The following is a 1,153,433-nucleotide window of genomic DNA, read 5'->3' as shown; positions in this document are numbered from 1 at the left end:
ACATAATGTGCTTTCAGTGCACTTTAGAAGTTATGTTCCTGTTCTGGCCATGGGAAATCGTGCCTCAAAACTTCATTGAAAGCGTGTTATCCAACATCCCAAGGACTTTTCCCTTCTGTCCCAGCCCGCTCAGACACACACACACACACACACACCCTTTCGCCTAGACCAGAATTTCGGATTTTGGGCTTTGCCCCGCAGGGCGAAGCCGTGCACAGGATCGGGCGCCGGATGGCTGTCTCGGGGGAAGCCCCGGGGAAGAGGGCGGGAGGGGAAAGGGAAGGGGGCGGCTCTCTCCCGCCGAGCCCTCTTCTTCCTGCGCGGGGGTCGGCCAGAGTTGCGTCCGGCGGCGGGCCGTGGCTCCTCCCGCTTCCCACGGGAGGGAAAGAACCGCAGTCCGCGAGCGACTCCAGACGGGAAGGCCGGCGCTGCTCACCTCCCGCCCGGGAGGCTTCTGCGCCCGGGGAAAGCGGCGCGGTGAGTGCGGAGCGGCGGCGGACGGGATGCGGGAATGGGGGGCTCTGGCGCTGCCTTCCTGGGGGCGGAGGCGGGGGTGACAGACGACAACGACTAGCGGCGCCTGGACGGAGGAGGCGGTTTTGGAGCCGGACGGAGGGGACGGGAGGCCAGTCTCCAGGCGGTACTTTGGGATCCCCCGGACTTACAGCTCTCTCCCTGGAGAAAAGAGGCGCTTGGGTGGGGAGGTGGGGGGGGTAGACTCTGTGGCTTTGTGTCCCACTGAGGTCCCTTGTCTCCCATCCAATAAGCTCCAGGAGTTTCCCGACCCGGATCTGGCAACCCTACTTCCCGGCCCCCAAATCTCCAGGAGTTTCCTGACCTGGATCTGGAAACCCTACCCGCTGATGGGGTGGGGAAAAGAGCCATAGGAAGGGTTTAAGCTTCCAGGGAGAGAAGGAGGGGTGAAGAGAGAGCTCGAGGGTTGCCAGCTCTGGGTTGGGAAAATACCTGGAGACTTTGGGGGTGGAGCCAGGAATGGGCGGGATTTGGGGAGGACGGGGACCTCCTTGGGGTGCCCATTGCCACTGAGTCCGCCCTGCAAAGCATCCATGTTCTCCAGAGGAACTGATCCCTGACCGCTGGGGACTGGCATCCCTAGAGAGCTCTCTAGGCAAAGATCAGGGCTCCCTGGGCTTAGCGATGCTGGCTGGGGTTGCCAGCCTCCAGGAGCGGCCTGGAGACCCGGAATCAGGGCTGACTGCCAGGCTATGGGGATCTGTTCCCCGGAGGAAAGGGCTGTTCCGGAGGGTGGCTGGGAATTGGGGAGCCCAAGGGAGCTTGCTGTGGACTCCTTTGGGGAGCTAAGCGGGGGTCAGCCGAGTTGAGCTGGGCTCGGTTTCTGTGCTGTGGAGGCTCCGCATCAGAGAAGCTGCCCTAGCCCCGCTAGCCCGATGCCATCCGATCTCAGGAGCTGTTAGCCCCAGCTGGCGTTCGGGTGGGAGACCTCTGAGAAAGTCCAGGGTGGTGCACAGAGAGCCAGGCGATCACTCTCCCTTTGAATACCCTATGCCAGGGGTGGCCAAACGGTGGCTCTCCAGATGCCCATGGACTACAATTCCCATGAGCCCCTGCTGGCAGGGGCTCATGGGGATTGTAGTCCGTGGGCATCTGGAGAGCCACCGTTTGGCACTCCTGCACTCTACGTAAGCTCCATCTGTCAGACTCCAGGAATTCCCCAACCTAGCGTTGGCAGCTTTAAAGCTAGCCATTTTGAGAACTTGTCGGTGAGAGCTGAAAAGAAATGGGTGACCCTTTGCCTGTGGGCTTTGGGTGGGCCTTGTATAGTTTCGAAACAAAGATCCTGAATTTTGGCTGGAATGCCAGAGGAAGGGATGGCGGCCCTGGGTTCAAATCTTTGCTCGGCCAAGGAGCCTCGCACACTGGACTTTGCAGGGTCGCGGGGAAAGTAATGTGCATGAAGGATGTCTTCCGCTTTGGGTCTGTAGTGTTGGAAAAGATGGGGCGGAATGAAAGAAATGAGCTGAAGAAATAACAGGGATTGCTTGTCTAAAAGGGAATAAATAAAAGGGAATGCTTCAATTTCTCACTGACTCCACAGGCAACAGAAAGAAAAAGAAGAGCTGGTTTGGAGTAGCCAGCGTCGTGTAGTGGTTAGGAGTGCCAACTTCTAATCTGGCATGCCAGGTTCGATTCTGCGCTCTCCCACGTGCAGCCAGCTGGGTGACCTTGGGCTCGCCACAGCACTGATAAAACTGTTCTGACCGAGCAGGAAGATCAGGGCTCTCTCTGCCGCACCCACCTCACAGGGTGTCTGTTGTGGGGAGAGGAAAGGGAAGGTGAATGTAAGCCTCTTTGAGACTCCTTCGGGTAGAGAAAAGCGGTATATACTCTTCTTCAGTAATATCAGGGCTCTCCCAGTCTCACCTACCTCACAGGGTGTCTATTGTGGGGAGAGGAAGGGGAAAGTGATTGTAAGCTGCTTTGAGACTCCTTCAGGTAGAGAAAAAGCAGCATATGAGAACCAGTTTCTTCTTCTTCTTCTTCTTCTTCTTCTTCTTCTTCTTCTTCTTCTTCTTCTTCTTCTTCTTCTTCTTCTTCTTCTTCTTCTTCCCCTGCTTTTTACTACCTGAAGGCCCCAAAGTGACCTACAATTACCTTCCCTTCCCTCTCCCCACAACAGACACCCTGTGAGTTGGGAGAGGGTCAGAGAGCACCGACAGAATCACGACCCCATGGTCACCCAGCTGGCAACATGTGGAGGAGCGGAGAATCAATCCCAGTTCTCTGGATTAGAGACCACCGGTCTTATCCACTACATCATGTTGGCTCTCGAAACTAAAGAGGGTAAAGTAAAGAGAGTAAACAGTGTTATGTGTGAAGTCAAACACTAGAAGGCATCAAATGAACTATCTAATAGGACTGGAAAACTGAGCTAAAATGAATAAATGAATTTCACTTAGGTGGGAAAAATCAAATGCATCACTGGAGGATAGTAGAGACTTTTCTTGGCATTAGCATGTGTGAAAAGGATCTGGGGGTCTTGGTAGACCAGACACTGGACATGAGTCAGCAGTGTGACTTAGTGGCTAAAAAGGCAGATGGGATTTTGGGCTGCTTCAACCTCAGAGGAGAGTGCAGAGAAGAAAGATGCTGCCAAGCAGCTGATCTAGAGGCTCAGCTGTTTGGCAGGGTCTTCTGCTATTTCACTGACCTGTTATAGCTGCCACCACCCAAAGCTGGGTTTCACCATTGCAACTCGACATAGGAGTCAAATTCCAGAATCAACTTGTTCTGGATAAAATCCCAACCTTCATATGACTAGTTCGCTTTGGGGTCAGGAAGGGATTTTCCTCTAGGTTAGAATGGCCCAGGGATCCCAAAAAGTTTTTGCCTCCCTCTGGGCATAAAGCAGGGGTCACTGGGAGAGGGGTGTGTGTTGATTTCTGTAATCGTTCAGAGGGTTGGACTAGATGACCCTTGGGGATCCCTTCCAGCTCTGTTTCTGTCTCACTAAAAAACCCAGAGAAAGCAGCTCTCTGAGGATTCCTCTGCGTAGCCTAGGTAGGACATTTGTTATGTGGCCAGACACTCCTTGTGTAAACCACTGTGGTAAATTCCAAATTGCTGCTGTGTTTAATATATCATGTGGACATAGTTTATCTCCATTTCAGTCAAGCTTTTGACAAGATTCCATATGGTATTGTTGACAAGTTGGTAAAATGCAGTATGGATCATTTTACTTTTGGGTGGATTGATAACTAGTTGACAGTTCGCACCCAAAGGGTTCTTGTTCATGATTCGTTATCCTGTTGGAGAAGAATGACTAGTGGAGTGCCTCAAGGATCTGTCCTGGGCCCTGTGTTGTTCAGCATATTTATAAAGGATCCAGATGAAGGAATAGAGGGGGTGCTTATTAAATCTGCAGGTGACACTAAACTGGGAGGGGCAGCAAACACATCAGAAGACAGAATCAGGATTCAGGATGATCTTGGCAGGCTGGAAAACTGAGCTAAAATGAATGAATGAATTTCAATTTTACTTTGGTGGGAAAAATTAAATCGATCACTATAGGATGGGGGAGACTTTTCTTGGCAGTACTATGTGTGAAAAGGTTCGGGGGGGGGGTCTTAGTAGACCAGACACTGAACGTGAGTTAGCAGTGTGACTCAGTGGCTAAAAAGGCAAATGGGATTTGGGGCTGCATCAAAAGAAGTATAGTGTTCAGATTGCATGAGGTGATGGTACTGATTTACTGTGTCCTGGACCTAGTCTGCACACAATAGATAATGCACTTTCAATGCACTTTAAAAGTAGGTTTTCCTGTTCCGCACAGGAAAATCCAGCTGCCAAAGCACATTGAAAGTGCATTATCCTATGTGTGCGGAATGGGCCCTGGTTAGACTTCACTTAGAATACTGTGTTCAGTTTTGGGCATCACAATTGGAGAATGATGTAGACAAACTGGAGCGTGTCCAGAGGAGAGCAACGAAAATGTTGAGGGGCTTGGGGAAGAAGAAGAGTTGGTTCTTATATGCCACTTTTCCCTACCCGAAGGAGGCTCAAAGCGACTTACAGTCGCCTTCCCATTCCTCTCCCCACAACAGACACCCTGTGGGGTGGGTGAGGCTGAGAGTGCCCTGATATCACTGCCCGGTCAGAACAGCTTTATCTGTGCTGTGACTAGCCCAAGGTCACCCAGCTGGTTGCATGTGGGGGAGTGCAGAATCGAACCCGGCATGCCAGATTAGAAGTCCGCACTCCTAACCACTACACCAAACTGGCTCTCTCAAGTCGTATGAGGAAAGGTTGAGGGACCTTGGTCTGTTTAGCTTGGAGAGAAGACGACAAAGAGGTGATATGATAACCTTCAAATATTTGAAGGGCTGTCACATAGTGGATACAGCAGAGTTGTTTTCTGTTCCCTAGAGCAGGGGTAGTCAACCTGTGGTCCTCGAGATGTTCATGGACTACAATTCCCAGGAGCCCCTGCTGTAGCAAATGCTGGCAGGGGCTCATGGGAATTGTAGTCCATGAACATCTCGAGGACCACAGGTTGACTACCCCTGCCCTAGAGGGTCAGACCAGAACCAATGGGATGAAATTAATTCAGAAGAATTTTCGGCTAAACATCAGGAAGAAGTTCCTGACGGAGTGGTTCCTCAGTGGAACAAGCTTCCTCAGGAGGAGGTAGGTTCTCCTTCCTTGGAAGTTTTTAAGCAGAGGCTAGATATCCACCTCACAAAAATTCTGATTCTGTGAATTTAGGCAGATTGTGAGTAGGTGGGCACAAGGGATTGTGTCCATGCTTGGCTCTTGGCTCTTTCTTGCATGTCCAGGGAAATGCCAATCACCACTTCGGGGCTGGGAGGCAAATTTCCTCTAGGTCAAACTGACCAGGGATTCTGGGGATGGGGTGGGGGAGAGAACATCATCTGGGCATGGAACTGGGGTCACTGTGATTGGGCATTTAGTTGTGAATTCCCTGCATTCTGCAGGGGGTTGGACTAGATGACCCCGGAGGTCCCTTCCAACTCTAAGATTCTATGATTCAACATGTGCAGGAAATCGTTCGTGACCAGAGCTCTTGTCATTTGCAGGGCACTGGTGTCCCCGGAACCGAGCTCAGAGACTGCTTCTGCTGGCCTCATCACCTCAAGGCTAATTCCTGCTTCCAGAAGGAAGTGGGATTGGTCTGGGGGCAGGCCCAGGCCTGGCACTACTCAGGCCCTTAGTTGGCTTGTGCCTAGGAGACACAGGTGGTCTCTCATCTGGAGAGCCAGTTAGCCAAGAGAGCTGATATATAAATCTAATCCTTATCCAGAGAAGTAGGTATGGAAAAGAGACTAGGCCTGGAGAACAACAAGGGACATGGGCTCCAGTGACATCTAGTGATGTCAATGGCCGTCCACATTTCCGGGAAAGGCCGTGTAACCCCTGGGGAGCTCTCGCATAATCCCAGGATTCATAGAATCATAGAGTAGCATCATAGATCCTTTTCACACGTGCTACTGCCAGGACAACTCTCAGGTTACAGTGGATGAGCGATAGGGATGTGAGTGTCCTGCATAGTGCAGGGAGTTGGACTAGATGACCCCGGAGGTCCCTTCCAACTCTAAGATTCTATGATTCAACATGTGCAGGAAATCGTTCGTGACCAGAGCCCTTGTCATTTGCAGGGCACTGGTGTCCCCGGAACATGATGACATTAGCAAAGGAAGCAAGATAGGAGGGAGAGCCCACACATCATTTGTCTGTGCTCTGGAAAGGGGTCATTCAGTGACTGGAAAAGAAATGCAGAGACAGAAATTCAGGGAAAGCATTTGTTTTCAAGTGAGTTCCATCCTGACCCCTTTCTAAGGCTGTGACTCATGGTGTGTGGGGCCTCTCTGCTATCTTGCCCCTTAGGTTTTCCCCTCAAGTTTTTTTTTTATGTACAGTGGTAGAAGTTCAACTGTCAGCATGTATAGAAAGGAAGGGAATGAGCTACCGGCAGGATACGCTAATTATGTACAAGCAGCTGGTGGAGGGAAATTCCGTCAAGTCTAGACTTTCTTCTACCCTCAATATTCCACTGATCCGTGAAAGGTTCAAATGGATATGCAGAAGTGGCGAAAAGATGTTCTATTAAATACGTAGTAGTTTATTTTATTTATTTTATTTATATTTATATTTATTTATATTTATATACTGCCCTCCCCCGAAGGCTCAGGGCGGTTTACAGGGAACAGGAAACGGGTACAGATAACATAAGGAAACACATGTGACAACAGCAATAACAATACAGCAATAATAACTCCAACATGATAATAGCAGTAATAATAAGATAGAACTGCAAAGGAGCCTCAGCTCAACTCTTACTGGGACCCGGTGCGTTAGGCAGATTGGTGGCGGTCATAATAGGAGGCGGGGGGGCCTGAGGGCCAATTGGAAGCGATGGTCCAGGTCAACCTCAACCAAATGCCTGGTAGAGGAGCTCCCTTTTGCAAGCCCTGCGGAACTGTTTGGATTCCAGTGTTGTAGTCAATATTCCTTAGTAGGTGTCATGGTTAAGAGTGGTGGCCTCTAATCTGGCAAGCTGGGTTTGATTCCCTGCTCCTCCACATACAGCCAGCTGGGTGACTTTGGGCTGGTCACAGTCCTGTTAGAGGAGAGGGGTCTCAATAGATTCTGATGACCTAGTGCCCCCCCTACCAAGCAGCCAGATTCTCAGGGGGAGGGGGATCTGTTTTGTCTGGAGAAATTTCCTGGCACCGCCTGGAGATTGGCAACTCCAGGTGGGGATAAAGTGGAACTGAAAAGGCAGAGGCACAGTTTTTAAAAAATCATGAAACGCAAAATGTTTTTACCCAGCACAAAGTTGATTTCCCAGAATCAAATAAGAGGTGAGGCTGCTTTGTGGATGAAAAGGGTATTCTTTATACATCGATGATAAAGTAAACAAGTTTTTTGACTGTGGGTTGTTATTATTGCATCACCAAAAAAAAGAAAAGAAAAACACTTCATAGGAACAACCCTTGCTAAGAGAACGTTGCCCTGATCTGGCTTGCCCAGGCTAGCCCAACCTTGTTTGTTGTCTTGAAGCTAAGCACGGTTGGTTAAGCCTTGGCTGGGGAACCCCCATGGAAGTCTAGGGTTTGCTTCACAGAGGCAGGGAAATCACCTCTGCTCATCTCTTGCCTTGAAAACCCCTCAGGGTCACCATAAGGCAGCTGTGACTTGGCAGCAACAAAAGAGAAAGAGGGAGGGGGAGTTTCACATTGTCACAAAAGTATTTTGACCAGCCTGTCATCGTTTGGGGATGAAAACCAGTGGCTTTCATTCTGCTCCTTACTTCCACCGAAACCATGCAGTAGTCTTCGAAGGGTTGCTACCTCAGATTGCACCATTTATTGACTGCCACCATCCCAAGAAAGAGATGTTGGTGGGCCACAGTGGCTTTCGAGTGAAACTCCCAGTTTAAGGTTGCCAGTCTGCAGGTGGCAGCTAGAGATCTCCTGGTGTTTCAGCTAGAGATGTCATCTCTGACGTGGGAAATACCTGGAGATTTGGGGGGTGAATTTGGGGAGAAAAGGGACCTCAGTGGAGTACAATGCCACAGAGTTCACCTTCTGAAGCATCAATTTTCTCCAAGTGAACTGATCTCTGCCACAGTCTTACTCCTTTTTTGTGAAGCTATTGGCTTAGATGATTGGCCATCAGGTGTAAATCTTATCTATAGCTTAGTGTTGTCACGCAATCTGATAATCAGATGTAAAGGTAATGTAAAGGTATCCCCTGTAAAGGTATCCCCTGTGCAAGCACCGAGTCATGTCTGACCCTTGGGGTGATGCCCTCTAGCGTTTTCATGGCAGACTCAATACGGGGTGGTTTGCCAGTGCCTTCCCCAGTCATTACCGTTTACCCCCCAGCAAGCTGGGTACTCATTTTACCGACCTCGGAAGGATGGAAGGCTGAGTCAACCTTGAGCCGGCTGCTGGGATTGAACTCCCAGCCTCATGGGCAAACAGCTTCAGACAGCATATCACTGCCTTACCACTCTGCGCCACAAGAGGCTCATTAATAATCAGATGTAATTACCTTTAATCGATGGATGATGCTCCCCATTTGGCCCAAAGCTCCCTGTGTACTACTGTATCAAAAGCCCCCTTCAAATCCACAAAAGCGGCGTATAGAGTACTGTTATTTACATAGATCTGCTTGAGCTTTACTGCATGGGAGGCTCCATACTCGGCTGCCATCTGGTTTTTGAGCCGGGGCAGGTTGCCATGCCTCTTCCCACTCCTGCATGGGGGAGCCTTTGGCCCACTGCACCTCATCCACCCACGGTTCACACTCCTGGGTTTTGGTGCCCTGACGGGCAGCACTGAGGGGCCTTTTCTGTTTGCTGGTTTAAGAACGTGGCATTGCATATTAACGCAAAACCGCATTTTTAAATTTAAAAGATGCCCCAGGCGTCTCCCCCCGGGTGAGGGTGGGGAGGAGCTGGTCCAAGACGGTCCGACTCTTCCCTTCCGGAAGGCCCAGGCCCAACATAGGCCCCATTGATGCCCCGGGCAAAGAACAGAACACGGATCACGTTCTCTTGCTGCAGGGCAAATGAGGGCCTGAGTCGGGCCAGGCCTGGGACAGCACCGACGTCATGCAGAACCCAAAATTTACCCTGTCACTGGACAAGTGGTGAGTGGAAATGGTCCTTGTATATTAAGTGGTTCAGCATTAAGCAATAGTCAATTGTTGAATGGCCTTGGGCAAACCCAGCTTGCTCTATATCCAGTAATATACAAAAAAAGGTGTAATCATGCAATGAAAAAAGCCACACAAACTTGCTGGCAATGCACAAAAGTGTACAGGCGTTTTGAAGAAAAGCTCTTCATCTAGTTGTCAGCTTGAATATGCTTTATTAACTTATTCGATAATAGTCTCCAATTGTACCGTGGCGACAAGCTAGGTCAGCTTGTTTCGCAGATACTTCTTTAGACGCTACAACAAATCATAAATGTGCTTGAAATACATTTCTACGATATACTGACCTAGTTAGAAACAATACATAACTAAAACACTCACCAGATCAAATGAAGGGCAGTGCCTTTGTATATAGATCTGGTGAGTCTCTTAGGACTGTGTTGTTGCTAATTATGTCAGCGTATCGTAAGTATATATGTTGAGCAGAGTTTTAGTTTGTTGTGGTGTCAGAAGCAGAATTATCGAAACAAGCTGAACTAGCTGCCTGTAGCTACCCTCCAACTGGAGACTGCAACTGAAGTGAAGGGAAGCCCTAGGGAAGCACGCCTGGCCTCGACCAGGGTCAGGGCCTTTTCGGTCCTGGCCCCGACCTGGTGGAATGAGCTCCCGGGAGAGCTGCGGGACCTGCAGGATCTTTCAACGTTCCGCAGGGCCTGCAAGACGGAGCTCTTCCACCAGGTTTATGGTTGAGGCCGGGGCTGGTAATAGATCTATGCCCCCCCCCTGGGGACTCGGGTTCTGGATCCGAAGCAAAACATCATCAGGACCTCCTCTCCACCCGCTAGTAGTGGGTGGGAGGGGAGGGGAAGTTGAGCTGCCATTCTTGCCATGCCGGTAATATTGGCAATGTTATTATTGTTTTTATGGGGTTTTAATGGGGATTTGTGATATTGTTACCCGCCACGAGCTGCAAGGGAGTGGCGGGATATAAATCTAATAATAATAATAATAATAAATGGAATAACACATATTCAAGCTGACGACTGGATGAAGAACTTTTCTTCATGACGCCTGTACACCTCTGTGCATAGCCAGCAATACAAAGATTGTGTCCCTTTTTTTCATTGCTCTATATCCAAGACGTTGCTTTTGTTCCAACCACTTGCAGAGCTTAACCCAGAGATGTTTTGTGTATAATTTACAAATAGTATTGAGCTGCCTAAGAATCATGATCGCCGAACCCCATTCCTTTGTGATTTGGCCTGATGTTAGCTTTTATGCAGAATGCGCTGTGTCAATGAGTTTCTTTCTGTGACTATTTCCCTTTGTGTGTTTCGAGGCAGATATAATTGGGATTCTGATGAAGATTTATGATTCGAAAGCAATGTTACCGAAAAATTCTCGATAGTCTAACCGTAAGGGAGTTCTCGATAAGCAAGTTAGGATAAGGACGCCATTACTGAAGCTCTTACTACTACAAAATAAACGTGGAGCTTTTATTATACATTTGCCTCTCATGGGCTTTAAGAAGAAGAAGAAGAAGAAGAGTTGGTTCTTATATGCCGCTTTTCCCTACCCGAAGGAGGCTCAAAGCGGCTTACAGTCACCTTCCCATTCCTCTCCCCACAACAGACACCCTGTGGGGTGGGTGAGGCTGAGAGAGCCCTGATATTCCTGCCTGGTCAGATCAGTTTTATCAGTGCTGTGATGAGCCCAAGGTCACCCAGCTGGTTGCATGTGGGGGAGTGCAGAATCAAACCCGGCATGCCAGATTAGAAGTCCGCACTCCTAACCACTACACCAAACTGGCTCTCTCTCACTTGGAATTTGGAAATCCTCATTTCAGCTGATCACCATGTGTCAGAGATCATTTCCTCTGGAGAAAAATAGGCTCTTTTGGGAAGGTGGGCTCTAGGGCATTATGCACCACTAAAATTCCTCCCCTCCCCAACCCAGTCTCCACCCCAGTCTCCACCCCCTAAATATCCAGGAATTTCTAACCTGGAGATGGCAACCCTATCCCGCCTCCTTCCAGTGAGACTTGGGGAGCTAATGGCAGCAGGCTACGAAGAAAGGTCTTTTCAGTCTGGGAGTGAAATCTTTAGGGCAGGGCCAGGTGGGTTTTTTGCTCTGCAAGACCTGTGATTGGCCAATGGAGATGTGATTGGCTGTGCAGATTCTTTAAAATGTTGCAGTGGGGCTGTCGCCACCACGGCACAAGCATTTTCGCTGTGTGACTGAAGTTAAGCTGTGGCGGCCATTTTGGTGACTGCTCCTGCTTCCTGTGGCAGCCATTTTGTGGTTGCATCCAGCACACTGTGCCATAAATCTAAATGTTCTAAAAGGGCTGGATGCCCCTAGTTTTGTTGTTGTTGTTAGGTGCGAAGTCGTTTCCGACTCATCACAACCCCATGGACAATGATCCTCCAGGCCTTCCTGTCCTCTACCTGGAGTCCATTTAAATTTGCACCTACTGCTTCAGTGACTCCATCCATCCACCTCATTCTCTGTCGTCCCCTTCTTCTTTTACCCTCGATCGCTCCCAGCATTAGGCTCTTCTCCAGGGAGTCCTTCCTTCTCATGAGGTGGCCAAAGCATTTGAGTTTCATCTTCAGGATCTGGCCTTCTAAGGAGCAGTCAGGGCTGATCTCCTCTAGGACTGACCGGTTTGTTCGCCTTGCAGTCCAAGGGACTCGCAAGAGTCTTCTCCAGCACCAGCCCCTAGTTTAGGGGAACCAAAATATGACCCATTACCACAGAGGAAACCAGGTACAATCCACTCCTTCCGTATGGTACAAGTAATAGACAGCTAAAGCGGCAGCAAGAGTCTTGAAACGTGAAGGGGACCCTGTGGCTTGTGTTTTCCTTAGGATCCACATATGAAAAGAACCCTTTGTGTCCGTTCTGACTGGCAAGGAGAATCAGCAAGGCTCTGTGTTATATAGTGAAGAGACTCTGATGACTGAGCAGGGAGAAAAGCATTATCACCCACTATGGTGCACAGATGAGGCTGCTGCCGATGGCAAAAGAACACGAGCCAGCTGAAAATTAGCAACCTCCCTTCCCAGGAGAGAACCAGTGCGGGAGTTATGAGCCATTGACTCTAATCTGGAGAACCAGGTTTGGTTCCCCACTCCTTATTCCTCTTAGGCCTGCGGGGGGGACTTTGGGCCAGTCTCAGTTCTCTCAGAGCTCTCTCAGTCTCACCTGCCTCACAGGGTGCCTGTTGTGGGGAGAGGAAGGGAAGGCTATTGTCAGCCTTTTTGAGACCCAGGAGGCCTGCTGGGGGACCTTAGGGCAGGCCCAGTTCTCTCAGAACTCTCTCAGCCCCATCTGTCTCACAAGGGGCCTGTTGTGGGGAGAGAAGGCACTGCTTTGAGACACAGAAGACCTGCTAGGGGACCTTGGGCCAGTCTCCGTTCTCTCAGAGCACGTTCAGCTCCACCTGCCTCACAAGGGGGAGAGGAAGGGAAGAAGGGAGAGGACGGGAAGGCCATTGTCTGCTGCCTTGAGACACAGGAGGCCTGGTGGGGGACCTTGGGCCTGTCTCAGTTCTCTCAGAGCTCTCTCAGCTCTACCTGCCTCTCAGGGGGCTTGTTGTGGAGAGAGGATTGAAGCCCATTGTTACCTGCTTTGAGAGTCCTTAGAGTAGAGAAAAGTGGAGTATAAAAACTAACTCTTCTTCTTCTTCCAATGGACAAGCAAATAAATGACCATGGACGCAAGACGGTTGCCAGCTCTGGCTTGGCAGATTCCTGGAGATTTGGTAGTGGAGTCTGAGAAGCTGTGGTTTTGGGAGGGGAGGGATCTCCATAGAGTCCACCCTCCGAAGCTGCCATTTCCTCCCAGGGAGCTGATCCCTGGAGATCAGTTCCAATTCCAATAAGTCTCCTGGTTCTACCTGGAGATTGGCAAGCCAGGACACAGCCCGCCAGGAATTTTTCTCGGTCGGGAACTCTTGAAGTGAGCAGGAAGAGAGTTTACAAGAGCCTGCTAATATATTCTAACCGTAACCAGAGATGTGATGTTTCTTTTCATTAGGGAACTGGCATCACATTGGCTAATTACACTGAACTTTAAAAAAATCTATAACTTAAATGGCATTCATGGCCACGCCGGATTGTGGTCTTGTATTCTCATCCATCATCTTTCGCTGTTTCTCCTTCTGCTGCCTCCTTTTCCTTCACACAGTAGCCACAAGAGTGACTTATCAAAGCTACAGCACAGGAAGTGGACTGGGAGCAGTGACATTTGCCAGACATGTCCAGAGCTGGGTCATGACCAGTTTGCTGGCTTTTCTTTTGCTTTCCCTTCTACCCATCTTGAGAAGCAAAACAACAAACCACTAAACTGTGAATCCCAGGGTACCTTTAAGACCAACCAAGTTCACTTCAGTGCCTGCTCAATTATCTCTCTGCAGAGACAACATTGTGTGTAGCTGAATTTGTAATGGTTGTTTATCAAGCCAGAATTAAGACGTTTCAGTCAGCCAATTTTACTCAGTTTTAGTTTATAATATGAGCTTATTTTACCCTATTGTCAATGTCAATGGCCGTCCAAATTTCTGGAAAAGGTCATGTAACCCCTGGGGAGCTCTCACATAACACCAGGATTCATAGAATCATAGAGTAGCATCATAGATCCTTTTCACACGTACTACTGCCAGGACAACTCTCACACATCCTATAGTGATGCATATGATTTTTCTTACCTAAATGAAGAACTTTACATTTATCACTATTGAAATTAATTTTATTCATTTTAGCCCAGTTTTCTAGCCTGCCAAGATCATCTTGTATTCTGATTCTGTCTTCTGGTGTGTTTGCTGCCTCTCCCAGTTTAGTGTCGTCTGCAAATTTAATAATTACCCCCTCTATTCCTTCATCAAAATCATTTATAAATATGTTGAACAACACAGGGCCCAGGACAGATCCCTGAGGCATTCTACTCATAACTCCACCTAAAAAAGATGATTAACTATTTACAAGCATCCTTTGGGTTTGAGATGTCATCCAGTTCTCGATCCACCTAACAGTAATAGGACCGATACCACATTTTAACCCCTTTCAATAAGAATATCATGTGGAAACGTATCAAAAGCCTTACTGAAATCAAGACAAACAGTGTCCACAGCATTCCCCTGATCCAGCAAGGGAGTAACTTTCTCAAAAAAAAAAAGATAAGGTTAGTCTTACATGACTTGTTCTTGAGAAAGCCATGCTGACTCTTGAGTAATTCTAGCTGCTCTAGCTGCTCAAGGAGCGACTGATGATTGTTCTAAAATTTTGCCAGCTATAGACGTCAAGCTGACGGGTCAGTAGTTACCCAGATCCTCCTTTTTCCCCTTCTTGAAGATGGAGACAACATTTGCCCACCTCCAATCTTCTGGCACTTCATCTGTTCTCCGAGAATTGTCAAAAATAATGGACAGAGGCTCAGAAATTACAACTATAAGTTCTTTGAATGCAATTCATCTGGCCAAGAGAATCTGGCTTTTTAAAAAGATACTACGTGTTGATAGACTACCCCTACAGTGATCCTTGGGCACAACTCCCATCCCTCATCACATGAAATGATTTTGCCACATTGAGTGTGATTCCCCTCACAAGAGAAGACCGAGGAGAAGTAGGAATTGAGCAGTTCAGCCTTCTCTTTATCACTGTTGCAATGTCGGTTTCTGGTCCCCGCAATGGTCCTACCATGTCCCTGTATTTTTTCTTACTTTGAATATAACTAAAAAACTTGTTTTTATTGTCTTTAGCTTTTCTTCCTAGCCTAAGCTCATACTGAGCTTTAGCGTTTCTAACACTCTCCCAAGAAGCTTTGGTTATTTGCTTATATCCGTTCTTGGTTATAAGGTCCTCCTTCCATTTCCTAAATGAATCTTTCTTATTACTAAAATCTTTTGAAGTCTGTTTATGGACCCACCCTGGTTTCTTTAGTTTCCTCCCAGTTTTCCTTCTCAGGGGAATTATCTGTGATTGTGCCTTCACTATTTCACTTTTGAGGAACTTCCGACCTTCTGGGACTTCCATCTCCTTAGGTTTTTCTGACCATGGAATTCTACCCAACTTTAATTTTGCTAAAGTTTGCTTTCCTGAAGTCCAGCCTGTATGTACATCTTTTCTCTTCCCCAAGATAATAAAGTTCAAAACCACATGATCACTACTTTTACGTCATCAACCAGTTCTTCCCTATTGGTGAGAATCAAGTCTAAACCAGCAGACCCCCTGGTTGCCTCTTCCGCTTTCTGGAAAATGAAGTTGTCAGCAAGACAAGTCAAGAATTTATTGGGCTTTTCCCCAGAACCCCGATTGGGAATCCCTGCTCTAACCCTTTTGCCAGCCTGGCTGTAGCTGAGTAAACAGAGCAGTTGAACATGAAACCATGTGATGTGTTCTCCTTCTGCCCAGCTACTTGACTTCGCCAAAGTAGAAGGCTGTTAATTCCCAGTTTTAGCATCGTTGGCTGAATGCCGATTTCGATTGAAATAGTGATGTGTGGCGTAAGGCCGGAAGGGAGATCCAGCGGGACCTTATCTGCACTGACCTCCGTAGCATTCTCTGCCTGCCCTTTTCCAAGCGGTGCAACAAAGTGGGAATTTGAGATCAGGCAGGTGAAACTAAAAATGATTAAAAGGCCTTCCTGTACCAACTTGTGCCATGGGGCAAGTGTATAACAAATGATTCCACTTTCGAGGAATGTCTTCTCTCTCCTGTTCCTCCCCGATCTTGTCCAACAAAACGTGCCTTTAAAGAAATAAAAACATTGTGCAATATTCACGATGCTAATCTTGTTCCCTTGGAGAATGAGACAGGCTCTCCCAGAAATTTATTTCGCTGGCGATTTCTGTTGTATTTGTTCCTTTTCTTTCTTTTTTTCCCTGTTTGCCATAGAATCTCAGTCAACATTTGGAGGGAGAGGGCCATAGTGGGACAGCATCTGCTCGTCATGCAGAAGGTCCCAGGTTCAATCCCCAGCATCTCCAGCTAAAAGGACCAAGCTGGAGGGGATGGGAAGAACCTTGACCCGAGACCCTGACTCAGTGGCAGAGCCTCTTCTCGGCAAGTAGAAGGTCTCAGGTTCAATCCCCAGCATCTCCAGATGAAAGGATCAGACAGGAGGTGATGGGGAAGACCTCTACCTGAGACCCTGGAGAGCTGCTGCCAATCTGAGTAGACATTATGGACTGTGATGGACCAAGAATCTGATTCTAAATAAGATGGCTTTGCGTGTTCTTGACTTACAGGGGCCCCAAAGGATTTCTAAGGCAAGAGACAAAATAGAAGTGGTTTTCCATTGCCTGCTTTTGTGTAGAGACCCTGGACTTCCTAAGTGGTCTCTCATCCAAGAACTGCCCAGGGCTGGAGTCACTGGCTCCCACCTGTGGCCAGGGGGAACCTGGGAACTCTAAAACTATGGTGGTTGTTATTAGTTGCGAAGTCATGTTTGACCCATCGTGACCCCATGGACAATGATCCTCCAGACCTTCTACCATTCCCTGGAGTCACATGGACTGCTTCAGGGACTCCATCCAGCTACCTCATTCTCTGTCGTCCCCTTCTTCTTTTGCCCTCAATCACTCCCAGCATTAGGCTCTTCTCCAGAAGTCCTTTCTTCTCATGAGGTGGCCAAAGTATTTGAGTTTCACCTTCAGGATCTGGCCTTCTAAAGAGCAGTCAAGGCTGATCTCCTCTAGGACTGACCGGTTTGTTCGCCTTGCAGTCCAAGGGACTCGCAAGAGTCTTCTCCAGCACCAGAGTTCAAAAGCCTCAATTCTTTGACGCTCGACCTTCCTTATGGTCCAACTTTCGCAGCCATACATTGCAACTGGGAATACCATAGCCTTGACTAAACACACTTTTGTTGGCAGGGTGATGTCTCTGCTTTTTAGGATGCTGTCTAGATTTGCCATAGCTTTCCTCCCCAGGAGCAAGCGCCTTTATACTATGGTTGTTGTGAGGTGCGAAGTTCGTGTCCGACCCATCGTGACCCCATGGACGATGATCCTCCAGGCCTTCCTGTCCTCTACCATTCCTTATACTATGGTATTTATACCCTAATATCCTACTGATGAGCCTCTTGTGGCGCAGAGTGGTAAGGCAGCAGATATGCAGTCTGAAGCTCTGACCATGAGGCTGGGAGTTCGATCCCAGCAGCCGGCTCAAGGTTGACTCAGCCTTCCATCCTTCCGAGGTCGGTAAAATGAGTACTCAGCTTGCTGGGGGGTAAACGGTAATGACTGGGGAAGGCACTGGCAAACCACCCCGTATTGCGTCTGCCATGAAAACCCTAGAGGGTGTCACCCCAAGGGTCAGACATGACTCGGTGCTTGCACAGGGGATACCTTTACCTTTACCTTTATCCTACTGATATCTTTCCACCCAAATCCACTCCAGAAATTCCCAGGTGTTTCCCAACTTGAGTTGCCAACTCTGCATGGGGATATACCTGAGATTCTGAGGATGGAGAGAGGTGGAGGGAGGAACCACTGTGGGCTACAATACCATAGAGTCCACCCTACAAATCTGCCTTTTTCTCTAGCAGAACTGATCTCTGTCACCTGTTCTAATTTATGGGAGATCTCCAGGTCCCGCCTGGAGGCTGGCAACCCCATTCCCAACCCAAAGCTGGCACCCCTCACCTGGGATCTCCCTTGGCACCTGCTGTAGGGCAAAGGTTTATTTTCTTAAACTGGGTGACAAGATTACAGTGGAGGCATTTATTATCCCATTTTGCTTTTCTTATGCAAATAGCACACGCGTCTGTGAAATCGTTCTGTAAAATACAGCAATCCAAAGGCAAAATCAGGGAGCATTTTTTTTCAATGGGCGAAGTTCTTGGTATCTTTGATATCTGGGGTTGCCAGTCCCCATGTGTGTGTGTGTGTGTGTGTGTTTGTGTGTATCCTGAAATTACAACTGGATTCCAGACTACTTTCTCCAGGGGGTTGACATCCCTACTTTTGCCTGAGACTCAAACGAGGATGGGCATTTTGAAACAATTCTATATTAAAGTGCATCTTCTTGATTTTTGCTTGGCTTTCACAGGAGAAATAAGCACAATGAAAGTGTCCTTGCTTCCAGAGATGGCCCTCTTCCTTCTCTTCAGCTTGATAGCTTGCCATGCAACTGCCCATTCAGAGGCCAGGGATGAATATCACGATGCCACGGCCGGTAAGAGATTTCAACGTCTTGAATAGAAAGCCCTCATGTTTTCAGAGTACAGAGTTTTCATATAAGAGAAGACAAGGTCAGTTCACGCATTAACCTTTGGGGGCTTATCGCAACCGTATTATCCCTCACGTGAACGCATCATTCACATGAGAACTATGACATTCAGCTGGTGTCCCAACATGGAGAAGCCTTACGGAGCAGCTTCTGACATATCTGTATTGTCCTCATAAGGTGCACAAAATACTTCTCACATGGGTGGACCCCTTGCTTTAGGATGCTTAGGGCTGATCCTGCGTTGAGCAGGGGGTTGGACTAGATGGCCTGTATGGCCCCTTCCAACTCTATGATTCTATGATTCTATGAAGATGGAGGACAAAAGAAACGAGGGCTTGAAATCTTCATGAACTGTTTTTGCTGTCTACCCCAGCCTTTCTCAGCTTTTTCCCTGTTGAGAACCCCCCAAAACGTTCCTCAAGATTCAAGAAATGGTGCAAACCCACCCAGGACCCTTCCTGTTCCCACCCCCTCCAGGCCCATCACTGACCATTTGGGAAGGAGGGGGGAGCAACATGACCACATATGGTCATATCACCTGATAAATGGGAAGTGGTGACAGCTACAAGCTTAGACAGCTTCAAGAGGGGATTGGAGAAACATCTGGAGCAGAGGTCCATCAGTGGCTCTTAGCCTCAAGGTATAGATGGAGCACACTATCTGGGGCGGTGATGCTCTGTATTTCTGGTTCGTGTGTGTATGTGGGGAGGATAACTGTGTGAGGGGCAGTGGCTCAGTGACGGAGCATCTATTTGGCATGTAGAAGGTCCCAGGTTCAATCCCCGCCATCTCCAGTTAAAGGACCTGACAGTAGGTGATGTGAAAGACCTCCACCTGAGACCCTGGAGAGCCACTGCCAATCTGAGTGAACAGTACTGACCTGGATGGATCAAGGGTCTGATTCAGTATATATGAGCTCCAGGTATTTGTGGCTTCTGGACTTCTGGCCCTGCTGGAGGACCTCCTGATGGCTTCTGGGTTTGTGCCATGAGTGTTGGACTGGAGGAGCCATTGGCCCAATCCAACATGACTTCTCTTATGTTCTCCTGAGAGACAGCATGGTGTGGGTAGTCACAGTGTTACATGATGATGATCATGATGATGATGATGATGATGATGATATTTGAATTTCCAGCCTGCCACTCCCAATGGCTTGTGGCGAGTTACAACATATATAAAACCCCAGTAAAATATCCCAATAAAATTCCCCTAAAACCAGGACTATTCCATAATTACAAACAGTTTCCAAGATGTTCAGAAGCTGCAGAGATGTCCAGAAGCGGCGGACTAAATATAACTAAACTCGCCCACTATCCACCAACGGGGGCAGGGGTCGTTGACCATTAACCTGCCTAAAAGTAACCCAGAGTGGTGGGGTTCAGCTCTTCCCTAGCACGCCGGCCTCAACCATAGACCTGGTGGAAGAGCTCCGTCTTACAGGCCCTGTGGAATGTCGAAAGCTCCCGCAGGGCCCGTAGCTCTTCCGGGAGCTCATTCCACCAGGTAGGGGCCAGGACTGAGAAGGCCCTGGCCCTAGTCGATCTGAGAAACCCAGAGTGGAAGCCCTTTGCCGTGAAGCTTCCTGGGTTACCTTGCGCTAGTCATTCCCTCTGAACCTCACCTACCTCACAGGTTGGCATGTGAGGATAGGAGCAAAGAACTTTGTATGAGATAAAATATGCTAAATAAAATAAATAGCAATAAAGGCCAAAGGACGGAGGCAGTCAGTCACCGGCTCCTTCTGCACCCCAAGACCACTCCCTGGGGGTGGAAGCCCCTACAGAATACTAATTTCCAGGTGGGGCTTGATGGCCTCCCATAATTATAATTCATCAGTATAGAGAAGAGGAGGCTGAGAGGAGACATGAGGACTCTCTTTTGGTATTGGAAAGGCTGCCACTTAGAGGAGGGCAGGGAGCAGTTTCTGTGGGAAGCACCCGCAGTAAGGGGCTTACATTTTGGGTGGAAAGATATTAGGAAAATGGTTCTGCAGTGGTATCAGCTGGCTCGGGCGTGGGTGAGCTCCTCCTCACTGGAAGTCTTCAAGCAGTGGTTGGACGAATACTTGCCAGGGATGCTTGAGGTTGGTCCTGCATTGAACAGGGAGTTGGATGAGATGGTCTGCAGGACCCCTTCCAGTTCTGTGATTCTTTGAGTCTCTGACTACAGAGAACAGTTCTCCTGGGGGAAATGGAGGGCAGACTGTATGGCATTACTCCACTGAGGGCCTTTACCTTTCCTAAACTGGCTCTCCCCAAATCTCCAGGTATTTCTCTACCTGAAGATGGCGGCCATATAGAATCCTGATGTCCTGATTCCAGTCCACAAGCTGGTCATAGGTGGAGTAGGGGGAACCCAGCAGAGCACCCGCTGTGCCTCCTTGGGCTGACAGACTTGTATGCATGCTGCAGGCCGGCTAGAAGATCAGCTGTGCTTCTAAAAACAGCTGCTAATTTTAAAGCGGTGTCTTTGTTTATACGGCAGCACTGCCAATGGGTAACATCTCAGGTTGCTATGGCATTCATCACCCACATCATTACTAATAGCATAAAACAGAGATGAGCAGGTGTCCTTAATTTTATTTCCTTTTATCTTTGTGTATATTTATCCCAGCGTTTCTCTGCTTTTCATGGTTGGTTTTGTGGGTTCATTTGTAGACACCAATTTGGACTTTCACGTTTTATTCATTTGACTAGCAGATAAGCCCGTTTAATGCCAAATACAATGGGCTCTAGCCCCCCCCCTTGCAGCAGTGGCAGCGCAAAGAGCTCGCAGGTGGGCGCCGGACATTGGGGGGATGGGGGAAGGCAGTGGCCATTCCCTGCTCCGTCTCCGGCCCTCTGCAGAGGGCGCGTGATGGTACAAAGCCAAGCATGGGGCTCTGGGATGGGGGGAGGTGGCAACCACTCCCCCTGCTGTTCCATTGATGCTGGAGAGCCCCACAGAGTGCTGCAGAGGTAGCCACGGGGCTACCCCTTCCCCCCTCTGCCCTTGTGACGCTGGACAGCCCCGCGGGTGTTCAATTTCAAGGCAGGTCTCCCTTGGAGGTTCCCCATCTCAAGGCAGGTCTTCCTTGGGGGCTCCCTATCTCAAGGCAGGTCTTCTTTGGGGGTGTCCAATCTCAAGGAAGGTCTTCCTTGGGGGTTCCCCATCTCAAGGCGCGTCTTCTTTGGGGGCTCCCCATCTCAAGGAAGGTCTTCCTTGGGGGTTCCCCATCTCAAGGCGGGTCTTCTTTGGGGGCTCCCCATCTCAAGGCAGGTCTTCCTCGGGGGCTCCCCATCTCAAGGCAGGTCTTCCTTGGGGGTTTCCCATCTCAAGGAAGGTCTTCCTTGCCGATTTCCTATCTCAAGGGTAGGTCTTCCTTGGAGGTGTTACTTCCAAACACTCACCATGCTCAGCCCTGCTTTGCTTCAGAGCTCTGACAAGTTTGGGCTCGTTTGGACTCTTCAGGCTGCTACATGCAATGTGTGTGGAATCCATATGCTCTGCTCGGTGCACTCATGTCATAGTTTGAGATCAGGAGAAGCTGAAAGCGTGAATGTTGTGGGGAAGGATGTAAAGGAACTAAAAATGGCAACAAAACAAGAAAGATACCCGTGGGTTTCATTCATACAGTGGAGAAGTGAAATCAAAAGAGTCAAAATACAACAGGCAAGAAATTCAGCACCATCCCTATTATACAGACCAGGGATTCCCAACCAGGGGTCCGTGAGAGTTCTGGAGGGGGTCCACAGCATTTCCCCTCCTGCCATAATGGACTTGGCCACATGCTAGGACACCACCCACTTCCGTTGCTCCCCCTCCCAAGCATGAGGGTGTTCTCTTGTACTTTCTGCACCTGGGAGGGGGCGGAGCCTGCACGCTACTCCCACCTTAAACCACTTCCTGTCCTCCCCAGGTCTGCCTGTTAACAGGGGTGATGATGTCACTTCCAGTGACACGTAACTTATGGGGGGGGGGTGGCAAGAAGGCATGGACAGCTGATATTGCTTCTGGGGCTCCTCGAAATCTTTCAGGGGCTCCTCCATGGTCAAAGTTTGAAAAAGACTATTGTTGCGGGTGTCCTAAAGTTGCCAGGGCCCCCCTGATCACTGTTGGGGGAAGAGGAGGTAGCCTTTCCAAGTGTAGGCTGGAAAAATCTAGAGATTTGGGAGTGGAGCCTGGGGCGGACAGGGACCTCAGTGGGAACAATGCCAGAGTCCACCCTCCAAAACATCTCTTTTCTCCAGGGGAACTGACCTCTGCTGTCTAGAGACAAGCTGTAATTCCGGGGGATCCCCAGGCCCCACCTGGAGCCTGGCATCCCTAAATTGTCCGTGAGCTGGCTGACACCCTTCTTCTTCCCCCTCTATTTGTTTCAACCTTGCCACTTTCCATTTGGTCTCCATCTGATATTCAGTAATCATGCAGATAATTCGTAACACTAAATCCCAGAAGGTTGCCAGGTTAGGGCAAGCTCATTTATTACAGCTGTCTAGCCAGTTTGTAATATGAAAAAATGCAAATACAAATGCAGAAAGTTGCCAGTGTGGGGAAGAGAAATTTTGGCAAAAAAAAAAGAGGAAGGGAAGGGAAATAAAGGAGAGGGGAGGGGAGGGGAGGGGAGAGAAGAGGGAAAGGAAGGGAAAAGGCGAGGGAAGGAGAAGGGAAGAAAGAGAAGAAGGAAAGAGGAGAGGGGAGGGACGAGGGGAGGGAAGAAGAAAGCGGAGAAGAGGAGAATTTCTATGCAGCTTCACTGAGGTTTTGTGTAATGACTAGATCAGTAATCTCCACGAAGCCAAACCTCTTCTCTTGCACACATTATTCGGGTGGTTGCTGACGGAATCTCCAAGGAGCAGGTATCTGCCTTGGCTGTTATCCTGCCATCCAAATTTCCGGCAAGCCCTGAGTCACAGCGCTTAACATTCCTCTGTTTGTAAATGGGAAAGGCCATGAAGACTGAGCACAGCTGAAGATTAGATAGCCCAGCAGGAAGAGCTTTGAACTGGGTGAAGGTTGGGGAGCTGTCACAGCCAACTGAGTCAGGGGACCAAGAAGGAAAAAAGCTGGGTGTTTTTTACCCCCTCCTTCAAAAGAAGCTGTTTTGCCTTGATAATATTTGCTAGGAAAAAAAAATAATAAAAGGGGGGGGGGAGCTTCTGAAAACACTCATGTACTCTGGCTGTTCACCGTCTGGGAAACCAGGGAAAGCACCATGTAAATAATAAAAAAAAAGATTTTTAAAGGGAAGTTAGCTGCGGAAGTACTCCAGAGGAAGTGGTCCTGGGCCGTTCCTGCTTGTGCAAATTTGCATGTCACATCCATTAAAGTACAGAAATGTCATTTTAATTGAAGGGCCTTAATTGAAGCACAGGATGAAATTGCTGCCCTACCAAGGAAGGAGGCGGCTGGGTACAGAAATGTGCAGTGTTTATGTTCTGCTAAACACTGTTCATATTTACCCCCTGTCGTTTTTTTATAGTTGAATAAATATGAGCTTCCCAGGGAAGGTGTCTACTAATGGTTATACCCAAGTATTCAAAGTGGGCTGTATGTTCTAATTCCACCCCCCCACCCCTCCGCTTCTGTCGGACGGCAGAATGTTTTGAAAAGGTCATGATTTTAGATTTTTTATGGTTCACTAGCAATCCTTTTTGGGAACGACGTGTGATGAACACGTTTGGTAATTTATGTAATCCGACGTCTGGTTGGGATTGTTTATCTGTTTTACTTCACTGAGATCTGCCTGTCTCACGTGGACTCAGGGCGAATTGCACAGAGTGAGCCAGGAGAACATGGAACATTCAGTAAGGAACGGAGAGTCAGCTTGTCTTAGCAGTTTAGAGTGGCCGCCTCTAATCTGGAGAATTGGGTTTGGTTCCCCATGCCTCCACCTGCATCCAGATGAGAGACCTTGAGCCAGTCACAGTTCTCTCAGAGCTCTCTCAGCCTCAACTGCCTCATAGGGTGTCTGCTGTGGGGAGAGGAGGGGGAGTGAGTGATTGTCAGCTGCTTTGAGGTACAGGAGGCCTGCTGGGTGACCTTGGGCCAGTCACAAACCTTTCAGGGCTCTCTCAGCCCCCCTCCTGCCTTACAGGGTGTCTATTGTAGGGAGAGGAAGGGATGCCGATAGCCACTTTGAGATGCATGAGGCCTGCTGAGTGACCGTGGACATATTACAGTTCTCTCAAAGTTCTCTTAGACTCACGTACCTCACAGGGTATATGTTATGGGGAAAGGAAGGGTAGGTGATTGTAAGCTGGTTTGAGACACAGGAGCCCTGCTCTGTGACCTTGGACAAGTCACAGTTCTTTTAAAACTCTCTCAGCCTCACCTATATCATAGGATGTCTGTCGTGGGGAGAGGAAGGGGAGGCGATGGTAAGCTGTTTTGATAACCCTTGGGGTAGTAAAAAGCAGGGGACAAAAATTAGCTCTTCTTCATTAGGAGAATAAAAGTCTGGAACCACCAGAAGCATAACATAAGTCTTCACATGACACATTAAGAAATTAATTTTAATTATTAATTTATTGTGCGTATTATGTAAATTTATTATGTATAGACTAGCAGCAAAGCCCGCTACATCTGACAAAACAACGGGCACTAGCCACCTGCCCCCACCCTCCCACAACCGGCCTCGGTGGGCATTCTCGGGGTGGGGAGGTGGAGCGCTGGCAGAGACCTGGCTCCTCCTACCACCGCACGCAAAAGGCCCGCCAATGCGGGCATTTTTGGTGCAGGACAGGAAAGGCCGGCAGGGACACAGCTCCTCCGGCCGCCATACACAAAAGGGCCACTGAAGTGTCCAGAAAGCTCAGCAGGCATTTTGTGGCACAGGGCGGGAAGGGCCTGCAGGAACGCAGCTCCTCCCGCACGTAAAAGGGCCACCAAAGCCCCCAGAGGACTTAGCGGGAGTTTTGTGGCACGGGGCAGAAAGGGCTGGCAGGGACCTGGCACCATCCAGACTAGACTTTTGTAATTTGGTCTACTGAAGGATGATAATGATGAATGGATGGATGGATGGATGGATGGATGGATGGATGGATGGATGGATGGATGGATGGATGGATGGATGGATGGATGGATAGATGGATAGATGGATAGATAGATAGATAGATAGATAGATAGATAGATAGATAGATAGATAGATAGATAGATAGATAGATAGATAGATAGATAGATAGATAGATAGATAGATAGATAGATAGATAGATAGATAGATAGATAGATAGATAGATAGATAGATAGATAGATAGATGGGAAAGGAGAACAGTGGGAAGATCTGGCCTCTGAGAGAGGGAATTGGATGGGGCTGTTGCAGATGCCTTAGGGGGAAACCTGGGAAGGATTGTGCAACTGAACTGAGTAAAGAAAACATCTGCAGTTCTGCGCAATCCACAAAGAACAGCTGGTGTATTCCTTGGCACGGGGAACATGAACTCAGGATGCAGAGGCAAATGCTACAGCTTGTTTCGTGCCTCTTGGCTTGTGTACTGAATGCTGTGGGTGGCGTATGAAGACAGTTCTGGGGCCTTCCAAACAGTCCTAAGACCTGCGTACAGCAGATCCCTTCTAGAGCGTAAAATTGTTGGCCCTTATTTTGTGACGCCTCTGTGCATTACATTTCCATCGATTTCATGGAGCCTTGCACATTGTTTTGTTTCTGCTCGTGTATTGTTCCAACACTGTGCTTGTGTTTAATGCTTAGAGCAACAAGAGAGGAAGGTGGAAAAGAGTTGGTTTTTACATCCCGCTTTTCTCTACCTGAAGGAGTCTTAAAGGACGGGACTCCTGATGTTCTTAGGCTGGCAATGGCTGCCTAAGTGGTTATGAAGTGGCAGAGGTCACCTCTGTTGGTCTCTTGCCATGAAAACCATATGGGTCTGTTATGTGGGCTGCAGCTTCATGGCTCTTTCCAAGAGAACTGATTGAAGTACACAAAATATTGGCTAGGTAGTATACTTAATAAAGAACATTGATGACCTGCCATGTTTTAAAAGTTTGATCCGCAAGAGAGCTGAAGTAATACTTGAATGTCAACAACTCCCTAATTGGTTAGGGCGGTGCTGCCCCCTGGAATATATTTATTCCCCACATTCTAGGCTGCTGCATGCCCATTTGACTGATTTATTAGACTCTAGCAAGTTACGAGAATTCAGTATGGAATGCCTAATTACTTGGGAAGGCATCTGCTCCATTTATGTCATGCATGCCACCCTACTTGGTCACCATAATGAGCTTTATGTGGGATTGCCCTTGAAGGTATTTGGATGCTACAGTTGGACCAAAATGTAGGCAATTTAGTTGGAGCTGCAGAGATCACATCACACCAGTCCTATATCAGCTCTACTGGTTACTAACATGCTTCATAGCTGAACACAAGATGGTGACACTCACCCTTAAGGACCTTTGGGACCTTAGTCCAGGATTGTGAAGAAGCATCTTTTCCCAGTAGTTTTAAGATAGTCTGAAAGATTTTTCAGGCCTCTCTGTCTACAGACAATATATTGGGTAACTCAGCATGTCTCTTTCACCTTCTCTTTGTGCTTTGTGGCCAGTTGAGAAGGTGCCATCAGAAGGTCCACCAGTGGGGCCAGAACTCCAGAAGCCCTCCCACTGTTGCCTCCCCCCAAGCACAAGGAATGCAGAACATCACTGCCTGAGACATGAGAACATAAGAGAAGCCATGTTGGATCAGGCCAGTGGCCCATCCAGTCCAACACTTTGAGTCACACAGTGGCCAAAACCCAGGTGCCATCAGGAGGTCCACCAGCAGGGCCAGAACTCCAGAAGTCCTCCCATTGTGCCCCCTCCAAGCATATATAGTATCACTGTTCCAGACATAAGAACATAAGCCATGGTGGATCAGGTCAGTGGCCCATCTAGTTCAACACTCTGTGTCAAACAGTAGCCAAATCCTAGGTGCCATCAGGAGGTCCCCCCGCATTGCCTGACAATGCCACATTTTGCTCGTACATACCTTCTTCTAGGGCCTGCTTTGCCTTCACTGAACCTCGGCCTGTCCATCTGCGGAATGAAAGCTGATGCTGGACCCTGCAAAGCCATACATACCCGGTATCACTTCAACATACAGTCCCGCCAGTGCGAACTCTTTGACTACGGTGGCTGTGAAGGCAACAAGAACAACTTCCTAACTCTAGAAGAATGCCATGCGATGTGTATAGTTCCAGGTAAGTACGTTCCTTCCTTCTGATTAGTATATTGGTCCATGTTTCAAATTATAACCGATGCAGAAGGATGGGACGTCCTGTCTTGATGATAACTTGAAGAAGACTTAAATGTCCAGTGGAACTACTCAGTGCTTCACTGAACTCATTTCCATCGAGTAGGGAAAAAAGGGAATTGCAGCTTTGTCTTAATTTGATCTTGATGCATATTGCAAGATCGGGCTTCTTTCTGAGGCCCTTTATTAGTGACACTTGTAAGGGCACTTCTCTGTGCTGTTTCCTTGGCCTCATTAGCACCCCCTACTTAACTTCACAAGAGCCTCTTGGGGCGCAGAGTGGTAAGGCAGCAGACATGCAGTCTGAAGTTCTGTCCATGAAGTTCAATCTCAACAGCCGGCTCAAGGTTGACTCAGCCTTCCGAGGTCGATAAAATGAGTACCCAGCTTGCTGGGGGAGTAACGGTAATGACTGGGGAAGTCACTGGCAACCACCCCGTATTGAGTCTACCATGAAAACGCTAGAGGGCGTCACCCCAAGGGTCAGACATGACCCGGTGCTTGCACAGGGGATACCTTTACCTTTTACTTAACTTCACAACCTCCAAAGGTGCTCACCTTAGGAGTTTCAGTTGGAACTAAAGAACAAGATGGCTATTTGTAATTATTTGTAATTTGTAATTATATTTGTTAGTCACAGTGCGTGTGTCTGCGGGGGTGGGGAAGGAGGAGGGAGACTCTGAGGTAAAAAGGGATCCTTTACTCTCAATAAAACAGTTGCTTTCTCTTAAACATAAATAAGGTTTATTTAGAAGTATAAGAGCACGAATGGTTTCAGTAAAGTTCATAAGCGTAATGGTTTCAGATAGGTACAGTTCTCCTTCTTGCTCTTACAGTTCCCTAAACAGACCTAACTCCAAAGATTTATTTGCTCACATGCTGCACAGATTAATTACTGATTTCTCTCATGGCACCTCACTCTCTAACCCAGGGATTCCCAACCAGGGGTCCGTGGACCCCTAAGGGTCCACAGGAGTTTGGAAGGGGGTCCACAGCAGCTGGGACGTGGCATGGTTTGGGGTGGGGGGTCTGGGCTGTCTTCTCAGCTCCTACTCTTAATTTCCAGCCTACATGAGGCAGAGCTGCCATAGTAGTAGTAAAGGTAAGGGTAGGGAGCAAAAGGAGGGCTAAGGGTGTGGGTAGCAATATCACTTATGGGGGCGTGGCAGGGGGCGTGGCCAGCTGATATCACCTCTGGGGCTCTGTGAAGTCTGAAAAATAATTTCACACACACACACACCAGTCAAAAGGTTGGAAAAGGCTGCTTTAACCACTTGGCTTTTTAAAAAAAAATCCTGGACCCATAGTCTCTTCCCAAATCAGTCAACTCTGCTCCATCCACTCAAAAAACCACTTCAGTCACCTGTCCAAGCCCCATTTTTCTTACTCTACAGGCCTGTGTTTATATCTACAACAACACACATCTGAAACCCCACATGAAAACAGAGAAATAAACCACGCACAAAATATGTGTATCTCAAAACTCCACATATATAAATACAGGAAAGTGTTTCAAGATGAGCTTGGAGTCTGAGGCATGCCGTCTCTAATTAAAGAGTCTACAGAGATGCATTCCTATTTTGAGTTTAAGAAGTTCCTTTGGGGAAAAGCCAGAAACTGGGCTGAAAGTCTTGTCCTAAGACTTGTTTCTCATACATTAGTAAGTCAGTGGGACTATTTTTCTAGGCGGTACGCATCAGGTTGCGTCCCCAAGGGCTGATTCACACATCCTGATAACCGCTTAATATTTCATCACTTGATGACTCAGCTGAAAAAGATTCTCTTGGAGATGCTAAGATAGCACTAGGGTCACCAGGTTCAGGTTGGAAAATACCTGGAGATTTTGGGGGGGTAAATGACAAGGTGAAGAACTGGCTTTTTCTACTTTCCTCTGCTAAGTTTTACTGGTATGATTCCCCCCCCCCTTCCTGTTCTTGAATTCAGTAATTTAGCGAATAACTGTGCACAAGCTTTCACATTTTCTCGGTTGGGCACTGAAATTAGAGCCGAGACAGCTTTCATGGCTGGATAATACCTTCCATCCAAGACTTAAGGAGATCCCAACAAGGGGCTTCCAAGGCGAGTGAGAAGTAGAGATGGTTGGCCATTGCCTTCCTCTGCAGAGGATTCCTGGGTGGGCTCCTATCAAAGATTTAAGGGAACCCTACCTAGGGGCTTCCAAGGCAAGTGAGAGAAGCAGAGGTGGTGGTGGTTGTTATTTCATGTATGTATGTATTTATTGATTGATTGATTGATTGATTAAATTCCTAGCCCACCACTCCCCAAAAGGCTCATGATGGGTTACAGAATGTGCATAAAATCCCCAGTAAAATTACTCCCTAAAACAGTCCAAACGAATCTATAAAATGCACAGCAATCCATACAAAAGAATCCAAGATATAACGGTGAAAAATCACAACCAAATCCACCCCCTCCCCAAATATCATCCCCCAGGGGTGGACGGGGGTTACTGATCTCAATCTGCCGATAGAGTAACCCGGGGGGGGGGGTGGTTTAGATCTTCCTATTGACTATTGCTTTCCTCTGCAGAGTTTTCCATGCTGGTCTTCTGTTGAAGACTTAAGGCCGGCTTCTCCAACCAGGGTTTGTGAAACCCTAGGGTTTCTTGAGGGCCCTGGAAGGGTTTCCCGAATGTGTGGGAGTCTCTAGGATTGTGATCTGGAAATAGAATCTAATAATTACTCTGTGCTAGGAATATATCTCCATCCCTTTTTCTTGTAACCTTTTGCTTCAATTGCAGATCTTCCCGAAAAGAAAAAGAGAGCGAGATTTAAGAAAGGTAACTTGTCTATCGAAGGATGTTCTGCTGCATATGATTTGTCACCAATCCGAAAAATTCATTTTCCAGGACTGGTGCAGCTGTGCTGCTCGGTGACTAGAACGGGTTTATCCAACAATTTCTGGGGCAGTTGCCATGATCAGACTGCAGGCGGCAGAATCAATTCTCAGATTAAAACCTCCTTGTGTCGACTGACTTCTGTTAAAAACAAAAGTAGCTCTAGATGATTCCACGGAAGATACGAAATTAAAGTAGACGGGTTAAACAGTGCGGATAAAGTGAGAAAGGTTGCTGCAGCAAATGTTATTATAACGCTAAGGGGTGAGTATTTGCCTCCCACTAGAACGAAAGGCTTCTTTTACCGCTGAGATCTAGGAAGAACCTGTGTTTCTAGGTGTCTTCGTTTTCAGTTAAGGGGGAGAAAAAGTCACGGTACATTAAACAGACAAATGTTCATTTTCAGCTCTTCCTTGGTTTCCTTGACAAGAACAAACACCACTCCTATAAACTCAGCCGTTGCACATTGTCCTCTGGGGGAGATGCCATGCTATACTAGTTTTTTTAGAACGATTGAACCTATAGGGAAGAAATGGCTGCTCGTATCTATGGCTCCAGCAGATGTGAAACCCTGAAGGAACTGTACAACTCCTTATCTCTTCCCTTCCTCCTGATTAGATTGCATGCACCTACCGGTGTGCCTCACCTGTCTTGAAACGTTGTGAGGCAGCTGGTTTCAAGATAAAATTGTCATGCTGGCTTCTGGATGGTGTATTGCCTTAAACACAACCCCTCCCCCCCTTTCCCTCTGGTCTTGCATAGCTCTCCTTCCTCATATTCACCATAATTGTTAAAGTATTCATTTATTTAATCCAACGCAGCCAACAACTCCGAGGATTGCCTGGCAGGCAGGCAAGGGGCGCTCGAAGGTGGTTTCCCATTGGCTGCCCTAGCGTTCCTTGGAGACTTTCCTTCCAAATACTAGTGAAGGTCAGCTGGGTTTAGCTTCTGATGGGATCAGGCTTGCCTGGGCTGCCCAGGTCAGGGCCATTGAAGTACTGTGTCAGCTTTGATGCCGATTTGAATGAGAACTGGATCAGATCAGGGGTTTGGGCATGGGAGGCGGGGCTTTGCAAGTGCTTCCGTGTTCAGATTGGGCTTCGAGGCAACTATCCGGCAGCAGGGAGCTACTCAAAGGGAGTCAAGTTTCAGCAAGGGGTTGAGGAGCCCAGAAAGGTTCACAAAGCCTTTTGTAGACCCAATAGCTGTAAGAGCAAGGCAGTGTGCTAGCTCGAGGCCAGGCAATGTCGTGCTACAGAATAGCTTTGCATATCATCTTTGTTTCTCCTTCATGGATTTCCAGGGTGATTTTTGGGTGATCAGCCTAGGTGTTGATGGGTTGACGGCCATCATGGAACTGATGGATCCAAACCTCTGTTTTTAAAAGAAATCTGAACAGCCAGTCTTGAGCCCAGAAGGTTCCTCATTGAGTTCCAGTTCTGATGAGCCATTAGTAAATGGGGTGATCTTGTCCAACTATGAGTAGAGAACAAAAAGATCTCAGGAAGGTGAGCAAAGTTGGAGTCCAGGGGCGCCTTTCTGACCGACACAATTTGATTCAAGGTATGAGGTTTTCTGTGTAGGTACTCTTGTAGCTTTTGAAGTATGCATGCTCACAAAAGCTTATGTCCAGAATAAAACTTGGTTGGTCTGAAACATGCCCCTGGACTCAATCTTTGTTCTGCTGCTTCATGCCAGTAAAGCTACCCTGAATCTAATTCACGGAGGTCTAATTTGTTTTAAACACCTTTTTCCCGAAACCATCTTCGTTCACAGAAAAGCCTTCTTTCTGCCTTTTGGAGAATGATCCTGGAATCTGCAGAGGATTGATTTCCAGGTATTTCTACAACCCAGAATCTCAGCAGTGTGAAAAATTCATGTATGGTGGGTGCCTGGGAAACCAAAACAACTTTGAATCTTTGAACGAATGCCAGGATATCTGCCAGAACATCCGTAAGTAGTCTGTCCTTGTAGCATTAACCATCTTCTTGTATCTCTGGGCTCTTGGCTCATTCGGTCAAGTGTGCAGAAAAAAAGTCATCTTCATTTGCAGTGGATGCTTGCAGCTCTCTCTGTCTCTGTTCCCTAAAAGATGAGTCACTCAGCAAGTTTCCATAGCAGAGTAGAGATTCAAACCCGGGTCTCCCAGATCTAATCCAACCCTTTAACCACTACACTGCATTGTATGTGTGTATAAATAAGTAGTATTCAGATAGACATGCCCACGACTTCCGTCCAGAATTGTTCCTTTCCAGATGAAGATTGTATAGTTGCTCTATTCTGTGACCGTGAGGACAGTAAAAAAGCACCACCAAACCTCCATGGGAAAGGTTTTATGAACAGAGGAGAAACAAAGTACCATATTGCTGAACAGAGTGCCTATTATTTTGAAATATCATGGTACGACTGATGTAGTAATGAAATGCTGCTTTGTAAATGTCAGCGTTTTCTTTGTCTGCTTTTCCCATCCCTTTTATCATTTCCTCTTTCCCTTTTGCCCTTCAGCTAATTCAGTGCACGTGGAAAATGAAGAGAAGGTCCTTCCAAGTATGGTCAACAAAAGCTCCCTGGCTGTAAAGCAAGGTATGTATCAAAAGCCTTTTGTTAAGTCAGCATGGGCTTTCTCCGTCCAGGTTAATTGTAATGAGGATGGCAAATGATTTTAAAGCTGTTGGATGAAAAGGAGGGCTGCAAAAATATGAATAGCAAGACTTTTTTTTTTTTTTTTTAGAAAGCATGTTTTGTATTAAGAGGTTTCCTTTTCCTGCATTTAATTCAGTGGGTATGAATCGGCATAGCACACCCACTGAACATTAATGGCAGGTGAGATCAGGTAAACAAAAGGGGCGGTGGTGGAAATGACCCATTCAGGGGGCAGCAGTTATTTAGCTTACAATAATTGAAGTGTGGGGTGCAAACATGGAGAGGCCATAGAAAATCCTAACCATCGGCTTTTCATAATGGAGATTTTTTGAGGGGATGGGAACCCTTCAGCTTCTCCATAAGGTTTAGATTTGTTACAGTTGAGTTGCATTTTGATTGTCTGCATGAGAAGATCCTTATCAAGAAGTGGTGGTCCAAGAGAGAGAGTGTGAGAGAGAGAGAGAGAGAGAGAGAGAGAGAGAGAGAGAGAGGATACAGTCTTTCAAGAGTGAAAACTCCCCTATTCAGAGACTAGAAGGAACGGAGGTCCCTGGGCCTTCAGGACTACTTGAACTGAGAGTTTTTCTTTTTAGATAACAGAAAAGAAATAAGATCTTTTGCCATAATTTTATAATGATTTCCCTGTATCCAGTTTACAGTTGTATATGTCTTTATCACTGAGAAACTCGGGAATTTCAATATGCTTATTATACTATTGACCTTCTTCCTAAACTTTTATCTCTTGAGTCAACATTTTTAATTATATATACATGTCTGAATGTCTCTGATACACACACACATATAATCTTGTTCATCTTGCTGGCTCTCTCTTTCTTTAGCAGCAGGACAACGTGGTTGCTCATCAGAAACAATCCCTAACATAGGTTGACCATTCTAGATGAGATTATCTAAAATTGCATAGCAGTGGCGTGTTTCCTGAGGACCCATTTTGACTTCCCCTAGTGGGGTGAGAACCGCTATCACATGTGGCCTGCATGCACGTCTCTAGCCAAACATGGTATCACAGAGAGTATCCTTTCCTCACCTTCTGGGAGAGGCAGTGCTAGCCTGGGAGCAAACTGTGCCATAGGAAGCTACCTCTGGTTAGCTTTGCCTTGTGTACAGGTTAGTAGACTGCATGGCATCCATGAATGGCTTTCACAAGCCAGACACATGATATCCCTTTTAGCTGGATCTGCCAGGGCTTGAACCTGTGGCCTTCTGCACTGCACCACAACTGCAGTTCCTCCCAGCACCTCCCAGGTGGATGGACACACGTTACAGGACAATTTGCATGGTCCTGAGGAACACAGGAAGCTGCCTTCTGCTGGATCAATCCATTGGTCCATCAAGTACAGTATTGTCCACTCAGATTGGCAGCAGCTCTCCAGGGTCGTAGGTGGAACATTTCGTATCACCAACTATCTGGTCCTTTCAACTAGAGATGCCTGGGATTGAACCTGGGACCTTCTGCAGGCTACTGAGCCATGACCCTTCCTAAGACAACTTCTTAGGTTGGTGGTTTATTAATCCTCAGCTTGAACTGATGGATCCTTGTTGCCCACCCGTTAGTGAAATAAATGCACATCGCACATTGACAGGTAGATTAGGTAAATTAGGTCACCTGGACAAAACTGGGTTGTTGTTTTTATCCAGACCTGTGCACTGTCTATCTGGCCACTTCAAGCTTTGTCATTTTTATACTCCACAGTTGTACAGGAGAGAGAGAGAAACCGCTGGGAAAAGACAAATGACTTTCACCATGCCTTTCTGGTGGCTATCTGCCTCTGTCCTCAGGTGTGCTTCTGGGAGTTGGCGGATAGCTTGCGGAGGCTAATTCACAAACAAGGAGCCTATGTGGGGACAATCTTAGCAAGATTTCCTTAATAAAGCTTGTGTTTGTATCTTACTTGGGAAGTGTCATTTTGTTTCCTGAATCATGATACCTTCCCCACACGATACCTAAAACACAGCACAGCATGGAATATAGCCATCTCTTGAAAATAATCCAGTAGAGTGGCATGCCCTGAGATGGCTATACCAAAAAATCTTCTGAGGGTACAAAGTGTCACCCAGATGAAACTGACTCATGATGGTGCACGGTTCTCAAGGCAGGAGACGAACTGAGGTGTTTTGCTAGGGATGGGTACAGATCTGATGGCAATTAACTGTGTCTCATGGCCAGACTACTGAGCCATGAAGGCCCAGATCTGTACCCTGTCCCCTCCCTCCGTAGGTGGAGGGCCAATTTACACCTGCTGGTGGAGACCTATGGGTCCAAATAGATTCCTGAATGTACTGTGGGAGCCAATGTCCCCCAGCGATTCACTTGATGTTCGGGTTGATAACTGGAATAACCAGCTTGTGATGGCCATCGATTTAATTGCGCCCTGACACCCTCTTTTACCCTGTTGCAAGACAAACACATAGGAGCTACAAGGAAAGAAGCAATTGCTGAGATGGCTAGGGCGAGTTTGGAGGAAGACTTGTAACAAAGGGTCAAGACCATCTTATAGGATGCTTACGAAAGCCTGGCAGTGAAGGTAGTGAAGAGGGACTTCTATGCAACATCCATTGCATCCACAAGTTCACTCCCAGTGCAGTTACATAGGGTGATTTGGTCTTCAATCGCCTTTGAGGAGCGATATTCAGATTGTACACAATCGGCACATAGCTGTGAAGCTATTGTGAGCTTTTCTGAACCAGAGGCCCCTTGGCCGCCTTCAAGGGACCAAGTTGAATACTTCAGGATGTTTTTCACAGACCAAAGTGGATAGGCTCCTTGCTTCGATGAGGCTGGCCACTTGGCCCCTGTCCCTTGTGGCTCCTCAATACGGGTAATGAGAGGATTGGGAGGCCACTTCTGGAAATTGTCAGTCGGTTCCTACTAACAGGGACATTCCTGAGCAGGTTAAGGGAGGCTGTAGTGCAACCTCTGTTAAAGAAACCAGACATGAATCTGCAGGAACCCACAAACTACCACCCCATTATGTTCCTAGCATTTCTATGTAAGGTGGTAGAATGGGTAGCTGCAGACCAGCTATAGGAGTACCTAGAGGCAGTGTTGGTACTGGACCCATTCCAGTCTTGCTTCTGGCCCGGCCACAGGGTGGAAATAGCACTAGTGGCTCTGACAAATGACCTCCAAAGATAGCTGGATCAAGGTGGATTGGCACTGCTGTTATTGCTAGATCTTACCACAGCATTCAGCTTAGTAGATCATGAGCTTCTTGCTCACTGACGCAGGGGCACAGGGGTCAGCCCTTCAATTGCTGGTCTTCTTCCTCCAAGGTTGGGACAGAGAGTCGCAATCAGAGAAGACCAGTTGCACTGCTACAAACTCCACTGCAGGCTTCCACAGGGTGCAGTCCGTTCCGTGATCCTATTCAACATCTTTATTTGCACTATAGACAAGCTCGTCTGGGGCATGTTGTCACCAGTATGTGGATGACATCCCGCTCAATCTGCTCATGAGTGGCCTGCTGAATACTCCCCTGATTCTTTAGCCAAGTTTCTGCGGGCCATGACATAGTGGCTCCAGCAAAGCCACCTGAGGCTTAATCCGCTGAAAATTGAGGTCCTGCAGCTGGGAAGGAAATACAAGCGCACCTCCTTTGTCTTGACAGAGTGCAGCTTCAGACTGCACAATCAGGAACTTGGAAATGAACTTTGCCACATCTCTTACTATGGAGGCGCAGGTGACTAAAGTAGCACACCAGGAAAGGAAGGCAATTGTAAGTCACTTTGAGATTCCTTCAGGTATTGAAAAGTGGGGTATAAAAATAATCTCTTCTTCTAATCAATCTTCACAGTTACGTTCAATATTCCATTTTCAACGCATCACATTCTTGGACATGATCCACAAAACAATCTTACTGCAGGGGATAATAATCCTTTTTCCTTCCACGGACAACATACGTAAAGCTGGACTTCAGACATGTGTGAATGGAATGAGACAACCGCGGGCACGCAGTGTGAACCCTGACCAATATATGGCAAAGTGATCATGGATTGGCATTTGTCCGTAAAGAGCCTCTAGCTCCTAAATGTCCACTGTTGGCTTGAGCGCATGCACATTACAGCTCAAATGAACTAAATAATTTTAAAGCTACGCTTACCAAAGTCTTTCTTTTTTTTGGGGGGGGGGGAGAATATAGTGAATTCAAAGAGCTGATCCTGTACAATCAAATATGGGGAGGTGAGATCCTGGCAGCTGGGCAAGAGACTTTTGAAGGTGGTTTGCCATTGCCTGGCCCTGCATCACAGCCCTGGTATTCCTTGGAGGCCATCCTTCCAAGTGCTAGCCTGAGCCACCCAGGTCTAGGCAAGAGACATTCAGAAGTGGTTTGCCATTGCCTGCCTTTGCATAGCAACCCTGGACTTCCTTGGTGGTCTCCCATCCGAATGCTAATCAAGTTAGCTTCCAAGATCTGAGGAGATCGGGCTTCCCTGGGCTATCCAGGCTGGATCTTTTCAAGAACCTAGAGTAATTTATTTAATTGTGTAGCTGTAGTCTGTTTCCAGAGTCTGTTGGTCTGCTAGATTTCTTGGGATATAATGAGGGGATTTCTGCACCCTTTAAATGTAGTGTCATGCCAGTCAAATGCAAGCTGAATATTCCGGCACCTTCACATGATGTTGCCCACATCCAGCATCTGGCCTGCTGAGAGCTCACTACATCCTCCCATTTTAAAGCACTTCTCTGGGATTCCCTAAAAGGGGATTCACCACCCTAAAAAACTCTTAGCGACCGAAGAGCAACCAGCAGAAGGAAGGTATGGAGTCTCAAATGCGCCAAAGTCATCTGCAGCATCCTGCCTCCCTCTCGCTCCCGCCTCCCTCTCCCTTGTTCCCAGCGTCGAGAATTACTTTTTTAACAATGACAAGTTTCCTGGAGCAACGAATAGATGGACACACATGTAGGCAATGCCAGAAATAAAAGAATATTTAATTCAACAAAGCGTGCCTCTCAAAAGTTCCCCCCCACACACACACAAATCAGAAATGATATTAATTTACTTAGTAATCAAAGGACTCATCCGCTTTGGCTTTTGGCACCCATGGAAGTCAATGGCGCCATAGACTATAATGGGAATGTTGGCATTCCTGTCTTTCCCGATGCCTGGGGGGGTGAGGGTTTGAGATACATCCTCTAAAGTTTCAGGGTAGCTCCAGGAAGCTCTTCCCTGACTCCCCTCCAAATTTCAAAATGATTGGTCGAAGAGGTCCACGTCTTGGGTCTCCCAAAGAGGGTGCCCCCATCCCTCCATTATATCCAATGGAGAGTCATCCTGAATTTTCCTCATCCTTCCATCTCACTAGAAAAAGCAGTCATGGATGATTGTTTCAGGAAAGAGGCCGTCACAGCTAGGTAACTGCCCGTTATTATTTATAGAAGAACTTTGTGAAGTATGTACGTAACATTGACGTATAATCCTTGGGGGGCATTTTCTCCACTGCTTTGAGGTTCAAAATGTCCAAGTCGCACCTAATGTCTCATTTGCCAGAGCCGTGTTCCCTTTCCGAGGCAAAATGCCACCACCAGCTTAAACCAAGAGGAGCTTTGTCATGTGAAGGCTTTGTTGAAGATCGCTGCAGAGCACCGAACCCGATAAATCGGTCACCCCGAGTGGGTTAGGAATCTGACATCTGCTCCTGTTTGAATAGGCCGCTGAACCCACGCTGCTTTGGTATTAAGCTTGGTCACAAAGTGCATTGACAAAGCAGTTCCACGGCATTAAAATCCACTTCTCAGTGTTTAATTTAGCTTGGTGTTCTTTGAATCAAATCCGAAAGCGCATTAAAACCTGTTGCCGTGAGCATTCACTTCCAGCAGCTTAGCAAGGACACATATTCCAAACAATTGGCTCAGACGTGTTTGATCGTTGAGTTCAAATTTCGCGTGCATTTTTTTTCATAATTTGGAGATGCAGATATCAATATAGCACATCTCTCCCTTTCTCGTTTCTTTTTCTTACAGCAGGTTCTCCTGGATAGATGTTTTCTTTACAGTAGAGCAGTGGTCCCCAACTTTTATATCCCTAGGGACCGGTCAACGCTTAACAATTTTACTGAGGCCTGGGGGGGGTAGTCTTTTGCTGAGGGACGTTGCCACCGCCTGAGCCCCTGCTCCGCTTGCTTTCCCGCCTGCACCCCTGACTTCCTGCTGCCCGCTGGGGGGCACTGCCAGCCATGGTGGCCGTCGGAGAACACCAAAGGTGAACCGACGGCAGAGTGGCAGGGCAGCTCCTGAGGCAGCAGCTTGGGAGGAGAATGAGGAGGACAAGGAGGAGCCGCGGCCTGTTACCGACTGATCTACGGAACGGTACCGGTCTCCGGACCGGGGGTTGGGGACCACTGCACTAAAGGACTTAACAACATTATTCCTCCCAACCACGGTACACTCAAAAACTTCAGGTCCAGCATTTGACTGTGGCTCTTGCCCTCCGCTTTTCAAATGCACCAGAAGCTGCCGTCATTCTTTCCCAAATAGTTTAACATACTGTTATGTCTGTGGGCATTTGGCCGCTGATGCAAATGAAGGCTTCTGCCAGCCAGGGAACTAACCAATCAAAGGAACCTGTTACGGTCCAACCAGATTGCTCTGCTTAGAGCCAATCCGATTGCTCTGCTTAGAGCCAATCAAATTGCTCTGCTTAGGGCCAATCAGAGGCAGCAGCGGCCTGCTTGAAAAGTATAAAAGTGCATGAGTTTGCCTGTTTTTCTCTGTTAAGTATTTGGAGTTTGTTGCTGGAGTTGCTAAATAAAAAGAGCTGTTCTGAAGAATCGGTGTCTATGTTCACTGAACCCGCAGGCTTAATAAATCCATTGGACTTGTAGCTTCGCTGGGTCTTCCAGAATACGCACCATTCATCTTGCAGCAATTGCTCGTCTTCTGTCAAGTGTTAGCTTTTGGATCACACAATTTTCTTGGGCCTCAAAAATCTGTTCATTCCTGGGGACAGTTGGATGCAATACAGCCATTGGGGCAACAACAAAGTTCATCATGAGACCAGCAAAACTGCCTTCCGAATAGCAATTCTTAATAACCCTAGAATTTCCTTTCAGAAATGCAACTAGAGGGCAGATCTGTGTCATAGCCTTTGTATCAATACAGTTCCTAAGAAGCTTCTCAACTGAATGGTGACCGATTTTGCTTTTGGCTTAGATGGATTATTATTCCCACAGTCTGTTAGTGACTGTGCAATTTTCCATCCTACTTCCGTGGGGAAAGTCATCCAGGCTGGTTAGGTCATGCCTCTGCTTGCTGAGGAAGGGCTATGCCGAGTTTTTGTGTGGCTTCCTGCTTGGGGACCATCAGCTTACCTTCATAACTGATATAAGATTTATTAGTAATCCACCAAAAGTAGCAGAAAGGGCCACTGAGAAAACTATGCCAGGGATTGTTGGTAGGAAGAGAAGGAAATTGGGTGAGTTAAGGCAGTGGTCCCCAACCTTTCTGAGGCTGGGGACCGGCAGGGCATCTGGCCGCGCCCACGGGCCGTACCCACGCATTGCGCATGCGTGAATGCGCCATACGCATGCACAATGCGCGGGCGCGGCCCAGCCCTGATTCCCTCTCCCCGCGCTCCCGCAGTAAGAAGCTTCCCGGGCCGCAAGCTTGCGGCCTGGGAAGTTTTTTACTGCGGGGGGGGGGGCGGGGAGAGGGAGCCGCAGCCTGCCCGCAGGTTGGGGACCTGCGGGCGGGCCGCAGGTCCCCAAGTTGCCAGGATACAATGCAATGGTGAGAATATGTAAAGGGTTGGGGTGGAATATAAACTGAATGAGTGAGTGAGTGAGTGAGTGAGTGAGTGAGTGAGTGAGTGAGCGAGCGAGTGAGCAAGTGAATGAATGAATGAAGGAAGGAAGGAAGGAAGGAAGGAAGGAAGGAAGGAAGGAAGGAAGGAAGGAAGGAAGGAAGGAAGGAAGGAAAGAAGGAATGAATGAATGAATTGGAAAGCTGGTGCTGAGGATCACAGGACGTGCATGGACAAAAACCATGTGAGAGGAGAGCGAAGCATGCACAGTGTCTTCTCGCCTATGGACCAGGGCCATAGCCTCTCTACTCCCCCCACTCTGAGTGACACTCCTTTCCACCATGGAAGGCTCCTTCACCCCCAGGCTGGCTGCTCCTACCATACGCTGCTAGGGCCCCGTGAATCCTTAAACCACACTTAAAGGGGAACTGTCATAAGTTGAATTCAATGAGGTTGAGTAATAAAGGGATGTCATGTCTTCCCTTAGTATAGCGATCCCCAACTTGTGGGCCACGGAGCACATGTGGTCCTTGGACTAATTGGAGGTGGACCCCGAAGGATGCCTTCTCCCCCCCCCCCCCCCCGGCCCTTTACTTCATCCCCCCCAGCCCTTTACAACACACTTCATTGTTGTGGCGTGTCTGTATCTTATTTTGAAGGGATGTTTAAACATTACCATAGCGATCAGAGAGCGTTAGGGCAGTGGTTGAGAGTAGAGGAGTAAACTACCCCCCCCCCACCGGGCCTCAGTAAAAGGCGTTGAGTGGTCCCCGGTGATAAAAAGGTTGGGCTTAGTACATGCCAAGGATCCAGGTAAAAAGTGAACCAAGGCGCTAGGAACCATCAAGCTCAACTCTTTTTTCCCTTAAGAATAAATTCAAGTGGGTAGCCGTGTCGGTCTGAAGTAGCACAACAAAAATAGAATCCAATGGCACCTTTAAGACCAACAGAGATTTATTCCAGGCGTGAGCTTTCGAGTGCAGGCACCCTTCCTCAGACTAATGAACTACCATCATAACAGTGGAAATATAAGGCAAAAGCTAGCTTTTAAAGGTGCTATTGGACTCTGATTTTCTTGATTTCCTGTTTACCCTCTCCCCCCTTCTCCTTGAATGTCTCTCAGCACATACCGAAGTCTGTACCCAGGAGGCAGAGACTGTCCTTCACAGTGCTGTCTCTTATTCTACTTGTTATGGCTCCAGCAAGCAGTTCGGGACCCCTTTTGGCCACTAGGAGTAAAAATGTAGGTTTTGCTTTGTTCTGACTGTCCTTTGAAGATAAAAGCCCTTCTGCCCTGGGAACAGCAGGAAAGAGATGCAGGGCGGGGGGTTGGTTGTCTTATATGTATCATAAGACTAGTCCAGCCAGTCGTTCTTAGCAATAGATTTTCTGTCATGACGTTTCATGATGTACCCTCTCGGACACAATCAACAGCTCCGAACTCTTCGTTTTTGGGAGGGAAGAATGTTTCGGTTGTCTTCTATGAAAGGGTAACCTTGCTTTGTGACAGCTGACTGGATCCAACCCGTTATTATCTATAGAAGAACAGTGTTTCACCCCTTTGTGCCATCGTTCGTGAAAATCCATAGAATCTAATCCCAAAATCTAAGCACATGCCTCTGAATTCATCCGCAGAAAGAGCAATTCTTTGTACAAGTGGAGCAGCTTTCTTTGGAATGAGAGGAGAGGCACTTACAGAACGGAGTGCATTAAGTAGGAACTGGATCTCCAGCCTCCACACAGGTGGTCTGATACTGCAGGAACCTAAGCATATGGTTTCACGTGAATAGTTTTTAGCTGACTGCACGTCTATGACAGCATTAGATAATCTTGTATTGTATCTAACAACATTTCCTTGGTCTGTTTAGGCTCGGCTCCAGTGCCGTCTTTCTGTAGGACCCCAATGGACCGAGGTCTCTGCAGAGCCAATGAGAAAAGGTTCTTCTATAGTCACGCGACTGGAAAATGCCACCCGTTCAGTTACAGCGGCTGCGGCGGGAATGTCAATAACTTCACTTCCAGAAAGTCTTGCCTTCGGATGTGCAAGAAAGGTATGGTCACGTCGGAACCAGCCATGCACGTTCTCCTCGGGTGAAAATGGAAGGTCAAATAACTTGGCAGACATCTGTAGCTGGCTCACGGGTCTCACAATGCTCTTAGTGTAGATGGGTTTGAGGGACAAGTGTAGCTGTTTTGTTCTACTAGTGGGAATCTGTAGCTGTTGAGAGAGACCGTTTGATAAACAGGCACAAGCTTATTCGATACAAATCTGCTAACTTCTGTGGAGGCCAGAATACACACAGAGGCTCCAGTTTTCCTCCTCTCACACTTGATACGGGTCACACACGCACGCCCCCCCCCCCATCTTTCCTAGGAGCTATCAGGGAAGGATGACCAGTTCCACTTCCCTGTTTCAAGCTCCTCTCCAGTCCTTCATGGATGCTTCAGGCTGATCCTGAATTGAGCAGGGGTTTGAACTAGATGGCCTGGTTGGCCCCTTCCAATGCTATGATCCTAGGATTCGCTCTCCTCCCAGTTGAAAACCCCCAACGGCCAATGTAACGGCTGTTCTCCAACTGTCTCTCTAACATTCCATCAGCTCTCATTGGTTGCCCTTAGGAGGAGGTGGATCCTAACATTCCTGTCGCAATGGCTCATAACCTTCTTTATTCCGATATAGTAATAGCCCCTGCACATTTTGCTCTGAGCTTTCTCCATGTATTTGTCCCAAAAAGAAAAAAAGAAAAGGTTAGCCATTATTTTTAACTGTTCTTCTGAATCATTTGTTTAGAAATCTCAAAACAATGATAAAAATGTGTCTAGAAAGACAGAACCAAGCATATACAAAAAAACACTTAACGTTCAAGTGCCGTCTACAATACTTCTAAAAGTTTTTAAACAATTATTACCGAATGAGAAGAGAATGACAAAGCTATTATTCAAAATATATTTTCCACTTAATATTTCTGGTAAGGCGTAGGAGGAGGAGCTGGTCTCATAGCTTAAGTGCCACTCAGTGCTTAACACCCACTCAGGGTGGCTGTCCCACCCCTGAGTGCCTCCTCCTCCAACCGGCTTGCCTGTCTGTCCAGTGACCAGCCAATCACCTTCCGCCCCTGACCACCCCCTCCTCCTTCCACTTCCCTCTGAGGCTTGGAGGCTGCAGATCCCTGCCAAATGAGAGCTGCCCCTGCCAGTGAGTTCCATAACAGCTGCCTGCAGCCTTTCCAGATCCTGGGGGTAGGGGGATGCCATCCGCAGAGTTCTTCCACCCCTATCTAGCACCCATTGTATTCATGAATTCAGCGGGCTTTGTCCCTAGTGTGTGTGTGTGTGTGTGTGTGTGTGTGTATACTGGAGTGATTCAGGGAGGGAGAGTGGTAGACCATTTCATTTCTGATAATGGTAGAAAAATATATGTAAGTGGCATCAAGGCATATAATCCAGTTCTGTCCTCTCGGGGACAACATTGGCAAGAGTTTCTTTCAAAATAGTCTTTTCCCCACTGCCACTTTTTGCCAAACAGATTTTGCAGATTTGGGAAAGAGAAACAAGTACGTAGCTTACAGGCAAAATGGCTCCTCTGCCGATACCCCTTCTAATTCTGGCTTTCACCTGGAGATAGTGTGCGCTACCAACTATATCGTTGCTGGCCTTGTTTTGTTGAAGGTCCCTCCCCTTTGTGGTTTTCTGCAGGGTTCCTTAAAATAAAGCGGGGACAGCAAGGTACCATGAAAGTCCGTCGGAAACGAAAAAAGCACCCGGCGAAGCTGACAGAGGAGGAGGAGATTGTCATCGAAAGGATATAATTTATCTGTCTTCTCTTTTCACAGAAATAATAAAAAATGTTCTGGACACACCCCATTGGGAAACGTTGAGTATCATTTAATTGTTTTCCCATTTACATCCATGTTATTTATTAAATGTTTTGTATTTTGTCTTTCCTTTCCAAGGCCAATTCCACACAGATGGAAAAGGCCAGGAGGGAGCCCATATGAATGTGGAGCTAATCCCCACTTCCACATGACATTCTTTCTTTCTTTCTTTCTTTCTTTCTTTCTTTCTTTCTTTCTTTCTTTCTTTCTTTCTTTCTTCCCGAAGGCTCAGGGCGGTTTACAGGAAACAACAAAATAGTATAGGTAACATCATTCAAGTAACAGTAAGGGGGTAACAACAACGATAACAACATTTACATAATAACAATAACAACAATAACATTAAAGGAAGGTGAAACTGCAACTGCAAGCGCCTTAGCTCAACTCGTACTGAGACCCAGGGGTTGGGTGGCTCCAATAGGCAGGCAGAACAAATCCACGCCAACAGACAATCCATTCCCCCCGGGAATGGATTACCACTAGGTGGGCTACCATCTAGGCAATCAATTATAAAAGTTCAATTTTTCATGTTCCTCAATTTGTTTATTATCTTTATATGAGTTTCAATGACATCTTTATATTTCTTTACATATAATTTCAATATGTTTGGTAACATCAGCTCTTTTCAGTAGGTACCTCTCTTCTTTGGCTTGATTCTGCACTGAGGTTCCCTTTTTCTCTGGTTCAGTTTCGGTTTTATTCCAGACAAACAGAATACAAAGTGGGGGGAGTGGCTGATACTGAAAAGGGGGCTAGACTTGGCTATGTCTGTCACAAGGGAGAAGAAATCTAGGGTGAGTGTAGAGAAAGTGGAGAAAATATGGCGAGAAAGTGAATGGGAAAGCGGGAAAGAAGGTGGAGGAAAAGGCTAGAAGAGAGACAGAGTGGAACACAGAAGAAAGCGGAAAAGGTCCAGAAAGAGAGAGAGAGAGAATGGACATCTGGAGGAGGAATAAATGTATAGAAATCACAGGAAAGAGACAAGGAACACTAAGATCAAATTATTAAAATTTGCTACAGAACTCTATCCCCCAAAGAAGTAAAATTACTTTGGCCAGGGCCTTTTCAGCCTTGGCCCTGGCTTGGTAGAATTCTCTGCTGAGGGCCCTTCGGGAATTTCAACAATCCCAGGAGGCCTGTAAGGCAGGACTGTTCCACTAGGCCCTTGGTTGGGGCCAGGAAATATGCTAACAATATGCTGGCCTTCCTATCTGAAAACATCTATATGAAAAAAAATCAGCCTCATCTCTGAACAAAGACCCCCTCCCTCCCCAGTAAGATACTAATCATAATGAGAAGGTGGCTTTTAAATTAATTCAAGTTAATATTAAAACCTAATACTAATAATTTTATTGTGTATTATGATTGAAATGGGATTTTTTTTTTAATTTTGATGTTAGACACCCTGAGCTGCCTAGGGAAGGGGGCGGCTATAAAAAATAAAATTATTATTATTATGAAATGTCTAGACTGCTACTCTCCCATTGGACTTGAGGCACATCATCATCATCATCACTATTATTAAAGGGAGAAAGGGGGAGAAAGCATTTGGAAATTGGAGGGAAGGGGGAAAGGGGGCTAGGAAGAAAATCCAAAAGTGGTGGAGAGACAAAATGAAAGAGACCGAGTGAGAAATAGGCAATAAAGTGGAGAGTGACCTGGGAAGAAATATAGGGAGAAATGGGGGGGGGGGGGGGAAGCAGGAAGATCAGATGACAAATTGACAAATAGAGAGAAAGTAGAGAGAATCTGGTAGCAAACAGTGGGAAATAAGGTGGGGTAAAGTGGTGGGAAGGGAAATGGGGGAGAAATGGAAATGGGGAAGAATGTGACAGTCTCGAGAAAGCAGAGGAAAGTCTACGAAGGAGAAAGAAAAGTGCAGAAAGACCTGGACCTATTCTGCACACAATAGATAATGCACTTTCAATGCACTTTCGAAGTAGATTTTCCTGTTCCACACAGGAAAATCCAGCTGCCAAAGCACATTGAAAGTGCATTATATTATGTGTGCAGAATGGGCCCTGGTAAAAGATCGTAGGAACTGGGTGGGGGGGACACAGGAGAGAAAGAGTGAAAAAAAAAACGCAGTTGCAGGGACTTAGTTATGATTTTGGCATGCGGGCCACTGGGAGTGTTTCACAGGAGTGGTGGTGGGCAGGAGCGGGGCATGGGGCCCCCACTACATGATGGCAGAGAGCATAGTGGGGATGGGGGGATGCCCCTGTCAGCTCCACAGAGCCGCAGTGCTGGCAGGGGCGAGAGGCAGAAAAATCTCCTCCAATTATGCACTAGGCTAGTCTGACCTAGCCCTCATCGGTGCCCACAGTAGCCCCAGGAACATGGAAGACTCTGCATTACCTTAATGCAGAAGATTCGGTGTTCCCTTAATGCCTTCCTAGGGCCTGGGTCGGGCCAGAGCTTGGTGGCGCCCGGGATGGCTGCGATGTCGGGCATAATCGGGGATTTTCCCTGAAGCCCTGTTGCTGCCATCTCGGGCGTTCCGCCCCGAGCATAATCGGTCTGTGTGAGGAATTAATTTTCTAAAGTTCCTGAATGTTTAATAACTGACTGGATCAGAATTTTGCAATACTGCATTTGAGAATTATCTTGAACCCGGAGGTATTTCCCATGGAAATATAATCCTATACACCCTAGACTTAAATGAGACAGCAGAAAGATTCAACATAATAGAAAGTGCTAAATGCCTGCTGTTAGGGTCATATTTGCCTGAGAACTGCCGGGCTATGGCAGTTAACACCAGTTTATTTCCACAATATAGTATATTCAAAGGTAATTGGCAAAATGCCCTGTGAGGCTAGAACTGCCAGAAAGACTAGCCAGGGACACTTGAGAACTTTTGGAGCAAATGTCTATGCTTATGTGCCAAAGCAAAAGCATGGGAGATTAAATCTCAGATCTGAACTGGGAGTTAGAGGTATGAGTTTAGAGTTATGAATCACAAGACATGTGAAGTGGATATAAAGCATGTTGTATTTGTAGATGAAAACTGTACCCAACAGTTTTGTTCACAGGATTTCTCTACAGGAAGAGAGGAATGTAGGAACAATAAGGCTTCACCCAATGGGTCATGATGCCACCTATCAGAGTCAATGCTCAATAACAAAGGACAAGCACAAGAGAAGGGGGGAGCGCCACCCAGTGGAACAACTACCAAACAATGTTACCTTAATCAATCTGAAGGGGCAGCGCCATCTGCTGGAGAAAAGTCAGAGCTTCATAACAATGCCCAGCCAGAAGGGGCAACCCAAGAAAAAGATGAGCCAGCACCACGTACTGTCAGGAGGTCAAAAAGACAGAACAAAATAATACTTGCTAAACATTATACTTGTCATGTCAAAGCACCAGATCAATGCAAACCCTCAAGCTGGGAAGAGGTGGTGAGTCTTCCATGTTAGCAGGGTAAATAAGCCACAGACAGGCACATGCTGTATTTAGGATTAAGGAGGAAAGGATTTATTTAAAGAACGACCATTACTGGAGAGTGCAGGGGAGGGACAGAGATAGCATCTGTCTACATGGTTGCCTAGGAGAGAGATGGAGAAGCTTCCAAGTAGAAGCAGGATATTGCCCCTAAGTGTAGCAATCTAGAGACAGACGAGAAGCAACACTTAACAGGAGGGAAAGGTCCTGAACTCACTGACCTATCTAAGAGTCTCCTTGCTGCCCCCTTCAGGGTCTTCTTCTCTTTGTACACCAGACATTGCCTGTTCCAACATCTCAATGAGTGAAAAGGTCAAATGGCTGGATGCAGTGGAAGAAGTGGATGCAGCAACCAAACATGGCCATTCACTAAATTACCAGCTGGAAAGAATACAGTTGGATGCAAATGGGCATTCAAGATAAAGAGATCACCTGATGGAAGTGTGGACAGATACAGATACAAGGCACGCTTTGCAGCAAAAGGATGAACCTAAGCCAGCCACAATGTATGAGGATAATGCAGCCTGTATCACAACGATCAAAGGCGAAAATACGAAGGATGGCACGAGGCACGTCCCGATCAAGATTGCAATTGCTAGAGAGAAGTCCAAAGAAGGACTCCTCGATGTTGTGTATTGGCTTACCGATAACATGCTTGCTGATGTACTGGCCAATCCATCCTAAGCCAGAAACAGATTTGTGAATCTTAGAGATGAGCTAGGACTGCTTGAAGTCAGCAGCTAACTCTTGAGGAGTTAGCTTTTTAGCAAGAGTCAGCCACTGGCTGTCAGAAAAAGGGTTAGTTGTTTGTTGAGTGGGAGTAAGAAAAGTGGGTTATGTGATATATTTATTGCTATGTGAAGCATTTATGGGCAGTGCCTACATATTTGGTTCTCACGTATGCCCCTTCGCTGTGGTCTCATCCGGAATTGTTAAACTTCAAGATGGAGAGATCCATCTTGAAGTTTAACCGTGTAGCAGCTAGGGTTTAGAGCGGGGGTAGTCAAACTGCAGCCCTCCAGATGTCCATGGACTGCAACTCCCATGAGCCCCTGCCAGCGTTCACTGGCAGGGGCACATGGGAATTGTAGTACATGGACATCTGGAGGGCCGCAGTTTGACTACCCCTCTGCCATGAGCTATAGGATTCTATGCATTTTCTTGTTTTGTATCCCCCAACCTTGATAGTTCTAGTAAATTACTTTATTGTACTTTAACTTTGCCATGCCTGGTGTCATCATTTAAATTTAACTCGGCTGCTTTTAAAATTACACAGGTATGCCAACACAAGGGCCATGTTGAGAAGTTAAAAGGTGGATGCTCTAATAATTAGAGGTAATGTTCCTGCGTAATTTGCATCATTATTCTTACTGAAAAGGAGCTTCTGACAGAATACAAGAGAGTCATGATTTTAATTATTTGTCCATAGTTGGTAGAGGCTCATTTTTGTTCTGTGGCTGTCGAAGGGTGTGCTGTATTCCTCAAGCTTTGAAGGGTACTTCAAACAATTCATAAGGATTTGGTGCTGACAGAGCAGGTTTGAATTTTGTGTTACAAAGCACTTATCAATATTTAGTAGAGTCCTGCTGAAGACTTTGGTTTCAAGGCACATTTGGTCTCCTGTTTGAAATCTGTCTGGATACTTGACTATTTGGTTCATCTTTGCTTTAGCCTTTCTTCTTACGTCAAGATTCGAACATCCAAAACGATTTGACATTCAAAACAAAGCTTGGGTCCAGGGGCAACTTTAAAACCGACAAAGTTTTACTCTGCGGATAGACTTTTGTGTGCATGCACACTTCAGATACACAGAAATCACTAACCGTTATGTATGGGCATTGGGTAGGGAGGGTTTTGTCAAGAAGAACTTATTCGAGTACCAGATAACACCCACAGTGGCACCCAGGACACCCTAGTACCTGATACACCTGCGGGGCACATCGTGGGCCAATCGTCAGTCCAACCAACCTGTAAAACAGTATGTTTTAGTTGGTTAAATAGTTAAATACTGAACACTGTGCTGGGTTACAGTTATATGGTTAATGGGTATATATTTACTCATGTTGATTTTACTGAGTCTAATTTTGGAATGCATTGTAAATGTGCATACTGGAACATGTATATATTATGAACCTACTAGCTTCAAAGCCTGTTCATAAGAACGGGCTTTGAAAGGGTCCTCCCCGTTGGTTTCCCGGCTGCTTTCCAGGCCGCTGGGAAGGTCTGAGGTGGGAGGAGGGTAGGGGAGAGGGAGCGCTTCCCAAGGGCCTGGCAAACTTGCCAGGCCTTTGGGAAGCGCTCCCCCCCCCCCCCCCGCTGCCAGATGGCTTCCCGGGAGCCTGGAAAGTGAGGTCTCTGCGAGGCCCCGGGTGTGCTTTCCAGGCCTTTGGGAAACGTTTCCCCCCTTCTGCGGCAGGGCCTCTTACCTGGGGCCCTGCAAGTGGAGCGGCGGAGTCACAGACGTGCCTGGCTGTAACAGCCAGGTACGTCTGTGAGGCAAGGGGTGAGGGCTTGGTGAGGGAGAGTGGGAGCTGTAGGGGCAGGGCCAATCAGGGTGCAGCTGGCTGCACCCTGATTGGCCCTGGAGAGGCCAGACTGTTCATCCCCCAAGGCTGTTTCACAATTATTAAGAGGTACCAAATGGATGTTGTAATCTACCTTGAGCCATGTGGGAGGGTGGCATAAAAATGCAATAAACAAATAAATAAATAACTGAGCTAGGCAAGTAGGAGTGTTGATAGCAGAGGCACGACAATGGGTCTCCTAGCTATGTGCACAACACCAGAGATTTTCTGAAAAAAATAACATCCTTGAACAACTTGGCAGAGAAATGAGATTTTAGCCGCCATGGCTATGGATTCTCTGTATAACAACATACCACACAAAGATGGATTACAAGCCATAAGGCACATGATTTCTGACAACACCTCAGTTGACTTCACCACCAATGGTACAACCATGGGCACCTGCATGGTCCCACAGGATGGACCTTTATGATTGACTTGGAGCAATGCTTCTTAAACTCCTATCCATTCACACCTCTTTTATACCTGAAATACATTGATGACATCTTGTTGTAAGAATACATGGTCAAGAAACCCTGAGCAGATTCCACCAAGCATTCAGTAACTTTCACCCCACTATCAAGTAGACAATGAACAAATCTATACAAGAATCACATTCTCTGAATATTATAAACTGCTTAGAAGACCAGACAATGGGTTTTTGTTGTGTGAAGTTTCATTAACTTTTTGCAAGAATACCAATGAAAAGTTAAGTTTAAACTTAGTCTACTTTCCACTTAACATGCTGTACACTAAGAACATAAGAGCTCTGCTGGATCAGACCAGTGGTCCATCTAGTCCAGTATTTTGTCTCACAGAGTGGCCAACCAGTTCCTCTGGAATGCCAACAACAGGAAAAAAATTAAATAATGAATGAATGAATGAATGAATGAATGAATGAATGGAGGCCAAGGCCTTCCCCTAAAATTGACTCCTCACTCTGGGATTCATAGGTTCCCCTGAGTTATTATGGCTGGTAGCCAGTGATACATCTATCCTTCCTAGTCACACAAGGAAAAGTTTAAAAAAAAGATAGAGAGAGAATCAAAATGGCAGACAGAATGGGAATGGGAAGCAGGGTTGATATATTTCTGTGCTCTAAGCAAATGGAGCCACTCAGGGAATGAGAGATGTGACATCACCCATCAGCCCACACTCTCATCATAGTGCTGGAAAGTGTCATAAAGTTGCAGCCCATTTATGAGAACCCCATAGCATTTTCAAGGCAAGAGACCTTCAGAGGTGGCTTGGTCATTGCCTGCTTCTGCCTTGTGACCCTGGCACGCCTTAGTTGTCTCCCATCCAAGTATTAACTGGAGCTGCTTGTGCAGGGGGTTGGACTAGATGATCCCAGAGATCCCTTACAACTCTATGACTCTATGATTCTGCTTAGTTTCCAATATCTGACAAGATTGTGTTAGCCTGAGCCATTCCGGTCAGGCATATATAAAAATTATAAAACAATATTCCTTGGGGAATATTTGCTCTTAATGCCAGTCATATGTGATAAATACTTATAACGTGCTAGACCTGTGGGATTATTATATTTTATTTCTGAGATGGAATTAGGCCAGCTTATTTTCCTGTCAAATGGAAAAGTTTATCTTCGGTAATGTAAGTGAAACAGTGGAGAACAAACCTTTACCAATATCAGCAGAAAAGTTCATTGGTCAAATAGCTAGAAGACCCATTTTGATCCTTGAGCATATCTGAGCAGTTATTGCTGCCTTCGGAATCCCCTAAAGCAGGGGCGGTCAACCTGTGGTCCTCCAGATGTTCATGGACTACAATTCCCATGAGCCCCTGCCAGCGTGTGCTGGCAGGGGCTCATGAGAATTGTAGTCCATGAACATCTGGAGGACCACAGGTTGACTACCCCTGCCCAAAAGGATTGTTAGCAAAATTCTATGGGTTATTGAAAGTGTTGCATTTCAGAGAACCGACATGCAGGTGAAAATGGCAGAGAGACCTGATTCAGGAAGTAACAAAGGATAAATGGAGAAATATATTTGAGCCCGGTAGGTCTTTGTTCAAGCAAGGCTTCTGATTGGCCATTGGAGATATGATACCCATGTGCAGATAAACATGGTCAGAGCATCTTGAGATCAATGAGCCTTGTGTTCTATTGATGTTACGGCCTCCAATTTTGACTCCGATTGTAGATTCTTCCAGATTAAGCTTCCGCATAATTACCTCTGCATAAAGGTTAAAAAGAAACAGTGATAAGAAACACCCTTGTCTCATTCCTTGGCTGACCTTGAACCAATCGGTATCTCCATATATTGTTCATACAATCTCTCCTGGTTGGTGTACAATGAACTGATGAGGGATATCCCAAGAACACAGCAGTAAATTCTACCTCCTAACTCCCCCAAGAACATCTGAAAAGGGAGTGGGAAGAGGGAGCACAGATGACACAAAGCTCCTAATTAACACAAGAATGGCAAAGTTGTAAGACAGAGTTTCAAAGTGCAAAGTCCATAATGCAGGTTGCAGGTGCACAAAGGGTACAGACAAGGGTTTCCCCAAAATGTGAACCAAAAGTCTGAACAGAAAGATCTGAACAACATATTACAATTGAAGTCCTTTATGGCTTATTCCTATGTGGGGTTTTGGAGCACATCAAACAATCTAAAGAAAATGGCAATTTATGAATAAGCCAGTTGGGTTACTATTGTCAGGGTAGACGAGCCAATCCGAGGCCAGGAGACGGAATGCTGATTCACCAGACTCAAGGCCTGTTCTCAGAACAAGTTTAATTGGGAACAACTGAAGCTAGTTGCCTACCAGTGCATGCAGACAATATTAGCCTTCTCAAGGGCACAGATGCAGCTAAACTGGCAATACAAACTTGCACTAAAGGAAGCACAAACTTTCTCATGTGGCCGACTAAAGCATTCACAGGGCAACAGCCTGGACCAGATTTTCATGAAACATGATTTAAAGCCATTATTTCACTACAGACCATATTTAGATTAGAAACCTCCTGGTATTAATCTTTTCCTGTGCCCTGAGTGGATCATTTGCAGACTCCCTGCTCTTTTCAGTGCCCTTTCTCTCTGGACTCCCTCCAGAACAATTAGTCGGTTAGACTGTTAGGACTATCTCCCTCCTCTCTTCTTTACAAAGTGGTTTTCTCTCTGGTTGACTTGATTGATCCTTTAAACAGCCAGTGCTGTGCCCCTCCTTTGCCTATTTAAACTATGCCATCATTAAGGTCAAACCCTGTTCCTGGGGCACCCGTACAAGGCCGTGCATGCTCTTCAAGGTAGGCAGAATGCTATCTAGTTTCTTCCGTTTCTCATTTCCATTTCCCACAACCCCTCAACGCCCTCCCTCTCTTCCCTCTTCTCTCCTCTGCTCTTCCCAGAGTAACAACTCAGAGGACAGATGGGGATAAAAATAGAAAAATATGAAGCTATCGGAGTGTTAAGAAGCGCCTTTAAGAGGTTGCCAGCAGCTCCTTGATTCCAAAAACAAAAGCGACATCTGCTTTCAAGCTCTTAATCGGCTCCCAGAAGGAAAACAAAAGCTGCAGTGCAAAGACTTGACCCTAGATGTCAGTGCATCTTTCCATAACCATCAACCAAAGACGCACAATTAGTTTCACGTGGTTGTTAATGCTCTTTTTCATGCTTAGGAGTTGGGGCAGGGCAGGGCAAGTTATGCCACCTCTCCCGTTGTGCGATTTTGAATCCCGTGGCTTCTGCTTGTTGCTTCAGGGCCTGGGTCGATACACCTCCGAATCCCCTCTTAACTTTATCTGGTCGCAAATGCTATTCCATCTCCTTTCCTTCCCTGCGATCTTTCTCTACCTTACTCTTTTCCCCGGCATTGAAATTTAGATTCTTAAGTGACCGCACTTTCACTGAAGTGATTTGATGAGCTTCTTACTCTCCTCCTTTCCTATTCTGAGCAGGAACAGAAACGCCACAAACGTCTCGCCTCTGAAGTCATGGGCCCTGGAGATTCATTCTGCACACAATGGATAAGGCACTTTCCATGTGCTTTTGCGGCTGGATTTTCTAAAATGCACATGCGAAGTACATTATCCAACGTGTGCAGAATGGGCCTCTTCTACCTTTAGGGACTCGCCAGCTCTGGGTTGGGAAATAACTGGAAACTTTGGGGCACGGGTGAGATTTGGGAGGGGGAAGGACCTCAGTGGAATATTTTAAGCCTGCATTGCAACCAGGTAGGAAATCAGAAACAGTGTGACAGAGTATAAAGGAGAGTCTAAACCTAGCTACAGCCCCACTTTCCCCTACAGCTGTGGAGTCCCCCCTCCAAAGCAGCCATTTTCTCCAGGGGAACTGATCTCTGCAGTCTGGAAATGAGCTGCAATTCCAGCTCATCCCCAGCTCATCTGGGGATCCCCAGATCGCACCTGGAGTTTGGCATCCCTAGAAGACAACTGTCTCCCTTTTCCCATAATTATCCAGGTGGAACTGATCTCTGTAATCTGGAAAAGAGCTGTAATTCCAGGGGATCACCTGGGGGTTGGCATCCCTAGAAGATAGTTGTCTCCATTTTCTCCAGGGGACCTAAATCTCTGTAGTCTGGAAATGAGCTGTAATTCCAGGGGATCGCAGGTCCCACCTGGAGGTTGGCATCCCTAGAAAAAGAGAGCTGCCTCAGTTTTCTCCAGGGGAACAAAATCTCTGTAGTCTGGAGCTGTAATTCCAGGGGATCCCAGGTCCCACCTGGAGTTTGGCATCCCTAGAAGACAGCTGTCTCCATTTCCTCTAGGGCAGTTGTCCCCAACCACCGGGCCGTGGCTACCTCTCCCCGCCCCCCTCCCCGCAGTGAGAAACTTCCCAGGCCGCAAGCAAATTGGCTGCCAAAGTGGCCGATTAGTTTGCGGCCCGGCAAGCTTCTTTTTGCGGGGGGGAGGGAAGTGCGGCCGCCAGCACAAACGCGCATGCACGGCACTTTTGCAAATGTGTGGCACTTTTGCGCATGCGCGGGTGCAAACGCGCATGTGCAGACCTGCTGCCGCGCATGTGTGGCAGCCGGATCGCCCTCCCGCCCCACCGGTCCGCAGCCTAAAAAAGGTTGCGGACCACTGCTCTACGGGAACTGATCTCTGGAGATGAGCTGTAATTCCAGGGGATCTTCTGATGTTCTCAGGAAGGCCTCAGCCTCTCTGCCCTGTTGTTGGCCCTCCAGAGGAACTGGTTGGCCCCTGTGAGAGACAGGTGACTGGACTACATGGACCACCGGTCTGATCCAGCAGGGCTCGTCTGATCTTAATACTTGGGTTTCAGGTGCTGCTGCAGCTCAGAGAACGCTGACACCAGTCCTGCCCTCCGAGGAGCCCTTCTCGGACCAGAAAAGGAGGGCAGGCGCTTTTGACGATTCCGGAGGGCTCATGAAGAGTACCGAGCCCCTCTGAGCCCCTCTAGAAATGCACCCTGCAAGCGCCAAGCCCTGGCTCCAACCTCACTCCTGCACAAATGGCATGAAAGAGAGGAGCTCCTGCTGCAGCCACTCTGTGTTCCTCCAACGTCGAGATCACATCAAGGGAGGATCTCTCTCTCTCTCTCTCTCTCTGTCTCTCTCTCTCTGTGCCGAGCTCCAGTCTTCTTTCTGGAGAAGTTCACTGCACAGAGTTACTGCGAAGCACAGACCCACCGGCTGGATTCTCTGACATCTCTGCCCAGCTTTCCCGTTTGCAGCTGGCTTAAGGCACTGAAAGGGTTTCCCGACTCAGCAATCTCCGATGGCAAACCGAGTGCTCCATGCGTTGGAATTCCTCGGAGTGAGCACTTGTTTCCTGGCTATGGCACAGGTAGGGATTCCTCTGCTCCATCCAATCTCCAAAGGTTTGCTTGCGGGAAATCTCCTTGCCTATCTAGGGGGAAGAAAGGGGGGAAACCCCCCACAATGTTGGCATTTTTAATTACCGAGATTGTGTCGCATCATGCCTTCGCGCATAAAACAGAAGAAGGGCATCTGTTCCAACTTCCTTTCAAAAGCAGACCAAAGGTATGTTTGATCTCTGAAATGTTTGGGAGTCTTGTGCATGACAGAGATTAGTCACTGTTCCCCAGATGTATTTGCACATTGCAAAATATTTCTTTGCATCGTTTGGGTGGCATGTTAACTGAATTCGTCAAGCTCTGTTCCAAACAATCTCTCTAGTCTGGGCCATCTTCTAAATGGAAATCAGTTTTCAAAGAAGCCCTGTTTCCCCTTAATTTCAATAGGCTATCTATCTAAATTTCAGGGGTGTCCATTTAAAAAAAATATCCTGCTTTGCAAAATAAATAGAAATGAGAGTATCAGTCTGTGTGGTCTTCAGGCTAGGATGTGGAAAAATGCAGCAATAAACCTGAAATTCCGCATTTCGTAGCAACGAATCTCAAAGCAGCATTTTGAACTATATATGTGGATGAATTATGTTTTTGGTTCCCTTGTCCTGACCAGGGCTGATTCTGCACTTACTTAGTTTATTCCATTGTGAATCCTGCTGAATTCAGATCAATTTGAACTCGGGTCCTCCTCTATTCCTTCCTCCCCCATTGAAACAGAAAAGTGTTCTGCATATGATTAGGGAAGCTCAGAAGGGGGGTGGGAGCCAAGTGCAGCAGGAGCTTCTTTCTTTTCTTGAAGGTGGGGGGAGAGGATTGGAGACAGCAGAGGAGGGGGAATAAATCTAAGAGGCAAATCTCTGCCGAGAGAAGTTAGGGCTTCTGGAGCCTTTGCTGAGAGAAGTTAGGGCTTCCCCTTTAAGGGAAGCCTTGCAGCCTGCAAACGAGGAAGCCTTTGAACTAATGCCCTGGCCAATCAGGGCTTTTCTACAGCATTGAAGGCTCGGCAACAAGTTATTTCGGGAAAAGCAGACAGCTGCACGCTTACTCATGTCGATTATTAAAATATCGAGAGTTATATCCAGTCCAGGATATTGCGGGGGGAAGGCAGGGTCACTCCGGATCAATCATGCTTGTTGCAGAGGGAAACTTTAAATCACCCCAAATCAAAATGGAAATTGCATTCAGTGTGGATGGCAGGGATTTAAATGACCTGGGATTGGAATAAAAGCTCCGTGCAGATTCAGCTTAACCCAAGTTAACCCAAGCACAGCACCCCCTCTTGCCATCGAAGACTTCATAAAACACCTTGCATATGTGACATTTGCAGGCCGTTGACCCCAGAAATGGCAATACCGAGTGGGGTGAACCATTCGAGGTTGAGCAGGCTGGTGCAGCGACCCTCATGCTATCATGTCGAGTTCCTCTATGTCAGCGGTTCTCGACCTGGGGGTCAGGACCACTTTGGGAGTCGAATGACCCTTTCAAAGGGGTCGCGGCAGGGTGAGAAGCTTGGTGGGGAGGCGCCATTGTTGCCACTCCTTCGGCAGGCAAAAAAGAGCGAGATCAGCATGGTGGGACAAGAGGCAGAACTGAACTGAGAAACTCCGGGGAAAAAACAATTTATATACAATCGTGAACCATGGATCTTCACGCCATTGGTCAGTTTCGGTTTGATTTCTGTGAAAGAACACTTGCATCGTTTTATGGTTGGGGATCACCACAACATGAGAAATTATATTAAAGGGTCGTGGCATTAGGAAGGCTGAGAACCACTGCTGTATGTGGAAGTGTTGTGGGGACTTGCGTTGTTATAATTGTTTGTTGTTGTTCTTGTTGACGATTGTTCCCCGAGCTTTGTGAAGCTGGGACCTAGACCTACACACCTGAACTATGTGGCCTTGCTTGCCACAAAGCTGGCACTGGGCATCCCAGAAACAACAAGTCATCCGTGGAAGCAGCCAATTGCAGCTGGCACAGTGGCTGGCGGATGGCTTGCTTGGGTTGCGATGGTCGGGGTGCAAGGATTGAGACTTTTTGACTTCTTCTGTCTTGCTATCCTCATTCACAACATCTTCTGAGAAGACAGGTCCTGGCTTGGATCTGGTTGCCCTGGTGGCTCTGGCTTGTCGCATCACCTTGGGGTTGGTGGCAGCAGCTTCCGCCATGACGGCCTCATCAAGGGCTTGCTTGAATGACAGCTTGCGTTGAGAAAATAGGCAGCGTTGAGGATGCTCATCCCGTAGGCCCCAGACAAGTTGATCTCGGAGCATGATTTCTAAATTTGATAATTTACCACCATTGTACTCTGCTGGAACCCCACAAAACCTTAAACAAGGGAAGCGCGCCTGGCCTCAACTAGGGCCAGGGCCTTTTCGGTCCTGGCCCCTACCTGGTGGAATGAGCTCCCAAAGGAGCTGCGGGTCCTGCAGGAGCTTTCGGCCTGCAAAACAGAGCTCTTCTACCATGTCTATGATTGAGGCTGGCTCAACAAGAAAGGTCTGTTTAGCCCCCCTTCCAGGATACTATGTGTATGGTGGCTATAGTTTCATCTGCCCCAACTTCACACATCCCTTATGAGTTAAGTATTGGGAAAAGGTTTTTATACTTTTTTTCTGCCGTTCTTCTCTTTTATATTATGATCATCGGATTGTGATGTTTTTATGTCTGGGGTTTTAGTGGGGTTTTATCCAAACTATCCAAAGAAGAATCCAGGATATTGATCTCCAGATAATTTATGCTGGTACAGGGGGACCGTGCTCCCCATGAGCTTTTGGTCTATCCTGTACCCCAAACACTATGGCACACTATTTTTCCAAACTTATAATGCCTTCAAACCACAGAGCGCTTATGTTAGCCAGACTAAACGTATTTCCTTCTGCAATGGTTGAAGGCAGATATAGGAGAATTCCGCACAATGAAAGAAGTTGCAGATATTGCCATACAGAACCAGACTCAGTTTGCCATATCATTCGGCGATGTGAATTGTATAACAACAAACGTTCTGACTTTATCTCCCCACTTCGACCCTCCCCTAATGTCTCAGATGTCAGGGCTCTTGAATCGCTGCTTATCGATACTTGCTCGGAGACCGCTGAACGGGTGGCCAAGTTTTTATCTATAGTAATGTCCCACAGGGTAAAGAAGTAAATGTCACTGGCTTCATCTTTTTGTATTTGTCACTCCCTTGCCTTTTGTAACTTCCCTCACAGTTTTTTAGACTTTTATTACAGAACTGATTTGTATGTTGTTTTATATTGTGAATACCATTAAAGGTTTTGTATTGTATTGTATTGTATTGGGGTTTTATTCAAACTGATGTAACCTGCCATGAGCCATTGGGAATGGTGGGTAATAAATCAAAGTATAACAATAACAACAACAACAACAACAACAACAACAACTGGCTCTGGTGCTACAGGCCCCACAAATCATTCATTCCTGCCCATAACAGAAGTTCAAGGTGGGAAATGGGGTGCTGAATCCTTCAGCCCTGTCATGGGATTCCTAGAAACACCAGGGTGGGCAATCTTGCAGAAAACGTGTTGGACAACTAGATACATCCCAAGGAAAGCCGATTGGCACAAGGAGATAGATCTGTGCTAAACCAGCTAACATACTGCCAGAGCTACTGGAGCCAGAGATGTAGGATTACATGGCAGGCAAGGTTTAAAACCATAAAAGAAGCCATGTTGGATCAAGCCAATGGGCCATCCAATCTACCACTCTATGTCACACAGTGGCCCAAACCCAGAGGCCATCAGGAGGTCCACCAGTGCATCAGAACTCCAGAAGCCCTCCCAACGGGCCCCCACAAGAGCAGATTACCACCTTCCATTTTGAGAACTGACCATTTATACTCCCGCTCTGTTTCTTGTTAATTAACCAGTTTTTAATCCACAAGAGGACTTGCCCTCTCATCCGATGACTGCTGAGTTTACTCAGAAGCCTTTGCCCAGGAACTTTATCAAAATATTTCTGGAAGTCTAGGGAAGCAACATCTATCGGGTCACCCTTGTCCACCCGTTTCTTCACTCCCTCCAAAAACTCTAAAAAGTTTGTGAGTTTCCCTTACAACAGGGGTGGCCAAACTGAGGCTCTCCAGTTGTCTCTTGACTACAATTCCCATGAGCCCCTCTGCTGGCAGTTTGGCCACCCCTGCCTTACAGAATCCATGCTGATTCTTCCTCAATAGCTTTTGTTCATTAGTGTGGCTACTAATTCTATGTTTAGGGAATATATGTTGTTGGGTGGAGCAATGAAGCTACTTAATTTGCATCCTGGGAAAGGAGAACTTTCCTTCTCACTGAGGGACTGTGACTGGATCAGCTTGACCCGGGAACATCGCTTCTGAGACTCTGAATACAGGACCTTTGGTTTGGGAAGGGAAAGGAGTTTGGGGGTGGGGGTGGTATTTTCCCTGTTGTATTAAATACTTACTTGGCTTAAGCCAAGGTGCGTGAGGGGAGGGGGGCTTTAAAAAAGCAGGCTCTAAACCTTGAAACTTGCCCTGATTTCCAACACCTGGGTTAGGTTAAGGGCATTTCCGCACATTAGTAAAAATAGTGTAAAGCCGCGGAATGGCAAAGCATGACATTATATCACGCCAACCAATCTCCTTCATATTCTGCCGCAGTGTAAAGGTACTGTGATACACACTAATTTTTATATTTAAAAAACATAATTCTCTGTTGCAATGCTTATGCACAGAATCATAGATGCATAGTGCCTTTGAATGCCACCTCTTATGGGATCACGAGTAGGCTTGTGCGCGAAGGGCCCAATTTGGCTTCGGCATCCATGGAATTCAATGGCGCCATAGACTGTAATGGGAATGATGACTCTCCACTGGATATACAGGAGGGGTGGGGGCACCTTCTTCGGGAGCCCCTCGATGTGGACCCCTTGGACCAATCATTTTGAAATTTGGAGGGGAATCCGGGAAGAGCCTCCCGGAGCTACCCTGAAAGTTTGAAGGCTGCACCTAAAACCCCACCCTGGGAACAAGGGAGAGGGAGGTGAGAGTGAGGGCGGGACGCTGCAGATGACTTTAGCACGTTTGAGCCTCCATATCTTCCTTCTCTTGGTTGCCTGCTGGTTGGTCTCCAGTTGCTAGCTCTTTTTAGGGTGGTGAACCCCTAGTTCACATCTGAGTTCTTTGCAAACACTTGGATAGATGCCACCTGGACCAGGTGATTTGTCAGTTTTTAATTTGTCCATCAGGTGCAAGGTCTCCTCCCTGGTCACCTCAATCTAGCTCCAGCCTTTTGACATCCCTCCTGAAATCAGTTTGAAGTTATCCCAGTGGTCTCCTTCTTTCATTCCTTCTCTTGGTCTAGTGGTTGGTGCAGCATTGGTTATTAGCAAGGTGTAATTGTTAAGACTGGCAGCCTCTAACCTGGAGAGCCGGGTTTGATCTCCCACTCCTCTACATGCAGCCAGATGGATGGCCCTGGGCCAGTCACAGTCCTGTCAGAGCTGTTCCCATAGACCAGTTCTGTCAGAGCGCTCTCAACCCCACCTGCTTCACAGGGCATCTGCTGTGGGGAGAGGAAGGGAAGGCGATAGTCAGCCACTTTGGGGCTCCTTCTGGTAGTAAAACGTGGGGCACAACCCCCCCCCCCTCCCCAGCTCTCTTGGCTTGAGCTTCTTTCTTCAGCTCTCTGGTTCTCACCAGAGTTCATTATAAGTCAAAGCGGTCGTCGATTTGTTTATTCTATTGTACTGCATGACCACCACATTAAAGCCTCCTTTCTCTACGCACAACACTCTGAGCTACTGCTGACTCTGAGCTAAACTGCCTCTCAATAAAACCGATCTTCATTGTTAGCCGTGATTAGAGGCAACTGCCGCTTAAGGCCTCGGGGCCAAATAAGACGAGATTATGAGAGTTCTATGGAGGAGCTCCCAAACTCTTCTACACCAAGGCAGCTTGGTGTAGCGGTTAGAAGTGCGGACTTCAAATCTGGTGAGCCAGGTTCGATTCTGCACTCCCCCACATGCAGCCAGCTGGGTGACCTTGGGCTGGCCACAGCACTGAGAAAACTACTCTGACCGAGCAGTGATATCAGGGCTCTCTCAGCCTCACCCACCTCACAAGGTGTCTGTTGTGGGGAGAGGAAAGGGAAGGCAACTGTAAGCTGCTTTGAGACTCCTTCGGGTAGAGAAAAGCGGCATAGAAGAACCAACTCTTCTTCTTCTTCTACCTCACTGGGTGTCTGTTGTGGGGAGAGGAAAGGGAAGGCGACTGTAAGCTGCTTTGAGACTCATTTGGGCAGAGAAAAGTGGCATATAAGAACCAGCTCTTCTTCTTCTACCTCACTGGGTGTCTGTTGTGGGGAGAGGAAAGGGAAGGCGACTGTAAACTGATTTGAAACTCCTTCAGGTACAGAAAAGCAGCATATAAGAACCAACTACTCTTCTTCTTCTTAATATATATTAAATTATATAATATATTATGTTAAATTAACAATAAATTGTATTTTATTACGTGTTTTTATGTGTGTTGGAAGCTGCCCTGGGCCGACACTCCAGGAGGGGCAGGTTATAAACAAATAAATACAGGAACAAATGATTAAACAAACCAATGTTAGCTAGCTACAGGCTAGCTGGTTTAGGAGTGGTGGCCTAGAAGTCTAATTAATTAATTACCAAATTAATACATTTTTCATTGCTTCAAGTGATCATTTCCCTTCTAGTCATAGCTTCTCTGTAGCTTCTCTAAGCTCTTCTTTCCCCATCCGGTGAACCAGCACCAAGAGAGGACCCATTTCCCTCAAACGCCATGCCAATCAAAGAACCATCCCTGGGTGGCCATGTCCTCCCTGCAGGAGTGGTTGAAGGATTTGTGGGGCCCATAGCACCAGAGCCAATTTCAGGATTTGCAGGGCCCTAGCAGAGTGCAATGTCAGTGGGACCCCCCACAGTGGAAAGGGGTATCACTTTCTTGCCTTAAAGAAATTCTTAATAACACCCTTCTCTTTGGAATAAGGTGGCTGGATAGAGAGAAACAGAGGGTTTCTCCACTCTTTCATCGGATTCTTGATAAGCAAAGATGAGTCTCTAATCCCAGTTAATGACAATGAGAATGAACTCAAAGCTGTTAATTCCTTTCTTTAAGGCTAGTGCAGAATGCCGACGTCTGCGTTATTTTTAAAGAAAGGGTTTTCATAGCTTCAGAACCTAGAGCAGTCTGCGCAGTTTGGTTTTTTGGCCCAAGCTATGACTTGCTTTGGGAAGGGAATTGCAAAGCAGTGTCAGAGTCTTCCCCACCTTGCCTGGCCAGATTGATTTTCCCATCCTCGGGGTCAGGGGTGGCTGGGAGAGATCTGTCTCGTTCTTTGTGCCTTCCAGCAAGCTGCCTGGCGACACAAAAGCTGCAGGTCAAGCAAAGGGTATGTTTTTTTCACTCGGCCTGCAGACTTCTGCAGTGCTGCAGGAAAAGGAGCTCCCTTGGGTAGCTTTGAAAGCATTTCAGAAAAGGGTTGTTCAGAATACAGACCCGCAAGGAGATGGCAGCTATTTCAGCCACAAAGCATTAATGTAAGGGAAATAATAACCCCAGACCATTAAAACCAGCAGCTGAAGATGTCCCCGTGCCAACAGCTAGTTCCCACGTGTATCCGATGTGTTCTGTCTCATTGTCCAGCCTCTTCTGGTTTTAACATTTGATAGATAAAAACAAAAGCCCCACAAACCCACAACTAGTTGTTGTTAGGTGCGAATTCGTGTCCGACCCATCGCGACCCCATGGACAATGATCCTCCAGGCCTTCCTGTCCTCTACCATTCCCCGGAGTCCATTTAAGCTCGCACCAACAGCTTCAGTGACTCCATCCAGCCACCTCATTCTCTGTCGTCCCCTTCTTCTTTTGCCTTCGATCGCTCCCAGCATTAGGCTCTTCTGCAGGGAGTCCTTCCTTTTCATAAGGTGGCCAAAGTATTAGAGTTTCATCTTCAGGATCTGGCCTTCTAAGGAGCAGGCAGGGCTGATCTCCTCTAGGACTGACCAGTTTGTTCGCCTTGCAGTCCAAGGGACTTGCAAGAGTCTTCTCCGGCACCAGAGTTCAAAAGCCTCAATTCTTTGACGCTCAGCCTTCCTTATGGTCCAACTTTCGCAGCCATACATTGCAACTGGGAAGACCATAGCCTTGACTAGACGAACTTTTGTTGGCAGGGTGATGTCTCTGCTTTTTAGGATGCTGTCTAGATTTGCCATAGCTTTCCTCCCCAGGAGCAAGCGTCTTTTAATTTCTTTGCTGCAGTCCCCACCTGCATCTTGCATCTTGGAGCCCAGGAAAATAAAATCTGTCACAACCTCCATTTCTTCCCCATCTATTTGCCAGGAATTGAGAGGGCCGGATGCCATGATCTTTGTTTTCTTGATGTTGAGTTTCAAGCCAACTTTGGCACTCTTCTCCTTCACCCGCATCAACAGGCTCTTTAGTTCCTCTTCACTTTCTGCCATTAGAGTGGTATCATCTGCATATCTGAGGTTGTTGATATTTCTTCCTGCAATCTTGATCCCAATTTGTGACTCATCTAACACCACCTTTTTCATGATGTGCTCCGCATACAAGTTAAATACGTAAGGCGACAGTATACAGCCTTGCCGAACTCCTTTCTCAATTTTGAACCAATCAGTGATTCCATGTTCAGTTCTCTCTGTTGCTTCTTGACCTGCATATAAGTTTCTCAAGAGACAGATAAGATGCTCTGGTATTCCCATCTCTTTAAGAGCTTGCCACAATTTGTTGTGCTCCACACAATCAAAGGCTTTAGCATAGTCAATGAAGCAGAAGTAGATGTCCTTCTGGAACTCCCTAGCTTTCTCCATGATCCAGGATATGTTGGCAATTTGATCTCTAGTTCCTCTGCCTCTTCGAAATCCTGCCTGTACTTCTGGACGTTCTCGGTCCACATATTGCTGGAGCCTAGTTTGTAGGATTTAGAGCATAACTTTGCTAGCATGAGAAATGAGTGCAATGGTGCGGTAGTTTGAACATTCTTTGGCATTGCCCTTCTTTGGAATTGGAATGTAAACTGACCTTCTCCAATCCTGTGGCCACTGTTGAGTTTTCCAAATTTGCTGGCATATTGAGTGTAGCACTTTTATTGAATCGTCTTTTAAGTTGTGATTACAACTAGTAATCACAGCCAAATCCCCCCATTCCCTCCATCTCACCTTCCCTTCCTCTCCCCACAACAGGGCCCTTGTGAGGCAGGTGAGGCTGAGAGAGTTCTGAGAGAAGTGGGATTAGCCCAAGGTCCCCCAGTTGGCCTCCTGGGTCTCAAAGTGGCTGACAATCACCTTCCCTTCCTCTGCAATTGCCTTCCCATTCTCTTTCCACAACAGGCCCCCTGTGAGGTACATGGGCAGAGAGAGCTCTGAGAGAAGTGAGAATGGCCCAAGGTCACCCAGTTGGCTCAATGTGGAGAAACGGGGAACTAAACCTGGTTCTCTACAATACAGTCTGCTGTTTGTAATGACAGCTCAACACTAGCTCTTAAGGGAACAAATCTAATTTTCTCAAGTCCAAGAGTGACGCGGCACCAACAAAAACTGATTTTGTTAGGCGAGACTTAAGAAGAGAGCCCTGCCAGTTCCACTGTGGCCAAAACTTTAGATGTTTAGAAATTAGTTCTGTTATTCCAAACAAAAATGTGACTGTCGTGAAATGCAGCCTTATGATTGGGAGCTCTCTGCCCAGCTGTTCTTCACCAGCTCTGTTTCTGTTTGGGCTTTCTCTTTGCCAGGTCGATTTGGATTACACCGTTACGACAGAGGATCAAATTTACCTTCTCCTGGAGGCCAGAATTCAGTGTGAGCAGAACATCACAGCCCAGCCCCAAGAAGAAGGAGGTGAGGTATCTGAGGAGCCTCTCCTATTATACGCACACAGACACACACACAATACCTTTTTTAAAAAGACAAAAATTCAGCCATAATAAAAGTGACACTGGCATCCTTATCACTCAATCAAAAATGGCAGATCAGGTCTTTTGCATGGTTTCTCCATTTCAATATAAAAGGTATAATATGCCTTCGCTGGACAATAAACAAGGGACAATCCAGTAAGATATGTTGCATGGTGTCAGGAGTGTTTAATTCACAGGGACATAGTCTATTTCTGAAAGGAATCTTGGCAAATCTCCCTTGTAATACTTTGGATGGAAAAGTGTTGAGCCGAGCAAGCAAAAACGCTCTGCCGTAAAGGGGAGTTATAGATCTAAGCCAGCATTGTCCCACGCTTCACCTGGAGACCAAGAGCACATGGAAGGCATGTTGCCGGAACAGTAGGATGGACTTTTTGGAATTCCTGATCAAGGAGCCTTTGTTTAATTTGGCACATAATGGAAGATTCATTCAGAGATAAGATGTAATCGTAGTCAATGCCAATTTGTTGGAGTGTAGTAAGGATGGTAGAGAGCCATTTAAATTTAAAAGAGTCTCTCAATAAACAGGCTGATAGACTATCTGATCAAACTCTAAAAAGCAGTTTTAGCCAGTATTTGAAGGTAGAAATCCAGGCCTTAGTTTTGAGAAGATTATGGCCGATTTCGAGACATAAAGAGGAGTAAGGGACATAATTTGGACTTCCCAAAATCTGCCGGAAAAAGGCAGACTGTAACCTTTCCAAGTTTTTGTTAAAAGCTGAGATCCACAGAGGGATACTGTATATAATTTGGGGAAGAATTTTTGAGTCAAACACACGACAGGCAGCTGGGACAAACTGATTACCTTTAAGGAAGAAAAAACAGTTTAAATGGGTAGTGGCACAGTTAGCCTGCAAAATAATCCTATTTCTATGTTTGGTCCAGTGCAAATTATGTTGGAAAGTGATTCCTAATTTTTTTAACCATTTGACCTGCTCCATTTGATGACCACCAATACACCAGCTTAAGGGGTACCACTTCTGTGCAAAAGACAACTTTGGTTTTTTCGAAGTTAATCGATAGGTCATTGAGTTGGCAATATTAATAAAAAGCATTCAGATCTGTTCAGACCAATTCTGGAACAGGAAATCAATACGGTGTCATCAGCATATAGAATAAGTGGGATTGGCAGTTTCTAGTTTGGGGGGATGACTATGAGTCTTTGGGTTTTTGGAAGATTGTGTAAAAAAAGGTTAAATAAATGAGGAACAAGGAGGCAGCCTTGTTTAACTCCTCTCAGGAGTTAGTTAAATGAACCTTTTTAGTAAATTTGACCTGACAGGTATTGTTGGAATGGAGGTTCATTAGGAGTAGTAATAGGCGCAAATCAATATTAAGGTCTTGCAATTTTCTCCATAGTAAACACCTGGGAATAGAATCAAATGCTCCCTTGAGGTCAACAAAAGCTGCGTAGAGTTTCTTCCTACTTGTATGAGCATATTTGTCTGCAAGAGAATAGAGGATTAAGCAGTGGTCTAAAATAGAACAATTTTTAGTAAAGCCAATTTGTTCGGAACCTATTAGGTCATTTGAAGTCACCCAATCTAGTATCTTAAGTTCTAGATCAGGGGTAGTCAAACTGCGGCCCTCCAGATGCTGGCAGGGGCTTCTGAGAATTGTAGTCCATGGACATCTGGAGGGCCGCAGTTTGACTACCCTTGTTCTAGATGTTTGGCATACATTTTACTGGCAATAGTTAGAAGGCTAATAGGACGGTAATTTTCTGGAGAGCTAGAGCCACCTTTTTTGTAAATAGGCACAATGACTGAGTTAAGCCAGGATTCAGGGAATATTCCCGATTGGTCGATAGCTGTAAAAAGGTCTGCCAGAAGTTGTTTCCACCAGTTAGAGTTTAGTTTAAATAGCTCAGCTGATAGTCCATCGGGGCCTGGAGATTTGCCTAGTTTTAGTTCTTAGATAAGGTTTTCAATTTCATCCAAACTAACAGGTGGCCAGCTAGGAAGAGAATCAGCAGAGGGGAGACTAAGGTGATTATTTTGGATTGGGGAGGCAGCAAAGAGTGTAGAAAAATAATTGCACCATGTTTGGGAAGAGATAAAAGATTTAAATGATCTGTTGCTTTCACCTAAGTAGTTTGCAATCGTTTCCCCAAAAGAGCCGCTGTTATTGGATTTAAATGCCGCTAAAAGATGGTCCCATTTCGGCTGATAATAAGAGTGCTTATTAGTGTTGGTTAAAGATTCGTAATGTCTTTTTTGGAGTGTGTAGTTTTCTAACAAAGTGAGCTCTTTGGACAGACGAGCAACCTTTTCTCTGAGGCAATCGTTATCAAACCAAGAGGAAGGTCAAGTTGGAGAGGATCTTAGGGGTAGGACCTTAAATCTGCAGGCCAAGGCAATTTGGTTAAATGTACTTAAAATCCCAGAAGGGGAGCCAGTTCTAGTAATATCCTTTCTTAGGTTAATCATCTGAGCAGAATTAAGGAAGAGGGTGAGTTCAGGGCCTATTATACTTTTTTCACCCAGTGTTTCTGAACGGTTTTGAATTACATGCTATGAAGGTGAGATAGATCAGGTATCCAAATTCCATGTATCATCTGGAGATCTCCCCCTATTTGAACTGATCTCCAGATGAGCAGGATCCGTTCCCCTGAAGAAAATGGCTGCTTTGGAGATGTTGGGATTGCAATCGACAAGGAATTTGGTGAGGTCAGCCTTGAAGGGCTGTTGTTAGGCTGTTTAAGTACTAGTGGCTTGGAGTGGTCACTGGTGAGGCTGCAGGGAATTCTGAGCCATGGGCTCTGGGGAGTCTTTTGTTTAAGGTAGGCTCCCGCCCACTTCCTGCTTCTTCAGGAAGATCTGTGTGACCTTTTCCACATGGAGAATTAGGCCTGGCTGGTGCTCGTCTGTTTGCAGGGCTAATCCCTGCCCAGGTGATGTCAGTGGAAGCCTGGGCAAGGATTAGCCTCAGCCTGGGACTGTCCCAACTCAGGCCCTGATTTGCTCCCTTCCGTGCCACAGGCACCATTGGGGCGTGTGCTGGACTAGACCCATCTGGTAGGGAAGAATCAGGACATCCAGGCCCAGTTCCTCCCCTGACTACAGAGTCCTGGGTGTAAACTGCACGGAGCTTTTATCCCACTCCCAGGTCGATTTAGTCCCTCCCGTCTGCACTGAAATCGATTTCCAGTTTGATTTCCATCGATGGAAATTTTCCATCTGCAACCATCATGCCTCGACCCGCATTCACCGTACCTTTGCCTCGGAATATCAGGGAGCGCTTATTTTCCAGAATATCCACCAATTTGCGCCGGATGCACCAAAGGATCAACGTGTAGATGTCCTCGGCACTCGGATTAACCGGCATTCCTCCCCCCATTCCTCCCCAATGGTGACGTTACGGAACTGTCTTTTGCTGATTGGTGAACCAACCCCCGTGTTTCCAATGCTGACTGAACGTGTTTATCTCCTGCTGATTGGTCGACTCGCGGAGTTGAAAGAAAGGGGGAATAATTGTTTCACGGGTAAATACGCTGTAAAGCTCTGTTTTGAGAGCTTAGATTGTTTGCGACAGCACAGAAATGGAAAAGTGTACAAATACGGTAATAAAAAAAACATATCCAGGTGCACTCTGGTGGGAAGTACGTCAGAACATCAGGAATAGATTTAAACTAACGTGATGCAGATGACGCAAGTATGTTAAAGCTGTTTCGTTTCGGAAATAATGTTTGTTGCAGATCACTCATAATGCCCGAGCCCGAATCGGGCGGAGATCAGCAAGAATAAAAGCAGGAAAATCAAGAGATGCAGAATAGGCTCTGGAAGAGGCAAAAAATGCCCCATTTGGCTCAGTGGTGCTACGTGGAATTGCGTTGTGATTCAATCCCACCTTCTTAAAAATGAAAACAAATCCCCTGTGCCACTGTGGACTCAGCACATGGACTCTGTGGGGACAAATACCTGCTGGGTGCACCCTGGTGGGTGAGGCTGAGAGACAGCTGCTTGTCCACCTTCCCTGGGTTCCTCTTTTGGATAACTTTTCTGGGATAGTGAGGGTTGATGTGGGACAAAGAACCACTACCAGAATTCAAATTTAAAAAAGATCTATTACAAAGAAAATGTTTACAAGCCTTCTTTTAGCTCTTCACAGATTCAAAGCAAGGGAGTCCAAAAGAAATTTGGGGAAAACCTTCAAACCCTCTTTCCCTCTGCTAAACATACCTCACTAGATGTTCGATGCAAGGCAGGTTTCTATAAGATTACTAGATTTAAACCCCGAAAGGCCTCCGCCCCCGCCGTGGCTGCTTCCCCTCCCGGGCGCCGGCAAGGCCGCCAGCGAGAACATGGCAAGGGAAGTTCTGTGGGCCGCAGGGAAGCCATCCCCGGCCCCCTCCCCTCCGGCGAGCCTGCAGCTTCCCTGTGGCCCGCAGAGCACACCCAGGGCTTCTGTGAGGTGGTGGTGTGCTCTGTGGCCCACGGGGAAGCCATCCCGGCCCCCTCCCCCCAGCAAGGCTGACGCATACCTGGGCACGTGGCCTCCTCACCGGAGGGCCCTCATGGTGGTGCGGGTGATGAGGCCGGCTCCTGGAGGCGGGTGCTCCAGGGGCCGGCCCAATCTGGACGTGCCCAGCTTTGCTGGTGGATCCAGATTGGCCCGCTGACCTAGACACCACCCAGACAGGGTAGTGTCCGGGCCCAGATGGAGCCACCCACATGGCCCTTTTAATTTTAAGGTTCTATTGTATATCAATTACCTCAAGGGGCTTTTGTAGCTCCACATGGAAGCATATGTTCAATAGCCTCCATCTCTAGTCCTGGAAGATCATAGGTTTATTTGTTCCCCCATATCCCACGCAAAAGAGATCCACTGCCTGTACCGAGGGGATTATATCACCTCCCCTTTTCCCCAGCCATACTAAGCAGGTCAGCAGAATCAAATAATCACTTCCACAGGAGCACACAGGGAACTCCTGACTGTCGCCTGCCTACCCTCTCATGCCTCCCCATCTCTGATAACAGCTAGGAGGTGTGGGAGATCTGACCCATACTTTTGTCTCCTAGATAGTCATTTGAATCTGAAAGGAGGTGAGGAGTTGGGCTAATGCCACCTCCCCCCCCCCCTTTAGAGCAAAATTTCCTCCTCTGAAATTTTCCTAGCACAAAGGCATTTCTTTATAGAGGGAAATAAAACAAATTATGGAAACAAGAGCTTCATAAACTGTGGAATGCCAGTTTAATAAAGCACGTGCACACAAAGGCAGTAGATTAATGGTGAATAGAAATCACCTTTGGGAGGGTAAGGAGAGCTCAGATTCCCAGAAAACCAGCTAAGAACGGCAAGAACGAGAGAGGCAAAATAAAAGCTCCAGGCAGCATTTCAGAAACGTTGAGAAGAACCACTTCTGACTCATTGATCTAGTGCCTCCTACACATTCCATTTCCACACCATGTCAGATATTTTCTGCTTTACTTCCCGGTTAGACCAACAATATGCAGGAGGCGAGAGCATCTCGTGGTTGATTCCTTGGGGATCTTTCTGCAATCTGCTGTTTGTACAAGACAGGTTTATTTTAACAGCACTATACCCCTTTGGGAGTCGGCATGGAATCTGGAGTTTTTCTCCGGTAGAACAAGAAGCCCTGAGAATTGGGGTCCCTAGTTTCAGGTTGGGGGTGAAGCCTTAAGGGAGCTGGGTTTGGGGAGGGAGTTCCCTTTGAGATAAGTCCAAAGAGTGAAGGCTTTTCGGTTTAGAAAAGAAACAACTAAGGGGGGACTTGATAGAGCAGAGGTTCTCAACCTGGGCATCGGGACCCCTTTGGGGTAGGGAGAGCAGCTTGGCTGAGGGGACGCCATCTACACAACAGCCTTGCGGGGTAGATCGAGATAGAGCGTTCGTCTGTCTGGAGCAGCGGAAAAGAGCGAGATCGGCACGGAGGAACAAAAGGCAGAACTGAACTGAGATACAATCCTGAACAATGGATCTTCACGCCATTGGTCAGTTTCAGCTTAATTTCTGGGAAAGAACCCCTGCATAATTTTATGGTTTTGGGGGGTGGGGATGGTTTCCCTGCCACCCGGGCGGGACGCGGGGAAGCCCCGGGCTCGCCGGGGAGGGAGGGAGCTGGGGATGGCTTTCCCGCGGCCTGCCAGGAACACCTGCCGCCTCAAAGAGGTGCCGAGTGTACTTGGTGGGCCGCGGGGAGGCCGTGTCCTTGCCTGGGTGGAGGGGGCCAGGAATTGCTTCAAGCGCACCTGGCGCACCAGGGAGAAGCGGCCACAGTGGGGGGGGGGGGTCTTTCAAAGCCCGTTCTTATGAATGGGCTTTTAATTTAGTTCTTAGATAAAACGAATACAAACTATGGCATATAAAACATTTAAAAATAATATTCAAATTCCTGATCTTCTGACCGATGAAGCAGAGGTGAGGAATCGGTACAGAAGGTAGTGTTAATTTGCTTCCGTATCTCCTTTCCGTAGCCTGTTGAACAAAGCTGTCTGCTTACATACAGTGCTATTGTTTGATGCCACCTGCCCCTAGTCCGTAGAGAAAGGGTGGCTAAAAATATTAATATTAATTATAATCCCAATTCAATACCCAGAGTTGAGCTGATTTAAGTCCATTGCTCAATAGACGCTAAGGAGATCCCATTGCACTAGGGAAGTGGCTGTGGGTCAGGGTTTTGATGACATCAAAATCCAACAAGTTGTCTTGTAAAGAGTTCCTGCTTTAGTGGATTTGAATGAAATGTGCTCCTGGGAACAGTTGAGTGATGGAAGACAGACACCCCGCTAGTCAGGTTCACACTCTTGGGTTAATGTAGCAGAAGCTCGCCTGTTAAGAGAACCGTGATGCTGAGCGTAGCGAATTAATCTCCCAAGAAGTATATTGCAAAAAAAGGTGAACTTGCATTTATTCAAGGGGCTCAAGTTCACATTCAGGTTGCCGTCGAAAGAAGAGAAAGGCTAGCCTAATCCAGATAGCACTTCCCTTGTCACAAATGGCCAGCAGCAGTATGAAGGCATTGTTTCTACAGGAGAGACCTGCAGAGACGTGTGTCTCCATGTAGAGAGGGGAAGGCCATGTAGAGAGGGGGAGAGGACAATGCATGACACTGGAAATATATGACATGAAAATACAATGATCTGTTCAGTGCTTTGGGAAAGCTAGCACAATTAGTCCAAGATTTCTTCCAGGCAATCTGCTAAAATACTGGTTAGAGCAGGGGTAGTCAAACTGCGGCCCTCCAGATGTCCATGGACTACAATTCCCAGGAGTCCCCTGCCAGCATTTGCTGGCAGGGGCTCCTGGGAATTGTAGTCCATGGACATCTGGAGGGCCGCAGTTTGACTACCCCTGGGTTAGAGGGATGAGGAACTGATGTCAAGCTGGGAATTAAAACTTGCATTTCTGAAGGAGGAAGTGACTTCACAGGAATGGGTGTGGCTTGAGCACGACCCAGAAGGGGCATGGCACTATGCCAGGGATAGTCAAACTGTGGCCCTCCAGATGTCCCTGGACTACAATTCCCATGAGCCCCTACCAGCAAACACTGGCAAGGGCTCATGGGAATTGTAGTCCATGGATATCTGGAGGGCCGCAGTTTGACTATCCCTGCCCTATGCCATCATTTGACGGGGAAGTGACATAACAGGACATGACATCACAGAGTGGCATCACATCCTTTCCAAGAAACACCCCTAAAATCTCCAGAGGAATTGTGCAACCCTGCCCAAAGACTGTTGATGCATTAGAAAGTGTTGGAATTGCAGTCGGCAAGTAATTTGGTGAAGTCAGCCTTGAAGGGCTGTTGTTAAGCAACTTAAACAGCTGAGCTGTACCTGTGTGCAATATTGGATATTTTGTGTATAAAGGAGCAGAATTAATATATAAATTAAGCCTGGTGGAATGAGCTCCTGGAAGAGCTGAGGGCCCTGCCAGAGCTTTCAGCTTTCCGCAGGGCCTGCAAGACAGAACTCTTCTGCCAGGCTTATGGTTGAGGCCAGGGCGGTATCTGGGTGTTTTCATCGGAGGATTCCCCCCTCCATGTTGATTAGATTTGGCCCTCGCTCCTAATATAAGAGAACTGACCCTTGGGCTGAATGGGGGGGGGGGAGTGAGGGTTAGAGCTTCTACACAATTGATTTGGCATCTGTCTAATTGTGATCATTTGTAATTGTTTTTATGGGATGTTTTATGGGTTTTATTGTATTAACTGATGTTAGAAACCACCAGATTAATATTGTATGCTTCTGTAAATAATCTTTCCAGTAGAAGAAGAAGAGTTGGTTGTTAGATGCCACTTTTCTCTACAAGGAGGAGTCTCAAAGCGGTTTACAGTCGCCTTCCCTTTAATCTCCCCACAACAGACGCCCTGTGAGGGAGGTGAGGCTGAGAGAGCCCTGATATTAGTGAAAAAGAGTTGGTTCTTATATGCCGCTTTTCTCTACCCGAAGGAGTCTCAAAGCGGCTTACAATCACCTTCCCTTTCCTCTCCCCACAACAGAGACCCTGTGAGGTCGGTGAGGCTGAGAGAGCCCTGATATTAAAGATTATCTCTCTTTTAAACCTCACAGTGCTGTGAGTCTGGATCTGTGCCTCATACACAAAGGTAACTAATAACAGCATACTTCCAAAATGCTCTCTGCTGTATTTCTCTGGAGGAACCTAGGACTGAGTCTGAAAGTCCCAGCAGAACTATTTACATTAATTCATAGGGCCATTTCGCACGGCTTCAAAGTAGCACAATGGTTGCTATTTGGAAACGCTACTAATTTGCCATAACCCACGACGTCGTAGACAATCTGCAACAATCCTGAAACCAATCAGCAAAAAGCGCTTCGTTGTGGCGCTTTCAGGGGAATCCAGAAAAGTGGATTCACCCTCCGGATAGCGATACACTCCTGCAACCAATCTGCAACAGTAGCGCTAAAGACCTGTGCGTTACCATTGTTGCTGGTTCTTCAAAGTCCCTCCCCCTGGCTCTCTCCTCCAAACTTCCGGCGAAGCGATCGCCATTTTTTTTTCTCCGAGCGAGCGGGGATAAACGCACCGGCGAGCCTCTTTCTGTTTAGAGGCTTCCCTGGCTTCAGTCCTTCACCTTTAGTCACTAAGCACAAACCACTGAAAAGCCCGTTTGCTGAAATAAAGTCCCTTTATTTTTTACAAATAAATTCAGCCGAAAATCGGGCCCGTGAGAGGGGGGGGGATTTTTTTTTTATCACTCGAGGCAGCGTGCAAACGATCATACAATCAAGCGACAGCTCACATTAGGCAGCTGGATGGGTCTCTCCGTAGCAACGAATCTACCTAGATTCGTTGCTATGGGTCGTTTTTTTTTTTAAAAAAAACCTTTCTTAAAGGGAAAGGGGCTGTTTGGGAGCATGCTAACGGCTGCCCATTGGCTGCTTGACGGCCAGGGGCGGGACGAGCTTGGCAATAGCGCTTCCTTTCTAGCGATTTCTGCCGAGACCGGAAGCCTGTGGGAAACGCTAAAAAACGCAACTGATTCCACTACAAAGGCAGGTATGCATAACGACGAATTCCACTATTTTAAATGGCGATTTTTCATTCCGCAAACAATTTGCAACAAAGATCCCTGTGCGAAAAGGCCCATAGTCTACCTTTTTCACTTAAACTCCAGGCAGATTATACAGAATGAATGGAGGGGACATTCAGCAAACAATGCCAGAGGGCTGATTCTGCACTTACTTTGTTTTTTCCATTGTCGAACCTGCTGAATTCAGATTGATTTGAACCCAGGTCTTCCTCCCTCTGAATTGAAACAGGAAGTATTCTGCACTTGATTGGGAAGCTCAGAGCAGGCAGGGGAGTCAAGTGCAGCAGGAGGCTCTTTCTTTCCTGAACGGGGTGGGGGTGGGGTGGGGGTGGGAGAGGATTGGAGACAAAAGAGGAGGGACAAATAAACCCAAGAAGCAAATCTCTGCTGAGAGAAGTGTGGGCTTCTGGAGCACAGTCACTTTAAAACAGGGCAAAAATAATAAGTCTTAGGAGAGAAGTCTTGCAACTGGGAACCAGGAAGTCTTTGAACTGACACCCTGGCCAATCAGGGAAAACTGCTTTGCTACGTCTGACTCTGTTGTCTGCACAGGAAAGCCCCCTTGAAATCGCTCGGAGTTGCATAGTTTGCAGAAAGAAGGAAAAAAGAGCCATACCAAGACCAACCAAGAAAATAGAAAGAAAAACAATTGGTGTTCGTAGGGAAATAATCTTTAATATTTGCCAGTCACTTGGATATTTACCAAAGGGAAAGTGACATTCTACTGAGAATCTGAAGTTATATATTCCTTTGGGATGTCACAAGTTTTAAAAATTCTTTCCCTATAAGCACAATTTTTTTTTTAGTTACCGTAGGTTGTAGGAAGCCGGAAAGTGGGAACTTTCTTGACCTATATCTACATGTGCCAGCCTCCAGGTGGAACTTGGGGATCCCAAGCTGATCTCCAGAGATCTCCAACAACCAATTGGCAACCCTAGGGTGTTAAACCTCTGGCAGTACACACCCATCCTTTAGCCCAGGGGTAGTCAAACTGTGGCCCTCCAGATGTCCATGGACGACAGTTCCCATGAGCCCCTGCCAGCAATCGCTTCCCATAAAAGCAATCGCCGGCAGGGGCTCATGGGAATTGTAGTCCATGGACATCTGGAGGGCCGCAGTTTGACTACCCCTGCTTTAGCTCTTTAACTGGTACGAAGTGTAAGCACAGTGCTTCGCATAACCTGTGATCCATACAGAACGATGCTTGCATGGTCGGCATCTTTGCAAGAGACCTGACGCCCTAGTAGATGATGGGCTTCCCAGGCAATTTTACATTTCTTATGATTTATGGATATGTTCCCGAAGCATATTCCGCTTCAATAGCAAGCCACCAAGGAAATCATCTATGCATACGCTTCTTTTCATCACCAATGAACAAGGGTCCCAGGCCCCCAAACTGAATAAACCATCCCTCGATTGTGACTTATTGTGAAGAAATGCATTTTCTCCGTGAAAGTCTTAGCTGAGCATTTTAACAGCTTTCCCACGCCCCCTTTTCTCCTCTAGGCAGACCAGGCAGGTAGGGCCCAATTGCTCCTCATCATACAAATGCATATGCGGCTACCTAAACACAAGGGAACGGTCAAATTCTCCCCTTTCTCTCCCCCTTCCTCCAAGCCAGGAAATAGAGATCTTGAAGACTTTGAAACAGAGATCTGAGAGGCAGCTTGCTGTCGTGGTTAAGAGCAGCAGCCTCTACTCTGGAGAGCTAGGTTTGATTCCCCACTCCTCTCCATATAGCCAGCTGGGTGTCTTTAGGCTGGTCACAGTTCTCTTAGGGCTGTTCTCACAGAGCAGTCCTGTTAGAGCTCTCTCAACCCCATCTACCTCACAGGGTGTCTGTTGTGGGGAGAGGAAGAGAAGACGGTTATAAGCTGCTTTGAGATGCCTTCAGGTAGTGAAAAGCAAGGTACAAAACAACAGCTCTACCCTTTGCTGTTTTTAAAAAAATATTTTAATTGTATTTTAAGAAGAGTGTTTTTTCTACCCCACTTCTCACTGTCCAAAGGATTCTCAAAACAGCTTATAATCGCCTTTCCTTCCTATTCCCACAACAGACACCCTGTAAGGTAAGTGAGGCTGGGAGAGCTCTGAAAGAACTGTGGCAGGCCCAAGCTCACCTGGCTGGCTGAATGTGAAGCAACAGGGAATCAAACTCAGTTCTCCAGATTAGAGGTTGACGCTCTTAACCTCTACACTAAACTGGCTTGCTCTGAATCCCAAAGCTCAAAGGAACAAAAAAAATTATTCTCTCTCCACAATTCTGCCCCCTGCAGGCTCCACTCCCAAAAACTCCAGGAGTTGGCAACCATAGGAGCAGGTAGAATAGGAGTATTTGGTTTCCATGTCAGAGAAAGAGATAGTCAAAGTGAAAGTCAGTTTATTTGCCATCACAAAATGAATTAAATTAAAACATTGCAAAACATAATACAAAACAAACAATACAAATTGAAATATACCTACTAATCAATTAGAGCCTCTTGTGGCGTAGAGTGGTAATGCAGCAGACATGCAGTCTGAAGCTCTGCCCATGAGGCTGGGAGTTCAATCCCAGCAGCCGGCTCAAGGTTGACTCAACCTTCCATCCTTCTGAGGTCGGTAAAATGAGTACCTAGTTTGCTGGGGGGTAAACGGTAATGACTGGGGAAGGCACTGGCAAACCACCCCGTATTGAGTCTGCCATGAAAACCCTGGAGGGCGTCACCCCAAGGGTCAAGCATGACCCTTTTTTACTAATCAATTAAAAATATCTTCAGATTGTATATGACAAGCTACAGATTCTAGATTATCTGCTCTCTTTAGCCCCTCTTTGTCCTGTATTTTCTTAGTTGCAAGGGCAAACAGTGACATTCTGTTGGTAACCAAAGGATTCGTATCCAACAGCAAGAAAGTTGTTTTTTCCTTATCAGATTGACCATTTAAACCAGGGGTAGTCAAACTGCGGCCCTCCAGATGTCCATGGACTACAATTCCCAGAAGGCCCTGCCAGCATTTGTAGTCCATGGACATCTGGAGGGCCGCAGTTTGACTACCCCTGGTTTAAACCATTTCGTAAATTAGCAAGACATTTCTCCCTTGGACGGGTTAAAACGTAGTGTGGGAGGTCCTCCACCACTACAGAGGCATTGATCTTTTGGAGTTTCCTGGAAGCGGCCGGCCAATAAAACTGGCAGCATTGTTTGGAAGTGCAGGGAAGTAAGTATAAGCTGCTTTGAGACTATGGGCTAAAAGTTGAGGGAAATAGGAGACTCTCAAATGATCTAAGTGGAGCTTTTACAATGCAGGATTAATGATCTGTCAATCATAGTATCAGAGATGTACAGCCAGTCCCGGAGTGGATGGTTGTCTACTGAGTTATCAAAGAGGTCATCTGGGATGGAATAATGCGGTAGAATCTTATTTAGAAATCTAGAGCGAGTTGGATCTTTGGATGTCAAAAGCCTCTACGATTGTTCGCTGATTGAATTTAAACTTGTTATTTTATATCTCTCCCATGCTTTTAAAATAGCCAAGGGTTTCTGAGGGTTCCATGGACAGCAAAAGTCACAAACAAGGAAATACTACATAAAGTCTGAATTTCTGAATTATTATTCCAATGTAGGCTATACATTCAATTCAGGAGAGAACTTATGCCATACCCAAAGAATAAGTCCAATTCAGAGGTGATCAAAGACATGTGAAGGCAAAGGGGTGGCAGGTTACACTGGCTGAGTGATACGGATGTGAGTGTCCTGCATAGTGCAGGGGGTTGGACTAGATGACCCATGAGGTCCCTTCCAACTCTATGATTCTATGTTGTCAGATAAACACACAGAAATAACTTCTGTTGTGGCCAGATTTGCTTGGAGGGCGATCAAAACAAGGAAGAGCTGGGTGGATTCAGAGCAACTTAGGTAGAGATAGTCTCAATTGCTTGAGAATGCTTGTGAGTTTTAAAATTATAATGTTGATTCTTAGAGCTGGAATGATATAAATTTTTTACTATTTTAATTATCAGTGATTCTCTTATGTATTTTGTAATCTGATTACTAGTCTAGTACCGTAATAAAGAGTGTTTGGTTTGATTTGATTTTACATAATGCCTGATCTATCACTGGTAGGCAAAATCACGAAACTCCTGCTCATTTAATTTGGTCATATCATGCCATCCAACTCAATGGAGAAAGCAATTCAGCTAGGATTGCTCAGTGGGAAAAGGGAACCAGGCTGACAGAGGACACGGTGGTTGGACGCGATAGGGATGGACACCGGCCAGAACATTGCAGAGCTGAAGCAGGCGGTGCGGGGCTGGAGATTGTGGCCGTGGCTGTTCCATGGGGTCACCAAGAGTCGGACGCAAATGAATGGCTGACAACAACAACAACAAAGTGTATGCGAGCCCTGATAGAAAGGAGACCAGATTCAGCTCTCATCGGGGCTGCTGGTGTCCCCTTTGGAAGGACACTTTTGATGACCAATCATTTTTGGCACTCAAAAGTTTGCGTCTTAAATGATCCAGTCGATCGGAGATCTCAGTTTGTTCAGCAGATGGAAGAGCTGAGGAGGAATTAATTCAGTCCTCTTCAATAGAAAGTTCAGGGAGAAAGTGTTCAGATTTCTGATTGGTTGTTTGGAACATGGTGGAAAATGTCCTTTTGGTCTCCTGAGTAGCTTTTGTCACCCATCGACGTTTTAGGATGTGGGGACTTTGGCAGCAACGGGATGAAAATTGAATTCTCAAATACCTGAACTGGAAAAATCCCTTTTGAACTCAATACGGGGTTCTGGTACAATAAAACGGTAGGGATCCTAGGAGGAGCAAACAAAAGCATAATTCTTGGCACCTGATTTGAATTGTTAAGAGACTTTACTGAAATTAAGAAGAAGAGTTGGTTCTTATATGCCGCTTTTCTCAACTCAAAGTTGTCTCAAAGCAGTTTATAATCTCCCCTCAACAGATGCTCTGTGGGGTGGGTAAGGCTGAGAGAGCCCTGATATTCCTGCTCGGTCAGAACAGCTTCATCAGTGCTGTGGCAAGCCCAAGGTCACCCAGCTGGCTGCATGTGGAGGAGAGGGGGAATCAAACTGGGCTCGCCAGATTAAAAGTTGGTGTTCCTAACTACTACACCAAATGGGCTCTCATAATGTTTAACATTACAAGACTCTTCACCAATTTCGGGGCAGAAAACCAGTAGAAAATAAACACAAGATAAAAAACAAGGACGCCACACCCACAGTCCAATTAAAGAGAGGCTCTGGTCCCCAAACTCTTAATCTCTTTTCCTCAGGGCTCTAACAGCAAAGTGGTTCTCTGCCGTTAACTATTGGTAGCAAATTATCTGTATCTAATTAGAAACTTTACTACTTTGATTCAATACAGTTCGCCACTCAAGGGAAGAGAAAGTTCTTATCAAAATCAAGTCTTAAGTAAGACTCGCAATTCCAAAACCCTGGAAACGGGTTTTCTTAGCTATGAGAAAGCAGTCTTCGGACTTCTACACCAGTGGTCCCCAACCACCGGGCCTCAGCCCAGTGCCGGCCCGCGAAGGCCCCGGCACCGGGCTGCAGCTCCTTCTCCCCGCCCCTCCCCCCGCAGTGAGAAACTTCCCAGGCCGCAAGCAAGTTGGCCGCCAAAGCGGCCAATTAGCTTGCGGCCTGGCAAGCTTCTTTTTGTGGGGGGGGGGAGGGAGGCAGGGCCGCCGGCGTAAGCATGCATACGCAGCAGGTCCGCGCATGCGTGTTTGCGGCAGCCCATGGTGCAAACGCGCATGCATGGACCTGCTGAGCATGCACGAAATCGCCACGCATGCACATTTGTGCATGCGTGGCATGCACAGCCACCAGATCGCCCTCCACCTCCCCCACCGGTCCGCAGCCTTAGAAAGGTTGCAGACCACTGTTCTACACCACCTCTCAAAGATATAGTTCACAGGGTTCTTCTTGGCAGGCAAAAATAAACAAATACAGAAGAACCTACATAGAACAGTAGTGTTGACAGGCTAAACTGGTAAATTCTTAAAACTTCTGAAGTAGCTCAGATAGCTCCAAGGGGAAAATTTGTGTAAAATGGAGGAGAATCTGTAAGCAATATTGCTACTCCGTTGCCATCTCGTAATACCTTGTAACTAGATAGTAAAAGTATTGAAACCTAGAATACTCAAGGGTCATACACTGAACACGTGAGTTTCTTTCACCATCTTTACCTGCAGCTTCTTCCTGTTTTGTGTCTCTGCAGAAGACCACTGCCTTCCAGAATGGGATGGCCTAATTTGCTGGCCCAGGGGATCTGCAGGGGAAACACTGGCAGTGCCTTGTCCTCCTTACATTTATGACTTCAACCACAAAGGTATTAAACACACACCTTTCATTTCTGTGGTCTGTAGATCTGATAGCATCATTCGGCACCAATATGCAGATACTTAAATCTGTGAAATAGGGCCACATCGATGCTAAGCAGACTTTTCTGCAAACTTGGATGACTACCCAGGTTTGCAGGAAAATCTGAACAGTTTTAAAAATACATTGGGGGGTTAAATCCTGCCCTAATTTAAAAAGAGGTTGTCCACACACACTCAGGCAAGGCACTTACCTGAATAGCTGGTAATGACCCTTGAGAGATGGGCCCGAACTGGCTCATCAACCAAAATTAGGGCCCAACTTATGCTGGCTCAGAGCTTGGGAGCTTCCCCAAACATTTACTGGACTTTTGGCCAGTTTGGTTCAGATATTTGCAGTCATCCATGTAAACCTAACAGAAGCAGCCCTGCTGAGCTGTTAAGGTTTAAATGGCTGTGATCTATTTCACCCTTTGGCTTTGCTCCACTCCCTTCAAGGGGGGGGGGAGCAAAACTAAAGGGTCAAATGGCTCACCGCCATTTAAACATAACAGCCCCTCACATCCATCACTCAGCTGTTGAGTTTAATGGCTGTTAGACATTTAACCCTTCAATTTTCCTTCCCCTCCCATTGAAGCAGTGGGGAGAAAACCCAAATAGTTAAATGGCTTGTTGTTTAACCCTTCCCAGGCAATCCCAAGCCTCGTTCTCCCAGCAGTGATTCACCATGGCTGGGAGAAAGGGGAAAAGGATGTCCTTTCCTAGACGATCCCCCCCCCCCTTTCTCCTGGCTTCAACAAGCTGTGACTGGGAGAAACATGGAAGGGAAACTCCTTCCACGATGGTTCTCTCCCCCTTTTATCCCAGTTGTAGCTAGGAAGAAGAGGGAAACTAATTTGCTCCACCTGTTAGGTTCAGGTGGGGCCCATTTGAGTCAGTTCAGTTCAAGGTTCATTCTGTGGGCTGCCCTGAGCCCCAAACAGACCACCCTTTTAAATTTTGTACCCTTCCCTAGTGACCACTACAAGAAGCCACTCTGGGTCCAGCCACCCAATGGAGCCCACTGGAGTCGCAACAGGTCAGTCTAACATGGCTGAGGGTTCCTGGAGGGAGTATAAACCTGGGGCTTTCAGTAGAAGACACCATGAAATCTATTGATTAGAATGGCTGGAAAAAAACTTAATGTAGATCAGGGCATCAGCATTCAGGAAAAGGAGAGTTAACTCACCTCATTCCTCTTTCCCTCAATCAAAAGATATCTCCATAGGCTGCTATTAGTGCCAGGATGTGGGAAAAGTCAAGCAGAAATGTATGTACCATCTTTCTCACTTATGAAGGCAGCCCATGGGCATTTTTAATCAGTTAGGCTAGTGAAAATACTCAGAGAAGAATCATGCCCCTCCCCCTCCAATACCATCTCACTGACTCCCTCCATCCACACTGGAATAGGTTGGTGTTAGAGCCAAAAGACAAGCTCAGGGTTCAAATGTCAGCAACGTATTGTTGCGTGTGGGTCGATCCACATTGGGGTAGTCCACCTGGGCATGGAAACGTTCATGCTATGGATGGGTCTCTAGTGGCGGAACATTCTTCTCTACATTTTCTTTCTCACAGGACACCAGCAGGAAAGATCCTGTCCTAGCTTCCTCCTCTTTGTGGTTTTCTAATGGCTGAAAACAATTTTTGATCGCGAGAGTTCCACCACGCAAATTCCCACATTTTAGTGGTATAGACACAAGTGTATTATCTAGGGTTCCCAGCTCTGGATTGGAACTACCAGGAGATTTTGGGGGGGAGGTGGAAGAAGAAGAAGAAGAGTTGGCTCTTATATGCCGCTTTTCCCTACCCGAAGGAAGCTCAAAGCAGCTTACAGTCGCCTTCCCTTCCCTCTCCCCACAACAGACACCCTGTGAGGGAGGTGAGGCTGAGAGAGCCCTGATATTACTGAAGAAGAAGAAGAGTTGGTTCTTATATGCCGCTTTTCTCTACCCGAAGGAGGCTCAAAGTGGCTTACAATTGCCTTCCCTTCCTCTCCCCACCACAGACACCCTGTGAGGTGGGTGAGGCTGAGAGAGCGCTGATATCACTGCTTGGTCAGAACAGTTTTATCAGTGCTGTGGCGAGCCCAAGGTCACCCAGCTGGTTGCATGTGGGGGAGCGCAGAATCGAACCTGGCATGCCAGATTAGGAGTCCGCACTCCTCACCCCTACACCAAACTGGGAACCTGGGGTGGGCAGGTTTTGGGGAGCACAGGGACCTCAGGAAGGGATGATGCTATACAGTCCACCTTCTAAAGCAAGATTCTGATTCTCTGAAGGCTTGATGGGGTGGCAGTTTAGTGTGGATGAGCGATAGGGTTGTGAGTGTCCTGCATAGTGCAGGGAGTTTGACTAGATGACTCAGGAGGTCCCTTCCAACTCTGTTATTCTATGATTCTCCAGAGGAACCAATCGTGACCATCTGGAGATAAACTTGCTATGGTAGGAGCTCTCCAGGTGCTACCTGGAAATTTGCAAAACCCTACCTTCAGTGAAAGCTAGATGTAACTGGACTTGTTCTGTCTTGCAGGCATGGCGTTCAGACACTGCACTTCAAATGGAACATGGGTCTTCATGCAGAATTTAAATCGAACCTGGTCTAATTACTCCGAATGCCTGAGCTTCCTACATGCAGAAATCCATTCAGGAAAGGTACGTCTCTTACTCCAGTGAAGGAGAGGGGATAAAAAGCTACATTAAGCATGGTACTTGGGGGCAGTGGGAGCATCAAGGAACTAAACTGGCATTTGTTTAACAGCCTAATGCAGAGCTGCTTGCACAGCGGGGTGAACAAAGCTCGACCCAGTAGCTTTTGGTACGGTTGACCTGTCAGATTTCACGTTGGCAGCTCTTTAACGCGAAATGCACCAGTCTGAGATGGCTCCAGCCTCCAACCAGCCATCTTTGAAAAGCAAATGTTTCAAGCATCATTTGAAACAACCTGCAGATGTTTCCCAAAGCTCCCAGTTGCGCTCCTGAGTGAAACGGTGTCCTAGACATTTCGCTGTTGTTTTCTTCTATGGTTGTGGTGTCCCTGTCACCCTCCCCCACATCGTCTTGGCCTGCCCAGCATTTTGCAGCCAACACATCTTGATTCAAGACTATATAGCCAAATTGGGGTTGAATTGCAGGAATGAACGGCAAATTCTTAAAGCTCTGCTTAACAAGAAGAATCATGCTCTGTCGGCTAAATGTGTTTTGTTCTATGTTAACAGTCAGCCTTTTGTGTTTGCAGAAATGCTGGCCTAGGGTTTCAGTGTATATCACCCATGTCCATCTGTGTTGTCGTTATCTGAATGTTATGCCCTTAAAGGTAATACGTATCTCTGTTTATATCTCCAGAGAGAATTTTTCGAACGTCTCTATATCATGTACACTGTCGGCTATTCAGTCTCCTTCACCTCCCTGGCGGTGGCTATTTTCATTATCGGCTACTTCAGGTGAGTGATCCCTCACTCCAGAATCTTATTGATCTGAGATTTTCTTGAACTCAGAATTGCCTCCTGCTTCTTCACTACTCACACCCTTCTCCACATGACACCATGTCTAACAGGGATTAGGGTTCAGAAGGAGGCCCATTGTGGGTTACAGCCTGATCTCATCAGATCATGGAAACTACTTGCAAGGGACGCCACCAAGGAGGACTCTGCCAAAGAAGTCTGATGCTCCTCTGATGCTCACTTGCCCTGAAAGACCCTTGCTGGGTTGCTATAAGTTGGGTGTGACTTCATGGCATTAGAAATTGAGTATGACTTCATTAGAGCCTCTCGTGGCGCAGAGTGGTAAGGCAGCAGAAATGTTGTCTGAAAGTTCTGCCCATGAGGCTGGGAGTTCGATCCCAGCAGCTGGCTCAAGGTTGACTCAGCCTTCCATCCTTCCGAGGTTGGTGAAATGAGTACCCAGCTTGCTGGGGGGTAAACGGTAATGACTGGGGAAGGCACTGGCAAACCACCCCGTATTGAGTCTGCCATGAAAACACTAGAGGGCGTCACCCCAAGGGTCAGACATGACCCAGTTCTTGCACAGGGGATACCTTTACCTTTACCCTTTATGACTTCATGGTGCTATAATTTGGGTTTGACTTGATGGCACTATAAGTTGGGTGCGACACCAGGGCACTGTATTTTGAGTGTGACTTCATGGCACGATATGTTGGGTGTGACTCTAGAGCGCTATACATTGGGAGTGACTTCATGGCACTATAGGTTGGCTGTGACTCCAAGGCACTATACATTGGGAATGACTTCATTGCACTATAAGTTGAGTGTGACTCCAGGGTGCTATAAATTGGGAATTATTTGATGGTGCAATACGTTGGGAATAACTTGATGGTGCTATAAGTTGGGTATTCCTTCCTAGCACTATAACTTGGGTGTGTCTTCATGGTGCTATAAATTTGGTATGTCTTGATGGCATACATGTACACACACACACACACAGAGGGCTGCCGATTCCAGGTTTGGAAATACCTGGAGATTTGAGGGTAGAGCTTCAGAATGTAGGGAGGGGCAGGACGTTGGTAGGGTATAAAGTCATACAATCCACCTTTCCAAAGCAGCCATTTTCTCAAGCAAAATTGGAATAAATGTTTTCAATTGAAATGAAAAAAATAAGCAAACTATTATGCATTGATTCATCATCTGATGTGTGTAATATATGGCAAGAGCCTTAAAAAGTCAAAATAAGGGAAATGAATTTAAGCCTCTGTAGGGCAGAATACAATATTAACATTTAGTACCAAGACTTATTTAAATTAAAAACCCGAGGCTTATCACATAGCTTCAGTAAAATCAGTGCATAAATGCATACTAATGTCTCCACTGACCAGACCCATTTCAGCGTTCCTGACTTTATCAATGGTCAGACATCAAATAAAAACAGCATCCATGAAAAACAAGGGATACAAGAATTGCATTTCTTGTTATACACAGTGAGATCCTTAACAAAAAATGATACTCAGGACACTATGGATCTTAGTCAAGTCAATGGACCAGAAGGCCCTTAGTCAATTCCATATTGTCCTGAGCAGATAATGAAAAGGAGCTAACTGTATATAACAATTTTAAAATTGTGTTCTGCTCTACAGAGGCTTAAATTCATCTCATTTAGTTTGACCTATTTAGGTTCTTGACTTTGATGTGGGTCATGGTATTTTCTACTTTTTGTTTCGGGGTAAAGTATATGGGTGGGAGCTCTTAGGACTGTGTGGCAGCCAGACAAGAGATGTTGGGAGGTGGCTTGCCATTGCCTGCTTCTGTGTTGTGAACCCTGATGTTTCTTGGAGGAACTACTACCCAAATCCTTGGAGGTCTCCCATCCAAATACTAGCTGGGGAATGCCCCGCTTAACTTCTGGGATCTGAGGGGATCAAAATTGCCTGGACTATCCAGGGCTGATGCTGCACTTACTTCGTTTATTCCACTGTGGATCTTCTGAATTCAGATTGATTTGAACTCGGGTCTTCCTCTATCCCCCACCCTGCCCATTGAAACAGGAAAGTCTTCTGCACAGGATTAGAGAAGCTCAGAAGGGGAGGTGGGGAGCCAAGCACAGCAGGAGCCTCTTTCTTTCTTTCTTTCTTTCTTTCTTTCTTTCTTTCTTTCTTTCTTTCTTTCTTTCTTTCTTTCTTTCTTTCTTTCTTTCTTTCTTTCTTTCTTTCTTTCTTTCTTTCTTTCTTTTTGAACAGGGATGGGGAGAGGACTGGAGACAGCAGAGGAGGGGGAATAAATCCAAGAGGAAAATCTCTGCCAAGAGAAGTTAGGGCTTCTGGAGCTTCTGCTGAAAAAGTTAAGGCTTCCCCTTTAAGGGAAGCCTTGCAACCTGGGAACCAGGAACTGATGTCCTGGCCAATCAGGGCTTTTCTACAGTGTTGGAAGCTCAGCAGCAAGTTATTTCAGTGAAAGCAGACAGCTGCACGTTTACTGAGGCCGATATTTCAAATATCGAGGGTTATATCCACTCCAGGATATCGCGGGGGAAAGGTAGGGTCACTCCGGATCAATGCTGATGAAAATTTTAAATCTCCCAAAATAAAATGGAAATCACATTCAGTGTAGATGGCAGGGATTGAATCGACCTGTGTTTGGAATAAAAGCTCCGTGCAAGATTGAGCCCAGTTCAGGGCTTGATAAGCAAACTATATAATCTGGAGATGGGTTGTAATTCTTAGAGATCTTCAGATCCCACTTGGAGGTTGGCACCCCTAACAAGGATTGTAAACATATTTGTGACAAATTATTAGTTACCTGCCGGGTGACTTGGGATAAAACTACAGATCTAAACAAAGGGACAACAGACTAGGGAAAGAATCCAAACTGAAGTAGGAAGAGTCTGTGTACAACTACTTGCCAAACAGAGTATAGATATTTAATACACTAAATCATATTAAGAATACATGAACTGACCTGTTCATAAAAACGCAATAATCCAACAACATTTATTATAACGATGATAATGAAGACAATCCCAAGAAATTGGAGATATATCAGACAGAAGTGATCCAGAACAGGCCTAGTCAACCTGTGTTCCTCCAGATGTCCATGGACTACAATTCCCATGAGCCCCTGCCAACAAACGCTGGCAGGGGCTCATGGGAATTGTAGTCCATGGACATCTGGAGGACCACACGTTGACTACCCCTGATCCAGAAGACTTCTCTGCCCGATGGGTAATTCACCCCAATTGGGTTTTCTTCAGGGGATAGTTCCCCACTGTTTGAAACCAAATATAATCTAGATGAGATGTGTGGAAACGGATATATAGAATACAAAAGTGTTCCAAAAGTAGTCTAGTTTAATCCACCCTCATTAAGGTTATTCCCAGGGGGAAATATACATATACATATATGCATACGCATACGCATACATACATACATACATACAAATATATATGGAAATAAAATAAATAAATAAAATATTCTCATAAAGGAAGAGGAGTGTTGCTGAACAGTATATTGGCCTTTCAATGGGTCAAAACCTCCGATTTCTGGATACTCTGAGGTTTTGACTCATTGAGAGTATAAAGGTAAAGGTAAAGGTATCCCCTGTGCAAGCACCGAGTCATGTCTGACCCTTGGGGTGACGCCCTCCAGCGTTTTCTTGGCAGACTCAATACGGGGTGGTTTGCCAGTGCCTTTACCAGTCATTACCGTTTACCCCCCAGCAAGCTGGGTACTCATTTTACCGACCTCGGAAGGATGGAAGGCTGAGTCAACCTTGAGCCGGCTGCTGGGATCAAACTCCCAGCCTCATGGGCAGAGCTTTCAGACGGCTGCCTTACCACTCTGCGCCACAAGAGGCTCAACATTGAGAGTATAGCGGTGGGCTATTCCCAGAAGAACCCCCAGTTGGGTGAAATGTGTGTCAGGCAGTGAAGTCTTTCGGGTCATTTTTGTCTGAAACGTACGTATCCACTGTCCTTGGAATTGTCTTACACAAGAGCTTTCCACAGGTTACATGGCCTTTCATGTAGTTGAAGAAGAAGAGTTGGTTCTTATATGCCACTTTTCTCTACCCAAAGGAGGCTCAAAGTGGCTTACATTTGCCTTCCCTTTCCTCTCCCCCCAACAGACACCCTGTGAGGTGGGTGAGGCTGAGAGAGCTCTGATATTCCTGCTCGATCAGAACAGCCTTATCAGTGCCGTGGCGAGCCCAAGGTCACCCAGCTGGCTGCATGTGGGGGAGTGCAGAATCGAACCCGGCATGCCAGATTAGAAGTCCGCACTCCTAACCACTACACCAAACTGGTTGCTGGCCTTACTAGATGTCCCTGTAGCCCACGTCCCCTGTTGCTTTACAGGCCTATGGTAAACGATCGATCAATTGATTGGTTGGCTCCCACATCTTACTTCTGCACCCACTTCTCTGAAGGGGCAGGCCACCATTTCCAGGATGTCTCGAAGCCTGAAACATATTTCAGGGGTTCCTCTACATTGAAAAGGCTTACAAAGGCTGGGCAAGGACAAAGGGTTCTTTCTTACTCTCTTCTTACCCCCTGCAGGAGGCTTCACTGCACCCGGAATTACATCCACCTGCACCTGTTTATCTCTTTCATGCTCCGGGCGACCAGCATCTTCATCAAAGATAAAGTAGTCCACGCTCAGGTTGGAGTGAAGGAGCTTGACTCTCTGCTCATGGGAGACCTGCAGAGCGTTATAGTGGCTCCCATCTTAGACAAGTCCCAGTACGTAAGTATTTCCCATCTTCTCTCAGGCCTTGTAGCACACGTAGCACGTGCTACGGGCCCCGCACTTCCAGGGGCCCCACATGGTGCCCCGCACTTCCAAGCCCCCCCCCATGGATCAGGGCCATAGCCTCTCTCCTCCCCCATTTTCTCTCTTTAAGGCTACTCTGAGTGACACCCGTTTCCATAATGGGGGACCCCTCTGCTCCCATTCTGGCTGCTCCCACCACATTTGTATTCTGCTAGGGCCTTGTGAATCTTTAAACCGGATCTGGTGCTATGGACTCCTGAATCCTTAAATCACTTCTGCCTTTGCTTATTCTGGCTTCTCTGCTCGCCACTGGGAGTGACCATTCAAACAGATTGATATTTTTCATATAACTCGGGCCAAAGTTTGAGTGACACCGAGAAATAAAATGGACACCATCAAAGTACTTTGATGAGCACTTTGAAGAAGAAGAGTTGGTTCTTTTATGCCACTTTTCTCTACCCGAATGACACTCAATCACCTTCCCTTTCCTCTCCCCACAACAGACACCCTGTGAGCTGGTGAGGCTAAGAGAGTCCTGATATTACTGCTCAGTCAGAACAGCAGATTACTTTAAAAAGTGGCCTTGATATCAGCCGATGCCACAGCGCAAGAGCCTGAAGTGAAGTTGCACCACCATTTTGTGGCTTGCTCCGCCTCCTGTGGCAGCCAGTTTGTGGCATCGCCCCCGGTGCTGTGTCAGAATTCCAAAGATGCCCGCAGTCTCCAAAGATTGGGGGGGAAAGCAAAGTCATCTGGAACAGGCTCCATGATCAATTGGACCCACAGCCTCCTCAGTCCTTAATGTGAAAGACTGTCCATCCTTGGCTTTGACATCACACTAACTCCAAGACCCTAGAAAGCAAAAGATTCATTCCAGCCTGCAAGGATAGCATCACATAGCTTTGACATCCCAAACGATGGCAAAGACTTGCTTAGTTTTGGATTGTTTTGACAGGTGGGATGCAAGGTTACCGTGGTGATGTTTATTTACTTCCTGGCGACCAACTACTACTGGATCCTGGTGGAAGGCCTTTATCTGCACAGCTTGATCTTTGTGGCATTCTTTTCAGACACCAAGTATCTGTGGGGGTTTACCTTGATCGGCTGGGGTAAAGTACATTGGCTTTTATCCAGTAAATGCTTTTTTTTCCCCATTCAAAAATTACTTTCTTTACAGTTTGGTAATTTGTCCCCCAACCCTAGAGATGATAGCCTCTAGGTTGGGAATCCCCCAGGATTACAACTGACCTCTATACTAGAGTAATTTGCTTTCTCTGGAGAAAATGGATGCTTTGGAGGGTGGACTTTATTGCCTGTGAGTCCACTAGTCCCTGTGAGTTTCCTGTCCTCCCTAGGCACCACCCCCTAATCCAGGGGTAGTCAAACTGCGGCCCTCCAGATGTCCATGGACTACAATTCCCAGGAGCCCCCTGCCAGCATTTGCTGGCAGGGGGCTCCTGGGAATTGTAGTCCATGGACATCTGGAAGGCCGCAGTTTGACTACCCCTGCCCTAATCTCCCGGAGTTTCCCAACCTGGATCTAGAAACCCTAAGTTAGCATGACTTTGTCATTCAAGCTAAAGTTAGAAGGAGCTGCATCAATATTTCTAAATTAATACCTTTCGAGTGCAGGCACTCTTCCTCAGACTAACAACAATAACAACAAACCTTTAATAGCATATATAATAGCATATAAAATACAATATAAGAAGGGAAAGTGCAAAAGGATCCACTGCTACTGAAAACAAAGGCATAGATCATGCTTTAGAGTAAGACATAATACATTCACGATTTCTCATGGCAAGATATAAAAACTTTGCAGCTGGTTCAATTATATCAGGGTTCTGGGATGTCAAAAGAAACGGAGTCTTTCGTTCATCCTAATGCAGTTCTCTTTTACACAGCAGTGAGTTAAGAAATTTGGCTCGGATCGAAGAATAAAATGGACAATGGAAGAAAAAGTGTGTAATTGATTCTATACAGCAGGGGTAGTCAACCTGTGGTCCTCCAGATGTCCATGGACTACAATTCCCATGAGCCCCTGCCAGCAAAGGCTGGCAGGGGCTCATGGGATTTGTAGTCCATGGACATCTGAAGGACCACAGGTTGGCTACCCCTGCTATACAGCATTGTCCACAGGGGCACAACCTAGCTGAATACGGGATCTGTTGAAATCTCCCATATAGAACAGCAGAAGGTAGAGCATTAGTTCTAGCTAACCTGAATGCTCTACGCTGTTGTGGGATGATTAGATGGTAGAAGTACGCAGCTAGGGCCTGAGAGCTTGGTGAGATCCCCAAGCTCAATGGCGAGCAAACGTTTCTAGCTTTACTGCTAAGTTCCTGCAGTTCTATGTCTAACAGTCTGCGTTTAATTGAATTAAATGCAGTCTTTTCAGATATCAGATACAAGGAGTCTAAAGATATCCCTGTAGATTAAATTTTTCCTCAGACTAAATGAACCACCATCTCCAGTGTACAGATGTAAGGCAATGGTAAATTGTGACAAATTAGTAAACTGTGTCGTAGTCTCCAAATTAAGCCATATGATGCCATGTGATCATTCTTTGTTAAAACAGCTCACCGGACCTTTTGAGTTCAGTTGTAGTTCACAAAAACACTGGAGAAATAAAACTGTCCGTGTCAGTAATTAATGGCAGACCCTTTCCCGGCTGTGAAAAAGAAATCATTAAAAGAGACTAGTTGCTGGCTGCCTACCTCTGCTCCCAGATTCCGGCCCAGCTGTGGCGTCCCTGGCAACTGGGAGGTTTTATAGCTCTCAAGGCGAGAGAGAATACTAATATAACATTGGCTAGAGGGAAGCTGAGGGACATTGACAGAACCCAGCAACCAGCGGAAAGGAGAGCGGAGTTACTGGCATGGCTAACCGCCCTCCAGGGAGGAACTGGAGAAATTGGCAAGGGACTTGGCAGTGGCTACAGAACCCTTTCCGCTCTACGCCTGACAAGAGAGAGCCGATCTGCGGCAAGGATAATTGCTGCCAATTAACTGCCCGCTCGCCTGGCTTGAACGTTTGGAGAGGAAGCGCCAGGAAATAGTCACTGCTGCAGCTGATTCCTAATTCCTAATTAGGGAAGGTTCCCTTCTAGAAGCTTCCACTTTTAGGCCCCTGACTTTCGATGGGCCCGCATGATGCCGTTGCTAGAGGCTGCCGTGGTGGAACGTTCCCCCAGGAAAGAAATCCTTGCACACGGAAAACGATCCTATCAAGCAGAAGAACACCGAGCTAGGACTCTTCCCTCTGTCTGCTCCTTTTCCAAAGTGAAGAGGTTTTCTTCCAGGGGCGGGGATTGTTCCGATATGAGAGCGTCCAGGAGCAGCCGGTTTCCGAGGCCTCAGACGGCTAGTTGGGGCTGCTTTTAATCTTCAGTGAAACTCTGGCTTGCAGCAAATGAAAGAATTCCTGGGACCCTTGTTAGAAAAGGGCTGTTTGTTTTGCTCGCGTCCTGCTTTGCTCGTTTTATCGGTGTAGCGGTTGTCGGTTGCGTTTTAGGCACTGTCTGCCTAATGGGATGCTTGTGGCAAAACACTCCATTAGTGGGCTGGGTTGTGATCGATGCTGCTGGGCAAAAGGCAGCCTGCAACGGATCAGACCTGCATCTAGGATGTTCAAGCAGTGTGTGGCAACCAGCGGAAGGGTTGTGGGGAAAGGCTGTTCCAGGAAATTAAAAAAAGAAAATTAGGCATCAACCACTCGGTGGTCCTTATGACCATAGAGTTCTTGATGATTCCTAGAGCTACACAGAAAGAATAAAGGTAGCTCTAGCAATCACTCTATGGTAACTGGCCGATGCTTTATTTCTCTTTTTTAATTTGTCTTCCCTTTGGCTCTAATTTTCTCTAGTTGATCGGCTAAGCACCAGCAGACATGCACTATGATCGACTGGAGGTCTTCCACCAAAAATGGGCAAATAGGACCCCTGTCCCCCTTTAATCCCTATCCACTGGTTCCTATCCACCCCTGTCAACTGAGATATAAGACTATGAGCTTCTCTGTTACTTTGAGCAGGAAGCATAGATACCCAGTCAGAAGCTGAAGTTTTGCTTCTTTAAGGAGGGGATGTTGATTCTGTCACATGGGGGGGAATGGGGGACAAGAACAGCCGTTGGCATTGTGGTGTGAAGGCTGATTAACCTAGAAATACAATGGCCATTATTATTATTATTATTATTATTATTATTATTATTATTATTAGATTTATTCCCTGCCACTCCCTTGCGGCTCGTGGCGGGTTACAACATCTTAAAACCCCATTAAAATCCATTAAAACAACAAGTACAGTTTTAACATTGTTAGTTAACTAACTAGCATGGCAAGATCGGCTAATCAACTTCCCCCCTCCCACTACTGGCGGGTGGAGAGGGGATCCTGATGGTTCCTAGTCCCAGATCCCAATCCCAGATCCCGGGGGGGGGGCATAAGTGTTAGCCTTGGCCTCAACCATAAACCTGGCGGAAGAGCTCTGTCTTGCAGGCCCTGCAGAACGATGGAAGATCCCGCAGGGCCCGCAGCTCTCCCGGGAGCTCATTCCACCAGGCAGGGGCCAGGACCGAAAAGGCCCTGGCCGTGGCCCTGGTCGAGGCAAGGCGTGCTTCCCTAGGGCCGGGAACGACCAACAGATTTTCACCCACAGAACATAAGGCCCTGCGGGGGGCATAGGGCGATCAGCTTCAATTGGTAAGCATCCTGTGCCAGTCTTTGAAGACCTAAAGGCACAGAAAACAAAGCCAAGGTACACCCTCTGAGAAAAGCCCCCTCCTTTCTCTTCCAGCACCCTTTCCTTTCAACCTGAACCTGAAACCAGCCATGCTTAGAAAAGGATGAAAGTAGGAAAGCTGCCCATTCCCCACAGGCTTTTGCTACTTGCAAAAGGGGTGAAAAAAGGGATTTTTAGTCACTCTTCTGCTTGTCACACAAATCTGATCTAACCGGATTTTTCTGTTTTTTTACATTTGTAGGATTTCCAGCTGCCTTCGTCGTGGCCTGGGCAGTGGTTCGAGCAATGGCGGCAGACTCCAGGTCAGTACAAAGGGCAGGAAAATGGAGTCAAGAGGTGGTGTTGTGTAGTGGCTTCTTCTTCTTCTTCTTCTTCTTCTTCTTCTTCTTCTTCTTCTTCTTCTTCTTCTTCTTCTTCGTCTTCGTCTTCGTCTTCGTCTTCGTCTTCGTCTTCGTCTTCGTCTTCGTCTTCGTCTTCGTCTTCGTCTTCGTCTTCTTCTTTACTTGCAGAGCAGTTCTCTCAGAGTTCATTCAGCCCCACCTCCCTCACAGGGTTTCTGTTGTGGGGAGAGGAAAGTGATTGTAAGCTGCTTTGAGACTCCTTCAGGTAGAGAAAAGCGGCATATAAGAACCAGCTCTTCTTCTTCTACCTCAGAGGGTGTCTGTTATGGGGAGGGGAAAGGGAAGGCGACTATAAGCCACCTTGAGACTCATCCTGGTAGAGAAAAGCAGCATATAAGAACCAACTCCTCCTCCTCTTCCTCCTTCTCCTTCTCCTTCTTCACAAAACTACCTGGATAAATTATTAGGAACTGCTGTGTTTCACTAGCAGGGAGAGGAATGGGAAGGCTATTGTAAGTCACTTTGAGCCTCCTTCGGGTAGGGAAAAGCGGCATATAAGAACCAACTTCTTCTTCTAGCTGAAACTAGGATCCTACTCTTTATATTTTTGAAGCTTTTAATGTATCATGTCAGTACTTCTGCTTTGCTTCAGTTTTGTTTTTAGATCTCTGTTTGGTTCAAGAAGCCTAGGTCAAGTCTGCACTTTGCTTTTTATTCAATCCCAGCCCAAATAAACCCTCCCCTCTGCAGTGTAGTCAATTTCCATCTTGATTTTGGGCGCTTTAAATTTTCCCTCACCAGCGTCTCGGGACGGCTAACAACATAATTAAAATACAACACAGGATTACATCAAAATTCAATATAAATATCTTAAAATAGTAAAAGACATCCAGTTAAAAGAATGCACAACCAAATCTAACCGCAGATATAAATTCACCCGGATGGTTCATGGAGCGCTTTCTAGTGCTGTGAGGGAAGGCCGGGGACGGTGTTGGAAGAGGCCCATTAAGGTGTATAATTTAATGATTTCATTATTAATATATCATCTTTCAGCCCAATCCAACCTCTGTCACGTTGCCACTGGATTCCTCATGACCAACTTAGGCAGTGCAGAAACGAAACACTTCCTCAACAGCACCTTCTCCCCATGGTTCCACATATAGGTCAGCACCTTCTCTGGTGCTGAGGAAAACACTGAGGAGAAAATTCTCTAAAAATATATCACCTCAGCAAGGAAACCAAAAATGGAAGGATCCCCAACCCCGAGATAATTTGCATTCTGGAGGGCCAACTTGATGTAGTGGTTAAGAGCAGTAGCCTCTAATCTGGAGAACCGTATTTGATTCTCCACTCCTCCACATGCAGCCAGCTGGGTGACCTTGGCCCAGTCCCAGTTCTCTCAGAGCTCTCTCAGCCTCACCTCCCTCACAGGGTGTCAGTTGTGGAGAGAGGCAGGGAAGGTGATTATAAGCTGCTTTGAGACACGTGAGGCCTGCTGGGTGACCTTGGGCCAGTCCCAGCTTTCTCAAGACTCTCTAAGCCTCACCTTTCTCACAGGGTGCCTTTTGTGGGGGAGGGGGAGGGAAGGTGTTCATAAGCTGCTTTGAGACTCCTTCAGGCAATATAAAGCGGGGTAGAAAAAACAGCTCTTCTCTTCCCCCTCCCTCCCACAAGCACCCGCACTAGAAAAACTCAAGATGCCTAATGAATACATGCGTATGGAAGGCATAGGTAGAAAAATTGCTGGGTATTATAGGCATGTTTTGCTGGTTTAAAACCATGTCACGCTTATTTGTATTGCCTGAGATCTTTGAAGAGAAGGTATAGGAAAAGTGGGCTGTCTCAGCCTCTGTTAGATTTTGCTCTGGGCAAACTAGAAGCTTCCATTCATTCCCTATGAATACTGCTGTTCTAATTTGCACTCCTTTGATCCATGTCCTTGTCACCCCCCTTGATTTGGAGCAGTGTAAGAAATTTATGGCAGAGGTACTAATTAACACCATGATATTCTCTCTGAGAGCCAGTGTGGTGTAGTGGTTAAGAGCGGCAGCTTCTAATCTGGTGAGCCAGGTTTGATTCCCTGCTCCTCCTCCACATGCAGCCAGCTGGGTGACCTTGGACTCATCACAGCACTAACAGAGATGTTCTAACCGAGCAGTATGAGCCTCTTGTGGTGCAAAGTGGTAAGGCAGCAGACATGCAGTCTGAAGCTCTGCCCATGAGGCTGGGAGTTCAATCCCAGCAGCCGGCTCAAGGTTGACTCAGCCTTCCATCCTTCCGAGGTCGGTAAAATGAGTACCCAGCTTGCTGGGGGGTAAAATGGTAATGACTGGGGAAGGCCCTGGCAAACCACCCCGTATTGAGTCTGCCATGAAAACGCTAGAGGGCGTCACCCCAAGGGTCAGACATGAACCGGTGCTTGCACAGGGGGTACTTTTACCTTTAACCGAGCAGTAATATCAGGGCTCTCTGCTTCACCCAACTCACAGAGATGTTTACTGCCAGGCGTTTGCCTCGGGGCAGGTTGCCCTGCCTATTCCTGCTCCTGCCCAGGGGAGCATTTGGCATGGCATACCTCATCCACCCCAAATTTGTACTCCTGCCTAGGAACCAGAGCGGCAAGGTTCTGCCATGCAGTGGGGCAGCTCTGGCCTGGGCTTGTTTTCATTATAAAGAATGTGGTATTGCATTCCCAAACAATACCACGTTTTTAAAAAAATAATGTAATACCCCAAGCAGCTCTGCCTCACTGTGCAGTGCAATGGGGCATTTTCTGTTCCTTCTGGGATGCCATAGTTGGGCGAGGGTTGGGGAGGAGCTGGGCCAGAATGGCCTGACTCTTCCCCTGCTGCATGGGCCTGCCCCAACATAGGCCCAGTGCCGTCTGGGGCATAAAAGGGACCACAGATCTATCTACATTCGCTTGCTACAGGTCAACGGAGGGCCTGAGTCGGGCCGCACCTGGGATGGCCCTGGTTTGGTGCCGACATTGAGCAGAACCGTTAATTTTCCCTGCCACCAGATGAGTGGTAAGGCGGTACAAATTCTCAGTGTGGAAATGGTCAGGATGTCTGTTGTCGGGAGAGGAAAGGGAAGGTGACTGTAAGCTTCTTTGAGACTCCTACTGGTTGAGAAAAGCGGCATATAAGAATCAATTCTTCTTCTTCAGTAATATCAGGGCTCTCACCCACCTCACAGGGTGTCTGTTACAGGGAGAGGAAATGGAAGGCAAATGTAAGTTGCTTTGAGACTTTTTCAGTTAAGCAGCATATAAAACCAACTCTTCTTCTTCTCCTCTGGGGCTATTGCATCCTCTGCCGGGTCTTTGGCTCCACAATTGGGCAGAACCTCTACAATCTGTTTGGCTGATGCCCATACCTGTGGGAACCTGTGAAAAACGATAGAAACGCAACTGGATTCCACTACAAAGGCAGGTATGCATAACAACGAATTCCACTATTTAAAATGGCGTTTTTTCGTTCCGCAACCAATTTGCTACATAGATCCTGGTGCGGAATGGCCCTCATTGTTGAGCCCATTGAGAAAAGGAGAACATCCCTTTTCCAAATAATACGTCGTCCAAATTGACTCCCTCAGGTTCCAAATAGAAGGAACTTCAGCCCCCAGGATTCTGGGCAGGTGGGCAGGTGCAGAGTCTGTAATGGGTGCCCCAGGGCTGGCAGGCTCTCCCTCCATCCCTCCCAGCCCTGCCACTCTCTTTCCAGCTTACTTTTGCAAAGGGGGCTGGCAGAGCCAGCCGGCTCTTCTTCCAGGAGGAAGAAGGAGTTGGGGGAAGTACCTGGGGGTGGAGTAGACCCGCTAGTCACCCTCTGTCACCCAGAGGCTGCTCCCTATTTAGAGGCCCATGCCACAGAGGGCCAATCAGGTAGCCAATGCATCATCTGTTTACGTTTGGGTTTTAACCCTGTGGGGAGATAAGACAATCACAGCCTCTTCATACCTTCTGTCCTGCCCCATCCCCCAACTCCACATAGCTGAATTGATATTTCACCTCACTCTTGATAATGTTCAGAGCTTTTGTGCACCATGGAGGACCCAGCAGATCAATCTCATCAAGTCAGGCTACTTGGTCAGGCCCGTTTGGTCCCTCGTGGCCAAGCCTGTATGAAGACAAACTCATGTCTCTTAAAAGGACAGCATAGCCGACCCTCTCGAGGTTAACAAGGTGATATTATGAATTCATCTGCTGTAGAAGGTGCGTTTGCATCCAGGTGATCAGTCATTGGGACGAAGCAACAGAAAGCGCCTGAGGAACTGACAAGACAGTATGATGTGCTGGAAGTTGTTCGAATGAATTGATAATGGTTAGGCCGCATCCTGTGAGGAAAGAAATGCACAAAGCCTTATATTTCAAGCTTCAAACTGCTTGCCGGCTCAGCTTTCCCAGGGAAGGGAAAGAACATTCCCATTCTTATCTACAAGAGGTTAAGAAACAAGCCTGAGGACAAGATGCTTGGCTCTTCTCTCATAACTTCTGTTCTGTTACACAAGAGACTTTGAGCTCTGCCTGAATTTTTTGATCACAGACAATAAGGGCCATTCCGCACAAGGACCAGTGTTGCTAAATGTTTGCAGTATGCAGACACGCTATATTTAATAGTGGAATTTTGTCATTCCGCACACCTTCAATTCTTGTGGAATATTGAAGTCCCAGTAGCAGTCTATTCATTCCCCACAGGTTTCCAATCTCGCTGGAATTGCAACAAGGGTGGGGATATTTTTCTGTGCTTCTTTCCACCCCTGGCCGTCAATCAAACAGAACAGCCAATGAACTATTGTGTTTGTGCTCCTGAAAAGCCACTTTCCCTTTAAAAACTGTTTTTTAAAACCCCCAAAACACCAGTAGCAGCGAATATTTGTTCATTCAATGTCTCAGAAAGATCTTTTTCATAGGAGCTGGCGCTTAATCGTTGACACGCTTTTCAAATAAAAAAAAATTGCCCCCCGATGGGTACAATTTCTGGCTGAAATTACGGGCAGTGTCAAACAGGGGGCTGTATTGTGCTCAGAAACTTTAAAGACAATAGCAGAAAGGAGCTTTGTTTTACTGTTAAGCACTTCTGTGGAGAGATTTCAGCCAAAGAAGCCTCGCTTATTTGTTGCTTTCGCTGGTTTAAGGGGGGGGAAATGGCGATCAAGTCTCCGGAAGCTCGGGCGCGAGAGCTAAGGAGGAACATTTTTTCTACCACTATTTTGAGAATGCACATTTTTTTCACTGATGTGTTGTGGCTCTTGCTCAGAAGTGTAGCAGTTGTTTCATGGGGAATCCACTTTTCTGGATTTCCCCCTAAGCACTATAAAATTCCGATTGTTGCTGGAGTTTGGCGGGAGTTTTGCGGTTTGTTTACGACGTCATGTGGAACGTTAAATTAATAGCGTTTACAAAAGGTAAGACTGGCTACATTTAAGTTGTGCGGAATGGCCCTTATTATTACACAACTGAGGAAATCCAACAATGAAACTAGCTATTACCTAGGATATTAGTCTCGGTTGTTTCTGATGATTCTTATTCAGTTGTATCACGAGACCCCTCCTCCCACTGAAAACATTCCTTAGCAACATGCCTGTGTTTAGCAAGCCAATCAGGAATGCCAAGAACAAAAACACCCGTTAGCCCATATGTAGCCTAAGCCAACATCTGTTTCATCTTCAGATGAGAAAGAGTCACCAGATGGCTAGTCACTGGATCGATCAAAACTCCCTCCTTGGTTCCTTTTCTTGGCCCATGGCCAGTGTGCCCACAGGAAGTTCATCAGGCCCACAGGAAGTTTGTCTGGAGGTCATACATCTGGCCTGCACTTCAACAACCCCACTGTCTCCCAGTTGAATACTGGATCAGGCTTAAGGCTTTTCGTAATCACCTTCAAAGCCATATGCGGTCTGGGCCCAGTATACCTCGAGAAACCACAGAAGTGGTGCGATGGTGCAGAATATGGTTGGGAAGCATAGCTGTGCACAGGCCCACCCCGGGCCCCTACCCTTCCCACCCCCTCCAGGCCAATCATCGGCCATTTGAGGAGGGTTGACATAATATACGGCCCTATCACCTGATAAATGTTTAACAAACTTTAAAAAGATATAAAAGAAGAAGAAGAAGAGTTGGTTCTTATATGCCGCTTTTCCCTACCCGAAGGAGGCTCAAAGCGGCTTACAGTCGCCTTCCCATTCCTCTCCCCACAACAGACACCCTGTGAGGTGGGTGAGGCTGAGAGAGCCCTGATATCACTGCCCGGTCAGAACAGTTTTATCAGTGCCGTGGCGAGCCCAAGGTCACCCAGCTGGTTGCATGTGGGGGAGTGCAGAATCGAACCCGGCATGCAAGATTAGAAGTCCGCACTCCTAACCACTACACCAAACTGGCTCTTAAAAGATTAATTAAATCCCATCCATTCAGGAAACCCTTCCAGGGCCATCACAAACCCCCTGTTTGAGAAAGCCTGCTTCACAAAAGATACAAGGATGTTGATTCATGCGAGGAAAAGAGCTTCTTTTTTTCTAATCCTTGGCCCACACTAGCTCCACAGAAAGCGTGGGTTGGAGATGTTTGTGACAAAACGTTTTATACAAATGCCGAGAAAACAGACTACTCTTTCTCAAAGCAGTAGGCCGAGTCGGTGGCGAAGAAAAACAAGCACAAGATCTCTTCAGGAGGAATTCAGAAAAATGGAATTTCTCACACAGTTCCCTCAGTCAAATATGAGGCCCATGGGGAAAATGGCCCAGATATTTGTTTGAGAATAGGGCACTGCAGGCACTTATATCACAATTCTTATGACATAAAGCAGTGGTCCCCAACCTTTTTATCACCGGGGACCACTCAACGCTTGACAATTTTACTGAGGCCGGGGGGGGGGGGAGTAGTTTACTCCTCTACTCTCAACCACTGCCCTAACGCTCTCTGATCGCTATGGTAATGTTTAAACATCCCTTCAAAATAAGATACAGACACGCCACAACAATGAACATAAGGAACATTTTATTTTCATGGACATTTTAACTCATGACAATGACAAATCAATGGGAACCCTGAGCTTGTTTCTCTGCAACGAGATAGTCCCATCTGGGAGTGATGGGAGACAAGGACACCCAAAGTGTGTTGTAAAGGGCCGGGGGGGGGGAGGAGAAGGCGTCCTTCGGGGCCCACCTCCAATTAGTCGAAGGACCACGTGTGGTCCGCAGCCCACAGGTTGGGGATCGCTAACATAAAGGACTGATCTCTTTAAGCCCAGAAAAACCGAAAACATTGAAAAGGTCCTTGTATATATTTGTGTATATATTTCCCCCTAAGGAAATTCTTGCCAGGGATTCTTAATCAATATCTCCTATAAAATACGATCGCTCTTTGAATGATGAGTGACATGCTTTGAAAGCATTTTCAACTGCAATTTCTAATAATGATAGTTTGGTAAATCACAGAATGGATTCTGTCAACAGAATGAGAATTATTTGTCTCCTTCCTCCTCTGGCATCCACGCCCTCCAAATGATTCCTGAGGTACTGCTTCCAAGGGATAGACCCTTGGGAACAGAATAGTGCAGTGAGAGGAGAGAATTGTCCCCTCTCACCTTTTTGTTAATATTCCACGGAGTCCAAGCCTACGTCATTCTCTCACAGTGTCCACACAGAGAAATGTAGACAGCCCATCTCTTTGGCAGCGTAGCTTGTTTAAAAAAACAGGCCCTTTCCCTTGAGGCCTAACTGGTTGCTACACTACTGTTTTTTGGGGGCTCCAGGCAAAAATATTTCTACTTACCCAGGGACTTGATCCTTTTTTATAGCCTGCTGTCCCTCTCCCCACCCTATCAAGGTGCCACTAATTTATGCTATCCTGCAGGGTTTTCAAAGCAAGGTTGGTCTCCCATCCAGGGCCCACCCTGCTCAGCTTCCAAGATCTGATGAGATCAGGCTAGAATGGGTTATCCAGGGCAGGGCAGGCTGTTTTGGTTTGGTTTTATGCTCTAGCTAGTGCTTAATTTTTTTTTAACGTAATGAATTTTTTTTAATGTAATGAACATCTGGGAAGTAGTTCCCGCTTTGAGCAGGTCGCCCTGCTAATCTTCCTCAGGTGTATTCCTGCAACGACCGACAAGTTTACCTCTTAATAAGACCCTCTGAGCCATCCTTGCACAGTGACAACTACGTGTCTTCCTTCTCTGCAACATTTTAGTCTCGATTTTGCCTGCCACGTTGCTCTAGGGAGGAATGATTGCAGGAAGGAGCACATCCGTTCCTTGAGCCATGCACTATAGTGCTCCCCTGCCTTGAGGAGAATTATGCTAGCTATGAAGCACTTTGGATGACTTCATTCTAGAAGGCCGACAGGTAAGCCACCTGTTCTTCTCTGACAGTGAGATAAGTATGGCCAAGGATTTATGCAGAAGAGCTCCTGGATGATGGACATTAGGCACCTTAGGTACCTTAGTCAATGGGCAACACAAATTCCCCTGACTGGTTTTCTGAAAATTATTAGTGAAATTCTTGTCCCCTCCTGCTTGACACATCTCCTTTCTTCTGCTCTGCTGATGTCTCTGTGAGTCACAGGCCACAAAAATGAGCAAGACACAGATGATGAAGAGGGTGTTCAGTTACTGGCAAGAGCAATCTCTCCCCCTCAGTTATTGTGCCCCGAAGGTACATCTGCAAGAAATGTCACTGGAGAAACGCAGCCTTATACCAACAGCTATTAACGAGGCAACCAGGTCTGAGGAGCACAATCCCTGTCTCCTCATTAATTGCTCCAAAGATTATTTACGAGTGGAAGTGACAGGTCTCTGCTTCCTGCTTTATTATGTGAGGGAATGGGGACATCTCCTCACAGAGCCTTCCTTTCATCTGTTCATTAATTGCCAGAGAGTTAAATTGGACTTCACCTGTTCAAAAATGTTGCAGTCTCTCAGATTCTTTTGAAACTTTCTTTCGTTGCAAATCGTTAGCCACAAAATTTGTTCCTGAGGACTCAAGGGTGCTGGTTGTGCATTTGTGAATTGCCTAAAAGGGATGGCCAGGTAGGTAGGTAGGTAGGTAGGTTCGTTCGTTCGTTCGTTCATCCAGTGGATTTCTATGCAGTTTCTCCAGGGATCTGCTTAAGGTGCAAACATTTTATTATTTTTAAAAACTAGACCTTAAGCAACAGAATAATATTATGTATTATTTATTATATATTATGTATTATTTATTAGTATTTACTCCATTATGTATTATTGGCATTCAGTTTACATTCACCCCACTGTGAGCCTACTGTGGCATACCTTGTTCATTCCCCTTCCATTTTATCCTCACAACAACCCTGTGAGGTAAATTAGAAGAAGAGTTTGTTTATTTATTTATTGATTGATTGATTGATTGAATTTTCATCCCGCCATTTCCCGAAGGCTCGTGGCGGGTTACAGAGTATAAATACATAGAACCCCAATAAAAATACCCCTAAAATGTTTAAAATCACAATCTACAAACCCAAGATGTACTGCAACAATAAAAGTGACCCCCCCCCCCCCCGCTACCTCCAGGTTAGACATAGGGTCTAATGAGTCATGAACTGCCAAGGATAGTCCTTATATGCCGCTTTTCTCTACCCGAATGAGTCTCAAAGCAGCTTACATTCGCCTTCCCTTTCCTCTCCCCACAACAGACACCCTGTGAGGTAGAAGAAGAGCTGGTTCTTATATGGTTCTTATATGCTGCTTTTCTCTACCTGAAGGATAACGCATTAAAAGTGCATTATCTAATGTGTGCGGAATGGGCTCTAGTCTGCAACCATAACTGATAGTAGCACAACCAAGGCTTATAGGTGATATAACAGGGTATTCCAGGTTATGATTTTATGGTTTTATTGTCTTATTAGAATTTTATATTTATAGGGATTTTAAAATTTTGACACTGCCCCGAGCCCATTTAGGGAAAGGTGTTTTGTAAATCTAATAAATAATACACCACACTGGTCCTCAGAACAATAAAAATAAGATCATAAAATCATTGCTTTTCAGACTGAGGACAAACAGCTTTGTTGCAGAGACTGATTATTAGTGGGGATGGTCAATTTCTGTGATAATTGTTTGACAGATGTAATTCAGGAGAACAGTAAAAATGCAAAATCTGGACACCAACATATTTCAGAATTCTTTATGCCAATAAAAGGTTACTGACTGACTGACTGATATTTCAGAATTAGCATCTTATTATTCTCCCCTAAAGATTCCAATCCCCAGGTGGGGCCTGGGAATCCCCTGGTTTTACAGCTCATCTTTAGGCAACAGAGATCAGCTCCCCTGGAATAAATGGCTGACTTGGAGGGTGGGTTGGACTCCATAGTATTATATTCCTCACCCCAGATCCCACCCTCCAGAGTCTCCAGGTATTTCCCAACCAACCCAGAGATGGCATCTCTATCCTCCCCAAAAGTAAGGAGAATTAGTCTATCAGTGGCTACTAGCCATGGTGACTGAAAGGAACCTCCACATTCAGAGGTATTTTTAAAGCTTTTTTTTTTATTTTCCAAAAGGATAGAAACAAAATAGATACATATAATAAACATTAGTAAAGCTATTATTTAGACTCTAAACATATCCTTATCCATGGTTCCTCTATATATCTGTGAATCAGCCTCGGGGGTGGAAGTGTCCGGCTGTCCAAGTTGGAATAGGGCCAATCAGGGTGCAGCCGGAGAGATCTGCACCTCCCGGTGTCCCCTGGGTCCTAGCGCCCATTGCATTCTTGCTTGCAATGGGCTTTCTTGCTAGTTATAATAATAAAACCCACTCCTTTCCCCGTATATTTTACTTTCTTCAATAGTTCAAATAAGGGCCCCGTTGTTCTTGAAAAGCATCTTCGGTTTTTACATTAACGGTTAATGTAAATTTAGCCATCTTGGCGAGATCCATCAATTTACTCAGCCAATCTTCTATTGACGGTAGCTCCTGCGTTTTCCGTTTTCTAAGCCAGAACTAGTCTTGCTGCCGTCATCGCATAGAAGAATAGACTTCTTGTTTGTGTTGGGAGGCACTACAGTGATAGGCTTAATAACATATTTTCAGGCTTCAAAGGAAATTTCAAATCCAACATTTTCTGCATTATAGCATGAACCTTAGCCCAGTACTTTTTTCACATTTCCTCCACATATGATAGAAAGAACCCACATTCAGAGGTATTAATCCTCTCAATACCAGAACCAGGAGTTCACATTAGCAAGGCTCTTTTGATATTCTTAGGAAGGTCATGGCCTCTCTGCCCAGTTGCTGGCTCTCCAGAGGAAATGGTTGGCCAATGTGTGAGACAGGGTGCAGGACTGGATGGACCTCTGGTCTGATCCTGCAGGGCTCTTCTGATGTTCTTAGGAAGGTCATGACCTCTATGCCCTGTTATTGGCAGTCCAAAGGAGCTTGTTGGCCACTGTTTGAGACAGAATGCTGGACTGGGTGGACCACTAGTCTGATTCAGCAGGGCTCTGCTGATGTTCTTAGAACCACACCACCTTCCCTTCGTGCATAATGGTCCAATCTAGAAAAGGCTTTCTTCTTCCTTTGCTGTTAGTGGGAACTGGACCTTAAAGATGACTAATCTACAGACTACAACAGATTTGCATGAAATTACAATGAAAGGGGTGCATTGTGTCAGGTTGCCAATTTCCAGATGGTAGCTGGATATCTCCTGAGATTCAAACTGATCTCCATGTGACAGAGCTCAGTTCCCCTGGAGAAAATGGCTGCTTTTACATGTATCCATGTAATCCCACCCCTCCCCAAAACCTGCCCTCCTGTGGCTCCACCCCCCAAATCTCTATGTAGTTTCCAAGCCAGAACTGGAAACCCTTAACTGAGGAGCGGTTTGAGGTTTTGCAGGGCCCACAGAGCCAGCTTAAAGATTTGTGGGGCCGTAGAAGAGTACAAAGAGCCTCTTGTGGTGCAGGGTGGTAAGGCAGCTGACATACTGTCTGAAGCTCTGACCATGAGGCTGGGAGTTCGATCCCAGCAGCGGGCTCAAGGTTGACTCAGCCTTCCGAGGTCCTTCCGAGGTCGGTAAAATGAGTACCCAGCTTGCTGGGAGGTAAAATGGTAATGACTGGGGAAGGCACTGGCAAACCACCCCTTATTGAGTCTGCCAAGAAAACGCTAGAGGGCATCACCCCAAGGGTCAGACATGACTTGGTGCTTGCACAGGGGTTACCTTTACCTTTAGAAGAGTACAATTTTGGTGGGAGCAGCCAGACTGCAGGCAGAGGGACGCCCCCCCCCCCACAGTGGAAAGGGGTGTCACTCTAAGTGTCCTTTAAGAGAGAAAAGAAGGGAGGAGAGAGGTTATGACCCTGATCCATGGGGGTGAAGGTACTCTGTGGGGGCCCTGGAAGTGCGGGGCCCATAACCCGTGCGACGTGTGCTAGATGGATAAACTAGCCCTGGTTACACCTGGCATAATACCCATTTCCAGCTCCTTCCCAAAATCCGAATTGGTTTATTCATGCCTAAGGACCTATGAAATCTTATTTAAAGCCTGAAACCGGAGACATTTCATTCTGTACACACTCCGAGAGGAAGGGTAACTCTTCCCAGCTGCACAACCGATGTGCTCCAGGAGACTATTACTGCTTCGTGTTGCTAATGCAGAATTCTTGATTTCACAGGTGCTGGGAACTCAGCGCTGGAGACATCAAATGGATTTACCAAGCTCCAATTTTAGCAGCTATCGGGGTAGGCTGAACGTGGATCAAAACAGCCTGGTTTTATTGCAGGGGGGGGGGCAGTCTGTATGGACCCAAGCAACTGCAAGGAGGCCCGAGGCATGAACAGGGAATGGGGAGGAAATACAATTGCATCCTTTAGAATATTTTGGGATGTTACTGTGTCTGGGTGGCTCTACCGTTCTCCTCTGCTTCTGCAGTCAGTTTTCTAGGGTTGCCAACCTCCAGGTGGGGGCAGAGAAGAAGGCTGACAGGCTACGAAGTACGATGAAACAGTAACTGTTCATCGAAACCGATGTTATGCTGGAACATGGACCGGTTCTGGGCAAGTTTTCATACATTTCCTCAGTGATAGAACTAGAAATTGAAAACATATAGTTCAAAATAAAAAAAAGATTGTGTATCTCACAAGGTATTACATTCATAAATTCATTTGTGTAATTTAAAGTAACTTACTCACATTTAAAGGTATTTTGCAAACTGTGTACGTAAATGTCTTGAATTTTCAATAACAAACAAAAAAGAGAAAAGGTCTGGTTTCAATATATAATCAACAATGTGACTGCTAAACTTTACAGCCTAAGAAAGGTATGGAGGCGAAGAAACGCTATCTTCTCCTCCAATGTCCCGCCCTCGTACCCACCTCCCTCTTCCTTGTTCCCAGGGACGGGAATTAAAAAAAAAAAAAAGAAAATGGCCTGGAGCAATGAATATGCGGACAAGCGTGGAGGCAATGCCAGAAATCCCCCCCCCCAAAAAAAGTTGTGAGACATAGCATGCTTCTCTAAAATCCCCCCCCCCAAAAAAATCAGGAACAAGACTAATTTTTAAAAGTATCAAGACTTGTAATTCCATAAGGGGTAGTGTTCAGAAAGCGCTAAGCATCTATGATTACATGCATATGCGTTTAAACGGAGAAGTATTAGTTTAAAAAAAATGAGCAGGCATTGCGGAATCTTTAAAAAAATGGAGAAAGGGGATTGGCTGCCTGGATTGATTGACATGTGGAAGAGAATCGTGTATAAAGTGTGCCGCTCTCTTCCGCCACAAGCAGCACTTTTGGAGGGTGGGAAGTGCGAAAAGGCAGCAGACAAGAGTAAGACAGCAAAAAGATGAGCAGGGGTTGAGAAGTGTGATAATCTTTAGCGCTATGCCATTCAACCGGCATAACGCTATTTTTCCCGAGGTGCGGAAATGCCCTTACTGTTACTCTTTCTTCGTACTTCATAGCGTGTTTGTCAGAACTTCTTCTCTGCATCTGCAATTCTCAATGGTTGGCTGGTCATTTTCTCCATTGTAACCTCCAGGTGGGGCCTGGCATTTCCCCAGAACTACAACTGATCTCCAGACTACAGAGGTCAGTTCCGCTTAAGAAAATGACAATTTCTGCAGGCAGCACATACCCACTGAGGTCACCCCCTGCCCCCATTCTCTTCTTTCCCCGGGCTCTGCCCTTGGTGATGATGGAGCATGGATTAAGTGCTTAGGCCACCCTGAGCTCCTCCACTGGAGTAGGGTGCCACAGTGTTGTTCTCCAGATTTCCATGGACTACAATTACCATGAGCCCCTGCCAGGAGGGCTCATGGTAATTGTAGTCCCTGGGTATCTGGAGAGCCACTGCTTTGGGGTCTTCCTCCTTTCTCCAAAACTTGTCCTCTCAGCTCCTTCACCAAAATCTGCAGGTATTTCCCAACTGGGAGCAGGAGCCCTTATTCCATGCTAGACTTTTTGTCTAGAACAGACACTGTTAATTCTTCGGCATGTGCAAAGAATCCAAAAGGCGAAATATCCTACCGGGCCCGTTCCAGCTATCTGATAGGGGTAGATAAAAATACGACTGGGTTATTTCAGGACTGCTGTGCTTTTCAGTCTATATGTTTGCAGCCTGCTCTAATTAATTGGTTACCTCGTTTTAATTCAGGGCGGGCACAGCCTTCCCCAGTTGATCTGTAACGATTTGTTTTCATTCTCTTACTGGGAGGAGAAGGATTAATTACTGGATCCAAAGCGATTGCTCATTAATTCCTCACTTTTAATTTGATGATCATTGTTTAGAATTTGGCAAATGACAGCCATGAAGCACTCCCCCCCCCCCCAATTGGTTGCAAAATATTTTTTTTTTAAAAAAAAGATTAATTACTTCCCTTGGAGGGAAAAGAACCTGGAATTAAAAGATTGTTTGAGGAGGGCTGCCGCTACCAAGATGGAGGAAATAATTAAGCAGACCAACTATAATGTAAGGAGCAAAAAAATAAAAAATGTAGGTGGATAATAGCAATTAGAACCTTTGATAAATGCTGCTTGCTTTGAAGTCTGCACATGGTAGGAGTTTAATGACGAGAGTTTTATGCAAAATATATATCAGAGAACCTCCCTGTAAGGAAAGGCTGAAGTTTCCAGGAATTTTCAATTTAGAAAAGACACGACTAAGTGGTGTAATAAACTCAAGCAACTTCTGATACTAGAAAAAATAACTTACAATATAAGAACAATACAAGGAGTCTGTCAAAGGAATGAATTTGATTTAGTTTGGAAAAATGTTATAGCATACAAAAAAATCTTTAAAAAGCAATGTTTGGGAGTTAATTATGTAAATATGTTAGTTTGTGTATTTAGTTAATCATATTGTGTTTGTTTTGTGGTTGTAAATTGGCTTTTCGTTTTTCTTTTTTCTACACAGTACCTTTGATGTCACCGTTATTTTTTTACTTTCTATGTCTATTAAAATATATTTTTTTTAATTTAAAAACTGAAAAGACATGACTAAGTGGGAACGCGACAGAGGCTTAAAAAGTTATAAAGCATGGGGTGGAGAGAGTTGTGCATTAGAACGTTTTCTTAACTTTAGCTGGGTACTCGGCAGGGGATTGGGATGTGGGTGCGGAGGGGTTGCTAGACCCTGCATTTTGCAGGGGGTTGGACTAGATGACCCTGGAGGTCCCTTCCAACTCTATGATTCTAAGATTCTAGAGCCAGTTGGGAAAACCCTAGAAATTTGGGGATGGAGCCTGGGGAAGATAGGACCTTCAGTGGGGTACAATGCCATAGAGTCCTCCCTCTAAAGCATCCATTTTCTCCAGGGGAACTTAAACTTTATTACAGTCGTTCAGACCAAGTTATATTAAGTTAATACATAAAAGACCAAAATAATATGGTCATTTAATATAATACAATTTAAAACATCATAAAATAGAACTTAAAATTATGCTACTTTAGAGCAGTGGTCCCCAACCCCCGGCCCGGGGACCGGGACCGGTCCATGGATCAGCCGGTACCGGGCCGCAGCTCCTCCTCATCCTCCTCCCCGGCTGCTGCCTCGGGGGCTGCCCTGCCACTCTGCCGCCGGCTCACCTTTGGTGCTCTCCAGTGGCCGCCATGGCTGGGGCTCCCCCTCAGCGTGGCAGTGTGCAGCTGCTGCTGGCAGCGCCCCCCAGTGGGCAGTGGGAAGTCAGGGGCACTGGCGGGAAAGCAAGTGGAGCAGGGGTTCAGGCAGCGGCAACGTCCCTCGGCAAAAGACTACCCCCCCGGGCCTCAGTAAAATGGTCAAGCATTGACCGGTCCCTGGTGATAAAAAGGTTGGGGACCACTGGTTTAGAGCATCGGATTTTTATGGCGGCGGCACAAAACTTAGCCAGCTGAGTTGTCACCTGGGGGGACTCATCACTTAGCAGCCTCTTTGCTCGATCTACATCATGATGTTCTGGCAACTTTTTAAGGAGTGCTTCAACCAAGTGGCTACGAATGTCTACATAAGCAGGGCAGTGGAACAATATGTGCTCTCTTGTATCAATTTCGCCACTCCCACAAAAGAATTGTCTCAGTGTAAGGGGAATGTCCTTATAGGGAACTGATCTCTGTAGTCTGGAGTTTAGCTGTTATTCCAGGGGATCTCGAGGTCCCACCTGGAGGCTGGCCTCCCTATGTGGAATCCACCCTCCAAAGCATCCATTTTCTTCAGGGGAACAGATCTCTGTAGTCTGGAGTTTAGCTCGGGGTCCTCGAGGTGGTGAAAATAAAAAAGTAAAACTATGTGAATGATTTAAAAAGTTTAAAACTATTGTGTTCAACCAAAACAAGTCTCTCAATGTTCACATGTTGCAGTGTATGCACATACAATCCACGCTCAGAGTACACTGGATTCCTCTTTATATGTGTGTTGAGTCATTCTGACATTATACTTGACATAGGTGTGAGGTGGTGAACATGCTGGGGGCCTAGAGGAATTGCCGAGATTTCCTGCTATAACGGGAGACCGGGCCTCTGTTCTGCACAGAAGTCCTGTGTTATTCACATTGGCAGAGTGTGTGTGAGTTTGTTTGCATACAGAGTGGAGTATCAGGCTGTTTAAAGAATAAAATGTTTTTATTGAGAAGTGAAACAACTATGTGTAGAAAGAAGAGATAAGAGATCTAATTAACAGTTAACTGTAGCCTGTGGTAATTCTTTATTCAACAACTGTTCTGGAGGCAAGCAGAGAGGAAGTGTCTTCAAACAAATAGGAAGTCCCCTGTGGAGCTAATCAGGACACTGGAGGGGGTAATTTGAAAATGAGCAGGGAGTTCCTATCCTAATTATGCTAAATATACATGTCTGCCTGTGCCCCTTGCAGGACACTCTTTATGCTCAATCTAGTGCTCTGCATATTCCAACAATTCAAAGGGACTTACTCCCAGGAAAGAATTCTTAAGATTGCAACCAGTATTTCTAAAGCATTATGAGATGATCATCTGCAACCTCTTTTCCAGTTAAACTTTGTTTTATTCTTGAACACCGTCCGGGTCCTGGCTACAAAAATCTGGGAGACCAATGCTGTGGGCTACTACGACACAAGGAAGCAATATAGGTAAGTCCTCAGAATACATTGTGTTTTTTCCTTCCCTCTCCCCTAAAGGTCTCAAAAAACTAAATCTGTTTGGCCGCTTTGGAGGGTGAACTCTATGGTTTTATACCCTGGCTGCACCCACAAAATCTTCAGGTATTCCCCAACCCAAAGCTGGCATCCGTTCATGATGGTGACATCAACCAGAAGTGATGTCAGCACACTGGAGACATCAAGGAGCAACACTCTAGCTTTGGGGCAAAACTCTGTGGTAGAACTTGCTTCTAACCATAGAGTTTTGCCCGGAGTGTCACCTCCCTCCCCAACAACCCTGATGTGCTGACATCAATGCAGGGTTTTGTCAGCATGTCACATTCATTTGCAGTGTTCTTCCGGTTTGGGGGGCAGTTGGGAGGACCCCTGTCCAGGGAGCAGGGGACCCCTCCCTGAACCATGGGACCTGGCAATCCTAGAAGGGCTTGATCCCATTAGCGCAGATGGTGAATTTCTAAGCCCTTCCAAGCCCTTTGAGTGTGTGAGCAAATTCGGAGTAGAAGTGGGTTAATCGAAAGCTGCAGCAAGCTGGCAGGGAGGGAAATTGGCTTTGATTCCCTCTTTTTTCATCTCAGGCTGCCTGAGTCTGTAGAATAATGGAAGACAGTTGTGTTGAGGCATTTGACATTCAGACTTCTTTGTACGTTTACAACCACTTCAGTCTACGTCAAGATAAGGAACACATTTTTTATTAAAAAAAAAGAATCAGGTTCTTTACATCCGAATAAATGGAGGTTCTTCGTGCAAAAGAACAATGATAAAGGTTGGCCTTCGCGTGAATTATTTCCATCAGGATATTAGGGGTAGGAGGGAGGAGAAAGACCCCTCACCTCCATTAGCAAATTTCCCAGTGCTGTGCAAAAGCCAAAAGAGTTCCAGTCAGAAGGAGAAGGGAGTGTCATTTTGAATGTTCGCTTAAGAAGAACTGGGGGTTTTTTGTATTCCGTTTTTTGCTACACAAAGGTATCTCTGAGTGGCTTAGAATTGCCACCTTTCCTCTTCCCACAACAGACACCCCATGGCATATGTGAGAAAGCTCTGAGAGAACTGCAACTGGCTACCTGTGGAGAAGGAATGGGGAATCAAACATGGTTCTCCAGATTAGAGGTGGGGAAGTGGGGCCTTTAGTGCGGGACCTGTTGTGCCTCCAGTCGAACTCCCACAAGAAGCAGACTCTTTGGATAAGAAGTCTCTTTATAAAGGAAGAAGCAAACCAAGTTTCCCTGCTGAAACTGAAGTTCAGTGAGTACTACACCCTCTGTATGAATACCCCTTGGATCTCCCCCCCCCCATGAGAGCATCTTAGTCAGATGCCTGATTGCCCTCTTCCTATGCTATGAGATTCAAAATGGAAGTTATCAAATATGCCTGCAGACAAAGCAGGGATGTGGTTTCCCAGCCACCAAGGGATGGTTTCTAAATCCCATATGACAAATTTAATAATAATAATAGTAGTAGTAGTAGTAGTAGTAGCAGCAGCAGCAGCAGCAGCAGCAGCAGCAGCAGCAGCAGCAGCAGCAGCAGCAGCAGCAGCAGCAGCAGCAACAGAGAATCCCAAATATTATTACAGATTAATATTACAGATAAAATTATTACAGATTATTACAGAGGATCCCACAACAGAATGATGAATGCCTCATGATGAGACATGAGAATACAGGATCCTGACAGAACTCCTATCTCCATCAGGGTGGGGGTGTCTGGTAACCTGAACCTACAACCCCATGCCCTGCTTGGCACAACAAGCAAAGGAGGGAGCAGATAACAGGGCCACGGGTGAAACGACCTGTGAAGGAGACATCTTCAAGTATTTAAAAGGCTGCCATATGGAGGATGGAGCAATTGTTCTCTCTTGCCCCTAAGGGATGGACCAGAACGAATGGGATGCAATTAATTCAAAAGAAATTCCGTCTAAACATCCGGAAAAAGTTCCTGACAGTCAGTGCAGTTTCTCAGTGGAACAGGCTTCATCAGGAGATGGTGGGTTCTCCATCTTTGGAGATTTTTAAACAGAGGCTGGATAGCCATCTGACGGAGAGGCTGATTCTGTGAAGGCTCAAGGGGGTGGCAGGTTACAGTGGATGAGCGATAGGGTTGTGAGTGTCCTGCGTAGTGCAGGGGGTTGGACTAGATGATCCAGGAGGTTCCTTCCAAGTCTATGATTCTATGATGCTATGATTCTATGAGACCGAAAGGGCTGAGCTATGAGGTGGGGGCAATGTTTCTCAGCATGCCAACTGCTTAGAAATCAGGCTTCAACATGACTGGAATCAGCCGTCACTCACACTTGCCGAAAAGCGGAACTGTTTTAGGGCTCCTTCTGTGGAGTCACTGACATATTCGCTGGAGGAATGCGCTTCCAGCCTTGCCTGTTCAACGTCTGCAGCTGGTGCTACCTCTCTTGCGTTGTGGATGTGTTCTCATTAACGGCAACTCTGGGAACACCTCCATGGGCTCTGGTGAGAAGAAACACGGCCTGTTAAGCCTGTAATAACTGCTGAGAAAGCCCCAGCTGTCATGCAATTAGCTCTTGTTTCACCGGTGCTTCCTTGCCATGGTGTATTTGCTGAGAAACTATTGGGAAGGATTAGCAACCAGAGGACCGATGATTGTCAATATGGCCTCTCTGGTCAAAGACTGCAAAACACCTTACATCAAGGGTAGTCAACCTGCGGTCCTCCAGATGTCCATGAATTACAATTCCCATGAGCCCCTGCCAGTGTTTGCTGGCAGGGGCTCATGGGAATTGTAGTCCATGGACATCTGGAGGACCACAGGTTGACTACCCCTGCCTTACATGATGAGGCCTCCCTATTAGTGGCTTCCCTCTTCAGCCTTGATGATGATCACCTAGGGTTGCCAGCTCTGGGTTGAGAAGGACCTGGAGGATTGGGAGGATGTCATTTGGAGAGAGGATGGCCACTGTGAGACAGGATGCTGGACTAGATGGACCACTGGTCTGATCCAGCAGGTCTCTTCTGATATTCTTAGGAAAGCCTCAGCCTCTCTGCCCTGTTGTTGGCTCTCCAGGGGAACTGGTTGGCTCCTATGTGAGACAGGATGCTGGACTAGATGGACCACTGATCTGATCAAGCAGGGCTTTTCTGATGTTCTTAGGAAGGCCTCGGCCTCTCTGCCTTGTTGGCCCTCCAGAGGAGCTGGTTGACCCCTGTGTGAGACAGGATGCTGGATTAGATTGACCACTGGTCTGATTCAGCAGGGCTCTTCTGATGTTCTTAGAAAGGCCTTGGCCTCTCTGCCCTGTTAGTGGCCCTCCAAAGGAAGTGGTTGGCCGCTATGTGAGACAGGATACTGGAGTAGATGGACCACTGGTTTGATCCTACAGGGTTCTTCTTATGTTCTTAATGCCCCATCTTGCTTATTCATTCTAACTCTGCAAAACCAGAATTGAGTCCTTGTAAGAAAGGCCAACTATAAATAGTAACTAAATGAAAATTAAATATTGACCTCGATGGGCTGATGCTCTAATTCAGTCTAAGGATGCTTCAAGCTGTACGCATCCCAAGAGTAGGATGGCCATGAAAGTCACTTCTGCCTGCTGTAAAATACCTGGTTCAGGTAAAAAGCCATTGCAAAGTGCTAATGCTAACAATGATGGTGATTTTCTAGAAAACTAGCGAAATCTACTTTGGTCCTGGTCCTCGTCTTTGGAGTCCATTACATCATCTTTGTGTGCCTCCCTCACAACTTCACCGGGTTAGGCTGGGAGATTCGAATGCATTGTGAACTCTTCTTCAACTCCTTCCAGGTGAGTGGATCGTGATGCACATCCTATTGAGCCACACTATTTGGGGATCCAAAGGGGACATTTGGTCCTGGATTTCAGCAGATATATTCTGGCCCTCTTAGAGATCCAATGTGGCTTTTGAGTTTCCTAACCATGATAAAAATAAGAGAACAAGACCCCCACAAAGGCGAAAACAGAACTTGGATAATTAACCCATGTATAGATCTGAGTCTGCTTTTTCCCATGTGGCCTGCGTCAAATGGCCACCCCCTCCAAGAGACGGAGGGGTGGAGGCGGGGTCACAGCCTGTCACGTGCTACATAACATCACTCCTGGGGCAAACCTAGGAAAAGTTTCCGGTGAAAGTTTACAGCAACCAGACATCACTTCCAGGTTCCACATGATGTCAATTCCACATGATGTCCACATGATGTCAATTCCACATGATGTCCACATGATGTCAATTCCACATGATGTCAAATGATGTCAATTCCATGTGATACCAGCATTTTATAAATTCAGTAACCCAAATCATGGCACCAGGAAGAGGGGCTTCCTGGTGGGAAGTCTCCCATGAAAGCAGGAGTCCTGGCCACTCTAGGATGTGTTGGAATATTCAATATCTACAGTGCGCATGATTGAGTGGAATATACAGAGTGACCTGCAGGGGGCATCAGAGAAGATGTGTATTTGGCATAGTTAGATCAGGAACTTCCTGATATTTTTTTCAATTTTTTCTAATTAATTCTATCATTCTATGATTGCTCCAGTGTTCTGTTTGGCTCAATGGAAGACTTCCTGTTTGCCCTCAACAGACTGACTGCAGAAGGGAGCTGCTAGTCAGGACACTTTTCTCTCCATTTCAGCCCATTGAAGCAGGCAGATGCTACACCCCTTTGCATATTTTAAACTCTGCCAACATCATGTCCCACCCCCATCCTGAATTTTCATTTGGGAAAGACCTTGAGATTTTGGGAGGGCAGGGTTTAGCCTGGGGAAGGACCTCAGGAGAGGAGAATGCCACAGACCCATTTTCTCCCAGAGAACTGATCTCTGTTGTCAGGAAATCAGTGATAATCCCGGGAGGTCCCCAGCCCTCACCTGGAGGTTGAAGACGAAGCACAGAATCAACAACGTGGCTGTACAAGAAAGTCCTTTTATTCAAATAGTGGTTTTTCTCTTGTATGTTAGTACAATACAAGGCGCTTGCCAGAACGAGGTTTTTACAAGTAGAGCTTTCGTTAGTGGCTAATTCCTAACCATGAATTTGACACTATTAAAAGAATAGTATAGCCAGTAAAGGTAAAGGTGAAAGTATCCCCTGGGCAAGCACCGAGTCATGTCTGACCCTTGGGGTGACGCCCTCTAGCGTTTTCATGGCAGACTCAATACGGGGTGGTTTGCCAGTGCCTTCCCCAGTCATTACCGTTTACCCCCCAGCAAGCTGGGTACTCATTTTACCGACCTCGGAAGGATGGAAGGCTGAGTCAACCTTGAGCCGGCTGCTGGGATTGAACTCCCAGCCTCATGGGCAGAGCTTTCAGACGGCTGCCTTAACACTCTGCGCCACAAGAGGCTCGGCTGCTGGGGTAGTCCTGCCTTAATCAAAAGCAGCCCCTCCAAGCATGCCTTAACTCAGTGGCAATAGTATTTTCACACGATTTCACCATTAGGAGAATGATCCCACAATGCAGAGTTATCAATCGCATATCAGCCATATCTAATAAGATCAGCCAATGCAACGAAATGTTTTACAATGCAATTAATCAAAAATGTAAAACATACCTCAGAATATCCATTTGGCCAAGGCCTCAAAAGCAGTCTTTTATGGAGAATCCAGTATGTATGTACTGTCCCCAGAATAGGATCTCCAAATATCTATGGTGCATGTCAGTATAAAATTACATCACCCTTTGGTTTGACAAAATGGCTGAACTCTCAAAAATGACAAATCTTACCTGCGTAGTCAACAGAAAGCCACAGAACGTTTATCAAGAACAATGGCATTTCTACATGGATTACCTTGCAAAATAAAAACAAGATTAGGAGTAAAGTAGGATCTCGTGGGGGGGGGCATGGGGAGTACCGTACAACAATTCATTATCCATTCTGCTTTTTCTGTTTATTCTTATATGCAAAATTAAAAGAATTCTTACATCGCCCTGAATAACAGGTGCATCGCAGGTGCAAGTAATCAAGAGGCGCTTAAAGGGCACCACGACCCAATTTTATAATTTTATATAAGAAACAGGAAAGATCCCAAAATGTATTCATGTAGTCAAACTTCTGCCCATAGATAATATATACAAACTTCCTCTTTGTAACAGTCTTTACATTACATCTGCATACGGGAGTCTCTGATATTCCGACATACATGTTACATTGTATTGTACCGCAAGCTATTTCTTCATATTGACTCAACATGTTAGATCTGGCTCGTATGCAGTGGATGACTTTGCGTTGCAGGGTCATTCTTTTTGCCACTGACAGAAGCTCTGGTTGTGAAAACGAGAGGAAATTCCGGACCTTGTTCTGGCAAGTTCCTTGTAAAAAACACTATTTGAATGAAAGGACTTCGCTTTGGTTCTCCTCTGGAGGTTGGCAACACTAGCAATAGCCCCTGAGCCATGTAATTGATTGGGCTGGACAGGCAGTCATGTCAGAGGGGGTAGGCATGGTCAGTGAACAGCACCCGAAACAATAGCCGTCTTGGGATGCCTTTCAAAAGCTTTTACGTCGTGAAAGGACTCACAGACACTAATTGGCAACCAACCGCACCAAGAAAGCTCATGTTCCAAGGATCTGCACTGCAGTGTCCAAGGGGATCTGAGGAATCCAAGGGCTGTGTGGTGGTAATCCACTCTGGGAAGCTGCTGAGAGCAGGGTGACCAGCCTCTAGGTGATGCCCAGCGATCTCCCTCTATTACAACTGATCCACAGACAACAGAAATGGGTTGACCTGGAGAAAATAGCCATTTTAGAAGGAGGACTCTATGGCCAGACTACAGTCCCTCCCGCTTTCCAGACTCCACCCTCCTCAAAAATCTCCAGGTATTTCCCAGCCTAGAGCTGGCAACCCAAGGTGAGAGAGGTGCATAGCCGAGAGGTTTCTTTGCCGTGTACAAGACAGGAAAGTCTGGTGGGTCTGGGATTTGTTTCCAGTTGGGGGGTGGGGGCAGGTCAGACATTTATACAAGCATGCATGCGGTGTTGAGAGTTGAGCAAGAGAATATTTCCTTCCTCTCCCAAAATTCTCCAGTGAAACTGAGGGGCAGTAGGTTCAGGACGGACAAAAGGAAAGACCACTCGACATGGAGAAAGATTAACAAATAGGATTTGCTGATAGAGGCTAGATCAGTAGCTCTCAACCTTCCTAATGCCGCGACCCTTTAATCCAGTTCCTCCTGTTGTGGTGACCCCCAACCCTAAAATTATGCAAGGGTTCTTTCACAGAAATTGAACCAAAACTGACCAATGGCATGAAGATCCATGGTTCATGATGGTATATACATTGGTTTTCTTCCGGGGTTTCTCAGTTCAGTTCTGCCTCTTGTCCCACCATGTCGATCTCGCTCTTTTCCACTGCTCCAGACAGACGAATGCTCTATCTTGATCTACCCCGCAAGGCTGTTGTGTGGATGGCACCCCCCTGGCCAAGATGCTTGCCCTGCTGCGATCCCTGTGAAAGGGTCGTTCGACCCCCCAAAGGGGTCCCAACCCCCCACGTTGAGAACCACTGGGCTAGTGGCATGGTCACAAGAATAAAGAGCTTTCAAAGAGGATTAGATAGATTCATGGAGGACTAGTCTCTCGGGCTACTAGCCAATAGAAGAAGAAGAGAAGGAGGCTCAAAGCGGCTTACAGTTGCCTTCCCATTCCTCTCCCCACAACAGACACCCTGTGAGTTGGGTGAGGCTGAGAGAGTCCTGAGATTACAGTTCAGAACAGCTTTATCAGTGCCGTGGCGAGCCCAAGGTCACCCAGCTGGCTGCATGTGGGGGAGTGCAAAATCGGACCCAGCATGCCAGATTAGAAGTCCGCACTCCTAACCACTACACCACACTGGCTACACCAAAGTGACTAAGCTTTTGAATCCCAAAGTCGGGAAGCAAGGTCATGGAACTCCTTGGCCCCTGCCCTGTTGTCAGCCCTAAGGAGGAACGGGTTGCGTAAGACAGGTTGCTGGACTAGATGAACTACCAGACCAATCCAGCTGGATTCCTAGTAGGTTCTTACAATAGTATGGGGCTTTCCGCACCGGGATCCTTGCAGCAAATTGTTTGCTGAACGAAAAATCGCCATTTAAAATAGTGCAATTCGTCATTATGCATACCTGACTTTGTAGTGGAATCCAGTTGCGTTTCTATCGTTTCCCACAAGCTTCCGGTCTCAGCAAAAATCGCTAGAAAGGAAGCGCTATTGCCGAGCTCGTCCCGCCCCTGGCCGTCAAGCAGCCAATGGGCAGCCGTTAGCATGCTCCCAAACAGCCCCTTTCCCTTTAAGAAAGGTTTTTTGTTTTTTTTTAAACACACCCATTGCAACGAATATGTGTTGATTCGTTGCAACGGAGAGACCCATCAGCTGGCAGGTGTGTTTGAACTGTCGTTTCATCGTTGCCACGCTCCCCCCAAGTGAACCCCCCCCCCCCCTCACGGGCCCGATTTTTGGCCGAAAACAGTGTAAAAAATAAAGGGAAAATACATCAGCAAACGGGCTTCTCTGTTGTTTGTGCTTAGTGACTAAGCAGCTCTGGGGAGGAACTGAAGCCGGGGAAGCCTCTAAACAGGCTCGCCGGTGCGTTGATCTCTGCTCGCTCGGAGAAAAAAAATGGCGATCGCTTCGCCGGAAGATCAGAGGAGAGAGCCAGGGGGAGGGACTTTGTAGAAACCACAACAATGGTAACGCACAGAACTTTCCCACTAGTGTTGCAGATTGGTTGCAGGAGTGTAGCGCTTTCCGGAGGGTGAATCCACTTTTGGGGATTTCCCTGAAAGCGCTACAAGGAAGCGCTTTTTGCGGATCGGTTTCAGGTGTGTGGCAGATTGTCAACGACGTTGTGCATAATGGCAAATCAGTAGCGTTTTCAATTGGCAACCATTGTGAGATTTTGAAGGTGTGCGAAAAGCCCCTATGATTTACCAGCAATTTCAATGTCCATTCGGCACCAGCAAACCCTCAAGCATGTATATATTTCAGTTTTATATTGAAGTTTTTAAATCTCTCTGTCTTTAGTAGTGGTGGCCGGACGGTGGCTCTCCAAGTGTTCGTGGACTACATTTCCCATGAGCCCCTGGGAATTGTCTCTCTCTGTCGTCTCATTTTTAATTAGGTGCAGGTGCAAATCTGATCCCCAGGGCTGGGGGAGGTCGTTTACAACCTCCCACAGGTGTTCAGCTGCTGGCTTCTGCCACCATCTTGCAAAGCGGTTTTGCACGGAGCTAGACGTTGCGTAGAAAGGTTTGTCTGGCCAGAAGGAGAGCCGTAGCTCCGGCATTCCATTGGCAAGAAGCAGTTTGGCAAGAAGCAGATGTCGTTTTGGTATGATAAAGAGCAGCGCTCAGTTTTGATGGGCTGAACTCCAGTCGCTCTGGTGACAGTTATATAATCTGCTCACTTGAACAAATGTAGAACCTTTGCATTCAATGCCCCCTGTCTGTCCACAGAAGCAAACCCAACAAGCGGAAAACAGGAACCTCCAGATAGCTACCTAGGGAGGCCAGCCTCCAGGGAACCCTGGGGATCCCCTGGAATTACAGCTGATCACCAGACAATACACCAACACAGCTACCCACTTGAATAAGTGACTCCGGATACTGACAGCATGGCAAGGACGTGTGAACTAGAGAATAGGATCTGCAGGATCGCCTTTTCCCTTATAATCCCCCAAGAGCACTAAGATCTTTGGATCAACATCTGATCAAGGTCCCTGGCCTGAAGGAGGTGAAATTGGCCCTGGCCCCAGCGTGGTGGATTTTGCCCCGTAAGAGATCAGGGTTCTGCGGGTCTTAAATCAGTTCCACAGGGCCTGTAAAATGGATTTATTCCACCAAGCTTATGGCTGAGGCCTAAAATAACATACACCAAGAAAGTCCGGCCTCACTGCTGGGAAGGAAGGTTGGAATAGTTTGAAGATCGGCTCCTGCCAACCCCCCAACCCTCCACCCGGTAGGGGGCATTAGTAATACTGCAAATGTTTTAAATTTTAACCTGTATTGTGTTTTAGTGTTGTTACCCACCCTGAACGATACGGAAGGATGGGGTAAAAAATATTATTTATATTTTAATTATTGTAAATTCCTCATCCTGTCTTCTGTATCGATGGGTCAAGGGCTGCCTGTTTTGTTTCGAGGACACTAAAATACTATATGAAGTTCATGTTTCGAGATGAGATTTTGACATGCCACCCACTCCTTTTTCTTTTCATCCTTCTGCAGGGCTTCTTTGTTTCTGTCATCTACTGCTACTGCAATGGAGAGGTAAGCAACCGAGCACACACCCGGCACTGTCCTGGCCCAAGAGCACCCGGTTCATTTCTTACTACTACGAAAATAACTTGGAACCTTTGTTGCAAGCCTCTCGTGGCCAGCTATCCCACCTGGTCCTAGCAGGGGTAACTGGAGGATTGGTTGCCGTCGTCTTCTGCCAGATTGTATTTTATCAACTACTGTGTTGGGGGGGGGGGGTAGGGGATTGTATTTATTTATTTATCTTGTAACCCGCCACGTGCCAGCTCTGCTGAGAATGGCGGGCAATTAATTCAAATAATAATAACAACAACAACAACAAGAGTGTGAGGCTCGATGGGCCATTGGCCTGATCCAACAAGGCTTCTCTTATGTTTTCTTGTCCTTCATTTGCACTGAAAGATGACACAACTCCATGTTTAACACACAAGGAATTGCTTCTTTTGCCACTCGGTATTCCCTGTGAGCCCTGGCACAGGCCTCCTCCTGAGCACTGCAGTCCGGCCATTGCCTTTGTTTCCCTTTCCCCAGGTACAGACTGAGATCAAGAAGATCTGGGCCCGATGGAACCCGCCCAGCGACTGGAAAAGGACGGCCCCCTGTGGGCGTTACCACTGCGGCTCCGTCCTCACCAACATGACCCACAGCACCAGCAGCCAGACGCACATGGTGGCCAGCTCCCGCATGGCCTTGATACCCAACAGGGCCGGCAAAACTTTCCCCCAGCCGCAGGACGCCCCCGTGAATTTGCCCGGATACGTCAGCAGCAACTCCGAACAGGACGCCTTGCCCCACTGGGTCCACGATCCCGCTGACGACGGCGAAGAGAAGCGGGTGGATGGCATTTCTCTCAAGGAGACCCTGAGGCTCCATGATTCTCACATGGGCCCCCTGGAGGAAGAGGAGGAATGCAGCCGGGCAGAAGCGGAGGAAGTGCTTTAACAAGAAGAAGAAGAAGAAGAAGAAGAAGAAGAGTTTGTTCTTATATGCCGCTTTTCCCTACCTGAAGGAGGCTCAAAGCGGCTTACAGTCGCCTTCCCTTTCCTCTCCCCACAACAGACACCCTTTGGGGTGGGTGAGGCTGAGAGAGCCCTGATATTCCTGCTAGGTCAGAACAGTTTTATCAGTGCCGTGGCGAGCCCAAGGTCACCCAGCTGACTGCATGCGGGGGAGTGCAGATTCGAACCCGGCATGCCAGATTAGAAGTCCACACGCCTAACCACTACACCAAACTGGCTGGGCCTCTGATGCGGCAGGTGCGGGGATCTGTTGACCGGGCAGCAACACGTTGCTTCAAAGCAGAGAAATCTTCATCCCCCAGTCCATATCCGTTCCCATGATGCTGCCTGACACTGTATCAGCCCACTAGCTTAGCGAGCACTGCTCCTTCCTCTGTGATCCCAGCACCAGCTATCAAATGTGTCGGGAAGAATCTGTTCCACAGCCTGGTACTCAAAGATCTCTGGGACGGAGATGCTGCCAGCTCACTCAGGAGAACTTCTACATACATACATACAAAGGAGAAGCTCTCTTGAGAGCCAGTGCAGCTTCACGGTTAGGAATGGCGGCCTCTAATCTGAGAACCGGGTTTGATTGCCCATTCCTCCTCCCCGTGCAGCCAGCTGGGTGACCTTGGGCCAGTCCCAGTTTTCTCAGAGCTCTCTCAGCCCCACCTGCCTCCCAAGGTGCCTGGTGTGGGAGAAGAAGGGAAGGCAATTAAAATCCGCTTTGAGACTCCTTCGGGGAGTAAGAAGCAGGGTACAAGCTCTTCTTCTCCTTCTCTACTGCTGACTGAGGGACCCTTAGCAGATAAGCTTTTTAGCAACACGTCTCTGTGCCAGAAGCGAGTTGAAAAGCACTATGGAATTTGGAATTCACTTGGAATGAATTTTCTCTTCTCTTTTTTGAACGTGGTTTTTAAATAAAGCGTTCAGCAGAAGGAAATATAACTATATGTTCAGAGATGGGGGAAGAGGAGGAGAAGGAGGAGGAGAGGAAGCAGCAGCGGCTCACAATTGTCACCTTTAACTGCTAATGGGGAATCTACATTTTGACTCAAAGTTGCCTGAAAGTCCTTCCTTCCCCAAATCAGTATTAATCAGCATTGTCACGTCATATGTTCTTTTCAAAATATGATGGCCATCCTCTAGTAAAAAGGTATATTTCCTTTTTTGTACTGTAATTGCAGAATCTTTCCTCTTATAACAAAAGTACCAGGTTGGTTGGGGTTTTTTCCCAAACACGCCTCATTCTTCATTTCCACAGTAGGCAATCTGGCAGCCCTCCATGAACGTTCTGCTGGGGAGCGGATGGTATAACTCCCTGGGCTGGGTGCCTCTTCACTGGCCTTCCCCTCCAGGACAGGCTGGCTCCTGGGAAGGCAGGGCAGCTATCCTGACTCAAGAGCAAACCAGACTTCTCCCGGTGCATTCCAGTTAGAATTTGTCCCCTTTTGGGTCCCACAAACTCCTTTTGAGCGTCACAGAATTTAAAGGGACAGAACTGAAGGATTTTAAAAGAAAGTCTTTCTCTTCACTTTCCCCCACAGATTGAGAAGAATAATTTTGGGTTGGGGAAGGGGTAGGGAGAAGCAGCAGCACAAGCCCCTTTCAAATGGCTGTTTTTTAATCTTCTATTTTTTATTCATTCTTTAGACTTTTATGCTGCCACTCTGGGGTCACCAGCTTGTGGTGGCTCACAACATCCAAGTATACAATAGAGTTAAAATATATTAAAACCACCCATAAAATAACCCAACAGCAACATAATGCTAAGGGCCATTCTGTACGCCATTAATGTAGTGTAATGCTTATCTTTTGAAGACACTATATTTTGGGTGTTTCGCACATCACTTGCATCCTGGATCGTGGCAGCAAACATCTTACTACATCCGCCATTTTATAACGCTAGTTGGGGAATCACATAAAGTGGATTCCCCGACCTATGTAGTGCGAGCTACAGGAGAGAAACCAGCAGGCCACCAGCCAAAGAAATATATGAAGGTGAAGAAGTGCTTTCTCCGCCTCCAATGTCCCACCCTCGCACCTGCCTCACTCTCCCTTCTCCCGGGAATGGGAGTTTTTTTTTTTTAAGCAAACTGTCTGGAGCAACAAGCATGCAGGCAAAGCCAAAAATATTTTTTTCCAAAGTTGTCACACAAAGCTTGCCTCTCTAAAGTCCCCCACAAAAAAAAAACGAGGAACAAGATTATTCTCTTAAGTCTCAAGACTCGTAATTCCATAATGGGTGGCATTCCAAAAAGCACTATGAATCTATGAAACACACAGGGGAGGAAGTATACAAGCAGGGGTAGAAAGCTACTTTCTCAATCAGGATTTTGTGAAACCCTGGGGTTTCTTGATGGAGGAGTTTCCCGAATGGGTGGGAGTTAATTCATTTATATATTTAACTAGCAAGAAAGCCCATTGCAACCAGGAATGCAATGGGCGCTAGGACCCAGGGGACACCAGGAGGTGCTTTTTTTTTCTGCTGCGTGGAGCTGCGAAAGGCTCCTACAGGGTTTTTTTTTCTGCTGCTTGGAGCTGGGAAAGGCTCCTACAGGGTTTTGTTTTCTGCTGCTTGGATCTGCGAAAGGCTCCTACAGGGTTTTTTTTTCTGCTGCTTGGAGCTGTGAAAGGCTCCTGCAGGGTTTTTTTTTTTCTGCTAGCTCTCGTGGGCGTGCCGGCTTGGAGCTCCTACAGGGTTTTTTTTTTCCTGCTGCTTGGAGCTGGGAAAGGCTCCTTCAGGGTTTTGTTTTCTGCTGCTTGGATCTGTGAAAGGCTCCTACAGGGTTTTTTTTTCTGCTGCTTGGAGCTGTGAAAGGCTCCTACAGGGTTTTTTTTTCTGCTGCTTGGAGCTGTGAAAGGCTCCTGCAGGGTTTTTTTTTTCTGCTAGCTCTCGTGGGCGTGCCGGCTTGGAGCTCCTACAGGGGTTTTTTTTCCTGCTGCTTGGAGCTGGGGAAGGCTCCTTCAGGGTTTTGTTTTCTGCTGCTTGGATCTGCGAAAGGCTCCTACAGGGTTTTTTTTCCTGCTGTTTGGAGCTGTGAAAGGCTCCTGCAGGGTTTTTTTTTTCTGCTAGCTCTCGTGGCTTGGAGCTCCTACAGGGGTTTTTTTTCCTGCTGCTTGGAGCTGGGAAAGGCTCCTTCAGGGTTTTGTTTTCTGCTGCTTGGATCTGCGAAAGGCTCCTACAGGGTTTTTTTTTCTGCTGCTTGGAGCTGTGAAAGGCTCCTGCAGGGTTTTTTTTTTCTGCTAGCTCTCGTGGGCGTGCCGGCTTGGAGCTCCTACAGGGGTTTTTTTTCCTGCTGCTTGGAGCTGTGAAAGGCTCCTACAGGGTTAATTTTTTTCTGCTGCCTCTCGTCGGCGCGGCGGCTTGGAGCTCCTACAGGGGTTTTTTTTTCTGCTGCCTCTCGTCGCGCTAGCGGCGAAAGGCTCCTCCGGGGGTGTTTCTTTTTTCTCTGCAGCTTCTCGGCGGCTGGAGTCTTGTGTTGTGTTTGCGGCGGGGGCTTCCTTGGGGCCGGCCTGACGCGGTGAGAGACGCTTCGCGCCTCTCACCACGTCAGGCCGGGAGCAACTGCGAGCCGCGCTGAGCGCGGCTCGCAGTTGCTGGGGCTGGGAATCGGAGGGACCAATCGGCAGGCGCTTCGCGCCTGCCGTTTGGTCCCTCCGGTTGTCTGTCATGAGGAAGGGTCCAATCCGGACCCTTCCTCATCCCGGACACATCCCGCCCCAGAACCCCTTACTGTTTTATTTAGTCCGTGGCGCCCGCGGCGCCACGGGCGGTGTACAGATAAATATTTATTGGGTGATATGACCATATATGGACACATTTATTTATTTTTAGATTTTTATACCACTGTTCTCCAATGGTCTTGTGGCAGTTTCCAAGATCAGTAAATACAATAAAACCCATAAACATCCCATAAAAACAATTACAAATTATCACAATTAGACAGATGTTTGACCTCTCCTCTCTCATAAAATGGCCAGTGCTGGGCCTTGAGGAGGTCGGAAGGGGACTAATAATAATTGCATGCAACTGAAAAAGTCGAACAGAGTCCAAGGTTTTTGGGAACAGAATAGATGTCGTGACTTCAGAAGGAAGGAAGGAAGGAAGGAAGAGACAGACAGACAGACAGACAGACGCTGGAGGATGGTGGAGAACTGATCGGTAGTATATTTAATCACTACACCACACTGGCAATCAGGTTCTGTCACAATTATTTCATTTCTCGCTTGTTCATTGCTATGGAAACTGGTGTTCTCCTGGGAACAGCTGATGAGACCATTCCCACTTTTTCAAAACCAGGAAACAATAAGGATGAGATGTTCTCTTTGTTCTGGACAATGAAACTGGAGAAAGGACACACAACTGTCAGTTTGGAGTTCGGGCAGCTCGCTAATGTTGGAGTAGCAGTACTTCTTACTCACTTCTCTGTGTTCGGCTAAATTGTAGGCCATTGTTTGACACCTCTTTCTTAGCATTCAGTGCTGTTCCAGTTGTCTCCTGATGTGGAGATTGAGTCTCCCGAAGCCTCATTAATGATTGAATTTGACATTCGGAGGGTCTCAAGTGGAACAGAATGGAGCTTTGGGGAGCACAAATTGCTTCCTGGATCCAGCTGGTTGGTCCCCTCTCAGTCAGCTGAAAGCACCAAACTGGACACGGCTTCCGCATAGAGGGCAGTTGCCCTTTTCTTTATTATTATTTTTAAACCCTTTATTAAAGATTTTTAAACATAAAAAATTACTAGAGAAAGAAACAGAGAGAAGAGAGATTAAAGTTACACAAGACTTCCAATTTTATCTATTATTATTGTTATTGTTATTGTTGTTGTTATCATCATCATCATCATCATCATCATTATTATTATTATTATTATTATTATAGTGTAGCAGTGTGTGTGGTACAATGGTTACTGTGTTAATGTTACCTAAACTGTGAATTTCTTTAACTTTTTGGTTCTTAGTTCAATATTTGGGTTAAGTTCATTCTTCCCCCTTTCTTTGTCTTCCGTCGCTCAGCAGGAAAACAGCCCAACACCTCCTCTTCCTCCTCCCTTTTCAATATTCCAGCCCACCCTAAGTAACAAGCTGAGATTCCTGGAGGCTGGAAGCTGAAAGCATCCACCATGCAAGCCAGCACCGACTGAATGTTTGCAAATTAGGAGTGACAGCCGGCAGAGATCCATTGTTAAAAACTGAAGAACGTAACCTAGAAAAATGGGGGATTTTTGAAGAAAGACCAAATGCTGCCAAGAACATAAAATATACTTCACAATCACAGATCTACAACTTTATGCATCCCTTTGTAAACAGGGATGCCAGCTCTAGGTTGCGAAATACCTGGAGACTTTGGGGATGGAGCCAGGAGTAGGTGGGATTTGCTGTGGGGCGGGATCTCAGTGGAGTCAGATACCATGGAGTCCCCCCTCCAAGGAAGCCATTTTCTCCAGGGGAACTGATCTCTTTAGCCTGGAGATGAGCTATAATTCCAGGGCATCCCCAGCTCCCACCTGGGGACTGGTATCTGTACTTGTACAAAGCAATGATATCTGTGCTAGGAGAGAGGAACCGTGGCGCTTGACTGTCCTGACCCAGTTCCTGGAGCTGGGATGTGTGTGGAATCAAACTTTTTTCCAACCAGATGAGACGGGAGACCATGCTTCTATGTTCCCTATGCACTGAGGCAAGCCATTGACGATGCCTCTCTGCTCTGCCATTCTAGCCTCAGTGACATTGATGCAGTCCTCCTGAAGCTTCTGTGTGCTGATTGGTCCATTCCATGCTCAGGGAACAATGAGATGTTAATGAGGGACCTGTAATGGCACCTTTGGCTTTGCTGCTAGGGAAGAAGAGGCTTCATCACTGGACCATAAGATTCCAATGCCCTGACCTAGATAGACCAAGCTAACCTGATCTCATCAGATCTCAGAAGCTAAGCAGGGTCAGACCTCAATGCCATTTGAATGGGAGACCAAAGGAAATCTAGGGTTGTTATGCAGAGGCACGTCATGGAGAAACTAGGATTGAGCACTTTGAAGAAGAAGAAGAGGAGGAGTTGGTTCTTATATGCCGTTTTTCTCTACCCTAAGCAGCTTATATTCGCCTTCCCTCTCCCCACAACAGACATCCTGTGAGGTGGGTGAGGCTGAGAGTGCCCTGATATTCCTGCTCAGTCAGAATAGCTTTATCAGTGCTGTGGCGAGCCCAAGGTCATCCAGCTGGCTGCATGTGGGGGAGTGCAGAATCAAATCCGGCGTGCCAGATTAGAAGTCCGCACTCCTAACCACTACACCATACTGGCTCACTGAAGTACCTCTCAGCTCCATGGTGCTGGCCACCTCAGGGTTCAGTGATCACCAAGGCGGCTGAACCATGCCAAAGCACTCAACCCTAGGCAAAACACCTCTGAATATCTCTTGCCTTGGGTTGCCATTTCCTGCCTCTCCAAAAGCAACCCTGGATTTCCTTGGTGATCTCTCATCCAAGTGCAGCGTGGTGTCGTGGTTAAAGACAGTGGCTTCTAATCTGGAGAGCCAGGGTTGATTCCCCGCTCCTAGACATGCAGCCAGCTGGATGACCTTGGGTTCATCACAGTCCTTGCTAAAACAGTTCTCACAGAGACGTTCAGCAGTGGAATAGGCTGCCTGAGGAGGTGGTGAGCTCCCCCTCACTGGCAGTCTTCAAGCAAAGGTTGGATACACACTTTTCTTGGATACTTTAGGATGCTTTGGGCTGATCCTGCGTTGAGCAGGGGGTTGGACTAGATGGCATCTATGGCCCCTTCCAACTCTATGATTCTGTGATCACAGCTCTTTCAGCCTCACCTACCTCACAGGGTATCTGTTGCAAGGTGACAAAGGGAAGACCCCTTGGGGAGACGATTGTTAAGTCGCTTTGAGACTCCTTCAGGCAGTGAAAAGTAGGATATAAAACCAACTCTTCATCTTCTTCTACGAACCAAGGACAGCCCTGCTTAGTTTCCAAGATCACATGAACCAAGTTGATTTGTCATTGCATAGCAACCCTGGATGTCCTTGGTGATCTTCCATCCAACTAATAACCAGGGAAACCCCTGCTTCATTTTTGAGACCCAATGAGATAGGGCTGGTTGGAACCATTCGGGTCTAGCGATATATTAATAACGTATTACTAAGGTTAATTTTGCAACTGGTCTTCCCCTTTTGCCTCCCCTACAGGGTTGCCATAAGTCAGCTGTGGCTTGAGGGCACACTAAAAAGTTCCCCGTACCCATCATAACTAACTGAGCATGTGTTTTCAGTGCTATTGGAGCCATTGCCCTTAATAACCAATGACATCAAACCAATAATGTTTAAGGCGCATGCAGCTCTTGACTATGTTTATCATTGACCACAAGAACTAAGAAATGTGTGACTTCCTTGTTGTGCTAAAGTGCAGGCGTACCCATGAATTCATGTTCATTGGGCCCCAAGACCAATGTTCTGCTCGGCGCATCACACCAGCTATGAGCTCTCCTTCGATTAAGTATCTCCTGGTTAGTAGGAAGTGCCATCAAGTGGAGGATGTCTCATGTAAACCCCATAGGTTTTTGAAGGCAAGAGATGAACAGAGGTGGCTTCCCATAGCCTGCTGCTTCGCAACCACCCTGACCTTCCTTGTGGTTTCCCATCCAACAACTCACCAGAGATCTGATGAGATTGAGCTAGCCTGGGCCTTCATGTTCAGGACAAGTATCTCCTACACTTCTCCGTTTCCCTTACTTGCTGCCATTGACAATGTGCGAAAACATCTTCTTAAGAATTGTCTCTGTTCACCGGCTCTCTGAGCAGGGCTCTGATAATAATGCAAATGCAAGCAAAGCGGCAGAGGAAAATGAAGTCTTCCCTCTGACTTAAGCTTGACAGCGTCGCTGGCATTTCTGCCCTGGTAGCAGAATTATTATAATGATTTTGAATTACTAATGACAGTATGAGGACTGGAAGAAAATAACTCCTGCTAACAGAAGCACACACGTGTCCAAGATAGGTGTATATTTAGCAGTGGGGAATTGCTTTGTGAGAGGTTTGGTAACATAGCAAATGAATCAGTTGCCAATGTTTACAAGGTGACTGAACCCTTAAGAACTCAGGGCAAACAACAAGTAATTATGGTAAAATCATAGTAATCTTTATTGGAAGGAAAATAATAAAAAGAAATAAGGTAAAGGTATCCCCTGTGCAAGCACCGAGTCTTGTCTGACCCTTGGGGTGACACCCGCCAGCGTTTTCATGGCAGACTCAATATGGGGTGGTTTGCCAGTGCCTTCCCCAGTCATTACCGTTTACCCCCCAGCAAGCAGGGTACTCATTTTACCGACCTCAGAAGGATGGAAGGCTGAGTCGACCTTGAGCCGGCTGCTGGGATTGCTCCCAGCCTCATGGGCAGAGCTTTCAGACTGCATGTCTGCTGCCTTACCACTCTGCGCCACAAGAGGCTCTAAAAAGAAATAGACAAACATATATCTGGAACACTAACAGACAAGCGGATAGGAAAATAAAAAGGGGAAAAGGATTACAATCAGTATATTTACCAGTCCTTAAGAGCGTCGAGGCAGAGAGTGACACGACCAACTAGCGGGGTGAAGGTTGTTCTGAATGGATCCGAATAAGAGGCACAATTTGGCTTGGGAATATTTAAATATGCTTTCGGGAGAGGGTGTACGTTCTGGGAACCAGGTAAGCAAAGAAAGGATAAGTTGGGGAATGGCTTTTCCGGGGTAGGAGATGGGCATTAATGGGTTTAAACAAAGAGAACCCTCCTGTCTCAATGGGTCTAGCTATGGAGATGGAGAACAATCTTTCCTGGCAGATTGGCCAGGGTGCGTTATAGGTGTGAGACAACAAGAGATTGCCTAGGAGCCCCTAGGGAAACAGAACTCTGCCAGTCGATCATCAATACAATTGGGGTGGGGGGGATGAGAAGAGCAGAATGTGTTCAGGCTGCAGCTGTCATGTCGAGCCTGTGGCTGAGAACAATCTGAAGAGGGGAGGAAAAGATGGAGGCTGGCCCAGCAGGGTCTTGGCAGACTTTAATTGTTTCTGGCTTTGGCATAAGCCTAGACTACTGGGGAGAGCCATTGGTTGTTGGGGACAGTATACCAGCCTATGGAGCAGGGCCCTGCCATACACAACACTCTGTCTGTAAGATCCTCAGGGGAGGCAGAAAGTAAATCCAACAGTTATGAGTGTTTCCACTTGATATGGAAATGCAGCAAATTGCATACTGAAATTCCGCATGCAAAGAATAAGACAGCATCTCAAAGGATACTTGAAATTTCCTATTTCCCATGAGGTTGGTTTTCCTGTACTGCATACTGGGAACAAATTCTTCTTAATATCTCAAAGCCACTGGAATAAAACACACAAGAAGGGGAAAAATATGCAGTCTTTTAGGAGTAACCATGCACCAATATGTCTTTTAAGATTAAAGCATCTTTGGAAAATATGTATTTTACTAGTGACCATTAAAACATTAGGTTCCACCGATTATCAGTAAGGCTTCCCTGTACTGCATGGCCCAGGCAAGCCTGTTCTTGTCAGGTCTCAGAAGCTAAGCAGGGGTGGGCCTGGTTAGGACTTGGATGGGAGACCACCAAGGACATCAAGGTTTGCTACGCAGAAGCAGGCAAAAGCAAGGCCAACCTCTGAACATTTGCTACCAAAAGATCAGGAGCGAGAAAGATCTGCCCATGTAAGGACATGTTTCTGACAACCAAGATCAAGATAACTCAAGTCATCGGACTTTCCAGTACAATGACTTGGAAGTGTTGATTTTTTGAATTTAGGCAGATTGGGAGTGGGAGGAGGGGCAGGAAGGGATGTGTCAGCGTTTGTCTCTTGTGGCCCTTCCTTTCATATCCAAGGAATTGCTGATCGCCGCTGTGAGATGGTAGGTGAATTTCCTCCAGGCCAGGCTGGATCCTGGAGATTTTTGGTAGGGAGATCATTTGGGCATGAAATTAGGGTCACTGTGGGCGGGAAGGTAGCTGTGAGATCCTGCATCGTGCAGGGGGTTGGACTAGATGTACCTGGATGTCCCTTTCAACTCTATGATTCTACGATTCCATGATTCTAAAGTTGGACAATGAAGAAAGCTGACAGGAAGGAAAGCGATTCCTTTAAAGTGTGGTGTTGAAGGAGAGTTTGACAGATACTGGGGACAGCCAAAAAGACAAACCAGGGGGTTCGAAACCGAATCAAACTTGAGCTTTCCCCCTAGAACACCCTTTCTCAACTTTTTTACCACCGAGAAGCCCCTGAAACATTCTACAGGCTGTTGACATCAAGCTGTTTTGGATGTCATTCATCCACACAGTCGCCAGAACTTAGAAACAACTTGATGGCATTTAATGAACACACACACACACACACACACACACAATGCACAGAAAATACATCCATCCCAACATAACTCCCTCATAGCTCTGAGGAGAAACCTTGCCCACCTGCCCTGGCCGAGGCCCACAGACCAGGATCTTACTCTGAGTCCTGCCACATTATTTCCTCAGCTCCAGTTTGGTGTAGGGGTTAGGAGTGCAGACTTCTAATCTGGCATGCCAGGTTCGATTCTGCGCTCCCCCACATGCAGCCACCTGGGTGACCTTGGGCTCACCACGGCACTGATAAAACTGTTCTGACCAGGCAGTGATATCAGGGCTCTCTCAGCCTCACCCACCCCACAGGGTGTCTGTTGTGGGGAGAGGAATGGGAAGGCGACTGTAAGCCGCTTTGAGCCTCCTTCGGGTAGGGAAAAGCGGCATATAAGAACCAACTCTTCTTCTTCTTCTTCTTCTTCTTCTTCTTCTTCTTCCTGACGCTTCATGCTGTGGGAGCAAATATCTGGATTAGATCGCTGCCGTGTCTTTGGCGAGCATTATATACTCAGCTCCCCAGAACTCTCTTACACGCTGGGAGTCAGTGCAATGTAAACCGCCAGGACAATGTGGGCCGTCACCATTTGTACAAATCCGGTGGCTAAAATATACTTTCAGCCACAATTTGCCTTTCGGCTTCCGATGCCGGGACGGCTGTGAATCCTTCTGGTGCTTAAGCTTCCGTAATGGAGCCAGAGCTAGGTTCGGTGCCCTATCGAGTGAGGATCGAAACAAACGTGACTACCGAATGTTCCTGCACGAAAATAGAACCAATCTTTTAAAAAAGGAGGGCGGGTGGGTGTCCTTGTTTAATTTAATCAAAAGAATGCAAGCAAAGTTCACTGGATGTGATTGATGCCATTGTTGTTTTTTGGATTATGACGGATAATGGAAGATAATGGGAAGGAGAGGAGGTCACTTGCTAGCTGAGCCTCATCGGCAAGGGGGAGTGAACCGCACATGTGTTCAGGTGCGTTTCGCCAGTGGCGGTTTGACAGCCGTGGAGAAACCTGGCTTCATTATGATTTTTAATCAAAGCATTAAGCAGGTTGCTCTTGACAAGGTATAGGATGGTTTTAGCTGTTCCCAGCTACTGATAGGGCTGTTTATTTCCTGGAATTGTTTGTGAATCTGTGAACTAGCCACGGCTCCATCGCAGGAGAGAAAATCCTGTGTTGATAAGGTTGTCAGCTCCGGGATGGGAAATTCCTAGAGATTTGGGGATGATATTGGGAGCTCGCATTGTTTGGACAGGGGAGAGAGCTCAGATGACGTTCAAGTCCACCTTTGGAAGTTGCTCTTCCGTCAAGGGGATCGGAGACCTGCAGGCTGGAAATCCTTTGTGATTTATGTCGTAAATTAAATTATACCCCCTTTCTCCCCACCAGGGACCCAAACAGCTCACAGCATTCTCCTCTTCTCCATTTTATTCCCACCACAATTTTAACAACAACCCACCCACCTCCCAGGGTGTCTGTTGTGGGGAAAGGAAAGGGAAGGCGACTGTTAGCTGCTTTGAGACCCCTTTGGGTAGAGAAAAGTGGCACATAAGAACCAACTCTTCTTCTTCTTCTTCTGTATTTGAAGAGCAGTTCACTCAGCCCCACCTCCCTCACAGGTTGTCTGTTGTGGGGAGAGGAAAGGGAAGGCGAATGTAAGCTGCTTTGAGACTCCTTTGGGTAGAGAACCATTATTAGAAGAACCAACTCTTCTAATAATAATAATATAACTTTATTTTTGTAACTTGCCCTTCCTGTGAGGTTCAGGGAAGGTAACATCAAGCAATAAAATTCAGCCATAAATAAGATTAAAAGCTCATATTAAATTAAATGAGTTCAAACAGTTAAATGCTACACTTTTTACATGCATCTGCCTGATTGAATGTAAGTCTCTGAGGTAGTTTTGTTCCTTAGGTGGATGGATCTTTATGTTCCCGGTCTCGATCATAGGCTTGGGGGAATAGCTCTGGAACCAATCAAAGTCCTGCAGGGTCCTGATCTCAGACTCTACAAAAGAGAAGCAGTCAAGCTGACGATGGAAAAATGCAGCGTTGTCTTCTTTATTGTAGCATCAGGTACGCAGCCAACAGAGCCAAAACAAGCCCCCGAGAAAATAAGCTTGTTTTCAACACAGCCTTCCTAAGTGGCTCTAAAGTGTCATAATGCCTAGAAATTAGGGATTGACATAAACCCTAGAATAATTCGGAAATACAGTTCTAAAGACCTTGAAAGCCCCACTAGGGCTCATGGTGGGTTACACGATAAAACCCCACATACGTTAAAATCCCCAATAAAACCCAGTTAAAACCCTCGTACAAAAATTCCAAGGATACAACATGGCAGTATAAATAAAACTCTCCCCACCAGATGTAACTACTAGAAGGGGATGCGAGAGAGTACCACGATTAGGCGCCACCACTGATGTTCCCAGCATGGACACATCTTCATATTTAGGGGGGCCACCAACTGATCTTTTCTCTCCACCCTGGCCTCATCCATAGACTTGGCGTCTTACAGGCCCTGTGGGATGCTCTCTAGGGCCAGGAACGGCCAACAAGTTGGTACCTGCAGAGCGCAAAGCCCTACAGGGGGGCATAGGGCAACAGGCAGTTCCTCAGATACCTGGGCCCCAGACCATGAAGGGCCTTAAAGGTCAGAACCAAAACCTTGAACTGGATCCAGGCCACAACTGGCAACCAATGCAACTGCCTGAGCCCTGGCTGGATATGGGCCCTCCAAGATGCGACTTGAGTCTCCAACCTTGTTATATTATATTATTATAATGTTCAGAATACGAGTACATTCAAGTTTTGCATGCTCAAAAGACCCTCCACATGGAAACAGTTACAAGGTCATTTGAATTCATCTTGAACTCATTCTCTGTCCGCAGGGAGTTTTTAATGAGGATTCTCTTCGCAAGGCCATGGACATATATGAGTTATTATGAATTAGGCTCTTCGTTCATTAGTCTCTGACTTTCTGCAGCTCTCCAGGGTCTCCGAAAGAGGTCTTTTGCATCACCTCTGGCCTCGTCCTTGAAAGTGGAAATGCCGGGGATTGAACCTGGTACCTTCTGTATGTCAAGCAGAAGCTCTGCCACTGAGCCACCACCCTTCCCTGTCCTTAGCCTCTGAGCCTGTACAGGCGAGACAGGCAGCAAGGCGAGGCAGGGCTTTTTCAGTGGTGGCATTTCTGTGGCATTCTCCCCTTTGTTGGAATATGCAAGAGCTGCAATGTGAAGAATATCCTATAGGGGTCATGAGAGGAGACATGTATTTTAGCATATTGAGATGAGTAATTTCCTGGTGTATTTTTTTTTAATGGCTCAGTTGAAGACTTTCTTGGTTTCATTTCTGGTTTATAAAAGGAGGAGCAAAAAATACTGTTTCATTTTTACAAGGTACAAATAATTGTCCTAACTGAAACCACATTAAAACGTGAGGTCTGCTACAAGTGGCCAGATGTTGCAGCATCCAGCTTTTAAAATTTTTAGCTTTAACTCATTTAAATCTCTATCCAAATGCGGAACGAACATGTGGCTTGTTCCTATATATTCTGAATTTGATTTAATGTATGTGAATTGCTGGTTTTATTGAGTTTTTAGACTGTGTAAACCACCCCGAGACGGTATGTCCAAAAGGGGCAGTATATAAATGGCTAAAGAAACACACTGTGACATAGAATCTTAGTGGAAACAAAATTTCTTAGCCTATCTATAAACCCTCTGCCCCGTTGTAGGGAAAAGGTTATTTATAGCTAATAGCATTGCTTAATACAAAAAGAGAGATCAGATATTTGACTCCAATATGAAACCAAAGCCAATTTCCAATTTCCAATTTCCAGTAATAGCAATAGCAATAGCAGTAGCAGTAGCAGTAGCAGTAGCAGTAGCAGTAGCAGTAGCAGTAGCAATAGCAATAGTAATAGTAATAATAAGTGGGTTTTTATACCCTGTTATTTTTGCCCTCCCTTTCCTCTCCCCACAACAGATACCCCATGAGGCAAGTGGGGCTGAGAGAGCTCTGAGAGAACTGCTCTGTGAGCTCTAACAGGAGTGTGACAAGCCCAAGGTCACCCAGCAGGCTGCATGCGGAGGAGTGGGCAATCAAACCCAGCTCACCAGATTAGAACCCGACACTCTTCACCACTACACCACACTGGTTGTATGATAAATAATGGTCGTAACCCTTTCCCCAAACACCACTGGCTCATACCCATTTTGTTCTTTTAAATTGTTGTTCTTCACCACTTCTAGCCTGAGGCTTGTTCCGGGCCTCCTTTGGGTTGCTCCATGTTTCCTTCTCTGACGAGCTCTGCGGATCTTTTTGCTCCAGCTAGTCATTGGCTGGATTTTTCAATGGTTAAGTCGGTCAGTTGTATGTTTTTGCGGTGTTCTCCGGTCTTGCGCGGTGAGCGGCCTGCAATCGGCCTCTACCCGGAAGCATATAAAATTTCCCAAGCAATAACATCAAGACGCTATTGCCCCTCCAGCAGCTCTCTCTGTTCCTCCGCTCGTTTCCGTCTCCTGCTGCTGCGCGCACAGGCAATTTGGCAGGCACAACAGGCTGTGGTGTCAGGACGTGGATGCGCGTGTGTGCTCCTGTGCGCGGAGGATTTGCCCAGCTTTCTTTTCCCTGAAGGAAGACACTGATCTGGGAGCCTCTCATCTCCGCCACCTTGGAAGATAAAAGAGCAGCCTGCCCCAGGCAGCCCAGGCCAAGGGCTGCATTCGGAGAGAAGCCACACCGATTTGGTCATTAATTCTACATGCAAATCGCTCCAGGAAAGGGGAGTTGCAGAACTTTACAAACTTTGCCACTACTGTCGAAATAGTGAACAGAGCGGAACTAATGCATGCGTTCCCCAAACTGATAAGGCGTGTGTTTCTCTCATCTGGGGATAGAGGAGATACACTCCACAGTCAATCTCCACACAGCAATCATGTAGGAAACAACACCAGATTCTTATACTAGCACAGTACTCCCACCACCACCACAGGCACACACACTGGACAGAGGGTGGCTGCTCTTCAGGTTTTAACCAATTTCAATAATTTAATTAATATTTTAATGTATTGTATACTAGTAGTAAAGCCCGTTGCGTTCTGTGATATAACGGGCGCTAGCTCATGGTTTGGTGTGGGTTTAGTACCTCACTTGGAAGCTGGCCACCCTAAGAAGAGGACTCTGTGCACAGCAGTCTTGACCCTAGTCATGTTTATGCACACCTATGTAGTGTGAACTTCCAGAACATGAACCTAGAGCAATCTGGCAACCTTACCTCCTCTCTGCAATGTTTTCTTGGCCTGAAATAGGTCAGGGGATTGGCTAGGTGATTGCAGAGACATTACGCAGAGCCATTCCGCATGCCATTAATGTAGCATAACACTTACCTCTTGAAGACGCTATATTTTTGGCTGTGGAGCCGTCGTGCCAGCTGCCTGTAGGACTTCTGGCTTGCCTGCCACATGCCAGCTCCAGCTGTAGAGCTGTCATCCTGGCTGCCAGCAGGAACACCAGGTAGGGTGGTGGCAGCATCCTCAGGGGGGGGGGGGCCACTGCTAGTGCCCATTGCATTCCTGGACTAGTAAATAATTAATAATCAGACTAGTAAATAATTAAAAGAAAACCTCCAAAGCAGGTCTGCTTCAGAGACATATAGTTTCGAAGTGGTCCAAAAGTGGACAATCCCAGTGGCAAACAAATCCAAAGTGGGGAGTCCGAAGTACACTTCAGGCTGCTTGGGAGTACTTCGGGCTGCTTCAGAGGCGTTTAAAATTTAAAGGGAAAATTTAAAGGGAAATGCAGACAGGGATGGAAGCAGAGACTGCCTCTAACCTTGGCGCTGTTCTTTCCCACTCGGCTTTTCCCGGGCTTCTCTCAGAATCTATTGATTCGATCTAATGCCATCAACACCCAACCTTACTCCTCCAGCACCCACTTCCCTTAATTAAGTGGCAGTTAATCAACAGCCTATTCACCTAACCCATTAGCCCTTCCTGGCCAGTACTTGCAGGGTCACCAAACCTCTCCCATATTATTGTCCACCTCAGGAAAGCCCACTAAACATCATCTCCACATGAGGGTATGTTTTTCTCTATATTTCTCTCTATATTTTCTCTATATTTCCACCCTCCCGTTTTCTCAGCATTGTGTGCATCTGCCTTGAATCCTCCCCATGCACCCCCACTTTGCAGGGCTCTCTTCTCTCTTGAAACACTGGTTGTTTTGCTGCTTCTGTGGACCTCTCCATGAATGGTAATTGTCACCCTTCCCTGAAATCACTTTCCTCCTCTCTTCCCTGAGTTTCTCTTAGTTAGCTCTTGTGTATGAGTGTTTCTTGCATGCATTTTGTTTTATTCTTTATCTTTTTCCTAATCAAAACTCTTAAAGTTGAACGTCTTCCTGGATCGTATGGGAGTCCTCTTAAGGGAAAAACCGCCATCTACAGAGGCGGGGAATCCCAAGTGACCCCTCTCACTCTGTATCCTTAAAGCTAATTCTTCCAACTAATTAGAAGACCATCTTTTTTGATGGACAGGTTAGGCAAAATGTTACAAACAAGATGTTTCAGGAAACCAGAACTGTGAGACATTTCTATCTAAAACTCAGACAAAAGGGTAAAATGTCATTGTTCAACCGGATCTTATTAGTTGGCCTGGCCATATCAGAAAAGAATGTTAAAATATAAAACCACTGGCAAAGAATTAATTCTTAAATTGCTACCTACTTGACAAACCAAAAAGCAGTGCAAGGAAGTTTGACAGGGCTGGTATTTCTTCAGAAATACAGTGAAAACTAATTTATATTCCAGTTAAACAGGGCAACAAAAAGGAAGAAAGCGAAATCTCGGTGAGCTGGCTGAAGGTATTTCTAGGTAGCAAAGATTGAGATTGGTTTGAAGACCTGCCGTAATGGCCAGCCTGTGGAGGTCAGGAACACGCCCAACAATCCTGTCTTTCTACAGAATGTGTAAAACAACAGTAGCCCGAAAGGACTCCTTGTGATAGGAATGTGGTCACAGCTTTGTTTGGGTGTGTCTCAGGTGCTCTCAAGTTGCAGGTGAGTTATGGTGCCCTGCAGAGTTTAAATAGTAAGAGACATCCAGTGGGGCTTTACCATCACCTGCCTCAATGTAGCAACCCTGGGTGTCCCTGTGGTAAGCCTGATCCCCACAGATCTCAGAAGCTAAACAGGGCCAACCCCGTTACAATGCAATTCCAGAGTAACAAAGGAGTAAAAGGCCACCACCCCCCGCCCCATGCACACATTTGGTTATCTTGTTTTTCTTGAGATCGGGGACAGTCTGTATGTGGGGAGAAGAATGGCAAGATAAAGCAGCCCATTTCTTAAAATCCCTTTTTGCGTGTTGTAATGGTTTTGCGTGACAACGCAATCCAGGTAATTTTTTTAAAAACATTATTTCAGACTTGAGGGAGCAGCTTAAGTGGTGCTGGAAGGTAATTGGGGGGTTCTCACCATGTCACAATGCTTGACGACTTAAGCAAACAGTGGGGAGTTTCCACTATCTGTCTGTCAGCTACTTCCTGCGGCAGCAAAAATCCAGAGCGGACAGGTGGAGGTGGGCCAAATGGTACCCTATGCAATCATGGGAAGCATCGAGGCAACTAGCCCCAGACCAAAAACTAGGAAGCAGCACTGCACACCTCTCATGCAATAACAGCCTTTGCAGTTGATGGAAAGCAGCGTCCCCATAAGAGAAAGGTTTATGAATTTGTGTGCACTTAAAAGCATCCTGTTAAGCAAAGCTTTTGCTTGAAAGCTTGAAACATTACTATGTACCTTATGCATTATTTCATCTTGGGAGAGGACCGTTCTTTGCTTACTACTTGTTGGAATCTCTGCTATCAGTTTTGTTGAGCTCTTTTGCACTTATTGTAGTGGAGGAACAAAACAGAATAAGAGAGAGAAAAGAGGGAATTGCCCTGCCCCACTGCGTAAGATTCCACCTTTAGCACACCGTGAGAGAATGCAGTATAAGCTTTGGCCTTAAGATCCAGAAGGTAGCTTCACGGAGACACAGGAACACTGGATAGAGGCTAAAAATAAGTTTACTTGTTTATATTTACATAAACCTATATAATGCTCACTGATCTGGGCTGTCACCAGATCAGGGCCACAAAACTTAAAACGTTACAGAGCAGTTCAGTTCTTTGTTGTTGTTAGGTGCGAAGTCGTGTCCGACCCATCACAACCCCATGGACAATGATCCTCCAGGCCTTCCTGTCCTCTACCATTCCCCGGAGTCCATTTAAGCTTCAGTGACTCCATCCAGCCAACTCATTCTCTGTCGTCCCCTCCTTCTTTTGCCCTCAATCGCTCCCAGCATTAGGCTCTTCTCCAGGGAGTCCTCCCTTCTCATGAGGTGAGAAGGTGAGAAGTATTTCAGTTTCATCTTCAGGATCTGGCCTTCAAGGAGCAGTCAGGGCTGATCTCCTCTAGGACTGACTGGTTTGTTCAGTTCAGTTCTTACATGCTGCTAAAAGACAGCCATTGCAATGCAAAGCAAACTGCAATGGAAATAACAAGACAAAAAAGCAACATGACTCTGAGCACACAAAGGCTCAACTCTTTTTCTAGTCTAAAGACGAAGGGGCCAGGCCCACTTGAAACAAAGGTACCTGAGCTTCTCAGACGCATAATCGGTCTAATCTGGTTTCTTGGTAGAGTCTGCAATTCCTGAGCTGCAGCCAGGCAGCTCTCCTGAGCGTGTGACCAGGACCTTGCAATGTAGAAAGGCCAACCCTTCAGGGTAAGCCCTGGAGCAAATAACTTGCCAATTTCACTTGAACACTTCACTCTATGAAAGTTGGCAGCTGGCTCCACCTCTTGGGGCAGCCATTTTGTGTCTGGCTCCTCCTTCGGTGGCAAGCATTTTGCAGTCACAGCTTGCCACCCTTTGTCGGATGGGCAAACCACAGTTCTCCTCACCCCTGTTTTATGGTTGGTACTCTTTGTGCCGCACTCTTTGTAACCTTGTTCCACGATATGGTTGGTTGTTCCTGTTTATCCTCCTCCAACTGCATTGGGTTTAATCGGTGGCAGCTACTTTTAAGGGTCAGGGAGAAAGGCTGACGCTGGATGACACAAACAAATACAAATCAAAGAGCCTTCTGCTCTTTCAGGGCTCTGGTCCTTAAATTACCCCCAACAGATTCCAGTTAATTGCATTCACGCACTCCCGTCTTCATGCACTTCCGATCTAGTTTGGCTTAAGCTTTGCATCTCAAGTGTGGTGCCTCTGAGCCTGCCTTAAACAGAGCGAGACCCGAGTTCCCTCTGGCTCAGAGAAAGCTCCCCTTAGCTAGGATTAACTCTACAAGGTCTTGAGCCTGGATCTTTCTGACAATCTGTTTTTGGAGATCAGTGTTGCCAGCTCCCAACTACAGAGAGCAGTTTTCCCATCAAGGTTATATCAATTCCAGGTGTGGAAATTTCTGGCTGGTTGGGGGGCGGAGCCTGGAGGGAATTACTTCTATCTTAACGGTCTTGGCCACAGGCTAGGGAACTGGCTACTTCCGTTGCTCCCCCAGTCCCCTACTGAGTGTGAATTCTCTCATGGTTTTTGCACCTGGGATGGGGTGGAGCCTGCATGCCTACTTCTGCCTTCAACCCTGTCTCTCCCCCCTCAGGCCTCCTTGGGCCTGCCTGTTAACTTGGGTAGTGATGTCACTTCCGAGGGCGTGGCAGGGAGGCATGGCCAGCTGACACCACTTCCGGGTCTCCTCGAAGTCTGAAAATTATTTCAGGGGCTCCTCCATGGTCAAAAGGATGAAAAGAGCTGCCATAGAGTTATGGTTGCCAGGTCCCTGGTGGGCCATTGGCGGGGGATGGAGAAGTTGGGTTGCCCAATCTGGGTTCGAGATGGAGCCTAGAGACAGGCAGGGACTTCAGTCTAATGTCATAGAACCCCCCCCCCCCTCTAAAGCAGCCATTTTCTCCAGGGGAGCTGATCTCCGGAGTCTGGACCTCAGCTGTAATTTGGGGAGATCCCCAGTTCCCACCAGGAGGCTGTGATGAATTCCACCCTCCAAAGCAGCTGTTCCCTCATCCTGGCAGAGGCTCATGGGAATTGTAGTCCATGGTCATCTGGAGAACTACAGTTTGGCCACTCCTGCTCTAGGGCAACTGATCTCAGTCAACTGAAGTGTGTTTATAATTCCAGGCGGTCCCCAGACACTTCTGGGAGGGGGGATTGGCCAGCAACCATTGAACCAAGAACATCTAGCAGGCAAAGCAGGTGCTCTTCTCCTGCTGCGATAACGAAGCAGCGGCTTCTTTTGTGAAAGATAGACTCGGCATTGTATGTAGTCAACACAGATTAAAAAGTAATGCACCTCCTGTGCAGTCCAAAGGCCAGGGAAGTCAGCCGCCGACATACAAGGAGATCTATGGCAGAGAGTTTGCACTGCAGTATATCTTCCTGTTTACTTATTTACAAGATGTATATCTTGCCCTCTCGAGGAACCGCCTGTGGCAGTGAATGCTAATCGCGGTGCTGGAGAAACGTTGGGTCATTAACCAACATATAAGGGCAGACATGAACCCTGAGCACTTGGCAGCTGCCCCACCATGTTGACACTGACCCTGCTGTAGCCCATTTCAACCCGCTGATTCATTCCTGCAGTAAGAAGACAGAGAGACCTTTTCCGCACCAAGAATCTGGCCCAGCCCAGTGCTCGTCTGACCACAGGGCTAATTTCTGCTTCCAGACAACGTTGGCGCAGGTCTGGGGCAGTCCCAGGCCTGGTGTGATGCAGGCCCGCATTCGCCCCACAGCAACTCAAGTGTCAAATGTCCCAGACCGGCACCGATGTCATCTGGAAGCAGAAATTAGTCTTGCGACCGGATGAGTGCTGGGTTGGCCCAGATTTCCAGTGTGGAAAAGGCAAAACAGAGGCAAAAACTGAGGGAAGATTTTCTTGGGCAGAACTAGGCTCAATTATCTGCACCCTCTTTCCAACTTGGCAGTGAGCAATACTATCCATGGAGGCTTATTTTTAATCCTCCCCGATCTCCACATTTGACCATGTACAGAAGACTGAGCCCCCCCCCCCAGGGAGGGATTTTGTCCCTTGAGGGTTCTCTGTTGCACAGATTGGGCAGTGAACAACTATCCCGTACTGTCGGTCTTAAATCAGCTAAACACCAGCTTGGTGACCTTGGGTAAATCTCAGTTCTCTCAGAACTCTCTCCGCAGCACCTACATCACTGAGTGTGTGTTGTGGGGAGGGGGAGATGATTGTAAGCTACTTTGAGACACAGGAGGCCTGCTGGGTGACCTTGGGCCAGTCACAGTTCTCTCAGAGCTCTCTCAGCACCACCCACCTCACACAATGTCTGTCGTGGGGAGAGAAACGGAAGGCTTGCAAGTTGCTTTGAAAAGCAGGGTAGAAAAAAAAACAACTCCTCTTCTAACTTTCTGTGAATATCACTGCAATCCAGTTTGTTCCCCATCACCTATTTGACCTTCTACCAAGGGCTGGCATAACGATAGATAAATGCATTCTTTATTCCTCCCTTCCCTGTGTGTGCTTTTGCATACCTGTTCTCTCACTTTCTACTATCTGACCCTATATTATGCTTTTAACCAGCCGGGCTTTTGTAATACATTAGTGGCAGTGCCTCAAAGGGCCGTTTAATATGTACTAGTTAAATACGTCTTCGTACTCGTTGCCGTCTTCACCCAAGGGGATAAAAAAGAGCCCAAATTAACTGGCCTACCCTAGCTAGGAAGCCTCATTAACAGGCTTGCCGAACGAGAAACAAGTTTGGGAAGACGGTGAGGTGACCCTGTTAGGGGGGAAAAAATTGGAGGAAAAAAACCAGTAAATAAGAGGCTTCTTTTAAGAATATATTTTCTCCTCTGAGTCAGGAAATGCTGCTGTCACTCACAACTGAACATCTCTTTACCGGTTTCTTTCTCCACCACTATATCCCTCTTTCTTTTTCCAAAAGAAACACAAAAAAGCTCCCTTTTTCTGCTCCCCAATTAATGATGTTCTATGTTTATGCAAAGGAGGATAATGATCCAGCAGTCCAACACACGCTGATTTCTACTCCCCGCCCTTTAATGATCAGTAGGAAAACAACATGTAAGAGATGAGATGTTCAGGCACAATCTCCGTTCTCAAAATAATCACTTCAGAGGAGGGGAGGGTGGAAGAATAGAAAAGGCAGATAAATCGTCTTTTGGTTTGTTTTTTTAAAGAAACTCTGCTGTCAACACAGATCCTATTTTCTCAGAGAAACTCTGTTGGTTTCTCTCAGTGTACCTTTACAGGCGTTTAACAAATGCAGTTTCACTACGGCATTCCAGCTTTTTCTCACTGAATTTTGGGTGGCAGATGTGGATTATCATCTTTGTTGTTATTAATTGTCACAGTTTGACTGGTTGAGGGTGTTCTGCAATTCAGTAGCTAGCTGAGTTCTTGGGAATCGCAGAGGTATCTTCGCAGGGTTCTTGCTGTTCTGGGCAAGCTGTCTTTGGGAGCTGAGATGGTGGTATTTGCTCAGTGCCCAAAATATCTAGGTGTCCTTTGAGACTTCTAGGCACTCCTCCAAGGGCCCCACTGGCAACTATTATTATGGTAACCTTCTTCTCCCAGGGGTGGTCTAACTCTATTCATAGGTCTTGGTATTTGGTGATCTTCTCCTGTTCTTCCTTTTCTATTCTGCTGTCTCTTGGGATTGCAGTGTCAATGATCCAAGCCTTATTTTTCGTTTTCTTCTACACTGCGATATTAGTAGAAGAAGAGAAGAAGAGTTGGTTCTTATATGCCAGCTGGCTGCATGTGGGGGAGTGCAGAATCGAACCTGGCATGCCAGATTAGAAGTCCGCACTCCTAACCACTACACCAAACTGGCTCTCAGTAGTGATAAGTTCCAAGTGTTTCTCGGTTTGCAATCAGCAGTTCCAAAGAACCGTTGTTTCATCATTCCCCGTGATCTCGTCTGGTTTGTGCTCCCATGACTTTCTGCCTTTTATAAACATTTATTTCCCTAAGGCAAAACAGAATATAAAGAATACAGAAAAGAAATATTGTAAATAGTGTAAATGTAACAAATACTATGTATAACAAATCATATTACACTCAGAAAAAAAAACTTTTCAAGTTATATCAGACAACTATATGGAACATCTCTACCCAACGTTTTCTTCATTGTAAACTCCAGATACTCCTGATAACTAATTGTTTGTTATTATGTAACAAAAGAAAATCTAAAAGGAATAGGTTTATTTATCCACGAATTCTAAAAAACGCCGCAGGAGTCATTAAATTCTTCCGATAGCCTTCTGTTTACTAGGTTTGTCAACTTTGCCAGTGGCAAACTCTCTAATCTTGTACATACCAGGTAGTTCTTGCCAGATATGTCTTGATGCAGCTGTGAGCCAAATACTCTGGCATGTATAGGGAAGTTTGAGTCTAAAGGGAACAATTTTAAAGATTTTTTTCCAATCACACCATGCTTTTTATCCAAAAAATTTTGATACGCTCACAGGACCACCACATGTGCAAAAAAGGAGCCAACAGCATTATAGCATCTCAAAAATTTCCTGCAAATTGACTTGACATTCAGCTTAAACCTTTAGGAGGCACATATCCCCTGTAAATCATTTTTTACCAGTTTTCTCTCAATGACTGACATTTCGTTAATTTAACATTCTTATACCATAACTGCTCCTATTCAACGAGCGATATGTTTTGATCTAAATTCTGCATCCATTTTACCATAGTTTTTAATTTGCTCATCCTCATTCTCCATTTTCAACAGATTCTTATAAATTTGTCCTAACAGATGTGATTTACTCTGAATTATTTCAGGCTCAAACCAGGGTGTAAACTGCACGGAGCTTTTATTCCAACTCCAGGTCGATTCAGTCCCTGCCGTCTACACAGAATGCGATTTCCGTTTGGATTTTGGGGGATTTAAATTTTCCTTCTGCAGCAAGAAGAATTGATCCGGAGTGACCCTACCTTTATTGTGCAATATCTTAGAGTGCTTTTAATGCTCAATATTTTTCAAATCCGGATTGGGAAAGAAAGCTCTGTGGTAGAGAACCTCTGATAGGCTACACCTGGTCATGTGACAAGCTTGCCTTAAAGGAGAAGCCCCTAATTTCTCTCAACTTCTGTCGGTCCTGGATTTTTTCTCCCTTCTCTGCCTTCTTCGATCCTCTCCGCCCGCCGCCCTCCAAGAAAAGAAAGAGGCTCCCTGCTTGGCTCCTCTCCCGCACCTTCAAGAAAAGAAAGAAAGAGGCTTGGCTCCCCCCCTCCTTCTGAACTACCCTAACCACGTGCAGAACACTTTCCATGGGGGGAGAGGAGGGGGGAGAGGAGATGAAGACCTGAGTTCAAAGTGATCTGGATTCAACAGGATTGACAATGGAATAAACAAAGTAAGTGCAGACTCTGCCCAGGTTCCTGAGGACATTCCCAGTGGTCTTTAACTCTTCTCTCCATCTTGAGACCACTTGCATTTGTCTGAACCAATCGATTGGATTTACCTTCTTGCTTTAACTAATTCCAGTGTTTTATCTGACCATCAGAGGCAACCAAATCTTGATATTTTAAACGTTCTTTTTTTGTTGTGATTTATTCAAATAAGTTTCCACTGAAACTGAGTATCTTTTGTCATCTGTTTTTTCATGCTGGACCACATTATTTTATGAAAATTTTGATTTTCTCAAGGATTCAATCTCTTCTTAACAGAATCTTTATCCAATCTGAGATCCACCCCAGCTCTGCAACATAGTAATACAGCTTTAAATTTGGTATTCCTAATCTGCCTCTTCTTTTATCATCTTGAAGGACCTGAAAAGTTACCCTGGGCCTCTTATAATTCCAAATGAATTTATTCAGCTGTCTTTGCCAGTCCTGTAAACCTCTGTCTTTTAGACCAATTTGGCAACACTTGAAACAAAAGGCTCAAACTGGGTAATACATTCACTTTAACTACTGCATTCTTGCTGACCGAGACACGTTTAATTTAAACCATCTTTGGCAGTCTTCTTGAATCTTGTGTTACCCCTTCATGTGGTTGTTCTGGAATAATTCTATTAGGTCCTGTTTGGTCTTCACGAATCACATCCGATATACATTTTTAAAACCTCTCGCAAACAATCCCCCTATGAGCCATCTTTTAGTGTAGCTGAGCAATTTGATCAAGCCAAGCCGTTATCAGGATGAGAAATCAGAGCATGTTGCTTACTTTTCAGTACAGATTTTGACATCTGTATAAGTTTCTTGTACGTACAGAGTTGACATAATTCATTATTCCACTGTCTTTCGCACTGCCAGTGCCAGCGGGCCTTCCTAGAATTGAGCTGCCACTCATTGCTGTGAAGGAAAAATCCCTGTAGTGGTTCAGAAATAAGGAAATAACTCCATGTTTTATAGACTGAGACCAATGTTCTGACAGTCTAGTACAGGGGTAGGCAAACTGTGGCCCTCCAGATGTCCGTGAACTACAATTCAAGTGAGGCCCTGCCAGCATCATGGGAGTTGTAGTCCATGGACATCTGGAGGGCCACAGTTTGCCTACCACTGGTCTAGTATATACACATCTCTCCAACACAGCTCCTAGTGCTGCAGGATCAGACCAGAAATATATAGGCTACAAACGAACCGTCAATTCCTTTTGGTAACTCCAGTCCAAACAAAATGTATAGGAATTGTCCAGGCTATTTCAAATCATTAATGGATCTTTTTATTTCTTCATTTTATAGTAATTCAAAACTTTGTAAATCATCCAAAATCATAAATCACAACCAAAATGCGTTCCTAGGTAAATAATATCCCGTTTTCCCAAACTTCCTCAGTGATTGTGATCGTATTTTCTTAATGTTTTCACTGCTCCGTATTAATTATCCCATGGGCTCTCCGCTCATCATGCTTTTAAGTCTTAATTAGCTAGACCAAAGTTTTAAATTATTATAAAATGAAGAAATAAAAAGATCCATTAATGATTTGAAATAGCCTGGACAATTCCTATACAGAAATATATAGGGAATGCAGTTATAAATCACATTGCGTAGTGGAAGTGTGAATGTGTTCAAAGAGAAGTGCTGATGTGAATGGCTGGAATAAAAATACTTAGAATCTATTTAGTACAGTTCTGGTGTTTCAAGGCAGTCCAGAAATTCCTTTGTGTAGAGATGACCATGTAGTTGATCAGTCATTTGTGTGAAGAAATGCATTTTTGGGGCGGAAGTGTGACCTGAATAAAACATTTACGAGGAGGTTTTAAAAGCGTTTCCCTCAGGACAGAGAACAAGCTAGGAGGAGGAAATCAATTCATTGGCTTTTCAGGCTCACCTCAGCTACTTCTTAAGAAATGTTAATAGGTCTAGCTAAAGACAAGGTGGAGGGGGGGGGTGTCCACTCTCCCCCCCTCCTCCCCAAGAAGGGAATAGAGGTCTGGAAGAATTGAAGACTAGAGAGACTTCAGGAAGCAACTCATTGACCTGACCTCAACAGTGGGTGAGGAAAAGAGAGGTGATAAAAATTGCGGCAGCGAGGAGGATGGTCTCTTTGCCTCAGAGCAGGCAAAACTCTTAACTGAGGTCTGGAGTCAGTTGCCAATACAGATAGCTGAAGGAAGCTGCAAAGTAATGGAAACTCTGTAATCTATAACCTTCTAAATTGAACTATATTTAACATCAGATAGATCAAGTTTACAGAGGTGATGATGCTAGCCATTCAGTTGAGTCTGCCTCTTGGCGATCCAATGGCTGTCAACCATGATTTCTAATCTTGCACCACTTCTTTTAGTTCTGCAATGTTCTAGGCAGTATCCATTTGGATCGTATCCAGTGAAGAATTCTTCAATTCAATGTATTTAATACGGTCACAGACCAACAAGTTTCCAGCGTACAAATATATTAAAAAAAAAACATTGAGTTCTCTAGAAGTGAGCAAAAGACCTGCTAAAGCATACAAGAAATAAGATAATCTATATCAGTTATACATAACACTCCAGAAGTGCCTAAGGGATCAGCAACAATGAAGGAAAGATTTAAAGTTTCCAGCAGAAACTTATGTGCTGGTTAACAATATTTGTATGTTGCTTTTCTGAAGTATACTCAATGCAGTTTCTGGCTATACAGCCAAAAATCAGAAAGACCTCAAAATATTAAAAACCAGATTAAGAACATAAGAAGAGCCCCGCTGGATAAGATCGGTGGTCCATCTAGTCCAGCATTCTGTCCCACACAGTGGTCAACCAACTCCTCCAGAGGGTCAACAACAGGGGAGAGAGGTCGAGGCCTTCCTAAGAACATCAGAAGAGCCCTGCTGGATCAGACTGGTGGTCTACCTAGTCCAGCATCCTGTCCCACACTGTGGTCCACCATCCCCTCCAGAGGGCCAACAGCAGAGCAGAGAGGCCGAGGCCTTCCTAAGAACATCAGAAGAGCCCTGCTGGATCAGACTGGTGGTCTATCTAGTCCAGCATCCTGCCTCACACAGTGGTCAACGAGCCCCTCCAGAGGGCCAACAACAGGGGACAGAGGCCCTGCCCTGATGCTCCAGGACTCAGAGGTTTAGTGCCTCTAATTCTGGAAGTTCTCTAGTTCACCATGGCTATCAGGCATCGATAGAATTATCCTCCATGAATCTATCTTCACCCTCTTTTAAAGCTGTCTGTGCCTGTGGCCATCAAGGTATTCTCTAGCAGCAAATTCCACATCTGAAGCCCTCTGTAGAAAGTGGTATTTAATTTGGTCCCTGAGACAGTAAGCAGAATATGAACTCAATGACCAAAGACCTTTAAAAATATCATGACCTTCTATGGTTTCCCCCCGACGAATGCTAGAGATGCCACTTTGCACATTTCCATAGGCAACGCATTTCCAAGGCCTGGGGCTGCCACTGAAAAAAAAAAACCATCCATTCTGAGAACCTCCTTTTCCTTGGTTGTGGGACTGGAAGAAGGCCTGTTGTGGTGACCATAGAGAGGCCTAGCCTGTACGTGGCTGCAAAGAACTTTGAAAATGAAAAACAGCACCTTGTATTGAACTCAGATATAACCTGACAACCAACGTAGATATTTTTAAAAATTATTTATTTTATTATTTAATTTGGAGGACATCTGGAGGACCACAGGTTGACTACCCCTGGCTTAGAGGTTACACAGGATTGGCCGTGTCCACCTGAAGTAATCTCAAAGTGGCTGACAATCTCCTTCCCTTCCTCTCCCCACAACAGCCGCCCTGTGAGGTAAGTGGAGCTGAGAGTGCTCTGACAGGACTGCTCTGTGAGAACAGCACTACCAGGACTGTGACTAACCCAAGGCCACCCAGTTGGTTGCATGTGGAGGAATAGGGAATCGAACCCGGCTCACCAGATTAGAGGCCGCCGGTCTTGAACACTATACCCAGTTGGCTCTTGGTGTAGTGGTTAAGAGCAGCAGCCTTTAAACTGGAGGACCAGGTATGATTCCCCACTTCTCCACATGCAGCCATCCACAGCTCTCTCAGAACTCTCTCAGCCCCACCTACTCCACAGAGTGATTGTAATGGGAAGAGGAAGGAAAGGTGATTGTCAGGCACTCTGAGACTCCTTCAGGTAGTACAAAAAAAAATGCCCAGCTCTTCTCTCTTCTTCCTCTATAACAGAGCACTCTAGACCAAACAAGGCTTTATACCTAAGGAGAGATGACCAATAGTCCACAAAGCTTCTTATAGTCAGTTGACCCAACTGGACTTCTGGTTGCACGGTCCCCACCAGGGGCAGAGGATCCCCCCATCCCAGGACGTCTTCCCCCAGCTGTCAGGGGACTTACCAACAATCAAAGAAGGCAATTCTAGCCTTAGAGCAGGGATTCCCAACCAGGGGTCTGCAGGAGCTCCAGAGGAGGTCCACAGCCTTACCCCTTCTGCTTTAATGGACTCAGCCACAAGCTATGGAAGCAGCCAGCTTAATTGCTCCCCTTCCCTCTTCCCCGGAATTTGTGTCGTTCCTGCACTGGGAAGGGGGTGGAGCTTTCATGCCTTTCACCACCTCCTGTCTCTCCCTCCCCTCAGCCCTCCTGCCTGTCAACATAGGTGGTGATGTCACTTTTGGGGGCCTGGCAGAGAGGCATGGACAGCTGATTTCAGGGGCTCCTCCCTGGTCAAAAGTTTGAAAAGGCTACCCTGGAGGAGTCGACTCAGTTCTCCTCCACTGGGCTTCTCTTGAAGTCAGATCTTGAAGGAGCGCGTCTGATTTTTTTCGCACTTAATCAAAGTCTTGAGTGCAATCAAGAGGCGAGATGAGCCAGGAATAGGTTGCAACTGGAACGAGAGCCTCATCACTTGCAAGATACTTATTGGCACGCCGTTGAGGACGTGGGATCATTTCCTGTTATGAGTTCATCCCAGTGATCGGGGCAGAAGGCAAAATCTGACCCTCGAGCCAGCCAAGTGCGTGCGTGCGGACGGGGGTAGGGGGTGCCGGGGCCTGAGATAATCAATAGTTGTCTAGCCTGACAATTTAAAAACATCACAGCAATTGCAGCCAGAGGGAAAAAAAGGATCTTAATTAGGAATCCAGATTGTCAAAATCATTCTCAAAAATGATTTCCTGAAACTGCGGCACGTCCTGCATATAAGGACGTTGCTTGTGTTAAAATGACAGCAGGTTCTTGGAATCATAGAATCACCGAATAATAGGGACCTCCTGGGTCATCTAGTCCAACCCTCTGCACTATGTAGGACATTCACAACCCTATTGCTCATCCACTGTAACCTGCCACCCCCTTGAGCCTTCACAGAATCAGCTTCTCTGTCAGATGGCCATCTAGCCTCTGTTTAATAATTTCCCAAGAGGGAGAACCCACCACCTCCCGAGGAAGCCTGTTCCACTGAGAAACCGCTCTGACTGTCAGGAACTTCTTCCAGAGGTTTAGACGGAATTTCTTTTGAATTAATTAATTCCATCTTGTCGAAAGTGTTTGTGATGTACAGATTGGCATGGTCGATCCTGAGTTCATTGTGGGTTCAGCCACTCCACCAGGAGTGTGCTCAGTGGGTCTCTGTGTGGGTCATAGCAATCGTCCAAAGTTTGAGTCCAGTGGCATCTTGAAGACCAACCAAGCTTTTGGGCGCCTGCAGGCTTCTTTGGGTGGGAAGCCATGCTGCCCTGAAGCAATGGAGCAAAATTTGCATCCTGTGGCACCTTTCAGAACAACTGAGTTTTATTCTGGGCATAAGAATTATATTCTGTTGGTCTTAAAGGCGTCCCTCAGCTGGAGCTTTGTTCCACCAGAAGCGGCTCACTCAAAATAGGAAGTGACATCACTGCAAAGAATTGGAAGCACGTGGTGCCATTACAGTATTTATGTATAACTACACAAGCAGCGTTTATTGGAAGCAAGGGAAAAAACAGGCAGAAAAACTGTTGATTCTGTATCACGTGGACATAAGCTACCCTTGGTAGGGTGTGAGTTGTCCTCGTGCAACTAGAACTATATTATGGCCATATATAAAGATGAAGATTTAGAGATTTTTATACTTCTTGGGCTTTGCAGTCTCCTTTATGTTTATTGATGGATTGATGTATACACTTGATTTGTACCTTGCTTTTCTTCCCAGTGAAGATGCAAAAGTGGCTGACGTTGTTCACTTCTCCTCCATTTTATCCACACAACAACCCTGCGAAGTAGGTCTGTGTGAGAAGGCGTCCAAGGCCCGAGCTCACCCAGTGAGCTTCCTTGGCAGAAGTCGGGATTTGAACCGGGATCCCAGTGTGACATTATGACAAGTTCACGACATCGCATTGGTTACTGTTTGAAATTTGTTCCCTCTTTCTGCACACAAACAAGCATCCAGCCAGGGAAAGAGTATTCAGCAGGGATCCTTTGTGTTGACAGTCCGTTGAACTTCTCTCTGAGCTGTCAATCACCAGCTCTGTTTACTAAAAACCAGAGGGAGAAGAGGCAGGAGAAACTAGTCAATAAGATGCAGAAGTTGCCATCGCCTGCTCTGCTAAGCTTGTATAAATTCCTAAAGTCTTATTCTGCATAGGTTGAGTTCCCAAGTATTTCCTGGGTGTATCAATACAGTGTTCAGTGTTGTTCAGTGTTTGCAGTTGGGTGTTTTGGAGCAAGGATTGACTCCGTTGGCTAGGAATCAAGATTCCAAAACTACCAGAGACTTCCAAACACCCTCCATCTCTCTTCCAGTTGCAGACAACCTCTGATATATGGACATCTGGAGGACCACAGGTTGACTACCCCTGTTCTAGAGTCCCTTATGGTCTCTTGTTTTCTGTACAATTGGGCTGCCTGATGGGATCACAGTATGATGTCGGGCAGAAACGTAGCTCAACTCTCCTAAAATGGCCGGATTGGGGCCGGGAGCTCCAGATCCATCTAGAGCAGTAGTTCTCCACCTTCCTAATGCCGCGACACTTTAATCCAATTCCTCATGTTGCGTTGAACCCCAACCCTAAAATTATGCAACTGTTCTTTCACAGAAATTAAACCGAAACCGACCAATGGCGTGAAGATCCAATGTTCATGATTGGATATAAATTGTTTCTCCCCCCCCCCCCCGGGTTTTTCAGTTCAGTTCTGCCTCCTGTCCCACCATGCCGATCTTGCTCTTTTCCGCTGCTCCAGCCAGACGAACGCTCTATCTCGATCTACCCCGCAAGGCTGTTCTGTGGATGAAATGGCAGAGGAGTGATGTCGGGCACTTTGGGACCCCCTTGGAGAGAAGGACCCTGCCGCAACCCCTGTGAAAGGGTCGCTCAACCCCCAAAGGGGTCCTGACCCCCAGGTTGAGAACCACTGATCTAGAGGAAGTTGTTACCACTCTCTGCCAACATGGCAGGAAACCACGTGGCCATGTGGCATTTCAGGGCAAAGGTTTTGGTGGGCTCTGTATGAATTATGCTCAAGTATATATGGCATAGAGTGGTCCCCCACCTGGTGGATCCAGCAGCATGTTTATTTCCAACTCTCCCCCCTCCCAGCCTCCCCCCACCTCCTTACCTTGGTTGTTTTAGTCATCTGGGCGAATCCTTTCGGGGAGATGAACTGTGAGCCCACTTCCCATGTCTGGGGCCTCCCGGAAAGCATTTTTGGGGTTTGCCCGACTGCAGTAGGCCCAGGGAGGGGGCTGTGCTCAACCTGCCTTCCTTGTGGTAAAGGTAGAGGGATCCCCTATGCAAGCACTGGATCACGTCTGACCCTTGGGGTGACACCCTCTAGCGTTTTCATGGCAGACTCAATACGGGGTGGTTTGCCAGTGCCTTCCCCAGTCATTACCGTTCCTTGCGGTACCCGTACATATTTTGTTCCCAAGTCTTTCCCAACAGGCAGGCTACGGGAATGTTATGGGGTGGCAGGCGAGCCGCTCAATTTTCGTATCTGCCCCGATGCTGCAACCAAGCCTCCGTGGTCTGTAACCTACAATAAGCAGTTTCATTTCACAGCTGGTGCCACATAATCCGTTGCTCTCTGCAAGACCTCTCCTGTGCCCTGAGCCTGCAAAGAGCAACCCAAGCAGAAAAAAAATGATGCATGTGAACACACGGAACAGACAATGTTTCCTCATCCTGAATCAGACTCTTGGTCTATCAAGGTCAATATTGTCTACTGTTCTCGAAGGTCTCAGGCTGAGGCCTTTCCCATCACCTGCCAAGCATATTCTCTACCACAGAATCCCAGCCCCCTCCCCTAGGGTCACCAGCCTCCAGGTGGGACCTGGAGATCCCCATGGAATTGCTAAGGCCATTCTGCACCAGGATCTATGTGGCAAATTGGTTGCGGGACGAAAAAACACCATTTTAAATAGTGGAATTCGTCATTATGCATACCTGCCTTTGTAGTGGAATCCAGTTGCGTTTCTATCATTGAGTTTCTATCCCACAGGTTTCCGGTCTCTGCAAAAATCGCTAGCCAGGAAGCAATATTGCTGAGCTCGTCCCGCCCCTGGCTGTCAAGCAGCCAATGGGTGGCCGTTATCATGATCCCAAAAAGCCCCTTTCCCTTTAAGGAAGTTAAAAAAAAACAACACATTGCAACGAATCTGCATTCCCTGGAGAAGATTTAGAGGACAGATTATATGGCATTATACCCTGCTGGGGCCTTTTCCCAAATTCTACCCCCTCCGGATTCCACCTCCAAATCTCCAGAAATGTCCCAGTTAAGAGTTGGCACCCCTCCCCTCCCCGTACTCAGTGGAAAGCTAAGAATCACTAATGATCCTGCCTTTTTCCTTAGGAGCTAAGAATTGACCCGTCGTCGTTTTGACCAGCTTCTTAGCTGTCACCACCGCTTAAATAAAAGCCTTGACAAATTGCTTGTATTGGCTTTATTAGAGGATCCTGCCCTAGGAAAGCAATTTGCTTGCCTTCCCAATTAGCTGAAAATGAGCGCCAGCGTTTAGACTGCTTTGGGCAAGGTTGAGAACTTCTGTACTCCGAATTCCGTGGCAGAAGAAGAAAAACATATCTTTCCATCGAGTAAGATGTCCTGGCCTCATGCCATCTCAGTATTCTCTAGCAGTATAATTTGGACTCATCTCTCTGCATGGTGCCGGCTGTTCCTTGTTCATGATGAGATTGTTCTTCATCTCACATTCGGAAAATATTAGTAGAGATCAGAAGGAGAAGGAAGGGGAGCGCTCTGTTGATATGTGGACAAGGAAAGGTGGGTGTAAATGTTTTAATCAGTCAATCACATGGCTGCAGTGTGCTATACCATGATGGGAACCAATCTCTATCTCTAACTTTAAACCGCTCAGGGAGCGGTATACATATTTGGATAAGGGGTAAGTGGGCGGAGAGTGGGCGTGACCAGTCCGGGTGAGGGCCCAATCAGGAAGCTTTGCGCGTCCCGATTGGGCCCTCACCTGGACTGGCCACGCCCCCTCCCGCCCACTCAGCTGGCCAGGGGCTCTCAGCCACCATTGGTGGCAGTTTGCCCCAGATGCTCCCCAGGATACATGTGCCCTGAGGTGGGGAGAAGGGAGGGCCCGCGGGAAGCAGTGGCTTCCCCATAGGTCCGCAGGAGGAAGCAACTTTCCCGGGGAGGGAGGGGGCCGGGGATGGGTTCCCCGGCCAAACGAGCGCACCCGCCACCTCGCAGAGGCTGCGGGTATGCTCCACGGGCCTTGGGGAAGCCGCAGCATCGTTAGGGAGGGAGGGGGCCAGGAACGGCTTCCCCACAGACCCAGAGCACACCTGCGGCCTCCCTGGGCTGCTGGGTGTTTTTGCTGCCAGGGCGGGCCTTTCAAAGCCCATTCTTCGGTAGGCCTTTAGCAGCCAGCTGCAGGAGAAGCCGGGTCCCAGTCGGTGCTTCCACCTGCCCCTCAAAATGCCCACCAAGCCTTCTGGGGGCTTTGGCAGCCCTTTTGTGCATGGTGAGGGGGAGGAGCCATGTCCCCACCCCTCACCACAAAACACATGCTGAGCCCTCTGGGGGCTTCGGCAGCCCTTTTGTGCAAGGAAGCGGGAGGCTCCAGGTCCCTGCCCTTGTTTCCCCTCCCCACCTCGAGAAGGCCCACAGCGGCATCTCCAGGCTTCAGCTGGCCTTCCTGTGGGGGGGGGGGGAGAGGCAGGTGGCAAGCATCCATTGTATTGTCTTATTTCTGCATATAAGATCATTTCTTTGATGTGTCCCATAGAATGGAGGGATCTTGGATTTTCAGTTCTAGGAAGATCTGCACACGATGGAAAAGCATGTGAAGAATATTCTACGGGGGGGGGGGACACTCGGGGAGATACAAAATTAGCATATTTAGATTGGGAATTTCCTGGTATTTTCCAAATACTCTCCTCCTTTGTTCTGGGCTCATTTCACATACATTGGATAATGTGCTTTCAACGTCCTTTTGCAGCTGGACTTTCCTGTGCAGAATTGGAAAATTTGCTTCTAAACCACATTGAAAATGCATTATCCAGCGTACACAGAATGGTCCCTGATTGGCTCAGTTGGAGCCTTCCTGCTCCTTTGAGTGCACACTCTCCCTGAATACCCCCACAGAACAAGAGTTAGTCAATTAGACTGTTAGGACTCTCTCCTCTCTTCTTTACAAATTGATTCTCTTATTCTTTAAGTAGCTAGTGAAATACTCCTCCTTTGCATATTTAAACTTTGTCAGTGTAAATTCCACCATCTCCACCATGACCGCTTTGGATAGGCACTAAGCCAGCGGTTCTCAACCCGAGGGTCGCAACCCCCCGAGGAGTCATTTGGCCTTTCCTGGGGTGTTGTAGCGGCAGCAGCACCATGGCACTGGCCTCCTCCACGCTGCCTTGGAGCTCATCGAGGCAGCGTGGAGGAGGCCGGTGCCATGCTGCCGCTGCCACTGCCGCCACCTCTCCTGTGACGCTGGTCTCTTTGGCGCCACCTCTGTAAGCTCCAAGGCTGCGCAGAGGAGGCCAGTGCCTTGCTGCTGCCGCTCTGGCCACCTCTACTCCACGCCTCCTGCAGCAAAAGTGACAGCGTCAGCACATGTGCGTTGCCACATGTGCATATGCGCACCGCCACATCTGCGCATGTATTCATGCACTGCATGAGCACGCACGTGTGCACGCACGTGAGCACACACACCGCCACCCCACCCCTGCTGTACAGGTCACAGTGCAGTGGTGGTTGAGAACCGCTGCACTGGGCAGACATTAACATATGAGATTATGAAATACACCTTATATTTTGCATTGAGCTGTTTCTACATCCTATGCCTTTGGTTCTGTAATGTGATAGGTTTGTTCTCATTTATTTAGTTGACCTCCAATTAGTAAATTAACGGAACACTCTCCCACATTATCTTCCTTGCCCCAGCCATGTAGAGATGAAGTAAACAGCTTCGCATGTGTCGGAGCGCAACTGGACATTATGCACCTGTCACTTGTGCACTAAGTTTTGAATTAAGGTAGGGATTGTGAATGTCCATATAGGCATGCCATCTTAATTGTAATTCAGTTTCAGCAAGGAACTTCCTAGCAAGTATATGCATATTTCCTCAATAAAGAGATTTCTTTTGTACCAAAAGAGTCTACTTGTTGGACGTTCAAGAGGATTCTGGCACTTCCCTAGTCACATCTCCACTGAGCACCTTCCCTTCTCCAAACTCTAACCTCTGTAGGCTCTGCTCCAGATTGCCATGAATTCGTCAACCCACAGCTGGCAATCCTACCCACAGGGCCTATCAGCCCATCCGACTCTTGGCCATCCATGGCCCTGCAGGGAAATGTCCCTCCAAGAAATTTCTCCTGGCAACTTTGAGGACCACGAAGCTCCTGCTGGAAACAAAAAACTCTACACTCTGGTCACTCAATGAAAAGACAAAACAGAAAGGAGCTGGACTTACCGGTGGCCAAGTCAGAGACCGGCAGCCAGTTGCATTTATTTCCTGCGCAGACCGAAACCTGTGAGGTATTCATTGCTTCATGGGACATGTGGCTCTTCACGCAACCTCCAGGAAGCCTGTTATTCCTAGCATCACCAAGCAAAGCCATGCGTGGCGAGAAAGGGCAGGGTTGGATTCTGGAGGGCGCACTTAATTGTATAAAGCCCCCCAAAGCAATCCGGTGGTTGTTAAAGCTACCCAGACGTCTGTGGACAAAAGAATTATTTTCATGCTTCAACTCCCAAATCCTGAGAAATCCATCGAGGTGTCAAGGGATGAAAACAGCTCAGAGGGTCTGACTGAAATGAACCTGAGTCTTCTATTTGGTTTGGCATGCTGGACTCATCGCAGGAGCAAATTAACAACAGCTTTGCCGCATTCATCCCAGTTTGTCACTATCCTTATAACGGCACAAAGTTGGAGTGCAGCAGCACCTTTAAGACCTACACAGTTTAATTCTGGCAATAAGCTTTTGTGCACATGCATACGTCTTCGGATGGGGTACCGTGCTAGTCTGAAGCCATAGACCAAAGTTTGAGTCCAGGGGGCACCTTTAAGACCAACAAAGATTTATTCTGGGTAAGAGCTTTCATCTGCATGCACCCATCTTCAGCTGGCTAGTGTATTGGTCTGAAGCAGCAGAATGGCCGTTTCCGCACTGGAGGTTTCATGCTGGACTGCAGGCTGGAGTTTTAGTCATGGCAGGTTGGCCCACCTCTTCCTGCACCCACACGGGGGAGCATTCTGCCCGGTGCACCTCATCCACCCTTGATTTGTGCTCCTGCACGGGAGCTGGGGCAGTGAAGTTCCCAGTGCAGAAATGGTGAACAAAGGGGCACCTTTCTTTGAGAGGCACCTTTGAGACCAACCAAATTTTATTGTGGGTTTAAGCTTTCGTGTGCATGCACACTTCTTCAGGAGGGTAGCCATGTCAGTCAGCAGGAGTAAAACAACGTCTGAGTGCAGGGGCATCTTTTAGACCAGCAAAGTTTAATTCTGGGTATAAGCTTTGGTGTGGAGACACACTTCCTGAACCTTTACATCTGGTTTGATTCCTCGCTCCTCCTCCACATGCAGCCAGCTGGGTGACTTTGGGCTTGCCACAGCACTGATAAAGCTGTCCTGACAGAGCAGTAATATCAGGGCTCTCTCAGCCTCACCTCCCTCGCAGGGTGTCTGTTGTGGGGAGAGGAAAGGGAAGGTGAATGGAAGCTGCTTTGAGACTCCTTCAGGAGTGAAAAGCGGAATATAAGAATCAACTCTTCTTCATAAATAAATAAACTTTGGGGAGGGGGGAGACCAAGGTTCTATAGCTCTGTGGTGGTCTCAAGTTCAATCCCCAACATCTCCACTTTAAATGACCAGTTAGTAGATGACGTGAAAGACCTCACCCTAGGACCTTGGAGAGCTGCTGCTGTTCCAAGTAGACCAGCCTTTTCCAACCTTTTCACTGTGGATGAGCCCCAGAAATACAGGCTTCAAAGAGCCCCCAGAAGTGATGTCAGTTGGCCATGCCTTCCTCCCACACACCCTGGAAGTGACATGTCACCGGAAGAGACAGGTACCACCCTCAACCTTCGTCCTTCTGGTCCTCCCTCCTCCTGCCTTTACTACTTATATGGCAGCTCTGCCTCATGTAGGCCAGAAAGAAAAGCAGGAGCTGAGAAGACACCCCAGACCCTCCCCCATAACACAACAGAACCGATTTCCCCACTTTGATTTTTAAACCCACAGCTTACCTACTGGGCCCTTGGGTGGAGATGGCCAGTTCCGTGGCTTGTGGCCAAGTCCATTAAAGCAGGAGGGGAAAGTCCACAGACCCCCACCCCACCTGAGCTCCCACAGACCCGCTGTTACCCAAAATGGATCCCTCAGAGGGAATTTGGGGAATTATGAATATTGAAAGAGGCTGAGTAGCCCAAGATCTTTCTGCCAGTTTTTACGGGGCCCTCCTCCTGGGAGAAACCCTGAAATAAGCAGGCCTAATTGGGTTCCCAAAAGGATTTTTAAAAATTATTTTATTAAGTAACCTACAGAGAAAAAACGTACACACACTAATTTCTACATGGGGAAGATTAGATAAACAGGGAAAGAACATCTACTGTATCCAAGGATGCAGCGCGATGGCGGTTGGTGACATTAGGTGTGGAAAGCAATGCTGGGCGTGAAGAAATCGATACACACACACACACACACTGAGACACACACACTGAGCAGAGCTCAGGTTCTGACCAATATAAAGAAGAAGAAGAGTTGGTTCTTCTAGGCCACTTTTCCCTACCTGAAGGAGGCTCAAAGCGGCTTACAGTCGCCTTCCCTTTCCTCTCCCCACAACAGACACCCTGTGAGGGAGGGGAGGCTGAGAGAGCCCTGAGATTACTTAAGAAGAAGAAGAGTTGGTTCTTCTATGCCACTTTTCCCTACCCGAAGGAGGCTCAAAGCGGCTTACAGTCGCCTTCCCTTTCCTCTCCCCACAACAGACACCCTGTGGGGTGGGTGAGGCTGAGAGAGCCCTGATTTCACTGCTCGGTCAGAACAGCTTCATCAGTGCCGTGGCAAGCCCAAGGTCACCCAGCTGGCTGCATGTGGGGGAGCGCAGAATCGAACCTGGCATGCCAGATTAGAAGTCCGCACTCCAAACCACTACACCAAACTGGTATAGTTTGAAATTCTGGGGCCATCCTGCAGCTTGGCCTGTGAGGTGATACGGTGTGATTGGCTATAGGTTGTAGACACACCTGGTGGCTGGCAAAGGATGTCTCTCGACTGGGAGGTTTGGGGTTGTGTCATCTGAGCCTATCAAGTTGAGCAATCTTAAGAATGTGTTTTAATGGCCCTGTAATGTTCAGTCGGGAAGGAGTCCAAGGGGACAGCAATAGGAGACATTAAGAAGGTGTAAGAATACTGTAGCTTTTGCCATAGGATATTTCTGTAACTAGGTTATGTAAAGCAGGGGTAGTCAACCTGTGGTCCTCCAGATGTCCATGGACTACAATTCCCATGAATGTAATTTATTTGGGAATTGGAATTGTAGTCCATGGACATCTGGCGGACCACAGGTTGACTACCCCTGATGTAGAGTATTCACCCCTGTGTAGGAGACGGGGGCAGCTTAGCACCTTTGCTTTGTGTTATGACCCTGTTGTTCCTTCCTGCATTTCTGTTTCCCTCCTCTCTTCCTCACCTCTAAGCAACCCATTTGCTCTGGTCCTTTCCCCATCTCCCTTGAAGCCGAGTTTCCCATCAGAGTGTTAAGACTGTTTGATGCCCCGTCCCCCACACCCCGTTTTCACTGGATTCTCACGGGAGGGAGACTTTTATCCTTTATCCCCAGTTTCGACAATGCCTTGATGAGAGTCCTTTCTCGCTTAATGAAGAAATCTTTGACTACCTGCCAAGAGTGTGCTTTTCTAAGTAATCGAAGATCCTCACAGCAGGAGAGGTGCCACTAGACAGAGATTGCACTGAACAAATAGACAGTTTGGGGTAGGATTGGGAGCTTTGGCAATCGCAGAAGCCTGAGGCATCTAGCGCCACAGCATGGAGGGGGGAGGCGGTGCTGGCGTGCCAGCCAACACCCATACATAGGCGCAGAACTCATGCCGGCAGGGGCTCATGGGACTTGTAGTCCATGGACATCTGTTGACCCATCCTTTGGCCACCCATGCATAAGTCAACGGCCTCGGTTTATTCTAAAACAACGGTTCTCAACCTGGGCGTTGGGACTCCTTTAGGGTCGAACGATCCTTTCATAGGGGCACAGCAGGGCAAGCAGCTTGGCTGGGGTGGATCGAGACAGAGTGTCTGTCTGTCTGGAGTCACGGAAAAGGGCAAGATCGGCATGGTGGGATAAGAGGCAGAACTGAACTGAGAAACCCCGGGAGAAAACCAATTTAGATACAATCCTGAACAATGGGTCTTCACGCCATTGGCCAGTTTTGGTTTAATTTCTGTGAAAGAACCCTTGCATAATTTTATGGTTGGGGGTCACCACAACCTGAGGAACTGTATTAAAGGGTTGCGGCATTAGGAAGGTTGAGAACCAGTGGTCTAAATAAAACAATAAAATCAGAGTGTAGTAGCACCTTTAACACCAACAAAGATTGATTCAGGGCGTGAGCTTTCGAGTGCAAGCACTCTTCATCAGACCTTCCTCAGCGAGCTTGCACTCAAAAGCTCATGCCCTGAATCAATCTTTGTTGGTCTTAAAGGCGCTACTTCAGAACAACAGGGCTACCCATTTGAATCTGGTCTAAAACAAATTCTCTTCTGCCATCTACTGGTCTGCCTCAGCTATTACCATGAATACCTTTTCTAAAACGGCCCCATGATGTCCACACATGGCTTGTTTCCTGTCTCTTCTAGAGTCTTCTAGAAACTTCTGTTCTATCTCCAGGCGCAGTTTGTTCTGGATCGGGAGGTCCTCAGTTTGCCTTTTAGACAGTAGCTAAATTAAATAGAGAAGAATGCTAGAACAACCCTTGCAGTTGTTCCCTTGCAGAATGCTAGAACAACCCTTGCGAGAACCAGTATGGTGTAGAACAGGGGTACTCAAATTGCGGCCCTCCAGATGTCCATGGACTACAATTCCCAGGAGCCCCTGCCAGCATTCGCTGGCAGGGGCTCCTGGGAATTGTAGTCCATGGACATCTGGAGGGCCACAGTTTGACTACCCCTGGTGTAGAAGTTACAATCATCGGCTTGCATCTGGGAGAACCAGTTCAAATCCCAACTCTGCCAGAGAAGTTTAGGGTGACTTTGGGCCAGTCACATGCTCTCAGCCTAGCCTCCCTCACAAGGTCATTGTGGAAGAGAGGAAAATGTTTTAAGCCCCCTTGGGTCTCCATTGGGGAGAACGGTAACTGTGGTAAATAAATTACATTTAAGCTGCTTTGAATCACTACCTCCCACCCGAGGGCGAAAAGTGAGATAAAAATATCTCAATAAACGAGTAATATCAATATTCGTAAACATACCCGAATTCCTCTTTTCAGAACAGATACAAAGCTTCAAATGAATTCTTGCTTCTGAGGTCCCACCTTACTTTTCTGGCCGTTCTCAAGCACAGTAAACAAGAACAGATAAACATCTCTGTTTAAATATACTGCAAACAAGAACGGATAAATATATCTGTTTAAATAGGTCAAATCATTGGAGTGAGTCATATATTTTAAAACCATTAAATAAACAGAGGCACTAAAAGGGCAGTCCATGATTTTGCGTGACTCAAGTTCCGCTGTGTTCAGTAGGTCTACAGCTAGCTTTGCCAACTCTGGGTTGGGAGATTCCTGGAGACTTGGAGGGGAGGACCTGGAGATGGTGGAGTTTGCGGGCAGGGGGGCCCATAATGTGCACCACCCTGAGCCAGTATGCTGGGAGGGTGGCATATATATTAAATTAATTAATAATAAAATAATGCTGTAGAGTCCACCCCCCAAAGCAGCCATTTTCTCTAGAGGAACTGGTAGAGCTCAGCTGTCATTCTGGGTCATCTCCAGGCCTCATCTGCAGCCCTAGCCCAGGTAAATGTACGCAGGAGTGCAATTGGCCCCAGCTCTTTCGTGGATGTTCATCGTGGAATGAAGGAAGAGGCACAGCAGATGAGAGGCTTCAGAAAAGCATAGGAAGATCTCAGCCGAGTTCAAAGATGCAAAGGAGGGATGAAGCACTTTAAGCTTAAGGTTCTGGTAAGCACCTTCAAGGCCATACGCAGTCTGGGCCCAGTGTATCTGAGAGACCGCCTCCCTGCCTACATCCCCCCAAAGAGCATTACGTTCAAGGCCACCGCCAACTGGCTGGTGATCCCGGGCTCCAAGGAAGCACATCAGGCCTCAACCAGGGCCAGAGCTTTTTCCATCCTGGCTCCCACCTGGTGGAACGAGCTCCATGAAGAGATCAGGGCCCTGCCCGAACTCCCACAATTCTGCAGGGCCTGTAAAGGGAGCTCCTCCACCAGGCATTCAGTTGAAGCAGACAGACTTAACACCATTCAGCTGACCCCCAGACATAGCAGATATCCTTCCACATCCTGAACCCAACCGACCCCCTATGTGGGTTCTGTTACTGTTGTGTTATGATTATTATTACTATTACGGTTACAATGTATACTCCTATGTTTTACGTAAACCACCCGGAGCCTTAGGGGAGGACAGCGTAGAAATTGAATGAATGAATGAATGAATGAATGAATGAATGAATGAATGAATGAATGAATGAACGAACAAAGAAATAAATATGCAAAGGAGGAATGAAGCACTTTGTTGAAGAGAAGAGAAACAACTTTGTAAAGGAAGAGAGGAGAGAAAGAGTCCTAACAGTCTGACTAACTGTTCTTGATGGAAACAGGAAGGAAGTGTGCTCATAGGAACAGGAAATCCCCAACTGAGCCTATCAGGACACAGGAGATTATGAAAAGTTCCTAAACTTCCTGCAAAATATCAGGAAGTTACTGATCTAAATATGCTAACAACACATCTCCCCTTAAGGCCCCCAGTACACATGCTATTAAATCATGCTATGAGGCCTGCCTCTACACACTTCTCCACTGTGAGGTAAATTTCCCCTCAAAATTTCCCCTCAGAGACTGAGCTAGCCTTTGTAGCATGGTTTTCCTTGTTAGGAATTGAAGAAACTCTAGCCAACTCTGTCACCGTTAGAGCTCCGTGGCTTTTATTTAGCCCTGGATTCTTTTGAGAAGGAGTAGCACCGTCTTTTCTTTAAAAGCCCTTTGCCAGAATGGCACTGAGCCACTTTTACCAACAAATTAATAGAAGATATTATTTACAAAGAGTGAGAAGATATTATTTACAAAAAGGCATCTTTTATACAAATCAGTTATTTCGCAACTTCTTGTTCTTATTAGTGGCAGGCTTTTTCAGATGTTCTTTGTTTTTTTTTTCTTTCAGGTGGTAAAGAATTCTTTTACACCGAGATGCTTCTTTACTGTGTTTATCCCCCAAAATGTCTATTTCTCTTTAATCTTTGTCTTCTGGGATTCTCCTGCATGCCCCCACCCCCATTCCCAGGTTAAACTGTACCACCACGTTCCCCCTTTTCTAGATGAATCAGCCTCTCACAGCTTTCTTAGGCCACATACATATTTTAGGAAATACACTCCTGATTTCTTCTGTCTAACTACGAAGGTTTCCTTCTTCTCTTAGAAGAATTCGTCTTACTCTTTGGCCTAATTTGCAAGTCACCATCTGACTGCCCATATTCTCACAACCAAATAACTGCCCAAGTCATCCAGACACTGTGTGAATTAGTTAGAGCCAGTTTGGTGTAGTGGTTAGGAGTGCGGACTTCTAATCTGGCATGCCAGGTTCGATTCTGCGCTCCCCCATATGCAGCCGGCTGGGTGACCTTGGGCTCGCCACAGCACTGATAAAACTGTTCTGACCGAGCAGTAATATCAGGGCTCTCTCAGCCTCACCCACCCCACAGGGTGTCTGTTGTGGGGAAAAGAAAGGGAAGGCGACTGTAAGCCGCTTTGAGCCTCCTTCGGGTAGGGAAAAGTGGCATATAAGAACCAACTCTTCTTCTTCTTCTTCTTCTCAATAGAAAACTGTGATCTCTATCTCCTTCTCTCTCTCACTAGAGGTTCTGTCCAGAGGAGTTTTTCAGCTAAGAATCAGACTTCTCTCTGACCCTTTTCAGATTGAACTCCCTCCAGCCTACAGCCAGTGTATTAACCCCTACCTCGTTGTGGCTGGCCAGCCACAGGGCTCAGAGCTGCCTGTAGCCCTGTCTGCCTAGTGAGGATTTTTAACTCTTCACTCACTGCTGATGTTGTTTCAGTGCTTTGAGCCTCATTCCTAAGCACTGTCTGCTACACGTGCATACTACAGATCTTGTATATTCCAACAGAAGACACTGGAAAAAGATACAAAAACTGAACCAATCAAAGAAAGGGATAAGACATGAATAATGGGAAAGTGAAGGGAAATGAGCCCGCAAGTACCCGAAAGGTATATGACCTGCATCCGGGGTTGGGGGGGGGGGGAGACTATAACGGCACTTCTGGATCTAGAACCCAGGCTAGATGAAGATCAGAGATAAAAATTTCAAGTAAGGCAGGAGCCTTGGAAAACTGGACATTTTCTTGTAAACCCCTCCCCAAACGTCCAGAACAAGAAATGTCCAAGGAGGGTTGCTTTCTTCATTTTGAAGAGAAAGGAAGGCAAGAATAGAGGTATCTATCCTCTTGAGTTTCTAAAGGTGGAAAATTCTCTGGGACCCGTGACTTCTAAGATCTGAGTCGTATGGGAGGGTGGTAAACAAACAAACAAATAAACATATAAGTATAAATCTCTCAAACTCCTGTGACTTCTAAATCTTCTCTCAATCACCAGCCCCATGTTCATGGCCCTTTTGGTTTCCGCTCAGAATAGGAAAGAAAGAGAACACGAACTTCATTAAGTCACTTTAGCCAAAGCCCCATTTGGTTAACTATCTAACTTTCAACGCAGGGCCAGGGCCATAGCACCTATCAAAGCAAAGAAAAGGAAATGGAGCACCATTTTGGGCAAGAAGAAAAAAGACAAGAAAATACAGGTGACTCTACCCCTGCATGGAGTTAACAAGCACAGGTTTTGGATTTTCAGAGAAATGGATTCAAAAGCACCCACCTAAAGAAGAAGAACTTGAGTTGCCACATCCCACCAGGTGCATGAGGCTTTTCCACAACCATCAGGATGGGAATGTTCCATTGCAAAGAGTTATTTGAATATACACTGACACCTAATGTTGAATATTTGCACTGCACCTTCTGCATTTATTATGAAGAACTCAAAACCTTTCTGTAGAAAAGAACCAGAGTCTAGGAGAACCTTGAAGACTAACAGAATTTGTGACAGGGGAGGTGCTTTCATGAGTCACGGTGTACTTATTCAGATACCTCTTCCTCTCACTTTCTCTATCCTGCCTCTCTCTCTTACCCACCTTTTCTCCATTCTCTCTCCCACCTTATATGTCAACTTTTGTTTCTTTCCTGGTCCTTCCCACTCATTTTGACAAGGTTCTCCATGATGTTCTAATGGGCAAACTGGAGGATTGTAAAATGGATTTTCGGATAGATAGGTGGGTAGGGAAATGGCCAGACAACCACCCTCCAAAGAGTGGTTGTCAGTGGTATTTTATCAGAGTGGAGGGAGGTGAGCAGGGGGGTGCCACAGGGCTCAGTACTGGGTCTGGTACTTTTCAACATTTTTATCAAGGATCTGGAGAAAAGGGGTATGGGGTCTCCTCATTAAATTTGTGAATTACACCACACTGGGAGGAGTAGCGATCAGCCCAGAAGATAGAGATGTTCAACAAGATCTGAACATGTTAGAAAAGTGAGCAAATCAGAACAAGATGGAATTCAGTAAAGACAAGTGCAGAGTTCTACATCTGGGTCACACAAATGAGAAGCATGAATAATGGATGGGAGCAGCAGTATGCGTGAATGAGATCTTGGGGTACTTGTGGACTAAGCTAAATATGAGCAGACAGTGTGATGCAGCAGGAAAGAAGGCGAATGCAGTCTTAGGCTCAATAAAATCAGAGTCCAGTAGCACCTTTAACACCAACAAAGATTTATTCGGGACGTGAGCTATTGAGTGCAAGCACTCTTCATCAGACTATGAACTCTTTACATGACAGGGAATATATAGCAAACAATCAATTCTGTTACATCAGCAGACTGTGTCACACAACCAAATACAGCCAATGATAATTCTTTGTCAATACAGCCAATCAGTCCCCTGGAATTCAGTGTAGTTTACAAAAACTCAAGGAGAAACAAAACTGACATTGTCACCTCACCGTATGCTGCTTGCCCCATCTGCCTCCATACAACTGTGAAACATCCCTGCAAGGGAATTGCTGGTAACTATTTTATCCCAAGGCCATGGAGTCAAACTAAGGCCATTCCGCACCAGGACCAATGTTGTCAATTGTTCACAGATTGCAGAATCGCTATATTAAAAAGTGGAATGTTGTCATTCCGCATACCTTTTTTTTAAATGGAATATAGAAGTCCCAGTAGCGTTTAATTCATTCCCCACAGGTTTCCGGTCTCGCTGGAATCGCAACAAAGGAAGCAATTTTTTTCTGTGCTTCTTCCCGCCCCTGGCCGTTAATCAGATGGAACAGCCAATGGGCTGTTGTGTTCATGCTCCAGAAAAGCCCCTTTCCCTTTAAGAACTGTTTTTTTAAAAACCAAACACACTCGTTGCAACGAATCTGTGCTCAATCGTTTTGGAAAGGCCTTTTTTGCTGGCGTAGGAGCTGGTGATTAATCATTTACACGCTCCTCAAGTAGAACCCCCCCCCCATGGGCGCGATTTGTGGCCGAAATTACAGGCAGTGCTGAAATGGGGGCTGTGTTGCGCTTGGGAACTTTAAAGACACTTGCAGTAGGGAGCTTTGTTTTACTGTGTTAATCCCTTCTGTGGAGGGACTTTAGCCGGAGAAGCCTCATTTGTTCCTTCCGCCGGTCTAAGGGGGAAAAAATGGTGAGAGTGACAACAAGCACGCTGACTGGGAAAGATCCCCTTGCAAACTGTGGCCTGCTGGCGTGCTGAAAAACAAGGGGGGGGGGGAGGTTTCTGGACTTGCTGTAGGGCGATTGACACTCCAGTAGTTGGGGGGGGCTGCGAAGGGGGTGGGGGACCCGTCTTCTTCCTCGGGAGCTGCTGCTGTCTTCAGGGACCCCCCCCCCGCTGCCCCCGCTGCCCCCGCTGCTGCCCAGCTCCGCTCTAGGGCTCCTTCTTGCCTGTCGCCTTGCCTGCCAGGCAGAACCGCTCCACATGAGCTCAGCCAGAGCCGTTCTGACCACGGGTCTTTCTGCTGCTGAGGCATAAGTGCTGACTCTCGGATGCTCACTTCTCCGGACGTTCACTTCACTTCTGTGGAGGGACTTTAGCCGGAGGAGCCTCTGAGAAGCCTCGCTCGTTTGTTGCTTTCCCCAGTCTAAGGGGGAAAAAATGGCAATTGCTTCTCCGGAAGTTCGGGGGTGAGAGTGGGGGAGGGACTTTCTACCGCTACATTGAGAACACACATGTCTTTCGCTGATGTGCTGCAGCTTGTGCTCAGAAGTGTAGCGATTTTTTCAGGGGGAATCCACTTTTCCCGATTTCCCGTAAAGCGCTACAATGAAGCGATTTTTGCGGGAGTGTTGCAGGAGTGTTGCAGATTGTGTGCGACATCATGCGGAACCTTGAATCTGTAGCGTTTACCAAAAGTAAGACTTCTGCTATATTTAAGTCGTGCGGAACGAATCTAAAAATTCCATTACGTTGCCATTACCTTACAGTCACATTATCACAAATAAAATAAATTGTGGGGAATATGGATGCATGAGTTGAACAAGGTTAGCATGAATAGTGAGATAAAAAACCTATGTCCTTGTTGAGTCCTCGGTATGTCATAGTTTTGAGGGTTGTAATAACTTGCATTTCTGCAATCGCCCTTTCTAGCCTGTCCTTGAAATTCCTTTGCAATAAAACAGCTTCTTTCAGGTCCCTTATTGAATGTCCTGTATCAACAGAGGCATCACTTCAGAATCACAAGATGTCATAGTCCTGCTACATACCACATTGGTCAGACCCCACCTGGAGTCCTGTGTGCAGTTCTGGTGGCCTCACTTCATAAAGGACATGGACAAAATTGAGAGGATGCAAAGGAGATCATTGAGGATGACACGGGGCCTGGGGACCAAGACCTCTCAGGTTTGGGAATGTTCAGCATGGAGAACAGGAGTTTGAGGGGGCACAGGATTGCTCTCTTTAAATATTTGAAAGGTTGTCAGAGGAGGGCAGAGAGCAGTTCTTGTTGTCAACAGAGGAAAGCACCTGCAGTAATAGCTTTAAACTACATGTAGAACAGTATTAAGAGCCTCTTGTGGCGCAGAGTGGTAAGACAGCCGTCTGAAAGCTTTGCCCGTGAGGCTGGGAGTTCAATCCCAGCAGCCGGCTCAAGGTTGACTCAGCCTTCCATCCTTCCGAGGTCGGTAAAATGAGGACCCAGCTTGCTGGGGGGTAAACGGTAATGACTGGGGAAGGCACTGGCAAACCACCCCATATTAAGTCTGCCATGAAAACTCTAGAGGGCGTAACCCCAAGGGTCAGACATGACTCGGTGCTTGCACAGGGCATACCTTTACCTTTAGAACAGTACTGGCTAGATATTGGGGGGGAGAGGGGATTTTCACAGTCCGAATAGTTCAGCTGTGGAATGGGCTGCTTAAGGCGGTCATGAGCTCCCCCTCACTGGTGGTCTTCAAGCAGTGGCTGGACAGATATTTCTCCTGGATGCTTAAGGGTGATCCTTAATAGAGCAGGGGGTGGGCCTAGATGGCCTGCATGGCCCCTTCCCACTCTAGGATTCTATGATTTTTCCCTACTCTCTCTTTTTGCAGCTTTATTGATTTTTTCATCATTTTTGACTCTCCCTCTCTTTGCCACCCTTTCTCCCCCATGTTCCATCCTCTGTTTCTCTCTCTCCCCCTCCTCTTTCCCTTACTTTATTGTATGACCCTATACACCACAGTCTCTTCCTTCCTCAGTGCTTGATTCCCCATCTTCCCTGCTTACCACTGCCTCTCTTCCTCTTTTCTCCAGTTTGTCCCCCACCAGTTTCTCCTCCAGGCTCTCTTTGCAGCCTGGTCTACACTTTCTCGACACCCCCATTGCTACATTCTCTCTCATCCCAGCTGTCCCCCCCCATTTCCCTCACCCATGTCTGACATTCTCTTTTTCCAGGGTTTTCTCTCCCTTTTTCACTGTCTCTTCTCAGTAATGTTGGTGATTTCTGTGTCCCTCCTCCAGTTTCCCACTCTTTCTGAACCTTCCTCCCCTTTTTTATATGACACTCTCCTCTCGCTTCTAGCTTTCTCCTTCACTTTCCTTCCAGCTATTTCCTACTCACTTTCGTTCCACACATTTCTCCACTTTCTCTACGCCCATCGTAGATTTCTTCCCTCTTGTGAGAGATGCAGCCAAATCTGTCCCCCCCCCCTTTTCAGTACCCATCAATCCCGCATTGCACCCTGGTTGGTCTGGAGCAATGAAATGACCAATCAGAGCCATGGAGAGAAGAGCCATGACAGAGGCCTGAGATCTAAGGAAAAATCTCTTAACTCAGAGATCAGCCACAAACGATGGAATGTTATCCATGAAATGGTCACCGCCAGGCTGGGCTTCTGCAATTCGTTTTATATGGGACTGTCCTTGTCCTTGACCTAGAAATTGCAGCTGGTACAAAATGTGGCTGCTAGCGTCCTCCTGTCTCTCTAAGTAGCTGACAATGGCCTTCCCTTCCTCTCTTTACAACAGGCACTCTGTGAGGCAGTGGGGCTGAGAGAGCTCTGAGAGAACTGGCCCAATGTCGCCCAGGAGGCTTCCTGTGTCTCAAAGCAGCTGACAATGGCCCTCCCTTCCTCTCCCCACAACAGGCCCCTTGTGAGGTAGGTGGGGCTGAGAGAGTCGTGAGAGATCTGGAACTGGCCCAAGGTTCCCCAACACGCCTTGTGACGTGCGTGGGGCTGAGAGAGTCTTGCAAGTACTGGGACTGGGCCAAGGTTTCTCAAAGTGGCTGGCAATCCTTCTCCTCTCCCCAAAACAGGTGCTGTGGGTAGGGGTGAGAGTGTCCTGAGAGAAACATTTCTGGGCCAAACTGGTTTCATGTGGAGGAGTGGGGAATCAAGCCCAGTTCAAGCCCAGTAAACTGGCTCTGGACTCAAACTTTGTTCCATGTGGAATACAGCTTATGCAGGAAGCACATGTAGCAAATTTCCTGTGCCTTGCCTTTGAGCTCATGATCTGTTGATTACTTATGAACGCCCAACAAAATGCTGGCAGGATTTTGCAAAGAGGGGCTGAGCACCAAGCTACTGAAAAGAACAAAATAGAAGAGAAATAGCTTTGTCCGTAAAGAGAGGAGACAGTCTGTTTTCTTCTCTGAGCCTACCGAGGAGGCAAGCGGGGAGGAGGTGTGCTCAAAGGAACAGACATTCCTCAGTGAGCCAATCAGGATGCTGAAGGAGATTATTTGAAAATATCAGGAACTTCCCAGCTCAACTATGCTAAATATACATCTCCTCCAGTGCCCCCTGCAGGACATTCTCTGTATTCTGTTCAGTCATGCACACTGCAAAACTTGTATATCCCAACAGAAAATAAGAACAAGAAGTCTGTGGGGGGTTAGAGGATGTATCAAGTTATCATTGATACAACAGGGATTATCCCACGTATGATACCAATGGACCACAGCAGCAGAACTAGATGCCACTGGCTACTGTCTCATGAGAATTCATTACTGTGGCAATTTTTTCTCTCCCTCCCCTCCTCCTTTTGTGTTTGGACTGCATCTCCTGTTTTACATGCATAAATGAATAATGAAATAAAATTAAATAGCATCTGGGCGTCAGTCAGGTGGTATCAGTCAAGGGACTCAGCCTTTTTGCCCAGCAAGGTTACCCGCTGTTTCAGAAACTGGATGCATTATTTATTTTGCTTACAAAATTTATCTCCCACCTATCCACCCTCACAAGGGCCACCAAAGAGGCTAAAGATTCGAAACACCCATGCCAAAATTGCTTTTGGAAACCATCGAAATCATCGCTCCAAAAAAACACATCCTTAAAACTTGCGATCCCCAACCTGTGGGCCGCGGACATGTGGTCCATCGACTAATTGGAAGTAGGCCGCGAAGGACGCCTTCTCTCCCCCCCCCCCGGCCCTTTACAACACACTTTGGGTGTCATTGTCTCCCATCACTCCCAGATGGGACTATCTCGTTGCAGAGAAACAAGCTCAGGGTTCCCACTGATTTTCTCATTGTCATGAGTTAAAATTCCCATGCAAATAAAATGTTCCTTATGGTCATTGTTGTGGCATGTCTGTATCTTATTTTGAAGGGATGTTTAAACATTACCATAGCGATCAGAGAGCGTTAGGGCAGTGGTTGAGAGCAGAGGAGTAAACTACCCCCCCCCCCACCGGGCCTCAGTAAAAGGTGTTGAGTGGTCCCCGGTGATAAAAAGGTTGGGGACCACTGCTTTAAACCATTTAAAAACATAGTTAAAATCCATCCAAGGCATCAAAATAGCAGTGAAAACTATTATTCGGGAGGAGGAATTATAGGGACTGTCCAGGAGATGGCAGAAGGGCCTTTCTAACACTTAAGAAACGGATCCTTCCAAACCAGTTTTTCGACACGCAAACAGCGCTGTGCAAAATTCTCTCAAAACTGGGCATGCCCCTCATAGTCTGTCGATAAAGATACTGTGTGGAGATGTATCCAGATACCAGTGAGGAAATACAAATTTAAGGGCCCATCCATAGTGCTGTATCTCAATACATATGTAACAAATACGTTGTGAAATGTAGGGAAATAAATTCATTTCCAGCAAGACGGAAAGGTGGTAGGGGATCCAAGGGGCCTATTTGGATGAACAGAGAACTTCAGGAGGAGCAAAGGAAGGAATGGTCAAGAAATGGAGGGAAGGACAGACCCCTAAAGGAGAGTCTCTTCAGGTTACTAGGCACCATAGTAAGCTATCAGAGAGGCCAAAGCTGGGGGTAAGCTGAGACTGGTCAAGGAAGCCCACTAGAACAAGAAAAGCTTTTAAATATATCTGAGGAGCAAATGTGAGATAAACAGGGCAATAGAACCGCTGTTGGGTGAAGATGGAGAGACTCTGACAGAAGACAGAGAGAAAGGCTCTGTACCTATTTTGCCTCTGTGTTTTCTGAAAAGAATATGGGATGGTAGTGGGCAAGGTATGGTACCTGGGTGAGACAAGAGGAGAATCGATTTGTTTGAATTCCGGTTCTGAAGAAGGCACGAAACTCTGGCTCCCTTACTTTGGCCATATCATGCAATCCAACTGAATGGAGAAAGCGATTCTGCTAGGATTAGTCAGTGGAAAAAGGAAACCTGGGCCTAGTCTGCACACAATAGATAATGCACTTTCAATGCACTTTAAAAGTAGATTTTCCTGTTCCGCACAGGAAAATCCAGCTGCCAAAGTACATTGGAAGTGCATTATCCTGTGTGTGCAGAATGGGCCCAGGCCGACAGAGAATGCAGCAGTTAGATATGATCAAAATAGACACCGGTCAGACCATTACACAACAAAAAGAAAATTGTGGTGACCGTTAAGCCATAGGATCATCAAGGGTTTGACTTGACTGAATGGCTAATATCATCAGTGTCTGGGGGGCAGGTTGGCATGGACAGAGAGGTGGTTGAGATGCACCTAACTGCACTGGATGAGTTGGAATCCCCTGGGCTGGATGGTGTGCACTCAACAGTGCTCAAAGAACTTTCTGGAGAGTTTGCGGAACTTTTGTCCATCATCTTTAGCACCTCTTGGAGGACTAGTGAGGTGGCAAAAACACTGGGGGAGAATGAATGTTATCCCAGTCTTCAAAAAAGGGAGGAGAGATGACCTGGGAAACTACAGACCAGTGAGTCTGACCGCAGCTGCAGGGAAGATAATGGAGCAGGTTTTAAAGGGGATGATCTGCTATCCTCTGAAGCAGTGGTCCCCAACCTTTTTATCACCGGGGACCACTCAACGCCGGGGACCACTCACCGGGGACCACTCAACGCCTTTTACTGAGGCCCGGTGGGGGGGGTAGTTTACTCCTCTACTCTCAACCACTGCCCTAACGCTCTCTGATCGCTATGGTAAGGTTTAAACATCCCTTCAAAATAAGATACAGACACGCCACTGAGTGTTGGGCTTAGTAGATCATTGGAAACTCAGTCGGTTCCCCATGATGGTCTGTTGGGTAAATTGGATTTTCAGATGGATAGGTGGGTACGGAGATGATTAGAAAACTGCATCCAAAAAGCAGTTCTCAATGGTGTTTCATTGGATTGCAGGGAGGTCAGCCGTGGGGAGACACAGGGCTCGGTACTGGGTCTGGTATTTTACAACATTTTTATCAATGATCCGGATGAGGGGACGGAGGGACTACTCATTAAATTTGCAGATGACACCAAATTGGGAGGAGTAGCAAACACCCTGGAAGACAGAGATAGAGTTCAAGAAGATCTGAACATGCTGGGAAAGTGGGCCAATGAGAACATGATGCAATTCAGTAAGAAGTACAGGGTTCTACATCTGGGTCACACAAATGAGAAGCATGCCCACTGGAGGGGAGATACACTTAAGAGGAACAGTATATAGGAATGTGAACTTGGGACACTTGTAGACTGTAAGGTAAATATTGACAGTATGATGCGGCAGGAAAGAAGGCAAATGCAGACATGAGCTGTATCAATATCATGACAGAAACTGCAAGATTTCTAACCACCACGTTCTTTGTCGGCCTGGTTCCCTTTTACCACCGACCAATCGTAGCATAATTGCTTTCTCCACTGAGTCGGATTGCATGATATGGCCAAAGTAAGGTGACCAGATTGTCCCACTTTTGGAGAGACATCTGGGGGCACCTGGCAAATTGTACTTAGGTTGAAATTAAAATATATATATACTAGGGGCAAAGCCCGTTGTCTCCAAGAATACAACGGGCGCTAGAGCTTAGCAGTGGGAAGAGGAAGGGGAGGAGTTGTCCAGTCTGTAAGGGAATGGGGTTGTCATGTGTGTTGTGTGGGAGATTGTGGTGGCATGGTGGCAAATGAGGCCATGGGTGTGGAGATATGGGTGTCAAGAACCTGTGGTGTGGAATGTTCGTTGATTGTGGGAGAGGGCTGACCTTTGGGAATTGTGGCCTAGTGGTTACAGATGAGCTTTCCAGAGCCATGTCCTCAGATATGTGAAGGGAAAATCAGACTGGAGACTCTTCTTAGGGGAAGATTACATGGCAACCAATTCCCCCCAGTTCTGCGTCATTTCCCTTCTTGTGTGAATTAGGCCACATTCAGCGAAATGCCCCTCTGCCCTAATACACATAGGGTAGTCACAGTACACAGGTGTCCACCCTGTTCCTTCTGTCTCCCATATTTTCACTGTTGGTAAAATGTTATGTGCCCACATGCTTCTTTCATGGTTGCTCCTTAGAAGAACGGATTTTTGCACCCTATTGCTTACTACCCAAAGGAGTCTCAAAGCGGTTTACAAACACCTTTTCCATTTGTCTCTCCACAATAGTCAACCTGTGAGGTATGTAGGGTTGTGAGAGATCTGAGAGAACTGGGAATGGGCCGCAGTGACCCAGCAGGCCTCAGGTGTGTCAAAGCATTTTCCAATCGTCTTCCCCTTCTCTCCCCATAGCAGACTCCCCATGAGGGAGGTGGGGTAGCGAGCCTCACAGGGAAGGTGGCAACCCTAAGAGGAAGACTGTCTGTGCACAGCAGTCTTGAACTTAGTAAGGTTTTTAATACTGTTTTTTTATTTGCCAGGCCAAGGTTATTTGCCAGTTACTATTTCAGTTACGATGTGTCTCCAGACATTTACTTGTTCTCTATTTAGTTTCAGGCTGTAAACATTTATTTAGATCTTCCTGCACTTTCCAGACTCACAGGACTGATGCTGGTCTGCCTGTCTGCGCCCCAGAATACAAACAGTTGCTGATAAGGGCTGGCCATAACCCATAGGCCAGGAGGGACACTCCTGCACCACTCCCTACCAACTGCAGCCAAAAATGGCTCATTTGAAGGCTGGACTCTGAGGCATTGTACGATTTTGAAGTCCCACCTCCAAACCTCCAGGAATATTTCCAACCCAGGGGTAGCCAACCTACAGGTGTGGAGAGCTCCTGGAATTACAGCTCACCTGCAGAGTACAAAGATCAGCTCCCTAGGCAGAAAGGGCTACTTTGGACAGAGTTGTGGTAGAGAAGAAACATTTAAGGCTTCCCACACAGGTTGTTGTTGAATTGAAAGACTTGAGGCCTACTGCACAGGGTTGTTGTGCAGATGAAACAGGAGACGAAAGAGCCAGCTTCCTCTGCAGAATAACACTGTGCAGTGGCCTCAAATCTGCAGAGAGTTGCAAAGAAGAAAGACACATGGCTTGGCTGTGTCCAACCCCCAGCCAGAGCAGTATTTTAAGTGAGAAGGGGCTTTTCTGTGGTCTCCCTGTCAGGTAACTGTTTGGCAGAAGGGGAAAGTTCCCCACCCTCAGAAGGAATGCCCTCAGGCTCCCCTGCGTTGCTCTTGGAAAGGCCTCCCTCCCCTCAGTCAGGGCCTCTCAGAGGCTCCTTCGCAGCAGGCCTGGAGGGGGGGAGGGGGAGCACTCTGCAGCCTCCTGCCAGCTCTGTCAGGGTTCTGAGGCAATTTGCAGTTGGACATGGCAGTTAGGACAGCCTTGGGGCGAAAAGGGCTGGCACAGCCTGTGTTCTCATCCCCCTTGGCAGCCCTGCTTACCTCCTCTCCCTTTGGTGGTCAGGAGCAGACTGGCAGCCATACTTGGCTGGGTGAATGGAATTTTGGTCTGTCCTGGTGAGGGGCCAATAGGAAGGCACTTTGCGCGCCTCCCCATTGGCTGCTTGGCTCTGGATGGACACTCGGAGGGCCCAATCAGGAGCCGCTTCGCGGCTCCTGATTGGGCCCTCTGAGTTTTTATCCTGGACAGGGCCCGCCCTAACTCCTCCCCAGGTGGCCTTACTCTTTTATTTAATAGGACCCTGTCCTATTTAAAGATATTACAATACTATTTTTGTTGCTCCATATAGACCAATTTTTAAATCAAGAACCACCCCGGTCAATGGTGTCCCGCTTTACCAATGTTAAAATCTGGTAACCTTAGGAGCCGGAGTTTTATGATTTTACTTACCAGTGATATATCAGGCTTCAGGATGATGAAAGAGAGAAATACAAGATGAACAAGAGAGAAAAATACAGAGGAAGGGAAGGATCAGTTCTCCTAGAGAAAACAGCTGCTCTGGAGGGGCACTGGCCCTCCTACCCCCACCCCCATATAACAGTGTCTGCACATGTCCCCCCAGTTCCCACCTTCCCATCAAATCCTAAATCTTCCAAAGGCCAGGCTAAGCAGGCCACGGAGAGATGGGCTGCCATGTTCCCGTCCCACACATCTTCTAAAGGCCAGGCTGGGAAGGCCTCAGGGAGGTGGGCTGCCACCTTCTGCTCCCCCCCACCATTTCTCAAAGGCAGGAAAGGTGGCTTCCTCCACATTTCACAAAAGCCAGGCTGGATGGAGAAGGCCACAAGGGGAGGGGGGAGGCTGCCTCTTTCCTACTTACCCACACATCTCCAAAGAGTAGGCTGCTCAGGGAAGACTGTAGGGGATGGGTTGGTGCCTTCCCACCCACCCCCATCTCCCAAAGGCTGGGCCAGGCAAGGAAGGCCATGGGGGAGCTGCCTCCTTTTCACAGACACATCTCCCAAAGGCCAGGCAGGGAACATTGTGGAGGGGCTGCCTCTTTCCCACCCCCAATTAAGCAATGCCATCTATGTGCTGGAAGGGAGCTCAACAAGACTGTCAGTCATCACACAGTGAGGACAGAGAGACTGCTGACAGCCTATATTAACTTGAGGCTGGGTGGTAGAACTGCTCCTTCTGCTGATACCCTTGGACTGCCTGAACAAACCTTGGCTCGCAGGCCTGAGTTAAGATATTCATTGGATTCTGTCTGTCCGCTGGCATTCTGTGTTTGAAATACTGAATCTCTCTGCATTCCTGGCGGCTCATCTGTGCTTCTTTCCAGCAGAGAGCTGAAGCCTGAGACCAACACAGGAGTGAAAGGAAGTAGCTGTCTTCCCCCCTCCCTTTTTCCTGGGGGAGATGGAGAATGGGAACAGGTTGAGGATGGGGCAATTTACCAGCAACAGGGCATTTCAGAAAGGTCAGTAGCTCTTCCATCAGACAAGCAACAGGAAGAGGAAGAAGAGGACAGATAAGCAATATGAACTAATTGGTCCTCACTTGCAGAGTGCAGTTTGAACTGATTGGCCTTCATTGACAGAGTGCTCTCTCTCTCTCTCTCTCTCTCTCTCTCTCTCTCTCTGTTGGTGGCACACCCTTTGGGAGGGCCAATCAGGTAAGGTGTTGAGTTGGCTGCAGCCAATTTAAACTGATTGACTCTCATTGGCAGAGTGTTCTCTCCCTAGGGCCAATTATATAAGGAGTGAGTTGTCTGCATGCAGTTTGAACTGATAGTCCCTCATTGGTAGGGTGCACTCTCCCTATTGCCAGCACTTCCTCAGGGAGGGCTAATCAGGTAAGGAGCAAGTTGTCTGCATGCAACTTCAACTTTGTAATGTTTAGTGATAGTGATGATTATAGCCCTTCTGTGAAGACTATAGGATTAGCTGTGGTGAGAGACATGATTTGCAAATGGGGTTGTTAGAATTATGTAACCCTGAAAGCTGAAACAGTCTGGCCTCTCCAGCTGGAAAAAATTTGTCAAGGCCTGGCTAAAGTATGTGTGTTCTTGCAAGGTGCTGGATTAGCAGAGCTTTTGATAGTTTTCAGTAGACCAAAGATAAGGCACTGAGGCTAGAATTAATCTCTAAAATCCAACAAAACAAACCAACTCTTTCTTTTGGATAGGGTTACCAACCTCCAGAGGGCCCCTGGAAAACACCTGGAATTACAGCTGATCTGCAAGCCACAAAAACCCATTCAGATCAATACAACCATAAACAAACTCAGGTAATATTGAGGCCTTTTGTTTTTTTTTAACTTTCTTTAATAATCAATACGTGTATCTTCATGTATTATGATATCTCAAATTCCTCCATGCAAAATGCTTTTAATATCTGGCTATGCATTTCTATTTATTCAGCCTTTTTTAGTTCTTGGACTCAGTACTTTTTGAGTTAAGGATTCCTCTCTCTGCTGGGCACAGAGGTCAGTTCCCCTGAAGAAAACAGGTGGACTCTATGGCCTTCTACCGTGAAGTCCTGTCCCTTTCCAAAACCTGCCCCCCCCCCCAGGCTCCATCTCCAGATCTCCAGGAATTTTCCTTAGGATTGCCCACCTCCTAGCAGGACCTGGAGATCTCTTGGAATTATGATTCATTTCCAGAAGTCAAAAACCAGTTGCCCTCAGTTTTTGGGAGGGTAGACTCTATGGCATAATTGTTTAAGATCACTGAAATTGTGTTATTCAGAACCACTGTTAAATTATTGGTCTACTTGACCATGTTGTATGTTAGGTTGTTCCATGTATCCCCCTGTGATGTTATATGTAAACCGCCCTGAGCCATATGGAAGGGGTGGTATAAAAATCTAATAAATAAATAAATACTGCAGCAGTTCTTCCCCTTCCAAAGCCTTGCCCCACCTCCAAATCTCCAGAAACTTCCTAAACCACAAGTGATAACCCAGCTTCTGAAAGAGGGCACATATTCCAGAGCTTTGTTCATTGGAAGACATAAGAGCTGGGCTACTGTGAGGAAAGGACAGCTAATGCTGAAGAAGCAGAAGCAGAAGAGTTGGTTTTTATACCCCACTTTTCTCTACAAGAAGTAGTCTCAAAGTGGCTTGCAAGCACCTTTGCTTCCTCTCCCCACCACAGGCACCCTGTGAGGTAGGTGGGGTTGAGAGAGCTCTGAGAGAACTGCTCTGGTTGCATATGGAGGATCGGGGAATCAAACGCAGCTCGCCAGATTAGAAGCCGCCCCTCTGAACCACTACACCAAACTGGCTCTCAAGCTGGTTTTACAAATTAAATTATATTTCACAGCACATTGTTGCTATTCTGGTTAGGGCAGATTGCAGTTACTGACTTAGCTGGTTCATGAGAGAGGAGAAGACAGAAGGCAACAAATGGATTGATTTGGTCTTTTGAGCTTAGGGTGGGGAAAAGGAGAGGTTTTCATGCTCTGATTCAGTGAATGGTGCATAGAGATGCTTGCAACTCATCCTTTTCTTTCAGGGAAAAGGGCAAACTCTATTTTAGAGATAATAAAATGGCTGTTTTTATAATGCCTCAATAGAGATCTGTGGTTTGGCCGCATCTGGAATACCATGGCCAGTTTTGGTCACTGTATCCCCAAAAGGACATGGTAGAGCTGGGAAAAGTCCAGGAGGGTGAGGGGGTTGGAGCAGCTTCCCCCAAAGGAAAGGCTGAAGAATCAGGGACTTCTCAGTTTAGAAAAGAGATGACAAAGTGGAGTTCGGGTGGCCTGATAGAGGCTTATCAAATTGTGCATGGGGTGCAGAGAGTTGACAAGGAGAACTCCCCCCCCCCTCCCAAAATACTAGAGCTTGAGGGCATCCAATGAAGCTGATGGGCAATAGGTTCAGGACAGAAAAAAGGAAATACTATTTGACACTTAATTTTTACTGCCAGAAGCCATAAAGGTAAAGGTATCCCCTGTGCAAGCACCGAGTCATGTCTGACCCTTGGGGTGACGCCCTCCAGCATTTTCATGACAGACTCAGTACGGGGTGGTTTGTCAGTGCCTTCCCCAGTCATTACCGTTTACCCCCCAGCAAGCTGGGTACTCATTTTACCGACCTCGGAAGGCTGAGTCAACCTTGAGTCGGCTGCTGGGATCGAACTCCCAGCCTCATGGGCAGAGCTTTCAGACTGCATATCTGCTGCCTTACCACTCTGCGCCACAAGAGGCTCTTGCCAGAAGCCATAGGAATAACCTGTTTTCAAATGGGATTGGACTCATGGAGGAAAAATCTATCAGTGGCTACTAGCCATTGCAACTGAGGGGAATATCGCCACTCAGAGGCACTAATCCTCTGAACCCCAGAGAGAGGAGGCAACATCAGGGACAGCCTAGGTCTCTCTGTCCTATTGTTGGCCGTCCAGAAGAACTAGTTGTCCACTGTGCGAGACAGGATGGTGGGCTAAATGGTCTGATCCAGCAAGGCTCTTCTGATGTCCTTAAGCCTGTATGTTCTGTTGTTGGCTGTCCAGAGGAGCTGGTTGGCCACTGTGTAGGATGGGATGTTGGATTAGATGGTCCTCTGGTCTGCTCCAGCAGGGCTCTTCTTATGCTCTTAGGAAGGTCTCAGTCTCTATGCTCTGTTGTTGGCTGTCCAGAGGAGCTGGTTGGCCTCTATCTGGGATGGGATGCTGGACTAGATGGACCTCTGGTCTGATAAAGCAAGTTCTTCTTATGTTCCTATGGAGGTGAATTTCAGAGGGGAGCCATGTCTTTCTGCAGTAGGACACCTAGATTCAAGTCCAGCATCACCTGACAGACCAGTAAGATTTTGGGGTTGCAGCTTCTGAGAGTCACAACTCCCTTAGATTCTCTTCCTTATGTTCTCCAAGCAACCAGAGGCAGGATGTATGGTTCTCTTTTATTTTTGTAAGTTGATGATTGCCTTTTCTGTCCTCTGTTGTATCTCCACCCTACAAAATACTTTAAGGTGCTTGAAAACCCAAACCAGAGAGCACTTCTAGCCCCAGAAGCAATCCTACCCAGAGTCATGCTCCCTGGAAGCCCATTGTCTCTGGTGGCTTGAGAAAAGTGCCACTCTGTTTAGGATTTCATGGTTAGATTGCAGGGTCGGATGGCCTCACCTAAGTGGGATTTTAGATGCTCAGCAGTTCTGGAGGTGCTTTTTATAACACTGCTTACTCTGTGTTGCTCTTTCCCAAAACAACACCTTTTGTGAAAGTGTGACGGAGCCCATGATCACAGTTTTGACACACTGAAATCACACCTTGAGAAAGTCAGTGCAGAAAGCAGTGGGGAGCTTTCAGAGCACAGCCTCCAATATGCTCTTGTCAGACTCCTTGTCTGCAAAGCTACATGAAGAGCATTGTCCCACTAAGGCAGGGGTTGTCAACCCTCGGTCTACGGCCCGGTACCGGCCGGTACCGGTCCGCAAAGGCCTCGGTACCGGATCGCCGGTAGCCGCGCTTGCCTCTCCCCCCTGCAGCGAGAAGCACGCCAGGCCCCGAGTGAAGCGGCCGCTTTGCTCGCGGCCCGGCTAGCTTCTTGCTGTGATAGGGGGAGGAAGAGGCAGGCGTGGCCAGCGGACGCAAACGTGCATGCGCGGAGCTGCCATGCATGCGCGTTAGTGCCCCCTGCTGGCGAAACCGGGGATGCGTAACTACTCTGTGCATGTGTTATCGCCATCTGGTGGCAAAAACGCGCATGCACAGTGCCCGGGCCAACAGCTCTCCCCCACCCACGGAGGTGGTCCTCAACCGGAAAAAGGTTGGAGGATCGCTGCATTAAGGCACCTTTCATAGAATCATAGAGTTGGAGGGGACCTCCAGAGTCATATAGTCCAATCCTCTGCAGAATGCAGGAAATTTACAACTACTTGCCTACCCATAGTAACCCCAATTTCATGCCCAGATGATGCTCCCCCCCCAAAAAAAAACCACACCAGAATCTCTGGCCAGTCCAGCCTGGAGGAATTTTGCCTCCCGACCCTAAATTGGCGATTAGTATTCCCATGGGCATGCAAAAACAGGCCACAAGAGCCAAGCACTGACTCAGCCTTCTGGCCCAGCCACCTGCCTTAAGTTCACAGAATCAGCATTTCTGTCAGGTGGCTATCTGGCCTCTGCTTAAAAACTTCCAAAGGAGAACCCACCACCTCCTGAGGAACCCTGTTTCACTGAGGAACCGCTCTAACTGCCAGGAACTTCTTCCGGATGTTTAGCTGAAAATTCTGTTGAATTAATTTCACCCCGTTGGTTCTGGTCTGACCCTCTGGGGCCTCTTTCCTCTTTAGTACGGTAGTAGACCGGCAATCAAATTACAAAATGCATAAAAGCATCATTGATAATGAAAATAGTATAAAATTTGAGACATTTCGGCTATAAGAATCAACATTATAATTTTAAAACTCACAAGCGTTCTCAAGCAATTGAGACTATCTCTACCTAAGTTGCTGCGAATCCACCCAGCTCTTCCTTGTTTTGATCGCCTTCCAAGCAACAGAAAACAACTCAGGTTGTTCACGTGGGCCTCAGTAAAGCAGAGGAGATGATTATTTTATCTTGTGGTATAGATGCAGTCTAGCCAAGAGATCTGAGGACTGTCTGGTGGCTAGGAAAAACATGCTCAGAGGTGGTTTGCCATCACCTGCCTCCATGTCATGCCCCCTAGTGTTCCTTGGAGGAATTGCCACCCAAAACCTTGGAGCTCTCCCATGCAAGGGGAGAGGCCCTGCCAGGGTTGGCCCTGCTTAGCTTCCCAGAATCCGACAGGATCGGGCTTGCCTACATTATCCAGGTCAATGCTGACTGGGCCAAGGACAACCCCAAGTCATCTCTGGGTCCTGCTTGCCACCCTCTAGACAGGCATGGCGATCTCCCGGAATTGGCCATCGGCTCCGCCAGAGAAAATGGCTGCCTTGAAGGGTGGATTCTGCAGCATTGGACCCCACCAAAGCCCCTTCCTTTCCCTCCCCAAATCCTACCCTTGCAGGCTTTGCCCCCCTCAGTTTCCAGGTATTTCCCAGGAAGAGTGAGGTTCGGGGAGGGACTTGGGTGATGCCCTCCAAGGCTACGATTTTCTCCGAAAGTAGTAGAATAAGTGATTTAAATAAATGAACAACTGTTTCCCAGACTACATTAGCAAAAGCTGAACATTCAAAAGAAGAGACCATTTCATTCATTCATTCATTCAAGATTTTTATATCACCCTTCCATACAGCTCTGGGCGGTGTACATATAACATCATATAACATAGAATTACATAGAACATTGCAAGCGATATAACAAATATTTATATAACAAATATAACTATCATAACATGTCAACCAGAACAATATTTAACAGAAACCGGAACACTGACATAGCTTTGAGAGGGTCAGATTCTTCAGTCATGGGAGGGAGGGTCTGGGGGGGGCAGTGGGTGTTTTGGGGCTAGACGGCCTCAAGCAAATGCCTGGTGGAGGAGCTCCCTTTAGCCGGCCCTGCGGAATTGTGGAAGTTCGGGCAGGGCCCTGATCTCTTCAGGGAGCTCGTTCCACCAGGTGGGGGCCAGGACCAAGAAGGCTCTGACCCTTGTTGAGGTCTGACGCGTTTCTCTGGGGCCAGGGATCACCAGCCAGTTGGAGGTGGCGAAGTGTAAGGCTCTTTGGGGGTTATAGGCAGGGAGAGTGGCGTTTTTTTTCTCTGTATTTTAAAAGATCCTTGCAATTGGCAAATGATGCCTGGCTCTAGCAACGGGTTCGATTAGGGTGCCCCCAGGTTTTTAAAGATGCTGTTAATTGCTCACAAGCCCCATGGAAACCATTCTTACAAAGCATTGTTTTGTCTGCGTCCAAGAAATTGATCAATAGGGAGATTTCCTGTCAAGTGTAATGGATGGAAACTAGAATAACGGAGCAGGCTGTTTCGATCTGTAGGTCAAATAGCAGGGACCGATGGCCCTTTGATATTATAAGGTATTCAGGTATTTGTGATGTTTGCATTTCGTTTGTTTGGTTTGAGACTGTGAGCGTTTACTATAATAATGTGAGGAGTTATCATCTTTATAGACAGTACAAAAGATTCTTTGATTTGAATAGCTTCTTGAACATAGGCTTGGACATTGTATTTGTTTTTTAGTATGTATGTATTTATGCTTGCTTGTTTGTTTGTTTTGATTTTTATACCGCCCATTCTTTACAGCTCTGGGCGGTTTACATGGAACATTATGTAACTTTACATGGAGCATTATAACAATCTATAACATTATACAATTTACAATACAACATCACAACAATCCAGTAACAATTCACAACACAACATAAATAACAACAACATTTGGAAGGTGGGATGCTCTGATTTGGAATACCGTTTTGTATTGATTTCTTTCTGGAGGCGTTCTTGAATTTGGCGTGATTGTGGAATACCCGAGTATTACATATTGCATATTTACATGGGGGAAAGACACTGAGGAAAATGGCTTATGGAAAGTGGGAATAGAATCCGGAACCCTGTTTTGACTTGACTCTGGTTTGACTGGATGTGCATAATGTAGCCAGGAGCTCCTAAGATTGTCTGGCAGCCGGGCAAGAGGCATTTGGTGCCATTTTGTGCCATTACCTGGCCCCGTGTCAAGATCTGGAAGTCCCCCCTGTCCCATCCTCCAGGTAGGGCCTGGAGAATTCCCGGGATCCCAGCTGGTCTCCAGCTCACAGAGATCTGATACCCTGGTGAAAAGAGCTGCTTCAGAGGGAGGCGTCTATGGGGTCTTCTTCCCCTTCCTCAGGCACCTCCCAGGGGCCAATTTCCTAGGGCCCAGGATTCTTTCAAGGGCCAATTAAAAAGTGTCAATTTCTTTTTAAAACTGGGGGGGGGGGGAATGAACTTTTAGGGTCAAAGAAAAGGCTTTAATCTTTTTCTCCCAGCAGAGAAGAAAATGTATAGGGCCCACGGAAATCTATTCAATGTAATCTAAAGCAAAATAAAAATAAAAAAAAACTGGGCGCATTTAAACTTGTATCAAAAATAATTTATACGATTAATATTGTTATGGCGGGGAGGAGTCCACGAGGGCAGAAACGTCTTGCTTCCAACGACAGCCATAACGTCGAAGAAAATGTTTTGATCTTTTTCTCACAGTTATTGTTGTTGTTGTCGCTGCTGCTGCTGCTGTTGTAGTTAATAATAACAACCCCCCCTTTTTTTTTGCTGACCTTCCCGGTCAGATTGGAACCCTAAAACAGTGGTAGTCAACCTGTGGTCCTCCAGATGTCCATGGACTACAATTCCCATGAGCCCCTGCCAGCGAACGCTGGCAGGGGCTCATGGGAATTGTAGTCCATGGACATCTGGAGGACCACAGGTTGACTACCCCTGCCCTAAAACACCTCACCAGTCATAAGCTGCTTTAAAACATCCAATCGGGACTGTTTCAATGTACCCTAAAACGGAAAACTAAAATGTGGACGCCTTGAAACTGATATAAACCCCGCCCCCCCACACACAATTTATAATCTTGAAACTATTCATTGGGGGAGGCAGAAGTGCCCCGACCCCCCCAGTCATCCTGCTGCCTTGGCTTCACCCCGAGCCCTCCAGGCACCCGTCCCCCCGGCCTGGAGTTGGCAGCCCTTTCCCCCCCGCTGTCCGCCAGCCTCCCTGGGCGCTCCTCGGGGCAGCGCCTTCGCGGCGGCGGCGACGGAGGCGTGTCCCGGGCGCGGCGGCGGCGGCGCGCAGGCAGGCAGGCAGAGCGGGCGGCAGGCAGTCGCTCTCGGGGCCGGGCGTCGGAGCAGCAGGCGCAGCGGCCGTCCAGCCTTCTCCGGCTCTCTGGCTCCCGGTTCCTCCGCCAAGCGCTCCCGGGCGACCAAGGTAGGCAGAGGGCGGCTGGGTGAGCTCGACGGCGGACGCGCCTCTTCTCCCGGCCGGGTGGCACCGGCGCGCAGAGCCCCAAGGGATGGAGCGAGGGCGTCTGTCTGGCCGCGCAGCGCCAGACAAAGGGGAGTGGCGCCTGGAGGGGGCACCCTTTCCCGGGGTTGCAGCCCCTTTGGTGCAAGGGGGGGGGAATTTCCCGAAAATGGGCGCAGGGAGGGGACCGCAGAGCGGAATCTCAGCCGACAACCCCCCCGTGCCACCCCCGTTCCGGCTGGGCTGCGCTCCGAGAGACGCTTTCCTGGGGGCAAGCCCGCCTTGACTAGCAGGGGGCCGACTCCCGAGGGGACCGGGCTCCTCCCAGGGCTCGTTTGGGGGGGGGGGGGCTGCGGAATCCTGGGCTGGTGAGCAGAGCCCCGGACAGGTGCCCTCCTGACGCCCGGCCCACAATGGGCTGGCGGCGAAGCATTATTTAGGCGATTAATGCGAGGAAAATGCAAAGCGTCGCCTCCAGAGGTCGGCAGAGAGGAAGGTGCGCCTCTCAATCCCATATGAGTCGCCCTCCCTTTGAGTGTATCAGGTGTACACCCCCCCCTCCCAAAAAAAAAAAGCCCTTAAGCTTGTAACTCAGGTAAATGCATCCTGGGGGCAGCATTGGGTTATTTGGGGAGGGGGAGTGTCATAATAACGGGAGTCAGTGGAGCTGGATCAATATATTCTGGTATTGCAATAAACAGCTTGGGAAGAGCAGGGGGGCGGGGGCTTGCAACTGCAGAGAGGCAGGCGGAACAAAGCCGCCCGATGGAAGCGCACCCGATGGTGTCCGTGATTCCGCTGTGGCAGGGGGACGGAGAGGCCCCCTTTGAGGAGGCTCCCCTTGTCTGGGGCTGCCCCTCTGCGACTCAGCCGGGGGGGGGGGGGGATGATGGACTCGCCGAGTCATGCGCACGCCCAAAGCGCTGGGCCGGCTGGTGCTCTAAGGAGACAGAGGGAGGCAGGAGGGTGGGTGTGTGCTCCTCGAGAGGAGGCAGGCAGCCTCTAACAAAAAGGACCATTTGCTGGTGCTTTCAGTTATGGCTTTTTTTAATTATTATCATTATTTGTAGAGTCAGTGTCTCTCGGTTGTCTGTCAATAATTCCCACTTTGTTGCCTGCAAAGGCGCTCGATTGCCAATGGGAGAAGCCCTGTGTTCCAGCAAAAGCGTTAGTCATTGAAATGCCATGCTGTATGCGCCCATCCCCCTAGGGGTGCCAACTCCGGGTCTGGAAATGCCTGGTGATCTGGCAGGTAGACCAGTGGGGGAGAACAGGGTTTGGGGCGGGGAGGGGGATGGGCTGGTGCCGTGCCATAGTCCCCTGTCTAAAACGGCCAATTCCTCTGGTTTCCCTAAATCACAGTCTGGCCTCCATAGTCTGGAGATCGGTCGTGATTCTGGTAGATCTCCAGGCCCTGCCTGGAGGTTGGCAAGCCTACATCTCCCATGGGCAGGTTTATAAATTGCACGAGAGGGGGGGGGGTCATCGGATTCTGGCAGGTCTGAAACAATTGAAAGGGAACCGAGCATCTGTAATACACACACAGACACACACCCATGCCTGGCTTCCAACGCTCTCTCTTCCAGCTGCATGAACCTCCCTGCTGCCCTGGGTCCCTGGTGGCAGCCCACACAGTTGTGCATGCTTGGTGGGGTAGCCCACGTGGCCGAGCCTCACCTACGGGGCTGGTTGGCTTTCCGTAGCCACGCTCATTCGCCAAAGACGTGGCTCTTCTCAGCGCCTTTGCTTTTGTGTGGGACACAGCAGAGGACCGATGCTGAGACAGTGTGTGGTTTTTGGTAGCCGCCGGTGGGCCGTGGGTTATTCGGCGAGCAGATGCTCTTGATGGCCTGCTCCTACTGGTGGTCCCACGGAAGTCCATGCTTTCAGTGCTGAGGGCATAAGAGCTCCATTCGGTTAGTGCCATGTCGTGGCAAAGAGCAGAAGCATCTAATCTGGAGATCCTGGTTTGATTCCTCCACATGCAGCCATCGGGGTGATCTTGGGCTAATTGCAGTGCTCTTAGGGCCATTTTCTTAGTGCTGTCTCAGCCCCACCTCCCTCACAGGGTGTCTGTTGTGGGGCAAGGAAGGGAAAGGGGTTTGTAAGCCGCTTTGAGGCTCCTTCGGGCAGTGAAACATGGGGTATAACAAATCAACTGTTCTTCTTCATCTCCCGAGAGCAGCCTTTCTGAATTTTTTTAACCACTGAGAAACCCCTGAAACATCCTTCAGGCTTCAAAGACACCCCTGAAGCGACAAGATGGGGCAGAATATGGTTGGGAAGCAGAGCTGTGGACACGCCCACTCAGGTCCCTCCCCTTCCCCCCCTGCAGGCCCATCATTGGCCATTTTGGGAGGGGCGGGTGAGTCAGCATGACCGTACATGGTCATATCACCCGATAAATGTTTAACACATTTGAAAAATATATTAAAAATTGATTAACTCCCACCCATTTGGGAAACCCTTCAAGGTTTCACGGACCCCTGGTGGAGAAAGCCTGCCCTAGAAGAAGCAGGTGCCGTGGGAGTCTTTTGACTGGCATTTCGGTGCGATGCCCTGGCATGTCGCCTGGCATGTGTACAGGTGCATTTTATATTCCGCCTGTCCCAGTTGTCTGTCTTATTTAAAACTGTTGGCTCCTAGCCTTGCTTGACCATGTGGGAATCATTTGCGTGGAGGCGTTTTTAAGGTATCTCTTACGGTTCTGTTTGGCGTGTTTTTCCTCTGTGCTTGGAAATTAACCTTTAGTCATTTATTTTTGTTTGTTTCTTTGTTTTCATTGATTGAATTGATGCCCTGATAAAATGAAGGCAGTTGGAAAAGCTATCTTTTTAAAGGGGACCCAAGACAGCTTATATTAACCCCCCCCCTCTTACATTACCCTCCCCCCCCCAAGGCCCTATTGAACTGCAGTGCTAGACTGCTGAGGGGCCTAATTCCATCCTCTAGCCCAGGGGTAGTCAGCCTGTGGTCCTCCAGATGTCCATGGACTACAATTCCCAGGAGCCCCTGCCAGCGTTTGCTGGCAGGGGCTCCTGGGAATTGTAGTCCATGGACATCTGGAGGACCACAGGTTGACTACCCCTGCTCTAGCCAGTTTTATTCCATCTTATGTTACGTTTCAGTTATGATTTCATCTATACTGAGAATAGGGAGTGGTGGTTATATTAGGTCGCTGCCATTTGCCGCATGTGTAAACTGTTTTAATTGTTTTGGGGGGGGATTTTTTAATTGTATGGATGTTTCTACTGTGTTAACCGCCACGAGCCAGTCACAGGAGCAGCGGTATAAATATCAAACAAACAAACAAATAAATAAACAAAAGATTATCCTCACCACAACCTTGTGAGGTCCCAAGCCCCGCAGCAAGCTTCTGGGGCAGAGTAGGGATTTGAACCCGGTTCCCAAGTTCGTAGCCTGATGCACCAACTGCTGCGGCGCATGAGCTCTCCAGGATAATGAGCCACTGATTTCAGAGAAGCAAGTATGCTCTCTACAGCTCGCTCATTTTCCTTGGCGCCTCTTGGTGAGGACGGGTGGCGTTTCTAACAGGGAGCGTAAAGTTTGCATCAGTCGGCGTGCAGCGAAATTAAGGCTGTACGGGTCGTGACCCAGTCGAAATGCCCTTTGAATACGCATCTCAGCCGTAGCCCTTGGGCGCATGGTGCACATCCCCAGGGGCCCCGAGTGCCCATCCTGTTTCTGTATGCAGAAGGGGATGCCTCTCTTCTGTCGTCTTCCTTTTGTTTCCCTTTTGCTCCTCTGTTCTGCGGTAATGCTTCGACACCACGCAGCCTGTCACAGATCAGCTGAGAATTAGCGTGCGCACACGCACACCCGCGCGCACACACACACAAGCACAAAGACCAGCTCGATTTGCATTGGGTAAAGCCGCCTGAATGCCAGGCTTGTGAATAGGGACCAAGCCATCTGCCTCTCCAGAGCAAAGGGGCTTTTCTGTCGAGGAGGAGAGGGGAGGCTTAATTGCCAGCTGCTGTTAGATCGAGGGTTCAGCCTGTGAAGCCAGGGCGGCTATAATTTGTGTTTCGGATATGAAAAAGAAAGAAAAAGTCCCAAGTTGTGCTTTGGGGGGGGGGGATGATCCTAAGTTGGGAATGCCCCTGTGTGAGCCAGTGCGGAACTCTTCTTGACCCGTTTTCTCCACTCTGGTTCTTTGTTTCTTGGGAAGGTTTAACCAGGAGGTGTGGTGCTGTTGGGAAGGGCGGCTCATTTGTTCATTTGTTTGTTTATACTCTGCATTTCTTCCCAATGGGGGCCCAAAGTGGCAGATGCCATTCTCTTTTCTTCCATTTTACCTTCACAACCCCCCTGTGTGGTAGGATAGGCAGGGAGAATGTGATTTGCCCCGGGTCACTCAGTGAGTTTCTGTCGTCCATGCTATCTCCTTGCCTGCAGAAAGTCCTGGGTTCAGTTCCAGACATCTTGAGAGAGAGAGAGAGAGAACTTTTCAGTTTATCTAAATTGATTCACCCATCCTTACCTGAGACTCTGGACTACACTGAACTTGATGGACGTAGGTCAGCCTTTCTCAAAATTTTTACTGTCGAGAAAAGCCTGGAACATTCCTCGGGCTTTGAAAAATGCCAGAAATTGTGCAGAATATGGTTGGGAAGCAGAGCTGTGGACACGCCCACCTGGGGCCCCTCCCCATCCTTGGCCGTTTTGGGAGGGGTGGGTGAATCAACATGACCCTATATGGTCATGTTTCCCAATAAATGTTTGACACATTTTGAAAATATATGAAAATTAACTCCCATCCATTCAGGAAACCCATCCAGGGCCCATTCTGCACACATAGGATAATGCACTTTCAATGTGCTTTGGCAGCTGGATTTTCCTGTGCAGAACAGGAAAATCTACTTCTAAAGTGCATTGAAAGTGCATTATCTATCGTGTGCAGAATAGGCCCAGGGCTGTCAAGAAACCCCAGGGTTTTAGTTTAGTCAAGTGAAGGCCAGTTGAAGAATGTAGAAAACACTGACATTTCTGTGCAGATTGTGTTACTAAGACATCAACAATGCTCCCCAATTAAGATGTAAAACAATGTAAAAAAAAAACAAATGTAAAAGGTAGAATTGGCCAGTGTTCACTATCTGATGTATGTTGTTTTTCCATCTTTTTTGTATGGGTTTTTTTGGTTCACCTATTCTGAATTCTGAATAAAATTATTAAAATTTCTCTCTCAAAAACAAAAAAACAACAACAAAGAAACCCTGGCTGAAAAAGGTCTGACGTAAGTGGAATATTTAATTAATAGAGCAGCGATTTACCCAGTCCTAGAAGCCTGATACCTGAGTGCAGTCAATCAGTCTCCCAATAAGTATATTGCGAAAAAAGGTACATTTATTCTAGTCTTTCCAGTTCACATTCAGGTTGTAGTCGAAAGGAGAGAGAGAAGTATAACCTATCACAGATTGCCCTATCCCTATCACCCACATCCAGCTTGTCCATCATCCAGCGTGGGGGAGTATGAGGCCATTGTCCTCTACAGGAGAGACCTGCAGAAACATGTATCTCCAGGGAAGGCCATGGGAGAGAGTGAGAAGACAGAGAGAGAAGGAGAAGAGGACAGCTCCCAGGTGAAGACAAAGATAGCCATTCAATTCCAGGAGATAACATGCACATATTTCGAGTGCTATAGTGCCATCCAATGTCTAGGCATGCAGAGTTGCTCACTCCAAGACTGAGGCTGTTTCATGTGGCTGTGTGAAAGGGAATCTGCTCTCTAGTATTCCTGCTGGTCACACAAGGGTGTTTGGCATTCGAGGCCATCGGGCCCTGCAGAGACAGCATAGTGCTCTGTGACACTGCTGAATGCGCGCCATTCAGTGGCCGAGCATGCGGTTTGCACAGGAATTCCCAGTTAGAAAGGACCTTGTGTGTCCTGATGTAGACAATACCATCTCGGAGGTCCAAAAGAGCCCTCAGCCATTAAAATTGCAGGCCGAAGATCTGGTGAAGGTCAGCTGTTTTCCCATAGGTATGTTTGTTCAAAGTAGATCTATTTGGGGGTATGACGGTTTTAAGGGAGGGAGGGAGGGAACATGCCGTAGATTTAAAGTGGCAATCCAAGGAGGAAAGAGAGGGTGGGTGTGTGTTGGTGCATTTGAATGAGTCACAACCAATTCACCTTCTGCTATCGATGCAGTATTTTGATTTGGGTAGAGACATTGAATGGACAAGAGGCTATGATTAAGACAGAATCTGCGCCAACATAATGGTTTCCAATTGGCAAAGGTGTCAGACAAAGATATATTTTGTATCCCTTTCTATTCAGTCTGTATACAGAACACATCTGAAGGAAAGATGGATAGGATTTAGAGGAAGGTGGAGTGAAAAGAGGTTGGAAGGAACAGTAATAGTTTGAGATAACTCGCTGTTGGTTTTCCGGATTTTGTCGCCGTAATTCGGTCATTTTAGCCCCTGGTGTTTTGCCAGTAACTGCGGCTGGCATCTTCAGAGATAAGGTAAAGGTAAAGGTATCCCCTGTGCAAGCACCAAGTCATGTCTGACCCTTGGGGTGACTCCCTCTAGCATTTTCATGGCAGACTCAGTATGGGGTGGTTTGCCAGTGCCTTCCCCAGTCATTACCGTTTACCTCCCCCCCCCCCAGCAAGCTGGGTACTCATTTTACCGACCTCGGAAGGCTGGAAGGCTGAGTCGACCTTGAGCCTGCTGCTGGGATTGAACTCCCAGCCTTATGGACAGAGCTTCAGACTGCATGTCTGCTGCCTTACCACTCTGCGCCACAAGAGGCTCTTCTTCAGAGATAGGACACAGCAAAATGGGCATCTCTCCATGGAAATGGAGTTCCTGGGGAAACACCGGGGACTAAAATTTCAGGATCATGGCCGCTAAGTCTGGAAAACCCACAACAGCCAGTTGACTTCAGCCATGAAAGCCTTGAACAGTTTACTAACCTGAGATAAGGCCAGTGACCACACATTACTGACAGAAAATAGCGAAGGCTGAAAACTACTCCTAGGGAAGGTTCAAGCAGAAAATCCTGAAGCAGGATGACAGCCGAAGATCCAGAAGACAAAGAGACCCAGTTTGTTGTTATTGGTGTCGTTCCTAATTGGCCTCATCTATAATCCTGGTGGAGAGAATCACACACCTGCCTCTGACTTTGGTCCTGGAGAAAGGAGGTTACCCACCGTCAGTGAGCAAGAAGCTTGTGGTCTACCACGTTAAACGTTACTGTGAGATCCAGCAACACCAGCCGTGCTGACCCGCCTCGGTCCAGCTGTCACCGGAAATCATCGATCAGGGCAACCAGAGCCCTCTTGACCCGTGGCCAGGGTGGAAACCCAACTGGAATGGATCCAGCCGGCTGGGATCCTGGCATATCAGCGTATACCAGCATGAGGCATCCTGCTAAAGGAAGAGCAACCCTCTCTGGCACCATCAAGATTGTGGGATCGTGGAATATCCCCTTTCTGGAGGAAGGAGAAGATTTGACATTAAGGCAGGGGTTCCCGGTGCTGGCGTTCCAGCGCTTTTGTCTGCAAAGGACAGGCAGCTCCGTTCTTTTGTTTGGCCTCGTGGTAGGGAAATATGTGCAAATTAGCATCTGCAGTGTGCCAAGTTGGGAAGGAGAATTGCCATATTAATTGCGTTAAGCTTGTTTTGATCTCTTTTCAGGCCGTCTGAAGTTACCGGATCCCACGGACGTTCCTTTAAAGCTTATTATCTTTTTACCCGCAAAGCCAAGTGTTGTTATTAATGATGCTCCACCTGTTTTAGTAAATGACTCAATGAAGAGCACTCAATTTGCAGCTTCTAAATCAGGGCAGGTTCGGTTTTCAGGGATGCCGCACTTTTTTACAATAGGCAGACGTTTTGTCCACTGTCTTCTATGGATTGTCACCAGTTTGCTCTGCTTGATGCACAATACACTCCTAAGAACTCTTTCCTGGGAGTAAACTCCATTGAGTAGACCTGGGTAGGATTCTAAGTAGATCTATTTAATGTTAGGTTAAAAGGTTTTTTAAAAAATCATTTGCCTTGGAAGCACAGAAGCTTTTACATAGTGTCCTCGATCTTCCACGTTTCCCGGTGATGGGAAACTGCTGTTCAAACAAATGACAATGATGATCTGACGCCAGTGGTAACAAGAGAAAGAAATTTTACCCACAGAAATAGAAGCACATCTTACATGATAGATCCATGTAGGTGTACAATTAATGTGGAACAGCTTTGGACTTTTTCTTTCTTTCTCCTCTCCCATTTCTTCTGCTATCAAGTTGCAACTGACTTAAGGGGTCCTTCATAGGCTTTTCAAGGCAAGATATGTTCAGAGTATTGGTTAAAATGTGGTGGGAAAAGAATCATTTGACTTGGAAGCACGGAAGCTTTACATAGTATTCTTGATCCTCCACACGTCATGGGAAACTGCTGTTCAAATTACAGTGATGGTTTGACTCCTCGGTAACAAGAGAAAGAAATTTTACTGACAAAAATAAAAGCACATCTTACGTGACATATTCATGTTAGGTACATTTAACTTCTTGTGAACAGATTAACCTCAAAAAGGTTAACTGGCTACAGCTCCAAGCCCAGGTAAGAGAGAGAAGGAGAACTATCCTCTCCTATATATATATAAGATAAAACAGAAGGCAAGCAAGGGAGAAGAGGCTCAGCAGCTAAACCATGAGAGGGTGGAGCCTGTATCCCAGTGAGAAAATTCTCTTAATCCTTTCCCTCCCAGGCTCTCTTGCATGCAAAATTACGATCTTCAGCACATTGTAAGAAGTTCTCTTACAAGATCTGTACATGTTTCAGATGTCTGGTGCACCATATTAAAAATCGAACAGGACCTTGCTTTGCTGTATTTACAGTGAGTGGTATGCGTATTACCTTTGTCAGCAGTGTTGCAGGCTAAACAGTGGGCTCACACGTTGGCCCTTCCTACAGTTTGAAGAGTGTGCTGCGTTTTGCACTGCTGCAAGTTCTTCTCAAGCAAAACCAGAACCCATGTAGAAGTTTAGCACACACCAGGAAGAAAGGTTCTTCATTGTCTTCTCACTAAGAGGGGTAGTCTTCTACCTTCCAGGAGGAAACATGCAAGGACACTTAAAAATCAGTTCTCCTACCAGTTCGTATCAGTCTCACATGTTCAAACTACGCAGGACTTTGTGATGTGGGTTGCTTGAATTCTGGAAGGGGCCAACAGGGACGGGCATGTCTTATCCCCTTGGTGGTTGTGGAAAGCATGGTGAAATCACTGCTGACTTATAATGAACCTGTAGGGTTTTCAAGACAGGAAACGTTTGCCATGACCTGCCTCTGCAGAGTGACCCTGGACATCCATATTGGTCTCCCATCCAAGTACTTGCTTAGCTTCCGAGATCTGATGACATTGGGGCAGCCTGGACCACCCCAGGTTAGGACTCTTCCAAAGAGGCTGATCGGATGGAATCAGATAAAGCTTTTCATGGAATGGAGGCAAATAACGCACCATTTAAAAAACAGCTAACACTCTGTTAAAAGGCCAGGGGTTGTTTTTCTCCAGGCTGTTGGCTTTCCTATTGATAGGCCAACTCACCTGCTCAAAGCCCAGTCCCAAACATTCATGTGCAGGGAAAATGAGTCCGACTAGAAGAACTTCTTCACTCCAAGAGTGATGAACACATGGATTTCACTGCCACAGAAAGTTGTGGCAGCTTCAAACATAGCTTCAAGAGGAGATTGGATAAACTTCTGAGCTAGTAGCCATAAGGTATACAGGGAACACCCAGTCTGTGGCAGTGATGCGCCGTATTCTTGGTGTTTGGGGGGGCAACTGTGGGAGGGCTTCTGGAGTTGGTGGACCTCCTGATTTGGCCATTGCATGACTCAGTGTTGGACTGGATGGGCCACCTGCCTGATCCAGCATGGCTTCTCTGATGTTCTTATGACTGGGGTAGTAATGCATTGTATTCTTGGTGGTAGGGGGGCAAGAGTAGGGGGGGCTTCTGGAGTTCTGGTCCTGCTGGTGAACCTCCTGATGGATCCTGGGTTTTGGCCACTCCGTGACTCAAAGTGTTGGACTGGATGGGCCATTGGCCTGATCTGGCATGGCTTTTCTCATCACCTTCAGAGATCAATCATTGGCTCTTAGCCACAAGGTATAGAGGGAACACTATGTCTGGGGCAGGGATGCTCTGTATTCTTCCTGCTGGTGGACCTGGTGGCCCCTGGGTTTTGGCCACTCAGTGTGTCAAAGGGTCAGACTGGATGGGCCATGGGCCTAATCCAACATGGCTTCTCTTATGCTCTAAGCACCACGCTGCGAAATGAAACAAAAACCACTCAAAGGAAATAAGGCAGGGTCTCCAGATAAAATTTCCCAAGGCACGGTGAGCCACCGCAACATGAATCTCGACACAGAGAAGGGGAGCAGCATGGTTCAGAGATCTGTCACCAAACCAGATCGAATGTAGCGCGGCTTCCTTGCAGTGGTGGTATAATGCCTGCGCCCCAGTAAGGCGAAACCCATATGGGCCCTGCCTGGTGCTGAAAGAGACCCCCTAGCTCTATAGTTACCAACCTCCAGGTGGGGACTGGAGGTTTCCCAGAATTACAACTGACCTCCAGACGACAGAGATCACTTCCCCTGGAGAAAGTGGCACCTTTGGAGGGCTGATCCTGTAGGAATGTCTCTTTTTGAGGTCTCTCCCCTTGCCCTCCCCAGGTTGCACCCCCAAATCTGGAATTTTCCAAGCTAGAGTTTCCTAGCCTTGTCTAGACTCCAGATTCCCTGGTCACGCTGGCGTGCGGCCCTAAATTCAGCTGCGTGCTCAATTCACTTCAAGCATAAAAGAAGCCCCAGATGTACATTGTTCCTGAACTCACGGCTCGCAAGTCGCAGTCGTTGAGCGCACACCTGCGCGATGCCCAAATCTCTTACCTTTTGAAGCATCAGCAGGTTGGAAATTGGCTCCTCCCCCCGAGGAAACTCTTCCCAGCGTTTTGCCTGCAGGGAAGCTGACCGGCGGGCTTCGCCGGGTCACATCTGTTGGCAATAATGCAATTAGTTCTTAGCGGCTTTCACTGAGCTAATACCCAAACCACCTTCTGCTTTCTAAGAGATTTGACAGCAGGCCTTGCCTTTCACCAGTCTGGGGACATTACCCAGAGCGGCTGGCAAACGTGAAGCGCCCGCGACTGGGCTCCTGCAGACTGCTGGTGGCGCTTCTCCTTGTGGAGGCAGACAGGTGCGCCTTCCTCTCTCTGCTGTGCAGAGGACACTGTGCCCTTGAGGCCGCTCCAGCCCCTCAAATGGGAGCAGCTCTTAAGGGAATCGGGCACCTGCCAACATGGGTGTCACGGTGGGATTCTCCCTTTGGGAAAGGTCATTGTGGGGGGCGGGGGTGGAGTTGGCAGCTTTGCTGCATGGAGGCTGCCATGTCTGTCTTGTGAGGTAAGGGGTGGGGGTCTGGCTGGTTGTCGCCAGTCTTTGGCAACCCTAGACATTGGCGACAACCAGCCAGACCACACCACCCCACCCCGCTGCATTGCAGGACAGACATGACAACCTTCCTCTCCCCAGAACAGACTCCTTGTGAGGCAGGTGGGGCTGAGAGAGTCCTGAAGCAACTGGGACTGGCCCAAGTTCATCCAAGCAGACCTCCTCCTCATTTTGTAGCGATTTTGGAGAGGAGGGCTTGTAGCTCTGTGCTTTGAATGCAGGTCTTTAATCCAAGACATCTCAAGTGAAAGGCATCTTGGGTAGTTGGGGGATGAAAGACCCTGCCCTAAGATTCCAGGGATGTTCTGTCTATTAGAAGAAGAGCTGTTTTTTTTTATACACCCCCTTTTCACTACTCAGAGGGAGTTCCAAAGTAGCTTACAAACATATTTCCCTTCCTCTCCCCACAACAGACACACTTTGAAGGAGGTGGGGCTGAGAGAGCTCCAAGAGAACTGCTTTTTAAGAACAGCCCTGAGTTTACTGTGATTCTCCCCAGTTCTCCCCAGCTGGCTGCATGTGGAGGGGGTGTACGGAATCAAACCCGGTTCTCAGGGCTCTCAGGGCTCTCTCAACCTCACTCACTTCACAGAGTGTCTGTTGTGGGGAGAGGAAAGGGAGGGCGATTGTAAGCTGCTCTGAGACTCCTTTGGGTACAGAAAAGCGGCATATAAGAACCAACCTTACTACTACTTCTTCTGCTTCTTTTTCTTGTAGAGATGGCATTCAGATTGGGGACTTTGAATTGCTGTCCCTCTGTACCAGCGCTTAGCTTATTATACATTTGTTTTTTAAAAACACTCAACCCTGGAACTTCTGTACAAGATTCTTTTGTGGTCCGCAGGAAAACTCAGTAAAAGCCCGCATTGTAAAGGCCCTGAGTTCTCATGTTCCAAGGCCCACCGTGTCCCTTAGCTGGGAACCAGAACAAATGCTTCTTGAGCTACGCTGCTATTTAGTTTTGTGAGGCTGATGGAGAAAGCTTGACTTTCTCCCGAATAGAGAACTGCCAAGCAGGATTAGCCGGAGGGGATATTTGTGCGGTGATGGAATTTGTCAGACTGTGTTGGGCTGGTCGGCTTAACCAGATTGGAGCCATATTTCTAAGAACATTCCCCACTCCCTCGGGTTGCCAGCTCCAGGGGGGACCTGAAGATCTCCTGGAATTATAATCGATGTGCAAACTACATTGGAGGATAATATTGTGGCGTTACACACCAAGTCAAAGGCAAGAGCTATTGGTGGCAGTGAAAATAAGTAGCAAAGAAGAAGAAGAGCTGGTCCTTATATGCCGCTTTTCTCTACCAGATGGAGTCTCAAAGCACCTTACATTCCCCTTCACTTTCCTCTCCCCACAACAGACACCCTGTGAGGGAGGTAAGGCTGAGAGAGCCCTGATATTACTGAAGAAGAAGAAGACGAAGAGTTGGTTCTTATATGCCACTTTTCTCTACCCGAAGGAGGCTCAAGGTGGCTTACAGTCACCTTCCTTTTCCTCTCCCCACAACAGACACCTCATGAGGTGGGTGAGGCTGAGAGAGCTCTGATATTCCTGCTCGGTCAGAACAGCTTTATCAGTGCTGTGGCGAGCCCAAGGTCACCCAGCTGGCTGCATGTGGGGGAGGAGTGGGAAATCAAACCCGGTGCTCTTAACCACTACAAAAGCAAAGAAAGGCAGGGAGACAGCCATGCACATGTCAACCTAGGACTCTGCAGGGAGGTGTTACAAGGGTTACAAGTAATTGGTCTCAGAGAAGTAGAAACTTGATACCCATCATAAATGTTTCAAGTGTAAGATGTCTCCAGTGGATTCTTCAAGATTACCCAGTGAGTTTACGGTGATGTGGGGATTTGAATTCCTTTGTCCAGGTTTTTAAACACTCCACAACTTTGGCTGACCGTCTGCCTGAAATGGAGCCTCCCGGTTATCATATCCGCTGCTGCAGCTTTGCTTATCTGCTCTCTCCTAAGGGCTCCATTCCCAGCACCTGCAGGTTGCTCAGAATCACCCTTGTCTAACCAGGGGGAATTGTTGTTTGTGCACAGAATTGCTGATGATTAATGTATTTAGTAGAACTGTAGCGTGCTGGTTGTTTTTTTAAGCTCTGTGATTTGTTTAGAGAGAAATCCCGTTTCCTGTGAAATGTGTATCTTTGTATTGCTCTTGCAACTTCTGGACTTTAGTGGTAAATAAGTATTCTGCTGGAAAGCTGGTATCAACTACTCTTCGAGGCAAATTTTTAGCCTATTTTTCCACAATTTCGAGCGTCTAAATCAGTGGTCCCCAACCTTTCTATCACCGGGGACCAGTCAATGCTTGAGAATTTTACTGAGGCCCGGGGGGGGGGGGTAGTCTTTTGCTGAGGGATGTCGCTGCTGCCTGATTCCCTGCTCCACTTGCTTTCCCGCTGGCGCCTCTGACTTCCCTCCACCCACTGGGGAGCGCTGCCAGCAGCAGATGTGCAGTGCCACACCGAGGGGGAGCCCCAGCCATGGCGGCTACCGGAGAGCACCAAAGGTGAGCCGGCGGCAGAATGGCAGGGCAGCCCCCGAGGCAGCAGATGGGGAGGAGGACGACGATGAGCCGTGGCCCAGTACCAACTGATCCACGGATCGGTCCCGGTCCTCGGACCGGGGGTTGGGGACCACTGGTCTAAATAACACACAACTACTGAATGAAGTTTGAGTCCATTGGCACCTTTCAAAACAACAACATTTGATTTAAACCATAAACTTTTGTGTGCCCTGCACTCCTCCTCAGACACCGTTTTGTTGGTCTTAAAGGTGCCGCTGCACTCAAACTTGAACAACGTGGCAGCCCACCTGAATCTAATACAGCTAATTGAATCTAATTGAGTGAATATCAAAATAGATATACTTCTGCATTCCTGCATCTCTAAACACAGCAGCTTTTTAGCCCTGTGCTTGGAGACTAATGATAACCTTTTGGACAGCTCTTTTCCAGTCGTGTGGCAGAATAACCTCTTTCCCAAGGTTTCTGTCAATAGTGGAAGTGGGGATTCTTTTATGTTGCCTCAAACCAGAAGCTTGTAAACAACGTCATGGTCACGTATATCAGGGGTCCCTAACTGTTTTGAGCCTGCAAGGCACCTTTGGAATTCCGATGCAGCGTGGTGGGCGCAACCTCAAAATGGCTGCCACAGGAGGTGGGGCCAGCCACAAAATGGCTGCTGCAGCTTACCTTCAGTGACGATCCTTGGGCCACAATGGCAACTGTTGCCAAAGCAGTGTTTTTAAAAACTCTGTGCAGCCAATCAGATTTCTTATGGCCAGTCAGAAGCCTTGTTGAGTAAAACCCCCACCTGTTCCGGTATACTTTTAGGAAATCCCTGACTCTGTTGGGGATCCCTGCCATAGAGCAAGTGTATGTGCTGGTTTCTACTAGTTCAGGGGTGTCCAAACTGTGGGTCTCCAGCTGCCCAGGAACTACAATTACCATGAGTCCCTGCCAGCATGGCCAGTTGACAGGGGCTCATGGCAGTTCCAGTCTATGGACATCTGGGGAGCCAAAGTTTGGCCACCCCTGTTCTAGATCAGGGGTAGTCAAACTGTGGCCCTCCAGATGTCCATGGACTACAATTCCCAGAAGCCCCTGCCAGCGAATGCTGGCAGGGGCTTCTGGGAATTGTAGTCCATGGACATCTGGAGGGCCGCAGTTTGACTACCCCTGATCTAGATGATACTAATCCTGATATTACATTAGAAGCGTCCTGATTTCTAGTCGTTGATGGTAAGATGAATACTAATTCTGAATTGTTGTTTTATGCTGTTTAATATCGTGGGTCTATTAACTAACTTCTGTGTTATCCTTTGATCTGAGGTAGTGTTTTATTAATGACTAACTGCTCTTTTTCCCCTTTGGATTTTAATATTCCTTTAATTTTGTAATCTGTTTATGCCATTAAAGGGGGCTTGTTTGATTGAGTGAGAGACGGCTGACGGCTGTTGACTGCCTCCAAAATTTCAGAGGAATCTGCAAACCTCAAAGCGGAAGGGTCAAACGACACAATAGGTTTTTTAATCCTCTGGGTTGCACAGGGGTTGAGGCTCACGTGCTGAATCTGGTGCATTTGCAATCATGAAATGGGTGGGGGGAAAGCACCTCTCTGGGAGACTTTCTCAGCTTGGGAAAACAGCACTGGCAGGAGGCAGAAACACTCCCCCCCCCCCAGGTGTGGTCCCTGTCCAAATTAGGCACTGAGGTGCTCGGGGAAGTAAATTTCTCTGCGGCCATTTTGTGGCATCTGCGAAAGTGAGTAGGGAGGTTGATGACTCCTAATTGATATATTTTAAAAAAAAATTTACCATATGGCTTGGGCCTTGTTGGCCAAAAGAGATGTTCCCCTTTGGATGCTGCTTTGTGCACAATGGAAGCCGTCAGAGAAATCATAGAATCATAGAGTTGGAAGGGACCTCATGGGTCATCTAGTCCAACCCCCGGCACTATGCAGGACACTCACAAGCCTATCTCTCATCCACTGTAACCTGCCCACCCCCTTGAGCCTTCACAGAATCAGCCTCTCTGTCAGATGGCTATCCAGCCTCTGCTGAAAAATTTCCAAAGTTGGAGAACCCACCACCTCCTGAGGAAGCCTGTTCCACTGAGAAACCGCTCTAACTGTCAGGAACTTCTTCCGGATGTTTAGACGGAATTTCTTTTGAATTAATTTCATCCCATTGGTTCTGGTCTGTCCCTCCGGGGCAAGAGAGAACAACTCTGCTCCATCCTCTATATGGCAGCCTTTTAAATACTTGAAGATGGTTATCAGATCCCCTCTCAGTGGTCTCCTTTCTAGGATAAACAGACCAAGCTCCTCCAACCTTTCCTCATATGTCATGGTCTCCAAATCCCTCACCATCTTTGTTGCCCTCCTCTGGACATACCCCAGTTTGTCTACATCCCTCTTCAACTGGGATGCCCAGTTGGGGTACAATCTAATCCAGAAATGATCCTGGGAAGTGTATTTGTGGGTTTATTCTTGCCTTCGGGAGTTCTTCTTTTGTCAGTATCTGGTTGGAAGCTCCTGTGAGGCCTGAACGCAAACTGAAGTTGCCAGGAACTCAAAGGTTGAATAAAGGGGGGGGAGGGGGGAGAGAACAGAATAAAGTACAACTGTTTATTACATCCTGCACATGATTAGGATTAAAAACAACATACAAAGATATCATGAAATATTCAAAGCCACGTTTACAGCAACCAAGTAGTAGTTGCACATCCAATTTCAACGAATCACATTAATGGTTATGTATGATGCATGAAGAGACACAACACATTGTGACTCTGAAGGCCTTCTTCGGTGGTTACAATGATATAAACACACACAAACCACAACTATCTTGGCATAAAGTGCCTTCTTAAAGTCAGGCAGGTTGCATATGAGTCACAAAAGGGAAGCCCTCCAAAATGGATGTAAGCCAAGGAGCCGACTGACAAACGTCAAATATTTTAGCTAAGAACCACCATTCTGTCCTCGGTGGAAGTTAAATCCCCAGTGTGTGTTCAGAGATCAAGCTGAAGATGCCCAAAACCACAAGGCGGAGTTTCATTGGTACCTTCTTACCAGCTTGGTGTAGTGGTTAAGAGTGGCAGCCTTGAATCTGGAGATCCTTGAAGCCCTGCTGGGTGATTTCAGGCCGGTCACAGTTCTCTGAGCTCTCTCAGCCTCGCCTACCTCACAGGCTAACTGTTGTGAGGAGAGGAAGAGTTGGTGATTGTAAGCCACTTTGAGACTCCTTCAGGTAATAAAAGAGCACCGTGCAAAAACCAGCTCTTCTTCTAAACGAGAGCCAGCTTGGTGTAGTGGTTAAGAGCGGTGGCTTCTAATTGGGTGAGCCAGGTTTGATTCCCCACTCCTCCATGTGCAGCCAGCTGGGTGAGTTTGGGCTCATCCCTGTCCTGATAGAGCTGTTCTCCCAGAGCAGTTCTGTCAGAGCTCTTTCAGCCCCACCTACCTCACAGAGAAGGCGATGGTAAGCTGCCTTGAGACTCTTTCTGGTACTGAAAAGCGGGGATATAAAACCAACTCTTCTTCTTCTTGGACATCTACCATAAGGGGATAGCAGATGGCCATTCCATGGTTAGGAAAATGGTTGCCTGAACCCAACACTGTCGGTTCCTGGATTGTGTTCTAAACATGGGAAGTTCCTGTCTGAATGTGCCACCTTGGGAACTGCTGGGGAAAAAGCTACCCATTTGCAAAGGGACCTTTAGCGTGGGGCAGGGTATGTTTATTAAGAAAGGCTGAGTGTTGTTGTTGTTGTTAGGTGCGAAGTCATGTCTGACCCATCGCGACCCCATGGACAATGATCCTCCAGGCCTTCCTGTCCTCTACCATTCCCCAGAGTCCATTTAAGCTTCAGTGACTCCATCCAGCCACCTCATTCTCTGTCGTCCCCTTCTTCTTTTGCCCTCAATCGCTCCCAGCATTAGGCTTTTCTCCAGGGAGTCCTTCCTTCTCATGAGGTGGCCAAAGTATTTCAGTTTCATCTTCAGGATCTGGCCTTCTAAGGAGCAGTCTGGGCTGATCTCCTCTAGGACTGACCAGTTTGTTCGCCTCGCAGTTCAAGGGACTCGCAAGAATCTTCTCCAGCACCAGAGTTCAAAAGCCTCAATTCTTTGCCGCTCGGCCTTCCTTATGGTCCAACTTTCACAGCCAGGCATTGCAACTGGGAAGCCCATAGCCTTGACTAGACGCACTTTTGTTGGCAGGGTGATGTCTCTGCATTTTAGGATGCTGTCTAGATTTGCCATAGCTTTCCTCCCCAGGAGCAAGCATCTTTTAATTTCTTTGCTGCAGTCCCCATCTGCAGTGATCTTGGGGCCCAGGAAAATAAAATCTGTCACTATGTCCGTTTCTTCCCCATCTATTTGCCAGGAATTGAGAGGGCCGGATGCCATGATCTTCGTTTTCTTGATGTTGAGTTTCAAGCCAACTTTTGCACTCTCCTCCTTCACCCGCATCAACAGGCTGAGTGTAACTCAGTGCAAAAGCTGCTGTGCCAGAGCATATGACCGAGCGAGCGTAGAGAGTTGATGGGGAACACCCGAAAAGATCCGTAGTGCAGGTGTAGTTAACCTGTGGTCCTCCAAATGTCCATGGACTACAATTCCCATGAGCCTCTGCCAGGGGTTGACTACCCCTGCCATAGTGCTCGCTGCAGTCGGCTTAGAGAGGGAAAGAAGGAAGCGGGAGGACATCTGCTCCTTGATCTCCAGCCGACTCCATTCCCTGGGAATTCTGGAGATGCAAATTCGGCTCCCGCTGTTGAGCCAACACTGAAAATAAACATCAGCGGATGATCAAACAGGCACACCAACCGCCCGTTTCTCAGATGGAGAGGGGAAAAAATCTCCTGCATTCGAGATGCTTCTGCTGCCTTTCAAGTATTTTCTGAGCCCGCGTGTCCCTTGGGCCGTGGAGAAACATCTTTCGGATTCCTCTCAGAAACAATTTATTATTTATTTAGAAGATGAGATCAGATGTATGTATTCCTAATGTCTGATGATAATAATATTTCTTTATCTCTTTTACCCTGAGAAGCGGTGAGCCGTCTTCTGTTCCTCTGGTAGCGATGGAGCTGCAATTGTGTGGTAGGGTTTTTTGTTTTTTTTCAGTGTTAAGATCGTTTTGGAAGGAACGTCAGTTTGTCTAATTCTCAACATGGCCAGATTTGTGGATGATTAAATCCAGAGACTGGAGCCGTGTACAAATAGGGCTGATATTTCTACAAATCTGAAAAATGCCACAATGTGTAAATAGGCCTCTCCTGGCAACTGGCACTGCACAAATGGGCCATAGTTTTCTTGGGCAGAGGCCAACGGAGGAGGAAAGAGGGACTTTAATGGATAGCCCAGACAGGCTCTATCTGATCATATCTCGGAAGCTAAGCAGGGTTGGCCCTGGTTAGCCCTTGGAAGGGGGACCTCTAAGGAATACCAGGGCTGTGACGCAGAGGCAGGCCATGGAATACCAGCTCCAAATGTCTCTTGCCTGGCAGCCAGACGACCTTTGGATCTCCTGGCTATATTACAAGCTTGTCATTCGATAAATATGTAATATGTAATAACTAGTAAAAAAGCCCATTGTATCCCAAATACAATGGATGCTAGCAGGGGGTGGAGAGCGAGGGACTGGCAAGGGCAGAGTGAGGAAAGGTGGCTTACCGTCGAGAGGGCTCCTTCGCGGCATCTTCTTGGCGGCGGCCATCTTCTTCCTAGAGGCCGGAGGCTCCGTCGTGGCACGGCTTGACACGGCGAGAGGCGCTTTGCGCCTCTTGCCGCATCAAGCCGCGCTCTGCGCGGCTGCCGGGGGCTCCCTTGAGTGGCGGCCTGACGTGTCGGAGGCACTTCGCGCCTCCGTCGCGTCACGCCGCCGGCAAGGAAGCAACTGCGAGCCGCGCAGTTGCTTCCTTGTCAGTAGGGTGGGAATCGGCCGGGCCAATCGGCAGGCACTTCACGCCTGGCGATTGGCCCGGCCGATGGTCTGTCCAGAGGAAGGGGCCAATCAGCACCCTTCCTCATCCCGGACAGAGCCCGCCCTAACTCCTCCCACACAGCCCTTACGGCTTTATTTAGTCCGCGGCGCTTGTGGTGCCGCGGGCTATGTTAAAATAGGGGACAGATAAAGAAAGGTTGACTGATGGGTGATAAGGAGAGAAGAAGGAAAAAGGAAGAGGCAATGGACACTTTTATGGAATGGGAAAAGGAAATAGTGTGGGAGGAGGAAATGAGATGCTCCTGGAGGCCCTTATGGGTTTCTTGCTTGTTAATATCAGCTCTTAAGTTCTCGTTGGATCTCCCAAGCATAACACTTTATCAGCTGATTCAATGACTGGCAAAACCCAAAACAAAAGAGAGACTGAGAAGACAAGCCTTCTACGTTGAGAGAATGCAGTTCTCTTGTCTGTTGACAGACATTTTGAAGGGTCAACCTAGCAGGAATGCCAGGTTGATAAAATTGACCCCACTGTTTCCCATCATACAGCTGACCAATGAGTTAAACTATGCTCAGGAGAAGGAGTCAGTGGATTCAATGTGTCTTAAGAGTGAAAGGAGCTGGCCACCACAATTTTTCATCATAGCGATGATCATTGTCCTTCATCACTTCCTCAGGCAGACATTTAGATGGACAATAACCAGTCATTCGATGAGACGATAACCGATTGGGCAACATCATAATAATACAACAATTTTTCTATTCAGCAAATAAGCATGTCATCAATGTTAATCCATCTTAATGGGAGTCTAGAAAGAATTGTGGGTAACTATTTGGTCTGCAAGAACTTGTTTCCCTTATTTTATATGTGTTTGGAGATGTTCTAGAAGAAGAAGAGTTGGTTCTTATATGCCCCTTTTCTCTACCCAAAGTAGTCTCAAAGTGGCTTACAGTTGCCTTCCCTTTCCTCTCCCCGCAACAGACAACCTATGGGGTAGGTGAGGCTGAGAGAGCCCTGAGATTACTGCTCTGTCAGAACAGCTCCATCAGCCCCGTGGCAAGTCCAAGGTCACCCAGCTGGCTGCATGTGAAGGCCAACAGGGAATCAAACCCGTCTTGCCGGATTAGAAGTCGGCACTCATAAGCACTACATCAAGCTGGCTATTGCATTTGAACCACAACAGACTCCATCAGCTTTCAAGAGCGTTCTCGACATGTGGAATTGTTGTTTATTATCTGATGGATCTCCATTGCTGCTTTAAAGAGGTCATCACAGATCACTTTAACCAGAAAGAAAGAATATCGGTAACATGCCCAGCAAATTTTTAAGCCTTTAGAACTCACACCCTCCTCATTTTAGAGGCTCACGGTGATTTACAATAAATGATCCAGAAATGAATCTTAGAAACATTTCATGTCGTTTTTGTTGGTGCACCATCTTGAATTTCTTTTTCCTGTGACTTCTGACACTCTTACCGGCTTGTGCTTTGGACTCCAGTGTTTAGGTTTTGGCTCAATCAGAAGCTGTGATGTTAAAGTGCTTGCAAAGGCAGGGGGAATCTGCAAAAATGGGGGGGAGCTTTACAAAAAACGTGGTTAGGAACCCAATGTGTGGTATAGTCCAGGGGTAGTCAACCTGTGGTCCTTCAGATGTACATGGACTACGATTTCCATGAGCCCCTGCCACCATTTGCTGGCAGGGGCTCATGGGAATTGTAGTCTATGGACATCAGGAGGACCACAGGTTGACTGCCCCTGGTATAGTCCACATGAGATTCCGTCCCTTCAGAATGCAGTTCAGGAAGAGTCCTATTCTCTCCCCCCACCCTGGTAAATTAACATGGTTCTTTTTTTGGGGGGGGGTGAAATCTAGTGCTTCAGAAAGCGAATCAGTTTAGACAACTTTGCTCACATGCGCTAGCTTTTCTTAGGAATTAATATGACGGGAGTACTTGTATCCCTACCCAAATCCACTGGTGGTTTAGTCATGAGATATGGACCACATATCTCCAAATTTCAAGGAATTTCCCAACCCAGAGGTGACAATACTAGAGCTGCCTCAAGTAATCCGCTGGTGAGGTGCCATAAGCAAAATTATTATTATTATTATTATTATTATTATTATTATTATTATTATTATTATTATTATTATTATTATTATTATTATTATTATAGAAGCTATTCTGTGGCCCTGATTGATTAACACAGTTGCTTATTTTTCTCCGGTCTGAGAAGTACCTTAAAATGACACTGTTGCCTCCGTCCTTTTTGCAATGGGTGACCGGATTATTCTTTGCAAGGATGGAAAGAATAGTTTTATGGCACAGTTACAAAGTGTTGGGCAAACACCATTTGGGAAAAGCGATGGGCAGCTTCCTTTTTCAGGCCAGATCTCTTCCTGAGCTAGTGGCAGCCACATATGAAAAAGACCACCACCAACAACAAAGAGCGATGAATGTGTCGTTTGAAAAGGAGAACAGTTTGTCATGTGAAAACGCTCTCCTCGGAGGGGCAACCGCAGAGCTAAGCCCCAGAGCACCTGGCAGGCAGATGGTCGGCAGTTTCTGACCCGTACCTTTTGTTTCGGATTTACTCGGGCCGTCTCCGGATAATCGATTTAGAAGGTTGGGGTGGTGTCTTTGTGTGTGTGTGTGTCAAAAAGAATTAGAAAACTGCAGCTAGTTGCAATTAAACTAGAGTTCATTTCAGAGGAGAAAGGTGTGATGAATAAATCGGAGCTTCAGTCTCCCCAGGTCTACTTGAAACTCTTTGGCTCAGAGATTATGTTTGTGGAGAGCATTATTGATCGGTGTATTCTATGCATGCAGCACAAATAGAGCCCCAGTTGCTGTGCAGATCAGCTTAGCAGCAGGTGCACCAGTGTGCAGGTTGCCAGCTCTCCAGGTGGGGGAAGGAGATCTCCCAGAGTGACAGCTGATGACAAACGACATAGATGGTTTATTCATTATTCAGTGATTGATCAGTCATGACCTCTCGTCTCACAATGCTGCTCGGAGACTCCAGTGAGAAACCCTGTTCCATGGCCTCCTTCACAACAAGGGCAGGATTGACATTTGGGAGGAATGGAATTACAAGGTGGTAAGGTTGAGCCTTTGTTTGACATGCAGAAGGTTCAGTCCCCGGCATCTCCACTTAACACACCCAGCAGATGGTTATGCAAAAGACCTCTGTTTGAGACCCTGGAGAGCCATGGCCAGTCTGCTTTTCTCTACCCAAAGGAGTCTCAAAGTGGCTTACAGTCGCCTTCCCTTTCCTCTCCCCACAACAGACACCCAGTCAGGTAGAAGAAGAAGAGTTGGTTCTTATATGTTGCTTTTCTCTCCCAGAAGGAGTCTCAAGGTGGCTTACAATCGCCACCCCTCCTCTCCGCGCCGCAGCACTGCCCCCCTATGGGCTGCTTCAGGCTTCGGTGATTACCGAGGCAGCCAAAGTGCACCAAAGTGCAAAACCCTAGTTCCTGGCCACTTGCCAGATAAAGGTCATATTGTATAGTTGAGGAATAAACCAAATTTAAGCCTGCTAAGGCCTTTGCAACACATGGATTGTAGCTACCTGGTCAAAGTAACTTCCCAGTAACTTCCCTAACTGCTCCTGCCTCCCTTGGGAGGGCTCACATTGGACGATGGGAGGTCCTACTTTGGCCACTTCTGTTCCAGATATTTTTCACCACCTTCTTGCCTTGGGTTTTCTCCAAGGCTTTTCTTAACCCTCCGAAGATGCTTCTTTCAGACCGTTTATGCACTGGGAACTTCACTGCCCCAGCTCCCATACAGGAGCACAAATCAGGGGCGGATGAGGTGCACCAAGCCAAATGCTCCCCCATGTGTGTGCAGGAAGAGGTAGGGCAACCTGCCACGACTAAAACTCCAGCCTCCAGACCGGCATGAAACCTCCAGTGCGGAAACGGTCTCAGTGTTTCAGCCATTCCTAGCTGCCTTTTCTGCCCTCACTTCCGTCCTGATGTCATCTCAACCAGAAAGACGTGTGTGTGTGTCGGGGTGAGGTCAGGCAAAGCCGCCCCATCCCATCCTCTGTAGGGCTGGTCCGTGTAATTTTAGAGTCGTTCCGTCTTGCAAGTGTACCTAATTGGTGACTGGCTCTGTCTTCCTAGACACTCTCAAGGACAGCATCTTGCTGGTGATAATTGGTCGGGTGGGAAGGCGGGCAGTTCTGGATGGGAGGGAGTGAGTTGAAGGAATAAGATGAATAGATCAGGGGAGGCCAAACTGTGGCTCTCCAGGTGTCCATGGACTATGGTTTCCATGAGCCCCTGCCAATTGGCCAGGTGACCATGGGCTCATTGGAACTGTAGTCAATGGGCATCTGGAAAGCCACAGTTTCTAGAGGGTCTAGACAGGTTCCAACAAGGAAGGGTCCTACTTGGCCCAAAGCGGTCACTGGACCTAAACCTGTGAGCCTAAACCTGTATCTGGCCTGGTGTTTGAAGGAAGGCAGCAAGCTTGGATTTCTCTATGCTTGATGCTTCTGCTGCAGCAATGTAGTATGAACAATTGAACAGCGGTCTGCGTTTGCAAGAACACAAGGGTGTCCAAATTAGAAAGAATGTGGAATAACTGGTTAGTTCAAATGCATTAAAGAGGCCACATCAGTCTTAAACAAGCTACACAAAACTATGAAGCTAGCTTGCTTCCTGAGACTTAGAAATTCAGATCAGGTGGTGCATCCTTGAGCATGTGTGTGCATGCGCGCGCACCCACACAAAAGTGTCTGGTTATTTGCACACAAACTCCATGGGGTTCAGCCAAGGGCTCCTTGAATGCAGGGGTTGGGAGGGGGGAGAATACCCCCTCCCCCAGCCTCTGTTTTTGTGCTGTCTAGCAGGTACAAACTGAAAATTGTGCTTTGGAAGAGGTGGAAAACCTCTTTTTCAAAGCTTTTCGAAATCAAAGCAAAGCTTTTCGAAATCAACTGGTCAAGGGGTTTCAGTGATGTTTGGGCTGGCCATGTGCATCGTTACGCAGAAGTCTCCAGGGGTTTGATGGTGCTTTCACCCCAAGGGTCAGACATGACCCAGTGCTTGCACAGGGGATACCTTTACCTTCACCCCCCGGAAAGCCAAAGACTGCTATCTAAAAGACGTGATGCTCCTTAGGGGGTCTGCCTAGTTTAGCACCGTGTGTTCTGGCTGTCAGTAGACAGCTGCAAGATCCGAGTGTATTGTTTAATGAGATTAGTATGCCCCAGATGGTATCACTGCACACCCTGGATGAATGGCCACTGCCTGCTCTATTTTTTACCCCTTTGGCTCTTGAGTACACGGGTTCTGCATCTCAGCACAACTGGCCCTGGCCCTGGCCCTAGCTGTGAATGGGCAGACCGTGGCCCAGGATTGATGCTTTTCGGAAGTCTTCCGTTCTAGCCGGGATGGTGCCTTTCCATTTCCTCTTATTCGCCTGCATTTCGTATTCTGGTAGTCTTTGAATTAATACGTGTTTTCTGAGCAGATGGCCCTGCTTTAGAAAGAGGAAGGTGTTGACAGCTGACGAATGTTATACGTATCTTGCATACCCGTCTGCTGTTCTCTAACAGCTGCCTGATTTATGTGGCCTAGAGATCAATTTGGGCAGAAATGAGCTCCAATGGCTGCGGGTTATGTAGCCTTTGATTACTTCTTGTACTGTAGGGTTGTTGTTTTTTTTTTTTAGCGAATGATGGTATCTTTTCCTGACTTCTGGGGACGGGAAAGGCAGCATGCAAAAAGACACTGGATTTCGTTTCTTTCTTTTTTCCCTCCCTTTCCAAATGCACCAGGCAAGCCAAAGACATACTTGCTGTATGCCAAGAAAGATACTATCATGATTGACATGCTGGTTTCGAGATGGGGGGAGGGACTAACCCTCCTTCCAAGTATTAGGTAGAAGAAAAGTTGGTTTTTATACCTAGCTTTTCACTAGAAGAAGAAGAAGAAGAGTTGGTTCTTGTATGCCACTTTTCTCTACCCAAAGGAGTCTCAAAGTGGCTTACAGTTGCCTTTCCTTTCCTCTCCCCACAACAGACACCCTGTGAGGAGGGTAAGGCTGAGAGAGCCCTGATATCACTGTTTGGTCAGAACAACTTTATCAGTGCCGTGGTGAGCCAAAGATTACCCAGCTGGCTGCATGTGGGGGAGTGCAGAATCGAACCTGGCGTGCCAGATTAGAGGTCTGCACTCCTAACCACTACACCAAACTGGCTCTCACTACCCAAAGGTGTCTGAAAGCAGCTTACAATTGCCTTCCCTTCCTCTCCCCGCAACAGTCACGGTGTGAGGTAGGTGAGACTGAGAGAGCTCTGAGAGAACAGCTCTATCTGGACTGTGATTAGCCCAGGGTTGGCCAACTGGCTGCATGTGGAGGAGTGGGGAATCAATCTTGGCTCTCCAGATTAGAAGCTGGCGCTTTTAACTACCACACCAGCCTTTCTCAACCTTTTGTACCATTGATAACCCCCTGAAACAAGCTTCAAGCAACCCCAGAAATAGTGCGATCATGCAGAATATGTTTAGGAAGCATAGCTGCATACATGCCAACCTGGGGCCGACTCTCCTTCCCACCCCCTCCAGGTCACTGGCGATTTTGGGAGGGAGGGGGGGGAGGTCAACATGACCATATATTGTCATATGACCCGATAAATGTTGAACAAATTTAAAATATATATTAAAAACTAAATAACTCCCACTCATTCAGGAAACACTACTAAGGCTTTCAAGAAACCCCAGCGTTTCACGAAACCCTGTTTGAGAAGGCCTGCACTACACCAAGCTGGTTGGTCCAAATCTTTCTGGGTTTTTCTTTTGTCATTTCACAGAATCTCTTAGAAACAGAGATAATTATTAAGCTTAATTCACTTTATTGTGACGCTTCCTTACAAGTTAGTTTCAGTGGGTATCTGAGTTAGTCTGCAGGGGAACAGCTGTATTCCTGAGGGTACCTGAGGCACCGCCTCCCTGCCAATGCCCCTCAAAGAGCTTTATGCTCCGCCAACACCAAGCAGCTAATGATCCCTGGCCCTAAAGAAGCCTGCCTGGCCTCAACCAGGGCCAGAGCCTTCTCTGTCCTGGCCCTGACCTGGTGGAATGGGCTCCCGGAGGAGATCAGGGCCCCCAAACAGTTCTGCATTGCCTGCAAAAGGGAGCTTTTCCACCAGGCGTTTGGTTGAGACCAAGCAACCAGCAACACCGACAGGGCTCCTCCTCCCTCCCTCCCAGAAATCCACTCACGCTTTCTGCTCTGGACCTGTTTGCATAGTTACAGTTTGTACCTGTGTTACAGTTCATGTTCATGTTATTCATGTTGTATGAAAACTAAGTTCTGTGTATCATTTCTACGTTTTATGTGAACCGGCTTGAGCCTCTGGGGAGGGCGGTATATTTTTCAGTTTGAGTCTATTGGACCTGAAGAAACTTTAGCATTTCTGAAAAATCCCAGATTTCAATATCAGTATGGCATTCAGGTATGGGATTTTGTTGTTGTTGTTGTTATTGGTTAAGCATGACTCTCAGGCTACAAACCTCCTTGAGGGGGAGTACGATCCCAGCCAGAAGGGGACTCACCTCAGTTCTTGGGTGAGGCCTTCTGGCCACCAGTAACACCTCTTTAGTTATAATTTTAAGTGCACTTTCCCCTTCAGTGGAGTTTAGATTTATGAGCTTAATGTAATGATGGACACAGGCCTAGGCAGCTTTAAAAGGGGCCTAGATAGATTTACGAAAAAGGCCTATCACTCAGTAGCTACTAGCCATGGTGACTAAAGAGAACCTCTATGTTTAGAGGCAGTCATCCTCTGAATCCCAGTCCCAGGAGGCAACATCGGGGGGAAGGCCTCAGTCTCTAAGCCAGTGGTTCTCAACCTTCCTAATGCTACAACCCTTTAATACAGTTCCTCGTGTTGTGGTGACCCTGAACCATAAAATTGTGCAAGTGTTCTTTCACAGAAATCAAACCGAAACTGACCAATGGCATGAAGATCCATGGTTCACGATTGTATATAAATTGTTTTCCCCCCCGGGGTTTCTCATTTCAGTTCTGCCTCTTGTCCCACCATGCCGATCTCACTCTTTTCCGCTACTCCAGATAGAAGAACGCTCTATCTTGATCTACCCCGCAAGGCTGTTGTGTGGATGGCGCCCTCCACCCTGGACAAGCAGCCGGCCCTGCTGCAACCCCTGTGAAAGGGCCGTTCAACCTCCAAAGGGGTCCCACCCCCCTAGGTTGAGAACCACTGCTCTACGGCCTGTTGTTGGCCCTCAGGGGGAACTGATTGGCCACCGTGTGAGACAGGATTAGATGGACCCCTGGTTTGATCCAGCAGGCCACTCCTTATGTTCGTCTGCTGTTATTATACTGCATTGCTTTCCAGACCCTGAACTGGGACTTCTCTTCCAGTGAGGTCATTTGTTCCCATGGGAGGAGAAGCAGTTTCTGGAAGAGAGAGTATTCAGGCTGCTTAGGCGTTTCTCACAGCCCCAAAGCTAGTGTGGTACAGGTTTTTCAACCCAGCCCTTACATAATGGAGAGAGTCAATGCCCTAAGAATCTGGGTGGAGAGGAACAAGGCAAGTGGCACTCTTAGATCTTCTGAAAATTTGGCCGGTGTTCTGACAAAGAAGAGGAAACCCCCAAATGTCGCTGCTTGCGGAGTTATTAAGAATGAGAGTTCAGTACAAGGCACTTTCGTGCCTCTTTGGCTCCTGTCTGCAGAGCCAAGTTCTGGTTCTTCTCTTTTGTAAGTGAAACCCTCTTCCGGTATTTACAATTACTCCAATGCTACGATTGAATACTACATCAAACCATAGATTCAGGTAGGCAGTCATGTTGAACTGTAGAACAGGATGGGGAAACGGGTCCTAAACTAATGGTGGCTGAGGTCAAGGGGTGGGTTGCAAGCGAAGATTCACGTGTCACATCCCAGTGGATGTGAGAGTTACCTCCCGTTACCAGATGAACCATCGGTATATTGCAAGGAAAAGACTTTACTGGATTGAAGTACGATTGAAATTGACACCATATCGTTTCAAAAGTAACTAGCCACTGAAGAGGTCAATGGGAAACAGGGTAAAAATCCGGAACCCTGTTTCTTCCTTTGAATAAATTGAGTACTTCTTGGATTTCACTTCTCTGGATCTTTACTTCTTCGCCTGCAACCCACCCCTTGATCTTGCTTGCGGACAGTCGTGTTGGTCTGATGCAAGAGAACAGAGTTTGAGTCTAGGGGCACCTTTAGGACCAACAAAGTTTTATTTGGGGTGTAAACTTTCATGTGCATGGAAACGTCTTCATATACAGCCCTCCCACCCTCCCAAGCACAAGGAAGTCTGTTCCAATGTATCTGAGGAGGTGTGCATGCTTATACCCAGAATTAAAACTGGTTGGTCTTAAAGGTGCCCCTGGAGTCTTAACTTTATTCTGTTGTTTCAGACCAACACAGCTACCCACTTGAAGAAAGATGCATCCACATGAAAGCTTAGAATGAAACTTCGTTGATCTTAAAGGGACCATTGTGCTCAAACTTTGTTCTAGAAAACCATTGAGTTATGCAGCTTTTCTCCCCCCCTCAACCCCCCCCCCCACACACACACATCAGTTATGGAACCAATCTATCAAAAGGATGAATAGTCCTAGACTGATTCAGGCTTTCTCAACCAGGGTTTCATGAAAACCTGGGGCTTCTTCACGGCCCTGAAAGGGTTTCCAAAATGGTTGGGAATTAATTATTTTTAATCTATTTTTTAAATTTGTTAAACATTTTATCTGGTGATATATGGTCATGTCAACCTGCTCCCCCCTCCCAAAATGTCCAATGATGGGCCTGTAGAGTTTATTAAGGGGAGAGGTTCTGGGTGGGTGTGTACACAGCTGTGCTTCCCAACCATATTGTGTACGATTGCGCCGTTTCTGGGGTTTCTCAAAGCCTGAAGAATGTTTCAGCGAGTTCTCAATGCTTAAAAAATTGAGAAAGGCTAGACTGGTTGCGCCATTTGTATTTCCCGCTTTTCAGGCACTGCAAGGTTCTGAAAGTCTCCGGGAAGGTTATTTGCAAAGGCTGATTAAATATCAGGCATGATACTGATTGGCACCAAATGCTTGTTGTTCTCATCCCCCCCCCCCCCTTTTGCCTCACTGGCTTCTGAGAGAGATTCCGTTCTGCAAACTGTGGAGGCAACATACAGTAACTGTTGAGCTTCCCTAGGGGAAAGGAAGCATACCCGAAAGAGGAAAGGGGAAGGGTGGTTTTGAAGCAGGGCAGGACCTGCAGAAGGAGCTTTCTTACACTCTCACTCACTCACTCACTCACTCACTCACTCACTCACTCACTCACTCACTCACTCACTCTCTCTCTCTCTCTCTCTCTCTCTCTCTCTCTCTCTCTCTCTCTCTCTCTCTCTCTCTCTCTCTCTCTCTCACACACACACACACACACACACACACACACACACACACACACACAGAGGATTCTGTCCATTCCAAAGCCATCTGGCATGAAAAAGTACTTGTACATTTTCTCTTCTATCTCCGTAAAGAAAAGGGTTAGAGACTACTTTCTTCCTTTGAAGTGTTTCTGTGCTTCCTGTTGGCCTGTTTCTGTGCTTCCTGATTGTTTCTGCAAATTAAAGTGACTTCTGCAGCAGCTGCCACCGTGGTATTGATTGATTCTCACACTCCCCTCCCATTGTACTTTTTATAATCACTCCTCTTGAGTCCTTCCCTTGGGCTTCTTGGGTCCGTCTGCCTCTCAGATGAGCCATTTGTGGCTGCGCCCACCATCCTATGGCAAATTCCAGTTGAGCCCACCTCCTCAAAAAAAGGCCCAAGAGATAGACAAAAGAAAGCCAGTTAGATTTCCTCATGGTGCCTCCAAATATCTTGGAAAAGTCGCACATCATAACAAGAACCGTTTTCTAAAAGAGAACTTTCCTCTACCGCCTGTTGGCTGTGCTTTTCTGAATGGATTTCATGTCTGTGGTCACAAAAAAGAGCAGACATTTCTGAAATGTGGGGCTTTTCCCTCCTCAAGCTTCCATACCAAAAACTGCTGACTCTAAAGTCTCTTGCTCTCCTGACACACTTTGGATTGAAGGACAGAAATTTCGAGAAGTCTGGCATCAAACTCTGATTCGCCAAGATCTTCGGATACGGGCCCCCTGCCGAACTGGAGTTCATGCCCCCAAATCCGTCCACCCCCCCACCCCCCGTCTGGGACCTGAACTGGCATTCAGCTGAGACCGAGTATCCCAGAGCAATGTGATTTGTGGCACATTAAAGACTTGCAAAGTGTGCTGAGGTAGGCAGAAGCTGCTGCATCAGGCCCTTGAAATGTCACTGCAGGGACCGTGTATGACTGTGAGGCTGAGCAGGCAAACTGGTCCAGCAGCAGGCGGTACCCCGTTATTATGGGATGCATGAGTGAACATGAAATCCATTTTGGGGCACGTGTGGTGAAGTCTGAGCGGGTGTACATAGTAGAAAAGAACCGATTTAGGTCAGTGCTGGTAAGGGGATGCACATTGAGACAAAAATCCCAGTTTAAAATGTGGAATTCGTTGCAAGAGAATCATAGAATCATAGAGTTGGAAGGGGCCACACAGGCCATCTAGTCCAACCCCCTGCTCAGGATCAGCCCAAAGCATCCAAGAAAAGTGTGTATCCAACCTTTGCTTGAAGACTGCCAGTGAGGGGGAGCTCACCACCTCCTTAGGCAGCCTATTCCACTGCTGAACTAGTCTGACTGTGAAAATTTTTTTCCTGATATCTAGCCTATATCATTGTACTTGTAGTTTAAACCCATTACTGCGCATCCTTTCCTCTGCGGCCAACAGAAACAGCATCCTGCCCTCCTCCAAATGACAACCTTTCAAATACTTAAAGAGGGCTATCATGTCCCTTCTCAACCTCCTTTTCTCCAGGCTCCCAAGTCCCTCAACCTATCTTCATAGGGCTTGGTCCCTTGGCCCCAGATCATCTTCGTCGCTCTTCTCTGTACCCTTTCAATTTTATCTACGTCTTTCTTGAATGGAGTGATGGCCACAGGAAACAGCAGCTTTCAAATGGCATTTGATAGATGCATGGAGGATGGGTCTCTCCGTGGCTGCTAGCTATGGTGATTCAGGAGAACCTCCATATTTAGGGGCACTAAAAACTCTGAATCCCAGAGCTAGGAGGTGATAGCCTCTAAGCTCTGTTGTTTGGCCCTTTAGAGGAATTGCTTGGCCATTGTGTGAGACAGCATGCTGGACTATAGAAGGACAACTGGTCTGATCCATCAGGGCTCTTCTTGTGAGGGTCTTGGCCTCTTTGCCCATTTGTTGGCCATCCAGTGGAGCTGGTTGGCCATTAGCCATTTGAGACACGATGTCAGATTAACTGGACTATTGGTCTGATCCAGCAGGGCTCTTCTGATGCTCTTGCAAAGGCCTTGGTCTCTTTGACCTGTTGTTGGCTCTCCAGAAAAACTAGTTGGCCACTATTTGAGACAGGATGTTGGACTGGATAGGCCACTGCTCTGATCCAGCAGGGTTGTTATGTTCTTAGGAATGTCTCACCCTCTCAGCTCTGTTGCTGACCATTCAGAGGAACTGGCTGGCCGTTGAGTGAGACAGGATGCTGGGCTAGATGAACCATTGGTCTGATCCAACACGGCTCTTCTTGTGTTCTTATGTAGTAAGGTGAATGCCTAAATAGGGTCATTTTGATAGTATGTGATCTACTCATACTCTTCATTGTCCAAATTCTGAAGTTTCAGATTTGCTGATGAAGCTGCTCTTAAAAATTCTGTAAAATATATAAGTTTTGAATGTTATCTTGGACATCTAAGGTGAGGAGTTTCCATCAACAAATTGGCATGGGGGGGGGGGAGAGAGAGAGAAAACTAGTACTCAACAACAATAATAGGGTTGTGAGTGTCCTGCATAGTGCAGGGGGTTGGACTAGATGACCCATGAGGTCCCTTCAAATTCTATGATTCTATGATTCTATCAGAAGAGTTTAGATATGTAACATAATAGTCAGTATTTTGGTCTGAGCTATGCATCTTTCATATGTCGAGAAACAATAGCTTCATGTTTTTGATGCTTTTATATAATAAAGGTTTTTTTTAAGTTTGTGGCAATACTTTTTGACTTACTCTTATATTCTAGTCCCACCCCCTGCCCATATCTAGGCAACCTAATTTTCATGTAGTTCATATACTCTGGCCTGAATGATTTAGGCTAGACTGATCTCCTAGATCAGGGGTAGTCAACCCGTGGTCCTCCAGATGTTCATGTGTTTGCCTGCAGGGGTTCATGGGAATTGTAGTCCATGAACATCTGGAGGACTACAGGTTGACTACCCCTGTCCTAGATGACCTGGAGGTCCCTCCCAACTCTATAATTCTAGGTTTGGCCCTAGATAGTATTTGGATGGGAGAAATCTGGGGTTGCTACTGAGAGAGAGGCAGTGGTGAACCACTTCTATTCATCCCTTGCCTTAAAAGCTGTGTGAGGTCTCCATAAGTCAGCTGTGACTTGATGGCACTTTACACACGAGTATATTTCCGCATAGCGGACCCAAAATAATGGTGTGGTCAGATTGCCAGATCAGGACAGCCGTTTTCAACCTTCTGCCTGTGGAGGAACGCCTGAAATATTTTCCAGGTTTTGAGGAACCCTGGAAGTAGTGACATGCCCCTTCAAACAAGTGGGTGAGGAAGTAAGATGCAGGAGCCAGATCAATCAATCAATCAATCAATCAATCAATCAATCAATCAATCAATCACCAATGCCCTTGTACAGAAAGAGACTGTGTTTGTAGAGCAGCAAGGGAAGGGGGTTCCAGTGATGTCTAGGGATCTCAGCAGCCATCTGAACTTCTGGGAATGGCCGTATAATCCTTACAGAGCATTCACATCACCCCAGAGATCCCCGGAACCCTGGTTGGGAATCCCTGGGTTAGGATCTTGGGGACCCAGGTGCGAATCCCAACCCAGCCATGAAAGCTGTCTGGCTGACCTGCCACACTGTGTTTTGTGAGGATAAAGTGGAAGGGAAGAGAGGACAATGTCGTGAGCCGCTTTGGGTCCCTTTGGGGTTAGGAAGGTGCTCTGTATATGAAGGAAATACTTATCACACACATTGAGGCTGGGCATTTCTGTACCTTTCTGTTCTGTTTGTGCTCTTGATGCAGATTAGGCGAGGGCAGGCGGACTGAAAATACCTCCCTATCTGATCGTGCCAAGAAGGAACGGTCTTTCTCGTCTGTTTTGGTGATTATTTATTCATGCCGCACTATCAGAGAACAGAGTTCTCAGTGCTGCCAAGAGCCCAGCGAAGCAGGCCGGGGAGAGATCTGGCAGTGAGCTCTGTCCTGCCGCCTGGCTCCAAGCTGCTCTGGACAGTCCAAAAGCCTGTCTCTCTTTCTTGCTTAGTACAAAACGTCATACGAGAGCTCCTTGTTTTTCTCCCAAATCCTGAAGCTTTCGGCTTGTTAGAGCTTTGTGCATATCTTACCCATGGGTTTCAGAAATTCAGCCTTGGTTGACAGTGAACAGAACGTCTTGGTAGTCAACAGCTGTAGGATGGAAACTGCAGTTCCCTACATACTTCAAGTGTAAGACAGCCTTTCCCAACCTTTTGACCATGGAGGAGCCCCTGAAATTATTTTTCAGGCTTCGAGGAGTCCCGGAAGTGATGTCAGCTGGCCACACCTCCATGTGGCGCCCCTCCCAGAAGTTATGCATCACAGGAAGTGATGTCACCACCTGTGTTCGGAGGCAGGCTTATGGAGGACTAAGGGGCAGAGAGACAGGGCCTGGTTTAAGGCAGGAGTAGGCATGCAGACTCCACCTCCTCCCAGGTGCAGAAACTATGAGAGAATTCATGCTTGGGGGGGCGGGGGGGGCAGGAAGCAATAGACGTGGCTGGTTTCCTAGCTTGTGGCCGAGCCTATTAAGGCAGGAGGGGAAATGCTGAAGACCCCTGAGGGTCTGTGGATACCTGGTTGAGAATCCCTGGTGTAGGAATGGCCAACCTCTGGGTGAGGATTGGAGAATGACCAGTGGAATTACAGCTGGCCTCAAGACTACAGAGAACAGTCCCCAGAAGCAAACATTATCAGGGGGTAGCCATGTTGGTATGCAGTAGCTGAGTTAGATTTGTGTCCCGTAGCATCTTAGGAACCAACAAGATTTTCAGGGTATTTTAGTTCAACAATTCGCTTCTGGAGACATGAGCAGCTGGAACTCCTTGTGTCAGGGCTCTTTCCCCCCCAGATGCGGAATACTTCTGGTGAGTGGAAGGAACTTCTTTTGCCAAAATTTCTTTGGAATTAATTTCAATCCATTGGTTCTGTTCCATCCCTCTGGGGCAATAGAAAACAACTCTGGGGCAGCAGAAAACAAGTCTGCTCCATCTTCTATGTGACAGCCCTTCAAGTATTTGAAGATGGTTATCACCTCTGAGAGCCTCTTGTGACGCAGAGTGGTAAGGCAGCTGTCTAAAAGCTTTGCCCATGAGGCTGGGAGTTCAATCCCAGCAGCCGGCTCAAGGTTGACTCAGCCTTCCATCCTTCCGAGGTTGGTCAAATGAGCTTGCTGGGGGGTAAACGGTAATGACTGGGGAAGGCACTGGCAAACCACCCCATATTGAGTCTGCCATGAAAACACTAGAGGGCGTCACCCCAAGGGTCAGACATGACTCGGTGCTTGCACAGGGGGATACCTTTACCTTTATCACCTCTGAATGTGATCGTTAAATACAGTTTGCCTTGGAAGTTGCCCATTAAACATTCCGGCTCCTCCCTCTGCGGTTGGGAGATGGTTCATTTGGTGTCGAGTCATGGAAGTGTCAGGTTGCTTGTAATATTTTTAGGTTAGATGGGGTAGTCAGTCCTCCAGATGTCCATGGACTACAATTCCCAGGAGCCCCTGCCAGCATTTGCTGGCAGGGGCTCCTGGGAATTGTAGTCCATGGACATCTGGAGGACCACAGGTTTGACTACCCCTGGGTTAGAGGAGTAACAATTAAAATTCCTCTTCTATTTTTTGCTACTGGTATCTGGACCCCTACGGAAATACAGAACATCTTGTTTCCCTTTAAAACTGTTGTAGAGCGCTAGGAACATACCCTGGCAAAGGTGATCGAATACCAGCTGAGCTACTCTCGTGACCTGAGCCTCCACAGCATGGAGCAGTGCTAAGTGCATAATTCTAGCATCTGGGAGACCCAGGTTCAAGTCTGTCCTCAGCCCTGAAGGTCACTGGGCTAGTTACTGTCACTTGATCTGCCTCACCTACCTCACAGGGTTATTGTGAGGAGAAAATGAGCCTTCTGCCCTACCCACAAACATTTCATTCAAGTTGAAACTTTATTTGAATATGACATGTATTTAAATATTAAAATAGTTTCAGTATTTAAATATTGAAACTTTAGATATTGTTTCAGTTCTGTGTGGGGGGAGAATAACTGAAACCTCCCTCAAATCCTTGGAGAGAGACTGGGGGAAAAATGCACTAAATAAATGATAAATTCATACCCTGGTACTAGGCGTAGGAGAAGGAGGTATTGAAATCAAGGGATGAGTAAAGCTAATTTTTAAAAAGTTTATTGAGGACTTTTAATTAAGCTGGAGTCCAGTGGCACTTTGCAGACAAATAAAATGTATTCCAGTCCAGGCTTTTGTGAGTCAGAGCTTAGTTCCTGAGAGACATTGGGTGATCCTCCAGAAGAACTGAAATGTATACTTGGAACTCAGACATCAGTCAGTGGGAAGATGTTAAGCAGCAAGGCCGTTTTGAAACAATGACCAATCAAAGTGAAATCAGTCCATTCGGTGTGGGTGAGAACAGTTCCAAATTGTAGAAGAGGATCTGAGTAGGATCAGTGTGAAATCTAAACAAGGAAGGTGAAGTCTGAAATAAGAGCAAATAAATATCAGTAAAGCACGGGTCACGCTGAACTTCAAGGTGTAGCAAGTGAGGAAACTTGTTTGAGGAACTGTATACACATTCATGAACATTATAGATGCGCATAAGCTGTATTGCACCTATGTCAATGAACAGAGTTTTAGACTCATAGAAGCCTAAAGGGGCCATCCAGGCCATCTAGTCCAACCCCCTGCTCAATGCGGGATCAGCCTCAAGCATCCAGGAGAAGGATCTGTCCAGCCACTGCTTGAAGACCACCAGGGAGGGGGAGCTCCCCACCTCCTTAGGCAGCCCATTCTACTGCTGAACTAGACTCGTAGAATCCTAGAATGGGAGGGGACCACACAGGGTATCTAGTCCCACCCCCTGCTCAATGCAGGATCAGCCTAAAGCATCCAGGAGAAGGATCTGTCCACTTGCTGCTTGGCGATTGCCAGTGAAGGGGAGCTCACCACCTCTTTAGGCAGCTTGATCCCATTGCTTAACTACTCTGACTGAAACCGGTATCACTCCACAGGTAGTTTAAATCCATTACTGTGGGTCCTATCCTTTGTTGCCAAAAGGAACTTTTCCCTGCCCTCCTCTTAAGTGACAACCTTTCAACCATGTCCCCTCTCAAGCGCCTCTTTTCCAGACTGAACATTCCCAAGTCCCTCAGCCTTTTCCCATAGGGCTTGGTCCCCAGGCCCTGGATCCACCCTCGTTGCTCTCCTCTGCACTCTCTCAATTTTTTCCACAGCCTTTTTGAAGTAAGGTTCCCAGAACTGTACACAGTACTCCAGGTGTGGTCTGACAAATAATGTTAACAGCTGTATTATTCAGAAACCAGTGTGGGAAAATGTTGTTCTGACCAAGATCTGGAAGACCCAGGTTCGAATCCCCACTTCGACATGAGAGCTTGCTGGGTGATATTTGGCCTGTCAGGGTACTCTCAACCTCACTAACCTCACAAGGTTAAATTATGCAGACAGTGAAGATCAAGTGTTTTGGCTGAGGAAAGAGCCTCTATGAAATCAGTTTTTCCTGGGGAGAGAGTGGGATATTAATAAAGCAAATAAAGACCTTAAATATCCAGGAAACACTGTTACTGATCGTCATGATTTTGTTCTTCAAAAGAACTTCAAATGGAGAATCCAATGTGAAATTGTTGAATTAGAATTCATCACAAAGTGATGAATCCCCTTCCCACAGCTCGGATAAGGATCTTGGGTTTTCTCATTCATGTCTCAGCATGACCCATCTTTTACATCTGATAATTAATTCAGCCATATCTTTATTTCATGCCTGTACTGCCCTATTGAATCTGCTTAATGTGTTCTCGTGTTGTATTTTCTTAATTAGATTAAATAGTGAAGATTAGATCTTGCCCACACTGAAAGGAAGGGTTGCCCTGTTCCTGGTCCTTATTTGACACTGAGCTTTCGTGTGACTTTTCACCTTTTTCCTGTTTCTTCTGCTCCAAATATAAATTTAGGAGCTTTGGATATGCATCGTTGGATTAAATATTTAAAAGGTTGATGGGAACATTTAAATGGCTATTTGTTATGCAGGGTTTGCTTTCTTGTTGGCTTAGTGTTACCATAACTAAGCAAGATGGCAATCACTCAGTTCTCTAGCCAGCTAGATCGCAGCAGTCTTCTTCCTTCAGACCTCTCCTCTCCCTCTTCTTTTTCACTCCAACAGCAACTATGCCTCAACCACTTAAATTTGCTGCAAGGCTCCGATCTCTATTGGGCATCCAGTGGAGAATCCCCAGAGGCCTCTTTCTGGCGCAGGAGCAGCCATTTTGGCAGTTGAAAACGTGAGCTGTGAGGGAGGGGAACAAGAGGTCCTGGGCCTTCCACAAGTCAGATCCGATATGGATTGGGGCCTCAGCGCCAAAATTTCACAAACCTTAATGTGCCCGTGGGAGCTGTCATTTGTCCTTTACCAGACTGAGGCTGGTCTTTTATGCCCTCCTGCCCTACCCTTGAACCAATCAGAGAGCAGTATGGTCAGGCCCTCCTCTGATTGGCTGTAGACCAAAGGCCAGGGAAAGTCATTCAATTATCCATGAATTTGACTATTGTAAATATGGCCTGGCAGACACTCCTCAAACCCTTCTGTTGCATATAATACATACCTCTCCCTTTCTGCATATTAAACCTTCGCTTTACACACAAAATGGTGTATTCCAGATAAGACTACACTGCAGTCCATGGAGAAAGAGGGGGATACAACTATAATAGATTCTTTTTTGATGCTTGAAAAACCATAGTTAGCGGCTGTGAATGAGGTTTCACCATCCATCAGGTTGGGACTGCTGGCGATTTAGGGCACGGTGGATGTGGAATGTGGGCTTACGGTTGCCAACTCTGGGCTCGGAAATCTCTGGAGACTCGAGGCAGGAGACTACAAGAAGGAAGGGGAGGAGGCCATAATGCCATGCACTCCACCTCTCAAAAAACAGGGTAATGGCAGATGAGAATAAAATAGCCTATTGAATAAGAAAAAAAAACTGAAATTAGGAATAAAAAAGATAAACTGGAATTATCCAATTGGGTGGTGGCAGAGGGCTTTACACGGGAAACCAGCTACAGCTTCTGAAAGCAGTGGGTCTCTGGTCTTCTAAAAGAAACTGCACCTGAACTTTGCTGGAAGGGAACCCGGTGAGTCTTACGCCTCATTCCCTGGGGATAAATTACAGCAATTTGTTAATTGCTGAAATGACAGGGTGTGATGGCTGTGAAAAGACGAAACAGGGTTACCTCAGCCTTTTGAATTTTCCCCTCAGACTTTCACAACCAAGGCAATAACAACAACAACAACAACAAGGGCAGTGCATTGTTGCTTTGCTGGTGTTGATAACATAGAACATAGGGGGACCATAGTTCTGAAGAGGGCAGGTTCTGCTACTCTGTTCTACGTGGGTATCTGACTCCTCATGATCGAGCAAGTACACAGAGGACGACACCTGAGATGAAGCCTTCCTTCCCCACCCCCCCAGGTCTTGAAAGCAGCATTGCCGATGTGGTGCAGCGTGTGTTTGGGTAGGGTGTGTATATCTGGAATGGGTGTGTACGCCATCATTTCATGACAGCAGGTTCCTCGCCCTTGGTGATTGCCGAGATATGCTCGGAAGTCTGAAGGTGAAGGAGTTGTTGTGTAGAGTTTCCAGTGTTTCGGAGGGCTGTTTGTTTGTTTGTTTGTTTGTTTGTTTGTTTGTTTGTTCGTTCGTTCGTTCGTTCGTTCGTTCGTTCGTTCGTTCGTTCGTTCGTTCGTTCGTTCGTTCGTTCATTCATTCATTTATTTATCATACTTCTATACCGCCCTCCCCGGAGGCTCAGGGCGGTTTACATTACAACAGAGAACCATACATAGAACAGTCTGTAGAACATGTACATCGATAACCAACAATTGCAACCAAACACAACACAGTATAACAGTAAGTAGTCGTAATACAAACAGGTCCAGGGCTTGTTGATTGAATTCTGAGGGGTGGGGTGGGGGGGAGCAGTTGCTAAAACAACGCTGCCAACGTTCACACACTTTTGACTTGCCATCTGTGAGCTGAGAAACAACTGGAGATTGGTGGTGGGTGGGTGAGACCTAAGAAGGTGGGGTTCATGGAGAGGAGAGATCTCAGCCATTGTCCATCTTCCAAAGAAGCCTGTTTCTTCAGGGGAATTGACCTTGGTCATCTGGAGATTGATTGCAATAGTGGGCAATCTCCAGGTACCACTTGGTGATTGACAACTCTACTTGGAGGATGAGTTGATGCAACTTTTAAGGCTAACAAGGACAGGTTGTCCCCATAACTCAACCAATCTCTTCTGGGTTGGATCAAGGTTGGATTAGAACACCTCCTTCCCTCCTCCTCAAATGTCGTGATGTTTCTGGGATGGAATTTAGCAGTCAAATCTTCCAGTCTCTCTCCCTCTTCTGATGGAGCCCTCTGGGGAATGTAGTTTCTGTAACACTTAGTATCTACTGTCGACATTTTTCCAGAGTGTGACAAGCACAAGCACTTCAGATATAGGGAGAGAAAGCAGGGGAGAGCTTTCAGCCTTCCAGCCACCGCACCGATGCTGCATGCCTCTTGCCATAGATAAATGAGAAATCGAGATCAGAGTACTTAATCTCCTGGGATTGCAACTGATGTCCAGGTGATGAAGAGGAGAAAATACTTAACCTGAAAAATTGGAATCAAGAAACCAACAATGGTTTTAAAAGTATCAAGGTCTATCTTCCTCTCTATATAACGTATTCTTCAATAAAGAAAAGGACACGGTAGAAATTGTAGTACTATATGCCGTGACACAGGGCTAGATTGGAATTGAAGAGGCCTCAATATCTATCATGGTAGGCCCTGGTGAGATGTCTGAAGCTGATGCATTTTACAAATTCATATATGATAACAGAACCCCTGAAGAAGGCAGCTGTGCTGAAATGCATTTGGTCTAGGCCATTTGATCAGTGCTTGTGATTTTTAAAATATATTTTATAGCAAGGCTATCATTGAGGCCCTGTAGGGTTTTTAACTTGCACTGTAAATAATTACTTGTATTTTTGTATATTAAATATTTTTTATTTTTCTCTACATTTATAACATCAGGCTGCACCTTGATACTTCTTTAACCTCTTTTGGCTTCTTGGTAAAGATCACCTGGAGAAGATGGCCACTTTGGAAGGCTGATTCAGTGGCATAAGGATGCCAGATCCCTGCTGGGGCTGGGAGAACCTCTGCTTTGGTGTTGTTCCCTCTGCCTTGCTGGAGGAAATCCTCCCCCAAACAACTGCTTTCACAGTGATCTTTGCCCCTTGGCCCTCCCCTTGCATTCACCAGGACCAGGAAGAACATGGCGTGCTGATGTACCCAGAAGTTACATTGGCATGCGAGGGTCATTGGGGGGGGTGATGCTCTGGATTTTGGGCAAAGCTTTGTGGTGTGAGGCTGAACTTTTTACCATAGATTTTCTCCCAAACCCACAGCACCACCCCCGACATCTCCGACACGCTGTCGTCGTTTTTGGGCAACGTCAGCGCACCAGATGCACTTCTGGGTTCAGGAGCTGCCAAGCCTGTGTGCTCTGCATATGTACATATGCTTGTAACAATTTGCAGTTGTATGCTTTGTTTATTTTAATTATTTAATTTTTTTTTAATGCCGTCCTCCCAGCGGAACCGGCTCAGGGCGGTGTTCATCATTCATACATAAAACAATATTATTAAAATAGTTAAAACTATTAAAACTCAGTTGGTCAATGGTTTAAAAATTATATGGCCCAATCCGCACACACAAGATAATGCACTTTCAGTGTACTTTGGCACACAGGATTTTCCTGTGCGGAACAGGAAAATCTACTTTGAAAATGCATTGAAAGTGCATTATCTATTGTGTGCAGAATAGGCCCTGTTTTTGCCCACTTGCAGTTCACCCAAATACAATAAAACCCCAATAAAATCCTCCCAAATTACAACAGCAAAGGCAGCAGTGGTCACATCCTCTTAACCCAATCCTATCCCACCTTGTTCAGCCAGCAGCCAAGTGGGGGCAGATCTAATATACCTTGGGGGGGGGGGCTTCGGAATACAGGGACTCTGCTCACCTGAGATGCATTGGAATTTTGCTGGGGTGGAAGGATAAATGTGTTGATTCAAAAGTGAATTCTCACTGCTAGCTGTTCCTTCTCCTGGAGTACTTGAGCTGGTGTCGGCAGTCTTGGGTAGGGTTGCCAGCCTCCAGGTGGGGCATGGAGATCTGGAATTACAAGACATTCCCAGACTGCATTGATCATGTCTCTTGATGAAAATGTCCTCTTCAAAAGGTCTATGGAGACACAACATACTTATCATGGAAAGTTTGCCATGCCTAGTATTATACCCTGTTGAAACTCCATGGCATTATACCCCGCTGAAGTCCCTCGGCTCTGCAAACCCAGGTTCCATCCACAAATCAACATGAATTTTCGATCCAGGAGTTGGCAGTGCTATAAATGAAAGATGTTCTGGGCTGAAATGAAAGTTGTCTTTCAACCAAGCCTAATTCTTCCTTTCCTCTCATAATCATCCTGAGATCTAGTTCTGTACTCTTCAACCTCTTTAGAGGATCAGCTTTTAGGCTCAGCTGGTCCAATGGCACCCACTGGTATACAGTAAAACAAAATGAATACTCTTTTCTCTTTTCGTTTTTCCTTTCTCATCTCTTTTTTCTTATTTTTTTGCTTCTTTTTTTTTTGCTAAATTTTCAATTTCCATTGTTTGTCGATATATTTGGATGTATTAAAAGTGTGTAATCCAGAGAGTGAGATCGTTTATGGGTTGATGTAGACAAAATTTGCTTCACCCCAGAAAAGCAGGATTTTATTTATGTACAGTGGTCAAATTTTTAGTTGGGTAAAGTGGGAAATTATGTTCCAAATAAGAAGGCAAAGAGAAATGAAGTATTGGTCCTATCTGAGAGCCAGCTTGGTGTAGTGCAGTGGTCCCCAAACCCCGGTTTGGGGACCGGGACCGGTCCGTGGATCAGTCAGTACCGGGCCGCGGCTCCTCCTCATCTTCCTCCCCAGCTGCTGCCTCGGGGGCTGCCCTGCCACTCTGCCACCGGCTCACCTTTGGTGCTCTCCGGTGGCCACCATGGCTAGGGCTCCCCCTCGGCGTGGCACTGCACAGCTGCTGCTGGCAGCACCCCTCAGTGGGCGGTGGGAAGTCAGGGGCACCGGCGGGAAAGCAAGTGGAGCAGGGGGTCAGGTGGTGGCGACGTCCCTCGGCAAAAGACTACCCCCCCCAGGGCCTCAGTAAAATTGTCAAGTGTTGACCAGTCCGGTGATAAAAAGGTTGGGGACCACTGGTATAGTGATTAAGAGCAGTGACCTCTCATCTGGAGAGCTGGGTTTGATTGCCCACTCCTCCTCCACATTCAGCCGACTGGGTGACCCTGGGCTAGTCACAGATCTCTTGGAACTGTTCTCCAAGGGCAGTTCTGTATGAGCTCTCTTAACCCCACCTACCTCACAAGGTATCTGTTGTGGGGAGAGGAAGGAAAGGCGACTGTAAGCTGCTTTGAAGCTCTTTCAAGTAGTGAAAACTGGGGAATAAAAACCTCTTATCTTATCTCTTATCTCTTCATGGCTGACAGAAATTCTGATATTCCCCAATGCAGAACTCCCCCCCCTTTAAAGTATCCAGTGCTGAGTGAAAGTATTCAGATAAGAAGGTGCAAATCATGTGTAATGTCGAGTAATTAATTTGATAAGCGAAGCTCTGTATTTGAATTCCTGAGTTAATACGGCCTTATTCTGTATCTTTGATATTCTTTTAAGTCTTTTGTGACCATGAAAATAAATGCCTCAAGAAATTACTGAGAAGCGAATTTATTTTAATATCTTCAAAATAAATTAGTTGTACAGTAATTTCTTAATCGGGTATTTTATTAGTACTCAATGCCCCTATAACATATATATGTTGGCCTGGATGGAAAGGCAAAGAAATCTGGTCACTGGAGGTCAATTTCTTCATCGTCCTTTTTTTTTGTGTGTGGATTTATAAGACTCTTTTAGCAATCACGGATCACCGCACGGCTTCTTCCTGTTAAACTGTATTTTTCTTATTAAATCCTGTAATTAAAAATTAAGCCTTTTGCATATTATTGTACTGTGGAAAAAATTGAAATTACTTAACCTTTTATTGAACTCCAGTTGTGGTGGAAAGTACCGTCAAGTCCCAGCTGACTTATGGAGACCCTGCAGGGTTTTCAAGGCCAGAGAAGTTGGGAGCTAGTTCCATAACAAGGGTATATTACACGTAACAATGAATTTCACGTACATTTACTTCAGTATTCCTGAGCATCGTCATTTCCCCCCCAGCCCCTAGTTGTGGATGTGGGAGGGTAGCTTGGTCAGATCTAGGTTGGGAAACTCTTGGGGATTTGAGGATGGAATCGGGGGACCTCCGTGGGATAGAATGACAGAGTCCACCCTTCAAATGATCTGTTTTTTTCCGGGGGAGCTGATTTCTTTAGCCTGGAGATGAACTGTCATTCTGGGGGATCCCCTGGTCCCACCTGGATGTTGACATCCTAAGTTGTATGTTACATTTATTTCATCTTACCTGGTCGGCTGGCCAACTTCTATCTGGGGCCTGGAAATCTCCTGGAATTTGAACTCTCCAAATTACAGAGACCTCTTGCTGGCCAGCACCTCCCCACAGCTGATCAGCTGGCTGTTGGGGGGGAATTACCCCCTCTTTAAAAAGGGAGGGACATCTGACATTTTGGCAAGATGCCTTTGTGACTTCAGTGAAGCCCAGAAGTGATGCAGGCGCATTGGAGATAACGGGGCGATGCTCTGATTTTTGGGCAAAACTCTGTGGTAGAAGCCAATTCTACCATAGAGTTTTTGCCACCAAGCCAGAGTGTCACCCCGATATCCCTGACAAGCCTGTGTCACTTCCAGGTGCCATTGGAAGTCATGTGGGCACATCTCTGAAATGTGTGATGAAACTCCCTAGTCCCAGTAAGACATTCTCCCACCCCACCCCCCAAGCTGCTTCGAAGGACCTGTAAACCCTACTGCATAATCTAGTGAATTCAACCAAGAGAAGTCTGGCCCCTGGGAATTAATTTGGTTAGAGGGAAACTGTGTTTGGAGAGCTACATAACTCATCATTAAGTGCTTTCGCTCATGTTGGCTCTTGTCGGGCAATAAAACATTTATGAGTCCTGTTTCCATGTGTACAGTGGCATGTATTGTTGCTAGTGCCCCGCTCCTATTGAATTTTAATTTGAACACCGAAACCATCAGAAGGGGCTCATTAGAAGAAGGCAAATGTTATCTGTGACTGGAATCAGATTTAGAACACATCAGAAACTTGATGCACATGTATTCTGGAAAACAGAATAACTGTGAATGTGAATGAAACCGTATACTGTGCAGCTGCTGATTTAAATTGCGTAAGTGTAAAATCAAAGTAAGCCTCTCTTTTTAGATGACAGGACTGAGGTGCCGTGTTCTGCATAAATAAGATCAAATTTCAGAGTGTTACTTAAGAAGAAAAATGCCGGATTTTTATTTCTCCTTAGGGGGAAATCTTTGCTTTTATTTGATCGATGTCTTAGGGCCAAGGTTGATAAGATGTTGTCCCCTGCTTTGTCTCCGAAATGTATATATATTTTATAGAGCAGTGGTCCCCAACCTTTTTCAGGCTGGGGATTGGCGGCAGCAGGGAGGGCAATTGCCCGGGCCCCGCATGCTGTGCATGCGCAGCCAAAAACACGCAATGCGCATGCATACATGCGCGGCCCTGCTTCCCTCTCCCCCCCTCCCACAGTAAGAAGCTTGCCAGGCCGCAAGCTTGCAGCCTGGGAAGTTTCTTACTGCAGGGGGGGGGCGGGGAGAGGGAGCTGCGGCCCGGTGCCGGGGCCTTTGCAGCCTGGTGTTTGGGGACCACCGTTATAGAGTACTCCCCACCCCTCGTAATTCTGCTCAGTACCATGTAGGTCAGCTTTTCTTCCATTGAGAAACCCCTGAAACTCACAGTTCTCTTAGGGTTCTTTCACCCACACCTACCTCACAGGGTATCTGCTATGGGAAGAGGAAGGGAAAAGTGTTTGTAGGCTGCTTTGGAACTCCTTCAGGTAAGGAAAAGGAAGAACTGGTTTTTATACTCCACTTTTCACTCCCTAAAGGATTCCCAAAGTGGCTAACAAACCATTTTTCGTCCTCTTCCACTTTTCTTTTTCTCTTTTTATTTCTCCCTCCCTCCCTGCCTCCCTCCCTGCCTCTTCCTTCCTTCCTTCCTTCCTTCCTTCCTTCCTTCCTTCCTTCCTTCCTTCCTTCCTTCCTTCCTTCCTTCCTTCCTTCCTTCCCTCCCAAAATGCATTGGGGATTGGGCTGATTATCATTTAGTGCAAGGCAGGTCAAGTGCTGGAGAGAGAGTCGGAGGGGCGTGCCTTTCAAAACCACCTGCAATGCAATTAGCGCAGGCAGATCTGTAAAACAAAATGCCAACATACTTGAAGAGGCTGCCATTGTTTGGCAGTGAGTCAGAGGTACGGGCATTGGCAGTATTGACTGCCGTGAGTTTTGCGGCGCACAAGTGCTTTGAGCGGAGTGAGTCAACGCTGTGAGCCTTAGACTCTGAGGCACCTCCGGCAGGGAAGGTGCTGAAAAGCGAAGGCAGCACCCTTTGCGCACCGGCTTTTCTTGCTTCGTGTTCTGCTTTTCAGTCTAAAGTTGTATTGCTCAGGTGTCAACCAAATACAAAGGGTTTGAGATGATTCTTCGTTTGGATATGTGTCTGGCCACGCTGCCCCCCTCTTCACCCCCACACTGTTTTCATGCATACTTTTGAAGATAAGGGGGTACATTGTGTAAGACTGTGGGAACAAATGGAATGGGGAGGGGGGTGAGACTTATGTTTGCTTTAAACTTCTGCTTGTTAGGTTCAGCAGTGAAGCGTCCAATGTAGCCATTAGTAGTCTTTTCAAATAAACTACCGTAGTTGTGCCTAAGACTGAGTTTGCCTTCTTGGGGAGAATTGGCATGGAACATGACATCAAGGAGCAAAACAAACAAACAAACAAACAAACAAAAAACCTTAACTGGACTATTCCTGTAGAGCAGGGATTCCCAGCCAGGGGTCTATGGACCCCTGGGGGTCCACAGGAATCTCTGAAGTGGTATATTAATGGGGCGTCTGGGCTGTCTTCTCAGCTCCTACTCATCTTTCCACCCTATATGAAGCAGAACCTCCATAGTAGTAGTAAAGGTGGTGGAAGCAAAAGGAAGGCTAAGGGTGTAGGTAGTGATGTCTCTTCCAGGGGTTTTGCCAGCTGCTATTTCTGGGGCTCCATGAAGTCTAAACAGTTATTTCAGGGGCTCCCCCTTAGTCAAAAGGTTTTAAAAGCCTAATATAGAGGGATGCTCCTTCTTTGGCAGTGTGACAGTTTATCCCTGTTTATAATGTGTCGATTTGGAGTTGCCAGTCCCCAGGTAGCACCTGGAATTGTGCTTGTGATTTCTAAACTGCAGGAATTTCCCAACTTGCAGTTCACCGCTGTAGCCACATCACATGTATTGATTTTAGGCATGAGTGCCTCTCCATAGATCTGTGCACCATCACTTCATAAAAGTGGAAACAGCATTATAAAATTATATATAAAGAGCGTGGAATGTACATTATAAAATGATACGCGCAGAACAGCCCTCAGGCTAAAACCAGATTATTAGAATTGCTTTAAAAGACGGAGCCTCTCACTGAAAACCCTTGGAGGAAAGAAATGTTTTCTTCTGGCACCTAAATAAGTGTATTGCTTAGAACAGTGATAGACTTATAGAATCATAGAGTTGGAAGGGGCCACACAGGCCATCTAGTCCAACTCCCCGCTCAATAGAAGATACACCTAAAGCATACAGAATTAGCATCTCTCAAGCTGCTGCCTGAAGAAGGCCCGTGAGGGGGAGCTCACCAACTCCTTAGGCAGCCCATTCCACTTCTGAATTAGACTCTTAGAATCCTAGAGTGGGAAGAGACCACAAAGGCCATCTAGTCCCACCCCCTGCTCAATGCAGGATCAGCCTATTGCATCCGTGAAAAGTATCTGTCCAACCACTGCTTGAAGACTGCCAGTGAGGGGGAGTTCCCCACCTCCTTAGGCAGCCCATTCCCCTGCTGAACTAGACTCATAGAATCCTAGTTTGGGAAGGGCCTTGCAGGCCATACAGTCCCACCCTCTGCTCAATGCAGGATCAGCCTCAAGCATCCAGGAGAAGGATCTGTCCATCTGCTGCTTGAAGACTGCCAGTGAGGGGAATCTCCCCATCTCCTTAGGCGGCCGATTCCATGGCTGAACTTCTCTGACCTGTACCCATGACTTGTTCTTCGTTCACTACTTTTATTAAAAATGTGGCGTTGGCAGCCTCTACCTCAACAACACAGGAAGTTCACGGTGTGATGGAAGGGAAGCTGTGGCTGCCATTTTGTGGCTGGTCCCACCTTCTCCATCTGGCAGTAATCTTATGGCTGTTCTCACCACACTGTGTCGGCCTTCCAAAGGAGCTCGCGGGCTGAAAAAGTTTGGGGATCCCTGGCTTAAGGAAAGATCCCCACTGGTGAGGATTGGGAAACGTCTGGCCATAGTTACAGTGAATACCCAGTCTGTTCCAAGACTGCCAGAACTGGTATAGTCAATATTTGGGGTGGGAAGTATCCTTGGCACCGGACTTACTTGTAAAGCTCTGTCTTGTGCAAAAGTTTAGGCAGTTTTCGGTGCATGCAGGCGAAATCCGATCTTGCCCAAGTGAGCATAATAATCTTCTAGCTCCTTGGGAGGTCCACAATCTGTACCATTCTGGCCAGGGTGAGGTATTGTTGGGTGTGCACCCGCATGAAGATTTGCTGTTTTTAAAAGGGCTCATAAAAACCAGACATGTTGCCGGGCAAAGATCGGCACCAGACCTGGGAGTTTCCCATTGGGGAGAAATTGTTCCTAAATCAAAATGGCCATTTTCCAGACTCTTCATTCCGTATGCTTCAGCTCCTGTAGTGGGGGTCAGGTTGGCGTAGTGGTTAAAAGAGCAACAAGACTCTAATCTGGAGAACTAGGTTTGATTCCCCACTCCTCTGTGTGCAGCCAGCTGGGTGATCTTGGGCCAGTCACCCTTCTCTTAGAACTGTTCTTGCAGAGCAGTTCTCTCAGAGCCTTCTCATCCTCACCCTATCTCACAGGGCGTCTGTAGTGGGGGGAGGAAGGGAGAGGTGTTTGTAAGCAGCTAGCGCAGGGGTAGTCAACCTGTGGTCCTCCAGATGTTCATGGACTACAATTCCCATGATCCCCTGCCAGCAAATGCTGGCAGGGGCTCATGGGAATTGTAGCCCATGAACATCTGGAGGACCACAGGTTGACTACCCCTGCGCTAGTGGGTGCAGACCTTTTTTGTTCTGTTACTGGCCCTGGTTCTGATGTTACAGTGTTTTTATTGAACTAAGTTATGATTTTAATGCTCTTCTAATATTGTGATATTTTATGAGTGCTACCTTGGGGAGGCCGATTAGGTACAAAATACATAATTACAAAAAAATTAATAGAAGGAAATTGGCATGATCTGAGGAAGTGTGCGTGCAAACGAAAGCTTATACCAGGAATAAGACTTCAATGGTCTTCTAGGTGACCCCAAACTTTGTTCCACCCGGCATTGAGGAGGGCTTGTCCTTTTCCAGTGGTCGCTCCCACAAGCCTCCTGAAAAGTGGGAGCTCTCCCGCCACCCCCTGGTGACTGACAACCTGAGGCCTCATACCGTGGTCGGCGGCAGCTCTTCTCCCCTAGGACAGGTGAGGTGGTAGACCTGAGGTTCAGTTGTATTGCTTCAGTCTGCAGTTTTCTGCTATTGCCCAAATGGTTTGATGGACATGTCTACCTCTGGCCTTGGGCCTCTTCAGAACGTATCATGTTCTCCTCCCCTCCTGTGAAGATTAGTCAGCATCTGGATGGGGGAAAGATCCGGAGTGCTTCTTGGGTACAGCTTCATGCAATTATCATGTAAAAGCACTGACATTTTGGAACTAATTAGGATGAATATGTCAACAGTTTTCACTGTTTGAAAAACAGTCCTCTTTGTCTGCATTTATTAGGGGGGGATGCGGGGCTTGAGCAATACGAGTGACTCAGTAACAGAAAATGGTCTTGGTGGGCGTGTGCGACAGCCGTAGATTTCACAGGTCTGTTGGGGAGCTGGTTAGGACTGCGGGTCCCCAGGTGCGATCTGTGGATCTTCTTCGTCCCCCACGAGTTACAGGATTTCCCCAGACTACAAACATCAGTTACCCTGGAACAAAATGGCTGCCTCAGAGGGCGGACTCTAATACTGTAGCCCACCAAGGTCCTTGTCCTTCTGGGCTCCATCCCCTAATCTCCAGGAGTTTCCTGACCTGGATATGGCAACCCTACCCTCTTACCCCCATGCTGGTGGCCAGTGGGGACCGGGTAACCGTATAGCTCAGGGGTAATCAACTTGTGGTCCTCCAGATGTCCATGGACTACAATTCCCGTGAGCCCCTGCCCGTGTTTGCGGGCAGGGGCTCATGGGAATTGTAGTCCATGGACAGCTGGAGGACCACACGTTGACTACCCCTGCTATAGCTGGTACATATCTTACTAATTTACTTAGTTGCATATGTGGTTTTAAAAAGCACTGGAAGAAATAGATTCTTTTATGGTCTACACCAGGGGTGGCCAACCTGGCTCTCCGGATGTTCCTGGACTACGATTCCCATGAGCCCTTGGCAATTGGCCATGCTGGCAGGAGCTCATGGTAATTGTAGAGCCACAGTATTGGCCACCCCTGGACACTAAGAATGTCAGAACTTCTGCCAGGAGACACAAAGCCCTGTCCCTCTGACACAGTGACCCTTACCGCACGGGTAGTGTTTACCACGCTGCCTCTTGGTTTCCGGCTCAGGGCAAGTTGCCCTGATTCTTCCTAGGCACACAAGAGAGCATTTTGCCCACTCTCCCCTCCCCCGTCCTCCCGGATTTGGGGTGGCGCGGTTCCGCCTTGTTGTTTGGTGTAGTGGTTAGGAGTATGGACTTCTAATCTGGCATGCCAGGTTTGATTCTGCGCCAGCTGGGTGACCTTGGGCTCGCCATGGCACTGATAAAGCTGTTCTGACTGAGCAGTGATATCAGGGCTCTCTCAGCCTCACCCACCCCACAGGGTGTCTGTTGTGGGGAGAGGAATGGGTAGGCGACTGTAAGCCGCTTTGAGCCTCCTTCGGGTAGGGAAAAGCGGCATATAAGAACCAACTCTTCTTCTTCAGTAATATCAGTAATATCTTCTTCTTCTTCTTCTTCTTCTTCTTCTTCTTCTTCTTCTTCTTCTTCTTCTTCTTCTTCTTCTTCTTCTTGAGGGTGGGAGTGGGGAGAAGTCAGGCCAGAACGGTCCGATTTCCCCCCTTCCGGACATCATCACAAAGTGGGAATTCGGCCTGATCCTAGACGAGCGTTGAGTCAGGCTGAATTCATGGTGTGGAAACGGTCCGTGACTCTTGAAGCCTCCACTGCCGTGACAAGTTTCCCTTCTCTTTATCTGAGCTCCTAATCGTACATTGTTTCGTAGGTGGTGAAGAACTTTTCTGGCAGTCCCACGTGAACAGTCATTGTCATGTCGGAGAAGGAAAAAGGAGATGCACAGGCAAAAAAATGTAGAAGGCCAAAACGTTTTTCTTTTTCTAAAGAGTTTTTTTTAATTTTAAAAGAACATCAAAATGAAAAAGAATTAGCACTCCTGGACCCCCTATTGTCCTGCAGCTCCATTTCCCTTGTGCCTCTGCTGTTTCATTGAGCTGGGTCTCTTAGTGGAAGCTGGTAAAGGAAAGCTGGACCGCACAAAGAAGGCGATTTGGGGTCCTGTCCCTTCTAAAATGGCATGTTAGCCCTCCTAAAGGTAAAGGTATCCCCTGTGCAAGCACCGAGTCATGTCTGACCCTTGGGCTGACGCCCTCTAGCGTTTTCATGGCAGACTCAATCCGGGGTGGTTTGCCTGTGCCTTCCCCAGTCATTACCGTTTACCCCCCAGCAAGCTGGGTACTCATTTTACCGACCTCGGAAGGATGGAAGGCTGAGTCAACCTTGAGCCGGCTGCTGGGATTGAACTCCCAGCCTCATGGGCAAAGTTTTCAGACGGCTGCCTTACCACTCTGCGCCACAAGAGGCTCTTGTTAGCCCTCCTAGTGTCATGGAATTGGGTTGTAAATTACTTTCAGTTCCCAAGGTGGACACTTTATCATAAGATATTTTTAAAAAGTGGGTGGGGCTACATGGGGTCCTTTACCAGCACGGATTCTGATTGGCTACTGGAGAATCCAATAGACTGGACAGACTCAGACAGCAGTGTTGGTCATGTTCTCTCTCTGTCCTCTTTCTCCGTGCATTTTAAAAAAAAATTGCTCTCTTCCCTCCACTTGGCCTTTCTCTATGTGTGGCCCCACTTCCCCAGCAAGTCTTTCCTGTCTGGCTCCACCTCCTCTGGCTCCACACACTCTAAAGCAGGGGTAGTCAAACTGCGGCCCTCCAGATGTCCGTGGACTACAATTCGCAGGAGCCCCTGCCAGCATTCGCTGGCAGGGGGCTCCTGGGAATTGTAGTCCACGGACATCTGGAGGGCAGCAGTTTGACGACCCCTGCTCTTAAGGTTGGAGACCTGAAATATTCCTAAAGTCCAGTTCTCGGGTTTGCTGAGTGTGCAATGACAACAAAACAGAGCTGTCACTGTGCTCCAGACAAGAGCTCAGCATCTGCTGGCATCACAGGCCAAAAATGGGAACGCTTCGGATTAAGTTGCAGAGCGCTAGCAGCATTTTCGCCAACAGTAGTAACAGACAGGTCCGAAGACTCCTCTCTTCAGCTCTCTCTCGTTCTCCTGAGCTACTGGAAATCCAAGACGATATCAACACATGCTCAGCACGCTTTTCTCAAAGGGCTTCGGAGACTAGTGAAAGTAAGCCAATACTGGCAGAAAGGAACTAGAGCAACACCTTCCATCATCATTAACGGGTGGTTCTCCTTCTTCCGAGCTGAGGTATCCCCCTGGCTGATGAATCCATGGGAAGGTGGGGTTTTGTATTTGTGGTGTGGTTAGGATTGCGGACTTCTAATCTGGCGAGCCGGGTTTGATTCCATGCTCTCCCTCCAGACGCAGCCAGCTGGGTGATTTTGGGCTCGCCACAGCACTGGTAGAGCTGTTCTGACCAAGCAGGAATATCAGGGCTCACCTACCTCACAGGGTGTCTGTTGTGGGTAGAGGAAATGGAAGGTGAATGTAAGCCACTTTGAGACTCCTTTGAGTTGAGATAAGTGGCATATAAGAACCGACTCTTCTTCTTCAGTAATATCAGGGCTCTCTTAGCCTCACCTCCCTCACAGGGTGTCTGTTGTGGGGAGAGGAAAGGGAAGGCGACCGCAAGCCGCTTTGAGACTCCTTCGGGTAGAGAAAAGTGACGTATAAGAACCAACTCTTCTTGTTGATGTTGCTTTCATTCTGGTTCGTCATTTCAGAAAGGGCAGGATTATTGATTTCACTAAATGTTTGGAGTGTATTGTATTGAAAAATCAAGTCAGGGGAAATTTCCACTTATGTTGAATAGTCAAGGGGATGTGTGCCTATTATTTATTTTTACAGTGGGGAGGGGGTTCCTTTGTTTATAAGCAGCTGTTTCTTTATCCAGATTCAAAATTTTGGCAAACTGAGGCCTCCTTCTTGACTAAAGACTGCTTAACTTGCAAACAAATTAGACAGCGGAGTCTGATTTTCTGCACCTTGAATTGGATGCCATCGCTGCTGTTCTCCCCATGGTACACAGTGGGTGAGAACGTGGGGAAATCGTGGTTTTTCTAGAGTGGCTGTCTTTTCACCAAACAAAAGAAGAGCTGGGTTTCTTATACTACATTTTTACTACTTCATGCCCTTCTAGAGAAGTGTCCATGGAAGTAATATGTTGGAGCCAGCTAATCAATCAATCAATCAATCAATCAAGCCAGTTTGGTGTAGTGGTTAGGAGTGCAGACTTCTAATCTGGCAAGCCAGGTTTGAGTCCCTGCTACTCCCACCGTATACAGCCAATGGGTGACCTTGGGCTCCCCACAGCACTGATTAAGCTGTTCTGACCGAGCAGGAATATCAGGGCTCTCTGAGCCTCACTACCTCACAGGGTGTCTGTTGTGGGGAGAGGAAAAGCGAATGTAAGTCGCTTTGAGACTTCTCCTGGTAGAAGTCTTCTCCTCCTCCTCCTCCTCCTCCTCCTCCTCCTCGATTCTACTGTGGAGAAAGAGACCAGGCCTGTAGAGCAACAAGAGAAGTGGGCTCCAGTGACGTCTGGTGATATCAGTGGCCACTGGAATTTCTGGGAAAGGCTGCATAACTGCTGGGGAGCTCTCGCATAACCCCAGGGTTCCCTGGAAACTTGGTTGGGAATCCCTTTACTGGGGGGTGCTGCCAGGAGCAGCTGCGCAGTGCCACGCCATGGCAGCCGCTGGAGAGCACCAAAGGTGAGCCGGCGGCAGAGTGGCAGGGAAGCCCCCAAGGCAGCAGCTGGGGAGGAGGACGAGGAGGAGCTGCGGCCTGGTACCAACTGATCAATGGACCGGTCCTGGTCCCAGTTCCCGGCCCGGGGGTTGGGGACCACTGGTGTAAACCATTTTGGGTCCCTATTGGGGTGAAAGCTGGAAGATGAGTAAAGAAAGAATATTCCATGTTTTCATTACATATATATATGGGTGGTATATAAGATTGGTATATAAGGTTGACAGGTCCTGATTGAGAAATACCTGGAGATTTTGGGGGTGGAGCCTGAGGACAGGGGATGTGGAGGGGGAGGGCTTTAGTGGACTATAATGCACTGGATCCATCTTCCAACATAGCTGTTTTCTCCAGGTGAATGGATGTCTGTCACCTGGAGACCAGTTGAACTACCAGATCTCCAGCTATCATCTGAGGATTGGCAAGACTAGCTGTGTCTGTGTTTCGTTTTGTTGGAATATGAAAGTTCCCATTGTCCATAATTGAGTAGAATATAAAGGGCATCCTGAAGATGGCATCAGAAGAGATGTATATTTAATCCATATAGGATAGGAACTTCTTGATGATTTTCAAATTATCTCCTCCAGTGTCCTCATGGGCTCAACAGGAGACTTCCTACTTTTCAAGCACACTTCCTCCCTGCTTGCCTCCAGAACAGTTGTTGAGCAGAAGAACGAATGCAGACAACAGCTAACAGTTAGGTCTCTCCTCTCCTCTGTCCGTACATAGCTGTTTCTCTTCTGAATAAAAACGGTTTTGTTCTTTAAGCAGCCTTGTGCTCTGCTCTCTCTGCGTATTGAAACTCTGCCAACGTGTTTTGCCTTTGAGTGTCCCAATTGTACACATCCTTTTTGGACCCCTAGCATGCCATTCCAGGAGGAGATTTGCTCCATGGCAAATTGCAGTCTGAGGGGCCTGCAGAGCAGTCATCAATCATGAGAGCTTCACGTGGGTGACAGAAGGGTGCCCTCACTTGACTGGACACCGGTTGCTAATGGCTCTGAGGAAATGGGTATTATCAAGGGTGGCGTTCAGTCCCTTCCCACCGTCACATGAGTCAAGTTTCTGTAGGGAAGCGGCACCTGCTTACCAGCTGCACGATGAATAAATCCTTTTTCTAGCGAGATGGATGGCGATAAGGGCAGATGAGTGATTGAACAATTCAGGCTGCTTCGTGACGCTTTGGGCAGGCTCCAGTGAAGCACTTTTTGAGAAGAGAGGCTCAGAGATTTGGGGCAGATTGGCTAATGGTCACATTGTATATATGTTTGTGTGTGTCTGTGTGTGTCCAGGGGAGAAACTGATGGGCTAAAGGGTTGCCAACCTCCAGATGGCATCTCCGGAAGATCTCTCAAAATTAGTTTTCCAGAATTTTCCGGATGGCATCTCCAGAAGATCTCTCAAAATTAGTTTTCCAGAATTTTCCGGATGGCATCTCCGGAAGATCTCTCAAAATTAGTTTTCCAGTATTTTCTGGATGGCATCTCCAGAAGATCTCTCAAAATTAGTTTTCCAGAATTACAGAGATGGGTTACTCTGAAGAAAAGAGTTTCAGAGGGTAGCTGTGCTGCTCTGCAGTAGTAGTAGAAGACGATTTGGTTTTTTGTACCCCATGATTAATACCCGAAAGGAGTCCCAGGCTTGGTGGAAGAGCTCCGTTTTATAGGACCTGTGGAATTGCTTCCGCTCTGGCAGGGCCCTGATCTCTTCTGGAAGTTGGTTCTATCAAGTGGGGGCCAGGACTGAAAAAGTCCTGTCTCTGGTTGAGGCCAGACGTATGAGGAAAGGTTGGTGGAGCTTGGTCTGTTTAGCCTGGGCAGGAGACGACTGAGAGGGTATGTGATAACCATCTTCAAGTATTTAAAAGGGTGCCATATAGAGGATGGGGCAGAATTGTTCTCTCTTGTCCCACAGGGACCAATGGGATGAAATTAATTCAAAAGAAATTCCGTCTCAACCTCCAGAAGAAGTACCTGACAGAGTGGTTTCTCAGTGGAACAGGCTTCCTCAGGAGGTGGTGGGTTCTCTGTCTTTGGGAATTTTTAAGCAGAGGCTGGATTGCCATCTGACGGAGAGGCTGATTCTGTGAAAGCTCAAAGGGGTGGCAAGTTACAGTGGATGAGCAACAGGGTTGTGAGTGTCCTGCATTGTACAGGTGTTGAACTAGATGACCCAGGAGGTCCCTTCCAACTCTGTTATTCTATGATTCTTTAATTCTATAGAGTCTAATATGGGCCTCCATTTTCTTCTGAATTCTGATGTTGATTTGTGATGTCTCAAGTACATAAGTTTTTTCACTGTTCCATATTCTGTCAGTTTATTTAACCAATCCGTAATATCTGGTGCTAATTCTTTTTTCCATCCTGATGCATAAAGGATTCTGGCAGTTGTTACTATATATTTTAGAAGCTCATTCTACATTTTAATATCATTTGGTATCATATTTAATGGCATACACTTTGGATCCAACACAGATTTCATATTCTATATCTTTTCCATCTCATTGTGTATCAGAACCAAGTATTACTTGGCTTTCTAGCAGGTCCACCAGATATGGTAAAAACAATGCATTTCTATTTTGACATTTCCAACATTTATCCAAATAGCTCTTATTAATTTTAGCAATACCTTGAGAGTCTAAAACATTTTGTAACAATTTCCTGTTAACATTTGACAATCAGTAAATTTCAGTTCATTGACCCTCAGTCCCTCCCATTGATGTAAACTAATATTCTTGCCAGTATTTCAAGCCCATTTTTATTATACAGTCTTTAATTTGTTCTGTTTCAGAGTCGGACTGCAATCACAATGTGTACATTTTACCTAGAAGATGTTTTATATCACCAATTATCAATTTTTCATAACTCTACATTAGAGGCAATAGATACCGAAGAAGGGATCCATAACTATTTATGGGGAAAGAAATAATTAAGAATGATCTATGCAGTGTTCCCCAACCCCCCGGGCTGCGGCCCAGTACCAGGCCATGCAGCCCTCTGTACCGGGCCGCGGCGGGGGGGGGGGAGGTGTTGGCGCGCCACTGGGCGCGCCTCCCTCCCCCACGTGGTGTGGTGCTCACTGCACCGGGAGCAATCGGTCACTTCGGCAGCCAAATTGCTCAAGCCTAGGGGAGAGGGAGGCCCAGGGACTAGGGATGGGGGAAGAGAGAGAGCAGTGCTCCCCGTGCAGGCACGGAGCTGCCGTGTTTGCGCCCGCACATTCCCCCACAATGCTGTGCCTGCCAGCTCTCCCTCTCCCCTTCCCTGGTCCCCAGGCCTCTCTCTTCCCCTCCCCCCCCCGGTCCCCGGCCTCAAAAAGTTTGGGGACCAAACTGATATGGCAAACATCTCATAAGAGACAGCCTGCTAAGGATATTGTTTAAATATAAGAGATAGATTAAGTCCTTCACATCCGCAATTAACTTCTTTAATATATGTTTGTCTGGATTTAAGTTCAAGAAAGAAAATAGACAATTTGACTTGTGAGGACACAGTGGACAAACAAGGGGAAACAATAAAATGGTAGATTGTTAAGAAAGAGGGAAAGAATTGGTTAATTTCGTAGGATCATAGAATAATAGAATAATGGAAGGGACCTCTTGGGTCATCTAGCCCAACCCCCTGCACCATGCAGGACACTCACATCCCTATCGCTCATCCACTGTATCCTGCCACCCCTTTGCCTTCACAGAATCAGCCTCTCCGTCAGGTGGCTATCCAGCCTCTGTTTAAAAATGTCAAAGATGGAGAACCCACCACCTCCAGAGGAAGCCTGTTCCACTGAGAAATCACTCTGTCAGGAACTTCTTCCGGATGTTTAGACGGAATTCCTTTTGAATTAATTTCATCCCATTGGTTCTGGTCTGTCCCTCCAGGGCAAGAGAGAACAATTCTGCTCCATCCTCCCCATGGCAGCCATTTAAATACTTGAAGATGGTTATCAGATCCCCTCTCAGTCGTCTCCTCTCCGGGCTGAACAGATCAAGCTCCCCCAACCTGCCATCACTTTCAAAATTGAAAGAACAACTTTAGGAAGGTGACCAGGTGAAGGCCAAAACATTTTGTTTCCGCCACCAGGGAAGCTGAGAAATGCTTCTGCCTCTGAACCAGGGAGCTCTGTAGGTCTTGCTTTCAAGGCATGTCCTAGAATCAGTCTTCAAAGAGAGGGCGGCCTGCCCACTGGGGGACAGATGTTTGCAGAGCAGTCACAGCTGTAGACAGTGTCATTGCCCAGAAACTGAAAAAGAAATTATGTGTCAATGTGAAATTCCACAAAATGCAGACTTCTGTCTCAGTCTGAATCTTTAATCTCGGTGTCTGAGCGGATACCGGGGATCCCACTTCCTTTAGCAATGAGATTTAAACAAACAAACAAAAAAAAAACAAGTGGTTTTGTGGATGGGGGTGGGGCGTTTCTCATTGAACAATCTCTGGCAGCTGCAGAAAATTGCTTCGTTCTAATAGACGGTGCTGCAGATTTGGCGCTGGGGGACGGGATTATATCCCGCCTCAATCCTGTGCATTGTTGGAGAACGCAGCACCACGGACCTTTCCCGGCAGGAGGCCCGCATCTCAGGGAGGTTTGCAGTTTCTCCCGTTGTCTAACACAGGAGTAGTCAACCTGTGGTCCTCCAGATGTCCATGGACTACAATTCCCATGAGCCCCTGTGTTTGAAGGCAGGGGCTCATGGGAATTGTAGTCCATGGACATCTGGAGGACCACAGGTTGACTACCCCTGGTCTAACAGGAGCTGCTTTACGGCTGGCATCATCTGCCAACCACAAATCCCACTGGAGAAGGGCATTGCCCTCCTTCCTGAAACGTGGGACAGGTGCCACACAGAGGAATGGCGGTCAGAAGAGCCACATGTGGTTCCTGAACTGCTGAGGGAGGACCGCTCATCGAGCTCCTTCCAGCATGCTAGATTCCCACGTGCCTCTTGCGGTAGAGACCGGTGTGTTATTAACACAGCATGTTAATTCCCATCAGTTGATTTTGCCTCGTTTTTTTCCCTCTGAGTTTTGTAGGAAGTAAAATCCATTGGGGGAGAATTAACGGTGACCCCTTAGAGCAGAGGTTCCCAACCAAGGGTCTGCAGACCCCCCCAGGGTTCGGAGCAAGCCTTTGGCTTTTTCCATTCTGCCTTAATGGACTCACCCACAAACAAGGAAACTGGCTGCTTCCATTCCTCCCTGCCTTCCTCTCCTCCTGAGCGTTTCTGCTCCTGGGAGGGGACGGAGACTGCGTGGTTACTCCTGGCTTAAACTGCCTCCTGTGTGTCTCCCCCCCCCCTCCGTGTCCTCCTCAAGTCTGTCTGTCAACATGGGTGGTGATATCACTTCTGGGGATAGGTCACTTCTGACATCACTTCCAGCTGACATCGCTTCCAGGGCTCCTCGAAGCCTGAAAAATTATTTCAAGGGCTCCTCCATGGTCAAAATGTTGAAAAAGGGCACCTTATAGGTAGCTGAGTGGCCTAGTGCTTTTCCCTACTTTCTTCGATTTTAGCCTAAATTTTGCAATAAGAAGCTAATGATCTGAACCACAATCAGCAGATCCTGAAGATGAAGCTCAAATACTTTGGCCACCTCAGGAGAAGGAAGGACTCCCTGGAGAAGAGCCTAATGCTGGGAGCGATTGAGGGCAAAAGAAGAAGGGGATTATGGAATAGTTTTTTCTTCAGTGATAAATAACATATTTATGTCAAATCCTTTCAATATGATTTCTAAAATCCACGTTACATAAAAGACTTTTATGTTAGACTGCGTAAAGTATCAATCATTCTGTGTAAAGTACCAATCATTGCAATTCCTGAACACTGAGGATAAGCAAATGCTGGAATATAATTTGAATACAGAAAATACCGATGAGGATATAATTTTCAAATGCAAGGCAAAGATGTGTCTCTTTCTCTAGGGGGCACTGAGGTTGTCACAAGAGAAGGAAAAAGGTTTCTTTTTTGCTTGTGGGCCTAATGTTTCTTTTCTTTTCAGATTTCAATTTTTTTCTGGAAACCTAGGGCATTTTGCCGGTTTGTAGAAAGATCTGTCTTGTCTAAGGTGACCAGATTTTAACATTGGTAAAGCGGGACACCATTGACCCGGGGGGGGGGGGGGATCTTGATTAAAAATCTGGTCTATATGGAGCAACAAAAATGTTCATAGAATGCATAGAATGCAAAAATAGTATTGTAATATATATATATATTTTAATTTCAGCATAAGTACAATTTGCCAGGTGCCCCCAGATGTCCCTCCAAAACCTGGTCACCTTAGTTGTCTGTTCCTTGCTCTGGTCTCCAGATTTTAGTATCCACAAGTTTGGCCATATTGAGAATAAGATGTATTGATTGGTGGTTGATGCCTTCTACTGTTTGTTCTCTTCCCACATCCACAGGACCAGATGGTCTTTGCATTTCAATAGCATTAGCTATTTTGTTTATACCTCTTTTTTATTTTGGCCTTCTAGTCACGGCTGCCTTATGGCGACCCCACAGGGTTTTCAAGGGAAGAGATGTTCAGGGGTGATTTCCCATTGCCTGCCTCCAGGTCACGACCTTGGTGTTCCTCGGAGGTCTCACATCCAAATACTAGCCAGAACCTCTTAGAGATGTCATAAGTTGTTCTTGGCAGCGTCTTCTGCAGACGGGAGGGAATTCTTTGTGCATTAGCACTCCTCCCCCCCCCCCCACCCCAATAGTCTTATTGAGATGCGAATGGACGTAAAGCCATCTGCTTCTTGGGTCTAGGCTGACAGCTAAGCCCTCTGACCTCAGTTCTTACCATTGCCCTCTTTCTGAGAACTCTGCTAAATCCTGAACAATGATCAGATGATTAGGATAATTTTCAAGGATCTTCCGAATCCCGGTGCAACCTATTTTCCCAAATTACACATGACACATAAGTCACGAAAGAAGCCAGTGTCTCTGAAGAGAGAATGTCTTTGTTTCCACTGAATGTTGTCACACTTTGCTTTTATGAAAATTTTATAAACCTTGCAGACTGAAAGGCAGACTTTCATAGTAAAACCATCTAATAGGTCTACAAAGACATCTTGCAGATACTACACAGCATGTAATTATCTCTTCCAAATCTTCTACAACGTAGGGTCACCTTGGTGTCTTTGTAAAGGTGAGAATTTGAATGACCTAGAAAAGTTGTTTATTGACCCATTATACCTGGAGACAGCTCCCCTTCCAAGTCTTAAGCAGGTGTTCCAAAGTTCCTTGCCTTTTTGCAGGATGCAGTTCACTGACTTGAGGAGCGGGGAATCAAACCTGACTTGCCAGATGAGAAGCCACCACTCTTAACCACTACACCAAGCTGGCTCTTTGAAGAAGAAGAGTTGGTACATATATGCCTCTTTTCTCTACCCGAAGGAGTCTCAAAGTGGCTTACATTTGCCTTCCCTTCCTCTCCCCACAACAGACACCCTGTGGGGTGGGTGAGGCTGAGAGAGCCCTGATAACACTGCTCGGCCAGAACAGCTTTATCAGGGCTGTGGTGATCCCAAGGTCACCCAGCTGGCTGCATGTGGGGGAGTGCAGAATCGAACCTGGCATGCACTCCTCTGCACTTGCCTTCCCTTCCTCTCCCCACAACAGACCCCCTGTGAGGTAGGGGAGGCTGAGAGAGCCCTGATATTACTGAAGAAGAAGAAGAGTTGGTTCTTATATATCTGGAGATGTATCCAGCTGACCACCCATCAACAGCATACTGATGGCATCCCAGCCCATATCTCTTGTCCAGCTGTGCAAGATGGCGCATGGAAATGCTACATAGCAGCGGTCCGCAAGCTTTCGGCCGCTGTGGACCGCTGCTCCTGAGCGGGGGGAGAGGGCGGCCCAGGGGCCCGCGCACCCCATGCCAGCGGCCACGGCTCCCCCTCCCGGCCCCTCCAGGCCGCCAGCAAATCGGCCGCTGCAACTCGGCATGCTTCTCTTCCCTCCCCTCCCGAAACAAGAAGCTTGCCGGGCCGCGAGCTAATTGGCCGCTTTGGCGGCCGATTTGCTCGTGGCCTGGCAAGCTTCTTGCTTCGGGGGGGGAGGGAAGAAGGAGCCGTGGCCCGGCGCCAAGGCCCGCGGGTTGGGGACCACTATTACAAAGCATTGGCACCCCACATAGGAGTGAACAGCAATACTACCCTCTCCCTGACCTTGGAGGAAAGCTACCCCAATAGCTACCCTCTCTCCCTGACTTTGGAGGAAAGAAACCAGCCCTATAAAGCTGATCTCCATATCCCCACGTTGGCGAGCCGATAGTTCATGATCTACTATGTCAGATACTGCTGTGAGATCTAACAACACCGGCAGTGCTGACCCGCCTTGGTCCAGCTGCATCCGAAAGTCATCTGTAAGAGCAATCAAAGCTGTTTCCATCCCATGACCAGGCTGGCAACCAGACTGGAATAGGTCCAGTATTGATGTCAGAGGGCCAGGTGAGATTGAGGGAGTCCTGAGAGAACTGTGAGTGGCCCAAGGTCACCCAGCAGGCCTCATGTGGCGTATGAGAGGGGAACCCAGCCCAGTTCTCCAGACTGGAGTCTGCATCTGTTAACGACCACACCACCCTGGAGAAGAATGGAAACTATGAACTACACCCTTAGTTCCTTGGCTTAAGCTTTGAATAAGCTCCTTGATGGGATAACTACATGATCGAGACAGATGGCATAGGAGCTCTACAAAGGTAAATGAAGATGATGGTGTTTTAACTTATCAATTACCTCTAGAAAATGGTAGTGTGACCCATTGAGTTGTCCCTGGTTTCCACAGAAAGTTAAAAGAAAGGTTTGCCATTCCCTTAATGGGGTCTCGTCTGCACATGTAAGGCAAGGTGGTTGTTGCTGGTTTTGACCAAGATACTTATGTATCACTATGTGTAAGGTACTTATGTATTGATACTTATGCACTATACATAAGATGCTTTACTGAGAGCCAGTGTGGCATATTGGTTACGAGTGACAAACTAATCTGGAGAATTGGGTTCAGTTCCCCATTCCTCCTCCATATGAAGCCATCTGGGTGACCTTGGACCAGTCCCAGTGCTCTCAGTGCTATCTCAGCCCTACCTGCCTCACAAGGGGCCTGTTGTGGGGAGAGGAAGGGAAGGCCATTGTCAGCCGCTTTGAGACACACAAGGTCTGCTGGGTGAGCTTGGGCCTGTCATGGGTCCTTCAGGACTCTCTCAGCCTCACCTGCCTCTCAAGGTGCCTGTTGTGGGGAAAGGAAAGGAAGGCCATTGTCAGCCCACAGGAGGCCTGCTGGAGGACCTGGGGCCAGTCTCAGTTATCTCAGGACTCTCTCAGGCCTATCTGCCTCACAAGGTGCCTGTTGTGATGAGAGGAAGGGAAGGAATTGACAGCTCCTTTGGCTAGAGATTTGCTCTCTGAGCAACCATGCTGGGCTGAGAGAGCATAATTGGCCAAAGGTACAGTTAATTCATAGCTGACCAGAATTTGAACCCAACTCTCTTGGATCCAAGCTCAGGCACTGCGTTATCCCTAGAGAGCCCATTAACATCACATCTGCAATGTAAAGCTTATTTATCTTAGGATGGATGTTTTGGACAAGTGACGGTATTTAGCACCTTTATTGAAAAGGATTCAGACCATTCATTTTAGGAAGAAGTTCATATTAGGAAGAAATTCTTCAAGTATTTAAAAGGCTGCCATATGGAGTTGTTCTCTCTTGCCTTGGAGGGACAGGCCACAATTAATTGGATGAAATTAATGCAAAAGAAATTTCGTCTAAACATCAGGAAGAAGTTCCTGACAGAGCAGTTTCTCAGTGGAACAGGCTTCCTCGGGACCTGGTGGGTTCTCCATCTTTGAACATTTTTAAACAGAGGCTGGATAGCCATCTGACGGAGAGGTTGATTCTGTGAAGGTTCAAGGAGGTGGCAGGTTACAGTGGATGAGCGACAGGGATGTGAGTGTCTTGCATAGTGTAGGGGGTTGGACCAGATGACCCAGGAGATCCCTTACAACTCTATGATTCTACATTCCAATAGCACCTTGACTTCCTTGGGGAGCTCGTTCCACCAAGTTGGTAGTATGCACCAACAGACAAGTCTTCGGGGAGTATACGCCAACAGACAGTCCTTGAGGTATGCAGGACCATGACTGCTTATGGCCTTGAACTGGTGATCCCTTTGATATTGGTTCACCAGGTTGGCCCCTGTAGCTGGCAGCCTCCTAGCCTTCTGCTCCAGCTGCCACTGTTGCTTGACAGAACAGCAGGAAGAAAATACTGGGGACACTTAAGGTCGAGTACCTGGAAATGGCACCTCTATATCAACAATAGTCTAGGAATTTCATCTCTCTATTGTATTTCCCATTGAAATTGGTGGGATTTCTATAGCAATTTGGACACTGTGACATCACTTCCAGACACTGAACTGAAATGTATTTCTATATTTAGATTTAACTTTTATGCTGCTCCTCATTGCTAGAGGGCTCGGGGCGGTTTACAACAGGATACGATAAAACATGACAATGTAAAAAGTTCAATAAGCACATGGAAACCTAAGAAAATCCCATACAATCCTCCTTTCCCACCATCTGTATCCATTCTGCCCACCAATATGGTCATTCACATAATGGAGTCTGTCACCATGAAAGAAGAAGGGATGTAGGAGACATAGGGAGAAGGTGGTGGTTATCAGCAGAAGTATGGCTTGATATGCTGGGTAGAAGATAGACGTATTGGGTATGGCGGCTACGGTTTCCATCCGCCGACCCTCTTCCCTCCTCCCTTTACAAAATTGCTACTGGGGGGGTGGATGGATTGGTTATTGGAATTGGGTTTTTTCCGCCGTATCTTTTCTTGATGGTGATTTGGATCTCTGTGTTTTATGTCTGGGGTTTTAAGGGAAGTTTTATTGGGGATTTCATTCAGACTGTTGTAACCCGCCATGAGCCACTTGGGAGTGGCGGGTAATAACCTGCAATAATAAACGAATGTAATAAATAATAACAAAAGAAACGGAAGCCCTTCAGTAATAAAAATTATAAGTTCATTGATCACAGGTGGTTTTTGTAGCTTATGAAAATTGCTTTGTAGAATCTGAGTAGCTGGATGTTGTGGATGGAATTTGTGGTGGGAATTGGTATCAAGAATTAGCTGCACCTGCCTGTGCATGCACAGGTGCCCGCATCTCCCCCCCCTCCCCGCGACACGGCGCTGGCTGTGTCAGCCTGGAACGGCAGATTTGGCTGCCGCCCCACACAACCCTAATGGTGACCTCTATAGGGTTTTCAAAGTAAGAGACAATCAGAAGTGGTTTGCTGTAGCCTGTCTTTGTGTCACATTTCTGGACTTCCATCCATGCAGGGCCGACCCTGCTTAGCTTCCAAGAGCTGAGGAGATTTGGCTAACTTGGGACTATTGAGGTCAGGGGTGGATGTTGCTAGGATCCAATTTGTGTTTGTATGCTTTAACATTGCTAACATCATGACTGGGGCAGAACTTTTATTTTTCAAATTAAAATATCAACAGCAATGCAGGAAAAGGCCTGAATATTCGTCCCACTTTGCGGTCTGCAACAGAGCTGGCTTTGTACCTTATGACCTTTGGTTTCTCCCAACCCAATTCCTCAGGTCTCCCCTTGGATCTGAAGCGAGCTGTCAAATTTCATACATGGCAGAAGTCCTGTGCTGTTGATATTTTGTGCTGCAGAGAAGGGTTGCCCCTCTTGCTATGGGCAGTGAAGAGGGAACGATAATGCAGATCTAAGTTCTCTGTTCTAACAGGTTTTTACAATAAAACTCACAAAGCGAATGCAAGCTGACCAGAAGACTCTGAAATAATATATTTTATTAAAATACTATGTAGTGCAATTGGAGCCACTGTATTACTGTACGATCAGAATTGGAAAATCACAAATATACCTGCTATAATAGACTAGTTGACGAAAACAAAAGGATTTGCAGAAATGGTTAAACTTACGTAATATCGAAAGCTTCTTTTGGGCACGGCAGGTGAGCCAGTTTGGTGTAGTGGTTTGGAGTGCGGACTTCTAATCTGGCATGCCGGGTTCAATTCTGCGCTCCCCCATATGCAGCCAGCTGGGTGACCTTGGGTTCGCCACAGCACTGATGAAGCTGTTCTGACCGAGCAGTAATATCAGGGCTCTCTCAGCCTCACCCACCTCACAGGGTGTCTGTTGTGGGGAGAGGAAAGGGAAGGCGACTGTAAGCTGCTTTGAGCCTCCTTCGGGTAGAGAAAAGTGGCATATAAGAGCCAACTCTTCTTCTTCTTCTTCTTTTATGACTAACTTGAAACCTCTTATAAACTCTTTGCAGCAGAGACATAAAAAAACATTTGATGGCTTGTGGCCTTAGAGATTAAAGTTAATTGTTGGAAAAATTTCAAAGGAACTTGGATATAAATGATAAGCTTGCATCAAGAATTGATGATTTAGAGCAGCCTTTCTCAACTTTCTTACTCTTGAGAAACCCATGAAACATTCTTTAGCCTTCGAGAAACCCCAGAAGTGGTGCTATTGTGTGGAATATGGTTGGGAAACGTAGGCCCTCCCCTTCCCACGCCCTCCAGGCCCATCACTGGCCATTTTGGTAGGGGTGGGTGGGTTGACATGACCATAGGTGGTCCTATCACCTGATAAATGTTTAACAAATTTAAAATATATAGAAAAAAATTATTAACTCCCACACATACAGGAAGCCCTTCCAGGGGCCCTCAAGAAACCCCAGGGTTTCACGAAGCGCTGCTTGAGAAAGCCTGATTTAGAGTATGACCAACTGGAAACTTTTTGCTTATCGCTTTCTTTCTTTCTTTCTTTCTTTCTTTCTTTCTTTCTTTCTTTCTTTCTTTCTTTCTTTCTTTCTTTCTATTATTTTATTTTATTTTATTTTATTTCTCTCTTTTGAAGAAGAAGAAGAGTTGGTTCTTATATGCCGCTTTTTCTCTACCCGAAGGAGTCTCAAAGCGGCTTACATTCGCCTTCCCTTTCCTCTCCCCACAACAGACACCCTGTGAGGGAAGTGAGGCTGAGAGAGCCCTGATATTACTGAAGAAGAAGAAGAGTTGGTTCTTATATGCCACTTTTCTCTACCCGAAGGAGTCTCAAAGCGGCTTACATTCGCCTTCCCTTCCTCTCCCCACAAGAGACACCCTGTGAGGGAGGTGAGGCTGAGAGAGCCCTGAGATTACTGAAGAAGAAGAGTTGGTTCTTATATGCCGCTTTTCTCTACCTAAAGGAGGCTCAAAGTGGCTTACAGTTGCCTTCCCTTTCCTCTCCCCACAACAGACACCCTGTGGGGTGGGTGAGGCTGAGAGAGCCCTGATATTCCTGCTCGGCCAGAACAGCTTTATCAGGGCTGTGGTGATCCCAAGGTTACCCAGCTGGCTGCATGTGGGGGAGTGCAGAATCGAACCTGGCATGCACTCCTCTGCACTCCTAACCACTACACCAAACTGGTTCTCTGTAGTGCAACTGCTAATAAAAATTAGTATTAAAAAAAAAAAGGAATCAGCCTACCGACGAGTTAAAATGCTGAGCTTGTTTCCCGTTACTGTAATTCCTTTCTTGAGCAGAGCTGGCTGGTAAATGGATTCTTGGCTATTAGTTAAGCAGATTAACACGACTTTCTTTTCCTCCTGTGATTCGGAGGCCATTTTCAGACTACGTTTTTAGAATGACACGCTCCACAAAGTATTCCTTCAACTTCATTTGTTTCTGCTTTTCTGTATCTATTTCAGAGCCAGGCTGAAGTTTGGCATTGTTGGCTAATCCGGAGGACAACGGGCTCCGATCCTACAACCAGGTCAGTGTGTTTGAATTTCTCCAGTCAGAATAAAAGACGATTAACACAGAATTATTTTTAAACACTCTCTGATTCAGAAATGCTCGACACTAACGGGGTATTAGTGGCCTGTCCGTGTTGGCTAGGAGCAGAATGAGTGTGGTTTTTGGGGCAAAATAGAGTGGCACCAAAACACAAAACGTTTCCTATAACTGTATATCTGTGTTTAATACTAAAAGCAAAATCAAGGATTACATAGGGAGGTATTGTCAAGTAGCAGCCATCTTATGTCACCCCAACGAAGGGTTTTCAAGGCAAGTGAGAAGCAGAGGGTTTTTTTGCCACTGCTTTCCTCTGCAGAATCGTCCTTGAACCATAAAACGTGTCATAGTAAGTCCCTTCCAAGATTTAAGGTGACCCTGGTGAGGGACTGCAGAGGCCAGTGAGAATCAGAGCTGGTTGGCTATTGCCTTCGTCTGCAGAGTCTTCCTTGGAGGCCTCCCATCCTAGACTTAAGGTGACCCCGGTGGAGGGCTGTCAAGGCAAATGAGAAGCAGAGGTGTTTAGCCATTGCTTTCCTCTGCAGAGTCATCCTTGGTGGTACTACATTCAGCCACCGACCCTGCTTAGATTCTAAGGTATGATAAGACTGGGCTAAATCATATCACCTGCCCTGCCCAAAGTTGGAATTAGGGAATGACGACTAAAAGCCAAGGTGACACGAATGATCAGACTACCCTATTGAAGTTAAATGAATGGATTTTGGGGGGCAGGAAGATGTTCTATGGGGATTGGATTTTTTTGGCATGTGTCCGCATTGCATTAAACACACACACGCATAAACTATAGATTCAAAGCTATATAGCACATTGTGTTCTTTCAGCTTTGGCTGATTTAGCAAGTGCATCTCTTCTGGGCACTCACTTAGATGGCTCTGGCTAGCCCTGACTCATCGGATCTCAGAAGCTAAGTAGGGTTGGTCCTGGCTAGTATTTGGGATGAAAGGCCACTAAGGACTTTTATTTACTTATTGTATGGCAGAGCTACAGACAAAGAACATCTATTAATATAAAATATGTATCTAATATAATATGTCGTCAAGTCGTTCCCAATTAGATTTTTGTCCATCGTAGGCAAGTTATACCCCAAACATCTTGAACATCGCCTCCTTGATTGAATGCATCCAAATCACATTATTGGCTCAGAAAACATTGAATTTTCCAAAGGGAAATCTGTTTTAGACCATTGTTTCACCCTGTCCTTTTTAGCGGACAAATACTTGAATTTGGGTAGGAGACAACTTTATGTTGCATTTATTGATCTAAAAAGTGCTTTTGACTCAATTTCAAAAGATCCATCTGTTCCACTATATATTTCTGGTAAGGGCTTAGAGGAGGGGCGTGTCTCATGGCTTAAGGGCCACTCAGCTCTTAGCACCCACTCAAGGCAGCTGTCCCACCCCTGAGCGCCTCCTCCAACTGGCTTGCCTGTCTGTCCAGTGGCCAGCCAATTGCCTTCTATCTCCCACCGTTGACTACCCCTTCCTTCCTCCACTTCCCTCTGAGGCTTGGAGGCTTCAGATCCCTGCCATATGAGAGCTGCCCCTGCTGGTGAGTTCCATAACAGCTGCCTGCAGCCTTTCCAGGTCCTAGGAGGAGGCCATCTGCAGAGTTCTTCCACTCCATCCTTCTCCCCCAATCTGGTGCCCATTGTATTCCTGTATGCAACAGGCTTGGCCCCTAGTTATGGAATAAGTTGGAAAATCTGGGGATGGAATGTTTTCACTGACAGTACAGCCTCAGATGGACAATTCTTCCCTTCAGTGTGACATACAAAGAATTATTTAATCCCACGTGCTTGGGCCCCCTGTAGCATAACACCTTCGGGGACAAACTCATGGAAGGATGTATTAGACTGGAGCCTGTGCAACAGAGATCAAATTCATTTCCTACAGTTGTGTGAATTTCATTTCCAGGCAGATATATGTCTATTTTCACATAGATAAATTTACAGATAGCTAAATGTCAGCCAGGACTTGTGTCACTGCTTCTTTTACTTAGAAAACCAGCATTCTACATAGCATAGGGCTGCCCGGTCCCCCTGACCAACATCAAAGGATTGGGGGGGGGTGTAGAATTGCCAGATCCAGATTTGGGGGTGGATCCAGGGAGGACAGGGGCCTTAGCGTGGTACAATGCCCCTCCAAAGCAGCCATTTTCTCCAGGGGGACTGATCTCTGTAGTCTGGAGATGAATTGTCATTCCAGGGGATTCCCAGGTCCCACCTGAAGGCTGGCTCCCCTTCATTATGGATGAAATTTCTGAGTGTGATGATGTAGTCAAGTTGTATTTCCTTCTCATAAAATTATAGTTAGCTCTTGTTGATCCCTGAGAAGGGAGAAGCCCAAACCACCAGTAACATAATATCTTTTTCAGCATTGTGTTGGTTGTGCTTGTACAAGGCACCTCGGGAGTCTTCTGGATCTAACATTGTCAGTGCCATCTCCACTAGCCCTAACCCACGAGGGTGTTGGTGGCATGCTTGCTTACCTGGGCCAAGCCACGCCAACCCATTCTGCTCTTTTCCAGCATCAGTGTTAGGAACTCTCTTCTCTGAGGTTCACCAGACCTAGCATCCAAGGGTACCCATGTTGGTCAGCAGTAGGACATCTGATTCCAGTCCAATTGTACCGTTGAGACCAAATAAGATATTCAGATTATAAGCTTTTGCAACCCAATGCTCCTTCTGTCAGGTTCCTTCCTCAGGTACCTGACAAGGTTTTGTGGTACAAAGGGGTCCTTGACTCTTGAAAGTGTACTGTAAACCCCAAAAGTAGGTCTTGAAGGTGCGACTCCAATCTAACACAGCCAGCAGATTGCCTTATCTTCTTCTATCCTTCCTTTTCTATCTTGAGGGAGTATTTTTTTCAGCTGTATTTCAGGCACATGTATCTTCGATGCAGTAGAAGGTCCCTCAAAAGAGGCATTTGGGTGGGGTGTTCAGGGCTGCAATGAGAGGAGGAGAGTAAAATTGAATCTTTCTGTTGATTAGTGATTTCTACTTCATTTAAAAGCCATTTGTATTTTCCCTTTCGGTTTTCTTATATGTTTGTCCAACAGCTTCCCCTGTTCTTCCAACATTATACTCTTCCTGAACTCTCCATACTTCTTGCTGTCCTTTCTACTGCAAATCCCTTTACATTTGCTGCTCGATAAGATCTTGATGTAATGTTTAGCATGACTTATGGGTATGCTGCTAGTCCTTTTTAGGCCACACAAACCTTGTTCAGTTCCTATCCCATCATACCTTAGGTTTGCAATAAAATTCTATGCCCCTCCACCTCTCTGATGATGTGTGCTAAGAGAGCTTGCACCGTCTCCACACCCAGAGGCTTCACACGAGGCTTCAGGCTACGCTGCCTCTTCCTGCTCCCACATGAGGGAACATTTGGCCTGGTGTACTTCTTGTGTCTCAGATTTGTACTCCCGCACGGGAGCCGGGGCAGTGAAGTTCCCAGTGCAGAAATGGTCCTTGTCACTCTAGTTTTAGGGATGTTCACAGTTTTACGTATTTTTCATAATACTTCATTAATATGCCGAGTTCTATATTATACATTTTAGGTTATTAAGTAGTAATAGTAGTAGTGGTTTTTAATTTCTGTCTGATTAACTTAACTGTTCAGCAAAAGATTGTTCTTTGCATATGTTTCTTTGTAAGAATATGAGAAGCATCATTGCTTTCAGTTAACCCTTGCTCAAAGCATGTATTTTGTGTTAGAAATATGAGAATCTTGGTAGGCATTCTGACTAGGAGGAGCAGGAAGGGGAGAAGAAGAAGCTGTGGTGGGGGAGGACATTAGGAGGAGAAGGAAGGGGAGAAGAAGAATCTGTGGTGGGGGAGGACACTAGGAGGAGCAGGAATGGGAGAAAAAGAAGCGGAGTAGGGGGAGGACACTAGGAGGAGTAGGAAGGAGAGAAGAAGTGGAGGAGGGGGAGGACACTAGGAGAGTAGGAAGGAGAGAAGAAGTGGAGGGGGAGGACACAAGGAGGAGAAGGAAGGGGAGAAGAAGTGGAGGAGGGGGAGGACACTAGGAGGAGAAGGAAGGGGAGAAGAAGTGGAGGAGGGGGAAGACACGGGGGGGTAGGAAGGAGAGAAGAAGTGGAGGGGGAGGACACTAGGAGGAGTAGGAAGGAGAGAAGAAGTGGAGGAGGGGGAGGACACTAGGAGGAGTAGGAAGGAGAGAAAAGTGGAGAAGGGTGAGGACAATAGCTTAATATTTAATGTTTCTTACCAGGGTACAAGGTTGTGGTTTTGTGGCACTATTGAATTTAGTTCTGTCAGCTGGCTTGCATTTTGTTTACTCGCTGGAAAAAATGGTATTCTTGATCTTAACCTTTTAAATAGCCACTTCATTTCTCAGGGGAAGAAAAACAGGCTAAATAGAGGTTTGCTATGAATCATTCCCTAGTGGGAGAAAATATTTTAAAAGGTATTTTTGATTCGTTGTGTAAAGAAAGGCTACAGCAGCTGTTATATAAACTCTCCTCCCGTTTCTCATTCTCTTGATTTGAGCAAATTACTTCCTTTCCCCCCTCTTTGGATTATTTTTAGGGTTTTATGACTATTTGTTGAATTATCTAATGCCTGAGGGGCAGAACTGGAGAAGTCCAAGATTGTGGGGTATCTAGAAACTTGACATCTGTAATTACCAATATTTCTTTAACATGGAACAGGCTTCCTTGGGAGGTGGTGGGTTCTCCATCTTTGGAAATTTTTAAACAGAGGCTAGATAGCCATCTGACAGAGAGGCTGATTCTGTGAAGGCAAAGGGGTGGCAGGTTACAGTAGATGAGTGATTGGGATGTGAGTGTCCTGCATAGTGCAGGGGGCTGGACTAGATGACGCATGAGGTCCCAACTCTATTATTCTATGATTCTATGGAAAACCTGTTTCAACCAGACCGGTGGTTTAGGGAAGATCAGTGGCTCAGTGGTTGAACATCTACTCTGCATGCAGAAGGTCCAAGGTTCAATCCCTGGCATCTCTGGTTAAAAGAATCTAGTAGCAGATGATGTGGAAGATCTTTGCCTGAGACCCCAAGAGTCTGGGGGTGGGGTTGTGGCTTAGTGGTAGAGCATCCACTTGGCATGCAGAAGGTCCCAGGTTCAATCCTCGACATCTTCAGATAAGAAAGTCAGGTCGTAGGTGATGGATGCCTGGAAAGCTGCTGCCATTCTGATAACCATCTTCAAGTATTTAAAAGGCTGCCATAGAGGATGGAGCAGAGTTGTTCTCTCTTGCCCTGGAAGGACAGACCAGAACCCATGGGATGAAATTAATTCCAAAGAAATTCTGTCTAAATATCTGGAAGAAGTTCCTGACAGTTAGAGAGGTTTCTCAGTGGAAGAGGCTTCCTCGGGAGGTGGTGGGTTCTCCATCTTTGGAAGTTTTTAAACAGAGGCTCGATAGCCATCTGACGGAGAGGCTGATTCTGTGAAGGTTCAGGAGGGTCGCAGGTTACAGTGGATGAGCGATAGGGTTGTGAGTATCCTGCATGGCGTAGGGGGTTAGACTAGATGAACCAGGAGGTACCTTCCAACTCTATGATTCTAGTCTGAGCAGACAATACTGACCTCGATGGACAAAGGATCTGATTCAGTATGAGGCAGCTTCATGTCTTCAGCTTCATGTCCATCAAGCCAGGGTGAGAACCCCAGATGGCCTAGCAGTTAGAGCGATGGCCTAAGACCAGAGACAGCTGGATCAAAATCCCCTCTTTGCCATGCTGCAACTTACATGGCTTTGTGATGACAGGGTCAAGAGAAAATGAAAACGTTGTTGAGGGATAAAAGTCTGAGTGAGTCAGATGATTTCATTGAAATGATACCCATGAAACAATGATACCCATGAAACCAATCTTGTGTCATTGGGCTAGGAATGATCTCCAAACCTAACTAAAGCCCATTTTCAGGTTGCATTTTTCTGAGAAATGTACGTGACTTTTTCTTGCTGCGTTCAAGATGCTCTTAATGGGATGTTTCCATGAACGTTTTGGGTATTGGCACCGAAAGGGTGAAAAATCCTACAGGAAAATAATAGGGCATAGGACAGTAATATTTCAGTTGGGTTATATGGTAGAAAAATGTTTCCTTCTGTTAATCCAGACAGGGCAAGAGGTGAAAAGAGATTGATGAATTAGAGGTCATCAAGCAGTTCAACCTTCTCCATCTCCCTGCTGTTTGAACACGGACTTTGACTAATTCAGCTGCTTCTTTGTAATTTTCTAATTGGATCTGCTTGTCATGTTTCATCCCACACTTTCCTTGATTGGAATTATGCTCATCCCACTTTGCTGACCTATCAGTCCTTGGAAATGGACTCTCTCTGATTTTATTTTAAGGTAGCCTTTTCTTTTTTAATCTCTCTCATCCATATTTGTGTTGTGTACAGTCCTTGTCTAAATGCATTTAGTCTAATGGATGCTGGAACGAATCGTGTTAATCTCTGAGGTTCCACCAATTCCTGTTTTATTTTAGTGGACAGAGGGGGAGCCCAAAGGACCGATGAAGAATCTTAATAAGTGCTGGACTATTGTTCTGGCATAATACCACATTGAGCATTACAGATATAATGGAGCCAATGAGTTAGATTGTGTGGCGTTTGAATCCCCCCCACCCGTATTGTTTGTTTATTATATTTATGTACTGCCCTCCCCTGAGGCTCAGGGAGGTTCACGTAGAACCTAAACCATACATTGAACTTGTTCTACATCAAACAAATATAATACAGTATAATACAGTACAACAGTACAACAGTAATAATAACAACACTAGCAGATAACCATTTATCAAAGTAACATTCAACAGGTCCATGATTGAGTTCTGGTACATGGAATGCTGGGGGGAGGGGGTGGATTCTGGGGCCCAGTGGTGTTGCAGATTTTGGTTGGCCTCAACAAGATGCCTGGCGGAAGAGCTCACTTTTGCAGGACTTGCGGAACTGTTTTAGTTCCATCAGGGCCCAGATCTCCTCTAGGAGCTCAATCCACCAGGTGGGAGCCAGGACAGAGAAGGCTCTGGCCCTGGTTGAGGCCAAGCGGGTTTCTTTTGGGGCAGGGATCGTTAGCCGGCTGGTGGTGGCAGAGCTCAAGGCTCTTTGAGGGTTGTAGGCAGAAAGGTGGTCCTTCAAGTATACTGGGCCCTGACCGCATATTGACTTGAAGATAATTACCAAAACCTTTAGCCTGATCCAGAATTCGACTGGTAACCACTGCAGTTGATGGAGGGTGGGCCAGATGTGGGACCTCCATGGTGTGAAGACCCTGGCCACTGCATTTTGGACCAGCTGTAGTTTCCAGATCAAAGCCAAGGGCAGGCTTGCATAGAGCGAGTTGCAGAAGTCCAGCCTAGAGGTGACCGTTGCATGGATCAATGTGGCTAGGTGTTCTGGGGTCAAGTAGGGCACTAGTAGTCTGGCTTGGTGAAGGTGGTAGAATGCCAGCCGTGCTACCTTCGTGACATGAGCTTCCATTGAGAGGGAAGCATCCAGGATCACGCCCAAGGTCCTGGCAGAGTTCAGAGTTTGTTTTGTGTTTTATACATGCAGCCTTATCAATGTAAATGCTGTCATACAAAGTTTCCTAGGAAATGAAGTGGGGAGGGGGAACAGTAGGGGAAAGCAGACAAATTCATGGTGGAAAATGCAGTTAGACTTATTTAAAAGTTGGCTGTTGTTGGGGAGGAGGACACAGGGCTTGAACTCTTTGAACCAGAGGACTGGAAAGTGACCAATATAACTCATTTAAAAAAAAAAGGATTCAGGGGCATTACAGGCCAGTTAGCTTAACATTTGTTCCAGGTGAACTGATCAAAAACATAATTAATAAAATTGTCAAGCATATGGAGGGACAAGCCCTGCTGAATAAAAAACAACATGGCTTCTGTAAAGGTAGATCTTGTCTCAACAACCTTTTAGAGTTCTTTGAAAGTGTTGATCAACATGTGGACAGGAATAAGCCAGTAGACATAGTTTATTTGGATTTTCAGAAGGCTTTTGGCAAAGATTGCTGGGCAAACTTCAAAGTCATGGGATAAGATGACAAGTACTCTTATGGATTGGGAAATAGCTGAAAAATAGGAAGCATAGAGTTGGAATAAATGGTCTGCTCTCGCAATGGAAGGATGTGAGCAACAGGTTCTTGCACAGATCTGTATTTTCAGCTTGTTCATAAATAATCTGGGGTGAATCATGGGGTGGTGAAGTTTCCAGAGGAGACAAAGAAGCAGCAGGTGGGAATGCATTTCAGCAACAAGCCTAAACACACAACATAACGCTCTTAACAAGGACGCAAGAATTGTAACCGGCACAGCAAACTGAACCGGAAAAACAGTTCCATGCCCATCTGTAAAGTGAAGCGATAAGAGTGGAACATCTGGTATGGTTGAAAAACACATGTGGGGAACATGACCACGGTTCTTTCCCCCTTCCATGCAGTGCACGCCAAAACCGAATTGGCGCCTCTTATAAAACTTTGTCACTCAACCCATCTATCACCGACGATGAACATTTTGCAGAAACCAAATGCAGTTTAGTCTGTCTGGAGGGCAGCGAGAAGAGGGCAATGCATTATTCATTTGGCAGAGTAATCTCGGAAGAAAGGACGGACCTATCAATCAGTCACTATTTGTTATTTGGCAAGCGTTGGGCATTACAATGCTGCTAGTACTGGCGGCATCTGTAGCAATGTAGGTCGTGGTACGCTGGTAGGCGCTACTATGCAGCATAGTAACCTCCTGCTATGGCTAATAAATGTGCAAGTCCCTCTGCAGTAGGCAGCGTCTTTGTTTGCTGCCGATTTCTGAATGTTCAGTGTGGGTTTTTTTTTTCAGTCAATGAGAACTGCAGGGGAATATTTCTCTTGCGCCGATTCATTGGTTCTGGGACTACTGCTGGCTTGTCGCCATTCGAGCCATTGTAGACTTGAGAGAAAATTGTTCTGATAGCTCGGCACTGCGTGTTATTTGAGGGTTCGTTCGTTTTAAAAGGTAATCCGCAATGAACCTTGCGATGGAGCAGAGCTTCCGCAAAGAACAGGTGCTCAGACTCAAGTGATGCAGGCAGCAAACCTTGGTGCCATTCTTGGGCTAAGGCATGAGGGAGTGTGGATTTTGGCTGTGCCATCGGCTTGGAGTCTGAGATGCTTCCCTTGTTGTAGGTGACTGCTGGCTCCCTTGATCTGATCAGATTTTTCTTCCAGTGGCCTGATATTCCTATTTTCGTCCTCATTGGGTATGTGTGTATGGGATGGGGGGTCTGCTTTTTTTTCTGTGTAGTCTTGGGAATTTGGTTTAAGCCAGTGGTTCTCAACCTTCCTAATGCCGTGACCCTTTAATACAGTTCCTCATGTTGTGGTGACCCCCAACTATAAAATTATGCAAAGGTTCTTTCACAGAAATTATACCGAAACTTACCAATGGCGTGAAGATCCAGTGTTCATGATTGTATATAAATTGTTTTTTCCCCTGGGCTTCTCAGTTCAGTTCTGCCTTTTGTCCCACCATGTCGATGTCACTCTTTTCTGCCTGCAGGAGTAGCAGCAACAGTGGCATCCCCCCCCCCAGCCAAGCTGCTTGCCGTGCCGTGACCCCTGTGAACGGGTTGTTCAACCCCCAAAAGGGCCCCACCTCCAGGTTGAGAACCACTGGTTTAAGGGTTTCCTATTTTCAGATAGGGAAGAAATTGAGTTAGTGACAGATTTTATTTTCCTGGGCTCCAAGATCACTGCAAGATGGGGACTGCAGCAAAGAAATTAAAAGATGCTTGCTCCTGGGGAGGAAAGCTATGGCAAATCTAGACAGCATCCTAAAAAGCAGAGACATCACCCTGCCAACAAAAGTGCGTCTAGTCAAGGCTATGGTATTCCCAGTTGTAATGTCTGGCTGTGAAAGTTGGACCATAAGGAAGGCCGAGCATCAAAGAATTGAGGCTTTTGAACTCTGGTGCTGGAGAAGACTCTTGCGAGTCCCTTGGACTGCAAGGCGAACAAACCGGTCAGTCCTAGAGGAGATCAGCCCTGGCTGCTCCTTAGAAGGCCGGATCCTGAAAATGAAACTCAAATACTTTGGCCACCTCATGAGAAGGAAGGATTCCCTGGAGAAGAGCCTAATGCTGGGAGCGATTGAGGGCAAAAGAAGAAGGGGACGACAGAGAATGAGGTGGCTGGATGGAGTCTCAGAAGCAGTCAGTGTGAGCTTAAATGGACTCCGGGGAATGGTAGAGGACAGGAAGGCCTGGAGGATCATTGTCCATGGGGTTGCGATGGGTTGGACACGACTTCACACTGAACCGATGGATTGAAGAGGATGCTCCATTTTTGTATTCCATGGGTTTGATTGAAGATACTTTGCACCCAGTGCATCCAGAGTCTGCAGCCCCACGATATAGAAAACCTCACAGCTTTCCTAAAGATTCCCAGTGTCTTCCAAGCATGGCTGCAAGGGATTTTTTCCTCAGCGATCTTTGAGGGAAACAGGCCAAAATTTGTAGCAGGGTTTCCTAAACGGTTATATTTTCAAAGGAAACTTATTTTGAAATTCTCTAATGTTGATGTTACAAATCTATCTGATTAGCAGTTCATCAGATTTGCAGGTAAGATACTGAACCTTTGGTTTCTCTTTGCCGGAGAGACCTGCTTCATAGAAATGCCCCCAATCCCAAGCAACATCAAGAAAAAAAATAGTGATATCTGCCCTTAGCTAACATTGGGAGACATTAGGAAAGCCCTGAGTGCATTTCCCGATGATTTCGGAATTGCAAAGGGCGTGAACCAATAGCCCTTATGCACATTGCTTAATTTCTTCCCCAATACTTGCAATCTCTGTGAAGTGCTGTCAAGTCACAGCCAACTTATGGTGATCCCATGGAACTGTGGCTCTCCAGATGTCCATGGACTACAGTTCCCATGAGCTGTGCTGTTAGGGGCTCATGGGAATTGTAGTCTATGGACATTTTGGAGAGCCACAGTTTGGCCACCCCTGGCAAAAGTTATCTGCAGAGAATGGGGAAAGGTATCTGAATGTTTAGGCCCAATAATATTGTTAGTCAAACTAAAAACTTTCGATATTGACAGAGATACCAAAATACACATGTATTTACTACGAGGTAAATAAAATTAGCCTCGTTTAAGAATAAAATTGTACAGTAACAACCAAAAAATTGATGCTGACTATTGGTCTTCCTCAGTGATGAAAGATTTTATGGAATGGCTCCTGACATCATAATGCCATAATCATTTCTTATAAATTGACCCATATGTATTTTTAATGATTATCATCTCTGACCAAAGACAAAGAATCATAGAAACATAGTGCTGGAAAGGGACATCCACGCCCTCTAGTCCCACCCCCTGCTCAGTTTAAAGCATCCAGGAGAAGTATGTGTTCAGCCACTGCTTGAAGACCGCCAGTGAGGGGGAGCTCACCACCTCCTTAGGCAGCCTATTCCACTGCTGAACTGCTCTGACTGTGATATTTTCCCAGATGTTCTGTTCTACATGTAATTTACACCCATTACTGCTTGCAACAGGAACCTTTCCCTGTCCTCTTCCAAGTGACAACCTTTCAAATACTTCTAGAGACCAATCATGTCCCCTCTCAACCTCCTCATCTCCAGATTGAACATTCCCAAATCCCTCAGCCTTTCCTCACAGAACGTGGTCCAAGGGTCTGGATCATCCTCGTCGCTCTCCTCTAACCCCTCTCAATTTTGAAATGAGGCCTACAGAACTGCACACAGTACTCCAGGTGGGGTCTGACCAGTATGGTATCCAGGAGGACTATGGCATATTGCGATATTATTCAGAAACCTCATTGATTGTTTGCTGCCACTGTCAGGTATACTTCCTTATAGGAATGGTTGAACTGTGTACCTTTCTCACTTGCAGCCAGAAGGCAATTGTAAGATAAAGGTCCATACCAAAACTCCTAGATTAAGAGTTGGGGGTGAATCATTTATGTAATCTGATCAGGTAAGATTTCACAACCATCCCTAATAGCTTTGATCAAAACAAAACAGGCAGGACTCTCTAAGATCCCTGAATTCCATACTGTGCTGAATTTGTCTCTGAAGTGGTAAAAGGTAAAGGTAAGCACCAAGTCATGTCTGACCCTTGGGGTGACGCCCTCTAGCGTTTTCATGGCAGACTCAATACGGGGTGGTTTGCCAGTGCCTTCCCCAGTCATTACCATTTACCCCCCAGCAAGCTGGGTACTCATTTTACCGACCTCGGAAGGATGGAAGGCTGAGTCAACCTTGAGCCGGCTGCTGCGATTGAACTCCCAGCCTCATGGGCAAAGCTTTGAGACGGCTTACCACCCTGCGCCACAAGAGGTTCTATCTCTGAAGATCATACCACAAATACTAGAGACAGCTATTCAAGTACACCATAAGTTTTCCTTATGAAAATCTTCTTTTTTATCACTCCCCTGTGACAGTTCAGAGAGGTAAATGAGCACTATGGTATACTGTCAAGCTTCCCTCCGTGTGGGACTGTGCAGAAATTTTGTGCCAACATTTAAAGCCCTTGGGAAGCTATCAAAAAGCTCTGCCCAGTGCAAATATGCTCTGTTCTCCCACGTTTCTGCAAGTGACTGTTACCGTTACAGTTATACAGTCAAATTGAGATGAGAACAGAACCTGTAGGAAACCTGCTCCCCAAACCTAGGCAAGGGCTGACAGAATTTCAGTGAAGAAAGCGATGAAACAAAAACTGAGGGGTCAGTGACACCCCTTGATTGAATATCTCTCTGGGTTGGAACTCGTTTTGCCAGATTTGCAGCTCCACATGGGGAATCTGCACTCCACAGCGAATCAAAATTAGTGAACTATATCCCCCCCTTAAGAGCCTCTTGTGGTGCAGAGTGGCAAGGCAGCAGACATGCAGTCTGAAAGCTCTGCCCATGAGGCTGGGAGTTCAATCCCAGCAGCCGGCTCAAGGTTGACTCAGCCTTCCATCCTTCCGAGGTCGGTAAAATGAGTACCCAGCTTGCTGGGGGGTAAATGGTAATGACTGGGGAAGGCACTGGCAAACCAACCCGTATTGAGTCTGCCATGAAAATGCTAGAGGGCGTCACCCCAAGGGTCAGACATGACCCGGTGCTTGCACAGGGGATACCTTTACCTTTACTTTTATATCCCCTCACCACAATTTTCAAGTGCAAAAAGTACATGGGGGGGGGGGATGCACTAGACCTCCCCCCCCCTCCATAGCATTTTTCCAAGCCCTTTTGGGTGCTGTTTAGTGTTACTGTTTTCATGTTTGCTATGTGGCTGTGGGGAGTACAGTGAAGAAAGTTAGTATATCGCTGACTCCTCAGTAACTCTGCGCCACTCTAGGAAAGGTCCTGAAGATCTGAGCCCCTTGTTAAAACAACAACAACAACAACCCGGTCACCACTATACCCCTCTAGGTAGAAACCTTAGTCAGTTTAAGATAAATTAACCTTATATTATTATGATATCAGGAGCCATATTGCAGTTGGGTGAAAACATATGTGGTCAGGGTCAATATTTGTCACTTTTGGATGTTATTGTAGGTAAAGGCGCTTTTAATCTATTTTTTTAAAATGTAATCTGTTTTAATTATTGGATAATAAACCCATGTATTTTTTGTATATTTTCTAATATTTCTTAATTGTTAAACTGTCTTATTTATCCTACATGTTTGTTTTCTTAACCTTAAGGTATTTAGTTCAATTTGTTTTGAATTAAATTTATTTCACCCGTTTTTTTTTGTTTTGTTTTTTTGTTTTGCTTTCAGTTATGCTCAATCATTGGCTTTATTACAATCCAAGATACAGATACAGAAACAGCCATAACAAAATACACAGCTGTCATTCACACAACAGATGATAAAAACTATTAATATTGTATAAATCTGTACATAATTTAAAAAAAAAACAATAAGATTACCGGGAGTCAGTCAGTTTCTTCTCCCTTATTGAGCATGCTGCTGCACAAAATTATCCCCTCTCTGGGAGATAATCAACCTTTCTGTCTCAACCAGAGAATTCCCAGGGGGACTGAAAGAGGCAGTGCTACGTCCTTTATTGAAGAAACTCTCTCTGGAACCGTGGGAACACATCAACTACTGCCCTGTCTTGCATTTAGTGTTTCTAGGAAAGGTGGTGGAAAGAGCTGCTGTAGACCAAATGTCAGCATTCCTAGACTCAGTCCAGTTGGGATTGCCAATTACAGTACAGTACAATTTTCTCTAGGGGAACTGATCTATTTAATCTGGAACTGTAATTCTAGGGGATCCCCAAGTACAACCTGGAAACTGGCATTCCCAATTACAGTACCAGTTTAGGCCGGGGTCTCTAATTCTAGGGGATCCCCAGGTCCCACCTGGAGAATGGCATTCTCAATTACAGTACCAGGGAATTCTCTCTTCAAAGGATCCTTTTTCTCTAGGGGAACTGATCTCTTTAGTCTGCAGCTGTAATTCTAGGGGGGCTTCCCCTCTCCCTGGCATTCCCCCCTGTCCCTCCCTTCTGTTTGTGGTTTAGGCCAGGGCCGTTGGTCTTTTCTCGGCCTGCAGGCATGCCTTAGAGTTGGCGGGAGGTGGCGTAGAGACAGGTGCTGGTGGCCTCCATGTCAAGTGGGTGGGATGGCCTAGTGGCCAGTGTGCCCCAGGGTCTGTAAGAGGGGGAAGGCGGTGGTTGGGGTGGTATTGGGGCAGGCGCTCCTCCTCACAGAAGACACAGGCTTGCTTTCCTAAGCTCTGTAGGCAGGAGCCATTGCCTCAGAATGGCAAAGCTGAAGGGCCCCCATGCACCCCTGGCAGTAAATTCACCTCAGGAGAGATGTCTGACGGGCCAGAGACTGTGAAGAAGCAGCAGAATTGTGAGAAGACCATTAGGGGCGGGAGTTCCAATCTGATTGGGCAGCCAATGGGTGGACGGCCAATCATAGCTGTAAAGGCGCCAATTATAGACCTGATTGGCCCATAACCCTTAACAGGACGCCTTACCGCTTTTTATTTATAAGCTTATATAAAGGGATATATATAAAGGGATAAGAGCCTCTTGTGGCGCAGAGTGGTAAGGCAGCGATATGCTGTCTGAAGCTGTCTGCCCATGAGGTTGGGAGTTCGATCCCAGCAGCCAGCTCAAGGTTGACTCAGCCTTCCATCCTTCCGAGGTCGGTAAACTGAGTACCCAGCTTGCTGGGTGGTAAACGGTAATGACTGGGAAAGGCACTGGCAAACCACCCCGTATTGAGTCTGCCATGAAAACGCTAGAGGGCGTCACCCCAAGGGTCAGACATGACTCAGTGCTTGCATAGGGGATACCTTTACCTTTTTATAAAGGGATAAATAAATTTCAGTAAAGTTATTAGCTCGGAGAAGACAAGTATAAAAGTGGTCTTCTGCCTGAGAATTTAGGCAAGATTGGCAAAATATATTGCGTAAGAATATCTTGGTAAATTGGCAATATAAAAAGCACATCTTTAATGGATTCTACCAAATCCGACTTACATGGACATAAACGAAAAGCATAGGAAATACGTGCTAAAAGACACATTATATTTGTTCATAGCATCGTTTCTATCTGCCTGTCTATCTGTCTGTCTATTTATATACCGCCCTCCCCTGTCTATCTATTTATATACCTCAACAGTGACAACCATTATTAGTAACTATAACAGCAGTAATTATAAAAGCATTAACGTATCAGCTGTAACTGTAACCCCATAGATTGGTCAACTGCCCCTTGATGTGTTTAATGGGCATACCTGTATGGGGTTTGGAGGCCCAGTAGATGTTGCCGGTTCAATTGACCTCAACCACATGCCTGGCAGAAGAGCTCTATTTTTCAGGCCCAGCGAATCTGTGCTAGCTTCAACATGGCCCGGATCTCTTCTGGGAGATCATTCCAACAGGTGGGGGCCAGGACAGAGAATGACGGGGCCTGGTTGAGGCCAAACGTGCTTACTTGGGGCCAGGGATCACCAGCCCGTTGGTATTGTCTGAGCGTGGTACTACTTGAGGGGCATAGGCAAGGTGGCACAGAGTTTTTCCACCCCTTCCCCCCCCCCAATCTAGAACCCATTGTATTCCTGAATGCAATAGGTTTGGCCCCGCGTGTGTGTATAACAAAATATAGAGGGAAATTATGCTGAGCAATGGAGGTTATGTTCGTCTGTGCACTTATTTTGAATCAAAATCCCCTCCTTTATTTAATTATTTATTATATTTCTATACCGCCCTCCCCGGAGGCTTTGTGTTACCCTTCCTGTGAGTGACTGCTTAATTGATTCTTCTGCCCAGCACAGTATGCCTAAACTGGAAACAAACTGACCCCACCCCATCCTATTAATCTTCTTTATGGGTTCACACAGATAAAAGAAGCTCTTGTTCCCCTCTCACTAGGCTGGAAAACGTGCCTCATTAAACTGACTTTTTTTGGGGAAAAAAATATCGGCATGTTCAATGGCTTCTCTGTGCAAAATTCTCAAAAGAGTTGTATAATGTGGGCGTGTACCGAGTGCTACAGGGGGAAGATAGCAATAAATTCCCTTTTCAACGCTTGCAAATCATAGCTCCAGTTCAGACTTTTTCAGAGTGGGGGGAACCAGGAATGTGAAGGATCAGGGAACATTCTTTTTAAAAACTCAGCTCTGGGTTTCAGGCTCTGAATCTGAGAGCTAGAAGATGACGTTGGGGAAGGCCTCAGATCTGTGCCCGGTTGCTGGCTCTCCAGAGAAGCTGGTTGGCCTCTGTGACCTCTTCTGCATGAGGGATTTGGCTGCGATCAACGTCTGTTTACATGCGGGATTAATTCCCATTTCCTAATGGAATCGGGACTGCTCTGGGGCAATCCCTGGCCTCATGCTTTGCCCTGGGATCCATCAGTGTGCAAGTTGGGCCTGGGCCGTGCGTAAGGGGGAAAACTTGGCTGTCCTGAGTCGAGCATTGCTCCCACCCTCCCCACCGAGTGTCACTTCCGTCATCTACCGTCACATCCTTATTTAATTAAAAAAACACCCATGTCTGATCGCGTTACAATACAATTCCGAAGTAACAGAATCGCAACCCCCCCACCCCACACGCTGCCAAGTTCAGTCGGCACTGTTCCTTCTTTCTACTTTTGCTTCATTCTACTGAGATTGGGGACAGCCTTTGTGTGTGTGCTTGTGTGGTGTGTGGGGGAGAATCGTACGATGAAACAGCCCAATTTTTAAAATCCTCTCATTTGTCTTGTAACAATTTCACATTGTAATGCAATCATGGTAATTCAAAAATAATATTTCGGACTGGGGGAGGCACTCAAAAGGTGCTGAAAGTTGATTGGGGACATGATGATGATTAATGAGTAAAGCAAATGGTGGGAAGTTTTGACCCTGTCCCTCGGCTATATTGTGCGTACGCAAATCCTGGGGCAAACAGAGGGAGAATAGGGCAAAGCCTCCCTGTGCGGTAGTGGGAAAAATCAAGCCTATTATCCCCAGGCCAAAAATCAGGAGGCATTGCATCATAAAGTCATGCAGTAGACGTCTTTGTGAGACAGGATGCTCGACTAGATGGACCACTGGTCTGATCCAGCAGGACCCACCAGATGTTATTGGGTAGTTCTCGGTCTCTCTGTCCTGTTGTTGGGTGGCCACTAAGTGAGACAGGATGCTGGACTATTGGTCTGATCTATTAGGGCTGTTTTTATGTTCTTCACAAGGCCCCAGCCTCTGTGCCCTGTTGTCGGCCTTCCAGAGGAAGAAAAAGAAGAAGAGTTGGTTCTTATGTAGCACTTTACCCAAAGGAGTCTCAAAGCAGCTTACATTTGCCTTCCCTTTCCTCCCCCCACCACAGAAACCCCGTGAGGGAGGCAAGCCTAAGGTCACCCAGCTGGCTGCATATGGGGGAGGAGCAGGGAATCAAACCTGGCTTGCCAACTCTTCTTCTTCTTCTTCTTCTTCTTCTTCTTCTTCTTCTTCTTCTTCTTCTTCTTCTTCTTCTTCTTCTTCTTCTTCTTCTTCTTCTTCTTCTTCTAAGCCTGTTATGTTGAAAAAAGGACAGGGATTTTGATTTTGCCCATCTTTTTCCCTTTATAACAGTGGTCCCCAACCTTTTTATCACCGGGGACTGGTCAACACTTGACAATTTTACTGAGGCCCGGTGGGGGTAGTCTTTTGCCGAGGGACATCACCACTGCTGCCTGAGCCCCTGCTCCGCTTGCTTTCCCGCCGGTGCCCCTGACTTCCCACCGCCCACTGGGGGATGCTGCCAGCAGCAGCTGTGCAGTGCCACGCCGAGGGGGAGCCCCAGCTATGGCGGCTGCTGGAGAGCACCAAAGGTGAGCTGGCGGCAGAGTGGCAGGGCAGCCCTCGAGGCAGCAGCTGGGAAGGAGGACGAAGAGGAGCTGCGGCCCAGTACCGACTGATCCATGGACCGGTTCTGGTCCCCGGACCGGGGGTTGGGGACCACTGCTTTATACGACTAATAAACTGTTCTGCAGCCCTGACCAGAATAAGGTTGCTGTGCAGCTAAAATTGCCCTTTAAGCATTGCTGAAGGATCTCCCAGGCTCTTGCTTTGTTCAAGGCCTGGTCACCTCTGAGGTCCAGTGCACAAGCCCTGGCATCTTGATGGGGGGGGGGGGGTTGTGAAATAGGCCGTTTCTTTCTTTGGGAAGCTGGCAGGGTTTTACATGGCAGCACTGCCCTAGATTGCTGAAACGCCTGTGAAAAGTAATTAAACCCAATTGCACTGGGTAATGTTTAGGCTTTGGGTCTTCAGAGATGGATTGTTCTGGCTAAAGTCTTTTTTTTTTCCCCCTCTTCCTTTCCTCGTTTTGTTCTGCCATGTCAGCCTTTAGCCTCTGGCCGTGCCCTCTGCCGACTGGAGACGGACACCGACTCAAAGCTTCAGCCAGATTTTAATTGAAGAGGCCCGGTTTTTCCGGAAAACGCAAACAGCCTTGCGTTGAGCTCAGTAGATTTTGTCTTTTGAGAGGAAAGCTGCCCAACAGTGATAACAAAGAATATAGCGAAATCCTCACTCTTCAGCGGCAATTTATTTTGGCAGAGGGGTAGAGGAATAAAGAACCTTTTCAAATAAGAGGGGGGGGCATTGTATCATTGCATTCCCTCTGCGCTCTAGAGCAGGGGGTCCCCAACCTGCAGCCCATGGGCCTCACGGCGAGCTCTTGCTGTGTGGCCCTCCAACCTACCAGTTTTCTGCTTTCACCTGCAGGGTAGTCAAACTGCGGCCCTCCAGATGTCCATGGACTACAATTCCCATGAGCCCCTGCCAGCAAACGCTGGCAGGGGCTCATGGGAATTGCAGTCCATGGACATCTGGAGGGCCGCAGTTTGACTACTCCTGCTCTAGGCATTTCCCCTCAGACCCAGGCTGTTCTTCCTGCTTCAAGAGGCACCGTGTACCCCTGTTCTTCCTGGCACTTTCATGCCCAAAACACAATAGCGGCATTGTTTCTTCTGGTCTCCATGGTTCCTTCTGCTCTAGAGGAAAATCTAGCATTCATTTGGAACAGCTTGGTCCGAGACCAGTGGTACCTTAGAGAGCAGCAGGATTTTAAGGTTACGAGTTGGTCCTTGGACTCTGGAGAACTCACCCCCCAACAATCTTGCTGGCCTCAAGGCACCACTGGACTGAAATCGTTTTTCTGCCACTACAGTCCAACGTGGCTATCCTCAGAACCAGTTTTCATCCAGACATGTATTTGTCATTCATTCATTCATTCATTCATTCATTCATTCATTCATTCATTCATTCATTCATTCATTCATTCATTCATTGGATTTCCCCCTCTCCCTACCGTTCTTGGGAATACCGGCTTGCAGCGGGTTACAATTTAGAAACCCCAAAAGAATAAAGTCCGAAAATACAATTAAAACACCTACTAATAGCTAACCATATTAACAGTGGTGACCTGACTCCCCCCCCCCCCCAAGTTCTTGCCCTCCATGAAGCCCTGCTCAACCAGCCTATCACCTGTGGTCGGCAGTTGATGATAGACACAATAACCACCCCTTAAGTGGGGGAGATGAGAGGGTGGGGAGGACCCAGGATCTTCCAATTCTAGTTTCAACCAAGTCTAGAGAGAAGGGGGCAGGATCTTCTGGTTCTAGCTTCAACCAAGTCAGGGGGGGGGGGGTTAGATCCAGGATCATCCCACAAAGCCCGAGGCAGTTTGCTATATGCTGAGTAATGCTTGGCAAGTCCCACCTGGCAACAGAAAGTGTGAAGGTGAATTGGGCTCCCTGGTGGCCCCCTGTGCCCAGTTTAGTGGACTGTTCGGATTGATGGGTCACAAGGTTTGGAGATGTAATCCATGGGATGGTAACCTCCGGACTGGACTTCTGTATCTTGCTCTACGTGGGTCTTCCCTTATCCAGAAACTGCAATTGGTGTAAAATGTGGCAGCCCAGGTTCTGACTAGGACCCCTTGGATGACCCATTTCCACCCTGTACTCTGGCAGCTACACTAGCCACCAGTTGGATTCTAGATCAAGTTTAAGGTGTTGGTTTTAACCCTAAGAAGAAGAGTTGGTGTTTATTCGCTGCTTTTCTCTACCAGGAGTCTCAAAGCGGCTTACAATCACCCTCTCTTTCTCCTTTCCACAGCAGACACCCTGTGAGGTGGGTGAGGCTGGGAGAGCCCTGAGATTACTGAAGAAGAGTTGACATTTATATGCTACTTTTCTCTATCTGAAGGAGTCTCAAAGCAGTGTATATTCGCCTTCCCTTTCCTCTCCCCACAACAGACACCCTGTGAGGGAGGTGAGGCTGAGAGAGCCCTGATATTACTGAAGAAGAAGAGTTGGCTCTTATATGCCACTTTTCTCTACCTGAAGGAGTCTCAAAGCGGCTTACAATCTCCTTCCCTTTTCTCTCCCCACAGCAGACACCCTGTGAGGGAGGTGAGGCTGAGAGAGCCCTGATATTACTGCTCGCTCAGAACAGCTCTAACAGGACTGGGGAGACTGTTGTATATGGAGGAGTAGGGAATCAAGCCCTCGGATCGCCAGATTACAAGCTACTGCTCTTAACCACCACACCATGCTGGTTCTACGTGGCCTGGGCCTGGCGTACTTACAGGACCGCCTCTCCAAATACGCCCCCAGAAGAGCTTTGCACTCAGCCGGTATAAGCAGGTTAGTGGTCCTTGGCTCCAAAGAAGTCCGTCTGGCCTTGAACAGAGCCAGGGCCTTCCCATCCTTGGCTCCTGCCTGGTGGAATGAGCTCCCAGAAAACATCAGGGCCTTCTCGGAACTCACTCAATTCAATTCAATTCAGGTCAATTCAATTCAATTCATATGCCTTTATTGGCACAATCATAACAAAACATCTTTATAAAAGACAAGGCGATTCAGATCCCAGATCACTTGGAGAAAATCCCGTGGAGGAATTTTGCAATACCTTCGGTTACTTGAGGGTCCTGATCCGATAAAAGAAAGTGGACTACTGTCGCAGGACCTTGAATCTTGCTCGCCCCCATGAGAGGGAATATGTACCGTTCTCTGAGATGGTTATGTTGCTCACAAACGAGCAGAACGTGGTCCACCGACTCAGGTTTCTTCGCAGGACATGGGCAGAGTCTGTCGGCATATCGGATTTTAGCATATCGACCTGATATCCGGGCAACAGAGATCAATTCCCCTGGAGAAAAGGGCTGCCTAGGAGGATGGGAATTTATGGTAGTATACAGGGGTAGTCAACCTGTGGTCCTCCAGATGTCCATAGACTACAATTCTCATGGGAATTGTAGTCCATGAACATCTGGATGTCAACCTGTGGTACTCCAGATGTCCATAGACTACAATTCTCATGGGAATTGTAGTCCATGAACATCTGGAGGACCACAGGTTGACTGTCCCTGGTATACTGTACTGAGGTCCTTTCACTTCCCATCTCCTTCAGGATCCAGCCCTAAGTCTCCAGGTATTCCCCAACCCAGAGCTACCAGCCCTAAGGGTGAGAGAGAATAAAGCTAACCCTGCAGCTGACCCCACAATATTTTAATTGAGAGCCAGTTTGGTGTAGTGGTTAGGAGTGCAGACTTCTAATCTGGCATGCCGGGTTCGATTCTGCACTCCCCCACATACAGCCAGCTGGGTGACCTTGGGCTTGCCACGGCACTGATAAAACTGTTCTGACCCAGCAGTGGTATCAGGGCTCTCTCAGCCTCACCCACCTCACAGGGTGTCTGTTGTGGGGAGAGGATAGGGAAGGCGACTGTAAGCTGCTTTGAGCCTCCTTCGGGTAGAGAAAAGCGGTATATAAGAACCAACTCTTCTTCTTCTTCTTAATCTGCACAGCCAATCAGATCTCTAGTGGCCAGTGAGAAGTCGTGCTGGGCAAGACCCTCACATGGCCCCACCCATGGGCGCCATGTTGGGGAACCCCAGGATCTCTCAGGGGCCATTTTGATTTTATTTCCTTGGCAGCCGAGCGCTGGAAAGAAGGAATTCCCTTCTAGCCATTTCTGTTGTATAACCGCAGAACAATTTCATCCTACGGGTGGCATTTCTGTATCGCATTCAAGTCAGGATTGGATTTCTGGCATATAGATGGACAGAACCCTTGACACCTTGTCATGCACTGGCAATGCTCATATGAGACCGGTTGTTGCTTGGGTTTGTGCAGTGGAGAAACTAAAGAGTATCAGCCCATCGCTTGCAGAACAATCAAATAGCTACCCTGGCGACCGTACGATTTTAGAGTGGGCTTTTTTCTTTTGAAAAAACCCGGATTTACACATTCATTTTGCCGTGGGAGGGAAAAGGTGTTTTGGCTGCTTCGCGTGTTCACGAAAATACGCATAGCATGTACTTGTTACTGTGTGCTGCCGCCGTGGGCAGAGAATTTGTAGTGGTCTGTGCCAGTGTAAACCTAGGCTGAGAACTGGAGATGTTTGGGTACCCTTTTGGGAACCACCGTGGGAAGCTGGGAACCACCACCTTCAGAGGCGCCAAGGAAGCGCGAGGCAGTGCGACTGCCCTGCCTAGGTAGTGTGCAACTTACTGCTGCACAATCAGCTAGGAACCTGGACGTGATCTTTGACGTCTCCCTGTCAGTGGAGGTGCAGGTCAATGTGGTAGGTCAATGGCCATTTTACCATCTTCACCCTACCTGGTCCTGGGACACCTGGCCTCAGTGATCCATGTGACAGTCACCTCTAGATTAGACTTCTGTAATGCGCTGTATGCTAGTCTTCCTATCACACTGATCTGGAAATTGCAGCTGGTCCAGGATGTCCAGGCCCTCACTTGAACACCATGGAGGGCTCACATATGACATGTTTTGCGGAAGCTGCACTGGCCAGGATTCACTTTAAGGTATTGGCGTTAATCTCTAAGGCCATACGCAGTCTGGGCCCAGCATATCTGAGGGACCTCTTAGCTTACTATACCCCCCAAAGGGCATTATGATCATCCAGTTCCAACAAACTGGCAATCCCTGGCCCTATAGAAGCACGTCTGGCCTCAGCCAAGGGCCAGGACCTTTTCAGTCCTGGCCCAGACCTGTTGGAACAAGCTCTTGGAAGAGCTGGGTGCTCTCCAAGAGCTGGCTCAGTCCCGGAAGCCCCATAAGACTAGATTCTTCCACCAGGGCTTCGCTTGGGGCCAATGAACGGCTTGAATTAAAACACCGAAGGGCTCCCTCTATATGGCTGTACCCCCCCCCTGAAAAAAATGGGACATTAAAGGCTATGATGTCTGATGGCAAATCACCTGGTATGTTCCTCTTTAGGGTTTTAAAGGATTTTAAAGTTTTAAGGTTTAACTATTTATGGATAAAGCTATGTATAGTTGTGATGTGATTTTAAAAGATGTAAGCCGCCCTAAGCCAGCTTGCTGGGAGGGTATAAATCCCTAGATGGATGGGTGGACGGATGGACGGAGGTGACATCAGGAAAGTCCTTGGAATTGGGCATGGTTTCCCATCAAGTAGCACCTTGTACCACTGTGGTCTGGGGATCCCCTGGAATTACAACTCATCTCCAGATCACAGAGATCAGTTCCCCTGGAGAAAATGGATGTTTTTGAGGGTGGACTTTGTGGCATTGTGCCCCACTGAGGTCTTTCCCATCCACTCTCCAAGCTCCACCTTCAAATTGCCAGGAATTTCCCAATCTGGCGCCAGCAGCCCTACGCTCCCAGTCTGCCATAGGAAGGCCCTGTCTTCTTTTTCCTTAGAAGCTGTTAATATGCCGGAGCAAAGAAACACATCCTGGCTAATTGACAGCACAGAGGAACATCCCGATGGAATCCCGCCATGCAGACTGAGGCATACCGTGGCGAAATATGCAGTCATCACTCCTGAAATTAATTGCAGGGGTTTTCTCTCGAAGCCAAACGGCAGGTAAAGCCAGCCCACGGAAAAGGAAGTGCCTTTTCACCTGAAGAGCACTCAACACGAGATATTCACTGGCGCAAGAAGTGGTGGCAGCTACAAGCATAGGTTTGGATGAACATCGGAAGCAGAGACGAATCACTGGTTATTAGTCACAAGTCGTAGATGGAACACTAAATCTGGGGAAATGATGCTCTGTATTCATGGTGCTTGGGGCAGGGGTGAAGGCAACAGTGAGAGGGGATTCTGAAGTTCTGACCCTGCTGCTGGACCTCCTGACGGCACCTGGGTTTTGGCCACTGTCTGACTCAGGGCTGGATGGGCCATTGGTCTGGTCCAACATGGATTCTCTTCTGTTCTCTTAACAGGATATGAGACTTGAACACTTGAAGAAGGTCCTTCGTAAGTCCATTTCATAGACATTTTTTTTGGTCCCTGTCAAGTTCTTCTTTCAAGGATTGGGAGTTGCAGAAATTCTGCATCATCTTTGGTCTGTTAATCAGATAGTAAATAGAAGGCTTCTGCAGTCAGGATCTGAATCTTACAAGCATCTTACAAGCCTCTTGTGCTAGCTCAGTGGAATGTTACATGTTCTTTCACAAGACTGTGGCTCGTAAGGCTTTCTGTAGGGGGGAAATCTGTTCTCTTGCTGTATTTGCCCACCCGCCTGCCTGAAGGCCTTTCTTTTTAGTTCTAACTCTGGGATTCCTTTGTGGTTTAGAAACCAAAGAAAAATATATCACATTTATTTCAGCAGTATATCAATTTGAAGCTAAGAGGTCCCCAAAGAGGGGGGCGGGAATGGATTACAATTTCTTAACTAATCTGTCCGTGCAATCCTAAACAGGGTTGTGCCGTTCTAAATCCATGGCACCCTATGGGATTGTGCTAAGGTTGCCAGGTCCCTCCGTGAAACCGTGTAGTAGGTAGGGGGCTTCCTGGGAGCTGGAGGGAGGCGCCCACGCAAGCCGCAGTGATGTGCCTATGTCATTGCCCATGTGACATTGATTTTGGGTCACATAGACAGTGATGTAAGCACATTGCTGCATCAGATGGGCACATCTCTTCCAGAGTAAGTTCTCTCCATCAGCAAGCTGATCGGCAGTGGGGACTGGCACTAGGGGAACCCCACCCCCAACGGGGGGGGGGGGGGAGAGCAGATCTGGCTACCCTTAGTTCATGCATGTTTAAGGTGGTGTCAATTTGCAGCTGACTTAAAGCATCCCCATAGGTTTTTCAATACATGAGATTAACATATGGGGTTTTACATTGACTGAGTCTATATGGTGACCCGGAGCTCCTTTCATCCAAGTACCAGCTAGGGCTGACCCTGCTTAGCTTCCAAGATGTCATGAGATCGGGCTTTCCAGCTCTGGCTGGAGAATTCATGGAGATTTGGGCCAGTCTGTCCTACAGTACAACTTCTTTCTTTCCTATCGTATAGCTTCTTGAAAGAAAATCTGGGCCCTATAGGCGGGGACCTCATGCACTAGGGCCCATGCTGGGATGGGGAAGTGCTGCTGCATTCATTCCACATGGGCCAGAAATGAGTAGGGACCCATGAAAACTCCGCCCCTGCCACAAGTGCTCCTGGATTCAGACTCTTTTCTATTGAAGAAGTCAGCAGTGATTCACGAAAACTCCTCCCTTGCCCCAAATGTTGTTAGAATTTCAGGTGCTCCTGGACTCTGGCTCTTTCCTCCTGAAGAAATTATCAGAGACTCACAAAAGCTCCTCCCCTGCCCCAAATGTTGTTAGTCTTTCAGGTACTCCTGGACTCTGGCTCTTTCCTACTGAAGGAGCCATGACTCAGGAAAGCTCCTCCCCTGTCCCAAATGTTATTAGTCTCACAGGTGGTCCTGGACTCTTGCTTTTTCCTACTGAAGAGGTGAGCCGTGACTCACACAAGCTCCTCCCCTGTCCCAAATGCTGTTAGTCTTTCAGGTGCTCCTGGACTATTGCTCTTTCCTCCTGAAGAAGTGAGCAGAGACTCACAAAATCTCCTCCCCTGCCACAAATGCTGTTAGTCTTTCAGGTGCTCCTGGACTCTTGCTCTTTCCTCCTGAAGAAATGAGCAAAGACTCACAAAAGCTCCTCCCCTGCCACAAATTTTGGTCATAATTGCCGCAGCCTCGCTTTCCCCTTCCCCTTCCCCTTCCCCATCTCACCTCCACAACCCTATCATGTTCTGATTTAGCCTCCCTCTCTCCTTTTGTAAGCCATCTTGTCTCCCTGTTGGGATAAAAGTGTTTAATTCATGAATTAAATAACTACGAATCTCAACTTTCACCTACGTTTCCCACCAGGAATTGCAGCCCGTCTAAATGCAGCAGAATATTTCTGGACTGTACCACTTCAGACCGCGGGTGGAGGACAGCATGCCTGGATGTTCCTCTTTCCCTTTGCACATAAAACTAGGTGCCAGAGAAAGGATTTGAGCTTAATCCTCTCCCTAATATGCAAGGACCATTTGATAAGCGTTAAAACCCAGGTTCCCATCACCTGGGGCACGAAACAATGCAGCCAAGGATGAGCTAATCCGCATTATGTCGAGCAGAAGCCAGACAAAGTATGGCAGCTTGCAAATTAATTTGTAGGCTCATCAACACAATAGCAGCTTAATCTATTATCCCCGTTTTTTTCTCTGCCTTGTAAGAGTACCAAAACAAAGACCTTTAGGAGTTAATGTTTTATTTCCAATTGTTCCTAAATGACCCAAAGATTTGAACATTTGTTCCAACCAAGTGGTAAGAACAGCCTAGATGGATTGCCCTCTGCCAGAAAGTGGTGTAAGAGCTTTCACTGTTGGGCCGAAGGAGGGTTGCCAGCCTCCAGGCAAGGCCTGGAGTTCTCCTGGAATACTCCAGTAGTTCCCCTGGAGAAAATGGCTGCTTTAGAGTTCAATCTGTCTTTATTTATTTACGGTCATTTAGACCAAAATTTTTGAAGCACTACTATACAATAGCAGTTTGTAAAGGGAAGGTAATACATTAAAAGGTTAAAAATGCATCAACAATAAAACTTAAAACTTCTTCACCATAAAAGCCAACATTTAGAAGCCGTTGACTATTTTACATGGATAAAATGAGCCATAAAAGCTATAAAACTAATAAAACTGTCAAAATATATAAAACAAAAGACAAGATTAAGAGGCGTGCGATACATCTACTAACCAAAAAACATAAGAAGTTCTGTGGACCTGTCATGGCTATACATGAGTGACCCAATCTTTCCTAATTCTTAAAGCTAGCCACGCAAATTTTGCTACTTTGCTAGTTAACAAATTATCTGTATCTGATAGCAATATTTGCAGGCAATGCTTTCTCAGGTCGTGAGGGCATTCTATAAGCATTGGTACTAATGCACCTGTGACTGCTTTAGAGAATATACTGAAGCGCATCCCATCCATTCCTAGGTCTCTCCCCATCCCAAACTTGCCCAAGTTTCTGTTGTGAAAATTGAGTTTCGGGCTGGGTTCTTGATTTTGATCAACATCCTTGTCAGATATGAGAAAAATCTGTGTCAAATCTGTGTAACAGCTATCTGTTTATTTAGATTTGGGTTTCTATCCCGCCTCTCAAGACTTTTGTTGCCTCAAGGTGGCTAACAATTAAACTCGTAAACAATTACCCCATTAAAACTCCATTAAAACTGTAACAATATATATAGTGACCCACAAGATGGCTGAAACAAAGTACCACAATGCAATCTGCTAAATCAGGCCAAACAAGTTAGCAGTTGTTGTTATTATATTACAGGGACCCCTGATTGCATTCTGCTCAACCACCCCCATCCCCCCCCCCCCAGCCTCAACCAAATGCTCCATCTTGCAGGCCCTGGAGAATTTAGACAGCTCCGTCAGGGCCCTTAGCTCTTCTGGGAGCTTGTTCCACCAGGCAGGGGCAAGGCTGAAAAGGCCCTGGCCAGGTGGATTTCCCAGGGGCCGAGAGAGCCAACAGATTCCTACCCACAAAACGGAGAGCCCTGCGGGGGACATAAGTAGACAAGCGGTCCCTCAGATAGGTAGGACCCAGGCCGTGTATAGCCTTGGAGGCTAATAGCAAAACCCGTTAGGCTTTCACTGAAATCCCAGGCAGAGGAAGCAGGGAAGATGAGACTATGTAGTTCTCACTGTTAGGATACAGCTTGTTTCCCTAGGGCAGTTTTATCTTCTGTGGAAATAATGATCCAGTCTTCTTTTAGTAATCATTAATAAACTTGTTTACTTACTTATAGTTATGCTTAGCAAAACCTATGTGCAGCTGACAGGTTTATTTATTTATTATTTACGTACTGCTCCTCCCTGCAAGGCGGGCTTGAAGTGGCTTACGATAAAAATAATAGATACCGATAAAACCGATTCCCCTCCCCCTACCCACTAGGTACTCCTAGCCAAGCTTGGTGCAGCGGTTAGGAGTGCGGACTTCTAATCTGCCAAGCCAGGTTTGATTCCGCGCTCCCCCACATACGGCCAGCTGGGTGACCTTGGGCATTGATAAAGCTGTTCTGACCGAGCAGGAATATCAGGGCTCTCTCAGCCCCACCTATCTCACAGGGTGTCTGTTGCGAGGAGAGGAAAGGGAAGGCTATTGTAAACCGCTTTGAGACGCCTTTGGGTAGAGAAAAGCGGCATATAAGAACCAACTCTTCTTCTTCTTCTTCTTCTACTACTACTACTACTACTACTACTACTACTACTACTACTACTCATACCGGAGGTTCTAAAAACAAGGGCGGGTGACCCATGGTGAAGAATTACCATTTCTCGTCACCTGGTTAAGGTGTAACAACAACAGTTTCAATATTGCTTGTGACTGAGGCACAGTTGGGTAAAACACACTTCTTTTTGGTCACAATTACTTACAGATGCATTCATTGCATCGTGGCCTACAAGCATTTACATCCTTGCAGGCTTGAATTTGGAGTGATGCATGACGAGAACATTCTGAACATTCCAACTCAACATTCTAGCCCCCAAATCTCCAGGACTTCCCCACGCCAGAGTTGGCCACCCTAAGCCAAAATTGTCACCGGCAGAATAGCCTGAAAAGACAATATTCCCCCTTTGTATCATGTTCACGACAAAAATTCGGAATGACTGTCATAAAATGACTCATGGTGGAGCTGACTCACTGCTTAGGCAGACAGTATCACTTCAAGCTCCAGGTAGGAAATCAGGTCCCTAAATGCTTCCTTGTGGTGGGGGGAAGCCATCCCTGCAATGGACAACCTCATGGGCCATCATTAAATGTAGACCTTCTACCTGAATTTTTAAAACATGCGTTGGGGGAAGGGGCTTTGCAAAAATTAAGGCATTTAATTCACTGCCTTATATGAAGGCATTTCATTCCTTGAAGAAGAAGAAGAGTTGGTTCTTATATGCCGCTTTTCTCTACCCGAACGAGTCTCAAAGTTGCCTTCCCTTTCCTCTTCCCATAACAGATACCCTGTGAGGGACATGAGGTGAGAGAGACCTGAGATTACTGAAGAAGAAGAGTTGGTTCTTATATGCCGCTTTTCTCTACCCGAAGGAGGCTCAAAGCAGCTTACAGTCACCTTCCCATTCCTCTCCCCACAACTGACAATCTGTGGGGTGGGTGAGGCTGAGAGAGCCCTTATATCACTGCTCGGTCAGAACAGTTTTATCAGTGCGGTGGCGAGCCCAAGTTCACCCAGATGGATGCATGTGGGGGAGTGCAGAATCGAACCCGGGGAATGCAGAATCGAACCTGACATGCCAGATTAGAAGTCTGCACTCCTAACCACTACACCAAACTGGCTCTACACCAAAGTGGCTGAGTCCCTCCCCCTCATCCTGCCCCTTAATTTCATGCCATTTGCCGAATGTCTCCAGACACTGATGGTGTGGGAATAGGGCTGTGAATGGGAGGGTTAGCATCCTAGGAGAAAAATTTAAAAAGCAAAATAAGGCTTCAGAGACTTACAGGAAGTTCTGGCCATAGAGTTCCTGACCATTCCTAGAGCTCTCCCCAAGTGACAAAAGTAGCTCTGGCAATCACCAGAAAATCTATGGTGAAATTTATTTTATTTATTACTCAAACTTGTACGCCATCACTCCCAGTGTCAGCTGGCTTGTGGCGGCTTGCAACAAGCAAATTGGCATAAGAGTTTCTGATAATTGCCAGAAATACCTTTGTCATTTCCAGGTATCTCTAGGAACCCCAAAGAACTCTATGGTCAGAAGATTCCCATAAGTACCCATGGCATTATTTTTTGTCTTTTAAATGTTTCTCCCTGGGAAGATTGTACCCCTTCCCTTTGTCCCCCATCAGCTAAGCATCTGTAGACAAGGGCTACAGTTGGCTGGAGTTTTTGCATGGATTTCATGGTGCCGGAAAAAGCTGGTACTAAGTTCGACCCGCCAGCTTTCTGGGAAGAAGAAAGAATGGCAGCCTCCCAGTGAAAATATCAAAACCAGCAGTGGATCAGATAAAAACAAATCCTTATGTTGTTTTGAAAAGTTACTGAGTAATCCATGGATTGGTGTAATGTAATAGACACGTTGGAATTACTAAATCAGTGACTGTTCGCTCCCTCCCCCCACCCTCCTTTGGAAGTAGAATGAAGCCTGTCATATGAATCGAAGGAAGCAGTGAGTACCTGAGTCAAATCTAAGGTGACCAGATTTTCACAAAGGTAAAGCGGGACAACATTGACAGGAGGGGCGGACTCCCTTCCTCGCTTCCTGATGCGCACGGGGGGGGGGGGTGCTCAGCTTCCCCTCCCCCTCCCTCTGCAGGGACAAGGCTGGCCACTTCCTCCCGCCCCTCCTGGGATGGATGCCCTCAGCACGTTTCCCCGGAAGTAAGCACCCCAGAGCTCTCCCCCATCTCGGGCCAGGATGAAAGAGCTGGTCATGTCTGGGGCCGGGCAACAAGAGCTTTCCCTTCCAAGTTCCCCCCTTCCCAATCTCTATGTTAATTTTGCTGCCTCCCTCCCATATTACCTTGCCAGCCTGTCTCTCTCCCCCTCCCTCTGCGGCTGCTGCCTCCGGGCTCCCTCCCCCTCCCCTCCAGACGTGGGGGGTGCTGGGGAATCCTCTGGATGCTCCGCTGAGCATGCGGCAGGGGTGAAGGGGGGGAGTGCGCATCCCGCAGCCTCTGCGGCCTGCTCACCTCTCCCTTGCCCGACTCTGGCATTAGTAGACATGATAATGTCTATGTGTATATAGCATTAGAAGAAGAAGAAGAGTTGGTTTTGCACCCTGCATATTAGCATCATGGGGAGGAGCAGAGAATCAAGCCTAGTTTGCCACATTAGAAGCCAGCTCTCTTAATCACTTGTTATTGCTGTTAGGTGCGAAGTCGTGTCTGGCCCATCGCGGCCCCATGGACAACGATCCTCCAGGCCTTCCTGTCCTCTACCATTCCCCAGAGTCCATTTAAGCTTGCACCAACTGCTTCAATGGCTCCATCCAGCCACCTCATTCTCTGTCGTCCCCTTCTTCTTTTGCCCTCAATTGCTCCCAGCATTAGGCTTTTCTCCAGGGAGTCCTTCCTTCTCATGAGGTGGCCCAAGTATTTGAGTCTTAATCACTACATGATGCTAATATTAATCACTACATGATGCTAATATTTTGCCCAGTCCTAGAAGCATGATACTGAGTGCAGGAAATAAATCTCCCAAAGCTGCAGTCCAAGGAAGAGAAAGAAGCCTAATCTAAAGAATATTTTCCTTATCACAAATGGCCTGCTTGTCTGATGTCATGTATGTGGGAGTATGAAGGGATCGTGACTCTAGCAGAGATTCCCGGAGACATCATGAAAGGCCTTGTGCAGAAAGGGAGAGGACAAAATGAGGGACGGGGTTCAGGGGGCAGCTGCCAGGTTAATTCAAAGAGAGGCATGCCATTTAAAGAGATGCCACCTATATTCCAGCTACTTGGTGATCTTTGGCCCCAAAACATGTGGTTGGCCTGAGCCAGAGCCAGGTCTTATTCGGCCCTGGCACCCACCTGGTGGAATGAACTGCTAGCAGAGATCCGGGCCTTATCGAAACTTTCAAAGCTCAAAGCGGCTTGCAAAACGGTGCTCTTCCGCCATGTTTATGTTTGAGGCCCAAATAAGCAAACGTGAGATCAAGATGGGCCTCCCTCCTCCCTCGTGACAGGAAGATTTTACTCCTCAAAGATTTTACTCCTGCACCTCTGGGCAAAACCCAACTGAAAACCGGGGGGATTTCTAAAGGACTTGACAAGCACCAGAAAGGTGTTGACGGACTTCATAGTACTCATGGGCTGTCTCTTGGGGACCCCTGAAGTAGACAATACTGACCTTGATGGACTGATTGAGTCCCAGGCAACCAGGTTGTCCACCTGACAAAACGGTGGTTGTTGCACTTAGGTTATAGAATACTATCAAAACCAACATGGTGTAGTAGTTAAAAGCGGCGGCCTCTAATCTAGAGGGCTGGGTTTGATTCTCCACTCCTCCACATGTAGCCAGCTGGGTGACCTTGGGCTAGTGACAGTCATGTTAAAACTGTTCTCACAGAGCAGTTTGGTCAGAGCTCTCTCAGCCACACTCATCCCTATCTTCTGGTGAGTGGATGGAAAGGCTACAGTAAGCTCCTTTGAGATTCCTTTGGGTAGTGAAAAGGAAAGTATAAAAATCAATTCTTCTTAAGTATTTTTGTAAGGAACAGAAATAGAGAGTTGGCAAAGGTACAGTGAAATACAGCAGACTTTTAAAATAATAGTCTTACTGCAGTAATTCATTTTGAATTTTGGCCCACCAGTTACATTTTGCCACTTGTTGAACTCTTAAAGCACTGGAATCTTGTTTATGCATTTACACCCACAGGTGATCATGGGAAACACTTTTAGATTTCAGATTCTGCCTAGTTTTGTTGTTTCCATGGCAAAGCTCCTAGAAGCACGCACCGTGGAAGCCATTTCATGATTCAGCTTTGAGAATCATTTATGTACATTAAAGGTATCAGCCACTGGAGGACTCAGAGCAAGATCAAACCACCTGAGGCACATCAGATGATCACTAGTTTGCCCACACAAAGGCATGAAAGATGTGGATAGGGAGCAGGTCTTTTTATAGGTGGGAAGGTTGCCCGCTTTCCAACATCCCTTTCACCGAAAGTAGAATAGAATATAGAGAATACAGAATACCTTTATTGGCATAATAAACAACAAAACAGTAGAAGAATAGTACGATAAAATAATATATACAAGTCTTCAGTAATATATAAAGCAGTAGGTGTTAAGTTGCAAGGCGGTCATATTGTGATGTGCGGTTTGCAGTAGGGGTCACAGATATTTATTATTTCACCGATATATGAAGTTCAAATATGAGTGATTTACCCTTAGTATTGTTAATAATACCTTAGCCTCCTGTTGAACGATTTCCAGATACCTTTGTATTATTTGGTTTATTTCAGCACTAGTAAATTTCAGTTTTTTCCAGTACTTGACTAGTGGTTTCTGCAAGTGGAGGAATCTGGGGCACTCCATGAATAGGTGATATAAAGTATCAGGAACACCACATCCATGAAGACATATCCTTTCAGTGAAAGCAGTATCCAAAAGACAGCCTCTGGATACACTATACATGGGGAGGATTCCCCCATTATCAAGGGGAGCACATGCTGTTTGATGTTGATCTCAGTGTCTCTACATCCTCCATTCTCTGCATTATTTGCCCCATGATCCACTGAAAGTAGAGTTAACTGGCCCAGTAGACAAAACCAGGCAATTGTCTAAGGCAGGAGTCCCCAATCTTTTTGAGGCTTTGTGTGTTTTTGGAATTCTGACACAGAGTGATGGGGGCAAGCATAAAATGGCTGCCACAGGAAGTGGAACCAACCACTCTGTAGAAGCCTAAGTACAATGGAGAATAGGGGTGATTTAAAAAATGCATTGAGAAAGAGGGTAAGAGAATTAAACCAACATTGGTTGGTTAAGCTGCTGCTGAAACAATGTTATTTTAATCCGCAGTCTAGTCAGCTCTCCAGTTAGCCAATCAGGAGCCCTGCTGGGCCCACCCACTTCCAAAAAGCACCTGGCAGGTGCCAAATAAGGTGTTGGCAGGCATCGTGGTGCCCACACACACACCTGGCCTGGAACGCCAGAGTTTGGGGGCCACAAAAAGGTGAAAGGAACCCTTTCTTTCCTGTATGGCGTTTTCCTAGAGGCCAAAGGGAAGACTCCACCATCTTTTTTCCCCTTCCTCCTTCTAGCCCTGGCCAAGCATCAGCTGTTTCCTCCACCATTGCCATCCAGGAGTCTGGCTCTTAGCCCAGTTGCCCTGGCCTGCAGCCAAAGCCAGTGGGGAAAGCAGCCATGGCATGCAAGAAGTGCTGAGGAAGGCAAGATCCTCTTCTGCCTCACTGCAGGTCCTTCACGAGGCAGCCATGGCAAGATGAGAAGCAAGAGTTACTGTTCACTTCAGCCAGCCTACCCTGCGAGGATGGCTCATCCTTCACTGGCTGTGCATGCATGCCTGTGGCATCAGAGTAAGGCAGGGTGGCTTGCATCCCTGCACTTCTCACAACTACCTCCAGATGGAGCCTGAAGACCCTCCCAAATTGCAGCTGTTTTCCCATTCCCCCGGAGAAGGGTGGCTTGAATGGCATGACACTCTGAGGTTCCTCCCCACCCTAAATCCCACCCTTCCCAGACTCTGCCCCCAAATCTCCAGGTGTTTCCCAAGTGGGAACTGGCAAACTTCCCTGTCACCCATTATGTTAAGGTGACCAGATTGTCCCACTTTTTGGAGGGACATCTGGGGGCACCTGGCAAATTGTAGTTATGTTGAAATTAAAAATATATATGTTACAATACTATTTTTGTGTTCTATGAAAAAAATTGTTGCTCCATATAAACCAAATTTTAATCAAGACCCCCCCCCCCCCCAGTCAATGGTGTCCCGCTTAACCAATGTTAAAATCTGGTCAACTTGCATTACGTGCCATACTGCTTCTGGATTCTGCATATCCATTGGCACTAGTTTTCCATTGTTGCCCTTATGAAAAGTGTTGAAATTTGGCTGGCACAGCGGCAAACAACAAACTACCCATGATCAACTTCCCTGTTCTGTACCCAGATTCCCTGTTTGATGTGTGAATTCTTTTTAGCAATATTGTAACATTGCGCATGAGACAAAATTTAGGAGCATGAGAGAAGCCATGCTGGATCAGGCTGATGGCCCATCCAGTTTAACACACTGTGTCACACAATGGCCAAAACCTAGGAGCCATTGGGAGGTCCATTAGCAGGGCCAGAACTAGCCCTCCCAATGTTTCCCCCCAAGCATCAAGAAGACAGAGTGCCACTGCTGCAGACATAGCGTTGCACCTGGTGGACCTCTGCTCCTCATGTTTCTCCCATCCCCTCTTGAAGCTGCCTGTGCTTGTAGCTGTCACCGTTTCCTGCAGCAGTGAATTCCACATTTAGCCCCTTATGGAATCTCATCATCCACTTTAGAAAGGCTGCATCAACCAGGAACTGAACAAATGTTTTTTTCCCTTGTTTGCCAAGATGCTAGCCATACCTATCAGTAGCTTCTTGGGAGATGCATGACACAAACTCTCACCATAGCTTGTAGACAAGTGGATTGTAGTGGATTTTAAAATTCTCTGTCCCTTTGGTCGATGGATTTCCTTGTGGTACAGCTAAATGTGGGGATGGGTCAAGAGGAGTAGCCATGTTTGTCTGTTTGTAGTGGTAGAAAAGAGGGTGAGTCCACTAGCACCTTAAAGGCTCGCAAATGGCATGGCAGGGGAGGAGCTTTTTTAAGGTACTGACCTTTTCCGCACACAGAATCCAGTCTGGCCGGGCACTTGACTGGTTGGGGGGCTAATTCCTGCTTCTGGGCAATGTTGGCTAATTCCCACTTCTAGGCAACATGGGCTAATTCCCACTTCTGGACGATGTTGGTTCCCTTGCCACGGACCAGCCGAGGGCCTGTGATTGCCCCAGACCGGTGCCGACGTCAACTGGAAACAGAAATTAGCCCCATGATCAGACGAGCACTGGGCCAGGCCAAATTTACGTTTCCTTGGGCTGATCCACAAGTTGTGCAGGATTGTGTGGTGCCCTACTGTGGAAACTCACAGAGGATTATCATGTGGCATCCCCCACTCCAAATCCAAATGTCTGAAGTAGCTTCTTTTCCCGATTATAGGGGAGGAATGATCAGGCAGCTGCTTATACCAGAGGCCCCCCATATGGTGTCTGTGAGCATCAAGGCTCTGACCAAGTGTTTATAGAAACCAGGTGGGTCTCCTGTCCTGCAGGGTTTCTGATTGGCCACTGGAGATATGATGGACTGTGTCGATCAAAATAACATTGTCGCCATGGCAGCTGGCACCACCGTGCTGGTTTTATTTTCTCTCGCCCTCCTTTTTTCTCAGCATAGTTTCAAAAGGGGTCCTTTTATCCTCCTGCACTTGAGCTTCCCCTGTGTGAGGCTCCTCTTCCTGCAGCACGCATTGGCTGGTTGCGCCCCTATCAGAATTCCGCTAAATGCTTGCAAAATCCTAGAAGGATGGTGATCGACTTGGATCAATACAGTGTCCGTTTGTAATATTGGGCTGCTTAGTCCCCCTTCCTCCCATTCCTTCCCTTGGCTTCTGCCTAGCAGCTGACCCCTGGGGCCAGAGTAAGGGGCCCGTGTTGGTTCTTGGGGTTCCAGAGAAACAACTTGGCTTGGGGAGAAGCTGCCAGAAGCAGGTGTGATGTCATCAGGCCTCTCCCAATTGGGTTGAAGTCGCTGAGAAATGAGTTGGTGCAGAGCTTGTAAAAAAAAAAAATGCCATGACATTTGCATTCCAAATAGGTGTTTATTAAAGCAGGGATGAAGAGCTTAAGCGGTCATCAATATTCTTGCGAGGCCGGCAAGAAGAGCAAATCGGACAGTTGCCCGTGGAGTTTTCCACGCTTGGTCCACGGGATGCTAAAGGACGTGACGCTTTTCAGACCCTCTTTTCAGGCGGCCGCTGCGAATTGTAATTGGGGTGCTGAGCAAAGTCGCCAAAGCTGAGGTTTTAGTATCATCTCGGATTACTGCAAACGCAATTCAGGATTCCACACCCCCCCCAAAAAAAAAAGAAATGCTGTCCCCCCTCAACAGACTTGCCCCATAAAACCATAGTTGACATAAGGAGAACTAGTGAATTCTGGAGAGCCAGATTGGTGCAGTGGTTAGGTGCGTGGACTTCTAATGTGGTTCGATTCTGCACTCCCCCACATGCAACCAGTTGGGTGACCTTGGGCTCGCCACAACCCTGATAAAGCTGTTCTGACTGAGCAGTAAAATATCTGGGCTCTCTCAGCCCCACCTTCTTCACAGGGTGCCTGTTGTGGGGAGAGGAAAGGGAAGGCAAATGTAAGCCGCCTTGAGACTCCTTCGGGTGGAGAAAAGCGGCATATAAGAACTGCCTGCCTGCCTTCTTCATGCAACTACAATTTGCCAAAGCTAGTCCTGAATTGCCCCCCCCCCCCTCACTGCATACCTGCTTGGCGCCTGGGACTTGCTGTCAAGAGAGCTAGTGGGGGGGGGGTGGCAGGGGGGGCACCTTCCTTCTGCTGATATCTCTGCCTCACTCCAAGGGAGGGAGAGATACCATCCGGGTCATGAGCGACTGAGCAACATATAAGCAGCCTCTCTCATTACTCCCCTCCCCCCCCCCCCCCCCCGTCTCTTGGATTTGATCCTGACTCCCGAACGGCTTTTAAAAATTAAACATTTACAGTCAGAGTTGATAAGGAGAGGAGGGGGGAAATGGAAAGGTGAAAAAAGAGCGTGGCTGTTAGAACTGCAAGGAGCTTTTTAACCCACAACAAAAACCTCTTTCTCCGGCCATTCAAAAGGAGTTTCTCTCCCCCCCCCCCCCCCATGGCTGGTCCCATTCCCAGGACATTGAAAAACGAAAGCCAGTGCAGCAGGCCTACAACGTAGCCTCCCCGTATTGTACTTTTCTTGTGAAGAGCTCATTTTGCCTTTATTTCTTCCCCACGCAGCACGAGTTAATGAAGTCTCCTCACACCTTTAGAGACAGTCAAGTGCTAAAATATCAGCTGTGGCTAAGTGAGAAGCACAACCATTAAATCTGGGTCCAGGCAAAGGGAGAGGCTAATTTAGGGACACTTCTCCTGGTGGTAGTCTTACTCTCACCCCTCACTCTCTGTTAAAATCCCAGGAGGTGTCTTGGGGAGAGACTTTCACATGTCAAGAGGGTCAGGAACGTTCCCTTGGATATGCAGGCAGGCTCCCTGTATAGTCCCTGACCTGAAGATTCAGAGCATGATTTTGTCCTCCTAAAAGGACTTTGAATAGGTAAAGGTAAAGGTATCCCCTGTGCAAGCACTGGGTCATGTCTGACCCTTGGGGTGACGCCCTTTAGCGTTTTCATGGCAGACTCAATACGGGGTGGTTTGCCAGTGCCTTCCCCAGTCATTACCGTTTACCCCCCAGCAAGCTGGGTACTCATTTTACCGACCTCGGAAGGATGGAAGGCTGAGTCAACCTTGAGCCGGCTGCTGGGATTGAACTCCCAGCCTCATGGGCAGAGCTTTCAGACCGCTGCCTTACCACTCTGCGCCAAAAGAGGCTCTTAACTTTGAATAGCACAAATAGGACTTTGAATAGCACAAGCCAAAGGCGGCCGCAGACCTGCAGGTGACTCCTGCCTCCGCTGCTGCAACATGAAGAGATGCACAAGTGACTCAGTGCTGGGAGATGCTCAGGTACCAGGTGTGTTATTGGGCTCTCTCCTCTGGGAGGGGGGGAAAGGAGGGGGTTGGGGAGGAGAACCTCAACTTCACACATCGTGGTGAGGCTGTAAATAGCACACGTGTGACTCAGCAGTAGCATGAGAAGCCATTCTGAGTCAGCTTGGCTGCCTTTGAGCCTCAATGCACAGTTTGTGTTCAGAAGTATGCATGAGGAAGAGACTGGCGAGGAAATCTGATCCAAAGCGCTGTAACAGAGATGGAAACCTTCCATTTCAGTTTTAGGCTTCGAATCATAGAATCATGGAAATGGAAGGGAACTCATGGGTCATCTAGTCCAACCCCCTGCACCATGCAGGACACTCAAATCCCTATCGCTCATCTACTGTAACCTGCCACCCCTTTGCCTTCACAGAATCAGCCTGTCTGTCAGGTGGCTATCTAGCCTCTGTTTAAAAATTTCCAAATTTCCAAACCCACCACCTCCCGAGGAAGCCTGTTCCACTGAGGAACCGCTCTAACTGTCAGGAACTTCTTCCGGATGTTTAGACTGAATTTCTTGAGAATTAATTTCATCCCATTCGTTCTGGTCTGTCCCTCTAGGGCAAGAGAGAACAATTCTGCTCCATCCTCCATATGGCACCCTTTTAATATGGCCTATTGACTTAATTTTTTAAAAATGCTTTTGTGTCCTCCCCTTTTCCCAAAAAAACTCAAGAGCTCTGCTTTAGCTTTATGGCTTTAGCAGTGTGGGGCAGTGATTGAGAGTGGAGGCCTCTAATCTGGAGAGCTGGGTCTGATTCCCTGCTCCTCCACATGCAGGTAGCTCGATGCCCTTGGGCTAGTCACAAAGCTGTTCTTACTGGCCTCTCTGAGATCTCAGCCTCACCTACCTTACAGGTGGTCTGTTGTGGGGAGAGGAAAGGGAAGGCGATTGTAAACCATTTTGAGACTCCTTTGGGTAGTGAAAAACAGGGTATTTAAAAAACTCTCTTCTTTTTCTTTGTAATACCAATCCTGTGAGATAAATTGACCTGAAAGTGACAGGTGTAAAACCATGCAGGGATAGGGTGAGAATCTGTATAGGGCCAAGCTATACGTTCAGGTTTTTACACTTTAGCCAGAGTTCCCAGGACCCAGTCCGGGTTCCCCGTAGCCCTGCATCATTTGCAAGGAATGCTTTTTTAAAAGATAAAGGAGAGTCCAAATGGGCTTGGAGGGGAGGCAGTGGCAGAGGCCCCTCCCCAAGCTGTTTTCTTATTCAGAAACAGTGCTATGGAGGAGTATGTCCTCTTTTTTGTTGCTCCTTGTGCCCAGAATACTCCCCGGTTAACCAGCCAAAATGGAGAAATACCTCCCCCCAGTGCTGATGGTGCAAATAAAAATAAAAAAGCTAGGAGCCAGTGGCAATCTCTGAACCCATTCGAGATTTCATTTTTGTTAAAAAGAAATCTGTTTAAAACAGCTTGCATATGTGGTGCCGAGGACTCACTTTTAGCCCAAAGTCACACCGCAGCCATCTGAGCATCGGGCAGGAAACTTTCTTTGCACCTCCTGTCACTCTGAACACCTGCTGGCTCGACCCCTACACCTGGCTTAGCAGAACATGCCACTTCTTGGGCAGAACAGATGCAAGGGGCAACCCAGAGATCGGTTGACTCAGGAGGGCAATTGACAGATGTTCGGTCAAAGTGCTAGTCCTAGGCGCACAGCCTGTCCACATCTCGATGGTATGTGCAGTCAGAGAGAGGGGCCACGAGCGTGCTGGCCTCAGCGGTCCCACACATCAGCGGTTGCTACGAAACTTCCTGAACCTTTTGTGGTTCCTCCACACAGATAGTACTTGCTGAAATCATGGGTATTTTGCAGAGTCATAATCATTGCAGCTCTGAGCCCACAAATTCAGGTTTGGGAGTTCAAAGCAATTCTCCTAGTGACATTTATTGAGCACTGAATCCGAAGGGCCCAACTTAATTATTTACTTGTTTGGGATATATATACTGACCCTCTCAGACTAGCCCTTCTCAGGGCGGTGTACAACATGGATCTGAAACATTAGCTACAGAGATAAAACAGTAAAATACATTAATATGAGTAGCCTAAAATGGATGTGTGAAAAGCAGATAAATGAAGTATCGGCATCGACAGGTTTACAGTAATATGAGAACTTTCTCTGCGAGGGTGAAGGGGGGAGAGAGCAAGGAGCTTTATAGAGGCATGCTTTGTGCGATGTTTGGGAAAAATTATTTTCCTGCCATCACCTGCATGCTTGTCCACTGGAAGAGGGGGGCAGGAGCAGGGGTGGGACGAGGTTGGCACCTTATGCATTTGAGCCTCCGTACCTTTCTTTTCAGAGCCTCTTGTGGCGCAGATTGGTAAGGCAGCAGTCATGCAGTCTGAAGTTCTGCCCATGAGGCTGGGAGTTCGATTCCAGCAGCCGGCTCAGGGTTGACTCAGCCTTCCATCCTTCCGAGGTCGGTAAAATGAGTACCCAGCTTGCTGGGGGGTAAACGGTAATGACTGGGAAAGGCACTGGCAAGGCCACCCCGTATTGAGTCTGCCATGAAAACGCTGGAGGGCGTCACCCCAAGGGTCAGACATGGTGCTTGCACAGGGGATACCTTTACCTTACTTTTCTTTGGCTGGTGGGCTCCTGGCTGCTCTCTACTTCCTGCAAAAATTTTAAAACCCCACAGTCACCCCCACCTCCAGAGTGGTGGAACTATTCTGCCTCTTCTCTGTTTACCAGGGGGACACATTTAGGGGACCACCAGGTGTCCCTCTGAAATGTGCCCCCATGGAGACAAATAGAATGCTGTGTGTTTGCCGCCGTGCAGAATGGGCCTGGATGGGCAGAATGGGCCTGGATGTGTTTTCTGAAAGCTGTAGCATATGTTGCCCATTTAAAAGAAAAGAAAACAATGTCTTGGATCATTTATAAACTCATTTTAAAAAGCAAATAACATTTTAGATTCCGTTACAACGGGGCCCTTTGTTTGGAACTATTAATGGTGAGCCAGCAGGGTATGCAGTCATACCGGGAGCTAAACAAGGCCTTTCAGAAATCTGCCGTTGACGACATGGGCTCTCCTTTAACAAATAAACCTGGTTCTTTAAAATGAAGCCAGTAGCACTGTGCCCCACTTTAGAGTTCAGGAGCAACATTGTCCTTTGATAAGAAGACAGCCTTCCACGAGAGCGATAAGCTCACATTTCCTTGCAGCACCCCGACCACAACTCCTTTTTTCCCCCTAATGTAAAATAATTATGTTGTGTTTTGGCAGGTTTCTATTATAGCCCACTCCCCACTTTCACCTTGTTAAGACCACAGTGTCGGTGAAAGGTTCTTAGTGCCGTGCCACTTCCAAACCTCGGGGGTCCCTCAAAAGATCGGCATCACAATAATTTCATAAACTCAGCAGGTAAAGTTCTGAGGTTCTTTTCCCCCTCTAGTTAAGCACATAAAATTTCTTAAAGTGGCAAGGTGCCAAAGGCAACAGGCAGAAGGGGGGAAAGGACTGGAGAAAAGGAGGAGAATAGAATGAACATGAGCTGGATCATTGACTGACTACATTTGCAGGGTGTGAGTTTTCCAAGAGTCAAGTGACCCCTCTCTTCCTATTAAGAAGTCAGATACAAGTAGGAATGGGGATCCTTATATTCCAGATTTAGGAACTTCCATCCCTACAGTTTTCTGATGAAGGGACCTTTGACTTTCAAAAGATTATTATTCCCTTCAAATATTGTTGGTTTCTAGCAAAAGAGAAGCCATACTAGATCAGATCAATGGCCCATCCAGTCCAACAGTCTGAGTGACCCAAACCCAGGTGCTATAAGGAGGTCTACCAGCAAGGCTGGAAATCTAGACATCCCCCCACTGTTGCCCTCCTCCAAGCACTAAGAATACAGAACCTCACTGTCCCACACATAAGGACATAAGAGAAGCCATGTTGGATCAGGCCAATGGCCCGTCCAGTTCAATACTCTGTGTCACACAGTGGCCAATACCCATGGGCCATAAGAAGGTCCACCAGCATGGCAGAACTCCAGAAGCCCTTCCATTTGATATGAATCTTGCTCATCTGCTGGTAGACTAATATAGCTACCCTTCTGAGACCAAACATGTCTTAGGATAACTATGGAGTCCTATGAGGATACACATGATTTTTTCTTTGCTTTTTGCCACTGCATTCTTTACTGTAAAATTTACAGCATGTGATTTTTTGATGTGGAACACATCTTCTGGTGCACCCCTGAAATGGATGTGACTACGTTCCCCAGGGAGCATGGCAGAAGAGGCAGGGAGGTTGTTGTAAGATGAGGTGAAGGCCACTAGAGGCTGGGGTGATGCTGACGCAGGCTGGGACATCAACTGCAAAGTTGGTGGGGGCCAGGGCGCTGCCCACACAGGCTCCACAGGTTGGGGCAGCACCGTGAAACCACTAAGGTCTGGCATGCGCCCTCCGAGAGGGTTATCAACAGATAGCTATTGCCTGAGCTATTTAAGGAACTTTGTGAGTTGCTGTGTTTGTGGGCACACGGAGTTCTGCATTAGAGATGGCTCAGAGAGCCCGATTGAGGTTTTTGCAAAAGGAGGGGAGGTTATCAAAGGAGAGCTAGACAAATAATGCAGAAGGGCCATAAACGACATTTAGGATTAGTACACTTCCGAGCCTGCGTTTCACGCTCAGCTGGAATGGATTTGAATAAACCAGGTTGCCTCTTTCCAATTGTCAAATCAATAACGTTATTTAGAAATCTCCTATCTTATAAGCAGCAGCTAGAGTGTTCCGGAGGAGAACATGACAAGGGGATTAATAAAACATAATTATGTTTTTGAGCAAAATGTAGTACAAATGGGGCCGACACACAAGAAGGGTGTCTTGCTGTATCCTTTGATGTGAAATGCCGGCAGCTCAGCCAAACTGGATCTCAGTTCGCACCAGCAGAAAAAAAGAATGGACAAATATGAGTTTAGTTGAGAAAGGATATATTTATGGATGTTGTATTGGGTTAGCAAGGGAGCCCTAGGCACTGAGCCAGTTTGGTGTAGTGGTTAGGAGTGTGGACTTCTAATCTGGCATGCCGGGTTCGATTCTGCACTCTCCCACATGCAACCAACTGGGTGACCTTGGGCTTGCCATGGCACTGAGAAAACTGTTCTGACCGAGAAGTGATATCAGGGCTCTCTCAGCCTCACCCACCTCACAGGGTGTCAGTTGTGGGGAGAGGAATGGGAGGACGACTGTAAGCCGCTTTGAGCCTCCTTCGGGTAGGGAAAAGTGGCATATAAGAACCAACTCTTCTTCTTCTTCTGGTAGGTTGGTCAGTCTCGGGTTGGTCAGTCCCTGAAAATGGTTAAGCTCTCAGATAACAGCGTTCAGCAATTCAATCTCAAGTAAACGCAAACAAATGCAAATTGCTGTTTTCCCTGCTTATCTCTGGAATCTGTTAGGCTTTTTCATTATGCTGTCTGTTAATTTACCCTCACACTTCCCTATAAGTATGAACTGATTACTTCCATTCCATGACATGGTATCTGAGGAAGTGTGCATGCCCACGAAAGCTCATGCCTCGCATAAAAATGTGTTGGTCTTAAAGGTGCCTCTGGACACTGGATTTATTCTGCTGCTTCTGTGAGTCTGGTTCAGCAGTGGAATGGGCTGCCTAAGGAGATGTTGAGCTCCCCCTCAGTGGCAATCTTCAAGCAGCAGCTGGACAGAGATTTATCCTGGATGCTTGAGGCTGATCCTGCATTGAGCAGAGGGTGGGACTAGATGGCCTGTAGGCCCCCTTCCCATTCTAAGATTCTATGAGTCTAGTTCACTAGTGGAAGGGGCTGCCTATGGAGGTGGGGAGCTCCCCCTCCCTGACGGTCTTCAAGCAGCAGCTGGACAAAGATTTATCCTGGATGTTTTAGGCTGATCCTGCATTGAGCAGGGGGGGGGGACTAGACAGCCTCTAGGGCCCCTTCCAACTCTATGATTCTATGACCCGGTCTGCTGTGTTTTTTCTTGTATGCTGAAATTAACTATATGAAACACGCTTTGATATTGTTTGTGCAAAGAGGGTGGAACTAGATGGCTTGTATGGCCCTTTCCAGCTCTAGGACTCTATGATTTAGAAGCCACCTCTTGGTCTTTTTAGTGATCCATGGTTGCCTGACTCTAAGGACTTGCCCCATAAGGAAGCTAAAGGTGTTCCTTCACAAACTGCCAAGTTTGTGTGTCGGCAACGAAAGCCATGCATGAGAAGGCAAAGAAGCTTCCATTGCCATGTGACTTGTAGGTCTTGGGTGCATTCATGCTACGATTCTATGATTCTATGCAGTGCATTAAATGCCCTAGCAGGAAACACCACTACAAGCACCCAAGGGGCTTGGGACAGGGCACGCACACCCCAGTACTGGCACGCAGTTCTTGATGTGGAGGTAAGTCTTTTATCAGCCCACCATGTGCAGATGCATCAGTGTGGATTTTGGGCAGTGGTATGCAGGTGTCTAGGATTGTCTTTAAAACCAGGCATTTCTTAGGATGTTTTGATGATGTCATGATTTCTCCGGGTTTGCCTGTAAATGTTTTTGCAGTCTGAGCATCTGGTGTCTGTGGTTGCAGCCCTCAAGCACATTCCCTCGGAATAGCACACAAAGAACATGAAACTTCCTTATGGTGAATCGACCCCTTGAGCCATCAAAGTCAGAATTGTCTTCTCAGAATGGCAGTGGTTGTCCAGGGCTGAGGTCTTTCCCATCACCCACCACCTGGTGCTTTTCAATTGGAGATGCTGGAGATAGAACTTGGGACCTTTTGCATGCCAAACAGATGATCTGCCGCTGCAGTCCAGCCTTCCCTTGAAATCTCTGGGACATGTGTATGTCCCACACTTCAGTTTCCAGTTAGAAAGATGCAGAATAAGCTGCAGAAGAATAAGATGCAGATAAACTCATTTAGAATCATAGAATCATAGAGTTGGAAGGGGCCACACAGGCCATCTAGGCCGACCCCCTGCTCAACGCAGGATCCTAAAGCATCCAAGAAAAGTGTGTATCCAGCCTTTGCTTGAAGACTGCCAGTGAGTATTTGCCAGTGAGTATTTGCCAGAAAATAACGTAGCAACAATGTAAGGAACACAGAAAACAGTGTAAGGACTGCTGTGATAGTGACCTCCTGTAAAGGGAATGTTCCTCTTTGCTTTGTTCCCAGAGGATAGATGTCCTTATTGCCAAAATGAGTTGTTTATGAGTTGCTTCATTTTACATCTTTATTAATTTAGCACTATTGTGTCCTCCTGGGACTTGTAAGATAAGAGCTCCAAAATGGGCTTTAGCGTTTCTTTTTACCATTGCAGTATATCAGCAAGGAGCATAGATACATAATGGCTGTTTGTTTTGCCTTGATGTCTGGCCAACATTGGTATGATGTATTGGGTTCGAATGTCTTGTTAAAAGCTACATAGTAGGAGCACGTGCTCTTTAGTTTCTATCACTCATGTCTGGCATGGATGCAGGCGTAGAGCTTAGGGGGTTCAGGCATATCTTCCTTCTGCAACAGCCAAAGGAAGGGTGTTGAGTTGAGCAAGAGTGAATGCTCTTTGATGGTTTAGATAATCCAAAAAGTGCAGGTATCTTGCTGGGGTAAGTTTCCTACTTTGAGTAAGTTTCCTGCTACAATAGAAGGATGCAATCAGGCTCTGTCCATTTGTAGAGAGGCATCCCATAATCTTGGTTTAATTAAGGTTTGGGCCTGTTGGAGTCTGAGTTTCAGTAGAAGATCAGTGGCTAGACCGATGTGAAGCCATTTCTCCTCTACTTTTCTCAATCTTGGCTGAATCTGCACAGAGTTTATATTCCAATCCCAAGTCGATTCAATCCCTGTCGTCTACACTAAATGCGATTTCCATTTTGATTTTGGGTGATTTAAATTTTCCCTCTGCAACAATCAGGATTGATCCAGAGTGACCCTACCTTTCCCCCGCAATATCCTGGAGTGGATATAACCCTCAATATTTGAAAAAGCAAGAGTAGGCATGCAGCTGTCTGCGTTCCCCGAAATACCGCTGCTGAGCTTCCAAAGCTGTAGGGAAGCCCTGATTGACCAGGGCGTCAGGGAAGCCTGATTGCAAGGCTTCCCTTAAAGTGGAAGCCCTAACTTCTCTTGGCAGAAGCTCTAGAAGCCCTGCCTTCTCTAGGCAGAGATTTGTCTCTTGGATTTATTCCCCCTCCCCTGCTGTCTCCAATCCTCTCCCCTCCCCTTCAAGAAAAGAAAGAAAGAGGCTCCTTCTGAGCTTTTCCAAGGAAATGCAGAACACATTTCCATTTCAATTGGAATGGAGGAATTGGGGGATAGAGGAAGACCCGAGTTCAAATCGATCTGTATTCAACAGGACCCACAATGGAATAAACAAAGTAAATGCAGAATCAGCCCAGGTTGAATATCTTCAGAGATGAACGCTGTTACTGCAGAGGGAGTATAACTTACTTTTCACCTGAAGATATCGCTTGAAGCCAGGCATGGGTTTCTAAGGAAACCGGGCCTGTCTCTAGTCGTAGGAGGCCATTCCATATGCATCGGGGTACTCCCAATACCTGTTGCAGTATACAACAACAAGTGCTTTTGCGGGGGGGGGGGGAATAAAACAACACAAAAGTGCCAAATGCTTGGGTTGCGACCTTCCAAGTGGGGCCTAGAGATTTCTGAGAATGACAACTGAGAGCCAGTTTGGTGTAAGGGTTAGGAGTGCGGACTTCTAATCTGGCACACCAGGTTCAATTCTGCACTCCCCCACATGCAGCCAGCTGGGTGACCTTGGGCTCGCCACAGCATGGATAAAGCTGTTCTGTCCGAGCAGGAATATCAGGGCTCTCTCAGCCCCACCTCCCTCACAGGGTGTCTGTTGTGGGGAGAGGAAACGGAAGGCACTTGTAAGTCGCTTTGAGACTCCTTCAGGTAGAGAAAAGCAGCATATAAGAACCAAGTCGTCTTCTTCTTCTTCTTCCCCTTCTTCCCCTTCTTCCCCTTCTTCTTCCCCTTCTTCTCCTTCTCCTTCCCCTTCTTCTCCTTCTCCTTCCCCTTCTTCTCCTTCTCCTTCTCCTTCTCCTTCTTCTGTCCCCCCCCCCAGTGTTTGCCCCCTAAATCTCTAGGAATTTCCCAACCTGGGACGGCAACCTTACCCCACACGCATGCATCAGGTCTTGCCATTTTCTCCCTCAGGAACTGGGGGAATTGGCACAGGCACACAAAAAAATTGGTGAATACCATCACCAAAAAAATGACCAGACAATATCTATAGATCAGCTGTCCTGAAATAACGCTCAGGTAGGAGGCCGCGAGGTGGAATTTGCATTTACCTCCGTCAACGTCGGTTTGTATTCTTTTCATTCGGCTGTCCGTTCCAAGCTCAGAGAATGCCACTATTGTTCTCCGTCTAAAAAGTGTGTGCACTTTGGCTGTTCTGCTTGAACCGCAACTTCTCTGCACTCTGCATTTTATCTTTTGGCTCCTGCACCTGGAATATTATCACTTGCTGGCTGCCTCCCTCAGGGAAAGGGGGCTGGAAGTAAAGCCCTTTGAGGCAGCCTCCTTCTCTCTCTCCTCAAGGGGCCTTCCTTGCATTCCTGCAGGGAGACAGCATGGTGGAGTGGTTAAGAGGGGTGGCCTCTAATCTGGATGGCTGAGGTTGATTCCCTGTGCTTCCACGGGAGGCCTGCTGGGTGATCTCAGGCCAGTCACTTTTCTCTCTGACCCACCTGCCTCACAAGGAGCCCTTTGTGGGGAGTGGAACGGATTTTGATAGTCAACCACTTTGAGACACATGAAGCCTGGGGGGACCTTGAGCCTGGTTCTCTCAGGACTCTCTCTGCCCCACCTGCCTCACAAGGGGCCTGTTGTGGGGAGAGGAAGGGAAGGCTATTACCAGCAGCATTGAGACACAGGAGGCCTGCTGGGGGATCTTGGGTCAGTCAGCCATTGTCAGCCACTTTGAGATGCAGGAGGCCTGCTGGGGGACCTTGGGCCAGTCTTAGTTCTCTTAGGACTCTCCCAGCCCCACCCGCCTCACATTTTGCCTGTTGTGGGGAGAGGAAGGGAAGGCCATTGTCAGCAGCATTGAGACACAGGAGGTCTGCTGGGGGATCTTGGGTCAGTCCCGGTTCTCTCAGGACTCTCTCAGCCCCACCTGCCTCAAAAGGGGCCTGTTATAGGGAGAGGAAGGGAAGGCCATTGTCAGCCACTTGGAGACACAGGAGGCCAGCTGGGGGACCTTGGGCCAGTCCCAGTTCCTTCATAACTCTCTCAGCCTCACCTGTCTCAGAAAGGGCCTGTTGTGGGGAGAGGAAGGGAAGGCCATTGTCAGTCGTTTTCTGAGACTTGAATAAAAGCTCCGTGCAGATTCAGCCCTGGTTGGTCCAGGCAAGCCTGTTCTTGTCTGACCTCAGATGTTAAGCAGGGTTGGCTCCTTGGACAGGAGATCCCCCAAGGGTTGTTATGCAAGGCAGGTGATGGCCAACTACTTCTGAATATCTCCTGCCTTGGAAACCCCAAGGGGCCATGGTCAATTGGTTGTGACTTGACCGCACCAATAAAGCACTGTGTGTGCCTGATAGTCACACTCAAGAGTGAGCAGAAAGGCAGATGTCCTTTGCTGCGTCCCTGGCCAGGAAGGAGGACAGAGAGAACGCATCATTTGGAGCAAATGATAAAATGTGCCGAAATGACAACACAATCTGGAAACTTCAGACGAGTCCAACGGAATTCGACAGACAAGAGACTTGCCTCCCTGTATTGAGACAAGAGAAGCAAAACAGAGCTTTGAGGCTCCTGAAATCGTCCACAGTAATTTCTTAAGCTCTGTTTTGTTTGGTTGGGCTGATTCCACTCTCCGCAACCCCTCCTCGTGGTCCCTCCCCCATCGCTGCTGCTTCAAAATGTGCAATCTTTTTCTATCCCAGTAACCATAGAGATGGTGAATAGCAACGGCTTCTGCTTTCCCCATCATCTCAGCCCAGTCCCTCCCTACGCCTCTTAATGCAATAAATCAATACATGCATGTTGTGGTTTCCTGGCCTCCCAGAGACAGCAGGTGCCAGAGATCTTCCCGGAGGAAATCGAATGTACAACTGGCATTAAGAACATCAGAAGAGCCCTGCTGGATCAGACCAGTGGTCCATCTAGTCCAGCATCCCATCTGACAGTGGCCCACAAGTTCCTCTAGAAGTCCAGAAACAGGGCATCGAGGCCAAGGCATCCCTTCATGTTGTCTTTTGGCACTGGGATTCAGAGGTTGACTGCCTTGAAGAGTGGAGGTTCCCCACAGTCACTCTATGGCTTGCAGCCACTAATAATCCTCGTTTCAGAGGGCAGCTCCATGAATCTATTCAAATATATTTAAGGCTGTCCAGGATTCAGTTGAGCTTCTAGATGTGGAGAAATGTTGTCTCCTTTATACCCTCTTGGGAAGAAATGGGGTGTTCTTAGACAGGGATGCACAATCATTAAGAAACATTTTTAGCTTTGAAGAGAAGGTGACGCCTGGAGATGTCTGGGAATTACAGCTGAACTCCAGATGGCAGAGCACAGTTCTCCAAGGAAGAAGAAGAAGAGCTGGTTCTTATATGCCACTTTTCTCTTCCCAAAGGAGTCTCAAAGCGGCTTACATTCACTTTCACTTTCCTCTCCCCACAATAGACACCCTGTGAGAGAGGTGAGTCTGAGAGAGCCCTGATATTACTGAAGAAGAAGAGTTGGTTCTTATATGCCACTTTTCTCTACCAGAAGGTGTCTCAAAGCGGCTTCCAATCACCTTCCCTCTCCTCTCCCTACAACAAGACACCCTGTGTGGGAGGTGAGGCTGAGAGAGCCCTGATATTACTGAAGAAGAAGTGTTGATACTTATATGCCGCTTTTCTCTACCAGAAGGTGTCTCAAAGTGGCTTCCAATCACCTTCCCTCTCCTCTCCCCATAACAGACACCCTGTGAGGTGGGTGAGCCTGAGAGAGCCCTGATATTCCTGCTCAGTCAGAACAGCTTTATCAGTGCTGTGGCAAGCCCAAGGTCACCCAGCTGGCTGCATGTGGGGGAGCAGAGAATCAAACCCGGCTCACCAGCTTAGAAGTCCACCCTCCTAACCACTACACAAAGCTGCTTTGGAAGGTGGACTTCCATGACTGCTTTGGAAAGTGGACTCTATAGCATTAAACTTCAATGGAGTCCTTCCCCCACCAAACCCCAGCCTCCTCTGATCTCCAGGAATTTCCCAACCCATGCTTTGCAACCATATTAACCATCAGCACAACCCATATGTGATGACTTACCCCCAAAAGAGCAACCTCATACTAGTGGCATGTCTTCCTGCCTGGGATCACACATGAGAGCAAGATCACGTTCCTCAGGATGGCTATGACAGTATTATCCTCTTATTGCTGCTTTATAGGCAGAACTGAGGTGGCCTAATTGTACGTTACATCAGTGGTACCCAACCCCTGGGCTGGAGACTGGTACCGGTCCATGGATCAGTCGGTACCAGGCCATGGCTCCTCCTCGTCCTCCTCCCCGGCTGCTGCTTCGGGGGCTGCGCTGCCACTCTGCCGCTGGCTCACCTTTGGTGCTCTCCGGCGGCCGCCATGGCTGGGGCTCCCCCTTGGCGTGGCACAGTGCTGCTGCTGCTGGCAGCGCCCCCCAGTGGGTGGCGGGAAGTCAGGGGCGCTGGCGGGAAAGCAAGTGGAGCAGAGGCTCAGGTGGCAGCGATGTCCCTCGGCAAAAGACTACCCAGCTCTCAGTAAAATTGTCAAGCGTTCACCAGTCCCCGGTGATAAAAAGGTTTGGGGCCACTGCATTACATGAAGAACTTAGCTGTTAAATTGGGATTGTTGCTGGTTTAATTTCTGACTAGGCTTTCTGGAATGCCATTTCTTTTTAACGGATTGTGTCTGCAGCAATGTGTTTTGATCTGTAAATACCACCTCTCTATTTATTCAACTTTAACAATAAAACTAGGTTGTTAAACTGTAATCTTGCTCCTCCACCTCTGAAGAAAAGTCTGTTGGGGTTCATGTGTTCGTTTAGAGAGAAATGCAAATTTGGGGCATATCTAAATTATGGGTGGAAAAGTTGCAGTTGGATATGGGGGTGGGGTTACGGTCAGAGTAGCTCAACAGTGGAATGGACTGGCTAAGGAGGTGGTGAGCTCCCCCTTACTGGTGGTCTTCAAGCAGCAGCTGGAGAGAGATTTATCATGGATGCTTTAGGCCAGGGGTAGTCAACCTGTGGTCCTCCAGATGTTCATGGACTACAATTCCCATGAGCCCCTGCCAGCATTCGCAGGTTGACCACAGGACCACAGGTTGACTACCCCTGCTTTAGGCTGATCCTGCACTGAGTAGAGGGTGGGACTAGATGGCCTGCATGGACCCTTCCCACTCTAGGAATCTGTGAGTCTAGTTCAGCTGTGGAACGGGCTGCCTAAGGAGGTGGGGAGCTCCCCCTCCCTGGCAGTCTTCAAGCAGCAGCTGGAAAGAGATTTATCCTGGATGTTTTAAGCTGATCCTGCATTGAGCAGGGGTTGGGACTGTAGGGCCCCTTCCAACTCTATGATTCTATGACCCTTCCTGCTTTTTTTCTTCTTGTATGCTGAAATTAACTATATGAATCATGCTCTTATATTGTTTGTACAAAGGGGGTGGAGCCCGAGCACCTGTGCGGGGGCCTCCTGAGGCTAGGCGCCAGCGCGGGGGCCTCCTGAGCTCCGGCTGTCTAGTGGGCTGCCTGCCACACGGGCAAAAAAATTTTTTTTAATTTTAAATTTAAATTTTTAAAAAAATATATGTGAACGCCACGGGATATATTGAAAATGCCGTGTAACACGGGGCAAATGCCCCAAATGCAAGGCCCGGCAAAGGCGAGACAAATGGTCAGCTTAGTGTATTTGTCTCTCTCTATAGATATAATATATGTGTTTATTGCCCATTGTGAGTGTTAGTTACTTATATACGATCACCTAATAAATGAACAGGCTGTGAGATGAATTGGCCAAGTGAACAAGGGCCAGTTTTGATTAAGAAAGGCAATTTTAACATTTGGATCTGTGAGTTTAAGAGCTGATTAAAAAAAAAATATTCATGATACAGTTTTGTTTCAGTGCGTTACCATCACAGGGTACAAAAAAGAACATATTCAAGCTTTCTTCTCATAACTTTGGCATGAATCCAGTAGACATTTAAGCATTGGGCAGTAACATTGATCAGTGACTCTCTGTCAGTCAAGAAAGACTCTTAGTTAACTATTTATTGTAGAGCTATGCTCTGGTGGGCATGCAGGGTTCCCTGCCACCTTTTCTCCTCATGTCAGCCCTATGGGGTAGGTTCTGCTGAGAGCTGGGCACTATCCAGGGGCTAGCCACTGAGTTTCCTGGCTGGGTAGGAGAGACCATTGGTCTTGCATATCATTACAGACACCATCATTTTGTCTGAGTCCCCCCCCCTAATTTTCTGTCCATTGGGCCATCCCAGATCTTAGCACAAGAAGAGAGTAACTCAAACATTGTCCAATGACAACAGTCATTCAGATTTGCATGTTGCACTGGAATCCCCTGAGAGATGATGTTTTTATGATATTAGGGAGAGGGGAGATTTAGAAATACAAAGAAATCTGCATATCACTCCATTTCTGTATATCAGGGGTAGTCAAACTATGGCCCTCCAGATGTCCGTGGACTACAATTCCCAGCAGGGGTAGTCACTGCGGCCCTCCAGATGTCCATGGACTACAATTCCCAGGAGCCCCTGCCAGCATTCGCTGGCAGGGGCTCCTGGGAATTGTAGTCCATGGGCATCTGGAGGGCCGCAGTTTGACTACCCCTGCTGTATATCTTCAACTCCAGGATATGTTAGCCTGTTTCAGGGGTGGGCAGAAAGGGATGTCACTCCAAGTGTCCTTAAGGAGGGGAAAGTGGGAAGGAGAGAGGTTATGTCCCTGATCCATGGGAGGAAGGCATTTTGCAGGGCCCCTGGAAGTGTGGGGCACGTAGAATGAGCTACATGTGATACATGGATAAACCAGCCGTGTCGAGGGACCCCCACTGGATGTGACATCACTGGGCCACTCTGCTGTGCCAGGAACTGGGCTGGGGCAGGCCTATGCTGCTCCATCGCCTCCCCCCCCCTGGTAAATATGCGCGCATTTACCTCTCTGGACTCCAGTTGCTACCACGTGCAAAGAGCCTCGGCCAGCATGGTTTGTATGGCCAGGGCCCCTCCCTTTCCCACCCCCTTCAGGCCCGCCATTGGCCATTGGGGAAGAGTTATATCACCCAATTAAAAAAAAAATTCAAAATATATTAAAATGTTATTAAATTCCACCCTATCGGCAAAACCCTTCTAGGCTGTCTTGAAACCATGGTTGGGAAAGCCTGCCGTACCTGGACTTATTTAAAATGGGAAAGATGATATCGAATCCTAAACTGGACTAGGCGGGGTCCATTTTCAAGCATTGCTCTGAAAGCTTTATTGGCTTGGGTAAGCCCGTTTCTCTTGGAAACTCACGTCCTCAGTACGTTACTCAAAATCGCAGTCAAATTCTCATGCTGAAGGAGGGTGCAATAAGGTCTTCTTGGAACGGAATGCTTTAACACTTAGAAGAAACTGGGCATTTAATTGAGGTTTTGCATAGATCTCAACAGCGAGACCTTGCCAGTTTTTCATGGCTAGACTTTTCTTGCTAACGGAGGCACATCTTAATTCTGCTTGAGAGCCAGTGTGATGCAGTGGTGAGAGTTGGAAATAAGGCAGAGAAGGCACACCTGATGGACCTCTCACCTTACAGTAGACTAAGATTCAAGTCCATGAATGCAGGCAACAAGATTTCCAGAGGATACAGTTTGAAGAGGCAAAGCTCCCTTAGATATAGGGTAGCTTTGACTCTCAAAAGCTTGTCCCGCAGAAATCTTTTTGATCTTTAAGGTGCTCCTAGACCTGAGTCTTACTCTTCTACTGTGGTCCAACCTAGTTATTTACCTGAAACCACCTTGTTGGGAAACCTGAAGTTATTGTATCAGTAGGCAGGGTTCAATCTATGAATCAATCCTGAAGTTATAATATCAGTAGGTAGAGTTCAATCTATCCATCAATATTAAGGCTATTTTAACAATTGCCAAGTCTATGAACTAAGGGTCTACAGTTTCCCTTTAATTTAAAACAGCTCTGTTTCACTACCTGTGCCCTATTAAAAACATTCACATTCCACTAATGGTCAACTGAGATGTCATAAATAAATGAGCCCTGCAATTGCTGTGTGTTACGCTTGTAAATAGTTTCAAGCCTTTTTCCTGAACATCCCATATTCCACAATAAAAGTTACTGTTTTCCTCATTTCTCATGCAAAATCCTGGGGAGGGCATGGACTTTCTGGGACATAACTGCCAGTTCCAGAGAGAAGACTCCCAGAGGCAGGAGGCCCATAGTTGGCTATCTGGAGGAAGTGGTTGGCTACTGTGTGAGATAGGGTGCTCGATTAGATGGACCACTGAACTGATCCAGCAGAGCTCTTCTTGTGATCTTTGGAAGGCCTCGGGCTCTGTGCCCCATGACCCATAGTTGGCTGTCTGGAGGAAGTGGTTTGCCACTGTGTGAGGCAGGTTTCTGGACAAGTTGGATCACTGGTCTGATCCAGCAGGGCTCTTCTGATGTTCTTAGGAAGGTCTCAACCTCTATGCTCTGTTGGTAGCCCTCCAGAGGAACTGGTTGGCCCTGTGAGAGATGGGATGCTGTACTATATGGACTACTGGTCTGATCCAGCAGGGCTCTTCTGATGTTCTTAGGAAGGCTCGACCTCTGTGCCCTGTTGTTGGACTTCCAGAGGAACTGGTTGGCCCCTGTGAGAGACAGGATGGTACTATATGGACCACTGCTCTGATCCAGCAATGCTCTTCTGATGTTCTGAGCAAGGCCGAGGCCGAGGCCTCTCTGCCCTATTGTTGGCTCTCCAGCGGAACTGGTTGTCCATGGTGTGAGACAGGATGCTGCATTAGTTGGACCACTGGTTTGATCTAGCAGGGCTTTATTATTTCTGCTTGCCCCCCCCCCCTCAGTAAGTCAAAGAGGTCTTTCCTGAAATTTCAAGGAAAATACTTTCTAGCATTTTAAACATCAACAATGCCTTTTTCTTGCTGGATGCCACTGCCTACAAGCCAGAGGTGAGACTTGACCATCTCTTTGGTGCCAGTTTGGGGTAGTGGTTAGGCGTGCGGACTTCTAATCAGGTGAGCCAGGTTCGATTCTGCACTCCCCCACATGCAGCCAGCTGGGTAACCTTGGGCTCTCCATGGCATTGGTAAAGCTGTTCTGACGGAGCAGTAATATCAGGGCTCTCTCAGCCTCACCCATCCCACAGGGTGTCTGTTGTAGGGAGAGGAATGGGAAGGCGACTGTAAGCCGCTTTGAGCCTCCTTCAGGTAGAGAAAAGCGGCATGTAAGAACCAACTCTGCTGCTGCTGCTGCTGCTGCTGCTGCTGCTGCTGCTTCTTCTTCTTCTTCTTCTTCTTCTTCTTCTTCTTCTTCTTCTTCTTCTTCTTCGCCATGGAACCCTTTGCATTCCTAAAGCTTTGGACTGTGTGAGGCTGGGCTCCTCCCCTCCCGCCTGTTGTCTGCTAACAGAGAGGGAGAAAGACTTTAACATTTATTTTTTATTTTTATTTACACTGTTTATAGTCTGCCTTTCTCACCTGGACCCAAGGGGGTTTGACAACTTAGGGTGTAGGTTTTGTGCAGTTTGAACTAGGACTGTGCGCTCCGGCACGTATTGGCCACTTTGGCAATCACCGAAGCCCGAGGTGGCCAGCAGCATGGAGGGGAGCGCATGCCAGCCAGCACCCCTCCATGCCGTGGCACTGGCCACCTCGGGCTTCAGTGATCGCCAAAGCGTCCGAACCACGCTGGAGCGCACAACTCTATTCTGAACCTTCCCACGTAAAATGCATTGCTCCACTGTATGCTTATCAGTTGGGCTGAAATTCAAGAAGAAAGGGAGTAGCAAGAAACTCACTTTGTCTTCATGTACCTGAGAGCCAGCATAGTGTAGTGCAGGGGTAGTTAACCTGTGGTCATCCAGATGTTCATGGACTACAATTCCAAACGCTGGCAGGGGCTCATGGGAATTATAGTCCATGAACATTTGGAGGGACGCAGTTTGACTACCCCTGGTGTAGTGGTTAAGAGCGGCAGCCTCTAGTCTGGGGAGATGGATTTGATCCCCTGCTCCTCCCCATGCAGCCAATTGGGTCTTAGAACTGTTCTCACTGAATCTCACAGCCTCACCTGTCTCACTTGGTGTCTGTTGTGGGGAGAGGAAGTGAAAGCAATTGTAAGCCGCTTAGAGATGCCTTCCGGTAGTAAAAAGCAGGGTATAACACCCAACTCTTCTTCTTCTACCATCAGCCTTCCCTTCTACAAAATGCCAAAATATTTGATGAGCCCAAGCTTTATATATGTTGCATCATCCCCAGTAGCTCAGCAGGGGCCATTTTGAAACTGGTGAAATATGGGATTGTGGGAAACCGCTTCACACTAGACGGGTTACGGTTAATCTTAACCTGTTAAAAACATGCCAAAAAAGAATGCCGGGAAAAAAAAAGTTCTTTCACAGCGTATATTTGCTTTTTAGCAGTCCCTTGACAAACAAAAGGAGAAAACAAAGGGAGAGAAAAGCAAAAACTTTACATGTTCCGTATTTATATTCAGACTATCACTGATGAAGATGTCAAACGGACCACACCTAGGCATCCGTTTTGAAATTGTTTTCAACGTGGTTTTCATTGGAATAAATCGTTTCGCCTTAGCCAGCTTGGGACGTTCCCCCCTCCCCCTGCATATATTTCCTTTTCAGCAGTCCCCTGACAAACAAAAGGCATCTATGAGGAGAAAATAAAGGGGGGGAGTATCAGGGGCGGGGGGAGAAAAGCACAAACCGCCCTGCCGTTGGCCCTACAATCCTTAGGGACGGTTTCCAACCGTGCCTAATAACACACGTAACCTTTAGGATGGGGGCTCCTAGCGCTGTATTCATTCAACAGCATTGTCTGGACGTCGCATTGGCAGTGTCACAAAAACCAAACCAGCAGGCGGTGTTTGCCGGGACTCGAGGCCCGGATCCCGAGGGCTAGCCTTCGGGTTGGTTGCCGTTGAGACGCCTGTGAGGCGTTCGGAACCAGGAACCATTTTGACAGCTGGCTCCGGCTGAGGGGAGCACAGCCTCAGGTTTGTCAGTGAGTGATGGCGGAGCTGGCTGCCTTGCCGTCCTTCTGGAAAATTCCGCGGCCGGCGAGCTCCCTCTGTGGCTCCCGTTCGGCCTCTTTCCCTTTCCACCACTGCGGGGACTTTATCTAATTTGCAGTTTTCCTCTTCCCTCGGCACACATGCGGGAACTACGAGCCGGCGGCTGGCAGACTGTGTCTGTCTGGAGATAGGCAGGCGGCTGGCAGGTGTAAAAGCTGGGAGAGGATGGTTCTGCCGCAGTTATTTCAGGATCGGCTTTTGTGGTTCCGCAGCGCGGGAGCAGGTAATGGTCCCCCCCCTTCCCCGCCTTTGTTTTAAACCTCCGCCTTTATGCGAGCATCCTTTTTTAACCCATCAAGCCGCCGGACACCCTTTTTGCTGTAGATTATGCGCTGAATTAGTTAAGGGTTGCGTTCAAATAGGGGGGGGTGCGTTTGCGAGCCATCGGCTGTACATGTGGTTGCACCGCATGGGATTCCCGTGCGCCTGGTCCTTTTTTAAACGTCGATTCTTGCCACGCGTTTGCGGGGTTCGTGTGCAGTTTGTGGCAACGAAATAGAGATTTTTCGACCTGCAGAAAAGAGTGGAAGGAAAGACCTTGCTGTCTCCAGGGTGCTAATTTTATTCTTTTTCTCTCTGTGTGGGGGGGGTGTCTCGTTTTGCAGATTCTCCAGCCTGCTCTTTCTGATGTGACCCACGCCTTGGATTGGACTTGTTTTCAGAAAATAAAGGTAAGGCATATCTTCTTCGTTTTTTTTTTTTCTTTTTGTAGCCTGCTGGCATACACAAAGGGGAACGGGTTTTTTCAGAGTCTGGCGGTGTTTGTACCTACGGCTTGCCGCGCTGCTGTTTTGCCGCTGTGGAAGTGCGACGGCTTTGTTCTTAAAAACTAGCAACTGCATGGGGACTCTCTCAGCCAAGCTCAGACCCGGGAGCGTCTGGACGAGAAAACCAGGGTTTATTTGGAACACCTGTCAGAGTGACGGAAGAACGGAACGGTGCTTAAAATCACCCTCTGCCCTTAGGTCCACAAAGCTATGAGGCAGTGACTGATTTTTGTAAGCCCGTTAAAGGGATCTGTCTCGGGTTCAATACGCAGGATGGTGCGTAAGGTCTGTGACAGAATGCAGAGCTTTGATTTTTCACCCCGGGGGGGGGGATCTGTTCTGTAAGCTCCCCCCCCACCACCACCAACCTACCACCTGTTCTGAGTGCTAGGAGATACATGTATCCATAGCATTGATTTTCCTGCCTATACAGACCAGGAATAGGAAGAGGAAACAGCAGAGTCCGGGTCTCCCTTTCGTCTCCCTCCCCCCCCCCCCCCCCCCCGGTCAAGTCATTCAGTTTCCGAGCACCTGCTGTGCCTACATGTTGCTACTACGGCTGCAGAAACTGGGATGGCCAAGGTGCATACAAATATTATCCTGCCCTCGGCTCGTTCCTTTCTGGGTACCCTCCTCTCACTTTGCAGCCGTATGCGTGAGAGAGCAGGGGAGGCGTAGAATAATCATTTGGGGTGGTTTCGTTTTTTTTTTTTTTTTAAGAAATCTTTCCTGCGTGCGCAGACTGCAGAGCTAGGCAACAAAGACCCGAACTGTTTGCTTTGGCTCAGATTTTGAAAAGGGCTTAGTCTCCTAAGGGCTTACGGCTCCCCCCCCCCCCGCCCACACACACACACACACACACACTTTGAGCAGAAGATATGCCTAACTTTTGAAGGCCGTATAGAGCAGGGGTAGTCAAACTGCGGCCCTCCAGATGTCCATGGACTACAATTCCCAGAAGCCCCTGCCAGCATTCGCTGGCAGGGGCTCCTAGGAATTGTAGTCCATGGACATCTGGAGGGCCGCAGTTTGACTACCCCTGGAATAGAGCAATTAAAAAAGCAACAGCTTTTTACCTAGAGTGACTACACACAGCATGTTAAAGAGAATACCGTCCGTGGTGTCCAATGCACCTTCATGGGTGCATATATCTGTTCTCGTGCCCAGTGGGTATGCGGTCAAGCATGAGTTTGTGCAGCCATGGACCACACCAGGACGCTAGTAGGACCAAAATGGTCAGCAGACGCGCTCTGTCAGATGTCCTCCCCCCCCCCCCATGGCAAATGCGGGATTTTGGCTCTGTGGTGTACAAAATGGGCGTGTCTGGAAAGGAGGCATCCTGTGCTTCACATTGTCTTGTTTTAACCAGGCTTGAGGGTTTGGTTCCCTCTGTTGGTTTCTCTCTGTCCTTTTCCGAATTTGAACTTTGATCGCTGGCGACGTAGTTCCCAACAGCCATTGCTTCGTTTTGTCCAGTGTTGTCTGTCTGCTATTGAGTCATGGCTTTCTGAATTAGGGTTACCAGCTCTGGAAGGGGGGCGGAGCCTGGGAAGAGCAGAGTTTTGGGAGGGAGAGGCTTCAGCAGGTGCAGTGCCATAGAGTCCGTCCTCCAAAGCAGCCATTTTCTTCATGGGGGGAATGATCTTGGTCGTCCGGAGATTGATTGTAATCGTGGGAGAACTTCACGTACCACCTGGAGGTTGTCCACCCCGTTCCAAGCATAAGGGAGTGTATCTGTCTCTAAAGCAGGGGTAGTCAACCTGTGGTCCTCCAGATGTTCGTGGACTACAAGTGTTTGCTGGCAGGGGCTCATGGGAATTGTAGTCCATGGACATCTGGAGGACCACAGGTTGACTACTCCTGCTCTCAAGCAGTGGTCCCCAACCTTTTTATCACCGGGGTCTGGTCAATGCTTGACAAATTTACTCAAGCCTGGGGGGAGGGAGTCTTTTGCCGAGGGACGTCACTGCTGCCTGAGCCCCTGCTCCAGTTGCTTTCCTGCCAGCGCCCCTGACTTCCCGCCGCCGACTGGGAGATGCTGCCAGCAGTAGCCGCGCAGTGCCATGCTGTGGGGGAGCCCCAGCCATGATGGCCACTGGAGAGCACCAAAGGTGAGCCGACGGTGGAGTGGCAGGGCAGCCCCCAAGGCAGCAGCTGGGGAGGAGGACGAGGAGGAGCCGCGGCCCAGTACCGACTGATCTACGGACCGGTACCGGTCCCCGGACCAGGGGTTGGAGACCACTGCTCTAAAGCATGCTGACTTTGACTTTTGAGGCAAGACATCTCAGGCAATTGATTTCATTAGGAGAAGTATAAGCACCGTCTGCCTCCTTTTCTTACCTCCAGGAACCAGAGGCCGGCCAGTGTGAGTGAAGTGCCTAAAGCCTAGCTGGATAAATGTGAATATTTTTTGTTGATTTATCATTTATGTAATTTATAGTTTGCCTTTCTCACTGAGGCCTAAGGCAAACCCTCGCAGAGAAAGATGATAAGATCAGCAGGGCAGGACGTCCAGTTAAAAAATGCAATAGGGTTTGGATCGTAGAAGTCAGAAACGGAGCACAAACAAAGCATAAACATTCAAACAGGATGTGTTAAACCAGTGGTTCTCAACCTTCCTAATGCCACAACCTTTTAATCCAGTTCGTCATGTTGTGGTGATCGCCAGCCGTAAAATGATGCAAGGGTTCTTTCACAATAATTAAACCCAAACTGACCAATGTTGTGTAGATCCATTGTTCTTGATTGTATATAAATTGGTTTTCCCCCCGGGGATTCTCAGTTCAGTTCTGCCTCTTGTCCCACCATGCCCATCTCGCTCTTTTCCGCTGCTCCAGACAGACAAACGCTCTATCTCAATCTACCCCGCAAGGCTGTTGTGTGGATGGCACCCCCTTGGCCAAGTTGCTTGCCCTGCCGCGATCCCTGTGAAAGGGTTGTTCGACCCCCAAAGGGGTCCCTACCCCCAGGTTGAGAACCGCTGTGTTAAACAATGCAAAAATGATATTTGAGGAGCAGACTTGCGTCAGCAGACAGACCACTGTCCCTGCTCCTTTATCAAAACACCTTTGGGAGGCATTTTGTTCTGTTGCTGGCTTGTTTGTTGGCTGTCAGGTCCCAGATGGATTTTCAAGGCAAGAGTCATTCAGAGCTGATTTGCCATTGCCTGCCTCCACATAGCAACCTCGGACTTACTTGACGGTCTCCTGTCTCAGTGTCAACCAGGGCTGGTCCTGCTTCACTTCCCAGATCTGACAAGATCAGGCTAGCCTGAGCCTTACTACCTGAGTCCTCCGGAATAAATTCATCTTTGCTTTGTTTGCACAACACCAGGGGAATGAGAGCCTTCCCGACCTCCTCAGGCAAGCCATTCCATAAGACCTGGGCCCCAGCAGAGAAAGCACACATCCAGAGTGTTGTTGCTCTGGCCCAATGGCAGGGTGGTACCTGCAGATGGCCCTGCTCCGACACACAAAGCTATTGTGGACAAGCAGATGGAGAGCCTAAGACCAGCAGAAGACTTTATCATCTTCAGTATATAAACCCAGATCAGTTCAGAAATTTGGTTGGCAAGGTCAGCTTCAGAAGGTCAGAAGGCAAGTTAGTTGGTCAACTTCAGAAGGTCGGAAGGCAAGTTAGTTGGTCAACTTCAGAAGGTTGGAAGGCAAGTTAGTTGGTCAACGTCAGAAGGTCGGAAGGCAAGTTAGCTGGTCAACTTCAGAAGGTCGGAAGGCAAGTTAGTTGGTCAACTTCAGAAGGTCGGAAGGCAAGTTAGTTGGTCAACTTCAGAAGGTCGGAAGGCAAGTTAGTTGGTCAACTTCAGAAGGTTGGAGGTGGGCGTCAGGGGTGCTATTTTCTCCACTGTGGAGTGAGACACTAGGCAACCTTTGGTCATTTGAAGTGCGATTTCAAAAAGGTGGGTGTCGACCATATCCCCCCTCTCCATTTCAGATTCTGTGGCAGTTCCTCAGAGTCACACGTAACTTGGCCAAATTGCTCCTTTTCCATATTCAATGAAATGGGCTTAGTTATTATGTCCAATCCATTAAAAACAGGGAAATTTTTTTGGCCACTTTTGAGAAATTGCTGTGTTGTTTATGGAATCCAAAAATGGCCGAGTACCAGCCACAAATGTTCTTTGCATAGTAAGGTTTTGTAATTGAGATTTCAGGATCAGCTTTTCCGACAGCATGGAAGGGACCGTACAGAGGAAGGGAGAAGCAGTGGCTCATGAACCCCTTTCCAAAAACTGCCTTTTTCCTCGTAAGAAAGTGCACCCGGAGTTCTGTATTTAAATAAGTTTATTTAAAAAAAATTATTTAGACATTTATGAAAGAAGAAGAGTTGGTTTTTATATCCCGATTTTCACTAACCTAAAGAGTCTCAAAGTGTCTTACAGTGGCCTTCCCTTCCTCTCTGCACAACAGACACCGTGTGAGGCAGGTGGGGATGAGAAAGCTCTGAGAAAACTGCTCTGGAAATAGCTTTTAATAAGACTGTGACTAGCCCAAGGTCACTCAGCTGGCTGCATGTAGAGGAGCATGGAATCAAAACCCAGCTCACCAGATTAGAAACTGCCACTCTTAACCACTGCACCTGATTTTTTTATATCCTGATTTTCACTAACCTAAACAGTCTCAAAGTGTCTTACAATGGCCTTCCCTTCCTCTCCACACACCATGTGAGGCAGGTGGGGCTGAGAGAGCTCTGAGAAACCTGCTCTGAAAATAGCTTTTAATAAGACTGTGACTAGCCCAAGGTCACCCAGCTGGCTGCGTGTGGAGCAGCATGGAATCAAAACCCAGCTCACCAGATTAGAAACTGCCACTCTTAACCACTGCACCAAGCTGGCTCTTCGGGCTTTTCTTTCCCATGAGGAACCAGAGCTGTCACGACCCAAGGAGTGCGAACTACAGATCCCCTCAGAACTAACAGATAGGAGTCCCAAGCATTGGAACAATACTGTTAGTCTTTATTGAGGAAAAGCCAGCGAGCATCAGAAGGAAGTCAAAATAAAGGCAAAATAATTGTCAAATTCACAGATGCCCCAAAAGGGCCAAGGCAGCTATACACTCAGACTCCCGTTCCCAAAGTAAAACGTTTGATCCAAGAGATGTCGAAAGCAGAGACAGTTTGTCTGGTGTAGTACCCAGTTTTCAAAAAAAGCTACACAGCCACTACAGAGCATGTTTACATCCTGAGTCAGAACAAGCACATGGAATTGGGGTTGCTGTGGGTGGGCAGGTAGTTGTGGATTTCCTGCATTCTGCAGGGGGCTGGACTAGATGACTAGAGGTCCCTTCCCACTCTATGATGCGTTGAAGTGATAAGACATTCCCATAACAAACCCAGGCTCTCCACATCAGAGGCAAAGAACAAAGATGCCAGTTGGGAGTGGGAATTGCCCGAAGTACAACTCCAGCCCAGGGGGGTTAACACCGAGATTGACGTGGCCCATGATACTTAAAATATTGTTCCGCCCCGCACGATTCTGTGCGCATAGTGACAAAGCTTGCAAATGCTTAACCTGAAAGATCTTTTCTCTGTTGCAAATCTACATGGGGGCCTGAGAGTTCTTCAAAAAGATTTAGGACATGTGGGAAGTCAGAGACAGGGTGTTTTGCAATTTGCAGAAAATACACATTAGCTCGCCTGGACTGCTAGGTATATAAAAAAAGAGAAATACCCTCGGGGGTTAAAGCCAAGCATCCTGACCTTAGCTGTACTTGCACAGAAGTCAGTTAGTTGGCACAGTCAGACTGTCCTTCCTCACACTGCATGACAAGTGTCCTGTGGAAGGCTGGTTTTCGCAGGTAGCTGCTGTGAAGGTAGCGACTTGGAAACGGGCTGTCGTGATCACGGGAAAAGGTTGCCAGGAATATCTTGCTGCCTCTACAAAGGCAGCAGCCATGAGCAAGCAGGGGAAGGGGGCACGGGCAGGTATGTGGGTGGGGGTGTGAAGGGGGGAATGGGCAGGGGTTCTGGGGGTGGGGACTGGGTCTTTCAGCTCTCCCTCGTGTGCTGAAAGAACGCTCTTTTATCAAACATGTACAGCTGCTGTATTTCACTTTAAAGACTGTGTCACTTAAAAGTAATAATAAAAATACATATTTTGTTTGGTAATCTTTAGAATTATAGAATCATAGAATCATAGAGTTGGAAGGGGCCATACTCAACCTCCTTTTCTCCAGGCTGAACATGCCCGAGTCCCTCATCCTATCTTCATAGGGCTTGGTCCCTTGGCCCTAGATCATCTTCGTCGCTCTCCTCTGTACCCTTTCAATTTTATCTACGTCCTTCTTGAAGTGAGGCCTCCAGAACTGCACACAGTACTCCAGGTGTGGTCTGACCAGTGCCGTATACAATGGGACTATGACATCTAGTGATTTTGATGTGAAGAAGAAGAGTTGGTTCTTATATGCCGCTTTTCTCTGCCAGAAGGAGTCTCAAAGCGGATCATGTTCACCTTCCCTTTCCTCTCCCCACAACAGACACCCTGTGAGGTCACTCTCTTGCTAGGGAACTATAGTGACCCCTCACTGGCAGTATACAAGCAGCAGTTGGACAGATCCTTATCTTGGATGCCTGAGGTTGATCCTGCATTGAGCAGGGGGTGGGACTAGTTGGCCTGTGTGGCCCCTTCCCTGCCTACGATTCTATGACCCTTATCCCTCTACTTGTCATATTAGGCTAATGAAGCCGACCCTGCCTGAAAAGGTCATTGTAAATACTCCAGAAGATAGAGACAGAGTTCAACGAGATCTGAACACAATGGAAAAATGGGCAAATGAGAACAAGATGCAATTTAATAAAGATAAGTGTAAAGTTCTGCATCTGGGTCAGAAAAATGAAAAGCATGCCTACTGGATGGGGGATACGCCTCTAGGTAACACTGTGTGTGAACGACACCTTGGAGTACTTGTGGATTGTAAACTAAACATGAGCAGGCAGTGTGATGCAGCGGTAAAAAAGGCAAATGCCATTTTGGCTGTATCAACAGGGGCATCACATCAAAATCACCAGATGTCATAGTCCCATTGTATACGGCCACACCTGGAGTACTGTGTGCAGTTCTGGAGGCCTCACTTTAAGAAGGACGTCGATAAAATTGAAAGTGTACAGAGGAGAGCGATGAAGATGATCTGGGGCCAAGGGACCAAGCCCTATGTAGATAGGTTGAGGGTCTTGGGAATGTTCAGCCTGGAGAAAAGGAGGTTGAGAGGGGACATGATAGCCCTCTTTAAATATTTGAAAGGTTGTCATTTGGAGGAGGGCAGGATGCTGTTCCCATTCGCTGCAGAGGAAAGGACACGCAGTAATGGGTTTAAACTACAAGTACAACAATATAGGCTAGATATCAGGAAAAAATTTTTCACAGTCAGAGTAGTTCAGCAGTGGAATAGGCTGCCTAAGAAGGTGGTGAGCTCCCCCATACTGGCAGTCTTCAAGCAAAGGTTGGATACACACTTTTCTTGGATGCGTTAGGATGCTTAGGGCTGATCCTGCGTTGAGCAGGGGGTTGGACTAGATGGCCTGTGTGGTCCCTTCCAACTCTATGATTCTATGATTCTTCTTCTTCTCACCTTTGACCTTCATGGAATCTCCATCAGTTAGTTGTGACTTGACAACACACCTCAGGAGTTTTGCTCATGCTCATCGATACAGTAAAAAATCTCCAAAAGCATTCAGTGGTCATTTTTTCCCCATAGAAAAAAAAATTGAGTATTTTCTTGGTGATTTGGATACTGGGAAGCATTAACTCAGAAAGGCATGGATTAGGAACCTGCTCAAAGTCTGTTTGTTCAAGGCTGGACAACAAGATTGATCTTCCCCATTTTAATTCAGCAGCGTGCTGAAGCAGCAGTTTCCACAAAGATTGATTAAGAGGCTTCCGGTTTTTTGGACTTCAGGAGCTGGCTGGTCTTGATGACATCATTCGGGTTTTTGCTGCAGCCCTGGCAGAGGGAGGCGGTCACATTTCCTGTAGGCTTTTCCAAAAAAGACAAAGTGAGGATGAGGTCATATCTTGCAGAACCCTGTCTTTTTTCTGTCTGGCAACTGTTGGAATCCTGAGCCAAGCAGAATTAGCTGTGTGGTTCCCATTCGTTTCATGGACGCTGCCGGTTCGAGAGAGGAAAGGCTCCAGCAAAACCTCTTAATATATATATATGAATTTTTATTTTTCATTTGTAAAAAGAACAGAGTGTATATATACATAATACAATGATAAGCATTATAAAGATTATATACTCCAATAGCATTTTAGTACAAGAAAAGCCCTTCTATCCCCATATTGTTTATCTTCTCAGACAGTTTAGATAAGAACCCCATTGTTCTTGGAAATCTTCATCTGTTTTTCCATTAACTATCAATGTCAATTTGGCCATTTTGGCCAGATCTGCCAGTTTGGTCAGCCAGTTCTCTATTGAAGGTAGAGCTCGCATCTTCCATTTTCTGGCCAGGACTAGTTTTGCTGCTGGCGTCGCATAGAACAGTGGTCCCCAATCCCTGGTCCGTGGATCTGTCGGTACCGGGCCGCAGATCCTCCTCGTTCTCCTCCCCAGCTGCTGCCTCGGGGGCTGCCCTGCCACTCTACCACTGACTCACCTTTGGTGCTCTCCAGTGGCCGCCATGGCTGGGGCTCCCCCTCCGCGTGGCACTGCACAGCTGCTGCTGACAGTGCCCTCCAGTGGGTGGTGGGAAGTCAGGGCCGTCGCCAGAAAAGCGGAGCAGGGGCTCTGGCAGCGGCAATGTCGCTCGGCAAAAATATACCCCCCCGGGCCTCAGTAAAATTGTCAAGCGTTGACCGGTCCCGGGTGATAAAAAGGTTGGGGACCACTGGCGTAGAAGAATAGGCTTCTAGTTTGCGTTGGGAGGCACTGCGGTGGTATACTTAATAACATATTCTTAATATATTCTCAGGTTTCCAGTGAAACCTCTTGATCTGATAGGCACAGAGCGAGTGATCTGTCATCCTCAATAGAAGGTCATCAGTCAAGTCGCTGTTGAATTATGGTAACGCCGTGAGGTTTTCAAGGCAAGAGACTAACAGAAGTGATCTGTCATTGCCTGACTCTGCATCACTCTGTACTTCCTTGGTGGTCTCCCATCCAAATATTTACCCTTCTTAGCTTGCAAGACCTGATGAAATTTGTCTGTCTGAGCCATCCAGGTCAGGGCAGAAGCTTATGGGGGTGAAAATTGCCTCCAAGTTGCATCCAACTTATGGTGACTCCGTAGAGTTCTCAAGGTGTTCTGGGGTGGTTTGCTGTCGCTTGCCTCTAGACTTTCTGTATGGTCCCCCACCTAATATTAACCAAGGCTGAATCTGCTTAGCTCCTGAGACTGAATGAGGTGAGGCTAGCCTGGGCCACCCGGAGTCCTCTCTGCACTCACAGTTTAATTTTGAGTTGCAGCAGTATCTCTTGGGTCCTCATCCTGTCTGCATCTATTCCTGCCCTCTGCACCTATCCTTTTCCTCTGATTTTTCCCCTCCAAATTGCAGCATTTAAATCTGCGTGCCTAAATAAAAGGGTTGCCAAGATGTATTTCTCCCCCTCCTTGCGTTTGTATGAACTGTTAATTGTTTGAGCTGTTAATTTGAGCTGTTGATTGGTTTGCGGCAGGAGCAGGCTTTGCATTCTGCATTTCAGCGCCTCTTGTTTTAATGTTCAGGGGATGGTTAACACTTTATTTCAAAAAGATGGCTGTAAGGGAGGGGGACGGGAAAATGTTTTTCAAAAGCAAAAAAGCCATAGGCATGCTGCATTCAAAGCCTCTATGTCACGTTTTCTGGTGTTTTCTCTCACTTTTTTTCTTCAAAGGAAGACAGGCAGTGGCTCCTTATATTGCTTTTAATAAAAAGGAATGCAGTATCCTCACTTTAAAAAATAAATTGCCAAGCTTGGAAAGAGAGAACAACCCATTTTCTCCCACCCACCCCCAATGAAGGCAGCTGGACACAACGACCAGCTGGTCTTTAACTCCTGGTATGAGTGCTTCCGGCATTAGAATCATAGAATCATAGAGTTGGAAGGGGCCATACAGGCCATCTAGTCCAACCCCCTGCTCAACGCAGGATCAGCCCAAAGCATCCTAAAGCATCCAAGAAAAGTGTGTATCCAGCCTTTGCTTGAAGACTGCCAGTGAGGGGGAGCTCACCACCTCCTTAGGCAGCCTATTCCACTGCTGAACTACTCTGACTGTGAAAATCTTTTTCCTGATATTTAGCCTATATCATTGTACTTGTAGTTTAAACCCATTACTGCGTGTCCTCTCCTCTGCAGCCAACGGAAACAGCATCCTGCCCTCCTCCAAGTGACAACCTTTCAAATGCTTAAAGAGGGCTATCATGTCCCCTCTCAACCTCCTTTTCTCTAGGCTGAACATTCCCAAGTCCCTCAACCTATCTTCATAGGGCTTGGTCCCTTGGCCCCAGATCATTTTCGTCGCTCTCCTCTGCACCCTTTTAATTTTATCTACGTCCTTCTTGAAGTGAGGCCTCCAGAACTTCACACAGTACTCCAGGTGTGGTCTGACCATTACTTAAAGGGGGCTAGTAAATTAGGGGAAACAACTTTGCAGCATGAAAGTTCAGACAGATTTTAGGCAGCACCAGAAGTGAAAAGGGTCTACTGCTGCCAGGTACCAATCAATCAGCAAATATCTCTGCACAATGTCTGTGCTGGAGGCATGGCTGTGGTGGGGAGGGGGAATAAAACCCAAAGGGGGCAGGGCATCTGCACCTGTAAGAGACAGCTGTGGGCTCCTATTTACTTGATGAAGATGAGGAAATCCAGTCTTGCATATGCTGGTGAATAAGTAGCGTGACTCTAGAGTCAATCCTGAGCACTGCAGATTGGAAGGAAAACCTGAACAGCATCAAAATGGAGATCAGAGTCAGGTGCAGATGGCTTATTATTAACCGAGCCCAAAAAGCTTTAAAAGCCCAGTGCAGATAAGATCCAGGTCAAGATATGCAAGAAGTTAGGGAATTCTTAAATCCCACCTGGCTGTAATTGGTTATGGCTGTGCAGGCTAACAACATGTGTAACGATAAATTAAAAGTTTTATAAAATGGTTGGACGGGTTAGAATTGATTCTTTAAATAAATCCATAAATCTTAATGGAAGTGTATCCCCCATGAGGGATTTGGGCCACTGGCACGGTAAAGCATTACTCGATTTCCATTGTAGCATAATATAATAAAGGGAGCAGTTTAGAAAATTAGATCTAGGTTCATGTTAAGTATTTCTGTATGTAGTAATCAGCTTAGGGTGTGTAATAATCAGTTTACCCAAAATGATACAAGTTGTCTGTTGCGCTTTGGCCAGTCTTTCTTTTGCAGTACATTGATCAATGAAACGATCAGGTTGCAACAAACCCTTGAAAATCCTGCTTGCATTGTACCAGGCATGGTGGTTGGCTAGATTGCTTAGGTCCCCAACCTTTTTATCACTGGGGACTGGTCAATGCTTGACAATTTTAAGCCCGGGGGAGGGGGTGTAGTCTTTTGCCAAGGAATCCCACCGCCTGAGCCCCTGCTCCACTTGTTTTCTGTTGACCCAGTTGTTTTCTGTTGCCCAGGAGTGTCAGACCAGAATCATAGAATAATAGAATTGTAAGGGACCTCCTGGGTCATCTAGTCCAGGGGTAGTCAACCTGTGGTCCTCCAGATGTTCATGGACTACAATTCCAATGAGCCCCTGCCAGCATTTGCCAGCAGGGGCTCATGGGAATTGTAGTCCATGGACATCTGGAGGACCACAGGTTGACTACCCCTGATCTAGTCCAACCCCCTGCACTATGCAGGACACTCACATCCCTATGGCTCATCCACAGTAACCTGCCACCCCCTTGAGCCCTCACAGAATCAGCTTCTCTATCAGATGGCTGTCTAGCCTCCGTTTAAAAATTTCCAAAGATGGAGAACCCACCACTTCCCGAGGAAGGCTTTTCCACTGAGAAACGGCTCTAACGGTCAGGAACTTCTTCCTGATGTTTAGATGGAATTTCTTTTGAATTAATTTCATCCCATTGGTTCTGGTCTGTCCCTCTGGGGCAAGAGAGAACAACTCTTATCCATCCTCTACATGGCAGCCTTTTAAATACTTGAAGATGGTTATCAAATCTCCTCTGAACCAAAGGGATGAAATTAATTCAAAAGAAATTCCGTCTCAACATCTAGAAGAAGTTCCTGATAGTTAGAGCAGTTCCTCTGTGAAACAGGCTTCCTTGGGAGGTGCTGGCTTTTCCTTCCCTGGAAGTTTTTAAGCAGAGGCTAAATTGTCATCTGACAGAAATGCTGATTATATGAATTTAGGCAGATTGTGAGTGGCTGGGCAGAAGGGACTGTGTCCATGCTTGGCTCTTGTGGCCCTTTCTTGCATGCCAGGGAATTGCTAATCGCCACTTTGGGATCAGGAGGCAAATTTCATCCAGGCCAGATGGGCCAGGGATTCTGGTTTTATTTGAGGGGGTGCATCACCTGGGGTCACTGTGGGTCAGCATGTAGTTGTGAATTTCCTGTATTCTGCAGGGGGTTGGATTAGATGACCTTGGAGTTCCCTTCCAACTCTAGAATTTTATAATCTGTAACCTCTTGGGGAGTGGAATACATAATTGGCTAAGGGCTAAGTGGGTGGAAAGTGGGTGGAGCCGGTCCAGGCTCTGTCTGGGCTTGGCTCCCCCCTCCCCTTCTGAGTTTTCCCAATCAAGTGCAGAACACTTTTCTGTTTCAATGGGGAGGGAGGGAAAGAGGAAGACCCGAGTTCAAATTGATCTGAATTCAGCAGGATCCACACCGAAAAAAACAAAGTAAGTGCAGAATCAGCCCCAGACAGATCAGAGTTCTAGTCAGTCAGGAAAGAACCTAATCGTAAGGCACCTCAGAAGTAGCCATTTTTGCCTGCGGAGCTGGTCTGTATAGTCTGGAGATGAGCAGCTATTCCAGGCCCTGCCTGGTGGTTGGCTGTCCTTGGTCTGAACATATTCCTTGAAGTCTGAAAGTGGGACCTCAAAAGTGTGTAAGGCCCCCGCAGCTACCTTGCACCCCCTGACCTATTTCAGGTCAAGAAAACATTTCAGAAAGGAGGTAAGGTTGCCAGATTGGTGTAGGTTCATCTTCTGGAACTCTTCACTACCTAGGTGTGCACAAACCTGACTAAGGTCAAGACTGCTGTGCACAGATAGAGACCTCCTCTTCAGGTTGCCATCTTCCACGTAAGGCTCTCTACCCCACCTCCCTCATGGGGAGTCTGCTATGGGGAGAGGAAGGGAAGGTGACTCGAAACTGCTTTGTGACACCCGAGGCCTGCTGGGTGACTGCGGCCCATTCCCAGTTCTCTCAGATCTCTCACAGCCCCACATCCCTCACAGGTTGTCTGTTGTGGGTAGACGAAGGGAAAAGGTGTTTGTAAACCACTTTGAGACTCTTTTGAGTAGTAAAACAGCAGGGTATCAAAATCCAGTTCTTCTTCTTCTAAGGAGCAACCATGAAAGAAGCATCTGGGCACATAACATTTTATCAACAGTAAAAAAATGGAGACAGAAGAAGCAGGGTAGACACCTGTGTACTGTGACTACCCCATGTGTATTAGGGCAGCGGAACAAGAAGGGAAATGATGTTGAATGCAGAACTGGGAGGAATTGGTTGTCATGTAATCTCCCCCTAAGAAGAGTTTCCTGTCTGATTTTCCCTTCACATATCTGAAGTCATGGCTCTGGAAAGCTCATCTGTAACCACTATGCCACAATTCCTAAAGGTCAGTCCTTTCCCATATTCAACGGACATTCCAAATCACAGGTTCTTGACACCCATATCTCCACACCCATACCCTCATTTGCCACCACGCCACCACAACCTCCCACACAACACACACATTCAACCCCATGCCCTTACAGACTGGACAACTGCTCCCCTTCCTCTTCCCACCGCCAAGTTCTAGCGCCCGTTGTATTCCTGGATACAACGGGCTTTGCCCCTAGTCTTTAATAATTGAACATCCCCTATGTGTTTTGCAAGTAGTTTCCTCGGGGGGGAATTTACTTTCAGATTCTTTTTGGTTTTGTTCCCGTACCAGTACTTAAGTGTTCCTTTTGTATCATTTGTTTCGTCTTTGGGACAGATAATCAGCATATGGCTACCCTCTGAAAGTGCGGAACCTCAGTCTTAAAGCACTGACTGTCAACAAAAGAATTATACACGCATTAAAAAAACCGCTTTTAGGTGAGCAGCTGGGTTGGTGTGAGGCAGCAGAATAAAGTCTGAGTCCAGTGGCACCTTGAAGACTAACATATTTTTATTCAAGATACTAGAGACAAAGCCCCTTGCATTCAGGAATACAATAGGCGCTAGATTGGGGTAGAAGAACTTTGTGGATAGCCTCTCCCTCCAGGCCCCAGGTAGGGAAGTCACTGGCAGGGGCAGCTCTCATGGGGAAGGGATCTGCAGCCTCTGAAATTTGGAGGGGAGGAGGAAGGAGTGGTCAGGAGTGGGGGACAGAAGGTGATTGGCTGGCCGTTGGACACACAGGCAAGCCGGTTGGAGGAGGTGGCACTCAGGGGCGGGACAGCCACCCTGAGTGGGTGTTAAGCGCTGAGTGGCACTTAAGCCATGAGACCAGCTCCTCCTCCAAGGCCTTACCAGAAATATTAAGTGGAACAGATGAGCTTTCATGATCATGCACCCTTCTCTAGATATCTGAAGAATTGTGTTTTCACAACAAAGCTTCCAACCTTGAATAAAGCTCTGTTGGTCTTAAAGGTGCCACTGGACATAAAAAGCGCTTTGCATTTTCAACCCGATATGATTGGGCATGCAGCCTTACAATGAATTTGCTGAGTTTGAGAATAAAAAAAAGCTGTTAGCCTTATTTGTTATTCTGTACTTGAAACCTCTGGGAGAACTCTGATTGACAACTGGGTAGTAAGAGGGGCATTTCTATCAACTGCAGGGTTTTGTTTTTTCAGTGGTAAAGGTAAAGGTATCCCCTGTGCAAGCACCGGGTCATGTCTGACCCTTGGGGTGACACCCTCTAGCGTTTTCATGGCAGACTCAATACGGGGTGGTTTGCCAGTGCCTTCCCCAGTCATTACCATTTTACCCCCCAGCAAGCTGGGTACTCATTTTACCGACCTCGGAAGGATGGAAGGCTGAGTCAACCTTGAGCCGACTGCTGGGATTGAACTCCCAGCCTCATGGGCAGAGCTTTCAGACTGCATGTCTGTTGCTCTACCACTCTGCGCTACAAGAGGCTCTATGTTTTTTCAGTGCTAGGGTAGTCCTATTAAAAGGGGGTGGGGGGCACGATGCTTTTTGAAACTGTTAGGAAAGCCCCATCAAAGACAGTGAATAGATAGCTTTGCTCCCTTTAAAAAATAATTTTAAAAATTAGCCAGGGTGCCCAGCTTTGCTATTTTTTGATCAAGATGAAAAAGATTTAGTTGATACTAAAATGTTGAAAATATGAAAGGGATATTTGTTTATCTAGCAGAGTTTTCCCCAGTCATAGATGCTGAGTGCAGCTAATAAATCACCCAAAAAGTATATTGCAAAAATAAAGGGGGGGGGGGAGACTTACAATAATTTAAGTAGATTCAATTTGCATTTAGGTTGCAGTCAAAAATAGAAAGGAAAACAGGCCTAATCTAAAGAGTGCTTTTTCTGTCACAAATGGCCAACTTGACTGGCATCATATGTCGGAGAGAATTAGAGTATTGTGTCTATAAAAGAGACTTGCAGAGACATGTTTGTCCATGGAAATAGTTTGGAAAGAAAAGTAGAGGACAAAGGGAAAGAGACACGAGGCGTCAGAGGGCAGTTCCCAGATGAAGACAAAAAGAGATCCACCTACACACCCTTAGAGTGGTGTAGCACCCCCACCCCATATCCAGGCGTGTGGAGTCGCTTGCTCCAACCTGGAATACCTAGTTGCACAATAAAGTTCCATTTTGCATGGTCTTACCAATATACCATTTTACAGAGGTCTCCCCCAAAGCTGAGATCCCACGGTCTTCACCAAGCTACTGTTTGCTTAGTATTTTTTAATTTATTATAAAACATTCTCTCTTCTTTCTGATGGCGCTCCCATACAGACTTTACAACATAGATAAAATGCCTATAACCTGGGGGTCGGGACCCCTTTGGAGGTCGAATGACCCATTCACAGGAGTCGCGGCAGGGCAAGCAGCTTGGCCGGGGGGGGGGATGCCATGCACACAACAGCTTTGCGGGGTAGATCAACATAGAGCGTTCATCTGTCGGCATGGTGGGACAAGAGGCAGAGCTGACCTGAGAAACCCCAAGAAACAAAAATCAATATATATACAATTATGAACAATGGATCTTCACACCATTGGTCAGTTTCGGTTTAATTTCTGTGAAAGAACACTCGCATCATTTTTTGGTTGGAGGTCACCACAACATGAGGAACTGTATCCAAGGGTCATGGCTTTAGGAAGGTTGAGAACCACTGCTCTAATCTCTTCACAAGAATAAAACCCAAACCTACGCTCACAACGCACTCGCTACCAGATTGGCCATCTGTGGGAGGAGGCAACCAATAGCAAGCCTCCACTCCTCAGCGGACATCCAATAGCGAGTCTGCCTCACCCCCAGGTGCCTCCCCGTCCTCCTCCTTCCAATCAGAAGAAGAGCTCTCCTGGCCCACTTCCAAAACGTAAGCCAGCCAGAGGTGGAGGCTGGCAGGGAGGGAAGGGCTCAAGCCCAGGAAGTTCCTTGTGGGCTCTACAGCTGCCTGAGATCCTTGGGGTGGGAGTGGACAATGAGGAGAGGTGGCCCACCAGCCCTATCAAGCTCACAGTAGCCTTCAGAGGCCTCTCCAGAGCCCACCATGCACTGGAGTGGCTGCCGAAGTCCCCAAAAATGCCACGTGCAGGCCCAGACGGATCTGTTTCAGCTGGCACAGGCCTCTCCTAGGCCTTGGGCCACTCCTCTGCTAGCTCTAACAAGTGTGGGGACAGGAGAGTCTCCTTTTTTCTCTCTTTCTCTCTCTCCCTCCCTCCCTCCTTTTGTCTTTCTGTCTTCCTGCCTGCCTTTCTAATTTCTTTTTCCTTCCTTCCTTCCCTCCTTCCCTCCTTCCTTCCTTCCACCCTCCCTTTTCTTTCTTTCCCTCTCCTTCCTTCCTTCCTTCCTTCCTTCCTTCCTTCCTTCCTTCCTTCCTTCCTTCCTTCCTTCCACCCTCCCTTCCTTCCACCCTCCCTTTTCTTTCTTTCTTTCTTTCTTTCTTTCTTTCTTTCTTTCTTTCTTTCTTTCTTTCTTTCTTTCTTTCTTTCTTTCTTTCTTTCTTTCTTTCTTTCTTTCTTTCTTTCTTTCTTTCTTTCTTTCTTTCTTTCTTCCTTCCCTCCTTCCCTCCTTCCTCCCTCCCTCCCTCCCTCCCTCCCTCCCTCCCTCTCCTTCCTTCCTTCCTTCCTTCCTTCCTTCCTTCCTTCCTTCCTTCCTTCCTTCCTGGAGGTACGGTGTAATTCCTGAAGATCTTCAGGCCCCCACTTGGAAGGTGGCAACCCAACCGGCTGCACATAGAAGAGGGGGGGTCCTAACCTGACACTTGCTATGTGAATCTGCTAATCTGCCCTAGATACCATTGTTCCAAGTCCAAATGCGGTTTGTGTTATTTTTTACTAGCCATTCCCTGCCGGGAACCTGATTTCGAACCAAGTGCAGACCCAGGTCTTTAAAAATGCAAAACACCTAGTTTGGCCCTGAGGCTGACAAATCACGAAACACTGTTCAATGGATGGTGGGAAGGGAACAGCTGTAGCTCAGGTTACTACGTCATTTATGAACAGATGTCCTGTGCCCACAATGTCTCCGTAATCAGCATACATCAGCCAGTGAAACGTCCCTGTCAAGGCACATGCAGTTGTGGGGAAGGGGGAGGCAGGCAGCTGCTTATTCCTGCAGGTTATGCAGTGTTTAAGGTCCAGTGCCTTTTGCCTAAAAGAGCGTAGACAGCTGCAGCTGAGACAGAGAGCTAATGATTTGCCTAAGTTTCTCTCAAAAAAGCCTGCTGCTGAATGGGCGCATTTAAGGCAGGCTCAGTTGCATACAGTGACTGTGGATCGCTCCCCCTGAAATTTTTGTAGATGGTGCAAAGGGAGAGCAACACTCCCCCCTCCCCAGTGCACTGTATACATTAGCAACTTACTGACTCTGAGATCATGGCAGTGACTAAGTATTTCAAAGAGCCCCCCCCCCCTCCCCGGCTTCTGATGAGTCATGTCCTTAACAAGAATGATTTTTTTTTTAGAGAGAGAGAGATGGCAGGTGGAATCAGGGCTGTAGAAATAAACCTCTTGATCTTGGGAATGTTGATTCTACGGTAAGGTGACCAGATTTTAACATTGGTAAAGCAGGACACCATTGACCTGGGGGGGGGGCGGTTATTGATTAAAATATGGTCTATATGGAGCAACAAAAATTTTCATAGAACGCATAGAATGCAAAAATAGTATTGTAATATATATTTTTTAATTTCAACATAAGTACAATTTGCCAGGTACCCCCAGATGTCCCTCCAAAAGTGGGACAATCTGCTCACCTTGTTCTAGGGCCTATTCCGCACACACAGGATAATGCACTTTCAATGTGCTTTGCCAGCTGGATTTTCCTGTATGGAACAGGGAAATCTACTTCTAAAGTGCATTGACAGTACATTATCTATTGTGTGCAGAATAGGTGTAGGTTTGGGGGACTGGTGTGGTCTGATAGGTGGGAGCAGGATTCAGGAGGGGAAAGAATCAATCACCCTTTTGCTTCCTCTGAGCAGATAAAAAGGGTTGCCCCACAATTTCAGCCCCACAACTCCTGTTCATGATCAGAAAGGACTTCTGGATGAAAAGGAGGAAGGGAAAGATCCAGGATATTTGTATCCTCCAGTTCCTGGATCCGACACAGCATAATGATAGAAGCCATTCTGGCACCACTGCTGGACTTCCTGATGGCACCTGGGTTTTGGCCACTGTGTGACACAGAGTGTTGGACTGGATGGGCTGTTGACCTCATCCAGCATGGGTTCTGTTATGCCTGAGGAGGTGATGCTCTCTATTCTTGGAGCTTGTGGGGAGGGTAACAATGGGAAGGCTTCTGAAGTTAATCTGGCCCTGGTTTTGGACCTCCAGATGATACCTAGGTTTTGACCCCTCTGTGACACAGACTGCTGGACTGATCTAACATGACTTGTCTTATGTTTTTCTGTCCGGGGCTTGGGGGGCAACAGTGGGGAGGGTTTCTGGAGTTCTGGCCCTGCTGGTGGACCTCCTGATGGTTTTGGTGACTGTATGACACAGAGTGTTGGACTGAATGGGCCATTAGCCTGATCCAACATGGCTTCTACTGATCTACTGATGGTAGAGGACAGGAAGGCCTGGAGGATCATTGTCCATGGGGTCGCGATGGGTCAGACATGACTTCGTACCTAACAACAACAACATTATGGCTTCTATTATGTTTGTATGTTTTTAAAGTAATTTTCTATTGCTTTCATGAATTCCAAAATCTATTTTGCTAATCTAGATATAATTCAGGAGAACTTCTTCTCATGCATTTGCAGATTGTATGCCAGTGCATCTAGGAGACCATTAGCTAGATATCAGTCAAGTATTACCTTAGGGACCAAAAAGATTTTGGGGGTATATCTATGAATTGAGTGGAAAGAAGGCATAGAAATATTATAAACAGGTAATAAATAATTCAAGTATAATTCAAAATTGCCTCTTTACCATTCTCATCATGTCTAATTCTGTTCCAATGTATGATAATGAATGCCAGCCAGACGCCAATAAATTTTACCATCCTGCAGTTCTATACAGATTTTTTCCCCCTTTCACATCACAAACCTTATTTTATGGATTCATATCTCCAGCTCAAGTACTGTTTCCTGTTTCCAGGCTTGAACTAATAGCAATCTTGCCGCTGTTGAAAAAAATTCAAATACATGTTTCCGTTTATCATTTGGAGAGGATGTTTAAGAGAGAGACATTCATTTCACTGGGTAATCTTATAAAATTTCATTTATTACCTTCAATATTTCAGACCAATATTTATGAACCATTGGACATGGCCATCAAATGTGTAGGAAGGGCCTTACTCACTTCTTGAGTTTCTAGCACAGACATTAAATTCTAGTAGCTATTTTTAATGTTTATTTATTTACTTGTTTATTTGTTTCTTTAAATTTATCTACTGCCCTACCCAGCGAACCACCTTAGGGTATCATATCTGGAGTAAGATAATATCTATCCATGGCATATGCATATTTTTCCATATGCTCAGTTTTCCTGAAATTTTTGCAGTTGCTTTATATAATCTACTACAATTCCAGTATATTCACTGAAAGGTGTTTTTTCCACCCGTGTTTGTAAGTTATTTTACCAGTCCAAATTGGCCATCTGTGTGTAACTAGTGACTATTAAATATTGCTGTTTGCCTACTTCAGGGATTCCTAACCAGGGGTCCGGGGAACCCTGGAGTTATGCAAGAGCTCCCCAGGGGTTACGTGGCCTTTCCCGGAAATTGGGACGGCTGCTGACGTCACTAGATGTCACTGGAGCCCACGTCCCTTGTTGCTGTATAGGCCTAGTCTCTTTCTCCACAGTGGAAACAGTAAATGATCGATCAATTAATTGGCTTCCGCATCTTACTTCCGGGCCCACTTGTCTGAAGGAGCATGTCACCACTTTTGGGGTTCCACGAAGCCTAAAAATTATTTCAGGGGATCCTACATGGTCCAAAGGTTTTAAAGGATGGTCTAATCGATCTAAGTTTGACTCAGATTTGTTTGTTTGTTTGTTTGTTTATCATTCTTATATACCGCCCTCCCTGGAGGCTCAGGGCGGTTTACATAAGAACAAGGAACAATACATAAAACGGTCTATAAAAACATGTGAATAACCTTATAATAATAACTAATAGTTGTAACCAGATAACAATGTAACAGTACAATATAACAATACAACAATGTATCAATGTAATTTGATAGTCAGCCCGTGTAAACTCATTTATAAGATAGTTACCTTTATGGACCTTTGATACTAATAGACCCAAATCTATAACGAGAGATATAAATATAAAGGTATATATATATAAAATTTTTAAAATATAAAATATAAGGTATATAAAATATAAGAATTAGGTAATGGGTGGAAGAGTTTGTTTGTATCCCTGGAAAAAAAACCAATTCATAAATAAGTTTACTGAGGAAGTAAAATAGGAAAATGAGATTTTATACCTAAGAACTTGTTCTGAATAAAGCTTTTTGTCATCGCCACCTTGGAAATTTCTTTCTGTTTATTCATCTTCGGCTGACGGGTCATCTCTGCGTGTAAACTCATGACATACTCAATCGGATAGACATCAGAAAACTGTATTTGCTTAGTTGTTTTTTTTTAATGCGTAAATAATTTTATGTCATGGGAACGGTACCAGATTACATATGTCTGTTATTCAGAAGATGCAAAAGTTATGTATTTATGTATTTATTATATTTATATACTGCCCTCCCCGAAGGCTCAGGCTGTTTCACATAAAACAAAAACAATACAGATAACTTAGTTTAACAATAATAAAGTGAAAACATGCAACATAGAATAGAAAAATAAGGAAACATTAAATTAACACATACTGATAGCCCAGTGGGTTGGCCGGAACTGTAGTGGGTGCCATAGGAGGGAGGCTCAGGGGGAGGGCCCGTGGGAAGTGGTGGTTCAGGCTGACCTCAACCAAATGCCTGATGGAGGAGCTCCCTTTGGAGACGCTGCGGAACTGTTCATACATATAGAGCAGGAGTAGTCAACCTGTGGTCCTCCAGATATTCATGGACTACAATTGTAGTCCATGGACATCTGGAGGACCACAGGTTGACTACCACTGATATAGAGTATATGTATACAAGATTCTGAGCCTCTTGTGGTGCAGAGTGGTAAGGCAGCAGACATGCAGTCTGAAAGCTTTGCCCATGAGGCTGGGAGTTTGATCCCAGCAGCCGGCTCAAGATTGACTCAGCCTTCCATTCTTCCGAGGTCCGTAAAATGAGTACCCAGCTTGCTGGGGGGTAAACGGTAATGACTGGGGAAGGCACTAGCAAACCACCCCGTATTGAGTCTGCCATGAAAACGCTAGAGGGCGTCACCCCAAGGGTCAGACATGACTCCATGCTTGCACAGGGGATACCTTTACCTTTATACAAGATTCTGTTATATTTATATGTAAGATTCTCTGATATATATGATATATGCGTAAGATTCTCTGATGAGAAAAGGTTAAAATAAAGCCCTGTAGCAAAAAGGATGTTAAGCTGTTGTAAATGGACGACAGTTTCTTATTATCAAGGTTCCATTTACTATTTCTCCCATGTTGGGGGGAAAAAAAACAGCAGCAGAGTCCAGAATAGTATTTTGTTAAATTGTCAGAATGAAAAACACCCGCTGTTTGGCCTTTTTACAGAATCAGGGCTTTCTGGCCGATAAATGTGCCGCTGTTTCTTATTTTTGGTACTCAGTTCATACATCTTTCCCTTGCAGTTATGCAGCGATATCATATTTTGCCTTTGCTCAAGCGACAAACGCTGCAATATTTTCAAGGCGCAGAAAAATGTAATCCTTTCCTCAGATACAATATTTTTTGGTTAGTCATTGTGATACCAAAAATATTTGGTGGTAGTAGAGCCAGTTTGGAGCAGTGGTTAGGAGTGCGGACTTCTAATCTGGCAAGCCAGGTTCGATTCTGCACATGCAGCCAGTTGGGTGGCCTTGGGCTCGCCACAGCACTGATAAAATTGTTCTGACTGAGCAGTGATATCAGGGCTCTCTCGGCCTCACCCACCTCACAGGGTGTCTGTTGTGGGGAGAGGAAAGGGAAGGCGATTGTAAGCCGCTTTGAGCCTCCTTCAGGTAGAGAAAAGCTGCATATAAGAACTAACTCTTCTTCTTCTTCTTCTTCTTCTTCTTCTTCTTCTTCTTCTTCTTCTTCTTCTGTGATGTCGCTAGTGATCATCTACATAATAAGTCCTTCCCATCATCTAGCCTGTACCATTTTGAGCACTGTTCAAAATTGCCTATTTCCACTGGATACATTTTGTATTTAAATCCTGTTTGTTCATCTGTTGGGTGTTCCCTGCAGTTGCTACAGCATTTCAGGGAATGGAGCTAGGTAAGAACCCTAGAACTGGTTAATTAATTTTTTTTAATTGTTAAACATTTATATGACCATATATGGTCAAGTCGACCAGCCACACCTCCCAAAATGGCCAATAACGGGCCTGGAGGGGGTGGTAAGGGGAGGGGTCCTAGGTGGGAAAGGCTACCCTAGAACCTAAAACAGCAGTAATGTTCCCTGAATTGGTTCGAAACTAAACTTAGCATTAATTACTTAGCACTAATTTTCACAGCTTTGCACTCCTTCATTCTTCCTCCCCCCCACCAACACACACACACAAAATGTAAAGGCTGACCCCCATTCCAAATCTCTCTCTCTCTCTCTCTCTCTCTCTCTCTCTCTCTCTCTCTCTCTCTCTCTCGTTATCTATCTATCTGAAGTCTGCTCATTTTGTCCTTTTTGTTCTGGTGCATACATTAAAGCGTGCATGTGGGCAAAAGAGGGAGCTTTTCATGCTTACGCCAGCTATGCTGGCCTTGCCCCCGCCAGTCTCCCGAAGCTGGCCCCACTCTCCATAGCGGGGGAGCGGCCTCAGAGGCATAGCAGGGGGGCGGGGCCAGCTCAGCGATGCACAGTGCTGTGTGTCGCTGAGCTGGTCCCACCTCCGCCAGTCTCCCGAGGCTGGCCCCGCCCTTTGGAGAACGGGGGCAGCCTCGGAAGACTGGCAGTGGCGACGCCAAAGCACTGAGCATGCCTCAGTGCTCTGGCGCTGCTCCCCTTCTACTGCCGTGGTCCCTAGGGGCAGGTCTATGGATATCATGCCCATAGACTTCCGTTGGAGGGAGCGCACCAGTAGATTTCCCACATCAGTAAAGGTATTGGCCAGTTGCTCACTGGCTGGATGAGAGCCATGGATGGGCCAGACCATATGTCTGACACCCCCGGGCTAGGTTATTGTTTCCCAGTGGTTGATCTGGTGTGCCTTGAAGTATTAAACAAAACACCTGATGCACAGTATGAGAACAGAGGACATGGTAGGCAACTGTCCTGGAGCAAAGCTATTTTGATGAAGACAGGAGGATTGGTGGACTATCTTGACTTAACTGCCATAGTATTCTGGATTACCAACATAGCGCTAATGTTTTTTTAAAAGATGGTTGCCAGTTTATGAAATGTTAGCATTTTAGAGACAAGGTTTTACTAGAAGAGAACCTTATTCACTATATCCGTGAAGTTGACCAAACATGGAGGCGATCACTGAACCCCATCTGGTTCAGTTCGCCCAAGCAACCTCAGTCATGTGCCTGCCAGCTCTACCCGGAGCCTGGCTGGTGAGAACTGGGCCCTTGAAATCTGCTCTTTTGACCCATTTACGCTTTCGGTCAGGGTCAGAACTCACGGCGCCCCCTTGCTTTTAAGTGATTTCTTTTGACGATTTGATAGTTATGCTAATTATTAATGCCACTCTATGATCTGAAGCCTCTTGTGGCGCAGAGTGGTAAGGCAGCCATCTGAAAGCTCTGCCCATGAGGCTGCGAGTTCGATCCCAGCAGCCGGCTCAAGGTTGACTCAGCCTTCCATCCTTCCGAGGTCCGTAAAATGAGTACCCAGCTTGCTGGGGGGTAAACGGTAATGACTGGGGAAGGCACTGGGAAACCACCCCGTATTGAGTCTGCCATGAAAATGCTGGAGGGTGTCACCCAAGGGTCAGACATGACTCAGTGCTTGCACAGGGGATACCTTTACCTTTAACTATGATCTGAACTGCTTTTGGGGACCTGGAAGTCAAGACGAGAGTTAAATAAATAAATAAATCTCGTAGAGGTGACGTAAGCCAGAAGTCAGCCAAATAAAAACGCTTTCCTTCCGACTGTTATTTCCCCTTCGAGCCAGCCTCTGGCAGTGAATTCGGGTCAGTAGGTTTCTTTCCCGGCTCCTCATGCTCCCTCACTGCCTGCTGCGCGGCTTTGGAAGCCTGCTTGCTGGGAACACACAGTCACCCTTTTGCAGACAGACGTTGCCGGGAAATGATAGGGTTCTCTTCTAAGTGCTCCGCAAGCCAAAACACAGCTGCTGAGCAGCCGTGTCAGCTGGCAGTGCATCCCCGCACTGGAAGGCCTGGTATGGGGGGGGGGGGGCGCCAACCTGTGGAACCATTCCCCATCTTTGGAGCAACATCTGTGACCATAGCCTGCTAGCCATGCACTCAGGATTCCTCTTAAAAACTGCAGAGGGGTTGGCATCTTTCTTTTTTTACCTTGATTTTTATTTCAAGCATTGTAAAGTAATCGAAAAAGGGGGGGAAATGGCGGAAAATTCACCAATTTCACCCCGTGTTTTTGAAAGGCTTCAGGTGGTCTGGGATTAACAAAGTTGGTTAATCTAGCCATGCTCTGAGTTTCGTGCTCCACGAGTCCATCTGTCAGCAGTTCTCAACCTGGGGGCCGCGACCCCTGGGGGGATCGATCGACCCTTTTCCCAGGGGTTGCCGAGGCCATCGCCGGGAGATTCTTTCCCAGGTGTGCGGCTTGTGGCGGCGGCTGCTCAGCCTCCCCATCGAACACCCGCAACACTCCCCTACCAAGCCCCATATGTAGCCCTCACACTCTGTTGGCCCTATAGGGACTTGGCAGAGCTTGCCTCCCAGCCCGCCCTCCTGGGTCCAATCACTGTGGCGTTTCTGAACGATCACTCCACCTCGGCCTCGGCGATCCAAATGGGGCCGCGGCATTAGGAAGGTTGAGAACCACTGCAATACGTGGAGCTTGCTGCTGCTTCCAGCTGGAAGTGACGGTGAGTTTTGCTTTAGTAGTTTTGTGGACGCTGCAATTCATGCTGTGGCATCGAGCCCCAAACATCTTGCTGTGATGTTGTATGACCATCAGGCTGGCAACCCATAGTTAGGGCCATTGGGCTGCAGCCAACCAGCTTTTCTTATGAGGGGAAAGGACCAGCTGGGAGGATTCTTCTGGGGATCAGTGGACCTGCATGGACAAAAGGAGGGGGGTTGTGGTGAGGAGCGAAAAGGTTAGGGATGGAATCGACTGGACAAGCTGGCTGGATCCAACCCGTTTTTCAGTCTCCAGAGGCCACCGTGCCTGGAAAGAGCGGAGTGGTCGGAAGATGGGGAATGAATCGAGAGCTCTGAACCTAGGTTTGTTCCCCTACCTAGGACGTGATTTAGGGCATAGATTATGGAGAGTGCAAACCGTGGTTTCATGTCATGTCTGAACTGAGCCTTCGTATCACTGAACAACTATATTTGAGACCATCAAAGGGAGCTTAGCTTTAACTCTCGAAAGCTTATACCCCCCCCCCCGGCCCAAATTTTGTGGGTCTCTAAAGTGGTACTGAACTCAAGGCTATCTCTTCTACTGCAGACCAACATGCTAACCAGTGAAAAAAAATGCATCAGTGGCGGAGTTTTTTTTAAATGAGTAAGTGTTATAATTTTGACAAGACATCCAAGCTCCATATCAGGACTTCTAGCTACACGCTATCCTGCCCAACAGAAATTCTGCAGACGATTCCAAAACGCGGTAGACTAGAGATTCCAAATGAGCAACAGAGAATATTTTGTTTTGGTGGCCTGTGGCTCTGTGTGTGTGTGTGTGTGTTTGTGCACCCAAGCACATGCATTAAGGGGAGCGAAATCCAGTAAACACAGTTTTATTGGTCTTGGAAAACCGCTATAAGGCTTGGCGAGCCCTTGTTGCATTGTAAATATCAGCGCATAAAATCGCAGGTGGCCACATGGTTCAGCCGCCTATTAAAATTATCCCTCTTGTCAGGCTCAGCAAAGCAACCCTCCGACTCAACCCTGCCCGGATGGCTGCAAAGCAAGTTGTGGCGTCAACGAGATGTAATTTTAATGACAACTCTGCTGTGCTGTTCTCTTGCCAAAGCATTTGTAAGTGCCGCAGCCCTAATTACAAGTGTAACGTCTTCTTCGGCTCTTCATCGGTATGATGTGGGCAGTAATTACAAAGAGCATGCAGGGGTAGTCAAACTGCGGCCCTCCAGATGTCCATGGACTACAATTCCCAGGAGCCCTTGCCAGCATTCGCCAGCGAATGCTGGCAAGGGCTCCTGGGAATTGTAGTCCATGGACATCTGGAGGGCCGCAGTTTGACTACCCTTGCATTAGCCATACAACGGCTGTTGGGTCTAGAGGGCCAGGATGGTACTGCAGGAGGCCACAGTTAGACACCCAACAATCTGTTAGTCAGGGGACCCACCAAGTTGCCCAGTTATCTGGATTACACAAGGAACATGTTTACTGTCAAGATCCTCTTGTCACATGTTCTTGCCAGGATGTTTTCATGATCAGTGTTAACTTTGCTTGTATTTGTGGGGCGTTTATCCTGTACATTCGTATGTCAACTATTTGCTGGTATTGACCAAAGAAGGGACATCTGGGAAATGCTTTGTGAACCTTGTTATTTTAACTTTTCAGTCCCAGAGAGGCCTGCGGTGAATTTCTTCCTCGGTGCCTCTCTGCTATCACTTGACCTTTAGCACCAGGGGTTGTGTTTGTGGTATGGTTTGGAAAGTTCGTTTCATCGCTTTGTTTTGGCAGGTTTGTGGCATGGGAGCATTGAACTGTAGCACTTGTGGTTTTTATGCCAAAGGATGCATGGGGGTAGGCTTTGGAGCTGACATTTGTGCTAACTTTAGTTCTGTGCTTTCCTTTTGGCAAAGGAGGTCATGTACCCTGCTTCGTTAATCCGACAATAAAGAGATTTCTTCCACCAAGAGTCTGCTTATTGGGGAAAATCGACTGGAAGCTGACAGTTATATGGTAACGTTTTACCAGTGAGCAGAAGATGGGGTTGGGTGGGGTCTAAGTGGTACCAGAGGCTGAATTGTGCCCCCCCCCATATACCAGCATGTGGTCTATTTTAAAATGCAGATGGAGAGGCTGCAATTTGGGTCCCAACTTGGGCAGGAAAGGAGGCTTGGGGTCCCTGTCCTCCCTCGTCTCCGCCTCCAAATCTCCTGGAGTTTCCCAGCCTGGATGTGGCAACCCCATCTCTCCATCCCCTAATGGTGACCAGGCTGCAGCTGTGAGCAGGGGTGCTTTTTACCAGCTTTTACAGGTTAGCCAGCTGTGGTCTTAGGCAGGCAGAAATCACCTGGTGATCCCTAGCCCCCATGAAGTTTGCCTGGCCTTACCTGGTAGAATGGGCTCCCAGAAGGGTTAAAGACCCTGTTGGAACTAACTAATTTCCACAGTGCCTGCAAGATGGCAACAGACACCCTGTGAGGTGGGTGAGGCTGAGAGAGCTCTGAGATAACTGCTCGGTCAGAACAGCTTTGTCAGGGCTGTGGTCAGCCCAAGGTCACCCAGCTGGCTGCATGTGGGGGAGTGCAGAATCAAACCCAGCTTGCCAGATTAGAACTCTGCACTCCTAACCACTACACCAAACTGGCTCTAGTGTCTCCCACTGCTAATATCATCCCTGGAGACTTGGCAGATCAGTGGGAGGCAGGGTATGTGTTTTTAGTATGTTGTAGGATTGGGCATTGTAAGGGTTTATTTTATTGTAGCGTATTTTATCTGTTGTTAGCTGCTGTGAGCCAGCAGGTTGGGAATGGGGTCCTATGTATGATAAATGAATTAAATAAATATCTGGCCACCGTGGCGTATGTCCTGGTTACTGCAGTGCACTCTATGTGGGGCTGCCCTTGAAAAGTCTTAGGAAAATCCATTTAATACAAAACAGTGCGTCCAGGATGTTGACTGGGGTGGGCCATAGGGACCTTATCGCTTCATTCATGGCCCATCTACACTGGCTCCCACTTCGCTTCCATGCCCAGTTCTAGTTGCTGACCAAGAAAGACTTACACAGAAAGAAAACTTATTCTCTTATGATTGGACCAGCCCAATCACTACCATCATCTTTGGAGGCCCAGCTTAGGATGCCCCTTCCTTCTGAAATTTGGTTATTGGCATCACAGGAGAGGGCCTTCTCTGTCATGGCACCAAAGCTCTGGAATTCTCTCTGCAAGTTGATGGGTCTAATCTGAGAGATTGGATCTTTAATACTGATGCCATACTGGATAGACAAACAATAATAAAATCTAACTTTTCTCCTTTGTTTAAACTATTCAAAACAGTCCATCTCAGATCAGACTATTTAGTAACCATTTCTGTACAAAAACTTTGAATGGCGTTTGCTCATTTACGCTTTCAAGTTATGCCATCAGCCCTACTCTCAGGCCCTTTTTCCATTGTACCTTTTGCCCTTCACCTATGTATTTGGGGAGAACCTGCTGTTGAAGACCTTTATCATTATGTTTTGGATTGCCCACTATACGTGGAGCCAAGAACCAAATATATTGAGAGATGTTTGAGTGGCCAGAACCTCCCTGCGAATTTGGACAAAATAGTCTTTTTATTATTGAATACCAACCCCCTAATTAGTTATAATGTTTCACTATTTGCATTAGCAGCAAGGAAAATTCGAGCCTTCAGGGAGATAAATCGGTTTTCTTCTACTGCCCACTCCTTGGGGAAACTCCTGGAATTTGGGGGTGGAGCCTGAGGAGGACAAGGACCTCCATGGGGTACAGTGCCACCAAGACCAAGGCAGCCATTTTCTTCTAGAGAACTGACCTGTCATCTAGAGATGAGTTGTAATTCCCAGGGATCCCCATGACCCATCTGGAGGCTGGTGTCCCTAATGAGTGAAGCCTTTTTTGTAGTTGTTTGGCATTCCCGCAGTGATCCTGCCTTCCTGAACAATGTTTTAATTGTTTTTTGTCTTTGAATGTATGTTAGCTTTATTTTTAATCGTTTTATTGATTTTTTATTTATTGCTTTCTGTGGGAGGGTGGTTTTAAAATGTGGTTTTATTATGTACTAGTAATTAAGCCCGCTGTAGTTTAAATACAGCGGGCGCTAGGGCGGCAATGGGGGTGAGGGCTGGCTGTGTGGCCAAGGGGTGGGCGAGCGCGGAGCGTAGGCTTTGGATGGGCCAGGGCGAGGCCGTCCCGCATTGACTGGCGGCTTCTGTGGATGTCTTGCTGGGGCAGGCCGTACCTGAGGCGTCCGTGGCTGTGGAGCTCGCTCGTCAGCGGCAGAGAGGCGAACGGGTGGATGTCCTTGCGGCGGCGGCGGCTCCGGCATTGCGGTTGTGGCCTGTGCCGGCGCCAGCCGCTCGCGGCAGAGACGGTGGCCGCCCCGTTGCCGCGGCTGGCACCATTGGTGGCGGGCCCGCTGTTGGAGGTGCGGCGGTGGCCGGCAGCACCTGGAGGCTTCGCGGGGTGACGTGGAGGTTCTCTCTCCGGGCGAAGGCGGGTGCGGCACTGACGCGGCTTCGGAGGGGCCAGTGCTGCGGGGGAAGGTGGCGCCGGGTCGGGCACTGTCGCGGCTGTGGCAGGAGGCTGAGGCATGGCCGCAGTAGGTAGGGAGATGCGTGGGGCGTTCGCGAGGCGGGCCGATCGCGTGTTGGGGCGGCGGCGGCTCCTCGTCTGTGGGTGGCAAGGCAGCAAGCATTGTGTGCGGGTGGGCAGGTGGGAAGAAAATGGCGTTGGTTGGCCAGATGCAGGCGAGTGGGGGGGGCAGGGCGGGAGGCGCTTTGCGCCTCCCGAGTTCTCAGTCCAGCGGCCAGGGATCAATCGCTCCCAATTGGTCCCTTGCCGCTGGACTGACAGTTGGAGGGGCCAATCGGCAGGCGCAAAGCACCTGCCGATTGGGCCCTCAGATTGTCAGTCATGAGGAAGGGGCATATCGGCACCCTTCCTCATCACGGACAGAGCCCTCCTTAGGTGCCCTTAACCGATTATTTAATCCACTCCGCAGGAGCGGTTTAAAGATATTTTAATATATGAGCAACCTCGGTGGTCCTTTGTGAAGGCCAAAAGTTTGGATATAGATGTCAATAATCAATAAATACAAATAAATAAGAACTCAGGAAAATGGCGGGCTTTGGCCTTGCCAAGGGTGCTTTTTCTCTCAAACATCTCCAAGGCTTTGCAGATTGATGAGGGAATTTTGTTCTGACCAGGTCCGGTGCTTTTAGGGAATTGCTCTGTTCTGTAGGGATTGATCTTTGTTTTTTTTTCAGTGGAGGAAGGAAGTATTCCTGTTGCCGCTTAGAAGAAGGATGGCATTTCTCCTTATAGGAAACAATGGAAAACAGGCCGCCTGGGGAACCCAGTACAGAGGAGGAGTCTTGCTTCCCTGCAAATTTGGTGTCATTTGCTCTAAAAATACACCTTTTAAACCCCCTGAATGATTCATCATTCCCATGAATATCAAAATCTGTGGGGGGGGAGGAACCCACCTAAATAAACCTGGACTAACATAAGAATTGCAGCAAATGGATGCCATCTGCTCCACTTCTGAATTTTAATAATTTTTAATTAAAAAATATTCTGTAAAAGCAAAGTTGGATATGCAGATTTACAGATCCCTCCCTCCCTCCATCCATCCATCCCTCCCTCCCTCCCTCCGTCCTTCCATCCATCCGTCCGTCCATCCATCCATCCATCCATCCATCCATCCATCCATCCATCCATCCATCCATCCATCCATCCATCCATCCATCCATCTATCTATCTCACATTTGTATACCGCCCTCCCCTGAGGCGCAGGGCAGTTCACATGAACAACTTTGAAAGGGCTCTAGATAGATTCATGTGCCCTCTTGTTGGTTGGCCATTGTGTGAGGCAGGATGTTGGACATTGGTCTGACCTAGCAGGACTCATGTTCTTTGGAAGGCCTTAGCCTCTATGCCCTGTTGTTCGGCCAGAGGAATTGGTTGGCCACTCTGTGAGACAGAGCGGTGGACTAGATGGACCACCGGCCCGATCCAGCAGGGCTCTTCTTTGGCCCGATCCAGCAGGGCTCTTCTTCTCTTTATCATGCAACATACAGGTTAGTTTAGTCATCAGTATACATTGTGGGATGTACAGAATTTTACCTTTTTTATTTTGCTTCAAAATGCACAGCTCTCTCTCTCTCTCTCTCTCTCTTGGATCTTTGACAGCATGCGATGACAAAGAATTGGATCTGTGCTTGATTCATGAGGTCCAAAATGGTTGGGCACATCTTTGCTTCATGGTGTATCCAATTTAACATCAGTTGATGGAGGATGACTGACAGAGAGGGGCTTCTGCCTCCCTTCCCTGCTTGTTCGTTTTGCATTGCAGGAAACACAGCATTGGACTGGACAGGTCTTTGTTTCGTCTGGCATTTACGGAAGCAGAGTCAGTGCCTTGGCACTGTGCCCAGTTTGAAGGGGGTGTTTGGTTGGCTACTCCTGTACTAGCACTGGCCACGTACCCACAATGCATGGGGCTCATGCCTCTCATGTAAGGATTTGGCGAGGGTTGTAATTCTTGAACCATGGGCCATCCAACACTGTTCAGCCTTTTTCAACCTTTTTGACCCCGAAATAACTTTTCGGGTTTCGAGGAGCCCCAGAAGTGATGTCAGCTGGCCATGCCCCTGGAAGTGACATGTTACCGGCTGGCTGGAGTAGGAGGGGGGAAGAGAGAGACAGGCGATGGTTTAAACCAGGAGTAAGCATGCAAACTCCATCCCCCTCCCAGGCAGAGAAGCTATAAGAGAACTCACTCTCAGGAGGGAGCAGTGGAAGTGACCAGTTCCCCAGCTTGTGACTGAGTTCATTAAGGCAGGCGGGGAAAGGCCCCGGACCCCCTCTGGAGATCCCCAAGGGTCTGTGACCCGTGGTTGGGAATCCCTGACACTGTTACTCAGCACTGTGCATGCAATCGCGATGAACTGAATTTTCGTTCAGTACGGCACAACATGAATTGAAAGGTTGTGTCCCTGCCAAACGCTGCCTTTTCTCTCACAGCCAAATCTGCTGAATCGCTGCGATCCCCTAAGAGTGGTTTTTGTTATTTCCCATTCGTTGCCCAAGATGAGGCGGTATTTAATCTATATCTTTGGAGCACAGTCTGCCATTTGTATCCTTGGTGGTTTTCCAAACGATTGGGCACGTACCTGAGAGATGTTCACATTGTCCTTAGTGGGAATAATGTCTGTAGTTGGTGACTAGCAGGAGAATTCACACACACACACACACACACATAGCGCACACATGATGTACGGGTGTTGCATGTTTGAAGCAAGCAATGGAGCATGCAGGAAAGAAGACTGAAGGGATACGGTATGGTATAGTGGCAAAGTGTTGGATTTATTACTATTACTGTTACTATTAATATTAATGTTACTGTTACTGTTACTGTCAATATCAATATTAGTATTAATATTAATATTAAAAATAATATTAATATTAATATTAAAATAATATTAAAAATAATATTAATATTAATATTAAAAATAATATTACTATTACTATTAATGTTAATGCTAATGCTAATGTTAATGTTAATGTTAATATTATCATCAGCTTTTTTTGTAGCCTATCCTTCCTAGGTAGCTCAGGGCAGGTAAAAACACGTTTTAAAAACATTGGCATAGTAAAACATAAAACATATTTGTAATTTGCAGTAACCCCCAACTAATTTCATCTCGGAAGGGGTCAAGATCTTTGAAGGGCAGGTCTGGTCTCCCTTTTAGCAGTGAGGCTGGCACTTTTTAATGGTCAATTCGGTCCTCAGCCATAGGCCTGGCAAAACAGCCCTGTCCTACAAGCCTAGTGTCCTGGTTAGTGCCCTGCAGGACCCTGATCTCTTTCAAGACAGTGTTCTACCAGGCCGGGGCCAAGACTGAAAAGGCCCTGGTCGAAGCCCATCTCGCCACCTTTGGGACAGGGATCCTAAGCAGGTTTTGGTAAGATGACCTTAATGCTCGGGGGAGGGGGGATGTTGTGGATATATCCTGTAGATATGTCAGTCCCAGACCATTTATGACTTTAAAGGATAATGCCAAAACCTTGAATCTGTTCTTATCTCCAATTTGGAGCCAATGCAGCTGGGTGAGCACTGGAGTTATATGTGCCCTCCACTGGATGCCCTTAAGGCAGTGGTTCTCAACCTTCCTACTGCCACGACCCTTTAATACAGTTCCTCATGTTGTAGGGACCCCCGACCATAAAACTATGCAAGGGTTCTTTCACAGAAATTAAACCGAGACTGACTGATGGCATGGAGATCCATTGTTCATGATTGCATATAAATTGTTTTTTCCCTGGGGTTTCTCAGTTCAGCTCTGCCTCTTGTCCCACCATCCCGATCTCACTCTTTTCCACTGCTCCAGACAGACGAACGCTCTATCTCCATCTACCCCGCGAGGTTGTTGTGTGGATGACGCCCCCCCCCCCAGCCAAGCTGCTTGCCCTGCCGCGATCCCTGTGAAAGGGTCGTTCAACCCCCCCCCAAAAGGGTCCCGACCCCCAGGTTGAGAACCACTGCCTTAAGGACTCAAGTGACTGCATTTTGAACCAGTTGGATTAGGATTAAGGAGGTTGGAATCTGCATTGTGCCGTGGACTGTTGTGGGGTGTCCTTGGGCCCGTGTCACATTTTCAGCCTGACTCCTTCACAGAATTTAAAGCATTGGTACAGCAATAAAACTAGGGTTTCCAACCTCTAGCTGGCATCCGGCAATTCCTCAGAATCACAGCTGATCCCTAAACCATAGAGATCAATTCTCTTGGGGAAAATTGGAAGCTTTGGCTTAATATCCCACTGAGGTTTGACAACTCCCGCAAACAGGTGGTTGCCATTACTCGGTGAGTACATGCGGGGGGGATTCTGGGGGCAGCCTGCACTGGAAGTAGCACCATTGTGCCCAGCATGCCTATCCCTCTCTCCCACAATTCCATGGGAGGATTTTCTCCCGCTGAGCAGTGTGTTGGGGAGATGACTGCAAGGATCAGGGGGTCATGTAATATGAGCATCCTGCAATACCCTGCAGGTGACATAGAGTCAAGCAAATACAGACAGTTGGATTACTAGCATCCCTAAAGAACAGAGCCAAAGGCCGGGGTATATATATATACTCTTAACATTTTGAGCTTGAATAGAGGTATTGAAGTACCAATTTTCTCACAAGTGAGAGGAACAACCTCTGAGGAAAATTCCCTTTGAAAACGGGAGATACCTGGAACCTGTTATGGTTGGATGCTACAATAAACCAACATAATATAGTTAGTAGCCTTGGGATAGATTTGTTTTCTCTTTTGGTGACGTTGAGTCAGCAACATGCTCTCCACCCGACCTCCTTCACAAGGTTGTTGTGAGGACCAAACGAAGGCAAGAACAGCATAAGCCACTTTGGGTGCCCACCGGGGAGAAAAATGGGGTATAGGAAACAACCTCCCTAGAAAGGGGAAATGAATGGGTGTTTGCCACAGCCTTCCTTGAAAGCCCAGCTTGGTTTCTTGGAGAGCCCTGTGACTGATATGTAACTTCTGTTCTTTGCATTGTCTTAAGGCCATTTTCCAATCAGGCCTGACCTTAGAAGAAATTCTTTTGTGGAAAATGCTATCAATTCCCTGCCAGTCTTTGGCATTTCCGAGGCAAGAGACCTTGAGATGGATTGTCCTGCCTCGTCTGTCCATCTGCCTATGCATCGATCCACCCTGAATCGTCCTGAATTTTTGTGAGAACTCAGTGCCCACAGTAGACATTCTACAAATCTATCATTGCTGTTTTAATCTGTCACTCTTTACTTAAATTAATTTTAAATGCAATTTTAATCTTTAGTCATTCGTATTTTATATTTTGTTGTATACCACCTCGCTGGGAGGGCAGTCTAAAAATCTAAGAAACTAAACTAGAAACCCTTGGAGGTCTCCCATCCAAATACTACTCGTTCGTTCGTTCGTTCGTTCGTTCATTCATTCATTCATTCATTCATTCATTCATTCATTCATTCGTATACTGTTGGTAGTTTGATGTTTTTAATGGGAATTTTAATGGAGTTAGTTTGAGTAACCCGCCTCGAGCCTGTCCGGAGAGGTGGGAAATAAGTCTAATAATAATAATAATAATAATAATAATAATAATAATAATAATAATAATAATAATAATAATAATAATACCCTCTCCAAAGGCCTGACCCTGCTTCTGAGATCTGATGAGGCTGGGCTAGCCTGGGCTCTCCAGATCTAGGAGAAAGTTACCAAATGCTAATTCGTCTCCTTTGTTTCTCCTGCAATAATTGCAGAGAGCAAACTCCAACTCCCATTATCTGAATCATTTAGAGACCGTGGGATTTGCCATATTCAGATCACGCCAGTGCCCAAAAGCTCTCTCTACAGCAAATCACATTTCATGCTCTTCTCTCTGCTCATCCCCCGAGGGAATCCATTTTGCGTTGTTATTATTTTTTGCCGCAGCAGCACATTGGGAGGCCCAGCAAGGCTGGCCCTGCTGAAGGCTGTCCCGTGACTCCATAGTATCGATCGTCCCGCTGGGCCAGAGCACAATTAATTTGTTTTCAGATTCCTCTGCACGCCGGGGTGGGAAGTTTGCAAAAATGAGTGTGGGCGAGAGCCTCATTTCCAGTTACAAGTTTTGTGACTCAGCACGCAGCAAGCTCCAGGTGCAATCCCTGGCATCTCTAGTTAAAAGGACCAGGCAGTGGGTGATGGGAAAGGCCGCTGCGTGAGACACTGCAGATCTACTGCCTGAGTAGACAATGTTGAACATGATGGACCAAGGGTCAGATCCAGTGTAAGGCAGCTTTGGGTGTTCATTTGTGCCGGTCTTTATTACCTGGAAGCAGGTATAGTCCCAGGCTCAAGAGAGCCCCATGCATGCAGGAGCCCCTCTCCTCCTTGGACCCCCACCAGGACCCTCCGCTGATGCCTGCCTTTCAGTCAATTCGCATCCCTACCTGCCAAAATCCCATATCTCTCTCCGTATCATTGTGTGCTCTCACACTGACTGCAGAAGAAGAATTTATTTTTATACCGCACTTTTCAAGACCCAAGGGAGTTCCAGTTGGTCTTCCCTTGGTTTCCCCACAACAGACACCCTGTTCTCATTGTTCTCATTGGTGCAAAGAAGTGAATCAGTTAGACTGGAGGAGACGCTGTCTGTCCTGTGTCTCTACTACGCAGTTTAATAGCCGCAGCCCAGAACTTAGCCTTGCAGAGACTTGTTGGACTGTTTTCATCATTAAGTTTCTTGACTTTGTCCATTGAGGAAAGACTTCGGTGTCTGTCTAGCACTGGCCATATTAAATTGCCTCTGATGCCGTTATTAATAGGATGTGTAATAATACATGCTCTGTCATGTCTATCTAGAGCCTCTTGTGGTGCAGAGTTGTAAGGCAGCAGACATGCAGTCTGAAAGCTCTGCCCATGAGGCTGGGAGTTCAATCCCAGCAGCCGGCTCAAGGTTGACTCAGCCTTCCACCCTTCCGAGGTTGGTAAAATGAGTACCCAGCTTTACCTTTTTATCGTGCCACTAGCACATGGGCATATTCTCAGTGACAGAAGTAATTCACTCGTCCAAAATAGCACAATGGTTATAAATTGAAATCGCTACAGTTTTGCCATTATGCACAACGTCATTGACAATCTGCAGCACTCCTGAAACCGATCCGCAAAAAGCGCTTCGTTGTAGCGCTTTCAGGGAAATCCCAAAAAGTGGATTCACCCTCCGGAAAGCGCTACACTCTTGCAACCAATCAGCAACACTAGCGAAAAAGTTCTGTGCGTTACCATTGTTGCGGTTTCTGCAAAGTCCCGCCCCCTAGCTCTCTCCTCTGATCTTCTGGTGAAGCGATCGCCATTTTTTTTTCTCCGAGCGAGCGTAGATCAATGCACCGGTGAGCCTTCGTTTACCCAGCGAGGCTTCCCTGGCTGCAGAGCTGTTTTAAGTCACCAAGCACAAAACAACACACAGCCCTGTTTGCTGGTTTATTTTCCCTTTATTTTTTACTGTATTTTCGGCCGAAAATCGCGCCCGTCCCGGGGGGGGGGGTTACTTTTTTTTTCCACTTGGGGGGAGCGTGGCAACGATGAAACGGCAGCTAAAACACCACCTGCTACCTAGATGGGTCTCTCCGTTGAAACGAATCAACGCAGATTCGTTGCAATGTGTTTTTTTTTTAAACTTCCTTAAAGGGAAAGGGGCTTTTGGGGATCATGATAACGGCCGCCCATTGGCTGCTTGACGGCCAGGGGCGGGACGAGCTCGGCAATATCGCTTCCTGGCTAGCGTTTTTTGCCGAGACCGGAAACCTGTGGGAAACGATAGAAACGCAACTGGATTCCACTACAAAGCCAGGTATGCATAACGACGAATTCACCTATTTAAAATGGCGTTTTTTCGTCCCGCAACCAATTTGCCACATAGATCCTGGTGCGGAATGGCCCAGAGTATTGTATATGTGTACGTATGTTTCAGTTTATAACCCACCACTCCCACATAGTGGCTTGTGGCGGGTAACAAGAATTTCTCACGAAACCCCTAAACGCCCCCATTAAAATCCATTAAAACCTACCCTTGATGGTGACGCAAACCCCCCCCCTTCCTCGCTGACTGAGTTCACATCAACTGCCTCATGGGGAGTACTCCCCGGTGGGCTGATGACATGGCTAGCACAGGGAGGGGCCCAGATCTTACCCGCCCTGGCCTCAACCAAAGAAAGAGCTCCGTTGTACAGGCTTTGAAGAACTGAGAAAGTTCTGTGAGGGCCCTCAGTTCTCCCGGGAGGTCATTCCACCAGGTCGGGGCCCGGACTGAAAAGGCCCCAGCCCTGGTTGAAGCCAGGCGTACCTCCCTCGATCCAGGGATTTCCAACTGCTTTGCACCCATAGAATGAGGAGCCCTGCAGAGGCATAAGGAGAAAGGTATATACGGGGCCCAGATATATGGGGCCCAGATCATGTATTGACTTAAAGCAGCCGTTCTCAACTGCCCTAATGCTGCAAACCCTACAGCAGGGGTGGCGGCGGCTCACACACATGCGCACATGCCGCCACTCCTGCTCATAACGGTGCTTGCCGTGACGCTGGCCTCCTCTGCGCAACCTCAGTGATCTCCATGAGCTTCCATGAGCTTCGAGGTGGCGCAGACCCCCACGTTGAGAATCACTTCCTTAAAGGTTAATACCAAAACCTTGAACTTGATCCAGCCTGCAACCCAGACTGCAACCCGATAGACTGTTTTATGTATTGTTCTTTGTTCTTATGTAAGCCGCCCTGAGCCTCCGGGGACGGCAGTATATAAATATAATAAATGGATGGATGGATGGATGAAACCAGCAACCAATGCTGCTGCCTCAGCACAGGCTGGATATGGGCCCTCCATGGTGTTCCTTTGTGGACCATAGCAGCCACATTATACACCAGTTGCAGTTTCTGGGTCAGGGACAAGGGTAGGCCCGCCTAGCAGCCCTACAGAGCAGCTGAGGGCAGAGCTGATGAAGATCTAGCCTATAAAAAGGCACCTCTCTGTTGATCTCTAAAGAAGCAAGTAGGGAGCTCCTCGGGATATGCTGATACCAGCCCTGCTTGGAAGAATTGGTGTCTTTTCTCAGTAGAAATAGGCCTCTCTTTTCTCCTTTACCCAATCCATTAGGGTTTGTACTCATTTTTAGAGACCGTAACGCAGTGTGGACTGCTGGTAACATGGAGGACTAGGCTGGAAACGTTTACAAGCGAAAGCAGCTGTGCTTTGTGACATAATTTCACCCATTCCCTGGCTGTAAACCAAGGCTTGTTGCCAAGGACACACTCTATCAGGGGCCGTGGCTAATTCTTGCTCTTCCAGTATATTTATGCAAAACATGCTTCTGAAACATATGTCTGTTCCCAGCATGCTTAAAACTTTTTGGCATGCACATAAATATTCCGTATGTCCATCTAACGTGTCCTAGATCAGGGGTAGTCAATCTGTGGTCCTCCAGATGTTCATGGACTACAGTTCCCATGAGCCCCTGCCATTCCTTTTGGTTAATGATGGAGCCAAGGAATAGAATATCATAAACAATTTCAATTTCTTCACCATCAGCCTTCAAGTGGTGTAATTTCTCAGTTGTCATTCCTTTTGTCTTCTTAATGTTCAGCTGTAATCCTGCTTAGTTTCTGAGATCTGACAAGATCAGACTAACCTAGGCCATTCAAGTAAGATCCCTTCCTTTGTAGATCCATATAAATTATGTCTGGAAAATACAGTACAGGCTCATGAAAGGGAAATGGGTCCTAATGCAACAACTACACAAATCAGTCCCTTTAGATTTCAGACCGCTACAGACAAGCAGAGGACGGAAGCTATTAATGTGCACTGACTAGATGCCTGTCAGAAACGCAGATGTCCAATGAAAAAGATGTAGGCTGCAGAAGCTAGACAAGCTAGTCCAGGAAAAACCATTCCTTCAGAAATGCACCAAATGGGAGCTTGCAACCAAAATGACCTGGAGGAGAATCTGGAGAGTTTCCATCACAGTTCTGGGTTGTTGCATTTGTTTGGATGATTGTTGTGACTTCAGTTATTTCTGAACTGTAATGGAGGACTTGTCTCTTTTTCACAGGAGCTTCTTGCTTTCTGGAGAACAGAAGAGAGGAACCTCCCACCTTCACTACTTGCCTATTAAAAAGGTAAGAGGGTTTCTCCTTCTAGCAGAGCAGGACTGGGAGACTTGCCTGTTTTCAAAGAGACTTCTTGAACAGACAGGGAGTCTCTTGAAAAGTGGTGATATTGTCAAGTATCAGGTAAGCTACCTGTTGGTGTCATTTCCTGTCAGCCATTAGGGATTGCTATCAACTCCATGTTGGTTTTTCTGGTGTTATTGTTTTAAAAGTTCCCATTTTAACCAAGTCTGGATCACTGATATTGGAGGCTATGGGATATACAGCTAATGGATGAATGAGCTATGTGTTAATAAAATGCGGAAAACAGCTACCGTATTTGCCGGCGTATAAGACGACTGGGCGTATAAGACGACCCCCCAACATTTCCACTCAAAATATAGAGTTTGTTACATTACATTACAGTACTATGGGCCACTATGGGCAGCTATCTCTATCCCAACTGAAGTGCACCCGGCGTATAGGACGACCCCCCCACTTGGAGGCATGTTTTTCAGGGGGGGGGAAAGTAGTCTTATAGCCAGAAAATACTGTATTTTGCAAACAAAATCTTCAAACACCAATGGTCCCCGTTTGTCACATTATGGGAAGAGGAATTATTCTGCAGAATCGGTGAAATCTGAAGAAACAAACAAACAATTTCATTCACGGTCTTTCAGACCAAACTGAATCTCTGAACTATTAGCCTGGATTTGACATATTAATATTGAATAGGTCAGAATGATATATTAATTAATAATGCATTAATTAATAATAATAATAATTTAGTGAATAATATTTGGGGAGTTGAATATGCCCTAAGTGCAGTCACTGGATCTCTATGTTTTGAATATTGTATATTGTATTTTGAAATAATTTTTTTTAATGCAGGATAAGTTTCCCATATTTATTATTTTTTCCAACTGGCTCAGCTTTTCCCAACCAGGATTACATGGGTTATGCGGGTTGGTGGAGATTTAATTGTATATATTTATGTATATAATAGGAAATACAAAAAAAGAGGGGGGGACTTACTTATAATTATACGCTACAATTACTATTTTTTTAAAAACCCAAAATTTCATAGAGCATAGAGAATTAAGAATACATATCCTGTAATTTTACATCATTTAGAAGTTAAATACCAGATTTTAGATTAATCTTGTAGTTAAGATATACAATCCAGTGATATACAATCCATAACCTCGGTCCTTGAACAGCTGGAACAGAGAGCTGTGATTTCTAAGACTCAGCACGGGTTTCACAAGAACAAGTAATGTCAGGCTAACCTCATCTCTTTTTTCGAGAAAGTAACTAGCTTGTGCATCAGGGGAAAGCTGCAGACATAGTTTATCTGGACTTCAGTAGAGCTTTTGATAAGGTTCCACATGATATTCTTGTTGGCAAGCTTATAAAATGTGGTATGGATCCTAATTCTGTCAGGTGGATCGGTAACTGGTAACAAAGGGTACTTGTAAATGGTTCAGCATCCTCTTGGAGAAGAGTGACAAGTGGAGTGCCCCAGGGATCTGTCCTGGGGCCTGGGTTGTTCAACATATTTATAAATGATTTGGATGAGGGATTAGAGGGGATACTTATTAAATTTGCAGGTGATATTAAACTGGGAGGAGTAGCAAACACAACAGAAGACAGAATCAGAATACAGGATGATCTTGATAGGCTCGAGAACTGGTCTAAACTGAATAAAATGAATTTCAGTAGGGTCAAATGTAAAGTTCTGCATTTAGGTAGGAAAAACCATCTACACCAATATAGGATGGGGAAGACTTGTCTTAGCAGTAGCATGTGCCAAAAGGATCTAGGAGTCTTAATAGACCCCACATTGAACATGAGTCAGCAGTGTGACTCAGTACCAAAAAAGGCAAATGGGATTTTGGGCTGTATCAAATGGAGTATCGTGTCGGTGATAGTACCACTTTACTCTCCTCTGGTTCGGTCTCGGAGTACAGTTGAAGAGGAATGTAGACAAACTGGAGCGTGTCTAAACGAGGGCAACAAAGATGGTGAGGGGTTTGGAAACCAAGACACGTGAGGAAAGGTTGGGGGAGCTTGGTCTGTTTAGCCTGGAGAGGAGATGACTAAGAGGGGATCTGATAACCATCTTCAAGTATTTAAAAGGCTGCCATATAGAAGATGGAGCAGAGTTGTTCTCTCTTGCCCCGGGGAGACGGACCAAAAACAATGGGTTAAAATTAATTCAAAAGAAATTCTGTCTAAACATCTGGAAGAAGTTCCTGACAGAGCGGTTTCTCAATGGAACAGGCTTCCTCGGGAGGTAGTGGGTTCTGCATCTTTGGAAAATTTTAAACAGAGGCTGGATAGCCATCTGACGGAGAGGCTGATTCTGTGAAGATTCAAGGGGGTGGCAGATTACAGTGGATGAGCAATAGGGTTGTGAGTGTCCTGCATAGGGCAGGAGGTCCCTTCCAAGTCTATTATTCTATGATTCAAAGGTCCCTTCCCCCACTTCATCTTTGGTTCTGTTGTTCTATCTAGCCTAATATTGGCCTAAATTTCATGATTTGTTGAGTATCAAATAGGAAAGTTTCACTATTGCCCCATATTCCATCAATTTATCTTAGGTTCTGTTGTTCTATCTAGCCTGATAATGGCCTATTCCATCAATTTATTTAACCAGTCCATAGTATCTCGTGATTAATCTTTATTCTATCTTGATGCGTAAAGGATTCTGGCAGCTTTAACCATATATTTTACAAGTTCTTTATACATTTTAACATTATCTGGTACCATATTTAACAAAATACATTTTGAATCCAACACAGATTTAACTCTCAATATCATTTACATCTCATAGGCCTATTATGCACAGCCGCTGAAACGGCGGCATGGAGAACGTGGGGGAGGAAGAAGCGAAGCAAACCGCTTACGCACGGGATGGAACGCAACGGCGGCAAAACCCAGAGTATCTGATTATGCACGCGGCTACTCCAGAGCCACTTTTGGCCTGGTCCCGGGAAGCTCCACTTTCTTCTGCATCTTGCTAATGCGGCCTTTTCGGTGGCATACGTTGACTCTGCGCCCGGTTACTGCCTGCAGCGTGCATAATTGGTGATTTTAGCTGCCGCCATTCCACCCCGAATGCGGAGCTTCCACTCCGTGCATAATGGGCCATAATGAATCGTAACTCAATATTTCCCGGCTTTTTGACAGGTCCACCACATATGATAAAATTATGCTTTTATATTTTGACATTTCCAACATTTATCATTGCAACTCTTATTAATTCTTGCAATATCTTGAGGGGCAATATACCATCTTAAGAACAAAAAAATATATGTTTAAAACATTTTTAAAAGGATCTGAGTTTTCACCTTATTATAGAAACGTTGACCCATTCCCTCCCAAAGTGGTCAACGGTGGCTTTAGAGGGGGTGGGAAGGGGAAGTGCCCCACACATACAAACCTTTGCCAGTTGAGACTCCTCTATTATGGTCAACCTGTTAGTGGCTGCTAGAGTCCAGCACCGTGAGTCCTCTTGGGGTTGGGTAGGTGGTGGGATTGTTTTGGGGCTTTCTTAACTCTAGGTTGGCTTCAGGCTTGGCCCAGTGGAGCACGCAGATGAGCCACTTTGGAGGTTGAGGATGAGTGGGGTGGCCTAGCTCCCACCCACTCCTCCAGCCTGGCATTTTGGTTCCAGCAACAGGTGGAACAGGCCCCACTCTCCAGCTGGGTGAGTCCTCTTGGGGTTGGTTGGGGGGATCATTTGGTTTTTTTTCCCCCTGTGGGTGGCTGAATAGGTAGGTTGCAGGTAAACAGAGGGAGTGATACTTCACTCCCAGGAGTGTGGCAAAGAGGTGTGGCCAGTTGACATCACTTCAGGATTACCTTGAAGCCTGCAAAGTTTTTCAGTTGTTACTCCACAGTCCAAAGGTTGAAAAAGCCTGATCTAGCTTGGACATCTGTTTTCTTATTGTTCAGAGCTATGGTGTAACTAAGGTAGTAATGAAAGCACCATAAGCACTTCAAGAAGGACGTAGATAAAATTGAAAGGGTACAGAGGAGAGTGACGAGGATGATCTGGGGCCAAGGGACCAAGCCCTATGAAGATAGGTTGAGGGACTTGGGAATGTTCAGCCTGGAGAAAAGGAGGTTGAGAGGGGACATGATAGCCCTCTTTAAGTATTTGAAAGGTTGTCACTTGGAGGAGGGCAGGATGCTGTTTCTGTTGGCTGCAGAGGAGAGGACACGCAGTAATGGGTTTAAACTTCAAGTACAACGATATAGGCTAGATATCAGGAAAAAGTTTTTCACAGTCAGAGTAGTTCAGCAGTGGAATAGGCTGCCTAAGGAGGTGGTGAGCTCCCCCTCACTGGAAGTCTTCAAGCAAAGGTTGGATACACACTTTTCTTGGATGCTTTAGGATGCTTAGGGCTAATCCTGCGTTGAGCAGGGGGTTGGACTAGATGGCCTGTATGGCCCCTTCCAACTCTATGATTCTATGATTCTATGATTCTATAAACTAATAGAATAGTAACAGTTATATATTGGAAAATCCACTGTAATACAGATTGATACAATATAATGTAGACCTGGATATGCAAGCCCATGGCCCCTTGGTGATCCCTCTTTCCCGCCCTATTTTACATGGCAGTTTTTGTGCATACGTATTTTATTGTAGGCCTTTTAGCCTGTTTCTAATTATTAGAACAATGTGTTTTTGCCTGGATTTTTAATTGATGTGCGTTTTTGATCTGTTAGTCAACTTGGTGGAGCAGAAAGGTGGGGTATTAATTCTATAAATATTGTATGTCAAACACACAAGCCATAACGATCCATGACAAAGTTTCTTAGGAGCTCCTCAGTTTCAAAAACTTATTTTGTCACCTTCATAAGGTGACCTTCTTTGGACTCAGTGATGCCACTTTTGAATGTCCATTTTCATTGCTGACAAAAAAATCACACTGCATGTGCAATAATAGCCTCGTTCCTAGAGTAGAAGTTCAGAAGACCATTACATCGTATTAAGTCATGTAAAATGTAAGGTAAAAGGTAAAGGTAAAGGTATCCCCTGTGCAAGCACCCGGTCATGTCTGACCCTTGGGGTGATGCCCTCTAGCGTTTTCATGGCAAACTCAATACGGGGTGTTTGCCAGTGCCTTCCCCAGTCATTACCGTTTACCCCCCCAGCAAGCTGGGTACTCATTTTACCATCCTCGGAAGGATGGAAGGCTGAGTCAACCTTGAGCCGGCTGCTGGGATTGAACTCATGTCTGCTGCCTTACCACTCTGCGCCACAAGAGGCTCTAGATAGACACGACAGAGCATGTATCTGAGAGCTCTTCAAAGGCGATGTCAGTCCGCCACCATCTTAGCCGGAAGTCAAGAGCATGTATTATTACACATCGTATTAATAGCGCCATCAGAGGCAGTTTAATACGGCCAATGGTAGACAGACACCAAAGTCTTTCCTCAGTGGATAAAGTCAAGAAACTTAATGATGAAAACAGTCAAACAAGTCTCTGCAAGGCTAAGTTCTGGGCTGCTGCTATTAAATTGCATAGTAGCAAGCTGGGTACTCATTTTACCATCTTCGGAAGGATGGAAGGCTGCTGGGATTGAACTCTCAGCCTCATGGGCAGAGCTTTCAGACTGCATGGCTGCTGCCTTACCACCCTGCGCCACAATAGGCTCTAAATGTAAGGTACATTGACATTAATGACTCCTCTGGACAATCAAGAGGTATTATATGTCTGACGAATAATGTATGCCCGTCTTTGCATAGATTTTTGCTGGGTAAGAAAAAGTTATAACGAGATAAATAGGACGACTTCAAAGTGAATACAGTCTCAGAAAAAGAAGCCTATCCAAAGGCAATACAATAAACTTAATACTATCAAAAACAAGAATAGTCTCTCCTTAATATGTTCTTTCTTTTCTCATTCCTCTATTTGCCGGGACTTCTACCAGAACGGCATTCTGGTAATGTCCGTTTTCAATGGAAAACAACTTTCCCCAGTGGGAAGTCCTCCAATTAGTCAATTTTCAAATTCAATGGATCTCTAGCCAATAGCATATTTTAAACCAGTAATAATATACAATCGGCCACCGGCTCTAAGAAGCGTGGGGAGAAACGTATAAATTACTACGGAGTAGTAAAAAATAAAGGAATAAGAAAAGAAAGAACATAAGGAGAGACTTTTCTTGTTTTTGATAGTATTAAGCTTATTGTATTGCCTTTGGATAGGTTTCTTTTCTGAGACTGGGTTAGAACTCGGGTATTATGTTCTGGCTACCTATGGAATCCCACTGAAATTATTTAAATTTATTTTAACAGAGCTGCTAGACATACTATTTCAGCACACTTTGTGAAACAAACGGTGCCGTTGAAAATGAGATACAGCCATTTTTTAAAAATTCATAATTCTTATGGCTATAGGTTTTTGTTTTTAAAAATGCTTTCAGAGAACTTTAATCCTATAGAACAGTGGCCCCCAACCTTTTTATCACCGGGGGCCGGTCAATGCTTGACAATTTTACTGAGGCCTGGGGGGGGGGTAGTCTTTTGCCGAGGGATGTTACCGCCGCCTGAGCCCCTGCTCTGCTTGCTTTCTCACTGGCACCCCTGAATTCCCACCGCCCGCTGGGGGGCACTGCCAGCAGCAGCTGCACAGTGTCACGCCGAGGGGGAGCCCCAGCCATGGCGGCCGCTGGAGAACACCAAAGGTGAGTCGGCGGCAGAGTGGCAGGGCAGCCCCTGAGGCAGCAGCCGGGGAGGAGGACGAGGAGGAGCCATGGCCCGGTACTGACTGATCCATGGACCGGTCCCCGGACCGGGGGTTGGGGACCACTGCAATAACAGATACAGCGCCAGATCCTGCGAATAATCTGTTCTCAGTGAAATGGCCTTCTGTCCCCGGAGCAGGACCAACATGCTCCTCTCCGCTTGGCTTCAGCACAAAATTTCCCCCGAAATGCTGCTCCCGAAGGAGAGGGTACTAGGGCTTGCAGGCCTCATCTGGGGTGAGGAAATCCTTATCCTGGGTCAGAGTTTTGATTCCCATCAGTTGTCTGGCAGGGGCTGATTTACCAGCAATGGGGAAAGACCAAGGCTACCATCATAGCAATGTTGCCAGTGACATCATTTCCAGCACACACTGGAAGTGACATCATTAAGTGGCTGGCTTCTACCATAGAGTTTTTGTAGAAATATCAGGGCATCACACATTTCCAGTGACTTCCACTATGTGCCGAAAGTGGAAACGTTGCAACACCAGCCTAGGCTTCCCCCCATGGCCAGTGACTCCCCACTCCTTGTTGCTTACAAGGGCTGGGTCCATATAATCCCTTTCTCAATCGTCATACTGTTCTCATTCTTGCTTACTAAAACATCTAGAAAATTAATTTTGGGTTTGTCAGATTGCATTTCAAAATTAATAGCTTTATGAATAGAATTGATATATTCTCTATATTCTTTGAATGTTTTTTCCCTGAGCCTGTCCAAAGGATAAATATGTTATCCAATATCTTTCTCATAGGGAGTTCCACTGTGAAGAATTTTGCTATTCTCCCATTTTCCATATATAAATTGGCAAGTTTGGGAGCAAATTTGAATCCCATTGCTGTCGCAGGGGTTTGCCAATAGTATTCACTGCCAAATTAGATGGGGGGGTGCGGTGAGACATACCTCTGCAATGTGACGTAGAAATGTTGTAGGTGCTTCATTTTGTGTACAGTGATATTACATCCAATTTGACAAACAACAGATCCTCACTCTGCAGTTTTCCATTATTAATATGGTTAAGGAAGTCCATTGTGTCCCTCAAATACGTTTTATAGTGGGGACAAATGGTTTAATGAAGAGATCTAAATACATGGCTAGGGGGTTCCAGGATGGATCTTTCAGAGTTCTAGACTTATAGGCAAGAAAACGTCTAATTTAGATAGTTTCTTTATACTCATGCAAAGACATCCAGCAGAATCATAGGCAGAACTAAGGCTACATGCAAGGATTCACATATATAAAACACAGGCTCATCCCCCTCCCTCCCATGGGAAGGTGACAACTCGTGTTTCAAAGAAGACCAAACTTCTCTATATTCAGGGTGCTAGGTACAGGCGGGTAAGGGAGTCAAAGGAAGGACGGTATCTCACCAGAGTCTTGTTGTGGGAAGCTCAGGCCATAAACTGCAAGCTAAAGAATTCGGCTTTGAGGTGTGAACCGGGGCAGGAACTGGGAAACATCACAGGCCTGGCAGGACAGACATCTCCAGACATCAATCACAGAAATCAATTACAAACTATATGGCTGAATGCCACGGATTCTGACAGGATCCACACCATGACGCAATAGACCTACCGGGAACTGGACCTGGGGAACTTCAAGGAAAGCGTCAGCTGGAGATCTGCTCTAGAACAGAGGACTCCTTGGTGTCATCTGAAAATCCTCCTGGATCCAGACCACTGCCTAAAAGCTTGGAGAAGAGAATTCCTTGCTATAGTTCCACACAGAGAAGGAAAAAGATAAGGAGAACATTTGTGGGCCATTCTCAAGTAATTTTCCTGTGCTTGAGAACCATGTTTGATTAAGACCCAACAATGACATTTTCTGGAGAACCAAAGCTTAGAGGAGGGCAGGATGCTGTTCCCATTGGCTGCAGAGGAAAGGACGCGCAGTAATGGGTTTAAACTATAACGATATAGGCTAGATATCAGGAAAAAAAATTTCACAGTCAGAGTAGTTCAGCAGTGGAATAGGCTGCCTAAGGAGGTGGTGAGCTCCCCCTCACTGGCAGTCTTCAAGCAAAGGTTGGATACACACTTTTCTTGAATGCTTTAGGATGCTTAGGGCTGATCCTGCGTTGAGCAGGGGGTTGGACTAGATGGCCTGTGTGGCCCCTTCCAGCTCTATGATTCTGTGATTCTATGATTCTAAAGCCTTTTACCTTGCAAAACCATCTTTGAAATATTATGGGAAATTCTGAATAAAGATGAGCCATTCCCAACAAGATCAGGGCAGGTTGACATGGCAACAGATTACACGAAATCCAGGACAAGTATCTAGTTCCAGGTAAATCTTTTTGTGGATAACGAGATGAATTACAAGATCTTTTCAGGCGTGGCAGTTTGACACAGTTAATACCTTCCAAAGGGTATTTTAGGTTTATTTATTCCTTGCTTAACTTGCACATCTATTGAGGTGAGGGATTTAAAAAAAAGCAGAGCATGATAATTGATGGAAGAAGGGTATTTGGCTGAAAAAAAGAGAAAAAGCGGTGGAGAAGCAGCTACGGGCCCCGATATGTCTGACTTCATAATGAGTGACGCATTTGCTTGACTGGAGACAGATACTTTGCCCTTTTAATACTTTGAAAAATAAAAGGCCTTTTTGTGGAGGGAGCTTTTGACTCTAGAGCAGTGGTTCTCAATCTGGAGGTCGGGATCCCTTTGGGGGTTGCACAGCCCTTTCACAGGGGTGAAGCAGCTTGGCCGGGGGAGGGGGGGAGGCGCCATCCAAACAACAGCCTTGTGGGGTAGACCGAGATAGAGCATTTGTCTGTCTGAAGCAGCGGAAAAGAGTGAGATCGGCATGGCGGGACAAGAGGCGAAACTGAACTGAGAAACCCCGGGGAAAAAAACACAATTTATATACAATCACGAACAATGGATCTTCACGGCATTGGTCGGTTTCATTTTAATTTCTGCGAAAGAACACTTGCATAATTTGATGGTTGGTTGGTCACCAAAGGGTCACCCTCTTTTTTTGTCGTTGTAGGTACATTGTTTTTGTTGGACATATAATTTTCTGACAAAGCTGGTGGTTGTGGACATTGGGACGGAGCCATTGGGGGTGAGGCTGAGCCTGCATGCCAGAAGGCCCCACCAGAGGGTCTCCCTAAGAGGCCTCAGGGGTTCTGAGCCACAGTGCCCTGCTCAGGCGTGGGGGCCGACCGGCCTGCATCACCCGGTGGCGAGGGGACCATGCAGTCCTGCCAGCCTACCACATGTGTCCTGCCAGCCTACTGCTCTGTGACGGGTTCCATCAGATGGGCTGGAACAAGTATTTCCGAACAGCAGATGGGCCGCTTGATGGCGGGATCCATCCACCTGCTGCTCCAGTGCTCCTTGTAGCCTGTACAGAGTAAAATTAGCTGTGTTCTCACCATAAAACTCCTGGTGTGTGTTCCATCTCCACTGTCGTACCCATATCCCTCCCAAGCATGCAAACCACTTCTGCAGATCTCTTGCCAGGATATCTCTTCCCTCCCTGTTCACCCCGGGTTAGAAGACGAAGAAGAATTGGTTCTTATATGCTGCTTTTCTCTACCCGAAGGAGTCTCAAAGTGGCCTTCTCTTTCCTCTCCCCATCAAAGACACCCTGTTAGGTGTGTAAGGCTGAGAGCCCTGATATTATTGAAGAAGAAGGAGAGTTGGTTCTTATATGCCACTTTTCTCTTCCCGAAGGAGTCTCAGAGCAGCTTACAGTCGCCTTCCCTTTCCTCTCCCCACAACAGACACCCTGTGAGGGAGGGGAGGCTGAGAGAGCCCTGATATCACTGCCCGGTCAGAACAGCTTTATCAGTGCCGTGGCGAGCCCAACGTCACCCAGCTGGCTGCATGTGGGGAAGTGCAGAATCGAACCGGGCTCACCAGATTAGAAATCCGCACTCCTAACCACTACACCAAACTGGCTAGTATTGGGATAGAAGACCATCAAAGAAGCCCAGGGTTCTTGCTCAGAGACGGGCAGTCGCAAACCACCTCTGTTTCTCTCTTGCCTTGGAAAAAAACCCTATGGGGTTGTCATAAGTTGGCTCTTTTCATCACCTCTGAGATGTAATGGAGTTGAATGAGGAGCATTCATCCAGCCTTGAATATGGCTCAGGGGGACCCACAGCTACCGCTGCCGAATGTGTTTTCAAAGCAAGCCAGTGGATATAACAGGGAGAATTGAGCTAATTTTTATGGGGAGAGCTACGACTTCTGGCATGAGCTGTTTTGTCACTCACATGTTCTTTAGCTCTGGACGGTTTTCAGAATCAGCGTATAGTTACATGAATAAACATCAAATGACACCATTTTCATTGGGCCAGTTCAGTATCTTGCCTAACACGGCATCTAACGCAGTTGGAAAGAGAGCCCCTGTGCCATTTTGTAGCCTGAGCTGAACGGCAAATTGAATTAATTTGCGTGCACGCTTGTAAGTTAATAAACAAGTTTAAATGAATCTCTTTTCTTCCTGAGAACAGTTTCAGGTCAGCCATGTTTTCTGCTCGTGCTGGATAACGCACTTTCGATACACTTTAGAAGTAGATGTTCCAGTTTCACACTGGAAGCCCCAGCTGCAAAAGCACACTGAAAGTGCCTTATCCTGTGAGTGCAGAATTAATGGGTCTGCAGTAGAAGAGCTGGATGCAAGTCCAGTCATGCCACAGAGACAAACCGTGCCATATTCAGGGTTTAAGCTTTTTAGAGTCATCAGATACAACTAGGAATGTAGGATGCTTGTATCTGGCAAAGGGAGCCTTAATCTCTTGGCCTCAAAATACTACCGGACTTGAGTCCAGCTTTTCTGAGAACAGTGGCATTTGCTGCCTTCTCTAGACCAGCCATTCCCTTTTATAGAAGAGAGGACCATGCTGATTAATCCCTGGGGGTTGGTTTCATACAAATGTCCTTCTGTGCCTGGAGATGGTTTGCGTTCGTTGGCATGACAACCCTGTAATCCAAGGACTGCGAGATGCTAGGCTCACCAGACATTCATGTCTAAGCCAAAGTTGAAGCTGCTGTTTCCTGGATCAGACCCTTGGTCCATCAGGGACAGCATTGTCTGCTCAGACTGACAGTGACTCTCCACGGTCTCAGGTGGAGGTCTTTCATGTCATCTACTACCTGGAGATGCAGGGGACTGAACCTGGGACCTTTTGCATATGAAACAGGTGCTCTGCCACTGACCCATGCCTCCTCTGCCTGTTCCATGAAAATCCGGGCTGTTAGGCAGAGCTCTTTTGCACCACCTACCATGTGAATATTTTGATTGGAGATGCCGGGGGTTGAACCTGGGACCTCCGGCATGCAAAGCAGATGCTCTGACACCGAGCCCCAGACCCTCCCCAACTTAGCGCTATTTTCTCTCCTTCGCTCGAGAGTCGCATTGCTGACTGAGATAAACGTTTGTGCTGCTCAGGTTATCTTTTCTCACAGCATGTCTTTAGGCTTGGTCAGACATGCCTCTTGCTTGCTGTATTACTTAAGCTGCGGGAACACTGTGCTAAGGAAACAGAGATCAAAACAAAAACAAGATTTATTTATTTGTTGGTCTTAAAGGTGCTAATGGACTCCGATTTTGTTATTATGAAATACAAACTACTGACCTAACCTGTCAAAAAAAAAAAACCCACATGGGCATCGGGGTGACTGCTCAAATCGGGAAGTCGTCCAGCACACTCTGGCTGAGAAAGAAATCAGAAAAGTAGGCCGTGCAATTCTTTAGCAGATATGCCCGTCTCAATGCCTACTTACTAGGCTGCTCTCGGCCATGACTGATTGCGAAGCTCAAAGCAAAATCTAGAAGCAGATTGGGGGAGGGGGTGTCTGGCACTGAAATAGCAACCTGAACCCCTTGGTTTTCAACTGTAGATCCCCTGCCCTGCCTCTTGTTGGCCACCATTAGGACCCATTATGCACGGCAGCAACTCCACCGCGCTGCCACGTGCCATTGTGGTGGGGCCAAAAGCCCCGCCGTCCCCCGTGTATGCACCATGGCAGGGGCGTGGGTCGCCCCTGTTGGCGCCACGGAGCCGGCAGGGCCGAGAGTCATCCCTGCAGGGACGCTGTAGGTTGGGGGAGGCGCCGGGCCGAAAGCCCAGCACCTCTAGTTATGAACAGGGCTCAGTCAGGCTAGCCCTCACCTGCGCCCTCGTTAAAACGGGTCTTCCGAGGGCCTGAGTCAGGCCGGGCCCTGGATGGTGGCGACGTTGGGCATAATCGGGGATTTTCCCTGACGCCCAGTCGCCACCATTTTGGGTATTCAGGCCCGTACATAATGGGTCTAGACCAGGGGTAGTCAAACTGCGGCCCTCCAGATGTCCATGGACTACAATTCCCAGGAGCCCCCTGCCAGCGAATGCTGGCAGGGGGCTCCTGGGAATTGTAGTCCATGGACATCTGGAGGGCCGCAGTTTGACTACCCCTGGTCTAGAAGAATTATTTTTAATGGCTATCATGCTGATAGTATGACCACTTCCAGGGAAAACTGTGAAGGGATACCATACCTCTCTAGGAATCACTGGAAATTCTATGCTTTAACCATCACCTTTCCTAAAGAGACGTGTTTTCTCCAGAAGGGGTGTTCCCCAGAAGGGATGTTACCTTGCTGCCTATGGCAGCCCTGTCCCGTCTCACCCCTACTGATTTCTACTGGTTGCCTGACCAGGCCAAGCAACCCTGCTTGGTTTTACGATATATACTAGCATATAAGGTGACCCGCATATAAGCTGAGGCACCCAATTTTACCACAAAATCAGGTAAACTTATTGACTGGCAGATAAGCCAAGGGTGGGAAATGCTCCATCATCACAGGCTCTCCCATCCAGCCTCCCACTCCCAACAAACACAGAAAAGTCAAGAGGATGAATAGCTGCTGGTTTTTGTACCTCACTTTTCACCCACAGAAACCAAAATAATAGTTTGGAAGAAGTGATTAAGAAGAGGAAGAAGTGAAGGCAAAAATGATTAGAGTCCCTCAATCAAAACATTGATGTCCTACAAGCTGCCTGAGCAATGATTGGCTGGCTGGAGCAGGTTTTTATTTCAATTCCCATATATACCCACCTATATTACCATATATACCCCCAAGGAGCGCTATTTCAGTGTGAAAAAGGTGCTGGAAAACTAGGCTTATACACAAGTATATAGGGGACTTTGACATGGGAAATGCATCAGTCTCCAACTGATCTGGGTTGAGCGGTCCCTGAGAACCACTGTGGTGTCATGGTTAAGAGTGACAGCCTCTAATCTGGAGGCCTGGGTTTGATTCCCTACTCCTCCTCCACATGCATTTCCATGGAAACATCTCGATGTGCTGCCCCCCCAGAACTGCCCCCCCAGAACAGTTGGGTTTGTGGCTGAGAGAAGGTCCCCCTGCTGATTAGCAGGGCGACCTTCTCTCAGCCACAAACCCAACTGTTCTGGGGGGGCAGTTCTGCTTGACGGTGTAGACATGGTAGTCAAAGGGCATGATCATGCAAGATTGGTACAATGCCCATGCAACCTCTCGTTGAGCCAACATACCTCAATCTCCCAAATCCAGAACAGGAGGCCATATCCCACAAGGTAGCCATGTCCCATTGGTAACTGACAAAGGGGTCTTTCCATACTAATCATCCAGAATTCTAAAATATGTTGTCCAGTTGACATTAAATGAATTGGATTGAGACGTTGGCGGATGCAGGCAAGCGCTTCTAAATCCGCCAAGGCAAAGCAATTGATTCCGGAGAAAGGGGGGGCGGGAATCAAGCCCTGTGGTAAATCAGTCATTTTCGCTACCCCATCACATCACATTGGGTTTTGCAGGGAGAGCGAAGTGACAGAGCATTCATTTAGCTAAATGGTTTGTTCCTGTTCTGAGCCTTTGCCAAGGCTAAATTCTTCAAGCACATCGAGATGTTTCCATGGAAATGTAGATCTTGCAGGCTATAAGTAATCACACCCTTGGGAAGCCAAACCTGTTTCATAAGGATGAAATCTGTTGATCCGGTTTGGTGTCAAAGCCTGACGTGGGGCATTGGCCTGTTCTAAATATTATGTTTCTTTGTCCTGGTCAACCAAAGGCATCATCAGCATTCATTCATTCATTCATTCATTTATAGACCGCCACTCTCAAACTCGAGGCGGTTTACAATAAAATAGTAAAAAACACAGAACCCTTAAAATCACCAACACAGTGTGAAAATGACTCAGGAAGAGGAAGGAAATCGAGTTCGAGCCATCATTGCTGGTGACTAAGAAACGCCTGCATACATATTGTTGGACAGGATGATGAGTTGCTGAAAGATAAGGGATCCAATGGTGGTAGCAGAGGAAGTACATGGCAACTTTCCTTGGGTAATCCGGTCTGCAGCATTTACCAGTCTCTTGGCGCAGGGTGGTAAGGCAGCCGTCTGAAAGCTTTGCCCATGGGGTTGGGAGTTCGATCCCAGCAGCCGGCTCAAGGTTGACTCAGCCTTCCATCCTTCCGAGGTCGGTAAAATGAGTACCCAGCTTGCTGGGGGGTAAACGGTAATGACTGGGGAAGGCACTGGCAAACCACCCCGGATTGAGTCTGCCAAGAAAACGCTGGAGGGCGTCACCCCAAGGGTCAGACATGACTCGGTGCTTGCACAGGGGATACCGTTACCTTTAGCAGCCAAACCCATCATGGTGCCCCTCCCTCTTTTCTTTTTGCTGCTGTGAAACAGGGAAAGATTGATAGGCTTCCCTTATCAGTCAGGAAACCAGTGTGTCCCCATAGGTTCAGATCACAAGGAGAGGCCCTCCTGACTGCCTCATCACCCAAAGTATGGTGGGTGCAAGGGCGAGGTCCCTTCCAGCGGCAGCCCCACACTTATGGGAAAACTTCGCCACCTGGGTGCGCCTGGCCTTAACCCTTTCGTTCTTTAGGAAGCAGTGGAAGATGGGTTCATTTAGGCTTCGTTTGTTTAAGTTGGCTAGCAGTCCTGAGTCGTGATTGTACATTTTGGTTGTTATGTTTCTAATATGTTCTGTTCGATGCATTTTTGTCTGTGTTGTAAGCCACCTTGCACTCCGTAAGGAAGACAGATAGCCAATCAATGTTTTAAAAGATAACAAATCAACCAGAATGTTCTGTGAGGAGTTTCATGCTCTGCATTCATTCCCTTGCCCTTCTTCTTCTAGATTTTGCGCTGAGCCTTGAGGCCATGTCACTTTGTTGGGAGTTGGGGCAGCAGGCATGGGAGCTTTGAGTCCCCGCTCCTCCACATGCAGCCAGCTGGACATGTGTAGGATGGCTCAAGCTGTCTCAGATGTGGTCAGATCTCGGAAGCTAAGCAAGGCCGGCCCTGGTTGGATGGGCTAAATCCAGGGAAGTCCAGGGTCGCTCTGCAGAGGCAGGCAGTTCACCTCTCGACTTGGGGATTCTACAGGATCACCTTAAATAGGCTGCAACTTGACGACGCTTCCCACCATTCCGCCAAGACCTTAGCAGGCTACGAATTCGAAACGAATCCAGGGGAGTCCTCCAGCTCATCAGATCAGAGTTCGTTCTATTAATCACCATTCTAGGCTGTTCTGCGATGCCACCATATGAGCACTGGGGAGTAGGGCAGGGCCGCAGCATGGAGGAGAGAGGCAGTAGAGGTGCGCAAGCTGGCACCCGCACCCAGGTACAGAGCTCAGCGCCTGCGTGTAGGTGCAGGCCACTGTGCCGCCTCCCCTCCCCTCCCCCCCACATTATGGCGCCAGCCGCGTCGGTGCAAGCTGGAGTGTTCAACCCTACTGGGGAGTCCAGCTGAAAAAGCTGCCTAGCTAGAGTTGCCAGCCTCCAGGCCAAGGGTAGTCAAACTGCGGCCCTCCAGATGTCCATGGACTACAATTCCCAGGAGCCCCTGCCAGCATTCGTTGGCAGGGGGGTCCTGGGAATTGTAGTCCATGGACATCTAGAGGGCCGCAGTTTGACTACCCCTGCTCCAGGTAGTAACAAAAAGAAAGTGCCCCAACAGGACCAGTGGAAGCAGTGGAAAAAACCGTTTGAGGCAACAACAAAAAATCGTCGAAATATACTTTACCGGAAGCCGTTTCGTTTTAAATTGCTAAGTAAAATGAATAACTTTTTTTTTTGGGGGGGGGGGAATCTGTTTTGGAAGGAAAAACATTCTTTTTTGAAGGACTCCTTAAAAATATCTTCTATCTTTTCAGATCCTTTTTTGCCACAGATAGCTTTTCCTGCTGCTGCAGCCTCCAGGTCGTGGTTAGCACTCCCCGAGATTACAGCCGATCTTCAGACTGCAGTTCCCCAGGGGGAAATGGCAGCTTTGAAAGGTGGACTCTGAGGCTATGCCATGTTGAAGTCCCTCCCCAAACCCCATCCTCCTTAGTCTCCCCAAAATCTCCAGGTGTTTCCCAACCAGAAGCCATTTGCTGGATTTGTTTTGTTAATGATTTGCTAACGAACTCCTTTAGCTCCACGGGTTGTTGTTTTTTGTTCCTGGGGTTTGCCGGTGGTGGGCTTCCGTGCACTGAACGATTGTGGTGGGAGAAACGCGAACTGATGGACTGACTCATCGTTCCGTCTCTGCAGACACCTCTCCAAGTGGGGCACAGACTGTGGGAACGTACAGTCAGAGGTGGCACCAGCTGCCGCCAGCACTTCAGACAGCATGGAAGTGCCAAAGAACTGGAGGAGGAAGAGGGGGTTTTCCCTGGCATAGTTAAGAGGATGGCTTTTTGTTGTTTTTGTTGTTGTTGTTGTTTTCCCTCAGTAGATTTTTTTTATATTGCAGGCACAATGTGGAGAGGGAGGGAAATGTTGCCAGTTGTTCACATCTCTGCCTCATTCACGTAGGAACGGAGAGGGGGTGTCTAACTTTTCCTTCTCGCGTTGCTTGGGGGGGGGGTGAAAGGAGCGGATTGTTTATTTTTCCTCCCCGTACCTCGCTTTTCTCCATCACTGTCTTCACTTCTTGGTTCTTATATGCCGCTTTTCCCTACCCGAAGGAGTCTCAAAGTGGCTTACATTTGCCTTCCTTTTCCTCTCCCCACAACAGACACCCTGTGAGGGAGGGGAGGCTGAGAGAGCCCTGATATTCCTGCTTGGCTAGAACAGCTTTCTCAGTGCCGTGGCGAGCCCAAGGTCACCCAGCTGGCTGCATGTGGGGGAGTGCAGAATCGAACTCGGCATGCCAGATTAGAAGTCCACACTCCTAACCACTACACCAAACTCGCTCTCAAGGGGCAGACACACAAATAAACAAGAAAACGAAGCCTGGGACACATTTTGTGTGACTGTAGGCATATGACTGTCTTGGTCCCAATTTAGAGTTGACAGTATTACATGCTTTTATTTAATTTGTTACATTTTAAATATTTGAATCCGGCCCCGTTTCTTTGGGCTCCTTGCAAAAACAATGCAAAACCCCCCCCTGCTGTGATAACATGAACCATAGGCTTCCATTTACGTATCAGAATGTATGTGTCTGTAATGCGCCATCAAGTTCCAGCCAACTTACAGTGACCCACCCCGTAGGGTTTGCAGAGCAAGAGATAAACAGAGGTAGTTTGTAGCAACCCTGGAATTCCTTGCAGGTCTCCCATCCAAATCTATCAGGGGCATCATCAGGGGTGGGGGGGAGACACTCTGGATTGGGAGCAAAACTCTATGGCAGAATTAGCTTCTTACCATAGAGTCTTGCCCCAAAACCAGAGCATTGCCCGATGACACTGACATCCTATATAGTTTCCAGGTGAGTGGCAACATTGCATTTATATCCAGCTTTTGGCTTGTTAAAGGGGGTTAATTTCCCCGAGTTTCCAAGACCCTTGAAACAGGTAGAGAGGCTCCAAACTGGAAGATGTCTAACCCCCAACTATGGACTGGCAACCCTACGTTCCAAAGCACTGGACCTACCACAGAGGAAGCCCATGATTTAACTGTATGGACAACCCTAGGAGTGAGCACCACAATGAGAAGACCCAGGCAGGACCCAGGCCATGGAGAGATTTTAAGGCAAGGCCCAGCGCCCTAAATTGGGCCTGGGAGCAAACAGGTCACTAGTAGATTGCCACCTCCAGGTTGGGAAGTTCTTGTAGATTGGTGGGCAGAGGCTGGGGAGGGTGGAGTTTGGGGAGACCTCAGCATTGTATAATGGCTTGTCCACGTTCAGAAGCTGCTATTTTCTCCAGGAGAACAAATTTGTGTAGTCTCAAGATGAGGTGTAGTTCTGGGAGAACTCCAGCCTCACCCTGGAGTTTGGCGTCCTGGGTTAATGCTGAACTGGAAGGATAATGTTCCAGGTGACTGAGCCCTGAAATAAAGGAGTCTTTTCTCTACAGTTTGTACCCATCAAAGCTCCTGAGCCATCTTTAAAGGCAGCCCCATGAGGAGCACATTACAGTAGTCTAGTCTGAAGGCTATGGCGTATTCATTCATTCATTTGTTTGTTTATTTATTTATAAGGGTAAAGAATTGTTTTTTAATACCCTGTTTTTCGCTACCCAAAGGAGTCCTTTCCCTACAACAGGGTGTCTTCCTTTCCCCACAAAAGACGCCCTGTGAGGCAGGTGGAAGAGCTCTAAGAAAACTGCTCTGCAAGAACCTGGTGACTGGCCCAAGGTCTCCCAGCTGGCTACATGTGGAAGAGTGGGGAATCCAACCTGGTTAGAGGCCTCCACTCTTTAACCACTACACCACTCTGGCTCTCTAAGAAGCCAGCTTGCCCGCAAGATGCCACTGAAAGACCTGTTTCTTCGCCAGCTTGATGGTCATGAATAAGAATAGCAATGATTCTGTAGGTTCTGGTTATAAGAGGCTTCCCACTTGCCAATTCAAGGGCGTTCCTATAGTTTTGGAAGCAGTTGTTCCAGCTTTCTATAAGTCATCCAATGAGTGTGTCAGGGTGTGATTTGAGCCACATGCTCATTGATTATGCCAGTCTTTTTCAACTTAGTGACTGTGGAGAAACCCCTGAAATATTTTTCAGGCTTCGAGTAACCCTGGAAGTGGTGACATGTCATTTCAGAGATGTGGAAGTAAGATGCGGGAGCCAGATGATCAATTAATTAACTGTTTACCATTTCTGTTGTGGAGAAAGAGCCTAGGCCTGTGGAAAAGCACAGGAAGTGGGTTTCAGTGATATCTAATAATGTCAGTGGCCATCTGAATGTATGGAAAAGGATATGTTACCCTTGGAGAGCTCTGAACTTTTTCTTTTTTTTTTTTACATTGTGGATCCTGATGAATTCAGATCAATTTGAATTCAGGTCTTTCTCTATCCCTCCCCCCCAATTGAAACAGAAAGTATTCTGCACTTGATTGGGGAAGCATAAAAGAAGTTTCTTTTATTGAATTAGGGGTGGGGGAGAGGATTGGAGACAGCAGAGGAGAGGAAAATAAATCCAAGAGGCAAATCTATGCTGAGAGAAGTTAGGGCTTCTGGAGCGCAGTCACTTTAAGGGAAGCCTTGCAACCAGGAACTAGGAAGTCTCTGAACTGACACGCATGCCAATCAGAGAAGACTGCTTTGCTACAAGGCATAGGTAAAAGGTAAAGGTATCCCCTGTGCAAGCACCGAGTCATGTCTGACCCTTGGGGTGACACCCTCTAGCGTTTTCTTGGCAGACTCAATGCGGGGTGCCTTCCCCAGTCATTACCTTTACAAGGCATAGAGCAGGAAGGCATAGAGCAGGAAGTTAATTCGCAAAAAGGAGAAATCTACACTTATACTGGTTGCAGTTTTTCAAATATTGAGGCTTATATCCACTCCTGGATATCGCGGAGGAAAGGTAGAGTCACAGCAGTTCAATCATGCATGTTGCAGAGCGAAAATTTAAAGGGCCCAAAATCAAAATGGAATTCGAACTCGGTGTAGACGGGAGGGATTTATTTGAGCTGGGAGTGGGTAAAAAGCCCTATGCAGACTTATACCTAGGTTTCCCTGGAACCCTGACTGGGAATCCCTGCATTACAGTGTGCATTTCTCAAAATTGTGCTTATTCTTCACCACCAATTTAGCACCTTCACATCAAGTGATGGTGGTTTCATCCTTACCCATGGCCATCTAAAAATAACATTCCTCCAGACATAACCAATCAGCAAAGCACTTTACATAAATGATCATTCCAGTGAAAGGGCAAATCTGTTTCTGAAGTCATCATGTTCTCTTGTTCTCCACAGTCCTGTGAATCAACTCGCTAAAAGGAAACACCCCCAAATTATCCCACAGGTGAATTAGCCCACAGGGTCTCATATTTCTAGACGTTCTGGCTGGAAATCCAGCATGATTTTCCGACTCGACCCCTGCAATACTAATGGGGCTATCAGGATCCAGGCACGTGTGAATCCGTAGAAAGCTTTCTCTGACAGCACTAGCTGCAGCTTTTTCGGCAGCAAAATGTTTCCCAGGAGAAAGTATCCAAGAAAATAAAATCAGTTTCTGGCTGCCTCGTCCTCTGGAACGTTCTGGTGAAAACACTGCAATGCAGCAAGGGTGTGCTAGAAGTGGTCCCCCCCCCTTAAAGGTTAAAAGAAGACTTTGCCCTCCCCCTTTCCCAGCATGTGGACAGTATTTTAATCAAGTTCTCATGGTAACAAACATGGCAATATTTTTTTTTAAAGCAGGAAGCAACAGAAAAAGGGGGCCTTTTTATGGGCTTGAGCTGAGGGGGGTTAAATCAATACAACTGCAGTGATTTTCATTCTTGCTGGCACGCCAGTGCAAGGATGATGCCAGAAAGGGATAAAACATCATATGGAATGTAGGTGAGTTTAATAAAACAAAGGCACCAAACTACTCTTTTTCTGGCTCTTCTTTGTTTTTTTTTTGGGGGGGGGAATTAGAACAGATTGTGAGCAGGGGGTCTTTTGAATTTCTGACTGCGATGAGCCCCTTTCCCCCATTGAGATATATGGCTAATAAAGCAGAGTTTTAACCAGTTATAGAGGCATGAGACTGAGTACAGGAAATAAATCTCCCAAGAAATATATTGCAAGAAAGGGTTTTTAATTCTTATTCAGTTTGCACTTGAAAGGATAAAGAGAAGCTGAATCTAATGAGTACTTTCCCTATGACAAATGGCCAGCATGCCCAGCATCTTTTGTGTGGGCATGAGTATGAGGACATTGTTTCTACAAGAGAGGCCTTCAGGGACACGTGTCTCCAAGGAAGGCCATCAAGAGAGTGGGAGAGGACAAAGCAAGACAGAGGAGGGGGTCAAAGTTTGCAGGGCCTGCAAAATGGAGCTCTTCCACCAGGTCTACTGTTGAGGCTGGGGCAGTGGGGGGAAATCTCCTTCCTCCCCGCTCTAGAGGTTGGGGTAGGGGTTGGGGATGGGGTGGTTTCTCCACCATGTTTTTCTGTCCATTTTAATTGGGTTTTAATGGGGGGGGGGATTTAACTGGACATCTGTAACCCACCACGAGCCTGTTTGGGAGTTGCGGGTAACAAATTAAATAATGATGATGATGATGATGATGAAAATAATGAAAATAATAAGAGCTCTCAGCTGAAGACAAAGCAAAGAATCCCATTCACGTAGATAACACCTACCTACACTTTGAGTAATGTAGGCGTCGGTCCCCCATCCCCCCTCCCCACATTGTCCAGACATGCCAGATCTTTCATTCCAACAACCCCACGGCTGGACTCTTTTCCACGGACATGGAGCAGTCCTCCTGGCACTTTCTCAGCTCTTGCTCACTCCTCTTGAAGGGATGAATCTGAACCTCCCCCCCTCCATGCACTTGGCTTGCCCATTCACACTGAGTCCGGTTGGGGGAGGCCTCCAACCCCTGGCCCCCCACATTCCAAACGCTCAGATTCAATCACACACAGGTAGACCATTTCCATGGTTGTTATTTGCCAGTGCATTCTTGCTGCATTGACTTCTGGATGCCAACGTTGATTTTGCACCTGGCATTTATATTTGTGGGTCTCTCCGGTGCCGTCCAGGATTCCATTTGTGGCATGCATTTTACGCTTCCATCGGGAGAGTAGGCATTCCTGCTTCCTGCCTTGCCTCACTTCTCTGGAAAAAAAATCCAGGCACGTACAATAACTTAATGGCATCACCCCCCACTTGTTCTCGCATTGTACTCTCATCACCATCCTCCCTCCCCCTCCTGTGGGAAAGGTGCCTAAGTGCTCCCTTTTTCCATATTCTGTGCAGCTCATTCTGCACCCCCCCCCCCCAGCCTTCTTGGGAGCAATGCAAATTAAAAGATATGGTGCCTATTTGTACTTCAGGGAAACATCCTGTGTTATCAATTTCCCCCTTCCCCCACCCCCTATAGTGCATGTTATTATTTGGTTTGTGTTTGTTTGTTTTTTAACTTAGTTATTACTTTAGGTTGTTCCTTATTGTAAAAGAAAGAAGCTCTTTTTTTTTTTACTTGGGGAAAGCTGAAGGAGGCTGCTGGATGAAATTGACACATTTGCAGCCTCCTTGCCTGAAATTGACCAGCACTACCTTTCCCTTCATGAAATTTACAAGGAGTGTTCTGTTGAATGTTCAGTCTTGCTAGAAGGGAAGACAGGGAGGTAGTGTGTGTGTTGTGCTTGTGCTACTTTGGAACTACTTTGTAATGTATTCATGTTCAAAACAAATTTAAAGACAGGGAGAGTGGAAGAGGACGGGCATAGACACAGTATTGGTCAAATCTCAAATACCATCATTTTGAGGCGGGGAACAGTGGAGGAAGCCAATGCGACTTTTGAGTTTCCACTTTGGGTTACTGTGAATTCCCTCTCAGGGGATTCACAGAACATGCAGCAAACAGGGAGCACATTCGGTTTTGCACGTAAATTGCGAGACTTTAGGATGAAAATAGTGAAATTCCACAGAGCTTTATGAGGGCTGCCACAAAGTTTTTAGTGATTGTGAAAACCCTCTTAGAAAAATGCACAGTTAAGCAGTCCAGTCATCTTGCTCTGAGTGTGGAGTGTCTAGCAGGAGTCTAGATGCAGAAGAAGGAGAAGAGTTGGTTCTTATATGCCGCTTTTCTCTACCTGATGGAGTCTCAAAGCAACTTACAGTCGCCTTCCCCTTTCCTCTCCCAACAACAGGCACCCTGTGAGGGAGGTGAGGCTGAGAGAGCCCTGAAATTACTGCTCAGTCAGAACAGACCTTGAGGCTGCCACTGGTCTCAAGAAGTCTCTCTGGTCTGTTCCTTAACTCTTGTGTTTGTATGCTTATTTGTGCCAATGCACAGATCTAGATTTCTGCCTTTCTCAGCTATTACTGCCCAGTTTCTTATGCATTTTTTTCTCTAGCCAGGCCTTCCTGGCAAATAACCCTCCTGACCCTCCTGACCCACACTCTCTCTACTTACATGTAATGGTTGAGGATATTCTGTATTTTACAAAATGTACATGCACAAGAAAAATTACCCCTTGAGGAACAAGAGTTGGTTTTTATACCCCGCTTTTCTCTATCAGAAGGAATCTCAAAGCAGCTTACAATCACCTTCCCTTGCTCTCTCCACAGCAGACACCTTTGAAATAGGTGGGGCTGGGAATGCTCTGACAGTACTGCTCTGTGAGAACAGCTCTGACAAAGCTGTGACTAGCTCAAGGTCACCCAGCTGGCTGCATGTGGAGGAGCAGGAAATCAAACCTGGCTGGCCAGATTAAAGGCCGCTGCTCTTCACCCCAACACCAAGCTGGCCCTTGCAGATCTTAAAGGTTCCTTTGGACTCAGACTTTATCCCACATAAGGGAAGTCTTTCTGAGTGCAGTGTGGCTAAAACTCCAATTCCAACTTGGGGAGATGCCATCCAAGAGGTATTTTCTGGTAAGGCGCTGCTTCTCCAATTTGGTAGCTAACTAACTTTTGCCTTCAGTATTAAAACCCTGGAATAGAAGCAAAATAGAAGTTGTAGCACATAGATGTTTACTTCAGTCAACTTAACAGGCATGTGGACAGCATTGAGCTGGGTAGATCATGGCTCCACTCTGGCCTAACATCTTTGCAGTTTTTGTACTGCTTGTATTCTTAGAAATGGGGATTGCCATCTGGGAGACTGGCTGGTACGCCGAGTGGGACTCAGAAGATAACACTGAGGTGGCACATTATGGGAACGGTAATTCATATTCTATTGCACTAAGCTGCTAGAAACTGCTACATTCTTCAATCCAGGCCTACTTAATGGCCTGAGGTCCAGAGAAAGCCATGTTCTCATCTTTGCCGTGTTTTATTAGTACAAGAGTAAAATTCCTGGGTACTGCTCAGTAAGGGCCATCTACAAGCGACCGGCTAGCAAGGGACCAAAAGGGAAGCCAAAAGAACACCCCCTCAACTGTAACAGCCAATGAGTTAACAAAAAGGAACTGCAGTCGAAAACAGATGCCTTCCAAAAAGACAGAATTTCAGAGGTTGAAAGATCCAAAACGAGACAAAAGCCCAGCAGCACTTTTGAGATTTTGTTCCAATGAGAGCATTTGCTTTCATGAGTCAGGAAATCATTTTGCAGATTTTGATAAGGAAAACGACTGGAGGAGGACAAGTTTGGAGGAGTTGAGAAGGAGAGAAGGTTGCTAGGAATCCCATCCTACATCTTTCAGATGTGATTATCTGTGTTAAGGGACTAGGTTGCTGCACATCATAGGTGATGCCCAGAAGTAAGATGTATGCATCTAATCAGGAACAAGTAGTGAGGAGCATAAGGAAAATTAACAGCCAGGCAACCACAGAGACCAACAGCATCTTCATGGTGTAAACTGAACTCTGATCTAACTTCTTCTGCAGTCCAACATTGCTGCCCTCTGAAACAGTCAGGGTCTGCTTCTGCAACATCCTGCCATGATCTCAGTGGGGAGGGAGCCATGTTCCTCTGCTCTAGGACCAGATACACTCTCTCTGTCACCTCTGCTGTGCCTTTGAACTGCTGTGTAGGCTAATAGGTAGAGTTATATCAACAGGATGGCGCCAGAAGAAGGGAAATAGCAGTTATTGGACCTCGGTTGCAAGAGTAACCATGGTTCTCTAGGGAAAGTAGAAGGCCCACCTTTTTTAAAATTAAGGCATGTCGTGGGAAGGTGGGGTGCAAAACGAAAAACGGAAACTGAAACCCAACCTAACCTGAATAGAGAAGGTTGGGGTGACTGGGAAATATATTGACCTGTATGTAATCAGCTAATCAGTTTAAACAACTGATGCTGAAAGGCCTTAACACAATCAAGGGTTCCCAATTTGGAAAGGATCTACTTAATAAAAACGTCATGATGCCATACCTTTGCATCACTAATCCCGATTATAGAAGACTAGAGGCAAAGCCCGTTACTCCCAGGAATGCAGTGGGCACTAGGGCACATGATTGCGCTATGTCCTCCCTGGGTGCTGCCCCCCTGCCCCTGCTCAAAACGTGAGATCCAGTACAGTGAAGTGGTTGAAGAGAAGCACACTGTAATCTCAAGGGCCAGGTCTGATCCCCCATGCCTCCTCCGTGTGCGGCAAGCTGAAAACAAAAAGAATTAGTCCAATTTCAGGGGGAACCAGAAAAAGTGTCTTCTAAAGAGAGAGGAAAGTGAGCGCGTGGCTCCTGCCCCGGTCAAGTCAGCCTGAAATGTGATGGAATCCCAGCTGAAAGGTGCCTTGGCGTTTCCCTATAGCCTTTTCATTCAGCTCAGCTTGCAGAGTGCATGAATCATCTCTCACGCAGAGACAGTCCCTTCGGGTCGAAACGGAGGTCATGGAGAGGGCAGACTACTTACTCTGAGGAAATAAGGAAATGCCCATGCTTCAGTCTGAGCCCTGCAGCATCTCTATGCACACTGGCCCTTGTTAGAGTACACTGTTCCATAAGGTGCCCCAGATCTGTAGCTGAAGCTTCCTGAAATTACTTCTCTGGATACAATGACTGCCTACCTGTTCACCAGCCTTTCTATGGGATTAATTAATGAATTCCCTCTTGCCTACCATCCTTCTGTCTGTTGGCTGACCCCTTTTTATTGTCTCTTGCTCAAGGAAAACACAGACTTTCCCCCTGATTTCTTGCTGCCAGCTATCAAGGCCCTAGCCCTGGCCTGGACAATTCAGATCCAGAAAGCTAAGCTGTGTTAGTATTTGTTAGTATTTGGATAGGAGACCACCAAGGAGGTCCCCGGTAGCTATATAGAGGCAAGCAATGGCAAACGATGTCTGGGACAGTGATGCTCTATATTCTTGGTGCTTGGGGGAGGGCAACTGTGAGATGGCTTCTGGAGTTTTGACCCACTGAGGGACTTCCTGATGGCCCCTGGGGTTTTGGCCACTATGTGACAGAATGTTGGGCTGGATGGGTCACTGGTGTGGCTTCTCTTATGTTCTTATGTCTAGGGTATTGATGCTGTGAATTCTTGGTGCTTGGGGGCAATAGTGGGAGGGCTTCTGGAGTTCTGGCCCTGCTGATGGAACTCCTGACAGCACCTGGGTTTTGGCTACAGTGCGACACAGAGTGTTGTCTGAATGGGCCACTGGCCTTATCTAACATGACTTCTCGTATGTTCTTAAGCCACCTCTGTGATTCAGGAGTTGACATAAGTCAGCTGCAACTTGACTCAGCTTCCCACCACCACCAGTCTGAGACTCCCTCTCTCTTGCCTTTGTCTATATGTAGAATCCCCTTTGGCTGCAGTTCTAAAAAACACCCTTACAAGGGAGCCAATCCCATGGAATTTACTTGGAATATATATGCTTAGGGGGCACTGCTTGTCGCAAAATGCACACCTCCCCAACACATCCCCCCCATATGCTTGTTTGAATGGAAATACATGATTCTGTTGTGCCATATACCATCAGAGCTTTGGTTGGAAACTAGCTTGGAAGCTCAGAGTTGCCCGGAACCAACTATGCTTCTGTGACATGAGTGTTTCCACAGGAAATTGAATGATAGTTGAATGCAGAAGTGAGGCCAGAATGAAAAGCATTGTCAAGGTCAGCAACTGTCTACTTAGATCCCTGAAATGGGAGAAGGGACATTCTTATAACGAATAGGAAGCAATTATTTGGATAGAATGCAGTTTTTAAATAAAAGCCCAAACAGAGACTGGAGGACTAAGAGAGATATGACCTTGCGAGATATTGTTTTGTCTCCACCAGAGTGCAAATACTCTTTGGTTCCAGCTTCCTACCTCACTTTTCTAGAATTAAATAAGTTTAGAAGGGCATTCATTCTGCCTAGACTTGCATCCATGCCCTCAGCCACCGTGAATGACAAATATGATAGGATTTCCCTCTCTGACACCATTTCCGCACCAGGAATTCAGCCTGACTCACCACTCATTGTGGATTGGGTCACACAATGTCACTACCAGTCCGGTGTGGTCTTGGCTCTGGTGTGACTCAGGCCCTCAGTTGGCTCACAGCAAGGGAACGTGGATAAATCTGCATCCCCTTCTTTGCCACAGGCCTCATCGGGCCCTATGTCAGGCCTGGACAATGCATCTGCAAAAGAATTTGGCCATCCTGGCCCAGCTCCCCCACCACCACCCATGCCTGAGTATGGTGTCCCAGAAGGAAAATAGAAATGCTCCAGGTGGCTCAGCTGCATGGCAGATCTTCCTGGGACATTTTTTTTAAGAATGTGGATACAATAGCATGTTCTTTAAAAAAATGTAAAGGCTCTCACCACCCTGCAGTGCAGCAGAGCCATGGCGCCCCCGGTGCGGTACAGGAGCACACATCTGGGACAGATGGGGTGCAGCAGCCAAATACTCCTCTATGCAGATCTAGGAAAAGGCGGGGCATCCTGCCTAAGCCAAAAAAACAGGCTGTAGCACATTGCAACCCCTACTGTGCATTAAAGGTATGATAGAATTTTCTCATGTCCCCCTGGAGAAATGGAGACCAGGGAGCACGGTTTTGTTTCCCATTGCCCCCTCTACAGTGAGTTGCAGCATGAGACTATTTTTCCTATTTTATACAAGCTTTCAGGACTTTCTGACAGGATATGACTTGAAAAACCTTTGGTAGACAAAATCCAATTTCGAGATGTGCTGCAATGTTTTGTGTTTCAGTGCACATAGAGCCCGTGTGCAAGGTATTTTGGCAAACATTTTCTAGAGCACGTCCAAAGTTCAAATCAAGCACTGGTTCCTCAGCGATCAGAATTCTGGCTACAGTCAAGTAAATCCCTGCCCTTGTGTTGAATGGGTCAAACTTCTTCGGCCTTAGTAAGACACTCCTGGCTATTTCTCCTGCCTGCCGGAGCAGCGAGGTTAACAAACCACGTCTGTATTCGACTCCTGCAGAAGACATGGTTAATTTCTCAGGGCCAGAAATTAACAAGGTTAAATTCTCAGGGGCAGAAATTGGGAAGACGGGGACCTCAGTGGGCCTCTGTAGTCTGCAAATCAGATGTAATTTCAAGAGATCTCAGGGAAGACAGGTGGTTGGCAACCCGATAGAAATATTTACGTGTTCTGTTCGAGTGTAAGGTAGTCGGTTCTTCTTTCCCAAGTAAATGAAATGTGTGCCTAGGATATTAGGGCAGCTCTTGAAAAATCTCCTTTGTAGGGAGGGGGAGCAAGGACTTTGCATATAATACAGTAATCAAGTGCTCCGCAGTATAATCTATTTGTGGAAGGACCATCTGTTTGGCAATTCAAAATATGCATCACCTCACCTCTATTGAGCTGAAATCCTCTTATATGCTTCGGTGTCCTTAGATTAGGACAAAATCATATTTCCTGGCCACTCATCCTGGTTTGTTCCCCCTGCCCAAGGCTATGTGGGATGGGAGATAATTACCCATTGAAATCTTCAGCAGGAGAACAGTGCTCTACATCAGGGGTAGTCAACCCGTGGTCCTCCAGATGTCCATGGACTACAATTCCCATGTGCCCCTGCCAGCGTTTGCTGGCAGAGGCTCATGGGAATTGCAGTCCATGGACATCTGGAGGACCACGGATTGACTACCCCTGCTCTACATTCCTCAGATATAGCAGGACTTGAGTATCTACTCTTATAGGTCTGGCGATTTTATCTGCCCTACCTCCTGTGAGATTAGGTGGAGGTGCTGTCCGACCCATGGTCACCCAGTGAGTTTTACACCAAGTGAGAACTTGAGCCCCAGTTAGGGATGCCAGCCTCTAGGTGAGATATCCGGAATTGCAGCTCTTCTCTAACAGACAGATTAGCTCTGCATGCTTTGGAAGGTGGACTGTGTGCCCTTGTACCCCACTGAGGTCTTTGTCCTCCCCAGCCTCCACCTGCAAATCTCCAGGAGTTTTCCAACCTGGATCTGGCAGCCCTAACTCACCATCCCCCTGCCCCAGTGGCAAAGGGGGACCTGGTAACTCTAGCCCAGGTTCTCACCCTCCCCTCTAATCCCTATATCACACTGACTCATTTCCTGGCCATGTGGAGGTTGCGGTTAGGTTGTCCTTGGCTTACTGGAGCCACAAAAATGTTCACTTGTTCTATTGCACATGTGGGACGATCAGGGCTGTTTATCACCTTGCATTTTTTCAATAAAATGAATGGAACAGATCCTGTCTGTGCATAAAAACTGGGATGATATAGGGTAAAGGTAAAGGTAAAGGTATCCCCTGTGCAAGCACCAAGTCATGTCTGACCCTTGGGGTGACGCCCTCTAGCGTTTTCATAGCAGACTCAATACGGGGTGGTTTGCCAGTGCCTTCCCCAGTCATTACCGTTTACCCCACAGCAAGCTGGGTACTCATTTTACCGACCTCGGAAGGATGGAAGGCTGAGTCAACCTTGAGCCGGCTGCTGGGCTTGAACTCCCAGCCTCATGGGCAAAGCTGTCAGACGGCTGCCTTACCACTCTGCGCCACAAGAGGCTCTGATATAGGGTATTAGGTAGTAAATATTAGAGGTGTCTATTGGGAATGCTGTAACCCAGGTTAGTTGGATCTCGTCAAATTTTGGAAACTGGGCAGGCTTGGCCTAGGACGGGAGACCTTCAAACTTCAAACCACCCCTGAATGTCTCTTGCCTTGAAAACCCTCCGGGGTTGCCATGAGTTGGCTGTGGCTTGATGGGAAAAACAGTACAAACAGTATGGTTGCCGGGCTTCCCAGTATGTAATGCAACAGGTGAAGACCCGTCAGCCGTAATAAAGTAGAAGAAAAAAGTCTCAAGCTGGCGACGGCAAACTGATTTAATGTTCAAACCAAATTCACAATATTCAAAACAATTTCAAAACGGATTCCCAGGCATATGTCCGTTTTCGATTTCTTCGTCAGTGGATTCTAAATCTAAATATTGTAATAACTCAATCCTCTAATAACGTTTTTTGATTGTTGAACATAACTTAGTCTCTATAATATCTTGGGTGTGTAATTCAATCCCAAACTGGTCTCATAAATTCAAATTTGTAGGGGTCTACTAATATTAACTTCGCGACATGTAATTCCTCTATAGCAGTGACCCCAGTATGGCCCCACTCTTGCCTGCTGCTGCTCAGCTGGGCGATGCGAGGAATTTCACCAATGAAATGGAGCGTGGTTGGCATCCTTAGTAGGATGAGTCCCCTTGAAGCAACATCACCACAATGTGCGACATTTGAGCCTTCCGCCCCTCATCTCTGTACTTAAACCATAAAGTTTGGGGCAAATGCTAGAGTGTCTCTTCTCAGCATGAAGACATTACTTCCAGATCAGGCCGGAAGTGATAGCATTGCACTGGTACAGCTGGTTACTTCCTCCAAAGCTGGTTCTTATATGCCGCCTTTCTCTACCCGAAGGAGGCTCAAAGCGGCTTATAGTCGCCTTCCCTTTCCTCTCCCCACAACAGATACCCTGTGAGGTGGGTGAGGCTGAGAGAGCCCTGATATCACTGCTCGGTCAGAACAGTTTTATCAGTGTCATGGCGAGCCCAAGGTCACCCAGCTGGTTGCATGTGGGGGAGTGCAGAATCGAACCCGGCATGCCAGATTAGAAGTCCGCACTCCTAACCTCTACACCAAACTGGCTCTAAGTTCATTTCACATTTAAAATCCCAAGGTCGGCCAGGAAGTGTCCATGGCAGAGCATGGATTTGAACTTGGGTCTCCCAGGACCATGTCTGACACTCTCAGCACTACACCATGCTGGTTGTCTTTGTACGTCTTTGCAAAAGTTTGCTTCTTCAAACGTCAGAGAACAGCCTCTCCCTCACCTTGTCCCCTCATCAAAGTATTGGATCCGTGCCTTCAAACAATGTTTGATTGGGCAGACATATATCCCCCATGCCATTGTTAATGATTCCCCCTCCCCGCATTTTAGGAAATGCATTTTATGAACAAAGCACCATGCTACATCAGCATGGCTAGTGGACAATGCTGTGCTGATGAATATCCTCTCCTGCTGAGAAAGGTTCATCAGAGAACGTTGCATTCAGAAGCTGGGATTCTGTCTATAGAAGAAGTCGAAATTAGTGGACTGTGTGTATGTCTCATTAACACAGGATGTCACCCCTTTGTTCCTTTCTCCAGTACCCTCTGTCTTACCTTCTGTAAGAGCTAAATTGTGTGTTCAGATATATTAAATGGTGGGGTGCTCAGGGCTTTGGAAATGCAGATGGTGGAATGAAATGGTCATATGCTTTCCAATGTCAAGCAGTTCCTGAACAAATAACATTAGCGGATCCCAGAAGGATCTCCAGAAAAAAGTGGTTGGCCACTGTGTGGGACAGAATGCTGGACTAGAATCAGAATCAGAATACCTTTATTGGCATGAAAACTAGATAGACCATTGGTCTGATCCAGCAGGGCTCTTCTCCCGTCATAGTCCCGCAAAATGTTATAGGCCCCTGCTGAATACCAGTGAATCCTATTATCCCACTTTGTTTTAAGCGTAACACCCCAACAAGCCAGGTGAACAAGCTAAGATGTATTCCCGAAAGGTCTGTCTCAGAATGAGGGTAACCATCCAGCAGAAACCCCCAGAGGGGGGTTAGACAGAGAGCCCAGGTGGATAATTGAGGTGCAGCCCAGGCCTCAACTGAATGCCTGGTGGAAGAGTGCCATTTCAGAACTCTGAGAGTTCTGTAAGGGCCCACATTTCTGATGGTAGCTCATTCCACCAGGTTGGGGCCAGGGCCAAGAAGTCCCTGGCTTTGGTCAAGGTTAGGTGTACCTCAAGAGCCAGCTTGGTGTAATGGTTAGGAGCACGGACTTCTAATCTGGCATGCCAGGTTCGATTCCCCGCTTCCCCTCCAAATGCAGCCAGCTGGGTGACCTTGGGCTCACCATAGCACTGCTAAAGCTGTTCTGACCAAGCAGTAATATCAGGGCTCTCTCAGCCTCACCTACCTCACAGGGTGTCTGTTGTCGGGAGAGGAAAGGGAAGGTGATTGTAAGCTGCTTTGAGACTCCTTTGGGTAGAGAAAAGTGGCATATAAGAAGCAACTCTTCTTCTTTTGGGGGGTTTGGGATTGTCAGCAGATTGGAAGTTGCTGACCACAGTGCTCTTCATGGGACATTTTCAGAGAGGCTGTCCCTCAGGTACGTAGGTCGCATAAGAAGGTTCTTCTTCTTTCTTGAATAAATAAAATAATAGTTCATAGATGCTTACTAGGTCTTTACTTCAATCCAGACCAGTTGAGAATTCTGTTATATGAAATCTTAGTGCAGCTACTGGATACAATGTGGCTGCTCAGGCCAACATCCCAACAGCCATTGAGTGATGTATCATGGAGCTTCTCCTGGTGGGCATTGAACCACATCCCAAGCACATCATGTTCCTCAAAGGCAATAAAGAACATGATGTTGCATTCTTCAAAGAAGGAAGACAACAATTAGGTGGAAAAATAAGAGTTATGGGATTGTTAGAGCCTCTTGTGGCGCAGAGTGGTAAGGCAGCAGACATGCAGTCTGAAAGCTCTGCCCATGAGGCTGGGAGTTCAATCCCAGCTGACAGCTAAAGGTTGACTCAGCCTTCCATCCTTCCGAGGTCGGTAAAAGGAGTACCCAGCTTGCTGGGGGGTAAACGTATTGAGTCTGCCATGAAAACGCTGGAGGGCGTCACCCCAAGGGTCAGACATGACCCAGTGCTTGCACAGGGGATACCTTTACCTTATGGGATTGTAAGGTCGAGGAACGAGGTGTTCTTCATTATACTTGTAGTTAAAGCTATACTAAGCCTGTGAGCATCCTGGCAGGGGAGCCTAGTCTTATCATTTTTGGGAAATTAAGCAGGGTTGTAGCTGGCTAATATGTGGATGGGAGACCACCAAGAAAATCCAGAGTCACCGCAGAGAGGCAGGCAATGGCCAACCGATGTCTGAACATCTTTGCTTTGACAATCCCATGGAGTCACCATAAGTCCACTACAACTGGTTGGCATTTACAACCACCATCTAGGCCTTTCAGTTACAAAAATGAGTATCTGAATCTCACGCGCAGGAGAAACTGACACTTCTCACTCGCTGATGGTGGATCAGACGTACTCCTCACGGCACTGAGACGCTTGATGCGTTGACTTTGGGGAAAAGCAAAATAGTTTTCCCCACCTATAACACATTGTGTTTTACATACTAAGGAAGCGTGGCAGCCCTACTGTAATGTACGTGTCACCTTGAGGAAGCACACTTGTGTCCCCCACAACAGATGAGCTGCAAAATTGCACATTCCTCCCCCCCCCCCCCAACAGTGGTCTGGATGCACATGAAAATATTTCATTTTTTGTCTCCTTTCTCTGTAAAGGTATCTGGAATGGTATCCCTGATTCCAGATTTGGTATAAGAAACCAGGCTATTCTTTCATTGGATTTGGGATTGTCTTGAGGTCTCCTGGAATAGCTCTGTTTTCAAAAAGAATCCATTTTGGACACAGATAGGGCTAAGATTTTTTTTAGTTATTTTTTTCACAGCAGCATGACAACATATCACTTTTTGGTGGAACTCCAAAGTACCTCCTATTTTTATAATCTTGACACCTCCCTCCAGTGCAGCTCTTTCATGTTGACTTGTTTAAATGCCTCCCCATTTAGTATAGTCTCTGGAAGATTCCAACATATTCCCTTTCAGGAAAGAATCTGTGGTTTGAACACCCCTGATACTATCTGTTCCACTAGTTTGGTGTAGTGGTTAGGAATGCGGACTTCTAATCTGGTGTGCCAGGTTCGATTCCCCGCTTCCCCTCCAAATGCAGCCAGCTGGGTGACCTTGGGCTCGCCACGGCACTGATAAAGCTGTTCTGACCAAGCAGTGATATCAGGGCTCTCTCAGCCTCACCTCCCTCACAGGGTGTCTGTTGTGGGGAGAGGAAAGGGAAGGTGACTGCAAGCCCCTTTGAGACTCCTTTGGGTAGAGAAAAGCGGCATATAAGAACTAACTCTTCTTCTTCTATTTCTGGTAACAGCTAGGAGGAGGAGCTGGTCTCACAGCTTAAGTGACACTCAGTGCTTAACACTCACTCAGGGTGGCTGTCCCACCCCTGAGTGCCTCCTCCTCCAACCGGCTTGCCTCTCTGTCCAGCAGCCAGCCAGTCGCCTTCCGTCCCCCACCCCTGACCACCCCTCCTCCTTCCACTTCCCTCAGAGGCTCAGAGGCTGCAGATCCCTGCTGCGTGAGAGCTGCCCCTGCCGGTGAGTTCCTTTCCTGGGGGCCTCCAGCCTGCAGCCTTTCCAGGTCCTGGGGAGGGAGGGAGAAGCCATCTGCAGAGTTCTTCCACCCCCTCACCCCCAATCTAGCTCCCGTTGTATTCCTGAATGTAATGGACTTTGTCCCCAGTTCACCAAATAATCCTTGAGTATGTTTTCTCTGAAGATCTCTGTTGTAAATTTTTACTAGACCTTACACAGCCAAGAAACAATGTGAGCAAGGAGTCAATGATTCAGTGTCAACTGAGGGGACAGTGTCCCTGAAACTACCCTTGCTGCTTTGCCATCATCAACTTGCTTTTTTCTCTTCTACCTTTTTTGTCCGCTGACAGGTCTTCGGATCACGTTTCAAAATTCCTTGCAGAAATGTTCAAGATCCAATCTACATATTTTTATATACTAATCCTACTGTGATTGTCTTATTCTTTTTCTGGCTAATTTTGATTAGTTGTGCTTACTGTGCTTACTAATAGCTGCTGGCCATAGCCCTGTTAAAGTGTACCTTTTAACTGATATGCCAATAAAGGTTGGATGGATGGATGGATGGATGGATGGATGGATGGATGGATGGATGGATGGATCGGTGGGTGGATGGATGGATGGGTGGGTGGGTGGGTGGATGGATGGATGGATGGATGGATTTAGGAAATGTGGAAAATAGTATGAATGACTAAATTAAACTAACATAAGGTAAAGGTAAAGGTATCCCTTGTGCAAGCACTGAGTCATGTCTGGCCCTTGGGTGACGCCCTCCAGCCTGTTCATGGCAGACTCAATACAGGGTGGTTTGCCAGTGCCTTCCCCAGTCATTATCGTTTACCCACCAGCAAGCTGGGTACTCATTTTACCGACCTCGGAAGGATGGAAGGCGGAGTCAATCTTGAGCCAGCTGCTGGGATTGAACTCCCAGCCTCATGGGCAGACAGCTTCAGACAGCATTTCTGCTGCCTTACCATTCTGCACCACAAGAGGCTCTTAAACTATCATACCAGCCTAGAATTTCATGAGTATCTTAATGTAAAATCAGCCCGTTTTCTCAAGAAATGGCCAGTGTTTGTAACAGCATGAAATTATAGTTTCAGGTGAGGAGTTGTGTTGGTCTGAAGAAGCACAATAGAATTTAGGTCCAGTGGCATTTTTATGAGCAACAGCTTTTTATTCTGGGTATAAGCTTTCATGTGCAGTCACACCGAGAACACCGAACATGTGATTTCGGATTGCTGTATTTACAACCAATTGCGTCAGGAATTGCTGTATCCCATCTTCACTCACTGAAGGGCTACTTGAAGACAAGCCAAATTAAAGGAACTCCTTTTGGATAAAAATAAGAATTTATCCTATATTATTTCCAAATATGTAAGATTAGCAATTAAATGTAGATGTGCCTGGCTGAAGATGTCCAAAGGTTAGGATGAATCTGTTGAAGTATTTTGGAACTTTTAACCAATCTTATATTGTGTTTGATTTGATCTGCAGTCACACTAAATGTATTTGATTTGATCTGCAGTCACACAGGGGTAGTCAAACTGCGGCCCTCCAGATGTCCATGGACTACAATTCCCAGGAGCCCCTGCCAGCATTCGTTGGCAGGGGGGTCCTGGGAATTGTAGTCCATGGACATCTGGAGGGCCGCAGTTTGACTACCCCTGCACTAAATGAAGGACAGATGCTGCACATGAAAACTTCAACCCAGGATAAAACGTTGTTGCTCTTAAAGGTTCCCAACTCAAACTTGGTCATGAAATGTTAGAGATGGGAATTCAAACGTTGTGTCCAGGGGAACTTTTAAGACCAATCAACTTGTATTCATGCAGGCACACTTCTTCAGACAATGAAATGGAAATCACTAGACTACATATATAAGGCTAGAATAAATTAGCCGTAAGCTAATAAACAGCATAATGAAATCCCACTTTTCACTGCCTGAAGGAATCTCAAAGCAGCTTACGGCTTCCCTTCCTCTCCCCACAACAGACACCCTGTGAGTTAGGTGGGGCTGAGAGAGCTCTGAGAAAACTGTGACTGCCCCAAGGTCATCCTGCTGGCTGCATGTGGAGGAGTGGGGAATTGAACCTGGCTCTCCAGATCAGAGGCTGCCAACCTGCCACTCTTACTACTGCACCAAGCTGGTGTAAACTGCTGTTTACTGATTTTCTGCTAATGTATATGTATAGTCATGTGATTTCTATTTCATTGTATCTGGGGAAGTGTGCCTGCACATGAAAGCTCACACCTTGAATTAAACTCTGTTGGTCTTAAAGGTGCCACCGGACCCAACCTGTGTTCTGCTACTCCAGACCAACCTGGTGACCCACCTGAATCTATCTTGGCTGGCTGCTAGAGATGGGATTAGACCCTGAATACTATTTAATGTTCTGTGATAACAATGAAGTTATTTACTTCTGTAACTTCTGTTTTGTAGAAAATAACATTTTTTAGAAGTTTGGAAAGGCCCGAAAGTTCAAGACCCCACCGTGATTTAACGGAAAATGTCCATGGAGTAACTCCAGTACAAGTAATGTTTATCCATGCCAAGATAATTGATGCTTTCTTTAAGAAAGTGATAAATCCTTTGACTAAATACAGGGTTTTTCTCTTGTTTTCCATATCTGTGGGAAGTGCAGCAGTGGCGGGGGGGGGGGATGTAATTGCATTTATAATCCGATGACAGAATGCAAATAAGGACCCAGTCATCAAAACATTAAGTAAGGCTTTCATGTAGGACAGAAGAATCTCCTTTTGTTCCTAACCCACTGGGAACAAAAATAATGCATTGAAAGATTTAATGATCCTTAAATTATTTCAGCATAATCCAAGCGAAGGGGCAACAGGTTGCCTAGGTTCCCTGGGGACGATTTCTAATTAGAACTAGTTTTTATTTTAACTCTCAGCAGTGTTCTGTTTAAGCAGGTGTGATGCTTGGACATCAGTAGCCTTCAGGTGATATGATCTACCCCTTCCTGTGCTGTGTTAATACCCAGGTAACAATTCAGTTTTCGTATCTGGCTTGGGGTGGGGCCAGGAGATCTCCCAAGATAACCACTGATTTCCAGAGATCAGTTCCCCTAGAATAGGGGTAGTCAACCTGTGGTCCTCCAGATGTCCATGGACTCCAATTCCCATGAGCCCCTGCCAGCATTTGCTGGCAGGGGCTCATGGGAATTGTAGTGCATGAAAATCTGGAGGACCACAGGTTGACTACCCCTGCCGTAGAGAAAGTGACTGCTTCATAAAGTAGGTCTGCTTGCCTCCAGGTGTTGCTTGGAGATCTCCCGCTATTACAGGTGATCTCTGGGCCACGGGGATTAGTTCACCTTGAAAATATGGCTGCTTTGGAGGGTGGACTCTATGGCATTAGACCCCCATGGAAATCTTATTAGGGAAGACTTTCCAAAGAGTTGCCAGCTCTTGGTTGGAAAATACTGGGATATTTGGAGGGGGGGTCTCTGGAGAGGGCAAAATTTGGGAAGGGCAGGAGCCTCAGCATGGTACAATGCCATAGAGGCCACCCTTCAAAGCAGTCATTTGCTCCACAGGTGCTGATCTTTTGTAAAAGCAAGTGATCTCCAGGCCCCACCTGGGGACTGGCAACCCAAAACCCTAATCTAGGTGAAACCCCTCCTCAGATTCCTCCTTCACAAGCACCACCTCCAAATCTTGAACAATTTCCCAGGCTAGATTTGGCAGCCTTATATATCTTCTTCTTATTTTTATCCTTGAGCTGGCCATTGGTGAAGCAGGTTGTCCTCTCAGCCAATACGCTGCTGTAGGTGCCGCTGGATTTTTTTTGCCTTGTTTATAATATGTTTCCACTCTTGCCGATTGGTGGCAGTAGTTTGGGCCATGTGGAGAGTCAATCGCTTGTTTCTAAGGTCTTCCTCGATCTGTTTGAGCCATGTTTTCTTTGGCGCCAGTCGTTGGATCTTCCATTCAGTTGGTTCGTTCTCGCCAGAGGAGTTGATGAGGCGGTCTGCTGGTGTTCCTTCTGCAGACATGGCCAAACCACTGCAGTCTGTGCTTTTGGATTTGTTCTTTAATTTGCAACTGGTTATATATGACTCATTCATAAATACAGCTTTTATTCTTCTTTCCCACAATCCATTGCCCTAAGTCTATTCAGTAGTGATGTTCTGGATCCTTGGTGCTTGGGGGGGGGGGGCAACAATAAGAGGGCTTCTGGAGTTCTGGCCCTGCTGGTGGACCTCCTGATCTGGCCACTCTGTGACTCAGTATTGGACTTGATGGGTCATTGGCCTGATCCATCATGGCTTCTCTGATGTTCTTATGACTGGGATAGTAATGCTCTGCATTCTTGGTGCTAGTGGGACAAGAGTGGGGGGGGGGGGCTTCTGGAGTTCTGGTCCTGCTAGCGAACCTCCTGATGGCACCTGGATATTGGCCACTCTGTGACAAAGAGTGTTGGACTGGATGGGCCATCATCTTGATCCAACATGGCTTCTCTTATATTCTTCCTTTTCAGCATGCAGTATGAAATCTCATCAACGATGGGATTACAGACTGCTTAACATGTGCTGTCAAAAAGATACTGAAAATTTGAAAGTATATATTTGTAAGAAGGCTTACATAGTTTTCTCCTCCAATATATATATTGCACAAGCTTATGAGTTAGGTTAGGCTGAATCATAGAATCATAAAATCATAGAGTTGGAAGGGATCTCCTAGGTCATCTAATCCAACCCCCTGCACTATGCAGGACACTCCCAACCCTATCGCTCATCCCCTGTCACCTGCCACCCCCTTGAGCCTTCACAGAATCAGCCTCTCCGTCAGATGGCTATCCAGCCTCTGTTTAAAAATCTCCAAAGATGGAGAACCCACCACCTCCCGAGGAAGCCTGTTCCACTGAGAAACTGTTCTGTCAGGAACCTCTGAGGATGTATGGCTGTTGTATGTGTGTGAAGTATTGTCAAGTCATAGCCAACCAGTGACCCCCAGCAAGGGGATTTCAAAAGTGAGAAGCAGAGGTGGTTGGCCATTACCTTCCTTGGCTGTCTTTCTTGGAGGTCTCTTGTTTTGTATGCTCATTCATTCATTCATTCATTCATTCATTCATTCATTCATTCATTCATTGCATTTTTATACCGCCCATGCCAAATTCCTTGCCCTCTGACCATCTCTCCTGGATTTTTTTTAACAGCTTTAAAAAAACTTCCATTTAGTGAAATGATTCATCAGTAATGTTCAACGAAGCCTTTAGAAATGGTTGGACTTCAAAAAGGACGTGGACAAAATTTGGGAGGGTGCAGAGGAGAGCCACGAGGATGACCCAGGGCCTGGGGACCAAGCCCTGTGAGGAAAGCCTGAGGGACTTGGGAATGTTCCACGTGGAGAAGAGGAGATTGAGAGGGGACACGATGGCTTTCTTTAAATACTTGAACGGTTATCACTTGGAGGAGGGCAGGGAAAGTTCCTGTTGGCAGCAGAAGATAGAACCTGCAGTAATGACTGTGTAGAACAGTACCAGATATCAGGGGGGAAATTTCACAGTTGGAGAAATTCAGCAGTGAAATGGGCTGCCTATGAAGATGGTGAACTTGCCCTCAATAGCGGCTGGACAGATGCCTATCATGGATACTTTAGGCTGATCCTGCACTGAGCAGTGGGTTGATTCTGTGAATTCTTGTGTTTTTCAATTTGAGTGATTCTTTTAGGCAGTTCCTCAAACACTGCAGAGAGAGAGACGAGTTTTTTCCTAAAACATTTTTAAAAACAGAAGCATTTTCTGTTGAGCAGACAGAGTAATGAATTCACCCATGTATCTCATAGCAACCCTGTATTATATGAACTGATCCAATGTCTGCTACCAGGTACTGGTGAATGGCGGCACAGCATGGTGCTCATTTTAATTTAAAAAGGTGAAATAAAAACGAGGAATGGCATTCGTTTGTATTGCTTTATGCAAGGTTCGTAAAGCAGGGTTCATACCAATGGAACAGAATTTCATGAAAGTTTTTGCGGTCCTTGTCAGAGACCTAATTGGTTTCATCAGACCGATTCTGCATGACAGCGGCCACAGTGGGCCACCGCTGGGAGTTTACAGCGGGGCAATGTGCCCTGACACTTCCTGCAACCACACAGGGGCTGTTTTTGGGTGGTGCACCAGGTCAGCCCCAAATTACTGCCCCCACATGGAGGCAGTCAGGGCTGAATGGTTCTGCTGCCCAGAGGGGTCAGCAGGTGTTGTTTATTTGCCCAACGATGGGATCGCATGGCAACACAATCCCACCTTCATGCAAATTTTTTAAACTGCCCCATTTGGTCCTGCAGCACCACAGAGCTCTGCAGAACCAAGTGGGGCATTTTCTGCCCTCCCCCGGTCCACCGTAGAACTCTTAGCAGTTTCATCATCAAGCATTGGGCTGTAGATTTTTCTAAATGCATTACTTCTGCTTCTGCCACTGCAACCACAAAGAAAATCCTGGTATTGACGTTTCTGCCCTTGTGCTCTGTGGATTTTAGTAGCGCCGTCGCGAAACTCCCTTTTGGATCGTTGTTAGTTTCTGCTTTGGTTCTTGTGGCAGGACAAATTGTAAAGGAGACGAGGGATGGCGGATGACCGGAAGGACGAGGCGAAGACCCCACACTGGACCTCGAGTCAGATTGCAGAGGCTTCTTCCCACTCGCATTCCCCGGAGATTAAGGAGCCGAGCGGCGCAGGGGATGGACTGGTCAGAAGTGCCAATGGATTCCCCTACAGGGAGGAGGAAGAAGGTGGCTACGGAGCCTGCGGACAGCAGAGCTCGTATTCCAGAACCAAAGAGAATGGGATCAATGGAGAGCTAGCGACAGGAGAGAAGGAAACAGCAGGTAAAAGACACAAAGTCCATCCGGTTGTCATTTTTGCTTCCAAGTCCTTGCTCATAAAAGGGCGTGTGGGGCTGGAAATGGGACAACTTTTTGCCCTGGGGTGAACAGGGGTGCTGCCTGGGCCAGAACTGGATTCTAACAGGTGTGGGGGGGAACAGAACCTGCAGAGCCTGTTTGACATGTATGTTGCTGTGGTTTAAAATGCAGGCCTGGTGAGCAAGAGAAAGGGCAGGTGGGTAGAAGAGTGATGTGTGTTATGATCAGGTGGTAGCCGTCCCTGCGGGTGTGGAGTCAACTGTGTTGTTTGGAGAGGCTTTGTGTGAGAGAGAGAGTGGGGTGATGCGTGGAGGGTATGGGGAGGGAAAAGTTGGAGTGAGGTGCTGTAGAATGTGGAGAAATCTGTGTTATGTGCAGAAATCATTTGTCTGACAAATGGGGAAAATAAGCCTGTATACAAATTACTTGTCCAAGTGGCAAGTGAGAGAAATAAGTCTGTGTGGAAGTTACTAGACCAAGTAGCAAGTGAGAAAAATAAGAGTGAGTGGAAGTTACTAGTCCAAGTGGCAAGTGAGGGAAATAAGTCTTTGTGGAAGTTACTAGTCCAAGTGGCAAGTGAGGAAAATAAGTCTGTGTGGAAGTTACTAGACCAAGTAGCAAGTGAGAAAAATAAGACTGAGTGTAAGTTACTAGTCCAAGTGGCAAGTGAGGAAAATAAATCTGTGTGGAAGTTACTAGTCCAAGTGGCAAGTGAGGAAAATAAGTCTGTGTGGAAGTTACTAGTCCAAGTGGCAAGTGAGGAAAATAAGTCTGTGTGGAAGTTACTAGTCCAAGTGGCAAGTGAGGAAAATAAGTCTTTGTGGAAGTTACTAGTCCAAGTGGCAAGTGAGGAAAATAAGTCTGTGTGGAAGTTACTAGACCAAGTAGCAAGTGAGAAAAATAACTGAGTGTAAGTTACTAGTCCAAGTGGCAAGTGAGGAAAATAAGTCTTTGTGGAAGTTACTAGTCCAAGTGGCAAGTGAGGAAAATAAGTCTGTGTGGAAGTTACTAGACCAAGTAGCAAGTGAGAAAAATAACTGAGTGTAAGTTACTAGTCCAAGTGGCAAGTGAGGAAAATAAGTCTGTGTGGAAGTTACTAGACCAAGTAGCAAGTGAAAAAAATAACTGAGTGTAAGTTACTAGTCCGAGTGGCAAGTGAGGACAAAAAGACTGTGTGGAAGTTACTGGTGTTGCCCTTGACTCAAAAGACACCCAGCCTCCTTTGTTGCAGCACTGCCTCCCACCCTTTGTTATGAGCTGTTACACAGCTGCACTCGTGGGCAAGGCAGGCTCTGGCTTGTGCCGAGTGAGAGCAACAGCAAAGAGTGATGGCTCAGGGAAGGAAAGCGACGGCTGAAAAAGAGGCGAGGAGGGTCTGTTTAGCTACCATTGTGATGTGTCGTGATGCCGCTTTTGCTTTATTGACAATGATCACCAGCGTCTGGCAGCCAGTGCTCTCTGCTGGGCAACTATGTGCTTCCCAGCTGAGCCTCCATTTCAGGAAGGCCATTATCACCACTGGCCAGCTGAGGGCTGGTGGGAGGTGCGGCCTTAGCAACAGCAGAACTGAAGTGGCCTGCCGGCCTGAGCGAAGCCTGCAGGACTGATCTCGATATGACATTGGATGATTGCACTGAAATGTGTCTGGCATCCAAGAAAGCAGCTTGTCTTCGGTAGATATATGGTTTTTTCTGTTTCTGGAGCAGAACATGAATCTTAAGACCCGAGCTTACCAATGGAAGGAACTGTTTTTCCCCCTCACACGAACAACTGACTAGTGCAGGGGTAGTCAAACTGCGGCCCTCCAGATGTCCATGGACTACAATTCCCAGGAGCCCCTGCCAGCATTCGCTGGCAGGGGCTCCTGGGAATTGTAGTCCATGGACATCTGGAGGGCCGCAGTTTGACTACCCCTGGACTAGTGAATGCAACCGTGCATGCTAAGCAAACCATCTTAGCATCCTTTACTAGCCTCTGACTATGTGTGTGTTTTTTTTTGGGGGGGGGAGGGTATATTCATAATATTTCTGCAGTTGGACAGCTATAAATCTTCAGGCTCTAATGCTTTTTCCTAAATTGACAGAGTGGAACTGCCGCTTTAAGCAGAATGTAAATGTAAGCATTGAGGAACTCTGTAAAAGCATAAATCTACATAACTTCTGAAGGCTGAAACGTTCCTAGTACGACCGGTTCTTACAAAGTGTAGCTCCTTGGAAGTATGGAAACTAGAACCCATTTGCTTGGTGCAAGCTGAGAAATAGCTTTTATAGTGGGTGTTTTTTTTTTTATTATTCTTGAGAGATGAACCTCAGCTCCGGATTGATAATCTAAGGATGATGGTAGCTAAATCAAGGAAGTAACGTATTTGTGCGTCATCGAGCAAGCGCTGCATCATCTTGTCACAAGAACATCACAATACGCAGAGAGACACACACACACATTTGTTTGGTTTCTTACGTGCTGCTCCCAAGAGTCATTTTGCAGTGGGTTAAGATAAAAAACAATGAATTCCATATTCTGGTGATGAGGAAAAAGTTAAAAATCCAACTCAACCTCCTCCCTTACCTCCCCACCCCGTGCCTCAGGGAAGGGGTGCCGATTAATCCAGATATAAATTGTCCTTACTCTGATTGCCCTTAAGGGGCTCCTAGGTCTACTGCACCCTGGCCTCAACTAAAGACCTGGCAGGAGAGCTCCATCTTACAGGCCCTGTGGAACCGTGAAAGCTCCTGCAGGGCCCTCAGTTCCTCTGGGAGCTCATTCAACAAGGTCAGGGCCAGGACTGAAAAAGTCCTGGTCCTGGTCAAGGCCTGGCAAACCTCCTACGGGCTAAGAACCATCAACAAATTAGTACCCGCAGAGCACAAGGCAGTCGCTCAGATATGTGAGTCCCAGATCAGAAAGGGCCTTGAAGAATAACACCATATCTTGAACTGGATCCAGGCCTCAACTGGCAACCAATGGAGCTGGCTCAGCACTGGCCTTTTACGGTGGCCCTGTGAGGACCCTAGCAGCTGCATTTTGTACCAGCTGCAATTTCCAGGTTAAGGACAAGGGAAGGCCCATGTGGAGCAAGTTACAGAAGTCAGTCCTAGAGGTGACTGTGATCACCATGGCCAGGTGTTCTGGGGACAGGTAGGGCATTGCCTAGCAAAGATGGAAAAACACGGAGCATGCTATTTTCATGACCTGCGCCTCCATAGTAAGGGAGTCATTGAAGATTGCTCCAAAATTCCTGGCACAGGGTGCGATGTTAAGTTGCAACCCTGGCCAGGTTGAGTTGGATTTTTATGAATGGGGCTTCCCTGCCCCATTCCTTCCCAGCCACAGGACCTCAGTCTTGGAGGGGTTGAGTTTCAGGTGACTCTGCTCTAGCCATCCAGCTGTGGCTTCCAAACAACTGGCAAATGTATCCGGGGGCAGGGAGTCCAGGTGGCTGATCATGAGGAGATAGAGCTGGGTGTCATCAGCATACTGATGACAACCCAGCCCAAAACTCCAGACCAGCTGGGCCAGAGGGCACATAACGATGTTAAAAAGCATGGGGGAGAGGACCACCTCCTGAGGAACCCCACATAGGAGTTGAAAGGGTGACAATTCTTCCCCCACTGTGATCCTTTGTGTCTAGTTCCGTAAGGAGGAGTGCAACCACTGATGGGCAGTCCCATGAATCTCAGTCCTCGCAAGGTGATGGGCCAATAGCTCATGGTCAACCATATCAAATGTGGCTGACAGATCTAACATCACAAGAATGGCCTCTGTCCAGCTGGCACTGGAGGTCATCCATCAAGGCGACCAGCACCATCTCCACCCCAGGGCCAAGATGGAAGCCCCACACTTCTGCGTTGAGCGCTGAAGTTTCCTTCAAGAATACTAGGAGCTGGTACACAGTTTGTAGGGAAACAATAAAATCAGAGTCCAGTAGCACCTTTCATACCAATAAAGATTTATTCAAGGCGTGAGCTTTCGAGTAGAAGAACTCTTCCTCAGACTAAGAACTCCCTATGACAGTGGGAATATATAGCAAAAATTAATTCTGTTAAATTAGTAAACTGTGTCACACATCCAAATACAGCCATATGATAATTATTTGCCAAAACAGCCAATCAATCCCCTGGAATTCAGTTGTGGTTCACAAAAACTTAGGAGAAATAAAATTCTGTCAGTAATCAAAGGCTGCCACCCTACCATTTGCTGTTTGTCCCATCTGTCACCATGCAAGGGTGAAACATTCCTGTAAGGGAATTGCTGGCAATTATCTCATCCCAATACCAGGGAGTTAGTTTGTAGGGAGTTAGTCTACTGTACCTCAGAAGGGTACAGTACCTCAGAAGGGTACAGTGCCTTACTCCTATTGGCTGAGTTCATAAGGTTTTAATTTTTTTAATACATTGGCCCCAAACTATTTAGGGCTTTGCAGCTCAAGACTAGCACCCACTTCTGTGTTGTCTGCTATTTGTTATAAGTAAATAGTATCTGAACACACAGAAAATTGCCTTAGACTGCTTCAGACTCTTGGTTCCTCATAGTCATTACTATCTTCTCAGATTGGCAGCAGCTCAGTTCTCAGATGGAGGTCTTTCTCATCACCTACTGCGAGATTCTTTTAACTGGAGATGCCAAGATCAAGACAGGTAGCCCTGTTAGACCGTTTCTGCACTGGAAGCTTCGTGCTGGCCTGCAGGCTGGAGATTGAGCCGGGGCAGGTTTCCCCACCTGTTCCCGCTCCCACACAGGGCAGCATTTGGCCCTATATACCTCATCCATCCTGGATTTGTGCTCCCACACAGGAGCCAGGGCAGCCAATTTCCCAGTGGGGAAATGGTCTATGTCTGTAGTAGGAAAAAGCAAGAGTCCTGGAGCACCTGAAAGACTTACAACATTTGTGGCAGGGGAGGAGCTTCCGTGAGTCACTGCTCACTTCTTCAGTAGGAAAGAGCCAGAGGTCAGGAGCATTTTAAGACAAACAACATTTGCGGGAGTTTTTCTGAATCATCGCTCACTTCTTCATCTCTTCTGTAGATGCCAGAGATTGAACTTGAGATCTTCTACATACCAAACTGGTACTCTGCCACTGAGCCATGCCTACTCTGCCTGTTCCTTAAAAAGCCATATTTATATAAAGTGGACTACTATTTAGTTTTATTGGGGTTGCTGATACAGAATATAATTTGTTGATTCCTAATCATTCTCAGGAGGCTAGGATATTTTCTACTAGTGTTTCATCAATCAGCTTATCTACTTCAGGTGCAATTCAAACTGCTAGCTTTGACTTCCTGGACTCATCGTAACCTACAACCCATATCTCATGTGGCCTTTTCTCCCACCTATGTTTGGGAGATATCCTTGCCCTAGATAATTTCACTGTATGAACTCAGAACATCTCTTTGTTAGGCATTAGGAATATCTCCTTCTCGAGGTTAACAAGGGTGGTCTTGTCTTCCTGCATTTTGAAGAGATTTATTTTGGATAGCAGTTGATGAGTATGGTTTATTTTGGGTAGAGATGACAGCCTCCAGGTGGGGCTTGTGGTTCACCTGGATTTACAGACTACAAAGAGCAGTTCCCCTGGAAAAAAATGGCTGCTTTGGAAGGTGAGCTGTCATGCTTGTACCTGCTGCACCTCCTGGACCGATTCCACACTGGGAATTCAGCCTGGCTGGCACTCATCTGGTTACGGGGCTAATCCCCTCTTCCAGATAACATCAGTGCTGGCCCAAGCCTGGCCCGATTCAGGCACTCTCTTGCATTGTGGCAAGTGAACACAGATATCCCTGCATTCCCTTTTTTGCCCCAGGCGCCAATGGGGCCTAGGTTGGGGCAGGACTCTGTGTAAGGGGAAGAGTTGGGCTGTCCAGGCCTGGCTCCTCCCCTGACTATGGCATCCCAGAAAGGACAAAAAATGCCCCAGTAGGCTTGGCAGTGCTGTGCTGCTCTGTGGAGCCGAGGGCATTTTTTGTCCATTTCTTAAGAAGGTGAGATTGTATTACAACACAATCTGACCTTCTTAGAAATGAAACCCAATGCCTCTTGCTGCCATGAAGCACAGCAGAACCTCTCTTCCCTGGGTGGCTCATGTGGAGGCACTAATCCGGGGCAGACCGGGTCCTGTTGGGAAAATGGTCTTTCATATGGACTCAGGAAGATGCAGGGGGAAATGCCCTGTTGCAAACAACCAGAGCCACTGATGTGGAAAAGGTCCTGGTGAGTCACCAGAGAGCACTCCAGAGGCCACAGCTAACCACCCCCAGCGCCACCTGCAGATCCTGCCATTGAGGATCACATCAAGGATCGGGGCCAGCCCAATCATCTAGGGGATGACCTTCCTGGTCCCAGCTAGGCTCCTACCTAGTCTAACTTGCCAGCACCCTCAAGACCTGGAGGGAAGGGCCAACCTAGCCCAGGGGACTCGCTGGAGCAGCAGTGATGTGGTGGTGTGCAAATCTGACAGCTGTCAGAAGATCAGCTCGGCTGTCAGCACGCTCTTAGTCCCTATGGGATCCAGCTGAGGCTCCTTCCTCAGATGAGGACTAGTCCCAGCTGCAAGCCCTCTGACTGAAGGCTACTTTACCCAGCCAAGGTGTGCTTAAGGAGAGGCTTGAGGCGAGCCTCTCTGTGGGTGCAATGCAGGCATTCCCTTCCATTTGCCTAGACGTTCTGGTTGGCTACAGCAAAGCTCTGCTCAGATGACTCCTGGTTCCTGACTTTGACTTGGCTTGACGTTGTTCCTAGTTCCTCACTTGGGCTTGGCTTCGTTCCTGATTCCTGACTTTGGCTTGGCTTGGCTTGCTTGACTTCGTTCCTGGCTCCTGACTTCGGCTTGCTCCATAGTGTTGATTCCGCTCTACTCCCCCTCTCTTCATTTCCTGTTGTGCCTTTTTCTTCATCCTTGTCTGCTTTCCCCTATACACAGCCAAACAGATCCTGGGGATTTCCTGGAATTGCCATTGATCTCCAGACTACAGAGATCAGTTCCCCTTGCAGCCCAAATCGAGCTGTTTCCTGGTGTGCCTCACTTCGATGGAAGCACAACAGGAGAAATACCCCCCAAGCAGAGTGAAACTTTATTGCAATAGAGGTGATTCCAGCAGTTAGAGCCAAGGGATGCACCCAAAACAGTACGGCATTAGCTTTGATCATCTATGATGGAGAACGTTCAAGGGTTTACAATGTAAGTTTGGGTTTACATGTCGGCCTTATGTAGAATGCTTCGGTGCATGAACCCATCATGCTATAGCTCTAGTAAGAAGTATTTGACTGCTATATGAACAGATAATAATGCAAGGTCAGCCTGCCTATTGCTACACAATGCGTTGTTCACATTCCTCCTCTACCCCATTATCAGTTGTGTTCTGGTACACTCTATCTTGCACGTTTGCCAAATTCAGTCTACTCAAGCTGCACGTTGCTTTCTAAGATGGCTACAGTCTTGTCTGTCGTCTGGCAAACGTTGCTGCGGCCTTGAGTGTGTCGTGTCTTACACAGAACAATGGCTTTAGTCTTCCACATACCGACTGGTACATTCTGCTCTGCGTGTGGGCTAAATTTAGTTTGCTTAAGCTGCATGCAGCTATCTAAACGTCTCTAAGCTAAAATGGATCTCAAAAGGCCCAGCTGGTCCATCAGCTTGGACAAAATGGCTGCTTGGGAAGGCGGATTCTATGGTAATTTACTGCCTAGGCCTCTGTCCCCCATGTGTGTCGGGCCATGGTTTTGGGCCTGCGGGGGATGATTATATGATGGGAGACAGTTTGGTGTAGTGGTTAGGAGTGCGGACTTCTAACCTGGCATGCTGGGTTCGATTCTGCGCTCCCCCACATGCAACCTTCCTGCCTGGGAGACTGCTGCCTGGCATTGCAGGGAGGCGCCAATAGAGGCTGAAGCCCATGGAGCTTCTTCTTGGCAGCACCTTCCCTGAGACCAGCAGACCTGATGGGTAGGGGGAGCTTGACAGGTGTGTTGCTCGGACCTCATGGGCAGGCCTGCTGGTGGGTTCCCCTCCCCTGGTGATTCTTCAGTCTGCAGGCCACTGAATGGGGTTGGTGATTTTGGATTCATCCCCTTCATGCCAGTGCTCATTTACATGATAATAAAGCTGTGGCCAAACTCATACCCAAAAGAACTATGTTGGTGCCTGTGCTCCCTGTATGCTGGGACCCTACCCCCGCCTAACAATTGCTCACCTTCTCTCGTTCCCTTTCTCCTCTTAGAACTGGCTTCGGATTTCTTGTTTCCATTCAGAGTTTTCCATAGCGATGTCCAGCCCCTCTGGAATATTTCTAATGAGCTCCCCTTTTCTTTGTCTACCTCCTGACAAAGTTCTGAAGCCCATTTCAGGCAAGGAATCTCTTTTTAGTATTGCACTGGAGACCGGCATTTGTGGCACTTGAGAAATAGCCACAATAATTTCCCTGGGTATCATTCAAAAAACCCACTTTAGGATCCAATTTAGAAAGCAGTTAAAAATCCTCGTTGCAGATTTGCTCCACGTTTAAATAAGGTGGGAGATAAATATATTTCCGCTCTGTTGTTGACAGCAGATACTCTAATTCCTTTTTTCATAATTTGGGATCTTTCAGTATCGGAGAGCATTTCCAGCTGATTGACCTGTTTTTAGTCTTTGAAGACAGGTTTTAAGCATTGTTTTAATAAAAGTGGTTGACATTACGCTTACTCCGGTTTCTATGCTATTCCGTTGATGTCTATCCTGCTTTATTCTTTCTCTTTCTGTATTTTTTTAAAATTCTACTACATTCTTTATTATAGGCATATTACAGCAGTTTCATGTTATGTTCTAGCAGTGCCTTTAACTATAGGGAGAAAGGATGCAGCGCAGTTGGTGTTGGATCTACAGTAGCCCGTGTATAGCAAGAAACATGGTTTTGTTTTGCATTTTATAAATCACCTGTAAAGGCTCTTTCTCTTAATGCCCCTTTTTTCTTTTTGTCTGGAGTGGAATTACACAAACCCCATTGAACAGACCAAGGGCACCTTAAAAACAGACAAAATTTGTTACATAGGAGTAGGAGTTACACGTATCCCTACTAACTTCAGTAGGAAAGAGCAGGATTCCAGGAGCACCTGTAAGACTAATGACATTTGGGGCAGGGAAGGAACTTAGAATTATAGAATCATAGAGTTGGAAGGGACCACACAGGCCATCTAGTCCAACCCCCTGCTCAACGCAGGTTCAGTCCTAAGCATCCTAAAGCATCCAAGGAAAGTGTGTATCCAACCTTTGCTTGAAGATTGCCAGTGAGGGGGAGCTCACCACCTCCTTAGGCATCCTATTCCACTGCTGAACTACTCTGACTGTGAAATTTTTTTCCTGATATCTAGCCTATATCGTTGTACTTGTAGGTTAAACCCATTACTGCGTGTCCTTTCCTCTGCAGCCAATGGGAACAGCATCCTGCCCTCCTCTAAATGACAACCTTTCATATACTTAAAGAGGGCTATCATGTCCCCTCTTAACCTCCTTTTCTCCAGGCTGAACATTCCCAAGTCCCTCAACCTATCTTCATAGGGCTTGGTCCCTTGGCCCCAGATCATCTTCGTCGCTCTCCTCTGTACCCTTTCAATTTTATCTACGTCCTTCTTGAAGTGAGGCCTCCAGAACTGCACACAGTACTCCAGGTGTGGTCTGACCAGTGCCGTATACAAGGGGACATGCTTTTCATTTTTCTGACCCAGATGCAGAACTTTACACTTATCTTTATTAAATTGCATCTTGTTCTCATTTGCCCATTTTTGCATGTGTCACTGCATGTGTCACTGCTTCAGATCCAACTTGCATGCATCACTGCTTCAGATCCAATGCAGATGTGTGTGTGGATTTAAGATCCTGGGCCTATTCTGCACACATAGGATAATGCACTTTCAATGCACTTTAGAAGTAGATTTTCCTGTTCCGCACAGCAAAGTCCAGCTGCCAAAGCACATTGAAAGTGCATTATCCTATGTGTGTGGAATCAGCCCCAGGTCTTTGGCCTTGCAAACCATTTGATCTCCCTGCAGGCCGTGTTACAAAATGGTGCCACTGCGCAGGAGAACATATTTCTCAGCCTGGCAAAATGATAGCCGTGAGCACATAATGCTGACTCTGCAGCAGGCAGCTGATTCAGAGATGCCTGCATCGGTTTCAGGGGCTCCTGGTTTTTAGCCTTGCCGAATTCTGTTGGCAGCCAAACTGCTTTCTGGCAGTTTGCGGTGAAGCCGAAAGGCAAAGCTTGTCTTCGAAATGCACTTCCTCATTCTTGGGCTTTTGATCTCTGAAAACGTGAGCAATCCATGGTCAAGTTTTATTTGTAGAGAGGGCTGAGAAGAAGAAACATAGTTATGAATTCAGAAGCATGGATCCAGGAGACTTTTGTATGGAAGGCCATGGGGAAAGAGGGAGAGGACAAAGTCAGAAGAAGAGGGGCCATAGGGCAGCTTCCAGATTAAGACAAAGGAGATAACACCCATTCAAGGAGATAACATCTACACACCCTTAGAGTAATGCAGCACGTGCAGACACACCCTAGTATCCAGGCATGCTGAACTGCTCACTCCGACATTGACTTCAGTAGAACTTCTTTGAATGCAAAACAGTGTTCTTTTGTTTTTTTTAAGCATTTCAGCCCATTTCCAGATTTATTCACATGGAGTAAGTGCTGCTGATTTTGACAGTTTTCTATCCCGTTCTCACTGCATCATTTCTCCTCCTTCTTTCCTGAACACCTATGTCCCTTCCTGCTAGGCAGGTAACCAGAGAACAGAACCTACCTTTGTTACTGTCAAACATAAAACATAGCGTGAAGCAAACATATAAGGCAGTGGTCCCCAACCTGCGGGCCGCGGCCCGGCGCCGGGCCGCAAAGGCCATGGCGCCGGGCCGCGGCTCCCTCTCCCCGCCCCCCCCACCCCCGCAGTAAAAAACTTCCCAGGCCGCAAGCCTGCGGCCCGGGAAGCTACTTACTGCGGGAGGGCGGGGAGAATCAGGGCCGGGCCGCGCCCGTGCAGGCCGCGCCCTCTCGGCCCGATCCACGGGCGCGGCCCGCGGGTGTGGCCCGATCCGCGGGCGCGGCCGGGCGCGGCTCGCGGGTGCGGCCGCCGGGCGCGGCTCGCGGGTGCGGCCGCCGGGCGCGGCTCGCGGGTGCGGCCGGCGGGCGCGGCCGGGCGCGGCCCGATCCGCGGGCGTGGCCGCGGGCGCGGCCCGAAGCGTGGGCGTGGCCCGCGCGGGCGCGGTCCCTGCGGGCGCGGCCCAATGCCCTGCCGGTCCCCAGCCTAAAAAAGGTTGGGGACCACTGATATAAGGGATACCAGTTGAAAATCATCCGTACGGCCCCTGTGTTTATTTCTGCTCAGTAATTATCCTATCTAAGCTCAAGTTATGATTCGGATCTTGTCACTGATTACTCCTTTGGGGGAGAAGCTGTTAATTAACGACTCCATTTTTGTCGTGCCCCACCCCCACCAGGAGATGTTGATAATAATTACACTGTTTACTGCACATGATGTGCAATCCTGATTTAGACGCTAGCACGCCAGACGGTGTGTGCTGGATACACGACTTGTGTGTTGAGAATAACATAAAATAACTTCTTCTTTTTTGCAGTGGAATGTAACACGATTGACCTGTGCTTCTGAGATCTCTCTCTCTCTCTCTCTCTCTCTCTCTCTCTCTCTCTCTCTCTCTCTCTCTCTCTCTCTCTCTCTCTCTGCGGTCTCAGGGAGAGATCTCGCACATCACACAAGAACATGAGTCTCCAACCCTTTTGAGCCCGTGGTCACCTTTGGAATCCTAACACAGCACAGTGGACACGCTTACCAAATAGCTGCATTGGGTGGCAGAGCCAGCTGTGAAATGGCTGCCATTGCTTACATTCAGTCACACGGTGCTTTCCTTCTGCCGTGGTGACAGTGGCTGCCAAAGCAACTTTTAAAAAATTCAGCATGGGCCAAAGCACTACCTGGGCATGTCCACTTTCTAAAAACACGTGGGGGAAGCCAGGGAAAGCGTTGGAAGGACCATGGCACACACAGGACACATGCACTAGACTATATTATTAGGTTTAGCTGCCCTGAATGCTACCTGCTGCATAATCGCATATTAATACCGTGACAACTTCCGTTTTCCTCAGCTGCCACCCTTCAAAGAAGCCTGAGTTGTTTTCTGTTTGGTGATAGACTGGCTTTTATATTTACAACTGGTGGTCATCTTTTTTTCCTATTCACCTTCTTCCCAAAAGGCCAGGGGTTCACCCTGATTGGTTGCTCCATCAATAGGGTTGCTAACCTCCAGGTGGAGCCTGGAGATCTCCCAGAATTACAACTGAGCTGCAGACAACAGAGGTTAGTTCTCCATGTGAAAATGGCAGCTTTGGAGGGTTGACTCCATGTTGTTACACCCCTGTGAGGTCCCTGCCCACTTCAAACTCTGCCCTTCACAGGCTCCACCCCAAAAGTCTCCAGGAATTTCTCAGCCCCAGAATTGGCAATCCTAAATTGTCATCCAAGACCCTCAGCACACAACAGATGGCTGTACATACCTTCAGAGATATCAAGGTATGATTTCTCAGTAAAGTGGGGGGAAACTCTCAATCATAATTCTGCATCCGTTGGATAATGCACTTCCGATGCACTTTAGAAGTAGATTTTTCCTGTTCCTCACAGGAAAACCCAGCTGCAAAAGCGGAATGGGACTTACCATCTTGGACTGAAGCAGTAGGATAAGGTTTGAGTCCAAGGCCACCTTGAAGAAGAACACAGTTTATTTCTGGGTGTAAGCTTTTGTGTACATGCACACTTCTTCAAGTGGGTAGCTGTGTTGGTCAGAAGCATTGAACAACCTTTGAGTCCAAGGCCACCTTTAAGACGAACAAAGCTTCCTTCTTGGTCGAAGCTTTCACATGCATGTGTCTGAGAATCATCCTTGCACACAAAAGCTTAAGCCCAGAATTAAACTTTGTTGGCTTTAAAGGTGCAGCCTGCAAGTATTTTAATCCTTCCGAACACATTAACATCATGAGGTGTTGTAAATCCTGAAAGCCTCAACTGGACGGGATTTCTGGACCACTTCTCTCCACTTTCGCCCTTGCAGTCCCACCAAAGAGCTGTCCTTGAGGAGCCCGCTCAGGGAGAGCAACGTTCAGCCCCCAACTTGCCCTTCCATTGCGTTCAGGGCATTCTTCCAGCGTGTTAACCTAGAGATGTGCAAAACCTTTCTCAGTATTTTCACCAGCATGCAAATACTTTGGCTTTCTCCCGAGTCCCTGGGCCGTTTGGCCTGGGAAGGAGCTCTGGATTTATACTCGAGGTGGAGTCGTCATAGCAACTGTGTGAGCCTGTCTCTTCTGTGTTCCCCTTCCCACACACACACATACACGCCACATAGAGAAAGTAACCCACACACAATACAAGAAGCTCTTCCCCCATGGTGTTACCTTAGGTAACTGGGTTATAAATTTTGCAAGCAGATAGGAGGGATGAGCTGCACTTGTCTTTCTTTTGGATGCTGGACCTCACTCATCTTCAAGACTGAAGACGGGAGGCACAATTCCCTGGACCAAGGGCCAAGGAAGCCCCACCGATGATGGATTGCCAACTTCCATTTGGAGCCTGGGGGTATCCTGGAATTGTAAATGAGCCCTTTATGACAGAAATTGGTTCTCCTGTAGAAAACGGCTGCTTGGAAAGTGAATTCCGAAGCATTATATCAGGGGTAGTCAAACTGCGGCCCTCCAGATGTCCATGGACTGCAATTCCCAGAAGCCCCTGCCAGCATTCGCTGGCTGGTTGATTGGCTGGCTGGCTGGCTGGCTGGTTGGTTGATTGGATGGCTGGCTGGCTGGCTGGCTGGTTGATTGGATGGCTGGCTGGCTGGCTGGCTGGTTGATTGGCTGGCTGGCTGGCTGGCTGGCTGGTTGATTGGCTGGCTGGCTGGCTGGTTGATTGGCTGGCTGGCTGGTTGATTGGCTGGCTGGCTGGTTGGTTGATTGGCTGGCTGGCTGGCTGGCTGGTTGGTTGGTTGGTTGGTTGGTTGGTTGGTTGGTTGGTTGGTTGGCTTGGGTAATGATAAGGGATCCAACCAGTTTATTAAGATTTTTTCCCTAGACAATTATGAATACCAATATAGGATCAAACTCAATGGAAGGGAGGTGATGCACAGAAGAGGGGAAATTCGAAGGCCACATATGTGAGTGGCCAATTTTCCATCCTTTTAACCAGTTTTGATCTCTGTTTCCTGCCCTGTATTGATCCCTCTTCTTTGGCCCTCATTTAGCCTTGAGAAGAAATTCTGTGGAATGCCTCTATTTAAACAATGGCATGGACATGTGCTTGAATTGGCATTCTTGTTGAGGTTTTCCGGGGGAGGGAGGGAGAAGGAGAGAAAAATGCCCACCCAGTTCAGGGTTCAGAGAACAGAAGAGAAATGAATGTGACGCAACTATTCCACAGAAACGTCCATGACATCCATTGTGAGATTAATAATTCTATTTTGGGCTTTTATTTTAATTCCACAGAAGAAGTGTGGTGGTGGAGGAGCAAATAGCATTCAGCCAGTCATCTTTCATGTGGGAATCAAGGGTCCTGCATTTCAGATATGTCAGCAGGTGTGTGGCCGGTTCCTAAGGTAAAACCGTCACTTGATGTGGCAGTCGTCAAATGACGGCAGCGGGCATGCATGACGTTGCACTTACTTAATCCTACCCATTTCCAAATCAGTGAATTTACTGGATTTCTACCTTCCTTTCTTTGTTCTTATACCGAACAAAAGAACAAGAAGGTGATGAAAATTCAGAAATACGAGTGGGATATGGTTCGTTCTGTCGCCATGGAAACCTGCTGAGAATATGTTGCGGTTTTTAACTTTAAAGTCACATGAGCAGGGCTTCTTTTTCTATGCTTTTAACTCTGTTTTAGGCTCAGAACCGGTTTCATAATGGCTGAAGGCTCTCGATCCGCATGACTTTCACCTCGAGATGTGACCGCATAAACCAGTGGTCCCCAACCCCCGCATAAACCAGTGGTCCGGGGACTGGGACTGGTCCGTGGATCAGCCGGTACCAGGCCGCGGCTCCTTCTTGTCCTCCTCCCCGGCTACGCCCTGGGGGGCTGCCCTGCTACTCTGCCGCCAGCTCACCTTTGGTGCTCTCCGGTGGCCGCCATGGCTGGGGCTCCCCCTTGGCATGGCACTGCGCTGCTGCTGCTGGCAGTGCCCCCCAGTGGGCAGTAGGAAGTGGAGCAGAGGCTCAGGCCGGGCAGCGACGTCCCTCGGCAAAAGACTACCCCCCCCCCGGGCCTCAGTAAAATTGTCAAGCGTTGACCAGTCCCCGGTGATAAAAAGGTTGGGGACCACTGGCATAAACAATACAAGGGGAGTTATCTGGGGTGGATGCATTGGACAGAGTGGAGGATTGCCAGACCTAAAACCCTGAATGTGGTTTATGCCGTGCTTAGAAATACAATCTGGGCATTTTCTTAAATCCCTCCAGCGATGCCTGCTATCTTGGGCATCAAAGTGGAGAATGCCTATGCTGCAAGAATCCGCCTTCGACATTATGTAACATCACTCCCCCATTTCGTCTTCATGACTAATGTGTGAAGCAGGTTAGGTTAAGACTATACGACTGCTTAAGGTTGCCCGACACATTTCTGTAGCACAGAGGGTATTTGGGTCTGCCTGAGTCCCTGAGCTTAATTGCAACATTAGTCCCTGACCTGGATTGCCCAATCAAGCCCCATCCCATCAGATCTGGGAAGCTAAGCAAGGTCAACCCTGGCTAGTATATAGTTGGGAGACCTCCAAGGATTTGTGTGGTGGCTCCTCCAAGGGACACGAGGGGCCATGATGCGGAGTTAGGCAATGGCAGACCATTTGCGTGGCTTCCAGAGAATCCTCAGATCTTCTGGCTACACTGCACACATGCCATACAATAAATAAATAAGTGCTTAAACATTATATTGGGTCCCTAGGGTTGCTCAAACACCTCCGTTCACCAGTGGTGATCAAGAAAGTAATTAATCGTCATCTGTTCACAACCTGTTTGTGTACATTTGCAGGAACAAGCTATTTGCAGCCATCACAAGCTGGTTCACCTGAGACTTGGCTTCTGATGTCTTTCTGGGGAAAATTCACTTTTCTCCTTTTCTCATAATAGAAGAACTCATGGGCCCTCCATGAAATTAACGAACAGGAGGTGTGGAACACAGAGAAGGAAGCCCTTCTTCACCCAAAGTGGACTTAACACGTGGAATTCAGTGTCACAGGAAGTGGTGAAGGCTACAAGCGTAGACAGCTTCAAAAGCGGTTGGAAAAGCATCTGGATTAGAGATCCTTGAGTACCTATTAGCCACAAGTTATACATGGAACTCTCATTCAGAGGCAGTAATGCTGATGTTCTGTATCTTTGGTGCTTGGGGAGCCACAGAGGGAGAGCTTCTGAAGTTCTGGCCCTGCTGGTGGATCTCCTGATGTCACTTGGGTTTTGAGCACTGTGTGACACTGAGTTCTGATCTGGATGGCCCATTGGCCTGATTCAGCATGGCTTCTCTGATGTTCTTATGTCTGGGGCAGTGATGCTCTGTATTCTTTGTGCTTGGGGCTCACTGTGGGAGAGCTTTCTGAGCTCTGGCCTCTCAGGTGGACCTCCTGATGGCAACTGGATTTTGACCACTGTATGACACAGAGTACTGGGCTAGATGGGTCATCGGCCTGATCCAACATGGCGTCTCTTATGCTGTTACCCAGAAAGCATGAGATCAGGCATTAGCTCTCAGTTGATCACCTGGAAATCAGGTTCTTTTGATCTACCATCCTGGAAACTTTATTGCCTCTCAGACTTGCTGAAAGGTAGCAATTATGGGGGGAGAGTGATCAGATCCCCAACGGATCTCCCTTCTTTTCTCTCCACTCCGAGATCTTTCTCCTTTCCCTTTTGTAATGGGAACCTCAGAAGCATTGCTTCTCTTCCGCCTGCCCAGCTAGGAGGAGGAATAAGGGAAAGACATGAGCTCCCTTGTGCAATATCATGGTTAATCTGCTTTGCTGAGGGAGAATAGATGAGGACCCAACTTGGAGCAGATCCTTCCAATCAGCTGTGAATTGGCTTCAGACCAGTGGAAATTTGGCAACCGTTCGTGTTTCTAGGTGGAATCCAAATGTATCCCAGATCAGTCCACAAGCTGAAACACAGGAAACAAACCTTAGTATAATTCACCTCTTGGACTTAGGCCAATTCCACACATTTGGGTAATACACTTTCAATGTGTTTTTGCAGCTGGATTTTCCTGTGTAGAACCGGAAAATCTTCTTCTAAAGGGCATTGAAAGTGCATTATCCAACGTGTGCAGGATGGGTCTTGGAAAGACCATTCTTGATGGCATACTCTTTGGCAGCTTCCATCTAGGACGGGGTAATTCAAAGTCCTGGGTGCTAAAGCGCTGAAGAGTCAGTTTGGTGTAGTGGTTAGGAGTGCGGACTTCTAATCTGGCATGCCGGGTTCGATTCTGCGCTCCCCCACATGCAACCAGCTGGGTGACCTTGGGCTTGCCACAGCACTGATAAAACTGTTCTGACCGAGCAGGAATATCAGGGCTCTCTCAACCTCACCTACCTCAGAAGGTGTCTGTTGTGGGGAGAGGAAAGGGAAGGTGACTGTAAGCCCCTTTGAGCCTCCTTCGGGTAGGGAAAAGCGGCATATAAGAACCAACTCTTATTCTTCTTCTTGTTTCACCCAAATTACATGGGTACCACTTCACTCAAATGGCCTGCTGTGTAAAAATGTGTCTGTGGGATTCAGGCTCCTGAATGCTGTTCTTTGAAGTGGGCCGTCTGTGTGAAGTTTCTCACCCACCATCTGCCAAAGACTAAGCTCCTTTGGGCGTTTGAATAGTGCATTCGGAGACTGATTGCTGCATGCACTTTGCAAATCTGAGGAAGGGTTGTGGCTCGGTGGTAGATCATCTGCTTGACTTGTGGAGGATCTTGGGTTTTACCTCCAGCATCTCCAGTGGAAACATCTGGCAGTAAGTGATGTGCGAGATCTCTCCCTGAGACCGCAGAGAGCTGTTGCCAGTCTGAGTAGGCAATACTGACTTCGATGGATCAATGGTCTGATTCAACAGAAGGCAGCTTCCTGGGTTCAGGTCTTTTGTCTAGGAGAGGGGCCATGGCTCAGTGGCAGAGCATCTGCTCGGGACACGAAGGCCCTGGGTCAATCCTCAGCATCTCCAGTTAAAAAGGAGTAGACAGTAATGTTCATGAAGGACCAAGGGTCTGATTCAGTGGGCAGCAGTTTCACGTAGAATCATAGAATAATAGAGTAGGAAGGGACCTTCTGGGTCATCTAGTCCAACCCCCTGCACTATGCAGGACACTCACAACCCTATGGCTCATCCACTGTAACCTGCCACCCCCTTGAGCCTTCACAGAATCAGCCTCTCCGTCTGATGGCTATCCATCCTCTGTTTAAAAATTACCAAAGAGGGAGAACCCACCACCTCCCAAGGAAGCCTGTTCCACTGAGGGACCGCTCTGTCAGGAACTTCTTCCATGTGTTTAGACTGAATTTCTTTTGCATTAATTTCATCCCATTGGTTCTGGTCCGTCCCTCCAGGGCAAGAGAGAACAATGTGTATTCAGTTTTTTAATCCAGCTTTCTTTTCATTTTCTGAAATATATATAATCTTTCTGTACACCAAGCTTAGACTGGCTCCATTACCATGTCCCTTCTCAACAGCCATGGTGAAGGTGAGGCTCATAAAGTTTACAAAGCATAAAGGTAAAGGTAAAGGTGCAAGCACCGAGTCATGTCCGACCCTTGAGGTGACGCCCTCTAGCATTTTCATGGCAGACTCAATACGGGGTGGTTTGCCAGTGCCTTCCCCAGTCATTACCGTTTACCCCCCAGCAAGCTGGGTACTCATTTTACCGACCTCGGAAGGATCGAAGGCTGAGTCAACCTTGAGCCGGCTGCTGGGATTGAACTCCCAGCCTCATGGGCAGACAGCTTCAGACAGCATTTCTGCTGCCTTACCACTCTGCGCCACAAGAGGCTCATTAGAAAGCATACAAACAGCAAAAAAGAACTATTTCCCCAGCCTCACCATTTCACAATTTTCTTTTGTCTTCCGCATTTAGAGGTAGCGCACCTGTTTGGCAAAAGGAAAATGCAAGGAGATTTAGCAGCTTTTGTTACAAAACCATTACTGGAACTCGACTTGGAAATATAATGTCAGATAAGAGTCTTTCTGCTGAAGGTGGCTGGCGTCCCATGAAGGTCACACGACAGACTGGGACGTTGCTTTTCAGTGTGCAAGTCAGGAGAATGTCGATCTCGGAGAAATAGCTGCTGACTTTCCTTCATGCCTTTGTTTAAAGAGGATGAACTCCTTCCCTGCATTACTCCGCTGTCTCCCCTTGAACGAATTTGACTCGAGAGATTTTTCTGTGTGTTTTCCCGCGTCTCTCCGAAGTGTTACTTTGTCCTCTGCCAACTGCCTTAGGCTGTCCTGTGGCTCACGTTCCCCAAAGATCTCAGCATAGTCTCCCAGCCTGACTTTGCCAGCCATTTCCTGTGAAGAATCTCTCGGGAAGAATACGATTCCTCGAAGGGCATTGACAGTTTCCAGCTCAGTCATAGAAGCCATCCTTTGGCCCCATCCTCCACTCGAGAGGCACTACATCTCCCCATGGCTCACAGCTTGAACATACCCCCTCTATGGAATAGGGCATGCGTTTCCAGATGCGCCGGACAGATACCCCCTGAAAGCCCCGCACAACGGCAAGCGACGTAAACAAGCAACGACCGTCCCCCCCCCCCCCATTAGCATGCCAGCGGTTGCCGCTTTCCTTTCGCCGTTGCCATGCCAACACCCGAGCGCAGGGCCCGAGGTTTCTGATTAGGCCCCGCTGAGAGAAAGCCGGCAACGTAGGGGGCCTGCTTAGCATTCAGGAGCAGACCCGTAGCCGACTGAACAACCTCTCGATGACTCGTCGGAGGAAGATTCAGCCTGTCAGACAAAGGATACCAGGATACCGGGCAATTCTGCTTCCTCCCCAGTAACTGGGCACAGCTATGAGAAGAGAGCTAGATAATTGAGTAGGTTCCTCGGGCCTGTGATAGAGTTTGCGCAAAACTCGATTTGAACCAAATCGAACCGAACCCGAATACTGAAGGCAATTAGAAAGAAAGAAGCTGTGCTGTGAACCATTCGGAGTAGCAGGGCAGGGGTCAGCATTCGTGGAGGTGGAGCAGCTGCTACCCCCCCCGGGGCTCATGGTAGGGATGCCAACCTCCAGGTGGCACCTGGAGTAAGGTGACCAGATTTTAACATTGGTAAAGCGGGACACCATTGACCGGGGGGGGGGGTTCTTGATTAAAAATTTGGTCTATATGGAGCAATATAGAATGCATAGAACGCAAAAATAATATTGTAATATATATTTTTTAAATTTCAATAATTTGCCAGGTGCCCCCAGATGTCCCTCCAAAAGTGGGACAATCTGGTCACCTTAATCTGGAGATCCTCCCTCCCGGGATTACATCTCATCTGCATTTCAGTTCACCTGAAGACAAAGGGTGCTTTGTGGCATTGTACCCCACGGAGGTCCCTATGCCCCCCAATGCTTCACCCTCAAAAGCTTCAGGAAGTTCCCAACCTGGAGTTGATAACTTTGCCCCTTCCACACTCTGCTGGGGGAATTGGGCGACACTTCTGGTGGCCACAGCTGCAATACCCACCAACCAGCGCTGTAGGGAAGGGGGCATGAATGAGGTGCAGAAGGCTGTGAACACAGGCAAGGTGGAAAGGCTTGGGAGAGGGGGAAAGATTCACAGCCGAGTGGAGATGCACACAGGTGCATGGGTGGAAAGGTACATCATAGGCCGATGCAAGGGCTGGGCACTGTCTGCCCAGGGCCTCCCAAAGCCTGGAAGTGACACTGCTGAGTGGTTGAGCACAATAATATCAGATTCAGATTCAGTTTATTAGTCAGCCATTGGCCATTTCCAACAGATGGACTGTTCAGTACAAAAATCAGTTAAAATTAAGACATCAAACCGATAAGCTCACAAGGAGTTTAAAAGCTGTCGATTGAGTTCCTACGTGGTAATAAAGTTACGCAGAAAAAAAGGAACCATAATGATTAGGGTTTTAATCCTGATTTGGACCTGATTTTCCTAGCGGCGAGAGCAAACAGTGCAACTCTGTTGGTAACGTAGGTGTCAATATCAGACAATAAAAAGATCGTATACTCAGTTTTTAGAGGCCTAAGGTGGTAGGGGGTATTCATTTAATAAACTTGCCTCTTGATTCATCATAGAGAGGGGCAGTCTGTTACATAGTGCAGGGGTAGTCAAACTGTGGCCCTCCAGTTGTCCGTGGACTACAATTCCCATGAGCTGGCAGTGGTTCATGGGAATTGTAGTCCATGGACTTCTCGAGAGTTTGACTACCCCTGACATAGTGTGTGAGGTCCTCAATCACTTCCCTGTCACATTTATAGATGTATTCAGATAGGGGGAGATGGGAGAACCAACCACTACGCACCGCTATGGGTAAAGATTGGAACCTTAAATGAGTAAATGCCATCCTGAGTAGTAAGGATGGCAGACTCTCCAGATATCAGGATCTGCAGTGAATTCTCTTGAAATGTTTAATAAGAGGGACAGCTCTCGACCGAGCAATTATATCACCATTTAGTACTGCATCCATTTGATAGATCCATTTCCAGAGCTCCTTCACTGAGCTTCCAGCAAATAAGCAGTTTCCTCTACAATGTTTTTATCCAGATTAACAACCCACTTGGTTTTGCAACTAAAACTGTGGATTATTGGGATGTGAGAATGATGTAAGTGAGTTTTGGAATACATAATACTCCATTTGGTTCACGTGTGGACATGTCCCTCCTCTTTTCAGTGTGCATGATGACTTTGTTACTTCCAAGTAACCCCTGTCAATCTCCCAGCAAAAATCCCAGCAATGGGGGGGTAGAGATGAGATGTAATTCCGGCAGATCTCCAGCCACTGCCTGGAGACTGGCACCCATGTTTAATGGTACTTCCCCCCCCCTCAAGTCATGAATGTGACCGAAATACAACTTCTGGAGCTTATTCTTCAGTTCCGGAATCGGATTTTGTCAAAATACAGAAATAGCCTTTCTTTACTACAAGATATAACTGGAGGGTTTGATGGCTAATCTTCTCCGTTGGGGGCATGGTGTTCCTTTTGTTCACCTTGCCTGTTTTCTATGTGTGTCAATCTATGGGAAGTAAAGATTTGAAAACTAAGAGATCAACATTGCTTGTCTTCTACCCATAAAAATGGAAGTTTAAGAGAAACCAGCAATTTTCTCTTCCAGATAATGTTTAGCCCTGTAGTCATGCTTACAAAGCAACTAGAGAGGTATGTGTCTGTCCATGCAGGAGTGTGTGTACAAGTATTCAGAGAATTCTTTTCCTTTGGATTGCTCAGCTTTTAGAAAGCGTGCTTTGATGATTTATCGAGGTGTTCAGGAAATATTAAGAAATTTCAAAAAACTTCTTGCTCGTCTTACATATAGGCTGCAGAACTTGCGGGTCAACTCGGCATTACCATTTGGTTTCCTAGCCAAAATGACACTTAGCCAGAAAGTTAATTTGTTTTCTTCTATGGAAAAATCAATAGAAGGGGTGCACGATAAATCATTTGTTGGCCAGGAAAACAAAAAGAATCGTTTTCATTCAAAACAGAATCAAAGCCCATTCTCTGAGCAAAATCCAAAGACAGACATGAAAAACTTGCCTGCCTCCTTACATGAGCTGAACGGAGACTTAGGGATGCCTACAAAACATTCTCTTCCTGAATTTAATCCCTGCAATTTGGAGATTTTGAGTCACAGCCCTTTTAATGGCGTTGTTGAAATGTGCAGTCCTTTATCTGCAATGAAAGTGAGAATGAATGGACTTCAAGGAGGAGGAAGACTATCGTGTGAAGCAGAGTCCTGAAAGTGGGCAGAAAGGGGCATGGCAGGGCAAGCAGCTTGGCTAGATTGAGATAGAACATTTGGGTAGATTGAGATAGAACATTTGTCTGGAGCAGAGGAAAAGAGCAAGTTCGGCATGGTGGGACAAGAGGCAGAACTGAACTGAGAAAACCCAGGAAAAAACCAATGTGTATACAATCATGAACAATGGATCTTCACTCCATTGGTCAGTTTCAGTTTTATTTCTGTGAAAGAACACTTGCATGATCTTATGGGTGGAACTGAAAGGGTCGCAGCATTAGGAAGGTTGAGAACCATGGATGGATGGATGGATGGATGGATGGATGGATGGATGGATGGATGGATGGATGGATGGATGGATGGATGGATGGATGGATGGATGGATGGATGGATGGATGGATGGATGGATGGATGGATGGATGGATGGATGGATGGATGGATGGATGGATGGATGGATGGATAGATAGATAGATAGATAGATAGATAGATAGATAGATAGATAGATAAAAATAATTTGTGGTAGTGTGTTGATGAAGGAAATGAAAACTAAAGAAATAGGTACATACTTTCGTTTATGAAATATTTTTATAGGGATGGTTATTGTATCCAGTTAGGGCAGATTTTGGGGTGGAATCTTGGTCATTCCCATTGGAATTGCTTTGTGGCTTGAAATGCATGAAGATTTGATTTTGTTTTTGACCTTTTAAAATCTTTTAGCATCAAAAGGGGTAGATGCAAAGGGAGGTTTGTTTGTGTTTTGTTGGTGGTGGCGCTGTTTTGATTTTGCTGGGGATTTTTTTGTTTTGTATTTTGTTTTTTTGCCTGGCTGTGTTGCAAAAGATTGCGTGTGTGACCTTCAGTACTACAAGAACCTCTTCAAAATGTGCGTGCCAAAAGGCGGCTGGGGGGGAGGGGTTGTTTCTAGTTTTGAAAGAGTTGGACAAACCGAAGGGCCTACTTCATTCATTCATTCATTCATTCATTCATTCATTCATTTAGATTTCTATACCACCCATTTCTTTGCAGCTCTGGGCAGTTTACATTGAAACATTCTATAACTTACATGGAATGATATACAGACTGTAACATTAAACAACTTTCAGTAAAGCATCAAAGGATTACAATAACACGTTTATAATATAAATAACAATTAACAGTAACATTGGGAGGTTAATTATTTCATCTAGGGGGCATCTAGGGGGACCAGCAGATATTCTGAGTCGGTTGGCCTCAAGTGAATGCCTGGTGGGAGAGCTCCCTCTTGCAGGCCCTGCAGAACTGTGGAAGTTCGGGCAGGGCCCTGATCTCCTCATGGAGCTCATTCCACCAGGTGGGGGCCAGGACTGAGAAGGCTCTGGCCCTTGTTGAGGCCTGATGTGCTTCTCTGGGGCCCTTGTTGAGGCCCAACATGCTTCTTCAAATCACTTTGAAGTGATTTCTTCTCTACCACTGTGGTTGGTAATTTTGGATTGCCACATATGGGTTAGATCAAGATGGATAGCCATGTGTGTCTGTAGCAGAGGAAAAGAATGAGAGTCCAATAGCAACTTGAAGGCTAACGCAACTTGTGGCAGGGCAGAAGCTTTCATGAGTCTTCAGGTACCTGAAGAAGTGAGAAGTGACTCATAAAAGCCCATACCAGGCCACAGATTTTGTTAATCTACTGGACTCTTGCTCTTTCTAACAGGTGAGTTGTATTTGTCCCAGAATCCTTCTTCACAGGAGAAATGGAAGTGCACACCAGTGGACCTTTAAAAGGTTTTCTCTTTGTCCATTGAGTCTGTTGATTTCATTTATTGACAGGAATTATATTCTGCCTTTCTGTGGGGTCACCGAGGCAGCTAACAGATAAAAAAGCGTACATGATAAAAACACATCTTCAAAACCATTAAAACCTACCCAAAGCACATTGTTGAAAATATTAAAGCCAAGTTAAAATTTTCATGCAATAGGATAAAAGAATCCAAACCACCATGAAAAAACTGAGCAGGAAGGAAGGATCACTGAGGGAACACAAGGGGAAAAGTCTTCACCTGCTGGTAAAAGGTGGCTGTAGAAGGGGAAAGGCTAGTCTCCCTCAGCAAACAGTTGCAGATTTTGGGAATGGTGACAGAGAAGACCCTCCCCCAGTTATCACATGGCTAATCTCCTAAAGCGGGGACACTCAAAACAAGGTCTCAAAAGATGACCATTTGCTGTAGGATAAGGAATAGGTAGTGAATGGAAATAAGCAGAATAGGTCAAAGTGCCCTTTCTCTAATGTTTCGGTTCTGATTCTTGAATCCCCCCACCCATTTGATTCGTGGCAGAGTATGAGCTTTCATGAATCACTGCTGATTTCTTCTATCTGAAGATGTGAGCAGTGACTCAGGAAAGTGTGTACTCTGCCACAGTTTTTGTTAGTCTTTAAGGTGCTATCGGACTCTTCCTGTCACCTACAGCTACAGACTGACTAACACATCTCCGTATCCTGATCAATCACTCAATCAATCTTTATTTTTTCTAGCCCCTCCCCCTTCCAATACAGCTTAGGGCAAGCGGCAGCCTCATTAAAAACAATACTTAGGTTAAAACGTAACGTGATCTGATTATCCCCAACTAATCACAAGACAGATGAGCGGAGTTTACGGAGCAGATCTTCCCCATCTCCCACGGTGAGGCCAGCATTTCTTAATGGTGATTTCAGGCCCTCACCATAAGTCTGGCAGAACAGCTTCGTCTTACAGGCCCTGCAGAACTGACTGAGGTCCCACAGGACTCTTATCTCTTTAGGCTGCGTATTCCACCAGGCTTGGGCCAGGGCCAAAAAAGCTCTGTCCCTTTTCAAGGCCAGTCTCACCTCCTTTGGGCCAGGGACCCTGAGCTTAACACTCTTTGAGTGTGGTCCTGTAGATATGCCAGTTCCAAATCATTTCTGTTGTTGTTGTTAGGTGTAAAGTCGTGTCCAACCCATCACGACCCCATGGACAATGATCCTCCAGGCCTTCCTGTCCTCTACCATTCCCCAGAGTCCATTTAATCTCACACTGACTTCTTCAATGACTCCATCCAGCCACCTCATTCTCTGTTGTCCCCTTCTTCTTTTGCCCTCGATCGCTCCCAGCATTAGGCTCTTCTCCAGGGAGTCCTTCCTTCTCATGAGGTGGCCAAAGTATTTGAGTTTCATCTTCAGGATCTGGCCTTCTAAGGAGCAGTCAGGGCTGATCTCCTCCAGGTCTGACCCGTTTGCTCACCTTGCAGTCCAAGGGACTCGCAAGAGTCTTCTCCAGCACCAGAGTTCAAAAGCCTCAGTTCTTTGACGCTCGGCCTTCCTTATGGTCCAACTTTCGCAGCCATACATTGCAACTGGAAGATCATAGCCTTGACTAGAAGCACTTTTGTTGGCAGGGTGATGTCTCTGCTTTTTAGGATGCTGTCTAGATTTGCCATAGCTTTCCTCCCCAGGAGCAAGCGTCTTTTAATTTCTTTGCTGCAGTTCCCATTTGCAGTGATCCTGGAGCCCAGGAAAATCTGTCACTACCTCCATTTCTTCCCCATCTATTTGCCAGGAATTGAGAGGGCCGGATGCCATGATCTTTGTTTTCTTGATGTTGAGTTTCAAGCCAACTTTTGCACTCTTCTCCTTCACCCACATCAAGAGGCTCTTTAGTTCCTCTTCACTTCTTCACTTTCTGCCATTATCCAAATCATTTAGAGCTTTTAGAAGTCAGCACCAAAACCTTGATCTGTCTCCATTACATTTGATGTAAGACTGTTGGAAAGAGTCACGTGGATCAGAGATGGAAAAGATCCTATTGGGGACACAGAGGAGGAATATGCTCATCCTTGGCTTGTTACATTTTATTTCTTTAAAAGTGCCTGTTGCATTGAGATTGAAAGACAAGATACAAATAAATCTGGTGAAGAGAAGGCATTGGAATCAAAGTGGGAGGGTGCCTGCACCAGCTCAACTAACAACATTCGGAACCTCTCTGTTCAGGCTGGAGGATAACCAGAGCAGGAAACCAGAGGAGCGGGAAACCAAGAAATGGTGATGAAGCAGAAATCAGGGAAAGATATTCAGCCCTATGTTTAATTTTGAAGACTAACAAAGTTTAATTCTGGGTATAAGCTTTCGTGTCCATGCATACTTCTTCAGGTATGTTGAAAGAGACTTGGTCAACCATTCCATATAAGAATGGGTAGTTGCCAGGAAGGGCTAGTTTGAATCAAGATGCATAAGTAACTGGGTGAGTTTAGCACTCCCCCACATGCAACCAGTTGGGTGACCTTGGGCTCGCTACAGCACTGATAAAGCTGTCCTGACCAAGCAGGAATATCAGGGCTCTCTCAGCCTCACCTCCCTCACAGGGTGTCTGTTGTGGAGAGAGGAAGGGAAGGCGATTGTAAGCCACTTTGAGACTCCTTCAGGTAGAAGAAAAGCGGTGTATAAGAACCAACTCTTCTTCTTCAGTAATTTCAGGGCTCTCTGAGCCTCACCTCCCTCACAGGGTGTCTGTTGTGGGGAGAGGAAAGGGAAGGCAACTGTAAGCCGCTTTGAGACTCCTTCAGGTAGAGAAAAGCGGCATATAAGAACCACCTCTTCTTCAGTAATATCAGGGTTCTCTCAGCCTCACCTCCCTTACATGGTTTCTGTTGTGGGGAAAAGAAAGGGAAGGCAATTGTAATCCTCTTTGAGACTCCTTCAGGTAGAGAAAAGTGGCATATAAGAACCAACTCTTCTTCTTCAGTAATTTCAGGCCTCTCTCAGCCTCACCTCCCTCACAGGCTGTCTGTTGTGGGGAGAGGAAAGGGAAGGCAATTGTAAGCCACTTCGAGACTCCTTCAGGTAGAGAAAAACAGCATATAAGAACCAACTCTTATTTTTCTATGCATCTTGACTTTAATTAACTATCCCTTTCTGGTAACTAACCCTCCTCCCACTTTCTATCTACCTATAAGTAACACTTGAGGATGGCTGTTTAAGTGTATCTAAAGAACTGTGCTTTCACACAAAAGCTTATACCCAGAATTAAATTGTGTTGGATTCAAAGGTCCCCTCGGACCCAAACTTTGCCCTTTTGTTTCAGACCAACATGGCTACCCACCTGAATCCACGTTTCGTCTGCCTGGGTGCTGTCCATGGTGCTGAACAGCTGTCAGCAAGCAGAAACGCTAGCTTGGTCTACTAATAAAGGAATTTTACTAGATTAATTGACAAAGTTTTAATGTAACTTTTAGTAATATATTTATATATTTGTATTTTAGTATTATGTGTTATTTGGGACGTATTGCATAATTTCCCCTGTTATATGAATGGTGCAAACCATAATAAAATTTCTACTACTACTACTACTACTACTACTACTACTAGATTAATTGTATGGATATAACTGATAACTTATTGAATGTCTTAATCTAAATTAATTGGACTCACCCAAATATCATTTAAGTTGTCTTTATAAGTCAGGGAGAAGTGAGGTGATTTATACTTAATGAGCAAAAATCTTCCTTGTGAGAATGAAATACTCCTTGGTCTCTTTTCCATTTCACATTATTGCATAAGGTAGCCTCAGAAATGGATACACTTGTTCATATCAGTTAGTCTCATTAATTAAAAATGGCCCAAGATGATTAAAGCTCAAGCTGAGGTTGCAGTCCTGGATGCATTTACTCTCGGTAAGTTCCATTAATAGGACTTTTGAGTAATCCTGCACAGGATTGGGTTATAAAGCTTTCATTCTCATGACTAAGCCAATTAATGTTGGCAGACCTAAGAAATTCCGACAGTCAGCAATGCTACCTTTTGCTAGCTGTGATGTCCTGATTATTAATTGGTTCTGTTCTAATGTAGCCTGTGAGTAATTGAAACAAACAGTTGTGTGTTGACTTAATAGGGTTTTTCTTTAGGTTTGCTTCCTTTTCATAAAAATACATCTCTTGCTTTTGCTGAGCAAGCTGCAATTACTTTGATATACTGAAATTTCCAAAAGCCAAAAATCTAATGATACCTATTAGGAAAGGGACATTATTTTGCATATGCTGTGGTGGATTTAATCCCCCAAATTAATTTATGGCAAGGGGAAGGAAGTCTACAGGAGATATGAGACTCTGAATGCAGCCTTGAGATTTTTTTTTAAGTTTGGAAACCCTTGAGTTTGTCTCTCCAAGCTGAGCGAAGGTGTGGTGAAACAGCAGGTGAAATTTTGTGTAGGTAAGGGCACCATGATGCATGCACAAAACCTTAAGTTCATGAAAATCTTGATGGGTTCTGTGTTCGCAGTGACCAAGACCAAGAGCAAGTCCTTGGGGTTGTAGGGTTAGATCACTGAAAATGTCAACATTGTGCAGTGACAATTAAAAAGATAACACCCATAATGTGGAATTCAGTGGCTGGGGATGTAGTGATGGCCTTTAAGATGGGCAAATTCACTTTTCCACCCAGAATTTGCTTTTCATTGCAGAGAGCCAGTCAGTTTCTATGGAGGGCAAACAACACAGCAGAGAGGCCCAAGCCCTCCTAAGAACATCAGATGAGCCCTGCAGGATCAGACCAGTGGCCCATGTAGTCCAGTCTCCTGCTTCACACAGTGGCCAGCCAGCCCCTCTGGAGGGCCAGCAACAGGACAGAGAGGCCCAAGCCCTCCTAAGAGCATCAGATGAGCCCTGCAAGATCAGACCAGTGGCCCATGTAGTCCAGTCTTCTGCTTCACACAGTGGCCAACCAGTCCCTCTGGAGGGCCAGCAACAGGACAGAGAGGCCCAAGCCCTCCTAAGCACATCAGACGAACCCTGCAGGATCAGACCAGTGGTCTGCTTGGTCTAGCATTCTGTCTCACTTAGTGGCCAACCAGTTCCGCTGGAGAGCCAACAGGGCATTCAAGGGCTCTTGGCTGTGGGATTTAGAGGATCAGTTTCTCCAAATGTGGACATTCTTCTCAGTCACCATGGCTAGTAGCCATTGGTAGACTTCACAAATCTATCTAATCCCCTTTGAAAGCAGTCTACGCCTGCATCCATCACTCCATCCTCAAGGAATGAAATCCCCCTTTTGATCACTCTCTGGGTCAAGCAGTATTTCCCTTGGTCTGTTCTGAACCTACTGCCCAACGGCTCCACTGGATGCCCTCCAGTTCTAGTCTTTTGGGAAAGGGAGGGAAATTTCTCGTTGCCAACTCTCTCCAATCTCGGCCATGATTTTTATAAGCTTCTATCATGTCTCCCCCCCCCCCCCAATCATCTCTTTTCGAAACTGAAAAGCCGGATGGGAATTAGTGCACCGAGCAGATTAGCTATGCGGCTGGTGCCGCACTACAAGACCAGCAAGCTTTGCGGCGCCCGTCTGCCACCGAGAGCCTTGGGGGGAGAGGGCACTGTGCCACCCCGTCGTCATGTCACCGTCTTCCTAATGGGATGTGTCAGAACTGTGCTGCATCAATGGGAAACGATTGTCAGTTTTTCAGCCAAAGGAAGAACAACACCCTGCATTTGCACTTGGCAACCTGAGCTTCTCTGGTGGTTTTGTGTTGTTCCCCCTGGCAGCTTCCAGTGCAGCGAAAGGATCCTTCGACTTCAAAAAATACTGTGCTAGTTTTCAAATGAGTAAACCCATCCTGTGTTCAAACTCCTACCGACCCCCCAACCCTGCGTTTAGCCGTGCTGTAAGTTAGTGACTCGTGGGAGAGAAAGCAGCATGGCATGGCGCAATCTCATCAGATCTCACCAGCTGATCTAGGTCAGGACCTAGAAAGGAGACCTCCAAGGAAGACTCCACAGTGGAAGGCAGTGGCAGACCACCTCTGCTTCTCCCTTGCCTTGACAAACCCCTCGAGAGGTCACCATCAATCAGCCGTGACGTGATGGCCTTTTGCACACACAATTAACGTCTCTTACTGTACAGTCCCAGCAGTGGCTTCTAAGGATGCTCAATCAAGTCAGAGTCCAGTAGGACCTTTAAGACCAACAAAGATTTATTCAAGGCGTGAGCTTTCGAGTGCTTGCACTGATTTGATTGTGCTACTTCAGACCAACACGGCTGCTCATTTGAATCTGTTCTAAGGATGCTTTCACGCATGCTGAAAAGCATTGGTTCAGTCTTCTTCGGCAACTGTTCGCAAGTGCGTTTTGCCCATTTCGTACAATAAAATCCAGTTGCAAAATGCGCTGGAAGTGCATTATTTAGTGCGTGTGAAACTGCCCCCCGTGTGTATTGAGCTGAGCTTAAAAAGGTGTGACTCTCTTTAGGATTGTATCGCTTGTGGATGAACTGTGGTTAATCTCTCATCCGATCCCTTTTGTTTGGATATTAAAATTTATCATCACGCCTTTTCCTCAAAAGGTGACTCAAGATGACTCACAACACGTCTATTAATTTAAAAGCTTTCGTATAACGAAACAACATCTGACTGCCAGTGCAGTTAAGTGTTACTGAAAGTAAAGCCCAAATTAAAGACTTCATCAGACTGATGCAATTTCTGGAGAAAGCTCCCTCCCAGCTGATTGCCAGCTTTATAAGGGAATGGGGGGGGGGGAATCTCCCAGCCCCTTACAGACCCAAATGGGGGCTCTTCTGCTGGGGACGGTGTTTCCTCCCCCAGCAGAAGCTGGCTGCTGGCTCTGTAATCAGCTGGAAAAAATATCCTTGCAGACCCAAGTGGGATCCCTTCTGCTGGGGGTGTCCCTGCCCCAATAGAAGCTTGCTCCTCTTCACTGCCTGTAACTTCAGGGCACTAAAGAGGACAAGTTATGCAGGCAAGCCTGAGCGGCAAGCTGCCAAGGCTTGGCTTCAACAGGCTTGGAGGCCGCAGGACCTGCGCACGCTTGGAGAAGGGTGGACAGTCAGTCAGTCCAGCCTCCTCCTCCACTCCCCCTGCCAGCCCTGCCATGCCTTTTCTCCCATGCCATGGCTGTCCTCATGGAACAGAGGCTGGGGGGGGGGGGGAGTGACAGTGCAGGCAAGTGGCACCCACCTTGGCCTCAGGCACCTCGCTGATCACAGCTTGGCTTCTGGGGAGCACACTGCCCCCAGCAGCAGCGGTTCCCCCAGTTTCCAGTGTTCCTGACATTTTTACAAAGTAGTCTTTTGTGTTACAACGTAGCAATGTTGTAACTCAATAACCTGTTTTGAAAACGCCTGGGGGCAATGGGGGGCAACGGAAGGCAGGGAATGGTAAAATGAAGGGGTGCAATTAAAAGAAAGGCGCAAGCAGGCACCGTTAGTTTGGGGCAGTCTCCGTTCCCCAGATGCACAGCTGATGGAAGAGGGCAGCGCTAGGGCACCTTTCCCTGGGGAGAGGGAGGAAGAGTGGGAGGGAAGTGGATAGCTGCAAGAAAAGGGGCATTCCCAAACGACTCAAAATGGGCAAGGGGAAAAACCCGATTGCATGCATTTCCGCATTGGGCAGCCCTGATTTAGTCCCTGATAGGCCCTTCTACAAAAAGTGAAGACCGGATTTCTGTGGACTCCTTTTTGGCAGGGCAAGTGTGGGGGCAGTTTGGGTCTGCAACTGAAAAGATTAATTTCAGTGAGCAAATGGAAGAAAACATCGACCCTTTGAAAATGCAAATCCGAATGATATCCCTAGTGTGGCAACAGTCACAGTAAGCAGTTATTGCCTAAAAGATTAAATGCCGATGACAGATTACCACCCACCTTTCCCAAATAATTCAGATGTTGCAATTTCTCCTTTCCCCTTAGGGTATCCCTCCTCCTTTCCCCTTAGGGTATCCCTCCTCGCACAGATGTTGTTTTCGCTAATTATTACAAACCGTATCCCAACATGAAACACCGGGGAGTTTTTATTTGTTTATATCTTTGTAGGAGTGCTTTGCGAGAAATTCATGGTCACTTTATAACATGGGGGGAAAGGAAGTTGGTAGGCAAGATTTAAAAAAACCGAAGTGAATAGCAGCAGAAGGCTCCATGGAAAACAAAACTATGGGGTGGGGGGAATTTATCTGAGCACAAAGCCAAAGAAAAAGGGAAAGAACAAGGAAAGGGGTGTGGTGGGAGGTAGCCTAGTTGTGATTCAAATGTGGAAGACATCTGGAGGGTTCCTTTCTGGGCAGAGTTGAGGAGGAAGCTGTATTGAGGAATATCAGGCACAAACGCAGGGCATGAAATGGAAATCAAAAATGAAGATAAAAAATAGGAAATCTCTAGTGCGGAAAAGGTCTCAGTGCACAGAAGCAGACCAACCTTCTCTTCCTGCTACAGCACCACCTAGTGGTGCAAAGGCTGAAGTTGCAAAAAGAGAAATCCTTTTCGAAAAGAAAAGATGAATCAATCAATGGCTGTATCTTTTTTTTAAGTAACTTTTGAACAAAGGATTTCCCCTCTCCCCATAATAATACTGGTGTCAGATGCATGGAAAATGAAAACCTAGTCAGCAGTTATGGTTTGCTCTGGATCTGCTGATTGAACTTACTCATTGGACATTTATCTCACAGGGTGTCTGTTGTAGGGGAAGGAGAGGCAGGTGATTGTAAGCCTGTCTGAGACTCCTTTGGGTAATGAAAAGCAGGGTACAGAAATAAGCTCTTAAGACCATAGAATCGTGGAGTCGGAAGGTACTCCAGAGTCATCTAGTTCAACCCCTTGCACAATGCAGGAAACTCACAACTATCTGCCCACCCACAGTGACCCCAATTTCTTGCCCAGATGATGCCCCATCCCCAGGAAAGCCAGAATCCCTGGTGAGTCTTGCCTGGAAGAAATTCACCTCCCAACCCCAAAGTGGTGATCAGCATTTCCCTGGGCATGCAAGAAGGGCCACAACAGCCAAGGGCTAATTGGGTTAGGAGCAGCATCGTCTAATCTGGTGGCATATAAGAACCAACTCTTCTTCTTCTTCTTCTTCTAGAGATATAGTGACTAGAACTGTGCAGAATTCTGCACTACCCCACGTGCAACCATCAGGGTGATCTTGGGTTCGCCACGGCACTGATAAAGCTGTTCAAGCAGTGATATCAGGGCTCTCTCAGCCTCACCTCCCTCACAGGGTGTCTGTTGTGGGGAGAAGAAAGGGAATCCTGCTGGTAAAGAAAAGTGGTATATATAAGAACCAACTCTTCTTCTTCAGTAATATCAGGGCTCTCTCAGCCTCACCTCCCTCATAGGGTGTCTGTTGGGGGGAGAAGAAAGGGAAGGCAAGCTTTGAGACTCCTTCGGGTAGAGAAAAGAGGCATATAAGAACCAACTCTGCTTCTTCTTCTTCTGAGAAATCGGGGGGGGGGGGATGCTAGGAGGGTCAGGGTTTAGGAAGGGCAGGGAGCCCCAGCTTCCTCATTCTGGCATTTTGCTTCTGTTATTTGATCAGTAATGCGTACAATAAAGAAAGATAGAGACTTTGGATTTGAGACTTTTATTGTACATCCACTACATCGGAGCTATTCCTCGTTCTTCCCACCCATTGGTTGGCAGCCCAACTTCATTCCAACCGTCGTCGTGATACCACGTCGGTTTGCAGAGGGCTACGTTGTTTTCCTGTAGCTTAGATGCGATCGGTAGTAAATTTGATTTGTTTTTTATGGGCTTGAAGAGTAAATTTCAGTGTTTGCACTTAACCAAGAACTGGAGATTGCCTGTTCCTTTTACGGTCGCTTTGATTCCACCTTGCCAGCTAGTTATGTTGGTTGCCTGGGAAACTGTTGTGCACTCTGCCAGGAAGCGTGATTGGGTTTGTTTCCTAGTTTCAGGAAAGGTGGAAGAACACGGATCCTGCAAGACGTGCTTCCAAGCCAAATGATACACACACCCAATAATAATATTCTCTAGCTGTCTCATACTGTAGGTCACCCTGCGGTCCACACATTTAGCAAAAGAAAGTTCTGCATCACAATCTGATCAACAGGTGTTCTTTCAGCAACCAATGAGACAGTGTTGGGTAGCCAGACCAGGGGTGGGGAGTTACGTATTCCTGGATCCTGTTGAGCACAAGTCTTAAAGACCCATTCCAAAGACCAATGTCCCCAACAATTACCCTCTGAACGCTTGAGAGATGCTGGAATTTGGCATCATTTCACAGCATCCTAGTGGTAAAAAAGCCAACAGCCAAAGTGAAGTGCTGCCAAAATATCAGCCTTCACGTGATCCCACATAGGAGTGAGTCGCTTTTTCTTTTCTTTTTCAAGAAACTAATCATGCCCAACCGCTGCAATTTCTTGACCGCTAACTGAACTGTGAGGCAGCGGTGCAGAGGTGCCATAACTGCTCTCCGAGGAACTGAATAGAGCCATTGGCTCTGCTATTTATAGGATCCATTAGGACCCAACGTCTGGGTTGTTTTCGTAGCCGTCATTAACGATAGAAGGGTTGTCTCTGCCGCACTGGCGGCTACTCGTGTGCCGCTAAAAATATCCATCAAAAGTGCTGTGAACTAGACCTTGCTTGATAAAAGCCCCCAAGGCAATTTGTTTTTCGTTCTTTCTTGGATTCCCTGCATTAAATCCCCCGAACAACGTTTGAGTTCTGTGGCACCTTTAAGGCCAACAGAGTTTTATTCCAGTTCTAAGCTTTCATGTACCAAAAATAAAACTTGGTAAGTTTTGAAGCTGCCACTTGTCTCACACTTTGTTCTGCTGATTCAAACCAACACAGCGACCCACCTGAATCTAAATTAAACCTTCTGTTACTCAGCAAAGTGTCTCCTCTCCCTTTCTTTGTTCACTTTGGTTCATTTCTGGGTTGGATCCTTGAAAATCTCTGCACACGATTGGCAAGTCCAGGTTGGAATTCTATGGAGATTTGGGGGCAGAGCCTGGGAAGGGCTGGTGGGAGGATAGACCTCTGCAGGGATAAAACCATAGAGTCCACCTCAAGAAGGGGAATCCAGAGGAACTGATCTTTTGTAGTTTGGAGATTAGTAATAATTTCAAGAGGACTTCAGGCCCCATCTGGAGATTGGCAACTCTGTCTGTGCATGGTTTGAAGATGAAGGCCAAGATCTTGCTGAAAGAACATGGCAAGGCTTGGATGGGTGAGGCCATGGAAGGAGGGAGGCCATTCTCCACATCCTCCATTTGAGTATGTTCGTACAGAGGCAGGAACCTGTTGGCCTGCCTTCTCCATAGGTCTCTGTTGTTTGGGGGAGGCCCTCCTCCTTGGCCCTTAAATGTTAGAGGCATGTTCATAATGTGTCTGTTGGACGAGAGATTGCACAGGGAGCTCTGGCCCAGTAAATTCCAAAAACAACTCAGATAGCAGAAATTGTGAAGGCCTTTTTCCCAGGTCAGAAAAACTCAGGTGAAGTACTGAGTTCACCTGGAAGGAAGATATGCTGGACAGGTTAGGTTCTGCCGCTCCCTGAAAACATCCAATGGGAGCTGACAGGACATTGGTGAGAGACAGTTAAAAACATCTGTTAGGTCAGTTGGAGTGTAGCTGCCTGAGTGAAGCTGTGGTAGTATAGCAACTAAATACTGACTGGAAAAAGGATGGGAAGGTGATGTGGCTCAGCAGTAGAGTATCTGGTTGTCATACATAAGGTCCCAGGTTCAATCCCCAGCATCTCCAGATAAAATGATTGTGTGGTAGGCGATGTAAAACATCTCTCTCTCTCTCTGAGACCCTGGAGATCCTCTGCCACTCTGAGTAAAAAAATACTGATCTTGATAGACTATTGGCATTAGCATCCTGCCATACTTTATGCATTCTTTTTATTATTATGTTCTCTGTGGAAGGGGGGATAGAGTAACCATTTGGTGAACTTGGAGATGATTGGGAGTATGGGTTTGTTTACAGTTTCACTTTCATCTCTGTATAGGCTGTGGGTGTTGGGAGAACAGGAAGCTTCAGTGTTATCTTCATAGCGTTGTCCTTGGAGTCAGAGTCTGGCAGTTGGGGTTCACACCTGGGTGTAACAAATGTGCCTGGGAAAGTGAGGGAGTTACCTTCCTAAGTGGGGTGGTGTTATGTGACATGGTGGAGCCAGTGGGGAATACATCCATCTGTATAGTTATTACAATTTAATCTTAACCAAAAGTTTCATGAGATTAGTTCGTTTCTTTTCAATAAATCGCTTTTACTAAAGATGCCAAGCCTGTTTATTTGGGAAGTCAACTGGGATTGTGACATAGACCAAGGGTGTAGTTCAGTCCAAGGCAGCTTGATATGTTCATGCAGGCTGACTTCTAACAAAGAATCCCAAATGCTTGAATAGGGAAATAGTTCCAAAGTTCAACTGGAAAGAAATGTTGTAACCTCACCCTGCTGTTATGTTCAAACCATAAATTAAAACGTTTGCTTATTATTCGTTTAACCCCGTTCAATAGATGTGTATGGTCTTAAGGGAAGAAGCACATACAGTCACACATAAGCTAAGGTCATCAAGATATGATTCAGTGATGGCAGGTTTGAATGAACCAGTCTTTGAATTCTGAACTGCAATAGATATGTGCAGTATCTGTGTGAAATATGACTATGGAAATGGACAATGCTACACCCTCTGGTGATGTCTCTGAAGGAGAAAGACAGGACCTGGAATGTGAAATAGTCATGGCTCTCTCTGTATATAATTTACAAGAGTAAAGCTGGGTGGTGAACGGTGACCGCCTGGCCTGCCAGTAATCCTGAGCCTCTGTGACAGCAGGTGAGGAGGACAGCAGGGTGAGCGAAAAAGGGTGTCATGGGATGCCCCAGGTGGTATTAGGGGTTATTGATGAGGAAGAGGGTTTGTATGTTTGCTTTTCTTGCTTTTAATAATCAGTTGGAAAAAGAAAGCATTACTATACTTCCCTGCTGGCGTCACAGCTTTTGTGCTGAGCTCGTCCCCTAGATGGGGCTGCCAGCTCTTGAACTCTGGCCCAAATTGGGGGGAGGGGGACACATGGCCTTTGAGTGAAAGGGTGGAACAAGGGGCAGAACCCAGCAAGTCTGAGGATAACTGATGGCAAAGTTCAGAATAAATACTTCTGGTTTTATATTTATATTGTTTTACCTCACTCTCTTAGTTATAGATTCTGGAGGGACAAATATATAACATTTTAATAAATTGGCAGACGGGCTTGGCAGAGATAATTCTCTGTTGTGCATAGAGGAAGTAAGAGTGGTCATTTCTCCTGGCTGCGTTGGAGGGTGGCCTCAATGGCATTATACTCCACTGAGGTCCTTTCCCTGCCCAAACCTTGCCCTCCTCTGGATCAGGTGTGGTCAAACTGCGGCCCTCCAGATGTCCATGGACTACAATTCCCAGGAGCCCCTGCCAGCAAACGCTGGCAGGGGCTCCTGGGAATTGTAGTCCATGGACTTCTGGAGGGCCGCAGTTTGACTACCCCTGCTCTGGATCTTCAGGAATTTCCCACCCAGAGTTGGCCACCCTGCCCCTGTAAAACACCTAGAGCAGGTCTTGGGGAAGTGGCTTCAGAATGGCAGCCTTAGTCTGAAGCTCTGGTTTGCGCGCTTCCTTGTCCGCACAAGACTCTGTCGAATATCCGTCCCCCCGCTCTCTTTCGTTAACGTGTCTTTGTTTGTCTCGTTGTTGTGAATCCTGCGACCGGCCTAGAAGAAGTATCCGCCAGGATAGTCCAAGTAGTGACAGCTGAGGCTGTGGCAGTCCTGAAAGGGGAACAGGAACAAGAAGCCCAACACAAAGATCAGCCTGCACCATTGCCTTTAGGTAAAGTCTGCCGTCTCAGCTGTATGTTGTGCTAGAAGCGTCTAGTTTTGCGCTGCAGCTGCGGCCCAGATTTTTATTTCATAATCCATTCATTCAGCTATTTATTTTAAGAATGGAGAGCTGAGGTGCTGCCGCCTTCCCATTGGCCAAGAGCAGGAGTCCTAGCCACATGATCACTTACTGCCGTTGTGCTTCTCTTGGGCAAGTCATAAGGACTGCCAACCGCTCATCTCTCCGTAGCATTTGAGGAAAGCCAGCCTATTGGCAGGATCCTTGGCTCTTGCGGGCAAGAGATCCACTCAAACCTTTCTTTCCGAATCTCATGCCTGACTTTTGAATCGCTTCCCTCTTCTCCACGAGTTGGAAACGATAAATTTGTTTTAGCTTTGCATGCTAAAACAAGAATTTTATAGTACAGATCAAGGCATTTCAGGAAGAACGTTGGTATAAGACAACCAAACTCTCAAGGTGCATACCGTTTGCTCTTGAGCAGAATCAAGTGGTAAAGAGCTAGGTTTAACTTGTTTGATTTCTTTATTTCCATTTATCTTCCACGATGTTGTCAGTTCTGCGTGTTGCAGAGCTAGGCAATCGTGCAAGTCTTGCAGCTCCACTCTGCAAATAAATCTTTTTCCCGGTCCCAGAAGCCTCCTTCCAGGAGAAGTGGCCGTGCTGGAGGAAGGGAGAGAGAGAGACTAACCTAACGTGGAGAGACTCGCAGGAGGGTAGCTGTTCTGGTGTGCAGTAGAAGAGCAAGATGTGACTCCACTGGCACTGGGATAGAAAGAGCTACAAGAAGAGAGTGGAAGATCCCAAAAAGACAACAAAGGAAAAATCTGTCCAACAGCTAAAGAATCTGTCCAACGGCTAAATCAAAGAGTCTGTGTTATCTCTTTATTATTATCTCTGGCGGAGGCAAGGTGGAAATTATTATAATAAAGAGATAACACAGACTCTTAAACTTTGATTAAGCCGCTGGACAGATTCTTTTTCCCTTTACTGGAATAGAAAGAGGCCGTTTAGGCAGAAGAGAGGGCTGAGTGGAAGAGGTAGACCATTACTGTGGTTGAGGAGAGCAAATGGAACTTAAGTGCTCACTGAAATATGCTTAACTGCACCCAGAAATAATTCAGTTTGCGTTTCATGAATACCAAGGATCAATATACAGCAAAATATGTATGTATACGCAGGGACCCACTAATATTGTGGAGGGGCAGCCCTCCTCCCTAACTTGCTGGAGCTGCACTTTGCTACAGTGGCTCACATGCACACACTCCTCAGCTCGACCGATCCTGGCTATAGCAGCAAGGGAAGAGGCTCCCTCATCCCACCTGACCCCAGCTTCACTGCTTCAACAATGGTAGCAACTCCCTCCAATTCACTCAACCCCATCTAAGGTTCCAACTCAGAAGCACCTGCAAATGCACAGACCTCTGTTGGGGGGGATTGATGCTTCCCCTTCACACACACACCCCAGGTTATCCGATTTTTCTACAGATCTGAGAGGTCCTCCGAGTTTGGAGAAAAACCTTCCCTCTGTGTAAATGGGCCCAACCTGTGGATTTAAGTATCTGCAGATGGGCCCACGCTGTGTGTCTCTATTGCAGGACGAAAGCTAATGTGAGCATTCGTTCTTTGTGGGGAAAGCAATATTATATTATACACAGGTACGCACAGAAATGCACACAAGTAGACTGCGGAACTGCGTGGAAATATTTTTATTATATCTGCAACCAAAAGAAAACAGAGTCCTTCCAGCTGAAATCAACGGGGCTTAAAAGCGCTCCTCCCGTTGCAACTCTTCTTTTGTCCCTGTTCTGTTGACCTCTTTTATGTCCATCAGTTGGGTCTGAGTCTCACCTGAGTCACTTTTCACGGTTCGACAAGAACTGTCTGCATACGTGGGGTAAAGCCGGTTCTCGAACCTCCGTTTTGACTCATTTGTGCAGTAATGAAATGCGATCTCTTCGTATACCTGTAAGTGGGCTGAACATGTGGTTTGGCACCTGACTTGGATGTGATTGGCTTGTCTGTTTGTTCACGCCATTGTTGTTCGTCGTGCTGTTGCTGTTTGAAGAATCGCTTGAATAGCCCCCCTCCCCCTTCCCCGCTTCTGCTTGCAAAGTGAGTTTTTCTTCGAAGCATGCAAGACTAATGAGGTCAGTCGTTCCTATAGCCATTAGTAAGTCATGAGAGAAGACTGGTAACATGTTGGAGGAGACTCCCAAGCATCGTGCGGCCACCTCTGAAATGAATGGCTCTTCTCCCGATCCTGGCTCACTGCCAAAATATTATCAGATGCTGCTAGGCCACTGTGAGGGGGAGATTGTCCCGTTGGCACACCCGTGAGTCCAAATAACCGGTCGCTTGTGTCTCCTTTCCACTGTTCCTTCTTTAGCGGTCGAAGAGACGGCCAACCTCCCTCCTTCCCCGCCCCCGTCGCCCGCCTCGGAGAAGACCGGAGCCCTGGAAGAAGGTAAGCGTTTCCTTCGGCTTTGGGAGGATGGATCTTTCCGGAGACAGAGCTACATGCCCGAGTAAAAGAGAGGCGGGCGGGTGTTTCCGTCCGCCTCGCTTCCAAGGACTGAGCCAACCTCTTCACTGTGAGTTAACAGGTGCATGAGCACATAGGTGAGCTTGGTGACATTTGAAAGGGTACGTTAGCATGACCAATGCTACAGTTGTAGGGCTTCTGTGCTTCTGGAGGGTTGCTGTGAAAGGGAAACATTGTCCAGCGCGACCATTCCTGTTGAAGTTCTGTGATGGGGAAAGGGGCACCCAGTATGTGATTGCGGGTGGGTGGGTTTGATTCTCTCTTCTGTGTCTCTTTTAAAATGTCAGATCCTTTCAGGACTGAGGCCTGGTGCTCCTAATTGCTGCCTGATATCACCTGACTGGAGAGGATTCCAAATTATCCCTTCTACATCTTTTGTGTTATGTTTCTTGGTTTGTTTTTCATTTGCTGCCCCTCCCTTTCCCTTAGGGTTGCCAACCTGGATTGGGATTTTGCGGAATGGAGCAGGATTTGGAGGGGATGGTCCTCAAGAGGGTACCAAAGCAACTATTTCCCCCCAGGGGAACTGATCTCTGTTTTCTAGAGATCAGTTGTAATTTCAGGAGATCTCCAGGCCCCACCGGAACACTGGGACAAATGCTGTCACAAAGTCTTTATATATATATATACATATAAAAACATCTCTTCTTTATTTCCAGAAAGATGACCTGTCAAATTCTCAGCAGAAACGGGGGTTCTTTGACAAGTCATCTTTCTGGAAATAAAGAAGAGATTGGGAAAAACCTGAAGACTTTGTGGCAGCATTAGTTCCAGGTTTTATTTATCTATCTATCTATCTATCTATCTATCTATCTATCTATCTATCTATCTATCTATCTATCTATCTATCTATCTATCTATCTATCTATCTATCTATCTATCTATCTATCTATCTATCTATCATCTATCTATCTATCTATCTATCTATCTATCTATCTATCTATCTATCTATCTATCTATCTATCTATCATACTTCTATACCACCCTCCCCGGAGGCTCAGGGCGGTTTACATTATAACAGAGAACAATACATAAAACAGTCTGTAAAACATGTATAATTGATAACTAATAATTTTGCTCTTGGTTTTGTATCTTTTGGGGTACCCACCGGGAGACTGGCAACCCTACTCCCCTCCCCCCTCTCCTGTTTAGGGCTAAGGAACAGGGTGGGTCTGTGGGAAGGAAAAAGTTGTTTGACACTTAGTGCGGTATGTTATGTATTAAGAAACATCAATGGATTTTGCGTCTTTGCAAAAAGGAATGCCGACTTGGGCTCCGGCAGCCCCTAATACCTGAGCAGCAAAGGTTTTCTGTCTGCATGAATTAAGCCCAACGAACAGTATACATGAAACGTAACTCTACAAAATGGACAAGCTCATCCAAAGCAAGAGCAGGGAAGACGTTGATAAGGTAGCACGTAAAGCAATTCTGTTTTCAGCCGCAGCGAGTGGTAAAGGGCTGCCCATGCGCTGCCAAATAGTCAATATCCGTGACTGTCCTATTTCACATACTAATTAAATTCTAGCGGCATGCGGCTGTAAAAGCGCAAGACCCTCGCAGGAAAAAAGAAACAGTGGCAGATCTTCTAACTAATAATACAAATTGATAATCTAACAGTTTTGCATTGCGATCTCTTCGGAAAGCAGCAGTCTTCTGGATCGGCAACTGGTTACTGTTTTACAACGTGAAGCGCTGGGATGCAAGGCACAATGGACCCATGGCATGGCTTCACAACCCTTACATAGAGCCGTGGTCAGTTCTCGTCATGAAACTCAGTGGGTCTGGTAGACCCCAATCCTAGCATTCCACAATACCCTGGGTCATCAAGCCATTGGAATATGAGCACAAATAAAGAGCTGTTTATGATAATCTCCAATTACACAAACACCCAATGGGTCCCATGCTTGACTTTTCCCCAGGGACAAGCCAAGCGTGGGCAGGGATGATATTGCAGCAGTCACTCAAAGGCGGGGTACGTCTTGTTGGTTCTTGTTATCATTTTAGACCAGGGGTAGTCAAACTGCGGCCCTCCAGATGTCCATGGACTACAATTCCCAGGAGGCCCTGCCAGCGAATGCTGGCAGGGGCTTCTGGGAATTGTAGTCCATGGACATCTGGAGGGCCGCAGTTTGACTACCCCTGGTCTAAAATGATATTACCTCCACTGACAAGATGCTTGGTTAATGGGAGAACTTCCTTACACCAAGCAGGGACAGTACCTATCAAAGTGGTGGAGCATCTATTTGAGGTGCAGAAGATCCCAGGTTCGATCCCCGGCACCTCCGGTTCAAGGATCGGGTGATGGGAAAGACCTCCACTTGAGACCCTGCAGAGCTGCTGCCAATCGGAGTGTTCATGCGTGTGTTGGCTGCACTAAAACAGTGGGAGGAGCCCTGCCAGTAAAAAGTGTTGTCACTCATAGAGCGCCCCTTCCAAGGGTTCTTCTCAGTGGCTTTTCAATATGGCAGCTGGCCGAAAACCATCTGAGAAAAGCCCCCATGGTCTCTTCACACTCAATTTCCATGTTTAGCCTCTGTACGTCATCTAACACAAAGTTCAAGCCCGTAGCAATCTCAGGTAGTGACAAAGAAGGAAAGTATTGTGTGTATCTACAAATATTCAAGGAGTTTCTACGCAAATTCCTTCGGAATTAGGGGTTCTATGGTTTTACATGGCTGAGTATTGAAATGTTGTGTTGTTGTTGTTATACTTTGATTTATTGCCCACCATTCCCAGTGGCTCATGAACAAAATCCCATTAAAAACCCTATTAAAACCCCAGACATAAAACATCACAATCCGATGAACATAATATAAAAGAGAGGATTCATGGAACATCACATAATAACAGTTGCAGCATAACATATCAATAACAATTCTAACAGTAATATAAGTTTAACAAATTACCATAATTAATTTATTGAACAATTCTCAAAAGGATTGTGAACCACCCCAAGCCTGTGTGCGGGGAGAGGCAGTATATTAAAGCCCATAAATAAAATAAATATAAAGTTAAATACATGATCTTCCACTGGTGAGAGAGTTGACCAGGAGAAAATGTTCTCCCTCTTCCAAAATACTAGAATTGGAGGGCATCCAGTGAAGCTGATGGGTAGTAGGTTTAAGATGGACAGAGAATGATTAAAATGGGGAATTTGCTGCTTGAGGATGTAGTGATGGCCACAGGAATAGACAAGTTTAAATAGGAATTAGATAGATTTATGGAGAAGAGGTCTGTCAGTGTTTACAGTGTTTACCTTTTTGTCTAGTATTTACTAACCATGGTGATCAAGGGGAACCTCTACATTCAGAGGCACTAATCCTCTGAATCCCAGAGCCAGGAGGCAACATTATGGGAAGGGCTCTATGCCCTTTTGCTGTCTGTCCAGAGCAACTGATTGGCGATTTATGAGACAGAAAGCTGGACTGGATGGACCATTGCTCTGATGCAGCAGAGCTCTTCTTATGTTCTTAGGAAGGCTTCAGCCTCAATGCCCAGTCTCTGACCGTCCAAAGGAACTGGTTGGCCACTGAGACAGGGTGCTGGACTAGACTAGCAGGGCACTTCTTATGTTCTTAGGAAGGCCTCGTACCCTGTGCTCTGTAGCTGGCCATCTAGAAGAACTGGTTGACCACTGTGGGAGAATGGATACAAGACTAGATGGCCTATAAGTCTGATCCAGCAAGGCTCTTCTTACGTTCTTAAGATGGACCCAAGTTCTCACTCAGTAGAAGGCTTCACATGCTCATGAGTGTACTGTCAGAACGTGTGCAAAACTGGGCAGGGGTAGATTTATGCAATCGGAGAGGAGAATCGAACGATCCTTTCTGGCTGGTGCGGAACGTCCCACTTGGCTCGAAGCACGGATGCCTCTCGGCCGGCTCCGAAGGGACTCCCACCTGCCTCTCTGATTGCGTTCCTTCTCCTGCAGCACTTTGACAGTCTTCCCCTCATCAGCAGGTTGTGTCACCCCGAACAGGAGGGGGATCTCCTTCAGTCATCCCGTGGCGGAAATCACTGTGCAGTAGACATGACGAAGGTAGATGTGGCCAGCCATGCAGCAAACACAAATTAGAGTGAGAACCAGAGAGAGAGAGAGAGAGAGAGAGAGAGAGAGGTTTGACTCACAGACCTATTTTCAGCAGTGAGAAGGTGCCGGTGTCGGTGGGTGCCTTGTTCCATCTTGATAACCGGCTTCCCCTCCACACACACACAGAGAAATCAAAATGAGTGGCCCTGTTTTCACCACCGCAGGAGGTAAGAGACCAAATTTGATTTCATTAGAGCTGTGTTAGATATGGAGGGGTGGGGAAGAGAATGACCGTGGCCAGATCTCATTGCTGACGGACCAATGTGACGGCTGTCTTTAATCGGGGAGGGGGGGGCGTTGGGGGAGCTCGCCATGCTTCGGAAAGACATTTCACCTTCCCCTTTTGTCTACGAGACACTCCATGAAACTCACAGAGGAACCTGCTTTCGGTAGAAATGCAAATACTAACCATGCTGGGAGGGCAGGGGAGAAGACAGCCCAGGGTGTGCCAGATCAATTAGGAGTTTGGGGAAGAATCTTGGCACGAGCAAGAACGAAAGGTGGTGAACAAATCCAGAGACATTTTGCAATCCTTATCGTTCTTCAGTGGATACCCCCCCCCCAAGCAGGAATTATCTCATCCTTTGTGTGAGAAATGTTTTTCTTTTTTTTTTAATCCATTGGGCATACCCTCCTCGGGATGGTTGTCCAATCAAACCCAATTCACGTCAAACGGTCTCCCTAAATCCCTGTTTAAAAACAGTCCACCAAAGGCATCTTGTGTTTGCTAGCATTTCCACTTCTTTGAAATATGAAATGGCTATTGAAGAGCACCCGCTGTAGAGAGCCAAAGAGCTGCACAATATTTTTCTTCCCTCTTGAAGTTACCCTCTTGAAGCTAGTACAGCAATTGAATTAGTCAGTCAAGATTCCCTGATGGGATGGCTTAAGATCGGGGCAGTTCTAAACCTGGCCTTGGGTGTAAAGCTCATTGAATTATGTCCTTCCTTGAGAGCAAACATCATTTCCTCCTCCACGCCTGCGTGGCCACATAATGGTGAAGGCTACCCTAAGAGTAGCAGTCCTCAGACAGAGAAGCTTCAAAGGGAGATTTCCATGCGAGATAGCTGAACTGGAGTTCATTCACAGAGTTACAACAATGGCCACCCCCCCACACACATCCCTGAATGGATATGAACACTGGAGCCTTCTCTCCCTAACATATATTAATTTTCTGCTCCTAAGCATTTCTTACCCTGCTCTGATGAAACTGACTGCATTTCGCCTTGTTCCTTAGTGCGTCCCGACTCCTTTCTTTGCAACATCCTTCCCACCTTCCATCTGGGATATATGTGCTTAAAGGTATCTATCTATTCCTGCTCTCTGAGGAAACGAGGTTAAGAATTTCTGTTCCTGCTTGTATCCAAGGAAGGGAGTTTATACTCAGAACAATTCATTGATCTCAGAGATGCAACGAGACTCGAATTCAGTTAGGCTACCCAGTAAGCCTGCAGTTGTTGTTGTGGTTGTTGTTAAATTTCTGTACTTCCTCTCCCCATGTGGGTACGGGGCAATAAAATCACATATACAGTAAAATAGCGGATGATAATAAAATACAGTACTAAAACACAGTTTAAAACCCCCTACCCGCCTCCTCCCCTACCGTCTTAACTCCTTTCACTGGCTACCCCGGACTGAAGATGATGTCATGAACAGGTAGTGGGGAGCCAAAGGAGAGGAGATGGAGGAAGGCGTGTAAAGCTTCAAACAGCCCTGGCCTCAACTGTAGGCCAGGCGGAAGAGTGCCATTTTACGGGCCCTGCGGAACTTCAACAGCTGGATCCCAGCTCTAGCCCTGCCCAAGGCCACATGACTCCAGTAACTATCCTTCTGAGTCTTGTGTCCATGGAATCTGCAGCAGGAAATTTAGAGAGAGCGGGGTTTGCACAAATGGAGCCCCACGCGCAAATAGCCAAGGGTGAGAATAAATAGCACAGCCCATTGTTGACAGTGCTATGCTCAGAATCCTTCCAGGTGCTCTGCCTACGGATGCTGACCGAGATCCTCCCCTCCGCTCTCCTGGAATGCAGAGACACCACGTGGATGTGCAGGTAAGCAAGGGAAGGGGACCCTGTGCTTCAAACTCTTGATTCCTGCCCGTAATCCTCCCTTCCCCTGGCAAAGTGCCCACTAGGGATTGGCTCAACAGCTCATGTGACTTGTTCTGTCTCCCAGAGAGGGGGAATGGGTAAGTATGCCCAGTGCAGAAGGAAGTCAACAGAAGGAAGTCAACAGGGTCATCCTGAAGGCAAGTGGGGGGAATGACACACAGTCGCCTGACTAGGGGAACACCAAGTTGCCCAGCTTAGGATTTTGCTTTTGCCCTTGCTACTGTTAGCCAAACATTTGGGATGCCTCTTGTCTTACAAGGTCAGACCCCCCATGGAGACGCCCCCGTCGAAGCTGCAGGCAGATTTCCAGGGCAGCTCCTTACAACGGGTAGGTAAGTACACTGCGCCCCCCCCAACAGGTGGATCCCAAAGTGCAGAAACCATTGGTGAGTGGGGGGGGGGAGGATTTGGAAGAGAAGCTATTTTGGGCCACTGTGTCAATGTGTAGCTCAGATCATGTGCAGTGCACTCGATCCAGTTGTTCCTTGTTCCGACTTGCTGAATATTGCTCATTGCTGACCTTCCTGTTGGCTCTTTCTAGGGGCCCTCTAGCAGGAGAGCAGAACGGACCCCGTTCACCGAGCAGCACCAGCCGTTTGCTGAGCCTACAACATGACCCACAGCTGCAGTGGCCAGTGTGCACCTAGGTGCTCTGCGGTGGGGTTGCTGACTTGTTATTCTCACCCGGCTCCTGCACCGTGGCAGGCAGCCACTTGACAGGTTCAGCTGTATCGATCACAGGCCGGCTGTGATCGGGACAGCTCTTCTGGGGATCCTGCTGTCTGGCGGGGCATTTTTTTATCAAAGGCGAAATATAGATGGCTACCTGTGTAGCTTGAATCCAGAACGCTGTTCCGCTGAGGTTCAATAAACGTTTGCATCCTTTCGCCGCTGTGTCTCTGGCTCACTGGGGATTTGGTTGATAGGGGTCGACTCTCACACACCCCTGTTCCACAGGGGAGGAGCTCAGATGTGCTTTATCCAAAGCGGGGCATGCTCCTCCATCTCACCACTGCCCCGATCACCACCAACGGGAAATAAATGCTGCAGGCTACAGGACGGGAATGGAAGAAGGGAGTACTAGGATAGAGAGCAGCAGGTAGCAGTGATAAGTGAAAGGAGGGCCACGTGGGAGGGGTTATGCAAAGTGACAAGAGTCTCTGGGAGCACTCAGAAGAAGAAGGCAAAGCCCACTTTGAGCCAGTAACAAGCAGGTTTCAGCATGAGGGTCCGCTAGGGGTTAGCGCTGATCTCCTCCTTTCCTGAGGCAACCTCTCGTACCTCCAGGAGACAACAGAAGTGTCCTCTTGGGCAGCAGGAGTAACCAGTGTGGGGAAAACAAACCTTCAAGAGCCCTTTTGGAGCACACAAAAAGCCATTATCCAATTCTGAATGGCTTTTGCATCGATGGGGAACGCTCTGTCACAGCAAGCTGGAGGAGGGAAGCGAATCAGTAATGAGCGGTCGCCATGTTTGCCCCCTTTGCAAACAGCAGGGACTTGCCCCCCTCCCTACATTTACACATTGCCCCCTTTTGATCAGCAGAGTCAGGAAGACATTACAGTTTATGTCAACCTGGAGCTGTCGGGTTGCACATAGAAGTGCGATGTCCCCATTCATGCAGTCATCGTCTTAGGTACACTGGGCGTTGCATGGATTTCCTCTGCAGGTACATCTCCCATTCATGTAAACCAGAAGCTAAGTTCTGGCTTATATGGACAGAAGCCATCACCCACGGGGGAAATGAATGGGACCCTCACAATCAGGGTATTCGCAGTTGGTGAGGCTGCTAGTCCCCATGGATGGAATTGAACAGGGTACTTTCCCAGAGGGGGGTGGGCAATGGCTGAGTTCAGGGCTGGGCTGAGAAGAAGACATCCTGGAAGCGACGGGATGAAGGGAAGGGAGATGGGACCAGGGAAGATATTTTTGGGCACAAAAAATCTACCCACTGTCCATACACCCAATTAAATGGGCAGTCACATAGGCAAACAAAGATCACAAACAAATCCTGTCACATCTAGTTGGGTTTTGAGTTATGGCATTTGGTCTCTTGTGCCAAGAGAAGGGTCAGTTGCTCTGTGAAATATTCTGTAAATATCTCTTTAAAAATGCAAATAATTATGTGCGGTCAAATCTCGGAATCTTTCCGTTCCTTTCATAAATTGTTGGAGATTCAACTGGAAGTTACTTACCATAGGGCAGGGGCGGCCAAACTGTGGCTCTCCAGATGTCCAGATGCCCTGGGGGCTCATGGGAATTGTAGTCCACAGACATCTGGAGAGCCACCCTGCCATAGGGTGATAGAGAGATACCTAAAGGTTTCAGAGGGTTTTTTTAAATAACAAAACATGTAAAAAGCTTCTTATGAAATGCACTCAATTAATTTTGTCTTGAAGAAATGGGAAAATCTCTCTTTTGTTCTCCTTTTCTGCCGTAGCCAAAGGTCTCGCCTATTCTAATTAATTTGATTTTCCTGCACAGAATGGTTGCGGGAGCACATTATGGCAAATTTGCCTTTGATTTGTGTACATACTTCCCCCCCTCCCCTTTACATCTTTATTGAATTACACCTTTTTTGTGCTATGTACTTCTTATAAGCCGTCAAATTCATTTGCGTCACTCGGATAGCGAATTTCCTTTATCCTTCTTTATTCCCCCACCTCCACCCCTCCGGCGGAGAGAGAACTGATGCATTAACCTGACAATGCATTGATTGCATTCCCTTTGTGTCTTTGCACGGAGCTCAGTACGTCTGGTGTCCATCCCATGACGATGCATTGGTCTCTGCGTATCTATGCATGCGTCCCTCCTGACTTGCCTTATGTCCTGTCTGTCTGTCTGTTGTGTGTCTGTCTGTCTGTCTGTCCAAGTTCTTCCTGTCGTTTCTCCCTGTGTGTCTACCTGTAGATGAAGGAGCCGGGGATGAATTGGGACCGCTCCAGAGCAGCGTGAGGCGTGGGCCCGCTGCTCCGGGTACGGGGCGTCAGTTCCTTACCCCCTCCATTTCGGTCTCCGTGCCTGATGAGGAGCCGTACAATTCAGACGAGGAATATTTTGAGCACCTGCGGTCCAGCTCCGAGTGGACTGATGCTGGTACCCTCCCCGGGGCCGCAGACCAGAGTGCAGGAGCCTGGTTAGGCCATGGCGAAGGTGAACAAAGCATGGTCCCTCTCTCCTCCTCCCCTCCTCCACCCTGGCATGTGACACTCATTTTGCCATTTCTTCTTCTTCTTTATTTATTTGATTTTTATACCGCCCTTCCGGCTGGCCCAGCTCAGGGCGGTGTGCCAATGAGTATAACGCTACAATGAATAAAACTGAATAAAATAGATTAAAATTCGTTTAAGATATTGAACGACGACATTGCCACTCTGTCAGCAGATACAACCCAGATAGGTGTCACTTTCAGAAACGTAATTTTCAGGAATAAATTACAAAGGAAAAATAGAATTTTGAGAAATCGTCCGTTTTGCTGGCTGGGAACCCATAAAGGCCTTTGCAGGATTCAAGAAATGGGACTCTTGAGAAATAATATTTTCTTCTTGATGGTCCTGGTGTGAACAAAAGGGCTTATGAAGAGATTCTGAGGTGGTCTTTTTCATGCACCCAAAAGAAGGGCAAAAAGGTCTCCCCGGAGAAGGAGACTCCAGAGAACTCGTGAAAAAGGGCCCCTCAACCCCCAGCGTGGTTCAGGCACACTTGGATCCTCTTGAGCTCCCCACTCATCATACCTTTCCAACCAGAATATAGGTCAGGACATCATCACCTGTACCAGAGCCCGGATGCTTCAGTGCAGGGGAAGGGGAGCGGGACAACAGGTGCTCATGGTGGCCATGCCAGACTTAGTCTGCACCTAGGCATTCTGGGTGTTATGAGCTCAGGGTACATCCAGTGGTTATAGCAGACCAATTTCCAGCTGAACAACACTATGCCTCCACCATATCTGAGTATCTGGAGCTCAAAGGCAGAGCAGATTGAGGATTCTGCAGTTCTGTTTCCCCCCCCCCCATAGCTAGACTCAACCTCATGTGCCTCAACATGTCAGTAGATGTTACGCAGAGAATGTTTATCAATCATGGTGGAAATGGGGCATGCAGTAATTTGCTCCGTCGTCAGTCTGTTCCCTTTGTTCCAGTGGGGCCAGGAATTCAAAATCCCTCCCACTGTTGCCCCCAAAACACCAAGAATACATAGCATCACTGCCCCAGACAGAGTGTGTGGCCACCAGCCACTGATGGACATCTGCTCCATATATTTATCCAGTCCTCTTGAAGCCATGCTTTTAGCCACCATAGCCTAAGAGCATACCAGATGTTCTATAAGACTTCTTTCCCCTTTGACCAAAAGGGCACATGAGTCTCTGTTAGAATCATCATGTATTTCTTTCCAACATACACCCATGCATGCAATCAGCTAGATGTTATTTAGGAAGATACATGCACAAAAACATCTCTAGGACAGTCTGCTTGCCCAGATCCTCTGGCCTAGATCCTGTTTTGCCTCTTTCTCCAAGTCTGGTAATCCATGAAACTATTATGTGCAAGGTGTGTCTGTGTATAAAGTGTCATCAAGACACAGCCCACTCATGGTGACCCCAGCAAGGGGCTTTCAGGGCAAGTGAGAAGCAGAGAAGGTTGACCATTGACTATGGCTTCTGATGAGCCCAGCAAGTGAGATCTCAATCATACCCACAGATTTGTTATGTGTCAACCCTCCTCCTCCTCCTCCTCCATGAAAAAGATGCAGGGTTTTATTTATTGATCTGTACATATGATAATTTTTGTCTTGTTCATTGGGTGTGTTTCTGAGTTGGTGATCACTAAGAGGCGTGTACCTGTCATCTTCATTTTTGTCATGTCCACTTCAATGAAATACTTCCATATTGTGCTCCTGTTTCAGCACAGTGCATGTATGCCTGATGCAGGGATTGGCTGCGCAGGTGGATGCGGGCACATGGAAAATGCCACTCCCTGCAAGGCCGAGACCATACACGCCACCAGAGAGGGCCAGTTTTGCAGCCTCCTTCCTTTTCACAATTGAGAGCTGCACCTTTATTGAAGTAAACCTCTCGTTTGCAGAAATCGGAAGATTCACGATAGGGTACATCTACCCATTCAGAAAATAGTGCGAAAGCATTTTATTAATCACAGTGCAAAGATTGAAATAATGTGTGTTTTATTTTTGTAGGCCTAAACAGACCAAATTCAATTTCTTTTTACCATTACCAAGTAACCACTGCAAAATATCTTTCTTTTACATTACTGAATCCCTTATAGGAAAACTGTGGAGTTTGCTATAGCTTTACTGTGCGTTGCTGAGTAGAAGGGGAAGGTACGTTTGCTGAGGAGCAGCCTGGAGCATGCTAAGTGGATTCTGAAGGCACAGTCTCTCTGAGCAGGCAAACAGCCGGGACTGTTCATATATCTGCCTTATTTTGCCAAGTAGCAATGGATGTGTTTATGGTTTGCTTCTTTACTGGTCACGGCTCCTCTGTTTTTACAAAGGACATTATGGAAAGACAAGTGCAATGAATTTGGTCGGCAAGTTGACCCATCTTCTTAGAAACCACCACCACCACCAGCTATCACTTACTTCACTTAAATATGATCTGCCGTCATTCCTCTTTGGAGAACGATCAAAACATTTATCACCTCCCTCCTTTTAAAAAAAATTAAAAAGATGTCCATCTTGCACCAGAAACATGGCCTGGGATTGCCCAGTCATCCCGTACTGGCTTGGGCACTGGGACAGCCCCAAGGGCTTCTGCTCTCCTTACCGTTCCTTCTCCTCCTCCTCCTTCCAACTGAGACTCCCACAGCCCTTCCCCAACCCTGCTCGGCTTAAACCAAGGTATGCCTCTGCACTAGGCCTAGAATGACAAGTACTTAGTTACTGTTTGTTGTTACTCGCTTCCAAACCAGAGAGCGAAACCAGGATTAGCTGCCGCGTCAGCAATTCAGATGTCATGTGGAACAGAGAAAGGAGAGAGCAGAGCAGCTGAGCTCATGGGGTGTTCCATAATACCCACTGTGGTTTAGTAATTGGATAGTGCGAAGTTTGCATCAAGCCAGGGCCTTCAAACAGAAAAAAAGCCATTATCTCGGGGTCACGAATGCCTATATCACTTGTAGAAAAATGTGCAGTTTCCATGTTGAGCTGAAAATGTCCCGTGTGGGTATTCAGGTTATTCACGTGTGTGTGTTTGTGTGTGCGCGCGCTGCTCCTATTGTCTGCTAGACTTGATGTTGCCTCATTTCTCCATCCTTTCCCCCCTTCCTCCTGCTCTGCCCAAGAAGAAGAGGAAGAAGAAGAAGAAATGGTTAAAGGTCCAGTGGAGGCTGAGCCTCAGCAGCTTGCTCCCCTGGGTGAGGAATGTGAGACAACGGGCGGGCCTCAGGAGCCTGCACAGTGGCCTGAGGGCCATAGTGAGGCCCAGCCGGGTCCCGTGCCTGAGGAACCCGTGGCACACAACGGGGGCACTGTACCCCTAGCCGAGGAGGAACCCCCGAAAGACCTAAAGCCTCCCCATGTTGAGGAAGGTGTGTCCTCTGTAGGGACCTGCATGCGTCAACTGCATCCAAGCGGCTCTCCAGCTTTCGACGCTCTGGCTTCCCATTGATTACGCTCATTATCGATGCTTTTGTTGTTATGCTTGACGAGTGCCTAAGAGGCAAGCCGGTTGTGCAAAGGCCGTCTGCTGACGCAGTTTCCCACCACCACAGCTGATTCCCGACTCCTTTTGGGAAGTTTTTATTTTCTACCCATGATGCAGTATGCTGTGCAGCCAAGCGGATGTCCTGCTAGGCTTCCCTTCCCCTCCCATTGCCGAAGTGTTTGCCAGTCACATTGCGAATCAGTGTCCTTGGTTTTTATTTTTTGTTGTTGTTTCGTTCTTTTGCTTTCTTTCTCGGGGAAGAGGTTCATCTGCTTTTCATCGCAAGGAACCGAGGGATTAACCTTGACGACTATGTCAAGAAAGGGGCAAAACTGTTTGAATGTGTTTCATTGGCAGTGTGCAATGTAAATTGCTTATGCTTCCTGTGCATTCTGGCTCCCGTTCCCCCAGGCTGTAGCTGCTTCTGTTGTATCCTTGCCATTCATTGCAGCCCGCCATGTCCCTCTTTAGCCGTGGCCCCAAATACCAAGCGTACATCTACTTGACTCTTCTTTACAAGCGGGTGGCTCAATTGGAAATCCCAAAAGTGGGGAGAAAAAATCACATGGATCCCCTTGGACTCCTGAAGATCATCAAGAAGAGTACAGTTAGGCATGGAGAGTACACTCATATGTTACTAAATCAAAGGAATCATACTAAAATTTTTGCTTGGGCAACATTTACGTACAAGGTTCTCAATCTGACCCTTTTTGTGGTATTTTAATCCCTCTTTAGCCCACTGGGCTGTGATCCAGAGGCCGATCAATGCACGACTCGTGTTTCTGCCAAGGGGCGCACGACCCATTGCACAACTAACGATGTGGGAATTCATCTAAAGTTCTGTTTTATGAAAAGCATGATGATTAAATGGCAGATGAGGAAATCAGGTGTGTTAGGAGGGGGGGGGGGATCCCAACTTACCCTGTTCATTGGTGGGGATCCAAAGTGGCCTTCACTTCCATGGGAGAGAGTTCATGATGCAATGAATAGGGTTTTCACAGCAGAAAAGCACGCTCAGAACGTCAACTCCGCCCATTGTGGCCATGAAATGTGGGATGACTGAAATGTGGTTATGTTCCATGGGGGGGGGGAAGATTTCAGGCGTTGGGGGTTTTCATTTAGGAAAAAAGTCCCTATAAACTAAAAGAGGATACGAGAAAGAGAGAGGGAATTATGAATGACATGACTTGAAGTCGTTCTCCAAAGCTAAGAAGATTGTATCCTACCTTTCCTTGTTGCACAAGGTGGCTACATTCAGTTACCACATCTTTCTCCTAGAATACACGATTTCCCTTGCAAAATCCACTATGCACGATGTTGTGATGGCTATTAAATTAAACGGCTTTTTTATTGTGGTGGTTAGCGATAATCATTTTCACACTGGAGGCTCCGCGCCATGGTGCTGGCAGGAGCTTGAGCAAGGCCAAGTTGGCCTGCTTCTTCCTGCTCCCGCACAGGGGAGCATTTGGCACAATGCACCTCGTCCACCCTGGATTTGTGCTCCCAAACGGGAGCCAGGACAGCGAAGTTCCCAGTGCAGAAATGGTCCCTGAGAGACAGACGCCGAGCCTCTGAATCAGTATTCTTTCCATTGGTCCACTGTAATGCAGGAGGATTCTTTAGAAGCTAAATTGACTAACGCTATCATGCTTGGGTAGCCTTTTTAAGAAGCCAAGGCTTACGGGAAATGACAGTCATGCCAGGAAAAGTTGAAGGCAGCAGGAAAAGAGGGAGACCCCAGCATGAGGTGGGTTGACTCGCTCAAGGAAGCCATGGGCCCTCAGCATGCAAGGCTGTTAAAGATAAGTTGTTCATTCGCAGGGTCACCATGAATCAGAAGCAACGTGATGGCACTGAACACACTAGGACAATTGGCAGTGGAAGCAAAGGAAGAATCATGAGGAAAATACCACAGATTGGAAACTTTAGATTGTTGGTTGTTAGGCTATTGTCACTAGTGATAGTGGGTAAGGGTTTGAGCTATCAAGGGTACTGAGAAATTCCGCCAAGATGAGTTTACCTTCATTCTTCTTTGGTTTCAATAGCGGTAAATAGGGATGCTCCAACACTCAGTAATATTGCTCATGTCTTGTTGGCTGGTTGCAGTTAGGCAGCCAGTTTTTGGTTGGACCAACCAAACGGCGGCTCTTCAGATGTTCATGGAGTGCAATTCCCATGGGCCCTTACCAGCAGTTGTTTGTCAGAGTTCACTTCAGCTGATTGGCATCCATTAGGCTGCTCAGACTCATTCATGTCTACATCAGAAGCGAATTAAAGTGAAGTGAACTCTGACCCCACAGAAGGCTGTGCTGGAATAAATGTTGTTAAACCTTTAGATTGCTAGTGGAGTCCCTGTTCTGTTCTGCTGAGATGGACTAACATGGCAACCCATCTGGAGGGAGGCAGGCACAAAGGTGGCTAAGTGGCAGAGAGTTTGGCGGGCAGAAAGGCCCAGGTTCAATCCCCACTATCTCCAGTTGAAAGGATCAGGTTGTAGGAGACATCAGCTTGAGGCCTTGGAAAACTACCGCCAGACTCAGAAGACCACACTGAACTTGATAATCCAGTGGTCGGATGCCGTGTAAATCTGCTACATGTATTCATGTCTGCGCATGTGTGTGTCCACTGCTACAGAATTGCAAGCTGTAGTGTTGCCCAGGGCCCTGAATGTGGCTCTCTTCATTGGCCTGCACCTTATAAGCCAGGGGTGGTCAACCTGTGGTCCTCGAGATGTTCATGGACTACAAGTGTTTGCTGCCAAGGGCTCATGGGAATTGTAATCCATGAACATCTGGAGGACCACAGGTTGACTACCCCTGTTATTAGCAACACCATGCAGCTAAATAACAGTGTGTGTGTGCCAAGTGCCATCATGTTGCAGCCAATTTATGATGACCCCATAGGGCTTTAAAGGCAGGAGACGAACTGGAGTGGTTTGCCATTGCCTTCTTCTGCATAGCAACCCTGGACTTCCTTGATGGTCTCCCACCTAAGCAGCTGACTCCTGCTTAGTTTCCAAGATAATTAAATGACACTTAAAAAAAATAGATCCCACTTGGTAAACTACCAGAGGCATCTCACTCTCGGAATCCTGGATGAGAAAGGTTTTCTGATTGATTCAGAAACTCAGTTCTTACATTGTTCGTTGTGCAATATATAGTGCAAGGTTGGTCAACCTTTAGTTCTCCAGATGTCCATGGACTACAATTCCCATGAGCCCCTACCAGCAGCAGCTGGCAGGGGCTCCTGGGAATTGTAGTTCACTGACATCTGGAGAGCCACAGTCTGGCCCCCTCTGTTATAGAGAATAGCAAAGTGACACAGCCTTTTCTGCTGTTGTGTTCCCACGTTGGCAGCACTTGTGCAAGGAAAAAATGCTTCTCCGCACAAGAGAACCCCTGCTATTGCGTTCCAAAGAAATCCTCTGGATCACAGTCCACACTGTGGGGTTCCATGTTCACACAGTGCCATTTGTTATCTGGACTTCATCCTGCTTCCATTTGTGGATTCCTGAGGCAATTCTCAAATGCTATTGCAAAGTTTGAGGAAGAAAGCCAACATGGAAAGCACTGTACAAGGAAGATGAGAATATCTGACACCATTGGGGTTTTTTTTCTCTCTCTATGGAAGGGTACTAACGATAACATGTGCATGATTTAGAGCCCAAGACTATGCAAGTTTGCTCAAAAGTTAGCCCCACTGACCACACAGGAGTCACCTCCCAAATAAGCATACACAGATTGGCAGATTGGCCATTTATCACTTGGGGTTCCTTCCAAAGAAATGAAAGGTGCCTTTAGCTTCATGTAATGTGTTGCAGTCGATTGCATCGTGGCTAGCCCCCCAAAGCTGAGCAGAGGAATCAGAAATGTATCAAGTTCCCGACAAAATATTTAGGAAAGTAACATGGAAAAAAAAATCATTTCCACACTTTCCCGGTCAGAAAACCAAAGACCCAGATCTTAGCACTGAGTAGAGATGAAGGCGTTTGCATGTCGTTTGCTTGTTGACCTCTTTGCTTCTCAAAGAATGAGGCGTGCTATGCTCAGCCCGTCTTGTATAAGAGCAGTTTCCTCACAGTAATTCAGAGCAAGGGTTTCAAATGATTAAAATACGGCAAAAGCAATGCACACCACCAGCAGCTCTGGTAACAAGTGGGAACCCGTATATATATATTGCTTTGCTACTGGTAAGACTTAAGGAATTATGTCCTTAATATGATTATGTTACAATTCTTCCATTGCCTGTTGTAAAATATACAATGAAGACTGTAGACCACCATCTAGAATTTAAGTCAACCTCATTGGGCAAGCTAGGAACCTGCATGGTTGAGCAGTAGCAGAGTATATTAAACATGAAAATGCAAATATTGATTTCAGTTCATGTGCACGTATGGAATTTTAGAACATTGGCATGTATCATGCACTATTGTACAAATCCAAAACATGTTGACACATGGATAAATGACCAAAAAAACCCACACAAAAAAAACCAGAAAACCAAAGGCATTTCAACCCCTCCTGGGGTCTTTTTCAGTGGTGGTCAACAATATGAAGGAAGAGGGTCCCACACTTATAGAATGGGCCCAAATGTATCTCTTGAAGCCCCTCCCCCCATTAAAATATTTATTCTTCAACTTTCCACCCTTCTTGAAGCCGTCTCTCGGCCTGAGTGTGTTCTCATGTGTCTACACTCACTTTGAGAGAGGGTTTCAATAAGGGTGGCACTTTGAAGAATACATATTTTAATGGGTGGGGAGGACCTTCAAGAGATACATTTGGGCCCATTTTATAAGTGTGGGGGCCTCTTCATATTTTACCACCTTATAGTCCCCATTATTACATCGCAGTAATGCATTTAAATATCAGACCACTGAAGAAGTCCCCAAGGGGTTGAAACAAGTTTGGTTATCTGTTTTATTGTTTTGTTTTGTTTTGTTTCTTTGAGGGGGAGGGTTCATTTATCCATGTGCGTGGATTTGTGTAATAGTGTGTGATGGATCTAAAATGGTTTTAACATTGTATATGCACACGTGAACTGAAATCAATATTTGCATTTTAATATTGAATACGTTTCTGCTGCTGCTCAACCTTTTAGGCTCCTAGCTTGTGCATACAGGTTGGGTTACTTTGTTCCCTCTTTTGTTGCTTCAACCTCATTGGGCAAGACAGCAAACAAATGCGAGGTCGAGTTTGTCTCCAGTCTAATGATTGTGAAGAAACTGGCCTGCGACAGATATTATAAGTTCAGTTCTGTTTGGGTTTATGTGCGTGGCCTGCATTAATCGGAACTTCGGTTCTTCTCAAAGAGGTTCTCCCTTCCCCCAAAAAAGCATCTGTTTAACATGGCTCTCTAAACAGGCTTCTTTGACTGCATGCGGCCACGTTGTCACCCCTCTGCCGTGCCGAATGATGCCTCTGCTTGTAAATGCTTTAAATAACATGTTGTGAAATCCAGTCAAACAACTGCAGATTTACTTGCAGCCTCGAAGATGGAAATCCGCGACCAAGAAGGTGCGGCCCTTTTTGCAGCTGAGCCATTAGACACAAAGGAGGCGCAGAAAGAAAGCAAGACTTGTGGGCAACCTATACACGATGCCTTAGTTCCCCAGCCAGCAAAAACAGAGACTCTAGAGAAAACAGAGGAAAGCGAAGAGGAGGAGACGCTTCCAGCGCTGTTGGAACAGACTTTGGATGGAAGTTCACTACAGACGGAGGGCAGGAGTTTTTTGAAACCAGATGTCGGTTTAACTGGAGAGTTCCATCTACAGCAAGAACGGGATATGTCAGCGGAATTGCAGAAGGAAAGGAAAGCAGCCACAGAGGCTGAGAAAGCTGTCGCTGGGGCGACGTCCTTCAAGCCGACAGATGATCTTGTAGATGTTAAAAAAGGCGACTTTACCTCTGCTGAAAGCATAGCCCCCTTCGCCCCTTCAGGACCTGCAACGGACATTATAGGCACAGTTAAAAGTGCCTTTTCTTCTGAAACATTGCCAGCTGGTCTACATATATCTCCGCCAGAAGATAGTAAAAAGGTGACGCCATTGTCCACGGTGACAGTAATCGCCAAAGAACTTCCAAGAGATAGAAAAACGGACAAAGACTCCGCAAAAAAACTGGAAGGAGAATTGGCAGCGGCAGCTAGTCGTGCCTCAAAAACCGTTCCGGAGCACACGCCGACCAAGAATGTTCCTCTTTGGGAAGAAGAGAAAGACATGACAGAGGATGAAAGTGATGAAGAAAGGTACTCTGCCCCACACCGGGAAAAATTCGAAACGTTAGATGATCAAATTTATGCAGCACGTGACCAACGGACAACAGCTTTGGATGAAGAAATCATGGGGAGAGAAGCTGACCTGAAGAAATCACTTGAGGTTCACAAAGGAGAAGGAAGGCTCGAGACAATTGCAGATTCTGGAATGCTTGACCTTAAAAAAGCGGGGAAACACGAGACTGCCAGAGACAGGTTCAACCAAGGATTATTTCCGGAGCCTTCGGACAAAGATGTAACGTCCACGTCAACAGGCAAAATGCCTGAAGAATTTCTGCAAGGAAAAGATGCTGGAAAAGACGGGGAAATGTTTTCCGTTGCGGATTCAGCAAGGCACAGACTGCAGACCGAAGAAGATAAATCAGGAATGTCTAAGTATTTTGAGACCTCAACCCTTAAAGATGAAGCCGTTAAGGGTGACGTCCTGGAGCAAGGCACTGATTACTATGAACTGAGTGATACTAAAGAAGAGGCCTATGATCCTTATCATAAAGACTTCTTAGTATCTAAAAAAGACCCTGAGGAATTTGAGCTAGAGTCAGCACAACACCTAGGTGGCTCTCCTCATGAGGTAGGGTACAGTACTCTTGCTCAGGGGTTCCCTGAAGAGAAATCTGAGGCACCTAGCTCTCCTACAGAACGGTTGTACACAATTGACCCAAATGTGTATGGGGATAAGAGAGAACTCCATAGCAAAAATAAAGATGACTTGACCCTAAGTCGGAGCTTGGGACTTGGCGGTCGGTCTGCCATAGAGCAGAGGAGTATGTCCATTAACTTGCCAATGTCCTGCTTGGACTCTATAGCCCTGGGGTTTAACTTTGGACGCACACATGACCTGTCGCCTCTAGGTTCAGATATTCTAGATAACGGCAGTGGGGATGAGGGCGATGACTATTTGCCAGCCACCACTCCGGCAGTAGAAAAAATCCCCTCCTTCCCAGAAGAGAGCAGGGAAGAAGAGGAGAAAATTGAGGAGCCAAAAGTTACAGGGCGAGGAGATATTCAGGTGGAGCCCTTGTGTGAGTCGCCCTTCTTGGCGAAAGATTATTACAAAAACGGGTCTGTAATGGCCCCGGACTTGCCTGAAATGTTAGATTTAGCTGGCACGAGGTCCAGACTAGCATCTGTGAGTGCAGAGGCTGAGGGAGCTCAAAGGAAGCCTGCTTCTTCCGAGGCCGTAGGAGAGGACATCGGGGCAACCCAGCACCTCATTGCTGATGAAAACCACATGACTCTCAAAGCCGACAGCCAACTAGAAGACCTGGGTTACTGTGTTTTCAATAAGTATACAGTGCCAATGCCTTCTCCAGTCCAAGACAGTGAGAATTTAGGAGGGGAAGCCTGCCCCTTTGACGAGAACATGAGAAGAGGCATGGTCGCTGACTTATCTTTGATAGAAGTGAAGTTGGCAGCAGCGGAAAGAGCTAAAGAACAACAAGATGCCTCTGGTGACTTAGCACTTCTGGGCAAGGAATTTGAGCACGAACGAAAGGCAATAGATAAACTCGACACCGTGCTAGAAAAAAGTGAAGAACACATAGATTCTAAAGAAGTCTGTTCTTCTGAGGACACTGAGCATGAAACAACAGCGCTTACTTTGACTTCAGAAAGTGCAGATAAAAGTCTAGGTGGAGTGGATGAGAACGCTTCTTTGTTGACTGTGGGGGATGGAAAGGACATTCATGTTGCCGCAGAGACAGGCAAGACAGAAATCCCCTGCAAACCAAACTATGATGCTATAAAGCATGATATGGATTCTGCTGCTCGAAAAGTTGAGCAGGAATACCAAAGTAAGGTAGGAGTTCCTGTCAGTGAGCTTGTTTCTGAGCAGGGCACGGAGCATCAAGAACAGACCCTCACCCCCTTGCCCCAAGAACCTACAACCTGTGCAAAAGCTGAACCTAGTCATATAAAAGATGCCGCCAAGCTTACAGAGAGTGAAGTTAAGGAAAAGGGACCCAAACCTGACCTGGTGCATCAAGAAGCAGTAGATAAAGAAGAATCATATGAGTCAAGTGGAGATAACGATCAGCTCCAAGAGACCTTGCCTGGAGAAGCTTCAAAACCATCTGATGGCAAAATAAAAAGACCATCTCTACCACAAGAGGCAATTGCATCACAGCTGGTAGCAGAACAGCCACCTCCAGAAACAGATGTATCTAAAACAGCACAAGAAGAAACACCTGAGATTCAAATGGAGAGTATACCACAGCCTAAAGAACCTGAAGAACCTCTACCATGTGATTTAACATCCACGAAAATCATAGGAGGTGAAGAAGGAGAAGAACAACAGCAAGAGAGGAAAGAAGATGTCAAACAAGTAGAAAAGAGTAAGGAAGAAATAGAGCGTGAGGAAGAAATTACAGAGCAAGCAAAACAAATGGAAGTGAGCGAGCGAGTAGAAGAGGGGGAGGAAAGTCAGCAAAAAGAACAAGAAGCAAAGGATAAGGAAGAAGAACCAGAAGAAGAGAAAGAACAGAAAGTAGAACAAGAAGCAGAGAGGAAGCAGGATGTAGGAGAAGAGGAGGAGGAGGAGAAGCAAGTAGAACAGCAAGAGGAAGAGAGCAAGCAAGAAGAAGAGGTTGAGCCAACAAGTCAAGAAGGAGACGTGGAGAAACTGGGCGCAGAGGAGAAGGTTACCCCTGAGGAATCATCTGAGCTGAAAGGAGTAATAGAGTCTGTGGTTACAATTGAGGATGACTTCATTACGATAGTACAGACAACGGTAGATGAGGGAGAAAGTGGTTCCCATAGCGTGCGCTTTGCTGAATCACAATCGTCCGAAACAGGAGAAGAAGGACTCCAACCTGAAGAGGAGGCAGATGTAGAGATGGTGGCCGATGTTGAGACTGAGACAAAGGAAAGCTCTCTGGAGGCACCCGGTTCACCTGAGAGGGAAGGCATCCCATTCACTGATTACAAGACGGAGACGTATGATGATTACAAAGATGAAACCACCATTGATGACTCCATCCTGGATACAGACAGCATATGGGTGGATAATCAAGGTGTGCCTTATCCTTTTTTATTTTTCCCCTCTCCAGATACTTTTCTATTAAATATTAATTATTAATCTTAATACATTCAGGATTATTGTTTTTTTAAAAAAGCCAATATAAAGCAACCTGTTTTTTTTTAATTGAAACCCCTCCAGAACACTATTAACGTCTTCCCTACACACACGCTAACTCTGTTTTTAATTGTTGTAATTTACTCTGATCCTGCAGATGATGATAGGAGCATCATGACGGAACAGTTAGAGGCTGTTCCTAAAGAGGAGAAGGCAGAGACAGAATTGCGGAGACCATCTCTCGATAAGCATAAAAAAGAGAAACCTTTAAAAATGGGGAAAGGCAGGATTTCCACTCCAGAAAGGAAACTAGCTAAAAAGGAACCTAGCACCATCTCCAGAGATGAAGTGAGAAGGAAAAAAGGTTCATGTAATGCTCTCTATTCCTTTCATGCCGTACTATGAGTTGTTCATCTGTTCTCCGAGAAGCGTATTTTAGAAGTACTGGTCTCCCGTCCCACCCCGATTTAATAGAAAGATATTTGTTTAGCTTAATTGTAAGATATGCCATCTGCTTGATCCCCAAATCGGCAATATCCTGTTACGGACCAACTCAGCACCGTGCATGGCCTGTGATCGCTGCCTACTTGTCTACTTTCATCCCCAAGAAGGATGACAGGTGTGATTTAATTGAAATATGTCATGGTCTGGCCATCCACGGGATCATAAGCCATGAGCCATCTCATGGAAAGGGCCGTCCAGTCGAAGCTGACTTCTGGCAACCCCTGGTGTCGTTTTCAAGGCAGGAGACGTCCAGAGGTGGTTGGCCATCGCCCGCCTTTTGTAGGGACCATGGTATTTCTAGGTGGTCTCCCATCCAGATATTATCTTGGCCAACCCTGCTTAGCTTCCAAGTTCTGGACCCGCCAAGCCAGAGAGCTGTCTTGCTACCGCTGGCATGTTGCAAGAGGGAGGACTGGAAATGAGGAAAAGCGATTGGCCAAGCCAGTCTGTGGTTATGTACAGACTGGTTAGTACCCAGCACTCTGAGCTTGACCGTGCCAGCAAAGCCAAAGATCAGCCAAGACACTGCTGCTCAGTCATTGAGCAGTAAGAATTCCGAGTTGCATGCTACAACCCCGGGGGGCGTTCCCCATTGAGACCTTCATTGCAGGCCCCCACAACGAAAGAGACTTGGCTGCTCAGATTGTCACATGACAGGCACGGAATGTTTTGGTCCCAACATCCCATTGGGTCCCGATCTTATGTGCTCAGAGTCCAATTTAAGGGCAGTGGTGGTGGGCAGTGTGATCCCTGTCTCCCCGAAATAGGAAGGACCAGCGTCTCCCTACGATACCCTCCGGGCCTTGCTAGGTTCAAACTCTCATTGACCGGCTCCCTTGGCCCCGCCCACTGGTTTACTGTCGTATTGCAATATCTTTCTGTTTCTAATATAACTCTCTCTACCTTATTTCTGATCTGTGCTCTTGTTCTCTCGTCTATAGCTGTGTATAAGAAAGCTGAACTTGCTAAAAAAGCTGACGTTCAGGCTCACTCTCCCTCCAGGAAAATCATTTTAAAACCTGCTATCAAACATACTAGATCAACTCATCAATCCTGTGTTAAGCGGAAGCAGACAGGTGACTGTACTGTCTTGAATCTATGCAACGTGGCTGGCAAACATAGACATCTTTCTTATTATTATTTGGAACTCCATCGCTCTACTGGCTGCTCAGTTTTGATTTTTCTTTCCTCCGAGACTTTTTTCCGGCTGTCGCGAATGATATGGCTTATTTGGCGTGTGTGTGTGTGTGTGTGGTTTTCCTTTTCTTTTTTTCATGCTCTTCTTCTTTTTGATTTCACAGAAGCCATGTCCATGCCTGCTTGTTATTCTCGGACTACTGAATTTCCGTGGTTGTTTCTCAGCATTGTGTTCTTGACAGTGGTGTGGTAGATATCTCTTTGTTCCATTTGGGGTCGTTTACGTTAATCCTTTTTTAAAATTTTTATTTTTATTTTTGCTGTTCTGGTGGGAAAGTGCTACTGGCTTTAAACCGTGGTTTGCATTTTTTTCTCTCCCCATCGCCTCCCTCTTTTTTGCTCTCATGCATAAGAACAAGCGGCATCTCTGCATTGTCTGCGCTTGTATTGACATTGTCCTCGTTGGCTCTTTCAAATCTAATGACTGTGGTTTACGTGTTAAAAGGTTTGGTGCATAAAAACAGCAGGCTCTTCAGGCAGACCCTCATGAAGCTCGAAGAGGAGGAATCTGCGGACAGGCCAGCAGACCATATATCAAACCTCAGTAGCTTGCTCGAATTTACATTTTACAGAGGACACCGGAAAACATGGGAGTGGGAATTGGGAAATTCACACATGTATGATACCATTCAGAGCAGTGATCGCTATAGGCCACCTGATGCCTGCCCCTGTGTCCCTGGAGCTTCCTTGCTTCTTCTTTAAAGCATCACATCCCTAAAGAAAAGGGCCAGTCCACTCCAAGAGATACCATCTTTGGATCTGGAGGAAGAGCCCGTTCTGAAATTGCAGCTCCCATCTCAGGTGGAGCTTTTGACTCTAATCATCCCAGGGTGTTGGATGTGTTCTCCTGTAGGAACCATTGACTTCCCTTTTCTTATAGTTTTATAGGCTGAGCAAGTTTGGGAAATGCTGGTTTATATCTTGGCAGAACTGGCGTTGAAAAGTGCTGTCAAGTCATGTCCAGAGGTGGTTTGCTACCGCCTACAACTCGTCTCCCATCCAGTTACCAACCAGGGCTGACCCTGCTTAGCTTCCGAGATCTGATGAGATTGGGCTAGCCAGGGCTGTCCAGGTCAGGGATAGATTCTGCTAACCTCTGGAAAAACCTCCCCCCCACATACACACCCACACACACTAGTTCTAACAACACTAACCAAAACTTTGTCGGCTTTTTTCGTACCAAATTATATTTTTGCACTAGATTTCCACAAATAAAGGGATTTTTAAAAAATATCCATGAAGTTTCACTAGAGACCTAAAGCCCTTTTGAAAATTTTACCTGAATTCTATTTGACTTATAGTTATTGACAGGAAAGGTGCATTTTATAGCAACTAAATATAATTTCATATAAAATATAGCTGGAAAGATTTTGTCTGCCGATGCTTGACCCCACAAAACTGAGAAAAACATAGATTATGCGATCTACTATGTGTGCCTTACCAAGTATTGAAGAGATTGTTATTATTATTATTATTATTATTATTATTATTATTATTATTATTATTATTATTATTATTATTATTATTCAATTTATTTCCCGCCACTTCCAAACCCGGCTTATGGCGGGTTACAGTGTCCGTCAAAAAAACCCATTAAAATCCCCATTAAAAGACATAAAATCCCAGAATGTGGCGGAACCCCACTACCACCCATCCCCACTACCATAGGGGCGAGGAAGGAGATCAAGATGACTCAGTCCACTACTCACACCCGGGGGGGGGGGTATTGATCTTCCTTGCCAACCCCAGCCTCAACCATAGACCTGGTGGAAGAGCTCCATTTTGCAGGCCCTGTAAAATGCCGAAAGTTCCCGCAGGGCCTGCAGCTCAGCCGGGAGCTCATTCCACCAGGTTTCATAATAATTGCATAATATGCACCATATGTCCCCAGTTGGAATTGGAGCTTTCGGAGACATTATTATCTGAGCTGTGGTGCGCAACAATCTAAGCTTCCGTGGCTTCCGAGAGCCAGTTTGGTGTAGTGGTTAGGAGTGCGGACTTCTAATCTGGCATGCCGGGTTCGATTCTGCACTCCCCCACATGCAGCCAGCTGGGTGACCTTGGGCTCGCCACGGCACTGATAAAACTGTTCTGACCGGGCAGTGATATCAGGGCTCTCTCAGCCTCACCCACCCCACAGGGTGTCTGTTGTGGGGAGAGGAATGGGAAGGCGAATGTAAGCCGCTTTGAGCCTCCTTCGGGTAGGGGAAAGCGGCATATAAGAACCAACTCTTCTTCTTCTTCTTCTTCTTTAAAATTTTTCGTTCCTAAAACAAACTCAGCGCTAAAGCCAAACTTAATGATCTAATTTTCTTGAGGCATTCCCAGAGTCCTTTGCTTATGACATCTAGGTTTTATCTTGGTGACAAGGGAGGACTCTATATCCTTCACAGATGAAATCCCAAAACCCCTGCACAGGGACAGTGGCATGCAGTTCGGATGCATGCAGAAAGCTGGCATGCAGAAAGGACAAATGCACCCAACAGGAATGCAGGGCAGAAGTGAAGGAAAAGGACTAGTGCATAATCAGCCTATCAAAAATGCATGTAGATCGGTAAACTTGGATCGCTAAGGGAGAATCCATTGACAGGGTAGAAATCTTTTAAAATTTAAGAATTTGTCAAAAGTCTCCCTCTAGGTGGGGGAGGCCAGGACTGTCCCCCAGAAACGTGAAGGGAGGTCTGTAGTGAGAGAAAGGATTTGGCAATAATCACTTTCCCCTTCTACTTGCTGAAATCCTTCACTGGATCCAAGTTGCTGCTTGCACATTTTTTTTTCTGTATAACAATAAAACGATTGGGTACTTGGGGGAAAACAAATAAAGCTGAACATTTAAATACAGGCAACATGCCTACAGTCTTCCTCATTCGGACAGCTCTCCTGTACATGGATATGAGGCAGGTAAAAACCCATTTCCACTAGGATAGCTCTTGGAGATGTAGCTGTCAATACCCTCCTCTCAGACTCAGGGGGAGCATGGTGAAATTAAACCTTTATTTGGTTTTGTTAACTCTTTGAATTTGGTCATGAGGGCTCTCGCCAGAGTACTTGCTCTTTTGGCATTCCGGGAGTCACAGGTGTGTGATCCATGGGTGTCTCAAGGCTAGAACTGAGAGACGGTCTTCCTTTGTTTCCTCTTTTCCAGTTGTGAGCTTTGAAGAAGGAACACGCCGTTGTGTCTTCTAGAATATTTGTTTTCAGAGTATTCCAGGTTTCATTTCACTGGAGTCGCCAAGTTTCAGGCTGAGGCTGGAAATTTGGAATTACAGTTTATCTTCAGACTACAGCCGAGGGTTCCCAGGCAGAATACTTAGCTGAGGTTCCTATCCCAACCCCATTCTCCCCAAGATCCACTCCCAAATCCCCAGGAATTTTCCAACCCAGAGTTGGCAACCCGACATAATACACATCCTTCATTATGGTTATGTCTAAAAGAGCAGCCTTTTGAGTTACTAACCGACATGCCAAGAGCCCACCAAAAGTATGCTGTTGCATTTCTACAGCTGCAATCCAACATATTTACCTGGAAGAAAATCCCAATGGGACTTGATTCCAAGTAAACATTCATAGGTTACATAAAAGAATAACCCTGTAATATAAGAGTTCTTTTTTTGGGGGGGGGGGGACCCAAGCTTGTAAGAGCTTCTTCACATAATCAAGTATACCTAGTATTCCAGATGTTGATTTTGGATTGCTGTCCCTCCTCAACGATACACAAAAAAGACAAGAAGGGCAGCGGAGGCCAAATTGTTGGAAGGAAGTCTTGTAGATCGCCATTGTCATTTGAACGTCGCCTTCCTCCATCCTTGCTCTTTGATTGGTCCACAGCGTCAGTCTCTTGCTTCCTTTGTGACATCACAGCGTTGATCTCACAGGGCCAACAGGAACACCAGCTGAGGCTTTTGAAGTGGGACAAACATGCGTTAGGGTTGTCCTCTTCCTCAATGTCCGGGTGACAGCCCCAGGGTTGAAACATGTTCCTTGAATGAGTGAACTGGTAGCTGACTTGCAAGGGACAAGGTGGAGCCATGATCCAGCCTTACTGTCTAGATGGAGTGATTGAGAGGCTTTCAGGTGAGGCAGGAACGAGAGCGCTATTTGTTTCGCCTCAGTGGATTTCTGTGGGAGTCGAGGGGGAGGACGCCATGGGGGAGTAACCAATGAAAGCAGAAGTAACAAAACATCCAGCAGGCAGTTCATGATAAATAGATCCCACTGGATATGTGCAACTGGAATTGCAAGTATTCTTTTGTCTCTTTCTGTACTTCCTGCCACTGATGGTTATCAAAGACTATATCAAAGACAATAGAAGGCTATCTAAGTCCGGGGCTCCCCATCAAAGGAAGGCAAACCAGATGTTGAATAAGTTGGAGCACCTTTCCTAGGAGGAAAGACTGAAGGGTCTGGGACTCTTCAGTTTAGAAAAGAGACAACTGAGGAGGACATGATAAAGGTTTATCAAATCATGCATGGGCTGGAGAGAGTTGACAAAGAGAACCCTCCCCCAAAATATTAGAACTCGAGGTCATGCAGTGAAGCTGATGGGCAGTAGGTTCAGGATAAAAGAAAGTATTACTTGACACAGAGAGTGGTTAAAATGTGGAATTCACAGCCAAAGGATGTGGTGAAGGCCACAGGAATAAACACCAATGGCTACTAATTATGAAGACTGAGGAGAACCTCACTAATCCTCTGAATCCCAGAGCTAGGAGGCAACATCAGGGAAAGGCCTCAGCCTTTATGCCCTGTTGTTGACCCTCCAGAAGAACTGGTTGGCCCCTTTGTGACTAGATGGACCACTAGTCTGATCCAGGCATGCTCTTCTTATATTCTTAGGAAGGCCTCAGCCTCTATGCTCTATTGTTGGCCCTCCAGAGGAACTGGGTGGCCACTGTGTGAGACAGGAGGCTGGATTAGATGGGCTCTTGGTCTGATTCAGCAGGACACTTATGTTCTTAGGAAGGCATCTTTGTCCTGTTGGCTCTCCAGAGGAACTGATTGACCACTGTGTGAGACAGGATGCTGGACTAGATGGACCACTGGCCTGATCCAGCAGGTCTCATTGTTTTTCTAATGTCTCTTTGTTTTTCTAATACCAACATGAACATAAGTAGTTTTTGGCAATTCATTTATTTGGGCCAAGGGCTGCGTCAGTGTCATCGTACTGAGGTGGGGCAGCTTCTGAGGCCCAGAGGTTTCTACAGGGCCTCTTGCTGCAGGGGCCCTCAACCATATGCTACCAGAAAAGGATGTGTAGGAATGAATAATAACATAAGAGAGCCATGTTAGATGAAGCCATTGGCCCATCCAGTCCAACACTTGGTGACACATAGTGGCCAAAGTCCAGGTGCCATTAGGAGGTCCACCAGTGTGGTGGTGCAGGTGCTGTCTTTACAGATTAGAAGAAGAAGAGTTGGTTCTTATATGCCACTTTTCTCTACCCGAAGGAGTCTCAAAGCAGCTTACAGTTGCCTTCCCTTTCCTCTCCCCACAACAGACACCCTGTGAGGGAGGGGAGGCTGAGAGAGCCCTGAGATTACTTAAGAAGAAGAAGAAGAGTTGGTTCTTCTATGCCGCTTTTCTCTACCCGAAGGAGTCTCAAAGCGGCTAACAGTTGCCTTCCCTTTCCTCTCCCCACAAGAGACACCCTGTGGGGTGGGTGAGGCTGAGGGAGCCCTGATATCACTGCTTGGTCAAAACAGTTTTATCAGTGCCGTGGCAAGCCCAAGGTCACCCAGCTGGTTGCATGTGGGGGAGTGCAGAATCGAACCTGGCATGCCAGATTAGAAGTCCACACTCCTAACCACTACACTAAACTGGCTCTCATTAGGGCAGTGGTCCCCAACCTGCGGGCCGTGGCCTGGTGTCGGGCCGCGAAGGCCATGGCGCTGGGCCGCGGCTCCCTCTCCCTGCCCCCCCCCGCAGTAAAAAACTTCCCAGGCCGCAAGCTTGCGGCCCGGGAAGCTTCTTACTGCGGGAGGGGGGGAGAGGGAACCAGGGCCGGGCCGCACATTCGCGCGGGCGCAGCCCATGCAGGTGCGGCCCATGGGCGCGGCTTGATGCGAGGCGCGGCGCGCGGGCGTGGCCCGATGTGCGGGCATGGTCCGCACGGGCGTGGCCCGATGCCCTGCCGGTCCCCAGCCTCCGAAAGGTTGGGGACCACTGCATTAGCGGAAGGACATGCAATCAGTTTGAAGGTTTACAAATGGGTACCAGGAGGACAGACATATGCGGGTGGGCTGGAAGGAAGACATCAGCAGGGGAGGCTCTTGATGGGGGCCATAGAAGAAGAGAGGGCCTTAAGCACTTTCTTCCAGGGCCTCTTAAACTGTCCCTGGCCAAGGGGAATCTCGCCATAGCTGCTGTCAGCACAAATTTGTGATAGGGTGGTAGACTGGACACCAAGGACCCTTGCTGCCCGCGCTGGCACACGCTCATCTGTTTAGACCCATCCACCGTAATTATCGGGCTCCTTTGTTTTCCAGACGATACATCAGCTGAGCCTCAGAATAAGACTATACATTCAATTCACAGAGAGACGGGAATTTTGTTCATGGCGGTCGGACTCTTAGTGGGTAGAAACCAACTCAGGGTCGTAAGATTTTGGGGATCGTGTCCTTTGCAGTCCTTCACAGAGGGGACAGCCAAACGTGCCTTTGATGCTAACACATGTCTCTAGGTTAGGGTTGCGAGAAGAAACTCCTGGAGGTTTGGGGATGGAGGACAGGGACCGCAGAGTCCATCCTCCGAAGCATCCATTGTCTCCAGGGGAACTGATCTCTGCAATCTGGAAACGAGCTGGGATTGAAGGGGGCCGTCAGGGCCCACCTGGAGGTGGGCATCCCTACTGCTCATGTGTGTGAGGATTACTTCAATTCATACCACACATCCTTGATCACACCCTATCCCAAACACACTTTTCAGTGATGTAGTCACTATTACTGATTTGAAATGCCTCTGCTCTGCCCTTCGCAAAACCTGTGTAAAATGCACATTTAATGTTCCGTCATCTCTGGCTACCCCACCTGGCCCGTATGTTACATCCCCGTCCTAACCAAAAGGCCTGGTCTTGTAGTTTCCTGAAAAGGCTTCCAATTTCCAGATTCATTCCCAAATCATAAGTGACTCTGAAAAGCCGCCATTGTTTTTTTTTTTTTTTTTACATGGTTGCCCAGTGTGGGAGGGAGGAAAGATCAGAGAACGGTTTTCCGATTTTCAGGGTGTGTGTGTTTTATTTTGCACCAGCTTTTGCTAATAATTAGTGTATTAGTGTCTTAATGTTGCATGGTACTTTGGACTGAAAGGGTGACTCTGAAATTGCCATTGTCAACCAGTAAAAGCCTGTTTTGTTTTTCTTGTTTTCATGTCTACTTAACAGCTGCTGGAGGTGAAACGAATCAAACTCCTGGGGTGTTTAAGCAAGCAAAGGAAAAACTTTCAGTAAGTAATAGAGAATTGTATAATTCATGCTATTCCAGTCCTTTATTTTTGTGTTTTGTGTATTAGAAACCTTTACGGTCATATTTTTGAAATTCATAGAATCCATCCGCCATTTTAAAAAACATTTTCTCCCTGTTTAGCTTTAGTTGTAGAGCAATGGTTCTCAGCCTGGGGGTCGAACAACCCTTCTGCAGGGGTTGCAGCAGGGCGAGCAACTTGGGGGGGGGCACCATTCTTGCAGGTGTCCATGCTTGGCCACCAATCACTCCTGCAGCACCCCAGGGGGAAAAAACAATTTATATACAATCACGAACAATGGATCATCACGCCATTGGTCAGTTTTGGTTCAATTTCTGTGAAAAAACCCTTGCATAATGTTATGGTTGGGGGTCAGCACAACATGAGGAACTGTATTAAAGGGTTAATTAGGGAGGACTACTGTTGTAGAGGTTTAAAACTTTAGCGCTGTTCTGCAATGCCAAGCTGACATATAGGCAAATTATTTAAAGACTTCTAAATTCTGGCTGTAATTTTCAAGTTGTTTGATTTGGAAGATTCACAATAAAAGGAAGTCATTCATCACCCAAAGATGAACGTGGGATTCACTGCCACAGGGAGTGGTGGTAACTAAAAGCATAGACAGCTTCAAGAGGGGATTGGGTAAACATCTGGAGCAGAGGTCCTTCAATGGCCATTAGCCACGAGGTATAGAGGGTCAGCAATACTCTGTACTCTTGCTGCTTGTGGCATAGCAGTTTCTGGAGTTCTGACCCTGCTGATAGACCTCTTGATGGAGCAGAATCGTTCTCTCTTGCCCCAGAGGGACAGACCAGAATGAATGGGATGGAATTAATTCAAAAGAAATTCCATCTAAACATCCAGAAGAAGTTCCTGACAGGGAGAGCGGTCTTTCAGTGGAACAGGCTTCCTCGGGAGGTGGTGGGTTTTCCATCTTTGGAGATTTTTAAACAGAGGCTGGATAGCCATCTGATGGAGAGGCTGATTCTGTGAAGGCTCACGGGGGTGGCAGGTTACAGTGGATGAGAGATAGGGTCGTGAGTGTCCTGCATAGTGCAGGGGGTTCGACTAGATGACCCATGAGGTCCCTTCCAGCTCTATGATTCTATGATGGCACCTGGGTTGGGCCACTGTGTGACACAGAATGTTGGACTGGATGGGCCATCATCTTCGTCCAACATGGCTTCTCTTATGTTCTTATGTCTGGGGCAGTGATGCTCTGTATTCTTGGTGCTTTGAGAAAAAGCAATGGGAGTGCTTCTGGATTTCTGGTCTTACTGGTGGACCTCCTGATGGCACCTGGGTTTTAGCCACTGTGTATCACAGAGTGCCGGACTGGAAGAGTCATAGGCCTAATCCAGCATTGCTTCTCTTATGTTCTAACCCCCATTAACCTGTTGCACAACCAATTGATTTGTTCCCGCTTTGTGGAAGGGTTCGCATTTCCCTTCAATGAAAGTGTGGGTGTGTGAAGATCTGTCAAGTCACTTCTGACATATGGTAGGCCTACGGATGCCCTCCAAAATGTCCTGCCTTTAATGGAAGTACTTTGATTTCAGTCTGTATCCCCGAAACCACTCCACCCAATTTCACCATTGAACATGCAGTTTGCTGTTGATATGGACTTCCAAGTGCCACTGAATGCAGCTGCTGTGTCAGCAGACAGGGATGAACGGATGGGCAGACATACTGAATTATGCAGGTGAATGGCAAGGCCCCAGCACTGGAAGCAGGGATGGGGCAAAAACCCCTTGCACAAACTTGCCCAGAAACAAGCAGCTAGTTGTCCATTCCCAGGTACCAGAGGGAAACCACCTGGACTTCCACCACTGACTGTCTTCTCTGTCTCCTAATTGCTTCAGGTAGCAAAGCTAGGTATTACTATATTGGTGAGAAATACGCATCTCCCAGCTATTTCAACTTTAGGTCTCAGTTGCTTGAAACATCCAAGCTTGGAAGAAAAAATTATCTGAAAGACAGGTGGAGCTCCTTCCTTCTATCCTTTCTTTTTGACTTCAAAATTAGGGAAAGGATTACATGGGTAGAAAACAACAAGAGTCGAACTCATCTTGCTAGTTCTGTCTGCTCCATCTTGTCCCTTCATTCCCCCCTGACCCTAAGAAGGAAGGAATGGAAGTTTCCTCCAAGCCCTGTCCCTTGAGTTCCTACGGAACAGCACAAATTCTCTCCAATATATTGATTAGCCCAAAGGCAATCTTAAGGTTGCCTCATGGAGAATAAAGTCTCCCCATTTTTGGTTTGCAGAATCTTCTCTATGCCTGTGCAAAACTGTGCAAAACTGGCTACTATTTGCGTGCAGAAACTTCAACAACCCTTTCATGACTGATGGGAGGATACTTGCCAAACCCAACAGAAACAGAACACCTTGACTGTTTGCGATGAAGCCCCCCCCCCCCCCCCGTGGTCACCTCTGCATGCGGCTGCTGCTGTCACCGACACACCTCTCACCCACCCCATTCCACCACCACCCTTGGAGAGGTCCTCATCACACAAACTGTGCCGGGCAGGGTGAGAGAGTCCTGATATTACTGCTCAATCAGAACAGAAGAAGAAGAGTTGGTTCTTATATGCCACTTTTCTCTACCCGAAAGAGTCTCAAAGTGGCTTACATTCGCCTTCCCTTTCCTCTCCCCACCACAGACACCCTGTGAGGGAGGGAAGGCTGAGAGAGCCCTGATATTTCTGAAGAAGAAGAAGAGTTGGTTCTTATATGCTGCTTTTCTCAACCAGAAAGAGTCTCAAAGTGGCTTACATTCGCCTTCCCTTTCCTCTCTCCACAACAGACACTCTGTGAAGGAGGTGAGGCTGAGAGACCCCTCATTGGGGAGAAAGACAGATGGGGAGGGGGGGGGCTATGGAGAGGAATTTTTTTTCACCAGCAGCCGTGAACACACTCCTTGGACCATTTGAGTTAGTTTCAGGTTTCTGATGATTTCAGCAGAGATACTGTTGAAGGGACCCATCTGCAAAGGGAGTGTCTGATGCATAAGATTCATCGTAAAAGAACAGCCATATAAGCTACGTCATATTGGAGCATGGTGTCACTGTCATGTTCCATGGCAAACCTCCCAAAAAGGCAAATTCAAGCGAGCCAGCTTGGCGTTGTAGTTAGGAGTGCGGACTTCTAATTTTGCAAACCGAGTTTGGCTCCCTGCTCCCCCACATGCAGCCAGCTGGGTGATCTTGGCATCGCCACAGCAGTGAGAAAGCTGTTCTGACTAAGCAGTGATATTAGGGCTCTCTCAGCCTCACCTCCCTCATGGGGTGTCTGTTGTGGGGAGAGGAAAGGGAAGATGAATGTAAGCCACTTTGAGACTCCTTTTGGAACAAAAAGCGGCATATAAGAGCCAACTCTTCTTCTTCAATAATATCAGGGCTCTCTCAGCCTCACCTCCCTCACAGAGTGTCTGTTGTGGGGAGAGGAAAGGGAAGGCGAATGTAAGCCTCTTTGAGACTCTTTCGGGTAGAGAAAAGCAGCATATAAGAACCAACTCTTATTCTTCTAAAGGAACTCAGCAGTTTATTCCAAGGAGTACAGACATCATTACAAGACTCCTGTGATGCTAAACACAAAAGCAATCGGAATAAAAAAGTAATAGAGACAAAGCCCCCTCCCCCAATTGTACACCATTTAGTTTCACACAGGACAGTCCTTATCATCATCAAAGGATAATGCAGGTTACAGCTATCACCTCTAGGTAGGAAGGAAACAGCCCAAACACCGGAAGCAAAGGTTGGATACACACATTTTTTGGATGCTTTAGGATGCTTTGGGCTGATCCTGCGTTGAGCAGGGGGTTGGACTAGATGGCCTGTATGGCCCCTTCCAACTCTATGATTCTATGATTCTAAGATGTGATAGAGGGCCATGTGGCCCGGATCATGGGCACAGAATAGCAGGGGATGAGCAGAGCAACCTCAGGACAAATCCCCGCTGGGGAGTTCTGGGACTCTGGTCAGGCAATTCATGGCAGGAGCTGGTGGCTACCTGATAGCCACATGTGCCATGAGGCCTCTTCAAGGGGAAATCAGATGTGACGTACGGTAGCTGTAGGAATCGATAGAAACAGTATGGTAAAACCCATAGAGTGTCTTGCAATTCCTAGAGCTCCCCTAAGTTACTTCCAGGAAAAATTCAGACGTGACGTTGCATGGTGGTTGTAGAAAATATATGTTTGTGGCTGTATAATACATATAAATATAGTGACACAATTAATTTAGTTTTTTGAGCAGCTCCACTTGGCACGGCAGTGGGCGATTAAGTCTGCCAGCAGGAAGCCTTCCACCCAACAGTAATGCAAAACTGCACAGTCAGGAAAGTATAGCAGCACACACAGTAAACACAATCCAAGCTAGTACACAGCAGCAAAAAGGGTAGAATTTACATTTTCTGATGTGGAAATGTGGAGCCATCTTGGTGTAGTGATTAGGAGTGCAGACTTCTAATCTGGCGAGCCGGGTTTGATTCCCCACTCCCCCGTATGCAACCAGTTGGGTGACCTTGTGCTAACCACAGTACTGAGAAAACTGCTCTGACCGAGCAGTAATATCAGGGCTCTCTCAGCCTCACCTCCCTCACAGGGTGTCTGTTCTGGGGAGAGGAAAGTGAAGACGACTATAAGCCGCTTCTGGTAGAGAAAAGTGGCATATAAGAATCAACTCTTCTTCAGTAATCTCAGGGCTCTCTCAGCCTCACCTCACTCACAGGGTGTCTGTTGTGGGGAGAGGAAAGGGAAGGTGACTATAAGCCACTTTGAGACTCCTTCGGGTAGAGAAAAGCAACATATAATAACCAACTCTTCTTCTTCTTCTGGACTCCATTTGCATCCACATTGCTGTGGAGAGAGGCCTAACCTAAAGGACATGATTCCCTGTGTCAAACAGCCAGCTCATCTGACTGCACATGCATGCAGATGTGGTGGCATGGCTCTTCAGGAGAGAACTGTAGATGCGTCCTACTGTTTGCAGGTTCGTGGGGAGGGAGAAAGAACACAAAGGACACAGGAAGGGAAGGAGGAGCAGAGAAGTCCCTCATGTATTAAGAATCCATACACGGATACCTTTAATACAAAGAACGGTGTCCAAGCATGTCCAACCCTAATGTCCAAGCATACAGAGTTGTCTTTACATATGAGGGGGAGCTGTTTACTTCACCTGTGGGTGGTGGCACTTTTAGGAGACTGGTTCAGGTCCAAGTTTTACACTGGAAGGGGGGGGGAGGAACAGGTATGTTTAAAGTGGCTGAAAGAGATTTTTGAAAGTATTTGATGAGATTTTGATCTGTAAGTTATAGAATTGTGAAGTTGGAAGGAGCCACACAGGCCATCTAGCCCAACCCCCTGCTCAGTGCAGGATCAGCCTCAAGCATCTAGGACAATTAAGTCGCAGTCACTGCTTGAAGACTGCCAGTTTGTGAACTTTCTGGTTTTGGAGGTAGACTGTTCCCTGCCGTTCCCTTTCCAGTCAACCTCTGAAAGCTTAATACTGGAGGTCAGGGTCTTCCTAGACCAGGGGTAGTCAAACTGCGGCCCTCCAGATGTCCATGGACTACAATTCCCAGGAGCCCCTGCCAGCATTTGCTGGCAGGGGCTCCTGGGAATTGTAGTCCAAGGATATCTGGAGGGCCGTAGTTTGACTACCCCTGTCCTAGACACTAAACTCCTGCAGAGTGCCATGGTGAAGAGAAGAAGTCAGATGCAACTGCCCCCCTCCATGTAGCTCAAACAGAAAACTTGCCAGATTGTCTGTGGCAAATAACAGTTCTGCTGAGACTGTAAAAACAGAAATTCAGGGTTTGGTGTTCCTCATTTTTCATGTGTGAATGTATTATCATCATCATCTTTTAGACTTTTATTTCCCGCCACTCCAGGAACCAGCCCCTGGCGGGCTGCAAATAGACCATGGATAAAAACCCTAATAAAACCCTATTAAAATATCAAAAGCTGGACATAAAAATTACAACATATGAGTAAGAAACATGGCAGTATGCCCATCCCCCCATAACAACATCCAGCAGGGGAAGTGGCCAGAGGGAGCCATAACCCAACCCTGGCGTACTGCTGCATTAGCACTGGGGGCGAGACAATCAGATCTCCCTCTCAGTTCCTGGCCTCAACCATAAACCTGGTGGAAGAGCTCCGTCTTGCAGGTGTTACGGAAGGCAGAAAGCTCCCACAGGGTCTGCAGATCTTTCACCAGGCGGGTCCAGGATTCCACCAAGCGGGTCCAGGATTCCACCAGGTGGGTCCAGGATTGAAAAGGCCCTGGCTCTGGTTGAGGCCAAGTGAGCTTCTCTGGGGCCGGGAACAACCAGCAAGTTAATACCCACAAGGTGCAAAGCCCTGTGGGGAGCATAGGGCGATAGACATTCCCTCAGATATGTGGGTCCCAGACCACGAAGGGCCTTAAAGGTCAAAACCTTGAACCAGATCTGAGCTGCGACTGGCAACTAACACAGCTGCCTCAGCACAGGATGGATATGGGCCCACCAAGGTGTTCCTGTGAGGACCTCAGCAGCTGCATTTTGCACCAGCTGCAACTGCCAGGTCAAGAAAAAGGGCAGGCCTGCGTAGAGTGAGTTACAGAAATTTATTCTGGAGGTGACCATTGCATGGTTCACCGTGGACAGGTAAGGCGCTAGTAGCCAAGCCTGACAAAGGTGGGAAAATGCCTGGCAGGCTACCTTCTTGACCTGTGCCTCCAGGATTAGTGAGGCATCTATTGTCATTCCCAGATTCCTGGCCTGGGGCACGTAAATTGCGTCCCAGCCAGTACGGGTAATCGTGCTTCCTGTTCTGCCCCCCTCCTCCCCAGTCATAGGACCTCCATCTTGGAAGGGTTGAGTTTCAGACAACTCTGCTCAAGCCATCAAGCCACTGCTTCCAAACATCTGGCAAATGGTTCCGGGGGGGGGAGATCAGTCCATGAGGAGATGGAACTGGGTGTCATCGCCATATTGATGACAACCCAGCCCGAAACTCCACACCAGCTGGCCCAGAGGGCACATGAAGATGTTGGAAAGTGTGGGGGAGAACACCGCCCCCTGCAGGACTCCACAAGCAGTGTAGCCTTTTCCCAACCTGTGTTGCTGAAATAGCTTTATCTCTGGGCCCCACAAAGCGCCTGGAAATAGCTTTATTCTATTATTATTATTAAGAGCCTCTTGTGGCGCAGAGTGGTAAGGCAGCCGTCTGAAAACTTTGCTCATGAGGCTGGGAGTTCAATCCCAGCAGCCGGCTCAAGGTTGACTCAGCCTTCCATCCTTCCGAGGTCGGTAAAATGAGTACCCAGCTTGCTTGCTGGGGGGTAAACGGTAATGACTGGGGAAGGCACTGGCAAACCACCCCGTATTGAGTCTGCCATGAAAACGCTAGAGGGCGTCACCCCAAGGGTCAGACATGACTCGGTGCTTGCACAGGGGATACCTTTACCTTTATTATTATTATTATTATTATTATTATTATTATTATTATTATTATTATTATTATTATTATTATTAAGATTTATTTCCTGCCACTCCCCATAGGCTCGTGTCGGGTCACAACAATCCTATACCCATTAAAATACCCATTAAAAGACAATCCCAACATGGCGGAAGTTCTTATTATTCCCACCCCTGCTATCAGAGCGGCAGGGAGGGTGGGGAGGAGATCTAACTTACTAGGTCCGGGGGGGGGAGGAATGTTGGCACTCATTCGCTGACCCCGGCCTCAACCAAAAACCTGGCGGAAGAGCTCCATCTTGCAGGCCCTGCGGAAAGCTGGTAAATCCTGCAGGGCCCGCAGCTCACCCGGGAGCTCGTTCCACCAGGTAGGGGCCAGGACCGAAAAGGCCCTGGCCCTGGTCGAGGCCAGGCGCGCTTCCCTGGGGCCAGGAACGATCAGGAGATTCTCCCCCGCTGAGCGTAAAGCCCTGCGGGGGATATATTCTAATATATATTCTAATAAAATATCTCCAGACAGATATCTCTCAACAGCAGTGCTTAATTTCTAGTGCAAAAGAAGCAACACTTTAACACAGTCTTGTCACTGATAAAGAAACACGAACCCTTCCTTCGAGGATTCTTTTACAGACGTTTCATTAAAATCCCAACCTCATTTTTGTTTTTAAAATGCAGACCTATCCCCGAACTGCCAAGTAGGTAAGCCAAAGTCTTTGGGAGTCAGTCAGTTTTGAAGCTCAGAATTTAAAATATACATATTTATGGAAACCTCTCCTCCCCATAAACTAATTCATATATCAGGTTGTCAGCCTTTATAAGGTAACTCTGAAATGCTTGACATGGTTAGTGGTGCGTTTTCGCATTCCGAGCCTTTAGTGTGGAGTATACATAAGGAAGAAGCCAAGGTAACCCACCTTTCAGTAGTTTGGGCCTGGAAGAGTGCCTGCTTGTGAGCTTACTTGTGTGCAGAAAAGCCCTACTTCAGTGCCTGGTGTAGAGGTCAGAAGGACAACAGCCTGCAAACTGGAATGCTGCTGCCAGTCAGAGTCAGAATCATCCGACGTTGTATGATTTAGCACAAGGCAATTCCCTGAATCGATGAAGAAAGGCCATCTTGAAAGAATGGGAAATGGCTGACAGATGGACCGGCCAGCCTCTTAAGTGGGGCGTGGAAACCTCCTGGAAATGAAACTGATTTCCAGACTAAAAGATCAGTCCCCCTGGAAAAAATCAAGATGGGGGCCTTGAGTCTGCCTGTAGCAGTAAGAAAGAACAAGTGCGCAGGAGCAGCAAAGAAAATAAAATTTGTGGCGGGGAGAACCTTTCGTGAGTCACTGCTGACTATCTGAAGAAGTGAACTGTGACTCACAGAAGCTCCTCCCCTGACACCAAAGTTGTTAGTCTTTCAGGTGCTCCTCGACTCCTGCTCTTTCCTATTGAAAAAGTGAGGAGTGACTCCCGAAAGCTCCTCCCCTGCCACAAATGTATTTTAACGTGCTCCTGGACTCTTGATCTTGCCTACTGAAGAGGTGAGCCATGACTCACAAAAGCTCCTCCCCTGCCCCAAATGTTGTTAGTCTTTCAGGTGTTCCTGGACTCTTTGCTGGCGCAAATGGCTGCTTTGGAGCATAGACCCCATGGCATTGTGCCCTGCTGAAATCCCACCCCAAACTCCACCCTCCCCATGCTCCACCCCCAAAATATCCAGGAATTTCCCAACTTACAGTTACCAGCCCGTCCCCTAGATCAGGGGTAAGTCAACCTGTGGTCCTCCAGATGCCCATGGACTACAATTCCCATGAGCCCCTGCCAGCAAATGCTGGCAGGGGCTCATGGGAATTGTAGTCCATGGACATCTGGAGGACCACAGGTTGGCTACCCCTGCCCTACATGATTATTTGCCTTGCTTGTCTAAGCAAGAACCCCCTCACCTCCACATGGTGCCTTAAGACACTGCTTGCACGTGCGTTGTTTTGGGTTGTAGTCTTGTTTTCCATGGTTTTCTTTCCATTTGCCTCCTCATCCGCCTTCATGTTGTGTTTCTTTTGTTTGTTTTCTCATGACCAGACCTCTTCTTTGTCAAAGATTCCTGCCTCAAAAGTTAGATCAGAGTCATTGCTTCCTCCAAGACCCAGTTCAGCTTGCTCACTAACTGCTGCTAAAAGAGTTACTTTGCTCGATTCAGACAGTTCTTGTTCACGGCCCTCTTCAGCGGGCCCAGCAGACTGCTCCCCATACTCAAACTCAGACGTCCAGGTAAGGCAGCAGAGCTATGAGAGTAGATGCTCAGTACAGAGAGAGATGAATTCCAGTGGCTGGCCCAGCCAGCGCTTGGCCAACTGCATTGGCTCCAAATCAGGGTTTTGGTGCTGACCTTAAAAACCCTAAATGGTCTGGGACCAGTATATCTGTGAGACCACCTCCCCCTTCCCCCCCAAAGAAAAGCATTTAATTCACCCAACCAAAATTTGCTCAGGGTCCCTGGACCCAAAGAGCTAAAACTGGCCTTGACCAGTCTTACTGTGCTCTGGTTCGGCCTCACTTGGAGTACTTTGTTCAGTTTTGGGCACCGCAGTTGAAGAGGGATGTTGACAGACTGGGGCATGTCCAAAGGAGGGCAACCAAGATAGTGAGGGGTTTGGAGACCAAGACATATGAGGAAAGGTTGGGGGAGCTTGGTCTGTTTAGCCTGGAGAGGAGATGAGTGAGAGGGGATGTGATAGCCATCTTCAAGTATTTAAAAGGCTGCCATATAGAGGATGGAACAAAGTTGTTCTGTCTTACCCCGGAGGGATGGACCAGATCCAATGGGATGAAATTAATTCAGCCTCATCTGCCTCACAAGGCATCAGTTGTGGGGAGAGGAAAGCGAAGGCAAATGTAAGCCGCTTTGAGATTCCTTTGGGGAGAGAAACACGGTGTATAAGAACCAACTCTTCTTCTTCTGCTTCACAGGGTGTTTATGGTGGGGAGAGGAAAGGGAAGGTGAATATAAACCACTTTGAGACTCCTTTGGGTAGAGTAAAGTGGCATACAAGAACCAACTCTTCTTCTCCTTCAGTAATCTCAGGGCTCTCTCAGCCTCATCTACCTCACAGGGTGTCTGTTGTGGGGAGAGGAAAGGGAAGGTGACTATAAGCCACTTTGAGACTCCTTTGGGTAGAGAAAAGCGGCATATAAGAACCAACTCTTCTTTTTCAGTAATATCAGGGCTCTCTCAGCCTTCTTCTTCTTCTTCTTCTTCTTCTTCTTCTTCTTCTTCTTCTTCTTCTTCTTCTTCTTCTTCTTCTTCTTCTTCTTCTGTGCTAGCAATATTTAAGTACCATCAAGGCACAACCAACTTATGGCAACTCCAGCAAGGGGGTTTTCCAGGCAAGCTGGCAACTAATTGGCTGTAGTTATTTCGAATTGGACTTTCCAGCCATCTTCCTTACACATCCAGTCCACAAGGATGGAAGTTGCAAAAATAATGTGTTTTTCCCTCCCTTTTCAAGAAAGCGAATTTATGGACAGAACCACTTTTGATCCACTTAAAGCCAAAGCTGGGCTTAATTATCATAGCCAGTAAAACTGTAGGCTAGAAAACAGATGGGAACTATTAAAACCGTCAGCAGAGGGACTGTTGGAACCTTTCATTCTAGCCCTTTAGCTGTGTTTAAAATTACTGTACAACTTTAACGCCTGAATAACCAGCCATTCAAGCATCGTGGAATTTACCATATGAAGCATAATGTACCAAACCCTGCAGTTCCTCTGGAAGTTGCATTAAAGAGGGAGAAAAACAGTGCCTTGCTTGTTACATCTTGCTTATCACAATAGCAGCCCATCTCGCTGAGATGCAGTGTGCCCCGTTGCCTCTTTGCTTACCTGGGTAAGGGCTTGGAGGAGGAGCTGGTCTCATGGCTAAAGTGCCACTCAGCGCTTAACACCACTCAGGATGGATGTCCCGCCCCTGAGTGCCTCCTCCTCCAACCAGCTTGCTTGTCTGTCCAGTGGCCAGCTAATCACCTTCCGTCCCCCACCCCTGACCGCCCCTCCTCCTTCCACTTCCCTCTGAGGCTCGGAGGCTGCAGATCCCTGCTGCCTGAGAGGTGCCCCTGCCAGTGAGGTCCCTAACAGCTGCCTGCAGCCTTTCCACGTCCTGGAGAGAGGGGGAGGCCATCTGCAGAGTTCTTCCTCTTCCCCCCCCCCAATCTAGCCCCCATGGTATTCCTGAATACAACAGGCTTGGCCCCTAGTATATATATAAGTTTGGCCTGGAAACAAATGATTTTTTCTCCAGAGGGCTCGGTGCAGTATGAAGGAGGCTAGTGGTGTGTTTAGTCATCTGTAGTCCCCCCCCCCCCCAAAAAAAGAAAAGAGCCTCAGAAGCCCAAGGGATGCATGTCTCTAATAATATTGAGAGCCTGTATGGAATAGTGGTTAAAGAGTGGCAGATTCCTAATCTGGAGAATGGATTTGATTTCCTGTTTCTCCACATGCAGCCAGCTGGGTGACCTTGGACTAGTCACAGTTCTCTGAGGGCTGATCTTGCAGAGCAGTTTTCTTAGAGCTCTCTCAGCCCCACCTCTCACCCAGGCTGTCTGTTGTGGGGAAAGGAAGGGAGAGGCATTTGGAAGCCACTTTGGGAGTGAAAAGTAGGGTTATTTTTCTAGCAGCACCAAAGACCTGCCCCGTTTTGGGGGATCCCTGCCCAAATGGGATGTTTTGTAATCTCCCACAAGCCTCAGACTGAGAAAGAAGCAGGTGTCTTTCACCCTTATGGTCTAGCCAAATTGTGGCCAAATTGGCCAAACCGTGGTTCTCCAGATGTCCATGGACTACAATTGCCATGAGGCCCTACCAGCATGCGCTGGCAGGGGCTCGTGGGAATTGTAGTTCATGGACATCTGGAGAGCCACGGTTTGGCCATCGTTGGCCTCGCCCATGCTAGAGACAGTCCCTTCAGGGTCCCCATCCCTCTGGCACTCCCAGGAGGTCGGAGCAGTTCCCGTTTGAAGTGGTCACTGCTTTTCATCTCAGCTGTCTTTCAGCTGGTTTCCGCAACCCTGGCCATCAGCTGCCTCTCAGTCAGTTGTCAGGCAGTGGGCTGTTAAAGGGCCCGTTACCACCTACCAGTTGGCCAAGGGAAGGTATCTTAAAAGCCCCACATGTGCTGTGGATGTGGTGAGTGGACAGCAGGGGGAGGGGGGTCCTCCCTGCTGTCCACCACAGTGCTTGGGTCCACCACAGAAGTAAAACAATTGTCTCACTCCACTTCCTTTGAAGGTCGTCAGATGGATCAGCTGGTTTGAGGGCCATTGTTTAATTGTGCGTGTGTAAAATCGCAGCAAACTTAATGGTGACCTCAACAAGGGGCTTTCAATGCCAGTGAGAAGCGGAGGGGGTTGGTCATTCCCTGCCTCACCAGAGCCTTCCTTGGTGGTCTCCCTTCTAAGTATCAACCCTGCTCAGCTTTTGGGATCTGACAAGATCAGATTTGCCATGCTGCATCCCCTCATCATACAAGTACTCCTGTGTAGATTCTATGATTCTGACCTATAGAACCATAGAGATGGAAGAGGCCATGCAGGCCATCTAGTCCCACCCCCTGCTCAATGCAGGATCAGCCTCAAGCATCCAGGAGAAGGATCTGTCCAGCCACTGCTTGAAGACTGCCAGTGAGGGGGAACTCCCCACCTCCTTAGGCAGCCCATTTCACTGTTGAACTGGACTCATAGAATCCTAGAGTGGGAAGGGGCCACATAGGCCATCTAGTCCCACCCCCTGCTCAATGCAGGATCAGCCTCAAGCATCCAGGAGAAGTCTCTGTCCAGCTGCTGCTTGAAGACCGTCAGGGAAGGGGAGCCATCACCTCCCTAGAAAGCCCATTCCACTGCTGAACTCTACTCATAGAATCCTAGAGTGGGAAGGGGCCATGCAGGCCATCTAGTCCCGCCCCGTGCTCAGTGCAAGATCAGCCACAAGCATCTAGGAGAAGTATCAGTGCCACAAGAATTTCTCTCCTTTTATGCTGTGAGAGCCAACCTGGTATACTGGTTAATGAGCGGTGGACTGTAATCTCACCGGGTTTGATTTCCCACTCCTCCACTTGCAGCCAGATGGGTGAACTTGGGCTAGTCACAGTCCTCTGAGGGTTGTTCTCACAGAGAGATCCTCTTAGAGCTCTCTCAGCACCACCTCCCTTTCAGGGTGTCTGTTGTGGGGGAGAGGAAAGGGAAGCTGTTAGTAAGTCACCTTTGGGTAATAAAAAGCAGGGTATAAAACACAGCTCCCCTTCTTCTTCATATTCAAAAAAGAAGAAGACGCTTCAGCATGCAAATGTCATTTGGCCTTTTTCGCTTAGAGCCCCCCCCCCCCCAAAAAAAAAAACCTGCGTCTGATACTGGTTCAGCCACAGGCAAACTAACCTCAAACCTCCGTCTGCCCTTCCCTGCAAAGTAATTTCTTTTGCCTCCAACATGTCGGCAAAAAGCTGTTGATGTCCATGAATGTCTCCAGGCCAAACTAAACCCGACAACCGTCTCGTGGCCGCCACGAGATCACCATTTTAGCACGCCCTGCAAACTTGTTCCTGACGGGGCCGGTGGCATGGCACACTCTCCTCCCCGCGCCTCCCCACCCCCATCGTGCATTTTCGAGTGCCGAAACAACTCCAGCCCCCTGACGGCATTTTAAGTCGTCTTTGAATTCTCGTGGTTATCCTCACGGCGGCCACAATCCTTACGGCTTTTCGTCGGCCCTCAGCTGCGAGCAAATTTAAGTCGATGTTGCCTTTGTTCGGGGAGGAAAGAAACGTCTCTCGGTGCTGGGTTATTGAAAATTAAACCGTCCATGCTCAAGTATATCTTTTTTGCTGCGGGCTGGTTTTGAAGCCGCCGTTGGGGGGGGGGAGATTGGGGGTCGAGCGGCAGGCGATGTTGGACTATTTCTTTGACTGAATTCTGGCTGCCTTTTGTCCTTGCTAGGATGGAGTAGCCAAGAGTCCAGAGAAGCGTTCCTCATTACCGAGGCCTTCTTCTATCCTACCGACCCGGAGGGGCCTCTCGGGGGATAGAGAGCGAGATGAGAATTCCTTCACCCTGAACAGTACCATCTCCTCGTCAGTACGACGGACCACAAGTATGTTTTCTTTGTACCTGCTCTCTCCCGTATTGTCGCTCTTCCACATTTCCTTCAGCTTTGGGCTGGTCTTTATGGGAATTCTGGATCTTAAAAGTAGACTGTGTTTAAATGAAAGAGATGGCCTCAGGAATGAAGTGCTCTAGAAGGGGATTGGATAGATTCATGGAGGAGTCTCTTGATGGCTGCCAGCCATGGTGGCTGAGGGAACCTCCATATTCGGAGGCACGAAACCTCGGAATCCCCAGACCCAGAAGGCCACATCAGGGGAAGGCCTCAGCCTCTCTACTGTTTAACAGGATATCTTTTCACATGCACGGTAATTAAATGGAAGAGTGGGCTCATTCTTTCAAGCAGGGGTAGTCAAACTGCGGCCCTCCAGATGTCTATGGACTACAATTCCCAGAAGCCCCTGCCAGCATTCGCTGGCAGGGGCTTCTGGGAATTGTGGTTCATGGACATCTGGAGGGCCGCAGTTTGACTACCCCTGCTTTAAAAGCTCGGGGGTGGAGACGTGGGAAGGAAAGGCTACTTAACTGAGAAGGCTGGCATCTGTGAGGAAGTGGGGTTCATGAGTAGTGAAGGAACTACCATGTACCCGGGAGCTGGAAAAGACAAAGAAATCCTAACCGACTCCAATCTGAGACACTGTCTCCAGAGAGGCAGAGAGGCAGAGGAACTACCTTTCCCACGGTAGTCCTCCAGCTCTGGTCGTCGTGGTGGATAAGAAGCGGCAGCCAGACCCTGCGGACCCTGACAAGAGATCAGTTCCCCCCTGGAGAAAATGGAGGGTGGACTTTATGACCTTCTACCAGGCTAGCCCGATCTTGTCAGATCTCGCAAGCTAAGTAGGGTGGACTCTGGGTAGTGTTGGGATGGGAGACCTCTAAGGAATGCTAGGGGTGAATGCCTGGAGGCAGACAGGAGCCAACTATGCCTCTTGCTGCATCTCTTACTGCTGGCAAGACATACCTATAGCATCTCCAGGCTGTACTTCACGCATGCCATTGGATAATATCAGTGTAAAGGTAAAGGTATCCCCTGTGCAAGCACCAGAGCATGTCTGACCCTTGGGGTGACGCCCTCCAGCATTTTCATGGCAGACTCAATACGGGGTGGTTTGCCAGTGCCTTCCCCAGTCATTACTGTTTACCCCCCAGCAAGCTGGGTCCTCATTTTACCGACCTTGGAAGGATGGAAGGCTGAGTCAACCTTGAGCCGGCTGCTGGGATTGAACTCCCAGCCTCATGGTTAGAGCTTCAGACAGCATGTCGCTGTCTTACCACTCTGCACCACAAGAGGCTCTTGTATAATATCAGTTTAAATGTCAGTGTTATAAACTTTTCCCATTTTCAATACAGGGTCAGAGCCTATTCGTAGCCGAACAGGGAAGAGTGGCACATCGACCCCAACTACTCCAGGATCCACCGCCATCACTCCTGGGACCCCACCTAGCTATTCATCTCGTACTCCCGGCACCCCTGGGACCCCCAGCTACTCCAGAACCCCTCACACACCAGGCACGCCCAAATCTGCCATTCTGGTGCCTACCGAGAAGAAAGTGGCTATTATACGCACACCTCCGAAATCTCCGGCCACCCCCAAGCAACTGCGGCTCATAAACCAGCCTCTGCCCGATCTCAAGAATGTCAGATCCAAAATCGGGTCAACAGACAACATCAAGTACCAACCTAAAGGAGGACAGGTAAGGTTTTTCATTCTTACAATAATAGATACGTCACATCAGGGGTAGCATCAGCAGCTTCTCCTTTCACACTGGTCCTGTAGAAGATTCCTCTACTGCACAACTCTTAAAGGTTTAGGAGTCTCCCAGAATGAGGACCTGCAAAACCTGGATGCATAAATAATTTCACTTTCATAGATTCCAAGATGGATCATTCTGGTACGCACAGCCATTGTGGCATGTCTAGGAAATAGGATTCAGTGTGGATTGGTAGCTGTCAAATGCTCCACTTCTTCGTACACTCTTGAGCCTGGTTTACATATGAGGAGAATAAGGGGAAAGAGACTTGAGGTAGGAGAATGGAATGCAGCACTCCATAGCACAGGGAGAGGCATCCCCTGGTGGAGCACCTCTACATAAGAACATAAGAAAAGCCATGTTGGATCAGGTGAGTGGCCCATACAGTCCATGTCACCCTGTGGCAAAAGCCCATGTGCCATCAGGAGGTCCACCAGCAGGACCAGAACTCCATAACCCCTCCCACTGTTCACCTCCAAACACCAAGAATACCGAGCATCACTGCCCCAGATATAAGAACATAAGAGAAGCCATATAGGATCAGGCCAATGGCCCAATCAGTCCAGGTTACACTGTGCCATCATGAGGTCCACCAACTGAGTCAGAACTCCAGAAGCCCTCCCACTGTTGACTTCCAGCCACCAAGAATACAGAGCATGACTGCCCCAAACATAAGAACAACAGAGAAGCCATGTTGGATCTGGCCAATGGCCCATCCAGTCTGTGTCACACCATGGCCAAAAACCAATAGGCATCAGGAGATTCATCAGCAGGGGCTGCCTCCTGATGGCACCTGGGCTTTGACCACCGTATACTAAATAACAGAACATCACAACAAGCAAATAAGAGGGAGGGAGGCATTTTATCCCACCCATGCTTGTTTTTTATTTGCACAAAGGATCATTGAGATCTGGAATCCACCAACATCAATATGCAAGGTTAGGGCTCAATGATCAGCCACCTCATATTCCTGTGGGCGAACTACTCCACAGCAAAAGACTTATCAATCAGGACCTTTTAGAGAGAGACCAGCTGACCAGCTATGAGAAGGGTTCTGGAAAGTATTCAAAACAACTGATATAAAAGGGGGGAAGGTCATGATTACCCACAATCTGAACTTATGATGTTCAGCTGAAGATGACTATTGACTCTTATTGTCTGTGGGTTGAAAGGGAGGTGACTCTCTTCTCTATGCTGAAATTGCCTGTCTTAGAAAATAGAATGAAAAACCGTTCAGTTTCCTACTGGAAGGAACTGTGAAGACCCTATTAGGATCCTACTGCCTTGGTGACTCCTCATCATGACAGAGTCCAGGTCTGGGCTGTCAGCTCCCAGCAACCAATCAACACATTTTCTGGCTAGTGCTCTGAGATGGACTTGAACCAAGGTAACTGTGGGTGTGGCCACTCAGTGAACTCCCATCCCTTGGAAGAGGGGAAGCCCCATTCCATCCCCTTCTCCTGCCCTCGTTCTGAGAAAATGGAGAGAGCTCCATCTCCACATGGGCCAGACGGCATAAGAAATGACTGCCCTCTACTCTTACAACGGACTCGTAGGACATGAGAACATAAGAGAAGCCCTGCTGGATCAGTTCATGTCACACAGGGCCAAAACCCAGGAGACATCAGGAGGTCCACCAATGGGGGCACCTCCTGATGACACCTGGGTTTGGCCACCTCTATGCTTAATAATAGAGCATCACAGCAAGCAAAGGAGAGGAAGGGAGAAGATTTCTCCTGCCCCTGCTGACTTTTTGTTTACACAGAGTCATTCTAGGTTTGCACCCACAGAAGGTCCTCTCAGGCATTCAATGCCTGAGAAACACTGCTTTCAGTCAATGGAATTGTTTCGATTTAGATAGAGTGGGCTGGAAGTGGGCCTCCCATCTAGACTAACAAGTAAGTTTTTATTAATTAATTTGTGCATTTATTTATTAAAACATTTCTATCCCTCCTTTCCTTGTGGCTCAAGGCGGCTTACAATGATAGTTGAAAACATTCTCAATTTAGACCCGATAATAACATGCCCAGCATCTCTCCCCCGCATTAAATGGTGGTTACCATTCAAACATATCTCTGAAGCCCTGGCCAACTGTGCTTGCAGTGACTCCCAAAGATCTCCAGGGGGGGCCCTCTCTCCTCTTCAGGGAGCCCATTCCATGGGACAGGGGCCAATGCCCCGTGGGCCACCCAAAATATTGGGGAGACCACACAGAGGGCTTCCCCATGACCATAGTTGACACACTGGGACACATGGTAAGAGAGGACCCTTGGACAAGAACATCTAGCAACTGTTCTCAGTCCTTCACATGAGTTGTCTCAGTTATCCTTAACCTTGATGGGGAGGCTGTAGCTTGCAAAAGGGGCTAAAGTCCAAGCTGTGGATTTGTTACTGAGCCGAGCTGTGACCTAGGAATTCCCCATGTGGCACCTCTCAGCTGCCGCACTAAGGCCAGCTGAAATCAGAACCTCTTTCATCCACAGCCTCCGAGAGCTAAATCCAGTGCTAGCACCTAAACCTTTCCAGATGACTTGGCAAAGGCCATGGATCAGTCTGACAGCTCACAGCGCTCAGGTCAAGGGACCGTCCCAATGTTCCTCTCCCTGCCCCCGCCCCCAATGCTCCACTTCCCAAAGCAGAAGTCGTCGAGGTCATCCCCTGCTGTCCGGTCCAATTGCCCGTGTCACATCCTGTATATTTCAACGGGAACTGGAAGTCAACAAGGATGGCAGAATTGGTCCCCTAAGGAAGGTATTACCGTCAAAAGTTACGCGCACATATGCAGAGGAAAACAGCCCCTGAAGAGTCAATGAATTTTCATAAGCCTTGCAGTAGATGGCCGATGTGAAATTCATAACTCCCGTTGCATAAGATGCCACCGCCGTTCCAAAGTTTGCACAAGGAGCCCTTTGGAAGAGATGGATGGAGAGGGAGTCACTCTTCAGCAGTGTGTTTTTTTGAACAGGAGTAAAGATGCTTTCAGCGCACAGCATGGCTCGTGTGCATCAGAGGTCACTGATCGATGGAAAGGTTTAGGTTTGCTTATAGGAGGATTCTCATACCCGAGCATAGCTGAGTCCATGCTCAATCATGTCTCGATACATTCATGGAACATCTTTCTTTGAGCATGGCTGGTTTGCATCTCAGACGCTCTCAGTCTGGGTGAGCGGCCGGCCATTCTTCCTTCAACCCGGTCAACTGCGAAAGGAGGCCATTCCATCTTGTAACAAGATGTGGGAAGGGGGGGGGGGGAGATGTCACAGGGCAAGGAAACCAGGAAGGGTTTCATCTCTTGGGGCTCTACAGGTGAGCGGGTTGAAGTCATACCTATCTGTAAGCTTTTTCGTAGCCAAACTGTTCTCCCTTGAGCACCTGGCTAATTCGTGCCAGGAGTCAACAAAGCTCTGTCCTCCTGGCATGTTCTGTCAAAGCCAGGGCTTTACCCCAGAATATGTGAAGGAAGAACAGATGGACCACAGACTCTGGGGATGGTCTGACATCATCTATGGTCTATTATGGTCTATTATGGACACCTTGGACGGGAAGGGTTAACACCAAGGATTCCTTGGGGAAGCACTGCTAAGATGGGGTGGGAGTGGGGCACAAGGGGAGAGGCCACAAATCCCCCCACTCCACCCCACCCCACCCCATGAAGATTGGAGAAGCCCGGGCATCTTGAAAGGGGAAGCTATGCCACCTTTGTCCCTCCCCCCCCCCAATACTGTTATAGGCCAAATTATCCTGGATGGGGCTGATGTCTCACCCTCCCCACCCATCCCCACCCCCTGTCATTTAATGCTCCAGTTTTTAATTTTCTTCACAAGGTTTTTAATTTCTCTGGATTCCCCTGAAAATAAAAAGCGGGGGGGGGGGGGGATTTACAAACCTAAATACACTGTAGAGGTTTTCTTGTAAATAGCAGTCATCGTGTGTGCATATAAAATCAGGTAATTCTCATCAGTCTTGGACACATGATGGTAGGAGCAATCAACCTACCATGTGGCAAATAAAATGCAGTCTTCAAAAGAAAGTCTCTGATGTGAAATGTGGAGGAATTAAGAACAAACTGCCCCCTCTGTTCAACTCTCTTGGCCTGCTGCCTACCGTCCTGGTCTGGATAAGCTGTAAATCTGACCCCTACTCTTCCTGTCATGTCACTGGTGCCACGTGACTTCCTGTCCAGTTCCTGCGGTTTCTTTAGACTTCCTGTCATGTGCTTGAGGTTCAGCATGTCCTAGATCTGCAAAGACAGAGAAGGCATCTCCAGGCATGCTTGTAATGATCAGATCATATCTCAGTCCCACATAAGGATTCTAGACCCTTCTTGGTGGGGACAGGGGTCTCCTACCTCCAGGCCCCTTTTCTCTGCCACCAGCCAACTGGCCAGCAGGGGGAAATTACTCCCCCCCAGAGGAGCTGAAGACTCTGCTGGAGTTACCAGCTTTCCTCAGGGCCTGCAAGATGGACCTCTTCCACCAGGCATATGGTTGAGGACGGGCTGAGGTCCTGGAGTTGTCATCAGGGGATCCCCTAGAATTAGAGCAAGACCCTCGCTCCTAAGGAAAGAACTCTTGACTGTTGCTGGGGAAGGGAGGAGAGATAGGGTATTAACTCCATAGAATAGCCATCTTTTAATGTATTGTGGATTTTTTTTGGATTTGGTAGTTTTATTCTTCTATTTTATTCTTTTATTGTAAACTGCCGCGACTCTTTGAGAGCAGCAGTATATAAGTAAAAATAGATGGATGGATGGATGGATGGATGGATGGATGGATGGATGGATGGATGGATAGATGGATAGATGGATAGATAGATAGATAGATAGATAGATAGATAGATAGATAGATAGATAGATAGATAGATAGATAGATAGATAGATAGATAGATAGATAGATGAACACTTGAAATTAAAGTGTTTATATGACTTGGAAATGCTGTAGGCAGATCGAGGGCCATCGAGGATTGGGGAGGAATTTCTATGGTGGAAACTAATTCTACCACAGAGTTTTGTTCCAAGTGATGTAAGCACATGGTTAAAATGCGGGACATTCCTCACTGCTCAGTGTCCACCAGTTGCTCAGAGGGACCTGACTGCCGTAGTTCCACAGTTTTCTCGTTTCTTTCTGGTTCTTTCTCTAGGTCTTTTCATTCCTGGTTCCTTCTCTGCTTCAGACTTCAGAGCAGACAGGAATCAGAACACGGGATCTTGTTCAGGAAGTAGATAGATAACATTTATTTCGGTCAGTGACCAGTACAAAATACAAAACTCATCTTGCACATCTGGCAATAACATAGGATAAATTCTTATTTCTATCCGAAAGGAGTTCCTTTAATTTGGCTTGTCTTGAAGTAGCCCTTAAGTCAGTAAGGATGGGATACAGCAATTCCTGACGCAATTGGTTGTCAATGCAGCAATCCGAAATCACATGTTCGGTGTTCTCGATGTTGCCCTCCTGGCATATGCAGGGACGTTCCTGGGGTGGAAGCTTATTATAGTGCAAAAATGTAAATGCCCTTCTAAATTCAGGGTTGTCAGTGTTAGAAAGAGAGGGCATAAGCCGTGTTCAGGAAGTAGCTCACAAGTGCAGGCAGGATGTAGGAAGCGAGAATAGGCCTCGGTCCATCTTACAGCTCCATGTGGAGGGTGCCGTATATCACTTTTGCATGGTAACGCTCATCTTGTACACGGCAACATTTGTAAGCCAGGTGCTGGGCGGGGGGAACATGCATAAACTGAATTCAGTGGAACGGTGTCGAAAAAATGCCAAGCAAACAAAAACAAGCACACAGCACCAACAATCAGAACGGCTCCCTTTGACACACCATTTCGGGCCTGTAGGCTTCTTAGCGCACTGGGTGCCTCGCATTGACATTCATGGAATCTCTGATTAGATCCTCGAGTTCCAGAATGTTTTTAAAGTGCACAGTGCAGCCCAGAGTTGGAAGACTATGCAGGCCAAGTCACTTGGATAAGAGCCCAAAGGGCCCTCGCTCTTCTTGTACAATTCTCATAAATGTTTTCAAAACGATATAAGTCGTGTCCATTTCCTTTCTTCGTACCATCATGCTTCCTGGCCTGTGGAGCATGATGTTATGAAGAAGGAAAATGGACACGAGCTATTGCAGCTGCACCATAGTCTCCAGCAACCACCTTCCATTTCAATCCTCACTTCATTTCTTCTGTGGGTCATGCTAACCTGAGGTACGGTTATAATAAGTGGATTTGCAGCTTATTTATTTTATTTCTATACCTCCCTAGCAGCTCAGGGCTGTCAGGGGTTGTCAACCCCCGGTCTGCGGCCCAGTACTGGGCCGCAAAGGCATCGGGCCGCCAGTGGCTTCGCCTGCCCCGCCCCCCGCAGCGAGAAGTTCACCAGGCCGCGAGCAAAACGGCTGCTTCGCTGACAGCCCGGTGAGCTTCTCGCTGTCGGGATGGGGAAGAGGTAGGCGCGGCCGCCAGCATGCCAGCGACGGAAATGCACAGGTGCGGAGCTGCCACACATGCGCGTTTGCGCCCCCTGCTGGCGAAAATGCATGCGTGGCAATTCTGCGCGTGTGCATTAGCGCCCCCTGCTGGCACAAATGTGCATGCGCGGCAACTGCCCATGTGCGTTTGCACGCAGCTGCCGCACATCTGTGGCACCCAGGACACCAGCTCTCCCCCACCCCCGGTGGTGGTCCTCGACCACAAAAAGGTTGCAGACCGCTGAAGGCAGTGAACAATGGCAGTTCATTAACAACAACAAAACCCAAACTCTAACCGGGCTGTGATCTCCTGGTCGAGGGCAGACACACTTCCTTGGGGCCAGGGACCACCAACCTGTTGGAATTCGCAGAGCGCAGTGCCCCTTGGGAAACATAGGCAGAGAGGCGGTCCCTTAGGCACGCCAGGCCAAGTCCACAGATGGCCTTAAAAATAAGAACCTTAAATTCAATCTGGAATTCAACCGGAAGCCACTGTAGCTGCCAAAGGATGGGATGAAAATGGGCCCTCCATTGAGTTCCTGTGAGCACCTGGGCAGCTTCATTCTGGACTAGATGTAGTTTCCGGGTCAAGGATAAGGGTAGGCCCATGTAGAGTGAGTTACAGAAGTTTAGAGGTGACCATTGCATGGGACCTTGGAATGACATCCCCCACTCTTAACAATTCCCAAGCTGGTCATTGGCAAGGGACCACAAGGAAGCATGGAGATATCCTTAATCTTGGAGGCATTTTTGCAAAGCTGTTGAGCTCCCCGGTGCTTTCCTTTGCAACCACTCTGCCCCCACAGCTAGGAGGCGCTGTGTCCCCCCGAGGAGGAATGCCGTTCGAGTGCGTTGATTTCCGATTCCTTTTAGGTTAGAATTTTAAACAAGAAGATTGATTTTAGCGATATTGAATCCAGATGTGGTTCCAAGGATAACATCAGACATTCGGCGGGGGGAGGAAACGTAAGTAGAGACGGTGCCCGACCAGGTACCCAAGCGGGCACTGGTGATGACCCTCCACCTCTGCACCACCTCTTGGCTCCTTGTTTCCTTTCCAAGCACTCTTTCCCTTCTTGCTCATGCTCCACATGTCACCTTGGTCTAGTGATGTGACAGCTTTGTGTGTTGAGTGGTGGTCCACCAGCATCCTTCCTCCCAGACCACAGCAAACCTCCGAGCTCGTTCACAGTCGTAGCACGCTCGTCTGTAAAGCGCTGAGGGAACATAGAACTCCCTGTGTTGGGGCGAGAGCCCCGCCTCCAAACTAACCTGGGCCCCTAGGGGGTCCTGGGCGATCAGCACAACCCCCATTGGCTGCTGGAGAAACTGCAGCAAGCCCCTCCGAAGACCAGCACTGAGAAGAGGCAGGCCTCTGCTGCTGAGTCACTCCCAAAGGCCATCCTTCCCATGAGGCTTGTGGTATCTCTACCCCTCTCAGGACACCATGGGCCTCTAAGATAGCAGAGGAAGGAGAAGTGCAAGAAGAGAAGGCCTAGGCCGAGAATCCAACCCCCCTCGGTTAGTCACACCCAGCGGGACACCCTTTTCCATGGGGCTTTAAAGGAACACACGGTTGCCCCACCCTCAGGAAATCCTTTAAAGCAGGGGTAGTCAACCTGTGGTCCTCCATATGTCCATGGACTACAATTCCCATGAGCCCCTGCCAGAAAACACTGGCAGGGGCTCATGGGAATTGTAGTCCATGAACATCTGGAGGACCACAGGTTGACTACCCCTGTTTTAAAAGGTAGGAAGCAGAGAAGAGAGGGACCTGTAACTTGAAAGAGGAGAGGAGGGAGTGGCCGGGACAAGATAGAACTCCCTTCTTCCCCTCTGGCTTTGTCTGCAGGCTGTCGAGGAAGGGGGCTATAGGGTGCAGCATCTGTGCCTCAGGTGTGATCCTGCCGTCAATCAGAAAACCCTCCAGGCTTCAGGAATGTCCTGAAGCACAAGAGATATTGAGGATGTCAATGTTAGACATGCTTGTCTAAGCTGCCACGTAGTTTTCCAGTGACAAAGGAGGTGAGGACCAGCTAAAGGTCACTCAAGATGGTGCGGTCTTCCTCGTTACATGGTGGACTACAACAAGAAGTGATACAGTGAGGAGGAGGGACAACTACCACTGATACTGACTAGCTACTCTAGGCCCAGGTCATTGGAGGAGTCTGGTCTCCAGGAACGGAAACAGAAGTTGTCTGTGGGGCTCATGGGAATTGTAGTCCATTGACATCTGGAGGACCACAGGTTGATGACCCCTGTCCTAGACCATTCTGGCTCCCCCCCCCCCCCGGGTGATCTCATTCTCAACTGACTAATACAAGTGCCTCATGGTGGGTGTGAATGTTAAGATGCCCAGTAACTATCTCAGTCATAAGACAGTAGACATAGTCCATCCCTAGAAAGTCAGGGTCGGTCTGTAAGAAAATGACTTTCTGAGCCTAACAGGTCATTTTCTTTTATTTGTCCTAGGAGATTAAAAATCAAGCCAGGCCAATGGTGCAAAATCAGGAAAATGTATATATTTCTTATTAGTTAAGACTTCCCCAACAGGCTTTGTCAGGGAATTCTGTTTGCCTTGCAGTATATCTTCAAAAGGAGTATAAGGTCAGTAAGAAGAAATGTGTAGGGCGTTTTTTGGAAATGTTAACGGAATAATAATATGTGCATGAGCCTGATTTTGCACCATGGGTCTGGGCCTTATTTGTTATCTTCTGTGGCCAGAGTGGCCCTTTTGAGTTTTTTCCTCTCTCTGCTCCATACTAAACGTCACAGACCAAGGAAGCGCTATCTCCTAAATCCTATAGACACAAGAGCTTAGAGACTGGAATGTGGGTATCTTACAGTTTCCCCCATCTCTCTGATCCTAATTGAATTCTCTTCTGCATGCCATTAGGATGTCATTTTTTTAAAAGACACAAGTGGTTTCGGGGTGGGGTTTTTGGAGAGGGGAGGAGAAACCTGCTGATAACAAGCTTAAGAGTTCAGTCCTGTGAAGTCTAAGCCCATTCAAATCGATGGGTCTAGAAGGGAGCAATACGTCATAGGATCGCACTGTAAATTGGCATTCACAGGGGTTGCAGTCCTATGCATGTTTACCCTTGGGGGAACATCCCCCGCAACTCGTACTGCAGATTACTGGCCTGTAGGACGATGTATTAAGCAGAAACCGGGACAAAACATTTGGAAAATCTACGGAAGACTTGGACACACACACACACACCACTGAGACACTTCCTTGCATGTGAAATGTGTAAGAAAAATAACCCCCTTTTTTTCCGTCCTGATTTAGAATCTTCGCTGCACTAACGAAACGGGTCTAACGTAGTTCTCTGGTAGAAACGGGAAGCTTGCTGTGTTAATCCGGGTGTCCCCCCTGCTTTGTGGCACGTTCTGTATTCTGCTAAGCATCTCTTCCTTTCCAGTGTTTTTTTATTTTATTTTTTAGAGTTTGGGGGCATCATACCCACTTTTGTAGCCTGCATTTTCCTTGTTCCTAAGTTGTGCTACTTTTCACAGATCCAAATTGTGACTAAGAAGATAGACCTGAGTCACGTGACTTCCAAGTGTGGCTCGCTGAAGAATATTCGTCACAGGCCAGGTAATATGGGAACTGGCTGGAGGGGGGGGGGAGGACAGGATGTGGGCCAGCCTGCCACTTGAATGACCACCCTGTCCATGTTTTTGGGTCCACAAGCAATTTAGTCCCAGAAACCTTTCAAAGAGAACGTTCTGGTGTGTTTTGGGAACTGCAGCCTGCGTGAGAAAAGTGAATTCGTTATTTATGCATGTATGAAACATACCCCAAGAAGGAGAGGTTTTTATCCCCAGTTTTTCTCTCCTTTAAGAAGCCTCAAAGTGGTTCACAACCTCCTTCCCTTCCTTCTCCCCACAACAGGCCCCTTGTGAGGCAGGTGGGGCCTGAGAGAGCTCTGAGAGAACTGACTGGCCCAAGGTCACCCAGCTGTGTTTCAAAGGGGCTTACAATCACCTAACCCAGGGGTAGTCAACCTGTGTTCCTCCAGATGTCCATGGACTATAATTCCCATGAGCCCCTGCCAGCAAATGCTGGCAGGGGCTCATGGGAATTGTAGTCCATGGACATCTGGAGGAACACAGGTTGACTACTACCCTTGACCTAACCTTCCTTCTCCCCACAACAGACACTCTGTGATGCAGGCGGGGCTAAGAGAGTCCTGAAAGTCCTCATGTATCTTAAATACACGATACCCAGCAAGCTTCATGTACCTCAAAGCAGCTGACAATCAGCTTCCCTAAACCCCAGTCTCAGCCTCTCTTTTGAAAAATCCCTTCAGGTTATAGCAGAAGGCCCCAACCTTTTTTGATCACCTTTGGAATTCTGACAAGGTAAGTGGGGGGCCCAAAAAACAAAATGGCAGCCCTAGAAGGCAGAGTCACACACACATGGAGGACGCTCAAGTGCAAAGGAAACCATAATTTAAAAAATATATATACACTGGGAAAGAGGAAGGAGAGGGAGAATAAAATTGACACTGAGGTGTCAACCATAAGTTTGGTTTGTTTTTTTTCCTTAATGAGCAGGTGGAGGACGCGTGAAAATCGAAAGTGTGAAACTGGACTTTAAGGAAAAGGCGCAGGCAAAGGTCGGCTCACTGGAAAACGCTCACCACGTACCTGGAGGAGGAAACATCAAGGTAAAGGCTCCCCCTTCCCCCCGATCCATGCTGTATTGGTGTAGCCTTTGTGTGCCCAATTGCAGGACGCTTTTCTCTGCTGCATAGCTATTGCTGAGTGCCGTGAGAAGCATAACGGGTAGGTTCTGGTTTTTGTCTCTGGTCACGTTGCCATGACCTGCTTTGGCCAGCCCAGTGCCTCCGACTCAGGAGAAGAGAGCGAGGACAACCAGAGCTATCAGGAAAGACCCAGCATTGCAGAGGTTCCAGCAGTACTAGAGACCTCCTGGCCCGAGCTACCAAGGAAGACCTTGACACTTCTGAAACAGCCGCCAAGCTTCCACCAGGCAGAGCCCAAACCTGGGGATGCAGTCTCCCCAAGGGATACTCTTACTCTGCAGGAGTGGCCTGGGCTGCGGCAGCCCAAAGAAGGCAAAGGGCTCAACTGGCTGAGTGCAGCCCCATCCCAGAGAATGAGAATACTTTTCAGGATCCTGATCCAAGCATGGTGCGGCTGCGTGGGCTCCGGGCCAGCCAAGGGGCAGCTGAGCCTGACAGCTTCCCAGCCTGCTGGGGCCGAGACTTGGGAAAGCTTCCTTGATGGGTCAGCTGGTCCATGAGGACCGAGGGCCAGCTTCCCTGCCTAGCCTTCAATTCCTGCTCCTCATATCCCATCCCTTGTCTACAGTGTCAGCTTGGGGTGGGTGATTTACTTCAGATAAGCCAGAAATTATCTGTCTGAGCCGAATCACCCATCTCGTCACTTTTAAAAGGCCAAATCAGCGGTGGCCAAATTGTGCTTTAGTGATTCTTTCATGATTCAGCCAGTTTAAAGGAGGATCTTGGGGGCAGAGAGGGCACAACAAGCAGCTGATGTGTGATGATCGGATGCTTGGTGGGCCCTTTAAATGCCTCTCTTAGCCTCTCTGGCAGTGAAGAGGTTCTTTGCTTCCAGATAAGGCTGGAGGGAGACATCTAAAGGGCCTCCCAAGCAGCTGATCATCACACATCAGCTGCTTGATGTGCCCTTTAAATGCTCCCCCCACACTTTTCTAAGGCAGTGCCTGAAGCAGTCATCATCAGATACTTGGAGAGCCCTTTAAATGCCTTGCCCCGGTTTGTGAAGATGCTCTAAGCCAGGGGTAGTCAACCTGTGGTCCTCCAGATGTCCATGGACTACAATTCCCAGGAGCCCCTGCCAGCTGCTGCTGGCAGGGGCTCATGGGAACTGTAGTCCATGAACATCTGGAGGACCACAGGTTGACTACCCCTAAGCTACCATCAAAATCTAAAGGCTTGCTGGGTGGCAAAGAAAAAGCTTTGTTATTTCTAGCACACCTGGGAATGCACTTTTGATGTAGAGCTAGGTATAAGCTGAGAATGGTGGCCTCAGATAAATAGAATTTTAGAAGGGGGTTCCAAATAAGACACTTTAAAAATACTAGTCGGAGCTAAACCTAACAGATTTTTCTTTGCCATCCAGCAAGGCTTTAGATCAGGGCCTCTTGTGGCGCAGAGTGGTAAGGCAGCAGACATGCAGTCTGAAAGCTCTGCCCATGAGGCTGGGAGTTCAATCCCAGCCACTGGCTCAAGGTTGACTCAGCTTTCCATCCTTCCGAGGTCGGTAAATGAGTACCCAGCTTGCTGGGGGGTAAACGGTAATGACTGGGGAAGGCGCTGGCAAACCACCCCGTATTGAGTCTGCCATGAAAACACTAGAGAGCGTCACCCCAAGGGTCAGACATGACTCGGTGCTTGCACAGGGGATACCTTTACCTTTTAAAGCCTTTAGATCAGGTCATGGGAATTGTAGTCCATGGACATCTGGAGGGCCTCAGTTTGACCACCCCTGCTTTAGATTTTGATATTGTACAAAAGAGCATTCCACAAATTAATTTGACTACTGAGGAAGACCCCTCAGGGTTGAAACACGTTTGGTCTATTCTGACATGTGCAATTAGATAAGTGTTGTTTTTAATATTTTTAATGTATATAAGTGCACTTTGTTTAATAAATATTTGTAATGATTTTTTTTAATATTGCTTCTGCAGCTCAAGTTTTGGGTTCCAGACTTTTGTTCAGGTTGGGTCTCGGGTCCCTTTTTTGATTTTGCCTGATGCATTCAACACATGGTTTACAGACCCTCTCTTGCAAGTGGCAGGACTTACCAAAGAATGATGGGAGGCCTAGGCCAGCATCACCAGTGTTGTAGCAACGTCTGTTCCAGTGCACTCCAGTGATGTCGTCATATCTCCAGCAATGCAGGATGTTCTGGTATTTGGACAAAAGCTCTATGGCAGAAGCTGTTTTTACCAGAGTTTTTGCTCAGTGCCCCAGTGTTCTGCATCGTCAGTGATTAAGTATTTGAAAGGTTGCCACTTGGAGGAGGGCAGGATGCTGTTTCTGTTGGCTGCAGAGGAAAGGACACGCAGTAATGGGTTTAAACCTCAAGTACAACGATATAGGCTAGATATCAGGAAAAAAGTTTTCACAGTCAGAGTAGTTCAGCCGTGGAATAGGCTGCCTAAGGAGGTGGTGAGCTCCCCCTCACTGGAAGTCTTCAAGCAAAGGTTGGATACACACTTTTCTTGGATGCTTTAGGATGCTTAGGGCTGATCCTGCGTTGAGCAGGGGGTTGGACTACATGGCCTGTATGGCCCTGTCCAACTCTATGATTCTATGATTCTATGATGTCACTTCCATTGTACGCAGGAAGTGACATCACTAGGTTGCCAGCCACTCAGACCTAGGCGCCTCCTTGCTGCCGTCAACTTCCCCCACCAGCCGGATGGTTGGTGGCAGGGGGCGGGGGCCTCTTTGCCCCCCCAGCAGAGGGCTGGAAACGGTCCTGTCCCACCTCACCAGCTGTCGCGTCCCTTTTGCAGATCGACAGCCAGAAGCTCAACTTCCGAGAGCACGCCAAGGCCCGAGTGGACCACGGGGCCGAGATCATCATGCAGTCGCCCGGCCGCTCCAGCGTGGCTTCTCCACGGAGGCTCAGCAACGTCTCCTCCTCCGGCAGCATCAACCTGCTCGAATCTCCCCAGCTCGCCACCCTCGCCGAAGACGTCACCGCAGCCCTGGCCAAGCAGGGCTTATGAATCGGCTTCGTTTAGCAGTGTTTGAAGTAATACTATTTAGGCATGAGCTCTTGCCAGGAACGGGCTCTGAGCAGGTGTTCCCATTCATCTTTTACCATGTCTAAAATTAAGTCACCCACCCCCCACCCCCCCAAGACTGTAGTAACCATAAAAAATAAAAAACGGGGAGAAAAAGATACGCAGAGTTGCAGAAATTGGCCTGAGTTCCATTTCGAGCAGGAAGACGCTGGCTTTTTATGTGGGTACAATTGCCGTATATTCCATTGGATGGTCCTCATTGCTCAGCACTGTCTCGCATGGACTATCTGTGCTATGACACCATGCATTTTGGCCTTTCCTGTGCCTGACAGCCCCTCCACCGCTTTCTGAAGAACCTTGTTCCGTATGTTGAGTTGCTCGTCATCCCGTAGGGTTGGCAGAGAGCACGAAGGAACATCTCCTGCTGCAATTTTATCACGGTTAAATTAAACTGGAGAGTTTTCAGTACCGGGCAGAAGGGCTCAAAAATAACGTCAAAAAGGGGCTGGGTCGGGTGGGGGTTATTTTATACAAACGGGCGGAAAGAAAGAGTCGATTAAGTTATTAATATTGCGGAACCGGGATAACGATGTCAGTGTATAGCTGATTCTGATAAATTATTTAACTGATAATTAAAGAAAGCAGTTGGGGAAGAAAAATTGTATGAACTGTACTGGGGAAGTGGCAGGTGTGTTTTTGTTTTGTTTTTCCTTTCTCCCTTTTTTTCTAAAGCTACTGAAACTAAGCCGTGGAAATGTGTCTGATTAGAATACTGACTAAGCAGCTTGCTTTTGTGTCTACACTACTGATTTCAGATCCTTTCCATCTGTTTGATAAAGTATTACTCTAGGTATATCTTTCTCTGTGGCCATTTGTGATCTCCCCTCTCATACTTGAATATTCTCCTTCCTTATTCACAGTATCTGTGTCTCTTGCACCCTTTGGTGTTGCAATTTTAGGTATGTAAAAGTAGATGTTAGCAGGGTTTTCAGATTTAAAACAAACAAACAAAAAAGGACAAACCATTCCGCATGAAATTGCTTTCTGTAACATCTCAAATCTGTGACCCTGTTTTAGTGCCAGATGCAAGTCTCTTCTGTGATATTAGAAACGTTATTCTCCCTTCTCTTTCTTCCTTTCCTTATTTTTTTTCTCCCCCCCCCCCCCCCTTCGCTACGACTGATTTTATCGGAGTCTGGGTAATTATTTTAAGACGTCTCCAAAAAAGGCGGTTTGGGAGTCTAGATTATTTTTTTTGGAAGAAAAACGAACATTTAAAAATAGTTTCATTCCAGCTGTTTTTTTTTAAAGAACACCCAGGGTAAAAGTGAAGCCCAAAGTTGTTGTTTTTCTTTTGCTAAAGTTGAAATTCCAAGAGAAATTCCAAGAGAATGGCAGGCGTTCTTCCATGTTCTCAATGACGTCTTTGCCTAGGGATGGGAAAGCAAGGCTTCAGAGCGAGATGGATTTTTCTGCATGAGAATTCTCAGCCACCTCAGTCAGTAAGATGGCATGGAGATGGTAAATTAATCTGCAGCAAAAAATATATATGGAGTATAAAAAGTATAAGACAAGTGTATATAAGAGGAAGTAATGCAGGGACACCTAAATATTAAAGCAGGTGGCAGGTTGGATACACACTTTTCATGGATGCTTTAGGATGCTTAGGGCTGATCCTGCATAGAGCAGGGGGTTGGACTAGATGGCCTGAATGGCCCCTTCCAACTCTATGATTCTATCTATAAGATGTCCTCCTCTGCCACGGGGAGGACAGTGGATGTGGCACAGCCCTATGGCTGACCCATTGGTGGATGCAGGTCCAGCCATGTCACATTTGCTGGCATTGATTGGCTGATCGTTAAATGACCCATTTCAACCTGCAGGTGGATCGCTCCGCTCTTGACAAAACCATTTCTGTCACATCTGCATGTTCTCAAGCTGAGCTCCACACGAACCATGCACCCGGAAGGCTTTAGGTGTTGGAAGCTGTTGGATCAAGGGCCATTCCTGCAGTGTGTAGTATCTAGGGCTGATGCTAACACACCCATGGGTTGTGGTGGTTGTTGTGGTTGTTGTTTGAGTAAAGTATCAGTGGTATGAACAAACCAATAATCCTGTGGCACCTTAAAGGCTGACAAACTTCTCAGCCGCATTCGGGTTTCGTTCCCTAGTGCTCTGTTGAGTTCAAACTTTATTACAGTCGGTAGGGAGATGGATCGAATGAAGGTCAGGCATGTATAACATGGCATCCTAGCCAACAGAGGCTTTGTTTATAAAGAGGTGGGAATAGGCAGATCTTCAGGAGACCAAACTGGCCGCATTATGCAAGGATGACCTAGTATCCTTGGCGGTGCGAAGTACTGTCAACTTTTGGCAACCCTGTAAAGTTGTCCAAAGCAAAAAACGAACAAGAAGGATTCGCCATTGCCTGCCTTGGCAGCCCCAAATTTCCTCACTGGTCCCCGGCCAGGTACTACCCAGGGCCGGCCCTACTTAGCTTTGGAGATCTGAGATCCAGGAGTTATGGTCTTTGCCAAGAAATGTTAAAGATCGTTCGTGTAATAAGACGCCTACCAGGATCTAGCGTTTCATTAAGGAAGAAAGTTGGTTTAGAATCTAAAGTGCACCAGAAGGCCTGTTCCAACCTATAATTGCTGTGTTGTCGCTTAGAATAACCATACGAGGTACTCAAAGAGTGTAAGCAGACCCCGGCTGGGCCAGGCGGAAGGGTGAGAGAGCCCAGAATCCTTTGGGACTCTTGGCTGCGGCTCCAGAAGCAAAACTCAGAAGGCAAAATTGAAGGAAATATCACTCCAGCTATATGCCTTTGGTTCTCGCACGTTCGCCTTGCTGTGTTTCGATGTCTTTTTCCCCAAATCTTGGAGCAAGAAAGAAAGAGAGACAGAGCGCCTAGGATGCAGCTGAACTTCTCAAAGGTGGCCCCTGCTGACCGCTAGCCGGTCACAACCGCGTTGAATCTGTGACTATTTTGTATTCCGCTTTTTGGGGGACTGGGGGGATGTAAACACATTCTAACTGGTGAAGTTAAATTATTTCGCGTGCGTGTCCTGCTCAGTTTCACGCCGCAGATTTCTACCTTTCTCCCTTGTCGAGTGGTCCTCGCAATCGGTCATCATTCTAGAAAGAGTCACAGGACCTTGCGGGCGTCCTGCAAGGGGAACGGCAGCGAGGAGAACCTGGGGAAGGGAAATGCCAGCACTGCGTGGCAGGGCTAGATTCTCATTGCTCGGGGAAGAGGCGGGTGTTCCTTAGTTTCGCTCTTGTCTGAGCTCAGCCCCTGGCCAAAAGCAGTGGCTCAGTGCAGCAGGAAGTTCTTTTCCTTTGAGCCCTCGTTGCACAAACGAATAGCTAACCACGAGCTTTCCTGCTCTCGCTTTGCAGCGGGATGCATCCGGCGGAGCTCCCTGATGGGATCGGAGCCCGTTGCGGTTCTTGGAACATGGATCCCGGCCGGTTCTGTTGCTCTGATAGCGACCCCCGTACGTTCTCTTATAAGCTGAGATAAAATACATTTCTTAAAGGCACAATTAACAGTTCACAAGTAAGCAAGATTTTTTTTCCCCCAAAAAATAAATTAGAACTAAGCTTTCAACTGTCCGATAGAAATCAAACCTGTCCACTGGGTAGGCAGATGCTGGGTGTTAATCTTTAGCTGCAGATGACCCGTTTCTATGTAAGGCCTGAAGGAACCGGAGGTAGGGGGATGGGGGGAAAGCGGGAATGAACTGGCCTTTGTCCAGCAACAGTAGTCCAAGCTGCTAATTTTTATTTCCCCTGTGTTCTGGGGCGCTAGACATAGAATAGATGCCTTTGGAAACCTAAGAGAGATGTTTGTATACAGCTGCAACTTTCCATCCTGGCTGCGTGCAAATCTGTGTGCCTGCCTAGTACGCAAGGATCCCAAAATACGAACTACCGGATCACACTGAACCTAGCAAAGACTTTTCTGTAGCCCTTGAGTCCCTCCCGACGGCCACCGTGAAGAGCAACCGACCCCTAGCAGCAGACCGAAATGCAGCCACAAATCGGCACTCCCTGTGCCCCACCAGGCTGGAAACAGCTGCCGGCCATGTACAGCGGCCGTCAGAGGTTCAAGAATTCTCCTAGTTTTGGTGGGACTGCAGGGGTGGGGAACGCTGTGAGTCCCAGTATAGGGCCAGTGTGCTTTGCTGGCAGCTTCCAGGCGGGCTGCTTGGTCCCGTTTTGTGCAAGCCAAGCCAAAACCTGGCGTCGATCGCTGCCTCCCGGGTAGCTGAGCCGTTCCCTAATGAGTAGAAGAATTGCCATGCAGATCTGGTCGTATCGGGCCTAACCATCTTTTCAACTTTAGCAAAGGAAAATAGGAACACGCTGGGGTTTTGGAAAAAGAAATACAGTAGACGGTTACAAGCCTGTGGGTTTATTCTCTCTTCTCCCCCCCCCCCAATAATTCTAGCTCCTGTTATCATATAAGAGGCATTTCTTGAATGGCTGGTGGTAGGTAGTTCATGTTTTTCAATCCAATTTGCAGATGTATTTGTTGCTGTATAGTGGTTGTTTTGCAAATAAAATCGCTTGTCATTGATCGTCTTGTGTCCTGCCTGCTTTTTTTTTTTTCCCCTTCCACGCCCGTCAGGGCTTCATGCATCAAGGATCATCAAGTCACCGCTGACTGATGAAAATGGTGTTTAAGGAAAGAGGCAAACAGGAGAGAGGCAAACGCCACTGCCCGTCTCTGTATCTCAAACCTGGACTTCCATGGTGGTCTCCAGGCCAAGTACTATTGACAGCCAACCACGGTTGGTTCTTTCTTTCCTACCGGGGAGTCCTGTACTGAGAAAAGTGTCCTCGTCATGCAAATGTTACTTTACACAAGCACAGGCTAAATGCTCTTGCCATCTCAGCACTCTCAAAGGCTCGGGTAAAAAAAATACTGAGAAAACAGCCTTAAGTTCTCATACAATTGTAAACCTCTCCATGAAGCCTCATTGAGATTCTGACACTTAAGAAACCAATTGAGCCTAAATTTCCAGGGCAAAACTGGAGATTCCAGGCTGGACATTCCTGGAGAAATCTGAATGTCTAATTATTATTTATTTTATTGGATTTATTCAGTAAATGGACTTCTATGCCGCTATTTCTGGAACCAGGCAGCCAGTGGCAGCTTAGTCACAGCATACAATTTAAAACAATCGTAAAAATCCCCTCCCCCTCCCACCCTAACCCTCCCCATTTGTCCAACCAAGCTATCTGGGTAACCTATGCGTCTGGATTAGTTGGTGGAACTAATAGGAGAGACATCAGACCATGGCTAGACGCTGGAGGGGAGGTAGATTATGGCCCTTGGCTAAGAGTCTAGCCCAGTGGTTCTCAACCTGGGGGCCGGGACCCCTTTGGGGGCCAAATGACCCTTGCACAGGGGTCACAGCAGGGCAAGCAGCCTGTTCGGGGAGGGCGCCATCCACACAACAGCCTTGCAAGGTAGATCGCGATAGAGTGTTCATCTGTCTGGAGCAGCGGAAAAGAGCGAGATCATCATGGGACAAGAGGCAGAACTGAACTGAGAAACCCCGGGGGGGGGGGAACAATTTATATACAATCCTGAACAACAGATCTTCATTCCATTGGCCAGTTCCAGTTTAATTTCTGCGAAAGAACACTGGCATCATTTTATGGTTGAGGGTCACCACCACATGGGGAACTGTATGAAAGGGCCACGGCATTAGGAAGGTTGAGAACCACTAGACTAGTAACTATATTCTTGAGTTAGTTGTAAAAGTTATTGTTCGTTGCTAAAGGATTACATGTCCTGCTTTTGTCCAGAAGCCGCGTTTATGCTCGGAGCCACCCACAAAGATCAGCACGTTTTCTTTTTGAAACACGCCGTCTTCATTTGGGAAGGATGCCGTCTAGACTCAAGCTTCTTTGGCCTTGCCTTTATGGAATAACAAACTGTGCATCTGGCGAGAATCAAGGCATTTACGTTCATGGTAGAATGCTTTTGCTAGTGTTGAGAAACACCTAAGCACTCCCTAATGAGGGATGTCCCTGTAATGCTTTGTAGAGGTGTGGCCCACGGGTCTATAAGGCAGAATGTCGTGTGTAAAAACCGACTCTGACAACCTAAGCGTGTTCTGCTCTTACGTTCTGCCAGTCTGAAAATGGACAATTCTAGGGCTGGCCGCACCTGGACCTGGCTGAGGGGCTTTGCAAGTCAAGGTGCTGGGGAGACCTGACACTTCCTGCTTTGGCTCAAGGAGGTGGTTGTTTCAGCCCGTCCCCAGGCTCCAAGCTCGAACATGGCTACTGAGGTCATCAAAAGACAAGGTTTTATGCGCCGGTCCTGTAAACAGAAAAACTCCGTCAGATTGTTGTTGCCATTGGTGCACGGCTCTCCCTCCAGGCTGTGTCAAGTTATATACTTCACCTAGAATTCTAGAATCATAGAGTTAAAAGGTACCTCCAAGATCATCTGGTCCAACCCCCTGCAGAATGCAGGAAACGGCCACAGGACACGAGCACCGACACACTCCCTTCTGCCCACCCACTTACAAGCTTCCTAAATTCACAGAATCAGCATTTTTGTAGGGTGGCTACCTAGCCTCTGCTTAAAAACCTCCAAGGGAGGAGAGTTCTGAAATGGCTGCCCTGAGCCTGCATTTTAAAATGGCTGCTAGGGGGTGAAAAGGCTGTAATGGCCTATGCTTCCCAGGAGACTCAGGGAAGGGTCTCAAATAAGGAGGGAGGAGTCCCAAATAAGGAGGGAGGAGTCAGGCTCCACCAGGGGAAGGAGCTTGTGGGTATTTAGGCTCCAGACCCTCTGGGAGGGTTCAGTCTCTCCAGGAAACTGTAAGGGAGAAAGTGGCAGATCACCTCTCCAAAGAGAAGGCCCTGCTTATTCATTTTATTTTATTTTATTTATTTTATTTATATCCCGCCACTCTGCAAGGGCTCGTGGCGGTTTACAATTCATTAAAACCCCAATAAAATCCCGTAACAATAAAACAATCTCACATAAAGCCAACAATCAATAAGAGGATCCGGCGGAAAAAAACTCATCCCAATTTAGCCCACCTAATACCATCACTAGAGGGGAGGGAAAAGAAAAAGAGGAGGAAGGGAGAGGGCACTGATGGAAAACGCTACCACCGCTTTATGGGGGGGCACCGATCTACCTGGCCGCCCAACCTCACCCGCTGACCTGGCGGAAGAGCTCTGTTTTGCAGGCCCTGCGGAATACTGAAAACTTCTGAAGAGCCTGCAGCTCCTCCGGGAGCTCATTCCACAAGGTCGGGGCCAGGACTGAAAAGGTCCTGGCCCAGGTCGAGGCCAGGTGTGCTTCCTGGGGCCAGGAATGAATGCGCCAGGCTGAGGGACAGGGCCTGGCCTTGGCCACAAGAGAGAGGGTGGGAGGCTTGAGAAGCAGCCACCCAGGAGGTGTCTGGTGAGACTGGCTAGCAAGTGTCCATAGGATCCTCTCCTACTCTTCAGCAGGGAATGTAGGGAAGGAGGAGGGCATTAGGCATCCCTTTAAATTCATGTATAAGTGCTGTGGCTTGATTCCATGTGGTGTGCTAACCAATTACCAACCTAATTGTTAATTGGTTTAATAAACCTGAGTTTTGGACATACCCCAGTGACTGGTGCTTTGGACCACCTAGTCTCCCCCACTCAGGTAATCCTAGTGCAACGGGAGGGCCCAAGGAAGGAAAACCAGGGAAAACTAGGTGGTTGCCAACTCTCCAGGCGGGACCCAAAGACTTATGGTTTTGACTTTAAAACACCAAAAACCTAGCCAAGAATACCCTGCAGGGGGTGTTGGGGGAGATGTGTCATTAGCATCGTTAGAATAGGGACGTCCTGGAATTTTTCCAGTCCTCTCCTCTAGTTTTATGGTTGGTTCTTTGAAGACTTCCTGCTCCTTGGAGTGTACTTCCTCCCTCCAGGACAACAGGCAGAATGAATAGAACAGTTAGACAGTTAGATCTCTCTCTCTCTCCCTCCTCTCTTTCTACACAAAGTGATTTCACAATAAAGCTATTTTATTCTTTTATTAAGCCTCCTGGTGCTTGACACCTCTTGGTATATTTAAATTCTGCCAACATGCTTTCAGAGAGCCCAAAGATCTGTAGGTTGGGGCCACTATGGGTAGAGAAGGGTTCCAAAGTCTCTTACTGGAGATATTAAAGAAGGCGAGGAAACAGTGAGCTGGGTGCTGCAGAACACTCCTGCCAAATGTGGTGTCTTCCCCTGAGGCAAGATGCTTGGGGCAGTTTTCTGTGGTCCAATGGGAGCCTATCCATTGCCTCTGAAGGATGCATTATATTATTATTATTATTATTATTATTATTATTATTATTATTATTATTATTATTATTATTATTATTATTTAATTTATATCCCGCCTCCCCCTGGAGGCTCGATTTGTTGCAGTTTTCTCAAAGTCAAAGTCAAAGTCAAACTTTATTGCACTGGGCCATAGGCCATCACAAGATCAAATAACAATAAAATTGTTAAAAACAAACGCAGAATAACAATTCCACTTGACCCATGCCTTCTGCTCATTAGCCCACAGCATTTGCCACAAGGCCAGCTCGAATCTTTCTTGCGGCCAGAGCAAAGTTGGCGACCCTTTGCGTCACAAACGGGTCCGGATCAGAATGCAAATACCTTATCAGGAGCTGAAGAAAATGCCCCTGGAATAATTTCATTTAAAAATTTCCTCCTTGGATCTGTGTAAAGCGGAGCTGCAGGTTCTCTGGAAAGCTTCCCCCAATGCAGGGAGACAAGCAGGCGCTAATGAGGGATTTGAACGGATCTGCAGGTGGAGGGGTGCGGGGGAGACCTGCCCCCACGTGGGTCCCCACTACAAGGGCACCTGGGCCAGCCGCTCAAGTTCCAGCCGCCAAAGTGCTTCCGGGATGTGCGGCGCCTTCTCTCCCCCACCCACCCCTTCCCATCCACGCACTAGAAAAGCCAGCCCAAGCCCCCGTTTGCCCCGGCGCGAGAGGAAGCACGTTTACCCGGACGTAACCCAACCCCACCTAACCCCCCTCCCCCCCCCAAAAAAAAAGCTCAGCGGGGCTTGCTCCGGAGTAAGCGTCTCCAGGATTGCCGCCGGCCTTCCCCCGGGGCCGCCACCTCCCGCCTCGGGCAGGAGGGGACCGGCGAGGGACGGCCGGGATCGGGGCCCTCCGGGGTCGCTGTCCAGTCGCCCTGGTGCTGAAGCGCCTCCGCCGCCCGCTTCGCCCGCAGCCTGAAGGTCGCTGTCCACAGGAGGAGGTGCTGAAGCGTCTCCGCGCCCGCTTCCCCCGCCCAGGCGCCGCCGCTCCGCCGCTGCCTCTGCAGCCATTTTGCACCGGAGGCGAGCGAGCGAGCGAGGGAGCGAGCGCCGGCCGGGTCGGGCCGGACCGGACCGGACAGGCGGCGATGGGCTAGAGGCCGGGCCGGCGGGCCAGAGGCGCCATGGTGAAAAGGAAGAGCTCCGAGGGCCCCGAGCCGGAGAGCGGCCGCGGAGTCCCGCTGCCCATCCAGACCTTCCTCTGGAGGCAAACCAGGTCAGGCTGGGCGGATGGGCCTGGGGGAGGGGGGGATTGGGACCCTTGCCCCGTCGGAAAGTCGCCAGCTGGACCCTCGTTCCATGGGGAGGCTTCTCTTCCATTAACACCCCCCCCCCTTCTCTGGTTCCTCTGGGGGTTTCGTCTTGGTGCTGCCAGGACCTTTCTCCTTGCGAGGGGTCCCGAGAGCGAGGTGGTGCGAGATAGGATGGGGGCGAGCAGCTGTTTGGACGGGAGACTCTTGCTTCCAAATTCGTGGGAAGTGGTGGTCAGCCTCAAGCCGCTGGGAGCTCCCAGCTGGGCAGAGAGTGATGAGAAAATCCTGATGGCTCAGGGCAGGGGTAGTCAACCTGTGGTCCTCCAGATGTTCATGGACTACAATTCCCATGAGCCCCTGCCAGCAACCGCTGGCAGGGGCTCATGGGAATTGTAGTCCACGAACATCTGGAGGACCACAAGTCGACTGCCCCTGGCTTAGGGGAATCCAGGCGGGCACAGAATCTCTGGGTCTCCCTTATCCATCGGGAAAATGGGGCGGCTTGGAGGATCCCTACTTGACAAGCGAGCAGCCCACCATCCTGCCTTACAACTTGCTTGGCTGTTCCTCAGAGCGAAGGCCAATGCCACTACCTTGAGGAAGGGAATCTCAAGTTCTGCTACCTCATGTGCCCTGACCAGGCTAGCTGGATCTCCGGGAAGCTAAGTGGGGTCAGTCCTGGTTAGCACTTGGATGGGAGACCTCCAAGAAAGTCCAGCGTTGCTCTGCAGAGACAGGCAATGGCAATGGCAGGCCACTCAGAGTCCTCAGGCTGGCTGCAACTTGAAGGTGGCATTCTTCAAAAGCAAGCAAACTGAACATAAATCTAAGATGACCCCAAGATACATTATTATATGAGTATCCTTCCTTATTTTGTGGTTCCATGTTTGAGGCAGGGGGGACCTGGTCTTGCAGGGGAGAAAACATTGTGATGTAAGCTTTAAAAATGTTGTTTATAGAATTGTTTATAAAGGGGGAGGGAAGGTTCGCCCTAATGCTCTTATTAAACTTTTCAAGAACAGCCTCCTTAGGCAGGCCAGAATTAGTCCCGAGTTGCAGATTGTTGTGTGTGGGGGGGGGGGGGGGGAGATTGGTCTGAGGGATGCTGCGTTGCCCGTTCCCAACTGGCACATTGATTGTTGATGCAAAATGTCCACCTGTTGACCCCAACAAGATCTCCTGTGGTAAAAATTGGGGAGGGGGGGAGATGAGAGCAGAGCCCCGAGATCCCGAGTGGAATCGTGCTGAAGAGTGGCTGGCTCTAATCTGGAGAACTGGGTTCAGTTCCCCACCCCTCCACATGCAGCCAGCTGGGAGACCTTGGACAAGCCCCAGTTCTCTTAGAGCTCTTCTTGCAGAGCAATTTTCTCAGAGCTCTCTCGACCCCACTCACTTCACAGCCTGTTCTTTCTCTCTCTGCACATGGCTTTGTCCCTCCTTGGGTTTGTGGATCAGCTCCCCTGAAGGGTGGCTGCAGCCCTGCCACACACCTTCCCTCAAGTGACACCCCCTCCCCCCTTGGCCAGGCCCCCTTTCTCTCTTCTATAACAGCTAGCGGGCAGGTCCTAAGCAATCCCGCCTGAGCCGACCTCATTGAGATCAGATATGTTTCTCTCCGTTCTCCATTGCTAAGACCTCTCTGTGTTCTTCTGCAGTGCGTTTTTGCGGCCCAAGCTTGGGAAACAGTATGAAGCCTCCTGTGTGGTAGGTGAACTTGCCTGTCTTCTCTCTTTGCTTCCCATTGGCTTGGAGTGTTTGTTTCGCGGACGGAAGCCCAGGTCCCCTTTTGAGTCTTATGGTGCCTTCCTAAGGGTGCCACCTCCAGGGAGGGACGTTCCTGGAGATTTGAGGGTGGAGCATAAGGACAAAGTTGTTTTTTTGGGGGGGGGGTCTCAGCAGAGTAAAATGCCACAGAGTCCTCTCTCCAAAGTGGCCATTTTCCTCCAGAGAAATGCCAGTCTGTTGGAATTCTGGGAGATCTCCAGGCTCCCTCTTTGAAGTTGGCAAGCCAGCTGGGTGACCTTGGGCTTGCCACAGCACTGATAAAGCTGTTCTGACCGAGCAGGAATATCAGGGCTCTCTCAGCCTCACCCACCTCACAGGGTGTCTGTTGTGGGGAGAGGAATGGGAAGGCGACTGTAAGCCGCTTTGAGCCTCCTTCGGGTAGAGAAAAGTGGCATATAAGAACCAACTCTTCTTCTTCTTCTTCTTCTTCTTCTTCTTCTTCTTCTTCTTCTTCTTCTTCTTCTGAGCTTAATGCCCCGTTGAAATGTTTCAGTTATCTCTTCTGCCCCTTGTAAGCTGAGATCTGATGATTCCATGCTTCACCTGTGTATTAAAGTACAGACAGCTCTGTTTTTCCAATAGAACAGAGGTCTACTACGATCACTATCACAATGTGTATATATGTCTTCAAAACGTGACCCCACTTAGGAATCCATTTGGACTTCATTTTTGAAATATTGAGGGCATTGTTAGCATTTCAGCATTCTCCAGGCCTGCAAAACGGAGCTCTTCCACCAGGTCTGTGGTTGAGGTTGGGCATGAAAGGAAGATCATGTCCCCCCGATAGGAGTGGTGGCTTGTGTGTTCCATCTATGCCCTCCTCATCCTCCTGCCCTCCCTAGAGGTATTGTTGAGGATTGTTAGGGATGGGGACGATGTTTCCGCCATATTTTTATGGCATAGTTGATATTGTGTATTTTATGGCTTTATGTCAGGGGTTTTAATGGGGATCTTTTGGGTTTTTATCTGACATTTGTAACCAACCACGAGCCTTCACGGGGGTGTCAGGAAATAAATAGCAGAAATTAATTAATTAAATAAATAAATAAATAAATAAATAATTTGGAATAAACCTTATTGACGCCATTATCAGCTTGAGATATTCCATCTGTCTGTGGATCTGTGGTTGGCAGGCCTTGGCCTGCTCCTGCAGAGTTTAGAAGTCAGAATTCGCATAAAGAGCGCTCCTAGTCTTGGGAAATTCCTAGAGATCTGGGGAGGGCACAGTTTGCAGAGGAGCTGAAAAGAAAGCGCTGAACCCCTCTTGATCCATTGAGTTTTTTAAAATGGCAGTCAAGAATTTAAAAAAACTCCAGTTAGGAGTGCCAATAACAAACTCAATCACCTGTCTTCAGGTGTCTCCTGAAGGTGGACAGTGAGGGGGCCAGGCACACCTCCTAGGGCAGGGGGGGGGGTTGTTCGCTGATTGTGGAGCCATTGCCCCAAAGACTGTGTGCCGCTCGATGCTACTGTAACCAAAGCTGTGCCTGCCGAGATTCACACAAGGTTGTATCCAGGGTGCTGCGGGCAAACTTCCACTTCAGTGTACATGGTGGGGAAGCAGTTCTGCTCTCTCTTTGGTCAAGAGCTCACAGGATCCTCCAGAAACCTCTGCCAAGTTGGAACAACTGCCCGCCCGCCCCCCTGCCCCCTGTATAAGAGGCTGTTCCTGTGAAGGAACGTCACCTTCCCTCCCACTTTCCATTTGTGGAGTGTGAGAGGTCCCTGCTCGGGTTGCCAAGTTGAGCTTACAAATTCCTGGAGATTTGGGGGTGGAGCAGATTTGGGGAGGGCAGCGTTGTGCAAGGGGAGAAGGCTTAGCAGGGAGGTGATGCCATAGAGTTCCCCTCCCCCCCCCAAAAAAATGAGCCATTTTCTCCAGGCAAGCTGGTCTCGGTAGCCTAGAGATGATAATTCCAAGAAATCTCCAGGCCCCACATCTGTGAAATCAACACAAGGGAGTTGCTTTGGCCAGCCAGCCATAGCTGTGGCACATGGTGCTTCCAAGTCCTTGAGGGGGGAGGGGTGGCCCTTCTTGTCTTCTCGCACTCCAGCCTTCGATCGCAAACAGCGTTACATAACCGCCAGATTTTTCGGGAGAAACATCCTCTCAGCCAAGCGATGACACACTGAGCTGCTGGAGTCTGCTCAGCTCTGGTTTTAGAAGCAGCCTGACAAGCTGGGCTGCTGAGGAGAGGAAGAAGCCCAGGCTCAGCAGAGCCCTTGGAGATTAAGGACAGGGCCCCGGCTGGGGTGCCAAACCAGGAAAAAGGAGATTTCGCTTTGGCAGGGAGGTCCGTCTTGCAGTCGCTCTTCAAAAGGAGGCTGAGATCAGTAGCCAATTGTCCCTGGGAGAAACGTAGCAGGAATATTTCGAAATCTAATGGAGACATAAAATATCTTTTTATCTGATTTTGGAGCCTTGGCTGTCTCTCCTGCGACTGGCATGGCCCTTTATTCTCTTGTGGTCAAGGGAGCCCTCCACATCCCCTTCTCGCATCATGATGTAATGGTTAAAGAAGGGCAGACTCTAATCTGGAGCAGGTTTGATTCCCTGCTCCTCCACCGACAGACAGCTGGGTGACCTTGTTCTGTCAGAGCTCTCTCAGCCCCACCTGTGTCACAGGGTTCTGCTGTGGGGAGAGGAAGGGAAGGCTGTTCTTAAGCCCTTTGGGACTCCCTTCAGGTAGTGAAAGGGGGGAGATAAGGAAAGCTCTTTTCTTCTTCTTCCTCTTCTTCTACTTCTTCTTCTACTACTACTTCCTCTTCTCTGTTTCTTTTTCTTCTTCCTCTTCCTCTTCTTTTTCCTCTTCTTCTTCCTTGTCTTTTCCCTCTTATACTTTTTCTTCTACTACTTCCTCTTCTTTCTCTTCCTCTTTCTCTTCTTCTTCTTCTTGAGATCTCATTAGATGCTAGAAAACTTCCCATGCTTTTGTGTCACTTTGTGTGTCTCATCTAGAAAGTGAGGCCATTATTCTGTACCAGCAAAACACCCAACAAAACCTTGTTATTTTGCTGGCATCCAATAATGATCTCCCATTATTTGTCACTGTGTGTTCCTACACACTCTGGACATAGACCTATGTTGTTCTCCCGTTCTTAGGGCTGTTATCTCTGGGTTAGGAAGTACCTGAAGTTGTTGGGGGTGGAGCTTGGGGAGATCTCCAAGCCCCACATGAAGGCAAGCCACCCTTGCACTGGGCAATGGAGAAACTGTGCGGAGAGGAATTGGAAGGATGAGAGGGGAAGGGAGAACTCAGAGAAAGATGAGGGGAGAGTAGAATTGCCCACTGGGGATGTATGGTGTTGGGTTGCTAGATCCAAGTTCAGAAACTCCTGGAGATTTGGGGATGGAGCCTGGGGAGGACAGAGACCTCAGTGGGGCACAATGCCACAAGGCCTGCCCTCCAAAACCAGGGAAATATATCTGTGTTGTCTGGAGTTGAATTGTAATTCCAGGAGATCCCCAGGTCCCCCCTGGAGGTTGGCATCCCCAGGGGAGAGAGAGGAAGTCTTCATGTTATCCAACTCTGAAGCCTGAGCATTGTTAGAGACAATTCTGGTTTGAAGCTGAACTTAAACTAAAAAGTGGGTCTTTATTCACCCACCAGTTGGGCCCTTTCTTACCCACAGAGGGAATTTGGCTTTCTAGTTCCTGGAGTTATCTGTGGGAGATGGCAGAGGACAGGAGATGAAGCTCTCCTCCTGATTGTGGATTCAGTTTGTTCACAAGGCAGGGCAATATTTTTTATTATTATTGCTTCATTTGAGAAAATACGACCTTAGCCAAAAATGTCACATTCCAATAATCAATTAATAGTATCCATTATAAATCTGATATTCGTATCAATGTTTCTTCCCCTCTTACAGTCAGTCAACCTGGTCAACAGTGCTATGTTCCAGATTGTCTGTTCCATTCTATCCCTTGGGGTGAGGCTGCAGAATCCCATTTTGTGGCTTCGTGGGGCTATTGGGTAAACATGGAACAGAGGTCCATGAGTGGCTCTTAGTCACAAGGTACAGATGAAACACTCCATCTGGGGCAGTCATGCTCTGTATCCTTGGTGCTTAGGGGGTACATTGGGAGGACTTTGGGAATTCTGGCCCTGCTGGTGGACCTCCTGATATGGCCACTATGTTGGATTTGATGGGTCATTGGCCTGATCCAACATGACTTCTCTTATGCAGTAGGCAGTGATACTCTGTATTCTGGGTGCTGAGGGGCAAGAGTGGGAGGTCTTCTGGAATTCTGGGCCAGCTGGTGGACCTCCTGATGGTACCTGAGATTTAGCCACTGGGCAACACAGCATTGGACTCGATGGGTCATTGGCCTGATCCAACATGGCTTCTCTTATGCAGTAGTAAGTGATGCTCTGTATTCTGGGTGCTGGGGGGCAAGAGTGAGAGGACTTCTGGAGTTCTGGCTCCACTGGTGGATGATGTTATCCCAGATCCATTCCCGCTTAAAAAGCACAACAGGATCACCTACCTTTTTTTCCTGACCTTGATAGCCCAGACTGGCCCAGTCACATCAGATCTCAGAAAATATGCAGAGTCAGCCCTGGCGTATGCTTTGGAGACCACCAAGGAGACCTTGGAGACCACCGAAGTTCAGGGTCACTGTGCAAAGACAGCAAATAGTCTGGCCCTGATTAATGCTGGGATGGGAGACCACCAAGGAAGGACAGGGTCGTTACAAAGAGTCTGCTCTGGTTCATGGTGGAGACCACCAAGGAAGTTCATGATGACTATGCAAAGATAGGGAATGGGTTGGCCCTGCTTAGTGCTGGGTACAACGGGCTTTGCCCATAGTAAATGGATAAACCAAGAATAAGAAGTGAGGATGGAAAAATGGCAGATTATGAAAGAGGCAGAGAAAAGTGTGGGAAACAGAGACATTAAGGGAAAAACAATGAAAAGAGGGGTTGGTTATCTGTTTTGCAATCACATACTAACCAGGCTGCCCCTTTTGCAAGGTCTGGCTATGCAGGCAAAACTATGGAGCGGAGCTAAACTAAAGGATGAAGAAAACCATAGACTGATGCAGAAGAACAACCTTATTAGGAGGCCACATCCTGGCAATGGCTGTGGTTGTCCTGGCCAGTCTTGCCTTGTGCCACTGTTGTCCCGGCTGATGGGTTTAGAAGGATCGGAGAAGCAAGGGCTTTCTTCAGCTTCCTAGACGATGCTGCAGAAAGCCCCCACCAGCTGTCAGAGCCACTCCTGTTTACTGCCTCCTGCTCTCCCTGTGCCCCTCGTGGCTGCAATGCAGGAAGCAAAGGTGCTATATAACTGCAGTACACTTCTGGCTTTGGGGCCCTCCAGCTGATGTGGCCCTCCTTCTCGACAGCTGGGCCTGCGGCCAATGCAGTGTCGGTGGGAGACAGAAGCCCTTTCCTTGCAAGTCCTGGCGTTGAAGGTGCCCCTTTCACTCCGGTCCATCCATCTTAAGAAAACCCAACTGAGCTCTCTGTGCAAACTGGATCTTTGCATGCTGGTCACTGTGAGATCACCATCTGTTTCTGGGCTGCCGCTGCTTTGAATCTCTGCTCCAGCCCTTCTCTTCCCTCCCCGCAGTCATTTCCCAAGGTGTCACTCTGACATCTGTCCTAGTCATTCCAGGTTATAAAAATCATCCGCGTCCCAGAGTATTTTTAGGACTTGAGTTGTCAGCGGGAGCCATTAAAGTGTCTGATGGGACAGTATTTTTAGATGCCCATTTTGTATTTTGGAATCTTTCGTGAGTGCGCCTTTATTGCCTTCTGTCTGGAGGTCACTTGTACAGTTTCGCTCCTCTGATAAAAGAGGCCATTCTTGGCCATCAAGTCAGAGTTGATCTATGGAGACCCCTTTCAGGTGGTTTGTCATGGCTTGCCTCTGTGTAATAGCCCTGGATGTGGAATGATGGGCACTTTGGTGAGGCAAAAGTATGAGGTTTGAAATGGGAAAGCATGATCAAGTTCCTGTTCGCCCCCTCCCAGATGTCTCCGTTGACAGGTCCCAATGGGCTAAATGACTAGAGAATGAGCAAAGCGCCAGAGGGTTAGAATTCTTCATTTTAGTGGGAATCTGAACTCATAAAGAGAGCCAGCTTAGAGAGCCAGCTTTGTCTAATGGTTAGGAGCGCTGACTTCTAATCTGGTGAACTGGGTTTGATTCCCTGCTCCTCTTCCACATGCAGCGTCAATTTGCCCATCCTCTCCTCATGCTCCGCCAGCATGTGCCACCCTTTGCAGGCCTCGCAGGCCAGGCCTGAGACAAGCAGAGCTTAGCTTAGCTTGCCCTTGGCTCTGGGCAGCCTGCCAGGACAGTGGCCTGCTGGGTACTTTCCCTGGAATTGAAACGAGCAGCCTGCCCAGAGATGACAGCACCAAGGACTGCTTTCATTTTACAGCTGGGTGGAAATCTGTAGCACAGATCCTCCAGTATCCCATATCTAAGAACATAAGAGAATCCATGCTGGATCAGGCCGATGGCCCATCCAGCCCAACACTCTGAGTCACACAGTGACCAAAACCCAGGGGCCATCAGGAAGGCCACAAGCAGGGCCATAAGAACATAAGAGAAGCCATGCTGGATCAAGGCCCATCCAGCGCAACACTCAGGCCCAGAAGCTCTCCCACTGGTGCTCCTTATGTGCTTAGAAAATAGAGCTTCACTGCCGCAGACATAAGAACATAAAAGAAGCCATTTGGGATCAGGCTGATGGCCCATCCATTCCAATGCTCTGAGTCACACAGTGGCCAAAAGCTAGGTGCTCTCAGTACATTGCTTGGTGTTAGGTGTCGAGTAATGGGACACTATGACCAGAACAGGCTAGAGAAGGAACCCACTGACTCGATCCCAGGGGGTGCTCCTCATGAGGAAAGACCTGAGTCATGGCTGGAAGCCAAAGAGTACACCAGCAGTTCTAGGAGGCGTGCTCAGGAAAAAAGAGGCCAACCCCAGGTGAGGCTCCTGAGGGCAGGAAGCCCTGGAGATGGCCGGGGCAGCCCTGCTGGGTGAGGCCAGATTTCAAAGCTGACTAGAGAGGTGTGCTGGAAAACTTCTGAGATGCAAGAAGTGCTTTCTTACACTGTGCATCTGAAGAAAGGACTGCTTGACCTGAGTGGAGGGTCCTGTGGGTGCTTGGGGGAATGGGACCAATGGATCCAGACCCTTTAGCCAGCCAGATGTGGGCTGCAATATTACAAGGTCACCCATTTTGATCCTGAGGCTCCTGGACCAAATACTTAGACCAGGGATTCCCAACCTGAGTTCCAGGGAAACCTGGAGTTACACTAGACCTCCCCAGGGCTTAGGCAGCCTTTCCCAGATGGCTGCTCACATCCCTAGCTGTCCCTAGAGCACCCTTCCCCTGTTGCTCTAAAGGCCTCGTCTCTTTCTCCACAATGGAAATGGGAAATGATTGATAGATCAACTGATGGATTGGCTGTCTCCTACACCTGACTTCTGTGCCCACTTCTCCGAAGGGGCCTGTCAACACCTCTGGGGCTCCTCAAAGCCTGAAGAGCATACCAGGGGTTCCACCACAGTCAAGAGGTCAAAAAAGAATGACTTAGACATAGGGTTGTGTTGTTGTTTTGTGCAGAAGTGTTTGCATTGCCCACATTCGAGTGCTGCAATGCGCAGCGATTCAGCCTTCCCGCGTAAAGCACAGAATAACCCTTCACCACATGGCTTCGTTAAAGGGAACGTTTAATCGCATTTCATGGGGGACAGAAATTGGCACAAGGAGAAAAGGCTGCACAGTCTATGACGAGCAGGCGCTAAGCTAACTTCTCCCTTTCTCTCCCTCCCTCCCCCACCAGTCCTTCGAAAGGGTCTTGGTCGAGAACAAGCTGCATGGGCTTTCCCCGGCCCTCTCGGAAGCCATCCAGAGCATTTCTCGCTGGGAACTCGTCCAAGCGGCCTTACCCCATGTGCTCCACTGCACGGCCACCCTGCTTTCCAATCGCAACAAGCTAGGTGAGTGGGAACATGAGATGTCAAAGGGAAGAGGGCTATGTGGTGGGCGGATGGAAACATTTCACGGGAAATTGAGACTGTGGCTCTCCTGGGGGGCAGCATGTCTCACTTGTGTGGCCCCAGCAATTGCTCAAAGATGCGTGAGAGCCTCTCCTTTCTTTCATTTCCCTGCTTTCATTTCCCTGCTGGCCATCAGTGTAGCCAATGGACCTGTTTCCAGGTATCGATAGAGCATTTGGATAAAGTGGATGGAGCCAGGCTGGGTTCTCATGCAGGAGGGCTTCTGATTGGCCACTGAAGAGCCAATCAGCTGTGCAGATTGCAATAAAGTTTCAGAAGCTGCTGCCGCCACAGGGTTAGTCTTCTCCTCTGCTTCTCCTTCTTGGGCTATTTTTTAAAATTGCCTGAGTGTGACTCCGCCTCTTCTGGCAACCATTCTGTGATTGTGTGAGATTCTTCGAATTCTAAATAAGCAAATTCTTTGAATCAAAGTTTTTTTTAATTAGAACTGCAAACATCTGCGTTGAAGTTATAATCAGAACGGGTCCACAAAGCATAGGGTAGGATATATAGGGACTTGGGGGGGATCCCCCTCCCCCGGGAACTCAAACCAGGTACAGTTCAAAAGAAGTCACAATATGGAGATAACTATCCAAGCATCAAGAGATGGGAAGACTTGGGAACTAAGGATATCGAATGAGGAGGGAAATAGAGGGAAATAAGGGAGAAGAAATGAGGAATGTTTGGGGAGGATGGTACACATGAAATACAATAGCAGGGAATTGACCTTGGGTGTCAAGCGAAAGGATCTGGGTCACCTCAGGGCATAGAGATCAGGCTAGTTGGACATACTAAATTACAGCAGAGATATAATCATGGCAGAAATACATGAGGGTTTCTGACAGGTTGGCTCCACCCCCTGCAGCAGATATCTTGGGGCTATGCCCACCACCCTTTGCCTGAATTCCAAAGGTGCCCGCAGACTCAAAAAGATTGGGGACCCCTCTATTAGCCCCTCTATGAGGGCTTAATGTTATGAGAAGTTCAGCTGCCTTGGGGAATTCTCAGCTTCTGTATGTTTTTGGACTCCCCTGCTACAAGGTAGGCCCTTTATCCAGCTTCCACCAGCCTGTGCAAATGGTTTTTCCCTCATGCATAAGCATAGGGTTTCCCGCCTGGCAGAATCATTCCATGTTTTAGAAGGCTCTGGGCATTATGTTTCCCTATACAGGGGCACTCTGCACCAATCCACATCTCCTTCTCCCTCTTGCATGCACAGTCATGGCACCACCCGCACTTTTCCACAACAGCACTGGCCAGTGTATGCAGCTGGGAGCGCATGGTGCACTCCCTGCATGCTTTTCCTTAATGACAACTCAGAGCATGGCTACAGATTGGGGGCAGGGGATGCAAGGAGGTGGGAGGTCTTGAAGGATCAGCGAGTCTCAACCACCAGGTTCCGCCTGTTCCCCTTGACCAGAGACTTTGTTGTGTTGTGTCTCCCAGGGCATCAGGACAAACTTGGGGTGGCAGAAACAAAGCTACTCCATACCCTCCACTGGATGCTTTTGGAAGCTCCCCAAGACTGCAGCAATGACCGTTTTGGGGGTAGAGACCGGGGATCCAGCTGGAGAGGGAGTGGCAGCGCTTTCCTCCACCAGATGGAAAACCAGGGCTCTCCGGGCCACCCCAGGCGGGACAGCACCAACGACGAGGAAGAGAATAACCGGAGGAAGTTCTTCCAGAATTCCATGGCCACTGTGGAGCTCTTTGTCTTCTTGTTTGCACCTCTGGTTCATAGGATTAAAGTAAGTGCCTCCAGCATGGGTAGGGGGAGAAGAGCAAGTTCCTCACCATCAACCTCCTTCAATCTTTTCACTGTGGAGGACCCGTGAAATAATTTTTCAGGCTTCATGGAGCCCCGGAAGTTGTGTCAGCTGGCCACGCCCCCTGCCACGCCCCCTGCCGTGATGTGTCACTGGAAGTGACATCACTGCCCACATTTACAGTCAGGCTCAAGGATGACTGAGGGGGAGAGGGAGGTGGTTTAAGGCAGGGGTAGACATGCAGGCTCCGCCTCCTTTCATGCTTGGGAGTGGGTAGGGGAGCAAAGGAAATAGCTGGTTCTCTAGCTTGTGGCCGAGTCCCTTAAAGCTGGAGGGGAAAGTTATAGGATCCCTTCCAGAGCACCTGGTGGTAATCCGAACCTGAGGGCAGAACAGCAGGACATTTTGTAGAATTAAAAGACTGATTGTCTTTGTAATGAAGAATTCCAGTCCAGAATAGACCTGATCAGCTCAGATCAGCCTGACTTTTCTAAACATGGTGGTATCGTCTTCATGTACTTTCAGGAATCTGATCTGACATTCCGTCTGGCCAGCGGTCTTGGGATCTGGCAGCCAATGTGGGAGCACAGGCAACCGGATGTGTCGGCCTTTACTTCAATGGTGAAGCCCATCCGGAATATCATTACAGGTGTGTGAGACTGTGGGATGGACCCACCAGGTGCTAAAGCTGCTGCTTCTACTTCTTTGTGGGGATGACACCCACGAATCCCTTCTGTTATTCATGATGTCTTTGAAAGTGTTGTGTCCCTGGTGGGTGGGAAACAGCCAGGCAGGCTGGCAGGAGACAGATGAGGAAAGAATGTCCTGCCTCTTGCTCAGATAATTCCTCTCTGTTCCTTGATTCCATTATCTATTTCGATGTTTCAAAATTAGGCTGCCATCAGCATTCTCAATAAGCAGACTATTGTTTGAAGAAATCTCTTTATTCGGAAACAAATGAAACAGGGCTTCTCCAATTTCTTGCTAAGACTGAAACATGCCCATTCAAGTGCTCCTATATCTCCAAACCCACCACTCCCCCATAGTCTAAATTCAGGCATGAAAATTGCAGGTGACACCTCTCCCATACTTCTCTTATCCTGCCCCAAAGTGAAAATCTTCACTAGACGCAGCAGCCCTGCCTGGGCTCCAATGATAGAGAGATAACCTGAACCCAGGCACCTACAAATTTACTACCTACCCCAACCAACAGAATGGCAGAGGTGGCAAATGACAACCTAGAACCCTCTACTTTCTGAATCCTAGTCGACCCATCCCAGCTACCACAAAGTAAGGAAGCGACTAAAAGCAAGTCATACAAAATGGAGTCACAATAGTCACAGTGTGTAGATACACAGTTGGATACAGGGTCTCAACAATCAATTTCAACATTTCATCATGTTTTTTTTTCTAGCAGCTCAGGATTTTTTAAAAAAACACACAAAAGGATGAATAGCTTGATTAAAACCTGCCCCTAATTGACACATTAAAGAAGGGGCGGGGGAGACAATCCCTAAAAAACATCACCCTCTTCCTGAAATTAAGAAAACAGATCCAGCCCACGTTAGAGTGCCTTTGAGAATGGTTGAGGTTGAAATTGCAACTCCGAACGATTCATTCTTCTGTTTTCCAGCTAAGAGAAGTTCTCCAATCAAAAACCAGATTTTGACATACGAATCGCCTAGTCTAGATGCTGGATGTACAGAGGTAAGGACTGTGACCCTCAAATCTCATGGGAAGATGTGAGTACAGGTACCGGAGATGCTGCTATTTGCTTCAAGCAGAAAGTCTTGCCAGGAAAGCATGGTCTTCATCATCTGCCTTCACGGTTTAGCTGTCCCAGCCTCCCCAGGGACTTGGGATAAGTGTCAGTATTTGGGACAAAAAAACTCCTTGGAAATATCAGCAGGATTTGAAACATCAAAAGCTAAAAAGCGCCCACAACCGCTTAACCTTGGCCAGTCGTGAGAAGGAAGTTTGTGCTTTTAACTGAGTCTTCAAAGAAGCGCTAGATTCCAATCTAGTAACACCAATAAGATTTTTGGAGATCTAAGGGGAAGGGGCTGTGGCTCAGTGGTAGAGCCTCTGCTTGGCATGCCGAAGGTTCAGTCCCCATCAGCTCCACTGAAAAGAGCCAGGCAGGAAGTGATGTAAATGACGTCTCCCTGACCGTTTACACACTGGTGGTTTCATGCTGGCTGCAGGCTGGAGTTTTAGTCATGGTGGGTTGCCCCGTCTTTTCCACAAGGGGGAGCGTTTGGCCCGGTGTGCCTCATCCACTCCAGATTTGTGCTCCTGCACGGGAGCTGGGGCAGTGAAGTTCCCAGTGTGGAAACAGTCCCTGAGATGCTGGAGAACGCTGCCAGCCTGAGTAGGCAATGCTGTCATTGAGGGGTCAGGGGTCTGATTCAGCAGTGGTCCCCAACCTTTTTTGGGCTGGAGACCCGGGGGGGGGGAGGCCCGGAGGGGGGGAGGAGAGGGAGGTGCAGACGCCGGCACATTCCACCAGGCCCTGGGCCCAGCACATTTTACCAGGCTGGGCCCAAGGCTGAAAAGGCCCTGGCTCTGTTAGAGACTAGTTTAATTCTGCTGGCTCAATCTTCATGCCCTTTGAGGGTTATATGGGAAGAGGCAGTCCTGCAGATACAATGGTCCCAGACCATTTAGGGTTTTAAAGGCCGTAAATCAAACCTTGAACTTGTTTCGGTCTCCAATCTGGATGCAGTTCAGCTGGGACACAGGTAATGTTGGTGCTCCCCACAACTTCCCTGTAAGGACTCATGCAACCACATTCTGCACCAATATGGGGGGTTGATTAACTCAATCAGTACAGGGAATCTGGCTGTGTTTCACAAGGAGAGTATCTTACACGAACGCATGAAGCTGCCTTATACTGAATCAGACCCTGGGTCCAACAAGGACAGTATGAACTAAGACTAGCGGCAGCTCTCCAGAGTCTCAAGCTAAGTCTTTCACCTTATCCACCACCTGGTCTTTTGAACTGCTGGGTATTGAACCTGGGACTTTCTGCATGCCACGTCAATGCTCTGGTACAGCACACCAGGCAATAACCATGTCTTTACATGTTCTCTAGCATCCACCAAGAGAACACAGTAGATTCTTCATTTGGCCAGCCCTGAGAGAGCTGTACCATCTGAGACTGCTAGCCAGAGTCCTCCTTGAAAGTCTTTGCTTTATGGCTCCTTCACTCTGCTGTTTTCACAAACACAAATAATAGGGTATTGAGCCTGGAGAGTTTCAATTGTTCATGGCCCTCAACTTGATTGTCCAGGCTAGACTGATCTTACCAGGTCTTAGAAGCAAAGCAGGATCAGCCCTGGTTAGGTATTGGATGCAAGACAACCAAGGAAGTCCAGGCAGACAACAGCCAACCACCTCTGAATGTCTCTTGCCTTAAAAACTCTTTAGGGTCACCATAAGTCTATTGCAACTTGTTGGTACTGAACTGTGACCTGGCCTGGATGACCCTGGCTAGCTCAGCTTTGACAGATCTTGGTTGGTCCTTGGATGGGCGATGACGAAGGAAGTCTAGAGTTAGCCATTCAAGGACCAACCAAGATCTGTCAAAGCTGAGCTAGCCAGGGGCATCCAGGTCAGGTCACAGTTAAGTACCAACTCTTGGCTATCCTATGGCACATTGCCACCACAATTTCTGATCTTGCAGCACTTCTTTTAATTGTGTAACAGTCTGACTGGTGTCCATTTTGATTGTATCTGACCACTGCACTCTTTGTCAGCCTGGTTTCCTTTTTCCACCGACCAATTCTAGCATAATTGCTTTCTCCATTGAGTTGGATGGCATGATATGGCCAAAGTAAGTAAGATGGAGTTTCGTGATTTTGCCTACCAGTGATATGTCAGGAAGCAATGGCAAACTACCTCTCAATCTCTCTTGCCTTGAAAACCCTACAGGGCCACCATCAGTCAGTTGCAATTTGACGGCCCATTCCAGCACCACAGTTCATGCAGTCAATTATTCCCCTTTCAATCAAAGCTTTCTGCTGTGTACTCTGAGCTACTCACTCTGCATTTTATAAGTAATGCGATAGAGAAATATACCTATGAGAAGATAATCCCTGATTTGATGGATGCAAATCTGGTCTCTCCATCTTCATAGCTATATCATCGAAATAGGTCACCATGGCTCAGTCCCAGCTGTATTTATTCAGAAGTTCCTTCTAGTTCAGGAGTGCATGTATGCGCTTAAGCGTGCATCAGGTCGCCAATGGAATCTGCAACCCAGTGAAGAAGATTCCGACAATTGCTCCAACAGCAAAGTCTTCAGAAGGACTTTTGAGGATTTGCTGCTTCTGGTGAGGAACAATGATGCTAGCTGGAAGAGGAAAAGGCATGTATTTGACTGCATTTCTTTCTGGAAATGTCCACAGGGATTGCAAGTTGTGTGTGAAACAGCCCAGCCTGATTCCTTGCCTCTCAAGCCAGCTGTTGCGGGCTGTCATCGTGGAAACTCCATCGATGGGAGTGTATCGTCCCAAGCATCCCAGGAGAAGGGTCCTCCACATCCCAGGTAGAAGGCTACTTTCTTTCAGATTTCTCACTTGCTCGCTGTTCATGATACAACCAACTAAAAATGACAAAGAAATGGTTGGTGTTCTCTACAGCAGAGTTTCCCAACCAGGGGTCTGCAGATCCCCAGGGGTCCACAGGAGCTCTAGAGGTGATCAACAGCCTTTTCCCTCCTGACTTAATGGACAGTCACAAGCTAAGGAGCCAAATACTTCTATTGCTGTCACTCACTGCTCCCAAGTGTGAGTGAGTTCTCTCATGGTTTCTGTGCCTGGAAGAGGGCAGAATCTGTAGGCCTTAAACCGCACCATTTATTTATTTATTTATTTATTTATTTATTTATTTATTTATTTATTTATTTATTTATTTATTTATTTATTTATTTATTTATTTATTTATTTATTTATTTATTTATTTATCATACTTCTATACCGCCCTCCCCGGAGGCTCAGGGCGGTTTACATTATAACAGAGAACAATACATAAAACAATACATAAAATCATGTCTCTCCACCCCCAGTCCTCCTTGATCTGCCTGTTAATACAGGTCACTTCTGGTGACTTGTCACTTCTGGGGGTATGTCAGGAAGGCATGGCCAGCTGATATCATTTCTGGGGCTCCTCAAAGTCTGAAGAATTGGCCAAAAGGTTGTAAAAGGCTGCTCTATAACATTTGCCTCCAATCTTTTATGACCACAGGCATAAAATTGTGGAATTGTGACACAGCTGTTGGTCCAGCCACAAAATGGTTGTCACAAAAGTGCCACAAAATGGCTGACCAAGCTTAACTTCAGGTCACACAGTGAAGATCCTTGTGTGGTGGTGGCAACAGTTGGCAAAGCAATGATTGTTAAAATCTGTGCAGTCCATCAAATCTCCAATGGTCAATCAGAAGTCTTAGAAGCAAATGCCTCATTTGGCCACACCCATTTACTAAAAACATTTGGTGGGCACCAGGAGTGACCCCCACTCTGTAGCATTAAAAGGAAGACTCCCAATTGTGTAGCTGAATCCTACACAATTAGGATTTCAAAATAGATTCAGCATAGGAAAGATGGGCTGGCTTGCATATTAAATGTATCACACGTATAAATCTACCCTGTTGGTGTTCAGGGATGCCAGCCTTCAGGCAGGTCCTGGGGATCTCCTGGAATTACAGCTTATATTCAAACTACAGAGATCAGATCCACTGGAAAAAACGGATCCTTTGGAGTGTGGACTCAGTGGCATCATACTCTACTGAGGCTCCTGTCCTTCCCAGGCTCCATCCCCAAATCTACAGGATCTGGTAACCCTATCACCTAATCCCTGCCAATGGCCAGAGAGGATCTGGCAGAATTCTCCAAACATCTTAAGTCCGTGGACACCTTCAGAATTCTGACACAGCATGGTGGGAGTAGCCAAAAATGCAATGGCAGCCATAGCTTACCTTCAGTCACACAAAGATTGCTGTAGGTACAGTGGTATTTCCATCCATTTTCTACCACATAAATCCACACACTCCATGGTGAGTGATCTTGCTGTTTTCCCCTATGGGACAAGATTCACAAGGTTGCACTTTCTTGTGAATGTTGCTCATTAAATGGTCTTCTGTGCAGGCACACATCCCTCCCTCCTGTCCCCACTGTGGGCTTATATTTATTGGTCGATTCTTACTTTCCTACGGTGGTGAATGGAGAACTGAGGAGTACCCACCCCTCCTACATCTCATGACTTATGGGTGAGAATGTTAGTTCCTCTATGAAGGGAAGGGAGAGCAATCTTGGGATCTAAAAACATCATCTTAAAGCTTGCTAGTTCTTCATGGCAGGCCTGAGAAAACGGCGTCCCATGTGTGACTGCATAGAAATAGAAACATTGCTTCAACAGCAGCTGCCAAAACAGCACAAGTTTTGTGCTATGCTGGCTGCTGCTGTTGAAGCAACTATTTTTTTTAATCTGCACAACCAATCACATCTCCAAAATACTTGCCAGGTGACATATTGCCTATGGGCACTACGTTATGACCCCTTCCTTGGGATTATTTTTCCCATGTAGATTTTGAACAAGGTATACACTAAATACATTAAGGCAATGGCCTAAGAATCATTTTCTTATGGATGAGTCCCAAGCTGACTCTGTAACATCTAAAAAACTCAGCCTCCATTTTGAGCAAAAATTTGGATGGCTGAGACCGCTCCCCTGTCCCCTCCTCTTCCAGGCCTATCATTAGCCATTTGGTGGGGGGGCGGGGTTGACCTGACCAAATAAGGAGAAAACCATCCCCAGGTAGAAATCGAAATGTTGCTTCAACAGCAGTTGCAAAAACACAAGTTTTGTGCTTAAATATATATATATTAAAATAATTCCCTTTTAACTGGCATAACTCCTCCTGGGCTCCGGAGTTAAACCTGGATTATTCATTAACCCTGGTTGGAGAATCTTAAATATATATAAAAATAATTCCCTTTTAATGACATAACTCCTCCAGGGCTCTGGAGTCACCCCTGGGTTATGCTTTACCCCGGGTTGGGAAACGCTGGCCTAAGTTGACCAACTCCAGGTTGGGAAATTCATGGAGATTTGGGGGTGGAGCCTAGGAAGGGCAGAGTTTGGGGAGGGGAAGGAGCTCAGCAGAAATGTGATGCTACACAGTCCACTCTCTGAAGCTGCCATAGACCTTCAGGCCCCACTTGGAGGTGACCAACTCTAGCTCAGCCCAACTTCCTCCTGTCTAAAGAACTTTGATGCAATGAAAGCAGAGCTCTTGGAAAAAGGCTTCCAATTTGACTGAGCCAAGTGGTTGAGATAAAGGAAGAGAAGAAGAGCCAAGGTTTTGTACCCCACTTACTACTACCTGGAGGAGTCCCTGAATGGCTGACAATCACCTACCCTTCCTCTCCCCATGACAGGCCCCTTGGGAGGCAGATGAAGCTGAGAGAACTCTGAGAGAACTGGGTCTGGCCCAAGGTCCCCCAGCAAGCCTCCTGGGTATCAAAGCGGTTAACAATGGCCTTCCCTTCCTTTCCCCACAACAGTCACTTGAGAGGCAGGCAAAACTGAGAGAGCTCTGGGAGAACTGGGACTGGCCCAAGGTCACCCAGCAAGTGTCCTGTGTCTCAAAGCGGGTGACAATGGCCTTCCCTTCCTCTCCCCACAACAGGCCCTTTGTGAGGCAAATAGGGCTGAGAGAATCCTGAGAGAACTGTGACTGGCCCAAGGTCCCCCAGCAGGCCTCCTGTGTTTCAAAGTGGCTGGCAATGGCCTTCCCTTCCTCTCCCCACAACTGGCCCCTTGGGAGGCAGGTGAAACTGAGAGAGCTCTGAGAGAACTGGGCCTGGCTGCCAGCTGGCTGCCTGTGGAGAAGCGGTGGGGACTCCAACCCAGTTCTCCAGATGAGAGACTGCCGATGATTTGGCAATCGAGTTCCGAGCACCCAAGGAGGGAGGAATTGGGTTTTAGACAGCCAAAAACGAAGCAATCGGAGGCTGAAACTGAGCCAGGCGGTCGCCATGGTGACGGGCCTGCAGGCACGCTCTGTATCCTGCATCATTAATTTCTCTTCCTTTGGTGAACTCATTGATCACTCTCTGAATGGGTGGCAGGAATGGGGGTGAGGGGTGGGAACTGCGTGCATTGGTTGCCAAGTAACAGTCCAGGAACAAATACATGTTGCTTGGCTTTGCTTTCTCACCCAGCCTCAATGGAATTCTTTTTGCCCTTGAAGGCAAAATGCAAACCAGTTATTAGGTCCCAAACCCTACAACGTTTGGGAGGCAAAAGAACCTCCCAAACATGGAGCTGAAATTAAAATGAGAAGAGATATATTTTTAAATGAGCTAGTTGAACAAAACTCAGGTTGTCTTTCCGATGGATTACTTGACTGCTAGCTAGCTAGCTTACCTTCTGCATGATACCTAAAAGAAGCCATCTCTGCAGTTCGTAGCTATTTTCTGAGTGTCTCGGATAAAACTGGCAGGGATCCATGGAAACACAAGGAAACACAGGAAAGAAATCCCTTGGGAGAATTCGGAACACACGAAGACATGAAACTGCCTCATCCTGAATCACACCCTGTGTCCCTCAAAATGGTCTCAGGCAGAGGTCTTTCACATCCACCTATGGCCAGATCTTTTAAGGGAAGAAGATGGGTCTTGAACGTGGGACCTTCTGGATGCCAGATCTGTTTCAGCTTCCAACGTTTCATAATTCACCCCTCTGTGTTAGTGACAGTCACAGCCAATGAACAACGGTGCCACAGGAATCATAGAATCATAGAGTTGGAAGGGACTTCCTGGGTTATCTAGTCCAACCCCCTGCACTATGCAGGACACTCCCAACCCTATCGCTCATCCACTCTAACCTACCACCCCATTAAGCCTTCACAGAATCAGACTCTCCGTCAGATGGCTATCCAGCCTCTGTTTAAACATTTCCAATGATGGAGAACCCACCACCTCCCAAGGAAGCCTGTTCCACTGAGGAACCACTCTAACTGTCAGGAACGTCTTCCGGATGTTTAGACGGAATTTCTTTTGAATTAATTTCATCCCATTGGTTCTGGTCTGTCCCTCTGGGGCAAGAGAACAACTCTGCTCCATCCTCTATATGGCAGCCATTTAAATACTTGAAGATGGCTATCAGATCCCCTCTCAGTCATCTCCTCTCCAGGCTAAACAGACCAAGCTCCCTCAACCTTTCTTCATATGTCTTAGTCTGAAGATCCTGCTTGACCCAGGCTTATGGGATTCCACCTACATACAGGTCTCTGCCTCCATTCTTCCTTACACTGATTAACTCACATCATAGGCATTGCTTCCTATTAGCACACCTAAATTCTCTCCCGATGGCCTGGTTGAGAGGAAGGAATAAAAATGTTCCCTTTGCTGAGCGCTTTCCATTCATTCATTCATTCATTCATTCATTCATTCATTCATTCATTCAGGTTTTTATACCGCCCTTCCATATGGCTCTGGGGGGTTTCCATAAAACATCATTGGGTAATTCCATAGGACATCATAACAAATATAACAATCATAATTTAACAATATTTCAACAGGAACAGCAACTTTGACAGAACCCTTAGGTAGGTCAGATTATTCAGTCATGGAAGGGGGTGTCTGGGGGGGGACCAATGGATGTTGTTGGGTTTGTCAGCCTCAAGAAAATGCCTGTTGAAGGAGCTCCCTTTTGCAGGCTCTGTGAAATTGCAGGAGTTCAGACACGGCCCTGATCTTCTTCCCGGATTTATTAATCCGCAACAGCAGCGTATTTACTGCTCTACTATCCCATTCAGGCAGTCACCCGGGTACCCTACCATGGTCAAGCAGAAGATCAGTTTGCACTGATGAAGCTCAGGTGTGCTGTCTTCTAGAACAGGGGTAGTCAACCTGTGGTCCTCCAGATGTTCATGGACTACAATTCCCATGAGCCCCTGCCAGGAAATGCTGGCAGAGGCTCATGGGAATTGTAGTCCATGAACATCTGGAGGACCACAGGTTGACTACCCCTGTTCCAGAAGACAGAGACTCAATGATCTCAGCAGCTGTAGCTGGATTCCTTTCCATAGCCCTTTGCCATCACCAAATTGGGTAGATCCTGTTTATCCATTTTATCTCATTTTAGTTCCTCCTTATAAACATGCCATTTGATTCTGATTGCTGTTACTCCTTTTTTAGACTAGGCCATTCAAGGTTTTCATGCAATAAGTCTACGAAGGGTTTCCCTGCAGCCCTAAATGCCGATATTGTCTTTTCTCTGTTCATAGAAGTCAGCTTGGCCATCTCTGCAAATTCCATCATCTTCAGCACTCATGCCTCTTCCCACGTCTTTCCCCTTTTGAGCATGTAATGCCTATGATGCCATTTCCGTATACGATGACCAAGTTCCCTAATTTATTTTTCCTTTCTGAACTATTTATCCCAAAATAAGATAAGATAGGATTTCTGGATTTCAGCCAGAGCTGAAAGATTTCATTATTGAGTAGTATGAGAAAGTGAGGCCAAGGCTGATGGTGCAAAATAGGTAAAAATGTTTATTACATCCTTGAGAGTGTATGTAGGAGCACTCCTTGTTTGTTTTTTATTTTAAAGGAATTCTCCTACGTACAATCAAAAGGACAGAATAAGTGCTAGCAGCTTTATATGTTTTACGACTTTTAGCAGTTAATACAGTATGGTGTGGTTTTAATTTTAATTTTAATTTTAATTTTAATTTTAATTTTAATTTTAATTTTAATTTTAATTTTAATTTTAATTTTAATTTTAATTTTAATTTTAATTTTAATTTTAATTTTAATTTTAATTTTAATTTTAATTTTAATTTTAATTTTAATTTTAATTTTAATTTTAATTTTAATTTTAATTTTAATTTTAATTTTAATTTTAATTTTAATTTTAATTTTAATTTTAATTTTAATTTTAATTTTAATTTTAATTTTAATTTTAATTTTAATTTATTTTATTCAAGAGAATTAAAGCCCATTGCAGCTGCAAACACAACGGGTGCTAACATGCAGGGTGGGTAAAGAACTTATCTGGTAGCAGCGAGCAGTGGTAGATGTTGTAGATGCAGTGGTAGGGGCTGTCTGTTGGGGCCGTGGGGGGGGGGTGGCAGCTGTGTCGTACCTCTGTTTGCTGTGCTGTTGAGGGGTGAGTTGGGCTCAGGAGTTTCCGAAGAGCGAGCTTGTGGGGTGGGGGTTGTGCTGGGAGGGTGGTAGGAGCCCTTGCTGGCAATGTCTGTGTTCTGGGGAGTTTGTGCTTGGAGGTGTAGATTATGACCTCCTTTCCTGGTGGCATTTAGGCTCTGAATGGTGGCGAGTGCGCCAGAGTGCTCCCTGCCCAGTTTGGAAGAAGAAGGAGAAGAAGAAGAAGAAGAAGGAGAAGAAGAAGAAGAAGAAGAAGAAGAAGAAGAAGAAGAAGAAGAAGAAGAAGAAGAAGAGTTGGTTCTTATATGCCGCTTTTCTCTACCCGAAGGAGTCTCAAAACGACTTACAGTCGCCTTCCCTTTCCTCTCCCCACAACCGACACCCTGTGGGGTCGGTGAGGCTGAGAGAGCCCTGATATCACTGCCCGGTCAGAACAATTTTATCAGTGCCGTGGTGAGCCCAAGGTCACCCAGCTGGCTCCATGTGGGGGAGTGCAGAATCGAACCCAGCTCACCAGATCAGAAGTCCGCACTCCTAACCACTACACCAAACTGGCTCTCCACCAAACTGGCCCAATCAGAAATGTTGTTCTATTGGGATTAAGAATCGTTAGTATTGGCTTTACTGTTTGGCTGGTTTTTGTTGTAAGCTGTTTGGCTGGCTTTTATTGTTTGAATATTGCAGGCAGAGTAATGGAGAATGAATTGTTTCAATTTGGCGAAGAAGGTAGAGGAGTCCGCTGGGAAGTGTCTGGCTAAACCCTCCATGCGGTGCTTTCCTTTATCATTTGGGACAGGGTGTCTTTGGTCATCCCACCATGCCAGAAGTCTCGGTATGCCACCTACTTTGATGTGGCGGTGTTACGCTGCCTGCTCCAGCCGCATTGGTCCGAGGAAGGCACTCAGTGGTCCCTGATGTATTACCTCCAAAGGCTGCGCCACATGCTAGAGGAGAAGCCCGAGAAACCTCCTGAACCAGAAGTCCCACCGCTGCCGAGACCCCGCAGCAGTTCTATGGTGGCTGCGGCCCCCTCGCTGGTGAATACTCACAAAACCCAGGTAAGGACCATGTCGGGTCCCTCAAGCATGGGAGGATTCTATGGCTAACAACTCAGGACTTTGGGCCTTATCCAGAAACCCAGTCATAGGCTGAGATCTTTTCAAAGGAGTGCACAAAATCAACCTATCTAGATCAGCTGTCCAGGAGTTCCAACCTGGGCCTAGTCTGCACATACAGGATAATGCTCTTTCAATGTGCTTTGGCAGCTGGGTTTTCCTGTGCGGAACAGGAAAATCTACTTCAAAAGTGCATTGAAAGTGTATTATCTATTGTGTGCAGACTAGGTCCTGGACCAGATGTGCAAATAACCAGACATTTTGTGTGTGTGTATAATTTATTATGAGCCTCTTGTGGCGCAGAGTGGTAAGGCAGCCGTCTGAAAGCTTTGCCCATGAGGCTGGGAGTTCGATCCCAGCAGCCGGCTCAAGGTTGACTCAGCCTTCCATCCTTCCGAGGTCGGTAAAATGAGTACCCAGCTTGCTGGGGGGTAAACGGTAATGACTGGGGAAGGCACTGGCAAACCACCCCGTATTGAGTCTGCCATGAAAACGCTGGAGGGCGTCACCCCAAGGGTCAGACATGACTCGGTGCTTGCACAGGGGATACCTTTACCTTTACCTTTATAATTTATTAGAAGGAATTTGGCAATATTAATTTTAGCAAATAATTTCAGCACAATCCTCTAAAACAACAACACACACACACTACTTAACTCTCTTAGAATGGTATTAATTCACAAAATCTTACATTCTTGTAGTTGTAGGCCATACTTCAAGCTTTCCCCCTACATCAGGGATTTCCAACCAGGGGTCCGTGGACTCTCAGGGGTCTGCGGGAGCCCCAGTGAGGCCAACAGCCTTTCCCCTCCTGCCCTTAAAGCAGTGGTCCCCAACCTTTATTAGGCCACGCCCGCGGATCGGGCCGCACCCACGGGCCACGCAGGCGCGACCTGCACGGGCGCAGCCCAGCCCCGATTCCTTCTCCCCGCCCTCTCGCAGTAAGTAGCTTCCCGGGCCGCAAGCTTGCGGCCTGGGAAGTTTTTTACTGCGGGGGGGGGGCGGGGGGGGAGCTGCGGCCCGGCGCCATGGCCTTTGTGGCCCGGCACCGGGCCGCGGCCCGCAGGTTGGGGACCACTGCCTTAAAGGACTCGGCCAGAAGCTATGGCAGCAGGCACTTCCGTTGTTCCCCCACAAGCGTGTGTGGGTTCTTTAATGGTTTCTGTGTCTGGGAGGGGGCAGAGCCTGCACGCATATTTAATAAAACATATTTGGGATCCAGCGCAAATTTAACTGTCAATGTCTTTTACGTCTTGCAAAGAAAGCCTCTCTTTCTTTGTTCCGTTAGCCAGATCAAGTTTTTGGCACATCTGAGTCAGGCGATGTCACTGAGCCAATGAGAATCCATCTCTGTAAGAATGTTCTAGAAGATCACCTCATCCCTCTAACTCTCCCCCTTCCATCCAGAATAAAAACAGAGTCCAGTAGCACCTTGAATAAATCTTTTTTTTGTCTTAAAGGTGCTATTTGACTCTGTTTTTATTTTGCTACTTCAGACCAACACAGCTACCCATTGGAATCCTTCCATCCAGACACCCTCTTTCTCACATAACCAATTGTCCCAGGCTATGCCTTCTCCTTGAAGAAAACTGGAGACAGCCAGGCCCCAATTAGGATCTCCTGTGAGATGGAACCAATTTGACATCCCCCACATTAACCCGTGGTAGGGTTGCCAACTCCAGGATGAGGAAAACTTAGAGACTGAGAGTGGAGCCTGCGGAGGGGAGGGCAGGGTTTGAGGAGGGCTGGAGCTTCAGCACAATCACCTTCCCTTCCTCTCCCCACAACAGACACCTGTGAGGTAGGTGGGGTGGAGAGATATCTGACAAGGTTGCTCTCTGAGAACAGCACTATCAGGACTGCTATGAACCCAAGGTCACCCAGCTGGCTGCATGTGGCATAGCGAGGAATTGAACCTGGCTCACTAGATTAGAAGCTGCCACTCTTAACCACAACACCCAGCTGCTCCTTGATGAAATAAAGGTCTGTATGAGGCATCTTGTGGAGCAAATGACAGAGAATGTTCTCCTAATAGCCATAAAGCTTTCTCTGCCTAGTGATGGAATACATGCCAGAATTGAGAAACAAGGCAAGAAGGAAAGCTCACATTATAATCTGTGTTAGAGTCCGCAAGATCTGTAGTGTGCTTAATTTAACTGCGTAAGAAGGATATCCTACAGGGAGATATTGGCAGAGATATGTAGTTAGCATAGCATGAGGTTTTCTATCGATTTCTACAATAACAGGCCTTGACTTGGTGCAAAGACGGATTTGTTGGGAAAATGTGAGTAAACGTGATCAATATGTTGCCAAGACTGAGGAACAATAGCAATGGAGCACTTATATCAGTTTCCACCCTCCCCGCCCACCCACTTAGTTGGAGTTTTCGGTGGGAAACAGGCTTCATAAGATGAAAGACACTCTGTGAAACAAAAATGAAGGCCAAGAGAGAAGAAAATCAAGGACGCATTGTGTCACCCTTTGATCTGGCCTGGTACTACCAAAAATCTAGTTAAATATCAAAGGAAAGGAAACCATAAACAAATGCATAAGAGATACATGACAGATGAAAGGATACACAGCAGAATCAACCACTTCTGACACAAAGTTAGATTAGAAGCTTCCCGATATTTTCAAATAATCTCTCAGCTGAAGGCTTCCTAATCCGTTGAGTATACTTTCTGCTTCCTTTCCCCTTCTAAACATTGGTCAGTTAGACTGTTAGGACTATCTCCTATCTCATCGATATAGTTGCTTTTCTTCTTAATAAAACCATTTTACTCTTTTAAGCAGCCCGCGCTTCAATCCTCAGCGGATTTAAATTCTGCCAACAGTTTGTCGATAGAGAAAAAGAAGAAGAAGAAAAGAATAGGACAGAGCAAAAAGCGTGCGTGTGAGATGCCATCAAGTCATGTCTGACTTACAGCACCTCTCATCGGGAGGTGGTGTTAGCTGGCTTAGAGAGGGAAGCTGCCTTATACGAATCAGACTTGGGTTCATCAAAACACAGGTCTTTCACACAACCTGCTACCTGGCCTGTTTACCTGGAGATGCCAGGGATTGAACCTGAGCCACAGTTTTCCCCTGGGTTGTCCAGGACTGGGTGTTACTACTCCCCTGGGTTACATCAGACGATAGCAATATATGTTAACGCCAGGGCACTGAGTCATTGGAGCGTTGAATGTTTATTGTCAGCTTGGAATTATTGGGTTTGTAGGATGTTTTACAATGATTTGTGGTGTTTTATGGATGTGTCTGTGATTTTATTGGTTGTAAACCGCAACGAGCCGGCTATGTTGGGAGTGGTGGTATAAAAATGTAATCATGATAGATGGATGGATGGATGGATGGATGGATGGATGGATAGAGGATATAGATGGATAGATGGATAGATGGATAGATAGATAACCATTATTTGGGAACCTGCTGCAGACCTCAGCCATTCTACAGTGGATTTGTTTCTACTATGGTATATTTGTTGTTTTTTTTAAATTGAATTATGAAGTCCTTTGAAGTGCTGACTCTCAGTCCAAAAAAAAACAAAACTTGGCTCTGCTGCCCCTGGAACTTTTCACAGCTCTGGGAAGCGACAACCACACCAGAGTAGAACAGGCCCTGCATGTTTGGGTGTGTCTTTGCTGTCTTTCTTTAGGATCTCACCATGAAATGCAACGAAGAGGAGAAATCGCTAAGCACAGAAGCATTTGCCAAAGTGTCGCTAACAAACTTGCGCCGGCCGGCCGTTCCTGACCTCTCCTCGGATTTGGGGATGAACATTTTTAAGAAGGTGAGTCAAAGTAGTGTGCGGGTATGCTGGTGAGCTCTGGCTATAATATGCTCAAGGCCTGCAACAGGGCTTGGTTTGGAGCTCGCCAGAGATGGGGCAGGCCCAACAGGTCATGGGAATATCTTGCAGGTGTATGTTTGTGACAAAAGATTTTGGAGACAGCTAGTTTGTATACCCCACTGGCCAATGCCTTTCCCTTCCTCTCCCAACAACAGATATCCTGTGAGTGAGGCTGAGAGCTCTGAGAGAACTGCTCCGTGAGAATAGCTCTAAGAGAAGTGTGACTAGCCCAAGGTCCCCCAGCTGGTTGCATGTGGAGGAGTGGGGAATCACACCCAGTTCTCCAGATAAGAGGCCGCTGCTCTTTAATCACGACACCCCGCTGGCTCAACCCCAGTCAGAAACCTCCTGAGAAATCATTCCCTGTCTTCAAAACGTCTCTTTTGCTCTGTCTCTCAGCCAAAGGGACGAAAACCATTTCCCTTCCAAAGCCAATTGGGGGGGGGGGGCAGATCTATACGTTCCCAAACAATTGGGGACCTTTAGTATGCTGTTTCCCCCAATTGACTTAAAGCAGGAGCCCCAAGTCTTTTTGAGCCTGTGGCCACCATTGGAATTCTGAGGGCCATTTCGCACGGCTTCAAAGTAGCACAATGGTTGCTATTTGGAAACGCTACTAATTTGCCATAACCCACGACGTCGTAGACAATCTGCAACAATCCTGAAACCAATCAGCAAAAAGCGCTTCGTTGTGGCGCTTTCAGGGGAATCCAGAAAAGTGGATTCACCCTCCGGATAGCGATACACTCCTGCAACCAATCTGCAACAGTAGCGCTAAAGACCTGTGCGTTACCATTGTTGCTGGTTCTTCAAAGTCCCTCCCCCTGGCTCTCTCCTCCAAACTTCCGGCGAAGCGATCGCCATTTTTTTTTCTCCGAGCGAGCGGGGATAAACGCACCGGCGAGCCTCTTTCTGTTTAGAGGCTTCCCTGGCTTCAGTCCTTCACCTTTAGTCACTAAGCACAAACCACTGAAAAGCCCGTTTGCTGAAATAAAGTCCCTTTATTTTTTACAAATAAATTCAGCCGAAAATCGGGCCCGTGAGAGGGGGGGGGGGATTTTTTTTTTATCACTCGAGGCAGCGTGCAAACGATCATACAATCAAACGACAGCTCACATTAGGCAGCTGGATGGGTCTCTCCGTAGCAACGAATCTACCTAGATTCGTTGCTATGGGTCGTTTTTTTTTAAAAAAAACCTTTCTTAAAGGGAAAGGGGCTGTTTGGGAGCATGCTAACGGCTGCCCATTGGCTGCTTGACGGCCAGGGGTGGGACGAGCTTGGCAATAGCGCTTCCTTTCTAGCGATTTCTGCCGAGACCGGAAGCCTGTGGGAAACGCTAAAAAACGCAACTGACTCCACTACAAAGGCAGGTATGCATAACGACGAATTCCACTATTTTAAATGGCGATTTTTCATTCCGCAAACAATTTGCAACAAAGATCCCTGTGCGAAAAGGCCCTGACAAAGGACCATTGGAATCCCACCACTGGAATTCTGACCACAAAATGACTGCTATTGGAGGCTAAGCCCCCCCCCCCCACACACACACACACTCACAGAAACACGCAAGAAGGCCAAGTGAACACATGGAGACATGAAGCTGTCTTTTCTTGAATAACAGACCCTTGGTCCATCAACTTCAGAATTCTGTACTCAGACTGGCAGTGGCTCTCCAGGGTCTAAGGCAGAGATCTTTCCCATCACCTCCTGTCTGGTCCTTTTAACTGGAGATGCCAGGGATTGGACCTGGTACCAGTAAAGGTATCCGTGGGCACCATATTGTGGATGCCTGACTTGATTTTTCTGACCCCAGATACATTTGCACCGTGCAGTCAAGGACAGGGACGAGTTCCGAATTGGAGCCCCCCCCCTCCCCCGAGACCTTGTTTCACTCTCTTCTTGCCATGCCGGCGCTTCCTCCTCCTCCCTTGTTTGCCTCCCTCCAGTTCAAGAGCCGCCGAGAGGACCGCGAGCGCAAGGGCTCCATCCCTTTCCACCACACAGGGAAGAAGCGGCAGCGGAGGATGGGCATGCCGTTCCTGGTCCACGAGGACCACTTGGACGTCTCCCCCACTCGGAGCACCTTCTCCTTCGGCAGCTTCTCCGGGATCGGCGAAGACAGACGTGGGATGGAGAGGGGAGGGTGGCAGACCACCATTTTAGGTGACTCTCAGAACCAGTCACTTCCTTGTCCCCTAGAGCAGGGGTGGCCCAACTGGGGCTCTCCAGATGTCCATGGACTACAATTCCCATGAGCCCCAGGGGTTAACCCTCCCCTCCCAAAAAAACCCTTGTATACGGCCTTGGCCATGTGCAATAACTACATCTTCCACTTTTTGCCCATGTTCTAGGAAGGTTTACCAGGCGGGGCAGTTCCGACACAGCGACAGAGATGGAAAGTCTGAGCGCCAGACACTCCCATTCTCACCACACTCTGGTGACTGACCTTCCGGATCATTCCAACAGCCACGGTGAGGATACAGACTAATCAAATGAGCCATATTTGATTCCCACGTGGAGACTTTAAAGGAGATCTGATGCCTTAGTCCAGGGGTAGTCAAACTGCAGCCCTCCAGATGTCCATGGACTACAATTCCCATGAGCCCCCTGCCAGCATTCGCTGGCAGGGGGCTCCTGGGAATTGTAGTCCATGGACATCTGGAGGGCCGGTTTGACTACCCTTGCCTTAGTCCTTTCAATTCTACTGGCGCTAAACAAATATCCTTTTTTTAAGCGATACGGTGATAAGTACAGCCATGAGGAATGGGCAGACTCTTTGGGAAGGCGCATTAAGCCTGAGGCGTTGTTCTGTGTAAATGCCATCATTTACATGTTTGTATTAGAACAGAAATTAAATTGTATAAGAAATTAAAAGACGCATGCTCCTGGGGAGGAAAGCTATGACAAATCTAGACAGCATCCTAAAAAGCAGAGACATCACCCTGCTAACAAAAGTGCGTCTAGTCAAGGCTATGGTATTCCCAGTTGCAATGTATGGCTGTGAAAGTTGGACCATAAGGAAGGCCGAGCGTCAAAGAAATGAGGCTTTTGAACTCTGGTGCTGGAGAAGACTCTTGCGAGTCCCTTGGACTGCAAGGCGAACAAACCGGTCAGTCTTAGAGGAGATCAGCCCAGACTGCTCCTTAGAAGGCCAGATCCTGAAGATGAAACTCAAATTCTTTGGCCACCTCATGAGAAGGAAGGACTCTCTGGAGAAGAGCCTAATGCTGGGAGCGATTGAGGGCAAAAGAAAAAGGGGACGACAGAGAATGAGGTGGCTGGATGGAGTCACTGAAGCAGTCGGTGCAAACTTAAATGGACTCCAGTTGTAGAGGACAGGAAGGCCTAGAGGATCATTGTCCACGGGGTCGCGGAAGGTCGGACATGACTTTGCACCGAACAACAACAATTAGAACAGAAGATTAAACTGCGTATTTGATTTCTCTTGCTCCCTGGATCCACCAGGGCCGCAAGAGTCTATGTGGTTCATGACTGGCTCTCTGGGTTGGGGAATTCCTGGAGATTTTGGCGATGGAGGCTGAAGATGGTGGAGTCTGATGAGGAGAAGAACTTTGGTGGTTGGACATGCCATGCCGTCTACTTTCTGAAGCAGCTATTTCCTCCTGATCTCTGTCATCTGGAGATAAGTTGTAATTCCAGGAGATCTCCAGGTCCCACCTGGAGGGTGGTAACCCTATCTTGGGGCCCCTGTATCGAAGCAGGCCATCCATTGTAGAAATATTTGGGGGGAGCAGGTCACTGAGAGTCACCATAGGTTCCAGAAAGACATTCCTGAAGAACCCTGTTTCATGTTATCCAGATCTAACCCAAACTAAGACCCCACCAGGAAATTGTTCTTCTCCTTTCCATCTTTCAGTGGTCCTGTCTGAATACATACATAAAAGCCTTCCTCCCCATTCCATCTGGCAGTATTTGAAGCTTCTGAGATCTCCTAAAAGTGCTGAATTAAAGGGGTGCAAATGAAGACTGGGGAATTGTGATTGCTCTTCTAACCACACAGTCACCCCAGGAGAACATAGTAGCTCTTAACGTGCTTATTTTCTCTTGGGGCTGGATGAAATATTACTGGGTTTTCCAACACCACTTCTGCATGAGGTATTTGGCCAGCGTCAATGCTCACCTGGTCGCGGATTAAATTCCCACTTCCTGACAAAATCAGAGCCGGGCCAGAGCAATCCCAAGCCTGGCATAACTCAGGCCTTCAGTTGCCCCACAGCAAGGGAACATGGAGAAATCAGTGTTCCTTTTTTTTTGCCATGGGCCTGATTGGGGCCTATATTGGGCCTGGGCTGCCTGGAGACGAACAAACAGGTCTGTCCTCAGTCAGGACATTGCTCCCCCCTCCCCCCTAAACCTCACTTCTGTCCCCCCACCAGCACCTCCAAAAAAAGACCAGCTGGAATTGCGTTCCTGGGAGCAAGAGAAATCAAATACACAGTTTAACCTTAGATTCCCCTTTCTTTCTATACAAAATGGGTCGCCTTCATAAATAAATGGTTTTATTCTTTTAAGCAGCTGGCACTTTACCCCTCTTTGCACATTGAAACTCAACCAATCCTGAAAAAGGGAGAATTCCTTTCCTTCTAACTCAGTGGTTCTCAGCCTGGGAGTCGGGACCCCTTTGGGGGTCGAACGATCCTTTCACAGGGGTCGTAGCAGAGCGAGCAGCTTGGTCTGGGCGGGGGCGGGGGAGACGCACCATCCGTACAATGGCCTTGTGGGGTAGATTGAGATAGAGCGTACGTCTATCTGGAGCAGCAGAAAAGAGCGAGATCTGCATGGTGGGGCAAGAGGCAGAACTGAACTGAGAAACCGCGGAAAAGACCCGATTTATATACAATCATGAACCATGGATCTTCACGCCATTGGTCAGTTTTGGTTTAATTTCTGTGAAAGAACCCTTGCATAATTTTATAGTTGGGGGCCACCACAACCTGAGGAACTGTATTAAAGGGTCACGGCATTAGGAAGGCTGAGAACCACAGTTCTAACTGGTCCCAAGGATCCCTATGCAAGGTCTAATGGCAGCAATGCCCATAGAAGCCTATGGCATTCCAACCCAGAACAAAATGGACAAACCTAAATTCTGCCTATGAGACTCTGCAGAGGAGCTGTGGCTTGATCTCCTGTCAGATCTCCTGTCGCCTGGTCTTGTTTCCCCCAGTGCGTTCCCAGATTTCTACCATCACGGTGGCAACCTTCAACACCACCCTGGCCTCCTTCAACGTGGGCTACGCCGACTTCTTCAGCGAGCACATGCGCAAGCTCTGCAACCAGGTGCCCATCCCGGAGATGCCCCACGAACCTCTGGCGTGCGCGAACCTCCCTCGGAGCTTGACCGATTCCTGCATCAACTACAGCTGCCTCGAGGACACAGATCACATTGATGGGACCAGCAACTTTGTCCACAAGAACGGCATGCTGGACCTCTCGGTAAAGAGCGCTGGGAAAAGTCATGTCCATCCTCCTTTAGCAGGGAGGCCTGATCCCATTAGATCTCGGAAGCTAATTTGGGCTGATTCTGGCTCATATTTGGTTGGGAGTCCTGGTAATTCCTCCAAGGGTTTGCATGGTAATCCCTCCAAGGAACACTAGGAAAGGGATTTCCAGCCAGGGGTCTGTGGACCTCTTGAGGTCCGTGGGAGCTCCTGAGGGGGGGTCTTCAACCTTTCCCCTCCTGCCTTAGACTTGGCCCCAAGCTAGGGAACCGGACACTTCTGTTGCTCTTCACCCACTCCAAGTGTGAGCAAGTTCCCTCACGGTTTCTGCTAGCAGAAGAGTTACACCGAAACCAGCTCTGGATTTGCATCCCATTTCTTACCCTACAATTTTTAGAGAATATCCGGGGGTTAACTGAACAGCATTTTTGGGGACTCGTATCTCTCATAACCTGCCCGTCCTTTCTGTAGCCAGCCCTTACTCATAAGGATATTCTCCTTGGGCCAGCGAAGGTCCGTGTGGTGAGGGGCTTTGAAACGGATGCCTCCCTCCCTGTGAAATTACCACCGCAAGGAAGAGCTAGATTCAAGTCCAGCATTTATTTATTTACTTAATTTTTTTTAAATTATAGACTGGCCTGTCCACCAGAGCAGACTTTGAGTGGTGAACAACATATGCTCAACACTACCATTAAAATAATAGTTAAAGGATTTTAAAATTAATTCTAAAAATTCCACCCGTGATTGCAGAACCAGAACCTAGGGTGGGGATGCAATACAAAAATGAGGCCAAATAGAGCTTGATGTTGACTGCTTTGTTGGCCTCAACCAGAGGCCCGATGGAAGAGTGCTGTTTTACGGGCCCTGTGGAACTCAGGGGACTTCAAAAGGGCTTCACCAGTCAGGAGGCAAAGCTGAGAAGGCCCTGGCTCTGGCCTCTAGAAGAACTGGTTGGCCACTGTGTCAGATGGGATGCTGGACTGGGTAGACCACTGTTTTATCCAGCAGAGCTCTTCTTATGTTCTTAGGAAGGTCTCAGACTCTGTGCCCTGTTGCTGGCTATCAGAGGAACTAGTTGGTCCCTGTGTGAGACAGGATGATGGACTAGAGGGACCACTGGTCTGGTCCAGCAGGGCTCTTCTGATGTTCTCATGAAGGGAAGGCCTTGGCCTCTCTTTCCTGTTGTTGGCCGTCCAATGGAACTGGTTGGCCACTGTGTGAGACATGATGCTGGACTAGATGGACCATTGGTCTGAAGTTCTTATGAGACCAGGCTTGCCGGGGCCATCCATGTCAGGGCTTGTTGCGGTCTTTACAAAGTTTTTATTGAGCTGTGCCGTGTAGGCCCAGAGGCGGAGCTCTGTTCCCTTAGAATCCTTCCCCTAGGAAAACAGTTCCTATTAACACAGTTCCATTTACCAGGATAAAATATCATACTTTTTGTCCATTCCTCCCCCCCACCCCACCCCCCCATTCCCCAAGGTGGTTCTAAAGGCCGTCTACTTGGTCCTCAACCACGACATTAGTTCCCGAATCTGCGACGTGGCCCTCAACATCGTGGAATGCCTGCTTCAGCTCGGCGTGGTGCCCTGCGTGGAGAAGACCAGACGGAAAAGCGAGAACAAAGAGAACGAGCCCTGCGAGAAGCGGCAGAGCGAGACATCCTTCAATCTCAAGGGGGCTTTGAGCAATTCGGCATCTGGATTTGGGGCTGCTCCAGTCAGCGGAATGGGAGATGGTGGCGGAGAGGAAGGAGGGGGCGGAGGGGTAGGGGGCGGCGGCGGTGACGGAGAAGGAGACGGAGGAGGAGACGGAGGAGGAGATGGAGGAGGAGGAGGAAGGCCTTACGAAAAAAATGATAAAAAGGAAGACAAGGTATGCAGTGGCTGTCAAACAGAAATCGTTGCCTGTTGGTGCAGATCAATTTTTAATAGGTGTCCTCTCACCAGGCCTACGGTTGAGGCTTAAAGCCGTGTTGAAATTCTGACCTCCCTGTTCAAAACACCAGCCAAATTCACATCAGAATCTAGACCAGGGGTAGTCAAACTGCGGCCCTCCAGATGTCCATGGACTACAATTCCCAGGAGCCCCCTGCCAGCATTCGCTGGCAGGGGGCTCCTGGGAATTGTAGTCCATGGACATCTGGAGGGCCGCAGTTTGACTACCCCTGATCTAGACCCAGGATTTCTTCCCCACTGACTTGACATTCCATCATTCGTGGGTGTGGCAGCCTTTCCCAGTGGCTTTAAAGGAACCCAAAATCTCAAGGAACCCAGACCCATGATTCAGTTGACTTCTCAGTCAGAGAAATCTCTTGGAATGGGAAGGACTTCCAATGGGGTGTCATGACACCTTCCAAAACAGCCATTCCCGCCGCTCCCCCCCCCCCAGCTGAACTGATCTCTGTCACCCAGATAGCAGCTGATATCAAAGGAGATCTGCAGCCACCACCTGGAAATTGGCAACCTTAGTAAGAGGTGTCTTGTATTTATGAGATTCTAGGGTAGAACTTTTAGGTCTTTCTTGGCTACTGGCAGGGGTGGGTGTGAATAGAGTTGCCAGATCCAGGTTGGAAAACTCCTGGAGATTTGGGGGGTTCAACCTGGGGAGGGCAGGAACCTCAGAGAGGTGGAATGTCACAGAGGCCGCCCTCCAAAGCATCTCTTTCCTCCAGGGGAACTGATCTCTGTCAGCTGGAGATAAATGACAGTACTGGGAGGTCTCCAGGCCCCACCAGGAGGTTGGCAAGCCTGCTACAAACCCTTAAAAAGCCATGTTTGCCCATACTGAGTGCTGCTTTTATAATTTGTTATGAATTATGAATGTTAGAACAATGTTATGAATGCTCAATATACTTCAAGGAGAATGGTGCTTATGGATATCCACCAATACCTTTTCCAGTGCCCTGAAATAATTTTGGGAAGTGGGTGGGTCCCGGTGGGGCAATTGTCCAGCAAGAGTTCTGATTGACTGTTGGAGATTGGATTGGGTGTGCATATTGTGATAAACTTTGCTTGGTCAGCAACGGCTATCACAACACAAGAATCTTCTGTTTGTGAAGGTAAGCAGTGGTGGCCATTTTGTGGCTGACTCCACCTCTAGAAGCAGCCATTTTGTGCTTCCTTCACCGCACGGCATCAGAATTCCAAAAGGGCTTGCTGCTGTTTCAGACAGATCCCTGCAGGAGGCTTGGTGTGAGCTTGATGACTAATAAAAGACGTTTAGTTTAAAGGGTTTACTGTACTTTGTAGAGAATGGGATGTTGGCAGTCTCTTTACCAGGACACTGATGTCTATTTCACTTCTCTCCCCTCCAAAACATCCATGGTCCTAAGGATGAAAGCACCCCCACCAGCACCCACAGGTTGGCTCTTACAATGTTGATCAAGATTGTAAAGTCCTTGGGCTGTGCTTATGGCTGTGGAGAAGGTCATCGTGGACTATCTGGAGACCGCCTGAGACACCAGGTATGAAACCTCAGAGGAAAGAGTGGAAGCAGGTGGTGAAACCTTTCCTTTTGACATTATGAAGTTTTGTAGAAGACTGCGGTCTGGTGGACCTTCCTTCAGAAAATTCAGAAGGAGGAAGAATATATTATCCCATTTGGTTAGGGTGTTTTTAGCCTCACTATGGATTTTCTTTGGATGCTGCAAGTCGACTCTTGCCTTTCCACGGGACAGGCCCTGTTGACCCCCGCAGTAGGGTAAGGCAGGGGTAGTCAACCTGTGGTCCTCCAGATGTTCATGGACTACAATTCCCATGAGCCCCTGCCAGCAAATGCTGGCAGGGGCTCATGGGAATTGTAGTCCATGAACACCTGGAGGACCACAGGTTGACTATCCCTGGGCTAAGGGAACTCAGAAGAATCCAGGTTCCCTTAGCCCAGGGCTTCTGGGGCCTGATCTGCACCAGGCTCAAGAGGGCAGCAGCCTGGCAGCAACATCATCTGAAACCTGGGATTTGCCACACTTCCAAATGACTGCCCTTTCTGCCTCTTCTGCCCATGTAGAATCAGCCTGAAAGGCTCTGGAAAGCACAAGGAAGGCCCAGGAAAACCTGGTTTCCACATCTCCAAGGTCGCAGCCACCTCCATATCTTCTCAGTCAAAAGAATTCATTGGGCATACGATGATCCTGATTAGAGTTGCTGGATTGTGCAGGCATGGATTTCTCAGGGCTTCTTTGGCCCACAGTAGAGCTGGGTCCATCAGCTGGCTTGTGAACAAAGCATAATCTGGGCATGGAATTGGGGTCACTGTGGGTGGGCAGGTAATTCTGAAATTCCTGCATTCTGTAAGGGATTGGATTAGGTGGATTTCCCTTCCAACTCTAGGATTCTATGATTCTTGGTGGGTGTCAAGTCACAGAGCTGGTTTGCCATTGCTTTCCTCTGCATTGCAAGTAACCCTGGGCTTCTTTGGTAGTCTCCCATCCAAATACTTGTTGGCAGAGTTTAAATATGCAAAGGAGGGCAAGCACCAACTGCTTAAAGAATGAATAGCTTTAAACGTCGGCCATAGTCACTGGTGAAACGTCAGGAACTAAAATTTCCAGATGGTGGCCACACTGCCCAGAAAACCCCAAAAGAGCCAGTTGACTTTGGCCATGATATTCTTCAACAGTTCACTAACTAGCTTTATTGAGAAGAGAAACACTTATGTAAAGAGAGGAGAGATAGTCCTGGCAGTCTAACTAACTGTGTTCTTCTGTTCATTCTGGAGGCAACCAGAGAGGAAGCGTGCTCAAAGGAAAGGGAAGTCTCCAACTGAGCCATTCCAAATACAGAAAGAGAATATTTGAAAAATTCCAGGAACTTCCTAATCTAAATATGCGAACTATACATCTCTGATGCCCCCTGTAGGGTACTCACCAGCACTCAGAGCGGTATGATGTCAGAGAATCTATCCCCAGAACTGCTGTTTGCTCCTTGAAAATGGTCCTTGGCCATCAGTTGTAATGGCAGGGAGACCTCCCACCTCCACTTGGTGGTTGGCTGCTCCTCTTGGGAGCATCTTCCATAAGACTAAATTTCACTGTGCATAAGGCCAGTTCTGTTTCTTTGAGGGCACTCCTGGCAACTGGAGGTTTCCTCCAGAGCTAAGCAGATAATAGAACCATAGAGTTGGAAGGGGCCATCTAGTCCCACCCCCTGCTCAAGGCAGGATCAGCCTCAAGCATCCAGGAGAAGTCTCTGTCCAGCCACTGCTTGAAGTCTGCCAGTGAAGGGGAGCTCCCCACCTCCTTAGGCAGTCATCCCACTGCTGAACTAGACTCATAGATTCCTAGAGTGGGAAGGGGCCACACAGGCCATCTAGTCCCACCCCTGCTCAAGGCAGGATCAGCCTCAAGCATCCAGGAGAAGCCACTGCTTGAAGGCTGCGATGAGGGGAAGCCAATTCCACTGCTGTACTACTCTGACTGTGAAAATGTTCCCCCTGATATCTAGCCAGTACCATTCTCCACGTAATTTAAACTCATGAATGCGGGTCCTCTCCTCTGCTGTCACCAGAAACCTTTCCCTGTCCTCCTCCACGTGTCAACCTTTCATATCCTTAAAGACATCAATGATGTCCCCTCTCAACCTCTTCTTCTCTGCATCTGGGTCAGAAAAATGAAAAGCATGCCTACTGGATGGGGGATACGCTTCTAGGTAACACTGTGTGTGAACGAGACCTTGGGGCACTTGTGGATTGTAAACTAAACATGAGCAGGCAGTGTGATGCAGCGGTAAAAAAGGCAAATGCCATTTTGGGCTGTATCAACAGGGGCATCACATCAAAATCACAAGATGTCATAGTCCCATTGTATACGGCACTGGTCAGACCACACCTAGAGTACTGTGTGCAGTTCTGGAGGCCTCACTTCAAGAAGGATGTAGATAAAATTGAAAGGGTACAGAGGAGAGCGAGGAAGATGATCTGGGGCCAAGGGACCAAGCCCTATGAAGATAGGTTGAGGGACTTGGGAATGTTCAGCCTGGAGAAAAGGAGGTTGAGAGGGGACATGATAGCCCTCTTTAAGTATTTGAAAGGTTGTCACTTGGAGGAGGGCAGGATGTTTTTCCCGTTGGCTGCAGAGGAAAGGACACACAGTAGTGGGTTTAAACTACAAGTACAACGATATAGGCTAGATATCAGGAAAAAAATTTCACAGTCAGAGTAGTTCAGCAGTGGAATAGGCTGCCTAAGGAGGTGGTGAGCTCCCCCATACTGGCAGTCTTCAAGCAAAGGTTGGATACACACTTTTCTTGGATGCTTTAGGATGCTTAGGGCTGATCCTGCATTGAGCAGGGGGTTGGACTAGATGGCCTGTGTGGCCCCTTCCAACTCTATGATTCTATGATTCTATGATTCTCCAGGACGTTTCTGTTCTTACACTATCTCCGCAGGCGCAAAATTGTCTCACGAAATTGTACAAGCTGGATAAGATGCAGTTCCGGCAAACCATGAGGGACTACGTGAACAAAGATTCCCTCAACAACGTGGTGGATTTTTTACATGCTTTGCTGGGATTCTGCATGGAGCCCGTCACTGACAGTAAGTGTGGACAGCCAACAATGGCACCAGACTTGTTTCCTGGTAGTGGTGGGAGCACATCAATGCTCGAGCACATAAGGACCGCTGCTGTTGGAAGCGTCACTCATGCAGAGCTTACACCTGTATGTAACCTGGGAGGATCAGGTTGCTGACTCTGGGTTGAGAAGTACCTGGAGATTTTGAAGGTGGACCCTGCAGTTTGGGGAGGGGAGGGGCTTCAGTGGTGTATGATGCCATACTGTCCACCGTCCCAAGCAGCCATCCTATCTGGATGAAATTGAACTTAGTCACCTGGAGATCTGTCGTCATCCCAGGAGTTCTCCATCCATCACCTGGAAAGTTGGCAACCCTGGGGTGTGGTAATTTGACTGTTTCCTGCTTTGCCTTTTGCAGACAGGGCTGGTTTTGGAAATAACTTCAGCACGGTAGACAATAAGTCCATGGCTCAAAGTGTGGAAGGGATCATTGTCAGCGCCATGTTCAAGTCTCTGATCACCCGTTGTGCCTCTACTACGCATGAGCTCCACAGTCCCGAGAATCTGGTAAGGACAGTTTTTGTAGTTATCTCTCGGTGTCAGGAAGGCATTGAATCCTGGAGATATTCCTTTCAGGCCATAGGATTATGAGTCTGAACAGACACAAGACCTGGGTTTTGACCACTGTATGACACAGAGTGATGGACTGGATGGGCCATTGGCCTAATCCAACATGGCTTCTCTTGTGTTCTTATATCCATGCCAACCTGAGAGAACAGGCCAACTCAACTGTAAAGCTAGCATGAACCCCAAGCTCAGGGAATGCTTTTGCCCACGAGAATCTATATATCTAAAGAAAGGCCTGGCTGCTATCTGTGAATTTCTAAATCTGTGGTTTGGGGCCACGCCAACACTAAAGAGGTTTTCCTTAATACTTTCCCCTCTCTCCCTCCTCCCTTCCTTCTGAACTTCCTCCCTCCCTCCCTCCCTCCCTCCCTCCCTCCTGAGCTTCCTTCCTTCCTTCCTTCCTTCCTTCCTTCCTTCCACATTCTTTAGGGATTGTACTGTGACATCAGACAGCTGGTTCAGTTTATCAAGGAAGCTCACGGGAATGTCTTCCGAAGAGTGGCTCTGAGCGCCCTTTTGGACAGTGCTGAGAAATTGGTCCCAGGCAGAAAATCGGAGGAAGTGACTGAACAAGAACCCAAACCACCAAGCAGTAAAAGGTCTGTATCGGGCGGGGAAGGCACACGGACACGTGAAATGCAATTTTCCTTGTCCGTGGAGTCCCACTCCGGGTGAATCCAGCTTTCCTAGCAAGATAAATGCTATTTTTCATATCCTTCAAACATGCAGAGGACGCTCCTGGCTCCTAACTTAATATTATGCACTGTGTCGTTGACATGAGCGCAGCCTGTAGCCCGGGGAATTCAGCGTGCTTAAATCCAGCAGAAATCTGTGTGACGGAAAGATATTATTCACGCTGGGCTGATCCCCTGAACGGCTGTCCTGCAGTATATGATACAACTGCCAGGCAGGATTAAGCACACAATTCAAGGTACATCACCATTCTTATCTGTAAGATCCAGACTTGGTTAGGGATGTATTTGATACTCTCCATTAAAAAAAAAAAGAAATCCATCTGGAACTGACAGGTTGACCCTAGTCATGCTTAGGCTGCTATCGCATCTCCATGGAAGTAGTTTGGGAGTATCTCCTCTGGCATCTCTAATGAAAGGATTTCATTTCAGATGCAGCAAAAACCAGTCTTGGTCAGAGGTTCTGGAGAGCTTAATGCCAGTCAGAGCAGAGGTAGGGTTGCCACCCTTCAGGTAGGGACTAGAGATCTTGTGGGATGACAGTTTATGATAATACGGATCAGTTTCCCAAAAGAAAAACAGCTGGAGAATGAGCTCTGCAGCTCTGTACTTTGTGGAACCTTCCCCCTTCCCAAATACCACCCTCTCCAGCCTCCGCCCCAAATCTCCAAGAATTTCCCAATCCGGAGATTGGTGGAATGAGCTCCCGGAAGAGCTAAGGGCCTTGTTGGAGTTGTCAGCTTTCCGCAGGGCCTGCAATACGGAGCACTTCCACCAGGCATGCGGGCCGGGCCAGGGCAGCATCCTGGTGTCACCATCTGAGGATCTCCAACTGAGACTAGCTAGGATCCTCACTCCCAGTGAGATAGTGAGAGGGAGTTATTGACCCATGTGCTGAACGGAGGGGAAGATGGATATATTTTTATTGTTCGCCATCTTGTTTACATTGCTATATGTTTATACTGTTATATATTTTAAGGATACTGTTAGGGGATTTATTGTGTTTTTATGGACATCTGTAAACCGCTGTGAGACATTCGTGAATCATAGAATCATAGAGTTGGAAGGGGCCATACAGGCCATCTAGTCCAACCCCCTACTCAACGCAGGATCAGCCCAAAGCATCCTAAAGCATCCAAGAAAAGTGTGTATCCAACCTTTGCTTGAAGACTGCCAGTGAGGGGGAGCTCCCCACCTCCTTAGGCAGCCTACTCCACTGCTGAACTACTCTGACTGTGAAAATGTTTTTCCTGATATCTAGCCTATATCATTGTACTTGTAGTTTAAACCCATTACTGCGTGTATGGCGGTATACAAATATAATTATAAATAAAGAATACATAAATAAATCCCTAGAGCAGATGGTGCTCGGCTAGATGGGTCAATGGTCCCTTCCGATGTACAATACACTCCTTGTCTTGGCAGATTTACAACAGCTGTATGCGCAAATGGACAGGTGGTAAAAATTGGATCTCTGTCTCTTTTGAGAAATACTGCATTGATTAATCCTGAATTCAAAGGCACTGAAACCTACAGTAATTGGTTTGTTTGCTTAGATCTGAAGTAGGAAGCATCGTAATTGACAAAGTTCAGCCATCTTCGGCTCCCGATGAATGCCGCAGTTATGTTTCAAGCCGCCCACTGCAGACTCCGGAGCAGTAAGTAGATATTCTGTCCAAATTCTTAGGGCAATTCCACACCTGCTAAATATAGTGAAATGCTTACCTTATGAAGACACCGTATTTTGGGCGTTTTGCACGATGTCGCCATCCTCCCGTGTCCATCCAGCAAACCTCAAACAACATCCTCCATTTAAATTGGCCAGTTGGGGAATTGCATAAAGTGAATTCCCCAAACTAAAATGCGTGAGCTACAGGAGAGCAACCAGCAGGCCACATGCTGAGGAAATGTATGGAGGCGAAGAAGCGCTATCTCTGCCTCCAATGTCCCGCCCTCGCACCCGCCTCCCACTCCCTTCTTCCAAGGATGTGTTTTTCTTTTCTTTTCTTTTTTATAGAACAAACAACCTGGAGCAATGAATAGGCGTTCGATCGTGCAGGCAAAGCCAAAAAGAAATTTCCCCCAAAGTTGTCATACAAAGCATTCCTCTCTAAAGTCCCCCCTCCCAAATCAGGAACGAGATTAATTTTTTAAAGATTCAAGTGTTTCCAAGGCATGAGAAGTTCAGAAGTGGTTGGTCATTGCTTGCCTCTGCATAGCAACCTTGGATTTCCATGGTGGTCTCCCATCCAAATACAAACCAGAGCCAACCTGTCTGAAACCACCGATTCTGCCATTAATCGTTCTGTATTCTACAGAGGGATTTGTCTTTTCTCTGTCATATGTAAGGTGCTCTATCTTTGATCCTGCTCTTTACCTGTTATCTACTTTATGCTGGGTTGGGTGTTAGAATTCTTTGGGCCAGAGGACAGATTCCTCAGAGGATGCTTTGAGGTGTGAATTGTGCTCTTTGCAATTTGTTTTCCTTTCATTTCTGCTGCAAGGTCTTATCTCATTTTTCCCGGAGGGATGTTATCTCTGATCCCAGCTATGATTTTTTCACGCTCCAAATGGTACATAGGCAGGGTGGGGGCAGAAGGGAATAGAAGCAACCCCCTCACCATCTTTCCTTAGTCTTGGCAAAGTTTGTAGGATCTGCTCATAACTTCCAATAAACTGATCTTTGCACCAAGGCCAGGTCACTTATTGTGGCAATCGGCTAGAAACCTCACATAATCCTGCTTAGCTTCTCTCCCCTTTTATGTGGTTCACTTATCTCATATAGAGCCTCTTGTGGCGCAGAGTGGTAAGGCAGCAGACATGCAGTCTGAAGCTCTGCCCATGAGGCTGGGTGTTCAATCCCAGCAGCCGGCTCAGCCTTCCATCCTTCCGAGGTCGATAAAATGAGTACCCAGCTTGCTGGGGGGGTAAACGGTCATGACTGGGGGAGGCACTGGCAAACCACCCCGCATTGAGTCTGCCATGAAAACGCTAGAGGGCGTCACCCCAAGGGTCAGACATGACTCGGTGCTTGCACAGGGGATACCTTTACCCTTTTTACCTTTTTACATCATATGTTCAACAGCAACTGTAATTTGAGCAATTTGGATTTCAATTTGGTAGACCAAAATTAGCAAACAATTTTACGTTCCCTTGTCTAGTGCAGTTTTTAAAAGCAGGATGCTGAAGTGTGGTTTCTTCGATGAGTGCATTTGGCTAACTATGGTTCCCTATGGCGTCATTTCCCTCAAAGCGATGAGCAGATGCAGGGAGGTGCCCTCGGCCGCAAGGATTTCTGGAGGAAGATGTTCAAATCTCAGAGCGCCGCAAGTGACACCAGCAGCCAGTCGGAGCAGGATACCTCGGAGTGCACCACTGCACACTCAGGGACTACCACAGAGAGGCGTCTGCGCTCCCGCTCAAGGCGGATCTCTCTCCGAAAGAAGCTCAAACTTCCCCTAGGTAAAAGTTTGTTTTGATATCGGGACACCACAATGGGACTGGCCTCTGAGCCGGCCAGGTCAGAAGCAAAACCTGGCCGTCCAGAGGCAGAGCATAATCTTTGTGTAGTAAGGCGAGAGTCCCCTCCCTCTTTTAGCCTACAGATGTATTCTGACATAGGTTGGGGGGGGCACAGACACAGAATGACTGCCAAAAGAAGTGGAACTAACCCCAAAATGGTTGCTCCAAGACGTGAGGCTAACCACAACAGGACTGCCACAAGAGTGGGAGCTAACCACAAAATGGCTGCCACAAGAGGTGGCGCTTACCACAAAATGGCTGCCACGAGAGGTGGAGCTAATCAGAAAATGGCTGCCACAAGAGGTGGAGCCAGCCACAAAATGCAAAGAAGTGAGGACCGGCATAACTCTGATAATAATTCTTCAATAGTTGAGGCAGAATCTCTCATTAACAGGATGCCTTTTAGAAAGGAACACATTGTTTAAAATTTTGTCTTGTATATATACAGCACCACTGCATGAATAGTGGTAGCAGCACAGTCAATCAAATCTCCAACAGATAGCCAGAAGCCCTGCTCACAAAAGCCCCCACCTGGTCCGACCACTTTCCAAAAACAGTTGGTGAGCACCAAAAATGGTTTTGGTGGGCACCATGTCACTGCTTTGAATGACAGGAGACTTTCTTGAAATGCAGGGGGGGAAGAGAATGTGGTATAGTGGTTAAAGGCGGCAGACTCTAGCTTGGAGAACTAGGTTCGATTCCGCACTCATCCACCACATGAAGCTCTCTGAGCCCCACCTGCCTCGCATGGTACCTGTTGTGGGGAGAGGAAGGGGAGGTGATTTTCAGCTACTTTGAGACACAGGAGGCCTGCTGGGGGATCTTGGGCCAGTCCCAGTTCTCTCAGGGTCCTTAGGGTAGAGAAAAACAGGCTATAGAAATCAATTCTTCTTTTTCTTCTTAACTGACCCAAAGATGGGGAAGGGACTCTTGATGAGGACTGAGCAAGCTTCAGTAGGAAAGGGATGATGAGAGGAGTTGAGAAGGGGGACAGGAGAGGAATCGGCTTCCTCGGTCCCGTTTACAGAATCCTGGACATGGGCAGGAAGCAAAATTACAGTTCCTTACAAGTGCCCTCTGCCTGCCCAAAGTGGGTGGGGGAAGTATTCAGTAAGCTCCGTCTTACAGCTCAGCTCCCTCGTGGAACTGCTGACCTCAGCATTTGCTCCTCTTGCAGCTTTTCCTCAGTGCTGTGCCAGCGATTTCAGAGCACTTGCACTTCAGCTGACCAATCAGGACTCTTCTCCCGCTGCCCTGATTTGGATTGAGCATGCTCTCTGAATATAAAGAGGGGTTGAGAGTCAGCCCAAGGCGTGGGGGATAGATGAGAAAATTGGCTTGTTCAAAACTCTTTCCCACTTGTTTATTTCTCCGCACCCCCGCAATTCCTTCATGAACCTGAGCTATTTTCTTCCAGCAAGCTGTCTGGGACCTTTGTATCTACAGGATCGCCTTCTCCCCATATCCCTCAAGGAGCCTTCACTCCAGCTCACAAAATCTGCTGAAGATCTCTGGCCCCAGAGAGTAAATATGGCCTCAACCAGAGGCAGGACCTTTTCAGCTCTGGGTCCAGGCTGGTAGAACAACCTCCCAAGTGAGGTCAAGGCCCTGTGGGACTTAAAACAGTTCCGCAGGGCCTTCAAGATGTAACTGTTCCATCAGGGCTATGGTTGAGGCCCATACATACCGTATGCCACTAAAATATCTTACAGGCACTTTACCATCTTTCCCTTCCCCATACTCCTGCGGAAGGCATACACTCCTAAGTGAATGCAAATTTATTTATTATATTTCCATACCGCCCTCCCCGGAGGAACGACTGTGTATCGAAAGAGACCTACAGTCTAATTAGCACCGGGAATTGCAAACTACAATACAGGATTTTAGAATTGTAATCATCTCAATAATTGTAACATACTGTTTTCAGATAGAGCCTCTTGTGGCGCAGAGTGGTAAGGCAGCAGACATACATACGATCCCAGCAGCCGGCTCAAGGTTGACTCAGCCTTCCATCCTTCCGAGGTCGGTAAAATGAGTACCTAGCTTGCTGGGGGTTAACGGTAATGACTGGGGAAGGCACTGGCAAACCACCCCGTATTGAGTCTGCCAAGAAAACGCTAGAGGGCGTCACCCCAAGGGTCAAACATGACTCAGTGCTTGCACAGGGGATACCTTTACCTTTACCTTACTGTTTTCAGGAATGTGTCTTATGTTGTAAACCACCCTGACTCCACAAGGGACGGGTGGTATGGAAATTTAATTGATTTAATTTAATTGATAAATAAATGTCCCACTCAGATTTTGATAACGCAGGCAACATAAATATTATCTTCTCCTTTGCTTAATTTTATTACCCTCCTTTTAAGTTCTAGAGCTCAGTTCATCCTACCGAAAACTGAAGTTTTTAAAAATAAAATGCAGTTGCTCTATCTAGCTTTCATCACAAGGAACCACTCCTCCAAGGGAATTAATTGCTGGTCAAGACAGGGTGAAGACTGAAGTAACAATAAGGGAGGTGGGAATGAATGTGCGTTGTCACTTCATTCATACAGGGCCTTTACTGCTTTTCCTTTTCAGGGAATTGGCTGAAACGCTCGTCGCTTTCTGGTCTAGCGGATGGGGTGGAAGATCTTCTAGATATCAGCTCTGTAGACCGCCTCTCTTTCATTAGGCAGAGTTCCAAGGTAGGCAAACGTCCTCCTCAGACTCACAGATAAAGAGTGAGAATATTTATTGCATCTAGCATGAGATCCTCGGGAGGTGGTGGGTTCTCCATCTTTGGAAATTTTTAAACAGAGGCTGGAGAGCCATCTGATGGAGAGGCTGATTCTGTGAAGGCTCAAGGGGGTGGCAGGTTACAGTGAATGAGCGATAGGGATGTGAGTGTCCTGCATAGTGCAGGGGGTTGGACTAGATGACCCAGGAGGTCCCTTCCAACACTATGATTCTATGATTCTATAATTCACATGTCCTTAGACAGTCATGTTCCTGTCCACATCTCTCATGTCAGTTTCCCAGCCCAAGGGGCAGGACTGGACGGGCCCGACCCCTGCAAGGGACACCCCTGCCCCTCCCATTGTTCTCTTTTGTATTTTGGAGACCAAGATCCGACCCTGGGTTGGCAGAGTTGGCATGTGCAGAGACAGCGAAGCACCAGGCTGCATAAAGAATAAAACAGCTTTTTATTCAGAAGGGGAACGACTGTGTATAGAAAGAGATCTACAGTCTAACTAACTTAGCTCGGGCTGTCCAAATCAGGACAACAATATAATTGCTGGAAATGAGGTGTTTCTTTTTGTAATTTATTTATTATTTTATTTATTATATTTATATACCGCCCGCCCCGGAGGCAATGGGGAAGGATGATTACTGTGGGAGGATTACAATTCTTACGGATTTCCTTGTCAATGTTCTTTTTCACATTGAAGCTCAAACAAATACTTATGGGAGGGGCTACAACTGACCAGCTGCTTCTTCCTCTTCCTTCAGGTGAAATTCACGAGCGCGGTGAAGCTGTCTGAAGGGGGCCCAGGGAGCGGCTTGGAGAATGGGCGGGAGGAAGAGGAGAATTTCTTCAAGCGTCTTGGTAAATGGCGCACCTGCCGAAGAAATCCATCCAAGTTCCATCACGCAGAAGAAAAAGATGGTTAGAAATCAGGGTTCTGTTTCTTCAGTCCTTTTCCTCTCCTTCCATGTTGGCTTTTCCTTTAACCTTCTGGCTTCTTTTCTAATTTACTCCTATCCGTTTGAAACCTGTTCCTGTTTTGTTTCTCCCTGACTTTTCATCCTTTGCCGACATTTCCCTTCTCCATTTCTTCCCATTCCACTTTGATTTCAATGAAACCTTAACCAAACAATAATAACAATAATAATAATAAAGCAGATATGGCTCAACAAAATTAAACCCAAATTGCACTTGAAATTTCTGAAACGAAATGCACTAACTGGCCGGTGGGGGAGAAAAATTGAAATTATATCGGAGAAATTGGGTCCCAAGCCTATTGCACTACTATTTCACTGTTCAATGTGAAATAGACGAGCCCGCTAGCTTTGATTTCCTGTTGTTCATCATCAACCATTTCCTGTAAACCTTAGCACTGATGAAATGGAAAACCCTGTTACAAGATGTGATTTAATTATCTCTTTTCTTCTGTGTTTCCATGTCTTGTGTCACCATGCCGTTACAGAGACGCTATCCTACATCCTGTGCAAAATTGCCAGTAATGCTAAAACTGTTCTCTGAGATATGCAATTAACTGTTGTATTGTGTGTGTTTTTTAAAGCACTGATATATGGGGGCGGAGGGGGGGATTGAGTTCCTTCCCTATACAAAAGGGACTGGAATGTTTTGCTTTCAAGCTACTTCATAGTCATCTGGCTGCAGAGTTCCTTGTCACCAAGGAAACAACCTTGCATCGTGACATTCTCCTATTTCTGTACCAAAAGAGGAGCGCAGCTTTGCCTACCAATGAGTCTTGCTCCTTCTTGTGTTTTTCACAGCACTCGATGTGATCTGACATTATTTATTACGTTGTCGAAAACGGGCATGGCAGCATTCCATCTGCATAAGTCTCCTGTACCTTTCCTCCATCGTGAAATGTATTTCTGTACAAAGAAAGATGCTGTCCTTAGAAACAGCAGTAGGGCCCCAACAGGGCCCTGTGTTGTTGACATCAAATGCAATTTTAAGGAGAAGTGATTGAGCTCCTTCTGGTCGTCATGTAGGGGGGAAGTTCAGCTACACTATCACAAACTACTTTTGAACATCTACAGAGTTTCAGAGGAATTTGTTGATGGGGCTGATGTTCCTCCTATGGCTAGATATAGATTTGCTGTTTGAAACCAGATGTGGAACTTGAAGAGCCAACTAAAGTCCTGGGCTGAATCTGCACTGGGCTTTTTATCCCCAGTGACCCCGAATTAAAGTAATCTATATGTTATTCGATTTCATTTTCATATTTAGCGCTTTAAATTTTCCCTCTGCAACATCTATGATTGATCCGCGGCAATGCTACCTTTTCCCTGCGATATCCAGGAGTGGATATAACTCACTACACTTGAGGAAACCACTCCAAGAGCCCCAGTATTAAGTGTAGATGTTCTGCGTTTTGCCGGATTAACTTCCTGCCCCATGCCTCCAACACTGACATAGCAAGGCAGTCTGTTGGTGATTGGTCAGGGCATCAGTTCAAAGACTGCTCGGTTCCTGGTTGCCGTTCCCTCTCAGCACTTCTTTTTGGGATCTGTTTTAAAATGACTGTACTCCAAAAGCCCACACTTCTCAGCAGAGATTTGCCTCTTGGATTTACTTTCTCCTCCTTGTTCTCTGTGAGGTTGCTGCCTCCACTCCCCCCCCCCCACTCCTGCAGGAAAAGAAAGATAAACAAGCAGGCTCATGCTCCATTTGCCCCTCCCCCAGTTAGCGCTGGCTGGAGGAAATAAAGCACTCTCCAGCCGTGTGCTCCTTCAATGCCTGTTGGAGCTTCTCCCGCCCCCTCCCCAAAAAAGCAGGAAGGAGATAGAAAATTGGGACAATGAAAATGCAGAAGGGTGACATGTTTAAAATCAGGAAAAAGAAAGGCTGTAGATATGGGTTCAAATAGACCAGAATTCAGCAAGATTTACAGTAGGAAAAAATGTAAGTGCAGATTCTACCCTGGTCACAAGACTGAGCTACAAAATCCCCCCATGTTGACCAATTAGCACATTACAAAGTCATTGTATCTCTCCCGGGTGGACTTTCTGCTGACATGCTCTGGGAGTTCCACAATGGGAAATGAAGTCCTGATTTGGATTAGGACTACAGTGTGTTGGGAGAAGGTGCGTAGGTCTACCCACCTCACTTTTCTCTCCCTTCGTCCCCCCCCCCCAAGTGGTTCTGGGGAGACAACTGGATAAATTGAGATGACTTGATAGGACATATAATTTCCCCAGTTGGGTAAACAGTGGCCTTTGGGCCTGATTTACAGCACATCCACTCACAGCTAGGAATTAATTTCCCATCACTTCTTGCTGCAGGAAAACAAGCCTTTGAGAGGACTTAAATATATTTTGGCCAAGGATAGGCGATGGGATACCATATTGCATATATGTGGCTTTGTCAAGTGCTCCTACACGTGCAACTTGGAGATGGGAGGCAATCATCGGCATTAAAAGGTCAACTACGTCTTACCCTGAGTACAAAGTTAATAGCAAGGTGTTGTTTTCTAGTCCACTGAATAGCCCACCCCTTCAAAGTCACTAATGATTGCTCTGAAAGATCTCATGGTATATGTCTAGCATCGTGTGGGAGTACTGAAGTACTACTGTTATTATACACCTATTGAATGTGAGATCACCATCATCACAGGATCCCCCCCCCATGACATCGTCACCCCTCACCAAAGGAGTCCCAGAGTTGATGGACACCTGACATGCCCTTCATGCCCCCTCCCTTGGTTATAGGCTGCCCATTCATCTAGAACAGGGGTAGTCAACCTGTGGTCCTCCAGATGTCCATGGACTACAAACGCTGGCAGGGGCTCATGGGAATTGTAGTCCATGGACATCTGGAGGACCACAGGTTGACTACCCCTGATCTAGAAAATAACCAAGGAAAGCTTATTGAATTCAAGAGATATGGAAATGTTTTGACGTGTTGTGGTGGCTATGGGGTAAGAGGGTGACGAGGAAAGGCTCAGAACAGCCTTTTTCAACCTTTTGACAATCATTTGAATAATTTACTGTTACTATCGTAGAGAAAGAGACTTGGCTCATACAGCAAAAGGGGAAGTGAGGTAAGTAGACCTAGGCACCCCCCCCTCTGCAGAGCCCCCCAAAAGTGATCCTGGCAGCTGAGGAGACTCCACCAAGCAGCTGGTCCTGCAGAAACTGAACTCTCTGCAGAACTGGCTTGGGGCCCTAGGCCAGTCCTGGGCTTCCGTTTTGCTTCCATCTCCTTCTCCCCAATGGAGGGAATCAAAATGGCTTGTAGCCATAAGGCTGGAATGGCCACAAGCCATTCCAGCTGGTCCCTTTTGCTTGCCTTGCAAGGGGGTAAGCAAAGGAGGGGGGGGGGTTAAGTGACTGCCAATCATTTCAGGGACTTTTTCACTCCTCTCCCTTTCAAAGCAAGCAAAAATGATTGTGGAAATGGTTGCAAACCTTTCCAGTGGTCCTTATTGCTTTTCTCCATTTCAAAGGCGGGAAATGAAAGTGGTGTGTGTTAAATGGTTCCTGGCTATTTAAACCTAACAGCTGCCAGACAGGCTGTCATGCTGCTAGGCTTAAAGGGTCGGCAGCCATTTCAGCATCCTTTTTTGCTCCCCTCCTCTTGGAAATGGACAGCTGGTTTGGCATAGCTGACTATGCCCAAATAAAAGTTTTGATTAAGGCTTGTTATACCAGTAGTCTCAGCAGATTAGAAAATCTTTATCCAGTTTAAGAATACAAAACAAAAAAAAACCCAGTAAGGTCTCCCAAAGCACCTTTCCATAGAACTTATACATGGTAGCGCAGAGTAGGGATGGTTATTTGTACACCCTAAAATAAGCTTTCTTTCTTAAGCCCACCCCATACCCTAACTAAGAGCTTTCCTGCATTCTCATTTTACTCGCTGTTAAGTTTCTATTTCTTGAGAGCTTTCTTTCTGGTTCTGGCCATGTTTTGCTCCCTCTAGTGATCGATTCAATATCATGCAGTGTTATTTCTAGCATATCTCCCTGGCGCGCAGCTGTAATAAAGCTGTATGATGTGGAATGGACCACTAGAGGGAGCAAAACATGTGAGAAGGAAGGAAGGAAGGAAGGAAGGAAGGAAGGAAGGAAGGAAGGAAGGAAGGAAGGAAGGAAGGAAGGAAGGAAATTTAACAGCAAACAAAATGAAAATGTAGAAAAACTCTAAAATCCAGTGTCCCCTTCAGTGGAGTTCCATGGGCACTGACTGGCTGACAATCAATGAGGCCTAAATGACAAGGATTGGTTCACTGACATGGAAGAGAGGTGGGACTTTGCAGGATGATGGCCACATATGCAGACCCCTCTCTCTTCTGCCTGAAGCTGGTTCTTGCCGCATTCCGCCCAGGGCAAATGGTAATAGTGAAGTGGCAGGACCTGGAGGGAGCTTCGATTGCCTTGAATACTTCCAAACATTGGAGGCAATTTCATTTGGATCAGTTATTCCATCTAATTTAGCTCTCTGTATATTAATCCCTCCATCTAAATCCTGGCAGAACGTCTGAACAGAAGGACTTACGCTCGTTACGCTCGGCAGGGACTAATTTATTGGTGGTTCCTGGCGCCTGGGAGGCACATCTGCCCTCGACCAGGGCCAGGGCCTTTTCGGTCTGTGGCCCCGCCTGGTGGAATGAGCTCCTGGAGGATCTGCAGGCCCTGCTGGATTTGCCATCCTTCCGCAGTGCCTGCAAAATGGAGCTCTTCTGCCAGGCGTATGTTTGAGACCGGCGCCTCCTCTTTTTAGATCACCCCCCCCCCTACATCAGCAGTGACCCCTGGTTTCCCAGATAGTTTCACTGCAATCAGGTGGGGTGGGTAGGGTGGGCTGGGGATTGTTTTAGGTGTTTTATGTATTGGGGGTTTTATGGGGTTTTTACATGTTGTTACCAGCCGCAAGCCTCAGGGGAGCAGCGGGTTAGAAATCCAACAACAACAACAACAACAACAACAATAATACAAAGTATGCAGCAATATTTTCCTTTTCCAGAAAGGCTGATAGTAGCAATATGTAGGGTACTGAATTCCCTTTAGATTTCAGTCAAATCAGTTGGATAAGTGCATCTTTGCACAGAGGTGAAGGCATTCGAAATCTTCTCCTGGCACATCCAACTGTATCCAAATGGCTGTTGGCCAACGTGATGTCACTTCCGGGAAAACCTGGATGTGATGTGATGGCTGTTGAGTTCTGGTAAGTCACCATATACCTGAGCTGTGCTGAAACGTTCCTTACAACCATAAAACAATGTCATGGTCACCATTTCCTGTGGACAGTCCTAGTCATGTCTCAGTCCTCATTTTAGGCTTCTGCAAGGATCCATAATTTCAGCCACACGTGCCAAGGTTTTGCTGGAGCCCATGTTATGTTTCAACTCTTGTGTGGCCCTTCTCTTCTCTCCACCCTCCCTTTCTGTCCTCTCTTTGACTGGCCTCAAGGCTGCCAGACCTATGAGGATCACGCGGCTTCCAACCAAGATGGAGGGAAGTCCAAGAATGTGGTGAACCTGGGAGCCATCCGACAGGGGATGAAACGCTTTCAGTTCCTCCTAAACTGCTGCGAACCTGGAACTATACCTGATGCCTCTATCCTGGCAGCAGCCCTGGATCTTGTAAGTCAGTGTGCATGTTCTCACAAGTACTGTTTGCTGGGTTGCCAGCCTGCAGGCGGGGCCTGGAGATCTCCCAGAATCGCACATGATCTCCATATAAGTTCTGTTGGAAAGAACAGCTTTGGAGGGTGACCTCTGTGGCATTATACCCCACCCTGAGGTCCTTCCTTTCTCCAAAACCTGACCGTCCTAGGCTCTACCCCCAAAATCTCCAGGAAACTTCCAATCTGGAGCTGGCTACCCTGGCTCACAGCCAGTAGCTCATAATACACAATTTGGAATACCCAGAGGTATCCTGTTCATCACTTAATAAATGTTGTGTGTAGGTTTGTCAGCCACCAGGTAATAGCTGGAGATCTCTTGGGATTACAAATGATTTCAAGACTGTAGGGATCAGTTCAACTGGAGAAAATGGCCCCTTTGGAAGGTGGATTATAGGGCATTATCCTTCCCTCAAATCCCATCCTCTTCAGGTTCCATCTCCCAAATCTCCATGTATTTCCCAACCCAGAGCTGGCAACCCTAGTTTTGTTTGTGTGTGTGTGTGTGGGGGGGGGGGAGAACAGAATAGAAAGTATAACCGAATTGCTAAGAAGAATTACGAACCAAGTGTGTTTTATCCTTCTGTGAATGTAAACGTGTATGCATTTGATTTAAGTCTGACGAAAGTCGCTGTTGTAATGTTTGAATTTCTTCAAGGCTGTCCATTTTGCAAGCGGGCTGTTTCCTAAGTTGTCCCCCCGCAAATGCCTTGCAGCTGTAACATGCGCAGAGTTCTGATGGCCATAATTCTGGGGAGAGGTTCAACTGACGCTATAAATAATGACACCCAACCCCACAGCTGCCACTAGTAACCGGGAAAGAAAAAAAAACCCTTCAAATAAAATTGGGATTCGGCCTTATTCATAGAAGGGTGATTTACGGATCTGAGGCCTACACTAAGGTGACCAGATTTTAACATTGGTAAAGCGGGACACCAATGACCGAGGGGGGGGGGTCTTGATTAAAATTTGGTCTATATGGAGAAACAAAAATTTTCATAGGACGCATAGGACACAAAAATAGTATTGTAATATATATATATATATTAATTTCAATATAAGTACAATTTGCCACGTGCCCCAGATGTCCCTCCAAAAGTGGGACAATCTGGTCACCTTAGCCTACAATCTCCCTCAATCCATTGGGTTGCTGGAGCAACGGCATCCATCTTGCTTTCTTCTCATTTCATTTGCCACTGCAGAGTGCCTTTCCTCATTAGCCTAACAGCATTTGGCATTCAAAGCCGAAATTTGTATTCAAAACCTTTTGCGCTGCATGGCATGGTGTGTTTTCATAGGCCCGTAGACACATGTATTTACGCTTTACTAGCGTACTCAAAGCAGTTCAGTGCTTTAAGGATGGTTTAAAAAATACTTCTGGTGGGCTTCCAGTGGAATTATGTGGAGTTACCAACTTTCAGATAGGGACTAGAAATCTCATGGAAGAACAATGAATGCCCATAGGGTTCCCCAATAGGGTTATAATTGTAATCAATTCAATAATTGTAACATACTGTTTTCAGGATTGTGACTTATGTTGTAAACCACCCTGACTCCACAAGGGACAGGTGGCATGGAAATGTAATTGATAAATAAATGTCCCACTCATATTTTGATAACACAGGCTGCCATGACTTAATTTTAGTAACAGAATGCAGCTCCTTGTGTTACGGTGGCAGTTGCTGCCAAAGGAACATTAAAAAAAATCTATACAACCCATCAAATCTCCAATGTTCAATCTTGCTGGACATAAGCCCGTCCTGGCCTGGTCCACTTTCTAAATAACCTTGGTGGGCACCAGAAAAGGTGTTGTGGGTACCATGTTGCACACCCCTGCCATAACTGAATGGGAAGTAGGCTGACCGTAGATTCCCCTTTGAAGGGAATGGTACCCTTTTTTCACATTTCCCGGCCATCCTCTTGTTTTAAGAAAAATGTCAATTTTGTCCCTATTTAATAAAAGGTATATGCTTGCTGCAGTGTTCGTTTTTTATTTTGATTTGCCTGTATGCTACTATAACCCATGCAGTTTTCATTTCTGTTTGATTTCTGTTAAACAATTAGAATTTCGGCCTAGGGGGCAAAAGGTCATGGAGCATGGGCAGTTGGTAAACTTGCAGCTGCATGAGCCCTGCCTCTCAGTTCAACTGGCCTGCAGAGAGAGAAAGAGAGAGAGAGATAATTGCCTTGATGCTTCCCACAACCTCATGGGGTAGTATTTGGTCCATTTCCAACTCCCCCTCCCCCTGGATTTTCGCTACTGCATGAGGTAGCCGGTAGTCAGGAAGTGGAAACTTTTCGCCATTTGTTTAAGTCAGGGGTAGTCAAACTGCGGCCCTCCAGATGTCCATGGACTACAATTCCCAAGAGCCCCCTGCCAGCGCTGGCAGGGGGCTCTTGGGAATTGTAGTCCATGGACATCTGGAGGGCCGCAGTTTGACTACCCCTGGTTTAAGTCGTCAATCATTGTGCTGTGGTGAGACATCTCCAATTGCCTTCCAGCACCATTTGAGCACCTCCCAGTCTGAAATATATATATATTTTAATTACCAGGATTATGTTGTAACACAGATCTGTTACAATACACACAAGGGATTTGTAAAAGGGGTGTTTTATCGCACCATTCCCCCTTTCCCCCAAACACACGGACTGTCTCCGATCTCACTAAAACCAAAATAACCAACAGGGGGAGGGTGGTTTGGGGGATTGTTGCTATTTTGTACTCTGGAATTGCATTGTAACACAATTGGACTTCTTTTTTTAATTTTTAAAGGTTGTGAGGGTAGATGACGGAAGTGACTCTCAGGCATGGGAGGGGAGGAGTAATGTCACAATGTGGGATAGTCTGGATTTTCCTCAACCACACGTCCCAGGCCCAACACATGCCCCGTTGAAGCCCAGGGCAAAAAGGGGATTGTGGATTTATCCACATTCCCTTGCCGTGGGCCAACTGAGGGCCTGAGTCATGCCGCACTGGGAAAATTAGCCTTGATCTGAAACGAGCGGTGAGGCAGGCCAAATTCCTTGTGCAGAAGCGGCCAGAGAGAAGGACAGGATGTTAAACTGTTAATTTATTTGCAGGTATGTCATGGGGCCAATAACCATCGACCAAATTCTAATTTAGAATTTCCCTTTAGGGGCCTCTTTAAGAAAGGTTTTTGTAATTAGAAATGGCTAAAAACCCCTTCCCCTAGCTGGCCTGCAGAGAGAGAGAGAGAGATAAGGCCAGGACTTAAACTTTTACTGTACTTGCAGGCTCAATCTCAATGTGTCTTTAGACCTTTTTAAATCATCTTTCTTTTGTGAAGACAGAAATATTTAACCGCCGTCCCGTTTTGGCCATCCCAATGTCCCCTTTTTGCATCAAGGAAATATGGTCAGCTTACTGGGAAACCTTGTGGGCTGCTGTAAGGGAAATCATGGGTTAGCTTATCATATACATTTTTAGAAAGCATGGTTTAGCTTATCATATACACTTTTAAAAGGTTACTGGCAAACCCAGACTTTGTGCTCATCCCGTGAGAATTCCGCGTTGTGTTTTGCTTTGTTTTCTGTTGACTGTGGAAGTGGTAATCTGTGATTCTTTTCAGCTATGCCTCACCTGGCTGACTCATTTCTCCCATTTGTGATGTGTTTCTCTGTGGTGTGAGTTCATCCTTATCCATTTCTGTCACGCACCTTCATCTCTCTCTCGCTGCTGCTTGAGATTGCTCAGGGCACCAGGTAAGCCCCGGCAGGGTCTTCGCTGAATACTCTTGACATCCGGCATGCATTCGGATCGATAATGTAGGCTTGCCCAGGGCCTGTCCATGGGGAGAAAACTCCAGGCAAACTCCTGCCGTAGGTGGTCATCCAGTGAAAGAAAGCTGTCCCAACTGGGATGCCAAGATTGTTGCTGCTGCAGAACAGCAATCTCACCGTTATTGGCAGAGTTTAAATGTGTAAAGAGGGTCAAATGTGCTTTAAAAATAGTGTTATTGTGAAGAGAAGCAACTTGGTACTGAAAGAGGAGAGAGAGGGAGATCTAACTAACTGCCCTGCTGTTCTTCTGCATTCATTCATTTTGCTCATTCTAGAAGCAAACAGGGAAGAGGTGCATTCAATAGAGCAGGAAGTGCCCCCTCCCCTCTTCTCGCCTACTCCTGCCTCTTTGCCCTGTTATTTAAACAAGTTAATCAAGACCTAGTAGACTGGCAGCAGGCAGAACATTTTTAACTTTGAAAAATTATTTAAAGATTGTTTTTTTATGATGTTTCATGTGTTTGTATTGTTTAAATATTATGTACTTTATTCGCTTGTTTGATGGAGCTGAATTTCAAAGGAATGAATTGGGAGAGGGAGCATGGCCTGTAAGGCTTAACTATATAAGCACTGGAGATGACCAGTTCTTCACTAGAGGGAATGTGCAAGGTTTAGAACTTAGAACGTAGAACTTCCTGTGTGGTGACCTTGTCCCAACGTAGATTTTCTGCCGGTCTCCTCTCCTACATGAAGAACACAAGTACAATCGTAAACCAAACACTGAATTAACACCAGCATTGTTTTCTCTGAACTACCTGAGGGCAGAAGAGGAAACAGTGTACACTGTGGATATTAATTTAACATGGCTCCTGACTAGGGATGTGCAGTTCGGATTCGGAAATGGCCGAATCAGGGCCAATTCGGACGTTTCCGAATCAAAAACTGTCCGAATCACACCGTCACTACTTTTTAAATGGCCAAATTGAAGAGATTCAGCCAAATCGCCAAGCCATTGGCAGCCTCGTGGCTGCTGCAGCCTCCTGCCTGCTTCTGTTTTTTGTTTGTTTGTTTTTTCCCCACCTTTGCCCGGGGCCTGGGGGGAGGGATGTATGTTGCACCCCTGAAACTTCTTGGGGAGCTTAGGGAGGGTCTTCCCTGATTCCCCTGGAAGTTTCAAGAATATTGGACCAAGGGGTTCAATCCTAGGGGCTCCCAAAGAGGGTACCCCTATCCGCTCCTCTGAATAAAATGGAGAATTATATTCTTTGGTTTTAACTTGATTCCCCATAGACATCTATGGGGAATGGTCTTTGGGAGCCTCTAGGATGGAACCCCCTCGTGAAATATTCCTGAAACTTGCAGGGGACTCAGGGAAGACCCTCCCTGAGCTCCCCTGCAAGTTTCAAGAAGACTGGACCAAGGGGTCCCATCCTAGGGTCTCCCAAAGAGGGTGACACCATTTCCCATAGACTTTAGTGGTGGGAAAAAAATAATTTCAGCAGGTTAATTACCAATTTCCTGGTTAAGTAACCTGCTGAAATTATTTTTTCCCACCATTAAAGTCTATGGGAAATGGTGTCACCTTCTTCGCAAGCAGGACCCCCTGGTGCAATCCCCTACCCCCCAGCCCCCGGGAAAGGCAGGGGAAGGATTTCCAATGCAATTAAATGGTTCCATTGAATCGATTCGGAAGGCTCCAAATCAATCCGAATCGATTTGGATCGATCCAAATTGGCCTAATTTGGATTCGAATTGGTCCAAATCGGGACCCCTTTGCACAACCCTACTCCTGACCCTGACAAAAGTACATGCAAACAGACCCAAAATCCTCCTAGAAAAATGTCCATTTCAGACATGGAGACTTGGTTTGTCAGATTCTGTCCCGTGCTTCCCATCAGAAATTTAGGCAAGTTGATCAGGATTCCTCGTGGAAGAAAGGGCCACGACTTGATAATATTGGTCTCTTCCTGAAACTTATATCTTTCTCTATGCATTACAGCCTTGTTCAAAAGGGGAGTCCTTGTTTGAAAGGACTGTGGCTCAGTGGTAGAGCACTTGCTTGGCATGTTGAAGGCCCCAGGTTCAATCCCTGGCATCTCCAGTTAAAAAAAAAAAACGGGCAGTGGAGGATTTGGAAGACCTCTGCTTGATACTGATGTTGATGGGCCAGGGGTCTGATTCAGTATAATGCAATTTCATGCGTCCAATAAATGGACATGTGCACATCTATGGTTTGGGTCGTTCATGTTTTATAGCATAAACTTTCCCATGACTCATGAAAACTCATTTTTAAAGTGCTCCGAGGCTCTTTTCTATGACTTGAAACAAGCTTTTTAATAAAATCAGGCTGTGTAATAGGACTTAACAGCTTGTCACATGTTAAACTGCACCTCTTTTTAAAAAATTGTTCCTACGTAGCTTAAAGACATTCTGCCAAATGTGATACGGTCGATAGTCCTTAAAACCTCCCTATTGCATTGCCTTGTCAGTCGGTAAAATTGCATAAAGTGATCTTTAATTAAAATTGACTTGTAAGAAAATGATAACGCGCAGAAATTCTAGTGCCTATCACATTAATGGGCCATGCTAACTGAAGTGGCATTCTTGCTTGGTGGCTGGTTCTTAACGCTGTTGCTGTGTATTCCAGGAGGCGCCCGTGGTCGCGAGATCTGCCCTTTTCCTGGAATGTGCACGTTTTGTTCACCGCTGCAACCGTGGCAATTGGCCAGAGTGGATGAAGGGGCACCACGTGAACATCACTAAAAAGGGTCTTTCCCGTGGACGATCCCCAATAGTCGGGAACAAACGGAACCAGAAGTTACAATGGAATGCAGCCAAGCTCTTTTACCAGTGGGGAGATGTAAGTTTGGATTCCTTCTTACTCCTAAAAGTGAGCAAGCAGCATTTTTAGACTAAAAGCATTAGACATGCCCAAGCAAGAGATGGATGGAAGTAAGGAACTAAAAGGTTGCTACTGATGCACATAATTGTTGTATGAATTACTGTTTTTTTAAAAAATTAAGCTACATATTTTTCATCCTTAAAAACTGTTGGATGAGGAGGAATACATTTTGTTTATTACCATTCATTAAATAATGTTTATTATTAATATACTAGCCATAAAGCCCGTTGCACACATGGATGCAATGGGTGCTAGAGGGGCCCCCCTCCCTGCCCTTCTGCCGCCCCACATGCTCCTCTCCTTGTTGAGCTGGTGCCTCTCTCTTGGAGCACGGGGGCTCAGCAGGACTCTCTGCCTCTCTGGCGCCCTCCCTGGCAGTGAGCCCCACTGGAGGTGGCAGCTTGGCCGCTGCCTATCTCTGCCGCTGCTGTGGGGCCACATCCTCCAGCACCACCGCCATAGCCACGCAGAGAGCCGGGCAGGTCGGTGCAGTTCCTTCGCCCTCTGTGGGAAGTGTGTGTCTGGCCGCGAGGGCAGGTGTTGTGCGCACGGCAGCCAGGATTGGCCTGCACTCCAGGGCCGGAGAAGCCCAGAAAGGCTCCACCCTGGAGGCTGTTTCCGTTTGATTTTGTTTATTATTGTTTATTAAATAATGGTGCTGGCTTTGACATTTGCAGGACTTGAATACCTGTTAACCCTGAGTTATCATATGATGTAAGAATTAAGTTAAATGATCATAAGAATTACATGAGGTAGCTCAGGGGTCCCCAATTTGCTCCCAAGGGGACCAGGGCATCCACCAACAAATTTCTTGGAGCCCACAAAGTGTTTTTAGAAAGTAGAGGAGGGGTAAGTGGGGCTTTTAATCCACAAGACTTCTGATTGGTCTATTGATATTTGATTGGCTGTGTCGAATCTTAAAACTGTTGTTTTGGCAGCAGCTGCCACTATATCACAAAGTGGCTATATCACAGGGTGACTGAAGGTAAGCTGCAGCAGCCATTTTGTCACCAGCTCTTCTTCCTGTGGCAGCCATTTTGTGTCTGCACTCACTGTGCTGTGTCAGAATTCCAAAGGTGCCTGCAGGCTCAAAACTGATGGGAAGCTCTGTGTAGCTTATGTGTAATTCTGTTGCTTCGGATTGCTGGTGGAGAACTTAATATCCTTCGTTTTCAGGACTGTAGCCAAGATGTGGCCAGCAAATGCTCCGATCCCCCTGGAACACTTTCCCCATCTAAGAATTATTGGAGCATTTTGTCTTTAATTGGTGTCATGATGGCTTCTAGTCTATTCCAGTATGGTGACTTTTAACATATTGCCTGAAAAAATAATTTCAGCTCTTTAAATCACATCTGCCCATATACATCTAAAGAACTAATTCTGAACATAGGCCCAAAATGTAGATCAAAAAATCAGCACAATGGGTCCATGTGTGGTGGAGGGGGAGAGGCCCAGGTTTGAGGGGAACTCATTAAAGAAAAAGGGGGAATGGGATTTTTAAAAAAATGTTGAAGCCGAACTCAGCTTCTGTTTTGGGATAGCATAGCAAACCCCCCCAAAAATGGTCCAATATACAGCAAAGGAAGGAAGGAAGGAAGGAAGGAAGGAAGGAAGGAAGGAAGGAAGGAAGGAAGGAAGGAAGGAAGGAAGGAAGGAAGGAAGGAAGGAAGGAAGGAAGGAAGGAAGGAACAATAAGGGAGGAGGAGAAGGAACTGGTAGATGAAGAAGGAGGTGACATCCCAGTATCCCCATTCAGTAGGACAGCAGGAGAAGACATGCTTAGAGCAGAATGTCCTGGATGCTTCATGGTTCAGCTCTCGTGCCACCACTATCAGATTGTATGAGAGGAAAGTAACATTTGATTCATTCATTCATTCATTCATTCATTCATTCATTCATTCATTCATTCATTCATTCATTCATTCATTCATTCATTTATATTCTGCCTTCCCTTGCGGCTCAGGACAGTTTACAGAGAATGTGAAACGATTGACCTGATCCAGTGGAGCCCTAGAGGTCTCCCAGAATTACAACTGATCTCCAGGTGACAGAGATCAGGTCTCCTGGAAAAAGTGGGTGCTATGGATCATCAGTGGCAAGAGACTTGGAGCAGAGAATGCCCAGCACAGGATGTCTGATATGAGCCCACCTCTGCCTCAAGCTTATCTCAGAGGAGGTGGTGATGGTGACGGGGAGGGAGAAATGGGAGAGGAAGTGGAGAGTGGGGCTGATTCTGCACTTACTTTGTTTATTCCATTGTGGATCCTGCTGAATACAGATCAATTTGAACTCGGGTCTTCTTCTATTCCCCCCTCCCCACTGAACCAGAAGAGTGTTCTGCATGTGATCAGGGAAACTCAGAATGGGGGGGGGGGGGGCAAGCGCAGCAGGACCCTCTTTCTTTTCTTGAAGGAGGGGGGAAGAGGATTGCAGACAGCAGAGGCAGGGAATAAATCCAAGAGGAAAATCTCTGCAAAGAGAAGATAGGGCTTCTGGAGCTTCTGCTGAGAGAAGTTAGGGCTTCCCCTTTAAGGGACGCCTTTCAACCTGGGAATGAGGAAGCCTTTAAACTGACACCCTGGCCAATCAGGGCTTTTCTAAAATGTTGGAGGCTCGGCAGCAAGTTATTTCGGAGAAATCAGACAGCTTACTGATGGCGATTTTTCAAATATCGAGGGTTTTATCCACTCCAGGATATTGCAGGGGGAAAGTAGGGTCACTCTGGACCAGTCCTGCTTGTTGCACAGGAAAAATTGAAATCGCATTCAGTGTAGATGGCAGGGATTGAATCGATGGGGGCCAGGACAAAAAATGACCTGATCCTGGTCAAGGCCAAATGTGCTTCTTTGGGGCCAGGGATCATTAGCCAGATAGAGTTGGCTGAGCGTAGTGCTCTGAATGAAATGAAAGTTACCGGTCCACACATATAGGTAGAAGGTGAGTAGCAGATAAGCATACAGCCTAATAAATAGGGTTTAACAGATGCAAGGACCAAGCTGGAATAACAAGCTTAGTTTATATGGTCCCCATGGGGGAGGGGAACGCAGAGAAGGAAATAAATAGATCAACATCTGAGACAGGTGGGCCCATCTACCCTTCTTAACATGGCTCCTCACCTGAATCTGATGTGACAGGTGGAGTTCTTCATCTTTCATCAGCACCCTGGTATACGTCCGCCTAGCCATCCCTGGGTGCTTTTGTAACGCGTCTTGATTTTTCTGTTTTGGTTTCTGCCGGCAGGCCATCGGAGCCCGGCTCAACGAGCTCTGCCATTGCGAAAGCGAGAGCCCAGCCAATTTGCTGGGGCTCATTTACGACGAGGAGACTAAGCGGCGGCTGAGAAAAGAGGATGAGGAAGAAGACTTTTTAGATGACAGTAAGGAGACTCCCTTTACTACAAGAACCCCCGCTTGTAAGAATCTCCGCTTTAGGAACACTTAAATTTTTTTATTATTTTTCTCTCTTTCATTCCCTTCCCACCCTGCTGTATTCTGCACTTATCTCTCTTACTTCTCTTTCGTTGCCTGGATGTAATGCATTGTGCATTGGTTCTTTTTTTTAAAGACAGGTGTTGACAACTTCTTATAGAAGGAATAAGATCCATTAACCAATCAAATGCAGTACATTTAAATATTTGGACCAGGCCCAGGGTAGTTCTTGCCTTTGCAAATAGTTGCTGAGATGACTCATGGTTCTGGATAGGGACACCCTTCCCCCATTGACATCTAAAGCAGGGGTGGGCAAATGTGGCCCTCCAAATGTCCATGGACCACAATTCCTATGAGCTGCTGCCAGCCAATGCTGGCTGGGGCTCATGGGAATTGTAGCTCATGGACATCTGGAGGGCCACAGTTGCCCACCCCTGATCTAGAGGGTACATTCAGGGAGTTCCATGATGCCAAGGTTGCAAGCAGAATGAGAAACACATCTAGAGGTCTCTCTGAATTTTCTCCAAATTAAACACACGAGTTAGATATATATTGTCTAAAAAGTTCAGTCCTGGGAATCATTAACTGGGAAGGTCCCTGGTAATATGGCTGGTAAAGGGCTGCCTGTCCAGGAAACAGAAGATATACTGCTGATTAGAATAGAAAATATTTAGACTAGATGGTCTAATAACAATGAATAGAAGACCATCAGAAGAGCCCTGCTGGATCAGACCAGTGGTCCATCTAGTCCAGCATTCTGTCTCACACAGGGGCCAACCAGTTCCTCTGGATGTCCAACAACAGGGCACAGAGGTTGGGGCCTTCCGAAGAACATCAGAAGAGTCCTGTTGGATCAGAACAGTGGTCCATCTAGTCTAGCATCCTGTCTCACACAGTGGCCAACCAGTTCCTCTGAAGGCCCACAGGTCACATAGTGGCCGAGGCATTCCCCTGATGTTGCCTTCTGATATCCAGAGGTTCACTGCCTCTGAATGTGTAGGTTCTCTTGAGTCACCATGTCTAGTAGACATAGACTTATGCTCCACTGCAATCATAAGCAGGTTCCACTCACCTAAGATTTCAGTGAACTGTAACTCTGTACAGTGGCTGTAACTCTGCTTAGAACGACACTCTAAGGCAACTTGAAACGTCTGCCTGTTTCTCCTTGTAGAACTCCTTCACTGGCTCAAGAGGACTATGACTGATAGCTATCAATCCTTGCCACTGGAAGGTGTCGTGTTAGGTTGTCTTCGATCTCCTCCTTTCAGAAACTCTGGTCGTGGACTCTTTTCTGAATCATGGCCCTCGTGTGTTGCTTGTTAAAAAGTGATGGTGGTGCATAGATAGTTAAAAAGGTATTGGCTATGCACCAAGGTCATGATCCAGAAAGGAGCCCACCAGACTTATGCTTTGCAGTGCCCCCCTCCACAAGTAGATCACTACCACTACAGAAGTTAGAAGGGAGGCTGTAATAAACTGGCCTATCTTCATGACAATGCCATGAGAATGTAATAATGAATGAATAACATGGCATGACCTGGCTGGCCCAGGCTAGCCTGATCTCATCATAAGCAAAGAATGGGCAGCCCTGGTTATTACTTGGATGAGAAGCCACCAAGGAAGCCCAGGGTCACTGTGCAGTAGGGATGCGTGCTTCGGCAGTGCCTCCCACCGCCGGCTCGGGCTGCGGTTATCTCCGAGGTGGCCAAGCCAAGCCAAAGCACGTATCCCTACTGTGGAGGAGAAGGCCATGGCAACCCCCCTCTAAATGCCTTTCACCCTGAAAACCTTATGTAGCCACCTTAAATCAGCAGTGATGTCAGCAAAACAAAGTATTCCCCTTCTCCATGAGCCTTGCAAGCTGCCAGTTTTGTAGAAGCTTATTTAAAGTCCTGCCCTGACCTGAATGGCCCAAATTAGACTGTTCTTGTCAGAACTTGGAAGCTCAGCTTAGTGTTTGAATGGGAGACCACCGAGGAAATTGGGGGTCATTTTGCAGAGGAAGGCCATGGCAGACCACCTCTGAACATCTTTGCTTTGGAAACCTTATGGGGTCATCGTAAGTCAGCTGTGATTTGACAGCAGGATAAATAAAACTTACTTGGATAGTTCTAGCTAGCAGATCTTGCCAGATTTGGAAAGCTAAGGATGGTCGGGCCCGGTTAGTGTTTCGATAGGACACCACCAAAGAATTTGAGCGTTGGTAGGCCACGTTGGGCAATGGCAAACCACCCTTGTTCATCTTGTCCTTCTCAAACCGTACGAGATTGCCGTAAGTCAACTGCGACAATGACGTCACTTTCCACCTTCACCGACACAGACAATGTCTGATCAACAACAACAACAAAATCTTCCTGAATGGAACCTAAAGGGCATGAACCACATAGCCCTCTCGAAAAGCTGTTAAGTAAGATACAGGTATCAAAATCAGCACAACTAGGTCACTGAGAGACAAGATAAAGATCCTGAATTTTGAATTCGGGGGACTCTACCTGCTCTCAGTGTGTGGGAAAATGTGGTCTTGCAAATTAACCAAAACAAACCATATTTTTAAAAGCCTGAAGTGGTTTGGATGTGCTTTGGGGGTAGAGAAGAGAACAGTTCGGAGTAAGTGAAAGAGGAGGTCCAACAACAGGGCACAGAGGCCAAGAGCTTCCCTTGTCCCCTTCACCTTCCAAAAATTTATAGAATCCTAGAATTCAAAGTATTTCCTTTCCCCATGATCTTTTGCCAGCCACCAGTTTTGTAGAGACTGTTACCTATAGTCCTGCCCTGCCCTGAATGGCCCAGGATAGCCTGTTTTTGTCAGGTCTCAGAAGCTAAGCTGGATCCTCCGCAGTGAGAACTTATATGGGAGACCACCAAGGAAGTTGAGGGTTGCTCCACAAAGACAGGCAATGGCCAGGCAGCTCTGAACGTCCCTTACCTTGAGAACCCCACTGGGGATTGCCATAAATTGGCTGCTATTATCTATCCAGACAAGAAGACCACAGTTTCACAGATGGTTTTTAAAAAGGAAATCTACTTGGGTGTGTGAAACTTGACAAGGTGCAAACAAACTAAGCCACGTCCCCTCCTGATATGGAGTGCAGGCTACACAAGTAATCAGTACCGTATCCCCTCCAAATATCATCTGTGTATCTATGTATGTACATGTGTCCACCGTAATGTTCTGACGTTTATGTGCTGCCGTTTTCCACTGAACATGTAACGGGCTGTGGGAATTGCTTGTCAGCTGGTTGAGTTCGTTCTGCTGTGATAACGTCTGTGAACAATGCTTAGCAGGATGCTAGGAAAGGACGCGGGGAGATTGTCAGAAAGGAGCTGGGTGCTCACAGTGTGCAGATAGCTAGGCCAGAAGATGCCAGCTCCCTTCTGTTCCTTACTCAGGATTCAGCAGAGCAATCCAGCGCATGCTTACTTAAAAACAAATCCCGCCATGCTCGGTGGTGTTGCTCAGAGGTAGGAGCATAGAAAGGTCCTCATCTCTGCCCACGACTTGCAAAATTTGCTCCCACCCTCTTGACATTGTGCAAAACTGGGGAAGACGGGCTGTTTGACTGCTTCTGCCTAAACCATAAAAATGAGAACGAGAATTCTGAAGGGTAGTAGGGCTGCCAACCTCCAGGTGGGGTCTGGACATCTCCAAGGGTTACAACTGATCTCTAGACGACAGATTTCAATTCTCCCTCAAAAAACGGCAGCTTTGGAGGACAAACTCTTTAATGCTATATCCTTCTGAGGTCTCTCCTGTCCCCAAACCCTGTTCTCCTCAAGCTTCACCTCCAAATCACCAGAATTGACCTTGAATGGAGTTGGCAACCTAGGACTTTGGAATTTAGGGTTGCCAAACCCCCTGGTGGAGGCAGAGCCCCCCTGCTGTCAGTCCTCAGTGCTTTGCCACCAATCAGCTGGCTTGTGGGAGGAACTTTCCCCCCAAAATGGAAGATCCCGCCAATATGCAGTGAAGACATTGACCTCCCTTGCCCTCATAGGCAAATTTTAACATTAGATTCCTCATTGCCTTGCAAAAATTTTTGGGTCTGGTTTTGACCATCATCTTCAGAGATAAGGCAACATTTCTCAATTCAGTCCAAACCAAATAACGATCGTTTTCTTGCCTAAGTTCCTAATTTTGTTTTAGCTGGATTTTTCCTCCTAACCATTGGCCTGCTTAGATTAAATTTATTTCATTTGTTGCAAATGTGTGATTCTTCCCCTGTTCAGGTCAGTGCCTGTGAGCTCTGATCATTCTCTCTGGGCAAAAGTTTCCATGCTTTACTTACAAATACCCCCCGAAGAGGTCAAAGGGGCTTTTGCCTTCCAGGATTTCTGGCAAGGCTGAAAATAGAATTAACCCAGAAAGATTTCAAGGAAGCTTGAACGTGGACAAAGGTGGGGAATTAATTAGGCAGCACGAGGAAACAAACTAAAACAAACAACAGAAAACAGTGGGGGCATCTGAGCCTCTACATCCCTTGCAGGGAAAACCTGGGGGTGACCTAAGATATTATTTTATTTTATTTATTTTAATTTAATTTTATTTATTTGATTTCTATACCGCCCTTCCATAGGGCTGAGGGCGGTTTACATACAACATCACAGGGGGATACATGGAACGAACTAACATATAACATCGTCAAATACAACAACAATAATCTAACAGTGGTTCTAAATAACACAATTTCAGTGATCTTAAACAACAACAGTATAACAGGAACAGGAACTTAGCTAAGGTCCCTAGAGAGGTCAGACTGGTTCAGGCCATGGAGGGGATGTCTGAAGAGAACCTGTGGTCGGTCTCAGGCAAATGCCTGGTGGAGGAGCTCCCTTTTGCAGGCCCTGCGGAATTGTGGAAGTTCGGTCAGGGGCCTGATCTCCTCAGGGAGCTTGTTCCACCAGGTGGGGGGGGGACCTTGTTGAGGACCGATGTGCTTCTTTGGGGCCACGGATCACCAGCCAGTTGGCAGTGGTGGAGCATAATATCTCTATAAATCTCTGGAAACTTAGGTCCCAGTGATTCCCGGAGGACCCAAGGGACCAAGCCCTATGAAGATAGGTTGAGGGACTTGGGAATGTTCAGCCTGGAGAAAAGGAGGTTGAGAGGGGACATGATAGCCCTCTTTAAGTATTTGAAAGGTTGTCACTTGGAGGAGGGCAGGATGCTGTTTCTGTTGGCTGCAGAGGAGAGGACACACAGTAATGGGTTTAAACTTCAAGTACAACGATATAGGCTAGATATCAGGAAAAAAATGTTCACAGTCAGAGTAGTTCAGCAGTGGAATAGGCTGCCTAAGGAGGTGGTGAGCTCCCCCTCACTGGCAGTCTTCAAGCAAAGGTTGGATACACACTTTCCTTGGATGCTTTAGGATGTTTTGGGCTGATCCTGCATTGAGCAGGAGGTTGGACTAGATGGCCTGTGTGGCCCCTTCCAACTCTATGATTCTATGATTCTATGACCCCATGTCACTTCCAGCAGGTGACCCCCGGAAGTGATGAAGCAGCACATGCAAGGTTGCACACTCCCCCCCCCCAGTCCCTGTGCTGACCCTTTCTGCTGTGTCTAGAGACCTTAGTCATAATAAGGTGTTCTCAAATGGATGTTTTAGTGTGCTTTAATGTATTTTCTATTTGTCGTTTTAATGTTTAATTGTTTTGATCCAATTGTTTTTTTTTATATTCCTACCCTATCGTCGCTTGCCTTGAGTCCTGAGTTTCACGGGAGAAAGGCGGGCATATAAATATTTTGAATACCTTAATTAATGCACAGAGGCTCGAGGGGATTTTGAGGCCATCGGCGAGAGCAGAAGAGGCTCGAGGCGGTCTCTTAAACCCCTACTAGGATCATGACTTCTTCATGGTGTGCTGCTCGGTCCTATTGAACGCGTGGAGTTTCTCCGCATTCAATTGCATGTAGCTGACTCATCCCTTGGAAGACCTGTGATTTTGAGAGGGTGGGTAGGAAAGAGGTGGGCCTGTGATGCTGTGTCTTCTAAATGTACGGAGGAGGCGATCAGCCTAGCCCTTATGTCCATCCTCCCCCGTTTTATTTATTTACAAAATCTGTAACCCACCTTTCTCCTATTCCTAGAGCCACCAAGGGAGCTAATAATCTAAAACCTATATGATAAAACTCACATTTGGAAACCATCAAAATCGACCCTCCCAAACACACATCATTAAAACAAAAGCTGCTTAAAAAGAAACAGATTCAAATGAGTATCTGTGTTGGTCAGAAGCAGCACAATAAAATCAGAGTCCAGTGGCACCTTTAAGACCAACAAAGATGTATTCAGGGCGTGAGCTTTCGAGTGCAAGCACTCTTCGTCAGTATGGTTGCACTCGAAAGCTCACGCCTTGAACAAATCTTTGTTGGTCTTAAAGGTGCTACTGGACTCTGATTTTATTTAAACACAGAGTTAAAATTCGGACAGAACACAAAAACAAGGGTTAGGAGGGAGGGCTTACAGAGGGGATGCCCAATGAAACATAAATGTCTTCACCTGTTTGCAGGTGGCAGCAACAAAATAGGATAGACAAAACTCTTTGGGGACAGAGTTCCAACGATTCGGGGCCACCACCAAAAAGGTCCTTTCCTGGGTTGCCAGACCCTTCGTTTCAGAAAGTGTCCCCCCCCCCCAAGCAGGGCATTCAAAGGTGATTGTAGAGGTCTGGCAGGTTCATAAGGGAGAAGGCAGTGCTTCATAGTTCATTTTCACAGCTGAATCTGATAAATTATAGCACTGTGGATACCTTCCCCAGATTTAGAAGAAGAAGAGTGGGTTCTTTTCTCTACCCGAAGAAGTCTCAAAGCAGCTTATGATCGCCTTCCCTTCCCTCTCCCCGTAACAGAGACCCTGTGAGGCAGAAGAAGAGTTGGTTCTTGTATGCCGCTTTTCTCTACCCGAAGGAGTCTCAAAGTGGCTTACAGTCGCCTTCCCTTCCCCTCCCCACAACAGACACCCTGTGGGGTGGGTGAGGCTGAGAGAGCGCTGATATTCCTGCTCAGTCAGAACAGTTTTATCAGTGCTGTGGAGAGCCCAAGGTCACCCAGCTGGCTGCATGTGGGGGAGCGTGGAATCAAACCCAGCTCGCCAGATTAGAAGTCCACACTCCTAACTGCTACACTAAATTGGCTCTCTGTACTCATAGAGAAGGTCCAGAGAAGTTAGAATCCCTGTCCACTTGCACCTCCATAAAAATTCTGCTTGGTGCTCGGGAGTGGGGGGGGAGAGCGATTTGGATACCAAGGGAGGGATTATTCTTCCTATGCTCCTGTTCTAGAAGAATAACTCACCTAAAGTAAGGCGAAGTTTTGGCATGGTTTCTTAGACAGAGGTTGGCTGAGCAGCCGGGATGTCACAATATGCTTGCAAATGTTTTGCATTTGGAATCCCACTGGTAGCGACAGAATACTTTGTGGCAGGAGAGGAAGCAGCCCGTTTGTCTGGGAGGAAAACGTTAGGAGATACTCTGTGGATAGGGGGGAAAGCTTGAAGACTGGAGATGAAAGAGATCTCTGGAAGTTGTGGCACTCAAGAGTGTACCCCGAATCCATGGAGGCACACAAGGGATGGAAACAAAAGGATGGGAAGGCCCCTTGTCCCAGGCTGGAAAATCCTCTATCCTTCTTGGGAAAGTAAAGGATTTGGACCTGAATGCTGAGCGGAACAGGTTCTAGGGCAGGGGTAGACAACCTGTGGTCCTCCAGATGTCCATGGAGTACAATTCCCATGAGCCCCTGCCAGCAAATGCTGGCAGGGGCTCATGGGAATTGTACTCCATGGACATCTGGAGGACCACAGGTTGACTACCCCTGTTCTAGGGGATATAGCACTTCGTAAGACTATTAGGTTTCCAGACAGTTGTGTTCCATCTGTTGTGGGAGAAGAAGGCACGACAGAGCATGGGATCAGAGAAGAGCACCAATGACATTGTCCAAAAGCCAACAGAAGAATAGCATAGAAGTGAGCATGGCGTTTCACGCGGAGCTTGCATTGTGTACCATGTGTGGTATCCATTCGTTCTTAGATCCAGATGATTTGCAATAGATATTGTTTCTTAACAAATCTGTAAATACTTCTCAGGTACTGTGAACCCCACCAAATGTTGCTGCCCTTTTGCCCTGAAGATGGCTGCCTGTCAACTTCTCCTGGAAATCACCACATTCCTCCGAGAGACTTTTCCTTACATGCCCAGGCCACGAACTGAACCTCTTGTGGTAAGCAAGTGACTGAAAATGTAACATGCAGACCGTTTGGAAAGGGTGAAGAAGTAAGAATGCGCAAGTAAAGTTCAACAGATCGTTGGAGTAACTGAAGGAATGTATTAGCAGGCACGGGATCAGAGGCTGAGAACTTAACACAGTCTTTTTGTGGCTAGTGCAAGAGGGTAGAAAGTGCTATCAAGTCACAGGAAAACCAGAAGAGCTCTGCTGGATCAGATCCATGTAGTCCAGCATCCTGCCTCATACAGTGATCGAGTGGTTCTTCTGGAAGGCCAGCAACAGGGCATAGAGGCAGAGACCTTCCCTTCATTAGAACCCTGCAGGATCAGACCACTAGTCCATCTAGTCCAGCATCCAGTCTCACACAGTGGCCAACCAGTTACTCTGGATGACCAGTAACAGGGCATAGAGGCTGAGGCCTTCACAGAAACATAAGAAGTGCTCTGTTGGATCAGACCAGAGGTCCATCTAGTCCAGCATCCTGTCTTACTCAGTGGCCAACCAGTTGCTCTTGAGGGCCAAATAAACAGAGTATAAAAATCAAGGCCTGTTTTATTAACTGTCCTCATAGTGGGACAGGGTACAATTTAGAGTTGTCTCTTTTTTATTTTCACATTTTTATTTCTTCTTCTTGTAAAGATTTGAAAGGGCCCCCCCCCCATGCCGTGGCCTCCTTCCCCCTCCCTCCCAGCCATGAGGCTGCGGGTGTACTTCTAGGCTCAGGGGGAAGGCATCCTTCACCCTTCCCCCAGGCCCAGAAGCACTCCTGTGGCCTCTTCGAGACTCCAGGTGTGCTTCTAGGCCCGGGGGAAGGGCCCTTCCCCCCTCCCCCCGCCCGCATCACGGCCTTACCCTCGTGCCCAGAAGCACACCCGCAACCGGTGTGCTTCTTGGCCTGGGGGGAAGGCCTCCTTCCACCCTCCCTTCCACCCCCCGACCGCGTCGTGGCCTTCCCCTCTTTCCACTCTCCTTCCACTCCCCGGCTGCGTCGTGGCCTTCCCCCCGGGCCCAGAAGCACACCCACAGCTTCTTGCATCCACTTAAACCTACATTTTTGCACTTGTTCAACTTCCAATTCTAGCAAGTATAAACCCTTATATTATCACAGTAAATGCACTAATATATCCACGGTAGTAAACACATGATGATAAACACTCAGGGGAAAATGAAGTCTTGGCAAGTTATTAAAGATGAAGGTGTTAATATTCGATGGCTGATATAGTATCAATTAGCCTCAAGACTAAAGGAGATGATGAGTATCGAAGATGAAGTTTTAAGAGATGTGACTGGATTCGAGCAGCCAATTATAAAACAAAAAGGCCATTTACTGCGACGGGTAATTTCCCAAGGTTCCGAAATTGTTTTTAGAGCATGGGATTCATTAATGGAACTTTCCGACTTGCGCTTGTAAAGTAAACTCCGTGTTTGCTTGATGAATAATTCAGTTGAGGACTCCTTTAGAAAGATGGAATAGGACCAGATGCGCCACAGTAATTACATTTTGAATCAAAAACTTTGTAACTAATTAGGGCCAGTGGGAAGAAAAGCTTCTGTTGTCAACTAAATATTAAGCTGATTAAAAGCCTGACAAATGTAAGATCCTGCTGTTTGCGAGGCAGGCGGGGTGGAAAGCACGCTCCCTGAACATTAAGCTAGCAAGAGAATAATATATAATTAATATTTTGACATGTGGAATTGGATCCAATGTGAAATTAGAGCAACTTTCATAAGGGCATTATTTTTCAACTTTTGCATCTTGGCCTTTCTCATTCAAAGGACTTAACTTGAAACAGTGAATGGGTTTTGCTGTTTGTCCCACTCTCCCTCACCTCAATTGAACAGCAAAGACAGTCCATCTTTTCCCTTTCTTTCTTGGTCCTTGGGCACACAAGAGAAAGTTAGAATACCTGGAAGGTCATGTGAACTCTGCCTTTGGACAAGAGATGGTGGCCCATCATTAAGGTGGGTTTCTGAGTATATTGAAAGGGCAGTTTTAGAAGGCATCCATGTTGGTCTGCACTACAGCTGCCAGATTTGAGTCTTGCAATACTTTAGATCTGAGTCTAGCAATACCTTAGATTTGAGTCTAGCAAGATCTGAGTCTAGCAATACCTTAGATTTGAGTCTAGCAAGATTTGAGTCTAGCAATACCTTAGATTTGAGTCTAGCAACCTTACAGCATGGATTCCTAACCAGGGGTCTGCAGAACCCCAAGGGTCCACAGGAGGTCTGGAAAGGCTCTGCAGCCTTTCCCCTCCAGTCTTAATATACTTAGCCATAAGCTAAGGAACTGGCCCCTCCATTGTTCCTGCTCCCAAGCATGGGTGAGATTTCTTGTGGTTTCTGCACCTGGGAAGGGGTAAAGCCTGTACTCCTACTCCTGCCTTTGACCGCCTCCTGTCACTTCCCACCAATCCTGCTCAAGCCTGCCTGTTAACACAGGTGGTGATGTCACTTCCAGTGACATGTCAGTTCTGGGAGCATGGCAGGGAGGCGTGGCCTGCTGACATCACTTCCAGAGCACATTGAAGCCTGAAAAATTATTTCAAGGGCTCTTTCATGGTTAAAGGTTGAAAAAGGCTGCCTTAGAGGCTGCCTTTTGGGGGGGGGGTGAATTTTCAAGTCAGAGCTCCCTCTGTCAATTATCTGGTATCAGATAGTATCCGAGAAGGGAAGCTTGAGCCGGCCTCTAACCTGGAGAGCCAGGTTTGATTTCTCACGCCTCCACAGGGTGCCTGCAGGTTGACTTTGGGCCAGTCCCAGTTCTCTCAGGACTCTCTCAGCCCCACGTGCCTCATAAGGGGCCTGTTGTGGGGAGAGGAAAGACCATTGTCAGCCGCTTTGAGACACAGGAGGCCTGCTGGGGGACCTTGGGCCAGTCACAGTTCTCTCAGAACTCTCTCGGCCTCACCTGCTTTATAAGGTGCCTATTATGGGTTCCAGTTGTGAGCAAAAATTAGCCTTGCAGATGTTATGGTTTCAAGGGCAAATTCACAAACATCTTTAGAAGAGAATTCTACAAGATTTAACAACAACAACAAAGTAAACCCGTAGGGGATAATGGTAGCTCTTTCTTTATACCTTTAGAGATACCTGTAGCAATCATAATTTCTGTGATCACAAATCCTTTTATATGTTGGTTCCGACCTATTTTTAGCCTCAGCATCTTAAAACTGGACCTTGTTGGTTTTAATCCAGACGATTAATATAATACCTAATTAGCTGCCCCAGTACTAGCCTCATTTCTTCTCACTCAGGAAAATTTGAATATGAACTAGAATCAATTCTAATGTTGGTCAAGTCAGATGGACTAGAATTGGGGGGCCAGAGCCATGACAAAAGTTTGATTGGATTTGATACCACCCCTCACAGTGAGTGCCATCTTGGAACACTGAGCAACATAACATTCATGCATAATTAACCAAAATTTAACAGTTAAAACAACAAAACCGTTTGAGGTCTGCAAATTCCAGCAGCCACTAACTGCATGTTGCCAGCTTCAGGGGCCCTCCATGAATACACAGTTTAAGTGGGGGACATCAAGAGTGGGGGGGGGCAGAGGAGATGTTAATTGTTGCTCTGGCCTCTGAGGTCCATCTTGCAGGCCCTGCAGAACTCATTGAGCTCCAACAGGGCCCTAACTTCCTCTGGGAGCTCATCCCACCAGGCAAATGCCAGGGCTGAAAAGGCCATGGCTCTGGTTGAGACCAGGTGTACCTCCTTGGGGCTGGGGACCACCAGGAGGTTGGTGTTCACTGAGCATAACACTCTTCAGAGGGTTTATTAGGAGGGGTGCTCCATTAGATATGCTAGGCTCGAACTGCATAAGGCCTTAAAGGTCAAGACCAACAGTGTGAATTTTATCATTTTGGCGTATTGGCTTACAGCGGGATTATAAATCAAATTCACACTGTTTGGTGTATAAACCATATAATTTCTGGGCAATCAGAATGGGCTCCTAGGTATATTTCCCCCCGTTTTCAAATACTTCTTCAATGATTGCCACTGCAGAGTCTGTAATCCATTTAACAGTAATATATCAATTAAGACGTATCTCTCGGCTTTAAGCTCTCGATCTTGAGGCAATTTTACTCCTACGAGATTTGGAGGGGTGGAGGCAGGAGAAATCTAGGTTTGAGAAAAGGAGAAGGTCTAGTGCCCTAAAGTCCAAAGAAGCCATTTTCTCCTGCAGAACTGATCTATGGAGTCTGGAGATCAGTTGCAAATCAGGGAGATCTCCAGGTGCCACCTGGGAGTTGGCAACCCTGCAGTGAACACTGGTGCTTCTTGGTGGAAAGCTGGATGGGAAAGTTGCCCTTCCTCTTCAAAAATGGCCCTGCCAGCTGTTTTTATTTATGGGTGCTCGCCAGTTTTCCCCAATGGAGATAAAAACAACTCCGGAAAGTGAGGGTGAGGATCCCTTACCACTTGTTTAAGTACTTGCAAGGTTGTCACTCAGAAGAGGGCAAGGGAAGGTTTCTGTTGGCATCAGAGGAGAGGACCCACAGTAACAGCTTTAAGCTTCATATAGAACAGTACCAGCTAGATATCAGGGTGGGGTGGGGATTCTAGTCAGAGCAGTTCAGCGGTGAATTCGGCTTCCTAAGGAGGGGGTGAGCTCCCCCAACCCCCTCACTGGACAGTTATTTATCTTGGTAACTTTAGGCTTGAGCAGGGGGTTGGACTAGGTAGCCTGCATGCCCTCTTTCATTACTGTGGTTCTATGATTCTACGATTCTTTTATTTTAAGTCAGCAGAAGGGGGGGGGGGAATCATGGAATGACTCATAATATTTATTTCTGCCCTAAGTGTTTTGCATTCCAAAAGGAAACAGTAGTCGATGAACCTCCTTCTGTGGTTTGCGTGATGCTTCTAGGATCTGGAGAGCTGCCGACTGCGTTTGGACCCAGAGATGGACCGGCACAGGTATGAGAGGAAGATCAGCTTTGCAGGAGTTCTGGACGAGAACGAAGATTCCAAGGACTCCTTGCACAGCAGTAGCCACACCCTGAAATCTGACACGGGTTGTGAAGAAAAGAAAGGTTGGTCGACCCTACTAAAGCTTCCAACTCTACCCTCCCCCCCGCCCACCCCCCTGGCACTATTTGGTGCTGGACTTGTTGTATTATAAGGCAAGTAACCATGGAGTCACATGGCTGAACTGTCTCTTGCAACTAAACCCAAAAGGAAAGGGTATGGGGGAGCATCTCATTCCTCAGCACATTTCTGTGGCAGCAAAGGCCCCTTCACTTTAACGGGACTGAGGTCGGTGGAAGGGCCCCCCAAGCTGAAATGTTAGTTGATTTCCATTCTCCCAGTCAGATCTGGCATGTAGAAATCCAGATAAATGCTATGTTTTCCACTCACGGAGAAAACCGGGGCATGTTGACCAGTACAACAGGCTTGTGATTCCAGTAGCCCTTAAAATTGCATTCAAATGCACTGCATTACAACACAATTTAGTTAGGGAAGGCTCCCCGTGGTATTTGCTGTGGTCTTATACTGCAGGCGGAAAAGATAGGCCTTTCCTTCCGAAGGATCGAAAGCCAGAAGAGACACGGCAGGTCACAGAATCCATTCGCTCGCTCCCTAAGTATCCTGGCTCCCACCCGCGCAAGAGAGCATCTGCTATGTGGCTCTCAATGGCTAATCCTACAATCAGATGTACAATGTCAAGACATAACGTCACTGTGGTCGCTCAGGCAGCAGAATGTCTGTCGTTGTATCGCCATCTCATGCAAAACAGCAAGCAGTACTTCAAATGGTCATTCTCTCTTCATGGTCCAAGTGTTGCAATACAAAACACAGCCAGGGGTCCCTTAAACTGCCACTGTGGATCCAAATGGTACCCCAGGTTATAAGATGCAGTGTAGAATAATGGCAAAACCACTTTCTTCAAGCCGTTTTGCTGTGTATAAATCCGGCAGCGATGGGTTTCAAGGAGTACGACACCATGAAAGGTTTACGCACATGCAGCGGGTTGGATCTCTGCAATGGAGAATGATCCTGTAATTGTGGGAAGTCTCTCTTTGTTGAAGGCCGTCTTTCTCTGTTAGGTGACGCCTTGGTAGGAGACAGTCAAAGGATCCAGTATAGCAAAATAAAGTCATGGGATCTAACCCCATCAATCTGATTGCAGTGTGGGTCATACTAGAGTGGCTGGAAGACCCATGCATGTTGGGTGAAGAGTTTACGTTGCCTGTACAGTGTCTGTATGTCCTGCCCCCAATATATATATTAAAAAAAACAGCAGCACGAAAATGGAATTAAAACTTCTGCCATGGCCCCAGAGGAAAGCAATGATGATTAGGAGTAGAGCTGGCTTTTTTCAGCCTGTTCTTTAATACTCAAAGGAGTCTCAATGTGGCTTACAATCACCTACCTTTCCTTTCCAGGTAGGTAAGACTGAGAGACCTCTGAGAGAACCAGGACTGGCCCCAGGTTCCCCAGCAGGCCTCCTGTGTGGCTGACAATGGTCTTCCCTTCCTCTTCCCACAACAGGCACCCTGTGACACAGGTGGGGCTGAGGGAGTTATGAGAGAGCCAGGACTGGCCCAGGTCCCCCAGCATGTAGATGAGGAGTGAGGAATCAAGCCCAGTTCTCCAGATTAGAGGCCGCCAAACTTAACCACTACTCCAAGCTGGCTCTCATAATAAACCTTATGAAGAAAGACTGTAGAAATGGGGACAATTTGTCTTAGAGAAGTGAACGCTGAGTGGGGATATCCTTACTCTTTTCAAGTATTCTAAGGGCTGTCATTGAGAGGCGGATAGAGCTCTGTTTCAGCCAGTAATGGAAGACTGGACTCATAATAATGGGTTTAAATTAGAAGTTGAGGGTATCAGTGGGATCGTATTCTTAACAATAAGGTGGTGGGATCAGCTGCTCAGAGATGCGGGTTCTCCATCCTTGGAGTAGTTTAAGTGGACACTGGACACTTGCTCTAGGGGCATTCCAACTTTTAAATTCTACACCAGGGGTAGTCAACCTGTGGTCCTCCAGATGTTCATGGACTACAACCCCCATGAGCCCCTGCCAGCAAATGCTGGCAGGGGCTCATGGGAATTGTATTCCATGAACATCTGGAGGACCACAGGTTGACTACCCCTGTTCTACACCACCTATAGCCACTCTTTCCTGTTGACTTGTTCACAGAGCTTCCAACATTTTGCTGGTCATGACCCACTAATTAAATCTGTTTTGTGGTCTCCTTCAGCTTCTGCTCATACCCTCCCAAAGTTTTCTGGCCCACTACCTGCCTGCCCAGTACATTTTTAAAAGGCATACTTAGTGTCACAGGATGGTCCATGGTTGTATTTTGATCCTGATTGCCCTTACCAAGAGACCAGGTTCCCTATTCAGCAACTACCATAGAAGAAACCAAGAAGGGGAATGGAACTAACCTTTGAATTAGTACTACCTTGTTAAAAAAAGTGTCCCTCCCATGCTGTTTTCACCAGTAGAAATGACTTTTCCAGGGCTTAGGAAGCCGAAGGAAAGCTCCGTTTCCCAACTCATGTCCCAGATAGTACTAAATGCAAACAATTTCTTAATCAAACAATTTCTTAATCTCATAATATCACATAGGCAACTGTTCAAATGTATTGGAGCCCCAGTACATTTGAGCAGTTGCCTATGTGATATTATGAGATTGATAATTACTGTATTGAATTTTTTAGATACTGAACCTTCCATATACTGAGGTTATGAATTTATTTTGCATCAAAATATTGCTATTTGATTAAGAAATTGTATTTAGGACTATGAACTATACATTTGCTTTATTGTCTATACGAGTAATCACTGAGGAAGCTCCTGGGAAATGGGGTTATTACCCGGGAGCCCGTTTTGATTACTCATGACGTTGGCATAAATCATACTAAGAACAATTTGGATGTTAAAGGGCTTATCAGTCTTCCGATTTCCTTTGCTTGTTTGTCTTAATTACGTGAGGAATCGCCGGTTCTTTTGCTACAAACAGAGCCAAAGGACATGCAAGAATGGGTGCACGTGGAGGAGGGAAGCTATTTTGGTCAATTCCTTCTTTTCGCATAAGCCTTTCTCTCATGTCACATTCCGTTTCCTTGTGTTCCTTGACCCACAGTACTAGTTTTCAGAGGCTACGGGAGGGAAGGGCCATATTGTGAAGGGTCATCGTCAATGTATTCTGAGATTGGACAAAATCTGCACAATCTCAGTCTGGGTCATTTATTTGTATTTTACATGTTTTGGTTGTAAATATATCATTATTCATGGCTATTAACCATTTTTTCCTATTGAAAGTATCCAAGGAAAAAGACAGGGAACAGCTATACACCCTGACCTGGATAGGCCAAGGTAGCTCAATCTTGTCAGATTTTGGAAACTAAGCAGAATTGACCCTGGCTACTATTTGGATGGGAGACCTCCAAGGAATGCCAGGGTTGTGTCACGAAGGCAGGTGACAGTAAACCGCCTTGAAATAGCTCTTGCTTTGGAAATCCTATGAGGTATCTGTAAGGCAGCTGTGGACTTGAATGCACTTCCCACCCCCAACAGCGATACGGTACAATAAATTAGACCAGGGGTAGTCAAACTGCGGCCCTCCAGATGTCCATGGACCACAATTCCCAGAAGCCCCTGCCAGCATTCGCTGGCAGGGGCTTCTGGGAATTGTGGTCCATGGACATCTGGAGGGCCGCAGTTTGACTACCCCTGGATTAGACAGAGGCAAGAAATAACAAATGGAATGATAGTAAAACGCAGGCCAGCCATCTCCGCTCCCCTCAAATCAGCAGCAAAACAAAACAAAAACAATTTGCTTTACAGTATTTAAAAGGGTTTTTAGAAACCCTTCTCAGGAGACATATTTTTGGAATGTTGCTTGTGCCATTTCCCCTCCATATATCAGACTGTGTGGTAGAAGGTTACTAAGATCTCTTTCATAAGCAAGTCCTTTCTTACAGTTTTAAAAAGAATTCTATATCTCATGATCTGGACAAATCCTGTTTGTCTCCCCTGGATTTATCCATTCCTGTAGTGCACATATTGGCCAAGGCATTTCCTGTTACTGTGCAGGCTTTGTGATTTTCTCATCTGCAGTGAGAAAGTTCAGGCCGCAGATCATTTTGAAAAATCCTGAGTAGTTTTAAACACTCATGGAGCTGCCCTAGACTGAATCAGACCCCTTGTCGGAGTGTTGCCAACTCAGACTGGCAGGAGCTCTCCAAGGTCTCAGGCTGAGTCTTTCGCAACACCCTCTGCCCACTCCTTTTCACTGGAGATGCTGGGGATTGAACCTGCGGCCTGCTGGGTACCAAGCAGATGCTCTTCCACTGAGCCACGGCCCACCCCCACGTCCATATCACTTGTGTGATAATCCCCTTGCGTTGTTGGCTCGCCAGTGTCAGCTCTGCAATAGCAGTCTCAAGATCCATCCATAATGATGTTTAGATATATCTTTTCTCAACTCTTCTCCCCTGGACCCTAAACAAAATACAGAACCATCATTTATTTATTTATTTATTATATTTTAATAATCTATTGCAATAGGAAAAGTATTATCTACATTGCCCTTAGCGTGAATGTTCATATATTTATTGATTGATTTAGAAAAAGAGTGGGGTCTTATACCCCACTTTTCTCTACCATAAGGTGTCTCGAGGCAGCTTACAATGACATTCCCTCCCTCTCCCCACAAATTCCCTGAAACAGTCCTGAGGGAACAGTAAGTGGCCCCAGGGTCACCCAGCAGGTCTCTGTGTCTCAAAATAGCTTGGAATCATCTACCTTTTCTCTCCTCCAGCAGGTATCCTGTGAGTCAGGTAGGACTGAGAGAGTCCCAAGAGAACCTTGAATGGCCCAAGGTCCCCCAGCAGGCCTCCTGTGTCTCAAAGTGGCTGACAATGGCCTTCCCTTCCTCTCCCCACAACAGGCCCCTCGTGAGGCCAGTGGGGCTGAGAGAGCCCTGAGAGAACCGGGACTGGCCCAAGGTCCCCCACCAGGCCTCCTGTGTCTCAAAGCGGCTGACAATGGCCTTCCCTGCTTCTCCCCACAACAGGCCCCTTGTGAGGAAGGTGGGGCTGAATGAGTCCAGAGAGAACCAGGACTGGCCCAAGGTCACCCAACTGGCTTCCACGGCAGGGCAGGGTTTCAACTCTGGGCCCCCCAGATCCTAGTCCGACTCGCTAGCCACTACCCCAGGCTGGCACCACAGCTTATTAAGTAGGCATCCGACTGAGTGTTGCAACATTTGGGCTTGCATACCGCCACGTGTGGCATCAGAGCCGAGCATTAGAGGACGACATGCGAACAACCGATCGTTGCTTCTAACCATCCCATATTTACGTGCTCATCAAGCGACAACAGCATCCACAGATCCCTTTCACGCCTGAAAGCTTCTGATCTGTCCGAAGGAGCAGGTCCCATGCCTTGGTACTTTCTCTGTAGAACTCTGGCGAAATTTCAGGCACACAGACGGCGATAAAGGGAAAGGTAATATCCGCGCTGGATCAGCAGAGTTAGGCTCCTAGCGGAAGGAAGCGGGCAACGTAATCCCAGTCATGGTGGCTACATGCCTGGAGGTGTAATGACCCCGTAAGAAGGTCCAAACACCCCATGGGCTAGGAAGAGGGTCATCTCACCCCGAGGCCTCATCCGTCACTGGTGTCATTGCAATAGAGAAAGTCACCCAGGCAGGCACAGAAAGACAACGATTTGGTCCTTCAGCTTGCTCCCAAATAACTCCGGAGCAACTTGCAGGATGCAAAGAGTTGCTTTCCTTGTTTAGCCATGGGGCACTCAGCTGTCCTTCGCACCATAGTGGATCCTAATGGCTGCAACCAGGGGTAACAAAGATCCGAGGGATCCACCCGAAACGTGTTCTCGCCTTTCCAGAAGGCATCCTGGATTGGCCAATTAAAGGAGCTGCATTGGCGTTGGCTTTTGTGGGAGCCCCTTGCCAATCTTCCTCGAGAGGAGGGGAAGGGGCTGCAAAGCCGGGGCGGGAGGCGGGGCCGGGTTGACCGTCTAACCACTACGACGACTATTTTCTATCTTGATGCTCTCTATTTAAACCGGGGGAAATTAAAGGGGGGAAGTCCTCTTTTATTCTTTCAATGCAGTTCCCAGCAGGAAGATCAGGATAGGAGGAGGCTCCCGCTTGCTCCAGATAAAAGGAACCCGCAGTTTCCGGGTGAAGAAAGGGGGTTCCCTGTCCAGCATTCGCCGGGCCGGCAGCCTAAAGAGCACCAAGTTATCCCGTCAGGACTCAGAGTCTGAGAATGAGGACCTTCAGCTGTCCCACAGCAGGGACACGGTCACTGACATAGGTAACATAGATGAGCCGGGCTTTAAAAAAAGGGAACGGGAGGATGAAGCAGCATCTTGAGCTTGCAAGAGACCTGAGCTCACCTAGGAGAGAAAGAGCCCTGGAAAGCAGGAGAAGGGCTGGTAGGCTAGGCATACCTCTCTCTAGCACCAGTTGAATCCAGGAGGTCACTCTTTCTTGCATGACTTAAATGCCCCGCCCCACCCCCCCGGCAAGGACCTGGTTCGAATCCTGCCACCGGTGCACTAGGTAGCCCTTTCCGTTCCACTCCGTGGATGCCAAGTCCCTTAAATCTTTGGTGCATGGACTCAGTATACTGGCATTTGCCCTGCCGAATGCATGCCACGCTTAGGAAGGTGTATATATAGAAAATATCATCTGTTATATATATCTGTGACGTATATAATATCGATGGTATCGGAATGTATATACATATCTCATAGCAATGTGATGTATTGTGCCTAGAGCTATATATATATATATGTGTATATATACACACACTGTGTGTGTATATATTCTGCGTTGTATGAGATATCAATATATGTGTGCTTGTGACTCTCCAAATGATGACTTTTATAGAAAAAAAGAAGTCAGGAGCAGAAACCCTGAACTTGAACCTCTTCCACATTGCTGGTCTCAGTGGCATTGCCCAAGCTCTTTCTCTTTGGCAGGGAAGCCAGAGTTGACTTAGCCATCTCTTCAAAATTGGGTTGGCGAACTGGAGAACCCCCAGTGAAACACCTTCCCCATCCTTAACGTAACAGCCCCCGATCAGCAAATTCTCAGCTGAAGGTCCGGCAAAACTGTGGCAGTCAACCAATGCGGGAATCTTTGGGGCCAGCGCTCCCTGGCCTTTGTTCTGTAGGATGGGTCAGGATTTCCCCCCTCTCATCCTCTGGCAGGCCCTAACTTGTTTGTGGCAGATGCAGCTATAGCCAATTGAATCTCGCTGCAGGGGGTATACTGTAAAAAAAAAAAACAGCAGCAGCAACAACAACAAAAACAACAACAGAGCCCAGTCAATGCAGATCACTGAAACCAATCAATTCTTTTCACTCTTGACCGACCTTCCCCTCTTCCAGAAATAAAGGAGCAGGGCTCATCCCTGAGTAGTCGTCAGATGAATGGCAGTTATGCTTGTAATGACCAGTCCAGCCTAGAAAAGGGGCAAGGCGGTGGGGGAAGGGGAGGAAGGACATCGAAGGAGGGAATTCTGGGAAAGTAGCCAAAGTTCCATTCGGAGCTGTCTGGCCAGTGTAGTTAATGCAGGGAATTTCTGTGCCCTCCAGCATGGGAAGGAGCCACAGTATCAGTACAAACCAACTGGCCTGGTCTACAAGCATACACCTTAGATTAGAAGCATGCAGGTAGCGTCGGAAGACAACCACTTTTGCGTGTGTCTTTTGCTTTTGAAGAAGGCAGCCCATGGAGCACAAGCGAACCCAGCATAGAACCAGAAGTGCTGAGCAGCACCGGCACAGAAGACAACTACCATCGGAATATGTCTTGGCTACACGTAAGTAAAGTACCGTCTAGAAATTTCCAGGTGCGGGAGAGATGCTTAGCATTGGCCGATAGTCACCTAGACCAGTAGACTTCAGCCTCTGCAGGCTGGCATACAACTCTCAATACCATGCCATCTTCAGATAGGGTTGGAAAATTAAATCCGGGAAAGTCCTGGAAGTTTAAGAGTGGAAGATGGGGAAGGTGGGCTTTGGGGAGGGACTTCAGCAGGGTGTAATTCCATATAGACACCCTAGAGATCAGCTGTATTTCGGGAAGATCTCCAGGACACACTTGGCAGTTATTGTGCAAAAAATAGCACAATAAACTGTGTGATAAACTCAAAATCAAAAATGTTTTTTTAACACACACACACAAAAATGCTTAGCAAAAAATGCATGCAACTTTTACAAAACTGCTGTTAATTTCTTACTTTGGATGTCACACTGTTGTCCTTACAAAGACATGGATGAAAGTTCATTTTGCCAAGTTCTTCCTTCTTCATTTGACTCACAGAACCACATCGGACATGAGTCTAGGTAAGTGCCCCAATGAAGGGACCTCACAGTATCAGCTGTCCTAAAAGAATTCTTCACGGGTTTAACACAGTCCCAGGTCATTCTTGAATTGTTGGGAGAAGAACTGTTTCTGTGAGCAGGAAAGACAGCATTAGAAGTGTGGAGAATTCTTCTTGGATAGCCATACATTGTGAGGTTCCTTTATTTGGGCTCATATCTAGACACTTGTCCCATGTGGTCCTGTGAGTCCCCAGAAGAAGCAAGAGCTTGGCGAAGCAAAGTCTTCCTGTGGACGTGTGACATCTGAAGTAAGAATCAGCCACAATTTTGTTAAAAGTTACATGCATTTCTTCTAAGCATTTGAATATTGTTTTTTCAGTAAACATTTTCTATTTTTGATGTTGAGTTTATCATGCAGGGTATTTTTGCACAGTGTTTTACAGTCTGTTGTGTCATGTCCACACATTGTGCCAACCCCCTTGTTGGTGTCTTGCTGTCACACTGGGAGGCTGGCAGACCGACTGGAAGGTTTGGGTGTTTATTTTCAGAGCCTGCCACTCTGCCAATGCTTTTGGGGGGGCGGCCTTTTCTGTTCCAGGTAATGATCCTGCTTTGCAACCAGCAGAGTTTCATTTGCACCCACGTCGACTACTGCCACCCGCACTGTTACCTCCATCACAGCCGTTCCTGCGCACGTCTGGTCCGGGCCATCAAGCTCCTTTATGGAGATACCGTGGATTCCCTCCGTGAAAACAATTCACTTCACAATGTGACTCGGGGCAAGAAACAGAAAGAGGTAAGCCTACTGTTGAGCTGCTCCTCCAGTTCTTCTTCGGGTTAACTCTATCTGCAGAACCTTATCATATGGCAGAAAGCCCTGGTGAACAAAGACCTACAGTTTGCTATTATTGCTTAGGCCAGGCTTGCCTGATATGGTACCTGTGGGTGCCATTGCCTAAGCAATAATAGTAAAAACTGGGTTGTGCTTACCTGCAATGGTTGTTCACAGGCGTCTTTTGTGCAGACACTCATTCCCTCCCTCCATCCCCATTGTGAGCTTTCTTCTTGATATGATCTGACCAGTCGGTTACAGATCTAGGGGAACTTGCAGCGGCGGATAAGAACTGAGGGAAGTGGGGGTGTTCTGCCCCTAGCCACATGGGACGTTTGGTGGAAAACCACATATATGCATGTTTCATGGAGGCTGGAGCACCCCCTAGAGGAGCTTCACTTAAAAAGATCTTCCATGGCTGGCCTGCATCTGCACAGTCTCAAAGTGTGCCTGCACACAAGGCATCAATGAACAACATTTACACATAAGCCCAACTCAGTTTTTACTATTATTGCTTAGGGCAGGTTTGCCTGATGTGGTGCCCATGGGTGTGATGGTGCCTGCCAATGCCTTTGCTGGTGCGTCCAAAGCATTTCTAGAAATAGGAGGGCCCAGATGGGGCTCCCATCCAGTTGGCCATTGGGGATTGGACTAGCTATGCCAGGCTTTCTCAACCTGGGTTCTGTGGAAGCCTGGGGTTTCTTGATGGCCCCAGAAGTTGTTACCAGAAATGCACACATGTGTCCCAAGACACGTGTAGATCTAGCAGTGGGGAATTACTTTGTGAGAGGTTTGGTAGCATAGCGTTTGGATCATTTGCCAGTGGTTACGATGTAATTGAGCCCTTTAGAACTGAAGGCAAACAACAAGTAGTTATAGTAAAATAGTAGCAATCTTTATTGAAAGAAAAATAATAAAAGAAATAGACAAACATATCTGGCACAGTTACAGTCTAGTGGATGGGGGGGGGGAATGGGGGAAAGGATTGCAATCAGTATATTTTCCAGTCTTGAAGAGTGGAGAGGCAGTGAGCGACCCAACTAACCAGCAGCATGGTGTTCTGAATAAATCCGAATCAGATGCACAATTTGGCTTGGCAAAGCCACTGTTTATATATGTTTTGGGGGAACGGGTACATGCCTGAGACCAGGTGAACACAGGATGGAATTTTCCATAGGTGCAAAATTGGGCAATGGCCTTTTCCAGGGCGGAGATGGGTCTTGATGACTTTAGACAAAAGAAGCCATCATGTTAATGGGTCTAGGTATTAGCATTTGTGGGAGAGATTTCCCTTAGCAGATCGGCCAAGAGTGTGTCATATGCGATAGACAAAGGAGATTGCCTAAGGAGACAAACACAGTTCTGCTGGTCACTTAATCAGCAGTGTAACGGGGGGTGGGGGGAGACGGAGGCTGAGTCTGTAATTCCTAACCTGTAACAAAGGACAAGCTGGAGGGGGGGGGGGTTGCCAAGATGGAGTCTGGCCTAGCAAGGTCTTCTCTCTTCAGTAATTCTTTTATTCTTATTATTTCACACAAAGTCCCAACCCGTTTTGCCTTACAGCTTTTTCAAGGGACAATGGTGTTTATATTTAAAGACCAACGCGTCTGAAGCGCCACAAGCTAAATTTAGCTATTGTGAGCACGACCTTATACTCTATCAAGAGATTCCTTCATAAGTTGAAGTTGGTCCTTAAATATGAAAACCATTGTCCCTTGAAAAAACTGTAAGGCGAAACGCGTCGGGACTTGTGTTGAAATAATAAGAATAAAAGAATTACTGAAGAGAGAAGACTCTATATAAGTCCAATTTGGATATTTTATTGCCATATTGGTTTCCCAGTGTGTCTGTATTTTTCTATAATTGTCTCTTCACTGGGACTCGCCCCCTCCCAGTTCATTATTTTCTCTAGCAAGGTCTTGGCAGATCTTAACAGTGTCTGGCTTTGGCACAAGCCTAGACTATTGGAAAGTGCCACTGGTTGTGGAAGACAGTGAGCCAGTCTGTAGGGCAGGGTCCTTCCAGATGTAACACAGGGTCTCCTGAATGGGTGGGAGTCAGTTAATTTTGTGTATATTTTAACAATCTGTTAAACATTGATCAGGTGATATGACTGCATATGGTCATGTTGTCCCACCCACGCCGGATGGGCCAGGAGTGGGTGGGAAGGGGAGGAGCCCTGGAAGGGCATGTGCTGCACAGGTCTGCTTCCCAACTATATTCTGCACGATCATGCTACTTCTGGGGTTTCTTGAAGCCTGAAGGATGTTTCTGGGGTTTCTCAACAGTAGAAAACGTGAGAAAGACCGACTCATGCAGATTACAATAATCGCAGTGTTGGTTTCATTCTCTCACTGTTCCCCAGTGTATTTTTCAAAATTATTCTTCCTGTCCTTATGCTTCCTCTGTGCACTTATGCTTCCTCTGTGCGCATGTGATTGGCTCCATCTTCTGGGGCAGCCATCCTTGTGGTTGTGCCCACCACACCGTGTCAGAATTCCAAAGGTGCCCACAGGCTCACGCAGTTGGGGACCCCCGGCTTAGATACAGAAGAGATTCCACTTCTTCTCTGATGCTGGGTCTTTCAAAGCTGTTTCTCTTCCAGTGCTCGGACAAGTCGTGTCTAAGAACGCCCTCCTTGAAGAAAAGAGTGATAGACTCCAATCTGGAAGGAAAGAAGGATTCTGGGATGTTGAAATACATCCGGCACCAGGTGAGAAGGAGTTTCTTCATGATTTTTAGATAGCTGCGGAGGGTTGGTCTGCAGCAGAACAGTGAGATTTGAGTCCAGTAGCACTTTTGAGACCAACAAAGGTTTCGGGGTGTGGATTTTTGAAAGTCAAAGGACTAAGCTTTGACTCTCAAAAGCTTAGACTCCCTAAGGTTAGATATTCAGTCAAGTCAGCTTGGTGTAATGGTTAGGAGTGCGGACTTCTAATCTGGTGAGCCGAGTTTGATTCCCTGCACCTCCCTCACATGCAGCCAGCTGGGTGACCTTGGGCTCACCACAGCACTGAGAAAGCTGGTCTGACCGAACAGGAGAAGAAAGGGAAGGTTATTGTAAACCATTTTGAGACTCCTGATAGAGAAAAGCAGCATATAAAAACCAACTCTTCTTCTTCTACCTCACAGGGTGTCTGTTGAGGGGAGAGGAAAAGGAAGCCACTTTTAAGCTGCTTTGAGACACCTTTGAGTAGAGAAAACAGCTCTGTTAGAGCTCTCTTAGCCCCACCTACCTCACATGGTGTCTGTTGTGGGGAGAGGAAAGGAAGGTGATTGTTTTGTTTGTTTGTTTGTTTATTATATTTCTATACCGCCCTCCCCGGAGGCTCAGGGCGGTTTACATTAAACTTATAAACATTACATTATTCAATCTTTAGACCACCACTCCCAGCGTGAGCTGTCTCATGTTGGTTTACAAATTATAAAACCAATAAAAATTACAGAATAAAACACATAACATTACAATTACGAATTATGGTGGTATAACCAAATCCTTGTTCTCTCCTGGATCCACCCCCCTGCTGTTTCCAGTCTTGTTTCTTACATAGATGACCCTGCGTGATGTTCACCCGGGGAGCCCCGCTCATAAGGAGGTAGGCTGAGATCCTCAGATTGGAGACCCCGGTCTCTGCCCTGGCCTCAACCAAACACTTGGCGGAAGAGCTCCATCTTACAGGCCCAGCAGAACCTAGAGAGCTCTGTCAGGGCCCTTAGCTCTTCCAGGAGATCATTCCACCAGGTTGGGGCCAGGGATTTAGATTTTCCTCTCTCCCCTCTCAGACCAGCCGTCTTGGGGCAGTGTACAACAAATATAACGCTGGCTACAATAAAAGCATAAATATTCATATCATTTTTAATGTTAGCAAAGTTAAGATACCCCCATCTCAGCACCGATGATGTTAAGTTCTGGCCTGCTGGTAATACATCAGGTAAGGTTAGGGTATAAGTGGCCGGGGGGAGGGGGAAGAGAGGGAGGCCCAGCCCACTGTTTCTCTGTCCTTTCCCCTTTGCTCATCCAAAAGCCTGACAACCAAAAGCCTTGAAGAAGCTCAACGAGGTGAAAGGCGCATTTTAGAATTGGGAGCTTTGGCATCCCAAGTGGCCATTCACGCCTGAAGCAGCCAGCGCTGTGGTGCGGGGGGAGGGGAGGTGCAGGCATTGGTGCGCTGGCTACTTTGGCTGCGAATTGCTGCTTCGGATGCCAAAGCACCCAATCCTAATGTCCAATGTGCCTTTCGCCCCATGGGACTTCTTCAAGTGGCAGACTAGTACTGTAAATCAGCATGTCTATGAATTAAATAAGGCTCCTAATGTAGCCTCTTGTGGCGCAGAGTGGTAAGGCAGCATACATGCAGTCTGAAAGCTCTGCCCATGAGGCTGGGAGTTCAATCCCAGCAGCCGGCTCAAGGTTGACTCAGCCTTCCATCCTTCTGAGGTCGGTAAAATGAGTACCCAGCTTGCTGGGGGGTAAACGGTAATGACTGGGGAAGGCACTGGCAAACCACCCCGTATTGAGTCCTCCACGAAAACGCTAGAGGGCGTCACCCCAAGGGTCAGACATGACTCGGTGCTTGCACAGGGGATACCTTTACCTTTACCTTTTTAATGTAGTGACACACTGAACAACTAATAAATCTTGCAAAGCACAATCAGTTTTTCAAACAGGGAAAAGGGCCTTTTTGTGGGAAAGAAAGCACAGCGTGCCATAGTCCCTATCATTCAGTCATAAGCAGGACCACCAATCCACAGCATTTTTATTTGTGACTATTAGGGCTGGTGCCAGGGTTTTTTATTTATTTGTTTTTTATCATTATTGAAAATTTTACACAACAACAACAAAAGACACAAAACCTGTGAAACACTACCACCAACACCAACACAATAACCCCCCAATGAGAAATAATAATAAAAACACCATCCCTAATAAACAAAAACATACAATGACAAAAAAAACATTTAGAAAAGACCTCTGACCATCTACAAATCAGGTTCTTTAGTTTTCTAGTACCAGATGCACAAAAAAATATTATTAGAAATTAACATTTCACAATTATATCTTGCATTGGCCATTCATTCATTGGCCTTTCATTGGCTATTGGCCATTGGTGCCAGATTTACAGAGGCCCCTTCCCCTCTTCTACCCCCCCATGCCCTGACCCTCCTTCTTTTCCCCACACCCAAAGGCCTATCCTCTGCATGCCCATTTTCACCACTGCTGGCAGCCCTTTTCCCAATGTCACTGGTCAGTGAGAGTACCTGGGAGCTATGGTGGAGCACTAACCAATAAGTAAGGGGGGGTCGTTGACAGCAGTGGACCCTACCCGAAGCCCTGGGCCATGGCAGCTGCTCCACAAGAGGGAATGCTGAGACTGGCCCTGTCTTTAAGAAATCCAGTTAGGTGGGACTTGAAAGGACTATAAAAGCCTTGCTGCATCTTCATTTGACCTATTGTGTTGCGCAATTTTGATTCCCACAGGTGATGAGCCTGTCTCCAGCTCCATTATCACTGCTGATCAAGGCTGCTCCCATCCTCACAGAAGAGATGTACGGGGATATCCAGCCTGCAGCCTGGGAGTTGCTGCTCAGCATGGATGAGCACATGGCTGGTGCAGCAGGTAAGAGCATGCTTTTGCACATGGCGCCAGAGACAGTGGCTTTTGGCTGGTATGGACTGTGATAGGGCCCATGCTAACTTTCAGATCCTGCCAAATTGTATCCACCAAAAGTCTTCCTATGAAGAAGCCTGCTGGCTCAGACTAACAGTCCGTCTAGTCCAGCATTCTGTCTCACACAGGGGCCAACTAGATCCTCTGTAGGACCAAGAACAGGGCACAGAAACCAAGGCCTTCATAAGAACGTAAGACCGGTGGTCCATCAAACGTTCTTAATGGTTTGCTGACTTTCAGGGGTCTGAGTTGAGGTGAAAAGGTGGCATAAAATATTATAAATTAAACAACCAACCAAATAAATGGGGATAGATCAAGATGGGCAGCAATGTTAGTCTGTCTGTAGCAGAAGAAAAGTTCAACAAACCAGGAGCACCTTAAAGACTAGCAGCATTTGTGGCAGGGAAGACTTGGCACAGATGATAAAATGTCACTTGGGCTACTCTTGTGACCTGAGCCTCCATAGAAAGGGAGGCATCAAAGATCACCCTTCAGTTCCTGGCGGTAGTTACAGCCATAAACTATACTCCATCCAGGGTGGGTAAACATGCTTCCTAGTCCTGCCCGTTTCTACCCAGCTACAGGACCTCGATCTTAGAAGGGTTGAGTTTTAGGTGACTCTGCCTGAGCTATCGAGAAACCACTTCCACTGGTGAATATTTTTAGGGAGGAGTCAGTCAGTATGGCCGGCCATCAGGAGATAGAGCTGGGTGTCATCGACATATGGGTAACAACCTAGCCTGAAACTCCAGACTAGCTGTGCCAGAGGGCGCATGTAGACATTAAATAATGTAGGGGAAAGTATTGCCCCCTGCGACACCCCACACCTCCCCCACTGCCACCCTCTGTGTCTGGTTCTGAAGAAAGGAGACCAGCCACTGTAAAGCCATCCCCCTAATCCCTGTCCCAGTGAGGCGGGGAACTAACAACATGTCATCAACCACATCAAATGTGGCCAACATATCTAAAAGCCAGATCGCTGAACTGCCCTGATCGAGCTGGCGCCGGAGATCATCCATCAAGGTGACCAGCACAGTCTCCACCCTGTGGTCAGGACAGAAGTTTCCTCCAAGAATGCTGAGAGCTGGTCCGCAGCGGCCCCCTCAACCACCTTACCCTGAAACGCTAAATGTGACGAGGTCTCAATGATCCAGTGATGGTTTTTTCAGAAGAGGATGAACCACTGCCCCTTTAAGCCCTTCAGAAAACTCTCCAGATGACAAGGAGAGGTTGACAATATCCCTGAAAGGGCCTCCTATCCATTGGTCGCTCAATTTGAGCAATTTGACTGGGATCCAGGGGACAAGTGGTAGCCCTCATCCACTTGTAGTTGGTGTAATTCCACATCTCCCCCTCCAGCATTGCTTTGAGACTGTAAAATAGTATCTCCAGACTGTGAATAAGTTCACAAAGTATTTGCTTCTCGTAGCTGCCATGTTCCTTCTGTGTGCGGTCAAAGTGCCCGAGGCGGTATCGGATATGTTGATGTCTGAGTTCCACCACCCGGAGGCCATGCAAAGACTGAATGCTATTCTCAAGTTCCACACCCTCTGGAGGTTCAGGTATCAAGTCTGGCCTCGGATGGAGGAAGGAGCTCAACAGATCTTTAAGGTAAACGACAACGCTTAGCCCACAAAATTCAGGGTTGACTGGGAAATCTGAGAATGTGGGAAATCTGGGATTATTCTGGTTTACTGTAAAAAAAAATAGGAAACCCTAATGATATTTGTGAAGGGCTTGTTGCAATGGTTACCATCCCCCCCCTGCCCTCAAGTCACAGCTGATTTATTGCAACCCGGTAGGGTGGTTTGCCATTGCCTGCCTCTATGTAGTAACCCTGCACTGGGTTGGTGGTCCCCATCCAAATACTAATCAGGGCTGATGCTGCTTAGCCTCTGATGAGGTTGGGCTGCCTGGACTATCCAGGCTAGGGCCAGAGAGGTTCTCTAACTGTATCATTGCACACCTGTAAACATGAAGCTGCCTTATATGTTTGGGGAAAGGGCCGTGGCTCAGCAGTAGAGCTTCAGTCACCAGGATCTTCAGTAGTAGGTGACATGACAGGCCTCAGCCTGAGACCACAGAGAGCCTCTGCCAATCTGATTAGACAATGCTGAATGGCCCTTCAGTGCTCCCTTCAGTATAAGGGAGCATCACACATTAACTGTTATTATAAGCCTCTTTGAACCACAAGACAAAGCAGGATATAAATGTTTAAATAAATAAGATATTGTGTCCAATCATTAATCCAGGGGTGACCAATCAGGGGTCTGTGGATCAATCGTGGATCAATCAGCTCCCAACCAGGGGTCTGTGGATCAATCGTATCAATTGACAATATGTTCTTTTGCTATTTGGAGGCTCCCAGGGTCTATCCTGGAAGGGTACTCATTTCCTATTTATAAGAATATACAAGTGATTACAATTGATGAACTCATATTGTTCGAATGCTTGGTTTAAAGCTTTATGAGGAGCAGGTCACTGGTGAAAGATTGAAAATGGAGGGGAAAATTCCAGAACCCCGTTTTGGTTTGCCTCTACTTCACTTAATCAAGACTGAGTCTTGGATTTTCTTTAAGGACTTTTATTCAGCACCTTGCACCAATCCTGTGCTTCGTTTCCTTAGTGACAATCGTCAGCACTAACAGAGGACATGTGCTGAGACACAATAATCATAAAATGTTACTTATAACCTTCCCTTCCTGGAAGGCTCAGGGTGGGCAACGCCATAAGGTAAAGGTAAAGGTATCCCCTGTGCAAGCACCGAGTCATGTGTGACGCCCTCCAGCGTTTTCATGGCAGACTCAATATGGGGTGGTTTGCCAGTGCCTTCCCCAGTCATTACCGTTTACCCCCCAGCAAGCTGGTTACTCATTTTACCGACCTCAGAAGGACGGAAGGCTGAGTCGACCTTGAGCCGGCTGCTGGGATCGAACTCCCAGCCTCATGGGCAGAGCTTTCAGACTGCATGTCTGCTGCCTTACCACTCTGCGCCACAAGAGGCTCTGGGCAATGCCATAAATAATAAAAAAGACATTATGAACAGCTATAATATGTAAATATAATCTTTAGAATCCTAAATTCATTTTCGATCTGGTGAAAAATTGATTCCTCCTTTCTCCAGTGAGAGGGGAGATGTAAACATGTGACGGTGTGACCGACGTTTCGAGCAGGGAGGCCAGAATTTCGGGATTCTTTTCACCCTTACCCACAGACCAAAAACCAACCCCCTTCCTCTTGGTCTGCTTTCCTAGATCCCTCCTCCCAGCATTAACTTCACCTTGCCGTCCCCCGTGTTGGGGATGCCCTCAGTGCCCATGTTCGATCCGCCGTGGGTTCCGCAGTGCGGTGGGAGCGTGCAGGACCCCATTAACGAAGATCAGTCCGTAAGTACAAATATCCTCAGAGGAGGAATCCTGGAATTTTGGGGGGGGCGGTTAATGGGGAGTAGCTCTCAAAATATCGAGAGGTTGATGAGAAGAGACGCTGGCAAGCCTGGTTTAAGGATTCGCAGGGCCTGTAGCCCCAGGGCCTGGTTAAGGATTTGCGGGGCCCTAAGAGAGCACACCTGCCTGCCAGCATTCAATAGCGCATACTCCTGTGCAGGGGTAGTCAACCTGTGGTCCTCCAGATGTCCATGGACCACAATTCCCAGGAGCCCCTGCCAGCGTTTGCTGGCAGGGGCTCCTGGGAATTGTGGTCCATGGACATCTGGAGGACCACAGGTTGACTACCCCTGCTCCAGTGCACAGGGGGGAGGCAGCAGAACCCAAAGCAGCCCCCAACCACTGATTCACACACACCCTGCCCTGGATCCAGCCAGCCTGACTCACTCCCACTCTGCTGCCACCAACACCTCCGGCACAGCCAATCAGGATCCTCCTCTTCTGCAGCTTGCTCAGCTGGAGCGGGCAGTGCAACTTCTCACTTTAGTTAAAGCAGGCGGGGTAGAGCAGGCTGCTTGCTGCATCCGAGTCCTCCTAGGGTCTCCTTTTGTCACCAGAAGCATGCACATGAGCTCTCTGCACATGCCGTCTCCAGCAGGCTGCCTGGCACCCAATTCTAGGGCTTTGCCGGGAAGGCAAGGCCCCTGGAATCTTGGGGCTCTAAGCACATGTTGCAAATGCTACACAGATAAACTGCTACTGACAGCGTCTGGAGTCCCAGCCAATGGGAAAAGGACCGGCAGGTGCCATGAGAACATCAGCTCCTGACCCCAGAAGACTGGCTTGGAAGCAGAAGGGAGGACAGAGGACATGCCAGTGCCCCTTTTCCAGGAGAAACAGTCATGTCCCCTCCCAGCCTCCAGGCTAAACATTCCCAAGTCCTTCAGCCTTTCCTCATAGGGCTTGGTCCTCACCTCTCTCCTCTGCACCCTCTCCATTTTGTCTGCCTCCTTTTTGAAGCGAGGCCTCCAGAACTGCACACGGGACTCCAGCTGGGCTCTGAGCAATGCAAGATCTAAAGGGACTAGGTCATCTTGTGAGTTCAATAATGTGGGGCTGGTTTTGTGTCTTATAACCATGACCACCTCCAAGTATCTGCCACATCATGCATGTCCTTTGAATGCGAGGTGAAACTCAAACCAGTCTCTCCCTTCACCCCCCATAATTTGCTTGCAGAAATCATTCTCAGCCCGGGCGGTGTCTCGATCTCATCAGCGAGCGGAGCACATCCTGAAGAACCTGCAGCAGGAAGAGGAGAAGAAGCGCCTGGGCCGAGAAGCCAGCCTGATCACAGCCATTCCCATCACCCAGGAGGCTTGTTACGAACCGACCTGTCCGCCCAACACAGAGCAGGAAGAAGAAGGTGCGCTTGAAATGCAGGAACGACCTGCCAAGGGCTGATACAAATGCTCTTCCCAAACACCCATGAGGATTCGTGATTTTGTTTTAAGGGTGCAGACAAGAGAGTGAAAATCTTGGATCTGCTGGGGATGGTGGAAAGTGACACTGAGTCGCAGATGATTTACGGCAACCCCCTAGGGCAGGGGTAGTCAACCTGTGGTCCTCCAGATGTTCATGGACTACAATTCCCATGAGCCCCAGGGGCTCATGGGAATTGTAGTCCATGAACATCTGGAGGACCACAGGTTGACTTACCCCTGCCCTAGGGTTTTTGAGGCAAGAGATATTTACCATTCCCTGCTTTTGCACAGGATGTCCTTGGTCGTCTGCCATACAAGTACTAAGCAGGGCCAACTAGAATCCAAGAGTGGGAAGGGGCCATATAGACCTTCTAGTCCCACCCCCTGCTCAATACAGGATCAGCCTCAAGCATCCAGGAGAAGGATCTGTCCAGCCACTGCTTGCAGACTGCCAATGAGGGGGAGCTCACCACCTCCTTAGGCAGTCCATTCCACGGTTGAACTAGACTCACAGAATCCTAGGTGTAAACTGCACGGAGCTTTTATTCCAACCCCAGATTGATTCAGTCCCTGCCCTCTACACAGAATGCGATTTCCATTTGGATTTGGGGTGATTTAAAGTTTCCTTCTGCAGCAAGAAGGATTGACCCGGAGTGACCCTACCTTTATTGTGCGATATCTTGGAGTGCTTTTAATGCTCAATATCCGGATTGGGAAAGAAAGCTCTGTGGTAGAGAATCTCTGATAGGCTACACCTGTTCATGTGACACGCTTGCCTTAAAGGAGAAGCCCCTAATTTCTCTCAACTTCTGTCGGTCCTGGATTTTTTCTCCCTCCTCTGCCTTTTTCGATCTTCTCCCCCACCTCCTCCAAGAAAAGAAAGAGGCTCCCTGCTTGGCTCCTCTCCCCCCACCCTTCAAGAAAAGAAAGAAAGAAGCTTGGCTCCCCCCCCCCTTCTGAACTACCCTAACCACGTGCAGAAGACTTCCCTGTTTCAATGGGGAGGGGGGGGAGAGGAAGACCCGAGTTCAAAGCGATCTGAATTCAACAGGATTGACAATGTAATAAACAAAGTAAGTGCAGACTCTGCCCTAGATTTGGAAGGGGCCATACTGGCCATCCAGTCCCACCCCCTGCTCATTGCAAGATTAGCCTCAAGCATCCAGGAGAAGTCTCTGTTCAGCTGCTGCTTAAGGACTGCTAGTGAGAGTGAGCTCACCACCTCCTTAGGCAGAACTACTCTGTTAAAAATAGTTTTCCTGATATCTCACCGTACCATTCTACATGTAGCTTAAAGCCATTACTGTGGGTCCTGTCCTCTGCTGCCAACAGGAACCACTCCTTCATTGGAGTATCCTGCCACAGAACCAAAGTGGTCATTTTTCTCCAGGAGAACCAATCTCTGTTGGCTGGAGATAAATTGTAATCCCAAGAGATCTCCAGTTGCCACCTGAGGGCACTTCTCCACTTCAGCTTTGTGAGATTCACAAAGCAAGCATAGATGAGTTATTTTTAAAAAAATCAGTTCTGAAGAAGACATTTTTTCAAGTCTAAACTGACTTTTACCGGAGGTCACTAGAGTGATTTACAATTTTTTTCCCATTAACATTGCATAACAGAACCTTGTTTCCAAAGAGTAACCGTGAGCTTGATTTTGAAAGGAAAACATTTGATTTGTTTGTTTCCTTTATGCAAACCGTATGGGAAATTCATTATGGAAGAAGATTCTTCCATTTGAAAGATTTATTAAGTTTTTAGGGACTTTACCCTTTTTGCCTCAATCAGTTACTGTATTCTTGTTTTGCACCACCTGAAGCCTAGCAACCCTATCACAGGCAGCTGTCAGTCTGATCTGGTCTCAAGTTTCAGCCTTCGGAATCAAATTGTGGGGCTCATCCTCAAATGGATATCCGTTTGAGATGTTGAGCAACGAACTGAGCAAAGCATCAAACCGTTGGCGGTCTGGTTCCTCTTCAGGTCATACAAATCCGACTTTTAAATTCTCTGTCTCTTGTGGACCCTCCGTGCCCTGACTTCCATTCAAAGACTTGTATTAGAACACGGGCCAGAGCAAAATGCCCACCTCCTATAAAGCAATGGTTCGAGGACTTTACGATTTCATCATCATTTGAAAGCAGGGCACAGAGATAACAATCGCATAAAGACATGCTTTTAGATATTTGGAAATCTAATACAGAAACGGATGCGTAGATTTTGCACCACAGTTGTTTCATATGTGGTTCCCTTCCCCTCCCCCTTCTTTTCTTTTTACTTAATAACAGAGAATTACCCGTTTATAGATAAATAGATAAATAGATAAATAGATAAATAGATAAATAGATAAATAGATAAATAGATAAATAGATAAATAGATAAATAGATAAATAGATAAATAGATAAATAGATAAATAGATAAATAGATAAATAGATAAATAGATAAATATGAAAGAAATGCGAGGAGATAATCTGGTACTGGCAACTCATGAAGCCACCTTCCGCTGTACTCCCACTCTGAGCTCCAGAGGTCCCTTTGCCGTTTTTCTGTAGTTCCCCCTGCCAGCTCCAGGTTGGGAGATTTCTGGAGATGTGGGGGTGGAGCTTCGGTAGCCGAGTGTTGGAGAGGGAAGCAACCTGAGCAGGATATAATGCCATAGTGCCCACTCTCCAAAGCAGTCATTTTATCCAGGGGGAAGTTTATCACCATCATCATCATCATCATCATCGTCATCATCGTCATCATCGTCATCATTATTTCAATTTATTCCCCGCCACTTCCGAATCAGCTCATAGCCGGTTAAAAAGTGTTATAAAAACACCATTAAAACCCCAATTAAAAGACAAAAAAATCCAACATGGCAGAAAAAAAACCCCCACCCATCCCTTACTACAGGAGGGGTGAGGAAGGAGGTTGACAATGTACTACTCATACCCAGGGTGGGGGTATGATTAATTGCAGTTCTGGTACCCCAGAGCCCACCTGGAGGTTGGCAACCCTAGTCGTAGGGGAGCAGTGAGATGTGGGCTGTAGCATCCTCACACTACTACTGTCACTTTGCCACCATAGAAACTTGCTGAAGCTTTGTATTTAGAAGAGCGCCTACAGACAAAAGCCACCATTTCCTTAGGAAGCGAGCTTCATGGCTTCTTTTGCTCTGGTGGGAGATCAGCACAAGGATTCTCGTTGAAGATCCGTAAACTGAAACTCACACATGCAATTTGTTTTGCCAGTAGAAGAAGTTGCCAACCTGGCATCTCGCCGTCTCTCTGTGAGTCCATCTTGCACTTCAAGCACATCACACAGGAACTACTCCTTCCGGCGTGGCTCAGTGTGGTCAGTACGTTCAGCAGTCAGTGCAGAAGGTAAGACATCTTCTGAGGAAGGCTCTATGCTCCATTGTTGGTTCTCCAGAGGAGCTGGTTGGCCACTGTGTGAGACAGGAGGCTGTGCGAGATGGACTCCTAGTCTCATGTTCTTAGGAAGACCTCGGTCTCTATGCCCTATTGTTAGACATCTAAAGTAACGGGTTGGCCACTGTGTTGGCTTGGATGGACCACTGGTTTGATCCAATAGCACTCATGTTCTTCAGAAAGCCTCAGCCTCTCTGCTTTGTTGTTGGCCTTCCAGGGGAACTGGATGGCCCCGTATGAAAAAGGATACTGCAGTAGATGGACCAAAGATTTGATCCAGCAGGGCTCTTCTAATGTTCTTAGGAAGGCCTCAGCCTCTCTGTCCTATTGTTGGGCATCCAGAGGAACTGGTTGGTCTCTGTGTAAGACAGGATACTGGACTAGATGGACCACTGGTTTGATCCAACAGCATTCTTTGTTTGTTCTTCAGAAAGCCTCAACCTCTAGGCCTTGTTGTTGACCCTCCAAAGGAGCTGGTTGGCTGCTGTGTGATACAGGAAGCTAGACTAGACAAACTACTGGTATGATCAGCAGGACTTTTCTGATGCTTTTCTGCCCTATTGTTGGCCCTCTAGAAGAACTTCTTGGCCGCTGTGTGGCACAGGATGCTGAATTAGATAGACTATTAGTCTGATCCAGCAGGCCTCTGTTGTTGTTCATCCAGAGGAACTGGTGGGCCACTGTGTAAGACAGGATGCTGGACTCGATGGACCACCAGTCTGGTCCAGCAGAGCTTTTCTGGTGTTCTTATAAGAAATAGAGAGTCCTGATATTCCTGCTCGGTCAGAACATCTTTATCAGTGCTGTGGTGAGCCCAAGGTCACCCAGCTGGTTGCATGTGGGGGAGCGCAGAATCAAACCCAGCTTGCCAGAATAGAAGTCCACACTCCTAACCACTGCACCAAGCTGGCTCTCTCCAAAATAAGTCCTTTATAAGAAGCTCTATTACATTTGTTTACTCAGCCTTTGGGGCTGCAGCACAAGACGGATAATGAAAACAGGGGGGAACTTACCTGTATCCATTGTCCATTGAGGTTTTGTCTGCAGGTACACATTCCTCCTCTACATTCCCGTTGTGAGCTGCAAAAAAGAAAGAAAACCACCTCTGTCTCATTCTCTATCCGGGGGGGGGGGGCGGGTTGCAGTGGCGGTTTCAGGACTGAGGGAGGGGTGTTCTACCCTTGGAATGCGTGATGCTGCATGGTTGGCATAGGCTCAGAGCACCCCCTGTAGGAACTTATGTGGAAAGGTCCTCCACAGACGGCCTACACCTGTGCAGTTCCAATGTGTGCCTGTACAGAAGATGTCAACGAACAACAGTTACCTGTAACTGTGCAACCCTGTTTTCTGTTTCCATAGTGACAACAACGCTTTTCTTACTATAAAATGCCATTACAGTCAGCCTTGGAGACAGATCACTTAACACTGCCTTGTTTTGTGTGTGTTTTTCTCCCTAGATGAGGAGCACACGACAGAGCATACGCCAAACCACCACGTCCCACAGCCTCCTCAGGCTGTCTTCCCAGCATGCATCTGTGCAGCCGTGCTTCCCATTGTCCACTTGATGGAAGACGGAGAAGTGCGGGAGGATGGCGTAGCAGGTGTGGTTTGGGCTGACCCGTGTCTGAAATAATTAAGAGACTGTCAGATTCTCTAAAACTTTGGCCTTGACAGCCAGGGGGATCAGATAGAGAAAACTTTTATCCTTTCTCTATCGTTCAAGCTTGGATATTTGTTTGGTTGGGGGAATGTGCCATCCAGTCACAATTCTGTAGGACAGCGGTTCTCAGCCCGGGGGTCACGACCCCCAAGGGGTCGTTTGGCCTTTCTCGGGGTTCATGGCAGTGGCATGGTTCTAGCCTTCTCCACGCTGCCTCAGAGCTCACCAAGGTGGTGCAAAGGAGGCATCTTTAAATTCTCCAATGGTATGGGTGGGCCCAAGCAGAGTCTTTGTGGAGGGGCTCCATGGGGGCTCTCGGCAGCCCTGGGGACATGGTCAGAGAAGGAGCCCAGAGAAGCTGTTTCCTTGGCCAAGGAGGCTGGGTACCACCTGGCCTAGCAGAGAGAAACAGCCCTGCAGGTTTGAGCTTTTCAAAGAGATGGGACATTGAGAGCGATGGCCAAACTAGCCCACTTCTTTTGTCTTGAGCAGTCAGCGCCGTCGCTCAGCAGGTCCTGTGGAACTGTCTCATCGAAGATCCTTCTACGGTTCTTCGGCATTTCCTGGAGAAACTGACAATCAGCAATCGGCAGGTAGACGACCCGCTTTCCACTCTCTGAAGAATTTCATTAGTCGAAAGACTTCAAGGCGGGGTTACTGGGTTAGTCTATTGTAGCAAAGAACAACAGAAGTCTAGTGGCACCTTGAAGACTAAGGTTTATCCCGGCATGAGCTTCCATGAGTCCAAAATCACTTCTTCAGATGCAGTGGGATGAAAAAAAAATTATCATATTTATTCAGAAAATTACAGAAGTGGGAGGGGAAAGGGGATATCAGGGACAAGCCATTAAGGATGTTATACTTGACAGATGACAAGAGGGGGCAAAGGTTTTATCCTCTCTCTGATGGGGAAAAAAAAGATAACCAAAGAGGAATAGAGCAGGGCAAATAACGTTAATTTAAAAAAGAAGCAGTTTTAAGCACTAGAAAATTAAGTGACATCAGTATAGGGTTATACTATGAAACCGTATGCCAAGTTTATTGAACTTACTAAAAAGTGGATCCTGATACATTATTAGATCTCAGAATGAGAAAAGAAATCCAAGTCTCATTTGAAGCCAAGATGACAGCAATTGTTTCAGTGCTTGATGGGTTCCAATTCAGGTCTTACATTGTATATTCCCTTTGAAGGGTTTTTTTGTTTATTTGACTGTTTTTTATTCCTCATTATTTATTTATTTATTTATTTATTTATTTATTTATTTATTTATTTATTTATTTATTTAGATTTCTCATTACCAGGAGGAGTCCCAAAGCAGTTTACAAACACCTTTTCCTTCCTCTTCCCACAACAGACACCCAGTTAGGTAGGTCAGGCTCAGAGACCTCAAAGAGAACTGCTCTGCAAGAACAGCCCTATGAGAACTGGGACGGGCCCCAAGTCACCCAGCTGGCTGCATGTGGAAGAGGAGTGAGGAACTGAACCCAGTTCTCCAGATTAGAGTCACCAGCTCTTTAACCACCATACTGCTGTAAGGATGCCAGCCTCCAGGTTATATCTGGAGATCCCCTGGAATTATAATTCTTCTCCAGACTACAGGGATCAGTTCCCCTAGATAAAATGGATGTTTTGGAGGATGGACTTTGTGGCATTGTAGCCCACTGAGATCTTGGTCCTTCTCAAGATCCACTCTGAAATCTCCAGGAGTTTTCCAACTTGGATGTGGCAACTCTATCCCCCATCCCATGCCAGTGGCCAGGGGGGGACCTAGCTACTCAAGGCAGAAAATAGGCATTCCGTCATTCATGCGAAGGTTCCGTTTGACAGAGAGAAGGAAAGCAACTTAAGGTGTCTCAGGACTTTTTGTGGTGAAATTGAAATGAATTCCTCTCTTCTTCTAGGATGAGTTGATGTATATGCTGCGGAAGCTGCTGCTGAACATTGGAGACTTCCCTGCTCAGACATCCCATATCCTCTTCAACTACTTGGTGAGCTTCTCGGAGTCTCCTTCTGAATTCCCAACATGGCATTTTTTGTTAGTCCTGGAAGGTATCTCTACAGAATCCTCCCCCTTGTTCTATTTCAAATGACCTTGCAGTGTGTTGCATGCAGTGTGTTGATGCCACACCCGGTTCTGCCCTTACTTAGCTCTGGCAGCACACAGCAATTGACCCCCTGTTTCCCCCCCCCCTCCTCAGGCCTACTTAGGCCTACCAAGCCTCTGGTGGCCATCCCCCACCCCAGGTCCCAAGGGCTGCTGCTGCAACCAGCATTGGGAGAAAATTTAGAAGGAAAAATAAGACCTCTTCAACTTACAAGAAGTTTTTACCATAGAGTTTGTAGTGATTCCTAGAGCAGCCTGGAAGCGAGAAAAGGTAGCTTTACCACCCCCTCCTCCTTCCACTTCCCTCCGAGGCTCGGAGGCTGCAGATCCCTGCCATGTGAGACCTGGCCCTGCCAGTGAGTTCCATAACAGCTGTCTGCACCCTTTCTGGGTCCTGGGAGGAGGGGGGCATCCACAGACTTCTTTCACTCCACCCCCCCTAATATAGCACCCGTTGTGTTCCTGAATGCAACGGGCTTGGCCCTTACTAAGAACATAAGAGAAGCCATGTTGGATCAGGCCAGTGGCCCATCCAGTCCCACCCCCTGTGTCACACAGTGGTCAGAATCCAGGTCCCATCAGGAGGCCCCCAGCAGGGCCAAGAATTTCTCAATCCAGAGTTGGCAACTTTCATAGTTTGAAGATAATATTTAGGTAATATTTTTGACATGGATTCATATGTTAAAAGGCAACTCTTGTATTCCTTTGTGACTCCTAGGTGGGACTGATCATGTATTTTGTGCGCACACCGTGTGAATGGGGCATGGATGCCATTTCAGCAACGCTGACCTTCCTGTGGGAAGTGGTGGGCTACGTAGAAGGACTCTTCTTCAAGGATCTCAAGCAGACTATGAAAAAAGAGCAATGTGAAGTAAAGCTTCTAGTTACTGCCTCTATGCCAGGTATGGAACTCACTCCGGTGAAACAATCGGGGACCAGCTGTCCGAATTTCTTCCATTGATTTAGTTATTTATTTTCATTTATTTCTAATTTGAATTGCATACCGCCCCTTTTGAACTAGCCATCTTAACTATGCAGCTAAGACGATTCAGCTCTGCAAAGTTCTTCTTTGTAAAATTAGAACAATCAGACTACGATTTGGAAGAAAGACGCTGCCTGGAAATCGATGTGATCTGGACAGATTTCTGGAAAAGACATGGAGCTTTTTAAATTTTTTACTTTTAATTTAAGAGCCTCTTGTGGTGCAGGGTGGTACAGCAGCGACATGCTGTCTGAAGCTGTCTGTCCATGAGGTTGGGAGTTCGATCCCAGCAGCCGGCTCAAGGTTGACTCAGCCTTCCATCCTTCCGAGGTCGGTAAAATGAGTATCCAGATTACTGGGGGGTAAAACGGTAATGACTGGGGAAGGCACTGGCAAACCACCCCGTATTGAGTCTGCCATGGAAACGCTAGAGGGCGTCACCCCAAGGGTCAGGCATGACTCGGTGCTTGCACAGGGGATACCTTTACTTTTAATTTATTTACTTTTTAAATTGTCTGCCTTTATTGCCGAGACACAAGGCAGCTTCTAAGATATGAAGCAGTGTCGTCAGACAGCACGAGACAGCCAGTGACCAATGCCAGAGCAATAAGATCACAGAATTAGGGAACACAGCAAGAAGCAAACTATCAAAGGGAACACAGCAAGAAGCAAACTATCAAAGGCAAACTATCGATTTAGTGGCCACCTCTTCCATTGCACTGTAGAGGGATCCAGTCACATTCCGTCTTGAGGCTAACAACCGAGGGGCAAATAAATCTGTTCTGAAACAAACCTCACACCGCTGGGAGGGCGGTATATAAATCGAATAAATAAATAAGCAAATGTTTCAGAGGGTAGCCACTTGGGTCTGCAGTAGAAGAGTGAGATGGGAACCCAAGACCACTTTTGAGACCAACCAGATGTTCAGGGTATGAACGTTTGAGAGACAAAGCTCCCTCAGATATCTGACCAATGGTATTTGCTGATGGGAGATTTGACCCTCGAAAGCTTATATTCCAAAATTCTTGTAGGCCTCTGAGGTGCTGTTAAACCCCACAGAGCTAGCATGAGATTCTCTTGACAGACGCATGCAGAATAAGCCGGACTGTGCTTCAGTCACAGCAATCCACGTGCTAATAGGCAAGCACTGACCAATGGGTTCTGTATTATTTATATCTGAACCACTTAAGCAGATATTACGTCTTAATGCTGTTTTTTTGAAGCTGGGTCCCACAGGCACTGGATGCCTTTTCTCTTTCGCAGGCACCAAGACCTTGGTGGTACATGGGCAAAACGAATGTGATATCCCAACCCAGTTACCTGTGCACGAAGACACCCAATTTGAGGCCCTTTTAAAGGTGTGGACATTTATTTTATTAGTAATGCGTGGGGCATGTTCTCTTAGAAGTATATAAATTAAAAAGGAGAAGAGCTGTTGACCGCATTTGCAAAAAAAATAGTCGTTTTACTGGTCACCCTCCACTAGGAGGCAGGTTTGTTGATGGGAGAAAATAATCATGTAGGTTGGCCTAGGGCAGGGATTCCCAACCCAGGTTCTCCATGTGAGGTCATGTGAGAGCTCTCCAGGGGTTAGGCAGCCTTCCCCAGAGGTTCCGATGGCTGCTGACATCACTAGACGTCACTGGAGCCCATGTTCCCTGCTGCTGTATAGGCCTACTGTCTTTCTCCACTATGGACTTAGAAATGATGGATTGATTGATTGATTGATTGATTGATTGATTGATTGGTTGGTTGATTGATTGATTGATTGATTGATTGATTGATTGATTGATTGATTGATTGATTGATTGATTGATTGATTGATTGATGGGCTGACTCCCGCATCATACTTCCATGCCCACTTCTGGGTTCCCTCAGAGCCTGAAGACTATTTCAAGATCTCCTCCAGAAGGTTGAAAACAGCTAGACTAGGGAGTACCTCCTACTTCACTTCTTTTATAAAAGAACCTGCCTGCTAGTGGACAGAATAGTCTGGATCAGTGCCAGGCAAAACTGGCTAATACATGATTGGTTTGACTTCGTACTAATACAACTGGAACATTAAATAAGAGTTGACATGTGTTTTCCCCTCCCACCTCAGGAATGTCTGGAATTTTTCAACATACCCGAATCCCAGTCTCCTAACTACTTTTTAATGGATAAGCGATGGAATCTTATTCATTACAATAAGGTGAGTCAAAGTTTTGTGTTCTGGTGGCCGGAATCCATCATTACTGTTATAGCTTTCAGATTGAATCTAAAATGGCTGCCGACACAGTTGGTTGTTTAAGGGGGCAGCTCTGTTGATGAGCAGTAGAACAGCTGGATCCAGAAGGACCTTGAAGACAATAAAATCTCCAAGGTGTAAGCTTTCGTGAGTCAAAGCCCCATCATCAGACTCTCAACAGCTTATGCCCTGGAAATCTCATTATTGGTTTTTAAGAGCTTCTGGACTTGAATCTGTCATATAATCGGTAGGGTGAGTCATTTTTCAATGAGAAAACAGAAGATCAATTATCTTCCATTTTAAATTCTGGATTTAATTTAACTTAATTAAAACACTTTTGCTGCCTTTTCCCCTTATCCAAATCCCCAAGAGAGTGCACATAAAATGATTTGAACTATTAAAAGCAGCATTTTAAATATTAAAATGATTCTGTTAAGAAACAACACCAGAGCCAGGGAGAATATAACCCATCACGGTTACTGAAGGTATGCCAAACAAAAATTTTAAAAGTCTTCATCTATATGTGGAAGATCCTGCTTGGCATGATTTTGTTTTTGTTTTAAAGGCAATGATGGGGGATCCCAAACAGTTTTGCTAAAGCACTCAAATGGTTACCACTGCTACTTCAGTTGCAACTACAACCAGTGTGGTGTCGAGGTTAGGAGCAGTGGCTTCTAATCTGGCGAGCCAGGTTGGATTCCCCGCTCCTCCTCCACATGCAGCCAGCTGGGTGACCTTGGGCTCGCCACAGCACTGATAATGCTGTTCTGACCAAGCAGTAATATCAGAGCTCTCTCAGCCTCACCTCCCTCACAGGGTGTCTGTTGTGGGGAGAGGAGAGGGAAGGTGATTGGAAGCCGCTTTGACATTCCTTCTAGTAGAGAAAAGCAGCATATAATAACCGACTCTTCTTCTTCTTCTTCTTCTTCTTCTTCTTCTTCTTCTTCATTTCATTTGTAAACCACAAATTTTCATGGACACTTTCTGCAGACGTATGTCCGAGACATTTACCCGTTCCGTCGATCAGTATCGCCCCAGTTGAATCTGGTCCACATGCATCCTGAGAAGGGCCAGGAGCTCATCCAGAAACAGGTATCCCCTGGCCAGAGGTTCTTTGGAGGCTGAATGCCCATGGAAACTGCTTTGCATTCCCTTGCCCTGGTTGTGTCCCAAGGAGGAGATCACAAAAGACGGCTCTGTGCGAAGCAACAACCTATTGGGTGGAAAGAGGGAGGAATAATTTAGACTGGAATATTGTGATGCTGAAGGAAGGGGTTTATAGAACATTTGATGAATCCACAAAGGCATTGTTTACATAGACACACACTTCAGGATGTGATTTCAGGCTCGGGTCTCCAGGCCTCCCCTGGCCACTAGTAGGGGATGGGGGGCAGGCTTGTCATCTCCAGTCTAGAGCTTTTGGGGTGGAGACTGGGAAGGACAAGGACCCCAGCAGGATATAATACCAAAGAGTCCCCTCTCAGAAGCATCCATGTTCTCCTGATCTCTGTAGTCTGTAGTTGAGCTGTAATTCTGGGGCATCCTCAGGTCCCACCAGGAGGCTGGCTTCCCTATTTCAGATGAGAAAACTGACCAGCGGGCTGTCACAGATGGTTTAGAGCAGGGGTAGTCAACCTGTGGTCCTCCAGATGTCCATGGACTACAATTCCCAGGAGCCCCTGCCAGCAAATGCTGGCAGGGGCTCCTGGGAATTGTAGTCCATGGACATCTGGAGGACCACAGGTTGAGTACCCCTGGTTTTGAGTTTCCAGGGCTCTTTGGGGTGGGGGGTAGGGTTGCCACCCGCAGTTTGGAGGTTTGGGGGGCAGATCCAGGGGTGGATAGGGTCCTTGGGGTGGGGTACAGTGCCATAGAGTCCACCCTCCGAAGCCTCCAGGGGCACGGATCTCTGCAGTCTGCAGATGAGTTGTAATTCTGAAGGATCCCCAGGGTCCCACGCTGGAGGCTTGATGGCTATTTTGAGACGTTTCGGTTTGGGATTGCCGCATGAGCACTGAAACAACATGAGTGTGTATCTGCACGCCAAAGGATGACAGTCTTGAGATGCCTTCTGTCGCCTACTGGAGACAGGTGTGCAAAACGTGGTGCCAGGGGTAGGGATGGCAGTCTGTAACGGAGATAATGCTGTCATCCCTTCATCCCTCTCGTTAGGTGTTTACACGCAAGCTCGAGGAAGTGGGCCGGGTGCTGTTCCTCATTTCCTTGACTCAGAAGATCCCAGCAGCTCACAAGCAGTCTCATGTGTCTTTGCTGCAAGAGGACCTCCTGCGCCTGCCCTCCTTCCCCCGCAGCGCCATCGACGCTGAGTTCTCCCTCTTCAACGATCCACAAGGTACCAGAAGGAAATCTGTCCCCCCGATAGGCCCAAGACTCATTTCAGTAGAGAAAGGGGTGGCCCCTTCCCCTATCTGACCACACTATGGAGCAAAGCTTGGGGAGCTCGCATGGTCGCATGGAGTAGTGGTTAAAGAGCAGCAGACTCCAGTTTGGAGAGCTGGGTTTGATTCCCCACTCCTCTCCCACGTGCAGCCAGCTGGATGAACTTGGGCCAGTCGCAGTTCTCTTAGGGCTGTTCTTGCAAAACAGTTCTCCTAAAGCTCTCTCCGCCCCACCTACCTCACAGGGGGGAAACGAAGGGAAAGGTGCTTATAAATTGCTCTGGGACCGCTTTGGGTAGTTAAAAACCCAGCTCTTCTTCTTCGCTGAATTGAATTATTTTATTATTTCTGAGTCCCATATAACCTGCATTTTCTTATGACTAAATGTTGACGTCCTCTTCCAATCTAAGGAGTCTTCCTCTGGCATAAGCAGCGCTTCTCTTGGAGAAAAGGCCACTGATGTTGGAGGAAGACGACTTCCATTCTGAGTCAAAGCACGTCTGATTTCACACACGTTGGATGAGGCTCTTTTAATGGCCTTTAGCGATGTTCCACAACTGGATTTTCCTTTGTGATATACGGAAAATCCTCCTGCAAACAATTGCACCAGTGCATTGGGAGAGCATTATCTGATGTGCAAAAAAGTAATTCATGTGTTCTTTCTGTGTTTGAAAACAGTCTTCTTTTCAATAATTGGGCAAAAGATCTCAGTTAATAGCTCCTACTTGTTCAGAATTCCTTCTGTCACTTTTTCTGACAGGAATTCCCTGTCCAATTCCCCTCACTTTCTCACTCTGCATAGTTTGCTGAGCTTTATCCCTCGTTTCTTGTGACCACTGCACTGGGTTTGGGTCTAGGGCAGAGTCTGCACTTACTTTGTTTATTCCATTGTCAATCCTGTTGAATTCAGATCGATTTGAACTTGGGTCTTCCTCTCCCCCCCATTGAAGGGGGGGGGAGCCAAGCCTCTTTCTTTCTTTTCTTGAAAGGGGGGGGGGAGATGAGCCAAGCAGGGAGCCTTTTTCTTTTCTTGGGGGGAGGGGAGAGGATCGAAGAAGACAGAGAAAAAATCAAAGACCGACAGAAGTTGAGAGAAATTAGGGGCTTCTCCTTTAAGGCAAGCTTGTCACATGGTCATCATTGGCCAATCAGGGCGTCTCTACCATGGATGTTCAAAACAGCCTGCTTTCTCTAATCCAAATCTTGAAATATTGAGCATTAAAAGCACTCTAAGATATCACACAATAAAGGTAGGATCACTCCGGATCAATCCTTATTGCTGCAGAAGGAAAATTTAAATCTCCCCAAATCAAAACGGAAATCGCATTCTGTGTAGATAGCAGGGACTGAATTGACCTGGGATTGGAATAAAAGCTCCGTGCAGTTTACACCCTGGTCAGTGGTTCTCAACCTGGGGGTCGGGACCCCTTTGGTGGTCGAACAACCCTTTCACAGGGGTCGTGGTAGGGCAAGCAGCTTGGCCAGGGAAGGGGGGCAACATCCACACAACAGCCTTGCAGGGGAGATCGAGATAGAGCATTCATCTGTCTGGAGCAGCAGAAAAGAGCAAGATCGGCATGGCGGGACAAGAGGCAGAACTGAACTGAGAAACCCCGGGGAAAAAACAATTTATATACAATCATGAATAATGGATCTGCACACCATTGGTCAGTCTCAGTTTAATTTCTGTGGAAGAACACTTGCATAATTTTATGGTTGGGGGTCACCACAACATGGGGAACTGTATTAAAGGGTTGCGGTATTAGGAAGGTTGAGAACCCCTGGGCTATTACAACCTTACTCAACATTTCTACCATTGAGAAACCCCTGAAACATTCTTCAGGCTTCAAGAAACCCCAGAAGTGGCCCAATTGTGAATATGGTTGGGAAGCATTGCCATGTACACACTCACACGGGTCCCCTCCCCTTTCCACCCCCTACAGGCCCATTATTGGATATTTTGGGAGGTGGGGTGGGTGGGTTGACATGACTATATATGATATCATGTGATAAATGTTTAACAATTATATAATTAATTAGTTAACTCCCACCCATTCTGAAAATCCTTCCAAGACCGTCAAGAAACCCCAGGGTTTTTTGAAACCCTGATTGAGGAAGCCCAGTCTAGACCCACTTGGTCTTAAATCAATCTTCCAGAATCCATTCATTGGCAGCTTCACAGAATCATAGATTTGGAAGAGGCCATACAGGCTACCTTGTCCAACTCCCCTGCTCAATGTAGGATCAGCCTACACTTGAAATCAATAGTTCAGTGGCTATGGGAAGAATATTTAGAAAATGGTTGAATCCACTCCAATGTCATTGTTTCTTGAATACTATGAAATATCAGCTGACAAAAGATGTGTAACATTTAACAATATAATGGCAGTGGAAAGTGGCATGAAGTTGTAGCCAACCTATAGTAACCCTGTAGGGTTTTCAAGGCCAGAGATTTTCAGAGGCGGTTGTCCATTGCTTCCTTGTTTGTCTCCCCTCCCAAAGACTAACCAGGGTTGATCCTGCTTAGCTTCCAATATGTGACAAAATTGGGCTAGCCTGGGCCATCCAGGTCAGGACAATGACATAGTGATAATGAAATGCATGCCAGATGAGAGTTGGAGAATGAAACAAAGGATCCAGTGGCCCAACCAATATTGCCAGTCACCAAAGCAATTACTGATGACAACTGAGATCCTTCCACCCTCCCAGCCTACAAATTCATCCCCAAGGGTAGTTGATTGTCCCGGAGGTTATCTTTTGATTTGACCAAAAGTCTCCTTCAGAGGAAAGTGTTCCATTTGTGTCCGATCTTGCTCTCCTTGTCTTTCTAGCTGGGAAGGAACTCTTTGGCCTTGACACCCTTCAGAAAAGCTTGTGGATTAAACTCCTGGAGGAGATGTTCCTGGGGATGCCCAGTGAATTCCCTTGGGGGGACGAAATCATGCTCTTCTTGAATGTCTTCAACGGAGCTCTGATCCTGCACCCAGAGGACAGTGCGCTCTTGAGGCAATATGCGGCCACAGTCATCAACACAGCCGTGCACTTCAACCACCTCTTTTCTCTCAGCGGGTATCAATGGATCCTTCCCACGATGCTTCAGGTGAGTCACCTGTCTGTGGCCAAGGAACAGGCCAGATGGTCAAGCAGGCCACTGCCACTAGAATGGAAGGTCTGCTGTGTTGCCGGGTGTGGAAAGTGTGGGTCTCTAGAAAGGATGCTAATTAAATGGGTGGGGCTCGGAGCAAGGAGTCCAGGCCAGGTGACTCTCAACATGCAGCACTGGGCAGATGAGCCAAACTTCAGTTGTGCCACCGGAGGAGGGACCTCCCCATTCCAATTGTGCCTGCTCCTCAATCAGACCCTTCTAGACCTTTCCATTGGCTTCTCTTTCTAGTATTGCCATCCTCTGGGTGGGCTAACAACAATACAAAAGCAGTACTGAGAGCACAGATTCAGGCATAGTAACCAGGGGTACCATATAGACGAGAAACGTGAACTCCATAAATTATCAATTATACAAAAATGGTCCCATGAAAACGGGAAAACAGTGGACATACAGAACAGACATTCTATACAAGTCGGTAATGGTATGTTCAGCCGATCGACTGGTATGCCCTGGTCTTTTTGGCCCTGGCTCCTGCCTGGTGGAACAAATTCTCGGGGAACATCAGGGCCCTGTCATCTCCATGACAGTTCCACAGGACCTACAAGATGGAGCTCTTCTGCCAGGCATATGAGTGAGGCCAGTACACATTGGAGAACTAAAACATCATATGGGCTTCCCCTGCTGGTCTTGGGTTCTCCTCCTACTCTCCTTATCTAAGGAGATTACCTGATGATGACTGTGTAGAGCTAGTTGAATGATCGGGCTGCTCACTTTTATTGTGTTTTTAATGTATGTTTTTATTATATACACTGTTGAAATCCACCCCCTAGATGACTGGTTCAGTAGGGGCGGCCTATAAATATCAATCAATCAATCAGTCAGGAATCAGTGTAGATGTGACTCATGAGCATGCAGTAATATCATGGCTGTGCAAGGCTTGAGTCCATCAGGGTCGGTACAGTGTCAAGAGGGGGGAGTGGAGCTGCCTGACCTGGCCCAGCGAAGCCTTAGAGGCTGCACAAGTGGCCTTGGCCGCTTTGCTGGGCCGGGGTAGGCCTTTACCGTTTGGGGGGAGGGGGGCCTTTTGGTGCTGTGGGCCAGGGGTGGGCCAGGGGGCTGCTGGGCACCGGCCGCCCAAGCCTCGGGGCATACGCAAGCGATGCTCCAAGTCTTGCCCGGCTTGTGCCCGGCCTTCCGGTGCCATGGAGGGGGAGGGGGCTGCCGGGCGCGTGGGGGGGGGGACTAGCACCCGTTGCATTCCTGATTCCAATGGTCTTTCTGCCTAAATAATATTAATAACAACAACAATAACAACAAAGACAGAAAAACAGAGTATAGGATGCGCAGTAACAGGTTTAAACTACGTGTGGGATAATACTGGCTAGATTTCAGGGGGGGAAATTCACGGTTGGAGAGAGTAGTTCAGCAGTGGAATGGGCTGCCTAAGGAGGTGGTGAGCTCCCCCTCACTGGCAGTCTTCAAGCAGCGGCTGGACAGATATTTCTCCTGCCCTGAGCAGGGGGCTGGACCAACTGGCGTGTATGGCCCCTTCCAACTCTAGAATTTTATAATTATATATATGGGAAGAATAGGAAAGACAGAGCTTGCTGAGGCCTATGAAACTGTGAAGCACAATTTAGTAAAAGGACCACATGCCCTTTGCTCAAGAAGTACTTTTTGGTGTTCTTTCCCCCTCCCAGGTGTACGCTGACTATGAGAGCAACCCTCAGCTACGTCAAGCGACTGAGTTTGCTTGCCGCCAGTTTTACATTCTGCATCGTAAGCCATTTGTGCTGCAGTTGTTTGCCAGTGTGGCTCCGCTCCTGGAATTTCCTGTGAGTAAAAATAAGGTTTCTTGTTGTGGCTTTTATATGCTTCATTAGGGGGCAGCTGCAGTGCCTGAATCCTGGCTTCCTTATTGTTCGTTGCATACTTTGTATTATGCCAAGAGTTCCCCATCTTTTTGTGCTTGTGGGCCCCTTGGAAATTCAGAAAAACCTGGCGTAGAGAGTTTGAATGCAGTATGTCTATGGTGGCTCATCAGTAAAGACTTTTGAAAAGTGTCCCCCCCCCTTACAATTGCTTTCATAAGAAAGTGTTAACCATCCCCTTAACTTAAAACAAGAGACACTGAAATGCAAAATGCCAAGTCCAGAGGTGAAAGCTCAGCTCCTGCTGGAAACCAATCAACACATACCAATTAACAGCTTGGTCCATTCTGCACAAGTTTAATGAAGCAGAAGCAATTTGCCACATTGAACCTTGTGCAGAATGGGCCCTTGAATGGAAGGAGAGAAAGAGAGAGAGAGAGAGAGAGAAAAAATCCTGGCAATGCAGGTTTTGTTATTAGTATGCAGATTTAAATGCTGCGATTTGGAGAATATTCCAGAAAGAATGAGCCTCTTGTGGCACAGAGTGGTAAGGCAGCCGTCTGAAAACTTTGCCCATGAGGCTAGGAGTTCAATCCCAGCAAACGGCTCAAGATTGACTCAGCCTTCCATCCTTCCGAGGTCGGTCAAATGAGTACCCAGCTTGCTGGGGGGTAAACGGTAATGACTGGGGAAGGCACTGGCAAACCACCCTGTATTGAGTCTGCCATAAAAACGCTAGAGGGCGTCACCCCAAGGGTCAGACATGACTCGGTGCTTGCACAGGGGATACCTTTACCTTTACCTTTATTCCAGAAAGAAGATAGGTGCAGAGGGCAGGAAGAGATACAAATAGGATGAGGATTAAAGAGTTGCTGCTTCAAATTGAAATTAAGCTGTATATGTATTTCTCTTACATACTGCGAATAAAGGAAGGTTGACAAAAGAGAAGCAGAACAGAAAAAATATATTTATTGTATGATAAATGTTGGTTCATGCAGGTGAATAGGATTGGTGGATGGAATTATCTTGAGAATGTTTATCCATAAAGTATGCTGTCCCACGATTAGTAGAGGGGCCATGGCTCCCTGGCAGAGAATCTGCTTAGTATGCAGAAAGTCCCAATTTTGTTCCCTATCATTTCCAGCTAAAATAATTGGATGGCAGCTGGTGTGACCTGAGGGCGTGGAGAGCCACTGCCATCCGGCGTAGATAGTACTGGACTTGATGGACCAAGGGTCTGATTCAGTATAAGGCAGCTTCTTATGTTCATTTGCTACTTCCAGCTTCCTAACCTTATCTGGCCCAGTTGAGACATAGCTCTCCCCCAGAGGTTTCTTCTGCCTTTGGGTACATAAGAACATAAGAGTCACCATGTTGGATCAGGCCAAAGGCCCAACACTGTCACACTGTGGCCAAAATCCAGGTGCCATCAGGATGTCCACTAGTGGGGCCAGAATTCCAGAAGCCCACTCACTGTTGCCCCCCAAGCACCAAGGATTCAGAGCATCACTGCCCCAGATATAAGAGCATAAGAGAAGCTATACTGGATTAGGCAGATGGTCAATCCAGCCCAACACTCTGTCACACAGAGTCCAAAACCTGGGTACTATCCGGAGGTCTACCACTGGGGCCAGAACTCCAGAAGACTACCCACTGTGTCCCCCCAGCACCAAGAATTCAGAGCATCGTTGCCCCAGACAGAGTGTTCCCTCTATACTTTGTGACTGAGACCTCTGCTCTACATATTTATCCAATCAACTCTTGAAGTTATCTATGCCAGTGGTCCTCAACCACCGGGCCGCGGCCGGGCCGCGAAGTCCCTTGCACTGGGCCCCGGCTCCCTGCCTCTGCAGGGCTGCGCCGGGCTGCGCATGCGCGTTTGCGCCATTCGTGGCCGCAAATGTGCATGTGCAGCACTCCTGTGCATGTGCGTTTGCGCAATGTGCAGTCGCAAATTTGCAAACGTGCATGCTTGGGAGTGCTGCGCATGCGCATTTGCAGCCACGCATGGTGCAAATGCACATGTGCGACCCGGCCGCGCATGCGTGGCATGAGCAGCCGGACAATCGCCTTCCCCACCACTGCTGGTCTGCAGCCTGAAAAAGGTTGCGGACCACTGATCTATGCTTGTAGCTACAACCACTTCCTGCGGCAGTGAGGAATGGAGTCTTCGATTTGGGTGCATTTATACAACACAGAAGAGCCTCTTGTGGTGCAGAATGGTAAGCGGCAGAAATGCTGTCTGAAGCTGTCTGTCCATGAGGCTGGGAGTTCAATCCCAGCAGCTGGCTCAAGGTTGACTCAGCCTTCCATCCTTGCGAGGTCGGTCAAATGAGTACCCAGCTTGCTAGAGGGTAAACGGTAATGACTGGGGAAGGCACTGGCAAACCACCCCATATTGAGTCTGCCATGAGAACACTAGAGGGCGTCACCCCAAGGGTCAGACATGACTCGGTGCTTGCACAGGGGATACCTTTACCTTTACCTTTATGCAACACAGAGAGCCAACATATACATATTGGATTCAAGACTGCAGTTTTTACGTTAAACAGTCACACTTCCAAATATAGCTCTCTTTGCTCTCAAAATATTCAACAAAGTGTAAACAGATCCTGACAAATCAGAAATGCATTGTTTTTTTTTAAACCCAGGAAGCAGCCAGCAATGGACCAAGCAAAGGGGTGTCAGCACAGTGTCTCTTTGACTTGCTGCAGTCCTTGGAAGGAGATACGGTGGACAATCTGGACATTCTAGAACTGGTGAAAGCAGAAAAGCCTCTGAAATCTTTAGGTATTTTACAGAGTTTCATTTCATTTCCCTATGTCTTGACTATCGTTTTTGGAAAATACTTCAGTTTCGGTTTTTTAAACATGGGAGGCAACATCAGCAGTAGGGCTGAGAAAGGGAACACAAGGGAAGAGTGGGATGCTTTGTGGCATGAAACAAACCAGAGGAGAGGCCCAGGGGAAAAGCAGGCTGAAGGCCAAGTTTCTGGGGTGTTCTAGGTAAGGGCTGCAGAACGGGACTGTGGGGCAGGAAGCCAAGTGGGCATAGGTTAGTTAAACCTAGATGAGGGTTCCTAACTTTCTTTGAGCCTTTGGGATTCTGTCACAGGGTGGAGGGTGCCACCATAAAATGGCTGCTGCAGGAGAAGGAGTTTAAGTACAAAGTGGTGGTTGGGACTTTTGAACTTGGCTTGGTCTTGAGTCCCTCCAGAGAAATAGAGCTGCAGAGTAACACAGCATTTTGAAAGTATGCAGGTATTAGTTAACTTTGTGGATGAGGCACAGATCCAGGCTCACAGCACTTTGAGATTTAAAAGAGAGAATCTTTACTCACAGCACTTTGAGATTTAAAAGAGAGAATCTTTACTGCATGATTATTTACAGAAAATATATCCTATCCATCTGCTTCAGTCTCCTTACTGAAGCAAAGTACAAAAGCTGAGAACTGAAATTCACTAAGCTGTTTTAATTAATTAGCCAGCTCCTTGACTTCCGACTTCCTCGTATCCTTCCCCCCACAAAGATTTAGATGAGTAGTCCAACCAATTAAGAGCTGTCAATTTGTGCTACTGTCCTTTTACCAGTGCTGTGGAACCAAGACGGACAGAGAGTGCTTTGCCCGTGACATGGTGCCGAATGTCTGGCTAAGTCCGCTGGCATCCCACTGGGTCCAATTACCTAATACTGGGTTATGTGTGTTGTTGAGTGAGAGAGAGAGAGAAGAGAGTGGTCCTGTTATTATATACAAGATCTGCAGTGTGCATGATTTAACAGCATAAGAAGAATATCGTACAGGGGGCCTTGGAGGAGATGGACTTCCTGATATTTTCAAATGTTCTCCTCCTGTGTCCCAATTCATTCAGTTGGAGACTTCCTGCTACTCTGAGCACATTTCCTGCCTGCTTTCCCTCCAGAAGAATGTTAGTCAGACTGTTAGGACAGCCTTCCTCACAAAGTGTGTTTTTCTTCTCTATCAAACCCTTCTGTTCTTTTAAGCGACTGTGCTTGATTTCCTTTGCGTATTTAAACTCTTCTGTTTGCACAGAGCATGTGTCCTCTTTCCTCTTCAGATTTCTGCTACGGCAACGAAGACCTGACTTTTTCCATCAGCGAGGCCATCAAGTTGTGTGTCACGGTCGTGGCCTATGCCCCGGAATCATTCCGAAGGTACCCTTTACACTGGGACATCATTAGTGTGTGTTTTTTTTTCTTGTGGCACACCTGCACTGTCCTGGATGAGCACAGAGCACTGCTTGGAACCTCCCAGAGCTTATTTATTGATTTCTTTGGCTTTTGTACTACCCCCTACCCACAAGTGGGCTCAGGGGGGTTTACATAATAGGCCTCTTAGCGCTGACTCTCCCTCTCTTGAGCCAACGACACGTGCATAGATGAGTGTAATTGCGTGTTTTTGCTCAGTTCCTTCTAACAGCCACAAGAACAGCATATTTTGGGATATTCTTTTCTCAGATCCTCAACTACGGCATTCAGTTAAATTTCAGAGGACGGCCGTGTTGTTCAGCCGAAGAACAACTAAATTTGAGTCCAGTAGCTTCTAGGGTTGCAAGGTCCTTCAGCCCTGCCCTCGGGTCTGGGGGTGGGGCACTTTCCAGGAACAGGGAGGGATGACACGGCATGCCGACATCTCCTGGAAGTGATGTTGGTACGTTAGGGACATTGGGTTACGACACACTGGCTTTGAGGCCAAACTCCCTGGCAGAATCAGCTTCTAACCATAGAGTTTTGCGCCCAATCCAGAGCATCACCCCTGACAACCATGATGTGCTTATGTCACATCTGAGTGAGGTCCACACGTCACCATAATTTGTGTCCTTCTTCCAGTTTGGGAGGGGTTTCAGGGGAATTGGGGGAGGGGGGGCAAGTGCATCCAGAAAGCAGGAGGCCCCCACCTGGACCAGGGGACCTAACAATCCTAGTAGCATCTTAGAGACCAGTGGAATTTGGGGAGGTAGAAGGTTTCAAGAGTCAAGGCTCCCTTTGACATACGAATGATAAGGAATGATAAGGACTCAGGGATCTCCATTCTGATGAAGGGAGCTTCAGCTCTTGAAAAATTATGCCCCCCCCCAAATCTTTTTTAGTCTCTAAGGTGTTACTGGACTAAATCTAATTGTCTTTAGCTAAGACTTTCTCCTCAGCCTTTCTTTCTTCAGCAGTCCCACTTTTCCATCTTACTGCTAGCTTCTGGCTCTCCTCGACTAGTCTGTGAGTCTGTGGCCCAGCATACACCACCTTTTTGTTGCCGTGAGTGAGTCAGCATGCCTGGACATTGGTGTGTGTGTGTGTTATGTCTCTCTGGGTATAGGTGTTAACTCTGTGAATGGGACACCCCTCTTTGTTTTAACATGGGAGCTGCCCTCTGACCTCTTCCCCATGGCCTTCCATGGAGATACACATCTGTCAGGAACCAAGCGGTTGAGACCCCTTAGACTCATGCCACAGATATCACTCTCGGTCTTCAGGATGAGGCTTTAAGTAAAAGTGTTTATTGGGAGATTCAGGATCTACACATCACATAAGCTCACGGATAGGAATCTTGACAAAGACACTGACTCAGGGGGTTGCCCAGCATATATACCTGGGCTCTGTAAGGGGGTGGGGAGGCAGCATTTGGTAGGAACAATAATTCACATGCAAATTGCTGTCCGGATCCAGTTCAAGGTTTTGGTTTTAACCTTTAAGGCTTCACGCGGGTTGGGACCCACATACCTGAGGGACCACCTGTCGCACTATGTGCCCCGCAGGGCTCTACGCTCTGTGGGAGAAAACCTACTGATCGTTCCCGGTCCCAGAGAAGCACACCTAGCCTCAACCATAAGCCTCAGCTGGTGGAATGAGCTCCCAGGTGAGCTGCGGGCCTTGCGGGAGCTGTCAACGTTCCGCAGAGCCTCTAAAACGGAGCTCTTCCACCAGGTTGAGGCTGGGATTGGCAAGGAAGAATATTGCCCCCCTGGGGGGTTTGAAGGAGTCATCATCACCCTCCATCCCCCAATGCCCTTGTTCGGGTAGGGGAGAGTGGTATTTTCCGCCCTGTTGGGTATTTTTATAGTCTTTTAATGGGGGATTTTAAGACTATTGTTAACCGCCACGAGCTTATAGGGAGTGGCAGGAAATAAATCTAATAACAATAACAATGACAATGACAATGACAATAACAATGACAATAACAATAACAATAACAAAAAGGACAAGACGGTACTCTTTGATCCAAAGGGTGCCAAAACATCCAAAGCAGCCATCTGTTATTCAGACTGGGTGGCTAGTGAGAGCAGCCTTGAGATAAGCAAGTGGGAAGCAAGATGGGCCTTTGAAATGCGAGTGGAGATGGGGAAAGGGAGGGGCGCTCTCGAGCGGAACCTGGGAAGGTGCCACAACACGGCGGGAGACCCGGGAGCATGAAAGAACAAGACAACCGTAAGAAGCAGGACCCGGGTCAGGAACTGGGGTTCCTGACAACATCTCTGCAGGTCCCCCCTGCATGATGCTGGACAAGCTGGCCATTTGTGATGGGGAAAAGCCTCCGTAGATTATGCAGATTTTAACTGCAACCTGAATGTAAACTGGACCTACTTGAATAACTGCAATTTCCCCTTTTCTGCAATATACTCCCTTGGAGATTTATTTACTGTATTCACTATTATGCTTCTGTGACTGGGTAGAACTCTTCTATATTAAACAAATATCCCAATACCCAGTGGTCTCAGTAGTAATTCCAGGACAACTTTTGGGGGCATAAGTTTAAGGGATATAAAATTTTGGAGGGATAACTTTGTCTCCTTGAAAGGTTATGCGCAGCAAGTGAGAGGACACAGAGAGAAGAGAGGCCAGAGAGCAGTTCCCAGGTTAAGACAAAGAGAGGAGCCCCATTCAGAAGAAGAATTGGCTTTTATACCCCACTTTTCACTACCTGAAGGTGTCTCAAAGTGGCTTACAGTCGCCTTCCCCTCCTCGCCCCACAACAGGCACCCTGAGAGGGAGGCGGGGCTGAGAGAGCTCTGAGAGAACTGCTCTGTGAGAACAGCTCTAACAGGATTGTGACTAGCCCAAGGTCACCCAGCTGGCTGCATGTGGGGGAGAAACATGGGGGCTTTCCGCACCGGGATCCTTGTAGCAAATTGTTTGCTGAACGAAAAATCGCCATTTAAAATAGTGGAATTCTTCATTATGCATACCTGCCTTTGTAGTGGAATCCAGTTGCGTTTCTATCGTTTCCCACAAGCTTCCGGTCTCAGCAAAAATCGCTAGACAGGAAGCGCTATTGCCGAGCTCGTCCCGCCCCTGGCCGTCAAGCAGCCAATGGGCAGCCGTTAGCATGCTCCCAAACAGCCCCTTTCCCTTTAAGAAAGGTTTTTTTTTTTTTAAACACACCCATTGCAACGAATATGTGTTGATTCGTTGCAACGGAGAGACCCATCAGCTGGCAGGTGTGTTTGAGCTGTCGTTTCATCGTTGCCACGCTCCCCCCAAGTGAAAAAAAAATCCCCCCCCCTCACGGGCCCGATTTTCGGCCGAAAACAGTGTAAAAAATAAAGGGAAAATACATCAGCCAACGGGCTTCTCTGTTGTTTGTGCTTAGTGACTAAACAGCTCTGGGGAGGGACTGAAGCCGGGGAAGCCTCTAAACAGGCTTGCTGGTGGGTTGAACTTCGCTCACTCGGAGAAAAAAAAATGGCGATCGCTTCGCCGGAAGATCAGAGGAGAGAGCCAGGGGGAGGGACTTTGTAGAAACCACAACAATGGTAACGCACAGAACTTTCCCGCTAGTGTTGCAGATTGGTTGCAAGAGTGTAGCGCTTTCCGCAGGGTGAATCCACTTTTGGGGATTTCCTTGAAAGCGCTACAAGGAAGCGCTTTTTGCGGATCGGTTTCAGGTGTGTGGCAGATTGTCAACGACGCTGTGCATAATGGCAAATCAGTAGCGTTTTCAATTGGCAACCATTGTGCAATTTTGAAGGTGTGCGAAAAGCCCCATGGAATCAAACCCGGCTTTCTCGATTAGAGGTGGCCGCTCTTAACCACGACACCAAGGAGATAATACCGAGACACCCTTAGAGTAGCGGCCCCCCAATGATCGAGCACGCTGAGCCGCTCACTCCAACACTGAGCTCCCCCCTTCTCCAAACTCCACCTTCTCCTGACTCCTTGAAATCTCCAGGGCATTTCCTGACCCGGAGAAGGCAGCCCCTGGGAGTCTATCTGCAGTCCCCCTTCCCTGCTTTGATGCGCTGCCCTTGGGCTCAGTCTTCAGATGCTGATGGTCCTGGAAGCCTTGGTGCCCTGCTACCTGCAGAAGCTCAAGCGGCAGACCTCTCAAGTGGAGACGGTGACCGCCGCTCGCGAAGAGATAGCCGCCACCGCCGCGCTCGCGACGTCCCTGCAAGCCCTCTTATACAGCGTGGAAGTTCTCACCAGGTAAGCCCCTCCGCGTGCCTCATTCTGACTCCAGAGATCCCAACAGCGGCTTCCTTTCACGTTCCTGAGGGTGGTCACCAATGACCGTAGTGCGTTCGCCGATAACGGAGACCGGTTCCGATTGATTTCAGTGAGAATTTGGCTTGGCATGTTTTCACTACCCGAAGGAGTCGGAAAAAGCGGCCTACAAACCCCCCTTTCTCTTTCCTCTCCCCGCAACAGGCACCCTGCGAGATAGGTGGGGCTGAGAGAGCTCTAAGAGAACTGCTCGGTGAGAACAACTCTGACTGTGACTAGAACCCAGGGCCGTCCAGCGAGCTGGATGTCAAGGAGTGGGGAATCAGGCCCAGTTTTCCAGTTTAGAGGTCCTCGCTGTTAGCCACTACACCACACTGGCTCACAAACATTCGAGCCCGTGTTTTTCCCACCTCTTGGTTTGTTTTAAGTGAGAAACATGGAGATCAGAGGCAAATGCTGGCCTTTGCTCTGAGTTCAGATTCCCACGCTCGTGGCAGATGCAAGCTTTTCACCCACCTGTGAGTTTTGACACGGACTTTCTCCATGGAACAGGCCAATGACAGCCCCTCAGATGAGTCGGTGCGATCAAGGCCATAAAGGAACCACGACTGCTAACCATGCCATGTCATCGGGGGCCAATACCAGGTAACAGGAGGCTCCTCCTTACCTCAGTAGTCACAGCAGCCCATCTGAGATGTAAGGGGGAGGCATACAGGGACGTCAGACGGTGGCTTTTGAACTAGCTCGTGCATCTTTAGGCAATAAGGGGGGAAGTCAAAGGTGTCAAAGGTGTTTGAATGTGTGTGATTGATTCCGCACGGACAGAAAAGGCTGAGTGGGTGCTCATAGGGCAGCGGGGCTAATCTCTGCTTCCATATGATGTCCTCACCGGGCCAGCCCCCTCCCGGGCCCAAAGCGCTCCGTTGCCCCGTGTTAAGGGAACATGGATATTTTCCACGTTCCCTTAGCTGCCCTGGGGGCCAATGGGGCCTAGCCTTCCTCAGGAGGTGGTGGGTTCTCCATCTTTGGAAATTTTTAAGCAGAGGCTAGATAGCCATCTGACGGAGAGGCTGATTCTGTGAAGGTTCAAGGGGGTGGCAGGTGACAGTGGATGAGCGAGAGGGTTGTGAGTGTCCTGCATAGTGCAGGGGGTTGGACTAGATGACCCAGGAGGTCCCTTCCAACTCTATGATTCTAGGACACAGAAGAGCCTGGCTCCTCTCTACCTATAGCGTGCCGGCAGGGATAAAAAATACCCCAATTGGCTCTGTCGCACTTTGAGGTGCTGCGGGGTTGAATGGGGCATTTGTTTTATTTGCAGGAAGGTAGGATTGCATTAAGAACAACCCCCATTGCCCCCTCCCCGGTGCAGCAGAAAAGTTCTGCTCCAGTTGCATCTGTGAGGAGTGGATAGTGGTCGCCGCCAAAATGTGTCCCCCATGGGGACACAGGACACGGCGGAGCATGCTGCTCCACCACGATACGCTGCCGGTAGCTCAGAGCAGCACACCAGTGCAAAATTGGCCTGCATCTCACACTCACACACAGAGGAATATTTTCCCTCCTAAATAACTGAGATCCTCCTTAGAAGAATTCTCCCCATGCCATCCATCTCACTTGCTTGTATGCAGACACAATACACTAATTCTGCAGATGCTGGATGTTAAATAGGTACACCCTGCTTTAATTAATGCTCCTGTGTAGATACCCATGTTAGAATATGCAGGTTCTACGGTGTGCATGACTGAACAGCATGTGAATAATATCCTGCGGGGGGCATCAGAGGAGATGTGTATTTAGCATAGTTAGGTTGGGAATTTCCTGATGTTTTTCAAGTAATCTCCTTCTGTGTCCTGCTTGGCTCAATTGAAAACTTCCTGCTCCTTGGAGGGCACTTCCTCCCTGCTTGCCTCCAGGACCGACAGCATGAACTCAGAACAACAGTTAGACAGTTAGCTTTTTCTTTACAAAGTTGTTTCTCTACTTAATAAGACTACTTTATTCTTTTAAGCTGCTGGGTGCTTTGCATGCTTAAACTCTGTCCAGTAGGGCAGCCTGCCTTCAGGCGGAGCCTGGAGATGCCCTGGAATTATGGTTGATCTCCACACTACCGAAATAAATTTCCTTGGAGACAGTGGTAGCTTTGGAGGGTAGCCTGTATTACGTTGTACCCCACTCAGGACCCTGCCTTCTCCAAGACCTTCCCTTCCCAGGCTCCGCCCCAAAATCCCCAGGTGTTTTCCCACCCAGATTCGGCATCCCTGAAGTCCAGCCGTCCAGAAGCAGTACAAACCCAGCAGGTGGAAGGGAAGTCAAGTTCTTCCTCCCTCCTTGAGCCCTGGAGCAAAAATAAGGGATATATTCTAACCTGGACTGAAACGTGTTTCAAATCCTATGTGACATCTTTCTCACCTCTCTGCCCCCTGTTTTCTCTCTAGGTACCCAGAGCAAGGAGCCAAGCTGCACTTTATCAGGTATCTCCCTAACATTTGTGACGAAGTCCTTCGAGAATTCATGCTCGCGGGATTCCACCTACCATTACTGACACGATGGATGCTATACTAAACCAGGCCATTTTGACCCTGTTAGCTTCCAAGATCTGATAATATGGGGCCATCCCACTCAAGTCTTCTCTTCTTACCCTCTCACCAAACCACACAGCTTGCTCTTCCATTGCTAACATGCAGAGGACCTTGCTTCTGTTGAAAAGGAGGTCGTCCTCCACTTTCTCATGGCACATCTTTCCCTTTCTGCAATCTCCAGGGAAAACCTTCATTTGCTGGAAGAAGGCCAAGGCCTCCAGCGGGAGGAGCTGGACGAGAGACTTGCCCGCGAGGAGTTCAGACGTCCGCGCGAGTCCCTGCTGAATATCTGCACGGAATTCTACAAGCACTGCGGCCCCAGGTTGAAGATCTTGCAGAACCTGGCTGGAGAGCCCAGAGTGACATCTTTGGAGCTGCTGGATGTCAAATCGCACATGAGGTATTCTGCTTAGCGCAAGAATGTGCTTCAGCCTGTGTAAGTAGGGAGAGCGTCTGTAGAAGCGGGCGTGATGAAGAAGATAAAACCTATACAGTTGTATAAGTTAAATCAAAGAGAGTCATCTCATTCAAGGAGATAAAAACTATACAGTTGTAGCGTGATATAGTATCCCCTCCTCCGTGTCCAGGCATGCTGAGTTGGTCAGGCAATCCAGTAGGAGGAGTATGTACCAGGTAAGCAAACTCTCCAATCTGCATCTCAAGGATGGAGAGGAGGGAGCATACAGTGTATTAGTTTTAAAAATAATCTATTTATTCTGCCTGTTGATTCCTTATATACTTCTAAACATTTGAAAGCTCAGTAGATGTTTTGCAGAAGTTTTTGGGTTAGATGACACGTTTGTTGACTTTACGATGTGTGGATTTGGGTTTCAGTTAGGTTTCTCATTGTGTCGTTATGTTCTTCACTATGCTGTTTTTCATTCACGAATTCCAAGTCTATTGAGCAAATGGGTCTCCATGTAGAGGGACATATGTCACTGCCATGGAGACAAAGTGCTGCCTCTAGTTTAGTTGGGATTCTGCTCTTCAGTGGTGACAAATTAAACAAAGTTGACTTTCTCAGTGGTCACAAGTTCAGTTTCGGTTTGTGTCTTCCCATGCAACAGAGTCTCAGACTAGAACAGGGGAGACCTAGATCTCCAGTCTGTCATGAAAGCCAGCTAAATGATGATTGATTGCTTGACCATGTGGCATGTGTAGAGTGTAGCCAGGAGATCCGAGGACTTTCTGGCAGCCAGGTAATGGATGATTGGAGATAGTTTTGCCATTTCCTGCTTACGTATAATGACCCCTAGTATTCCTTGGAGAAACTACAACCCAACTGCATGCCATGACCCCTAGTGTTTCTTGGTGGAACTACAACCCAACTGCATGTCATGACCCCTAGTGTTTCTTGGAGGAACTACCATTCAAATCCTTGGAGATCTCCCATCCAAATACTAGCCAAGGTCGACTTTGCTTAGCTTCTGAGATCTGATAGGATCAGGCTTGCCTGGATGACCTTGGACCAGTCATACTCTCTCAGCCTACCCTTCTTTGCAGAGTTATTGTGAGGATAAAAGGGGGAAAGGGAGAAATGTATATATGCCCCTCAGAGTTCCTTAGAGGAAGAGTGGGAGAAAAAGATACTAGCGATATAGACGGACAGATAGACAAGGAAATCACCTGAGCATGTACATAAGCCCTTTTTTTGACTCTATTCCATCAGCATCTTGCCAAAAGCAAGGCCGGTGGGACTGAAGTCTCTTGCATCCATGTCCTCTAGATTTGCAATCCAACTTGGTCTGTGGCTGTAAGTAGCCTCTTCTGCCTTACCAGATGTTCACAAATATATAGAAAAAGGGGGGTACACAGTATATGTACAAAGTGAAAAAAATAGCAAGCTAACCAAATAAGCAAGCCTAATTGAATGAATAATCTAAACCTCAATATTTCATTCATTACAGTGATTAGCATTAATATAAAAATGAATAAGTGTGATTATCTATATTGCTAGTGTATATTATTGATTAATACACTAAGGACATAATTATAATCATTACAGTAGTCAAAACCAAACTTTTATGACAAGCCACAAAGACTGCTTTAAAAACAGACTGGGTGGCATCCCCCCCCCCTCCCAAGCTCTTGCCACGGGAGTCCAAGGTCACAGCACCCCACCCCCCACTGAGGTGGTAAAGAGCAGTGGGGCCTTAGCAGGGAGACGGGCTGCCTGTATTGCTGTTGCTGGTGGGGAAGACATGTTGGGTAAGATGCTTTGGTGACTGAGAAGGGTGGGAGTCTTGTTCGTTGAGGCACCACAGACCCCTACCACCTTCTGGCCACTGTCGGGGGATGGGAAATTTGGGCAGGCATCTGGTAAGAAAGTGGCCACCCATCCCAGATTTGTTGGGTTTGTTGGAGGGTTGGGGGCCTTATCCAGCAGTTGTGGGTGGTGTGGATGGTGGGGAAACTGGTGGGGCAGGCATGGAGTGCTCCATACTATTGGAGAGTGGCACAGCCTCTGGTGCTCATGGAGGGAGGCCACTCCCATGGAGGGCCAATGAGAGGCCTCTTAGTGGCCCTCAGTGGGAAGGGCCCTCTCAGTGAGGACCAATTGGAGGCCCTCCCATGCTTCTGGACAGTGTGCCAGCCCCCTCTGACTGGCCCTTTGGGGGAGGGCCCTCCCCTCGAGAGCCAATCAGACAGCTGGCATGCTGTTGAAAACACGGTCATGATTTTATGTAGTATGATATCTTTCAATATGAGAGTGGAGAGCATCGGGTGCTTTTGCATCCAAAATAATAATGGGATTTTATTCTAAGTTTCTTGACTGCTGCTCCATGTCTTGAGAAAGCCGTCTTTGAAACAGAGGGCAGAACAGGCTTCGTTTGTAGCAGGCAACCCGTAGGGATACAGCTGCATCACGTCTATTGTATTAAAAACAAGTTGCACTGCACTCGTTTGATTCAGGACATGGGAAACAGAAGCACTATACCTGTTGAGAGCCTCTTGTGGCGCAGAGTGGTAAGGCAGCCATCTGAAAGCTTTGCCCATGAGGCTGGGAGTTCGATCCCAGCAGCCGGCTCAAGGTTGACTCAGCCTTCAATCCTTCCGAGGTCAGTGAAATGAGTACCCAGCTTGCTGGGGGGTAAACGGTAATGACTGGGGAAGGCACTGGCAAACCACCCCGTATTGAGTCTGCCATGAAAATGCTAGAGGGCGTCACCCCAAGGGTCAGACATGACCTGGTGCTTGCACAGGGGAAACCTTTACCTTTACCTTTATACCTGTTGAACTGGAAACAAGTTATGTTTCCTTTTCTTGGATGCTTTAGGATGCTTAGGGCTGATCCTGCATAGAGCAGGGGGTTGGACTAGATGGCCTGTGTGGCCCCTTCCAACTCTATGATTCTATGTTGCACCAGTTGATTAAGGAGAGTAAAGTTTGGGTTTGATTATTGTAAATATTATCATTACGTCCTTAGTGTAATAATCAATAATGTACATCAGCAATACAGACAATCACGTCTTTTTTATATTAATGCTCACTACTTTAATGAATGAATGAGATATAACGTTGTTTAGATGATTCGTTTTAATAGGGGTGTTTACACAGTTTAGCTTGCTTTTTCTTGTGTGTGGTTTCGACCAGATGTTCCAGCATGTTGTCCTCTTAGCAGCCGCTTGTGGCCCCTGCTGAGAAGCTGCTTGTGCCGAATCCCTGATTTCCCTCTTAACGAGCGATAATTTTAGGTTGGCCGAAATTGCACATTCCCTTCTGAAGCTGGCGCCCTACGACACCCAGACGATGGAGAGCCGGGGGCTCCGGCGCTACATCATGGAGATGCTGCCTATCACCGACTGGACAGCTGAGGCTGTGCGGCCAGCCTTGATCCTCATCTTAAAGAGACTGGACCGTATGTTCAATAAAATTCACAAGATGCCTACTTTGAGGTGAGCAGGTGGGACGGAAACCTCCGGGGGTCCGTTGTTGATGTTGCGCGCCTTGAAGGAAGGGGTATGTCATTTTATTGACAGTGTCTTGCTGCACTGAACTCTTGAACAGCAAAAGACAGGAAATGTATTTCTCCTATTGTTGAATGTGCATGCGTCCCCATGTGTGTCTCCTGACAGCAATAGAGGAAATGCATCTCTTTATGAAGGACCACAACCAGAAGCGGTGGAAGTGTAGCATGTGCCTTGACACACGTATCCGGGAGTGAGATAATCATTCTCGCGTCTCAAAAAAACCAAGTGAGATTGCCCTTGGGAAATTTACGAGTGATGTAGGTGTGTGAATGCCAGCATTGCCATGTGCGCGATCCCTGCGGAGCCTGCCTGCAACTATTTTTGAAATAAATATTAAAAGCAAAAAGGTCAAAGGAATGTAATCCTTCTGCGGGCTAGAAAGCTCTCCTAGTGACCTTGTTTGGTTGGGCCCAAGATAATTGGTTTCAGGTGTTTCAGAACTCAATGTTGTTTTCCTGCCTCATGAATCCTTGTTTACAGAGGAGCGGGGTTCTGGCATGTTTTCACCACATCAGCCTCATATCTCCCCCCTCCCCAGCAGTAATTCTTCGGAATATTGGTTGGTGCTAAATTGCAGCCAGGGTGTATTATGCATCACGGACAACTCGTAAAAGGACTGCCAAAAACGACGTCTTATTTTTCCATTCTTAACGTGGCACCGTTTTCGCATTGTGAAACTCGTTGTGTTATCTTTGGTTTTGCATTGCAAATGCTGCCCACCATTCCGGCAGTGTCTTATCAGCGAGGCTTCTGAAACCAGCTTTAAGGCATCTTTTCTTGTGTTACGTCACTAACAATCTTTTTTTGATGCATAAATGTCTGCGTGTTTTTGGTCCCCTCCCCTTTTCTGCTCGCAGTCCTTCATCAACCAATGGGAGCTTGAGCGCCTGCCACTGTTACTCTGCCTTTGTCAGCAATCACATGGACATGCCATTCGCCCTGGCGACCCAGCCATATTGCTATGTAAATTAATAGAAATTACCCTGTGGTATTTACGGCTCCTGAAACTACAAAACTCTACCTTTGATCAGTGACCATAGGGGTGGGGGGCTTGAGATTCCTACTGCTGATTTTGCTTCCTCGCGGTCAGCGATCATGTGAACATGCAATTTGATTTAGTCTCCCGTTGCCCGTGATAGCCCGAGGACAGCCTGGGTGTTCTGCGTGGCTTAGGAAAGAAGGGGCTTGGCCTTAACTTCGGGTGGTTCTCTGGCAGCCAATTTAGAGTGATTTCCCCCAGAAAACAGTCCTTTGTAGCTTGATACATGCATAATAGGCCCTGGTAGTTTCCTAAAGGGATCTTCTTTGTGAATCAATCACCAGGCCAAGTCTGCCTTCCTTCGTCTTTCCCAATCAAATTAAGTGAATTAAAGAGGATACTGTTATCTTCCTTCTTGTATTTTTCTTTCACTAAAAGGATGTCACTGATGGGAGTGGTTTGATTTTAGGGGGAGGGGTTTGCCTCTCTTGTCTGTCCTTGTCCAAACCAGACCTATGGTCCCTGCCATCATTCTTCACCTCTAAATCCCTAAAGAGCTTAGGGACATTTAATGGTGAAAACATCCCTCTTAATTTTTTAACTCTTTCATGACAAGACACTCTCTCCCACAATCTGCTGAGCATTTCCGGTTTTCCTTTTAAGAAAAGCCTAAATGCTGGTTGTCACAGGATAGGAATCAGCCCTCTAGAACTGCCCTCAGTTGGCTTCCCTTGCCTTATTCCAATAAACATTTCATTTCAGACTTGACCCCTCTTCCCCAATATCAATTAATACAGGATCACGTTACATCTAAAGCTGTGGTTCTCAACCTTCCTAATGCCGCGTTTTACAGTTCCTCATGTTGTTGTGGTGACCCCAACCATAAAATTATGTAAGTGTTTTTTCACAGAAATTAAACTGAAACTGACCAATGGCGTGAAGCTCCATTGTTCATGATTGTATATAGATTGTTCCCCCCCCCCCCGGAGTTTCTCAGTTCAATTCTGCCTCTTGTCCCACCATGCCGATCTCTCTCTTTTCCGCTGCTCCAGATAGTTGAATGTTCTATCTCTATCTACCCCACAAGGCTGTTGTGTGGATGGTGCCCCCCCCAGCCAAGCTGCTTGCCCTGTCGCGACCCCTGTGAAAGGGTTGTTCGATCCCCAAAGGGGTCCCGACCCCAAGGTTGAGAACCATTGATCTAAAGGATTGCACAACCAGTTCTCTGGCTTCCAGTCTCCTAGAAATGACTCCGTAAACCTCCAACAACACCGCCTATATTTCATGAAATGGAATAACGGAATGTTCATGAACGTTCTGTGATGGACCTGGCCTAGGGGCTCCATAGGTTTGCAGAAGTTCTCAAAGGACCAATAGGAGAGATACAAGTTTATTTGCAAGGAGAACTTTAAGAACAATTCAGTTATCAAAGCAGATGCAGGCTAAGCTTCAATCATCTGAAGACACAGCAGTGCTTAGTCAAACCTCTGCCAACAGCCAGCACATAGTAACTACAGGGGTACGGTGACATTGTTGCTTGCAATTGAAAGCCCCCAGTAACAGAAGCATGATCAAACTGCCACTCTCTTCATATATAGTCCAGTCCTTGATTTCTCTGACGCTCTGAATCAATGTTCCCAAATGCTTGTCCCTGCAGATCTTTCTGCCTCACCAGGTTCATGGAAAGATCATGGGATCCTACCCTTCTTATGACTTCCCTTGATTTGGAAGTGACATTGGTATGTCTGGATTCCTTTAAACCCCTCAGGAATGTTGAGGGCCTCTGGTTCTCTAGGCATGAACACAGGAGGGAATTAATCCCTTGGTGAATAGGGGGCAGGGTTGCCGTGTGAAGTCCCTTGGCGAGGGTGATGATGAATACATGCTCCTGAAACAGCCCTTGGCTAGGCTCTGGTGGTGGAAAAGACCATCAAGTTGGAGCTGATCTTCAGAGATCTTCCATGGTGGTTTGCCATTAACAGCCTCTGCATAGCAACCTCCCATCCAAATACTAACCAAGGCAGACTCTGCATAGCTTCCTCGATCAGGCGAGAGAGGGCTCACAAGACACGGTGGCTTTCCTTCCTTCCTTCCTTCCTTCCTTCCACTTCTTGATTCCATCTACCGATCCCGTCGCAAAGCTCCGAACTCTTCGTGCTATAAGTGTGGAACTGCCATGACACTTTAAAAGCTCAGTTATTTGGCCTGTCAGCCCCTGCCCCAGCAACCCAATGTGCCAAAATCCAAAATGGCTGCAATGTCGTCCAACCCAATCCAGGTATCTGGGCTCTTCTTTATGAACTGGTCTCCTCCCACGCACCAGCCCCCCCCCCTTCCTCTCTCTATCTCTTTATCTGTTGATGGTCTCAGCAGCCTGCCTTGTGAATGATGCACGGTGGCAGCCCCTCTTTACAGCAAACCCTGTCTCTGCCGTGATGCCTCCCTCTGCTCCCCCCCCCCCAGTCGCATGGGTCAGACGCATGTTGCCACGCAAGACGTCCTCCTTTGTCTGAAGTGTCCCTCGGCATCCCTCTGTCTGGGTCACCTTGTTGTGGGGTTCCTGGAGAGGGCCGTGTCTTAATGCCGCCTAACTGTTGTGTTCCAGGAGACAGGTTGAGTGGGAGCCTGCCAGCAATTTGATTGAAGGGGTTTGTTTGACACTGCAGAGGCAGCCGGTCATATCCTTCCTGCCTCACCTTAGGTCCCTGATCAATGTCTGTGTCAACCTGGTGAGTAGTCAAACGGCAATCTCTTCAGCTTCTCCCACCCTGCCCATCGTCCGGAATTCTTGTTTCTCGACCCCCCAGAAATAGGTCTCCCAACCGACCCCAAAAACAGTGGAGTCTATTTTCAAAGTGGTGCGTGGGGAGAGAATGAGAGAAAGAATGAGAGAGAGAGAGAGATGGAGAGTGTGAGAGAAAGAAAGAAAAAGAGAGGGGGGGAGAGAGAGAGGAGAGAGAGAAGGAGAAAGAAGGAGAGTGAGAGAGAGAGAGAATGAGGGAGAGAGAAAGAGAGAGAAGACAGGGAGAGAGAGAGAGAAAGGGAAGGAGGGAGAGAGGGAGAGAGAAGGAGAAAGACAAGGGGAGAGAGAGAGAGGAGGGGAGGGAGAGAGGAGAGAGAGGAGGGAGGGAGGGAGGGAGAGAATGACAGAGGAGGAGAGAGAAAGAGGAGGGAGAGTGAGAGAGAGAGAGAAGGAGAGTGAGACAGAAAGAGAGAGAGAAAAAGGGAAGGAGGGAGAGAGAAGGAGAGAGAAGAGAGGGAGAGAGAGAGGAGGGAGGGAGAGACTGACAGAGAAGGAGAGAGAATGAGAAGGAGGGAGAGAGTGAGAGAGAGAGAAGGAGAGTGAGACAGAAAGAGAGAGAGAGGGAGGGAGGGAGAGAGTGAGAGAGAGAAGGCGAGTGAGAGAGGAGAGAGAGGAGAGAATTTTCTTACTGCTTTCCAGGGACCATTTTGAAAATCCACTCCAGCTTGTTACGCCGAGAGTTGAGGGCTGCAAGTTGGAGAGTGGGGTGGTGGATACCGCACATGTAGGGTTGCCAACCTCCAGGTGGAGCCTGGAGATCCCTTGGAATTCAACCAGACCTCCAGACCACAGAGACGAGCACCCCTGGAAAAAATAACAGCTTGGGAGGGTGGGATCTATAGCATTATACCCTGCTGAGGTCCTTCTCCTCCCCAAAGCCCACCCTCCCCAGGCTCCACCCTCCAAATCTCCAGCGATTTCCTTACCCGGAGTTGGCAACTCTGCGCACACACCTAGAAGGGGGCAGGGGAAGGTGTTTCAAACAATTTTTGCTGCTCTGGAAACTGATTGATTAAAGTGATGGCTGAGTATATTTGCTCTGCCGTTAGTAGTGTCCATAGTCTTACCATATGGCTCACGGTTGTCTTTACAATGTTCCGATCCTCCTGTCCTGTAAGAATACTTCCATTGCTGGCAACTGCTGGAGCCAGCCTGCAGACCTGAGTGTGACATATCAGACTGGCAATGCCAATGAGTCCCTGATTCAAGGAAACCCTCAGGAAATACAGTGCAATGGTAGAACAGTTTTGTTGAATTAATTTAAAGCCATGGCAAAGATGTCTGGATTTCTGCAAGCTTAATGTAAAAGTTAGTCAATGGGCAAGGGTCGTTCAGGGATGGCCAACCTGCGGCTCTCTAGATGTCTATGGACTACAAGTACTATGCATGAGCTGGCAGGGGCTCATAGTAATAGTAGTCCATGGACTTCTGGAGAGCTACAATTTGGCCACCTCTGCTCTAAACCAAAGCTCATGTAAAGGGGATTGCTGGGAGAAGAACAATTCTTCCCCATTTTTCCTTTGACATCAATATTTCAGGTGTTTGCAAAATGGATTAGGGCCAGTTGAGGGTTCCTTAACTAGGTCTATAATTTTTTTTTTTTGACTGCATGGAAATATTTCTAAATGGCATGTTAATTCTCAAAGATATTCTGTTAAATTTTGATTCTGCCTGAACACTGAAGAAATGCTATCAGTTACTCATAACCTCACTTCTCGACATTTTTGTGGTTGCCTTCCCCACTCATGGAAGCCATTTTGTGTTTGACTCCACCTCCCATGGAAGCCATTTTGTGTTTGACTCCACCTCCCATGGAAACCATTTTGTGGTTGACTCCACCTCCCATGGAAGCCATTTTGTGGTTGACTCCACCTCCCCTTAGAAGTTCCAAAATAGACTTTTACATTGTAGTTCCTTGAGGAGAGAAAGGCACTAGGCATGTGCATTTGTTTCCAATAGTCCGAAAAGTGCCTGAATCAATGTTGATTTAGGCACTTTTTGGACAAATCCGCTGTATCTCACTTCCCCTTGGCCTAATCATCAAACCACGATTCAGGCACAATTCAACCATGTGAAGATCAGGCAGTTTAAAGTTTAAAGGAATGAAAATGTTCCTTTTCTATCTATTCCATGGTCTATGGGAGCAGGAGTTTGAGGTATAGGCATCAAGTTTCTAGCATAGCTGTGGGAGCCTGTCCTTAAAAGAACCCCCAAGTTTCAAAATGATTGGACCAGGCAGTCCAATTTTATGGGTACCCAAAGAGGATGCCCCCTTCCAACCTCCATTGTTTCCAATGGTGAAGGGGGGGGGGAGACAAGAACAAGAATCTTTCTCCCATCTTTGGAAACAATGGAGGTCAGATGGGGCACCCTCTTTGGGTCCTCATAGAATTGGACCCCCTGGTCCAATCTTTTTGAAACTTGGGGGTTCTTTTGAAGAGAGACTCACACAGCTATGCTGCACATTTGGCACTTCTACCGCAAACTCTGTCTCCCCAGACCACAGAATAGACAGAAAGGGAAATTTTCCCATTGACATTAATGGTGCCATTGAATTTAATAGCACTGAATCACTTTGGATTTGGCTACATCAATTCAGCCAAGTGCTTCAGCACTGGGCTGAATCTATCTGGGCTGAATCCAAAATGATCTGAATCGCCTAGAAGACACCACTAAAGTCCTTTGGTTCTATTTTTCTAATATATTGTCTGTTGGGTTGAAATAAATGTGCAAGTAATGTTGACAAAAACACAACATCGTAGGAAGCTCACTATACCAGCCAGAAATCTTTCTTGCGCTACCTAAATTTAGGAGATGATAGAAATTGCCTTCAAGTTACTACCTAGATATGGAAACCTCTTAGGGTTATAGAAGCATCCGACAATCGGAACTGGTTGGCTATTGCCTGCCCCTCTGTAGCAATTCTGAACTTCCTCGGTGGTCTCTAATTCAAGGATTTACCAGAACTGACCCTGCTCAGCTTCTAGGAGCTGTTGAGATTGGGCTCACCTGGGCCATCCAGGTGCCACCTTCAAACTCCACCTACTGGACACTGAAGGCTGCGAAGCAGGTATCATCTGGAGCCCCTTGAAGAGAAGACTACTGTTGAGAATTTAATAACATGCTTTTGGCAGCATTATAAAGTCCCCGTCACCACTGCCTAAGCTGCTTTCGACCATAGATCTGAAACAATTTAATACCTTGTCAAAGTGAATGCTTAAAAATAGTTGAACCTCCAGGAGAGTCTGAACATTGTATGAAACCCAGCCAAGGACAGACTCAGGACATTACACCGAAAGAAGAAGAAATTTAAAAAGGGTGCTTTTAAAGCCAACTAGAAACGCTGTGATTTCCAGATGTCGTTTCTACAGCATATACTAGCTACATGGCATACCCTCCAACCTCCCCTCTTCCACCAATGCGGTGCTAGTTGCTCTCGACTAGTACTGGGTACATTCCTCAATGTACTGCTTCCCTCGTTCAATCCTTCTGGTCAACCCTGTAGCAATCCCGCCCCTTCCCTTCCTCCATCCCTGCCTCCTGCTAGAACCACTCCTTTTCCTTCCTTGCCCCAGCTACCGCAAGGCCTTGTGGGGGATCAGGCTCCCAGAGCCCCGCCCCAGTCTTGCGCTACCTGAAACATGTCCCTCATTGCCCTTGGAGGGTATGGCATGGACGGAACGTCAAGATCCGGTCTTGGTGATGTGCTGTGTTTGTGTTACAGGTGATGGGAGTAGTGGGACCTTCCAGTGTGGCCGATGGATTACCCCTTCTTCATCTCAGCCCTTATCTCTCGCCTCCTCTGCCCTTCAGCACAGCTGTTGTCCGGCTTGTAGCATTGCAGATTCAGGTGTGACCGCCTCGCCTGCTCCTCAGGCTTTGCTTCCCATGTGCTTGAGACACCCACTCGCCGGTGATCTCCTTTACCTTCTGCGAAAGCTGGGCAAAAACTGTGAGACGAACCGTAAACTTCCCCACGAATCGGTTAAAAAGTTCAGGAGGTCTTTTGTTTTGCAATGATCCGGCTCTCTGGTGGGCGACTCCTGGAGTCACAGTGGGACTACGCTGGGTTCAGCCCATCGAAGAGCTGAGGCAAACCCATCATCCGTTCTTCCTCGGAAGCTTAGAAGTATAGAACAGGGGTAGTCAACCTGTGGTCCTCCGGATGTTCATGGACTACAACTCTCATGAGCCCCTGCCAGCAAATGCTGGCAGGGGCTCATGGGAATTGTAGTCCATGGACACCTGGAGGACCACAGGTTGACTACCCCTGGCATAGAGCATTGTTGTGCTCTAGATTCAGATTTTTCAGATTCAGTTTATTAGTCAGCCATTGGCCATTTCCAACAAATTGACTGTTCAGTACAAAAACCAGTTAAAATTAAGGCATCAAACTGATAAAATCACAAGGAGTTTAAAAGCTGTCGATTGAATTCCTGCATGGTAATAAAAAAGTTACACAGATTAAAAGGAACCATAATCATGAGGGTTTTAATCCGAATTGCACAACTTGGACCTGATTTTTCTAGCGGCGAGAGCAAACAGTGCGCTCTAGGATATGAGAATTGTGGTGATACCACAGGATATCCGTGGGCCTCGTAAACAGGTTTTAGAGTTTCACAGGACTCACCCTATCTAAAGTGACCGAATGCATCTGCATTGAGAGTCAGTGTCCTATTCTACAAATCGGAGGATCAGTTAATTTCCCCTTCTGTTGGCCGTTCAGTGTGATTCCAAAACTGTCCACCCAAAGGGCTGAGGATTCACCAAGAGACGCTTGTATCAGTTTTATATGTCGAGATTTCTTGGAGTTGACAGAAGGAATCCATTTTTAAAAAAAATCAAACTCCAACTTCTGGTATAAATAATTATTATCTAGCTGTATCAAATAACTTTTTTGGTGCCGGAGGGCCCCTGGGATTAAGGTTGGTGCCAAGTGAGGCCACGGTGGAGAGACCAGCTTTGTTGGCTTGTGTACTGTTGATCAAATAGCGTCTTTTATGGTCCTGAATAATTAAAATACAGGACTAGTGTGAGTTCTTGCATTCTGTTGCTGCTACGTAGAACGAACTCAAGCGTGTCTCTTCAGACTTTTGTGAACACTTTAAAGGAGTCAGATTTGAAAGGACCTCTCCCCCCTGTCCCCGGTTCTTGAAAAATCCAATTTTCTTTCAAATTCGGCACCTGAATTGGCATCAAGATATTGTGTTTAGGGATGAGGAGCCTATTGAATGATGTGAAACTTCTCCATTCCCACAAACAAGGGAAAGATACATAACAGGAAACAGACTTGGTTTCTTACAAGGCTGTGTGAGGGATTATGATTGTGGGGGGAGGGAGGTATGAAGAATCGACACCACCAACGGACACCTACACATCACCTAGATGCCACCTACTGATAAATACACGGCATTTTATTCCCACACCCCGTTGGCATAAGGAATTAAATTGAATTTGACGAGCTCCTAAATTTTTAATGTTTCTATCATAGATTCCAAATTTGAATGTGGAAATAACATAGTTGGGATAACTATGTTGTTATAAATATTATCAGCTGCTGTGAATCCTCAGGGAAGGGTGGCATAGAAACAGGATAAATAAATATTCAGAGGAGGGAACCTGAAAAAAGGCAGGGATCCTGCTTGAACAAACTCATTAGGGATGCTGCATGCTTGGCCCGAGGGTGGACCCTAAAAAATAAGAAGCATTCTTATATTGTCAAATTCGACAGGAAGAGCTGAGTTGCTTTATAGTAGCAAATGTTTATACACACACAGTTGATGGGTAGATTAATTTATAGAAAGTTAGATAATAGATAGGTGATAGATAGTTAGACGTGAGATGACGGATGGATGGTTGGATGGATTGTAAAATAGATAGATGATAGATTATAAAATAGATGGATGGATGTATGGATGGATGGATTATAAAATAGATAGATGATAGATTATAAAATGGATGGATGGATGGATGGATGGATGGATGGATGGATGGATGGATGGATGGGTGGGTGGGTGGGTGGATGGGTGGATGGATGGATGGATGGATGGATAGATGATAGATAGGTAGATAGATAGGTAGGTAGGTAGGGAGATGATAGATAGATAGATAGATAGATAGATAGATAGATAGATAGATAGATAGATAGATAGATAGATAGATAGATAGATAGATAGATAGATAGATAGATAGATAGATATTCATTTGTTTGTTTTTAGCACCAGAGCCCCAGGACATATTTTGGAGAACTGAGAAGTTATAGCCATTGGATTTTTTAAAAATTCATATATTCATGTGTAACGTTTAGTGTCTCAAAAAGGCAGGTGGGAAAAAACCCTCTTTTTACAGTAGTGACAATCATGGCCTGTATCCTACCATTCTGTTTATCAAGGTTGGAAGTCTTCCTCCAACCTAGTGTGGTGGTGGATCGTGCTGTCAAATCACAACCCCCGTAGGGTTTTGAAGGCAAGAGACATTCATAGATGTTTTGTTATTGGCTGCCTCTGTATAGCAACCCTGGATTTCCCTTGATGGTCTCCCATCCAAGTACTAACCAGGACCAACCCTGCCTAGTTTTTGGGACCTGATCAGATCAGCCTAGCCTGGGCCAGGCAAGAGATGTTCAGAGGTGATTTGCCATTGTCTACCTATGCATTGAGACTTTGGACTTCCTTGGTGGTCTCCCATCCTTGGTGGTCTTTCATCCAAATACAACCAGGGCTGAACCTGCTGAGCTTCTGAGATCTAACAAAATCAGACTACCCTCCAACTTAAGTTTCTGTTTGCTCCAACAAGAGCTGCATAAACTGAAGGATGACTTCTTAGGGGGAAGAAAGCTTCCAGATGTGTTGACCAAATTGGGAGGGTATAGGGCAGTTGTCTTTAGGTCCAGTTAATTCCACACATAGATAATGCAGAACGGCAACTCAGACCTAGGTCCTCAAGAAATGAATGCACCTTCACATTTTGGAGGAACGCAGAGCGTTTGTAAGTAAAAAAAAAAATTTTATCCTTAGTATTTTTCCCCCTTTCCGGATTCTTCATTTAAGATTTTGACCGAAAACATTATAACGTGTAGATAGTTATCCGTAAATTCAGGATCACATGATATGTAAATAAGAGAAGAATTATGGACATTTAATTATGTTGAAACTAGAATTTGCCATTATACAGGATTATCCCGTTTGATGCTCATGGGTGCGTTAAAGATATACTCTGCGGACCCCTTTTTCTTGATAGTCACGTTCCCCCCTTACAGTCTTCCAGTGAAATGATTTAATTCTTTCTTGTTATCACCGCACAGGCTTTGAAAGAAGATTTCCCCTTAAGCCACGTGATCTCCCCATTCACCAATCAGGAAAGAAGGGAAGGAATGCTTTTAAACCTACTGATTCCATTTGTGCTCACAGTAGGATCAGGAAGCAAAGGTCTGATTCATTTAACAGAAAGATTCCTCTGTTTTTTCCCCCTCTTCCTTCCCTCTTTGATATAGCGAATGTTTGTGCTTCTTTTGACCTGTGTTTCTCTCTCTCTCTCTCTCTCTCTGGATGTTCTTTCCGTAGTGTATTGTCTACTGGCTTGTTAGGGTCAACAGAAGGAACCAGGATAGGTGTCATGGTTTCCTTCTCTCCTTGCAGTTGTACTTATCGAATTCACCCTTTGACAGAGCCGCTCCTGTCTTTGTGGCCTGAGCCGTGACCAAGCATGCCAGGCAAAGCCCAGATTCAGAAATGGGAAGCAAGCCCGAGATCCACGTGGCTTCCATCCACCCCATTTCATTCCACTCCTGTGGCTCCAATGATCCTTTTTACACTCTCTTTCCTGCTGAAAGGTGGAAGCTTTCCCTAAGACCTTGCAGCTGAGGGGGGAGTGGTCCTGAGCCCCTGAATAGGCCTTGGAGTTGGCAGTCCCAACTGAAGAGCAGGGGTGGCAGGAAAGTGACAGCGCAGTCCAGGGCCTATTCTGCACACAATAGATAATGCACTTTCAATACACTTTAGAAGTAGATTTTCCACACAGGAAAATCCATCTGCCAAAGCACATTGGAAGTGCATTATCCTACGTGTGCGGAATGAGCCCAGACCATTGAGAGCAAGCTCTTCCGAAGAGGCAAAAGCCATGAATGAGGATGCGGGATAGGGGGAGGGCACTTTCCTATTGCTGCTGTTGTCCTGTGAGGGCTAAAAGGGCTTTGTGCTTTTGCTCCCAAGAGGAGAAGGTAGGGGGCGGGTGAGGTGTCAGGGCTGCTCCTCTCGCCTGTGAGCAGACAGTGCTGCAAACGGCGCGGCATCTCCTCAGTGAGTCTGGGGCCTGACCCAGCCACTGTCCTTCCCTTCCTGTGCCTCCGCAGACAGCCCATGGCTGGAGCAGCCTGAAGTCCTCTTGCTGCTCCAGACAGTAATCAACATCCTGCTACCACCACGCATCATCAGCACATCCCGCAGCAAAAATTTCATGCTGGAGAGCTCCCCGGCCCACTGCTCCACACCAGGCGACGCCGGGAAGGACTTGCGCAAAGAAGGCCTGGCGGAGTCCACCAGCCAGGCGGCCTACTTAGGTGAGTGGGGAAGGACAGAAACAGAGAGGTAGAAAAGGGGGGAGGAGTCATTGCGCACACGCTTGTGGGTATGCTGAACGGCCTTGAGGTCATGTTTCAGCTGATGCCAAAGTAAGAATCAGAGAATCCTAGAGTTGGAAGGGGCCATCCAGGCCATCTAGTCCCACCCCATCTAGTCCCACTACAGAGATCAGTTCCCATAGAGAAAATGGATGCTTTGGAGGGTGGACTCTATGTAGGGTGGCCAGCCTCCAGGTGGGGCCTGGGAATCCTCTGGAATTCCAGCTTACCTCCAGACTACAAAGATCAGTTCCCCTGGGGAAAATGGCTGCTTTGGAGGGTGGACCCTGTGGCATTTTGCCCCATTGAGGACCTTGTTCTCCCCCAGGCTCCATCCCCAATCTCCAGGAGTTTCCCAGCCTGGGCTGATTCTGCACTTACTTTGTTATTCCATTGTGGATCCTGCTGAATTCAGATCAATTTGAATTTGGGTCTTCCTCTGCACATGATTAGGGAAGCTCAGAGGGGGGGGAGCAAAGCACAGCAGGAGCCTCTTTTTTTTTCTTTTCTTGAACGGGGGGGGGGGATTGGAGACAGCAGAGGAGGGGGAATAAATCCAAGAGGAAAATCTCTGCCAAGAGAAGTTAGGGCTTCTGATGAAAGAAGTTAGGGCTTCCCCTTTAAGGGAAGCCTTGCAACCTGGGAATCAGGAACTTGTGCCCTGGGCTTTTCTACAGTGTTGGAGGCTCAAGGCAGTAAGTTATTTCAGGGAAAGCAGATAGTTGCCTGCTTTCTCATGCTGATTTTTCAAATATTGAGGGTTAATCATAGAATCATAGAGTTGGAAGGGGCCATACAGGCCATCTAGTCCAACCCCCTGCTCAACGCAGGATTAGCCCTAAGCATCCTAAAGCATGCTTAGGGCTTAGGTTATATCCACTCCAGGATATCTTGGGGGAAAGGTAGGGTCATTCTGGATCAATCCTGCGGGGCTTTCCGCACCGGGATCCTTGTAGCAAATTGTTTGCAGAACGAAAAATCACCATTTAAAATAGTGGAATTCGTCGTTATGCATACCTGACTTTGTAGTGGAATCCAGTTGTGTTTCCATCATTTCCCACAAGCTTCCGGTCTCAGCAAAAATCGCTAGAAAGGAAGCGCTATTGCCAAGCTCATCCCGCCCCTGGCCGTCAAGCAGCCAATGGGCGGCCGTTAGTATGCTCCCAAACAGCCCCTTTCCCTTTAAGAAAGGTTTAAAAAAAAAAAAAAAAACCCGTTGCAACGAATATGTGTTGATTCGTTGCAACGGAGAGACCCATTCACCTGGCAGGTGGTGTTTGAGCTGCCGTTTCATCGTTGCCACGCTCCCCCCGAGTGAAAAAAAATACCCCCCCCCCTCACAGGCACGATTTTCAGCCGAAAACAGTGTGAAAAATAAAGGGAAAATACATCAGCAAACGGGCTTCTCTGTTGTTTGTGCTTAGTGACTAAACAGCTCTGGGGAGGGACTGAAGCCGGGGAAGCCTCTAAATGGAGGCTCGCCGGTGTGTTGATCTCTGCTTGCTCGGAGAAAAAAAAATGGTGATCGCTTCGCCGGAAGATCAGAGGAGAGAGCCAGGGGGAGGGACTTTGTAGAAACCGCAACAATGGTAACGGACAGAACTTTCCCGCTAGTGTTGCAGATTGGTTGCAGGAGTGTAGCGCTTTCCGCAGGGTGAATCCACTTTTGGGGATTTCCCTGAAAGCGCTACAAGGAAGCGCTTTTTGCGGATCAGTTTCAGGTGTGTGGCAAATTGTCAACGACGTTGTGCATAATGGCAAAACTGTAGCGTTTTCAATTGGCAACCATTGTGCGATTTTGAAGGAGTGCGGAAAGCCCCTGCTTGTTGCAGATGAAAAATTTAAATCGCTCAAAATAAACATGGAAATCACATTCAGTGTAGACGGCTGGGACTGAATTGACCTGGGATTGGAATAAAAGCTCCATGCAGATTCAGCCCTTGATATAGCAAACTTACTCCCCCATTCCCTGCTAACGGCCAGGAGGACCTGACAACCCTATTGTGTATATGTTATATTGTGGAGTATCTTTAAACAGCCCGTGGCGCCACGGGTGCCACGGACTAAATAATTCGTTAAGCCCCCTAGAGGTGGGCTTTGTCCGTGATGAGGAAGGGTCCGGGTTGGACCCTTCCTCACGACAGACAATCGGAGGGACCAATCGGCAGGCGCAAAGCGCCTGCCGATTGGTCCCTCCGATTCCCAGCCTGAGCAACTGGATTCCCAGGCTCGCAGTTGCTCCCGGACTGACGCGCCCATCAGTCGCGCGAAGCGCGGCTGCTGGGGGTTCCCTCCTGCCGGTCTGACGCGGCGAGAGGCACGAAGCGCCTCTCGCAGCGTCAGACCGCCGCCCGAGGGAACCCCCAGCAGTCGCGCGAAGCGCAGCTGCTGGGGGTTCCCTCCCTGCTGGACTCATGCGCCTTCTCCCCTTTCAAAACCCCTTTTTATAAAGGGGCTTTGAAACTAGTAGATATATAAAGAGATTCTTCTTCTTGTCATTCCCCCACAGTAATTCTTCTGATATGTAAGCAGGGGTGGTTTTTGTATATAAAATGTTTTTTTTAAATTGTTTTAATTCTGTTATGAACCACCCTGAATGGACAGGACAGGGCAGTATATAAATAAGGGTTTATTTATCCATTTATTTGTCTTCCTCATAGCTCTGAAGGTGATCCTAGTCTGTTTTGAGCGTCAGCTGGGCAGCCAGTGGTATTGGCTGAGCCTGCAGGTCAAAGAGATGGCTTTGCGGAAAGTGGGAGGCCTGGCCTTGTGGGATTTCCTGGATTTTATTGTCCGCACCCGGATCCCTATCTTTGTCCTTCTTCGACCTTTCATTCAGTGCAAGGTAAATCCACCGTCAGATGTTTAAATGTCCCATTTCCTTGTCAAACGACATTGTTAAACCTTTGTTAAAGAGAAAAGGATATAGCCATGTTTTTCGGAAACAACCTTCTAGAATCTTGACCGTAAGGAGGGAAATTCCTTAAGGAGCCTTGAGTAGGCCAGGTCATAGAATCATAGAATCATAGAATCAAAGAGTTGGAAGGGGCCATACAGGCCATCTAGTCCAACCCCTGCTCTACGCAGGATCAGCCCTAAGCATCCTAAAGCATCCAAGAAAAGTGTGTATCCAACCTTTGCTTGAAGACTGCCAGTGAGGGGGAGCTCACCACCTCCTTAGGCAGCCTTTTCCACTGCTGAACTACTCTGACTGTGAACATTTTTTTCCTGATATCTAGCCTATATCGTTGTACTTGAAGTTTAAACCCATTACTGCGTGTCCTTTCCTCTGCAGCCAACAGAAACAGCATCCTGCCCTCCTCCAAGTGACAACCTTTCAAATACTTAAAGAGGGCTATCATGTCCCCTCTCAACCTCCTTTTCTCCAGGCTGAACATTCCCAAGTCCCTCAACCTATCTTCATAGGGCTTGGTCCCTTGGCCCCAGATAATCTTTGTTGCTCTCCTCTGTACCCTTTCAATTTTATCTACGTCTGTGAGGCCTCCAGAGCTGCACACAGTACTCAAGGTGTGGTCTGACCAGTGCCGTATACAATGGGACTATGACATCTTGTGATTTTGATGTGGTGCCCCTATTGATACAGCCCAAAATGGCATTCGCCTTTTTTACCGCTGCATCACACTGCCTGCGTCACATCTGCCCTAAAAGAGGAGCAGGAATCATGACAAAGATGTTGGTTCTCTAGGACCTGAGCCCAAAAGATAATGCTTGATTTTGCAAGGTACAGAAAGTATGAGATGGATCAGCATGATCAAGGATCTGGGCCTCTTTCTATGGATGTTTTGGCTTGTGTAATACAGTCCTGAAAATGAGAGGAACTTTGGCTAATACTGGTTTTGTCATGCTCCATAGCTTTTTTTTCCTGACGCACATGAGATACACTCTCAGCACAGAATTATATAACAGCGAAGAGTGGTGACCCTAGGCACATATCATAGGCGGTAGTCTCCCAAAAGTCTAAAATTTACATATATTGGTTGGAGCCATAATTTACAGATCCCATTCAACCACTCAGCTACACTTTATAATGAGTTTAGTATAAATATTTTATATAGAGTGTATTGTCACCGTTCTGACCACCGAGGAAGACCCAGTAGGGTCGAAACGCATTTGGTCTTATGTACTGTTAGTTCTGTGTAGTTTTTTATGTAGTTTTTATTCTGTTTTTAATTGTGCACTATAATAAATAATCAACATTTTTACTCAACTTCTGAGTTCCTACCTGTTAAGGTTGGGTTGTGTTCCTTTTTTGGTTTTGATGTTCCATAGCTAATCACATCTGCAAAAAGCAAACTCAAAGTTCTGGCCAGAATCTCAGTAGTTTATTCAGAAGAGTCCAAATGGCATCAGAAGGCTTCTGTGCGTGAGGATCTTTGGTTACTCAGAAAAGCAAACTCTTTACTAATAGTCCAAGATTTCTTTATTAAGAAAGTACTCTCATCAAGGCATTGCCAAAACTGGGGCCAAGGATGCAAGTCTTCACATATATCCCAAACCCTGCCACACACCTCTCCCGTGGGAGCCCACAGGAGAAACCTGCTGCAAAAGAAGGCTGAATGTCCAAGGTTTGAACTGAGCACGTCTGGCGTGCTAAGTAGGTTCTCTGTCACTGAACAATGTCACCTTCCTTACTCAGCAAGTGAGCTGACAATGGTCTCTGTTCTTCACCCCCTTTCCTTGCTTCCCTACCCCCCTCCCCAGTTGCTTGCTCAGCCTGCTGAGAATCACGAGGAGATGTCGGCTCGCCAGCACATCGCCGACCAGCTTGAACGGCGCTTTATCCCCCGCCCTCTCTGCAAGAGCTCCCTGATTGCGGAATTCAACAATGAACTGAAGATCCTCAAGGAAGCGGTGCACAGCGGCTCAGGTGAGGCAGATCCATACAGCCTTCTTTGCCAAAAATAGATGCCTTCTCATCATCACAAGAAGATTTTTGACTGTAAACAAGGGATAAAACTGAAAGCACGGTATATTTGAGGGGTTTGGCAGTCAGCAGGTCGCAGGTTCAATCCCTGGCATCTCCAATTAAAAAGTGACCCAGTAGGAGGTGAAATCTCAGAATCATAGAATCATGAAATTTGGAGTGACCTCCAAGGTCATCTAGGCCAACCCACTGCAGAATGCAGGAAATTCACAACAACCTGCCCACCCACAGTGTCCCCAATTCTATGTCCAGATGATGCCTCCCCCCCAAAAAACAAAACCCAGAATCTCTGGCCAATCTAGCTTGGAGGAAATTTGTCTCCCAACCCCCAAACAGTAATCAGCATTTCCCTGAGTATATAAGAAAGCCAAGTATGACACAACCCTTCCTGCCCAACCACTCACAATCTTCATTCATTCATTAACCTTTATTGGCATTCCAGACTATTACAGAAGGTCAGAGCAAGAGAAAATATAAGTAGACAACTTATTTGCGATATTGTTACCCGCCACGAGCCGCAAGGGAGTGGCGGGCTATAAATCTAATAATAATAATAATAACAGCAAAACAGATAAAACAGTAATTGCTATGTACTATGGTGAATCTCCCCAAAATAGGCAAACTCCAACTTTTGGCAATAACACAGTAGTTTATTTCAGAAGAGAACTAACAGCATCACAGGACTGCTACAGTGCTAGAGACGAAAGCAATAGAGATCAAAAGGCAATTATAGAGACAAATCCCCACAGACATACACCTGTTCAGCTTCACCCAGGGCAGTTCTCATCATCAAAGGATAGTGCTGTTTATAGCTAGCACCTCTAGATGGGAAGGGAATAGCCAGAACATCTGCAGGCATGACAGAGGGCCTTCTGGGAACAGAGCATGAGAGCAGAAAGGGAGGGGGATGAGGAGAGCACTTTTCCGCAGAGAGTTCTGAGACTCTGGTCAAGCAACTGGGATTTTGATGTGATGCCTCTGTTGATACAGCCCAAGACTGCATTAGCCTTCTCCCCCAATCTGTTCAGCCTATCAAGGGAAGACCTCCATCAGCACAGTGGGCACATCCACCTCTGCATACCGGCTGAGCCTGGCCACGATGTCGCGCTCCAATACTGGCACTGGAACAGTCTGGGAACAAGACAGTGAGCCTTCCCAACAGGCTTCCCAAGATACTCTGAGCCGGACAGACGAGGAGGATGAAGAGAGTAAGTATTCCCCCCTGCGAGGGCCCAACTAAATGGCAGTGTAGCTCAAATGAGGTTAGCTGTTTGGCCACACCCAAGGAGAGACACGTTTAGGTTCTGAGGGCGGGAAGGCCTTTATTTGAATAAAGGGAACTTCGAGCAATTGGACCAGAAGCCCTTCTGATCTGTATAGGCATCAATTTTCTATACCCTTTGATTATGCGTAACCCCATTTTTGAATATGCATATATCACTCTTGGCACATGCAGATGCGTTTGATTGCATAAGCTTTGCGGAAGACATATGTTGCCCACTTTGACATTAAAGCAGTTTTATCAGGAACATCTTGTGGGCATCATTTCTGCAACTGGGATTTGTTTCTAACTTCTTTTTTCATTGACTCCACCAGCTTTGTTTATCCTCCCACCCCTAGCCCTGGCCTTCTGTCTTAACCACTGCTCCCCCCGCCATGACCAGGGTCTCTTCTGCATGATGGATAAGCTGATGAAAACTCACTAAATACATTGTTGTTTTTCTGATCTTTGCACAGAAGAGTTAATTTACTCCGCAAAACTGATATTGTTCTGCATGGAGAACTGTCTCTTCGGTGCTTTAAGCGTCTTTTAAGCGTTGTTTCTGAAAGAGGCTTTTCAACAATTCATTTCTCTCCTGCCTGCCTGAGATGATCTATTAGCCATGCTGAGAAGTTCTTTAGTTATGCATCTTAGTGACTGCATTAGAGAACAAAGCGGAGTTGGCAAAACTACAGGGGGCAGGGCTATGAATTGTTTCATGCAGAGAGCATTGCAACGTAGTTTTTCAACAGACTATATTCAATGCAGAACAACGATTGTAATATAATAAAGTGGTCTAAACTGGTTGTTTTTTTTATTTGGCTCCATGCAGAATAACTCCAAATTTTGTTGCAAGTGATTATGATATTGATACAGTCATATTATAAATGATCCTTCAGTTGAGGTGGGGGAGGATCCAGATCTTCCCCAGTCATGTATTAGCAATGAACGGGGGGGGGGGTGTCCAGTGTTAAAAGATGTCAGGGGATCCATGGTAAAAACAATCCTATAAAATGTTTCATGTAAACATCCAGTTGTACAAAGCATCCCTTCTGCTGAGCCTTCCAAGCAACTACATGCCCCATGTTTTGTTTTGTTTTTCCTTTGAAAAGGTCTCTGATGTACCACCAACTTAGGGCCAAACAACAGGTAGTTTTTAAGAGCTGTGTCCAGGTTCCTGGACCCAAGTGAGGTTCTCCACAGCCTTGTGGCAGCTGCAAATAATACCTCCTGTAAGAACAAAAATGGGGCCAAAACTCCTGCCTCTTCCCCCCCCCCCCAGCTATTGACAACTAACTCTGCCTGCTCTTTTTGTGTAGGGGAAATAGCCTGCAGGAGGCAAGAGACCTTCCCCCCGCCCCCCAGTGCTGCTCTGAGTCCATTTTTGAACCTTTAAGGTCCTGCACAGTTTGGGACCCACATACTTGAGGGACAGTCCTATGCACTCTGCAGGGCTCTACACTCTGCGGGTACAAATCTGGCCTCGACCAGGGCCAGGGCCTTTTTGGTCCTGGCCCCTACCTGGTGGAATGAGCTACCGGAAGAACTTCGGACCCTGTGGGAGCTTTTGGTGTTCCGCAGGGCCTGCAGGACGGAGCTCTTCCGGCTCAAGTTTATATGGTTGAGGCTGGTGCGCTAAGGAAGAGCTGGACCTCCCACCCCCCTGGATTACTCTTATGGTGGGTTACTGGTCAGCAGCCCCTTTTTCCGCCCCCATGGTTGACAGTGGGCCAGGTTAGTTTATATGTCGTTTCTGCCGCTTCTGGACATCTTGTGTACTGATTTTATGTATGTTTTGAGTAGTTTGGCGTTTTAGGGGTAGTTTTATTGGGTTTTTACTTATGTTGTAACCTGCCACAAGCCGTTTTGGGAGTGGCAGACTAGAAATCAATCAATCAATTCAATAAATAAATACATACATAATTTGGGTTTCCCCCCCCCCCAACTTTTACAAAAGATGCCATTCCCAGGAGCTGTTCCCAGAGCCCAGTCCCAGCTCTTAAAAACCACCAATGTGTAGTTTTGCCCTCACTCACCCTTCATCCATGGGGGAGATTGAGATCAAAGGGTACACTGTTTGCTAAACACTTTTAAAAAATCAGTTTTTTAAAACAATACCCTGACCAGGGTGTAAACTGCATGGAGCTTTATTCCAATCCCAGGTCAATTCAGTCCCTGCTGTCTACACAGAATGCGATTTCCGTTTTGATTTTGGGCAATTTAAATTTTCCTTCTGCAGCAAGAAGGATTGATCCAGAGTGACCCTACCTTTATTGTGCGATATCTTAGAGTGCTTTTAATGCTCAATATTTCAAGATTTGGATTAGGGAAAGCAGGCTCTTTTGCACTTTTGTGGTAGAGATGCCCTGATTGGCCAAAGGTGGCCATGTGACAAGCTTGCCTTAAAGGAGAAGCCCCTAATTTCTCTCAACTTCTGTCAGTCTTGGATTTTTTTTCTCCCTTCTCTGCCTTCTTCGATCCTATGTGTGCGGAATGGGCCCAAATCTCAGAAGCAACTGTAAAAAGAGGCAGCCTTGGATGGGATAGTCATTGAATGGGAGACCTCCAAGGAATACCAGAGGCAAGCAAGGGTCCACTGCCCCTGAACATCTCTTGCCTTGAAAACCTCACGGGGCCGCCATAACTCAGTTGTGCCTTGACAGTAACAACTTGACAGTAAGGCTGACAGATACAAGCACAAACACACTTTCCAACAATACAAAATGATTTCTCTTCTGGAAGGCATGATTGGTCTTTGCTTTGAAAGTTTAAAGCAAGCCTGATGTGACATGTCTACACAGAAGTACCAAAGCCCACAGAACATTCCAAGGAAGAAGAGTTAATTTCTATACCTAAAGGAGTCTCAAAATGGCTTCCAATTGCCTTCCCTTCCTCTCCCCACAACAGATGCCCTGTGAGGTCAGTGGGGCTGAGAGAGCTCTGACAGGACTACTCTGTGCAAACATCTCTATCTAGGTGGGGCTCTGAGAGGGCACCATGAGAACATCTCTATCAGGACTGTGACTAGCACAAGGTCACCCAGCTGGCTGCATATGGAGGAGGGTTAGAGGCTGCCTCTCTTAACCGCTACCCCCAGCAGGGGGGACTGATTGTCACCTGACTGCCTGATTTCTCCTGTGCTCTGAATTCCTTGCAGATGACTCGGTGAGCATGCCCAGTGTGGTAAGTGAACAAGGCGCATACCTTATGGGTTCCATAGGGAGGAGGCGATTCTCCAGCCATCTCTCCAGCATGTCTGCACCTCAGGCCGAGGTGGGCATGTTACCCAGCCAAAGGTAAACACACGAGATGTTTTGCATTTACTGATATACCTCCCAATAACTGAAATGCCAAAGGTATAAAGTAGTCTATAATTCATAGATTGGAGCGTTCGCCACAAGGTCTAACTAAAGATAGGCACACACACAGAAAATTGTTTCTCAGTGCAAGCAATTTACCACTGTGTAATAGCAATTTTAAAGGTACCTGCTAGAGTGTTCCCTCTTTTCTTCCTCAAAATGCAGGTGGCGACACCACCTGAACAGGTTTAGACAAAGGTCAGTTGTTCTCGTACAAAAAATGTCATTTTCTACAGCGTGATCAGAACAGAGGCCCGATTAAAGAACTTGTCAAACGCAACACTGAAATAAAACTGTGTGCACAATTAGGCTGATCCTGCCTTGAGCGGGGGGTTGGACTAGATGGCCCCTTCCCACTTTATTGTTCTAGGACTGTTGAGAAGGTATGTGAAGGAAGAACTGAGGGCTTGATTACATCTTACTCTGGGTCCAACCCCATTTCTGTCCTGGATCTTGTCAAATCAGACTGAGACTTAATTCCCAGGGAGAAGGGGACCTGATTCAGAATTAGGGGCCGTAATCTTCCTTCCCAGTTCTTTTCCCCCCACTGGTTTCAGGCAGACCCGGGGAATGGCTGTTTGTCCTGTAGCGGAAATGTATGCATTGTATATCATTATGTAAAAGTTTCCACAACTGGGTACAAATTGGCAACTTCGTGGCATTTCAGGCCAGGAAAACAGCATGGGGCTAAGGTAGTTGACAAATCGGCCTCCACACACCTGAGGATTAAGCACGGGTCTGATTTGACTGGGCGCCGAGTAGACACAGAAAGGATCTGAGTTGGTTACGCCTTGCATCCCCTCTATGGCTTTGAAGGTGCCTCACTGCAAATTCCAGGCCTTTCAGGACTCATATTCTTGTCCTTGTGCTATGTATGCACAGATCTTCAAACAGATGTGTGTGGCCCAGGACAGAGAGCAAATGTACATCTCTTAAAAAGGAGAGATGTACCCACAACTTTAGAAAGCAAGACTGTATGAGTGCACACTGACCTCTATCTGCAAATGAGAATTCTTGATCGTACTCTCTTTCTGAATTGCCTTAAATCCCTGGGTTTAATTTTTAATACAACTTAGCAAACCTTTGAAGATTATCTAGGCATCGATCTGTAAACTTCCTTCCCTTCTCCGGCCCAATCCTGTTGTCTTAGAAGTTGATTGGCTGTCCGTATTTGCATGGTGATAAACGTGCCCTGTGACCGAGGTGGCCTTTTCTAAACTTCTTGTGCATAGTGAAAAAAGCAAGACAGGCGAGAAGAAACACCATAGAGTCAGGTGATCCCAGTGTGCCAGGGATCCTAACCGAAGAAACATGCTACTCAAAGTCAAAGCACCTTTATTGGCGTAACAAAAGCATTTATGTTAAAAGACAAGATATTTCACATCCCAATTCGTTTGAAGAAAATCCTATGGAGGAATTTTGCAACAGCTTCTGTTACTTGAGAATTAGGATCTGATAAGAGTAAGTGCACTGTAGTCAAGGGATCATGAATCGAAACATGCTACGTTGAGTCCACTTTTGTTACGTGTCAAGCAACTTGTGAGATTCAGGGCCATTTCACACGAGGGAATTTCAACGAAATCATTACCAGATGCTGACGCTTTAAAATCATGGTTTCAGATGACGCCGTCAGCCTCCCGTCCCAGTTTCGCTCCATCTGCCGATTTGTAGCAGAAGCAAGGAAATCGGGAAAACTGCATTCCCCTGGTCAAAATTCCGACAGATGTCGCAATCACCTAAAAACATCCTCTGTTTACAACCATGAAAGCCTTGACCTGGGTCTATTCTGCATACAATAGTTAATGCACTTTCAATGCACTTTAGAAGGAGGGCTCATTCTGCACATGGAAGATAATGCACTTTCAATGTGATTTTGCAGCTGGATTTTCCTGTGCAAAACAGGAAAATCTATTTCTAAGGTGCACTGAAGGTGCATTAACCCTTGGGTGCAGAATAGGCCTAGATTTTCCTGTTCCGTACAGGAAAATCCAGGTGCCGAAGCACATTGAAAGTGCATTATCCTATGTGTGCAGAATGGGCCCTGGATCATGCAGATTAGCCCAATCTCATCAGATCTCAGAAACCAAGCAGGGTCAGCTCCGGTTAGCACTTGGAGGGGAGACCAACGAGAAAGTCTAGGGTTGCTACGTAGAAGCAGCTAATGGCAAACCACCTTGGTATGTCATTGGCCCTCATGTGGATGACCCAGGCTAGCCCAAGCTCATCAGATCCTGGAAGCTAAGCAGGGTTGGCCCTGGGCCCATTCTGCACACAATGCATTTTCAATGCACTTTAGAAGATTTTCCTGTTATGCACAGGAAAATCCAGCTGCGAAAGCACATTGAAAGTGCATTATCCTATGTGTGCAGAATGGGCCCTGGTTTGTTCTTGGATGGGACAAAAACCAAAGAACTCCAGGGTTGCTGTGCAGAGGCAGCCAATGGCAAAAGGCCAATAGCTGCCTTGGGAACCCTACTGGGTCACTGGAGACTGCTTGTGACTTGACAGTGTTTTCCAATACTCCTTGATGCTGCCCTGGCTTGGATGGACCAGGCTCGTCTGATCTCATCAGACCCCAGAAGCTAAGCAGGGTCATCTCTGGTTAGACCTTGGCTGGGAGACCACCGAGGAAGACCACGGTTGCTATGGAGAGGCAGGAAATGGCCAAACCAGGCCTGAATGCCTCTTGCTTTGAAAACCCTACAGTAGGGGTGGTCAAACTGTGGCTCTCCAGATGCCTAGAAGGGGCTCATGGGAATTGTAGTCCATGGGCTTCTGGAAAGCCACAGTTTGGCCATCCTACAGGGTCACCATAAGTCACCATAACTGTAACTTGACAGCACTTTACATGCCCCAAAGCATGGAGAACAAGGCAAGCTGTGGAATACAAGCGAGGCTCCCTGCTTCTCTCCATGCTAACATTTTACGCATTCAGAAATTTTATTATAAGCCGGCTGTGAAGACATTTGGCAGGTACTGCTTAAGAACGCTTCATAAATCCGCAAGCCTTTTTTCCATGGGCAACTTAACTAGCAAAAGCTTTGATTGGCGATTTAACTTGCTTGTTTTTGGAAGCTTTTATGGTTTTGATGTTGCTGTGACAGAGGATGAGGAAAGGAAATATGAAATATGGTGTTTCCTTCTAAAGAAAGGTATCGTTGATTTAGCAAAATGACACTGGTAATTTACAATACCTTTGGGTTATCAAAAGGTCGACCCTGTTGATATTTTGGTAATTTACAAAATGATTTAAAAAAATTAACTTGATCCAATAGTGTAAACCCTTTTAGTTCCTAACACTTAGGCAAGGTCAAAAGGATGACCTTTGGGGGAAATTTTCCCTTTGCAGGGAGACAAAATTAGAGCCAGCAGATGTGCTGATAACTTGACCAGTAATGTGGCCGCTTGGGTACCTTTGTTCCTCCGTTCAGAAGAAATAAATGTGTAGCGATACAGGGTTATTACTAAGGGGTGGATTGTCCACCACACCACGTCCCTCCTTTCATTTTACACGTAGGCGGTGGTCAGAAAGGGACCCTAATTGGTTGATAGCCCATCATTTTGGGATGCTGCCATGGACTTCAGACATGCAGATCTAGATGGTGATATGCAGTTTTACTACCGAACCGAGCCCCATCCCTCACCCCCTTAAAGAGGGGCAGGGTTTCACATCTTGAGACATGCCAATGCTTCTCCCTCCCTCCAAGCAATGTCAGGTATCATTCCTTCCACAGAAGACGCAAGATGGCCCTGGCATGATACCACTTGGGTGGGCAGATGGTTAGGTGGGCATAACATTACTAGGAAAGAGAGGATCCTGCCATTGGGACATTGTGGTTTGAAGAACTGGGAGGTTTGACAGTCCTCTCATGCTCCATGCTGGATGCGTTTAGAGGGCTGCCTCATTGTTTCACTCGGACGTGAGAAGGGAGCTGAGGCACACTAATGAGGCTCCAACACTGTTTCTTTGTTGGTGGTTCCTCTTCTGATTCCCATGCTAGGTTAGTTTCCATAGCTGATGACTTTGCATAGGGTTCTCTGAGTAATTAGTTACATGTGAAGCTGAGTTACCCTGAAAGGTCAGCATTGTCTACTGAGGGGCAGCAGTTTTCAGGGGACTCTGTCTGAGATTTTTCGCATTACCTCCTGCCAGATTGTTTTGAATGGAGTGGCTGGGTTTGAACCTGGGACCTTCTGCACGCCAAGCAGATGCTTTACCCCTGAGCTGTACTTGGGTAAAAGAGAACTGATTCCATGACTAGGGTTGCCAGACCCCCTCAGTGGAAGTAGAGATCCCCCGCTGCCACCTCTCCCCCACTGATCAGCTGGCTGGTGTGGGGGGGAACTTACCCCCAAAAGAAAAAGTCCCAACTGGCATTTTAACAACATGCCTTCCGTACTTCAACATAACCTGGAAATCATGTAGGCATGTTGGGGGAATGCTCTTTTGGGGAGGGGGGGGGGAGAAACTCTATGGTAGAAGCTAATTCTACCATAGAGTTTTTGCCCCAAAACCAGAGTTCTCCCTGTCAGGCCTACGTCACTTCCAAGTCACAGAGGCACTGACATGGGCATGTTGCTGAAATGTCGGATGCAACGTCCTGCTCCCAGTAAGTCCACCCCCACTGGTTGCCAGGAGGGACCTGGTAACCTTCTCCATGAATTTTTAAAAGATTCCTGATCCCTCAATTCAGAGTGAGGCAGGGTGACTTTAACCTCTTTGTGCCTTTCTCTTTAAGTTGACATATTTATTGTCTTTGAATATATTAAAATATCATCCAAATAAACAAAGATCCCCTGGCATGTGCCCCACCCCTGCCTTCATTTTAAAAAGGAAGCAGAACATCCTGATTGGGGGCCTCGATTGTCACATTTGTCTGGGCACTATGTGGGAGTGGGTGAGGGAGTCCAAAATTTTAGAGCAGTGGAGGGGTTGGGGCAACAAAAGCCATGAAGCTGGGTGTTCACACAAACACCCCCTGCCCTCCCGGCTGATGTTTTGCTCTTATACTTTGGTTGGAATGCCATGGAAGTGTTTTATAAAGCTAGAGATTTCCACGCCTCCTAACTTCCTTCTTTAGGAGGAACAGGAAGTCCTCTTTTCAGACTGACTCTTGAGCGAGGCCACGTCAAGATCGAGCGTTTGACTGTCCTCCTTTCCTTTTATTATCCGTCTGATACGTCTTCTTTTTTTCCTGAACACAGAGACAATTGCATGCTTCTTGTTTTATATTTTCTTCCCTAAACGCTCGGCCTCCCTGCCCCTCCTGCAGTGAACCCAATGTCCTCGAGGAGTCCCAGGGCCTGGCCGCTGAGGGCAACCTTACTAGGTACAGTCTTCTCCCTGCCTGTGTGTCTCAGTGTCTGTCCTGGGGAACGGTCTGCTTCCTCTCTTCACCATCTTTCCCTCTGCCTCATCGTTGACTCTCTCTCTGTCTCTCTCGCTCTCTTTCCCGCCATTCCTTTTCCTCGTTCTCCATCGATGACCAGGCCTGCAAGTCAAAGGTGCAGCCATCCTGCTGTGTTTGCAAGTTCTTCCCAGCAAGCAACCTCAATTTTGATTGGCTAAAAACTTTAGAGGGGGGGGGGGAACACATGCCAAAGCTAACCAGCTTGAGGACATGTTGTGACATTTCCCCCTTGCAGCTGAAAGGCTGCAAGAAACTTTCATCACACATTATTGCTCTCAGTTCAAGCATGATCTCATAATGGCTAAGGGTTTTGATAAAGATTTGTTTTATGTCCTAAAAGGAGTAGATTCTCAACAATATCAGAACTGTCCCTCTGTGTGAGGGTCCGTCTAGCCCACATCCTAAAAGTTTGCCTCTTTGTTGCCTAAGTGTGTTATCAGTTTTCATTTTTTCCCCTTCTATTCAAGAAACAAGCTGTTGTTTCCATTTGCCTGCTGTCAGATCTCAACACAAATCTGTCCTAGAACTTTGTTTGGAAAGGAGTGGGGCTTGGGCAGGAGAGGTCTCCCGATAGCCATGCGTTGAATGCACCCTCAATTTCCTGTTCCAAAGGGGGACTGCACCTTTAACATTCAGCTCAGTCATCTGAACCATCCTTACTGTTCTGTTGTGTTTATGCCTCACAACTGGTCCTCAATAGTTGGAAAGGCACATGGCGCCATCCTCCCCAAGGCCATGCTTCATTCCAGGGACACGCCCCTCCTTGACCCAGCCTGTGCTGCCTCCTTCGCTGTTCTTACCTAGAGAAGAAGAAGGTACATTGAGAGGGATGCGCCTCTTAGATGACTTCTCCGTGTTGTTCAGTTGTCGATCTTTCAGCTCAGGAAATTGTGTCTGTCCTTGGATGTGCCATCTTGATCATTCTCATAATTCATGGAGTTCTCTGTATTTGCGTTCCTTGGCTCAGCAGACAGATGGGTCTTTGGTGGAGGTCAGGGGTATGTGAGGGGGAATAGACTTTCCTAGGTCCTTTATTTGTTTGTTTATTTATATATTTGCTTGCTTGCATTCTGTTTTTTGGGCAAAACTCTATGGTTGAAGCAAATTCGATTATAGAGTTTTGCCCCAAAACCAAAAACCAGATTGTCGCCCGCAACGTCTCTGACACGCTAACGTCACTTCCAGGTGATGTCAACACATTGGGGAACTTCCTAAAAGCTGCCCCCATCCCCCACCAGTAGCACAGATGGACCTGACCAGGCCTGGAGTGACCTTATGGTGAAGCAGGAATTCAAACTGGGGATCTCGGGCTTCTAGTTACAGTATTAATGATAACTCTCCTTGAGTGTTCTTTGGGATTCCTCAAATGGGGTCCAGGGCTTCAGGGGTGGGGGCATCACAAGCTGGGTTCCTTTACACTCCCAAACGGAGAGAAAATATTAGATGAAAGTTGTCAGGCAAATGAAACATAGCAATCCAAACCAAGGGATAAATACGTTACTGGGATGATTTGATGTTCATTGCTTAGCGTGGGAATTGATTCTCTCTCTTCCCCAGTTGCACGACAGCCTCAGTGGGCTTTCAGAAGTGTTGGCAGAGAAAGGAAACATCGTCAAGCAGGTAGTAATTTTCCACCAGGAGGAAACATGATGTTTAGAGGAAACAGAAGAGGTGGTATTGAAGAAGGTCGCTGGCTGGATCGGTATTCGGAGAGCTCCCAGCACTCGATGGAACCCAATTAACCCCAGTGTCTTCCATCAACAGTGTGGCTGAGATTCTTGGTGCTTCCCTCTCAATGGAGGCCCAGAACACAAATGCTACTCTGCTGTTGTTTTTCTACCTGCACCAGACACGGCGACTTGGGCCCTATCTCTCCGCATCAGACTCAGCCAGGGTGATCCATGCAACAGTCACTTCTAGATTAGACTTCTGCAACTCTCTCTACACAGGGCTTCCCTTGAGACTGCTCTGGAAACTTCAACTGGTTCAGAATGCAGCAGCTGATGTCCTTACAAGGACCCAGCAGAAGGCACATTTGACACCAGTGCTCACCCAACTGCATTGGCTCCAGATCGGAGATCAGATCAGGTTCTAGGTTTTGGTACTAACCTTGAAAGCCCTCAATGGCCTCGGAATGACATATCTGCAGGACCGCCTCTGATGTGAAGATGAAATTGGCCTTGATCAGCATCAGGGCTTTTTGGCCTAGGCCCCAGGCTAGTGGAAAGAGATCAGGACCCTGCAGGACCTTAACCAGTTCCACGGGGCCTGCAAGATGGAGCTGTTCCACCAGGCCTACGGTTGAGGGCCAAACAGACCATCAACCCAGACCTCACTGCTGAAACAGAGGAAAGAGCGGCCCTCCAAGGATCTTGACCTCCTCCCCTCAAATTTGGGGCTACTGCAATTCATCAAAATGTTTTGCTCTTTATATTTCGATTTGATTGGTTGTTTTAAACCATGTGGTTTCCTGATCCTAAGCTATCCAAGAAGGGTGGGTTACAAAAACAAAGCCTATTATTGTTATAAAACATCCAAAGGAAGCACAGGTTTGTCCGCAGTGCCAATAGGGTGTCAGGCCACTAGCAGTACTTCTGCCTGGCTTTAGAATATCCTGCACACTTGGTGTTGCCAACCTCCAGGACCCTGGAATCGCAATTGATCTCCAGCTGAAAGAAATGAGTTCCTCTGGAATATTCTATAGCAGTGGTGGCATGCTGGCAGGGGTTTGTGGGAATTGTAGTCCATGGGCATCTAGAGAGCCACAGTTTGGCCACCCCTGGTCTATAGCATTATACCCTGCTGGGGTCATCCCCTACCCCGCAAGCCCTGGATTCTGCCCCCAAATCTCTGGGAATTTTCTGAGCCAGAGTTGACATCCTTGCTGCACTGTGGTCCACTGATATTGTTGGAGGAGGCATGCTCTCAAGGGAGGATCACTAGCATGGTTCCTGCAGGTGCCCTGAGGCCTGCTGTCAACTTTCCTGCTGTCTGCCAAATGTTTTGAGAAAGTGGGTGGACCCAAGTGACATTTCTGCTCAGGCAGGCTTCTGATCTCCTGCTGGAGCACTGATTGGCTGAGCAGCTTTTGCAAAGGTCTCTTTGGGAGCAGCTGCCAACGCAGCACAAGGATGTTCACTGAATGACTGGAGTTAATCTGGGTGTATACGCAAGGAAATGTTTTAGAACAGTGCATTCGTTTTAAAAGGTATCTCATTAAGCAGAGCTTTTGCCTGACGTGTTGAAGATATGGATGCCAGTTCCTGGGAGGGGTCTGGGGATCTCCTGGAATCTCCAGATCATCTCCAGACTAGAGAGATCAGTTCCCTTAGAGAAAATGGCTGCTGCAGAGAGTGAACACCATAGCTTTCTACTCCACTGAGGTCCCTTCCTGTCCCAAATCCCGCCCACTCTCAGCTCCACCCCCAAAGTCTACAGGTATTTCCCAACCCAGAGCCAGCAACCCAAGCTGAAGTGTTACCCTCGGAGTTATGCATAACCTCACTCCCTGACATTTTGTGGTTGGCGCTATCTCCTGTGGCAGCCATTTTGTAGTTGGCTCTGCCTTCTGCGGCAGCCATTTCATGGTTGTACCCACCACCCTGTGTCAGAATTCCAGAAGTGTCCAAAAAAGGTTGGAGATCGGTGCTGTAAAGCAGTGGCCCCCAACCTTTTTATCACCAGGGACCAGTCAGCGCTTGACAATTTTACTGAGGCCCAGGGGGGGGGGGGGAGGCAGTCTTTTGCCGAGGGACATCGCTGCCGCATGAGCCCCTGCTCCACTTGCTTTCCCACCGGCGCCCCTGACTTCCTGCAGCCCACTGGGGGGCTCTGCCAGCAGCAGCTGCGCAATGCCATGCAATGCCCCGCCGAGGGGGGGGGGCAGACATGGTGGCCGCTGGAGAGCACCAAAGGTGAGCCGGCAGCAGAGTGGCAGGGCAGCCCCTGAGGCAGCAGCCAGGGAGGAGGATGTGGAGAAGCTGCGGCCCGGTACCGACTGTTCAATGGACCGGTGCCGGTCTCCAGACCACTGGGACCACTGCTCTAAAGCAACAGTGGTGGAACATTTGAGGTACAAAAGATGAGATATGCTCTGTAGTACGGATTACAGTACAAATGCTTCTATCTGCATTCCCATATGAATTGTGCCAGAGGAGGGGGTTGCCTTGGTGTGTCGAGCTTGGAGGGTAGAATAAGCTAGGCTGTGGGCCTTGTTGTTACTTTCCAGGAGTGCCACAAGTAGGACTGACATCTCTGCAGAGTTCAGACCTTAAGAATGTGGCAGGACTTGGGGAAATAGGGGTCAGGCCTGGTGTTGCCAGGGAGTAAGTAGCACCTAGTGAGCTGGTTGCCAGGTCCACCAGACCAGCCAGCAGAAAATGGGGGTGAACTTACCGGGAGCAGGGAGGGAAGAAGCTGGAAATAAATGTGACATGCCTACATCATGCGGAAATGATGTAGGCATGTTGGGGGAAAAGGGGGAAATAGCTTCTTACGATAGAGTTTTGCCCCAAACCCAGAGCACCCCCCCCCCACGTCACCAATGTGCCTACATAACTTCTGGGTGATATAGACGCGTTGCATTTATTTCCAGATTCTTGTTTGTTTAGAGGGGGGCTAATTCCCCCCATGAGACAGCTGGACTGTGGCGGAGAGAAGCTCCCAAAACCGGGGAACCCCCGCTTCACGGGGTGGGGAGTCTGGCACCCTAGCTGGAAGAATACTCTAGTCGGACTGAACTTTCAGGTGTCACCTGGACAAATTGGGTGGGTGTCCCCTGCAGAAGCAGAAGGATAATGCAGAATGCTGCTCCTATCTTAGATATCTCGTAAAGGGTTGTTGGGCAGAGTTTAAATTTGCAAAGAGGTGTCAAGCACCAGGAAGCCTAGAGGAATAAAAGAATATTATTATTAAGAGAAACCACTTTATATAGAGAGAAGAGAGAGCTAACTATCTTCAAGGGAGCAGGAAGTCTCCAGTAGAGCCAATCGGATCACAGGAAGAAATAATTTGAAAAATATCAGGAAGTTCCTCATCTAACTATGCTAAATACACATCTCCTCCAATGCCCCCTTTAGGACATGCTTCATATACTCTTCTGTCATGCATGCTGGAGATCTTTAATATTCCAGCAAGGACTACGTAAAATCCCTGAAAGAAACAGCATCTGGATTGCAGCAGCATCCCCAGATGGGGCTGTCGATTTCCCACCCATCTGCAGAAAAGCTTCCTGAGCAACAGCAGAAACCATATACAATTAGAGTTCTGCCCTTTTAAGAGAGCCCGTCCAGGATAGTGGTTAGAGAGTCTAGCTAAGGGATACGGGGGAACTGGGTTCAAATCTCCATGCCATGGAATCTTGGGCCAGTGATATACTCTTAGCCTAACTTCCCTCACAGGCTGGAGGTTGTGAGGATCAAATGTTGGAGAACAGAATGATGGAAGCCACCTTGGGCTCCCAGTGAGGGGGAAAGGGGCAGATAAGTGAAGCCAATAAATGGAGTTAAGTCAGTTGAAGAAATCAAGTGTAGAAGAGGGTAATTCTTCTTAGGGCTGCACCATTAGGGAACTGTGAGCCACTTTGTTATTTCGAAATTTGGTTGCATTGTTATCAGCTGCCATGTCACACTTGCATTCCACTGCTGAAGTAACCAGTGGGCCAGGGTCAGAGAGACCAAAGGAAGGAATATCAAAGCATCTCATTTCAAAGCCCTTAATTTCCCTCCTGTTGCTATGGAAATTTTACCATTTGTTGTCATCCTGATGCACTGCACAGTGGTTTAATTTTAATCTTTTGGGGTTTTGACAAGATCCTCTTGCCAATGATCGCTGAAGCGGATTGAAAGTGTGCTGAAAAGTGCATTATGCAGCACTTTCGCACATGCTGAATAACGCACTTTCAATCCATTTCAGCAATCGTTGGCAAGTGGATTTTGTTGGTTCACATGGTAAAATCCAGTTACAAAGTGCACTGAAAATGGATTGAAAGTGCATTATTTAGTGTGTGTGAAAGTGCTTTGGTTCTAATAGACTACAGTTAAGCAGGAGAAACCCAAAGAGCATCTACAAAAATTAGGGGAGACAAAGAATCCAATTTTGGATTCAAAAGCTGCCAGCCTCGGAGAGCCAGTTTGTAGTGGTTAGGAGTGCGGACTTCCAATCTGGCATGCCGGGTTCGATTCTGCACTCTCCCACATGCAGCCAGCTGGGTGACCTTGGGCTCGCCACGGCATTGATAAAACTGTTCTGACCGAGCAGTGATATCAGGGCTCTCTCAGCCTCACCCACCTCACAGGGTGTCTGTTGTGGGGAGAGGAATGAGAAGGCAACTGTAAGCCGCTTTGAGCCTCCTTCGGGTAGGGAAAAGCGGCATATAAGAACCAACTCTTCTTCTTTATCATAATTCCAAATACTCAGCAAGGCAAGTAGTATGGTTAGGGTGGAATCAAACTGAATTTATTTATCTCATTTAAAGACAGCCCATCTAAGAATTACCTGCTAATGAGTCCTACAGCAGACTTCTGGCACCTGTGCAATGGTGAAAATATGCTAATTCTTAATTCCATTGACTTCAGTTTGAGAATCTGTTAAATCAGTTTAAAGAATAATACAGGCGTGCTTTCTCTAGGATTCATGCATATTTTATTCTCTAGCCACAAAGAGATTTGAAGCTAAAAATACGTGTTCGGTGTGGTAACCTTTTTATTCCATTAAGTCTCATGCCCATGATGTGAATTAAATGTTTGTCAACTGTGTTCATTATTCACATTGTACTACATGTTAGCCAAAGGACACAAAACGATGGCGTTCTTATTCAATCTAGCACAGCAAGCTCTGATTTCCCCCCTAAACTTTACCCAAACTTTCCTAGGACACCAAAGTAGAATCTTAGTAGGTCTTATCTAGGTTTTTCTGTCATTGAAAGGGAAAAATGGGCACAGTGGAACAGGATACCCCATTGCATGGCTGAAAACTAATATCGGGGATGCACCGAGTCCTGTATCTGCCCTAGACCCAATTCTCACCAGTGCTCTTCCCTATCCTTCAAAGATGGAAGAGTCTTTGAAGTGTCTGTGCCATGAGTATTTAGCTGTATTTTCCAGGAAGTAGCAATCCAGGTTTAGGTTCTCCTGTAATGGTGACAATCCTCTTGATCCATAACAGGGTTGCAAGCGTGCAGAGCGAACCAGGACATCACAATCTTCTTCTGCAGCAGCCACTGGGAAGGAAAAGAGGACTGAGGCAGGTAAGTTCAAAACCGGTTCTGTGTTTATTGAATCATAGCACACCACCCACCTGCAATCTGCCTAAACTCACAGAATCAGCATTTCTTTGGGATAGGATCATTCCCTATCTTTTCTGCAGTGCAAATGTATTGGGTGGTTAAAGCAGGAAGAACCAGGCCTTAAAATATATATATTTGATGCCATGTGAAACAGAAGATGGTCATCTTTTGAAGAAGAAGAGTGGTTTTTTATTCCCCACTTCTCACTCCCTGAAGGAATCTGAAAGCGGCTTCCAATCACCTTCCCTTCCTCTCCCCATACCTTGTTAGGTAGGTGAGCTCTGACAGACCTGCTCTGTGAGAACAGCTCTCACAGGACTGCGACTAGCCCAAGGTCACCCAGTTGGCTGCATGTGGAGGAGCTCGCCAGATCAGAAGCTCTTAACCACGACACAAAGATGCATCTGATCCACCATTTTTTCCCCTAGGAAACTAGGTTTGAAGTGCCCAGTTTGTATGTGTATGTTGTATAGAAATTAATTTATTCCCATCTGGCCCAAGCAAGCGCTTTGCCATCTCTAGAAATGCACATAATTTCAATTCTCTTAATCTAAATACAGTACCTAATATGCGTGTATACTCCCCTCCTTTGGTGCCGATCAAAAAAATCCACACCAGGGGAAGCCGACCGTTTGCAGAAAAATGCAAAACAGTGTTTTGCTTTGATTTTTTTTTAAAAAAAAGCACGATAAACTGCACCCCCCAAAATGTTTAGCTAACTTTGGGGTTGCTGTAGTAACCCAGGATTACAGCACAGAAATGTGGTGTTGATGCTGACTAGAAACAGATCTGTACAGGAAGGCAGAGGCATATTCTACTTTGTCTCTCTCTGTCTTGTCCTCTCCATGCTTTGCTGCCCAGGTGAGTTCACAAAGAGAAGGGGGGAGGAAAGGCTGGGTGAGCAAGCGAAAAAACTGAATACGTGTGTGGTGGAGAAAAGAGCTGGAAAGCAGAACCAGAGGGATGGGAGCGGAAATGGAGCTGGAACAAGGGGGGGGGGGGACTAGGATTTCCCTTCCCCTGTGCGCTCTTGCAGGTCCCTGCTAGGGATGAGTCATTCAGCTGGGATAAGCCCGAAAATACTCGATTCAATGCTGATGGGAGCACTTTTCAGGCTTATCCGAGCCAAATCCCATCAGCTTACATCAGCTGAATCAGTGAAACCTGAATAAATTCAGGCTTGATTCAGCGGATTCGAGAGCTGCCTGACTGAGAAGGAGCTTGTCAAACAGCCTGTGCTCTGCAGCCTCAGAGGGGTCTGAAGAGAGACATTTAAAGACCCCACCAAACACCTGATCCCTGAGAGGCTCCTCTACGCAGCAGGGTCAGCTGCCTAGCGGCTGTTTCCCCCAAACTGGTTTGAGTTTCCGTAACTGGCCAAACTTGAATTGACCTACCGAATCAATGATTCAGTTGATTCCGGTTGTGCCGAATCAGGAAACCTTGAACCCCAAATGTACCGATTTCCCCCCAGGGCTGAATCCCAAGTCCCTGTCTTGTACTATATGTCCTTTGCATTATCTTCTTGAAAAACCCCGTTGCAAAAGGGCTTCATTAAGCTCGTGATGTATAAGAGTCATAGGCCAGTTGCCAGCAGGTTAGCAAGAGATTTGCCTTCCTTGCTCTCAGACGGTTTCTCAAGGGAAACATTTGTGAGCAGACTGTATTGGGCTTGGGTGCCTGTGCTGCCTGGATAGAAGAAGACAGCATTGACTCTGGTCTTGGCGTTGATCAAGGCCAGATTGGAATGCGAAACTAAGTAAGAGGCCACGATGGGATACTTTGGAGAAACACCTGCAGTCCTCTGTATATCTCCTAGGGTTGTGTGCTTGGGCATCATCTAAAACTATCTAGTGGGAAAGATTCCATTTGTGACTATAATTATATATTTTAAACCAGGGGTAGTGAACCTGTGGTCCTCCAGATGTCCATGGACTACAATTCCCACGAGCCCCTGCCAGCAAATGCTGGCAGGGGCTCGTGGGAATTGTAGTCCATGGACACCTGGAGGACCACAGGTTGACTACCCCTGGTTTAAACAACAGCAATATTTGTGGCAGTTCTTAATCCTCATCATCCCAGCGCCTCATGGCGTGGTATTTAGGGTTTGACCGGGGCAGCCATTTGACCAGGAGTAGAGAGAGGGAGAGTCTGAGTCACCAGATACCAGAACTGACCAGAGCTCTACACAGCTATCCAAGCACTACAGGTCTTCTAGTGAAGAAAACTGTAAAAATCGATTTCTGTGTGTCAGGTTTCTGCCAATAACCGCCGCCTTAAACTGCTTCCGGGTCTTCCCTTGAGGTCTGTCAGACCACGTGTGTGCTAGGAGCTCAGATATTCTGAACTTCTGCCGATTTTTGAAACTATTCCCTGGTGCGCCAGGGCCTGATTTGGATTGGGACAAGGCCTTGAACATTCTTATTTATTTATTGTATTTATATACCACCCTCCCTGAAGGCTCAGGGCAGTTTACATGAAACAAGAAAATGATACAGGTAACATCGTTTATAGTAACAACAAGGTGATAGCAACAATAACGTTAACATAATAACAACAATAACGTTAAAGAACGGTGGAAACAGCAAAGAGTCTCCGCTCAACTCTTACTGAGACCCAGTGGGTTCGGCAAATTTGTATCAGTCGCAGGCTCTGGTCCTGGTTGAGGGCAAGTGAACTTCCCTGGGGCCAGGGACCATCAGAAAGTTGGAAGTGCTGGAGCGTAAGGCTCTTTGAGGGGTGTAGGCGGAGAGTTGATCCCTCAGGTATACTGGGCCCAGACCGCGTATGGCCCTGTTGATGAAATTTGTGTGTACCGAGAAGTATTACAAGGGAGATTTGCCAAGATTCCTTTCAAAAATAGACTATGTCCCTGTGAATTAAACACTCCGGACGCCATGCAACATATCTTACTGGATTGTCCCTTGTTTATTGTCCAGTGAAGGCAATGTTATACCTCTTATACCCAAATGGAGAAATCATTCAAAAGACCTGATCTGCCAATTTTTGTTGAGTGATAAGGATGCCAATGTCACTTTTATTATGGGTGAATTTTTGTCTTCAGTTTTTAAACTTAAACTGATTGATGTATCCTGACTATCTCTGTTCATTTTGCTAGTCTGCTTTATGCCAATAAAGGTATTGTGTGTGTGTGTGTACTGATGTGTGCTGTGTAAGTTTCCCCAGTGGCACCAGTAGCAGATTCCTGACCCTGAAGCCCCTCTCATGGGAACTGTAGTCCATGGATACCTGGAGAGCCACAGTTTCGCCACCCATGCTCTAGAGCAGTGGTCTCCAACCCCCGGTCCGGAGACCGGGACCGGTCCGTGGATCAGTCGGTATTGGGCTGCGGCTCCTCCTCATCCTCCTCCCCAGCTGCTGCCTCGGGGGCTGCTCTCCCACTCTGCCGCCGGCTCACCTTTGGTGCTCTCCGGTAGCCGCCATGGCTGGGGTTCCCCCTCGCCGTGGCACTGCGCAGCTGCTGCTGGCAGCGCCCCCCAGTGGGCGGCAGAAAGTCACAATCGCCGGCGGGAAAGCAAGTGGAGCAGGGGCTCAGGCGGCGGCGACGTCCCTCGGCAAAAGACCACCCTCCCCCCAGGCCTCAATAAATTGTCAAGCGTTGACAGGTCCCCGGTGATAAAAAGGTTGAGGACCACTGCCCTAGAGTGTCATTTTACTCTAGTGACTTATGGCACAGAGCAAGAAGCTCTTGTTAACGAAAACGAAGTGTTCCATCAATAAAATCTCCAGGGGCTGTGAATATACATAAAACTGGTGAGTGGCCCTTCAGAACGACAGTGTCCATCTAACTGCTCTTCCCACCTTTTCCAGTTAAGGAGGCCCCTCCTGTCACGCCAGAAAACTCAAACTGAACCGCGCAGCCGTCACGGAGCCCGACTTTCCACCACACGCAGAAGCATACAGCCGAAAACGAAACCTACCGGTGAGGCAACATTTCTCCAAGGCTAGTGTCTTCTTCTTATTATTACTTTCAAATTACTGCATTTCTGGTCCCTTGCCCCCCCCCCCCCCAAGTTGATATGTGTGTGTGGATAATGAATTTAGCAAACTATAATGAATGAACCACTGATAGTGTCACAGTGATGGCAGTTCATCAGATGAAGCTGGGGAGTTAGTTTCTCAGAGAGTTGAAACAGCAGGGAACTCAGCGGACGGACAAAGGAGTGCAAACAGCTATGTCAACAAAGGCCAAAGAGACAGAGCCCCAGTCAGGAACTTCAATCTGTGTCCCTAGAATCACTGCACCTTCATCGAGTAGCCCTGATTCGGCCAAACCAGCCAGACCCTGCTGACAGAGACTTAGGGTAGTGCTGCATGAGGAGAGATGGTCGGCGTGTTTCATGAGCCGCCAGTGTGCAAAGATTTCTGAGGATGGTGAGTGATGGCAGGATGGCTCCCGCGCAGACAACTCAGCCTGATTTAAGTGTGGATGCAATGGGCTCAGTTTCTAGCGCAGCCTGACTCCACATTGTTCCTGTACTCCCTGAAGACCCTAGACTGTCAGCAATGACTTTGACTCTGGATGTTTCCTGTTAGCATCTTGACTTCTTCGTTTTGACTCTTTGGTGTGTTCTGGCCTTTCCCTGATCTGGTAACCTTCCAGCTTCTGACTTTTGGCTTGTTTATGACTGTGGCCTTGGGCGTTCCTTTCAGTGCGGCCTCCATGACTGGAAGAAGCTCTGGCTTCAGTTAAGACTGTGCCCAGCAGCTGTTACTGCTCCCAGCGTCCCTCCTGACCCATCACTGTGCTGTGCAATTGCACTCCTGATCCCACACCCAACAGCACGGATATGCTGAATAGACTGTGAGACTCCAGGCTTCTCTGCATTCTGTCACTGCTGATGAGGTCCCCACAGTGCCACAGAGAAGGCAGGCCATGATAGGGACATCTCTTCCTCCTCTTGGGGTTGGTCAGAGGTTGGAAGTGGAGGGCCCATCTGAGATCCTGAGACTTGGCAGCAGCTGCCCAACAATGCTGATCCCCTTACGTCACCCTAGGTTGAGTGGACAGGGAACAACCACCCTCAATAGAGCTTCTGTCTCATAGTTCAATGGTTAATTGGCACTTTTAGCCTGGCTGCCTTCCCCTTAGGTCTTGTTCAATCACAGCCTATCCCTGTGGACCATGGGAGGGGGAGGGGATGGTTCTAGTATCTCAAAACCTTGGGCAGTCAGTTGCCACTTGTTCCTAGTGCTGTGCTGTCACTCGTCTGCTTCTCCAGTCTCCATTGTGCTGGTGGCTGTTCACCTTTGCGTGTCCAGAGTTGATCTTGCTTCCAAGCAGGACAGAGTAAGCTGTGAGTTGCCAAGTATGCTGATTGGCCTGAGGTGAGCATGGGGATCGATGAAATGTCTGCTGATGTCACAGGAGTACCACTGTCATCCCTGAGCAAAATGTACTGTTTCGCCATGCAGTTAGTAACCAGTTGAATGTTCCTTTCCATCACGGTCATGACTCAGGTGGGACTGGGGAGAAACGGGACTCTTGAGCCTTTGTTTCAGCCCACATAGGAGTGAGAAAGTCACTTTTCTGTCCTGGGCAGACTCTGCACTTACTTTGTTTATTCCATTGTCAATCCTGTTGAATTCAGATCGCTTTGAACTTGGGTCTTCCTCTCTCCCCTCCCCCTTCCCACTGAAACAGGAAAGTCTTCTGCACGTGGTTAGGGAGGCTCAGAAGAGGGGGGGGAGGCAAATGGAGACTCTTTCTTTGTTTTCTTGAAGGGGGGGGAAGAGGATCCAAGAAGTCAGAGGAGGGAGGAAAAAATCCTTTCTTTTCTTGAAGGGGGGGGGGGAGGATCAAAGAAGGCAGAAAAAAAATCCAAGACCAACAGAAGTTGAGAGAACTTAGGGGCTTCTCCTTTAAGGCAAGTTTGTCACATGACCACCTGTAGCCAATCACAGGTTCTTTACCACAGAGGAGAGCCCAGATTCAAAACAATGCGATTTTTAAATATATTGAGCATTAAAAGCACTCTAAGATATGGCACAATAAAGGTAGGGTCACTCCGGATCAATCCTTCTTGCTGCAGAAGGAAAATTTAAATCGCCCCAAATCCAAACGGAAATCGCATTCTGTGTAGAGGGCAGGGACTGAATCGATCTGGGGTTGGAATAAAAGCTCCGTGCGGTTTACACCCTGGTCTCCCGTCCAACCAGGCTTATCTTTCTAATCCCGAAACCTATACTCTTTTTGAGGGACCACCTCTCCCAATATGCCCACTGGAGAGCAGTTAGTTCATCTGGGGCAAATCAGTTGGTAGTAGTCTGGCCTCGACCAGAGGCGTGGTGGAATAAGCTATCAGCTGAGACCAGAGTGCCAACAGAGCTATCACAGTTCCTCAGGGCCTGTCAAATGGCGCCCTTCCACCAGACCAAGGGGTAAGTCTGATCTAAAACATATGGGCCTCCTTCTGCCACTCTCAGGTTCCTTTCTCTCTCTTTTACATGCCCCTGACAGATTATTTTATCTATCTATCTATCTATCTATCTATCTATCTATCTATCTATCTATCTATCTATCTATCTATCTATCTATCTATCTATCTATCTATCTATCTACCGCCCTCGCCAAGGGCTCAGGGCAGTTTACAGAAAACAGGGAGGATACAATTAACGCATGGTAACAGGTAACTGTAACAGCAGTAATATTATAACAATAATAATTGAACATGATAATAACAATAATACCATAAAATAGAAATTGTAAGAGCCTCAGCTCAACTCTTACTGGACCCTGTGGGCAACCGATTAATGTTGGTCAGTTTGGCGTAGTGGCTAGGAGTGCGGACTTCTAACCTGGCATGCCGGGTTCGATTTTGCGCTCCCCCACATGCAACCAGCTGGGTGGCCTTGGGCTCGCCATGGCACTGATAAAACTGTTTTGACCGAGCAAGAATCTCAGGGCTCTCTCAGCCTCACCCACCTCACAGGGTGTTGGTTGTGGGGAGAGAAAAGGGAAGGCAACTGTAAGCCGCTTTGAGCCTCCTTCGGGTAGAGAAAAGAGGCATATAAGAACCAACTCTTCTTCTTCTAATAATAATAATAATAATGATGTTGATGTCTTTTCCACACTCTCATTTCCCTCACTATAATGTCTTGTTTCTTCATTTCCCCCCTCCATTCTGCAAGTATTTTGCCCCCTCTAGTGGTAATTTGACATTCCATTGGTTTGCAGGGAGCTATGAGGGACACAAACAGATGTAATATCCCATTGACCACTAGGGGGGGAAACAAAGAAACAAACTTACAAGCAAAGGAAATGAGAATACAGGAAAGCCCAGTGTAGTAAGCTGGTTTCAGAATGAAGGTAAAATGCTCCTAACCAAAGAACCCCAAAAGACTGCTGTTGCATGCACAGTGACCAACAGTCCAATGGTGCAATGTGTTCGGATTTATTTTCCAATGTGCTGCTACTGTTGTTTGTGTCTAACCCTGCAGTGGATCAGAAGCGATCTGTGACTTTTACTGAAGCACAGTCAGAGACCTCCAGCTCAACTCCTGACCAAGCCCCAACAGCTGTCCAGCCACAGAGTACCAAAAGGGGCAGCCCTACAGATGGCAAGAAGCAGGAGTCAAGCAGCAAGCCTGTCCTGACCTCCTCCCCGGCCGTTATCGTGGCTGACCTCCACAGCCAGGCCACCACCAGCCAGGTAACTTGGGGGGGGTGGACAATGGGCCCGTTCTGAACCACAGAATACGTTTGTGCTGCAGTATCCCACAAGTGATATTACTCAGAGCTAGATGGCCACCGTTTAACATCTTCCTTGATTCCTGATACAAATTCAGCCAAAGGGACCGGGTGTGGGAGCTCCAGTGCTGGTGGACACAAGTACGTATTTCAATAAGAAAAAGGGAAACAAAAACCCTCATCCTCAAACAGATGCCTGCCATGGAAACAAAAAAGCTCCCCCCCTTTCTCCTGACGCCTGCAGCAGGTAGGAAAACACATCCACCCTCCCCTTATAATAGCATCACCCTGGAAGACAGGTGATGCTACCTGTCCCTGTTAAATAACCAACAGATCCAAATATACAATTGGAGTATAAGGAAACCAATTAAAGGAGCCATTACTGTCATTTTGGAGGGGGAACCATTAGGTGAACATGTTCCCAGGATAAGGTTTGAGGTCATGCCTCTTCTTTAAAGTGGAGAAAGCCTCAGAGCCCAGACACACCCTCTGCCTCCCAAGATTAAGCTTCAATGCCTCTTATTCCAAAAGAGCCTCTGGTGGTGCAGAGTGGTAAGGCAGCAGACATGCAGTCTGAAAGCTTTGCCATGAGGCTGGGAGTTCGATCCCAGCAGCCGACTCAAGGTTGACTCAGCCTTCCATCCTTCTGAGGTCGGTAAAATGAGTACCTAGCTTGCTGCGAGGTTAACGGTAATGACTGGGGAAGGCACTGGCAAACCACCCCGTATTGAGTCTGTCATGAAAACGCTGGAGGGCGTCACCCCAAGGGTCAGACATGACTCAGTGCTTGCACAGGGGATACCTTTACCTTTGCCTCTTATTCCAATCTTAGAAATAATAAAATGCATTGCCCTTCTGGGGGAATCTACACTGGGGGTCCCAGGTGCATTTTGGGGTTCTAATCCAAAGTTTTTCCTTGGGTTACACGGGAGGTCAGATCCCACTGTATCCTTCCTCTTGCCTGTTTTAGCTGCCCCGTTGTTTACCTAAATTGCGTATCTCAGGGTCTTCCTTCCTTCCAGCTGCTTCCTCCTCTTCCTGTTTCTTCCCCTCACATCCACAAGGGCAAGATGCCCTCTCAGCATCTCTCTCCATCCCTCCACACTTACAGAAGTGGACTGGGGAGGGATGATAGCCCTGGAAGAAGCCAGGCTGAGTGGTCCCTGGGGTGTTACAAGCCCGTGCTGAATGGGTCACTCAACTCTTCTTGAAAACTGGCAGCAGAGTGGGATAAGACAGCTGGGCCGATTATGCAATGGGGGGGGGGGGAGTCCGGGCCAGTGCTCACACGGCAGCAGGGTTAATCTCCACTTATGCATGATATCGCTGTCGGCCTGGCCCCCTCCCAACCCTGGTCCGCTTTAGGGCCTCCGATGCCTCTGATGCTGATGTTTTCAACATCCGTTTTTTGCTGCCGGCACTATCAGCGGCCAGGCCAGGCATACAGGCCCCCACCTACGGTGTCCCAGCAAGGACAGAAAACACCCTGTTTGGCTTTGCAGCAGTGCAGAGCCAAACAGGGCTTTTTTTTAAACCTTCCACTACAGTGGGATTTTGTGGAATCATGTGGGAGTAGACCCCGTCGCCACAGTGAAGCACAGCTGAAACTGTCCATCCCAGAGTTGTGTGTGCGCATTAAACATTTATTGGGTGATAAGACCGTATATGATCATGTCAACTCTCACCCTCCCAAATGGCCAATGATGGGCCTGGAGGAGATGGGAAGGGGAGGGCTTCAGCTGAGCATGTACACATTTAAGTTTCCCAACTATATTCTGCACAATCACGCTACTTCTGTGGTTTCTTAAAGCTTGAAGAATATTTCAAGGGTTTTTCAACACTAAAAAGGTTGAAAACGCCTGATCTAGAAAAGGGTTTTTCTAGCTAGGGGTCTACAGACCCCTGGGGGTCCACGGGAGGTTTGGAGGGGGTCCGTGACATTACCTCTCCTACTTTGGACTTGGCCACAAGCTAAGGAACCAGCTGCTTGCATTGCTCCCCTCCTCCCTCCCAAGCGTGTGCTCTCTCATGGTTTCTGTATCTGAGGGAGGACAGAGACTGCACACTGACTCCCACTTTAGACTGACTCCTGCCTCTCTCCCACCTCAGTCCTACTTAAGCCTGCCTGTTTACGTGGGTGGTGGTTTCACTTCCAGTGACATGTCACTTTCTGAATGTGTAGTAGAGAGACATGGCCAACTGACATCACTTCTGGGGTGCCTCAAAGCCTCAACAAGTATTTCAGGGGCTCCTCCATGGTGAAAAAGTTAAAAAAGACTGCTCTAGAAGTACTGGGATAATTCTGTTCTTTTAAGGATTTAACTCTAAGAGAAGTATCATGTCACTGTTGATTAGTAACAGAGCCCCAGTGATCGTACATCTTCCTTGCGTGCAGAAGGTCCCACGTTTAATCCCCAGCATTTTCAAGTGAATAGGACAGTGTAGTAGAGGATGTCAAAGACTTCCACTTGAGATCTTGGAGTGGTTCTGCCCCTCTGAGTAGACAATATTGAGTAGATCTTAATGGACCAAGGGTTTGGCTAAGTATGAGACAGCTTCTTGTGTTCAACAAGAGTTTCTGCATCTTCACTGTATGTCAGTGTAATGAACAGTAAATGGTTAATGTTTTAACCTGATCTGAGAACCTTGAGTGACGGGATTCAAACAGAATTCAAACAGAATTCTGAGAGTGTCAGTTAGGTGTGGCAGTTATGAATGACAGTTGAGTGTGAAGGAGAGTTATGCAAAGGAAAGGATCAAGACAGATCCTAAATTAGGGAAGTGGGATGTGTAGTCCTTCTCTAAGGGAAATAGCTTATAGTAAAGAGGAGTGATCCCTATTAAGTCTGAAGGAAACAGTTTCTACTAAAGGGATGGCGCCTAGCAAGTGGTTAAGAAAGGATATTGAAACTTGTGTGAATGCTCCTGCCTTCAATTTAATGCCTTTGAGGCAAGAAGCTAATGCTTGTTTATTTAAGCATACATGGACAAGAAAAATCTCTCCTCAGTTTTAAAGACCTGTCTATATAAGAAAACGGCTCCTTGATCATGACAAACGCTTGTTTATACATATTTACCTCATTCCTGTTGCCTGTTCACCTCCTGTCCTAAACCTGTTTCCTACCTGACCATTTCCCCTCCAAAATGAAACAAAGCAGTTTGTTCATTTTAAATCACCATCAGACAAAGACAAAAGAAGGATTGTAGTCGGTCCCACAGTCCCCTGGCTGGGTCAGTATTTTTATGAATACATTTAACTAACTGGGTGGGGCAGACAGAGAAACAAAGAAGAACATAGTCTACTCAGGCCAGAAAAAGATAAAGGGTACCAAAAACGGGGAACTGTAATAAGTTAACCTTCCTGATCCTTGCCAAGAGCTCCAGCCTGACTTTAAACTCTCTTCCTTCCAGAGCGAGATGCTTTCTGCCGAGGAGAAAAAAAAGGAGGACAATCCAGAGGTGAGGTTGGCTCAAGCCCACGGGAGCTCCCCATCCTCGCAGCTGTCCGACACGGAGGATTTTACAGGCCTGGAGACCACCAGCTTACTGGAGCATGGAGACACCATCCTGCACATTAGTGAGGATAATGGGATGGAAAACCCCCAGTTCACCTTCACACATATTGAGGTGGGGCAGACTGACACTGGCCTAGATGAGTCCCATGTCTGAATCGGGGGGAAGGGGAGACTGCGCCAGTCTTCGTATCCGTCCATCCATAATGAAAAGAGCACTTTATAAACCACGAGGTCCACATTGGTCTGGGACATGTGGGCCAATCTGTTGTAAACATGCCAGCGCTTTTAGACAGATCTAGTTGGACTCAGGGCAGACCATGGAAGAGGACTCGTTCCAGAAGGGAATCTTCCTGTGCACAGAATGAATTCCTAAAATCTTTTGGGCACTCTGGTTATTCCAGTCAAAAAACCCAAACAAACTCAGAAAAATTGGGGAACTTTTTGGGAGGCTAGCCATCCAAATACAGGGCCCCAAAGTTTATTTTTGTAATCTCAGAAAGGAGATATATAGATAGAAATATTTACATAGTAAATTAATGAAAAATCATGCTAGCTGAAGATGCTTTATGACTGTAGGTTCATTTAGCATCAGAATGCCAAATGCTAAACAACGATCAGAGATTCGGCAATTTCTGTCCAATGTTTGATATTTCAAACTCTGAGTTATGTACCCGAGGAAGCATACATTTACAATCCCCTTAAAATTAACTGTAGATTACAGTGAAGAATGTTAAGACTATGCACTAAGGTGGGCGTTTGGACTGAGTGTTCTGTACATGAGATAAACAGTACAAAATATTCTGCTCCAAAATATTCAGTAACAAACAGAAGCAAACAAGAAAATGCCTGTGGATCTTCTCACACAATTCTTTGGCCATGCTTATGCTTACAAGCAAACCTACATGTTTCCAAACCAGGAGTTGGTATTGTACAGAATATTTATGCTCACGGGACATGTAATAGCAAAAGATTCTTCGTTCTCATGTACCCTTAATGTGACTTTCCAGCCATCTGTGCTTCTGCGTGGGAAAAGTGTAACGTTTATGAATGATACCTCACTTGAAAGTCATGGATTATTTGCAATCTAGGCTCCATGAAATATGAATGTAACTCTTAATTTTCAGGTAGCTAGTAAGGCATTTCAGTCATGATGTCGATGTAAACTTGTTTCGTTCAAGTCTAAAGGTTTCTAAAGCGGATTGATTGCATCAGTCATACGAGACGTGTGTGCAAAGGGCCGATCCAGTCGCAGCTGACTTCTGGTGACCCTTTTAGGAGTTCAAGGCAAGAGATGTTCAGGGATGGTTTGGCCATGGCCTGACTCTGTGTATATTGTCAAGGTAGGTTTGTTATGGTTGGAACCACTGTGCTCTGCAAAGAAGCCCATGCCCTGCGATGGTTCCGGCTTTGCTTGGAAAGAAGCTCCGCCTCCTTGGCTAGCTTTAAAGCCGCCACCTGTGACCTCTCTCCGGAAGATCAAGGCAAGATCGGCAGGTTCTCGAGTTGCCCCCCCACCCCACAATCTGGCTGTGCTGCAGGTTCTGTTCTTGAGCATTTCCTGATTGACAACAATCTCCACTGCAGCAATGCCACAGAGGCAAAGGGTTTCCCTTTGTCCACCTATTCTACAACCCCCTCCCCAGTACACCGACAGAGTCCTATTTGAGAACTGCTGTTTACGCGTAAACCCAGTAACATAAACACCAAAGGTTAACCGCGTGGATCTTCTGGGAAGCAGAAATAAATTTTGCGACTTTTAAAAGAAGCACACCGGCCACATACTTTGCCCTGCTCCGGTATGTTGTGTTAGGACCTCATGCATGAAATCCTTTTACTGGATTGCCAATTCAATATTTTTGGTCAGAAGACACTCATTTTGTTTTTTAAAAGAAGGCATTATAATTTTTTTCTGTTCCTGACTGCAGGTTTTGAAAATGGGTGGTGGTCTAATTATTTTTATTTTGTGCATAGGGTGACTGCCATACAAAAAAATGACCTAAGCTAAAGGAAGCGTTCGTCTGTACAAGAAGCATCCCCATCAGTCATGTTTTGGGAGCAGAAAATACTGTGATAGATCCAAGTTTGTTCTTAGGAAATCTAGTAACTGGATCAATGCCCATTGTAAAGTGCTGAATCCGTTTCAACAAGCCATAATAAGTCTGAATATGCCCAGTGGGGGATATTTTTTTTAATTGTGATTTTAAAAGAACGTTAGTGGATTTAAGGAACTAAGTCCAGCAGCCCCAAGCGGGCTCCTACTGAGATACGAACACGTCTTGTTGTCCTCATGTAGAATTTATCTTGTTCTGGTTGCGCTCTGCTCACCGAAGGGGCGAACAACCGTACTCTTAACCGAATTTGTGCTATATTCAAGTGACAAGTATATTTCTGCTGTGAAGAAAAATGCTGCTGCTTACTTAGTGTTAGAGGCCTTAATGTGCGCAAAAATGTTCAACAAATGTCTGCGTTGTTTAAAAGAAAGTCTTAACTGTGTTTGGCAAAATTTTGTGTTCTAGATTTTTATACCAACTTGCCATTGTCTGGTCTCCCTTCCTAAAGATCGAGTTTTGAGCTCTCGGCACTGGTCCCGGGGCTTCTTGAAAATTCCCTCTTTGCCCGGTGCCTCCTGATAATTGTTCAAACAAGTCCCCGGAAACTTGACTCGTTTTGGAGAAAGGGAGAATTGTTCTATGGGAAATCTTCAGTCATCTCATCCAGTGTGTATACGCGTCTTCTGTTTATACATGATCTTAGTTGTGCAGAATGTCTAGATGTATTTCTGTGTAATCGTCTGCACGTGTGTGCACATAGGAATGTCAAGGGGTGTCAAGAAGGCTCATGCCAAGATTCTGAAGAAAAGTTACCTGGACTGGAACCGGTTTTATGTGGAACGTCACCAATCTTGTTGTAAAGAATTGGCATTACAAATTCAACTAAAGTAGGGTTCTCTGCACGAATACATTTCCAAATTAGCCCTTTCCCTGTACAATTGGGACAAACCAAACCGCCTCGAGTCCAGGAAGGCGGGGCGGGATAGAAATATTTTTAAAGAAATAATGCCATTTATTGTGATCACTTCCCTTGCCAAAGAGTTATCTAAAGATATTCAAGAACTCCTATATACTCCTATATCACGGGTAGTCAACCTGTGGTCCTCCAGATGTCAATGGACTACAATTCCCATGAGCCCCTGCCAGCAAACACTGGCAGGGGCTCGTGGGAATTGTAGTCCGTGAACATCTGGAGGACCACAGGTTGACTACTCCTGCTATAGAAATCTCCACTTCAAATATAATAAATAAATAAATAAATAAATAACATGGGATTTTACAGTTAGTATCTAATCTCAGGGCGTTCAGTAGAATGTACCTTCTTAGCGACCCAAGCTAAGCTACTGGAAAAGAAGGAAGGGCTATTTTGCCATGTTTGTATTAAAAGCAACGATATGTAATGTGAGGGGCTTTAAAGAAAATATGTGTTTCTAAATCAATGCCACATATAGATGATAAAGGCAAGCATATCAAAGTCTCCATGTTAAATGTTTATAGAGAAATGAATGCCCCTCCCCCGGGAAGGCTCCAAACCCCAGGTCGGAAGGCGGGGGATCTGAAACGATTGCCAATCTGCGACGTGCGGCAAACGACCAAAGACGGAAGCGAAAATGTCCAAGATGTCCGATTTGTTTACGAAAGGACAAACGGTTTAGTGTTTGATGATGCATAAATAAAACTCGCCTATAAAGAACTCATTAAGTCTGGGGGAATTTCTGCTTGCTTTGATTTCTTCTCGGACTTGGGCTATTTCAGAGCCAGTTTGGTGGAATGGTTAGGAGTGCGGACTTCTAATCCGGCACCCCGGGTTCTATTCTGCACTCCCCCACATGCAGCCAGCTGGGTGACCTTGGGCTCCCCATGGCACTCATAAAGCTGTTCTGACCAAGCAGTGATATCAGGGCTCTCTCAGCCTCACCTAACTCACAGGATGTCTGTTGTGGGGAGAGGAAAGGGAAGGCGAATGTAAGCTACTTTGAGATTCTTTCTGGTAGAGAAAAGCAACATATGAGAACCAACTCTTTTCTTCTTCTTCTTCTTCCTCCTCCTCTTCTTCTTCTTCCAGGCAAGAGATGTACAGTGGTGCTTTGGCATTGCCTGCCACTGCATCGTGGGCCTAGACTTCTTTGGGGGTTTCCCATTGAAGAGCTAACCAGAGGCAACCCTGCTTAGCTTCCAAGAACGGGGATTGGGCTAGCCTAGGTCACACGAGGACTGGTTCTGCTCTTACTCTTTTTTCTCTGCTGTCGAGCCTGCTGAATTCAGATCAATTTGAGCCCGAGTCTTTGTGTTTCCCCCCCAACTTGAAACAGAAACCCATCTGCACTTGAGCACAAGGCTGCTCTTCCTAAAGGAGTGGGCAGGCAGGGGGAGCCGAGTCAGCAGCTACCTCTCACAGAATGAGGCAAATATCTGTGTGGATGCTGGAGCACAGTCACCTTAAACCTTTAAAAAATAAATCTTGGGAGGAAAATCTTGCAACCCGGCACTACAAAGTCTTAGAACTGGCGCCCAGCCAATCAGGGCCAGACTGCTTCTCTACCTCAGCAGGGAGGACGTTATTCTGGGAAAACACAGATCTACACTTTAATACTAGGAGCTCTCAAAGCGGTTTGATCAGTTATACTTTTTCTCCGCTCCTGGATATTGTGGGGAAAAGGTAGGGTCACTGCGGCTCAATCAGATTGGTTGCAGGTGGGAATCTCTCCACAGGTCAGTTTTTATGTTTGAGATGTAACAATGTCCTTCAAGGAAAATATGAACAAGCATGTATAGTCGCAAGATTTCCTTTTTCTTTTGCTTAGAGTAACTGACAGCAACAGAGCACCATCTGATTAAAGGGTAGATAAAGGTTTATTAAGGAACACACTTGACAGCAGGGCCGGTTTATCTGCGTAGCACTTGCTATGGGCCCTGTGCTTCTGGGTGTCAGGGGTGAGCATCACAACATCACTTCCAAATTCATTCGCATGGGAATGGCCCTTGAAAGGGCACGTCTTTTACCTTTATTTGGTAACAATTACAATATGAAGGAACAAGGATTAGGCTCCATAGAACTGAATGGGCTTCTCTGCATTACGCTACCAGATTCCATGAGGCATGCAGGGTACATGTTGCCTCAGCTTGTTCCCAATGGCACCTCCTAGCCTTCCCGGTGAACTTTAGGGTCTTACGCTCTGCGGGAATTAATTTGTTGGTTATTCCTGGCCCCAGGGAAGCCCGACTGGGGCCAGGGCTTTTTCGGTCCTGGCCCCTACCTGGTGGAATGAGCTCCCAGTAGATCTGTGGGCCCTGCGGGAGCTTCCGGTGTTCCACAGGGCCTGTAAAACAGAGCTCTTCCAAGAGGTGTAGGGTTGAGGCCGGTACAGCCAGGGAGATCTGTATGGCCCCCCTTCCAGGACAGCGATATAAGCGACAGTTCAGAAGTGACATTTGCAACCTCCATTTGCAACCTCCAAGAGGTGTTTGGGGGGACTGAGAATAGCGAGGGTTTTGTTTTTCCGCTGTATCTTCTTCCTTCTGTTTTTTTATCTTTTTTCCTTCTGGTCTTGATTTATGATTTGTGATTTTATGTCTGGGGTTTTAATGGGGTTTTATTCAGACTTATATAACCTGCCACGAGCCGTCAGGGAGTGGCGGGTAATAAATCAAATAAATAATAATAATAAATAACTTTGTTCAGCCTAGGCCGGAATACATGCTGGTTATGATTCAGCTTAACAAGTATACAAAACTGACAATTAGTATTCTTACTAACTATAGATCTAGCTAATCTAATAGGAAATGATTCCACAATTTCTACAAGGCATCTCAAGCATCTTCTTTCAGGCCCCTCACTTTAAGTCCAACAAATACACTTTGCATGAAACTTTGTCTTAAAGTTGCCACTGGGCTCTAACTTTGTTCCCTCACATTCTAGCTGTATTTAAAGTGAGCTGTGATTCACGAATGCTCCTCCCCGGCTACAAATGTTGTTAGTCTTTCGGGTGCTCCTGGACTCTGGCTCTTTCTTGCTACACTTCCTGTCAAGGCATGGAGTGCAACTCTTCCATCGCACATGCACATGCACGCTGCCAGGTCTTATCCTGAGAAGGCTGCTGGGGGGCTAGCGGAGCAATCATGGTGTCTGGGGCCCCAATAGGCCCACACTAGCAGTGACAAATAAAAGATCCTCCCTTGTGCTCCTGGACTCTGGCTCTTTCCTCCTGCTGCAGACAGACAAGCTCATTTTGGCCTATCCCCTTGGAGATAACAGCTACTTTCTTCACAGGGTGGGCTCTATAGCATTAGGCTGGGCTGAGGCCCCCTCCCCCGCTCCTGCAATTTCCCAACCTCCCAATTTTGCCAACCTCTCACTCTCCTGGCCGCCAAGGGGCAGTGCTCCTGCCCAACCCGTGGCAGGGCTGTACCAGAGTGCAGGGGAGAGCTCAGCGGGCAAGTCGCTGTCCAGATACCTGGGCGATGCCCTCTGCCTTTAAAACCAAAAAACAAAAGTTTAATTCTGGGGAGAAGCTGTAATATGCAGCTCTCTGGAGAAGGGCGTCAGAAGAAAACTTCGTTGGTTTTAAAACTGTCTTGATTTTAAAGGCACCACCAGATTCAAACTTTACTCTGCCTCATCAGACCACGCTGACTACCCGCCTGAAGCTCTCTGCAAAGAATCACGCCAACCTCACCTCTCCCTGACACCCTCGCTTTCTACATGCAAGTTACTGTGGCCTAACTAAATCACGTGACAGCTTCCTCAGCCCCTCCCCCCGGAGGCTCCCGCCCATGGCTACGAGCGCAGCAACGGCCAGAGGGTGCACGCCATTGGCTGGCCGCTTCCTCCGCCGCCCACGAAGCCAGCCAGTGGGATTCCGCCTGTTGCCTGAGGCCACCGAAGAGCGGAGCTGATTGGCTGGCTTCGTCTCCACACCCCTCGCAGGCGGGGGAACTACCTCCGCCTAGTAACAGCGCTTTGGCCGGCCGCAGAGGGGCTCTGTCAACATCGCCACCTGACCCTAGGTATTGTGGGGCTTGTAGTTCGCACTGCGCTCCCAGACTGCAGAGACAGGGAGGGCAGCGGGCCCGAAAACTACATTTCCCATCAAGGCGTGGAGCGCAACTCTCCCGCTCCAGTATGTTATACGCATGCGCTCCGCGCGCTTCCGGCTCTAAGCGTGAGGAAGCAGCTGAGGGCTGGCCGGGCAGTCATGGCGTCCGGGTGCCGGATAGGCCCGTCCATTCTCAACAGCGACTTGGCGGCGCTGGGCGCGGAATGCAGCCGCATGATGGACTGCGGGGCCGACTACCTGCATCTGGATGTAATGGACGGGTAACTCGTTTGAGACGCCGCCGCCTTCCCGGGAGACCCGCGGCGGAAAGGACCATAGAGAGAAGGGAGGGAGCGTCGCACGCCTTAGCCGCTTCCGGTTGAAGGCGGACTCGACGGCCGGCTTTTAGGCGCCGCTCTGTCTCGTCGTCTTTGTGGCGAGAGCCTCCTTTTACCCCGTGCAGGCGTGGTCGGCTGGGGGAGGCCTGCGTCCTGCTTTGCAGGGGTTCAGTTGGTATTTGGGGAGGGGGTTGCCAACTCCAGGCTGGAGTTAACAGAGTGCAATCCTAGTGTCCACCTCCCAAACCTCTAAGGCGGGGGGCAAACTGGCTCTCCAGATGCCCATGGACTACAATTCCCATGAGCCCCTGTTGCTCCATATAGACCAAATTTTTAATCAAGACCCCCCGCCCCCCGGTCAATGATGTCCCACTTTACCAATGTTAAAATCTGGTCATTTGGAGAGGAACTGTAAAACCGAGGGATCCCCAGGTCCCTGCAAACCTGCCATTTTCAGCAGGGAAACTGATCTCCATTGCCTGGAGATCAGCTGCAATTCTGTGAGAACTCCGGGCCTTGCCTGGAAGTTAGCAGTCATATTTGGGACGTTTAGCTTTTCTCTTAGTGCTTTAAAGCAGGGGTAGTGAACCTGTGGTCCTCCAGATGTCCATGGACTACAATTCCCATGAGCCCCTGCCAGCGAATGGGAATTGTAGTCCATGGACATCTGGAGGACCACAGGTTCACTACGCCTGCTTTAAAGGGTGATGGCAGAAATGATTGTCCTGCGTGTTTCTGGTTATCTTCTGTGGGGGCTATTTTGATTATAATTCTAGTGAATTATTTCTGAGGGTTCTAGTCTGAAGATAGCTCTAGCTAGCCCTGGCTAACTGCAGCTGCTGTGGCCTTGGGCTTCATCCAAACTGGAAGCCCAGCGCAAGTGCTGTTGCTAGGCATGCCAAAGACTCAGTCCCCAGCATCTCCAGTTAAGAGGACCAGCTAGCAGGAGACATGAAAGGCTGATGCCGGCCTGAAACTAGTTACAGTTGGGCCTTCTCGAGCCTGTCTGTTAACATGGGTGGTGATGTCACTTCCAGTGACATACCACTTCGAGGGGTTGGGGTGGCCAGCTGAGATGGTGCCAGCAGTTCCTTGAAGTCTGAAAAGTTATTTCAGGGGCTCCTCCGCAGTTGAAAGGTTGAAAAAGGCTGGTCTACTGACTCATTCAGCTCCTGCATCACGTAAGCAAATTACTGGCGGGACACAACTGCAGCTTCTGTTGGAGTTTGAAGACGAGACCAAAATCCTGCCATGTAGGCTTCTTATCCCATTTAAGTTGTTGAGCAGCCTATAGTCTGGACTTCAGCTTGACTTGCAATATGTTAGTCCTCTTTTTCACCCATGATGACTGCCATTTTACTCCTATTGTTTTACACATCTGTGAGGCTTAAGGAAGACAATCAACAGTGTGATAAGAGCACAACCAAAAGTCACTTTAAATTCTGACACTGCTCAGCCCTTCGGGAAAGATATATACTCTGTCTCTCTCAGCAGGGTTCTTATAATGTATATAATTTTCTCTTCCCAACTGGATACAGGCATTTTGTCCCGAACATCACTTTTGGCCACCCCGTGGTAGAGAGTCTTCGTAAGCAACTGGGGCAGGAACCCTTTTTTGGTAAGCTGTTGACAATGGATTAAGAATGTGTATCCTGTTAAAGATGTGAATTTGCCTGCCTAGGCAATCAGTGTCTGGAAGAACACATATTTTCCTCAAGAGCTAAATTGCTGCTATCACAAATGTGGGAAGAACAGAAAGTCCTCCCATACTGTCCAGGCCTCCAATTATGAATGGGTGACAAGGTCTTTTTCTATGGTGGCACCTCACCTTTGGAATATCCCCCTCCCCCTTAAGGCTTGCTTAGTACCTTACCAGGCCCAAAACCTATTTTACCCAGGCTTTTCATTAGGGGAAGGACCTTATCAACGCTCCTGCTCCCATTATATGAATAGTTTTTTATTTAATGCTGCTTACATCCAGTGGCTTGTTCTGATATTGTGATCCTGTTTTAATGATAAGCTACCTTGGGCAGGACTGAAGAGACTGCATAGAAATATCCTAACCAAATAATTTTTGATCTCCCCCCTCCCCTCCTTCATAAGCTCTATTTGAAGCTCCTGAGGTGGTACAGATGGCATGGGATGAACTTAAGTACAGTCAAAAGTGATCCCAAGATACAGCAGAGCGGTAGCCATTTCCTATCGGAATCATTTGGAGGTCGATCCTTGCCATGGTGCCCATTGCTGTGTTTCTTGATGGCCTGTTGGTTCTTCCTCAAAAGAGCCAATCCTGGCTTTGTTGCAGTAGGAGGTTCTCCAGGAAAGCCCAGGACGAGTCAGCAGAGCACATGCCTGAAGCTGTCATCTCCATCATTGGAGGAGACTTGGCTCCGCCTACCTTTTTGTGGAACCTCCCACTGCTTTGTGATTGGACAGAGGCCTCGGAGGGAATCTCTCTCTATCGGCTGCCTGATGCTTCAGTTTGGATCCTAAGATGTTCCATGACATGAATACCTGCCTGGAGGAGTGAGGGGGAAAGTAATGTTTGCTTTGGTTTTCCGCTTGGTTCTTTCCAGATATGCACATGATGGTTGCCAAGCCAGAACAGTGGGTGAAGCCTATGGCTGTGGCAGGTGCAAACCAATACACTTTCCACATAGAAGCTACGGAAAACGCAGGCGCGCTGATTAAAGATATCAGGGAAAATGGAATGAAGGTGAGAAATGTCTGGAAAGCATTCTGGATCCTGTCGTTAAGCAGCTGCTGGCTGGAGCTACTATTTTCCAAATACAGTCAGATTGCAAGAACTTTAAGTGAACTGTTTAATTGCTGGCTGTAAATGGAACCAACAAAGGGCAAGGGGAGGGATTATTCAGCTCATCCAGGGTTACTAACGTGAAATCAGGCATTATTGCTGTGGGGCGGGGGGGGGGGCGTTTTCATTATATCAATGTAAAAGAAATCACTTAAAGATGCTACGTTATTTCTATGAAGCGAAATATACTCCAATATTAGTGATCTTTGTCGGAGATATAGTCTTGGAATAGTATTTAATGTTTGGTGAGAGGAGACCAAGGGGACCTAAGGAGACTTGCATTATATCCCTTTGGGGAGTTTTGAAAGGTATCTTTCCAAACCAATATATTTTGGATATTGCTAACCATGGCCAAAGTATTGTTACCAGCAAACAAAGGAAAATCTGGCCATGGTTGAATTCACAACTTGGAACACTTGGCTAAATACAATTGTGTCTGTAGCAGAAATGTCTTAAGTTATTTGAATCATGTATGGCTGAGGGATAAGAGAACGGCAGTGTTTCCATATGGAAGCGAACACGCTGGAAAGCTGACCGGCATGTAAATATTAATGCTTTTAGATCTTATTCTTCACCTTAGCCCATGGTGATGGTTTGTTTCTAGTGGAAAGCAACGGAAGCAGGCCAGAGCAGCAGTTGTTGCCCAGATGGAGAAGAAGCTCAGATCTGTAGGGGTCTTTGGTTTTGTTTTCCTTGAGGGGGCACTTAGCAATTCCTGCCGTGTACCATTTGAGAGATTGAGGATTGCAGTTGGATCAGATCAACTGGTAGGAATGCATGTGAAACAAAGACAGGTGCCTTTCTGCTCAAACATCCTTCTGGCTGTGCAAAGAGGAGCACAGTGTCAGCCAGAAGTATTGGGTCTTGCGCTCTCTGAAGGAGGTGCATGGAAACTAGGCATCCTGTGGTAAGAACACAGAGGATATGGGTTAAAGCATGACAAATGTTGCGAATACCATGGACAGCCAAAGTTACCAACAAGATAGGTTTAGAGAGGATCAAACCAACTGTGTAATCAGAAGGCAAGATATTACGGTTCAAGCTCACTTACTTTGGACACATCATGCGATCCAACTCGCTAGAAAAATCATTAATGCTCGGCATGGTCAGTGGCAAAAGGAAATGTGGTCGCCAAAGGATCCGCTGGCTCGACACGATCAAAGCCGATACAGGGATGACCATGAACAATTAAAAGAAGCAGTCAGAGAGAGGGGCACCCGGTGACACTTTCCTATAGAATCGCTGAGGGTTGGACACAACATCATCATCATGACCTAGCGTTATCCAGAAGCCCTTGTGCCAGGAAACAGACCTGTTTGCAGATTACTGAGCCATCTTTGCTATGTTGGTAATCCCCCCCCCCCTTTTAACTAGCTGTAATTGTAATTAGCTGAAAACCATTTGAAGGGCCATGTGCTTTTGTTCACCTCAAGATGCTTAACAAAATGCAGATTCCGGACAGGCGGTCATTTTGTTTCTTCCTCTTCCGTAGGTTGGCTTGGCTATCAAACCGGGAACAACAGTAGAATATTTAGCACCGTGGGCCAATCAGATAGACATGGCTTTAGTCATGACGGTGGAGCCTGGCTTTGGGGGACAGAAGTTCATGGAAGAGATGATGCCAAAGGTAGGTGGGATGGGTTTTGATCATTACATATAGAGCCAGAGGAGGAGGAGGGGTGTTGATAAGGCAAGGAGAATTGTCATTGAATCTTTATTTTGGAATGCTGCTCTATTAAAACGTCGATTCTGCTGTTCCACACCTTGCAGGACAACACCCACAATGGTCCTTGTCCTTTCTTTTTGTGCTGCTAACTAGGTTAACTGGCTAAGAACGCAGTTCCCTTCCTTGGATATTGAAGTGGATGGCGGTGTCGGGCCAGACTCCATTCATAAATGTGCAGAGGTAAAAAGCGACATTCGAGGTGCATAGCCATGTTGCCCAAAACAGACTTGGAATCTTGTGAAATCCTCAGGACTTCTAGGTTTTCTGTGTCGTGGGCTGTCCGTTTGTGTACACCTGCTGATTCCATCTTGGCATGCCTCTGCAGAAGGGTTCACGAAGTGAAACACTTCCATCTGGGAAGTTTTGATTCGCAGATCCTTTTCCTGCATCTGTTAGCCTTTAGCAGCACTACAAGAGTCCGTTCATTCTCTTTCAATTTTGAAACAATAGTTTTGTAGTTTAGGAGTCTAGGAGTTGTCTCTCTCTGGCCTGGTGGATCAGGTTGTAAAGGCTCAAATGCTTGTTTCTTTTATTTATTTGGCAACTTGTATTTGGCAACCTTCCCAGTAAACTGTCTCGGGGCGGTTTACACGCAATAATTTCATAAGCAAACACTAGTCCGTTTATATACAATGTTGAGGTAATTAAAACCTATGAAAACTATGTAAAACCGCAGTTCCCATTGTCACATCAACAATAACAACAATAATAATTTGCAGCCAATTAGATGTTGAAAGAGTGGAGGAACTGGAGGAAAGGGAGGGCAGAAGAACTATATAATTAATAGTTGTTTTTTTTTCACTGACTACTTTCATACAAAGAGCCTCTTGTGGCGCAGTGACAAGGCAGCAGACATGCAGTCTGAAAGCTCTGCCCATGAGGCTGGGAGTTCGATCCCAGCAGCCGGCTCAAGGTTGACTCAGCCTTCCATCCTTCCGAGGTCGGTAAAATGAGTACCCAGCTTGCTGGGGGGTAAACGATAATGACTGGGGAAGGCACTGGCAAACCACCCCGTATTGAGTCTGCCATGAAAACGCTAGAGGGCATCACCCCAAGGGTCAGACATGACCCGGTGCTTGCACAGGGGATACCTTTACCTTTTTACTTTCAGACAGTGACATTGCAGGGCAACCTGCGTGCATTGTTAAGTGCTGAAATCCTTACTTCGGCATTGAAAAGAGAAGTTTTGGTTTCCTCTGTAAATAGTTGTTCTACTGGCCAAACAGAAGTGCAACAGAAGTGCATTTCCGGTTAAAACTGGTAGCAAGCAATCATGCTTAGTAGATTCAGGATGGACAAAAGGAAATACTTATTTACACAGAGAGTGATTACAATGTGGAATTTGCTTCATGGAGATGTCTAGCAGTAGCTACTAGCCAGGGTGACTAAAAGGAACGTTCTTGTTGAAAGGCAGTCAGTGCCAGGAATCCAAGAGGCAGGAGGCAACATCAGGGAAATGCCTTGGCCTCTCTGCCCTGTTGTTGGTCCGCCAGAGGAACTGGTTGGCCACTGTGTGAGGCAGGATGCTGGACTAGGTGGGCCACTGGTTCAACCCAGCATGGCTCTCCTGATGTGTTTAGGAAGGCCTTGGCTACTCTCCCCTGCTCTCTCAAGAAACTGTGGGTCACGAGGCTGGACTAGATGGGACCGTCGGTCTGATCCAGCAGTGCTCTTCTGACGTTATCCTTTGAGGCCACATTTAGGATGGACATGAAATACAAAGTTCTCTCCTGCTTTCAGGCGGGGGCCAATATGATCGTGTCCGGCAGCGCCATCATGAAGAGCGATGATCCCAGAGCTGTGATTAACCTCCTCAGGAACGTGTGTTGTGAAGCCGCGCAGAAGCGCTCCCTTGACCGGTGAAACCGGCGCACCAGAACTGTGGCCAAATGCTTTATCTTCTGTATGTGTGTGTGCGGGTATCTGTCATCGAATCGCAGTGCTACTCGGATGAGACCCTGGCACTAAAGAGCCATTCATCCACTGCAGACAAGACCCTTGCGGGACACTAAGCTTGTTCTCGCAGCGAGGGAGAACTCTGGCTCCGGACGGTCGCTTGACTGCCAAAAGCAGACGTTGTCACACGTACGTGGTACGTACCAGCATTTTATGGGGAACCTCAAACACTTGTTCCATATGCAGCAATTAATTCTGTGCATTCCTTTCTCTTTCAAAACAACTTGTTTAATGTGTGAAAATAAATGCTTGAATGAGCAGCACGTTGATTGAACTTGAGAACTTTTCCAGGTCTGGTTCTTCTGACAACTATAAAGGGAAGGCATCTTTAAGACCAGCGGTCCCCAACCTTTTTGAGGCTGGGGACCGGCAGGGCAACTGCCTGCCCGCGCCTGCCGTGCATGCGCGCCCGTGCATTGCACATGCGTGCCCGCGCTGCGTATGCGCACTTTCGCGCATGCACGGCCAAAACCGCGCCTTTGCGGCACTTTCGTGCATGCGCAAAAGTGCCGCGCATGCACAATTTTGGCTGCGCATGCACGGGCGCAGCCCTGATTCCCTCCCCCCTCTCCCGCAGTAAGAAGCTTCCCGGGCCGCAAGCTTGCGGCTTCGGAAGTTTTTTACTGCGGGGGGGGGCGGGGAGAGGGAGCCGTGGCTCGGGGTTGGGGACCACTGTTTAAGACCAACCAAGATTTATTCGGGGCGTGAGCTTTCGAGTGCAAGCACTCTTCGTCAGATCTTCTTACATGACAGGGAATATATAGCTAAATCAATTCTGTTACACCAGTAGACTGTGTCACAACCAAGTAACAGAATTGATTTTTTCTTTATATTCCCTGTCATGTAAGAAGATCATCGTCTGATGAAGAGTGCTTGCACTCGAAAGCTCACGCCCCGAATAAATCTTGGTTGGTCTTAAAGGTGCTACTGGACTCTGATTTTATTGTGCTACTTCAGACCAACACGGCTGCTCATTTGAATCTCTAAATGGAAGGAAGTGTGAAGACGGCTTTTCCCGAAAATGGATAATGGAAAGTGGACATGATAGATGGTAATGAGGTCCAAAGTCATGGGATCATTGGGAAGCCCTAACTTTTTAGATCAAAGTCAATTCATCTTCAGTTTCTTAAGGGCGGAAAGCCCTTTGGGTAGAATTATTTCAGTTGTGTGAATCTGTCAGCAGAATTTAGGGGCAGGTAGATATGCGTGGTACGACTTGCATATTAATGTGTGAAGCCTCATAAAATCTGTTATTTCAAAACAACAGCTGCCATGCTGCTTGTCCTTGGAGGAGTATTATCAGTGAGCGATACAAATCGGGTGCTTTTTGAATAGAAAACGGAGCCCAAGAGCCAGCTTGCTGTAATGGTTAGGAGCGTGGACTTCTAATCTGGTGAGCCGGATTTGATTCTCCCACATGCATCCAGGTGGGTTACCTTGGGTAGTCACGGACCTGATAAAGCTGTTCTGACCGAGCAGTAATATTAGAGCTCTCTCAGCCTCACAAACGGACAGTCCATGGCACAGACAGTCCACGGTGTCTGTTGCAGGGAGAGGAAAGGAAGACGATTGTAAGCCACTTTGAGACTCCTTCAGGTAGAGAAAAGCAGCACAACAAGAACCAACTCTTCCTTCTTCCACTCAGAGCTAAATACAGCCCACAGCCTCATGCTTAGGGGGTCTGATAATGGGAGGGCTTCACTTTTACTGACAACTGGGTTGTGCAGGACGGGGGTCATCAACTCCCGGTCTGTGGCCTGGTGCTGGGCCGCGAAGGCCATGGTACCGGGCAGCCGCGCCTGCCTCCCGCTGCCCATAGCAAGAAGGAAGGGAAGAGGCAGGCGCAGCTGCCGGCACGCTGGCAACACAAACGCACATGTGCGTTAGCGCCCCCTGGTGGCAGAAACACGCATGCACGGCAACTGCGTGCATGTGTGTTAGCGCCACCTGGTGGCAAAAACTCGCATGCATGGCAACTGCACGTGTGCGTTTGCGCAGCACCCGGGCTGTCGGCTCTCCCCTCACCCTGGAGGCGGTCCCTGACCTGAGAAAGGTTGGGGACCGCTGGTGCAGGAGATATTGATGGTCGAGGATAAGAGCCATGCTTCCTCCTGTCGTCCCCTTTGCCCCACCTCAACTTTAAAGAGGGGAACACCTCACTTCATAGGGTTGGAGAGTGAGGAGAGAGATGCCCTGCAGGGGGACTTAGGAGGCCGGATACAGAAGTAGCCCAAACAAGACCTAACACAAAGTCTTGAACAACTGCAGAAGGCACTGGAGCAGTGGCCATCTCAGTTATAAGCACAACGGCATGAACGGGTGAGTCACCGCCATAACTTCAGCCTTGTGCAGTATAAAGTAATCTTCTGGGAGAGGTGAACCACCTGCAGCGTGCCTTTCAAATGATTTATAACCCCCCCCCCCCAACTAATGCAATGAACTACAATTTGTGGAAGAAAAGGGTGTAGATTACTGGAGGCACATGAAACATGAAGCGGGGACAAAGACTGCTGGTAAACCACCAGCTACTTTCTGCGTTGTCTCGCAAAACCATTTGAACACCCACGTGAAGCTGTTGTATGCTGAATCAGAGCAGTGTTCCATCAAGGTGTGTACTCAGTAGTGGCTCTCCAGGCTTCCAGGGTGAGGTCTTTCACATCTACTGCTACCTAGTTTTCCTTAACTGGAGGTGTCAGGGATTGAACCTGGGACTGTCTGTAGGCCAAGCAGAGGCTGTGCTACAACCCCTCCCCAGTGGGCATCACCAAACTGTCTGAGCTGTGTAAAGCAGCAACTGTGTAGGAGGAAACCCAGATGATAAATTAGTCACTTGTTTATTTTTTAATTCCACCCCCCACACAGGGTGGACCTGTTTAGAGCTCTTGTCCCCTACTGTGCTCTTACGCCACTCAAATGATGAATGCGGTTCTGCGAGAAAAACCGGAAAAGGGCCATGGTTGCCTAGTCTCACCAGAAGTGACAGGCCTTAAAAAGCTTCCAAGAATAGCTACCAGACTAGGAATCAAATAGGCTGAGAAATCTCAACCTTGTTCTTATATCTTATTGTAAAAATATATTAAATACATGTTTTATTGCAGAGTGCTAAACAAGGTCACTTCAAAACAATTCATTAAAATCGCAGTGAAAACATGCAAATTGAGCAATGCACACAGTGTCAAAAAATATGCCACAGTTACCAGAATAGCCACATTTAAAAAAACCACCCTTTTTACAGCCTGGGAGATTCAACATAGGTCTATATTATAATGAGGTGCTAATAAATATCCTGGGTCTGTAGTGTGGATGAAAAGAATTCATGATCACCAGGTTGATTTTTCAAAAAGACACCAATCTGCGTAAACTTTTGAACTGAAGTGATATCTAGTGTGTGTGTGCCCAGGATATTTACTGGCACCTCATTCTAGTACAGATCTATGTTGAATCTCCCCGACTGTACAAAAGGATTTTGTATATCGATATTCTATTTATGTATGTGTGGGTTGATAATTGCATTGAAACATGTCAAGATGTTTTGGTATCTGACATGTTTTAGGGCACTGTATGTGTTGCTCTAAGGCAGTGGTTCTCAACCTTCCTCATGCTGCGATCCTTTAATATAGTTCCTTATGTTATGGTGACTCCCAACCATAAAATTATGCAAGTGTTCTTTCACAGAAATTAAACCAAAACTGACCAATGACATGAAGAAACATGACTGTATATAAATTGTTTTTTTTCCAGGGTTTCTCAGTTCAGTTCTGCCTCTTGTCCCACCATGCTGATCTCGCTCTCTTGTGCTGCTCCAGACAGACAAATGCTCTATCTCGATCCACCCCGCAAGGCTGTTGTGTGGATGCCCCCCCCCCAGCCAAGCTGCTTTCCCTGCCGCGACCCCTGTGAAAGGGTCGTTCGAACCCCCAAAGGGGTCCCGTCCCCCAGGTTGAGAACCCCTGCTCTAAGGGGTTCTGCCCGTTTTCCATTTTAACGTATTGTTTTAACTGACCTTGTTTAGCATTCTGCAGTAAAATGTATGTTTAATATATTTATATAATAATAATTTTTAGATTTCTCAGCCTTTTTTGGTTCTTAGCTTGTTTCGCATTCCTTTTCCCTTCCTGTTTTAAATCGGTCGCAGACTGACCGATTTCCATTCCCATGGCACATTATGTACCCGTGTTGAGCCGACTGTTGCCCAGATTTCTGGAACTCAGATACACAGTTTGTGCTCCTAACAAGCACCATGCGACACGGTTTGACTCCTGGTTAGAAACCTCACGCCACCCGCTTCGAGTATAAAGTAATAAATTTTTAATTGTAAAACCTTGGCATTGAAAATTGCTGCACTAGATATAGGCAAGATGCAAGTGTCATTCACTCGACAATTAAGTGTTCATTTTGCTTTTTTGGGTTTTTTTTTCCTTTTTGTTTTTTTTTTTTTACAAAAGTTAAAAATCAACATTTGCAGTAACCTACAATCTAACATAGGCTGTAGTGCTGAAATGCAACAGAACGTTTCGTCAACACTTCCATTGTGTTCCCTCTCCCTACCGGGTGGGGAGACACTAAAATTGGGCCTTCTGCCCAAAGAGAGGTTCGTTCTGGACACCACGCTGTCGAAAAGCAGCGATGCTTTAAAAAAATAATGCCTTCAACTGTGCCCCGCAGAAGAGCTACTCCCCTCACAGTGATGGGTGGCCATTTTTAGTGGGCGTCTCTCGATGTGGACTTGGAAGCCTCTGCGACATTTTCGACACCCATCGCCTATAAGCCTCGCCAGAAGGTGCAATTAAGATTCCAAATACAGGAATTGGGTATAGGTTTGGGTTTCTTTATGTATCCGGAATTGCTTCACTGGCCTTTTAAAGGTTCTACTCTCTATTGTGCACGGCCAGCTATGGAAGAGGCAATTGGGCTGCTCAACTGTAACCGAGGACTACGGTTTTACGTTAGTAGAGAAAAGATTTTAAATAAGTCGCGGCTCTCTCGGCGACTTGTAGAAAGAGGTAAGCGTTAAAAATGTTTTAAATTTAATATATATTTTCAAACCGCAGTAGGATTCGGATCTCTCCGTCCTCTCCATTGCAAAAAAAATAAATAAATGGTTTAAATTGATGGTCTGTTTCTTTGTGTAAAATGTTTAGGCTTTCCTTAGTAAGAGAACTCAGTAATTGTATAGCCCATGGCCGATTTGCAAAGGCTGCCTGCTCACTGGGTAAAAAGCTGTCCTTAAAAGGGGACAATATTTTTATGCCACAAGAGCTGACAAATACCCCTGGTGCGTTTGCCAGGTAACTTTTCTGCGGTCAGTTGAAATTGTTACTTTGCTAAGTTTTTTTAAAAAAAGGAAAAAAGCATATCCTTCTATGCTGTACATACGCTTGAACATCTGAGAAGACCAGTTTAAGACGGTGCAGTAAGTGAGGGTCATAGCTTAGTATCATCCGTTTTTGACGCATGGGGTGTTAGATTTCCAGATTGGAAGGATTTTCCCTTGGGATTCGGAAGAAAAGAAATTGCCCTCGTGATCTCATTCTGCCTGTAAACGATAAAGACAAAAAGTGGTAAGTACCCATGTTGTGAGTCAAATGCTACTGCTTGTGTGAGCGGGGAAAATATTTCACCTTGCACGTCTTCCACCCAGACTGGCTTTCTTAACCGGCCACTTTCTCTTCCGTCACCTCTGTCTTCTCGCACCGCCGGTTCCCAAGACAACCTGGTGGCCATCTGCCAGCTCATCAGCAGACCTTTTCTTGTGCAGTTCGTGGTGTTTTGGCAAACAGAAGGCAGCGTATGAACCACAGTCAGAGTCACTGCAGGCGGGCATAGCTGAACTTTCTTGTTGAATGGGCACCTGCTCTTGGCCCATTAAGGCTTCGGCTTCTTTCTCCTTGAGTGGAAAAGTTCGATTTTCCCACAAAAGAGACTGAAAGGAACAAAAGAGAGACCCTGAATCTGTTTACAAGGCAGAAAATGGTTATTCCATTCCTAACAAAAAAAAAACAAAGGTTCTCAAATGTCACTGGGCAGAGAACAAGCTTTCCACTCAGTCTTAGCTGTAGCACATCATCTAACAGTCTCGTTCTCTGAAAAGCCACATGGTTCTTTCTCCCCTTCTCTACTGTATCCTCATAAAGACCTTGTGAAGTTAGGCTGAGAGAAGGAGAAAGCTAAAGGTCACCCACTGATGTTCAAGGCAGAGTGGGGATTCGGACTTGGGAGAGGGGGAGCAAAGATGGGAGGGTTTCTGAAATTCAGGCCTCACTGGTGGAACATCTGATGGCCCCTGACTTTCAGCCACTCTGATATAGAGTGTTGGACTAGAGGGGCCATTGGCCTGACCCAACGTGGCTTCTCTTGTGTTCTTGGATCCCTCCCAGTCCTGTTTCAACAGTCACCATCTCTAGCTCATCAATTGCTGGTTCTGAAACCATCCATTCCAAGTATGTTATAGAAAAGGTTGAAGATAGGTGGAAATTGATGTAGCACTCGGACGGCAGAATTTTTTTTTATGCCCTGCCTTTCTCTATCCAGAGGAGTACCAAAGTGGATTACAAACACCTCTCCCTCGCTCTCCCCACAACAGACACCCTGCGAGGTAGGTGAAACAGGGCTCTAAGACGACTGTGACTAGCCCGAGGTCATCCAGTTGGCTGCATGTGGAGAATCAAACCCGGTTCTCCAGATGAGAGTCCACTGCTCTTAACCACTACGCCACATTGGCTCTCAAGCACAATTCACAGTTTAGGGCCAAACCAGGCATATTGTCATCCTCGTGGCTGCCACTGATATTTTAAAGTCATTTACAACAGTGGTCCCCAACCTTTTTCAGGCTGGGGACCGGCGTCAGCAAGGAGGGTGAATGCCCGGCCGCACATGCCACGCATTTGCGGCCGAAAACGCACATATACGGCACTTTCGCACATGCGCGTTTTCGGCTGCCCGTGCGCGTGCGCGACCCTGCTTCCCTCTCCCCCCCCCCCTCCCACAGTAAGAAGCTTGCCGGTCCGCAAGCTTGCGGCCTGGTAAGTTTCTTACTGCGGGGGGGACGGGGAGCCGCGGCCCAGTGCCAGGGCCTTCACGGACTGGCACACGTAGTTGGGGACCACCGATTTACAAAGGCTGCATGGCCTGATCCTGATCACAGCAGGCCCTCATTTCCCCTCCCCTCCTTTTCAGGGGCCAAAACAGCCACTGTATTTGATGAGCTTCCCTCCTTGCTGAAATATCAGATCTTAATAAACAGTAACCAGTAAAGCTTAACACTTAACATGAATGTATTAAGAATATTTTGTACAACCCCAAACTGGGGAGCTCAAACCAAGACGCAATGGAAAAGAGTGGGACGAGCATTTAAATCATTTATATTTATTTTGCTAATTCCAAGAGGAACCCTCAGCCACCCACTTAAAGCCCACTATCACAAGCTAGACTTCTGAGCCTTACTTCTTGGTTCCTTTCTAATGACCGCGGGATGCTCGAGCAGAGAGCACTGTCCGTTTCTGAAATCTCAGCAGCAGGTTCACCAAACTGGTAGGCAAGATCAGAGCTGTCGTGTTTCAGCGCTGGATCGTATCCCTCTGAGTTTCGGCTGTATGTTCTAGAATGAAACAAAACAGAGCTCCAGTTTCTTTTGAACCAGATGGATGATGGCAAGTCAGATCCTTTCCCTGTTTTGAGTGGATAAATGAGGATTTCCCAAGCAGCCGTTTTCTCCAGGAGTCGTTTAAGAATTATTTTAGATAAATAATAAATAAGTGATGTAGGTCGTGTGGGGATCAGATGTAATTCCTGGAGACCTGCAGACCCCACCTGGAGGCTGGCAACCCTACTAAGAGGAGGGACTTCTGGCAAGGGTCATTCCTACCAGCTGCACCATAGCCATCCAGGAGCTCCTGCCAGCAAGAGGCTCGGAGTCCCCACCAACTGCCCACTGTGATAATGGTTAGATTCCAAAGGTCTCCCCCCCCCCTGTAAAAGTAAACTGAATAAGCATTCTCTTAGAGTTGATCTCTGGTTCCTGGCTTCTCTGAGAATATTTCGGGAATTAACATCTGTCTATTATTGTCCAACCAGCGAAACATGGAGGACATGTAAATTGGAATAAACAGTTCTGTTTGCCATCGCCAGCTTGAGACATATTTTTCTGCTTCTATTATTGTCCAGGCAGAAGCAAAAATAATAGGATTTGGGACTAACCAAGTTGAACCAATAAAAAAAAAAGATTTGTTTTATGTGTGTACATCTCTAGTGCTGTGCTTCAGGACTTCGCAGTGGGACGCTTGGGGGTAAGAGATGAGGCCAAGCTGGAGCTGCAGGCAGGGGAAGGTGATGGGGCACTTTGGTTTGGAATTGCTGTCTTCTCTGTAGCAAGGGGAGCACCAGAAGTAGCCCCAAGGATTGAGCCCACATATCTCTGTTTGTAAAGCAATAATTAAGACCTTTTTGCCCCCCGCTCTCAAGTCACAGCTCATTTATGACCACACCTCATGTGGTTTTCAAGGCAAGAGATCAGCAGGGGTGGTTTGCCATTGCCTGCCTTTCTGTAGCGACCCTGGACTTCCTTGGTGGTCTCGTACAAATACTAACCGAGGCCAACCTTGCTTTTTAATTTAATTTTATTCTATTTTATTTTATTCTATTTTATTTTCATTCATTCATTCATTCATTCATTCTGTAACCTGCCACGAGCCCCTCAGGAGTGGTAGGTAATAAATCTAATATTAATAATATTAATAATATTAATAATATTAATAATATTAATAATATTAATAATATTAATAATATTAATAATATTAATATTAATAATAATAATAATAATAATAATAATAATAATAATAATAATAATAATAATAATAATAATAGTTCGTTCATTCATTCATTCATAGGCAGGCTTGTTTCCTGCCACTCCCAGCAAGCTGGCTTATGGTGGGTTACGTGGTAAAAACCCACATACATAAAAATCCCCATTAAAAGCCCAACTAAAATTAACTAATACAAAAATACAGTAATACAACATGGCGGTAACAATAAGCCCTGCCCTATAACGGAACGACTACCGGCAGGGGCAATGAGAGAGTACAACAGCTGGCCGCCACCAGCTTCCAGGATCTGCTGAGAGCAGGCTATCTGGGTCAAGGCACAGTAAAGGCTAACCCTGGTGAACAAGAAGGGTTATGCAGCCATGAAATGCCACCTGCCTGTTGCGCTTGGGCCACTGGCATTGCTCCCAGAGTGACCACCGGGCTCTCTCCTTCTCTTCATAGTTTGCGTGCCGTGAAGAATACGCTTCGTCGGACAGATCTTCGGCCTGCGTATTAAGAGCCCAAGCGGCAAATGTTATGAGGAGTGGAAAAAGCAGCTGAAACAAAGGTCACTGAAAGGTTATCACTGCAATACAGATGCATGAGAGACACACAGATTGAATCCATTCATTTCTGAGACACGTTAAATGCTCCCTGGGATATTGAGGCATGAAAGAGAAACGTGCATCTGTTGTTGTTGTTTTTTAATAACATGAAAGCGGAACTGGCTGCCTGCTGACCCCAATTTTACTTGGAAGTGCCAGGAGAACAGGAACGAACCCATAAAAAAACTAAGTCTGTGAGGTCGGCACATAATGCGGCTTAAATCTTCACAGTGCAAACAAGAAAAGAAATGAGGCAACAAAACGGTCAGAGATGCTTAGAGATACAAGTAATGAAACAAGGTACAGAGTTAAGCAATCACTGCCAAATGCACTAAGGGGGGGGGGGATTAAAAAAGCCACAGAGAAAGGAGTTTCTGGGCCAGAGGTTTATGCAGCTTGCTTCGCTCGTGGCCCGGCCAGCTTCTTGCTGCTAGAGGGAGGGTGAGAGGCAGCCGTGGCCGCCGGCACGCTGGCGGACACAAACGCGCACGTGTGGAGCTGCCGCGCATGCGCGTATTCACCACCAGGGGGCGCTAATGCGCATGCGTGGCACCCAGGCCACCGGCTCTTTCTCACCCCCAGAGGCGGTCCTCAACCTTCAAATGTTTGGGGACCGCTGCTCTAAGGAATCAAATCTTTCAAGCAAAGGGACTTATTAGGAGCCTGAATAGCCCTGAGTAGCTTGACTTTGTCAGAGCTAGCAAGCTAAACAAGCTCAGCCCTGGTTAGTCCTCGGATGGGAGCCTGATATTTTATCAGTCCCAGGAGGACTGCAGGAGAAGGCATAGCTCATCTCTAGCCTTGGAAAGCCCATGGTCCTGAGATAGCCAGGAGTCGGTTGAGACTTGATGTCATGCTGCGATTGCTGACTAGGGAAGAGAAGCAAAGTTACAGATTGTCCGATGGGCGGGGGAGATACTGTCTACCTTTTCTTCATCTTCACGAAGATTTGTCAAAGGCACCAGGCGAGCAGTTCTCCAGCTGTTGGCGAGAAAAGCAAACTTAGCTCAGGAAATCTAAACCCATTTTCTTATCACACTGTGAAAAAACGACTTCTCTCAACAAAGGCCCTTATTCAGCAAACAAATTAATTACACTCACTTCAGTAGGAAAGGTTTGTGTTAATTCGGAGCCATGGGCGGCAGGGGAACGTGAACTTGTCTCTGGCCCCGAGCGAGGGAGCATTGTGGTAGGGGGCGTGCCTGTGATTTAGTCGGATGGTTTGGTAGCATGACGGATTTTGGTGCATGTCCCAAAGGGAAGGGGTGAGAAAGCACAGTTCCTTCAGGCCATCACACGCCACCTCTACCCCAAATAACAACACAGGCAGCAGGGAAAGAAGGCAGGTCTGCCTCTGATCTACTGCTACATCGGCATAGGAGAGAGCCTAAGGGGTGTAGTGGTTAGAGTTGTCAGACAAGACCCAGGCCCAGACAAAGCTAACAAAGTTCTGCAGGGCATATTTTTGAGACCATGGCAGCCTAAAAGCCAATTGAGCCTTGCCTTCCTCCTTTCCTTTTTCCTTTCCCTCCTCCTAAGTTTCTATACAGTGGTCTTTCCCCCTCCTTGGGAACCCACCAATGAACCACCAGCCTGATGGTTGAGAGAGATGAGTAGGGGTGTGGAAGGGGGATAATTACTGCTGCTTTTGTGATGGTTTTTATTTATTATTTATTAGATTAGATTTATTAACCGCTGCTCTCGGGCTAGCTGGCTCGTGGAGGCTTAGACAATTAAACTTTAAAATACAATTAAGTTACAACCAAAGGTGGCAGAATCCTATAACAATTAACCCCCCCACACACACACCAAAATCAGTACCCAACTCAAGGAACCCCCTCCCACCTGACTCCATGCCTCGAGGTAGATGTTAAGGTTGGCAAAAGATGCCTGGAGGTGTCTGGAGGAGGGACCCAGGGATTTTTCTTGCCCTGGCCTTAACCAAACACTTGGTGGAGGAGTTCCCCTGCACAACTGTGACAGCTCCAATAGGGCCCTTAGCTCTTCCGGGAGTGCATTCTGCCAGGGAGTGGTCAGGATTGAAAAGGCCCTGGCCCTGGTTGAGGCCAGACAAACTTCATACAGGCTTTAGGAGATAGACCGTGAATGGCCTTGAATGAATGATAATGATGTTTTATTGCTGTTGGTTTTCTGTTGTGAACCTCCCTGAACCTCTCCATAAGGAGGGATGGTATACAAACTATTAACATAATCAAACAAGCAAATTAATAAATAGTATCTGGGATACCCAGGTTCAAATCCCCACAAGTGCCATGGAAGCTCACTGGGTGACCTTAAACCAATCACGCTCTCAGACCCTCACCTTGCCTAACAGGGCTGTTGTGTGAGGATAAAATGGAGAACCATGAAGCCACTTTGGGTCCCCAACAGGAGGAAAGATGGGGTACAAATATATGCATGAATAAAATAAACATGGACTGGGCTACAGAGCCCCGAAAAACTGTTCTTCCTTGTTTTATCCTCACGACAATCCTGTAAAATATGCTGGGCTGAGAAAAGGGCTGAATCTGCATGCAGCTTTTATTTCAATCCCGGGTCGATTCAGTACCTGCCATCTACATTGAATGCGATTTCCATTTTGATTATGATCAATTTAAATTTTTACTCTGCATCAAGCAGGATTGATCCAGAGTGACCCTATGTTTCCCCCGCGATATCCAGAAATGGCTATAACCCTCAGTATTTAAAAAATCGGCCTGTGTAAAGGTACAGCTCTCTCCTTGTCCTGAACTAACTTGCTGCCTCGAGCCTCCAACACTGTAGAAAAGCCCTGATTGGCCAGGGCATCAGTTCAAAGGCTTCCTCGTTCACAGGTTGCAAGGCTTCCCTTAAAGGGGAAACCTAACTTCTCTTTGCAGAGATTTTCCTCTCAGATTTATTCCCCCTTTTCTGCTGTCTTCAATCCTCTCTCCCTCCTCCCCTTCAAGAAAAGAAAGAGGCTCCTGATGCATTTGGCTCCCCCCCCTTCTTCCCTAATCACGTGCAGAACACTTTTCTGTTTCAATGGGGGGGGAAGGATAGAGAAGACCCGAGTTCAAATCGATCAAATTCAGCAGGATCCACAATGGAATAAACAAAGTAAGTGCAGAATCAGCCCAGGCGCCTTCCTCAAGGTTATCCTGTGAACATCATGCTTGATGGGAATTTGACCCCAGTTCTCACGAGACCTAACCTGGTTTGGCTGCAGTAATGGCTGCGGACACACAATGGGACCATAAATAACCAGAACCATAGACTGGGTAAGGCTACAGAGCCCATAAATCAATAATGGAATGTCTCTCCCTCCAGATATCTCAGGAGGTCAATACCTGGGGACCCCAAAGCAGACTGTGAACCAACTGAAGGAGAGGACAATTAGCCCTCAAACTCTGAGGACTGATCCTGGGTGTGAAATTCCAGCGAAAACTTAACAACAAAGTACCTTGGAGTGAGAATCTCTTTATACTGCAGCTTCTCCAGTTTAGACGGTGCAACCAGAGACATCGGGATAACTATGTTATCAATGTCGTAGGAGCTCTCGCTCCTCAGTCTCCGCCTTGAATTGAGCTGTTTAAAAACAATTGGAGATTTTCTGAGCTTACAGTATGTAGAAAGTTAAAAGGATATTTTGATGGCACAGAACTAGTGAAAGAACTAGCTCTCTGAAGGTAGAATAGATCAGTATGCTGTGTAAACAAAACATTGTACAATACATCTCTCTTTTAGCAATTATTACTAGGGACAAAGCCCGTTACACCCAGGAATGCAACGGGCACTAGGATGCAGGCTTGCACTGTGTCCTCCCTGGGTGCTGCCCCCCCATCCCTGCTCCAACTTGAGATCCAGCACAGTGAAGTGATTAAAGAGAAGCACACTCTATTCTTAAGGGCCAGGTCTGATCCCCCGATCCCCCTCCATATGCAGGCAGCTTGGTTACCAACCTTCAGTTGGGGCCTGGAGATCTTCAGGAATAACAGCTGATCTCTATGCCCCAGTTCATTGGGAGAAAACAGCTGGAATGAAGGAGGAGGAAGGAAAGAAGAAAAGAAAGAGAAAGAATGATAGACAGAAAGAGGGAGGGAGAAGAAAGAAAAAGGAAGGGAGGGAGGGGGGAGAGAAAAAAGAAAGGAAGGGGGAAAGACAATGAGAGGGAGGGAGAAGGAAGCAAGGAAGGAAGGAAGGAAGGAAGGAAGCAAGCAAGGAAGGAAGGAAGGAAGGAAGGAAGGAAAAGAGAAAGAGGGGAGAGAGGAAGAAAGAAAAAGGAGGAAGGGAAACGAGGGAAGATGGACAGAAATAAGGAAGGAAGAAGGGGAGAGAGGGAGAAGAAAGGAAGGAAGGAGGAGGAAAGAAAAATGAAGGGAGGGAGAGAAAAAAGAAAGGAAGGGGAAAAACAATGACAGGGCGGGAGAAGGAGGGAGGGAGGAAAGGAAGGAATGAAAAGAGAAAGGGGGAAGGGAGGAAGAAAGAAAAAGCAGGAAGGAAGGAAAGAACGAAAGGGAGAAAATGAAAGGAAAGATAAGAGGAAGAAAGAAAGGAAGGGGATTAAAGAAGTAAAGAAAGGGAGAAAGGAAGGTGGAAAAGAGGAGAAAAGAAGAGAAGGGAGGGAGGGAGAAAAGAAGGGAGAGAGAAAGAGCGGGAGGGAGTGGCGGAGAAAGTAAGGAAGAGAGAAACACACTCCCCTCCTCACTACTTGGTAGGGCACACAGAGGAGTCAGTTAGAGTTACTAGGAGGCAAAGTTTATGCTCCTAAATAGTATGTTTGGGAGAACTTCTGGAATTCTGGCCCCACTGGTGGACCTTCTGATGGCACCTGAGTTTTGGCCACTGTGTGACACAGAGTGTTGGATGGGATGGGACATTGGCCTGATCCAACATGGCTTCTCTTATGTTTGGGGCAGTGATGCGCTGTATTCTTGGTGCTTGTGGGGCAGCAGTGGGAGGGCTTCTGGCTCCACTAGTGGACCTCCTGATGGCACCTGGGTTTTGGCCACTGTAGGACACTGAGTGTTGGCCTGATCCAACATGGTTTCTCTTATGTTCTAGATATTTCTGGCAACACTGAAAACGCTACAGCACAATGTTTGAAAAACTTTCATATGTCCCTGTGCTTCGACAATGGTCATCAGTTGAACCATCAGATGGCTATCTCACCACTTATAGTGACCAGTTTGACATCTATCAGAGCCTGGGACTTTCCCACCTTGGCTTCATCCCTGTGGAATGGACTTTGGGGGAGAGGCATCCCTGGAGATCTTCAAGAGGCTCTGAAAGGCCTATCTGTTTGCCAGGAATGTTGAGAGGACTGAATTGCAGGCATCTTTAAGGGGGTAGGGGGAAGAGGTCTGGGATTTGCTATTCTATTTTTTGTTTTAACTATTATTGTAAAAGCAGAGTATAAATGTTTTAATAAATAAATAACTACTGGTAAAAGCCGGGGGGGAGACTCAGGGCACCCACCTTGCAGCACAGTTCTAAACAGATTTGCACTTAGAATCCTACTCGTCTATTCAATGAGAAAATATTCTTAGCATCGTTGAAGGGGCCCTCGCCCAGGGGCAGAATGTTCTACCCCCCTCCCATGTGCCAAGGTTAGCAGACTGGCTAGGCCATAGGCCTTGAGACCACACTTTGTGCCACATCACTCAAGGAAGCTGTTAATCCCCTGGTTTATTACTTAGCCTACCTGTGATGACACGCCATCAACGGATCGAGAAATATCGCCATTGGTTGTTCCTGTGAAATGGTTATTATGGGATTCCTGTTCTTCTTGCTGGAAGGGAAATGCTTCCAATCTGTGGTTGTGGTTGCTATCTCCCACCACTAAAAGAAAAAGTAAGATTCCTTTATGGGCTGCAATGGAAATATATAAATTAATGCTCAGGACATCTCTGGTGATATGGGAAGCTGGTGAAAGCCAGCGTGGTGTAGTGGTTAGGAGTGCCAACTTCTAATCTGGCAAGCCGGGTTTGATTCCACACTCCTCCTCCACATGCAGCCAGCTGGGTGACCTTGGGCCATTCACAGCACTGATAAAGCTGTTCTGATTCCAAGTTACTTTGCCAGGCACAAAGGCAGTAATGGGCTTGCAGTCAGTGATGGGGACAGCAAGCAGGATCTCCTTGGGAACTTAGAAGATTAGGGGCGCAAAGTTCTATCCCCCCTGCCCCTAAGTACTATTCCAGATAGTGGTGGGTGGGAAGGAGAAAAGGAAGCAGGGAAAAAGTAGGATATGGGAACTGCCAGGAGAAGGAATCGTGTGAGGAGTGAGATATAGGGGAAAGTGAAGCACCCTCCCACAAGTCCTTGAGGGTACCCACTGGGCAACTGAGCCATGCCTGGAAGCTGTGCAGGGTTTTGCCAAGGAGGGGGATGAGGAAAGAGGGAGCTCTTCCGCCAGGCATTCGCTTGAGGCCAACGGACTCAGAACACCCGCTGGTCCCCCCAGACGCTCGCCCATGACTCTCCCAATGTTACTGTTAATTGTTATTTATATTATAAATGTGGTTTTGTAATCAAAATTTGATGCTTTATTGAAAGTTGTTTTGATGCTATAGTCTGTATAATGTTCCATGTAAGTTATATAATGTTCAGTGTAAACCGCCCAGAGCTGCAAAGAAATGGGCGGTCTAGAAATCTAAATAAATAAATCAAGGCAGTTATGACTCATGGGGCAGATAAAGGTAGGTTGGCTCATCCCCAAATGAACAATGTTGTGTGTTCACATACCTCTCCATCTATTTCATTTCACAATGAGAAAATGCTCACCAATTTCTCTCTCACTTAAATGTCTTTTCTTCCTTCCTTCAGGGAGCTGCGTGGTTGTTTCGGACAACGGGTGACGGTTGGAACCGGGCTGGTGTCCACAGCCCCACTGCTGAGAAGCTTTGTACTGACAGCATTCTACGAGAGAACAAGCATTCTTTTATTGCTGGGTCTTCCTTCTTAAAAATAAATACACAAGGAGGCTAAATGGGGGGGGGGGGATGGGATTAAAATGTTTTAATTTTTTAAAATACAGCTTTCCCCCTAGAAGATGGTCAGTCCTTGAAAACCTTGATATTCTGCAAAACTAAGTGGGATGGGAGGTGAGGAATATACTTTAGATATTTGTTTCAGCTGCAGAGCCCTTCCTTTGAAGAATGCAAAGTGCACAGCACCCGAAATTCTATGCTTCATGAACTCTCATCCATTGTCAATATACAGTGAGGAGAGCCAGTGTGGTGTAGTGGTTAGGAGTGTGGACTTCTAATATGGAGAGCCGGATTCAATTCTGCACTCCCCCACATGCAGCCAGCTGGGTGACCTTGGGCTCGCCACGGCGCTGATAAAGCTGTTCTGACCGGGCAGGAATATCAGGGCTCTCTCAGCCTCGCCTCCCACACAGGGTGTCTTGTTGTGGGGAGAGGAAAGGGAAGGAGAATGGAAGCCACTTTGAGCCTCCTTTGGGTAGAGAAAAGCGGCATATAAGAATCCAACTTTTCTTCTTCTACATACATGGGAGAAAAACAGTATGGGATAGGGAATGAAGGGGACGGTATTGCATACCATTAGATGGAGACATTTCAAACTCCAAGCCAAGGGTGGCAGTTTCAAAAGGGTCACCTTTGATGTCGCATTTCTGAAGCAATGCTTTCAAATGGACGTGAAGAGGAATATCTGAAAAAGACAGAGCTATGTTACACGGAAGGAATTAAAACCTCATACCAAAGTATATCTATAGGAACTTGCATGTGTTCTGTGTATTCCATGGCTCGTCCCCAGTACTAATTAACTGTGTGTCCTGACCTGGATGGCCCTAGCTAGCCCGATCTCATCAGATTTTGGCCTGACAGAAGAATGCATGAGGGGATCCTACCTCAGCTACATTTAGGGAGGCTGCTATGCAGTCCTCTTCCAAGAAATAATTGGGTGCCAGGGGAACTTCTTCAGCAGACCAGGGCTGAATGTGCACGGAGATTTTATTCCAATCCCAGGTCGATTCAGTCCCTGCTGTCTACACTGAATACGATTTCCATTTTGATTTTGGGCAATTTAAATTTTCCCTCCGCAACAAGCAGGATTGATCCGGAGTGACCCTACCTTTCCCCCACAATATCCTGGAGTGGATATAACCCTAGATATTTGAAAAATCAGTATGAGTAAGTGTGCAACTGTCTGCTTTCCCCGAACTAACTTGCTGCCTCAAGCCTCCAACGCTGCAGAAAAGCCCTGATTGGCCAGGGTGTCAGTTCAAAGGCTTCCTCGTTCCCAGGTTGCAAGGCTTCCCTTAAAGGGGAAACCTTAACTTCTCTCAGCAGAGATTTTCCTCTTGGATTTATTTTCCCTCCTCTGCTTTCCCAATCCTCTCCTGCCCCCCACCCCCCATTCAAGAAAAGAAAGAAAGCAGCTCCTGCTGTGCTTGGCTCCCCCCCCCCCCTTCTAAGCTTCCCTAATCACATGCAGAACACTTTTCTATTTCAATGGGGGGGGTAGAGGAAGACCCGAGTTCAAATCAATCTGAATTCAGCAGGATCCACAACGGAATAAACAAAGTAAGTGCAAAATCAGCCCAGCCCATGAGCTTGTTGGTCCTGTGTGTTTTAAGTCCTGGTGTGCTCAATCTGAATGCTTTTAAAATCAGTGACTTGTGTATGTTAATCTGTTCTGATGTGGTTAATTTATATCTTTGCAATTTGGCTACTACACTATGCACCACCTAGAGGCCAAAGGAGATAAGGTGGGATACAACTGTTTTCAACAAAATATAATAAATAACATTTTATTTCATACACACGTTAACACAGGTTTTCTCATAGAGAACAGAGAAAACACAGACACTGGTGACTCTAGCTGGGGAAAGAATACATGGGTGTTTGAAGCTATTCAGAGAGTTAAGAAACAGTAACGTGATAGTGGTAGAGTGCAGTCCCACATGGGGACTGGGCTTTCTCAGGCCAGCCACAGAGAGGAGCTAGCATACTTTATACAGTTCTAGAGCAAAAGAGTGCTTCCCCTCCCCTACTTCAGCAAAGCTTTTCCTGTCCAAAGGGTCATGTGATGGAGGAGGGGCAAGCACTCTTCCCTCAGTTCTTGTGTTGCCATTGAAGTAGAGGACATACTATAGCAAGCAACTATGAAGGATGTCCTGCCTTTCTTAGGCTCCACCCCAACAGAGAGTTCAGCAATCCACCTAATCCTTAGAGGAAGTCTGTCATATTGGTAGGGCTGTCAGCTCTGAATTGGGCTGGATATTATTTTTGGGGGGGGGGGAACCCAAGAAAGGCAGGGTTTGGGGAGGGACCTGTGAGAGAGAAAGAGAGAGAGAGAATCAATGTGTTTAAAATATACCCAACAATGGAAGTTCAGTGGAATGTGGATTGTACCCCACAAAACTTCGGCACAGAAAAATGCTATTCTTATGAAGCTCTTTCTCCAAAATTGTTCTTACTGTACAGAAAGATTTTGTTGGCCTTGCCCCTACTTGGTGGGTCCTGGGATGCCTGCCTGGGATTTAATGGGTCTTGGCCCGTAACTGGTGGAATCAGCTCCCAGAAGAGCTGAGGGCCCTGACGGAAGCGTCTCAGTTCTACAGGGCCTGCAAGATGGAGCTCTTCCACCAGGCATTTGGTTGAGGACCAGGCGGGGAATATCTACTGGGCCCCTTCTCTGCGCGATCCCCAAGGCATCAGGCCTACTGGGATGGGGGCCCGTTGACTTGGGTTATGGATGTACTGAGAAGGTTGTTAGATTGTTTGTACTGTATTGTGATTTTTATTGTTGTAAACCGCTATGAGCCAGCTGGCCGAGAGCGGCGTTAAGCAAGTAATATTAATAATAGTAACAATGTTATTTATATTATTTTTAAATCTTATTATCGCATTTATATTCCACTGTTCCCAGCACATAATAATAATAATAATAATAATAATAATAATAATAATAATAATAATAATAATGATGATGATGATGATGATGATGATTTGTTTCAATATGCTATCAGTGCCACAACTTCCTGTTAAGGCTGACCCTGAATATAGCAAGGGCCCATTTTACCTGATGGAAACGATAAGATGGGGTGGAATGAGGAGTCGAGTCCTAGCATCAGCTGCTTGCTACGGTGCTCGTAAGTATTCCAAGTGCCGTCTGGATCCACCTTCTCTGTGGCAGAATGAAGCAAAGCATCTCTCAGTGGCATAGCCTGCAAGGAGACACACAGATTTCATTTAAAACCAGGCCAGGTTTTATATGAAGCTCAACTGGAAGAAAATATGTAGTTTATTTTCATGGTAAGATCTGGATCAAGGGAACAAGTCTCAGCTTTCATCACAACCTCTTTATTTGGGTTCTAGAATGAAGAAGATGAAGAAGAGTTGGTTTTTATATCCCGCTTTTCACGACCTGAAGGAGTCTTAAAGCAGCTCACAATCGGCTTCCATAGAATCATAGAGTTGGACAGGATCTCCAGGGTCATCTAGAATGCAGGAAATTCACAACTACCTGCCCACCCCCAGTGACCCCAATTTCATGCCTTTCAATTTCCCTTCCTTTCCTGTGAGGTAGATGGGGCTGAGAGAGCTTGGACAGAACTGCTCTGTGAACACGACTGTGACTGGCCCAAGGTCACCCAGCTGGCAGCATTTCAAGGAGCGGGGAAGCAAACCCAGCTCTCCAGATTAGAGGCCACCGCTCTTACCCACTTCACCAAGCCGGCTCTCTATAGAAAGTTCTGTGGGATAAAATTTAAACAATTTACCACAGAATGGAGAGAAACATTTACCAAACCATCTGAAGAAAAAAAAACAATATGGCTGCTTAGGCCACAATAAGGAGCTGATTATGGTGATTCTTTAGCTTTCTAATGTATAGTATAGAGAATTTTTAGTGTAGAGAAGTCTCACCTCATGCAGAACCATAGAATCACAGAATAATAGAGTTGCAAGGGACCTCCTGGGTCATCTAGTCCAACCCCCTGTACTATGCAGGACTCTCACAACCCATGTGCTGCAGAAACATCTACAGAAAGCAAGCATTCTTACTACGGTTCTTGACAACTCTCTGAGTCTTCTCTGCAACCAGAGCCCAACATTTTAATTTATGGCATATAAATTATCAAGAGAATGTATACAAACCGACGTGAGAAACTAAATCGAGCGTTTACGCGCTTACCCCTGAAGCTTAATTACCTGGCCTCAATGGACATCAATGTGTAGTAATTTCCAAATGAAACTAGTCAAGGCCACGGGAATCAACACCACTGTTCTTCAGTGGCTCCCATGACTTTGACCGATGCGTCAAGAAGGTTCTAAGATTTCAGCTTTCAAATTTGGCCTCAACTTTTGATTACTTCCAGCCGCACAGCGCAGGAGCTCTGCCACAGCATCCTCAGCAGTAACCAAGGAACATCACAGAAGTGTGATTGACTTGTTTTTTTTGGGGGGGGGGGCTCTTCCTCACAGAGATAAAGCAGAATGGGCAGCATTGACATTTGTTTGAAACAAAAATTCTGCAAAAATTCAATTGCATTCCTCACAATCCCAGCTTTTCCACATCTATCTATCTATCCATCTATCCATCTATCCATCCATCCATCCATCCATCCATCCATCCATCCATCCATCCATCCATCTATCCATCCATCTATCCATCTATCCATCCATTTTCAATGTATTACCCGCCGCGAGCCTTCAGGGAGTGGCGTCATCTAATAAAACCCCCAATAAGATCTCCTTAAAAACAGACATAAAATCAGATTATTTATATAAAACTCATAAGACACAGTAGCAAACCCGTCCCAGCTCTAGCAATACCCCAATATCATCTTAGAGGTGGAGGGAGGAAGAGGGCGCAGATGGAATTCGCCACCGCTGCTTCTATAGGAGGAGCCCAGATCTCCCTGGCTGCCCAGCCTCAAATGTAGACCTGGTAAAGGTAAAGGTATCCCCTGTGCAAGCACCGAGTCATGTCTGACCCTTGGGGTGACGCCCTCTAGCGTTTTCATGGCAGACTCAATACGGGGTGGTTTGCCAGTGCCTTCCCCAGTCATTACCGTTTACCCCCCAGCAAGCTGGGTACTCATTTTACCGACCGTAAAGGCCCTGGCCCTGGTCGAGGCCAGGTGCGCTTCCCTGGGGCCAGGAATACTAAAAAGCTATTGTGACAATGAGATATATAAAAACAGCAGACTTGAACAGAAATCAGCCGGGGGGGCGGGGAGGAAGCTGGGACAAGACTCTCATGCATCTCTGAGACAAGCTTCTATTTTAAAGTCAAATATACTGCACGTCGGACATTAGTCTTTAATGTTTGCAGACAATCTGGATAGCTTGAAAATAAGCTTGAGAAAACATGCTGTACAGCAAGAGGCCCCTCAGGAGCTACATGGTTTTTGAGGTCATTTCCAGCACAACAGGTCCAGAAATCTTACAAGCCATTAGAAAGGAAAAAAAACAGCAACCCTTAAATGCTTGCATGGCACCTTCCTTGGCTATCTTATTCTGATTCTGTTACTTACTCTGAATCGGAATCTTAAGCAGGTCTACCCAGAATTCCACTCAGGTCTTTTAAGTTGGGGGGGAGGGAGGGGGGGGAAGATCAGTTTAAATGCAGAAGGAGAAAGAAAAAGTATGGATGCTATTCAAATAAACCACCTCTACCATTTCTAGAAACTGTAATTATTTTTGCAAGCTGTGAAATTGCATGGTTCCTGAAAAACAACAAAGGAATGCAAACCATTGTTTGGAACCAGTAGAAACAGTTGGAAAGAGGGGTAAAAGTTTTGAATTGCCAAAGAATGTTTATTTCGAAATTTGACAAAGGAAAGCCCAGTTGCTGTTTAAGAAAACAAAAAACAAAAAGTCAGCCTCTCCATTTGTTTGTTTTTGTGGCATAAAATCCCAGACAGTCGAACTCCATTCACCTCACGCGCTGATAACTACAGACTGGTTTTGTTTTTTAGTTTTTTTATTGCCAGACATCATGATCTGAAAGAGTACCAGATCCAGGAAAGCAGCCAAACCAAATTCAGAGGCCCTTTTTCCAGTCAAACATTTTTATTTAAACCACGTTCCTAGAGAGATGTTACCATTGCATTGGAAAAAAAAAAAAAAAGAAACCAGATTGGTGATCTCTCCCTTGCAATTCTAGCTGATATTTTATGGTGTGATATGCAGAATGGAGATCTGACTGCAATTTCAGGGTGAAAAAAAGCCGTTTGTATTACGGCTGCTGGCAGTGAAATTTGACTTAAAACGACAGATCTTCCCTGTCACATATGTCCAACCCTGCTAAATTCAGGGAAAGAAATAACAAGATAAATAGGACGGCTTCAAAGTGAATACAATCTCAGAAAAAGAAGCCTATCCAAAGGCAATACAATAAACTTAATACTATCAAAAACAAGAATAGTATCTCCTTAATACGTTCTTTCTTTTCTCTGTCGGGACTTCTACCAGAATGGCAACCTGGTAGAAGAAGAAGAGTTGGTTCTTATATGCCGCTTTTCCCTACCCGAAGGAGGCTCAAAGCGGCTTACATTCACCTTCCCTTTCCTCTCCCCACAACAGATGCCCTGAGAGGTGGGTGAGGCTGAGAGAGCCCTGATATTACTGAAGAAGAAGAAGAATTGGTTCTTATATGCCGCTTTTCCCTACCCGAAGGAGGCTCAAAGCGGCTTACATTCACCTTCCCATTCCTCTCCCCACAACAGACACCCTGTGAGGTGGGTGAGGCTGAGAGAGCCCTGATATCGCTGCTCGGTCAGAACAGCTTTATCAGTGCCGTGGCGAGCCCAAGGTCACCCAGCTGGCTGCATGTGGGGGAGCGCAGAATCGAACCTGGCATGCCAGATTAGAAGTCCGCACTCCTGACAGGAGTCGACTGAAGATGGCGCCGTAAAAGCTGGACTTCTGTTCAGCTCTTAAGCCATGCCGAGGGTCAGGAGCATCTGCACCTGGCTGACCTGAGCAGATACGCAAATCTGCTCGCCGGTCGCCCCAGGAACCGGGAACGGCACCGAGGGTCCTACAGATCCGTGGGGAGGTTGGGATACCGACCTCCCCGGATCAACAGCGGCGTGTGCTCAAGGTCACGATGGCGTCCTTGTCGCAAACATCTAAGACAATAATAGAATATATCCTTTTAATAGATCATAAGAAAGATGGTAATAACTCCTAGATCAGGATTAATATGTGATGGGAATTGAATATGTATGTTAATATGTATGCTAAAAGAGGATGACAAACTATACTTCATAGGTATTAACAAGACGGCAGCAGTAACTCCTAGGTCAGGGCCAATTTATGAAGGGGACTGACCTTATATCATTTAAGATAATAACAGAATATATTCTTATAACAGATCATATTCTCATATGTATTAACAATCACTTTGCTAAGAAAAATGGTAAAAACTTCTAGATTAGGAATAATATGTGATGGGAACTGAATAAGTATGCTAAAAGAGATGGCAAACCACATCAGCTGGTCGCTCTTTTCTTAATTTTTCTGTAAATGCTTTATATAATAATAAATAATAAAACTATAAAAAAAAAGAAGTCCGCACTCCTAAACACTACACCAAACTGGTAATGTCCGTTTTCAATAGAAATCAACTTTCCTCAGTGGGAAGTCCTCCAATTAGTCAATTTTCAAATACAACTGATCTCTAGCCAATAGCTTATTTTAAACCAGTAGTGGCCACTGGCTCTAAGAAGCATGGGGAGAAATTCAGGGAAAGAACAAGAGGTGGGCCCACAAGACTCCAGGGGAGCAGGGAATTCCACATGATCCCCCCCCAATCACTGACGCTGGAGAGGCTCCTGTCCCCACCACGTACCACAGACAGTGATTCAAATGTGGACTTCGCTGCCAGAGGATGTTGTGATGGCCACAGGAATAAACATCTTTCAAAGCAGACTTGATAGATTCATGGAGAATAAGTCTATCAAGGGCTACTAGCCATGGTGAATGAAAAGAAACTTCATATTCAGAATCCCAGAGCCAGGAGGTAACATTGGGGGGGGGGGGGTGAAGGCCTCAGCCAATGGCAACTGTCTACTGATCCCTGGCCCCAAGGAAGCCTGTCTGGCCTGAACCAGGGCCAGGTTGTTCTCTGTCCTGGCCCCCATCTGGTGGAATGGGCTCCCAGAAGAGATCCAGGCCCTGTCAGAACTAATACAGTTCCGCAGGGCCTGTAAAATGGAGCTCATCCACCAGGCATTTGATAGGAGTCAGCAACAACATCTATGGGGCTCTAGAACCTCCTCCCATTTTAGACAGGCCCTCTCTGCAAGGTTGCAGGCATAAAATGTTAACTGTTGGAAAATGTTTACTGTTGCAAATCTTGGAGTTATTGTCTTTGTTGACGAGACTTCATTGTTAATGTACAGTTATTGAATTTATATTGTACCGTTACACAATTCACGTTCCCTGAGCTGCAAGGGAAAAAATAAATATTTAATTCAGTTCAGGTAATACACAGTTATTTATTTTGGGGGGAATTTTAATTTGAGACGTACCAAAGACATATTGAAGACTTCAAAGAAGAAGCTAGAAGCTTCAAAGAAGCTAAACTAGTCTGGAAAAGCAAAAATGAGGAAAAGGATTACCGTATACTATTTCAATTTCTCTCAAATGAAGCATTGCCAGCTGTGTAAGCTCTTCCAGCTAAACAAATATTAAGACTAAAAAACAGACACCACGTGATACCACGTTCCCCCCGAAACAAGTGTTCAAAAAACCTTTTGCATTCCCATCTCCTTTCCTAAACTACAGGCTGAAGCTAAAACAAGGAACAAGAATGTTAATTGGGTAAGTAAGATTTCAGCACTACTTACAAGTTTGGGGTTTTTGACTCTTCACCAAAGGAAATAGCTGAGCTGTATATGTTAAATTCAATGAATGAAATAAACACACGACGTTCCCTCAAAGACCAAATATTCACAAGTGCAGCTAATAAGTTGCTCTTCCAGAGCAAGAAAAAAAGCAATCTTGATGTTTTAAGAAAAAAATTGGAGGAGGGAGGACTTGCTCTTTGATGTCCACACACCGCTACAGGGTCAAATGTTGCTCCCATCCTGATTTCCTGCACAAATACTGGATGGAAGCTGTCCTCTTCAGCTGTGTTAGTCATGAGGAAATCCCTAGGGCCACTCCTGCATGTGTGTGAAAAAGCTGCATACAAACACACACACACAAACACACACAAAATGGTATTCCCAGCATCTTTGGGCCTTTTCTCACTCCCAGAGCCTGAGTTAGGATGCCATGGGAGAGGGAAGGGGATGGATTTTTCTGATTCCGGTTGGATGGGTTGAGAAAGGATTGCAGACAGATGAGCCTACGGGTTTTTTTTGTTTTGTTGTTTTTTGCTAATCTCACTGACAAACCTTCTCCCATCATCATCATCATCACATTTATTTCTCACCTCTCCCAAGACCGGCTCGTGACGGGTTACAAGTGTCCAATAAACCCCCCAATAAACAGGACAACAAAACCACGGACATGCTGGAGCCAACATGGCGGTAATTCTTATGAATGAATTCTTATGAATTAATGACCCTATCTTTTACAGTCTTGCTCAGGTCTTGGGGCCCTGGCTCCCTTGACAGAGTGAACCCATCTCATATTGAGTTCTCCGCTTCTCCTGCTGCCTTGGAATTTTCCTAGCATTATTGTCTTTTTCCAGTGAGCCTGGTCTTCTCGTAATGTGACCAAAGTCCAATAGCCTCCGTGTGGCTGTTTTAGCTTCCAGAACCCACTTATTTGTCTTTTTGGCAACCCGCAGGATCCATAAAACTCTCTTCCAACATCACACACACCCTGACCAGTGGCTTACCAGTGAGGGGTCCTTCTCCCCAGAGGTATAGGAAGGCATCTTGGAGTGAAAAACACCCAAAGACGCCTTCCAACTCTGAGGGAGAATCAGAATTTTACTTTTTTAAAAAGATGACAAGAATGAAGAATTAGAATGCCCTTAATAGTCTATAATATTACCTTCCAAATAACTAGAATCCATAGAAGCTATTCAGCAAATCCCTGGCATGTAAGACACGAAGGGGGCACAAGCTTCTCAGGGCTCGACATAGTCCTGGTCAGTGTTTGGGGTTGCACCATACCTCCCTTCTCTTCTGTAGTTCCAAGACAGCTGTGATGTTCTCTCTGGGATTGGAGGGAAGCCCCTTTAGGGTGGAGGGATTGTCCCCAAATTTGCTTAGTGGAGTGACAGGACCCAGACCAGGATATTAATTACAAAATTTAAGAGACAGGAATCGGCATCCAAATCTGCTTCAAAACCTTGATGATGTAAGGGAACATTTTCCACTGTGGGTTTGAGTCCTAATTAAAACCTTGATACAGACAGTAGACCTGAAACTATAGGAAAATCTGACCATTTCATTGGCCCTCTAGCATGCCAATATCATGACTTCACGAAGGAATGCAAAAGCAGTGACATCATTTGATTCTTAAACTGTGCTTTATTTCCACCAGCCTTTCCACTTTTTGCTTGTTTACAGTGTCGTCCCGGAGCTCAGGGATCCTGCATCCCTGTGCTAGTCTGAGGGTGCTAAGCTGTTATTCCAAAGCAACATAGAAAACGCCTAAATGTTCATAAACGCAAAACAAACCCATTCATTTCAAAGTTTCATCTAATTTTTTCTCCTCCCCCTCTCCCCCCAATCTAAGGACTAGCACATAAAATCTAGTGTTGTCTGCTTGGTGTAGTAGCTTCTGATCTGGAGAGCCAGGCTTGATTCCCCGCTCCCCCACATGCAGTCACCTGAGTGACCTTGGGCCAGTCACAGGCCTGTTACAGCTATTCTCACCCTCAGTCCCGCCTACCTCACAGGGTGTCTGTTGTGCGGACAGGAAGGGAAGGCGATTTTAAGCTACTCTGAGACTCCTTCGGATACTGAAAAGCAAGGTATAAAAACCAACTCTTCAAGTTAAATGAGATATTCTTGCTCCAAGAACTTGTATGAAGCCTGCCACAAAATTTCAGCCCAACATTCAGGTAAAAGTGCCTGCAACAGAGGGCACATATATTTAAGAACATAAGAAGAGCTAGATCAGACCACTGGTTCATCTAATCCAGCATCCTGTTGTACACAGTGGCCCACACAGTTCCTCTGGAAGGCCACCTACAGGGAGTAGAGGCCGAGGCTTTCCTGAGAACATCAGAAGAGTCCTGCTGGATCAGACCAGTCATCCATCTAGTCCAGGACCCCGTTACACGCAGTGGCCCACCAGGTCCTCTAGATGGACAACAACAAATCATAGAGGTCAAGGCCTCCTGGCTCTGGGATTCAGAGGATTAGTGCCTTTGACTGTGTAGGTTTCCCTCAGCCACGAAGGCTAATAGCCACTGACAGACTTATCTTCCATGAATCTAATAAATCCCTTAAAAGGTAAAACAAAAACAAAACAAAACCATGGAGGAAAGCATTGCGACAAGGCCAAAAGATGTTTTTGTTTCTGATCACGTAAAAAGATGCATTAGTGGATCTGACTGTAATAAGTAACCCATTCTCCTAATTCCCTCTTCTCAGTCAAAGGGGCAGACCCAAACAATAATGTCTTAGACAAAAACAATGGCACACAGAGAAGTCATTCCAAAACTGAAGGTAGTAATTAGACTTGCATAACTTCAGGTTGTAGCTAGGCTGGCTTTCAACTGATCTCCAGGTGGCAGAGATCAGTTCACCTGTAGAAGATGGCTGCCTTGGAAGGTGGACTCTGTGACATTATAGCCCACTGAAGTCCTTCCCTCCCCTGCCAAAACCCCACCCTCCTCAGGCTCCACTCCCAAAATCTCCAGGTATTCCCCTAGGCAGAGCTGACAATCCTAGTAGCAATAGTCAGCAAGACCTCATCAGGTTGGCACAGAGGACCTATTTATTCAGACTAAAGGTAAAGGTAAAGGTATCCCCTGTGCAAGCACCGAGTCATGTCTGACCCTTGGGGTCACGCCCTCCAGCGTTTTCATGGCAGACTCAATACGGGGTGGTTTGCCAGTGCCTTCCCCAGTCATGACCGTTTACCCCCCAGCAAGCTGGGTACTCATTTTACCGACCTCGGAAGGATGGAAGGCTGAGTCAACCTTGAGCCGGCTGCTGGGATTGAACTCCCAGCCTTATGGGCAAAGCTTTCAGACGGCTGCCTTACCACTCTGCGCCACAAGAGGCTCTTCTATTCAGACTACTGTGCCCCATTTAGGATCACACAGAGCAGGAGTAGGCAAGCGTAGTGGCTACAGTCTCTTTAAGAAATAAGAGGAACATGTTTTCACCTGCTGATTCCAATTGAAATCGGTTTTCATTTTGTACAGCTTCCTCCTTTGGAAACTTTGAACCGGCCTGGTGCGAGCAGATGTGCTCACCACCAAAACAGATGACGCTTTGAGCCTCGTCTTGTCTTTCCTTCTTCTCTTCAGGTGCTGCTGGTCAACCAGCCAACTGCTGGAGGAGGGAATTTCCTCACTAATTTCTGTGCCTCTGAAATGCACCAAATAATAAAAATTATCGCAGGAAGTCAAGAACGCTGAAAAAAATAGCACTTCGCCTATTGAGACTTGTAGCCTAAATCAGGACAGGAAGGCCTGGAGGATCATTGTCCATGGGATTGCGATGGGTCGGACACGACTTCGCACATAACAAGCCTAAATCAGCCCAGTGGGCACCTTTGGATTTCTGACATGGGATAGTGGGTGTAACCACAAAATGGCTACCACTGGAGGAAAGCAGAGGGAGGGAACCTAACTGCAGTGGACAAGAGGAGAAATTCTAGGGGAATACACCAGGAAAGAGGAGAATAAAAATTTTAAAATCCAGCTGCGGTTGTAGCTACTGCTGAGAACTGTCATTTTAATCTGCATGCCCAATGAGACTCTTGCTGTGAGGGAGCCCCTTTTACACAGCTAGTCTGAGAGTTTGGGCTGGGGTGTCGTGAGTACAATGATGACACCCAGCTCTATCTGCTAATGGGCCGCTGAATGGATACATCCCCAGTTTCATGGGCCAGGTGTCTGGAGGCTGTGACTGAGTGGCTCTGAAGCTTAATCCCTGGAAGATGGAGGTCCTGTGGCTAGGAAAGAAGGGACCAGGAGAGGAAGTGCATCTCCCCTGCCTATATGGAATTTTAGGGGCAATCTTCGATGCCTCCCTTTCTATGGAGCTTCAGATCACAAGGGTAGCTTACAATCTACGCTAGGCGATTGTACTAGCACCCTACCTGTTCCTGGAAGACCTCACTACAGTTATCCATACAATGGTCACCTCCAGATTGGATTTCTGTACCTTGCTCTACATGGGCTAACCTTGTCCCAGAAACTGCAGCTGATGCAAAATGAAGCTTCTTGGGTTCTCATGAGGACTCCATGGAGGGCACACATTTGACCTGCCCTCCAGCAGCAGCACTGGTTGCTGGTCAAGTTCCAGATCAGGTTCAAAGTCTTTAAGGCCCTTTGCAGTCTGGGCCCTATGTACTTGAGGCATTGTCTCTCCTGATATGTTCCTTGAAGAACATTTTGTTCTTCATTTTGTTCTTCAAGGCCCGATCGGTTGATAATCCCAGGACTCAAAGTCATCTGCCTGACCTCAGCCAGAGCCGAGCTTTTTCAGCATGGTGGAATGAGTCACCGAAAGATATCAGGGCAGGGCCTATCTCAGTTCTGCAGGGGTCTCATGTGGGTCTCTCTCCTCTCCTCTCAAGTTCCCCTCCCCTTTCAATTTTACCTTGCTCCCGTCAATTCTGCTAGCCAGACTGGAGATGATTGAGGGGTTGGGAGCTTTATAAGTTTTTATAGTATATAATTGTTTTATAAATTACTAGATATTAAGCCCGCTGTGGGCAAAATACAGCAGGCCCTAGCATGATGGGTGGGTGGAGGGATGGGGCGAAGGAAGGAGGAAAAGGAGAGAGACAGAAAGACAGAAAGAAAGGAAGATAGAGACAGAAGAAGAGGGAGAGAAACAGGTAGCCAGAAAGAGGCAGATGGAAGAGAGGGAGGAAGGGAGAAAGGGAAAAACAAAGTGAATGCTGGGAGGAAGGGAAGGAAAGGGCAAAGGGAATGCTGGGAGGAAGGAAAGGGCAAAGGGAATGCTGGGAGGAAGGGAGGAACAGAGGAAGGTAGGTGGCCTTGGGACCTTCTGCTGGGCCCAGGGGCAGGCTCGGCTGCTCCAGGGCCCGGCAGAAGGCTCGGGAAGGCGGCGGCAGGCTTTGAGGCCTACTGCCGGGCCGAGGAGCAGTCTCGGCTGCCCCAGGGCCCGGCAGAAGGCTCGGGACGGGGGCGTTGGGCTCCGCGGCCTACTACAAGGCCTAGGAGCAGCCGAGCCTGCTCCAGGGCCTGGCAGAAGGCTCGGGACGGGGGCGTTGGGCTCCGCGGCCTACTACAAGGCCTAGGAGCAGCCGAGCCTGCTCCAGGGCCTGGCAGAAGGCTCGGGACTTCGGGAGTGGGCTTTGTGGCCTTCTGGCGGGCCCAAGGGCAGGCAAGCCTGCCCCTGGGCCCGGCAGAAGGCTCCCTGGGCGAGGGGAAGCCGGCCGGAGGACTTACCGCTGGGGAAGGCTTCTTCCTCTGAGCGGGAACTCCCCGGCCGGCCCAGGCGAGGCTGGGCCAACCAGCTAATGGGGAGCCGCGCTTTGGGCGGCTCCCCATTGGCTGCTTGGCCCTCGAGTGACTCGAGTGGCCCGCCCTAGCTCCTCCCCACTTGCCCTTACTCCTTTATTCCTCCCGCTCCTCCGGAGCGGGGGAGGGTTAAAGATTTTCCTCTACTGCTGCAATCCGTCCTGAGTTCACTAGCAGAGAAGAGCAGCAGATAAGCCAAATAATAAATAAAAATTAAAACGATTTGAATGTTGAAAATATTAGAGCTCGGACACGGAGAAGCAAAGCTTAAGAAAAGGTTAAGGGCACAGTGGTACTGTGTTTTTTTAAATTACATCCTTCATATCCTAAAGCTGCTAAGTTATCCTGCAGTACACCAGTGTGTCACCTACCTTAGAGAGACACCGTTGACCATGTCTTTCGGTTTACAGGGCTTTGACGAGAGAGGAGAGGATGTGGGAGAAAGACTGAAGGGAGCCATCAGGCTGCTGATTATTTCACTCAGCTGAGCACTCTGGAACAGTTTCAAAGGAAAAGGGAAGGTTTATACATTGCAGCCTTGGACCCTCCCTTTTGAAAGATTCAACTTTGCCCCCGTTATTCAAAAATTATTTGACCTGCCCATTTTCCCAGGAAAGTCCTGCTGTGAATGTTTTTCATTCCATTTTGAAATCAAATTTAAGAATGCGTCAAGCACATATCTGAACAGGGTTTTCCCTGGCAAAGTCCTACACAATAGTGACACCATGACAATTACTTGGGAAAGACATGCCAATATTTACTGCTTTGAGAAGGAACCAAAGCGTCACAGGTTCTCTCTGCTATGGTTTAGGTTGATCGGGCTTCCGGTAATGAAAATTATCTTTATGGAATTAATACATTGGCACATTTGGTATAAAATCGAATGGAAACCGTTACCAAATTCCAGTTCTAATCCCATTCCCCTTTGAATACCTGTTTCTCTATGTTTCGGAGCAGCAGAGTCGGACTGCTTGGCGACATTTCAAAGTCATTTTCCGGCCATGCATCCTGCTTTTCAGGATGGGCTTGAGAATTCCCTGTGGTGTGTAACAAAGCTTCTTTGTCCGTCAATTGTGCGTGCTTCTTCAAGACATCCCTTGGAGTCGGGAGTTCTTCTAAGATCACCGTTCCCTAGATGAAAGCAATTGAAGACAGTCTGTAACAACGAACTGTCAGCTGTAATTCTCAGAAAGTACTGCTTGGGAAATCACCGGTTCCACCTTTCTCCCAAGGAGCGACACAAGTTATTCCAGGGGAAATAACTATCTGCCCATCACAGCCCAGCAAGCACAGAAGTTCAGCAATATTCCTTAAAAGGGGGTGCCCAAAATGGCACCATGGTGCCTGCTGACTCCCTTTTGGCCACCTGCTGACTGTTTTTAGGAAGTGGGCGAGACCAGGTAAGGTATTTGCTCAGCAAGGCTTCTGATTGACTACTGGAGACTTAATCGGCTGTGCGGATTTTTTTTTTAATGCTGCTTTGGCAGCAGCTGCCATCACAGCAAATGGATCTACACTGAGTTACAGTGGCAATCATTTTTGGCCTGTTCTGTCTTCTATGACCATTCTGTAGCAGTCATTTTGTTGTTGTTTTGTTGCCCACCATTTTGGGTCTGAATTCCAAATTCAGGAGTCCTGCTTTAGAACTTATTTCCTAATTCAGCCTCCCGCCCTGCTGATAGTCCGCCAGGTCTATGGTTGAGGCCGGGGGCGGTGAGGAAGATCGAGCCCCCCCCACTCCGGTGTTAAGCAACAACAAGTCATCTCAACCCTCCTTCCTCCCCCTTTTAGAGGTAAGGATGGGTGGGGTGATATTCTGTCATGTTCTTTTTTCTATTGTAATTTTATGTTTTGGGTTTTTGTGTCCTTTTAATGGGGGTTTTAATGGGTTTTATTGGATGTCTGTAACCCGCCATGAGCCAGCTCCAAGAGTGGCAGGGAATAATAATAATAATAATAATAACAATAACAATAACAATAACAATAATAATAATAATAATAATAATAATAATAAATAATAATAATAATAATAATCGGGTTTTAGAAGTGAATTCATTTTGGACTAGTATCATATTCACTTTCATAAATGTTACATAATAAATTCTGTTTAGAAACCGTGGGAAAAAGGCAAAATTTGGGGTTGGACTTTCCATTGTTGAAAACAGGAGGAGTCTGTCCCCTCTGACCACAGGAGTTGCAGGTGGGAAGTCAAATGGCACGAGAGCTATAGTGAGGATGGAAACCAAGTGAGACTGAGTGAAAAAGTTGGCTGGATGAAACGGACTGATCAAACAATAAATTGATTATTTGAAGAACTTTCCCCCCCCCTTACTGGATGACAATACCTTGGCGGCACGGATCTGCCTGTGGAGGTCAGTGAGTTGTTGGATTTTGAACTCTATTTCCGAAATCTGAGCTTGAAGCCATGTCCAGCGGCAGCCAATTTTAGCTCTGTCCACCAGCCATTGCCAGTCAGATCTATATTTACTGGGAAGAACACAGAACGAAAGGATGACACCCAGCTTCACAAAGGCAACTTCAATGTCCTAGCTGCCAACCTGTATCCAAGGAAATCTAGCATGGCAGACAGGTAATTTGTCAGAACCTCAGCTCTAAGCAGCATGTACCCCACCCACCCCCAAGTAATATAATCAGCACTTTCCTCCAATTATAACCAGCTCCATTTTTTACTTCAGAGAACTGAAAATAAAATCAGAAGCATTAGTGAAAACTGGAGCATGTTTAAAAACAGAAAATGACCAGCAAGTGAACTGTGAGATGCTCATGGGGGCATTGTAAGATTTCTACTCCCCACACTATTTACTCTTTCTCTGCTCTTGGGAGCCACTTTTTGTTTCCATCTCTTCTTTCCACTCACCCATTTACTTGCCTTTCTCTTTCCCTTCAGTCTTCCTTCCTTCTCTTCTTCTAGAACCCCTTCACTTTTCCTCCCATGTACCTTCCTTTTCCAGCCCCCCCCCTTCAGCTTCTTCTGCTTCTCTCCTACTTTTGTTTCCTCCCTTCTCTTCTATCTTTTCCAGTCTCTCCCCCTTTCCCAGCCTATGACTGACAGAAATTAATGCTTACACAGCTTGGATTTATTGGTACAGTTGCTTAGCAACACTACAAAACGGCCACAGAGATCTCAGAACTGTAGCCCCATGAAACAGCAGTGGGTAATCATCTCTAAATGCTACAGAGGCTGCACCTATTCTGGGGGAGGGAAGCTGTTTAACCCCATTGTATGTAAGTGTTTAGATTTGTAAACTTTGACCCTCCTACGGATTTATAGAAAATTTCCCCCTCTGTCCTGTATGGATTTCCCCCCGACTTTCACAATCTAGAACCTTGTTTAGAATTGGATATAATAATTACATATCCATCAGTTAGCTATGCCATATCCATGGAAACATTCCTATGTGAACATCGCTATGAAGATAAGACCATGATGTGTCATTATTACTTGGAAATGAATATTGCTTTCGAAACATTTGGGTCTCTAACTAACCTCTGTATTTTTATAAATGGAAAAACAATTCATCTTGAGAAACACAATGTGACCGCAAACAAACATTAGCAACAAAAAGCTTCATAAAACAGCAGTTCATTAAGCAAACACAGGGGCCTCAAGCAGAGAACTCAAAAAATCTACTTGGGAAACAGTTCCTTCAAATTTAAGAAGCGTGGTCTCTAGCCTAGAATGCACTTTAACTCACACATTCCTGAAGGTGCAAGCTTCCATTAACTTCGACAAACTCCGGGGGGGGGGGGCTAAGGTGACACATCGGAAAAATATGCAGACAATTATGGCCACAGGGGAGGTTAGAGCATTTAATAGGTAAACAAAAGAATCTTTACGTCATAGGCTGCAACATGCCCTCTCCTGGGCTTCTTACTGTGGCCTCCAAATAATCTGTGAATTCCAGTCCACGAACAATCTGGAAATACTGTACTGATAGATCACTTATTAACAGAACAGAACATTTACAAGATGCACAAAATCATCAGACACTCTCTTTGCGGCCGATCATTCAGCGATAACGAGAAAGTGGAATGAGCTCCCTGAAGAGCTATGGGCCCTGCAGAAGATTTCAGCATGCCACAGGGCCTGCAAGATGGAGCTCTTCCGCCAGGCATATGGTTGAGGCCATGGTAGGATCCCGGAGTTACCATCAGTGGATGCCTTAACATCAGTTAGATCAAGACCCTCGCTCCCAATGAAAGAGAGTTATTGGCCCCAGTTGGACAGTGGGAGAGGTTGGGGGAGGGGAGGGGTTTAGAACTCCGTATCACCATCTTTTAATGTTAATGTCAATGTTCATTGTATACTTTCAAGGCGTTTTAGAGGACTGGACTAGTTTTTGTTTTATTGTAAACCGCCATAAGTCCGAATCGAGTGCAGCGGTATATAAGTACAAAAATATATAAATAAATAGCTAAATAAATCAAGAAATACCTTAAATCCTGCCCGAATATTATCAAACAACTTCAATCCTGCCCAAGTATTCGCAAACAACAGACCTCAGTGATTCTATCAGCCTAGCAAATGTGAGTTATTAAATAATAAAAGGCTGGCAGATTCTGGCCTTGTATTTCATTTATACAGCAAGAGCTTCCTTTTTTTTGAAGATGTACATATTCCACTTATTGGGAACCTGAGCACATGTAACTTTCTGCAGGATTGCTATGTAGGAATGCTGAAATTCTTTGACACTTACACTGCCACAACTCTTCTGGAAACCTGATCATCCTCATCTTCGCTGGAGCTGCTACAAGTGGCATCAGAATCCACACTCTTTTCCACTTGAGACAGGAGGCCAGTTGTGGAGCGAGCAAACACCTGGATGTCACCGGGGGCGACAGTGAAATCCCGCTGTAGGTGTTTATTCGCAATCGCCTCGAGATTATTGCCTTCTGTTGTAATTTCAGCATATCGGTGACCACTGCCATCCAACGTTCTGTTGGGATGATGAAAAGCTTTCATCCTCTGTAGCTGATGTCTCACAAAGCATTTCATTTGCTGGTCACAGAGCTTGACGACATGTTTTGCCAAGAGGATCTGCAAGTGCTTCTGAGTTCTTTTGGCCCGGCTTAGCAAAGCCTGTTGCTTATTTACGCATTGGAGCAAGCGGGAATTCAACTCCTGCTCTTTACTGCTGGAACTGCTGTCCATTTCGGTTTCCTGGGCTTCGTGGTGAGGGAAGACTTTTCCTTCTTTCATTTCGGTGTTTCCAGAGAAAGGCTTCCCGAAAAAGCCATGATTCCAGTGCCACTTGCAGTTAGGAACCTGCCTTTCTTCCACGTGACCAGACGCAGCTATGCGTGGCTCCAAAAGCTTCCCCGCCTCTGAAGAGTTCTGCATGGCTGCCACTAATAAACTTTCCCCTTCTCTAGACTCAGGATTAATAATCTGACTGAAGTGTGTATTTGTGCTGTTACATAAAGGATTTCTCATCCTGGAACAGTTTTGCTCTTCCAAGCTCCTCTGCATACAATGCTTATTGTATATACTGGGAGAAGAATTGGAGTTCTTTAATAGGGGATAATGTTTAGAAGGCTGGGAGCCAAAGCACTTTAAATCAAAGAGATCCCTTTGGAGACTGGATTGTGGGGCGGGGAACCCCAGCACCGAGTACGTGATCTGTGCCACGGAATCCTCCTTTATCTTCCCTTTGATAGTTTTGGCGTTTCCCACCTCCAGCGTTTCATTGGACTCTGTAACTTTTGAAGACAACGACGAGGCTAAACAGATGCCATGACTTTTCATTACTTTCTCTCGGAGGGCAGGTGTCATAGCTGCTCTGAGTGGTATACGCTAAATCTGTAAGAAAAACAAACAAAACAAATAGGAACTTAGACTGTCATATTCTGATCCCATTCCTAAGGTGCCATAAATGTTGGATATAACCTTAGATATCCCTGCAAAAACCATTGTTATTCAGAAGGCTTCGGTTAACCAATACGGTCCAGAGGGCAAGCTCCTCTTCCTGTGCATTGGGGTATGTTTGTGCCCTACCTCTGCAGCTGGCCTCTGTTAAAGCCATATGCTCCTCCCCCAAGCAGACTTTGAGAACCCTACACATTTAACATGGCTTACATCAAATTCAGAAACAAAAATAATCTCATGTCAACAAGAAAAGGAATCGGTCCACAACTGCCACTCACAGGCCAACAGGTGCTCATCAGAATAAAGCTCCCCTTTACAGAGATTGTAACATCTGAGTCTTTCTTACGTTCTTGGGATTTCACATGTTGCCCCTGGGCATACCTCATGGGCAGCCAAGTAGGCTTTCCAGGTCCCTCCTGGCAGCTGGCAGGGTTGCCAGCTCCATGTTGGGAAACTCCTGGAGATTTGCAGGTGGAGCCTAGGGAGGACAGAACCTCAGTGGGGTACAAATGCTATGGAGTCTACCATCCAAAGCCTCCATTTTCACCAGGGGAGGGTCCCCAGGTCCCATCTGGAAACTGGCATCCCTAGTACCCACTGAGAAAGCTCAAGCCCAGGCAATGGCAGTTCTGAGTGGAGGAACGACCATCAATCTCTCCTCAAAGCTGCATTGGGGGACACATTAGAGATTTCAGGACTCCAGTGGGGGCCAGAGGCAGGTTGGGAAACTCCAGGAGATTTGGGAACAGAGCTTGGGGAGCACAGGGGCCTCAGTGGGATCCAGCGCCAAAGCATCCATTTTCTCCAGGGGAACTGATTTCTATACACTGGAGCTGATCTGCAATTCCAAGGGATCCCTAGCAGCCTGAAGAGACATATGGGAGGTGGTCCAACAGATACGGAAGTCACAGGCCACGAAGAGCTTTAAAGGCTAACGTCAGAATTATGAATAGGTCACAAAAAAATTCAAATTGGCAGCCAATGTGGTGATTTAAATTCGAACCCCTACCAACAGACGGAATTCGACACCATTTGGAGCTGACATAGACACAGCAGTCCAGTTCTGAGGTTATCGTATCACATGTGAGCGTGCCTGTGGGCTGTTTCCATGGCATTTTAAGTGGGAAAAGATATCCTTTGCTTCTGGGTTGATCTAGATCTCCAGCAGGAGAACTGGATCTAACAGAACTCCTCAGCTTCTAACTGCCGCTGCATGCCTGAGCAGTTATGGAATTAGAATTTCAGAAGGGCAATGTGAGCTAGGCCATTTCAAGGTGTAGATCAGGGGCACTCAACCTGTGGTCCTCCAGATGTTCATGGACTACAATTCCCATGAGCCCCTGCCAGCAAACACTGGCAGGGGATCATGGGAATTGTAGTTCATGGACATCTGGAGGACCACAGGTTGACTACCCCTGGTGTAGATCAGTGGTCCCCAACCTTTTTATCACCGGGGACCACACAACGCTTGACAATTTTACTGAGGCCCGCTGGGGGGGGTAGTTTACTCCTCTACTCTCAACCACTGCCCTAGCGCTCTGTGACTCAGGTCGCTATGGTAATGTTTAAACATTCCTTCAGCCGTCTGCAATCAAGTGAGTGCTCCTAAGTGCTGGGACTCGGGGGGGGGGGCAGCCGAGGCGGCGCTTCTGCTCAGGCAGGCGGGGTGGCTGGGGCGGGGGAGGGAGGCACAGCCGTTGGCATGCCAGTGAGTGCAGGCACGCACATGTGCGCCTGCCAGATCGGATCGTTGATGAAGTAAAGGGCCGGGGGGGGGGGAGAGAATGTGTCCTTCACGGCCCACCTCCAATTAGTTGATGGACCACATGTGGTCCGCAGCCCACAGGTTGGGGATCGCTAGTGTAGATAACATCAGGGCATGTAAGGCTGCCGTTCGGCCGGCGTGATCTGTGGTATTGTTTTAAAACATCTCATATTTCCATCCATAGAAGATTTCAATTTTATCCTATTTTTCTATCATACATTAAAGGTATCCCCTGTGCAAGCACCGAGTCATGTCTGACCCTTGGGGTGACGCCCTCTAGCGTTTTCTTGGCAGACTCAATACGGGGTGGTTTGCCAGTGCCTTCCCCAGTCATTACCGTTTACCCCCCAGCAAGCTGGGTACTCATTTTACCGACCTCGGAAGGATGGAAGGCTGAGTCCACCTTGGACCGGCTGCTGGGATTGAACTCCCAGCCTCATGGGCAAAGCTTTCAGACGGCTGCCTTACCACTCTGCGCCACAAGAGGCTCGTATCATACATTACACTTAACTAATAATGTCAATTTCAACCTAAGGTTTTTCACATTCAATAACATAGGATCCCCTGTGAAATGAGCCTCTTGTGGCGCAGAGTGGTAAGCGGCAGAAATGCTGTCTGAAGCTGTCTGTCCATGAGGTTGGGAGTTCAATCCCAGCAGCTGGCTCAAGGTTGACTCAGCCTTCCATCCTTCTGAGGTCAGTAAAACGAGTACCCAGCTTGCTGGGGGGTAAAACGGTAATGACTGGGAAAGGTCCTGGCAAACCACCCCGTATTGAGTCTGCTTGATTGACTTCATTCTCCCCAATGGGAATCCAAGCAATTCCTCTTTCTCCTGTTTTCTTTTTTATCCTCATTTTATCCTTTTATCCTCATAACCGGCAAGGAAGGTTAGGTTAAGTTTGTGTTGCTGGCCCAAGGCCACCCAGCTAGCTTCCATGGCAGAGTGGAGAATCTGTATCTTCCAGGTCTAACCACAACTAACCCTTCAGGGAATTTGGAAGCCACTCAAAAGGCAACCGGGAAGAAATTTAGAGCCACAAAAGTCAATTCTAGTGCGTACAAAACAAACTCTGATCCCTACAAGTTCACACATGCACGCTCAGAGAGCAGACAAGATGTGTAGCTGTGTGTTTGCAGTAGCAGAAAAAAGCAAGAGTCCATGAACACCTCAAAGATTAATATAATTTATGGCAGGAGAGGAGCTTCTGTACATCGCTGCTCGTTTCTTCCGTAGAAAACGGCAAGAACTCAGTAGTGCCTTAATTTGTGGCAGAGGAGGCGCTTCTGCAAGTCGCAGCTCAGATGCAGTTAAAATGTGTGCATGCACTCCAAAGCTCACGCCTCGAGTAAATCCTTCTTGGTCTAAAAGGTGCCATAGGATTCACGTTTTGTTGTACTACTTCAGACCAACAGAGCGACCCATTTGGATCTAGCTAGACTGCGAGTCCATCTGCCAGCCAAAAACCTCCATTCTGCAGACAGAAGACAAAAACTGGATCCCTGTCACACAAGAGGGGTAGCTACAGTTGCCAACCTCCAGGTGGGACCTGGAGATCTCCCCAAATCACTGCTGATTTCCAGATGAGAGGAGAAAATCGGCGCTTTTACAAGGCGGACTCCATGGCATTCGGCCCCACTGAGATATCTCGCCTCCCCCCTCCCAAATCTCCTGGAAGTTCACACTCCACAGCAAGCAACCGTGAAAAGTCCGAGACCAGGATGTCCGCAAGTGGCGCGCCAAAGCGGTGCCCACGCGACACGTGTCACGAACCGCCCCCGCCCGCAAACAACTTTTTTGTCCCGACCCGCCCGCTTCTTTTTTTTTTCCTCCCCCACGTCACGCCCCGCCCCTCCCCGGCCAACCAATCAGGGGAGCGCGGGAGGAGGCAGGCGATGTCTCCCTCCCCGCCTCCCACGGCCACGCCTCCTCCGGGCGCCCCGCCTCCCTCGGCGCCCTCTCGCCGCCGTTGAAACCCGAAGGCGGAGCGGGGGAGGGGAGGCAGTTGGCTTCCCCGCTCCCCACCTCCCCCCCCAAGCCCACTCCCCACATTTTCTGAGGGGAGAAACCGCCCCGCCAAGCGCCGCACTCGCCTGCTGCCCCGCTGCGGTCGCCCCCCTCCTGCCCGGTCCCGGCGGCGTCGCGCTCCTTCCCCCGCTCCCTCCGTCGCTCCGTCAACAGTCGCTCGGCCGCCCAAACAGCCACCTCAGCTGCCAAGGCTGAAGCGGGGCGGGCGGGGCCGCCGGCGGCCTCCCTCGGCCAATCGCGCGGCGCGGGGGGCGGGGCTATGTAAATGAGGCGGAGGATTCTGGCGGGGCTTTTGGCCGCCTCGTGGGGACTGCCCGCCGGTCCGATCTCTCCCCTCTTCCCTGCCCAGGCGGGGCTGCCTCCGTGCGGGAGGGCTGGCTTCGCGAAAGGCAGGGCTGGAATCTGGAAAACTGGGTTGAATCCCTCTCTCCTTCGCAGGCTGCCAACTGGGTGACCTTGGGCCCGTCACAGTCCTGATAGGGCTGTTCTTGCGGAGCTCTCAGTCCCACTTTACCTCACAGGGTGCCTGTCGTGGGGAGAGAAGGGGATCGGAAGCTGCTTTGAGACTCCTCCTGGTAGAGAAAAGTGGCAAATAGAAAAAAAAACAACTCTTCTCCAAGGGAGCAGAGCTTTCTAGCCTGGAGCACTGCACAAGGGAGACTCCGCTGTGGGGGAAAGGCCTTGTCCTGCAATCCAATGCGCTGCAGTAGAGAGGAAACTCCCCATGTTAAAAGAGGGTGGGTTTAGGCTCTTCCTAGAGCAAGAGGTGGGGCAGGGCATGTTTGGGGTGGGACAATGCTACAGGCCTGTAAGGCATCCTCCTGGACTAAACAGAGACCTTGGCTTCCTGTGTGATTATTTCTTTATGTCACTAGCTCTCTGCATTGGTGTCTGGCAACACCTCTACAAATGGTGCCACAGGACTCAAACTTCGTCCTGTTGCTTCAGACCAAGGTGGCTCGCCACCTGAATTGACCCCTTTGCAAAGCACACCTAACCTAATCAGGCATGCTATTGTCATTTGGCATCTGAAATCATTCCACTCTCCAAGACATTAGGACAGGGAGACTCATATTCCAGCTGTACCAGAGTCTATTAAAATTTTGAGACTGTTTATCATTGTCTTTTTGAACATATTTTCTTTAGGAGTGCATTCTCCAAGGTTGATAAAGTCTAGTAAGCTTGACTCTGACACTGTTTCTCATTAAAAAAAACCCTGAGGTTTCCATTTGAGAAAAAAAAATATTAAACTCAACAATTATTTTCAGCCTTAAACCGTTTGGGGGCTTTAATTCTGTCCCCATCGTTTGGCCTTCTTTGGTTTGTTTTCACCACCTAGCGTGATGAATGCTACCCTGAGCATTCTGTTCAAGGGCTAAATTGAGAAACACTCCTAGGCTAGGAAACTCTTCCTTCTAGGAATCTGCAGCTGTGCCTTGCTGCATTTCCTAAACACATACTTGTCAAGTCACAACCCATTTAAGGTGATCCTGTAGGATTTTCAAAGCAAGAGACAGATCATGTTGGTTTAGCAGCCGGCCAAAGTTGGAGTCCAGTGGCTACTTTACATCCAATCAAGTTCTATTCAGCGCCTAAACTTTCATGTGCAGGCACGCTTCTTCAGGAACAGTGGAATGGGACTTACCAGTCCACACACATAGGCAGAGGGTAGGTAGTAAATTAGCTGTAAAATATGCCGTGTGCCAAGAGCCAGGTTGGTGTCATGGTTAAGAGTGGAGGCCTCTGATCTGGAGAGCCAGGTTTGATACCCCACTCTTCCACATGCAGCCAGCTGGATGACCTTGGGCTAGTCACAGTCCTGATAGAGCTGTTCTCGTAGAGCTCTCTCAGCCCCACCTACCTCACAGGGTGTCTGCTGTGAGGAGAGGAAGGGAAAGGTGTTGGTTACTGATTTGAGACTTTCAGGCAGTAAAAACCAACTCTTCTTCGGACATGTGGACTGGTAATTCCCATTTCATTGTATCTGAGGAAGTGTGGCTGCACACAAAAGTTTATCGGGCAAAATATGGCTGGGAAGCATAGCTGTATACATGCCCACCTAGGGCTCCTCCTCCAAGAACACTTTATAGACTTATGCACAGACTACAAATATGGTCAGAAGGCATTGGTTTTTACGTCCAACTTGTATTTTGGGACACTAATGCATCCGAGTTGCCAACCCCCAGGTAGCACCTGGAGATGTCCCACTACTACCAGTTGATCAGTGGGTTACCAACATAGGTGTCCCTGATGGCATTATAGGGGTGGCCAAACTGTGGCTCTTTGGATGTCCATGCACTACAATTCAGGGGCTCATGGGAATCGTAGTCCATGGACATCTGGAGAGCCACAATTTGAGACCTGCATTCGAACCTGCTGAGGTCTCAAGCCTCACAAGAAGAAAGTGGGCGATCCCAAAAACACAACAAAGGAAAAAAGAATCTGTCCAGTGGCTTAATCAAAATTTAAGACTCTCTGTTATCTCTTTATAAGTAGCAGTATTAGTAGTTTATTAAAACAGTCAACGGCCAGCAAGAATGTCTATATACACAATTGATCACCAAATACAAAACAAACTGTGGATAATAACTCTCATTTATAATTCCATAGGACATAGACGCAAGTTGGCATAAGGTTACTTTGGTTTCATGAAAACTTTATTATTAATACTCCCGTGCAATTATTTCTCAGCTCATTTCTCAACTCCGACAAATGCTTTCTCTGTTTAGACGGCTATGTAAAGGCCATTAGAAGAGCTACACATTTTTTATTAGGGTGTGTCAGGGACGGGTCTGCCTCTCACCATTTCCAAGGATTTTCCATGACTGCATCTTTCCAGCCCCCAGCTGCTTCCTCCTTTCAACAACCCTCATAATTCTTCCCACCACTGTGTGTTTAATTTGAATGCTCAGGGCAAGGCTGAGTTCCATTAGAATAAAAGACGTCAAGTTCAGATGAATCCCTAGAATTTAGTTTGTTTTTGCCTGTTCATACCATCAAATGGGGGGGGGGGGTTGTTGTCTTTTGGAATCCCACATCTGCAGAATGGCAGCCGATCAAAAGAAGAAACAAAGGTGGCACGCTTTGGAAGTTTTGCAGTATTTTTTTTAATAACAGCGTTTCCTCTTCTTGAGCTAGAAGAGAGTTCCTTCCTCCAAAGTCATTGCCGTGTATAATTGAATCCCAGGTCAACAGTAACTGGATTTGGGAAGCAGGAGAGCTGCAGACTTATTTATCACTCACAATGTCTCTGGCAATAAGCTCTTTCATGATTTCATTGGTACCACCGTAGATGGGCTGAACACGGGAGTCTACAAAACATCTGGGGAAAAAGAAGTGAGGGAGTGAGTGGACTGGAAGACATAAAAGCACTGCTTCTGAAAACAAGAAGTGGGCCTACACATAAAAACTTATCTGTTCCACTTAATATATTTCTGGTAAGACCTTGGAGGAGGAGTGTGTCTCATGGCTTAAGTACAGTACTTAACACCCACTCAGGGCGGTTTTCCCACCCGAGTGTCTCCTTCTCCAACCAGCTTGCCTGCCTGTCCAGTGGCCAGCCAATTGCCTTCTGTCCCCCACCCCAGACCACCCCCTCCTACTTCCACTTCCCTCTGAGGCTCGGAGGCTGCAGATCCCTGCTGTATGAGAGCTGCCCCTGCCCGTGAGTTTCCTGCCTGGGGGCCTCCAGTCTGCAGCCTTTCCAGGTCCTGGGGGGAGGGAGAGGCCATCCACAGAGTTCTTCCACCCCACCCGCCTAATCTAGTGCCCATAGTATTCCTAAATGCTTGGCCCCTAGTACCTTAAATAAAATATTGTCTCAAAGGTGCCACTGGACTCAAACTTTGTTCTGCCACTCCAGGCCAACACGGTTACCCATCTAAATCTACTTCTATTATAAACCATTATAGTTTTTCATTCTAGCCTACCTCGCATGATCATTGTGAGACCCACCTCTGTTGCCCCAAGCAGAAGAGAAGGATCATAATGTACTTGAAAGAAAGTTTTTCCAGGAAAACCTACATATCCCAGGATCTGGAACTTCTGAGATACAACCTGTATATTTTAAAGGCTCCAGCATCTGAGGTTTTTAGTTTGTTTTTAGCCAATATTTTGCATATGTTACAGGATTGCATCAAAATGTGCTGCTTGCTAGTGTAAGCGAACTTAAGAGACATGTTCAAGCAATGGCTTGGGACTAGGGTGTCTGAAGGACTGTCTTCTCCCTTATCTTCCTGCTCAGGAAACAAGATCACAGGGAAAGGCAACCCAATGGACCCTTCAATCAGAGGCTTGCTTGGTAGGCACAGGAGAGAGGGATTTTTCAGCAGGAGCCCCGAGATTGTGTAACAAAATTTCTAGGGAGATGGATCAAGATGAGTAGCCATGTAAGTCTGTCTGTAGCAGCAGAAAAGAGCCAGAGTTCAGGAGCACATTAAAGACTAACAAGATTCATGATAGGGGAGGAGCTTTCATGAGTCATTGCTCACTTCTTCAGTAGAAAAGGGCAAGTGTTCAGGAGCACCTGAAAGACTAACAAGATTCATGGCAGGGGAGGAGCTTGCATGAGTCATTGCTCACTTCTTCATTAGAAAAGGGCAAGAATTCAGGAGCACCTGAAAGACTAACAAGATTTGTGGCAGGGGAGGAGCTTTCACGAGTCATTGCTCACTTCTTCAGTAGAAAAGCGCAAGAGTTCAGGAACACCTGAAAGACTAACAAGATTTGTGGCAGGGCAGCAACTTTCATGGGTCACTGCTCACATCTTCAGTAGAAAAGGGCAAGAATCCAGGAGCACTTGCAAGACTAACAAGATTAGTGGCAGGGGAGGAGCTTTCATGAGTCACTGCTCTCTTCCCCAGATATCAGAAATGCGCACTGACCCACAAAAGCTGATGCCCTGCCACAAAATGTGTGGCAAGCAATGGTTTGGGACTAGGGTATCTGAGCCTTAGACTTTTGATTTTCAGGAGGCAGTTGAAGACATTTTTATGTAAGCTAATTTTATTTAGACTAATTTACAGGGCAATCCTCAATAGAGTCACACCCTTTAGCACTAACTGAATACAGTTGATTTAGGAAGGTGTACCTCTACTTACTTACTGGCAGTCCTAACAGGAGATTTTAATTGTGGTCTGATATGGTTTGGTTTCATAATTGTGGTTTTATTTAGATTGTAAACCACCTTGGGTTCCACAAGCCCCAAAGGCAGCTAGTAAATGTTCGAATTACATAAAGTAAACTATTGAAGAGCAGAATAGCAAAATTGTTTAACTTCTGGGGAAGCACAAGGCTCTTCCTGTGGAAATATTTTATCTGTAAGGATGACCGGTTTGTCAAACAAGGTGGCAGAAAGAACTCAGACTAAAGAGCAACCACACTTACTTGGCAATTGGGTATTCCCACATATACCCCCATCCTCCATGGAGCTGGACACACTGGGTAGCCACACTGTTCTGGAGATCAGAAGCCCTAGAAAGGAAAAAGTCCAGAATGTCGGCAAAAGCTACTGAGTCTTTATGTACCAGGAGCCAGTTTGGTATAGCTGTTAAGGCAGATTCTAATCTGGAGAACCGAGTTTGATTTCCCACTCCTCCCAATGAAGCCAGCTGGGGGACCTTGGACAAGCCCCAGTTCTCTCAGTCGCTCAGCTCCACCTGCCTCACAAGCTGCCCAGTGTAGGGAGAGGAAGGGAAGATTTTAAGCCCCTTTGTGACACAGTAGACCTGCTGGGGGACCTTGGACCAGTCCCCATTCTTTCAGGACTCTCTCAGCCCCACCTGCCTTTCAGAGTGCCTGTGGTGGGGAGAGGAAGGGAAGGGGGTTGTCAGCCACTGGGATATAAAAACCTACTCTTCCTCAGTTCCAATTGTATGAAAACTTTTCTTCTTCATTTCCAATTGTTCTTTATAGGGAAGCAATTTTCTTTTAAAAGGGACCACGGATGTTTCAGCGGCTGCTTTGGAGGGTGGACAGGGCTGTTGTGCAGAAGAAGCATGTAAGGCCTCCCGCACAGGTTGTTGTGGAGATGAAGCACTTGAGGCCTACTGCACAGGGTTGTTGTGCAGATGACAGAGGAGGTAAAAGAACCTCCGCAACAGCATCCAGTTTCAACTGAACAACAACCCTGCACAGTAGGCCTCATAGCATCCGAGACTGGTGGAGAAGAGACATGCCTGGCTTGGCTGCATCTGCCCTTGAGCAGTGAGGCTGGCCACAGCAGTATTTTATATGAGAAGGGGCTTTTCTGTGGCCTCTCTGTCAGCCAGCCATTAGGCAGAAGGGGAAAGCTTTCCCCCATCAAAAGGAAAGCATGCCCATGCCCTCAGACTCCCCTGCGTCGCTCTCTCCCTCCCTCCCCTCAGTCAGGAGCCGCTAGAGGTTCCCTCCCCTCAGTCAGGGGCTGCTAGAGGTTCCCTCCCCTCGGTCAGGGGCCGCTAGAGGTTCCTTCATAGCAGGCCTGAAAAAGGGGGGGGGGCACGGAAGCCTAAGCAAGAGCAGCAATTGGCCCCAGGGGAGGCGAGATTCCACCAAAAGGAGTTTTTGGGACCTTCAGCATGCTGTGAGAAGTATGCAACATATTTTATTACATTAGATTAGCTATTTCCAGAGTGCTATCCAAAGGATTCTTCTTGACTGAACTCTGAATCTCAGGGCAAATAATTCTATAGCGCTTCAATACTAGGACACTTCTCTTGGGACTAGTTAGGTTTTCAATGAGCAATAAAAACGAACAAAACAAAAAGGAAATTCTAAACTCTGCAGAAGAGCCACGCAAGGAAGCAATCTCTCTCCCTCCCTTTCTTATTGCTGATAAAAGGACACGACGTCATAACTATATTAGAAATAATTATATGAATTTGACCAACTGAAATTCCAAAGTTAGACAGATGCGTTAAGATCAACAGACCAAAATCTGCTTGGGATCCTCGGCTCAAAGGAGGTGAAACTGGCCTCAACCGGGGCGGGGCCTTTTTGGCCTTGGCCCCATTCTGGTGGAACGCTCTGCCTAAAGAGACCAGGACCCCATAGGACCATAACCAGTTCCGCAGGGCCTGTAAGCCAGAGCTGTTCCACGGTTGGGGCCCAAAGAGACCACCAAGAAATGCTGACTCTGCTGTTGTGAATTATAGAAGACCTGTTCTGAAGACTCTGAAAAATCCCCATTTGACTATAAATCTGCTCAGGGGGAACTGAGAACTGTTTTTAGGTTTCTGCTACCTGTATTGTTACCTGCACTGAGCTCCAAAGGAAGGGTGGGGTATAAAAATGGGATTGTTAAAATGCTCATGTTCAAACTGTAAAAATGTTGATGTTGTTAAACTCTGTTCTCTCGTTACCATTGTTGCTACCTAATTATACTGTACTGTTCTTGCCGTTCCATGTAAACTGCCCTGAGCCACAGGAGAGGGCGGAATAGAAATACAATCAATCAATCAATAAATAAAAATATTTATTATTATTTATTTATGTACTGAAGCTTAAGGAAGACTTACTGAATTTTAGCTGACTGTGACCCAAGTTATATGCTTGTTCTGGAAACATTCCTGCAGGCAACTATCTGTCACTGGTATATCCTATTTTATAAGTTTCTTCCATTTTATAAAAGTTTCTTATGTGTACATGTGTTTAAAAAAATTGTTTCCTGCCTTTTCCTGATCTCCCATCTGGTTTCTTTCACCCATGTGCTTAATTTAGTCAGGCATCAGTACAAAGTACTACCTTTGTGGCTGTTACTTGTCTAATTCTGCCTGGTGAAAGGTGAGTTAATGTGTAACAGCAACAGCAGCCCAGGGCATTTTCTGGCTAATGAAAAACAGAACTATAAGAAGCAGCAGCTCCGGTCAGGACTTGCTACAGAAAGTCAATGGGCAACACCTCGGGAGGTGGTGGGTTCTCCATCCTTGGAGATTTTTAAACAGAGTCTGGATAGCCATCTGATGGAGAGGCTGATTCTGTGAAGCCTCAAGGGGGTGGCAGGTTACAGTGGATGAGTGAAAGGGATGAGTGTCCTGCTTTGTTCAGGGGGTTGGACTTGATGACCCATGAGGCCCCTTCCAACTCTATTATTCTATGAACATTTCCACCCTGAAGTCAGACCCAGTTAGGAAACCATCATGAGGTCTACCAGAAGGGCCAGAACTCCAAAAGCCCTCCCGCTGTTGCCCTCTTTTCCCAAAGCACCAATAATACAGAGCACCACTGCCCCACAGGTAAGAAACAAGATCAGGCCTGTCCAACACTTGGTGTCACACAGTGACCCAAACCCTGGTGGCATCAGGAGGTCTACCAGAAGGGCCAGAACTCCAAAAGCCCTCCCACTGTGCCCCCCTCCAATAAAAGCACCAATAATACAGAACATTCCTGCCCCAGACATAAGTACATAAGAGAAGCCATGTCGAATCACTGCCCCACATTTAAGAAACAAGAGAAACCATGTTGAATCAGGCCAGTGGCCCTTCCAGTCCAACACTCTGTGGCACCCAATGGCCAAAACCCAGGGGCCATTGGGAGGTCCACCAGTGGGGCCAGAACTCCAGAAACCCACCTACTGTTCCCCCCCTCCCCCCGGCGTACCAGTATTTGGCCATCGAAGCAGTGGCAGAGTCCAGGCGTTTTGCCGCATGCAGCTGGAGACAGCTATCCAAAAATGCCCGGCCTACGCAAATCTGTGTTTTCAGTTCCGCCAGTTTGTGCTGGACTGTCTTTCAATATGCAAAGGGGGAAAAAAGAGAAGGGTTTAATGAAAAAAGGGAGTATTCTATAAAGACTTTAATATATTTAGGGGCAGGGATGGGGTGGGAAGACTCTCTCTGTAATAGGGATCCCCAATGTGGTGCCCCCGGGCACCAGGATGCCCACCAACACCCACCCTGGTACCTTTGAAGTATTTCCAGAAAGTGGGTGGGGCAAGGTAGGGCTTTCTCCCAGCAAGGCTTTTGATTGGCCATTGGACTCTTGTTATATTTTTGCTTCTATGTTACCTATAGTTTGTTTTCCCTTTCTCTTTTCAAATTAGTTGCTGGAGTTTGAGGTTTTCCCTTTCATGTTCTCCTTTTCTGTTGCTTTTGAGATAAATAAAATAACCATCCAGATGGAAGTGGATAATAATATCACGAAATCGTTTTGTTTCCTCTTCCATAATCATTTCCATTCCTATTGAAATGTACCCAGATCTCTTACTGTGCACATGTGCAAGGACTTCTCACAGATTCACAGGGTTGGGAAGGGCCATGTGGGCCATCTAGCCCAACCCCCTGCTCAATACAGAATCAGCCTCAAGCATCCAGGAAGCGCATCAACTGCCCTAAAGCAGGGGTAGTCAACCTGTGGCCCTCCAGATGTTCATGGACTACAATTCCCATGAGCCCCTGCCAGCAAACGCTGGCGGGGGCTCATGGGAATTGTACTCCATGAACATCTGGAGGACCACAGGTTGACTACCCCTGCCCTAAAGCACCAAATCTTGTGACAAATAATAGTGTGGGTTCAAAATGTCTGGGCTCAGAAGTGGAAGGCTCATTTAAAAGGGCTAGCCAAGAGAAGAATGAAATTTGAGTCCAGTATCACCTTAGAGCAGGGATAGCCAAACTATGGTTCTCCAGATGGCAGGGGATCATGGGAATTGTAGTCCAAGGACACCTGGAGAACCACAGTTTGGCCACCCCTGCCTTAGAGACTAACGAGATTTTTATAGTATAAGCTTCTAAAAGTTCATTCTTCTTGGTCTCTAAGGTGCTAGTAGACTCAAATCTAATTGTTCTACTGTAAATCAACATGGCTATCCAATCTAGGGGATGAATCATGGCTCAGTGGTAGAGCATCTGCTTGACATGCAAAAGGTCCCAGGTTCAATTCCCAGCATCACCAGTTTAAAAAGATCCAAGCTGTAGGCCTCAGCCCGAGACTGTGAAGAGCTGCTACCAGTCTGAGTAGACAATACTGACCATGATGGATAAAGTCTGATTAAATATAAGAATCAAGGATCACCGGCACCATTAGACAGGAGGAGCCAGAGGCTTAGAGCAGAGCTGCAGACTAAAAGGAGAAGTACTCACCAAATGGCTAGATGTCAGTTATCCGCTAAGAATGATGATGAATTGTTGCAGGATTGAGTCTAAACAGCTGATGTTTAACTATAAAGCCTCTCAAACGTAATTGGGGGTGTGTGGATGCACTGTAAGCTATATGCTGACATCTCTTGGCTTGAAAACCTTGATTTCTTAGACCAGACTATTGTGCTCGCCTGACCTCTGGAAACCCTGAACGTGGGCCTGTGAATGACTTTGTATCTAGTTACCTTCGTTGGTTTTGATTGTTTGAACAAACCAAGTGGGTTGGTACAACCTGATACCAGCACCTGACTAGGGTATTATAGGACCCCAGGAGGACCCCCTCATGCAAGGGATGAGGACGATTACTGTCATCAAAGGCATGCCCCTAAACAAGAAAGTTCTGCTTGGCTAAATCAAAGGGCTGGACAAAACCCTAAAACAAACACTGAGATTTCCAGGATTGTAAATACGATCCCTACAGATGACCCCTACATATAACAGGAAGCAGGCCCAGAAGAAAAGTTTGTGGGATACAGACAAACATAAGAACACAACTCGACAGGGCAAGCAAGGATGCTGAAAATATTCACCTGCAGATGGGCGATCGTTTTTCCGAAAGCTTTCCTTTGCTTAACGTAGTTCCTTGTCTCTTCAAACATGAATTCACAGCTGGCAATTGCCATATCAGCTATCAGCAGCCTTTCCTTAAGAAACATGAAGAGCTATTAAAATGTGGAAACAGAACCCAAGATATTTGAAATACCAAACTTGCTCTAACATTCTAACTATGGGGTCTCCAGGCCTGAGAAGACTAATACCTTAGATCAGTGGTCCCCAATCTGCAGTTCGCGGCCCGATGCTGGGCCACGAAGGCCAGGGCACCGGGCCGCAGTTCCCTCTCCCCGCCCCCCCCCCGCAGTAAAAAACTTCCCAGGCCACAAGCTTGCGGCCCGGGAAGCTTCTTACTGCGGGAGGGGTGCGAGAGGGAATAAGGGCCGCGCCGCGCATCGCGCATGCGCGGCCGGGCATGCGCACATGCGTGCTGCTGAAATCGCGCATGTGCAAAAGTGCCGCGCATGCCCTATTTCGGCCGTTCATGCGTGATGCGCGGGCGCAGCCACGCATGCACGATGCGCGGGCGTGGCCATCGCCCTGCCGGTCCCCAGCCGAAAAAAGGTTGGGGACCACTGCCTAAGATTTCTCAGAGTTCAGCAAAAGCTTCTTATCCTTACAATGATCTTCTAAACACTGAGAAAGCAAATGTTCCAAACCAATTCGTGAACAAGAAAACACCATCTGCATATAAAAGTACTTTAAAAAAATTTAATACAAAAGGCAACCAGTATGTGCAGGTTTTTAATGCCAAGCCTTGTTCTCATTTGTTACATGGAACTCCGTTGTAGATTAGTACACTGACCCAGGATCTTGAAAGTTTTCAATTCGTTTTTCTGCGACAGATATTAGGAATTCTAAATGGTGTACCATTTGTGGCTCTACGCCTGAAACTTAATCCCAAACGACTGGCAACTAAAGCATGGCAGATTACAATCAAATTCTGGCTTTGCTTCCTTTTTAGTCCGGATTCAACGGGCCTTGCATATTTAATGCTTATAGAGAACCAATGCAAAGGGTTAAGAACTGCTGAGCAGAAAATCAAATCTTTTGGACTTGCCATTCTTGAAATCTGCCTTTTGAAATAATTATGCCTAGAATTTTAGATACTGAATTTCAAGATTTAATCTGCACATCTAGTAAAACATGTTGTCCACTTTGTACATGAATCTTGCCTCGTTCGGACCTCATGGCCCCATAGTTTTATCATCTAATTGATCCACAAAAGAGAAGAGCTTTTATGTTAGCGAGGTTAGATGTTCTACCTTCAGCATTGCTAACTGGGAGATAATGTACTATTCCAGTGTATTATTATTGTTACAACTACTGAGTTATCTGTATTGTTCTGTTTTTTGTAAACCACCCTGAGCCTTAGGCCAGGCAGTGAATGAATGAATGGAATGAATGAATTTAAACGGAATCTGCCTCTGTTGGCAAAACTTTATAGAATCTATTTTACATGGTTTGCCTATTTTATAGGGATGTTCAGGGTGGGGGAAATATCTTCATTTTTAACCAAGAAAGCCAGATCATCTGACCAGAAGAAGATATTGTTTTCAACGAATAACCAGGATCCTGCCTTGATTGAGAAGGTAGCAATTCTTTTACAATTTGACTTGAGGTTGTAACAGCTCATCCTGTTTGGAGATTGGTTGGCCATTGTGTGAGGTGGGAGGCTGAGCTAGATGGACCCTCACTGGCTTGGTCCAACGGGGCTCTTCCGATGCTCTTATGATAGGGGGGGGGGGGAGACACACTGAGTTGTGCTGATTAAGAAACCAGGAAACCTCTGTCTTATAACTTTCCTACATCTAGAATATTGTGATTGATACACCTGGGCACCGTTGCCATTAATCCCAACACCCTTCACAGATGGATATGGGCCAGAATTGTGTTACTCATTTCTATGCTCGACAATGATCAGCGTACTTTGCTTTAAAAATTTGGCTCTGCAGCATTCACTGCAAAGAACACTTCCCCCACCCCACCAAAAAATCCCTCCTTTTCAACCCGGACAAATCACGCCTTTGTGGCATCTCTATGAGCGTGGTGAGGCTTCATGTCCGGCCTACCTGAGGCAGTTCAGCCATGAGGTAATAGAATCCTTTGTTCTCCTGCCCAAGGAGCGCACTTGTGGGAAGACGGACATCTTCAAAGAAGAGCTCTGCCGTGTCCTAAGATTCAACAATACGTAGGGTGGGGGGAAGATATGGTCATGTTTGACTTCTGCCCTGATCAAAGGCCTGTGAGGGGGAATTTGGCAGGAATAATGGGTGATCTTACAGGGGTGGAGGAGAGGTTGCCCAAACTGAAAGGTGAGCAAGCTGGGCTAGAGCCGGAAAACCACGGAAAACTAAACAAGCAGCGTCCCTGCCTATAAGCTAACTTGGTGCTGTGGCTAAGAGTGGATTCCTCGCTCCTCCACATGCAGCCAGCTGGGTGACCTTGGACTAGTCACAGTTCCTAGGATTGTTCTCAGAGGAGTTCTCTCAGAGCTCCCTCAGTCCCACCTACCTCACAGGGAGCCTGCTGTGGGGAGAGGAAGGGAAGGCAATTGTAAGCTGCTTTGAGACCCCTTGGGCAGTAAAAGTGAGGTATAAAAAACACCTCTTCTTCTTCTAAAGCAGCTTGTGTCAGAAGTGATGGTCGTTGTCCCGATTCTGAGGGGACTATGAGGGGAGTTGAATGAGCCAACCCCTTTTATTTCCATTCCTGCCTAGGCTTGGAGAGCTGAGGAGACCAACCACAACTGAAACAATGGGAGGAAGGTTAAGAAGAAGAGGAGTTGGGTTTTACATCCCGCTTTTCATTGTCAGCCTCAAAGCGGCTGACAATTGCCTTCCCTTCCTCTCCCCACAACAGGCACCCTGTGAGGTAAGTGGGGCTGAGACTGCTCTGCGAGAACAGCTCTAACAGGACTGTGATTGGCCCAAGGACACCCAGCTGGCTCCATGTGGCAAAACGGGGAATCAAACCCAGCTCTCCAGATTAGAAGCTGCTGCTCTTCACCACACCACGCTGGCTCCCTTCACCCACAGGGCCCTGATTTGCATGGCCCAGGCTAGCCCAATCCCCTCACATCCTGGAAGCTAAGCAGGGTCAGCCCTGGTTATTCTTTGGAGGGGAGACCGCCAAGGAAGTCCAAGCTCACTTTGCAGAGGCAGGCAATGGCAAACCACTTCTGAACGTCTCTTGCCTCGACCTGGACGGCCCAAGCTAGCTTGATCTCATCAGAGCTCAGAAGCTAAGCAAGGTCAGCCATGGCTAGGACCTGGATAGACCCCCAAGGAGTTCCAGGGTTGCTATGCAGAGGCAGGCAATGGCAAACATCCTCTGAATGTGTCTTTCATTCATTCGTTTATTTAAAATTTAATTTATATCCCGCCTCTCCCAACTAAGTCATCTCAAGGCGGCTTACAACAATAAAAACAATAGACCCCATAAGCCCTTGGAAACCCCTCCGGGGCGACCGTAAGTTGGCCGCAACTTCTTCCACCCTTCTTCCACTACACCCCTCCAAAGAGTGCTGAAGTCATCAGACCTACTTAGGATCCTCAGCCCGAAAGAGAGGAGACTGGCCTCAACCATCGCCAGGGCCTTTTCGGCCCCGCCTTGGTGGAACATTCTTCCTGATGAGATCAGGGCCCTCTGGGAACTTCACCAGTTTTGTAGGGCCTTTGAGAGAGATCTCTCTCTTAGAGGCCCCCAGCTTGGGCTGCTGTCTCTTCTAGCCATCCAAGAAGGCCTGGGGACACCTCTAGCAGCCTTCCCAAAGATGGCCGAGTACACACATAGGCCTCCCCAGTACCTCACCTGTGCCTTCAAGCCGATTTTCTCCAGCTTCCGCCCTTTGACGAAGCCTTTCATGCCGTTTTCCACCAGGAAAAGGCTGATGCCGTGAGCGGGCGAGCGAGCCTCACGATTGGTCACGGCCACGACGATCACCAGGTTGCTCAGCCAACCGTTGGTGATGAAGACCTGCAAATGGGGGCAGAAAGAAGGCGTGGCCCGTTTTCATTCCCTCCCTTCTCTTGGCAAGGCAGCTCTGTCAGGGCACTCCAGGAGTGGAACGCCCTGGGCAACACAAAGCCAGGACGTAGGTAGACTGTTTTGGTGCCCTGCTTTTCCGGTGCAGAGCTGGGGAGATCCATTTTCTCCTCACAACCATGACGAGAGCGAGCCTCACCCACCCCCTCCCTCCTAAGAAGCACGTTTTATTAAAGCACCTCCAAGAACGACTACCAAGCAACGAGACTCTTTGCTCTTCGCATTCCCCTGTGACATTTTCCCCTTTGTCCCATCAGGACATTCAGTGGGAAATTAAACTTTTTTGTGGGTTGTTTTGGATTGATGGCTTGACCGTCTTTGTCCGTCTCCCCAGCTCCACTGGGCAATTTCCTACCAGGCAGGCGATTCTACTGCCTGCTTTTTCCCACCCGCCATCGCTGAGTCCTTGATTACCGACGTGAAAGGAGCCAGTCCTTCTGGTGCTCTTTAGGTCCTTCCCGGACAAAAGCCGGGCGGAAAAGCCCCCCTTCTAAGCCGCCCGCATTCCAAGTCGCCAGCCGGAGTCGCTAGGTGATTTGGGGAGCCTGAACAAAGGGCTTGGCCCTAAATCACTGCGGGGCTGTCACACACGAAGCCCCGGTTGCTAACTCGCAGAGCTCAACAGAACCAAACGACTGAACGACAGATTCGGCACTGATCCGCTTCCATACCTTACTGCCATTCAGAATCCAATCGTTCCCGTCCTTTTTGGCAAACGTCCGCACGCCCTGCAAATCGCTAAGGGAAAACAGAACTTGAGAGCTCAACAAAAACACAAGATATTTACAAACAGGGGCAGAGGGGAGCGAGAACAAAAAAATGAAGTTGCCTTATATTGAACTAGGGGCCAAGCCTATTGCTTTCAGGAATACAACAGGTGCTAGATTAGGGGTGGGTGGGTGGAAGAACTCTGTAGATGGCCTCTCCCTCCCCACAGGACCTGGAAAGGCTGGAGGCCCCTGGGCAGGAAACTCACCGGCAGGGGCAGCTCTCACGCAGCAGGGATATGCAGCCTCCGAGCCTCAAGGGGAAGTGGAAGGAGGAGGGGGTGGTCAGGGGTGGGGGATGGAAGGCTGGCCACTGGACAGACAGGCAAGCCGGTTGGAGGAGGAAGCACTCAGGGGTGGGACAGCCGCCCTCAGTAGGTGTTAAGCACTGAGTGGCACTTAAGCTATGAGACACGTTCCTCCTCCAAGGCCACACCAAAAGTAGTAAGTGGAACAGATAAGATCAGGGTCAGTCCTACTCAGACTGACATCTGAAGAAGTGAGCCGTGACTACACAAGCTCCTCCACTGCCACAAATTGTGTCTTTCAAGTGTTCCTGGGCTCTGGCTCTATCCTACTGAAGAAGTGAGCAGGGACTCACGAAAGTTCCTCTTTTCCCTTCACTGACCCCATGAAACCCAGATGCATTCCTTTCAGAACAAACAGAGCCCTTCTACACATACGCACATGCATGCAAATGCACAAACACACAGAAAGCAAGATCCCTGTGAGGCAATGTTGCCAGATCCAGGCTGGGAAACTCCTGGAGATTTGGGGGTAGAGCCTGTGGAATGGTGGGATTTGGGCAGACAAGGGACCTCAGCGGGATATAATGCCATGGAGTCCACCCTCCAAAGCATCCATTTTCCCCAGGGGAACGGGAGATGAGTTGCAGTTCTGGGGGAATCCCCAGGTCCTTCCTGGAGGTTGGCATCCCTAACACGCAAAGGTATTTATAAGATTATGTTGCCTCTGCACACTGAGACACTGATGAGATCGTGAGTCCAAGAAACTATGCAGACGATGGCAGCTTTCAGAACGTTTCTGGTCCGTGCCCTTCTCTGCTCACCTTCCGGCCCCTGGTTCGGTCATGGCTATTGCACCGATGCATTTCCCTGCTGCCATTTCTGGAATGAATCTTTCTATCTGCTCTCGGGAACCATAATTGGCGATGTAGGGCATGACAATGTCGGAGTGCAGGCTGAATCCGGGGCCTGTGCAGTTCACATACATTCTGGAAAAGAGGTGGGAGACCGTTCAGGAAGGGCTGTGCATCGCCTCGCCAACAGAAAGAGACACACAGGAAACTGATCTGCTTTTCAAATATGGCATTGATTTCGCCATTGCTGCATGCTCAGCCCATTTATTATTCCATTCTTCTAGACCTGGGAAGTTTATTATGAAAGCAGGAGATAAATTTAGAATGTGAAGTCATTTTAAAATGGTATATAAATATACAGTAAATGCAGTATTTTGTTAAATTTGAATGAGAATAAACTTGGAATACAAATGTAGAAAGTACTGGAATTTGAACGATTTTATTCCTGATCTTTCTTATTGTCAGATATTTAAGGGATTTTCTTTCTCTTAAATCTATGGAACACATCTTCTTTCGTTGCCCCCTTTATACCTCAGCTCATATGAAGGTTATCCACCTCCTTCTGGGAGGGAGGTTACATCAAACAGAAGCGGATTGGACCAAAGACCTTCTAATGGGTGACAAACCTCAAGTCTCTGTACAAACAATGAAATTTTGTGCCTACGCAATTCAAGCCCACCAGGAGGAAACAAAACACCTTTAATGTTTTCTTTTTTTATGAGGACCATCACCCCAACATGTTTTAAAATCTTAATGTTTAGAAAAAGAGGAGTTGTTTCTTATATGCCGCTTTTTTCTACCAGGAGTCTCAAAGCGGCTTACAATTGCCTTCCCTTTCCTCTCCCCACAACAGACACCCTGTAAGGGAGGTGAGGCTGAGAGAGCCCTGAGATTACTGAAGAAGAAAAGTTGGTTCTTATATGCCGCTTTTTTCTACCAGGAGTCTCAAAGCAGCTTACAATCGCCTTCCCTTTCCTCTCCCCACAACAGACACCCTGTGAGGTAGGTGGGCTGAGAGAGCCCTGATATTCCTGCTCCGTCAGAACAACTTTCTCAGTTCGATGGCAAGCCCAAGGTCACCAAGCTGGCTGCATGTGGGAGAGAGGAGCAGAGAATCCAACCCGGATCACCAGATCAGAAGTCGCTGCTCCTAACCACTACTCCAAGCTGTGACTGACTGACTGAATGTCTTTTAAGGAACTCAGAAGTGGGCAAACTTCTGGACACAAAAGGAAAGTTCTCCAAAGCTGCAATGGCTACATACTGTTCTTCCCAGACGACAGCTGCAGAGAAGAGATCTCCTCCAATACCACCAGCGTCTTCCGATATGTTGACTCCGAGCAGCCCCTGCTGGCCGGCTTTTTCCCAGAGTTCCCTGCTGACCTGCCCCGCCTTCTCCCATCTGCAGATAAAACACAGCATGAAAAGGTGATGCCATTTTTTTCTAGTCTGTTTGATAACTGAGTAAGAACACAAGTTTAATAGTTTGAAATACAAGACTACACAGCCCAAGGTTGTCAAGCTCCGAGAAGAAGATTTGGGGGGTGCACCAGCCAAAGCAGCTATTTTCCTCAGGTTGTGGTCTGGGCGATCGGTTGTAATTTTGGGACATCTCCTAGCACCACCTGGAAGCCGGCAACTGTAGGTCAATGGGCAGAAGTGCTCCGCAGCTGGCATTTCCCACCCTATGGAAAGGGCTACAGATTCTTTAAGAAAAATGAAAATGGGACCAACAGACTGTTCCATTAGATGGTGTTACAAAGCCGCCGTAGGAGGAAGAAGAGGAGAAAACGGTGACCAGGAAAATGTGGGCATAAACGGCTGTGTGGATTATGTGTTTCCACTCTGGAATTGCAGCAGCAATGGGGGCTACTCAAAGAAATGTCCTGCCCATCTCAGAACTTTTTTAAAAAGCAAAGAAGCATTTTGATTGCTGGCGGAGTTTCAATATGCAGAGAGGGTGCAGCACCAGCCTGCTTAAGGTATAAAACAATTTTATTAAAAAGAAACAACTTTGTATATGGACGGCTTTAACTTTTTATGTGGGGGGTTGTTATTTTTTATGTAACCTTCTGCAAGCCGGCTTGCCAAGAGTAGCGGGGAATAAATCTAACAAATACACAGAAATAGATATAGACAGGCAGGCAAGAAAGGAAGAAGAGGGGAGGGAGACAGAAAGCATTAACTGATCTGTACCTTCATTCTGTTCAACTGCTGTTTCTGGAGGCAAACAGAGAGGAAGTCTGCTCAAAAAGTAGGAAGCCTCCAAATGAGCCAATCAGGACATAGAAGTAAACTATTTGAAAAAAAAAATCAGGAAGTTCCCAATCTAACTTTGCCAAGTACGCCTCTTTGTTGCCCCCTGCAGGATATTCTTTGTAACATCAATATAGTGAGACACTCCAAGTACACATACTCTGCATGATATGGAACCACAGCCTCCTGGAAGAACTTTCTGACGCTTTGCCGGAAGATGTCATGGTCGGAAGAGAAGATCCTCCGAGTTCCAATGTCCATTACAGTTTTCGCGGAGGAGGTTTCCAAGCGTGCCGTCTCATGGTTTCCAGTGTGAAGGTGCCTTAGGGAAATAAAAGGAAATACTGCACTCATTGGGAAAAATCCCCCATACCTTTTTAAAAAAAATATGATAGGATTCCAATTGATGGTAAGCTACTGGGGACCAGGCTGTGATCTCCTGATCAGTGGTAAGCAATGGCAGCCATTTTGTATTTGGCTCCACCTCCTGTGGAAGCCATTTTGCAGTGGCCATTTTGTGATCATGCCATATCAGTATTCCACAAATGCCCACAGGCTCATAAAGTTTGGGAACCCTTGCAAATGCTGGCTGGGGCTCATGGGAATTGTAGTCCACGGACCTCTGTAGGACCAAAGGTTGACTACCCCTGATCTGGAGGAAATGTTTGGTGGACTCCTGCTGCTAATGAAATTGCTAAACTGATTAGTTTAGTCACACTGTACGTTAAGATCCAGTACAACAAAGCAAAAGCTGCATCAGGTCTCTGAGAGATTGGCTCCTTATTTTACTTTATTTTATGGGATCTTGTTTTATCATAGGGTTCTTTCGGAGGTAGTTTTAAAAATCTGTGTCAAGCCTCGGAGAGAAAGGTGGCAATTAAACATAGTCGATGTAGCAAATAAAATGACGATTCCCTTGTACAATGAGGTAAGAGACTTGTATTTCTGTTTTATATCATTGCTAGCTGCCTTGAACATATTTTATGAAAAAGTATTAAACACATGGAATTCACAGCCACAGGAAGAGGTGGTGGCTACAAGCACAGACAGCTTCAAGGGGGGGTAAACCTATGGAGCAGAGGTCCCTTAGTGGCCATTAGCCACAAGGTATAAATAAAGGGAACATTGCGTCTGGGGGAGTGAGGCTGGGTATTCTGGGTGGACCACAATGGGTGGGCTTCCAGAGTTCTGACCCCATTGATGGACCGCCTGATGACACCTGGGTTTTGGCCACTGTGTGTCACAGAGTGTTGTACTGTGCAGGCCACTGGTCTGATCCCATATAGCTTCCATTAGGTTCTCAGGATACTTAAAAAAAAGATAAAATTTCCGAAAATTAGATTGTCGCAGATTATGTGGGAACACATAATATGCCACAACCTGATTCCTGCCCCGGTGAAGTCTCCACTGTCTGTCTTCCAAAGCCAGGCCCATCCCTGGCTCCGTTGTTCTGGCATGAAGCCAGGAGGTGACTGGGGTCCTCAGTTGCAGACACAGGAGAAATGGGCACAGAGATGGCTAGCAAGAAAGGGCACTGAGCTCCAGCTGCTATGCTGACGCTTCTGTCGCCACTTCTTCTGCCACCGTGTCTACTGGCACATTCCCCAGGGATGGACAATGGATGTCACGTCTATGCCCATTTCTGTCCCATGGGGTGCGCTAGTAGATTTGTTCCCACATCCATAAGTAAAATGGGCATTATAGGAGACACATACCTGTGGCTGAAAATGGTGGGGACCTGGAGAGGAGGGGTCCCAATGTGGACCAAATGTTTTTAGAAAGCGAATCTTTTGTTTGGCCACTAGATATTTGGGGCTGCAGACTTGATGGGGTGCAATGGAGAGGTCCACCCTACAATGTACCCATTTTCTCCAGAGTAACAGGCTGTTCCATTAGATGGTGGGAGGACAGTGACCTCAGTGGGGCTCAATGCTACAGAGTCTACCCTCCCATTTTCCCCAGGGGAATCGATTTATTTAGTCTGGAGACGAGCTATAATTCTGGGGGCTCCCCAGGTCCCACCAGGAGACTGGCATCCCCGAGTATAGATGCAGTGGTGCAGAATAAGTAAATCCACATTTTACCACTACATAAGCAGAACTCTAGCAGCCCCTTAAAAACTAACAATAACTAACCAGTAAGCCAGACTTCAATTTGTCAAAGAATCATAGAATCATAGAGTTGGAAGGGGCCATACAGGCCATGTAGTCCAACCCCCTGCTCTACGCAGGATCAGCCCTAAGCATCCTAAAGCATCCAAGAAAAGTGTGTATCCAACCTTTGCTTGAAGACTGCCAGTGAGGGGGAGCTCACCACCTCCTTAGGCAGCCTATTCCACTGCTGAACTACTCTGACTGTGAAAAAAATTTTTTCCTGATATCTAGCCTATATTGTTGTACTTGAGGTTTAAACCCATTACTGCGTGTCCTCTCCTCTGCAGCCAACTGAACAGCATTCTGCCCTCCTCCAAGTGGCAACCTTTCAAATACTTAAAGAGGGCTATCATGTCCCCTCTCAACCTCCTTTTCTCCAGGCTGAACATTCCCAAGTCCCTCAACCTATCTTCATAGGGCTTGGTCCCTTGGCCCCAGATCATCCTCGTTGCTCTCCTCTGTACCCTTTCAATTTTATCTACGTCCTTCTTGAAGGGAGGCCTCCAGAACTACACACAGTACTCCAGGTGTGGTCTGACCAGTGCCGTATACAATGGGACTATGACATCTTGTGATTTTGATGTGATGCCCCTGTTGATACAGCCCAAAATGACATTTGCTTTTACCGCTGCACCCAAAATGACATTTGCCTTTTTTACCGCTGTCAGAAGCTCTGGAGAGACCTCTGGCTTCGCCAAAGATTATGCCGGAATATTTTGTATTAGTCTTTACGATGCCAGTGGTCCCAATAGAATCTTGGAGCAGCAGACCCCATGAGGCTACCTGCCCTTCCGGAGTCCTTATCCCAGGTGGCCTTGCACCTGAAGGCCAGGTAACTCTGAAGACCTTTGCCCAGTTTCAGCCTCAGAAATGTTTTGCTGAGGATGGCTTCCGTACAAGTTTGGTCACGTCAGAGCAAAGGGCTTGCCCACGCTGGAACTAGGGCAAAGTTGACCATCTGTGATGAAACAGCCAACTTCTCGTTGGGAAATACCTGGTGATTTGGTGGGCTGGAACTGGGCTATAATGCCAGAGTCCACCTCCAAAAGCTGCACGTTTCCTGACAGCCCTAGATGGGTTTCCTGAAGGAGTGGGAGTGGATTAACTTTTTATACATTTAAAAAAATTGTTCAACATTTATCGGGTGATATCGGGTGACACATATGGTTGTGTCGACTCAGCAGCCCTACACAGACCCCACACCCCACAACAGCCAATTTCTCCAGGAGAGACAATCTCTGCAGTCCGGAGAGCCGTGAAATCTTCAGTCCCCCCCTGGAGGCTACGCTCCAGAAAGGTATAAAACACTGTATACAAAAAGCAGAGACCCTAGTCCAAAACACACAGCATGTATTAAGGCAGGGGTAGTCAAACTGCGGCCCTCCAGATGTCCATGGACTACAATTCCCAGAAGCCCCTGCCAGCAAATGCTGGCAGGGGCTTCTGGGAATTGTAGTCCATGGACATCTGGAGGGCCGCAGTTTGACTACCCCTGTATTAAGGAATTCATATATTGCTGTGTGTTTAGGATGGCAACGGACTAATGAATTCATACATTGCTGTGTGTTTTGGATGACGGCGAATGAATACATGGCATTAAAAGCCGTCAGTAATAACCCCCAAAGTCATTCCTCCACACACTGCACAAAAATACTTCCTTTCTTGGTTAGCTTTTCTCGCCTGGCGGAGATTTCCGCGGCATCCCAAACGGCGTCCGCTGAGACAAACGTTCCAAAAGATAAGAGTCCTTTTTTGTGCCTGTGGACTCATCGACCTTGGAGGGCAGTATACCGATTTAATAAATAAATTTAATAATAAATAATAATGATGATGATAATACATTCATTGATACACGCCCTGGGTTTTGAACAGGAGTCTCCACTTTTTGCGCACTTCAAGAGTGCTCTCTTCTCCTGCGGCGCGTTTGGCTTGCGGCTCCGACCTGCCACCTGGAGGTTGGCATCGCCTTGCGCTCCCACCCCCGACCGAAGTCCGGCTGAACAATGACAGGTCCGCCCGTGAGCAACGATCCCGGGGAAGCAACAAGGCGGGCGCGACTCGCCTCCAGGCCAGCCTGGAAAGTTTCCTTGGCTCGGCCATTTCCCCCGGCCTTTCAGCCGGAAGGAGATCGCAGCCCCTGCCCCAAACTGGCTCCAAACTCTGCGATCGTCTGCTAGGAAACCCCCAATCCCGGGTCCCCCTGGCCGCTTTGGGAGCTCTGCAGTCGCCCGCCCGCTTCGGCAACGAGGGGCGCCTTTTGCACGCGTCCCTCCGTCTCGCCCTACCTCTCGCCTCGGAGCCCGGCCGCCCCGCAGAGAGCGCGTCTCGCCAGCAGCCGCCCAGCAGCCATGCCGATGGTGCCGGGAACGCGGAAGGAGAGAGGGGCGCACACAGTGGCGCCCCCTGTCGCCCGCGGGAGCCCTCGCTCGGAGCCGCTTCCCCGGGCCGGGGAGGCCAAGGACAGGGCGACCTCTGGCGGCCGCAGCGCGGGCGTTTTTTCGAGGAGGAGGTGGGGGCGGGTGACCCAGGCTTCTGCTGGAGCATTTTGCAAAGCAATCCTAAAGGGCAGGGGTAGTCAACCTGTGGTCCTCCAGATGTCCGTGGACTACAGTTCCCATGAGCCCCTGCCAGCGTTTGCTGGCAGGGGCTCATGGGAATTGTAGTCCATGGACATCTGGAGGACCACAGGTTGACTAGCCCTGCTAAAGGGAACGACTGCCTTACAGTGAAACGCCTGGGTTGCCAACCTCTAGGTGGGACCTGGCATGGCAACTGATTTCCAGCCTTTGAGGTGGGGTGGGGGCGGTGTGGTAGTTCTAATGTGGCACGCCGGACTTCTAATTCTGCACTCCCCCGCATACAGCCAGCTGGGTGATCTTGGGCTTGCCATAGCACTGATGAAGCTGTTCTGACCGAGCAGTGATATCAGGGCTCTCTCAGCCTCCCCTCCCTCACAGGGTGTCTGTTGTGGGGAGAGGAAAGGGAAGGGGATTGTAAGCTGCTTTGAGACTCCTTCAGGTAGAGAAAAGCAGCGTATAAGAACCAACTCTTCTTCTTCTTCTTCAGCAATATCAGGGCTCTCTCAGCCTCACCTCCCTCACAGGGTGTCTGTTGTGGGTAGAGGAAGGGGAAGGCGACTGTAAGCCGCTTTGAGACTCCTTTAAGTAGAAAAAAGTGGCATATAAGAACCAACTCTTCTTCAGTAAGATCAGGGCTCTCTCAGCCTCACCCTCCCTCACAGGGTGTCTGTTGTGAGGAGAGGAAAGGGAAGACGATTGTAAGCCTCTTTGAGACTTCAGGTAGACAAAAGTGGCATATAAAAACCAACCTTCTTCTATAACCGTTTTGCAACTTGTACGTTTTTTTAAAAACATTAAAACATATCCATAAAACAGACAAGCTGGATTGCAGGGTGCCCCTCAGTTTTTGCTTGATCTAAGCTCTCTCAGACGAAAGGGACCTTCCAGAGCTCTCAGAAAGCCACGGTCAGACACCTAGGAGTGGAGCGGAGAAGGCCAAGAGGCCTCTCTGGGGCAGCGGTTCCGAGTCAGTCAATCGTAGGGTCTGGGAGTGGTCCAAATCACTGCAGAAGTCCCATTTGGCTCGCCAAGGTTGTTAGGCCTAAAATCCTTTGCCATGGAGGAGCAGCTGGGTTGGGTCTAGCACTGTACCTCACAGAGGTCCCTCACAGGTATCCAACCCCCAAACCTCCAGGCATTTCCGAGCTTGAAGTTGGCAATCGCACCACACCCCAAGAGAGCTTGGAGCATCAAAAGAGGGTGGTCTCACCAAAGGGTGTTCTGGAACCTCCAGTGTCAGAGATTCTGTTCACGTGGGTAGCCATGTTGGGCTGAAGCAGCACAACAAAAATGGAGTCCAGTAGCACCTTTAAGAACAACGAATATTCTTTCAAGGCGGGAGCTTTCAAGTGCAAGCCTTCTTCCTCAGACTCCCTACATTCCACTGTCATGTAGGGAGTTCTTTGTCTGAGCAAGAGGGCCTGCACTCAAAAGCTCACGCCTTAAATGAATCTTTGTTGGTCTTAAAGGTGCTACTGGACTCCATTTTTGTTGAGAGACTATGGTGTTAGCCTCTTTTTATACAAAATGTTTTTACTTTAACTTGCAGGTTTCTCTTGCATGTCAAGTGAATGAAGGGGGGGGGGGAGTTTTGAATATAGGGGGTGGGGGGTGGGGAGTGCAGAAGCATCATGGCTGCTGTGTCTGAGTCCCAACTGGAGACCCAGGAGAGCAAAGGGAGGCAGGAGAGATGGAAGAAGAGCATTCACACGTCTCACGCAACACACACTGGCAAATGTGATTTCGCAGCCGAGTTTCCCTGTGCAAAATAGGGAAATCTAATTCTGAAGTGCGCTGAAAGGAGGAAGAGATTGCGTGTGCCACACACACAGACATGCACGCACCCGGAGAAAATGGCAGGCAGAGAAAGCAAAGTGTCAGCCGTGCTTGCACAACGCCTTGGAGTAGGGTTGCCAAGCCCTCTCTGGCCACCAGCAGGAGATTTGGGGGGGGGGGCGGTTGGGCTTCCCTGGGGTGGATCCTGGGGAGGACAGGACAGGGACCTCAGTCGGGCGCAATGCCACATAGCCCCCCCCCCTCCCTCCAAAGCGTGCCTTTTCTCCTGGGAACTGATCTCTGCAAATGAGCTGGAATGCTGGGGGATCCCCAAGTCCCACCTGGAGGATGGCATCCCGACCTTCCAGTCAACTAGCACATGGCCAAGACTCCACCTTTGCCTGCCCTCCTCCCCTAGTAGGAAATCCTGCCCCCTCCCACACCAGTGGGAAATGGGGGTGGGTGGGTCGGTTGCCAGATCCAGGTCTGGAAACTCCTGGAGATTTGGAGGTGAAGCCTCGGGAGGACACAATGGGGGACAATGCCACAGCACTCGCCCTCTAAAGCGTCCCCTCTTCTCCAGGGGAAATTATTTCTGTAGCCTGGAGTCGAACTGGGACTCCCGGCCCCACCTGGAGGCTGGCACCCGAGCATCCACCGCCCAACCGTCTCAAAACTTTAAAAAGGGGCAGGGCGTCCACGTCTTCCAAGCTGGGGGGGGAGGGTGCTGTCCCTTTAAGAGCTGCGGGCGGGGGCGAGCCTGAGTGAGGCCGCGCTCAAGTCAGTCGGGCTCAAAGCCCCGCCCTCCGCCTGCTCTAGGCGGCGTCTTGCAGACCTCCGCTTTCGAGCATGCGCGTTGGGGGCCCAGCCTCGCTTTTGCTATTTATTCCGTTGAGCAGCGAGGAGGAGAGGCGGGAAATGAAGCCCAGAAACGCAGTTTTTTTTGTTTTGTTTATTTAAGTAATTAGCCTCGTAGTGTTTAAGATTTATTTATTCTAGACAATATCTTTGCACTTTTTATATCTTTTTGTTGTGTGATATGCTTTGATGCAACCTGCCCCGAGTCTGGAGAGAAACTAATAATAATTGAGAAATTCTCCAAGCCACAGATTCCAATTAGCTTTTTGGCTCAGATAGATTCTTAGGGAAAGCCCTGGGCAGGGTGTGCAGTTGAGCTTTCACAGAAGTTATCTGGAAGAAGCTGGGCCTGCCCTGGCTGGGTTAGTCTAAAAGGATTAGGCCAGTTTGAGTACACTTTGTAAGAGAGGAGAATAGCTGGTGCTTCATGGCTCACCTTTCACTACCCAAAATGCCCTACAAATACCTTTGCCTTCCTCTCCCCCCTACAGGCATGCTGTGAAGTAGGTGGGGATGAGAGAGTTCTGGAAGAACTGTATATGAGCAAGTCTACGAGTACTAACTAGCCCAAGGGTACCCAGTTGGCTGCATGGGGAGGAGTAGGAAATCCAACTGAGTTCTGCAGGTTAGAGGACGCTGCTCTTTAACCATGCTTCAAGGCACTTAAACACAGTGAATCCAAAGTGGATCAGCAGGTGCCTCTTAAAAGTGCTTTTCAGCCCTTCCAGGTGTTCAATCTGGAAAGGGAAGGGGACTGTAAGCCGTTTTGAGCCTCTTTCGGGTAGGGAAAAGCGGCATATAAGAACCAACTCTTCTTCATATTCTTCAAATATTTTTTGCAATCTTCAATCATCAACATAATAGATAAAAAAGAAAATGTATGTTCACAGATAGTCCCAATCAATGGGAATGCATACAGAAACATTGATGGACAATCCACTCTTTGGATAATTAAAATAAAATACAGATAAAAAACAAATTATTCAGAAATTTAAAATTCTTACCAGTCCCGGTATAAGATGCCTCTATTTTATTTGCTTTTAAAAAACATTATTTACAACCTGCTTTTCTTAATTGAGACTAAAGGCTTATGTATAGTGTTGCCAACCTCTGGAGAGCTGGAATGACACCTGATCTCCAGATGACATAGATGAGTTACTCCTGGAGAAAATAACTATAATGACATGCTGAAGTTCCTTCTTTCCCCAAACGCTGCCTTCGCTAGGCTTTTACCCCTAAAATCTCCCAAACCCAGAGTTGGCAACCATACTGAATCAATGCGGCCAATTGGACACTACCTCTAAGGAGCAATGCAGCATCATTAGGATTACAGCAACCTGAAACAAATAAAGTGTTCGGGATGATAAAAGAGTGCCATCAAATCACATGTATCTATGGCCAGAGACTGCACCACAAAAATCATGTGTCCAATGCTTCATGGTGCTGCTGTGGTGAAAAGCATAGTCCCACAGCACAGGTGCCTCAGGATTTTTGTGTTGGTCATACCAAACTCACCTTTATTTTTTACATTTTTTAATTTTAATTTCAACTTACATAATGTGAACATAAAACAAATATACTATAGTAAATGATACATTTATAAAGAACTTAAATTTACTTTTAAATATTTCTTATCAATTATCTTTATGGCTGATATTTTTCATACCTGATATTTGTATTGTAAAGCATATTACTTACTACAACTTTTCAGTATAACAAAAGTTTTTATTAAAAGTTTTTAATACAAAAAGATACAAAATCCAAATAACACATATGAGAAGGAAAAAATGGCACCCCCCCCCCAGAATAGACAAGATAAATTGATAACAAAATGTTTTTTTGAGTTTCCAGTTAACCAAGACGTAAGAAATTACAAATAATTCAAATTTATCAATTGATAACAAAATTACTTATATATTAAGATTAAAATCATTTCAAAATTAATTTCTTTAGACCTTAAAACAAATCATTTTTTCCTCTTTCATGCAAGAAAACTATAAGGGATTTCTAATTAGTCATAAAGGAAATTGTATTTTTCTTATCAAAGATGAATGTTTAGCTATCTCTGCAAATTCTAAAATCGTCAACAGCCAATCCTCAACTGTAGGTATTCTCATAGTTTTCCAATTCTGAGACTATATTAGGCTTGATGCTATTATTTATATTAAAATAAAGTCCCTAAATTAAAACTTCTGGTCTTATTTATAGAATAGAAATTAAGCCCGTCCCCCCGAACTCCCCCCCCCCCCAGGGTGAAGCCATCCCCAGGGAAGAAGCCTTCCCAGGGTCCGGGGAGTGCAATTTGATTAATCTTCAAATTCTTTTGCATGCATTTATATCCAAAATTGCTTTACTTTGCCACAAGTCCACCATATATGGTGCATAATTCCATTTCATATACAGTTTTAGAATCTTCAAAGCCATACCTTTTTTATTTACTTCAGATCTTTCTAGTAATTATGCATGGTAAGACCATTAACGATTAAATTCTTAATTTATTATATTTCTTTTGATTTTATTTTACTATCCCCTTGGGAGAAATCCAGAATATTTCCATGAGTTAGCCACTTATCTTTTATTTTTTTTTATAATAATAATCATTCTTTCAACAACAGAAGACAACATGTAGCAAAGTACATTTTCAAATTGAGTAAGCCCAACTCTAGCATCTTACAATACCTAATACTTAATACAAGGCTTTTCCTTTACAAAATAAATTTTGATATATATTTTTGCCATTGTTTTAAATTATACGCCTGAAATCAGTACAGCTGTTGCCTAAGGAAGAAATAACATTCCAGCTAATATATTAATTTTAGAGATAAAAATTCAGTTGATCTCATTATAACAAGGCTTTTAAAGCTTCATTCCAAATTTGTTTGTAATTGTTTTCAAATAACATATAATTCATACTTGTTAATATTAATATCCCAAATATTTCACCTTTTCAATCTTAAAACCAAATGACTGTCAAGCTGGGCATTGTTGGCTCAAGAAGGATGCATACATTTACTTTGGCATTGAAACAGGCCACAGGAGAGAACTGAAGATGGCGCCATAAAAAAAGCTGGACTTCTGTTCAGCTCTTAAGCCATGCCGAGGGTCAGGAGCTTCTGCACCTGGCTGACCTGAGCAGATACGCAAATCTGCTCACCGGTCGCCCCAGGAACCGGGAACGGCATCCTGAGGGTCCTACAGATCCGTGGGGAGATAGGAAGACCGACCTCCCTGGATTAATAGCGGCGTGTGCTCAAGGTCACGATGGCGTCTTTGTCGCAAACAACTTTACAAGCTTGAAACGACCAGCTGACCTTACATTCTTCCCAGACCATCATTTACCAGATCGACAGGAGCAGAAGCTGACAGAAGCTGGAATCTGCAACAGTAAGAATTGAAAGCTTTCAGGCTTTTCTCTCTCTTCTCCCACAAGCTCTTCCCTCCCCCCCTCCCTCAACCAATTCACAAGCGAATTCCTTCTTTTGCCGAGTGAGAGACTCCCAGCTAATTATACCCATTAACCAAACAAAGAGAGTGCTTTGAAGATTTATTGGTGAAAGTTCAGTGGGGGAATTTGACTTGATACGGAGATCGACAAACTGATAATTTGGGATCGCTCGTGCTCCCGCGAGACCTCACGAGACTTTCTGTTTATAGTTTGTGACTGCCTAGAACTATGGAAGAATTAACTAAGGCACAGCTTTTCCATTTGTTATGCAAAGGAAACTCAGAGATACTGAAAGCAGTCAATAAGCTGGAAAAGGAAATTTGTGGGACTAAGGGGGAGCTTTTGGATGGAGCCCAAGGTCCGGAGAGACCAGCTGATGACGTAGCTCAGCTAACAGTAAATCAAGTGAAACTTCAATGTCTGGAAGTTAATCAACTGGAGGGAGAGAGTGCCAGAGATGTAAAAACCCAAAGTACCTTTAAAGAACCTGGGAAAACAGATTCAAGGAAGGAAAGTACCGAAAACCTGGAAGTCTATTCAGAGCAGGAAATGACTTGGATCAGCAAAATAAAAAGAGTCTATTCAAAAGCGACAGCAACTAGGAAGCTATCAGGAGATATTTCTGTGCGACCAGAGGAAGAGATCCAGATTGACAAAGGATTCAGAGCCCCCTCAAAGGCGATTACAAGCAAGAATCAAGTAAGAGATTTCTTTGGCCCTGACAGAAGGACAATCAGAAATACTCTACTATGGAAAAAAATACAATTTCATTTTCTGCGACCACCTGAAAGATGAGCTGAACAATGGAGTATTCTCCTGGCTTCCTGTGGGAAAAATAGCAGCAGTAACCTTTAGGACAGGTCCAATATATGAAGGGAACTGACTTTATATCATTTAAGACAATAATAGAATATATCCTTATAATAGATTATACCCTCCTATGTATCAACAACTACTTTGTTAAGAAAGATGGTAATAACTCCTAGATCAGGATTAATATGCGATGGGAATTGAATATGTATGTTAATATGTATGCTAAAAGAGGATGACAAACCATATTTTATAGGCATTAACAAGACGACAGTAGTAATTCTTGGGTCAGGGCCAATTTATGAAGGAGACTGACCTAATATCATTTAAGATAATAACAGAATGTATTCCTATAACAGATCATACTCTCATATGTATTAACAATCACTTGGCTAAGAAAAATGGTAAAAACTTCTAGATTAGGAATAATATGTGATGGGAACTAAATATCTATGTTAAAAGAGATGGCAAACCATATCAACTGGTCGCTTTTTCTTTACAACTTCTTTGTAAATGCTTTATATAACAATAAACAATAAAATTATTATATAAAAAAAAAGAAACAGGCCACAGCTTGCTTATTCATTCATTCATTCATTCATTCATTCATTCATTTATTGCATTTAGATACCACCCTCCCCGAAGGCTCAGTGTGGTTTAGATAAAACTGAGAACTATACAAGAAACCATACATATAAATAACTATAGCATTAGTATTATATATAACATTAATAACAGGGTAACAATATAACATTCAACAATAATAATACAAACAGGTCCAGAGTCTTGATGGACTTTTGGGGGAGGGGTCAAGGGGCCCTACAGATATTGTTGATTGTGCCTGGCCTAAGCCACATGCCTGGCGGAAGAACTCCCTTTTGCAGGCCCTGCGGAACTGTTTTCGGTCCGTCAGGGCCCTGATCTCCTCTGGGAGCTCATTTCACCAGGTTGGGGCCAGGACAGAGAAGGCTCTATCCCCCGTTGAGCCCAGGCGGACTTCTTTAGGGCCAGGGACCACTAGCCAGTTGGTGGCGGCGGAGCGTAAAGTTCTTTTGGGGGCATAGGTAGAAAGGCAGTCCCTCAGGTACACTGGGCCCTGACTGCGTATGACCTTTAAGGTAATTACCAGAACCTTTAGCCTGATCCAGAATTAAACTGGTAACTATTGCAGTTGATAGAGGATGGGCCAGATGTGGGATCGCTACAGTGTTTCTATGAGAATCCTGGCCACTGCATTTTGGACCAGCTGTAGTTTCCAGATCAAGGCTAAGGGCAGGCCTGCATAGAACGAGTTACAGAAATCCAGTCTGGAGGTGACCGTCGCATGGATCACTGTGGCTAGGTGTTCCGGGGCCAGGTAGGGTGCTAGTAGCTTGGCTTGGCGGAGATGTTAGAATGCTAGCCACGCTACCTTTGTGACCTGGGCTTCCATTGTGAGGGAAACATCCAGGATCACGCCCAGGTTCCTGGCAGAGTGGGACATAGAAAGCTCTACACCATCCAGGGTAGGTAGGCACGCTTCATCACATGGACTCTTCTTACCTAGCCACAGGACCTCCATCTTTGAAGGATTGAGCTTCAGACAATTCTGCTTGACCCATCTCGTCACTGCTTCCAGGCAGTTGGCTAATGTTTCTGGAGGAGAGTCAGGGCGGCCATCCATCAGGAGGAAGAGCTGAGTGTCATCTGTGTATTGATGACAACCCAGCCCAAACTTCCACGCCAGTTGTACAAGAGGGTGCATGAAAATGTTGAGTAGGATAGGAGAGAGGGACCGTCCCTTGTGGGACTTCAGAAGTAAGTAGTTGGCAGTTTGAAGTCTTCTCCTATTGCAACCCTTTGTCCATGACCCCAGGGGAAGGAGATCAGCCATTGAAGGGCTGTCCCTCATATTCCGGCGTTGATGAGGCAGCGAGCTAGTTGCTCATGGTCGAGTTGTGTCGAACGCTGCTGAGAGGTCTAGTAGTATCAGCAGCGCCGACCCGTCTTGGTGTAACTAGCGACAGAGGTTGTCCGTCAGGTCAACTAGCACAGTCTCTATCCCATGGCCAGGCTGGAAGCCTGACTGGGATGGGTCTAGGATAGAAGCTTCTTCCAGGAATGCCGTTAGTTGGTTTGCGACAGCCCTTTCAAACCATCTTTTCCAGAAATGCTAAGTGTGAGAAGGGTTGGTAGTTATCAGTCTCTCATGGGTCTAAAGATGTTATTTTCAACAACGGGCTGTCCGGGCGAGCCTGAGCTGGAGAATAAAAGGCCTGTAAGAGAGACAAGGGGGGCAAACTTACCGGGTGCACGGCCAGTTGCAGCTCTGGGGCAGCGTGGGGAAGGCGCGGGTCTCGAGAGCGACAGTGAGAGGAACGCTGGACGGACGCAACAAGAATGGCGTTGAGGGTCACTGCTGGAAGAAAGAAGACAGACAGAGACAGTCGAGTGACAAGCGCGGGAACAGGCCTGGGAAGCCGGTTACCAAGAGCATTGGGTCGCCTGGACTTCAGCAGCGGCAGAAACTGGGTAGCTGGGGAGAGGGCATGGCAAGCGACAAGACATTGTCGGGAATCACAATCTAGGGAATGGGACTGGCCCCGCGTGGGCGGGCTAGACCGCAGGTGCGGCAACGGAAGGGCAGCACTGAAGGAACAAGGGGGAACGGCAAGGGCAAGCAGGAGGAAATGGGAAACGCCCCAAGCACAGAGGGTATGTAATTAAGGGTGGGGCATAAATAGTGAGGGGGCGGGATCCAGGGGAAGATAAAAGGAGGCAAAGGAAGGGAGTTGGGGGTTGGTTGACTGAGAGTGGTGTGGTGTGCACGTTACTGGGGAAGAGCTGAATAAATGCTGACTTACCGAGAGAAGAATCTTGCGGTGGTGTGTTCTTCGGAGCTCGGACTACCTGTGGGGAGAAAAAGAAAAGAAGGGTTGGCATCCTGACAAGGTGGGAAGACCATACCCTTTACACGGCCATACCACTGCCTCTTTCAATCCCTCTGGGAATTCTCCTGTTATGAGAGATAAGTTGATTATCTCCCGGAGGGGACCCTTTATCCTTGTGTCAGTTGTTTCTGTAAGCCACAATGGGCAAGGGTCTAGTGGGCATGTGGTTGGCCTCGCTGCTGTTCGGTCAGCATGAGTCATCTGAAGTTACTTAGTGTTTTCTAAGTAACACTAAGATGGCCAAGTGGCCTCCAGTCCATTTTCTCTATCTAAGGTTGGAGGGAGGTCGCAGCGGAGTGTCGAGTGTGCAAAGTGACTCGCAAATGCCTCACAGCTGATATCCAATTGGCTATTATTTGGTTGCCCTTCTTCCAGAGCAGTGAGGGATCGAACTATCCTAAATAATTGACCCGGGCGTGAGTCTGCAGATGCGATGAGAGCCGAGTAAAAATTGCATTTTACTGACTTCACCGCCATCTAATAGGCCTTCATCTGCCTTCTATAAGATGTTCTTGAGGCTTCATTGTGAGTCTTCCCCCAAATTCGCTCTAGCTGTCTCAGTTCTCGTTTCTTATTGCGAAGCCCCTCGGTGTATCAGGGGGCCCGCTTAAGATGGGGACGGAGAGGGCGTCGGGGGGTATGTCATCAATGGTAATCAGCAATCTGTTGTGCCAGTCCATTGAGAGAAGTGCTGGAAGGCATTGTTTCCTGCAGAGCATTCAGGATAAGGGTTGTGCAGGGAGGCCCTGATTTGGACCGTTTGAATTTTTACCTTGGGCGAGCGTTTTTCATCCCCGCCACCCAGAACAGACTCAGAGGGGATGCAGTTACAGCAATTCTGTGCTCACCTCAGTCCTCCTCCAAGAATAGTTCTGGATGGTCACGAGCCGGCAAGTTGACCTTGAGGAAGACCAATTGCTGGACTCTTTCAGGCACCAGGCAGGAGCAATACTCGCAGACAGTGCTGCTCACATGAGAAAATGCCCGCTCGCTCTGGACGCTCGTTGGCGGGCACGAAAGGTAGACACGGGCCAGGCAGGAGAGGGCCGGCCAGACCGCCTCCATGCTGGCCCAGTATCTCAAGGGACAGGCGTTCTCGGACTCCTGGGGCTCACCGAGGTAAGCCCTCACCATCCCATATGCACTGTCCTCCCTCGGGCACCCGCTGCCCTCAAGAGAAGGAGTGGGCTGGAGGAACCCCAGCAAGAAGTTGCCCTGCTCAGCCTTCTCGCTGGGGTGGCCCGCAGTGGCTGATGTGCCAGCAGAGGCTGGGGGAGGGAGCAGTGGGCATGCTGGCTCCTTCCTCCCTTGCCTGGCCTGACACCTCAGCCTCCTTGGACATCCACCAAGCAAGCCTCTGAATGAGCAGCTCGCACCATTCAGGAAGGCTCCTCTCCCTCTGGCGGTGAACCTGTATGTCACAGACTTGCAGAGGGGTTCAAAGCGGCTCTCAAGCCCTCTCAGAAGCCTCCTCGCAAGCGGGCGCACGGCTGGAACAGTGTCTGCACGTCCTCGAGCTGGGTCCAGGAAGGGGGCCAGCACCACATGGGCCTTGTGGACCATGGGCACGACCAGACCCAAACTCGCCGTGTCAGACGAGAGCATCTCTGTGAAAGTCTTGAAGGGCCCAAGCACTTCCACGGTCTGAGAAATGATCTCCCACTCTTGGCGGGTGAGCCATTCCCCAGGCATAAACATCCTCGTCTCCTGGACAACGGCGTCTAAGGCTCTCCTCTGCTCCACCAAGCGCTCAAGCATGGCGCGGGTGGAGTTCCAGCGCGTGCTGACGTCTCTGATAAGGCAGTGCTGCGGCACGCCCATCAGGACCTGCTTTCTCTCCAGCCTCGAGACGTCGTACGAGCTGTGAGAGAAATGCGCCACGATCTTCCGGTACTTCTCGATGAGATGCCGGAAGTCAGTGGCTTTGGCGGATGAACCGGTTCCCTTGGAGCCGATCCCAAGGGCATCCTTAACCACGAGGTGGAGAAGGTGGGCCGCACTGGAGATGTGCTTCAGGCCCATGCCCTTGACCACCTTGGTCATGTTGAGGGCACCATCTGTCACCAAGAAGCCCTTGGTGACCCCCGTCCCACTGCCTACCCACCCATCTACCATTCTACGAATGGTGCCCTCGATGTTGTCTGCCGTGTGCCGCACATCGAAGGGCTCGATGTGCAGCAAGGCATGGCGATAGCCTGCCCGGCAGCCCTCACAACCCCACCCAGCACCTCCCCTACGTCCCACCAATGCGCAGTCAGCGAGATGTACGCATCCTGCGCATGACATGATGTCCATATGTCCGACGTGAAGTGTACGGTCCCTGAAGCTCGGGACATCTCTACCTCCATGCGGCACCCGGCTGCCCTATAAAGAGAAGGCAACGCTGTCCTGCTAATCGTGGTACGACTTGGAGGCGTGTACCAGGTGGATATGCGACGGCATAGTTGGTGGAAGTACATGTCGTTGGCCAGACGACAGGGGTACCCACCCACGGCCATGAGCGCAGCTAGGTTATGGTTCGCGGCCCTACACCCTGCCTCAACCCCCCCTTTTGGCATGCCACTGCCAGCCCGTGCAAGCATCTCCACCATGGTCGCTTGCCTCCCTCTAACTCCACCCGCCCACTGAGAAGAACTCTTAGGGAGAGCTCTCGAGGTGGAGGTCCCAGGTAGACTCTCCAGCCCCGTGCTGGTAGGTTGTGCCTGCGCAGGCACCCCACTGCCAGCCTGTCTCTCCCCCTGAAGCAGGACAGCCTGGTGGTGCCTCTTCAGGTGGTTCATGAGGCCGTTAGTCGTGTAGTGACGCTCTTGCCTTCCATGACTAACCCTCTGCCTACAGAGCTGGCACTCTGCTAGGTGGGTTCTCTCCACTGTCTGGAAGTAATTCTAGACTTTGGAGCCTTTGGACGACGCAGGCTGGCTTGCAGCCTCCGAAGTCCTCTGAGCTGCCTCCTGTGAGGAGCTCGGGCTGGACGCACCGTGTCCTGAGGTGGGGACAGAAGGAGGTGAGAGAGGGGGAAGGCGTCGAGATGGCGGGGCAGCGGGTGCCTCCTCCATCTCTCCCTCTTGCACCACCTCTACCATCTGTTCCTGTCCCCCCCCCAACTGAAGCCTGCTGGATCCTGGAGGAGAAAGGGGAGTAGACTGGCGGGCCAGTCCCTCACCCATCTCCTCCAGGGCTCTCTGCACCCCCGAGGTGATGCCTGGGGACATGAAAGACAAGCCACTAATGTCCCCAAGGCTCACCCCGAGGGAGAGATGAGGCAATTCCTCCTGACGCCCCCATGCCTCGCTAGCAAAAGGAGCGACACGAGGGGCTGCCTGATCAGCAGGCCCCGCAGAAGTGCCAGCAAAGACCCCTGCCTGACGCACCTTAGAAGGGGGCGCCCCGGCAGCCGCCTCAATAAAGAGACCCTTGCGGACACTCTTTATTGCACCACTCCGGCCAGACGTCGGAGTGGTGGAAGGTCGACCCAAGACAGGCCTCTTCTCAGGTGGGGGGAAGGACGCTTCCTTCCCCCTCTCACTCCCCTCCACCCCTCTAGTTTTCTGTTGGGCCTTTCCCCCAGGGCCCGTAGCCTGATCCTCCTTCTTGCCACTCATGTCTGTGTTCCCTTGGACAAACTGTTTCTAATCTAAGAGACTGGGAAATTTGAGGCCCTATCACTAACTTCCCTAACACCTGTTTCTAAGGAAACCTTGAAACTTATAAAACCCTCCCACATGCTACCTGTTTAGTTTTTTTAGACCCTAAGCTGACCTAATTTCTATGGAGTTTTCCTGTTCTCTCTCTCTCTCTTTTTGTTAAACTAAAGGAACCTGTCTGGTCCTACCTAGCTAAGTTTAACTGGCCCTACCTAACCTACAGCAGGGAAAAATTAGAAAAAAAAAACCTTTTTAGACTTTTAAAGTGTTTTAAACTACCTGAGTGTTACTAGCTAGAAGGAAGGCTGGAGCAGATTTGTGCACCAAGCCCCCACCTGATCTGCTAAGAAGAACCCCTAAACCTGTTGGCCTCTAAATCAATTCCTGTCTCTACCAGGAAAGCTGGCCTTCAATAAGGCACAGCCCCTGCTGGTTTAAATTTTTTTTAACTATTAAGAAAATACTATTTTAACCTAAAACCCAAATCACTGTTCTCTTATAAAAATCCTATCTGGCTACTTAGGAAAGAAACTATTCTAAAAAATTATTTGCACTTTATAATTTCTCCTAACACTATGGATTTTACTGCCTATTTAAAGGCTCAGTAATTGGGCACCCCAAGAAGAACGCAGCAATTCCCCCCAGGAAGGAAACAAACAATCTCTAAAACACCAACCAGCTGTCAGCCACCCAGGGCACTCTCCCAAAGGTGGCAACCAAGCAAAAGTGGCCCTGCAAGGCCCAAACTGCCAAATCAAACCTAGCCTAGGCCAACCAAACAGCTTCTGCAAACAAACAACCAGCAGCCACCCAGGGCACTCCCCCAAAGGTGGCTACCAAGAAAGACTTGCCCCGCAGGGCCCTAACCAAACAAGCTAACTCTACCTAGGCTAACCAAAAAAACAGCCTCAACAAACAAGCAGCAGCCACCCAGGGCACTCCCCCAAAGGTGGCTGGCAAAAACTGGCCCTGCAAGGCCTTAAGCTAAACCAACCGAAGAACAAACACAACCCCCCCTAAACTGAAACTAGCCCCCCACCAAAAAACACCTACAAATATCAAACAACCAGCTGCCACCCAGGGCACGAAGCCCAAAGGTGGCAACTGAGGAAACCTGCTAAAAAGAAAACAAAACAATCAAACCACCCCCCAAAAAACAACCAGAAACAGAACTTCAAACCCCCACCCCCAAAATACTTTAAAATAAACACACTAAAAAGCAAATACAATTCCCCAACGCCCCACCTCCAGGCCCCCACCCCCAGAAACCCAAAAGCACATTAAACTTTTGAAAAGAGGAGGGAGAGAGAGGGAGAAGAGGGAGGGGGAAAAAGAGAAAAATAGAAAAGGAGAAGAAAAAAAACCTAAAACAAACTATTGATGTCTTCTCCAGCGCAGTCCACAGGCCAGGTCCAGAGAGGTCCACCAGGAGTCCAGGAGGCAGGCAGGCAGGCCGCTCTACCAAGCAGGAGCTTAGGAGCAGCACAGCCAGCCAGCCAGAGCTCAAAGTGAGCTCCAGCAAGCAGCCCCTTGCTTTAAGTAGCCTCCTCCTGGGCAGGCTACAAAGCAAGGGGATTTAAAAAATAAAAACCCTTCTGTGAGTGGCCAGAATGCCTGAGCTGAAAAGCTACAGGCATTCTGGTTGGCCACTCACTCCCCCCGCCGCCATTTTAGGCGGCAAAAAATAAAGTAAAAAAAAAAAAAAAGACAGCCAGAGAGGCTTCAGGCAACGGCTGCCTGAAGCCTCCGACTCAGAGACGAATCGATTCGGCAGTCCGAATCGCCGAATCTCGGCGATTTGGACCGCTAGAGGGAGCCAGAGGGCCGATTCGGACCGTTTCTGGCTCGGAAACGCCCGAATCGACCCCGATTCGGGCGTTTACGAACCCAAATCACCCATTCCTAGTTTAAACTTTAAACACATTAAAAAGCAAATACAATTCCCCAACCCCCCCCCCAGGCCCCCACCCACAGAAACCCAAAGGCAAAAAACTTTGGAAAAGAGGAGGGAGCAGAGGGAGGCAAAAAAGAGAAAAATAGGAAAGGAGAGGAAAAAAACCCTAAAATAATTTGCTGTCTTCTCCAGCGAAGTCCACCAGGCCAGGTCCAGGAGGTCCAGGGTCTGGCAGGCAGGCAGGCCTCTCAACCAGGCAGGGAGCTTGGGAGCAGCACAACCAGCCAGCCAGCCAGAGAGCTCAAGTGAGCTCCAGCAAGCAGCCCCTTGCTTTAAGTAGCCTCCTCCTGGGCAGGCTACAAAGCAAGGGGATTTAAAAAATAAAAAGCCTTCTGTGAGTGGCCAGAATGCCTGAGCTGAAAAGCTACAGGCATTCTGGTTGGCCACTCACTCCCCCCTCCCCTGCCGCCATTTTAGGCAGGGAAAAATCAAGAAGAAGAATAAAAGGGCAGCCAGAGGCTTCAGGCAAGGGCTGCCTGAAGCCTCCAACTCAGCCGAATCGATTCGGCCGTTTGAATTGCTGAATCTAGGCGAGTTGGACCGCTAAAGGGCTGATTCGGACCGTTTCTGGCTTGGAAACGTCCGAATCGGCCCCGATTCGGGTGTTTCCGAACCCGAATCGCCCATCCCTATTCAGGAATCCAATCGGATCCATAAGTCTCCATAGGCAAGCTAAAATTTGCTCCGTGCCCAACTAAGGAGGGGGTGATAGACTTAGTCGAGCCTTCAGGGTGCAGTGGTCTGACCATGGCACGGCACTTGCCGTGACCAGATCCACATTCAGATTTGCACCAAAAATGAGATCCAGGGTGTGGCCTGCTTGATGGGTGAGGCCAACAACAAACTGCGAGAGCCCTAGTGTCGCCATGGTTGACATCAATTCCTGCCCAGTTCTGGATCACCCCAGGACTAATAGTCTGGGGAACTATAGCCTCCAAGCCACCACCGCCTCCAGCAGGGCTGGCAGGGCATCTGGCGGTGAATTGGGCTAACAAGATGGCCATGCTCTAGATTGATCCTCATCCAATGCCAACATATTCAATGCCTGATATTGACATAGAGGAAGGGTCCTGAAGGAGAAAGCCTATCAGGTCAAGCTTGCCACCCCTCCTCCCCGCCCCGCTGTCCAAGACTGGTGGAGGACAGAGAACCTGGCAGGGGCTAGGGCTTTAAAGGTAATAGTTTTGCCCTCCCTGGTCCAGGTCCCTATCACACATGCCAGATCTGCTCTTTGTTCTTCAAAGTAATTTTGCAGGGTGGAGGTTTTGTTCTTTATTGACCTGGCATTGCACAACACCAGTGTTAGAAGCGGGTCGTTTACCTTTGCCTCCACCCTAGTTTCGCGAGGGATGGGGCGGAGTTTAGAAGGGGCCCGAGTATGGTTGATTTTTCAGGCCCCTTGTTCCAGTGCATTTCTACCATCTGCTGCCTCTGCCCCTTATTATTGGGCTTCTTGACCTTTTCCTCCTCCCACTCAGTTCTTTTCTCCTGCTCCATATTTGGTGCTGTATTTATTGACCTGTTTACTCTGGATACTGTTGGCTTAGTTCTTAATTTTCAGTATTTTTGCTAGGGTTAAGTCCAACCCTAGTTCTGTGCTTATTGAATCTGTGATTTAGCTAGGGTTATTTACCAACCCTGGTTCTGTATTTCTTGATTGTTTGATTTCTAATTTGTGTGTGGAGGTTTTGTGTGTTTGTGGAAGGTTAGCCCCGATCGCTGTTTATGGTGTATCAGGGCTGTCCAGTTACAACTTTATACAATTCTGTGTTGCATGTAGGATGTGAATTGTTGTGTGAGGTCTGTTTGGATCTGGAGGGGTGACCCCGATGGCTTGTTTTGGGATCTCAGGGCTGCCCAGTACAGGGGTGTGTGGTGTGGTGCATGTGCTGTATTATTAATAATGTTAATAATTATTAACGTATTGCACAACAAGTGTCGTCCTGGCATGGGGTGAGAGCCTGCCGATCGTAGTCAGCTGACCACTCAAGAACCCCAACCCTAATGGCACCCTAGGAAGCCCGTTCCGCCCACCTGCCAAGCCCACAGGTCCCCTTGCTGTTGGGTTCCCCACCCAGGGAGATGTCTCACCTGGGTGCTTCAGGAGGTGTATACCTCCCTAAGCTCACCCCAGGCCACCTGGCCCTGCGAACATCATTCCTTTCTCCAGCCAGGGTTGGCCCTGTCCACAGCCAAAGAGGCTCCTGTAAGTTTTAGTCAGGAAACCCTGTTCTGACTTTCTCCTTTGAAGCAGGTTCCTTCCCATGCCCCATTCCACCATCAGAACGGTGCCATCTGGTCATGGTCCTGCCAACACTCTTGTAACCAATCCACCAAAGTGGCCCGCACCCCAGGAAGCCACAAGTCCAGTCCCCAGCCTGATAAGTGGACCCCATCTGTCCTGTAATGCTTGTGTTCATTCTTATTAATAGAACTATGGGAAATAATTCAACCCCCAAACGCTGAGGCCCATTGAGCTGCTGCCGCATTCAGCTTTCGGATCAACTGGTTCATTATTGCTGGCAAGCTAGCCCCCTGCCAAACTCTGCACTCAACCATGTTGGACCACATTATACAAGTTCCTCGCATCTGTTGCTGTAAAGTCGACAAGTCTGCCATCATGCTTGTTTCAATTCCACACTCTTCATTATGGGGAGATCGTTTATGCCAGCATGAATGAACAATGCAGCCAGAGCCTTGTGCCGATGAACCGCCTGGCCGATCGTGCTCAAAAACATTGATCATCTCATGCCTCAACATCCGAACCAGGTGATCACCACTGGGCCCCCAGTCCCCAGATCCAATTCCCAATGAGTTTGCAACGCATACTGTCCTGCCCAATAGACGTAGCTATGTCCAACGAGCCATATCGTAAGCTTGGTGGAATGACTTGGAATGAGTCAGACCTGGTTCTAACTCACCTCTGCCCACTGCCGATGTTGATGGCTCCTCCTGTGTGCTTGCTGTTTGGGTGGGTTGCGTGTCCAACGTGTTACCCCAAAACATGAGCCAACTGGCTGAACCCTCTGTCTTTTCCTGTGCCAGGGGGACCCCAAAGTTTGTGGACATGATCTGGAATGTCCCCAATTGGAGCGTGCAGTCACGTGACCCTTTTCGCCCAGCAAACAGGAAATCATCTAAATAATGAGTGATTTCTTGAAACTACCCATTTTCTTCACTGCCCACTCCAGGAAGGTGCTAAATGTTTCAAAGGCCGCACATCCTACTGTGCAGCTCATTGACATGGCCTTATCCACATACCCCCGTTCCTAGAACTTAAATCCGAGCGACAAAAGTCGTCGGGATGCACTGGGAGAGGGCCGCATGTTGATTGAATATAGCATTTCGCCATGAGCACATCTAGGCCACGTGACCTTACCCTGGCAACTGCTTGGTCAAATGATGTCTACCATACTGAGCAGAGCTCTGGAGGAATCGAGTCATTCACTGATGACCCGGCTGGGTAAGACAAGTGGTGAATTAACCTGAACTGGCCAGGGGGCTTCTTAGGGACCACATGCAGGGGAGATTTCCTGAGTGACGGGGCCAGGAAGGGGCTAGCCACTCCCCCTGCTTCCTTCAGGATTTTACCTAGCGTGAAGTCTGGCATGTCCCTGGCTACTGCAGTCAGTCACTCCCTGCTGCCCTCTGTGTGGTATATGAAAACATTCAGAGAAATCTGCTAACAGGTAGGCAGCAGCCGCCTTGGCAGGGTACCCTCTCAATAATGGATATAAGGCACTCACCTATACCAGCATCAGGGCTAAGCCCAGCAGCTCATCTAGTAGCGTTTCAGTCAACTTTGGCAGCAATGGAAGATCCTCCAGAACCTGATCCCCCTTCCTTCCTGATCGAGGATCAGGTGTCTTAATACAGTGGTCCCCAACCTTTTTGAGGCTGGGGACCAGCAGGGCAACTGCCCGCCCGTGCATGCTGCAAGCTTGAGGCCTGGGAAGTTTTTTACTGTGGGGGGGGCGGGGAGAGGGAGCCGCGGGTTGGGGACCACTGTCTTAAAAGGGCTGCTGTGACCCAGGCATTCTGCTGCACGATTGCCCAGCGTATCCACCTTCACACACTTCACAAACATGATTGTAATGGCACTGTAGCCACTTACACGTTTTCCTGTTAAAATCCCAGCATGACAGGCCCTGCCCTTTCTTGGAAATGATGCCCTGCGTTCCCTGTCCCTCAGCCGTCTCACACTGGGCCCCACCTTGACTAGCCATGAGTCATGGTTCTTTAAATCCCAACGTGCTAATGGGTTGTAAGAAGCCAGCTCCCTAAAGTCCTGGTCATAATCCAAGGCTGCCTCTTCCCCTGCATACTCCCTTGCCACCAACACATGAGACAGATACCTAGACAGGTGCCAGCCTCTTTCCGGGTAAGCTGCCAATATGAGCGCCTGGTACTCTGTAAAACCCTGCAGCCAATTGATGAAATTCTGCTTGCACCGGGGCACCTCACATTTCATTTTGTCCCTTCTTTTCCCGCTGTCACCTCCCTTAGGCCCAGTTCAGATGAATTAATATAGGTCAACATAGTTCCCCTCGAGGGCCCAACCCTCAATATCTTGGGCAAGTGAATGCCAGGTGGGGCTTCATTGTCTGCATATTTTGCGGGTGGCGCCTGAGTGGTGCCAGCTACTTCACTTTCGTCCAGTAGCCACTTGGCATCTGCCTGCCACTTACGCAGCCAGGCCCAAGATGAAAGCCCCCTCCAGCCAGTACCTCCTATCATTTTATTTATATTTATTTATTATATTTCTATACCACCCTCCCCGGAGGCTCAGGGCGGTTTACATTAAACATATAAACAATACATGGAACAGTCTTCATTAATACTCATAATAATAATAATAATTACAGTGGTTGTAACAGAAAACAGTATAGTGAACAGTATAATAATAATATAACAGTATAACAATGCAACCGTGCAAATGGCACAACAGGTCCAGAGCACTCTGGTGGAGTTCTGGGAGGAAGGGGGGAGCGGGGGCCCTTCATTCGTTGTTGGTTGTGCCTGGTCTCAACCAAATGCCTGGCGGAAGAGCTCCTTTTTGCAGGCCCTGTAGAACTGTTTAAGCTTCGTCAGGGCCCTGATCTCTTCTGGAAGCTCATTCCCCCCAGGTGGGAGACCAGGCGGACTTCTTTAGGGCCAGGGACCATTAGCCAGTTGGTGGCGGAGGAGCGCAGAGCTCTTTTGGGGGCATAGGCAGGGAGGCGGTCCCTCAGGTACACTGGGCCCTGACCGCGAATGGCCTTGAAGGTAATTACCAGGACCTTTAGTCTAATCCGGAATTCAACTGGCAGCCACTGCAGTTGGTAGAGAATGGGCTGGATGTGGGACCTCCACAGTGTTGCTGTGAGGATCCTGGCCGCTGTGTTTCGAACCAGCTGTAGTTTCCGGGTCAAGTCTAAGGGCAGGCCTACGTAGAGTGAGTTACAGAAGTCCAGTCTAGAGGTGACTGTCGCATGGATCACCATGGCTAGGTGTTCCGGGGCCAGGTAGGGTGCTAGTAGTTTGGCTTGGCAGAGATGGTAGAATGCCAGCCGCGCTACCTTTGTGATCTGGGCTTCCATTGTAAGGGAAGCATCCAGAATCACGCCTAGGTTCCTGGCGGAGCTGTACACCATCCAGGGCAGGCAGGCGCACTTCCTCGCATGGTCCCTTCCTACCCAGCCATAGGACCTCCGTCTTTGAAGGATTGAGATTCAGGCGACTCTGCTTCAGCCTTCTCGTCACTGCTTCTAGGCAGCTGGCTAATGCTTTTGGGGGGGAGTCAGGGCGGCCATCAGGAGGAAGAGCTGGGTGTCATCGGCATATTGATGACAACCCAGCCCAAACCTCCGTACCAGTTGTGCAAGAGGGCGCATAAAGATGTTGGATAGGATAGGAGAGAGGACTGCTCCTTGTGGGACTCCACAAGTAAGTTGTCGGCGGTCTGATGTTTTCTCTCCTATTGCAACCCTCTGATCTCGGAGGAAGGAGATCAGCCATTGGAGGGCTGTCTCTCGTATTCCGGCATCGATGAGGCGGCGAGCTAGAAGCTCGTGATCGACTGTGTCGAACGCTGCTGAGAGGTCTAGTAATATCAGCAGTGCCGACCCGCCTCTGTCCAACTGGCGACAGAGGTCGTCCGTCAGGGCGACTAGCGCTGTCTCTACCCCATGGCCAGGCCGGAGGCCTGACGGATGGGTCTAGGACCGAAGCTTCTTCCAGGTACTCTGTTAGTTAGTTTGCGACAGCCCTTACTATTGTCAGGATTGCTAGAATCTCTGCCATAAATTAGCCTGAGTTCTTCCATGACAGTTTTATTGCTTGGCGCCTGGCTGCTTCAGGTCCTGTAATCATGCTGACTAGTAAAAGTAAAATATAGTAAAAAAAATATTGTAAAAAAGTTGTAACTCTTATCACTTGTTGAGGCCTCTCGGCTGGGCCAGGTTTTTGCTATCAACCAGTCAAGGTCATGAGAATGTATCACTGTTTTTAATTGCATGTGTCTCTTCTCTCCTTCTCCCCTCCCTTGGGAACTTTCAAGTTTTGGGCGGGAGAATCGTATTGATAAAGAGAAGCAAATCTGTATTCAAGTCAGATTTGACTTCGCCAGTCTTGATGTTTGTAGTACTTCTCAATAAAGCTTTCTTATTATTAAGAAGCTAGTTGTGAGTTCTTTCAACGCTTGACATTAAGTCAAATCTCACAACACCTTTCGCCTGCCAACATGCAGGACGAAGGCAATATCTATACTGAGCAGGAAGAGGGCCTGGAGTGGGACTTCTCTCAGGGCAAAGTGGCCGGCGTGGGCTCGTTTAGTTCGGGCATGGTCAGAGCCTTGGGTGATGCGACCCCGGGCCACGCAGATTTCCTGGAAAAGCACATCACCGAACGCAGGCGTCTATCGAAGTACGACCGCCTGACGGGTGATGAGCAGTAGCCTGATCAACTGCCCATGGGGGTGCCCAGCCAAGGGATGGCGTCCACCCTCGAGGTACAGGAGTTGCAGCAGAAACTGGACAAGGTGACCAGATCGCTGCAGGGTGTATCGGGACGGTTGGATCCGGAAGAGCAGCGTGAGGCGAGACGCTGCGCGAGTTGCAAGTAGACTTCCGTGAGCCTGGCGGCCAAAGGCTGGGGGATCTTCCCACCCTGAGGGAGCGCGAGGAGGTGGCGATAAATGCCGCCGCCGAAGCCACAGCCCTGGCGGCGGCGAGAGCGGCAACACAGCTGCAGGAGGAGGAAGAAGACGACGGCCTTGGTGGGGCTGATGCTGGGAGAGGAGCGGGACTCCTGGGTTTGGGTCAAGTCGTGGCCCAAGAACTGGCTGCGGGAGCCGGTGGATTACAAATTGCAGCGGCGGCTGCTGATGGAGCTGGGGCAGCGGACGGAGCAGCAGCGGCGGCTGGTGCAGCGGCGAGAGCAGCGGCCGCGGCGAGAGCCGCGGTAGGAGTTGGTCGAGGTGTCGGTCGTGGAGCGCAGGCTCCAATGGATTGGGGCCCGGGACGTCTGCCTCCCCATCTCAGGGGAGTGGAGATGCGGAGCACCTACAAGTTCAAAGCCAAGTTCTCGGGTGACCCGTCAACTTTCCCGTCGTTCCTGGTGCATCTTCAAGCCTACATGATGGACATGGGGTTCACCTTCAATGACGATGCCGAGCGTATTCGTTTCGTGGGGGAGTGCTTAGAAGGAAAGGCAGCAAAGTGGTTCATGGACCTCTATCGTTACAATCCGAGAGCCGTCCGTAACTACAATCACTTCCTGAGAACCATGCGCCTGATGTACGTGGAGCCTTTCGAGAAGGAGACGGCGGAGAAGAAACTCAAGGCCCTGAAGCAAGGGAAAATGACGGTGGCGGAGTATGCCAGGGAATTCAAGGAACTTTCATCAGCTGTGCCGGATTGGACTGAGCCCCAGAGAGTGCATGCTTTCGTGGGGGGACTCTCCGGAGACTTGTCCAGCAAGTGCCTCCTTTTGGAAGACCCACTGACCGTGTTGGGGTGGGTGCAGCTGGCAGGAGAGATGGAAAGCCGTCTGGAGCGGGCGGCCGAATATAAAGGAATTGCTGACAAGACGGGTAGAAAGACCTCTACCCCTAAGAAAGCCCAGCCCAAGGCTAAACTGGAACCAAGCGAGCACTCTCGGCGCATGGAGAAGGGATTGTGTCTGGGTTGTGGCCAGGCTGGCCATTTTCTCGCCCAATGCCCAACCAAGACCTCGCCCAGTGCCAAGTCAGCGGGGGGAACCCCAGCCAAAGCTTCTACAACCAAGAAAGTGGCCCCGAAGAAATCCGCCAAGTCCCTGCTTGCTCCGGCTGGGGCCGCGACTGTGGTGGAGGAATCAGAAGGCAGCAGCCAAGATGAAGAAATACAATCAGAGGAGCAGTCGGGAAATGAAGATGGCCTGCTGTGAAGGCGCCCTGCCAGCAGGTCTCCGGCAGGGGCAAACGCGCGGTGAGTGACTCTCCCCTGATCCTCTTGCCCGCAACTCTCACAGAGCCCAACTCTGGGGAAAAATTGGGGGTGCGTTGCATAGTGGACTCTGGGTGTACCAAAACCCTAGTTAGCCCAGCGCTAGCCGAGACTTTGGGGGTGGGGAAGGTGCCTCTGGGGGAGCCCCTACCCATTACTCAACTGGATGGGAAATGTGCCCCAGGGGGGGAGGCCACGGTGAAAACGCTCCCGATGGACTTGGACATTGAAAAACATTGGGAGCAGATCCAACCCTTGGTAGCGCCCCACTCCGCATTTCCGTGTGTGTTGGGGCTGGACTGGTTGCGTGAACACGATCCCACGGTGAAGTGGAAGAAAGGGACAGTGAAGTTTTCGTCACCTAGTTGCAAGCAGCATGTGCGGTCCCAACCCGCTCGGGACTGTCAAACCGTGGCCGCAGTGGGGGCGGCTAGGGCGCCTGCCCTCCCACGGGAGTATCGAGAGTTTGAGGATGTATTTGCAGAGACCGAATGCGACCAACTACCTCCCCACCGCAAAACAGACTGTGCAATTGAGCTAAAGAAGGGGGAGCCTCTTCCCAAAGCCAAACTGTATTCCATGAGCCCTAGGGAAATGAAGGAGCTTAGGGAGTTCTTGGACAAGAATCTTGCCAGGGGATTTATCAGACCGGCCACTTCTCCCCTGGCTGCCCCAGTCCTCTTTGTGAAAAAGAAGGATGGGTCCCTACGCCTCTGTACGGACTACAGAGGGCTGCATGCTGTTTCCACCTGCAATGCTTACCCCTTGCCTTTGATTAAGGACTTGTTGGGACATTTGGGGAGGGCCCGGATTTTTACAAAACTGGACTTGAGAGAAGCCTATTACAGGGTCCGCATAAAGAAGGGGCATGAGTACCTGACCGCTTTTAACACCCCCTTGGGTCAATTTGAATACACCGTCATGCCGTTCGTGCTTTCAAAATGCGAATTCCACCGGGATGCGGTGGAGTTTCTGGGGTTCCGGGTTTCCAAAGAGGGAATTGAAATGGATCCGGGCAAAGTGCGTGACCTGTTAGCCTGGGAACCTCCCAGGACGAGGAGGCAGCTCCAGAGTTTCTTAGGCTTTGCGAACTTTTATAGAACGTTCATTCCCAGCTTTGCCAAGGTGGCACTGCCGCTCACTGACTTGTTGAAAACAAAGGAGGGGGGAAAGGCGGCAAATCGACCGGGCGCCCCACTCCAGTGGACCCCCCTGTGTCAGAAAGCCTTTGAGAATCTGAAGCTCCTTTTTACATCTGAACCGGTGTTGGCCCATGCTGACTCCACTAAGCAATTTACCGTGCAAGTAGATTCCTCGGATGTAGCAATGGGGGCCGTGATCCTGCAAGAGGGGGAGGATGGGAAGTTGCACCCCTTAGCTTATCTGTCAAAGACGTTTTCCGGGACAGAACGTAACTGGGCGATTTGGGAAAAAGAGGCAGCAGCAGTGAAATTAGCACTTGCCACTTGGAGGCATTGGTTGGAGAGGTCCGCCGTCCCGTTCGTAGTTTGGACAGACCATAAAAATCTCCAAGCACTCAAGCAGCCCCGCTCACTCTCTGCCAAGCAAATGCGGTGGGCGGAGTTTTTCTCTCGTTTTAACTTTACACTTAAGCATCTGCCAGGCAAAATGAACTTTTTGGCGGATGCTCTTTCTCGCTTGCCCCAGTACAACAGTAAGCGCGACCCATTGGTGGATACCGTTCTCACCCCCGCCCAATTGGGGATGGCAGCAGTGACGCGCAGTCAAACAAAGAAAGGAAACCCAATTCCCGGTGGGTGGGTTCAGAAGGAGGTGTTACAGGACTCTGAGTTTGCTTCCCTCCGCCCTGCCCTAGTCGACAAGGGGGGCCTGTTTTTTAAGAGGGAGCGCCTGTACGTCCCAGCGGCGGCGCGAGGAGACGTTTTAAAACTTTGTCACGATGCGAAAACCACAGGACATTTTGGTTTCGTGAAGACTCTGCACCTGGTCAGGAGACATTATTGGTGGCCAACGTTAAGGAGCGATGTAGAGAAGTATGTGCAGGGCTGCCCTACCTGCCTGGTTTCCAAGCCCCCAGGAGGAAAGAAACGAGGGCTACTGCAGCCTCTGCCCACTCCTGCCCGTCCCTGGTCCGATGTCACCATGGACTTTATTACGGACCTGCCTCCCAGCCAGGGCAAGACTGTAGTTTGGGTGGTGGTGGATGCCTTCTCAAAGCAAGCCCATTTTATTCCTTGTGCGGGCTTGCCCTCAGCAGCCAAACTGGCTTCTATGTTCGTGACTCACATAATCCGCCTACATGGAATTCCGAGGAGATTGCTCACGGATCGGGGCCCTCAGTTCGGTGCCAAGTTCTGGCGGGAGCTTTTGAAGTTGCTGGAGATAGAGCAAGCCCTGACATCGGGCTACCACCCTGAGTCCAACGGGCAGACTGAAAGGGTGAACCAAATTCTTGAACAGTACCTGCACTGTTTTATTAATCACCAACAAAATGATTGGGTTGCCCTCTTGCCTCTTGCTGAGTTTGCCTATAACAACGGGGTGCATGCCTCCACTGGAGTGTCTCCCTTTAAGGTGGTCTACGGGACAGACCTAGTTGCTGCACCCACCTGGGAGTTAGTTTCTGTTGAAGCCCCTGAAGTCACCAAATGGGCGACATCTATTAATGCAGGTTGGCCTGACATCGTGTCTAGCCTTGAGGAGGCTAAACAAGCATATTGTCAGGATTGTAGAATCTCTGTCATAAATTAGCTTGAGTTAGCCTGAGTTCCTCCATGTCAGTTATATTACTTTATTGGACCTGGCGCCTGCTTGCTCCAGGCCTTGTAGTTTTGCCAGCTATAAAAATGAGTAGTGATGTTATGTTAACCTTATCTTGTTGTGGGCTCACGGGAGTGTTGTCACCTCTTCAAGGTTGTGAGAATGAAATCCTGTTTATGTTACACATATGTCTTTTCTCTCCTGCCCCCCTCCCTTGGGAACTGTCAAGTTTTGGGCGGGAGAAATGTATTGATAAGCTGGGGCAAATCTGGCCTCTGGTCAGATTTGACTTCTCAGTCTCTTGCGTATAGTGCTAATCAATAAAACTCTTTATTAAGAAGTTTGTTGTGAGTTTCCTGTACGTTTGACATTAAGTCAAATCTCACAACTCCTTTCACCTGCCAACATGCAGGGCGAAGGAAATATTTTCACAGAGCAAGGAGAGGGCCTGGATTGGGACCTCTCCCAGGGCGACGGTGCCGGGGTGGGACCGTACAGCTCGGGCATGCTCAGGGCCGTGACAGGAGCAACTCCTGGGCCCGAGGATTTTTTGGAACGGCATGTCACCGAACGCAGGCGATTGTCGAAGTATGACCGACCTACTGGGGACGAGCAGTGGCCGGAGCATCTTGGAATGCCTAGCTATGGGTTGGAGCCCGTCGGTGACACCCAGGACCTGCAGTACAAGCTGGACAGAGTGACCAACTGGCTGCAGGACCTCTCGGGTCGGTTGGATCCAGAGGAGCAACGCCGAACACAACGCCTGCTGCGGGAGGTGCTCGGTGGAGGCGCGCACGACACCAGTGGACGGAGATCGGGTGGTCTGCTCGCCCTGCGTGAACGCGAGACGGCCGCGATGCAAGCAGCTGCGGAGGCCGAGGCGGCGGCCCGGGCGAGAGCGCAGAGGGAGAACGAGGACGAGGAGCGCGAAGACGCCGAGGACGGCGGAGCGGGGGAAGGAGCCGGAGCTGGCGGCGCGGGAGCAGATGACGGAGCAGCGGCGGCGGCTGCGAACGTGGCAGGGGCCGAAGCTGCGGCGGCGGCGGCAGCGCGAGCGGCGGAAGCAGCAAGGGCGGCAGCGGATGCGAGAGCGGCGGCATGAGCGAGGCGAGGCATCGGCCGTGGGGCGAGAATCCCGTTGCCGGTGGATTGGGGCCAGGGACGCCTACCACCTCACCTCCGGGGAGTGGAAATGCGGAGCACCTATAAATTCAAGGCTAAGTTTTCGGGGGACCCCGCAGCCTTTCCTACGTTCCTGGTGCATCTCCAAGCCTACATGATGGACATGGGGTTCACTTTTCATGATGACGCCGAGCGCGTGCGGTTTGTGGGGGAAGCCCTGGAGGGCAAGGCTGCAAAATGGTTCCTGGACTTGTACCGTTACAACCCACGAGCCATACGCAATTATAACCACTTCCTGCGTTCCATGCGCCAGATGTACGTGGAACCATTTGAGAGGGAGACGGCGGAGAAGAAACTCAGGGCTCTGAGGCAAGGAAAATTGACAGTGGTCGCGTACGCCAGAGAATTTAAGGAGCTTTCCTCCTCGGTGCCGGACTGGACCGAGCCCCAACGCGTGCTCGCGTTCGTGGGGGGTCTCTCGCCAGACCTGTTCAACAAGTGCCTCCTCTTAGATGACCCGCTTACGGTCGATGGATGGGTCCAACTGGCTGGGGAGATGGAGAATCGTCTGGAGAGGGCCGCGATGGTCCAGGAGCTTGCAGGAAAGGCTGGAGCAAAAACCTCGACCCCCGCGAAAGTCAAGCCGAAAGCAAAGTTGGAGCCGACCCAACGCACTCGGCGTATGGAAAAAGGACTGTGCTTGGGATGTGGCCAAGCTGGTCACTTCCTTGCACAATGCCCATCGAAAGCGGCGAGCGGGGCGAAAGTTGCTAGCAGCCCCCCGGTGAAAGCCCAACCTGCCAAGAAAGCCGCCCCGAGGAAAAGTGCTAAGTCTCTGCTGGTGCCGATAGGCGCTGTGACGGCAGTGGAAGACTCGGAGGAGGGCAGCGGTCAGGATGGCGAGGATCAAGCAGAGGAGCAGTCGGGAAATGAAGACGGTCTGCTGTAAAGGCGCCCCGCCAGCAGGCCGCCAATAGGGGCAAAAGCGCGGTGAGTGATTCTCCCTTGCTACTCCTACCTGCCACCCTCTCCAACCCCAAATCGGGCAAAACGGTGGGGGTCCGGTGCATCGTGGACTCGGGGTGCACCCAATCCCTAGTAAGCCCCGCACTTGCCGAGACTCTGGGGGTGGGTAAGGTGCCGCTGGGTGAGCCTCTACCGATCACCCAACTAGATGGAAAGTGCGCTCCCGGAGGGGAAGCCATAGTGAAAACGCGCCCCATGGACTTGGACATTAAGAAACATTGGGAACAGATCCAACCCTTGGTAGCGCCCCACTCTGCTTTTCCATGCGTGTTGGGGTTGGATTGGTTGAGGGAGCATGACCCCATGGTGAAGTGGAAAGAAGGGACGGTGGAGTTCACCTCCCCTGATTGCAAGCAACACGCCCGGCCGCAGCTTCTCCCGGGCAAGGCGGTAGTGGCGGCGTTGGGGCCCGTAGGGATTGGGGCTCTCCCTCCGGAGTACCGGGATTTTGCTGATGTGTTCGCGGAATCTGAGTGCAACCAGCTTCCCCCTCACCGAAAGACTGACTGTGCCATCGAATTAAAGAAAGGGGAATCCCTCCCGAAAGCCAAACTCTATTCAATGAGCCCGAGGGAGATGGCTGAACTCAGGGAGTTCTTGGACAAAAATCTTGCCAGGGGGTTCATCAGGCCCGCTACGTCACCCCTGGCGGCCCCGGTCCTTTTCGTGAAAAAGAAAGACGGGTCCTTGCGCCTCTGCACGGACTACCGGGGTCTGAATGCTGTTTCTACTTGTAATGCCTACCCGCTGCCTTTGATAAAAGACTTGCTTGGTCACTTGGGGAGGGCGCGGATTTTCACGAAACTGGACTTGAGGGAGGCCTACTACCGGGTCCGGATAAAAAAGGGTCACGAATATTTAACTGCTTTCAACACCCCCCTGGGGCAATTTGAGTACACTGTAATGCCGTTCGGCCTCGCCGGCGCTCCGGGCGTGTTCATGAATATGATCAATGAAATTATGCACGATTTATTGTATCAGGGGGTGTTGGTGTACATTGATGATATTTTGGTGTATTCTGAAAATGTTGAGAGTCATGCAGATCTGGTCCGCGAAGTGCTCCGCCGCCTGCGGGAGCACCAATTGTTTGCCAAACTTTCAAAATGTGAGTTCCACCGAGATGCGGTAGAGTTTCTGGGTTTCCGAGTTTCCCAAGCTGGGATTGAAATGGACCCCGGCAAAGTGCGGGATTTGTTGGCTTGGGAACCCCCTCGCACAAGGTGGCAGTTGCAAAGTTTCTTAGGATTCGCAAACTTTTACAGAACGTTCATTCCCAGTTTCGCCAAGGTGGCATTGCCTCTCACTGACCTGTTAAAGACGAAACAGGGGGGAAAGGCTGCGAGCCGCCCTGGTGCGCCGCTCCAGTGGACCCCCCAGTGTCGGGACGCTTTTGAGAGGTTGAAACTACTGTTTACCTCTGAGCCGGTGCTGGCCCATGCCGACCCCACTAAGCAATTCACCGTGCAAGTAGATTCTTCGGATGTGGCAATGGGGGCCGTGATCCTACAGGAGGGGGAGGATGGGAAGTTACACCCACTGGCCTATTTGTCAAAAAAGTTCTCCGGGGCTGAAAGGAACTGGGCGATTTGGGAGAAAGAGGCGGCTGCAGTGAAATTGGCTTTATCCACCTGGAGGCATTGGTTGGAAGGGTCCGCAGTCCCCTTCGTAGTATGGACAGACCACAAAAACCTCCAGGCGCTCAAGCAGCCCCGCTCGCTCTCAGCGAAACAGATGCGGTGGGCGGAGTTTTTCTCTCGGTTCAGCTTCTCCCTCAAGCATCTGCCGGGCAAAATGAACTTTTTGGCGGACGCCCTGTCGCGCCTGCCCCAGTACAACAGCAAGCGCGACCCATTGGTGGATACAGTTTTTACCCCCGCCCAGCTGGGGATGGCCGCGGTGACGCGCAGCCAAACAAAACCTGGGACGTCCATTCCGGGGGGCTGGGCCCAAAAGGAGGTGTTACAGGACTCTGAATTCCACTCCCTCCGCCCAGACCAAACTGAGAAAGGGGGGTTGTTTTTCAAAGGCGAGCGGCTTTTTGTCCCCGCAGCGGTGCGCGGGGACGTTTTAAAACTTTGTCACGATGCGAAAACCGCTGGACATTTTGGGTTTGTGAAAACCTTGCACCTGATCCGGAGACATTACTGGAGGCCAACTCTGCGCAAGGATGTGGAAAAATACGTGCAGGGGTGCCCCACTTGCATCATCTCTAAACCAGCTGGTGGGAAGAAAAAGGGATTGTTGCAGCCCCAGCCCACCCCCTCCCGTCCGTGGACTGATGTCACAATGGACTTTATCACAGACCTGCCTCCCAGCCAGGGGAAAACCGTCATTTGGGTAGTGGTGGACGCTTTTTCCAAGCAAGCACATTTCATCCCTTGCGCTGGCTTGCCCTTAGCAGCCAAATTGGCTTCATTGTTCGTGACCCACATACTACGGCTGCACGGGATCCCGGGGCGCCTGCTGACGGATCGGGGCCCCCAGTTCGTTGCCAAGTTCTGGCGGGAGCTCTTGAGACTGTTGGGGGTGGAGCAAGCCCTCACTTCGGGCTATCACCCGGAGTCAAATGGCCAGACTGAAAGGGTGAATCAAATCCTAGAACAATATTTACGCTGCTTTATCAACCACCAGCAGGATGACTGGGTCGCCCTTTTGCCACTAGCTGAGTTTGCCTACAATAATGGGGCCCATTCCTCCACGGGTGTGTCCCCCTTTAAGGTGGTGTACGGGACTGATTTAGTGGCTGCGCCCACCTGGGAGCTGAATTCTTCCGAGGCTCCCGATGTCAATAAGTGGGCCGAGACAATTAGTGCAGGGTGGCCAACAATAGTTGCTTGCCTCAAAGACGCGAAACAAGCTTATAAAACCCAGGCAGACAAGAAAAGGGCACCGGCACCCGTATGGAAAGTGGGAGACTTGGCCTATTTGTCCACCAAGAACTTACGTTGCCAACAAAAATCAAAGAAACTTGGTCCCAAATATGTGGGGCCCTTCAATATGTGGGGCCCTTAGTTGTGAAACTAATTAATGCTGTAACTGTGGAGCTAGCTTTGCCTAAAACTTACAGGAATGTGCATCCGGTTTTTCATTCCAGCCTGCTGCGGAGAGCCCCTGCCCCGGATGCGTGGCACCCCCCTCCAGCTACACCGGTGCCAATTTACATCGATAAAGACACCCACTATGAAGTCAACCAGATTTTGGACTCTCGTGTGCACAAGGGTCGTCTCCAATATTTGGTTGATTGGAAGGATTTCCCTTCAGGAGACAAGGAGTGGGTTGAAGCTGTGAACGTGAAGGCGCCCCGCCTTCTCCGGGCTTTCCATCGTGCTTTCCCTGACTGCCCCCGCCCTGTAGATGCCGGCTAGGTGGGGAAAGTTAATTTTAGTGCGGAGGGATGTCAGGATTGTAGAATCTCTGTCATAAATTAGCTTGAGTTAGCCTGAGTTCCTCCATGTCAGTTATATTACTTTATTGGACCTGGCGCCTGCTTGCTCCAGGCCTTGTAGTTTTGCCAGCTATAAAAATGAGTAGTGATGTTATGTTAACCTTATCTTGTTGTGGGCTCACGGGAGTGTTGTCACCTCTTCAAGGTTGTGAGAATGAAATCCTGTTTATGTTACACATATGTCTTTTCTCTCCTGCCCCCCTCCCTTGGGAACTGTCAAGTTTTGGGCGGGAGAAATGTATTGATAAGCTGGGGCAAATCTGGCCTCTGGTCAGATTTGACTTCTCAGTCTCTTGCGTATAGTGCTAATCAATAAAACTCTTTATTAAGAAGTTTGTTGTGAGTTTCCTGTACGTTTGACACATATAAGTCTCAGGCAGACAAAAAAACGCGCACCTGCACCAGCCTGGAAAGTAGGTGATCTTGCCTACCTGTCTACAAAAAACCTACGCTGTCAGCAACAATCTAAGAAACTGGGTCCCAAATTCGTGGGGCCCTTTCCCATTGTGAAACTGATCAATGCTGTGACTGTGGAATTGCGTTTGCCTAAAACTTATAGGAATGTGCATCCGGTTTAGCATTCCAGCCTGCTGCGGCGAGCCCCGGCGCCGGATGTGTGGCACCCTCCGCTTTCAACACCAGTGCCTGTCTATATTGATAAAGACACCCACTACGAGGTCAACCAGATCTTGGACTCTCGTGTGCACAAGGGTCGCCTCCAATATTTGGTGGATTGGAAAGATTTCCCTTCGGGGGAGAGGGAGTGGGTGGAGGCGGAGAATGTGAAAGCCCCCCGCCTCCTTCGAGCTTTCCACCGTGCTTTCCCTGAATGCCCTCGACCGGTGGATGCGGGCTAGTGGGGGCGGGTCCTTTTTAGGGTGGAAGGATGTCAGGATTGCTAGAATCTCTGCCATAAATTAGCCTGAGTTCTTCCATGACAGTTTTATTGCTTGGCGCCTGGCTGCTTCAGGTCCTGTAATCATGCTAACTAGTAAAAGTAAAATATAGTAAAAAAAATATTGTAAAAAAGTTGTAACTCTTATCACTTGTTGAGGCCTCTCGGCTGGGCCAGGTTTTTGCTATCAACCAGTCAAGGTCATGAGAATGTATCACTGTTTTTAATTGCATGTGTCTCTTCTCTCCTTCTCCCCTCCCTTGGGAACTTTCAAGTTTTGGGCGGGAGAATCGTATTGATAAGGAGAAGCAAATCTGTATTCAAGTCAGATTTGACTTCGCCAGTCTTGATGTTTGTAGTACTTCTCAATAAAGCTTTCTTATTATTAAGAAGCTAGTTGTGAGTTATTTCAACGCTTGACAACTATCATCTTCCCCAGAAACGCTAAATGCGAGACGGGTCGATAATTGTTGGGCTCTCGCGGGTCTAAGGATGTTTTTTTCAGCAGTGGGCGTACCACAGCCTCTTTCAGTCCCTCTGGGAATTCTCCCGTTGTGAGAGATAGATTGATTATCTCCCAGAGGGGGCCCTTTATCCTTATGTCAGCTGTTCTTATGAGCCAGGATGGGCAAGGGTCTAGTGGGCATGTGGTTGGCCTCGCTGTTTCTAGTATCCTGTCCACTTCAGTCAGTGTGAGTCGTCTGAAGTCATGCGCTTCCTCTCCATCCTCACTTAAGGAAGACTCTCCAGATGTATATGAGCCGTGTGACTTGAAGTGATGCCGATTGACTAGATCTCCACTGCTGTTGAATCTGCACCAGAAGGCCTCAGACTTGCCCACCAGAGTGGCTGGTGCTGCCATCATCTGAGCTAACTTGTGGGGATGGGGAGCATTGCTGCTGTGCAACGCCCCTAGACACACTAGGCTGACCGGCATCATCAGGTGTTGCCCACTTCCCAATGTGAGCCAGTTATGTGACCTGCCATTGGGCTCAGCCCTGCCTTGTGGCCTACCCCTTGACTGGTGGAGTGGAGACCCCAGTGGAGACTGCGCCCTCCCGACCACATGTGTGCTGCCTACGTCTTGGAGCTTGCTCCGCCCACTATGCTCCAGCTATTGCCAATATCCTGGGGCCTAAGGCCCCCTGTAGGCCCCCTCACTGCTCCTGACCTGCCTGGTGGTAGATCCATCCGCCCTGCCCACGGCCTGGAGCTGGCTGGTAATGCCAATGCCCAAGTGACCCTTGCTTTTTGGGCGCTTACTTTCTGCTTACTCTCCACTCCTGGGCTGGGGCAGGTCCTGCTGCTCCCACTTCTCCCCTGGGCTCACTCATGATTCCTCACTCGCTGGGGCTATTGTTAGCTCACCCCGCTGATGCTCATGAGTGAAAGCTCCTCCCACTACCGCTGAGCTCCTCAGTGCAAGCTTAGTCAGAGCTGAGGCAATATGGCCTCCAAACTTCAAAGGGAGGTAGGTGGCCTCCCTCGTGCTCCGCAGCCGACCACCTGTGTGGCAGCACAGCAGCTGAGGAGCTTGTTGCTCAGCTGCTGGGAGAAAAGCAGGCTTCAAGCCGCAGGTGCTTATCTACCCAACAGCCCTCTCCCCCCCCCACACACACACACACACTGCCACACAGCACGTGCTCTGAATGCACCTGCTCTCTTCTTCCCACATCTTCCCTTCCCCAACTTGCTGCCGTGTCAATAACAGCTCAGGTAAGTCCTGGGTGCTTTTTATTTTCATCAGTTCTGTTTGGTCTTGTGGGTTTATAGATTTAGTTAACATCTTTTATTATTATTATTATTATTATTTTAACCCCTGCAACTAAACCAAATCATTTCAGCTTAATCTTTATTCTTTTCAAAGTGTTGTTCAAGGTCAGAACCAAATCATCTGTAAAAGCTGTCAAGTTAAAAGTTTCTTTTCCGGTTTTATACCTCAAATCCTCTCAGCTTGGTGTAATGGTTAAGAGCAGTGGCTTCTAATCAGGCAAGCAGGGTTTTATTTCTTGCCTCTCCACTTGCAGCCAGTGGGTTTCCTTGGGTTCATCAGGGTCCTGATAGTGCTGTCCTCCCCCCGCATTCCTTTCAGAGGTTTCTCAGCTCCACTTACCTCACAGGTTGTCTGTTGTGGGGAGAGGAAAAGAAAGAGATTATAAGCGTCTTTGGGAATCCTTCGGATAGTGAAAAGTGGGGTATAAAGACCAACTCTCCTCATCTTCTGCTTCTGTTCTAAATTTCTGAAGCAAAGACCAACAAAAAAGGGGACAACAAATAATTTTATCTAGTTCCTTTTTGTATCTCACATTGTTTGGTTAGATCACCGTTTACAATGATCCTTGGTATCTGTAAATAATTGATAACCCCCCCCCCCCCCAATTTTTTTAACAAAGCCCGTTTATGCACTGGGCACTTTACTGCCCCAGCTCTCGTGCAGGAACACAAATAGGGGGCAGATGAGGTGCACTGGGCCAAATGCTCTCCCGTGTGGGTGCAGGAAGAGGTGGGGCCACCTGCCACAACTAAAACTCCAGCCTGCAACCCAGCATGAAACCTCCAGTGCATAAACGGTCAAAAAAAGACCAATTTCAGTCAGTATGTTTATTCGGTCGATTGACCCATATAAACAATTCATCAATAGAGACTGCAATCCATTATAAAAGTTAATCAATATGTGTAGTAAAAAAAAACAAAAGTATTGCTACATAAAAATATTAAGATAATAAAACAATGTTAAAAACAATGTATTGATGGAAACAATATGTTTTTGTAGGCGGGGGGGAAGGGTTATAACATGTAAAGACGAAGGGGGAAGAAACCTCAAAGGAGTTAACTGCAGGGACAGGGAATCAATACATCTTCTAGAACAGTCTGTTAACCCAAGTGATAAGATGGCCTATCCATTACCCATTACTATCGTTCAGACATTCTTTCTGATCTAATTCTCAAAGAGATGTAAAGGAATTTTGCTACCATGTTAGAAATGAGTGGGTCTTTATCCCTTAGCAAAAATTTAACTAGAATGTCACTATTATGAGATGATAAGCATGAGTGTCTAGTGTAGTGGGATAGTAAAGGTAGGATTAGATGTTTTCGGGAGCTTTCATAAAAAGGACAATATAATAAGATGTGTGAAATTGTCTCAGGTCGGGGGTTATCACAGGGGCATACACTTAGCTCCAGCGGACGACTGAGAAACCTGCCCTCGAGGGCGGCTGAGAGGAATGAGTTAAAATGTGCTCTTGAGAAGGCCCAACGGTATTTTGCTATTGAGATGTTTGTGAGATACGGAGCTGGAGTATATCCTGACCAACCTTTCAGAGTGCTATAGATTCTAGGAAGAATTGAGAATTCCTCCTGAGAATTTATATTGGAAAGACCTTGCCGTAGACATTGGCTGTTTTAAGGCCAATTTCTATTAGATGGTTCGGACCGAGGCCCAGAGTTTGGATTTTTCCAATGATTTTACTATTCCATGGGAATTGCGAGACTGCTAAAAATTTCGGGATTAGTCTCTTAGGATAGAGGTAAATTTTTAGGCAGTAATTGATGGTTGTTAGCCAGGCACGGGTTACTACCTTCAGAAGGCCAGATTCTTGGCGTAGCACAGTGGTTCCCAAACTTATCTGGCCTACTGCCCCCTTTCCAGAAAAAATATTACTCAGCGCCACTGGAAATTAATTTTTTTTTAATTTTAATAGCAATTAAACAGAAAGATATATGTATTAATGTTTCTACCTTTTTCGTAAAATATATTAAAGAAAGGTGTAAATTAGAAATATTGAAGTTTGAAATTATGAAACCATTGAACTCAGAATAGAAAGGTAATACAAAAAAATTTAAAACATTCGAAATCATCTTAATGAGAAGGATGAACCTGGTGTGCTGCTACCAATTTAGTAATCCTCGGCTCTATTTTCGTCAGCAGTAATCTTAACCCACCGCGATTGACTATTTGCAATCGGTTTCTTTTTTTTTAATAAATTGGTTACCGCACTGAATCCACGGTCCACTAAATATGATGAAGGAAATCCAATTAAGAACTTTTGAATTACAGCCCATATTTCAGGATAAGCCATAGGGATCTCCTTTTGCAGCCAGAATTGTTGGTAGCCGGTTTTGAATTTAAATTTAAATTCCTCATTTGTACTTACTTCCATCAGTCCTTCTTGCAACTGTGGAGATTCTTCTGTGTTTGTACTTGAAAAAGGATCCAAAATCCAATCAGGTATGTTCATTTTCAAAATATCATCAAATCATTGATTAAAATCTGAATGGAGAGCATCCAAGTGCTCACAATAAGAAAGTATATCTTCATCTTTTTTTTCTGCTCCTGATAAATTTGGGAACTGGCTGAATTCCCCTCGTCCAAAATTTCGTTTGTACAGTAGACGTTTTGTCACAAATGCAGAAATAACAGATTTTGTTTTTATTAAATTCAGTTCATCACCTTGAAGCTGAAGATTGCTTTCATTAAATTTTTGAAACAAGTCGGTCATGTAAGCAATATCACTTTTGGATTGAATTAAATTGGATCGTAAAGCATCATTTTTATCTTTCAAGAACTCCGGCACAGGCACCCTTTGACCCTTTAAACAGGCACCCTTTGACAACCAACGAACTTCTGTATGAAGCAGCAAACTATTAAATTCTTCATCGTTTTCAATACATAGCTGTGTAATGAATTATGTAGGCGTGCACTTACATTTTTGGCAACTAGATGTTGACGATGGATAATACAGTGTACTGTTAATGCATTCGGCACCTCCTTTTTTAAATATGCAAGAAAACCCCTGTAGCGCCCTACCATCGCTGGAGCACGATCTGTGGCTACTGATAAGATATTACTCAGAGGTATTTATTTTTCTTTAAAAAATTCATTCAATGCATGAAATATTGATTCTCCTTTAGTATCAGTTTGCAAATATTTAGTAAATAATAAATCTTGGCAAATTTGTTCTTCCTTTTTGTATGCTAAAAGTAAAGCTTCATTTCCCGGCAAAGTTGATTCATCCAATTGAATAGAAAACCGAGATGTTTTTAAATAGCCACACAATGAATCTTCAACATCTTGAGCCATTTCATCAATTCTTCTTTGCACTGTATTATTGCTCAATAAAATTTTCTTGATAATATCAGATGCTGGCTTGTGTAGCACAGTACGTATTACTTCACATATGGCCGGTATAATTAGTTTCTCACCAATAGTATGAGGTTTTCCCGATTTGGCAATCATTAACGAAATATTGTAAGAAGCAAGCAAGCCATCGCTATCTTGTGTGGTTGCAGTTGAAAAGAATTTTGCCAATGTTGGTTGTTTGATAAATTTTTCTTTTAGTGTTTGAAAATAAGATAATTTCTTATCTTTTTTATCACCATGAATTTTAGTCAAATGTTCTTGTAGTCTGGAAGGCTTCATAGCTTCATTTGATAAAACTTTCTGGCAAATCAGGCACATTGGTAATGTATTGTTTACAGGCGATTCAATAAAGCCATATTTCAAATATTCGATATTGCATACATTTTTTCTTTGGTTGAGCCATTATTATCTGTAGAAAAAAATAAAATTTTTATGGAGGTATTTTTAATTAATATTTTTTTTGTAATTTTTTGAAATATTTTTGTAAAAAACTAAAATAAATACTAATGAAATAAATATGATATTATTTTCGCTCCGGAATATTTTTAATTAACCCGTTCGATCCTGTGGGCCAGAATTGTTTTCTATAAACACTAAAATTGCGTTATCTTGCTTAATATTATAGATAATTTAATTCTGTTTTTTTATTTTTAGCGTATAATATATGTCTCTCTAATACATCCGTGTTAATTTTTTTCCTGGCACTATAATTATTTTTATATCGAAATTAAAAATTTTTTTTAAATAATTATTAATTATTTATTAATAAATAAATAATTTAAATTTAAATAATTTTTTTTGCGTGATGCCTATAAATTTTATGACGAATTTTGAAAATAGAGGTCATTCTTAGTCAAACAAAACAAACCCGATAGTTCTAGCTATAATAGAACTCAAATTATAACAATCAAAACAAACACGATTGTTTTGATTGTTATAATTTGGCACCAGGGTGATACCGGCATGTGCTGCTTGGTGTCCAGTTACCGAGTAGCCGCGTCGAACGGCGTCGGAATCACGCGATCGGCGCTAGCTAGAGACGGCGACCAGCGATTCGCAAAACAAATAATGGACCTATTCCAAGTATACGTCTGACCTATTTATAGCTGCAGCTGGTGGGGACCAGAGAACCGGTCTGTTTCTCTGCAAATACTTTACTGGAGAATCGATAGTTTTCAGGCCCAGTAAAAAGGCTTAAGTAGGGATCAGAAAACGGTTATAAATAAATTACCGATAAATAAGTAAGAAATTTTGGTTTTAGACTAAAAACATAATACAAATAAAGGATGACGTTTTATATTTATTGGTATGTTTACGAGTTCGGAAAAAAATCATTCGAAAATTCAGAGCGAGACAGTCTCGCTCTTCGACGGAGAGAATCGAAAGTGCGGAGCGATACTGTCTCGTTCTTCGGAGCGAAAAGGTTTGTAAAGCGCATATAATTATTACAATAAAAATAAATAATACTCACCAATTATAGTCGCACTATTAGTTAACTTTAACTTGTAAAATATCACAACAATCTAACTTAGAGTTATATTACACTGTAATTTTACCCTAATAATTACGGGAAATCTCCTGATTCATAGCGTGCTCCAAAATCTGCTGGTAGTACTGCTGCTGCCGTTCCAGACTTTGGTTTTGGGATTGACCAATCGCACGAGTGGCAGCTGTCCGCAGCAATGTGGCAATTCAGTGGCACTGCATGAACAATAGCAGTGCACGATTGCACATATCTCAATGCAAGTGAGGGAGTATGCTGAAACCGAGCTAACGTCCAGTACGTCGTTCAAAGAAAAATTAAGCGTTATGAGTGGAATACATAAATCAATTTTTCTAAATCTTCTCTTCTTTCTTTTATGCTTTCACCGCCCCCTTACAGTTATTCATTGCCCCCAAATGCACCTGTAGCCCATCACCGCCCCCCTGGATCGCTGCAGCACCCAACAGGGGGCGGCAGTGCCCACTTTGGGAATCACTGGGCTAGACTCTTGGGAGACTTTTAAGCTGGCTAGTTTTTTCTCCGAGGCAGGCCTATGACTTCACGGATTCCATGTGGGACTGCACAGAACCCATGTAGATGAACCTGAGGTACAGACAATTTACTAGTAACTTTTCCTGATGGCAGAAAGAAAAGAACTGAGGGAGTAGTGCTGACCCCTCCCACATCATGTCCCTTTAAGGCAGGAAAAGTCTCTTTGAATCCTCACAAAGTTGGGGGCCCCTCTGAGTGCTCCACCTCCACATTGGCTGCTTGGCCCGGCCTCACCTGCAATGGGACTCGCCGCGCAGAAGGACAAATAGCCTTCCAACACCGTTAGTCCTCCCAGCACCTTCCCCTCGCCCTCAGGACAGGAGATCGGCATCCCTGCTCCTTTCCTGCCCCCCAACGTTCCCACCCACCGCCAACTACCCCCCTCCCCAAGCCCCTTCCCACGACGACGACGATCCCAACAAAACACACGCACACACACATTCTCGCACCCACCCACCGCTACATACCCCCCCTCGCCCTCCAGACCCCTTCTCACACCGCTGCCGCCATGACACACGCACCCATGCACACACATTCATGCACCCACCCAGCGCAAGATAACCCCCCTCGCCCCTCAGCCCACTTCCCATGCTGCTGCCACCCCACGATGCCCACCGCTCTGCCGACATCCCTGCCCTTCCCACCCCGACCGACGCTCCCCTCACGCCTCCTTACCTTTCTCCCATCCTCCATATCCAAGACCCTTTTCTGCCCTTCCTCTAGCGCCGCGGCTAGGCCGTGCGTCCTGTGTGGCCAACGCTACAGCACTAGACTGAACCAGACATGTGCAGACCTCTGCGCATCCCTGGTTGCCCTTCCAGCGCTGCCCCGGCCCATCCCTCCACCACACATGCATGGCCTCCTGCGCATGCATTCTTCACCTCCCCGTCGCCACCCCACCCCCGACAGTCACGCTGCTTCCCCCGTAGGCACACTACCTCCACGATTCCGACCCCCCTGCCTATGCGCGGGGAGAGGACAACACATGAAGCCCCAACTCGGCCGCTTTTCCAGCCTCTCCCGCCCTTCTGCCACCCACAGCCCCATGGCCGCATTGTCTCCAACGACGAGGACACCGACGCCGGTGAGTGGCTCGCCAGTTCCGCCTCGCCTTCTTTTCCGTGCCCGTGGCATCCAGTTTCAGGGGGCTGGCTCCGAGAAGATGGGGGGTGGGGGGTGCGCCCGAGTGTCTCCCTTCACCCTACTCCCCTTTCAAAGCCCATTTTTTAAAATGGGCTTTGAAACTATTTATTTATTTATATTTATATACCGCCCTCTCTGGAGGCTCAGGGCGGTTTACATTGAACTTATGAACCATACATGAAATAATCTGCATTAATAATCAAACAATAATATTAACAACAGTGTTTGTAACAAATAATGCAACAAATAAAGTTGTAACAGCACACAATACAATATAACAGCACAACAGTGCAATGGCACAACAGGTCCAGACCTAGTCACAGATAAAACGGATGTCGGCTTTGGGTGCTTAAATAAATAAGTGCAACCTTCTTCTTGCACCTTATAGAGGTGATCAATCGATATGGAGGCAGGAGCTGTGGACTGCGAAGCCGTCCCATAGTCGGAATGGGAGGATCGGGACTTGTGTTTTGTCTTTCTCACCTTTGCAGAATGAGGCTCTGAAGACTGAGCTGCAGTGGCTGGTAATGTAATGGCCCCGGTTGCGACAGAAGCCAGGGATGGAACCGAGGGAGTGGATGGAACCGTCTTACGTTTTTCCACTTGAGTCAAAACAACAGTCGGAACGGACCTGGTATAGTGGATCGATGCCGAGTTGGGAACAGGGGTGGGAGTGGAAGAGGGCTCAGAAACCAGTTTGGAAGGCGGTCGGGAATTAGGACCCTGCAGGGCTTTTCCCCACAGCGCTGCCTTCAGCCTGCTTGAGCGATCCAATCTTGCCTTCATAGTAAAATGCTGACTGATTTGACAGGCTGTCACGTTGTGTGCCTCACCAAGGCAGAGATCATGGTCATCCGAGTGCAGAATTTTCACCCACTACGGGAACATTTTTTGAAGAGTGCCTTTGAGGCCATGGTAAGAATCAGAAGCAGATAGAGCAGGGGTCCTCAAACTTTTTAAACAGGGGGCCAGTTCACTGTCCCTCAGACCGTTGGAGGGCCGGACTGTAGTTTTTTGCTTTTTTTTTAAACTATGAACAAACTCCTATGCACACTGCACATATCTTATTTTGAAGTAAAAAAAAACCAAAACGGGAACAAATACAATATTTAAAATGAAGAACAAGTAAAGTTAAATCAACGAACTTGCCAGTATTTCCATGGGAACTATGGGCTTGCTTTTGGCTAATGAGATGGTCAATGTCTGGTTCCATATTTGTCACTGCTCAGTTCGGTCAGATAGGAAAGGTTCTTTCTCCATGCTCAGGTGGGTGGGCTTGTCCCCCAGTTGGCTGCTGCGATCCTCAGCAAAGAACAACAAAAAGACACCCAACTATGCAAGGAACTTTGCAGCCCCAACTTTGCAAGCAGAAGGTTGCGATCCTGATTGCGCTTTCTGGGAAGTGAGCCGAATGTCAGCTTGGGTTGCCCATTGTTTTCCCTTTCTCTCTGCGCTCGCCCCGTCTCTCTTCTGGAGTTTGTCCCACTATGGCAGAGTGAGAAGCCTGAAGTCGGCCACTGCACAAGCAACCCCCCCCCCTCTTTGGTTGCCTCTGCTCGGGCTGTAGGCAAGGGTGAGTTGGTGACATCCCTTTGAAGTGCAAATAGCCTGCCAGTGTTAATTTCCAGTTCGCAAGCACCTCGAGAGGGGGTTATCTCTGCCCAAAGTGGAGGGCAGAACTTCATGGTGTCACCTGGGGGTGGGGGCATTAGTGGATGAATCACATGCGCCACATTGCTTAAGGGAGCGTGTCCTCACATGTTTAAAGTTTCAAAGCAATGAGTTGCTGGCTACTTTGAACCTGACACAGGCATTTCCCCTCTTCTTCTGGAGAGCACCTTGAGCAATAGCTGTACTCTTGGCATCTTGGCATTATTGTGCTTAATTGCCAAGGTGGCACTGGCTTTGCTTACTTTCTTTATATCTTGCCTTTCTGCCCACTGGGTGGTGACCCAAAGCAGCTTACAGCATTCTCCTCTCCCTTTTATCTACACAACAACCCTGAGGTATACAATACAATACAATACAAAACCTTTAATGGCATTCACGATATAAAACAATATACAAATCGGTTCCATAATACAAGTCTAAAAACCTGTGAGGAAAGTTACAGCAGGCAAGGGAGCAGCAAATACAAAAAGATGAAGCCAGTGACGTTTACTTCTTTACCCTGTGGGACATTACTATAGATAAAAACTTGGCTACCCGTTCAGTGGTCGAGCAAGTATTGATAAGCAGCAATTCAAGAGCCCTGCCATCTGAGACATTAGGGAAGGGTAGAAGTGGGGAGATCAATTCAGAACGTTTGTTGTTATACAACTCACATCGCAGAATGATACGGCAAATTGAGTCTGGTTCTGGCAATACCTGCAAATTTGGTGGTCAGGCTCGCTTGCCCATCTCATCACTCTGATAAATATGGTTCTATCCTGGACTCCTGGTTGAACTCCATTTTGATCCCTATCTTCAAAAAAGGTGATCCCGATAATTTAGAAAACGATAGACCTATTAGTTTACTGTCCATAGTAGGAAAACTATATGCTAAACATCTGCTTAAAAAACTGCAAGATTGGATGTATGTTTCTAATTTACCGGATAGGGAACAAATCGGATATACGTCTCAGTATTCCACCCTGGATCAATTTTGGCCTTCCTTGCTGAAAAATACTCCCAGCAGGGGTGGGGAAAATTATATACAGCTTTTATTGATTTGCGTAAGGCTTTTGACTCAGTCAACCGTCCCTCATTATGGGAGAAATTAAAGAAGTTGGGAAGAGAACACAGTCTCCTTTTTAAACTTTTTTTTACAATTACACTCCTCTAATTTTTGCCAAATTAGATTAGATGGCTCAGGTACTTTATCCCATAAAATTCCTGTATGAAAAGGTGTAAAGCAGGGTTGTGTACTAGCCCCAAGCCTGTTCAATTTGTTCCTTGTCGATCTATCTCTGTATTTGGCTGCAGTGGATGGACATCCCCCCAAATTAAAATCAGCTGAGGTTCCTATATTATTATATGCTGATGATGCAGTGGTTCTCTCAGTCACAAAAATTGGTCTTAAATGTTCTTTACGTAAATTTATCTCCTTCTGTGATTTGAATTCCCTAATCAATTTTGATAAGATAACCCTGTGTGGGGATCCAAACCTGGATTTCCCAGATCCTTGTTTGCCACTTTAACTGGCTTTTGGCAAGGGTGTGGCCCACAGTACAGGCTAGAGGGGTGCTGTTAGAGGGGTGCACTAGGCAGCTTTGGGGACTTCTGCTCCCAGAGCCTGGAGAAATATTAGAACTAAATAAATATTTCACAATATATAATTGCATATTGTTTTTGTGATTAATCACCATGCTTTATATTGAGTTTGTAACAATGAAAATACATCCCGCATATCATATATTTACATTACAATTCATAATAATAGCAAAATCACAGTTATGAAGTACCAATGAAAATAATTTGATGGTTGGGGGTCACCCCAATATGACGAACTGTATTACGGGATTGTGCCATTACGAAGGTTGAGAAAACAGGGTTGCACTTACCTGTAACTGTTGTTCATAGAGTGTTATCCTGTGCAGTCACACATGGGTTCTGCGAAGATTGCAGGCCTGCTTTGGAGAAATAACTAGCCAACTTAAAGCTCAAAAAAACTCCCAAGAGTGCTAGCCCCTCCCCTCGCAGAGTGACTTTCCCACCCAAAGTCACGTGATGTGAGAGGAGCTAGCAATCTCCCCTCAGTCCTTCCCCTTGCTGCTGAATTAATCAATACAAGCAGCCCAGTGGGGATGGAGGGAGGGTTGTGTCACTGCACAGAACACCACTCGATGAACAACAGTTACAGGTAAGTGCAACCCTGTTTTCATCTTCATGGGTTCTGTGCAGTCCCACATGGGAGATTAGCAAGATCACTCACTGTGGAGATGGGGTGGGCTATGAGCTCCAGGAAACTGTCTGCAACAGCGACGGGACATCACGTTGGAGCCGTGGAAGAGCCTGGTGCCTTCAGTGTCTGTTGGGGCAGCCCCTGCAAGGGTGGGAAGACAGGGACCCTGTGAGGGCAAGGGATGCAGGAGAGTGGCTGATAGGGCCATGGTGGTGAGGCGGCACAGCACAGCGGCCCAGGACCATGCAGGCCCTGTTGCTGCCATACACATCCTGCTGCTGATGTAACATCCACGTGGGCACCCCGGCCTTCGCCCATATCAGGTTGGCGTGTGCTGAGCGCACCACCGGGGTCTCCAACTTGATGGCGCAGAGAGCACTGAAAAAGGAGCACTGTAGCTGGCCAAACTTTTCCCAGCGTTGGTGGGCCGTAGGGAGTACCCAGCGGCATCTAGGTACTCTGATGTCCCCCGAAAAATGTCGAAACAATTGACCAGCTTGCTGGTCATAAGGTGCTGTGAGTAGCCCATTAACAGGCAGTGGAGCAAGAAAAGCTCCACTGTCCAGCATTGCCACCGAGCCCTCTCACAGCGCTCCCGCCAGGAGCGCAGCATGGTCGAAAGTAACCAGCCAGGTTCTGTCCCCACCACTTCCCACAACGCCCCCGGGGCAGCCGGGCAAGACTTTCGCGAGGGTCACTGGGAACGCCTCCGACGCACACCGGACGGCCTGTGTCCACTGGACACACGGACTCCTGGCCGGAACACACTTCCGCAGCCACGATGCCCATAAAGGCCGGCCACACTGTCCAGTCCCTGTGGGCAGCTGGAATAGGAGTTAGTGCAATAGCATGCAACGATAGTGATGGAAGCGACAATGGCAGCACTGCGCCCGAGGCCTCCCACCACCGAGGGTGCGCCGGCCCTGGCAGGTGTTTATCCGATGTCCAGCTCGTTGGCATCGGCAAGCAGCAGCGGCCACGTGACGGGAGGGACATCGAGGTGGTAGGCCTGCTGGACGTCTGGGGGTGAGCCTGATGTCCAGGAGGCATTCCATGTGTCCCACAGCAACCGCGACATGTTTTAGCATGTCGGCAAGGACCGCCAAGCATGCGAGTACAACCACAGCTCCACAGAATGCTGCACAAAAACCAAGGCTTTGTGGCAGGAATATTTCAGGGTCCGGGAACATAACGACCGCACGGGAGCCGAGCCGGCCACATATCCCCACTATAGGCATCTAGCCGAAATTTGAGGGACGAGGGGCAGTGGCCGGCTGTGACGGGTGCTATGGAGCCTCAGCTTGCGCTGTGTTCCCTGGTGACCTGAGACACCGGACGCTGAGCTACCGGAGTGGGCCCAGGGGCTAAAGAGGTCGACCTTCGTAGGTGGGGGCCTGCTGCCGGAACGGGGTCCTTTCAGGCCACGGGAGCCTCATCCATGTACCGCTTCCAGGTGGATGGCCAATGGGGCAGCGGGCCCAAGGGCGACCGACCCCTTGTTCCCTAACTCTGCCAGGGCTGTCCCTTGCACCAGGCCTCTGTGGCTTAGTGTTGCCTCCGGAGCCTTCTTCGCAGCCGCATATACCGGACTGCCATGGAACTGTCCCCCATTAAGGCCTGGACACCACTGACTAGGACGCCAATGGCTGCGCCTATCTGTACCGCTGCCACCGCTCCATCCTGCAGATCTATGGACCATGGCTACGGTGGCCCATTGCGGGCTCCCTTGGGCTTGATCTCTCCCCTTCCATGATCTTCAGTCCGTCCACAACTATCGTTCCTGCCAGCAGGGCCTGCGCATCTGCGCGCTATGGCCAGCCTGCCTGGCAGCCACTTCTGTCACAGCAACATGCTTGATGAACAAGCATCGGTGAGCACCGCACTCGCCTCCCTTCCTGTTTGCTCCGCATCGCAAGCCCATATGCCACAGCTGATGGCTGCTCCGGGTTGTGCCACCGTGGTGTTCCGTCCCATGCATTTGCTGTTTGCCTCGCTTCTCTGCGTTTTCCATGCAACCGCTGGCCGCTGTTACGGCAGCCGTGCATAATAAGCCTTTCTTTCTTTTTCTTTCTTTCTTTCTTTCTTTCTTTCTTTCTTTCTTTCTTTCTTTCTTTCTTTCTTTCGAGATTAGCAAGATCACTCACCATGGAGATGGGGTGGGCTATGAGCGTAGTATTGATTGCAGTACTGTTTTCCCGACAGATGCATCTCGTGGCGTCAACATCCCGGGAGTAATGTCTTACGAACGTCCCTGGCATTGACCAAGCGGCTGCTCTGCAGAAGTCAGCCATCGGAAGTACTCCAGCGAAGGCAGCTGATGTCACTTGTGCTCTGGTGGAATGAGCGGTGACCTTCAAAGGACAATACAGTTTCGACAGTATAAGTGTGTCGAATAGCCTGAACAATCCAGCGCTTATAGTCTGAGAAAACGTTTTATTCTCCTTATTAGCACCATGAAAACATACAAAAAGCGATCTATCCTTCCTGAACTGTTTTGTCCAAATAAAAAATCAGTGACCTGGCATCTAAGGTATGCATTTGTTTTTCAAATAGTGAAGATTTTCATCATCCATCTTGTCATGCAGTCCCACATTGGGACATTCACGAGCTTAAATACCTTTGGTGGCGGGACAGTCCATTACGAAAAAAGGGAATGCAGGACAGCTGTTTTGAAACGAGCGTCAGCTCTTGCTGATAAATCGATAGCATAATGTTTGATAAATGTGCTCTCATTCGACCATGTCGCTGCTTTGCAGATGTCTTGGAACAGAAGATGTCGCAGGAATGCAGCCGAAGAAGCCTGAGCCCTCAGAATGTACCTTTAAGAGCAATGGGCATGGAAGGGAAGCCGACCTATATGCAGTCCGAATTGCAGACACCATCCACCTAGAGAGGGACTGTGAAGACACCCTAGTCCCCTTGTAAGCTCCCCAATAACAAACAAACAAACAGACCGGGATCTCCTAAATTCCCTGGTCCTGTCTAAATAATAAAGAATGGCCCTTCTAACATCTAGCGTGTGTAACTTTATTTCCCCCGGGGACTCGGGGTTAGGAAAGAACAAGGGAAGGGACACTTCCTGGGAAAGGTGGAACGCAGATACCACCTTGGGCAGAAAATGCCAATCTGGGTGAAGCACCACCCTGGAAGGAAAAAACTTCAGGAATTGATAATCTATCCTGAAAGAAGCCAATTCACTGACTCTCCTGGCGGAGGTGATACCTACTAGGAAAATGATCTTCATTGACAAAAACGATAGAGGTATAGAACCCAACAGCTCGAACAGAGAGTTCATCACGGCCTGGAGGACAACGTCCAAAGACCATTGAGGGACTGGAGGGCAACGGGGAGGGAATATATTATTAAGGCCCCACAAAAAACATTTAGATAACTTGTGAGCGAATATAGAAGTGCCCTCTACCTCAACATGGTAAGAAGCTAGGGTGGCCAAATTAGTTTTAACAGACCATACAGTCAAACCGGACTGTGCCAATTCCCACAAATATAATAAAAGCTGGGGTAATGGACAGGAGAAGGGGCAAAGGGAGTGAGATGCACACCACCTCTCAAATCTTACCCACTTATAGTGGTAATTACGTCTCATGGAATCCTTATGGGAATGCAACAAGACACGTCTCACAGCATTGGGGAGGGATCCAACCTTGGAAGAATTCTCCAAGCAGTTAGGTGGAGCTGGTCCATGTCCGGCGACATCCCGGAACCGATAGGGTGGATGAAACCGAAGGGAGTCGAATCCACCCCCCGGTCACGATGGACGTTAGCCTGGTGAACCAAGGTTGGCGTGGCCAAAAAGGCGCGATGAGAATCACGTCTGTCTTGTCCAAACACATCTTGGCTAGCACTCGAGGAATTAATGGCAGTGGGGGAAAAGCGTAACAGGGCACAGTCCCCCAGTTGATTTGAAACGCATCCCCCAGCGACTTGGGATCAATCCCCCCCGGGGAACAAAACTCTCGTGCCTTCGCAGACCAAGGTCTCGCAAATAGATCTATCCGTGGGGTCCCCCAAAGGGCAAAGAGCTTGGAAGCGATTTGGTCGTTGAGGGACCAATTGTACTCCTGGGTAAAGACTCTGCTGAGTCTGTCTGCTCTGATATTCAAGGCTCCCGCTATATGAATAACCCTCAGGTCCGCAGGAATCTTTAGTAGGACTTCCCACACCCTCAGGGCTTCTGTACATAGGGCCAGCGAGCCTGTGTCCCCCTGCTTGTTGATATAGAACATTGCAGATATGTTTGGCCGTTTTGAGGAGGATCTTCTTGTGACGTAGCAGATCTTAAAAGGAGGTTAAGGCTAAACGTACTGCTCGAATTTCCAACAAATTTATATGGAGACCACGTTCGGCAACAGACCACTGTCCCTGGGTCGAAAATTCCCTGTAGTATACACCCCAACCCTCAAGTGAAGCGTCCGTGGTAAGGGTTACCTCAGGGGTCCATAGACCAAAGGGGACTCCACGTAGTAAGTTCCCTGTAGACATCCATCAATCGAGGGAACAGGCAACTGATCTGGGGACCGTGAAGTGTTGGAAGGGTTCGTGCCTCAAGGGGTTAAATCTCCGTATAAACCAGACCTGAAGGCATCTCATGTGCCATCTAGCATGGGGAACGACAGCCGTGGCAGAAGCCATCAGTCCAAGGGCCCTTTGAAAAGTACGGGCTGACTGCCATCGGTTCCGAACTATGGGACCTATCACCGATAAAAAGGAAGTCAACACAGTTGCTTACCATTTACGGTAACTGTTGTTCATTGACGTCTTGTGTTCAGGCACACATTGGGACTGCGCACGCGCAGGCCTGCCGCTCGGAACTTCCCTAGCTAAAAGTCTCCAAAGAGGGCGCTCCGCACCGCTACCACGCATGCGCCAGGTTTCCCGCGCACCGATCACGAGGACATGGGGCGGAGCTCCCACCCTCCTCAGTTCTCTGCCGCCGCTCTTCGGAACGAATCCGATTAACTCTAAGACTCAGCAGGGCAGGTGGGAGGGAATGTGTGTCTGCACACAAGACCTCAATGAACTGTAAATTACTGTAAACGGTAAGCAACTCTGTTTTCATTTTCCGTCTTGTAGTGCAGTCCCACATTGGGATTTTCACGAGCTAAATACCTGTGGAGGTGGGTGAGTCCTCTAAGAAAAAGTGAATGCAGAACCAAAGTTCCAAACTGAGCCTCTGATCTTGCCGACAGATCGATTGCATAATGCTTGATGAAGGTGTTTTCATTAGACCACGTCGCTGCTCTGCAGATGTCACGAAGAGGAACCTGCCTGAGGAATGCAGCAGAGGTGGCCTGAGATCTCAACGAATGCCCCTGCAGGTGTAATGGGCATGGGAGTGCTGCAGCCTTGTATGAGGCACGAATTGCGGACACCAGCCAACCAGAGAGGGTCTGGGAAGACGCCTTGCATCCCTTCTTAGGCCCCCAATAACAAACAAGCAAATAATAAAGAATCGCACGTTTGACGTCTAAATTGTGTAGTTCCTGTTCTCCCAGTGATTGTAGGTTCGGAAAAAAAACGGAAGGGAAACTCTTGTGAAAGATGAAACTGTGAGACTACCTTGGGTAGAAACTGCCAATCTGGATGGAGGACAACCCTGGAGGGGAACACCTTCAGGAAGGGGGAATCTATCCTAAGCAAGGCTAGTTCACTGACTCTTCTCGCAGAGGTAATCCCAACTAAAAAAGCTACCTTCATGGATAGCAAAGCCAATGAAATGGACCCCATGTGTTCAAAGGGAGGACTCATCAAGGCCTGAAGGACCACTTCCAAAGACCATTGTGGGATTGGTGGTTGACAGGGGGGAAACACATTCGTAAGACCCCGGAGAAAACGTTTGGATAATTTGTGTGCAAATATTGAAGTGCCTTGCACTTCGGCATGGTAAGAAGCCAACGCCACCAAGTGAGTCCTGAACGAGGTAACTGCCAGACCAGAGTTTGCTAATTCCCATAAGTACAACAGGACCTGTGGTAAGGGACAAGTAAATGGGCAAAGATATCGTGATAGACACCAACATTCAAATCTAGCCCACTTATTCATGTAACTATGCCTAGTAGAGCTTTTCCAGGACTGCAACAACACCTCCCTCACGCTAGGTGGGAGGGGTTCCTTAGTGGTGTAATCCACCATGCCGTGAGGTGAAGCCTGGATAAATCTGGGCATGGTTGGGAACTGGAAGTCAGAAGGGCAGGGTCCAACGGGAGTCGGATCCAAATGCCGTTGGCCATCAAATTCAGCTTGGTAAACCATGGCTGATGGGGCCAAAAAGGGGCAATCGATATCGCACCCGTATTGTCCGCCGACATCTTTGCCAACACCCTTGGGATAAGAGGCAGCGGGGGAAACGCGTAATGCAGAACCCCTTTCCATGTGATCTGGAACGCATCCCCCAGAGACTGCGGGTCTATCCCCCCTGGGGAGCAAAACTCATGGGCCTTCGCACAATGTGCCCTGGCAAAAAGGTCGATCTGGGGGATTCCCCATAGGGAAAATAAACGGCTCAGGTCCAGGTCGTCTAGTGTCCAGTCGTATTCCTGAGAAAACATCCTGCTCAATCTGTCTGCCCTGGTATTCACGAAGCCCGCTATGTGTATCGCCCTCATGTCTGCCTGAATGTCAAAAAGAATCTGCCACACTCTCAGGGCCTCGGCACATAGGGCTAAGGACCCGGTGCCCCCTTGTTTGTTGATGTAGAATATGGTCGCAGTATTGTCCGTGCGAAGGAGAATCCGCTTGCTCCGGCATAAATCTGAAAAAACAGTCAAGGCCAAAACCACAGCTCGAATTTCCAGTAAGTTAATGTGTAACATACATTCCCAAGGGGACCAACGACCCTGAGTTGACAACTCGCCGCAGTATGCCCCCCAACCCTCTAAAGACGCATCAGTAGTAAGAACTAAGTAATGCGTCCAGGAGCCAAAGGGTACACCCCTCAAAAGGTTATTTTCCGAGGACCACCAGTGAAGGGATCGGACAACTGACCTCGGAACTGAAAAGTGTTGGAACTGTGAGTGTCTTAATGGGTTAAAACGCCTGAGAAACCAGGATTGAAGACCCCTCATGTGCCATCTGGCATAGGGGACCACAGCTGTCACTGAGGCCATAAGGCCGAGAGCCTGTTGAAATCTGTATGCAGGTTGCCATCGGTTCCGTCCAAGGGAACCCAGAATGGAAGACAAGGGCCGTATTCTATGGACTGGCAAAGAGGCGGTAGCAGTAGACGAATTTAGGAATGCTCCTATGAACTCTACCTCCTGCAACGGAACAAGGCGGGACTTCTCTCTGTTCACTGCCAAACCCAGTCGGGCACAGACCAGTAAGGTAAATCGGACCTGGTCCATGAGCTTCGAAGCGTCAGGACCTACTAAAAGCCAATCATCCAGGTATGGAAATATTGTAATGCCTCTCAGCCTGAGAAAAGCGATTACTACTGCCATACACTTTGTGAAAACCCGCGGAGCAGTAGCTAATCCAAAAGGTAAAATGGTGTACTGATAGATATCGGATCCGTGTCGGAACTGAAGGTATTTCCTGTAGGACATATGAATACCAATATGGAAGTATGCATCCTTGAGGTCCAAGACTGCAAACCAAGCGTTACGTTGTAGGGATTCAATAATGGAAGGTAACCATACGAAATTTGGAAATGTATAAGCATTTATTTAGCTGCCGAAGGTCTAGGATCGGGCGGTCCCCGCCGTCCCTCTTATTCACCAAGAAAAAACGGGAGAAAAAACCCAACTCTTGGGCACCTCTTGGCACCAACTCTACAGCTCCCTTGGACAAAAGGTCAGAGAGTTGGACACTAAGCTCTGGGAAGGGGTTGTCTGGGGCAGAGGAACCCAAGATACAGACTGGTGAGGTCTGAAACTCCAAGCGATAACCCTCAACAATGATAGACAAAACCCAGGTGTCCTGGGTAATACTGAACCAGGCCTCACGGAATTCGGCCAAACGATCCCCAAAAAACCGCACTACGGGGTCGAGCTGCTGGCATAGTCAGAACTTTTGTTGGGGGTGGGGATGGCTTCGACCGAAAGATTGGTTCGAAGGGCGTTGACCCTGAGGATGTTTACGGGCTTGGAACTGGGGCGGACCGGAGTGGGGCGGATACTGGGATGGAGGACCTGAGGAATGTTGAGGGTAGTAGGGCATGGAAAACGAGGCCTGACGTTGGAAGCGCTGCTGGTAAAAATTTTGAGGAGGAGGGAAAGAATTTAAGTATCTCGCAGACTGCCAGGTCTTCCTCAAGGAGAATAGGAAATCATCCGTTGTCTTAGCAAACAACGAGGACTTCTCGAACGGCATGTCTTCAACCTTGATTCTAGTTTCGAGAGGAAGAGATGTATTTCGGAGCCAGGAATGGCGATGAAGGACAATAGCAGAGGCAATGGATCGGGCCGCGATATCTGCCGCATGCTTGCCTGAGTTGATACCCTGTTTGGAAGTTTTGATCGCCTCGGCTTGGATCATGCGGGCAAGGCTTCATTGCTCTTCGGGAATCAGCTTGATATACTTCAAGAAACTCTCCCACAGGCAAAGCTGATAGGCGCCTATGATGGCTTGGTAATTGGCTATACGAAACTGAGTGCCGAGGAAGAGTAGACCTTCCGTCCCAAAGTATCCAAGCGCCTGCTCTCTCTATCTACCGGGGAGGAATGCTGGCTAGGTTTGCATTTCAACTGCATATCGTCTATAATGGAAGACGTGGCAGACGGATGGATGGAAAGATTCCGAAGAATCTGGCTTCACCCTGTACAAGGATTCAATTTCTTCGGTGCCGGTTGTACTGAAGCAGGTTTGTCCCAGATAGGGACCGTCAGATCTTCGAAACCCTGGATAATAGGCAGGGCAATATTCGATGGGGTATTAGAATACAGTCTGCTCAGGATCTTGTCCTTGCGTCTTGCATCCGACGTTGAAACGTCCAGGTCAAGGGCCTTGGCCATTCTTAGGAGCTGCTCTCCATACATTCTGTAGTCCTCAGTAGGCGAAGCTGAGGTAGGGTCTGCCAAGGCTTCATCGGGGGATGGATCTGACGCGGACTCTGGGCTGGTGGGAATCGGAACGGACTGGGGCCCAAACGAACCCGACGGAACAGCCGACATCATGGCCGAAGCGCTGTCAGGGAAGTCCAAAGCAGGATCCTCCTCCTCGGCCATAGGCCGGTCCCATTGGCCGACATATACCGGTGAATGCCCCACAGGGACCTGGGTCAACGGTCTCCATTGAGCCGGGGGAGCAGAAACTGATCGAGGCAACGCAACCAAGTATCCATCGTCCTGCACATCCAAGGAATAGGATTGTGTTAAAGGCTCTCGCAACGGAGGCGTAGAGGACCGACGAATGGAACCCATGGATCCATGTTTTGGAACCGAAGGCTTGTGCTTGCCTTTTTAACAGGGGGATCCACTGAGGTGCCCCGTTCCGAAAGCGGTAAAGCCGGTGCCGAAGCTACGTTAGGAACCTCAGACGCCACTGGGGGTCTCTTAGGACGTTTTGGGAAGCCTCTTGACAGCTCCATGGCAGAACGGACGGAGGAAGGCCTGGATCCAAGGACGGATGGTACCTTCAATGGTGCCCGAGATGGAGTCAGCTCAGACTGAGTCCGTACAGGAGGGTCTGCCGAAAGGGCCTTCTCCCAAAGCACCGCCTTGAGCCTCGCAGCTCTGTCAGAACGGGCCTTCGGAGTAAACTTCTGACAAATTGTACACGAAGGTACGGAGTGGCCCCCACCCAGACAAATAAGGCAACGGTCGTGCTCGTCCGTCACCGGCATCTTCACAGCACACTGGCTGCACTTCTTAAAAATAGCCTTAGAAGCCATTCTGAAGAAAAATCGCTGACGCAGTAAGAAAAAGATGAGGAGACTAGCAAAGGACGTTCGCTAATCGCGGCGGCGAAAAGAGAATTGAGGAGGGTGGGCGTTCCACCCCGTGTCCTCGTGATCGGTGCGCGGGAAACCCGGCGCATGCGTGGTAGCGGTGCGGAGTGCCCTCTTTGGAGACTTTTAGCTAGGGAAATTCCGAGCGGCAGGCCTGCGCGTAGTCCCAATGTGGGACTGCACTACAAGATGGAAAATGAACCCCTAGATACCGGTAAAGAGGCTCGAGCCTGGATATAATCCAGCAAATCCCCAATAAATTCAACCTGATGTGTAGGAACTAAGCGGGATTTTTCTTTATTCACAACCAGACCAAGCTGGTCACATAGGAAAAGGACGTAGTCTATATGGCCAGCTAACTCTGTAGCTGAGGTCCCAAATAATAATCAATCATCTAAGTATGGGAAAATTGTTAACCCCTTCATTCTGAAAAAGGCGACTACGATAGCCATACACTTCGTAAAAACCTGGGGTGCCGTGGCTAGACCAAAGGGGAGGACTGTGTATTGATAGATCTCGGAACCTTGTCGGAACCGTAGAAACTTCCTGTAGGACTCATGAATCCCTATGTGGAAATAGGCATCCTTGAGGTCCAAGACTGCGGACCATGAACCCTTATTCAATGACTCATTTAAGGGAGGCAAAGATACCATGTGAAACTTGGAGACATACAGGTATTTATTAAATTCCCTCAGATGAAGGATGGGACGGACACCTCCGTCCTTCTTATCCATGAGGAAAAAACGTGAAAAGAAACCGAACTCAGATAAACCTGTGGGAACTAACTCCACAGCTCCTTTCTTTAACAATTCAGCCAGCTGAACCATAAGCTCAGGGAAGGGGTTATCAGGTGCAAGAGAACCAGGAGTGCAAGGTGTGGATGACTGGAATTCTAAGTGGTAGCCTTCCACAACAATGGACAAAACCCAAGAGTCCTCAGTAATATGGACCCAAGACTCATAAAAATGGGACAAACGGTCCCTGAAAAGAGGAACTGACGGAACCTCCGAAGGGTATAGTCAATTTCTGAGAAGGAAGGTCATGATTAAAATGCTAATTGAAAGGGCGCTGTCATTGCCCCTGCTTCTTCCCTTGGAACGACGGAGGACCCCGACGGGGAGGATACTGAGGTTGAGCAGCAGTAGACCTCTGTGGGTAATATGGTGTTGAAAATGGGACTTGTCGCTGAGGGCGTTGGAATTGGAAATGTTGAGCCTCACCTTCCTCACAGGTGCGTTTTGTGGGGAGAGGAAAGGGAAGGCGAATGTCGGGTACAGACTCCTTTGGGTTCAGAAAAGTGGCATATAAAAACCAACTCTTCTTCAGTAATTTCAGGACTCTCTGATGCAACCCCCCTAGAAACCACCCCCAGCCAACTGACCAACTTAAAAAAAGGCTCTCCTAACTTGTTCTTACGTTGACCCTCAGGCGGCAGCAGGCTTTGCACAGACAGGCAAACCTCCAATCACATCAGAGACTGAGAGGAGGAGTCAAGATACAGGAAGAAGGAGGTGAGTCAGAGAGAGTGGCTCACATTCCAGATAAATGTCCTCAGGGGGGCGGATTTGGCCCGCGGACCATAGTTTGAGGACCCCTGAGCTAGAGAATGACTTCTTTGCGGTGGCAAAAAAGGAACCTAGGGAAGAGGGGACGCATCCACACCATGTCAGAATGGTAGCGCCCCCTGTAGGCTAGAGTTAGGAAAGACTCCCATGACTGGCCTGCGTGCCTGTGCAGTCCCAATGTGGGACTGCGCAGCAAGACTCAAAATGAATCTCCTATTCCTTGGCCATTCTGATCATCTGCTCAGAAAGCAGGTGTGAGTCCTCATTGGGGGATATGGGTTGCTTATCCCCCACAGCATTGTTTGAGAAAAGTTCCAACAGGTCCTCAGAACCGGCCATAGAAGTCACTTCCTCTTCCTCGGAACCAAACGGATGGTCTGAGTCCAAGAGCCCTGAGAGAGTGGACAATCTGCAGCCAATGGTTGGATTGGAGCCTGAAGGAACTGTTCATCTGTCTTGGTCATCTTCACCGCACAAGTAGCACACTTCTTGAAAAGAGCCATGCTGTCTCCGGCTATCTTCGTTTTAACACCAGAAAGCCAATAATCTAGTCTCTAAAAGGTCCTCTCAAGTGGTGGCAAAGAGAGAACTGAGGGAACGAGGGGGCTGGCTCCTCCCAGCTAGGAATGTATACTCGATGCTGATTGGAGGAGACGCTCCAGGCTGTCTCTATGCTAGCAAAAAATTTTCTGGCAACTGGCCAGTGTGCCTGTGCAGTTCCCATGTGGGACTGCACGGGACAACGATTACGAACTGCCCATCTCGGCTAGCTACAGGAAATAATGACGGCCTACCCTGCCCGGTGCCCTATGGTGGGTCTTACTAAAAGGCACCTGGGCCCCTCCATGCCGGATCCTCCCGCCCATCCTCCTCCCTGTAAAGTTCCTGAATGAGGATGGGCCCCATATAAAAGTACAAGTGTGCGTGGACTCTGGGTGTTCCACTTCCTTAATAAAGTCAGAATTGGTGATGGGGCTGGGGGTGGAGAGAGTCCCCTCGGACAAGCTCATGCACAAGTAGGATGGAGCCCCAGTGGGAGGAAAGGAGATCACTGAAGCCTTTTAGTCATGAATAGAGGGTCTGCTACTCTACTAGGCATGGACTGGCTAGACACCCATAGGCTGCAAGTTGACTGAGATGAGCAGATGCTGGACTTTAACCAGTGGCCGGAACTGTAGTCGGCTGGGAAAATCTTTTGTATGCAATCCGTGGTTGCGGGCAATGGGTCTGCACTCAGTGGAGGGGGGAAATTTCTGGATTGCTACAAGGATCTGATCCTCACTTTTTCAGAGGAAGAGTGCAATCAACTCCATACCGGCCCATGGACTGTGCCATTAGCAAAACTTTCTTACATGAGCCCCACAGAGTTAGAGGAACTCTGTCAGTTCATTGAGAAGAATTTGCAGAGGGGTTTCATCCGCCCGGCCACCTCCCCAATGGCAGTCCCAGTGCTTTTCACAAAGAAAAAGGATGGGACCCTCAGGCTCTGTACTGATTACAGAGCCATCAATGCTGTCTCCCGAGTAAACAATTACCCTCTCCCCTTGATCAAGGACCTGATAGGATGTTTGGGAGAGGGGAAAATTTTTTACCAAGCTTAATTAAAGGGTGTGAATTGTGAAGGGGGACGAGTGGAAGACGGTGGAAGAATAGTGGAAGATGGTGTTCAAGATGGGCCAATTTGAATACCTTGTTATGCTGTTTGGGTTGGCTGGCTCGCCAGGAATATTCATGAATCTAATTAATAAGATATTACATTATCTGTTGTATCGGGGTGGTGGTGGTAGTTTAACTTGTTGACATTTTGTTATACAGCTAAAATGAGAAGGATCCGCGAGGTCCTAAAGCGCCTCTGTGTCAATAAGCTATTTGCCAAGATGTCTAAATGCGAGTTCCAAAAAAGCCAAATTGACTATCTGGAGTATCATGTCTCGGAGCAGGGCAATCAAATAGACCCTGCCAAAGTAAAATACCTGCTGGACTGCGAGGTTCCCCGCACATGCCGCCAGCTGCAGTTATTCTTAGGATTCAGCAATTTTTATTGTGACTTCTTACCCCCCTGTTTGCAGGTGGCTCTTCCACTGACGGACCTCCTTAAAGCTAATGGGAAAATGGGCGACTCAAGCCTTGCATTTACTTGTCACACAAATTCTCCCCAGCAGAGAAAAAGTGGGCAATCTGGGAAAAGGAGGCAGAGGCTGTAAAAATCGCCCTCACCACTTGGAGGCATCTGCTGGAGGGGGCCAAGGAACCCTTCCAGGTTTGACCATAAGAAAACTGGGTTGCACTTACCTGTAACCGTTGTTCATTGAGGTGGACTCTGAATGCTGACTTCTTCAATAAAACATTTTTGCTTAAAGTTTTGACCTGAAGCCCGATAGTGAATGCCTGGCCCAGTATGGAAGCAGGGGATTTGAACACAAGTCTCCTTCATTCTGTCCCAACATTTTAACCAGTCAAATGTTGGTGAGGCCTCTAGCAAATTATGGACTGAATAATTAAATACTGGACATCCTTAACAGGTAATACATGGCCTTTATTCACATTGTCTGGTACATAATAATGGCAGCTCTCTCTTCTTTGAGACATTCATAGTGGTAAGGCACTGTCAAAGTCAAGCTGCATATATGGCCTAATGGTATAGCCCATGAACTTCATAGGTTGGTGGTACAGCTCTGTCACAGTTTCATTTGAGATGCCAAAATTGAGAATGAGGAGGCAGATTAACAGAGAAGCCAGAAAAATGGTCAGGAAGATCCCTGTAAGCCACCACACTGATAGCCAGGCTTTTGTCACCCTATGGGAAAAGAAAAACAGACTTCTAGGTTATATAAAGTGGACCACTTTCCCTCATGTGTCTCACCAGCAACATCAAAAATAGCAGTTTGAGATGAGTGAAGGCTACTATGCCTGCTTGGTCATTACAAAGGGGATGTGTTTGCAAGAGCACATAAAAACAAATAGCCCATTTTGAGCACAAGTCTGATTGTTAGGCTTTCTGGTTTTGATTAATTATTGCTAGGTTTGCAAACCTCTAAGGTGCAGCCTGGTATTCCAGAATTATAAATTATCTCCAGATCAGTTCTCTCCTACAGAAAATGGCTGCTTTAGAGCAGGGGTAGTCAACCTGTGGTCCTCCAGATGTTCATGGACTACAATCCCCATGAGCCCCTACCAGCAAATGCTGGCAGGGGCTCATGGGAATTGTAGTTCATGAACATCTGGAGGACCACAGGTTGACTGCCCCTGCTTTAGAGGATGGGCTCTATGGCCTTACACCCTGCAGGGGTTCCTCCCCTCTCCAGGCCCACAAATGTGTAGTAATTTCCCATCTGGAAATGGTTTTTGCTGGTTTCATTCATTCATTCATTCATTCAGATTTTTATCCTTCCACTCCTGACATTGCTGGCCCGTATCTGCTCACAACAGTTTAAAGTAGTATATAAGCATTAAACAAACCCAAAACTGCATCATCTTACTGAATTAATAAAAGTAAATAACTATACTTGCAACCAACTCCATGATGTTTTCATCTAACTCGGGGGTTGTCACCCCCTGATCCGCAGCCTGGTACCAGGCCGCAAAGGCCTCAGTACCGGGCCGGCGGTGGCCGCGCCTGCCTCTCCCCCCGCCCCCCGCAGCAAGAGGCTTGCTAGGCTGCAAGCAAAGTGGCCACTTCGCTCACTGCCCAGCTAGCTTCTTGCTGCAAGAGGGGGGAGAGAGGCAGGCGCGGCCGCCAGCACGCTGGTGGACGCAAACATGCATGGGCGGAGCTGCCGCGCATGTGTGTTTGTGCCCCCTGCTGGCGCAAATGCGCATGCACGGCAACTCTGTGCATGCACGTTTGCACGCAGGTGCAATGCGTGCGCGGTGCCCGGGCCGCCGGCTCTCCCCCACCCAGGAGGCAGTCCTCAACCTCAAAAAGGTTGGGGATTGGTTACAGGAGAGCTTATAGGAGGGGCCCAAGATGACATTCATGTCCATGTAGAGTTCCATCCTTCAGGCCCTGCAGAACTGAGTTAGCTCCCTCAGGGCCCTAAGATATTCTGGGAGCTCATTCCATCTGGTGGGAGCCAGGACCATGAAGGGCCTGTCCTGGTTGAAACCAGGCAGACTTCCCTCATGCCAGGACAACCAATTAGTTGGTATTTGAAGAGCAGAGTGCTCTCCAGGGAGCATGGACAGACAGGCGATCTAGTGCAAGATAGCCACTTTTGAAGAATACAGATTCAAACGAATGGGAGTGTAGACAAACAAAAAGCAAAAGATGTTATTTAAACATCTGTTGTCAAAATTGTTGTGTATGTGAGTCTACATAGGACTGAGCTTGAGGTCCAAGGTTGGATTCTAGCAGCCTGAAAAGCAGCCAATGCACTGCTAGGCTCCCAGCTGTGGGAGCCAATCCTTTAAAACTATAGAAGCGCCTCTAAGCCTATCAGGCTTAAGCCGTGGGATATTCTATGGTTAAAATGTATATAAGTTGGTGTTTATTCTCGGGGGGGGGGGGGGGGGGTTAGTCTTTTTTTGCTTCCTTCAACATGAACTCATTGCTGAGATCAATAGAGCTGTTTGCTTGCCTAGTTGTCTGGCATTCATCCTTGCAAGCCCACATATTTAACAAAAATGGTCTAAGATGCACAAGGCAGTGAATTCCCTGATACATTTACCAACCTAAGGGGAACTCCTCTCTCTATCCCTAATTTGTGTTGCTGGGCAGTTATAGTGGGAACGTAAGAGGATGGGAAATGGTAATGACCTATTTCTCTGTTCCATCATTGTGCCCTGTACACTGAGTCACAAATTATCTCCACAAGACAGCCCACCTGACATTTTTCCACCAGGGATGGAATTTTGCATCTTATCTCTCAAAACTGGGCTTAGCCAGAGTGATCTTATAGGAGGGGCCCAAGATGACATAGGAGGGGCCCAAGATGAAGCATGTCACTTCTGGACTAGACTTCTGCAACTCACCCTACGCAGGGCTGCCCTTGATACTACTCTGGAAGCACCAATTGGTCCAAAATGCGAAAGCTTAAATCCTGACAGGGACTCAATGGCAGACACTATAACACCAGTGCTCACCCAGCTGCACTGGCTCCAGATTGGAGACCAAATCGTCTTTAAGGTGTTGGTACTAACTTTTAAAGCCCTAAATGGTCTGGGACTGGTGTATCTGTGGGACTGTCTTTTTCCTTATATTCCCCCAAGAGCATCAATATCTTCTGATCAATATCTGCTCAGGATTCCTGGCCCAAGAGAGGTAAAGCTGGCCTTGAAAAGGGCCAGGGCCTTTTTGCCCCTGGTCTCAGCCTGGTAGAATGTGCTTCAAAGGGTGATCAGGGCCCTGTGGGAATTTAATCAGTTCCACAGGCCCTGTGAGATGGAACTATTCCACCAGGCTTATTGTCTGGGCTCAAAATAACATTCACCATTAAATGCTGGCCTCACCGTGTGATGGAAAGACCTACTCCTGACACACAGGAGCGTTAGTTAGTTAGTTAGTTAGTTAGTTAGTTAGTTTGATAGATTGATAGATTGATAGATTGATAGATAGATAGATAGATAGATAGATAGATAGATAGATAGATAGATAGATAGCAATGCTTTTATTTTTGTACAATATTATATAGTAATGTTTCTTGTCCTGAGCAAAATGGAAAGGCAGGTTAAAAATACAATTTTGTTATTATTATTTTAAATGTGTCATCTCCTGAAAGTGTTAGAAGTTTAAGGGAAAACTTCAACTAGTCTCCCTGTAGATAATGAACCAACTTAACATTAATTTGATCTTGTGAATGCTCTCTCTATATACATGCAGTGCAATCTCACAAAAGCTACATCTTTCTAAGCCTATTGACGTCGATGAAGTTAGATGGGTGCCATGTTAAACTAAAATTATATATTATATATATAAATTATAAATTTGATACTTATCGATTAGTCAAAGGGAAGAAAATAACAAATAGGAAACATATTCCTTCATAACCTACCACCATAATATTTGGGGAGGTGCTGCTGCCCTTCTCATTCCATCGTCTTCCTGTCATCAACAAGAATATTAAAAGTTAAAACTCGCAATTATAGATAAGCAAAAGAGCATTTTTAGGTCATTATCCATATGAATCCTCAAAGGGCTAGCTGGGCTAGGCGTGGTGGCATAAAACTTAAATAAATAAATAAGTCAAATGAAATAATTGCTTCTCCAATAGAAGATTTTCTAGTTTTTCTTCCTTCAGTAGTGCAGCTTTATAGACCATAGAATTAAGCCTCACCACATTTTTTAAACAGCTCTCTTTTCCCTTTGAAGCCCATCCTAATTATAAAAGTCTTTTCATTTATATTTTATGCTGAATTACTAAAAGAAAAATAAGTCAAAGGGCTTAGTAAAATTCAGAATCTCAGAGCAGAAAGAAAGAACTACGATCATTGCTTATAAACTTACTAGCTTCAAAGCCCGTTCCTAAGAACGGGGCTTGAAAGGGCCCCCTCCCCTGGTCCTTGACCAGGCAACTTAAGGTGGGGCGGGCGGGGGTGGGGCAGCTCGTTAGGAGGCCTGGGACAGAGCTCCTTAGCAGGCAGCTGGGAGGCCCTTGTCAGCAGGCCAAGAAGCCCTCGTTAGCAAGCCCTTCACCACGACCCTTTGCCCAGGGCCCTCTCCCCTTACCTGCTGCTGGCTTCAGGCACTGAGGCTAGAGTCCAGGAACGGAGGACGGGAGCTGCAAGGGCAGGGCCAATCAGGGCAAAGCTGGCTGCACCCTGATTGGTCCTATTCTAACTTGGACAGCCGGACACGTCCCACCCCCTAGGCTGTTTCATAAATATATAGAGGAACAACATTGGATAAGGATTCTTCTCTAACTTTGGTGATATCCCCCCCTCCTCTTAAAAAAAGGGCATTTAAGTCCTAAATGAGCCAAGGAAACAGCATTGCACTTACCTGTAATTGTTGTTTATCGAGTGTACTTCTGTGCATTCACACATGGGTTCTGCAGAAAAGCAGGCCTGCCATGGAGAAATAATTAGCCAGCTTAAAGCTTTAAGGCCCGAATGGTGCTTGCCTCTCCCCTCACAGAGAGTCTTCCTGCCCAAAGTCACGTGATGTGAGAGGGGCCAGCACTCTTCCCTCAGTCCTTTTTCCCTGCCGCTTAGTGGAAATCAATAATCAGTGGCCCACGAGGGGAAGGAGGGAGGATTGTATGACTGCACAGAAGACCACTCAATGAACAACAGTTACAAGTAAGTCTAACCCTGTTTTCATCTTCATGATTTCTGTGCAGTTCCACATGGGAGAATAGCAAGATCACTCACCAAGGTGGTGGGATGGGCTAAGTGCGAAGTATTGATTGGAAGACCACTTTCCCTACTGTTGTTTCCTTCTCAGAGTCAATATTAATGGAATAATGACAGACAAAGGTGCCAGGTATAGACCAGGTAGCTGCCCTACAGATTTTGGACATCGGGAGTCCCGCTGCAAACAGTGCTGATGTATCTTGTGCTTTTGTAGAGTGCACTGTAACTCTCAGAGGGCAGTCTTAACTTAGAAACCTTGTATGCCTGAACAATACCTTGAATGATCCATCGGGAAATTGTTTGGGAAGATGCAGCTTTGCCTTTTTTAGCACCGTGAAGGCAAACAAAGAGTGACTTGTCCTGTCTGAAATCCTTCGTTCTGTCCAAATAAAAGAGAACAGATTTGCAGATATCCTGGAGGTCCAGGTAAGTCAGGAACTCTCCCTGTTGTAATGCCTTTGCAATGGATCTTAGCGTCTCCATGCGAAAATGTCTTAGGGAAATGTACCTGTTGAAGAACTGAAGGTTCAAAATGTCCCTCCAGTCCCCATTGCTCTTTGGGACAGTGAAGAACAGGAAGTAAACTCCCAACCCACTCTCTTGGTTGGGAACTGGCAGTCAGCCTGATGCGTTAATTTTCTGTTTTGATAGTTTCAACCTTTCTGACAGGACTGCTTTTACCTTTGGCCTCTGGGCGGAGGGAAGTGAGTCAAGGAGGGGGCCACAAGGACAGTTGGTATCTACCCATAATTGCCTGATAGTTGACCCATGGCCACAGAAGAGTAAACCTACCTTGACATCAGATATATTTTCCTTCCTTCTTTGTCTAAAGGTGCAGATCTTATGTCTGCTTTTTTCCTAGAAGGTAGAACCACAGGTATTATGGAATTGGATTTAGGATGCCTAGATAAAAACTGGGCATCAGCAGACTCTCAAATTTCTTAGAAAAGGCTGGTATGGAAGCAGGGTTCAGCCATAAGGGCTTAACTACCTTGCAAATTCCTTTTATAAATGGAAGAGCCAAAGGTATTAAATGGGGATTGTTTAGCACATCCATGATCGGATCATCTGCATCAGGATCTGCAGCCATGTACTGTATTTTTAAGGCTTTAGCCATCCTAATGAATTGTTCAGAGTACAATCTTAAATGATCGGTTGGAGACAGGTTAGTGGGGTCTCCAACCACCTCAGGTGGTGACACATAGGAATAGTCATCAGAGTCATTGTAAATATCTCTTGGGGCCTGAGCCTTGACATCAGAGCTATCCAAGTCCTCGTTGTCGATACGGCGTCGAACCTTTGAATGCTTGTACCTAGATGTAGAATGTTCGTCTTCATAGGCATATTCCCAGCATCGACCAGCAGATGGCACCGAAGTCTGAAGCCTCAATGGGACCTCGAATCATGATGTCACTGGTCAGTCTGATGAGTCCATTGACAAAAACATGCCTGGCCGACGGTTGTGATGTCTAGGGTGCATAATTAAGTCGTCCTCCAACTTCGAGAGTTCTGCTACTCTCCTTGGCTCCTTGCAACGGCATTGGTTCCAGATTAGCTGACCACGAACAACTTCGGGTCGGCTCAATGTCGGCTCAACTTCGGGTCGGCTCCCTCGAGCGATGCCGGGATCTACCTCGTTCAGCTATGCGGTCAGAGAGCGGTTCCACCAACGGCGTTGAAGATCGGCGACGTCTCATTGGCAACGTCAACTCTCAACAGCAACTCATCATCGGAGGATTCGGCGGCGTGCTTTGACCAATAGTGAAGGTGAGCGCCAACTTAGAGGGGTGTCAAGGTAAAGTTGAAAAGGTAGGCATGCAGCTATTTCTGCCATATTTAGATTTCTTCTTCACATGTTTAGGTGGGGCTCTGAGACAGATTGCTGAACAGAGGACTCCCCAGAAGGTTAAGGGCCAATCCTGTAGTCAAGGATGATGACCTGGATCTTTTTTCTCCTTTGTGCCCTTCCATCCCTCCTCTTAGGTGTCATCTTTTTACAACCCTGACAGGCTCCAGTCACATGTCCCTCTCCAAGGCACAGGAGATAGTCATCATTCTGTGCCATCTTGGCACCACATTCATCACTAGGGTTGTGCGATGCGGTTGTTCCCGCCTGTTGCAGCCAGCGCTGCGGAGGGGGGGAACACAGGTGCCGGGGCACCAGTCAACGCACACATGGCGCGGCGCTTGCTGTGATGGGCAGGAATGGCTGCTTTGGCAGCCGAATCGCACAATCCTGACATTTCTTGAATAAAGCCATAGTAAAATTCAATCCTAAAGTCCAAGCCCAATATTTCTGTCAGAAAAGTTACCTCAGAACAAGATGCATAGAGTAACTCGCTTTTGAACCTTTCCAGCCAGTGGCAAGAAAAGAACTGAGGGAGGAGTGCTGACCCCGCCAAATCATATGACTTTGGGTGGGATGTCTTTTCAAATCCTCACAAGGGGGCAGTCCTGCAAGTCGTTTTTCTGTAGATAAACTCTCTAGCTCCTCTCCGTGGCGGGCTCTGCTTACTGCAGATCCCATGTGGGAATGCACAGACACCACGAAGATGAACTTGTTTATTGATTAAAGATCTCTGCCACTCAGACCTGATTTTCTTGTCAAATACCTCAGGAAAGGGAAAATACTCCCCCTTATCCTTGGGTCCTTTATATTTCTTTCTTTTTTTTAATCTCCCTGCTCTTCCTCAGGGATTGTCTCGTTTAGAGCCAAGGCCTCCAGAGTCTTGGTAAGCATATAATGCATATCTTCAGCTTTGAAAAAACACTGACTGGGCAGAAACATTAATGGGCTCTACTTCTTCCTCATCTGACAGAAAGGCTATATCATCCTTGGAACTGGAATCCAAATCATTGTCAGAGAAAGAATTATATCTATTAGGGCTGATTCTTATTTATTTATATATTTATATTTTTATACCGCCCTTCCCTACGGCTCTGTTGGGCCTCTGCCCTGTCTCTCTCAAATTCCTCTGTTTGTTCTCTCGTAGCAGTTTTCAGTAAGCTTATGAAGTCTGGGGACAGAGTAATATTGGAAGGGCCAGCTGACGGTCCTCTGGTCTCTGCCTGGCTATTAAGAGAGGAAGGGATTGTACTTATCTGGGCTTGCTGCGAAGAGCCCTTCCCATGGACACCTTCACGTTCTACGGATGCAGGAGACCGAGCCTGCGATCCTGAAGCAGCTGGGTCAGAGAGCTGTGTCTTTTTGGCTGCAGTGCTTCGGTGCACTCATGGTCACTCACAGCCCCAGCAACTACAGCAGCCCAAATGGACTGCTGCTGGCCGCACCCACGTTTGAAGAAAGTGGCATGATTGGGGCCGGAGGATCATCATCTGAGGAAAATCCTGAGGAACTTTTTCGAGTCACAGCCATGAGGCCGTTAAAAAGGACATGGTTCACAAAACACAAAATGGCGACCGCGACTTCTGAGGCACGCAAAAATGGTGCAAACCATACTTAACACCCTAAAAATAATTATTATAACTATGCAATGGGATTAACTGAAGTATGAGCAGCGAATAAAACTATGCCAAATATAAGCTAACGTTTCTAGTCACACTGCAAGTGTGAGTTAAACAAACAATTCTTATTCTCTATTAGCTGTAACAATAACAGTATACTAACTATCAAAAACTTAGTAACTCTTCTTTCTTTCTTTTTAAAAAATCTATAGAAAAATTGGGGAGAGACTAGTCAGACCTGCCACTCCCAGGACGGGCAGGAAGACGTCTGGGGCAAAGTGCCTCCCACCACGCAGTACAGGAAGTTTAATTATTTTAGTCCTGCCTCACAGTTCAAGTGGCAAGAAACACCCACTTAGACGTCCTCCGAGATCTCAAGGGAGAATTACTGGTTCTATATGCTAAGGCTGAGAGTCACAACATTTTCTCAGGTGGTGAAAACACCATCACTTTGGCTCTGACAAGCAAAGCACACATAAATTCTAGGGTACGAGTCTGTAATGTGAGACTTCTTCCAGTTCAAAACAAACCCCAAAGAACATAGAAGGGAAACTGAAGTAGAAACAGGAAGAGAGTTCCTCCTCAGAGTGACCAACAAAAAGCCAGTCATCAATATATGGGTATACCACTATACCCTGCCTTCGAAGATGAGATACCACTCCATTGGTGACCTTGGTAAAAACTCTAGGAGCAGAAGCCAGGCCAAAAAGAAGGGCAGTATATTCATAATGATTTCCTATTGCATAAAAACATAAATATCTGGTATAGGATGTGTTGATGGACACATGAAAATATGCATCCCTAAGGTTCGCCTTGGCAAACCATAAATTGTCACAGAGGACAGGAAGCAGTTCAGAGAGTGAGAGCATACGAAAGCTCTTAACATCAATAAATTCATATAGTTCTTGTAAATCCAAAATGGGTCTTTTGCCACCTTCTTGCTTATCCACAAGGAAGTATCTAGAATCACCACTGAATACATACTGAGAAGGGTCCTTCTCTTCCTGTCCCTATGTGGCGCTCACCCGGCTTCCTCAGTTTGCTACTGCCAATACAATCAACCTACCAGGCTCAAAATTGTTAGCAGGGCAGATGAGTCATTGATATGCACATGCTGTATTTTAGGTTAAAGGAGGAAAAGGTTTATTTCTGGAAGGACATTTCTGATAGAGCAGAGGGAGAGATAGAGGATAGCGTCTGCCTACATAGCTAGCTCAAAGGAGAGTAACGGAGAAAAGCTTCCGTGAAGAAAGAGGAAATTGCCCAGAAAGTATCAGTCTAGGGACAGACAAAAGGCACACTTAAAAGATAGAAAGGTCCTAAACTCTCTGACCTAACTAACAGTCTTCTTGCTGCCCCCTTCAGGGTCTTGTACACCAGACATTGCCTACTCCAGCAAAAATAACATTAGCTCTCAACTGAACTTTAACCCCTAGGAACATGAAAAAACTCTATAACACTAAAATAGAAGAACATGAATAAGATGGGGAGAAAAGGGTCTGCTCTGGACTGAACTCTCCCCTTAAAATGTAATTTACTCATATATTTTTACATATATCTTTTTTTTTGTCCGATAACAACGAAGAGAGGGATCAAGATGTCCTCTTATATCCCAGGAGAGAAGGACCCTTCTTGGCATGTATTCAATGGTCATTCTCCTCCTGGGACAAGGACATCTTGCTGGGATCTCCCATAGCAGTAGACCTTTTAGGTGGGACATCATCATCTGTTCTAATTACTCGTGGCCAAAAGGTGACCAAAAGCTGCTTCTGCAGAACTGAAAGCTTCTATTTTGTAATGACAGATAAAGGTAGAAGGATTAGACCACGTGGCCACTCTACATATATCTTGAATTGATGCTCTTTCTGCTAGCGCTGCTGATATTACTGCACTGGATGGTTATGTTTTGGGCAGAAGGATGGGAATATTAAGTCATGGTTATGGTGAAAGGAAGATAGTACATTAGACCTGAACGTTGGGTCTGTTCTTAGCTCTACCTTGTCTGTATGGAAAACGCATAATTCTTTCCTAATGGACAGCGCTGCCAGTTCCGAAATTCTTCTTGCTGAAGTCACCGCCACAAGAAACACAACCTTCATTCTAATATGTTTTTAAGGATATTTCCATAATAGATTCAAACAGCTTCTGTGTCATCCTTGTCAAGGTCTTGTTCAAGTTCCAAGTTGGGAATCTGTGTTGATGGGCCCTCCAGTTGTTCTGCACCTTTTAAATAACGAATGACATGTGGATGTTTTGAAATTGGTTTCCCCTTGAAATTTGGAAGCATGGAAACCAGAGCTGCAACTTGACGGCGTAATGTGGCTACTTTTAGCTTTTAAGACAAACCATCTTATAAGAATTGAAATACTTCCCTCAATCTTGGGGAAAGATGATCCAACTTCTTGTGCCTGCACCAGCATATGAAAGCTTTCCAAATTGTGTTGTACATTCTGTTGGTTGACTGCTGCCTGGATACTAACATAGTATCAATTACTTCCAAACTGTAGCCTTTCTTGATCAAAAGCTCCCGCTCAATCTCCATGCGGTCAGTTTTAACCAATCTGGGTCCAGATGCCAGACTGGACCCTGTAGCAGTATGTCTGGTTGTACTAAGATTTTCATTGGATCTTGTGATGACATCCGTACTATCGTGGAGAAAACAGGGTTGCACTTACCTGTAATAGTTGTTCATCGAGTGGTGTTCTGTGCAGTCACGCATGGGTTATGCAGAATCGCAGGCCTGCTACGGAGAAAAGACTAGCCAGGTTAAAGCAAAAATTTTCTCTCCCAAGAGTGCTTGCCCCTCCTCTCACAGAGTGACTTTCCCGCCCAAAGTCACGTGATGAGGGAGGAGTTAGCACTCTCCCCTCAGTTCTTTCCTCTTGCCACTTGGCATGTCAATCAATACACAGCGGCCCAGCGGGGATGGAGGGAGTATTTTTTTTTTCTGTCTTCGTAAGCTTACGGCTCAAAAACCAAATGGGCTTTTCCACCCCTTCGTACTCTTGAGCCAACACTGCACTGGGCCCGGAGCCCGAAGCATCTGTCCGAACAATAAAAGGTCTATTAAAGTCCAGGTTATGCAATACAGTGCCGCCTGAGAAACAGGCCCGTAAATCCTGAAACGCTTTTTCTCTAGGAGCTGTTCATTGAATCCGATTCGGCTCTGTCTTAGCAAGGACATCCGTCAGAACAGAGGCTCTGGTTGCGAAATGAGGCACAAACCGCTGGTAGTACCCCACAAATCCTAGGAATTGTCTCATTTGTCTCTTGGTGTTCAGTTTAGCATATGTTTCCAAGCTCGCCACTTTGTCTGGGACAGGAGATAACTTTCCATCGCCCACTATGAGCCCTAGGTACTTTAATTGCTTAAAGCCTAACTTACTCTTTGTGGGATTTACTACTAAACCCGCTTTGGATAAAGCCTGAAACACCTCCTGTAAATGCACCAAGTGTGACTCCCAATTAGGAACGCAAATGATGATATCATCAATGTACGCAAATGCATAGGATGCACAGTCCTGCAGAGCTAAGTCTACTAAAAGTTGGAAAGTTGCCGCTGCTCCGTGTAACCCAAAAGGCATAACCTTAAACTGGTACAAACCCCTAGGGGTAGCGAATGCCATCTTCTCCCTATCCTCTTCTCTCAATGGGACCTGCCAGTATCACTTGGTTAAATCCAAAGCAGATATGATTCTAGCTTGCCCCAATTGGTTTACCAAATACTCCACCCTGGGCATTGGATAAGCATCAAATTTTGCCTTTAGATTTATGGCCCTAACGTCTACACAAAACCGTACGGATCCATCTGGTTTTGGAACCATTACAATAGGACTCCGCCACCCACTCCGTGACGGTTCAATTACTCCGAAAGATAACATGTCTTCCACCTCCTTTTGTATGAGAGGCCATTTTTTAACGGTACCACCACCCCGGCTTCCGTGCGTGTAGCATGTTCTAGCAGGTTAGTTTTTCCTGGTATTTTGGAGAACAACTGGGGAAACTGACGAATCAACTGTTCTACCTCCGCCTTTTTATGCTCCGTCAATGACGGCTCTGTAGGAGGTATGATTACCCCATTACGATTACTTTCCTACCATGGTGGAATGCCATCTGTTAAAGGTTCCAGCTCCACTTCTAAAGTGCACCCGACCGACCCTCTGGAATACCACAGTTTTAGGTGATTGACATGCGCTGTCCTCATCCAGCCCTTCCTGCCCTTTTTCAAGACCTCATATGTTACATGCCCTAAGACGCGGGAAATCATATACGGTCCACGCCACCTATCCCCATCTATGAAACCCAAACTCCTCCGATTAATCAATATCCAATCCCCTACTGCAAATTGACGTTCGCGGGACTTCTGATCATAATACTTGTTTTTATATTGTTGAGCCACTACTAAATTTCCTCTAGCTTTCCTTCTTAAAGCTTGTAACTGTTCTCTTAACTCCTCTACAAACACGTTTGCCGGTTTCCCACTCTTTGGCATGTCCTGCACCCATTTCTCCCCTACTAAGTCCACAACTCCCCTGGGTTGCTGTCCATTTGTTGTTGTTATGTGCGAAGTCGTGTCCGACCCATCGCGAGACCCCATGGACAATGATCCTCCAGGCCTTCCTGTCCTCCACCATTCCTCGGAGTCCATTTAAGTTTGCACCTACTGCTTCAGTGACTCCATCCAGCCACCTCATTCTCTGTCGTCCCCTTCTTCTTTTGCCCTCGATCGCTCCCAGCATTAGGCTCTTCTCCAGGGAGTCCTTCCTTCTCATGAGGTGGCCAAAGTATTTGAGTTTCATCTTCAGGATCTGGCCTTCTAAAGAGCAGTCAGGGCTGATCTCCTCTAGGACTGACCGGTTTGTTCGCCTTGCAGTCCAAGGGACTCGCAAGAGTCTTCTCCAGCACCAGAGTTCAAAAGCCTCAATTCTTTGACGCTCGGCCTTCCTTATGGTCCAACTTTCGCAGCCATACATTGCAACTGGGAAGACCATAGCCTTGACTAAACGCACTTTTGTTGGCAGGGTGATGTCTCTGCTTTTTAGGATGCTGTCTAGATTTGCCATAGCTTTCCTCCCCAAGAGCAAGCGTCTTTTAATTTCTTTGCTGCAGTCCCCATCTGCAGTGATCTTGGAGCCCAGGAAAATAAAATCTGTCACTATCTCCATTTCTTCCCCATCTATTTGCCAGGAATTGAGAGGGCCGGATGCTATGATCTTTGTTTTCTTGATGTTGAGTTTCAAGCCAACTTTTGCACTCTCCTCCTTCACCCGCATCAACAGGCTCTTTAGTTCCTCTTCACTTTCTGCCATTAGAGTGGTATCATCTGCATATCTGAGGTTGTTGATATTTCTCCCTGCAATCTTGATCCCAATTTGTGACTCCTCTAATCCCACATTTCTCATGATGTGCTCTGCATACAAGTTAAATAGGCAAGGCGACAGTATACAGCCTTGCCGAACTCCTTTCTCAATTTTGAACCAATCAGTGATTCCATGTTCAGTTCTCACTGTTGCTTCTTGACCTGCATATAAATTTCTCAAGAGACAAATAAGATGCTCTGGTATTCCCATCTCTTTAAGAACTTGCCACAATTTGTTGTGCTCCACACAATCAAAGGCTTTAGCATAGACAATGAAGCAGAAGTAGACATTCTTCTGATACTCCCTAGCTTTCTCCATGATCCAGCGTATGTTGGCAATTTGATCTCTAGTTCCTCTGCCTCTTTGAAATCCTGCCTGTACTTCTGGAAGTTCTCGGTCCACATATTGCTGGAGCCTAGCTTGTAGGATTTTGAGCATAACTTTGCTAGCATGAGAAATTAGTGCAATGGTACGGTAGTTTGAACATTCTTTGGCATTGCCCTTCTTTGGGATTGGAATGTAAACTGACCTTTTCCAATCCTGTGGCCATTGTTGAGTTTTCCAAATTTGCTGGCATATTGAGTGTAGCACTTTTACTGCATCGTCCTTTAAGATTTTGAATAGTTCAACTGGAATGCTGTCACCACCACTAGCTTTATTGTTGCTCAGACTTCCTAAGGCCCATTTGACTTCACATTCCAGGATGTCTGGCTCCAGGTCAGTAACTACCCCATTGTGGTCATCAGGGATGTTAAGCTCACTCTTGTATAGTTCTTCTGTATAATTTTGCCACCTTTGTTTGATCTCTTCTGCTTCTGTGAGGTCCCTACCATTTTGGTCCCTTATCATACCCATCTTTGCATGAAACGTTCTCTTCATATCTCCAATTTTCTTGAAAAGATCTCTGGTCCTCCCCATTCTATTGTTTTCTTCTATTTGCTTGCACTGTTCATTTAAGAAGGCATTCTTATCTCTTCTAGCTTTTCTCTGGAATTCTGCATTCAATTGGGTGTATCTTTCTCTTTCTCCCTTGCCTTTCACTTCCCTTCTCTCCTTAGCTATTTGTAAAGCTTCCTCAGACAGCCATTTTGATTTCTTGCATTTCTTTTTCTTTGGGATGGTTTTAGTTGCTACCTCTTGTACAATGTTACGAACCTCCGTCCATAGTTCTTCAGGCACTCTATCAGATCTAATTCCTTAAATCTATTTGTCACCTCCACTGTGTATTCGTCGGGGATATGATTTAGTTCATACCTGAGTGGCCTAGTGCTTTGCCCTACTTTCTTCAATTTAAGCTTAAATTTTGCAACAAGAAACTCATGATCTGAACCACAATCAGCTCCTGGTCTTGTTTTTATTGACTGGATAGAACTTTTCCATCTTTGGCTGCAGAGCACATAGTCAATCTGATTTCTGTGTTGACCGTCTGGTGATGTCCATGTGTAGAGTCGTCTCTTGGGTTGCTGGAAAAGAGTGTTTGCTATGACCATTGTATTCTCTTGACAAAATTCTACCAGCCTGTGCCCTGCTTCATTTTGTACTCCAAGGCCAAACTTGCCTGTTATCCCGGTTATCTTTTGGCTTCCTACTTTAGCATTCCATGCCGTCCATACAACAGCTCAAAAAGCGAATAACCCGTAGAGGCTTGTGGGGTTTCCCTGATGGCGAATAGAGTAGGATCTACATACAGGTGCCAAGACTTAGGTTTCTCATAAGCTAGAGCTCTCAATTTATTTTTTAGAATCTGGTTCATCCTTTCTGTCAATCCATCTGTCTGCGGGTGGTATACCATAGTAAAAACCTGATTAATCCCTAGAGTTTGGCACACTTACTTCATGCGAGCGGAAGTAAATGGGGAACCATGATCGGTAATTATCTCTTTCGGTAGGCTCACCTGCGCAAAAAGTCTCATGAGAGCTCTAGCAACGCCCTCTCTTTTCATGCACCACATAGGTATCGCCTCGGGATACCGCATGGCATAGTCTACAATTACTAAAAGGTATCTCGACCCTCGTGGGGTTCTAGGAAGAGGACCAACAAAATCCATCCCAATCCTCTCGAAAGGGACCTCTATAATAGGCAGCGGTTGTAGTGGCGCCCTTGGAGGGCCCACGCCAGTCGTGCGCTGGCAAGCCTCACATGACCTACGTTGTTCCAATACATCCTGGGCCACCTTCGGCCAGAAGAAACAACGCAAAACTCTTCGCAATGTTGCTTTGCTGCCCTGATGGCCCGCCCAAAGGTGGTCATGGGCTGTCTCAAGTATTTCCTTTCTATAGCATTTAGGTACTAGCAATTGCCGAATCACTACTCCCTTGTCTTTTTGGCATCGAAACCATAGCCCCCCTTCCTTAATTATTTGAGGCCAGCACAAACTTCTACGGTTGTCCCTTACCTGGCCATCTTCTATAGCCACCCGGGATCTCAGTTCTGCCAATGATTCATCTTCTTCTTGTAGGCCCAGGAGATCAGGGTCATTTTGAATATTCTCCTGAAGCTCGCCCTCTGTATCTTCTACTGCTAACTGATCCCTGTCTGGTTCTCCCACACATCCTACTTTGTATGCACACTCTCTACTAACCCACTCTAGGGCTCTCTGAAATTTAGGGGCATCTCTTCCCAACAAAAATGCATATGGAAGATCCGGCACCAATGCTGCCTCCAACTCCCACTTACCCCCTAAGTATTCTACCTGCAAGACTACCACTGGAAATTTTTCTATATGCCCATGACAACAGGTGACCACAACCCACCTCAGCACCTTTCCTGGTTGTTTCACCTGATTTGTTCTTGCCATAGACATTGAACTCCCACTGTCTACCAATGCTCCTCTCCTCTCACCATTAACCAACACCGACAACAATGTCTAGCTGACCTATTGATCAGGCTGTTCATTGAGACATCCCATTCCATGTCGCATTCCATAATTGGACCTTTAGAAATTGTAAATAATAACCGAATTTTATTATGGAACAAATCCAACTACTGTTAGTAAGAGAATTCCAAACTTATAAACATCTCGAAAGAGAACCAACGGTAATTATAGAAACTTCCAGTCATTGAGACTGGGTCTGACAACCTCTGTTGTCCCTGTCAGGAGCTGTCGGGCGGCTACGCCCTTCCCCTCGTCTACGGCCCTGTTGAAAATGTGGGGATGGAGAGAAATCTCTAGACCAAGACTCAAAGCTCCTAAAAGATCTAAACCCTTGCGGTTTGTAAAACAGCCGATTCCAATGTTTAGGTTTTGCCTGAGTAGAGGAAGATGCAGTAATACCAAGAGACTTAGCTTGTAGTTTATATCTCCTCATTTTTTCAAGGACCTCATCAGTTTTTGAACTAAAAAGGTCCTACCCTTCAAATGGGAGATCTTCCACAGCTGACTTGATGTCAGAAGACAGGGCGGAACTCTTTAGCCAGGAATGCCTGTGCATCACCACTGCCGTGTCCATAATCCTTACAAGGCAGTTGACTGTCGTGCCGTCTTTACTTGTTGTTTTGCCAGGTTCTTGCCCTCAGTCAGCAAGGCCTGCACAAAAGGTTTCTGGTCTTCAGGAAGAAAAATTAGAAACACTTCTAATTTCTTCCAAAGAACAGCTTGATAGCGGCTCATCGGGGTCTGCAAATCCACGACCCTCATGCTCATGGCAGAAGAAGAATAAACTTTTCTTCCCATGCTGTCTAATCTTCTACCTTCCCTGTCAACTGGGGGGGAATGTTGATCTGGTTTACCCCTTCCAGGGAATATGGCTGAGAATACTGACGAGGCCTTGGGATGATTAAAAAGAAAACTGCAACCCTCGTCTTGCACCTTATATAAGTGCTCCATTTTTTTAGCTGGAGGTGGGGTGGCTGATGCAGGTAACTGCCATACTTGCTCCAAGACCTCTGTTACTCCTCTAATTAACGGGAGAGCTATGGGCCCACCCTCTGAGGAATACAGGAATTCCATTAGAGGATCTTCCGATTTTTCCAAATTTACCCTATATTGCAAGCTTAGGGCATTAGCCATTCTAATAAGCTGTTGTGTATAGGGTTTGTTGTCATCCATTGGAGAATGAACAACAGCTTCCCCCACTGCCGCAGTCGGTGATGGTAACATTTCCGAGTCATCATCATACATTGTATCAGATATAGTCACTATCTAATTTTCAACTTTCAACTTTCAGAGCTTGCTCCCTCCTCAGCAGGCAGCCTCGACGTCGACAGTGGGATCGGCGATGGAGATGGGCGATGATAATGAGCAGCCGCAAGTTCACCGTCAGGGAGCCTCATTGACGTCGACGGAACCGGCAGCGACGACTCCGCTTCTTATCGGCGGTGACTGGTTGGCTCGCCAATGACTGCTGCCTTGATGATGGCATATGACGTCAACAGGATTGCAAGTCTACTGGGACTGCAGGTAAGTCTCTCATCGACTCCGGTAGATCTTTACCCAACGGTTCCAAGAAGCCGGGACAAGCATTGGCACCCACGACTCTGTGGATGACTCAGACGACAACAGGCGGTGCCTGTTAGACTGGATTGGTCTGCTATCATCAGATTTCGACTGTGAATGCTGCCCTGAAAGTCTTGGTGGCGAACGCCGAATTGAGCCCGATGCCATAGATTCAGCGTCGAAAGCCATCTCCAAACGTCCACGCTGGCCACTAGATGGCCATAATGACTGCCTTTGAGACGCAGATCTTGTCCTCCGTTCCATAGTCAAGGAGGGTTCCACCAGCTCATCGATGAGGATAGGCTCATCTCTTGACGCCGATTCAGTCAGCATCGGCAACTCAGTCCGAGAGCAAGTAGCCACCGAAGGAGTCAATTCATGGCTCTTTGAACGTCCTCTCGAGGGCGAGACCACCCTTCTAGTTTTTTTGGATGTAGAAGCAGCTGAGGGGGAATGACCCCTGACTGGAACCACTGCCCTTTTTTTCTTCTTTTTAGGTGGCTCAGAAGTGGCCCTCTGCTAACTCAGAAGCTGAAAGGCCAGCTACTTCTACAGTCCTCAAAGATTTTTCCCATAGAGCGGCCTTTAGCCTACTCGCTCTGTCATCTCTAGTCTTTGGTGTGAGTTTCTTGCATGAGGAACAATTGGATGTTGAATGTCCCTCACCCAAACATAAGAGACAAGACAAATTGTTGTCTGTTTGTGTCATCTTGGCACCGCACTCTACACACTTTTTAAAGTGTGCCATTAAGGAAAAATAGTAAATATGAAGAATTTTCTCCTCAGAAAAGTTGTGAGGGAAAACACAGAGAGCTAGCTGGCTAGTGTCCTCCTCCTGTAGCGGTAAGAAAAGGACTGAGGGGAGAGTGCTAACTCCTCCCATATCACGTGACTTTGGGTGGGAAAGTCACTGTGAGGGGAGGGGCTAGCACTCTTGGGAGAGAAACATTTTGCTTTAAACTGGCTAGTCTTTTCTCCGTAGCTGGCCTGCGATTCCGCAGAAGCCATGTGTGACTGCACAGAACACACGAAGATGAACTACGGGAGTTGTGGCCAGCTTGGTGCTTTAAGAATTATCTGTGCTCTTAATTCTTTTATTCTTGCTAGAAGATGAAGTATTATTGGGAAAGGTGGGAATGCATAAAGTAGAGCCCTGGGCCAAGGCGCCATCAATGCATCCATCTGTTCCACTGCCGGATGAAACTAGCAGGGCATGAACCTCTGTTGTGTACTGATGCAAACAGATCCATTACCAGATTTCCCATCTTGGCTACTACCCATTTGGATAGGTTGAATAGTCTTCAACCGCCATTCTGCCAATGATATCGGTGTTCTGCTGAGCTAGTCTGCTCATATCTTTTCCTTTCCCCTTATGTATTGACATAAGATAAGATTGGACTCTTCCCAATAAAGTACTCTCATCTCCTCTTTGTGTAGATTTGAGGATCTTGATTCTCCCTTTTTTGTTTAAATAAGTCTTCATGTCTACATTGTCTGTCCTACTACTAGGTGAGGATTCTTCAGTTTTTCCTTGAAGCGTTGCAGGGCTTGAAACACCGCTCTCATCTCTAGCATATTTATTGGAAGGAGGGCTTCCTGAGATGATCACTTTCCCTGGGCTGAAGAGCCCTCTATAGTTGCTCCCCAACCCGTTAAGCTCACATCGGTAAATAGTTGTCTTTCCTGTCTGGGGCCAAAAAGCTTCCCCTTTACCAGATTGCGTACATTTGTCCACCAAGCCAGGCTGATTTTTATGGCAGTGGAGACCTTCAGGTTTTTTTCTCACTTCAAGGAAATGTCGTGTTGAAAAGGTCTTAGGAAACTCTGCAACAATCTTGTGTGAAGTCTTCCCCATTCTACTATATGTAGGTTTGAGATTAGCAGGTCCATCATGCTTGCCAGTGACATCAAGGCTGGCGTCTTCCCCTTGATTATTTGCCTTGCCAAATCCCTGGTCTTCTGACCTTTCTTCTCTACCATGTACAACTGAGAAATCTCTGTATCCTGTCCCCTAAGTGTTGTAGAGATTGTGTGGTTATCAGTGAACTCTTTTGCATGTTTACAATGAAACCGAATTCCTTCATTGTCTGTAGGGTAATCTTGGTATGCTCTTGTGCCTGCTGAAGATTTTTGGCCCATAACAACAGGTTGTCTAGGTACGGATGTCTAGGTACGGGTTTATTCAGATAGAAGCCCAAAAGTGTGTAAACCCATCACAGGTGCATCTACAATGGGAGTTCTTAATAGGTATTCAGCATAGTCTGGCATAGTGTATAGCTTCTTGGCATAAGCAGGAAGCTGTCTATTCACCACTGGCCTTTCCCACTCAGTCCTGAATTTTTTTCTCAAAAAAGAAAGGTAAAGGGAATTTTCTGGGTACATCCTCATTAGGGGGAAAATACTCCCTATTCCCATCAGGTCTCCTAGGGTCCTGATTTGCAGGATCCGCCTCCCCCATCCTCCATGAGGGGATCTTCTGATTTTTCTAAATTTACTTGATACTGTAGCTTATCATAGGGACCCAACCTGTCGATGAGTCTGACAACAAGAGGCGACGATGTTTAGACCTCACAAGGACGTCATCATCGGAAGTTGACGGCAGATGGTGAGGACGTAATGCTGGCGGTATCCACCATCAATGGAAAGATGATGAATGCTATCGGCGATCAGTCATCAGCAAAAGTGGCAGGGACAATGTTGCCAGCAGATCCATTGGCACCGGAGCCAAAGGCTCGAGATCATGCTGCAGAGCTGCCATTGATGTCAAAGGGTCATGCATTGGTGATATGCTTGGGAATTGAATAGGTAACGGCAGGCTAGGGCTCGACTTGGACAGCATCCCCTCGACGCCAGAAACGTAGGCAACAGTGAGGGAGAAAGCTGCCTCATAGTCTTCTTAGAAGCAGTCGATGGCAGGTGGGAACGTCTCCTCGATGGAGCCACAGCTGATTTTTGTTTTAGGGGGCTCAGAGGCTGCCCTTTGTTCAATGGCCTTATCTCTCCCAGAGAGGCCTGTAGAAGTCGAGGGATCCAGGGAATCAACAGCCATAAGAGACCTTTTCCACAAGGCTGCCTTCAAGCTCCTTGCTCTGTCATCCTGGGTCTTGGGGGTTAATTTCTTACATGAAGGGCAGTTGGTAGTTGAATGCCCTTCCTCCAGACAGAGCAAACAAGAAGAGTGGCTGTCAGTCTGGGCCATTTTGGCACATTCAGCGTGCTTCTTGAAGAACACAATCAAATAAGCCATCTAGTATCTGTATTCCGAAATTTTCACAGAATCACAGAATCATAGAGTTGGATGGAGCCATGCAGGCCATCTAGTCCAACCCCTTGCTCAACACAAGATCAGCCTAAAGCATCCAAGAAAAGTGTGTACCCAGCCTTTGCTTGAAGACTGCCAGTGAGGGGGAGCTCACCACCTCCTTAGGCAGCCTATTCCACTGCTGAACTTATCTGAATTCTCACCACAACAGAAGTCTGAGGTAAGTTTGACGAGCTAGCTGGCTAGTGTCCTTCTCCTGAAGCTGCAAAAACAGGATTGAAGGGAGAGTGCTGGCCCCTCCCACACCATGTGACTTTGGGCAGGAAGTCTCCCTGTGAGAGAAGGGGCAAGCACTCTTGGAAGCTTTAAGCTGGCTAATTATGTGGCTAGGCCTGGCAGTGGTCACCACAAAACTCACCTGAGCAACGTACTATTACATGACTTGGCCAAACGTTTTTCCAGGGTGTCAATCCCAATCTGCCTACCTGGAGTTCAATCACCTTCCCCTTTGTGGGTTCTCCAACAGTGATTCCTTGAGAATCTGGGACATGTAGTCCGCATTGAGGTGGGTCTTGCTGGATTGATGTAGCACCATAAATCTGAAAGGGAGTAGAGAGGCACTGTCTGAGTACTCAAGGGTTGTGATTTTTCATGCAAGACATCTACAGCAAAGGAGCATTGTTCACCACCAGCGGGACTGGATTAAATAAATAATATTGTAAGGCACCAATCACCCATTTGATAGCTGCCACCTTTTTTTCTGACAGTAGTATATTGTTCTGCTAGCTGCAGCTTGCAATTGATGAAGAGGACTGGATATTCTTGCTCTTTTATTTGAGATAACATGCTTCCTAATGCTTAAACTGTCAGAAGCAGGAAAGATTGCTCAAAATCCAGATTCCATAGCACCAGCCTCTGTGTTAAGCTCTTGTAGAGAGCCTTAAATGCCTTCTGAGAGCTAGAAGTCCACCGTATTGTATTGGATTAAATTTTACAAAGTCTGTCTTTTAATGGGCTGGTAAGGGTAGCAAAATGAGGAAAAAAATTATTATTGTAGCCCAATAGTAAATTATACTATTGTAGGCTTGGGACAGCTTGCGTCAAAGGTTTAGTACATATTTTAAAACATAAAAACACAGTTTAAAACAATGCAAACCCTAGTAATTCTAATAAGAGTAGTGCTCCCATAGAAAAGTTAGTGGAGTGATTCAGATTTTTAAGATCTAGTATTTCCCCTGGTAGAGGGCCTGATTTGTTGTTCTGCTTGCTCATTTTGGCCTCAATCATAGGCTTGGTGGAAGAGCACTGTTTTACAGGCCTGTTGGAACTTTGGTAGTTCTGAAAGGGTTTGAATCTCTGCTGGCAGCTCATTCCACCAGGCTGGAACTGGGACTTTTTCAGCCAAGTGCACTTCTTTGGGGCCAGGAATCACCAAGAGATTGGAATTAGAGGAATGCAACACTCTTTGGGGGACATACTTGGAGAGGTGGTCCTTTAGATACACAGAACCCAGACCACAGAAGATCTTAAAGATCAGAACAAACACCTTGAACTTGACCCAACTCAACTGGCAGCCAATGTGGCTGCTGGAGGACAGGTCAAATATGGACCCTCAATGGGATCCTGGCAAAGACCCAAACAGCTGCTTTCTGTACCAGCTGTAATTTCCTGATCAGAATCAAGGGAAGGCTGACATACAGCGAGTTACAGTAGTTCAGTCTAGAGGGACTGTGACATGGATCACTGTGGCTAGGTATTCTGGAGCCAGATAGGGTGGTAATAGCTTCAATTGATGTAGGTGGAAAAACATCTGCCATGCTGCTCTAGTGATCTGTGCCTCCATAGTGTCGAGGATCACTCCCAAATTACTGACAGTGAGTGCAGCTATCAGGTACACCTTATCCAGGCTGGATAGTCATAACTCCTCTTCTAGGTCCTTCCTCCCTAGCCAAAGGACCTTTGAATTTGCAGTCAACTTCTGGTGACTCTGCAGGAGCCATTCCGTCATGGTTTCCAAACATGTGGCCAAGGACTCAGGTGGTGTGTTCAGATGGCCACTCATTAACAGATAGAACTACATGTAATTCATGTACTATACACACCCATATCTACAGACCAGCTGTGCATAATCTTGGGAGATAATTGTGGTACCCATGGTTGAGGCCAAATGTACCTCTCTTGGGTCAGGGATCAGCAGTCTGCTGGAACAGGTGGCACATAATGCCCTTCAAGGGGTATAATCAGTCAGGCGGGCTCTCAGATACACTGGGCCCAGATCGTGAAGACTTGAAGGTTAACACCTCAGGGCAATATCAGGCTGAGACCAGGAGTTGCTGCTGGACTCCCATCTGGCCAATAGACTGCTGGAACCACATTTCTGCCTCCCATATCACACTGGGAATCTTCCAGCTATTCTGGTCATCAGTGATCAACCCCTAACTCACTACTACCGCTTTTGCGGCCAATTTGCTTATGGCCTGGGAAGTTTCTTACTGCAGGGGGGGCAGGGAGAGGGAGCCGCGGCCAGTTGCCAGGGCCTTTGCGGCCCGGCCCCGGGCTGCGGCCCAGTGGTTGGGGACCACTGGTATAAGGAATAGGGTATCAGTCCAGAATCTGGGACACTGAGGTTTGAACCCCTGCTCTGCCCTGGAAACTTGCTGGGTAAGAATGAGCCGGTCAACCTCTCTCACTGTCATCTACCATACAGAGAACAAAATGGCAGAGAGAAGAATGATGTAAGCAGCTTTGGGTTCCTCACTGAGAAGAAAGATGGGGGTAAACATGAAATAATAACTAAAGATAAAGATTAGGAGAGGTAAAGGAAAGGTTGGTTGGTGAGTGGGAAGGAGAGAAAGGAAGCAGGGAAATGGGACAGGGTATGGGGACTGCCAGGAGGACAGAGGGAACAGTTTGGGGAATGAGACATAGGAAAAAATGAAGTATTCCCTGCAAGTCCTGTGAGTTTCCCACTTCTCTATGTTAATCATACAATCAAAAGCTTTTGGGCTGATGAACTAAAATGCATGCTGCCAGGAGTAAACTGATCGCTTTCTCCTTTCTATGGCTACTGACCAGTTCAGCATTGACTATTTCATTCATCAGGCTCCATGGGTTGATGTTCAGGTTGTTGTTTGAGAATGGGATCTGTCTTCTGAAAGAGTAAGAGAGGGTTGGATTATCAAAGGAGAATTAGATACCTGTTGTTTGTCTCTGTTATAGGAATGCTGAATCATCACCCACCTCCCCCTGACAAGCCAATAAGGCAACCATTTTCTGTCTTGCTTCTGGACATTGAGAAGAGTCCAATATAGCAGCACACATAAATGGGTCACATCCTCAGTCTTGCTGTATGGCCTACAAGTCAATGTGTCAGATCCATGGGAATTTTGTTATGCTCCTATCCTGTGCAGGCCCAGTTAGGTATTTGCGGGACCCATAGCACTACAGCCAGTGGAGCCTTAGCAATACACAACTGGAGCTGTTATTCGTGCTGCACAAGTAACAGCGGAGCACCCTTCCCAGGGATAGTTTGGAACTTTGGAAGCAAATTATACCTTCCCTTTTCTGAAAACATTTACTAGTATTATCCTGAACTCTAAACTTCGGTGTAAACTGCACGGAGCTTTTATTCCAACCCCAGATCGATTCAGTCCCTGCCCTCTACACAGAATGTGATTTCCGTTTGGATTTGGGGCGATTTAAAATTTCCTTCTGCAGAAAGGATTGATCCGGAGTGACCCTACCTTTATTGTGCGATATCTTAGACTGCTTTTAATCCTCAATATCCGGAGTGGGAAACAAGCTCCGTGGTAGAGAACCTCTGATAGGCTACACCTGGTCATGTGACACACTTGCCTTAAAGGAGAAGCCCCTAATTTCTCTCAACTTCTGTCGGTCCTGGATTTTCCTCCCTCCTCTGCCTTTTTCGATCTTCTCCCCCACCCCCTCCAAGAAAAGAAAGAGGCTCCTTGCTTGGCTCCTCCCCCCCTTCAAGAAAAGAAAGAAAGAGGCTTGGCTCCCCCCCCTTCTGAACTACCCTAACCATGTGCAGGAGACTTTCCTGTTTCAATGGGGAGGGGGGGAAAGAGGAATATCCGAGTTCAAAGCGATCTGAATTCAACAGGATTGACAATGGAATAAAGAAAGTAAGTGCAGACTCTGCCTTCCTTAGCATAAAAAAACAAAACCACCTTCTAAAAAACTGAGCATACTTTTATGAAAATTGAGTTATTTACATGGTTCACATTCACACACACATTTATGAGACTTGATAACAGAAAAATCCTCAATTATTGTGATTTTGTAGCCAGAGAAGGGGAGTGTGGTCCACCACTAAGGATAAAGGTTTGTTTGAAAGATAGTATTGTAAACTCCCTATACCCCATTTCACCGCTAGTGCCGCTTTTTCCACCGTGGTGTATCAGGTTTCTGCTGGCTTTAGCTTCTGGCTGATAAACAGATGTTCCTCTCCCTGGATCAACTGTGAGAGCACAGCCCCTAACCCCATGCCAGATGCGTCCGTATGTAAAAGAAAAGGGATTGAGAAATCAGGATTCCTGAGAACCAGACCTTGGGTGAGGCTGATTATAAGTTTCTGAAAGGCCTCTTGTCTGGTCTCAGTCCAGTGTATTTTATATGGCTCCATCTTTTTAAGGCAATCTGTTAAAGGACTGGCCACCATGGCATAATTTGGGATGAACCAACTATAATAGCCTACAAGCTCGAGGAACCGTCTTAACTATTTTTTGGTTATTGGGCTTGGACTGTTTTGGAGTGTTGTAACCTTTTCTGGGAGAGGTCTTAATTGTCCTTTACCTACCAGGAATCCTAAATTTTTCTGTTCTTGGAAGCCTAATCGGCTCTTTTTGGGGTTAATTTTTGGTCCTGATTTCTGTAATGCTGTTAGTACAGTACTAATGCAAACTGTTGACATCCTATATGGCCTGATCCACTAGTCTTTGAAATGTGGCAGTGGCCTCATGCAATCCGAATGGCATACGTGTAAACTGAAAAAGCCCTTGAAGTGTTGCAAAGGCGGTTCTCTGCTTATCTTTATCACTCATGGGAACCTGCCAATAGCCCTTGGTTAAATGTAAACCGAGCCGCCCTGAGTTGTTCTACTAGTATATCTGTTTGGGACATTGGGTATGCATTAAACCAAGTGACCTTATTCACTTCTCTAAAATCTACACAAAAATGAATGGTCCCATCTGGTTTTGGTACTAAATGGGGCCATGACAATGGGACTTCTCCAATCACTTTTGGATGGCTCTATTATTCCTAATTGAAGCATGTCTTGGACCTCTTTGTTTACTTCCTCCCATCTTTTTCTAGGTAAAGGCCTCCAAAGAGTACAGATTATTACCCCTTCAGGTGTTCTGCCAGGATGATGAAACCTGGTTTCTTGGATAACACACTGGGGATTTGTCTCAATAAATCCTGAATGTCCTTTTTAAGAGTTTCTGTCAGTGTTTCTTCCTACATGGGTTGCTCTGGTTCTCCATCAGATAATCCTTGCCAGGGACTCTATCCTTTTAATTCTGTGGGATCTTTATCTAAATGACATACCTCATTTGTTCCCCTTTCATACAAAGCATTCAAGTGGTTGAGATGTAATCTTTTCCTAGCTCTTCTCCCTTCTCCACACTGTACTTCATATGTCAAGGGACTCACTACCTGCTAAGGAAAAAGGACCCTGCCAAGGGTCTCCCTGGAAAGCGGCTAAGACACTGCGGTTTACTAAGACCTTGTCCCCAGGTTGAAAACTATGCTCTTGAGTACATTTGTCATAATACTCTTTCTAGGCTGTTTGAGCTTTTTTCCAAATTGCCTTGGGCTGTGTCCCAGGCTGTTTCCAACCTGTTTCGCAAAGCCTGCACATACTCTGGGGGTGGAAGGCCTGGATATGGATTATTGGGAATTCACTGATTCCTTATGACATCTAGGATACCCCGGGGATTGTGCCCATATAACAATTCAAAGGGTGCAAAACCCATTTATGCTTGGGGGGATTTCCCTCAAGACAAACAGTAAAGGATCCACAAATAAGTTCCAGTTCCCTGGATGGTCATGAGCCAACTTCCGGAGCATAATTTTGATAGTCTGGTTTGTCCTCTCTACTAGGCCATCCATCTGCGTAAAAATACGTCCGATATGCAAGGCACTACAAACCTGACACATTAGGTTAGCAGTAAATGGGGTTCTGTGGTTGGTCAATATCTCCCAGGGAAGCCCCACCTGAGCAAAGAAACGCATGAGCACCCTGGCTACCATGGCACTTTTCATATTTCCTAAGGGAATAGCCTCAAGGTACCTTGTTGGGTAATCCATTATCATGAGGAGGTACCGAGCTCCTCTGGGTGTCCAAGTAAGAGGTCTCATGAAATCCATGGCCACTCAACAAAAAAGGTTCTTTCATCACGGGTAATGGCGACAAGGGTGCTTTTGGGGCTACTTTATAGGACATTTTCTGGAATAATTCATGTGTCTTACAAAAGTTCCTTACGTCTTTTTCTACTACTGTCCAGGAAAAGTGGGACAACACCCTTTTAGAAGTTCCATTGTGTCTTTGGTGTCCAGCCTTCAAGTGGTCATGAGCTGTTGACAGAATCCTACCTCTGTACCCACGGGGAACTAATACTTGAGGCAGAGAGCCCACTCTACCTTCCATTATCCTATACCATACTCCCTGCTGTTGCTCAATTCGAGGTACCCTGGCAGCCCGTCTTTCATCCATTACCCTTCCATCACCACTGTAATTCCACACAGCCCAGCCAAAGACTCATTGGCCACCTGGTCTTGCAAGAATTGGGGGTCCTGGGCACATTCGGATCGTTGGGTATACAATTCAGGTTGGGTCCCGTCTTCCTGTGGATCTGTGAGGTTTGGTTGGGATGACCCCTCTCCAGGATCCTCTTGCACTGGAGCTGCTACTTCCTACTGGTGCATACTTCTTTGAACCAATTCTGAAAACCGAGGGGCATTCCTTCCCAGCAACATAGGTTATGGCAGATGTTGCACCCTTGCAAAGTGCATTACATTATAATGACTGGGCACTTCTCTTCATGTCCATGGATACAAACAATGTGAGCCACCCATATTACTGATGAGTTAGAGGGTAGAAATGACATCTGCACCATGGATATGGAACAATCCATGTCTATAAGGCCCAGGTACTGTTTACCTTGTAACTTTACTTTGACCAACAAAGGGGCAGGCTGGAAGCCGAGCCTATTGGCTTGGCAGTTCGGCCCACCCTGCGTCACATTCCATTAGAGGGCATTGCCTCCATTGGCTGCAAATGGAACAAGGTTCTCGTTCTGTCCCTCCTGACGGGCCTGGTGGCCATGCACCTCCTCCTGCCCCTGGCCCTTTGCCAGGTTTTGTAGGGTAACAGGGTTGCATTTACCTGTAACTGTTGTTCATCGAGTGGTCTTCTGTGCAGTCACACATGGGTTCTGCGAAAATTGCAGGCCTGCCACGGAGAAATAAGTAGCCAGCTAAAGCAAAAGATTGCCTCCCAAGAGTGTTCACCCCTCCCCTCACAGAGTGACTTTCCTGCCCAAAGTCATGTGATGTGGGAGGAGTTAGCACTCTCCCCTCAGTCCTTTCCCCTTGCCGTTTAGCAGGGCAATCAATACGTAGCGGCCCACAGAGGATGGAGGGAGGGTCGTATGACTGCACAGAAGACCACTCGATGAACAATAGTTACAGGTAAGTGCAACCCTGTTTTCATCTTTGTGGTTTCTGTGCAGTCCCACATGGGAGATTAGCAAGATGACTCACCAGTGGAGATGGGGTGGGCTACGAGCGGAGTATAGATTGTAAAACCTCTTTCCCCACCGCAGCATCTTTCCCAGCATCCACATCAAGGGAGTAGTGGCGTACGAAGGTACCAGGTGTTGACCATGTAGTTGCTCTGCAAATGTCTAGAATTGGGAGACGAGCTGCAAATGCTGCCGACGAAGCTTGTGCTCTAGTCGAATGTGCTGTAAGCCTCATCGGACATTCCAACCCAGAAGCCTTATAAGCATGACTGATGGCTTGTACAATCCATCTCGAAACAGTTTGGGCAGATGCGGCCTTCCCCTTCCGTACACCACGGAAACAGACAAAAAGGGATTCTTCCTGCCTGAAGTCCTTTGTCCTATCTAAATAAAACAGTATAGCTCTACAAACATCGAGTGTGTGCGTTTGTTTTTCAAAATTAGACGTGGGATGAGGAAAAAACACCAGGAGCACTAGCGATTGGCCTAAATGGAACTTAGCTACCACTTTAGGTAGGAAAGATACGCTAGGGCGTAAAATAAAAACTTGTAAAAATGGAGGCACTGAAGAAAGGGCTGCCAATTCTCCCACGCTACGAAAAACGGAAACTTTAAATGATAAAAAACACAAATCCGTAGTAGCCAAAGGTTCAAAAGGTTTATGTACCAGTTTTGATAATACATCAGATAAACTCCATTGCGGCATTATAGGTGAAACCGGCAGAAACATGTTTTTCAAAACTTTAAGAAACATGGATGGTAATGGGTGAGAAAACACTGTTTTTCCGCCCACTGCATGATGGAATGACGAAATTGCAGCCAAATGTATCTTGATAGAGGAGTTAGAGAGGCCTCTATCTTTCAACGTTATCAAATATGAAAAAATATTATTGAGGGCACAAGAAAATGAGTTATATCCAAATTCCAAAGCCCACTGTACGAAACTCTTCCACTTGTTAGTACAGGACCGACGGGTGGAAGGCCATCTAGCTGCCTCTAGAACCTTTTGCATATTCTCGTCCCTCATGTCCCCACTCACCACACGGTTAGGTGGAGGGATTGAGGGTTGGGATGCAAATACTTCCCCCATGTTAATAGGTCTGGTTGGTCTGGGAGATGGATAAACCGTACCTGAGATAGGCGGAAGAGTGGCGGGAACCAGGTTTTCTGTGTCCAGAATGGGGTTACACAGAGGCATCGGGTGTTGTCTGCCATCAGTTTCGTTACCATCCTTCCTATCAATCCGAATGGAGGGAAAGCATAAAAAAGGAATCCCTTTCAGGATAGGAGGAAGGCGTCTCCTAATGAACTCGGGTCCCTGCCTCCACTTGAACAAAATTGAAGACACTTTGTGTTCTGACGTGTGGCGAAAGGGTCTACTGACGGTTGACCCCATAGCTGCAATATTGGAATTAGATAACAGCTGAGGGACCATTCTGAACTAGATTTATGTCCCTGCTCAGCACATCCGCCCACGTGTTGTCTCCTGCAATGTGAATGGCTGAAAGCATTGTTTGGTTGTCTATGGCCCAGTTCCATAATCTTAGCTTCTCGACACAGTCGGGTAGACCTGGTGCCTCCGTTTCTTGATTTAAAATACTGCTGCTATATTGTCTGAAGTAATGAGTACGCTCTTTCCTCTGGTTAATCCTGCAAAGGAGAGCGTACCTTACTGCTCTTAACTCTAAAACATTTATGTGAAGGTGTCTTTCCCTATCACCCCAGAGACCCCTGGTCGAATGATGGAGACAATGTGTTCCCTACCCAGCAAGAGAAGCATCCGTATACAGGATTAAGTCCTCCTTTTGTAATCCCAAGGGAGTCCCCTTAGAGAGATTACATGGGAGAGTCCGCCAGGTAAGGGACCGCAAAACTGAACGTGGAAGTGAGAATCGTTTTCATCTAGTGACAATGTGGCTTGCATACTGACAAGAACCACAGTGGAGCGGTCACATCCGTAGCCTAGCATAAGGCGTAACAGCAGTAGTAGATGCCATGTGTCCCAAAATAGTCTGAATTCCATGGACAGACTGAGATCTGACTTTAGAGAACACGATGGCGAGTGCAGAAAGCTTAGAGGCCCGCGCAGTAGGCAGATATACCATGCCCGTCTCTCCATCTAGCAAAGCACCAATAAACTCCAAACAGTGTATTGGAGTGAGTTGCAATTTCCTTACATTGATATTAAAACCTAAAGACCGTTCTTCCACCGAATGACCAACAAGAAGCCAGTCATCCAGGTACGGGTAAATTTCAATACCTTGTTTTCTCAGGTGTGCTACAACTGTGTTGGTAACTTTTGTGAACACCAAGGGGGCAGATGCTAAACCAAATGGGAGAACTTTAAACTCATAATGATTCCCCCCTGCACAAAAATGCAGAAATTTTGTGTAGGATGCATTAACAGCGATGTGAAAATACACATCCTTCAGGTCCACCTTGGCAAACCAAAGATCTTTTGATAAGAGGGGAATCAACTCTGTAAATGACAACATACGGAAGCGCTTAACTTGTATAAAAACATTTAGAGCGCGTCAGTCCAGGATAGGCCTTTCCCCTCCATTTTTCTTATCTATTAAGAAATCGTGGGAGTAAAATCCTTCCGAGGAAGGTGAAGGACCCAAACACACCACAGCACCTTTAGTCACAAGGTCAGCCACCTCTGATAAAACATCAGGGTCATACAAATCCCAGTGTGCAGGAGGAACATTAAACCTGGGGACATTTGAAAATTCCAAACTATAACCATATTTTATTATGGAAAATACCCAAGAATTAAGCAATATAGAACTCCAAACTGGTAATTTGGTAGATAAATCACCAACAGCAATGGACGGACCCCCTAGTCATTGTGACTGAGTCTGCCGTCCACGGTTATCTTTGTCAGGCATATTCTGCCGATTACGCCATCCTCTTCCTCTCATGTGACCTTGCTGGAATCAAGGAGACGGAGAGAAATTTCTGGGCTTGGACTCAAATGTTTAAAAGGCCGAAAAGACTGAGAGCAGTAAAAAGGATGTCCCCAACATCTAGGTTTGGATGGGGCAGATGACACTCCAATGCCTAAAGATCTTGCCTGCAACCTATACCGCCTTATCTTCTACACTACAGGACCTTGTCTGTTTTGGAGCTAAAGAGTTCTTCCCCTTCAAACGGAAGATCCTCCAAAGCAGATCTTATCTCTGAGGAGATTGTGGAATTTTTTAACCATAAGTACCTTCTCATCACTATAGAAGTATCCATGATTCTCCCCAAACAGTCCACAGTAAGTCTAGCGGACTGAACCTGTTGTTTCACCAAGTCTCTACCCTCCGTAAGTAAAGCCTGCACAAAGGGCCTCTGATCCTCTGGGAGAGATGCTAGATAAGGCTCCAGTTTTTCCCACAGAACCGCTTAATAGCGGCTCATAAGGGTTTGCAGATTAGAAACCCTAATGGCCATAGCAGATGACGTATAAACCTTTTGGCCAAAGGTATCTAATCTTCTACACTCCTTATCTAGAGGAGCGGAATGCTGATCCGCTTTGCCCTTCCCTGGAAGGACTGCTGAAAAAACAGAAGAGGCTTTCAGGTGATTAAACAGAAAAGTCGACCCCTCCTCTTGAATTTTATACAAATGATCAATTTTCTTGGCCGAAGGCTGAAGACGGACATTGCCAAACCCTTTCTAGCACTTCCGTTACACCTCTAATCAGAGGCAGTGCCACCGGACCCCCTTCAGAGGAATATAAAAATTCCATGAGGGGGTCCTCTGATTTCTCCAGATTCACTTTATACTGGAGACTCAAAGCATTCGCCATTCTAATCAATTGCTGGGCGTTGGGCTTATTGTCATCCGTAGGAGACTTTACCACAGACTCCTCCACCTTATCAAAGGGGGAGGTTAAGACATCAATATCAGACTTATACTCAGAAGCAGAGTCAATGTCCAGAGTTTTTTTCAGAATGTGCCCTTCGACATCGATCATAGTCAATGAGAATTCTCGACGACGACAACGCAATCTGCGATGAGGACCGTCGGTGACAAGCCCGGTCTTCGACATGCCACTTTGCGGACGAAACTGGTGCTAGCAATGTACTTCGTCGACGACGAGACTTGACAATGGCAGAGGTAAGTTCATCGGCGGTGGGACGTCCTTTCCCCATCAACGCCAAGACGCTGGCACCAGCATTGGCACCCAGAATTCCGACGATAACTCTGATGACGACAAGTGCCGACGGCATCTGGGTCACACAGGAGAGTCGTCATCTGACACCGAGGGCGAGCGATGACAGTACAAGGTTGGCAGCGAGTGTTGCATGATGCTCGGCGTCAAGCCAGACCTTTCCACATTAGACGAGCGTCGACGACGACCAGCAGATGGCGATGTCGAACGCCGCCGAGAAACCGACCTCCACTGCAACGCTTGTTCAGGGCCCGGATGAAGCACAGGCTCGTTGCCGGCTGGCGGTTCTACCATCGACGCCGAAACTTGGCGCAAAGGCGAGGCACTGAAAAGCTGAATCACCGTCGATGGAGTCGGTTCACGCCCTCGAGAGCGGCCGCTTGACGCCAATCACGTCAGCGACAGTGAGGGGGAATCTAGCCTTCTGGCCCTTTTAGACACCACCGAGGCTGACGGGGAACGATCTTGTGATGGGGTAATCACCCTTTTCTTCTTTTTCTTCAAGGGCTTTGAGGCAGCTCTTTGCTGTCTTTGCAGATGTTGGGCCCACAGACATAAAAGGGCCAGCTGCCTCCTCAGGTCTCAGGGATTTTTCCCACAGGGCAGCTTTTAATCTCCTCGCCCTATCATCCTTGATCTTTGGAGTCAGTTTTTTACATGAGGGACAATTAGTTGTTGAATGTCCCTCACCAAGGCATAAATAACACGAGGAACGATTATCCAACTGTGCCATTTTGGCACCACATTCCCCACACTTCTTAAAAAGTGCCATTATATTGAATTGTAAAATTTTTTACCTCACAAAATTATCTGAGGAAATACCAAGAGCTAGCTGACTAGCGTCCTTCTTCTGCAGCGGCAAAAAAGGACTGAGGGGAGAGTGCTAGCTCCTCCCACATCATGTGACTTTGGGCGGGAAAGTCACTCTGTGAGGGGAGGGGTGAGCACTCTTGGGAGGCAATCTTTTGCTTTAGCTGGCTAGTTATTTCTCTGTGGCAGGCCTGTGATCTTCGCAGAACCCATGTGGGACTGCACAGAAACCACGAAGATGAACTGTTGGTTCATTATGGGGTGAAGGATTTACCCAGCATAGCACAGCCTGGAATGGGGGTCTAAATGGTCCTGGTTTGGCTCTGCCTCCCCGTTGACTCTCCACATTCTTTGGGCCAAAACTAGTTGAGGTGACTATTGTTTTTGAGTGATTGGGAAGGTCTTGTCCTCTCCCAATTTCCCTATGAGTTTCCTTAAAGTCAGCCGCCAGAAAATTTTTCCACAAGACCACGGCTTCCTTTAGAGATGAGGGTTTGGAACAGGCGATCTAATGACAAGCACAGGGAGGTACTACTTGGAGTATTTGTTCTAAGATGAGTTCATCTACTATGGTAGTGGGTTTTAACCACCGGGTAGTAGCATCTCATATGGAGGACCATTGTCCATGGGGTCACGATGGGTTGGACACGACTTTGCACCTAACAACAACAACAAGCAGCATCTCATAGGGCTGACAATACTGCCTGAGTCTGGGATCCAGGTTGATAAGAAAAATTCTGAAATTGTTGACGGTAGGTTTCTCTGGTGATTTCATATCTATCAAGAATGGCAGCTTTTACTTTCTCATAATCTTTGGCCTCTTCTTTTTCCATGATCCTCAAGGTGGTCTGAGCCTCCCTCGTGAGGTATGGGCCTAACCAGAATGCCCACTGACTATGGGACCATTGGGCTACCTCCACCATTCTCTTGAACACTTCTAAATATGCCTCAATGTCATCCTCAGTGTTCAACTTTGTCAGGGGGATCTAGGAGGGTCTTCCCAACCCCGTATCAGGAGTTGGAGGTGCCCTACTGGAGTCTATCAATTGTTGGCCAATCTACTTCACCAATTGAGCCTGATGTTCAGCCAACCAATTGCCGAAATGAGTCAACTCAGATACTGGTTGTTGGGGAGGGACAGAAGTGCCCCCTGAGGCATCCATCGGGGTGGTTTCCATATTTTCTTCTATGTTGGTTATCCCCCTTTGGCTTTCGGGGTGGTGCAAAATCCACATTGAACTTGGGAATGTGTGGTCGTCTTTTCTTTGGGGTTCTGATGCCCACATTTTCCACCATGTTGTGAGGGGGTTGGCTGCCCTGGGAGCCAGGTCCCCACTCTGCACCTTGGTAACTCTGCAGTTGGTAACCATTAGAGTGAGGTAAATCTTTAACACAATCATGACAAGGGCAGGGATGTGACACTCAAGGGCCGAGGGGCCTCCTCATTGGCCACTTGGCCCGGCTTCGCCTTGGCTGCCAGGGGACTGACCGCTCAGAATGACCCCTGGATACTCACCGAGAGGGGTCCTTCTCCTTGTAGATCAGGAGGACAGCTTGGTGGGTGATTTCCCATCTCTCTTTGAGGGAGGCAGGTCAAAGAAGAACTTCCTGTCTCCCTTGTGGGAAACGCCCTCCTTGCTCAGTCGGATTCTTCCTGAGCCATGAAGTTACTGATTTTCACTCTAGAACCAAACTGTCATTTGATAGAACATGCAAGGAAGGACCAAACAGGAAGTCCCCAACTAAGACTATGCAACAATGGACGTGTCTCCATGGACCCTATGAAAAACTCATGGCGCTTTGCGCGCTCCATCTTTCTTTCTTTCTTTTTTTAATTATTATTATGAAGGACTCAGGTCAGCCACCGGGTGGGACAAGCTGTCCTCCTGATCTACGAGGAGAAGGACCCCTCTCGGTGAGTATCCAGGGGTCATTCTCCCTCTAGAATAGGAGGACAGCTTGGTGGGACTTACAAGAGCAGTCCCAACTCGGGGAAGGAATCAACTAGAGTCCATCACATGTTGCAGGACCTTGCGGCCAAATTCCGCCTCAGCCACCTCCAGGGCCTCTATCTTATAATGCCTGGTAAAGGTGGAAGGGGTGGCCCAAGTAGCAGCCCTGCAGATCTGCTCCACAGGGGCCCTGTTGGCGAGAGCAGCTGAGGTAGCCGCACTCCGCAAGGAATGTGCAGTGATGCCCTCGGGCACGGTCCTGCCCTCAGCTCTGTAAGCCTCCACTATGCAAGCTCTAAGACTCTTGCTAATGGCAGCCTTGGACATGGCCGTCCCTGCTCTCAATGAAACCACAGATACAAACAAGGTCTTGGTCTTCCTAAGCTCCACAGTTCGTCTAATGTAAATCTTGAGGACCCTGCGGACATCAAGCTTGTGCCATCTCCGCTCCTCATCGGAACTTGGCCTGGAAAAGAAGGAAGGCAAGTTAATCTCCTGGGATAGGTGGAAACTTGAGTCCACCTTAGGCCTAAATAAAGGATCTGTCCTTAACACCACTCTGGATTTCTGAAACACACAGAGGTCCTTCTCAATGGAGAGGGTTCCCAGCTCTGACACCCTCCTAGCCGAGGTGATGGCTTTGAGGAAGATAGTCTTGAGTGACAGTCTAGACAGCGGAATGGAACTAATTGGCTCAAATGGTTCTCTGGATAGGGCGTTGAGCACGACACTCAGCCTCCAGGTGGGGAAGTGATGCCTGGGGGGAGGCTCGGATAGCGCTGCCCCCCTGAGGAACCTGATGATGTGCGGGTGACGGGAGAGAGGGACCCCACCCTCCAGACCTAACACGGTGGAAAGGGCTGCCACCTGTCTACATAGGGTGCCGGAGCGTAGGCTGGATAAAATGCCATCCTGGAGGAACTCCAGGATCTGCTTTATTTTAGGATTGTTGGGATTAATCGACTTCCTACGGGACCAGCGGACAAAAGCCTTCATGTGCAATTATAGAGCCTAACTGTGGATGCTCTTCTGGAAGCTAAGATTGTGCTGGTGACCGCCGCACTGTAGCCCCTACTGCTTAGGGCCCTCCTCTCAGCCTCCAGGCGGTCAAGTTCCACCATTCTGGACGAGGATGGCATAGTGGACCCTGCACTAGGAGATCTGGGATGATTGGTAACGGAAGGTGCGACCCCTGGGACATCTGTATGATGGAGGAAAACCAAGGACGTTTTGGCCACCAAGGAGCCACCAGAATCACTTCTGCTCCCAGTAGCTTTACTCTGGCTAGGAACCGCAGCAGAACTGGCAGCAGAGGGAAGGCATACAGGAGTCCCCTTGGCCAACTTGCGGTAAGAGCGTCCGTGAGGGCGGCCTTGGGGTGGTAGAACCTTGTGCAGAAGGACTCCACCTGAAAGTTCAGGTGCGATGCAAAAAGGTCCATCCTTGGAGTGCCGAAGTGACACACTATGTTCTTGAATACTGATCGATTGAGGCTCCACTCTGCCTCCTGTAGCTGTTGTCTGCTGAGCCAGTCTGCCTGTATGTTCAGAACTCCTTGAACGTGTTCTGCCCTCAACGATGCCAAGTGTAGTTCGGCCCAGTCCATTATTTTTTTGGCTTCCTTCTGGTGTCTGCCCGAGCGAGACCCCCCTTGATGGTTAATGTAAGCCTTCGCTGCAATATTGTCTGTGCGGATCAGCACATGAGCATTCTTTATTCCTTCCAGAAAGGCCTGCAGTGCTAGGAAGATTGCTCTCAGTTCCAACAGATTTATGGGCAGCCTGGATTCCTCCACAGTCCAAACCCCCTGGATCGGGCAATGGTTGAATGTGGCTCCCCAACCGGAGAGACTGGCATCCGTGAAGATCTGCCGAAACTCTGGAACAAAAAAGGGCTTCCCTGCTAAAAGGTTGCTCTGTACTGTCCACCAACAAAGACTCTGTTTGGTTTGAAGGTCCAACTTCACTGAAACATCCACCTTCCTGGCTATTCTCTTCTGGAAGGGACGTAGAGCCTGCTGGAGAGGGCGAGCGTGAGCACGTCCCCACTGTAGAGTCTCTGAATTGGATACCAATATGCCTAACAGACTGCCTAGTTGCAGGAGCTTGGATCTTTTGGCCTTTATGATCTGCGAAGACAGGAGTACAGTTCGCTGGGCCTTGGATCGGGGAAGAAAGAATTCCATGCTCCTGGTGTCGATCACGACACCCAGGTGTTCCAGGGTCTGTGAGGGAACTAGAGAGCTCTTGGGAAGGTTGACTACAAACCCGAACCTCTCTAAGTTCTGGATCACCCTGCTGGTAAATTGTAGGGACACCTGGCGGGATGGGGTGTGTATAAGCAGGTCGTCCAGATATGGATGGACATGGATTCCTTCCTCTCTTAGGAACACTAGGACATTGATTAACACCTTGGTGAACACCCTTGGTGCGGTTGATAGGCCAAAAGGTAGGGCCCTGTATTGAAAGTGCCGCCCCCCTGCGCAAAAACGCAAGAAACGCCTGTGACCCTGAGCTATTGGGATGTGGAGGTATGCCTCTTGGAGGTCTAAAGACGTCAGATACTCGCCGCTTTGGAGCGCCTCCGCAATGGAGCGGAGTGTCTCCATCTGAAATCTCTTTAGACTGATGAAGCGATTGACAAACTTCAGATCTAGAATAGCTCTCCAGTCTCCATTCCTCTTGGGGACAGTAAAGAGAATGGAGTAGACACCCTTTCCCTGCTCCTGCAGTGGAACTGGCTCGATGGCTCTGATGTCCAGTAGGTGTCTTATGGCTGTTATGGTCCTGCTTAACTTTTCTGGATTCCTTGAATCTGGGGACTGAATAAATCTGTCTGGTGGGATGGATGCAAATTCTATTATGTATCCCTGGGAGACTAGATCCTTTGCCCAAGGGTCTACCCTGGCGTCCGACCAAGCCTGGCTGAACTCCTGAAGGCGAACTCCCACCGGTATGGGCAGTGAGTCATGCCTTGGGAGACTTGTTTCCCCCATCAGATCTGTCTGACTGCCCCTGCTTGAATCAGTTGGGCTTGTAACCAGAACCTCCCCTTCTGAAGCCCTGTCTGTTATATCTCCAGGAACCTCTTCTACCTTCCGGTCTAAACCTGGGGTTAGTGTTTTGGCTGCGGAAGGCGGTCGAAAAGGGTTTGCCATCATGGCAGATATGCCTGGGCATTGCTCTCTTCTTGTCTCTGGTCTCCACCAGTACCCTGTCTAGTGCTTCCCCGAAATGTTTATCCCCCTGGAACGGGTAAACAGTGACCTGTGTCTTCGAGGGTCAGCCTGCCAGGCCTTCAACCAGAGGATGCGCCTTGCCACCGTAGTGGACGCCATGGCGCGAGCTGCAAAAACGATGGTATTCAGAGAGGCATCTGCGTTGTAAGCCGAGGCCTTGAGGATCCTATTGGTTCCCTCCTGAATCCTGCCCTCAGTCTCTGGGATCAGTGTCAGGAGTTTCTTACACCAGGCCATAGATGCCCTGGCCACGATGGACGCTGTTGTGGCGGCCCTAATAGCCATAGCCATAGCTTCACGCGCCTTGCGTAGGGCTGCCTCCGACTTTCTGTCCATTACATCCCAAAGGTATCCTTCCCCATCCTCCGAGACCAGTCCGGATGTCTGGAGAGCTGCCACAGGGCCATCAACAGCAGGAATCTGCAGCATAGACTCGGCATACTCTGGAAGAGCATACATCTTTTTAATAAAAGAAGGAAACTGCTTAGTAACAATGGGCTTTTCCCACTCAGCCCTTATCTTTCTCTTAAAGGACTCTGGAAGGGGGAAATTAGTTAGGTTAGTCACGACCTTGGGGAAAAATTCCCCACTCCCCTTGGGCCCATAATACTTTCTGGCCTGCTTCACTGGAGGCTCTTCCCCCGAATACTTCAGGTCCAATATAGAGATAGACTTATTCAGTAAAAACTGGAAGTCCTCAGCATTAAAAAACCTTTCAGACAGTTGGGGGACCTGGATCGGCTCCACCTCCTCCTCGTCAGTAATAAATTCCCCTTCTTCTCTATCCCTCTGCTGCAAATCCTCCTCTGAGGACTCAGAGTGCTGGCTAGGGGCCTGATAAGGTCTCTTCTGTGCCGCCTTGGTGGGCCAGCTAGTGCTAGGCCTGTCATGGTGGGAGGAAGATCGTCTCCTATGTCTCCTGGTATCAGGGGAGGAAGAAGGAGACCTGGATCTGGAGCCTCTTGGGGGGGGAGGCAAGTTCTGCCTACAGAATCTTGCGATTTCTGCTTGCATAGAGTTCTGCATGAAGGTGAAGAATTCAGGGGGCAGATTGAACCTCTCAGCCATTCCCCTTACATTACCCAAATCCTCGGCTGGGCTCTGCTCCTCTTGATAGCAATCCACATCTTCTCTCCTCCTCCTCTTTGCCGGGCAGGCCGAGCCAGGATTGGGTCCCTCTCCCTTAGCTGCTGAGTAAGACAGGTTGGGGGGACAGCGTGGGTCCTTTCCCGCACGCTGGGTCTCAGAGCACTGAGGCCCTTCCAAGGGCGCTGGGGGCGCAGCCGGGCCTCGTGCCGCCTCCTCTGCGGCCTCCTTATGCTGCTCTAGCCCCTGTGCCTCCTGAGTGTCAGGCTGTTCATCCTCCGACAAAAAGCGCCTGTCCCTGTGCTCTGAAGCCATTCCAGAGATGAAGGCACAAGCCTCGGCAAAAATCGGCTCCAAAATGGCCGCCGCAAGCAAAATGGGGGGGGGGAGAGTAGCCACGTGCTCAGAATAACCCCCAAGTACAGTCTCTGCCTTCTAATCTTGCCAAAATACTAAGAGGGGGTAAGGAAAAATTGAGGAGGGGAGGGTTGTGGCCCAACTAACCCCCCTTTAATCTTCTGCGCCAATCCCCCCACCCCTGTCCACGCCCCCTTCCCCCCACGAGAACCCAACGACCGCCAGCCGCCTCTCGAGCCCCCGCCCTCCCGCCCCCACCCCGACCGTCCCTATCCCACAACCGTCGCCGTGACCCTACTTACCTTCAGCCCAGCCGCCCCAGCCGCCCCATCCCTGGCCCTTTTCTGCCCTTGCTGTGGCGCTGCGGGTAGGCCATGGCACGCCTCGCCTAGGCCGCGGTGCGCCTTGCCTAGGCCATGGCGCGCCTTGCCTAGCCAGTGTGCCCTGTGCGGCCTCCATCACGCCGCCTGACTGAAATGGCCATGTGCAGACTCCCGCACATGCCTGGATGCCCTGGCTGACGCGGCCCCACGCCTCGCCCTGCCTCCCAGTCCCAGATGTCCTGCGTCCCCGCGGCAGCATCTGCTACAGCGTCCGTCTCCCCAGCAGCTCCGGTAAGCTCGCCCGAGGACAGCGCACCCTTCTCCCACGCCAACACCAGCCTTTCCAAGTCGCCGCCGCGCCGCTCATGTTCCACGCCCCAACAGGACGCTTTACATCCCGCGTGGCTGCCCGCCTGCCCCGTGCCCTTCTCCCCACCCCCAATTGGCCTCTCCGATTCCCGCCCTGTCGACGGCTCGCAGTTGCTCCCTGGCCGCCATGTCCTGCGTGCTGCCGGCCTGCAGGCTCACAGGCAACAAGACCATAATCTAGCGACCGCTGTATTGTGACTACAGCGGGCTTGATTTCTAGTATACAATAAAACATATCAGCGAACAAAAAACAATGATAAGAATAAATCAGAGAGAGCAGCAATGCAAGTCCTTCAATGCCTTGTCCTTTTAGACCTAAGCAAAATAACTGTTGATAAGAACTCAGCAGCCTGCTTGGTAATTAAGCAGAGGCTAGATAGCCATCTGACAGGAATGCTGATTTTATGAACTTGTATCTGAACTTGGCTCCTGTGGCCTTTCCTTGCATGCCCAGGGAATTGCTGATTGCCACTGTGGGATGGTAGGTGAATTTTCTCCAGGCCAGGCTGGATTCTGGAGATGTTTGGTGGTGGTGGTGGTGGTGGGGAACACTTGGGCATGAAATTGGGGTCACTGTGGGCAGGCAGGTAGTTGTGAATTTCTACATTATGCAAGGGGCAGGACTAGACAACCCTGGAGGTACCTTCCAACTCTATGATTCTTTGGGATACAGAAAGAATTGGGGATTGTAGGGAAGTCTTACCGAAGGCTCTTTTCTGCAAATCCTGACATTTTATCCTCCTGGGTTTGCTCTCTGTCCTCAAGAACCTGCAAGCAATACATTGAAGGTCTCTCATCAGTCACTCTGGCTTGCTTAGTCAAATGCACACCCCTACATCAAACTACAGTGACATGTCTGTCACTACCCATGTAAACCAAAAGAAATGTCACTTCCAGGACACTGGGGCAACACTCGGATATTGGGGCAAAAAAATCTATGGTAAATCTATGGTAAATTTGGCTTCTACCATAGAGTTTTTGGCCAAATACCATTGCCCTGCCATCCTAGAAGTGATAGCATCATCTCCAGGTCACAAGGGCAGTTATGTAGACCTGTTGCTGCACGTGGGAGGGATGGCCCTCTTTACCTGGGTAAATGTCCTCTGCCAGCCAGCTGAATGGTAGGTACACCACGAAAAAAAGGATGGTTCAAATTGAGTACAACAGAAAAAAGAACCTTATCCTAGGCTACAATAAACAATTTCACAATGAGTGCAACAAATGTGTCTAATCTCTTCTTTTTATTTGAACAACCAAAACGGCCTCTAGATTATAACCATTTTCAAGTCAGTTTTCATCAATGGTTGTTTTTTTGTTTGCTAATGAAGTCCTTCAATAGGATCAATTCTTCTTGGCAGGATTTAAATTATATATATGTGGCCTTTGGCTCACAGGTACGGGGCAGTTTGTTGCACTCATTGTGAAATTGTTTATTGTAGCCTAGGATAGGTTCTTTTTTTATGTTGTTGTAGCCAGCTGAAAGAGCCTCTTGTGGCGCAGAGTGGTAAGGCAGCCGTCTGAAAGCTTTGCCCATGAGGCTGGGAGTTCAATCCCAGCAGCCGGCTCAAGGTTGACTCAGCCTTCCATCCTTCCGAGGGTGGTCAAATGAGTACCCAGCTTGCTGGGGGGTAAACGGTAATGACTGGGGAAGGCACTGGCAAACCACCCCGTATTGAGTCTGCCATGAAAACGCTAGAGGGCGTCACCCCAAGGGTCAGACATGACTCGGTGCTTGCACAGGGGATACCTTTACCTTTACCTTTAGCCAGCTGAATGGTAGCAGGGAGGTGGGACCTGACACTTGGGGATTGCTGGTGCCGCCAATGGGGGTTTGCTTACCCTAATTACCACAATTAGAATCAATCTCCAAAACAGAGATTTGTTACCCTTAAAGAAATGACTGCTTTGAAGGGTGGGCTCTACAATTATACAACTGAGGTCCCTCCCCAAGTGCTGCTGTCCCCAGGCTCCAAGCCCAGTTCTGCAGGACTTGGCATCCCAAGAGGTGGCCCTTTTTGTTGCTGGTAACTGCGAATGTGACTCTCTGTACTGATTGAGCCCGGGGTACCACTGATATATGGCACGGTGGCCGTCAAATTGTAAGTTCTGTGATCTTCCAATACAGCTTGTCTGTATCATTCACCTTTTACTTTCCATATTAATCTATATATATAACATAAACATAATTAAGTTGTCTCAGAGCCACATATTAGGAGACTTGACACTTTTGAGGTTAACATTTCCCTCCAGGATCTTGTGTCCTGCACATGGGAATATGGTTTTGTTGTGACTAGGAATCCTTCCTGACATCGACAGAAGGATACCTCTATGTTTCTTTTCATCAGTTGTAGCTGATGAACACTCTGGGCATTTCCACACATCTGTAAAGATAGATAATATCACCAGGAATACTACCTAATGGTTGTTAGCAGAAATGAGGGATAACCCCATCAGTGGAATGTGGAATGCAAGCCCAAATTCCACAATCTTATGCCACCCCCATTTTGTGTATTGGTTAAGAGTTGCAGCTGCTAATCTGGTGAGCTGGGTTTGATTCCCTGCTCCTCCACATGCAGCCATCTGGGTAACCTTGGACTCTTCACAGTCCTGATAGTGCTGTTTCCACAGAGCAGTTTCTATCAGGGCTCTCTTAGCCCCACCTACCTCACAAGGTGTCTGTTATGAGTAGAGGAAGGGAAGGCGATTGTAAGCTGCTTTAAGACTCCTTTGGGTAGTAAAAAGCGGGGTATAAAAACCAACACTTCTTGTTACATCATAGTTTTAGTTTGGTAAATGGTGACAATCTCATTCCATCTTTCAACTGCGAAGCACCTGTATTGCCTCTTCATATTCCTTAATGCACTCCTCTACCTTCCGACTCTCACGTTTCATCTGAAAAAGAAACATGCCTTTAGTTACCCCTGTTTTCTTCTACCGTTCCTAGCCATGGATTTCTTGCTCAGCACAATTATAGTTTTTGGTTACGGGAATTCTAAGTGTTTTATTCCAGGTAACACATTAATGACATTTGCCACATGCCAAGTTGAATTATCTGGTACTGGAAACCTCATCACACAAGTTGACAAATGTTTTGTTGTTCATTTAGTTCAGGGGTAGTCAAACTGCGGCCCTCCAGATGTCCATGGCGTTCGCTGGCAGGGGCTCCTGGGAATTGTAGTCCATTGACATCTGGAGGGCCGCAGTTTGACTAGCCCTGAATGTTCTGTTAAGGAATGCCTGGTTGGCTGTAAGGTTAAACTTTTCTTATCTTGGGGGAGGGAGCTGTCTTAAAATCTAAATAAATGAAACATATTTTGGAAAAACTTGGATTTCAAATGTATAGGATAAGACAAACATCTATTTTTTTCATGAATGTTAAGTGCAGTATTTTTCCTCTTAAAGGGCTATTAGTTTTATATTTAGCAAAACATGAATGCAACATTCTAAATAGGGGTCACAACACTGCCTAGGAAAATATTGAGAGATGTGAATAGTGGAGGTTTGAGAGGATGTGATGTCACTTCTGCATGAAGGTGGAATTCCCCCTTAACTCTATGGTTAACACCACAGAAACTTGTGAAATTTCTTAGAGTGTCACTATTGGGATGATCCCGCCAACTCCTTGAATTCTTGAAGAACTGCCCATGAGTCCCAGGCAGTTGGGAAAAGGGTACAATATTGGGGAAGGAGTGTGGAAAAAGAGAGGAATAAACAGTTGTGTAAAACTGAAACCAGTAAAATAGATGGCATGAAAGCATGATTTTTGGACAACCACACACCACACACCACTATCAGCCACTGTACCTTCTCCGCATTTTCTCTCACTAGCATGATTCAGAAGTTTTTAAATTTGGTCTGGGCTGGATGTTTTCGGGGTATAAGTTTACCTTTGCTAAAACTTCATCTTTCTCAGCACAGGACAGTTTGCATTCTTGAATCTGTCTCTAAAAAACAACAAACATTTGGGGACATTTTAACAAAGACTTTCCCCACTGATATTTCCAGTTCCCCAAAGACTGATCAGATATACAAGTCAATTTTTACTGACACTCAGTTTTCATTGCTCATAACTCTATTTTGCATATACTTGTTCTTTCTTGTCTTGTTTTGCTTGTTCTGATTTTTTTTCCAGGTGGGGCTGAGGGGACAGGATTAAGTAGCATTCAAACTATGGTGACCCCGTAGGGTTTTCAAGGCAAGTGATACTTAGAGGTAGTTTGCCATTGCCTGACACTTTAACACACACTAAATAATGCACTTTCAACCCATTTTTAATGCACTTTGCAACTGGATTTTACTGTGTGAAATGGCAAAATCCACCTGCAAAGGTTGCTGAAGTGGATTGAAACTGCATTTAGCATGTGTTGGCAGAGTTTAAATTTGCAAGATCTGCAGCACCAGGGTGCTTTAAAGCAGTGGTCCCCAACCTTTTTATCACTGGGGACCGATCAACACTTGACAATTTTACTCAAGCCCGGGGGGTAGTCTTTTGCTGAGGGACGTTGCCGCCTGAGCCCCTGCTCCGCTTGCTTTCCTGCCGGTGCCCCTGATTTCCTGCTGTCCACTGGGAGGCGCTGCCAGCAGCATCTGTGCAGTGCCACGCCAAGGGGGAGTCCCAGCCATGGCGGCCGCCAGGGAGCACCAAAGGTGAGCCGGTGGCAGAGTGGCAGGGCAGCCCCCGAGGCAGCAGCCGGGGAGGACGACAAGGAGGCCCCACGGCCCGGTACCGACTGATCTGCGGACCGGTACCGGTCCCTGGACCGGGGGTTGGGGACCACTGCTTTAAAGAATAAAATAGTTTTATTTAGTAGACAAACAACTTTGCATAGAAAGAGTCTTGTCTAACTGTTCTGTTGTCTTCATTCACTCCAGCCTTCCTCAACTGTTTTACTATTGAGAAACCCCTGAAACATTCTTCAGGCTTCAAGAAACTCCAGAAGTGGTGTGATGGTGCAGAATACGGTTGAGAAGCACAACTGTGCACAGCACAGGCCCACCTGCGGCACCTCCCATTCCCACCCCATCCAAGCTCATCACTAGCCATTTTGGGACAGGGCAGGTCGACATGATGATCTAAGTTTGTATCACCTGATAAATTTTTAACAGTTTTTAAAAATATCTTAAAATTAATTAACTCCCACCCATTCAGGAAACCCTTCCAAGGCCCATCAAGAAACCCCAGGGTTTCATGAAACCGTGATTCACTCCATCCTGGACCCAAGCTGGGAGGAAGAATACTCAAAGAGCAGGACGACTCCAAATGAGCCAATCAGGAGATAACTGGAAAAACATCAGGAAGCTTCTGGATTAACTATGCTAAACACACATCTCTGATGCCCCCTGCAGATCACTCTTCATAGTCTATTCAATCATGCAAACACTGCAGATCTTGCATATTCCAACAGTAACTACCCTGGCATTTCTTGGTGGTCTCCCATCTGAATATTGACCAGGGCCAATCCTGCTTAGCTTCCAAAATCTGACAAGATTGGCCTTGCCTGCTCAGGGCTGTTCTAAATTTGCTTACCCGTAATTTATTGACATGACAGCTCAGCTGCAAATACTCCTGCTGAATGATCTTCTGTGATTCGGCTAAAGCTGCACTCTGGTTTCAGACACACACAAAAATAAACACCTAGCATCAGTTCTACACGCCAATTAGTTGTATTCCTTATTTATGGACTGAAATACATGCCAACGAATAAACGGTACATCAAAATAGCTGAATGGATATGCAGAGAACTGTCCTGGGCCTGGAATGATAATTTCCAGACAGAATCTGGGCCCAGCTAGACGGTTTTAGGACTGGAATGACAGTCCCTAGAGCAGGGATTCCCAACCAGGGGACTACAGTAGACTCTACTGAAACTCTTTTTACTGTTTTGCCGTCTGTTTTGATCACTCTTGTGTATGTTTAATCCAGGGGTTCCCAGCCTTTTAGTGGATATCTTGGATGCTTTAGGATGCTCAGGGCTGATCCTGCGTAGAGCACGGGGTTGGACTAGATGGCCTGTATGGCCCCTTCCAACTCTATGATTCTATATTTGGAACATTGACACTGGTGGAATGCACAACAACTAAACGGCTTCCAAAGGAGGTGGAGCCAACCATGGACTTGCCAGGTTCCTCTTGGCCACCAGAGGAGGATAGGTGGGTATGACTGCCAGATCTAGGTTGGAAAACCCTTAGAGATTTGGGGATGGAGCCAAAGGCAGAAACCTCAGTGGGGTACACTGCTATAGAGTCTACCCTTCAAAGCAACCATTTTACGAAATTGATCTCTGGAGATGAGCAGTATTTTTGTGGGATCCACATGTCCCTCCTGGAGGTTGGCAACCTTAGCCAACCACAAAATGTCAGGGAGTGAGGTTATAGTAAGTTTGGTATTCTGCATTCAAAACTTAAGACAAAAGCTCCATTTAATGTTTCCTTTTAAAATGAACATGGTGTTTTAAAATGTTTTCTGGATATACGCAAAATAAGTCCACATATTGAACTATGTAAGAAACTCACATCAAGCTGTATCTGTCTTCATTTTGCAGGTTTCCAACCTGACTGCCCTCTTCCATGAGTTGAGCTTTTGCCCACACTTCGTTCCTCCCAGTTTCTAAAAACACTTCGTGAATGCACGAAAACCAAAGAGAAAAATGCTCTTTGGTCCCTAATTTAAAAAGTTGTTTTATGACTGCTACAGGAAGGCTGCAGACACTGAGGACAAGAAAGGTGAAGCACAAGGAGATGCTAGATGTATTGCCCGTGCCGGAGAACTCCTTGGAAAACAAGAAATCTGGCTCTATCTGTTTGGGTCCAAAGGTAACCGGCAAACAGCATGAAGCACAGTCTCTGGAGAGAGATTCTACAGAAGGTTCATCTCCTGATAATGAACCTCCCACACGTGAGCCATCAACACTGCTAGAAAAACAAGTATCCAGCTCACCAGAAGCACCCATTAGAGCAAAGGAAAGAGCAGCAAAGGAAAGCATTTAAAGAGACAAGACATAGTGTTCATCTATAGGCCTCCTATCGCAGGGAACTGGAAAAAGGAGGATCTTTGCAGGATGAGGGCTGAGTGCAGAGGCCGGTTGATAGAAGCAATTCCAAGACCAGGACTTGGGGATTGCTATGCCCTATAGAACCAGACATAAATGGCTCTAGGCAGAGCTGTCATGTATTCTCTGTGTGTAAGGGTCCATTTGCCCCAGGCCTCAAACTCAAAGAGGACCTAAAAGAAAAAAAGGCCTCAAACCTTTTCATACTCTGCATTTTGGATGTAAAAAATCTCACCTAGAAAAAGAAGAGTTGGTTCTTATATGCCACTTTTCCCTACCCGAAGGAGGCTCAACGTGGCTTACAGTCGCCTTCCCATTCCTCTCCCGACAACAGACGCCCTGTGGGGTGGGTGAGGCTGAGAGAGCCCTGATATCACTGCCCGGTCAGAACAGCTTTATCAGAGCCGTGGCGAGCCCAAGGTCACCCAGCTGGCTGCATGTGAGGGAGTGCAGAATCAAACCTAAAGAAGCATTTTATTTATTCAAAAGGAGAAAAATAGTTTAAAAAATTTTGCCCAGTTCTCTCCCAGATGTTCTGATTTTTACATTGGAAAGGGGGGGGGGTTACTTAAAATAGACTTCTCCTGAATATATGATAAGGGGAATTAGCTATTAGGATTGTTTTTGAAAAATGGAAGTTCTTAACACACATCCATGCTATTTAAACGAAACAAGTATACAAGAAGGAAGAAAAGTTGAGAGGTTCAAAGGGGGATTGATATTTTGGGTTGGATAAAGGTCAATAGCTGCCTTCCAATGTCCAGGCTTCCATGAAGAGATAAGCAGCAGGACAAACCAGCACCAGAACTAGGTGTGTGTTGTGGATCTAGAGACGGTACACAAAAGACTGAGTTCAGTGTGATGTTTAAATTCTCCAAAAGTGTCCTAAGGCAGTTAGCCCCTAAAATAACGTGTCTGATCTAATTACTGGAATGAAATAAAGAAACTGAACTAGTTAATGATTTTAACAAATATTTGGCAAAGAAACATTGATTGAGTTCTATAGACTAGAAGCATAGAGTTAAAGAGAAACCTCCAGAGTGAGGTAATTTCAGATTTGCTCAGGTAGCTGCAACATTTGTATTCACTTTGAATAGGTGTTTGGGTGGGGCAAAGCCACTTTGCTCAAATGGGTTTGATGATCTTGTGCACATGGATGAAAAAAGTACCTGGTAGATGATTGAATCAGAGATGAAATTGGGAAAAGAATAGTTACAAGTGCTGAGATAGCATTGCAGGCTATCTGAAAGGATTAGCAAACAGACAGAGTTTAAGGATTTCTTTGTTTGAGGTGTTCCCAGGTGAGAGAAAGGTCGCTGATGCAGTTAATTACATTACTCTGCTAAAATCCTCTTGATGGAGGTTAACATCTCACTAGACCAGGGGTAGTCAAACTGCAGCCCTCCAGATGTCCATGGACTACAATTCCCAGAAGCCCCTGCCAGCAAATGCAAATGCTGGCAGGGGCTTCTGGGAATTGTAGTCCATGGACATCTGGAGGGCCGCAGTTTGACTACCCCTGCACTAGACTATCTCAATGAGCCTCTTGTGGTGCAGAGTGGTAAGGCAGCAGATGTGCAGTCTAAAGCTCTGTCCATGAGGCCGGGTGTTTGATCCCAGCAGCCAGCTCAAGGTTGACTCAGCCTTCCATCCTTCCGAGGTTGGTAAAATGAGTACCCAGCTTGCTTGCTGGGGGGGTAAACGGTCATGACTGGGGAAGGCACTGGCAAACCACCCCGTATTGCGTCTGCCATGAAAACGCTGGAGGGCGTCACCCCAAGGGTCAGACATGACCCGGTGCTTGCACCGGGGATACCTTTACCTTTAGACTATTTCATGCCTTATAAAGGAAGGTTCATAGACAAACTCCCTCTTTTGTGCAGTGAGGGTGGCTGGGGTCCTAACAGGAGGAAGTCTTTAGGAAAAAACAACAATGGGAAAGTGTGGAAACCTCCCACCCCCCGCATTAATGTCACTAGTTGAAAGTGGCGTAATACATGCCTCTTCTGAAAGCACGGACATTCTGCTGTGCAAACGTTCATTGTTTTCCTTCTGTGGGGGAGAAAGAAGATCATGATGAGCAGAACAGCTAACAGACTGAAGCAGTTCTTTTACTGATGTCTCAGAAAGAATCCTTGGAAAATCTCCAACTCATCTCAAAGCTCTGAAGAACCCTACATTATTCCAGTTGCAAGGTGCCATGCTACAGTTAATTAAGGATCACCAGAGGAAAAACTAGTCAACTGTTCTAGGCCTACTGCACACTCCAATAGATTGCAAGCTCCTGCACAACTCTTGAGTGAATCTGTGGCTTGTGCACAGCTTAAGCCTTTGGTTGGTATTGGGGATTTGATGCTGAGAGATGGACTCACTATCCATGATTCCCCCCTCCAATTGTTTCCTAGGAAATGCCGGGGCTTAATAGCGAAGCACATGCTTTGCGTGCAGAAGATTCTGGAGGTGATCTGTTTATTGGATATATTGCAGTGGAACAGTCACAGGCTTGCTAACTCTGGGTGGGGAAATTCCTGGAGTTTTGGGGAGGAACCTGGTTAGGGGAGAGACCTGAATGGACTATAATTCCATAAAGTCCACCCTCCAAAGCAGCCGTATGGCCAGGAGGCATGGGGGAGGTCTCCCTTGGAGCTAGGGAGTATTCAACTGAACTCCAGATGCTATATAGCATGGTAGTGGTGGTGGGGCTCCGTGACTCTTGACAGTTCTGTACAGGTGATGACATAAAAGGCACAGAAGTATGAAACATACTATATTTGGAGCCAGGGTGGGGTTAAAGTGCCATTAAATCACAGATGTTCAGAGGTGGCTTGCCATTACCTGCCTGTGCTTTAGGTGGATTCTGCATTGAGCAGGGGGTTGGGTTAGATGGCCTGTATGGCCCCTTCCAACTCTATGATTTTAACAACTCTGGATTTTCCTAGTGGTTTCCCATCAAAGTAGTACCCTGACCCAACCCTGCTTAGCTTCTGATAAGATTTGGCTAGCCTGGGCTATCTAGGTCAAAGCAAAAGATGAACAGAGGTGGTTTTCCCATTGCCTGCCTCTGTGTCACAACCATGGACTTCTTTGGTGGTCTCCCATTCCAATCCTCACCAGGGCTCACCCTGTTTAGCTTCTCAGATCTGACAAGTTTGGGGCATCTAGGTCAGGGCAGAGATGAACAGTGGCAGTGGCCATTGCCTGCCTCTGCACAACAACCCTGGACTTCCTTGGAGGGCTCCCATCCAAATACTAAGCAGAGCCAACTCTACTTAGCTTCTCAGATCTGACAAAATCATGCTAGCCTGGATCACCCAGGTCTGGACCACAAAGTCTGTAGTAGCTATTTTTAGCAATTATGTACAACTTTGGGTGTTGAAAGTTCTACGGAGACACTATTTTGCCGCAGGATTGGTTTTCATAGAGCTTGGCTTATTTGTGGCCTCCTGTCTTTATTTCAATCTCATTGGCAGGCAGATATCCTGGGTCAGGATCATTCTTTTAAACGAATGATAAAAGTTAACAACAACCAGTACTGAACTAACCATTGGACTGGGCGTAACTCAAGCACTATGGATCTTCCAGCTTCTCCTTCCCCCTAGAAGGACTTTTTGAGCCTGGCTTAATTCCCAGGGTTTTGGAACCTGCAAGTTTTTATATCTCACCTTTTCTAATTCTCAGGTGGGTAACAATATAAATTCCACAATTAATAAAATTATAAAATCAAATACAAATACCATAAAGCCCCTAACTAGTTCAGGTTTTGATTGGGGGAACATTATTTAAAGGCAGGTCCCCTTTCAATTTGTGGCAGCGATTTCAGCACTTCTTACAGGTCCATCAGGCCTAGTGGAACAGCTCTGCTCTTGCAGGCCCTGTGCTGATCTGTCTTGGCCAGGGGTAGTCAAACTGCGGCCCTCCAGATGTCCATGGACTACAATTCCCAGAAGCCCCTGCCAGCATTCGCTGGCAGGGGCTTCTGGGAATTGTGGTCCATGGACATCTGGAGGGCCACAGTTTGACTACCCCTGGTCTTGGCAGAGCATTCCACCATGTTGAGACCAAGGTCAAAAATTCCCTGGCCCAGGTCAAGGACAGTTTCACCTCCTTTGGACTGGGAATCCTCAGCAAGTTTTGGTCTAGTGATCTTAATGACCTCTGGAGGGAGTAGTGATGCCATCGATGTGCCAGTCCAAGACCACTTAGGACTTTAAAGATTAATACCCAAACCCTGAACTTGATCCAGTCTTTAATCCGGCATCAGTGCAGCTGGAAGAGCACTGGTGTCATGTGCAACTTCTACTGGGTCCCTGTAAGGTCCTGTGCTGCTACATTTTGAACTAGTTGGAGTCTTAGGAGGAGTCCCAGAGGAAGCCCTGCATAGGGCAAGTTACAGAAGTCTAGTCTAGAGGTGACCAATAGTTCCCAGAGTTAAAGGCCACAAGAGTCAGGAGGAAACAATGGGGAGGGGGCAAAATTATCCTCTTTTCCCCTCTTTCTTCAGTGGGAATAAACTTTCCTAAAGTCAGAAAGATCTACTGGGGGAAGGCTGGCTATTGTTAATACCTTCCACGGATTGCTCATGAGATCCAACACAATAGGTCCCTGGGATTTCATTTTTAGGGCCCTGTGCAGACTTGCATTCCATTAGTGGTATTTCTCTTCATGGTTACCTACCAGCTTTTTAAGGTACTGTTCCGCCAAAGACGTGGACACCCTCTCTTCGTCTAGTTTTTTCCGGCCTGCTTGGATTTCTGCCTCCAAGAAAATGTTTCTCTTCTCAACCTTCTTTACCCTGCGTACAATCCAGGGGGAAACAAGTGAATATATGACTGCCTCAGTATGGCAAATGTAGTTTGAAGAAGTGACATGGCTTTGGGTTGATGTTTGCATCTGTATTTCTAAAGAAAATCATCACTTTCAACAGAAAAAAGGATCCAGGGACTCAGCCATTCCTTCAGTGACATATATGGTTAAATGTATACCTTCTGAGTTCAGCCCTCATAGCGGTCACATTTCTCTGTAAGTCCCTGTCCTTTGCTCTGATGATGTCCCCTTCTTTAAGGAGACAGTGAAGCTGTCCTTCCAGCCGTTGGTTCGTATGCCTTGTCTGGAGGAAAGTGTCCTTTGTTGCCATCCAGAGGTCACTAGTGGTGACAATAAAAAGCAAAATGGTTATCTCTCTGGTTACCTGACCCTGCTTAGCTTCCAAGATCTGACAAAACAGGGCTGTACCATGCCACCTCGTCTCTGGGTACGGCAAACCTACTTTGTATGCCTTGCCCTAGATAGTTTTTTGTTCATGTTGGTTTCCAAGCCTGTAACCTCTTGTCATAAGAATATCAGAAGTGCCCTGCTGGATCAGACCAGTGGTCCATCTAGTCCAGCATCTTGTCTCACATTGAGACCAATCAGATACTCTGGAGGCCAGCAACGGGGCATAGAGGCTGAGGCCTTCCTAAGAACATAAGAAGACCCCTGCTGGATCAGACCAATAATCCATCTAGTCCAGCATCCTGTCTCATACAGTGGCCAACCAGTTCTTCTGGAAAGCCAACAACAGAGCACAGAGGCCAAGATCTTCCTAAGAACATGTTGGCCGCCTTTGGAGGTGACGTTTGATGGCTTCAGACGGCTCTCTTTATCCGAAGTGGACAAGTTGCTAGGCTCGGTTAGGGTGACCACTTGCCCCCTTGACCCCTGTCCATCATGGCTCCTCAAAGGAGGCGGCCAGAAGATAGGAGGCCAGCTCAGGGACATTATCAACCTCTCCCTGGAGTCCGGGGAGTTCCCTGAGCAGCTGAAGGGGGCAGTGGTTCACCCTCTCCTGAAGAAATCTACGCTGGATCCGCAGGACCCCGCCAGCTATCGCCCAGTGTCGCACTTGGCGTTCCTGGGCAAGATGGTTGAAAGGGCCGCGGCAGACCAGCTCCTGGCATTCTTGGAAGAAACTTCGGCATTCAATCCATATCAGTCTGGCTTTCGACCTGGCCACGGGGTGGAGACGGTGCTGGTCGCCCTGTTGGATGACTTCCGTCGCCAGCTGGATAAGGGCGGGTTGGCAGTGCTGGTTCTTCTGGACCTGTCGGCCGCTTTTGACATCGTGGACCACGAGCTGTTGGTCCACCGCCTTGCCGGCACGGGGATACGGGGCACAGCGTTACGCTGGATACGCTCCTTTCTCCAGGACCGGACCCAGAGGGTTGCAGTGGGAGATGAGTTCTCGCGTTCCTATAGACTCCCTTGTGGGGTCCCTCAGGGCGCGGTCCTCTCCCCCACATTATTCAACATCTTTATGCGCCCTCTGGCCCAGCTGGTACGGAGTTTTGGACTGGGTTGCCACCAGTACGCTGATGACACCCAGCTCTATCTCCTCATGGACGGCCGCCCGGACTCCCCCCCCGGAACCATTCGCCAGATGTTTGGAAGCAGTGACAGAATGGTTCGAGCAGAGTCGCCTGAAACTCAACCCCTCCAAGACGGAGGTCCTGTGGCTGGGATGTAGGGGGCAGGACCAGGAAGCGTGCTTACCCACCCTGGCAGGGACGCAACTCACCATCACGTCCCAGGCCAGGAACTTGGGTGTGGCCATTGATGCCTCCCTGACTTTGGAGGCGCAGGTCAAAAAAGTAGCGGGCCAGGCGTTTTTCCACCTTCGCCAGGCCCGACTATTAGCGCCCTACCTGTCCCCCGAACACTTAGCCACAGTGATCCATGCAACGGTCACCTCCAGAATAGATTTCTGTAACTCGCTCTACGCGGGCCTTCCCTTGTCCTTGATCCGGAAACTTCAGCTAGTGCAAAACGCAGCTGCTAGGGTCCTCACTGGCACATCTTGGAGGGCCCACATCCAGCCAGTGCTGAGGCAGCTGCACTGGTTGCCAATTGCTGCCCGGATCCAGTTCAAGGTTCTGGTTCTAACCTTCAAGGCTTTACGCGAGTTGGGACCCACATACCTGAGGGACCGCCTATCGCCCTATGCCCCTCGCAGGGCCTTGCGCTCTGCGGGTGAAAACCTGTTGGTCGTTCCCGGCCCTAGGGAAGCACGCCTGGCCTCGACCAGGGCCAGGGCCTTTTTGGTCCTGGCCCCGACCTGGTGGAATGAGCTCCCGGGAGAGCTGCGGGCCCTGCGGGATCTTTCAACGTTCTGCAGGGCCTGCAAGACGGAGCTCTTCCGCCAGGTTTATGGTTGAGGCCGGGCCTGATAATAGATCTATGCCTCCCCCGGGGACTCGGGTTCTGGACCCGAAGCAAAACATCATCAGGACCTCCTCTCCACCCGCTAGTAGTGGTAGGGGGGGGGGAGTTGAGCTGCCATTCTTGCCATGCCGGCAATATTGGCAATGTTATTATTGTTTTATGGGGTTTTAATGGGGATTTGCGATATTGTTACCCGCCACGAGCCGCAAGGGAGTGGCGGGCTATAAATCTAATAATGATAATAATAATAATAATAAACATCAGAAGAGCCGTGCTGAATAAGACCAGTAATCTATCTAGTCCAGCATCCTACCTCACACAGTGGTCAACCAATTCTGCTGGAGAGCCAACAGCAAGGCTTAGAAGCTGAGACTTTCCCCTGATGTTGGCTCCTGGCTCTGGAATTCAGAAGATTAGGGCCTCTGAATGTCACTATGGCTAGTAGTCCTTGTTAAACTTATTCTCCATGATTTCTTTGGGGAGGGATTTAAAGGGCTCAGTGTGCCTGTCATTATCAGCTGCTTGGCAGGCACTCTCTCTCCTCCCCTTTCTCAGACTGCAGACACTCTCTATTGCCTGGGAAGGGGGAATATGTGCACAAAAAAATCCCCTGAAACGATTCAATTGCAAACAAATCTTTTAAAAGGGTTATTCGTGCAATTCAGATTTGTCTCAAATTGTTTCAGGCTGTATCTGAAGTATATGGATTTGTGTGTGTGTGTGTGCACGCATGTTTGCGCGCACATGCCTAGTACCCCCCAGTCACATTTGCTGGAGATACAAAACCAAAGCAAACTCAAAGGGTACTGACCTGGTGCTGTTGGTTCCCTGATGGTTGGCAACACCAGATCCAGGAATCTGCTGAGACACACCATAGATTTCAGAATTATTTTTCACTCCTGGAATACGGGGTTGAGTTTACTTTCAAGTGCTGTACAACCTTATTGTTATTGTTGCGATTGTTATTACAAGTGGGGCAACCAGAAGCACTGGGGGAGGGCCTCTCCTTACTGGCTCCATAGCCCTCTCTTACACTATTTCTTCTTTTTCTGCAGCATTGCCCCCCCTGCCCCATAGTCTATATCTGCACCCCCCCCCCTTCAGAAATTCTCTTTCCGTGCACATAGGCCTTCTTTTCCTAAATCTACAATTATGGTTTCTGTTATTTTGGGGACTTTTTATTTGATGAAATGTAATAAATAAATCCTTTGTATTGGAAGCACAGAAGCTTCATGCGGTATCTCGCTGAAGGTTGAATGATTCAATAAGGAGTGCAGAATTCTACCTCTGGGACACAAAAATGAGAAGCATGCCTACTGGACAGGAGATATTCTGAGGAGTAGTGTGTGTGAACTAGATCTCGGATACTTGTGGATTGTAAGCTAAACATGAACAGACAGTGTGATCCGGCCGGAAAAAAAGGTGAATGCAGTCTTGGGCTGTATCAGTAGAGGCATCACATCAAAATCACAAGATGTCATAATCCCACTGTATACCATATTAGTCTGACCCCTCCTGGAGTCCTGGGTGTATTGGGATTCGATGGTAAAAATATTGAGGTTGATACTGGGATTTTGATTTCTATCAATATCTTAGTTGAGGAAAAATAAAATATGATGAAATCTTTTTGTGGAATCTGGTCAGCTTTCATTAATCATAGAATCATAGAGTTGGAAGGGACCTCCTGGGTGATTTAGTCCAACCCCCTGCACTATGCAGGACATTCACAACCCTATCACTCACCCACTGTAACCTGCCACCCCATTAAGCTTTCACAGAATCAGTCTCTCTGTCAGATGGCTCTCTAGCCTCTGTTTAAATATTTCCAAAGATAGAGAACCCACCACCTCCCGAGGAAGCCTGTTCCACCGAGAAACTGCTCTAACCGTCAGGAACTTCTTTAAAAGGCACCCTTTAAAATACTTGAAGATGGTTATCAGATCCCCTCTCAGTCGTCTCCTCTCCAAGCTAAACAGACCCAACCTTTCCTCATACGCTTTGGTCTCCAAACCCCTCGCCATCTTGGTTGCTCTCCTCTGGACACGCTCCAGCTCCCAATCACTTTGTTCAGTGGAGTGAGAAAATTGTATATAAAAGCTGCCAGGTGATAACAGCAGGTTCTTACTTATTTCCTTATTTCAAATAATACTACCATCTACTGTAGTAAAACAATACATTTACTTACATACTAGAGAACAGTCAACCACAATCTTTAACAGTAACCTTTTTCTCTGAGGTAAAAAAAAAATCTGGTCTCCAGATATACACTTTCTTTTCCCCTTGTTCACATAAAGTTAACAGTCTGGTTATAACGTTTCATTTGATATTCACAACATAAACATAGTAATTGCTTTACATTGTCGGTCAGAAAAACCTGAATATGAACAGAGAGGCTCTCTCTCTCTCTCTCTCTCTCTGTCTCTCTCTCTGTCTCTCTCTCTCCCTCCCTCCCTCCCTCCCTTTCTCTCCCCCCCCTCTCTCTCCCCCCCCTCTCTCTCCCTCCTCTCTCTCCCCCCTCTCTCTCCCTCTCTCCCCCCTCTCTCTCCCCTTCCCCTTCTCTCCCCCCTCTCTCTCCCTCTCCCCCTCTCTCTCCCCCCTCCCCCCTCTCTCCCTCCTCTCTCTCCCCCTCTCTCTCCCCCTCCCCCTCTCTCTCCCTCTCTCCCCCCTCTCTCTCCCCCTCTCTCTCCCTCTCTCTCCACCCTCTCTCTCCCCCTCTCTCCCCCTCTCTCTCCCTCTCTCCCCCCCTCTCTCTCTCCCTCTCTCCCCTCTCTCTCTCCCCCTCTCTCCCCCCTCTCTCTCCCCCCTCCCCCCTCTCTCCCCCTCTCTCTCCCTCTCTCCCTCCTCTCTCTCTCCTTCTCCTTCTCTCTCTCTCCCTCTCACAACTGTCATATACTAACTGTCAAAATGGAACCCTCCCATCATGCATCACTTCAGCCTCAGTGTGTACATCCAAGGATGCGAAATGAGAATTCCAACAGTGTGGTGTGCTGGAGGCCTCCCTTCAAAAAGGAGGTGGACAAAATGGGGAAGGTGCAGAGGAGAGCGAGGAGGATGACCCAGGGCGTGGGGACCGAGCCCTATGAGGAAAGGCTGAGGGGAATGTGTTCAGCCTGGAGAAGAGGTGGTTGAGAGGGGACAGGATGGCTCTCTTGAAGTATTTGAAAGGTTGTCACTTAAAGGAGGGCGGGGAGCAGAGGATAGTAATGGGTTTAAACGACATGGAGAATGATATCAGCTAGATATCGGGAACAACATTTTCACACAGTAGTTTGGCAGTGGGATCAGCTGCCTAAGGAGGTGGTGAGCTCCCCCTCACTGGTAGTCTTGAAGCAGTGACTGGACAGTTTCTTATCCTGGATGTTTTAGGCCAGGGGTAGTCAAACTGCAGCCCTCCATATGTCCATGGATTACAATTCCCATGAGCCCCTGCCAGCGGCCGCAGTTCGACTACCCCTGCCTAGGCTGACCCTGCAGTTAACAGGGGGTTGGACTGGAGATGGCCCTTTCCAACTTTAGCATTCTAAGGGGGAAATGCTGTTCAAACAATTAACAAAGCACATTTTACACGACAGATCCATGTAGGTCTAGGATTAATGTGCAGCAACCTTGTTTGTTTTTCTTTTTCTCCCCCCCCCCTTTTTTTATTTTTGTTTGCTGCTATAGAGCTGCAACTGATTTATGGGGTTCCTCATGGGATTTTCAAGGCAAAACACATTTAGAGTATTGGGTTCAATGACAAAAATTATTTGACTTGGAAGTACAGAAGCTTGACATAGTATCTTTGATCCTCCACATTTCCCGGTTATGGGAAACTGCTGTTTGCACCTCCTCCACTGCAGCTTGAAGATCCAGGTGATGAGACTCCTTGCCTCAGTTGAAGCCGGTGGGACAGAAGAGCGCCTGATGTATGTGTGTGTGCTCTCTGCGCGTGTATTCTCTGGCAAGATTTCTGTCACCCAATTCAGGGGCTTTGCCGGCAAGGCAGGGGTGGGGCCCCTTAAACCATGGGGCCTGTAGTACGTGATACAAATGTTACATGGATAAACCAGTACTGCAGCCAAAACAAATAATGTGGCTTTATATGTAACATTGTCAACACAGTCAGATAAAAGGTAAATGAGCTCTTCAGCAAGAGAATGGAAGTTAGAAACGCATAAGATCTCATCCAAGAATTTGGTTGAGCTTAAAGCGAACAGTCAAATATGTTGTGGGGGGAGATCGTCCAGGGCTTGTGCACCACAAATACAAAAACGTTGATATTTTGGCGTACGGCTATAACGGCCAGCCAAGACCTCCGTGGGCGTTGTTTCAAAGCAAAGTGATGTGAAAGCTGCTCTAAGATTATGGTTGGGAATCTTACTTAGATAAGAGGATCTACGATGGTCATGTCTGAACAGTTTGAATCATGATGACGACTTTGTTTGCAGGATTTGAGATCTATCTGGGCATCACTTTTAAAGAGTTGGTAATTATTTTCTGGGGGGCGGGGTTAAAAGGTCATCTGGGATGGGGTACTGTGCAAGAAGGCGAATTCATAAGGCTATGCCATGCTGAATCCTTAGGAGAGCATGCCTGGTTTGGCTATCTTCCCAGCACAGAATGGGTGGCAGGTGACACTTCCCTCTCCATATATAGAGAGAAAGGAGAACAAAAAACAACCAGAAACAAACTGATGTAATGCAAAACTCAAGCATGTGTAGTGAACCCTTTACTGCAGGGTAATTTTTTGACCAATCACAAAAAGACATGGGGGGAGTCATGGAATGTGTAAAGATGAGTGGTTATCATTGTTGCATCAAAGAACAGCTGCATCTCAAGTTTTAAGTGTGTTGGCAGGATCTCATGGGAATTGTAGTCCATTTGGAGAGCCACAGTCTGGCCACTCCTGCTTTAGATCTTCCTTTTGCTATTAAAATAAATTTTTCTCTGTTACTTGGTGGTCTCACTTCATTCCTTTTTTAGAGCTGGAGGGGTGAAGAGCACCCTTATATGCAACAATAAGGAGAAGCAATACTCATGCCTTGCTTACTGCTGGGTTTTTTTTTCTGTGCCCAGCTTTGAAATTGGTCCAGAATGCAGGAGCTCTGGTCCTTACAAGGATTCAATGGAGAGCATATATTACACTTGTGCTCTCTTGATTGCCCTGGCTCCAGATTGGAGAAAAATTAAGTTCAAGGTTTTGACTCTTACATTCAAAACAATAAAGGGTCTGAGACCCTTCTGTCTATAGGATAGCCTTTTCCCTACACCAACCAGAGACTATTAGGATCATGTAATCAAAATCTGCTGGGGTCCCCAGCCCTAAAGAGATAAAACTGACCTCAATTCAGGCCAGAGCTTCTTTAGCCCTGGCCCCAGGCTGGTGGAATGCTCTGTCTGAGGACATCAGGGCCCTCCAGGACTTTAAACAGTTCCAGAGGACTTGCAAAATGAGGCTGTTCTGCCAGGCCTACGGTTGCAGGGCCTGCAAAATGGAGCTCTTCCGCCAGGTCTATGGTTGAGCCTGGGTGACCAAGTAGATCTAGGCCCCTCCCATAGAACGATGGTGGCAAATTCCACCTGCGCCCTCTTCCCTCCACTTCCCTCTTAGATATTCGGATATGTTAGTGCTGGATGAGTTTAACCTCTGTATCTTAAGGTTTTTATTAGGAGGAGGCAGTTCATTGTTTTAATGTTCTAATGTATTTATTTGTTTTAAAGTAAGTTGTTACCTGCCCTGAGCTGACCAGGGAAGGGCAGGATAGAAATAGTTTTTTAATTATCACACCACATATAGTGTCAGATCCCTCCAATGACATGCGCCTCTGATTGGCCCTCACCAGAGACCATTCCCCCAAGTAGGGTGAGAGCTCTTCCCCATTGAGGGCCAATCTGAGGCTCTTCCCCACCTCCGTCCTCTTCCTCCTGGCACTTACCATGGGGATGAAGAGGCAGCAGAAGGTAATCTGCAGGGCTCTGGGCTGCCATCCATGTGCCTTCTGCCCCACTTCGCCATGTCCCCGCTGGACTCTGCACAGGCCACCCCACTGTCCCTAGCCTCCTGGCCACCAGGAAAGGTGGGGAAGGATGACCGTGATCCATGCCACTCTCACCAGCCTCCTGTTGGCTGGGGAGGTGGGGAATGTTGAGCAGGTGCCCTGGATACTGGGCCTGCCACTCTCCCCAACCTCCTGGCCACTAGGGGAGGACGGGGAAGGCCTAGCTGGTGCACACGCCTACTTCCCCACCCCCTGCTGGTGGCCTGGGGGGACAGGGCAACCCTCTTTGTGAGGATTAAATAGAGGATGTGGGTAGGATAAGAAAACCACTGTGAGTGCTGATCAAGAAGGAACATAGGATATAATTTTTTTAAAAATAAGGTTGGATTAACCCACTCCATGACAGTGTATAGGATTGTTAGGTAAGTAGCTGATTGATTTTTAATGGAACAAAATTGTATTAATTACATTCAAGTGGAACATTCCTTTAAATACATTTTCTCTCTTTATATCTTTAATATTTATTTCATGCCTGGTCAGGTATACGGATGGGCAATTTGGTTTGGATAAGCCAAGAAGTACCCAAGTCAATGCTGATTCGGGTATTCTTTGGATGTATCAGAGCCAAATTGCTTATCCCTGTACTTTAAACTGCTTAGATCTGCAGCCAGTTTAAACTTCCCTTCCCCCTGCACCTATCCCAAGCTGCTGAGCACTTGGACTCCTGGGGAACATGTTAGGATCAGCTGTTTGGCATACCCTTTACATGCCCCCCCACACCTTGCCAGGCAGCAGAGAGCTGGGGGGGGGGGAGAGAAAGCAGCCAAACAGCTGATCTCTGGAGACCACCTGTCTGGTGGCTGATTCAGCCCAATTGATTTGGGCATCGAATCAATTCAGCCAAATCTGAATAATCCAAACCCCTATATCAAATAAGTGATTTAGGTGATTCAGATTTGGCCAAGTCCAAAAAGTACCGATATTTTTTCCTGTGCACATACCTAGTCAGGTCTACATGTTTAACATAAGAAGAAGATGCCACGTTGAGGTGTTTTGTATAAAGAGTGTTTTTAATCCCTGGATTTTATTGTTCCATCTTCCATTAAAATGTATGCATTTCCAAATGGTATTCATCTTAGCACCCTGACTTGATATCCCAGGCTAGCTGTATCTCCTCAAATCTCAGATGTTAAGCAGGCTCAGCCCTGGTTGGTATTTGAATGGGAGACCTCCCAAGGAAGTCAAGGGTCTTTGCACAGAAGCAGGCAATGGCGAACCACCTCTGAACGTGTCTTGCCTCGAAAACTCCATGGGGTTGCCATAAATCAACTCTGACTTGATAGCAATTAAAAATAACAACTTAGAATATGAGTTTTGAAGAAGAGGAGTTGGTTCTTATATGCTGCTTTTCTCTACCCGGAGGAGTCTCAGAGCAGCTTACATTCGCCTTCCCTTTCCTCTCCCCACAACAGACACCCTGTGAGGTTGGTTAGGGTGAGAGGGCCCTGATATTCCTGCTTGGTCAGAACAGCTTTATCAGTGCTGTGATGACCCCAAGGCATGTGGAGGAGCGTGGTATCAAACCCGAAACTCACCAGATTAGAAGATCGCACTCATAACCACTACTCCAGGCTGGTTGGGTTGTTCTCAAGCCACTGGTTAGGTAATACATTTTACGGTTGGCATTTCTCCTCCCCCCCCCCTTTATTTTTTCCCTAGGCCTGATGGGAGTACAGCCAAAAAGTTCCTCCTTAATATCGTTACAGAATTATGTAAGCAGTCCAAGCCATGCTACCTTTCCTTCGCTTGTCATTCTCGGCCAAGAAATGTATTCTGGTCTCTCAGACTTGATTGCAGCTGTAGCTTATGGGGTAGCTATGTCGTGTGTGTGTGTGTGTGTGTGTGCCTGTGTGGAGGAGGTTATAGGCGCATGCAGCCTATGAGATCATAAAAGGCTTACCCATCTCCAAGGTAACTGGATAAAGGGCCTTACAGATCATCTGTAAGAGGCAGGCATTGAAGGGCTCTGACTGTATTATCTGACCACCTTATCTAGCCACCGCATCACTCACCAACTACGCATAAGACTCGAACATGTTGTGTATGGTTACGTTGCCCTCAGTTTACTATACAGTAATTTATTGGCTCTTATGCCCTCTGTTAACTTTGTATAAAACCTGGAGATGCGTGTTTGGTCATATGCTACTTGTTCAGTTTGTATTAGTTTGAATAACAGTCATTCTTGCAGATGTTATGACTTTGCATTAAAGAATATGTTAATTTCTTATTATGGGTGGTTTTGTATTATATACAGTAATCTCAGTCCTATCTTGGATGTCTATAAAAATGTTTTTGGAACTCAGAGGTTGAGCTGTACAATAAAATAATGTAAAACTTGTTGATTGTTTATTATAGTACACAATTAAAAAACAGAATAAAAAGTTCATAAAAACTATACAGAACTAACAGCACATAAGACCAAATGCGTTTCGAGCCTCAGTGTCAGAACTGTGATAATACACTCTATATAAAATATATTAAACTCTTTATAAAGTGTAGCTGAGTGGTTGAATGAGATCCTGGAAGATAAATAGATATTGAAAAATATCAGAATGAGCATGATTAAAAAGGAGAGTCTGATATGTAAATCATTCAAACATGCGTGGTGACTTAACTGTAAATTACGGCTCCAGCCAATATATGTAAATGTTATCCTTTTTGGAGACCACCTCCTATGATATGTGCCTAAGGTCACCACTGTGTAAAAATAAAAAAGAGCCTACTTTTGAAAAATTAAAGAGTAAAATTGCCCATATTACCAACGGGATATCCCCATACATACCTTTGCTATTATATAATTCTGTGCTGAGAATGTATCTCATGTGCGTCAGAAATAAAGCTATATCATTGTATTGGGGAGGAAACTATTGATGTCCATCTGTAAGGCTGATGTAATCCTGCTGCTGTTGCATCAGCAATTGTCTGTGGACTAGCCTTGAGGTCCAGCAAAAAAAAAAAAGTGTGTGTGTAGGGGAAGGAAAGTGGGGGGGGGGAGGGGGAAGACACCAGCTCAAGTCTACCAGCCGCAAACTATAAAATACAATTATACAACACTGATACATATTAAAATGCTAACATCCAGTCCAGTGGTCCCCAACCCGTGGGCCGCGGCCCGGTGCTGGGCCGCGAAGGCCTTGGCGCCGGGCCGCGGCTCCTTCCTCCCTCCCTCCCGAAGCCAGAAGCTCGCCAGGCCGCGAGCAAGTCGGCCGCCAAAGCGGCTGATTAGCTCGCGGCCCAGCAAGCTTCTTGTTTCGGGAGGGGGGGGGGAGAGAAGCTTGCCGAGCCGCAAGCTAATTGGCCGCTTTGGTGGCCGATTTGCTGGCGGCCCGGAGGGGCCGGGAGGGGGAGCCACGGCCGCCGGCATGGCGGCGGCGCAAACGCGCATGCGAGGACAGAACAGAAGCAAATATCTCTGGGGGGAAATGGCTGCTTGGAGGGGGGGGGACTTTATGACATTGTCCCCCTCTGATGTCCCTCCTCTTTTCAAGCCCCACCCTCTTCAGACTGAACCCCCAAAACTCCAGGAATTTCCCAAACTGGAATTGGCAATCCTATGTTACAATGTTACAAAATAAAAGAACTATTCCTATCATTGAGCTGGGACTAGCCAATTCCTTACAGTTTTCCCAGTGGACTGAATTGGTTCGGACTACGTAAATACGGTTTCTTATCCCACGTCTCGATTGAAAGAGGATTGTCTTGAGCTTAGAAAGAGATCAGCGTATTCATTATAATCTGAAGGCTCTCAATCAAGAAGGAGCAACAAGGGTGGGCATATAAAGGTTGAAGGGAAAGGACAGGTTTAAAATGTATTATGTTATTATTAAGATCCAGCAGTTCTGCAGGGCCTGCAAAACGGAGCTCTTCCGCCAAGCTTTCGGTTGAGGCCAGTGAGACTTGGTAACATCTGCTGGGCCCTCTGGAATCCCCTTCCTATCAGACATGCCCACTAGATAGATGCCGGGGCAATCTGCAGTCCGACAACCTGTTAAGTTACAGTTAAACGTTCAAATGGTTAAATGTTTAACATTGTTGTTGCAATCTTACAACAATACAATCTACTGAATTTAACTCTTGGAGCATGTTGTATCTTTTTTATTTAAAAAAATCATTTGTAAAAGCAAAACAAGGTCGCAGCTTACTGAACAGGATATAAAATTAAAAACTCTCAATATAAAATACCTCCATAACATTCAAACACAACGTCATATAACATTCCAATACAAGTTGGCACTCCTTGTCCAGGACTTCCCACTCAACCACCTTCCCCAGGAGCACAAGACTGGCTGCATCTCGTGGATCCAATGATGACTTTTTAAACGGAGGATGAACCACTGCCTCTTTCAGACTGCCCAGGAAGGTCCCTGTAGACCAGGCCAAGTTTATTATTTCCCAGAACAGTCCTTCCACCTTCTTGCTGCCCTCTTTCAGGAGCCATGAGGTACAGGGATCTAATGGGCAAGTGCTAGACCTCTTTGATGCTAGCAACCTGTCGACTTTGGCCTGTGCAAGGTATCCGAAACTGTCAAAAATCACCTCCAACGATGGCCAAGGGGCCTCCAGTTCCTTTACTGTGTTGAACGTTGGAGGAACGTCAAAGCAGAGCGTTGAGATTTCATTCACAAAATTGCTTGCAAAAGCCTCACACATGATCTCTGACTTGACTATTGTTTGGACACCCTTCATGGAGAGGGGTGAGAGACTGAATTAGCCCAACCAATTGAGCCGGGTGAGAACTTGTGGGTGCAGTGGAATCCGCATAAAACTCCCATTTAGCTGTTCTCACTGCCATCTCGTAAGCTTTCATGAGCATCCTATAAGATAGGGGTAGTCAACCTGTGGTCCTCCAGATGTTCATGGACTAAAATTCCCATGAGCCCCTGCCAGCATTTGCTGGCAGGGGCTCATGGGAATTGTAGTCCATGAATATCTGGAGGACCACAGGTTGACTACCCCTGCTATAAGATGTTCTCGAAGCCTCATAATGAGTTTTCCTCCAAACTCCCTCTACCCACGTCAAGTCCCATTTCCTTTTGCGCAGCTCATCAATGTATGGTATGGGAGAAGAGAAGGCGATGAGGAGCAATCTCACATTCAGGAGGGAGGAGGGGGAGCAATAGGAGTTGCCGATTCCTGAGCTTCTGGCCAATAGAATTTAGGCAGGAGGGGAAAGGCCACGGACCACCCTCAGAGCTCCTGCGGATCCCCAGGCGTCCCTGGGACCCTGGTTGGGAATCCCTGTTCTATATGAAAAAAGCAAACATTTTCATATAAATACATGCAATGGCTTCACTGAGCCACTGGGGTGCACTAAAGCTCTATATAACACAGGACAAAAATCAGAGGAAGTGTATGTGGAGACCCTGAACATTTTAAACCTGTTTGTGATAAAAGATTTTGACTCGTGGAAATGGTCCTAAGATGGAAAAAAATGAGGTTAACAAAAATGACATTTCTCAGTTTCTGACGGGAGCTACGATCAAGAATGGAATCTTAAATTCCCATTCCCTTTCTGCAGCTGGGAAGGATCTGCCCACAGCTGTTTATTATATCTGGATGTTGCTCTTCTTGTGAAGAATTCAAGCAAGTTTGCAGATGCAACAGTTGGGGGTGAAGAGGGGTTTTATTGGGGTTTTGATACGGACAACTGTACCCCGCCATGAACCAGTTCCGGGAGTGGTGGGTAATAAATTTAACTAACTAACTAACTAACAAATAAAATGGTTGCCACGCAGAAGCAGACAATGGCAGACAGAAGGTCTCTTGCCCGGCCGCTGGGCAATCTTAGGATCCTCTGGCTATATTACGCATATGCCATACAATAAATACTAATAAATAACTTAGTAGACCAATGTTTTTTCTCCCTGTGCACCAGCTTCATGGGAGTGGAACGTCAGTGGAAGAAGCTTCCATCAAGTTCACACCTGCATAGCCCAGGCAAGGCTGATCCTGTCAGATCTCAGGAGCGAAGCCGGGCTCTTCGGTTCTAATTTCCCTTTGGCTGATCCCGGGCAAAATCAAGCGTCTTTGATGGAATTCTGGTTTGAAGATTTCAGTGGGAGGCATGCCCATAGCCCATCTATGTTTGTTGAAACCCAACAGGAGATGTAAGAGCTGAACTTCTGAGCTTCCTGTTGTTTTCGCATGGCACCAAATATAACGTCACTGTGCGCAGGTATTTCACATTACCTGGTTCGACATTCGAAAGCTTTTACCCCAAAGAGTCTTGTCAGTCTCTCAGGGGCTACTGGACGCGACTCTAGCGGTCCGACCACAGTCCACATGGCTGCCTTCTGAAATTACCTGCCATGTGCTACTTTGAGTAGGAGAGGCCAGTGACTGAACTTGGGACTTCCTGCATGCAAAACTGATGCTCAATGACTGAGCCCCTGCAAAAAGGAAATTATGCTGTACGGAGTACAATAAAGAGAGCATCGACGGCCTTTGGGAACCAGGAACACCGTCACGCAGAGGGGAACCATCAGCTTTTTGGCTGTCATTTCTCTCTCTCATGCTGTGCTTTGACTTTTGCACTGCAACAGAGTCTACAGTTTCTTACATATGAGGATTCACCATTAGAAATCCTTGTGGTTCCTTACTGAAGGTTTTCCCCGAAACATTTTCAATGTACAAGCCATTTCATTTTGAAAATAAATACTTTGTTGACAAGGAGAATACTTAGTCAACAATTGTCTGTTCCTACTCCTTATCATACTTTAAAGGTAAAGGTATCCCCTGTGCAAGCACCAGGTCATGTCTGACGCTTGGGGTGATGCTCTCTAGCGTTTTCATGGCAGACTCAATACGGGGTGGTTTGCCAGTGCCTTCCCCAGTCATTACCGTTTACCCCCCAGCAAGCTGGGTACTCATTTTACCGACCTCGGAAGGATGGAAGGCTGAGTCAACCTTGAGCCGGCTGCTGGGATTGAACTCCCAGCCTCATGGGCAGAGCTTTCAGACCGCATGTCTGCTGCCTTACCATTCTGCACCACAAGAGGCTCTTTTATCATACTTTACACAGTATGATTTCTTTTTTGTATGAGCCTTCAACCTTGTGTATTCCTACTTCTTTTGTCATCTAGAATCATAGAATCCCAGAGTTGGAAGGGACCTCCTGGGTCAAACCACTGGTCTATCCGAGCCAGTATTATATGTGTTCGCTGTTTACAGTGATGCTCTTCAACACTACGACTACCTGATTGTTTGAAATGGAGATGCCACCGTTTGAACCTGGGACCTCCTGGGTGCCAAGCCAATGCTCTGCCATTGAGCCACCACAGAAAAGGGAGAGAAGAGTAAGAGAAAGCAGCATCAATGTACCCAAAGGCACCAGTCTCTCTCATATAGACCAGGGATTCCCCACCAGGGCCCGTGAAGCCCTGAGACTCTGTGAGAGCTCCCTGGCCTTTCCACTGTATCCTGCCTTAATGGTCTCAGCCACAAGCTATTCCCAGCATTGCCGTGAAAGCAGGGAACCCGAGTGGCCAGTTCTGGGGCTTTCCGGAGCCGGAACAAGATTTCAAAAGCTCCACGGTCAAAAGTTTGGAAAAGGCTGCCATAGGCTCACAAACACAACTGCAAGAATGTGTGCCAATTTGAATGTTTCCAGAGAGGCTCTCTTGATATGCAAGAGCATTTGATGTGTTCCTGCAGTTCATAATTTCATCACGTGTCAAAATATCAAGCTGAATACAGACCCATGCGGATGACTGCCTCTTCCTAACTAGATGGGATAGAAGTTAGACCCTCTCGTCAGCACAGGCCCTGAATTGAGACTTAAAAGTCTGGGTTAAAGCAATTGCTCTGTGGGTGAGAGCGAAAAATTAAAGATTTCCTGTCTCTCACAGCAGCATTTCTTTGAAGTAGGTAGTGGGTTGATTTTCATGCGTGAGACCAGAAGATGGCACCCTTGGAAGGGCTATCGACAAAAATAAATAAGTAAATAAAAACCCATCTCCAAAGTGATAACAATGGGAAAGGACGGCTAAGCAGCCACATCAAGGACAAACTGGGGTGCCATCCACAAGAACAGAGCAAGGCCTCTGTCCTGAAAAGGCCACAGAAGGTCACTTGCACTACCAAGGCCAGCTAGGGCCACCCACCTTGGAAATCTGGGAGTTGTTCCCGTAGGGTGGAGACAAAGGTACTTTCCTGAAGTTTTTGGTTAGGGTGATATATCCAGGTACATTTCAAGCAAGAGAATTGAGGGGGTTTTTTTATTCCCTACATAACCTGATGGTAGCTAAGGTATTATTGCTAAAGCTCTTGCTAGGAAGGTGTACAGTCAAGAAGAACGTAGATTGACTTCTGTAAGATTTTGTCAGAACCATAGATACTGTCCCGTGTTCACTCACTTAAGAGTGATGTCAGTGGCACTTACTTCGAAGTAAAATTGTAACAGATTATCTTTCCTTTCGTTTTCTTATGCTCTTTGGCCTTAAGCCTTAAGCCATCATATCTTATCATGGGGGGGGGGGTTCATTAAAAAGTATTAATTTTAATTTTATGTTGAGTTGCCAGTGACCTGGAAGCATGTGGGTCCACATCCTGCAATAGAAAGGATAGGTCTTGATTTACATTTATAAGCTCATTCTTCTACAACAGTCATTGAACCCGTCTTTTTTTTCTCCTCGTTGAAGTCTGAGCATTCAAAAACTAAGTGAGCCAGACTGTATTGCAAAAACTCTTCCTTTCCCAGATTGCAGCCTTTCACTTCTGGGGTCATAATAAGGTTTAATTTGGCAGCACCCCAAAATCTCGATATCGGGGTACAGTTATAGATTTTAAATATGCTGGCGATATAGGCAGGAGGTTGAAGTCCATTATATGCCAGAGTTCATGCCCGTCTTGCTCGTTGGTTTGCACTTCTAAAATCCAATGCCGATCGTTCTTTTTTGACCTTCTGAAATGCTGTCCCTTTAAGATAATAAAACTGAGACAAAAATCCAAGTGGGTAAAACTGCACCAGATCATACCGTAGACTTTTCTTTTACACAACACAGCAATTCGATTTGTTGTGGATTTCTGATATCTCGCCTTAAATCGTGAGCACCGTGTGTGCTTAATTCTTTCCTCCTGAAATCAATGCACCCTCGAAGGGCTTAATTTTGTCTGGGTCGTGACCCATCTCACATTTTTGATAAGTTAAGCCGTGACTGTATTCTAGCTATTTGTCCCCCCCCCCCCCAGAATGATTATTTTTGTACACCAGTAAATGAATTCAGAATGATTGTGTTCTGATCGGTTTGGATCATTGTTTCACCAGTTAGAAACAGAAGCACTGTCAAATTCTTGACGTGATTTTGGACTCGTATATTTGCTCTTTTGACAATGGGCTGGATCAGGTGATAGGTAACTTATCCCCTTTGTATTGTGGGGAGCAAGAATCAGGTGTGCCTTGCCTTGAAGCCCCACCTGATGTATCCATCCTGTTCCCAGTTTATCAGCTGTCCTTTCAGGGATGTATCATTTTAATAGATCCCTGACCTGGATAGACCAGGCTAGCTTGATCTAATCTGATCTTGGAAGCTAAGCGGGGTCAGCTCTGGCTGGTATTTGGACGAGAGACCACCAGAGAAGTCTAGGGTTACTACACTGAAGCAGCCAATGGCAAACCTGGATGTCTGGTGCCTTGAAAATCCTATAGGGACTCTATAAGTCCAGTGCAACTGGACAGCAAAATAAAAAGGTGTCGAATGGAGCAGATGTAGGCTTAGACTCTTTGGCTGCTGACTAATTGCTGGATTTTGCTTTGGAAATCAACTGTTCCCGGTCACTGGAGGATACGTCCAGATATCTTATTTAACTGTGACCCCCCCCCCTCCATGGACAATTGGTGCCATAGGACGTGAGGAAGTTCAACGAGGTAGTTGGAGAAAAGTTTGAGTCCAGTGGCAGCTTTAAGACCAATAAAGTTTAATTCTGGGTCTCTGAAGAAGTGCATGCTCTTGAAAGCGTACATCCAGAATGGAACGTTGCTGGTCTTAAAGATACTCCCGGCCTCAAATATTATTCTGTCGATTCAGATGGAAGAGGTGGATGCGCTCTCATTCAAGCCCTGCGTAAGGCACAGGGGAGCCATCTGCACCCTTGCCATCTGATGTGGCCCCCAGTCCAAGGAGCTCAGTGCACAATCATATTTAAGCATTCTATTTCAAAACGTTTTTGAATCTCTGACGGGTGAGATGATGGTTTTCCTTGTGTTCTCAGTCTCTGCCGTGCACAGGGAAGCGTGCTTGGGCTCCGTATTGTCTAGTCTGGCCCGATTTAATTGGTTGCCAAAAAAAATATATGTAAATATTCTTTTCTGACCACAGAACAGACGTTTATATTCCGAAGCAGGACTGTTAGGAATCCTCTTCATTTGGGGCTTGCTCCCGGGAAAACCACTTTTAGGATTGCACTGTTGATCTTGTTATACAAAAATCTCCATTTCGAACGTGACCAGCTAGTGCTTGTGTTCCTGTTCGCCAATCACATGTCTTCTCTGTGTCAGGATCAGTGCCTGCTCTCTGCCATGAATCTCTATATTAGCCTAAGCCTCTCCATGTTTGCTTAGCCTTAGTTTTACCTTTCGCTTTTGGGTCTCTGTGTAACCTCGACCCATTATATTTAGCTGTCTGCCTGAAATCGAAACTTGTCTGCTGTACTCTGCTATCATGATTTGCTGTGAACTATTAGTCTTTTGAACCGGCCAGCAAGGCCTGCTCTTTGTAACCAAAACAGTTATCTTGTCAGTGGGCGCCGGGCAGCCCAAGGACGTGTGGGAAGTAACACTCCCTGGTTTATTGCACCTGGTGCTCTTCCCCCCTCCCTTGGGAACCTTCAGGTTTTGGGCAGGAGAATTCTCTTGAAAAGGGTCTGCAAGTGTATCTTTGGGCAGATTTGACTTCGCTAGTTATGGTGTCTGAAGTAACTTCTCAATAAAGCTTTCTTATTACAGAAGTACGTTGTGAGTTCTTCCAGCACTTGACACTCTGGCCTGGATAACTCAGGCTAGCCCATTCTCGTCAGATCTTGGAAGCTAAGCCGCGTCTGTCTGCCTTGCCTAGTATTTGGATGGGAGACTGTATAGGCATGCCAGGGTTGTGATGCAGAGGCAGACAATGGCTTCTGAACCTCTCTTGCCTTGAAAACCCTGCGAGACTGCTGTAAATCCCCATGGTAAATCTCCCCCCCCCCCACTGGCGGTAGAAAAGCTAAAAAGGTTCTTTATGAGGATGCTGATACCATCCGAGCATCACTTTAAAAAGCCCTCTTACTAATTCGTGGCCCGTAGTACATCTATGATGGCTAGGGCTGCTAGCCTCCAGGGGGGAATCAAAACCACAAAGTAGAAATGCACCTGGGAGGATGTGCGCAACCCCCCCCCCCCAAAAAAAAAAGTGTGGCACAATAAATCCCGTTTGTTTTCAGCTGGAGGCCAACATGATGCCAGACAAGCAGAAAAGTATTTTGTCTTCAGTATCTTGAATGGTAATCATCAAGCACAGGCAAGGCTAGTATCCTCAGGATAAACGAGTTTTGTTGGACTTCCTCGGTTGTCTAATAATTGCACGTGCCCAATAAAATCAGGCAGAGCTCAAAGCCTCTTGAGTGACAGAAGTCGGCTTCCTGTTGATCTCCAGTGGAAATACAAGACCGCATTACGATGGTTGAAATGAGTTATTCGGAAACTTACAGGATTCAATGAGCCAATGTTTGCTCATAAGCTCCAGGTGGGGGCAGGAAATCTGGAATGACGACCGATCTCCCTGACCTTTTTGGCACAATGGCAGCCGCACAGGGCTGCTGCCAGTTCCTTACGATGGAGTAATCCCCTCCCTCCTGGGTCCTCATGGGTGAGGATTTTCCCATCTGGACCTTGTCCACCCTGCATTTCTGCCTCCACACAAGGTAGCCAGGGCAGAAGGTTCCACCATGCATCATGGCGGCAGAATGTGTGTGTTATTTTCACAAAGGTAGGATTGTGTGACAATGCAATCCCACCCTCATGAAATAAAAAATTTAATGCCTTAGTTGGCTCCACGCTGCTGTGAAGTGCCATAGAGCCAACTGAGGCATTTTGTGTCCCTTCTGTGTCTCCTGCAGGGGGCACTAGAGATGTGTAGGTAGCATAGGACCTTCCTGGGAGGAGGAGGAGGAGCCAGGCTAGAAGACCCGACTCTTCGCCTTCCACACAGGCCTACCCTAGGTTAGGCCCTGTTGGCACCCATGGTGAAAAAGGGAACACAGAAATATCCACGTTCCCTTGTTGCAGGGCAATGGAGGGCCTAAAGCAGGATAAGGGTGGGATGCGGCCAGGATGATGCCGATGTTGTGTGGAAGCAGGAATTAGCCCTGCTGTCCTATGAGAGCCAGCCTGTCCTTTTCCCTCTGTGTGGAAAAGATCTCTGTTACATAAATCACTTTAAAAAAATCATTTAGACCAGGGATAGTCAACCTGTGGTCCTCCAGATGTTCGTGGACTACAGTTCCCATGAGCCCCTGCCAGCATTTTCTGGCAGGGGCTCATGGGAATTGTAGTCCATGAGCATCTGGAGGACCACAGGTTGACTACCCCTGATTTAGACCACTTATTCCACTTCTGGAGGAAATGACTGCTTTAGCAGTTGGACTCCATAGCACTATGACTTACCAATGTCTCTCCGCTCCCTAAATCCCAGCCTTCCAGGTTTCACCTTCGAATCTCCAAGTATTTCTAGACCTGGAATTGGCATTGTTCAATGTTGCCAGAGTTTAAGTATGCAAAGAGGGCTCAGCACCAAGCTGCTTAAAAGAATAAAATAGCTTTATTTAGAAGAGAAACGAACTTTGTATAGAGAGAGACGAGAGAGACTTAACTGTCTAACTGTTCTATTGTCTTCGTTCTGTTCATTTTGGAGACAAGCAGGGAGGAAGTGTTCTCAAAGGAGCAGGGAGTCTCCAAACGAGCAAATCAACACATTCGAAAAATGCCAGGAGGTTTCTAATACACCTATGCTAACTACACATCTCCTGCAATGCCCTCTGCAGGATATTCTTTGAATCATGCACAGGGCAGGTCTTGCAGATGCCAACGTTATAAGCTTGACATCTTTTCATTCTACTCAAGAAGGAGGAAGAAGAAAAAGTGTTGGATCTTATATACTGCTTTTCTCTATCCGAAGGAGTCTCAAAGCGGCTTACAATTGCCTTCCCTTTCCTCTCCCCCCAACGGACACCCTGTGAGGGAGGTGAGGCTGAGAGAGCCCTGATATTCCTGCTCGGTCAGAACAGCTTTATCAGTGCTGTGGCGAGCCCAAGGTCACCCAGCTGGCTGCATGTGAGGTAGGAGCGGGGAATCAAACCCGGCTTGCCAGATTAGAAGTCTACTCTTAACCACTACTCCAAACTGGCTCTCTAGCCTGCCTCTTCCTCTTAGCAGTGAAGTGTAGTATGGGTGGACATAAGGTGGCCTTTCTCATTTTAGCCTCATGAAAAAGCTGCTTAGGTGCAGAGAGAATGTCTGTCCCTCAAGCAGCTGGGGAACTCCATCGCTGAGCAGAGACTGCAACTTTTGTCTCTCAGTCTACTCTGTGGGATTGTTATACGAAGGTAAGCCTTGGTGCTGGTGGTGTTGAAAATATGCAAGATCTGTAATGATGGTGGTGTTGGAATATGCAAGATCTGTAATGATGCAACAGCGTGATTGTGTGTGCCTGATTCAACAGCATATGAACAATATCCTACAGGGAGCATTGGATATGTATAGGTAGCATAGGACCTTCCTGGTATTTTTCAAATAATCTCCACTTGTTGGACACCCTTTCTCCTGATTGCTGACAGAATAAACAGTTAGACAGTTAGGATACTCTCTCTCCTCTCTTCTTTACAATATTGTTTTTGTTCTCAATCAAGCTTTTTATTCTTTAAGCAGCCAGTGCTTCTCTCCTCCTTTGCAAATTGAAACTCTGCCAACACTTCAAAATTCCTTTTCTGGAGGATGAATCCATAAGATCCTTCCCTAAGAACAACCTAGCCTCATTTCCCCCCGGTTGTAGAACTTTCACAATGTTTCTTATAAGCTCACAGTCTCCCTCCTTTTCAATCCTCCTTACAATCAGATCTCATTACCTCCTACCAACCCCTGTCCTGCCCGAAACACAACTGCAACAGAACAAAACATGACACTGACATGTCTTAATCAACAACACGCTGTCTGCCTTTTGGGAGATGCTGCTTCCTAAGACCAAGCAATCTTCCTCGTTGCAAACGAAACATTTACGCTACAATCGAAGCTCTTCTTGGCTCCCGCTGTTTTCTGCACGGACGTTCAGCATCTCTCCTAGGAAAACGAATAGGACTTGAAGCCCAGTGCTTGAATTGGATCATATCCCACATTTGCGGTGTCTAAAATCTTATAGATGGTTCATCTACCTAAGTCCTTGGGTAAAATCAGGCCATTTCATTTAGTGAAAAAGAAGGGGGGATTCTCATTGCTGAATTACGCCCCCCCCCGCTTAATTATTTAAATAATTATTTTTCCCCAATCTCATCGAGACCTAAACAACAAAATAGCCCTTCTCCTCTCTCCCTCTGCAAAGACACTGAATCAGCTTTCCGCGATCCCATAATAACAGATGGGCTGTGAGACTGTTTACTGTCCCTGCCCACAAACTTCCTGTTAGTAAACTCCTATATTATTTTTGAAACAGAAAAATTACAAAGGAGTAGCCCAGTTGATTGCTGCTTGCTTTCTGATGAATCAGAGCCAGAAGAAGTCTTTTCCTTTTGTTTTCAAGCGAGGGTTGCTAAAGCAGATTGCTCATCACTGCAATTCCTACTAGTTTTGACTGGGGTTCGAGAGGACACGAAGGATGCTGAAATACTAGAGGAGGGCACAGAAAAATCATCCTAAGGACTATTCCAGTTCAAGACACTGGGGCGTGTATGTATTGATTAATAGCGCTGGCGACGACATCTTTAAGGAGCCAATGGCTCCTGTCACTCAGGAAAGGGCTCCTCAAGAGGTAAAGAAATGCTGGGGGGAGGGGGGGGAGGTCTTCCGATTCAGTGCAAGATTCCCCATCAGCCAAGCTAGGACCTGGGTAAGACGAGGAACCCAATCCTATATTTGTTCAAAAGTAAGCCCCGCTTTGGGCCAGTCGTTGTTGTTTTTTTTAAATACACAAATAAATGTTCTGGGGCCCTAACCTATACTCATTCTGCAGGTGTTGGATGATGCACTTCCCATGCACTTTAGAAACAGATTAGCCAGTTCTGCACAGGAAAATCCAACTGTAAAAGCACATTAAAAGTACATTATCCTACATGTGCAGATCAGCAGTCCCCAACCCCCGGTCCGGGGACCGGGACTGGTCTGTGGATCAGTCGGTACCGGGCTGCGGCTCCTCCTCATCCTGCTCCCCGGCTGCTGCCTCGGAGGCTGCCCTGCCACTCTGCTGCCGGCTTATCTTTGGTGCTCTCCAGCGGCCGCCATGGCTGGGGCTCCCCCTAGGCGTGGCACTGTGCAGCTGCTGCTGGCAGCGCCCCCCAGCGGGCAGCGGGAAGTCAGGGGCGCTGGCGGGAAAGCAAGTGGAGCAGGGGCTCAGGCAGCGGCGACATCCCTCGGCAAAAGACTACCCCCCCCCCCCGGCCTCAGTAAAATTGTCGAGCGTTGACCAGACCCCGGTGATAAAAAGGTTGGGGACCACCGCCCTAGATGACCCAGGCTTGCCTGATCTCATCAGATCTCAGAAGCTATGCAAAGTCGGCCCTGGTCACGGCTTGGCGGGGAGACCTCCAAGGAAGTCCAGAATTGCTAGGTAGAGGCAAGCAATGACAAACAGAAGAATAGGGGAGAGATTGCCATGAGGAAACGCCTTAGAACAACGCCAAGTCAGATAGCAATCAGATCGTGGGAGCCGAAAGAGCTTCTGACTCAGGAAACGTCTCCTAGCGTATCTTTAATGTGTGACAAGACTGGTTGTTGCCAGAAACGAACATTTTTCCCCCTGTATGTTGGAATTCATAAGAGCTGTAGAATGTACATATGAAGAATGTCCTACAGGGGGCATTGGAGAAGTGTAATTAGTTTATTCTGATTAGGAACTTCCTGGTATTTTTCACATAATCTCCTCCAGTGTCCTGATTGGCTTAACTGGAGACTTCCTGTGCCTCTGAGCACACTTCCTCCCAGATTGCCTCCAGAGCAACAATTAACAGTATTTTCGCCTGCAATTTTATTAACTTTAGTAATTGAAATTATGGGTATTTATGGGATTTTTTGTGTTTTTATTCTTTTATTGTGTAAACTGCCATGAGCCCAATTGGGAACGGCGATATACAAATTTAAATAATAAATAAATATATAGTCAGACTGTCTCTCTCTTCTCTTCTTTACATCATTGTTTCTCTTCTCAATAAAGCTATTTATTCTTTAAGCATCTTGGAGCTTAGCTCCTCCTTTGCATATTTAAACTCTGCCACCATGGATGCTGTTGGCTAAGCCTGCGCTAAGCAAGGGGTTGGATTAGATGACCTGTCTGACACTGTCCAGCTCTAGGATTCTGGGATTCCATAACATTTATCAGCTTTGTTGCCAGGTTGCATCTTTGACAGAGTTTCCTGCATATTCTCTTCCACGCAGGAGAATCCAGTTACAACAATGACAGGCCAATATCCAGAGATTTCACAGCTGTCATTTCTACCATGAATGCTTCATACAGAGCGAATAGCTGTTCTGCCATATGCAAAACTCCAACCAGGGGCAGTTCCCAGTGATTAGACCTGTATGGTCATATTTTTGGACTTCTTTACCACTTGTCGATCCTAGTCACTTAACAATCCTGTTTCCTTGAAGGTGGTCCTATTGTAGATTGGCAAACTCATGGCAAGGTTTGCCTTACTGTTTGTAGCTAAAAAGGTTGTAGGGTAACCAAACACAGGAAGCCATTTTGGTGGGGTTTGCCAAATTCCTTAAAACTATATATACAACATGCTCTGTGTCAACCTGGCCTGCAAACCCTAAGCACTCTGCTCACAGACAAAAGGTTTCCACCCTTCCTTAGACTACCGAATGTTTCTTAGATCAATTTCTAGCTTTAAACATTTTATTTAAACAAACAAACAAAAAAACCCCTCTCATTCACCTTTTGCCGAAGCTTCTCATTGTTAGCTTTTGGAAATCCACAAAACACCAGCCACAAATAAGTCCAGAAACTGAAATGAATCAAACCTCATTCTAGCGTATGATAACCGAGAAATATGGATTTGAGCTTCCTGCAGGTAATATCCAAACTGCAATGGGGACGTCCTCTCAATGACACAGGACAGGGTACCCAGTCGGTTGAATTTGACGTGAATTTCTGACTAAACTATATCCCAGAGCAAACTGAATAGATCCAAAGGCCAAACTTTGACTAAAGCAAGTAGGTGGGATTCAACTGAGAGCTATTCTTAATGCTATTTTAAACCTTTAAAAAAAACTTGTAAAAGGTATGTGTCAAATCACGCCTGACGGAACTAGTTTTTATTATTTTTACAATGAGATTCCCTCGCTGTATTTCAATAACGTGCCTGCTGTTCAGCTTCCTTCTCTGATTCTTACCCTTGTTGATATGCTAGGCTCAGATCTGAACAGACCCCCATCCATTTCTTGAACCCAACGTCCTAAGACATTTCCCTCCCTATTTCCCGAACCAGAGCTTCGACTTGACCAAACAGCACCGAGCTTTCAGAAAGTGAGAACGGCTTTCAGCTCTCGGCCAAAGTCCCCCACCCCTTTTTAAAAAGCCTGCTATGTAATGTAGGCAATGCGTAATTACGATGGAAAGCAATGCCACTCGCCTTTTCTTATTTTTTTTCTTAGGGTGGCAAACACAAGTTGCTAATCTGTAGACAAAGCTCATTTTGATGGGTGTCAGAGTCTCATCTACCCCTTGCAAATCCGTAGCCTTTGACCTAGTTCCTTTCTCCCCGGGCATCTCAGAGATACTAACGGTAGACTCTTACGTGACAGCATGAAAATCTAATATTCGTGAGGGCAGATGAGCAACTGCAGGATCCCCTGATGCCTACTTCCACCGACAAGAAACCGGCGACAGATGTTTCTGTGTTTTATGCAAATAGGAACTTCATGGATCAGTTTTTCCTTTACTCCGTGGAATCGGTGCAGCTGGAAAATAGAATTCCAGCACCACATATATTGCAGGGGGGGGGGGGGGAGAGACGAAGCGTCTAAGCTACCTAGCAGGCTCACGAAAGACAGCAAGGAGCAGACAGATTTCGGAATCTTTTGCCAATAACCGCTTTGCTCGTCAGTATATCCATCGTTTTAGTGCACACAGACAGAACCCGCCTGTGTTTATGCCGATGGCACAACTGGAGGTGTTTTAATTTAGTTGTCTTTCAGGCGATTCCTCAGTCGGGTGAAACTCTTGCCTCATTTATGAGCCGTGCTTGGAGTTGGAACTGTTTTGTCTGGCGTGAATACAGGAGTCTGCTTTACACAAACAATTCTGAAGACGGACATTCGGTACATGTACGCGTAGAAAGTTCTGGCTTGTTTTGTGTGTGACTCTGTGCGTCCTCATGATGTCCACCTTGATTTACCTTGCAGGAAAGTGAAACACTCAAAATAGTAGTTAGAAGAGGTGGCTCTACAATATATCACAACCGTCTAAAAGGTACCTCGACTTGGAAAGTCACTTCAGGAAATGGCATATTTGTAATTTTGCTTTTGCAGGAAAAAAAACAAAAGCCGGGAGGTGTCACCTGATAAATCTGTATTGTTTTTTCCACAGAGATTCCCATAAGAGAAAACAGAGATCTGAAGTCCCTTTAGCCCCCAAGAGTGTTTTTAAAAAGATCACAGCTAGGCTCAAAATACCAATTCAAGTCGTTTGAGTAGGAAAATCTTCAGCGTTGCTGCTTTAACATAAATGTCTCTTTTCTAGACACAAATTTTGGAATGCTAGGATACTTTTTGATTTTTGAAATGGTATCACAGAACTCCATATAGTGTTTTGATATCTTATTTTAAAATGGGAGAATTGTTCCGTTTGGTCCAACCATCATTTATTACGTGCAAGAAAGTAGCAATTCAGTCTGATTGTTTTCATAAATAAATAAGGCTACACGGTAAAAGCTCTTAGCCCTTTCGGACCGATGAGATAAAAGTATATAATCATTGCAAGCTTAGTTTAGCAACATTCTACTCAGTTGAACGGTATAAAGTTTATTCCGCGTTTAATTACTGGAGGGAGCACCAGGGAAGCTGCCTTCGTTCTTCCCCACACTGCTCAAGTCTAACATTACAGTGCCGAGGAGTAGGAGGGAAGGGCATATATGTTAACGAGCGAGTCCTAATTAATCTGGCATCAGCTAATTAGCAATCTTTTCCAAACGGGAACGAAAAAAGAGTCTGAAAAAAATATTATTATTTGCTTCCTTTAAAAAGGGGAAAAAATGTGCTGATGGGTTGGGAAGGGGGGGAATAGACTACAAATCTACCCTGTGCTTAAGAGCCCTAAGTAATCCTTACAGATCAGGTATTAATAGCATAAACTTAAATTTAGTTTCTCATAAGCACCGCCGTCTAGTCTATTTAATTATATGGTTCCCATAGTAGTAATTTTTCCGTGACCTCCTCAATCTCAGAAAGTCAGGAAATTGCTTCTTTTTAAAGCTGACAATAGCACGGTATGTTTCCAAAAGGGGGGGGGGGAGGGAAGAAATTGCAGAAAACCATTACTTTAAATATATTTAAATAGCACACGGGATTTTTTTTTTAAAAAATGCTAATTGAAAAGTTTGCAAAATTGTGGAATAAGTTAGGTGTCTCGCAATCTCGTAACTTGGATGTGACCTTCCTTGACCTTTCCTTGCGTTTTTTTCTCTGCTCCAATCAAACCGGATTGGCCTCGATCCAGGCTCGGCTCAAGCAGACACTGAATTCAATAGGAACAGCAGATACTCTCCCATTGAACTTGAGCCCTGTGACAGCGTGGTAGGTACAAATTGAAATGAAATGGCCGTTTGTTCCCCGAATGAGAAGCCTGTCCTAAACACTTTGATTACTGATTCAAAGGGAGAAATCCGTTTGATTTCTAGGATTATTTAAACCAATTTAAATATATATATGGGACTGAAATGAAAGAACATGCACTTCACAGAGAGTTTTTACAATGATTTCATGCACACCCTTAAACCTACGATTCTCCAAAAAGGTGAATTTTTTTGTAAGTTATATTACATATTTTGTAATTTATATTACATATATATATATAACTATTATGCCAATGATGTTCCAAGAACCACTGTTGTGCACTGAGGGGAAATAAAATGTTTACTTTGAGGGATCTGATAAGAAATAAACAGCATCCAATGGACTTTGGCCTACAAAACCTTATGCCATGAAAGAGGCTATTTGTCTCCCTAGCACCGCTGGAGAATTTGTTCCTTACATTTATTAAAATGCCTTTTGATGAACCAACTTTTAAAGTGAAAGTGAAGATATAATTGGATTGAAATTGGCTGTCTCATCTGGCTTACGTTCCACCCCCAACCGAAACAGAAAGTGTTCTGCACTTGATTGGGGAAGCTCAGAACGGGGAGGGGTGCCAATTGCAGCAGGAGTCTCTTTTCTTGAACGGAGGGGGAGATTGGAAACAGCAGAGGAGAGGGAAATTACAGGAGGCAAATCTCTGCTGGGAGAAGTTAGGGCTTCTGGAGCACAGTCACTTTAAAGGAAGCCTTGCATCCGGGAACTAGGAAGTCTTTGAACTGATGCCCTGGCCAATCAAGGAAGACTGCTTTGCTCCAAGGCACGGAGCAGTGAGCTAATTCAAAAAAAGCAAAAATCTGCACATTTACTCATGTTTTGTTTTTTTTTTAAATATCGAGGCTCATATCCACTCCAGGATATTGCAGGGGAAAGGTAGGGTCACTACAAATCAATCATGCATGTTGCAGAGGGGAAATTTAAAGTGCCCAAAATCAAAATGGAAATCGAATTCGGTGTAGACTGCAGGGATTTAGTCGATCTGGGAATGGACCAAAAGCTCCATGCAGGCTACATCTTGGATTTTCCCATGCAAAAGAGTATTGAAAGTATATTATCTAACATACAGAATGGGAGCAGGTTGAAAATAGCTTTACTTAATCTTGCTTTAAGGTTTGCACTTCCTTCTGAAGCAGCCTTGGAGCTTTGCAACTCAAACAGTACCTGAAGAAGCATGCCTATCCCACAAAAGCTTCTACCTTGAATAAAACATTGTTGTTCTTAAAGGTGCCCCTGGATGCCAGTGTCATCCTGTACAGGGTGACTCTGATGAAGACCAGTGGGTTTAGACTGGATCAATTATGCAGAGGGTTACATTGCTTCGGTGCAAGAGAACAAGTCCCCACCTCACTGATGTTCCTTACAGGACCGATGACTGACATGTTGATGAGTAATCCATAAAGTTTCCACAGCTTAAACGTGGGGGTGCCGTAAACCCTTACGTGAAGAAGTGCACAAAAAGGAGTTCTTTGCATAGTTCTTTTAGTGCACCAGCGTAAATTGCTGCATGGCTCACCCCTTGGAGCCAGTTTGGTGTAGGGGTTAGGAGTGTGGACTTCTAATCTGGCGAGCCAGGTTTGATTCCTCGCTCCCCCACGTGCAGCCAGCTGGATGACCTTGGGCTCGCCACAGCATTGATAAAGCTGTTCTGACCGAGCAGTGATATCAGGGCTCTCTCAGCCTCGCCCACCTCACAGGGTCTCTATTGTGGGGAGAGGAAAGGGAAAGCGATTGGAAGCCGCTTTGAGACTCCTTCCGGTAGAGAAAAAGCGGCATATAAGAACCAACTCTTCTTCTTGGATGACTGGCCACCAGGGCTGGCATCAGTAAATGCATAGTCGGGGCAGCTGTAAGGGCCCATTCCTTTCCTTGACTGCTCAGTGTTGATTGCTCTGCTAATCCTCCAGGCAGCCGACACTGTTCAGTGCTGTCAAAGGAGGACTACGGGCTGTGCAGATGGCTCTGAGCCTTTGCAAGCCTTTGCAAGCAAGGCAGCGAAAGATGCACAGGCAGGTCACAGAGTACATGGGTGAGCGGGCGGGAAGGCGTCAACCACAATCACTACCCAGGATTCCCCAAAATCTGGAACTAGCCTTCTCTCTTCTTGAAAGCATCTCTAAGAAGTCCTTTTGTTCTGTAAAAAATCCCTATCCCTTCCCATACTGGCTGTTTTAGCATCCCACCTGTCCCTCTGACATTTGATTTCCTTTTCCAAGGAGACATTTTAGTTCCATGTTTGGCTCTCCAGCCACTGGTTTCGGCCGCCATTGAACAGAGCAGAACGGAATTTATGATACGGTCAAAGGGCAGCAAGTCGCAGTAATCCAAAGTTTAAATCATTGTGTCAAAATGTAGCAATTTAAAACACCATTTAGTATAATAAAACTATAGGATAAACCTAAAACTAGTTTCAGCCCCCTGATCTTAGGCAAGAAAATTGGTAAATTGGCTCCTGGTCCATTTGGTTACTGCTGTTTCCACTGGCTGACGGAAAAACCAGATCTAACATATTCAAACAGCACTTCTAATCCTTGATTATCTTCTCTTAAAATGCCAATTTCATTTCTGTATTTTATTGATGGCAGTGTTTTTAGATGTGATCGTTCTATGCATACCTATAAATGCCATTTGTTTGGTTATATAATTTTGGACAAGCTTGTTTTGGTACGATTGTGACAGCCCATGGTCATTTGGATAACATTTCTTAACTGGTAACTGGTAACTAACTGGTTGCTACCGAAGAGCTGCTTTACAGTTAATACTTTGCATCCTGTACCTTTATATTATTATTATTATTATTATTATTATTATTATTATTATTATTATTATTATTAGATTTCTTACCCGCCTCTCCCCAAAGGCTCGAGGAGGGTTACAACATTCATAAAAAAACCCATACAATTTCTTTGCACTCAAATATGGCCATGGTTGGTTTTTTTGCTGTCAAGTCATGGCTGAATTAGGGTGACCTGGGAGGGTCTTCTACACAAGAGACTGCAGAGCTGGTTTGACTTTGCCTGGCTCCGGATCATGCTCCTGGGATTCCTTGAAGATCTCTCACCCAAATAGCCAGGCTGACTCTACAAGGCTTCCACAATCTGACGAGAACAGGCCAGCCTGTTGGATGCTGGGAAACAATATGTTTTGTTAGAGAAATGTTATTGTGTTATCCATTGGCCATCGCAATACTGTCAGATCTACAGAGTATACAAAACATGAGATAGGGAAGAGATATGACGTGACCATTTGGGGCCAGAAGAATTTGCTGTTGAATTGCAAGTGTCTCATGGCGACCCCATCCGCAGGGTGCTCAAAGCAAAAGATGATCAAATGTGGTTGGTCATTGCCTTCCTCTGCATAGTGACCTTAGTCTAATTCCATGGTCTCATCTAAGTACTGACCATTCCTGATTAGCATCAGACTGATAAATGTCCAAGCTTTGAAGATGTAGGCAAAGGAATCCAACCACTTCCTCCCATTGGAGCAGGCCCAAATAGTCACAGTTGTACTACAGGCTGTGTGTGCTTAAGATTGCCAAATGCCAGGTGGGCCCTGGCAGAAATTATAATGACTGTGTAGCCTCTAGGCCAGAGTTCATTACTACTCTTTTCATCCACTGCTCTTTTCATCCACCGTTTTTCTTTTGTAAACAGAGAACCTAACCATCAAGGGAGAGGGCGGGAAATTATTAATCGTTGAGAATCCACTTCTCTCCATTATGCTGAAACTAAGAATGCCTCTAGGGCAGTGGTCCCCAACCCGCGGGCCGCGGCCCGGTGCCGGGCCGCGAAGGCCTTGGCGCCGGGCCGCAGCTCCCTCTTCCCGCCCTCCCCAAAGCGAGAAGCTCACCAGGCCACGAGCAAATCGGCCGCTGAAGCGGCCGATTAGCTCGCGGCCCGGCAAGCTTCTTGTTTTGGGAGTGGGGGGGGAAGAGAAGCTTGCCGATTTGCTGGCGGCCCGGAGGGGCCGGGAGAGGGAGCCGCGGCCGCCGGCATGGCGGTAGCGCAAACGCGCATGCGCGGACTGCCGCGCACGCGTGGCAGTCCGCACATGCGCGTTTGTGCTGGGGCTGCCGCGCGTGCGCGGGGGCCCGGGCTGCCCTCTCCCGCCACTCCAGAGCAGCGGTCCACAGCAACCGGAAGGTTGCGGACCACTGCTCTAGGGCATGAAATTTCTAGAGTTCCGTGTAAACCGTGTAAGAGTGCTTCCAACACATGCTAAATAATGCCGTTTCAACCCATTTCAATGACTGCTTGTGAGTGAATTTTGCCATTCCGCAAATCCAGTCGCAAAGTACCTCAAAAGTGGATCAAACCTGTGTTTATTTAGTGCGTGTGAAAGCACACGCCACATGACAAGGCAAAAATCCGCGTTTTCTTCTCTTGGCATTTGTCCACATTTCTCTCAGAATTCATGGCAGGCCTGTGAATGGGAGACAGAAGCACAGTGTGGCTAGTCATGTTTTTCTCTGTCTTCCCCTCTTTTGCTTACAGCCTTTGCTCGATATTTATGGGCAGGATCACATCAGGCTCGTTCTCTCTGATGAACAAATACAACTAGGTGATCCGAGATGTAATTAATGTTTGTAAAGTGCTTTTGGAAAAGCTTTATTCCAGGGGAAAATATGACTGTTTCATTAGCGACGGAAGCTGAGATGAAAGACGGCAAATGTCTTTCTTATGCACCCAGTGACTGAACTCAGTTCCTGAGCTTAAAAAAAAAGAGAGATGTCCCAAAAGACTGACGGCCATGACCTGACGTCATTCAGCCCTTCTTACGTTCCCACTCCAGTCGATTTCTGCTTGAGTGAAATAATAATGTACTATATTGCTGTATCGTTTTGATGAAGACATTTGACTAGGACAAGCGAATTCACTGTCGGCGATGACTCCACTTATTCTGGTAAATGGAAATTTACCGTCTGCTACATCACATGGTGGGAGGGGGAATGACAGAACTATCTTTTGCAGCTAGTTCACTGAGCAGATTATAGGAAAGAGAAAATCTCACTCATTTCCCTCCATTTAGAGGGGGTGGAAGTGAAATGGCTCACTGAAGCAGCTGCTGTACATTTAAACTAAGCAGTTCAGCTGTTCAGGTTAAATGGCCAGCAGCCATTTTAACCCTCTGTTTTTTTCCAGCGTGGTGTACTGGTTAAGAGTGGTAGGGAGAGGAAGGGATGACAATTGTCAGCTGCTTTGAGACCCAGGAGGCCTGCTGGGGGACCTCGGGCCAGTCCTTATTCTCCCAGGACTCTCGCAGCCCCATCTGCCTCGCAAGGGGCCTGTTGTGGGGAGAGGAAGGGAAGGCCATTTTCAGCCACTTTGAGACACAGGAGGCCTGCTGGGTGAGCTTGGGCCTGTCATGGTTCCCTCAGGACTCTCTCTGCCCCACCTGCCTCACAAGGGGCCTGTTGTGGGGAGGAGAAGAGATGACAATTGTCAGCTCCTTTGAGACCCAGGAAGCCTGCTGGGGGACCTTGGGCCGGTTACAGTTCTCTCATGGCATGGCAGCTCTGCGCAAATGTGCATGTGCAGAGCTGCCGCGCATGCGCGTTTGCATCCGCCGATGTGCCGGCTGCTGCGCTTGCCTCTCCCCCACCCCAGCGAGAAGCTAGCTGGGCCTGGCGAGTTTCTCGCTGCGGGGAGAGGAGGAAGAGGCAACCGCCAGCAGCCTGATACTGAGGCCTTCGTGGCCCGGTACCGGGCCGCAGACCAGGGATTAACGACCGTCGCTCTATGGCACTATCTCACAGAGTCCCCTGTCCTTCCCAGGCTCTACCCCAAATTTCCAGGAGTTTCCCAATTAGGGATGCCAACCTCCAGGTGGGACCTGGGGATCCCCAGGAATTTCAGTTCATTGCCAGACTACAGAAATTAGTTCCCCTGGAGAAAACGGATGCCTTGGAGGATGAACTCTGTGGCACTGTACCCCCACAGAGGTCCCTGTCCTCCCCAGGCTCCATCCCCAAATCTCCAGGAATTTCTCAGCCTGTAGCTGGCAACCTTATCCCACAAGGGGACCTGGGAACTCTAGCTGGGACCCAGGCTGAGCCAATTGAACAGAAGTTGCATCTTGGCCTGTCCTGCCAAAGACAACAGGCCCCACACTGGGAATTAAGAAAGTTCCTGTTGCCATAGCAATGTGGCCAGAGGACCAGGTTCATTGGATGAGATCGAATAGTAACTTGACTGGGATATTGTTTTGAAGAATTAGGATGAAGAATGTTGTCGCACTGCCTCCTGCACAAATGAGAAATCTTCACACACACACACACACACACACACACAGAGAGAGAGAGAGAGAGAGAGAGACTTTTAAAGAAGATTAAAGAAATCTGGAGATCCATTTATAGATATCCAGAACCTCTACTGGTCAAAACAAGTCGCCCAAACATTACAGTGTTGATGTGTCAGCATCTGGAAGATCTGACTAGTGCTTTAAGATTTAGCACTAAGGCATAGTACAGAAGCCCTGCCCAGGAAGGCCCAGGCTAACCTGACCTTGTAACATTTTGGAAGCTGAGCAGGCCTGTTCCTAGTCATGATTTGGATGGGAGACCACCAAAGAATACTGGGGCCATGATATGGAGGCCAACAATGACAGAGACTGTTCCCTTAAAAACTTCACAGGTCCTCCAAATCAGCTGTGACATGACAGCAAATGCCCCAAAAGTTTTGAGAAAAAAAATATTTTGATATATGGATGTCCTCAGCAAAAGGATTGTATATCTAAGGATTCGTGTATGTGTCTAAATAGATGAATGGATTGTATGCATGTCACATCATTTAATTGTTTCTCCCTTCATTACTCAACTCTTGAGCCTTGCTCACAAAATAATTGCACATGTAATCAACATTTGGAGGGAGAGAGGTGGAATTTGCTTCCTAGTCCTGTGGAAGAATGCAGAATACCCTTTGACTGGACAAACACTTGGCATATAAACAAACATAGAGTCAAATAGTGGGCTTTATGTCTTATGTTTTTAATGTGAAATCTGGTCTGGTTCTTTGCACTATTATTTTGTGTGCAAACGAGTTTCCCCAGATAATGAAAAATTCTAAATTTTCTTCTTAGTGCTACAGTCTTGGGGCTTTCTGTCATTCAAATTTTCATCACTTGTAAGTTCATTTCTTCTGGTGGCGGGAGGAGGGAACTTTCTTAGTGCCCATTTCATGTGCAGAAAAGAAAAATACCTGCAAGGAAACAGGAACTTGGAAGCAAGGAAAATGAGAATGTGGAAAAGCTCATGGTATTCTTATGATGATGAAAGCATGATGATGGTGTTAATTATTCTACTCCCCCCTTTTCATTATGAGGGCTCTCAAGGTTTGTATTTGTTATTCTTATTTCCCCCCCCCCACTTTATTAAATTTGGGGGACATGAATATACTGCCAGTGAAGAGGAGAAGCATACCCTCATCAAATAATTAAATTTGTTTTTTTTAAGTAGTTCATGAAATGTCCCAATCCTACAGTAATATACGACACATTATTGGAGTACTTTTCTACATGTTTAAGCAGTACTGGAGCTTAGACAACAATGAAGGTGGGAGAATCTTTTACTAAGATGGCTACCCGGGAGGTGAAAGTATCTCTCCTTACAATTTCAAAAGGCAAATTATGCCTGAATCTGACCAATGAACAGAGACTGCAGTACAATGGTGGTTGTGTAGGCATGTCCTCCCAGGGGCAATAGGACTTTTACAAAACCGAGACATATAGCGAATGGAAAACAAGCTGAACCCTGAAAGGAAGCTAAATCCATGCAGAAGGAAAACAAAAGCCCACCTATGAAGTGAAACCGAGTTGGTGTGCAGAAGAGAAAAATACACCCAGGGGGAATGCACAGTAAATGTGAAAGGAAACACCAGTGTATAAAAGGCACTAGTTGGGATGTGACCAGAGCATGGATGAATATGAAGAAGTCAGTTCGTCTCAGGAATGGCCAGCATACCATGTGACGCTTACAAAAAGTTCTTCATGCTGCGATGTCTTAGTCAAGCTGAATCCAAATGTACCCACAACCTATGAGCTTAATGGAAAGTAGCAAAGACTTTCTGGTAGCAAAGACTCTCATGTAGCAAAGGCTTTCTTGGTCAGTCTATCAAAGAATTTGTGGATCATTTGGACTGAGTTTTAATTTATTAGCTCTCATTCAACCTATTATCATGTCCAGATAACAGCTTATCGTTTTTGGAGCGATGCTAGTACTAAAAGAACAGAGAAATGTCCCAATCCTATAGTAATAGACGCTTCATATACGACACATTATTGGAGTACTTTTCTACATGTTTAAGCAGTACTGGCGCTTAGACAACAATGAAGGTGAGAGAATCTTTTACTAAGATGGCCACCCGGGAGGTGAAAGTATCTCTCCTTACAATTTCAAAGCGGGCAGCTTCTCCTCTCAGATCCTCAGAGATCAGCAGCCATCTTGAATCCTGAACAGGTCAGCCATCTTGATACCTCCTGTGGTGCCTGAACACCAGCTAAGGAACATTGATATAAATTCACAATAGCAGGGAAGACTGCATATTTATCTGTACTACTGTTAAACTAAAGGTGGCATTTTCTGACACCCTGCTACAATGGATATGGAAAGAATTGTTTGCTTAACAACTCCATAGTTGTTTTCATTTTTCTAAAAAAACTTACTATTGCTTGGGAACTTCTGTAAAAGAAGTGAGCAAATGCTAATAATTGTTAGAGTGGCCAGGCTCCAGGCACAGCCTGGAGATCTCCCAGAATTTCATATGGTCTCCAGATGACAGAAATCAGTTCCCCTGGAGAAAATGGCTGTTTTGGAGGGTGGGCCCCATTGCAATACACGCTTCTGAGTCCCCTTCCACGGCCCTCCCAAATATTAAGGGATTTCCTGGTCCAGAGGTGGTGACCGTACTGTCCAGTTCCAAGATGATAGTAAGAGATGTTCATGACGCTTGGTGGAATAAACCAATGCTTCAAGACCCTACACAGATTTACTCAGTAGTAAGTTGCATTGTGTTTAGTGGGGCTTACTCCTAGGTATGCATACATGGGATCCAAGCCCTAGATGACTGCAATGGATTTTCCCACACAAACACGGCAATCCCTCAGCCTAAGATGGCTGGTTCTCCCACCAGTTTCAGCTTCCACATGGCTCTGCAAGACTCTTCTTCTTCCTCCTCCCACTCCTTTTCGTGTGCTAAACAGTTAACGGTTTGATTGCGTTCCTAGCTTCGTTTTATAGGGACGGTTTTATGGCCATACCTTAAATTTTTAATTTTCCAATTATTGTAGCCAATAGCGATTAATTCAGAATAATTAAGCCAAATCTACTTATCAATTTGCCAAGCACAACACTTTCTCCCCCTCCTCCATTTATGACTTAATAGACTTCACTTTGCATGCTCCGTCTTTACTAATTGCACAGCTGATAATCCTTTATGACTTCGTTGGAGGAGTTCGCCATTTTCTATCTTTTGCTTTTAATGGGCCCCGTCGCTTGAGCATAATCATAGTCTTAATTTTGTTTAACTTACGCCAAGGCAGGGGGGAAAAAATATGAATGCAACCCACAGGAGGAAAATAAAAAAGGCATCGTTGTACAGTTCACTTCATTTAATAGAACGCGTTTCCTGTCATTGGGTAGCTGGAGCCATTCAACCATCCTGATCTGTGGAATAACTAGGATCTAACCACATTTTGAAGATTCTGCTTTAATTTCAGACTTTTATAGATTACTAGTATCGAGGCCTGTTATAACTATGGGTTCTCGAAAGAGGGGGCAATGTCGTCCTCGTGGAGGCCACTAGGCAGAAGGGAAGACAGTCAGTGCATTCATGGAGGTAGGCAGCTATAGGGCTTGCCCCACACTGGCTGAGACTTGGACCGTTTGCTCACTGAGGACTTACCTAGTTGTCATTTCGCCATGAATCATGGTTTTCCCCACACTTGGGCTTTCCGCCCCTCATTGTCCAGGTTGCAATTTGTTTTCCGCACTGGGGTGGGAAGCCAGAATGCTCTCATTTGGGTTTTTGCAGCGCCCGCCATTTTGAGTGTTTGGGCAGGCCCCTGCCCCATCGCTGTTGTCCCTCTCCCCTCCATCCCTCCCCATCCCATGAGGAAAGGTATCCTAGTGTTCAGCTATTCCATATGTCCTCCATTCTCTCTGCCCTTCATTCCACGTTCTCTCAATCTGGCAGTCTTCAAGCAAAGGTTGGATACACACTTTTCTTGGATGCTTTAGGATGCTTTGGGCTGATCCTGCGTTGAGCAGGGGGTTGGACTAGATGGCCTGTACGGCCCCTTCCAACCCTATGATTCTATGATTCTAATCGGCTCTCCCCCTGGCCCCCAAGGTGATTTTTAAGAATAAAAACAAGGTTATTGCATTCCAACGCTGGGACACTGTAACAAGGAAGCGTGGGGGTTGGGCCTAGGAGAAGGCAGGCACAGAGCTACCCTGGCCACCCTTCCTTCATGTGAGACTGCTGGTGCCTTGTGCCATGGTGGGGCAGGAGCCCCAAGGCAGCATGGGGTTCAGGTCACAGATACCCCCAGTTCACCACAGCCTGTTGGCAGAGTTTAAGTATGCAAAGGAGGGGTGGAGTGGTAGCTGCTTAATGAATAAATAACTTTACTGAGAAGAGAAACAATTTTGTAAAGAAGAGAGGAGAGAGAGGTTCCTAACTGTCTAACTGATTGCTTGTTCTCCTGGAGGCAATCAGGAAGGAAGACCTACGCTCAAAGGAGCAGGAAGTCTTCAGTTCAGCCAAGCAGGACACAGGAGGAAATTCTTTGCAAAAATACCCAGAAGCTGTTTTTTGATATATGCTAAATTCACATCCCCTCTGATGCCCCCTGCAGGATATTCTTCATATGCTGTTGAATCATGCACACTACAGATCTTGCATGTTCCAACATAGGAATTTCAGGGACATAAAAATTTCTCATATTCAACAAAAGAAAACAAAGATGAAGAAGAAGAGTTGGTTCTTATATGCCACTTTTCTCTACCCGAAGGAGCCTCAAAGCAGCTTCCAGTTGCCTTCCCTTTCCTCTCCCCACAACAGACACCCTGTGAGGGAGGTGAGGCTGAGAGAGCCCTGATATTCCTGCTCAATCAGAACAGAGCCCAAGGTCACCCAGCTGGCTGCATGTGGGGGAGGAGCAGGGAATCCAACCCAGCTCGCCAGACCAGAAGTCCACACTCCTAACCAGTACACCAAGCTGGCTCAAAGAGTAAAGCTCAATATTTGAGAGACTTGCTTCAGTCCCCTTTCCAAGCCTTCTCCTATGGTGGGATGCCTCTCACTGATCACCTCTCACTCATTCTGCACACGTTGGATAAGGCACTTTCAATGCACTTTAGAAGCGGATTTTCCTGTTTTCCAATGGAAAATCCAGCTGCAAAAGTACACTGAAAGTGCATCATCCAACATGTACGGAATGATCTGGGAGAAAAATATTTTAAAACCCCACCGGTATCCTTTACACCAGTATGGTAGCTCTAGGTTTTACCATTGAGTTTCCAGTGTTTCCTTCCAGTTGTACTTGTAAGTGAAATAGAGATGCTGGCGATGTTGCCAGGATCATCACCCCGTGTTCCTGCCCCCCACCCCCACACACGGCTGTCATGCTGGTTGCTTTGCTTGTAAAGGGTAGTGTTGCCAACTTTCAGGCAGAAGCTGGAGATCTCTCAGCCTTACAGTGGATCTCCAGAACATAAAGTTCAGTACCCCTGAAGAAAATGGCTGATTTGGAGGGTGTATTCTCAGGCATTCTCCCTTGCTGAGGTCCCTCCCCTCCCCAAACGCTGCCCTCCCCAGGCCGTACTTCCAAAATATCCAGGTAGTTCCCAACATAGAGGTGGCAACAGTAACGAGCTGAACAAAAAATCCTCTCATATTTTCCTCTAAGGCAGTGGTTCTCAACCTTCCTAATGCCGTGACCCTTGAATACAGTTCCTAATGTTGTGGTGACCCCCAAACCGAAAATTATGCAAGTGTTCTTTCACAGAATTTAAACCAAAACTGACCAATAGCGAAGATCCATTGTTCATGTTTGTATATAAATTGTTTTTTTTCCCGGGGTTTCTCAGTTCAGTTCTGCCTCTTGTCCCACCATGCCGATCTCGCTCTTTTCCGCTGCTGCAGACAGACGAACACTCTATCTCGATCTACCCCACAAGGCTGTTGTGTGGCGCCTGCAGTAGGAGCGGCAACAGTGGCGGTGCCCCCCCCCCCCCGGCCAACCTGCTCGCCCTGCCACGACCCCTGTGAAAGGTCCTTCGAGCCACAAAGGGGTCCCCTTTGAGAACCGCTGCTCTAAGGCTAGGGAGGGAGCCCTACGATCATAGAGACTTTCCCATCCAGTCCTCACACTCCTGTTTGGAATCCCAGGGCATCTCCCTGAGGGCAAGCCACTTAGTCAAAAACAGGCAGAGTGAAAGAACAGAATGCAGCTCTACCTGAACCTGGTGCTACTGAGACAGATTACAAGGGCCCTCTTGTAAAGCAGCCCTTTCTTATCTCCCTTCCTCCTCCTGTGCCAGTCGGAAGAGGCTGGGGGCTGCTTTCCCCCCTATCAGTCACCAGTTTTCTTCCCTTTGTCTTTTTTTTTTCCTTAAAAAAATCTTTTTTTTTTAAATAGTGTTTAACACTTGTACAATTTCATGTAATTATAGACAGGAGGGGACAGGAGGAGAAGCCGGTTGGGTTTTTTTTCCCGTTTTTTTTTTTAAAGGACATGATTACTTTGCCGAAGCTGTACTTTATAATTTATCTTCCCGAAGAGATAAAAGGAATAAATACTTAAGACCCAACAGTGACGCTACTGAAGCAATCACGGAGATGCTGGATACCTTTGTCTCTTGGAAGCACGTAGTAATTTTTACCCGTTTGCCACTGAGTGTCAAACCTCTCTTTTCTTCCCCTTTCCATTTTGGATGGCCAAACTGATTATCTAAAATAGAAAATTAGCACACAATAGGTTTACTCCGCGATACCCCTTATGCAACTAATGGGCAGTGCTTGTTAATTGGTTGTAAATGCCAGCAGGTTGCCAAGATAATACTTCAGAAATAAGCGGGTATTCTGATAATTACAGCAATCTTCATCTATAAAAGCTTAAGTAGATGAAGTACTGGCTGGCTTAAAACCAAGATTTATTCTCCCCGCTGCACTCGCATTAAAAGAAGAAGGGGGGGGGAATAAGATGAAAACAATAATGTAACAAAACAATTATATAGCAGGAAGCATTGTAGGTTTTAGAGATTGTGAAAACTCGGAAAGTAAAACAGTGCAGTAATAACCAGTTATGGAAAAATGGGCCATTTACATTTGTGTATAATTAAATAGTAGGCTATGCAATTTCACTTTTTAAAGTAAACTGCCTTTTCTTTTGTTTTCTTTTTTTATAGGGCAACGTGGCCATAATTGCGGCATTAAAGCTTTAATGAAAGAAAAAAAAACAGGAGCAGATCAAGACGGCGTAGAACATCTCCATTTCCAACGGGGCCTTCAACTTCTTTAGTAATGGGAAGCAACCTAGAAGAATAAAACAGCCAAATGTCTTACATATACCCTTAATATTGTGCTAGGGCTAAAATAGACAAAAGTTATTTTGTTGTTGTTCTTAGGTGTGAAGTCGTGTCCAACCCATTGCGACCCCGTGGAGAAGGATCCTCCAGGCCTTCTTGTCCTCTACCATTCCCCGGAAACCATTTAAGTTTGCACCTACTGCTTCAGTGATTCTATCCGGCCACCTCATTCTCTGTCGCCCCTTCTTCTTTTGCCCTCAATTGCTCCCAGCATTAGGCTCTTCTCCAGGGAGTCCTTCCTGCTCATGAGGTGGCCAAAGTGTTTGAGTTTCATCTTCAGGATCTTCTAAGGAGCAGGCAGGGCTGATCTCCTCTAGGACTGACCCGTTTGTTCGCCTTGCAGTCCAAAGTCCAAGTTATTTACCCCCATCTCCAACCTGCAAATGTTGTTAAAGTCTCTCTGAACCATTAGAATGCTCTCTTATAGCAAGCAGATGGTTCCAGAGGGTCAACATGGTCCAAAGCCAGAGCAGATCTGAATGAAGCATAGGGTTGCATGTAGAGAGAGAGTAAGATAAGAGTTTTATGGCCTAACCTGGATATCCCAGGTTAGCCAGACCTCTTCAAATCTTGGAAGCTAAGCAAGGTTGGCTCTGGCTATTACTTTGATGGGAGACCTCCAAGAAATACCAGAGTCCTGACCCGGAGGCAGGCCATGGAAAACCACCTCTGAACATCTCTTGCCTTGAAAACCCCATGGGACATTCATAGGCCAGCCATGGACTTCCACGGCTGCGCGGAACTTTTAAGAGGTCAGATCCTAAAGCTACTTCACAATATTTGACTGAAGTGCATAACTGGACTCTCAAGGGGATTTAGTACCAGTTAGTGTTTGACTGTGACAAACTTGTTACGGTAAATAGCCATCTTAAGCCTTCTTAAGTTTTGAGCAGTGATAGGGAAACTTCTCATTTAAAAAGGCGAATGGTAAAATTTGAAATTTCGGATTCACCCGTAAGCTTGCAAATATAAAATATACGTGAATTCTTATTCTAGCTCTGTTACGTTAGTTAACCCAGGGATTCCCAATCAGGAGTCCACGGGAGCACCAGAGGGGGTCTGTGGCCTTTCCCCTGCTGCCCAAATGACCACAAGTAGGGAACTGGCTGCCTGCACCCAGAGGGCTTGGTGGGTAGGCTGTGAGTGTAAAAATCAGGGAGGCCAGGGTGTCGGTTGTGGCATGGTGGAGAGGATCCAGCCTATCTTCTCGGCTCCTGCCCTTATTTCTGGCCGACATGAGGCGAGGTGGGGAGAGGGTGTGGAAGAAGGGTGAAGGGTGTGGTTTGTTATGCCGCTTCTAGGGGGCATGGCAGGGAGGTGTGGCCAACTGACCACTCCCAGAGGTCCTTTAAGCCTGAAAAAAAATATTTTTTAATGGTCAAAAGGTTGGAAAAGGCTGCATTAACTACATGTGCACATGCTAGGAGTTCTGCCTGGCCCAAGATGCTTTAGGATGCTTTGGGCCAAAATGGATGCCTGGCCCAAAATGCTTTAGAATGCTTTGGGCTGATCCTGTGTTGAGCAGAGGGTTGGACTAGATGACCTGTATGGTCCCTTCCAACTCTATGATACTAAGATTATCTGATGTATGTATGTGGCCAATGAAAGAAACATTTCTGCTGTATATGCTTTTGGGAGAGGGGAGAATGGGTCAGTGGTACGGCATCCGCTTGGCACGTAGAACACCCCCAGTTCAATCCCTGTCCTCTCTAGTTAAAAACGCCGACCCGAGTTCAAATCAATCGGAATTCAGCAGGATCCACAACGGAATAAACAAAGCAAGTGCAGAATCATCCCTGGTCTCCTACATGTCCTGTTGGTCCCGGAGGACTCTGATCTCATCAGGGAGAACGTTCCACCATGCTAGGGCCAGGACCGAAAAGGCCCTGGCCCTGGTTGAGGCCAGTTTTACTTCTTTTGGGCCAGGGGTCCTGAGCAAGTGCTGATGATTTGATCTTAATGTTCGTTGGGGACTGCAGAAGAGGCGACCCCCTAAATTTTAAGCTCACCTGTCAATAGGAGTAAACTCCAGTTGAGTATCAACTTTATAGTGCTAGCAGATATTTATTTATTTAAAAGGGTTCTGCCCTAGCACTCTTCAGGTGACTTGGAAAGTACTCAAGACAAGAATTAATTTCTTGTGCATCAGAGCGCATAGAAGTGGTTTCTTATTCTCCCCCCCCCCACGCGCAAAGGGGCTTTGTAAAAATGGCACCCTCCTGCAAAGGAATGATCTTTCTTGCTGATGTGCTACATGCATCCATTGTCCAAAGTGCAGGAATGTGGCCAGCTTGGGGAGGGGGGTGTAACATGAAAGGATTCTTTAATGGATTTGTCACTTGTCTTGTGGGAACAAAGGGAATGGAAGAGCTTTGTCAGCTGTGCTGTATTTCCATTTACACTTTAAAAAATGTATAAGCATATGTTTCGTATCAGGCTGGTGTTACTATGGTAATTGTTTATTAATCCAGTGGCACAGCAATAATTATTACTTTTGAATCTGGAGTTACATCTTACATACTCTTTTCTTCTGCATCCCTTACCCCCTCTCCCCCCTGTGCCGTTTTCAAAGAGGATAGATTTTGCTCCACATCCCCCTACCCCCCCCCCAAAAAAAGTCTTGAGACTTTGAAGAACTTTGAATTTCCTAAGTCTTTGATCGTGGAAGGATGGGGGATGCAAAATATTAGAGTCGGAAGCATCTGGGAAGGGTTTACACAATGTAAATAAAGCGTGAAGTACATTTGTTACACTATAATCAAATAAAGTAAGGCAGATCATAGAGATCGTACCAAGTCATATAGTTTAGGAGTCCACCAAGTCGTACAACGGTGATGGTGCCCCAGTATATGGCATCTGAAGGCAAATGCTAGTAAGCTTGGATGGGTTGACTTCTACTGTGCCCTTCCTAGTCTACTGTGTCCTTCCCATTTTGCTTGAATTCCTCTCCCCCCCCCCTTCCTTCTCTACAGCCTGGAGGATGAATACAGAAATGATTGGGGCTCTGCTCAGATGGGGCAGTGCATGTGTGAATGTAACACATAACATCCTGCGGCGAATTTCCTCCCTTTTCTCCCTCTTGGCAAAGTTCTGTTCAAAGCTGGTCCGTGATTCTCTCAGTAGTACAAAGTGTTCCTGTCTTAGTTCTTTGCATCGCTAGTGATTAAATTGTTGGACTCACTGCCCGTGGGTGTAGTGGTGCCCACAGGAGATCCATCAAGGGCTTCTAGCCATGGGGATGAAAGGGGACCACCCTATTCAGAGACAACAGACCTCTGAATGCTTGGGCCAAGGGCGGACTGGAATGCATCTTGTTGGGCTGGTGGCTGCCCCACTACCTGGGACTGGCTGGCCCATTGACAGAAAGCTTGTAGCTGAACCCAATACAAGCTGTCCAGCTTGCTAATTCCCATGTGAGCCCCACATTAAGTGCAAAAGACGCCGGTCATGGCCTGTGTGAAGTGAGGGAGCCAGGTGTTTAGCATACGCAAGTCAAAAGGGGTGAGGAGCCACCTCTGGGGCCTGCCCGAGCCCCCTGAAAGAAATGGGATCTTCGGCCCGAGCCTGGTGCAAAGGGAGGGAGCAGGCTTCCAAGGTGAGAGAGCCACCACCTGGCCTGTCTGAGCCGTAAGCAAAAGTATAACAAGGGACTTTAAAAGGCTGCCATATAGAGGATGGAACAGAGTAGTTCTCTCATGCCCCAGAGGGACGGACCAGAACCAATGGGATGAAACTAATCCAAAAGAAATTCCGTCTAAACATACGGAAGAAGTTCCTGACAGTTAGAGCGGTTTCTCAGTGGAACAGGCTTCCTCGGGAGGTGGTGGGTTCTCCATCTTTAGAAATTTTTAAACAGAGGCTGGAGAGCTATCTGACGGAGAGCCTGATCTGTGAAGGCTCAAGGAGGTGGCAGGTTACAGTGGATGAGCGATAGGGTTGTGAGTGTCCTGCATAGTGCAGAGGGTTGGACTAGATGACCCAGGAGGTCCCTTCCAACTCTGTGATTCTGTGATTCTATGACTACACAGTTGAAGAGACCCAAAGAGGCATATACCGTGCAATAGGCAAAATCAGTCAATATGCTTAAAATACAATAAAAATTGTTAGCAGACAATAGAGGCCTTAGATTTACCACTTGTAGAGGGATTGTAGAATTGGTGCTGCTTGTGATACTAGAACTCTCACCTGCAAACCAATTCTGCCTGATAAAGAATCCAGTGTTCAAAGTGAAACAGGCTACTTGGATTAGCTCCTCAATGCATTTTTGTCTGTGTCATATGCTCATTCCCCCCCCCCTTGACCAAGTGTCTTTAATTAATCTCAGAAATCTAATTTCCTTTGTGCCAAGAACAATAATTTGGAGAAAGATATTAACTATTTTTATGGAAGACCAGACTCATGTACTGTAGATTGTTTACGTTTTCCCATAAACCCTGTAACCCCACCCCCACCCACCCAAGACTTCATCTATTAAGAAAGAGTTCTCTTTCTCAACATTTCAGCCGGGCATTGTGACATTCATCCGGGAGACAACATCCAGTTCATTGCATTTCCGATCCATTATATATTTCATTTTTTATTTATTGACAATGGCATCTGAAGTGCAAAGCGAGATCTGGTTAGCTTCCCCTGTAACAAAACTAAGGGGGAGGAAGAGGAAGGATGCATATTTGATATGCTGTTTTAGTGGTAGTTATCAACCTATACACCAGAACTTGTTTATGTGGTGGCTTTACCATAAGAACTCCCTCTCCATAACCTCAGAACCATTTCGGTATATTCCCCATTATTTATAGGTAGAGTATAATGGCAGCGCCACACGCTCCTTTCCTGCATAAATAAGCATGTGTTTATTATTTATTGTAACAGGGAACATTTTCTTGGCGTTATGTCACTTGTCACTAATCAGTTATGCACCGGACATGCATATCCAGAACAGAATCCTTCTGGGAGCTAAAAACATAAGGTATGCAGGGACAAAGAGGCTGCCTTCCCATGTCCTCAAGCCGGGGATATGTTTCCAAAAGAGAGAAGAGGCTGAGCACAGTAGCCTGTGAGTGCACTTTGTATCACTAAGCACCCTTGTTCAGAAACAAAATGAGCTTTTCATCTGTGCTCTTCTTCAGTAGTTTATGAAGGCATGCCAGTTTCTGATGACGTGAAGGACAGTCCTCTTGGTAGTAGAGTAAGAATCCAGCAGCACCTTAAAGACTAACAAAACTTGTGGTAGGACACGAGCTTTCATGAGTCTTCCGAAGAAATGAGCAGTGACTCATGAAAGCACCTCTTCTGCCACAAATGCTGTTAGTCTTTCAGGTGCTCTGGGACTCTTGTTCTTTCCTACTGAAGAAGTGAGCAGAGACCCACAAAAGCTCCTCCCCTGCCACAAATGCTGTTAGTCTTTCAGGTGCTCTGGGACTCTTGTTCTTTCCTACTGAAGAAGTGAGCAGAGACCCACAAAAGCTCCTCCCCTGCCACAAATGCTGTTAGTCTTTCAGGTGCTCTGGGACTCTTGTTCTTTCCTACTGAAGAAGTGAGCAGAGACCCACAAAAGCTCCTCCCCTGCCACAAATGTTAGTCTTGCCTACAATAGAGAGACTAACGTGGCTATCCATCTTGATCACCCTTCTTGGTGAAAGTCTGCCATGTTGTTTTCATGAATGGTTGCAGTTCTACAGTGCCTTCTCATGTAGACATTGTTCAAAGCATTGCTATTTTCACTTTGGTTTCTAAAATCATAGTCCAGTCCCACATGGCTCCGTGCACTCTTATGCACACCCCTGTCACATTCTTCTTCAATATAGGCATCGAGGACCTAAGGTGGGAATTCCCAACCAGGGTTCCCCCAGAGGTTAGGGGGCCTTTCCCAGAAGTTCAGTTGGCTAATGACATCACTAGACGTCAGTGGAGCCCAATTCCCCTGTTGCTCTACAGCAGCTTTTCTCAACTTTTTTACTGTTGAGAAACTCCTGAAACATTTGTCAGGATGACCGTTTATGCACTGGAGGTTTGATGCCAGGCTGCAGGCTGGAGTTTTAGTCGTGGCATGTTGCCCCACCTCTTCCTGCATCCACACGGGGGAGCATTTGGCCCGGTGCACCTCATCTGCCCCCGATTTTTGCTCCTGCACGGGAGCTGGGACAGTGAAGTGCCCAGTGCATAAACGGTCGATCTGAAGTGGTGCAATGGTGCAGAATTTGGTTGGGAAGCATAGCTGTGTACACACCCAACTGGGGCCCCTCCCCCTCCTACCCCTCTTGGCCCATCATTGGACATTTTGGGATGGGTAGGTTAGTTAACATGACTATGTATGAAATCTTTGCTGGTCTTAAAGGTGCCACTGGACTCTGGTTTTGTTTTGTTATGCGGCTTCAGACCAACATGGCTACCCACTTGAATCTATGGCCATATATGCTTATATCACCCAATAAATGTTTAACACATTTAAAAATACATATTAAAAATTAACTCTACCCATTTGGGAAATTCTTCCAGGCCCACCAAGAAACCCCATGGTTTCATGAAACCCTGGCTGAGAAAGCCTGCTCTACAGACCTAATTCTATTGATTTAAAAAGGTGAAAATATCCCCTGTGCAAGCACCAAGTCATGTCTGACCCTTGGGGTGACACCCTCTAGCGTTTTCATGGCAGACTCAATACGGGGTGGTTTGCCAGTGCCTTCCCAGTCATTACCGTTTACCCCCCAGCAAGCTGGGTACTCATTTCACCGACCTCGGAAGGATGGAAGGCTGAGTCAACATTGAGCCGGCTGCTGGGATTGAACTCCCAGCCTCATGGGCAAAGCTTTCAGACTGCATGTCTGCTGCCTTACCACTCTGCGCCACAAGAGGCTCTTAGTCTGCCGCTTTGGGACATTTTGGGATTGTTCTAGTTGGTTTTAGTGGAATTTTATTGGGGCTTTTATACATGTTGTAACTCGCCACGAGCCATTGGGAGTGGCGGGCTAGAAATCTAAATATAATAATAATAATAATAATAATAATAATAATAATAATAATAATAATAATAGTCTCTTTCTCCACGATGGAACTGGTAAATGATGGATTGATTGATCGGCTAGCTCTCTCATCTTTACATATGCGCCCATTCCTCTGAAGGGGCGTGTCACCACTTCCAGGGTTCCTCGAAGCCTGAAGAATATTTCACGGGTTCCTCCATATTCAAAAGGTTGAAAAAGGCTGACTGAAGGTCTACTTCCAACAGAATGAAGATCCCCAGATGAGAGCTTGGTGCAGCTGCTATATTCACAATTAAACACCCTACATTCAAATTTATGTTTGAATGTAGGTGGAAGCACTGGTGTCCCATATAGGACCCGGCCGTGGAGACACGGCCGGCGCCCTGGGTGTGCTCGATCCCCTTCTAACCTCCGTCCCATCCCCAGGAATGTGAGGGTGGAGGCTAGGGTAAAGGGTCCAACATTGGTCTTGTGCAACGCAAGGTCGATTAAGAACAAGGCCTCGACTCTGCAACACTTCATCGCGGAGTCGAAGGCGGACCTTGCTTGCGTGACCGGGACCTGGGTGAGGGAAGGCGAGTCAGCGGCCCTGAAAGAACTAGCCCCACCAGGATACTCGGTCCTTCACCAATCTCGGACCCACAAGAGGGGAGGGGGGGTGGCAATTGTGGTCCAGGAGGTCCTCACCTGCAGGGCTCTCCCAGCGCCGGAAATCAGTGGAGTGGAGTGTGTCGGTATTGGATGGGACTCGGTCGAGAGTGTGGCTATCTGGTTGGTATACCGTCCGCCCAACGCACCGCCAGATGTCCTGCCCCGCCTGCTGGAGGCGGCGGCCGCCTGGGCGTTGCAGTACCCCAGGCTTCTGATCCTGGGCGACTTCAACGTCCATGCGGACGCACCCCCTTCAGTCCATGGTGGAGACCTGGTGTCATCCATGGCGACACTAGGGCTTTCGCAATTTGTTGCCGGGCCCACCCATCACGCCGGCCACACACTCGACTTGATTTTCGGCGCTGGGATAGAGGTGGATCTGGATACAGCTTTAGCTGTGCCGTGGTCAGACCACTATGCCCTGCGGGCCCGGCTCTGGATACCACCCCCCCCCCCCCAGTTGGGCGGCGTGCGCATTCTAGCCCGCCCGCGGAGACTTATGGATCCAACTGGATTCCGGAATGCTCTGCGGGACCCGATGCCTCCTGGCGACTCACTAGCGGCTTTGGTGGCGGACTGGCAGTCCCGCCTGACAGCTGCTATAGATGAGATCGCCCCTAAACGTCCTCTCTGCCCTCGACTCAAACGGGCTCCCTGGTACACCGGGGAGCTATGGGAGAAGAAAAGGGAAGTGAGACGACTGGAGCGATTGTGGCGGAAGACTCACGACGAAGCTACGAGAACATCTTATCGCACGCTTATGAGGGCGTATGAGATGGCGGTGAAAGTGGCAAAACGTGAATTTTTTGCCACGGAAATCGCGTCCGCAAGCTCTCGCCCGGCCCAATTATTTAGGGTAGTTAGATCCCTTACCGCCCTTGAGGGGCGCCAAAATAATAGCAAATTGGAACTCGGCCGTGAGGCATTTGCGAGCTATTTTGCGGACAAAATCTCGTCTCTCCGCCACGATCTTCCCACCACAGTTAATACAGTAAATGAACTGGAGGCCTGTTGGCCGCCTTTGGAGGTGACGTTTGATGGCTTCAGACGGCTCTCTTTATCCGAAGTGGATAAGTTGCTAGGCTCAGTTAGGGCGACCACTTGCCCCCTTGACCCCTGTCCATCATGGCTCCTCAAAGGAGGTGGCCAGAAGATAGGAGGCCAGCTCAGGGACATTATCAACCTCTCCCTGGAGTCTGGAGAGTTCCCTGAGCAGCTGAAGGGGGCAGTGGTTCACCCTCTCCTGAAGAAATCTACGCTGGATCCGCGGGACCCTGCCAGCTATCGCCCAGTGTCGCACTTGGCGTTCCTGGGCAAGATGGTTGAAAGGGCCGCGGCAGACCAGCTCCTGGCATTCTTGGAAGAAACTTCGGCATTCGATCCATATCAGTCTGGCTTTCGACCTGGCCACGGGGTGGAGACGGTGCTGGTCGCCCTGTTGGATGACCTCCGTCGCCAGCTGGATAAGGGCGGGTCGGCAGTGCTGGTTCTTCTGGACCTGTCGGCCGCTTTTGACATCGTGGACCACGAGCTGTTGGTCCACCGCCTTGCCGGCACGGGGATACGGGGCACAGCGTTACGCTGGATACGCTCCTTTCTCCAGGACCGGACCCAGAGGGTTGCAGTGGGAGATGAGTTCTCGCGTTCCTATAGACTCCCTTGTGGGGTCCCTCAGGGTGCGGTCCTCTCCCCCACATTATTCAACATCTTAATGCACCCTCTGGCCCAGCTGGTACGGAGTTTTGGACTGGGTTGCCACCAGTACGCTGATGACACCCAGCTCTATCTCCTCATGGACGGCCGCCCGGACTCCCCCCCGGAACCATTCGCCAGATGTTTGGAAGCAGTGACAGAATGGTTCAAGCAGAGTCGCCTGAAACTCAACCCCTCCAAGACGGAGGTCCTGTGGCTGGGACGTAGGGGGCAGGACCAGGAAGCGCGCTTACCCACCCTGGCAGGGACGCAACTCACCATCACGTCCCAGGCCAGGAACTTGGGTGTGGCCATTGATGCCTCCCTGACTTTGGAGGCGCAGGTCAAAAAAGTAGCGGGCCAGGCGTTTTTCCACCTTCGCCAGCCCGACTATTAGCGCCCTATCTGTCCCCTGAACACTTAGCCACAGTGATCCATGCAACGGTCACCTCCAGAATAGATTTCTGTAACTCGCTCTACGCGGGCCTTCCCTTGTCCTTGATCCGGAAACTTCAGCTAGTGCAAAACGCAGCTGCTAGGGTCCTTACTGGCACATCTTGGAGGGCCCACATCCAGCCAGTGCTGAAGCAGCTGCACTGGTTGCCAATTGCTGCCCGGATCCGGTTCAAGGTTCTGGTTCTAACCTTCAAGGCTTTACGCGAGTTGGGACCCACATACCTGAGGGACCGCCTATCGCCCTATGCCCCTCGCAGGGCCTTGCGCTCTGCGGGTGAAAACCTGTTGGTCGTTCCCGGCCCTAGGGAAGCACGCCTGGCCTCGACCAGGGCCAGGGCCTTTTCGGTCCTGGCCCCGACCTGGTGGAATGAGCTCCCGGGAGAGCTGCGGGCCCTGCGGGATCTTTTAACATTCCGCAGGGCCTGCAAGACGGAGCTCTTCCGCCAGGTTTATGGTTGAGGCCGGGCCTGATAATAGATCTATGCCTCCCCCGGGGACTCGGGTTCTGGACCCGAAGCAAAACATCATCAGGACCTCCTCTCCACCCGCTAGTAGTGGGAGGGAGGGGGGGGGAGTTGAGCTGCCATTCTTGCCATGCCGGCAATATTGGCAATGTTATTATTGTTTTATGGGGTTTTAATGGGGAATTGCGATATTGTTACCCGCCACGAGCCGCAAGGGAGTGGCGGGCTATAAATCTAATAATAATAATAATAATAATAATAATAATGTTGGTGAAAACCAGCACCTCTGGTTTGAAGTTGCTGATGTCATTTTGGCAAGCGATGCCACCCTGTCAATCTGTGGCCCCACATATGCCTCCCGATTCCAAATATGCGAATGCTGGCCTAGCACGAGTATTCTAAAACAATGGCTTCACAGTAACACGATCGAGTCTAACAACGTCACCAAGAGCATCTTCAAAGTGTTTATGATAATTAACGTTTGTCACAATAACTTCCATACTGATTACAGTAGACATGAAATGAGCAAAGGAAACGAAGGGAGATGGTCCTTCTTCAAGTGAAAATCAGATTTCGGAGGCTACCAACTGCTAGAGCCCGAACATCAAAGATTGAACTATGCATATATTATCTCAGTAGGAAAAGCCTTTGGTAATGCAAGGGAAATGTTTGGTGAATACTGTTAGGAATTAAAAGGTAATTATTTTCTGGGTAACGTTGCCAAGTATATCTGACAAGATTATAGATCATCTGTTGGTTTCTTTTATCTCTTTGGCTTCCTCATCTGAGAATTAAATGCCTTAAGGGGGATTGTAGTGGTGTTAAGCAAGGGATTATTTGAGAATAAGTATAAAGTGCAGGCCAGGTCAGCCTGATCTCAACAGATCTCAGAAGCTAAACAGGGTCAGCACTGGTCAGTATTTGGATGAGAGACCATACCAGGGTTGATGATGCACCTATATATGAATGCCTCTGGCCTTGAAAACCCCACAGGGTCACCATAAGTCAGCTGTAACTTGAAGACTAATCAATAATATGGAAAGAGCACTCTGCCTATGAGGGCCAATCATGGGGCTTTACCAAGTGGAAGAGGTGCTAGCCTCCTCTGAAAGGCCCTGCTGCTGGTAAGTTGTGCATCCACAGCCTCTTCCCACCTTCCATCTTCCCCAGGCAAGGGAGGGAAACCAGCTACTTCCTTTGCCTCCTGTGTTGGTCTCAGGTTTTAGCTCTCTGATGGAAGGAAGCATAGACAAGCTGATGGGAAGGCAGAGAGAATCAGTATTTCAAAAATAGGCTGCCAAGGGACAGACAGAATGCAAGGAATGTCTCAACTCAGTCGAGTCAAGGGTTTGTTTAGGCAGTCCAAGGGCATCAGCAGAAGAAGCTGGCCACAAATTGTGTCTGCAACCCAGGCCTTCAAGCATTAAGAGGCTGTCAGAAGCCTCTCAGTCCTCACTCTGTGAAGACTCAGTCTTCTGTAATCATCAACTGTCTTGCTAACATGGTGTATTGCCTTTTAGACTGGGGTTCTCAACCAGCACATAGCTGACATTGCTTAATTGGCTGGCAAGGTAGAGAGCTGCAGCTAGAGGCTGGGAAGAGGAATGAAGACCATTCTCTCCTGCTGGTGAGAGCTCTATGCCTGTTGAACTTATTGCTGGACTAAGATCTCATCTAGCTAAGGCTCAGGTGAAGCTGGGAGCTCCTGGCAAGGCTTTTCCTTTGATGAGTCCTCCCTACCAGGACCTGGGCTTGCAACACCTCTCCATGGCCCTGCAGCTGGCCATTGGAGCACTCTTTGCTTTCCCCCACCCTCCCTCTACTCAGAGGGGCTGGGGGATCCAGCAGCCTTCCCCTCCCAGTGTAGCTCTTGGGAGATGTGGGGTTGGTGGGGAGGTCGCCCCCCCCCACAACCTTCCCTATCTAGCCTGGCCCAGCTTTTGGAGGATCTGGGGGGAATGAGGCAGCCCATGCCCCCATGACCTTCCTTGCCCAGGCTGCCCTTTGGGAGAGGGTGGTGGATGGAAAGAAGACAGCCTAATCTCCATGTCCTTCCCCACCCATCCTGGCATTTGGGAGATGTGGAGAACTGGGCAGGAAGGGGGCAGCCCCTCTGTAGCTTTTTCTGCCTGGCCCACCCTTTGAGGAATTTAGGGGGGGGGAGTTGGCAGCCTGCCCCCCTGTGACTTTCCTGGCCTGGCCTTTGGAAGATGTGTGGGGAGGGATGGTGGCAGCCCACCCCTCAATGGCCTGCCTGGCCTTTGAAAGATGTAGGATTTGATAGGAAGGTAAGGACAGTAGTGACCTATGTAGATACTGTTGTACGGGGGTGGAGGTAGGAGGGCCAGTGCCCCTCCAAAGCAGCTGTTTTCTCCAAGAGAACTGATGCCTACCTGCCTGCCTGCCTCTTCTTCCTTCCTTCCTTCCTTCCTTCCTTCCTTCCTTCCTTCCTTCCTTCCTTCCTTCCTTCCTTCCTTCCTTCCTTCCTTCCTTCCTTCCTTCCTTATTTCTTTCATCCTGTCTTTCTCTCTTTCATCTTCCCAAAGGTTTCTAGGCCCCCACCTGGAAGTTCATAACCCAGCTGGCTGCATATGGAGGAGGAGTCAGGAATCAAACCCAGCTCTTGTGGTTAGAATCTGCTACTCTTTAACCATTTCACCACACTGGATCTCAAGGTCAAGCAGGGAGTGTAGGGGGGAGGGCCAGAACCCAGGAAGGTCACTGGTGTAGGTGTAATTGCTAGTGCCCATTGTATTCCTGCGTGCAATGGGCTTTGCCTCTAGTAGTAGTAGTAGTAGTAGTAGTAGTATTAGTAGTAGTAGTAGTAGTAGTAGTAGTAATAATATTAATAACTGGATGGAATGCCCATTGTATCTGTGAATACAATGGGTGCTAGCACCCCCTCTCCTTCCCCCGGCCCTCGAGCAGCCCTCCTGGTAGGCCCCCCCACCCCAAAAAGGGCTGCCATTGCATCGCGCGGGCCAAGGAGCAGGGCCGCTGCGTCTCCCTCACGGCGGGCCTGCTCCTCTGCCAGCGCCGAAGCTTCCTCCCCGCCCCCTCCTCTCCGAGTCCCCGTCCTCGATGCGGCCCGAGGAGCAGGCCCGCCGCGGGGAAGTCAGCGAGGGAGACAAAACTGTTTTTTGTACCCCACTTTTTACTACCCAAAGGTGTCTCCATGTGATTTATGATTGCCTTCCCTTCCTCTTCCCACAACGGGCACCTTGTGAAACAGGTAAGGCTAAGTGATCTCTGAGGGAACCAGGACTGGCCCAAGGTCACCCAGCTGGCTGTTGTGGTGGAGTCGAGAATCAAACATAGTTCTCCAGATTATTGTCTTCTGCTCTTTATCACTACACCAAGCTGGCTGAGTGCCGTAAACAAGTCTCCCAAGAAGTATATTGCTACTTAACATTTATTCAGGTAGATCTAGTTCACATTCAGGTTGCAGTCAAAAGAAGAGAAAGAAGCCTAATCTAAAGAGTACTTTCCCTAGCACAAATGGCCATCTTAAAGGTAAAGGTATCCCCTGTGCAAGCACCGAGTCATGTCTGACCCTTGGGGTGACGCCCTCTAGCGTTTTCATGGCAGACTCAATACGGGGTGGTTTGCCAGTGCCTTCCCCAGTCATTACCGTTTACCCCCCAGCAAGCAAGCTGGGTACTCATTTTACCGACCTCGGAAGGATGGAAGGCTGAGTCAACCTTGAGCCGGCTGCTGGGATTGAACTCCCAGCCTCATGGGCAAAGCTTTCAGATGGCTGCCTTACCACTCTGCGCCACAAGAGGCTCTTAATGGCCAGCTTATCCGGCATCAAATGTGTGGGATGAGGGCATTGCCTCGTAAGGAGAAAACCTGCAGAGTCCTGGGCCTTCATGGAAAGCCATGTGGGTGCGGGAGAGGACAAAGGGAGAGGAGGGGTCAGAGGGCAGCTCCCAAGTGAAGACAAAAAGAGGCATTCCAGTCAAGGAGTCAAAACCTATACATCTGTAGAGTCATTTAGTGCCCCACAATGTCCAGGCATGCTAAATTGCTAACAAGTGGTAGTCCAGTGAAAGAAAACCTTTAGCCCCAATTCTCGATGTATACACGGACCTCAACATAGAAGGCACATTCAATTATTATCAGTGCTTTGTCCAATTACTTGCTGCTAATAACTTCAAATTCTATAGAATGACACAGTAGCCATATTTTCAGGACAGAATATTTCATAGCAGATCGCCAACTGATCCTTGTCGAGTCATAAGCAAACACGTTCCTCTGTAAACAAAAAGACTCTTTTTTGTCATTTGATAACTTACTGTCAACGGTCTGAGTTCTTTCAGATCTAAAAAAAATCTGATGTAGACGGCTACAGGAATCCTTGAGTGGAGAAATCCTATATCTTCTGGCCTATCAGTGGAGACAGACTCAGCGGGGTATGTTTTTCTTTATGATTATGATTTTGAAAAAACAACTAAGTCAAGATTTAACTCGCTGCTCCCACAGGCGGGTGAAAGTTGCAGAGCTAAAGTATTACACCACTCTTTGAACAGCTAGGGATTTATGTTATTTTAAAATAATGGGGGTTTTTTTGTGTGTGAGAGAGAGAGTGTGTATGTGCTTAATAAAAAAGGGTTTGTGGTTAATTCTTTATTATCCCAGACAGCACTTCTTGCTTCATCTCCTCTTTCTTGAAATGCCAAACTAGCTTGCTTTTTTTGTTTTTTAACCATTTTATTGCTCCATTCTTGGAGGTTTGGTTGGAGGGTCGCCAGCTATTTTTTCCCATTAGGGCAAAGATTGCGACAAACTCATACTTTTAAGTATTAGGGAATTGTGGGCTCGGGAACATTAAGCGTTCAGAGGAATATTTTCTGATGTTTAAATATTTCTGAACATTTGTCTTTCATTTTCCTAAGAGGTTATGCATGCAGAACAAACACATGAGATCCTTAAGCAGACCGACTTTTTTGTTTTGTTTTTAAAAAAATAAGTATTTACTAGGCAAGGAAAAAGCAGAACTACTCCTGAATAAAACGTTGAATGCATGAGTAGCAATTAAAAAAAAAACAGGATGGGTAATATTTAAATGGAGAATGAAACCGGAAATTGAAATAACGGTGCAATCCTTCACAAAGTTATACTTACCTACCCAAATCAGTGGCCTTAGAAGTGTATAGCTCTGCTTAGTATTACACGGAATATGCTTAACTGAATTCTGTGATATTTGTAGTAGGGGGTCCCCAACATAAATCAAAACATTGCTTCAGCAGCAGCTGCATTCATAGCACAAGGATCTTCACAATCTGACTGGAGGGAAGTTGAGGCAGCCATTTTGGGACTGGCTCCACCCCCTGCAGCAGCCATAGTGCGGCAGCTGTTTGGGGGCGGGGCCCACCACACTATTTCAGAATTCCAACGGTGTCTGTAGGCTCAGAAAGGTTGGGGACTCGTGTCATGTTCAACAGACCAAGAGAAGAAAGGATCAGGGCATGGGGAAGAGGTTGTGATTCAGCTTTCATATACAGCCAATATGTACTGATCCGGTTCTTCTCCACCAGGGAGTATAAGCATCTACATGCATAAGCTGGGGCTTTCTCTGTCATTAGCTTTGACAGAACCAAGCAAAATCCAAAAGCTCACTGCAGAGCTACCGGGGGTATTATGACATATGCACAGGGATGTCTTGTGTATGAGAGCTGGATCAGTGTGTAGAAGTCAGTTGTGTGTATGTGTAGGATAGGGGTGGGGTGAGGGTCAGCAGGCACAATCCTGTATCGTGTTTCTTACACTTTTATTTATCACAGAACTGTGAAGTATTTTAAGGAGCTATACAGTAATAGAGCTGAGTAGATAGAATAAATATTTATTCACATGGCAAAAAAGTGACGTATTCCTGGATACAATGCAAGACTGTTTTCACAGCAGAAACAGAACACTCCTATTAGAGTCGCTCAAATAGGTTGGGAGTTCGATCCGAGCAGCCGGCTCAAGGTTGACTCAGCCTTCCATCCTTCTGAGTTTGGTAAAATGAGTACCCAGCTTGCTGGGGGGTAAACGGTAATGACTGGGGAAGGCACTGGCAAACCACCCCGTATTGAGTCTGCCATGAAAACGCTGGAGGGCGTCACCCCAAGGGTCAGACATGACCCAGTGCTTGCACAGGGGATACCTTTACCTTTTAATAGGTTGGAAAATATCCGGAGATTTGGGGCAGGATGGAGCCAGAGGAGGGCAGGGGTTTGGGGCATAGAACCACAGAGCCCAACTTCCAAAGCAGCTATTTCCACCAAGTGGATCTCTGCCACATGGAGATCAGTTGTAACAACAGGAGATCCCCAGCAACTGGCATTCCTAACTTCTGTACAGAGTTGCGCTAGTCTGAAATTAATTGTTTCACAGGATTACATGGTTAGCAGAGGGAGGGAAGGACCAGTCGGTGTTGAAGCAATGTGCTTACATAACTTCTGATGTGACCTAGGCTGAAGCGACACTGGGCTTTTTATCCCCAATGACCCCGAATTTTAAAAAGTCATCTACATGTTATTCGATTTCCATTTTGATATTTAGCACTTTAAATTTTCCCTCTGCAACATCTGTGATTGATCCACAGTGACGCTACCTTTGCCCCACAATATCTAGGATGGATATAGCTTGCTACTTTTGAGGAAACCACTCTGAAAGCCAACACTGATGTAGCGAAGCAGTCTGTCACTGATCGGTCAGAGTGTCAGTTCAAAGATTGCCTGGTTCCTGGTTTCCATTCCCTCACCAGGCTTATTTTTGCCCTCATTTTTAAAGTGACTGTGCTCCGAGCCCACAGTTTTGTGTACCGATATATGTTTTTGGATTGTCTTTCCCCCCTTGTCGCCCTCCCCCGCTCATTCATTCAGGAAAAGAAAAATAAACAAGTAGCCTCGTGCTCCATTCCCCCTGCCCATGTTTGCTTTGGCTATAGAGTCAGGAGGAAATGGCAGGAAATAAACTCCTCTCCAGCCTTGTGCTCCTTCAGTGCCGGCTGGAGCTTCGTGACCCGTGTTCCCCTCTTAGCTTGCCCAATCAAGTGGGAAGGAGAGCAGCCACAAAATTAAATTTAGAATGCAGTAGGTTTCAATTCGGGAAAAAGGAAGGCAGAAGACCCAAGTTCAGATAAATCTGAATTCAGCATGATCGACAACAGGAGAAAAAATAAAGTGCAGAACCAGCCCTGGAAGTGACAGCATCAAGTTGGCAATATCAAGGTAGTGTCTGACATTTGGGCAAAAAGTCTATGATAGAAGCCAAATTACCATAGAGTTTTTGCTCAAATACCAGAGTGTTGCCCAATAAAGCTTCAACATCAGCTGGGCCACCCTCCCACTCCTGGTAAATCCCCCTCCCCATGTCCTGCCAGTTGCTAGCAGGGACCTATCAACCCTAGTGGGGGATCTCACCTGCATAGTATCTGTCCACATTAAAACTACAAAAATGAATTCAGCCTAATCTAAACTTCAACAAACAGTCCACCAATTGAGTTATGCATCATGAAACAATGCAAGGTCCATGCAACTATGAGGTGGGCGCTGTATAATCTCATTTTAAATCTCTAAAAAGGTATAAATGCATTTCCTTAAACAACTGCTCCCTCTGAACTTCCATTTCCTCTCTGGAATACGGGAAGGTGTCATCTTCAGATTCCCCATCCCCACGAGCCATTAGAAATTAAAGTATCACATAAATCATGACAAAAGTAAACATTCTAATATCACTTGATTTGACATGGTAATTAAGCCTAAATTGTAAGCGAAGGATACTCATATGTGTAACTGAAGAGTGCTGCATCCTGCTAATTCCAATCTGTTGATGATCCATGGCCCCTCAAAAGTGTGTTTGGCCTGGACCAGAGCTTGAACCAAACATGGAAAAACTAGGACATAAGCCTGGCTACCAAATGTAGATCGGATCTATCATATTTCCAATAGCAACTTATGGCTGTGAAAGTTGGACAATGAAAAAATCGGAAAAGAGAAGAATCGATTTGTTTGAACCCTGGTGCTGGAGGAGGCTTCCATGAGCAGCAAAAGTCACAAAAAAGGAAATACTGCAGCACATAAAGCCTGATATACCACTGGTAGGCAAAATCCTGAAACTCCAGCCCCCTTACTTTGGCCATATCATGCGATCCAACTCAATGGAGAAAGTGATGATGCTAGGACTGGTCAGTAGAAAAAGGGAATCAGGCTGGCAAAGGGCACGGTGGTTGGACATGATTGAAATGGACACAGGCCAGAACATTGTATGGCTAAGGGAGGTGGTGCAGGATCGGGGGCTGTGGCGGCAGTTGTGCCACAGGATCGCCAAAAGTCGAACACAACTGAATGGTTGACAACAACAACAGAGCCAGGGACCACTGGCAGCTCCTTCCACCAAGCTGGAGCCAGGGACTTCTTGTGGAAGGTGGTGACTTCTTGCTGGAAGGAGCTGCCAGTGGGGATCCAGGCCCTTTTGGAAAGTTCTGAAGCCTGCAAAATGGAAAGTTCTGAAGCCTGCAAAATGGTGTTCTTCCGCCAGGCTTAGATTGAGGCCAAAACAAGCAAGCAAAACGCCAAATCGGCAAAACACCCCTTCCGTCCTCTCCTCTCCCTTCCAGAGGTCATCAGATCTCAAAGAAACTGGACAATGCGCTAATCTATTTATGAGAGCACTGCTCTTACCTGGTAGACTTAACAACCACTGGCTAGTATGTCATTCTATACGATGTTTTTATTATTTTAAAATGTGTATAAACCTCATGAAGTAAGCTGCCCCGAGCCTGCAGTGGAAGGATGGGAAGCCTCAAAATTAAATTAATAATTATAATAACTACAAGCAGCCCTCGCAGAATTCGTCATGACGTACGCCTGTGTAATTCTGTTTAGAATTCGAGCCTCTGCAAAGAATGTGCTTATTGCTGCGTTCCTTGTCTCCTCTGCTTCCAGCGCCTGAATGCTCTCTGTGGCTATTCATCCTTTCCGACCTTTCTTTCAGAAATAAAGGACAAGCACGCGGGTTCCATTGCCTCCTTTCCACCCATTTGGAGACGTTTCTTATCTCCTGTTGCTTCCGTCGCTGTTCTTTTGGAATTGTCACAGGTCCTTAGACCTGAACAGATGCCTGGCACACAAGAGATCAAAGGACTGTTTTGTTATTTCCCTTCCCTGATTGACAGTTTAAATCTTGAATGTAATGGGGCATGATCTCCGAGATTAATTAGTTCTGCCTGAGCTGTGCAAAGTCTCATATGTCTGAATACATTGCCAAACTCTGGATTTTGGCTCTTTTTCAAAAAATGAACGGAGTATATATTTCCGGTGGTGGCCTTTGCTCTCGTTTGCAGGGGAGAGGAACCTCTTCTCTTTGGACGTGACTCAGGAAAGACTGGGGCAGGTTAGCTGGCAAACAAAAGGAATCATCCTTCTACGGGGGTAGCGAACACAGCAGAAGACCGAATCAGGATACAGGATGATCTTGATAGGCTCGAGAAGTGGGCTGACATGAATAAAACAAATGTCAATAGTAGTAAATGTAAAGTTCTTCGTTTAGGTAGGAAAAATCAAATGCATCACTATAGGATGGGCGAGACTTGTCTTGGCAGTAGCACGTGTGAAAATTGTGTGACTCCGTGGCTAAAAAGTCAAATGGGATTTTGGGCTGTATTAAAAGAAGTCTAGTGTCCAGATCACAAGAGGTAATGTTACAGCTTTACTCTGCTCTCGTAAGCCCTCACTTGGAGTACTGTGTTCAGTTTTGGGCACCCCAGTTGAAGAGGAATGTAGACAAACTAGAGCATGTCCAGAGGAGGGCAACAAAAATGGTCAGGGGTTTGGAGACCAAGACGTATGAAGAAAGGTTTGGAGAGCTTGGTCTGTTTAGCCTGAAGAGAAGATGACTAAGAGGTGATATGACAACCATCTTCAAGTACTTGAAGGGCTGTCACTTAGAGGATGGAGAAGAGGTGTTTTCTGTTGCCCCAGAGGGTCAGATCAGAACCAAAGGGATGAAATTATTTCAAAAGAAATTTTGGCTAAACATCTGGAAGCAGTTCCTGGCAATTAGAGCGGTCCCTTAGTGGAACAGGCTTCCTTGAGAGGTGGTGGGTCTCCTTCCTTGGACCTTTTTAAGCAGAGGCTAGATGGCTACCTCACAGAAATGCTGATTCTGTAGACAAGGCAGATTGTAAGTGGCTGAGCAGAAGGGATTGTGTCCATGCTTGACTCTTGTGGCCCTTTCTTGCATGCCCAGGTAAACGCTGGTTGCCACTTTGGAGCTGGGAGATGAATTTCCTCCAGGTCAGGTTGGCCTGGGATTCTGTTTTTTTTTTGGGGGGGGAGGCATCATCTGGGCATGGAATTGGGGTCACTTTAGTGAGTATTCTGCAGGGGGTTGTACTAAATGACCCTGGGGGTCCCTTCCAACTCTGTGATTCTGTGATTCTATGTGGCGCTTGTTTATTACAGTTACCTGTTCATCATTTTTCTGTCAGTTCTCTACTAGTAGTTAGGATTGGTTCATACCCACTCTGGCTAGCAACTCTATTCCAGGCTCCACCTGTAAACACCGAGAATGGACAGAATGGCAGCTAAAGGGGATGGCAATAGAAAATGGAACCCACTGATACTTTTCTGGTATACACCAAGGACTTCTAGAAAGTGGGGGGGGGGGGTAGGTGGGCCTTTTCCCCAGCAGGGCTTCTGATTGACTGATTACAGAGAATCTTGTTAAACAGAGCTTTCAGTAATGTTGAAGAATTACTATTAGAGTTATATATATTATTATTAGGTGTCCCTTGTGGCGCAGAGTGGTAAGGCAGCAGACATGCAGTCTGAAGCTCTGCCCATGAGGCTGGGAGTTCAATCCCAGCAGCTGGCACAAGGTTGACTCAGCCTTCCATCCTTCGGAGGTTGGTAAAATGTGTACCCAGCTTGCTGGGGGGTAAAACAGTAATGACTGGGGAAGGGAATGGCAAAACCACCCTGTATTGAGTCTGCCATGAAAACGCTGGAGGACGTCACCCCAAGGGTCAGACATGACCCGGTGCTTGCACAGGGGATACCTTTACCTATATTATTATTGTTGTTGTTGTTGTTATATTTGTTACCTGCCACTCCCGAGCAGACTCATGGCAGATTACATATGTCCAGTTAAAAGCCATATTAAAACCCATTAAAATGGAAACAAACATATAAGATACAATATGAAACAAACCCAACAACATGGGGGAACTTCCCCCCTATCTCCACCCCACCCCTACCTGTAGAGCAGTGGTTCTCAACCTTCCTAATGCTGCGACCCTTGAATACAGTACCTCATGTTGTGGTGACCCCAACCATAAAACTATGCAAGTGTTCTTTCACAGAAATTAAACTGAACAATGGTGTGAAGATCCATTGTTCATGATTGTATATAAATTGGTTTTTTTCCAGGGTTTCTCAGTTCAGTTCTCACCATGCCGATCTCGCTCTTCTCTGCTGCTCCAGACAGACGTTCTATCTCGAACTACCTCGCAAGGCTGTTGTGTGGATGGCGCCCCCCCCGGCCAAGCTACTTGCCCTGCCGCAACCCCTGTGAAAGGGTCATTTGACCCCCAAAGGTGTCCCGACTCCCAGGTTGAGAACCACTGGTCCAGAGGGAAGAGGAAGGAGAAACGAGGTAACCCAAGTTGCAGCTTTTTTTTAAATATAATTTTTTATTTTTATATAGATATAGAAAAGAACAAGGAAAAAATATATTTGATTTCAATATCACCCCTCCCTCTACCCCCAAAGTCCCCATTTGCTTGAGGTTTCGTATTGCCAAATATTCCAAATATCTGTTGCCTGTAAAGATAAAAACAAAGCAACAACAAAAAACCCCACTTTAACATAACATTTCCAACACTTACAATCAACCTTGGGTATTACAAAAATACGCCAAAGTCTAATTAGACAGAATATGAGTCTATGGGAACGACAAGGTACAGTAAACCTCGATATGAGACCTTAAGAAGACTGGGGAAGGGAAAGGAGAAGCAAAGGGAAGGGGGAAGGTGTTTGAAATCTTTTCTTTATTCTTTTTCTGTACACTTTTACAAAGATGGTATATAACATCTAAGGGAATCAAAAAGATTTTAAGTCAATATAATTGTAAGTGCTGGAAATGTCATGATAAAGTGGGTTTTTTTTATTATTAGTGTATAGTTGCGGGGCCAAAGTTCATATTGTTCTACAAGAAATGTTCAATGTTAAGTATCTAATCAAACCTGAAAATACGGGACCTGGAAATCAGGAAGGGTCTTCGTTTGTGTTAAAAACCTAATTTTCTATGCAATCACTGCAACAAGGTTACATCTATAGTCAACAGAAAATTAGTTAAAGAATCTCAAGAATTGTGGAATTCTTATGTGAGAAAATTTATAAATTTTGGGCTAAGGTCAAGATATCATCTTGGAGAAAGAGTGGGTTTTTCCTTTTTTTCCTTTTTAAAAATAAATACTGGGTTAAAGTATAAAAATGATCTGAATTGAAGAATTCAGGAGCCGGAAATGTCATGATAAAGTGGGTTTTTCCTTTTTTTCATTTCTTTTTTTATAAATACTGGGTTAAAGTTCATATTGTTTTCATAACAAACATTTAATGTTAAGTACGTAAAATTATGTTGTGAACAAGTGCAGGAACCAGTTGATTTCCTAGCTTAAGGATATGCCTTGGTTCAAGTTTAACAGTAATTCTTGTACTACCATAGTTGCAGCTTGGTACCAGGGGGGCCCATCAATCTTCCCCCACTGCCCCAGCCTCAACTGTAGACATGGCGGAAGAACTCCATTTTGCAGGCCCTGTGGAATGCTGAAAGGTCCTTCAGGACCTGCAGCTCACCCGGGAGCTCATTCCACCAAGTCAAGGCCAGGACCAAAAAAGCTGGGAACAACCGGTAAATTGTCACCCACAGAGTATAAGACCCCATGGGGAGCATAGGGCAGTAGGCGGTCCCTCAGGTATGTGGGTCCCAACCCACATAAGGCCTTGGAGGTTAAAACCAAAACCTTGAACCAGATCCTCAGCACAGGCTGGATGTCGGCCCTCCATGATTTTCCTGTGAGGACTCTAGCAGCTGCATTTTGTACCAGCTGGAGTCTACAGATCAAGGACGAGGGCAGGCCCACATAGAGCGAGTTACAGAAATCTATTCTGGAGGTGACCATTGCATAGATCACTGTGGCCAGGTGTTCAGGGGACAGGTAGGGCGCTAGTAGCCAAGTTTGGCGAAGATTGAAAAATACCTGGCCCGCTACCTTCTTGACCTGAGCCTCCACAGTTAGCGAGGTGTCAATGGTCACACCCAAGTTCCTAGCCTGGGACGCGGTCGTAAGTTGCATCCCTGCCAGGGTTGGTAGTTGCGCTTCCTGGCCTGCCCCCCTATCCTCCTAGCCACAGGACCTCCGTCTTGAGGGGTTGAGTTTCAGATAACTCTGCTCAACCATTCAGTCACCTCTGCCTCCTGCAGAAGCCATGTTGTGATTGTGCCCACTTTGACGGAATTGCCAGAATCCCACAGGAATAAAAAGGCTGAGAAGGCTATGCACTCTCCTACAACTGAGGCAGATATACTCACAGACACAAAAATGATTGTTGAGACTTTTGGACATGGTTTGGTCCTGAGTCCCTCCAGAGAAATAGAGCTGCAGAGTAACAGATCATTTGAAAGTATGCAGTTATTAGGCACCTTTGTGGATGAGGCAGAGATCTAGACTTACAGCACTTTGACGTTTAAAAGAGAGAATCTTTACTAGGAAAGATTATTTATAAGTAGATATATTCATTTGCTTCAGTTGCCTTACTGAAGCAGAGTTGTTGTCAGCCATTCAGTTATGTCTGACTTTTGGTGATCCTATGGCACAGTTGTCGCCATAATCCCCAATCCTGCACCACCTCCCTCAGCTGTGCACTGTTCTGGCCAGTGTCCATTTTGATCGTGTCTAACCACTGTGTTCTTTGTTGGCCTGAACAATTCTAGCAGTACAAAAGCTTAAAAGATAGTTACAAAGAAAACACAATGCAAGTCCCTATGGCTGGCTCAAGCAGACTACATGCCTACACACCAGCCAAGGGGGAGAGCTAAGCCTTATGGAATCTGCTCCTTACTTCAGAGCACACATGGAACTTCTTCCTGAAGAAGGAGGAAGTGGGCATGAACCCAGCTTAAACAAAGGAAAATCCAGAGCACATGGCTCAGAATTTCCTGCAACCTGTCCAATGACCGCTTGATGACACTAGAGAACATACTGCAGCTCAGCTTCTTAAACCGTTTAACAACAACCCTTCAAGGCTGACTTCCCCAAATTACTTGCTGATTGCAATTCCAACAGTGATGCCAGCTGAATTCTTCTGGAGCACCTTAGACTCTTAGGGTTTTTCTCTTGTGAGCCACAGTAAGGGTTTGGCAGACCTACGTGAGGCCCAGTAAAAGCCAGGAGTGGGTTTGGGCAGGAGAAGCTGGCAATGTGGCACCTGCAGACCCCAGGTTGTGGGGAACTGGTTCATTTCTGCTTCCCTGCCAATGGAAAACACACACACAATTCACCATCAGGCCTTGCTGCAAGATATCTCTTTAAGTCTGTAGCTACTTATTTAAGCAACTGTAAAAATGCAGTGGCTTAGTGTAGTTCTGCCAGACTTCAGGTGGTTCCAAGGGGAAATAGATTGGCCACATGTTAGCAAAGCTTGAGGAAATCCTCTTACGGGATTTTCTCAAACCTCCTGGTGGTAGCTGAAGATCTCCTGGGATTACAGTTGATCTCCAGGCAACCAAGAGTAGTTCACCTGGAGAAAAATGGCTGCTTTGGAAGGTGGACTCAATGGCATTGCATCCCTCTGAGGTCCCTCCTCTCTCCAAACGCTCCCCTTTTCTAGCTCCACCCCCTCCCAATCACCAGGTTTTTCCTTATTATACCTCTACTGAGGTTCCGCCCCTCCCTGAATCCTGCCCTTTCCAGGCTCCACCCCCAAATCTTCCCAAAACACTGGTGGCAAACAAAACTCAGTGTGAGCTTGGAATTCACAACCAGTGTGAGATGTGATCACTCGAGAATATGCTGTGGGCCTTCTCAAGCCAACAGAGGCTGTTTCCGCACTGGAGACTCTGTGACGGGTTGCACACTGCAGTTTGAGCTGGAGCAGGTTGCCCTGCCTCTTCCTGCTCCCACGCGGGGGAGCATTTGGCCCGGATTTGTGCTCCCATATGGGAGCAAAGTTCCCAGTGCAGAAACAGTCAGAGTGCAACTTTTATACAGAATCAATACTATGAAACCTGGAAAGGACCACAAAGCCTACCAGAATTCTTCCTAATAGCTTGTCGCGATCCAGTTTATCTAAAGCTGTAACTAACGGCCTGACTAACCTGGTGTATAATGTACACTAACACCAACAAACAGAACTGGAACGTCAACAAACATCCATGGCTCCTGCCAAGATTAATACAGGCCTGTAATTGGGCCTTAAGTCTGTTCACTGATTGTCTGTGAACCAGGAACTGATGGATCGTTCACAAACGTTTTGGATCTCAGGCTCACCTCCCGAGCTTCCAGTCACTGGATGTGCACAAACACAACACCCTGGACCTGTAACAAAACACAGGTTGGATGACTGAATGTTAAGGTGATAATTTGGGGCAATTGACAATGGGGTTTTTTTTTGGTCCCATATGGCCCTTAAGGGCGTTTCTGCCTTGTTCTACTGGGTTCACTATGCAAAAATAAATAAGTAAAAAATGGGGGTCTTCTGTCTCCTGAGAAGAAGAAATAAGAAACCTGCCGGTTTCTCAGCTCTTCCTATCCACCATGGTCCCTGTCAAATGAGTTTGAAGAACACAGAGTCAGAGGGAGGATCACATGAGAGAGGCGGTCTCAAGTTAAAACCCTGGCGACGATTTATGCTTCTTTACACCTTCTGTTGCCCGTCTGTAGGACCGTCTTCTATATTCGGTGACTGGATTTGCCAAAGGCTGCTTACGAGTGAGACGTTAAGAAACTTCTTGGTCCTGAAGAGATATCTTTCTCGGATTCGGTTAAAGAGTGGGCTGGCAAGATGTTCGAGCAATGCCAGATGCTCCATACAGGGCCTTTCGGGCTTCAGATCTGAAAATCTACTCCCTTGTGAAATTCCAAGCTGCGGATGATATGGCTCCAGCATCACATGCACTGGAACATAATACAAAATGGAGCTCTTCAGCTAGGTTGAGGCCAGGTAGAAGGACCGGGGTGAAAAGATCAGGCTGCTCCCCCCACCCCCGCTCTGGGGTCAGAACTAAGATCTAGATCAGGGGTAGTCAAAACTGCGGCCCTCCAGATGTCCATGGACTACAATTTCCAGGAGCCCCTGCCAGCATTCGCTGGAAATTGTAGTCCATGGACATCTGGAGGGTCGCAGTTCGACTACCCCGATCTAGATTCTGTCCGCCCCATTACTATTCTGTGCCCTTTTTGACATTAGCAGCATGGGCTGCGTGTCTACGTAGCCGGCTCAGTGATTTGTTATGGGATAATGTTTTATGCTGCTATCTTTAGGTGATTCGAATGTTATTATTCCTGAAGTAGGACTAGGGGCTCTGTTGTTAGATTGTTTTATTTGTTTAACCATGTATGTTTTTTAAATTCATTATATGTAAACCGCCATGAGCCAGCATTCCTAGGAGTGGCGGTATATAAAGATAGATGAATAAATAAAATAATGTACTTTCATGGCAGGGGTGTGCGCATGTGTTGGGGGGTTGCTATTGGGGGCTTCTTGCTTATGCCAAATGGGCTGCCCAACTTGTTTGCCAAGAGCATAAGAAGAGTTGGTTCTTATATGCCGCTTTTCTCTACCTGAAGGAGTCTCAAAGCGGCTTACAGTCACCTTCCCTTTCCCCTCCCCATAACAGAGACCCTGTGGGGGGGGGGGGGGGTGAGGCTGAGAGAGCCCTCATATTACTGAAGAAGAAGAGTTGGTTCTTATATCCTGCTTTTCTCTACCCAAAGGAATCTCAAAGCATCTTACATTCGCCTTCCTTTTCCTCTCCCCACAATAGACACCCTGTGAAGTAGAAAAAGAGTTGGTTCTTATATGCCCCTTTTTTCTACCCAAAGAAGTCTCAAAGCGGCTTACATTCGCCTTCCCTTTCCTCTCCCCACAACAGACGCCCTGTGAGGAAGGTGAGGCTGAGAGAGCCCTGCTCGGTCAGATGACCAGCCAAGAGAAGGCCAAAGGAGGTGGCTCTCTTAAGACGCAGGCGGGTAATCGAAACGCCTTTCCCTTGGGAGAAATTAGGTTGGGGGACAAAAGCAAATTCAATATTGACTCCAACCTTTGACCAGAGTGGCTGTTTTGGGCAAACAAACTCTGTCGCTCCCAGAGGGCCGACAGTATATTCAATATCTGGAGAATTTGACAAGGAGAGGTAACAGCATGCTGTGGCGGGTTTTGCTAACAGCCACAGATACTTGACAGGTTCTTTTTAAAAATGTCAAAGCAGCCAATTTGACTGCCTCGGAAAATTTGTTATCAAAACCTCGTTTCTTTTTTTTCCCCCTTTTGCCAAATGAAAACATGTCATTTATTGCAAAGTTGACGTTGACAGGGAGAAGTGCATTCGTGCGGGAATGCCCTTAGCTTGCCTTTCCCTCGACTTGGTGATTTTCTTATTTCATGAAAATGGAGATGGTGAAACGAACACTTTTCTTCTATCCCAGGTGATCTGAGAAGGAAGGTAAGACATGTTTCCCTCCACCCTCGGAAGTCATGAAATGAATAAAACCCAGCATAATACATTATATCCTAATAACTGAAGGGATCTTAAATAGGGTTTTCAAATGTCTTCCCTTTTTTCTAGATTTGGAAAGAGGGGGAAATGGCAGAAGAAAGATTAAAGCATAATTCACACGGCTTATGCACATTAGGTGCATGGTTTCGTTGTGATACCACAGGAGGAAGACTGAGAAAGTATGGACTTTCAGCCCCCAAACCTATGTTTTCTGTGCAGAAGGTCCCCAGTTTCACTCCCCAACATCTCCAGTTAAAATGACCTAGTAGTAGCAGATGTGAAAGTCGCCAGAGACGCTGCCAGCCCCAGTTGGTAATACTCACCGTGATAAAGGATGGTCTGATTCAGTATAAGGCAGCTTCATGTATGTGTTGTAGTTGTGAGCATGCATTCTGCAGGGGGTTGGACTAGATGACCCTGGAGGTCCCTTCCTTCCCGCCTGCCTGCCTGCCTCCATCCATCCCTCCCTCCCTCCCTCCATCCATCCATCCATCCATCCATCCATCCATCGATTTCCGACTTATACCCTACCACTCCTGGCCAGCCCAGCCCATGGCAGCTTACAACATATTTAAAATGACACACATGGGAAAATACAATATTAAATCAATCCTAAAAAGTAGCAAGCCGAATACAGCCCAACAGAAGCATCATTATAATGATTGTTACAATGAAAATTTTCTCTCTTGCTGGCTCATAGATGTTGATTTCGCTCATGGAGGGGCCTGGATGGTGTTAACATGCCTTATCCTATGTTTGTAAGATCACCTGATCATTATGGCTGCCTGCATGTATGTATGTATGTATGTATGTATGTATGTATGTATGTACGTACGTATCATTCATTCATTCATTCATTCATTCATTCATTCATTCATTCATTTATTTATTTATTTATTTATTTATTTATTTATTTATTTATTTATTTATTTATTTATGTGCCATCCTCCCTTGTGGCCCAGGGTGGTTTAGTGTCATGAACCTTATAACGTATCCAACAGTGGAACATGTAACATTTTCAACTGTAGAATCTTTAAACATTCGAACTCTGCAACTGAAGAATTTTTTCTCCAAATATCTGTGGATACTTTCAATAATAATCTGTAAACCTTTCCCGTGGGAGCGGTAAAAATAAAAGAGTAAGGGCATTGTGGGCGGAGAAAGGGGCGGGGCGAGTCCGGGATGCAAACTCCAAGGGGCCAATCGGGAGCCATGCAGTGTGCGGCTCCCGATTGGCCCCTTGGCCAGCCCAGATGTTCCCGGGCTCTGAGGTGAGTACATGGCCGGGTGAGGCTTCGCCGTGGGGAAAGGAGCAGGGGTGCCACATCAGAGCCGCGCCGGCCCTGCTCCTTTCTCCGTGCCTCGGCCGGGAGGGGGCTGGGAGGACAGGCTTCATGGCAGCTAAAGGAGCCAGGCTATAGCCCAGCTCCTTTGGCTGCCCTGAAGCCGCAGAATCGGGTGGCAGGGGGCAGGGGGACATGCTGCTATCTGGGAGGAAACGCACACTGAGGCGGCAGCAGGAGGAATACAAGGCAAGCGAGGCGCCCATTTGGGGCCGAGAGGGAAAACGCACCTGACTGCCACCTGCCTTCCCCTTCATGGGGGCAAGCCAGGCACCCCCTCTTGGAGCCACTGCAAGCATGCTGCGACCGTTACTCAGAGGTGCCCGGCAGGCGTTTGTTGGCCAAACTCGGTGGGGGGTCCTTCGAGCCCGCGCCCACCAGATTCTCGCCTGCCGTCGTGGTTGGGTCTCCTTCGTTCTCCCTGCCTGAGAGAGACGCGCACCCCTGCTCTGCAATAGGACCGTCAGTTTCGTGGGGCCGCGCAAACTGTTCACCCTGCCTAGCTGGAAAGGAGTTGGGGTGGGGAGACAGAAGGAGGGAGGGCCCTGGCCCCACGCCCATCCAGGAGTACAGACATACAAGTCTTGCATTTCCCCTTAGCAACATCGAGCCTTGGAAGGGACACTGCCGCTCTTGCCTCGTTTTTTTATTCTTTCCTGCATCTTATTGCTCTGCTCACTGCCCTGAAGGCACGTTTCCTCGGGCCCCTCCCCTTTTCCACTCTATATTCCACTGCTTTCTCTCCCGCCCTTTCTGACATCACAGCCTTTCATCCCTTTCCCTCGAGCTCCGGCCCGGTAGCCGTCTGCTAAAACCCTTTATTCCCACCGCTTTCCTGACAGCCTCACACACAGAGACACCAGTTTTACGGGTCTTCTTCCCTTAGCCGCTCATTCTTGCAATCCAGTCCACCCCGCCACTCACTTTCACGCTCCTCCTATTTTGCCTGGCCGCAGCCACGCCTCTACATACCGTCTGCGCTGGGGCAGGGGGGGAAGGGACTGGCTGCCTACCTGCGCCCCCCCCAGCCCACACTCCTCCAGAGCTGCTCGGCTGCGGGCTAGGCTCTGCGTTGGGGGGCGGGGCTGCCTGCCTCCCATCTCTTTCTCCCTCCCCTTCTTTCCCCTTCTTAATTCCTTCCTCCCATCCGTTTCCCCCGATTCTTTCTTCTTTCCTCCCATCCTTTTCTTTGTCTCATTCCTTCCTCCCCCCCCTTCCTTCCTTCCTTGCTCCCTTCCTCCCTTTCCCCCCTTCCTCCCTTCCTCCCTTCAAACCCAACACTTCCAAGCACTCCACCCTAAGACCATGCTAGCGCCCGTTGTATTTTCGGCTACAATGGGCTTAACCTACTAGTAATAATAATAAAATTACTTCAATATGCACAATCTCGGTTGCTAGAAATCTTATTTTTAGTAAAAGTCAGTGCAAATAAGAAAATGTGCTAGACTAAGTAAATCTTTCAGGTCATATACATGCACACACCCATGCAAACACACGCGCACACACACACACACAAGGGACAAAGCCCATTGCATTCATGAATCCAACGGGTGCTAGATTGGGGTGGGTGGGATGGAAGAATTCTGCAGATGGCCTCTTCCTCCGCCCAGGACCTGGAAAGGGTGCAAGCTGGAGGCCCCTGGTCAGAGAACTCACCAGCGGGGGCAGCTCCATGCAACATGGGTCTGCAGCCTCTGAGCCTCGGAAGGAAGTGGAAGGAGGAGGGAGTGATTAGGGTTGGGGGACGGAAGGCGATTGGCTGGCTGCTGGACAGACAGGCAAGCTGGTTGGAGGAGGATGCACTCAGGGGTGGGACAGCCACTCTGAGTGGGTGTTAAACTAAGGTGACCAGATTTCAATTTTGGTAAAGCAGGTCATTATTGACCCGGGGGGATGGTTCTTGATTAAAATTTGGTCTATATGGAGCAACAAAAAATTTCATAAAACACAAAAATAGTATTGTAAAATATATGTTTTAATTTCAGGTAAAGGTAAAGGTATCCCCTGTGCAAGCACCATGTCATATCTGACCCTTGGGGTGACGCCCTCTAGCGTTTTCATGGCAGACTCAGTACAGGGTGGTTTGCCAGTGCCTTCCCCAGTCATTACCGTTTACCCCCCCATCAAGCTGGGTACTCATTTTACCGACCTTGGAAGGATGGAAGGCTGAGTCAACCTTGAGCCGGCTGCTGGGATCGAACTCCCAGCCTCATGGGCAGAGCTTCCGACTGCATATCTGCTGCCTTATCTGCGCCACAAGAGACTCCTTTCTAATTTCAACATAGGTACCATTTGCCAGGTGCCCCCAGATGTCCCTCCAAAAGTGGGACAATCTGGTCACCTTATGTTAAACGCTGAGTGGCACTTAAGCCATGTGACCAGCTCCTCCTCCTAGGCCTTACCAAAAATATTAAGTAGAACAGATACCGTGAGTCCAAGGAGATAAGGAGAGATTGCAAGGTTTGAAACAAACAAATAAATGCAGCTTATTTCAATAAATTTTAAAATTACCTTTCAGCGTTTTCCCTCTCCCCTCAATTTTTACTTCCACGGCAAAACATTTCCTCAGAGAATAAAATGATATTGCAAAAGACTGCTCACGCCTGTGTGCTGCCCCAGCCGCTTTCCCTCTTTCTGTTACTGAAACATCCTCATGCCACATGACAAACTACTTCTGCAACTCTCCTAATCAGTTTTTCAGTGTTGGGCAGATGGTGCTTCGGCGGAAGGAGAGGAAGACTGACCCTCCCTTGGACTCATAAAACGAGTCCCATGGATCCTTGGATCTTGGCCCTTGTACTGAAGAGCTTTGAACCCCTGTTTATGGTTTTCTATTCAGGCATTCGTGGCAAAGCATTGTCTGAGATCAGTACACTCTTCCATTTAGAATACCTGAAGAAGGTCTCTATTCTTCCTTTGAATGGAGTGTGTAACTATATCCTTCATCCATGCTCTTCAAGTCTTCAGCGCATAAAGGATCTGACAGTTCTCATTTGTTATCTCCTACAATGCGGCATTATGTTGGTCTGGTTCTTGGGTTCTCAAAGAATGAAGAGGGCCACCTTAAAGAGTAGTGCGGGTACTCGTGAAGTGGAGCATGTTCCTTGACATCTTCTCCCTTCATCCAAATAGGAGTGGGCAAAACTCACTCCAGGCTATCACTGAGAACTTTTTTTTTTTCCCTTGCGAAGAACAGGAGCCGGTCTTTTGAATTCAAGCTGGTTATATTTTCCTTACTACTTCTTTGAAAGTTATTGCTAATGCCTAAGGTTTGCTATGTTCAAACTGCATTCACCACCGCCCCGAACACCCAGTTCGACCCAAATATCTCAAGATGGAGTACTGGGATAGAATTTTTACTATTATTTCTTATGACAGCTTTACCAGTCTGATTTTAACGCTGTTGCGGAAATCAATGTTGTAGAGCAGTGGTCCCCAACCTTTTTATCACCAGGGACTGATCAACGCTTGACAATTTTACTGGGGCCCGGGGGGAGGGGTAGTCTTTTATTGAGGAACGTCGCTGCCTGAGCCCCTGCTCCACTTGCTTTCCTGCCCCTGAGTTCCCGCCGCCCACTGGGAGGCGCTGCCAGCAGCAGCTGCGCAGTGCCACACCAAGGGGGAGCCCCAGCCATGGCGGCCACTGGAGAGCACTAAAGGTGAGCCAGCAGCAGAGTGGCAGGGCAGCCCCCAAGGCAGCAGCCGGGGAGGAGGACAAGGAGGGGCCGCAGCCCTGTACCGACTGATCTACGGACCAGTACCGGTCTCCGGACCGTGGTTTGGGGACCACTGTTGTACACCATCCCGAGTTAATCAATCAAATCAATCAATAACCTTCCTGCTTCCAGCCCTAGATCTTTCTGCCACGGGGCAGGCCAGTGGGACAGAATACTCAATTCCAGCTCATTTCAAGTTTTGGCACTTGAAAGCTCATATCCCGAAAATCATGTTGGGGTCCAAGGTGCTACTGGACTCGACTCTAGCTGTTCTACAGCAGACCACCCTCTGAAACTTATCTTGTCTTGTGATGCCTCCCCATAGGAGCTGGGGGCAGTCCTAGCTCATGAAATGTCTGATGAATCATAGCAGCACCCTATTGGTTATGCACCAAGATCTCTGGACCCAGTAGTGGGGGGAAATGAATTTACAACTAGAACACGAAAGGCTAGCAGTGGTTTTGTGTGGAAAGTAATTCCACTCATTTCTCTGGAAGATGTTTCACTGTATATTTGGATCATAAACACCTTCAGAGACTCTTGGGAGAGAACGAAAAATTGTCACCTATGGCAGATGCCAGAATCCAGAGAGGGGCCCTGAGGCTGACTACTTCGGACTACAAATTTAAGTATTTTAAATCAGGGCATGTTATGTGTAAAGGCAATGTACGTGTCAGTAAATGTAAGTTTTCCCCTCTGCATTTCTCACTAGATCAGTGGTTCTCAACCTTCCTAATGCCGCGAACCTTTAATACAGTTCCTCGTGTTGTGGTGACCCCCAACCATAAAATGTGCAAGTGTTCTTTCACAGAAATTAAACCGAAACTGACCAAATGGCGTGAAGATCCAATGTTCATGATTGTATATAAATTGTTTTTTTCCCCCAGGGTTTCTCAGTTCAGTTCTGCCTCTTGTCCCACCATCCTGATCTCGCTCTTTTCTGCTGCTCCAGACAGATGAATGCTCTATCTCGATCTACCCTGTCAGGCTGTTGTGTGGATGAGCGGATGCGTCTGAGCACAGGAGCCTGCAAGAGGAGCAGCAACAGTGGTGGCGGATCCCTGGCCAAGCTGATCGCCCTGCCGCAACCCCTATGAAAGGGTTGTTCGACCCCCAAAGGGGTCCCGACCCCCAGGCTGAGAACCAGTGGACTAGATGGCCCGTTGAGGGGTAAAACACATTGGGTGCACCCAACTGCAGAAACAGCCCCAAACTTACTGCTCAGGTTACTTGTGCAAATGAAGAAGAAGAAGAGTTGGTTCTTATATGCTGCTTTTCCCTACCCGAAGGAGGCTCAAAGCGGCTTACAGTCACCTTCCTTTTCCACTCCCCACAACAAACACCCTGTGGGATGGGTGAGGCTGAGAGAGCCCTGATATCACTGCTCGGTCAGAACAGTTTTATCAGTGCCGTGGCGAGCCCAAGGTCACCCAGCTGGCTGCATGTGGGGGAGTGCAGAATCGAACCTGGCATGCCAGATTAGAAGTCAGCACTCCTAACCACTACACCAAACTGGCTCTCTGAGCCAGACTTGGGTGCAGAATACTCTTATTGTCCACAGACACATCACTTTCTTTCTGTTGAGGCTCAAGTTAAAACTAAATGCAAAACAAAGACCCTGTAATGCTTTTGTTTGAACATTTTATTTAAGGGGCTTCATGAGTGCACAAGCAATCGCCAGGCTTACAAGAACCACGTTTCCGCACGTTAATCGATGTGTGAATCAGCACTGGGGAAAATGAAGATTTAAGCAGATTTTTTTCCCCCTTTGTTGCTTTGATACACTTAAATTGGCTTGCGTCCAAGCCTTTGGGTTTAACGGGATTGGACTGTTATTTCCCCCCCCCCCAACATCTGAATGAAAGTCTAATAGCATTTTATAAAACCAGCAGCTGATTTGAATTTCAGCTTTATTTTATCTTCTAGCTTTACTGTAGAGCAGCATTTATTTCTTCCACCAACTCTCTTGGATGTTTTATCTGTTTTATATCCCGTTGAATTCTCGGCGAAACTGCACTAGTTTACAATAATTTTATTACTTTATTAATTAAACGTTTTCCAACAAGCTAGCTATGGCATTTCTTATCATCCAGGGTTCCATTAGTTTTTAATGGTGTGAGACAAAATTACCATTTACCCACATGCAATTTAAGAAGCGTCATTAACACAGAAAAGCACCAGGTGGGATTTTCTAATAGTTACTGTTTCTCATTTTTGTTTTTATTTAAAAGGAATTACTGGTAGGGGTTTTTGTTTGTTTGTTTGTTTTTGGAGGCCCAGTCCTCAAATCTTCATGTTGATTGCTTTATATTTATTTATTTTTTTCAAAAAGAAAATTATCTGAGCCTTTCGGCTATGTTCAACACTATTGTTACTCCCAAGCAAGCAACCTGTCTTAGCCACAGCTACTCTGGCCAGCCATCTGAGTGCATGGTCTCTACTGGCTGGAACAAAGAACAATTGTAGATACCAGTAAAAGAGGCTGGGTGTACCGTTTATGCACTGGAGATTTCATGACGGGCTACAGGCTGGAATTTTAGTTGTGGCAGGTTGCCATACCTGCACCCACATGGGGGAGCATTTGGCCTGGTGCACCTCATCCGCCCCCGGTTTGTGCTCCTGCATGGGAGCTGGGGCAGTGAAGTTCCCAGTGCGGAAATGGACGAAGGGAGGGAGGATTGTAGATGAATGCAGTCTTGGGCTGTATCAAAACAGGCATCACATCGAAACTGCAAGGTGTCAGTCCCACTGTAGACCGCGTTGGTCAGTCCACACCTGGATTCCTTTGTGCAGTTCTGGAGGCCTCACTTCAAAAAGGATGTGGACAAAATTGAGACGGTGCAGAGGAGAATGACGGGAATGATCCGGGGCCTGGAAATCAAGCCTTATGAGGAAAGGCTGAGAGACTTGGGAATGTTCAACCTGGAGAAGAGGAAGTTCATTCCTGTCTTTGAAAGGTTGGCACCTGGAGGATGTGAGGGAAAGGTCCCTGTTGGCAGCGGAGGATAGGACCTGTAGTTATGGGTTTAAACAATGTAGAACGGTACCTGCTAGATATCAGGAAGGGGGGGATTTCACCATCGGAGTAGTTCAGCAGTGGAATCGACTGCCTAAGGTGGTAGAAACTCCCCCTCATGGCAGCCTTCAAACAGCGGCTGGACAGGTATTTATCATGGATGCTTTAGGCAGAGCCTATATTGAGCAGGCGGTTGGACTAGATGGCCTGCATGGCCCCTTCCAACTCTATGACTCTAAACCCCTAAAACCCAAAGGCAGATGAGCAGAAAGGAAGTGATCCAATCCAGAAGGGGACACCATTTGGAGACAAAGATTTCAGCTAGGGTCCAAGATTCCAAACAAGGTCAGAAATTCTAGGTCCCCACCATGGGCCCATTGGTGCGATCACACTCATTGGCTCCTTTCCTGGTGCCCATCAAGGGTTTGTAGAGAAGAGGCAGGGCCAAGTGGGAATTTTGCCCAACCAGGCTTCTGATTGACTCCTGGAGATTTGATTGGCTGTGCAGGTTTTTTTTCAATGTTTCTTCAGCAGCAACTGCCCCCACAATACAACGATCTTGATTGAGTGCTTGAAGATAAACTGCAGCAACCATTGGATGCCTTGTTCCACCTCCAAGTCAGCCATTTTTTGGCTGTACCCACCATACTGTATCAGATTTCCAAAGATGTCCACGGATTTGAAAAGGTTGGGCCTAGTCCTTTAAAACTGAGATATAATTGGCCATAATAGCTAAACCATCAAACAATAGAGTTAACAAAGAGAACTTTTTCTCCCTTTTTTAATATAGTAGAATTTGTGAGGGCATCCAATGGAGCTGATGGGTAGTAGATTCAAGATGAACAAAACAAAATGCTTCTTTCACATGATATGTAGTTAAAATGTGGAATTGGATGTAGCGATAGCCATAAGTATAGACAGCTGAAGAAGAAGAAGAAGAAGAAGAAGAAGAAGAAGAAGAAGAAGAAGAATTGGTTCTTATATGCCGCTTTTCCCTACCCGAAGGAAGCTCAAAGCGGCTTACAGTCGCCTTCCCATTCCTCTCCCCACAAGAGACACAAGAGACAATCCTGAGCCGGCTGCTGAGACTGAACTCCCAGCCTCATGGGCAGACAGCTTCAGACAGCATATCTGCTGCATTACCACTCTGCGCCACAAGAGGCTCTAAAGGTAAAAGTATCCCTGCGCTCTGCTTTTTTGTTAGGGAAACAAAACAGGGTTGCCAGCTCCAGGTTGGGGAATATGTGGAGATTCTGGGGACATTTCGGCAAATCGTTAAAAATAGTGTTACGCCAGCTGAATAGCGTAACACTAAATATAATCGCACCTCCTGGGCCCTCCTCACCTTTTTGCTGTCTTGCTCTTCTCTTGCGCTTTCCCCCCTCCACAAGTGCTGCTGGAAATGGCAGAAGAGAGCAACACACTTTATACATGACTCTCTTCTGTCTGTCAATCAAGCCAGGCAGCCAATCCCCTTTCTCCATGCTTTAAAGGGCCTGTGATGCCCACTATTTTTTTTTAATTCAATACTTCGCTAAACATAGATGCACAGTGCTTCTTCATTGTCACTCCTTATGAATCACGAGTCTTGCTTGCATAAGTGGAGTCTCTTATGGGGATATAATGCCATAATGTCTACCTTCCAATGTGGCCATTTGTCCCACAGGGTAATCTCCAGCCACCACCTGGAGGGTGGTAGCCTATGTTTTACTTGGTGTGGATTTGTGTGCACAGGAGCTTTTGAAAGATCAAGCCACAGTTTTTCATTTCCTCGCTGTTGGGGAATTGCAAGAGATCTCCAGAGTTCAGAAATCAATCCACTGGATAATTCCAGGCCTCTCCTTCATGCATTGACTGCATGATGGACACAGGTCCTCTTTTCTTCCTTCCTGGACCCATTCTGCACACATAGGATAGTACAATTTCAATGTGCTTTGGCAGCTGGATTTTCCTGTGCAGAACAGGAAAATCTACTTCTAAAGTGCATTGAAAGTGCATTATCTATAGCAGGGGTAGTCAAACTGCGGCCCTCCAGATGTCCATGGACTACAATTCCCAGAAGCCTCTGCCAGCGAATGCTGGTAGGGGCTTCTGGGAATTGTAGTCCATGGACATCTGGAGGGCCGCAGTTTGACTACCCCTGATCTATAGTGTGCAGACTAGGCCCTGGTTTCACCCAAGTTGTTTGAATTTGACGTTTAGCTATAAACAACATGGAGACATCCCTAGAAATAATTGTTTGAACTAAGATCTACAGCAGCTTTTTTCAATCTTTTGACCATGGAGGGGCCAAACTACAGAGATCAGTTCCCTTGGGAAAAAATGGCTGCTTTCCAGAGTGGGCTCTAGGGAATTACACTCTGCTGAGGTCCATCCCCTCCAGGTTTCTGAGAGCGGTTTCTCAGTGCAACAGGCATCCTCAGGAGGTGGTGGGTTCTCCGTCTTTGCAGAATTTTACACAGAGGCTGGATAGCCATCAGACGGAGAGGCTGATTCTGTGAAGGCTCAAGGGGGTGGCAGGTTACAGTGGATGAGCGAGAGGGTTGTGAGTGTCCTGCATAGTGCAGGGGGTTGGACTAGATGACCCAGGAGGTGCCTTCCAACTCTGTTATGATTCTATGAATCTCCAAGAATTTCCCACCCTAGCATGGGAAGACCTCACTACCATAATATAGGGAAACTCATGTCCAATTTTTTGCTCAGCAACGAGTTTACCTGGGTGAGGTTTCTCCACACTCAAAATCCCGTCCTTCTCAGGTCCCACTCCAAATCTCCAGGAACATTCCTCTGGGAGAGATGGCAGCCCTATTCTGCTCATGAAAAGGACACCCTTCTTATCAAGCCAAGCTGTAAATTATAGAGAGGGAATACTTGCACACACATAAGCTTGCTGCCTTGAGACGGACTCCATCAAACATGTGGAAATGTAGCGGTCGGACGTGGAGCGTGATTGAGCCTCTTGGGTGTTCACGCTACCTCCAGCAGGCCTTAGATGAAGTTTGTCAGGAGAATTTTCTTTTTTCTTTAAACAGAATTCTATGTGAAATGACTTTTAATGAGCCTCCATTTGGAGTCAAACATACCTTTCTGATTTACATAGTTTAAAGATCTGTCAGCCTTGGCGGAGCTGTGCGTTTGGTTAAGAGAGACACAGTCGGATGACAGTTGGTTGGAACGGACATTTTTGGGAGTGGGGGGGGGGCGAAGTTTGATCCTGAGCTTGTCTCAAGATATTTCTGTTCTACGCAGAAGCTGAGGAGAAAGCCTGGTTAGAGTAAATATTTACCTTAAATTAAACGGGGACAATTAAATCGATGGCAGCTTAATTACTATAGTCTCTTCAATTATAATGAGTGTTGACTAATTGCTGACTCAGTCTATTTACATGTTAATAAATGCCAGTGTTTGGGTGATCCGTTTTTTTATGTTCTGTGTTTTACAGTTCTAAGTGGTTTTCTCAGATCCTTTGTTTCCCTGGTGTTGGGTGAAATATAGTCAATGGAAGAGAAAGAGCTGTCCTGATGAATCCCCAGCCCGTAGTTGTCTATGTTTTCTTATTATGCACTTGGCATATTTTCACAATAAAAAGGTGTGAAGAAATTCTGAAAAGTAGTCCTTGTTCCACAGAGATCACAAAAATAGAATGAGGACCAAGGTATGAGATATTAAATGAGATATTAAATCTAGGAAAGAAATGATAATGTTGGCGATTCACCGAGACCTATCTTGTGCTTCCTGAGAGCCAAGGATAATTTGACTGCTATGTGAAATTCTTCAGAATGGTAGCAAGTCTACCCAATTATTAAGTCTCATTGGATTTACTTGTTTCCTGTGCAATTTTACTTTTGCCAGTCTCCCAGCAGCACCAGAGATCTCCCACTATTGCAAGTAATCTCCAGACGACCAAGATTAGTTTCCCTGGAGGCAATTCCTGCTTTGAAGAGTCAATCGTATAGCATCGTATCCTGTTGAGGTATCTTACCTCCCCTCACCCTCCTTGCCCTGATCCCCCCAAATATTCAGATATTTCCCATCTAGTCCATGGGTGGGCCGATTGTGGCCCTTCAGCTGTCCATGGACTACAAGTCCCATGAGCCCCTTTCAGGGGCTATACCTTTCAGGATCACATGGGAATTGTAGTCCATGGACAGCTAGAGGGCCACAATTTGCCTACCCCTGACTCTGCTCCATGAAGGATCAGTCTACATCATCCTTGATAAGTGTCTGTCCGGGTGCTGTTTAAAGACCTCAATCCCCTAGCTCCTTCCCTGGTATGATGAACCTTGTGTTCGGGGTGAAGAGTTTTTATTTATCCAAGCACCTGATTCATCTGCCAGTGGTTGGCTGGAAATGGATTATTCTAATGGCTAGTTATAATATTAATTAATTATTATTAATTAATTTAATATTAATGACTTTAATATTTCTTTTTTGTTATAAACTGCCTCAGAAATATGTAGATGACAGTACATAGGATAGTTGTTTTTTTTAAATAAACCTCAAATAGTAAGCAAAGACTATTGACTCCTCAATCAATAACTATTAAGGAATGACTTAATACCAGAGGCAGAATAGAGCCTTCAGTTATATTAATAACAACTGGGGGATCTGTGAGGATTTACATGGGAAGAAGCTATCCAGTTTTCTCCGTGCTAAACTTCTTCTCTATGCTGTTTCCAGTCTTCTGCCCCTTCCTGCTGCCCTCCTTTCCTTTCCCCCACTACCTTTGATTTTGATTTCTTTTGTCTTTCCTTCCGACTCTTCTGGCATCACATTGCCCCCTCACAACTCTTATCAGCTGCTGCTTCCAAGCTCTCCTCCCCTCCCTCTTGTAGCCCCATGACATAATCACAGAATCCTAGAGTTCGAAGGGGCCATATAGGACATCTATTCCAATCCCCTGCTGAATGCAGGATAAGCGTCAAGCAGCCAGGATAAGGATCTGTCTAGCTGCTGCTTGAAGACCGCCAGCGAGGGGGAGCTCACCACCTCCGTAGGCAGCCAGTTCCACTGCCGAACTACTCTGACTATGAAAGTTCCCCCCCCCCCCTGATATCCAGCCAGTATTATTCTCCACGTAGTTTAAAGTCGTTATTGTGGGTATTATCCTCTGCTGTCAACAGGAACCTGTCCATGCCCTCCTCCAAGTGATAACATTTCAAATACTTAAAGAGAGCCATCACGTTCCCTCTCAGCCTCCACTTCTTCAGGCTGAAGATTCCTGAGCCCCTCAGCCCTTTCTCACAGGGCTTGGTACCCAGGCCCTAGATCGTTCTAGTTGCTCTGCTCTGAACCTTCTCAATTCTGTCCATGTCCTTTTTGAAGTGAGGGCTCAGTACTCCAGGTTGGGTCTGATCAATGCAGTATACAGTGGGGATACTGCTTCTCAGTTCCCTTCTCCTAGCACTGACATGAGTCCCTCTAATTTACACATGGGAGCCATGCCACACTTCCCTTTCTCATCTACTAATGCCTGAATGCCAACTGGTGTCTCATGACTTGGGCTCCATTTTAGGTTAGCTAAGTGACCTCAGATAGGCTCACCATTGCCCTCTGCCCGGTGGATTTAGAATCTTCTATGGAGTTAGCAAATTTTGCCCAATGCTTTGTCAGCAGATGTCAAAGATGATTTTAATGGGGCTCCCAAATTGCTCTTCCACATGTATTACTTCCGTTTTTCCCCCTTCGTCCAGAACAATGGGAAGAGCAATCCATACAATGGAAGCTGACTTGGAAAATTAATTCATTTTTGTTTTGTGACACCCTGTAGTTAAGAGCAACAAAGATCAAGTTTAAGAAAAAAAATTAAAAATGTGGTGGGATAACGCCCAAAATGAGCAATTCAAAATAATATTTCAACTTCACATTGCTGTGAGACAAATTTGGCAGAAATACACCCCGCCAGATTTCCCTTTCAGTCACTTGGGTAGTAATTGCTTGGAAGGAACTCTGACAGAAGGTTAACACAGGAACAAAGCTGTGAAAGTTGGTTTCCTGGAAGCTTACCGTACGGATGTGTGCTGTTGGCGTCCTGTCATTTTAGAGGTGTCAAATTTTATCTGCATTCAGCTACACTTCTTTAGCTTTTTGCTATATGTTGGAGGTTTTCAAAAGATTTCTTGGCCCAGACTGCAGGGACATTGAGGCTAAAGCTATTGTGTCCCATGAGAACCAGTGGAAATATTCTGTATTCAAGGAGTTGCAGACATCCTCACAACGATCTGTCTTCGTTATTGACTTATTCCTAAGGACTGGGGACTCGCAATTATTATCCCAATATATAAGAAAGGGAGGAAGAATGATCCTGCTAACTACAGACCAATTAGCCTGCTCAACGCTATCAGTAAACTCTATGCAAGACATTTACAATCCAAATTCCAAGACTGGCTAGAACAGAAAAATATACTTGCAGAGGAGCAAGCTGGTTTTAGAGAGGGTTAATCTACTATTGATCAATGACTGGTGTTGCATCATCATATCAAAAATATATTTCCTGAAATGCATCCCTCTTTTAAGCTGCTTTTATAGACTTTAAAGCAGCTTTTGATTCTATTTCCCGAACCAAACTATGGGAAAAAATGAAGACTCCCTCGCTCAATCACCACCTCCTTTAACTAATACGTACTTTGCATGAGGAGGCTTTTCTTAAAGTATGATGCAACCCCCAAGGTCATCTTTCCAGGGCTATCCAAAATCAAAAAGGTTTCAAACAAGGATGCATATTGGCTCCACTTCTTTTTAATTTCTATATTAATGATTTGTTGGGCCATCTTTGTAATATGAATTTTCATCTACTGAAACTTGCTGGAAGACACCGTTCAATCTTGCTCTATGTAGATGATGCAGCAATCCTGTCAAGAACACATATTAGATTTCAAAGAGCCCTGGGACTGTTATCATTATACTGTAAAAAGGACCATTTAGAACTCAATTATCAGGAAATCCAGTATGTCATTTGCTAAGAGACCTAAGAGACATTCCTGGATTATTAATGGCTATAGGATTGAACCGGTCTGTTATTTTAAATATTTGGCGTAGTTTTTCAGTCTTCCAAGAGCTAGAAAGCCCATGGGGATTATGTGGCCAGCAATGCACAGAAAACTGCAAATGCTGTTCTTAAATTTTGAATATTAGGTGGGCATTGCATCCTTGTAGCACTCAAATTGTTTGAAGCCAAGTCAGGGTCACTATTATATGGCATGCAGTTGGGCCCCTTTTCCAATCCTGCATCATTGGAGAGTGGGCAATCTAAATTTTTAAGAGCAGCTCTTCAAATGCCAAATTGTGTCTTCAATGCTACCCTGAGACTTGAGACAGGATTTAAGAAGGTGGAGGCTAGGGTATGGTTGACTATTCAAAATTACTGGCTTAGATTATCCTTTTTCCCACATGGCTTTGGCCCGTTAACAACTGAGGATGATTACCAATCTTTATGGCAATGGAATATGAGAACTCCAGTTGCTTTCTTAGGGTTCCCTCCGGAGCTCTTTTTGCACATGGGGTATGATTAGGCCAAAGAAGTCATTAGAAGAGATTAATGAATATACAACGTCAACCAGACCTAGCTAGTAATCCATCCTTTATTGTTAGCAAACCCAATAGATATTTGTCCTCCCCTATAACATACCTAATCAAACTTATAGTCATAGAAGTGCCTTCACTTTAGCACATTGTAACATCCTCCCCTCAGTGGTAATAGAAGGAAGATATAGGAAAATAATTTATCTTGAAAGGAAATGCCTCTGTGGCTCTGGACATAAAGGAACAGTGGAACAGTGGAACACACATTCCTTCAATGTCAGTATTATAATGGCATTCATACCAGTTTCATTCTACCACTTCTATGTAGATTTCTAGGGCATTCAGGACAATTTAACACTTCTGTGCTGCTTATAGATACAAATAATGCCACAGGTTTTGTGCAGCAGCAATGAAAATTCGCAATAGGACGGTCTGTGCCAAATGAACTGGAGAGCTGTGCTATCTTAGTTTATTGTCTGTATACATCGTTACTGCATGTTTTATTTTGTATGATGATACTATATTTTAAAGGTAAAGGTGAAGGTTTTAGGATGTCTTAAATTCTGGTTTCAACAGATGTATCACATCATCTTATGCTGGCCTATGACCATAATAAAGGCTACCACTACTAGGGCGCTAATAGAATTTATTACTACTCATATCAAAATTAATTTAATGAATTAGCATTTATTTAGCACAATATTTTATTACCTGAAGTACCTGTGCAATAGCTTTGCTTGGGCAGGCAAAATGAATGGACAGGAGAGTACCTTGAAGGGCAATGCAGCATCCTGACCTTATGACCTGGAGCATTATTTAGGGAATGTGTATGGTTTCCATTGGAGGATAGCTAGTACAGGCAGTGTATACATTGCCTAAAACAGAAACAGATGAATGAAAGGTAGCTGGAGCTAATTTGCCAGTTGACGCGGGGCAAATGCTTAAAACCAGGATCCCAATCCTACACAGGCCTATGACCAGTGGTGGACTGTTGAGGTCCCTCCCATGCTTAAACCACACCTCCCATACTTAAGCCTCCACCACCAAATCTCTAGGGTTTTGCCAACCTGGAGTTAGTAACTCTTTTGCCAGCCCCTTCTAGCTGGGATGTCCAGGGATGCATATGGTGGATTAGGAAGGGCTAAGATGAAGGGTTCAAGATGGGTGGCCTAGAAAGCTAAATAATAAATCATCATCATCATCATCATCATCATCATAAAAATCTCATGAAGTGCTGCTGCCACCACCCAGCATTTGCAGGCTGGCCACCAGAGATGAACAAACTGTGGCCAACAAAGAAGACAACAGGGCTGTAATGTTCCAGTCAAGATCAGGGCCCTGCCTGAACTCCCACAATTCTGCAGGGCCTGCAAAAGGGAGCTCCTCCACCAGGCATTTGCCTGAGACCAACCACAAGTCCCCCTCTCTCTAAGGGCCTTAGCTAAGTTCCTGTTTCTGTTATATTGTTGTTTAAGATCACTGAAATTGTGTTATTCAGAACCACTGTTAGATTATTGTTGATGTACTGATTATGTTATATGTTAGGTCGTTCCATGCATCCCCCCGTGATGTTATATGTAAACCGCCCTAAGCCATATGGAAGGACGATATAAAAATCTAATTTAAAAAAAGCACAAGTGAATGCCATGGTCTGTAGTTGGGACCACCTACCTGTACAACATCTGGAGTTGGTGAAATGGATTGCCAACTTACAGCAGGCAACATACGGCGACCCCAAAGGGTTTTCAAGGCAAGAGATGTTCAGAGGTGGTGTGTCCATTGCCGGTTTCTGCACAGAAACCCTGGATTTCCGTGGTGGTCTCCCATCCAAATGCTAACCAGAGTTGGCCCTCCTTAACTTCAAAAATTTGATGATCCCATTCATGAAATACTGAATTCTGGGATTTGTATAATAATGCAAATAGAGTAATTTGGGGGGAAATCCTCTTATATTTTCTTCTCAGACAATAGGATAACACGGTGCAAAATTACTTGTAAAGTTGCTAGGACAAATTATTGCAGGACATCACCTATACTACTATGTATAGTTTGTTCCTACTATGCAATTTGGCATCACTTAATTAAGGTGACTAGATTTTAACATTGGTAAAGCGGGACACCATTGACCGGAGGGGGGGTCTTGATTAAGAATTTGGTCTATAGGGAGCAACAAAAAGTTTCATAGAACTCATAGAATGCAAAAATAGTATTGTAATATATATATATTTAATTTCAACATAAGTACAATTTGCCAGGTACCCCCAGATGTCCCTCCAAAAGTGGGATAATCTGGTCACCTTACACTTAATGCATCATTTTAACACTAGTGCTCGGCTTTATTTCTGTATTTTAGACTTCTGGTTGGTTCTGTAGCTCACATCTTATTTCATGGTTTATCGAGTGTCCCACCCTGTCGATTGTATTGACTCAATTGTATTGTCATCTGTCTGAGTTCCAGTGAGAAAGGCAGATTAGAATTAGAGTAAATAAATAAAATAAATATTATTTGCTTCTGTTCCCTGGGAGGAGCAAAGACCTTCACAGCTTCAGCAATATTGCCTGCGTCACCATCAGCCATTTAACCATTTATGCCAGTGGTCCCCAACCTTTCTATCACCGGGGACCACTCAACGCCTTTTACTGAGGCCCGGTGGGGGGGGGGGTAGTTTACTCCTCTCCTCTCAACCACTGCCCTAACGCTCTCTGATCGCTATGGTAATGTTTAAACATCCCTTCAAAATAAGATACAGACACGCCACAACAATGAACATAAGGAACATTTTATTTTCATGGAAATTTTAACTCATGACAATGACAAATCAATGGGAGCCCTGAGCTTGTTTCTCTGCAACGAGAGAGTCCCATCTGGGAGTGATGGGAGACAAGGACACCTGAAGTGTGTTGTAAAGGGCCGGGGGGATGAAGTAAAATGCTGGGGGGGGGGGAGAAGGCGTCCTTCGGGGTCCACCTCCAATTAGTCGAAGGACTGCATGTGGTCCGCAGCCCACAGGTTGGGGATCACTAATTTATGCTATTTCCAAGATTTCAGCCTGTTAGCAGAGTTTAAATTCGCAAAGAGGTCTCAAGCACCAGGCTACTTGAAAGACAAAGGTCGTTGTATTTAGAAAAGGAACAATTTTGTAGATGAATCTGAGTACCTTTGCTGATATATAAAGACAATGTAGTGAGGGGGGTAAATTAGACATTTAAATAGTTACAGAATTCCTGAAATCATGAGTATGATTTAGAACAGCCAACAATATCTAGGCTACCATCACAATAAATGTAGGGTCTTTGTTGCTTAATATTACATTGATCAAATGCTTCTCATCCATGCAGAGCAGTTTAATTTTCTTCAAGTACCCCACTAAAAGACAACACAGTGGAACAAACAGACCTAGAACATTCAATAAGTATATGAAAAAGTGAGCCCGGAACATTACCCTCATACAAACAGAGTCTCTGTGTATAGAAAGAGGAGAGAGTGAGTCCTGCTTATCTGTTGTCTTCATTCAGTCTGTTTGTTGGTTCTGGAGGCAAGCAGGGAGAAAGTGTGCTCAAAGGAACAGGAAGTCTCCAAAAGAGCCAATCAGGACAGAGGAGGAGAGTATTTGAAAAAATCAGGAAGCTGCTGTTCTAATTATGCTAAATGCGCATCTCCTCCGATGCCCCCTGTAGGGCATTCCTCACATCCTTTTGAGTCATGCACTCTGCAGCTCTTGTTATGTTCCGACACAGTCCACACATTTCCAAGCCCAATAAGGACTAGAAACTTGCTTTAAAAGATTAAGAGAGGAAAGCTCAATAATACCATGAGTCAAACTTTTTCCTGTTGCACAGAATCACAGCTTGGGTGACAGATGAAGGCAAAGCACAGCTTAATAGGGATTCAATCAAAATGAGAAATGCTATGCTCCTCTTGTTGCCAGAAGTCCTTGGCAACTGGCATTTAATCTGCATTATTGGAAAGATATCGTGGTGTGAGCCAGGCCTACAATGGGAGTCACACAGCATCTCCTCGATTCACCAGGAAAAAGCAAAATTGCACCTCCCATTGACTTCCTTCATCTCCCCAATATTTGGATTGTTTCTTTTATGCCACAGTGTCCCACTCTCTTGAGTCATAAGCAAAAGTGTTGCACTCTCCAAATGAACGTTTGGAGTGCTCTGACTAGCCTCAAGTATATTTTTGGCAGGCCATGGCAAACTGTGCTGCCCTTGTCTGGTGAGAATGAATAACAGACTTCAGAGACGGGGAGTTTAAATCCGTGCTCGTCTGTAAAAGTGCATTTGGATCTCCTGGGCAGAGTCTGCACTTACTTTGTTTACTCCATTGTCAATCCTGTTGAATTCAGATTGATTTGAACTTAGGTCTTCTTCTCCCCCCCCCACTGAAACAGGAAATTGTTCTGCATGTGGTTAGGGTAGTTCAGAAGGGTTAGCCAAGGCTCTTTCTTTTCTTGAAGGGGGGGGAGGAGCCAAGCAGGGAGCCTCTTTCTTTTCTTGGAGGGAGGGGGAGAGGATCGAAGAAGGCAGAGGAGTAAGAAAAAATCCAAGACTGGCAAAAGTTGAGAGAAATTAGGGGCTTCTCCTTTAAGGCAAGCTTGTCACATGGCCACCTTTGGCCAATCAGAGCATCTCTACCACGGAGGTAATCCAAATCTTGAAATATTGAGCATTAAAAGCACTCTATCGCTCAATAAAGGTAGGGTCACTCCAGATCAATCCTTCTTGCTGCAGAAGGAAAATTTAAATTGCCCAAAATCAAAACGGAAATCGCATTCTGCATAGGCGGCAGGGACTGAATCAACCTGGGATTGGAATAAAAGCTCCGTGCAGTTTACACCCTGGTCTCTGATTCTGCAGAAGTCCTCATTTACACAACAGAAATAACCACCAGCCTATTTCACAAGTGCACGTTGAAGATGCAATACAACTGAAAGTCACAAAGGAAGGCCTTCTTCACCCAAAGAGCAATTCACAGGTAGAATTCACTCCTGCTACAAGCACAGACTGCTTCAAGAGGGGACTGGAGAGACTTGTGGAGCAGAGGCCCATCTGTGGCTATTAATCACAAGATCTAGATCAGGGGTGGCCAACCCTGACTCCCCAGATGTCCATGGACTACAATTCCCATGATCCTCTGCTAGCACCATGCTGGCAGGGGCTCATGATAACTGTAGTCAATGTACATCTGGAGAGTCACCATTTGACCACTCCTGAGGCAACTCTCTACCTGGGGCAGTGGTGTTTTGTCTTTTTGTTGTTGGGGAGGGGCACAGTGAGAGGGGATTCTGGAGTTCTGGCCCCGCTGGTGGACCTCCTGATGGTATCTGGGTATTTTCCACTGTGTGACCCAAAGTGTTGGACTGGATGGATCGTTGGCCTGATCCCAACGTAGCTTCTCTGACATTCTGACTAAACACTAAACCAATGACAACTTGATGGCCAAGAAGAAGAAGAAGAAGAAGAATTTAATTTCTGCTGCCCTTTTTAATTTGATGACCATAAATAAACATGGCCACGGTTGTATATAAATATGTCCTGGCAGGCCAGGGCCAGCAGCCGGAGAAAAGAGGTCAGAGAGAAGACACCATGAAAACATGGTTGGATTTCTTACCAAATCCTCTTTCATTCCTGCCTTTCTGAGACAGAATACCCCTCCCCAATTGTAGTAGATAGCATTTTAGTATGGCCAACTCCCAGTTAGAAAGTTCCAAGAAAAGAAGAAGAAGAAGAGTTAGTTCTTATATGCCACTTTCCCCTACCCGAAGGAGGCTCAAAGCGGCTTACAGTCGCCTTCCCTTTCCTCTCCCCACAACAGACACCCTGTGGGGTAGGTGAGGCTGAGAGAGCCCTGATATTCCTGCTCGGTCAGAACAGTTTTCTCAGCGCCCTGGCGAGCCCAAGGTCACCCAGCTGGTTGCATGTGAGGGAGCGCAGAATCGAACCCAGCATGCCAGATTAGAAGTCCGCACTCCTAACCACTACACCAAACTGGCTCTCAATAAGAGGTCAGCTGGCAGCCCGACTGAAAGCGATCCCAGAATAACATTTGCTTTCTGCAGAGAAACCCTGCAGCTTCACAATCAAGTTGAATTTTTTAATGGCTTGTAGCGTCTATTAAAAACAGAAACAAATTCGGCATTTTCTAAATGGGCAGATAATTATGCCATGATGAAGAGAGCAAACACAGAAGCCGTAATGGCCTCTGTCCTAAATGCAGGCGGAACTGAACTTCTGGCCATATAAATTTCTAATTAATTTGGCTGTGCAAGCCATGGAAGAGAAGCTCTGATTATGTATTAAAACCTGAGATACGGAAAAATACCTTTCAGATGCACATTCTCACTGGCAGGGAAATTTGGAAAGTGCTGCCTGTAGGCATGGGAAAACTGGGATTTTGGTAACAAAGTTCCATTTAATTTTTTCTCTGGGATAAGTTTGCAGGAAAAGTCTCTAGCAATTGTTTGAAAATGGTAAGTTCACAGTGAAGGGCTAAAGTATTTTCTTCAAGAAAGGAATTTATGGAAGTTAATTTGCAGGTTGTTCAAGGATTTTTAAAATTGTATATTCTTAACGTGAAGAAATGTGCATGCATGTGAAAACTTCTACTGAGAATTAAACCATTTTGGTTTTAAAGGGGCCACTAGACTCAAACTTTGTTCTGTTGCTTCAGACCAAACAGGCTACCCAGCTGAATCAACCGTTCTTAAATATATCTTTGGAAACGAACATCTTGAGAAAGTCAGGACATTTCCGCACCCGTAAATGTAGTGAAATGCTTACCTTATGTAGTCGTTATATTCTGGTCCCTCCATATGACGTCACCAACATCCAGTGTCTGAGCAGTAACTGGCTGGCTACATCCTCCATTTTAAAGCACTAGTTGGGGAATCACATCAAATGGATTCCCCAACCTATATAGCGCTAGCTTAGGGAGAGCAACCAGCAGGCACTCAGCATAGAGAAGGTATGGAGACTCAAACGCCCTAAAGGCACCTGCCCCATCCCACCCTCATACCCGCCTCCCTCTCCCTTGTTCCCGAGGACAGGAATTTCTTTTTAAAAGGTCTAACACCCCGGAGCAATGAATAGGAGGACAAGTGTGCAGGACAAGTGTGTAAACTCATCAAGTTTGCAGATGACACCAAATTGGGAGGACTGGCAAATACTCCAGAAGATAGAGACAGAGGTCAACGAGATCCGAACACAATGGAAAAATGGGCAAATGAGAACAAGATGCAGTTTAATAAAGATAAGTATAAAGTTCTGCATCTGGGTCAGAAAAATGAAAAGCATGCCTACTGGATGGGTGATACGCTTCTAGGTAACACTGTGTGTGAACGAGACCTTGGGGTACTTGTGGATTGTAAACTAAACATGAGCAGGCAGTGTGATGCAGCGGTAAAAAAGGCCATTTTGGGCTGTATCAACAGGGGCATCACATCAAAATCACAAGATGTCATAGTCCCATTGTATACGGCACTGGTCAGACCACACCTGGAGTACTGTGTGCAGTTCTGGAGGCCTCACTGCACGTAGTTAAAATTGAAAAGGTACAGAGGAGAGCGAAAAGGATGATCTGGGGCCAAGGGACCAAGCCCTATGTAGATAGGTTGAGGGACTTGGGAATGTTCAGCCTGGAGAAAAGGAGGTTGAGAGGGGACATGATAGCCCTCTTTAAATATTTGAAAGGTTGTCACTTGGAGGAGGGCAGGATGCTGTGTCTGTTGGCTGCAGAGGAAAGGACGCGCAGTAATGGGTTTAAACTACAAGTACAACGATATAGGCTAGATATCAGGAAAAAGTTTTTCACAGTCAGAGTAGTTCAGCAGTGGAATAGACTGCCTAAGGAGGTGGTGAGTTCCCCCTTTAGTCTTCAAGCAAAGGTTGGATACGCACTTTTCTTGGATGCTTTAGGATGCTTTGGGCTGATCCTGCATTGAGCAGGAGGTTGGACTAGATGGCCTGTATGGCCCCTTCCAACTCTATGATTCTATGATATAAATAATTTCCCCCAAAAAAGTTGTAACACAAAGCATACCTCTCTAAAGTCCCCCTCTCAAAAAAAATCAGGAACAAGATTAATTTTTAAAACTTATATGCATAGGCGTTTAAACGGAGAACTATGATTTAAAAAAAATTAGTGGGCATTGTGGGACCTTTAAAAGATGGAAAAAGGGGACTGGTAGCCTGGATTGATTGACAGGGGGAAGAGAGTTGCATGTAAAGCGCGTTGATCTCTTCCGCCATTTCCAGCAGCACTTATGGAGGGTGAGAAGCATGAAAAGGCAACAGACAAAAGTGAGATAGCAAAAAGTGAGGAGGAGCTTGGAGGCGTGATAATATTTAGCCATTCAGGTGCTGTAACGCTATTTTTTCTGATGTGCGGAAATGCCCTCAGAGTTCCCTGTACAGCAGAAAACCTGGGTTTGCTGACACATAGTCCATAACTAACTCGTGTCTTGCTGTTTGTGAGACAGTCTTAATACTGTACATGCACATGAGAACAGGGGAGGCAGGTGTTTGCAACGGAACATTTTGACCGCCTGCAATTTTCCATAAGCACCGCAAAATCCATTGATGTTTCAAGACTGCAGTTCTGCGTAGACCTCCTTAGGAGCCCATTTGGCTAAAATGGGACTGCTTTCTGAGCAAACCCACTACAAGGGGGTCGTCAACCCCCAGTCGGCGGCCCGGTACCGGGCTGCGAAGGCCACGGTACCGGGCCGCCAGCAGCTGCGTCTGCCTCCGCCCCCTCGGCAAGGAGTTCGCCAGGCCGCGAGCGAAGTAGCCACTTCGCTCGCGGCCTGGCTAGCTTCTCGCTGTGAGAGGTAGGGGAAGAGGCAGGAGCAGCTGCTGGCACGCCGGCAATGCAAACACACATGCGCGGAGCTGCTGTGCATGCGCGTTTGCGCCCCCTGCTGCCGAAAACACGTGTGCGCGGCAACTCTGCGCATGCGCATTTGTGCCCCTGCTGGTGAAAATGCGCATGCGCGGCAACTGAGCATGCGTGTTTGCGCGCAGCTGCTGCGCTTGCGTGGCGCCCGGGCCGTTGGCTCTCCTCCACCCCCGGAGGCGGTCCCCGACCACAGAAAGGTTGGGGACCGCTGCACTCCAAGATCGGGTGAGAAAACCCCCTCCTGCTGATTAACACTACCTGGGTTCCAAGACAAAGAATTAAAACTGTTTTTTTGGAGGGAGGGCATCATCTGGGCATAGAATTGGAGTCACTCTGGATGGGCAGGTAGTTGTGACTTTCCTACATTCTGCGGGGGGTTAGACTAGATGACACTGGAGGTCCCTTCGAACTCTGTGATTCTATGATACTACTTGTAAAACTGGGGGGGGGGCAGCCAGGACAGTAAAGGCAGACTGCAGAGGTAATTTTTTTTTTGGGGGGGGGGGGTTCTCTGATCAAAGGTCAGGAAAGGCAGATTTCACTTTTCGGATCCCTTTTGGACGGCACCTTCCCAAACAGCACTCTAGTTCCACGGGAAATGTTGTGCTCTGTCATTAAACACGGCATCCATCACCGCCGTGAGCCTCCGCCTCCCCCCCCCCCCGGGGGGCTCTGCTTGGAGAGAATTTATTCTACCTGCAAAGGCAAGCCGAATAGACAGAGGCGCAGGAAGCCTGCCATAGCATCTTAACTCTCGGCGGTGGCGGCTGGGAGGGAGGGAGGGAGGGAGGGATGAGTGGAATACACAGATGGAAAAGGAACACTCCACCGGTCACAGAGAAGGGAGGCTGCCTAGTCGGATGTGAAGAAGAACCGAGTGCATATCAAGGGCCTCGCGCAGTAGAAGTGCAGCTTTTTTGAGCTCTACCCTTGACACTTGGAGTGTTCTTAGCCGGGGGGCTCTTTCACGCCTGCAAAAATGGGGAGGGGGGAAGCAATAGAGCCTCCCGGGAGAGCTCTAGAGGGAACTGTAGCTCGTGAGGAGGGGAGTAGGAAAGAATTTTATATTAAGGGCTTAGCCAGTGGAGAGGAATCAACTCTGAGTGTGGATGTGAGTTGGTTTTTATACCCCACTTTTTATTACCTGAAGGAGTCTCAATGTGGCTGACGATGGCCTTTCCTTCCTCTCCCCACAAGAAGCACCCTGTGAGACAGGTGGGGATGAGAGAGTCTGAAGAGAATGGGGAATGCCCAAGGTCCCCAGGCCTCCTGGGTCTCAAAAAAGCTGACAATGGCCTTCCCTTCCTCTCCCCACAACAGAAACCCTGTGAGGCAGGTGGGGCTGAGAGAGTGATGAAGAGAACTGGGACTGGCCCAGAGTCCCCCACCAGGCCTCCTGGGTCTCAAAGTGGCTGACAATGGCCTTCCCCTTGTGAGGCAGATGGGACTGAGAGAGTCCTGAGAGAACTGGGACTGGCCGAAGGTCCACCAGCAGGCCTCCTGCGTCTCAAAGTGGCTGACAATGGCCTTCCCTTCCTCTCCCCACAACAGGCCCCTTGTGAGGCAGGTGGGGCTGAGAGAGTCCTGAGAGAACTGGGGCTGGCCCAAGGTCCCCCAGCAGGCCTCCTGGGTCTCAAAGTGGCTGAAAATGGCCTTCCCTTCCTCTCCCCACAACAGGCCCCTTGTGAGGCAGGTGGGGCTAAGAGAGTCCTGAGAGAACTAGGACTGGCCCAAGGTCCCCCAGCTAGCTGCATGTGTAGGAGTGGGGAATCAAAGCCGGCTCTCCAGATTACAGGCCACTGTTTTTCACCAGGATACCACAAGCAGTCCTTGATTACTGATTCCTGCTTATCAAGCTGGGCCCATCCTCCTTTGGTAGGGGGAGAAGAGAAGCCTATATATGGCTGTTCGCTTCCCTTGGCACAGGACCGAACCAAAAAGGGATCCTTTGAATTCCTGCCTGTCTCAAGTCAGCACCGGAGGAATTGTCATAGTTCCAGGGAATTCAAGGGGAGATGCTTGATGAATTCATGCTCATTCCTTGGAGAAGTAACATCAGCATCTGTCGGCTGCCAGGAAGGAAGCACACCTCAACGGGGCAGTCTTGACTGACACGATCTGCCTAATCAGAGTCACACAAGCAGGGCCAAAAACAGAATTCTTCTAACTCAATGGTTTTGAGTTGGACACGGTGAAGGAGATGCCCACTTCATTCACAATAACCATTCTCTCGCTGTATGGCTTTCCTCCTAATGAAATCTCCTGCTTGTCATAGCAGCAAGGTAAGTAAGTGCCACTGTATTGAATTGCTTGCTAGGGTAGCAGGTATTAAGCCATTCCCACACATTGGACTGAGACCTGGCCAGTTGCCCAACGAGCTCTTGAAATGCAGCAGCCCCTCAAAGCGTCATTGGGGGGAAGTGGGAGAAGCAAGTATGTGGAATTCACTGTTCTTCTGCTGAGAACAGAGAGGCTCATCCATCACAGGAATGGTGTGGTTGGATAAACGCCAGCATTCAGGGGCAGACTGGCCCTTTGGCTGGCAGGGACATTTCACGGTGGGCTGTTGCCCTGGAAGCGTCTTCTCCAACCTTCTGTAAAGGAACCCCGGAAATATTTTTCAGGCTTCAAGAAACCCCCAGAAGTGGGAGCCAGCCAACCAGCCAGCCAATTGATTGATCATTCACTGTTTTCATTGTGGAGAAAGAGACTAGGGTGTAAACTGCATGGAGCTTTTATTCCAGCCCCAGATCGATTCAGTACCTGCCCTCTACACAGAATGCGATTTCCGTTTGGATTTTGGGCGATTTTAATTTTCCTTCTGCAGCAAGAAGGATTGATCTGGAGTTACCCTACCTTTATTGTGCGATATCTCAGACTGCTTTTAATCCTGAATATCCAGCTTGGGAAAGAAAGCTCCGTGGTAGAGAACCTCTGATAGGCTACACCTGGTCATGTGACACGCTTGCCTTAAAGGAGAAGCCCCTAATTTCTCTCAACTTCTGTCGGTCCTGGATTTTTCCTCCCTCCTCTGCCTTTTTCGATCCTCTCCCCCTCCCCTCCAAGAAAAGAAAGAGGCTCCCTGCCTGGCTCCTCTCCCCCCCCCTTCAAGAAAAGAAAGAAAGAGGCTTGGCTCCCCCCCTTCTGAGCCTCCCTAACCACGTGCAGAAGACTTTCCTGTTTCAATGGGGAGGGGGGGGAGAGGAAGATCCGAGTTCAAAGCGATCTGAATTCAACAGGATTGACAATGGAATAAAGAAAGTAAGTGCAGACTTTGCCCTAGTCTTTAGAGCAACAAAATAAGTGAGCTCCAGTGATGTCTAGTGATGTCAGCAGCCATAGGAATATCTGGGAAAGGTCCCGTAACCTCTGGGAAGCTCTTGCATAACTGCAGGTTTCCCCAAACCCTGGTTTGTAATCCCTGCCCTGGAAAATTGTGGGCAGGCAAGACCTGGAGACAGCAGGACCAAGCCCTACCTACCAGTGTCTCAAGGGAGGGGGCACTTGGCTCAGACCCTTCACTGGCTGTCGTCATCAATGTTAGCGCCCCAATTGTCTCCTTTCACACCACTGCCCATTTGCAGGAGATAGCCACGGGCGACCTGGTGCCACCTTTTGTAGCTGTTGAGCTGAGTGCACTGCTCCAGTAAGGAGACAGAAGCAGATGATTATGATATATATTCTGCAGTATCTTTCCAGTAAAGATTATTCCTTTTAAATCTGAAAGCAATGTGAGTCTAGATCTCTGCCCCCTCCATAAAAGGTAACATTCTGTTATTCTTCAGCTCTGTTTTTCTGGAGAGACCTAGGACCAAGCCTAGTCCAAAAATCCCAACAATAACTAATTAAGAAGTTTCATGAAAGTTCTGGAATGTATTGTAAACCCCCACCCTTTAAACATCCTGTGCATGGGCCTCTTAGACTCTATAGTATTGCACCCCATTGAACCCCACCCCATCCCTAAACCTCACCCTCCAACACCCAAATCTCCAGGGATTTCCCAACCTAGAGGTTGCAACCCTATGGGTAGAATAGCCTACTGTGGTTTCTTGTTTGCATACATACCAGGACTCCCATGCTAACTCTGGGAGGAGGAAATAAGGGAGTGCTTGGAGCTTTAAACTCTGCCAGGGAATCATAAACGTGTTCACATCAAGCAAATTAATTTTGTCTTCATTTATTTAGAAAAACTGTCCAGAGAACCTACGTGAGGCAACTTATGAGATAAAATTTCACAGAAAAATAAGCTAGATTCAAGTCCAGCAGGACCTTTGAGACTGACAAGATTCTTGGGGTATGTGCTTCCAAAAGTCAGAGCTTCCTTTGTCACTGGTGCTTTCTTCTCCCATTGCTCTACAGACCTAGGTACTGTCTGCACTCATATATAACCCCTGCTGTCGATCCTGTCATATTCTGATCAATCTGAACCTGGATCTTGCAACAGATCTGCAATGTTCCTTTCTCCAGACGGGAAACAACTTTTACTAAAATGCTACATTCTGCACTTGAATCGTTCCAATTGTCAGTCTCCTCTCTCCTTCCTGCTTGATTGGGGAGGGGGGGGCAGCCACATGCATTTCTGTCTCCTTTCCAGGCCAGCTCTGAAGCTAGAGTGGGGGTTGGAGCTCCAGCCAGCATTGGAGGAGCACGAGGCTGGAGAGGGTTTTATTTCCAGCCTTTTGTCCCCTGACTCTACAGCCAGAGCAAGCTGGGGAAGGGGAAATGGGGGAGGGGGAAGTCTTCTACAGTCTTTGAATTGATGCTTTGATGAATCAACAACAGACTACTGTGCTATATCAGTGGTGGAGGTGTCGCAAAGAGGTTGGAAGACAACCCCCAAAAATGCAGATATCTACACTACCAATACTGGGCTTTCAGAGTGCGTTGCTCTGATTTAGCAGATAACATCCACTCCCAGAAAGCCCAGAGAAAAGGTGGCATCACTGCAGAGTCAATCACGGATGGAAATCGGAAAAGGTGTGGTTTGCTTTTTAAAACCCAGGCCGATAGAGGATAAAATGCCCAGTGCAGATAAGACCTTAGTCTCTTTCTCTACAATGGAATAATAGAATCATAGAGTTGGAAGGGACTTCCTGGGTCATCTAGTCCAACCCCCTGCACTATACAGGACACTCACAACTCTATCGCTCATCCACTGTAACCTGGAAACAGTATATGATCGATCGAACGGTTGGCTGGCTCCCACATTTCACTTCTGCACCCACTTCTCTGAAGGGGCAGGCCACCACTTCTATGATTTCTCAAAAGGTTGGAAAAGGCTGTGCTAGGGTGTAATGGAATGTATCAGCTCGGCATTGAACTTTACCAGTCTAAGATACAGACAGCAATTATTAATAACTCTTTACATTTTAAACTTCATGCATTTATTTAGGATAAAGACAGGCCTGTCCTTCCACTCCTTCTGAAACTCCTTTAGCATTTTTTCCCCAGCGATGCAGGTGAAATTCTCCAAGGAGAGCATCAGTCTCCAAGAAGGTCACGACTGGGCATCCATAATTTGTAAAAGCGCTCCATCTTCACTCACTCGAATAAGGTGTCTTGGCCACTGATGCCGAAAGATGTTTTTCTCTCTCTGCTGGAGTGGAAAGAGATAGACCATAATGCTTTCGTTCCTTGCCCGTACTAGAAAAAGGAGATTGTTGCATTCTTTGGAGAAAGACGACGTTTCTGCCATCCGTCCAAACGTGTCAATCTGCATTGCTCTCCAGTAGGCAATAAGAACTGCTCCGGTCATGAAAGAAAGGGTAGCATAAAGCCATGGCTGACATTAAAGGGGGCAGAAAGGGGAAATTAGACACATTCCTCAGCGTGACAAAGTGTGATCCTGATACCTTGGTGGGAGAGGAAGTGGCAAAATCATGCTTGCTAATGAAGCAATGACTTAAAAAAAAAATCCACCAAAATTCCTCAGTGTAATTGAAAAAGTTTTCACCAGCCTTTTTCCAACCTTTTGACCATGGAGGGATGCCTGAAATATTTTTCTGCCTTCAAGGAACTCTGGAAATGATGTCATGCCTCTTCAGAGAAATGGGTGCAGAAGTAAAATGCAGGAGCCAGCTCTAAGACCAGTGGCTCATCTCTTTATAATTCAGGCCATTGAGCCGGTACACAAGAACAAGCATCTACTCTATTTTCTTCTTGGTGCCAAAACAAAATGGAGATTGGTGGGCCACTTTCAGTCTAAAAAGCCCTCATTTACCCCCCTCCTCCCCACTGAAAGTTCCTCCGTTTCCAAGTGATTGATCATTTACCATTTCCATTGTGGAGAGAGAGACTAGGCCCGTAGCGCAACAGGGGGAAGTGGACTCCAGTGACGTCCAGTGATGTCAGAGGCCACTTCTGGGAAAGGCCGCATAACCCCTGGGGAGCTCTCACGTGACCTCAGGATTCCTCAAAGCACCAACTGGGAATCCCTGTTTTTCACGAACAGAGCTTGTCCCTCATTCTTTGAAAACCAAAGTCCAGTAGCACCTTTAAGACCAACAAAGGTTTATTCAGGGCGTGAGCTTTCGAGTGCAAGCACTCTTCGTCAGACTATGATCTTCTTACATGACAGGGAATATATAGCAAAAAATCAATTCTGTTACATCAGTAGACTGTGTCACAACCAAATACAGCCAATGATAATCCTTTGTCAAAACAGTCTACTGATGTAACAGAATTGATTTTTGCTATATATTCCCTGTCATGTAAGAAGATCATAGTCTGACGAAGAGTGCTTGCACTTGAAAGCTCACGCCCTGAATAAATCTTTGTTGGTCTTAAAGGTGCTACTGGACTCTGATTTTATTGTGCTGCTTCAGACCAACATGGCTACCCATTTGAATCTATGCTTTGAAAACCCTACGACTCGATGGTTGTTTCCACCACCACCTGGCTGAAACCAGGCAGCAATTTGCAAGCTATACATTTAGAATAGAAGTCAATGTATATATCCACGTAGTGACTTAAACTAAACAAAACTAGGTCTCAAGAATGCCAGGGTTTACCATCATCCCATGTGCCACCATCTAGTGGATGCTCGGTTTACAATTTAAAATGTTAATTTGGTAGCTGTCTAGGACCTACGTTTAGACAGCCCTGACTTGGGCCTATTCTGCACACATTGGATAATGCACTTTCAAAGTGCTTTTGCCGCTGGATTTTCCTGTGCAGAACAGGATAATCCACTTTGAAAATGCATTGAAAGGGCATTATCTGATGTGTGTAGAATGAGCCCCACATAGCCCAGACTAGCCCAAACTTGAAAGCTAAGCAAGGTCAGCCCTGGCTAGTTTTTGAATAGGAGACCTCCAAGGATGCCAGGTCTGTGGTGCAGAGGCAAGCAACGGCAAGCCAATCCTGAAAGTCTCTTGCCATGAAAAGTCTGGAGTTGCCATAAATCAGCTAGGACTTGATAGCATTTCCCATCACTAGGGTTGTCTGGTCCCCTTGGCCATGGGAGGGGGATGAGGGGCAGGGTTGCCAGATCCAGGTTGGGAAACCCCTGGAGATTTGGGGGCTGAACGTGGGGAGGAGAGGGACCAACAGCTGGGCACAATGCCACAGAGTCCTCCCTCCAAGGCATCCATGTTCTCCTGGGGAACTGACCTCTATAGTCTGGAGATGAGCGGTGATTCCAGAGGATTCTGGAGGTCTCGCCTGGAGGCCGGGCTCCCTACCCACCAATTTAAGCATAGGACGGTATCCTTATTTAAAGTGCGTTAAACATGTATGCAAAATGCATGGATGTTGTATGAAGATGTGCAATCTGTGCATACAACCATGCCTCTGTCTACGGGCTGATTCCATAGGTCCCGTAGGCATGAGATTGGACACATGCACGGCCCTTGTAGAAATGCGTAGCTAGAAGTCTGCTGCTGTCAGGAAACTGGGTCAGCATACGGTGCTGTGCAGAAATGATATCATATGGGACCGGATTAGCCCCTGTGCGTTGTATGTGCGTTTGTGTATGACTTTGTATTTCTAAAGGCTGCTTTTGTATGTCATGCGCTCATTAGAATATTGTTCACATAGCAGAAATTTCTACCCCCCCCCCTTTTCCACCGCACAGCTTGAAAGCCATGAAAAAAGTTTACTTGCTGTCTACCCAAGCAATGCTGCCTCTTCAAATTTGAAGGAGAAACTCGGAAAGTAAGTTTTTTTTTTTATTATTCTTCATTTAAGTATTATTTTTTAATTGCAGCGTATTAAACATAAAATCTGGTACAATCTTTAAAAATAAATAGGACCTATCTATAAATGGGCCCTGTTGTGTTTTTATCTTTGACAAGCAAGTAATTGCTTCTCAAATTTATCAGTTTGTTTATGCAAAAACCATTTACCAAGCCTAGCTCAAAAGCATCAATTTCATCATTATCATCTTATTAATTTAGCCAAGCTATAACACAGCTGATTATTCCTGAGTAATATCCTCTGCAGCACATCATGTGTGGCAAAACCATCTGTACAGTACCTATTTAATAAATAAACCCTCGGCTAAATGTCTCTGTTTATTGAGAACTAATGTTTATAGAAAATATAATGGAACTCAATAAATAACTGAGCTTCATCAACCTGCATATGAATCAGTGCGAAGAACGCTGACATCATCACCTTTCAAGTACCAGAGAAAGCAAAATTACCCAAAAGAGCTATAGAGTCAATATTAAGGCATTAAAACTGCAATGAAGGCATATTAATGCTTAAAACTTCATTGTTGGCAGTGGAATTGCCACAGCGGACATATTTTATAACTCCTAGACTACTTAAGGCTTTATGACTGTTTCTTTGTTGAGTGCCTTGCACTTAATGTAGTTTTCCACTTTAAATAAAAAAAAATACAAAAACAACAAACCCGATCTTAAAAAAAAAGAAGAAGAAGAAGAAGGGGGAGAGGGAAGAAAAGGAAAAATTGCTGATTCTCAGCACTCATTTTTAAAATAATGCAAAGTGCTGATTCCAATTGTTCCGGGGTGGGGGTGGGGGGGGAGCAAACTTATTTAACTCCATGCTTTCTGAATGTCAGCCGTGAATGAGTTTCCCCAAACTGTAGTTAAGCTATGATTGGCATTCCAGAAAGGTTATAGGACAAACCATGTGCTTCTCCTAGTTGTGTTAAAGTACTTTCTTGACCTCCGTTTTTTGGAAAGGACAGCATTACGCTGGGTCACTGTTGCTATTGATCCTGTATGTGTGTGTGTGTGTGTGTGTATGTGATCCAAGTAATTTGCAGCCACAATTCGGTTTATTGTCATAAATCCGTTTTCACAGTATCATTGTTTTTGAACATCTTTGTTGTCTTCTGCGTAACAATGTGGTCCATTCAGTGAGGGAGAATGAACAGGTTTGTGTTCTTTGAAATAATAGTTTTTAGGAGGCTTGTTCCCTTCCTGACTTATACACAGAACTCTTTTTTGAATCCACTGTAAGATACTCTTATGTGAATGCTGTTTATCATTCAAACTTCCAGCTTTCTTGGGCGTCTACACTGTAGACCTGGGGGGTGGGGAGACAAAGTATACTAAGGTGACCAGATGTCCGTTAAAAAGGAGGCAGGTCCCCCTCTTTTTTGGGGTGTTCATCCTCTTTGGGGGCTTTTTATTAAAAACTGAGGAAAATGTCCGCTTTTGGGATTGGAAGGTTTGGAATATTCCTAGTTCGTAGCAGTTGTCACAGCCGAAATGAGGGTATCAAGAATGAGATTTGTCACCATGATCACCTGTTTGAAGACGCCAGTCGGGTGAAACATATCGTCTTTCTTACTATTGCAAACATGGGAACATAACTAAGTGTGAAAAGGATGTTGAGATGCCACTCTTGCTTGTCAGCATTTCACCTGCCTATGGTTTATTTATTCACTTAGTACATTTTGAAGACTGCCATTATTTATTTATTTTGAAAATGTAGACGCCACCTCTCTGGAGACCGGCTTGAGGGAGCTTACACCTTCCAGATAATAAAACGGGACTATTAAAGCACGACTGTGAAACACAAAGCCATTAAAACACAACCGTTAAACACAAAGCCATTAAAACACAACCATAAAAAAGACTCGCTGACACTATTAAAACAAGAAAGGGCACGGTAACAGCAAAAAACAAAACCTGTCCGTTGATGATCATCTGGAGGAAGGCGTGATTCTCTCCCCTCCTCCATCTTCTCTTTACAACAACCCTGCGAGGTGGGAGTTGCTGAGGAACAGTGACTAACCCCAGTGTGTCCAAGCCCTCCTGTCCCTCCCTGGTTGTTCTTTGCATATGAAACCAGCCCCTGCCACCCCCCACAGCAGAAGCATGCCACTGCAGTGGCATTCTCTGGAGGGACACATTTCGGCACTTAGCTCGTCTCTCGCCAAAATGTGTCCCACACATAAAGCAGCGTGCCAGCTTGCGCTACTCTACTGCGTCCCCTGTGCATTCCCCATAAATAGCGGAGCATGCCGCTCCTCCACAATGCTCTGGCAACGGCCCAGCATGATCACTGCCATGTATAATCAGTCATTGGGACCCATGTATACCTCACAACATGCGTTACATCAGGGATAGTCAACCTGTGGTCCTCCAGATGTCCATGGACTACATTTCCCATGAGCCCCTGCCAGCATCTGCTGGCAGGGGCTCGTGGGAATTGTAGTCCATGGACATCTGGAGGACCACAGGTTGACTACCCCTGCTTTACATGATTGGGGTAATGATTTGGTTAACAGAACCTTCTGATAAGGTCATATTTCCTTAGATCCTGTTTCAATTTTAAATGGACGCGTGGATGTTAGGAGCAGGGCCAGTGGATTGGATCCTGCCCCCTCCACACTGTGGTTCATTTTAGGCACATGTAGCAGAGTGCTTGTATGAGAGCTAGTCTGGTATAGTGGTTAAGAGTGGCAGCCTCTAATCTGGAGAACCAGGTTTGATTGCTCAGGCTACCACATTCAGCCAGCTGGGTGACCTTGGGCCAGTCAAAATTCTCTCAGAGTTCTCTCAGCCTCACCTACCTCACTGGGTGTCCGTTGCAGGGAGAGGAAGGGAATGGTGATTGTAAGCTACACTGAGACTCCTTTGGATAGTAAAAGCAGGGTACACAAATCAGCTCTTCTTCTGGGTGAATGCAAGTTTTGGTATGCTGAATCAGCATATTTGCTGATGGTTCTATTAATGGGTAGAACAGCCATTCTTTGTTGATTGATCCTATGCCTTTTTTGGGTTATCTTTTTCCACCCTAAGCATATATCGGTATCCAGTGAGTAGCTGTGTTATGAGGTTGGGAATTCCTTTTTTTGAAATTCACTTTTTTAGACAATTTGTGTTAGTCTCTCTTTTTTGATGTGAAAATATATTATGTGACTGCTGTAGGGAAATATTTAAGATATGCAACAAAAAATGCAACAGAAATCCGTTATGGAAGGAATAATCAACTGGCAAAATTTAAAGGGGTGCTTATTAAATTTGCAAATGATGCTAAATTGAGAGCATTAGCAAACACAGCAGAAGACAGAATCAGGATACAGGATGATCTTGACAGACTAAAAAACTGGGCTAAAATGAATAAAATGAATTTGAATAGTGATCTGTAAAGTTCTGTATTTAGGTAGGATAAATCAGATGTATCATTATAGGACGGGGGAGACCTGTCTTGGCAGTAGCATGTGCGAAAAGGATCTAGGGGTCTTAGTAAATCATATACTGAACATGAGTCAGCAGTGTGACCCGGTGACTAAAAAGGCAAATGGGATTTTGGGCTGTATCAAACGGAATATCGTGTCCAGATCATGGGAGGTGATGGTACCGCTGTATGCTCTGGTTTGGCCTCACCTGGAGTACTGTACTCAGTTTTGGGCACCCCAGTTGAAGAGGAATGTAGACAAACTGCAGCATGTCCAGAGGAGGGCAACAAAAACGGTCAGGGGTTTGGAGACCAAGATGTATGAAGAAAGGTTTGGAGAGCTTGGTCTGTTTAGCCTGGAGAGGAGATGACTGAGAGGTGATCCGATAACCATCTTCAAGTACTTGAAGGGCTGTCACATAGAGGATGGAGCAGAGTTGTTTTCTGTTGCCCCAGACAGTCAGACCAGAGCCAAAGGGATGAAATTAATTCAAAAATTTTTTTGGCTAAACATCCGGAAAAAGGTCCTGACACTTAAAGCAGTTCCTTAGTGGAACAGGCTTCCTCGGGAAATGTTAGGTTCACCTTCCTTGGAAGTTTTTAGGCAGAGGCTAGATAGCCACCTTACAGAAATCCTGATTCTGTGAATTTAGGCAGATTGTGAGTGGGTGGGCAGAAGGTATTGTGTTGGTGCTTGGCTCTTGTCACCCTTTCTTGCATGCTCAGGGAAATGCCAACCACCATTTTTGGACTGGGAATTGAATTTCTTTCAGGCCAGAGTGGCCAGAAATTCTGATTTTTTGAGGGGGGGGGCATCATCTGGGCATGGAATTGGGGTCACTATGGGTGGTCAGGTAGTTGTGAATTTCCTGCAATCTGCAGAGGGTTGGACGTTGACCCTGAAGATCTCTTCCAACTCTATGATTCTATGGAAGGACATGGAGACACGAGCTGTAAACAGCCAGGAGGCAGGACATGAGGTGTGCACTTTGCTAGCCAGCCATATTTTGTCCAGTATGGCCATAGACAACAACCGTAATGCTCCAGCTCTGCATAACAATATCCCCGTTATTTTTCAGATGATTTCAAAACTTTGAAAACCAACAGTTTTGTCTCAAGATTTTTAATCTGATATCTAATAATTTGAAATCAATATTTGAAAAAAATTAAAAAACAAAATTTCAAAAAAAAGTTTTAATATTTGATGCCTTCCCATACATCTTACACGACAATCTGATTTTCATGACATTTTTTGCCCTTTAAAAAAGGCATTTCTCTATTAAGAGGAATGAATACACCCTGTTGTAAATTCAGCCCTTGCAGTTGTTTTCTGTTACACGCTAAATCAGGGGTAGTCAAACTGCGGCCCTCCAGATGTCCATGGACTACAATTCCCATGAGCCCCTGAAGTAAGCTATAGGTGTTAATGGCTCTTGCCCTTTTCTCATCATAAATTCCTGTAGCTAGCTGTTCTGGATTTTTGCATACATGTATTAATAGACTCTGAATTGCCCTCCAGTATTTCACTGTGGCATCTGCTCTGAATATCAACAGTACTTTGGGTATCAGACATCTCTTCTCCAAAAGAGATGTGCAGATTAAGCTGGTTAACCTATAACATTGCTCATTCAAATAGCCTGCTATTGACAATAAATAATGCCAGCTCTTGGTTGGGAAATATCTGGAGGTTTTTTTTTTGCGTGAGGGGGGGGGGAGAGTGAAGCCTGAGGAACGTGAGTTTTAGGGAGGTGAAAGACTTCAACAGAGTTTAATGCCACAGAGTCCATGAAAGCAGCTATTTTCTCCAGTTGACAGATCAGTTCACCTGGGCCTATTCTGCACACAGCAGATAATGCACTTTCAATTGACTTTAGAAGTAGATTTTCCTGTTCCGCACAGGAAAATCCAGCTGCCAAAGCCCATTGAAAGTGCATTATTCTATGTGTGCAGAATGGGCCCAGGAGAACTGATCTGTGTCAACTGAAGTTCTGTTGTAATCTCAGGAGATCTCTGTGCAACCTGGTCTGAATGACTGCAACAAAAATTTTACTTACGTACTTAGGTTAGCAACTCAAAGAACAGGGGAACTGTTCTGTCAACCCCCATCCCACCCCTCCTAAGAAATTTAAATTGACTAGTGTACAGGTTGGTCATGGAACAAAACAGTTGTGTACACACATAATTATTGTTCTGAGCCAAAGTCAGTCCAACACTCCCAGATTCCAAAATCTGCACCTGTCAGCCAGAATTCTCCTCAGAAATCTTCCTCAATAAGCCTGAAAATGGTTTTTCCCCATTGATTACTTTCAAATGGTTATTTCACCTCACACAGTTCTCATTCAGAATGAGCCACCCGGTTCCTCAGGCTTGAGGTAAATTCAGCTTCAGGTGGGCTCAAAGTGGGGTTTAGTTATTGATGGTCTCAGTGGTGAAGCATCGTTTCAGCTAAAGGCATCAGGTGGTAGGCGATGTAATGGGCTCATGGGCAAATGCCATTTAACTAAACTCAGAACAGGCTCAGTTAATGTGAGCTATTAATGTAGAAACAAAGCGAGAAAACAGCACCTTTCCCTCCAACATTCAGAAAACCTCAGTGCCCTTCTAAGAACTTTTTCCTGAGAGGAAGTCCTCCGAATACACTTGAGCAGGATTCTGAAGAGATCTGCTTATGATAAACGTTAATTGTACGCATGATGGCGTAACCTGCTGTAAAATGGGACCCAAACCCCCTCTGGCCTTTCTCCATGAGCAGATAGAAATAAAATGGATACCAGTAAATATTCTACCCAACACTTCGCAAGGTCAAGAAAATCAGGGTATAAAACTTCCTTTTTCTTCTTCCTCTGTGGCAGCCATCCTGTCATTGTGGCAGCCATCTTGTGGTCATGCCCATAACCTGTGTCACAATTTCAGCAGTCTCAAAAGGGTTGTGGGACTCTTGTATCAAATCTGTCTTTGCAATCTGCCAGTATGTAAATGTGTTCCTCTCTTTCTTATCCTGATGATGTCCTGTGGTGTTTCTCTGAGCCACTGCCCTTTGTTTCTTTGCATATTTGATACAAAACTGAACATGTTTAGCACATATGCGTGAGATGCCTCTGTGGGAAAAGTGACATTTGTGGCAAACATTTTAATGCTTCTGCTGGTAATCGGAGTCCCCGGATCTTGTTTGTATTCTAAAAGAAACGCAAGTATGTTGACATTTTTGAAACGATACGTGACATTTTTCAAGAGAAAACATTAATTTATTATAATTTTTCCCCTGTAAGGGAATGCAACCTGAATATAAACATTGCATTCGTATTCTTTCTCAGTGCATTAAAAACGAGATTGTAGTTCTGTCTGAAATCAGTGAAAGTTTTATATTGAGTGTGCTGGGAGCAGAATTGTCAAGAGCAAATCATACACAATGCCACTGGGTTTATTTGGTGTAGTGGTTAGGAATGCAGACTTCTAATCTGGCATGCCAGGTTCAATTCTGTGCTCTCCCACATGCAGCCAGCTGGGTGACCTTGGGCTCACCAAGGCACTGATAAAACTGTTCTGACCGGGCAGTGATATCAGCGCTCTCTCAGCCTCACCCACCCCACAGGGTGTCTGTTGTGGGGAGAGGAATGGGAAGGCGATTGTAAGTCGCTTTGAGACTCCTTCGGGTAGGGAACAGCGGCATATAAGAACCAACTCTTCTTCTTCTTCTTCTTTTCTTCTTCTTTTCTTCTTCTTTTCTTCTTCTTCTTCTTCTTCTTCTTCTTCTTCTTCTATATAGGTTTAGGCTGCAAACTTTCCTGAGACTAAGGCAAGAAGAAGAAGAAGGAGGAGGTTTTTTTATACCCCACTTTTCTCTGCTCTAAGGCATCTAACAGCGACTGACAATTGCTTTCCCTTCCTTGCCCCACAACGTGTGCCTTATGAGGTAGGTGGGGCTGAGAGAGTCCTGAGAGAACTGGGACTGGTCCAAGGTCAACAGGACCGTTTCCGCATGATAAATTAGGCTCTGATTTCTCTTCAATTGCGTCTGTATTTCCCACCCACCCCCCGCATTCCCCATGGAATCAGTCCCTTAAGGAGCAGTCCCAGGGCTGGCCCAACTTTCCCCCTCAGTTGGCCTGCATCAAGGGAATGCTCAGAAATCTGTATTCCATTGTTTGAAACGGGATTGAATGGGATGTATGTCAAGACTGGCCCATGTGGAAGTGGAAAAAGTTGGGCTTTCCCCCATCGTACTTTTCCAGCCATTGCTGCCACTATCCCACCCTCAAACATCTATCCCTTCTACCCCTGCAAACTTCCCTATAATAGATAGATATAGATATATCAGATTGCATTACAACGCAATTTCAATATGATGAAATAACAACCCCGACCCCACCTGCCGCCATGTTTAGTTGGCACCTTTTCTTCTTTCTTATGTGTATCATTTACTGGCAACTGTTTTACATGCTGTGGGGGGGGGAGGGGGTGGCGGCGGCCTGATAAAACAGCCCACCTTTTTGTATCCCCTTGTTTATGTTGTTACACTTTTGCATTATAACAGATTGTGGCAATTTAAAAAAATGATTTCGGACTTGGAGGGGGGGGACACTCAAATGCAACAAAAAGGTGCTGGAGGATGATTGGGAGTTTTTGCCACATGACAGTGACTGACAAGTAAAAAAAAAACAGTGGGAAGTTTTGACTTCCTGTCCCTCAGCTACTGTGTGCAGAAAGAAATCAGGGGGAAAACAAGGGGGCGGGGAAGGGAACAAAGGCTCCCCCATGCAGACATGGGGAAATGTCCAGGGAGCCATGCCAAGGCAAAAAAACAGGGGACATCTCGACACAACAGCTGGTAGAGTCCTCTGTGCAGAAACAATCTAGCAAGCTTCATGTGGAGGACGAGTGGGGAGTCAAACCAGGATCAAAGAATCATATAGTGGGAAGGGTCCGTCAGGGTCATCTAGTCCAACCCCCTGCAGAATGCAGAAAATTCACAACTACCTGCCCACCCACAGTGACCCCAATTCCATGCCCAGATGATGCCCTCCAACCCAGAATCACTGGCCAGTCTGGCTTGGAAGGTTCTTCAAATTAGAGTCTGCCAATTTTAATCAATAAAATACATTGGCTGTCAAATACCATAGGACATGCTTTTTAGTGGAAATACTTAGGACTGCTTCCTGCAAGTCATCCTACTTAAGACAGGGAGGTGAGACTGAGAGAGCCCTGATATTGCTGCTCAGTCAGAACAGCTTTTCTAGTGCTGTGGTGAGCCCAAGTTCACCAAGCTGACTGCATGTAGGGGAGCAGGGAATCGAACCCGACTTGCCATATTAGAAGTCCACACTCCTAACCACTTCACCAATCTGGCTTGATAGGTAGGTAGGTAGGTAGAGAGAGAGAGAGAGAGAGAGAGAGAGAGGCCTATTATGCACGGCCGCTGAAACGGCAGCATGGAGAACGTGGAAGAGGAAGAAGCGAAGCAAACCACTTACGCACGGGACGGAACGCAACGGCGGCAAAACCCAGATTATCCGATTATGCACGTGGCTACTCTGGAGCTGCTTCTGGTTGCGCCCTGGTCCCGGTAAGCTCCACTGTCTTCCACATATCGCTAACGCACCTTTTTTTGGCGGCATACATTGACCCTGCGCCTGGTTGCCGCCTGCAGCGTGCATAATTAGTGATTTTAGCCGCTGCCATTCCACCCCGAATGCGGACCTTCCACTCCATGCATAATGGGCCAGAGAGAGAGAATTAGTCCCGGTTTGCTCCCATGCTCACCAGAGGGGCCCCAAATCCCCTTCTCCACCACAGCATGACAGGGGATCTGTTGCCGACCTGCTTTCCTAGCATCCATACCATTTCTCACCTTAGACTTGGCGTGCCCTGATGGGAACAAAATGGGTGATTAAAAAACTTTCCGTTGCTGTCTGGCGGTTTCATTATCATCTCATTATTTCCTTGATAATTTCGAAAGAGCGACCACAGTCAATTGGATAAATAATGAGTTATTAACTGGACAAACGCATAGCTAAATCGGTGTGACTTGGACAAGCGCCACACATTAGCTCCTCTTCTTGCGAGGTAAACAGCCTCTTTGGAAAAACATATATATTTCTGCAACAGGGTCGGATGCAATGTTTGAGAGATGCCTGCAATACAACTTTGTGCTCATTTCCAGGAATATCTTAGGGCCACGGTCTCCAATGTGCTCCTGCAGTTTTCCTGCTTGGAAGGGCTTCTCTGTGTTAATGTCAGAGGCCGACTGTGGTTTGTGCATAACAACAGAAGTGAGCAAGAGTAGCTCTATCTGCACACTGGAGAATTCAGAAGCAGGTTTGGGAATGTACACGCTGGGGGTCCCCAGCCCTTTTGAGCCCACAGGCACCTTTTGGAATTCTGACTTGGCAAACAAAATGGCTGCTGCAAATTGCCTCCCTCAGGCGGTGAAGCCAGCCACAAAATGGCGACCACAGCTTACCTTTGGTCATGCAGCGAAGAAGACTTGGTTTTTATACCCCGCTTTTCAATACCTGAAGGAGTCTTGAAGCAGCTGACAATCACCTCCCCTTCCTGCCCCCAAAACAGACACCCTGTGAGGCCAGTGGGGCTGAGAGAGCTCTGACAGAACTGTTGTGAGAACAGCTCTAACAGGACTGTGACTAGCCCAAGGTCACTCAAACCCGGTTTTCCAGATTAGAGGCTGCCATATGTAGTTGGCTCTCCTTGTGCTGTGTTGGCCGCTGCTTTTAGAAATCTGTCCAGCCAGTCAAGTCTCCAGTCGCCAAGCCCTATGAAGATAGAGACCAAGCCCTATGAAGATAGGTTGAGGGACTTGGGAATGTTCAGCCTGGAGAAAAGGAGGTTGAGAGGGGACGTGATAGCCCTCTTTAAGTATTTGAAAGGTTGTCACTTGGAGGAGGGCAGGATGCTGTTTCTGCTGACTGCAGAGGAGAAGACACGCAGTAATGGGTTTAAACTTCAAGTACAATGATATAGGCTAGATATCAGGAAAAAATATTTTACAGTCAGACTAGTTAAGCAGTGGAATAGGCTCCTAAGGAGGTGGTGAGCTCCCCCTCACTGGCAGTCTTCAAGCAAAGGTTGGATACACACTTTTCTTGGATGCTTTAGGATGCTTTGGGCTGATCCTGCGTAGAGCAGGGGTTGGACTAGATGGCCTGTATGGCCTCTTCCAACTCTTTGATTCTATGATTCTATGGAGGCCTGGCTCGCAAAAGCCTCACCTGGCCACACCCACTTTCCAAAAACACTTGTTGGGCACCCACAGACACCAGGCTGGGGACTCCTGGCATATGTACAAATGTGCAGTTGAGTCCCAACTCACATGGCAACCCCTTGCCTTACTTGGGTGGTCTCCCTCCCAGGGCCTGACCCTGCTTGGCTAGTGAGGTCTGAGAAAACCAGGCTATGCTACCCCACCTTCCAAAAAGCTACTGAATCCCACCACCGGTGGAACCTGACTGGGCCCAGTTGAATCAGGCAAGTTGTGTCTGCTTTGGTGCTCATGGCATGTTTCTGTCAGAGAATCATAGAATTAGAATCCTAGAGTGGGAAGGGACCATGCAGGCCATCTAGCCCAACCCTCTGCTCAATGCAGGATCAGCCTCAAGCATCCAGGAGAAGGATCTGCCCAGCCACTGCTTGAAGACCGCCAATGAGGGGGAGCTCACCATCACCTTAAGCAGCCGATTCCACTGCTGAACTATTCAGACTGTGGATTCTCCCGATATCTAGTCAGTACCGTTCTCCACGTAGTTTCAACCCATGACTGCGGGTTGAATCCTCTGCTGCCAGCAGGAACCTTTCCCTGTCCTCTTCCAAGTGACAACCTTTCAAATACTTTAAGAGAGCAATCCTGTCCCCTCTCAACCTCCTCTTCTCCAGGCTGAACATTCCCAATTCCGAAAACAGAGTCTAATGGCACCTTCAAGATCAGCAAAGATTTATTCAAGGCATGAGCTTTTGAGTGCAGGCACTCTTAGAGTACCTGCACTTGAAAGCTCACGCCCTGAATAAATCTGTGTTGGTCTTAAAGGTGCTACTCTGATTTTATTGTGCTCTGGACTCTGATTTTATTGTGCTACTTCAGACCAAAACGCTACTCATTTGAATTTATCTTTATGGGAGATATTTACAGTGTGGCAAGAACTCACAGTAGGAACTCACAAGGAACTCACAGTAGGATGAAAAATATTTCAAATGAACCACTGAAATGAATAACAAATTGGGGGGGGGGGTCCCAATAGGTGTGATAATTGTAATAAAGAAATGAATAAAAAATCATAGCACAAAACCCGAATCAAAAACAACTTGAACAAACTTTCTGTACGGATCCCTGCCAAGAACTGGGGCTGTTAATTTATTCACATTTCAAAGCAAATAAACAGCAAGTTTTCTCCTTGCAGATGATATTTTAAAGATGTTTAATGAATATTACAAATTCTTTCTCCAGTAATTAACTCGGAGTAGCTATTCATTGTTTACTGGAATTATCATAAATGCATTTCCTGAATTAAGTGATATATACAGACTTTTGGAATGAATACCATCTGTTCCGAACACCTTTTGCGAAGCTGGGAGTCTAGAGACAGTCTCCTGAAATTTGAGCGTGTTTTGATATGCAGGTTTTGAAAAATAGCTCCCTTCTCCTGCACCAGCCCTCCATCCTCCCCCACATTGGTGCCCCCCCCCGTGCCCCCCAGGATAGCACTTCAGAGGAGGGGGTATCTGGAGTTGTTGTGAAAAGACAGGGAAGTTGCACTCCCAGCACAGACTGAAACCAGCCCTGTATATGGGGCTGCAAGAGCTGGGCTATTCCTGGTCTTTTCCACATAATCTCCTCTTGTGCCATGATTGGGTCAATTGGAGACTTCCTCCCTGATTGCCTCCACAACAGTTAGTCAGTTAGACGGCTGGGACTCTCCTCTCTTCTTTACAAAGTTCTTTCTCTTCCTAATAAAAGGTACTTTGCCCTTTGTACATTTAAACTCTGCAGACTCAGCCTAGGGTGGATCAGGGTTTGAGGAGAGGAGGGTCTTCAGCTATGTCTAGCGCTGGGGTGGCTGAACTGTGTCCATGGAATACAATTACCATGAGCCCCTGCCAGAAATTGGCAGGGGCTCATGATAACTGTAGTCCGAGGACATCTGCGAAGCCACAGTTTGGCCACCCCTGAAATGCTGCAGAGCCCCTCCCTCCAAAGCGGCCATTTTGTCCAGGAAGATAGATTCAGGTGGGCAGCCGTGTTGGTCTGAAGTAGCCCAAAATCGTTTGAGACCAGGGGCACCTTTAAGACCAACACTGTCTTATTCACGCAATCAGCCTTCCTGATCTCCGGAGTCTGGAGATTAGTTGCTATTCCAGGAGATCTCCAGTTGCCACCTGGAAGATCCCGAACGGAAGCCCAGTCGAACCACCTGGAGGATGGCAACCCGCGGAGCTGCTCGGCCCCCAGGCGCGCCTCCCCTTAACTCCTTGCGCTCAAAGCCACGCTTTTAAAGGACGCGGCCGACCATTTCGCCGCCCGTGCGCTGGATCCATTGGCCGGGTCCAGCCTACCGCCCAGTAGGTCTTGCAGGCCGGTCGGAAGCTGACAAGGGTTTTTCCCTTCTTCCCTTCTCAAGTTTAGCCTAGTCCTGCCATTCCGGCTGGAAGGAAAAAACCCTGGCCAGAACTTGCAGGCTAGGCTAGGCTAGGCGAGCGGACTGAATCTCTCATGACTGGGGGAGACCCGTCCTTGAGCAGAGCTGCGTCGCACAGAGGACGCGGCAGGCTCCGGCCAGCCTGCAAGAGGAGTCCCGCTCCCCGGGAGCGTCTTCGCTGCGTGGCTGGCGGCCCGCTCGCCTTTGCTCTCGCCCGGCTCCCTTGTCCGGCGCGTTGTTTCTGGGGACCTCTAGGGGGCACTGCTGAGCCGCTGCGGTCTGTGCCGCCAGAGAGCTTGTGGCGGTGGTTCGCGTCTCTGTTTGACTATGCAGCCTTTCGGTTCCCGACAGACAAAGGGTGGTGTGTGTGTGTGTGTGTGTTTTTGGGGGGGATACTGTCGCGTGCAAAAGTGTGTGCCTCGAACGCTTTTCCGATTGCACCGCACTTCAGTTCTTCGCGTGCCTGGATTTAGAAGAGAGCCAGTTAAACACTCCCCCCCCCCCGTCCCGATTAAGAGTCCTGCGTGGGAGACCTCAAAAATCTTTTTTTCCCAAACGGGTGCTGGACATTTCCCGAGGGACCTGTCGTCTCCCTCCGATGGAATGCACAGAAAATGTGCAAAGGTGTAGGCTTTTCTTTTGAGACATTTTTCTTTATAAAGTTAAAGGAGCTGGAGATCTGTTGTCTTTCCAGGAGAATTCCAGGCCTCACCTGGGAATTGGCAGACTTGCCAGCCTGAAGATGGCAACTAGGGATGCCAGCTTCCAGGTGAGACCTGGAGATCCCCTGGAATTCCAGCTCATCTCCAGGCTACAGAGATCAGCTCTCCTGGAGAAAATGGATGCTTTGGGGGGTGGGCTTTAGGGCCTTGTTACCTCAGTGAGGCCCCAGTCCTCCCCCGAGTCCACCCCCAAATTGCCAGGAGTTTCCCAGCCTGAATCTGGCAGCTGTATTCCTTATCCACTGTCGGTGGCTGGGCAGGGAACACACCTGGCCACCCTACTAGTAACTGGAGGGAGAGTGCAAGGAGCCAGCAAGGTCACTTCTAGCACCACCCAAAAAGCAGTGTCATGACCCAGGGAGCGATTCTCTAGCTTTCAATTCTATGGTTTAACCATAGAGATGTGGGTCAGTACTAAACAGTTGCCCCACTTGATTACCATCCGTTCCCCCCTAATTCCCCATTGGAATGGCAGTGGGCAGAGCTAGCAGGAGCTTGGAGGCTGGCCACCCTTGTTTTTAACCCAGTATGGGAGCCTTGAATTGACTTGAAACCTTTCTTTGACAATTCTACTCCATTCCTCTAGTGGTGCACAGGTTGGGCTTATGCCCTGAACCTTCAGTCAGCAATTTCCTCTACCCCTCGACCAAACTGGGCCCCAAATGTGGGGCCAAATTGTTGCCTGGATTTCAGGGTGGGAGGGAAGTTGACTGTATGTACAAGCAAGGTGCCATTCTTTACTATCTCACCTTTTCAACTGGAGATAATGGGCCTGGTACAGAGACCTGTTGTATGCTGAGCAGATTTTATTTATTTAGGTATTATTCCAACATCTCTACCGCCCCTCTCGACCCAGTCGTCTCAGTCTTAAAAATACGGATCGTTATCATGGGCATGGGCGATAAAACACATAATAATATATATATTAAAAACCATTCAAACGTCAGCTCTAATCAACAACCAGATTTCTTGAAATGGTCCGGTCTGAAAATAGGGGAGAGGGGACAGGAAGAGGGAGGCCCTAGAGGTTTTCCACTGGCTTGGTGGAAGAGCTCTATCTTGCAAGCCCTGAAGAAGTTAGTAAGTTCCGTCAGGGCCCTGATCTCATCTGTGTTATTCAGGATGTGTGAAGTCATCGTTAGATTCACCCTTTGAGAGTTATGATTTCTTGTGAATATGGCTCCATTTCTAAGTCATGGACAACAAATAGTGGTTTTTCTTTTGAGGCGGCTGTCAGAATTGTTGGACTATGCAAGGTGTCTACTATGCATGATTCAAAAGGATCTGTGGAATATCCTGTGGGGGCACCAGAGAAGAAGAAGAAGAGTTGGTTCTTATAACCTGCTTTTTGCTACTGAAGGAGTCTCAAAGCAGCTGACAATCACCTTCCATTCCTCTCTCCATAACAGATACGCTGTGAGGGAGGTGGGGGCAGAGAGAGCTCTGACGGAATTGCTACTGAATTGCACCAGGAAATGTGCAAATACACAGTCAGAGTAGTTCAGCAGTGGAATCAGCTGCCCAGGGAGGTGGTGAGCTCCCCCTCAATGGCAGTCTTTAAGCAGTGGCTGGACAGATCCTTATGCCGGATGCGTTAGGCTGATCCTGCCTTGAGCAGGGGGTTGGACTAGATGGCCTGTTTGGCCCCTTCCAGCTCTATGATTCCAGCTCTGGCCCCTTCCAGCTTCCAGCTCTATGATTCTATCAGATTGATCCATTAATTAATTTATAGTCTGCCTTTCTCATTTGGACTCAAGGCAAAGTTCAAAGAATAGGTTGATATGTTCAGTAAGCAATGCAATGGAATTAAGGCTGTAGAATCAACCAGAAGTCTAAAACCAGAACTGGAGCAAAACGCACAAGTAAAAGTCGGTGCTGAATTGTGAGACTTTAGTGCCCCTGTGACTATTGCCGTCATTCTCTTTAAAGCGCTGATTACATTCCACTGGTTCTATAGACCTTGTTTGTCTTTCGAAAACAAAGACAAACACAGAGAAAAGGATATTAAAGCTGGATCATCCCAAAGGCACCATTTTTACCTCCTTGTTTTCATTTTGTTAACTGAAGGACAAAATATAAATATACAGTGGTGCAAAGACAACCTGTTAGATATTTAAAGCTTGAAACTCAAGGATTTGACACATCGGTCGTTGTTTTCTGAATAGTTTAAAGTGAACTCTTGGGAAGAATCCTGCTTGATTCTCCGAGGAGCATATCTTTCTGAAGGGTTCTTGAAACTTTTGTTATTCTAGGAGTGGCTCGACATAATGAATTGCCTGATATTCCTTAGCAAAGAAGTAAAGAATAAATAAAATCCAAAGCTGGCAGAAGTATGGTATTAACTGGGTGCCTCCAATACTGTAAGGATAAGAAAGGATGTATCTTCATTCTACTTTGGCAATTTAGACGAAAAATAGATCTGTCCTTGATCTTAATCTATTTTCAGTGGGGGCCATCCCTTTGTTAAAGAAGGCTTGTTTGGTAAGCTGCATGAACGTCAACCAATTAACTGATTAAGTAACTGCGTATGAATAAAACAACTGTGTGAAGGAAAGCAAAACTTGATTTCTTTTTAGATAACGCATGCATCATACTGGGGATGATCTACAAAGAACATGCCTGCATGATTAATTTAAGATATAGTGGCCAATTAACTGGCAGTACCTTTTCAATGGATCAAAAGATATTAAATGAATTAATTTAAAAGGTCACCAAATCATGGCCACGTACTGCATTTTTAAACAAGCATCTACCATTACTCCACATATCCCAAACTGAATATATGTTCCTGCAAGCCAGAATACTACATGTTGCTTTAGAAGTTTTTAAATGCACCTACGTAACGCGAGCTGCTCCGGTTGAAATTCTGAAATATGAAGGAAGAATTCTGAGAAACTTTGCCCTGAGAAAGTAGCCCTAATAGGACAGAACGAGAGAAGCTGAAATTGGGACCTTAACTAAGAAGAAGAAGGTTGGTTCTTATATGCCGCTTTTCTCTATCTGAAGAAGTCTCAAAGTGGCTTACATTAGCCTTCCCTTTCCTCTCCCCACCACAGACACCCTGTGAGGGAGGGGAGGCTGAGAGAGCCCTGATATTACTGAAGAAGAAGAGCTGGTTCTTATATGCTGCTTTTCTCTACTAGAAGGAGTCTCAAAGCGGCTTACAGTCATCTTCCCTTTCCTCTCCCCACAACAGACACCCTGTGAGGTGGGTGAGGCTGAGAGAACCCTGATAACACTGCTCGGCCAGAGCAGCACTATCAGGGCTGTGATGAGCCCAAAATCAGCCATCTGGCTGCATGTGGAGGAGGAGCGGGGAATCCAATCTGGCTTGCCAGATTAGAATCCACCACTCTTAACCATGACACCCACACATTAATTTTGAACATCACTTAAATTCCAGGTTTAAACATCTTAAAAAGCCACTTACCCTTCAATCAGATTTGTTTCCTGAGGGTACAAACAGTTTTGAGGGGTTTTCCCTTGGGTGGATGGATTTTCAGGGAGGGAGGCCAGCATATTGTGGATGTGAATTTCCTGGCCCTAACCATAGACCTAGTGAAACAAGCCCTCTGGAAGTGTTTAAAGTCCATCAGGACAGGAACAGGGCCAAAAAATCCTTGGCCCTGGTCAAGGACAGTTTCACTTCTTTGGGGCTGGGGATACTGAGTAACTGTGAGTTCCTGCATTGTGCAGGGGGTTGGACTAGATGACCCTGGGGGTCCCTTCCAACTCTATGATTCTACTCCATCTTAATACTCTTATTAAGGAAGGGTAAACAGGATATTCTGGGGATGGTTATGCAGATTCATGAAATGGAAGAACGGAATGGAAAGGCAGTCTTAGAATGTCTGCACGCCTCTGATTTTCCACAAATGAAATAAAAAAATCACATCACTGCCATTGTGGATAAATGCCTTGGACACGTCAGAGGTTTAGGAACCGTATAATAACTGGATCTGTGGAAGAAGGGGAGATTCCACTGGCAACCCAGAGCCGAACATGGCGGACTCACAACAATGATTCAGTTCAGGCATTGTTTATGTTCATCTTCTGAATGAAGAACAATGTCCAGAGATCATCGGAATTTGTGCTGTTTAGAGAAAGAACAAGGTCCGTCTGATGGGTAACAATACACCACAATAATGATGCTGGAACGGGGAAAAAAATTAAATTAAAAATCCCACATTGTTTGATGTGAAGGCTGTGTATCTTCTTTGGCCAGTAATTGTTCCAAACATGAAATGTTATTCTTCAAAAAGCTGCAAATGTCTGCAAAAACAAACAGACAAATTTGCACATCCTCGAACAATAAACATAAGTCCGCAGCCAGGCAAAACTTCGACAAAGGCAGGCCAGGTACCACCCAAGCTGGACTGTTGTGCTGTGCTGATTTTGCAAGCGCTGTGTACTGTGTGAAATAAAATATACGGCAATTGTTTATAGCGTTGTAATTTATTTTAATATTTATATATGTACTTTTCTTCGAGCATCTCAGGATTCCAGGTGGGCGTGGTGGCCTTTTCAGTCACTCCGACACCCTCCTGTCTAGCACAGCCTCTGACCCCCAGGTTCAGGGTTTATGTATTTGTTTTTTGAGTTTTATACCGCCTCTCTTCCAGTGGACTCGCAGCGGTTTTACACAAGAAAAACAGTAAACAATGCAATAGGTAAAGGTAAAAGTATACCCTGTGCAAGCACCAAATCATGTCTGACCCTTGGGGTGACGCCCTCTAGCGTTTTCATGGCAGACTCAATACGGGGTGGTTTGCCAGTGTCTTCCCCAGTCATTACCGTTTACCCCCCAGCAAGCTGGGTACTCATTTTACCATCCTCGTAAGGATGGAAGGCTGAGTCAAACTTGAGCCGGCTGCTGGGATCAAACTCCCAGCTTCATGGGCAGAGCTTTCAGACTGCATGTCTGCTGCCTTAACACTCTGCGCCACAAGAGGCTCTTAAAACCCCATAAAATGCCCCTTGTGAAAAACAGACAAAATAGATGGCGACCTCTTCCTCAACCTTCTCTAGTACCCATCCCCTCCCTCTTGTTCACCCGGAGGGCCAAGCCTTCTTCCACTGGGAGCAAAGAGCCAGATCTAATAAGCATGAAGGGGAATCCTCTGATGGTTGCGGGTGGGTCAGGCACTCACGGTTTTCCAAATACAAAAGCTCCTTCCTTGTGGTTTGATTCACCGTTTGCCACCCATCTTTCTCTATTTAATAGCTAGGGAGCCCTGACCCCATCTATCTATCTATCTATCTATCTATATCTATCTATCTATCTATCTATCTATCTATCTATCTATCTATCTATCTATCTATCTATCTATCCATCTATCCATCTATCCATCTATCCATCTATCCATCTATCCATCTATCCATCTATCCATCTATCCATCTATCCATCTATCCATCTATCCATCTATCCATCTATCCATCCATCCATCCATCCATCCATCCATCCCTCATTATTTATTTTTATATTTATTCCCCGCCACTCCCAAGGTCGGCTCGTGGCGGGTCACAAAATCCATAAACAATTTTAAAAACCCATTAAAAACATAAAATCCCATTAGAATCATAGCAATCTAATAGCATAATACACCCCACACCCCCTATCCAAACATGGGGATAAACAGGAAGGAGGGCTGACTAATTAAGATGTTAATAGTGCCACGATGTTAATAGCACTAACAATAGAATAAATAAATAGAACAGAATAAAATAGAATGGAGACTTCACTAGACAGGATGGGCCGGTTCCCTGTGTCACCCAGCCCTCACCCAGATTCTTTATACGCTGCCACCCTTTATTCTCCGATATGCATAGGTGTAGTGTCTTAAGCTTCATACGTGTCTGGAAGTGCATTTATTTCCCCGAGACAGTAAGCAACCCGTCGGCAGGGCAAATAGAAACAAAAGGAGTGACCTCTTATTGAATGTTTAACACAATGGGGGAAGGATGGAATCTGTATCAAGCTCTTGAATTCTGATTCGGTCCGTGCTTCTTGGACTCGGTTTCTTGAAAGCGTTTTCTCAGTCTTTGGCAGGCTAATCTTCTGCCTCTCCCTAGCTCAGAACTGTCAACTTTTATGCGGCTGCTTTCCAACTATTCTTGACCACCGATACCTTTGATGGCTCTGTCTCTCAGCTTTCAAGTGTTCCAGTAGCTTCCACTGGTGGCTCCTAGGAAGAGGTAACAACAATATATAAATCACTGTATGAAACAAATATAGGAACGCTGTCCATAAGAATTAAATACAAATCTAAAAACAACTTGTCATCCGTCCCTAAAAACAACTTGTCAGTGATCTATACTGTATAACCCGGCAAATGGCATAGAGGACAAAGGTTTCCCTTGATCTTCTGGGGTTTACTGCCTCTAAATGCGAAGGTTTCCTAGAGCACTATGGCTCATGGGTATTAAGGCAATTAATCATTATGAATTAAGGTAACAGGGGCAGTGGGATGAACATGGTTGCTACCCTGGTGTTTCCTGCTGCAAACATATGAGATGTAGACTTCACCCGTGAGGACACACCCATAAGTGCATTTCTACATGTGCTGGAGAAACCTCGCCCAGGAGCTTTCTGCAGACATGCTGCACTTGAGTTTGAACATTTGTGTATGATTGTGTGACATCATCCATGGGAATGGTTTTTCCCGGAGCAGCTGTCAATGTGTGACTCTACTTTGACTCTAGAGCAAGTGGATTTCAGGTGTGCATTTGTGTCTTGAGCCATGACCCTTTTTGGCCATTACAAAGTCAGCTTCTGTTCTCTTGGCCAGTGTCTCATTTCAGTAACCTGTTTATAGGCATAGGCTTACTTTGGTGAGGGGTCTTATGAGGTTTGTGTCAAACCCCTGCCTTTTCAGCAAGGGAAACAATAGTACAAGTGGCTTGCATGCAGCTTACCCATCACTGAAAGTAGACCGATAGGTCTGTAATTTGCTGGACAGGCTCAATCTCCTTTTTTATATCTGGGTACAACTATGGACTGAGTCTATGAGTAAGGAGCTTGTCCTTGGTGATCAATGCAGGTGAGCACAGTGGCCAAGAGAAGTACCCAAGCAGATGAAAAATTTTTGAGGGTGTCAGGAGGTATACGGTCAGGTCCTGATGCCTTGCCACATTTTACTGATGACAAAAGATCTTCGGTTTCTTCATGGTCAAATGGGTGCCATAGGGGGCAAACAGGCATCGGGTCTGCGGCCATAGAAGAATCAAGGGTAGAGGGGTCAATTTTTTTTTAAAAGATGCTTGATCCAAGCAGCTTCCTCTATTTGCAGACTCGATGGAATTGTCTGGTTCTTTGTGCCAGCTGCAATGAGGCGCCAGAATAATCTGGCATCCTTCAAATTGAGGGTTCTCCTCACTTGCTCCCAAGACTGCGGTTTCTGATTAAGTTTCTTCCTTGAAAAAAGTTGCTGAAAATCTTTTTTGACTTGTAAAAATCTCAGTAGCAGATGATCTTTGCCAGTGGCCCTCCACTCTTTGTATAGCGCACGTAGCCTTTTCTTGGCATGTCAGCATTCAATGTCAAACCAAGACTTCCTGGCTAGAGAACCTGAGGGAAAGCTTTGTGGACCTTCCGAGACTGTCAAGGTCACTGATTGCGTAAACAGCTGCTGAAGTCCCTCTAGGGAGTTGACTTGTGAGAGCTTCTCCTACATGAGGAGCCAAGTTGGACCTTGGGAAAATTTCTCAGCCTTTTTAAATTTATGTATTGCAGATTTAAATGGGGGACTCAACAGTTAATCGCTATGCCCCGATGTTTTCAGATAGAAAGATCCTTATTCTTTTATATGCCGATGACGCGATTCTGTTAACTCGTCCCAAGGTTGGCCTGAAGGGTCTTTTCTATACTTTTGCTTCTATTGTAATGACAATGCCTTGGCAATAAATTAGAACAAACCTAAAATTCTACACTCTGGGAAGTCCAAAAAATTGTTGACTTGGTAAATTAACAGATATGCAATTGAACAAGTGCGTCCTTTAAATACTTTGAGGATGATGACTCAGAAAACCTTTAATGGCATACACAATCACAGTCAAAGGAAACAAAATGGATTAGACAAGACTACGCTCCCACAGTATCAAACATTAGTTATTTATTTGGAGTATGCTTCCAAGGGCGTTGGCTACCCTGGTAAGTTTAATGGGATCCTTTTCTGAAAGCATTGATATGATAATAAGGGATTTAGAATTGACTTTAAGATTTAAATCCATCAAATATGACTGGATTAAGGCTTGTTGTGGGGAGAAGACTGGACACTTCGAAACAATACGTGATAGTGCATCTGGAATTTTGCAACCATGTAGACAGAGTCTTTTAAAGACGGGAATCTGATCAAATCTTCCCTGGGACACACTTGAGGGCCTTTAAATACTTAGGGATTTGGCCCCACCCCCAGCGTCACTGCCAGCCCCCAAGGTCAAGATCTGGTCCTTGGCGGAGATGGCCACCAGCCTGGATACTTAGGGATCACCTTTCCTCACTCCCTCAAGTGGTCATTCCACGTAAACTGAGCCATCAACACCTTCAGATGCAAAACTAGTGCAGATTTTTCTTTACAAAAAGTGGACAATACATTCCCGCAGCCATTCACCTTTTCCAAATGAAGCTTCTACCTATGTTCTGTTACGGCATACTGATTTGGTGTCCTGATTGCATCACCAGGTTGGAGCCAATCCAAGCCTCACTTCTTTGATGCCTTTTTGGAGTCCCCAGATGTGTCACTGACTGGGTCCGATCTCTTGAGGCAGGTCTCCCTTGATTAACCACACCAGCATGGCTGATCAGTAAATACTGGATTCAGCTGCATTTCAGGGCACATGCAAATAGCTTGACATCTTACTTGTTAGCGGATTAGTTCCATTCCTTTTGGTACCGGAAAACTGTAAACCTTTTGAACCAAATTGGGTTTGCACTGGATGACCTCCGAAATTTGGATGAATATTCAGCGTTTTGTAGCATCAAACAGCGTATTACTGTGTTCAGTTTTGGGCACCCCAGTTAAAGAGGGATGTAGAGAAACTGGAGCATGTCCAGAGGAGGGCAACAAAGATGGTGAGGGGTTTGGAGACCAAGATGTATGAAGAAAGGTTGGGGGAGCTTGGTCTATATAGCCTGGAGAGGAGATGACTGAGAGGGGATAACCATATTCAGGTATTTAAATGGCTGCCATATAGAGGATGATTGTTCTCTCTTGCCCCAGAGGGACAGACCAACCCAATGCGATGAAATTAATTCAAAAGACATTCCGTCTAAACATCCGGAAGAAGTTCCTGACATTTAGAGTGGTTTTTCAGTGGAAGAGGCTTCTTCTGGAGGTGGTGGGTTTTCCATCTTTGGAAATTTTTAAACAGAGGCTGGATAGTAATCTGACAGAGTGTCAGGATGACAGACTTGAAACCAAACACTTCTTTGAAAATAAGAAAGAGTTTAATTCAGCAGTTCTATCCAAGACGTAACAAAGCCAGATCTGAGGTGCCAGGTCAAAACGCAGTTCTTTTACCCTTCTAACTTTCCCGCCCAAATCCCATTCTCACAGTTACAGTCATAATAGACAGTTAACCCAGGTGCCATCTGGGAAATCTTTCAATAAATAATAACATGCCTAGCATCGGCCTTGGAGCGCCCGGTGTTACTATTTCTAAGATAACAGTTGTTGCATGAATAAATGAATAGCAGACAGGTCACGGCTAAAATGCAGACAGACAAAAATGGATACAGAAAGGCTAAGCATTAAATCATGGCAGTTATACAAAGATCAAGCACATTAAATCATGGCAGTAATCAGTAGATTCTGACACAGAGAAGCTGATTCTGTGAGGGCTCAAGGAGGTGGCAGGTGACAGTGGGTAAGCGATAGGGTTGTGAGTGTCCTGCATAGTGAGGGGGTTGGACTAGATGACCCATGAGGTCCCTTCCAACTCTGTGATTCTATGATTCTATCTGTGACATTAACTTTCAGGCATTATTGGGTGGGGTTCAAAGAGCATGCTCACCATTAACTTAAGATATTCCTCCTGTCTGCAGGTTCCTTCCTGCATATTTTCATACATTAAATAATCCAGTGCTCAGGTGCTGGTTTATGCAAGCATGATTAAACATTTTACTAACCACTTGGACAAGGGTGAGGTTCAACAATACTCCCTATGCCAAACGACTCTGCTCCTGTCCACCCAATCAAACTGAGTCAATGGCCCATGTGCGACTTCATGGCTCTAACCAAGGGTAGTCAAACTGCGGCTCTCCAGATGTCCATGGACTACAATTCCCATGAGCTGGCAGGGGCTCATGGGAATTGTGGTCCATGGACATCTGGAGGGCCGCAGTTTGTCTACCCCTTCCCTAAACATTCTTTGGGGCAGGAGTTATACCTTACCTCACTATTGCAAAGGAGACCTTTTCATTCTGATAGGCTGATACGTTTCCTTCTTGAGGATAAGAACCCTGAGATTCCGTAGTACTCTTTATCCACAAAGCTTTTTATTTAAAAATATTTAACACTTTTATAATTCTCTGGAATATTGTTTTCCTTTGTCCTTGTGTAGTCATTTTGCATGCCATGAAAGGTGTTTTTGTTTGAAACAGTAATAAACAGTGGTGCCTCAGGAGACAGCGAGTCCCCCTCACTGGCGGTCTTCAAGCTGTGCCCGGAGAGATCTTTATCCTGGATGCTTGAGGCTGATCATGCACTGAGCAGAGGGTGGGACTAGCTGTCCTGTGTGGCCCCTTCCCACTCTAGGATTCTATGAGTCTAGTTCAGCAGTGGAAAGGACTGCCTAAGGAGGTGGTGAGCTCCCCGTCACTGGTGGTCTTCAAGCAGCAGCTGGACAGAACCTTCTCCTGGATGCTTGAGGCTGATCCTTCACTGAGCAGGGGGTGGAACTCGATGGCCTGCCTGGCCCCTAGGATTCTATGAGTCTAGTTCAGCCATGGAATGGGCTGCCTAAGGTAGTGGTGAGCTCCCTCCCCTGGGCAGTCTTCAAGCAGTAGCTGGACATAGATTTATCCTGGATTCTTCAGCATAATACTGCATTGAGCAGGGGGTGGGACTAGATGGCCTGCATGGCCCCTTCCCACTCCAGGATTCTATGAGTCAAGTTCAGCAGTGGAATGGGCTGCCTAAGGAGGTGGGGAGCTCCCCTCCACTAGCGGACTTCAAGTAGCGGCTGGACAGATCCTTATCCTGGAGGCCTTAGGCTGATTATGCGTTGAGCAGGGTTTGGACTAGATAGCCTGCGTGACCCCCTTCCAACTCTTTATGATTTTATCAATCTCAGCTAACCCACCTATTCTCTGCCTGTGTGAAGCTGCCAGGGTGCAGTCCTTTTGCCTGGGCTGGGGTAGGGGAACTCCTATAATTGTTCTATGCTGAATGATGCTCGTTGCTGATAGCTTGTCTTGCTGACCCAGCCATAACCGGAGACAATGCAACTGCCCTTGGGTATTTACAAAGCAAATCTGTCATCAACCTCAAGAGCTGCAAGGAATCCAAGGAAAACAAATGCAAGGGAGAGGGCGAAGCAGGGAGCTTGGGTAGATTATGAATACAGGCAAGCCGCAGCTGGTAGTAAGTTCACTGGAGAGAAAAGACCGAGTTGGGAGGGGGATTGCAGAGAAATAAAGAGAGGAGCCTGGCCAATGCCAGAGAAGACCTCCTTGTTCTGCTGGTAAATCTCCTGGAATCTCAACTTATCTCCACACCTCAGTTATCCTGGAGAAAATGGCTGCTTTGGAGGGTGAAATCTGTGGCATTAGACCCTGATGAGTTCCCTCCACATCCAAACCCTGACCTCCCCAGTCCCCACCCCCCAAATCTGCAGGGATTTTCCACCTCACAGTTGGCCATCCTATCCCCTGCCCTGAAATGACTCCACGCCTGGTGCCTGGAAATGTTCCTGAACAGTTTCTGAGGGCAGCCCCACACACAGTGCATGGCAGTAAGCTAATATAGACATCATTGGGGCACACACCTGGAAAGGACACAGCTGGGCAACTGGCTGAAACTCCTGGTTCTCAACCTTCCTAATGCCGCGACCCTTTAATACAGTTCCTCATGTTGTGGTGACCTCCCATAAAATTATGCAAGGGTTCTTTCACAGAAATTGAACCGAAACTGACCAATGGCGTGAAGATCCATTGTTCACTATTGTATATAAATTGGGTTTCCCCCCCCCAGGGTTTCTCAGTTCAGTTCTGCCTCTTGTCCCACCATGCCTATCTCGCTCTTTTCTGCTGCTCCAGACAGACGAACGCTCTATCTTGATCTACCCCGCAAGGCTGTTGTGTGGATGGCGCCCCGGCCAATCTACTTGCCCTGCCGCGACCCTTGTGAAAGGGTCATTGGACCCCCAAATGGGTCCCGACCCCCAGGTTGAGAACCACTGTGATAGCAGAAGGCAGCTTCACATGGGTGTCTACATAATCCAAAGACGCCTGTCAGTCACAACCCCTTTATAATCAAGGAAATGGCATTCTGATTTGTTTTACTGTTATAGCAGCCAGTTTTGTTCTTCAAAGCAGCCAATCAGTTTTTTTCAGTATGAGCAAAGCCCCAGGAGAATGTCTCAAAACACCAATTGCCTGGTATGAAGTATACTTAGCCTTAGTCTGAGGACACCATTCAAGGAAGGGCATCTTGTACTGCAGTTCCTCAAATCAATGCTGTTTCAGGTGGAGAGTAACTAACTCACCAAATTTTTGAAGACCACATATCCAGGCATTCATAAAATACTTCTGAATTCCTAGTTATATTGCCAAAATCTGTAACATAAATAAAACATGACTGGGGTTATGGGAGGAGTTGGGACTCATCGCCTTCCTGATTGGTCAGCTGTCAAATGAATAGCCAATCACATAGGCTGTCTCACCCCTGGCTGCCTCCCCTCCAACTTCTTCCAGCAGAAAGAAGCACAAGCCTGCTGTACTGGCCTGACTGTAGGTGATCCAGCCAGCGAGCTGGAGCTGGGAGAGAGGCAGGCCCTGGGTTGCTGGTTGGCTCCTGACAAGGTGCAGCCCCGCCATGGCTGGATCAGGGGGCGGAGGTGAGAACCCCCCCCCCCAAACACTCCCTTCTGGCCCCAAACAGCCCTGCCATTCCCTTGCAAGGCCTTGGTGGGGCTGGCCCATGGAGGGGAACTAGAGTCTTTTTTTTTTTTTTGCAAGTCACTCTCAGTAAGTCCCTTCTGGCAACCAGCAAAGAATAGGGAGACTTACTGGGTGGGAGCAGCTGGGAGGTCCAGCCTTCATACAGTGATGTATCTATGTCACTGCCCACATGGTCTGAAAGTGGTGTCATGAAAAGATTCCCTAGAGCAGGGGTAGTCAACCTGTGGTCCTCCAGATGTTCATGGACTACAATTCCCATGAGTCCCTGCAAGCAAATGCTGGCAGGGGCTCATGGGAATTGTAGTCCATGGACATCTGGAGGACCACAGGTTGACTACCCCTGCCCTAGAGGATGGTTACCTTTTTGGACCTTTGATATTAGTAGACCCAAGTTATATATCTTAAAATATAAGGTTGCTTGCTGAAGACTAACTTTGTTAGTATCCTTGAAAAGAACTAATTTAAAGAAATACTACATTATATTGATAAGTTCACTGATGAAATAAAAACGAAAACACGCCCCAGTAGCTCTCTCCACGTGCTCTCAGTTGTCTGAGCTCAAAGGGGCAACCAATGGAGTGTCTGCAGAACAGGAGGGATATGCATGTTGACATGATCTGTGGCATTTTTTCCAGTGCAGATGCAGAACTTGAGAGTTTATTCAGGAGAACTACGTATGGTGCACAAAGATCCTACATTGCTGAAGCTGGCAACATGCAAATGCTTAGTTAGACCCAAAATAGGGTAAAACAGCCCCTCCTTTGGGCACCATTTGTGCATGCAGTACAGGACCACATAAAACAGCTTATTGTCAAATTTTGAATTTAACTCCCTGGCCTTGGGATAAGATAGTTACCAGCAATTCCCTTGTAGGAATGTTTCACACTTGTATGGAGACAGATGGGGCAAGCAGCATATGGTGAGGTGAGAGTCTTTGATCACTGACAACGGCAGTTTTATTTCTCCTATGTTTTTGTGAACTACAACTGAATTCCAGGATATTGATTGGCTGTTTTGGCAAATTAGCATTGGCTGTATTTGGATGTGTGACACAGTTTACTAATGTAACAATTAATTTTTGCTATATATTCCCACTGTCATGTAAGGCAGGCGTAGTCAACCTGTGGTCCTCCAGATGTCCATGGACTATAATTCCCATGATCCCCTGCCAGCAATTGCAATAAGTTGCAATAAGGCAATAAGTACAATTTGCAATAAGGCAATAAGTACAATTTACCGTTTGACACCTCAGGGCCCAGATAATTAGAGACGACATCCCAGTTGGCTCTGGTGCCTGAGAAAAGGGGAAGGGGAGGAGGACAGGGCAACTGCAGGTCAGACCCCCACAAAGGGTTGCTGGGACTTTGGTCAAGGGGAAGGGGGGCTACATGACACATGCTCTGTCAAGGCTCCTGGTAATACGTGAGCTGTAGCATTCTTGATGAAAGCAGAGGCTGCTTTGGGGGAACATCCGTCCATGCATCACCTGTTTTCAGAGAGATCTTGCCCAGCTGTCGATATGGGTTAGCAGTGGTACTTACATCATGGGCCCCCCAATTTTTCACCGTGGGATGATCACCTCAGCCTAATAATGAGGCCTTTTCTGAGACTGTATATCTGATGACTCTTAAGTTCCTAGGGACACGGAGGGTGGGGGTGAATTTTCCAAATGTCTCTGAATATTTTCTCCCCAAAAATAAATAGGATTATTGAGTTGGGGTTTACAAAACTGGTTTCCCCAAGCCAAGAATCACAATGTGGGGTTGCACAGTGTTCCAGATAAACCTCAAATATTGTAAGCATTTGGTCTGCCAACATTTTAAAATCGGAGAACATAACATCTTTCCAAGTTTATTAAACAGGAATGTTAAAAAAAAGAAAAGAAAAAGAAATGCGGAAGGGATATACTGGTTTCCAAAGGACTTGGGCACAACAAGGAGCAAAAAATTGACTAGGCAATAATCTTGACCAGACAAAAAGTAAAATCCTTCCATGCAACAAAGTTTATTTTTTATGTATGTGTGTTTCAACTTTTATTCTGGCCTTTCTCAAAAAGAGTCAGGGCGGAGTACAATGTCAATAAAATAAATCATAAAAATATACAAAAATAACATTTAAAAATGGTTAAATGCAGTTAAAACATTTAAAGATCACACAGCCTTTGCGTTATATGGGAGGGGTCCACTTAATGTAGCCCTCACTGATGAGCATAGTGTCTACAGGCAGAGTAGTCGGTGGCTCGATGTTATTGTAGGCCTTGGTCATAGGCCCAGGAGAACAGCTCTGTTCTACAGGCCCTACTGAACTGTCTAGGGTCCTGCAGAGCCCATATCTCTTGTGGCAGAACATTCCACCAGTTGAGAATGCCCTGTCCCTGATTGAGGCCAATTTGATCTCCCTAGGGCCAGGAATCCTAAATAGATTATCATCACTAGATCTCAACTCAGCTTGGTGTAGTGGTGAAATGCAGTGGCTTCTAATCTGGCAAGCTGGGTTTGATTCCCCGCTCCTCCTCCACATGAAGCCAACTGGCTCACCACAGCACTGATAAAAGTTGTTCTGACCAAGCAGTAATATCAGGGCTCTCTCGGCCTCACCTCCCTCACAGGGTGCCTATTGTGGGGAGAGGAAGGGAAGGCGAATGTAAGATGCTTTGACACTCCTTCGGGTAGAGAAAAGTGGCATATAAGAATGAACTCTTCTTCTCTGGGGGCATATTGGGAGAGGCAGTCTCCATGATAAGAGTCTCCCAGACCACTGGGGATTCAAAAGTAGGAACCAGAACCTCAAGTCTGATTTGGTCCTCAACCTGGAGCCATGCAGCTAGAAAAGCACAGGTCATATATGAGCTCTCCACCGTCATGTTAAGTTTTGCTTACTATTTTTCTAACTGAGTGGCGAAGAAGACAATTCTGAGGTTGTTTGTAATAAATATAAAGCACAATATTCAATGTTTTGGGTGGTTTTACACTCCTTGTTGAGTGGATTATTGAGTGGTCATTAGAGAGGTAGCAAGGAATTATGAGCCATGTGCTCTGATGATTCTTTTGTTCAAAGTAGGCTCCTGCCCACTTCCTGCTTCTTCAGGAAGATCAGTGTGTCTGTGCTTTGCAGAAGCAAGCAAGCTGCCATCATTAGGCTCTCTGCTCTCTCTCTTCATCTGCTGACCTGTGGCATGTAGACTGCCTGCAGCCTAGCCCCAAGAGGCTTGTAATGTGCTGCTTTTGTAACTACTCTAAGCTTTTGTACTCAGTTTCAGTAAGGGGAGACTGAAACAAATGAATATGATATATGTTTGTAAATAATCTTTCCCAGTAAGGATTATTCTCTTTCAAACCTCAAAGCAGTGTGAGTCTGTATCTGTGCCTCATCCACAAATACCTGCATACTTTCAAAACGCTCTGTTACTTTTCAGCTCTGTTTCTCTGGAGGGGCTCAGGACCACCCCAAGTCCAAAAGTCCCAACAGTTTCCAACCAAGAAGCTAGGATCTTTCCCTCCTATTATTATTACACTAGGCCAAAAGCCCGTTGCACCCAGGGATGCAATGGGTACTAGCGGAGGGAGGCCACGACGGCCATGCCGTCACCCTACCTGGCTGTGGTGATGGTGGTTTGGGTGATGTTCACAGCAGCTGGCCGTGCTGGACAGGGAGCCATGGGACCGCTCTCCTCTGTAGCCATGGAGTGTCTGGCCACAAGGCTGCGAGCACGCCTTGCAGCCAGCTTCTGGGGGTGGGTGCTCTAGGGGCCAGCCCACGGATTGGTCCCTACAGCCGAAATGGCTGATAATGACAACAATAAATGTATGAAATGATGATGAGCAGCTCTTGTCCCCTGTGACTTAGACCCCAATCTAGAGTAGGACATCTGCTTTAAAAGATCTTGTCTTCTATTTGGGAGAGAAAAAGGGGCGGGATTCCAATATTTCTCCAGAAATACCAGAGGTTTCTGGTATGGAAGCCAGTTTGTCATCATTGGTCATAACATTGCCAGGTCTCTTGTGGTCACTGGCAGGAGATGACCAGGTTGGGTTGCCTAATTGGGAAACTCCTGAAGATTTGGGGGATTCTGGGGAGCACAGGGACCTCTGTGGGGTACAATGCCTTGGAATCCACCCTCCAAATAATCAATTTTCTCCAGCAAAACTGATCTCAGTAGTCTGGAGATGAGTTGTGATTCTGAGGGATCCCACCTGGAGGCATGCCTAGTTAGTCGAACCTCTGTGAAGAAATTAGGTACCTGAAACAGTCTGATCCCATAGAACTAAGGGGTATAATACAAATCACCAACTGGATCATGAACAAGGCTGCCCGGATTTCAATTCCATGAAGTGAATGTTCTGTCTGTCTTCTTACAAAGAAATCAGCCTGAGTAGTTTACCGCCTACCTGTTTCTTCGGTTGCACAAATATTTCTTTGACTCTTTTGTCGGCAACAGGCAACCTCAGAAATATTGCTTTATAAGTCTTTTAGGATGTGTGTTTGCGTATTTCATTTTGTTTTTGGCAGTGACTGGTACTGTTTCGACTCGATGTAGAGAGAAGCATCGCGGATGCTCTGGACACGAAAGAAGACCCCGTGCGGTTTTCCGAGTAGCCTAAAACTCATCTCCAGGAGTGGCACAGTAATATTTAAGGAGGAGTTCAAAGTTCATGCCGCAGTGCAAAATTAGCAGACACTTCACCTCCCGCCTGGAGAAAACTTCCAAGGTTCACGAGAACAAAGAGAAGAATTCAAGGATCTTCACCACCTGAGATCTGCAGATGATGGCATTAGCTTCACTGAAACTGAAGTCCTTGAATCAAACCTGAGGCAATTCGACAAGATTAGTGAGGAATGCGGACAGCAGGATCTGTTTACAAAAGACCCAAATCCTATTCATTGCCAAGGCAGAAGTGAAAGAGATGGGAGCTGATAGAAGGTAATTAAAAATTGTCAAGAAATACGCCTAGCTGGGCTGTAAAATAAATAATTATTCCAAACACCGTCCCAAAGAAATGTGAAGTGGAAATAAGACAGAGTCTTTAGGAGAAGAACAGAACAACAGCCACTTCTTATATACAATTTTGTCCTCTGTGAATATTCAGTAAACAAAAGGAACCTCAAGGAGAAGACAGGAGAATACCAGCCTCCCAGGGGAGCTTGCTCATGTCTCTAAAGAGGCACCTGATGAATGAGGATCGTGAAAGGTACTGGAATCTGAAAATGAAAAGCAGGAGGCTGGTGGTTTGCGCAAATTTGTTTTGAATAAATGGAGCGGAGGGGGGAGGGAAATCACTACATAAAGAAGTATCATCGAAACAAAATTGGAGCGGACAAGGAAAAGTTCAAACAAATTTCCATGTAATTCCCCTTTTCGGTCAAAGTACGGATGCTGAATCTATCTGGCAGTTCGTTGTATGTCGGAACGGTCAAGAGGGCTGACTTTTATTAGATACAGTGACTGCATTGTACAAGGGCCCATGGTACTTTTAGGGGTCCATGAAAATGTTTTACTTTCTTTGAAAACCAGAAATAAATAAAAGTAGCGACACTCAGGCTCTCACAGGTATGTGGGGCACATGCCTGCTCCGGAGCTCTTTAATCCCTCCCTCCCTCCTCCCCCTCCCTCCCTCCCTCTCTCTCTCACACACAAACACACACACACTAACGCAAACAAACTCCTTCTCTGGAGGACAGCCACCCCACCACCAGGAGCCACACAGCCTCCACCCTGCCCTGCCCCCAGCGGCCTTCTTACCACTCAGCCTCCCTGTTTCCTCCCTGCTCCCCTTTCTCCCCTCTCCTCACCTTCATGGTAGCACTGGGCTGCCTGGCCTCCGTGCCTCCTTGTGATGCCCCTTGGCCTTGGGTGGGCAACACTGCCCTGCCTGGCTGCCACACTGCCCTGCCTGGCTGCTGCACTGCCCTGCCCGGTTTCTGTGCTACCACATGACTGACCAGGCCTCCTCCCACAATGACCTGACTGCTCCAGGCAACTAGCTGCCGTGGCACCCCGTGGCTGTCCCAGCCTCTTCTGGTGCACTCCCTGGGGCAGGGCAATGGACGTCACATCTGTACCCATTTCTGTCCCAGGGGCAATGCCAGAAGGTGCATCCCACATCAAAAGTGAACTTTTTGGATCAAAGAAAAAATTTTAAAGAAAAATTAACATTTAGAGCCCACAAAAATCTATTAAAGCTTGTTTCAAAATGTTGAAACATTTTAAATTATATCAAAAATAATTTTAATATTGATATTATCATGGTGGGAGAGGCCCACAAAAGCAAAACATTGAAGAAATTCTGGTCTCCCTGCCTAAAACCCTACTGACAAAACACTGATCTTCCCAGTATAACTCGCCCCTTCCCCCAAGCAAGGTTTTTAGGGAGGTGGCTTTTAATTTATTTATTAATTGTTTTAACTAATGTAGATTATATTTTTGTAAGTTTTTATCGTGCTGTTACCCACCCTGAGTCGACCAGGACTGGTGGGCTATAAAAATTAAGTTGTTGTTATTGTTATTATTACTATTATACTATTATACTATCTTTAAACCGCCCGTGGCGCCGTGGGCGCCACGGACTAAATAAAAGAGTAAGGGCTGGTGGGGAGGAGTTAGGGCGGGCTCTGTCCGGGATAAAAACTCAGAGGAGCGAATCAGGAGCCGCGAAGCGGCTCCTGATTTGCTCCTCTGAGTGGCACTCCAGGGCCAAGTGTCCAATTGGGAGGCGCGCAAAGCGCGCCTCCCTGTGGAACACTTGGCCCGTCTCCCGGACGCCGCACCACAGCCTCCAGTCCTCCTGAGCCGCCATCCTGGCTGCCATGGAGGAGGCTCACACCACGCCGTGGCCCTTGGGGAAAATCATTTCCCCTCTGCCCAATGGCTGCCCTTCTGCGCCTTTAACACCTCCCAGCCCACTGCCACACGCCCCCTTTCCACCCCCACCCCAAACGTCCATCCCCGGCCGACCCCGCCAGCCCCTTCCCACCCCCCCAAACTTGCCGCTCGCCACTTCTCCGCCTCTCCCCAGCCTTCCCCGCCGATGGCCTCCCAATGCTCCACGGACGCGCCAGCATGCCGACGTGCCCAGCACTTGCCTCCCCGCCTTAAAATGGCCACCGCCACCAGGAGACCCCCATGGAGCTGCCGCGAGCACAGCCAGCCGCCCGCCGCAACCCGAGCCGTCCCCAACCAAGCGGACCGCCCAACTCTCGGTGCCCTGAAAATGGCCGACCCCACCCGCCGACTGCCGCACCCGCTGACCGCAACCCCACCCGTCGCCGCCTCCTCCAAGCCACCTTGCCGCTTACTACACACTATCCACGCCGAGAAGAGGACGCCGCAGCTGAGCCGCTCCGCTGCCGGCGGCCCGCACAGCCCTCGCGGCCTGGCAACAACATGGCCGCCGCCACCCAGAGATCTCCGACAAGCCGCTGACATGCCTGCGCAGAGACGAGCCGTCACCGCAAGCTCCCAGCCATTGCCCTGCCGCGCTGCCATCCACTGCCCTGCCGCCACGGTGAGTCTCGCCCACCGGGGAGGGGGCCCAGACCGACACGCCGCCGCCCCTGCACCAATGCCCACCCACCCTGCTGCCCGCCACCATACCCACCTGCACCTAGCACCCGCTGTATTTTAAACACAGCGGGCTTGATTCCTAGTTATACTATAATACTATAAAATACTATTATAAAAATACTGAAGGCCCATGAAAGCCATAATGCAGCCTTGCTAGTCAGCGAATAAAGAAGATGTGATGGACAGCACTTTGGAAAGTGCTGAAACATTAGCAGTGAGTGAAGAGAAAAATCCTCACTAGGCAGATAGAACCAGGGTGTAAACTGCACGGAGCTTTTATTCCAACCCCAGATCGATTCAGTCCCTGCCCTCTACACAGAATGCGATTTCCGTTTGGATTTGGGGCGATTTAAATTTTCCTTCTGCAGCAAGAAGGATTGATCCGAAGTGACCCTACCTTTATTGTGCAATATCTCAGACTGCTTTTAAGCCTGAATATCCAGCTTGGGAAAGAAAGCTCCATGGTAGAGAACCGCTGATAGGCTACACCTGGTCATGTGACACGCTTGCCTTAAAGGAGAAGCCCCTGATTTCTCTCAACTTCCGCCGGTCCTGGATTTTTCCTCCCTCCTCTGCCTTTTTCGATCCTCTCCCCCTCCCCTCCAAGAAAAGAAAGAGGCTCCCTGCTTGGCTCCTCTCCCCCCACCCTTCAAGAAAAGAAAGAAAGAGGCTTGGCTCCCCCCCCACACCTTCTGAACTACCTTAACCACGTGCAGAAGACTTTCCTGTTTCAATGGAGAGGGGGAGGGGGAGAGGAAGACCCGAGTTCCAAGCGATCTGAATTCAACAGGATTGACAATGGAATAAAGTAAGTGCAGACTCTGCCTAGGACTTCCAGTAGCTCTGAGCCCTGTGGGGAACAGCTGGGTGGGAGCTGATACTTTGGTTGTGGACCAGAGTGAAGGGAGTTCAGTCTGAGACAAGTCAGAAAAAAGGCTGATCCTGCCAGATCATTAGCTGATAAACTCCTCTGAGGAGAAACTCTACTCTAGGGAGAGTAGCGTTTTCTATTGAGACCTAACCACACAGTCCCTGGACGACTAGAGCAGTTATTTGGCAGTGAGAATTTGGGTAATCAGGAGGGTACTCCCAAATTAGGCCAAAGTGGAAAGTGAATTCTTCCGAGGAAGAGAAGGAGGAACCCTGCTTAGTTAGAAAGGGGAAATAAGGGTATATTTCCTAAGATACATATGTGGGAGAAAGAACTTCAGTTACCTCAGAAGGCAGTGGCATATTGGTTCATTGAGGAAGGGTGAAAGTTGTGCCCACTTTCTAGGAACAAAAGGGTCTTCAGGGGAATTCTTTCATTAAAGAAAAACACATAGGCCTCTGCAGACTATCTCTCCTATTTGGAAACAAAATACTATAGGAGAGCATTCACACTAGCTAGATGCTCTGCATTACCTTCTGCCATGCTGGTGGGCCGCTTCAAGAAAACCCCATTAGCTGAAAGACTCTGCCCCTGTAATTCCGGGGAGATAGAGTCAATCGAACACGTCCTCTTAAGGTGCCCTACTTTTAGCTCTGCGAGAAACAAATTCATCCTCCCATTACTCAGGAATTCCTCCACCAGCTCAAACAAAGAAAAAGTAAAATTCCTCCTGTGGAATAGTAGAGGCCATATTATTAAGCAGGTTGCCAAATGTTGTGCGCATGTGCTTAGCACAAGGGAAAGACAACCTAAGCTTAAGTGAAGATTTTTAGAGGTATTTTACTATGCATTTTTTTATAATGTACGCATCAATTATACAATTTTATATATTTTAAATTTTGTACTGGCTCCCTGATTTTGCAATTTTTTACTGTGAAATGTTTTTTCTCGTTATCTGTTTTATCTGGCCACAGTGCTGTATCAAATAAATTTATTTGATTTGATTTGATTTGATCCACATAGGTTTTTTGGAATAAACACAGTAAAGAAACCTCACAGTTTAAAGAGACTTTAACATCAGAATGAAAAGCCTATGAACATCTGGGAAAGCCTGTAACTAAGAATTAGAAACTGAAGTGATTTGTATGAAGAAAACGGATTCCTCAATTCCATCTACCCTTTCCCTTATTGTTGGTAAAAACACCTCAGTGTTATTCTGACAAAGGTGTTTTTTTTTAATAGATAGGTCAGCTCTACACCTCCCCAAAAGGTTCCTGGGCTGAACAAAACCCAAAAGATCTAATAGTGACAGGGTGGGACAGTGAGCTTCATTGTTTTAACAAAGACAACCACACTACTAAGGGAACTCCTTTTCTTTTTGGAGGTAAAATTTACCTCAGAGTTCAGAGGAGTGGGTAGAGACAACTGTCACAGAAGACTTGACAAAAATAGATTAATCACCTATCTAGCCATTCATCCCTTGCTAGAGGTGGAAAGATAGGTATTTATTTCTGTACATTTTTACTTTGCTGGCCTAGGACCGTATTAATAAACACCGTACTGATAATGATTCTATGAATTTTCAAGCCACGTCTGCAGTAGCCCTGTGGACCCATGTGGATAAAACAGCCACTGTTTGTTACGAGCTGAGCCTCAGGTCTTCTTGCTGTAATCTGAATTGAAAAGGCGCTGAACAGCTTTGAAATCGTGCGGTAGCAGTGATGGGACTGTTTCATCTCCTTTGGGGGGTGGCACTTCTGTGTCAAAACAGTATTGCGTCCTTAATGGAGGTAGCAGAGTTTTTTCAAGATGAATGGGCCGAACCGGAGCCCAGTTGGTGGCATCCGAATGTCCCTCATGGTGTTCCCTATGAGCGACCCACAGTTGCTAGAAGGAGAGATGGTTTTTTGTACCCTGCTTTTTACTAGTTAAAGGAGTCTCAAAACAGCTTACAGTCACCTACACTGTGATGTAGGTGGAGCTGAGAGAGCTTTGAGAGAACTGTGATTGACCCAACGTCACCCAGCTGCCTGCATGTGGAAGAGGAGTGGGGAATCAAACTTGAGTCTCCAGATTAGAAGCTGCAGCTCTTAACCACTACATCCAAACTGGCTCTGGACCACCATGACACTTGAGGAAGCCGCAGACATACATTTCCTGCATCTGATCCAATGACCAAAGAAAGAACCCTTCTCCCCATTTAAACAGGTGGGCTTGTCTTTTGAGTTGTAGGAAAGGATGCAGTGAGCATTTCAGCTTTATGCACAATTTGCTTTCATATATATCTCTTGTTAGGATTATTATGGCCACGCATCCGACCTAGAAGAACTTGCCTACATACTCTGTTGAGATGCTGGTTTCACAAATCTTTCGGGGCTTGTATCCAGCCAAGTAAGGCATGGAGGTCTCCCAGAATGACAGAGATCAGACAGTGGCCTCTGTGAAGTTATGGCCCCTCCCCTTCCCAAACCCTCCAGAAGTTCAACCCCCAAATCTCCAGGAATTTTCCAGCTTAGAGTTGGCAACCTTATATCCAGCTCCTCCCAGTTTCTACTTTAAAATTGGCATAGCAGCAACAGGAGTTAGGCAGCAACACCCCTCCCCCCATATAGTTGTCAAGTCTGGCGAATCTCATACATACAATTCTGAAGCAAATTCCTTATTAGTGGAGTTAGACCATTATTAGAGCTATTTAGAAAGCACGTATACTGTGCTTAATATATATTTTAAGAAAAGACCATTGACGCTAATTGAAAGAGAGCCATTAACTTCAATTGCCCTTGGATCACACCCATATATACTTAGCTGGCAGAATAACATTTAATATGCGGTATAATAGAACAAATCAAATCAAATATTTAATGGTGGAGGGCCTTGAGTTGTTGTTTTTTAAAAGAACAATATCATTTAAAGCTTCAGAAACGTGGGCCAAAGATCACAGTCAAGAGTGGAATTAACAGACACTACTCCACTAAACTAATTAAAGAAATAAAGGATCGCAGCAGAGTAACAGCTGCCGCTTAGGATAATAGGAAACCTGTCTCTATAAATATGCTTGTTTTTCATTACAGAACAGGCAGCCTGATAATCAGGAGCAGCCATGGGTCAGATGTAGGCTTGGTACAATATAAATTCTATGGCAGAAAGCGTTTAAGAATCACTTGGGGGGGGGAGTTTAAAAAACTATTGCCTGGGCATCAACTTATTGCAATATCAAAGGACAACAAAAGAATTGCAAAGATTAGACCCATAGGCAAGACCCCCCAAAAGCTCCTTCCGATCTTTCTGGACAGCCAACAGAACAAGGAAATAACCTGGATTAACATCTGGAGTAGAGGTCCATCACTGACTCTTAGCCGCAAGGCTTAGATGGAGTACTCTGTCTGGGGCTGTGATGCTTGGTCTTCTTGAGGCTTGCGGGGAAACAATGGAAGGGCTTCTAGACTTCTGGCCTGGCTGGTGGATCTCCAGATGGCACCTGGGTTTTGGCCACTGTGTGACAAAGAGTGCTGGATGGGATGGGCCACTGGCCTGATCCAACATAGAATCATGGAGTTGGAAGGGACCTCCAGGGTTATCTAGTGCACCGCCCTGCAGAATGCAGAAAATTCACAACAATCTACCCACCCACAGTGACCCCAATCCCATGCCCAGATGTACCCCAAGAAAACCTAAATCCCTGGCCAGTCCAGCCCGGAGGAAATTTGCCTCTCAACCTCCAAAGTGGCAGTCCGCATTTCCTTGGGCATGCAAGACACGGCCACAAGAGCCAAGCATAGATACAATCCCTTCTGTCCATACCAAAATGGTCATATCCAAATTTGTAGGGGTCTACTAATATTAATATCACAATGTATAATTACTTTTCAACAGTGACTCCCTACAAATTTGGGACAGAACTACACAAAGCCAAAATATTACCAGAGACTAAGTTATTTTTTTATAATTTGATCACCCAAAAGAATACATTTAGATAAGATTTAGTCATTAACAATATCGAGAATATCACTGATGAAGATATCGAAAATGGAATCTGTTTTGAACATTGTTTTCATTGGAATAAATCATTTCGCCATCACCAGCTTGAGACTTTTTTTTCTGCTTAAATTCACAGAATCAGTATTTATGTGAGATGGCTATCTAGCCTCTGCTTAAAAGTTTCCAAGGAAGGAGAACCCACCACCTCCCAAGGAAGCCTGTTTCACTGAGGAACTGCTCTGTCAGGAACTTCTTGCAGATGTTTAGCCAAAAATTCATTTCAAGTTATTTCATCCCATTGGTTCTGGTCTGACCCTCTGGGAACATGGTTTCTCTTGTGTTCTTGAGAGCAGAGGCTGTTATACACAAGGTCTAGGTGGAACAATCCAATTCAGACAGTGATGCTTAGTGAGAGAGCCAGCTTGGTGTAGTGGTTATATGCTGACTTCTAATCCGGTGAGACAGGTTTGATTCTGCACTCCCCCACATGCAACCAGCTGGGTGACCTTGGGCTTGCCACAACACTGATAAAGCTGTTCTGACTGAGCAGGAATATCAGGGCTCTCTCAGCCTCACCTCCCTCACAGGGTGTCTGTTGTGGGGAGAGGAAAGGAAAGGTGAATGTAAGCCTATTTGAGACTCTTTCGAGTTGAGAAAAGCTGCATATAGGAACCAACTCCTCCTCCTCCTCCTCTTCTTTTTCTTCTTTTTCTTCTTCTGTTCTTGGGGGACAACTGTGGGAAGGCCTCTGTAGTTCTGGCAATGGGTAAAAAGGCAAATGGTATTTGGGGCTGTATCAAATGATTGCTTTTGTGACATGTAGGAAGGGTGAACCTTCAGCAAAGTAGCAGTCAATCCCATGGATTGAAGTGGCAATCACCTCTAGATTTTGGAAGCCCTGTTGCCTGGCCTATGGCTCCTTCCCTGTTTCCTATGAATCATCTTAGTTATTTCTATTGCATCATTATCATCATTATATATGGTACTGTAGAATTGCATGAGAGAGAGAGAGAGAGAGATCCCTGCCCTGAGCAGATGGCGATTTCACAATGCCATCCTAGGCAGAATTATACTCTTTTAAATGTAAGGGCTTAGAGAAAGTGGAAACTCTGATTGGGGTGGCATTATAAATCTTGACAGTGATGGAGGTAATAAAATTAAGGGAGGGGAGACAAGGATCACAAGGGATGTATGTGAGGTAGTACATGGGACCATGAGTGGTAATTTGCCAGGAGAACAAATTTCCTTGTCTTTCTGACATTTGATGGGGATAAACACCCCCAACACCCTGTTACCTGCAAATCTGAATCATGTTGCAGAAGTTCCATAACTGATTTGCGTATTTGTGCATCAAAATGGAATAATTATTCCTTGAGTGGCTAAACTAACAGGGGGGAAATGTTGAGCTGGAGGAAACGCACAGGAGGCCATTCGCTGTATGTCAATTTCCATATTAACGGTGGTTAATACAGCAAATAATCATTGGGAGAAAGACGAGGCCTAATGAGGATGAGGAGAAATGAGCACTATCATCATCAGGGATGCCAAGGGACCCAGCATGATTGATGGCACCTGGTACTTCCTGTCATTCAGAAGGATACTGATAGCCATTGACTCTCTTCTCCATTGGACACCCATCTAGAGGGAGAATGGAGAGCTCTAGAAGGAGTATGGGAAACTCCAGTTTTGGTTAAAACCCAGCTATTTCCATTAGTACTAATAGTTGTACTATCATTATTACCTAGAGTTCCAAACACTGACTTGGCAAATACTTGGGGAATTTGGGCTGAGGAGAAGATGTGATATCACTTCCAGCTGATGTTCTAGGCCAGGGGTAGTCAAACTGCGGCCCTCCAGATGTCCGTGGACTACAATTCCCAGAAGCCCCTGCCAGCGAATGCTGGCAGGGGGCTTCTGGGAATTGTGGTCCACGGACATCTGGAGGGCCGCAGTTTGACTACCCCTGTTCTAGGCCATCTCTCCTAGTCACTATGGTCTTTATCATAGACTCCTAGAGTGTCAATATGGGGAGGCCATTTTTTCTCCCATTCTGGAGCCGCGGGCAAGTAACTGGAAGGCCTAATATTATTACCACCACTACTTCTTCTCCTCAGTTCTTTCCAGGCTTAGGTCCCTGTTGTAAAGTGAGAGCAAAGGAGACATTAACTAGATGGAATACTCTGCCAGGGGCAATGATACTCTGTATTCTTGGTGCTTGGGGGTCAACAGGCCTCTGGAGTTCTGGCCCCACTGGTGATCCTCCTGATGGCCCCTGGATTTTGGCCACCATGTGACACAGAGTGTTGGACTGGATGGGCCATTGGCTTGATCCACCATGGCTTCTCTCATGTTCTTATACTAAGGAATCAGAAAATGCCCCTGGGAGTTAAATTCCTCTAATTGGCTTTGTATATGGTTACAAGAGCAATGTTACACGTGAACAGGGAAATCACCGATCTTTGTGATTTCCAGCACTAATTTGTAGCAAAAATGTTCAGGGATCTTACAGGAGGCGTGCTGGATTCCCTGGTGCAAAGCTCCTTTTGACATAAATATGGGAGGAACAATTCCTGGGTCGGCAAAAGCCGGCTGCAGCCTCAATCTGAGAAGCAGCATGGAGGGCAAGAGCCGAGTTAAGTAATCCTCTTGAGTCAGAAACCTTTCATCAAATACTTATGTGCTCCGTTTATGTAATTTCACTCTCCTCCTTTTCATTCGGTGCTCTTTGCAAAGAAGGATCCCCCCCTTTTCAGCCCTGCAAGCAAATATTTTGCAAATACTCTCAGTTTGAAGTCATGAATTGTGCTCGTAATGAATATCCCCCAATAATTTGCCCAGCTTGAATGATTAGCACGCTACTTTTCGAGACGGTAAGAATTCCATTAGCTAAAGCTCTCCATAATAAATGGCTTAATCCATTTAACACTGAAATCAATGTTACATCTCCTGCGCCAAGTCACAGGCTTTCTAGGCGCAAACAGGGAGCCCTGAGTGGAATTATGGGAAGCCAGGTTCTTTAGGAGGTGGTCAGAGAGCGACTTTCCCCTAAAATCCCAGAGAAGAAGATGTTAGTAACCAATTAAGGACCAAGTAGTGATGATGGAAGAGGAAAGTGCCTTCAAGTTAGGGTCGCCAGTCTCCAGTTTGATGGAGTAAGGGGTGAAATAATATTTTCTTAATTATTGTTCTGTAAAGAGAAGCTTGGTGTACCAGAAGGTCCAGAAAGTTTCGTAACAGAAGGTCCAGAAACTTGTTCTTGACTGTATTTTGAAATGTTACCTAGGCTGATATGTTCTATTCTCAAGGCCAGATACAATTGTTTATATTAACAAGAGAACTTTTGTAACATTTTTGCAGTGACTTAGCATAATGGCAATGGGTTGGTCCTGTGGGATGTGGAAGGGGTGGAGACTCCAGGTTATTGGTGTGAACCAAAAAGCATCAACTTTCCTCACAAGCATCATCTTTCCCCACCTTCAATGGAATGTTATAATGTCTCATGTGATCCTTTGTTCGACACACAGGCTCTTTCGGGACCAACCCCCCTGTGTCATTTTGTTTATCTGCAGTTGAATAAAATCATAAAAGGTTTTCCAGTCTAGTGGTCATTCTATTTGGGTACTGCACGCTAGGCAAACGATCTCAAAATGCCCAGACCAGGCCCGGGGTCATCAAGTTGGTAGCTGGAGATGCCACACTGTTACATCTGATCTCCAGGCAACCAAGATCAATTTACCTGGAGAAAATATACACTTCGGAAGTTGGATTCTATGGCATTATGTCCCAACCCCCCCCCCCCCCTACAAAATCTCCAGGTCTTTCCCAATCCAGAGCAGGCAAACCTACTTCAAGTCACAGGCAATTTACAGTGACCCTGTAGGGCTTTCAAGGCTAGAGATTTTCAGAGGTGGCTTGCCATTGCCTGACTCTGTGTCATAACCCTGGTTTTCCTTGGTGGTGATCTCCCATCCAAATACCGACCAGGGCTGCCCCTGATTAGCTTCCAAGATTTGATGCATAGGCCAGCCTAGGCCAGCAAGGTCAAGGCAGTAACAGAATACTATGCAAGCAATTGTACAGAAAATAAGTTTCAGAGCCTTGCAACACTTCCTGTTCTCCACCCCAACTCACCGGTAGCCCATATTCGGTCCTGCTCATCACTGGTATTCAGCTGAGAATTGAGAATCTACATAACTAATTGGTCCGAGGACGTAAAAAGGGGAATGATGTCGTCTTCATCCCTTGCTTTTAAGCTTCCCGAGTCACCAGAAAAGCTTTCATTAAGGCAAATGCAACGTACATAAACGCACTGAGAGACTGTAAGCCATGACTTCTTCGGGTAGTAAGTTTCACTGAAAGACCAACAAAGCTAGCCAAGAAGAATTTAGGAGGGAAAGGGGGAGAAAGCATTTTGGAAAAGGCTCTATTACCAGGAAGAAGAAGAAGAAGAAGAAGAAGAAGAAGAAGAAGAAGAAGAAGAAGAAGAAGAAGAAGAAGAAGAAGAAGTGTTGGAATTTGTATGCCACTTTTCACTACCAGGAGTTTCAAAGCAGCTTACAATCACTTTCCTTTCATCTCCCCACAACAGGGACCCTGGGAGAAAGGTGAGGCTCAGAGAGCTCTAACTAAAATGCTTGGCCAGAATAGCTCTATCAGTGCTATGATGATTCTAAGGTCACCCAGCTGGCTGCATGTGGAGGAGTGGGGAATCAAACCCAGCTTGCCATATTAGAAGCTACCACTCCTAACCCCTACCCCACGCTGGCTCTGTTGGAGCACAAAGCAACCACTGTTTCATGCAAGAAGAGGAGGAAAGCCCATACCCAAGAGAGTGGCCCCAGGTGGGCATGTCCACAGCTCTGCTTCCCAACCATATTCTGCATAAACTCCTGGGATTTCTCAAAGCCTGAAGAATGTTTCAGGAGTTTCTCACTGGTAAAAAGGTTGAGAAAGGCTGTTCTAAAGGCAGAAAAGCAGGATATAAATGTTGTTAAACAACAAAAATGGGATTTCTGAACGGGATTTCTTCTGAGGGACTTAGACCAGGGGTAGTCAACCTGTGGTCTTCCAGATGTCCATGGACTACAATTCCCATGAGCCCCTGCAAGCAATCTGGAGGACCACAGGTTGACTACCCCTGCCTTAGACCATACAGAGTAGAGTTATATGAAGGGGGAAACCACCTCTAAGGCATACTCAGTATTGTGAACTTCTTTGCTCCTGCGTTAGAAACAGAATGGTGAGATATTTGCCACTGATAACTGCTTACTCCAGGATCATGAAAAACCTCATCTGCTGATATCTTCAGATGAAGCTGCTATTAATAGAATTGGAATATGCAAGCTGTATCCTGTGCCCGATTCAACAGCGAATGAAGAATACCCTCCAGGGGGCATCGGAGGAGATGTGTATTTAGCATAGTTTGACTAGGAACTTGCCCTTACTTTTTGAATAATCTTCTCCTGTGTCCTTCCTCCCCAATGGCTTCCAGAAGATAGTTAGTCAGACTTTTAGGACTCCCTCTTTCTCTTCTCTCTTGACAAAGTCATTTATCTTCTTAATAAAACGATTTTATTCTTTAAGCAGCTGATGCTTTGCCCGTTGCCTATTTAATCACTGCCAATGGTTAGGATATCTCGGACCTTGGGAAAACCTGCGAAACCCAAGTTCAAATGTGCTGCCTTCCCTGGAAGCTCACTGTGTCGCCTTGGATTGGTCACTCTTCTTTCAGCCTAACCTACCTCATGGGGTTGTTGAGTACAGGGATGCAAAGGAGGAGGGAGAAACATGTTGTCAGCTGACCTGGGAGAAAAGCATGACATAATTCTCTTGATAAATAAACCCCTCACCGCCAGAGCGGCACCTTCCCAGGGTGAGCCGCATCCTTTTTGTTTCCTGGACTGGAGAATGCAGGAACACGACTCTCAATTCCCATGGCGATTGGTTTAGCTATGATTAAAATCTTAATGTGTTACTAGGTAGAACAATGAAAATTTCATGGGACAGCTGTTCCGTCAGAGGGAAAAAAACGCCCTGACATTTTAGGGAAGAGACTCCCTAAAACAATTGGAATGCACAAATCCAACTTCTTCTTTTTTTTAAGTGGGGAGGGGGGAGGGTGAAGCATAATGTTATCACCTAAAGCTATCAGAGGAAAAATTTCCAAGTGTCTGAACTTATAACTGTTGATGCGAACTGATGTTTCCACAACATTATTTTAGATCCTTATAGATATGCTCCATTATTAACTTTTCATGTGACAACTGTTCCCACATTAAGAGCGCTTTGCGCTGCATCCACAATAGCTGTGGCGTTTGCAAAAGCCGTCAAATCGGGCTTGTTTGGGGGGGCGTCCCCTTTTAAATTAGCCGAAAAAGGTAGGAAAGCACCTTGGCACCACGTCTCGCCATGTGAAATTCTGCATTAAAAAAAAAATTACTATCGTGGCGTCTCCGTCGTTTTTTGGGTTGTTATTTTTTTTTTGAAAAGTCTGTTTTATGCAAAGTAGGCCAGAGTCAACTAAATATATATAATTTATAAACAATCTGGGGGGAAGAAAAAGGCTGAATTATTGATGTCACTTTTGAAAAATGTGTTTGTTTCTGGTACAAAAAAAAAATTAGCTGTTGCTCTTAATCACCGCGGTGAGATGATTCGGCTGGAGAAATGTGGATGCCCCCAAGTTTCTTGTTGGGAAAGTTCAGTAACTCGATCTCCGACGAAGGCAAACGGATTCTGGATAGCCTGTTTAAACAAGTGCCAATTACGGCGTAATTCTCTTGACCTAAACAGAAGTGCATTGTATACGGAACGACTTGGGCGCCTCCGAACGCTTTCTACCAGATGCCCTTTTAAATTGTTTCGAATTCTCTGTAGGCAGCAGATAGCTAAACCCACCGAACCTAGTAATGGCGAAAAGGAAGTAATCACGGTGGCGGCTTTCGAGCTCAGAGTGGTGGGAAAGGCATCTGTTATATATGAATTACAGACTTCGAAGAACTTTTGACAGTCCGCGGAGCAGGCCTAATTTATTAAATGAAGTTTCTAATATAAACAGTAATTCATTTCAGCTGCCGACACCGAAGGCCTGGCTTGTGTGAGCGAAATCTCGAGAAAGCCCTCGCCCCCCTCGGATATCAAGTACAAACCAAATAAAGAGAGACAATCGACTGGGTCAGAAGACTGAACGTGACACCCACCCGGCTGCTCTGGGTGAAGCAAAGAAGAAGAAGAAAAAAAAGAACAAATATCTCCTCTCTCCACCCGAAAGGGTAAGCCTCTAAATGCACACGAACGCCTCTAAATGCACAAATGCACTCTAGCAGTGCGGTGGCTTGGCGGAGCGGTGTCATTTTGCAACCGGATTTGAATGAGCTCCTGACGTTTCTGTCTGGCCGCTGACTCTCCATAACGTGGTTCCAACCAAGTGTTTTAATGTAAGAATTCAATCCACCGGCTGGGAATGGTTCTCGGGGCTCTGCAGTTCCAAGGATTACAATGGCTTTTGCATTCCCCGGAAACCTGCAAATTGTAACCATCCGAGCGGCAATAACCCGTGCGAGGCACAATGGCACAGAAGGAGATAAACGGTGAATAAATATGGAGTAAAAATGCCTCGGAGGCCACTTGCCTTGTGCTTTCCCTGACACAGGAGAGCTGACATCTGGGACGGCAGACAGGATGGGGGCTTAAGCAGCCAAACATTAGAGGGCGTTTCTCTTTCGGACTGCCCTGGAATACTGCCCCATCAGTCTAAACTTTTTCAAGTCATTTAAAACAGGGAATTGTAGTCCATGGACATCTGGAAGACCACAGGTCGACTACCCCTGATTTAAAAGACCAATAGCATTGTGCTGTATTTTTGCAATGATAAGAGCAGGGGTATGCTGGCAGGGGCTCCTGGGAATTGTAGTCCATGGACATCTGGAGCAGTTTGATTACCCCTGGATAAGAGTGTAGAGCGGGCTTTCTCAACCCGGGTTTTGCGAAGCCCTGGGGTGACTTGAGGGCCCTGGGGTGCCTTGACAGCCCTGGAAGGCTTTCCTGAATGGGTGGGAGTTAGTAATTCATTTCTGACATGTTTTTAAAATGTGTTAAACATTCATCTGGTGATATGTCCATATATGATCATGTTGACCCATCCACCCCTCCCCAATCCACCCCTCCCCAGGCAATCATGGGCCTGGATGGGATGGGAAAGGGAGGGGCCCCAAGCAGGCGTGTCCACAGCTCTGCTTCCCAACCATATTCTGCACGATCACGCCACTTCTGGGGTTTCTTGAAGCCTGAAGAATGTTTCAGGGGTTTCTCAACAGTTCAAAAGTTAAGAAAAGCTGGTCTTGAGAGATGTGGCAATTTGTACGTCCTAATGATGCGGGTAAGAGCCTCTTGTGGCGCAGAGTGGTAAGGCAGCGATATGCTGTCTGAATCTGTCTGCCCATGAGGTTGGGAGTTCAATCCCAGCAGCCGGCTCGAGGTTGACTCAGCCTTCCATCCTTCCGAGGTCGGTAAAATGAGTACCCAGCTTGCTGGGGGGTAAACGGTGATGACTGGGGAAGGCACTGGCAAACCACCCCGTATTGAGTCTGCCAAGAAAACGCTAGAGGGCGTCACCCCAAGGGTCAGACATGACTCGGTGCTTGCACAGGGGATACCTTTACCTTTACCTAATGATGCGGGTTTCCTAAGGATCCCCTATGTGGGTGCCCTGTATTTTGGACAGAGCATTCTTTATCTAAGCCTTGCATTTCTCAAGTGAAGGGGGTATTACTGTTCTGAAATGTCACATGTGTTCATGTCTTCCTGCGGAAGGTGGCTTTTAGGAATATGGTTTACCTTTCTTACTTGATAGCGGAAAGTGCTGTCAATTCTCAGGCAACTCCAGGGGACCAATCCTCTCAGAAGCTCTCTCACCCTCACCTACTTCATAGGGTGTCTGTTGTGGGGAGAGGAAGGGAAGTTGATTGTAAGCTGCTTTGAGACTCCTTCGGGCAGTGAAAAGCTGGATATAAAAACCAACTTTTCTTCTTCAAGGCAAAAGAAGTGGTTGGCCTGCCTCTGTATTACAAACCTGGTATTCCTTGCAGGTCTCCTGTCTAAATACTGACTGGGGCCAGCTGAGATAGGATGAGATCAGGCTAGCCTGGGCCACCCAACTCAGGGAACCTCTTGTATATAGTGTATCAGAATAAGGTCTTTTCTGGGAGCGCAAACATTCTGTAGAGTCAGAGTTCTCAACATGGTGCCAAACTGGGGTCCCGCCCAATGATGTTCGCAGTACATCGGGCGCGATAGATCTGGGCCTGGAGGAGTTAAGCCAGTAGAGGCATCGGAAGATTATAACCACTGATTGACTTAGAGTTTAATTGTCAGTTTTTGCTGACATCTGTGAATTCTTGGTCTTGATCGTTTTATTGTAGGGAATTGTATCGTAAATGTTTTAACGGGTTTTTATGGGGTATGTTTTTATTGTTGTACGCCGCCTCGAGGCAATTTAGTCAAGAGAGGCAGGATATTAATTAATTAATTAATCTTTACCATAGGTCTTCTAAATATTTTCGAAATGCCTACCTGGGCGGTCCTGTCTGGCTGCTGTCCAGCTGCTGTCCCGGACAGGAACGTCCTGCTCGGCCACCAGTTCCCATCCAGTGGGCCAATCCGGATTGGGCCAACCCCTGGAGGGCCCGCCTCCTTCATCCATGCACCCAGCCTCACTATCAGAAGTTTCCTGGCCTGCAAGGAGGACGCATTGATGGCTCCCAGGCACCTCTGTGCTGGGGGAGGGGGTTCCCTGGCCCTTTATCCCGCGAAGGCTGCCGTGGGATGAGGGGGAGGCTTTCCCTTTCCCTTCCCTTCGGCCCCCAAAGGCCTTTGGGAGCCGAGGGGGAGAGGGGCCACGGGGAGGGGGAGCATTCCCTTCCCTTTGGCCTGCAAAGCCCTCTCGCCGGCTCGCAGAGCCAACGACAGGGCTTTGCTGCCCAAAGGAAAGTAATAAATAAATAATAAATAAACATGTAATAATAAATAAATAAACATGGCACTACAAGGCACTCGCCAACACCTTTCTTGATGCCTGCTAAGTGTTTTCAGAATGGAAGGGCCATTCCGCTTAGTGTTAATGTTGCCGAAGTCTTACCATTGTGTTACGCTATTTTTTTAACATTACACACGACGTACACAATCTGCAACACTCCTGCAACACTCCCGCAAAAATCGCTTCATTGTAGCGCTTTTCAGGGAATCCTCAAAAGTGGATCCCTCCTTAAAAAAAACACTAGACTCTCGAGAACAACCCGCAACACATCCGAAAAAGACATGTGCATTCTCAGTATAGTGGTAGCAAGCATGTCCCTCCCTAAGCTCTCTCACCTGAGCTTCCAGTGTCGCAATCGCCATCCCCCCCCCCCTTAAACTGGCAAAAGCAATGAATAAGTGATGCTTCTTTGGCTGAAATCCCTCCACAAGCAATTGTCTGTAAAGTTTCCAAGCACAATATAACCCCCTGTTTGACACTACCTGTAATATCAGCCAGAAATTGCACTGGGGCGGGGATATTTTTTAAACTTTAAGAGCGTGTAAACGATAAAGTGCCAGGTCCTACGCCAGCAAAAAAGGACTTTCTGATACATCGAATGAACAAATATGCATCGCTACAGGTGTTTTCGGGTTTTTAAAAAACAGTTTTTAAAGGAAAGCAGGAACATAACAGTTAATTGGCTGTTCAGTTTGATTGACGGCCAGGAGCGGGAGGAAGTGCAGAAAAATTTCGCCTCCTTTGTTGCGATTCCGGTGCAACCGGAAACTTGTGCGTTACAAAAACTGTGTGAGTGGGAGAGCCTTTTCTCCGAGAAAAACGGCTGTGTACGTTACCGAGACCTGCCACTATTGATTGCAGCGCTTTTCAATAGCGCTCAGATTTAGCAACATTGCCCGTTGTGCAGAATGGCCCCAAGTATTTCCATATGGGAACCAACAGGGCTTCTCATTGGTCCCTGGAGATCGATGTGGTTGTGCAGATTTTTGAAAAGTAGCTTCCAGAGGAAGAAGACCAGCCAGTTCAGCGCAGTCCCCCTCACTCCAGTCTCGGCAAGGTGGCGTACCAGCAACTCATGGTCAACCACATCAAATGCAGCTAACAGATCCAAAAGAACGAGTATAGCTGAACCGCCTCTATCCAGCTGGTGCCAGATATCATCTGGTAACGTGACTAGCACAGTCTCCACCCCATGGCCAGGATGGAAGACAGACTGGTATGAATCCAGGGCCGAAGTTTCTTCCAAAAACGCCAGGAGCTGGTCCACTGTGGCCCGCTCCACTACCTTTCCCAGGAATGCAAAATGCAGAACTGGGTGGTAGTTGGCGGGGTCCTGTGGGTCCAGGGAAGTTTTTTTCAGTAGACGGCAAACCACAGCCTCCTTAAGCCCTTCCGGGAACTCCCCCGTCATGAGGGAGAGGTTTACAATTTAAATGACTGCAACACAGATCATGAAAATATCGTGGCAAGATTGTGTGACAACAGGATCTTGACACTACCAAGTCCTTTTAACCGGAGAGGGCCCTGGGATTGAACCTGAGACCTTCTGCATGCCAAAGTGATGCTCTGAACTGCAGCCCCACGTTTTGACCACAAGAAAGCCTATGCTAGGAATCATGGGAGTGACCTTTGTGGGCAAAAGCCATTTTGAGACAGGTACTACAAAAGGGAGGGAAACTGACACAGAGAGAAAGCGCTGGCTGTTTAAAGCTTATTGTTATAGGGTAGGCTCCCTGAGACGTCTGGGAAATCAAATCTACAGGAGATGTTCTAAGATGGCCGCCAGAGTGAGTAATCCTCTGATTCCATTTCAAATAAACAGAGTTTGTATTGTTTCATAAATGGATGACTAATTTCTTGAACGCTTTCCTTTGTACCCCAAAGTTCCCCCTAGCTTGGCAGCATCCATATTCACAGAAGGGACAATGGCGGCAGCTATTCTATAGTTATGTTTCTTTTGTGAAGAAGGGAAATTGCCATCTGCGGTCCACTTCTGAAGTGGTCCACCGCCATTCGCCTTGATAAGAATTCGACTTAGAGCCCAGATTTGAGTACCAAAAACCAGAGCCCTCCGTTAAAAAAATTTTTTTTTTCAAGAGTTTGACAACAAGACAGAAGTGGGAATCGGCAAAAGCGGTAACGGCACTTGTACAATTGTTTTGAGTCCACTATGGATGGAACAGCATCACAAAAATGCCTCAAGGTCGCTTGCAAGAAACAGCCCGGTATTATTTCAAGGCGTGCAGCGCAGAGAAGGGAAATTCCAACTCTCCAAAGCAATTTGCCGTTATCTGGCACATAGCAAAAGGTAAATTTCGCAATGCACTTTGTTCGGATTGAAACTCTGCTGCATTGGCAAACCCAGCTAATTGCTTTGATTCTGTATTCCATTTGACGGAGAATACAACGAAGGGTCTATAAAATCATTAATTGAATTACTATCGTGGAATAAGTTGAGCATCAATTTGAATTCTCCAGGCTCCCTCCCCTTTCTCTCCCCCCTTTGAGACTCTAATCCCAGTGTTGATACGTGCATATTCCTGAAAGGAGGCTCAATAAATAGATCTTGCTTTTCAAGCTAAACAAATTAATTTTTCCAGATGTTCTGCTACTGCATTAGACAACTGTAATGCTGACTTCATACTATTTGCAACATAAAACATGCCCTGGTCTGTATATTACCCTGACACCCTTTTATACAATTCCTGCACTAAGGACCTGACGCAAAGAATGTTAAAAACCCAAGCACGGTTTCGATTGGCTCGTCTATTCCCCCTCCATCTGGAACCTCAGACCCAACGCTCCCTTCCCTCCATTCGCTTTTTGTTTATCCTGTGGCCATCTTCACCTCCGAGAAAGTGTCAGGAAGCCTCAGTATTTTATTCAGTGGGGAAAGAGCAAATAGGCACCCCTGGAACCTCTTACTTGGCCCAGCTCGGTGTTTTTTGAGATGCCCTCGTGGAAAAAAGGGAAAGACAGTCAGTGAGGTATAGTGGTTAAGAGTGGGGGACTCTCATCTGGAGAACCAGGTTAGATTTTCTACTCCTCCACATGGGGCCAACTGGGTGACCTAGGGCCAGTCCCCGTTCTCTCTGAGCTCCTTCAGCCCCATCTGCCTCACAGGGTGTCTGTTATTTGGAGAGGAAAGGGAAAGCCGCTTTGAGACTCCTTCTGGTAGAGAAAAGCGGCATATAAGAACCAACTCTTCTTTTTCTACCTCACAGGGTGTCTGTTATTGGGAGAGGAAAGGGAAAGCCGCTTTGAGACTCCTTCTGGTAGAGAAAAGCGGCATATAAGAACCAACTCTTCTTTTTCTACCTCACAGGGTGTCTGTTATTGGGAGAGGAAAGGGAAAGCCGCTTTGAGACTCCTTCTGGTAGAGAAAAGCGGTATATAAGAACCAAATCTTTTTCTTCTTAAGTAATCTCAGGGCTCTCTCAGCCTCACCCACCTCACAGGGTGTCTGTTGTGGGGAGAGGAAAGGGAAGGCAAATGTAAGCCACTTTGAGACTCCAGATAGAGAAAAGTGGCATAAGAACCAACTCTTCTCTTTCCCCTTCTTTTCTAAAGGGCAGTGAATGGAGATCTAAACCAGAGCCCCAGTCTAGAAGGAAGTTAGTTGAACCATGGCAGGTGAAAACAACTGATAGTGCTGTTAGCTTTTTTCTTTTCTTGATGGGAAGTAGAGTTGCCAGCCTCATGGTGAGACCTTGAACCCTCCCAGAGTTAAAATAGATTTCTTGACTTTAGAAACTGTAGGAAATGGCTGCTTCAGAGGGTGAAATATATGGGGCCATTCGGCACTTGTCCAAAATAGCAGAATGGTTACAAATTGAAATCGCTACAGTTTTGCCATTATGCACAACGTCGTTGACAATCTGCAACACTCATGAAACCGATCCGCAAAAAGCGCTTCATTGTAGCGCTTTCAGGGAAATCCCAAAAAGTGGATTCACCCTCCGGAAAGCGCTACACTCCTGCAACCAATCTGCAACACTAGCGGAAAAGTTCTGTGCGTTACCATTGTTGAGGTTTCTGCAAAGTCCCTCCCCCCTGGCTCTCTCCTCTGATCTTCCGGTGAAGCGATCGCCATTTTTTTTTCTCCGAGCGAGCGGAGATCAACGCACTGGCAAGCCTTCGTTTACCCAGCGAGGCTTCCCCGGCTGCAGTCCCTCTGTTTAAAGTCACAAGCACAAGCAACACAGAGGCCTGTTTTCTGGTTTATTTTCCCTTTATTTTTCACACAATTTTCAGCCGAAAATCGCGCCAGTGAGGGGGGGTACTTTTTTCTTCACTCGGGGGGAGCGTGGCAACGATGAAACGGCAGCTCAAACACCACCTGCTAGCTGGATGGGTCTCTCCGTTGCAACGAATCAATGCAGATTCGTTGCAACGTGTGTGTGTGTGTTTTTTTAAAAAACCTTCCTTAAAGGGAAAGGGGCTGTTTAGGAGCATGATAACGGCCTCCCATTGGCTGCTTGACGGCCAGGGGCGGGACACAGCTTGGCAGTATCGCTTCCTGGCTAGCGATTTTTGTCGAGACCGGAAACCTGTGGGAAACGATAGAAACGCAACTGGATTCCACTACAAAGGCAGGTATGCATAATGACGAATTCCACTATTTAAAATGGCGATTTTTCGTTCTGCAACCAATTTGCAACATGGATCCCGGTGCGGAATGGCTCATGGTATACCACAGATTCTAATTGAAATACCAACTTCCATAGACATTGCCACTAAATCTCCAGGAATTTCCCAGGCCACCTTACGTGTGTGTGTGTGTGTATGTGTGTGTGTGTGGGGGTGTTAGTAGAACCCAAGTCTTTAATTTAACTGTGATTTTAAGAGATAGGCATGAAACCTCTCCTTTTAGGTTCCCTCATTAGCCACAAACTTTACACAGGTCAGTGGCTTGGAATGTGTGGGGCACCACCCCTTTCCAAGCTCAAGCTGCACATTGAACATTTAGAAGCCATATAAGTTCAACCTTATGAGCCTTTTGTGGTGCACAATGGTAAGACAGCCGTCTGAAAGCTTTGCCCATGAGGCTGGGAGTTCAATCCCAGCAGCCGGCTCAAGGTTGACTCAGCCTTCCATCCTTCCGAGGTCGGTAAAATGAGTACCCAGCTTGCTGGGGGGTAAACAGTAATGACTGGGGAAGGCACTGGCAAACCACCCCGTATTGAGTCTGCCATGAAAACGCTGGAGGGCGTCACCCCAAGGGTCAGACATGACTCGGTGCTTGCACAGGGAATACCTTTACCTTTAAGTTCAACCTTTAAGATGAATATTTAAAAGCCACAGAAAGACCAAAGTGGTTTTCATTAGAGGAAAGTCTAAAGAAATGGAGGCTTTTCTTTCCCCAGTAAACATGACTAGTGGCGTGGACTATGATAAAATTACTCATGGTGTGGAGAAAACATTTGTTTTTCCTGCAAAGTAAGGGACAGCCAATTAAGTTCATTTATTTCTGTTTATTTTACCCTGTCCTTCTTTCCCTGAGGAGGGACCCCAAGGTGTCACATTGTTTAAACAAGTATTATGGAAGGAGTCAAGAAGGAGAAATAATTGAGGGAACAACAGAACAAAAAAGTCTTCACCCACTAGCAGAAGACAGCAGCAGGAGAAGAAAGACAAATATCCTATATTAGAGGCAAATGCACCCAGGAAGACAATGGGTGTTATCCCAGAGGCCTACACTGTGGCCTTCTTGGGTGTCTTTCATCAGGGCTCAGCTCATTGGTCCATCAGAGTGTCAGGCAGAGGTCTTTGAGGTGGGAGGGGGCATAAGGACCAGAGCAGCTCAACCAGTGCCAGCCCTCTGCTGGTGATGCTGGCAAGCATGACCAATGCTCTTCTCCCCATTCTCTGGCAGGTGGGAGGCTGCATAAGGACCAAAGTGTCCCAGACAGTTGAGCTGGGCCACCAGAGCCAGCCCTCCACCCACTGTCCCGGATTACCTTCAGCATCTTGCTGCAGAGTGAGGTTAACTCTTCTCCCACTCTGGTCGGCAGCCAGAAGCAGCAAGAAGGTGGGAGAGGAGGAGAGGGAAGACTGCCAATTGGCCCTGAGTGGGACAGTGCCCTCTCCCTATTACATTGGTTCTCAACCTAGGGGTCGCGACCCCATTTGGGGTCGCCTGGCCCCTTCTTCGGGGTCCCTAGGTTGGTTGCTGTGGTGGTGGTGGCCAGGAGTGGCGCTGGGCGGCGGCAGCAAGCAGCGGCGGGGCAGCAGTGACGGGGCAGTGGTGGCGGGTGGTGTTAGGTGGCAGCAGGCGGCAGCAGACAGCTGGCGACAGTAGTGCCATTTCAATGGCCGCCTCCATGCTGCCCGACCGTTGTGCACATACACACGCTGCCTGCACGCATGCCGCTGCTGACTCCGCTACCACAGTTGGGGTCGCAGCATTGGAGCGGTGGAGAACCGCTGCCCTATTGGGTGCATATACCCCACTGAGGGCCAATAGGACGGTTTGGAACATTCAACACGTCATCAGAAGTATGTACACAATTTTATATATTATGCTGTGTGGACTTGTAATTCCCATTTCAATGTGTCAGAGCAAGTGTGCATGCACAGGGAAGGTCATACCTTGAATAAAACTTTGTTGGTCTTATGGGGGCTACTGGACTCAAACATCATTTTACTGCTTCAGACCAACACGGTGAGCCACCTAAAAATATCCTTATGGAGATGGTTCTACAATTTTCATGCCATGACCAAGAAAGCCCTGTCTCTGGATGCCCTCCATGTATACACAGTAGGTGGGAGCTCCCAAAGTAGTGCCTTGGAAGATGACCATAGAGATTGGCTAGGTTCATGGAGAGGCAGAAGTTCAAATTAAACCAGAGATTCCCAACCAGGGTTCCAGGGAACCCTGGGATTATGCGTGAGCTCCCCAGGGGTTATACAGCCTTTCCCAGAAGTTTGGGTGGGCGTTGACATCACTATATATCACTGGAGCCCACTTCTCCTGTTGCTCTACAGGCCTAGTCTCTTTCTCCACAGTGGAAACAGTAAATGATTAATTGGCTGGCTGCCACATCTTTATTCTGTGCCCACTTCTCTGAAGGGGCATGTCACCACTTCCGGAGTTCCTTGAAGCCTGAAAAACATTCGTCAAAAAGTTGAAGAAGGCAGTGTTAAAATTATGGAGTTCTTTGGCATCCCTAACAATTGCTTTTTAAGTGCTTTGTCAATTCCCACACACAGACTAACAATATTGAGCGTATGTTCGGGAAAGCATGAATGGGCTGAAATGAGTGAAGCAGGAGACAGGAGTGAGATTGAAATTGTGGCCAGCTGTGTATGCACTGAGTTCAATACAAAGTTAGGGTGAGGGTGGGAAAAGAAAACCATGGGGGATCCTTAGTGTGTCAGTTCTAGTTTGGAAACCAGACTGCTAACTGGGACCTCCAAAGTCCAGGAAATAATTGAAAGAGAAGTTCAAAACCATCCCTAATGCAACTGGACACCTTTGGATGCAGGGAAGCCGTTTTGCACGAACAGCAGGGGAAGATGTATCCAGGTCAATGTTGGTTCCAGTTTTTAGTAAGTCATACCTACCAAAGCTTGTCGGTTCTCTGATGGAAGTTCTCTCAGAAGACTGCCAGGGGGAGGTATTGTTGCAACTTTTAGTGGAACTAATCACAGGCCAAGTATATCAAAGGAAATTATTACCTATATGGAACCTATATGAGCCGGCAGCGCTTCAGATTTTCGAAACTGCCATAATGTCTCAGCCATTATGTGGGATTCCATTATGGATTCTGTCCCCTAAGAAAGATTGTACAGTAGCTTCGTAAGATTTTGGGCATTCCCAACTCCGTAGCCTATTCTACTCTGTGTGCAGAATTCGGCCGCCACCTCGTTGAAGCCCGTGCATGCATTATTACCATTAAATATTGGCTCCATTTGCAGTTTAGCCCCTCACCAAATGGCCTGGTTGCACTTCTGCCAGCTGACTCATACATCTCGAAAGGGCCCCAATATGGAGTCCCTAAAATTAGATCTCAGCATAAACCTGGACCTTTTGGCTGATTCCAATGAAGAATTTATATTCCAGACAATTCAACAAAGAATTTGGTTCATTGAACTTCAGATAATATATGCTGGTACAGGTGAGATGCGTTGTCCACATTTTCTTGGCCTTACTTATTCTCCAAATCACATGGCCCATTATTTTTATAACCTAACAACTCCCTCTTTTTGCAGAGCATTTTTGCATTTTTGGTAGCCAGGTTCAATACTGTTCCCTTGGCCATGGTTGTTGGCAGATACAGGGGTTCTCCACACAGTGAAATAATTTGTATATATCGTTGTAAAGAACCTGATTCCCTTCACCACAGCATTTTATGTTGTACTAGGTATGACCAGCTACACCAGTGTTTGATTTTACCTCTTTTACCTTCTGTTAACTTTACAGGCAACATGACTATCAGCTTTCTGCTAGCAGATAAATCCCCTGAAATTACCAAGCGGGTTGCTGAGTTCCTATCAATTGTTATTTCGCTTAGGTCTAAAAGACCAAGGTATTGAAGGCCTTGCATTGCTGCTCTCTCTGAATTATTCTTATCATTGTTTGTAGTTTGTTGATATGTCTGATTGTATATTCTAGCCTGTATGCTCTCCTGTTTCTTAATGCCATTAAATGTCTCTGTTACTTAGATTAGATATGATAACAGGTGAAATCTCATTAAGATCTCACCTGATTTATCCTGATGATTCTAATGACTTCTTATTTGATAACTGCAGATAATATAACAACTGTGCAAATAGAAGACAACTTGGAAAAAATTGTTTATTTCCCTGGATTCAGTATCACTGGCCTTGCAAACTCTGAGCTGGAAATTCCTGGAGATTTGGGGTGGAAGTTTGGGTGGGTCAGGTTTGGCGAGGAGAAAGACCACAGGATGTTATGATGCCATAGAGATGAAAGACTGCCGGTTGCTCCAGGGGTGTTGGAATTGTAATCAGCAAGTAATTTGGTGAAGTCAGTATTGAAATGCTGTTGCTAAACTGTTTAAGCAGCTGAGCTGTACCTGTCTGCTCTCTTGTGGCATCAAGTGGTCATTAGGGAGGTTGCAGGGAATTCTGAGCCATGTGGTCAAGGGATTCTTTTGTTTAAAGTAGGCTCCTGCCCACTTCCTGCTTCTTCAGGAAGAAGATCAGTGTGTGTGTGCTTTGCAGAAGCAAACAAGCAGCCATCATTAGGCTCTCTGCACTCTCTCTCCATCTGCTGATGTGTGGCATGTAGACTGCCTGCAGCCTAGCCACAAAAGGCTCTTTAAGTTTTTATACTCTGCTTCAGTAAGGAGACTGAAACAGATGAATGATATATGTTTGTAAATAATCTTTCCCAGTAAAGATTCTCTCTTTTAAATCTCAAACCACTATGTTCAACATATTATAAACGACTAGATTCAAAGCTCATTCCTAAGAATGGGCCTTGAAAGGGTCCGCTCCCCTGGCCCCTGGCCAGGCAGCTTAAGGTGGCTTTTGGCCACAGCTTGCAGCCGGATCAAGTGGAGCAGGCGGGGGCCAGCCAGCTTTTTAGCAGGCCCAGGACAGAGCTCCTTAGCAGGCAATCAACAGGCCGAGAGGCCCTCATTAGCAGGCCCTGCTTAGCAGGCCAAGAGGCCCTCGTTAGCAAGCCCAACCTAGCAGGCCAAGAGGCCCTTGTTATCAGGCCCTCCACCACGACCCTTTGCCCAGGGCCCTCTCCCCTTACCTGCTGCTGGCTCCCGACACTGAGGCACGTCTGAGAGCAAATATGTCAGCCTTCACCCCAGCAGAAACACACCAAGCAATGTAATGTCAGAGATTGCCTTGAGGGTAATTTCAGGCAGCTTGTAGTGGTTCCCATACTTAAGAAATTCACTATTTATGGTTTTAGTTCTTCAACCTCTCCCGAGAGTCTCTTCTCGATTACTATTTGTAGCTCCATCTAAATTACTGCTATCAGCTTCCTCATAATAGCCATTTTCAACCATGTCTTGAACAAACTGGAAAGAATCCAGAACCTGTTCCTATTGGCACTACCAAAAGGGGTTCCTGTAGCCCTGAGGAGTGCAATGTTGAGCATCCCCTCCCTGAGAGCCGAGGCTAACACAGCTGTCTTGAAATGCTGGCTGGAATTCCATGGGAATTGTAGTCCATGGACATCTGGAGGACCACAGGTTGACTACCCATGATCTAGAGCAGCAAATCTCAACCTGGGGGTTGCAACCCCTATGGGGGTCAATCGACACATTACCCAGGGCTCATTGAGGCCGCCGCCGCGACACTGATGGTGGCCTCGGTGACCCAAAGGGGGTCACGGAATTAGGAAGGTTGAGAACCACTGATCTAGAGGGCCATCTTAGACACATTTGGTCCCAATATACCCTACCAGATGATCTCTACTTTACTGGGGGACTGGGTATTTCAAAGGGAAGCTCTGGTAGACAGGAGCAAGATTGTATCATCGAAAGTAGCTCCCCTCTTAAAATATTTCAAAAATGATCACAACCAATCCCCATATTTAGTGAATGATGTACCAGGTTGAGGATGGCTTTCACCACCCTTATGCTGCAGGGTCAAGCACAATGAGCAATGCCTCTGTAGCTGTGGCAGAGAGGAAATAGAAGATCTGACCCATTATCTATCAAACTATAAACTTTTACGTGGAACCTAGAACTAAACTTCTTATCAGATTACTCCCGAAGGCCCCTGGCATTCAAGATTCCAAGGTGGTGATTCTTCTATTGTCTGATAACGATCTGTATATTTCTAATAGGGTTGCCAAACTGGCTGCCAAACAGATAAGGTCTAAGGTGAGGGGTGATGGCCAATCCTAATGAACTGTGGTATTCTGTGGCATGGATTCCAGTGTGTGTGCTATTATCTAGTAGTGACCTAGTGGCATAGTATTTAAGAGTTGGTGGTCTCTAATCTGGAGAGCCCAATGTGATTCCCCACTCCACCACACACAGCCAGATGGGTGACCTTGGGCCTACCGCAGTTCCCTCAGGACTCTCTCAGCCCCACCTGCTTCCCAAGGGGCCTGAGGTGGGGAGAGGAAGGGAAGGCCACTGTCAGCCGCTTTGAGAAACAGGAGGCTTGATGGGGGACCTTGGGTCAGTCCCAGTTCTCTCAGGACTCTCTCATCACCACCTGCCTCACAGGGTGCCTGTTGTGAGGAGAGGAAGGGAAGGCCAGTGTCATCCACTTTCAGACACAGGAGGCCTGCTGGGGGACCTTGGACTCTCTCAGCCCCACCTGCCCCACAGGGTGCCTTCTGTGGAGAGAGGAAGGGAAAGCCATTGTCTGCTGCATTGAGACTCCTTCAAGTGGAAAAAAAGTAGGGTACAAAAACCAACTCTTCTCCTTGATTTTAAGAGAAAGTAACAAAGCAGCTTGTTGCCTTTTTGTTTGCATTCTCTGCAAAAGAAATCTTCTCAATGGCCAGAAAAGAGGCATGTACCTTGGTCACCTCGTTACAGTGATCAGTCACAGTTTGCCTCTCCTGCTTTGCATCTTTCCTCCCCTCACCTGGGCAGCCAGAAGTGTTGCAAAGGGATTGCAAGATTAGTCATCCAGGCATGGAGGCAGAAGGCATATACGGGTAACAAAGTACTAAGTCACATACAGAAAAGGACAATGTACTCGTGCCAATATGTCTGAAACATACTGGGTGGCATAAAAAATCCATGATCCAAATGACTTTTGTGAAAAGAGATATCCTGGAGCATGGATTTAAAAAACAGCCACCACCGTGTATTTGACATTGTGACTTATATTTCACAGTACTTATACCCTCTTCTGATATCAGTGTTGGGCGTCCATTGGTTTTGAAATTTGTCTGAATGAAACGAGATTTATTGGAGGACCGTGAGCCATCTATAGGTGGGCCGTAGATAACGTTTAACCTGCCCAAAATACTTGGTCCCAACCGGAAAACAAAACCAGGAATTCCAAGAAAACAGTCTTATTTGCACCAAGTCAATTATTTGTTTGATGTACACACCCTAGGCACACATACAAATAACTTGTTTTTAATGTCCTGCTGCAAAAAGGATTTAATGCTTTTTCTGCCTCCATTAGGGAAGGATTTTTGCATGTTCCATTGCAAAGAGTGAGCATTTTCAACAGCTTTTACTTAAATGAAAATGACAGGTTACTGCAGCATAATGTTGTTAACCTTTGCCTAAAAGCTTAATGTTACTACTTAGTTGTTTACTAATAAATCATAGAAAATATGTAATGTCATTTTCATTTAGACATGGATGAATGACTTTGGGGTTTGTACGAAGTTGTAAAACAGGTACCGTTACGGCTCTCGGGGGGGGGGGTCCATCCTATTGGCTCTCCTTTCTATCCTAACGCCATCTATCTTTCCATCTTGTTGAAAGGGTTTTTTTATGGGGTTTTATTGTTTTAGATTGTGTGAACAGCCACAAGACCCCTGGAAGAGTGGTGGCATAAAAATGAATGAATGGATGGATGGATGGATGGATGGATGGATAAACAAATAAATAAATAAATACAATGTATTGCACTGTTTGATATTTTAAAGCAGTTGAGTAATATGTCACATATATGTTGCTAGGATCTGGCACTTAATCATATTTCTAGGGAGACAATATATGAAGGCTGGAATCTTTCTTTCTTTCTTTCTTTCTTTCTTTCTTTCTTTCTTTCTTTCTTGCCTTCCTTCTCTTGTGTGCTTTTATTCCTTCCTTCCTTCCTTCCTTCCTTCCCAAAGTGCACCAGAGCACACAACCCTGGTTGTATGACAGAAGCTGCAGTGTCTGATTGGCAGCACAGCACCTGCTCCGCATCGGCAATGAGGATGAGTGTTTGCAGGAGCAGGGCTGAGGTAGCTGGCAGGTGCTTAGCATGATGTATAAAAGCAGCAAACAAAGGAGTGGCTGCATGGAAGCAGTATGTGTGTTAGTTACTGTCTCTGCAGCCAGCCCATAATCTGGACTGGTTTCCTTGTCTCTGACACCAGCCTATGCCTTTAAACGCTGCTTTTAGATTTCCCCTTGAACTTGAAACTGTGAGTGTTGTCTAACTGGCATTTCAACTCTGGGATGGAATTTTGATAAACCTTTATGGCAAGAAATTACCCCTGTGATTTCTAAGACTCAGCACGGGTTTTGTAAGAACAAGTCATGTCAGACCAACCTTATCTCTTTTTTTGAGAAAGTGACTACCTGGCTGGATCAGGGGAATGCTGTGGACATAGTTTATCCTTGGCAACTTCCTATAAACCACAATGCTATTTCTGCATTCCCACAAACTATACCAATTTGGCCTGTCTTTACTGGTTTGTTATTTATTTATTTTCTTCATTTATATCTTACCTTTCTCCCCAACAAAGATGCAAAGCAGATCATGACATTCCCTTCTCCTCCATTTTATCCGCTTTGGTAACAGGATTTAAAAACCATAACAGCATATGCCTGATATGCAAATTTATAACTAAGGTTGGGATTTTAGGGTCTTGGAGGTTGTTGGAATACTGGTCCATGTGTAACCTTGTAATGTAAGGGCCAGCTAATTTCCTGGAGGACCTGTTGGCTGAAATTAATGTTTCAGGATTACAAAGGATGATCCTTGGTACAGCTAGCTTGCTTTTAAAAAAAAACGTGCTCCCTGATGAGCTACCTCAAATACCCTAGTGATCTTAAATGGCCTAATGGTCTAAATGATGTCAAAAGGGTGGGGGGCAGACAGTTTGTAAAACAGCATGAACGACAAAAAAAATATCTCATTAACTTCCTCGACATCTACCTTTAGCCTTCCATTAAAAGCCACTCCAGATGAATCTTGACTTGGAGGACCTTGGCTACCTCATGTCTGTCTTCCTCTCCTTGACATTGTGCAATTTGGCTGTTTCTCCTTCACTCTCTGAGCATTCAGCCATCATAATTATGAGGTCAAGTGTTGGGACATTTGCACTTGGCTTGGTCCTGAGTCCCTCCAGAAAAGTACAGCTGCAGAGTAACAGAGTGTTTTGAAAGTATACAGCTATTAGTTAGCTTAGTTGATGAGACACAGATCCAGACTCACAGCACATTGAGGGTTAAAAGAGAGAATCTTTACTAGGAAAGATTATTTACAAACACATATCATATTCATCTGCTTCAGTCTCCTTACTGAAGCAGAGTCCAAAAGCTTAACGTGTAGCTACAAAAGCAGCATATTGGAAGCCTCTATGGCTAGGCTGCAGGCAGGACTAAATCCCACACATCATCAGGTGGCAAGAACTGAGAGCTTCAATGGCTGCTGCTCCTTGCTTCTGCAAAGCACACACTGAGCTTCCTCTTCATGAAGAAGTAGGAAGTGGGCAGGAGCCCACCTTAAAGGAATCCCGAGAGCATATGCTGGTGACTTCCCACTGCTCATGGGTGCAATTCCCAGAATTGACCACCTGGAACGACTAGTGAGCACACAGGTGCAGCTTAACTTCTTAAACAGATTAACAACAGCCCTCCAATGTTGTTTTCACCAAATTACTTGCTGCTCACAATTTCAACATCCAGTCTGAGAACTTCTCATCTGGCAAGCCATACCCAATGCCACTTTGCCCGTTTCCTCTCCCTAGTTGCTTGTTGCACGGTTAAAATTAAACATCAACAATCCTCTCCATCATCAACATCTCTCTCCTCAGTGGGTTGTTCTTAAATGTTGTTTCTTTATAAAAGAATCTAAGCTACAGTAGAAGTAATGGAACACTCCTATAGAGTGAGGTTTAATTCTGGCTATACGCTTTTGTGTGTATAATGAAATCTGAGTGCCCAGGAAAGCTTCCATTCAGATTTCTGAAAAGCCTACAAGATGGCAGTGAAGAGGGATTTCTACGCAGCCTCCATTGCATCCATGAGCTCACACCCAGCACAACTCCCTAGGGCAGCCTTCCTCAATTTTTGTACCATTGAGAAACCCCTGAAACACTCTTCAAAATTTGAGAAACCCCAGAAGTGGCATGATTGTGTAGAATATGGTTGGGAAACATAGCAGTGTACACACCCACCTAGGGCTTTGTCTCGCCCCTGGCCGTCACTCAAACAAACAGCCAATGGACGGCCGTTATCATGCTCCCGAAAAGCCCCTTTCATTTTAAGACAGGTTAAAAACAAACAAACCCGTTGCAATGAATCTGCGTTGATTCGTTGCAACGGAGAGACCCATCTAGTTGGCAGGTGGTGTATGAGCTGGCATTCATCGTTGCCATACTCCGCAGAGTGAAAACCCTCAAGTGCACGGGTGCGATTTTTGGCCGAAAATAAAGGGAACTTGTTACCATGCTCCGGAAAAGCCCCTTTGTCTTTAACAACAGGTTTAAAAAAAAAAGAAAAACACACGTTGCAAGGAATATGCCTTGATTCCTTGATTCCTTGCTTCCTCCTAACGTAGAGACCCATCTAGCTGGCAGCTGGCGTGTGAGCTGCTGTTTCATCATTGCCATGCTCCCCCGAGTGGAAAAAAAATATCCCCCCCCTGTGCACGGGCGCGATTTTTGGCTGAAAATAAAGGGAACTGCAAACGGGGCTGTGTTGTGCTTGGTGACTTGAGGGGAGCTTTAAAACAGCTCTGTGGAGGGACTGCAGCCGGAGAAGCCTCGCTGGGTGAATGAAGGCTCGCTGGCTCGTTGCTCTCCGCTTGCTCCGAGAAAAAAAAATGGCAATAGCTTCACTGGAAGTTCAGAGGAGAGAACCAGGGGGAGGGACTTTGCTGAAACCGCAACAATGGTAACGCACAGAACTTTTTCGCTAGTGTTGCAGATTGGTTGCAAGAGTGTAGCGCTTTCCAGAGGTTGAATCCACTTTCTGGGATTTCCCTGGAAGCGCTACAATGAAGCGCTTTTTGCTGATCGGTTTCAGGAGTGTGGCAGATTGTGTACGACGTTGTGCATAACTGCATTTTAGTAGCAATTACAATTTGCCACACTCCTGCTACAATAAACCTGTGCGGAATGGGCCTGAGTCAAGAAGCAGCATGAGGAGAGGCTGATTCTGTGAAGCTTCAACGGGTGACAGGTTACAGTGGATGAGCGAGAGGGTTGTGAGTGTCCTGTATAGTGCAGGGGGTTGGACTAGATGACCCATGAGGTCCCTTCCAACTCTGATTCTATGATCCTAAGGTGACAAGATTGCTGGGCCTCCTTTTGGGAGAATGTTAGGGATGTTCTCGACGTGTTTCTTGAATTTCAGTGGAAATCATAGCTGGTCAGAAAAGGCCACACACATCCATAGCCCTGTTTCTCCAGATAGCAGGACAAGTGCATTAACAATGCAACCCTCAACAAAGTCACACCATTCTAAGTCAATGGAATCCCAAGCAGAGGTACACCCTTCTAAGTCAATGTGGTTCTGCTTAGGTTTCCTGTAAAGCAATTTCTTGCATTCTGTAGAAGGTTGGACTAGATGACCCTGGAGGTCCCTTCCAACTCAATGATTCTATGATTCTAGGTAGAGACTTAAAAGGCAGAGTGCCTGGATGAGCACCAACCAAGAAACACTACAGTAACGCCAGCCCTTGTTTCCTATTTGATTTGGTGAGTCAACCATCTCTGCCTGATCCGTCTGCTAGGTAGAGCTGACCCAGTTCTTCCTAAACAACAAAAAAGTGTCTAAATACAGTGGGTGGGGCTACCTGCCACTGGTGATGCACACCATAGGCCAGGTAATGCCAAACACTAATGACACTGCTTCTATATCTGGGACCCCCGTATTTACAAGGCCACGTCTTCCGATATGCTTCCTAGAGATTACTAAGATCCAGTGATCAGCACTTGCTCAGGATCCCCAGTTCAAAAGAAGTAAAACTGGTCTCAACCAGAGCCAGGGCCTTTTTGGTCTTGGCTCCAACCTTGGTGAGATCAAACTTCTGGAAGGCCCGTATGACAGAGCTGTTTTGGCAGGCCTACAGCTCAGGCCTCCTTGCTCACGAAATAGCAATGAGCCACCCACAAAACACCAGCCCACCCAACAGAAATTGGCTCCCCTTTATAAGCTTTTTAAGGAGGCGGCTTAGTAATATAATTTAATTAAGAGATTTTAATGTGAAGCATTTAATAACCGTTAACGTAATAAACTAGTTACTTGTATATGCCTTGTTGTTACCTGCCCCGAATCAATCAGGAAGGGCAGGCTATAAAAATAAAGTCATTATTATCGTTATGTTCTGCTTTGCAATCACAAATTTGTACTGGTTTACGCATTTTGGAGCTGCTATTTTGGACGTTTTTACGTTTCTGTTGCGAAAGGGAGGCTGTTTGGAGTTTGCACCGAAAAATGAAAAGAAGATAGACAAGTCAGTTTGCGTTTCCACTTTCTCTCGAGGAGTGAATTGCAAAGCTCTTCTTATAGCCACCAAAAGTTCGATTCGTTCAGGTCCAGTTGCCTTATCAGCGGATCAAAGCTCCTCCTGGCCGGGTGATCTGTTTTGTGTGCAAAATGAAAGAGCAATGTATTTATGTATTTTCCCCTGCAGCCAATAGGTGGCAGTGGAGAAGAACAGCTTTGAATAGCTTTCTGATATCTGGCTGTTCTCCCCACTTTCCTGGCCCAATTATTCTATCAACCTTTTTTCATTCTCTGCAACAGGCTTCCCTGCAAAAGTAGTCCAGTAAGGATGTAGCCAGGTCAAACCACCCCCAAATCCAAGGGCCTTATTTCCTGCCAGGTCTTTGGTGAAGGAAGGGACATATGGGGTTTGCAGAGAATGGGAGATAAAGTTAAAAGAATATATTAAGTGGCACGTCCTGCACCTGTTGGATAATGCAATTTCAATACACTTTAGAAGCAGTTTTTCCTGTTTTGCACAGGAAAATCGGCTGCAAAAGCACACTGAAAGTGCATTTTCCAACGTCTTTGCCATGCCTCAACTGTTTGGGATAAAGAACTAGTCAGCCTGGTACACCTGGGTCCAAATTGTCATACCTTTCAGCACCCATTTATCCTTCCCACTGAAAGATCACGAGAATTTGTTTTTTGTTGAGTCCGTAGGTTCAGCGAATGCAGACGCTGTAGCTCTTCGAAAACAGCTCTCTTTATTATGATCTGTTTAAAACTGTATTACATTAAATGACCATATTCTTTTTGGTCTCTTATGTATCGACTTCATATAACTTGGTCTGAACGACTGTAATAAAGTTTGATTGATTGATTGCTCTCTTTATTAGAAGCAACAACTAATGACACCAACAATTCTGAACAGTGAATATTAGAGCAACCTCAACTTATATACACTTTTGCAAAAGAGCCTCATTGGTCCCAAGCCCAGGCTTCCTATTGGTCCATAGGTCCAAGTCAAGTAGAGGTCCTTGACTGGTGGGTTTACAATACTTATTTGCATATCAGATGGCAGAAGGAGCATTGTTCAGTCCACATACATAACAGTTTTATTGCAGCCCAATTCAATGCCTTTATAACAACAAGTAGTAGTGATACATTTATTTGTCTATAGCCATAGGCCTTTACAAAATATAAAATACAACAACAAAGGCAAGCCCAACCTCGTTAGCTGTCTGGAAGCTAAACAGGGCGACCCTTGGCTAGCATTTGGATGGGAACTGTCCAATGATTTGGGCGGGAGTTCGCTATGCAGTGCAGAAGCAGGCAAACTTGCCTGGCTGCCAGACAGCCGTCAGATCTCCTGGCTACAACACACAAGCCATGCAATAAGTAATAATAATAATACAACAGCAAACAAAATTCCCCCCCCCCAAAAGAAAACAGTTGGCCAAGGGACCTCACACGGTCTAATTAACAAATCGATCTATTTTATTTATTGACTTCAATGATATTCCACCGGGGACCTAAAACAGCTCACATTGCTCTCCTCTCCTCTGTTTTATCCTTCCTGTGAGAGACCCAAGAACATAAGAGTGGCCCATCCATTCCAACACTCTGTGTCACACAGTGGCCAAACTTCGGGTACCATCAGAAGGTCCGCCGGTGAGACCAGAACTTCAGGAGCCCTCCCACTGTTGCCCCTCGAGCACCAAGCGTACAGAGCATCCCTGCATCAGATATAAGAATGCAAGAGAAGCCATGTTGGATAAGGCCAATGGCCCATCCCATCCAACACTCTGTGTCACACAGTGGCCAAACCCCAGTTGCCATCAGGACGTCCACCAGTGGGGGCAGAACTTCAGGAGCTCTCCTACTTTACCCCACTCCAAGCACCAAGAATACAGGATGGATTTACTCCGTGTTGTAAAGGTGCTTGGGGGGGGGGGAGGGGAGAATCCACCTTCAACTTCAATCTATGTTGACCAAATCAGCAAGTCAAGCAGAGATTATAAGCATAATTTATCTGACTTTATTGTGGCACTGTGGCATGAAAAAAATAGGGAAGTTTTATAGATTCTGGAGCTTGTGTTTAATGCACCAGGGAAATGTAAACCCAACCCCCCACCCCCCAAAAAAACTTCAGCTAATAGCTATGCTCTCAGAAAGGAGAATCACCCATTGATAGCTATTTATAGCTGATCCCTTCCATGATATGCAAGCTTGGGTGGCATTATTTTTAAAACAGGGGCATCTTCCTAAAGCGATTCCAACCAATCAGGGATCCCATAGCCTATTAACTAATGGTTTAATTTGATTTCCTTAAATAAGTCATTTAATTTAAATCAGATTGCAAGGATTCAAGATGTTTTTCCACTTCAGGTACCCCCACGTTGAAGGGCTGGGGGCAAGATCTCTTCCAGAATTTCTGGAGGGTTTGATTCAAAACACACAGTCTCCTCAAACATAATTTTCTAAGCATTTAATAAAATGGCTATGATTTTAAAAAGTGGAAGAAAAAGGGAAAATGGCACATGCATGTGTTTCTGTACAAAATATCTGGGAGCCATTTTTTTAAGTGCTGTGTAGTGTCGTTTTTACACAAGAGGCTGTGATCTTCAAGCCACCTCTGTTGCAGTAGTCTGTTTGTGTAGATAAAGCAGCTCTTCTGCTACATGGATGTGATATGTTTTTCTACCTTACATGATTATTGATTTAAGCTGTCCTATTTATTTTTACTATGGTTTTGAGACAACATATGAAAACCCTTCGCCTGCTTGCAGCATTTCTCCGCTTAGAAACCTTCCAAAGGTTTATTGCCACATCAAATCCCCCCTTTTTTGTGTGAAAAATAAGGAAACGTTAAAATTAAGCACTAATGTTCACATGAAAGAATCTTTCCTTACTGTTTCCTTCAGCAAACCAACAAATGTTGAACAGTCGAAACGACTTTGAAATAGCAATAAATTATTTCACGCGTATGTGCCAAATATTAAAACCAGAAGGCTGCTTAACATGAAGTCACTGGGACAGAAAGGCCCGATTGCTTTGTTAATTAACTGCTTGTTTATTAGCATTGCCTCAACAAAGAATTGCCGAGACCCAAGTGTTAAAGATTTCTGCACTCCTGAGAAATTGAAATGATAGTTTTTTTTTTTTAGCTTTATGCAAAGTGCTTTTAGCAGTTTGTCAATCATAAGAACTCTTTAACTATTTTTACTGAACTTTGAACAGGCTTCATTTAGGAAACAAAAGCTCAGCTTAGCTTTCATTTTCTACTACAGGTTATACCAAAGGGATGTATATTTGTTGCTGTATCATTAGTAAAATCTTTATAGGGGTGTGGCTGAGAGCTGACTCCCGATGATGAAGATCAGGTAAACCAATAAGAGCCAGTTTGGTGTAGTGGTTAGGAGCGCGACCCCATGGACAATGATCCTCCAGGCCTTCCTGTCCTCTACCATTCCCTGGAGTCCATTTAAGTTTGCACCGACTGCTTCAGTGACTCCATCCAGCCACCTCCTTCTCTGTCGTCCCCTTCTTCTTTTTAATATTTAATACAGTAAAGTTAATGAGAAATTTGTTAACTGATGAGGCTGGCAGGGTTGAGACAGTTTGGAGAGAATGGGGACTGGCCCAAAGTCACCCAGCAGGCCTCACGTGAAGGAGGAGTGGGGAACCAAACCTAGTTCTCCAGATTAGAGTCCTCTGCTCTTGACCACTACATCACAAGAGATCCAGCTTTGTGTAGTGGTTAGGAGTGCGGACCTCTAATCTGGTGAGCTGGGTTTGATTCCCCGCTCCCCCACATGCAGCCAGCTGGGTGACCTTGGGCTTGTCACAGCACTGATAAAGCTGTTCTGACCGAGCAGTGATATCAGGGCTCTCTCAGCCTCACCTCCCTCACAGGGTGTCTGTTGTGGGGAGAGGAAAGGGAAGGCGACTGTAAGTTGCTCTGAGACTCCTTCAGGTAGAGAAAAGTGGCACATAAGAACAAACTTTTTTTCTTCTCTCTGCAGTGGTGGCACCAAAAGGCTGCAGGAGTCCTGTGTGAATTCCGAAATCCTGCAAGCTAGCCACAAATGTGACTGGAAAGGCCAAACAAACTGCCATCGTAATCCTCACAGCAACGAGGGTCAAGAATGACTGCATGAATCACGTGGAGGGGTGTCATGTTAGTTATGAAGAGCAGCCCGGCCACGTGTGTTGATGCTTTTTCGATAGGCATCAGCTCAGTGGTCGATTTCCATCTGGATAAGCCTTGCGTGTTGATCCCGGTCTAGAAGAATGCCTTCCCCTGCCACTGAATTACAAGAAAACTGTAACATGATAAGGCATTTATCTTCATTAGAGAAGAGACACCAAGTCATTATTCACTCTCTTGTCTGTTTCCTCTGAGAATGAAGACGGCTTCTCTCTCAACAAATCAAAACTCAGTTCCCTGTTTCCATCGCAGGGTTCAATTGCTGATAGCATTTAATAATCCAAATGTTATAGTTATTAAAGGGTGGTCATGGGACCTCTGTGTCGAGCAGCATTTCATTTAGCCAGTCACTGCTCTGCATAGGCTGGCAAATGGGCTGAGTTCATGATATTTCAGAGATCTGTGAGGTCTGGAATATCGTGTTCAAAATTGCCGAGAGGCTGTTAGGAGACGGATGAGGGGACGCTGGGGCTGGCTGGCTGTGGTCATGGGACTGCTTCCCAGAACCACTCTCAATTTCAGAAGCAAAACTCAAGTGGGTTTGGAGGGTTCAGAACAGAAGAGAAGCAAGTTGGATCAGGCCAACGGCCCTTCCAGTCCAGCCTTCAGAAGTCTACCTGAGCAGATCCCTCTTAAATTACATGGATTTGGCTTCAGGAAGCTCATGAGTGCCAGGAGAGGTTAATTTGAGAAGAATGTCTCAAATCCTTTTCATGTTGTGATGGTGCCCTTTGTATACAGAGTATCCGTGTTCTTTTGGTGTTGTCCAGGGATGGTGTCAACATACACTGCTGGGGCTCAGTTTTCTTGACTGCTACCTACTCTCCCACTGCTTGCGTTGCCTGGTGCAAATGGGGAAAAGTCTGCAGACATCTGGGAACATGGGCAATGAGAAGGCTTGGGAGCAGACCAAGAAGCACACTCCAACAGATGAGTGGGAACAAAGAGAGGCAGGAGTACCTGGGAATGGGCAGAGGAGGGGTCCCCACTACCAGGAACCAGCCCTGGAGTTGTCTTACATAGCTGCAGCATGCCATCTGGACCCCCAGCATCTGTAATATTGGTTAGCCATCTTTGCTGTCTCTCCCAGCTGGGTACGGATCAGGACTGCACAACTGGCCCCACCCACATGATTCAGAAGCGCATGCTACAGCCACCTGGGTAGGTCCTGTAGGACTCTCAGTTCATCATCAAATCTGACCCAAATGGGACATGAATCAGGAAAAACATGTCAGAAACACAAAGAAAGGTAAACACATTTCAATCACATGGCCAAGTTCCTGGGACTCTCTGTGTGTTGTCTGCAGTTGTAGACCACTCCCACCCTGGGTGTTTCAAGGGGTTTTATGAAGTTTTACAGCGGATTTTAATATATTGTGACCTTTCATAAGTCTCTGGGGAGTGGCAGGCTGGAAATCTAAGAAATAAATTTAAATTAAATAAATAAATAAATAATAGTTGGTTTTATACCCCACTTTTCACTACCCGAAAGAGTCTCAAAGCAGTTTACAATTGACTTCCTCTCCCCAAAAAAGACACCCTGAGAAGTAGGTGCAGCTGAGAAAGCACTGACAGAACTGCTCTGTGAGAACAGTTCTAACAGGACTGTGATTAGCCCTAGGTTACCCAGCTGGCTGCATGTGGAGGAGTGAGGAATCAAACCCAGCTCTCCAGTTTACAGGCCACACTCTTAACCACTACACCAAGCTGGCTCCCAAGCTGGTTTCTCTCTCTCAGAATCCTTTTGATGCATCGCCTCAACTATGGTATCCCATTTATCTATTCAGAGAATTTTTGCACAATACAGTGGCAACTCTAGAGAAGTTCTGCCCTGGAATTATCTGCCACCTTTTCCTCTTACCCTTTACCCATGGAGCTCATCTATGCTTTTCCCTGTAGGAATATACAGGGTCTACAGCGTGCATGATTCAACAGCATGCGAAGAAATCCTGCAGGGGGCCTCAGAGGAGATGTGTTATTAGCATATTCAGATTAGGAACTTCCTGGCATTTTGAAATTATTTCCTCCTGTGTCCTCATTGGCTCAGTTCGAGACTTCCTGCTCCTTTGAGGAGGCTTCCTCCCGAATTGCCTCTCAAAGAACAGTCAGACTGTTAGGACTATTCCTAACCTCTCTCTTTACGTCAGCCTTTCTCAATTATTTTTCCCATTGAGAACCCCTGAAACATTCTTCAGGCTTCGAGAAACCCCAGAAGTGGCGCAATCATGAGGAATATGGTTGGGAAGCAGAGCTGTGGATATGCCCACTCCAAGACCCTCTCATTCCCACCCCCTCCAGGCAGATCACTGGTGATTTTGAGAGGGGAGGGCACCTCAACATGACCATATATGACCATATCATCTGATATATATATATTAAAAATGATCTAACTCCCACCCATTTGGGAAACCTTTCTAGAGCTGTCAAGAACCACCAGGGTTTCATGAAATCCTGGTTGAGAAAGCCGGCTTCACTTGGTTGTTTCTCTTTTCAATGAAGGTCTTTATTCTTTTAGTGACAAGTGCTGTACTCCTCCTTTGCATATTTAAACTCTGCCAGCACTCCTGTCCTCCATTTTTACCCACCCCTAAAGGCTGTGTGACACGTTAGGCTGAGTTAAACTGTGGCCTAGTAGCTGGAGTCTAGGGCAGAGTCTGCACTTACTTTGTTTATTCCATTGTCAATCCTGTTGAATCCAGATCGCTTTGAACTCGGGTCTTCCTCTCCCCCCCCCCATTGAAACAGGAAAGTCTTCTGCACGTGGTTAGGGTAGTTCAGAAGGGGGGAGGGGAGCCAAGCTTCTTTCTTTCTTTTCTTGAAGGGGGTGGGAGGAGAGGAGCCAAGCAGGGAGCCTCTTTCTTTTCTTGGATGGGGGGGGGGGGAAGAGGATCGAAAAAGGCAGAGAAAGGAGAAAAAATCCAGGACCGACAGAAGTTGAGAGAAATTAGGGGCTTCTCCTTTAAGGCAAGCTTGTCACATCACCAGGTGTGACCTATCAGAGGTTCTCTCCCACGGAGCTTTCTTTCCCAATCCGGATTTGAAAAATATTGAGCATTAAAAGCACTCTAAGATATCGCACAATAAAGGTAGGGTCACTCCGGATCAATCCTTCTTGCTGCAGAAGGAAAACTTAAATCGCCCAAAATCCAAACGGAAATCACATTCTGTGTACAGGGCAGGGACTGAATCGACCTGGGGTTGGAATAAAAGCTCCGTGCAGTTTACGCCTAGGAGATCCAGGTACAAATCCCCATTCCTACCACGGAAGCCTTGGTGACCTTGGGCCAGTCACAGACCTTCAGCCTGTGGCTGACTATTTTATTTAGTCAACAGACTGCCGTTGATGGGAATGCACACAGTGCTGCTCTTGCAAACGGTAAAAGGAAACAAATAGGGAGTTTATTGGTAGCAAATGTTATATAGGCTTTCCAATCGCCAAACACTAAGCCCTGTGGTCATTTCTGAGTTAAGGCCTTGTCTATCTGCCAGGAGACATAATCCAGATCTCCCCCCACCATGACCCTCCCTATTAGGCCCTCTCAAGTCTACTGTTGTGTTGTTTCTTCATCAGTCATTTAGCAACAAGGAATTTAGGAGGTCAGCTCTCCCTTTCCACATTCATATGGAACAACCCGAAATTTGCCAGTGGGCAAAACTGCCCTGCGAGACATAACAAATGTCACCCAATACTAGCCAGAGGAAAGCAAAACCATTTTAAAAGCCGGCGGGAGATCGAGACGCCTTGATAGAGAGACATGTTTCTGCAAACGTTTACCCAGGGTCTGAAAGACGCAGTTAAACTTTCACAGGATGGTTTCACTGTCCCCTTCCTTCCCTATTACGATAGGGTAGAAAGCAACTGCACTATGAACCCAAAAGGCAGAGTCAGGAAGATAATAAAGGGCTAATTTCTAAGAGTTGGTTCTTATATGCCGCTTTTCTCTGCCCGAAGGAGTCTCAAAGTGGCTTACAGTCGCCTTCCCTTTCCTCTCCCCACAACAGACACCCTGTGAGGGAGGTGAGGCTGAGAAAGCCCTGATATTACTGAAGAAGAAGAAGAGCTGGTTCTTATATGCCACTTTTCTCTACCCGGAGTGTCAAAGCGGCTTACAGTCGCCTTCCCTTTCCTCTCCCAACAGACACCCAGTGAGGGTGGTGAGGTTGAGAGAGCCCTGATTTTACTGCTCAGCCAGAACAGCTTTATCAATGCCCAAGTCCACCCAGCTGGCTGCATGTGGAAGACAAGGAGGGAGTCAAACCTAGCTCACCAGGTTAGAAGTCCGCACTCCTAACCACTACACCAAGAGTGGGGCTGGCCCAAGGTCTCCTGACCATCTCCCATGGCAGAGCAGGGATTTGTTCCTGAGTCTCCTGGATCCTCCTCCAGACCTTTCACTACTCTCCCATGCTGTCTCAAACTTGTTTCTGGCTTTATGCACCACAATTGCAAATCATGAGGACCAACTGGTAGCAGGTTGGATCCAGACTAGATGTCCTGTTAACCCCAGACACTTCTGTCACCAGAAGGGAAATTTTCTGCCTCCTCCTTCTGATCCCAGAAATCGTCATATTTATTCTTACAACCTTCTCAAGCGATTCTTCTCAAGCCACTCAGGGTGGGTAACATCCGATAAAATCACAATATTGTACAGCAAACATAGTATTAAAATTAAATAACTGTTTTTAAAACCATTAAAATCACTGTCAAAACTGCCCGCCTTATAGTTTTAAACAACAAAGCGTGGGTTGATTTTTAGCCAGTGAGGTTGTGGGTTCTTCAGCAGAGAGGCTACATATGTACGGTTTTTTATATGCTGCAAACCACCCCAAGGCTGCTACTAGAAATCACACAAAGAAAATAAACCATCATGGTGTTATCCTCTGGCCTCAAATGCAGCTCTTGGGAAGGGGCCTGTGTGCGTGTCAAGGCAACCTTAGGAATGGCAAGAGGGTCAGTAGGGGGGCTATTATCAAAAAAGGGGAAATAATAGGAGTGTAGACTGGATTTTCGGATGGTTAGGTGGGTAGGGAACTGGCTGGAAAAACCCACCCGTAGAGTGGCTATCAATGATATTTCATCAGAATGGAGGGGTGCCACAGGGCTCAGTAATGGGCCTCTTACTTTTCAACATTTTATCAAGGGGGTAGGGGGACTCTGCATTAAATTTCCGGGATGACATCAAATTGGGAGGAGTAGCAAACTCTCCATTGTCTGAGGAAATGTGCAAGCACATGAAAGCTCACGCCTTGAATAAATCTTTGTTGGTCTTAGAAGTGCCATTGGACTCAAATTTTGTTGTGCCACTTCAGACCAACACGGCTACCCACTTGAAACTCCCAGAAGATAGAGATACCTGATTGGCCATTCGTTGGACGGACGGCCAATCAGATACGTGATGAGTCCCAATTCCTCCCACCTTCCCTGTCCGGCTTTATTTACGGTACAGATTATTATTAGTTTGCTTTCTATACTGCCCTCTCAGCAAACCGGCTGAGGGCAGTGTATTAATAGTAACATTCATTAAAATTGCAGTCTGAAGGTAGTTTTTGATAGGAGAATGGACCACCCTGGATCTTATACTGGAGTCGCCACCTCTGGGTTGTAGAATTCCTGGGTGGAACTTGGGAGGGTGCAGTTTGAGAAGAGGAGGGATTTCAGTGTAGCTTAAAGTCATCAAATCCACCCCACCAAGGGAACAGAACACTGTAACTTGGAGATCACCTTGTCCTGGGAGCGCTCCTATTGGTGGGCAACTTGGGGCATTTCCGGGAACAAGGGAGAGGGAGGTGGGAGTGAGGGCGGGATGCTGCATGTTTGAGCCTCCATACCTTCCTTATGCTGGTTGCCTGCTGGTTGCTCTCCGGTTGCTAGCGCTTTTTAGGGCGGTGAATCCACTTTTTGGGGATTCCCAGAGAAGCGCTGGATGTGGGTGATGTCATGTGAAGGGACCGGAATATTCAGCTTGCATTTAATTGGCAAGACTCTACATTTAAAGGGTGCGGAAATCGCCTTGGTTTTACACCACAGTTAGAATCAGCCCATTCTTTCAAACCCAGTGTTTTACCCTTTAGTGGATGTATACATTTGGGGTTTTGCGAGAGTTTCCCAGGGTTTACGTAGCCTTTCCCAGAAGTTCTGATGGCCGCTGACATCACTGGATGTTACTGGTGCCCACTTCCCCCACTGCTCTGCAGGACTAATCTCTTTCTCCACAGTGGAATAGGTAAGGAACCAGCTTGGTGTAGTGGTTAGGAGTGCGGACATCTAATCTGGCAAGCTGGGTTTGATTCCCCACTCTCCCACATGCCAGCAGCTGGGTGACCTTGGTCACATAGACCTAGTCACAGCCCTGATTTCTGTTCTCACTGAGCACTAATATCAGGGCTCTCTCAGCCTCTCCTCTCTCACAGGATGTCTGTTGTGGGGAGAGGAAAGGGAAGGTGAATGTAAGCCACTTTGAGACTCCTTCTGGTAGAGGAAATCGGCATATAAGAACTACTACCGTTACTTCTTCTTCTTCATCAGTTAATTGACTGGCTGGCTCCTGCATCTTACTTTCGTACCCACTTCTCTGAAGGGGCCTGTCACCACTTCAGAGGCTCCATGAATCCTGGGAGACATTCCAGGGGTTCCTCCACAGTCAGAAGGTTGAAAAAGGCTCCAAAATTCTGTGCACATTTACTTAGATGTAAGCCTCGTAGAACACACTGGGGCTTCCTTCTGAGTAAGCATTCTGAGGGATGCCTTGCATGAGGACTAAACAGAGCTCTGGATCTGTCCTGAGAAAAGGAGTAAAGGCCTCTTTTCTGACAGGGCTTAGTTCTTATCCCGTTCAGCAGACAGGATTCCTCCTCGGTTTCTTTTTCTTTTCCTCTGCCAGTGTGGTTTGGGGCTCCTCATTTTCTCTAATGAAATGTTCCACTGGAGGGGGAAATTATCCTTATCACCAAAGTGCTTAAGAGACCACACAGAGAGAAAGAGAGAAGGGAGAGGGTTTCAGCAGCAGAGTGCCAGCGACCAGGCTGGGGACCGGCCGGTGAGGCAGCAAAACGTCTTCTGAACCCCTTCCTCAGCGGTGTTAGCGGTCCTGAAAGCATACGGGGGGGGGGGGTAGACATCTGCTTAATATTAGTCTCCTTCTCATACAGGATGCCACAAAAAGTTCTTAAGTGGGGAGACACAAGAGTCAAAATAGAAAAGGAAATGCACCCGGTGGGAGAAGGAAGGAATCTTGGTTTCCTTTTGACTGGCCTTAAGATTTCTCAAAGCCAGAACTGAACTGCACGGTCGGCCTCTTCCCATATTATTTTTAAAAGACTTCCCAAACCTTGTCATTATGTGAGGATTTGACCTCAGTTGGCCGCTTTATAACCATCACTTTGCCCTGCCTCTAAAATTAACCTCTCTGAGTATTATTTTCAGCAATGTTACACTTTCACGGTTTCAGCAAATAGCTGTGGCCAAACGAGGAAGAGGAAAAGACGGAGATCAGCAGGCTTCCGAAGGAACGGAGGCCAACACCTCCCTTCTTTGTGACAGATGTTCTAATATTTCTCAAACATCCAGTTCTATCTGGGGTAAGGTGCAAATCCCATGAAAGCAGTTTTGCAGAACAGGAGGGTGAGAATTTGGGGGGGGGGGGAGAGGAGAGAAGAGAGGTTTGTGGGCAATGAAAGCAGCCAAATCTATGAGGCAGCCTTTCTCAACCTTTTGACCGTGAAGTAAGCCCTGAAATGTTCTTCAGGCTTTTTGTATACCCGGAAGTGGTGCCAGCTGGCTATGCCTCCCTGCTACGTCCCTGGAAGTCACATGTTTGCAGTGGGCATGGCATCACTTGTAAAATTCAATGTTTGTTAAATAAGAAGTTAGTATCATTTTTGTGTGTTCAGTACTTTGCCTCAGCAAAACAAGGAGGCATTCATCTTAGAAGTCATAAAGCCCACCATGCAAAGCAGTAATTCTCAGGGGGAATTATCTGAGTGATTTGGAGCTCGCTTGGAACTTTGGGAGATCTCTCTCCTGCTCCTTTTCCATTATACGTGAATACAAGAAGGCCACCACAGACAGATTAGTAGAAAGCCACTTTGTCCTCCTTCCTGGATTAGTTAAAAACAAATAAAATGGATTAACCCTGAGGTTGCTGGTAACCCTGGTTGAGAGTGACCGCTTTGAGTGCAACACCGGGCTGCTTCAAAGAACAAAGCGGTTATATTGTGAAGAAAAACAACTTTGTGTAGAAGGAGAGAGAGAGAAACCTAACTGACTGTTCTAGCTGTTGTCTGCAGTCCTCCTTCTGTTCTGGGGGCAAGCAGGGGAGAAATGTGCCCAAAGGAGCAGGAAGACTTCAACAGAGCCAATCAGGACGCTGGATGAGATTATTTGCAAAATATCAAAAAGTTGCTTATCTAACTATGATAAATCTACCTATCCTCCATTCCCCTCTGCAGGACACTCTTCATGTTTTGTTCAATCGTGCACGCTGGAGATCTTGCATATTCCAACAAGGTACAGATTCTTCTAATAAACTAGGGGCCAAGTCCGTTGCAATCAGGAATACAACAGGTGCTAGATTAGGGGAGGGGTGGAGAACTCTGTGGCCGGCCTCTTCCCCATGACCTGGAAAGGCTGCGGGCAGCTGTTAGGGAACTCACTTGCAGGGGCAGCTTTCACGCAGTAGGAATCTGCAGCCTCCAAGCCTTGGAGGGAAGTGGAAGGAGGAGGGGGTGGTCAGGGGTGGGGGACCAAAGGCGATTGGCTGGCTGCTGGACAGACAGGCAAGCCGGTTGGAGAAGGAGAAACTCAGGGGCGGGACAGGTGCCCTGAGTGTGTGTTAAGCACTGAGTGGCACTTAAGCCATGTGACCAGCTCCTCCTCCAAGGCCTTACCAGAAATATATTAAGTGGAACAGATAATCACTTAGAACTTGCAAGGACATGTGTGTGTTTGTGTGTGTAAGGAATGCTCATCTATCTTTATAGCTGTAGGATGTGAAATTCATGGAGATTCATAAAAAGCAGAATTTAGAGAGGGATTTTAGAGAGCAGAAACGTGACATGTAGAATCTACCATTTCTGAAGCTGACATTTCCTCCAAGGAAACTGATCTCTTTAGTCTGGAGATCAGTTCTAACTCTGGGGAAACTCCAGCCTCCCCCTGTGCTAGGGATGCCACCTTGTAGGTAGACACAGACAAGACATGACCGTGTGGCTCAAGAAATCCTAAGGGCCATTCCGCACTCGTTCAAAATTGCACAATGGTTGCAAATTGAAATCGCTACTGATTTGCTGTTATACACAACGTCGTTGACAATCTGCAACACACCTGAAACTGATCCGCAAAAAGCGGTTCATTGTAGCGCTTTCAGGGAAATCCCAAAAAGTGGATTCACCCTCCGGAAAGCGCTGCACTCTTGCAACCAATCTGCAACACTAGCGGGAAAGTTCTGTGCATTACCATTGTTGCGGTTTCTGCACAGTCCCTCTCCCTGGCTCTCTCCTCTGATCTTCCGGCAAAGCGATCGCCATTTTTTTTTCTCGGAGCGAGTGGAGATCAACGCACCAGCAAGCCTTCGTTTACCCAGTGAGGCTTCCCTGGCTGCAGTCCCTCCCCAGAGCTGTTTTAAGTCACCAACCACCAAGCAACACACAGCCCCGTTTGCTGGTTTATTTTCCCTTTATTTTTCACTCTATTTTCGGCCAAAAATCGCGCCCGTGCGGGGGAGGGGTATTTTTTTTTACTCGGGGGGAGCGGGGCAACGATGAAACAGCAGCTCAAACACCACCTGCTAGCTAGATGGGGTCTCTCCGTTGCAACGAATCAACGCAGATTCGTTGCAACGTGTTTTTTTTTAACTTTCCTTAAAGGGAAAGGGGCTTTTCGGGAGCATGATAACGGCCGCCCATTGGCTGCTTGACGTCCAGGGGTGGGACAAAGCTTGGCAATATCGCTTCCTGGCTAGCGATTTTTGCCAAGACGGGAAACCTGTGGGAAACGATAGAAACGCAACTGGATTCCACTAAAAAGGCAGGTATGTATAACGACGAATTCCACTATTTAAAATGGCGTTTTTTCATTCCGCAACCAATTTGCTACGTAGATCCTGGTGCGGAATGGCCCTAAGTTTCTGAATAATTCCTTTCTACCGCAGTAACATAGTGTTATGTTTCAACTGACGGTCAATATTAAGCTGAGCAAGAAGAAAAGAGTCTTCTTCAACATCTTTAATGTTTCAGAGTAACCATCAAACAACAGTTTACCTCCAGGCTACAGAAATCAGTTCCGCCTGGAGAAAATGCTTTGCAGGGTGAACTGTATGGCACTGTGGCCCCACTGAAGTCCCTGCCCACCCCCACATCCCCAGGAGTTTCCCAACCTGGAACTGGCAAGCTGACACCTTGCCAGTGATGGGGGGGGGCCGGCAACTCTACCTGTTCTCCTAGCCCCCACTCCCAGGACAGCTGGGCCACGCACTGTGCTGGATTGGGGCCTGTGTTTTCAACTCTTCCGATGATGCCCTTCGCCCTGATCGTTCCCAGATGCCTCTGGAAAGTGCAAAAGGTAAGGGCACAGGCATTTGATTGTTCCACCTTGATTTGGGTTCCTTTCAAGGGCCGGAGTGGAACGCTTTCGCTTTATCTCTTGCCTATCGGTAAATAAGGGCTATTATTGACTTCCCCGAACGATAAACCGAAAATGCTGTTAAACGCACCATAAACAAAAACTTATGAACCCCTCCTTTTTATATGATTAAAATGGCCATAATGATCTGATATTTCTTGCTGATTGAATCTGCCACTTCTGTTTACAAGGAAAATAAAGAACACATGTTTTCTGCCGTTCTGAAAGGTTCCTATTTATTCTGTGGTCATTTCCCACTTACGATATTTCCAGCTTAATTTCACAACACGGCTTTTACATGGCTGGCGAGGAGGAAGGGAGGAGGGGGGGGGACACCTCCTCGGCTCTCATTGTACATTGTCTCGAAAATCCTTTTTCTTTTCTTTTTTTCTTTTTCTTTTTGCCTTTGAGCTGCGAGCTTTGATTTGCAGGAACGAGCGGTCGTCCCCTTTCGGGAGGCTGGCAGGATCCGAAGCCGAAAAGAGAAACAGCTGCCCAGCTTCAGAAATGTCGGCCTAATTTTGCATGTCGCATTCTTCTCCCTTTTGCGGTAGGCACCAGAGCCACCGGAGCCCCAGTTCAAAAAGGAAGGTCTGGGGTGAGAATGCTCAGGACCTTTTTGGAACCTGGCAGCAGGGCTGTCATTAGCCATTTCAACACCCGGGGCAGGCTCCCGGTTTCCAGAGCTGCACACAACCACCAATAGGCCCAGTGCAGGAAACAAAGGAAGGGCTGATCCCCGGGGGTGGGGAGATGGGCTTCAGAGGATCACTGCAAAAAGCCTGAATTTCTCTCAGCTCAAATAGAAGAAGAAGAGCTGGTTCTTAAATGCTGCTTTTCTCTCCCTGAAAGAGTCTCAAAGCAGTGTACAATCGTACTCCCTTTCCTGTCCCCACAACAGACCCCCTGTGAGGTAGAAGAAGAAGAGTTGGTTCCTATATGCCACTTTTCTCTCCCTAAAGGAGTCTTAAATCAGCTTACAGTCATCCTCCCTTTCCTCTCCCCACAACAGACATCCTGTGAGGGAGGTGAGGCTGAGGGAGCCCTGATATTCCTGCTTGGTCAGAACAGTTTTATCAGTGCCGTGGCGAGCCCAAGGTCACCCAGCTGGCTGCATGTGGAGGAGCAGGGAATCAAACCTGGCTCACCAGATCAGAAGTCCGCACTCCTAACCACTACACCAAGCTGGCATTGCTCCTGCAGTCTATCAGCCTCCGATTGGTACCTGGGGATACCTTAGAATTCAGTTCATCTCTAGACTATAGACTGTAGAGATCCTTTTCAGGCACTGCCCCCAAATTTCCAGGTGTTTCCCAGTTAGGGAGGCCAGCCTCCAGGATTTTAAGGAACTGTATTCGACTGAGGTCCCTGTCCCAGCCAGGCTCCATCCCCAGATCTCCAGGAGTTTCCAAACCTAACTAATAACAGCCTCACACACACAGGTAAACACCCTCTGAATGTCCCTTGCCTGACTGCCAGAGAATCCTTGGATCAGCCGGCTATGACAGGGCCATATGTCCTGGCACATTTGAAGGGAGGCCAGAGTTTGAAAAATGTGAGAAGCCCAAAGGCTTTATGGGGGGTCCTGGGTAACTGAACCAATGAAACACCCCTTTTGTCATGTATGATGTCATTCATGGCTAGAAAGCTCAAGGGAAAGAAAAATCGTGTAACCTGTTCCTTGCGCATTTGCATTAATGCATTCAAGAAAAAAAGGATGAATGCACATGCTTCTCTTGGTGAAAAGTTCTAGAACTCTGTCTTGCATATAAGTAATGGTCCATCTTCAGGTCACCCCAGTCGGAATGAGACCCACCCTTTCTGGCAGAAAAAGTCTCCTCTCCGTCAAATTGGCTCTATGCTCAACTCACTGGCGAAGTCACAGAAACGGCCATGTAAGCCTCTGGCATTAGGCACCACTGAAGCCCCTCCACTTCCTAAACCAGGGCCCCAGGGCCCGCCCCCAAAATCTCCAGAGCTGGCAACCTTAGTCCGACCAAATCACCCCATGAGTTTGAGTGGCAGAGTGAGGATTTAAACCTGAATCTCGACAGCTCACTTAACCTGCATGTGGAGAAGTGGGGAATCATGCCCATTCTCCGCTTGTTCGGGGCCCTTAAGGTGCCACTCCACACTAGCTCTCAGATTATGCTGTCCCTGTCCCCTCTCTACCCCAAACCGTGTGTTGTGCATCGGCCTGAGAAGTAAGTGAGGGCCAGTCGGAAGCGGCGGTCCCCTCCCCCCAAGGCAGAGATGCCTCAGTGTGCTCGCACAGAACGACGAGCAGATTTGGGCCCTAAATCTGGCGCGCTCAACAGCTGCCCCCGAGTCAAAAAGGAATGGAGACAATGCGCAACCGAAACAGCCACGCACGAGATAATTAAAACATTTGTGACAGTCAACCAAAATAGAAAGGGAAGAGGAACTAAACAAACAAACAAACAAAAATCAGACGCAGGGCCATATGCTCACATGTGCGCTCCAAATCAAAAAAAGGAATCGCTTTTGCACGGCGCCACACATCCTCCCGTCCCGTCCCTCTCCCAAAGACTTTCGATGATACGGTAGAGATGGGGAGGGACCTCAGTGCTGAGAAACAAGCGGAGAACGGGTATACTTCCCCACTTCTCCACAGGCAGCCAGCTGGGTGAACCTGGGGCCAGTCTCAGTTCTCTCAGAGCTCTCTCAGCCTCACCTGCCTCACAGGGTGTGGGGAGAGGAAGGGAAGGCCATTGTCAGCATCTTTGAGGCTCCTTGGAGCAGGGCTTGGTGATGTGGAGTGGTGGTGGGACGTGGTGACACAGGGGTGGGGGACAGGGCATGGCAATGCTGGGAGCGGGCAGTTAAATTCATATCAGCAGCTACTTACACATCTTGACTCTAACTAGCCCTTCCTGGAAACTAACCCCCCCCCTATAACTATATGTAATCCCTGAAGAGATCTGTTTCAATGTGCATGTACACAAAGGCGTATACGCAGAAGTTTGTTGGACTTAAAGCGGCCCTTGGACTCGGATTTTGTTCTTCTGCACAGGACTGCATTGTTGAGGTGGTTTCTCTGCATCATGTATATAAATATATCATACATAGAAAAAATGAAACGGTATTATTTTTCACGCGTTACGCATACTTGGCCAAAGAATTCCATCCTGGCAACAAGAGACCTGCATACAGGTTTGCTGTTTTAGTTCATCAAAACTACTGACTGTTGGACTCACCTGTCATCGGCCAGTTTATTGCAGAAGATCTACTATGCTGTGAAATGATAAACTCTTGTTTAGGCACTAGGTGGAGCTGTTATTTGTCGCTGACACCCAAGACGCCTCTTGTCCCAGCTGCCTCCCTTGAGCAAATCAGAATGTAGCCACCATCCCGGAGTCCCAAGCAGCAAGTAGCCCAGATAGGGCTATTAGAAGGGCATTGAATGAATACTCATAAACTCCAAGAATGACAAAGTCCTGTAAGGGGGCACGCTGGGCCTGTTTGATGGGACATCACAGCACAATTCCTAGAAGTTTAGGCATACTGAGCTCTTGGCAACACCAAGAAGTAAGTGGAGATGCAAGCAAACAGCCCTATCTAGGATTGCTGGACCTCCGAGTGGAAGTGGGGTCCCCAATTGCCGGGCCCCCTAGCTGCTGTTCAGCTGACCAGCAGGGGGACTTACCAGTAGAAAGAGGGTGGCCTAGGACATGCTGCTGGTGTCACATGAGAAGTGATGTCATCATGTCAGTGACGTCCAGGTGACACTCTAGAGTTGAACTAGCTTTTATCATAGAGTTTTTGTCCAAATACCAGCACATCACCTGGAAGTTGCTGGCATCATGACATCACTTCCTGTGCAATGCCAGGCCTGGGCCTTCTTAAGACAAGTAAGTCCCCCCCTCCCATGTCCCCCCAATGGCCAGCCCTAGCCAAAACTCATGCTATTTGCTTGGTCAACAAACCGGGTTGATAAACCGCCTGGTTTCATCTCCATTTTAAAAGAAGGGATACAGCACTATGTACTTTAGGCTGTCCCTTTGCAACAGCAAATTCCTGGAGAATTCGGGAGGGCAGAATTTTGGGAGGCACAGGGACTCAGTTGGGGGAGGAGATGATAGAAGCTGCCATGTCTTCCCCGCAGTCTGGAGACCTACTATGATTCTCAGTGAACGCCAGGCCTGTCTTGAGAACCCTTGATCTGAGTAGGGCTCTCAGATGAATCAGTTTTAACTGTGGGGGAAATATCGGGACAATTCGTCAAGGGCTCCGGTCAGATTTGTGCCCCCCAAGCCCTGCTGTCCCTAGCCCGACAGGCATCCGAAGAGTGCATGCCCAGCAAAAGAGGCAAGCGTGCTGTTTCCCTCTCGCCTGGTAGTTAAAAAGTAATGAGTCCTTTTATGCTTTCTTTACATAATAAACTTCAGCCAGAAAACTGGATATTCCTTCGTCAATAAAATAAAACAGGGGGGAAAAATCCCCATATGAAATGTACAAAGATGGAATTGAGTAGGTTATTGTGGTTCACAGCCAATAAGGAGACGCCGGCTTTTATTTGCGCTGCTAACTCCAAGAACATTATGCCGTAAATTTTGAGCTCCATTTTGTGCCTTCACTTGGAAGGGGGTGAGGAGGAGGTAGCCTGCCCCTCCCATGCATCTTTGTACGGAGAGGTCACAACTTGGGACGGATCTGTCAGAAAGCCCTGTTGGTTTTCACAAAACCTTGGTGGGGGCTGGGGTCACTTGGCAAACAAGATGTGGAAAACCACAGAGGGAAAGCAGTAAAGTCTGGACACTTGTAGAGACCAGATATAGAAAGGAAAGGCTGATCCCGTTTAAACTCCCGCAGGAGAAAGGCGATCGCAGAACAAAAGCTGTTGCTGGGGTTGCCAATCTCCAGGTGATGACTTGAGATGGCACCTGATCTTCAGGCAGGAAAAATAAGCTCTCATGGAGAAAATGGTGACCTTTGAATGTGGGCTCTAGGGCCTTAAACCCCAAAATCTCCAGGTATTTCTCAACCCATAGCGGGCAAACCTACTGTTGACCCTTCGGCCTTGGTGCAATTAAAAATGTGGCCCCTTTTGAGAAGGATTAGCCCCCCCCCCCCAGGTCCTAGATGGAATGATTTTTATTTTGCCAACAAAATTAAAACCCCACAGAGCTTTCAAGACAAGAGATGTTCAAAGGCGGTTTACCACTGAGCCAGCATGGTGGAGTGGTTAAGAGTGGCAAACTCTAATCTGGAGAACTGGGTTGGATTTCCACTCCTCCACATGCAGCCAGCTGGGTGACCTTGGGCCAGTCCCAGTTCTTTCAGAGCTCTCCGAGCCCCACCTGCCTCACAGGGTATTTGTTGTTTGGAGAGGAAGGGTGGGCAATTGGAAGCTACTCTGAGATCAGAGGCAGCCGCTCTTAACCCCGCTGGCTGTCCTTTCCCAAGAAAGAAGGGAAGGAGGGAGAGAACGTTCCGGCCAGCCAAATTAAACAATCAACACAGGTGGTCCCCCCTGTCCTAAAGAAGGCACCAGATCCTTACCATGGGGAAGACTGGGAATTGTGACTGGGGAAAAGCCCTGTAAGATATCTTGATCTGCAAATCAACTGTTGTTGTTGTTGTTGTTGTTGTTATGTGCGAAGTCGTGTCCGACCCATCGTGACCCCATGGACAATGATCCTCCAGGCCTTCCTGTCCTCTACCATTCCCCGGAGTCCATTTAAGTTTTCACCTACTTCTTCAGTCACTCCATCCAGCCACCTCATTCTCTGTCGTCCCCTTCTTCTTTTGCCCTCGATCGCTACCAGCATTAGGTTTTTCTCCAGGGAGTCCTTCCTTCTCATGAGGTGGCCAAAATATTTGAGTTTACTCTTCAGGATCTGGCCTTCTAAGGAGCAGTCAGGGTTGATCTCTAGGACTGACCGGTTTGTTTGCCTTGCAGTCCAAGGGACTCGCAAGAGTCTTCTCCAGCACCAGAGTTCAAAAGCCTCAATTCTTTGATGCTCGGCCTTCCTTATGGTCCAACTTTCGCAGCCATACATTGCAACTGGGAATACCATAGCCTTGACTAAACGCACTTTTGTTGGCAGGGTGATGTCTCTGCTTTTTAGGATGCTGTCTAGATTTGCCATAGCTTTCCTCCCCAGGAGCAACTGTACTTCATCTATATTTTAAAGTAAAACAGTAAGTTTTGGACTTTTACAAAATCTGATTTGACAATGCCATAACTCCAATGACCCTCTTTCTGGCTGTGATCTCTGAATTCATTTATTGAAGTCTCAATGTGTTATCCGTGTTTGAATTCTAACTGGGGGGGGGCAGAGGGGGAGAGGGTTTCCAGCTTCCGAGCTCAACCAAAATCAGCAGATGAAAATGAGAAAGAGGGAGTGAATTGACCCAAGGGCTGTGGGGTCCTTAAATACCATTTTCGCCGGAGACTAAACATAGCAAACCGCCCTGGTTGGTAATAGAGGGGGCATTTGGAAGAGGTAAACAGTGATGAAGTGTAATTGGGGCTTTTGGGAGGGGGGGGCTGTTGGTTGTGCCTTCGCTGATGAAACGCCGGCGAAACTGAGTCAGCTCAAAATGACATGTTTACAGACGATCAAAGGGCCGAGGCTGGCTTTACATTATATCAGTGACAATTGTATATACTGGAGCGCTGTTTGCCATTTAGACTTTTTTTGAGCGCCCAGAGAAACATTTGCCCTCGTGCTCACGTCGCTCACTCGGTAAATATGTGCAAAGGCTTGTTAGCAACCTCTAGAACAAAACAGACGTTTGAAAAGCCTTTTCCTGGGACATATGACATTTAGGCTCGATTCAGGAGGGGCCGTGGCTCACAGGCAGAGCCTCTGCTTGGCATGCAAAATATCCCCGGTCCGGTCCCCAGCCTGGGCCCTGCGGACCTGAGCGACCGCCTCTTGGAATATGTCCCGCAAAGACCGTAACGTTCTGCTGGTTCCAACAGGCTGGTGGCCCATGGCCCAAGGGAGACCCACCTGGCCTCAAACAGGGCCAGGGCCTTTTCAGTTCTGGCCCCTACCTGGTTGAATGAACTCCCGGAGGAGATACGGGCCTTGTCGGAACTCATTCAGTTCCGTGGGGCCTGCAAAATGGAGCTCTTCCACTGGCCATTTGGTCGAGGCTAGAACACCAGAACACCACCTCAAGAACCCTCCCCCCACCCTCAAAACACTCTGGTAATATCTGGATCTGGCTTATAATATGGGAGAGAGATGTGGATGAACAAGTGAAGAGGCCTGGAAACAGGGGAGGCAGATATGGTTTTAATGGAAGAATCCATTTTGGTTTTAACTCTGTTGTTTTTTCAAGCTGTTGCACATTGCCCTGAGGCCGCTGGGCCAAGAGGGGTGGTTCTATAAATCTATTTACAAATAAATAAAATAAATCTCCATTTAAAAGGATCAGGTAGGAAGTGTCTCCAAAGGCAGGGACCTTAAGCTAACATAGAAGAAGAGGAGTTGTTTTTTTTTATATCCCACTTTTCACTACCTGAAGGAGTCTCCAAGTGGCTTACAATCACCTTCCCTTTCTCTCCCCACAACAGACACCCTGTGAGGTAGATGGGGCTGACAGAACTGTTCTGCAAGAACAGCTCTATCAGGAATGTGACTAGCCCAAGGTCACCCAGCTGGCTGCATGTGGAGGAGTGGAGAACTGAACCACTTTTTCCAGATTAGCGGCTGCTGCTCTTAAGTGCTACGGCGCAGGCTCGGAATGATTGGACTAGGCCACAAACTTGAAGATCGGTTGCAAAAGAGGACCAATATGTTTAAGAGAAAGAGGATTGACTACACCCTTAGATTTTTGTGGAAGCTGATAGTACCAGAAGCGAAAATAATGGCAATATCTACCTTATTTATGATTTTTGAGGGCAGGAGAATGCTGCCATGTCTCTAACTTTCAGTCTACTTCCCATTTCGGTGCAGCCAAGTCAGTTCAACCCAACCTGGATGGCCCAGGCTAGCTCAATCTGGTTAGATCTTAGAATCTGAGCAGGGTCAGCCCTGGGTGAGTCAATAGCTGTAAGACCATCAAGGAAGTCCAGGATTGCTACACAGAGACAGGCTGTGACAAGCCACCTCTGAAGGCTTCTTACCTCGAAAACCCCAAAAGTTCATCCTAAGTGGGCCGTCACTTGACTGCACTCCCCCACCACCGCCAAGTCCGTGCTGGTTGGCTAGAATACTGTATGTCTCTGCCAAGCAGTGGGGGGCTCTGAGATCATATTCTTGCTTCCCTTCCCTATAACATTAGAAACTTCTATCGCCGAGGGTTATGCGATTAACGACCTTAAGAGCTTGGCTGTCTGGCCCAGAAGCCTGCCAAAAAAACGCGACTCCTTATCTCTCCTCCTCCAAAGAGTCGACAAATTAAGCGCGCAATATGCAAAGCACTGTGGTAAAAGTTATCTTTCATCATTGCCGGTAATATTTAATGCTTCTTTTACTTACTCGCAAATGGAGAACATATTTAGGCCTAAGGGAGCCTGCTGTGAATTGGGTGCTTGAGCATCTGTTCCCCCCGAGATTCTCGGCTGCCTTCCCCCACGAGGAACACGGAGGACGGGTGTGCATTGGCGCTGGCTGGGAACGCCATTTGGGAGCTCCAGATGTGGAATGAGCAAGTGGCACCCAGGTTATCAATTAGCCTCCGCTTTATTTCCATGGGAGGGTTGTGTTGGTTTCCAAGTGGAACGGGAAGGAGGAAGGAAATAACTAAACCCAGTGGAGGATCTTCAGCCGTGGCAATGGAGCTCATTCCAGTGACGTATCCCTGTCAAGGGAGGACAATAACCAGAGGAAATGCCATCTCCAGTATCTCCCACCCCCAATTATTCATTATGAGTTTTCTGTCCTGTCTTTCCTCCCAGTTTAGGGTGAGCAGAGTGCTTTGGGGTGGAGGCAACATGACATGGCCTGATCTCGTCAGACCTTAGAAGCTAAGCAGGTCTGGTCTTTAGAAGAAGAAGAAGAAGAAGAGTTGGTTCTTATATGCCACTTTTCCCTACCCGAAGGAGTCTCAAAGCGGCTTACATTCGCCTTCCCTTTCCTCTCCCCACAACAGACCCCCTGTGAGGTGGGTGAGGCTGAGAGAGCCCTGAGATTACAGAAGAAGAAGAAGAGTTGGTTCTTATATGCTGCTTTTCTCTACCCAAAGGGGTCTCAAAGGAGTCTCAAAGCGGCTTCCAATCACCTTCCCTTTCCTCTCCCCAGAACAGACACCTTGTGAGGTGGGTCAGGCTGAGAGAGCCCTGATATTCCTGCTCGGTCAGAACAGCTTTATCAGTGCCATGGCCAGCCCAAGATCATCCAGCTGGCTGCATGTGGGGGAGTGTGGAATTGAACCCGACTCACCAGATTAGGTCCGCACTCCTAACCACAACACCAAGCTGACTCTGGGAGACCACCAAAGAAGATTCTGTAGAGGCAGACAATGGTAGACCACCTCTGCTTCTCACTTGCCTTGAGAGCCTCTTGCTGGGGTGGCCATATGGGGATTGTGACTGGACAAAAGCATGGAACTCTTGGAGCCAGCGTGGTGCAATGGTAAAGAGCTAAGGCCTCTAATCTGGAGCCCCAGGTCTGATTCCCCACGCCTTCTTCACATGCAGCTAGTTGGGTGGACCTTGGGCTAGTCACAGTTTTCAGAGCTCTCTCAGGCCCACCTACCTCACAGGGTGTCTGTTGTGGGAGAGGAAGGGAAGGTGATTGTAAGCCACTCAGAGGCTCCTTCAGGTAGTGAACAGTGGGATATAAAAAACCAATTCCTCTTCTTAAATGTTTGCTTAAGGTCCATCCTTTGCTAGTGACAGGCCTGCCAGAGCTGTTCTCTCAAGGCAGTTCTGCCAGAGCTCTCTCAACTCCACCGACTTCACAGGGTGTCTGTTGTGGGGAGAGGAAAGGAAGGCGATCAGACCGACCTGATTTCCTTTTTTGACCAAGTAAAAGGTTTGCTGGATCGTGGAAATTCGGTTGATGTCGTTTACTTGGATTTTAGTAAAGCTTTTGATAAGGTTCCCCATGATGTTCTGATGGATAAATTGAAGGACTGCAATCTGGATTTTCAGATAGGTGGATAGGGAATTGGTTAGAGAACCGCACTCAACCGCACCATTGAGTTGTCGTCAATGGTGTTTCATCAGACTGGAGGGAGGTGAGTAGTGGGGTACCTCAAGGCTCGGTGCTCGGTCCGGTACTTTTTAACATATTTATTAATGATCTAGATGAGGGGGTGGAGGGACTACTCATCAAGTTTGCAGATGACACCAAATTGGGAGGACTGGCAAATACTCCAGAAGATAGAGAGAGTTCAACAAGATCTGAACACAATGGAAAAATGGGCAAATGAGAACAAGATGCAATTTAATAAAGATAAGTGTAAAGTTCTGCATCTGGGTCAGAAAAATGAAAAGCATGCTTACTGGATGGGGGATACGCTTCTAGGTAACACTGTGTGTGAACAAGACCTTGGAGTACTTGTGGATTGTAAGCTAAACATGAGCAGGCAGTGTGATGCAGCGGTAAAAAAGGCAAATGCCATTTTGGGCTGTACCAACAGAGGCATCACATCAAAATCACAAGATGTCATAGTCCCATTGTATACGGCACTGGTCAGACCACACCTGGAGTCCTGTGTGCAGTTCTGGAGGCCTCACTTCAAGAAGGACGTAGGTAAAATTGAAAGGGTACAGAGGAGAGGCTAGTCTTTGACTAGACTGCCCCGTACCTGTGAGCCAAAGGCCACGTATATATTATTTAAATCCTGCCAAGAAGACTTGATCCTATTGAAGGACTTCATTAGCAAACATTAGAAAAACAACCAATGATGAAAACTCACTTGAAAACGGTTATAATCTGGAGGCCGTTTTGGTTGTTCAATTAAAAGAAGAGATTAGACACGTTTAGTTACATTTGTTGTGAAATTGTTTATTATGATCTTGGAAGCTAAGCAGGGCTGGTGCTTGGAAGGGAGACCACCAAAGGAGACCCTGAGGAGGAAGGCTTGCCTCGAAAACCACTTGCAACAGTTGCCATAAATCATTGGCAACTTGATGGGAGTTACTACCACTACTTTTACTAAGCTTAATTTTTGTATCCTACTCTTTCTTAAAAACCAGTCATAAACATTAAAGACACCCATACTGTGTCTGCCCCATTTAGTAAAACTGGAGGGGGGAGGAATTCCAGATTTTTCTTGGAGAACCAGGTCTTCCTTCTGTTTTAAGACCCAGCTCTTCTTGATGGTTTGTCTGACCTCAACCATAGGCCTGGTGGAACAGATCTGGTTTGCAGGCCCTGCAGAACTGGCATTGTGGGTCTGGCAAGACACAGATGCAGTTTCTTCAGAAACAGTCAGCTCTTTATTCAACACCAACTTGAATTAGACCGCCGAGAAACTAACTCAGTAACCCATGAACTTGTATACACTTTGAGCTGGCCTGCCAAGAGTTCTGATTGGCCCCTAGCGGAGTCGACTGATTGATCCAGGTCACTTACTGGCTGGATTTGGATCCTTCATTTGCATACTATAGATCTCGACCAGGCATGCAGATGACTTCCCCCTGGAAACGTGAAATACAGTGTTTCTAATAAGGATGGAGCTGAATTGGAGGGGAGGGGATGTTTCATAAAACCTTTGCCTCTTGTCATGTAACACACAGGGGGTTTTTTAGTTTTATCAGGGTGGGTGTTTAAAAAATCCAATGAATGAATGAATGAATGAATGAATGAATGAATGAATGAATGAATGAATGAATGAATGAATGAATGAAACAAAAATACTTGCCCACTCAGAGTAAGGGCAGTGCTTCCTGCTGTCACTCTTATTTGGTTTTGTGATGTCATCAAAGAGTCTAACCTGATTGGCTAAAGTAGGAAGCTTATTCAGAGTGAGGATAACACTTCTTGCCCTTACATTGAATTGGGAGTACTAGGGCTGCTAGACTGGGCCTGGCAGCCAGAGGGAAGTCTGGAGTGTGAGTTCATGGCAGGGGTGGCCGCAATGTGAGCAGAATGACATTACTTTTGGAAAGCAGCAAAGTAGCTCTACGAATTGGAAGAAAGTTCTTTTATGTCACTACATGCAACTAAGGACCGGAATGGGCAGCCCTGAGATGCTGTAAGTAGCGATCGGGGCTATCCCTCCAGAGATACGTAACCCCACCAAACACAAATTCGAAACCAGTCTTCTCACCAAGCATAGAACCAGGGTTCGAGGGAAGTCCTAGCAAAATAGAGGAAACCAAAATACCTTGAAGAGAGCCAACAGGAACCCATAGGGAAATAGAATGGTCAAAGCAAATCCCACTACCAAACGTGGATGTCTCACACCAAGAGGAACCGAGGGAGAAACAACCACAAGGGACCCAAGGGGGTCAGAGATCCCAATAATAAGGGGGAAAGGCAGAGACAGCCCAGTGCACCTCCACATGCCCTGCCAGCCCAGCTGAACGTGGTGGCAGCCTGGACACTACAGTTCCCCAGACTATTAGTTCCATGGGACTTTAACATCCATGCCGAGCTACCATCCTCTAAAAATGGGTTGGACCTGGTGTCAGCCATGGTGACACTAGGGTACTTGTAATTTGTTGTTGACTCTACCCATCAGGAAGGCCACACCCTAGACCACATTTTCAGCATTTGTTTGAACCGTCTGGTCAGCGACTGGTACAACAGAATGCTGGCCACCATTGATGAGATAGCTCCCCAATGTCTTCTCCACCGCTGTGTCAAGCAAGCTCCCTGGTACACTGAGGAGCTTCGCAAGAAGAAACGGGAACTGATAGATAGGATGTTTGTTTTTCTGTTGTGCACATTTTTGTGTTTTGAAATGGATATTGTTTTATATTGGAACAGTTCCCCAAAAAAGCAGTTATGCTTCTTACCTGGCATATGAGGACTCCCTCCCCTCCATTTAATTTAGATGCTGTGGATTGTTTTTAGCATAAATGCCTATTTTCATTAAACGAATTATTAGATTCCATTTGTTCTGTTTCACCAACTTCATCACTGTGAATGTTTTTAATATTGCCAATGCATTAATTGAATATTTCAGCTTTGTTTGTGATTCAATTAAGAGTTCAACTATATGAGACCAAGGCTGTTAAAGAAATAAAATGACTTTTACAAAATGGTTTTAAAAACTGGTTAATGTCATATCAGTCCTAAGTCCTGAAGAAGAAGAAGAAGAAGTTGTTTCTTATATGCTACTTTTCTCTACCCAAAAGAGTCTCAAAGTGGCTTCCAATCGCCTTCCCTTTCCCCTCCCCACAACAGACACCCTGTGAGGTGGGTGAGGCTGAGGGAGCCCTGATATTCCTGCTCGGTCAGAACAGCTTTATCAGTGCTGTGGCGAGCCCAAGGTCACCCAGCTGGCTGCATGTGGAGGAGCACGGAGTTCTTCTAGACTTCTCGGGGGAAACCAGCATCAACATTCAGTCAAGGGGTGGCCAAACCATGGCTCTCCAGAGGTCCATGGACTACAATTCCCATGAGCCCTGGGAGAAGGGAGAGGGAGGCAGGTGCGAGGGCGGGACATTGGAGGCAGAGATAGTGCTTCTTTGCCTCCATTCATTTCCTTAATTCAAGTGATAACATTCCAGCTTCCTCACATAAGGGCTGACTTTCTCCTGCGAAACATTCCAGTTACAAATATTTTAGGATTCGGTGTGAGCTCTTTTGGCTTGGGCTGTGCATTTTCGTTTGACTTTTCCGTAACCTTTCCCCCCCCCCCATTTATTTTGATGCGTGCTTATGATTATCCCATACATGCCAGAGGGGGAGAAACAGAATTGGCCCCCAGAATACATAACATGTGTGCATATACTGCTGTGTAATATTATCTCCTTTTTCATTGATAAACTATTCCCCTTCTCCAGCGTTTTAAACAGGAATGCTGAAAAGTTGCATACGTGGAAACAGTTTTGTGGTTAAGATTGTCAAAGATTTGTAATGAACAATTTGTGGTTCCGACATGGCTCTGGTGTGGCCCTGAGCTAATCACATGGCAGCCGAAATCAGATGGGAGTTGTTTTCAAGACCGTTTTCGAGGCATGTCTGCTCTTTTGGTAGCAAATGGGGTTGCCATAGCCCTTAGCAACTGGCAGGACTTACAAACGGCAAACTGAGGCCTAATCCTCTGTCACTGGCCATGAGTTGATGGCTCATCTGGCATGTACAGGAACTAATTGCTGATGATGTGGGGATGTTCTGGTATTTGGGCAGACACTTTACAGTAGAAATTGTAGTTAAGTTTGCATTCTGTGATTTCAACCCTCGTTGAATACCCGTCTTCCCACTCCCCATATTAGATGCTTTATTGGGGGTTTGGGAGATTGAGGACTACCACCATGTTGATGGGTTTGGTGTTGTATGTGTCTGTGTCCTTGGATTGTTTTAATGGGATTTTATTGGGGTTTTCAGCATGGACGATTGTAACCTGCCATGAGCTGGTCTCAGGAGTGGCAGGAAAGAAATAATAAAAATAATTGTTTAATGCTCTGGCCAGTGTCCATTTTGATAGAGTCTAACCACTGAGTTTTGTCGGCCTGATTTCCTTTTCCCACTGACCAATCCAGCATCATTGCTAGGATTGCATGATGCGGATGGCATGATGTGGCCAAAGTAAGGGAGCTGGACTTTTGTGATTTTGCTTTCCAGTGATATATCAGGCTTTATGTGTTCTAGTATTTCCTTGTTTGTGACTTTTGCTGTTCATGGAATCCGCAGAAGCCTTCTCCAGGGCCAAGGTTCAAATGAATCAATTCTTCTCTTGTCTGATTTTTTCATTGTCCAACTTTCACAGCCGTAAGTGATTTCTGCAAACTGCAATAGGCTTACTTTATCCCCCTATCTCACTCATGGAATTCAGGCCACAGAGTGACTCTGGGGATTTCCGCACCCTTTAAAAATAGTGAGATACTTACGTTTCATTGTCATTATATTCCAGACCCTCCACATAACATTGCCAACATGCAGCATCTGAGCAGTAACAGGCAGCTACATCCTCCATTTTAAAGTGCTAGTTGGTGAATCCCTAAAAGTGGATTCACCAACATATGTAGTGCTGCCTACCAGAGATCAACCAGCAGGCCACCTGCAAAAAAATGTATGGAGGTGAAGAAGCGCTATCTCTTCCTCCAATGTGCCGCCCTTGAATCCGCCTCCCTCTCCCTTCTCTTGAGGATGGGAGGTTTTTTTAAAGTGAACTGCCTGGAGCAACAAATAGGTGTTCAATCATACAGGCAAAGACAAAAATAAAATCCCCCAAAGTTGTAGCACAAAGCATGCCTCCCCAAGCTTCCCCACACACACACACCAATCAGGAACGAGATTTATTTTTAAAAGAAGCAAGATTCATAATTCCATGGCAATAAAGAAGCATTAGGCATCTATGATTAGATGCATAGGCATTTCAACGGAGAACTATTGATTTAAAAAAAATAGTGGACATTGCGGGCCCTCTAAAGCATGGAGAAAGGGGATTGGCTACCTGGCTTGACTGACCGGGGGGAAGAGAGTCGCGTATAAATCGTGTTGCTCTCTTCCACCATTTCCAGCAGCACTTGTGGAGGGGGAGAAACACGAAAAGGCAGCATAGAAGAGCGAGAGTGAAAAAGGTGAGGAGGGGCTGGAAAGCAGGATTATATGTAGCGTTATGCCACTCAGCTGGCGTAACTCTATTTTTAACAATGTGCGGAAATTTCCTCTTTTGCTTCCAGATAATGGCCAAACTAGCTTATTAAATTTTATTGAAAAGATTTTACTAAGTGTATTTGCTGTGGTCCCACACCCCTCTTTAATATTGACTGAGGGTGCCAATTGAGGAGTCCACAGATATTCACCTCAGAGCTGTCTCTGATCCCTGTAGCTTCAGGTTGCCAGTTCTTGGTTGGAAGAAACCTTGGTGTCACCTGGGGAGGGCAGAGTTTCAGGAGAGGAGGGACCTCAAGAGGGTCCAGTGCCTCCAGCCTTTCAAAGCAGCCATTTTCTTCAGGGCAACACATCTCTATTGTCTGGAGATGAAGTGTCCTAGTGGCAGGTCTCCAGGCCCCACCTGGATGTTGGCAACCCTGCTACGGGGCCTTTCTGTGGCTTCTGTTTCTCCTCATACAATGTTGATTGGTGGTGTGGAGGGTGCGGGGGCAAAGGCCCTGGCCCCGATGAAGCTATTTGCCAGCCAGTTACAAAATGTGCACATGTTGATCTGTCTGCTGATACAGAAGGAACAAAGAGCCAGAGGTTTCTGTTGTTCACGGGTGGCAGCTGTTCCTTTTTGGCTCCTGGCTGGAGCTCCTCCTCACAGCATGCATGGCGACTGCCAGAAAAGTTAGAGCCGGGCTCTGTCAAGAGTGGGGGGAATATCTGAGACGGGGGTCACGTGACAGGAAGACTTAAGAATACGTGGTTCTAATTTCACTCAGGAGCCGGGAGTGGAGGGGAGAGTGCACAGAAAAGCTAAGCGTGTAAAAAAAATTGATAATGCTAAAGTATATTAGAAAACAACAAATCGTGGATTCGAACAATGCTGGGGACAGAATCTGTTCTGCTCTCAATATGTTGACCATGGGCCTGCTCTCACAAATGTTCCCCTGCTGCCTTGCTTGAATTCCTGCCCCCACTGATGTTTGCAGTGGATAAAAAGTAGGGAGGGGAGGTATCTGGGAAGCATGCCTCTCTGCCATTTTTTCTTAAAGCTGAGAATGTGTATGAAAGCAATTGCATATTAATACAATGCAAAGGAACATGCCCTCCCCTTTTTCACCCATAATTTCACCCATTCAACATCCCTCAACAGAACTCTTTTGAAGTAACACGTTAGGTTTGGTGTAGTAGTGGTTAGGAGTATGGACTTCTAATCTGGTGAGCCAGGTTTGATTCTCTGCTCCTCCTCCACATGCAGCCAGGTGGGTGACCTTGGGCTCACCACAGCACTGACAAAGCTGTTCTGACCAAGGAGGAATATCAGGGCCCCCTCAGCATCACCCACCTCACAGGGTGTCTTTTGAGGGGGGAGGAAAGGGAAGGCGACTGTAAGCCACTTTGAGATTCCTTCGGGTAGAGAAAAGCTGCATATAAGAACCAACTCTTCTTCTTTTTCAGTAATCTCAGGGCTCTCTCAGCCTCACCCACCTCACAGGGTGTCTGTTGTGGGGAGAGGAAAGAAAAGGTGATTGTAAGCCACTTTGAGCTTCCTTCGGGTAGAGAAAAGCGGCATATAAGAACCAACTTCTAGAAAAGCACATATTGTGCTGTAGTGGAAACTGCCAAAGTAACATTTTTTAAAAATCTGCAAAATCAGTCAAATCTCCAGTAGCCAGCAGGCAACCTTGCTGGGCTAATGCCGCACATGGTCCCACAAATCTTCTTTAAAAAGTGCCAGCAATTACCATGGACGCCACAGACACTGCATTAGGGACCCCTCTCCTACAGTATGGTTAGAGGGCATATGGATTGGGCTAGCCTAGAGTATCCAGGTCAGGGTCTGTTCCTTCTTATACTTGATATTAAAATAATACTACATAACTGGGACCTGAACCTGAGGGATTTCCATGTTTGTTCGTCATCAAGAGCTTTCAGAGCTTAAATGAAAACATTACACATTTGATGGCGTTATAATCTTTTCAAAAGTGCTTTGCATATTTCTCTTGGGAAATATATTAAGGAGATGGCTATTTTCCCTGTCTTGTTGAATAACCAAAATCTACGGTTGGAAGGAGCTAATGGAATTTAATCATCTGAAGAAGTATTTAAATGATATTTTTTTATGCCACATGTCAGTTGTAGCCATTTTTGCCGTATCCTTTATTCATGTTTTATATTCATGTTGATAATATTTACTCATAAATGCTAATGTGTGTTACTGTGCTTTTGTAAGCCTTGGCAATTTTCAAAGTGTAGTCTTTGTTTTGCTATAGTGCAACATAATGAAAGGGGGTGTGAAGTGAGGTAAAATGAAAAGAAAAATATCATAACTATTATATATACAGAGTTGACCCCAGTATGTCTGATGTGCTGTAGAGTGCATGCAAACACAATTAGACTGTTTGTAACGGAAAGGTTAGACATAAAGGATGGCAGTCAAAGTTACCATAAACCTTTGGATTAGCTTAACAATTCATTCCTAAACCTTGTCATGGTTACAGAAGTATGCAAGTGTAACAGACAGTGAAAGATAGCTGTGGAAGGTTAATGTGTGAACCTCATGAGAAGGAAGGACTCCCTGGAGAAGACGCTAATGCTGGGAGCGATTGAGGGCAAAAGAAGAAGGGGACGACAGAGAATGAGGTGGCTGGATGGAGTCACTAAAGCAGTCAGTGTGAGATTAAATGGACTCCGGGGAATGGTAGAGGAAAGGAAGGCCTAGAGGATCATTGTCCATGGGGTCGCGATGGGACGGACATGACTTCTCAACTAACAAAAACAAAGAAGGAAAATCTGAGCTTGTGTATATGTTCCTGCTTTCACAAACTTTAAGGGGCTTTTCGCACGCCTTCAAAATCGCACAATGGTTGCCAATTGAAAACGCTACTGATTTGCCATTATGCACAACGTCGTTGACAATCTGCCACACACCTGAAACCGATCCGCAAAAAGCGCTTCCTTGTAGCGCTTTCAGGGAAATCCCCAAAAGTGGATTCACCCTCCGGAAAGCGCTACACTCCTGCAACCAATCTGCAACACTAGCGGGAAAGTTCTGTGCGTTACCATTGTTGTGGTTTCTACAAAGTCCCTCCCCCTGGCTCTCTCCTCTGATCTTCCGGCGAAGCGATCGACATTTTTTTTTCTCCGAGCGAGCGAAGTTCAACCCACCAGCAAGCCTGTTTAGAGGCTTCCCCGGCTTCAGTCCCTCCCCAGAGCTGTTTAGTCACTAAGCACAAACAACAGAGAAGCCCGTTTGCTGATGTATTTTCCCTTTATTTTTCACACTGTTTTCGGCCGAAAATTGGGCCCGTGAGGGGGGGGGATTTTTTCTTTTCACTTGGGGGGAGCGTGGCAACGATGAAACGACAGCTCAAACACACCTGCCAGCTGATGGGTCTCTCCATTGCAACGAATCAACACATATTCGTTGCAATGGGTGTTTTTTTTTTTTTTTTAAACCTTTCTTAAAGGGAAAGGGGCTGTTTGGGAGCATGCTAACGGCTGCCCATTGGCTGCTTGACGGCCAGGGGCGGGACGAGCTCGGCAATAGCGCTTCCTTTCTAGCGATTTTTGCTGAGACCGGAAGCTTGTGGGAAACGATAGAAACGCAACTGGATTCCACTACAAAGTCAGGTATGCATAATGACGAATTGCACTATTTTAAATGGCGATTTTTCGTTCAGCAAACAATTTGCTACAAGGATCCCGGTGCGGAAAGCCCCTAAATGTTTTTTGAAAGAAAGAAGCTTATGTTTGTTTATTTAAACAGTAACGGCCAGGAGATCTCTACCTGTAAAACTAAGCAACTGCTTTATTGTGACAAACTGTATATTGTTTATAGTCATTTCCATTGCCTATTCACCTGGCAAGTTCTAAATGTGATACCTGCTTGACCATTTCCCCTCAAGAGTGAAATAAAGCAGCTTGTTATTGTTGTTGCTGCTTTTAAATTACTATCAGCCTCTTTTGTGCCATATTCTGAGATACACAAAAGAAGGAAATGTTTAGTTCCTCAGTTCCCTGGGCTTAGTCACCATATATCTGTATACATTCAAAAAACTGAAAAAGTAAAATGGAAGTGTGAAATAATATTTAAGTAAAAGGCTTCTTGAAATGCAGCCGCGAGGGTCCCACAGGGTGTCTGTTGTGGAGGGAGGAATGGGAAGGCGATTGTAAGCCGCTTTGAGCCTCCTTAGGGTAGGGAAAAGCAGCATATAAGAACCAACTCTTCTTCTCCTCATTAGGTCATCATGGAGGGCCCATGTCCAGAAGGGCTGAGGGCCCTGACAGACCTCTCTGGGTTTTGCAGGGCCTGTAAGACACAGCCCTTCCACCAGGCATTTGGTTGAGGCCAGGCTGGAGACCAGGGGAGTAAGATAAGGTCCCTCTGAGTTGTTCTCTTGCCCCAGAGGGACGTACCAGAACCAATGGGATGAAATTAGGGGGGTGCAGGGGGGTGGACTAGATTAGGGGTAGTCAACCTGCGGTCCTCCAGATGTTCATGGACTACAGTTCCCATGAGCCCCTGCCAGCAAACGCTGGCAGGGGATCATGGGAATTGTAGTCCATGGACATCTGGAGGACCACAGGTTGACTACCCCTGAACTAGATGACCCATGAGGTTACTTCCAACACTATGATTCTATGATTCTCTCTTCCCCCCACTTGTGATCAGTACCCCTAGGCTGATATCATGACTATAGTGGACGGAGGCAGTGAGCAGTAGTGTACGGTTCTGCGGGAATTAATAGGTTATCATTTGCGGCCGCCACAATTTTCCAAACGGACACAGCCCACCCAGGAGTTTGGCGTGCACGCATGCTGCTGGGGCAGAAAGGTTCCGCTGTGCTTTGCCACGGTGTGTGTGTCACTTTCATGAAGGTGGGATTGCAGCGCAACGCAATCCCACATTTGTGGAAGTAAAAATACGCTCCGTTCGGCTCCACAACACCGTGAAGTGCCACAGAGGTGAGCAGGGCGTTTTCTGTCCCTGCCAGGACACTGTAGGCAGGGGAGGAGCCAGGCCGGGGAGGCCCGACTCTTCCCTGTGCACACGGGCCTGGCCCGGCATGGCTACTGTTGCCCACGGCAAAAAAGGGAAAGTGGAATCTATCTGCCTTCCCTTAACAAAGTCTCCCCACTGCTTTTGTTCTCACAAGGGCAGGTTTGGATCCAAGCCGACCAGCTCCCTTTGAAAGCCCTCACTTCTGTCAGCTCTGTTTCACACCTTAGAAGTGCCTTTTAAGAGCAGCGAAGCTGGTCGTCTTTAATAGAAGTCAAATTGGCCCTGCTGGCAACTCCGCGAGGGAATGCAGCTCTCCGCGCACCCACATTGATGAAGCATGGCACTCTTCTCGGGTATCAGATAGTCACCATTCCAGAAGGCAGCCTCTCAAAATAACTTCCCAGGATATGCATAAGGAATACACTATTTTCTTTAAAAAAGAGAGGGGGGAAAAATTAAAAACTGACTGCTCGAGGCTGACAGCCTTTGCCAGTGGATTTTCTCCAAGCAGGATGCCTTCCAACTCTGTGTAGGAAACAGCAAAGTTAGAGAGCTTTCCATATTGTACAATCCAAGCGGCGTCCAAAAGAAAAAGAAAAAAAATGGCAAGCTTTCCCACACAACAAAATGTCATCGGGGAGGTTGTCGCCGGAGTCTGCCTGTCGCAGGCTGCAAATACAACTTGGGCTGCTATCCCGCTAACATCCGACAAAATATTAATGACTGGGGGGGAGGGAAGGCTAGAAGGCTGCCAGATTGACTGAGGCACGCTGACCTCTTCCAGGGACGTTTTGCCCAAGGGAGATGCAGAAAGAGAGAAATCGGCTTCTAAGATGTTTTTCAAAGTGACCCTAAATTCTCGGTAGCCTTTGAGTTTGTCTGATCTGTCACTTGGTAGGACAAGAAAAGTATTTGGGCTGCGAGGAAATCACTTTTGCCACAGCCCTTCCTTTAAAATATTGCTGGGGAGGAAAACGGGGCCACATCGCACACGGCACAGGACCCAATGGGATGCAGCAAGGTTTGTCCCACGGCCACCAATTGCGTGGGTGCATTTAGTGACAAATTGCAAAGAGCTTCCCACAGTTTTCTTCCATTGGAAACAGGGAGCTTTAGAGTGCATTTGTTTCTCAAACGCTTTAAACATTGGCAGAGTCTGCACTTACTTTGTTTATTCCACTGTCAATCCTGTTGAATTCAGATCGCTTTGAACTCGGGTCTTCCTCTCCCCCCCCTCCCCATTGAAACAGGAAAGTCTTCTGCACGTGGTTAGGGAGGCTCAGAAGAGTGGGGGGGGGGAGGCAAATGGAGACTCTTTCTTTGTTTTCTTGAAGGGGGGAGAAGATCCAAGAAGTCAGAGGAGTGAGGAAAAAATCCTTTCTTTTCTTGAAGGGGGGGGGGGACGGACGAAGAAGGCACAAAAAAAAATCCAAGGCTGACAGAAGTTGAGAGATATTAGGGGCTTCTCCTTTGAGGCAGGCTTGTCACATGACCACCTGTAGCCAATCACGGGTCATCTACCACGGAGGAGAGCCCGTAGGTAGGGTCACTCCGGATCAATCCTTCTTGCTGCAGAAGGAAAATTTAAATCGCCCAAAATCCAAACGGAAATCGCATTCTGTGTAGAGGGCAGGGACTGAATCGATCTGGGGTTGGAATAAAAGCTCCGTGCAGTTTACACCATTGAAACAGAACAAAAATCTAGTGGTGCCTTAAAGCAGTGGTTCCCAACCCCCGGTCCAGGGACCGGGACCGGTCCGTGAATCAGTTGGTACCGGGCTGTGGCTCCTCCTCGTCCTCCACCCTGGCTGCTGCCTCAGGGGCTGCCCTGCCACTCTGCCGCCAGCTCACCTTTGGTGCTCTTTGGCAGCCGCCATGGCTGTGGCTCCCTCTTGGTGTGGCATTGCACAGGTGCTGCTGGCAGCACCCCCCAGCCGGTGGCGGGAAGTCAGGGGCACTAGTGGGAAAGTAAGCAGAGCAGGGGCTCAGGCGGCGGCGGCGACATCCCTCGGCAACCCCCCCCCCCCGGGCCTCAGTAAAATTGTCAAGCATTGACCGGTCCCCGGTGATAAAAAGGTTGGGGACCACTGCCCAAGTCTTACCCTATTTGTTTCAATATGAGCTTTTGTGGGTCAGAGCTCGCTTCAGGCACTTTTGCACCCACCAAATAACACGCTTTCAATACACTTGCAATGCAATTTGCAGCTGGATTTTATTGTGGCTTATTCCACACACATTGGATAATGCACTTTCGAGGCACGTTAGAAGTAAATTTTCCTGGGCTAATTCCATAAAAATAAATATGAAATGATAAATACAATTCTAAAAATAGAAGATAACTTGTATATCTGTTGTAATAAATGATCTTTTGTTTTGTTAGCTGTTTGAATTCAGTCATCTCTCTTAGAGATCCACCTCCTGTGTTTTATTTATTTATTTTTATTTATTCCTAGGGCATTTCCACACTGCGAAAATAACACCAGTGTAATATTATCACGCCTCCAGCCATTCCTCAGTTTCTTGCTGTTTCATTTTTGTCTGCCACCTTTTCACACTTCTTACACTCCACATTGCCTGTTGGAAATGGCGGAAGAGAGCAACACACTTTATATGCAACTCTCTTCCACCTGTCAATCAATCCCGGCAACCAATCCCCTTTCTCAATATTTTAAAGAGCCAGCAATGCCCACTATTCTTTTTAATTCAATACTTCTCCATTGAAATGCCTATGTATCTAATCATAGATTAGATCTAATCATAGATGCAAAGTGCTTTTTGAATGCCACCCTTTATGAAATCATGAGTCTTGATAATTAAAAAAAAAATCATGATCAGGGCGGGGGGACTTAGGAGGCATGCTTTGTGTGACAACTTTGGGAAAGCCTGCGACTTTGCTTGCAGACTTGCATGCCTATTCGTTTCTCCAGGCAGTTTGCTTTAAAAAAATTCCATCCCTGGGAAAAGGGAGAAGGAGGTGGGTGCAAGGGCCAGGACATTCGAGGCGGATATAGCGCTTCTTCAACTCCATACATTTCTTTTGCTGGTGGCCTGCTGGTTGCTCTCCTGTAGCTTGCACTTTTTAGGTTGGGGAATCTATTTTATGTGATTTTTATGTGATTCCCCAAATAGCGCTTTAAAATGGAGTATGTAGCGAGCAGTTTGCTGCCTGGACGCTGGATGTTGGCGACATCATACAGAACGGCCAGAATATAATGACTTCCTAAGGTAAGCATTTCACTACATTTTTTGGGTGTAGAATTGCCCTCAGATTTTTATACCACTGACTCCTGGATCAGCTGGCCCATAGTGGTTCACAAAACAGAATAAAAACATTAAAACATAAGATTGTTGATGATCTTTAGTCTTGAAACTGATTGGTAATACAGAATGCTGATTCCTTCATTTCTAATATCTTGCCAGGACTTGAGTTTCCCCTGAGCATATACCATATTGCCATACATTAAAAAAAATGCTTTTATTTCTCATATTCTTATAATGATAAGCTTCTCTTGGGGAATGCACTTGGTGAAATGCGCTTTTGGGATAGATCATGGCTCTGTTGGACCAAAATAAGTTCTGCAGGCCTATGAGATGGAGCTATTCCTCCAGATTTATGGTCGAGGGCTAAAATATCATCCACCAGTAAAGGGGGAAGAAGAATGCTGGAAGATCAGTTCCTTTAACTAAAGAAAACCCATTTGGAAAACTTTAGCAGGGGTATTAGTAACACTGTAAATGCTCTATTTTAATTTTTGTGTATTGTTTTTAATGACGTTACCCACCCTGAGCGATGTTGAACAGCAGAATAAAAACAAAAATGTATCAGTAGAAAAGGCCATATTAGATTATCAATTGCTTTCTCTGCCTCCAAAAATAAAAACTTTGCTTTCTTCTCCCCATTCAAAAATTCATTTCATCTGTTATAAATCGTATATCATCTTTCATGTACCTCTTTAATCTACATGGGAGAGGTGGGAAGGGGAGGGGCCCCAGGTGAGAATGTACGCAGCTATGCTTTCCAACCATATTCTGGATGATTGCACCACTTTGGAGTTAGCTTTCTCAGTGCCTGAAAAATTTCCAGAGGGTTTTCAACAGTGAAATAGTTGACAAAGGCTGCTTTTAAAAAAGCTTGACTTGTTTCCCAAATTGTAGCTGAAAACATTCCTTCAATATTACTTATTTTTAAAAAAAATCTTCCCCATCTTTTTGACACTTACCACATCATCCTGAAGTAAAAGGGCAGTGTTTTATCCCCATCTTCCTCTTGTATACATGTGTAATCTATTTGCATTAGAGCCACAGGCCTTAACATCACAGAATATACAATTTGTAAAACCAGTAAAATACAATGATAATACTAAATTAAAATTACATTTATAAAAATACGAAGTAAACTTAGCCATGAAAGAAGTAAAATGCAGATTTTTCTACTTTAAGAGTTAGCATACATAAATTGTTTCCTTCGTTTAATTAATGGGAACATGAAGGAGGGAACCCTAGATGTAATGGATGGATTTATATCCACCAATAGGAAACTAATATGGTCCTTTGCTGTTCAAAGGGAATGTGGGATGACCTGCTACAGTCTAGAGCAGCGGTCCCCAACCTTATTATCACCGGGGATATTTTTGAACCTCTGAGCTCCCTCACTGCTCAGGATACAATGATTTTGACAGGATTCACATCTACACTTTCTGCCTGAAGGTCTCCTTTTTCTTTTTACAGTGAGATATTCATATAAAAGGCTCATAATGTAATTCACACCATGTAATGAAATTCACACCATTCCTCCCCCACAATCTGCCCCTTACCATTTACTAGTATGGTTTTCCATCACCAGTATGATTTTTCCATCATCATTTTGTTTTATGTCGATACAAAATGTAAACACCAAACTTCCAAAAGGCAACATATAGTGTAATAAGGGACTTCATCCCAAACATGCCACAAAACCCCCTCTTTCACACCACTTTTTCCTCTTTTTCATTGCACCTTTCTTCAATTTGCTATGATTTGTTACAAATGTTGGTTGTGCAGGCTACGTGATCCCAAGCAATCAGGGATGGCTGTATGATCCTAACCAATCAGGAATGGCTATGTGATCCCAACCTATCAGGGACAATGAGACCAGAATAATAAAATATGGCCTCGCAAAGCCAATTAGAATTGGTTGTGGGGCAAAAGATTGAACTCTTTCTTTAAAAAAACAGATTGTTTGGTAAACGCTTGAAGGTGTTGTATACTGAATCAGATCATTGGTTCATCATGGTTAGTTTTGGCTACTCAGACTGACAGTGGCTCTCTGCGGGAACTTTCAGAGTTCTGCAAGGCCTGCAAAATGGAGCTCTTCCACCAGCTCTATGATTGAGGCTGGGGTCAGCGAGGAAGATCGATGCCCCCTCCCTCTCGGGCATAAGTTGTAAATTGAGTCATCTTGACCCCCTTACTCGCCCCGCTGGTAGTGGGGATGGGTGGTTGGGTCGTTTTCCGCCGTGTTCTGTAACTTTATGTCATTTAATGGGGGGTTTAATGGGCTTTTATTGGACATTGTAACCCGCTACGAACCAGCTTTGGAAGTGGCGGGAAATAAATCAAATAATAACAACAACAACAATACGGATCCCAGCTGGGACATGGGGATCGGCTAGACATACAGCTTATCTCATATGACAGAGAATAGTTCCTCTGGAGAAAATGGAGGTTGGAATCTATGGTACTGAACCCCACTGAGGTCCCTGTCCCCCCCAGGCTCCAGCCCCAAACCTCCAGGAGTTTCCCAACCCAGATTTCACAACCCTCCCCACACCGGGGGGCGGCAACAGCCTGGCAACCCTGGCTCTCTAGGGTCTCGGGCTATCTTTCACACCACCTCCCACCTGGTCCTTTTAAACTGGAGATGCTGGGGATTGAACCTGGGACCTTCTGCATACCAAGGTTAAGAAATATTTCACAGCCCCCAAATGGAATCTGCCAGAACCATCTCCCCCAGTTGTGATTGCGTGCCAAGATCACCCTGGTTCAAGGCTGGTGAGGTTCACACGTAGAGGTTCTCGCCACTGATAATAAAGGTACTTTGTGAAAACCTACCCATGCTCATTTCATGGCTTCCAAAGAAACACTTTAAGCAGCTCGCTCTGTAGTCTGTATATGACCGATATGAAGGGGGAGAGAGACAGAGAAAACAGCAGGCTAATATAGATGCCACCCTCATTAATTATATTGCCTGCATTACCAGAGTGCCTTTCATTCTTGTCACTTGAAAATGGTGGCATTTAGCATGAAGGGGGGCCCGGGAGCCTTTCTTGAACAGATGGTGGGTGCCATTTTGGATTTGGCTTCAGCTTAGGAAATCCGTCCTCGCTGCTTCTAAAGCTGCCTTTTATGTGGCAAAAAAATTCCATATTTAAGGATTCCTCAATAATCAAATGCGTTGCTCGATGACAACAAAAAAAAGCCTTTAGATCTTTCGGGAAGGTTGCCAGGATGTGCTCCACAATTGGATATGAGGGTCCTTAGCCGTTCTTTTGTTCTGTGAGGGCACCGGGCTTGCGAAGTATCTGTAAATTAGTGCCAGCATTTGTAGTTACCTGGTTCACTATTAGTGTGTAATACTCAAATTCATGATGAACTGAGCGCTCTTTCCCCAGAAGTTCTTTGCAAGTCGTGAATGTTAGATAAGATTCTGTGCATGTGTTGTCAGTAATCTGTAAACCAGGTGAACCTCCCCCCCCCCCGCCCAGCTGCTTTGTGGGGCACGCTCAGATCTTTCATATTAACCCTTTACTCCCAATGAAACTCTCTTAAGGTTGCTATAAAATATATGACGTGGTCCCCTGACAAAGCAGTGTTACTTGGAATCTTTGTTATTTGGGTCAGTTTTGAAGGTTTCTTGGCAGCAGGTTGGGAGCTGTCCTTTGCCCAAATAGAAAACCTTGGCAAGTTCATGGATGTGTTTGTTGAGTTTATGTTGTTTGAATTTCCACAGCTCGTACTGGAAGGAGCAGAAGCAATGGAGGTACACCCGAAGTACCTTTCCCAAGAGATGTTTGTGTAGTACAGGGTCTGCCAAAATTCAGGTCTCCAAATGTCCATGGACTACAATTATCATGAGCACCTGCTGGCAACACACTGGCAGGGGCTCATGGACATCAAGAGAGCCACATTTTGGCCACCGCTGGTGTAGTAAAACAACCCTTGTGTCTAGTGGTACCTTAAAAACCTACAGCTTTACACTGGGTATCAGTTTTTATCTGCAGACACACTTCCTCACTGTGCATGAGCAGAAATGCTTGTACCCAGAATAAAACTTTTTTGGGCTTAAAGGTGACATTGGATTCCAGGTTTGTTTTACTGTGGACCAACTTGACTACCCACCTGAATTGATCATCAAGCAGTAGAACAGAATCATGATGGGGCAGGAGGTGCCAATGCAGGGACAATCTAGAGAACTCATGTGCAGGTTGCCTTGACTGGGATGAACCAAGCTAGCCTGATCTCACCTAATCTGGGAAGTTAAGCATGGTTATAGGACGGGGGAGACCTGTCTTGGCAGTAGTATGTGCAACAAGAATCTAGGGGTCTTAGTAGATCATACACTGAACATGAGTCAGCAGTGTGACTCGGTGGCTAAAAAGGCAAATAGGATTTGGGGCTGTATCAAAAGAAGTATAGTGTCCAGATCATGCAAGGCACCGCTTTACTCTGGTCTGGTTAATCAACACATCGAATACTGCATTTCATTTTGGGCACTGCAATTGAAGAAGGGTGTAGACAAACTGGAGCGCATATAGAGGAGGCCATTGAAAATGGTGAGGGGTTTGGAGACCAAGACGTAAGAGGAAAGGTTGAGAGAGCTTGGTCTGTTTAGCCTGGAGAGAAGGTGACTGAGAGGTGATATGATTGCCATCTTCAAGTACCTGAAGGGCTGTCATATAGAGGATGGAACAGAGTTGTTTTCTGTTGCTCCAGAGCGTTGAACCAAAGGGATGAAATTAATTCAAAAGAATTTTTGGCTAAACATTCAGAAGTTCTTGACAGTTAGAGTGGTTTGTCAGTGGAACAGGTTTCCTTGGGAGGTGGTGGGTTCTCCTTCCTTGGAAGGATAGATAGCCACCTCTCAGAAATGCAGATTCTGTGAATTTAGGCAGATTGTAACTGGATGGGCAGATGAGCTTGTGTCCATGCTTGGTTCTTGTGACCCTTTCTTGCATGCCCAGGGAAATGCCAATCGCCACTTTGGGCTTGAGAGGCGAATTTCCTCCAGGCCAGACTAGCTAGGGATTCTGGTGTGTAGTGGGGGAATAATCTGGGCATGGAATTGGGGTCATGTAGATGGGCAGGTAGTTGTAAGTTTCCTGCATTCTGCAGGGGGTTGGACTAGATGACCCTGGAGGTCCCTTCCAATTCCATGATTCTATGATTCCATGATTGGCCTTGGATACTACTTGGATGGGAGCAGCCCTGTAGCTGCCAGTGGGCTCAATCTGTCCTGTCCACTCTCCAGAAGCCCGGAGCCAGCCCCCACCCTCTACAGCATTTCACCAAGGAGGGCAAGAAAGATAACAGAAGCCGGCTGGGCAGAAGCCCTGGGGAGGAAGGTGGATGAAGAGGAGCATGCTGTAGTTTGCCTTCATCTCCTTCTCTCTCCTCCCTGTTCCCCCTGACTTTTTTTCTAAGAGGGCTGAACAGCCTGGGATCCCCCATGTAGTTACTCACAAGCAGGTCTTGTGGAAAGGAATGGGAGAAAGTTTTTCTCTTTTGCCTGCAGCACTGGAAGGGTTAAGCTAGGGGTAGTCAACCTGCGGCCCTCCAGATGTCCATGGACTACAATTCCCATGAGCCCCTGCCAGCAAATGCTGGCAGGGGCTCATGAGAATTGTAGTCCATGGACATCTGGAGGGCCGCTGTTTGACTACCCCTGGGTTAAGTGGTTTGAGCCATTCCCAAGGGAGGCAAAGCAGGATGGTAGGAGGAGCTCTTAAAGAAGGGAGGTGGGAGGAGGGAGGGAAGATGTCTGGCAGCCGGATCCCGGGGTGGTTTTCTCATGACTAAGCGACAAAATGGCTGCCATAAAACAGCTACAGCAGGAGGCGGAGCCAGTCACAAAATGGTTGCTGCAGCTTACCTTCCTCATAAAGATCCTTGTGCTGAGATGGCAGAGTTTTAAAGATCTGCACAGCCAACCAAATTTCCAGTGACCAATCAGAAGCCTTGCTGGGGAAGAAGAAGAAGAAGAAGAAGAAGAAGAAGAAGAAGAAGAAGAAGAAGAAGAAGAAGAAGAAGAAATTGTTTTTATATCCTGGTTTTCACTACCCGAAGGAGTCCCAGTGGCTTACAGTTGCCTTCCTTTCCTCAACCCACAACAGATGTCCTGTGTTGAAAGAACTCTGGCAGAACTGCTTTGAGAGAACAGCTCTAGCAGGCCTGTGACTAGCCCAAAGTCACCCAGCTGGCTACATGTGGAGGTACAGGGGATCAAACCTGGCTCTCCAGATCACTCTTAACCACTACACCATGCTGGTTCTCCCTGCTTATTTGTGATCACCCTATTTGCCGGAGACTACTTCTCCAATACATTTGTCAGTGGTGTCAGTGAGTATCTTGTTGACTAACTTGAAGGCACTATCCACCATTGTGCATGTTGGAGAGAGACTGGATTAAAGACCTCTCTGTCTCTTCCTGCCTCCAATGCCTGAAGAATTTGGATTATCCATAGAAATGGCCATCAATGGGGATACATTCAGGAAAACCAACAGCAAGTCCTTTTCTTTCACAACCTGCATAATTGATTTGTAACCAGAAGAGTAAAATGAGGTTCATTCATAGCGATAAGGGCTTGTTTACTCTCATGTCCCTCAGCCAAGTTGGAAGCCTTTCTGTGGCTTAACAAGCCACCCTTCAAAAGCTGGGGGAAGACTCCGGAAGGCTTCCAACTTGGCTGCGCAGTGTTGCAGGAAACAAGCCAAGGTCTATAAATCGCTACTCATTGCAGTATTTTTATTTAGGGAGGAATGATGTACCTTATTCATGTCTGTTTGGGGCCATAACCCTATGACCTGCAGAGTGGCTTACACGGGCTCTTTTTCCATCATCCAACCTCTGAGCACTAGCCCAGTACCACTGTATTGGCATGCTACCCAAGCTTCTGGTTTACAACCCTGTATTGGGAAATTTCTGGAGATTGGGTTGTAGATTCTGAATTAGCGGAGTTTGGGGAAGAAGTTCAGCAGGGGTGTGACGTCACTCCAGGGCCTTCGTTTCTCCTAGACTCCACATGAGAGCGATGTGGCTTGTCTCAATCTCCATCAATCCGTTTGACGCCATCTTTTCCGGGATGTGCTCAGAGCTAACCTTGCTTCTCAGTGACTCTATATGGGGAGAGCATACTCTGGGCCAATAAACAATATGCCCGATAGTACTAGACCAGAATTTATCAACTAGGGTTCAGTGAAACCCAGGGGTTTCTTGACAATCCTGGGAGGGTTTCCGACATGGGTGGGAATTAATAATTTTTTATATGTGTGGTAACTTTTGTAATCAGTTATCAGGTGATATGACTATATATCGTCACGTCAACCCACCCACCGTTCTGAAAATGGCCAGTGATGGGCCTGAAGGGAGTAAGAATGGGAGAGGCCTGGGTGAGCATGTCCACAGCAATGCTTCCCAACCATATTCTGTACCATCGTGCCACTTCTGCGGTTTCTCGAAGCCTGAAGACTGTTTCAGGGGTTTCTCAATGGTAAAAACTCTGAGAAAGGCTACTTTAGAAAGACCTCCCTATTATTGCCACTAGGTATCACACCATTTCTGGAGTTTAGCAAAGCCTGAAGTATATTTCTGGGCTTTCTCAATGGTAAAAAAAAAAAAAGACAAAAACTGCACTAGACCAATATAGCACATCAGTGCTACAGCAGCACCAATGAGCTACACTAAGAAGTGCTATCTTGGTCTAGCGCTATAGTGTTCAGAACATGGGGGGGGGGGGAGTTCGAGGAATATGGTGTAGTGAAAAACGCAGGGGGGAAAGCTCAACACCATTTGAAATGGCCAGATCGCTTCAGAGACGGCTCATTAACGGACTGAAATTTGATATACGGAATTCCTGTCACTGGGAAGCGGGCCAACAGTGGATAACACCCAGATTAGAATGGTAATGTGACAGGCCCCTAGTAGGTTAATGTGTGTGTGGGAAGGGGGGAACTAAGAACAGTCATGTGATCTTATGAGCTGCGACGTTGTTATGGCATCATGATTAATGCCATAACCCTACAGTACACGTTTCTTGGCCACGCTGTCTTCTTCTTCTTCTGCTGCTGCTGCTCTGTTGGGGGTCGGTGGCCCCAGGGCACACAAGGCAGACAGAAGTTCACAAGCCATGGAGTCATTCCTACTGGGATGCTCTTTGCACCTTCACTGGACAAAATCCTGCTCACCTCTTAGAAATAGCCACTCCGGAATCACTGGAGTGCTTCTAGCACGCGCTTGGAACCAGACGCTGACTGAAGCTCCAGTCCCCACATGGCAAAGAGCCACCCAGTTTTTGGCATCGACGCGGGATGTTTATTGTGAACAGTCGAAATACAGAATGTGCACTTATTGTAAAGGTCACTTGGAAGCGAGGCTCCGAGCTGTTGCCTCCAGTTTTTCAACCTGTTGCACACACCGAAAAAAAAAAAGAAAGAAAGAAAGCAAACAGCCAGCCAGTATCAGTCAATGGCACTCCACTTCCTTCTATGGAGCTCCATCTGATGCGCGTGCCAAAGTACATTTTCAATCCAGGCTCTCAGCATGTTGTTCAGTGACATATTGCATCAGCAGTAGGATGTGTCATGTTGGACCAGCGCCTCCCTCCCACACGACTGGTGGCGCACGCATGGAGAAACGCTAATCAGGAGAGACACCCCCCTACATGAGTGTGCTTTTGCTAGGCTGTGCGGAAAGACCAACTGAGGGAGAATCTAATTTAGTGTTCAGTCTGACTGCCACAAAACTCCAATGGAAAAAACTACAGCGGGAAGGCACCTTTTCTACCAACTAATGTAGAAAGGAAGTCGTTTGTAAAAGGTCCTTGTTGACTTTGGTTGAGTGTTAAATGTCCCATAATCTACCTTAAGTCTTTGAACAAGAACAGTGTGGGAATTTGCCCTTAATTGACTTGGCGGAAATCTTGTCCCACAAAGACAAACCTGTCCCTAACTGTGAAGAACACATGAGAATGAACCACAAGGCTAAAATGAAATTATGTCAGAAGTCAACTTCCAGTTGGCCACAGTGTGTCTGGATTAATTTAAAGACAGTTTAGGAGATAATGGCAATCAATGAGCATTTCTCGAGTAGATGCAATTACCATCCAGATATTTTTCAGGGGTGATAAATCAAGGAGTGTTGCTGCTAATTTATTAACAAGTCTCCATTACATTCAATTCTAACATGTCCTAGCTACAATCTAGTACACATGCACAAATTTCACTGATTTCATTTCATTCATTCATTCATTCATTCATTCAATACCCCACACCCTCTCTCTACAGAAGATTCAGATTCAGAAAACTTTTATTGACATAAATAACTCCCTACATGAAACTTGGGGCAGCTTACCATTAAAATACAATAAATACAAATTCAATACAAATAAATGTGATAGGTATAAAACCTATTGAAACATCAATAAATATCAACAACAAATCAATCTGAAGGGTTAAAACAACTGGTTAGCTTCCTGGTTCATAACTAACCAAAGGCTACACAAAACAAAACCACCTTCATACCCTACCAAATGCTAGAAGATCCCACAGGGCAGGAACATCCCCAGGGAGCTAATTCCAGAGAGAGTAGCTGGTTCCAGATAGGGATGGGCATGAATTGAACCATGTTGCAAAATTCTTCATGAATTTTGCCCTGTTCGTGATTCATGATTCATGAATAGAAGTTTGTGATGGGTACATCACCACAAATTTTCATGAACTTTTAAAGCCGTTTGTGGTGGTTCACGATGATTCGTGAATAGAGCAGAAAGCAGAAGTTTAAATGTTCTCTGAGTACCCTTGAACCCCTGCTTTCTGTTTCCTGTGAAAACTGCAAAAATAGCTGAGTAGTGGGAGGCATTCCCTGCCTTGCAGCTGTTTTTTTGTGCTGTCTTAAAGGGACTGAACAAGACAGCCTAAAACAGCTGAGTGGTGGGAGCAAGCTGCTCCCCATCCCTCAGCCGTTTTTCAGGCTTTCCGCAAACCCCATTTTAAAGGTCTGTGGTTTGTTTCAACAAGGTTTGTGAGGTAACAAACTGCAAACCAGTTTAGTTTGTGAACAGACTTCTTGGTTCAGTTCATGGTTTGGTTTGTGGTTCGACCATGAACCACAAATGGAACCACAGTTTCCCAGTTCATTCTTTTTGGTGGTTGTTGAAATTTTTTACTGGTTTATAAAATAAAGATAGAGAAGGTATATACAATACAATACAATACAATACAATACAATACAATACAATACTTAGGTAGATACAATAAGGCTCCTACTCTGACAATTCCCCTCCCCTTAACTTCTTGAAAAGACACATTCTTTGTTGTTTAAAGAGGAAAGTCATAATTAAAATAAAAACATTAATCTAAGATATAATATATAAGATAAGATGCAGATTGATTATTTAAGAATTCTAAGAGGGAGGTTTTTTGTTTTGCCGTTATGGCAAATCCCAGTTCATTCTTATCCTGTGCTCCAGCCACTGAAAATGTTCTTGCCCTGGTAGTTGACAGGTAAGTAGTTCACAGGCTAGGCACCTGTAAAAGGTGATGACCCAAGGAGGCAAGAGGTGTTCATACTGTGAGGGGCAGTCACGCAGGTAAAATGGTCCCAGGTGTACCTGGATTGTAGCCTTTTGTTGATACTTAGAGCCCCATAGAAGTACAAGGATGCCAGTGCTGACTATGGATTATGGATCTCTGGACATGGGTGCTTGTTCCTGCCACTATGAACGGTGGGTGCTTTTGTGGATCTCCACACATAACCAGGGCCAGCCAATCTGGGAATGGGCCCAGGCCAGATCAGAGACGTAGGCCCCATTTCAGCCTGCTCATAAAGTAAGGTGACCAGATTGTAACATTGGTAAAGCGGGCCATCATTGACCGGGGGGGGGGGGTCTTGATTAAAAATTTGGTCTATATGGAGCAACAAAAAATTTCATAGAATGCAAAAATAGTATTATAATATATATATTTTAATTTCAACATAAATACAATTTGCCAGGTACCCCCAGATGTGGTCACCTTATCACCCAATCTGGTCACCTTATCATAAAGTACTTTTGTAATCAGTGCAAAATGCATAATATAACACACACATATATATATTGTATATTTGTATATTTTTGTATATTTGGTATATTTTTGTAATTAGTGCGAAATGCACATAATATTTGGGCATATAAATGGACATGTAGTGTATATTGTGTATTTAGCACAAGTATCAGCACAAGTTCTTTTTAGCAAAAGAACTTGAATGATAGACAGCATGCCACCCTCTGTTGGACCAAGAAATTAAGGTTATCGGTGTTGCACTTAAGCAGAACTGTCTTGTCCACCCCTATTTTTCTTCCCTATCAATTGCAGTTGGGAGGTTGGCAGAATCCCAGGGTATTATCCCACCTCAGATCTCCTGTGTTATATTATCCATGAGAAGTGACTTTGGAATTACTTGTGTTCTCCAGACCTTGGCGTTGTGGTTAAGCTTCTAATCTAGCAAGCTGGGTTTGATTTCCCACTCCTCCACATGCAGCCAACGGGGTGAGCATGGGCTAGTCATGGTCCTGATAGTGTTGTTCTCATAGAGCTGTCCTGTCAGAGTATCTGTTGTAGGGAGAGGAGGGGAAGGTGATTGCGAACTGTTTTGAGACTCCTTCTGGTAGTGGAGTATAAAAACCAACTATTATTCTTTTATTTGATCAATTTGCATGTTTCCTCCCCTATGCAAAAGCATCGTCTTTCAGATCATGATCAGCCCAGAGGCCATAAATTGTGGGCGGTAAATTGTAGCCTAGACTACAATCTCAGTTAAAAATGCAGATTAACTACATTTTTCCTTTTCATGTAGGTATTCTATTTGGAAGCCTTTCCTCAGAATGTAACAAAAAAAATCATTAGCTTTTCCCCTCTTTATCCCCATCTTTAATTATCTTGACAACAGCTGTAACATATCTTTTCAGAAATCTTTTTAACAAGTCATGTCATCGGGAATCAGTTTGTGGTCGAAACAGGCGCCTCGTAAAAGCGAAATCCAGTTTGCTGATTAATTCAGTTTCCTTTTTAGAAAAAAAAAATCCAGTTTAAACCTTTAATGATCCCTTTTTTATAGTTGGATCGGCCCTGTTCGTGCATATGGTTCAAACTAGAATCCCACCGCATTAAATATAAAAATAATACATTCCCTAAGAGGAAGCCACAACCTATCACTGGGAGAGCGGAAAAACCACTATGTATTTTACTAAAATAGGCTATTTGGATATAAATACTTGGTTTCTATTTCTGCATTTGTCTGTACGTATGCTTCAGAAGAGAGCATAGATGTGTGCAACTGCATGCAGACGCATTTATTTCCAATCACTATAAATAACAGGGCGGCATTTTGAAAAGGAGGGGCTCGGTGGCATTGCTCAGGGGGAAAGGAAACGCGTCTCCTCTTCCCACCACTTGGCAACGTAACAAGGAAGAGAGGTGCACATCTGTAAATAAATGCATCATTAGATTCCCATCAATTTGTAAGCTTCACTTGATGTATGGCTAAACTAATCCCAGAAGGGTAGGTAAGCAAACGGCTGCTTATGAGTGTGTGCATACCGTGCAATACGACAGGGAGTGTTGTGTGCGGCACGGGGGGGGGGGGAGAGAGTGAGACAGTTTAAATGGAGATTTCAATGGGTGAGTGGGGGAAATCTCTCATCTTACAACTGCCCACAACGAAGAACTATTTAAAGTACATGGTCGCCGATCTACTCATTAGCAGAGGAGCTCTGGACGTATTAAAAGAACACAGTAAAACAACTAATGAGGCACTTGAGTAGTAACAGGTTGTCATTAGGACAGCATCTGCTCTCATCAGAGTTAATTATTCAGTTGCTTTGTTTTCCAAGTAGGTGTCTGATAAAATTTAGCAGAATCTTAATTAAAACACATTTTCAAACTCCTTAGATGCTCATCTCATCTGAAGGAATTGAGACAATGCTCACCATAAAACCTCAAGCTTCAGCTGAGCCATCAAACGGAAGAAGGAACTCAACCGCGTGCTGGAGGTTTTGTTAGACGTTAACCGTTGGCGCGCTCGGGAAAGGCAGACTGCCGTACGATTCCACTGCGGCAAACTCACCTTGCTCCTTCTGCTTCCCCTTTTCAAAAGTTACAGCACGCACCCAGCGAAGGTGTCCATGCTCCTCTTCTCAATGATGTTGGTGGTGGCCTTAAGGACCAAAGACATCCCTGAAAAGTGGAAGGGTCTGGAGGGGAAGAGGCCGGCCAGGCCAATGGTCCACTGTCACTCCTAGCAGTGCCAGGAGAAAAATAATGTAAAAACAGCAACTTCACAGATGTTCTGTTCTGTAGTGTGTCCCAAAGAAAAGCCAGAAGCTCTGTGGTTTCTGTAGAATTTCTAGTGCTGTCACTTTGTCACTTCTGAATTTTAATCCAGAAGTGGCGTAGTAACATCACTAATGTTCCTGACGTCACATAGAGTTCAAACTTTGGGCATTAAAGAGAGCCAGCCTGGCATAGTGGTTAAGAGTGGCAGCCTCGAATCTGAAGAACCAGGTTTGATTCCCCACTCCTCCACATGCAGCCAACTGAGTGACCTTGGGCCAGTCACAGTTCTCAGGGCTCCCTCAGCCTCACCTACCTCACAGGATGTCTGTTGTGGGAAGAGGAAAGGAAGATGATTGTAAACGGCTTTGAGACGCCTTTGGGTAGTGAAAATTGGTCTATAAAAACAAATCTTCTAATTGATGTCCTCATTTATGATTCTTTAGGATGGGTCTTCTTGCTTCAAATTCCATTTAGAAGACTACCTCTGGGCTAGGAAGTTAAATCAGTCAAAGTGTTGAACTATTGAACTATTGGCCAGTATGAAGTTTGTTTCAGCTTTTGTGTCTGGGGCCAACTTTGACTTGTCAAATTCCTGGAGATGTAGGCCTGGTACCTGGGGAACTCGTAGTTCTCAGGGTCTGAGCTCACTAGAGATTTTCTGCAATAGAATGTGTCCTGCAAACCTATCATTTTTTCTTTAGAATCATAGGGTTGGAAGGGGCCACCTAGTCCTACCACCTGCTCATTGCAGGATCAGCCTGAAGTATCTAAGATAAGTATCTGCCCAGCCGCTGCTTGAAGACCGCCAGTGAAGGGAAGCTCACCACCATCTTAGGCAGTTGATTCTGCTGCTCAACTACTCTGACTGAATTTTTTTCCTGATATCTAACTGATATTGTTCTACACATAGTTTAAACCATTTACTGTGGGTCCTATACTCTGCTGCCAACAGGAATCTTTCTCTGCCTTCCTCTAAGCGACAACCTTTTACATACTTAAAGACAGTAATCATGCCCCCTCCTCTTCTCCAGGCTGAATGTTCCCAAGTCCCTCAGCCTGTCCTCATAGGGCTTGGTTCACAGGCCCCGGATCATTCTCTCAATTTTCTCCACTTCCTTTTTGAAGTGAGGCCTCCAGAACAGCACACACTACTCCAGGTGGGGTCTGAGCAATGCGGTATATAGTGAGACTATGACATCTTGTGATTTTGATGTGATGCCTCTGTTGATACAGCCCAAGACTGCATTTGCCTTCTTTTCCACTGCATCATGCTGTCTGCTAATATTTAGCTTACAGTCCACAAGTACCCCAAGATCTCATTCACACACACTGCTACCCAGAAGTGTATCTGCCATCCAGTATGCATGTTTCTCATTTGTGTAACCCAGATGTAGAACTCCTTACTGAATTGCATCTTGGTCTGATTTGCCCATTTTTTTCAGCTTGTTCAGATCTTGTTAAATTCCATCTTTATCTTCTGGGGTGTTTGCAACTCCTCCCAATTTGGTGTCATCTGCAGATTTAATGAGGAGTCTCCCTACTCCCTTGTCCAGATCATTGATAAAAATGTTGAAAAGTACCGGACCCAGTACTGAGCCCTGTGGCACCCTGTTGTTCACTTCTCTTAAGTTTGATGAAATACCATTGACAACCACCTCTTTGGGTGCAATTTTCTAGCCAGTGCCCTATCCACCTAACCATCTGAACATCGAGTCTACAGTCCTCCAGCTTACCCATCAGAACATCATGGGGAACCTTGTCAAAATCCAGGTAAACAACATCCACTGAATTTCTATGATCGAATAACCCCGTCACTCAGTCAAAGAAGGTTGGTCTGGCATCACCTGTTGGAGACAAATTTGTACTGACTTCCCCAGATAAAGAAATTGTCTTTCAGATGATTGCAGATCACCCCTTTTAAAATCTGCTCCATTATCTTCACGATGACAGAGGTCAGATTCACTGGGCTATAGTTTCCCAGGCAATCTCTCCTACCTTTTTTGATAATTGGGATAACATTCACTCTCCTCCAATCTTCTGGCACCTTTCCAGTCCTTCAGGAGATCCTAAAGTTGATGGTCAAGGGTTCCACAAGCCCTCCAGAAAGTTCTTTGAGTACTCTCGGATGCACACCATCTGGCCCACGATAACTGAAATCCAGTGCAAGCCATATTCAGATGACCATTTTATGTGGTGCTGAGGGGCAATTGGAATCCTAATACTGCCTAACACTGCCTCAAGCACTGGATGAGTTCAATTTTCCTGAGTTTGCCTCTCGACAACCTCTCTGTCCATGTCAACCTGGCACCCAGACCCTATACTTTGCCTCCTACCATCTGGAGCAGATGCCAACCACTATTCTCTTGGTTTTTCTCTCCCTTATCTTCATCCAGATACTTTCCAAAGACGTGTCACTCTCCTCCTCTAGTATCTCTTGACAGGCAAGTCCTCTCCTCACATACAGCACCACTCTACCTCATCTTCAATCTTTTCTGTTTCTTTGAACAACTCATATCCATCCACTACTGCATTCAGGTCATGAGAATCATTCTACCAAGTGTCTGTAATGCCTACTAAATCATGACTCTCTGTCTGCATGAGAAGCTTGAGTTCTTCCTTTTTATTGCCCATGCTTTGTACTTTGGTATGTAGGCACCTGGAGCGTTTTACCTTTGGTTCTATTTGATCCAACTTTCCCAGGCAGGCCATTGGTATTTTCTCTTCTACATTAGAATCACTACATTGGGCATCTCCTTCTCCTTGTGGCATCAGTTTAAAGCTCACCTGATGAATCTCCCCTGGTTCCTACCAAACACATTCTTCCCCAACTTGGATAAGTGCAGCCCATTCTATGCTAGCAGGTCTTCTTCTAGAAAAGCTATCCCATGGTCCGGGAATCCAAATCCCACCTGCCAGCACCACCAATGCAGCTAGTGGTTCACCTCTATTATCTTTAGCTCCCAACTCATTCCTTTTCACTAAGGTGACTAGATGCCCCGCAAATGGCGGGAATGCCCCGGGTTCCCCCCAAAAGTCCCGCATCCCGGGAAGTTACCCCAAATGTCCCGCATCGTCCTTGGGCTGGGGGCCGGCCGTGCCGAGGCCAAGATGGCACTTGACGTACTTCTTCACTCTTCTCTTCCTTTTCTTCCAGTGTGTGGGCACTGCGGTCATGCCACAGTGCCGCCCACGCATTTCCTGCAGGCTGCCACTGCCGGATAGGCTGCCACTGCTGGACTCCGCCTTCCTCTTTGTTTGGCGGGTCCAGGCAAGCAGCAGCACTTGGAGGACAAGCTCTGCGACGTGGGAGCGAGCGAGGACCGTGCGATTCAGCAGCAGCAAGGAGGGAGGAAAAAAAGTAAATATTTTATGCCAGCACTCTTTGATGGGTGGAGGGGTTACTCGGAGGGCCACTTAATTCTGGCCACTTTACTTGGAGGGCCACTTTACTCGGAGGGCCACTTAATTCTGGCCACTTTATCTTCATGTGATAGGCAGGATCAATAAGAAAACCACTTGTGCCCCCATTCGTTTCAGCTGCCTCCCAAGGTCTCCATTGTCAGCCTTAATAGGCACAGTTGTGTTGATGGTCGTGTTGTTCGTTCCCATGTGGACCATCGCAAACAGGTAGGTTTTATAAGATTTTATAAGGTTTTATAAAATCTGTTCTGGAGTGACAATGGCTCCAAGCGACGTCTCACTCAACATCTTCAGTCTCATTTTGCAGCAGTAAAGGAAGATCCGTAGGGAAGTCAGTCCTCCCATTCTCCTTTGGACTGTTCTCTTCCTTCATATTGCAGGTTTGCACTACTCCTATTAATGAAATCCTCTCCTACCTTGTTTTCATGCAGTGTTCTAATCCTTTCCTCCCGGCCCCTAATCTTCTCTTCTAAAAGCCCAACCAATTCACACTTCTGACAAGGGCAGTTCATCTTGTCTTCAGGGAAGAAAACAAACATGGCACATGCCTTGTAGGCCCCGCTTTCATTGGATGGCTCGGTCCAGTCTTATTTCACTCCCGTTACTGGCCAGGTGACTGCAGTGCGGGGCCAATGCAATCCAGGACATTTGCTGTTCAACAGCAGCTCCATTTGTGATGGGCTGTGCCCTTCCTTTCCTGCCTGGCACCCGAGAGACAGACCTGGTGAGCCCCATGCAACCAGGACTCTCTGGGCCTCCCTTCTAAGAAGTGGGGAGTGTATGGTCAAGGCAAATCCTTAAAACCACCTCTGACACTCTTTGCTGTTGGGTGATTGGTGGCTGGTCCCTAGGCCTCATTTTGGTATTGGCACTAGTGAGATCATCCCCATGGTCCCACTCAGGGCTCCAAAGCCAATACCTCTCGTCCACCCTCTGCTGCAGGCAGTGTGATTAGGGGCGCAGCCAATTTCCGCCCAGGGTGTTTTCAAAGCAGAGCTCACCCAAGACCAGGTACAACACTATGGATCCACAGTGTTATAAATACTTGCTATGCTCCAACAGCACCCCTGGCTGGAGCCAGCATGCTAGCAGGGCAACTCCAGAGCATGCCCAAATTGTCCTGGGGTGCTGGGGCCCAGGAGGCATTCCAGAGCTGTCCTGAGCACTGACATTCTGACATCTGCTTTTCACACCTTTGTTTCCTGCTGTAGCATAAGAAGGAAAAACCATTGTCACTGGCAAGAATATTCCCACTTGAGGGGAGATCATAACCGGTAATATATAGCAACTATATATTTGTAGGTCACCTTTCCTACCTTTAAAAAAAAAAGATATTAGGAGCCTTTTGGATTTATGGGGCTCGCAGCTGAGCACCGTGGCTTTTATGGAGTCTTCTTTGGGTCTGATTAATTAGTAATTGGGGTGGGAGCAGAGCACTTGAGTGACTCTGGTTGGGCTGGCTGTAAATTGCAATCTGGCGCTCAGCCTCCACAGGTCACATTCCTGGTTTTGCTGGGCCCCAGCGACATGGCCGATTAAATCCGTGTAAACAGTTGCTTCAGAGGAGCCTTTCGGTAAGGATGGAGGCTGATGTCCCTTTGGAGGTTTCAGAACATTTGCGAGAGTGGCAGGAGGCAGGCTTCCCTCTCTGCCGCTTCAGCAGACCTTTGATTTGGGGTTTGGATCAAACAAATCTGCTCCCTGGTGATGGAATTTAGGCAGAAAGAGCCACTCCAAACACTCCACCTCAGCTTGGTGTAGTGGTTAGGAGTGCGGACTTCTAATCTGGCGAGCCGGGTTTGATTCCTCGCTTCTCCTCCACATGCAGCCAGGTGGGTGACCTTGGACTCACCACAGCACTGATAAAGCTGTTCTGATTGAGCAGTAATATCAAGGCTCTCTCAGTTTCACCTCCCTCACAGGGTGTCTGTTGTGGGGAGAGTAAAGGGAAGGTGAATATAAGCTGCCTTGAGCCTCTTTCGGGGAGAGAAAAGTGGCATATAAGAACCAACTCTTCTTATTCTACTCCCATGATAAGGGAGCATTTCTCAGAGTCCAAAAATACAGGAGATCTGAAGATCAACCAGTTGCCAATGCCAGGTTTGGAAATTCCTGGAGATTTGGAGGGCCTAGGGAAGGGAGCTTGGGCAGGGGAGGGAGTTCAGTGTGGGATGGGCAAAGGGTTGCCAGCTTCCAGGTGGAAAAGTATCTGCAAAAACCATTTGAGGCAAAAAATATTTGGTCTTTGGTTATTTTGAATGCAATTTGCATGTTTTACTCAAAAATAAAATTGATGCCAAAGTCAAATGGCATCTTGCAAAGCCGATTTCAACTTATTCCACAGTCTTAATCGGGATTTTGTTTATATTTGCAACTAATTGCTTCTGCAGAGAATTCCTCTTCCTTTGAACTCCAAGTGGGGCCTAGATATCTCCTGGAATTACAACTGATCTCCAGATTACAGAGATCGGTTCCCCTAGAGAAAATGGCTGCTATCAAAGGGGGGGGGGTATGGCATTCTAGCCTGCTCAGGTCCATGCATTCCCCAAGCCCAACCTCCAAACCTCCAGGAATTTCCCAAGCCGGAGTTGGTGACCCTACATAGGGTCTACCTTCTCTGAACTCTGTTATCTGAAGAGCATCTGTAATTCTGGGAGCACACCAGGCCCTACCTGGAGGCTTACAGTCCTTCCTAGCTCCTTAAACCGAGTGATGGGAGGATGGCTGGCCCGCTCCAGGAAATAATGAACTTGGCTTTCCCAGTGGTTGAGTTCCTGGGTACATTGAAAGAGGCAGTGGTACGCCCGGGACCTGGCCAATTACTGCCCCATCTTGCACCTTGCATTTCTGGGGAAGGTGACTGAACGAGCGGCCATGGACCAGCTTCTAGCATATTTGGATGAGGCTTGACTCATTCTGCTTGGCCTTTTTACTTGGCCATGGGATGGAGACAGTTTTGGTGGCCCTAATGGATGCCTCCAGAGCCAACTGGATCGAGGCAGGTTGGCGCTGCTGGTGTTGCTCAATCTATCAGCAGTGTTTGATGTGGTAGATCATGAGCTTCTTGCTCACCGCCTCCCCAGGGCTGAAATCTCTGCTTTCCAGTGGGTTACCTCTTTTCTCCAAAACCGCAGGAAAAGGGTAGCAGTGGGGGAGGAACAATCACAAGATTGCCAACTTCCCTGTGGGGTCCTCTTCCCCACACAGTTTAATATATTTATGCAACCTCTGGCTCAGCTGGTCCAGAGCTATGGACTGAGTTGCCATCAATATGCAGATGACACCCAGCTCTGTCTCCTGATGGATGACCTAAACCCCCCCCCCGAAACATTTGCCAGTTGTTTGGAAGCACTGATGGTTTGGCTCCAGCAGAGTCACTTGAAACTCAACCCTTCCAAGATGGCGGTCCTGTAGCTAGGTAGGAAAGGACCAGATCAGAAAGCCAGACCTGTCTGGCTGGAGTGCACATTCAGGTCACACAGTCCACCAGAAATCTGGGTGTGATCTTGGATGCCCCCCTTTCTGTGGAGGCACAGGTCATGGGAGTAGCCCAGCTGGCATTTTCCCACCTTCACCAAGCAAGGCTACTAGTGCCCTATCTGACCCTGGAGAACCTGGCCACTGTGATCCATGCAATGGTCACGTCCAGGCTAGATTTCTGTATCTTGCTCTACATGGACCTACCATTGTCCCTGACCTGGAAACTGCAACTGTTACAAAATGCAACTGCTAGGGTTCTCAAGAAGACTGTGAACAGCTCATACCCAGCTAGTACTTGGGCAGCTGCATTGGTTGCCAGTTGAATTCTGGATCCGCTTCAAAGTTTAGGTTTTGACCTTTAAGGCTATCCACAGATGGGGGCCAAGCTATCTGAGGGACCACTTGTCTGCCTACCCACACCTGGAGTGCACTACGCTCTTCTAACACCAACAGGTTGGTTGTTCCAGTCCTGAGAGAAGTCTGCCTTTTTGGTCCTGGCCTCTGCCTGGTGGAATGAGCTCCCAGAGGATCTCAGGGCTGTAACAGAGCTGTCTCAGTTCCACAGGCTTGTAAGTCGGAGCTCTTCTGACAGGTGTTTGGTTGAGGCCGGGACAGCATCTTGAATAATCTTGGGCCCCTCCTTGAAATCTTGCAACCTGGAAATCTCAAATCTACTTCCTTCTACAATCAGAGAACACTCAGTTGGTTGTGCTTTCATTTTATGCTATTGACTGTTGTTGATTAATGTTTTATTTAATAGTGTTGTTAGTAGTTTACAGTTTATTAAGGTGGTTTTATATTGTATTTTTCATTTTTAAATGTTGTAAACCACCACGAGCCGGCATTGATGGGAATGGCAAGTTAGAAAATGAAATAAATAAATTCCCATGAGCCCCTGCCAGCACATGCTGGCAAGGGCTCATAGGAATTGTAGTTCATGGACATCTGGACAGTCACAGCCTGGCCACCCCTGATCTAGATTCAAGTCCAGGGGCACCTTAAAGATCAACAAGATTTATTGTGTATAAGCTGTCAAGAGTCACCGTTCCCATTGTCATTAAAATACATGCATACCTTCTTTAACACAACAATTCAAAATGGGACCAGAAACACTACGTACTGACAGTCTGCAGACCAAGGAAGTAAGGAGCAAAAGAAAATTAGTATATTTCAGGACAAGACTGGCATTCTCTACACTACAGAAAACTCTTGACAATTCTTGGAGAACAGGTGAAGTGTCAGTAGATTGGAAGCAGGAAAATGTTGTTCCCATCTTTAAGGGGGGAAAGGAGGATCTGGGTAACTACAGACTTGTTAGCTTGATGTCTGTAGCTGGCAAAATTTTAGAACAAATTATCAAACAGTTGGTCCTTGAGCAGCTAGAGCAGATGCTGTGATTACTAAGAGTCAGCACAACTTTCTCAAGAACAAGTCATGTCAGGCCCCTAGACAGTACAACAAAATTGGGCTCCCTACGCAGAAACCGTATAGGAACAACGTCAAACAGCAAAGAACTAGATCAACACAGCACACTTCCCCCCATATTGGATATAAAATGGCTGCTCATGAGATTTTTTTAAACAATTTTAACTAACTTTATAACTTGACTAATATTCATTTATTTTTCTGTTTATAACCTGCCCCTCCTGGCATGGCGGCTCAAAGCGACTTCCAACATTATTACATCAAAAAGTAGTATACATTAAAAATATACAATTTAAAATATTACTATAAAACAATTGTGCCCGCTATGTAGGCAAACTTCAGAGCATCTCAGTTTCAGAGTGGTATATTTTTAGATCCCCCCCCCTCTACTTCTACATCAGCAGTTTCAGAGTGGTATATTTTTAGATCCCCCCCCCCTCTACATCTACATCAGCAGTGACCCCTGGTTTCCCGGATAGCTTCACCGCCATCAGGTGGGGTGGGGTGGGTGGGCTGGGGATATTGTTTTTAGGTGTTTTATGTATTAGGGGTTTTATGGGGGGTTTACATGTTGTTACCCGCTGCGAGCCTCAGGGAAGCGGCGGGGTAGAAATCCAACAACAACAACAACGACAATAATAATAATAATAATAATAATAATATCCATGTAGAGAGATCCCAGGTGGTATTAACCAAAGCCATCAATCAAAATGCTTTGATTGATCATGTTTTAATTGTATGTAATACATTGTAAACCACCCAGGCCCTTAGGGAAAAGTGGCATAGAAATAAAATAAATAATACTAACAATACCATAGTTTCCCTCAATTACTACCTATGGGTATGAAAGCTGGACAACGAAGAAAGATGAATCATTTGAAATGTGGTGTCAGAGGAAAGTTTTACAGATACTATGAGCCACCAAAAACACAAACCAGTGGGTTGTAGATCAAATCAAGTTTCAACTCCCCTTAGAAGCTAAATGACTTAACAAAGGTGTGACAGGCTGTCAGGGGTTAATGCCTCACAGAATCCGAGAACCTTTGAGTGACAGGCTGTTCAAACAGAATTCTGTGGAGAACAAAATTAAGGCATGACAGGTGGGAACTGACAGTTGAAAAAGAGATAGTTTAGCACTGACAGAGGACTGGGAAGGAGGAAAAGAAGGAATGAGTGGATCAATAAGGATCCCCCTCTAGCCAAAAGGGGAAATTGCTTCTAATGAAGAGAAGTAATCCCTGTCCAGTGAAAAGGGAAAGCTCTTGAAAAGAAAAAGGAGTGATCCCTGATCTGTATATAGAGAGGGATTTGAACTTGGGAGTACTTTCCTGTCTTCTAAATGTGAAATGTCAGTGAAACTTAGAAACCTGTATTTGCAAGTTAAAACAGAAACTGAAAAATCCTTTATCCTCAAAGTATTAAAGACCTTGTTGAAAAGCAAAAATATTTGTTGGCAACATATTATCTCAATTTAATGTGATTACAAAGTTACCTCAGTTTTATTTGTATTTTCACCTCAAAGATCCTACACTTGATTCCACCTGATCTTTTATCCTCTAAGTTAAATAAAGCATTTTGGTTTTTTAGAACTTTTGAAAGTCTCTTGTGTGCCATTTCAGAAGCATAAGATAAGAGAAAATGGGGTCCCTTAGCAAGAAAGGAGAAGATGGGGGGAAGGGAAATTCTTGTGCATGAGGAAGGAAAGAGGGAGAGATCGCCATAGGTGGTATGATGAACAGTATGCCTTAATGCAATCTGAGAACCTTGAGTGATAGGATTCAAACTTATTTCTTCAGTTGGGAGTTACAGTTGGGCAGTGAGAGAGTGAAGCAGACTGAATGAAGCAGACTGTAAGAGTATCAAGAAGGATCCTGAGTTAGGGAAGTGGACACTTAGCCCATCCACAACAAGTCTGAGGGAATTAGCTCCTAGAAGACAGGAGTTATCCCTAGCCAGTGAATAAAGAAGGAAACTGAAATTTGTGTGAATGTTCCTTCCTTCACTAGCTTTTGTGTCTGCGAGACCTAGAAATTTCTGTAAACAAAGACTGTCAAGAAATCTCTCCCCTCAAGTTTTAAAGGCCTGGTATTTATTATTATATAAAGTTACTTCATTCCTGTTGTGTGTTCATCTCATAAGTCTTAAACCTGATTCCTACCTGACCATTTCCCCTCAAAGTAAAAAAAATAAATAAAACTGTTTGTTAGTTTTGGTTTACTATTAGCCTTTCATGTGCCATTATCAAATCAGGACAAAAGAAAGATTTAATTTTGCCCTTCAGTTCTCTAAGCCAGGACAGCCAGAGAAAAAACTATATGCCCCAAAGAGTACTGATATTAAGCAATCAAAATTATGCTCAGGATCCCTTGCCCCAAGAATGTAAAATTGGCCTTGAGCAGAACCAGGGTATTTTTGGCCCTGACCTGGTGGAGTGTTCTGCCTAATGAGATCATGGCGCTGAGGGGCCTTAAGCAGTTCTGCAGAACTTGCAAGACAGATGCTTGAGGCTTGTCCGGAAATAACATCAAGACGATACTGGCCTCTCTGTCTAAAATCCACCCAAGCTGGAGTTGCCAGCTCTGAGTTGGGAAACACTTGGAGCCTTTGTGGGTGGAGCCAGGAGTGGGTGAGATTTGGGGCAGGGAAGGACCTCAGTGTTGTATAATGCTATGGTAAGGTGACCAGATTGTCCCACTTTTGGAGGGGCATCTGGGGGCACCTGGCAAATTGCACTTATGTTGAAAGGGCCCTGACGGAGCTTAAACAATTCCGCAGGGCCTGCAAAAAGGAGCTCCTCCGCCAGGCATTTGGTTGAGACCAGGCACAACCAACAGCGAATGAAGGGCCCCCGCTCCCCCCCGCTCCTCCCCCTCCCCTCCTCTCCCCCCTTCCTCCCAGAACTCCACCAGAGCGCTCTGGATCTGTTGTGATATTGCACCGTTCCATCGTTATATTATTTTATTATATTGTTATACTGTTACATTATTCTGTTATATGGTTACAACCACTGTTATTAATTACTGTATGTTTTAACGAAGACTGTTTCATGTATCATTGACTAGTTTTAATGTAAACCGCCCTGAGCCTTTGGGGAGGGCGGTATATAAATCTAAATAAATGAATGAATGAATGAATGAATGAATGAATGAATGAATGAATGAATATTACAATACTATTCTTGTGTTCTATGCGTTCTGTGAAACGTTTTATTGCTCCATATAGACCAAATTTTAAATCAAGATCCCTCCCCTCCCCGGTCAATGGTGTCCTGCTTTACCAATGTTAAAATCTGGTCACCTTACTTTATGAGCAGGCTGAAATGGGGCCTACATCTCTGATCTGGCCTGGGCCCATTACCAGCTTTGTCTGGCCCTGGTTATGTGTGGAGATCCACAAAAGTCCACCCTCCAAACGCAGCCATTTTCTCCAGGCTCCATTCTCAAAATGTCCTGGTATTTCCTAGCCCTGAGCTGGCAGTCCTAATTGTGAGTAATTAAATGCCTTCAGTGTTTTGTAGCTGGGAGCAACAGCCATTTCACCTCCTCACTGGTGAAATGAATGACTATCGCAGTTGGATCCTGCTAAGCGCTATTCTCTGAAAAAAGCATACATCAGTTACTCGGGCTTGATAGGAGCTTTCAGGGAAAGGCTAACAAACGCAGGCCTATCTCAGTTTGTAACGCAGGATAGAATTTTTAAAAAACAGAATAATTCTATTTTGCTGGCTTTTATAGACGGAACAGATTTGTTTACTGATACCATTATAATTCCTCGAGGTGTGAATGCTGCAATATGTAAGAGGTGAAGAGACAAGCTGGAAGGCAGGTATTCTGCAAATGTGTTAAGGAAGGCAGACGGTTGTAATGCAAACAGAAAATGGGAAACTTAAAAAAAAATATGGATTGCCCAAGAGATCAAACCGGGTAAGAAGCTTGGTTGCTTCAAAAGTGTGGTGCACCCGGCAGAGAATAATACACACTTAGGCCTTATGGAGAATGAAGTTCCTGAGACATCAAAAACTCATTTTTGGGTTGTTACCTCCAATAGTCCTTCAATGGTGACCTTGGAACTACACTGGGATATAAAGGTTTCTTTACTGCTGGAGTTAGATTTGGAAGGGTGTGGTAGGAACTGTTGAACTATTTGGCTCTTTAGTATATTTTTTGAGACTGCCTTTCCACCTGATAGTCCTAAAGAACACAGGAACATATGAGAAGCCCAATTTAATTAGAATCAGGAGTTGGATTCAGAGAGGGTTGCCTGCTCTGGGTTGGGAAATACCTGGATATATGGGGGGGGGGGGTAAGAGCCTGAGGAAGATGGAGGTTGGGGGAAAGGAGGGGTATAATGCCATAGAGTCCACTTTCCAAGGCAGCCATTTTCTCCATGGGGACTTATCTTACTTGAGTCCAACCGGCCCAACAACATCCACGGGTCCCCCCTCTATGACTTGAGCCAGCCTGACCTCATTGGGGTTCGTCTAAGTTGTACTTGTTGTTATCGCTGACCAAAGCCATTGGAGTTCTGTTGATTTAGATCCACTGTTGGGTTGATGCTGATGTGTTATTTTGTGACTGTGTTACACTGCCTCTTTTGGGATTCACTCAAAATTCACTTGGTTTCCGAGTGAAAATGACTACAATTCTATGCTCAGTTACTTGACCATAGGCCTATCTGGTTACTGATAAATACATGCCATTAGTAGGGTTGCCAGATCTATGATGGGAAACTCTTGGAGATTTGATTGGAGCTTGACTAAGACTAGGACTTCCGTGGGGCATGATGTCACAGAGACCACACTCCAAAGCACTTTTGTCCAGGTCTTTGTAGTTTGGAGAGATTTGAGGGGATTCCCAGGTTCCACCTGGTAGCCGGCCTCCTTAGCTATTGGAGGACCAAGGTGTATGAGGAAAGACTGGGGGAGCTTGTTCTGTTTAGCCTGGAGAGGAGACAACTAAGAGGGGATCTGATAACCATCTTCAAGTATTTAAAAGGCTGCCATGTTGAGGATGGATAAGAGTTGTTCTCTCTTGCCCCAGAAGGACAGACCAGAACCAATGGGATGAAATCAGTTCAAGAGAAATTCCATCTAAAAATCCGGAAGAAGTTCCTGACAGAGCGGTTTCTCAGTGGAACAGGCTTCCTTGGGAGGTGGTGGGTTCTCCATCTTTGGAGATTTTTAAACAGAGGCTTGATAGCCATCTGACAGAGAGGCTGATTCTGTGAAGGTTCAAGGGGGTGGCAGGTTACAGTAGATGAGCGATTGGGATGTGAGTGTCCTGCATAGTGCAGGGGGTTGGACTAGATGACCCAGGAGGTTCCTTCCAACTCTATTATTCTATTCTATGACTTTGCCCTCCTTTCCAAAGCAGAGACCATGCAACTGCTCAACACTGGACACCTGTAGTAAGTGGTTGCCTGAGAGGAAATCTGTTCTGCTCCTGACTGAAGAAGACTTTTGCAAGTCAGCAAGGTCAGTGCCTCAAAAGCATGCAAATATTGTATGCTTGTCAATATTGGAGCACAGCTGTTTAACTCCCCCGTGCAAACCTCTGGGGGAGGGAATAGACTTCTCATTGTGCCAGGCAAACGTGCTTGCCCTGCTCTAATTGTCAAATCTGGCAAGCATCCCCCCCCCTCTTCCTTCTTCCTCATGCACACAAAAAATTAAAAATTACTACCCTCGTTCATAATTAATTCAGGCATAGGGCGGCACAGGGCCATGCTGAATTTTTCAAAAGTATTAAATCCAATCTCAGAGCGAGAGGGAATCCCATTCCCATTTGGTCAGCATCTTGCTTTGTGTAACTTTAGATGCTTTTCTGGAGTTGGGTTTGTACGGGTTTTTGACCTCTGCTTCTCACACCCACCCACTGGCACTGGGAAATCAGCCTGGGTGCTTTGTAAGGTCAGGCAAAGAGGAAGGTGCTCCCTGTGGTGGCTAAGCAACTGCCAGAAGCACAAGCCTTCATCACCTCCTGTTGCCTGGGGTCCCGTAGTTTCTAGGGGTCCTGGCATCACGGGCTAGGTTCCATGGGGAAACTACATATCCCAGAGTCCTTGGGGGCAGAATTAGAGATCAGTTTAAGATAATAGGGAAGGAAAGATCTTTAAAACCGTCTTTCCCAACCAGAGTTTCATGAAACCCTGGGGTTTCCTGATGGTCCTGGAAGGGTGCCCTGAATGAGTAGGAGTTAATTTTTTATATATATTTTTTAAAAAACTGTTAAAAATTTATTGGGTGATAATGACCACATACGGCCATATCAACCTGTCCCTTTCAATGGCCAATGATGGGCCTGGAGGGGTGGGGAGGGGCCACAGGTAGACATATACACAGCTCTGCTTCCCAACCATATTCTGTGTGATCATGCCATTTCTGGGTTTTTTTGAAGCCTTAGGATTGTTTCAAGGGTTTCTGAGGGGTTCAAGGGTTTCAAAATGTTGAGAAAGGTGACTTTAGAAAGACCTCCCTTTCATTGCTACTAGGCAGGGTGGCCAACTCCAAATTGAGAAATTATTGGAGGGCAGGGGTGGAGCCTGAGGCGGATGGGATTGGGGAGAAGAAAGTTCTTAGTGGGGTATAATGCCAGAGTCTACCCTCTAAAGCAGGGGTAGTCAACCTGTGGTCCTTCAGATGCTCATGGACTACAATTCCCATGAGCCTCATGGGAATTGTAGTCCATGAACATCTGGAGGACTACAGGTTGACTACCCCTGCTCTAAAGCAGCTAGGGTTGACAGCTCTGAGTTGAGGAAAACCTGGAGGCTCTGGGAGTGGAGCCTGCAGAGGTTGGAAGAGTGAGTTCAAAGGGGGGTATTGCTGTACATTCCACCTTCTAAGTGGCTGTTTTCTCCAGGGGAACTGATCTCTGTTGCCTGGAGATGAGCTGTGATTCCAAGGGATCCCCAAATCCCACCTGGAGATCGGATTTCCTAAAAGCAGCCATTGTCTCCAAGGGAACTGATCTTGGTTTTCTGATCATGCACATTTCCTCAGTCAATGAAATAGAAATAATCAAAAGTATATACATATTTATATACATATATACACACATATATAAATTAGTACATTAGCAGGAAGTTAGAGTAAATTAGCAGGAAATTAGTTAACAGCATCATGAAAATATCCAACAAATATGCAGCATAATGATGTTTAGAAGAAGAGTTGGTTCTTATATGCCACTTTTCTCTACCCGAAGGAGTCTCAAAGTGGCTTACCATTTCCTTCCCTTTCCTCTCCCCACCACAGACACCCTGTGAGGTAGAAGAAGAAGAGTTGGTTCTTATATGCCACTTTTCTGTATTCGAAGGCATCTCAAGCGCCTACAATCTCCTTCCCTTTCCTCTCCCCACAACAGACACCCTGTGAGGTAGGAGTTGGTTCTTATATGCCATTTTTCTCTACTGCTTGGTCAGAACAGTTCTAACAGGATTGTGATTAGCCAAAGGTCACCCAGCACAATCAAATACCTTGTTAGAATAACAAACTGAACTCATCAGTTCTTTGGGTTCAATTCCCATCTGCAAAAGGACCATCATCATCATTTTCGAGGCTGCCCCTTTCTAGCAGCAGTCTTGGGGCAGCTAACAACAGGTTATAAGTCCATGCAAAAAATAAACATTTAAAACAATCCATTCCCCAACAAAGAAAACATGCAGTGTCACTAAGAATTTGGGGGCAAATTGAATGACCTTCTGACCCAGGCCTAGTTGAAGTAAAAAGGCGTGGTGGTGGCAAGGGTCCCATTCAGATGTCAATAAGCGTTACCCTTGATCTCAACCATATGCCGGGTGAAGAAGTCTCATTTTGCAGGCCCATTGGAACTTTGACAGTTCCAAAAGCGCATGGATCTCAGCTGGCAACTTGTTCCACCAGACCAGAGCCAGGGCCGAGAAGACTGTGGCTCTGTTCGAGGCCAGGTGCACTTCTGTGAAGCCAGTGATCATCAGCAATTTGGTATTAGCAGAGCAAAATGCCGTTTGGGGGGTACACTTGGAGGGGCAGTCCCTAAGACACACTGGTCCCAAACCATGTAAGGCCTTGAAGGTTAAAACCAGCACCTTAAACCTGATCTGGAAATGCTGGCAGGGGCTCATGGGAATTGTAGTCCATGGACATCTGGAGGACCACAGGTTGACTACCCCTGCTTGTAAGGATCTGGGCAGCCACATTCTTAACCAGTTGTCATTTCTGGGCCAGGGACAAGGGGAATAAAAATGTTAAGGTTAGCAATTAATGGCAGATCCATTCCCAGCTGTGAAAAGAAGACATTTGTTCACAGTCAGTTACAGCTCTTCCCCTCTTTGACAGATGGATAAGATATATATTAAAGGATCAGTTTTAAATGAATCAGCTGATGACTCAGTAGAAAAATGGCTCCTATTTATTGATTATTGTAAAATGAGGCTTTAGGATAATAATCTTTCCCTTTTTCTTGTTATGATGATTGTTACATATGGAAGAAAGAAGCTCTTAAAATATAGAGAATATGGGCATTATTTTGTGAACCATGGGGCTATAACGTTCTTTCTTTGCATTTATTGTCACTGATTTTGTGTGTTTATGATAACTTTTAAAAAAATGCACAGAGATCTGATCACCTCTCTGGGAATGTTTTGTTTTGTTTTGCTATTAGCAATCCTTCTGGAGAGAGGAAACAGAGAACTCTCTTGGTTTGATAAGAGACAAATGTCTTTATTGTCTTTTAGGACAAAGAGGTAAGGATGCAAGAAAACGGGGAGAATTTGCCCTGTCTTCCTTATTTCAAAACAAATACTTTTGCATGTTCTTATTCTGCCCCTATCCCACTCCCCTGGTAGCAATTCTCCTGTTTTAACCAACAGCTAGTCAACTCGGTCTCTGCAGCCTCAGTAACCTTGGCAATTCGACAGGTTCACATTTGCACATGGGTGACCTGCTCTGGAAACATTTCCTCCGGTGCAAGAGGCACAAACAGGCTTCCCATCCATGCAATTTGTTTGTATTCTCAATTCACCTGGTCTCTCTCAGTCCTGAAACGTTCTGCCTTCATTTTCTCTGAGAATCTATGAAGCATTCCTAGACATGGGTCACAGCATGCAAACAGTTTCCATTTCCTCACAGGCTGAGAGCAATGCTTCTGGGACAGTTATCCACAAGAGAGAGAAGCAGAGGTGGTGTTTTGTACCCCGCTTTTCACCACCTGAAGGAGTCCCAAGATAGCTGACAATCGCCTTCCCTTCCTCTCCCCACAGCAGGCACCCCGTGAGGCAGGTGAGACTGAGAGAGCTCTGGGAGGACCGTGACTGGCCCAAGGTCCACCAGCAGGCCTCTGTGGTGTCAAAGTGGCTGACAACTGCCTACGCTTCCTCTCCTCGCAGCAGACACCCTGTGAGGCAAGTCAGGCCGAGAGAGCTCTGAGGGAACTGTGACTGGCCCAAGGTCACCCGATTGGCTGCATGCAGAGGTGTGGGGAATCCAACCCAGTTCTCCAGATTAGAGGCTGCCGCTCTTAAGCACTACAAGGGGATGAGAGAGTTCGGAGGGAACTGTGACTGGCCCAAGTTCTCCCAGCTGGCATTATGTGGGTGAGTGGGGAATCAAACCTGGTTCTTTAACCCTACACCAAACTGGCTCTTGTACTGATACACAGTGCTGTTGTTCTGAATTCTGGAGAGGGTTTCCAATGAGAGCGGTGAGGATGATCCAAGGCCTCAGGGCCAAGCCCTGTGAAGAAACGCCTCCATAACGGCACATAGTACTCCAGGTACAGCCTGGCTATTGCAGCATATAGCAGGACTGTGACATCTTGCCATTTCGATGTGATGCCCCTGTTGATACAGTCCAAGTCCTGAACTTGCCTTCTGTACCGCTGCATCCCCCATGAATCTCCCATGAATCATAGAATCATAGAGCTGGAAGGGGACATACAGGCCATCTAGTCCAACCCCCTGCTCAACGCAGGATCAGCCTTAAGCATCCTAAAGCATCCAAGAAAAGTGTGTATCCAACCTTTGCTTGAAGACTGCCAGTGAGGGGGAGTTCACCACCTCCTTAGGCAGCCTATTCCACTGCTGAACTACTCTGACTATGAAAAATATTTTCCTGATATCTAGCCTATATTGTTGGACTTGTAGTTTAAACCCACTACTGCGTGTCCTCTCCTCTGCAGCCAACGGGAACAGCATTGAATCCTGTGAAAGACTGTCAAAATGCTGTATTAATGTTTTGTGCCTTTGTTAACTCCCTGATGCCGAATGTCCTGTTAAAACGCTGCAATAATGTATGTCTGTAGATATGTTGATGCCGGTCAATGGCCGTAATAAATAAATAATAATAATTTAAAAAGACTAGATCATGTTAAATGGAGATGCAGAGGACTGAACCTGGGACCATCTGCAAGCCAAGTAGCAGTCACTGCTCCACCTGGCATTCTTGACCATTAGGTCAGGGTGGTGCTTCCATGCTGTGTCCAGGACCTCTGAAGAGTACCTCCCAGCCTGTCTTGGTTGCACACCACTGAAATCAAAGAGTCCTAGGTGATGTGGCTCTTACAAAATGGATCCGAACAGCTTGTGAACCATTACTATCTCCAAGTGTCAGCTAAGATTAGAGCAAACATCGACCAACGAGGAAAACAAACAGCTTTTGTCTGGGCAGAAATGGATTTTTAGATCCTACAGTAAACAAAACAACATGCTGGCTGGCGCGCGCGGCCCTGCGATGATCCAGTTTGCAGAAATTTTTACTGGCAAGCTGCCATACTTATTTTCATTTATCTGCCTCAAAGCACCATTTCAAAAAGTGCAAAAGCGTGTTGTTGATAGACTAGATTGTTTATAGCTGAATTGAGTATTTCAGAAACAACTTGCATTGTAATAAAGCGGGGAGGGGCGGGAGGCAGGGAGGGGAGGGCGCCTCCAGATGCGGCGGCTCGAAATCCTTTTGTCGGGGGCGGGGGGGGGGGGGAGAAAGAAAGAAAGAAAAGCATCGCGGAGACATTTTTATTCCAACTTCACAATTGTCGCAAGAGAGTAAGTTTCAAACTGACTGAGACACAAGTTGAAAGGGAAGAGAGGAAGCGCAGGAGGTCAATTTCCTTGCTAATTCGCCCGCCAGGTACCTTGCACCCATTTTGCCTTTATGGTACTGTATTTTTTTATGGTATGCTTTGTTACCCGGCAGCAATTTGAATGGCAGTAAATTCTAAGCATTCATCACTCTGCATGCACTGGGGAGGGTTTTTATTGCCCATTGAAACAAAGGGCTTGTTTACTCAAAGAGTTGTCCTGGGACAGCCATACGATCGACGTGGGTTGGATTCTAGCTGGAGGAAGGGGTTAATCTCAGAAGCTGAGAGGAGTCTGGTAAAGGTCCCCCCAGGAAGACGGCTTCATGGGCTTCACCTTGAACTAAGGGCGCACACAGGACTCTCGTGTGAAGCCGAATCGCCATCCCAAAGCAAAACCCATCTTGCGAATCAGTTCCCAATAGAAATTCTCCGTGGTTTATTAGCGCCACCTACTAATTAATGCCAGATCTGAGGATTAGGTAAGCGGTACCTTGAGGGATCAGACAAGGGGCCCATCTGGTTCCACTTCTTGTTTCCCATAGGCCTCAGCAAATTGCCCTGGAGGATGGACAAGCAGGACATATAGGACCATAGTCTTCCCTCAATACTGCCTCCCAGCACTAGCATTCATTCATCTGCTACCTCTGAATTTGGAGGTTCCAGTTGAAACCACCTGTGGTACATGGCCATTACGACATAAAATGGCAGAGAATTTCCGCAATTTAATTATTCGCTTAATTATTCAATGACTTTTAGGTCAGGTCACAGGAATATCTCCTGGCCAGAACCTCACACTCAGCATCTGAAGATACTTTCAGGATTCCCTTGGTGGGATTGTGCCTGTGTCTAAAATGCTGCACAAATTATCAAGGTGGTTTAAAGCTCTCATCTCAGCAGGAATTGGGTGCAGGGGGCCATGCGACAGAGCTCAGCTCAGATTTGGCTGGCAGTGGCATAGGTCCACGAGGGGATGCTCACCACCTTCTGTGAGTCGAACAGCCCCAAGCTCATGGAGTGCATGACCACCACCTCATTGTGTGGATGCAAGAAGCCGCATGGGTAGCTTGGCAGAAGAACCAGTTTGGGGAAGAGGTATGGAATCCAAGGTCATCCTGTGTTGAGGCTAATCATTGATCTATCTGCTTGACAAATAGTCAAGAACATAACATAGCTCAGTGTCTGAAAGGTTTAACTGATACCAGTTCTCTGCCATCCTCCATACCATAGTAATCCTGAAGTATCTAGGACATATAAAGAAGAGTAGGTTTTTATACCTCAGTTTTCTTTACTACAAACTCCCTACAAATGCACTTCCTTCCTCTCCCCACAACAGACCCCTTGTGAGGCAGGTGGGGCTGAGAGAGTCCTGAGAGAGCTGGGACTGGCCCAAGGTCACCCTCCAGACCTCCTTTGTCTCAAAGCGGCTGACAATGGCCTTCTCTTTTCTCTCCCCATAACCAGCACCCTGCGAGGCAGGTAGGACTGAGAGAGTTATGGGAGAAGCGGTGACTGGCTCAAGCTCACCCAGCTGACTGCATGTGAAGGAGTGAGGAATCAAACCTGATTCTCAAGATTAGAGTCTGCCACTGTTAGCCACTACGATATGCTGAGATCTGGTGTGAATTCTTGCAGTTGCATGAGAGATCAGTGATGCGGTGGCCAGGAGCTGTTGATCATACAAAAGTGGGCAAGTGTCACTTTTCAGGCTATCACGTTGGGTCAAATGCTCCTTCTTGACCCTTGGCTGGCAGGGTAGTCTGGAAAGGAATGCTATTTGTAGTCTCACTGGGACTCTTCTTCTTCTTCTCCTTCTTCTTCTTCTTCTTCCCTTTCCCCCTTTTAATGTAAAAGGACTCAACAGCTCCTGAGAGGAGAGATACCCGATCCAGGTTGGAGATTCAGAGATGGAGCCTGGGGAGGACCTCAGTGGGGCACAATGCCATAGAGTCCACCCTCCAAAATATCCATTTTCTCCTGTTGACAGACCAGAAGCACAAGGGGAATCCTAACGCATCCACATCATCCCAGTCCATTTTGTTCAGACCTTGCGAAAGAGCTGCTACAGTCAAAGTGATACCGGCAATGGAGAGACACCTGCGCAACCCTTCCAGGAAAACGTCCTGTGCGGATAACCATAAGTCAGCCCATTATGCCATGTATGGGAGCAGCTCTTTGGACTCTCAAGAGGGTCCTCGGTCTCTAGGTCTTTTTCTTTTTTAATGTGTATGGTACACTTCATGCTCTTAACGTTTTCCAGAAATTCAATGTGACAGAACCGGAGGTATCGCAATCTGGAACTCTTAACTTTAGTAAACGGGTGAGAATACAGGAATGCACATGGTCCTTATTTAACCGCTTCACCGTCTTTCCCTGCACACTGCTAGACACAGCCGCGCAGGATACATTATAGGCAACTAACATCTGGACTGAATATCTATTAGGACCATATGCTTTCCCCCACGACAGCATCGTGCCATCGATTCGGGGGAAATCGAAACGGAATGGTTTTTTTTAAAGAAATGTCCAAGGGTCAGAAACAAAGTAGTTTGGGTCCTGTCCCGCTCCCACCACTGGCTCTCCTGTCCCACCAAAGACTCTAACATGTTGGCTCATAATATGGAGCCGGCTTGTTGCCGGAGTGAAGCTGTTTCTCATTTTAAAATTCAGAACCTTGCCTCGCCTCTAAACAGATGCATCCCGACGAGGTTTTCTCCTGGGAGCGCCTTGCCCAACAGTGAGCTAAATATTTCGGTCTCCTAAATGAAAGCCAGGCAGAACTCGGACTGGCTTTTGACTTCCTCCACTGGCGAACTTGAGAATTGTGCTCTCTGTAATAGCGTGATAAATTCCAGTTTTCTCCCAGGAGAGCTCCCTTGGTTTACAGTTGTGAGGTCTATGTATGCCCTTGAATGGATCTGCCCGGGAACGCGGAGCTTATATAAACAGAAGCAAGCATTTAAAGGCCAGCCTAGGTCCTCAAGGTTGTTGATTGAATACAGTCCCAATTCCCTTGCTACTGAGAAATGAATGCACATCACAGAGAATATTCCGGCTGCACTATACTGCATGAAAAAGACCTTGTTATCTAGCGGTAAGAAAGAAGAAGGTTTTCACAATTCCGTTCATTGTCTCTTGAAACAAAGATGAAGAAGGTCTGCTTGCAATGTTTGGGAAGGCGTAATCTGGGGCACAACTGGCATCGGCCACAGGACACCACAACACAGAAGATGTCAGGAGGTCTTGCTCTTCCCACCTGTCCTTAATCAGGGACAGTGTAAAGGGGCAATGTGGCTGAGTATCTAGCAGGGGCCGTGACTTGGAACAGGATGCCCAACTGGCCACAGAGGCTTGTCCCGTCTACTCCCACAGGGAATAGAGAGTTAGTCCAAAGAACCTTTCAGTGTTTCAGTGGCCTTTGGGGCATTCTTCCATCTCATGCTGAAGGAAGAGGAAGAGTTGGTTTTTATATGCTGCTTTTCTCCATCCGATGGAGTCTCAAAGGAGCTTACATTCGCCTAGCCTTTCCTCTCCCCACAACAGACACCCTGTGAGGTAGAAGAAGGGTTGGTTTTATATGCTGCTTTTCTCTACCCGAAGGAGGCTCAAAGCGGCTTACATTCGCCTTCCCTTTCCTCTCCCCACAACTGACACCCTGTGAGGTGGGTGAGGCTGAGAGAGCCCTGATATCACTGCTCGGTCTGAACAGCTTTATCAGTGCTGTGGCAAGCCCAAGGTCACCCAGCTGGCTGCATGTGGGGGAGTGCAGAATTGAACCCGGCATGCCAGATTAGAAGTCTGCACTCCTAACCACTACACCAAACTGGCTCTCTTGTCAACCTTACATTCGCCTTCCCTTTCCTCTCCCCACACAGACACCCTGTGAGGTAGGTGAGGCTGAGGGAGCCTTTATATTCCTGCTTGGTCAGAACACTTTTCTCAGTGCTGTGGCGATCCCAAGGTCACCCAGTTGGCTACATGTGGGGGAGCGTGGAATGAAACCTGGCTCGCCAGATTAGAAGTCTGCACTCCTAACCACTACACCAAATTCTTGTTCATCTGGCCAGTCCCAACAGAGCTTGAAGGGAGTGTTCAAATTTCAGGCTATGCTCCTTCCTCAAAGAAACTGTGCATGAGTGCATGTGAAGAGACAACACACTGGGCAGAGAAGGCACTGGAAAGCATCTTGTCCACACACACCCCCTCCTCCAAAGCTGCTGCTGGCTTTCCTATTCCGTCACGTAGTCATTCCCCTGAGTAGAACAGTCTTACATCTCAAAGGCACTGTGTTGAGAAGGGTGACTGATTGGCAGTGGCGGAAGAGCCATCATTAAGAGATTCTTCCTGGTTTTCATACCGAGCACTCCTGAGTAAATTTAGACGTATGCCAAGATTCCAAGCTGGGAAGCTATTGATATACTGAACATGTCCCTCCGTGTGTGTGTAAAGTCAAGTGACAGCCAACTGATGGCAACCCTATAGGGTTTTGAAGGCAAGCGATGTTCAGAGGTTGGTTGGCCATTGCCTGCCTCTGCATAGCAACCCTGGACGTCCTTGGTGGTCTCCCAGCCACGTGCTAACCAGGGCCGACCCTGCTTAGCTTCTGAGATCTGATGTCATAGGTCTAGGCGAGGCCACCCAGGTGAGGGCAATGTACCAACCAGAAAAGATTCATTCTTTACCTCAGTCTGTAAGTGAAGCTGTCGAGTTGTGTCAGAAGGAGATTGTTCCCCATGCCATTGGACTTGTATTCTTTGTCACACAATTTGTAAACAGGTAGGAAACTACGTTCTCTTAATCCCTAATTTTATATATTACGCGTACTGGAAATAGAACCGGAAGACACCGACATTTTTATATATAGCAACCCAGCAAGAGAATTGACCCGGCTAACTTGTGAATTGAGCTCTGAGTAATTGTGGCTTAAATATTTTCCCTCTAGGAGTCCTAAAAACGTTATTTAATCAGAAGGATTTTCACTTCTCCTGATGAGAGGGATCGGTTCTGGAGCATGAGCTCAGCAATGAAAAGTCCGTAATTCACTTCCCCAAGTCAGCTCTCCATCCTGCGTATTCACTTATTAAATTAAATCCCAGCTGTTGCCTGCTATTCATTCGCTCTCCCGCTCTCGCCCTTTCATTCCTTAACATGCCCGGTAGCAGCCGCGGCAGTAATAAGCAGGGCCCTGCCATTTAGCGTTTATTTCAAGTGACTGGCTTATTAAATATTTTACGTCGAAAAACAGTAAGTCGATACCGATTAGAACGATCGGGTAAAGTGAAAAGAATAGCGGCAAGGAGTAGGCATGGCAGAGGAGGAGGACTGTTCCGCCGGTCCCCTTTTCAGAATCAGGGTCACACAGAGCTGGAAGAGACCACAGAAGGCCATCCAGTCCAGCCTGCCACCTTCTCGGGGACTTAAAAATCACACACTCCCGACAGGTGCTCATCCAATCTCTTCCTAAAAACCTTCAACAAAGGAGAGTCCATCACCCTCCAAGGCAGTTTATTCCAAACAGTCCTCCCCATCACAAAATGCTTTCTAATATTTAAGTGGAATCTCCTTTCATGTAATTTGAACCCATTGCTCCCAGCCCTCCTCTCTAAAACTGCAGTGAGTAAGCTGACGTCTTCTTCAATGTATCTATCTTGTACGCAGTTAAGTACCACTATCATATCACCCCTTGCTTTCCTTTTTTCCAAGCTATGCATAACCAACTCCCTCGTATGCCATGGTTTCCAACCCCTCGGCTATCCCGGTTGCCCTTCTCTGAATATGGTCCCACTTGTCAATATCCTTCTTGAACTGTGGCACCCAGAACTGGACACAGTACTCCAAATGAGGTTTAAACAACATGGAATAGAATATTAGAACCAACCTTGCTCTAGATCAGTGGTTCTCAGCCTGGGGGTCGTGACCCCTTTGGGGGTTGAACGACCATTTCACAAGGGTCATGGCAGGGGAGGCAGCTTGGCTGGGGGAGCACCATCCACACAACAACCTAGATTGTAGATTGAGATGGAGCGTTCATCTGTCTAGAGCAGTGGGAAAGACTGAGATCGGCATGGTGGGACAAGAGGCAGAGCTGAACTGAGAAACCCTGGGAAAAAGCAAATTTATATCCAATCATGAACATTGGATCTTCACGCCATCGGTCAGTTTTGGTTTAATTTCTGTGAAAGAACACTGGCATAATTTTATGGTTGGAGGTCACCACAACATGAGGAACTGTATGTAAGTGTTGTGGCATTAGGAAGGTTGAGAACCACTGCTCTAGATTATATGTTCTTAGCAATGCAGCTTGATATCTCATTAGCCTTCTTAGTGGCCATATCATACTGTTGGCTCATATTGAATTTATTGTCCACCAGAACCCCTAAGTCCCTTTCACATGTTCTAATATGAGGCCATCGCATTGTTATTACCCAAATGTAATACTTTACAATTCTCCCTATTAAAATGCATTTTGTTGGCTATGGCCCAGTTTTCCAATCTATCCAGATCTCCTTAAATAATAATACTTTCCACTGGGGCGTTAGTCACCCCACCTTCTGTTGCCTCATCGTTTAGATCCCCAAGTCCTTATGTTGTTTTAAAGAGCGGTTTCTACACCCGCACCCCATATTATCCTCACAACAAATCTGTGAGGTAGGCAAGGGTGAGAGAGATCAAGGTCATCCAGTAACTTTCTCGGCTGACATGTGAGCCCCTATGTCACATTGGTTTTCCAATCAGGTGAAAGTGAGGTAGGATAAAATTTACAGATATACGTGTCATCAAGTTGCAACCAACTTGTGGCGACCCCCAACAAGGGGCCTTCCAAGGCATGCGAGAAGCAGAGGCGGTTGGCCATCACCTTCCTTGGTGGTCTCTCTTTCAAATACTGACCCTGCTTAGCTTTCAAGCTCTGGATATACCAAGCTGCCTTCCCTCCCAGGCTCAAATATCTTGAACAAATCATGGTTTCCCATCCCAAGCCTGATCAGGTAGAACACTATCATCTCTACATATTAAACCTATGAAAAAAGACTATGCAATACTAAAAAGAAATCAGCCTGAGTTAGACTGCCTGTATACATGGCAGATGCGTATTAATATATTTGCATCCAGAATTGAACAGACATCATTTTTTCTTCCATCCCTTTGCTTTTATGAGCCGTTGCAGGACAGGGACAATGAGAAGGAGCTTTGATCCCAGAGGTCTTGCCTTCACACTTTCCCGGTGAGATGAACTCATTAACTGAAAGAGTAGCCCTCTTTGCGCTGGTTGCTAGGAAGCTACGAGCCAAGCAAGTGGAAGTTTTGCAAACAAATACATAGTGGGTGTCTCAGCTTCATCAGACCACAGGCTTCTTGTTGGTCTCCTTTACACTGTTTTATTATAAGAATTTATAAAAATCTTTAACTGTCACACATAAAACACACATTTTGCACTGTGTGTTATATTGTATACTAGCCTTAAAGCCCGTTGCATCCAGGAATGCAACAGGCGCTAACAGCGCTCCTGCCTCCCCGAGGGTGCCACCTTACATGGAGTTTCCGCTGGCAGGCGGGATGATGGGCCCACAGGCAGTAATGCAGATGGGTGGCGGTTGAGCTGGAGGACTGGTTGTTGGCTGGTGGGTCGGGCGCACAGCTGGTCTGGTTTGCGCATCCGGTGGGTCATTAATTGAGTGAGGGGCTGCGCAGGAGTGACCGCCTCGGTGGGTAGGCAGGGCCTGGCCATAAGGCTTGTTGAGCGCCTCATGGCCGGCCCAGTGGCTCGTGAGCCCTGACACCAATGCTGCCGGGTGACCTCGCATTCCTGCTGTCTGCTGGGGTGACAGCCCTGCAGTTGGTTGGCCTGGCGCCTGGCACCAGATGTGTCCCAGACAGTGCTCCGCCCACTTGGGCCTTTTGCATATATTAAGCAAAACAATGGTAAGGTTATTTTGTACTGTTCATGTTTTATATTGTCATAGCCTATGGCCCTACACAATAAATTCACCCAAGACTACTATTAGGCAAGCTGCTCTAATTTTTCCGTCTGCAGCCTAACTTATGGAGTTGTTGCAGAGGTTCCAAGACCTACTTTGTGACGAGTGTGAAAACAGTATCTTGACGACTTTTCTCCAGAGCTGTTCGGTACATGGACTTTGAAGAGGCAATGCAAACCTTGGGTTGGCTGCCATCTTGTTGACAGTGAGGTTGCGATGACTGGAAACACACATCCTCCTTACAGGCAAAAACACTACTAAGGGGAAGTCTGAGCATTGGTCCGGAGCTCAGGCACTCTGGGAAATTTGCTTCCCTTTCCCATCTAGATAGAACCCAGCTGCAATGGCCAGCTGCCCCATGGCCTCAGAATGGAGAAAAGGATGCCGTCCAATCACCTTCGAAGCATGCAGATAGCATCTGCAAACTGGTAGCAGAATCCTTGCTAGAAAGCATTAGCAGCTTGGAGGTGTCCGCGGAATTTTGAAGAACGTTCCATTTCATTGTTTTTATTTCCGCTTGTTTGTGTTTCAGGGTCACATTTCAAATGCTGGGAGAGAGGATCCAAAACTTTGGGGGTGGAGCTGGACAGAAATAAAAGGAAATCAACATAAACAACCTATCTGATCAAGAACCGCCGTATAAACAAAATTAAGGAAGAGTTCAGGGTTCACAAAATCCTTGCAGCCCAGACAGCAACACTTCTTTACCAGGCAATTAAAATGTGGAATTTGCAGGCAGAGGATGAAGTGATGGCTGCAGGCACAGACAGCCTTAAAATGGGATTAGACTGGTTCATGGAGGTATCTGTGGCACTAGCCATGCTGACTGAAGACAACTTCCACGTTCAGAGGCAATCAGATTCTGAATACCAGTGTGAGAAGACAATATAGGAAGGCCTTGGCCTCTATCTCCTGTTGTAGGCTCTCCATAGTAACCTGTTGGCGATTGTGTGAGACAAGATGCTGGATTAGATGGACTCCTGGTCTGATCGAGCAGGGCTCTTCTAATGTTCTTACATTCTTATGAACAGGCTTTCATGAAGGGGGCTGGAGAGGGGAAGGGCCATGGGTGGGCGTGTACTTAGCTCTGCTTCCCATCCATATTCTGCATGATCACACCACTGCCGGGGGTTTCTTGAAGGCTGAAGAAAGTTTTAGGGGGTTCTCAATTGATAAATTGATAAAGGCAACTTATGACTAAAAAACCTGTAGTAACCAGTTGGTTCCAGGCTGATTTTTCACTCGGTTTTGCTTAATTTCTCTTCTTACTACAAACTTTGCCCCTTGTGGCTTTTGTCTGTGCAGATCCCATGATCTCCAGCACAGCTTTTTTTGGGTAGTCCAAGTGACCCCCCCCCCCGTCCTTGTTCACCAGTGGAAAAGCTAGTCGAAACCAACTCGCCATTTCTTATCCTGCCTCAAGTGGGCCTCTGGAGTGACAGCAGATGCTTGTGTGTTATGTGCTGTCAAGTCTATGACTCTATGAACTGATGACCTCCAAAACATGCAACCATGAACAGCCTCACTCAGGTCTTGCCAAATGAAGGTTGTGGCTTCTTTGATGGAGTCGCTCTGTCTCATGTTTGGTCTTCCTCTTTTCCTACTGCACTGAACTCTTCCTAGATTATTGCCTTTTCCAATGTGATGTGAACGTGAGAACATAAGAAGACCTCTGCTGGACCAGACCAGTGGTCCATCTCATCCAGCATCCTGTAACCAAACTACAGCCGCCTTTGTGAAGTCATTTTAGCTGCTAGGGATAATTCAGATTTGGGTTGGTTTAGAACCTCTTTGTCTCTTTGACAGTCCGTAAAACTCACGTTCAAACCCAAATGAATCGATGTTCTTCCTATTCATTGTCCGACTTTCACATTTCTTCATTGTCCGACTTTCACATCCATATAGATCAATGGGGAATAAGCAATTGCCTCACACACACCCCCTCTTACAACCTTATGGCTGAGGCCAGGGTGAGGTCCTGGAGTTATTATCAGGGGATCCCGTAGTGTTGGGTAGATCGCTCCTAATGAAAGAGCTCCTTGACCGCAGGTTGGACAGGGGGTGGGAGTTTAGAACTGTATTGTATCACCATCTTTTAATGTGTTAGGGGGATTTTTAGGGGTTGTATCATATTTTATTGTTTTATTGTAAACCACCGTGAGACAAATTGAGAGCAGCCGTATATAAATTCGAAAATAAATAAATGTGCCCAGTATAGAGCTTGTTCCTTCACTCATCAATTCCTGTTATTCCATTGCTGCTTTTGTGTCAAGGAGGATTTTGTTAGTGTCCCTAATTTAAGCAGTTTCAGCTCATTGGAGAAAGGTGGCAATTGTGCTTACTTTACTGTTTGTGTTGGGAAAGAATTAGAAATATAGGTGCTTCCCTTTCCCCCTTTTGTTTAATCGCGAAATGTTAAGAACGTGCTCCCATCAGCTCCCCTTCGCTATAAATCTGGTTTATGTGCTTTTATAGTGGCAAATTATTCTGTCAATACAATTTTAAACCCATGGCAAAATAATACACTCAGCAAGAAAATCGACTTCCAAAGAGGCGGTTAAATGGAAAAAGTAGCTGCCCTAAACCTTTTCTTTCTTATTGTTTGTAAAAAAAAAAAAAAAAAAAAGGGGGGGGGAGAATGCTTTGTAATAAGAGGCAAAAGGATTATCGTCCGCTAACATCTCACCCCGTCGCAGAAAGCAGGATTCTGCCTGCCACGTTACATGATTAAGAATCAGCGGACAAAGTCAAAATGAAGGAAAACAGATCTATACAATGGCGACTCAGGCTCGGTCCCTCGGCTCCACCAGATGCCAAGAAATCCATTACGGAGAATGCTTTTTGCACAAAAAGAGCCTCGCCGCGATAGTTAAGGCTTTAATAGAAGGAACTTTGGCGAGTGGGAAAGGAAAATTCCACCTCCTACAAACCCGTCCCAGCGAAGGAGGCCTTTCCCCAAGTGGAAATGTAAATTGCTGGGAACTTGCAACCGAAATTACTGAAATTACCTGGGCTCTGCCTCTCCCCCTCATTCTAGCGACTGGGCATTTAGAAGGCTATCGCCTTCTGTTTCTACCTCCAAAACTATTTACCTCCCAAAGGAGGACTTTAACCACCTCGGACGTCTTATGACAGGATAGCAGATCACAGTGCAGTCCTATAAGCCAACTGATGCGTTTCTGAAGCTCTCTGATGAGCTTAGATGGGTAGAAACTCTGCTTAGGATAGCAACGTCATTCACTGGCTGTCATTTACAGCTGTCACCAAATATTGCAAGATAAGTCCTTTCCATCAAGGGTTTGCTCTTCTTATGTTAAGAACGCTAGCCTTAAAACAAAAAGCGTTGTTTAAATCCTGGGTTTAAATCCCCATGAGGGATTGGAAAACTCAGTGATTGTACAAGGTCCTGAAAGACCTTGGGCTTATGACCTCTATGATGAATATCAAGTGGCAGGCCCCATGATATGGGTTTGCAATATCCAGAAAAGTTAGCAGAGTGCTTCATTAAGCTAGTGGGGGAGGCATGGCGTCGCTGGTGACTGAGTGCATGTAGGCCAAAGGCAGCAAGCACAGGCTCTGGTTGGGCGATTTATTTATTTATTTATTTATTTATTATTTTTATTTATTTATTTATTTTAATTTCTATACCGCCGCTCTTGGTTGACTTGTGGCGGTTTACAATAAAATGATAACAACAACAACAACAAGAAGCCTTTAATGGCATATAAAAGTACAATATAAGAAGGGAAAGTACAAAAGGGTCCACTGCTAGTGAGAACAAAGGCAAAATAAAATGATAAAAACACAGTTAAACCCCTAAAAACACCCCTCAATAAATTAACAATTAATAAGTTAGCAGTCGACAGGAATTGCAGAAAAACTCCACCCCCACCCCCTTTTCAGCACATGGGTCAAAAGCTCTTCCCCTGGCTCTGACCTGACACACGCATTGGGGATCCACCGATGGTAACTTCAGAAGCCCGTCCTGGCTTCAAGCATACGCCTGGTGGAAGAGTTCCGCCTTACAGGTCCTGCGGAACACTGACAATTAAACTCAGATAACCACACCAGAGGCACTGCTAAAGACCACCACCAGTGAAGCTACAGTGAAGCATGCTTCACCACTCCCTGTGTCGACTTACTACACCTATTTCGGCAGCTGATCCTGTCTGCTCCTGATTTCTTTGTTGCTACAATGCAGCCAGGACAGAAAGGATCCACAGTGTCGGAGGATGGCAATTTTTTAAAAAGAAATTTGCACAAGGGTGGGATTGTGTGAGAACTATTCTGAAGAATATCCCTAAAAGAACTGGGACTAGCTGGCTGCATGTGGAGGAGGAGTGTGGAAATGGAACCAATTCTCCAGATCACATTCCACTGCTCTTAACCATACTTTCTCTTTGTGCCTACCAGTTTTGTTCATGACAAAGTACGGTGGAAAAAGCAGCAGGCTCTATTGTTTTTAAGAAATCTTCCTTATGTGGCTACAAAAACATTCCTTGTTTCAGAATCTTTAGGCCCCTAGAAAATGGTTGCATCTCAGTGAAAGTACATGAGAGAAACAGAAAGTTTTCTGCACTCGATTGAGGAAGCTCAGAGTGGGGAGGGGAATCAAACACAGCAGGAGTCTCTTTTTTTTAATGGGGGGGGGAGAGGACTGGGGACAGCAGAGGAGGGGGGAATAAATCCAAAAGGCAGATATCTGCTTCTGGTGCACAGTCACTTTAAGACAAGCCTTGCAACCGGGAACCAGGAAGTCTTTGAACTGACGCCCTTGCCAATCAGGGAAGACTGCTTTGCTATGAGGCATAGAGAAGTAACTTAATTTGCAAAAAGCAGAAATCTGCACACTTACTGATGGCAATTTTTCACATATCGAGGGTTATATCCACTTCTGAATATTGCAGTGGAAAGGTAGGGTCACCCCATATCAATCATGCATGTTGCAGAGGGAAAATTTAAAGTGCCCAAAATCAAAGTGCAATTCGAATTTAGTGTAGACAGGAGGGATTTATTCAAGCTGGTTTAAAAGCCCCTTGCAGACCACACCCAGGACTGGGGAGATACAAGGCTGATCCCAACTGAAGTTTGATGGGTGTTCCTGATCCAGTTACACACTCCCAGCCAGGCCTACCTCACAGGACTGTTGTGAGAAGAAAACAGAGGATAAGAGAATAAAGCAACTTAAGGTCCCTGCTGGGGAGAAAGGTGGGATATAAATGAAATAATTAATAACTAGATATGCTTGGGATCTCTAAATGCTAAGACAACATTCAAGTTCTTCAGATTTCCCAAATAGATTTTGAATTTTAAAAACCATGATTATTTTCTGCCACTGCAATGAAATATTTATTAATACCAGTAAAAACAGCAACAATGCAGACTGGTTCACATGAGTACAGATTTGTGTGGGAGCCCCTGAGAAAGGAAAAGCTTTGCATATGGGGGGAAGGGGAGAGTACAGATTTCTTTTACCTAGGTTTAAAACCCTTTTAGAAGAATTAGCAAAGAAACATGGATATTCCCAAACTGTGAATATTTGAGTTCTGTACTTATGTTTCTTTTTGCAAATATTACTCCATGAATTATTAAGTGGCCATCAATAATGCCCAAGGATTTTTTTTCTTTTCGCTTGCAAAATATCATCACTGACTTCCAGTATATCATCCAAATATTAATATAGGACAAAATAATATTGAACTTATAGCAAAAAGGGTAAGAGGACCCTGAAATGTTTGCTAAGGCTGATGTCCCCCTTTTCTGCCATAGAGACACATGCCTGTTAATGCTTGAGAAAGTCAAGGAATTTGACTAAAAGGCTTCTTCTTATTAAAATTGTATGAACAAATCTTGGCTTGCATTGCCAACTGCTCTTGCCCTAGGATGTCCACATGTGAAGATGGAACATGGGCTTTCTTGATTGTATTGCACAACCTGCTCCGTATTAGCACACACACAAAAAGACCAATTGCACATAACCAAGGAGAAACTGAGGTATGACCTTATAATGAATCCATAAAAAGACTTTCCTGCAAGGAAACTCCGTTAAATAGACCCAGTTAGGATTCTGAGCCAGACTGCTTAGAACTAGTGCATTAAGGTTCATTAATTTATTATTTAGAAAAACAGTTATATTCCATTTCCCCACAACCTAAGGAGACTCAAAGCGGCTCTGCAGATTAGAGGCAGCTGCTCTTAACCACTACACCATGCTGTCTCTCATGAGATTAAAGATCACCCAGATCTTTTCCACACAGGAGATTAGGTCTAGGCCAGTGCTCATCTGGTTGTAGGGGCTAATCTCCACTTCCAGATTACGTCAGCACTGACCTGGGGCTGGCCCGACTGAGGCCATCAGTTGCCCCGCGACAAGGGAACATGGATTCTTCCCACATTCCCTCCTGTGTTGCGGTCACATTTGGGGCCTATGTCGGGCCAGGCCTGTCAGGCAAGGAAGAGTCGGACTGTCCAAAAAGTCTCCAGCTTCTCTTGGTAAAAGGGTCATGTGGTAGGCAACAGGAAGGATTTCTACCTGTAATCCTGGGCCCATTCTGTACCCAAGGGTTAGCGCACCTTAGAACTAGATTTTCCTGTTCTGCACAGAAAATCCAGCAGCAAAAGCACATTGAAAGTGCATTATCCTCCATGTGCAGAATGAGTCCTGGAGACCCCCTGTCAGTCAGGGTAGACCTCACCCACCTTCATAGATAAACAGTTTGACTCAGCATAAGGTAGCATCATGTGTTCACGCAGTTATTTTATTGCAGGGAGACGTTTGGAGTTGGAAATATTTCCTTCTAAGATATTTGGGGGGAAATCCACAGCCACAGAGTGTTCCTTCCTTCACTCCTCTCACTGGAACATGATGATCGTGGCGACAAGTGAAAATTTAAGTAATTGCCCGACTGCTTATCTATATAATAATAAGGCTTGCGAGTCGGTGTGGATGCCGTCTTGAGAGAACAATTTGGAAGGCTGACTTATTGGGCACTGCAATTTTTTTGCTGTTTAGCATAAAATATGGTACTAAGTGCAGCCAATAAAGGGTTGGAGCAGAGTTGAGACCTCCACGCAGATAAAGGGCAGCGTGGCCTGGCAAAGTCTGGCCACTGCAGCAGTGCATCTGAAGGTTACGTTTTATGTTTATTAGCATCATCCAGATGGCATTTTATGTCCTTAATAACTTTGTCCCTGACTAAGCCATGGACCTACTGTTTGACAAGCAGGGTAGGAAATATCCATCGGCAGAAAAGCCGTTTTGAAACAGGAGCCTGGGCCATTTTCTTAAGGAGCCCTAGCTTGGTGTAGTGGTTAGGAGTGTGGACTTCTAATTTGGTGAGCCGGGTTTGAGTCTGCACTCCCCCACAAGCAGCCAGCTGGGTGACCTTGGGCTCGCCACAGCACTGATAAAGCTGTTCTGACTGAGCAGTGATATCAGGGTTCTCTCAGCCTCACCTCCCTTGCAGGGTCTGTTGTGGGGAGAGGAAAGGGAAGGCGAATGTAAGCCACTTTGAGACTCCTTTGGGTAGAGAACAGTGGCATATAAGAACCAACTCTTCTTCTTCTAGCCTCAGATGTGGGCTCCAGTCATAGAATTATAGAGTTGGAAGGGGCCACACAGGCCATCTAGTCCAACACCCTGCTCAGCGCAGGATCAGTCACTTGGTTATGCACCCTGTGCACACCACTTTACAGGCCCTTCAGAAATTTGATAGTTCTGATAGGGCCTGGATCTCTACTGGGAGCTTGTTTCACCAGGTTGGCACAGGGCTGAGAAGGCTCTGACTCTAGTTGAGGTCATACTTCTTTGGGGCCAGAGACCACGAACAAGTTGGAATTAGCAGAGTATAATGTTCTACCAGGTACAAACTCAGAGATCACTCAGATACACAGGGTCCAGATCACGTAAAGCTTTAAAACCAACACCTTGAACCTGACCTGGAACTCTACTGGCAACCAATGTAGCTACTGGAGAGGAGGTCAAATGTGGGTCCTCCTTGGGGACCTCATGAGGACCTGAGTAGCCAGATTCTTCACCAGCTGTTATTTCCAGATTCAGGCCAAGGGAAGACCCATGTGGAATGAGTTACAGTAATCTAACCTGGAGCTGATGGTCACGTGGATCACTGTTTGGTCAGATTTTCAAGAATTAAATGCCCTCCCCTTCTCAAGCCACCTCTCGAGACAAGCTTATAACACATAACGGCTTTAGGTTAATAACCACTCAAGCAGAGAATCAAACCCAGAAGCATATCATCATCATCATCAGTAAACCATATATTTTTGAAAGGACAAGTTACTCACTACCTGATTGGCCCTTCTTGGAGTGTGCCATCACTCTACCAACAAGGGCCTATCAGCTCAAATTGCACTCTGCCAACGAGGACCAATCAGCTCTAATTGCATGCAGATGGCTCACTCTTTACCTGATTGGCCCCACTGAAAATATTTCCCCCATTAGGAAATGGCCTTCAGCTGGGAATCACTCACCCTGGTAGTGTAGCCCCAATCAGGAGAGAGCTCTCAGCCACGAAAGGGTCAGCTCTTTACCTTTCTGCCAGTTTCAGAAGTCTGCTGGGTGGAAGAGGAAGTAGCCTCAGAGCATGCCCTGCTGCCAGTAAGTTACCCTGGCCTCTTTCAACTTGGGAAGGGGGGAGCAGCTGCCTCCAGGCACAGTCTCTGTGTACCTTCTGGAGGGGAAGCTGTGAGGGGCCCAGAAATGGCCCCCTGCCAGCCCTCTGGGACTCAGGGCAGCCAGGAAAAGCCTCTGCCCTGGGAATGCTTATTCATGAGTAAGTCATGTGAGGTTTGCAATTTGCTATCTGAAAAAGCAGGAATGCTTTGGGGGCAGCCATCTCAGGCAATGGCAGCAGGGAAAATAATGCTGAGGTGGATGGGATTGGGAAGAGGTAGACTTTCCCTTTCCGTATAGATACCAAGATTGGCCTTGCTGCAATCTTTCCACAACAAGGCTAATTTGAGACCAATAGCATGCAAGATGGGGAAACTGTGTAGACAGGGCACAGAAGCACCATGGGGACTATTTCCCAGTAGCACTTTTACAGTAGAAGGAGAGTTGGCATTTATATCCTACTTTTCACTGCCCAAAGGAGTCTCACAGTGGTTTATATTAGCCTTTCCTTCCTCTCCCTGCCCTGTGAGGTAGGGGAGGCTGAGAGAGAAACAGCTGTGAGTACAGTTTCTAACAGGACTGTGAATAACCCAAGGTCACCCAGCATGGGGAGGATCAGGGAATTCAATCCAGCTCACACATTAGAAACCACTACTCTTAACTAGTACAAATTGGTTGTACAAATTGCCATTGCCTTAAAGAGATGTAGCTACAGGTAGAAGAAGGTGTTGCAGGAGGATGGTGTAAGTCTTTTTTGACTTGCTAATTGGCTGTTAGTTGATTCTTTTCCTTTAAATACAGACCTTCTGGCTCATGGCTTCTCAGAGCAATCCAAAGCATTCAGGTATTTCCTACATGGAGAGGTGATTGTGTGCTTCATAAGGTTTGCAATTGGAGAAGGTAAAGGTAAAGGTATCCCCTGTGCAAGCACCGAGTCATGTCTGACCCTTGGGGTGACGCCCTCCAGCGTTTTCATGGCAGACTCAATATGGGGTGGTTTGCCAGTGCCTTCCCCAGTCATTACCGTTTACCCCCCCAGCAAGCTGGGTCCTCATTTTACCGACCTCGGAAGGATGGAAGGTGGAGTCAACCTTGAGCCGGCTGCTGGGATCGAACTCCCAACCTCATGGACAGACAGCTTCAGACAGCATGTTGCTGCCTTACCCCTCTGTGCCACAAGAGGCTCATAATTGGAGAAGGGAGGAATGCTTTTGTCTTTCTGTGTTTTCTCTCTGTATATGTATGTATGTAGAGGGGAGTACTATGCAGTGCCCCCACCCCACCCCATCCTCATCCCAAGCAGCTCTTTCCTCCAAAGGAACTGATTTCTGCAGTCTGGAGAGGAGCTTTCATTCTGGGGTTCTCCAGGTCCCACCTGGAGACTGGCATCCCCAAACAATGGCAGAGATGCTAGCACCTGGAGATCCTACTTCTGGGCTTTCTCAAAGACTGAAGAATATTTCAGGGGTTTCTCAATGGTACAAAAGTTGAGAAAAGCTGACATAGAGGCAGTAGTTGCAACACTCTCTGTAATTTCTTGGCTGGCCAATATTTTCAAGTTTGATTGTAACATACAGCTGTTTTTGATTTACTTCGATATTCAACTGAACTGAAGAATATACAGACTAAAAGGTTTTTCAGTTCTTCAAGCAAATTTTGCTATCAGTTAAATATATTAATTGAAGGAAGAAACTGTGACAAGGTTATGAATTATTTGATGTTTAATGTTATTAGCAATTGCCTCACTCTGCAGGGCCTGCTGGGGCCTCTGCTGGTGTCTGTGCAGGGCCAGGAGAGGCAGGGAAGCCCCCATGAAGGCCTGTCCCCACCCTGCTAAGCCTACTGAGGCCTCTGCCAGCCTTGGTGGAACCTGGAAGCCTTCCTGCAGTGTGCCAGGGAATCACAGCCATGGCTTGCCCTGTGGGGTCCAGGAGAAGCCTCCATGTGTTCCTCCCTGGATCAGGGCTGGACATGTGTTGAATCAAGACCAGGATGGCAAACATGCTGGATCAGGGGCAGGCTGTTGTGCACATGTGCTGAATTGGTGCCGTGGCAGCATGCTATCTGGATTGCTCTCTGCCATTCCTATGGGATGCAGGGCACCCAGAAGGAGCTCCCCCCTCCCCTCTTCCCCCCTCCCCTCTTCCCCCCTCCCCTCTTCCCCCCTCCCCTGTCTCCTTATCTCCAGTCCTCTTCCTCTTTTCTTTCTCTTTCCTTCCTTTCTGCCTTCCACAGGCTTCCGTGCTACCAAAATCTCTCTCCCTCCTCCACAGGTTTCCGGTCTCGGCAAAAATCTCTATCCAGGAAGCGATATTTGCCGAGCCTTGTCCCGCCCCTGGCCGTCAATCAAATGAGCAGCCAATGGGCAGCCATTATCATGCTCCCGAAAAGCCCCTTTCCCTTTAAGGCAGGTTTAAAAACACACACACACATGTTGCAACGAATCTGCGTTGATTCGTTGCAACATAGAGACCCATCTAGCTAGCAGGTGGCGTGTGAGCTCTGTTTTATTGTTGCCATGCTCCCCCAAGTGAAAAAAAAAATCCCCCCCCCCCGTGCACGGGCGCGATTTCCGGCCGAAAATAAAGGGAAAATAAACCAGCAAACGGGGCTATGTGGTGCTTGGTGACTTAAAACAGAGTTACTGCAGCCAGGGAAGCCTCGCTGGGTGAATGAAGGCTCGCCGGTTCATTGCTCTCTGCTCGCTCCGAGAAAAAATGGCGATCGCTTCGCCAGAAGATCAGAGGAGAGACCCAGGGGGAGGGACTTTGCTAAAACCGCAACAATGGTAACACACAGAACTTTTCTGCTAGTGTTGCAGATTGGTTGCAAGAGTGTAGCGCTTTCCAGAGGGTGAATCAAACTTTTTGAGATTTCCCTGGAAGCGCTACAATGAAGTGCTTTTTGCGGATCGGTTTCAGGAGTGTGGCAGATTGTCTACGACGTTGTGCATAACTGCATTTTAGTAGTGATTACAATTTGCCACACTCCTGCTACAAATAATCTGTGCGGAATGGCCCCTGGAGTCACCCTACCTTTATTGTGCAATATCTTAGAGTGCTTTTAATGCTCAATATTTAAAGATTCGGATTGAGAAAGCAGGCTGTTTTGAATCAGGGCTCTCTTCCATGGTAGAGATGCCCTGATTGGCCAAAGATGGCCATGTGACAAGCTTGCCTTAAAGGAGCAGCCCCTAATTTCTCATGTTCTGTCATTCTTGGATTTTTTCTCCCTCCTCTGCCTTCTTCGATCCTTTCTTTCCCCCCTCCAAGAAAAGAAAGAGGTTCCCTGCTTGGCTCCTCTCCTCCCCTTCAAGAAAAGAAAGAAAGAGGCTTGGCTCCCCATGCTTCTGAACTACCCTAACCACACACAGAACATTTTTCTGTTTCAATGGGGGGGGGGGGAGAAAGACCCAAGTTCAAATTGATCTGAATTCAACAGGATTGACAATGGAATAAACTAAGTGCAGACTCTGCCCAGGCAACAGACTCTGGAGAAAATGGCTGCTTTGGAGGGTGGACCCTACGGTGTTACACCCTGCAGAGGTCCCTCCCCTTCTCAGACTCCACCCTGCCCAAATCTCCAGATAGTTCCCAATCTAGCCTAGCCAAGAATTTCAGGAAAGGATTCCCAGCTTGTAATTTAAAAAATCGATATACATTATGAGCAGTATTCGTATGTAAACCTGCCTTAATACTGAATCAAATTCTTGGTCCACCAAGGTCAGGATTGTCTGCTCAGAATAGCAGTGCCTCTCCAGGGTCTCAGGCAGAAATCTTTCCCATCATCTACTGCTTGGTCCTTTAAACTGCAGGTGCCAGGGATTGAACTTGGGACCTTCCGCATGACAAGCAGACGTTCTGTCACTGAGTTGATCCTGCTGCACTGAGCAGCAGGTCGGACCAGATGGCCTGTATGGCCCCATCCAACTCAACGATCCTATGATTCCCTTAGTGTTTGTTGTCAAAACTCTGTATTCACATGTTTTTGCCATTTGCTTCTTTAAACGCTGATCCCGTATTATGGATTACTGTAGGTGTGAATGTAGTCAGTTTGGTGTAGAAGCCTGGACTTCTAATTTGGCAAGCCGGGTTCAATTCTGCACTCCCCCACATGCAGCCAGATGGGTGCCCTTGGGCTCACCACAACACTAATAAAGCTGTTCTGACCAAGCAGTGATAGCAGGGCTCTCTAAGCGCCCTCACAGGGTGTCTGTTGTGGGGAGAGGAAAGGGAAGGCAATTGTAAGCCTCTCTGAGACTCCTTCGGGTAGAGAAAAGCGGCATATAAGAACCAACTCTTCTTCTAGCTAGGGTAGACTTGGGTAGCTGTGCTTGAGAATCTGGCCGTAAATCATTTCATCCTTTTTGGGCCTGAGATACCCATTGCGTCTGACTTTTTTTTCAGGGCCTAGTTATGGTGGATGGCATCTGGAGTGACGGGTGAGGGGGGGGAGCTGTGGGAATGGGACATTGATAAGGGACAGGGGTTCTAAGAGGTGTCAATTTTAGCAAAGATTTAGAGATGCTTGTTTCCTTTCTTCAAAGAGATTTTCTTCAATAACGTCTGCTTATTGGGGAGAAATCGACTGGTCTCTCCCATTTGTAGCCAGTGATTTATAAAGATTCTGCAGCAAAACATTATGAGCAGTGAGCAATTTGTATTACAAGCTCTCTATCTGCAGACTTTGTCTGCAACCATGCTTTTTCTGCCAGGTCAGTCTTTCTCTAGCTGTAAAAAAAACGTGTGTCATTTGTTAGTTCATAACTTTGCAAAGGAGCTTCTTTGAAGCTCGGTCACTCTGCAGTTGAAACAGGCTGGCCACTCTCTCAAGAATTCCTTCAGAGTCAATAGAAGTATTCAAAGATTGGTAACATCCCCCCCTTTTTTGGTCTGTTTGCCTCGTTTTGTTCTTTGCCTTGAATATATGCTGAAAGGTTAAGGGAGTCGTTTTTTTTTAAATTATATGTTTAATAATTTTCTCCAGGGGACCTGATCTCTGTACCCTGGAGATGAGCTGCAATTCCAGGGGATCCCCCGGTGCCACCTGGAGGCTGGCATCCCTACATATATATATTTTCCAGTAAAAATATTATAACATAATTTAATATACGTAATATTTTAACACTTAATGACAGTTCTACAGGACATGGCATGGAATTTGAAGTTATCAAAAGGGGCAATCTAGGTTTATATTGGAATTTTAAAAAAATTAAGTATTCTTTTTATTTGAATAGATTAGGCATTAGATTTTTATATTTGAATAGATTAGGTATTAGGGAAGGTAGAATGTTTTTTGTTTTCTCTAAATCTGTTTTGTATGTCAAGATCTTGTTAGAAATGAAATAATTTAAAGAATTGCCATTAAGTGAAAAGAAGAATGAATATAAACCTCTTGCTAGATTCTCTAATTCAAATGGAAGTTTTATTCTATGCTGTACCACTGTTTCCTTTGGGCTTCCTTCTAAATAAAATAAAATATGTATTTTAAAGTTCTTTCCGAGTAAGAAAACCATCCCCCGTCCCCACCCCACCCCGGCAAACGATTGTGTTCTGGTTAGCATGCAGCTATTTTTTGCTCTGGGGATGTAACGGCGAGCAACGTGGCTCCTTTCTGAAGCTGTTTCGTTTCATTTACATTTTTTAAAAAGAAATAATTGATCATATCTCTGTAATTTTAGACTTTTATGCTAAAACACAGGATACGTAAAGACAGAGCTCAGCACGTCCAGTGAATTATGGCTTATCTGGGGAGCTGAAATACAAAGATTATAAAGAGCCGGGGGAAGCGCCACCAGAACTAAAATTAGTGTTCCTCCTATCTGACTAAATATATGTTTTTTTTTTAAGTAATAAGAGGGAGCCGTTATTGAGACTGCAATCATCCTTTGCAATAAACAGTGTTTTCCTCAAAATCTGCTATACAATAAAGTTATATCAGGACTTGGACGCCCTGCCCTTATAATTAAAACAAACAGAGGGGAAAGAAACCTACCAATTTTTTCCTTTAAAAGCTGCATTTCATTTTATTTATATAGCGATGTGAAGAATTATTCCTTGCGAGGATTTCCATAACTGGAAGAGTTTGAAGGCGTTTTCATATGGGAAGATATGATGTTGTTTTAGACGCAAAGTGTAGGGATGCCAGCCTCCAGGTGGCACCTGGGGATCCCCTGGAATTGCCACTCATCTCCAGGCTACAGAGATCAGCTCCCCTGGAGAAAATGGCTGCTTTGGAGGGGGGGGACCCTGTGGCACTTACCCCGCTGTCTCCCCCAGGCTCCATCCCCCAATCTCCAGAAGTTTTCCAGTTAGAGATGCTAGCCTCCAGGGGATCCCCTGGAATTCCAGCTCATCTCCCGGCTACAGAGATCAGTTCCCTTGGAGAACTTGGGATGCTTTGGGGGTTGGGGTGTATGGCATACCTCACTGCCTACATCATTTCCAGGTCGCATAGGCACAAAGGTGGAGAATGTGGTACGTGCATGCGTGTGCCATCCAGGTGCAACTGACTTACAATGAGCCCAGCAAGTGCCTTTCAATGCAAGAGTGAAGCAGAGGTGGTTTGCCATTGCCTTCCTCTGCAGAGCCTTCCTTGGTGCTCTCCCATTCGAGTATAACTCCTGCTTAGCTTCCGAGATCTGGGAAGCAGAAGTGATTTGCCATTGCCGTCCTCTGCAGAGCCTTCCTTGGTGCTCTCCCATTCGAGTATAACTCCTGCTTAGCTTCCGAGATCTGGGAAGCAGAAGTGATTTGCCATTGCCGTCCTCTGCAGAGCCTTCCTTGGTGCTCTCCCATTCGAGTATAACTCCTGCTTAGCAACCAAGATCTGGGAAGCAGAGGTGATTTGCCATTGCCGTCCTCTGCAGAGCCTTCCTTGGTGCTCTCCCATTCGAGTATAACTCCTGCTTAGCTTCCAAGATCTGGGAAGCAGAGGTGGCTTGCCATCGCCGTCCTCTGCAGAGCCTTCCTTGGTGCTCTCCCATCCGAGTACCGACCTTCCTTATCTTCCAGAAGTTTCATGAGATCAGGCTTTACTGTGCCATGATCCTTTCCATAGTTGGCTCAAACTGGAGAATATTATCCCAAGATGGGGGTTGCCAATATTCTGTTTATTATTAATTTTAAATATATATATATACATATACTGTCCTCCCAGGACATGGCACCTGTGGGCGCCGTGGTAATGCTGATACCTTCCTTGGAGCCAGCCCACTGAGTTCAGAATGTGGGTGAGGCCAAGCTTCTGAGTTTTCATCCGAGATTTAATTTACCCAGGAGATTCCTCCCCCCCAATGTCATTTCAGTAGCAGCTGCCACCAAAGTATGAGAATTATTCTCACACTCCTTTTTCCTGGTGCATTTCTAACAATTACTCCTGTCTCCTGTGCTTGGGTTTCCTTTGTGTGTTTGTGTGTGTGAGACTCCACCTCCCATAGAAACTATTTTACGGTCAGCTCTGTGTCCCCTGGCAACCATTTTGTCAGACTTCCAGAGGTGTCTGTATGCTGCAAAAGGTTTGAGCCCCTGTCTTAAGAAATAAACAGATGCATGCTCAAACTTTTCTATCCCTTTTGGACAGTCTAAATTTTCCCAGGTCTTTTTGTGGATTCAATCTTTACATGAAACTTGAACTACACATACTGAAATCTTTCTTTCTTTCTTTCTTTCTTTCTTTCTTTCTTTCTTTCTTTCTTTCTTTCTTTCTTTCTTTCTTCCTTCCTTCCTTCCTTCCTTCCTTCCTTCCTTCCTTCCTTCTTTATTTTTCTGTCTTCCTTCCTTCCTTCCTTCTTTATTTTTCTGCCTTCCTTCCTTCCTTCTTTATTTTTCTGTCTTCCTTCCTTCCTTCCTTCTTTATTTTTCTGCCTTCCTTCCTTCCTTCCTTCTTTATTTTTCTGCCTTCCTTCTTTATTTTTCTGTCTTCCTTCCTTCCTTCCTTCTTTATTTTTCTGCCTTCCTTCTTTATTTTTCTATCTTCCTTCCTTCCTTCCTTCCTTCTTTAGTTTCTGTCTCTTTCTTTCTTCCTCCTTCCTCCTTCCTCCTTCCTCCTTCCTCCTTCCTCCTTCCTTCCTTCCTTCTTTATTTTTCTGTCTCTTTCTTTCTTTCTTTCTTTCTTTCTTTCTTTCTTTCTTTCTTTCTTTCTTTCTTTCTTTCTTTCTCCTGAGCTCTTCAGAGTCCAAGTAAATTTCCACATGCCAGATATGACGATACACAGTACATTAATTCTTTTGTACAGACAAAAATTCTTCCCAATTTACATTTCTGTCACTCCATAAATCAAAACTTAACTTTACACATTTAAACAATTTCTGTTGGGATTTTGGATCAGAGCTGATAACCTTTTGCCAAGATTTCGCTAAGTGCAAATTGAGACATCTGAGATACAAAGCGGGTAATTTTTTTTTGTTGTTGCGACGATGGTGGTACAAGATGATTTCTCTCCCGCCAGTAAACTCTCTGCTCTTTTTTGTCTCACTGAAAAGAGAGGCAATGCAACTCTTCAGAATATGGGGATATTTAGGGAGGGCCAAATTATACATAGTGCCAAAAATCTCTGACTGGATTTCCAGATGAGTAACTGAATTGCAAGAGGTTGTTTGGGAGGGGGAGGGGCGGGATCTAGTGATCTTGCTAGGGAAGAAGAGAATACTCCCCCTCCCCACCCCCATCATGGGATCTCCCCCTGCGCTTTCAGGATGTTTTACCTCTGGCAGGGACAAAAAATAGAGAAATACCTCTTAGGACCTAAAGTTCCTCATTTCCATTCCGGAAACTGGCTAGGGGGCATTTGGAGCAGGGGTGAGTTAAGAAAACTGCTCAGCAGTCAGCCGCAGTCTGCATCCCTTGTGGTGGAGTGATATGAGTGGGCAATTAGGATCCAGGAAAACTAGGTTCAAACTCCTACTATTTCAGATTAACCTACCTCACAGGTTTGTTATGATAGAATGGGAAAGTGAGAATTGATCTCGGTAATGTTTGCTGAGCTTTTAGGAGGAAAGAATGCTCAAGACATAAAGAAGAAGCTGGTTTTTATACCCCATTTTCCAGTACCCATCACCTACTCTACCACTCTCCACAACAGGTGCCTTGTGAGGCAGATGGGGCTGAGAGAGCTCTAAGAGAACTGCTGTGAGGACAGACCAGAGAGAACTGGCCGGGCTCAAAGTCACCTAGCAGGCCTCTTGTGTCTCAAAGCTGCTGACAATCCCCACAACAGGAGCTTTATCCCTTCCTTTCCCCACAACAGGCCCCCTTGTGAGGCAGGTGGAGCTGAAATTCATCATAAACAATATTCCTGTGAGAATGTCTACAACAAAATTATGAAGGGTTTTGTTTGAACTTTACTATTCTAGGATGCTTTATTGAGCCTTTGCCATTGAGGAAGATTGCCTTGAAAATGATTAAAGACCCTGGAGATCATTCTGGCTAGACCTGAATGGATTGGGAAAAGAATTATTGTCTTCTTGGTTATTACAATCTATGTTGATTGCCTTTGTGCTCAAGCTTCTCTCCACCTGGAGGCTGGCAACAGGTTGGAAAATAACTGGAGTTTTGGGGGATGGAGCCTAAGGACTATGGGGTTTGGGGAGGAGCACAACTTTAATAGGGTATAAGGCAACTGAGTTCACCGTCTAAAGTGGCCATTTTGTCCACTGTTTCCGCACTGGGAATTTTGCTGCCTTGGCTCTCATGTGGGAGCACAAATCTGGAGTGGACAAGGTGCACCAAGCCAAATGCTCCCCCCATGAGGGAGCAGGAAGAGATGGGGCAACCTGCCCCAACTCAAACTCCAGCCTGCAGCCTGGCGTAAAGCCTTCAGTGCGGAATCGGTGCTGATAGTATGTATACTGTCTCTCTGTGTACTTACCTAACCTATAAGGGAATATGTTGGTACTTTGTCAATTTTTATATTCCCTTATAATAGCATGATTCCTTAATGTCACATAGGTCAGAGAAAATCGTGCTGAATTTACAGTGGTGTTGGAAGCCGTTACGATCAACATACAAGGATTGTAAGTAGATGAATTAAGTTTCTCGCTCTTGAACGACAATACACGCTATAATTTTTTGTCAATTAAGTTTATTTCTTAATTCAGACTTGTCACTTAAGAAAATCATTCTGTGAAAGCATTTACTGAACCAGGGAACGCTCTGGTGAGTCTTGTACCTGCAAACAAAATTGAAGAGGAGAAGAAGACATTTACTTGGTGCGGCTTTTGGTTCCAGTTATTTCCTCATATATTGTATAACCATCTGAAGGAGGGCAACTCTGGCCGGTAAACTCCATGTGAACCATCAAAGAGAAATGCCAGGGGAATAGCAGCTGCCCCGGTGCAGGACCTCCATGTTCCCAGCCAGGGGGACCTACCACTGTGCTATCATTCATTTCCTTCAGAATTTATGAGAGCCCTTGGCAGCCATTAGAGCGCATTGCTTGTTTTCTCCAGCTGGGGGCAGTAAGTGCTGTGTTCTCACAGGACAAGAGGGGAGGAGCAGAAGCTACATGGGGTTAAGTGGAGCGTTGGGTGGGCAGGGATCCCTGAAAAATTCGTCAACGAATCTGGTATTATTTACAGGCGGCCTGTTTTGCAGTACCCATGATTCTTCCCCACATTTTTATACATGTCGGGCATCTTAATTTGCGAAAAGAATGCATCTGTTGAGTATGTTTAGTTCTCTTTTCGGATAATGCCAGGGCATCCTCTAACTCCGACTTCTCCTCAGACACAACTGCATTATGCAAACATCTTGTGTTACATAAACAATGCAGCTGCTCAGTGCAGAACAATATGCCAGATATCTCTGACTTTCATCATTGAGGGCGCAGGCTTAATCTTGTTGACTTAATGAGAGAAGTTGAATGTTGTGGTCGAAGTGTCACATAAATATTGGTTTCTCTTACCCCCCTAAAAAAATCACATTACCACACCCTGGCATTTTCGGAAAGCAACGCTGAAAAGAGGCTTCCCACAAACGAATATGTAAGTGGGAGATGGTTGCCACGATGCACAGCTCTTCTGAAGGACAGATAGTTTGTGTCTCCCTCTATTTATTGTGACAAAGACCAGTCCAGTTCTTGTGTGGTTTAAGGAAGGGAGAAGGAACGAACCCTGTGTGCAAAAAGTCTTTCACTGGTCATCCAGGATTATCATTAAGTGCACTCAAAACCAACCCTTACTTTGTTTTTATATGCCGCTTTTCTCTACCCGAAGGAGTCTCAAAGCGGCTTACATTCTCCTTCCCTTTCCTCTCCCCACAACAGACACCCTGTGAGGTGGGTGAGGCTGAGAGAGCCCTGATATTCCTGCTCTTTCAGAACTGATAAAACTGTTCTGACCGAGCAATGATTAGCATTCTTCCAGCATTGAGGCTGCGACTAAAAGAAAACAGATAACTTTGGGGTTTGGTTTTGTTGACATTGGGTGCTTTCATTGAGAAGCAAGTTAAGCAGGGCTAATTCGAGTGGGTTTTATTTGTTCCCGGTTTATTTGAGTAACCTCTGCAACTATTGATTTCCAAAAACTGGCTATAACTGGGCAATATCACTACATTGGATTAAACATCCCTAGTTCACTGCAACCTCTCCAATGATTTTTACTGTCTGTTTTCATTAAGTGAGCTAGTCTAACTGAAGTAGCATGCCATCTTGGACCCACCTTTAATGCAGGCTCTTGCAAGCTTCTTGAGATGGATTGAAAAGGAAAGCATTCAAACTTCTAGCATTCAAACTGCTTGGAATCATAGAATCATAGAGTTGGAAGGGACCTCCTGGGTCATCTAGTCCAACCCACTGCACTATGCAGGACACTCACAACCCTATCGCTCATCGCCTGTAACCTGCCACCCCCTTGAGCCTTCAGAGAATCAGCCTCTTTGTCAGATGGCTATCCAGCCTCTGTTTAAAAATTTCCAGATGGAGCACCCACCACCTCCCGAGGAAGCCTGTTCCACTGAGAAACCGCTCTGTCAGGAACTTCTTCCGGATGTTGAGATGGAATTTCTTTTGAATTAATTTCATCCCATTGGTTCTGGTGCGTCCCTCCGGGGCAAGAGAGAACAACTCTGCTCCATCCTCTATATGGCACCCTTTTAAATACTTGAAGGTGGTTATCAGATCCCCTCTCAGTCATCTCCTCTCTAGGCTAAACAGACCAGGCTCCCCCAACTGTTTCGCTGCTTCTACTAAAAGTCTATTTATTAGGAATGTCAAGGGGAACCTTGGGGATTGCTAAGACTCACTCAAAAATGGTTCCCTGACACCTTGCAGCACCATGTTTGACAGTGAGGGTGAGGATCCAACCCTCACACTGGGGCTTCCTCTTTAAGCCAAACTAACAATAGATGTTCAGCTACATGGTCACCTTGAAACTCAGCACATGTAGATACATCTTTGAAAGGACAGGTGGGGGGAGATTTCTGAATACTCACAACACCCCCTAGGATTGCCCCTTTAGTCTCAGGAATCCCTGAAGATTTAGTAGTGGGGTTCAATGAGGGTGGAGGTTGGGGAGGGAAAGCAGCTCAGAGAGGATGGGATTTCACAGACTCCACTCTCTGAAGCTGCCGTTTCCTCCAGGGGAACTGATCTCATAGGCCAGGAAATCAGTTATACCAGGAGAACTTCAACATTAGGGTTGCCAAGTGTGGGCTGGGGGAGCAGAGCTGGGGAATGGTGCGACATCTCTGCTTGGGAAAACATGGAAGTGATGTCTCCAGTCATCATGGAAGCTATGAAAAAACCATAGAGTTTCTGGTAGATTCAAATGGGTAGCCGTGTTGGTCTGAAGTAGCAGAATAAAATTGCATTGACTAGTTCCATGTACTCCTAACGGTAAATGATAGTTGTTATAGTTTTAATGCATACATGCCAAAGTTTTCTTGGAGGCCCCCAGTGTGTGAGTGAATGAGGGAGTTTGTCTTCTGCTGTTAACGTGCAGATTTAAAAAGTTATAGCAATTGCTTTTGTTGAAACTTGTATCGCCTTGAAATCAAAGGACTTTTTATCACAAGGTGTTAATAAAGAACAGGTTATATTTGTGTTTTCAAGCTTATGATGCAGATCTATTACATTGCGGGCCCTGCGGGACCTTTCGGTATTCTGCAGGGCCTGCAAAACACAGCTCTTCCGCCAGGTCTACGTTCAGGCTGGGGCAGTGGGGGGAAGGTCGATGCTACAAATTTTGGGTATCTTGTCTCTCCTCCCTCTGGAGGTAGTAGTAGGAATTGGGCATGGACGGGGGAGGTTTCACCATGTTGCAGGGTTGTCAGTTCCTGTAGTGGTATTTCTTGTCCATTTTAATGGGAGTTTTAACTGGACACCCGTAACCTGCCCCGATCCTGCTTGGGAGTGGCGGGTAATAAATGTAATAAAAATAAAAGGTAAATCAGCTACAAGTACTAAAAGCCCTCTGGTTTAGTTCTGCTGATACTAACTTTGATTTTGGTCTGGGGGTCATGGAGCAATGAGTCTGTCCTATGTTCTTGACAAGTCATGGAGAAGCAGAAAAAGGAAACAAGTCATTCCACTTTTTGGCCAGCTCTAGGATTGCCAGTTCCCCAGGCCTGGGTGGGGATCCTCTGTTTTCTGGATGCACCTCACTCTCCCCACAAAACCCAAAGAATGCCACAAATTAACATGACATGCCGATGTCACTTGGAAGTGAAGTCGGCATGTGAGGATCATTGAGGAGGTGACAATCTAGTATCATGAGAAGCTAATTCTACCATAGAGTTTTGCCCAGAACCCAGAGCGTTGTCCCCGATTTGCCAGCGTCAGTACTGGGTGATGTCAGCACATTGCTTCATTCCTCCCTGCTCCCGGAAAGTGCCCTTTCACCCCCGCACCAGCAATGCCAACCGATCTGGAAACCCTAGCCAAATCTGACTTAGCTGCATGTAAAGGCAGCCTAGGACTTGAGTCTTATCCAGCTGGTATCTTAACAGAGCATTAATCATACACTGGATCGACAAAGGGTTCATCCTGCGAACAATCATATTGTGACCCGCTCGGATGGCTGCTAGGGGAGCTTCCTTGGAGGGTAATATAGCTTTTTCAAAGTGTCCTAGGAGTTCAGGTTATCTGGGGGAAATAGATTTCTTAGCATTCCTGGCACCTAGGAGAATGCTTTAGCAGTGTTCTAGACAATAATAGAGAGAAGAGAAGGGTTAGAAATTTTAATCAGAGGGACTCTTCCGTGCACCAGGATCCTCTGTTTGTGACAAACCCTCAGCAAGTCCGGGTCAAGTAACACCTTAAAAACAACCGAATTCCCAGGGTATAACTTTTTAACAAATGTTTTTCAAATACGATGAAGAGGGCTCTCGAAAGCTTGCACCCTGGGAATCTTGTTGGGTTCTAAGGGCATACTGGATTTCTTCTGCAAAACTACATGGTTATCCAACTGAAACTTTATCAGGCCAGTTTGTCTATTATACACACTTTGTTTTCTCCCCCATCTGAGCCATTGGAGGGTTTCAAGGCAGCAGCTGAGCATTCTTCGGCTATGTTTGGTTGAAGCTTCAGTGGAAGATCCCCTTCAACCATGTTCCATCAATAGGGCCTATCAGGAGGCAGTTATCAATGGTCACCTCTATGCCATACCTGGTTGGGACCACAGCTGAAGATCCCCCTTCCTCCACCTTCCATGGAGTGGCAAGGCCGCAGGTAGGCCCCTCCCTCCATCATACTTGACCCAGCCCCATTCGGAAATGTCCTCCTCATGATATGATTTTGAATCAACAATCCTTTTTGAGATGATTTGAGAACACTCGTGCTGAAGTGGATTTCGGCGATTCCCAACCCAGGTTCTGGGGAACCGTAAGGTCATGGGAGAGCTCCCCAGGGTCACACAGCCTTTCCCAGAAGTTTGGATGGCTGCTGACATCACTAGACGCCACTGAGGCCCACTTCCCCTGTTGGTCTACAAGCCTAGTGTCTTTCTCCACAATGAAAATAGTAAGTGTGAGTCAGGATGCTGGACTAGATTGACTACTCGTCTGATTCAGCAAGATTTTTCTTATGTTCTTAATAACATTTCCACATTCACTTTTTTGGCCTTCCTTATTCTGCAGCAAGTCTGGGTCCGATAACACCTTAAAAACAACTAGTCTCCCATCCAAGTACTGACCAGGGCCAATCCTGCTTAGCTTCCAAGATCTGGTGAGATTAGGGCTATAACTTGAGATATCCAGGGCTGATTCTGCACTTACTTTGTTTATTCCATTGTAGATCCTACTAAATTCAGATCAATTTGAGCTCGGGTCTTCCTCTATCCCTCCCTCCCCATTGAAGCAGAAAAGTGTTCTGCACATGATTAGGGAAGCTCAGAAGGGGGAAGCCAAGCACATCAGGAGCCTCTTTCTTTCTTTTCTTGAAGGGGGGGGGGAGGATTGGAGACAACAGAGGAGGGGGAAGAAATCCAAGAGGAAAATCTCTGCAAAGAGAAGTTAGGGCTTCCCCTTTAAGGGAAGCCTTGCAACCTGGGAATGAGGAAGCCTTTGAACTGATGCCCTGGCCAATCAGGGCTTTTCTTCTGTGTTGGAGGCTAGAGGCAGCAAGTTAATTTGGGGAAAAGCAGAGAGCTGCACCTTTACTCATGCCGATTTTTCAAATATCAAGCGTTATATCCACTCAGGATATTGCGGGGGGAAAGTAGGGTCACTCAGGATCAATCATTCATGTTGCAGATGAAAAATTTAAATCGCCCAAAATGGAAGAGGCCACGGGGACAGAAGGAAATGGAGTTGAGAAGAAAAAAAAAAAGGAGAGTACTGGTAATTGGAGACTCCCTGCTAAGAGGAATGGATCGCCCGAGAGGTGTGTTGCTTGCCAGGGGCGAAAATTAAAGATGTTTCAGAAAGGCTGCCAAAACTCCTCAAATCTACGGATCGCTACCCATTTGTGATGGTCCATGTGGGAACGAATGACATGTCCCTGAATACTATCGCTCCTATTAAAAAAGACTATCAAGATCTGGGGAGGAAGCTCAAGCAAATGGGGGCACAAGTGGTATTCTCTTCAATCTTGCCTGTCAAGGGAAGAGGAATGCGTCGGGAGAGGAAGATAATGGAGGTGAATCACTGGCTGCGTAGTTGGTGCCGGCAGGAGAGATTTGGTTTCTGGGACCATGGGATAGGCTTTCTTGAGGAAGGCCTACTAGCACCTGATGGACTGCACTTATCGAAACTGGGGAAGAATGTGTTTGGCAGGAACCTGGGGAGATTCATCAGGAGAGCTTTAAACTAAAGCCACTAGGGGAAGGAGACGATCAACATAGGGAGTGTATGGAAGGAAAACGA

The 1,153,433-nt window shown here is 47.0% G+C and overlaps 8 protein-coding genes and 2 long non-coding RNA genes across 41 annotated transcripts; 5 read left to right on the top strand and 5 right to left on the bottom strand.

Moving 5' to 3' along the window:
- The first annotated feature begins 293 nt into the window (after window positions 1-293).
- On the top strand, window positions 294-44,734 carry LOC143828384 (tissue factor pathway inhibitor-like). Its single transcript, XM_077318778.1, has 8 exons — window positions 294-477; window positions 18,213-18,338; window positions 27,362-27,562; window positions 30,377-30,415; window positions 32,249-32,425; window positions 32,978-33,055; window positions 42,741-42,923; window positions 44,569-44,734. Exons 2-8 carry the CDS (start codon window positions 18,227-18,229, stop codon window positions 44,679-44,681), a joined length of 903 nt encoding a protein of 300 aa, XP_077174893.1. The 5' UTR covers window positions 294-477; window positions 18,213-18,226; the 3' UTR covers window positions 44,682-44,734.
- Window positions 44,735-56,069: 11,335 nt separating this feature from the next.
- On the top strand, window positions 56,070-125,055 carry LOC143828386 (parathyroid hormone 2 receptor-like). Its single transcript, XM_077318783.1, has 12 exons — window positions 56,070-56,543; window positions 66,321-66,426; window positions 84,901-85,022; window positions 85,713-85,810; window positions 90,369-90,555; window positions 91,538-91,691; window positions 95,562-95,622; window positions 108,296-108,362; window positions 113,099-113,196; window positions 116,857-116,995; window positions 123,409-123,450; window positions 123,970-125,055. The coding sequence occupies exons 1-12, from the start codon at window positions 56,475-56,477 to the stop codon at window positions 124,378-124,380; spliced, it is 1,554 nt and encodes a 517-aa protein (XP_077174898.1). The 5' UTR covers window positions 56,070-56,474; the 3' UTR covers window positions 124,381-125,055.
- Window positions 125,056-158,232: 33,177 nt separating this feature from the next.
- On the bottom strand, window positions 158,233-166,275 carry LOC143828373 (uncharacterized). Its single transcript, XR_013227581.1, has 4 exons — window positions 166,169-166,275; window positions 165,502-165,639; window positions 161,154-161,278; window positions 158,233-158,464 (listed from the first exon to the last, which is right to left on the bottom strand). It is a non-coding gene; the product is annotated as an uncharacterized LOC143828373 (long non-coding RNA).
- Window positions 166,276-190,180: 23,905 nt separating this feature from the next.
- LOC143828387 (microtubule-associated protein 2-like) lies at window positions 190,181-508,517 on the top strand. 22 transcript variants are annotated; one of them, XM_077318787.1, is made up of 19 exons: window positions 190,181-190,326; window positions 258,982-259,046; window positions 318,026-318,091; window positions 358,732-358,798; window positions 400,545-400,830; window positions 439,321-439,431; window positions 441,830-441,907; window positions 454,486-454,728; window positions 460,328-464,125; window positions 464,345-464,551; window positions 465,633-465,767; window positions 473,267-473,328; window positions 482,876-483,064; window positions 487,777-487,930; window positions 489,292-489,635; window positions 497,031-497,123; window positions 499,677-499,758; window positions 500,718-500,833; window positions 503,698-508,517. In XM_077318787.1, the coding sequence occupies exons 5-19, from the start codon at window positions 400,569-400,571 to the stop codon at window positions 503,911-503,913; spliced, it is 6,090 nt and encodes a 2,029-aa protein (XP_077174902.1). In that variant the 5' UTR covers window positions 190,181-190,326; window positions 258,982-259,046; window positions 318,026-318,091; window positions 358,732-358,798; window positions 400,545-400,568; the 3' UTR covers window positions 503,914-508,517. The 22 variants fall into 22 exon arrangements, with proteins under 22 accessions (XP_077174902.1, XP_077174910.1, XP_077174903.1 ...); XM_077318795.1 differs by having other exon boundaries at window positions 439,318-439,431; window positions 454,489-454,554; XM_077318788.1 differs by having other exon boundaries at window positions 439,318-439,431; window positions 454,489-454,728.
- On the bottom strand, window positions 468,863-469,707 carry LOC143828390 (uncharacterized). Its single transcript, XR_013227583.1, has 2 exons — window positions 469,554-469,707; window positions 468,863-469,137 (listed from the first exon to the last, which is right to left on the bottom strand). It is a non-coding gene; the product is annotated as an uncharacterized LOC143828390 (long non-coding RNA).
- A 4,581-nt stretch (window positions 508,518-513,098) lies between the features above and the next one.
- Window positions 513,099-692,802, top strand: LOC143828378 (protein unc-80 homolog). Of its 4 annotated transcripts, none has more exons than XM_077318765.1 (65): window positions 513,099-513,488; window positions 515,181-515,229; window positions 523,122-523,278; window positions 524,785-525,086; window positions 525,630-525,753; window positions 526,738-526,811; window positions 529,514-529,653; window positions 537,074-537,335; window positions 541,045-541,179; window positions 543,187-543,403; window positions 543,592-543,711; window positions 546,426-546,694; window positions 548,182-548,574; window positions 550,034-550,165; window positions 553,086-553,233; window positions 553,627-553,775; window positions 554,265-554,434; window positions 556,084-556,185; window positions 557,781-557,989; window positions 560,627-560,733; window positions 561,539-561,635; window positions 567,196-567,368; window positions 573,798-574,010; window positions 577,293-577,428; window positions 585,568-585,701; window positions 590,584-590,749; window positions 596,811-597,017; window positions 598,432-598,532; window positions 599,636-599,833; window positions 602,475-602,582; window positions 605,349-605,487; window positions 606,968-607,149; window positions 608,793-608,924; window positions 610,161-610,347; window positions 613,634-613,765; window positions 615,271-615,414; window positions 615,966-616,066; window positions 617,376-617,462; window positions 618,297-618,480; window positions 619,824-619,918; window positions 620,662-620,751; window positions 621,778-621,879; window positions 622,960-623,140; window positions 626,018-626,286; window positions 627,993-628,127; window positions 630,815-630,953; window positions 632,239-632,335; window positions 636,431-636,601; window positions 637,172-637,264; window positions 639,058-639,093; window positions 639,383-639,601; window positions 642,897-643,097; window positions 646,757-646,880; window positions 650,679-650,804; window positions 654,258-654,381; window positions 655,305-655,511; window positions 658,232-658,416; window positions 660,294-660,459; window positions 661,545-661,724; window positions 664,935-665,073; window positions 670,410-670,466; window positions 677,712-677,793; window positions 681,664-681,775; window positions 685,294-685,505; window positions 688,955-692,802. In XM_077318765.1, the coding sequence occupies exons 1-65, from the start codon at window positions 513,397-513,399 to the stop codon at window positions 689,210-689,212; spliced, it is 9,972 nt and encodes a 3,323-aa protein (XP_077174880.1). In that variant the 5' UTR covers window positions 513,099-513,396; the 3' UTR covers window positions 689,213-692,802. The 4 variants fall into 4 exon arrangements, with proteins under 4 accessions (XP_077174880.1, XP_077174884.1, XP_077174881.1 ...); XM_077318766.1 differs by having other exon boundaries at window positions 513,100-513,488; window positions 613,637-613,765; XM_077318767.1 differs by lacking the exon at window positions 596,811-597,017 and having other exon boundaries at window positions 513,100-513,488.
- A 3,294-nt stretch (window positions 692,803-696,096) lies between these two features.
- On the top strand, window positions 696,097-703,262 carry LOC143828368 (ribulose-phosphate 3-epimerase). Of its 3 annotated transcripts, none has more exons than XM_077318750.1 (6): window positions 696,097-696,116; window positions 698,022-698,101; window positions 699,060-699,199; window positions 700,791-700,925; window positions 701,118-701,204; window positions 702,765-703,262. In XM_077318750.1, exons 3-6 carry the CDS (start codon window positions 699,062-699,064, stop codon window positions 702,885-702,887), a joined length of 483 nt encoding a protein of 160 aa, XP_077174865.1. In that variant the 5' UTR covers window positions 696,097-696,116; window positions 698,022-698,101; window positions 699,060-699,061; the 3' UTR covers window positions 702,888-703,262. The 3 variants fall into 3 exon arrangements, with proteins under 3 accessions (XP_077174865.1, XP_077174863.1, XP_077174864.1); XM_077318748.1 differs by lacking the exon at window positions 696,097-696,116 and adding an exon at window positions 696,234-696,426; XM_077318749.1 differs by lacking the exon at window positions 696,097-696,116 and adding an exon at window positions 696,247-696,415.
- A 4,011-nt stretch (window positions 703,263-707,273) lies between these two features.
- LOC143828367 (KAT8 regulatory NSL complex subunit 1-like protein) lies at window positions 707,274-743,875 on the bottom strand. Of its 3 annotated transcripts, none has more exons than XM_077318745.1 (16): window positions 743,727-743,875; window positions 738,702-739,804; window positions 736,329-736,470; window positions 734,917-735,114; window positions 734,355-734,476; window positions 731,650-731,854; window positions 722,419-722,563; window positions 719,932-720,042; window positions 719,152-719,286; window positions 718,070-718,206; window positions 715,829-715,953; window positions 713,313-713,367; window positions 712,178-712,287; window positions 710,424-710,577; window positions 708,602-708,903; window positions 707,274-708,516 (listed from the first exon to the last, which is right to left on the bottom strand). In XM_077318745.1, the coding sequence occupies exons 2-15, from the start codon at window positions 739,775-739,777 to the stop codon at window positions 708,655-708,657; spliced, it is 2,964 nt and encodes a 987-aa protein (XP_077174860.1). In that variant the 5' UTR covers window positions 739,778-739,804; window positions 743,727-743,875; the 3' UTR covers window positions 707,274-708,516; window positions 708,602-708,654. The 3 variants fall into 3 exon arrangements, with proteins under 3 accessions (XP_077174860.1, XP_077174862.1, XP_077174861.1); XM_077318747.1 differs by lacking the exon at window positions 743,727-743,875 and adding an exon at window positions 743,021-743,384; XM_077318746.1 differs by lacking the exon at window positions 743,727-743,875 and adding an exon at window positions 740,880-740,901.
- Window positions 743,876-746,296: 2,421 nt separating this feature from the next.
- LOC143828383 (long-chain specific acyl-CoA dehydrogenase, mitochondrial-like) lies at window positions 746,297-767,110 on the bottom strand. Its single transcript, XM_077318777.1, has 11 exons — window positions 766,936-767,110; window positions 762,658-762,819; window positions 761,506-761,643; window positions 760,212-760,376; window positions 759,047-759,113; window positions 758,142-758,306; window positions 756,401-756,502; window positions 754,307-754,420; window positions 752,239-752,366; window positions 749,047-749,133; window positions 746,297-746,983 (listed from the first exon to the last, which is right to left on the bottom strand). The coding sequence occupies exons 1-11, from the start codon at window positions 766,998-767,000 to the stop codon at window positions 746,890-746,892; spliced, it is 1,287 nt and encodes a 428-aa protein (XP_077174892.1). The 5' UTR covers window positions 767,001-767,110; the 3' UTR covers window positions 746,297-746,889.
- A 59,427-nt stretch (window positions 767,111-826,537) lies between these two features.
- Window positions 826,538-890,020, bottom strand: LOC143828381 (uncharacterized). Of its 4 annotated transcripts, none has more exons than XM_077318774.1 (13): window positions 889,909-890,020; window positions 882,947-882,993; window positions 879,921-880,082; window positions 879,613-879,730; window positions 876,940-876,990; window positions 873,417-873,494; window positions 871,777-871,833; window positions 870,722-870,781; window positions 868,593-868,657; window positions 850,896-850,974; window positions 848,309-848,422; window positions 830,002-830,051; window positions 826,538-826,808 (listed from the first exon to the last, which is right to left on the bottom strand). In XM_077318774.1, exons 1-13 carry the CDS (start codon window positions 889,924-889,926, stop codon window positions 826,601-826,603), a joined length of 1,107 nt encoding a protein of 368 aa, XP_077174889.1. In that variant the 5' UTR covers window positions 889,927-890,020; the 3' UTR covers window positions 826,538-826,600. The 4 variants fall into 4 exon arrangements, with proteins under 4 accessions (XP_077174889.1, XP_077174888.1, XP_077174890.1 ...); XM_077318773.1 differs by having other exon boundaries at window positions 882,947-882,996; window positions 889,909-890,017; XM_077318775.1 differs by lacking the exon at window positions 889,909-890,020 and adding an exon at window positions 884,321-884,526 and having other exon boundaries at window positions 882,947-882,996.
- Window positions 890,021-1,153,433: the final 263,413 nt, after the last annotated feature.

Source organism: Paroedura picta, unplaced genomic scaffold, assembly GCF_049243985.1.
Source record: "Paroedura picta isolate Pp20150507F unplaced genomic scaffold, Ppicta_v3.0 Ppicta_v3_sca22, whole genome shotgun sequence".
NCBI classification, from domain to species: Eukaryota; Metazoa; Chordata; class Lepidosauria; order Squamata; family Gekkonidae; genus Paroedura; species Paroedura picta.
Note: the sequence above shows the minus strand (reverse complement) of the source record. Positions and strands in the feature narration are given on the sequence as shown.

Coding starts and splice junctions, on each gene's coding strand:
- LOC143828384 (XM_077318778.1), top strand. CDS start 18,227: ATGAAAGTGTCCTTGCTTCCAGAGATGGCCCTCTTCCTTCTCTTCAGC. Junction 30,416..32,248: donor GAGAGCGAGATTTAAGAAAG/GTAACTTGTCTA, acceptor CTTCGTTCACAG/AAAAGCCTTCTTTCTGCCTT. Junction 33,056..42,740: donor CTCCCTGGCTGTAAAGCAAG/GTATGTATCAAA, acceptor TGGTCTGTTTAG/GCTCGGCTCCAGTGCCGTCT.
- LOC143828383 (XM_077318777.1), bottom strand. CDS start 767,000: ATGGCTGCTGGGCGGCTGCTGGCGAGACGCGCTCTCTGCGGGGCGGCC. Junction 761,644..762,657: donor GTGGTTCCATATCATGCAGA/GTATGTGTACTT, acceptor TTTTATCTGCAG/ATGGGAGAAGGCGGGGCAGG. Junction 752,367..754,306: donor AAACGATCGCCCATCTGCAG/GTGAATATTTTC, acceptor GCATATTGAAAG/ACAGTCCAGCACAAACTGGC.
- LOC143828367 (XM_077318745.1), bottom strand. CDS start 739,777: ATGACACCTGCCCTCCGAGAGAAAGTAATGAAAAGTCATGGCATCTGT. Junction 718,207..719,151: donor TTTAAGTGAGAGAGAAATTG/GTGAGCATTTTC, acceptor TTTTTCTTTTAG/TGGTGGGAGATAGCAACCAC. Junction 713,368..715,828: donor AAAGAGATTCTCACTCCAAG/GTACTTTGTTGT, acceptor TCTCGCCAACAG/CTGGAGAACTGCTCGCCTGG.
- LOC143828381 (XM_077318773.1), bottom strand. Junction 879,731..879,920: donor ATGAGGGCTGAACTCAGAAG/GTATACATTTAA, acceptor GATTGTACGCAG/GGTAAAGAAGGTTGAGAAGA. Junction 871,834..873,416: donor GTCATGTCAATAAATTACGG/GTAAGCAAATTT, acceptor GTTGTTTTTTAG/AGACAGATTCAAGAATGCAA.
- LOC143828386 (XM_077318783.1), top strand. CDS start 56,475: ATGGCAAACCGAGTGCTCCATGCGTTGGAATTCCTCGGAGTGAGCACT. Junction 91,692..95,561: donor GTTTACCTTGATCGGCTGGG/GTAAAGTACATT, acceptor TTACATTTGTAG/GATTTCCAGCTGCCTTCGTC. Junction 108,363..113,098: donor CAATTTTAGCAGCTATCGGG/GTAGGCTGAACG, acceptor CCTCTTTTCCAG/TTAAACTTTGTTTTATTCTT.
- LOC143828378 (XM_077318765.1), top strand. CDS start 513,397: ATGGTGAAAAGGAAGAGCTCCGAGGGCCCCGAGCCGGAGAGCGGCCGC. Junction 525,754..526,737: donor CATCCGGAATATCATTACAG/GTGTGTGAGACT, acceptor TCTGTTTTCCAG/CTAAGAGAAGTTCTCCAATC. Junction 621,880..622,959: donor AGGAGCTCATCCAGAAACAG/GTATCCCCTGGC, acceptor CCCTCTCGTTAG/GTGTTTACACGCAAGCTCGA.
- LOC143828368 (XM_077318748.1), top strand. CDS start 696,305: ATGGCGTCCGGGTGCCGGATAGGCCCGTCCATTCTCAACAGCGACTTG. Junction 698,102..699,059: donor GGGGCAGGAACCCTTTTTTG/GTAAGCTGTTGA, acceptor GGTTCTTTCCAG/ATATGCACATGATGGTTGCC. Junction 699,200..700,790: donor TCAGGGAAAATGGAATGAAG/GTGAGAAATGTC, acceptor CCTCTTCCGTAG/GTTGGCTTGGCTATCAAACC.
- LOC143828387 (XM_077318784.1), top strand. CDS start 400,569: ATGGCGGATGACCGGAAGGACGAGGCGAAGACCCCACACTGGACCTCG. Junction 487,931..489,291: donor GTCAGTACGACGGACCACAA/GTATGTTTTCTT, acceptor TTTTCAATACAG/GGTCAGAGCCTATTCGTAGC. Junction 499,759..500,717: donor GAATATTCGTCACAGGCCAG/GTAATATGGGAA, acceptor TTCCTTAATGAG/CAGGTGGAGGACGCGTGAAA.